The following is a 1,153,433-nucleotide window of genomic DNA, read 5'->3' as shown; positions in this document are numbered from 1 at the left end:
CTTCAAGTGTCTGCCGCCAGAGCGCTCGAGACCGCAGTGAGAGAAAATGGCAACAGGAGCCGAGAAAGCGTATGTCGTGCTTGAAATGCACTCACATCAGTCAGTCATAACAATGAAACAACTCTTCAGGACGAAGTTCAACAAAGATCCACCAACTGCTAACTCCATTCGGCGATGGTATGCGCGGTTTAAAGCTTCTGGATGCCTCTGTAAGGGGAAATCAGCGGGTCGGCCTGCAGTGAGCGAAGAAACGGTTGAACACGTGCGAGCAAGTTTCACGTGTAGCCCGCGGAAGTCGACGAATAAAGCAAGCAGGGAGCTAAACGTACCACAGCCGACGGTTTGGAAAATCTTACGGAAAAGGCTAAAGCAGAAGCCTTACCATTTACAATTGCTACAAGCCCTGACACCCGATGACAAAGTCAAACGCTTAGAATTTTCGGCGCGGTTGCAACAGCTCATGGAAGAGGATGCGTTCAGTGCGAAACTTGTTTTCAGTGATGAAGCAACATTTTTTCTTAATGGTAAAGTGAACAGACACAATGTGTGAATCTGGGCGGTAGAGAATCCTCACGCATTCGTGCAGCAAATTCGCAATTCACCAAAAGTTAACATGTTTTGTGCAATCTCACGGTTTAAAGTTTACGGCCCCTTTTTCTTCTGCGAAAAAAACGTTACAGGACACGTGTATCTGGACATGCTGGAAAATTGGCTCATGCCACAACTGGAGACTGACAGCGCCGACTTCATCTTTCAACAGGATGGTGCTCCACCGCACTTCCATCATGATGTTCGGCATTTCTTAAACAGGAGATTGGAAAACCGATGGATCGGTCGTGGTGGAGATCATGATCAGCAATTAATATCATGGCTTCCATGCTCTCCTGACTTAACCCCATCCGATTTCTTTCTGTTTGGTTATGTGAAAGATTCAGTGTTTAAACCTCCTCTACCAAGAAACGTGCCAGAACTGCGAGCTCGCATCAACGATGCTTTCGAACTCATTGATGGGGACATGCTGCGCTGAGTGTGGGAGGAACTTGATTATCGGCTTGAGTCACTGAAGGGGCACATATCGAACATTTGTGAATGCCTAAAAAAAACTTTGAGTTTTTGTATGTGTGTGCAAAGCATTGTGAAAATATCTCAAATAATAAAGTTATTGTAGAGCTGTGAAATCGCTTCAATCATTTGTAATAACCCTGTACTTGTATGTACCAGAGCCCGTTAGCTTACCAGACGTTAGTGAGTTACGCTGTATTTGCTCGTTGCTGAGGAAGCATTTTTGGCTGTCAGAGCACGTACTACGATGATATGGACGAGAGAAAAGAATTTTCAGCTACCGTTTGTCAGTGGCTCGTCGGTATAGTACGTTGAATGGTCCTTCCGCATATTGTTAAACAAATAGCGAGTGTTCCAGATATCAAAGGACGTGAAGTTCGATTCTGCTGTTGGCAATAAATAAATCATCTTGTGTACGGCATAAGTATGTATTTGCGAGAGATAGGCACCAAACTGACGGCACATGTACTGTGAAACGATCTGAGTCTGCTGAAAGTAGAGCAAATGTGTCAACAATGATAAACAGAGTGGTTACTAAAAATTATTTTTTAAGTGAGGCTGGTATGAGTTTTATTAATTTGTTATTATCGGTAGCTGTTGGGGAGAAGAGGAAATAGTGCCACAGCTTGCCTAGAGGAAGTGATCCGTTGGTAGGGCGCGTTCTGAGACATCAATGGATCACCAGTTTAGTATTGGAGGGAAGCGTGAAGAGTAAAAATCGTAGAGGGAGACCAAGAGATGAATACACTAAGCAGATTCAGAAGAATGTAGGTGGCAGTAGTTATTCGGAGATGAAGAGGCTTCCACAGGATAGAGTAGCATGGAGAGCTGCATCAAACCAGTCTCTGGACTGAAGACCACAACAACAAACTGATCTGCTACTATTTACACTCTCTCACAAGATTACGAAATCGTTTTAGAGCAATACTTACTGGAAGTGGAATGTTTAATGTTCTGTTTTTGGTGGTGGTGTATCTCCCTCTCCAATAAGTTAACTTTCCAAGCCGATCTTTCTTATCAGTCATTCGTTGCATTTGTTCTGCATGTTTACAATAAAATATTTACCAAATTACAGATTTACCTTCATCCACGAACAGATATATTACTCATCTTTCCCATTTCCAACAATGGATCAGCATCTCAGAATTCACACTATCGTAAATATTTCATCTAACTTGCCCGTAGCTCCACTTATTCCTTTAAACATCCTTATTGCATTCCGTAATAACTGCAACTGAATTAGTATTTTTGCTAGATTGTGTCAGAAGAAGCAATATGTAGTCCACTAACAATAAAAAAACCTACTTTCACAAAACTTGTCACTCTGACGAATTTCTAAATAAAAGCGGGTGACGCCTTTGGGGAAGCTATATCGCCAATTCTGTTGTAATTCCTACTGATCTTGTAACCCAGATTATTATTCTGATAATGAAGTGGCGAAAAGATATACCAACAGATTCTCTGTCTCAGCTTGTCTGTGCGAAACCTAGAAATAACTGAACTCAAATATCACGCCGTGCCATTCTTTTTTTTTTTTTTTTTTTTGGTTCTATCCCTGTATTCATCGGGCCATGGGTCCGAAATGTAATGCCTCTTTCTTGTAGTCTTCCATTATCAAAATCTCTGTGTTGATTTTCTCAGCATCTACAAGACAGGCAGTGGACGGCACGTAATAACGACACGCGCCAAGCAGAACACAGTTGCCTGCAGTCTGTTAGCTGGCCGTTGCCCCACTCCCCAGCACCGCCCGTGTGAACTGCCCAACTGATTCTCGTCGCCCATAGCACTGCGGCAGCCTCTGTGGTACTTCCGACTCGCTACTGGCGATGAGGCTAGCATGCGGCGAAAATGCCGCAGCTAAAGACCTTCCTTCCCTTGTGGACTGCCCCGTGCGTCATAGCAGCGCTTCCACTTACCTCGCAGCTGACATTCCACAGATATTCCGTGTGTATGCTCCCAACCTTACAGGGGCACTTTGTTGTCCGTCTATCTGTCTGCCCTACTATTAACGCCTTTTTTCTGAGGAACGGGTAGCCGCATCAAGCTCTACGGTCCTTTGGCGATGGAAGAAACTGAAGCTCTAAGCCAATGCAATCAAAAGACACGGCCGTATAAGTCACATATTTTTATATTCGCAAACTCTCTCATCACAGCCTACAGCGTACTTCCTGTTAGTCTGCAATCATGAAATTTTGCAAGAAAAACGGTTTCAGAGTACAAGCAAAGACAAAACTCAGGAAACTGTTGATTTGTAATTATATAACACGAAAAAGTTTTTATCTGTCATTTTTTTAATTGGCTTCGAACTTCAAATTAATACGTCCCCAAAACCTTCGAATCAAAATGGCTCTGAGCACTATGGGACTCAACTTCTAAGGTCATCAATCCCCTAGAACTTATAACTACTTAAACATCACACATATCCATGCCCGAGGCAGGATTCGAACCTGCGACCGTCGCGGTCTCGCGGTTCCAGACTGTAGTGCCTAGAACCGCACGGCCACTCCGGCCGGCAAAACCTTCGAATCCCCAGAACTGATGTCTTACCAGTATCAAGGCCGATAAGAGGCAAAATTCGTCGAAACTCTCGATTTCCAGAATGGATGAACTGTCTACATATATAATTAAATTAATTAATATTTATTGGTTGGTTTCAGCTGCATATTTTTAATTAACTTACATGTTTCGATTACTCTGGATCATCTTCAGGTGTAAGTAGCTGCATCAGCAACCAGTCGTGTTGACTTAGGAACACACAGTACTCTGACTTGTTTTTGTGTGTAGACAAGACGGGTTGCTGACGTAAGTAATTAGATCTGAAGATGACCCTGAATGATCGAAACACGTGATCTAATTAAAAATGTGCAACACAGATGGAACAATAAATGAGAAGTACCTGAGATATCCATACAGTTGCGGAACATTTCAAGTCGACTATGTCGTCTATAGTAGATATATAATTAAGTTTGTACGGAACCCTCAGTGTGTAGGTCCCACTTGCACCTGGCCAAGGTTTTTTTTAAAAATCGCCTGTCCTGCCAGTAGATCACGCAATTCCATCTCTAAATGAATTTGGAGGCGCAAAAACCGTAACAATTTGAAGTGAGGAAATGGGCGACAAGACTTGAAAATGTGTGAGGTAACAGAAAATGTGCACAGAATCTTTTTTTGTATGTGTCAGAAATAAGAGTACACAATTTAAGAAATCGTGAGAAATGCAGATTCCGATAGCGTACATGAAACCATCCGGCATGATACACAGCGCACAACATATGAAAAAACAAACGAAAGAGTAAGCAAACGAAATAGAACGGCATTGGAACTGGCTGTGGCATCTGTGCTGCCATCTAGCGGCCAGAAGTGCAGTACGACTGTCGATGGTCCCCCGTTCTCCCGCCTGTTGCTACGCGGCGCACGATTCGAATCACGCGTTCTACTAAACTCAGCCGCCTCGGATTCTACTGTCGTCGTAAAGAGAACGTAGAACCAAATGAGGTGACACGCATTTCATTGAAAATGTCAACGACCCAATGGCAAACTGAAGTCAGTGAAAAGTTTTTGACAGCCGCAAAACCGAATGACTTATGATGTCATATATGCATAGGGTTTCGTCGAAACCTGTGACTTATTGTTGGTAAAAGATGTTGCGAAATTGAGGACTCTGGGTCCATGTCGTGGTCCGTCCATTAATTCTTCAGGATCATTCATGTTAATTCATTTTTGCGCAATACGTATACAGTTCGTCACAATTAGATGGAAGTATTTTGTCACTAATTTCGTTCTGCCTACAATTATCATTCAGAATGATAGTCTGTTAAAACGGAAAGATACAAACATTTTCGAAAATGCTCTTGGGTTTCACCTTATCTAGATATTTCACGTCTGAGGAGTTGTCAGCAACTTATCACTTAATTACTCTCTATGACTCCGAGTTCTCATTTGTCGTGGTAATAGGCACAATATTCCACTTTCCATCTGTGTAGTACTTACCTTGTGATCTGGCTGTGATATGCTGGCACACATATTATATTTATTTTATTTATTAGCTTGTAATGAATTACATGTGACATATGAATATGTTTACTTTTTCTTGTTTCACTATGAAATTTATTAATAATGTCACACAATTAACATTATGAAGCTAGGTAGCATTAACGAAATCTTTCGCTACATATCCTCACAAAGCAAGCTTGTTGAAAATAGTGCTAAAGGATTATGAACTTTCTGTAGGCTCTGCGGGTAAATGTCTTGCAGACATCTTTGGTTTTAGCAGAGCAATTAAAGCCAGGCTTCGGTAATGTTGTGGAGTGATTATTTTTGTTCCACCTTTTACTTACACACAACACTGCGTCTTGGAACAATCAAGAAGCCTTGGAATGACACTCTGTCGCTCGCCACAATGCGTCAAAGGATTCTGCCACACAAAACACGCTTCATATGACGTCATCGTGCTACGAAATTGTTAACTCACCAAGGGACTACACACTGCTGCTAACAACTATCGAAACATGGCAGCAATTATAAATGCGGTGCACAAAATTTCAGTACCCGTCCATCACGAAGCATAGGGTGCTACTTCGCTAATCAGGCTGCAAAACTTCTGACGTCAGGTGTGGCGTCACCTGGAAGCCTGTCCAATGTATGACGCGATTTATTCGACCATTATGAAGGTAATGGAGAATAAGAACATAATATCTGTAATAGAGTCATTTTGTCAAGTGTCATATTGCGACAAATATTGTGAATATTATTCATTAAAAATACTGTATTTTAAAATGTTCCATGAAAGGATGGAACTTCAAGTGTAATATATATACACATGAGTCATTTTGCTCGCCCCTGTTTGTTCTGTTTTTCACCTGTTTGTTCTTTCTCGCCTGTGCGTCCATGTATGTATAACTCGCTGTCTGTACTTTAAGGTTACAGTAACTTGAAAGTATCTTATGTTTCCTTTCAAAAATACCTCTCCCTCCACGTGAAATTTATTTGAAGATAATTGTTGTCGATTGCCCATCTGGCTTCGACTGGTTAGGTGGCCATTACGTGTACTAAAAAATATTTCAGTGTTTGCGAGCTTCACTCGCAAAGGTAAAAAGGAAAATAATTCTAAGTGTTTTTATGACTTTTACAGTCAGTTTTCAATATTAAAGGTAGTTAATATTTTTGATTACGAAATTTATTCGGAGAGTTAACACTGCAAGGCTTAGTTGAGGCTTCACCTCTGGTTTACGATATTTTCAATTAATTCAAAGGATTAAAAATTAACTCAATTCTTAAAGAGATAAAATTAAAGAAATTATTTGCAATTATTTTAATAATCCGCATGTGTTTGTACCATCTTTTCTTTCTGTGTAAAATTAGATTAATTTGGTGGGAAAAGAAACCATTTCATGCTCTACATTGTCACTAGGTTATTTCCAGATTACGTTTACGTTGTCATTCATTGAAAGAGAGCGTAACATTTCCATTAATAATAAGTAATTTTGTGTCTGCGTTTTGAGATTAAGTCACGCTATGTGTATTGAAGACGCATTTACTCACGTTCAAAATATACGTGGCGTTCCCAGAAACAATATGCAGAATTTGAGCTGCTACAGTACGTTACATTGTCATCGCTGTAGGTTGCGACTGACGCCTACGCGCGTATTTCTGACCGCACGTTGCAACCTGCACTGACTTATACGGAATAACTAAATTAATTCAACACTGACAACAATTGCTCAGAATGGAGGTAATGGTACACAGGGAAGTATTGATGGTAATCTTGGGGGTTACTCGACTGTTTTTCATCCATTTCTCACTATTCCCGATTAGTTGTTGTTGTTGTGGTCTTCAGTCCTGAGACTGGTTTGATGCAGCTCTCCATGCTACTCTATCCTGTGCAAGCTTCTTCATCTCCCAGTACCTACTGCAACTTACATCCTTCTGAATCTGCTTAGTGTATTCATCTCTTGGTCTCCCCCTACGATTTTTACCCTCCACGCTGCCCTCCAATACTAAATTGGTGATCCCTTGATGCCTCAGAACATGTCCTACCAACCGATCCCTTCTTCTGTTCAAGTTGTGCCACAAACTTCTCTTCTCCCCAATCCTATTCAGAACTTCCTCATTAGTTATGTGATCTACCCATCTAATCTTTAGCATGCTTCTGTAGCACCACATTTCGAAAGCTTCTATTCTCTTCCCGATTATATTTCGCTATTATCTAACTTCGGATCTCCATTTTAACAATGCAGACGTTTCATTGAAAATGATAGCGGAATTTAAGTTTTTAAACAGAACTGACGAAGATACGAGGATGGTCTGATAAGTCTCGTAAATTTCCATGAAAGAAGATAACATTTTTGTTCCACCTTCATGATTGGTAACTTTGATTGTTCTAAGGTTCGTATAAAGAATTTGAACAATGTACAGCATATAGTTCATTGTTGACAGAAGTATGAATTTGTCAATGTGTCGACTGCGATTGAAAATAGAAATAATCGAGTTCCGTTCTGTTATTAAACATTTTCATTTGATAGGTTGGACTACCACATACTGAACTGAGTGAAGTTCATGTTGTGACCTAGCAAAATTATGTTGTGCATCCAAAACTGTGGGTTCTTCGATTGCTCAGGGGAAGCTTCATCAAACTAGAACACATGGAATATTAATTAAAAATGGTTCAAATGGCTCTGAGCACTATGGGACTCAACTGCTGTGGTCATAAGTCCCCTAGACCTTAGAACTACTTAAACCTAACTAACCTAAGGACATCACACACATCGATGCCCGAGGCAGGATTCGAACCTGCGACGTAGCGGTCGTGCGGTTCCAGACTGTAGCGCCTTTAACCGCTCGGCCACTCCGGCCGGCAATATTAATTAATTTTATTACATAAATGAATACAAGACTTCACTTTGACACTGTTCTTTGCCACAGGAATACTGGAAAATTTACAACCGTTCATTGAAAAGCAAAGGTACACTTCATGAACAATTATTACACTGTCCTCTTTCAGAACAAAATGCAGCATATACGAAATACATTTCATCAAAACTGTCACTGTCCCACTCGATGAAGATGACTGCTGGAGCTGATGTCTCGAACTGGGGCAGAGCTCTTCCTATCTCGACAGTATGTTGACCTCTGTGTGAGGGCGGTGCTGTGCAAAAAGGAGACGTGTGGTCCTCTGGAGAGCCAACCATACGTCGTTGTGGATTGCTGAAAGCTCTCGCTAATGTCTGTGGATCGAACTGCGTTTCAATCTTTTGTGTGGAAACGCGGCCTCTGTATGATACCACAGTTCATGCAGGCTCTGCACAATCACTGGACACCCTTTACTTTTCAATTAATGAATTTGATCGTTGTCGGACAAGTGCTGAAGAGAAAGAATGCTCCAACCAGCCAATTGAGGTCACCACAAAGAAAAATGTGAACAAAATCCATGATATGATACTACCTGGCAGATTAAAACTGTGTGCTCCTTCGCAGGAGAGCTTGTGTAAAGTTTGGGAGGTAGGAGACGAGATACTGGCAGAAGTAAAGCTGTGAGGACCGGGCGAGAGTCGTGCTTCGGTAGCTCAGATGGTAGAGCACTTGCCAGCGAAAGGCAAAGGTCCCGAGTTCGAGTCTCTGTCGGGCACACAGTTTTAATCTGCCAGGTAGTTCGAGTCTCTGTCGGGCACACAGTTTTAATCTGCCAGGTAGTTTCATATCAGCGCACACTCCGCTGCAGAGTGAAAATCTCATTCTAAAATCCATGATATTATAATGCAAGACCGCCGAATAAAAGTTAATGAGATCGCTGAGACAGTAGGCGTCTGAGCTGAGCGAGAGTATAATAACCTGCATGGAGACTTGGCTATGAAGAAGCTGTGACAAGGTGGACGCCGTAGTTGGTCGCAGTTGGACCAAAGGCGCGTCCGGCATAACATTACAACATAACGTCTGGCGCTGCTTAATTGCAGTCTGCAAGACCTTCTGTGTCTCATTTCTGACAGTTATTGAAATCTGGATCAATTATTACACACGAAATTTTAAACAGCAATCAAAACGATGGATAAAGGCTGCGAGCGGTCTAAGGCGCTGCAGTCATGGACTGTGCGGCTGGTCCCGGCGGAGGTTCGACTCCTCCCTCGGGCATGGGTGTGTGTGTTTGTCCTTAGGATAATTTAGGTTAAGTAGTGTGTAAGCTTAGGGACTGATGACCTTAGCAGTTAAGTTCCATAAGATTTCACACGCATTTTGAATTTTGATAAAGACTGGAGAAAAGGCACTGGAGCAGGCAAAGAGATTTTTTTGTTTATTGTATTTGCAAGGAGTAATCTTCGCAGATTACAGATTACTTGATAAAAGGCAGAACCATAGCTGGACAGCACTATGTTTTGTATTGGATCGTTTGAAACTTGCGTTGGCTAAAGAATTACCAAGGTTGGCACTTTTAATAGTGCTCTATCACCAGGATCGTGCAGCAACCCACACATCAGCGATTACGATAGTGAAAGTGTATGAAATAGGCTCTGAACTGGTTCCTCATACATCCCATTCGCCAGTTAGTCCCAAGTGGCTTTTTCCTGTTCCCAAACTTGAATCTTTGCTTACTTTGAAGAAATTTCCATCATACTAGGAACCGATCGTTGCAGTCAACGAGTATTATGTAGATTTTGACAGAACATATTTTTACCGTGGGATGAAAAAGCTGCAGGATTGCTGGACCAAGGCCGGCGGCTGTGGCCGAGCCGTTCTAGGCGCTTCAGTCCGGAACCACGGGGCTGCTACTGTCGTAGGTTCGAATCGTGCCTCGGGCGTGGATGTGTGTGATGTCTTTAGTTTAGTTAGGTTTAAGTAGTTCTAAGTCTAGGCGACTGATGATCTCAGATGTTAAGTCGCATAGTACTTAGAGCCACTTCAACCATTTTTGCTGGACCAAGTTCACACTCAGCTGATTCATGAGAAAAAGTTTTCGACGTAATTACGGCCGCACGACGGGAATCAACAGACTTTGAATGCGGAATGCTAGTTGGAGGCAGACGCATGGGACATTCCATATCGGAAATCTTTAGGGAGTTCAGTATTCCGAGATCAAATCAAATGGTTCAAATGGCTGTGAGCACTATGGCACTTAACAGCTGTGGTCATCAGTCCCCTAGAACTTAGAAGTACTTAAGGGGCTCCGGAACACCCTATGCTTGAAATGTTAAAATAACGCTTATAAATTACATATTTCCTCACAAAGTATTTGAGGTAGGAAGTTGAACTTTTTACAGATTAGTTATTGGAATATGGGCTACAACTTAACACAGGGATTTTACAAAATTTTAGTTCAGTTATTAAAGATGATTTTTTTTCAATTGTAATGAAAATTCACAACATTTTTTTGCAATTTTTTATTTATATATTCAAAAATATACAGTTTTTTGGAAAAAGGCTGTGTTAAATTATGCAGAAGGTACTGTGTAACATTTACTGAAAGTTTGAAACAAATATGTTTGGAAGATCCTTGGAAAACATGTAATTAGTATGAGAAAATAAACGTTTTGGGAATCGAGCGACAAAGATTGGATTAACTTTTTAGTGCATTCCAGGTCCATAATATGGATTATCTTCATCCTCTGCAAACTCCTCCTCCAGCTTCCTCTTGTTCCTCCTCCTGTTTACTCTTGCTTGTATTTCTAGACTCTTTACAGCCCTGTCTGCAGCCCGAAGGCGTTCCTTGTCTAAAGCAAGCATCGCTCGTACCATGTTAGGACCTATCTTCATTCCCATATTTCTAAATACCTTGCACCTTAGAATGTTGCCATCACTGAAAGTCGCAACAGCAACTTTACTTTTCCTCATTATTATACTTCAACAAAACAGAGACTCAAGAAACAGAATTAATTACGAATATTTTCGAAATAACGACAGAGTAAATAAACATGAAACAATCGACAATCACACCAGCGATATATATTGAACCATCACAGGTTAGTCACAACACATACTTTAACTCACATCACTAAAATGTACCTAATGAACACGGACGTTAATAATAACACCATTTGACAGCAGTTTAACAGCGCCACAGTGGGTCACGCCCATGTAGAACACATTTCAAAAAAAATTTAAAAATAGTTGTAGTCTTCGGAATTGAATAAATTATATATCTATTAAAAGGTAATAGTCTGCAGATTCAGAAAACGCAAAAAAGTAAAAATTGAACTTTTCATGACTTTGAGCCTTTCCGGAGCCCCTTAAACCGAACTAACCTAAGGACATCACACACATCCATGCCCGAGGCAGAATTCGAACCTGCGACCGTAGCAGTCACGCGGTTCCGGACTGCGCGCCTAGAACCGCGAGACCACCGCGGCCGGCCATTCCGAGATCCATAGTGTCAAAGAGTGTGCCGAGAATACCACGTTACTTACATTACCTCGTATCACGGACGACGCAGTGGTCGACGGGCTTCACTTAACGACCGAGAGCAGCGGCTTTTGCATAGATTTGGCAGTGCTAACAGACAAGTAACCCTACGTAACATACTAGCAGACATCAACGAGGGACGTACGACGAACGTATCCGTTGGAACAGTGCGGAAAAATCTGGCGTAAATGGTCTGTGACGGCAGAGACCGTCGCGTGTGCCTTTGCACGAGATGGCTTGCAGCACCTCTCCAGGGATCGTGAGCATATGATCCAGACCGTAGTGGTCTGGAAACCCGTCGCCAGGACAGATGGGTCCAGATTTCAGTTGGTAAGAGCTGATGGTAGGGTCTGAGTGTGGTGCAGACCACACCAAACTGTGGACTCAGGTTGTCAATAGGGTACTGTGTAAGTTGGTGCTGGCTGCATAGTGGAGTTGGCTGTTCGCCTGGCGACGAATTTAATTAGTAGAGATAGCGGCTTCAGCTTGGTCAAATCTTGGAATCCGGCAGTTTCTGTAATAAATCACAAAGACGTCGCGACGGTGCAGCTCGCAGTGATACATCGATATCACCGTGTGGATCGACTGCGCAGCTATAGATCTATTTCCATGCATGTGCCATACGTCCTTGCTGCCGAGTAAAGTCTCTGGGGGCTTGTGTGTATCTGGCCGCATGCGCAGGGTGCGGTCCACGGCTCTGAAAGGACAGAGCAACTTCTGGAGCGTCAGTAACCTCGGCTAACTTTGAAGATGGCTGGACCGTATTCAGCCGAAATATTGGAAGAAGTCAAATTTATGCGGCTGCAAGCCAGAAATTTTATGGATCAGTATTGCGCCTCGAAAATATGAAGATGCATAACATTCTAGACTGTTGTAGCTGTTGATTTGACCGCCTAGATCGGCCGACTTAAATTCCATCAAAAGTTTGTGGGACATAATCGACCGATCAGTACGTGCACAAAATCCTGCGGCGGCTACACTTCCGCAATTATGGGCAGCTACAGAGGAAGGATGGGGCAATATTTCTGCAGGGCACTTCCAACGCCTTGGTGAGTCCTTGCCACGCCGAACTGCTGCACTACGCCGGGCAAAAGGTGGTGCGACACGGCATTAGTAGGTATCCCGTGACATGTAATATTTCTGGCTTAGTCAGCCGTTATATTAGGCTCCAATAAGCTGTTCCCAGAGCAGTGGAGATGCAAGAAGTATTTTTTTTTTTTTGGTCATCAGTCTACTGACTGGTTTGATGCGGCCCGCCACGAATTCCTTTCCTGTGCTAACCTCTTCATCTCAGAGTAGTACTTGCAACCTACGTCCTCAATTATTTGCTTGACGTATTCCAATCTCTGTCTTCCTCTACAGCTTTTGCCCTCTACAGCTCCCTCTAGTACCTTGGAAGTCATTCCCTCACGTCGTAGCAGATGTCCCATCATCCTGTCCCTTCTCCTTATCAGTGTTTTCCACATATTCCTTTCCTCTCCGATTCTGCGTAGAAACTCCTCATTCCTTACCTTATCAGTCCACCTAATTTTCAACATTCGCCTATATCACCACATCTCAAATGCTTCGATTCGGTTCTGTTCCGGTTTTCCCACAGTCCATGTTTCACTATCATACAATGCTGTACTCCAGACGTACATCCTCAGAAATTTCTTCCTCAAATTAAGGCCGGTATTTGATATTAGTAGACTTCTCTTGGCCAGAAATGCCTTTTTTGCTATAGTTAGTCTGCTTTTGATGTCCTCCTTGCTCCGTCTGTCATTGGTTATTTTACTGCCTAGGTAGCAGAATTCCTTAACTTGATTGACTTCGTGACCATCAATTCTGATGTTAAGTTTCTCGCTGTTCTCATTTCTACTACTTCTCCTTACCTTCGTCTTTCTCCGATTTACCCTCAAACCATACTGTGTACTCATTAGACTGTTCATTCCGGTCAGCAGATCATTTAATTCTTCTTCACTTTCACTCAGGATAGCAATGTCATCAGCGAATCGTATGATTGATATCCTTTCACCTTGTATTTTAATTCCACTCCTGAACCTTTCTTTTATTTCCATCATTGCTTCCTCGATGTACAGATTGAAGAGTAGGGGTGAAAGGCTACAGCCTTGTATTACACCCTTCATAATACGAGCACTTCGTTCTTGATCGTCCACTCTTATTATTCCCTCTTGGTTGTTGTACATATTGTATATGACCCGTCTCTCCCTATAGCTTACCCCTACTTTTCTCAGAATCTCGAACAGCTTGCACCATTTTATATTGTCGAACGCTTTTTCCAGGTCGACAAATCCTATGAAAGTGTCTTGATTTTTCTTTAGCCTTGCTTCCATTATTAGCGGTAACGAATTGCCTCTCTCGTCCGTTTACTTTTCCTAAAGCCAAACTGATCGTCACCTAGCGCATTCTCAATTTTCTTTTCCATTCTTCTGTGTATTATTCTTGTAAGCAGCTTCGATGCATGAGCTGTTAAGCTGATTGTGCGATAATTCTCGCACTTGTCAGCTCTTGCCGTCTTCGGAATTGTGTGGATGATGCTTTTAGGCAGTGGCGGGGATCGAACCCGGGACGCTACCCCTAGAGCACGGGTTCCCCTTCGCAAGAAGTATATAGCTGACGAAATGAGGTGTGAGGTACCTGTGACAGATGTTAGATTCGGTACCATTCCCGTGAGAAAGACCGCCTGCATAATTCTACTGCTCTGTGATTGGTTCAAAACGGCTGTGAGCACTATGGGACTCAACTTCTAAGGTCATAATTCCCCTAGAACTTAGAACTACTTAAACCTAAGTAGCGTAAGGACATCAGACACACCAATGCCCGAGGCAGGATTCGAACCTGCGACTGTAGCGGTCGCGCGGTTAGAGACTGTAGCGCCTAGAATCGCTCGCCCACGGCGGCCGGCCTCCGTGATTAGCTGATGTGTTCGGCGCAAGGGCGCGAAAACGTTAATGTATAGTTATTATTATTACTTAAACTAGTCATTGGAATGACTTCAATTTTTAATATAAATATCACTCAACAGCTGTCAGTCATTTTAGAATTATTAAAAACAATTTAAATCAAAAACAAAAGACTAACGAAATTACAGACGAAGCACTTCGGAGGCGTCCGGGTCAGGCCTTTTCTGGTATGACGCGCGAAGTGTTTCGGGCTGTTCGTCACTCTGGATTAGACAGTCGAGAAGAACAGCATGTTGTCTGTCGTAGGATGTGTTTGGCAGTATTCAGTATTAAAATATTCACTCCGGTGGTCATGCCACAAATAGTGTAAAGATACATTTTCGTAAACATTGTGTTTGATCATGTACTTTGCTGTACCAGAAGGTGTTGTATTAAGATCGTGTAGTCTTCTAGTGCGGCTACATTAAAATACACGAGTGGCATCCCAAAGAAGTGATACATTATTTCAGATCAGAACCTCGCTGAAAGTCAGTTTCAGCCTCAAGATACAGAACCTACGACCTGCGTCCTGTTTTCTGCGCTCGGGACATCAACTTGAAGACTACAGGTTAGTGAAATATAACAGAACCTTCGTATTCCACACAGTGCAGTGGAAACAACTAGGCGCCTCAAGTGTAATGCATGCACAGAACAAATGTGCTCAGCGACACGTCATCTGCAGAGGAGGTAAAGGAGGATGGTCGTTGTTAACACCAACAATCAATGCATTCTTCCTTTCTTGCCGTGATTAGTCAACGCAGGAGACTATGTCACGAAGTAAGCTGAGTTATTTACGAAACAAACATTTTTCTTGCTTTTTTTTATCAGATTGATCAAACAATCCTCGTATGTTGTCTTGTGTAGAGCATACATTGACGGAGAACCAAGTCCCGTACGTAAACTGAATTTAAGCGTGGAAACTCGGGGGCGGGGTCACGGGTCCGGCGTAACGGTGAGCAGCACGTGTAAAGCGGAGAGCGCGCGGCCCGGCACAGCCCCGTGATTAAGAACTCGCTTAGCGGCGCGTGGCGTCACTGCAGGCTCTCCTCCCAGAGGCGTCCATCTCATTAAAGGCATTACACGGCCGCCGCTCCATTAATCAACAGGTCGGCCGCTCCGCCAGCTCCCTGTCCTGCGCCAGAGCCGGCCTCACCCTTGGGTCACTCCATCCCGTTGTCCGCCCACCTGTGCTGGAGCGCGAGACAGCTGCGTAGACTTCATGCCTACCATCTGAGGCGCAGCGCCGTATAGGCCGGTATTACACTATCAAATTTCTTTGTCAAACATTTGATCAAAGATGTGATCAAATATTCCGTCAAATATATTTGACAAAGATCTTTGACGTAGCGCTAGAAGGGGTATTACACTGTCATCAAATTTTTCGTCAGAGTTCAAGATGGCTGACAACAACTTGTTATTAACCGCAGCAGTTGCACGTACCGCAATTGCATTGTGTGCACATGCGGAAAAGAAGTGGGGGAAAAAAGGAACCATACATGCGAGGTTGACAGTCTTAAATTCCTGGGATTACAACTTGATAATAAATTCAGCTGGGAGGAGCACACCACAGAACTGCAGAAACGCCTTAACAAATCTGTATTTGCAATTCGAGTGTTAGCAGACGTAGGCAAAATAAAAATGAAAAAGCTTGCATACTTTGCCTACTTTCATTCCATAATGTTATATGTTATAATATTTTGTGGTAAATATTCAAGTCAAACAGTGTCCAAAAGCGTGTAATACGTTTTATTTGTGGAGTAAATTCATGGACGTCCTGCAGAAACCTCTTCAAAGAACTGGGTATACTTACTACTGCCTCTCAGTATATTTACTCCTTAATGAAATTTGTCCTAAATAATGTATCTCTTTTTCCAACAAACAACTCAGTTCATACATACAATTCCAGGAACAAATATGATCTGCACAAGGACTTAAAAGCACTTACTTTAGTTCAAAAAGGGGTCCACTACTCAGGAACACTCATCTTCAATAATTTGCCAGCAAACATAAAAAATTTCGTTACAAATAAAGATCAGTTTAGAAGGAGCCTGAAAGACTTACTAGTGGCCAACTCCTTCTACTCCATTAACGAAATTTTTAATAGAAACAAATGATGTATTTATTCATGCTATTAGTATTGTTATTTCAGCTTTAAAAAAATTGACATGTTCCATATCCACGAGGATCTCCTCAGCACGGATCTATGGAACGAAAAAGTAATCTAATCTGGGTGAAGCCGTGGGTTTTACGACGACACAATAAAAGCATTCAACAAAAGTTGTTACGTGAGCTTACAGTGGAAGACGTCAAGTCGTACATCAATTACTTAAGAATGGATGAGCATACATTTCTGTATGTGCTCAGTGGAGTGTATCCTCATATCACAAAGCACAGTATTCACTTAAGAACTGCTACATCTTCAGAAGACAGGCTCACTGTAACACTCCGATTCATTGCTACACGAGAGGGTTATGTTAGGTCAGGTCAGGTCTCCAATCTTCTTAATCTATTTTTGTATTCAGGGTGCCTCACGTTGTAAAGCGACTCATCAGCTTTATACGTCTCTATTAATTTTCTAGTTGTCGCACACACCAATTGTATTTACCGGCAATGTTTATAAAAACACTACAGACGACAGAACGCTGCAGCGATGCTAGCGCTCCATGTGGTAACGTGTCACATTGCAGTGAAAAGAAGACAAGCGATTTCTTTGATCAAATCTACAGTGAGGCCCTAGATTTGATCAAATATTGGACGAAATTTGACAAAGTTCCTATTACACCATCAAATATCTTTGACAAAGATTTTTGACAAAGATATTTGACAAAAAATTTGATGGTGTAATACCGGCCATACCGATCCTGCCTTGGAGACGGTTAAGTGGGAGATGTGTCTCAGAGCTGTATAGTGACAGATGGTGACGCGAGACTGGACGTGCACGTAGTTTATGTATCAGCCGATAGAGGACAATATTGGATAGGGGACTGATTTTAGTTTCGATTGTGACCACTAGAGTGCACTAAAGTAATAGAATGTTTTTCATACTCTGGTCTAGTATTTTCATAAAGTGTTATTATGTCTTTTTGTGTATGTAAAATTTTATAAATGTGTTTTAGCAGTATGAAGAGGCGTGAGTGTGCTTTAAGGTTAATATGAAGATAATTCTTTAACGAGTTATGTAGGAGGATTTAGTGTGGGAACATTTCGAAGTAGTATAGATATGGACAAAGGGGATTTTTGTAGAATAGATTTGTAAATTAAGTTTATGGTCAAAGAGAAAGTTAATTTAAGTATAAATAACAATAGTAAATAGCTTTATGCATAAGCAAAACTTCAGCATATTAGATAATTACGTCGGTAAAAAGTGCAGTCGTTAGGGTTACTATTTTGCGATTGGTTATTGATGAAAGGCGCGGACTGACGCGGGAGAATGTTGTTGTTTTGCTATTGGCTGTAGAGTAAACTGACCAATGGTAAAGCAATATTCTTCACGCGCCTTTCTCTGCTGGTAGAGAAGACTTAGAGTAGAGATGGGCAAACTGAAACACGTAAATGTTTCGAAACAAATGAAACAGTACAATGTAATGTTTCGATCCGGTGTTTCGAAACAGTGAAACAGTTTGTTTTGTAATCTAATAAACCTACACATTTTATCATCTTAAATGTCTACTGTATAAGTATGTCCATATAAACACAAATGAGGTGCGAGAGCGCTAATCATATCGCAGAAAGTGTGAAACTATCACTTACGCGACTTGGCAGTTTCGTATTTCCTGCAGCAAATGCGCTGCTTTTGTGTCATGTGACTTTCATACTTTTCAATTGGCTGAGGAAAGCCTGAGCTGAAGACAGAAGAACCACCACGAACGGAACTGGAGGTGGGAGCAAACTGCAGAAACAACAGATATGCTACTGGGAGTCCCACATTCCATTAGTATGGCTAATATACCCATCCTGCTAATTTCCATGCACACAAAGGGAATCATTGTGGATAATGGACACAGTGACTATAGACTCACAAATAACGCCAAATAATTCGAATAAATAACAAAATATAACAGAAAAAATTGTGTTTCAAGGTGTTTCGAAACGTTACTATGAATTTACGATGCTTCCCGTTCACCATTACAATATCGGTGATATGTCAAACAGATTGCTTGCAATTATACCTACATCAAATTTATATACATGTCTAATAGCTGTCACTCTACGCCTTTTTTTATTTAAAATGTTGTAGTCTTACTTGCGTTTCTTAATATGATTACTGTACATGAACAGAGAAGCGTATGTTATAAAAAAAAAAAAGTGTAATTTAACTGAATGATTTTCACATATTTATTATTTTGAATGCGAATAGTATGCGTTGTTTTATTGTTTGGTTAGTGTTTATAAAGCAGATGTTACGCCATTTCGGAATAGGACAGTCAGCTAGAAACGAAGCTTTATTTTCGGATATCTTGAGCTTCATGATTTCGACACTCTTGAAAGTGTTTCATGAAGTGGTATGTTGTGTTTCAGTACCTGTGCCGAGCCCGAATCTCGTCCGACACAGAGCGGAATGAAACATCACTGTTTCGATACAATTAGTCCGTTCCAGGCGCAGGTGGACTGAAACAGTCTCATTTTGAAACAACGATACAGTTTCTATGTCTGGCTCGAGATCCGAGACAAGGGCGGAATGAAACACCACTGTTTCGAAACAGTGAACCATAGCCGTTCCGAAACACTGAAACAGTTCCAGGTATCGATACACTGTATCGAAACATAGAAACAGTGGCCAAGTCTAACTTAGAGTATTGTAGGGAAGAGTCGGAGCCTAGCCATGAAAGAGATAGGACTTGTGCAGTAGTAGTTCCGATGGAAATGATAAGTTGCCGGATCTAGCAGTGTTTCATACAGCAAAAGTATTGGAAAGTGACGGCATAATTATTCCGATGTGTGCGTAGAAATTTTGGAATTTTCAAGTGAATTTTGTGACGAGCAGGTCGGTGGCTAAAAACTGAGACTGGATTTGGTAACGACAGACTTAATATTTGGCGAGCATTATCGATCTAAAACAATCAGTATTTTTGTAGCTATTACGTTTTCGGGAAATGCAACACCATAAACTTGCTAACGTGAGTGAAAAAGGGACGCAACGCGCTAGTCGATTCGGGGCGCTAACGGCAAAAACAAGGCTGTCGTCCTGGGAAATATAGTGAGTGTGTTCTATCAGTAATGGCAAGATTCGACGCTCAGAAAGGGGAATTAAAATGGTTCAAATGGCTCTGAGCACTACGGGAATTAACATCTTAGGTCATCAGTCGCCTAGAACTTAGAACTACTTAAACCTAACTAACCTAAGGACATCACACACATCCATGCCCGAGACAGGATTCGAACCTGCGACCGTAGCAGTCCCGCGATTCCGAACTGCAGCCCCTACAGCCGCACGGCCACCGCGGCCGGCACCTAAGTTTCAGAAGATATTAATTGAGGACAAAATTTCCAATCTTTCATTTCCTATGAAAACTTTCTCCCGAAACATAGATTAGTGACTTTAATTGCAGCCTGGCTCACGTCGAAGTACAGTAGGTTTCACTCGGCTTTCCTACTGATGATCTGAGACAATGTTCACAGGCAGGTGCAGGTCCGTCGTAAAGGGACGGAAAGAACTGCGCCGCCGCACGTCCCATACTAACGCGAGAGTCTGTGGACGCTAGGGAGTTTGTGTAAGTGTTCCGCCTGTGTCTCTATGATGAAAGCTTCAGCACTGTATTACACAACATAACAGTCATTCTGTTCATGATGTTTTGCATAAAATGAACATGGTGAGACTGTGGCTGCGTGAAACTACATTTTAATCTTACAATAAAGTGAACATAGCAACTACCCATCTCTAATAATGCTACTTATTTGTCCTAGCAGTCTTTCGCGGCGGCATAACTGGATAAAATCTTTTCGGTTTTCAAACCGCATCAATTCCAGTGTTACGTATTGACAACAAACAGAGCCGTTAAGAATATCAAAGCGACAGGTTCATCATCAGACGGATTTTCACACTGAAAATTACGTTACCCACCACATGTTACCTTTACCTACTTTCGTTTTGGTGAAAGTACTTGAGGTGGTGATGCCTTACAGCAAAATCCGATCAAATAAAAACGGACCGTATTGTGGGAATTATACCTAACAGCGAATTAGGATAACGTAAACAACAACCTGTGATAAGAAATGAATTAGGTTTACGTTACTTAGATAGAAATGCCTCTCTCTTTCTACAACTGTGGACTAGTTTCGAAGAAGTCCATATTCCGAACGCCAGGGAGCACGTAACAATGTCTGACTTTCGAAGACACGTAAATGGTGATTCATCTGCATCTACCTATGGGTCTTATACAACCCTCGCCTTCACAAACCACTTGTGGATAGCCACATTCTCTCGCTCACTCTCTCTTTCTTTCACTGGTGCCACGTCCCACGCTGACGCAGGGTATTGTTAGAAACGGATTTGGCAAGGTTAGTGGAAAGGGGTGGCCGGATGCCCTTCCTGCCGCCATCCCGTAACCCCCCCCCCCCCCCCCCCCCCCCCCCCGGGACGGGATTAGTGTACCCCCTGGTGTCTGCGTCTAGTGGAATTCATAGAATAGTGCGAGCGTGTTCAGATGTCTGCGAGTCGTGTAACTGAGGTGGGACGTGGGAACTAGCCCGGTATTCACCTAGCGGGATGTGGAAAACCGCCTAAAAACCAGATCCAGGCTGGCCGGCACACCTACCGACGTCGGTAAACCGCTGGGCGGATTCGATTCGGGGCTCTAGGAAGCAACACATTAGCGCTCTTGGCTAACCTGGAGGGCATATTCTCTCGCTCACTACGTGCAAACTATTAGTCCTACAGAGAAAATTTATAGGAAATTTAATGTAGTTAAAATACACACTGGTTTCCTTTGCCGCTGGATGATTTTCGAGCTATTCAAGAAAAATCCGTTTGAAGGTCACATTTATATGTTTCTTGAAAAAAACGAACGAGACCTCTTTTTGCAGGAAATTTAATGTAGTTAAAATATGCACTGGTTTCAGCTGGGTGCTTTTCGAGTTATTCAAGAAAAATCCGTTTGAAGGTTACTTTTATGTGTTTTCCTTGAATAATTCCAAAACTACAGCCTCCGGCGAAAACGTATGCCAGTACAAAATTTAACTACATTACGTTTCCTGTAAAAGTTCTTGTTAATTTTTTATCTAGGACTAATAGCTTCTGTGTAGTGACCAAGAGAGTATAAAAGTCTCGAGCATGGTATTTAGTTGCATAAAACCCGTTGTTACGGGCAGCTGAATCATCCTCTATAGCTTAGAGCACCACACACGTATGCTTGCTTAGATACGAAGATGTATAGCGGCGCGGAGTTGTCCTCTTTCTGGAACTTACTCACTTATGGAAGTGAGCTTGTCACAACGACGGCCCATCATGAACCGACGTACACTGTCCAGTCTCATTAACGTGAGCACTTGTCAAAAGCCTGAATAGCCCATCTTTTGCGGAGCGGACCGCTGTAAGACGTGGAGGAGGAGAGTCAACGAGGTTCTGGAAGGTACCAACCGGGATGAGAAGCCATTCCGACTTTAGAGCCGTGGCCATCTGCGTTTGGTTTCTCCTTTGAGGGTACGTGGCACGTACAGCTCGATCGACATGGCCTCACAGATTGTTGATTATGGGGCCAGGGGAGTACGGTTATCACATTCTTGTGCTCTTCAAAGCGCACACGCACACTGCGAGCTGCGCGACACGTTGCATTGTCCTGCTGGTAGATGACATCGTGCCGAGAAAAAACAAACTGCATGTAGGGATATCGTCCCCAGCGATAGATGCACATTTGCGATGAGCCGTAGTACCTTCCTGAACGACGAGATTACCCAGAGAATTCTGCGGCATCCCTCAGACGATAACACTTCGTCCTCCGACGATCGTTGCAGAGTGTCTGAATTTAGAAGTTCTACAAGGTGCATGCAATGGTCATCTGCCCGATGGAGCAAAAACGTGAATCATCCGAAAAAGTCACCTGTCGCCACTCGGTGGAAGTCCAGTTGGGATACTGGTGCGCAAAGTCCAGCCTTAGTCGCCGATGAACATCAGTCTGCATGGGTGCTTGAATCAGGCGCTAGCTGCAGAGGCCCATACGCTGAATGGTCGTTGAGGAGACACTGCTAATAGCCTCTGATTCATTTGGACGGTCAATTGCTAAACAGTAGCACGTCTATTCACTCGTACACATATCTGCAGTCGTCGCTGCACTCTGTCATCTGTCTCTCGTAGTGCGCCACAGTTGCCTCGGCGCCGGCGCCATTTGGACATGCACGGTATACTGCAACTACGGCAGCACATGAACAACAGTTTAGAAACTTTGCCGTTTGGAAAATGTTTCCGTCTTTGACCCGAAAGCCAATGATCATGCACTTGTCGGCGTCAGATAAATTGCCCGTTTCCTCGACTGCACTGTTTTCCGCGTACCGCCGACACGTTGCACACGTCCTCGATTGCTAGTGCTGCCACCTACCGTCTGTGAGTGGTTACTACACGTTGACGTCGAACATAGGCGGTGATTACACTGATGTCACTAGACCGCGTGTAATGCGACTTACAAGGGGACCGTGTGAATAACGGATTTTGATGGATTGGCTCAAATGGCTCTGAGCACTATGGGACTTAACTACTGAGGTCATCAGTCCCCTACAACTTAGAACTACTTAAACCTAACTAACCGAAGGACATCACACACATCCATGCCCGAGGCAGGATTCAAACCTGCGACCGTAGCGGTCGAGCGGTTCCACACTGTAGCGCCTAGAACCGCTCGGCCACCTCGGCCGGCGGATTTTGATGCGACTCGGATATGTTGTAGAGGGACATGCCCTGAGTAAGAGGCTATCCGCATTTTTAGCGAAGGTCCTTGGCTTCCGAGAAAATTGATTTTGGTGTTCACTGCGCGCTGTAACACGCGTAACGTTAGCCCTGCTCCAAGTGAGTGTGGCGCAGCGGTTAAGGTCTACAGCTACCACGCTAGAGGTACCGTGTTCGGGTCCTTTCCTTACTTTTGCTTATTTTAAAATCAGAATTGTCCGGCATTATTCCATTTTATTTTACAGAATATCGACAAACAGTGTAAATTATGTGAAATTATTATTTAAATTGTGCAAGCTCGGTCAAAAAGAAAGCGGACTGTCCGCGCTGACGTCCGTTGCGAACTCTGGGTATTGTGAGAGTGTATCGCTCTGGTCACCGCCTTTTATTTGGCAACGGCGATATACAATACTGCCCATTAAAATTGCTACACCACGAAGATGACGTGCTACAGACGCGAAATTTAACCGACAGGAAGAAGATGCTGTGATATGCAAATGATTAGCTTTTCAGACCATTCACACAAGGATGGCGCCGGTTGCGACACCTACAATGTGCTGACATGAGGAAAGTTTCCAACCGATTTCTCATACACAAACAGCAGTTGACCGGCGTTGCCTGGTGAAACGTTGTGATGCCATCACGTTTCCGGCTTAGATAAAGGTCGGATTGTAGCCTATCGCAATTGCGGTTTATCGTATCGCGACATTGCTGCTGCGTTGGTCGAGATCCAGTGACTGTTTGCAGAATATGGAATCGGTGGGTTCAGGAGGGTAATACGGAACGCCGTGCTGGATCCCAGTGGCCTCGTATCACTAGCAGTCGAGGTGACAGGCATCTTATCCTCATGGCTGTAACGGATCGTGCAGACATGTCTCGATCCTTTAGTCAACAGATGGGGACGTTTGCAAGACAACAACCATCTGCACGAACAATTCGACGACGTTTGCAGCAGCATGGACTATTCGCTCGGAGAATATGCCTGCGGTTAACCTTGACGCTGCATCACAGACAGGAGCGCCTGCGACGGTGTACTCAACGACGAACCTGGGAGCACGAATGGCAAAACGTCATTTTTTCGGATGAATCCAGGTTCTGTTTACAGCATCATGATGGTCGCATCCGTGTTTGGCGATATCGCGATAAACGCACGTTGGAAGTGTGTTTTCGTCATCACCCTACTGGCGTATCAACCGGCGTGATGGTATGGGGTGCCATTGCTTACACGTCTCGGTCACCTGTTGTTCGCATTGACGGCACTTTTAACAATGGACGTTACATTTCAGATGTTTTGCGACCCGTGACTTTACCCTTCATTCGATCCCTACGAAATCGTACATTTCAGCAGGATAATGCACGACCGCATGTTGCAGGTCCTGTACGGGCCTTTTTGGATACAGAAAATGTTCGACTGCTACCCTGGCCAGCACATTCTCCAGATCTCTTACCAACTGAAAACGTCTGGTGAATGGTGGCCGAGCAACTGGCTCGTCATAATAAACCAGTCACAACTCTTGATGATCTGGGGTATCGTGTTGAAGCTGCATGTTCAGCTGTACCTGTACACGCCATCCAAGCTCTGTTTGACTCAATGCCTAGGCGTATCAAGGCCGTTATTACGGCCAGAGTTGGTTGTTCTGGGTACTGATTTCTCAAGATCTATGCGCCCAAATTGCGTGAAAATCTAATCACATGTCAGTTCTAGTATAATATATTTGTTCAATGAATACCCGTTTATCATCTGCATTTCTTCTCAATTTTAATGGCCAGTAGTGTAATTTCATAATACACAGAGTTGGCGCGGACGGTCCTGTGTGTATAATGAACAAGTATTGCCATGGTGAAACAAACAGCGGTGACCTAGCTCCTCAACCGCTAGGTTGCATTTATCTTCACTGTCCTATGCTCGCAACGCGTTGTTAGTACCATAATTATTTGAAAAATACATTGAAATGGACCACCCAAGTGCGTCTACAGAAGTGCAGCCAGAATGAGATGCTTCAGAGATAGAGGAGTTGAATGAACAATCGAGAGGCGAAATCACTAACGCCATCAAATACGCCGAAAAGTTGCTTCGTGATTTAAATCTTCTAACAAATGCCCAGCTTAGCACGAACTCTACTAATTCAATTCCAATTGGCAATGAGATACATATCGCAGTACAAGACCCGTTGGCCGGGAGACGGATCATCGATGGCGATGAATTAATAAAGATCAACGAAGAAGACGAGGTGTACGAATATGAGGCGGTAAGTTTCACTTTTGTGTGGATGTTCTCTTTCTTGCGGACGAATCGACATAATATAAAGCTATCTACTTTGCAGTATATGGCAGTAGAGGGAGATGGCGATTTCGTCGCCGACGAATTCGCACATGAACCAGCAGATTATGTGCCTCTGTCGTACAAAGAACGAGCAGTCTTCCTTGCAGTAGCTCTTCCGAAATGGAGCCTAAAGAATTTGCAGTCCCAAGGTCTCTCGATTAAAACACAAATCAATGCTATATCGATGGAAAAAAAAGTGAAACAAGGTGGAACTCGTCAGGATAAATGAAACAGTATCGATCGTGAGGCGTATGAACGGTTCGTCGAAGTGAGACAGAATTTGGAACAGGTAAATCATAGCAAAATATAGGTCAAAGACGTTGTAAGAAAGAGGCTGCCTTGTGAAAATACGTGTAATATAATTTCTTCCGCGAGCAGGTGACAACCAGAACTTTAAAGCAATGGGAAATGGACACTCCTGTTCCACTTTTATGGGATACCTTTAATTTCGTGGCCAGTGCTGCTTGGGTCGAACGATTTAAACAGAAGCATAAAATCAGGTAAAGGGAGATTACGAAGTTCACCAGTTCCAAACAATTTGCAGCGATGGAAGAAGTATTAGTAGCTGCGGAAGTAAACGAAAATACTTATTGGTAATTTTAACCTCGACTACGTAATCAGCACCAATCAACAGATCACTCTTGGAGAAAGTGGCGAGAACAGTTCTCGTGCAGAGGAAAGATTTAAACAAGCTAAGTCATTCGTACGCAGCACAGTATGCTCTAACTGTGACAGGAAAGGTCACCCCGTACGTTTTTTTATGTGTGTCAGATTTAAAAACGTAACTGTGTCCTGCTCGAAATCAGGGAAGTTCACGAAGCTGTTCAAATGGTTGAAATGGCTCTGAGCACTATGGGACTTAAAATCTGAGGTCATCAGTGCCGTAGAACGTAGAACTAATTAAACCTAACCTAAGGATATCACACAAATCCATGTCCGAGGCAGGATTCGAACCTGCGACCGTAGCAGTCGCGCGGTTCCAGACTGAAGCACCTAAATCCGCTCGGCCACACTAGCCTGCACAAAACTGTTGTACGAAGACTTTTTAAAATGTGTGATTCTTCCGTACGTGGGATAGGAAATTTTTTTATGTATCATTGATGCGTATACGATCACATCTTCGTGGATGAGAGGAAAGCGTGCACCTGCACCAGCCTTGTGACGTATGTTTTAACCGACAAGTTAAAATTTTCACGAACAAAGTTCAGAATTCTACCGATTTGTTGAAGACCAATAGAGCAATCGTGTCCAGGGATGATTCCATAAAACTGCACTCATTAATTTTGCATCAAATCACAGTATCTGCTTTTTCGAATATTATCAAGTATGTATGATTCGCATCAAAGTTAACGGATGAAAGAGAAAGCTTTTTGAATGTAAATGAACAATGTTTTCCGGTATCGCTCTTAAAAGCTACGTGCGCCTGCAAGACAGTAGCTTTTATGAAATGTGTTTGGTGCTATAAAACATTGTGTTTCGGTTGCTTTTGCGGCAAACGTCATCCGGATTTCTGTTGCGGCATAGCAAGCGATGCAGGCGATAGCGAGAAAGATTTTGTTTAACAATGTGAAAATTAAATTACTACGGCAAAACTGAATATTTCTTAATAATTTCACACAATGCACAATGTTTGTTGACATTCTGTAAATTAAAATGGAAAAATGTCGGACTATTCTGATTAAAAAAAAAAGTAAAACCACGAAGAGGACCCGAACACGGTACCTCCACCGTGGTGGGTGCAGACCTTAACCACTGCGTCACGCTCGCTTGGTAGGAACAACGCTGAAGATATATTACACAACTCAGTGAATTTCAAAATCAATCTTCTCAGAAACCAAGGCCCGTCGCTAAAAAAGCGGGTAACCTCATGCTGAGGGCATGTCCCTCTGCAACATATCCAAGACCCATCTAAATTCCTTATTTAGACGTCTGACGGTCCCCTTGTCAGTGTGGAAAACATGTTTAAAAGATAGGGCGGACTGTGTCAGAAGGGTGCATAAAATGTTCTGTCGAATGACAAGAGAGGGTAAGTCCTATAAGGTCGGACTGAAGCTACTAAAAAGTATTTGGAAAAAGTGCATTTGCTTTATTTTCTCTTTTGACATACAAATGTTGCTGCCAACTCAGTCCAAATATACGGTTCATAACGCAGAAGCAAGATCTGGATCATACTGTGTTCTGTTAATTTACATCTACATCTACATTTATATTCCGCAAGCCACCCAATGATGTGTGGCGGAGGGCACTTTACGTGCCACTGTCATTACGTCCCTTTCCTGTTCCAGCCGCGTATGGTTCGCGGGAAGAACGACTGCCGGAAAGCCTCCGTGCGCGATCGAATATCTCTAATTTTACATTCGTGTAAGTAGGGGGAAGCAATATATTCGATACCTCATCCAGAAACGCACCCTCTCGAATCCTGGCGAGCAAGCTACACCGCGATGCAGAGCGCCTCTCTTGCAGAGTCTGCCACTTGAGTTTGTTAAACATCTCCGTAACGCTATCACGCTTACCATATAACCCTGTGACGAAACGCGCCGCTCTTTTTTGGGTCTTCTCTATCTCCTCCGCCAACCCGACCTGGTACGGATCCCACACTGATGAGCAATACTCAAGTACAGGTCGCACGTGTGTTTTGTAAGCCACCTCCTTTGTTGATGGACTACATTTTCTAAGGACTCTCCCAATGAATCTCAACCTGGTACCCGCCTTACCAACAATTAATTTTATATGATCATTCCACTTCAAATCGTTCCGCACGCATACTCCCAGATATTTTACAGAAGTAACGGCTAGCATTCCGTTCATTCGCGCAGCACAGCCTCTCACTGGCGACTTGTGTAAGTACAGAACGCAAGACCCGCTGTTCAAATAGCCTCAACTCTTATCAGCCAATAAAGACTTAATGGTTATGGAAGTCATAAAAACCCCTAAAAGCCTCAGAAATAACTAAAACGTTGTTCACATCTCATGTCGTCTCTTTTCATAACTCACCAGAGGAAGCAAATTACGATTTTTTTACGGAAATACTGAAAACCAAAACATGCATCGTCACAGTACTCAAGCTTAATTACGATTATTCGAGACCAGCGTGCACAATTCTCTCTCGCCTCCAAGATGCATGATGGTTATTTTCTCTGGTTGGCTGAAACGTACTGTGACCAGTCAGCCTCATAGCTTTTCGCTAACGGCGCGGTGTTCCCCCCCCCCCCCCCCTTTCCACGCCCTCTTGACCAATCACCAAGTCGGAATTTGCTTTAATTATTTACTAAAATTATTGTTTTCCGGACAGCAAATGAACTAAAAATAACCGCATCTTTATTTGTGTTTGCCGGCCGCGGTGGTCTAGCGGTTCTGGCGCTGCAGTCCGGAACCGCGGGACTGCTACGGTCGCAGGTTCGAATCCTGCCTCGGGCATGGGTGTGTGTGATGTCCTTAGGTTAGTTAGGTTTAAGTAGTTCTAAGTTCTAGGGGACTTATGACCTAAGATGTTGAGTCCCATAGTGCTCAGAGCCATTTGAACCATTTATTTGTGTTTAGAAAAGGAGGAAAACATATGTTTCTAAAATTCGTAACTGATAATTTACATAAAGCATATCACGTCATGTATGTGAGTCATGCTTGATTACTGAATTTCATTCACACGCTTATTCGTCATTAATTATTAACAAATTAAGTGATCCATAAATCTCACACACGCTGCAGACACTTACACCGTAACAAATGACAATTAGAATGTTAACCAACTGAAAATAATAATTATAGTATGGAAACCGTGAAAACTAAATGACTTATAGTGTCATGGACGAAATAGTGTTTAATTAACTATACTGCCTATCAAAAAAGTGAAGCACCTAGACGACATACTCGGATGACAATACAGATTCGTACACTTGCATGGTATTGACGGGTATTGCAATGACTAGAGATGCAACTCTCTGCGACTGGTAGAACAGCCCGTCAATTTGTAGTTGTCTTGTTCGCATTCAGTGTTGCTACTAGCGAGGTAGGGGATATGAAGTAGGTAAACGGCCTAAGGTGCCGAGAGATCACTGTGAAGGACACAGAGATGCATGTGCTCAAATGAGGGAGCGTTATCAGTACCTGCCAGAGTTTGAAAAGGGCTCGTTGCGTGTCCCCATTTGGCTGTCTAGTCGAATTATACCGTTTCTAGACTACTGGAGCTTTCAGATGTGACAGTACCCGGATGCTGAAAGCGTGGGGGCCTGAGAAAAGGCGTACGAGTCGGCCACGTCTGACCATCACGAGGGAGGGTCGCCGTGTTATGCACCAAACACTTGGCACTTGTCATCTGACAATAAGTAATGGGCCAGTTTATGGTAAACAAATCCGCCTCAGTTGTAAAATATTTTATTGGTCGTAGTCTTGCACAACAGAAGTCGCTATACACTACCACGGTTTCGGAGTCTTAGCCCCATCATCAGGTGTATGTAACCTACTCCATTAAGCGATTAAGAAATCACTGAAAACTTAAAGGTTTTCATTGAGAAACTGAAAACAAATAAAAAGATTGAACAGCAGTAGTAGGACATCATGTCCATGCCGTAATAACTAATAGGCAAACATCTACCTTAGGTGGACAGTCAAATAAAGTCATAAACTGTGGCTACAAAGAACTCATTTGGGCGGTCAATTGTTAAACACTTGTACATGACCTCACTTGTACACATATCCACCGTCGTCGTTCACCACAGCTGCCTCATCGCCGGCGCCATTTTGTCATGCACGGTATACTTTAACCACGGCAGTTCAGAAATTTACCCGTTTAGGAAATGTTTCCACACTTGACCCCACAGCCGATGATCTTGCTCTTTTGGACGTCAGATAAATTGCCTGGTTTCCTCATTGCGACATCGACTGCTGTACATGAAGTCTTCACGGATTGTCAGCCGAGTAGCATTGTCGTCTCGTAGCAACGTTTCAATGGAATGCTTCTCCACCATATTCGCCTGAAGATGATGGAGACGTATTCCATCGAAACGTTGCTACGAGACGACAATGCTACTCGGCTGACAACCCGTGAAGACTCCATACATGAAATTCGCCGAGAAAGCCTGCACTCGCATATCGACTGCACTGTTTTCCGCGTCCCCCTGACATGTTTTATATGCCGTTGACTGCTAGTGGTGCCACCTGGCGTCCGTGAGTGGTTACCATACGTTGACGTCGAACATAGGCAGTGATTGCACTGATTGGGCCGCATATAATGCGACTAAGTGAGGTAGACTTGTTTAAAAGATCGGCTGGACGGTGTCAATAGAGTGCATAAAATGTGCTGTCGAATCACAATAGAGGATAAGTTATATAACATCTGACTGCAGCTATTGACAAGTATTTGGCTGAAATGCATTTGCTTTATTTTTACTTTTGACATACACATGTTGCTACCTACTCCATCTCAGTATACGGTTCATATCGCAGAAATAAGACCTGGATAATAGTGTGTTCCATTTCACACTCTGTGGCGTCCCACTGCAGCAGCTGGACTAGGTAGTTACCGTCCCGTTAGTGGGCTACCGTTAACATACAGGGTGTTTCAAAAATGAGCGGTATATTTGAAACGGCAATAAAAACTAAACGAGCAGCGATAGAAATACACCGTTTGTTGCAATATGCTTGGGACAACAGTACATTTTCAGGCGGACAAACTTTCGAAATTACAGTAGTTACAATTTTCAACAACAGATGGCGCTGCAAGTGATGTGAAAGATATAGAAGACAACGCAGTCTGTGGGTGCGCCATTCTGTACGTCGCCTTTCTGCTGTAAGCGTGTGTTGTTCACAACGTGCAAGTGTGCTGTAGACAACATGGTTTATTCCTTAGAACAGAGGATTTTTCTGGTGTTGGAATTCCACCGCCTAGAACACAGTGTTCTTGCAACAAGACGAAGTTTTCAACGGAGGTTTAATGTAACCAAAGGACCGAAAAGCGATACAATAAAGGATCTGTTTGAAAAATTTCAACGGACTGGGAACGTGACGGATGAACGTGCTGGAAAGGTAGGGCGACCGCGTACGGCAACCACAGAGGGCAACGCGCAGCTAGTGTAGCAGGTGATCCAACAGCGGCCTAGGGTTTCCTTTCGCCGTGTTGCAGCTGCGGTCCATGATGACGCCAACGTCCACGTATCGTCTTATGCGCCAGAGTTTACACCTCTATCCATACAAAACTCAAACGCGGCAACCCCTCAGCACCGCTACCATTGCTGCACGAGAGACATTCGCTAACGATATAGTGCACAGGATTGATGACGGCGATATGCATGTGGGCAGTTTGGTTTACTGACGAAGCTTATTTTTACCTGGACGGCTTCGTCAATAAACAGAACTGGCGCATATGGGGAACCGAAAAGCCCCATGTTGCAGTCCCATCGTCCCTACATCCTCAAAAAGTACTGGTCTGGGCCGCCATTTCTTCCAAAGGAATCATTGGCCCATTTTTCAGATCCGAAACGATTACTGCATCACGCTATCTGGACATTCTTCGTGAATTTGTGGCGGTACAAACTGCCTTAGACGACACTGCGAACACCTCGTGGTTTACGCAAGATGGTGCCCGGCCACATCGCACGGCCGACGTCTTTAATTTCCTGAATGAATATTTCGATGATCGTGTGATTGCTTTGGGCTATCCGAAACATACAGGAGGCGGCGTGGATTGGCCTCCCTATTCGCCAGACATGAACCCCTGTGACTTCTTTCTGTGGGGACACTTGAAAGACCAGGTGTACCGCCAGAATCCAGAAACAATTGAACAGCTGAAGCAGTACATCTCATCTGCATGTGAAGCCATTCCGCCAGACAAGTTGTCAAAGGTTTCGGGTAATTTCATTCAGAGACTACGCCATATTATTGCTACGCATGGTGGATATGTGGAAAATATCGTACTACAGAGTTTCCCAGACCGCAGCGCCATCTGTTGTTGAAAATTGTAACTACTGTAATTTCGAAAGTTTGTCTGCCTGAAAATGTACTGTTGTCCCAAGCATATTGCAACAAACGGTGTATTTCTATCGCTGCTCGTTTAGTTTTTATTGCCGTTTCAAATATACCGGTCATTTTTGAAACACCCTGTATAATGCAAATAGCCGCCTTTTGAGTGGTGCCGTCACCTGGAAGCATAACTACTGATGAGGAGCGTTTCAACAGCTGTGGACCAGATGCTACCAGGAGAGGACACAGCGCCTCTATGACACTCTTCCTAGCCAAATCAGTGCATACACTAGGCCAGAGAGGGTGCACGTCGTATTTGCAAACGGGCTCATACTGCCAAGTTCTTTGTAGGTTTGTCTTGATTTTGTAAACACCGAAATAACGTTATGTACTCTGTCAACCATTAAAGTTTCGTTTAGTTGTCCCCTCCACTTCTCGGTGCTTCAGTTTCTGTGTCAGGCAATGTTTTTAGCGGCGAAATGTTTAACTAAAGACGATCTTTGACATAGTTACCGTAACTTCTTAACATTTCATGACACTGGTAATTTTAAAGTTATCCAAAATGATTTTAGGTATACAAACTGAGGTGTTTTATTGTTGTGGGTTGCCTTTAAGTGTTCCATATATTGTAGACTCCAAGCCTTTGTTCGTTACGATGTGATAACAGTTAACTTCCTTTCCGAATTTTCCGGTCGCCGTCTTGTTTTCTCTTGATGTTGTCGTCCTGCTGTGCGGAGCCACGTATTTAAAAGCTGACTTCATTTCTGATTGCACAGGGGCGAGGACTACAGTGAAGTGCCAAAGAAAAGTGGTACACCTGCCTAATATCGTGTAGGGCTCCAGCGAGCACGCAGAAGTACCGTAACACGACGTGACATGGTCTCGTTAATGTCTGAAGTAGAGCTGGAGGGAATTAACACCATGAATCGTAGAGGGCTGTCCATAAATCCGTAAGGGTACGATGGGGTCGAGATTTCTCCTGTACAGCACGTTGCAAGGCATCCCATATATGCTCACTAATGTTCATATTTGGAGAGTTTGGCGGCCAGCGAAAGTGTTTAAACTCAGGAGAGTGTTCCTGGAGCCATTCTGTAGCAATTCTGGACACGTGGGGTGTTGCATTGTCCTGCTGGAATTACCCATGTCCGTCGAAATACGTAATGGGCATGAATGGATGCAGGTGATCAGACAGGATGCTTACGTACGTGTAACCTGTCAGAGTCGTATCTAGACGTATCAGGGGTCCCAGTCACTGCAACTGCACACGCTCCACACCATTACAGAGCCTCCTCCAGCTTGAACAGTCCCCTGCTGCACGGAGGGTCCATGGATTCAAATGGTTCAAATGGCTCTGAGCACTATGGGACCTAACATCTGAGGTCATCAGTCCCCTAGAACTACTTAAACTAACCTAAGGACATCACACACATCCATGCCCGAGGAAGGAGTCGAACCTGCGACTGTAGTGATCGCGCGGTTCCAGACTGAAGCGCCCAGAACCGCTCGACCACACCGGCCGGCGGTCCATGGATTCATGAATTTGTCTCCATAACGGCTTACGTTCATCAGCTCACTATAAATTGAAACGAAATTCGTCCGCCGAGGCGTCATGTTTCCAGTCATGAACAGTCAACTGTCGGTATTGACGGGCCCAGGCAAGGCGTAAAGCTTTGTGTCGCGCAGCCATCAAGGGTACACGAGTAGGCCTTCGACTCCGAAAACGCATATTGATGACGATTCGTTGAATGGTTAGCACGCTGACACTTTTTGATGGCCCAGCATTGAAATCTGCAGTAATTTGTGGAAGGGTTGCACTTCTGTCGAGGTGAACGATTCTCTTCAGTCGTCTTTGGTCCGCTCTTGCAGGATCTTTTTCCGGCCGCAGCGATGTCGGAAAACTGATGTTTTATCGGATTCCTGATGTTCACGGTACACTCGTGGTGTAGTCGTACGGGAAAATTCCCACGTCATCGCTACCTCGGAGATGCTGTATCGCATTGCTCATGCGTCGAGTATAGCACCACGTTCAAACTCACTTAAATCTTCATACTCTGCCATTTTAGCAGCAGTTAACGATTTAACAGCTGCGCCAGACGCTTGTTGTCTTATATAGGCGTTACCGACCGCAGCGCCGTATTCTGCCTGTTTACTCAGATCTCTATTTGAACACGCATGCCTATGCCAATTTCTTTAGCGCTTCAGTGTATAAGAGAGCTTCTACATTTAAGAAAATTAGTACGAAATCACAAAACACTGTTTCCATAATTCTTCTTTATTCAAATAAGTTATCAACTCACAACCGATATTTAACAAAGCTTTTCAGACAACATGTTCATAGATGATGTTTCAGTGCTTCACCAGAACTTCGTACTTAACTCCAAATAGCATCGGATAGATTCATTTTGCTTTAGTATTCGACCATTGCCGTCAGGTCCCTTTCTTCTTTGCAGTCCGCAGCACCCCCAAAGCACGACTGCAAGGTGCAAGTGACTACTCACTGGCAAGTCGAGATTACACATCGATCGTCGTTTTCTGCGCTGCGCCCGCAGTTCACTTTCTCATATGTGCACATAATTTCCAACAAACCCGGGCACAGCAAGTACTCTTTGGGCTACTACTAATTAAAGTCACGTCTTTAACGTCTTTAACATGCACAATTCTCATCGGTCTAGTAGAAGCAAAGTGAGACGTGTAGCTACGTTTTACAGCAACATGTACCACGACAAACTGGAAGTTTACAAGAGTTAACTGTTGACTGTAAACGACAGAAACTGCGATGTCTTCCACGTGCATACTTAAAGGCAGCCACTAAATTTCTGTTACTGAAGAAGTCAAAAATCTGAAAGGCTGTCAATTCAACAAAATACCTAGGGATTACAGTTAGGAGGAAGTTCGAATGATAACATAGAAAATTTTGTGGGGAGGGCGAACCCAAGGCTGCGTTTTATTGACAGAGCAGTTACATGACGCTAAATCTGCTAAAGAGGCTTCCTACATTACGCTTGTGCATCCGCTTCTGGAGTATTACTGCACATTAGCGGATCATCACTAGATAAGACCGACGGAGAAAAACCAAAAAGTTCAGAGATGTGCTACTCCTTTTGTTTATCTTGCAAAAGTGAACAGTGTGTCACGGATATTACATGCAAGTTGGGGTCGTAATCATTAAACCAAATACGCTTCTCGTTGCAGAGAGGCGTTTTCACGAATTTTCAGTCACCTAATTTCTCCTTCGAAAGCAAAAATACTTTCTTGAAGAAACGACCACCGTAGATAAATAAGTATATACAAAATTAAAACTCGCACGGGATGATTTAATGTTCGGCTTTCCCAAGTGCTTTTCGAGAGTGAAACGGTAGAAAAATAGACTGACGGTGGCTCTATGAACTCTCTGCCAAGCAGAGTAATCAAATGCATAGAGACGTATATTCTGAAAGGTTACGTTAAACTTCATTGAAGTTGGTTTGTAGGAAATGACTTTATTGATTCACATGTCTGTGAGTGATTTAAACGATATGCAGTACTTACACGGTAGTATCTAGGCCCGCAATCAGTGCGTGACCTTACGGATAATGGATGACACCTTGCTAGCGTCTGAACGCGCCCCGTAGGGCAAAGGGCCGCTGACTATCAAGTAGCAGGCTGCAGCTTCCTAATCGTCAGCGCACATCACAATGAATCTGATCGGGTACTACATCAGCCTTCACAGACAGTAAAATAAATACAAGTCACTTAATAAACCACCTTTCACAGGGAAACAGTGACTAAAAGGTTGTAAAATGCGTAAATTAAGAACTTTCTAACACTAAATCTCTCATAGTAAAAACTGTGCAGCCATAAGGTATGAAAAGGACTATTTTGTCAATATTATAAAATTTTTAAATAGTAACAACATAACTGAACTAGATTTTGATGCAACATCTAAGTTACAAGCGAAAGCTGAGAAAGAGCTTAATAATTTTTACTTCCATCTAACCAAATGGGAAGCATACGGCTGTATGGTTCAAATGGTTCTGAGCACTATATGACTTAACTTCTCAGGTCATCAGTCCCCTAGAACTTACAACTACTTAAACCTAACTAACCTAGGGACACCACACAGATCCATGCCCGAAGCAGGATTGGAATCTGCGACGGGAGCGGTCACGCGATTCCAGACTGAAGCGCCTATAACCGCACGGCCACACCGGCCGGCATGGCTGTATGTCTATAAATCCAGCTGCCATACGAACTCAGTCATAACGTAAAATTCGTAAGCAAACTGTCTAGGTATAAGCGTTTGGATACATTGAAGAACCAACTGGTAGCTCTTCTGAATATGCTTATAATTTTGGAACTACCTTCTATACAAAGAATATACATCGATTGGTAGAAAAAGTAAAGATATTCACATTCCGTCGACAGCCAGGTTTGCATCACTTAATACAGTAAACATCCCTGTAGACGGAACTCTAAATGTGGTTAGAAGTAATCCAACGAAACATTCGAAAATCGGCATAGAAGAGATATGTCAAGTAAATGAGTTACTTACGTTGGTTCTGTAATACAATTACAATAGTTTTAATAGTAAAATATTCAAGCAGAAAGATGACTTGGGAATGGACAGTTTCCTTGCTTAGATGGTAGCAGGCGTTTATATAATTCATTTAGAACAGACATATGTCAAAGTTAACATTCAAATTCATAGAAAAATTACTTATTATAAAAGGTACGTGATTGATATAATAATTCCTTTTGATAGTGCAAATAAAGAAATTGAAACATTGGCAATAAATTTGAGCAACTTATACATTAAATTCACCGGAAAGCATAAGAATGAAATCAATATTAACTTCTAAATTTAAAGAAATTCCGTGAAAAACAATAAAACTTCCTGGCAGATTAAAACTATGTGCCGGACCGAGACTCGAACTCGCAACTTTTGCATTTCGCGGGCAAGTGCTCTACCAACTGGTTGGAACTTTCATATCAGCACACACTCCGATGCAGAGTGAAAATCTCATTCTAAAAACAATAAAAGTTACTTTGAAATTTTCAGGGAAGCAGTTGCCACTGATACCTGCATCAGAATCACGTCTTGCTACCAAAACCTTCATACGATTACCACTGCAAACATTTGAAGAACAAAAAAAAAAAAAAAAAAAAAAAAAAAAAAAAAAAAAAAAAAAAAAAAATATTTAATACGATTAAATCTATAGCTTCAAACACTGGATGCAAGCTGTCCATGGTAGATAAACGAAACTTCAAATCAACAACAGACATTAAAACTTTTGAACCTGACACACTTTCAGTTAACACCAAAGACAGCAAAAAACTGTACAAACTATTCTTTTTTAAATATTTATGAACCGTGGAAGCTTTAATTTAGGCAGCATGTTACTCTGCTGGTTCCGCTAACTACTTGGTTTCCCGATATCGATCTGAACTTATGTCGCGAACTAGGCTGTATGATCGAGGCTTGTGTTGTCGGTTTTTTCGTGCCCTGTGAGTTGAGTGGAGGGCTCGAGGCTGGTAAAGTATTGCTTTTGAGGCATCCGCCTGTCCTGTACGCGTCTCGAGAAGCTGTGAGTAGCCTTCCTGGCTTGCTTAAGGATTGGTAGTGGCGAGTTGCGAGAAGAGAAGCCGACGTTGCATGCAACCTGGTAGCCAATTTTCCGGCCTACTCTGCAAGCTTAAATTTTACGGCATCTCGAAGACGTCTGTGCAGATTGGAGGCAATAACACCTCTGCTTGGAATCCTGGAAGTCACGGCTCCTTCACATCTGAGTGGAGGTAAGTGTTGTTTTCTTATTTTTTGGATACATGACGTTGCAAGGCCACGTCTGTGTTAATGTGAAACTGGACATGTGACATAAACGCGCTTCCGTGTGATTGTGTGTAGCATCTTCGGTCAGTAACTGATAGCGATTTGTTGTCCAGGCCATATTCTGTGCAAGTGTACGAGTAGTCTGTGTTATAAATTCAATCCATGAAATTAAATTTGTAACATAATCTGTGTTGAAGGCCAAGTGCCCTTTGTAGATGAGTATGTCTTAATCACTGCTTCAGCAGGCTCCGATATTTCGTCGTTTAACTTACAAGTAATTTTAAGGAATGTTAAGCTTGTAACTTGTACGTGTAGTCGCTTTTGTAATCAATTAAGATTTCCCACATCTTAGGCATTCTCGTTTGTAGCCTTATTTGCGCAGATTACTGCTCCTTTCTGATGTGTGTTGGCAGCGTAGCTTTGGTAGCGGACAATGTGTTCTGCTGTGGTGCCACTTCCGCTGTCGCACGTCGTCTGGGTTGGCTGGAAACCTGGTGCCGCGTCGTGGTGGCTCAAGTTAAGTTCAAATGGTTCAAATGGCCCTGAGCACTATGGGACTCAACATCTTAGGTCATAAGTCCCCTAGAACTTAGAACTACTTAAACCTAACTAACCTAAGGACATCACACACACCCATGCCCGAGGCAGGATTCGAACCTGCGACCGTAGCAGTCCCGCGGTTCCGGACTGCAGCGCCAGAACCGCTAGACCACCGCGGCCGGCACAAGTTAAGTAAAGTTGATCGTTTGATGCGTGCCACGGTGGAGCGTCGCCGATTAATAGGGAACTATTTGTCTGTCTTATTTGGTGAATGGAGTAAGCTCATGAGATTTGCAGCGTGTTCTGCAAGCTCAAAGTTCCTACACGCTACACCTGTTCTTTGACTGATCATTTAAACCTTGCGCTCTTATTGCTAATTATGGAGTGTGTTAAGTTTTAAGGCCTTTTACTTATCAGTATAAACTGCAGAACCTTTCCTCTGATCCACAGTATTTAGCTAACTCCACTCAGTGGCCGTCTACTGTAGTTCTCAGCTTATCTTGTATTTTGGGCATTGTATATTTATTAAAGATCATTGTCAACGTTTCTGCTACTGTGTACCAGTTGGGAGTCACATTTAAACTGCATGTCCTCCCAACTTATCTTGTACTTTCGGCAATGCTGTATTTTGGGCAATCAATTGGTAGCAGAGCGTGGTTACAGTCCGTGGCAATTGATACCTCACAGCTAGGGTCCGGATAATTTTAAGCAAAAACACATGGAAGGTTCGTCATTTTTCGTTTTCATGGAATACACTATGGCTTAACAACAATATTGTAATTAAAATATAAAAAACGTTTTTAAAAGAACAAACACGCTCACAAACGTTTTAAAAACTTGAACAGGCTCAATTCGTTAATAACAAACTTTAATAATTTATGCCATTAAGAGCAGGGCTTGAAACCAAGGGTAAACAGTTCTGAAGTACAAGAAAGAAGTCACACCAACTAGGAGTGGCTCAAGCAGGTTCAACGAACAGTTTTATCAGTAAAATGAATTTCAACGACAGGCACTAAATGTACTAACAATTTACAAGCATGCGTAACATTTTACACAAGTGAACAAAGCCCATCAAAAATACAGAAAGAGTAACAAGTCACGTCAGTGATTGTGGAGGTTGGGAAGTCCTTAACAGTGTATAAGCCTTAATAAAAATCACTTAAGCAATGAGATCCACAATCCCCCAAAATACGGACAAAGCTGGGATGTCATGCAATTTAAATGTGACTCCCAGCTGGTACACTGCAGCAGAAACGTTGACAATGACCTTTAATAAATATACAATGCCCAAAATACAAGGTAAGCTGAGGGCTGCAGCAGACGGCTATCATAGCCAGCAAGGAACGAGCAAGCAAGATTCACACTGAGTGGAGTTAGCTAATGACTGTGGATCAAAAAATTGGTCATATGGCTCTAAGGACTACGGGACTTAACATCTGACGTCATCAGTCCCTTAGACTTAGAACTACTTAAACCTAACTAATCTAAGGACATCACACACACCCATGCTCGAGGCAGGATTCTAACCAGCGACCGTAGCAGCAACGCGGTTCGGACTGAAGACTGTGGATCAAAGAAACGGTTCTGCAGTATATAAAACTTAACACACTCCATAAGTAGCAATAAGGGTGCAAAGTTTAAATGATGAATTAAAGAACAGGTTAGCGAGGAGGAACTTTACACCTCATGAGCTAACTGAATTCTCCAAACAGGACACACAAACGGTTCCCACTTCATCGGCGACCCTTCACCGTGCCAAACATCAAACGACCGGCTTCACTTAACTTGAGCCACCACGACGGTGCTGGTAGAGGCACCAGATTGCCGGCCAACTCAGACGTTTTGCGACGACGGAAGTACCACTGCAGCAGAAATCAGACACGTCTCCGCGTCGTCTCCAGGATTCCAAACCGGCGTGTTATTGCCTGCAATCCGTACACGCGGTCTTCGAGGTGGCGTAAAATTTAAGCATGTAGAGTGGGACGGGAACTTGACTACCAGGTGGGATGTAACGTTGACTGCTCTTCCCGCAGCTCGCCGCTACCAATCCTTAAGCAAGCCAGGAAGGCTTGCCTCCGACCGATTGAACCACTCGCGACTTCTTGACGTCTGTACCGGACAGGTGAACGCCACCAAGAGCAGCAAATTGCCGGTCACGTGCCATGCAACCAACTCACAGGGCCCGCCAAACCGACAACATACGCCTCGATCAAAGATCGTACGGCAGCCCGCGGGCCGCTGTCGCCGAGCGGTTCTAGGCGCTTCAGTCTGGAACCGCGCGACCGCAACGGTCGCTGGTTCGAATCCTGTCTCGGGCATGGATGTGTGTGATGTCCTTACGTTAGTTATGTTTAAGTAGTTCTAAGTTCTAGGGAAATGATGACCTCAGATGTTGAGTCCCATAGTGCTCAGAGCCATTTGAACTTGTGATACCTGATCGCAGATTAAGCATGAAATTGATACAATTACAATAAAAATGTCCCTTTTTGTTACATCTCTTTTTCTGCTGTAGGTCACCACCACCCCAAGGAAATTTCACCATAAAAAAAATCGGCGAACATCACACGTACAGTGTAAAGTAATTTTCAACGTGAATATCTACCTGAAAATGAATCTGTCGATAATGACGTTATTTTTTCTTAATAAATAGCAGTATTAACAGTGGCTGATTCTTGTTTTCACTTTATTGTGTGGATTAAGCTATGTTGTATTTTACTGTTATTATTCACGTATGGGCCCAATAGGACCACGCGAGAAACAATCCATCAATGTCACTTTTGATGGTTGGCCTTCCTTTGTGTCCGAATTTGTTTCATCATTTCAGAATGAAGTCTCTTTCGTCAGACCACGGTGTTCCAGTCCGTTTTCTAATTTCCCTCTGACCAACTTTCCAAGCAAATATTTTTTGCCTGAATGTTTTTCTCTCCCTGAGTTATGCCGGCTACTTTAAGATCCTCCTTAATCGCAGCGATTCATTTAATTGGCTCAGTACTGGCCTTACTTTCACTTTCGTAGAATTCTATTTCTTTTGTCACCCTAGAGGGTGCCATTCTTTTAATGTGCCCATAAAATGTAGGTCTTCGTTTTCTCATGTCACCATATATTTGTGTATTCTTCAATTTCCTTATTACTTCTAAGCCTATTTCTCCACCAGTAATTTTGGGGCCTAATATTTTCCTAATAATCTTTCTTTCTTTATTTTGAATTTCTTCAATATCCCTCTATTTAAAATTAAAATTTCTGCTCCATAAAGACATTCAGCTTTTATTTCAGTGCTGTTACGCCAAGTTTACTGAATTTAGAAAGTGATTTTTTATTATAAATATTTTGTGTTAATCTGAATGCAGTTGCCATTTTTTGACAGCGATCTTCGTCTTCAGCGTTTTCCAGACCGTTTTCTTGTATGATTTCCCACAAGTATTTAAACTGAGAAACCCTTCGTATTTTCCCATATTTTATGTTCAAAAACTTTGTTGCTAGGTTTTTGCATGTCGTTAATTCAGTTTTTTCGAATAATATTTGTAGCCCTACTTTTCCCGCAACTTCTTTAAGAATTTCAATTTGATTTTGAGCCGTGGTAATGTTCCTAGTTAAAATTACCAGATCATCTGGAAAGGCGAGGCAGCCTAATATTACTTGTTATATTTTATGTTATTTTTGCTGCTCTTGACGAGATTTTTGGCTCTGAGCACTATGGGACTCAACTGCTGAGGTCATTAGTCCCCTAGAACTTAGAACTAATTAAACCTAACTAACCTAAGGACATCACAAACATCCATGCCCGAGGCAGGATTCGAACCTGCGACCGTAGCGGTCTTGCGGTTCCAGACTGCAGCGCCTTCAACCGCACGGCCACTTCGGCCGGCGACGAGATTTTTATTTCACTTTGCCGCTACTCATATAAAAAGGTTTCTGATAATCGTGGTGTTGTGCGTTAAAGTGCACCTATCATCGCCGCGAAAGGCTGTATGAGGAACAGAATGCTTAATCAAGTATGGTTTTGCTGGGAGAACTACATTTGAAGCTTCCTGTCGCGTCGTCCATACCTATGAGCTTCAGAACCATTGCGCTGGGTCACAGTGGCAGCCGCGGGCGACAATCCACGTGCTCTTCGCTTTGTGCAGCGCGTGCAACAAACTAGACCAAGTGCTTCTCTGTGGATTTAATTGGAAACGTTTATTGACGGACCCGAGTTAATTGTCGACTCTGCCGCGCTGTCCAGTCAGGTTAAATAAGGGTCGCCTGTTTCTGTTTGACTCGCGTAACAACGGTAAATTCTCACAACGGCGAAGTTGGTACAGAAAGCACTGTAGCAATCTACCACTTTCAGACCTATGACAGAATCCGGCCACTGGATGGCAATGTGTACACCACTAACAGTTCACACACCGCTTTCAACACAGTCCAAGCTCATTAAAACACTCGCTGAAAAAATAAATGGCCGGGCAGGAGTAGGACTGGCGCACAGAGGGTTCCGTACAAAATAAATTACGTGCGAAGACAGTTCATCCATTCCGCGAATCGAAGATTTCGACGACTTTCGCATGTTACCGACACTGATACTGGTAAAATATAGGTCCCAGGGATAAGAAGGCTTTCGAGCATTTTTCAATCTCAAATTCGAAGTTGATTAAAAAAAGAAAAAACGAAGTCTTTTCGTGTGAGTTTGCAAGCATCAAAATATGTGGCATAAATGGTCCTATCTTTTGCTTGCATTGCCATAGAAACTTTTCACTTTTACGCCTTCAAAGGACTATAAACCTCAGTATGTGATATAAATTTCAACTTGATATGTCTGCCGATTCCTGAGAAAAACGGGTATTAACAGACGGAGGTACAGATAGTACAATAAGAAACTAAAAAAAATTTTTTTTTGAGTGATGTACACTGAAGCGTCAAAGAAACTGGTATAGACATGCGTATTGAGATACGGGGACATGTAAACAGGGAGAATAGGGCCCTGCGGTAGGCAACGCCTATGTAAGACAAGAAGAGTCTGCAGCAGTTGTTAGATCGATTACTGCTGCTACGATGACAAGTTATCAAGATTTAAGTGAGTTTGAACGTGATGCTATAGTCGGCGCCTGAGCGATGGGACACAGAATCTCCGAGGTAGCGATGAAGTGGGGATTTTCCCCTACCACCATTTCACGCGAGTACCGTGAATATCAGGACTCTGGTAAAACATCAAATCTCCGACATCGCTGCGGCCGGAAAAAGATCCTGCAAGAACGGGACCAACGACAACTGAAGAGAATCGTTCAATGTGACAGAAGTGCAACCCTCCCGCAAGTTGCTATAGATTTCACTGCTGGGCAATCAACAAGTGCCAGTGTGCGAACCATTCAGCGAAACGTCATCGATATGGGCTTCCGGAGCCGGAGGGCTACACGTGTAGCCTTGATGACTGCACGACACAAAGCTTTACGCCTCGCCTGGCCCTGTCAACACCGACATTGGACTACTGATGACTGGAAACATGTTGCCTGGTTGGACGAGTCTCGTTTCAAATTGTATCGAGCGGATGGACGTGTACTGATATGGAGACATCATGGATCCACGGAGCCTGCATGTCAGCAGGAGTCCGCAGCTCGTGATTGTACGGTAGCGTTCTCGCTTCCCGCGCCCGGGTTCCCGGGTTCGATTCCCGGCGGGGTCAGGGATTTTCTCTGCCTCGTGATGGCTGGGTGTTGTGTGCTGTCCTTAGGTTAGTTAGGTTATGATGACCATAGATGTTAAGTCCCATAGTGCTCAGAGCCATTTATTTGTCAGCAGGAGACTGTTCAAGCTGGTGGAGGCTCTGTAATGGTGTGGAGCGTGTGCAGTTGGAGTGATGTGGGACCCCTGATACGTCAAGACACGACACCGACCGCGACATGTACGCAAGCATCCTGTCTGACCACTTGCATCTATTCATGTCCATTGTGCATCCCGACGGACTTCGGCTATTCCAGCAGGAGAATGCGACACCCCACACATCCGGAATTGCGACCCAGTGGCTCCAGGAACACTGTTGTGACTTTAAACACTTGTGCTGGCCACCACACACCCCAAACATGAATATTATTGAGCATATCTGGGATGCCTTGCAGCGTGCAGTTGAGAAGAGATCTCCAGCCCTTCGGACTCTTACGGATTGATGGACAGCCCTAGGATTCTCTCCAGCACTATTTCAGACATTACTCGAGTCAATGCCATGTCGTGCTGCGGCACTTCTGCGTGATCGCGGGGCCCTAAACCATATTAGGTAGGTGTACCAGTTTCCTTGACTCTTTAGTGTATTTACAAATTAAGAATTTAGGAATTTCGCCCTTATTTGTACTGTGAAACCTTTCTTCTTGCCAAATTTCATGGTTCTATGTTATACAGAGTGAGTTAGCAAGTATTAAAATATGTGACATAAATGGCCGTATCTTTGGATTGTATTCACTCATAAGCTAACTTTTATTGCAACACGAAGAGACCTTACTATGTGAGATAAATTTCAACTTGTCAGATCGACCTGTTTCTGAAAAAACGGGTCTTAACAGACCGGAAGACAGAGTGATCATAAACGAAGAACACTTGTTTTCGTGTGATGTAAGTAGAAATTTACATTTTTTTTAAAATTTTTGTGTTGGTTCTTGTGTCAATCCTTCATTTTTACCAGATTCCATGACCATACAATGTAAGCTTTCACGGCCGGTATTGTCTTCACTTAAAACTTCCGGGCTGATAGGCCGTGGTCGAAGTATAAAACACTCTCCTGACGTTTCGTCTCCGACTGCGGGAGACATCCTCGGAGGTAAAGCGGCGAACTGCCCAGTCGGAGACGAAACGTCAGGAGAGTGTTTTATACTTCGACCACGGCCTATCAGCCCGGAAGTTTTAAGTGAAGATTCCATGATTCTAGCTCAAACCTGTGGGTTTAAATTATTGCGTTTGCCAGTATCATATGTGACATATATGGCCGTATCTTTTGATTGTATCCACTTAGAATCTTCACTCTTTTACATCACCAGGTGACCGTCGACTTGGATACATAGCGTAACTTTCAGCTTGGAAAGTCTTCGCTTTCCTCAGAAACAGGATGTTGAGTAGTCGGACAGACAGACAGACGGATGGACAACAAAGTGATCCTATAAGTGTCAGTGTATGGGTGTTATGTCGACGAGTTGCGCAACGGATTGATCTGACAAGTAGCGTTTGGCTCCTGCAAGAAGTGATTTCCACCCCACACTATTCCAGAAGTGAGACAGACGCTCCTAACATACGAAAAAGAAATGCCTGAAAAACTTCCAGCAATAACCAACTTCTGGAGTCGTCTGCTGTAAGGAAAAAGACAGAAAAATATTCTGTTTTCTTACGTAACTAGTGGGATACTTGGGTACTGGAGTATTGCTAGTTAGTGTTAGAAAAACTTTAAACAAATGGAAAATATCATTTATTGAAAATTTTAATAAAAATCTCATGAAACTTTTATTTATAATCTGCTACACAAATTTCCGTGTTCTTTTCAGAATAGGAGGTTACCTCTTATGGATAGGAATCCTGTTAATGACATTCGTATACATAGTGTGGGGAAGCTCTTTTATCCCTTTTCTTTACGAATGCTATTTACTCAGCAGAATGGCTGAGAGCCGCACCTGCTCAACTTGAATAATTATCCGATGGAAATTTTCTAAGTACGGTCGAGGCAGTTGCATGAGAAATGTAATGGAGTGACGTGAATGAAGTATGTTTTCTAATGGAGGAAAGATGCGGCTCGCCTATGCTGTAGCGCACAATACCATGAGCTGCGACGACTGCTGCCTGCATCGCTCGCTGCTGGAAAATAACAAAATTATCTCCTTCTTTCTGGATTGACCTTTGCCAATCGAACTCTCACTACACCTTGACGAAGTCAAGGACTCCTATCTGCCCCTAGTCTAACTATTGGCGTGGTACATCAGTCAGATAACCAGTCCACCGTAATGCCACTCAATGTTCACTCGCAGGTGCTAACTAATACTCTGTCTGTGTTCACACCACACATTAAGTGTCACAGCCAACACAGTGAACAAACGCTTAATCACGAGTGACTCAATATAGAGTATCACTCCGATTCATTAGCAACAGAGGTGCTCTCTCAGTGGAGTACTGAGTATAGACTTTGTTCCTACAGTGTAATTTTGGTTCCGATCCATGGAGCAATTCATTATTTTTCATATAAACGAAGTTTGCTAGAGGTGAAAGGTGTGATAAGTGGCAGATAAAAATTGTACAATTGACTAGACATCGATCACAAGGCTTGCAAGATCTACAGTCTGACACTTAACCATTGAGACAAGAGATACACATTTGTGTTGTTATGGATGCTCGCAAACGTGAACCTTTTTGGCACTATTTTGAAAATTATACATCGAAGAAACAACGTACGAGGTGCAAGCTAGTGTTAGAAGTGGAATAAAAGTACAAGTGAAATAGATACTAATGCTATGCTTCAGAAACAATGTATCCTTTCTTACCGAAACTAAGGAATGAAACTGTGGACAATATCGATTAAGAATAGAAAAACTCAGAAGAGAGTGATGAAGAACAACGAAAATAATCATTTTTTCTCCTTATTTCCTTGCTTGGCTAAGAAAATGGAAATAATAACAGGAAAGCGACAAACAATAAAACTGCGACAGATGCAATACAGTAGTGTGTCCTGGTATAGATAAATATGAGGCTATCATAATAAATTTTTCATTCTTGCGGTATGTTCTCGTATTATGTGTCTTCAGCCTCTACAAATTCCTTAAAATTACGTCATTTCCGTTTTTAGCTGTAGCTGTTTTTATTCCGTCATTGCAATTTCGGCTCATGTGCCGTTGTCAAACAAAAGGTTTGCTGTCACTTTAAGACATAGAGATAAATAAAAAATAACGACTTTCTTGAAGGGCTCTGTCACTCTTGATGGTAACAGAGTTAGTTGCTGTTATCAACGACACGAGCAGATTTATGTTATCTACATGCCACAATGTGACATCAAGTCTGATGCAAAACAACGTCTCATACACCAAAACTGCAATAGCTCCATAAAAACAATTAGGGCTACAGCTAAAAGCGCAAATGACGTCATTTAAAGAACTAATGTGTAATAGACCTGAGAGGCGTTATGACAATGGATGTATGTACAAGGTGGTCCATTGATAGTGACTGGGCTAAATATCTCACGAAATAAGCATCAAACGAAAAAACTACAAAGAACGAAACTTGTCTAGCTTGAAGGGGGAAACCAGATGGCGCTATGGTTGGCCCGCTAGATGGCGCTGCCATAGGTCAAACGGACATCAACTGGTTTTTTAAAAATAGGAACCCCCATTTTTATTACATATTCATGTAGTAGGTAAAGAAATATGAATGTTTCAGTTGGACCACTTTTTTCGCTTTGTGATAGATGGTTCTGTAATAGTCACAAACTTATAAGTACGTGGTATCACGTAACATTCCGCCAGTGCGGAGGGTATTTGCTTCGTGATACATTACCCGTGTTAAAATGGACCGTTTACCAGTTGTGAAAAGGTCGATATCGTGTTTATGTGTGGCTATTGTGATCAAAATGCCCAACGGGCGTGTGCTATGTACGCTGCTCGGTATCCTGGACGACATCATCCAAGTGTCCGAACCGTTCGCCGGATAGTTACGTTATTTAAGGAAACAGGAAGTGTTCAGGCACATGTGAAACGTCAGCCACGACCTACAACAAATGATGATGCCCAAGAAGGGGTTTTAACTGCTGTCGCTGCTAATCCGCACATCAGTAGCAGACAAATTGCGCGAGAATCGGGAATCTCAAAAACTTCGGTGTTGAATGGAATGTCGTTACACGTATTGCCAAATGCATTGAGGTTGACGGAAATCATTTTGAGCATTTATTGCATTAATGTGGTATTTACAGGTAATCACGGTGTAACAGCACGCGTTCTCAGAAATGATAAGTTCAGAAAGGTACATGTATCACATTGGAACAACCGAAATAAAGTGTTCAAACGTACCTATTATCTGTATTTTAATTTAAAAAACCTACCTGTTACCAACTGTTTGTGTAAAATTGTGAGCCATATGTTTGTGACTATTACAGCGTCATCTATCACAAAGCGAAAAAAGTGGTCCAACTAAAACATTCATATTTCTTTACGTACTACACGAATATGGTATTAAAAAAAACGCAGTTGATATCCGTTTGACATATGGCAGCACCATATAACGGGCCAACTATAACGCCATCTGATTTCCCCCTACAAGCTAGACAAGTTTCATTTTTTGTAATTTTTTCGTTTGACGCTTATTTGGTGAGATATTTGGCCCGGTCACAATCAGTGGTCCACCCTCTATAAAAGAAAAATGAAACACTGGTCGATTCTACTTATTTTCGTTTCTAGTGCATCATTAATTTCAGGCAAGGTGTTGTTACTACCAAGCGATCATTTTTCCTTCTTTGTACTGTATATGCAGTTGGTACAAAATTTGAAAGTTACTTTAGCCACATTCGACCGAAAGTTTGTCAGTCCTACTCCAATTATAAAATGACTGACGTATTTCGGAAATACACAAAATGAGTGGTTTCATTCACTGTGTGTAATACACTGTAAGACAAATAAAACGACGCACCACGAATCAATTACCCGAATGGGACCGAAATATGTAAGCGTGAAGTGAATGTGCAGGTAAGGAAATGATTAAAATTTCAGAAAAGTTTGATGATTCATTCAAGAGTAAAAGCTACTGACCAAAGTAGGATCTGGCACGCACGAAGACAAGCAGTCGAAACTCTCGACGTGTGCAGGCGTATGTTTTCTTGAGGAGATGCCAGCGCAGGATAGCTTGCCACGAAGGACAACAAACTGGGCCGTGGAATATCGTCAATGTACCGTTGTGCTGAAACGTGCCGCAGGTGGCAACCCATGGCACGCTGCTATGAAAAGAAATGTCATCCCAGACCATCACTGCTGGCTGTCGGATCGTATGTTGGGTGAGTGGCAGGATGGTATCACACCGCTGTCTGGTGCGTCTTCAGACACGTCTTCGGCCTGGAATGTCATTGACTGTAGTAGAACTGTCTTCAGTGATGAGTCCCACTTCGAAATGATGCCAGCGAAGACGTCTCTGCAGACAGTTCCGCACTGTCGCTTGATAAACGAAGTAAGAGCCTACGGAATATCAGACCAGCTGTGTGGCTCGATTGAAGAGTTTTTAGCAAACAGAACACAGCATGTTGTTGTCAACGGAGAGACGTCTACAGACGTTAAAGTAACCTCTGGCGTGCCACAGGGGAGTGTTATGGGACCATGGCTTTTCACAATATATATAAATGACCTAGTAGATAGTGTCGGAAGTTCCATGCGGCTTTTCGCGGATGATGCTGTAGTATACAGAGAAGTTGAAGCATTAGAAAATTGTAGCGAAATGCAGGAAGATCTGAAGCGGATAGGCACTTGGTGCAGGGAGTGGCAACTGACCCTTAACATAGACAAATGTAATGTATTGCGAATACATAGAAAGAAGGATCCTTTATTGTATGATTATATGATAGCGGAACAAACACTGGTAGCAGTTACTTCTGTAAAATATCTGGGAGTATGCGTGCGGAACAATTTTAAGTGGAATGATCATATAAAATTAATTGTTGGTAAGGCGGGTACCAGGTTGAGATTCATTGGGAGAGTCCTTAGAAAATGTAGTCCATCAACAAAGGAGGTGGCTTACAAAACACTCGTTCGACCTATACTTGAGTATTGCTCATCATTGTGGGATCCGTACCAGATCGGTTTGACGGAGGAGATAGAGAAGATCCAAAGAAGAGCGGCGCGTTTCGTCACAGGGTTATTTGGTAACCGTGATAGCGTTACGGAGATGTTTAACAAACTCAAGTGGCAGACTCTGCAAGAGAGGCGCTCTGCATCGCGGTGTAGCTTGCTCGCCAGGTTTCGAGAAGGTGCGTTTCTGGATGAGGTATCGAATATATTGCTTCCCCCCTACCTATACCTCCCGAGGAGATCACGAATGTAAAATTAGAGAGATTAGAGCGCGCACAGAGGCTTTCAGACAGTCGTTCTTCCCGCGAACCATACGCGACTGGAACAGGAAAGGGAGATAATGACAGTGGCATGTAAAGTGCCCTCCGCCACACACCGTTGGGTGGCTTGCGGAGTATAAATTTAGATGTAGATGTAGACACCCAGGACAGTGGTGGGATACGTGCCTGACTGTCGGCCGCCATACGATCCGACAGCTAGGAATCATGGTCTGGAGTGTTACTTACTCTCATAGCAGGACCCTTTGGTTTGAAACCTGGTAGTCAAGGAAGGCGGGATTCGGTTACGATTGTCGACGAGGCCGTAATCAATTACTGTTGGTTCCCTTTTGCAACTACACGCATTTATTTTAAAATGATAATTCGAGACTCAGCAATAAATGAAGATATCACACATTATTAATGAAGGAATAAACAACTGTGTAGTGAATAGTGCTTTCAGTGCGTTATAATTTACCAAATGAGCATAAAATAAAGACACAGCAAATAATCTTTAAAAAACAAGCCAATGTGATCCCAATTAGGATTTTAAGACAAGTAGCCACAGTCACGGCTGAAGGCCTTTAACGCCAAGAACGGCAATTATATAAAAAAAATTAACAAACATACTGTAAAACAGCAATTCAATACCAAGGTTAGTTTATAAAGACAGGCAACTGATCACCAAATGGGTGAGACAAAATGATGGTAAACTTGTTAGCACAACCATTGAAACATGGTGTAACGCTAAGAACGGCAAACATGATGTAACGCTAAGAACGGCAATCACAAAAATTTAAAAAAACACACAGTAAAACAGCCAAAACAACAGCAAAAGTTAATTTAAAACGAAAGTAACTGATCACCAAACAGGTGAGACGAAATGATGGTAAACTTGGTAGCACAATCATTTAAACTTGCAGTAACCCCACGAATGGCAATTATATAAAAAAAATTTAGAAACATACAATAAAACAGCAAATACAATAATAACTGATTTTCATCGCGTTCGGATAATTCCTTCGTGGTACGTCGTTGTCTTATCTTTCTTCCTTCTATTTCTTCTTCTTCTTTTAGAGTGCATGTTAAGATTCGCAAAAGTGTTCTTCCTAAGCATCGGAGCACAATCTACATCTACATCAAGGGGCAGTCACAGACAGTGCACCAGAAATCGACCTCTGAGCAGGTCTGGCAAAAAACACTTTCGCGAGCGACGAGATTGTCAGCCAAGAATTGCATAGACTTCACAAGATGGTAACTCAGATTAGTGGCAGTCCAACGAACGACTAATGATAACCTTGCTGAGGCGACCTGACGTCCAATACACAAAATGCAAAGATGTAAAAATACGCCAAAGCCGTAACCGGTGGTATGGACCCTGTCCACAGAACACTGTGCCTAGAGCGCCTGGAACGAGAAAGGAATCACTACCACCAGAGTATAAGAATCGCCAACCAACCTACAATCGAGGAAGCTGTCAAACTACAGGGTGTTTCAAAAATGACCGGTATATTTGAAACGGCAATAAAAACTAAACGAGCAGCGATAGAAATACACCGTTTGTTGCAATATGCTTGGGACAACAGTACATTTTCAGGCGGACAAACTTTCGAAATTACAGTAGTTACAATTTTCAACAACAGATGGCGCTGCGGTCTGGGAAACTCAATAGTACGATATTTTCCACATATCCACCGTGCGTAGCAATAATATGGCGTAGTCTCTGAATGAAATTACCCGAAACCTTTGACAACGTGTCTGGCGGAATGGCTTCACATGCAGATGAGATGTACTGCTTCAGCTGTTCAATTGTTTCTGGATTCTGGCGGTACACCTGGTCTTTCAAGTGTCCCCACAGAAAGAAGTCACAGGGGTTCATGTCTGGCGAATAGGGACGCAAATCCACGCCGCCTCCTGTATGTTTCGGATAGCCCAAAGCAATCACACGATCATCGAAATATTCATTCAGGAAATTAAAGACGTCGGCCGTGCGATGTGGCCGGGCACCATCTTGCATAAACCACGAGGTGTTCGCAGTGTCGTCTAAGGCAGTTTGTACCGCCACAAATTCACGAAGAATGTCCAGATAGCGTGATGCAGGAATCGTTTCGGATCTGAAAAATGGGCCAATGATTCCTTTGGAAGAAATGGCGGCCCAGACCAGTACTTTTTGAGGATGCAGGAACGATGGGACTGCAACATGGGGCTTTTCGGTTCCCCGCATGCGCCAGATCTGTTTATTGACGAAGCCGTCCAGGTATAAATAAGCTTCGTCAGTAAACCAAATGCTGCCCACATGCATATCGCCGTCATCAATTCTGTGCACTATATCGTTAGCGAATGTCTCTCGTGCAGCAATGGTAGCGGCGCTGAGGGGTTGCCGCGTTTGAATATTGTATGGATAGAGGTGTAAACTCTGGCGCATGAGACGATACGTGGACGTCGGCGTCATTTGGACCGCAGCTGCAACACGGCGAACGGAAACCCGAGGCCGCTGTCGGATCACCTGCTGCACTAGCTGCGCGTTGCCCTCTGCGGTTGCCGTACGCGGTCGCCCTACCTTTCCAGCACGTTCGTCCGTCACATTCCCAGTCCATTGAAATTTTTCAAACAGATCCTTTATTGTATCGCTTTTCGGTCCTTTGGTTACATTAAACCTCCGTTGGAAACTTCTTCTTGTTGCAACAACACTGTGTTCTAGGCGGTGGAATTCCAACACCAGAAAAATCCTCTGTTCTAAGGAATAAACCATGTTGTCTACAGCACACTTGCACGTTGTGAACAGCACACGCTTACAGCAGAAAGACGACGTACAGAATGGCGCACCCACAGACTGCGTTGTCTTCTATATCTTTCACATCACTTGCAGCGCCATCTGTTGTTGAAAATTGTAACTACTGTAATTTCGAAAGTTTGTCCGCCTGAAAATGTACTGTTGTCCCAAACATATTGCAACAAAAGGTGTATTTCTATCGCTGCTCGCTTAGTTTTTATTGCCGTTTCAAATATACCGGTCATTTTTGAAACACCCTGTACATGCCTCACTGGACAGCAGCAGCAAGGCGAGGAAACGTACGCTGCCGTTACATACACTAACCCCCAAGGCAGGTAACTGGGGCGTTAGCGGCTACGAGGCAGAAAAAATACCGCTGATTGAACTTAACAATAGTAACAAACTGAACGCAATAAATAGTAATTAGAAATCAGATCTGCCTTCCCCAAGCACTCCACTCGCTGCTCTTCGCCTAGGCAACACTATGAGCAGCAACACAAATCCAAGTCACTGGAGAATCGCAAGGTCTCACAGTGATGGCGGTTTCTCTACTTGAATCCATATGCACTCAAAACTTTCAGGATCCTGCTTACGCTGAGGTCGTGCAGCCTCGTGACCACAGGCCTTCGATCCGGCAGTCCATGCGCGCCGTCAGCGGTCCCTGCGTGTTCTGGCACTGCGCAGACCTGGCTCCTCCTGAGTCCCCAACCGAACTGCGCACTGACACGACCAGGAAGAACCACGACGTCGACCCAAAGATAGGGCCACAGTTACTACATATCGATAACAGCCGCTGCTGCCACCAGCGGACAGGCAACGCTTGAAAAAGCAAGTGGCGCCAGTCAACACGTCATGTCAACTAAACGATACTTTCTGGCCTCCAACATAGGGCGGAAACCTACAAACAGCACCAATGCAAACCGTAGCACAGCTCAGGTTGTCATACACGGCAGCCTGACAGCACAGCAGTACGTCGACGATATTCTACGCCCCGTTTCGTTGCTCCACATTGCAAGCCATCCTGGACTTACATTTCAGCAAGATAATACCCAGAATGAGATTTTCACTCCGCAGCGGAGTGTGCGCTGATATGAAACTTCCTGGCAGATTAAAACTGTGTGCCCGACCGAGACTCGAATGCGGGACCTTTGCCTTTCGCGGGCAAGTGCTCTACCATCTGAGCTACCGAAGCACGACTCACGCCCGGTCTCACAGCTTTACTTCTGCCAGTATCTCGTCTCCTACCTTCCAAAGTTTACAGAAGCTCTCCCGCGAGTCGTGCTTCGGTAGCTCAGTTGGTAGAGCACTTGCCCGCGAAAGGCAAAGGTCCCGAGTTCGAGTCTCGGTCGGGCACACAGTTTTAATCTGCCAGGAAGTTTCAACATAATACCCGCTCGCACACGTCAAGTATTTCTGCTGCTTGTCTGGTGCGTACTAAACCCTACCTGGACCAGCAATGTCTCCGGATCTCTCCAAAATTTAGAACAGATGGAGCATTATGGGCAGCACCCTGCAACTAGCTCGGGGTTTTGACGATCTAACACGCCAAATGGACAGGATGTAGCACATCATCCCTCAGGAGGACACACGACGACTCTGTCAATCAGTGTGAAGCCGAATAACTGGTTGCATAACGGCCAGAGGCAGACGGACACACTCCTGACTTACACAATTGGTGAAGCTGCTTCTATTCGATAAATCACACAATTTTTCTGAAATTGTAATCATTAGTTTGTCTGTACATGTACATCAAATCAACTGATTTTCATCGAGTTCGGATAATTCCTTCGTGGTACGTCGTTGTCTTCTCTTTCCTCCCTGTCCGCCGCTCGTGGTCTCGCTGTAGCGTTCTTGCTTCCCGAGCACGGGGTCCCGGGTTCGATTCCCGGCGGGGTCAGGGATTTTCACCTGCCTCGAGATGACTGGGTGTTTGTGTTGTCCTCATCATTTCATCATCATCCAGGAAAGTGGCGAAATTGGACTGATCAAAGATTGGGTAATTGTACGGGCGCTGATAACCACGCAGTTGAGCGCCCCACAAACCAAACATAATCATCATCATCATCATCTTTCCTCCTTCTATTTCTTCTTCTTCTTTTAGAGTGTATGTTAAGATTCGCAAAAGTGTTCTTCCTAAGCATCGGAGCACAATCTACATTTACAAAATTGTACTCCGAAGCCACCCAACGGTGTGTGGTAGAGGGCACTTTACGTGCCACTGTCATTACCTCCCTTTCCTGTTACAGCCGCGTATGGTTGGCGGGAAGAACGACTACCGGAAAGCCTCCGCGCGCACTCGAATCTCTCTAATTTTACATTCGTGATCTCCTCGCGAGGTATATTTAGGGGGAAGCAATATATTCGATACCTCATCCAGAAACGTACCCTCTCGAAACCTGGACAGCAAGCTACACCGTGATGCAGAGCGCCTCTCTTGCAGAGTCTGCCACTTGAGTTTGCTAAACATCTCCGTAACGCTATCACGCTTACCAAATAACCCTGTGACAAAATGCACCGCTCTTCTTTGGATCTCCTCTATCTCCTCTGTCAACTCGATCTAGTACGGATTCCACACTGATGAGCAATACTCGAGTATAGGTCGAACGAGCGTTTTGTAAGCCACCTCCTTTGTTGATGGACTACATTTTCTAAGGACTCTCCCAATGCATCTCAACCTGGCACCCGCCTTACCAACAATTAATTTGATATGATCATTCCACTTCGTTCCGTATGCATACTCCAAGATATTTTACAGAAGTAACTGCTACTGCTACCAGTGTTTGTTCCGCTATCATATAATCATACAATAAAGGATCCTTCTTTCTATGTATTCGCAACATATTACATTTGTCTAGGTTAACGGTCAGTTGCCACTCCCTTCACCAAGTGCCTATTCGCTGCAGATCTTCCTGCTTTAATCGAACGAAATGTATCGTTCGTTTCATTATGAGAATTGCAGTAACTGACATTCTGTTGAAACTGAATGAAGTAACTTTTGCGAAGGTATTGCCTTTTCAGTATTTAACTACCCTCGATCTTTGCCATAGGCAACTACATTTAATTAAGTTTTTGTCCATCTCAGGGCAACTTTCTTTGAGTGCTGGATCTTTGTGGCTTCGAGACGAAATGGGAGCACTTGCTACAGGTAGAGGTCACTGCTGTAAACGACCGCATCTTTATTAATGCTCTGTAAACGGCGTCATATGCGTTGTAGTTAGGACGCACGAAGTATTTGCGTAGAGGAGATACCGTGGGGTGCCATCAAAAACGTCGGAGTCATATTTCGGGAGCGTACGCCTGAAAATTTGTGACATAGTGGGCTGTATCTTGGCTGAAACCGTACTTCGACCTGTGTATTAGTTCCAGATGTATTTGGGATGACCTCAGTTGCCTCACTCTGTATAGAGTGAGAATGGTAACATACCAAAAGCTTAGAATTGGGCCACTCAGAGACCACGCGTTTGGATTATCCAAACTGAATGTCACTGTAGGAAGCTTACAGAAGAAAGGGCGAATTGTGGAGAGATGAAAAAGACGGCTTAGAATGATGTTTATATTGTAACAAGTTATCCACTGTTAGGCTTTTAAAAACGTGTTTACCATTTGGATAGGAGCTATACCCGAATAAGGTATAATGGAGTTACCAGAAAAAAGATAACAAAAAACACCTCGGACTTACCGTTGATGGCACTCTATACGTAGATATGGCCTTGGAAAGAGTCTTCGATCAAAACTTTAATGACATAAGTAGTAACAAGATAACAGTACTGCAAACAACTATCCCACTGTCAGGGGATCTTGCGCAGAAGTCTGCCTCACTGCAAAAAAATGTTCAAATGTGTGTGATATCTTATGGGACTTAACTGCTAAGGTCATCAGTCCCTAAGCTTACACACTACTTAACCTAAATTACCCCAAGGACCAACACACACACACCCATGCCCGAGGGAGGACTCAAACCTCCGCCCGGACCAGTCGCACAGTCCATGACTGCAAGGCCCAAGACCGCTCGGCTAATCCCGCGCGGCTGCCCTACTGCACCGTTAAATTGTAAGCCAACACACAACGCACATGAGTACCGTATCTTTTGTTGTTCGTGTGTTTCCAGTCGGTGCTGTGCTGCTGTAGCGATCAGACAAATTGGTCGTGAAGCCTTTCAAACTTTCAAATTCATTACGACAATCGAAAAAGTAGATATGATTTTCGTTTATTGCGTCGCCAAACTGATACTTCAGACATTTATGATCACCTCTGGCTCTTGTTCCAGTGAACTTTCTCTTGAAACATACTACTATTCAACTTTCTTTACGAGCTCACAGTTTTTTTCCCCGTCATCTTTTGTTATGGAAGCAAGTTTTTCATCTATAAATTCTGATAACGATTCCATTCACAGTCTCACATTACGCTCGGAAACGCTGTTCTTGCCTGTTACCCGTATCAGCTCTGTAGATTTCGATTCTGGGTGCTATGGTATGGTACATCGTGTTATAAATAACGCCCCTTACCACAGTAAATAACTGACTCGTGCTCCAACAATAGGAGCAGAGAAATGGTGTTCTGGTTAACACAAAAGGAAATGCCTTCCCGCAAAGACATTCTGAAACCCCAGTTACATTCACTGATCAAATTGAACAAATCAGGCCTCAGCTTATAAAATAGTATTTTAATCGAACACGATGTACCATACCATAGCACCCAGAATCGAAAGCTATAGAGCTGATACGGGTAACAGGCAAGAACAGCGTTTCCGAACGTAATGTGAGACTGTGAATGGACTCGTTATCAGAATTTATAGATGGAAAAATTGCTTCCATAACAAAAGATGACGGGGAAAAAAACTGTGAACTCGTAAAGAAAGTTGAATAGTAGTATGTTTCAAGAGAAAGTTCACTGGAACAAGAGCCAGAGGTGATCATAAATGTCTGAAGTAGCATAATTCGAATAGCGATAGTCATAGTGATGGATACAATACCGATTCCGCAAGTGAAAATGAAATTGAATCAACAGAAACTACCAGATGAATTAAAACAGACACAGCAACTGAAGATGAAGAAACGCATGGTAGAGCATTTGCTAAATTTGTTTTGTGTGTGCAAATCGCGACAGTGACAGGTCCATAGTCTTATGCCAAACAATGAACTGTATTATATGTAATGCTTAGTTGTGTCTGCACTTATTCTAAATATCTGTGAATGTATTCTTAATAGTGTAGCTACTGTTTATGAACAAACTGTACATATCACAAGGCGATGCTTGTAAAATAGACTGGCTTACATTTTCTTACGAAGCTCGTGCCATCTATAACCCATTTGCTCTTGCGCTACACTGCAGTAGGCAACGGCCTTGCCGCAGTGGATACACTGGTTCCCATCTGATCACCAGAGTTAAGTGCTGACGGGTGTGGCCGGCATTTGGATGGGTGACCATCTGGGCTACCATTCGCTGTTGCCATTTTTCGGGATGCACTCAGTCTCGTGATGCCAACTGAGGAGCTACTAGAGTGAATAGTAGCGGCACCGGTCAAAGAAAACCATCATAAAGACCTGGAGACAGGTGTGCTGACCACTCGCCCCTCCTATCCACACCCTCCGCTGTGGATGACACAGCGGTCGGATGGTCCCGATGGGTTTGGCTTTGTGTTGGATTGTAAGGAGAAGGGGAGTCCAGGCGACGTGACGGTCGAGAGGGGGGCCAAGTATATTTCATATATTTCAGGGTAGGAGTGAGTTGGATAGGACGAACATGAATGGTAAGGTAAAAGTCATGGAGCCGGAAGGAGAGGTGGTACGTTCTGTCAGGACTGCCTGGGTCTTGAAACGGTTGATGCAAAGGAACCACTGGTTGCACCAAGTGGTGAACTGGTTGATGTGTGTTTGAAGGGTATGTGGAACTGTTGAAGGGTAGTATAGAGGTCCAGTAAAACAGTTTCATCAGCAGACTGAAGGAGGTGAACAGGCAGGGGAGGTTGGGATGTATCTGCGGAATACAGGAGAAGAGGGGAAAGGACAGAACCTTGGGACATGCCTACAGGGGGATAAAGCTTATGGGACTTGGTATTGTGGAGAGTGACATAGGAAGGTTGATGGGAGAGGAAGTAAGTGACAAGATGGACGAAATCGATAGGAAGGGAGTGGGTCTGGAGTTGAAAGAGGAGCTGGGGATGCCATACACCATCATAGGTGTTCTGGAGGTCGAGGAAAACAAAAACAGTGGAAAGATGGGAGAAGTTGGAGGAAAAGGAGATTGGTAAGGTTAAGAAGCTGGTCATTGGCGGAGAAGGAGGGGCAGAAGCCACACTAGGTAAGGGGAACGAGGCAGAGCTGGTTTAAGTGGCGACGAATATGTCAGGAGAGGATGGACCTTACTGAACATAGAGAAACCGCGTAACCGCTGCGGTCGCAGGTTCGAATCCTGCCTCGGGCATGGATGTGTTTGATGTCCTTAGGTTAGTTACGTTTAAGTAGTTCTAACTTCTAGGGGACTGATGACTGATGACTGATGTCCCACAGTGCTCAGAGCCATTTGGATCATTTTTGAACACAGAGATGAGGCATTTGGGATGATAGGAAGAGGTGTCAGAAGGGCGTTTGCTGGTTTTAGGGAACAACAGGACATGGGAAGTCTTCCACAGGTCTGTATAGAAGTCAGTGGAAGGGATGAAGTTATCCAAAGTAGTAACGACAGCAAGGAAGGAGGGGGGATTCCTTGAGGTGGCAGTAGGTGACGATGTCGTTACCGGGGACGGTGATTTGTTTAGAGTGGAGTAGGAGTTTGATCTCGTGTTCTGTAATGGTTCAATCTGAGGGGCTAACTAATCCAAGTACTGGCAAGGGGGGGCCAGTGACAGGACAGAGGTATCAGTGTGTTCAAGAATTGTGGGGAAGAGGGAGTAAAGTGGCGATTATCAGGAATCGAGAAGACCTAGGAGAGGTGAAAAGCAAATTGGTTAGCGTTACTGATGGTGTCAGGAAAGGGTGGGGGTTGTCATGGAGAAGGGGGTAATGAGGGGTGGGATGGCTACCAGTAAGACGGTGGGAGGCAGACCAGTACTTGGAGGAGTTGACAGGGAGGGTGGGATTGAGTCATGTATATGTCTGCGCTAGTCCTGGCGTTTCTTTGCTGTTAAAAGGTTACGTATGTGCCATTGTAATTCCTGGTGACAGAGCAGTGTGCAGAGGAAGGAGCGGTAGAGGCTGTGGGATTCAAGGAGAAGAAGGATGGCTTGTGGAGGAAGAGTAGGATGGTCAGGGTGAATAACTTTGGTGTAAGGTGGGTCTCCAAGGCGTCAAGGATCATGTTCTGGAGGAAAGATGAGGCATGGCTGATGTCAGCAAGATGTTGAAAGGTATGTGAGTGGCTTTTGATCTGGGTGGCAACGGATTCCTGGTAGGCATTCCAGAGAGCTTGGTGGTAGTCATGGACGATCTTTGGATGAGCTGCAGGGTGGGGTGCAAGAGGTGGGCAATGGGCTGAGGGGATGGTGAGAAGGATTGTGAGGCTGTCGCTAACCAATAGGGTATAGGACTTCTGTGGTGACATGACCAAGGAGGTTTGGAGAAGTGGGGACGATATTGAGGGTGGTGCCACTTTTGGAATGAGTATGTTATGGGAGGGGAACAAGGTCACTTTGAAGGGTAGCAAGGAACTGATGTCACCGCTGAAGCGTGGCAGCCTGCAGCAATCATATAGGTGGAGGAGAAGGTGTGCTGAAATAGTAGGGGAGAGGAGCTGCTGGATGTAGATTGTGACACAGGTGATGGTGAGAGAGGAAAAATGATGGTGAGCATGAAGGTTTTGATCACATCATTGAACAGTGGTTGTGGTCAGACAAGGATATGCTTGAGGTGACTAATAGTGACCCCACCTCGCACAAGGGGAAGGGCGTTGTCGATGTGGTGAAGGAGATAGGGAGAGGTGTGGACATCATGGTGAGGGTGGAGGAAGGTTCCATTAATAATGAAGGAGTCAATCTGGTGCTGGGGCAGGGCATTCATGAAAAGATATTCGTTGGAGGGAAAGGAGCAGATGTTTCGGTAGATGAGGCGATACTTTTGGCTTACCAGTGTGTGGAGGGGGCAAGGGTGAGGAAGGAGGAGAAGAAAGGCTTAAATGAGGGTGCTGAGGTGGGTAAAGGTGAAGTGGGCCTGGTTGTGGAAGATGTAGTGGGTGGCAAGGGAGATCACACCATAACACCACCGCCTCCGAATTTGACTGTTGGCACTACACACGCTGGCAGATGACGTTCACCGGACATTCGCCATACCCACACCCTGCCATCACATCGCCACATTGTGTACCGTGATTCATCACTCCACATAACGTTTTTCCACTGTTCAATCGTCCAATATTTGCGCTCCTTACACCAAGGGAGGCGTCGTTTGGCATTTACCGGCGTGATGTGTGGCTTATGAGCAGCCACTCGAACACGAAATCCTAGTTTTCTCACCTCCCGCCTAACTGTCATTGTACTTGCAATGGATTCTGATGCAGTTTGGAATTCCTGTGTGATGGTCTAGATAGACGTCTGCCTATTACACATTACGACCCTCTTCAACTGTCGGCGATGTCTATTAGTCAACAGACGAGGTCGGCCTGTACGCTTTTGTGCTGTACGTGTCCCTCCACATTTCCATTTCACTATAACATCGGAAACAGTGGACCTAGGTATATTTAGGAGTGTGGGAATCTCACATACAGACGTATGACACAAGCTGGAGGTTGTGGGGGCACTGGAAGGGGTGGATGGTCCAGATAATCTGACCACATTCGAAGTCCTTGAGTTCCGCGAAGCGCTCCTTTGTCCTCTCTCACGATGTCTAATGACTACTGAGGTCGCTGATATTGAGTACCTGGCAGTAGGTGGCAGCAAAATGCACCTAATATGAAAGACGTATGTTTCTGGGGATGTCCGGATACTTTTGATCAGATAGGGTACATATGGCTATTCTTATGTCTAAGATGATACAGGTGTGCTAGTTATTGACATTTATACATAAATATCATCTACGATTCAATTATTTGTTCAGTTATCAGATGGTGACCTTACGTTCTCAAATTGTGGCAACTATTAAAAACTTGATTGCTTGGAAAAAATGAACCTTTAAAATTGGTGAAAATGCTGTGGCGCTAAACTCTATTTCATTTAACATGTTTTCTGGAAATTTTTCTTTGTGTAACAGTATTTATAATTATTATGGCACTTCAAGTCTTGTACGATTAGTTTCTTTGTGTTGTACAATTAATTTATGTGGATGTCACTTAGTGTGCGTGTGTTAACAAACATATAGTTAGCTGCTAAGAAAGCATCAGTGTGTTGTTCGTAACACAATATGAAAAGTCCTTCCTGATTTCCTAAGCAGAGCAACGTTATACTGTAATTTATATATTCGATTGTACCTGTGAGTGGGGTGTTAATATTTACTGTGTGAGGCAAGTAGTGTCCAAGTTTGTTGTTTGCGGAGGAAATTACTTTCATATTAACATTTCTAAACAGCTCGACTGTTCGTGGTGATGCTGAGTTTAAGTAGGGAATGCATGTGCAGGTTGTGTTGAGTCAGTTGTTTTCGTGTAGTGCTGCTATTACTGATGTTGGGTTGGGTTTTGTAGGATGGTTTGTCATTTTATTTTACTGAATATCCATTGTATTGGTGATATCTATTTGTTGTGTTAGTGCTTAGGGTTTTTAAGGGATGGTGTATGGATTTGTCAACATGGATCTAAATGTAGCATGCTTCTGTTTGTTTGGGTGGTGTGACGATTTCGTATTGCAATATCAATGTAGGTTCGTTTCCTGTAGAAAAAGAGTGTTTTTTGCCAAGTAAGAGGGGAGCTGGTAGTGGGGCAGAGCAAGTCCAAATTAGGAATAATTCCTGTTCTAGCATTTATCTTACAACAGTAGGAAATCTTTAGGAAGCTTTTGCTTAGAACCAGCTGTTGGGGTTCTAATTTTAATTCAGTTCTGAGGCAAAAATGCAAAAGCCTGATGTATCTTAACGGTATTTCTATATGTGTACACAAATTAAGGTTAAGGATCTATTCGACATGTGCAGTACACCTACACGATTCCCTTTCCAAAGGCGATGTGATCGACGTCGTCTGCGACGAATTACACGAAGCAATGTGCACTGCTATTTGAGAGTGAAATTTTGAGTTGCAAGGTAAGTGGTCTAGAGGTGAAAGCAGTCGTTTCAAAATGAAGTTCTGTTCAGTAACAGGAATATGAAATTTAACACAGAGCAGCCAACATTTTCATGAAATGCTGACAAACTCTTCTGTGTGACATGCAAAGGTCTTTTGAAGGGCGCGCCTCCTGCTTGTCAAGTAAATGAGGGCGCAACTCTCTTTGACAGCGAAACAGCAAAGCGGATTCGCCAGATGCCGATGTGCGGCTTCCACCCTCACTTTGTCGGCTCTCGTGCTGGGAAATCCTTTGCGAAGACGACCGGTGCTTCTCATTTAGTTACACTGAAATCATGTCTCTCAGCGATCGATACCTGAATGCGGTGCCATAGCCGTGACGCCTATTTCAGCGTGCGTAGCGGAAGGGAGTGCGTCACTGCGTGCGTAGCATCCTGCGTGCAGCTTATCTGTATTCACTACACTTCCATCCCTGTTATTTTTGCTAACAGTATGGCTTCGATTTATAAAATGAGTAAAAAAGCCAGTAATGAACATTAACGCTTCCTTGGTGACAAGGTTTTGGCCAATTAGGTCATGGTCTTCGGTATGTATGACATCTTGTCGTCTTCTGTGGGAGAAATGCACAGAGGCTGAAATGAACAGACATTTAAATTATTCGAAATCCACAACTTCGAAAAAGAATTACAGAATAATGGAAAAAACTGGTAGAAGCCGCCCTCGGGGAAGATCAGTTTGGATCCTGGTGTAAGACAGAAACACGCGAGGCAGTTCTTAACTACTACAGACCCTAGAAGCTATGTTAAAGAAAGCCAAACCCACGTTTATAGCGTTTGTACACTTAGAGAACGCTTTTGAAAATGTAGGTGGGAATACACTCTTTGAAACTCTGAATGTAGCGCGGATACGAGGTGCATTCAAGTTCTAAGGCCTCCGATTTTTTGTCTCCGGACTGGAAAGAGATAGAAACATGCGCATTGTTTTAAAATGAGGCCGCGTTCATTGTCAATACGTCCCAGTGGTGGCAGCACCGTACGGCAGATGACATTTTACCGCCAGCGGCGAGAATGAAAACTGTTTTAAATACTTAAAATGGCGACGTTTTTCTTACTTGAACAGCGTGCAAATATTCGCTTTCTGAATTTGCGTGGTGTGAAACCAATTGAAATTCATCGACAGTTGAATGAGACATGTGGTGATGGCGTTATGGATGTGTCGAAAGTGCGTTCGTGGGTGCGACAGTTTAATGAAGGCAGAACATCGTGTGATAACAAACCGAAACAACCTCGGGCTCGCACAAGCCGGTCTGACGACATGATCGAGAAAGTGGAGAGAATTGTTTTGGGGGAGCGCCGAATGACTGTTGAACAGATCGCCTCCAGATTTGGCATTTCTGTGGGTTCTGTGCACACAATCCTGCATGACGACCTGAAAATGCGAAAAGTGTCATCCAGGTGGGTGCCACGAATGCTGACGGACGACCACATGGCTGCCCGTGTGGCATGTTGCCAAGCAATGTTGACGCGCAACGACAGCATGAATGGGACTTTCTTTTCGTCGGTTGTGACAATGGATGAGACGTGGATGCCATTTTTCAATCCAGAAACAAAGCGCCAGTCAGCTCAATGGAAGCACACAGATTCACCGCCACCAATAAAAATTCGGGTAACCGCCAGTGCTGAAAAAATGATGGTGTCCATGTTCTGGGACAGCGAGGGCGTAATCCTTACCCATTGCGTTCCAAAGGGCACTACGGTAACAGGTGCATCCTACGAAAATGTTTTGAAGAACGAATTCCTTCCTGCACTGCAACAAAAACGTCCGGGAAGGGCTCCGCGTGTGCTGTTTCACCGAGACAACGCACCCGCACATCGAGCTAACGTTACGCAACAGTTTCTTCGTGATAACAACTTTGAAGTGATTCCTCATGCTCCCTACTCACCTGACCTGGCTCCTAGTGACTTTTGGCTTTTTCCAGCAATGAAAGACAGTCTCCATGGCTGCACATTCACCAGCCGTGATGCTATTGCCTTAGCGATTTTCCAGTGGTCAAAACAGACTCCTAAAGAAGCCTTCGCCGCTGCCATGTAATCATGGCGTCAGCGATGTGAAAAATGTCTACGTCTGCAGGGCGATTACGTCGAGACGTAACGCCAGTTTCATCGATTTTGGGTGAGTAGTTAATTAGAAAAAAAATCGGCGGCCTTAGAACTTGAATGCACCTCGTGAAATACAGGGAGCTGAAGGACGTATACCGGTTGTACAGAAACCAGACTGCAATTATAAGATTTGATGAATATGAAAGGCAAACAGTAGTTGAAGAGGGAGTGAAAAACTGTTGTAGCCTTGCCGCAAAGTACTTCAATCTGAAATTTGAAAAGGGAATAAAAGTTGAGGGAAAAGAAACAGAAACTTTTGAGATTTGCCAGTGACATGATATTTTATGAACGACGGCAAGGAATTTGGGACAGCGCCTGAAAGGAATGCACCGTGTATGTAAAGGACGTTATAATATTACTATCTCCTAGTGTAAAACAAGGGTAGTGCAATATATGAGGAATGAATTACGCGATACACGAGTAAACGAGACAGTTAAAGTGGTAGACAAGTTTTGCTGTTTTGGCAACAAATTTTTTGTGTGTCGATGGCTAAGGAAAGCAGGATTTAAAAACCAGACTAGAAATAACAAGGAAAAACATACCTAAAAAAAAGAATTTGCTAACATCGAGGATAAATTTAAAGGCTAGGAAGCCTTTTGTGAAGATACTTGTATGGAGTGTAGGCTTGTATGCAAGTGAAACGTGTACGATAAACAATTGAGGTCAGAAGATAATAGATGCAGTTGAGACAGACGCTAGAGGAAAGTGCTGAAAATGTGATATGGAGATTTAATGACCAATGATGTAATTCTAAATAGAACCGAAGAGAATAGAAATTTATTGTATAAGGTAGTAGTTGATGGGACTCACTGTGAAGCATCAAGAACTGATCAACGTGATGAGGGAGGGGTGCACTAACCTAAAAATCTGTGTCAAAAATTGGGGAGCAGGGTCAAGATTTAACTAGAGTAAGCCGGTTTACATGGGCGAAGATTGGAATACAAATGCAGAGATCAAGAAACTCGCAGGATAAAGTAGTGTGAAGAGATGCATCAAACCAGTTTTCTGATGGTAGATCGCTGCAGCGAGAACGAAAAATTAAACGAGGCTGAAGCGAAATTCTCTCTCTCTCTCTCTCTCTCTCTCTCTCTCTCTGTGTGTGTGTGTGTGTGTGTGTGTGTGTATGTATGTGTGTTTTAGCACGGTTGTGAGCAGTCGTGAAATCCAGATGGCAGTGACTTTGGTCATGTTCAAAATGTTGTGCACGATATGAATAACTGATGCAGGATTGATTTGCACTTCTTACCACTATACGGCGGTGTTCCAGTACCAAGGCATCCACTCCTCTTGCAACTCTCGGTTCTTCCCAGAGAGTTGATGTGCCACTTCCTTCTTCGTCATTCGGGCTTCCTCGATCACACAGGAAGGGTCTGCACCACGTAACCAATGTTATGGTGCCTCTTTGCTGTACACTTAAATCAACTCAGGGTTGTTGCTGCGTTGTTTCCCTTCAGATGCAGAAAACGTATTATCTCACGCTATTTTCCCTTTTCAGTGGTCTCAGCTACTTTGTTCTCCATACTCTAGTTGTGTGCAGAGGTTGTTGTGGTGTAAAGATTTCAATGTGTAGGGCATAAAAGAATTCAGCTCTTATCAGTACTCACCGTGTTCTGCATCTGCATCTAGGTACATGCTTCGCAGGCCACCATATGGTAGGTAACGGAGGGTACCCTACAAAGTTCCGTAAAGCGAGGGACAGACTGTCTACATGCTTCCATGTCAGCCCTAATTTTTCGTTGACATTAGCCAAAATGTATATTGGCAGAAATAAAATCGTTCTGCAGTCGGCTTTAAATTCCGTGTTCCCAAAATTTTCTTGACGGTGTTCCTCGAGAAGAATGTCGCCATCCCCTCAGGGATTCCGATTCCAGTTCCCGAAGAATCTCGGTAATATTCGCCTTTTGTTCGAATCTACCGGTGACAAATCTAGCCTCCCGCCTCTGAACTGCTTCGATGGCGTCCTTTAATCCGACGTCGTGTGGGCCCCAAACACTCGTGCAATACACAAGAATGAGTCGCAGTAGCGTGCTGCGTGTGCTCTCCCTTATGGATGAACCTCACTTTCCCAAAATTCTCCAAATAAACCAAAGTCGACGTTCATTCGCCTTCCCTATCACAATCCTCACAAGCTCGTTCGATTTCATATCGCTTTGCAACGTTGCGCCCAGATACTTAAACGAAGTCATTCTGTCAAGCAGCACACTAAGAATTTTCGAATTTGTTTTTCCTTCTCATCGGAACTAACTTACATATTTCTAGATTTGCCACTACCTGTCATTCATCAAACCAACTACAGTTCCGTCCATATCGTCTCATAACCTCCTGCAGCCACTGAAGAACGACAGCTTCCCGTACACAACAGCATCAACAGCAAACAACCGCAGACTGCTGGTCAGCCTGTCCGTCAGATCATTTACGTTTACAGGGAATAAGAGCGGTCCTACCACACTTTCCTGCGACACTCCTGACGATAACCTTCTTTTTGAAGCACACTCGCCCTCGAGGACAGCGTACTGGATTCTATTACTTAAAAAGTCTTCGCGCCACACACATATCTTGAAACATATTCTGTATGCTCGTATATTCGTTAATACTGTGCAGTGGGGCAACGTGGCAAATGCTTCTCGGAAATCTAAAAATATGGAATCGGCTTCGTACTCTCATCTACACTCCTGGAAATGGAAATAAGAACACATTGACACCGGTTTGTCAGACCCACCATACTTGCTCCGGACACTGCGAGAGGGCTGTACAAGTAATGATCACACGCACGGCACAGCGGACACACCAGGAACCGCGGTGTTGGCCGTCGAATGGCGCTAGCTGCGCAGCATTTGTGCACCGCCGCCGTCAGTGTCAGCCAGTTTGCCGTGGCATACGGAGCTCCATCGCAGTCTTTAACACTGGTAGCATGCCGCGACAGCGTGGACGTGAACCGTATGTGCAGTTGACGGACTTTGAGCGAGGGCGTATAGTGGGCATGCGGGAGGCCGGGTGGACGTACCGCCGAATTGCTCAACACGTGGGGCGTGAGGTCTCCACAGTACATCGATGTTGTCGCCAGTGGTCGGCGGAAGGTGCACGTGCCCGTCGACCTGGGACCGGACCGCAGCGACGCACGGATGCACGCCACGACCGTAGGATCCTACGCAGTGCCGTAGGGGACCGCACCGCCATTTCCCAGCAAATTAGGGACACTGTTGCTCCTGGGGTATCGACGAGGACCATTCGCAACCGTCTCCATGAAGCTGGGCTACGGTCCCGCACACCGTTAGGCCGTCTTCCGCTCACGCCCCAACATCGTGCAGCCCGCCTCCAGTGGTGTCGCGACAGGCGTGAATGGAGGGACGAAGGGAGACGTGTCGTCTTCAGCGATGAGAGTCGCTTCTGCCTTGGTGCCAATGATGGTCGTATGCGTGTTTGGCGCCGTGCAGGTGAGCGCCACAATCAGGATTGCATACGACCGAGGCACACAGGGCCAACACCCGGCATCATGGTGTGGGGAGCAATCTCCTACACTGGCCGTACACCACTGGTGATCGTCGAGGGGACACTGAATACTGCACGGTACATCCAAACCGTCATCGAACCCATCGTTCTACCATTCCTAGACCGGCAAGGGAACTTGCTGTTCCAACAGGACAATGCACGTCCGCATGTATCCCGTGCCACCCAACGTGCTCTAGAAGGTGTAAGTCAACTACCCTGGCCAGCAAGATCTCCGGATCTGTCCCCCATTGAGCATGTTTGGGACTGAATGAAGCGTCGTCTCACGCGGTCTGCACGTCTATCACGAACGCTGGTCCAACTGAGGCGCCAGGTGGAAATGGCATGGCAAGCCGTTCCACAGGACAACATCCAGAATCTCTACGATCGTCTCCATGGGAGAATAGCAGCCTGCATTGCTGCGAAAGGTGGATATACACTGTACTAGTGCCGACATTGTGCATGCTCTGTTGCCTGTGTCTATGTGCCTGTGGTTCTGTCAGTGTGATGTATCTGACCCCAGGAATGTGTCAATAAAGTTTCCCCTTCCTGGGACAATGAATTCACGGTGTTCTTATTTCAATTTCCAGGAGTGTATAAAACGCATTATATCATGTAAGATAACTGAAAGCTGTTTCTCACGGGAGTTGCTTTCTAAAAAGATTCTGATTTGTGGATATGATTTTCGGTCTCTAGGAAATTTACACTGAAGAGCCAAAGAAACTGGTTCCCTGCCTAATATGGTGAAGGGCCCCGGCGAGCACGTAGAAGTGCCGCAGCACGACGTGGCATTGCCTCGACTAATGTCTGAAGCAGTGCTGGAGGGAATTGATATCCTGCTGGGCTGTCTATAAATCCATAAGAGGTGGTGGAGGTATCTTCTGGATAGCACGTTTAAGACACTGCAGAAATGCTCAATAATGTTCATGTCTGCGGTATTTGGTGGCCAGCAGAAGTGTTTAAAATCAGAAGAGTGTTCCTGGAGTCATTGCATAGCAATTCTGGAAGTGTGGGATGTCGTATTGTCCTGCTGGAATTGCCCAAGTCCATTTGTACGTGAATGAATGCAGGTGGTCAGACAGGATGCTTATGTACAGGCCACCCGTCAGAGTTGTCTCTAAACGTATCAGTGGTCCCATATAACTCCAACTGCAAACGACCCACAACATTACAGAGCCTCCACCAGCTTGAACAGTCCGCTGCTGACATGCAGGGTCCATGGCTTCATCGACCGACAAGGCAACATGTTTCCAGTCATCAACAGTCGGTGTTGGTGGGCCCAAGCGAGGCGTATAGCTTTGTGTCGTGTAGTCATCAAGGGTACTCGAGTGCGTCTTCAGCTCCGAAAGCCCATATCGATGATGTTTCGCACTTTGACACTTGTTGATGGCCCAGCATTGAAATCTGCTGCAATATGCTGATAGGTTGCACTTCTGCCAGGTTGAACGATTCTCTTCAGTCGTCGTTGGTGCCGTTCTTGCAGGATATTTTTCCAGCCGCAGCGAGATCTTATGTTTTATCGGATTCCTGATATTCACGGTACACTCACTAAACGGTCGTACGGGGAAATGCCCACTCCATCGCTACCTCGGAGATGCCTTGTCACATCGCTCATGCGTCGACTATAACAGGTTCAAACCCATTTAAATGTTGATGATCTGCCACTGCAGCAGCAGTAACAGATCTAACAACTGCTTCAAAAATTTGTCTTATATAGGCGTTGCCGACTGCAGCGCCGTATTCTGCCTGTTTACATCTCTCTCTAGTTGAATACGCATGCCTGTAATTGTTTCTTTGGCACTTCAATTTATTACACTAGAATTTTGAATATGTTCACGAATTATGCATCAAAACGATGTTAAGGGTATTGGCCTATAATTTTACGGGTTAGTTCTTTCATTCCTGTTATATACAGGAGGCACCTGTACTTTCTTCCACTTGCTTGGGTCTTTACACTGGTCGAGAGATTCTCAATAAATGCTAACTAAGCAAGGGGCCAATGCTGAACGTCAGAGCTTTCCAAACTTTCCGATAACGCAGATTCCCCCCCCCCCCCCCCCCGTTATATGAACCCCTTGCATGGTGTCTTAAATTTCACATGATATTAAAAAAAAGTGTTAGTTACAATTACAATTGACAAGAAAAAGATTAAGAAAAGTAGAAACTTAATGCAGTAAATAATTTGTTCCAAAGAGACATAATTGTTGCTCAGTGGACGAAGTTTCCATTGAAAATACAGTAATTTACAGTAATACAGTAACACTACAGGAGCATAATAATATATAATGAAGTACACTTGGAAAACAATGTTCTCAAATCTGGGGTCACTTATGTGAGGAATGAAATTCTTTTTGTTCTTCCATAATTACCTTGAAATCTGAGAGAAGTTTTTTTGCCATCCACCTTTATGTCCGATTTCACATTCGGACGATTTCGCTCCAAAGTTTTAATACTGGGAGGAGCAGAAAAGGTCAGCTCACATAAGTAACTGGTAGGGATAGTTATCCAAATTGCAATTCATTTTTAGTTGAATCTTTATACCAACAGCGCATACGCAACCAAAATATACGAAGTTCATTTTTTTTCAAAACATTTTTAGTGAAGTATCGCAGGATTGTTCCAATAGCTGTTCTCGTTCTGTGTCACAGAGCTTATATATCTTGTATATAATGGATTCTACATTGGTGAAAGCATTTTCATTTCAACAATTACCAGGTTGTGGGACGGAGGAATATTCTCTAAAACTTGTAGCTAATGTTCTCAAATGTCCTACAAGTGTTTTTGCACTTTGTTCTTCACCTGAAGAGTCTATTAGGTCATTGACTACTGGAAACGATGAACAGTTACACAGTTACTATCTTGTACTCGTACTGCTCGCAACTGCAGTTTGCTAATTGTGGCGTCGACTTTAGAGTCCACCTGTCCTCGTTGAGAAAGGAGAAAATATCCAGCAAATAGGCCACTTTACACAACCTGAAAAACGATTTTGATTGTCTAAACGAAAGAAGCGCACCTCATCACGCAGCTCAAACGTCTCTCTTGAGAATCAACGCACTTCAGTGTGTGTGAAAAGTTGAGTGTGTTCACTGTGAAACGTCCCCTTAGAAAAATTGTACAAGACTATGCTTAAACTGACACACAAATATTTTGTGTCAGTTTAAGCATAGTCTTGTATAATTATTGTAAGGGGACGTTTCAACTGCCAATCTCCTCACATAAAGCTGTGAAAAGACGAGGATTTGGAGGATGTGATTTAATGAAATTAACAGGTTTTGCTACTTTATACAGAACACATTTCAAATTCTCAGAAGTTTTTCTCGCTGCTAAACCTTCTCTGTATATGAAGCAGTGAGTACACATTAAAAACAAAACAAAAAAATAGAACTGGAATTGGTGGTAGTGGTGGGAGCTTTGTGGCACTTGAAAATGAAATACATGAAATTCAGAGGCGCTGTGCAGTTAATGTACAATTGCTTTTCAAAAGGTGCTCTAACAAAGAAGGAATTTCACTCACTTCAAGTAGTCCTGTGTAACGGTTCACCGGCTTCAGGGCAGAAATTTAGTAAAGGAGGAAAACATTTAAATTTGCAAACGTATGTGTATATTATAATTGCTTTCTTTTTAATAACAGAAAATATTCTTCTTGCATAACAGCTTTTATCTCTACTTTATTACAGCACATTTCAATTTTTAGGCGTCGCCGACCCCTTCGCTAGATCATGGGACCCCCAGGGTTCCGTGGACACCACTTTCAGAAACTATGCCCTTAGGATATTCTTTGTAAAACCGAATCCCTTCCTTCTGCACATGATAACTTACTTGTTTTCAGCTGTTTCAGTTGTTTCTCTACGCCAGAGTTGCGTGTTACGATGTTCTCCATACGAGGATCTTTGCTATGGCCAAACAACACATGTTTCTAGAATTCTCATGTGTGACGATTTCTTGAACGTGAAATTGTAAAGTTCGGCTTTCTTTTCGCTACCTTCTACCGCCGCACCACACTGGTCAACGAGTGACTGAATAGAAGCCTTCGAACTGCTTAACGATTGTACGTTTTATCTAAAACCAGAATTTTCTCAGATTCTCGGACGGAGATGGTACAACATTAGCCATTGGTCTTTGTTCTGAACGGCCATCTTATGTTAGGGAAAGTGCAGTTAAACAGCTGAAGTCTACGCACAATGCCATATATCGCATGGCATAACTTACAAGCTACAGCTCATACGACTGCGAACAGTCGTATTAACAAGTTTCATCGGTATGACCAACAGTTCGACAAATATACACTTTCGAAGTCAATACTTTTTCACTAGAGTACCCAAAAAGAAATAGTCGCATAAACAAACGATGCAGTAAGGAAAAGTAGTCTAGCCACAAACTACCAGAAGAACATAGTGCAGCGTACAACGTTGTCTACTAGGGTAATGGCAATCTTACGTATGGAATAAGTGTCACGTGGAAATTTTATGGCTTCTCTGATAACTTATTTGTCAATATTATGTAAGTAGGATCTCCTGAATGGAATAAACAGTCTAATGAGTGCAGAATGTGGACTGAGAGTAAATCAAAGATAGACCAAAGCAGTCGGCGGGGTCAGGGATTTTCTCTGCCTCGTGATGGCTGGGTGTTGTGTGCTGTCCTTAGGTTAGTTAGGTTTAAGTAGTTCTACGTTCTAGGGGACTGAAGACCGTAGATGTTAAGTCCCATAGTGCTCAGAGCCATTTGAACCATAGACGAAAGCAATGAGAAGTATCAGAAATGAGAACAGCGAGAAAAATAGAATATCAGGATTGGTGATCACGCAATAAATGAAGTGAAGGAATTCTGCTATCTAGGCAGCAAAATATGCCATGACGGTCGGAGCAAGGAGGACATAAAAAGCAGATTAGCACCGGCAAAAAAGGCATTGCTGGCCAAGAGAAGTCTACTAATATCAAACATAGGCCTTCAGGTGAGGAAGACATTTCTGAGAATATACGTTTAGAACACGGCATTGTATGGTAGTGACTCATGGACTGTGGTAAAACCTTAACAGAAGAGAATCGAAGTCTTTCAGATGTGATGCTACAGAAGAACGTTGAAAATTAGGTGGACTGATAAGGTATAAAGAATCGGCGAGGAAAGCAATATGTGGTAGACCGTGATAAGAAGAAAGTATAGGATGATACCCCATCTGTTAAAACATTACGCAATAACTTCCATGGTGCCAGAGAGAGCTGCGAAGGGTAAAAACTGTGGAGGAAGACAGAAACTGATCTAGAAAATAATTGAGGTTGCAAGCGTTACTCTGAGATGAAAGGTTGGCGCAGGTGAGGAATACGGGGCGGGATGCATCAAACAAGTCAGAAGTCTGAGGGTAAAAAAAGAGAACGAAATATAGAATTTTCTTCCATATCTTTCCCAAAGCAGTGAACCGTTCTCCATTATTGTGTGAGTGGAATAGCTAGCGGTTCCTACAAGCCTCTCAAGACCAGGAATTACCTCTTTCGACATCAACTTAAAGGCATTGCATATAATTATATATTCCTCACTACAATCATCTTTCCTTGAACATAGCCGGCCGGTGTAGTCGTACGGTTCTAGGCGCTTCAGTCTGGAACCGCGTGACCGCTGCGGTCGCAGGTTCGAATCCTGCCTCGGGCATGAATGTGTGTGATGTCCTTAGGTTAGTTAAGTTTAGGTAGTTCTAAGTTCTAGGGGACTGATGACCACAGATGTTAAGTCCCATAGTGCTCAGAGCTATTTGAACCATTTTTTCCTTGAACATATGGAGCACAAAGACTGTGGTGCTCTGCTACTTAGTGAAGATGCACCAATGAGAACGCTTCGAGCACACAAATCGAGGCACCAGCTGGGCACCTGGCCCTAAGGAAGAAGAGGATGGATCAACCAGCATTCTCACGAAGAGAATGCGTTTCAGTACAGGGGCCACGTTACTTTATGTGAGTTCTATCTGGACAGCAGACATGTACCAGCAAACAAACGAAGAATTACTTTTTTATATGTGCGACTCGCTTGTCTTTTATTATAACTACGTGTTTCTGTGTACACTATCATCACAGTATCTATATACATCAAAAGCATGAAACACTTGGTATAAATTTCTGCTTACAAAAGATCAAATATTAATCACGTCGTTACATAAACTATCTGATCCAATGTCTTCAGAAACTCAGCTCAGAAACTCAGCTGTAATGCGGAGTTCATTCGCCAGTAAAAAACGAGTTCAGAAGTATTTGTAGTCAGTAAGAAGCGGTAACAACGGAATGGGTTGGATGGGTTGCTTAATAGAGATCATTGACTTAGAGTATGGATTAGTCCACGGAACTTCATGGCAGATTAAAACTGTGTGCAGGACCGAGAATGGAACTCGGTACCTTTGATTTTTGCGGACAAGTGCTCTACCTTTTTTTCCCCTCGAACTCGGGACCTTTGCCTTTCACGAGCAAGTGCTCTAGCGCTTTTTTTAAATCCTCGATGCTCAATCAGACTCACAACCCTAGACGAGGGCCGAAATGTGGCATACACCCGACTACAAGTCTAGAATGTACGACGATCACCTTTTTTTTTATTTTTGAAAACATCCACAATCCCGCCGGAATCCGAACCCGGGCCCCCGTGATCCAAGTAAGTAGCAACGCTAGCCACCTTTTTTCTTTTTTAACGTTCTTAAGGTTTCATCAAATTGATACCTTTTTTGTACAGCCACAATTCGGATTTAAACATAAAGCAACACGTGGACTCGAACTCACGACTTCGAGTTTACATTTGGCAACGCTTGCCGCTATTTCTTTTTTTTTCTTCCAAAGTACTTATTTTAGGCAATCAATTAAGATAAGAAAATAGAAGTCATTTCCACAAAAACAAAAGGGTTACATCAGAAAAACGTACATGGAGGAATATGGTGTTAATTTTAACGTGCCCACGCCTTCGTTCCTCCATCACCTCTACATTATGTTACATTTAAATCCAAACAAGAGTGTCCATAAAAAGGGGTGATTTCAACTCAGCAAACTCCTTGTCGATGAAAATAAAGAAACAGCATGTTAGAAAAAAGCTCATGATAATGTTGTTGATGACGATGATGGTGATGATGATGTTTGGTTTGTGGGGCGCTCAACTGCACGGTTATCAGCACCCGTGCAAATTCCCAACCTATGCTCAGTCCAATCTCGCCACTTCCATGAATGATGATGAAATGATGAGAACAACGCAAACACCCAGTTATCTTGAGGCAGGTGAGAATACCTGACCCGATAACGTTGAGACAAATGGCTTAACCCACAGGACAGAACAGGTAGTTTGCATTGTGGAAAGGGGCCAAAATAAGGTGCTGTCAGTTACACTCTAACATACAACTTTATTATTTGATCAAACATTACAAAAGCCCAATTTTTTTAAACGCCGCTTTAGTCTTTGGGACTTAATTACCGGCTGAAAGCCACTTCAGTTTAAAAATGGCTGAAGGCCAATAACTTAAAACGCAAGCATTGTCAGAAATTTAAAAGGCAAGCCTTATCTTACAACAGTTCTTTATGTAGGCTGAAGGCCCAAACAATGAGAGATTTTCAGAGCAAATAATTTGAATTCAAAATCGGCTCAAAGCCCAACACTTAAGGTTAAATTTAAAAAAAAAGAAAACAAAGGCCTTACGTAAAACAGTTTTTAATTAGGCAAAACAAAACCAAAACAGAAATTTACAAGGCAAAGCCTTATCTTAAAACGGTTCCTTAGTTAGGCTGAAGGCCCAAAGAATCAGAGACTTCAAGAGCAATCACGTTAAATTCAAATCCGCTGAAGGCCTAACACTTAAAGCTCCCTAACATTAATTTTTTAAATACCAAAGGCCTTACGTGAAACAGTTCTTTAATTTAGGCTGAAGGCATTAAGAGCAAAACAACTCAAACACAAAATCGGCTGAAGGTCCAACACTTAAAAACATTAAAATTTTTAAAATGCCAAAGGCCTTACGTGAAACAGTTCTTTGAACTAGGCTGAAGGCCTTAAGAGCAAAACAACTCAAACTCAAAATCGCCTGAAAGCCCAGCACTCAAAATTCAAGAACATTAAAACTTTTAAAATGCCAAAGGTCTTACGTGAAACACTTCTTTAAATTAGGCTGAAGGTCTAAAGAATCTTACACCTTAAGGGCAAAACAACCTTAATTTAAAAAATTAAAAAATAATCGGCTACAAGCCATACAAGTACAAACAACAAGAAAATATTTAAAAAAAGGCAGTACACCCAAGGGCCCTCAGATGTTCGAGGGTCGGCCTGGAATTCGAACACAAACGTTCGCTTAGGCGAGACAGGCAGTCCAGCCAACCATTGTCGAGCCGACGACAACCCAACCGACACACAGTCAATGGACCCACTGACAAGATAATCTCTGGTTCACCCGACCAGCACACAACAGGGAGTTCAACGGAACAACGTAGAAGATATTGGCGCCCACAACCAATCATACATAGAGCTGTCAAGTTACACACCATGCTGGACAGCAACAACACGATGAGGAAACTACACTGTCTGAAATTTACGTCAACGGCCAGGACAGGTAACCGGAACGTTAACGGCCACAAGGCAGAAGATTCCGCTGGTGCACTTCAATTCAAATAACCCAATACAGTGAAACTCTGCCAGAGTGTGTCTAGAATTTTCTAACCTAAAGACCACGTTGTTGCTCGCGGGAATATCCCAGCAGCCGACAATGAACTCCAAACGACACAATGTGAACAGTCTTGACTTGGTGGTAGATTAAATCAAAACTCAGCTTTCGTGTCCAGGGTCGGTGAGTCACAGACTCGTAGCAATGGTAACAGCCCCACACACTCCAACACCGCGTAGAGACCGGCAGCGGCCCCGGCCAAACTACGTCCTGTGGAGAATTCCTCGCTGCTCCACGCCAACCGACCGACTGCCCGCACCTCCCAGCGGCTGACTATAAGCGCCAGGTCAAAGATAGTGCAAGGTGCGAATATCGATACACACCGCTGCTGCCACTCAGAAAGGGAGAGGATAACAGCATAATCGCGATAACCGCGGGAGACTAAACACAGAATCGCAACGAAGGTTTAATCCAGCGCATAGCATGAGCCAGCCACGGCTCAAGCGTGGCATCCTGAGTCTCTTCCCATGGGCTGCGGCCATATATCGGGAAAAGGCACACGGATCAGCGACATATACACTCACCATCACGTAGTGGACATAATGTCCAACAAGCCGCGTGATGGCATTGTTCTTCGATCGGGGAAAGAAAGTTGAATCGGGACGCACGAGAATCTCCCCGGAGATAAACGCCACCGACGAACTGAGCAGAAATCCCAGTTGTCGACGAAGCCATCTCCAATGGCCATAAGTGCAGGAGATCAACCAATGATACTGTGGTGTCACCGCCAGACACCACACTTGCTGGGTGGTAGCCTTTAAATCGGCCGCGGTCCGTTAGTATACGTCGGACCCGCGTGTCACCACTGTCAGTGCTTGCAGACCGAGCGCCGCCACACGGCAGGTCTAGAGAGACTTACTAGCACTCGCCCCCGTTGTACAGCCGAATTTGCTAGCGATGGTTCACTGCCTACTTACGTTCTCAATTGCCGAGACGATAGTTTAGCATAGCCTTCAGCTACGTCATTTTCTACGACCTATCAAGGCGCCATTATCAATTACTATTGATATTGTGAATCATGTACCGTCAAAACCGTCGTTCATCATTAATGGATTAAAGTTAAGTATTCCACCAGCTACGTCCGTTTTTCTAAATTCTAATTTCCTTGTCATGTTCCAGACCTCACGCCAGCCTGCGTGAGCTAAAACGCGTGCATTTTGGCCTGCTTTAGTAAAACGGTGTTGCCAACCGCAACAGATATAATGTATCAGTTTCATGGCAACGATTGCAGCGATCCGTCACATTGAGGCCAATACGAAAAAGTCGCACGTTGGTAGGTACAGTATCATGAACAACTTGGTACCACGAGGACGCCACTTCCGTCGGGAAAATCGGGAGGCTGACGTTAGACCAAACAATCTTACAATTCGTTTCTGGCGACATGGTGTCCACAGAGGGAATACTATGAAGAACTGGCCAGCGGCTTAACAGAAATTTAGTGAGAGATTCTCCTGGGAAAGGATATTTACTCCTAAATAACTGACTTCAAGAAAAAATTCCTTAACTTGCAGTAGTTTATAACTAATCATACCAATATCTACTGGAGGTGTTAAACTCGCCGGTCGGATATATTCATGAAGGCGAGCTGTAAGTGACTGGGGGGGGGGGGGGGGCGTAGACATGTTAAAACGATGCACCAGATAAACCTGCCACTTAAACTTTGCAACTTGCAGTACATCATCGCTGAAAGTGGAAAGATTTGTGCAATTAAAGAAGCCTTACTTAACACATACGTTGCCGTGGCCTGGACCTTATGAAGAAGTGAGAGGGAGCGACGTTCGTGTTCAATGATGGCTCACTGACTCTTATCCGTAACAGACTTCCAGTTTATCGTAGTCATCTTTAGCGGACAACTGTCAATTATAACACTTAACGATCGATATCGGGTGACTTTCAAAGCCCATGGAATTTCAACAGCATCAAATCCTCACAAATTGAGTAAGCGACATTTCTGGTCCTTAACCTGTGCTACCGTAAGACGGCAAAAGGCATCCAAAACTTCCTTCAGCAATGGTATATCATCATGGGTACGGAGAAGAACCACAACGTCATCAGCATATGCACGAACGGTAGAACTTTCTCCCAACAGCGACCATACACACAAACGAACAGCTGTAGTTCCAGAAAAAGGACGTAGAGCGACATAGATAATGGACTCCCTTGAAGGACGACCTGACACACCGCGATGGGGGAAGTAAGACGGCCATTTACGTCAATGGACGCCCGTATACCACTAATTAGAGAGCTAAAACAGCCGTCGTGCAGCATCGTTAAAACCAACAGTCGTCAATACTCGCGTAAGGAAGCCATGGTTAACGCAGTCAAACGGTTGGTGAAAATCAATGAAAAACAAAGCTCTTGGCACGGTAATGGTGGAAGAAATCTAAATTAAATCACGATATTGAGCAACAGGAGTCAGGAGAGTACGACCCGAAAGACAACTGATGGCTCGCGACGATGGTGGCCAGCAATACCGATAGTCGGCTGTTTACCGCTCGCGCCACTATTTTATAATCATTGAAGAGGGTTATCGGGCGGACCTGATCCACACGCAAACGTCCCGGGTTTTTGGGGATCAGGACAAATTTTACCATTTGAGCTACACAAGCACGACTCACGACCGCTCCTCACAACTTTACTTCCGCCAGTGCCTCGTCTCCTATCTTGCAGACTTCACAGAAGCTCTTCCGCAAAACTTGCACAACTCGCACTCCTGGAAGAAAGGCTATTGCGGAGACATAGCTTTGCCACAGCCTGAGGGATGTTTCCATAATGAAGTTTTCAACCTGCAGCGGAGTGTGCTCTGATACGAAACTTCCTGCCGTATTAAAATTGTGTGCCGGAGTTTGGAAGGTAGGAGACGAGGTACTGGCGGAAGTAAAGCTGTGAGGACAGGTCGTGAGCCATGCTTGGGTAGCTCAGATGGTAGAGCACTTGCCCGCGAAAGGCGAAGTTTCGAGTATCGATCCGGCACACAGTTTTCATCTTCCAGGAAGTATCATATCAGCGCACACCCCGCTGCCAAGAGAAAACTTCATTCTAGTCCATGGAAGTCACCCGAGTACCAAATTCGGTATGGACATTTCAACCCGTCTAAAGCTGCCTGAGTGATGCTCTTCTCAAATGGATGCGAGAAGGAATAACCGCAGTTAAATCAAGTTCATGTACTGATGGAGACGGAGGGCTGCATATTGCACATGCTAGTTGTAAAAATCGCATTAAATCAGCGAAAGGAATCACGACTTCCAGAGTGCTACAAACAGTCTCTTTAGAACAACGAATGTGGGTAGGTAGCGGCTTCCTGTAAGCCACATAGTTCTGTAGCTAACGCCAATTGACGCTAGACGTGGTGCAATGAACGACCCACTGGAACATTGGAGAACAGGAAACTATCGATTTCGAGTGATGACTCACGCTATACCCAGTGATAACGCGATGTAAGTTATGGATTTGGCAAACGCATGGAAAAGGTCGCCTGCCAGGATGTCTGATGTGAACTCTGAAGTGCAGAGGAGGTTGCTTTACATTATGGGCGTGTTCCAGTGTGGCTCCCTACTGCACTTAAGAAAACGCTGACTGCAGAAGGAAATGAACACGTTTTGCAGAACTGTGAACAGCGTACAACAGAGGAAGATTTCGGTAACGGTGGTCGTTTGTATCAGCGTGACAATGAACCTCCCACAATGCAGCATCCTTAGGGCAATGGTTTTTGGACAATAACATTCTTGAGATTAATTCTCCTGGGCAAAACCCCGACAGTAGGACAACTCTGGGATGAGGTAGATTCTTTCGACCTTATAATGTATTAGAACAATCAAGGAATCAATATAATTACTGCGTCACCTGAACTTCTGAACATCTGAGAAACAACCAGTTATCCTTGCACAATAGATTGTGTGTTCGAATTGATATCACAGTCAAAATCGTTCATCAGCTAAATGAAAATATATCAAAGAGCATCCAACCATAGATGTTTGTTCTGAAGAACAAACGAAAGAAGAGATGTAACTAATGTCGTCTCATGGTACTGTAAAGACTGACTGTACACAGAAGACCACAATAAAATTTTTACTGTATAATTAAAAGTCAGTTTCAAAAAGTTTGTTGTGAAAACGAAAACAATTACAGCATAGAACCAATAGTGTAATGATGTGAATGTCTAAACAGTAACGAGTAGCACAGAAGTGTAGAAGATCAGCATTTCAAGTATTATATGGATTGCCATATTGATATGATATGTCGAGGCATCTGACTGATGTTTAATCTTTTGTAAGTATTAATTTATACCGCTTACGGGTAACTGATCCGAATTTATGCATCTGAAGTTGTTTCATGCTTTGTTTCCGTGTATACAGACACTGTGAAGATGGTGTAAACCAGAAGAGATGGTTATAATACACTGAAGAGCCAAAGAAACTGGTACAGCGGCTCAATATCGTGTAGGGACCCCGCGAACACGCAGAAGTACCACAACAGGACGTGGCATGGACTCGACTAATGTCTGTAGTAGTGCTGGAGGGAAATAACACCATGAGTCCTGCAGCGCTGCCCATAAATCCATAAGAGTACGAGGGAGTGGAGATCTCTTCTGAACAGCACGTTGCAAGACAACCCAGATATGCTCAATAATCTTCATGTCTGGGGAGTTTGGTGGACAGCGGAAGTATTTAAAATCAGAAGAATGTTCCTGGAGCCACTCTGTAGCAATTCTGGACGTGCGGGGTATCGTATTGTCCTGCTGGAATTGCAGAAGTCCGTCCGAATGCACAATGGCATGAATGGATGCAGGCGGTCGGACAGGATGCTTTAGAGTCGTATCTAGACGAATTAGGGGCTCCTTATAACACCAGATGCACACATTCCACACAATTAGAGAGCTTCCACCAACCTCCTGCTGACATCTACATCTACAACTACATTTATACTCCGCAAGTCAGCCAACGGTGTGTGGCGGAGGGCACTTTACGTGCCACTGTCATTACCTCCCTTTCCTTTTCCACTCGCGTATGGTTCGCGGGAAGAACGACTGCTGGAAAGCCTCCATGCGCGTTCGAATCTCTCTAATTTTACATTCGTGATCTCCTCGGGAGGTATAGGTAGGGGGAAGCAATATATTCGATACCTCATCCAGAAACGCACCCTCTCGAAACCTGGAGAGCAAGCTACACCGCGATGCAGAGCGCCTCTCTTGCAGAGTCTGCCCCTTGAGTTTGCTTAACATCTCCGTAACGCTATCACGCTTACCAAATAACCCTGTGACGAAACGTGCATCTCTTCTTTGGATCTTCTCTATCTCTTCTGTCAACCCGACCTGGTACGGATCCCACACTGATGAACAATACTCAAGCATAGGCCGAACGAGTGTTTTGTAAGCCATTTCCTTTGTAAATGGACTACATTTTCTAAGGACTCTCCCAATGAATCTCAACCTGGCTCCATGGATTCACGAAGTTGTCTTCATATCCGTACACGTCAATCCATACAATTTGAAACGAGACTCGTCCAACCAGGCAACATGTTTCCAGTCATCAATTGTCCAATGTCGGTGTTGACAGGGCCACGCGAGGCGTAAAGCTTTGTGTCGTGCAGTCATCACGGGTACACGAGTGGCCCTTCGGCTCCGAAAGCCATATCGATGATGTTTCGTTGAATGGTTCGCACACTGACACATGCTGATTGCCCAGCACTGAAATCTATAGCAATTTTCGAGAGGGTTGCACTTCTGTCACATTGAACGATTATCTTCAGTCGTCGTCGGTCCCGTTCATGCGGGATCTTTTTCCGGCTGCAGCAATGTCGGAGATTTGATGTTCTACCTGACTGCTGATATTCACGGTACACCCGTGAAATGGTGGTAGAGGAAAATCCGCACTTCATCGCTACCTCGTAGATACTGCGTCCCATCGCTCGTTCAAATGGCTCAAATGGCTCTGAGCACTATGGGACTTAACATCTGAGGGCATCAGTTCCCTAGAACTTAGAACTACATAAACCTAACTAACCTAAGGACATCACACACATCCATGCCCGAGGCAGGATTCGAACCTGCGACCGTAGCGGCCGCGCGGTTCCAGACTGTAGCACCTAGAGCGGCTCGGCCACCCCGGCCAGCCCATCGCTCGTGCGCCGACTGTAACACCACGTTCAAACACTCTTAAAACTTGATAACCTGCAATTGTAGCAGCACTAACCGATCTAACAACTGTGACAGACACTCGTTGCCTTATACAGGCGTAGCCGACCGACCGACATTTTGCAAAATATGTAACTTCTTGCCATTCGCCTTGAAATAAGTTCAAAAATTGGTTACGTATGTGAATTTTTGGGCTGTGATAGCTTAAATCTTACGAGAAGCCAACGTACAGTACCATAGCTTCTAAAAGAACGCCTGTGTTACTAATGTGACCCCCATCTTCCCTGATCTCTAGTGGCCGCACGTTGATAGGAAATGAGAAACCGACACTTGTCTTTGCCTCTTGTGTCGTAGACGCTCTCCGTGGCTCGTCTACCGGTAAGTATGTAAGCAAACGGTGCTGAGGCCGCTCTTGTTGGCGGCAGTTAGCGTGATGGCTGCAGAGGTGTAGTGTGGTGGCACCAGCGCTTCATCTCGCCCTGAGTGCGTGCTGCCGCCGCCGCTGCTGCTGCGTGGTGTTGACAGCGCGGACCGTGAACGATATTGCAGGCTGGAGCTGCCGTCCCACCCTCAGCCCCTCAACCTCCACCCCCAACCCCCCACCCCCAGACCCACCCCCAGACCCAATATCGCGCGAGGCCGAGGCGACGCGGCGGGGATGGGCCCGCTCCGCCTCCTTGTTTGCACTGCCATCTGCCGGCGGCAGGCTGCAGCTCCTCCGATAATCGGGACGCCCGGCAATACCGCCCCCGGTGCACAATAAATATTAATATCGGCCCGTAGCGACGCGGCAAGCGATGCCGACAAAGAAGCCGGCCCAGACGTCTTGTGCAAACACAAGCGACACTCCCGCCCACTTCACGCTAGAGGCTGTCCTGATTGACTTAACTTCGCCGAGCGATGCCGACGGCGTGTGGTCCGCTAGAATACTGCGCTCTTGTGGAACACCTCTTTGCTTGCTGTCCATACACAACTACGAGAACTCTGATTTACTTTTACAGATGACAACTTTCATTATACAGAAAATACTGAACATATGTGGATAGGTCTTAAGGAAATTGTTAGTAGGGGACATCTTTCACAGATAAGCACTTCTGAGTTCCTTTTTCACAACGGCAGAACATAATTTCAGTATTTTCTCGTGAAGGAAACAACTTATTTCATCCCTGGAGTCATTTGCCACAATAGAATTTTATACTGCTGGCTACACAATGTGGAGAAAAGGATAGATCTAAAAGCTTCTTCACGTAATTCGTTGTAGACCGACCGCTCGACTCGTAGGTAGTATGCTAAACGAATGAGCGTTCCAAGTAGTCATGAGATCAGACGCTATACAATAAAGTAAAAAAAAGAAAATCATTTTACCACAAGTGTCAGTCACTACGCCACTTCTCTTCAGCTTGTATGGTGCAGATGCGCCAAAAACAATATCAAGGAAGCTACGTTACACCGACGACTGGTTGCAACAAGTTGTACTCAACTAAACAGTCAGAAGAAATCCTAACGGAGGGTCTAGATATAGTGGGAAAGTACTTTCTCAACTAGAGATTAAAATCAAACGCAAACAAAATGATTTCCTGTTGCGACCTGTATAACAGACGCACATGAAAAAAACATAGTGTCTCAAAGCACTGCACCTACAATAAGACTTCCATCGAGCACCTGAGAAAAGCAGAAGAAATATTGAAAATAAGAAAAAACATCAAGCAAAATCTCTGTGACGCTGACTGGGGAGCCACGGCACCCACCTCAAACTGCTCTCCTCTAGGTCATGCCTTATCCGATTTCGAGATACGACCACAGGATTGGAAAATGTACAAAAATGTACACCACTCTGAGTTCATATACACCTAATTTTTGGTAGCAGTCTTTCCACCGTACCCCAAATACGAGGCACTCTGCCTACCCACACTCACAAAAGTCATCAAACAACAGACCGTTCCATCACCAAGACATAACGAAAAGAAATGAGGCTAGAAAGGGTACAGTACGGGTTAGGTTGTTTGGGGGAAGAGAACAAACAGCGAGGTCATCGGTGTCATCGGATTAGGAAAGGATGGGGAAGGAAGTCGGCCGTGCCATTTCAAAGGAACCATCCCGGCATATGCCTGGAGCGATTGAGGGAAATCACGGAAAACCTAAATCAGGATGGCCGGACGCGGAATTGAACCGTCGTCCTCCCGAATGCGAGTCCAGTGGGCACAGTACGTACAGTTCTTGGGATTCGATGAACTTTAATAAGCATCGTCCATGTAAACTGAACCAATGTATTTCCTGCCTTCCTTTATTGGTTTCATAAGGAGCGAGAAAAGCAGGGGAAATACACTGAAGCGCCAAAGAAACTGGCATAGGCATGCGTATTCAATTACAGAGATATGTAAACAGGCACAATACGGGGCTGCGTTCGGCAACGATTATATAAGACAGCAAGTGCCTGGTGCAATTGTGAGATCACTTACTGCTGCTACAGTGGTAGGTTATCAAGATTTACGTGAGTTTGAAAGTGAGTGTTATAGTCGGCGCACGAGTAATGGGACAGCATCTTCGAGGAAGCGATGAAGTGGGGATTTTCCCGTACGATCATTTCACTAGTGTACCGTGAACATCAGGAATCCGGTAAAACATCAAAACTCTGACATCCCTGCCACCGGAAAAGCGCGGCACCAACGACGACTGAAGAGAATCGTTCAACAAGACAGATGTGCAGCTCTTCAGCAAATTGCTGCAGATTTCACTGCAGTGCTATGAACATCATCAATATGGGCTTTCGAAGCCGAAGGCCCACTCGTGTACCCTTGATGACTGCAGACGCGCAGCCTTACCCCTCGCCTGGGCCCATCAACACCGACGTTGGACAATTGATGACTAGAAACATGTTTTGTGGTCGGACGAGTCTCCTTTCAGATTATATTGAGCAGATGGACGTGTACGGTTATGGAGACAACCTCATGAATCATGTGCCATGCACGTCAGCAGGGGACTGTTCAAGCTGGTGGAGGCTTTGTAATGGTGTGGGGCGTGTGCAGTTGGAGTGATGTAGGACCCCTGATATGCTTAAATACGACTCTGACGGATGACACGTATGTAAGCATCCTGTGTGATCACCTACATCCATTGATGTCCATTGTGCATTCCGACGGACTTGGGCAATTCCAACAGCACAACGGAACACCCCACACGTCCAGAATTGATACAGAGTGGCTCCAGGAACACTCTTCTGAGTTTAAACACTTACGCTGGCCACCAAACTCCCCTGCATACCTCGGATGCCTTGCAACCTGCTGTTCAGAAGAGATATCCACCTCATCGTACTCGTACGGATTTATAGACAGTTCTGCAGGATTCATGGTGTCAGTTCCCTCCAGCACTACTAGAGACATTAGTTGAGTCCATGCCACGTAGTGTTGCGGCACTTCTGGGCACACACTGGGTCCTTACTCGAAATTAAACAGGTCTACCAGTTTCTTTGGCACTTCACTGTAGCTTGCCGAATTTCGAGCAGTTGGGATGTCTAAGGATAAAACTAATTTCAATAGAGATGATGCTATTATAGGCCTCAAGCGTCGTGTATTTCCTCGAATAAGAAACGAAATACCTGGTTACAGTGTGCAGGTAATACAGACAGATGCATAGACACTGACGATAGCCCCACAATAACAGATGGAGGAAGGTTGTCCTATAACCCCACTTCTTCAGAACAAATATGGTAAAACTCCCTTTAACAAGCGAATCTAGCGCTAGTGTTGAGCAGCGTTCAGCTAAATACGGACACCCGAAGATCGTGAAGAATATCTGTTAGTAAAGAGCGAAACGCCGATTGTGAAGAAGAAATTGAAGAATTACGTGACACATCCAAAAAACATAGAAGATTTTGTTTACAGTAACAACGCCTACAAAACCCTCCTTACTTGCATAAGAATTAAGTTAATCTGGATGGGACGAAAGGTATTTTGAGACAAAGTCTGTTTGTTGCCAACTGCACTATCTGCTGACACTACGAAATATAACTTAGATGACTGTTCTAGAAAAGAACGACGTCGCTATTTTTTTAAAACGGTGCAAGGTAATTTTTTTGTGCTAAACAGTAGTACTGTATGTGAGAAGTTCAATGACTTAACTGACAAACACGTCTGCCATTGGATGCGTAAACAAACGCGTAGTTATTGGGCCTATTAGAGTGGCGTGGTGCCCGTAAGTTTACCCCATTTTCTGTGTACGTTGGCTTAAACATCATGCTTAGTTTGCTCCGGCGGCACTAATTCCCGCTATTCAAATCGCCGCGACAACTGTACAAAAGTATTCAATTTACATATACTCTTGAATTCATTGTCAGATCTACAAAAGGTATTTACCATTTAATTTGTCTCTAACTGATCTATTACCCCAGTGCAAGAAACTCAAAAAGCGCAAATACTGCTCGTGCCAACATTTTTGAATATGTCTTTCATGTGGTTTTCTACACTTAAAGCAGACAGGGCGTTTGGAACCAGGGACGTTCACGAGAATCATTTTCTTTTCACTTTCATAGTAAAATAGCCTTCGTAGATGTCTGAATTAAATGGGACAGCACATACTGGAAAAAATAATTGTCCCATAACATTCCTATGAGCGGCTGCCGAAATTAATTTTGCTCCTGACGATGTCACTCTGTTAAGAGATGGGGACTGCTTTTATCAAATGTCAAGTCTGAAACTGTACTGTCAGATGCGTTTTATATGATCTGTCGACCGGCGCTATGAGACAAGTTTTAAATGAAAGAGTATTGAATCCCGATGCAATTTTTGTGTTTCGTCGTCAATGTGAAGGTCCTAAAGTTACAGTAAACCTGCAGCTGTGCATCGGAAACTACTATTGGACTCACGGGAAAGGTTACAAGCAGAGACCATTTGAAGCGTTACACGCATGGACAGACGTTGGCAAGGTGGCTGTTGTATTCAATCCCGATGCAATTTCTGTGTATCATCGTCAATTTGAAGGACCAAAGAATACAGCAAACCTGCAGTGGTGCATCGGAAACTACTATTGGTCTAACAGGAATGGTTCCAAGCTCAGACCGTTTGAAGCGCTACTCGCCTGCACATAAGTCAGCATGGTGCCTGTTGTATCCAATCCCGATGCAATTTCTGTGTTTCATCGTCAATGTGAAGGCCCCAGGTTACAGTAAACCTGCCGTTATCTATCGTAAAAAACTACTAGAGTCACAGGAAATGTTCCAAACTGAGACCGTTTCAAGAGTTACTCGCCTGCACATAAGGTGCCTGTTGTATTGAATCCGAGATTGATTTTCTGCGTTTCATCGTCAATGTGATGATGCAAGGGTTACAGTAAACCTGCAGTTGTGCATCGGAAATTACTACTGGACTCCCTGGAATTGTTAAAAGCACATACTGTTTGAACCGTTACTCGCTCGGACATAAGTCGGCGTGGTGCCTGTTATATTCAATCCCGATTCAGTTTCTGTGTTTCATCGTGGATGTGAAAGTCCAAGGATTACAGTAAACCTGCAGTGGTGCATCGGTAACTACTACTGGTCTCCCACGGAAGGTTCCAAGCACAGCTTGATGCGTACTCGCCTGGACACAGGTCAGCATGTACCTGACGTATTGAATCCCGATGCAATTTTTGTCTTTCATAGTCAATCTGAATGCCCAACGGTTACATTAAACCTGCAGTGGTGCATCGCAAGCTACTACTTGACTCATAGGAAAAGTTCCAGGCAGAGACAGTTTTAAGCGTTACCTGGACAGAAGTTAGTATGGTGCCGGTTGTATTCAATCCCGATGAAATTTCTGTGTTTCATGGTCAATGTTAAGGTCCTAGCATTACAGTAAACCTGCAGTGGTGCATCGGTAACTACTACTGGACTCCAAGGAAAGGTTCAATGTACAGACCGTTTGAAGCTTTAACGCCTGGACAGACGTAGGCATGGTGTCTGTTATACTAAATACCGATGCCATATCTGTGTTTCGTCGTCAATGTGAAGGTCCAACGGTTACAGTAAATCTGCAGTGCTGCATCGGAAACTACCACTAAACTCCCAGTAGAGGTTCCAAGCACAGATTATTTGAAGCGTTACTCCCCTGGACGTAATTCGGCATTGTGCCCTTTGTACTCAGTCACGAAGTAATTTCTGTGTTTCACAGCCAGTGTGAAGGTCCAAGGGTCACAGTAATCCTACAGTTGTGCATCGTAAACTACTACTGGACTCACGGACAAGGTTACAAGCAGAGACCATTTGAAGCGTTACTCGGATGGACAGACGTTGGCAAGCTGGCTATTCTATTCAATCCAGAAGCAATTTCTGTGTTTCATTGTAAAAGTGAAGGTCAAAGGGTTACAGTAAACTGCAGTGGTGCATCAGTAACGACTAATGGACTCACAGAAATGGTTATAAACACAGACCCTTTGTAGCATCACTCGCCTGGACAAAAGTCGGCATGGTGCCTGTTGTATTGAATTACGACGCAATTTATGTGTTTCATCGTCAAAGTGAAGGACCCAGGGTTACAGTAAACCTGTAGCGGTGCATCGAAAACAACTACTGGATTGCCAGGAAAGGTTCCAAGCACAGACTGGTTGAAATGTTACACGCCTGGACAGAAGCCGGCATTGGGATTGTTTTATTAAATCCCGAAGCAGTATCTGTGTTTCATCGTCAATGTGAAGGTCCAAGGGTTATGGTGCATCGGAAACATATACTGGAGTCCCAGAAATGGTACAAAGAAAAGACCGGTTGATATATTACTCGCCTGGACAGAAGACGGCATGGTTCCTTTTGTATTTATCCGCGATGCAATTTCTGTGTTTCATTGTCAATGTGAAGGTCCTAGGGTTACAGTAAACCTGTAATGGTGCATTGGAAACTACTAGTGGATTCCCCCTAAAATTTCCAAGCACAGTCCGGTTGAAGTGTTACTCGCCTGGACAGAAGCCGGCATTGGGTCTGTTGTATTGAATCCTGATGCAATTTATGTGTTTGATCGTCAATGTGAAACTCCGAGGGTTACCGTAAACCTGCAGTGGTGCATCGGAAGCTACTACTGGTCTAACTGGATGGTTCCAAGCACAGACCATTTGAAGCGTTCTCGCCTGCACATAAGTCAACAAGGTGCCCGTTGTAATGACCCCGATGCAATTTCTGCGTTGCATAGTCAACGTGAAGGTCCAAGGGTTATAGTAAACCTGCAGCTGAGCATGGGGAACTACTACTCGACTCACAGGCAAGGTTCCAAGCACAGACCGGTTGAAGTTTTACTCGTCGGGACAGAAGCCTGCATGGCGCTTTTGTATTGAATCCCGATGCAATTTCTGTATTTTATCGTCAATGTGAATGTCCAAGGGTTACAGTGAACCTGCAGTTGTGCATCGGAAACTACTACTCGACTCACAGGAAAGGTTCGAAGCACAGACTGGTTGAACTATTACTCGCCTGGAGATAAACCGTGATTGGGGACTGTTGTATGAATCCCGATGAAATTTCAGTATTTCATCGTCCGTGTCAAGGTCCAACGGTTACAGCCAACCAGCAGATGTGCATCGGAAACAACTACTGGATCCATAGTAAAGGTTCCAAGCAGAGACCAATGGAAGTGTTATTCGCATGAACACAAGCCGGCATGGGTCCGATTCAGTTTATGTCTTTCTTCGTCACTGTGAAGGTCCAACGGTTACAGCAAACCAGCATTTGTGCAATGGAAACAACTACTGGATCCACAGAAAAGATTCCAAGCAGAGACTTGTGGAAATGTTATTTGCATGAATACAAGCTGGCATGGTGCCTGTTGTATTGAATCCCGATTCAATTTATGTGTTTCATCGTCAATTTGAAGATCCAACGAATACAGTAAAGCTGCAGTTGTGCATCGGAAACAACTATTTGACTCACAGGAAAGGTTCCAAGCACAGAGCAGTTCAATTGCTAATCTCCTGGAGAGAAGGCGCCAGGTGCCTGTTGTATTGAACACCGATGCATTTTCTGTGTATCATCTTCAATGTGATGTTCCAAGGGTTACAGCAGTCCTTTAGTTGTTCATCCGTAACAACTACTGGACTCACAGGAAAGGTTCCAAGCACACACTGGTTCAAATGATACTCGCCTGTACAGAAGCCTCCATGCGACATGTTGTATTGGATCCCGATGCAATATCTGTGTTTCGTCGACAATGAAAAAGTCAAAGGGTTACAGCAAACCGGCAGTTGCGAATCGGAAAAAAACTAATGGACTCACAGGAAAGTTTCCAAGCTCACTCTAGTTCAAATGTTACTCACCTGGACAGAAGCCTGCATGGCACATGTTGTATTGAATCCCGATGCAACTTCTGTGTTTCGTCGTCAATGGGATGGTCCAAGTGTTACAGTAAAACTGCAGTTGTGTATTGGAAACAGCTACTGAACTCACAGGAAATGTTCCACGGGCAGAGTGGTTGAAGTGTACTCTCCTGGACAGAATAAAGCATGGGACCTGTTGAATTGAGTCCCTATGAAGTTTCGGTGTTTCATTGTCAATGTGAAAGTCCAAGGGTTACAATGAACCCGCAGTTGCGCATCGGAAACAACTACTTGAGTCACAGGAAATGTTAAAAACACACAATGGTTCAAGTGTTACTCGCCTATACAGAAGTCTACATAGGAAGTGTTGTATTGCACCCCGATGTAATTTCTGTGTTTCGTTGTCAATGTGAAGGTCCAAGGGTTACAGTTAACCTGCAGTTGTGCATCGGAAACAACTACTGGACTCACACAGGAAACGTTCCAAATACACACTCTGGTTCAAATGTACTGGCCTGGACACAAGCCGGCATGTGACATGTTGTATTGAATCCCGCTTCAATTTCTGTGTTTCGTCGTCAATGAGAAGGCCAAGGGTTACAGTAAACAGGCAGTTGTGAATCGGAAAGAAACTACTGGACTCACAGGAAATGTTCCAAGCACCCACTGGTTCAAATGTTACCCGACTGGCCAGAAGCCGGCATGGGACAAGGAGTATTGAATCTCGATGCAATTTCTGTGTTTCGTCGTCAATGCGAAGGCTCCAAGTGTTACAGTAAACCGGAAGTTGTGAATCGGAAAAAAGTACTGGGCTAACAGGAAAGGTTCAAAGCACACACTGGTTTAAGTGTTACTCGCCTATATAGTAGCCTACGTGGGCCTGTTTTTTTGAATCCCAATGCAATTAGTGTTTTCCATCGTCACTGTGAAGGTCCAAGGTTTAAAGTAATCCTGCAGTTGTGCATAAAAAAAACTACTGGACTCACAGGATTGGTTCCAAGCACACACTGGTTAATGTGTTACCCGCCTATAGAGAAGCCTACATGGTGCCCGTTGTATTGAATCCCGATGCAATTTCTGTGTTTAATCGACAATTTGAAGGTCCAAGGGTTACAGAAAACCTGCATATGTGCATCGGAAAAAAACTACTGGACTCACAGGAAAGGTTCCATGCACACATTGGTTCAAATGTTACTCGCCTATAGAGATGTCTACATGGGGCCTGATGAATAGAATCCTGATGCAAATTCTACATCTACATATACATCTACAGTTATACTCTGCAATCCACCCAACGGTGAGTGGCGGAGGGCACTTTATGTGCCACTGTCATTACTCCCTTTTCTGTTCCAGTCGTGTATGGTTCGCGGGAAGAACGATCTGAAAGCCTCCGTGCGCGCTCGAATCTCTCTAATTTTACATTCGTGATCTCCTCGGGAGGTATAAGTAGGGGGAAGCAATATAGTCGATACCTCATCCAGAAACGCACCCTCTCGAAACCTGGCGAGCAAGCTACACCGCGATGCAGAGCGACTCTCTTGCAGAGTCTGCCACTTGAGTTTGTTAAACATCTCTGTAACACTATCACGCTTACCAAATAACCCTGTGACGAAAAGCGCCGCTCTTCTTTGGATCTTCTCTATCTCCTCCGTCAATCCGATCTGGTACGGATCCCACACTGATGAGCAATACTCAAGTATAGGTCGAACGAGTGTTTTGTAAGCCACCTCATTTGTTGATGGACTACATTTTCTAAGGACTCTCCCAGGGAATCTCAACCTGGTAACCGCCTTACCAACACTTAATTTTATGTGATAATTCCACTTCAAATCGTTCCGCGCGCATACTCCCAGATATTTTACAGAAGTAACTAATATACATATATACATATATACATATATATAATCATACAATAAAGGAACCTTCTTTCTATGTATTCGCAATACATTACATTTATCTATGTTAAGGGTCAGTTGCCACTCCCTGCACCAAGTGCCTATCCGCTGCTGACCTTCCTGCATTTCTCTACAATTTTCTAATGCTGCAACTTCTCTGTATACTACGGCATCAGCCGCGAAAAACCGCATGGAACTTCCGACACTATCTAGTAGGTCATTTATATATATTGTGAAAAGCAATGGTCCCATAACACTCCCCTGTGGCAAGCCAGAGTTTACCTTAACGTCTGTAGACGTCTCTCCACTGATAATGACATGCTGTCTTCTGTTTGCTACAAACTCTTCAGCCACACAGCTGGTCTGATATTCCGTAGCCTCTTACTATGTTTATCAGGCGACAGTGCGGAAATGTGTTTCACCGTCAATGCGAATGTCCTAGGGTTACAGTAAACTTGCAGCTGCGCATCGGAAACAACTACTGGATTCACATTAAAGGTTCCAAGGAGAGACTGGTTTAAGTGTTACTCGCCTGAACTGAAGCCAGCATGTGGCCCGTTGTATTGAATCCCGATGCAATTTCTGACTTTCATCGTCAATGTGAAGGTCCAAGGGTACAGTAAACCTGCAGTTGTGCCTCGGAAACAACTAGTGGACTCACAGGAAAGGTTTTAAGCACAGATCGGTTGATGTGTTACTCGCGTGGACAGTAGCCGGCGAGGGGCCTGTGGCATTGATTTCCGATGCACATTCTATGTTACATCGTCAATGTGAAGGTCCAATCGATACAGTACACCTGCAGTCGTGCATCGGAAAAAACTACAGAACTCACAGGAAACTTTTCATACACATACCGGTTCAAGTGTACCTCTCCTAGACAGAACCCGGCATGGGGCCTGTTGTATTGAATCCCGATGCATTTTCTGTGTATGATCGTCAATGTAAAGGTCCATGGGTAACAGTAATCCTGCAGTTGTGCATACGTAACAACTAGTGCACTCACAGAAAAATTTATAATCACACACTGGTTCAAATGTTATTCGCCAATACAGAACCCTACACTGGATCTGTTGTATAGAATCCCGATGCAAATTCTGTGATTCATCGTCAATGTGAAGGTCGAAGGGTTACAGTAAACTTGCAGTTGTGCATCGGAAACATCTACTGGACTCACTAGTAAGGTTCCAACCACACAATGGTTCAACTGTTGCTAGCCAATACAGACAATTAATTTGGGCCTGTTGTATTGAATCCCGATGCAATTTCTGTCTTTCATCGTCAATGTGAAAGTACAGAGGTTACAGTAAACTTGCAACTGTGCATCGGAAACAACTACTGGTGTCACAGGAAAGGTTTTAAGCACAGACCGGTTGAAGCGTTATTCGCCTGGATAGAAGCCTTCATGGGGCCTGTTGTATTGAATCCCGATGCATTCTCTGTGTATGATCGTCAATGTGAAGGTCCATGGGTTATAGTAATCCTGCAGTTGTACGTCCGTAACAACTAGTGGACTCACAGAAAAGGTTCCAAGGACACACTTTTTCAAGTGTTTCTTGCCTATACAGAAGCCTACATGAGGCTTATTGTATTGAATCCCAATGTAATTTCTGTGTTTCATCGTCAATGTCAAGGTCACAGGGTTACACCAAACCTGCAGTTGTGCATCGGAAACAAATACTGGACTCACAGAAAAGGTATTAAGCACAAACCTGTTCAAGTGTTACTCGCCTGGTTAGAAGCGTTCATGGGGCTTGTTGTATTGAATCCCGATGCGTTATCTGTTTTTCATCGTCAGTGTGACGGTGTACGGATTACAGTAAATCTACAGTGGTGCATCGGAAACAACTACTCGACTCACACAGGACACGTTCCAAATAAACACTCTAGTTCAATTGTCTCGCCTGGATGGAAGCCGGCATGTGACATGTTGTATTGAATCCCGATGCAATTTCTGTGTTTCGTTGTCAATACGAAGTCCAAGGGTTACAGTAAACCTCCAATTGTGCATCGGAAACAACTACTGAACTCACAGGAAAGGTTCCAAGCACACACTGGTTAAAGTGTTACCCGCCTATAGAGAAGCCTACATGGTGCCCATTGTTTTGAATCCCGATGCAATTTCTGTGTTTCATCGTCAAATTGAAGGTCCAAGGGTTACAGTAAACCTCCCATTGTGCCTCGGAAACAACTAGTGGACTCACAGGAAAGGTTCCAAGGAAAGACTGGTTGAAGTGTTACTCGCCTGGACTGAAGCCAGCATGGGGCCTGTTGTATTGAATCCCGATGCAATTTCTGACATTTATCGTCAATGTGAAGGTCCAAGGGTTAAAGTAATCCGGCAGTTGTGCATGGGAAACAACTACTGGATTCACATGAAAGGTTCTAACCACAGACTGGTCGAAGTGTTACTTGCTTATACAGAACCCTACATTGGGCCTGACAAATAGAATCCCGATGTAATTTCTGTGTTTCATCGTCAATGTGAACGTCCAAGGGTTACAGTAAATCTGTAGTTGTGCATCGGAAACAACTGCTGGACTCACAGGAAAGGTTCCAACCACACACTGGTCCAAGTGTTACTCGCCTATAGAGAAGATTACATGGGGCCAGATGTATTGAATCCTGATGCAATTTCTGTTTTTCTCGTCAATGTGATGGTCGAAGGGTTACAGTAAACCTGCAGTTGTGCATCGGAAACAACTACTGGACTCACAGGGAAGGGTCCAAGCACACAATGGTTCAAATATTACTCGCCCATACTGAATCCTACACAGGGCTTGTTGTATTGAATTCTGATGCAATCAAAGGACAGACCGGTGAAATATTACTCGCGTCGATAGAAGCCGAAATAGGGAATGTTGTATTAAATCCCGATAAAAATTCTGCGTTTCATCGTCAATGTGAAGGTCCCAGGGTTACAGTAAACCTGCAGTTGCGCATCGGAAACAACTACGGGATTCACAGGAAAGGTTCCAATCACACACTGGTTTAAGTGTTACTCCCGTATACAGAAGCCTACATTGGGCCTGATATATTGTTCCCGATGTGATTTCTGTGTTTCATCGTCAATGTGAACGTTCAATGCTTAAAGTAAACCTGCAATTGTGCAGCGGAAACATTCACGGGACTCACAGGAATGGTTCCAAGCTCAAAATGGTTCAAATGGTACTGAATCCTACAAGGGACTGTTTTATTGAATTCGGATGCTATTTCTGAGTTTCATCGTCAATGTGAAGGTGCAAGGGTTACAGTAAATTTTTAGCTGTACATAAGAAGTAACTATTGAATTCACAGGAAAGGTTCAAAGGACATACTGGTTCAAGTGTAACTTGCCCACACAACAGCCTACATGGCGTCTGTTTTTTGAATCCCGATGCAATTTCTGGGTTTCATCGTCAATGTGAAGGTCCAAGGGTTACAGTAAACATCCAATTGTGCATCGGAAACAACTACTGGACTCACGGGAAAGCATTTAAACACAGAACGGCTGACGTGTTACTCGCCTGCACAGAAGCCGCCATGGGGCCTGTTGTATTGAATACAGATGCAATTTCCGTGATTCGTCGTCATTGTGAAGGTCCAAGGGTTAAAGTAATCCTGTAGTTGTGAGTGGGAACAACTACTGTATTAACATGATAGGTTCTAACCACAGACTGGTTCAACTGTTACTCGCCTATACAGAAGCCTACATTGGGCCTGATGTATTGAATCCCGATGTAATTTCTGTGTTTCATCTTCAATGTGAACGTCCAAGGTTACAGCAAACCTGCAGTTATGCGTCGGAAACAATTACTTGTCTCACAGATAAAGTTCCAATAACACACTGGTTAAAGTGTTACGCGACTATACAGAAGCCTACATGGTGCCCGTTGTGTTGAATCCTGATGAAATATGTGAATTTCATCGTCAATATGAAGGTCCAAGTGGCACAAAAAACCTGCAGTTATGCATCGGAAACAATTACCTGAATCACAGGAAAAGTTCCAAGCACAGTCAGGTTCAAGTGTAACACGCCTATACAGAAGCATACATAGGGCCTGTTGTATAGAATCCCGATGCAATTTCTGTCATTCATCGTCAATATGAAGGACCAAGAGCTACCTTACACCTGCAGTTGTGCATCGGAAACAACTACTGGACTCACAGGAAAGGTTCCAAGCGCAGACCGATTGAAGTGTTACTCGCCCGGACAGTAGCCGGCATAGAGCCATTTTTATAGCATCCCAATGCTATTTCTGTGTGTCATCGTCAATGTGAAGGTCAAAGGTTTACAGTAAACTTCGGGGTGTGCATCGGAAACTTCTACTAGTCTCACAGGAGAAGTTCTAAATACAGAAAAGTTGAAGTGTTACTCGTCTGCACCGAAGCCGGCATGGGGCATGTTGTATTGAATCCAAATGCAATTTGTGTTTCATGGTCAATGTGAAGGTCCAAGGGTTACAGTAAATTTGCAGTTGTGCATCGGAAACAACTACTGCAATCACAGGAAAGGCTGCAAAGACAGACTTGTTGAAGTGTAGCTCGCCTCGACAGAAGCCGTCATAGGGCCATTTGTATTGAATCCCGATGCAATTTATGTGTTTCATCGTCAAATTGAAAGTTCAAGGGTTGCAGTAAACCTGCAGTTATACATCGGAAAAACCTACTGGACTCACAGTATAGGTTCCGAACACCGGTTGAAATAATACTCGCGTCGGTATAAGCCGGCATAGGCCCATTTGTATTGAATCCCGATGGAATTTCAATGTTTCATCGTCAATGAGAAGGTCCAAGGGTTACAGTAAACCTGCAGTTGTGCATCGGAGATACCTACTGGACTCAGAAGAACGGTTCCAAGCACAGCCCGGTTGAAGTGTTACGCGCCTCGATAGAAACCGTCATGGGGCCATTTGTATTGAATCCGGATGCAATTTCAGTGTTTCTTCGTCCTTGCGAAGGCCTAAGGGTTACAGTAAACCGACAGCTGTGCATCGGAAAAATCCACTGGACTCACTGGAAAAGGTCCAAGCACAGACAAGTTCCAGTGTTACTCGCCTGGACAGAAGCCGGCAAGGGGCCTGTTGTATTGAATCGAGATGCAATTACGGTGTTTCATCGTCAATGTAAATGTCCAAGGGTTACAGTAGACCAATTTCGCATCGGAATCAGTTACTGGACTCACAAGAAAGGTTCCAAATAGTGACGGGTTGAGGTGTTACTCGCCTAGACAGAAGCTAGCATGGGGCATGCTGTATTGAATCCCGATACAGTTTCTGTGTTTCATCGTCAATTTTAAGGTCCAAGGGTAACAGTAAAAGTGCAGTTGTGCTTCGGAATCTACTACTGGACTCACAGAAAAGGCTACAAAGACAGACATAGTGAAATGTATCTCGCCTGCACAGAAGCTGGCATAGGGCATGTTGTATTGAATTCCGTTGCAACTTTTGTGTTTCATCGTCAGTGTCAAGGTCCACGGGTTATTGCAAACCTGCATTTGTTCTTCGGAAACAACTACTGGACTCACAGAAAAGGTTCCAAGCACAGACCTTTTGAGGTGTTAACCGCGAGGACAAAAGCCGGCATGGGACATGTTGTATTGAATCCCGATGCAATTTCTGTGTTTCATCGTCAATGTGAAGATCCAAGTTTTATAGTAAAACTGCGGTTGTGCAACGGAAACTTCTTCTAGACTCACACCTGAAAAAAAAAGGCACGGGGCTTATTGTATCGAAACCCGTTGCAATTTCTGTGTTTCATCGTCAATGTGAAAGACGAAGGGTTACAGTAAACATGCAGTTGTGCATCGGAAACAACTACTGGAATCACAGGAACGGTTCAAAGCACAGGTCAGTTGAAATGTTAGTCGCCTGGACAGATGCCGGCACGGGGACTGTTGTATTGAATCCCGATGCAATTTCTGTGCTTCATCGTCAATGTGAAGGTCAAGGGTTACTGTAAACCGGCAGTTGTGCATCGGAAACAACTACTGGACTTACAGGAATGGATCGAAGCACAGACTGATGAAGTGATACTGGCCTGGACAGAAGGCGGTTGGCACATTTTGTATTGACACCCTATGCAATTATTGTGATTCATCGTCAATGTGAATGTCCAGTAGTTACAGTCAACCTACATTGGTGCATCGGAAACAATGTAGTAGACTCAATGGAATGGTGTCAAGCACAGAACGTTGCAAATATTACTCGATTTACAAAAACCACCACCGGCCCCATGTACTGAATACCGATGGAATTTCTGTATTTCATCGCCAATGCGAAGGTTCAAGGGTTACAGTAAACCTGCAGTTGTGCATCGGATACAACTACTTGACTCACAGGAAAGGCTCCAAAGACAGACTTGTTGAAGTGTATCTCGCCCGGACAAAAGACGGCATGGGACGTGTTCTATTGAATCCCGATGCAATTTCTATATTTCACCGTCAGTTTGAAGGTCCAACGGTTACTGTTAAACTGCAGTTGTGCATCGGAAACAACTACTGGACTCACAAGAAATGTTCCAAGCAGAGACCAGTTGAAGACTTACTCGCCTAGACAGAAGCTGGCATGGGGCCATTTTTAGAGAATTCCGATATTATTTTTGTGTTTCATCGTCAATTTGAAGGTCCAACGGTTACAGTAAACCAGCAGTTTCGCATCGAAAGCATCTACTTGACCTACAGGAAAGGTTCAAAGCAGAGACCGGTTGAGGTGAAACTCGCCTGGACAGAACCGACATGGGGCCTTTTGTATTGAATCCCGATGAGATTTCTGTGTTTCATCGTCAATGTGAAGGTCCAAGGGTACAGTGAACCCTCAGTTGTGCATCGACAAAAACTACTGGACTCACTGGAAAGGTCCCAGCAACAGACCTGTTGAAGTGTTACGCGCCTGGACAGAAGCCGGCATGGAGCCTGTTATATTGAATGGCGATATGATTCCTGTGTTTCGCCGTCAATGTGAAGGTGCAAGGTTTACAGTAAACATGCAGTTTTGCATCCGGAATAACTACTGGACTCACAGGAAAGGTTCCAACCACAGACCGGTTGATGTGTTACCTGGAGAGAAGCCACCATGTGGCTAGTTTTATTGAATACCGATGCCATTTCTGTGTTTCATCGTCAATATGAAGGTCCAAGTGTTACAACTAACCTGCAGTTGTGCATCGCAAACAACTACAGGACTCACAGGTAAGGTTCCAAGCACAGACCGGTTGAAATGTTACTCGTCAGGACAGAATCCGGCATGTGGCTAGTTTTATTGAATCCCGATGCAATTAATGACTTTAATCGTCAATGTGAAGGTCCAAGGTTTACAGTAAACGTGCAGTTGTGCATCAAAAGAAACTACTGGACTCACAGGGAAAGTTCCAACCACAGACCGTTTGTCGTGTTACTCACCTGGACAGAGGCCAGCATGGGGCTACTTTTATTGAATTCCGACGCAATTTCTGTGTTTCATCGTCAACGTGAAGGTCCAAGGGGTACAACAAACCTGCAATTGTGCTACGAAAACTACTACCTGCAGTTGTGCATCGCAAACTACTACTGGACTCACAGGAAAGGTTCCAAGCACCGACCGGTTGAAGTGTTACTCCCCTGGACACAAGCCGGCATGAGGCTTGTTCTATTGTATCCCGATGCATATTCTGTTTTTCATCGTCAATGTGAATGTCCAAGGGTTACAGTAAACCTGCAAGTGTGCTTTGGAAAAATTTACTGGACTCACAGGAAGATTTACTACCACAGATCTGTTGACATGTTACTTACATGGACAGACACCGGAATGGGGCTAGCTTTATTTAATTCCGATGAAATTTCTGTATTTCATCGTCAATGTGAAGGTCTAAGGGTTACAGTAAACCTACAGTTAAGCACCGGAAAAAAATACTGCACTCCCAGGTAAATTTCAAACCACAGAACGGTTCACGTGTTACTCACCTGGACACAAGCCGCCATTGGGCTTATTTAATTGAATTCCGATGAAATTTCTATGTTTCAGCGTCAATGCGAAGGTCCAAGGGTTACACCAAACCTGCAGTTGTGCATCGCAAACAACTACTTGACTCGCAGGAAAGGTTCGAAGCGCAGACAGTTTCAAGTGTTACTCGTCTGGGCACAAGCAAGCATGGGGCCTGTTGTTGTGATTCTTGATGCAATTTCTGTTGTTTCATCGACATTGTGAAGGTCTAAGGCTTACAGTAAACGTTTAGTTGTGCGTCGGAAAATACTACTGGACTCAAATGAAAAGTACCAACCACAGACCGGTTGGCGTGTTACTCACCTGGACAGAAGCCGGCATGAGGTTAGTGTTATTCAATACCAATGAAATACCTGTGTTCCATAGTCAATGTGAAGGTACAAGGGTTTTAGTAAATCTGCAGTTGTGCATCGGAAAAAATTACTGGACTCATGAAAATGTTCCAACCACAGACCGGTTGACATGTTACTCACCTGCACAGAAGCCGGCATGGGGCTAGTTATATTCAATTCCGAGGCAATTTCTGTGTTTTGTCGTCAATTTGAAGGTCCAAGGGTTACAACGAACCCGCAGTTGTGCGTCGGAAACAACTACTGGACTCACAGGAAAGGTTCCAAACGCGGACCAGTTGAAGTGTTACTCGCATGGACACAAGCCAGCATGGGGATTGTTGTATTGAATCCAGATGCAATTTCTGTATGTCATCGTTAATGTGAAGGTCTAAGGGTTACAGTAAACCTGCAGTTGTGGATCGGAAAAACCTATTGGACTCACAGGAAATGTTTTAACAACACACCGGTTGACGTGTTACTCACCTGGACAGAAGCCGTCTCTGAGGCTAGTTTTATTAAATTCCGACGCCATTTCTGAGTTTCATCGTCAATATGAAGGTCCAAGAGTCACAACAAACCTGCAGTGGTGCATCGCAAAAAACTACTCGACTCACAGCAAAGGTCCCAATCACAGACCGGTTGAAGTGTTACTCGCCTGACAACAAACCGGCATGGGGTTTGTTAAACTGAATCCCGATGCAATTTCTGTGTTTCATCGTCAATGTAAAGATCCAAGGGTTACAAGAAACCTGCAGTTGTGCATCGCAAACAACTACTGGACTCACAGGAAAGGTTCCACGCACAGACCGGTTGAAGAGCTACTCGCCTGGACACAAGGCGGCATGGGGCTTGTTGTATTGAATCCCTATGATCTTTCTTTATTTCATCGTCAATATGAAGGTCTAAGGGTTACAGTAAACTAGCAGTTGTGCATCGGAAAATAACTACTGGACAAACAGGAAGAGTTCCAAGCACAGACCGGATGAAGGATCACTCTCTTGGACAGAAGCTGGAATGGAGCCTGTTGTATCTAAACCTCATATGATTTCTGTGTTTCATCGTCAAGGTGGAGGTACAGCGGTTACAATGAACCTGCAGTTATGCTATACTCACAGGAAAGGTTCCAACCACAGACCGGTTGAAGTGTTACTCGCCTGGACACAAGAAAGCATGGGGCTTGTTGTATTGAATTTGGATGCAATTTCTGTATTTCATCGTCTATGTGAAGGTCTAAGGGTTGCAGTAAACCTGCAGTTGTGCATCGGAAAAAACGTCCCGACTCACAAGGAAAGTTCCAATCGCAGACCGTTTGCGTGTTACTCACCTGGACGGAAGCGGTCATGGGGCTAGTTTTATTGACCTCCGAAGCAATTTCTGTGTTTCATCGTCAATGTGAAGGTCAAGGGGTTAGAACAAATCTGCAGTTGTGCATCGGAAATAAATTACTGGGTTCCAAGACAGACCTGTTGAAGAGTTACTCGCGTGGACACAAGAAAGCATGGGGCCTGTCGTATTGAATTACGATTGTATTTCAGTACTTTATCGTGAATGTAAAGGTCTAAGGGTTACAGTAAACCTGCAGTTGTGAATCGGAAAACACTACTGCACTCACAGGAAAATTTCCAACCACAGACCTTTTGACGTGTTACTCACGCGGCCAGAACCGGCTTGGGACTAGATTTACTGTATCCGGATGATATTTCTGTATTTCATCGTCAATGTGATGGTCGAAGGGTTACAGTAAACCTGCAGTTGCGCATCCGAAGAAACTACTGGACTCACAGGAAAAGTTCCAGGCACAGAGCGGATGAAGTATTACTCGATTGGACAGAAGCTGGCATTGAGCCTGTTGTATGGAAACCCCATATGATTTCTGTGTTTCATTGTCAATTTGGAGGTCCAGGGGGTACAATAAACCTGCAGTTGTGATTTGGAAACAACTACTTGACTCGCTGGAAATGTTCCAAGCAGAGACCGGATAAAGTGTTACTTGGCTGGACAAAAGCGGGCATGGGGCCTGTTGGATTGAATTCTGATGCAATTTCTATATTTCATCGTCAATGTGAAGGTCTGAAACTTACAGTAAACGTGCAGTTGTGGATCGGAAAAAAACTACTGGACTCACAGGAATATTTCTAGCCACAGACCGGTTGATGTGTTACCCACCTGGAAAAAGCCGCAATGGGTATAGTTTTATTGAATTCCGATGCAATTTCGGTGTTTCATCGTCAACGTGAAGGTCCAAGGGTTACAACAAACCTGCAGTTGTGCATCGCCAACAACTACTAGACTCACGGGAAAGGTTCCAAGCACAGACAGGTTGAAGCATTACTTGCCTGGACATAAGCCGGCACGGGGCTTGTTGTATTGAATCCCGATGAAATTTCTGTATTTCATCGTCAAAGTGAATGTCCAAGGGTTACAAAGAACCTGCAGTTGTACATCGGAAACAACTACTGGACTCACAGGAAAAATCCAAACAGAGACACGGTTGACGTGTTACTCACCTGGACAGAAGCCCACATGGGGCTAGGTTTATTGCATTCCGATGCAATTTCTGAGTTTGATCGTCAAATTGAAGGTCAAAGGGTTACACAATCCTTTAATTATGGATGGGAAGCAACTACTGGACTCACATAAAAGATTCGAAGCAGAAACCGGTTGAAGTGTTATTCGCCTGGGCACAAGGCAGCATGGGGCCTGTTGGGTTGAATCCCGATAAAATTTCTGTAATTCATCGTCTATGTAAAGGTCTAAGGGTTACAGTAAACCTGCAGTTGTGCATTGGAAGAAACTACTGGACTCAGAGGAAAAGTTCCAACCAGAGACCGGTTGACGTGTCCTTACCTGGACAGAAGCCGGCATGTGATCAGTTTTAATGAATTCCCATTTAATTTCTGTGTTCCTTCGTCAATGTGAAAGTACAATGGTTGATACAAACCTGCAGTTATGCATGGGAAACAACTAGTGGACTCACAGTAAAGGTTCCTAGCACAGACCGTTTGAAGTGTTACTCGCCTGGACACAGGTCTCCATGGGGATTGTTGTATTGAATCTCGTATGCAATTTCTGTATTTCATCGTCAGTGTGTAGGTCTATGGGGTTACAGTACACCTGCTGTTGTACATCGGAAAAAAATGCCTGACTCACTGGAAAATTTCCGAGCACAAACTGGATGAAGTATTACTCCCCTGGACAGAATATATCATGGAGCCTGTTAAATTGAAACTCCATATAATTCCAAGAAACCTGCAGTTGTGCATCGGAAAATACTACTGGAATCACAGGATAGGTTCCAACCACGGACCGGTTGAAGGGTTACTCACATGGACACACGCCGGCATCTGGCTTGTTGTATTGAATCCCGTTGGAATTACTGTATTTCATCGTCAATGTGAAGGTCTAAGTGTTACAGTAAACCTCCAGTTTAGCATCGGAAAAAACAACTGGACTCACAGGAAAGATTCCAAGCACAGACAGTTTCAAGTGTTACTTGCCTGGACAATAGGCAGCATTGGGCCAGTTGTATTGAATTCCGATGCAATTTCTGTGTTTCATCTTCAATGTGGAGGTCTAACGGTTACACTAAACCTGCAGTTGTGCATCGGAAAAACCTACTGGACTCACAGGAAACGTTTCAACCACATACCGGATGAGGTGTTACTCAGCTGGAGAGAAGCTGGTATGGGGCTAGTTATGTTGAATTCCGAGGCAATTTCTGTCTTTCATCGTCAATGTGAAGGTGCAAGCGTTCCAACAAACCTGCAGTTGTGCATCGCAAACAACTACTGGACTCACAGGAAAGTTTCAAAGCACAGACCGGCTCAAGTGTTACTCGCCTGGACACAATCCGGCATGGCGCTTGTTGGTTTGAATCCCCATGCAATATCTGTATTTGATCGTCAAAGTTAAGGTCTCAGACTTACAGTAAACCTGCAGTTGTGCATCGGAAGAAAAGTACTAGACTCACAGGAAAATTTGCAGCCACTGACCGGATGACGTATTACTCACCTGGACAAAACCTGGCATGGGCCTAGTTTTATCAAATTCCGATGGAATTTCTGTGTTTCATGGTCAATGTGAAGGTCCAAGGGATACAACAAACCTGCAGTTGTGTATCGCCAACAACTACTGCACTCACAGGAAAAGTTCCAACAACTGACCAGTTGCCGTGTTACGCACCTGGACAGAAGCTGGCAAGGTGTAGCTTTATTGAATTCCGATGCCAATTCTGTGTTTCATTGTCAATGTGAAGGTCCAAGGGTTACAACAAATCTGCAGCTGCGTATCGCAAACAACTACTGGGCTCACAAGGAAGGTTCCATGCGTATACCGGTTGATGTGTTACTCGTCGGGACACAAGCTGGCATGGGGCTTGTTGAATTGAATCCCGATGCAATTTCTGGATTTCATCGTCAATGGGAAGGTCCAACGGTTACAACAAACCTTCCGTTGGGCATCGGAACAAAATACTGGACTCACAGGAACAATTCCAAGCACAGACCGGATGAAGTATTACTCGCCTGGACAGAAGCTGGCAAGGAGCCTGTTGTATTGAAACGCCATATGATTTCTGTGTTTCATCTTCAAGGTGGAGGTAGAGCGGTTATAACATACCTGCAGTTGTGCATCGGAAACAACTGCTGGACAAGCAGGAAAGGTTTCTAAGCTCTGACCAGTTAAAGCGTTACTCGCTTGGCCATAAGACGGCTTGGGGCTTGTTGTATTCAATTCCGATGCAATTTCTGTTTTTCATCGTGAATGTGAAGGTCCAAGAGCTACAGTAAACCTGCAGTTGTGAATCGGAAAAAAAACAGGACTCACAGAAATAGTTCCAACCACAGACCGGTTGACGTGTTCCTCACCTGGGCAGAAGCCAGCATAGTGCTAGTTTTAATGAATTCCCATGTAATTTCTGTGCTTCATCGTCAATGTGAAGGTCCAAGTGTTACACCAAACCTGCAGTTGTGCTTCGGAAAAATCTACTGGTCTCACAGGAAAGGTTCCAAGCACTGAGCGGTTAACGTGTTATAACGTGTTACTCACCTGGACAGAAGCCGGCATGGGGCAAGTTTTCTGAATTTCGATGCAACTTCTGTGTTTCATCGTCAATGTGAGGGTCCTAGGGTTTCAACAAACCTTCAGTTGTGCATCGCAAACAACTACTGGACTCACAGGAAAGGTTCCAAGCGAAGACCAGTTGAAGCGTTACTCGCCTGGACACAAGACGGCATGGGGCTTTTTGTATTGATTCCCGATGCAATTTCTGTACTCCATCGTCAATGTGAAGTTTCAAGTGTTACAGTAAACCTGCAGTTGTGCATCGGAAAAAAAAACTCTGGGCTCACAGGAAAAATCCAAATCACAGAACGCATGAAGTATTTCTCGCGTGGACAGATGCTCGCATGGAGGCTGTTGTATTGAATCCGGATGTGAATTCTGTTTCATCATCAGCGTGAAGCTCCAGCGGTTCCAACAAACCTGCAGTTTTGCAGGAAATGTTCCAAGCACAGACACTTTCAAGTGTTACTCGCCTGGATACAAGCTCGCATGGGGCCTCTTGTATTGAATCCAGATGCAATGTCTGTATTTTATCGTCAATGTGTAAAAGCTTTGCAACAAACCTGCAGTTGTGCATTGCAAAGAACTAATGGACTCACAGGAAAGGTTCCAAACACAGACCGGTTGAAGTCTTATTCGCCTGGACACAAGCAGGCATGGGACTTGTTGTGTTGACTCCCGATGCCAATTCTGTGTTTCATCGTCAATGTGAAGGTCTAAGGGTTACAGTAAACCTGCTGTTGTGCATCGGAAAATCTACTGGACTCACAGGAAAAGTTCCAACCACAGACCGGTTGACGTGATACTCACATGGACAGAAACTTGAACGGGGCTAGTTTTACTGAATTCCGATGTCATATCTATGTTTCATCGTCACTGTGAAGGTCCAAGTGTTACAACAAACCTGTAGTTGTGCATTGAAAACAACTACTGCACTCACAGGAAAAGTTCCAAGGACAGACCGGTTGAACTGTTACTCGCGTGGACACAAGCCAGCATGTTGCTTATTGTATTGAATCCCGATGCAATCTATGTGTTTCATCGTCAATGTGAAGGTCCACGGGTTACAGTAAATCTGCAGTTGTTCATCGAAAACAACTACTGGACTCACATGATAGGTTCCAACCACAGACCGGTTGATGTGTTACTCACCTGGACAGACGCCGGCATGGGGCTTGTTTTATTGAATTCCCATTCAATTTCTGTGTGTCTTCGTCAATGTGAACGTTCATGTGTTACAACAATCCTTTGGTTGTGCATCATAAACAACTAGTGGACTCACAGGAAAGGTTCCATGACCAGACCGGTTGAAGTGTTACTCGCCTGGACACAAGCTGGCGTGGGGCTTATTGCATTGAATCCTGATGCAATCTATGTGTTTCATCGTCAATGTGAAGTTCTAAGGGTTACAGTAAACCTCATGTGGTGCATCGGAAAAAAACTACTAGTGTTACAGGGAAGGTTCAAAGCACAGACCGGTTATCGTCTTACTCAACTGGACAGAAGTTGGCATGCGGCTAGTTTTTTGAATTCCGATGCAATTTCTGTTTTTCATCATCCATGTGATGGTCCAAGGGATGTAGTTTACCTGCAGTAGTGCATCGGAAATAACTATTGGTCTCACAGGAAACGTTCCAAGCACAGACCGGTTGACTTATTACTCACCTGGACAGAAGCCTTCATTGGGATAGTTTTATTGAATTCGAATGCAATTTTAGTGCTTCATCGTCGATGTGAAGGTCCAAGGTTTACAACGTTAACCGGTCAGGGCTTTGAAACTTTCCTGTAAGACCATTAGTCTTTTCCGATGCACTACAGAAGCTGGCATGCGGCTAGTCTTTTGAATTCCAATGCAATTTCTGTGTTTCATCGTCAATGTGAAGTTCCATGGGTTACAACAAATTTGTAGTTGCGCATCGCAAACAACAACAGGACTCACAGGAAGGTTCCTAGCACAGACCTTTTGAAACGTTACATTCCTGGACACAAGCCGGCATTGGGATTGTTCTAATGAATCCCGATGCAATTTCTGCATTTCATTGTCAATGTGAAGATCCAGGGGTTACAGTAAACCTGCAGTTGTGCATCTGAAGGAACAACTGGACTCACAGTTCAGGTTCCAACCACAGACCGGTTGATGTGTTACTCACCTGGACAGAAGCCGGCATGGGGCTTGTTTTATTGAATTCCCATGCTATTTCTGTATGTCAATGTCAATTTGAAGGTTCATGTGATACAACAAACCTGCAGTTGTGCATCGCAAAAAACTACTGGATAAACGAGAAAGGATCCAAGCACAGACCGGTTAAACGTTAATCGCCTGGACATAAGAGGGCATGGTGCTTGATGGACTGAATCACAATGCAATTTCTGTTTTTCATCGTCAATATGAAGGTCCAAGGGTGACAGTAAACCTTCAGTTGTGCATCGGAAAGAAATAAGACTCACCAGAAAAGTACCAACCACAGACCGGTTAACGTGTTACTCACCTGGACCGAAGCCGGCAGGGTGATAGTTTTAATGAATTCCCATGCAGTTTCTGTGTTTCATCGTCAATGGGAAGGTCCAAGGGTTACAACTAACCTGCTGTTGTGCATCGCAAACATCTGCTGGATTCAAAGGAATGGTTCCTCGCACAGACCGGTTGAAGTGCTATTCGCCTGGACACAAGCTGGCATGGGGCCTTTTCTATTGAATCCCGATGCAATATCTTTATTTTTTAGTCAATATGATGGTCCTAGGGGTATAGTTAACTTGCAGTTGTGCATCGGAAAAAACTACTGGATTCACAGTAAAGGTTCCAAGCACACACCGGTTAAAGTGTTCCTCGCCTGGACACAAGCCGGCATAGGGCTTGTTGTATTGAATCCCGATGCAATTTCTGTATTTGGTCGTCAATGTGAACGTCCAAGGATTAGAGTAAACTTGCTCTTGTGCGTTCGAAGAAACAGCTGGACTCACAGGAAACGTTCCATCCACAGACCGGTTGACGTGTTACTCACCTGGACAGAAGCCGGCATGGGGCTATTTAAATAGAATGATGATGGAATTTCTGTGTACCATCGTCGTTGTGAAGGTCCAAGGTTTACAACAAACCTGTAGTTGTGTATCAGAAAAAACTACTGGATTCACATAAGAAGTTCCAAGCACAGTCTTGATGAAGTATTACTCGCCTGGACAGAAGCTTTCATGGAGACTGTTGTACTGAATCCCGATATGATTTCTTTGTTTCATCGTCAATGTGGAAGTCCAGCGGTTACAAGAAACCTGCAGTTGTGCATCGGAAACAACTACTGGACTCACAGGAAAGGTTCCAAGCACAGACAGTTTCAAGTGTTACTCGCCGGGACACAAGCCGGCATGGGGCTTGTTGTATTTAATGCCGATGCAATTTCTGTATTTCAATGTCAATGTGAAGGTCCAAGGGTTACAGTAAACCTGCAGTTGTACATCGGAAAAAACTACTGGGCTCACAGGGAAAATTCCAAGCACAGACTGGATGAAGTATTACTCGCGTTGACACAAGCCGGCATGGAGCCTGTTGTATTGCATCCGGATATGAATTCTGTTTCATCGTCAATGTGAGGGTCCAGCGGTTACAATAAACCTGCAGTCGCGCATGGGAAACAACTACTTGACTGGCAGGAAAGGTTCCAAGCACAGACCTGTCGAAGTGTCAACCGCGTGTACAAAAGCCGGTATGGGAAATTGTATTGAATTCCGATGCAAATTCAGTGTTTCACTGTCGATGTGAAGGTCCAAGGGTTACAGTAAACCTACAGTTGTGCATCGGAAGTAGCTACTGTACTCACAGGAAAGGTTCCAAGCGCAGATCTGTTGAAGTACTACTTGCCTGAACAGAAGCCGTCATGGTCTCTGTTGTATTGAATCCAGATGCAATTTTGTGTTTCATCATGAATTTGAAGGTTCAATGATTACACTAAACTAGCAATTGAGCATCGGAAACAGCCACAGGGACTCACAGGCATGGTTCCTAGCACTGACAATTTCAAGTGTTACTCACCTGGACAGAAACCGACATCGGTCATGTTGTATTGAATTCCGATGCAAATTCTTGATTTCGTTGTCGATGTGAAGGTCCACGGGTAACAGTAAATCTGCAGTTGTGCATCGGAGAAAAGCTACTGGTCTCGCAGGAAAAGTTCGAAAGTACAGGAAGATTGAAGGGTTACTCGTTGGACAGAAGAAGGCATGTAGCACGTTGTATTGAATCCCGATGCAATTTCTTTATTTCATCGTCAATGTGAAGGTCCAAGGGTTCCAGTAAGCCTGCAGTTGTGCATCGGAAAAAACTACTGGACACACGGGAAAGGTTCCTACAGCATACCGGTTGAAGTGTTAATCGCCTGGAGAGAAGCGAGCATGGGGCCATTTTTAGACTTCTGATGCAATTTTTGTGTTTCATCGTCAAAATGAAGGTCCTAGGGTTATAGTAAACTTGCAGTTGTGCATTGAAAAGAACTACTAGACTCACCGGAAGGTTCCAAACACAGAACGGTGAAGTGTTACTCGCCTTGAGAGACGCCGGCATGGAGCCAGTAGTATTGAATCCTCATATGATTTCTGTGTTTCATCGTTCTATTTGAAGGTCCAAGGGTTACAGTAAACCTACAGTTGTGCATCGAAAACAACTACAGGGACTCACAGGAAAGGTTTCAAGCACAGACAGGTTCAGGTGTTACTCGCCTGTACAAAACCAGGCGTGCGCCCTGCTGTATTAAATCCCGAAGCAATTTATGAGTTTTATCGTTAGTGTGAATGTTTACAGTAAACGTGCAGTTGTGCATCGGCAGAAACTACTGGACTCACAGGAAAGGTTCCAACCACAGACATGTCGAAGTGTCAACCGCGTGTACAAAAGCAGGTATGGGAAAGATTGTATTGAATTCCGATGCAAATTCCGTGTCTCATTGTCGATGTGAAGGTCCAAGGGTTACAGTAAACCTACAGAGGAGCCTCGAATACACCTACTGTACTCACAGGAAAGGTCCCAAGCATAGATCTTTTGAAGTACTACTTGCCTGAACAGAAACCGGCATTGGCTCTATTGTATTGAATCCAGATTCAATTTTCTGTTTCATCATCAATGTGGCGGTTCAAGCGTTACAGTAAAGCTGCAGTTCTGCATCGGAAACAACTACAGGGACTCACAGGAATGGTTCCAGGCACTGACAGTTTCAAGTGTTACTCGCCTAGACAGAAGATGGCATAGGGCCTGTTGTATTGAATCCCGATGCAATGTCTGTGTTTCATCGTCACTTTTAAGGTCCAACGGTTACAGTATACCTGCAGTTGTGCATCGGAAACACCTACTGTACTCACAGGAAAGGTTCCAAGCATAGATCTGATGAAGTACTACTTGCCTGAACAGAAACCGGCATGGGCTCTGTTGTATTGAATCCAGATGTAATTTTGTGTTTCATCGTCGATGTGAAAGTACAAGGGTTACAGAAAACCTGCAGTAATGCATCGGAAAGAACAACTGATTTCACAGGAAATGTTCGAACAGCAGACCGGTTGAAATGTTACTCGCCTGGATAGAAGCTGGCATGGGGTATTTTTTGTTGAATCCGGATGCAATTTCTGTGTTTCAACGTCAATGTGAAGGTTCAAGGGTTACCATAAATCTGCAGTTTCGGAAAAAGCTACTGGTCTCACAGGAAAAGTTCGATGATACAGGAAGGTTGAAGCGTTACTCGCTTGGACAGATGACGGCATGGAGCATGTTGTATTGAATCCCGATGCAATTTCTGCGTTTCATCGTCAATGTGAAGGTTACAGTAAACCTGCAGTTGCGCACCGGGAACCACTACTGTATTCATAGTAAAGGTTCCAAGCACATACCGGTTTAAGGGTCAACCGCCTGTACAGAAGCCGGTATGGCGTAAGTTGTATTGAATACCGATGCAAAATCTGTGTTTCATTGTCAATGTGAAGGTCCAAGTGTTGCAGTAAACCTCCAGTTGTGCATCGGAAACAGCTAATGTACTCACAGGAATGGTCCCAAGCAAAGAACGGTTGGAATGTTGTGTGCCTGAAAAGAACCTGGCATGGGCTCTGTTGTATTGAATCCAGATGCAATTTCTTTGTTTCATCGTCATTGTGAAGGTCCGAATTAAACCTGCAGTTTCGCATCGGAAACAACTACTGTACTCACAGGAAAGATTCCTATTAGAGACAGGTTGAAGTGTTACTGCCTAGACAGAAAATAGCATGGGGCATTATGTATTAAATCCCGATACAATTTCCGTGTTTAATCGCCAATTTGAAATTCCAAGGGTTATAGTAAACCTGCAGTTGTGCATCGGAAAGAATTACTGGAGTCTCAGGAAACGTTCCAAGCACAGACCGGTTGAAGTGTTACTCGCCCAGACAGAAGCTGGCATAGGGACGGTTGTATTGAAACCTGATGCAATTTCTTTGTTTCTTCGTCAATGTGATGTTCCAACGGTTACACTAAACAGTTATGCATTGGAAACAAGTACTGGACGTACAGGAAAGGCTCTAAGGACACACTGCTTGAAGTATTGTATTGTATTGAATCCCGATGCTATTTCTGTGTTTTATCTTCAATGTGAAGGTCCAATGGTTACAGTAAACGTGCAGTTGTGCATCGGAAAAAACTATTGGACTCACAGGATAGGTTCCAACCACCGAACGGTTGAACTGTTACTCGCCTGGACAGAAGGCGGAATGCGGCCATTTTATTGAACCCGATGCAATTCCTATGTTTCATGGTGAATAATAACGTCCAAGATTTACAGTAAACCTGCAGTGAAGTGTCAACCGCGTGTACAAAACCTGGTATGCGACAAGTTTATTGAGTTCCTATGCAAATTCTGTGATGCATGGTCAATGTGAAGGTCCAAGGGTTGCAGTAAACCTGTAGTTGTGCATCGGAAACACATACTGTACTCACAGGAAAGGTCCCAAGGTCACACTGGTTGAAGTATAACTCGCCTATAGAGAAGATTACATGGGGCCAGATGTATTGAATCCTGATGCAATTTCTGTTTTTCTCGTCAATGTGATGGTCCAAGGGTTGCAGTAAACCTGCAGTTGTGCATCGGGGACAACTACTGGTCTCACAGGAAAGGTTCCAAGCACAGACTGGTTAAAGTGTTACTCGCCTGGACAGAAGCTTTCTTGGACATTTTGTATTGAATCCCGATGCAATTATTGTGTTTCATCGTCAATGTGACGGTCCAAGTGTTACAGTAAACCTGCAGTGGTGCATCGGGAACGAACACTGGAGACAGATGATACGTTCCGAGCAGAGACTGTTTGACGTGTTCCTTGCATCGATGGAAGACGGCATGGGGACTATAGTATTGAATCCCGATGCAACTTCTGTGTTTCATCTTCAATGCGAAGGTCCAAGGGTTACAGTTAACCCGCAGTTGTGCATCGGGAACGTAAACTGGACTCACAGGAAAGGTTTTAGCACAGACCGGTTCAACAGATACTCACCTGAATCCCGATGAAATTTCTGTTTTTCATGGTCAATGTGAAGGTCCAAAGGTTACAGTAAACCTGCATTTGTGCACCGAAAACATATATTGGGCTCACTGGAAAATATCCAAGCACAGACCGGTTTATGTGTTACTCGCCAGCCGGCCTTGTGGCCGTGCGGTTCTAGGCGCCTCAGTCTGGAACCGCGTGACCGCTAAGGTCGCAGGTTCGAATCCTACCGAGGGCATTGATGTGTGCGATGTCCTTAGGTTAGTTATGTTTCAGTAGTTCTAAGTTCTAGGGGACTGATGACCAAAGATTTTAAGTCCCATAGTGCTCAGAGCCATTTGAACCATTTGTTACTCGCCTCGATAGAAGCCGGCAGGGGGCCATTTGTATTGAATCCCGATGCAATTTCTCTGTTCCATCGTCAATGCGAAGGTCCAAGGGTTACAGTAAACCCGCTGTTGTGCATCGGAAACAACTACCGGTCTCACAGGAAGGGTACCAGACACAGACCGGTTGAAGTGTTACTCGCCTCTACATAAACTAGCATGGGACATGCTATATTGAATCCCAATGCAGTTTCTGTATTTCATAACGAATGTGAAAGTCAAAGGGTTACAGTAAACGGGCAGTTGTGCATTCGATACAACAACTGGACTCACAGGAAGTTTTCCAAGCACAGACAGGTTGATGTGTTACTCACCTTGATAGAAGCCGCCATGGGGCCTGTTGTATTGAATCACGACGGTATTTCTGTGTTTCATCGTCAATGTGACGTTCCAAGAGTTACAGTATACCTGCAGTGGTGCATCGGAAATAACTACTAGACTCACAGGAGAGGTTTCAAGCACAGACCGCTGCAACAGTTACTCGCCTGGACAGAAACCACCATCGTGCCCTTGTATTGAATCCCGAAGCAATCTCTGTGTTTCACCGTCAATGCGAAGGTCCAAGGGTTACGGCAAACCAGCAGTTGTGCATCGGAAACATCTACTGGATTCGCAGGAATGATTCCAAGTACAGACTGGTTGAAGTGTTAGTCGCCTAAACAGAAGCTGGAATTGGACCTGATATAACGAATCCCGCTGCAATTTCTGTGTTTAGTCTCAATGTTAAGGTCCAAGGGTTACTGTAAACCTGCAGTTTTGTATCGGAAACAACTACTCGACACACAGGAAAGGTTCCAGCAGAGACCGGTTGAAGTGTTACTTGCCTGGACAGAAGCTAGCACGGGCCATGCTATATTGAATCCCGATGCAATATCTATGTTTGATGGTCAATGTGAAAATCCAATCGTTACCATTAACCTGCAATGGTACATCAGAACTAACTACTACACTCACAGGAAAGGTTTCAAGCTCAGACCGGTGCAACAGTTACTCGCCTGGACAGAAACCACCATCCGGCTCTTGTATTGAATGCCGAAGCAATTTCTGTGTTTCTTCGTCAATGCGGAGGTCCAAGGGCTACAGTAGACCGGCAGCTGTGCATCGCAAACACTACTGCACACACAGGAAAAGTTCCGATGACAGACTGGTTCATGTGTTACTCGCCTGGACACAAGCCGGCATATGGCCATTTGTACAGATTACCGATGCAATTTCTGTGTTTCGTCGTCAATGTGAAGGTCCAAGGGTTACAGTATACCTGGAGATATGCATCGGAAACAACTACTGGACTCACAGGAAAGGTTCGAAGACATACTATTTGAAATACAAATCGCCTAGAGAGAAACCGGCATGCGGCTATACGTATTGAATCTCGATGCAATTTCTGTGTTTCATCTTTAATGTGAAGGTCCAATGGTTACAGGTAACCTGCATTTGTGCATCGGAAAAAACTACTGGACTCACAGGGATGGTTCCAACCACAGACCGATTGAAGTGTTACTCGCCTGAAAAGAAGAAGGCATGGGGCATGTTGTATTGAATCCAGATGCCATTTCTGTCTTTCATCGTCAATGTGAAATTCCAAGGGTTACAGTAAACCTACAGTTTCGCATAGAAAAAAACTACTCGACTGACAGTAAAGGTCCCAAGCAGAGACTGGTTGAAGTCTTATGTACGTGGACAAAAGCCAGCAAAGGAGATGTGTTGATTCAAATGTAATTTCTGTGTTTCATCGTGAATGTGAAGGTCCAAGGGTTACAGCAAACCTGCTGTTGTGCATCGGAAACACCTACTGGAATCACAGGAAAGGTTGCACGCAGAGTCCGGTTGATGTGTTACTCACCTGAACAGAACCCGGCATGGTGCCTGTTGCTTTAAATCCCGATGCAATTTCTGTGTTTCATCGTCAGTGCGAAGGTCCAACGGTTACAATAAACTTGCAGTTGTGCATCGGTAAAAAAACTGGACTCATTGGAAAGGTTCAAAGCACAGACCGGTTGAAGTGTTACTCGCCTGAAAAGAAGAAGGCATGGGGCATGTTGTATTGAATCCAGATGCAAATCTGTGTTCCATCGTCAATGTGAAAGTCCAAGGGTTACAGTAAACCTGCAGTTTCGCATAGAAAAAAGCTACTGGACTCACAGTAAAGGTCCCAAGCAGAGACTGGTCGAAGTCGTATGTACGTGGACAAAAGCCAGCAAGGGAGATGTGTTGATTCAAATGTAATTTCTGTGTTTCATCGTCAATGTAAAGGTCCAATGGTTATACGAAAGCTGCAGCTGTGCATCGGAAACAAATACTGGGCCCACAGGAAATGTTTCAAGCACAGATCTTTGCAAGTGTACCTCGTCTGGACAAAAACCACCATCGTCCTTTTGTATTGAATGCCGATGTAATTTTTGCGTTTCGTCTTCAGTGTGAAGGTCCATGGAATACAGTAAACCTGCAGTTGTGCTTCGGAAACAACAACTGGACTCACAGGAAAGCTTCCATGCACAGACCAATTGAAGTGTTATTTACCTCGTTAGAAGCCGGCAGGGGGCCATTTGTATCGAATCCCGATGCAATTTCTCTGTTCCATCGTCAATGCGAAGGTCCAAGGGTGACAGTAAACGTTCAGTTGTGCATCAGAAACAACAACTGGACTCACAGGAAAGGTCCCAAGCACAGACCGGTTGAAAGTCCCCTCGATAGGAGCCGGCAGGGAGTAATTTGTATTGAATCCCGAAGCGATTTCGGTGTTTCATCGTGAATGTGAAGGTCCAAGGGTTACAGCAAACCTGCTGTTGTGCATCGGAAACACCTACTGGAATCACAGGAAAGATTGCAAGCAGAGCCCGGTTGATGTGTTACTCACCTGAACAGAACCCGGCATGGTGCCTGTTGCTTTAAATTCCGATGCAATTGCTGTGTTTCATCGTCAGTGCGAAGGTCCAACGGTTACAATAAACTTGCAGTTGTGCATCGGAAAAAAACTGGACTCATTGGAAAGGTTCAAAGCACGGACCGGTTGAAATGTTACTCGCCTGGACAGAAGAAGGCATGGTGCCTGTTGTATTGAATCCCGATGTGATATCTATGTTTCTTCGCCAATGTGAAGGTCCAAGGGTTACAGTAAACCTGCAGTTACGCATTGAAAACAACTTCTGGATTCGCAAGAAAGGTTCCAAGCAGAGACCGGTTGAAGTGTTACTCGTCTCTACATAGGCTAGCATGGGTCATGCTATACTGAATCCCAATGCAGTTTCTGTATTTCGTTGTGAATGTGAAGGCCCATGGAATACAGTAAACCTGCATTTGTGCATCGGAAACAACTACTGGACTCACAGGAAAGGTTCCAAACACAGACCGGTTGAAGTGTTACTCGCCTCGACAAAAGCCGGCATGGAGCCTGTTGTATTGAATCCCGATATGATTTCAGTGTTTAATCGTCAATGTGAAGATCCAAAGTTTACAGTAAACCTGCAGTTTCGCAACGGAAATAACTACTGGAATCACAGGAAAGGTTCCAAGCAGAGATCGGTTGAAGTGTTACTCGCCTGGACAGAAGCTACCATGGGCCATGCTATATTGAATTCCGATGAAATTTCTGTGTTTCATGGTCAATGTGAAGGTCCAATCGTTACAATTAACCGGCAGTGGTGCGTCGGGAACAACTACTAAACTCACAGGAAAGTTTTACAGCACACACAGGTGCAAGTGTTACTCGCCTGGACAGTAACCACCATCGGCCTTTTGTACTGAATGCTGATGTTATTTCTTCGTTTCGTCGTCAATGTGAAGGTCCAAGGTAAACAGTAATCCTACAGGTGTGCTTCGGAGTCAACAACTGGACTCACTGGAAAGGTTCCAAGCACTGACCGGTTGAGGTTGGTAACCGCGAGGACAACAGCCAGCATGGGACATGTATTGAATTCCGATGCAATTTCTATGTCCCAATGTCAAAGTGAAGGTCCAAGGGTGACAGTAAACCTGCAGTTGTTTATCGTATACACCGACTGGAGTCACAGGAAAGGATCCAAACACAGACCGATTGAAGTGTTACACGCCTGGACAGAAGCCGTCATGGAGCCTGTTGTATTGAATCCTGATATGATTTCTGTTTTTCATCGTCAGTGTGAAGGTCCAAGGGTTACAGTAAGCCTGCAGTTTCGCATCGGATACAACTACTGGACTCACAGGAAAGGTTCCATGAAGAAACCGGTTGAAGTGTTACTGCCTGGACAGAAGCCGGCTGGTACATTTTGTATTGAATTGAGATGCAATTATTGTGTTTCATCGTCAATGTGAAGGTCCAATCGTTACTATTAACCTGCAGTGGTGCATCGGAAACAACTACTAGACTCATAGGAATGGTTTCAAGCACAGACCGGTGCAAGTGTTACTCGCCTGGACAGAAACCACCATCGGCATTTTGTATTGAATGCCAACGTAGTTTCTGCGTTTCGTCGTCAATGTGAAGGTCCAAGGTGTACAGTAAACCGGCAGTTATGCTTCGGAAATAACAACTGGACTCGCAGGAAAGGTTACAAGCACATACCGGTTGAGTTGTTACTCACCTCGAGAGAAGTCGGCATGGGACCATTTTTATTGAATCCCGATGCAATTTCTGTGTTCCGTCGTCAATGTGAAGGACCATGGGTTACAGTAATCCTATAGTTATGCATCGGAAACACCTACTGGACTCACAGGAAAGGTTCCAAGCACAGACAGTTTGAACTGTTACACGCCTGGACAGAAGCCGAATGGTGCCATTTGTATTGAATCCCGATGCAATTTGTGTGCTTCATCATCAATGTGAGAGTCCAAGGGTTACTGTAAACCTGCATCTGTGCATCCAAAATCACAACTAGACTCACAGGAAATGTTCCAAGCACAGACCGGTTGAAGTGTTACTCGCCTGGACCGAAGGCGGCTTAAACATTTTCTATTGAATCCCGATGTAATTATTGTTCTTCAACATTAATGTCATGGTCCAATAGTTACAGTAAACCTGCAGTGGTGCATCGGAAATAACTACTAGACTCCCAGGAAAGGTTTCAAGCACGGATCGGTGCAACTGGTACTCGCCTGGACAGATACCACCATCGGGCTCTTGTACTGAATCCGGAAGCAATTTCTGTGTTTCATCGTCAATGAGAAGGTCCACGGGTTACAGTAAACATGCAGTTGTGCATCGGAAACAACTAATGGACTCACAGGAAAGGTTCCAAGCACAGCCTGGTTGAAGTGTTACTCGCCTGGACAGAAGCCGCCATGGAGCATGTTGTATTGAATTCCGATGAAATATCTGTGTTTCATCGTCAATGTGTAGGTCCAAGGGTTACAGTAAACTTGCAATTGTGCTTTGGAAACAACTACTGGTATGACAGGAAGGGTTCCAATCACTGACAGGTTCAATTGCTACTCGTCTGGACGGAAGCCGCACGGAGCCCTTTGTATTGAATCCTGATGCAATTTCTGTGTATCATCGTCAATGTGAAGGTCCAAAGGTTTGTTTAAAAAAAAATCTTTATTCATTTCATTACATTATCCATATTAACCCACTACCTAAGTACATTAGTGGGTCCTATTATCATACATAAAAATGCTGCCCTCTGTTTTATTCTACAGGTAATTTTAATTATGTTCTTACCGCTATGTGGCTCCTTATTCTACTTAATCTACGAAAAATCTTATGATACCTGTAGCGTTACAGGTGTGCCAGTGCTCTATAAACCTGATGGGTGTTGGCCTGGCCCACTGAGCTAATCCCAGTGGGAATTCCTCTGGCACTGGGCTGGCCAGTAACTTGGTTTTGCTGCAGTCTGTCGTAAAAGCTTTATCGTATTTTCTGCATCTATCCTAATTTTACATCTAGTGTCATAATTGGTGCGTGGTCATATCCGGTTATTGTACACCCATCCCCCTAGTCCAGAGCAAATCGGATTCCAGCCGTGAAGCGGCTGGCCAAGTCCCGGCCAGGCGGAACATTGCACTTAGTCTGACTTGGTGTAATTTTTTACTGATTAATGGTTGTCCCTCAGAAAGTTCTTAAGACCTTTTTCGAGATTTCGTCTGTCAGCTTGTTCAAGACATTGAAGGTGTTGTGATGCCTTAGTAGATGGTACGTGTCGTTATTCGGAAGTTGTTGACGTAGGTCGTTGGCTACGTCAACGAAGAGGAGGCACTCATACACCACATGTTCTGGGGTGCCTTGCACAGCACCAGTCACACGCAGGTGTAGCTTGCTTCCCAAACCGACATAGATATATGGGGTACGGTCCATGTCCAGTAAGAAAGTGCAGCATTCCTCTCGTAGGCATGAAGTACGTAAGTTTTACTCGTTCCTCTATGTACAGTAACAGCTCATAGGTTCTGTGCCCCATATCCTCATTGTTCCACTGTTCCTGCCATAGTTCGATCCCTCTCTTTTTAATCGCATTTTTATCCCCAGCGTAGACCCCAAGTATCTCCCTTATCTCATCCCTATTCTCCTTTTTCACCCAGTACCAGAAGGCCTGCTCACGGATTTTAATGTCCAGTAGACAGATCCCCATTAGCACAAGAAGCGCCCCTCCAGGTGTTGTCCTGTATTCCCCTGATGAACGTAGGAGCATGTTACGCTGCACTCTTCTTACGGCCATAGCAGGCATGACCCTCGGGATTCTGTGTGCCCTGACCCCTGATCCGGATCCTACTATTGATGTTAAAATACTATTGTGATATAGTTTGATTAAATTGGGTGGAAGATGAAAGCGTTTGTGTCCTATTCCAATGAGGTTGTTTTGCAATACTAAGGATTTTTGAGACACGGCATCAATGTGTGACGAGAAGTTCCCCCGCTACTCGATGACTACACCAAGATATCGGGCCTCGCGGCGCCGAAGAACTGGCGAGCCATTGATTCTCACAGTGGGATTTCTGACCAGTTGTCCTTTGAGTAAGAGATACGTTGATTTATTGGACGCGATAGTCATTTTTGTTTTGTGGCACCATGATGTAAGTATGGTTATGGCTGTCTCCACTTTAGGCTCTAAGTCCTCGCGGTTACGGTCGCCGACCAGCAGGAAGAGGTCGTCTGCGTTTGCTATGACCTCTATCACATCGTCACTGCTCTTCAGGTCTTCCAGTAGCGGCTCCATGTTGATATCCCAAAAGAGGGGTCCTAGGACAAAACCTTGAGGACATCCTTTGGTCACTGTCCTACTAACTTTGCCGCTAGGGGTCTATAGCCAGACCTCCCTGTCTGCACAATAGCTCCTCAGACAGCCGTATAGTAGCCCTGGACAGTTCTTCTCCCGCAAGCGGGAAAAGAGTGAGGGCCACCACAGGTTGTCGAAGGCACCACTGATGTCCACCATGATGCCGACGACATACTTGTGCAGGCGGAGTCACAGACCTCGGCAGCCAGGGCGATCGCGTCCGACGCAGAACGCCCAGAACGAAAACCGAATTGTCTGTCACTCATCGCGCACTGTATACAGTGTGCTGTCAGTCTGTTTGCCAGTAGCCTCTCAAAAAGTTTGCCCAGTATGTCTAATAGGCAGATGGGTCTGTACGATTTGATTTCGGTGGGATCTTTATCTGGATCCTTTTTGATTATGATTATGTTTGCTTTTTCCCAGATTGCTGGGAATTTCCCGAGTCTCAGGCACTCGTTGTATAACTTAGTGAGAGGAGCTACCAGCTGGGGGGCGAGGAATTGCACCACATCCGCAGTAATGCCATCTGGGCCAGGAGGCTTTCCGCTTTTTAGGGCCTTGATCTGGGCAGCAACTTCCGCTTCAGAGAAGGGGTAGGTTCTGGTGTTGTTCTCATATGCCCTTAGGTCTTCTCTTCTTATTCTATTCTGTTCTTCTGTGTCATTTTCCTCCACATCGTCAAGTAATAGGACCCGAAGGATGGCCTCGGCAGTTTCCTGCCATGTGCCCGTCATCCGATCCCCATCCCTGACAGTGGATAGCACCATTGGTGATCTTATTTTTTCCTGTACTAGTTTGTACGGGACTCCCCAGGGATCCGTACCCAATTGGCTTTTCACATAGTTTTCCCAACTTCTGATCCTTACTGCCCTAAGCTACTGCTGAAATTGCTCCTTACTTTCTCTGTAGATCCGCAACCATCTTTGTTTTTCTCCCCAGACGACACTCTGCTGGTAGTAACTCCTCGCCCTCCTTACAGCCTGGTTCATCTGTATGTTCGACAGACCATGGTGTGAGGGTGGCCGCAACGGCTCTCCTCCTGGTTGGTACAGCTGCTCGTACCGCCCTGGTAATCGCTTGTACCAGTTCTTCGGCGTACTCCTCACCTCTTTCATCACCCTCCAGCAATGTCGGGATGTCGCACTCTTCCTCGGGGTGGTCCCAGTTGGTCTTGTTATAATTGAACTGTGTCTCCCACCCCATGTCCCAGTGGCACTCCCTTTCCCCTATAGTGAAAGTGATTAAGTTGTGATCACTGGTGGTTGTTCTGTTCCACACTCGCCAGTTGGCAGCTTTTGCGGTGAGATTTGCTGTTACTAGTGTAACACCGATATTTTTGCCTACTACCCCACCGCCGGATTAGGTGAGGGGTGGGGGGTTCCCTTGTCGGTTGGCAACCACCAGTTGTAATGCCATTATTGTTTCCTCTGCCTTTTGTCCACGATCGTCTTGCGTGCCACTGAACCATAGGGGGGGACTTTGCTTTTATGTCTGCAGTCATGAGTATCTTGCGTCCCTGCAATGCCGTGGCTAATTGTGTAAGTTTATCCAAAAATTCGTCTATCTCTCTTCCGTATTGGAAGTACATGTTACGGATGTATAGCACTCCTGTAGGCGATTGCAGCTCCAAGACATTGCAGTGTTGGTCAGAAAACTGCACAAGGACTGTGGCTCTGAGTGTTGTGTTGATAATTACGACTGCAGCCTTTGGCTCTGCTCCACAGTGTATCACTTGCCAGTTGGCAGCCATGAAGGGATCCGCCCCGCTTGCGAGTACGGTTCCTGCAAACAGAGTACGTCTAGACTCTTCTCCTCCACCACCTTCCGGAGTTCCTGCAAGACTAATTTGCTATTATGTGTGTTGCTCTGACCCACGTTTAATTGGCTCACGTGGGAAGTAGGTGTGAATATGTGAATCTGGCCAGTTTTTGGACCAGTCGTGGGCTACTCTACCATTTGTTATGACGGATTGGTGGTATAATTCATCAGTATCGAATTTTTCGTTGCGTCTTTCGAATATATTTTTGACTAGGTCTCGTAGGGCCCCAAAGTCGGTGGGGAGATTCATTGTCTAGAGCTGAATTCTGTCCACAGCCTCCATTACTGGAAAGGTGACGTCTCTCCCGTATTCGTGGCCGACACATACCACATGTCTTAATGCTGTGGTGAGTACTGCCGGCTCCTCTAATGGAGATAATTGCAGTGCGTGTTCCAGGTTGGGGTAAATTCGTAAGGGATCGATTCCCATTCCTCTCTGAGATGGTGAATATGAGGATGGACTTGTACTACTTACTTCATTACTTTGGACATGTTTGGTTGAGACTGTTTCTGTGTAATCAGATTTCAGTGAACTCCCTAGTACAGGATGCGTTTGTGGTCGAGAATGATCATTGGTCGACCTGTATCCCCAGCTGGGAAGAGAGGGAGCGTCTTGTTGTTCGCAAGGGTCTGTTTGTATGCTTACATCTTTCATTACAATTGTCTGAGGTTGTGACTGAGTAATTTTTTGAATAAATTCTCTGAATTTATTCGCCCTAAGAGCGTCCTTCAGCGTCTTGCTTGGGTATTTCCTTTTTGGCCTCCTGAGTACAGGTGTGGCCTCAGCCATAGTCGATTCGGGAGATTAACCTTTGCTCCAACATCCTGTACATCGGGTAGTTCCTTCCAGTGGTGTTGCAGGGTTTCCTTCCCCTTTTGGTGCATGGGATGCAGGTTGCAGTCTTGTTACAGTTTTTCCTTACGTGGTCATCCGCCCCACACCTGGAGCAAGCCGGTTTCCTGTCGTAGTGTTTGTGGACATGGTCCAGATCGCCACAGTTGTGGCATTGGGGGACTACTAGACAGTCTCTGACATTAATGGCATGAAACCCGATGTAGATTTTGCCCATGGTGGTAAGTTTGCGCCACATTTTTCCGGAGACCTCGGCGTCATGATGGACAGCGTCCCGTTCCCGAGGCCCCGTTTTGAAACGCAATTTGAAATCATTTTTGAAGGTTTCCCATTCAATATTCTCAAAATTCTGATTGTACATTGTTTCATAGATATCTTCTTCTGTTAATCCAACTGGTACATCATATAAAATCACCAGCGGATTTCGCTTCTTAGGTGGTTCACATTTGATGGCTGTATTTAGTTTAGTGTTGTTCAATATTTTGTCTCTGTCTTCCTCAGTAGCGAGATCTACAACTATTACATTAATTGTGGCTTTGACATTGTTTGTTTTAATTTTGTCTCTTGCAGGGTCAATAGTGGTGGTAAAGATTTCTTGAACTTTCTTAATGGTCTGGCCAGGCAGGGGTCTTAGAAAGACTGCTGCGTCTGCTTTCTTTGAGATCTTGGCTATTGTTTCTTTGGTTGTTTGGGCCTTAGTTGCGGCTTGCGCTACCACTCCGGTCCATGTTTTAGCTGGCTGTTGTCTTAGTCTGGCGTTTTCCTTCTCAAGCTCTTCGAGACGCCCGTCAAGCTTAGCATTAGCAATAGCCCAGGAAGCGAGCGCATTCATTATTGCAAGGACCGCAGCCTGGCTGATTTTGCCATTCTTCACACTTGAATCCTAGATTTGGCTTATTCTACAATGTCTATCATAAACGTTTTTCATCATCGTGTCCCACTTCCTCCTGCAAGGTAGGGACGGTAGAAACACTCGCCCTCGAAAGCGCACTCGAATCACTCATCTCTTGGTCAGCCATATTGACTGACGACGAGTGAAAAAAGGTTGGGAGTCCGTCTCTTGCCCCATGGGGGGGGGGGGGGGGACTGCTGCAGCTCGCCCACCAGCCTCGCCCCAGCGGCCAAGGGCACTCTGCAGCTGCTGGGTTCAGCGCGCGGTCGCCAGCGCACTGGTCCCCATCGGTGGCTCCGTCGTCGACGATTGCACCCGACTCTCCTCGGCAAGTGCACCCCGCACTCAGGAGAGGCGGATGCGCCTCTCGCCCTTCGCCGCTTACTAGCCCGAGCTTCCACCTCTCGGCCAGGGACCCACTCCTACTCAGGTGGCGGGCCGGTCACCCAGTCGTTCAGCGGTCTGGGCCCATCTAACCTGGCCCAGGCGGTGTCACCACCTCCTGGGTTTGGCAGAACACGCCCCGGTTACCCAGGGGCGCGGCGAATCACCGTTGCCGACTCGCGCCGCGATCACACGCCGACAAACGAGGTCGCCGGCATGCAGAGCACCTGCTGGTCTGTGCCCTGCGAACAAAGGGACTGATGTTCGGTCCCTCGACACAGCTCTCCCCGTGCCACGCACCCTTCGCTTTCGCATCGGGTTGGGTCGCAGTTCTCCCTTTTGTCGCAAGGCAGAGTGCCGAGCTTAACGTCTGGCACCACGGGAAGGCGGAAAGAGCCACTTGGAAAGGAGAAGCTATGAGAGATGCGTCACGTCCCCTCGTGAGGACTGCCGCGGCACGCCCAACTGCAAGCGATACGACCCAGTGCGAGCCTCCGTGACTCACGGCGCGCCGACATCGGGCAGGGCCTCTCCGAACGCGCCGTCAAGCGACCGACCTCACGGCAGACAAGGTCCAAGGGTTACAGTAAACATGCGGTGTTGCATCGTAATTAACTACTAGACTCAAAGGAAAGGTTTCAATCACAAACCGGTTCAAGTAATACTCGCCTGGACAGAAGCCACCAGAGGCCTCTTGTATTGAATCCCGATGTAATTTCTGTGTTTCATCGTCAATGTGAAGGTCCAAGGGTTCCAGTAAACCTGCAGTAGTGCATCGCAATCAACTACTGGATGAACACGAAAGGTTCCAATTACGGACCGGTTGAAATGTTCCTCGCCTGGAGAGATTCCGGCATGGGGCCTGTTGTATTGAATCCCGATGTCCTTTCTGTGTTTCAACGTCAATGTGAAGGTCCAAGGCATACAGAAAATCTTGCAGTTGTGCATCGGAAACAACTACTTGACTCACAGGAAAGGTTCCAAACATGGACCGGTTCAAATGTTCCTCGCCTGAACAGAAGCCGGCATGTGGCCTGTTATATTGAATCCCGATGTAATTTCTGTGTTTCATCATCAATGTGAACGTCCAAGGGTTACAATAAACCTGCAGTTGTACATCAGAAAAAAACTACTTGACTCACAGCAAAGGTTCCAAGCATGGACCGGTTCAAGTGTTACTCGCCAGAACAGAAGCCGGCATGTGGCCTGTTATATTGAATCCCGATGCAATTTCTGTGTTTCATCATCAATGTGAACGTCCAAGGGTTACAATAAACCTGCAGTTGTGCATCAGAAAAAACTACTGGACTCACAGGAAAATTTACAAGCACATACTGATTCAAGTGTTACTCCCCTGGACAGAAGCTGGCGGGGACCTTTTGTACTGAATCCCGATGCAATTTCTGTGTGTCATCGTCAATGTAATTATCCAAGGGTTACAGGAAATCTACAGTTGTACATTGGAACCAACTATTGGATTCACCAGAAGGGTTCATGCACATACCGGATCAAGTGTTACTCGCCTGGACAGAAGCCGACATGAGGCATGTTGTATTGAATCCCGATGAAATTTCTTTGTTTCATCGTCAATGTGAAGGTCCAAGCGATACAGTAAACCTGCAGTTGTGCATCTGAAACAAATACTAGACTCGCAGGAAAGGTTCCAAGCAGAGACTGCTTGGGACAGTAATCGCATGGACAGAAGTTGGCAAGGTAACTGTTGTATTCAATCCCGATGCAATTTCTGTGTTCCATCGTCAAAGTGAAGGTCAAAGTGATACAGTAGCTCTACTGTGGTGCATCAGCAACTGCTAGTGGACTCCCCGGAAAGTTTCCAAGCACTGCCCGTTTTATGCGTTATTCGCCTGGAAGGGGAGTGGGCATTTGATGCGTTACTGTCCTTGACAGAAGTCGCCATGGTGTTTGTTATAGTCAATCCCAATGCGATTTCTGTTCTACATTGCCAATGTGAAGGTCCAAGAGGTACAGTAAACCTGCAGTGGTGCATCGGCAACTACTAGTGGTCTCCCAGGATAGGTTATACACACAGACTGTTTGAAGCGTTACTACTCTGGACTGAGGTCGTCGTAGTGCCTGTTGTATACGAGCCCGATGCAATTTCTGTGTTGTATTGTCAATGTGAACATCCAAGGGTTACAGTAATTTTGCAGTTGTGCATCGGAAACAACTTTAGGTCTCACATAAAAGATACCAAGGAGAGACCATTTGGTGCGTTATTCGCCTGGCCAGAAATCGTCATGGTGCTTGTTGCATTGAATCCCAATACTGTTTCAGTGTTTCGTCTTCAATGTGATGGAGAAAGGGTTACAGTAAACCTGAGGTGGTGCATCGGAGACAACTACTCGAAACACAGTGAAGGTTCCATGCACATACAGTTTGAAACGTTACTCGCCTGCTCAGAAGTCATCTTGATGCAAGTTGTATTCAACCCCTATGCAATTTTTAGGTTTCATCGTCAACGTGAGGTTCCAAGGGTTACAGTGAACCTGCAGTGGTTCATCGGGAACAACTACTAAACTCCCGGGAAAGGCTCCAAGCGGAGACCGTAGTTGGCCCTGTGCCTATTGTATTCAATTCCGATGCTATCTCTGTGCTTCATTGTCAAAGTGAAGGACCAAGGGTTCCAGTGCATCAACAACTACGACTGGACTCCCAGGAAAATTTCCAAGCATAGACCGTTTGAAGCGTTACTCGCTTGGAGAGAAGCTGTCATGGTGCTCTTTGTATTCAATCCCAATGCAATTTCTGTGTTTCGTCTTCAATGTGATGGTGCAAGGGTTACAGTAAACCTGCAGTGGTGCATCAGCATCTACTACTGGACTCCCAGCAAAGTTTCCAAGCATAGACCGTTTGATGCCTTACTCGCCTGGAAGAAAAGTCGGCATGGTGCTTGTTGTATCCAATCCCGATGAAATTTCTGACTTTTTTAATCAATGTGAAAGTCCGAGGGTTACAGTGAGTTGGCCGTGGTGCATCGTCAACAAATATTGGACAACCAGGGAATGTTACAAACGCTGACTGTCTAAAGCGTTACTCGCCTAGACAGAAATCAGCTTGATGCCTGTTGTCTTCAATTCGTTGCAATTTCTCTTTTTCATTGTCAATGTAAAGGCCCAAGGATTACAGTAAACCTGCATCGGTGAATCGGAATCTACTACTATACTCTCAGGAAAGGTTCCAAGCACAGACCTTTTGCCCGTTACTCGCCTGGACGTGGAGTCGGAATGGCGCTTGTTGTATTCAATGCAGTGTTTCATTGTCAATGTGAAGGTCCAAGGGCTACAGTGAAACAGCAGTAATGCATCGGAAACTAGTACGTGACTCCCAGGGAAGGGATAAGAGCAAATACCATTTGCAAAGTTACTATATAGACAGAAGTGCCACTTTTATTGCATCCTGAAGCAAATTCTACGTTTCTTGGGCAATGTGAAGGTCGAAGAGTTACAGATAACCTGCATCGGAAACTACTGCTGGACTTCCAGGAAAGGTTCCAAGCACACACCGTTGAAGCGTTACTCGACTGGACAGAATCCGCAAGGTGTCTATTGTATTTCATCTCGATGCAATTAGTGTGTATTATAGTCAATGTGAAGGTAGAAGGTTTATAGTAACCTGCAGTGGTAAGTCGGAAACAAATACTGGACTGCCAGGAAAGTTTGCAAACCCAGACCGTTTGCCCGTTACTCGCCTGGAAGAGGTGTCGGCATGGTGCTTGTTGAACTCAATCTCGATGCAATTTCTGTGTTTCTTCGTCAATGTGAAGGTCCAAGGGTTACAGTATAACAGAATTAATCCATAGGAAACTATTACTTGACTCCCGGGGAAGGTTCCTAGCAGAAACCATTTGCAGCGTTACTCAGTGGGCAGAAGTCGGCAAAGTGCCAGTTGTATTAAATTCCGAAGCAATTTCTCTGTTTCTTCGTCAATGTGAAGGTACAAGGGTTATAGTAAACCGGCAATTTTAAATCAGAAACTACTACCAGACTCCCAGGAAAGTTCCAAGCACAGACCGGTTGAAGCGTTACTCCCCTGGACAGAAGTCGGCATGGTGCCTGTTATATTTAATCCCGTTGTCATATCGGTGTTTCATCTTCAATGTGAAGGTCCAAAGGTTACATTAAACCTGCAGTGGTGCAACGGAAACCACTACTGGACTGGCAGGAAACGTTCCATGCACAGAATGTTTGAAGCGTTACTCGCCTGGACGGATTTCGGCATGGTGCATCTTGCGTTCAGTCCGGTGCAATTTCTGTGTTTCACCGTATGTGTGCAAGTCCAAGGGTAACAGTAAACAACTACTGAACTCCCAATAAAAGTTCCAATCACAGACCTTTTGAAGCATTGCTCGCCTGGACAGAAGTCTGCTTGGTGCCTGTTGTTATCAGTCCCGATGCAATTTGTGAGTTTCATCGTCAATCCGACGGTCCATGGGTTACAGTAAACTTGCAGCTGTGCATCGGAAATAAGTACTGGACTCCCAGGAAAGGTTCGAAGCACAGACCGTTTGAAGTGTTACTCTGCTGGATAGAAGTCGGCAAGTTTACTTTTGTGTTCAATCCCGATGCAATTTCTGGGTTTCATCATGAATGTGACAGTAAAGTTGCAGAGGTGCATCGGAATTAACTACTGGACTGCCAATAAAGGCGACATGTCCATAGGCAGGAAAACCTACATGTAAAAAGCTTTCCGTAAACTCCTGGATCGATTTCAACCAAACTTAGTACACATACTATTTACTATCTGGAACGAAATAGTGTGGGGTGAGAACCAGCAAACTCCTACTGGCGTGTTAGTGATAAAGTGCAGAGAGAAGTGTGACGATGAGATTCACAGAGAGGGGGAAGGATGAATTCGACACAGGTTAGGGAAGTGGAAATTGGCAGTGACTGGGCAGGGGAGAATGGAGAGAAAGGGAAGAGGAAGTGATGGGAAGGTAGGGAGGTGGTAGAGATTGAAACGTGAGGGGGGAGGAGGAGAATGACAGGGAGAGGGGAGGTAGATATGAACAGAGAGAGGGAGGGGAGGTCGAAATGGACAGAGAGAGAGGAGATGGATAAAGAGAGAGGAAGGAGAAGCTGCAGGAGGTTATGGAGAGATTGGAAAGGAGCAGATGGACAGAGGGAAAAGTAGCAGATAAACGGAGTAAGAAAGGAGGAGGGGATGGAAAGGGAGAGAAAAGATGAGGAAATGGACAGAGAGACGATAGGGACAAAATGAACTGTATGAGTGTGGAAGGGGAGATGGACAGAGAATGGGGCGAAATGAGATGGACAAAGAGATGGTGGAGTAGATGGACAAGGAGATGGGGAGTGGGAAAGGAACTTATGGAGGAGTAGATTGACAGAAAAAGGGAAGAGGATGAGATGAACAGAGAAAGGAAAAGACAGAGATGGTCAGGGAAGGGGGGAAGGAGGTGATTGCCATAGAGAGGGGAGGGGATGGCCAAAGAATGATGAAGGAGGAGAAGGTCTTAGAGGGGATACAAACGAGATGGAGGGGTGGAAGGAGATTGACTTAGAGTGGGGAGGAGCAGATGGACAGAGAGAGTGTGAAACAAGACGCAGACTAATAAAAGACTGGAGTAAATACATAACTGAACAAGACTGAGTACTCAGCTAGGAAGTTAAAACTGGGAAATTTACACGTATTAAAATTCTAGGTTTCTAAATCCACAGCAAATGAACTTAGAAAGAGCTCACTGCACATGTGTCTCAAGTTTTCACTAGTCCTCTACCTTCTGTAGAAACTGAAAAGAGTTATCACAGAACAGTACCTACTAACATTCCATCATCCCTTATTTGATGTAGACATTGCAAAAAAGTTTTGCAGCACCCCAGTTCCCAGAACTCTTGAAGATAGACGTTGATTGCACCTATCAGACGAAGGGGATCAGACAGCCGATCAGTTACAGTCATTCCACCAGGAAGAAGGTACATGGCTATTGTTGTCTGTAGTTCAATCATGTCTAGATTAGTCAATATAGCGGTTCGATCGCGTCCGCATTGTTACTTTGTGCGAGGAAGGGCTCTCAACAAACGACGGTTCAGGGTGTTTCGGAGTGGACCAAAGCGATAGTGTTCGGACGTGGAAGAGATACGGAGAGACAGGAACTGTCATGCCTCTCTCAAGCCGCCCAAGAGTTACTACCGCAGTGGATGACCGCTACCTACGGATTATGGCCCGGAGGAACCCTAACACCAACGCCACCAAGTTGAATAATGCTTTTTGTGGAGCCACAGGACGTCGTGTTACGACCCAAAATGTACACAAAAGGCTGCATGATGCGCGATTTCACTCCCGACGTCCATCTTTGCAACCACGACACCATGCAACGCGGTACAGATGGGCCCACAACCTGCCAAATGGACTGCTCAGGATTGGCATCACGTTCCCGTCACCGATGAGTGTCGCATATGCCTTTAACCAGACAGTCGTCGGAGACGTGTTCTGAGGCAACCCGGTTAGGCTGAATGCCTTAGTCACACTTCACACTGTCCAGCGAGTGCAGCAAGGTGGAGGTTCCAGGCGTTTTGGGGTGGCATTATGTGGGGCCGTCGTATGCTGCTGGTGGTCATGGAAGGCGCCGTAACGGCTGTACGAAACGTGAATCCCACCCTCCGACTGATAGTGCAACCATATCAGCAGCATATTGGCGACGCATTCGTCTTCATGGACGACAATTTGCGCCCCCATAGTGCACATCATGTGAATGACTTCCTTCATAATAACGACATCGCTCGAATAGAGTGGACAGCAAGTTCTGCAAGCATGAACCCTATCGAACATGCCTGGAATAGATTGGAAGGGGCTATTTATGGACGACGTGACCCACATAGAACTCTGAGGGATCAATGTCGAATCGCCGTTGAGGAGTGGAACAATGTAGACCAAGAGTGCCTTGATGAATTTGTGGATACAGGCATGCATAAATGCCAAAGGACGTGCTACTGAGTATTAGAGGTACTATGTTCTACAGCAGTCTAGATCATTTTAGACAGGTCAACATGTCAGTTAACCAACACAGAAGCCGGCCGTTGTGACCGAGTGCTTCTAGGCGCTTCAGTCCGAAAGAGCACTGTTGCTACCGTCGCAGGTTCGAATACTGCCATGGGCATGGATTGTGTGATGTCCTTACGTTTAAGGAGTTCTCAGTTTATAGGACTGATTACCTCAGATGTTAAGTCCCATAGTGCTTTGAGCCATTTTGAACCAGCACAGAAGATAGCTTCCCAATGGTGTCAATGAGATCCTGGGTTTGAGTCCTGGTCGGGGCACACACTTTCATCTGGCCCCGTAGATATATATCAACGCCCGTAGATATATGAAGGGTAGATATATGAAATAGAGTACAAAGGGAATACAAGACATAACAGAGCTGCGTTTTGTTTTGAATATAATATATAAAGCAATGAGCAGCATTGTTAGCTCTCTTGAGTCTTTGTTTTCAATGGTGCATGTTCGCAGTCTTCCGTGGTAGTCGGAAGTTAGGGATTATAAGCCTAATTAAATATCATTCTGATAACTGGATTAGACATTGGAGTGGTGAATAATAGATTATTCTGAGATATTGGAAGGGAAGATGGTTGGGCCTTATCATACCAATATCTTTACAGATCGTTGTCAAGGCGATTCTGCTAATAAATGAGACGTGAGATATAGTGCCCGTGAAAAGACTAAATTTGTCCTGAACAGACATTGAAAGAACTCGAACTTATAGTTAATATCGTATCGTGAGAATTAGCAAGCTTAGACGTTGTAAAGCCAGAGACATATTTTTGATTTATCAGATATTAATGGTAAATGATGGTTTCATGGGAAATTGTATCTTTGCTGATAGGAGCGCGTAGGAATGTGGTACGGACTGACTGTTATTATACCGAAAAGATACACACTAGGATCAACTCCTTCTTCACTGATTCCCCAGGGGCATCTCTCATTAATTTAAGAAGTGAGGTTTGTCAATAAAACAGAATATATACGAGACTTTCTCCGTGTTTTCTAAATCCCGAAAATCAGCTAGTACATAGATAATTATATCTGTGAACATACAAGGGTTATTGAGAAAAGCTGATCAATCTGTTACAAACAGATAATAGGATTTAACGAAGGCATATTGACTACGAAGGTAACTAAATCAAATTATTTGGGGAACAAAAATTAGATGAAGTAGACTGGAACCCGATTGCTTTGTTATGCCGGAATAATAAATAAAATCACTTTCTTTGGATACGTCGTGATTGAAAGTGCATCAAATATCTCTGGGAATAGAGAACGAGATCAATTTTCAACTGCTAGTTCACACAATTAGATTCACAACGTGATTCAAAGATGTTTTATGCCGGACCCACACGGCAGGGAATGGTTTTCTACTAGCCGGGACGGCAATAAAAACTAAACGAGCAGCGATAGAAATACACCGTTTGTTGCAATATGCTTGGGACAACAGTACATTTTCAGGCCGACAAACTTTCGAGATTACAGTAGTTACAGTTTTCAACAACAGATGGCGCTGCAAGTGATGTGAAAGATATAGAGGACAACGCAGTCTGTGGGTGCGCCATTCTGTACATCGTCTTTCTGCTGTAAGCGTGTGCTGTTCACAACGTGCAAGTGTGCTGTGGACAACATGGTTTATTCCTTAGAACAGAGGATTTTTCTGGTGTTGGAATTCCACCGCCTAGAACACAGTGTTGTTGCAACAAGACGAAGCTTTCAACGGAGGTTTAATGTAACAAAAGGACCGAAAAGCGATACAATAAAGGATCTGTTTGAAAAATTTCAATGGACTGGGAACGTGACGGATGAATGTATTGGAAAGGTAGGGCGACCGCGTACGGTAACCACAGAGGGCAACGCGCAGCTAGTGCAGCAGGTGATCCAACAGCGGCCTCGGGTTTCCGTTCGCCGTGTTGCAGCTGCGGTCCAAATGACGCCAACGTCCACGTATCGTCTCATGCGCCAGAGTTTACACCTCTATCCATACAAAATTCAAACACGGCAACCTCTCAGCGCCGCTACCATTGCTGCACGAGAGACATTCGCTAACGATATAGTGCACAGGATTGATGAAGGCGATATGCATGTGGGCAGCATTTGGTTTACTGACGAAGCTTATTTTTACCTGGACGGCTTCGTCAATAAACAGAACTGGCGCATATGGGGAACCGAAAATCCCCATGTTGCAGTCCCATCGTCCCTGCATCCTCAAAAAGTACTGGTCTGGGCCGCCATTTCTTCCAAAGGAATCATTGGCCCATTTTTCAGATCCGAAACGATTACTGCATCATGCTATCTGGACATTCTTCGTGAATTTGTGGCGGCACAAACTGCCTTAGACGACACTGCGAACACCTCGTGGTTTATGCAAGATGGTGCCCGGCCACATCGCACGGCCGACGTCTTTAATTTCCCGAATGAATATTTCGGTGATCGTGTGATTGCTTTGGGCTATCCGAAACCTACAGGAGGCGGCGTGGATTGGCCTCCCTATTCGCCAGACATGAACCCCTGTGACTTCTTTCTGTGGGGACACTTGAAAGACCAGGTGTACCGCCAGAATCCAGAATTTCATTCAGAGACTACGCCATATTATTGCTACGCATGGTGGATATGTGGAAAATATCGTACTATACAGTTTCCCAGACTGCAGCGCCATCTGTTGTTGACAATTGTAACTACTGTAATTTCGAAAGTTTGTCTGCCTGAAAATGTACTGTTGTCCCAAGCATATTGCAACAAACGGTGTATTTCTCTCGCTGCTCGTTTAGTTTTTATTACCGTTTCAAATATACCGGTCATTTTTGAAACACGCTGTATATATATATATATATATATATATATATATATATATATATATATATATATATATATATATATATATATATATATATATATATATATATACGTCGAAGTGCTGTCAGTGCAGTTGCGACGACACGGTGGGTGTGATGGTTGGTTTGTGGGATTGAAGGGACCAGACTGCTACAGTCATCGGTCCCTTACTGCTACAGTCATCGGTCCCTTAGGTGGATGTGAGGGCATAAGTTGGAGTGATGTGGGGCCCCTGATAGGTATAGATACGACTCTGACATGTGACACGTACATAAACATCCTGCATGATCATCTGAACGAATTCACGTCCATTGTGCATTCCGACGGTCTTGGGCAATTCCGGCAGGACAGTGTGAGATATCACACGCCCAGAATTGCTACAGAGTGGCTCCAGGAACACTATTCTGAGTTTAAAAACTTCGGCTGGCCACCGACCTTTCCAGACGTGATCATTATTGAACATATCTGGGACGCCTTGCAACGTGCCGTTCAGAAGAGATGTCCACCTCCTCGTTCTCTTGCGGTTTTATGGACAGCCCTGCAGGATTTATGGTGCCAGTGCCGTACAGCATTACTTCAGACATTAGTCGAGTCCATGTCATGTGGTGTTGCGGCAGTTGTGCCTGCTCACGGGGCCCTACTTGATATAAGACAGGTGTACCATATTCTTATGCTCTTCAGTGTATTTTATCATAGGTGTGTATTAATGCAGTCCTGATACTGCCCATACGGTCTGAACTAGCCAATAATATGGCATTGGTGCTGAATGGTAATAATAAATGGATACACACAAGAAAGATTACTAAATATATGTGTAAGGGCAGCATCGAGTGATTTGTTGTCGTTACAAAACTTGTGAATCAGTGACATCGTCTCAGTTCTTCCAGAAAGCGACATGCGCATTTGCCTCTGAGTACTGTGTCCGGTTACACATCACGGATGCACAAAGCAGTTAGAGGATATGTGGCGCTTGCATCGGCACTGACGAAGCCCGCGTATTCCTCCGCCTTCGGCCGTAAAACGCGGGGGTAAGAGTGCGAGGCGCACCGCGCGGCGGTTTTATTCGGCGACGCGTACGTGCGGTTTTTACGCGCGCGCTGGCTGCCAGCGCACGCCGAAGCCCGAAGGCCTCTGGGAGCGGTGAGTCGCAGACACGGCTTGGCTTTAATGTCTCCCGGGGGCGCCCTCCTGCCTCGCGCCGCCCCGCCGAACACGGAACACGGACACGCCGTCTGCCGGCGCAGGTCCGTACCTCACCGCGGGGAGCGCGCCGAATGGCAGAACGGCCCAGCGCAGGTGTACGTGGCTCGCTGGCTGCTTCTGGGTACTGTGGGGCAGCAAAACGTCCTCTGTCCGTACCGACAGCGACGAAGAATTGCAGCAGTACTGTTCACCTACGCGCGAATGTCACTTTTTGAACTCGAATATTTTCCGTCTGTCCATGACTGATATTGTTGTCGCATTAGACCTAGGAAATACCAACTCATTTTCCATAGACATAACGTGTGGGGCGGGGGTCCTTAAGCGCACGACGAAAAATTAAAAAAGGAAATTTCGTTAGTTGTTGTAGACATTTATTAACAACATGGCTTTTAAGTAGGTACTGATGTGCAAGTGTGGTCCAGAACTTGGAAATATCTTTTATCATAATCTTGGCAAGACCAATGGATTTTCCATAATATGTACGCAGAAAGGAGCAGTACTTTAAGACCACCACAAACAATAAAAACAACATACCAATTTCGTTAATTATTGTTCTTGACTTTTATATACAAGGCGAATCACCTAAAACTTGCACCGCACATGTTGTGGAAATAGGAAGAGTTGTTGATGTGTGATTTACACAGAATGCATTCGTATTCAGCAGCTCGTATTGTTAGCCAATAAACAGACTGTAACAATACTTCGAAAGTGTATATTTTGTGCAAACCTGTTTTTTTTTAATGGATGCCTATCGACAGTAACAAACTAAAATTGGTATAAATTAGAGTGCCAGTGCTGTCTGTTCCATCACTCTGCCGCTAGCCCCCTACAAGATATGCTATTTTGGAAAGTTTCCATACTGATACTTGTACAATACCTGTAGCAGCACATGCTAAAGAACAATACAAGGGCACATACATATTAATTAGTTGATAGTACTAGTACCAATTCTTCAATATTTATTTCTTTGGTTGCTGTAGAAAATAAACTATTGGATTTAGTAAAACATGTCTCCAGATTTTATAAACTATATTTATTTTAAGGAAATAACATTCCCTGTCACTTCGAAGATTTCTATACAATTAATGGTTAAGTAATTAAAACCAATGCCTGTAAAACATATTTATCTAATTGTTCTCTTTTTCTTCATCATTTGCTCCAATAATTATTTGTATTCCAGTTATTTGTTTCATATTTTTCTTACCTCAATAGTCACAGTGCAATAGGTTTTTGGAGATAAGGCAGCAGCTATTATGTATTGAATCTGTTAATTTTTGCCATGTTAACTAGTGAAACATAATTAAAAAAGCATTCTCGAAATTTTTGCTATTATTTCTTTCTTATCCAGGACTTTGAGTTAATATAATTATAAATTGTTGCTTCCAGTCTTGTGATTCCACTTTCGTTAGCTAATGTACAGTAAAATGTTTCTTTTAATCTTCTGTCTGGACAATTTAAAAATCTCTAACGTGATTACCAAGTTGTTTATTAACCCCTGGACTAAAAAAAGGCAAATCAATTATTTGTAGATTTTACTCTGGAATTATAATTTGACCATTTTAAATCGTCTTTTCCTGTAGTATTATCGTTGTTAACAATTACTTCAATTTTTCTTTATATTCTCCTTGCTTACGGAAAATAAAAGTTGTTATATATTCATAAACTTCTTCTTTGTTAAAAATTCTTGCAAAATTTTGTCATATATCTAAATCTAATAAATACACTCCTGGAAATTGAAATAAGAACACCGTGAATTCATTGGCCCAGGAAGGGGAAACTTTATTGACACATTCCTGGGGTCAGATACATCACATGATCACACTGACAGAACCACAGGCACATAGACACAGGCAACAGAGCATGCACAATGTCGGCACTAGTACAGTGTATATCCACCTTTCGCAGCAATGCAGGCTGCTATTCTCCCATGGAGACGATCGTAGAGATGCTGGATGTAGTCCTGTGGAACGGCTTGCCATGCCATTTCCACCTGGCGCCTCAGTTGGACCAGCGTTAGTGCTGGACGCACAGACCGCGTGAGACGACGCTTCATCCAGTCCCAAACATGCTCAAGGGGGGACAGATCCGGAGATCTTGCTGGCCAGGGTAGTTGACTTATACCTTCTAGAGCACGTTGGGTGGCACGGGATACATGCGGACGTGCATTGTCCTGTTGGAACAGCAAGTTCCCTTGCCGGTCTAGGAATGGTAGAACGATGGGTTCGATGACGGTTTGGATGTACCGTGCACTATTCAGTGTACCCTCGACGATCACAGTGGTGTACGGCCAGTGTAGGAGATCGCTCCCCACACCATGATGCCGGGTGTTGGCCCTGTGTGCCTCGGTCGTATGCAGTCCTGATTGTGGCGCTCACCTGCACGGCGCCAAACACGCATACGACCATCATTGGCACCAAGGCAGAAGCGACTCTCATCGCTGAAGACGACACGTCTCCATTCGTCCCTCCATTCACGCCTGTCGCGACACCACTGGAGGCGGGCTGCACGATGTTGGGGCGTGAGCGGAAGACGGCCTAACGGTGTGCGGGACCGTAGCCCAGCTTCATGGAGACGGTTGCGAATGGTCCTCGCCGATACCTCAGGAGCAACAGTGTCCCTAATTTGCTGGGAAGTGGCGGTGCGGTCCCCTACGGCACTGCGTAGGATCCTACGGTCTTGGCGTGCATCCGTGCGTCGCTGCGGTCCGGTCCCAGGTCGACGGGCACGTGCACCTTCGTGCACCTTCCGCCGACCACTGGCGACAACATCGATGTACTGTGGAGACCTCACGCCCCACGTGTTGAGCAATTCGGCGGTGCGTCCACCCGGCCTCCCGCATGCCCACTATACGCCCTCGCTCAAAGTCCGTCAACTGCACATACGGTTCACGTCCACGCTGTCGCGGCATGCTACCAGTGTTAAAGACTGCGATGGAGCTCCGTATGCCACGGCAAACTGGCTGACACTGACGGCGGCGGTGCACAAATGCTGCGCAGGTAGCGCCATTCGACGGCCAACACCGCGGTTCCTGGTGTATCCGCTGTGCCGTGCGTGTGATCATTGCTTGTACAGCCCTCTCGCAGTGTCCGGAGCAAGTATGGTGGGTCTGACACACCGGTGTCAATGTGTTCTTTTTTCCATTTCCAGGAGTGTAATAATGTTATTTTCTAAGCTCTTGCACTATTTCTGGTAATTCTATTAATAGTGTATTAATTCTACCTTGCCATGATTAATAATAGGATTATATCCATATCTACTTTAATAGCTAGTTCAGTACCTTTACATATTCTTGTAATCGAATCTAAAAAAAGGTGGTAACTTGGCTTTAACAATGTGTTTTGCAGAACAAAGTTTAGAAAGTATGTCTTGTAATAAATTATTAAGTAATCCACATATTTCTTTCACATCTTACTAAATTTTTTTGTCTGAATCTCCTGTACAACACATTAAATATATAATTTTAACTACCATAATATTGTCACAGAAAGGCTCTGTAGCTGGCTTAAACTCCTCTAATGTTTTTCTCCTTTCGTGTGGATAACATCCCCTATATTTGCAATAACATTATTGTTAAATAAATCTTCTGTAAGTAGCAATAAGCCAAATTTCCTACTATTTGTTTTATTGCCAAGTAGTTATGCAATAGAATAATTTTTATTTGTAGCATATATTTATTTGCAGCACACATTTTATTTTCTGCTACCATTTATATGGTAATAATTGTATTCGATTTGTGAAAAAGTAGCTAAAATTAGAGATGCAAAATTATTATTAAAAGTTAATGAAGTAACTACAGCAACAGAAAAAGGATGTAAAATTTTATATAGCCATGAGTTGTGGAATTTTAGAAGTAAAAGCAACCTGTTGTTTAAAAATTATGCAAAAAACATTATGCAAATAAATTTGGATACTCCTCTCCATAAATTTGAAACTAATAAGATATATGTACAGTGTGTAAAAGAAAAAATAGGTATTGGCTGAGATCCTGATAAGATAAAAGAAAATCCAGGAAAACAAGCTGTTGATATGTCTAAATGCACTATGGGGAAAATTTGGACAATGGTAAAATATGAGAAAATGAGCATATCACAGATTTACAACAATTTTATGATATACTGCTGAATGATCGATTAGATAATATGTTCAGATGAAGTACACTTTCAAGGATTATTATATGAAAAACAACACAGCTACAAACACTTTTATTGCAGCATTCACTACATCAAATGCAATATTCAGATTATATGATAAGTTAGATAAGCTAGAAAAAGATGTTATATATAGTTTGACAGTATAGTATATATTGATTATGGTGAAAATATTGTGGAAACAGCTTGTATGCTAGTTGGATGAACCGATGAATTAGAAAATAACTGGATTACAGATTGGGCTTCAACTGGACCTAAAAGTTATTATTTTGAGAAAAATGATAAAAATATATAGTTGAAAACAAAGGGATTCACTTTAAATATGAAGAATATTCAGAAGCTGATTGGCGCTTCTATGGTACAGTTAACTGAGGATGAAGTGAAGGAAAAGATACAGTTTACAAATAAATAATTGGAGATGTAAGCACTAAATCTTAAACTGACATACAAGGGAATGAAAAAACTTAAAAATAACAGTAATGAATTTCATGATCTGTAATTTTTGCATTGAGTTTTTCAATGTAGTCTAGTGTTCAACGACCATCTAACACTGGTTAAAATGAACATATTCGATTAATTTTATTTAAGAATATCTTTGGGGATTGTCATCCCCTACTGAATTTGGGCCTCCAGACTGAATTTTTTAAATTAATTCTAGTGCACTCAAAACTGGCTTGGATCTCTATATATGAATTAGTAATTGGGTACAATGAGTGCACCTGGCATGTTTTTAGTGCACAATCCTTTTTTAAGACTTAATTAAGTTAATCTTCTATTTTTCTCTTATATAAAATCTTGGTACAAAAAATCTTTGTAAGTATAACATAATGTGATAAATTTAATCAATTTGTAAAATAGGTTGTGTAACAAAAACATTCCAGGTGCAGTCAACACACCCACTTACTACTGTTGGGTATACCCAGCATCTTATCACTTCCAGATGCATGCTCATTAAGGTTTCAGTGGTAGCAGATTGTGGCTCCAAAAGTCTGTGTTTTTCTTATAAATGAATAATTCAGTAAATATTTTCGTAGATAATATGTTTGTCTGTGGTGGCAAATTGTACTGCTTGTTTTGTTGGTTTGCAGTGATTGTAAATGTGGAATTACAGAAAGACGAGATGTATTGGAGATATCCTTCCTCACAAACAACTAACCTCAGTATGAGGTCACAACATACGGGCTGTCCTTGGAATGTAATTTTATGTAGTGACTGAAAAATAAGGGGAGAGAAATTTAAATTGCGGTTTGCTTCAATGAATACTGAACTTGAAATGCTGAAGTTGGAATGAACGTTACTTGAATGTTAAGTTAAATGTGAACGTGCTTCACAAGGAAGTTCTTCCCCTTGATGGGGATCTAAGCTTTCAGGACTGTCCAGATACACGTATGTTTAACACGTTTACTTGTATGATGTATGTTCATACAGTCGCCGTAATGATCAAGTGGTAGCGAAAAGAAGCTGTAGCTTGCACACTGTGCACCTCTGCTGCTGCACACCTCTCTCCTGAAAACTTATTTAATTTTATTTTTCACGATAGACGTGCATTGCCACACTCAGGGATGTGTGAATGTTGTCGTCTCAGTTTTTGGGGGACAAAATATTAGTAAATTACAGTTCCAATCACAGAAGGTCTATTGCGACAGATCTGGGCAGCGTGTGAGCTGGAACTAACACTCATAAAGTTGCAAAGATGAATGTCTGATCGTGTGTATTTGTAAATTTGAAGCACATATTTACAAAGTTGTTAAAATTATGAAATTTATCGCTGTGAAATGAATATTTATATATGCACCGGTTCTCTTAAACAAAACAGCCACATCCTCATTTCTATTCATAAGATACTACGCCTCAGCATTTAAATAAACTTAATTCTCTTGCTAATTCTATAATGGCTGTCATACAACAATACAATTAGATTTACCCTGACAATACCTCTTTATATTCTAGTACCTCAAGGCATAGTAAAAAGTATTATTGATCCAATGGCAACAATGCTTATCATCAAAGAGCAAAGTACCAGTGGGTCCCAACCTGGGAGTAATTATCCCCTGTGGGATGAAATGAAATTTTCTGAGGGGAAAATGCTAAATGATTCGACTCTGTTTCTGTCACCAAATTCAATTATTTTCGTAAGTTAATTATATTTATCACAGTTTTGTAACACTCTAATATTGATTATAAAGATATCAGTAATTACTTTTCCTCAATTAGTAGCATTAATGCTATGGCAGTTACGGGTTCCTCACATAGTTGCCGTTGGTGGGGAGGCTTGCGTGCCTCAGCGATACAGATGGCCGTACCGTAGGTGCAACCACAACGGAGGGCTATCTGTTGAGAGGCCAGACAAACATGTGGTTCCTGAAGAGGGGCAGCAGCCTTTTCAGTAGTTGCAGGGGCAACAGTCTGGATGATTGACTGATCTGGCCTTGTAACATTAACCAAAACGGCCTTGCTGTGCTGGTTCTGCGAACGGCTGAAAGCAAGGGGAAACTACAGCCGTAATTTTTCCCGAGGACATGCAGCTCTACTGTATGATTAAATGATGATGGCGTCCTCTTGGGTAAAATATTCCGGAGGTAAAATAGTCCCCCATTCGGATCTCCGGGCGGGGACTACTCAGGAGGACGTCGTTATCAGGAGAAAGAAAACTGGCGTTCTACGGATCGGAGCGTGGAATGTCAGATCCCTTAATCGGGCAGGTAGGTTAGAAAATTTAAAAAGGGAAATGGATAGGTTAAAGTTAGATATAGTGGGAATTAGTGAAGTTCGGTGGCAGGAGGAACAAGACTTTTGGTCAGGTGATTACAGGGTTATAAATACAAAATCAAATAGGGGTAATGCAGGAGTAGGTTTAATAATGAATAAAAAAAATAGGAGTGCAGGTTAGCTACTACAAACAGCATAGTGAACGCATTATTGTGGCCAAGATAGACACAAAGCCCATGCCTACTACAGTAGTACAAGTTTATATGCCAACTACCTCTGCAGATGATGAAGAAATAGATGAAATGTATGATGAGATAAAAGAAATTATTCAGGTAGTGAAGGGAGACGAAAATTTAATAGTCATGGGTGACTGGAATTCGTCAGTAGGAAAAGGGAGAGAAGGAAACATAGTAGGTGAATATGGATTGGGGGGAAGGAATGAAAGAGGAAGCCGCCTGGTAGAATTTTGCACAGAGCATAACTTAATCATAGCTAACACTTGGTTCAAGAATCATAAAAGAAGGTTGTATACCTGGAAGAATCCTGGAGATACTAAAAGGTATCAGATAGATTATATAATGGTAAGACAGAGATTTAGGAACCAGGTTTTAAATTGTAAGACATTTCCGGGGCAGATGTGGATTCTGACCACAATCTATTGGTTATGAACTGCAGATTGAAACTGAAGAAACTGCAAAAAGGTGGGAATTTAAGGAGATGGGACCTGGATAAACTGAAAGAACCAGAGGTTGTAGAGAGTTTCAGGGAGAGCATAAGGGAACAATTGACAGGAATGGGGGAAAGAAATACAGTAGAAGAAGAATGGGTAGCTCTGAGGGATGAAGTAGTGAAGGCAGCAGAGGATCAAGTAGGTAAAAAGACGAGGGCTAATAGAAATCCTTTGGTAACAGAAGAAATATTGAATTTAATTGATGAAAGGAGAAAATATAAAAATGCAGTAAATGAAGCAGGCAAAAAGAAATACAAACGTCTCAAAAATGATATCAACAGGAAGTGCAAAATGGCTAAGCAGGGATGGCTAGAAGACAAATGTAAGGATGTAGAGGCTTGTCTCACTAGGGGTAAGATGGATACAGCTTACAGGAAAATTAAAGAGACCTTTGGAGAGAAGAGATCCACTTGTATGAATATCAAGAGCTCAGATGGCAACCCAGTTCTAAGCAAAGAAGGGAAGGCAGAAAGGTGGAAGGAGTATATAGAGGGTCTATACAAGGGCGATGAACTTGAGGACAATATTATGGAAATGGAAGAGGGTGTTGATGAAGATGAAATGGGAGATACGATACTGCGTGAAGAGTTTGACAGAGCACTGAAAGACCTGAGTCAAAACAAGGCCCCCGGAGTAGACAACATTCCATTTGAACTACTGATGGCCTCGGGAGAGCCAGTCATGACAAAACTCTACCATCTGGTGAGCACGATGTATGAGACAGGCGAAATACCCTCAGACTTCAGGAAGAATATAATAATTCCTATCCCAAAGAAAGCAGGTGTTGACAGATGTGAAAATTACCGAACTATCAGTTTAATAATTCACAACTGCAAAATACTAACGCGAATTCTTTACAGACGAATGGAAAAACTGGTAGAAGCCGACCTCGGGGAAGATCAGTTTGGATTCTGTAGAAATGTTGGAACACGTGAGGCAATACTGACCTTACGACTTATCTTAGAAGAAAGATTAAGAAAAGGCAAACCTATGTTACTAGCATTTGTAGACTTAGAGAAAGCTTTTGACAATGTTGACTGGAATACTCTCTTTCAAATTCAAAAGGTGGCAGGGGTAAAATACAGGGAGCGAAAGGCTATTTACAGTTTGTACAGAAACCAGATGGCAGTTATAAGAGTCGAGGGGCATAAAAGGGAAGCAGTGGTTGGGAAAGGAGTAAGACAGGGTTGTAGCCTCTCCCCGATGTTATTCAATCTGTATATTGAGCAAGCAGTAAAGGAAACAAAAGAAAAATTCGGAGTAGGTATTAAATTCATGGAGAAGAAGTAAAAACTTTGAGGTTCGCCGATGACATTGTAATTCTGTCAGAGACAGCAGAGGACTTGGAAGAGCAGTTGAACGGAATGGACAGTGTCTTGAAAGGAGGATATAAGATGAACATCAACAAAAGCAAAACGAGGATAATGGAATGTAGTCGAATTAAGTCGGGTGATGCTGAGGGAATTAGATTAGGAAATGAGACACTTAAAGTAGTAAAGGAGTTTTGCTATTAAGGGAGTAAAATAACCGATGATGGTCGAAGTAGAGAGGATATAAAATGTAGACTGGCAATGGCAAGGAAAGCGTTTCTCAAGAAGAGGAATTTGTTAACATCGAGTATAGATTTAAGTGCCAGGAAGTCGTTTCTGAAAGTATTTGTGTGGAGTGTAGCCATGTATGGAAGTGAAACATGGACGATAACTAGTTTGGACAAGAAGAGAATAGAAGCTTTCGAAATGTGGTGCTACAGAAGAATGCTGAAGATAAGGTGGGTAAATCACGTAACTAATGAGGAGGTATTGAATAGGATTGGGGAGAAGAGAAGTTTGTGGCACAACTTGACTAGAAGAAGGGATCGGTTGGTAGGACATATTTTGAGGCATCAAGGGATCACAAATTTAGCATTGGAGGGCAGTGTGGAGGGTAAAAATCGTAGAGGGAGACCAAGAGATGAATACACTAAGCAGATTCAGAAGGATGTAGGTTGCAGTAGAGACTGGGTGATGAAGAAGCTTGCACAGGATAGAGTAGCATGGAGAGCTGCATCAAACCAGTCTCAGGACTGAAGACCACAACAACAACACATAGTCCATGTACTCCACACATATTCTGTGCTTTGTTTTGTACCTCGCTAATGATAAACGTGAGACATATACGTAACAAATGCTAAAGACATCAAGAAAATGTCTTCTCCAAGTAGTATATAGTTGCTTCAGTAGTCCAGAAATTGATTCATTACTCGCTTAGAAACAGATAACTGACAGCATGACACTGCAGTAATTACATAAGGGCTACTGTAGTGCTGCACACAGTTTTAATATTATTATTACTATTATTATGATTAGTGATTAGTCACAGATCATTAACACCCAGAAGTCGTCCAATTTCTGCCAGTTCAGAAGTAAAGAGTGCAATAATGAAGAGTAGTCCACACATCTGAATTTGTTTGATTTTATATGGGATTGCAGTGCGCACGTTAAGCAAATGCCGCAATGGAGAGGAGTAATGAAGGGGAAGCATGTATTGTAACAACGGTGTGCCCTCATTGCAGATAATTAGCTTTCTTTTCTGAGAAGGAGTTGGTTGTACTTGCGATGCACCATGAATCCCTTCGTCATTTATTGTAACATACAGGTACACACACACACACACACACACACACACACATACATGAACTAATTATCATTCATCTTTCATCGTTTTGAAAATGAAAGTGTTTCAAAGAAAGTCTTTCATGCTACAGTTTAGTTAGGTGCTAAAGTTGGTTATAATGTGGGGATAGACCGCAGGAGGCACTTGTTAATGTCTGATTGCACTTAGGGGTAATGGTCTAAGAAAGGTTGGAACCACTGGTCTAGTTCGTAGAACATCAGTTCTTGCCACAGAACACTGTTGATACAGGTAATGTATACAATCTATCTCAAAACAAGCACATTTATCATTTCTTAAGTGAATTTGTGTCTTTACAGCAACATAGACGAATTGGTGAATGTGCCTTCTGGCATATAGTTTCTCTGGTTAGTGCCTTTGCAGATCATTGAAGGAGACACCTTACAGGCTGAAGATGATCTGTATAGTAGAATCTGGTCATCATTAATGCATTACCTTCCGATTTGTGATCAAGGCTGATTTCTGCTTATAACAAAAATTACATTGCTGTTACTCCGAAACATGTTATAAAAATCATTATCTTTAAGTATTTTTCCCAATTACCCTGTGCTAGGCATTTTGGTAGCTACAACAATCATCAGATTAAGGAGGATCTATCTTGGGGAACTCTGAACTTTGACATAAAGAGGCCGACTTGAAAAGACTATGGTTAAGCTTTTTGTTGATAATTTTGAACCTTTGCTCCACATTAAAAACTGTAACCGATATATATTTGTGGTGGTCGACGCATTTACTCGTTTTGTTTGACTACTTCTGAATGAATCTGTGACAGCTGAAGTTACCGTCCAACACTAGCAAAAATGTTTCTGTTTTTTGGGCACCCAAGGCCCTTGTGAGAGATAACGTTACAATTAATAACGCAGTGTGTGAAACTCAGAGGACAACAGCAGCTAAGTTGTTGTTTCCACGTCCAATTAACACGCCTATATCTGATATGAATTCGATAAACAACCTTCTTTCTCAGGATATTAATCCCAGGGACACTAAAGAAAACTGGCAAGCTGAAAAGAACAATATTCGTCTTACGCACTAGAGGAAGGCTGCAAGCCATAATAGAGGCAGACGTCCCATTTGTTTTTTTTTCTTTTTTAATATTTGGGCACAGACTAGGGATATGAAGAAGATTTTAGCAAATATGGTACCACACCTTGTTGGTCTGTATGATGCCATCAAGATTGTATCCACAATTACATTTCTTGTTCAAGACAAAGCCACCAAGAAAAAGAGCAGGCATACCAGCTCTGGCACAACCATGATGACGAGGCTGCAGAAATTTCGCTGCAAAAGCCCTTACACATCGCTTATACAATCTCGATCTCTCCCCATGCGATTTCCATGTTTTTGGAGCCCTGAATAAAGACATTTGTGCCTGCCTGTTAATATGCTTCCGATGAATAGGTGTGTGCCTGGTTGCAATCACAGTCCCGTAGGCAACCACAAACATTTTTCAATGAAGATATTAACTGATTAGTCTCAGTGAGGTAAGCATATTAACATAGTGATTGCTTTTGAAATAATAAACAGATCTGGCGCGTCCCAAAAGCCGTCAGGCGCCGACACCACATTGCAGCACACCGCCGTTGCGTTGTTTGCCAGCTCAGCCCCTACGACTACACTACGTTCCGGCTCCGTCATTTGCAGCGCGACCTGCAAAGGGCATCCGCGTGCATCAGCCTAAGGCACAGAAGGCTTGTAAATCAGCAAGAGAGGTCGCTCCTGTTACGAAACTTTGCTGCATCCGCCATTGTCACGTGCAGCCAATCAGAAGGAAGTGTATCTCCACTGTACGGGTATTTCGGACGGCGCCCGCCACGATCACGACAGTTACGACGCAGCCAGTCAAAAGAAGTAGTGTACTACGGCTCCAGCGCCACCTCCACCACACGCCGCTTTCGGTACCAAGGGGCCTCGGCAATGTGCTCTCAGGCATGCTGGTATTTTATGAGACTCATTTGGCAAGACTGTAGAAGCTGTGAACTCGTACAGATCGTAACTTAAGTGTTAGTCTGTTCCAATGTGCTTTGCTCAGGGAGAGCGAGGATTTGAATATTTGGTAGTCAAACTAATGGAGAACGAACTGTGACTGTAGAAACTTTCATTGTGTTGTTTCTTCAACCAAGGCTTGTATTCCAAGCACTTGCGTTTAGTTGTGAACTTATTCTCCTTTTACGAACTTGTTATAAAATGTCCTACTTGTTTGTGACTGTCAATGAAGTCCATATGTGTTGAACTCAATGTGTTCATAAATAAATGCTCGTGTGTTTCTGGCTGAAGTATTCCAAGTCCAGGATACTTCAAGTTTTCTTCCTTCTTTCCCATTCAGTTCGTTTTCATTTGATTACCATTTACAGGTACACGATGCATTTACAAACTAGTAACTAAATTTAACAACCAGATGGCAGCATTCGGTGTCACCTTTAGCAAATCTTTCAGACCACCTTTAAGTCAATGTAGTTGGAAAATCTGCATATATGCATTATTGTCTGTATTCTACACAACAGTTTCATGCATCACTTACACAATAACCCCACTTCTCTTTGGAGGTGTCAACAACTCCCTTGTCCTGTTACGATGTGGTTGAGTCTCTACCATTCATGGCACTCAATACCAATCGCTCACTCCTTTGGTTTCAAATTCAATAGACGTTGTGTGTGTGTGTGTGTGTGTGTGTTGTGTAGGGTGGGGAGGAGTCATGGGGCGTTGATTTCTTAATATTACTTCTCGGTAACACTGAAAATATTTCTCACGCAAAAATCGACTCAAGGTAGTTTGAGGGTGACTCCAGGTTGTACATGGAAAACACTATTTGGAGAAGAGTTTTACGTAACTTTCTATTTTTAAGAATCTACACCTTCTCAGATCTGTTTTTATGAGATCCACAAGGGCAATATAGGAAAACTATAAGGAGTTGATCTGCGAGTGACAGTAATGGTTCTGACGGCCCCATTCTTTAGATATACACTCCTGGAAATTGAAATAAGAACACCGTGAATTCATTGTCCCAGGAAGGGGAAACTTTATTGACACATTCCTGGGGTCAGATACATCACATGATCACACTGACAGAACCACAGGCACATAGACACAGGCAACAGAGCATGCACAATGTCGGCACTAGTACAGTGTATATCCACATTTCGCAGCAATGCAGGCTGCTATTCTCCCATGGAGACGATCGTAGAGATGCTGGATGTAGTCCTGTGGAACAGCTTGCCATGCCATTTCCACCTGGCGCCTCAGTTGGACCAGCGTTTGTGCTGGACGTGCAGACCGCGTGAGACGACGCCTCATCCAGTCCCAAACATGCTCAATGGGGGACAGATCCGGAGATCTTGCTGGCCAGGGTAGTTGACTTACACCTTCTAGAGCACGTTGGGTGGCACGAGATACATGCGGACGTGCATTGTCCTGTTGGAACAGCAAGTTCCCTTGCCGGTCTAGGAATGGTAGAACGATGGGTTCGATGACGGTTTGGATGTACCGTGCACTATTCAGTGTCCCCTCGACGATCACAGTGGTGTACGGCCAGTGTAGGAGATCGCTCCCCACACCATGATGCCGGGTGTTGGCCCTGTGTGCCTCGGTCGTATGCAGTCCTGATTGTGGCGCTCACCTGCACGGCGCCAAACACGCATACGACCATCATTGGCACCAAGGCAGAAGCGACTCTCATCGCTGAAGACGACACGTCTCCATTCGTCCCTCCATTCACGCCTGTCGCGACACCACTGGAGGCGGGCTGCACGATGTTGGGGCGTGAGCGGAAGACGGCCTAACGGTGTGCGGGACCGTAGCCCAGCTTCATGGAGACGGTTGCGAATGGTCCTCGCCGATACCCCAGGAGCAACAGTGTCCCTAATTTGCTGGGAAGTGGCGGTGCGGTCCCCTACGGCACTGCGTAGGATCCTACGGTCTTGGCGTGCATCCGTGCGTCGCTGCGGTCCGGTCCCAGGTTGACGGGCACGTGCACCTTCCGCCGACCACTGGCGACAACATCGATGTACTGTGGAGACCTCACGCCCCACGTGTTGAGCAATTCGGCGGTACGTCCACCCGGCCTCCCGCATGCCCACTATACGCCCTCGCTCAAAGTCCGTCAACTGCACATACGGTTCATGTCCACGCTGTCGCGGCATGCTACCAGTGTTAAAGACTGCGATGGAGCTCCGTATGCCACGGCAAACTGGCTGACACTGACGGCGGCGGTGCACAAATGTTGCGCAGCTAGCGCCATTCGACGGCAACACCGCGGTTCCTGGTGTGTCCGCTGTGCCGTGCGTGTGATCATTGCTTGTACAGCCCTCTCGCAGTGTCCGGAGCAAGTATGGTGGGTCTGACACACCGGTGTCAATGTGTTCTTTTTTCCATTTCCAGGAGTGTATTTGTTTTATTTACATGTACACTGTTTTCTCATGGAGGGGCACGGTATTTAGCAGATGAATACACAAGTGAAACTTGTGCATTCGACAGCGGATCTACATGTACTTCTGAGGCTAACCCCTGTGGCAGGATTATGAAGTGCTGTATAAACGACTGTGTCCAGTTGAGTGTAACACCTAGACTTTTAAGAAAATGGTAGGAAAGTTCGGTCCTATTAAATAGCACGTCTAATTTCCTATGTGTTTTTTTAGTATGGGCACGGAATGCTGCGTCACCCTGTTTACTTGGGTTTGACCAGAGGCTCCAACTGCCAAAGTACTCATTCAGACATCATTTCTTGAGAGTGTACTCTCAATATACGTTGTGGATATGATGGGTACCATGTCTATTCCTTGAGACAAACCATTCTTCGAGATTCGTTACCTACTAGGTTTTACATTCATTAGAACTAATAACAATCAGTCAAAGAGTATTCTGCTGAGTTAAACTGCTAGCTTCTGACAGACAATTACATCAAGAAACTACAGCATCAAACATTCTCTCCATACTGTCTCATAAGCAGCCGTAAGATCCAGTTGCAGCCAATTTAGAGTTTCTCTACCTTCACATTCCATAAATATTGTATCCGCTAGTACCTTGTTGCAGATATTCCGATTTTTTTAGAATTTTTATTTTTTTAAACCACGCTGCTCATTTGAAATTACATTCTCAATAACATCTCTAGTAATTTTTATGATATGCTGAGAAGAGAGTCTGGTCGGGAGTTAGAAACAGTTTCTTTTTTCCCTGATTTCTGGAAAGGAATTACTTAAACATTCTTAAATGTTCGAGGGAGCTCTACAGTTCACAAATTTCATTGAAGAATTTCAAGATCCAGCGTTTCGTATGGTTCATATACTTTTAACAAACTCGTAATATTTCCCGTTAAATGTAGCAACTGTGTAAGTCACCAGCGTATTCAGAGCTAATTGAGGGTGAGACTACAAATGATCTTCGTTCAAAGTTCGTTTATCTGCCTTACGTAGCTCTGCTTTGGAAGATTTTGTTATGTTCGAAGTAACTGATTTAGCAATTACATGTGTGTGCTTCTTCGTAGTTCATCTACACCTAAAATGTGTAAAATTCAGTGTGGCTGTTGCCGCAGTGTCGGGCACAGTGATCATTAATCAGATCAGTGGGTATAAAATTGCGATCACAGTGGCTCTGATAGCGATAGGGTGCGCCTACGACGGACATCGGCCCAAGACAGCCGATCTTTTCTAATCAGTACGCCATTACGCGTGCGGGGTCACACTGTAACCGATCTCATCGCCAGAATCTGCAGACTTCTACATCAACATCTACATCTACATCTACATCGATACTCCACAGCCACTGTACGGTTCCTGGCGGACGGACCGCAACTTGTCATTTCCTGTCCTGTTCCACTCGCAGAGAGAGCGAGGGAAAAACTACTGTCTATATGCCTCCGTATGCGCCCAAATTTCTTTAATCTTCGTGGTTTTTTAACCCTAAAAGTACGTGGGTGGCAATAGAATCGTTTGGCAATCAGCTTCAAATGCCGGTTCCCTAAAATTTTTCAATAGCGTTTCTCGAAAAGAACGTTCCCTTCTACATCTACATCTACATCTACATTTATACTCCGCAAGCCACCCAACGGTGTGTGGCGGAGGGCACTTTACGTGCCACTGTCATTACCTCCCTTTCCTGTTCCAGTCGCGTATGGTTCGCGGGAAGAACGACTGTCTGAAGGCCTCTGTGCGCGCTCTAATATCTCTAATTTTACATTCGTGATCTCCTCGGGAGGTATAAGTAGGGGGAAGCAATATATTCGATACCTCATCCAGAAACGCACCCTCTCGAAACCTGGCGAGCAAGCTACACCGCGATGCAGAGCGCCTCTCTTGCAGAGTCTGCCACTTGAGTTTGTTAAACATCTCCGTAACGCTATCACGGTTACCAAATAACCCTGTGACGAAACGCGCCGCTCTTTTTTGAATCTTCTCTATCTCCTTCGTCAACCCGATCTGGTACGGATCCCACACTGATGAGCAATACTCAAGTATAGGTCGAACGAGTGTTTTGTAAGCCACCTCCTTTGTTGATGGACTACATTTTCTAAGGACTTTCCCAATGAATCTCAACCTGGTACCCGCCTTACCAACAATTAATTTTATATGATCATTCCACTTCAAATCGTTCCGCACGCATACTCCCAGATATTTTACAGAAGTAACTGCTACCAGTGTTTGTTCCGCTATCATATAACCATACAATAAAGGATCCTTCTTTCTATGTATTCGCAATATATTACATTTGTCTATGTTAAGGGTCAGTTGCCACTCCCTGCACCAAGTGCCTATCCGCTGCAGATCTTCCTGCATTTCGCTACAATTTTCTAATGCTGCAACTTCTCTGTATACTCCAGCATCATCCGCGAAAAGCCGCATGGAACTTCCGACACTATCTACTAGGTCATTTATATATATTGTGAAAAGCAATGGTCCCATAACACTCCCCTGTGGTACACCAGAGGTTACTTTAACGTCTGTAGACGTCTCTCCGTCGATAACAACATGCTGTGTTCTGTTTGCTAAAAACTCTTCAATCCAGCCACACAGCTGGTCTGATATTCCGTAGGTTCTTACTTTGTTTATCAGGCGACAGTGCGGAACTGTATCGAACGCCTTCCGGAGGTCAAGAAAAATAGCATCTACCTGGGAGCCTGTATCTAATATTTTCTGGGTCTCATGGACAAATAAAGCGAGTTGGGTCTCACACGATCACTGTTTCCGGAATCCATGTTGATTCCTACATAGTAGATTCTGAGTTTCCAAAAACGACATGATATTCGAGCAAAATTTCCCTCCAGGAATTCCCATTTGTGTTTCCGAAGCGTCCCTGCAATAGTTGCGTGTTGTTCTTACCTAACGGTAACAAAGCTAGCAGCCGTCTATGATTGTCTTCGTTGTGTTCCTTCAACCCGACCTGGTAGGGATTCCAAACAGTCAAGCAGTAAACACGAATAGGTCGCACCAGCGTCCTACAAGTGAACCAACCTTTCCTGAAATTCTCCCAGTAAACTGGAGTCAACCATTCGCGTTCCTTAACACAGTTCTCACATGCTCGTTACATTTCATATCACTTTGCAGAGCTATGCTCAAATATTTAAAAGACTTGACTGCGTGAAGCAGGACACTAGTTATAGTGTATACTAACGTTACAGATATGTTCTTCCTGCTCATCCGCATTGCTTGAATTTATCCTCATTTAGTCTTCTCATATAATGGAGTCACCTGCCCTTTTTCCAGGTCGCTTAGAATTTTATGCCGAGCGAGATATTCGCGGTAAATGCAAGCAACGTTAGGGGTCAATGTCGTAGAGTACGTTCTGTAAAACCGAAGCGTGATTTCACCCGGATCTGGTGATTTATTTGCTTTCAAATCTTTCAGTTGCTTCCCTACACAAGCGATGTTTGTTACCATGACCTCCATACGAGACTCTATCCGCTGGTCAAATGATGCTATGTTTGCACGATAATCCAGTGTGAACGATTTCTTGATGTGAAATTTAAAACATTGGCTTTAGTTTTGCAATCTTTAACTGCTGCACCAGAGCGGTCAACAAGGGACTGAATGGAAGCCTTAGACCCGCTTAGTGATTGTACATAAGACCAGAATTTTCTCTGGTTCTCCGCCAGACTGTTTGTTAAAATGTGACGATGGGTAATTGTTGTATGCTTCACTCATAGATCTTTCCAGAGACGTACGAATGAGTACTAACCTTTGCTTGTCGTCATTTGTGCCTTCTCTTTCGAACGGAGGGTGCAACAGCCTCTGCTTCCTCAACATTTTCCGAATCTCGTTATTAAACCAGTTACGTCTTTTCCTTCCTTCGTCCATTTACTAGGCACATAATTTTCCACACAACGATTTACAGTCTGCTTAATCTTTACCGAAAATTCCTTTACGTCCGCCGTACTAGAAGTAAGTAATGTCAGTTCACTGTCTAAGTGAGATGCTAACAACTGCTTATCTGCTGTATCTACTCTATTTAGCAGAAACTCTCTCGTAGCCTTCTTGAGTCATTTATTGACTTTCGTAAACATAGTTGCTATAATGATATTATGATCGTTATTCCCCGTTTTAATACTGACGTTGTCGATACGGTCCGGCCTATTTGTAGCTAGAAGGTCCAAGATATTTTCATTGATTGTCGTCTGCCGAGCTAGCAGCTCGAAACAGTTTTCAGAAAACGAGTTCAAAAGTATTTCGTATCACCGCCGATGTACAAGCCCCGCAGTGAGGCTATAGACACCCCAGTCTATACTCGGAAGGTTGAAGTCGCTTCCGACTGGTATTGCTACTATCCGTAGACTTTATTTGAATGACCTTAGAACTGTCACAGTGGAATCAGGTGGGCGGTAAGAACATGCAACAATTAACTTGGTTTCACCTACACCTGTTACATGCAACCAAATAAGTTCACTGTCACTCTCAACTTCTATCTCAAAAGAGACAATATTTTTGTCTATTGCAGTGAACACTCCCCCTCGCATAATCTCTAATCTGTCTTTCCGATACACCTTCCATGACTCGCCACAATTCTCAGAGCTTTCACCTTCAGCTTTCAGCCAGCTCTCATTCCAAGAATAATTTGAGTGCGAGAACTTTCCTAGAGGGCAGTAAATTCGTGGACTTTATTACGAATACTTTGGAAGTTTACTGATAAAATTTTCACAGTCGAAGTGTCTTTATTCTGAACGCCATCGAACTTCCCTTGCTGCGAATCAACTGGCGAGTTTTCATCAGAGCTCAATCTATCGTCTAGTCTGAAAAACACTCATGTGGTCTCCACAAGTACTCTACTACATGAGTAGCTGCTTCCTTTGTGTCGTCCATTCCTGACGTATCAAGCGGAGTTCTAGAAATCCCCGCACGATAACGCTGGTCTAGAAATCTGCAGCCGAGACCTTCACAAAGTTGACGAAGCCTTTGGATGAGACCCATCACTCGACTCCAAACCAAACGACCTCGGTAAGGTCTGTCAAGGATGCTGCAAATTGTGAGCTCTGCTTGCACCCCACGTACGTGGTAGCAGTCTTCACCACCTCAGCCAGTCGCCAGTATGAAGTGAGGGTGGCCCCAGAACCCATGCGACAGGCGTCGTTGCTGCCGATGTGAGCCACAGCTTGCAGACGGCGGCACCCTGCAGCCTCCATAGCCACAGGCAAGGCCGCCTGCACATCTATCATGATGCCACCAGCGGACATACCGAGTGTACAATAGCTTTCTTTCATGCTTTGAACGCTGTGAGTTTCAGGGGCTCCAATACTCACCTAGCATTGGAACTCCCGATAACTAGTAAACCCCTTCCCCCGTGTGCCTGCTCAGTCAGCTGTTTGCCAACTGCGGCCAGCTCCCAGCTCCTTCTGCAGCCGCACACGACATACAGACATCCTAACCATCCTTGCAAGAGTGACTGATGAAGTAAACTACAAAAATCAGTCAGAATCCTAGATATGCACCATCTACCCTCCTGACGCGTCACCAGTGCTATGGGGAATTACTGCGCTACAGAGTGAATGAAAGCACACTTACAAAAACGTGAGATTAAACCTTTTAAACAGAAAAACACACACGAAATATAATAAGCGTACTACGAGGAAAATACGGAAAAAGATAAGCACATAACTTGCCGCTCTGTAGACATAGACTACTGGCCATTAAAATTGCTACACCACGAAGATGACGTGCTACAGACGCGAAATTTAACCGCCAGGAAGAAGATGCTGTGATATGGAAACGATTAGCTTTTCAGAGCATTCACACAAGGTTGGCGGCGGTAGCGACACCTACAATTTGCTGACATGAGGAAAGTGTCCAACCGACTTCTCATACACAAACAGCAGTTGACCGGCGTTGCCTGGTGAAACGTTGTCGTGATGCCTCGTGTAAGCAGGAGAAATGCGTACCATCACGTTTCCGACTTTGATAAAGGTCGGATTGTAGCCTATCGCGAATGCGGTTTATCGTATCGCGACATTGCTGCAACCATTGGTCGAGATCAAATGTCTGTTAGCAGAATATGGAATCGGTGGGTTCAGGAGGGTAATACGGAACGCCGTGCTGTGTCCCAAACGCCTCGTATCACTAGCAGTCGAGATGACAGGCATCTTATCCGCATGGCTGTAACGGATCGTGCAGCCACGTCTTGATCCATGAATCAACAGATGGGGACGTTTGCAAGACAACAACCATCTGCACGAACAGTTCGACGACGTTTGCAGCAGCATGCACTATCAGCTCGAAGACCATGGCTGCGGCTACCCTTGACGCTGCATCACAGACAGGAGCGCCTGCGATTGTGTACTCAACGACAAACCTGGGTGCACGAATGGCAAAAAGTAATTTTTTTCGGATGAATCCAGGTTCTGTTTTCAGCATCATGATGGTCGCATCCGTGTTTGGCGACATCGAGGTGAACGCACATTGGAGGCGTGTATTCGTCATCGCCATACTGGCGTATCACCCAACGTGATGGTATGGGATGCCATTGGTTACACGTCTCGGTCACCTCTTATTCTCATTGACGGAACTTTGAACATTGGACGTTACATTTCAGATGTGTTACGACCCGTGGCTCTACCCTTCATTCGATCCCTCCGAATCCGTACATTTCAGCAGGATAATGCACGACCGCATGTTGCAGGTCCTGTACGGGCCTTTCTGGATACAGAAAATGTTCGACTGCTGCCCTGGCCAGCATGATCTCCAGATCCCTCTGCAATTGAAAATGTCTGGTCAATGGTGGCTGAGCAACTGTCTCGTCACAATACGCCAGTCACTACTCTTGATGAACTGTGGTATCGTGTTGAAGCTGAATGGGCAGAAATGCACGCGTGCAAGCTCACGCAGACTGGCGTGAGGTCTGGAACAGTTAACGGAAATTATAGTACCTGTACACGCCATCCAAGCTCTGTTTGACTCAATGCCCAGACGTATCAAGGCCGTCATTACGGCCAGAGGTGGTTGTTCTGGGTACTGATTTCTCAGGATCTATGCCCCCAAATTGCTTGACAATGTAATCACATGTCAGTTCTAGTATAATATATTTGTCCAATGAATACCCTTTTATCATCTGCATTTCTTAATGGTGTAGCAACTGTGATGGCCAGTAGTGTATATCAAGTGAGAGACTTAGCACCACACTCATTGCCCGCATCTCGTGGTCGTGCGGTAGCGTTCTCGCTTCCCACGCCCGGGTTCCCGGGTTCGATTCCCGGCGGGGTCAGGGATTTTCTCTGCCTCGTGATGGCTGGGTGTTGTGTGCTGTCCTTAGGTTAGTTAGGTTTAAGTAGTTCTAAGTTCTAGGGGACTTATGACCACAGCAGTTGAGTCCCATAGTGCTCAGAGCCATTTGAACCATTTTGAACCACACTCATTGGAACTGAAATCAGTTTTTTTCTGTTATATCGACAAGAGTTCTCACAAACGAAATATGGAATGCGAAAACTGATAAGTTTAGTCCAAGCAAGAGTGAGGTTGTGCCATCCTGAGGATGAAAAATATCATAGTCGGGATATAGTTCAGAATCTGTGGACTGAAATTATTGGAAAGCACAAGTCGGCCACATTTCTATCGGAAGTTTTAGGCGTAAACTGTAACCTCAGAAACTAAGTATGGCGTATCTTATGCTTATAATTGATGTTTTGTATCTTTTTTGGGTTGTGGAAGGTTTGCATTAGCTGTCCACAAAAATTATTTTTACTGCTTACTTATGGCTTTAAGTGAGAGGGCTAGTGATTCTGTTATATGTAGTAGTATATAATGTGGTATATGTGTTTCTACTGTTCAGAGCTTTAAGTGTTCAGATTATCTTATTATAAACTTTATGCTTGTATCTTACACGTATGCTGCAAGATAGTCATTGAAGCTTACTTGACATATGACTTTAAATTAGTACAGCGAAACAGACAGTCTGGAGTCTTGCTTTTCAGTTGTAACCATGAATCATGTAACAAAAAATTTTTCCCTGCATTTTATGTATTAGTAAACCTTTTGTGGCTATTGCGATTGTTGCGACCAGACGAAACTTTCACCGGGTCATAACTGAAGTTTCTTTGATTGCTCTGGGAGAAGGTCATGAAACTAGCACACATGAAATATTAGTTCACTTCATTATATAAATGAATAACAGATTTGAAACAGTTCTACATCACAGGAATGCTTGATAGTTTAAAACCGTAATCGACTATGAAAGCATCACTTGGTGCACAGGCTATCAAACTATCCTCTTGTTACAATATTAGACATTTACAACAGAATAAGTTCATCTCAAACTTTAACAGCTACCATGGTCCTACACGATGGTGTTGACTCCAGTAGCTGAGGCAACATACTGGCGTGACGTCTTGCCTACTTGACACTATATTGTCCTCAGTGCGAGGGCACTGCAGCACTAGGGAAAAGATGTGTCTCCAGAAGTGCCTCCCATACATCGTTGAGGATTGCAGTGAGTTGATACTAACGTCTGTCGTATTGATTTGCGTTGCCGACTTGGGTGTGGCACCGTCATCTTAGGACGATACCACACCAATAACCATGTTCGTTTCGAGACAGGCATAGCTCATTCACATGCATTCAGTTTCTTTTTAATAGCAAAAGCCGCACTGCAGTATTCGTCTCCAAGCACAGAGGTATCGTGGTATCCATCTGACACTAGGCTGTTAAAATCTAATCTACTTTGTACATAGAACAGATTCTTCCTTCACCCCGCCAAAAGCTGACGAAGGGCATCAGATGCCCTGTGGCCAAGCTGTCGGCTGATGTTACGGGGTGACGTCTGCTGGAGGCGTCTGGCGATCGTTGTCAGTGCAACTGTGGACGCAGCCTTATTAGGGTAGCAGTTCGACCATTGGGCGCATAGGTGCTCAACGGAGGGCCGTGCTTCAAGTGGTTCTGCTGAACATCGCTAACTGACGTTGAAGGTTACACAAGTTGGCGGAAACTGAGCGACGATGCTTCACTGGATCATCCAGTGGTAGACCACTTGACCGCAGTTGCCCACTTGATGCCCAGTGGCAACTGGGAGGTATGCTATCCCCGTCTCTTAGTGAATTTTATTTCATATGTGTCTGGTCATATGATCGAAATAAGGCATACAGAAACTGTAAATTTATTGTGAGCACTTCATTTCCATATTCCATGTAAATTTACATAATGAAATAGAGCATGTCCAGCGATGTAATAACACTGATGATGGCAGGTTAGCTTGACACTTTTTGGACAAAATGAGGGTTATCCCTTCAAGGGAATGTGATGTATATTATTCAAGGGACTTCTCTTGAGCTTCTGTAGGAGATGTAGTAACAGTTAATGTATTAATGAATTAGTGAGATTTACACGAGTACTGAATAAATGTATTAAAAATATCGATGTTGGTACTAAGTTCTGTTGTTGGCCACCATTATTCAGGATATTGTAAGGTAATGAAATACCTTCAATGTGGATACGTCTATGATAACAAATGTGAAGGACATTATTGGGGATTGTGAACTATCAAATAACGGTATATATAAAACGGAACACACACACACAAAAATTGTTCAAATGGCTCTTTGCACTATGGGACCCAACATCTGAGGTCATCAGTCCCCTATAACTTAGATCTTCTTAAACCTAACTAACCTCAGGACATCACACACATCCATGCCCGAGGCAGGATTCGAACCTGCGACAGTAGCGGGAGCGCGGTTCCAGATTGAAGCGCCTAGAACCGCTCGACCACACTGGGCGGTACACACACACACACACACACACACACACACACACACACACACATATATATATATATATATATATATATATATATATATATATATATATATATATATATTGACAAAAACTCAAAAAGGATTTTTTAGGCATTCACAAATGTTCGATATGTGCCCCTTTAGTGATTCGACAGACATCAAGCCGATAATCAAGTTCCTCCCACACTCGGCGCAGCATGTCCCCATCAATGAGTTCGAAAGCATCGTTGATGCGAGCTCGCAGTTCTGGCACGTTTCTTGGTAGAGGAGGTTTAAACACTGAATCTTTCACATAACCCCACAGAAAGAAATTGCATGGGGTTAAGTCGGGAGAGCGTGGAGGCCATGACATGAATTGCTGATCATGATCTCCACCACGACCGATCCATCGGTTTTCCAATCTCCTGTTTAAGAAATGCCGAACATCATGATGGAAGTGCGGTGGAGCACCATCCTGTTGAAAGATGAAGTCGGCGCTGTCGGTCTCCAGTTGTGGCACGAGCCAATTTTCCGCGGGATACGCGTGAAACTTTGCCCACACGCGTTCAAGCGTTTCTTCGCTCACTGCAGGCACACCCGTTGATTTCCCCTTACAGAGGCATCCAGAACTGCGCATACCATTGCCAAATGGAGTTAGCAGTTGGTGGATCTTTGTTGAACTTCATCCTAAAAGTGTCGTTGCACTGTTATGACTGACTGACGGGAGTGCATTTCAAGCACGACATACGCTTTCTCGGCTCCTGTCGCCATTTTGTCTCACTGCGCTCTCGAGCGCTCTGACGGCAGAAACCTGAAGTGTGGCTTCAGCCGAACAAAACTTTATGAGTTTTTCTACGTATGTGTAGTGTGTCGTGACCATATGTCAATGAATGGAGCTACAGTGAATTTATGAAATCGCTTCAATCATTTGTAATAGCCCTGTATATCATGCATAAGAAATATTATTATGTCAACATGAATTACACGGATGTATCAAAGATGACGAGTTTTCCGAAATCTGTTCCACAGTCCTTGCAATTTTGCGTGATTCTCTAATGAACGTAACTGCATGTTATGGTACAACATAATTAAAACACATACACCCTCCACGCATTGCTCCGTACTGTCACACATATGCGGACTCCCTCTTCCTTCATCAAGATGTAGCAACCATCTTAGTGGAATTTCAGTCTTTACACACTGTAGATATACATTGCTGGTGAACATAGAAGTCTCAGGGTAACAGCGCTGAGCTACATATGGAATTTATGGAAAGAAATTCCTTGCGCCATCCTGTTACAGAAGTGACATAATTTCTTGTCCCTCACTTATGAAGAGACAGAATTTTCTGTTAACAATTGATTAAATAATTTCTAACTTGTTTGATTCAAAGTATTATAGTGAAAAGAGCAAACACTGTTTACAAATTTTAGTAAGAAACTATTTTCTGAGGTCAAAGTTTTTTGAAAATACAATTTACTCTACATTCAGCGTTAGCGGTTCTGCTTCTGACCATTTCAGATTATTCAAGTTTACATCACAATCTTGTACTTATGCTATTGTAATTGCCGTGTAGCATGTTCAGATGTATTGTGAAGACTCTATCTGGACACAAAAGCTGTACTTTATTGTAAAATGCTTTGTATTTTGTTCCATGTACTGCTGTGTGCGAACCTGGAGGAGACCATCCGACGTACTGAGGACTTTCCCTTCTCCCTACACAGCATTCCTTGCGTTGGTGAACCAAACTCTATACATGAAGAATGAGTAGATTCTCTTTGGTGCCTGTTCATGAGAAGTAGCATTGTCTTCTTGTATCATCACAGTATACCAGTGTCTGTTGTAATGTCTGTTGGTAGTAGGACTGTTTTCATTTGTCACTAGTTAACTCCTCAGTGAAGTAGGTTGAGGTATATATTTTGATTTTGTAAACATTGTTATGTATGTTACATATGTGATTTAGGTAGTTTAAGGGTCAGTGTAGACATAGAAGAGATAATGTCAAGTCACCTGAGGATACTTACCAGGTTTTTGTTTAAATTGTTATGGTGAAAACAAGATCGGATTTCAACATGGTTCAACAGCAAGCGGATGTACAGCCTGCTGAAGAAATCGAGGGGGATTTGAGAAACCTGCTAGGCATCTGGTGCTTGAGATTTCAAACCGATAAAGGTTAATAACTCTTTGGCAAAATGATACGGCAATTAGCCAGGAAAGCTTACCAACGAAGGAAGATATTAATGTCTTACAGAACGAATTAACAAACATACCCATCGAGGAGGCGTTATCAGATTTGCCAACCGAGGAGGAAGTAATTGAAATTACTGAACACCAAGGTAATAAATAACCTTGCTACCCACGTCACAGGGTAAGCGATTGATCTTGCAGGACATAAGAAGGCACAGAAGCAATTTCCACAGCAGATAGCATCTCTTAGTAATGAACTATCAGAAATGAAAACTCCTCAGGAAACGACAGCTTCCCTCATTGCTGAATTAACTGAACAAGTGTCAAACTTAGCTTTGGACACGAGAAATTGATGCAGAAAAAGTTCGATCAAAATAAGCAGAATTTTTCATCAGAGATAAATGCTTGGCAGTTGCAAAAGAAGCTGAAGCTACTCAGCACGTTGGTGCACAGATTAAGTTAGCAATAACGGACCTCCTCTGCTGTAATATCTCATCTTATCCTGAAATAAAGTGGGAACAGCATATTATAAAACAAAAGGCCAACAACACATCGGTTAGAACTACGAACAGCGGAAAACTCAGTCTCAGATGTAGAAAAGGACTCAAGAGATTCTGAGCAGTCCCAGGGGTCTATACAAGATGGTGAAGCAGATGTATGTGATTCTGCACGGCCACAGATCTCGAGGCCACATCATTTTTTGGACAGACCTATCGCTGTAAACCAGCATGAACAATAAATGTAAATTTAGGTCGTGATACAATTTTACCTACTAGTGGCTATGCTGATAAGGACACTGGAGAAAAAATTCTGGAGCCTACGTACTTTCAGTCTTTTGTGTGCATAAGAAAACAGTAAACCTCATAGTCTTTATAAAGGGGCGTAACAGTATTCTGCCACAATCTTGAATTGAAAAACAGAGAATAACTTCTGTAACAGGGTACATACAGGGGAAGTCACATTGTAGACAACTGAAATGACAGAGTCGTGTGCTAATTACGGATGTTTCGAGGTGTTCCTCAAGAAACATCGTCACATAGTAGTGACTATGCAAGGATGTCGTCAGTCCAGAGCCCTTTTCATTTCACAACAACAGTCCACGACATTATTTTGAAAAGTACATTAATTCTGAGAATTCTAAAGACTAATTTACCGATAGATGTAAGGGAATACCCATTATATGCACCGGACAGAAATTTTTTGGGGGATATCTTTCATTGCTTGACTCAGTTGACCTAATACAAGAAGTAGTGTGAGCTCGTTTATCAAATAACGGATATAGTTCCAGTAAGCTTGATACCTGGCCATCTGAGAGATAACGACCAGCTGGGGTACAAAACAAATGCAAATCATTCAGGACGCTATTATCAGACGTCTAGTTTTGGAAGTAATGACAATCAGAATCATAATGGGAATAATTTCAGGCCAAACAGAAGCTGTAACAACCGTTACGATCGTCGCTATAACCCTGTTTGTATTGAAAATCAGAATACTCAGCAGTGGAATGCAGGCCATATGCCAACCGCAAATAATAGTGGCTGGCAAAACCAGCCGACGGTAATTAAAGAAGCGACAGAAAAGCGTAATCCTCAGCCGGAGGCTAGTACATTAAACTAAGACCTGCTGCCTGTAGTCACAAATGAACACCTGAACGTTGCGACAGGGGCCAGTCACAATTAATTGGATATTTCAATTATAACGAAGGCAAAGATATAAGACAAGAACTCTCTGCAGACATATAAAATAGTGACAAGACGCAACCAACGGTACCAAAATCAAGCCGGCCGTTGTGACCGAGCGGTTCTAGGCACTCCAGTCTGGAACTGCGCGTCGCTATGGTCGCATGTTCGTATCCTGCCTTGGGCATGGATGTGTGTGATGTCCTTAGGTCAGTTGGGTTTAAGTAGTTCTAAGTTCTAGGGGAGTGATGACCCCAGATGTTAAGTCCCATAGTGCTCAGATCCATTTGAAACATTTTTGAACCCAAATCAACGATAGGGGCCATGGTAGAGGAGTTCCCATAAATGTCATATTGCCGATTTTCTCGCAAGATACCGGAGGGGAAGAAGTTACCCATACTCCCGGTTAGCAACTGTAAGATGATTAGAGCTACTGGCAAGAAATCTTGGAGCGTAAAGATGCAGGCGGGGATGACGATTTCATTAGGGAATATAGCAGCGGGTGAATGCACATTCCTAGTTCTTAATGGATTAACTGCCGGGTGCATCTTGTAACTGACTTTCTTCCGTGAAAAGGACGCAAAATTGGACTTTTCAGTGGGCCATGTCTTACTCTGGATTAACCGAGTGATGACTCAATTCGAACTTATAAAGGAAGATGACAGACACGGAAGATTCTGTAGACAGACAGCTTCATATTGTTATGATCAGTGCCGGAAACCACGAATTCTTCTTGTCTGGAATGTAGATGTGCTTACAGCGCCAGTGCAGGTACATGAAAAAGTATGGGAACTGTAGACTCTTGATCTGTTACAGAAGCAGCAGTTAGCAGTTGTGCTACTGCAGTATACTAAAGTAAACTGAAGGGGACGATTGCTGTCAGCTGCAGCGGGACATTATGCGGAATTAGTGGCGACGAGTGAAAATGTGTACCAGAATGGGTTTCGAACCCGGGATCTCCTGCTTACCAGGCAGGTGCGTTACCCACTGCGCCATCCGGGACTCAGAGTTACTTCGACTTCGCAGACTATTTCGGCACACCTCACGGCCGATTCACACTCCAATCGAACGTCACCTACCCCCAGTCCCAGTCCATTTCCTTCATTCCCGCTACTATGAAATTCCCGCAGGAAGTCGGACGTATTTCTGCATCTGCATTGAGGAGAGTGGATCCATTGCCCGGCTACGTGTCTGTTCGTTCGGACATTTCCGAAAGAACAGACAGCACGCATTATCCGCAGCTGTGAAACATTATATGTATGTTGAAGGGTATCTATGCTGTCAGCTGGAGAGAGACTTCACGCGGAATCAGCGGCGACGAGTGAAAATATAATAGCTTGGCAGTGGATCCACCTTCTTCTGTGCAGATGCTGAAATACGTCCGACCTCCTGTAGGAATCTCAGAGTAGCGAACATGGAGTCAATAGACAGGTCCTGCATATAAGTAACCTCAATGGAAGAGTGGATCGGCTGCGAGGCGTGCCGAGATAGTCCGCATTAACGCTGTGTACCGGATGGCGCAGTGGTTAATGTAGTGTTGGCAGAAGAGCCAACACCGTGTTACTAGAGGAGGCCGAAATGCACGCGTGCAAGCTCACGCAGACTGGCGTGAGGTCTGGAACAGTTAACGGAAATTATAGTAGCAAATAAAGTACGTAGTTGAAATAATACTTAACTTTATTCCATAATTGGTGTACATCGGTCAGATGGTTCATGCTTCATCAGATACATAGCAAAGGATAAATGACGCCTTGCTAGGTCGTAGCAAATGACGTAGCTGAAGGCTATGCTAACTATCGTCTCGGCAAATGAGAGCGTATTTGTCAGTGTAGCTTCGCTAGCAAGTCGGCTGTACAACTGGGGCGAGTGCTAGGACGTGTCTCTAGACCTGCCGTGTGGCGGCGCTCGGTCTGCAATCACTGACAGTGGCAACACGCGGGTCCGTCGTATACTAGCGGACCGCGGCCGATTTAAAAGGCTACCACCTAGCAAGTGTGGTGTCTGGCGGTGACACCACAGTTAACGCACTTTCCCAGTAAGCACGAGATCCCGGTGCGCGTCGTGTCTGTTATCCGTGCCAAAGGTGTAACTACTGGCTGTTAGGTAGGTGGTCGGCAGTGCATTGGCAGTTCTGTCATCTGTGCTCAGTTGATTCATGTGAAAAGGTTACGGAGTTGATTATGGCCGCAAGACGGGAATTAACAGACTTTGAACGCTGAAAAACAGTTGGAGCTAGAGACATGGGACATTCCATTTCGGAAATCGTTAAAGAATTGGATATTCCTAGGTCCGAAGAGTCAATAGTGTGCCGCGAATATTAAATTTGAAGCATTACCTCTCAAGACGGACAAAATAGTGGCGGACGGCATTCACTTACAGATCATGACCATCCATGTTGGCGTAGAGATGTCAGCGCTAACACAAAACCACCATGGCGTAAAATAACTGCTGCAATCGTCCGCCCCTGGTAGCTGAGTGGTCAGCGCGACGGAATGTCATAACTAACGGCCCGAGTTCGATTCCCGGCTGGGTTGGAGATTTTCTCCGCTCAGGGGCTGGGTGTCGTGTTGTCCTAATCATCATCATTTCATCCCCATCGACACGCAAGTCGCCGAAGTGGCGTCAACTCGAAAGACTTGCACCAGGCGAACGGTCTACCCAACGGGAGGCCCTAGCCATACGGCATTTTATTTACTGCTGAAATCAATGCGGGACATACGACGAACATATGCGTTCGGACAGTGAGCTTTAATGGGCTATGGCAGCAGACGACCGACTTGAGCGCTTCTGTTAACAACACGAGATCGCCTGTAGAACCCTCCTGACCATATCGATTGGATCCTAGATGACTGGGAAACCATGGTCTGGTCAGATGAGTTCCGAGTGCAGCTGGTAAGAGCTGATGGTAAGTTTAGAGTGTGGCTCAGACCCCACGAAGTCGTGGAGCCTAGCTGCCAACAACGAACAGTGAAAGCTGGCGGTGGCCCCGTGATAGTGTGGGCTGGACTGGGTCCTTTGATGAAATTTAACCTATCATTGATTGTAAGTGGTTTGAAGAACATTGTGGACAATTCGAACGAATGATTTGGCCATCAAGATCGCCGACATGAATCCCGCGAGAGGTCCGTTCGTACACAAAATCCTGCACCGGCAACACTTTCTCAAATATGGACGGCTGCAGTGAACGCATGGCTCAATATTTTTGCAGGGAACTTCCAAAGACTTATTGGTTCCGTGATATTAGGAGGTATTTGTCATCTATCCGACTCAGACCGTAGATGGAAGCTGCAACACCGCTAGCCAACTTGTCATGTAACGAGATCGGAGGATGTGCTTGGGGCACGCGTAGTCAGGCAACTGTGGTGCAAGTCTGTCGGGAACAAATTGAAGATGGGTGAGCAATTTTTCCAACTCACTACCCCTTAAATCGAAGGAGATTTTCAAACGCACAGCGTGAACGGGGAACAGAGCCATGCACCCTAATCGCGTGTCCTGAAACCAATTTCAGAAGGAGACGAATGTCTTATGTTCAAAGTAATAAAACATGTAACATATTAATGTTTTGTAAAAAGGGGAGGAGACCTGGCTTGTGATTGGGGGGGGGGGAGGGGGGGGAGGAGATTTCGCACTTGCATGTTTGCCCAATCCGAAGTTGAGCAATTGAGTACAGTACAGGCGCCCGCCTGCTAAAATCTTGGAAGATCCTACTTCACTCTTGGCTGCATCTTAACTCTATGCCGTCCTGCGACACCACAGTGGTGTTGTGCGCGAAATAGCGGTCAACGGCCGGCGACGCCACAGTGGTGTCGTGTGCATGGTATCGCTCAGTGGCCGGCGACACCAGAGTGGTGTCGTGAAAATAGTATCGCGCAGTAGCCGGCGACAGCACGTTAGTACATTTTGCATTCTGTTGATGTTTTGTTCAGGTAACAGTAAGTTACACACGTCAACAAGTTTTTTGTTTTTATAAGTACTTGTGCCCTTTCGTCATGGCGGATGAAAGAGACAATGGCATTATTTACGATGATTGTGCGGACGTCTTGTCTGACATTCCGGACGTCTTGGCCGATTGGGTTCAAATGGGTCTGAACACTATGGGACTTAACATCTGACGTCAACAGGCCCCTAGAACTTAGAACTACTTAAACCTAACTAACCTAAGGACATCACACACATCCATGCCCGAGGCAGGATTCGAACCTGCGACCGTAGCGGTCACGCGGTTCCAGACTGTAGCGCCTATAACCGCACGGCCACTCCAGTCGGCTATATTTAATATTCATTATACTAAAAAATGCACCTTTTTTCTTTTTATAACACACTGAAGTCGAAATTATCGTTTCCTTGCAATATGAACCCAGCAGAATACAACTGATATGGAGCTGGAGCCAAGTGAAGGGATCCGTCGTGAGAAATGACAAGGCATTTAAGCTGCCAGACGTACTGGAACTAGTCCGCGAAGCTTTTGTCACACATCACTGGCAAACGCTGGCGGGACATACCACGGCGCGTCGTAAGAGAAGAGGAGAAATGTGGCGCTTGGATGGCTTTGTAGTTTCTGTTATTGCTCTACGCGTTACCAGTGCAGCAGACAGCGGATCCATTACGGAAATGTATTTCTAAGATTCCAATATCGTGGGAATTCAGACATTAGCAGACGACTGACTGTAAACAGCACGTTCAGTGACTTCAGCACTGATCTACGAGGGTTTTCCAGAAAGTTAGTTCTGTCGGTCGCTAAATGGAAACCACAGTGAAAATCAGAAACATTTTGTTTGCAAGAAGTAGCTACACTTTCCAGATACTTCTCCACCTATTTGCCGCTCCGACCTAGACATTTATCGGAGCGTTATACCAAATTTCCAACACCAGCGTCATACAAGGCAGCCGCCTGTGCTTTCCGATAATTCTTTACGGTGGTCTATAGCGCGTAGTCTGCGCCCAAGTGTTGTCTTCGTATCCAGCGATCATGTGAACAGAAATGATACTCAGGACGAGCCAATTAGGGCTGTGTTGTGGGTGATCGAACACTTTCCATCGAAAAGGCTGCAGCAGCTATACTGCTCCTGCAGAGCTCGGCTGAGAATGGCCATGAAGAATGGAGTGCGTGCTAGTTGTGTTAGGTGAGCTGCATTCATTAAGGCGAAGCCTCTCAGTGGGCCCTCCTACTTGGCGGGAGACATCGTTGTTCTAGGCACCTTTGAAACGTCCCGTTAAAACAATTATACAAGACTATGCTTAAACTGACACACAATATTTTTAGCGCAACGCAATCTGACTTTCAAAAATCCCTACAAAAGAGTGGCCCTGACTAACATTAACCTATACCTTTCACAAATCACTTACCTCACCAAAAATCTTCGTTACTCGAACTACTGCAATACAGCGAGCGCCACTACTGCCAGCTAAATAAAAGATTCAAACTACTGAAGGCACTAACTACTGATAGGCATAGTTAGCAAATGAAAGATTTTAATAGAGAACAAACAATGTATTTACCTTAATAATCATAATATATATGCCATCCAGTCTTACAAATTTCAAGTCTCCGCCATTTCTCTCCCCACATCCACCACTGCTGGCAGCTCACCTCCAACTGCGCAACGCTACGCACTGTTCACATCCAGCTGCCCAACACTACAATGGCAGACAACAATGCAAACTAGCCACAGACTGCACACAGCACAGCCAGTGATTTTCATACAGAGAGCGCTACGTGACTGCGGCGTTACCAATATAAGAACCTAAACAGCCTACTTACATAGCCCCCATGCTCCCCACAAAAAATTTTACAAATTATCAGTAGTTGGTGACTTCAGTAGTTACAATCTTTTATTTAGCTGGCAGTAGTGGCGCTCGCTGTATTGCAGTAGTTCGACGAACGAAGATTTTTGGTGAGGTAAGTGATTTGTGAAAGGTATAGGTTAATGTTAGTCAGGGCCATTCTTTCGCAGGGATTTTTGAAAGTCAGATTGCGTTGCGCTAAAAATATTGTGTGTCACTTTAGTGAATGTTTGAGTACGTTCAGTTTTTCTCAGCTGTTTGAAAAGCAAATAGTGTAAGAGGTTTATCAGCACAGTAATTCAGAAATTGATCTAAGGGGACGTTTCACCTTTACTCGTTCACTGTGCGCTCACAACTGAAAAGAGCATCTTGAGGCGATCGACGGTCATACTAGAGACACTGCCCAAAACTTCTGTGCAAAGCTTCATCGGTACTTTCTGCACAACCCTCTTATACGGCGAAATCCCTGCAATACGCTAACGCAAGAAAAAGTAATTACAATACATCCAAATGTCCACTTAGTATCACAGCATTTTCATTCAAGCTGTAGGTAATATGCTTTTCGGTGACACATGTCACTCGCAGAAAAGTTACCTTATGTTTAAGTTAGGAATTTTAATCACTCTCGTTTTTAAATATAATGCTGTGGCAGCTCTAAACGAGAGCACTTTGTGCTTTCCTTTTGGTCCCCTTAGAGGCGTGCGGTATTGGAATTTCGTAGAATATTATTTCATTCTCTCGAAAGACTAGCACCCGAAGCTATATTCTTTCTTTACTCTTCTCTTTTTACGTCATAACTCCACCTGTTCATATAAATGCAGGTTAGTTGGACTAGATGTGTAGCCAGTGCTGCCCAAGTTAAATGCGCCGGTAAAGCTGTTGTCCTGTGTTACCGCAAAGTGGACGTGCGCGTAGCTCACAGCATAAAACCTATCCTTATAGTCGTACTTCACTGCACATAAGATAGCTTGGATTAAGCTCCACGTGAAACGAAACCCAATGAGATTGCAGCAAACGCTGATGAATACATGGTGCAATGTTTACATCAGGTTTATTCTTACGATGAACACAGTGTAGGAGAACGTAAGTGGGACCGACGCCGCCGTCCTGCGGGCTGCAGCTGTTTGCTCTGGGCGGCAAACACGGGTCTTCCTGTGGCGGTGGCTGCCTGGCAGGGGAACACGCCGGTTGTTGACTGTGGCGCCGCCGCCGCCGCCGCCGGACTCGCGCGACACCCTTCATTAAAGTGTAAACACCGCCGGCGCGCTGTCAGCTGCGGGCACTCTCGGAGCTCCGCCCCTCAGAGGGCGTCTTAAGGCAGAAGCGTGTTTCCATAGCCACGCAAATGTTTGTCTCCACCGAGCGATCAGTTTGATACTGTTTGACCGATTCGGTTTCAACAGTGTTTCAACTTCGCGCTGTTTCTCTCTCGCTGTATTTCCCATGTCTTTTCTTGTAAGGAATAGTAAGTCATAAAGTATGTAAAACGTTTTTAGCGAAAATGGTATCAGAATGTTGCTTAAAATAGCAATAGAACGCTTTAGTTATAGAGGGTGAACGTTCATAAAACCGAAAAACTGCAGGGATGGATTTCTTACTGTAAATGGAGGAAAAAAGGTCCTACGAACATGTGTGAGGAAAGGGACTGTCTGATTGCAGAGAACAAATCGTCCCGGAGCACACTATAGAGCTACATGTCATCTGCGTCACAACACATTTTCAAAGCGACCTCCACGTGATTGCATGTAATAGCAAAAGTAGCGGTTGTTCAAAAAGATTTCGGGTTTGCAGCCGGTCTTCGTAAACTGCATTGCTTCGGCTCACCTGAAGATGGCTGACAGTTGTCCAGCCGAAATATCTGCAATGAAGTTTACGAAGACCGGCTGCAAACCCGAAATCTTTTTGAACAGTTGATTCGTTCGGGAAAAAAAAAAATGTTCAAACGTGTGTGAAATCTTATGGGACTTAACTGCTAAGGTCATCAGTCACTAATCTTACACACTACTTAACCTAAATTACCCTAACGACAAACACACACACCCATACCCAAGGGAGGACTCGAACCTCTGCCGGAACCGGCCGCACAGTCCATGACTGCATCGCCTCAGACCGCTCTGCTAATCCCGCGCGGCTCGTTCTGAAAATTTCAAATTTTACATAGTAGCGGTTGTCACGCAGGATACACATAATTACGTTGGCGGGCCACTTGCCTGGAGCTTATACTAGTGTTCGGCTCCATATTCTATAGAACAGAGTTGTCCAAAATTGATGTAAGCACAACTTACAAACACACAGAACCCACATATGAGCACGCATGAACAAGAAACACCCACAATGACAAACAAGTGATTCGCTCTCACCTACAACAACAAAGCAGTCCACAGAATAGGCAACATACTAAAAAGACAAGGGGTTAAAACAGCCTACAGGACAGCCAACTCAACACAGTGAAAACTAAGGACAACCAACACAAGCACAGACAAACACAACACATCTGGTATTTACCAACTAACACGTCAGGACTGTAAATCAGTTTATATAGGGCAGACAAGCAGAAACTTTAATACCAGACACGCAGAACACAGAAGAGCATTAAAAAGAAACAGCTGTCATTCCACACTTGCTGAACACCTCACGTACAAGAAACATAACCAGCAAACGTCAATACCGATTTGAAAATTCTCAAAGGCAGCAACAGGCCCCCACAAAAACTAATAATTGAAGAAAATTATCAGATACAAAAACCCATAGAAGAAGGGAAACAAGTGATAAATGAATACACAGCTCTCTGCAATGGAACTCTTTTCTCTGTCCTCAAAGAATTATTAGACAAGACCAAACTATAGAGCTCTGGCCCACTCCAGCCCCCCCCTCCACACACAAAATCCCTAAAACCTACTGTCACTCTCTCTCTCTCTCTCTCTCTCCTCTCTCTCTCTCCCTCCCTTGTCACACCACACACACAAACACACACACACACACACACACACACACACACACACACACAAATCCTAAAACCTACTGTCACCCCCAGCCCCCCTCCTCCACACATAAAATCCCTAAAACCTACTGTCACTCTCTCTCTCTCTCCCTCTCTCTCTCTCCTCTCTCTCTCTCCCTCCCTTGTCACACCACACACACAAACACACACACACACACACACACACACACACACACACAAATCCTAAAACCTACTGTCACTCTCTCTCTCTCTCTCTCTCTCTCTCCCTTGTCACACCACACACACACAAACACACACACACACACAAATCCTAAAACCCACTGTCACTCTCTCTCTCTCTCTCTCTCTCTCTCTCTCTCTCTCTCTCCCTTGTCACACCACAACACACACACACACACATTCACAGACACCTCTGAAAGATTCAGAACAACAGCCAGGAACACATTCAACTGTTCCACTGTCCACCATGTTTGTTTTTACAGCTGGTAAACAGTGAAACAGTGATAGTGACAGTGACAGTGGCAACTCAATAAATAGTGTTTGACAGTGATGAAGATGAGGAAAAAGAAATCGTAAGTGAAACATTATGTAAATAGACTCTCAAAGACACACATAGAATTAATTAATTTCAGGCATAGAAATAACTATTTCAAATCGTAATTTTGGCTTAAGCAATTTATCTACTTTAAGGTGTAAGTGGTTGCAGATGACAAACTGTGGAACAAAACACTCACTCTAGAAATAGAACACACCAGAAAAACCACACCATGTGGTAAAAACGTATGAATTCATAATTTATGTTTTTTCAAGTATCTGTAATTACGATTTAAAAACTAACAGTTTCATGTATACAAACAGTAAAGGTCTTTTTCTTTAAAAGATGAGAAATAAAAGCCCACTGAAGATGCTGCAACTGCAGTGAAACATGTTTGGGTTAAAATCGAAATTGTGTTTTGCTAAAGCAGACACTATCCCAAAACATACGTAATGTTTAAGCAAAAACGGAAAAGAGAGCTTCAGCCCCAAGATGATTAACACCCACCTTAATTGTTATCTTATAGTTAAACTCCGCATACGTCTCTTCTAATTCTTTCTCCAGACACTAATTTGAAGGGTATAAGAAGACAAGTCCTCGAATTCCAAAATTGTACCTAATTATTTTTCCTGTAAACTATCCCATATCGACTTTAACAGTAAACTCTGTTCCTTCCAGCAGTTCTTCTACATGAGTACATTCGGTAGTTTAAATCTTGCCTCTTATTTCCAGCTTAATGTTGTTGTTGTAACATTGAGACAAAATTGTAGTAGTTAAAATCTGTGATCAAGTGGACTGTCAGCTCGAAAAGGGACGATTTGTAATGTTAAAGAAGGTGATGTGTGGCTCCTTTCATTATTATGTACATAGTTAATTCTCCAAGTTCATCACTTCAAGACATGGTGTCAAGGCGAAGCTACCATTTCTCCTGCATGGTAGTGACAGTGTGACAGCAAGAGAAATGTTGGATCAAATCGGCGAAGATACACTGGAAACCATTTTGAAGAAATATAAAATTTTTGTGGCTATATCATATAAACTGAAATTCTCTGACGTTAAAATGGCTGTTCTAATGTGAGCTACCTGGAATTTTGTAAGAACTATGTGTATATGACTGTTACCTCATGTATTTGGACATGACGCAAAGTTTTGTCAGGATTTTTAGTAAATTCGAGAGTTGCGACTACATAATATCCAACCACGACTTCTGCATGGAAGGAGACTGCCAGGGAAGCAGCAGTTTGGTGCAGATAATGATAAGTCAGTGTTTGAGAATCACTCCATCCCTCCACTGGTAGGACTGACAACTGATTGTGCATTCTTTCTGTGCTCTATGGGTTTAAGCCTTCCGCATTTTTGTCTATAAGAAACATCAGCTGTGTAATTTATTCCAACCATCCTGTGTGTTTTCTGAGCAGCATAGTTTACACCATGTGATGTCCAGTTTTAAGTGAGACTTCCTGGATTGAAATGTGTTAATGTCAGTTTAGCACCTGATAGACACCTTGAAGTTGTGGTGGAAAAACATGGTGTATGACAGTGTACAAAGCTGTATTCATACACTGCTTGGAAGTGTTACAGCAGAAAAACAAAAAATCAAACTGCTTATAAAAGAACAACACAGGGAGTCTCTCTTGCAATTGATAGTCTGTGGTATGTGGTGCTTCTTCAGTACACTGGTTTGTGCAAACGACTTTAGTCACTGCCCACCTGCTCCAATGGCCTATACCTGTATAGTTAATAGGATCGCCACAGGTGCTCAATGTCAGCATGCAAATAATATTTGTTTTCGATATATCGGAAAAGAGGAAGACAGCAATATCTTATCGAGTTCTGTACTGGGTGACATTAGGAACGATTTTGTAGTCCATAGCTTTTCTCTGTTGTATGGTAAAAAATAATGAGGATAGAGAGAATGTTTGTGTGACAGACATTAATAAATCCCGAGGCACACAGACCTTCAGACTGCACTATCTGTATGTAATATGGAAATGCAGTGAAATGCAGTAGCAAATCTTTCTTCCAGTGATATGAAATCTTCCTAATTTTGGGGATGACAAATACCACTGTAAATGCTCATACTGTTTTTTCTACCAGCTAATGTTGCAGGAGAACCCTTCGTTTGGCACTGGCCTTATATGAAGTACGCAGTTGGCAGAGCTACGAAAATATGCAACTATTCCTGCAGTATCTCGATAGATACAAGAGTTAAGCCCCTATATGACACACCGATGTACATGCTTACTATCATTCGCCAAAAACCTCGTTTAGATATCTCAAACCTTTCACAAAATAGGAAGATTAATCAATTAATGTGAAGGGATCCGCTTCAACACTTTTGTAGCTTTTTGCTTGAATATGGCGTAAAAAATTCCGTATGTTTGATGCTTTTGAGCACTTTGTTAATTAACTTAAAATGTTACACTACGTGCCGTGTATGTAATTTTTTTGATAAATATTTATGGATGAGACAGAAAAAAATTCAGACCATTTGGGTACTTTTGACTTCCTTGTAAAGTACCTTGAAATACGAGGCCTTGCACACTTTATGTAATTTTTTGGATAAATACTTCTGAATACAGTACAAAAAATCAGCCTTTTTCATACTTTTGATAACGGTAAGTATTGCTACATTGTGAATGGCTATTTTCTTTTAATGATCTGTAAAGTAGTAGGATTTGATTGAAGAGGAGGAGAGGAGGGTCGAGAAGGGTGTTACAAAACACAACTGGACTAGTTCTGCTATCTAGGATTTTTTAAATATTTTCTTCAGCCTCTAATTTTTAAATTATGCAACATCGGATATTTTAAAATCACCAAATGTGAAATCTTGGTTTTTATTTCATGTCCTACCAATTGTCAACTGCCATCTTTAAATTTTAAATTACCCCCTATCTGCCATCTTGATGTTATCACCTATCTGCAGCACAATCCACCGTGTGCAAGTAATAACATTCTTGCCATGTGACATGTTGGTGATATCACGTGAGTGAAACGACATCCGCTAACACTAATTTTTAAATATATAATTTGCTGACTGAATCTATTTTGATTGACAGTTATTGTGAACTACAAAGCTGAAAGTTATCAAAATATGCCAACAGTGAACAGTGACCCTTTGCTGTTTAGGAGCACAGCACAGTCACTGACAATTCGCCCTAATGGTCCTAATGCATCGGAGCTGTAAAGTGCCCACTATACATCTGCAGTAGTCTGCAGCGTTGCCACCAGCGAGCCTACACGTCGACGCGAATGGTTCTGCTATCTAGGATTTTTTAAATATTTTCTTCAGCCTCTAATTTTTAAATTATGCAACATCGGATATTTTAAAATCACCAAATGTGAAATCTTGGTTTTTATTTCATGTCCTACCAATTGTCAACTGCCATCTTTAAATTTTAAATTACCCCCTATCTGCCATCTTGATGTCATCACCTATCTGCAGCACAATCCACCGTGTGCAAGTAATAACATTCTTGCCATGTGACATGTTGGTGATATCATGTGAATGCAACGACATCCGCTAACACTAATTTTTAAATATATAATTTGCTGACTGAATCTATTTTGATTGACAGTTATTGTGAACTACAAGGCTGAAAGTTATCAAAATATGCCAACAGTGAACAGTGACCCTTTGCTGTTTAGGAGCACAGCACAGTCACTGACAATTCGCCCTAATGGTCCTAATGCATCGGAGCTGTAAAGTGCCCACTATACATCTGCAGGAGTCTGCAGCGTTGCGACCAGCGAGCCTCCACATCGACGCGAATGGTGGATAGAGTCTCCCTTTCTCGTCCCAGTATTTGTGACCGCATCTCTAAATCATACCCCAAGTCACTATCTAATGCGACTCAACAGCTCTCGCCCGAGTGTATGATCTGACTTGCTTGCTGGCCAAAGCGCAAATCCTTTCTCCGTCCGTCACTTCGCTCTCATTTTCCAAAACACTATACGTGCGGTACCCTCGAAAAACTGAAACTGCCAGTGGAGACGGGGCAGCACTTCTTTACGCTAGTAGCATAATCCTCGTCTCTCGGTGCAACCTCCCTCCATAAAACTGCCAAATTCCTGTCCTCCAATCCCGTCACGTTCCGCGACAAAGAACATTCGCCATCCCAATGAAAACGCTGTATCTCTGGTCGCATGGGAAGCCACTTGACGTCTAAAAAACGCAGTGGCCTTCCGACGACACTGTGCTGGGCCTCCCATCAAGCCGCCTCATTTTTATTATATTTTATTTATTTATTTTTTTATTTAATCTGATCAGATTAGGGCCATCAGGCCCTCTCTTACGTCAGACCAGTGTTCCACACATGCAGCATTTCACACATCAGAGTTATGTCATGACAATAGTTTAAATGAGAAAATTAGATTACTCTAGTGACAGTATGAATAAAGAGTAATGACTAAGACCTTTTACAACAGGTGCTACAAATACAAATTATGATAAAAGCAATAATAATAACAGTAAAAAATCAAATAATAATGATAAACATGAGAAAAATTGGCAATAGTAATGAAGATATGTGCAGTTGTACATTAATATCTTGATGTGTAAAATAGATGTTTACTAGTATAGCGAGTTTTGGGGAAGGGAGATTTAAAGAGGGGGAAAGAGGGAGGAAATGAGGTGAAGTGCATTCATGTACAGAGGAAGGCATTACTGTTGCTTAAGTAGATACGTCATTAACTGTTTTTTGGAGCCGGACATGTTTTTAAGTTCTCTAACATAACGAGGGAGGTTATTACAGAGTCGGGTTCCCGCTACTGTAAAGGGCTTGGAGAAGGTGACTGAGCGATGCAGTGGAACAGAGAGGGTTTTATTATGATGGGAACTTGTGTTTCTGTCATGTTGTTACGACATAAACGTTAAGAACGAGGAGAGATATGAGGGACAGTGTACATTTATAAGGCAGTAGATGAGACAGAGTGTATGGAAATATCTGCGTTTGTCTGCACGCAGCCAGGACAATTTTGCATATGCTGGTGAAATGTGCTCAAAAAGTCGAACGTCACACATATATCGGACGCAGGCATTCATAACCAGTTCCAGACGTCGCGAATTTACCGGAGAGAGGCCTTGTAGGATAATATCGCCGTAGTCAATGATTGGGAGTATAAGCGTTTGTACTAATTTCTTTTTCAGATCGAAAGGCAAGAGTTTTTTATATTTTTGTAGGACATGAAGGGATGCTGATGCTTTTTTGCACACTGCAGTTACGTGCTCTGTCCAATTTAGATATTCATCTATTATTACTCCCAAACTCTTTGCTGAGGGAGAGAAGTTAATATTTGTTCCATTTAGGATAAGAGATGGTACGGATTCCCGAGTCAAAATGTTTTCATGATCCTTACAGATACGGATGCAGCAGCAACATCCACGGAAACACATCTGGTGGATACATTTGCATCCACATCTTCATCTGCATCAATACCCGTAGCTCACCGTACGGCGTGTTGCGAATGCTACTCCGCACCATTATTAGTCATTTCATTTTCCTGTTCCATTCGCAAATAGAACGAGGGGAAAACATCTATCTATATGCTTCCGTGTGAGCCTTAATTTCTCGCATCTTTGTGATCCTTACGCGCAATATATGTTGGAGGGAGTAGAAACATTCTGTACTCAACTTCCAACGCCGGTTCTCTTAAATTTTCTCCACTGGTGACATTCTAAAGTCCATAGTCCCGCATAAATAGCTAGATCATGTAATACTAGTCCGGGGCCACTTTAACCTACCGAGTATAAACTGAGATGTCTACGGATTCGCAGGAGGTGCAGACAGACATGAGAAGTACTTTTAAATAAGTGTTCTGAAAATTGTCTTGAGCAGTTAGTTCGGCAACCTACACGCCATGGAAATATATTAGATCTTCTAGCTACAAATAGGCTGGACCTTATCGACAGGTACAACAGAAAGACAGATTAGAGGCCAACGGTGGGGGAGTATTTTTCGAAGGTGACACCAATGGACGCTGATGCCCCAGATGGCTGTTCAGAAGAAATGAAAACTGCGGTACAGAAAAACACTAGTCAATGCAGGTTTATTTAACAGCATATTTTTCCACTATTAAATCACATCATTACCAGTGCCAAAATGCCTTCCTTTGAGAAAGATTGCGTATAAATTACAATAAACACAGGACAGTTTAAGAGTACATTGTGATTATAATTAAAGTTTGCCGGCCGTTGTGACCGAGCATTTCTAGGTGCTTCAGTCTGGAACCCCGCGACCGCTACGCTCGCAGGTTCGAATCCTACCTCGGGCATAGATGTGTGTGATGTCCTTGGGTTAGTTAGGTTTAAGCAGTTCTAAGTTCTATGGGACTGATGACCTCATATGTTAAGTCCCATAGTGCTCAGAGCCATTTGAACAATTTTTTAAATTAAAGTTTCGCTACTTGACAGTGCCCCCATGGAAACCAAGTGATCGTAGGACAATGAAACTTGGTGGGAACGTTTGTAAGCACATGCGGAAGATAAATAACGGATAAACCATTGAAAGGACATATTTTGTTTTCCGTACGAGAGGGCAACATTTGTTTATTGCGTACGATGTTTACGTTCCAGGTTACAAACGTTGCTCAGTGTGACGACCGCCTGCAAACACGACAGCCTGGAACCGACCTAGAGATTCCTTCAGCGTTGCCCAAAACAACGGTGGACAATGAAATGTTCAGCAGTCGTGACACATCTAGTGCACCGTTTGAAAATCGCACGCTGCGTCCAGCTTTCTCAGCCATGGCAACAATAACTTCTTCAAGAACTTGTGGCCCATTTGGCCGCCGGCCGCTCCTAGGAACAATTACCAATTCGCTTGTTAATTGGAATTTCCGAATCATGTTCTTCAAGCCCGTTGCGGAAAGAGGATCTCTCCGCCCTCATTTAATCAGTCGATGGCAGTGGAGAGCAGCAGAATATTGCTGTTGTTTTGATAAGAAGGCTTTACGAGTAAGGTTTTCCTCAACTTTTCCAGACCCATGTTGACTCCCTGCAACTTTCCTGCGCTGTTATGCTGTTGCTTGTGTTTCAAGCTACGTCGCAATGCGTAACGACAAGTCATGACATTAACACTACTACTAAAGCAAATCCTGCAGACGGAACGTCATTCCCACACACTTGTGTACCCATACGGTAAATACCTACCCGTTCAGTAAATACCTTCCCGTTTGCATGCGCTCAAGTAGCGACATCTTAATTATAACCACCCCGTAATGATAAAACAAAAAAATGGCTCTGAGCACTATTGGACTTAACATCTGAGGTCATCAGTCCCCTAGAACTTAGAACTACTTAAACCTAACTAACCTAAGGACATCACACACATCCATGCCCGAGGCAGGATTCGAACCTGCGACCGTAGCAGTCGCGCGGTTCCCGACTGCAGCGCCTAAACCGCGGGGCCACCGCGGTCGGCGTAATGATAAAACAGCCTGGGTTCTCCATAACCTGTACAACAGGGGAAGTGAGGAGTTTCCCAGAAGGACTGATTATCCCCAGGGAGCCATAAATCAATTATCATAACAACAGGTTTGGCTCTGAATGTATGTGTGGATGGAACCTGCGTTGACAAACTGTCCTCATTTTCTCTTTTCCCTACTACCTATGAAAAGTCTTTCTGATGACCATGCTCGACCAGTGGCGCTTGTTTGCCTTTTCTCATAACCTCTGGGATACATGTGCCAAAGAAACTTTGTCTCATCACACATAGGATACTTCAAAATTTATAGCGAAGACTGAGAGACGTGAAAGTACGTGGTAGTGGATGCAACAACGTTCTAGTAAGCATGGATCTGTATATAAGCCATTTGCGAGAAATGAGCCACCGACGACATCAGTACGATGTTCAGGGTTATTCAAAGCGATCCAAGTACTTTCAAGTTATTGTGAAAAATGTTTGTATTGTGGTTAAGTACTACATGATTTTTTGTATTGAAGCACCAGCTCAAAGAGTTTTTTGTGCCATGTTCACAAATGTTCAACGTGTAAACTGTTAGTCACACGGCACACGTCCGGTCTATGGTCTAAATCGGCTCGCTCGCGCCCCAATGTGTCTGCATCGATGTGAGTCGCAGCTGCCCTGATACGATGTCAGCAATGCTGTGAACGTGTGAAACAGTGTCTTTAATGTAACCCCATAGTTAGAAGTTACTCGGCGTCAGGTCCAGAGAACGTTTGGGCCACTTCAGCCATTGCCAGCTGATGCACGAACGATACATCATCGCGGTGGCTCAGTATCTAAGAAGTCACAAACATGATTGGGGAAGTGCAGTGGAACACCATTCTGTCGAAAAATGAAATTATCACTGTGCCCTGGAAAATACGGTATGAACCACGGAAAATGCCTTCTCCATTCGTCTGGCAGCCACGAAACTGGAGATGACTGTAACAAAATGAACATTTTGAGTTGCTGCTGCGAGACACCCCTCGCTATTAAAGAGGGTGAGAAATAATGCTAGCTGGTTATCTATCTAGCACTCTCTCCCAGTGAACCACACGAATTAAACCGTGCAAAGCAGAGTAACGCTAGTTCTCGACCCAGCAGCGGATCAGTGCATAGGGGTAAAAACATAGTTCCCTTAAATATGAACAGGGGTGACTTACTGTGAAATCAACTCCAAAATTACGAAGAATTCCTGATTTTCTTAGCACAAGTTAATCTCATTGAGAAATCATTGCCAAGTAATTCAGTAAAAGCTACTCCAGATCCAAACATAATAATAATAAACGCAAAACTGAAAATAGAACTGAAATGTTGAGAAATTTCAGGAAGGGATGCAAGTGAGCCTACACTGAAGAGGCAAAGAAGAAGTGCCGCAACACTACGTGGCATGGACTCGACTAATGTCTGAAGAGGTGCTGGAGGGAACTGACACCATGAATCCTACATGGATGTCCATTAATCCGTTAGAGTACGAGGAGGTGGAGATCTCTTCTGAACAGCACGTTGCAAGGCATCCCAGATATGCTCAATAGTATTCATGTCTGGGGAGTTCGGTGACCAGCAGAGTTGTTCAAACTCAGAAGAGTGTTTCTGGAGCCACTCTGTGGCAATTCTGGATGTGCGGGGTGTCACACTGTCCTGCTAGAATTGCTCAAGTCCGTCGTAATGCACAATGGACATTAACGAATGCAGGTTCTCAGCTGGATGCTTACGTACGTGTCAGGATCGTACGCAGACATATCATGGGTCGCATATTTCTCCAACTGTACTCGCTCCACAGCATTACACAGCCTCCAACAGCTTGAACAGACCGCTGCCGACATGTATAGTCCATTGATGCGTGAGGTTGTCTCCATATCCGTAAACGTCCATCCGTTCGATATAATTTAAAATGAGACTCGTCCGACGAGGCAGCATGTTTCCAGTCATCAACAGTCCGGTGTCAGTGGTGACCGGTCCACACGAGCCATAAAGCTTTGTGTCGTGCAGTCATCAAGGTTACACGAGTGGGTTTTCGGCCCTCGCTGATGTTTCACTGAATGGTTCGCACGCTCTCAGGTGTTGGCGACTCAGCATTGAAATCGGCAGCAGTTTGCGGATGGGTTGCACTTCTGTCACAATGAAAGATTCTCTTCAGTCGAAGTTGGTCCCGTTCTTGCAGGATCTTTTTCCGGCCACAGCGATGTCAAAGCCTTGATGTTTTACCGGATTCCTGACATTGGCGGTACACTCGTGAAATGGTTGTACGGGAAAATCCCAGCTTCATCGCTCCCTCGGATTTTTGTGTCCCATCACTTGTACACTGACTATAACATCACGTTCAAATTCACATAAAACTTGATAACCTGCCATTGTATCAGCTCTAATCGATCTAACAACTGTGCCAGACACTTGTTATCTTATATAGGCGTTGCCGACGGCAGTGCCGTATTCTGCCTGTTACTGTAAGTGACATTGTTGTGCAAGTGTGTCAGCCGCAGTGGCCACGTGGAACGCAGCTGTGAAATTACTGACGGTTATGTAATTCGTTGGGACCTTTACAGCCAGTGCTGCCCACAAACCTAACCACAGCTGAAGTGTGACTGCGCTGGTTGTGTGGAGCGCTAATGACTCGCTTAGCGCAGCTGTGTGCTCGCCTCAGCCGCATTGCCCTCGGACGAGGTCTGACCCAGAAATCTGATGGCGACGTCTCTGCCTGGAGCGCCGCGACCGCAACGTGTCCCGGCTGCGTGCAAAACTCGAAATGTCTCCACCACGTGTATGACATGAAGTGACTCTGCTACAAAAAGAGGCTGAAGCGTCCCCTCCGCAAGCACAGTCTGAAGTTGCTCTATTCAGAGCAACATCCAAAGTGAAGTTAAACGTGTAGAGCTTATTAGATCTGTGGACATTTCCCACGTACCATGCAGCAATTGGCAATCAGAAAGTGACATATTTATTACACCAATGAAAAACTAAGCATAAAGCATTGTACTCCTGAGACGCCCGCTAAATCCGCTGGGCAGAACAGGCAATAGGATTGTGGAAAGGGCCAAGGGTTGAGGTCAGTTTCTGCCTCTAATTGTCATTTATTGTAGTTTAGCAACTTTTTCACGGTTGAAGGCCTTCAACAACAAATCTTAACAGGATAAAAATCCGATGAAGATAGCAATAAAATAATTTAAAGAAGCAACATATGCAAAGTGCAGTACCAATGGCTGAGGGCAACAATTAAACTTCAAAATTTTAAAATATATTACCATAATCTATAAAGGTAGAAGGCCACAGTGTTTAAGCTTGAAGGATAAATTTAAAAATTAATTTTGCTAAATTTTAAGAAAACAAACAAATAAACATAAGCCTAAAATTTAAAATAGCTGACAGCAGATAATTAAACACCGGTGGCACTCAGAAGGCTTCCAGGGAGGTCGGTCTGCTCTCGTTCACTTAGGTGAGCCAGGTGGTGAGCCCAACTATACTTGATCCCTCGGAACCCAACCAGGGGGCAGCCATGGACCGATCGACACAACGACTTGGCTTCCCGATCAATCAGGACATGAGTACCCCAACCGCCAATGTTACAAACGTGGTAATACATAATGGAGTATGCATTAGCTGTCAGAATTACGCACTATGTTGGACAACAAAAACAGGTGAGGAAAGGACGCAGCCTGAAATTACGTTAGTGGCCAGGGCAGGTAACCGGAACACTAACGGCCACAAGGCAGGAAATTCCGCTGGTCCGCAGATACCGACCGACTCCTCCGAATGCCGACAACATCTAAAATAACACCAACTACACACATAACCTGACGAAGACTTGCACGTAGAGCTGAACGATACGCAACAGTAACTAAACACGCACGAAGACAAGTCGGGACTCGGCACACACGCACACAGCCGACTCATGAATGGTCGGCGAGCCAAAACGTGTCGTCCGGTTGGACGACCGCCCCACGATCCACAAAGACCGTGGCCCGGCTCAACTGATGCGTGGCGGCAATGGTTGGGCGAGCCATGTCGACGCAGACGTCACTGCTGCTCCAGCCGGACTGGCAGGTCCGGACTGCGCTCCAGACGCATTCCAACTGACTCGCAGCCCGAACTCGCCATCCGAACTCCCGACACGAACTGCCTAACTAACTTACAACAGACAATGAGCGGGAAGTAATAGCAGTCGAGCAAAGATACTATAAGAGATGATATATTGATACACGCTGCTAACGCCGTTCACGGTCAGGCAAAGCAGCAAATCAGTGACAGTAGTAATTTAAATTAACGTTGTGAGGTGGAAGTACGTTAAAAACGGGGTGCAAAATACAAAATGGCGGGAACGCGAGTCAGGCACGGCTCAACTCCCACAACCCGAGAAAAAATGTCACTCTTTCAATAAAACGTGTCGAAAGCCCTCTTCCCGAAACTTACGTCTGAAAATTTTGTGTCACTATTCGCCAGCTAATGCAGATGTCTTATACTTGGAACCTTAACGCGCTGTTTTCTAGCGACCGGACACAAAAAGAGAAAAAAGTAAATAAAAAATAATGTTGGTCTGGATGCCGAAAAGACGACCAAAGCGGGTGAGCGATATTCCCAGGAACTGCCAGATTCTCTTAGAAAGCCTTCGAGATAGTTATCTCCCCTAGAAACTTTTCTCTGAACAATGGCTCAAAAACTGGCCAACTTAGGTTGACAGTCTCTCCAGGAACCCGACAGAGCACAAAGTATGTTTTTCTCCAGCATCCGTCCTGCCTCTTCGTGAGTCCAGATCCAGAATCCCACACAATCCAGGGTCCTTCTATTGGACTCCTCTTGCTGCTCTGCGGCTGGCACAGCACACAGATACCGTCTCAGCCAATATCCAGTGTATGAGATGGAATCTCTACAAGTGTCTAGATGTAATACAAGGAAGAAATCACCTATGCGGTGGGTGTTGTTGGACTGTAACTAAAAACAAACGTTGGCTTCTTCAGCCTCCTGGATTTCGACAGGATTAGTTTCGAAATGCAATTTATTTTAACGTCAAATTTACTCCAATTTACATAAAAAAATGCGGCCGATTTTCATGATTACGTATTACTGGAATGAAAGGAGGTAAGCCAGTTCCCCTTGATCCTTTTAACTGTTCCCATACATACAATCAAATAATACCTTACCTCAATAGAAACATGTTTTTCAATCACTTGAAAGTGTCTAGATCATTCCAAAAATTCCTGTATTGTTCTCGATAGTACAAGTGTACTTGAAATGCAAACTTTTAGGTTAAGTTCCCATGTAACTGGGCTCAAATTCCACCTGTGGCCTACCTTAGACAGAACCAGAATACTACCTCTGCAAATTACATTGAGCAGTGAGTGGCTAGTGTTTCCGCCATAATGTATTTCACACCCTGTTTTTAACGTACTTCCACCTCACTACATTAATTTAAATTACTACTGTCACTGAGTTGCTGCTTTGCCTGACAGTGACCGGCGCTAGCAGCGCGTATCGATATATCCCGTCTCCTAGTATCTTTGCTCGACTGCTATTACTTCCCGGTCGTTTTCTGTCGTAAGCAATCCAGGTTGGGAGTTCGAGTTGCGAGTTCGGGCTGCCAGTCAGTTTGAACGCGCCTGGAGCGCCGTCCGGACCTGCCAGTCGGGTAGTTGCAATGCGGCACTTACAAGGGAACCTCCCCATCGCACCCCCCTCAGATTTAGTTATAAGTTGGCACAATGGATATGCCTTGATAAACTGAACACAGATCAATCGAGGAAACAGTAAGAAGTTGTGTGGAACTATGAAAAAATAAGCAAAATATACAAACTGGGTCGTCCATGTGTAAGATAGGCAATATTAAGAGCAATGTGAGGCGAGGAGCGCCGTGGTCCCGTGGTTAGCGTGAACAGCTCCGGAACGCGAGGTCCATGGTTCAAATCTGCCCTCCACTGAAAATTTTGCTTTCTTTATTTTCGCAAAGTTATGATCTGTCCGTTCGTTCATTGACGTCTCTGTTCACTGTAATAAGTTTAGTGTCTGTGTTTTGCGACCGCACCGCAAAACCGTGTGATTAGTTGACAAAAGGACGTGCCTCTCCAATGGGAACCGAAAACATTTGATCGCAAGATCATAGGTCAACCGATTCCTCCACAGGAAAACACATCTGATATTTTGTATACGACACTGGTGACAGCATGTGCGTCACATGACAGGAATATGTTGTCGACCCACCTAACTAGTACACTTGGCGAATGGGTGAAAGGTTTCTTCTACCTTGTCCGATTTAGGTTTTCTTGTGGATGTAATAATCACTCCAAAAAAAGTGATGAAAACATAAGAGTTTTTTCACATAAACTGAAAATAAAAAGTTAAAATTTCCGGTCGAGTGAAGATTTGAACCAAGGACCTCTCGTTCCGCAGCTGTTCACGCTAACCACGGGACCACGGAGCTCCTCGCCTCACATTGCCCTTAATATTGCCTATCTTACGCATGAACGACCCAGTTTGTATATTTTGCTTATTTTTTCATAGTTCCACACAACTTCTTCCTGTTTTCTCGATCGATCTGTGTTCAGTTTTTCAAGGCCTATCCACTGTGCCAACTTATAACTAAATCTGTGGGGGGTGCGATGGGGATGTTCCCTTGTTAGTGCAGTCGGGTTGAAGCAGCAGTGAGGTCTGCTCGCCCGACCGTTGCCGCCACGCATCACTTGAGCCGGGCCACGGTCTTCGTGGATCGTCGGTCGGTCGTCCTACCGGGCGGCGCGTGTTGGCTCACCGATCGTTCATGAGTCGGCTGTGTGTGTGTTTATCGGCTCCTGTTTTGTCTTCGTGCTTGCTTGGTTACTGTTGGATGTTGTCGGCATTCTGAGAAGAGTCGGTCGGTTGCTGCGGAACAGGGAAGTTATCTCCGAGCGGTGTAGTCGGCTGGGTCCGCTGGCGATCCCTGCTCAGTGTCGGAGCGTGTGTGGATCTGTCTGGTCGCTAAGAGCTTCGTGTATCACCGACCCAGGACGTAAAAGTTGAGTAGTGGTTTCAACTACTTAAGCCACATGCATTCATGTTGTGTGGTTCGTTTCGGTGGTTCACTGTTGGAGAGGGTTTCCTGTGAGCAACACTGAGTGTTTCTGCTGCTCACATTTAGCCGCCATGCAGTGCAATTAACTATATTGGTTGACTACAATTCGAGTGCACCAGTGGAATTTTCTGCCTTGTTTCCGTTAGTGTTCCGGTTACCTGCCCTGGGCACTGACGTAAATTCAGGCAGCGTCCTTTCTCTCCTGTTGTTGCTGTTCAACATGATGTGTTGTTTTGACAGCTAGTACATATTTCATTGTGGATGATCATGTTCGTAGCCTTTTGTGTTTGAGTTCTCATGTACTGATTGGTGGCAACCAAATCGTTGTTTCGGTCGGTCCGTGGCTGTCCCCTGGTCGGGTTCCGATCGATCAAGTGTAGCTGGGCTCACCACCTGTCTCACCTAAGTCAACGAGGGCAGACCGACCTCCCTGGAGGCTCCTGAGTGCCGTTTTCTTTATTGTCCTTTCCACCGATGTTTAATTCTCTGTTAATAATCTGTCAAAATCAATGATTTAAAAATTCTTGTTTTTACGGGAATTACGTATTTTGAATTTTGGAAAATCAGTTGTGGGCCTTAAGCCGATTAAAACCTTATTCTTGAAATTAACCTTTAAGCAAAAACATTGTGGCCCTCTGCCTTAAAAGATTATGGTAATATATTTTAAAATTTTCAAATTTAATTGTGGCCCTCAGGCGCTTGTATTGCACCTTGCATATGTTTGTTCTATCTTCTTTTGCCGTGAGGATTTCCAGCCTAGCTGTGATACCATATACATTTTAATTATTTTATTTGCTATTTTAACTGCATTTTTATTTTGTTGGCTTTTAAGAATACTTGTTTGGAGGCCCTCAGCCGTGAAATAATCGCCTTTTTGAGACACTTAGTTCTAAAGGTTCGGCTATGTGTCGTTTTGGTTTGAAGGTGCTATTACATTATAACACATTACAATTTTGAGTGAACCTGACCGACACCTTATTTGGCCCTTTCCACAATCCTAATCACCTGTTCTGTCCTGCGTGTTTAGCGGGCGTCTCATACATGTTAAAGCTTACTGTGTGTGTGTGTGTGTGTGTGTGTGTGTGTGTGTGTGTGTGTGTGTGAAATCTTATGGGACTTAACTGCTAAGGTCATCAGTCCCTAAGCTTACACACTACTTAACCTCAATTATCCTAAGGACAAAAACACACACCCATGCCCGAGGGAGGACTCCAACGTTCGCCGGGACCAGCCGCACAGTCCATGACTGCAGCGCCATAGACCGCACGGCTAATCCCGCGCCGCTAAAGCTTCGCTGGTAGCTGTTAAGGGAGGTGTTCCACGTGCTGCCCTCGCATTGGGGTTCGATGCTGCGCCTATCTCTTCAGTGAGTTACGCATGCTATGAATACCTCTGGATGATATCCTGGATCTTGACAGGACTGTAAACTTCATTGCTTCAGACCTCCAACCGCATCAGCTGCACATTCCACTTTTGACATTAGCCCTCAGTTAAAAATGCGGAGGACTGAAGTCAACTGACCTTGCAAGCCAAGGTACTGGCCCTGATCGTCATATATATCTTGACTACAGTGGACCGTGTAAAGTCGTCCCACATCAGTAGCAGAATGTGCTGGTGCCCCATCGTCTATCAGCCACATTCAGCAACCATGGGCCGTGATTGAAATTCGAACTAGTTTGAACTGCGACCTCTTCGGAGAGTTTACATTTCAAACACATTTGTAATAACTAGGACCATATTTCAAGTGAGTGACAGCTCCAAGACAAACATTTGCAATTATCTCCCAAACGGCTGTTTGTGGACCCATATTTATTGGAGAAATAGGTACAGATCTACATCGGAGTAGTGACATATGAAAATCTGTGTCATATAGGAAGTTGAACCAGGATTTTCTGATTATCGCGTGTCGTCACCTTACCCTCTTCGGCTATCCGTGCACACACCCCGGACTGACCCAAACTTCCATATGTCACACTATATACATCCTTATACCGTACTACACTGTATTCATCACCTAATTGCTCGCAACATTACTTGGATTCCCACAACAGGCAGACTGAGACAACGAGCAATCAAGACCCATCCTCTTACCGTCGTGTACCAGGCTAGGCTTCTAATACTGAGATGCATATCTAAAAAGAACAGGCCTTGTTGATGATCAACAGGTGAACAAAGTAATTCAAAACTGCTTGTCTGACTGCGAATTCCTTGACGTCAGCTGTATTAGGTGTGGATCTACTAACCTATTGTGACATACGAAAATTCATGCCGAACGGTGACTTGATCTAGGATTCCCTGCATTTCGAGACCCGTGAGCGATTAAAGTCTAATTATTTCGTACAACTGTGGATCGTCAGCTGTGTCCGTCCTCTCAGACTTGATTATAAGCGAGTTTATTGGAACTCCCATGCTTCTGTTCTAGAACTCGTTCACCTACTGTTCTCCATATGACACATGCTATAGAATGCTGATGAAAAGGTTGAGAAAAATCGCAATGCAAAATCTGGGACAGCATGCACAATGATGTAGTACCGAAAGGTATAGCGATCAATCCTTCTGTAGGCATTCTGTCAGCTTCCATTTCAAAATCAGAGATATAATACAAACTTCTGTCCAGTTGTTCTACAATCATACTAGACATAGATTGTTTTCAGCTGTAAAATGCATCTGTAGGATGATAATTCCCTTCCCTTCCAAACCCTCCCTCCTTTCAAACAAACACACTCACGTGGTTGTAAATCAGTACAATTTGTCACTCGGTGAAAGACACGTCCGCTTTATGCACCAGCGTCAAGGCTCATTTACTGGTACACACCTCTCACATAGGTTTTTTGCACTCGTATTTAATACTGTTAAATACGGTCCTCGTAATTAACCGGTACGACGACGGGAGGTAGTGGACGCCTCGTGTCCATGTGCCGCAAACATGGCAACAGGGACACCAGAGATTTTTTATGCAATGCGGTAACAGGCCCCTAAGGCATTTCTACGAGACGGGTTAAGCTGTAAACGCAGAGGCACTGTCCGCCACAGGAAGTGCATATCGAGCAGTGAGGGCAGCACTGCTGTTGGCTATTCCTAATGACAGTGGGTTCATTAGAGACAGAGCACGAGCTCGGATAAGGGAAGGATGGGGAAGGAAATCAGCCGTGCCCTTTCACAGGGACCATCCCGGCATTTGCCTGAAGCAATTTATGGAAATCACAGAAAATCTAAATCAGGATGGCCGGACATGGGTTTGAACCGTCGTCTTCCCGAATGCGAGTGCAGTGTGTTAACCACTACGCCACCTTCCTCGGTCTCCTAATGAAGAACAGAAATATATGCAGGGCGTTTGTTTTACACTGAACATCTTGCTTAGGCGGTGGTCAAAAGCATGTACGAGTTTTAAAAAATGTGTAACACAGTGCTGTCTGTAATAATGTCATTTTTTATTATTCTGCTGGTTTCGATTCTGAACAATCATCAACGATAGCTGTATAACAAAACTGGACAATGTGACTATGCCAAATGAAATAAGAAAAAAAAACCAGTTAAATAGATCAAAATACCAAAATTACCACAGTCACATGTCATACATGCCTTAACGTAAGATACTACAGAAAACCATAAATGCCAAGAAAAATCGTAAATTGTGAGAAGATGAAAATATGATGGCACATTGACACAAGGACAACATGTAACGAACAGCAAAACAAGTCAATAAACTTAAAAGTCAGAGTTGACAGTTTTCGCCAAACGCAAGGAACTGCCACTGAATACTTCTGTGATAATCAGATTAAAAAACTAAAGAATTATCAGTTTTACACTTGACTGATATTACATGTTGTTGTTGTTGTTGTGGTCTTCAGTACTGAGACTGGTTTGATGCAGCTCTCCATGCTACTCTGTCCTGTGCAAGCTTCTTCATCTCCCAGTACCTACTGCAACCTACATCCTTATGAATCTGCTTAGTGTATTCACCTCTTGGTCTCCCTCTACGATTTTTACCCTCCACGCTGCCCTCCAATACTAAATTGGTGATCCCTTGATGCCTCAGAACATGCCCTACCAACCGATTCCTTCTTCTGGTCAAGTTGTGCCACAAAATTCTCTTCTCCCCGATCCTACGTAATACTTCCTCATTAGGTATGTGATCTACCCATCTAATCTTCAGCATTCTTCTGTAGCACCACATTTCAAAAGCTTCTATTCTCTTCTTGTCCAAACTATTTATCGTCCATGTTTCACTTCAATACATGGCTACACTCCATACAAATACTTTCAGAAAAGACTTCCTGACACTTAAAAACTATAGTCGATGTTAACAATTTTCTCTTCTTCAGAAACGCTTTCCTTGCCATTGCCAGTCTGCATTTTATATCCTCTCTACTTCGACCATCATCAGTTATTTTGCTCCCCAAATAGCAAAACTCCTTTACTACTTTAAGTGTCTCATTTCCTAATCTAATTCCCTCGGCATCACCCGACTTAATTCGACTACATTCCATTATCCTCGTTTTGCTTTTGTTGATGTTCATCTTATATACTCCTCTCAAGACACTGTCCATTCCATTCAACTGCTCTTCCAAGTCGTTTGCTGTCTCTGACAGAATTACAATGTCATCGGCGAACCTCAAAGTTTTTATTTCTTCTCCATGGATTTTAATACCTACTCCGAATTTTTCTTTTGTTTCCTTTACTGCTTGCTCAATATACAGATTGAATATTACATAAAATATTGATATTATATAAAATCACCAATAAAATAAAATATAAATTAAGAGGTAAACAGGACTGCTTGCTCAATATACAGATTGAATATTACATAAAATATTGATATTATATAAAATCACCAATAAAATAAAATATAAATTAAGAGGTAAACAGGACTGATGAATGTAAGAATCAAGTCAAAAATTGTACACATGTCAAATAGAAGTGTTCTGGCGTAAAAGTCAAGCGGTTAGGAATGGTAGAGCAGGGAGGGCTGTGAGGAATACGACAGCCAATAGTGCGCTGACCGACCCCTCTCTAGGACAAAACGGAGACAGCAGCGGCCTCTAGGCGGAGGGAACATAAACGCCGCGCCACCTGGCCGTGCCCCAGTTCAATAGCTCTTCCTCACATTAGGAATTGTATATACTGAAGAGATTTTTCTATTTTGTTCGTCGTCCATTGCTTGCGGCGCTCCACTGTAAATTTACGAGGTTAAGCATTGTCATTTATCTTACTGTAATAAAAATTCATTTGTACCGTTTGCTTTAATTGTCGTCTACCGATCAGAGAAAGCAGTTTCGTAGGCACCCCATACTCGACGAGTAGGCAGGGCACATCATTGGTGACGAGAGGGTCCATCGATTCCAAACGAAGACCACCATTGATTGTCTGTTTTCCTTTTTCGTGGGTTTCTCTGTTTTGCTGGCGCCTTAATTCTACCTTGTCTTTTCCTTGCAGGTGTGTATTTACTTCCTTCAATAGTTTTTATAGCGTTTTGCTAACCAGTGTTTTCAGGTGGGCGTTGCAGAAATTTTCTTTACTTTTCTACATATTTTTATCGCTTTCCTTGGTTGGTTGGTTTTTGGGGGTCGAAGGGACCAGACTGCAAAGGTCCCTTTTTCCACAACCACGATGCACCCACTAGGCATAAAAAAACAAGCAACCGAGATGACTAAGGACGACATAGAACAAGAAAGACAGAGACAAAGACCAGACAAATGGAATTAAAAGCACACAGAGTGTGACAGTGGTTGGGCGACGAAGGAAAAAAAAACTATATGCCAACCACCAAGGGACGCACTAAAAACTCTAATTTGGAACTGTAGGCCAAAGGCCAGACTCAACACAAAAAAGGACAAACAGATCGAGTGATAAAAACCCCCTGTCCGCAGCTCGTGGTCGTGCGGTAGCGTTCTCGCTTCCCGCGCCCGGGTTCCCGGGTTCGATTCCCGGCGGAGTCAGGGATTTTCTCTGCCTCGTGATGACTGGGTGTTGTGTGCTGTCCTTAGATTAGTTAGGTTTAAGTAGTTCCAAGTTCTAGGGGACTGATGACCATAGATGTTAAGTCCCATAGTGCTCAGAGCCATTTGATAAAAACCCCTGTAGGAATAAAACTAAAAGCTAAGTCTGCCATTGCAGCGTCATCTGTTTAAAGTGCAGGGATCGTATGACGCAGTGCAAACGTCTGCCTGAGCGCAGTTAAAAGCGGACAGACCAACAAAATGTGGACCACTGTCAACACTGATCCACAGAGACAGAGATGTGGGTCCTCACGGCGCAAGAGATGACCTTTCGTCAGGCAGGTGTGGCGAATGCTTAGCCGGCAGAGAACAACTGCGTCCTTGCGGGAGGCTCGCGCCACCCAACGGTAGTCTCCTTGACGACCCGAAGTTTGTTGGGTGAAGGCAGGGTGTGCCATTCATCAACCCAGGTGCCCAGTGTTGTGAATTGGCAGGAGCCAATTCACGGGGTTTGGAGGAAGCCGAAAGGCACGCGTTTAAGCTCACGCAGGCTGGCGTGAGGTCTGGAACAGGACAAGGAATTATAGTAGCCAAAAATAGTACATAGCTTCTGGAATACTTAACTTTAATGCATAATTGGAGAACATCGCTCTTGATGATACATAATTACAATCTCAATATAAACTGGCAATGGCGCCTTGCTAGGTCGTAGCAAATGACGTAGCTGAAGGCTATGCTAACTATCGTCTCGGCAAATGAGAGCGAATTTGTCAGTGAACCTTTGCTCGCTAAGTCGGCTGTACAACTGGGGCGAGTGCTAGGACGTCTCTCTAGACCTGCCGTGTGGCGGCGCTCGGTCTGCAATCACAGACAGTGGCGATACGCGGGTCCGACGTATACTAATGGACCGCGGCCGATTTAAAGGCTACCACCTAGCAAGTGTGGTGTCTGGCGGTGACACCACACCAAGGACCTTCTGCCGCAAAACTGATTGGAGATCACACTCCGAAAGGCCAACCTCCAAGGCCGGTGAACCGATAGCCTGTTTGGCCAGCGTGTCAACACGTTCAACACCCTGGATGCCAACATGACCCGGGGGTCCACACAAAGACCACGGAGCGGCCGCAATGGGAAAGAGTATGGACGGACTCCTGGATAGCCATCACCAGACGAGAGCGAGGGAAACAGTGGTCGATAGCTCGTAAACCACTCAGGGAGTCACTACAGATAACGAAGGACTCACCTGAGCATGAGCGGATATACTCTAGGGCACGAGGGATGGCGATCAGCTCTGCAGTGAAGACACTGCAGCCAATCAGCAGTGAGCGTTGTTCAGATTGTTCCCCGTGAGTAAGAGCATAACCAACTCGACCAGCCACCAACGAACCGTCACTAAAGGCCACGTCAGAGCCGTGAAACGTGGCGAGGACGGAAAGAAAGAGGCTGCGGAGGGCGTCAGGGGGGAGTGAGTCCTTCGGGCCCTGTGCCAAAACAAGCTGAAGGTATGGGCGGGCCACACGCCACGAGGGTATACGTATATGGGACAGGAAGAGAGGTGGGAGAGGGAAAAACTCAAGCCCTGAGAGAAGAGCCCGGACGCGAACCGCGATCGTACACCCTGACCTAGGCAGGCGTTCTGCAGGATGGACGACCGAGTTTGGGAACAGGAGACGGTAAGCTGGATGCCCGGGCAAGCTACAAATGTGTGCAGCATAAGCAGCCAGTAGACGTAGGCGTCGGATCCCCAGTGGAGGGACACCAGCCTCCACAGTTATGCTGTTACAGGGCTTGTGCGGAAAGCCGCTTGCCTTGTCTACATTTATTTCTTCCAATAAGGCCACCCTACCTCTCCCACCCTCTGAACAGGCGCCTCGGCTTTAAGGGATAGATTTGACACCGCTCATGCAGATTTCAGTTTCAGAGTCATCAAATCGGGTCTCTACTCAGTATGGTACAGCAGCTGCTGGCGAGTCAAACGAATAGAGTGCAGCAGGTGCCTACAGCAGCTGCAAGTGCTATACCGTCTTCTCACCTGTTTTATGAACAAAAAAACGAATAGCTCGATTGGTTGCAACAGTTTGAAGCCCACGTGAATTGTTCACAGCATACCAGGTACTGTGTAACACCTCTATTTATTGTCCACGGTAGGAAGTGCAATGTTCAGACTCATTCAGAAGTTATTTTCTAACGTTACTCCAAGTGAACTTTCATACGCTCAGGTTGTAGATTCGCTAATTAACTATTATGACCAACAAGTGAATGTGGTACCAGCTAGATAGCAAACCCGCCATTTTCCGACGCTATTTCGAACAGCTGACTGCACAAGTGCCAAACTGTTCAAACTAATTGGACCACATTGTCGTAGCAGGTCGTACACCTGAAGAACATATTGAAAATTTACGTGCTTTCTTTCGTATGTTATCTGAAGCAGGACTAAAGTGTAGACTGGACAAGTGTGATTTTTTTTGCAGTACCTTGGTCATGTCGTAAGCGGTCAAGGTGTACGTTCTCATCAGTGGCATTTGTTAGCCATACGAGATTTGCCAGTTCCTCGCAATGTCAAAGAATTGCAGTCAGTCGTATGGAGGATGAACGTTAGTTGTCTTATCATTACGAGCAGTACATAGATTACATTCGGTTCATACCGAATGCTGCATAAATCGCAGCTCCATTGCATCGTTTTCGTAGCCCGAATGTCTCCTTTGTTTCGACAGATGAGTGTCAAGTAGCTATTCAAAAACTTAAAGATGCGCTGCTCAGTGATCGATGCTTAGTTCACTTTGATCCTGACACGCTAGTTGTATTGCAAGTTGACGCTTCCAGTTACGGAATCGATGTAGTGCTTACGCACAGAATTGCTGACAAAGACAGACCTATCGCTTTCGCATCAAAAGTGTTGTCCAATGTTCAGTGTAAAAAGAGGCTTTGGCTATTATGTATGGTATCACCACATTTCACCACTATTTGTAGGGCAGATAATTCTACTCAGTAACGGATCAGAAGCCTTTGCAGTCCTTGTTTTATCAGACGAAACCGGCTCCTGTACGAACTGTCCAAAAACTGCAAAGATGGACTTTGTTGTTGTCCCAGTACCAATGCCAGATTGTGTATCGTCCGACGCCTCAACATAATAATGCGGACGCAACTTCACATTTTCCGATTGGTCCTGATACAGATTTAGACGCTTCTTCTGCACCTTGTTGTCACATCGATGCTCAGGATTCAGAATTGCTTCACCCTATTCCGCTGAACTATAGGAAAATTGCACAGGCCACTGAAGCTGATCCAGATTTGAACTTTTGACTAACATACATTCGCACATCTTCGCCTCACTCATTGAATAGCATGAAGAACTCTGTGGAGCGCAGATACTTTGCCCGTCGGCATAGCCTCGCTGTACATAAAGGTGTAATTCTTGTTCAAAATGACAGTGGACAGTCACGTGTGTTGATCCATAAAGCTTTGCAAAAAGAAGTGTTGCAGATACTTCACCAAGAACACTGAGGGGCTGTTTGTACGAAAGAGATAGCGCGTCGACACTGTACTCGGCAGGGTATAGACGCCCAAACAGAACAGATAACGACACAATGTCACGCATGTGCGGGAAATCAGTTCGCTCCACTACAACAATTCTTTGCTTGGCATAAGTCGCAATCGCCATGGCAACGTGTGCACATAGACTTATCGGGACCTTTTTGGAACACCCTTGGTTGATTGTGGTTGACTTATATAGAAAGTTTTTTTTTTCTGTGCCAATGAACTCGACAACGTCACGTAGCACAATTCAGGTGTTGTCTTCAAATTTTGTCTCGAAGATTTACCTGAGGTAATAGTGTCAGTCAACGGCCCTCAGTTCACGTCAAATGAAACTGAAACATTCTGTGAACGTAATGGCATACAGCATCTAACTAGTGCACCGTTCCACCCACAGTCAAACAGCGAAGCGGAATGTCTATTCGGAAACTTCAAGCTGCAGATGGGCAAACTTCGCTTCACACACACAAGGGATGAAGAACTGCAACAGTTTCTCGCCTCAAATCGTTCGTATCCACGAGATATACCGTCGCATGCGGAATTACTTCACAGCCGCCATCATCGGACACTGCTGCACCTGCTCCACCCTCCGCAGCATCCGGCGCCGAAGGAAGGCCGCAAGTATCGGTTCGCGCAGCACGATATTGCCTTTTACAGCGTTTCTTGCGGTAGCAGACGGTGGGCGCGAGGCGAGATCGTCCGTCGACTTGGCGCTTGGATGTATCTTATTTCAGGTTCGGACCTCGTGGAGACGGAGCCTTCACCTCCCCCTGCTCCTCTCGTCCTACCGATGGAGCTGGACCCGCCCACACCGCAGCAGTCGCCGCCTTCTTCTGGTTCGTGGCAGCAGGAGATGGACGCGTACCCCTCTGGGCCTTTTGTGGGGGACGTTTCCGCCAGAGAGGAGGCCGGAGGAAGAGGTACGGCCGGAAGCTTGACGTCACCTGCAGCCACAGCTTCCGGCCCGGCGATACGCCCACACTCCTGCCTCCCCCGGCGTTGTCACATTCCCTACACGAGGACGGTCCGTTGCTTTAGGGGGAAGGAATGTTGTGACGTAATAACAAGCGTGGAAACGAGGATGAAGAACGCAAGTGAAGAGAAGGCGGTGGAACGGCGTCGGCCAGTGGTGCGATTGTCCGCCGCTCGTGGTCTCGCGGTAGCGTTCTCGCTTCCCGAGCACGGGGTCCCGGGTTCGATTCCCGGCGGGGTCAGGGATTTTCACCTGCCTCGAGATGACTGGGTGTTTGTGTTGTCCTCATCATTTCATCATCATCCAGGAAAGTGGCGAAATTGGACTGAGCAAAGATTGGGTAATTGTACGGGCGCTGATAACCACGCAGTTGCGCGCCCCACAAACCGAACATCACCCCAGTGGTGCGCTGATCAGGACAGCACCACGACAGGAGCGGCCTCTACAAGAGGAGGATGTAAGTGCCTCCTCTACAAGAGGAGGATGTAAGTGCCTCCTCTACAAAAGGAGGATGTAAGTGCCTCCTCTACAAGAGGAGGATATAAGTGCCTCCTCTACAAGAGGAGGATGTAAGTGCCTCCTCTACAAGAGGAGGATGTAAGTGCCTCCTCTACAAGAGGAGGATGTAAGTGCCTCCTCTACAAGAGGAGGATGTAAGTGCCTCCTCTACAAGAGGAGGATGTAAGTGCCTCCTCTACAAGAGGATGATGTAAGTGCCTCCTCTACAGGAGGAGGATGTAAGCGCCGCTCCTGCCAGCCTCCGCCGCCCAGTGTCGGCTCAGTATTCGGAAAGTATTTGCCTTGGACAGTATTCGCACAGTTGTGGACTGGCACTCACGCAACAGTTGTTAGTGATCCCTATCCATTGCTTGTTTGGACATTGTCTGTAGCGAAGAACATTACTATTTGCATGTTTCCCATCGCTTGCGACACTTGTTGTAAATACAAGTTAAGTGTTGTCATTCTTATTCGTAATAAAAACTATTAATGATATTTTTGAATTATTCTATAGCATTCCGAGAACGCAGCATCCTTTAGGCACCCTAGACGAGCCGAGGGGGCAAGACCCCACACAAGTAGCTGATACAGCAAAATTGTCAATGCCTAGTCCTATTGCGTGTACTGCACAATCACTTTTGCAACACTCAAGTAACATTTCATCATCAGTATCACCGTACATAAAATATGTTGTAGGTGAGAAGTTAATAATAGTAAAGAGTACATCTGTGTTCGTTACAACTGGCCACTTCCTAACCACTCCTCCTGCGTGCTGGGGTGAACTTTATATTTTTAAATGGGAACCGTCATTTTATAATACAGTATCATTAGAGAGCTTCGAGCGCGCACGGAGGCTTTACGGCAGTCGTTCTTCCCGCGAACCATACGCGACTGCAACGGAGGTAATGACAGTGGCACGTTAAGTGCCCTCCGCCACACACCGTTGGGTGCCTTGCGGAGTATAAATGTAGGTGTAGATGTTAGAACACAAAGGTTCACATTTACATGTTAAATGAAAAGTGTAGTTCTCAATTGCAAAAGCAACCTCTGTTGGTATGTGTCGAATACTGTGGCATCTATCACGAATGGGAAAAAATGTTTTGGTAAACGGCATGTATTTTTTGGCGTAGACTCCGAATGTGTAATAAAAATGACGGTTCCTATTTTAAAACATAAAGTTCACCCCACCACACAGGAGGGGTGGTTAGGAAGTAGCCAGCTACAGCGTACACAGATGTACTCTTTACTAATATTAACTTCTCACCTACAATATATTTTATGTACGATGTGTCCGTATCGAGATATTTAACTCTCAAGTTAAAACAAATTCACTATATGTACGGGGACGCAGGTCGAAGATTGAATAGAGAGTTTTAGCGTTTTATTATCCTTTTATGCGGAGAAATAACTGAGTAGAGTTGGTTTAAACAGTAAAGAAAATTGTAAATTACTTGCAAAATATTTAGACGGTCTGTTACCTAAGTCATAATTTGCACTCCTCAGATTTCATAAATAAGCCACCAAACATCGAAGAATCAAGAGAAACTAATAAAAATCCGGATAATGTTAAAGACCGTGGGGAAGAATGCAATACAGCTGAACGTTTGTAATAGCTCGAAAAAAGATCATACAGTGGAACAAAACGGGTTTCGAAAAAATACGAAACACAGAAAACATATCCGAAGAATGGAAAGATACTCGTCTTAAGAGAAGAAACGAAAATTTACAGAGGATAATTTAATCGTACATCTGACTGTAAAGTATTTTCAAAAGTTTCCACGCTGTTAACAAGCAGTGCTAGACAAAGCAACTGGAGAATTTGGTGTTAAAACTAAATTGCCGATAATTATCTTTTGAATGTTGTAGCTCTTCTTATTTTCCACGTCTGTTAAGAAAAACTGCGGTAGATTTACGCAATGTGCACGACACCGTTTTGATACATTAGTTACTTCGTTAAGATATTTTAGCGTTTGTGCTCAGTAAGATTTTTTTCATCTTATTTCTGAGAGGGAGCTGCTAGTTGTGTGATGGCGTAAAAATCCTGTTGATTTTCTGACCGAGGGCGTGTGTAACAGCAAAAAACAACAAAAGCACAAGAAATTTTTATTTTATCGCCCCATCCACGACCCATCGACCTTGTCGAGATGGGGAGGCTTGTGAGCCCCAGCGTCACAGAAAGCAGTACTGAGGATGCAACCACAACGAAGGAATGTCTGTGGAGATACAACACTAACCTATGGTACTTGAAGAGGGACATAACCTTTTCCCTTGTTTCAGGGTCAACTGTCTGGATAATTGACTGATCTGACCTTTTAACACAATCCAACACGGTGTTGCTTGCATTAGCTGCGGACGGCTGCAAGCAAGAGGAAACTACAATTGTTTTCTTCGCAAGAGGACGCAGCTGTACCGTAGGAAACAAAACTGACGCTCTACCGATTGGAGCTCGAAATGTTGGACCACTTAATCGAATAGGTGGATTAGATAGTTTAAAACGGGAAATGGGTGGACTAAAATTAAAAACCTACATTGTGGGAATTAGTGAAGTGCGGTGGTAGCAAGAAGAAGGCTTCTGGTCTGCTGAGAAAAGGGATGCTAACACAATGTCAAATACGAGGAATGCAGGAGAAGGCCTAATAATGTCTAACAATGTAGGAAAGCAGGTAAGCTACTACAGAACAGCATAGCGAAGACCTCACCTTTGTCAAGACAGACATCGAATACAGCATGACAATTACCTAACGATACTTGTCTTATCATAAGGAGATTCAGCTGTGATAATATTTACTCTTTTCCAATTTCCTTGATCCCCATCTCCTTAGTTGGATTTGTGAATTTTTATATTTTGCAACACTGATGTGCGCTGAGTGGTGTTTTCAGATACGTGCAGTTCATGAAATAGTACTGCAGTGAGGATGGAAATGAAGTTTTATATGTGGATTTTATACGCCTCACTATATGTAACACATAGTTGACATATCTGGTATTAGGTTTACTTACTACGTCTTTGTATTCAATGTTATGTGATTTGTAATTCGGAAATAAAGCTGTCATAACGTTCATTCCTTTCTTATTTCCACAATTTCCTCTCCTTGGCTGGATTAGTGAGATTTTATTGTTTTCAACACTGACGTGCGCCGAAAAGTATTTAGATAGGAATGCAGTTCATGTAACAGTGGAAGACATATGATGCAAATGAGGTTGCATGTGTGGATCGGTTTCATATGTGGATTTTACACTTTTCATAATATTCTCTTTCTGAAAATGTAATCCATCCCCATCTCCATTTGTTACGCGATGAACAGAGAAACGAATAACGCGTAGCTATATATTATCGATATGAACTTGCAGCGCCTTTTGTAATATTATTGCTATACGTTGGTCAGCTATTTCGGACTTCGGTCTGCATGTGGACAAATCGAGAGAATAAGTTGATGCTCGTGTTTCAAATGATGCTGTATAAATTCTAAGTGGTTGGATGTTAAATTAATAATGAAGTTAAAATGTGCATCACTCTACCACATGTATTATAAACGTCTGTTCTCTTTTATACAGATAACGTGATTGCTTGGAAGTGGTTGCTGGGATCTGTGTGTCACATCTGTTGCGACATGTTGCATGGAAGTATGTGAATGCAAGTACGAGGCTGTATTCTATGTTAAATTGACAACTCTGCCATTTGGTTTGATTTTGTATAGGCTCACTTCAGAAGTTAAATTTTTACTCTTTCTGTATTTGGTATGTTTCGTAGGTTTCTTGATACCGAATATAAAGTCGAATTGACCAATAGCAAATAAACCGAAAATTGTACAGCCCATAATAACCAACGTTTTTTTCTGAAATATTTATATACCATCTATCTCTACATGAGGAGACTGAAAGAATGAGATACTTAAGGGACATGAAAATTTAATTCTGATGCGTAACTAGAGTTAGGTAGTAGGAAAATGGAATTTAGCACAGAGCATGATTTAATCATCACCAACACTTCGTCTGAAAACCATAAAAGAAAGTCATATACGTGTAAGGTACACAGGGACAGCGGAAGATTTCAGATCGATTATATGGTCGTAAGACAGAGATTTTGAAACTAGATTTTAAAATATAACATATTTCCAGGAGGAGAAGTGGGATCCGACCATAATTTATTGGTTATCTACCGCAGATTAAACCTGAAGAAAATGTTGAAAAGTAGAAACTAAGAAGCTGGAACATGGATAAAATGAAGCAACCAGATATTTTTGCGTTCCAAACTGAGCATTAGGCAACGTTGGACTGAAGCAGGGGAGATGAATATAACAGAAGGCAAATGTGTAGCTTTGAGAGGTGAAATCGTGAAGGCAGAAGAGGATCACATAGGTACCACGCCAAGGTTTAGTAGAATCCTTGGATAACATGGGGAATTTGATTGACGAAAGCCGGCCGGGGTGGCCGAGCGGTTCTAGGTGCTACAGTCTGGAACCACGCGACCGCTACGGTCTCAGGTTTGAATCTGCCTGGGGCATGGATGTGTGTGATGTCCTTAGGTTAGTTAGGTTTAAGTAGTTCTAAGTTCTAGGGGACTGATGACCTTAGAAGTTAAGTCCTATAGTGCTCAGAGCCATTTGAAACATTTTTTGATTGACGAAAGGAAACATGCAGCATACAGACAAAAGGAATTACAGACGTCTAAAAGTGAGATTGATAGAATGTACAAAATGGCTTAGCCAGAATGTCTAGAACCCAAATGCAACAAAGGTGCATAACCAGGTGAAAGACAGATGCCGCCTACAGGGAACTTGAAAAGGACGTTGGAGAAAGGAGAAGGAGCTGTATGAAAATCGGATGGCAAGCCAGTACTAAACAAATAAGGTAAGCTGAAAGGTAGAGAGAATATATAAAGGATCAACACAAGGGAAGAAAAACTGAGGACAACATTGTAGAAAGAGAAAAACAAGGAAGCTAAGACGACAGTGCGAGAAGTATTTGACAGGACACTGAAAGATCTAAGTGAAAACAAGGCCCCTGGAGTATGTTCAAATGTGTGCGAAATCTTATGGGACTTAACTGCTAAGGTCATCAGTCCCTAAGCTTACACACTACTTAACCTAATTATCCTAAGGACAAACACATACACCCATGCCCTCCGCCGGGACCAGCCGCATAGTCCATGACTGCAGCGCCGTAGACCGCTCGCCCCTGGAGTAGACGACATTCCCTCAGAATCATTGAGATCCTTGGGAGAGTCTACTATGACAAGGTTATTATGCGATATTCATCTCATTTCATATAAAAAGGTACAGAGTGTTTCAAAAATGACCGGTATATTTGAAACGGCAATAAGAACTAAACGAGCAGCGATAGAAATACACCGTTTGTTGCAATATGCTTGGGACAACAGTACATTTTCAGGCAGACAAACTTTCGAAATTACAGTAGTTACAATTGTCAACAACAGATGGCGCTGCGGTCTGGGAAACTCTATAGTACGATATTTTCCACATATCCACCATGCGTAGCAATAATATGGCGTAGTCTCTGAATGAAATTACCCGAAACCTTTGACAACGTGTCTGGCGGAATGGCTTCACATGCAGATGAGATGTACTGCTTCAGCTGTTCAATTGTTTCTGGATTCTGGCAGTACACCTGGTCTTTCAAGTGTCCCCACAGAAGAAGTCACAGGGGTTCATGTCTGTCGAATAGGGAGGCCATTCCACGCCGCCTCCTGTATGTTTCGGATAGCCCAAAGCAATCACACGATCATCGAAATATTCATTCAGGATATTAAAGACGTCGGCCGTGCGATGTGGCCGGGCACCATCTTGCATAAACCACGAGGTGTTCGCAGTGTCGTCTAAGGCAGTTTGTACCGCCACAAATTCACGAAGAATGTCCAGATAGCGTGATGCAGTAATCGTTTCGGATCTGAAAAATGGGCCAATGATTCCTTTGGAAGAAATGGCGGCCCAGACCAGTACTTTTTGAGGATGCAGGGACGATGGGCCTGCAACATGGGGCTTTTCGGTTTCCCATATGCGCCAGTTCTGTTTATTGACGAAGCCGTCCACGTAAAAATAAGCTTCGTCAGTAAACGAAATGCTGCCCACATGCATATCGCCGTCATCAATCCTTGCACTATATCGTTAGCGAATGTCTCTCGTGCAGCAATGGTAGTGGCGCTGAGGGGTTGCCGTGTTTGAATTTTATATGGATAGAGGTGTAAACTCTGGCGCATGAGACGATACGTGGACGTTGGCGTCATTTGGACCGCAGCTGCAACACGGCGAACGGAAACCCGAGGCCGCTGTCGGATCACCTGCTGCACTAGCTGCGCGTTGCCCTCTGTGGTTGCCGTACGCGGTCGCCCTACCTTTCCAGCACGTTCATCCGTCACGTTCCCAGTCCGTTGAAATTTTTCAAACAGATCCTTTATTGTATCGCTTTTCGGTCCTTTGGTTACATTAAACCTCCGTTGAAAACTTCGTCTTGTTGCAACAACACTGTGTTCTAGGCGGTGGAATTCCAACACCAGAAAAATCCTCTGTTCTAAGGAATAAACCATGTTGTCTACAGCACACTTGCACGTTGTGAACAGCACACGCTTACAGCAGAAAGACGACGTACAGAATGGCGCACCCACAGACTGCGTTGTCTTCTATATCTTTCACATCACTTGCTGCGCCATCTGTTGTTGAAAATTGTAACTACTGTAATTTCGAAAGTTTGTCCGCCTGAAAATGTACTGTTGTCCCAAGCATATTGCAACAAACGGTGTATTTCTATCGCTGCTCGTTTAGTTTTTAGTGCCGTTTTAAATATACCGGTCATTTTTGAGACACCCTGTATCAGTAGCGAAATATCCTCTACCTCCCTCAAAGTGAGCAAACGACGGATTGTCCACTCAGTTCCCATTCAACCACTGACCCACGACGATAGCAACAGGTAAACAGCACACATACACATGGCATACTGCCAGTGTTCATATAACATCAACATCGTCCAAGATTTTTCACGTGATTAAACCCGAGGAATGGAAATTGCGTAACACATTAAAGACATGACGAAAAGGAAGTTGTAACAATATGAAAGTATACATGACAAATTTCATATGCTTTGTGACTGCATGAAAAATGAGTGTGTGTTAATACTTTGTTCTAACATCAAGAACAAGCAAACAGAGTCCTTGATAATTACAAAAAATTGGTGTCAAGTGCCAGTAGTCACGGAAGTGAGCAAAGATTTGTTCCTGAACGAAATCTTAAGCAGTTCAATGGATAACAACACATAGAAAGACTCAAGTTATATTGATAAATTAGTTGGGGCATTGTTAAAGAAATAAATTTTCTACTAATAGTAACTTACTAATTGACAGTAGTAAGTTGTGATTAGAGAACAGTTTTCAAAGCAATGGTGTGGAGACACTTGTGAGACAATTGCCAATGTTCTGTGTCAGATGCGGTCTTCGCCAAACACTCAACACACAGGAGTCCTCGATCCGAGTCTGCGGTCAATGTAAGTGGGTTGGCGTCGGTGTGTAGTTGTGCGAGCGGAGAAGATGTGAGTAGTGGCAAGGGCCGGGAGTGGGCAGCAGCGAGCAGCGCCAGACATTCTTCCATCTTGATAGATGTACCGACGTCTGGACCATGTGGCCCTCGTTGTGGTGCAGCGGCAGACTACAGCACTACGCATCTACTTGGACTTTGCCTCAGGCAGCAATGGGAGCACCAAGTGTGGCCGAATCTGAAGTGTTAAACGGCAAATACATCGCTCTCACTGTGGGCGTCATCATTCGTGGCTCTATCGAGAACACTGTTCGACTGTCCGGAGACAGGAACAAGGAAAGAAAAAGGTCAATACAAATGGACACCACTGATGTTCAAATGGTTCAAATGGCTCTGAGCACTATGGGACTTAACATCTGAGGTCATCAGTCCCCTAGAACTTAGAACTACTTAAAGCTAACTAACCTAAGGACATCACACACGTCCATGCCCGAGGCACGATTCGAACCTGTGACCGTCGTGGTCGCACGGTTCCATACTAAAGCGCCTAGAACCACACGGCCACCACGGCCGGCGGACACCACTGACGTATTTTTGCCATTCAGTGGTCTTAAACGTGGATATCGCACTGGACTAAATATAGCAGACAGCACTGGTCCACTTCGTCTACCAGAGCAAAACAATACAGTAGAATTTCTGACCTATTAGTACACAGCACGGACTTGAGCTTAGCTTGTAGTCCGGCCGATCGCGTGAGTACAGTAGCTCAGGAGGGTGCTTGTTGGCGTGCTACTAGAGGTAGTGTCCTCTTAGAGGTATGACAATGTTACCAGGGAGAGGCCTTTGCAGTTCATCGTCTCTGCCACTACGATGGGGCTTCCTGGGGATCAACTCTCCACAGCCAAAACTCCGTCTACTTCACGCGTGTTTATCAACAGGCCTATTGCCTTCTGCGGGACGCTCTTGCTGGCCCGCCTGCAGCCGTGGCGTGGCCAGGTAACGTTTAGTATATGTTCTTATCAGTTTAAAATCTTATACGAACCATCGCAGAACCAGAATATTAAGCGGCAACCCTTGCAGGCCCACGTGCCCCTAATACACGTCGGAAAGTGGACAGCACGTCTCCTGTTCTGCCGTCCAGTCGACCTGCTCCCACCTAGGTTATGGGAGCCGCTCGTAACCTTAGGAACTGGTTCCTGCTCCAGCCTACTCTTTTCCACTTACACAATACTGTTACGACCTCTGCGCCACTTGTTAGCAGCAGACACACTGGCTGCGCCAAAGGCTGAGACAGCGTGGAGTTTTACAATTATTTATTGAACTTTCTTTACAATTTCTCCCTCGTCGTCGCTGCCCAGCCCTGCGGATCCCTCCGCCTGGCTGCTGCTGTGTAGATTCTCCGACAATGCACGCAACGCGCGCCGCTGATTGCCCTCGGGAGCCCCAGGCCATCAGCGCTCCGCTGAAGCCAGGATGCCCTGTGGTTGAGATGAATTCGTCGCCGCTCGGCGCCCCAGTACAGGCATGCCCAATGAGCCGCGTCGCCGTGAGGCCAGCTGCCGCCGCCTGCTGCACCGGCGGCTGGGAAGCCGTCAGTCGCGATGTCTGCGAGGTCCTGTCATGGACGGACCACGCGCCTTGGGGCCGGGTTGCCGTGAAGTCCGGGCGTCAGTCCCTGGCGGCGCCTGTGACCGAGGCTGCGCTGCGGTCGGTCCTGCTGGAAGTTCTCGCTGTAGTTAGTCACTCATGGTGCCGACCGAACTCGGGCCGACCTCCAGAGCTGAAGCTGACATCTGGCAGCGAACGGATGACTCCTGCGAGCTGGAACAGACTTTCGGAATCGTCACCTACGAAGATTGAACACTCGGACACGGACCACGTCCGTTCTCAGATCCGAACTGCTTCCTAATGGCTTCTGTCTGTTGCTGCCTGCGCTCCACTATTTATATCCGGCAGGATGACGTTTTTTACCCTCGGTGGTAGCTTTTTGTTATTACTCCCGCAGTATATTGCAGCCTCACTTCCCCTCACTCAGCACTGTCCAGGCTTCGCTCGGTGCTCGGTCTGTGTGCGTCCTTCCGTCAGCCTGCTGGTAGACTGCTGCTGCTATCTGTGCCTGCCTTCTTCGCAACGCCTCGGTCGCAGGCGTGCCTCTGTTATGCCATTCTCCATTGCGTGAAGCAACGCCTACTACATGTAGCCGCAACAATACTAAAGTGACGTCTGTTGGTAGTTGTCCCCAATTCTGTCAAAATACAATTGTACAAACACATGACATACAAACCAAGGAATAAAAATGTTCTTAAGCTTGCAATATCTATCACCAGTTTATGAAAAGAATGGTAACGGTGCAGTTATAATGTATGAAAAGCCTTATCTGAATAGACCCAGCAAACATGCTTATTTACAAAATACACTGCCCAACAGTGATCATGTAACTGGGCTGAAATAAATGTGTTTTAACTACAAAGACCACACTGATAAATAAAACGACGATGAATTAGCTCTCGTTTCCAAGTTAAAGAGGGTGGTATTTAATTATAATTATATTTTAATCGCATTCTTTCCGTTCCCATATAGCCTTAGAGATCCCGTTGATGGGAGACAGGATGGTGAAGTTTCAGACAATAGCTGTGTGTATTTTGTCACTGCTTCAGCCAGGGATTGTAGCAATAAGGAGTAGAGGACGAGTCAGTGAGGAATAGTGAATGTTTCAGTCTGTTATAAGCTGTGTTCTGTTCGTGTGCTGGAAGAAATTGTTGCTGATGTGTAGTTAGTGCATGTGTCCACTGCTATTGCAGTGATTAAATTTGCCTTGCAAATGTGTAAAGAGCACTGAAATTGTTTGCTACGGGCTACATTGAAATCGTAAAGGAGGCCAATAGCCCCGTATATTAGGAAGGCGTATAGACTGTTCTTTGGCTATGAAATCGTGGACCAGTGCAAGTCCTGGGCTCCTCAAGTATATTCCATATCTTGTGTGTCGAGCCTTCAATCGTCGTTGAATCGCAAAAGATCTTCCATGGGCTTTGCTGTATCCATCATTTGGCGGAAACTGTCAACCCATGTGAATACTACTTTTGCTTGACAATCCCATTAACACATAGCATTTTCAAGAAAAAATTCTTCCTTAACGTATCCTAACATACCGTCGGCCGTGATACGGTCTGCCTGCTATTGTCCCGCCTGATTATGACAATGTCGAGGGCGGTAGTGAAAGTAGAACTGCAGCATCTCATTCAAAATCCAGTTCTTCGAATGATCCAGATTTTGGGCGTAACGATGAATGTACAGAGATTCATAAAATAACACAGTGTGAACTTAATAACCTAGTGAGAGATCTGGAATTGCCGAAGGGTAAAGTTGTACTGTTGGCAAGGGCGCCCGTACAATAGTTTGTATGGGGAAGGGCTACAACTGGGGTATGGTATATTTTTAATATTTTGAAAGACGAATGGCGACTTGTAAGTAGCCATAAAAATTCGGATCTGACTATGTTTAAAACCATTGTAACACTGACTTTTAATGGTTTTCTTGAAAAACGAGAACACCTGAATACACTATATTTTTCCTTTCCCCGAAGGCAAGGTGAAGGGACGGCACCTCTTTGGCCATAGGTGTGGGCACTCTTGACTATTGATGTTAAAGCTGCAACAGCGGAATTGTCTTGATAAGACGGTAAATGTAACTGCTTTCCGTAAAAGACGTATGCCATTCCTTCTATCTTTCGCTAGTGAAAATAACTTGATATTTTGAGGTGATGTTCATTGTTTAATGGCAGCTATGGGAATTGACTATAAAAGTGATGAGTGGAGGTTGTTCATAGATTTCTCCAAACTACTGCATAATGGCAACGTATTACTATCGATTCCGATTGAGTAAGCACCTTATATGAAAGAGACATATGATAACATGAAACAATTTTTATTGCCGTTGAGCTATGACAAATAGCAGATTTCAGAGGATCTGAAAGTCGTAGGTATATTACCTGGGCTACAACACGGCTACACCAAATTCTGTTGCTTCCCGCTCACCTAAAATAACCACGCCAGATCAATTCGTTATAAAAAGGAAGATTGGCGTAAGTGTCAATTACTTGCACCAGGGTCCCACAATGTTATGAACGAAGCACTTGTCGAATCCAAGAACATGATTCTCCCATTTAAAACTGGGCCTAATGAAAAACTTCGTTAATGTAATAGAGAAAACGGCGGAAGCATTCCTCTACTTGCACGATAGATTTCCACGCCTCAGTGAAACGAAGATAAAAGAGGGTATTTCCGTGGGTTTCCAGACACGCAAACTGTACGAAGACGAGAAATTCAACACCATCCTGACAGGTGATGTAAAGCTAACTTTCGATGCCTTTACCGAAGTGTCAATAAACTTTCCAGGAAATACGATGGCAAAGAACTATAGGGATCTTGCGGAAAACCTTCTGTACTGGTACAAGAGACTGGGGTGCAACATGTCTTCAAAGATACATGTTGTAGATACCTACTTGACTTCTTTCGTGACACTGTGGCACTGTAACTGACGGTTACGGAGAACATCTCCACCAGCAGTTTTCGGACAGGGAAATGAGACACCAGGGAAAGTGAATTGTATCAATGTTATCCGGTTACTGATAACGACAAGGTAAGTAAATGCATAAGCTTGTACAGGTAACTCATAACTTCACAAGAGCTAATCTTGGATTTTCACTAACATTTTCGCTATCGGCACACCCGAAAACACGAAGATTAGCTGTTTCCAAGCCAGTTACAGACAAAAAGTAAAAGTTTGTTGGCTAATGATATTGGCCACCCTACATACTAAGATTACTGTTGCACAACATACTACTTGCTAAAGGGACCGGTTAAATAAACGTCATTCTTAAATGGGTATTGGCTTATCGTGATTGCTGTATTATTATAGATCCAACCACTAAAGATAATCAAGCTTAAGAAAAATTGCTTATTGAATGAACAAATCCTTATCTTAACACGCAATAAAATGGCTAAAATGAGATTCAACTGAGCTTTACCCGCCACCAGATGATTTATTTAAGCATACTGATTAACTTTTTGCCAGTTTCACGTCGTCACAGTTGGCGAACATACCCCATAGTTTTCCTGTAAACAACCATGAACGAAACACAAAACACTTAACACAAATCAAGAAAGAGTCTACAGATAATCAAAGTTTGCGAGTTCAGCGGAAGGACAACTAGTGAGAAAATATTGGACGCCTATACATGGAAAAATCGACCATATTTACACCTCACTGACTTCTCCGATGCCATGCTGAGACGACCTGAAGAGGAGTGTGTACTTGTCAGTAGCCGGGTAATTTGATATGAGAATTAATTAAATTGATAAATTTATTATCTCCTCCCCTTACTCCCCAGCTCCATCTCCAGATGACATCATGAGTTTTTCTCAGCATGCACGGGTCATAATGCAATACATGTACCACGGAAAACCGTCATCCCAGAAGATTGCAGAGGGACGTGTAAGTGACTGTACATTTTCCTCGATAAACGATCACAAACTGCTGAAATTAGAGGCCCGCTTACCTGCACTCATCCCTCCCCCGCCCTCCATCTACACTGACGACACATGCTTTTTTTCAAATGGTGAAGTACTATCGAGCTCTTCTCGGTTTTTCTGTGGCTTACCGCCCATCTGCTGGCAGACGAGTGACACCTGGCCCGCCTTAAGGCGACGGTCCGGCAAAGGCCCTTCGCCAACACGAAAGGATGTATAGTCGACCAAACAATATGAGATGAATTGAGGGTCGCCCCAAATTCAATCATCTAAAATTTAATGGCACAGCTCCGCTCCATTCGTCGAGCTTTTGGTACAGAATTACGATCGACTGCAGGATAATATGCACATCTCATTACTTTGCGACATCCAACGAAGTGCATCACCGGCGGTTACAAATGATAGAACTCCATAGGCCTATACATGTAAAACCTGCTTAAAAACGGAAAAAAACCTTCCACTATTTTCCTACAGAAGCTACCAATCACCACAGAATGTCCTAGTTATTTCGAAACTATTATCGAAGTAAAGAAAAAGCGAGATTATAAACTCTAAAGAAAAAATACTTATGCGAACCAATTTCTTTTTGCTTGATGGACAAATTATGATGTCTGAGAGCGTCTCTAGCATTCAAATAAACTGTCATGCAGACGTGTATTATAAACATTTCAGACACATGAAATGACATTACAGAATACAATCTTTCACACAATTTAGTCACATGTCGGAAAAAAACACAGTCATTTTACGTTTGACAACAACAAGCTGTAACTCAAGAGGTCGTTGCTGTTTTGTACACTATGGCAGGTTCCGTTTTTTTTTTGTCATCAGTCTACTGACTGGTCTGATGCGGCCCGCCCCGAATTCCTTTCCTGTGCTAACCTCTTCATCTCAGAGTAGCACTTGCAACCGACGTCCTCAATTATTTGCTTGACGTATTCCAATCTCTGCCTTCCTCTACAGTTTTTGCCTCTACAGCTCCCTCTAGTACCATGGAAGTCATTCCCTCATGTCTTAGCAGATGTCCTACCATCCTGTCCCTTCTCCTTATCAGTGTTTTCCACATATTCCTTTCCTCTCCGATTCTGCGTAGAACCTCCTCATTCCATACCTTATCAGTCCACCTAATTTTCAACATTCGTCTATAGCACCACATCTCAAATGCTTCGATTCTCTTCTGTTCCGGTTTTCCCACAGTCCATGTTTCACTATCATACTACAGGGTTATAAACACAAAATCGAATAGGGGTAATGCAGGAGCAGGTTTAATAATGAATAGGAAAATAGGAATGCGGGTAAGCTACTACAAACAGCACAGCGAACGCATTATTGTGGCCAAGATAGGTACGAAGCCCACACCTACTACAGTAGTACAAGTTTATATGCCAACTAGCTCTGCAGATGATGAAGAAATTGAAGAAATGTATGATGAAATAAAAGAAATTATTCAGATAGTGAAGGGAGACGAAAATTTAATAGTCATGGGTGACTGGAATTCGACTGTAGGAAAAGGGAGAGAAGGAAACGTAGGAGGTGAATATGGATTGGGGCTAAGAAATGAAAGAGGAAGCCGCCTGGTAGAATTTTGCACAGATCACAACATAATCATAGCTGTAACGTCAGAATTGCCTCTCTCGTCCCTTTACTTTTCCTAAAGCCAAACTAATCGTCACCTAGCGCATTCTCAATTTTCTTTTCCATTCTTCTGTATATTATTCTTGTAAGCAGCTTCGATGCATGAGCTGTTAAGCTGATTGTGCGATGATTCTCGCACTTGTCAGCTCTTGCCGTCTTCGGAATTGTGTGGATGTTGCTTTTCCGAAAGTCAGATGGTATATCGCCAGACTCATATATTCTACACACCAACGTGAGTAGGCGTTTTGTTGCCACTTCCCCCAATGATTTTAGAAATTCTGATGGAATGTTATCTATCCCTTCTGCCTTATTTGACCGTAAGTCCTCCAAAGCTCTTTTAAATTCAGATTCTAATACTGGATCCCCTATTTCTTCTAAATCGACTCCTGATTCTTCTTCTATCACATCAGACAAATCTTCACCCTCATAGAGGCTTTCAATGTATTCTTTCCACCTATCTGCTCTCTCCTCTGCAGTTAACAGTGGAATTCCCGTTGCCCTCTTAATGTTACCACCGTTGCTTTTAATGTCACCAAAGGTTGTTTTGACATTCCTGTATGCTGAGTCTGTCCTTCCGACAATCATATCTTTTTCGATGTCTTCACATTTTTCCTGCAGCCATTTCGTCTTAGCTTCCCAACACTTCCTATTTATTTCATTCCTCAGCGACTTGTATTTCTGTATTCCTGATTTTCCCGGAACATGTTTGTACTTCCTCCTTTCATCAATGAACTGAAGTATTTCTTCTGTTATCTATGGTTTCTTAGCAGCTACCTTCTTTGTACCTATGTTTTCCTTCCCAACTTCTGTAATGGCCCTTTTTAGAGATGTCCATTCCTCTTCAACTGTATTGCCTACTGCGCTATTCCTTATTGCTGTATCTATAGCGTTAGAGAACTTCAAACGTATCTCGTCATTCCTTAGTACTTCCGTATCCCACTTCTTTACGTATTGATTCTTCCTGACTAATGTCTTGAACTTCAGCCTACTCTTCATCATTACTATATTGTGGTCTGAGTCTGTATGTGCTCCTGGGTACGCCTTACAATCCAATATCTGATTTCGGAATCTCTGTCTGACCATGATGTCGGTGTTGGTCTGCTGTCGATTCTGATTAGAACACCCTGGTCAATAAACTGTTCACAGTAACACACCCTCTGCCCTACCCTCCTATTCATAACGAATCCTACACCTGTTATACCATTTTCTGCTGCTGTTGATATTACCCGATACTCATCTGACCAGAAATCCTTGTCTTCCTTCCCCTTACTTCACTGACCCCTACTATATGTAGATTGAGCCTTTGCATTTCCCTTTTCAGATTTTCTAGTTTCCATACCACGTTCAAGCTTCTGACATTCCACGCCCCGACTCGTAGGACGTTATCCTTTCGTAGATTATTCAATCTTTTTCTCATGGTAACCTCCTCCTTGGCAGTCCCCTCCCGGAGATCCGAATGGGGACTATTCCGGAATCTTTTGCCAATGGAGAGATCATCATGACACTTCTTCAATTACAGGCCACATGTCCTGTGGATACACGTTACGTGTCTTTAATGCAGTGGTTTCCATTGCCTTCTGCATCCTCCTGTCGTTGATCATTGCTGATTCTTCCGCCTTTAGGGGCACTTTCCCACCCCTAGGACAAGAGAGTGCCCTGAACCTCTATCCGCCCTCTTTGACAAGGCCGTTGGCAGAATGAGGCTGACTTCTTATGCCGGAAGTCTTCGGCCGCCAATGCAGATTATTTATCAAAATTTAGGTAGTGGCGGGGATCGGACCCGGGACCGAAGACGTTTTGATTATGAATAAAAGACGCTACCCCTAGACCACGGGTACCCCTCCGATACTATACCACACTGAAATTTACGAAACAGATTTTGAGAGCCAGTCTTGCAATAGAACCATGTACAAGATTTTACCATTCTCTGTCTCTTTCAATACATCGAAATCAAATTTCGATGAGATGTGGCTCAAATTCAAAGATATAGTAGCAACATCTATTGAGAGATTCATACCTCATAAATTGTTAAGAGATGGAACTGATCCCCCATGATACACAAAACAGGTCCGAACGCTGTTGCAGAGGCAACGGAAAAAGCATGCGAAGTTCAGAAGAACGCGAAATCACGAAGATTGGCTAAAATTTACAAAAGCGCAATATTGGGCACCGACTTCAATGCGAGATGGCTTTAATAGGTTCCACAACGAAACATGGTCTCGAAATTTGGTAGAAAATACGAAGAAATTCTGGTCGTTTGTAAAGTACACAAGGGGCAAGATGCAGTCAATACCTTCGCTGCGCAGTGCCGATGGCACTGTTACCGACGACTGTGCCGCTAAAGCGGAGTTTTTGAACGCAGTTTTCCGAAATTCCTTCACCAGGGAAAACGAATGGAATATTCCAGAAATTGAAACACGAAAAGCTGCTAGCATGAGTTTCTTAGAAGTAGATACCTTAGGGGTTGTGAAGCAACTCAAATCGCTTGATACGGGCAAATATTCAGGTCCAGATTGTATACCGATTAGGTTCCTTTCAGATTACGCTGATACAATAGCTCCCTAACTAGCAATTATATACAACCGCTCGCTAACCGATAGATCTGTACCTACAGATTGGAAAATTGCGCAGGTCGCACCAGTGTTTAAGAAGGGTAGTAGGAGTAACGAACTACAGACCTATATCGTTGACGTCGGTTTGCAGTAGGGTTTTGGGGCATATACTGTATTCAAACATTATGAATCACCTCGAAGGGAACGATCTATTGACACGTAATTAGCATGGTTTCAGAAAACATCGTCCTTCTGCAACGCAGCTAGCTCTTTATTCGCACGAAGTAATGGCCGCTATCGACAGGGGATCTCAAATTGATTCCGTATTTCTAGATTTCCGGAAAGCTTTTGACACCGTTCCTCACAAGCGACTTCTAATCAAGCTGTGGGCCTATGGGGTATCGTCTCAGTTGTGCGACTGGATTCGTGATTTCCTGTCAGGAAGGTCGCAGTTCGTAGTAATAGACGGAAAATCATCGAGTAAAACGGAAGTGATATCAGGTGTTCCCCAGGGAAGCGTCCTGGGAACTCTGCTGTTCCTGATTTATATAAATGACCTGGGTGACAATCTGAGCAGTTCTCTTAGGTTGTTCGCAGATGATGCTGTAATTTACCATCTAGTGAGGTCATCCAAAGACGAGTATCAGTTGCAAAGAGATTTCGAAAAGATTGCTTAATGGTGTGGCAGGTAGCAGTGGACGCTAAATAACGAAAAGTGTGAGGTGATCCACATGAGTTCCAAAAGAAATCCGTTGGAATTCGATTACTCGATAAAGAGTAAAGTTGTCAAGGCTGTCAATTCAACTAAGTATCTGGGTGTTAAAATTACGAACGACTTCAGTTGGAAAGACCACATAGATAATACTGTGGGGAAGGCGAGCCAAAGGTTGCGTTTCATTGGCAGGACACTTAGAAGATGCAACAAGGCCACTAAAGAGACAGCTTACACTACACTCGTTCGTCCTCTGTTAGAATGTTGCTGTGCGGTGTGGGATCCTTACCAGGTGGGATTGATGGAGGACATCGAAAGTGTGCAAAAAAGGCAGCTCGTTTTGTATTATCACGTAATAGGGGAGAGAGTGTGGCAGATATGATACGCGAGTTGGGATGGAAATCATTAAAGCAAAGACGTTTTTCGTCGCGGCGAGATCTATTTACGAAATTTTAGTCACCAACTTTCTCTTCCGAATGCGAAAATATTTTGTTGAGCCCAACCTACGTAGGTAGGAATGATCATCAAAATAAAATAAGAGAAATCAGAGCTCTAATAGAAAGGTTTAGGTATTCGTTTTTCCCGCGCGCTGTTCGGGAGTGGAATGGTAGAGAGATATTATGATTGGGTTCGATGAACCCTCTGCCAAACACTTAAATGTGAATTGCAGAGTAATCATGTAGATGTAGATGTACTTCCATTTGACGTTTTTGATCCATAAGTGACATCTACCAACATGTCTGGTAGATAATTTCTATCATAAAGCAGATTCTTGTGTTCTGGTTTTTTAAGTAATTTCACCACCACAGCCTGTTTTACACAATCTTATCATATGTCGGGAAAAAACAATCATTTCCACAACGAGCTATAATTCAAGTGGTGTCTGCTTTATAATTAGAGGTAACGAAGTATAAAATAACATAGGACGTGTGGTAACACCCATTTTTAAACGCTCAATCGTGACGATAAATTAAAAAGATTTATGATCCTATGAGAACAGATACAGAAAATTTCTATTAGTTTTATGAGCAAAATCAGTGTAGTTTTGAGACAACTATCTTTATTTTTTTTTTTTTTTTGGTGTAACATATCCAAGCAGCGTACGACTATAACTTTGTACACCATCATATACTTCGTTCTTCTACTATCACTTCAAGGTCTGTATCAAGTGCCCATTGGCTCTCAACAGAAAGCTGGACGTTGCATGATGTAAACTATGCAGCTCCCACAACACCAAGGTTGATAGAAATAAAACAAAGAGGCAATGTCTCTCATTGACAAAAACGCGAAAGACATTGGAGTATATAGAAACTGGAAGAATTTTTTGGCATAGTAGAGCGTTTCCAACAGCGAACCGAATGTGATGACTTGCACAATTAATCTCATCTTCCACAGGAACTGGATAGGGGATGTCGCGATGTTCTTTCTTGAAGAGTATTGTTTCCTCATTTTGCAGTCATGTACATGATTACAGTTCTGGTGTTGACCATGGCCAGAAGATGCTGTTCATAACACGTGTGAGATAGTGGAACTGAAAAGCGGTACTGTTACCTTATTGGTGAAAAAAGAAACCTGTGGATGGCATCACAGCATATGGAAGTTGGATGAGTCTGCAGCACTGAGGATAACTTCAAAACAACTGCCTGAATGTTATGACCTCTATATTTAATACCGAGCTCCACAATGACAAGTAACAGATACCCAGTGTAATGCCAAGGTTCTCTCCATCTCAACCAGTTGGTATCAGTCAATCACTATGTGCTAGTCAGCAGCGAGCCAGTGCACGGATGGGATGGGAAAGACACCATTGGTATGGGACAATGTACTGTAATATGCACCACAGTTGATAACGCGAGCAATTTTAGCAATTTTACCAGTTGTTCCATAATTTCAGCGGAAGCTAATAAGACAGGAGAATCATTCCCAATGTCTGTATCATCACTAAATCACCCCTCCACTAGTTTGCACGTACCATATACTAGATAGTGAGCGCAGATAAATGACCATGTGTACGTTCATTCAGTCATGTACATTAAGTATACCGGTTGTTCCGTAATTGCAACACCAGCCAATGACACAGCAGAATGCTTCCCAATTTCTGTATCATCGCTAAATCATCCCTTGACTACTGTGTAAGTACCATATAGTAGATTGCAGATACAGATAAACGACTGTGCAGTATGTCCATTTCGCCATATACATCAAGGTATACCAGTGGTTCCGTAATTTCAACACCAGCCAATGACCCAGCTGAATGCTTCCCAGTGTTTATATCATCGAGAAATCACCTGTCCATCACTTTGCAGATGCAACATACTACACTGCAAATGTAGGTAGATGATGGTGCAGTATGTCCATTAGGCCACATACACCAAAGTATACCAGATAGCATCCTATACCTAGGCAATTACGTTATCTACATATTTCCAGCACATCGATCATAATGCAGAATTTACGATTACAACTGACCATCCTTCCCTGTGTGGATACGCCTGATGGAGTATTCTGGCATTCATAGGAGAGTGTGGAAGATTGACAGATCCCTCCCACATTGTCCATGATCAATCCTACCTGCAACACCAATCTCACCCATGGCGCCCATACAGATACAAAAGATCTCTCCAGTCAACACAAAACTTTTGTGTTGACTGTAGCAGAGGACACATGGCAGCTCCTAGTGGCTTGCACCTCTGTTGCATTTTAGTTTAATTCTGACTATCTGACGCTGTCGGGTATGACCGCAGCTTTCGTATTTTTTGGTACGTTATGCTGTAACATTTAGTTTTAATTTTGTCCGAAGAAGGTGTCCCTTATGACACCGAAACGTAGGTTACAAATTAATTGTGTTCGCGACTGAGGGCTGTGTTTTTCAAAATTTTGTTCTAGTTCAAACGCATTTTGCGGGGCAATCCTCCTTATACGGTAGGGTCAGTTGCATAAAGAGAATAATTACTGACAGTTGTGTTTTTGTTTGTTCAGAAGCCGAAAAGATTTTACTAGCAGCTAGAGAATACAGAATTCTCGTTCCTGCGCTTTCTTGTCAGCGCGATCCTTCCTGCTCCGAGCTACCAACTGCACGCGATGGAGTGCTTGCTCCACTATTTGCCTGTCCTGTATACGAGTCCTTGGTGGAAGGTCCACCACTTTCCAGATGACATCCTGTGGTAGTTGGTTTTTCAAGCCAGTGACAGTATTCGTGAGCGCATGCGGTGCCTCATTGATAACGTCTCGAAAGTCTTTGATAAGACGTCCCACGACGTGTGCTGCCTGTTTCGGTATTTTCGACAGAGGTTATTACGCGTTAGGCTGAATTTAAACTCTGATGGTGGGATGAGAGATAAATTGGTTCGATCTTGCGCCTTCTTAACGTCTCTTTCCACCTTCCTGACCTGAACTGTGGTCCATTATAAGAGATAATTCTCTCTACATGCCCCACCTGTGGCAATATATCTTCAGATCATCATCATCATCATCATCATCATCATCAGCCAATTCAATCATTAGATAATGTGGCCTCTTCGAGTCGTGGATTCAGGTAGGCTTTCAGAAGTCTTCTCCAAGTGGGACGGTCTTGGGCAGTTCTCTGCCAGTTGTTACCAGCGATCTTCTTGATGTCTTTGTCCCATCTTCAGATAGGGCAGGCGATATTGTCAATCCTGTATCCTTTTCCAGTGGGGGTTCGAGGGAGTCTAACTTCCTTGTTGAATAACCTGAGCGGGTTGTTACACATAGACCTGGCAGGTTCTATTACTCCGTAAGCCAGCATTTGCGAAATTGCTTTATCGACCTTATCTATTTAGACCAGAGAAATTGGATAAAATGAACAAAGAATTCCTTGTGTGGAAGGACTGTGAATTCATTTTAGAAATTCTTTATTGTTCCCGTTTTTGTTAGAAAAGTATTTGCGTTCGACAATAAAATGTCACGTAATTCATTACGTTAAGCAGGTTCAGTGCACTGTACTGCCTTTACTTTCTTTTCAATCATCTCTTCAGTTTCTCTAGTCACTACTTCCTCGTTCTGCATGTTGGTGTTATTGGACACTCTGTCAGATGAATGTACTTTCCCATTATGGCAACTCTTACGGAGTTGATTGGCAGTTGTGCGTGTATCACATGCTCATCAAATTTAATGCAAATCCAAGTGCCATTCTGCAACATAACTTCGCCCCTCCCGAGGTCAAGAATGACCCTATATTCATTCGGAAAGTTCATCTCAATGATCATGTCTATTGACCAAAGTTGGCACGACCAGGAAGTTGGTTTTAGGTTTGTGTACTTCACACATGAATTCTAGTCGAGTCTGCAAGTCTTCTGTACATTTACCCGCCAGAGCCCCTTCTAGTTTCATCTCATTCATCGACTCTTTTCCAGAAATTCGCTGCAGCAACGTAGTTTCCACTGTCCTATGGTGACAGTAGCCATGGTGAGGGTGTTCTGCCTATTTACTTCTTTTCTTTCCCCCAGCAGTATCTCTGAAATGTCCACATAATTCAGAACATGTTCTCAGATAGGTCCGATAACAGTTTCAGAATTGTGTTGAACCCTTTCCGCAGGAGCCTGGCGTCAAACTCTTATTGGTCTACGATTCATTTTTGTCTGGCGGAGTTTGTTGGGCGTACTTCCATCTGCTCCACTTCCTAATAATCCTGGTTCGTTTCGCGCCAGTTGCGTTCATGGTGTCGCTTGTTATTTCTCCCACTGAATAGTTGCCAGTTTCTTCTTAGTTCCGAATTCTGTTCTTGATTTTCTAGTATCCATGATGCGTAATCGCTCTCATTTCTCCTGTCGTTGTTTCTATGGGATGAACAAATACAAAGATATGTAAACAGGCAGAATACGGTGCTGCGGTCGGCAATGCGTACATAAGACAACACGTGTCTGGTGAAGTTACTGCAGCTACAATGGCGGGTTATTGAGATTAAAGCGAGTTTGTTGTAGTCGGCGCACGAGCGATGAGACACATCTTCGAGCTACATCTACATCTACATCTACATCCATACTCCGCAAGCCACCTGATGGTGTGTGGCGGAGGGTACCTTCAGTACCTCTATCGGTTCTCCCTTCTATTCCAGTCTCGTATTGTTCGTGGAAAGAAGGATTGTCGGTATGCCTCTGTGTGGGCTCTAATCTCTCTGATTTTATCCTCATGGTCTCTTCGCGAGATATACGTAGGAGGGAGCAATGTACTGCTTGAGTCTTCGGTGAAGGTATGTTCTCGAAACTTCAATAAAAGCCCGTACCGAGCTACTGAGCGTCTCTCCTGCAGAGTCTTCCACTGGAGTTTATCTATCATCTCCGTAACGCTTTCGCGATTACTAAATGATCCTGTAACGAAGCGCGCTGCTCTCCGTTGGATCTTCTCTATCTCTTCTATCAACCCTATCTGGTACGGATCCCACACTGCTGAGTAGTATTCAAGCAGTGGGCGAACAAGCGTACTGTAACCTACTTCCTTTGTTTTCGGATTGCATTTCCTTAGGATTCTTCCAATGAATCTCAGTCTGCTTTACCGACGATCAACATTATATGATCATTCCATTTTAAATCACTCCTAATGCGTACTCCCAGATAATTTATGGTATTAACTGCTTCCAGTTGCTGACCTGCTATTTTGTAGCTAAAGGATAAAGGATCTATCTTTCTGTATATTCGCAGCACATTACACTTGTCTACATTGAGATTCAATTGCCATTCCCTGCACCATGCGTCAATTCGCTGCAGATCCTCCTGCATTTCAGTACAATTTTCCATTGTTACAACCTCTCGGTACACCACAGCATCATCTGCAAAAAGCCTCAGTGAACTTCCGATGTCATCCACCAGGTCATTTATGTATATTGTGAATAGCAACGGTCCTATGACACTCCCCTGCGGCACACCTGAAATCACTCTTACTTCGGAAGACTTCTCTCCATTGAGAATAACATGCTGCGTCCTGTTATCTACGAACTCCTCAATCCAATCACACAATTGGTCTGATAGTCCATATGCTCTTACTTTGTTCATTAAACGACTGTGGGGAACTGTATCGAACGCCTTACGGAAGTCAAGAAACACGGCATCTACCTGTGAACCCGTGTCTATGGCCCTCTGAGTCTCGTGGACGAATAGCGCGAGCTGGGTTTCACATGACCGTCTTTTTCGAAACCCATGCTGATTCCTACAGAGTAGATTACTAGTCTCCAGAAAAGTCATTATACTCGAACACAATACGTGTTCCAAAATTCTGCAACTGATCGACGTTAGAGATAGGTCTATAGTTCTGCACATCTGTTCGACGTCCCTTCTTGAAAACGGGGATGACCTGTGCCCTTTTCCAATCCTTTGGAACGCTACGCTCTTCTAGAGACCTACGGTACACCGCTGCAAGAAGGGGGGCAAGTTCTTTCGCGTACTCTGTGTAAAATTGAACTGGTATCCCATCAGGTCCAGAGGCCTTTCCTCTTTTAAGCGATTTTAATTGTTTCTCTATCCCTCTGTCATCTATTTCGATATCTACCATTTTGTCATCTGTGCGACAATCTAGAGAAGGAACTACAGTGCAATCTTCCTCTGTGAAACAACTTTGGAAAAAGACATTTAGTATTTCGGCCTTTATTCTGTCATCCTCTGTTTCAGTACCATTTTGGTCACAGAGTGTCTGGACATTTTGTTTTGATCCACCTACCGCTTTGACATAAGACCAAAATTTCTTAGGATTTTCTGCCAAGTCAGTACATAGAACTTTACTTTCGAATTCATTGAACGCCTCTCGCATAGCCCTCCTCATACTACATTTCGCTTCGCGTAATTTTTGTTTGTCTGCAAGGCTTTGGCTATGTTTATGTTTGCTGTGAAGTTCCCTTTGCTTCCGCAGCAGTTTTCTAACTCGGTTGTTGTACCACTGTGGCTCTTTTCCATCTCTTACGATCTTGCTTGGCACATACTCATCTAACGCATATTGTACGATGGTTCTGAACTTTGTCCACTGATCCTCAACACTATCTGTACTTGAGACAAAACTTTTGTGTTGAGCCAACAGGTACTCTGAAATCTGCTTTTTGTCACTTTTTCTAAACAGAAAAATCTTCCTACCCTTTTTAATATTCCTATTTACGGCTGAAATCATCGATGCCGTAACCGCTTTATGATCGCTGATACCCTGTTCTGCGTTAACTTTTTCAAATAGTTTGGGTCTGTTTGTCACCAGAAGGTCTTATATGTTATCCCCACGAGTCGGTTCTCTGTTTAACTGCTCAAGGTAGTTTTCAGATAAAGCACTTAAAAAAATTTCACAGGATTCTTTGTCCCTGCCACCCGTTATGAACGTTTGAGTCTCCCAGTCTATATCTGGCAAATTAAAATCTCCACCCAGAACTATAACATGGTGGGGAAATGTACTCGAAATATTTTCCAAATTATCCTTCAGGTGCTCAGCCACAACAGCTGTTGAGCCAGGGGGCCTATAGAGACATCCAATTACCATGTCTAAGCCTGCTTTAACCGTGACCTTCACCCAAATTATTTCACATTTCGGATCTCCGTCAATTTCCTTCGATAATATTGCACTTCTTATCGCTATAAACACGCCTCCCCCTTCACTGTTCAGCCTGTCTCTACGGTATACATTCCAATCTGAGTTTAGGATTTCATTACTGTTTACGTCTGGTTTCAGCCAACTTTCTGTCCCTAGTACTATATGGGCATTGTGACCGTTTATTAATGAGAGCAGTTCTGGGACCTTTCTATAGACGCTCCTGCAGTTTACTATTAGCACATTAATATTGTTATTCCCTGTTGCATTTTGCCTACTCCTACCTTGCCGCGTCTCAGGAGGCGTCTTGTCGGGCCTAGGGAGGGGATTCTCTAACCTAAAAAACCCCCATGTGCACTCCACATGTACTCCGCTACACTTGTAGCCGCTTCCGGCGTGTAGTGCACGCCTGACCTATTCAGGGGGACCCTACATTTCTCCACCCGATAGCGGAGGTCGAGAAATTTGCACCCCAGATCTCCACAGAATCGTCTGAGCCTCTGGTTTAAGCCTTCCACTCGGCTCCAAACCAGGGGACCGCGATCGGTTCTGGGAACGATACTACAAATTGTTAGCTCTGATTCCACCCCGCGAGCGAGGCTTTCGGCCTTCACCAATTCCGCCAACCGCCTGTACGAACTGAGGATGACCTCTGAACCCAGACGGCAGGAGTCATTGGTGCCGACATGAGCAACAATTTGCAGTCGGGTGCACCCAGTGCTCTCTATCGCCGCCGGTAGGGCCTCCTCCACATCTCGGATGAGGCCCCCCGGCAAGCAGACAGAGTGAACACTGGCCTTCTTACCCGACCTTCCCGCTATTTCCCTAAGGGGCTCCATCACCCGCCTAACGTTGGAGCTCCCAATAACTAATAAACCCCTCCCCCCGTGTGCCTGCTCGGACCTTGCTGAAGGAGCGGCCACATGTCCACTCACAGGCAGAGCGGGCGATGCCACACGGCCAGCCTCAACATTGACCCTCCGCCTCGTGCGCCGCGAACGCCGCTGAACCCGCCACTCCCCTTGGGGAGAGGGTGGCCCAACCGCGCCCGGTACCCGCGAAGATGTCTCGACAGCAGGGACAGTGTGTGAAGCATGTAACACCTGGGGTGTACCCTGCGACGCACCAGACTCCCCACTGCCGCTACACTCCGAGGCAGCAGCCTGAAGACGGCTGACCGCGGCCATCAACACGCTCAGCTGTTCGCGAACAGTGGCCAGCTCCTCCTGCTTCCGTACACAGCAGTCACACATCCTATCCATCCTAAGGAATCAATTTACTGAAGAGAGTTGTTCAACCTTTAACTAGACTGCTAATTCACTAAAGGCGGCTGTTTATTCACTAAACTGGGGTTGCTAGCCACTTCTGGGCTGTATTGAAAACAAACACTAGCACTACTGGCACTATGGTTGACTAAAGGGACTCTCTCTGACTATTCAGAACAAACACGAAATCTATGGAACACTATTAATAGCACCAGACAATTAAAGCTTCCTAAAAGCAAATACACACGGAAGAAGAAGTGACAAGTAAGAAAAATACAGTTAATACTTAAATTAAGGTAGCTCGCTGCACAGCAGACGTGAAGCAGACGGCAGTTACGACGACACTGACACTGACTATGGCTGACTAAAGGGACTCTTTCTGACTGTATTCAAAACAAACACGAAATCTATGGAACACTATTAATAGAACCAGACAATTAAAGCTTCCTAAAAGCAAATACACACGGAAGAAGAAGTGACAAGTAAGAAAAATACAGTTAATACTTAAATTAAGGTAGCTCGCTGCACAGCAGACGTGAAGCAGACGGCAGTTACGACGACACTGACACTGAGTATGGCTGACTAAAGGGACTCTCTCTGACTGTATTCAAAACAAACACGAAATCTATGGAACACTATTAATAGCACCAGACAATTAAAGCTTCCTAAAAGCAAATACACACGGAAGAAGAAGTGACAAGTAAGAAAAATACAGTTAATACTTAAATTAAGGTAGCTCGCTGCACAGCAGACGTGAAGCAGACGGCAGTTACGACGACACTGACACTGACTATGGCTGACTAAAGGGACTCTCTCTGACTGTATTCAAAACAAACACGAAATCTATGGAACACTATTAATAGCACCAGACAATTAAAGCTTCCTAAAAGCAAATACACACGGAAGAAGAAGTGACAAGTAAGAAAAATACAGTTAATACTTAAATTAAGGTAGCTCGCTGCACAGCAGACGTGAAGCAGACGGCAGTTACGACGACACTGACACTGACTATGGCTGACTAAAGGGACTCTCTCTGACTGTATTCAAAACAAACACGAAATCTATGGAACACTATTAATAGCACCAGACAATTAAAGCTTCCTAAAAGCAAATACACACGGAAGAAGAAGTGACAAGTAAGAAAAATACAGTTAATACTTAAATTAAGGTAGCTCGCTGCACAGCAGACGTGAAGCAGACGGCAGTTACGATGAAGTGGGGATTTCACGAGGGTATCGTGAATTTCAGGCTACCGGTAAAACATCAAATTCCGACATCGCTGCAGCCGGAAAAAGATCCTGCAAGAAAGGGACCAACGACGACTGAAGAGAATCGTTCAACGCCACAGAAGTGCAACCCTTCAGCAATTTGCTGCAGATTTGAATGCTGGGTCATCAACAAGTGTCAGCGTAGGAACCACGCAACGAAACATCATCGATACGGGCTTTCGGAGCCGAGGGTCCACTCGTGTACCCTTGATGGGTGCACGACACAACGTATTACGTCTCGCCTGCACCCGTCAACATCGACATTGGACCGTTGATGACTGGAAACATGTTACCTCGTCGAAAGAGTCTCGTTTCAAATCTTATCGAGCGGATGGACGTGTACGGGTATGGAGACAACCTCATGGCTCCATGGACCCTACATGTCAGCTGTTTGTGGAGGCTCTGTAATGGTGTGAAGCGTGTGCAGTTGGAATGTTATGGGGCCCCTGATACGTTTAGACACGACTATGACAGGCTACACGTACGTAAGCATCCTGTCTGATCACCTGCATCCATTCATGTCCGTTGTGTATTCCGACAGACTTGGACAATACAAGCAGGACAATGCGACACCCCACACGTCCAGAATTTCTACAGAGTGGCTCCAGAAACACTCTTCTGAGATTAAAGATTTTCGCTGTCCACCAGACTCCCCAGGAATGAACGTCGTTGAGCATATCTGGGATGCCTTACAACGTGATGTTCAGAAGAGATCTCCATTCCCTCGTACTCTTATGGATTTATGGAAAGCCCTGCAGTGTTTATGCTGTCAATTCCCTGCAGTACTAAGTCAGACATTAGTCGAGTCCATGCAGCGCCCTACAACGATATTAGGCAGGTGTACCAGTTTTTTTGCCTGTTCAATTTGAAATTGTATGCTTGTACCAGTTTCTTCAGTGTAAAACTATCAGCATACGCAGCAAATAGATCCGAGATCGCAAAAAGATGTAGACATGCACAATATAAAAGCAAAGGAAGCTGCAGAAATAGATATTTTCAGGGGCTAATCCGCATGAAGATGTACTAGAACCAAGCGGGAACCATAAGAATGGAAGACTAAGAATGAAGTGCTGAGATTAAAAAGGGAGTGAGACAGGAATACAGTCTTGGGCCCCTGCTGTTTAGTCTATACATCGGAGAAGCAATGACGGATGTAAAAGAAACGTTGAAGAATGGAATTTATGTTCAAGAGAAGAGAATATCAATGATAAGATTCGCCGGTGACATTACTATTCTCATTGAAATTGAAGGAGAAGTACAGAAAATCTGAATAGAATGAACAGTCTCACGAGTGCAGCGTATGGATTGAGAGTAAACCGCAGAAAGAAGTAATGAGGAGAAGCAAGCATGAGATTGACTATCAACTTTCCATCAAAATTGGATGCCACGAAGTAGATGAAGTTACAAATTTCGCTAAATAAACGATAGACGAACCAAGGAAAAATAAAAAGCCGACTAGCGAAGGCAAAGACGGCGTTTCTGACAAAGAGAAGTCTACTATTATCAGACAATCAGACATCATTTTAGATAGAAATTTCTGAGAATGTACATTTGGAGCACAGCATTGTACAGTAATGATTCATGCACTACGGAAAAAGCTGAAAGGTGGAGAATCGAAGCGTTTGAGAACTGGTGCTACGGAAGAATGTTGAGAATTAGGTGGATCGATGCACTAAGGAAGGGGAAGTTGCTCCGTAGAATCGGCGTAGAAAGATATATATGGAAAACGTGAAATTACAGGGAATTGAAGAGGGTAAAAACTTCAGGGGAAAGAAAAACTCGAATTCATCCAACAAATAATTGAGGACACACGGTGCAAGTAATTATCTGAGGTGAAAAGACTGGCACGCCAAAAGAGTTCGTGACGGGCTGCATGAAACGGGTCAGAAGACCGAGGGGGAAAAAAAATTATCTAGCGCATCTTGAAGAGTTCAGCATAGACACCGTACAGTAACGATCTGTCAATACTGATGTACCACTTCGTTCAAGGACATTTACAAGACCCTTAAGAGTAATGGACATAACGTTCATAAGACGTGTCACGCACTGGTGGCCATCTAAGATGATCGTTAACTGTGAAATGGGCTGACCGTTATTCTGCTCCGCCATGGTCGTGTAGCGAAGCTCTGGAGGGTGTGACCATGCCGAAGTTGTTCATTCGTCAGTGCGGGATGCACTGACTATACATTCCTGTGGTTTCGCTGCGAGGTGCCAGCCTTGCTTTGCCACCCCACACTTCGGACGACATCGCAGTATACGAGGTGCATTCAAGTTCTAAGGCCTCCGATTTTTTTCTAATTAACTACTCACCCGAAACCGATGAAACTGGCGTTACTTCTCGACGTAATCGCCCTGCAGACGTACACATTTTTCACAACGCTGACGCCATGATTCCATGGCAGCGGCGAAGGCTTCTTTAGGAGTCTGTTTTGACCACTGGAATATCGCTGAGGTAATAGCAGCACAGCTGGTGAATGTGCGGCCACGGAGAGTGTCTTTCATTATTGGAAAAAGCCAAAAGTCACTAGGAGCCAGGTCAGGTGAGTAGGGAGCATGAGGAATCACTTCAAAGTTGTTATCACGAAGAAACTGTTGCGTAACGTTAGCTCGATGTGCGGGTGCGTTGCATTGGTGAAACACCACACGCGCAGCCCTTCCCGGACGTTTTTGTTGCAGTCCAGGAAGGAATTTGTTCTTCAAAACATTTTCGTAGGATGCACCTGTTACCGTAGTCCCCTTTGGAACGCAATGGGTAAGGATTACGCCCTCGCTGTCCCTGAGCATGGACACCATCATTTTTTCAGCACTGGCGGTTACCCGAAATTTTTTTGGTGGCGGTGAATCTGTGTGCTTCCATTGAGCTGACTGGCACTTTGTTTCTGGGTTGAAAAATGGCATCCACGTCTCATCCATTGTCACAACCGACGAAAAGAAAGTCCCATTCATGCTGTCGTTGCGCGTCAACATTGCTTGGCAACATGCCACACGGGCAGCCATGTGGTCGTCCGTCAGCATTCGTGGCACCCACCTGGATGACACTTTTCGCATTTTCAGGTCGTCATGCAGGATTGTGTGAACAGAACTCACAGAAATGCCAACTCTGGAGGCGGTCTGCTCAACAGTCATTCGGTGATCCCCCAAAACAATTCTCTCCACTTTCTCGATCATGTCGTCAGATCGGCTTGTGCGAGCCCGAGGTTGTTTCGGTTTGTTGTCACACGATGTTCTGCCTTCATTAAACTGTCGCACCCACGAATGCACTTTCGACACATCCATAACTCCATCACCACATGTCTCCTTCAACTGGCGATGAATTTCAATTGGTTTCACACCACGCAAATTCAGTAAACGAATGACTGCACGCTGTTCAAGTAAGGAAAACGTCGCCATTTTAAGTATTTAAAACAGTTCTCATTCTCGCCGCTGGCGGTAAAATTCCATCTGCCGTACGGTGCTGCCATCTCTGGGACGTATTGAAAATGAACACGGCCTCATTTTAAAACAATGCGCACGTTTCTATCTCTTTCCAGTCCGGAGAAAAAAAATCGGACGCCTTAGAACTTGAATGCACCTCGTATCTTTTAGTAGTATTCTTTCCTACGGGTGGTTCCATCCTGTTCTTCGTACCTGCTATCTTTCCTCAGTCTATTTACCTCTACATATTCGCATCACACGTTTTAGATGCGTCAGTCCTTGTGTGTCCCAATGAATCTATCATCTACAGATTTTTTACAAGCACGTTACCTACTTTCGGATATCATAACGTACCCACTAATAACCTATTATTACTCCTGGCTGCGGCAGGCTTATATTCTTACCCAGTCTTTCCAGTTTCGCCGTGCTTCATCGGCGGACATCATTCTAAGATCGTTCTGAAGCACAGCACTCCTTCTGTTATTTCAGCGCTGGAAACGGTCGCTACCAGACTTCCTTCTGAAGCGACCGAGGGGATGAGGCGCGAGACGACCCGAGCATCAGTGTCTTAAAAAAATACCCCGAGAAAGGAGCAAGAGGCAGGGCCGTATCTGAGGAAGACGGCGCAACCGTTCCTTTACCAAAAGAGGGTTCCATGGAAACGTCGAAACGCCCCCAATCCGATGCTGTCTATAGAGGGTTATAAAATGTCTCTAACGTGAAGCTTCAGGAAAAGTCGGGATTAATAGTGGTCCTAGGAACGTTCTAATTGAATTTAATGATAAGTTAAAGATGTCAGTAGATGGATCAAATGCTGAAGATAAATCTGTTATCATTTTCAGTTCAGGGTTTTTATTTCCCTGATACTTCTCCTGAACGAGGTCAAGAAAGAAATTACGTACATAAAAAGACTTCTTCCCTAAAATCCTATGATTTTAGTAGAATTCGCAAAAAAGCTGTACCCCTCGATACATTGTTAGTAACATTAGGTCTTGTCAGGCACTTGGCGGGCACTCTTCCAAATGTACAAATGCGAAGAGAATATTCACAACTTGTCAGTTCTGAACAGCGGTGCAAGGCGATGTGAACTTAACCTTGTAAAATGTTCATTTTTGTTTGTGTGTTAATTTAAATGTGAAGCTTACCACTCATGGGCAATCAGCATTTCTACATTCAGTGTGATTGCAGTAAGATAGTGTCTTTTGATGTTGAGTCCCGTAGCGCTTAGAGCCATAGTGTATTTTGTATGTGGGTGCACAGTTACAAATCCTGGTAACATAAGATTAACTGTTCTAATCTGAATAAAACCATGTCACTGCGAAAGGACCCCGTATCTCTACAAAAACGTGAGAACTAAATCTAACTGGAAAGTATCAAAGAACAAATATTAGCTCATGATGAACATGTATCTGTCGCCTAGATATTACTACTGCCTTATTAATGCTTTGAAAATCATTCCTAACTATACACCTACATCGTACGGTGCGTGGCGGAGGGTACCCTGTACCACTATTTGCCATCTCCTTTCCTGTTGCTCTCGCAAATAGAGCGTGTGAAAAACGACTGTCCATATGCCTTCGCATGAGTCTGATTTCTCGTGTCTTATCTTCGGGGCCCTTACGCGCAATGTTTGTTGATGGCTGTCGAATCGTTAGGCAGTCAGCTTCAAATGTCACTTCTCTAAATTTTCACAATCCCCTCCGGGGATTCCTATTTGAGTTCCCGAAGCATCTCCGTAACACTTAGGTGTTGTTAGAACGTACCGGTAACAGATATAGCTTCCCGCCTCTAAATTGCTTCCATGTCTTCCTTCAATCCGACCTGGTACGCATCTGAAACATTCGAGCAGTACTCAAGAATAGGTCGTACCAGCGTCGTATATGTGGTCTCCTTTCTCACTATTTCCGAAAATTCTCCCAATAAAACAAAGCCGAGCATTCGACATGCATACCACAGATTACTTGTGCTCGTTCCGCCTCACATAGCTTTGCAACGTTACACCCAGATATTTAAACGACTTGACTGCGTCAAGCAGTACAATAGTAACGCTGTACCCCAACATTATGGGTTTGTTCTTCCTACTCATCCGCAATAACTTACACTTTTCCACATTTAGAGATAGCTGCCATTGATCACACCAACTGTAAATTTTGTCTAAGGCGCCTTGTATCTTCCTACAGTCACTAAACTTCGACACGTTACCGTACACCGCGGCATCATCAGCGAAAACGTTTAATCTGTCTGTAAGATTTATGAGGGCAATGTAGCCCTGGTTTGTCGCTGCTTGACTCCATCAGTGGCGACACTGGCCATTTAACCTGAACTGTAAGAAAAAAAAGGCTGATGAACCAAAACATGATGACCACAGCCCTACGCGAAGTTCAGTGCTACATGATGGCGAAGTTCAGTGCTACATGAGGGCGTTGCAGACAAAAGACACAGTAAGGAAAGTGCTGTTATATAAGCCAGGCTTCGAAAAAATCTCATTCTTCTAACCGTTCTAGAGACAACACTGGTGGTAAGAGGGGAATCAACTGACATAAGCGACTCTGATAAAAGGCAAGTCGTTCTGACCCAGCGACGACTGCGCACGTACGAGGCTGTTCAGCTGTCCGTGTCCTACTACCGTGGCTGGAGAGCGGTGAAATGACAAGTAGACGACAAGGTGTTGGATCTGCTCGCCTCGTCACAGAATTTGCAATCCGGAGTCTTGCCCAGTCTGTAAACCAGTTTAGGCAGCGATATGAGGCTGATCAGACGACAGCGTACACTGCTGGTTGAGGCACAAGTAGTTTCGGAGCACTCTATTCAGCTTATATTGCTGGGGCTCCGCAACATATAATACCTACGTGTGCCCATGTTAAGGGGCTCCGGAACGCCCTATACTTGCAATGTTAAAATAACGCTTATAAATTACATCTTTCCTCACAAAGTATTTGAGGTAGGAAGTTGAACTTTTTACAGATTATTTATTGGAACATGGGCTACAACTTAACACAGGGATTTTACAAAATTTTAGTTCAGTTATTAAAGATGATTTTTTTTCAATTGTAATGAAAATTCACAACATTTTTTTGGAATTTTTTATTTATACACTCCTGGAAATGGAAAAAAGAACACATTGACACCGGTGTGTCAGACCCACCATACTTGCTCCGGACACTGCGAGAGGGCTGTACAAGCAATGATCACACGCACGGCACAGCGGACACACCAGGAACCGCGGTGTTGGCCGTCGAATGGCGCTAGCTGCGCAGCATTTGTGCACCGCCGCCGTCAGTGTCAGCCAGTTTGCCGTGGCATACGGAGCTCCATCGCAGTCTTTAACACTGGTAGCATGCCGCGACAGCGTGGACGTGAACCGTATGTGCAGTTGACGGACTTTGAGCGAGGGCGTATAGTGGGCATGCGGGAGGCCGGGTGGACGTACCGCCGAATTGCTCAACACGTGGGGCGTGAGGTCTCCACAGTACATCGATGTGGTCGCCAGTGGTCGGCGGAAGGTGCACGTGCCCGTCGACCTGGGACCGGACCGCAGCGACGCACGGATGCACGCCAAGACCGTAGGATCCTACGCAGTGCCGTAGGGGACCGCACCGCCACTTCCCAGCAAATTAGGGACACTGTTGCTCCTGGGGTATCGGCGAGGACCATTCGCAACCGTCTCCATGAAGCTGGGCTACGGTCCCGCACACCGTTAGGCCGTCTTCTGCTCACGCCCCAACATCGTGCAGCCCGCCTCCAGTGGTGTCGCGACAGGCGTGAATGGAGGGACGAATGGAGACGTGTCGTCTTCAGCGATGAGAGTCGCTTCTGCCTTGGTGCCAATGATGGTCGTATGCGTGTTTGGCGCCGTGCAGGTGAGCGCCACAATCAGGACTGCATACGACCGAGGCACACAGGGCCAACACCCGGCATCATGGTGTGGGGAGCGATCTCCTACACTGGCCGTACACCACTGGTGATCGTCGAGGGACACTGAATAGTGCACGGTACATCCAAACCGTCATCGAACCCATCGTTCTACCATTCCTAGACCGGCAAGGGAACTTGCTGTTCCAACAGTACAATGCACGTCCGCATGTATCCCGTGCCACCCAACGTGCTCTAGAAGGTGTAAGTCAACTACTCTGGCCAGCAAGATCTCCGGATCTGTCCCCCATTGAGCATGTTTGGGACTGGATGAAGCGTCGTCTCACGCGGTCTGCACGTCCAGCACGAACGCTGGTCCAACTGAGGCGCCAGGTGGAAATGGCATGGCAAGCCGTTCCACAGGACTACATCCAGCATCTCTACGATCGTCTCCATGGGAGAATAGCAGCCTGCATTGCTGCGAAAGGTGGATATACACTGTACTAGTGCCGACATTGTGCATGCTCTGTTGTCTGTGTCTATGTGCCTGTGGTTCTGTCAGTGTGATCATGTGATGTATCTGACCCCAGTAATGTGTCAATAAAGTTTCCCCTTCCTGGGACAATGAATTCACGGTGTTCTTATTTCAATTTCCAGGAGTGTATATTCAAAAATATACAGTCTTTTGGAAAAAGGCTGTGTTAAATTACACATAAGGTACTGTGTAACATTTACTGAAACAAATATGTTTGGAAGATCCTTAGAAAACATGTAATTAGTATGAGAAAATAAAAGTTTTGGGAATCGAGCGACAAAGATTGGATTAACTTGTTAGTGCATTGCAGGTCCATAGGGTGGATTATCTTCATCCTCTGCAAACTCCTCCTCCAGCTTCCTCTTGTTCCTCCTCCTGTTTACTCTTGCTTGTATTTCTAGACTCTTTACAGCCCTGTCTGCAGCCCGAAGGCATTCCTTGTCTAAAGCAAGCATCGCTCGTACCATGTTAGAACTATCTTCATTCCCATATTTCTAAATACCTTGCACCTTACAATGTTGCCATCATTGAAAGTCGCAACAGCAACTTTACTTTTACTCATTATTATACTTCAACATAACAGAGACTCAAGAAACAGAATTAATTACGAATATTTTCGAGATAACGACAGAGTAAATAAACATGAAACAATCGACAATCACGCCATTCAACCATCACAGGTTAGCCACAACACATACTTTATCTCACATCATTAAAATGTACCTGATGAACACGGACGTTAATAACAACACCATTTGACAGCAGTTTAACAGCGCCACAGTGGGTCACGCCCATGTAGAACACATTTAAAAAAAATTTAAAAATAGTTGTAGTCTTCGAAATTGAATAAATTATATATCTATTAAAAGGTAATAGTATGCAGATTCAGAAAACGCAAAAAACAAAAATTGAACTTTTCATGATTTTGAGCCTTTCCGGAGCCCCTTAACACGATAATATCGTCTTTTACGACAGCCGTGGTCACGGGTTTACCGACGTTGGACTGCGGATCAGTGGGAACGTATCGCCGTTCTTAATTCCTGAAATTTCAGATGCCAGAAGACACCTACTCGACTGTACAACCCTCCCCCTTCTGCAACCCCAACCATAAGAATCACAACTTTCTATTTCTGAAAACTTGTGATAAATTCTAAAATAACAAATTATTTTTTACAAGATAATATTCTGAAATTCAGGTTTATGAAACATAGTTCGTTAGAATTCAGACGATAGGACCCCAAGATTTAACACAAACAACAGGGTTTACCGTCTGTCCCCGTAGCTGTGTCACTCGGCTCTCTTATTCTGCTCGATACGTATTGACATAAGATGGTAGCCTTCGTGGCTCTGACTTCATGTTGTCAACTGCTGCCAGCGGCAACGTTCAAACAGTTGCGTTGTAGCTGTTCCGTGAATGCGTGGCCTGTGTTAATTAACAGAGCGTTTTGCGACGAATGATGATGAAGGTACTCCTTGCCCATCGGAGTCACATACGACTACAGGAAGAGCTAGGGGAAACAAAAGAAGAAAAAACACGATGCGACACGAGACACGGAGTTACATGATTACGAAATGCTTTAAAAGTCATTTGTCTTCTACGTATTCAGTTGCATTGCAACTGGATTGAGTTCGCATTCATTGCTACAAATAACCAACGTATCTGAACACGAACGTCCCAAATAACACGTCTTCACGAAACATAAACACAGTGCGCCATCTGTACCGTAGCAGCTGACCGGTGCGTGGCACCTGCAAACGCCAGATGATGAGAAAAACATCCAGCCGGCCGGAATGGCCGAGCGGTTCTGGGCCCTACAGTCTGGAACCGCGCGACCGCTGCGGTCGCAGGTTCGAATCCTGCCTCGGGTACGGATGTGTGTGGTGTCCTTGGGTTAGTTAGGTTTAAGTAGTTCTAAGTTCTAGGAGACTGATGACCTCAGATGTTAAGTCCCATAGTGCTCAGAGCCATTTGAACCATTTTTTGAATTAAAGTTTCGCTACTTGACAGTGCCCCCATGGCTAATGTCAAAAGTAGAATATGCAGCTGATGCGGTTGGAGGTCTGAAGCAATGATGTTTACAGTCCTGTCAAGATCCAGGATATCATCCAGAGGTATTCGAAAGCATGCGTAACTCAAAAAAGAGATGGGTGCAACACCGAACCCCAATGCGAGGGCAGCACGTGGAACACCTCCCTTAACAGCTACCAGTGAGGAGTAAGCTTTAACATGTATGTGACACCCGCTAAACCCGCAGGGCAGAATAGGTGATTAGCATTGTGGGGAAGGGCCAAATAAGGTGTCGGTCAGGTTGACTCAAAATTGTAATTTATTATAATTTAATAACACCTTTAAACCAAAGTGGCACATAGCCGAACATTTAGAACAAAGTGTTTCAAAAAGGCGATTATTTCAGGACTGAAGCCCTCCAAATAAGAAATCTTAAAGGCCAACAAAATAAAAATGCAGTTTAAATAGTAAATAAAATAATTAAAATGTATATGGTATCACAGCTAGGCTGTAAAGCCTCAAGGCAAAAGTAGATAGAACAAACATATGCAAGGTGCAATACAAGCGGCTGAGGGTCACAATTAAATTTGAAAATTTTAAAATATATTACCATAATCTGCGTATGCAGTTTGAACAAAATATTGATTGTGGTGGTTATTGGTCGCGCCAGACCGCTCGTGAGAATTTTTTTAAAAATAAAAAGCACTAATTGTCCTTTAATCTTGTCATTATGGAAGTAGAACCTCAGTGGAATCTCATTAATATCTTTATTACATATAAAAAACTACACATTGATCTTGCCAAAAGCCGAGAAGCGATTCTTCTTGGTGTTGTAGCTCTCTGGGGCACTCTGGGATGCTCTCTGGGATGGTCTCTAATTATATATTGTTCTTATATATTCTTGTTGTATTATCTTTTCGCTTAAAGGGTAATTTTAAGGCGACCGGAGTGGCCGAGCGGTTCTAGGCGCTACAGTCTGGAACGGCGCGATCGCTACGGTCGCAGGTTCGAATCCTGCCACGGGCATGGATGTGTGTTATGTCCTTAGGTTGGTTAGGTGTAAGTAGTTCTAAGTTCTAGGGGACTGATGACCTCAGAAGTTGTCCCATAGTGCTCAGAGCCATTTGAACCATTTTGAAAAACATCCACCCTCCACTTTCCTCCCTCATCCCGTAGTTACGATGATTCTTTTTTCCTCCCCGCCTCGTATGACACTGCCGCAGGGATAAACTGTACGTAATTTTCTTCAGTCAGATTTTCTTTTTCGTAACTTCCATAATAGTGACTGGAAAGGTCACAGGTTTTATGTACAAATGTAATACATGAATAAGCTTTTAAATATAAAATGTAGCCAGTCGAACAGAAAATACCTGACAGTTTTTAAGATTTTTATAATTTAACCACTACAGACATACACTTTCTTGTTGCAAGCCCCAAACATATTTAGTTAAGCAGATATACTATGAAGTCAATTGCACAAGAGATAAAATAATTAGTCTCGCATTAAATTGAAAGTGGAAGAATATGATCAGCAGCTATGCTGTAAATTACGGTAAGAAAGAAACAGGATTTCGTTACAGCACATTATGCAGACTCTCATTTGAAACACTTTTTGCGCTATTTGTTTTGTCATTGACGAACATTACGCGAAATCTAATGTCCACCACGCGTAGGTAGGGCAGAATCTGTAACTCACTACTGAGACGAGTACGGTGATGCTCCCCAATACGATGTTGACACGTGGAGAATCTTCTTAAACCCTCGCAGTGGGGCGCGCGGAGTGGCCACGTGGATTGAGGCGCCGTGTAACGGATTGCGCGGCCACTCTTGCCGGAGGATCGACTCCTCCGTCGGGCATGGTGTGTGTTGTTCTTAGCATAAGTTAGTTTAAGTTAGTTTAAGTAGTTTGTCAGTCTAGGGACCGATGACCTCAACAGTTTGGTCCCTTAGGAATTCACACATATCGTCGCAGTGGGGTGGGGGTTGGGTGCACTATGCCCATCTTTTGACCTGTTGAAAATATTGCAATCTACTCAGCTACTATTTGTTTTAAAATGAATATCAAAAAGATATTTATTGTTGTTAATGAATTCTTCCACCACGTTCCATAAAAGTTATAACAACTCAAAAATGTAAAAAGCAGATGTCACTTTCACCAATGAATTTAATACACAGTATTTTCTGGTTCAGGAGATTACTTACATATAAAAATATCTTTAAAGATTATGTTGTGTGTTAAAGTCCACTGTTAATGACATTTGATCCAACTGGTAGTGCCGTCTACGGAAATTGCGCTGATATTGCTAGGATCAACAGGTATGGTCTGGCGGTAAACTATAAGCGGCGATCAAAAACTTGACGTTTAAAGGCTTTGCTGCAGCGTACATGCAAAGTAAAGCGATTCTGATGGGGTTATATAAGCACCGACGCATAGGAAACGAATTATTGTAGCATTCGTCTCTTTCAGACGTGCGTGCGGTAAAAGTGGAATCGTGCAATATGGCGACGTTATTATGAAATCGTTCGAAACTGGACAAACGAACTGTTATTCTCGTTTTGGCTGCTGAGGTACGACCACCGGTACACATCCACTGGAGAATGGAGAATGTAAATGGGACAGCGTGTCTGTCGGAAACCGCCATTGTACAACGGTGCGTGAAAGCGTGCTGCTAATTTATGGTAACGCACGTCCCCATATCGCATTTGTCATAACGCAGGGGCAGACATTCGAGAGACCATCCTATAGTTCTGATCCCTCCACAGACGATTATCACATCTTCGGTTCCTTAAAAATAACTTTAAAGGTCAGACGGTTTCGCTCGAACGAGGATGTGCAGCAAGCAGTTAACGAAGTTTCTCACGCGAAAGGACGCTGTGTTTTACCAAACGCGTACCTTCAAGCTGTTGCGTAGGTCGTAGGTGGTGCGATTACCTCAATGCTCACGGCGATTTTGCCTGATTGGCACACCTATTCTCGACTGTACAGCCATCGAATGGAAACATTTTCATTTGCCCTCATACAACATGCTATGTGCTGAAGAAATATGTTCCTTCTTGTTAGGGTGGCCTATGGGAGAAATTTCAGCCCAGATAGATAGGGCGAAAAGTTAAGGTTTTAAATACATCTGTACCAAATGGGGCAATACTTCGTACTGAAATCGTTGGCAGATCGTAAGCAGACATTCGAACTTATCTCCCAAATGTTCTTCAGTGAGCAGATGTTTACTTGAAAGGGTTTTGTTTCTCTTATCGCATATTTTCACCGGTATCAGTTCTTACTTTTCTTTGTAAGACACTCAAAATATGGCGCTATGAAACCGAACACAGGGGTCTGACAAATCAACTCTTTTTTCGTCTTATCGATCTAGAACAAGATGTACCGTGAACGCCTGACTTTGACTTGCAGGAACTATAAAAATTTACAATTACCAAAACTGTGATTTAATATGTAAAACAAATATTTCTCTATGAAAGTAATCTTCAACGTAGTTCGCAGTGCCCACTTATACCAGCTTTGTTACCAGATGTCTTTTTTTTTCTTCTTATCTAAACGTGAATGTTATTTATGATAAGATTCACAACGGAATAAGTGTTAGAAAATGAAAGATGTTTACGCTGCGTTTCTTATGCGTGCGACCGTCACATACATTCCTTCCAATTTATTGCTTCATCACACACTAATTTCATTAATTTCTGTATAATTTTTCTGTCATAGATTTCGGCTGTACATAATTTTTGCTTAGACTGTAATTTTACGGAATGAATAGGCACTATACTGTCTTTGACCATTGCTCACATTACCTATTACGCGTTTACTTGTCGGGTTGTCGATTTCATAAGCCACGAACTCCTGTATATTTTTACCATGTCACTTGGGCTGCACACACGTGTTTCTTCAGTCAGATTCTATTTCGCCTCAGATCTTTCGTGCAGCTTCTCTTGCGTTCGCTGATCAAGCATTCCCTTTCGGCATTTTACTTTCTCCTTCGCCACCTCGCCCCAAAAGAGAGTTCTTTCAAGTAATCCCTCGAGTTGCTCCTTTCCTCCATACACGGCCCCTACTTCCTTACATCCTTGCACTCCCGTTTCATAAGACCGATGCTGGCTTTCAGTGTAATCATTTAGTCGGGACAAAAGCAACGACTACCAGACTCATCCTATACATCACTGCACCCAGTTTGCTATATTTGGCGATGGACAAGAAAATATTTACAATAAAGGCGGAACTTAGTGGAAAACTTGATGACAAGATGAATAAGGTTTCTAATCCAGAATCCCATAAGCGTAACTAATAAATATTCAGTGTTTCTGTACAAGTGTTTGATGAAGCAAATCGAGCAAATGACTGCCCGATTAAATGGCTAGAGTTGCTATAGAAACATCAGATTTTGTTTTTGTTTTGTCAGTTAGTCTGCGTATAGCTACAGGTATTGATCCAGATTGTACTACTTCTGCGTTATTTTTATGATATGCTAAAAATACTTATACTCCTCGCATCTTACATGTTTATGAGTAAAAGAAGTACAAGTGCAAAAGCATTTTATTTACTGTGCTTTATTCTGAAGAGTCACTTCTTGCAACACTCATGACCTCAAAGTACATGTTCGTTACAAAACAAGAACATATGCGGAATTAATGAACTAGCTGTAAAACAATAGGTACATAGCAAATAAAATTAAAATTACCAAACCAACAATATATTGGTGTGGTTACAATTCATTTCCATCGATGGTATCTCTTGAAGAATGCCCTTCCAGGAGAAACGCTTGTGACGCTGTACCACTGCGTCGTGTGTTTTTCAGCCTCTTTCATCCCTTTCCTTGACCGTATGCTCTTTCTACGCCCATGCTGTCTGGGAATGTGATATATTATTGTAGAACTCATGATAAATTGTAGGGATAAAGTTCTTTTTTTCCTGAAGATTTTTCGATTTCTCAAATTTTACTTCATTCTCATCTTGAAGCAAAGGCTGCGGAAGAGATATTGATGGGTGACGAATACTATGCCTCCTAAAATCCGCTTTAATAAACTCTAAATCTCCTTTTAGTCAATTTTCGAACTGCATTGTTCGAAATTTGTATGTTTGCTGATTCTGATCCTGCTAACGCTCCTTCACACTGTTTTGTTGCTTTGAGTGTCTGTAGCAACTTTGTCCTTTGCCATGGCGTCCATGGCTTTAACTGGAAGCAAGTTTTCTGTTTTCATTTCCACAACGAAAATCTTTAGGTAGACCTTTTTGTTTGCTTCCATCCTGCCTTGGTCAAGAAATACAAATTTCGAGTGTTTCTTTGCATGGTCGCATTCGTTGTACGTATGGTCAGGTTCAAGGAACTTGGGTACGTATCAAGACGTATCGTACATCTAAAAATAGAACCAGTTTAAACATACACTAAGTATTACTATAAGTAATCTTAAAAGCACTACTTTAAAAAAATGCATATCTGAAGCTAAATCCAAAACACTTAATAACTCATCTCTGCGTTTATAAATACTTTTACGCTCCTACATTACAGGTTAAGGGCCTCAGCATATTTCCCAGCAACTTGACTCGTTTTATCATAGGCGTTTGTATCAATAATTTGAATCAAACTTTTGCTCTGTATTCATTACCAACCTTAAGGTCTTTCACCAGCTGTCCTATTATTCCGCGTTGGAAGACACTGTGCAGCTAGATTTTAGGCAGTTTCTGAGCTCTAATAATGGAGTATTATTAGAACAAATAACTGCCATAATGACACCAACTGAATCGCAAACAGAGAGATTAGGACACATAGTCATACCATTTCAGCGAGAGATAGCTGGGGGAACCACAAAAATCAGTTAATTGTCACATGGCTGCCACATATCGCTACCTTATATATGGTTTCCTTTTCTTACACTATTTCTTGGCGGTCCTATTGACTGTACTGCACATGTGTGACTGAGGAAAGCTTTGCGTTTTTCTCGCTAGGAAGGTGTGCTCCTGGTGTGGTCTCAGTTCCAGTTTGTGGACAGAAAGCGGTAAGTAAGTATCCTTGAGAGGAGCGAGCATCCCGACGATGTTGGGAGTATTTTGCGAAATCTGGGCTGCAGCTCACTCTGTGCTTTTGTTGGCAGAACTTGTGCCTGCCCCAATTCAGAGCAGTGGATGCTGTGCGCCACAGCCGCCTTCAGTGAATAGTTGAGAATGACATTTTTACCTTTTCTGTATGTACAGTCTTAGACATAAAAACTGACCGCCGGCCGGCTGCCACAGAGACTAAGTCCGAGTCGGTCACTTTAAGGTGACCAATAAAACTGACCGCCCCTGAAAACTCTAAGTCCGGCCATCTTTACAACCTGGCAACACTGTAGGATGCAGAAGTGTCAGGTAGTCTTGTCTACTTCCTAGATATTGTCGGATTGTGTGAGCCCGTGGTCTAGTGGTAATCGTCGAGTATTCTAAACGTATGGTCGCCTGCTTGCATCCAACTGTATTTTCTTCTTTACCACATTTCGGCCCTCGTTTAAAGTTATGAGTCTGATTGAACATCGAATATAATTCACTTTACATTCTACCCACCAGCAATAACAAGTACTTCCAGAAACAATTCCGCAGGACAGCTCGTGGCTGCGTCGCGATCAGAACAGCTTACGCTCGAGCGTTTCCTCGCGCTGCAGCGGCTACCAGCCACCGGACAGACGCCACCCACCGCCTGTTTTCGCGTTCTGCGATTGTCAGCGTCAATTTCCAATTCTTGTAACAGTCCCTGAAAAGCTTCAATGTCATCTTCGCAACGTCATGCCAAAATAATATGTCGTAAATGTTCAGGTAGTTTGATTAAGCAAATGCGGATGAGTTCTGAGGGGCTGTATGGGTTTGACAGGTACTGATTCTTGTGCAACATGTCTTCAAAATATTTCACAAGACTGGAAAATTCAGATTGTTCGAAATGTTTCATCATTATGATGCTATGTTTTACTCGGTCTTGTGTAGCTTGAGACCAATATGCTGAGAGGAAGGCATGATAAAATTCTCCTTCACTGTGACAATCGTGAATGACCGATCACATTCTTTCAGCTGGTTCATTCTCTAAGTAGCCACACATAATTTCTAATCTGTGCTCTAATGACCAATTGGGAGGAAAACAATGAGAGAATTGATGGAGCCACGCTTGTGGATGAATGTCGTTGCCAGAATTCTTAAATGTTTTGAATTTACGTGTAGTAATGAACAGCTTATAGTCAAAATCATCGTGTCGACGAGTAGCATATCGGTCATTGTTACGTCGTGTCGGCGGTTCCATCTCAAAATTCGGTGCACCTTGCCAATTTCTTTCATAATTTCCGAAATGCCCTGTGTTGTTATTTTGTGGCGTTACCAATATAAAAACCTAAACAGCCTACTTACACAGTCGCTGAGTGCACCCACTTTCCTAATGGAAGGTAACCTGATTAAGTACACCTGTCCATTGGCTACAGATAATTGGTTATATTCCACCCCCTCACTTGTGCAGAGAGCATGCGTTAGTTAGAGAGGACAGAAATATGCAAAACAAAGCCCACTTTCCTATTTATGCATTCTCAGAACATGTAAACTTCGCTTAAGAACTGCAACGAGATGACTTCGACGTAATATAATTTTGGCGTTGAGACTAGGAAATGGTTTTATTGACACATTCCAGTGGGACCCAGTGTGTATTTGAAACGCCGCTAGGGTTTGGATATACGGTAGAGTGTAGATCTGGCTCAACAGTATGATAATGAACCACCGGAGATGTGTGGACTGTGTCTATAAATGACACATTTATTCTCCTGACTCGAATGCCCTATTTGAAAGTACCACAGCGAGACTGTTGATTTCCTGAGTGCGACTGAGGATACCATAGATTATATTAGTAGTTCAGGCATATGTTTGTGATGCGCATCGTATTTAGTTGTAAACTTCTGTGTCTTTGTATGTATATTTATATCCTTATTTATACATACATCTATATTTTTCTTTGCATAATTGTCATCAGTTTGTAATTTTTATTTGTTTTATTCTTGAGATTTTGTGAGTTTATGTACTTTACTACAGTTCTTTACAAATTGTGATATGTGCCTTAAAGCAGAATAATTGCTAATAAGCCGTGGATCAGTTTTCGCCTGGCACGGTGATTTGGACATGCTAAAAGTTGTCGCTCACTGCGTTCCTTAAATCGTCCCATCTGTAGAGAAACCGAGACATAAGCGGAAATGTTGCACCTGTAAGGAAGGAAGAGAGACAGAAACTTTCCGTCCGGAGCGATGTCGTTAGGCACACAGCACAAGCTCTGATTTCGAAACGTTGGGGAGGGAAATCGGCGGTGTCGTTTTCGAAGGAAGTATACAAACATTTTCCTGGAGCGATTTAGAGAAATCTCAGAAACCCTAAGTTTGGATGACCGGACGGGAATTTGAACCGTCGGACTCACCAAATTTGCCATCTCTCCCGTTCATTGCAGCTACGTCAGGCCAGACCCGATAACATCTTCAGCGGCGTAGCCACTGTGGACGAGTGCTCGCTATACTACTAAAATCCCGAGGCAAAAGCAGCAAAGCGGAATTAGTGTTCATGATCAAAGTAAAGGCGAAGATCCAAAACCATCGTACGTTAGTGTGACGATAGACGCATTTTGGGACCGAATGATATGGTGCTAACAGATGTAGCTCATTTGGAGTAAATCGTGGCTGGAGTAAATTACTGGAATCTCCCGACGGTTTTACTAGAGACTGTAGAGACTTAGTGTTACTGCAGCAATCGAAGGCGGCGTTTCTGCTACACGACAACGCCACATCTCATTCTAAACACTACTGATTCACCCATGCAACTTCCGTGGGCTGCAAAATTCTCCCGACATGGCATCCAATGATTTCTTCATCTTCTTTCGTATGAAGAAGCTATTCCTTTCCAGAAGGAGGAGGAGAGATTTCCGAAGTGCAACGTTTCCTGAAACGCCAAAATGCTGACTTCTACAGCTGAGGACTCTGCAGAGTGAATAGGAAAAACCTGTCACACTGCAAGGTGAACGATTATGAAAAGACAAACACCAACACCACTATGGTTCATGGGCGCACCGTGTTTTTTTTTTCGTGGTTAAAATAATAATTTATGACCACCTCGTAATTCTTGCTGCACGTGAACATTGTGTTGAAGATGCTGCCGTGTCGAAACTGTACGTTGCTGTCGCGCCTTGGTTGTGAAGGTATGCGTACCCGAGCGGTGTTCTCGTCACGCTATTCATCTGACGACGGCTTTCTCTGTGTGCGTCTGAAAGCGCGTGTGCTGGTCACGCAGGCGCACGCACCGCGGCGCTTGCCGGCCGCGTCCCTGCCGCTGCCGCGTTCTGCATGCTGCATGCTGCATGCCGGCTGCTGATATGCCCGTCGATACGGCCGTCCAGCCCACGCCGCGCCCACCACGTGTCGAGCTGCTGGACGTTGTCCACGCCCCGGAGGCTGTTTACACACTGCGGCCTTCCGACAGCGATGATCAGGACCTACAGTAACACAGTACTTTGTTACGCATCTACCAACAATACATCCGTAGTCATCGGTTCCATCTCGAGTGTTCTGATTCAATAACAAAAAAAAGCACTCCGTCTTCAGGCCACGAGTGGCCTACCGGGACCATCCGACCGCCGTGTCGTCCTCAGGGTGGTTGCGGATAGGAGGGGCGTGGGGTCAGTACACTGCTCTCCCAGCCGTTATGATGGTATTCTTGAACGAAGCCGCTACTATTCGGTCGAGTAGCTCCTCAGTTGGCATCACGGGGCTGAGCGCACTCCGAAAAATGGCAACAGCGCATGGCGGCCTGGATGGTCACCCATCCAAGTCCCGACCATGCCCGACAGCGCTTAACGGTGTCCGGACAGTTGCCACGCCGGACTTTCGCCACGGTTTTACCTGCTCCGAAGGGTTCGGTCCCTTGTCTCCCCTCCCCCCCTCCTCCTCCTCACCCTCCCGCCCAGTTTGCTTTCGAAGTTCCTAACGTGACCATCAGTATGGAAGTTATTACAACGATCAAGGGCAGGCCTCCTGCTCATTAGAAAGGTTACGCGTATCTTAAACAGAGGGAATCTAAAGAAAGTGTTGTTACATGGATGTGCTTACGCCGAAAAACGGATCATTGCAAGGGAAAGCTGCTTTTGAGGAATGGAGAAGTGTTGAGTGTATTAGAACATCTCTGTGGACCACCTGACGATGCAGCTCTGAAAGTGAGAAAGCAAGTGGAAAGAGCGAAGAGAAGGTCTCGAGAAGAAACTACATAGTTATCGGAGATATACGCGGATGAAATGGGAAATCTTCATAATAAAGTTTATGACTTTGTTACAGTAATGTCTAATTCAAAATCTATGAAGAGAACCATGCATCGTCGATGGAGACAAGAGTGGAGGAACCAACAAGAGGCTAAGAACTCTTATGAAATTGATCTTCATGAAGATCTATTAAAAATGGGAAATGGCAATAGTTTTATCTGCAAGACGATAGATTAGAGGTGAGAATAATGATTTTTGGTGGAAGCAAAGGAAAAGAAAGTTTAAAAACATGTTCCCATTTTTTATGGATGGAACATTTAAGAGATGCAGCAAGGAATTTGCACAGAACCACACCATACACGTAGACTTAGGAGGCCCGATTAAGGAAACAAACATTCTTCCTACTGTATTTGCACTGCTGCCTAATAAGGAGAAAGATACATATGTTCGTCTGTTTTGTCTGATAAAACAGGCTGTCTCTGAGTGGTGTCTTAAACAAGTAAAGGTGGACTTTGAGGCAGCTGCGATATCGGCCATTCGTCAAGTTTTTCCCACAACTGAAATAAATGGATTCTATATGAAGAAGAGTTTATGGAGAAGAATTCGAGTTCTCGGTCTAACTGAGGAGTACCGCTAGAATGAGGATTTAAGACTTCACGTCAGCATGTGTGCAGCGCTGGCAGTTGTAAAACCGGAGTAAGTAAGCAGTGGATGGATTGAGATTCTTGCAGAAGCTCCTGATAACGGAAGGTTCTCTCAATTTTTTGACTACTTTGTGGATAACTGGCTAGAGAATGAGGATATCGCAATAGAAACGTGGGACTGTTACGGAAAAAGGCACCAAACGACGAATGGCGTTGAAGGGTGGCACAACAAAATAAATAGTATTATTAGAAACCCTCACCCTAAAATCAACTATTTGGTGGAGTGCTTGAAAAAGGAAGCAGAGCTCACAAACTGCATGTACACTCGACAGCAAAAAAAGTGGGTCACACCTGAATTCCAACGTGTAGGCTGCACCTGAATGTATGCAACCGACATAGCATATCTTTGTTGCACATAGTCGCAGCCCTCCACAGTACAGTCGTTGTAAGATACACAATGGGTACCGGTAGAGACTACTAGAGAACACTGGTCTTTATGACAGTCTGTCCAGATGTAAAGTAACACCACGATAGTACAGAAGAGATCAGACAGTCCTTAACGTTTGTAAACTAAATTACAATAAGTGACATTTCAGACATTATGGGACAACTAATTTTGTCACCTAAATCGTTCAGTAATCCTTAGGCACAATTAAATATTTGAGACAGTATATGGATTTATAAAGTTGTATGGCAATTAGAAACAAGTTCTTTGCTGTCTAAAAGGTTTACCCAACAAATGCTGAACGTCGTTCAACGTTCACCGGGCAGTGGTTTCGCATAAACTTTATGTAATACTAAGCAGTTAAAAGAAAACGTGATTAACGGCGGCAACCACTCTACGGATATCCCAACATTAACAGCGAATCACAAGTAATATCATTGTTCACATTGCTCATCAACAGTTACTTGTACACGAAGTTGTACTTTAAATGACATGACCAACGTCTTCGTTCTGGATCCGGATGCAAACCCTGAACGTAAAGCCATTGTTAACCAAGCAAAGCTTTGTGCCTTATCGAGACTCGATCACTAGGCAGAAAGAGACGTCAAATATTGACGTTTGCACCAGTATCAGTTATCAGTTCTCAACTTGAACGTCAATGACGATAATGTTTGTACGAAATCTGGAACCCTAACATGACAATTACCTTCTTGGTAATTAACCTCGAAACACGTTGTATAGTGTTGCATTGTCAAGGAATAAAGAATGCACATGTTTAAAATTGAAATGCCATCATGTAATACTGGGGACAAGGATGCGAACCCAGCACCTAATCGGATTGCTGAATAAGTACGTAAAATCAGAATGTAGATATCACAGTTTGTCACCAGTAGTGGGGTTGGAACCTTAAATGACGACTGAAGTTGTATTGCCTGACCGGGATTCGAGCCCGGCGCCTACCGCTGTCGTTGTCTAATCATGAACAGACGAGAAATGTCCAATGTTGGTCCACCATCAGCGAGATGTGCACACGTTTAACTAGAAATAAGGTGACGAAAACGTCTATGCTGACTGAGAGTCGAACGCTGCACACATGGTTATGAAGACACGTTAATAATCAACTTCATATTCGGTAGTAGCTAGGAGTATCATCTTTAGTTGCAAACCTTAAGGCCTTACTCGTCCCTAGTAATGTGTTGCCTAATATCTGCGATATCATGATGTTAATTTACAAGTGGATTGACTGCCATAAAGAGCAATGTTCTCTAGTAGTCGTGTGTCATTGAGATGTAAATGAAGTGCCCCAGCAGAAAGTAATTTCCGTCGTGCTGCACGTATTGTTTCAGAGACACTGAGTGCATGTTATAAGTGCATAAAACGCGTATTATATACTAAGTATATACTATTATTTGGAGAAGCTGCCGCCAAACCTGTTTACTTTTACATTCTGCTTAGTAGTCGTGGTTGAATACAGGTTTTCATAAGGCTACATCTAATGCACAGCGCTTACAAGAAAGTATAGTTTCCTGCGTCATGCTATTGCTAGCTAGGAGAAATATTTTGTGGTAGCTATGTTTAAAATGAATGTATTTTTGAACGTATTGTTCGTCAAATATTTGAATAAATCGTCAACTGTAGGTGTGCCTGCACATGTTATAGCATAACAGCTGTAGCTGCGTTAGTTTGTACTACAGACATGGGTGGGTTAGGTGTAACTTTTGATCCTTCAAGGGGTGATCGTGGCCTTGCGGTCCGGGTCCGTACTAGCCGCGGCTTGCGAGCTACGGGCCAGCCAGACTGGCCGAGGCAAGACGCAAGTGAGCGAGCTGGCGGTGGCGTTGGTGGGCCAACAGCCCGGGACGAGCCAGCACGGCTGCGCCGCATGCCTCTGCCTCTGCCGCTCCGTTTGACGTAAATATGTTTACCTCCTCTTCTGAAATCAGTAGAAGAGCGGCAAGCAGAAATACACATCAGGCTGTCTGCCGTAATGGCTCACTGGGAGAGGTCTATTCGAGGTAGAGTCAAAAAATGGTTCAAATGGCTCTGAGGTCATCAGTACCCTGTAACTTAGAACAACTATTTAAACCTAACTAACCTAAGGACATCACACACATCCATGCCCGAGGCAGGATTCGAACCTGCGACAGTAGCGGTCGCGCGGTTCCAGACTGAAGCGCCTAGAACCGCTCGGCCACTCCGGCCGGCAGAGGTGGAGTTGTCGCTCTCATTGAGGAAGGAGGATGTTCCATCAGAGAAGCTGGCACACGGTATGGCATACCACATACCACTGCACGAGATGGTGGAGGATCTGCCTTGAAAGAGGCACCACCAACAGGGCTCCTGTCTCAGGTAGGAAGAGAGTGATCTCACAGCAGGAAGACAGGGACCTATTGTCTAGGAGCAGAGAAAATCCCTTTCTGAACGCAAAGCAGTTGCGGCGGGAGACCAACTTCCCCGGCTCCAGTGACACGATTCACCGAAGGCTGAGGGACGCTGGACTGCATGCACGACGATCCGCCGTGAAACAAGACAACGTTTTATCCCGGCTAGCATTTGCGGAGCTCCATCTGAGGGCGTCGTGGGACAACGTCATTTTCACTGATGAAAAGGTGTTTGCCACCAATAACGACGGTCCAGGAATCGTTTACAGGCCGCAAGGGACTCGCCATCAACGCGAATATGTAACCACGACGAGATGAAGCGGCCGGCTATCTGTTACCTGCTGGGGTTGGAATTCTGCGAGAGGGGCGGGAATTCTTCACAGGATAGAAGGAACTCTGGACAGCGCGCAGTATGCCCACATATTGGAAAATGTGATGCTTCCATCAGTGCGAATGCTGTACGCAGAAGGGGACGTCACATTGGAAGAGGACCATTCTCCCATTCACAAGTCTGCATTTGTTCAGCAGTGGCTCTCCACGATTGGCGTCAATCATGGACTGGCCGCCACGGGCGGCTGATATGAACTCCATGGAAAACATGTAGGCTGAGGTCGCCGGAACAGAGAACTGGCCACGAAACCAACCACCTTCTGCGGACGCTCTTTGGGACTGCGTCCTGGAAGCCTGGGAGGAAGTTGCTTCTTCAGGCTGTTAAGTCCGACGGCTTATACATTCTATGCCAAGACGCGTGATAGAAGTACAAAATAATGAAGGATACCGGATAAAATACTAGAGTCCTTAAAATGTTTTGTTATGTCTTCTTTTTCGTCATTTTTCCTCATTGGGAGCTAGTGGAAGATCGCGTGGCAACAGAAAAGATACAATATGGGTTAGCTTTCATTTGAGTTGCCCTTTTAATTCAAGTGGGTTTCTGTTGAATATACAGTTTGTTAAGATTTCTATTTTGATTTCGTTTATACCCTGTCTGCATACATACAAACACGCACACATCTTACTATTGGTGAGTAAGCAACTGATACTTAAGCTATATTCGTGGATGAACGGTAGGTGAGCAGTTCGATTGTCACTTAGGCACAAAAGTTTGTATCCTTATTTTAGAGTCAAACTCCTAGCAGCTGGTAAGAAAAACCGATACGTAACATTTGATTTTACTTAGTTAACAATCTGATTACGTGTTGGGTTCGTATCTCCGTCACAGAACTTCACATCATGGACTTCATCTTTAAATGCATGCACACTTTGTTACTTCAGAATAGAGGTATATCAGACATCTTTCGAGATTAGTTAACAGGGACGAAAGGGTCTAGATAGAAGTCCCGGTTTATTACAAAAACTGTCATCTTTTATTTTCAAGTTTAGATTTGGTTACTGGAATTTGCAAAAACTTAGGTAATTCATGACTCTTCATGGCTAGTCAGCAATATGATATTATTAGATTAGATTAATACTTGTTCCATAGATCATGAATACGACATTTCGTACTGATGTGGAACGAGTGATTTTAATGAAAGATTTCTTTACATACCAGTATTCAGTTTCTTTACAACAATTTTTTACCCTCCCCCCCCCCCTCTCTCTCTCTCTCTCTCTCTCTCTCTCTCTCTCACACACACACACACACACACACATTCTCTTTTTATTATTATTTTTTTGTTGTGCTCGACTATCGGGGAGGCACGAAAATGTCCATGAATGAGTTTCTTAGTTTTGAGTACAGTTACGAAAGAAATATAAAAACAACTATGAGAGTTACTGATTTATGATGCTTAGTAGCAGTCAGTTCTGAGTATTATTAGTAACTAAGCTCCAGTCACTAAACCTAGTTGTAGAAATGCGAATCAGACGCATTACGTATTCCAGGCCGTAGCAGCCGCGTCTTTGAGGCGCCAGCCATGGTTACTTGCCAGCCCGCTGTAGGATCACATCGGTTCGTCTTCTTCCTGCTGGTAATGTAACTGCGATTTGGCAACAACGCAAGGTATGTTTGGCAACTCTGTGATCGACGAGTTACTTCCTGGTGTGCACGGAATTAAGCCTCAAAGTTCACTTGATTTTTCGTGTCATTTCCATTGAATAACCTGAGTTGTTATCGCTTGACGTGTAACAGAAGATTGTAAATTTACGGTTTTCAGCCCAGGAAAGTCATTGAACGTGGCAACCGCAACTAATCTCGTCCTGTAAATAGCGGTTTACGAGTTCTAGCCACTATTGGCCTCTTAAGGGGAAGGCGCAAAACATATCTATCCGCTAGCTCTGTGTTGACGAGCTGACCTGTGGAAACACGACTATAATGGTTCGCGGTTCCAGCCTCGCTCAATGTAGCGTTTTTATCCCTTCTGTGTAAGGGCTGAAAGCAGTCAGATCAAACATCGATAAGCAAATCGTAAGAAAATACTTTCAGCTCATAGTGCAATGGTGAAAAACTTACAATGCTGCACAACAGGTAACGCATCTTTCCGCTGCTGAAAAGCAAATTTTGGGTTTCTAGGAATACGAACCTTTATTTATGAAATGCCACGTTTGCATACCTGTTGAGTGTGACATAGCATACCATTTAAACACAGACCCAATAGAAATCTAAGTGAGTAGTGTTTTACTAATTCGTGCAGATAAAGGCACGCTTACGTACAGATACTCAGTTTTGTTAAAACAGACTTACTTTCGTCGTAAGGTTATCGTGGGTAGTATTATTTCATTTCTCACAATACAGTGCACAGTTTTCGTAAGGTTTCTTTTAGTGTTGTTAAAACAATACTAAACATGAGAGAGAAATCAATTATCAACGATATATGCGAATTCTCTGATGCTATCTGACAGCAGTCAGCAGTGTGACAATGCACATGCAGTTTATTGATTACATGCATGTCGAAAACGTGTTCCGAGTTAAAGCTGTCAAATCAGGTTTGAAGAAGAATAAAATGCCACTACCAGACGACAGCTAATGTAGAAAATACTTTTCTGACTATTTTGGCACGATGCGCTCTCCCCATACATAATACAAAAACCTTCGAGACGCATCTGCTGCCTGGCCGTCTATTAAACCTGAAAAGAACAAAATGACGCACAAGTTAGCCTTTTTTCCACGTGCGACTATTTTTTTGGTTGAGAAGTGAAGAGAATTATGTTCTAAGTTCCATTAAATTGATAACCTCAGCAGACAGCAGAATTGCGTTTTTAAAAAATGTAGAAGCGAATGTAATAGAACACGCGACGCTTACCATTACGCTACTAGCTGTGACATAGCTACAGCACCTCTGGAAGTGAACAACAGTTCCTCCAGAACTTCGGCATTCCACAGTGCTGTGAGATAATGCATATGGCCGGATCTAGACTTCGAGAGACAGTTACAGCATTTCTTCTACACTGCACGATGGTTTCAACAAACAGATAGCGCAATAGAGTACCTCAAATGGAAAGGAACAGTTCCTATTTAAATTTCTGTATCCTACACTGTTGGCAGTTCTGTGCAGGTGGCAGTTACGTTATTTTATTTAGGTGATTACAAAATAGAGTCGAATGTGTGCACTGGGTAGCCAAGGCAGCTAGTTCATGGCGATTCGGTCAACCAAGTAAATGAATGTACTGAACATCCTACAAACCACTACAGGGAGCCTGTGTGTCAGAATTCTCATCTTGTGTTCCGCAACGGTGTTGTGATAGAGAAATGAGTCGTAGAGAAGAGGGTTTGGTGGTCTGTTGGACTGCTGATAGTTTCATATGATGATGGTCTCGGTTCGATTCCAACTTCTGCCTTTTTTTTTTAATAGGGAGAGGCAGATTCTATTCTCTTCTGGCTACGCCAAGTGAAGAAGGTATAATGGCATTGTGGTCTGAAAATCACATTAAACACGATATTCCTCTACCAAGTAGACGTTAGGTGGAACCACAATAAAGTAAGGAGTAGTGACATGCAGAAACTCTATCACCAGTAACCTTTCTTATACTAGTTATTTATTTCTAGTGACGAAACAAACCCTGTGTATGGTCACAGGACCGGTTGTGAACTGGGAAGGCAACTCAGACCGCCCTTAACGCGTAATTTGATCCCTTCGTGACAATACAGCTCCACTACAACTTGTTGTTTGTTCAAAATTGCAGATTCCTCAACATCTCCACATATTGCGCATGAATGGGTTGGAATCCTGGCCCAGCACTAAACTTTTCACTATGTATTATCAAGCTCTAGCACGAGAACACCTATCTGCTGGTGGACAATAATTTTTATTTTTAATGCATTTTCATTCGTTGTCAACACTAACGATATCTGACGTTTCTGACTCCCAGTGAGACACAGAACTATTTGCGAGATCACTGTAAGTTCAAGGATGTTATTCCGAGCTGCTGGTGGAGAAAATTTCGGTAGGTGTCGTCTCTTTGTGGGTAGTCAAAAACGATATGTGTGGGGTTCAATTCCTAGTCAGCACTGAACTCTTTTTCATATTATTTCTAGTTCAAACATGCTCACATGTCGCTGCTGGTGTAACAAACACATACTTAACGTTCCTTTTCTCTAGAATAACACAGCGATATGTGCCGGGTTGGAGTCCTGGGAACGAAAAATTAATGTTTCGTCTCGTCATTTCAGTTAATACATCTAGCTACTGCCGAGAAAATCCGATTTGTCAAAGTTGATTATACTTCGATAACAATCCGATTAGGTTCTGGGTTCGAATCCCTGTCCCACACAAAGCTCTAGCTCACTGCATTTCAAGTACGTCACTTGTGAAGAAGCAATATTTAACATCTCTCGAAGTTCGTTAACAGGGACAATAGATGCTGGGTAGGAATTCGCGTCCGTTAAAAACGTTACGTTGTTGTTGTTGTTGTGGTCTTCAGTCCTGAGACTGGTTTGATGCAGCTCTCCATGCTACTCTATCCTGTGCAAGCTTCTTCATCTCCCAGTACCTACTGCAACCTACATCCTTCTGAATCTGCTTAGTGTATTCATCTCTTGGTCTCCCCCTACGATTTTTACCCTCCACGCTGCCCTCCAATACTAAATTGGTGATCCCTTGATGCCTCAGAACATGTCCTACCAACCGATCCCTTCTTCTGGTCAAGTTGTGCCACAAACTTCTCTTTTGCCCAATCCTGTTCAATACTTCCTCATTAGTTATGTGATCTACCCATCTAATCTTCAGCATTCTTCTGTAGCACCACATTTCGAAAGCTTCTATTCTCTTCTTGTCCAAACTATTTACCGTCCATGTTTCACTTCCATACATGGCTACACTCCATACAAATACTTTCAGAAATGACTTCCTGACACTTAAATCTATACTCGATGTTAGCAAATTTCTCTTCTTCAGAAAAGCTTTCCTTGCCATTGCCAGTCTACATTTAATATCCTCTCTTCTTCGACCATTATCAGTTATTTTGCTCCCCAAATAGCAAAACTCCTTTACTACTTTAAGTGTCTCATTTCCTAATCTAATACCCTCAACATCACCCGACTTAATTCGACTACATTCCATTATCCTCGTTTTGCTTTTGTTGATGTTCATCTTATATCCTCCCTTCAAGACACCATCCATTCCGTTCAACTGCTCTTCCAAATCCTTTGCTGTCTCTGACAGAATTACAATGTCATCGGCGAACCTCAAAGTTTTTATTTCTTCTCCATGGATTTTAATACCTACTCCAAATTTTTCTTTTGTTTCCTTTACTGCTTGCTCAATATACAGATTGAATAACATCGGGGAGAGGCTACAACCCTGTCTTACTCATTTCCCAACCACTGCTTCCCTTTCATGTCCTTCGACTCTTATAACTGCCATCTGGTTTCTGTACAAATTGTAAATAGCCTTTCGCTCTCTGTATTTTACCCCTGCCACCTTTAGAATTTCAAAGAGAGTATTCCAGTCAACATTGTCAAAAGCTTTCTCTAAGTCTACAAATGCTAGAAACGTAGGTTTGCCTTTCCTTAATCTTTCTTCTAAGATAAGTCGTAAGGTCAGTATTGCCTCACGTGTTCCAGTATTTCTACGGAATCCAAACTGATCTTCCCCGAGGTCGGCTTCTACTAGTTTTTCCATTTGTCTGTAAAGAATTCGTGTCAGTACTTTGCAGCTGTGGCTTATTAAACTGATTGTTCGATAATTTTCACATCTGTCAACACCTGATTTCTTTGGGATTGGAATTATTATATTCTTCTTGAAGTCTGCGGGTATTTCGCCTGGTTCATACATCTTGCTAACCAGATGGTAGAGTTTTGTCAGGACTGGCTCTCCCAAGGCCGTCAGTAGTTCCAATGGAATGTTGTCTACTCCGGGGCCTTGTTTCGACTAAGGTCTTTCAGTGCTTTGTCAAACCCTTCACGCAGTATCGTATCTCCCATTTCATCTTCATCTACATCCTCTTCCATTTCCATAATATTGTCCTCAAGTTCATCGCCCTTGTATAGACCCTCTATATACTCCTTCCACCTTTCTGCTTTCCCTTCTTTGCTTAGAAGTGGGTTTCCATCTGAGCTCTTGATGTTCATACAAGTGGTTCTCTTCTCTCCAAAGGTCTCTTTAATTTTCCTGTAGGCAGTATCTATCTTACCCCTAGTGAGATAAGCCTCTACATCCTTGCATTTGTCCTCTAGCCATCCCTGCTTAGCCATTTCGCACTTCCTGTCGATCTCATTTTTGAGACGTTTGTATTCCTTTTTGCCTGCTTCATTTACTGCATTTTTATATTTTCTCCTTTCATCAATTAAATTCAATATTTCTTCTGTTACCCAAGGATTTCTACTAGCCCTCGTCATTTTACCTACTTGATCCTCTGCTGCCTTCACTACTTCATCCCTCAAAGCTACCCATTCTTCTTCTACTGTATTTCTTTCCCCCATTCCTGTCAATTGTTCCCTTATGCTCTCCCTGAAACTCAGTACAACCTCTGGTTCTTTCAGTTTATCCAGGTCTCATCTCCTTAAATTCCCACCTTTTTGCAGTTTCTTCAGTTTTAATCTGCACTTCATAACCAATAGATTGTGGTCAGAGTCCATACCTGCCCCTGGATATGTCATACAATTTAAAACCTGGTTCCTAAATCTCTGTCTTACCATTATATAATCTATCTGATACCTTTTAGTATCTCCAGGGTTCTTCCATGATTACAACCTTCTATCATGATTCTTGAACCAAGTGTTAGCTATGATTAAGTTGTGCTGTGTGCAAAATTCTACCAGGCAGCTTCCTCTTTCATTTCTTAGCCCCAATCCATATTCACCTACTACGTTTCCTTCTCTCCCTTTTCCTACACTCGAATTCCAGTCACCCATGACTATTAAATTTTCGTCTCCCTTCACAATCTGATAATTGCTTTTATTTCATCATACATTTCTTCAATTTCTTCGTCATCTGGAGAGCTAGTTGGCATATAAACTTGTACTACTGTAGTAGGTGTGGGCTTCGTATTTATCTTGGCCACAATAATGCGTTCACTATGCTGTTTGTAGTAGCTTACCTGCATTCCTATTTTCCTATTCATTATTAAACCTACTCCTGCATTACCCCTATTTGACCTTGTGTTTATAACCCTGTAGTCACCTGACCAGAAGTCTTGTTCCTCCTGCCACCGAACTTCACTAAGTCCCACTATATCTAACCTCAACCTATCCATTTCCCTTTTTAAATTTTCTAACCTACCTGCCCGATTAAGGGATCTGACATTCCACGCTCCGATCCGTAGAACGCCAGTTTTCTTTCTCCTGATAACGACATCATCTTGAGTAGTCCCCGCCCGGAGATCCGAATGGGGGACTATTTTACCTCCGGAATATTTTACCCAAGAGGACGCCATCATCATTTAATCATACAATAAAGCTGCATGCCCTCGGGAAAAATTACGGCCGTAGTTTCCCCTTGCTTTCAGCCGTTCGCAGTACCAGCGCAGCAAGGCCGTTTTGGTTAATGTTACAAGGCCAGATCAGTCAATCATCCAGACTGTTGCCCTTGCAACTACTGAAAAGGCTGCTGCCCCTCTTCAGGAACCACACGTTTGTCTGGCCTCTCAACAGATACCCCTCCGTTGTGGTTGCACCTACGGTACGGCTATCTGTATCGCTGAGGCACGCAAGCCTCCCCACCAACGGCAAGGTCCATGGTTCATGGGGGGGCGGGGGGGGGGGGAATATACGTTACGTAATTTAAAGTTGATATTTGCTAACTGATACTGTCCAAAAATGAGGTATATCACTCTCTTTATGCCTAGTCAGGAACGAATGTTAATTTCTGTCAGCCACGAAATCGTAGCCTGCATGATTGGTTCAAATGCCTCTGAGCACCATGGGACTCAACATCTGAGGTCATCAGTCCCCTTGAACCTAGAACTACGTAAACCTAACTAACCTAAGGACATCACACACATCCATGCCCGAGGCAGGATTCGAACCTGCGACCGTAGCAGTCACGCGGTTCCGGACTGAAGTGCCTAGAACCGCACGGCCTCCGCGGCCTAGCCTGCATGACCTGGGTTTGAATCCATATGTAGAACGAGGCGGTTCGTCGTGTCATTTGAAGTTCATACATATTCTCAACTAACTGCTCGTGAATAACGTATATTTTTAATGACATTTTGTGTTAAATAACAAGTATGGTATGGTACTTTGAAGAGGAAATCATGAATACGACGAACTTATTGCGTGCATTACCTATCTGACGTAATAATGAGAGTGGTAACATTTCAGGTATGTCATTTATTGCAATAAATGTGAGCTTACAAGCCTTAAGGACAGTCTTATCTGTGATGAGGTGTTCCCTGATATTTGTAGTATCGTGGTATTACTTTACATCCTGAGTTATTGCGATACAGAGCAGTGTTTTCTAGTGGTGACTTGTTGGAACCATTTTCAATAGTCAAACGACTGTATCAAGGACCGATTAGAGGACCTGCTAGACAGCTGCTTTATGTGGGTTGCATGGGAATCAGGTGAAATGCAATCCAGGTCGTTAGGATACTTTTGAGCATGACAGTATTTCGTTAACAATCCGATTAGGTGCTGGGTTCGCATCCCTGTCACAAGCTTTATATGATGGCATTTCAGTTTTAAACATGAGCATACCTTGTTCCTTGTGAATGACACCATATTAAACGTCGTTTGGGGTAGTTCCCAGGACTGTAACTGTTATGACAGGATTCCCAGTTAAGTACAAACATTTTCGTCATTTATTTTCAGGATCTGAACTGATAACTGATACTGGTGCCAACGTCTATACTTCATGTCTCTTTATGCCTAGTGATCCGGTCTGAATAAGGCACAAATAAAGCTTAGCTTAGTTAGCAATGGCTATAGGTGCTGGGTTGAATCCAGGTCCAGAACGACGACGTTCAAATGGTTCAAATGGCTCTGAGCACTATGGTACTCAACTGCTGTGGTCATAAGTCCCCTAGAACTTAGAACTACTTAAACCTAACTAACCTAAGGACAACACACACATCCATGCCCGAGGCAGGATTCGACCCTGCGACCGTAGCGGTCATGCGGTTCCAGACTGTAGCGCCTTTAACCGCTTGGCCACTCCGGCCGGCAACGACGACGTTGGTCATGTCATTTAAAGTTCAAATTTGTGCACACGTAGCTGTTGATGTGTTACGAGAACAATGATATTACTGATGATTCACTGTTAATGTTGAGATTTCCTTAGAGTGCTTGTTGCAGTTAATCGCGTTTTTCTACTGGTTCGTCCAATATCCAGTTTCCAGAGCTACTCGCCGTTGAGCGACCTTCAGCACGTGGATGGAAAACCTTTTAGAGAGCGAAAAACCTTTTTCCAATTGCTGTACAGCTTTGTAACTCCATATATTGTCTCAAGTATTTAATTTTGACTAAGGATTACTGTACGATATATGTAAAATAATCCATTTTCTCAGAACTTTTGGAATGTCACTTGTTGTAATTAATGTTAGTTTATGAGCGTTATGGGGCGTCTCATCACTAAGAACGTGTTTTCTAATATGTTTTGTATGACGATATTAGTTGACTCTTAGACTGACTGCCATAAAGACCTTTGGTCTCTTAATAGTCTCTTGCGGTACCCATTGTGTGTAGTCAAATGACTGTACCCCAAGGGGTTTTGGTGTTTAGAGGACCTGCAACACATTTACGTTATGTTGGTTGTATTCGGCAGTGACCTACTTTTTTTTCCTGTCAAGTGTACATGAAATTGGAAATGAATCTTGAACGTAAGAAGAGGAAGAAGAAGTACTTGAACCTGGACGACAGGATAGAGAGAATCGTAAAGAATTATGAAGACACTGGCAACATTAGGCCTTGTTTGAAAGCCATTGTCCATATTCAGAAACTGGACTAAAATACGTTAAAAATAATCTATTAAAAACTATGAAGACCACTGAGTCCTCGCATGTTACTGAGATAAAATTATTAAAACATTCAAGCAGTATTATTGGAGCTAATATTAAGTTGTAATTGTAAATAGAGTGTACATTAGTTCACCGTGTTTAGGCTGATTTTACACACGCCAGAATGGTAGATGGTCATTTATCATTTTCACCGTCCCAAGCCTGTGCAAAGTGTGATGCGAATCAGCCTTTAATGTAAAAATTTAAAAGTGTTTCACGCCTCACAAAAGTATCCCTATTGTTGTCACGTTAAGATAACTTTTTTCTATCTTCCAATATTATGGCCATACTATTAAATAATTGTGAGTTCTAAAATAATTTTCTGAAGCTTCAGAATCGCAACTATCACCTAAAATATCGTGGTTTGTTAAACTGATGGTATGCGCTTTCGTAAAAGAGAACGGGAACTGAACCTTTGAATTGCACCTAAAATTGACATCCCAAAACTGATCTGATGCTAAGGTTGACAATTTTGGCACCACAAATATTTTTTATTTAAGTTTAGCTGCAAACATTTATAGTATATGTAAATTTACTTAAGTACATTTAGATATAGTCCTTTAAAGATTAAAATTTCTTACTTAATTGTTGATTGTCTTTAAACAGGTCAATAAAAGCAAGGAGCTTACTACTGCAAATTAATTGTTTCTAAAGAACATCAGAAACAAATGTATTAGACCTACTTTTCTTATACAGTAGAGACTTTTTGAAAAGATATTTGATCATTTCCTCTGTCACTGACAGAGCAAGGTCCGAGCAGGCACACGGGGGGACGGGTTTGTTAGTTATTGGGAGCTCCAACGTTAGGCGGGTGATGGAGCCCCTTAGGGAAATAGCGGAAAGGTCGGGGAAGAAGGCCAGTGTTCACTCTGTCTGCTTGCCGGGGGGGTCTCATCCGAGATGTGGAGGAGGCCCTGCCAGTGGCGATAGAGAGCACTGGGTGCACCCGACTGCAAGTTGTTGCTCATGTCGGCACCAATGACTCCTGCCGTCTGGGTTCAGAGGTCATCCTCAGTTCGTACAGGCGGTTGGCGGAATTGGTGAAGGCGGAAAGCCTCGCTCGCGGGGTGGAATCAGAGCTAACTCTTTGTAGCATCTTTCCCAGAACCGGTCGCGGTCCTCTGGTTTGGAGCTGAGTGGAAGGCTTAAACCAGAGGATCAGACGTGATCTGGGGTGCAAATTTCTCGACCTCCGCTATCGGGTGGAGAAATGTAGGGTCCCCCTGAATAGGTCAGGCGTGCACTACACGCCGGAAGCGGCTACAAGGGTAGCGGAGTACGTGTGGAGTGCACATGTGGGTTTTTTATGTTAAATTCCCTCCCTAGGCCCGACAAGACGCCTCCTGAGACGCGGCAAGGTAGGAGTAGGCAAAATGCAACAGGGAATAACAATATTAATGTGCTAATAGTAGACTGCAGGAGCGTCTATAGAAAGGTCCCAGAACTGCTCTCATTAATAAACGGTCACAGCGCCCATATAGTAGTAGGGACAGAAAGTTGGCTGAAAACAGACGTAAACAGTAATGAAATCCTAAACTAGTTTGGAATGTATACCGCAGAGACAGACTGGACAGTGAAGGGGGAGGCGTGTTTATAGCAATAAGAAATGCAATAGTATCGAAGGAAATTGACGGGGATCCGAAATGTGAAATAATTTGGGTGAAGGTCACGGTTAAAGCAGTTTCAGACGTGGGAATTGGATGTCTCTATAGGCCCCCTGGCTCAGCAGCAGTTGTGGCTGAGCACCTGAAGGATAATTTGGATAATATTTCGAGTAGATTTCCCCACCATTTTATAGTTCTGGGTGGAGATTTTAATTTGCCGGTTATAGACTGGGAGACTCAAACGTTCATAACGGGTGGCAGGGACAAAGAATCCAGTGAAATTTTTTTAAGTGCTTTATTTGAAAACTACCTTGAGCAGTTAAACAGAGAACCGACTCGTGGCGATAACGTATTAGACCTTCTGGTGACAAACAGACCCGAACTATTTGAAACAGTTAACGCAGAACAGGGAATCAGCGATCATAAAGCGGTTACTGCATCGATGATTTCACCCGTAAATAGAAGTATTAGAAAAGGTAGGAACATTTTTCTGTTTAGCAAAAGTGACAAAAAGCAGATTACAGAGTACCTGACGGCTCAACACAGAAGTTTTGTCTCAAGTACAGATAGTGTTGAGGATCAGTGGACAAAGTTCAGAACCATCGTACAATATGCGTTAGATGAGTATGTGCCAAGCAAGATCGTAAGAGATGGAAAAGAGCCACCGTGGTACAACAACCGAGTTAGGAAACTGCTGCGGAAGCAAAGGGAACTTCACAGCAAACATAAACATAGCCAAAGCCCTACAGACAAACAAAAATTACGCGAAGCGAAATGTAGTGTGCGAGAGGCGTTCAATGAATTCGAAAGTAAAGTTCTGTGTACTGACTTGGCAGAAAATCCTAAGAAATTTTGGTCTTATGTCAAAGCGGTAGGTGGATCAAAACAAAATGTCCAGACACTCTGTGACCAAAATGGTACTGAAACAGAGGATGACAGACTAAAGGCCGAAATACTAAATGTCTTTTTCCAAAGCTGTTTCACTAAGGAAGACTGCGCTGTAGTTCCCTGTCTAGATTGTCGCACAGATGACAAAATGGTAGATATCGAAATAGACGACAGATGGATAGAGAAACAATTAAAATCGCATAAAAGAGGAGAGGCCGCTCGACCTGATGGGATACCAGTTCGATTTTACACAGAGTAAGGAACTTGCCCCCCTTCTTGCACCGGTGTACCGTAGGTTTCTAGAAGAGCGTAGCGTTCCAAAGGATTGGAAAAGGGCACAGGTCATCCCCGTTTTCAAGAAGGGACATCGAACAGATGTGCAGAACTATAGACCTATATCTCTGACGTCGATCAGTTGTAGAATTTTGGAACACGTATTATGTTCGAGTATAATGACTTTTCTGGAGACTAGAAATCTACTCTGTAGGAAGCAGCACGGGTTTCGAAAAAGACGGTCGTGTGAAACACAGCTCGCGCTATTCGTCCACGAGACTCAGAAAGCCATATACACGGGTTCACAGGTAGATGCCGTGTTTCTTGACTTCCGCAAAGCGTTCGATACAGTTCCCCACAGTCGTTTAATGAACATAGTAAGAGCATATGGACTATCAGACCAGTTGTGTTGAAACGTCCCCTTTCAACAATTATACATGACTGTGCTTAAACTGACATACAATATTTTTTAGCGCAACGCAATCTGACTTTCAGAAATCCCTACAAAGGAATGGCCCTGACTAACATTAACCTGTACCTTTCACAAATCACTTACCACACAAAAATCTTCCTTACTCAAGCTACTGCAATACAGCAAGCGCCACTACTGCCAGCTAAATAAAAGATTCAGACTACAGAAGGCACTAACTACTGATAGGCATAGTTAGCAATTGAAAGATGTTAATAGAGAACAAACAATGTATCATATACTGGTACTGCTAATGAGATTGTAATGCAACATTTTGGTTTACTTGAAAATACATTGCCGACCGGAGTGGTCGAGCGGTTCTAGGCGCTACAGTCTGGAACCGCGCGACCGCTACGGTCGCAGGTTCGAATCCTGCCTCGGGCATGGATGTGTGTGATGTTCTTAGGTTAGTTAGGTTTAAGTAGTTCTAAGTTCTAGGGGACTGATGACCTCAGAAGTTAAGTCCCATAGTGCTGAGAGCCATTTTGAAAATACATTCTGGATTTAAGGTACTTTCTGTGAGATACCAGATGAGACAGTGGTTAATTTATGTGACAGCTACACGATTTTATCACGACGCTACTAATGAGTGACAATTTACAATGTTGCTTTTGCGGTGTGTCTGTTTCATATCTGCACAGTTTTTCTGTATTATTCTGGAAAGTAAAACATGTTTTAATAGTAACTTTTGTGGTATAGCTACAATGAGACAGCCTTTTCCGTAGCACAACAATATGTTACAGCACAGTAATTTCTTCATCACAACAATAAGCGTAATAACTAAGATATCTATACGCAAAGCATTTCACATTTGTTTATCATGAGGTAAGTACATTGACTTCGGCGGAACTTAGCTTTCGGAGGACAATAACTACGACACTTCCACAGAGATATCTTACAGCAAGTTGCACATTTAGCGCTACAGGACACGTATTTGAGTGATTAATTTTGTACTTAAATCATTTATTTTTTAAGATATTTGAAGTACAATGATACAAAGGTTTTCCGTAATACATTTCATTCCTTCTTGTAATCTGTAACACCTGAGGGTATAATTGCATTAATCCTCAGGGGGGTACACGCTTTCTTTGTGTATCATGTGTTTGGCAAGCACAAGGAGCCCTAGCTAATATGGTATTTGCTTATACAACTTTACACATCGGTACCATATTCCTCTAACACATAAATTACATAGCTATCTGATCATTTAACTGAGAGAGACAAACTTTTCTACTACGGCAGTGACAGATGTTTACGTAATTACACCGTTGGATAACTTCACACTTACGAAATTGTATTTTGTCTGTACTTTGTGAACTGTTCATATTTTTTCGGACCCATTGTGATATTATGAGAGCTTTGAATGATATATTTGGTATGGGATCACGATTTTTAAAGTACGTTTGAGGCAGATGACACTTTTGACATGAGCAGAGAATTTTTTTAGGTTTTGAAATTATTGGAGGAAGCTACGACGATTTTGAGAGTTGACTGAGGTGTTATGATGTTATTATTACGATGACTATGTGTATTATGCTGTTGCGGTATGTTTATGATCAATAAGCTGATGCTATATGAGGAATTTGATTATGCTATGTATTTATTATGATGAAATATTGAAGTGTCGTCGCAAGATTGACCTGTCGACGAATATATATATGTGTAATAAGGTATGGAGTAATGAATAGTGGTTAGGGACTCTGACTTGTGAAAAAGGATGTTGGAAACCAAGAATCGTACTTTAAGAGTTATGAAATGTGTGTAAATGCGTGAATGTATCACAATGCCGGCGAAAATTTTTTGGACACTGATATATTCATAAGATTTTGTTTCTACACATTTGCAACGCAAATTCTCGACCCGTGAAATTTTGTATATGAGACTGTCACTGTAGCGGAAACTGCTGTCGAAAATATTTCCGTAAGAAAGTTAAGTGACCACCTGCACGTAATGCGTCGTGGGCACGCAGCTGCATCAGACGCCTGGAGAAAAAGTCATTAGTGTGTGCGTTTTCAGAGGCACAGGTAGAAAAAAAAGGGGAGGCCCTTATCCTCGCTATTGACATTCCTTTGTAGAAAGCATCCCAAATACGACACGCTCAAACTTGAAAACATATGATTACACTGTGGAGCTCTCAATTTATGATTTACTGAAATGCCTAATGAAATGACGAGAAATATTTTATGTCTATACATCTGATTATGACTACTGTCTTTATAGTTGAGAGATTTTTTACTACCTTATGAAATGCCATATGGCTAATGAATGATGTTTCATGCCTTCCTTTGTACATATTTTCATTTTTTTAAATATCTAGTTTCTAGCTGCACTGCAGCATTGGTTAAAATAGAATTTTATAGATGTACTAATACAAATATTTTCTGTCTACAGATCCAGTATATACTAATTTTGTAATACATTTCCCAAAAATGGGGGAGCACAAAGACATTTCCCTTCACATGAATTGCATACGGAATTTTGTTTTCAACTACTTGGTAATTTTCTTTGTAGAATAACTTCTTGTGGTGCACCACTTTAATTACATAAACATTAAGATGTGAATATACATTTCCCTTGTCTGCATGGTTGTCTTTAGTGTAATGTTTTTTTTTGCTTCAGCTATGTCATGTTTAGATATAAGTTATTTCATTTGATGCTGCTGTTTTACAGGCATAGTGTTACTGAATTTGACTTTGTGTTACTCTTCTAAGCCAGTTTACTACTGATTTATTTTTCTTGTTTGCTGCACATTGCCTTATATTAGTTGTAATATTGCAATTGCTTTGCTAATTTCTATAATGCTGCTTGCTTCGCAAATCTGCATTTTTTTCATTGCTGTTTGCGTTAATTGTTTTGTGCTGCTGCATTGCCTCGTTCCTTACTTTAATATCTGAGCTCAGTAGATTTAAGTTAGCTTAAGAGGGGTAGACTATATAAGAAACTGACTATGGAGAATAGGTAAAGAATGCATTGCGAAGTTATATGAAAAAGATTTGGGCCAAAAAGGGTATTGTACAAGCAGAAATAATTATTTTGAAAGAAATATGAATAGAATACAGGAAGGAAGTATAGATAGGACTTTTTGGGAATAGTGATGAATGAAGGGAGATCTCCAAGAAGCAAAGAAAGTTTTGTTTGCAAAATACTGCAATAAAACAAAACCTGTCCTTTCCTTGTGTTATCCCACTATGTGTTTATGTACCCTTGTTTATTTGTCTTTTTCCTGTCTTTATGTGTTTAGCTGATGAGAGCTATGTTGTAGAATTTGTCTGATAATATGTTATTTTCTTTGTAACGATGTTTAGAAATTATTTATTCTGTTTTGTTTTAATGCTAATGTGTAAAGTTGATGTTTCAATAATTATTCTGATCTTTTATATATTTACTTATGTCATAATTCCTGTAACACTGATGTATATGTCTATTTCTATTCTTTTGTAAAGCCTGTACTACAAATGTTATCTGTATTGTTATGTTCTTTAATGATGTATTTTGTACCTTCGTAATAGTATTCTGTTGTTATAAAATTGTAATTGACACCAGTTCATCATATTATTAACTTGTAAGTTACATTTCACTGCACACATTTCTGTTGGTCATAGTATATGGACAATGTGAGAAGTAGGGACTGATCGTGTTTGCACATGTGTTAATAATTCAGCAAGGGATTGGATAACAGCATTGCTGGTTCTAAGGACAATTCCAAAAACTTTGTGCGTGCACAAGTGGTGGTTTATTGACTTGCTATCTTCTCTGCAAGACTCTTCGATGGTGATTGTGAACCTGCACAGTCGCAACAGATGGCTGCTGGCCATCTCTACAAGGACTACAGTGGGTCTTCATCTTTGATGACCCACCAATACCATTATTTCTACAAGGACTACAGTGGGTCTACACCTTTGATGACTCACCAATACCATTATTTCTACAAGGACTGCAGTGGGTCTGTACCTCAGGTGGCCCACCAACACCATACTCTCTACAAGAATTACAGTGGGTCTGCATCTTTGATGACCCACCAATACCTTTATTTCTGAGTGTCATAGGACCGTTGCTATTCACAATATACATAAATGACCTTGTGGATGACATCGGAAGTTCACTGAGGCTTTTTGCAGATGATGCTGTGGTGTATCGAGAGGTTGTAACAATGGAAAATTGTACTGAAATGCAGGAGGATCTGCAGCAAATTGACGCATGGTGCAGGGAATGGCAATTGAATCTCAATGTAGACAAGTGTAATGTGCTGCGAATACATAGAAAGATGGTTCCCTTATCATTTAGCTACAAAATAGCAGGTCAGCAACTGGAAGCAGTAAATTCCATAAATTATCTGGGAATATGCATTAGAAGTGATTTGAAATGGAATGATCATATAAAGCTGATCGTCGGTAAAGCAGATGCCAGACTGAGGCTCATTGGAAGAATCCTAAGGAAATACAATCCGAAAACAATGGAAGTAGGTTACAGTACGCTTGTTCGCCCACTACTTGAATACTGCTCAACAGTGTGGGATCCATACCTGATAGGGTTGATAGAAGAGATAGAGAAGATCCAACGGAGAGCAGCGCGCTTCGTTACAGGATCATTTAGTAATCGCGAAAGCGTTACGGAGATGATAGATAAACTCCAGTGGAAGACTCTGCAGGAGAGACGCTCAGTAGCTCGGTAAGGGCTATTGTTAAAGTTTCGAGAACATACCTTCACCGAAGAGTCAAGCAGTATATTGCTCCCTCTTACGTATATCTCGCGAAGAGACCATGAGGATAAAATCAGAGAGGTTAAAGCCCACACAGAAGCATACCGGCAATCCTTCTTTCCACGAACAATACGAGACTGGAATAGAAGGGAGAACCGATAGAGGTACTCAGGGTACCCTCCGCCACACACCGTCAGGTGGCTTGCGGAGTATGGATGTAGATGTAGATGTAGATGTAGATGTAGATGTAATTTCGGTTGCTTTGCAACACCAGGGATATCTACTTCTAAATTATGTTTGCAGCTGTTCTCATTTCGAATTATGGAATATTCACTTCGTCTTATTTGTTGGAGGAATTTCGGAAAATGCATTTACTAACTCCCCTTTAGTGGCAATGTCATCAGTAACATTACCGAAGCTGTCGCGCAGTAAAGGTACTTACTGAGCCTTTCCGCTGCATTACTTAACATGGGACCAGTATCTCTTTGGATTTTCCGCCGTATTTCTAGAGCGAGTTTCGTTGTGGAAACTATTAAATGCATGTCGCATTGAAATCCGCACCAAATTTCGAGCCTCAGTAAAACTTCACCAGTCTTGGAGATTTTGCGTTCGTCTAAATTATACGTGCCTTTTGCGGTGCGTTCTGTCGTGTTTTGTGTACCATGGGGGATCAGTTCCGTCTCTTATTAATTTATTTGGTATGAATATCTCGAGTGCTGTTGATACTATTTCTTTGATCTTAAGCTACATATGGTTTTCATTTAGATAGTTTGGAAGGATTGGAGACTATCTCTTAGAAAGACCTCACCCGAATTTTTAGCTGCATTTATAAATAGATATATTTCACGTTTAGTTTTGGTGAATTTCTTTGTTACCGAAGTGAGCCTCTCTACGACTGCGTGTTTACTAATCCCTGTATCCGTCGTGATGCTCAGGATTATTTGTGGCTAAGAGGTCAAGTGTGTTTTCGTAACCATTTACAATTTGAGTGGCCTCGTCAACTAATTGTTAAAAATAATTAAAAAAGCATTTAGAACAATTAAGGACGTTGTTTTCTATTTACAATATGGTATGAAAATGTATTTTCGTCAACATGCGTAAGGTAGATTGACGTAACTGCCAGCTATAATTGTATGAGTAGGGTACCAATTTGTGATGAGACTCAAGTTTTCTTTTCTTTGAACTGTTCAGCAACTGTTTCATCTGAGCCAGTTATTAATTTATTGCGGTTGTCGAATATAACCTCCGTCCATACTAAGTCACAGGAACTATCTGCTTCAAAGTCGATTGTGAGCTTACATTATTTTTCCTTAAGTTGTCCTTCTTGTTTCTGTTGCAGTGCAGATAATTACAATTACGTTTTTTTCCCTCCAGATCCTAAGATGCTTTCTCTGTGACCCTGTAAATACCAGAACTAAACAATATAGAACAGCAACGTACGTTACAAGCGTAGCATTCTGTGTTACTTCATTTCCTTATTTCTAACATTTTAAAAGTGTAAGTCCACTTTATATGACATGTTAATCATAGATGTTCTTATCCCTATTTAGTGAACGTGTTTTCAGTTATGTTTTGAACATTGTCCTGCTACACTTTATTAACTAATGTTTTTAGTGAGTAAATTAATATGGAGTATGTCGTTCTTCTTTTCAAACATTCACAAACCCATTTACTCTTTCCCTATTGCCTTTTGGGTATGCAGTTGTAGTAATTACAGTAGGCACAAATGCAGTGATAAAAAAGAAATGATTAATGTACGAGGGCTATCCACAAATTACATAACGTTTTTGGAATTAAAAATAAATAAAGTATTGGAATTTGTTTTTACTATATACAGATGAAAGCCACACTTAAATACTACTTTTCTACATAGTTGCCATTTAAATTAAGGCACTTATCGTAGCGATGGACGAGCTTGGAAATTCCTTCGTCGTAAAATTCGGCCGCCTGCGCCTTCTGTAGTACTAATAGTTTCCGCGAAGAGAGCGCGAATGTATTGAAAATGTCTCGAGAGATGTATGCACTGTAGCCTAGGTAGCTTTGCTAGGCCATACTGAGGTGTTTTCCGACTTGATAGACATCAAGTGTCCCGTATCAAATTGTCCGTCTCAACTTTCTCCACAGTACTGTGGTACATTGTAAACCATGACAACGTTTCAATAATGCAGAAAATACATAACAAAAAAAGCACTCCGTCTTCAGGCCGCAATTGGCCCATCGGGACCATCCGACCGCCGTGTCATCCTCAGCTGAGGATGCTGATAGGAGGGGCGTGTGGTCTGCACACCGCTCTCCCGGTCGTTACGATGGTTTTCTATGACTGGAGCCGCTAATATTCCGTCGAGAAGCTCCTCAATTGGCATCTCGAGCCTGAGTGCACCCCGAAAAACGGCAACAGCGCATGGTGGTCCGGATGTTCACCCATCCAAGTGCCGGCCACACCGAAAGCGGTTAACATCGGTAATCTGCCGTTGCAGAAAATAAATAAGAATGTACATTAAAATCTTCTCTCTCGGAAACCATTTCAAATTGGGTACATGTCCGTATGGAATTTTATATTCAGAATCATTGATACCAAGTCCGCCTGCAGAACTCAGTAGTCAGCGTACCATACAGAAGACCCAGGTTGGTACTCCGGTACTGTCAGTGCTGTTTCCTCGGTGGGAGGACTGGTACCGGCTACACTCGGTCTCGTGATGTCTACTGGGGAGCAACGTGACGGAGTGGTGACGGCTACACGAGCTGAAAAACGGCCGGGAAATGTGGTGTGCAGACAACATCGCGCCCCATACCGCATCCGGTTGACGCCCATGGCAGAGGGTGACACGGCGAGGGTCGACATACCGTGGGCCTTCACGGTATGGCGAGGAGCTCCTTCACTAATACAGGGTTATTACAAATGATTGAAGCGATTTCACAGCTCTATAATAACTTTATTATTTGAGATATTTTCACAATGCATTGCACACACATACAAAAACTCGAAAAGTTATTTTAGGCATTCACAAATGTTCGATATGTGCCCCTTTAGTGATTCGGCAGACATCAAGCCGATAATCAAGTTCCTCTCACACTCGGCGCAGCATGTCCCCATCAATGAATTCGAAAGCATCGTTGATGCGAGCTCGCAGTCCTGGCACGTTTCTTGGTAGAGGATGTTTAAACACTGAATCTTTCACGTAACCCCACAGAAAGAAATCGCATGGGGTTAAGTCGGGAGAGCGTGGAGGCCATGACATGAATTGTTGATCATGATCTCCACCACGACCGATCCATCGGTTTTCCAATCTCCTGTTTAAGAAATGCCGAACATTATGATGGAAGTGCGGTGGAGCACCATTCTGTTGAAAGATGAAGTCGGCGCTGTCGGTCTCCAGTTGTGGCATGAGCCAATTTTCCAGCATGTCCAGATACACGTGTCCTGTAACGTATTTTTCGCAGAAGAAAAAGGGGCCGTAAACTTTAAACCGTGAGATTCCACAAAACACGTTATCTTTTGGTGAATTGCGAATTTTCTGCACGAATGCGTGAGGATTCTCTACCGCCCAGATTCGCACATTGTGTCTGTTCACTTCACCATTTAGAAATATGTTGCTTCATCACTGAAAACAAGTTTCGCACTGAACGCATCCTCTTCCATGAGCTGTTGCAACCGCGCCGAAAATTCAAAGCGTTTGACTTTGTCATCGGGTGTCAGGGCTTGGAGCAATTGTAAACGGTAAGGCTTCTGCTTTAGCCTTTTCCGTAAGATTTTCCAAACCGTCGGCTGTGGTACGTTTAGCTCCCTGCTTGCTTTATTCGTCGACTTCCGCGGGCTACGCGTGAAACTTGCCCGCGCGCGTTCAACCGTTTCTTCGCTCACTGCGGGCCGACCCGTTAATTTCCCCTTACAGAGGCATCCAGAATCTTTAAACTGAGCATACCATCGCCGAATGCAGTTAGCCGTTGGTGGATCTTTGTTGAACTTCGTCCTGAAATGTCATTGCACTGTTATGAATGACTGATGTGAGTGTATTTCAGGCACAACATACGCTTTCTCGGCTCCTGTCGCCATTTTGTCTCACTGTGCTCTCGAGCGCTCTGGCGGCAGAAACCTGAAGTGCGGCTTCAGCCAAACAAAACTTTATGAGTTTTTCTACGTATCTGTAGTGTGTCGTGACCATATTTCAGTGAATGCAGCTACAGTGAATTTATGAAATCGCTTCAATCATTTGTAATAGCCCTGTATTATCATCATCAAGGAGTGTGCATTTCCTTCTCACTCGAATTGTATTTAAGCACTGCGAGGCCATAATTTCTTACTAACAGTATCCTCTATTTTTAAAATACGTACAAATATACTTACACAATAGTTGATCACACTCAGATAATTACTTTATTCGAAAAAAAAACAATGACGTTTTCATAACTTGTTAACGGAGTGCCAAAGTAAGCGTTATGTTGCTCCCCGGACGCTGTGTTAATCATCTCCCTAAACGAGCAAAGTAGCTGTAAGTGGTGTAGGACTGGTGCCAAGCGGCTGTGTGGTCCTCCAGCAACAGCCGTTAAGTCACTTCAGATCAGTAGTGTTCATATCCAAGTCGCCCGCATCATGGTAAGCAGGGGTGGACGTGAGGATTTGACAGACTGGCAGAAAGTACCTATTCCCCTTATACATACCCATGTCCACAACGTTAAATAGCTTGCCACATTTGTTGGTTTATCGACGTGGGTTGGCAGAAGTGTCTCTAAGCAATAGCGTGTCACTCACAACCTTGTAACGCAGCGTAAGAGCAGTTGGTATACGAAGACCATAACCGACAGGAACCGGCGACCATTTTCTCGCCCAGTCAGAATTACTTTCAAACTCGACAGAAATTGCTGCCGTCAGTGATTGCAGGCCCAACTCGATTAGTTTTCGAGCGAACAGTTTGAACGGACTGCGTGAAATGGACTCTCGGAATCGGATGTATCATAAATGGCAATTGTTCACAGCAGAACATATAGCTTCACATCTTCAGTGGAACAAAATTTGGGTAGTGGCCGACTGGAGACGTGTGGTTTCGTCCTCCGAACACGTTTTACCTCTTTTCAAATGATGCAGCTAAGGCCCAATGAGACTCTTAGAGGGTGTAGTTGAAGACATAAGTGATTCTGTGACGTTTTTGGTGTGGTTTTCGTACCACGAGTTGGGCCAAGGCATTCTGGCTACCGTGAAAATGAACTAGGATATTTGTTTGAACTTTTTCGGTGACCAAGTGTCGTGCTTTCTTCTACATGTCCAATGATGGTGTTGTGGAAAATCGAGAATTTCAAAATGACACCAGCCGTGCTTACAGGGTGCGGTGTCGGCTGTGACTGGATGCGTACCCTTATGATGCACACGCCCAAACTCTGGTGACCAGCTGAGTGAGGACCACCCCAAAAGACCATACGAATTAATTTAAAACAAGGATACAGTCACGTAGTAGTAACGTCTTATTTAAATGAATATTAATAGAGATGGCTCAATTCAGCATGAAACAAATGGATACCACACCACTCTCATAGGTATATTAATAAGAGGAGTGTTCTACTAGTTTAGAATAGTAACAAATACTCACTATAAGGATTAGTTCTGCTGTCCTTAAACACGAAAATCACCCACATCTATTAAAAGAAGCGTTGACAAACGGTCAAGGGATCACGACACAAACGCATAGTATTGGCACATGTGGGTCGGGAAGATGAAACACAGATACATTAATAATTTGCACACATGAACAGTGACTGGATACATTATTAGCGCCAAAGAAACAGGTATAGGCATTCGTATTCAAATACGCAGATACGTAAACAGGCAGAATACGGTGCTGCGGTCAGCAACGCCTATATAAGATAACAAGTGCCTGGCGCAATCATTAGATCGGTTACTGCTACTACAGTGGCAGGTTATCAACATTTAAATGAATTTGAAGATCGTGTTATATTCGGCGCACGAGCGATGGGACACAGCATCTCTGAGGTAGCGATGAAGTGGGGATTTTTCCGTATGACCATCTTAAGAGTGTACCATCAATATCAGTAATCCAGTAAAACATCAAATCTTCTACATCGCTGTTGCCGAAAAAGGTCCTGCAAGAACGGGACCAAAGACGACTAAAGAAACTAGTTAAACGTGACAGAAGTGCAACCCTTCCGCAAATTACTGCTGATTTCAGTGCTTGGCCATCAACAAGTGTCAGCGTGCGAAACATTCAAAGAAACATCATCGATATGGGCTTTCGAAGTCGAAGGCCCTCTCGTGTACCCTTGATGACTTCACGACATGAAGCTTTACGCCTTGCCTTGGTCCATCAACACAGACATAGGACTGTTGATGACTGGAATCATGTTGCCTGGTCGGACGAGTCTTCTTTCAAATTCTATCGAGCGGATGGACGTGTACAGCTACGGAGACAAGGTCATGAATCCATGGAACCTGCATGTCAGCAGGGGAATGTTCAGGCTGTTGGAAGCACTGTAATGGTGTGGGGTGTGTGCAGTTGGAGTGATATGGGACCTCTGATACGCCTAGATATGACTCTGACATGTGAAACGTACGGAAGCATCCTGTCTGATCACCTCATCCATTCAAGTCCATTGAGCATTCCGAATGAATGGGCAATTCCAGCAGTATTATGCGACACCCCACTCGTCCAAAATTGCTGCAGAATGGCTCCAGGAACACTCTTCTCAGTTTAAATACTTCCATTGGCCACCAATCTCCCTAGACATGAACATTATTGAGCATATCTGGGATGCCTTGCAACGTGCTGTTCAGAAGAGGTCTCCACCCCATCATACTCTCATGGATGCATGGCATCCCTGCAGGATTCTTGGTATCAGTTCCCTCCATCACTCGACCTTAGTCGAGCCAATGCCAGGTCGCGTTGTGGCACTTCTGCGTGCTCGCGCTGATGCTACACGATACTAGATCAGTGTACCAGTTTCTTTGCCTCTTCGGTGTAAATGTGGAAAGCGCACTGAAAGATCAGAACGAATACCATGACGCTGACAAAATGTGGATTCAGAGTTACAGGTTGGACGTGTGACTTCAAATTCACGTACTTGGCTCCTGAAGGGCGTGAGTTGACTTCGTGTGGAAACGGCACCAATGGAGACTCGTCTTGCCAGGAGCGCAGAACGCGATTAAACCGGACAGCGTCACTAGAGGCTGGATGTTCAGTTTCACCATCCTTTTCGTACTTGGTGCCCGAGTACAGTCATCCTTTTAATGGCAGAAAGGCTTGTCTCCTGCCCTGACCTGAAGTGTTACTCGGCAAAAGCCATGACAGAAGTCTTTAGTCTGCAAAAGCCTCGACACAAGTGTTTACTCACTGACTGCTCTGGAACTTTGCAGTTTTCCGTCAGAGCGAGAAACCACTGGCAAATGGTGGCTAAGATTGCCAACGCCAACCAATACAACTCGACTGATGATGTTAAACAATCTCCTAATCTTGTAGATTTTTACTGAGTTTAGCCAATAGCCCTCTGAGGTGTGGAGGAAGTCAGAAAATCTCCCATGCTGCGTGACACACGTAGGCCCAAAGAAGAAGTGCGGTATCTCCAGAAAGTAACACTATGACTCTATCGAGACGCTGGAGTTAGAAAGTTTAAAACGAACGTTATTCCGATGTATCGTAAAGAAAATTTACACATCCTATGGGAAACCGCACTTGGCTAGAGATTCTTATCTTGCTGAAAGTCTTCTGCAAAGAACTCGATGTTTCTTTATACATAAAAAAGGAGTGTCCCGCATCCTGCCTGGAGAGTGAGCTTCTAAACATTCAGCATGGTGTCTGTTTGTTCTAAGTCGTGTCTCCCTACCACTTTCGCGTGTTTTTTAGGGAATTGACTAGTTTGAACCTGGGACTTGTTGCTGGTAAGGAGACGTCAGACCACACATGACATGTACAATTCAGAAGAGTTCAGTGAGACTAGCGATGATATAACCAAATACTTAATGATTTCAGCGTCAGCTCCACTGCACTCCCTGTAAAGGAATCTTAATACTAACTAACTTTAGTGGAAGGGGTTCAAGGCTTTCCTACTTTTAGTTAGCTGGTAAAATAACGTCGAAAAAGCAGTTAAGTTTACCATTGGAAATTTTATTCTACTCACAACACATCGTTTATAAATTGCACTATTGATAAAAGGAAATGTTTTAATACAGGATGGTAAAAACCAACTGCGTTCATCAAAAATGTGAACGAATATTCCCTGAATGGGTTTCCAAGATCTACAATGGATCGAAGGATGACCTATGGCATATCACATCTATAATCTAGGTTTAAATTAAGTTTCACAAAAGAGAAAACTATCAAAATGGTCTACAGTGACCCTCAATTATCTTTAATTACTTATGTAACTTGTCGTAAATTACAGTGGCTGATGTGGCTTCTCAGTAACTATATAACAGAAAAATCATCGCGTTTCAGATTTTTACTTCAAGTGGAAAATGTGAACACCATGAGCTTTATTTGCCGATAGTATTACGAAAAAAGGGGTTGTAACAGATGAGACTTCTGCAGTTCTGAGTGAAGCCTTATGCGCTCAAAAATGCGGCATCGTGTGCGTTCATTACCTTGTCGGTGTTCGTCAGGGGGCGGCGGCCGGCGCAGCTCCGTCCAGCTCGCCCTCTCGGAAGCAACTCTCCCCTAACTTCTCCTTACTACAATTTACCGAAGTTGGTTTAAAAAGAACTGTCTGGCTGTGTTTTCATCTGACCAATCAGTATCTCAATGTTAACCTTAAGCCCCACCTACAAAAATTCTATCTATCTAATGAGAAACGTTATACTTTTCGTGGTGGGGCAATGTTTTTAAAGTTTGCAACGTAACAGAGACGCGAAAAAGTCTCACGCTAAAACTTGCAGCTGGTGTGGTAATTTTAGCGTTATCGTAAGATCTATACTGTTCTTCTGGAGGGCCCTAGCTTTTAACATGGGCTGGGGGGGTGGTCCTAACTTAACAGAGACGCGAAAAAGTCTCACGCTAAAACTTGCGGGTGGTGTGGTCCTAGCAGTTAGCTGGCGACGTGGGTGTCCGTCCGTCCCTTATCGTAGGTCCTTCTCGCTTAACTCGGTTCTGCTCTCGGCTTCTGTTCTCGTTTCTCCCCTTGGAACTGCGTCTGTCTCATGGTGGGAAGGTATGACATGCATTTAGGCATTCTTGTGTTAGTCTGTGGTATTCCATTTGCTCACTCCTTACTCGTATTACTTTGGTTAATTTAATGTCACGATTTATTCGGAGCTATGTGACATACTACTGGATTTGCTTATCATCTCAGGGAAGGTGTTGGATTTGCCTGACACCTTACAAGCTGGAGGACAAGAGTGGCCCCGAATGGTGGTCTGCATACCTCAGGCTTCGCTTCTGCCCAGGGTTCAACGTTTTTATGATGGCCAACTCCTCTTAAAGATTTCTTATCACGTGCTGCCAGCTTGTAAGCTTTCAATTCTCTGGAACTCCAGCATGCTACAGGAGAAAGATAAAGGAGCAAACAGTGAAATGGAAACAGGCACTGGTGATGTTAACTCAGATCTCCAATAACAGATCCGTGCAACTCGACTACTACTTGATTAAGGCAATTTGCATATCATCCTTTGAAATAAGTTATTAGACAATTTCAGAGAAAAGAGGCCATGTCACAACAGGACTGCTTGCATAAGTTCCTGGTTTGATGAACGTTCAGCCACCGTTTCGTAACTTCACTGTATCGATATATCATTCGAAGTTTATCCAGTTCGAGATGCCTGGGAGTATAGGAACCGCAAGTGAAACGTATCAGTCAACATCCCCATAATTTGGTAGTTCTACTGGTACAGAAATACAAGTCGCTGAGGAATGAAATAAATAGGAAGTGCAGGGGAGCTAAGACGGAATGGCTGCAGGAGAAATGTGAAGACATCGAAAAAGATATGATTGTCGGAAGGACAGACTCAGTATACAGGAAAGTCAAAATAACCTTTGGTGACATTAAAAGCAACGGTGGTAACATTAAGAGTGCAACGGGAATTCCACTGTTAAATGCAGAGAAGAGAGCAGATAGGTGGAAAGAATACATTGAAAGCCTCTATGAGGGTGAAGATTTGTCTGATGTGATAGAAGAAGAAACGGGAGTAGATTTAGAAGAGATAGGGGATCCTGTATTAGAATCGGAATTTAAAAGAGCTTTGGAGGACTTATGGTCAAATAAGGCAGAAGGGATAGATAACATTCCATCAGAATTTCTAAAATCATTGGGGGAAGTGGCAACAAAACGACTATTCACGTTGGTGTGTAGAATATATGAGTCTGGCGATATACCATCTGACTTTCGGAAAAGCATCATCCACACAATTCCGAAGACGGCAATAGCTGACAAGTGCGAGAATTATCGCACAATCAGCTTAACAGCTCATGCATCGAAGCTGCTTAAAAGAATAATATACAGAAGAATAAGAAAAGAAAATTGAGAGTGCGCTAGGTGACGATCAGTTTGGATTTAGGAAAAGTAAAGGGACGAGAGAGACAATTCTGACGTTACGACTAATAATGGAAGCAAGGTTAAAGAAAAATCAAGACACTTTCATAGAATTTGTCGACCTGGAAAAAGCGTTCGACAATATGAAATGGTGCAAGCTGTTCGAGATTCTGAAAAAAGTAGTGGTAAGCTATAGGGAGAGACGGGTCATATACACTAAGTACAACAACCAAGAGGGAATAATAAGAGTGGACGATCAAGAACAAAGTGCTCGTATTAAGAAGGATGTAAGACAAGGCTGTAGCCTTTCGCCCCTACTCTTCAATCTGTACATCGAGGAAGCAATGATGGAAATAAAAGAAAGGTTCAGGAGTGGAATTAAAATACAAGGTGAAAGGATATCAATGATACGATTCGCTGATGACATTGCTATCCTGAGTGAAAGTGAAGAAGAATTAAATGATCTGCTGAACGGAATGAACAGTCTAATGAGTACACAGTATGGTTTGAGAGTAAATCGGAGAAAGACGAAGGTAATGAGAAGTAGTAGAAATGAGAACAGCGAGAAACTTAACATGAGGATTGATGGTCACGAAGTCAATGAAGTTAAGGAATTCTGCTACCTAGGCAGTAAAATAACCAATGACGGACGGAGCAAGGAGGACAACAAAAGCAGACTCGCTATGGCAAAAAAGGCATTTCTGGCCAAGAGAAGTCTACTAATATCAAATACCGGCCTTAATTTGAGGATTACATTTCTGAGGATGTATGTCTTGAGTACAGCATTGTATGGTAGTGAAACATGGACTGCGGGAAAACCGGAACAGAAGAGAATCGAAGCATTTGAGATGTGGTGCTATAGACGAATGTTTAAAATTAGGTGGACTGATAAGGTAAGGAATGAGGAGGTTCTACGCAGAATCGGAGAGGAAAGGAATATGTGGAAAACACTGATAAGGAGAAGGGACAGGATGATAGGACATCTGCTAAGACATGAGGGAATGACTTCCATGGTACTAGAGGGAGCTGTAGAGGGCAAAAACTGTAGAGGAAGACAGATATTGGAATACGTCAAGCAAATAATTGAGGACGTAGGTTGCAAGTGCTACTCTGAGATGAAGAGATTAGCACAGGAAAGGAATTCGTGGCGGGGGGCCGCATCAAACCAGTCAGTAGACTGATGACCAAAAAAAAAAAAAAAAAAAAAAACGAGACCAAATGAATGGCTTCAGCTACGTGTGACATACGTGGTGGTGATGGGACGTGATGTAACACTAAATGTATATTTCAATACTACTTCCCCAATACTTTACTGTAAAAGATACAAGTATTTGCGAGGAAGGTCAGTAGTTTTGAACTTCTAACTTCTTTACGCACCCACATCCATTGGCTGCTACATTTAACTTGATGAGCTTTAAAAGTCTCTGATTTTATATTACTACATGCATATTTATAAATGACCCTGTACTGTAAACACTGCCTCTTCAATGTAATTCCATGCCTTCCACTTCCTTCAATATCTTAAATTTAGCCCGTTGATGTCGATGAACAGCTTCTCTCTCCTGATTGGCAACGATGCGAAACTTTTTTGCGTAGGGTGTTTTACAGCTTCTAAATACTCGTTAAGAGACATCTTGCTGTATACCATTATCCACCTCAAAAATTGTAATTAGTGGAATGGTATTCGGGCAAGTAGGCCATCATTGGAGACCTCTGATACAGAGCACAAACAAATAAATATATAAATTTCGATGTCTACAGGACAAGAATATTTTGTGTACATCATGGTAGAAAAATACACATATTTTGTACACCTGTAGCAAATGACATGTGTGTTAATCATAAAATCTATGTTACCGTATAAATGATGTCGGTCTAGAAAATACTGAACAAATAGATATTTCAAATCAAATTGTAACCAAGTATATATGAACAAGTCCGTTGCTCGTGGTCTTGCAGTAGCGTTCTCGCTTCCCCTAGCACGGGGTCCTGGGTTCGATTCCCGACGAGGTCAGGCATTTTCCCTGCCTCGAGATGACTGGGTGTTGTTGCGTCGTCTTCATAATTATCATTCATCCCCATTACGGTAGGAGGAAGGCAATGGCAAACCAACTCCATTATACCTTCCCTAGTACGGCGGTGTGGGTCTCCCGCATCATTCCCCTACGCTCTGTCAATGAGTATGGGACTTCATCATCATCATATATGATCACAATACGCTCCATTATATATTCTAGTTCTGTGGTACACAGCATGTCGTGTTTACGTTATAGCTTACAAATTCTAAATGGCCACATTTCTTGGTCGTATTAGATCAGGGCTGGCAAAGAATTTGGCTCTGCCCACGTGCCACAGCGATCAGCTAGACTACACACTTGCCCCATCATCAAGCCACACTCTCTGAGCGAGAAGAGGGGTAAACGGCAATACAGTCGAACTGGTTTCATAGTTGGTTTCATATTTCATATTAATCATCTCTGAAGAGATGGACATACAATTCTAATTTTCGTTCCTGCAAACCTTTTTCTTTCATAAATTCGACAATATAGAGCTTTAAATCGAAAAATCGTTCCCGATATGCCCCTTGAGTTAACCAACGTACTTCGCAGTAGTCAATGGTGTCCTCAAACTCTTGGTTCAGTTCCATCGAAAACTGTTGCAAAAGACAGCGGATTAATGTGTGCCACTTCTGAAAACTAGCAAGGTTCAAGTTATAAAAGAAAATCCTTCTGATACCTGTGACAATACAGGCTTCTTGCTTTCCACATTTCGAGAGGTAGTATGGATCAAAACAAGAAAAAAATACCCAGTAAATGTGGCCTGTAATGAGCATACCTTAGATGCTATGAGCTCTTGTTCATATTCGCTATTGTCAAACACATCTCTACTGCTGAACAAGTGCTCATAACTTTTGACTTGGACGTTCCCAGACCATGGGACCTTACTTCAGATTGACATATTTACCCTTTTCGATCATCCCTGACAGTTCGTCACATCAGTGCAAACTCACCCTGTATACTGCATACCGCTTTTGGACAAACAGTAAGTTTGATGTAACGATAGAATATATAAAGTATATAAGGATAAAATGTATAAAGAGGTAAATTGATATCACTGTTACGGCCAAAGTACTGCGTAAGATCGATACAATAAAATCTGTATTTACTATATAAGGTGGTCATGAAGTTGGACCTGGATCTTTGGAGAAACGAACATATTTTGTCGAAGTTTATCGAGCTTAACAGAAAACTCTAACTGAACATCGTTAAAACAACGTAAAAGTCGCTAGAAACATGTTACTTCGCAGGTCCGTCTGTAAATCAAGGAGTGGTCCAAGTGTTTGGTCATGTAAGTCTTTAACTCTGTTTGTTATAGGATATTATATAATAGATCTTTTTCAGGCTCGTGAAGAATGGTGACGCTTTTAGTGGTGTAATTAAAGGAATGCTTGCACTCTCTTAAATGACCACTAAGTGATGAGGAATTTGCTTTACTATGATTAAGATTTTCTCTAAACCTCGCATTGAATTTCTCTCAGTTTGCGCGAACAAAAATCTTAGCGCAGTTGATACATATTATTTCAAGTACTGCAGACATTTTTATACCTGACTTTTACCTACATTGTGTATAACGCATGTTCCTGAAGAGTTCTCTGCTCTGAAGCCAATTTGCAGCCCTGTTTTTCGAAGCAAACGATTAAACTTATCGGAAATGTGAACTAGCATGATAAAACTATTAACGTATATTTTTTTCATTTTGTTCATCCCTTTATAACATGACATAATATCTGTTTCTGATGTGGTTCCTTCTGTTTCTTGTTGTATAGCCTAATAAATTACGTAGGGTCAAAGCATTGTCAGGTACTATCTTTTTCAGTGTATGTAATTTGGTATCACTCATTTAAAGATTATTTGTTGATTCTGTCCTGGAAAGCCTGCGAACTAGTTCTAGACGCCTGCAGGCAGGCAACCTCTCGACACCCCTGCGACTGTAGATGCCTCCTGCCAGGTGGCTAGGGCTACTTAATGTTGGCCCAGTACAGGTACATTTTTAAAATTCTCAGTGAAGGTGGGTTGATGCCACCGACAGTATTGCAGACCTGGTGGATGGGGAGGAGGAGGGGGTGTTAGGGGACACCTTGCTTTTTATTCACACATGAGCCAATGTCACGCCATTCCCCCCATCTGTGTGATCAGGTCACAGGTGGGTGCGAAACACGAAGGCTCAAAATTCATAAACACTCTTTGCTGCTTCAGATAAAGTTCAAATTCCGTCGAATGGCCGCTAACGGTCCCTAGTGGTTCCAACCTGTACACGAAGCAGAAATTGTGGTCGCGCTGCACTCTACGGGGGTGTTGTCACGTTCAGTCGGGATGCAGCCCCAAAGTGTCCTTAGAGAAGGGCTGAAACATACGGGGATGTCAAAGGATGTCAAGAATGTCATCCTGCTGCCCATCGCACTGCGAACTGCCGGTTTTGACCGCGAAATCCTTGGGAATCAACGCCCTAACGAAAGCGCTGGTTTCATTAACGCTCTTCATATGCCACGCCCAAGGCCTTTTCGCGGCGACTCTGAGCGGCGGTGTGTCTGAAATGTTTTTCCTGGAGATTTTCACTCTGCAGCGGTGTGTGCGCTGATATGAAACTTCCTGGCAGACTAAAACTGTATGCCGGACCGAGACTCGAACTCAGGAGCGCTAGTTCTGCAGGAGAGCTTCTGTAAAGTTTGGAAAGTAGGAGACGAGGTGCTGGCAGAAGTAAAGCTGTGACGACGGTGCGTGAGTCGTGCTTGGTTAGCTCAGTTGGTAGAGCACTTGCCCCCGAAAGGCAAAGGTCCCGAGTTCGAGTCTCGGTCCGGCACACAGTTTTATTCTGCCAGGAAGTTTCATCCACGATGGTGTTGGGCAATCTTATAGTGAAATTTGATGTCAATGTGACATCATTCACCTACCTTACACGTCACATGGATTTCTGAGCTGTGCCAGCCGCGGCGGCCGAGCGGTCTAGGCACTTCAGTCCTGAACCGCGCGACTGTTTCGGTCGCAGGTTCGAATCCTGCCTCGGGCATGGATGTGTGTGATGTCCTTAGGTTAGTTAGGTTTACGTAGTTCCAAGTTCTAGTGGACTGATGACCTCAGATGATAAGTCCCATAGTGCTCAGAGCCATTTGAACCATTTTTTCTGAGCTCTGGCCTTTTTTCGCATGTGTCTGAAGTGTCTCCGAGCACGTGGGCGACGTTGCAAGGCGCCACGCTTTTGAACCATTACAAATGAAGTTTGGAGGCACCTTTGAGTCAAATTTGAACGTTCTGTGTCACAATGGGAGACAATAATGGAATTTACAATAGCAATCCTTTATCTGTGTTGCACAGTGTGTATTTGCAAGAGATCCACATGGGCAGTTTGTTGTACATTCGCCAACTCTTTGTCCATGTTCCTGTCCTCCCAAAGTGAAATAGTTCTAAAACATAACTAATTTGATAAGGTCACTAGTTCATCAATTTTTATTTGGCACATTAGGTTAAATTTGGATAAGTTCATTTTGATAACGAATATTGTTTCAGCTGTGGGGACATTCGTGTGCATACCAGTGACATCTAGGAAGAAGAATCTGCCATTCACTGTGCGAAGTGGTGGTGATGAATGTGGCGTCTGCGGAAATGAACTAAAAGACTAATTTTTAATCCTAGAAAACTTTGTGCTGGAAGTTCTCCAAAAAGCTTATTTTAATATTTTACAAAAACAAATTTATTATTTTTTCCCATTTGTTTTTATTTTTCAACTAGATTTACAGCAATATGTAGGTTCACAATAACTCTTTGGACAGGTCTGCTAACGTACTTGATTTTGAACACAATTTCATAGCAGACCCCTGTGGAACAAGGAAATCTGGCAGCATTCCTGCAATACCAGCGACGCAGCTTTTTTGAAAAGCATCTACTTTAGAAGCTACCCTAGCGTCCTAAGAAAATCTATACACTTTTTCTATGTAGTATCTAAGAGGCTTTGAGATATGTCTGCGGTTTCTAAATGGTTTCTATCAAGAGATTGTTCTGTCTTATAGGATACATGCATCTTCAATATACCCCGTGCTAAGTAGATGCGGAAGAGAAACTGAAAACTTTCTTAACTGCCCTGAAAAATTTTACCGGAACAGGACATAAAATCGCTGTCATTCATGGTAAGTTACCACGAATTAGCCCCACAAGGAAGAAAAAATGCTCATAGCTTAAGATGTTTAATACTTTTCGTACTCCTTTTTCAAAAAAGTACCTTTCGTGCCTTTTTATTCGTGAACCGTTATGATGTCTTTGGCACCCCATATTTACCAATCATTTAAGAGAATATCTGTTTGACATTCACCAGTAATATCTGTAACTGAAATAAAAAAATTATTTTTTCATCAGGCTCTGACTGAGCCAAATGAATGGCCATTGACATCTCTTCTATGTGGCATACGTCAGGAGTACTGTCTGAAGTAACTGAGTTGTATGTTGCTCTCTGAAATCCATTTAAGAAATAATTTTCCATAGATGTTGATAACAATGGTGAATTCATTTCGTAATACTTTACCGAGATAGAGAACACTGATTTCACGAGGACTTACTATTTGCAGTCACTGTTTCAACCCGACATCAAGACAGCGTATTATAGTAGTTGCGAGAAAGTCGCATTATTCTGTTTAGGGAGAGTATGTGTTGTCCCTCGAAGTGTCAACCTCTGTGTCCCAAATGACTGTGTTACGCAAAGCAACTAATTTACTATGTCTTTAGTAATGCTAGGTGCCAACAAGAGAAAAGAAATTATAACCCAAAATAAACATGAAATAACATCTTACAAGGTTTTTCTCCAAATGCAGAATGCGAATAAAAACGTTTCACACCCTTAGATTGTGTTGAATTTCTCTTCCTTTTTTTGTGCTTCTCTTTTTCGGCAACATGCGGCAGGCAGTTTAGTTTTCCAGCCGTATTTTCGTCAGTTAGTTTCTCATTGTAAAGACAGTAGGAATACGGAAAGGGTCCCCTATACGATAGTTTGTTGAGGGAGACTAGACCTGGGGGTTTGGAATATTTTTAATATTTTGGAAGACGACTTACAACTAGTCATAAAAAAGTTCTACTTCCGACCCTGCTAAAAACTGCGTAATACGGACTTTTATATCATTTTATTGAAAGAAGACCACTCGACTACCCCATATTGTTTCCTTTCCCTTAGACCTAAGGCGGTGGGGGTTCGCAGCCTACCCTTGTCCCTCCTGTGGGCTCCCTTGTACACAGATGTGTCTGTAAACAGTTTATTTCTCGTCACTGATCATTGGTGAAACGATCGTTAGTTTGCAGTGAAGAGCAGTCGCAATTTGTGAACTAAAATGCGCTGAGGCTAATAATACTCGTATTCAATCAGGAGCATTTTACTCATGTCAAAATAATCCCTCTCCGTGCGTGAACAGTAGCGATAACGCTTATCATGCGGAGGACCTGCGTTAGATTACTGCTGACAGCATCATCTTAAACTGACAAACCTGTCACTGAAATAGCCTCAGATAACAATAATTGCACCAAGTTGTGAGCCTCATCAGTACATTATTTATTTATCTACAAACATTATTATTATTATTATATACGTGACGTGGATCATAATTAATAGGGCAAATTGACACCTGCGATGGTATACGACATCATCAGTAAATACTAATAATGTAACAAGGCTTTTGCGAGATATTTGCGAAAGTATGGTGAGCAGCAGCAACTGACAGCAGTGAGAAATATTGTCCTACTTAGTACAAATGTTTCATAACGTCCATGTGCTTAATGCAGATAAAGTTTGTGAAATTTATTTGACGATGTCCACAAGACACAGCCGGATGAGATTATACTGGACTGGTACATACGTTGTAACGTTCTTTCATAAGTTTAAAAACACAGCAGGTACACATAACTGACGCTTCAGTAATCGCTTATATATTTTGTCTTTCACTATTTACAGCAGTCAACGCTCAGGTAACTTTTCCATTCCACGACAGTGGTTCTGAGATGAAGGACTCGTCAAGCTACTATATGATCGGAAGGCATTTAAATGTCGGAAGGAAGTTCTTTGGAGGTTGTTCGACAGAGAGCGGACAAGGTGAAAATCTGAGGACGCAAGACAAGGTGAATAAGGTGGGTGCCGGATGACTTCCCAACCCAACTCCTATTTAGTGCTTTTGTCAGTCTAGCAGAATGCGGGCGAGCGTTTTTGTGAAGTAGCATCACCTCACGCAGTCTTCCTGGTCGTTCTTCTTGGACTGCGTCTGCAACGCGTCTCAGATGTTGTCACCAGTTGTCATCAGTGGAGGTTGCAGCTCGGGGAAGCAATTCGCAGTACACCACACAGTCGCTGTTCCAACAAACATAACATTATTATTTGTGGACGCAGGTGGGTCTTTGCTCGGGTAGTTGCTGCTGTTTTTGAGCTTAAGCACCTTTCTTTTTCTTTACGTTAGTTTAAAGACACAATGTCCAGTCACCAGTAACGATACAGGATAGGAATAGTTTGTGCCGTTCACAAGCGAATTGATGACGAGTACGCGGAGATGGTCACCTGTTTATTTTCCTGATTCTGACTAAGACCGAGAGCAGCGCGACTGTGTGCAGTTGACAGTGCTAACATACACTCCTGGAAATGGAAAAAAGAACACATTGACACCGGTGTGTCAGACCCACCATACTTGCTCCGGACACTGCGAGAGGGCTGTACCATCAATGATCACACGCACGGCACAGCGGACACACCAGGAACCGCGGTGTTGGCCGTCGAATGGCGCTAGCTGCGCAGCATTTGTGCACCGCCGCCGTCAGTGTCAGCCAGTTTGCCGTGGCATACGGAGCTCCATCGCAGTCTTTAACACTGGTAGCATGCCGCGACAGCGTGGACGTGAACCGTATGTGCAGTTGACGGACATTGAGCGAGGGCGTATAGTGGGCATGCGGAAGGCCGGGTGGACGTACCGCCGAATTGCTCAACACGTGGGGCGTGAGGTTTCCACAGTACATCGATGTTGTCGCCAGTGGTCGGCGGAAGGTGCACGTGCCCGTCGACCTGGGACCGGACCGCAGCGACGCACGGATGCACGCCAAGACCGTAGGATCCTACGCAGTGCTGTAGGGGACCGCACCGCCACTTCCCAGCAAATTAGGGACACTGTTGCTCCTGGGGTATCGGCGAGGACCATTCGCAACCGTCTCCATGAAGCTGGGCTACAGTTCCGCACACCGTTAGGCCGTCTTCCGCTCGCGCCGCAACATCGTGCAGCCCGCCTCCAGTGGTGTCGCGACAGGCGTGAATGGAAGGACGAATGGAGACGTGTCGCCTTCAGCGATGAGAGTCGCTTCTGCCTTGGTGCCAATGATGGTCGTATGCGTGTTTGGCGCCGTGCAGGTGAGCGCCACAATCAGGACTGCATACGACCGAGGCACACAGGGCCAACACCCGGCATCATGGTGTGGGGAGCGATCTCCTACACTGGCCGTACACCACTGGTGATCGTCGAAGGGAGACTGAATAGTGCACGGTACATCCAAACCGTCATCGAACCCATCGTTCTACCATTCCTAGACCGGCAAGGGAACTTGCTTTTCCAACAGGACAATGCACGTCCGCATGTATCCCGTGCCACCCAACGTGCTCTAGAAGGTGTAAGTCAACTACCCTGGCCAGCAAGATCTCCGGATCTGTCCCCCATTGAGCATGTTTGGGACTGGATGAAGCGTCGTCTCACGCGGTCTGCACGTCCAGCACGAACGCTGGTCCAACTGAGGCGCCAGGTTGAAATGGCATGGCAAGCCGTTCCACAGGACTACATCCAGCATCTCTACGATCGTCTCCATGGGAGAATAGCAGCCTGCATTGCTGCGAAAGGTGGATATACACTGTACTAGTGCCGACATTGTGCATGCTCTGTTACCTGTGTCTATGTGCCTGTGGTTCTGTCAGTGTGATCATGTGATGTATCTGACCCCAGGAATGTGTCAATAAAGTTTTCCCTTCCTGGGACAATGAATTCACGGTGTTCTTATTTCAATTTCCAGGAGTGTACAAGCAACCCTGCGTGAAATAACCGCAGAAATCAATGTGGGATATATGACGAACGTATCTGTTAGGACAGTACGGTGAAATGTGGTGTTATGGGCTACGGCCACAGATGACCGCCTGCAGTGTTTTTCCTGACAAGATGACATCGCCTGCAACGCCTCTCGTCGCATAGTCAACGTATGGGTTGGATCGTCCACGGCTGCAAAACCGTGGCCAGATCAGATGAGTCCCGATTCCAGTTAGTGAGAGCTGATACTAGGGTTCGATTGTGGCGCAGACTCCACGAAGCCATGGATCCAAATTGTCAACAAGGCACTGTGCAGGCTGGTTGTGGCTCAGTTATGATGTGCGCTGGTTTACATAGAGTGGACTGGGTGCTATGGTCAATCTGAACCGATCAACGACAGGAAACGTTTATGTTCAGCTACTTGAAGACCATTTGCAGCAATTCAGCGATGGAATATTTATAGATGTTTGTGCGCCATGTCACCGGGTCACAGTTGTTCGTGACTGGTTTCAAGAACATTCTCGACAATTCGAGCCAATGATTTGGCCACCCAGATCGCCTGACTTGAATCCAGTGGGAAATTTATGGGACATACATCTACATCTACATCTACATCCATACTCCGCAAGCCACCTGACGGTGTTTGGCGGAGGGTACCTCGAGTACCTCTATCGGTTCTCCCTTCTATTCCAGTCTCGTATGTTCGTGGAAAGAACGATTGTCGGTATGCCTCTGTGTGGGCTCTAATCTCTCTGATTTTATCCTCATGGTCTCTTCGCGAGATATACGTAGTAGGAAGCAATATACTGCTTGACTCTTCGGTGAAGGTATGTTCTCGAAACTTTGACAAAAGCCCGTACTGAGCTACTGAGCGTCTCTCCTGCAGAGTCTTCCTCTGGAGTTTATCTATCATCTCCGTAACGCTTTCGCGATTACTAAATGATCCTGTAACGAAGCGCGCTGCTCTCCGTTGGATCTTCTCTATCTCTTCTATCAACCCTATCTGGTACGGATCCCACACTGCTGAGCAGTATTCAAGTAGTGGGCGAACAAGCGTACTGTAACCTACTTCCTTTGTTTTCGGATTGCATTACCTTAGGATTCTTCCAATGAATCTCAGTCTGGCATCTGCTTTACCGACGATCAACATTATATGATCATTCCATTTTAAATCACTCCTAATGCGTACTCCCAGATAATTTATGGTATTAACTGCTTCCAGTTGCTGACCTGATATTTTGTAGCTAAATGATAAAGGATCTATCTTTCTGTGTATTCGCAGCACATTACACTTGTCTACATTGAGATTCAATTGCCATTCCCTGCACCATGCGTCAATTCGCTGCAGATCCTCCTGCATTTCAGTACAATTTTCCATTGTTACAACCTCTCGATACACCACAGCATCATCTGCAAAAAGCCTCAGTGAACTTCCGATGTCATCCACCAGGTGATTTATGTACATTGTGAATAGCAACGGTCCTATGACACTCCCCTGCGGCACACCTGAAATCACTCTTACTTCGGAAGACTTCTCTCCATTGAGAATGACATGCTGCGTCCTGTTATCTAGGAACTCCTCAATCCATAATCGAGAGGTCAGTAGGTGCACTAAATCCTGCACCGGCAGCTCTTCCGTAGTTACGGACGGCTAAAGAGCCAGCATGGCTCAATATTTCTGCAGGAGACTTCCCACGACTTGGTGAGTGCACGACACGTCGAGTTGCTGCACTACGCCCGGTAAAAACATTTCCCACACGATACTGGGAGGTGTCCCAGGATTTTTGTCACCTGGGTGTATATTTAAATAAAGAAACGTCCTGTAGTATGTAATCATCAAAAAATATCTATATAAAAGAAAAGAAACCATCGCAACAACCCTTAGACGAACCAGCTTCGCATAATATCGTTCTGCCGCACTTCCATTGCATTCATTGAATCCATGTACGAGGTGTATATCGTCCAATTCTTCACTGGTAACCTTATAGATAGTACTGTGCGTCAGCCTCAGAGTACAAGTAACACTACAGGAAAACTACCGCGGGATACAGCAAAGATATACTGGTTGCAAGCTCGAGAACGAAGAGTAAGGTGAGCGTAATTGTTGTCAACAGTAAGAGCTGTGACTGAACAGAGCAACTGTGTTTCCAAACGGACACATAGGGCATAATGTCAACATTGCACTGTTTTTCAGAGGAATATAAATACGAACATAGATGGAGATAAGAAATCAAACGAAGTTAACTTACGTTAACTGATTCTTCGATCGGTCCTTGGTAGAACAACATCATTGTAAATGAAAAACATAATATTTGTGTGATCCACTGGATTAATTTATTTATCTAATAGGTTTACGCCAGGCTTTAACGGAGTATCGTTGTCAAACACGTCACAATATTTTTAAATAAAATTGGAAAAAATTGTTGCTCATCTAGATGGAAGCGTGAACCTCCTGTAAATTTCAGAGACTGCAGCGGTAATGCAATTTGAAGATAAGAAGTTGAAAGAGAGCAAACCAGGAAAAACACTAGCACTAAGCTCTAAAGTAGTACCTATATAGCAATTTCAATTATGTTAACAACCACATAAAATAAAATAAGTACTTGATAACATTACTAAAGAATGGCTTGAAGAGGTATTACCTCTGGAAAGTAATACATAAACACAGAAAAAGACAGAAGTGACATTTGTAACATCAGGACGTATGGATGACATAGACAATCACAATAAAATAAATAAAAACAGGGAGATGTAGGAATAGAAAGGAACAGGTTGAGTTTTTGGCCTTTGTTCACTAAGGGAAGGACATGAGACTGTGAGTGCTGGTTGCGACCCCTCACACAGTATATACTCAAGTAATCTGCAGTCAGAATTCTGCAACCTCCGCCTGCTTTAATGTCCAGCCAGCTTAGATGCTGGCACCAGCCCATGTCTGCTGGATGCGTCACTCTCTTTTCAGGCAGCATAAAATTAAGAGCACAAAATGTAATTCACCCATGAGATGATTATTAAGAGAAGGTTCAGAAACTGAATAACGAAAATTTAGTAAGCGATAAACTGTTTGTCCTTCATTATTTTGTGGGGCTGTACGAGAGAAAAAGTTTCCAACATAGTTGAAATCATGTTTCAAGTTTGTTGGAAGTCGCTAACTTCTCTAATTGTCAAACACTGCCGGCCTGAGTGGCCGTGCGGCTCTGGGCACTACAGTCTGGAGCCGCGCGATCGCTACGGTCGCAGGTTCAAATCCTGCCTCGCGCATGGATGTTTGTGATGTCCTTAGGTTAGTTAGGTTTAAGTAGTTCTAAGTTCTAGGGGACTGATGACCTACTGCTCAGAGCCATCTGAACCATCTGTCAAACACGCGGTGAATGACAGCGTGGATAATTTGCTCTCCGTTTTTAAAAAAGCTAGCTTTTCACGCATCTGTACGTTTCTGATATATCTTTAGTCATACTCTGATATAATTTCGCAAGTGCACTCGGAAGTTTATGTCAATGCTGTCTGGAAAATGTATTGTGACTAGAGTTACTGGTAAAGAAGTTTTGAAATAAAACGCCATATCTGATGCTGAACAGCGAAAACGTTGTAACCGATTACGTATTTCCCGTTCATCATTTTTGGGATATGTCAGCGATGAAAAGTTTAGAAAAAGTCTGAAATTATGTGAAAAGTTTGTTGGAGGTTCTAAGTGCTCTGAATCTCAAATCCTGGATGACCTTAGTCTGGGAAATTTGCTCGCTGTGACGCTGCAGTGCCTCAAATCATATGCACGTTTTCTGTCTTCAGTGCTTGGCTTTTGCATCTATACCTACAGACATACCCCAGAAGCCAAAGTATGGTCCGTGGCAAAGGTTACCTTGTATCATTTATTTTCCTGATCCACTCGCAAACAGAGCAAAGGGAAAACTACTTTCTGTATGCCTCCGTGTGAGCCGTAATTTCTCTTATCTTTGTGGTCTTTACACGAAAGGCACGTTGGTGGCAGTAGAATAGTTCTCCAGTCAGCTTCAACTACCGGTTCTCTAAATGATATCGATAGTGTTTCTCGAAAAGAACGTTGCCTTCTCTCCAAGGATTCCAATTTCAGTTCCGAAAGGATCTTCGTAATATTTGCGTGTTGATCGAAACTACTGGTAACAGATTTAGCAGACTGCCCATGAATTGCTTCGACGTCGTCCTTTAACCCGACATAATTTGAGTCCTAAATATTCGAGCAATACTTAAGAAACGGTCGAACTAGGGCTCTTGCGCCATCTAATTTACAAATGAACTACATTTTCCTAACATCCTCCTAATAAACCTAACTCGATCCTTCGCCTTCCCCACTACAATCCACACTTTTTCGTTACATTTCACATCGTCTAGACAAACAATTTTAGTAAATATCGCAACCCAGGCCCTGGCTTTGGACGGGTAGCACTATCAGCGACTGGAAACTTGTCTGAGTAGTTGTATGTGTGTTGTCTGTTTATTGACTCCTATTAAGAGTTAACATTAAAGTTCAAGAAATAGGATTATATTATATATATTATATATATATTGAATTCGTTGGTAAGGGCATGCAATGAGAACGGCTGGACTGATTTGACAATTTTTTTTCTTTGAGATGTTCGTAATGGGCCAAATACGATTCTAAGGAAAAAATATTGAAAAACTTGCTCGGAAATCTGAAAATTTGGGAAAACCTGGAAGTGCTTTTATGATGGGATTTTTGTATGAATTCAAGACCGTAACTCACGATTCGAACCATAGATATCTGTACTTATCTTTTTTCCTTTGTTCATCATGGACTTGCAAAATTTTCAAAGGAAAAAATTCTGGACAATTACAAAGGAAAGTCGAAAAATTCGGACAAACTGCATTCTCGGCCATAACTGACGACAGGAACCACATATTTGATTGACCTTTTTTTCCGTTATGCATTTTAAATAATGCATTTTCAGTTGAACTGTGATTCTGTTGTAAGTTCATTGCAATCGTTTCATGAAATGAATTAAGTTTTGTGGTTCATATGAGAAATAATGTGACATTTGAAGAGACAGACTGTTATACGGTAGCAAAAATGTGAATCAATGTTCCATTTTCAGGTCATTTGTGATTATTCGCATCGCACATTGCTTCGCAATGGAGATAACCCCTCAGTTTATACAATTTAACCGTATTGTGATTTCGCCAATAACACGGAGCATTTTAGGCCGCAGAACTCGCATGCTGCAGACCAATCCAAATTTCGATCTAGTAGAACAGCAGAGTAATGGGAAGAGCGAAATGTAATTGAACGTATTGATTGCCACAGACACATTGAGTAAGCACACGAGAAGAAAAAGAAAAATGCAAACGAGGATGATATGCATCGAATGAAACATCATCGGTTAGTAGAGACCAATCGCGCGACAATGAATTAGAACAACTGTCCAAGAAGATAAATTTTGCGTTGGATACTCACCAAGCCGTAGTCTCGTACAACGTAACAGTTAAGTATCGTGCAGACCAACCAGTTGCTATTGGATCTACGAATGATTCATGTACCCATTATAAAGCGTTGAAGGACAGAAAAGAAACCCCCGAAACCCCTGGAGTGAGAAAGTCAAGTTGGTCCCATTGGCACAGAACCATTGCCATTGGTTTCTGGTGCAACAAATATGGTTTTGGGAAGTCTGATGAAAACTTTGTAGGTAATCGCAAGATAGGCACCTTACACACAGTTGGACACATCCACACAAGATAACCATTTGGTTGACATGAAATTCCGATTTCTTTTGACGATGGGAGCTGAGGCAAAATATGAAACCTCTGTCAGCAAAAGACGTGCCCACTCCGCTGTGTCACAATGTGTAGTCCTTTGTCTTTGCTCTTCCTTCTAGTTAGCAACGACCCTACTTTTCTAGGGCCAGAAGCTAAGTAAAGTATCGTGACACGAAGTCTATGGAAACATGATGTTCCGCCGCTGCATACGTTCTCATCATACGGACTGAGGACCGCTGCAAGACGATAATGAACGTTTTTTGCTCTTGACAGGTGCAGCCTTGTAGTTAGTCAATGTTTCCCTTTTCCTTGCTTGGACCTGAAAGTCTTAATGTCGATGGAATACAGATGTCAGAGCTTTTACGGGTACTTGTCCCGCGTGACTATCTCGAACACCAATACCGCGCCGGCCGGAGTGGCCGAGCGGTTCTAGGCGCTTCAGCCTGGAACCGCGCGACCGCTACGGTCCCAGGTTTGAATCCTGCCTCGGGCATGAATGTGTGTGATGTCCTTAGGTTAGTTAGGTTTAAGTAGTTCTAAGTTCTAGGGGACTGATGACCTTAGTAGTTAAGTCCCATAGTGCTTGTTGTGGGTTGGCAGGAGAGCCAACACCGTGTTACTAGCGGAAGCCGAAAGGCACGCGTTTTAGCTCACGCAGGCTGGCGTGAGGTCTGGAACAGGACAAGGAAATTAGACTTTAGAAAAACGGACGTAGCTGGTGGAATACTTAACTTTAATCCATTAATGATGAGCGTCGCTCTTGACTGTACATGACTCAGTATCAATAGTAACTGGTAATGGCGCCTTGCTAGGTCGTAGCAAATGACGTAGCTGAAGGCTATGCTAACTATCGTCTCGGCAAATGAGAGCGTATTTTGTCAGTGAACCATCGCTAGCAAAGTCGGTTGTACCACTGGGGCGAGTGGTAGGAAGTCTCTCTAGACCTGCCGTGTGGCGGCGCTCGGTCTGCAATCACTGATAGCTGCGACACGCGGGTCCGACGTATACTAACGGACCGCGGCCGATTTAAAGGCTACCACTTAGCAAGTGTGGTGTCTGGCGGTGACACCACAGTGCTCAGAGCCGTTTGAACCATTTGAACCAATACCGCCAACCAAGTGGGAAGAAACAACCGAATCCACTCCGTTAGTCGCATGGTTCAGTGTTTCATGGGTTCAGTATTCTGACAGCTTACAGTGAAGTGGTATCAGTGACAGCCTCAGTGTAGTAGCTTACATTTGTGTTTTTAACAAATTCGGAAATGTAAATCGTTGTCTAAAAGCCAAACGAGCTAGTTTTCATATTATTTTGTACCGGTCGTTTTCATTAGAATTTTGTTAGTACACCGAACAGGGAGTTTTCATGCTGTGTGAGGACGCAGGAAGAACCGGACACAGTTCACGAACAGCTAATTTGTTTTGAAATTTTATTTGAGGCAGACTCAAGAACTACTTAATGAGGGCATCTATTAAGAACTCTGTGGATAGCCATCTGAGAAAACGGAACTCACGTTCTTCCAAGGGAATGAAAGAGAAGCTTACAATTCAGCATCGTTCCTACTCGAGCGCCGAGAATCGAATTGCTAGCATCCAATGTGGAAGACAGGTGTGCTCGGAATTATATAGCTGCTTCTCTGCCGACAGAGACGGTTAGGAGACAACGCGAGGGAATATTGTCAGTGGAGTGCAGTGTATCAAAATCGACCACCCGCGTGAAGAGGAACATTAGGATTGAAGAAGGAAACAAAAAATCCTTCGGTAATAATTGTAGTTTCGTACTGTTTCATAGCAGTAATTTCAAACACGGGAACCGTCTACCATCTTGGGAAAGAGATTTGTAAAAAAAACCAAACTGTTATTGAGACCACTGAAGATGCTTTGAATTAAATCGAAATGCATATGATCTAAATAAGACTATTATTAAAGTCGCAAAAATGGATGTACGAGGTGTGGCTACAAAATAACGGCATTGATGTTGGAAGTACGCAAGCGCCAAAGATGAATGACTAATAATTATGAAGTATGAAGCCTTTTCAGTCGAATGCGGCACCTCTGATGTCTGCAGACAAATCAGCAGTTGGAACACCTGTTATCTTGTTTCGTCAGAAAAATTTAAAGTGTAATAACAGAGCAATGAATTGTCGTCAAGTTTCACATGGAACCTGAAAAAAACTGCTACCAGAATCTCTTTCATGAACAAAATGTGCGGCGAACACTGTTCGTCACGTGTCCGAGTTTTTGAGTGAGTCAAAGAGTTTCCAAGATGACCAAGAAGATATTGAAGAAGACTTACGCCCGGGCAGCCCTTCAGCGTCAAAAACGGATGCAAGTATAGATAAAGTAGGTAATCTGATTCGACCTGACAGTCGTTCGAGTATTCGATCGCTTGTTGAAACTGAAGAAATTGCCAATGAATATTACATAACCAATTGAACATGAGAAAACTGTGTGCGAGGCTGGTGCTGAAAATTATCACGATCGAACAAAATGAAGCTCGTGAAAATGTTTGCACTGACACTTTGAATACCATTGAAAATGATCCTAATATCTTGGTAATCATGATGGCATGTGACGAGTCTTGGTTTTTCACTTATGATCCAGAAACTAAGCACCAATACATGCACTGGAAGGGCCCAACTTCTCACAGAGCGCAGAAAGCTCGAATGAGCAAATCATGATTTTTTTCGATATTCATGGAATTTTGTATCTCCACTGGTTTCCTGAAGATCAGACTATTAAGCGACATTACTACCTAGAGGTTCTTGCTCAACTCCGTGACTGAATGATAAAATAACGACCACAAGTGTGGAGGAACAACACATGGTTTCTGCATTAAGACAACACACTTGCTCATATCGCATTACCTGTTAAGAGATTTCTAGCTAAGTAAAGCATCCCAGTGTTAGACTGCTCTACTCTTCGCTGACCTAGCACCATGTCCCTTTTATCCATTCCCCAAGCTCAAATCTGGATTGAAAGGAACAACATTTCAGTCCGTTAGAGCTGTGTATGGAAGAACTGCATGCATCATCAAAGAGCTCACAGAGAAAGACTTCCAGCACTGTCTCCATAAACGGAAAATTCTCATGCTGTGTTTGGGGGTAGATGATAGGAACATATTGAGATTGACCATAGCTAAATGTGGAAATAAGTGTCATAGCAATAATAAAATATCTCGTATTATTTATTTAAGTCTACTGGAGTTCCTTCAGTAACAATATTATGAAAAGGATAGTTGCTACTCACCATATAGCGGAGATTCTAAGTCGCAGATAGGCACAACACAAACACTGTAATAGACAGTTGAGAATATAGTAGCAAGCAGCACACATCGTAGAATGATGCTCTTGTAACTAAAGCCGACAAAGCCAATACAGTAGTTGTGGCTTATACAAATGAATGTATAGAAAAAAAATTCGAAGAGAATGGCATTGTTGAGGCAGAGGTGGACCCGGTGGATAAACTACAGATAGGAATTAGAATCGGTCTGAATAATACCGAAAAATTGGTAAGCCAGTTTCGTAAAAATGGCTAGTAAATGCGAATCCTAAACCACCAATGCTGAGGAGCCAATTTAAAGTCCAAAAACAGGGGCATCCGATCCGTACGATAGCAGACAGCACTCATAGTTCTCATCACAAGTTAGCTGGGTTTTTTAACACAAAGCTTAAAGAGTGTTATATTTTCGGGAAAAGCCTTTAGGTGAAAAATTCTGAAGACTTGATCAGTAGATTAACTAATGTTAAATGCTGTCCTCAGACAAAATTACTTTCCTTCGATGTAGTTCGCTTATACACTAATATCCCAGTAGACACTATTCTGAAAATAGTATAGAAGAATATGGTAATCCGCAAGAAAATAACTGTACAGGAAATTACTGAGCTCATGGATCAGCTTGGAATCTTTCTCAAATATAACTATTTTAAATTTGACAATAAATTGTGCACACAGCCTTTTGGTTTAGCCATGGGTAGCACCCATATCGACCTGCTACCAGAGATTTTCTTTAAATTATTTTGGCGTTTTCGAAATGAATCAGTGCTCATGTTAGTTACCTGGCCAGTCGACCACCCTGTCATGTTTCGCACGTGGCCATTCAGCTTGCATTTATGATGACAGGTGTACGCATTTTTATTGCATATTGTAATAATCTCCACTGTATGAATGGTGTGTTTTCATTAATTCCTAATTTCTTGAATGTTGCGTTTATCTTGATACACTTATTTCTAGGTAATAAGACTTCTAAAGAAGACCTTCTTGTGTGGGTTAAAACCTAGGTCAAGAGCTTTTGACTATTACTTTTTGCAGCTCGTGGCTGTTTCTATTGCATTTTCACAGTTGTTGCTGCAGCAGTGCTTAAGCACACACACACATGCACACACTTCACGCAAATGCAACTAACACACAAATGAGCACAGTGTCTGGCTGCTGAGTGCACAATGCAAGCAGCAGCACATGATGGGAGAATCAACTGAGTGACAGGGGTAAGGAGGAGGCTGAGGTGGGGACAGGGAGGGATAGCAGGGTAGAGATGGGGGCTGCAGTAAAGTTCTGCTTATTGCAGCCAGAGAGACGAGTGTGAGAGATGGTAGGGCAGGTTACATGCAGTTGGGGGATTAGATGGGGGGCAGGGAGGGGGTGAGGGGTAGCGGAAAAGGAGAGAAATCAAAAGACTGTTGGTGCATTGGCGGAATAAAGGGCTGTGTAATGCTGAAATAGGAGGAGGGAGGGGGCTAGATGGGTAAGGCCAATGATTAACAGTAGTTGACGGCAGGAGGTTTACGAAAATGTGGGCAAAGGAGAACTGTTTTTGTACAAAGCTGGAAGGTTCATTACAGTACTGTAATTACCCTCCAGCCTTGTGCAAAAACAGATCTCCCAATCACCCCCCACCTCGCAAAGTCCCACTGCCCACCCACAGAGGAGCATTCCCCTTGTGACTCAGTATCACCCACGACTGACCCAACTGTATCACATTCTCCACTAGGGTTTAGATTACCTCTTATTGTACCCTGAAATGAGGAATGTCCTACCCAATATCCTTCCCATAGTGGCATTCTGCCACCCACTGAATCTACTCAATATCCTTGATCATCCCTACACAGCTCCTGCTCCCGACCCCTTGCAGCATGGCTCATGTCCCTGTAATACGCCTAGATCAATGACCCGTCCTATACATCCTCCAACCACCACCTGCGCCAGTATCATCTATCCAATCAGAGGCAGGGCTACCTGTGAAACTAGTCATGTGATGTTCAAGCTAAGCTGCAACCACCGTGCTGCATTTTACAAGGGCATGACAACCAACAAGCAATCTGTCTGTCTGTCCAAGAAACAGCTTGACCACCCCGCTGCTGAGCACGCCATCAAACATGGCGTTCTTCATTTCAATGACTGATTCACAGACTGTTCCATCTGAGTCCTTCCCACTAATACCAGCTTTTTTTAATTACGCAGCTGGGAACTCTCACTGCAGTATATCCCATATTCCTGTAACCCTCCTGGCCTCAACCTTTGTTAATCATTGTCCTCACCCATCTAGCCCCTTCCCTGTTCCCATTAAATCACTACGCAGCCTTCGATTCCACCAACACACCCACAGCCTTTTTACTTCTCTCATTTTCCGCTGCCCCCCTCCCTTCTTCTTGCCATACATCAAACTTCCTAACTGCAATTAGCTGTCCAGCCCTCTCTTCACCTCGTCTGTGTGCTCCCACAAGAAGCACTTTACCATCCCCCACCCCTACCCTGATATACCATCCCATCCCCACCCCAGCCTCCTCCTTAGCTCTACCATCCGTTTGCATCTCCCAGCTGATCGAAGAGTCGCCTCGTGTGTGTGTGTGTGTGTGTGTGTGTGTGTGTGTGTATGTTGTCCATTTCCGATGAAGCGCTCCTTGGCTGAAAGCTCACTTTCTGACAGTTTTTTTTGTTGTGCCTATCTTCGACTGAGCATCTCCGCTATACGACGAGTAGCGACTACACTTTTCATAATATCGTTATATTCCAGCGTGCACTTTCCATTTTTACCGTTTCTTAAGTCCTCTATATGTCTCCACACACATCGACACTTGATACGAATTCGACCCCAGATACCTTTCCCAATCGCAGAACGCATTATGGGCCTAGTTGTGCATGTATTTCATAGAAGAGATGAGCATTTTGATGCTGATGCCACGTACAAACAAGTTGCAACTCCGCCTAGTAGAAATGCTCTTAAGTTACAGAGGTTTACACACACATACATACCATGTGTATTTTAAATCTGCTGAACACGAAACACGTTTCACACCTTAATGCAATTTGTGGCAGACTGACTATGAACGAAACCAGGGAGCTGGTAGTGGAGATGAGGTGGAATTACGTTTACAAGAGCGACCATACAAGTCGGCATACGACAGACTTAAGGAAATGCACAAGTTATCACTGCGGATGTCGATAGCTGCAACAATCAGCCTTTGTAATAACACATGAGAAAGTCATACGATGACTAGGCACTTGTAATACAATTAATCTCTCTTTCGGAAACATGTAAATACGAGAGAGAGAGAGCGGCGAGACGTCTATACATATAATAAAACTGAAGCGTTTCTTCGAAGTTTTAATTATGATGACAGATGCTAAATACACAATTCAGACCAACAGAGAATCGGATTTTCGTTACAGTGAGTGGCATGACATACCGCGGAGCTTCGGCTTCACGTGCCAAATTTGTCAGAGATCCCATGGACACATGATGAACGAGCACGGACATCACCAAATACGACACTACCATAACGAATAGTCGGCACTGTAGATCTATACAATGTGACTCAAAGTCAAGCTACAAATGAGCACATTTTAATTAATTTTTTCCTGAGTAACTAGACAACAACTGAAATACAGTTTAAAACTAGCTCCCAGAAATCTTTCCAATATTTCGAGATGACAAACTGGGAACAAAGAAGACAAATGTTCAGGATTAATACTCTGTGACAAAGATATCAAGAAGAATGCTATAGAGATAACAGGGGATCTACCTGATGCAGTTAATATTGCAGTTCCTAGAAGCAGGAATGCCATGGCTGCAGAAAGTACCCTCTGGAATGCGGAGCTCACCCAGCTGTGGGGAAAGATCTGTAGAACGTATCAAAGAGGTCTTTGTGCAGGTAGTAGCGCAGTGTTAATCACTAATTAGCGAGAGATAAAGCACGATTTCCAAAACAAGTTATGATGTCAAATTAAGAAGGGATCGGCGGGACCTGTATGTTTTCGAACACCTGCAGATTAGCTCATGCCCGTGTCCTGTAAACTTGTGACGCACAGGACCAAGTCTCTGACGGTTCTGCCGACGTTGACAGATAACGGTCAGCTAAAGGTGTCAGCAGTCCGTCGAAAAGCTATTTACAGTTCCATTCCCAGATGACCGGCAAGGAGGAAATACTGATCACTGTTAGATGTTCAGAGAACAAATGGCTGTGAGTTACGAGAACAATGTGTCTGTTAATGAAGTTGACTTATCTGTCGCACAATGAAAAATAGTGAGTTACCAGGTGAAGACAAAATTCCAGTAGAGATATTAAAGTGTTTGGGAACACCCTTTGCTCACATACAAGCGGACGGTGCCTTGCTCGTGCAAAATTTTGAGCTATTTGGAAAGAGAAGAAATAATAAAATGTGGAGGAAGTTAGCCAGAAAAAAAATCATACAAACCCAATTGATTTCTGAATGCGATAGTGAAACCCTTTTAAAAAGTCACAAAAAAGGAGATTAATGCCCACATGAGCGAAACTGGAATGAACTACAGGCAGTCTGGCTTTAGTTAGGGTATGTTTACTGAGGACGCTATTACTCAAGCTTTATAACTGATTCAGGATTAAGAGATGCTGTGCATAACCGCTATCGTGATTGGTATATCTGGTATCTTTTATAATCTTCTGTATTACCGGGGTTGAGGCATCTTAATGCTCCAGTTAAACGTTATAAATGTTTCTTGATCGCTGTGCTCATAGTGAGGTTACTCTTTCTGTTCCCAAGAAGATTCCGGCAAAAATAATCAACAAATACTTGTCTCAAGGCTCATTCACTGGGCGTACCCTTTGGGTTATCCTTCTGGAACCAGTTTCAGACAGTCCATAAAGCGTATTAGAACCACTGGGTGCAACTGTTTATGTTGATGATCTGCTACTAGTCGAGTATAAGAACAAACTACAGCTAGAGACGGTAGTGAAAGTTACCCTGCATATGGTTCAAGAAAGACGTTGGCTAATTGAGTTTTCTATCGCCAAATGTCCACCCATAAAACGTTACAGTTTGAGTCCTGTTATCAGAATTAATGATGTACCAATACGTAAAAGTGTCACCTGTATATGTACCTTGGTGTGGCAAACTTTCGTACCCACATAAACGGAGCTTACCGGAAAAGTTTACCTAATATGATAAAAACGGTTACCATTGTACAGGGTGATTCAAAAAGAATACCACAACTTTAAAAATGTGTATTTAATGAAAGAAACATAATATATCCTTCTGTTATACATCATTACAAAGAGTATTTAAAAAGGTTTTTTTCACTCAAAAACAAGTTCAGAGATGTTCAATATGGCCCCCTCCAGACACTCGAGCAATATCAACCCGATACTCCAACTCGTTCCACACTCTCCGTAGCGTATCAGGCGTAACAGTTTGGATAGCTGCTGTTATTTCTCGTTTCAAATCATCAATGGTGGCTGGGAGAGGTGGCCGAAACACCATATCCTTAACATACCCCCATAAGAAAAAATCGCAGGGGGTAAGATGAGGGCTTCTTGGAGGCCTGTGATGAAGTTGCTCTGTCACGGGCTGCCTGGCGGCCGATCCATCGCCTCGGGTAGTTGACGTTCAGGTAGTTACGGACAGATAAGTGCCGATGTGGTGGCGCTCCATCCTGCTGAAATATGAATTGTTGTGCTTCTTGTTCGAGCTGAGGGAACAGCCAATTCTCTATCTCCAGATACTGTAGTCCAGTTACAGTAGCACCTTCGAAGAAAAAGGGACCAAAAACTTTATTGGCTGAAATGGCACAGAAAACGTTCACCTTAGGCGAGTCACGTTCATACTGAGTTGTTTCCCATACTTCGTTCGAAATGCACGCTGAACAACTGTCGTCGATTCACTTCTGCCGTACTCAGTAACACAAAAAGCTTTCTGTTGAGCGGTCGCCATCTTAGCATCAACTGACGCTGACGCCTAGTCAACAGCGCCTCAAGCGAACAAATGTACAACTAAATGAAACTTTACAGCTCCCTTAATTCGCCGACAGATAGTGCTTAGCTCTGCCTTTTTTCGTTGGAGAGTTTTAAATTCCTAAAGTTGTGGTATTCTTTTTGAATCACCCTGTATAGTGAAATATTCATCTCTATTATGCACTGATGTGGAGATCACAGTGCGTCCTGACGCGACATTGTAAACTGAGGCTGGTGAGAGACTTACCTGTGGTATGGGCGCAACGCACAGTTCTACTTCGTAGCTCACAATGCAGTCCATGGGTCGACTGATGCATTGAAATTTGTGTCATGCCTCTTGATCTGGTAATTACTGGATGGAGAAAAAGCAAGTCACATAATGTAACTGAAAACACTTGGGAGTCCGAGTCTATAGCAGAGAGACAGGACTTTTCTCTCACTTTCAATGTTCAATTGTGTGTGAAATCTTATGGGACTTAACTGCTAAGATCATCAGTCCCTAAGCTTTCACATTACTTAATCTAAACTATCCTAAGGACAAACACACACACCCATGCCCGAGGGAGGACTCGAACCACCGCCGGGACCAGCCGCACAGTCCATGACTGCAGCGCCTCTGACCTCTCGGCTAATCCCGCGCGGCTCTCTCACTTTCAGGCAAATATAATGCTTCTTCTTAAATGTCATGAAGAGGCCATAAATGATACACATTGAACCAAACATACTCATTGTTCACAGTTTGACAGTATCAGGTCTTAAGGAGAAAATTGCGAGAGTCAACTAATTGGAGGAACCCACCTGTAACTTTGGAGCAACACGTACACTTCGCTATATCCTACTCAGTATTTCAGTTTATGTATTCTTGATGACAGAAAGGGGATGGCAGCCTTACTATTGTGTATGGATCATTGACTGATTAGGCGAATTTTGGGACCTGATCGAAATAGCTGCAGTTTAATCACAGACAACCAAAAATGAGCGTGCTAACAAACTAATTCATGCCCTGGGTAGGACATATCACTGCCAGCGCGTTGGTGGTATCTGATTTCTTTTGAAGTAGTTATACATGTCCTGCTAGTCATTTCAGTTTCAACAGCATGAAGGTGGCATGCAACAGCAGTCAAACTGGCACGATGTGTATGTATTATACGCTTGGGTATACAGTGATCAGCGCTTCAGCACAGCCACACAATGTAGGCAGGAGTAGCATCATCTACATTGTGTGTATAAAGATACATTACGCAGCGGTACCTCATTCAGAAACAGCATTCGAAAGTTCATTGTCTTTGAGAAGATCGTGTTATGCCTCGAGTAAAAAAGAGAAATATCTACCGGGATGCGTCAGATTTACACAGCAGCAGAATTGTGACCTACCGGTAGTACAGTTTATTGTTGCACTATGTTACTGCCCGCATTGGCTGGGTTTCCATGACTGTCATGCAGATACATTATCGATGGACTGAAGAGGATTCTACTTGACTCCATGCTGGATCTCAATTGTCCCACGTGAGTAGCACCCAATAAGACATCAACGACCCCATATGACTGGTGCCATAGACGACCGGTACATTGATTGCTTGGGCGTGCACGATCCCACGTCGCAAGTACGTATATGGACAGTCTGACGATGTCTGGAGCACATGGGACTGTTAGTATGTCGGCCATCTTTTCAGTTGAGACCTAGTTCTACGTGCAGCGTCATAATAATTGCAGCAATGTGTGGAGGCTCTGGGGACTATGAACGTTGCTGGAGTGCATTCGTCATCGTTGTACGAATCCATCAACTGACTTGATATTATGTAGTGACGCCAAGACGACCAACTCTGGTTCACACAGCTGATTATTTGGACAGCAGGTATTACTTTTCTCAACTGTTAAGGCCGATGATTGGGCCCTAGTGTAGGCCTCGGTGACGTTATTTTTTAATAAGATAACACAAGAGCCCTTGTCATCTTTGCTGTCCAGAAGTGCTTCGATACAGGTCTTCTACTGCTGCCCTGGCCAGCAGGTCCTCCTGTTCTCTAGTCAGTTGAGAACATCTCGTCATAGCTTTTCATAGACTGGAACACCATCACTTAGCAGCCACTACTGTTGACGAACCCTGGTACAGAATAGGCAATGTACGAAGTGATGTAGCCAAATCGGTCATAGCAACCCAGCTGAACTTGACGCCCGGCCAAGACGGAGCCAGTGCTGGTGGTAACATCTATATGTAATAATTTCCGCAGCTTCGATATCGTAAAATCACCTGCGAATTTAGTTACGTATTATTTTCATTATAAAATATACTCAAAAGACATGTTATACGACGTATCTTGTAACTATAGTAAAGCGTTACGTTTTGTTTTCTTCTCACCCGGTGTGTAGACTATATTTATCGTAAATATCCGCTAGTTTGAGATTGTTTTGTGAGTGACCGCAGCATAGAAGAATAGAAAACAACCAAACAATCGAAGTAATTTCCAGAAATCAATAACTTTTATCACATGGTTTACTATTATCGTAGTTGAAGTATCTTTCTTTGTCGTTAATTGCTTCTTAACGGTAACACTTGCAGCATAACGGACCCAGAAATTGGAAGAGAATCACTAAGTTTAATTTAAAGTAGTTTAATGTTCTTTTAAAAATATCACCAGGTACGACGCAGAATCACTTTGAATGCTGTTCTCAGGCACGAAGTGAGTTACTTGTTGTTCGTAAGCAGCCTAAAATTGCCCTGTTTACTTGCTGTGAATGGATATCTTGAGAGGGCACAGATACCAAGTGAACCTGAAGTCTGTCTTTCCCTGTGGATACTGTCTCCTCCACAATAAGCACAGGATTCAACACCATTCGTGTGTGGCGTTTCAATGGTAACGCTAGGCATCCTGTACAGGTTAGGTAAGAGAAATTAGTATTTTGTACCCAATAAGCTAAAGGTGCTATCTTCCCCCCAAAACTAAAGCTGAGTCAGCGAGACACACTTTACCCGTTTAGAAACGTGCTATATGCCTTGTCAAGCAGAGGCAAACACACATGGGCGGGGTTCATTAATTGTCGCCAGGTCAAATATAAGCGAATAATGGTACCCTTCAGGCAAATTGCAGCAGGGAATGGGAAATAACGGCAGATGTACTCATGTGTACGGTTGGAGGCTTCATTCACCATGTTGAAGAGGCTCTTAGGACATCTGCTGGGGGATCAACGGACAATCAACCTGCAGGTTGTGGCACATGTTGGAACAAATGGTCCCTGTAGTCTGGGCTCCGTGGTCCTACTTGGATAATTCAAGCCGAAATGGGATTTCAGCGCTCACAGTCTGCATCATTCTTCCCAGAGTTGTTCGTGAACCTAGTTTTGAGTAGGGAGGAAGCCATACATCAGCAACTTCAAAGATTCTGTTACGGTCTAGGCTGCCACTTTCTAGACTTGCATGATACATCAAGGCTGTTGTACAAGGTAGCTGACTGTTGATGTACATCACTTTTTTTATTTTTCTGTTTTTTTTTTGTCTTTTTTTGTTTAGGCTAATCACCACCGAGTCCAGATAACAACAGCCACAGAAGACATCGCAGTGTCAGTGTAAAAAGCAACGAAATGATCCAACAGGGGAGAGTAATGAAACCCTACTGATGAATTGCTGAAGCCTTTGCTACAAAGTGCTACACTTTAGAGCGCCCATAAACAGCAGTGAAGCTCTCGTAAAAATAAGTGTTATATCCTAGCCAGTAATGCCAACCGAGCCCGCTGCCAAAAGGTTGGCAGCATCAAAGTCCGGACGCCGTCCGCATAAGCAGCGCCAGCGATACAGGAAATCGCCGCAAGTCTGCGCGCGCCACCGCTGGCTTCTGGCTTCTTAAGCGCCGGAGTCGCGAGCGCTAGGACAGTTCTGTATTCGCCGCTCAGTTGTATACTCACCACCGATTTGTGTACTTGCTAGTCAGTTGTGTGTTCATCGCAGCAGAGTTGTTGTTTGTCGTCAGCCGACGCTGACCTAGCCGCTCCGACTCGAACTAGACAGATTTCTGTAGACACGGAGTTCACTACTGTGTTTCTGTATCTTCGTTAATAAAGATAAGTACCGACTTTTATTTAATCAGAGTGTTTGGGTTTTCATCTTTCTGTTCACTGTTCCAGCGGACCGGTCGGCCCGCTATTAAAAGTATGGCGGTGACTTCGTAAGCCGTTTCTACAGCGAAGTGTTTGTCGCTACGAACCTCGCCACAAAAATAGATACAGAAAGATAATTAAAATCAGATGTATTGAAATCAGAAATTATTAGTAGTGAGATTTTTGGGAAAAATTTACGTGCGCATCAAAAAATAGGCTCATGGGTAACATAGGTGTTGTATTTGTCACAGAAGACACCAAATTCAAATTAACCTAGAGTGAAATTAAAGCTGTATGGTAGATTGTTTAGGAATGTTAGGGTATACATGATGGTGTACTGGGAGTTATCTTTCAATTTACTGAAAAAAATATCTTTTCAAGCCAAGATCGCTGAATATCATTTATTTCACGATAATTGGTTTCCACAGACTTGCTGACATCTTCTGATCTACGAATGTAATAAATGATAAATGATTTTGAAAGGTTTCTTTTATAGTACAGTAAAAGATCAGTTTTCCAGAAGTTGGTTAGTATATAACAAAATAAATTACATATCTTCGGAAATTTGAAGTGTACACAAATAATCACATAGCGGGAAAACGTTTCCTTCGTAACATAGAGTAATAAAGCAGAATGTGTGGTGTACCCTGGTTATAAAGAAACTTATCATTGTTACCTATGATTGTATGGATAACATAACTGTGGGTGTAGGTCATGTAAATGGGATGCTTTACTTTTACTACCATCACTTATTTGTTACAAAAAATAGTAATTATGTTCGACACCCAGCTAAGAAAAGTATTTATTTGTGTTACACTTGCTTTTTATGGTGCTGTAACTAGATAAATGTTACTTTTACTTCCTACATAACTCTTTATCCTATCCTAGATGATTAATGACGTTGGTCACGTACTTCTTTGTATAGAACTTAATTATGGACAGTTATCCATACAATCATAGGTAACAACGATAAGTTTCTTTATAACCAGTGTACAACACACATACCAGTATATCCACATATACATTACTTCATACCTGTGTTTCCTATTTTACTCTAATTTATTTGTCATGCGGCAGTGTACTTCTAGCATTTCCCACATGTTTATTATTTTCACATCTGTCATTTTAATGGATCTAAGTGTCGTCAGGTGTTTGTGTGTATGCAACCACTCATTTGTGTAAATTAGCTTTTATAATTACTATGAAAGTGCACTGACATATGATCTTAACTGTCAATGGAAAGATTATCATCATCATTCATGTGCTTCACGAATGTTGCTCTAAATAATTAAAAAATAAATTTACTGATGATATCAGACAATCTTTAGAGGATTATGCTAGGCTGCCAATAACTTGTTAATAACGTTCTTTGGTTCAAAGTAGAGTCGACATAGAATTCCCCATCGTTTCTATTCACAGACTACTTTAAGTGTTACAAAACTGTGTAAGTTAAACGACGTAGTTGTATATATACCAGCGACAGATATTGATAGTTTCTGCCCTGAGCTTCACGTCCGTTCAGTGCCTACATTGATGCAGTTGATTTACGACGTGAACATATTGGCGCTCTGTGTATTTTATATTCTCATCTTCTTAACACTACAAAACCAATATGCCCACTCTATATTATGAGTGGAACGTGTCCCTACTATGTGATTAATATGTATGCAATTTAAATTTCTGAAAGTGTGTAATTTATTTTACTATATACTACACAGTTTCTGGAAAATTGTTCATTTACAGTGTCATAAAATTCGCTTTTTAATGTCATTTATCCTTCGTTACATTTGTAGATCTGTAGATGACAGCAATCTTCTGTCAGAATCGGTCACTGCGAAATAAATAATACATTGCGATCTTGACTTCAGAAGAAATATCTTTTCATGTTTGGGAAGAACAAAGTTCCTAGTATGATCATAAGCCTGTAATTAGGTCTTTCAACCGTCTATCAGACTCGCCTTCGGATATAACCATAAACTTCCGATTATGTGTATTCCCCAATCATATCGTCATCAACAGAGCAGACATTAATCATCCAACGAAGTTTTAGAAAAATTACTGTTTTGTAAATGGTAGGCATGGCACGAAATCCTGCAGAACAATGCTAAATACCTTATCTATAACTTGAATTGTGGGGCACGAAATGGTTTGGATCCGTGAAATTGTTACGGTACGTTAATGACTTTGATAGACGCAAACTATCGCATGAAAGGCTGGTTTCACATTTTCAAGGACCAGCTCTACATAGGAATCTAGGAAGATACTATAACAAACTACGTGTCGCTTTCACAGGGAACGCGGAGGCAAAGCTAGGCAAGTTAGAGCACGCACAGAGGTGTTTAATTCACCCCACGCTAGACACAGTGTTTGAACATTACACCTATATACTTCGACGGGATGTAGAAGGTGTCTTGGGCAACATGATGACCCGTGTTCGGAAACATCATCCAACGACGCTACAGAGCTTCAGTAATGGCCACCGACGTCAGTATATTGGTTCCATGATGTTGTTACAAACTTTCAGGAATGATAGATAATGATAAACGTATAAATTTGAGTTAAGGGACTCTCGTCCGGATACGAGAGAGTCAAAAGTTATTAGCGAAAGTCAGTACTGGTACTGTTCTTACTATGATTGTTGGGTAACCAGCTTTGAGAGATGCTAGTATAGACCAAACCAAGAAAAAAATATCTAGTAAACATTGGCTCTAAAATGCATACCTTAAGAACTATGAGCACTTGTTCCGTACAGGAGATGAGTTTCACAGTAGCGAAGATGAGTAAATGCTCATAGATCATCAGGTACGTATTTTGGAGCCCATATTTACTGGAAATTTTTTCTTGTTTTGATCCATCCTAACATCGCTGAAAGTGGCAAACATTACAGTCTAAGTAACAGTACCGGTACATGTATACCGCTGCATACCGGAACGATTATCACTTACAACTTTCGACTCGTTCATATTCGGACCAGGGTCCCTGATCTCAAATTGATACATTTATCCTCGGCATCATCCTTGAAAGTCTGTAAAATCGTTATGGAATCGCACTGTATATACTTACATACAGGGGGTTCCGAAATTCCCGTTACAAACTTCTAAGACTTGTAGAGGTGAGTGGGTATATAATAATTTGATTACGAAGCCATGTCAGGAAACGTACGGTTTCCGTTCTAGAACGGTTTCAGTTCAGACTTGTAACACGGCCCGCCTGCTGAGGGAAGGAGAAAACTCTTAGGGTTCATGTCCTGGTACGCAATGGGTTAGACAGTATCACGTGGACTACGTCTTGTGGGGTCGTATGCAAAGTTTAATTTACTGAACTACTGTAGCGACAGAGTAAGATCTACTGCCACGAGCTTTGGCCGCTCCACTAGAAATTCAAGAGACAGAAGATGGGATAGAGAGTGTACCAGAACATACTTCGTACGTACATTGTCTGTAGCAACATTAGTGGTCGTCACATCGAGCCTTTGTTGTAATGCATCGGTACTGTTCTGTAGGTGTAGTATGCTATGTCCTTTTTTTGTTTTCGAATAATGTAAAGAGATAATGTTTGTTTAAGTGTTAGTAAAAACAGATGTGCTTAAGTGATAAACAGATGTTGATAAACGGATGTTTCGTTATGCTTCCTTCCGAACTGTTACCTAATAACTGTGCTGCGTCACGCCTAGTTTTCAGTTCCTCGAGCAGAAGAGGATAATTTAAGTCTCCGCAGAAAGGAAATGGTACGTTTCTGGACATGGGTTCCTGTTCAAAATACACTACTGGTGATTAAAATTGCTACTCCACGATGATGACTTGCTACAGACGCGAAATTTGACCGACAGGAAGAAGATGCTGTGATATGCAAATGATTAGCTTTTCAGAGCATTCTTACAAGGTTGGCACCGGTGGCGACACCCACAACGTGCTGACATGAGGAAAGTTTCCAACCGACTTCTCATATACAAATAGCAGTTGACAAGCGTTGCCTGGTGAAACGTTGTTGTGATGCCTCGTACCATCACGTTTCCGACTTTGATAAAGGTCGGATTTTAGCCAATCGCGATTGCGGTTTATCGTATTGCGACATTGCTGCTCGCGTATGTCGAGATCCAATGGATGTTAGCAGAATATGGAATCGGTGGATTCAGAAGGGTAATACGGAACGCCGTGCTGGATCCCAACGGCCTCGTATCACTAGCAGTTGAGATGACAGGCATCTTATCCGCATGGCTGTAACGGATCGTGCAGCCACGTCTCGATCGCTGAGTCAACAGATGGGGACGTTTGCAAGACAACAACCATCTGTACGAACAGTTCGACGACGTTTGCAGCAGCATGGACTATCAGCTCGGAGACCATGGCTGCGGTTACCCTCGACGTTGCATCACAGACAGGAGCGCCTGCGATGGTGTACTCAACGACGAACCTGGGTGCACGAATGGCAAAACGTCATTTACAGCATCATGATGGTCGCATCCGTGTTTGGCGACATCGCGGTGAACGCACATCGGAAACGTGTATTCGTCCACGCCATACTGGCATATCACCCAGCGTGATGATATGGGGTGCCATTGGCTACACGTCTCGGTCCCCTCTTGTTCGCTTTGAAGGCACTTTGAACAGTGCACGTCAGATTTCAGATGTGTTACGACCCGTGACTCTACCCTTCATTCGATCCCTGCGAAAGCCTACATTTCGGCAGGATAATACATGACCGCATGTTGCAGTTCCTGTACGGGCCTTTCTGGATACAGAAAATGTTCAACTGCTGCCCAGGCCAGCACATTTTCCAGATCTCTCACCAACTGAAATCGTCTGGTCAATGGTGGCCGAGCAACTGGGTCGTCACAATACGCCAGTCATTACTCTTGATGAACTGTCTTATCATGTTGCAGCTGCATGGGCAACTATACCAGTACACGCCATCCAAGCTCTGTTTGACGCAATGCCCAGGCGTATCAAGGCCGTTATTACGGCCAGAGGTGGTTGTTATGGGTACTGATTTCTCAGGATCTATGCACCCAAATAGCGTGAAAATGTAATCACATGTCAGTTCAAGTTGTTCTTCAAAACCCGTTTATCATCCGCATTTGTTCTTGGTGTAGCAATTTTAATGGCCAGTAGTGTACTATGTACTCACTGCCCTTTACAAATCCTAGAAGTTTGTTCCAGGAATTTCCAAACCCCTTTCTATAGGCGCCAATAGCTAGAAAGCTCTGTAGTGTCGTTGGAAGACGTTTCCATAAACGGGTTCCTATCTTCATTCTGTTCCTCAAGACACCTTCCACATCTCCTCGAAGTTTGGTTGTGTAATTGTGAAACACCTTCCACATGTGAGTGTAACGGGAGGAAGTACTAATACCAGGTGCCCCTTGTCATTCACTTCGCAGTTCTATGCGGAATATGGATACTGACGCAGAATAATCAGTCACATGTACCTTCGCGAGATTGTGGCACAGCCCCTTCGTTATTCCGTTCCGATATGGAGCCCATAGTAACTGAGTTGGCCGAGTAAGTTGAAACTTATTGCACAGTCAGGACAATATTCAGAATCAAAGAATGATCTCGCAGGAATACGGAAAGAAAAACAACCAGAGCGGGAAAAATAATTAGCCATCCGCAAGGGACGTCATTAACAGCGGTAACATGGTCTCTAGCCTCGATAAGTTGTTGTCGTGAAACTTCCTGGCAGATTAAAACTGTGTGCCCGACCGAGACTCGAACTCGGGACCTTTGCCTTTCGCAGGCAAGTGCTCTACCATCTGAGCTACCGAAGCACGACTCACGCGTGGTACTCACAGCTTTACTTCTGCCAGTATCCTGTCTCCTACCTTCCAAACTTTACAGACGCTCTTCTGCGAACTATACAGAACTAGCACTCCTGAAAGAAAGGATATTGCGGAGACATGGCTTAGCCACACCCTCGGGGATGTTTCCAGAATGAGATTTTCACTCTGTAGCAGAGTGTGCGCTGATATGAAACTTCCTGGCAGATTAAAAGTGTGTGCCCGACCGAGACTCGAAATCGGGACATTTGCCTTTCGCGCGCAAGTGCTCTACCATCTGAGCTACCGAAGCACGACTCACAGCCGGTACTCACAGCTTTACTTCTGCCAGTATCCTGTCTCCTACCTTCCAAACTTTACAGAAGCTCTTCTGCGAGCCATACAGAACTATCATCGGTAGCACTCCATACAAATACATTTAGAAAAGACTTACCCACACTTAAGTTTATATTAGATGTCAACAATTCCCTCTCTTTAAGAAATGCATTGCTTGCTGTTCCAATCCACATATTCACTACTTTGGCCGTCATCAGTTATTCGGCTGCCCTAGTAACAAAACTCACTAAGTAATTTCGGTATTTTATTTCATAATCCAGGTCCGTTAGTATCGATTACATTCTATTGCCCCTTGTTTTGCATCTATTTCTTTTCAACTTATAACGACTTCGTAAGACACTGCTCATTTAGTTCAACTGCTCTTCCAGGTCCTTAGTTGTTCCGGATGGAACAACAATGTCCTCAGCAAACAGCAAACATTTTATTTTTTCTCTCAGAACCTTAATTCCCTTTCCAAATTTCTCCTTAATTTTCTTCGCTGCGTGCCGAATGCCCAGACTGAATAACACTGCGTACAGGCTGCAAGCCTGTCTCAGTCCCTTCTCATATACAGCTTCCCTTTAACGCCCGTGGACTCTTACAACTGCAGTCTGGTTACTGTTTTTCTTTTTGGTCATCAGTCTACTGACTGGTTTGATGCGGCCCGCCACGAATTCCTTTCCTGTGCTGACCTCTTCATCTCAGAGTAGCACTTGCAACCTACGTCCTCAATTATTTGCTTGATGTATTCCAATCTCTGTCTTCCTCTACAGTTTTTGCCCTCTACAGCTCCCTCTAGTACCATGGAAGTCATGTCTTAGCAGATGTCCTATCATCCTGTCCCTTCTCCTTATCAGTGTTTTCCACATATTCCTTTCCTCTCCGATTCTGCGTAGAACCTCCTCATTCCTTACCTTATCAGTCCACCCAATTTTCAACATTCGTCTATAGCACCACATCTCAAATGCTTCGATTCTCTTCTGTTCCGGTTTTCCCCACAGTCCCTGTTTCACTACCATACAATGCTGTACTCCAGACGTACATCCTCAGAAATTTCTTCCTCAAATTAAGACCGGTGTTTGATTTATTATTCCCTCTTGGTTGTTGTACATATTGTATATGACCCGTATCTTCCTATAGCTTACCCCTACATTTTTCAGAATCTCGAACAGCTTGCACTATTTTATATTGTCGAACGCTTTTTCCAGGTCGACAAATCCTATGAAAGTGCCTTGATTTTTCTTCAGCCTTGCCTCCATTATTAGCCGTAACGTCAGAATTGCCTCACTCGTCCCTTTACTTTTCCTAAAGCCAAACTGATCGTCACCTAGCACATTCTCGATTTTCTTTTTCATTCTTCTGTATATTATTCTTGTAAGCATCTTCGATGCTTGAGGTGTTACGCTGATTGTGCGATAATTCTCGCACTTAGCTCTTGCCGTCTTCGGAATTGTGTGGATGATGCTTTTCAGAAAGTCAGATGGTACATCGCCAGACTAATATATTCTACACACCAACGTGAATAGTCGTTTTGTTGCCACTTCCCCCAATGATTTTAGAAATTCTGGTGGAATGTTATCTATCCCTTCTGCCTTATTTGACCGTAAGTCCTCCAAAGCTCTTTTACATTCCGATTCTAATACTGGATCCCCTATCTCTTCTAAATCGACTCCTGTTTCTTCTTCTATGACATCAGACAAATCTTCACCCTCATAGAGGCTTTCAATGTATTCTTTCCACCTATCTGCTCTCTCCTCTGCATTTAACAGTGGAATTCCCGTTGCACTCTTTATGTTACCACCGTTGCTTTTAATGTCACCAAAGGTTGTTTTGACTTTCCTGTATGGTGAGTCTGTCCTTCCGACAATCATATCTTTTTCGATGTCCTCACATTTTTCCTGGAGCCATTTCGTCTTAGCTTCCCTGCAGTTCCTATTTATTTCATTCCTCAACGACTTGTATTTCTGTATTCCTGATTTTCCGGGACATGTTTGAAATTCCTCCTTTCATCAATCAACTGAAGTATTTCTTCTGTTACCCATGGTTTCTTCGCAGCTACCTTCTTTGTACCTATGTTTTCTTCCCAACTTCTGTGAACGCCCTTTTTGAGATGTCCATTCCTCTTCATCTGTACTGCCTACTGCGCTATTCCTTATTGCTGTATCTATAGCGTTAGGAGAACTTTAAACGTATCTTGCCATTCCTTAGTACTTCCGTATCCCACTTCTTTGCGTATTGATTCTTCCTGACTAATGTCTTGAACTTCAGCCCACTCTTCATCACTACTATATTGTGATCTGAGTCTATATCTGCTCCTGGGTACGCCTTACAATCCAGTATCTGATTTCGGAATCTCTGTCTGACCTTGATGTAATCTAATTGAAATCTTCCCGTATCTCCCGGCCTTTTCCAAGTATACTTCCTCCTCTTGTGATTCTTGAACAGGTTATACGCTATTACTAGCTGAAACTTGTTACAGAACTCAAATAGTCTTTCTCCTCTTTCATTCCTTGTCCCAAGCCAATATTCTCCTGTAATCTTTTCTTCTACTCCTTCCCCTACAACTGCATTCCAGTCGCCTATGACTATTAGATTTTCGTCCCCCTTTACATACTGCATTACCTTTTCAATATCCTCATACACTTTCTCTATCTGTTCATCTTCAGCTTGCGACGTTGGCATGTACACCTGAACTATCGTTGTCAGTGTTGGTCTGCTGTCGATCCTGATTAGAACAACCCGGTCACTGAACTGTTCACAGTAACACACCCTCTGCCCTACCTTCCTATTCATAACGAATCCTACACCTGTTATACCATTTTCTGCTGCTGTTGATATTACCCGATACTCATCTGACCAGAAATCCTTGTCTTCCTTCCACTTCACTTCACTGACCCCTACTATATTTAGATTGAGCCTTTGCATTTCCCTTTTCAGATTTTCTAGTTTCCCTACCATGTTCACGCTTCTGACATTCCACGCCCCGACTCGTAGAACGTTATCCTTTCGTTGATTATTCAATCTTTTTCTCATGGTAACCTACCCCTTGGCAGTCCCCTCCCGGAGATCCGAATGGGGGACTATTCCGGAATCTTTTGCCAATGGAGAGATCATGATGACTCTTCTTCAAATACAGGCCACATGTCCTGTGGATACACGTTACCTGTTTTTAATGCAGTGGTTTCCATTGCCTTCTGCATCCTCATGTCGTTGATCATTGCTGATTCTTCCGCCTTTAGGGGCAATTTCCCATCCCTAGGACAAGAGTGTGTCCTGAACCTCTATCCGATTCTCCGCCCTCTTTGACAAGGCCGTTGGCAGAATGAGGCTGACTTCTTATGCTGGAAGTCGTCGGCCGCCAATGCTGAATATTTATCAAAATTTTGGCAGTGGCGGGGATCGAACCCGGGAGCGAAGACGTTTTTTTTGATTGTGAATCAAAGACGCTACCCTTTTTTTTTTTAAAAAAAATCTCATTTTGCTCTCTTTCGTTCGTTGTATCTGCTCGGGGCGGACGTCGTAAGACACCCGTTTTGGTTCGTTGTTGATCGGTGAACTCAGTTTTTTTTATTACAGAGGGCAGCTAACCCTCTAGACCACTGGTTACTGTACAAGATTTAAATAACTTTCTGCGCCGTGTAATTTATCCCTGCTACCTTTAAAATATCAAAGTGTGTGGTTCAGTCCATATTTGCAACAACTGTCTCTAAATGTAGATATGATATAAGCTTTGGTTTACCTTTCCTCAACCTATCATCTGCGACAAACCGTAGAGTCCGCATTTCCACGTTTCTCAGGATCGAAATCTGATCTTCCGTGATGTCGGCTTCTACCAGGTTGTCCCTTCTTCATGAATAATTCGTGTCACTATCTTGCAGCAATGATTTATTATACTATTGGTTCGCTAGAATTCATACCTGTCAGGACCTGCCTTATTTCGAATTGGAATTATTTCATTCTTCTCGAAGTGATCTGAGTCTATATCTGCTCCTGGGTACGCCTTACAATCCAGTATCTGATTTCGGAATCTCTGTCTGACCTTGATGTAATCTAATTGAAATCTTCCCGTATCTCCCGGCCTTTTCCAAGTTTACCTCCTCCTCTTGTGATTTGTTTTCCAGTACAAAGAAACACCCAAACACGTGACCGTAAGCCGTTGATTACGGCAGTGATCGCGCGCGTGCGTCTCAGTTAGTAACTATAAACTATCACCTGTCTTACATCTTGCATATAAGGTGCAATATTTTTTCCATGGGTGACTCTCCCGCGTATATCAATAATTCTGAGGGAATTTCGCCTATTCAAGGGAACCTGTTTTCGCATAGGCGTTTCAGTGATCTGTTAAATTCTTCTCGTTGTAATAGATCTCCCATCTTATCTTCACCTACTCCTTCACTTCTTATAATAATTCTCAAAAGTCTATTCGTCATGTTTAGAAAATCTGCACATTCCTTCCACTTTTCAGCTTTCTCTTCTCTCTCAGTACTGGCTTGCCATCTGAGCCCTTGATATTAATAGACCTGCTTCTCTTTTCTCCAAAGGACTCTTCAATTTTCATATAGAGAACCTCTATCATTCCCTCTTTTATGAGTGCTTCTGCAGATATGAATTTCTTCGCTGGCCGTTCCTGGCAAAGGCAATTTGCATTTTCTGTGACTGTTATGTTTTAGATTAGGCAACGGCCTTGCCGCAGTGGATACACCGGTTCCCGTGAGTTCACCGAAGTTAAACGCTGTCGGGCGTGGTCGGCTCTTGGATGGGTGACCATCCAGGCTGCCATGCGCTGTTGCTATTTTTCGGGGTGCACTCAGCCTCGTGATGCCAATTGAGGAACTACTCGAGCGAATAGTAGCGATTTCGGTCAAGAATACCATCTTACGACCGGGAGAGCGGTGTGCTGACCCCACGCCCATCCTATCCGCATCCTCCACCTAGGATGACACGGCGTTCGGATGGTCCCGGTAGGCCACTCGTGGCCTGAAGACGGAGTGCTTTTTTTGTTATGTTTTAGATGTCTTTCGCCTGCTTCGTATGCTGCTTCTTTAAATTTTCCCCTTTAGTCAGTTGAATTAAGTCTCTTGCGAGAGATGCAAGGATTTCTCATTGGCCTTTTGTTTTACCCATGCGATCCTCTACTGCCTTCTCCATTTCACCTTTAGAAGCTACACATTCCTTTTTCGTTGTATTCGTTTCCCCGTTACAGTCCTACATTGTGTAGTACTCACTCTGAGACTCCAAACAACCTCCTGTTCCTTCTGTTTATCCAGATCCCATCTACTTAATTTCCTAAATTTTCGCCATTTCTTCGGTTTTTGTGTGCAGTTCATGACCAACATATTATATCTGCACCTAGAAATGTGTTACATTTTAATGGCTCGCTGCTAAATGCCTGCCTTAGCATTACATAACCAGTCTGGAACCTATCAGTGCCTCAAGACCTTTACACGTATACAACCTTCTTTCATGATTCTTAAACCAAGTGTTAGCTTTTTGCAAAATTCTACCAGGTTACTTCCTCTTGCATTGATTTATCCCAGCCGAAATTCTCCTACTACTACACTATGTGATCAAAAGTATCCGGACACACAGAAAAACATGTTAGGTACATTATGCTGCCACCTACTGCCAGGTACTCCACATCAGCGACCTCAGTGGTCATTAGACATCGTGAGAGAGCAGAATGGGGCGCTCGACGGAAATCACTGACTTCGAACTTACCAAGTTTTCGAGCCACTCGGAACTGGTTTTCTATGTTCGTACCTTCGTCAACAGTCCTCAGTGTGGCACGGTGTCAAACACTTTTCGGAAATCCAGGAATATGGAATCTGCATGTTGTATTTCATCCACGGTTCACAGAATATCGTTTGTGGAAATGGCGAGCTAAGTTTGGCACGAGTGCTAGTCTGTGAACAGACGTTTTCTGTTTCAAGAAAATTTATTGTATCTAACTGAGAATACGTTCAAGAAATCTGCAGCAGATAGATGTTAAAGCTGTTGGTCTGTAATTTTGCGGGTCCGTTCTTTTGCGCTTTTTACGTTCAGGTTTTCACCGGCTCTTTTTCCAGTCGCTTGAGACTTTGCGCTGGACGAGAGATCTTCAGAGAGATTTGTTTTCCAGTACAAAGAAACACCCCAACACGTGACCGTAAGCCGTTTACGCCTGTGATCGCGCGCGTGCGTCTCAGGTCGTAACTGTAAACTATTTCCATGTAATAAAAGTTGCTGCAGGTTCTCATTCCCTTTCTTTGCAACGCCTTTCGGGATGAAATATCTGAGAGAAATCGTGTCACGTGATTATTTCGAGCAGAAATCCCTCGCTGACGCCCGATTATAATCGGCGAATAGATAGCTACAGCCGGATCACGGGGGCTGTAACCATATTATGTGGTCTCTGACTCCTTTGGCGATGATGCCTGCTGTCGAGTCGAGCGAAGACCACGTCACGGTTTCCATCAGGACTGCAAATAACGTATTCGGTTGTTGTAAGTCTCCAGAAATGGATCCTCCAGATTTCAAGAACATTTTTTCCCCACAAGCGAAATGTTATTAACTGGCTCCACCGCCTGCCGGTCTGCGCCCCCCCCCCCCCCCCCCCAGCCCCCCATATCTAATCTAAGTTGCATTTTCTTGCGATCTTTGCAACAAATTTAGTAATAATTTTACGTTTAGTGTCTTTGGGAATGTCTTGTTTTTTTTTTTTAATTTACAATAAGTACTAAACAGACATCCCTCTGTAATAAAAATAAATTTCAAAATCTTATTCCATAGCTAAATATTAAGAGAAGAAACTATTCATTTCCACTTAAAGTATTAGGTCCACAATATTTGCTTCTGCCGTTTTTTTTTCCTCTAAGTTCGAGGCTTCATTGTGAAAACTTCACAAAAAATTTGCTGTTCAAAGTATTGGTCATCGCTGGCCACTATTTTCTCCCATCCTTCGGGCAGCGTAGGAGTCCCGTGACGGAAGAACTGGGAGTCGATTGGGGAGATGCATCAATAGATCCTATTTTACACTTCCAAATAACTTCCGGGAATTCAGCCAGGTAACACTTTCAGCGACCGCCGATATTTCGGCGGGAGAACACCCCGCCATTTTCAAGGCAAACTGCAACGGACAGGCGGCGTACATGCAAATTTAATACTTCGGTTCTCGGACCGAAGCAGGAAAGATAACACACACACACACACACACACACACACACACACACACACACTGAACACTAGTGCCACCAAAGATGACCAAAGTCAGAGCTATCGATAGTGAGACTATGAATTCGCAGGTGAGGCAGCATTGACTCTGTTCCTCTGTTTTTTGACAAGGGAGAGAGCCGGATTCCAAACAGAGTTTAAACAGAAACCTCCATACCTGTTAACGAGGTTGCTCGCTAATTTAATCTCAACTGCCTCCCTAATGACACTGTCCCAATAGCTGGACGTGCATGCCAATATCTCGGTGTTATTATATAACATGGGGTGACCAGTATCCAAGCAATGTTCGGCAATAGCAGATCTATTTGGCTGCTGTAATCGTGTGTGCCGTTTATGCTCAGTACATCTGTCCTCCACGGTCCTGATAGTTTGACCAATATATGCCTTGCCGCAGCTACAAGGAATACGATATACACCCGCCTTACGCAGTCCAAGATCATCCTTAACGGAACTCAAAAAAGCTCTAATTTTAGATGGAGGTCGGAAAACACATTTCACATCGTATTTCCGTAAAATACGACCGATCTTATTGGACATGTTTCCTACGTAAGGCAAGAAGGCAGTAGACTTAGGTGTTGACTCAGAATTATCATCAATCACCCGATGTACAGTTGGTCGATAGCGCAACGCACGTTCAGTCTGCCTATCACTGTAACAATTTTGACGAAATGTAACTTCAAGATGGGACAGCTCAGGTGGCAAGGTCTCAGCGTCAGAAACGACATGTGCCCTGTGAACCAAGGTACGAAGTACCCCTTCACGCTGAGCCGAATGGTGACAACTATTAGCTTGTAAGTACAAGTCGGTGTGAGTACGTTTCCTGTAGACTGCTTGTCCCAATGATCCATGATGGATCAATGCTGCCTCACCTGCGAATTCATAGTCTCATTATCGATAGCTCTGACTTTGGTCATCTTTGGTGGCACTAGTGTTCAGTGTGTGTGTGTGTGTGTGTGTGTGTTATCTTTCCTGCTTCGGTCCGAGAACCGAGGTATTAAATTTGCATGTACGCCGCCTGTCCGTTGCAGTTTGCCTTGAAAATGGCGGGGTGTTCTCCCGCCGAAATATCGGTGGTTGCTGAAAGTGTTACCTGGCTGAATTCCCGGAAGTTATTTGAAAGTTGTATACGCCAGGAGAAACTCAGGTCTCATATTTTACACTTGTTCATATGATGAAATGCTTGTCACCCAGGCCATGTGCCATTGACCGAAAAAGATGGTAGGGATTCAGAGTAATGTCTGGAAAACATGGCGAAAGGGGTTGGACTTCCCCATTTCAACGATTCCGAGTACGTTTTGATTGCTTTTTGAGACGTGGCGTCCAGCATTCTTATATTGCAAAATCACAGTTTCATGTCATCGCTGTATTCTGGTCGTTGGCCTGTCAGCGCTCGGCTCAAACGCATCAACTGCTTTCGATAACGATCTCATGTGATTCTTTCCGTCGGATTCAGTAGCTTCTGTAATCTTCTCTCTTCTAGGGCCGTGGCGGTCTTAGACGTAAAGGTCACCGTTATTGAAGTGTTTAAACCATTCTCTGCACTACGGTTCACTGACAGGTCGCTCATCATAGCTCATACCGAGCATTGTGTGAGCCTGTCGCGGATTACTTCTTGTTAAAGCAAAAAATTAAAACTGTCCACCAAGGACGAGAAGTGGCCTCGTAGGTCGACATATTCGTTGGAGAATAACTTCATGATGCAATCAGAAATCGAATAATATTTTGATGGCGTTATGTTTATAAATGCCTAAATCTTATTGTATGGTGGCGCGTCAATAAGTAAGTCGCAGAATGTGGTAGAGTCGCCAGTGCCGTATGTACTACCCTGAGTTTTATTTTACTTTACAACAGGCTCTCCCTGTAAATACCTACAGCACGGAGTTCTTCTGGCAGCTTTCACAGCCAACGAGTGATCTCTCGGGCTGTAACAAGTTTATTTCGTTTCTTAAATTTCTGCAACCCACAGACCTCTGTGTCGTGCGGGTAGCGAAATGCCCCTTGATGGCAAAACGATGTGACACCAATGTATAAGCAGTGAGACCAGGAAGTTCATTGTTTGTCTTTTTTTTCCTGTGTTCAATTCCTATATGCAACAGAATAAAACTTTCCATGAGACGAATTTCAGTATCAACGTCCTCTGTGGACCGTCCCTTGTCTCTTGAAAATCTTGCTGTCTAGTCGGGTACACATTTACGGCAAAGCTTCCATATTGGTCCGACCGTCGATCATGTAGCGCTGGCTGCTGAATGCTGCGCTACGTTCTACGCGACATGTTTTTCCATTTTTTGGATATGTACAGGCACAAAATTTGAAATGACGTCTGGCAATTGGCGTTTGCGACTTGACTCACCATCGTATGACGCTTGCGACATACTACCTGCACCACTACTTCCAGCTACTGCCGTCTATTGCGAAACGCCGAAAGCCAAGTTGTGGACCTAATAATCACCGATAATTTTAAAAAGTTTTAGTGAAAAGATTTTCTAACTGCATATATGGGGTCAATCACTTGCAGACTCCGTAAATGACGCTGTGAAAGCGTCCTATAATAACGGATCCCCGATCAAGCGCAGGCAAGGCAGGTTATCCACGAAATTTGTGCACAGTTATTTCAGGATTTAATTGCAAGGTTTAAATTTCAAATATACTTGTACTAACTTGGACAATATTTCATGTTGAAGTCAGTGATAGCTCATAGCCACAGATTCGCTGTTATTGAATTAATGACTCATTTTCAGCTTCAGGGTTCCTGGAACATTTTTGTTGCCACGAACCTTACCGTATACTTTTACAAGTGTCAGTTAAGGCTACTAATTTTTTTTGACTGTACACATGCAGGGTGCTCGTATTGTGGACGGCTGTGATACAATACGCCATTCTCTAGGGCTGCATCAGCGCATCAGGGATTCCATGCGACGGAGGGTGGATGAATGTATCCTCGCTAACGGAGGACATTTTGAACATTTTCTCTAACAAAGTGTTTGAAGTTACGCTGGTACGTTCTATTGCTGTGTGTTTCCATTCCATGATTAATGTGACTTGAAGAGAAGTAATAAAATGAGCTCTAAAATGGAAAGAAAGCGTTTCCGGACAAAAAAATGGTTCAAATGGCTCTGAGCACTATGGGACTCAACATCTTAGGTCATAAGTCCCCTAGAACTTAGAACTACTTAAACCTAACTAACCTAAGGACATCACACACACCCATGCTCGAGGCAGGATTCGAACCTGCGACCGTAGCAGTCCCGCGGTTCCAGACTGCAGCGCCAGAACCGTACGGCGTTTCCGGACACATGTCCACATAACATATTTTCTCTCTTTGTGTGTGAGGAATGTTTCCTGAAAGTTTGGCCGTACCTTTTTGTAACATCCTGTAAATGGAGAAGAACTGATAGGTAAGAGAACAGAGGAAGAATTGTAATTAGAGGAGAAAGAATGAAGGCTATAGAATACAAGGACAATCAAGCACTGCTGGTGGAATCAGTAGAGGAGCTACAGAAAATGTTGCAGATTATTACAACAACGGAAGGAGAGTATGGAATGAAGATAAACATAGGAAACACGAAAGTGATGAGAACAAGCAAGAAGAAAGCTCCAGTTAACGTGTCCTTAGACGGAAAAAAGCCAGAATAGGTAAAATCGCTTCTGCACCTGTTAATTTCAATGAAATGGACCGGAAACTCTGCTGAAGATGTGAGGAGATCTGCGGAAAAAGAGAATTTGAAGAGATGACGCAGTTATTAATAGCTACAAGTATTGCAGAGGAGCTGAGGAGAAGTTCTGCTACATGTTATGTCTGGAGTGTAGTTTTACTCTGCAGTGCATCATGGAGAGTTAAAAACAGAGAAGAAAGAAATTTAGAAACTTTGGAAATGTGGCTATGGAGTAGAATGTTTAAGGTGAAATGGACCGACAAACTTAAGAATGAAAACAGACTGAAGAAAACACGAAGAGCAAGAAGATTAATAGGAGTGCTCCGAAACAGGAAACTATCTTAGCTGGGTCACATACTGCGTGAGAATTGTCTGGAAGAGAGAATTACGGATGTGAAAATGGGAGGAATGAAAGGGAAACGTAGGTAGAGATGTGGAGTGGTGGATGACATTTGAAGAGAACGAACATAGAAACAGGTGAAGAAGATGGTCAGAACAATATGCGATGGAGAGCCGTTAGTTGAAACGTGTCACAACACTGATACAGTAAACAACGAAAAAGAAAGTCAAATTTGGCACTTGGCACCTCTTGTGCGCTTTCCATCTTGGGGGATCGAGTTGTCGCATGCGTCGTTGGGGCCCTAAACTACCTCCGAGTAGACCCATCTTAAGTCATAAACACAATTTCATGTCATTCTCCTTTACCTCAAGGGAAGTCTTATCATTAGTTCCAGTACCTTTCAGTAAAGTAATTTGTCGCTGCACAATTGCTAATTCATGCTTGCATATTACGCAGATGATACATACGATGGCAATTTTCCCACGTATTCTCGGAGACTATCACGAAGTAATGTTGCAGGCCACCCGCACATGAAATATGGTATTTCCTGAGTAAGAACGCTCTTGTGATTGGTTCTCTCTTGAAAGTTTTTGTTCATTATATGCCCAATGTAATTTCTGAATTATAGAAAAGTGATTATAGATTTTACGTGAAAAATGGGACATAACTTCTCTATTCCTATCAGCGTAATTGGTACGTCATTTCATGTCGTAAAGCAAACAGACACGCTACCACTTACGCTGGATCATATAGACACTGGGGCATTCTTTAATGATGGTCGTCTGTAACATTCGTCGAATTGGTGAAACACATTTAAATTTATATTGTAAGAAACCGATGTCATTAATCTACGGTTTTAATGCATCCAGGTAGTCATTTGAGACGTACCTCCATACATTATAGGATTGTCAGTTTTTATGAATTTTGTTTGCAGCTTCCCATACTATTTCCTGTTCTGTGCTAATTTAGTTTATTTTGCAGTGCGATCTAAACATTTTTTTTAAACGCAGCATAGCTACGTCTAATGAAGTCTGCTCCAATATACTAATATGAAGGTCTGATGCCGACAAATAGGTACACAACCGACCACACGTATAAAAAATAAGAAAAAGAGATAAAAAACATTTGCTGTCGTAATTAAAATGCTACAGCACTGTAATGTCTTTGGCAATAGTTTTTCTTATTATATTTTTACCAATCTTTGAATATCTCTTGATGATAAGAGAATAAGAGTTACTCCCATAATATAACGGCATAAAATTTTACGAATCGAATTCAAATTATTCAGTACATAATTTAGCTGTCACGTTTCGCTTATGACGAAAAGAAACAACGACACCTTGTAGCTGCACTCTCTACCATCAGGCTCACTTTAGAAATTAGACGATATAATCGAATTCGGCTGAGGTGTGCCTTAGTTGTCCATATTTATAGGATGTGGTAATTTATGTCACGTATTACAGTGAGATATTAAATTGCTTTTAAGTAAGCAATTAGTAGCTTTGTTAACGGTCTGCGATGGTGAGGAAACAACCGCGTCCGTTCGCAGTATCGCCTGCCTACACTTCAGCGAAAAGTGTGCGCTCTGCAGCCGCTGGTTGTGGTTGCCTCCTCCTCGTGGGCCGCAGCCCGCGCCACTACTCGCGACGCGCGCGGCGCGTGACGTCATAGCGTGCGATCGATGCTATCCATTATCCTACAAACGGCGCCCAGATGGCAGCACACGCGCGCATGCGAGACCCCCTTTTCAATTATTGTTCCCGTGCCCAACGTGCAGGCGTGTGTCGCACGTGTGCAGCTCACACGCAGGCACGAACGCGTGGCGCGAGCACGGCGCCGCCACTGTAATGACGCAAGAATGAGCCAACAGACACATCAGGTGGGTTAGCAAATCGTTACGGTGTGACTCTTCTTTACACTTATTTATTTAACGTTAGTGATTATAAACATTTTAGAACAAACTTTTATATTTATTGCAATACTTTCTATGTATTTATATACCACTTTCAAATTCACATGTAATTAAACCCATTAATTGAAACTATCTACTCTATGGCTTTATTAATTAAATTATTATTAAATTAAAGTTTATTAAAATCTCTGTAAGTGTTATGTAATGGTTATCGGTAGAATAAGCACATTTAGACAATTTTTCACTTCTGGCAAACAAATCAGAAATGGAGAATCTAACACTGCGCCTTCCATGACACACTAAACCAAATTATCTTTTCCTACTTTTAGAATCACTGAAAGCACATGACATTTAAGAGAATTTGATTCGAAAACTTTAATAGTTAGTGCTGCAGTATTTAATGCATGAAACGTGACAGTTTTTTTTTTTTCATAATCAGTAATGGTGTGTTGAAATTTAACGCAACATATCAAATTTGCATGTTTTGTAATTACTCTTTGTATAACAATGACAAACAATTGAAAGTCAAGATACATATCTGCTCAAATTTTCTACAGTTTATGGAGACAGTTAACAATGGACACAGAATGAAAATTTGATGGGCGTGGTGGGTTGTAATCTGGACTGGAATGGAAGACATTGATTGAACAATGAAGGAATAGACAGTTCACAAAGACAAGAGACCGAGAATGAACACGTTGTAACGTTGTGTAAAGTAAGCGACTGTTTTCATCAGTACATTTTTCTTTCGTTAAACTAATGTTTCTGCAGAAAAAAATGTGAACGAATATATGGGAAAATAAACAACTAAACTCTTAAATCAGAAATGTGGTAAACGTACGTTGTTTGCTGTTGTACAATTGAGGAAAATCTTTTTTCCCTAGAGCTTTTTCTTATTTTTCATTATTCTGTACACAACCTTACAAGATTAGTGATGATTGTCTTGCTAACTCAGTCACGCTATTATAAACTACAAACAAAACATTGGTTTGTGAAATGAAAAATTTAGTGCTGCGTAGACGTGTTCGGTCGGAAGTTAGTTTCGATCACATGAACTATTTGAAACAGTTGTTCTTACGTATAACCTACACCCTTCGAGAGGTTCTGTTTGAGAACGACAAGAAAATATGATTTGATACATTTATATTAACATTAATTTACGTAAGGTAGACACGTTGAGCATAATTCGTACTTTGATACTTTGTGGAAGTCTCCTTGAGAACCAGCCACTCGGAATACTGAATTTTGAGCTGTCTTTACAACTAAACGTACAAATAGTGTATTTCATTTACATGTATACAAAGGGAGGTTTGTGAGGGCAGACGCATTGAAACGAAGGTTTAGGAAGAGAATGAGGGTGGATTGTTGAAGAGGTGTGTTGTTTGAAGCAGACCCATAAGTAACGGCAACAGCAGAGAACTGTCGTCGGCTGGAGGTTACCATACAGCAGCAAATTAATGTGTCTGCGATGAAGTTCACGCTGCAAACGGCCCAGCTGCACATCCAAAGATCCCCTCGATGCTGTGTGAATGAAAAATCAGAAACAAATGCTGAAAACGGATCAAAAACACTTTTTTCAAACAGATAACTCCACTGGTAATTAAGTATCTTCACAAGACGCAGGGAATTTTCTTCCCTAGAAGTTCAAACTCTTCACGCGAAGTTCTTTCACCATCCTTTAACTTTGGCACGACTGGTCACACTTTCTGCTCTTTTTTTATTCCTTTTTTTTTGTTTGTATGTTAAAATCAACAGCACCATTCGTCACTTGTCTACCAGCGCTTCGGTTCGCTGTGTCAGTCGCTGTGTTAAGACCTGCGTGGTCTTCACAGTTTAATTCACATCACGTCTCTACATAGGAACATGTTCGCACTAGCGACAACTGCGGCCGACTTCAGGCAGCCGAAACAGTACATAAACGGCAGCAGAGTACGATGAATAGTAATTTTCGATGTAAAGATTAAGCGCTTCATATTGCAACCCCGTCGGGATGAAGTATCTTTGAAAACATGACGGCAGTTTCCGTAACTACCATGACGACCGCGTAACGTAACACGTGCTTTGTTACAACAAACACCTGAGTTAATTCATTCGATTTCCTCTACAAATTAGAAATGGTAAGTGTCATTAAAAAAGAGCTAATACGCTTAAAATTTAAATATACTATAAAATTGGCGAATTACTTCAGTTTAAATTTAAAATACACATTTTTCATAAAATGTATCTGCGAAACATTTCAACATTAAGTACGATAACTAGAATGGGTAATGCTTACAAAAAATGTTCACCGTAAACAGCAGGTGACATAACATCATTCTCCAAAGATTAGGTAGTAACGGAACTACACATGCAAGAAGAACATTGATCTAACAAACGTTGCACAAAAGTCGCATCTACAAATTGAGCAGCGTTTGTACACAAGAATACAAGGTCTATCAAGCGTTTGACAAAGCTGTAACAAGAAAATGAACCGGATCTAACAGAGTGACAAGAAGATATGCTTTTCAGTAGTGTGAAGAAACGAATGTGAGATGGAGCACATCAGTAGCGTATTGATTCGTACCTAACGCAATTTCACACGGAGGAAGGTGTTGGCTTCTGAAACATATTTGATCTGAAGCAAATAAAGGTATTGGTTCGACGCTATAGTTCTTCCTGTAACTACACGCTTGGAAAATCTTGGAAGTGAAAACGGATCATGTGGGAGAAGGCTTCATCGCAATTCATCCCATATTTGACTGGCTGTGAGGAGGGGGATTTCAGTTTTTAAAAAAAGCTTCTAGATGACAATTCTGAACGAACTTTCAATACTCTTCTAGTTAATTTGGAATATGATATATGTGTTATCGGTGCAGCCACAGTGAATATTCTTGAGAGCAGGAATTCAATAATTCACTGACGAGAATCCCTTGCAATCATAGCAGTTGGCTTTTCTAATATTATCAAGAATACACTTGATTGGAAATGAGTGTCTCGTTTTGAAATTGTTTCTCGCCCATAAACCATTGGAATGAATCCACTTGGTGGATATTATGTCTTTCCTAGTCGGTTTTCAAATAGTGAGATGTTCTGGGAGGAAAGGGAAGGTGGAATTAGAAACCATCTGCAATATATCTGGAACTTTTTGGATCATGTTTCATACACACATAGCAGAAGACGAGAAAACAGAAGAGTCACCATCAACGACTGCTAGTATTGGAGCTGTTCATGGAGGAAATTCACTGACTGTTAAATTGTCACAAGCATCACCTCTATGCGATTGTTAACTGAAGCTACCTGTGACTTCTTGCATTCGATTGCCGGCAAAATGCTAAGACCTTCCCCTCTCCCACCCTCTCTCTGTCTCCTTTTATGTGATGACCTGAAATGGAGTCCACACGTTGCCTTGTGGGCAACGAAAGGGACAAATTAGCTTCGAAATTGTCGTGTTACGCGGAGGCGAAGTCACGTCGTATAAAAGTTTTCGCCTGGTAATTACCCACACGACAACTTTTTATTTATTTTTTGATCTTTTTTTATTGTTTGTTAAACGATCATGAGAAATCTTCGCTACGTTGGGAAGCTACTGTAAATTAAACTCTGTGGGATGTGAGAAGTGGGTGGACAAGCTGACCGTGGTGAAAAGAGACAATAAGGCGAAAAGTATGTACAAACTGAATGACGTTTCTGTCAATATGAAGGAAATTCTGAAAACCGTTAACAGCACTTGTTTTCTGCAAATAAAGTCAAAACTGAGCAGAATGGTATAAAATGTTCAAAAATTTGTGTAAGCTATAGAGAAGCACCAGAAATATATAATATGTACAAAAACTGATAGGGAACACTAATAATGAAGCACCAAGAACGAAGTGCTCCGACTGAAGACGGTGCAAGGCAGGGAGCAGATTTTCACCCCTACTGTTCAATCTTTATGTCGAAGAAGCAATGCCGGAAGTGAAATAATGGTCCAGGAGTGGGATTAAAAATCAGTGGAAATAACATCGGTGACAGGACTGGCTGAGGACATTCGTATCCTGGGTGAAAGTGAAGAGAGTTACAGGACCTCTTGAATGGAATGAATAGTCTAATGACTACAAGAATAGTGATTGAGGGTAAATCGAAGGAAAGTGAAAAAAACTTAATGACTGTTAGCGAAAATGGGGCTACCGACAAGCTTAACATCAAAATATGAGACCAAGAAGCAGATGATGGAATTATGCTCCCTCCGAAACAAAATAACACGGGATGGGCGAGGCAAGAACTGCAAAAAAAGCACACTGGCACAGATGAAGAGGGTGTTCCTGACCAAGGAAGTCTACTAGTTTAAGATATCGGATTTAATCTGAGGAAAGAAGTTTCTGTGTACGTGGTACTACGGAAGAGTGTTGAAAAATAATTGGACTGATGAATTAATGAAGTCGCTGTCCACAGAATCGGGAAAGAAAGGAAGATATGGAAAACGCTGGCAAAGAGACGGGACAGGCCGACAGGATTTGCATAAAGAAGTTAGGGAATAGCTTTTCATGGTACGAGAGAGCTGTAAGGAGTAAAAAATTAGGGGAAAGCAGAGATTGGAGCATATTCAACGAATATTTTGAAGAGTTTGGATGAATGTGCTACTCCGCGATGAAGAGGCTGGCACGGGTCAAATACGCGGTGGTCTTCATCACTCATCTAACAAGTCAGGCAACTGACGACTCGTAAAAAAGGAGGTCGCGTAGATGGTAAACCTATAGCGTCCAGTTGCAGGAAGAATTCGCCTCATGAGTTCGCTACCACCTCTATGTTCTCTACGTATTTTCTCCTTTCTCTGCATAAGTAATCCATATCCATAAAAAGTACTGATTTTGCTGTGCATCGAACTTTTTTGGGCCTGTACGTACGTCGGGGAGGGACCAACCGATGTAGCTCGCGCTGTCGTTCTCGTACAGGTTCGTGACCCGTTTTATCGTACGGCAATACGTGTCCCCAGCAGATCCGCCTGCAGTCGTCAAGAGAACCACCGCGGTCCGAGCATCATCACTAGAGACTTGGGCGCGCGGCGTCTCCTACAGGTTGGCAACAGCTCGCGGTAAACGGCTGACCGCGCTGTCTCGGCTTTACGAGAGCAGCCACAGAGCGTAGGCCAACTTGGCGAAGGGGGAGGGCAGCGACGAAGAGTTTCCCATTCCGACAGGGGTGTGCAATGTGAAGCGCCGGTCCTAGCCCTCCTCGGGGCCCATCATCATCATGAACTTCTTCTTGGCGATCTTGGAGTACTTGATGTCGATGGGCCGCGTCGTGTCGTACAGCGAAGGCGCCTGCAAGATGATGAGCGCCGTGCCCATGACGCACGCGATCGTGAAGATCCACAGGAACAGCCGGTCCAGCACCATCGCCACGTACTTCCAGTCCTCCTCCACCTGCGGGCACCGCGTCACACAGCGTCACTACATATACCCCAAACAAGTGGCACACAGTCGAGAATCGAAAAATAGCAAGTGGAAGAGGTAGAGGACAATAATGAATGAACAATTTCTTCACTCAGAATGAAATTTTCACTCTACAGCGGAGTGTTCGCTGATATGAAACTTTCTGGCAGATTAAAACTGTGTGCCGGACCGAGACTCGAACTCGGGACCTTTGCCTTTCGCGGGAAAGTGCTCTGCCAACTGAGCTACCCAAGCACGACTCACGGCCCCTCCTCACAGCTTCACTTCTGCCAGTACCTCGTCTCCTACCTTCCAAACTTTACAGAAGCTCTCCTGCAGGAAATCTCATTCTGGAAACATCCCCCAGGCTGTGGCTAAGCCATGTCTCCGCAATATCCTTTCTTTAAGGAGTGCTAGTTCTGCAAGGTTCGCAGGACAGCTTCTGTAAAGTTTGGAAGGTAGGAGACGAGGTACTGGCAGAAGTAAAGCTGTGAGGACGGGGCGTGAGTCGTGCTTGGGTAGCTCAGTTGGAAGAGCACTTACCCACGAAAGGCAAAGGTCCCGAGTTCGAGTCTCGGTCCGGCACACAGATTTAATCTGCCAGGAAGTTTCAATCTCTTCACTTGTTGGCTTAGATCGAAGTGATCAGCATATGACAAACATTCACATTGGATAAAACGCTTTGCTGCTGCTTTCATTATAACGCCGCCACTAGTCTTGGTAATAGCCTCCGTTCAAAAAATGTTCAAACGAGTGTGAAATCTTATGGGACTTAACTGCTATGGTCATCAGTCCCTAAGATTACACACTACTTAACCTAAATTAGCCTTAGGACAAACATATACACCCATGCCCAAGGGGGGACTCGAACCTCCGCCGGGACCAGCGGCACAGTCCCTGACTGCAGTGCCTGAGACCGCTCGGTTAATCCCGCGCGGCAGCCTCAGTTCGGTCAGAAAGAGAGTCCATAAGTTTCTCCATGTATGCCATGTTTTGATGAGCGGAACAGGCAATGCTACCAAACTGCTGGGATGTTGATTGCCATAATTCACCTGTTGAAGAACGCCATCTGTCTATCGCTATCTATCGCTTGCGCCTTTGTCCCGCACATGGCGCGGGATTGGCGTGGTTAAATCGGATTTGGCAAGTTAATGTGAAGGGGTGGCTGGATGCTCTTCCTGCCGCCATTCCATACCCCCTGGAACGGAATCGGAGTACCCCATCTACCTGCATCCAGTGTAAATCATGGAAAAGTGCGGATGTGTTTCAAATGTCTGTGAGTCGTGTAACTGAGGCGGGACATGAGGACCATCCCGGTATTCACCTAGAGGGATGTGGAAAACCGCCTAAAATCCACATTTAGGCTTGCCGGCACGTCGGCCCTCGTCGTTAATCCGGCGGGTGGATTCAATCCGGGGCGGTTTGAAGAATGCCATGTGTACACGAGAGCAACTATCAGATGCTTCTTAGACTTCAGCAAAGCGTTTGACCCTGTCGACTTCGACATTTAACTTGCGAAACTTAGCGGCCTCAATTTCTCACGAAATGGAGTGCAATGGTTTCGCTCATGCTTGACATCTCACCCGCTATGTGGCATGTTGGCAAAAATAAAGACACAATGGAGTCAGGTAATATCAGGGGCCCCAGAATTCGGTGCATTTCATTGCACTTAAGTGACGTGTGAATAGTTTTGTCCCTCTGTAAATACTACATATACGCTGATGATCTCCAGCTATACCTAAGTGTAAAACCAATAAACTTGAACACAGCTGTCGAGAATCTCAGTACCGACCTGCGTACACTAAGCAAATAGTAAATTTCAAACAATCTACAACCGAAGCTCATGAGCCCGAAATGTCGGTAATCCCTATCACCTTTAAGTGGGACAAATAACGATTTCTGTTTAGGAGTAATAATAGATGGAAATCGAAATTGGACTGAGAAGACAGTGCAAGAAAGCATCAGCTCTACACAAATGTAAAATCGTTATTCCCTCTTGACATGAAAAAGGAACTAGTACAATCACTTACACTTCCAGTTATTGATTACAGCGACGTTCTCCTGCAAGGACTTTCTCCGGAAAGCTCGCGGGGCCTGGAAATGTTTATGAATGCCTGTATTCGTTATATTCTAATCTTTGATCGTATTTCACCATCATATGCTCACCTATCATAGCTGCATGCAGGCCAGCCTAGAGATTTCTGCACAGTTTATCTTCTCTAGTGTCTTATCAACGAACACTGTCCCTCACATCACACCACGACCTTAACGCTCTTATCTGAACAACACGGCAGAAATACCCGTTCCCATTAGAGCAAAATACTTTCCATTCCACTCCACAGTTCAGAAGCTTTCTCAGAGTTCTTCTCAGTAGCAGTAATCCGACTCTGGAATATCTTCCTGCAGTGAAGTACAGAAATGAATAACATCTCCAGCTTCGGAAGACAGTTAATGATGTGAGGGTTACCGTTGTACCTGTATGCAGTCGTTACCCTTGTACATCCTTCTGTTCGACAAGATCTTTCTTTTTTCCCTGTATCCTTAGCTGGTTCCGTCTCCTTAAATTCGCTTTCCGCCGAACTCGCTATCTCGATAAACAACTACTTTATACATCTACAAATTCTTTTTATGTCTGCCACTATCATTATCGTTATTATTGTCATTACTATTACTATTATTATTAGTGCTATTGTCGCTATTAGTGGCAGATACTGCAGTAGTACAAGTACTGCCATTATTAACTTTATTAGTTCATGGCCACTATTATTTACATACATTGCCGCTTCAGATACTCATATAATTTTAATATTATTTGCCATACTAAAACTATTATTTCTAGAAAACTATGATGCATAGAAGGCACTGTATGTGTGAAATCCTAGTCTTATGTAAGAGAGGACCTGGTGGTCCTAATGAGATCGAGTAAAATAAAATATAAATGCCGTGTGGCTAGGGCCTCCCGTCGGGTAAACCGTTCGCCTGATGCAAGTCTTTCGAGATGACGCCACTTCGGCAACTTGCGTGTCGAGGGGGATGAAATGATGATTATAAGGGCAACACAACACCCAGTCCCTGAGTGGATAAATTCTCCGATCCAGTCGGTTATCGAACCCGGGCTGTTAGGTATGACATTCCGTCGCGCTGACCACTCAGCTACCAGGCGCGGACATGAGATCGGGTTAAATAAACGAAAAAATATACCAAATACACTACTTTGCAATAACTTGGGGTACGAGCTGGATAAAGCAACGCAACACATTAACTATTTGGTGGAAATGAATGAAACTGTGAAAGCATGTTGCCAGAGACCTCAAAGTCGTGTGCAAAAAGCTTGACGTCACATGCCTTGGGGAGAGGGTGATTATAGCGCACAACATAGTTGGCCCCGCAACACGAAGCAGTTGAAGGAGTGGAAAATGACAGTATGTGCAAATCAGCGAGCAGTTACGGTCTACTGTGCCCGCGTTCTACACTGTCGAACGACTTCACATGGGAAAAGTCATCTGGAAGCAGAAGGATGACGTGCTGGTAGTGTAGCCAAGGAGATTGGTATTGTTCAAACCATTGCTTCACGCGCATGGGGAGCATTCCGAAGCATAGTCGCTGCTGCCCGATGAGAGAGGAGCTGGTCGAACACAGTCCACTACAGCAGATGACGGCTACATTGTGCCACAGGCTAAATGGAACCTACTATCGATGCAATTGCAACCACATTTTAAGTGCACACAGTCTCATGTCCCATAGTGGCACTGCGATTCCAACGGGTGACGTTTTTGCCCGACGGCAGTGTTCCACTGACAACTTCCCTACCACAGTAAACCCTTACCAAACTTGTTGTGAGCATGAAAGTACGTTGCACAGCATACGTTGTCATTCTTGATGGTTACACACCCTTCTAAGAACCGTGAACCGTCTTTGGTAATGCTCAAGAGGGCATCATAAATCACTGTGACTTCAGTGCAATTATTCTCTTTCAATAAAAGTGTGATTTTTACTCGTCTCATTGCGTATTTCTTTCAATTACCTTCTGTAGCGTACTGCAGCAGTTCCTTCTATGGATGATGTAAGTTTCGTCGAGATGTTTTAGGTGACAGTGACACGTCAGTCGAATGATTCCTCAGTTCTGAAGTTTTGCACATTTGTGTATTCCAAGGGCATTTCCCTGTGGGATTAAATCGGGCGATTTAGCCGGCCTGTCGAGGTGACATAGCGAGCTTCGATATGCGTGCAGATCTGTGAATACGGCTGTCGTGATCTTGGAAGACAGGACTGCTCGCAGCCTGCTCATGATGAAGATATGAGAGGAAGGGCAACACCTGGCCTTAGCGAATGTTGAAATATACATTCCGGTTCATGATGACAGTAACCGGAACGAATGAGCCCAGTAACGGCACGAAGAACAACATATCACAGAACTACCTCCGGTCTGCAGTACACCCTCCACGTGCTGTGGGTGAAACTAGTCACAGGGCGAATTGCGTTATTTGAAAAGTGGCAAAAATCAACATTTCGTACCACCATGCACGTGGTGTTTGGCCCATTGAAGACGTGCAGCTTTATGACCCACTGTAAACAATGACCTTCTGTAAAGTACCCGTCTCCGAATGTCTATTGCATCCATTTTCGCTCGCGATATTCTCCCGAAAACTGGCAGAGATGGTCCTGCATTCACTCAAAGTGTAAGTAGGCTGTTTATGTTTTCTTATTGGCAACGTTACGTAGCGCTCTGTATGAAAATCACTGGCTGTTCTGTGTGCAGTCTGTGGCTAGTTTGCATTGTTGTCTGCCATTGTAGTGTTGGGTAGCTGGATGTGAACAGCGCGTAGCGATGCGCAGTTGGAGGTGAGCCGCCAGCAGTGGTGGATGTGGGGAGAGAGATGGCGGAGTTTTGAAATTTGTTATACTGGATATTATGAACTGCTATGTATATTATGGTTTTTCAACACTATTAAGGTAAATACATTGTTTGTTCTCTATTAAAATCTTTCATTTGCTAACAATGCCTATCAGTAGTTAGTGCCTTCCGTAGTTTGAATCTTTTATTTAGCTGGCAGTAGCGGCGCTCGCTGTATTGCAGTAGTTCGAGTAACGAAGATTTCTGGTGAGGTAAGTGATTTGTGAAAGGTATAGTTTAATGTTAGTCAGGGCCATTCTTTTGTAGGGATTTCTGAAAGTCAGATTGCGTTGCGCTAAAAAATATTGTGTGTCAGTTTAAGCACAGTCTTGTATAAATGTTCAAAAGGGGACGTTTCAAAAGCTGCATTTCCTTGCCGCTTTTGAATCCAGTAGTCACTGACGAGGCGTGACCCTCGATCCCAGCTCCAGTCAGTTACAATCTTTCTATGATCACTGTCTTGACGCCGTTATTACATACGAGTGGAGCAGTATTCCCAGTAGACAGATTGGACAGTCCTAGCGCTTTTGCCAGTTCTTTCACGGTATCGTCATGAACACGTCTCATCACGACAGCTGATTTCTGCCATCCTGTCACGTATCTCTGTCGGCCTTTCATCCTGCGCTGGTTCCATATAACAACAAACTGGCACGTACAAGCAACTGCAACTCCATGACATACGTCACTGGTGGAGGGGTGACGTGAACGTGTGGACTCAGTTCCACACCGTCTACAGCACTACACAGCCATCAGTATTTTTTTAAGGGGAAAATACTGTTTTGTCTGGTGAGGTTATTAAACCCGCCGAGAATGGGTTCATTTCTGTTATGTTCGCTTTGCCATAACCTACAATGGTGTCAGTGCATAAGACGATAAATGACGTACACTCCTGGAAATGGAAAAAAGAACACATTGACACCGGTGTGTCAGACCCACCATACTTGCTCCGGACACTGCGAGAGGGCTGTACAAGCAATGATCACACGCACGGCACAGCGGACACATCAGGAACCGCGGTGTTGGCCGTCGAATGGCGCTAGCTGCGCAGCATTTGTGCACCGCCGCCGTCAGTGTCAGCCAGTTTGCCGTGGCATACGGAGCTCCATCGCAGTCTTTAACACTGGTAGCATGCCGCGACAGCGTGGACGTGAACCGTATGTGCAGTTGACGGACTTTGAGCGAGGGCGTATAGTGGGCATGCGGGAGGCCGGGTGGACGTACCGCCGAATTGCTCAACACGTGAGGCGTGAGGTCTCCACAGTACATCGATGTTGTCGCCAGTGGTCGGCGGAAGGTGCACGTGCCCGTCGACCTGGGACCAGATCGCAGCGACGCACGGATGCACGCCAAGACCGTAGGATCCTACGCAGTGCCGTAGGGGACCGCACCGCCACTTCCCAGCAAATTAGGGACACTGTTGCTCCTGGGGTATCGGCGAGGACCATTCGCAACCGTCTCCATGAAGCTGGGATTCGGTCCCGCACACCGTTAGGCCGTCTTCCGCTCACGCCCCAACATCTTGCAGCCCGCCTCCAATGGTCTCGCGACAGGCGTGAATGGAGGGACGAATGGAGACGTGTCGTCTTCAGCGATGAGAGTCGCTTCTGCCTTGGTGCCAATGATGGTCGTATGCGTGTTTGGCGCCGTGCAGGTGAGCGCCACAATCAGGACTGCATACGACCGAGGCACACAGGGCCAACACCCGGCATCATGGTGTTGGGAGCGATCTCCTACACTGGCCGTACACCACTGGTGATCGTCGAGGGAACACTGAATAGTGCACGGTACATCCAAACCGTCATCGAACCCATCGTTCTACCATTCCTAGACCGGCAAGGGAACTTGCTGTTCCAACAGGACAATGCACGTCCGCATGTATCCCGTGCCACCCAACGTGCTCTAGAAGGTGTAAGTCAACTACCCTGGCCAGCAAGATCTCCGGATCTGTCCCCCATTGAGCATGTTTGGGACTGGATGAAGCGTCGTCTCACGCGGTCTGCACGTCCAGCACGAACGCTGGTCCAACTGAGGCGCCAGGTGGAAATGGCATGGCAAGCCGTTCCACAGGACTACATCCAGCATCTCTACGATCGTCTCCATGGGAGAATAGCAGCCTGCATTGCTGCGAAAGGTGGATATACACTGTACTAGTGCCGACATTGTGCATGCTCTGTTGCCTGTGTCTATGTGCCTGCGGTTCTGTCAGTGTGATCATGTGATGTATCGGACCCCAGGAATGTGTCAATAAAGTTTCCCCTTCCTGGGACAACGAATTCACGGTGTTCTTATTTCAATTTCCAGGAGTGTATAATGGGCTATCAAAAGTTTCCGTTTGGGGGCAATGCGCGACTGCGATGTGCATCTATAAGCACCGATCTCTAGACAAAAGCTTAGTGTGGTATTTGTGCCTTTCCGACGAGGGTGTTGTAAATGCGGAAACGTGAACTATGGTGACGTTATTACCAAATGCATCCAGAGTGGACGAAAGGCTAGTATTGTTTTCTCGGCTGCTGAATGACGAACACCGGCACGCATCTATCGGAAAATGAGGTATGTGTATGGGGCAGTACGCCTGAATAAAACCACCTCTGTGGAATGGTGCGCCAACGTGTGCTGCTGATTCATGGTAGCGCACGTCCCCGTATCGCAAAGGTCGTAACGCGGAAGTTACGCCAACTCAAGTGGCAAACGCTCTACCATCCGCCCTGTAGTCCTGATCTCTCCCCGTTCGTTTATCACGCCATAGGCCCCTTAAGAAAGCTCTTGAACGTTCTTCTATTCCTGTCGGATGGACAATCTGCAGCTGCCGGTTACGAAATTCTTCACGCAGCAGGATATGATGCTTAAACAAAGGGTGTTTTAAACCTGGTGCGTCGCAGGGATGATTTCCTCAGTGCTCACGTGATTTTACCTAATTTGCATACAGATTATCGACTGTACGACCTTCGAACTGAAACCTTCCGTTCTTCCTTTATAGTTGGAGGGACGAGTTGAGGAAAATGCTGGTACACGGAACAATCCTTAAACAATGTTCACGATGGTATTCAGTATGTCGAAGAAGATGTGTACAGTTCACTGTTTCTCCTGAGTGGTCTTTGGATTAAAAAAATGTAAAATAAATATTACGATAAATTTTATAAAGAACCGTCAAGTTACGCCCAGGAAGAAGAGCTAGAACTACAATGGACTCTTTCGCTTTTATGCATGAACTATCTTTCCTTTGTCATTCGCTTATCTTATCTGCTTTGGTTCGGAACTAAGAGGACGTTCTAGTGTAAAGCTCATCTTGCTGTACCAGCTAATAATGTAAGTTGTACTTAAAACTAGAAAAATATAATGGTTATTGTGTCAAAAGAATTTGTGTATGTGGTCAGTCAATTTGTAATCTGATACTTGGATTGTCCTAAGTAGATATGGGCCTTAACAAAGAATTTCCATTGATAGGCGCCATCTTAGAAAATATTTAATATCTTTCTTTTAGCTCATCTACGAGATGTGCCGCCGGTTAGGACAATTAACTTTCTTTCAGATCCTACAAGCCCGGCGGCCGCTGATAATAATTTAACAATTCTTACTTACAGTTTTTCTTTATATAACGGGATATCCCAGTCAGAAAAGGTCTGGTCAAAGGATTCCAGTTCCATTATAGGATTTCATTTGTAGTTGCTACTCTTGTCGTCTTATATCAGGGAATCCAGACGAAACCACGATATTAAGTTACGTATTGCAGTAGTTTACATCGAACAGACCTGTGAAATATTCTCTGGTGCAACAAGCACACGACTTCTGACGAGCATGGAATAATATCTGTGGTGTTGGGTAAAGAAGGAAAGAACAATCAAACATCGGCGATTACGTAACTAGCCTGAGAACTGTGCTAGATAATTACTCATCTATGTCGGGCTAACTTAAAATATATTGCACTATTAAGAACATTCTTGTGAGTAATTTTAAGAGAAGTGTTTTCAGGCGCTGCTATTGAGTCATTAAGAATACGATTACATTGGCAGACTGCCGTATATTTTTTATATATCACTGTTTTTGCACTACTGGCCATTAAAACTGCTACACCACGAAGATGACGTGCTACAGACGCGAAATTTAACCGACAAGAAGAAGATGCTGTGATATGCAAATGATTAGCTTTTCAGAGCATTCACACAAGGTTGACGCCGTGGCGACACCTACAACGTGCTGACATGAGGAAAGTTTCCAGCCGATTTCCCATACACAAACAGCAGTTGACCGGCGTTGCCTGGTGAAACGTTGTTGTGATGACTCGTGTAAGGAGGAGAAATGCGTACCATCACGTTTCCGACTTTGACAAAGGACGGATTGTAGGCTATGGCGATTGCGGTTCAGCGAATCGCGACATTGCTCCTCGCGTTGGTCGAGATCCAATTAATGTTAGCAGAATATGGAATCGGTGGGTTCAGGAGGGTAATACGGAACGCCGTTCTGGATCCCAACGGCCTCGTACCACTAACAGTGGAGACAATCCCCGAGTCAACAGATGGGGACGTTTGCAAGACAACAAACATCTGCACGAACAGTTCAACGACTTTTGCAGCAGCATGGACTATCAGCTCGGAGACCATGGCTGCGGTTACCCCTGACGCTGTATCACAGACAGGAGCGCCTGCGATGGTGTACTCAACGACGAACCTGGGTGCACGAATGGCAAAACGTCATTTTTTCGGATGAATCCAGGTTCTGTTTACAGCATCATGATAGCCGCATCCGGTTTGGTGACATCGCGGTGAACGCACATTAGAAGCGTGTATTCGTCATTGCCATACTGGCGTATCACCTGGCGTGATGGTATGGGGAGCCATTGGTTACACGTCTCCGTCACCTTTTGTTCGCATTGACGGCACTTTGAAGAGTGGACGTTACATTTCGGATGTGTTACGACCCGTGGCTCTACCCTTCATTCGACCCTGTAAAACCCTACATTTCAACAGGATAATGCACGACCGCATGTTGCATGTCCTGAGCAACTGGCTCATCACAATACGCCAGTCACTACTCTTGATGAACTGTCGTATCCTGTTGAAACTGTATGAGCGGCTGTACTGTACGCGCCATCCTAGCTCTGTTTGACTGAATGCCCAGGCGTATCAAGGCCGTTATTACGGCCAGAGGTGGTTGTTCTGGGTACTGATTTCTCAGGATCTATGCACCCAAATTACGTGAAAATGTAATCACATGTCAGTTCTAGTGTAATATATTTGTCCAACGAATACTCGTTTATCATCTGCATTTCTTGTTGGTATTGCAATTTTAATGGCCAGTAGTGTAACAAAACAGACGAACAAGTCATTACAATTTCGCTGGTAATCGGGGCTCAGTTCGAAGTGGGACTCATCCCTGAAGAGAGTTTTACTCCATTCAATGAGATTCCAGTTCGAATACGTGTCTGGAGACGCTCTGGAGAGCGGTGGGGTACCAACTTGACTGTTACCCGCCATACGGCCCGACAACCCGTAGTCATGGTCTGGGGTGCCATTTCTTTTCATAGCGGGACCCCTTTGGTTGTCATCCGCGGTACTTTTACAGCACAGCGGTACGTAGACAACGTTCTACGCCCCGTACTGTTGTCCTTCTTGATAAGCCATCCTGGGCTTATATTTCAGCAAGATAATGCCGACCACACAGGCGAAAGTTTCTACCGCTTGCCTTTGTGCTTCCCAAACACGGCCTTGGCCTGCAAGATCGCCTGAACTGTCTGCAATTGGGAGTGTATCGAGCATTACGGGCAGGGCCCTCCGACGAGCTCGTAATTTTGACGATATAACGCTCCAGTTGGACACAATTTTGTACGATACATCCTCAGGAATATATCCCACAACTTTATCGATGACTGTCAAGACGAATAGCTGCTTGCTTACGAGCCACAGGTACACCACTGCGTAACTGACTTACTCAATTTGTGAATCTCTTGCTCTCGAACAGATCATCCGGATTTTCCGGAATTGTAATAATCTGTTTGTTTGTTGTGTACATGACGTCTACTATTTCCCCGTCACATTTGGATAATTCCTTCGTAGTGAGCCATTTTTTGTATTAGAGTATGTGTATATACACTACTAGCCATTAAAATTGCTGCACCAAGACGAAATGCTGATGATAAACGGGTATTCATTCGACAAATATATTGTACTAGAACTGACATGTGATTACAGCGTCAGGCAATTTGGGTGCATAGATCCTGAGAAATCAGTACCCAGAACAACCACATCTTGCCGTAATAACGGCCTTGATGCGCCTGGGCATTGAGTCTAACAGAGCTAGGATGGCGTGTACAGGTACAGCTGCCCATGCAGTTTCAACACGATACCACAGTTCATCAAGAGTAGTGACTGACGTATTGTGACGAGCCAGTTGCTCGGCCACCTTTGTTGAGACGTTTTCAATTGGTGAGAGATCTGGAGAATGTGGTGGCCAGGGCAGTAGTCCTGTATCCAGAAAGGCCCGTACAGGACATGCAACGTGCGGTCGTGCATTATCCTGCTGAAATGTAGGGTGTCGCAGGGTCGAATGAAGGGTAGAGCCACGTGTCGTACCATATCTGAAATCTAACGTACACTGTTCAAAATGCCGTCAATGCGAACAAGAGGTGACCGAGACGTGTAACCAATGGCACCCCATACCGTCACGCTGGGTGATACGCCAGTATGGCGATGACGAATACACGCTCCCAATGTGCGTTCACCGCGATGTCGCCAAACACGGATGCAACCATCATGATCCTGTAAACAGACCCTGGATTCATCTGAAAAAATGACCATTTGCCATTCGTGCACCCAGATTCGTCGTTGAGTACACCATCGCAGGCGCTCCTGTCTGTGATGCAGCGTCAAGGGTAACCGCAGCCATGGTCTCCGAGCTGATAGTCCATGCTGCTGCAAACGTCTTCGAACTGTTCGTGCAGATGGTTGTTGTCTTACAAACGTCCCCATCTATTGACTCAGGGATCGAGACGTGGCTGCACGATGCATTACAGCCATGCGGATAAGATGGCTGTCATCGCGACTGCTAGTGTGATACGAGGCCTTTGGGATCCAGCACGGCGTTCCGTATTACCCTCCTGAGCCCACCGATTCCATATTCTGCTAACAGTCATTGGATCTCGACCAACGCGAGCAGCAATGTCGCGATACGATAAACCGCAATCGCGATAGGCTACAATCTGACCTTTATCAAAGTCGGAGACATGATGGTACGAATTTCTCCTCCTTACACGAGGCATCACAACAACGTTTCACCAGGCAACGCCGGTCAACTTCTGTTTGTGTATGAGAAGTTGGTTGGAAACTTTCCTCATGTGAGCACGTTGTAGGTGTCGCCACCGGCGCCAACCTTGTGTGAATGCTCTGAAAAGCTAATCATTTGCATATCACAGCATCTTCTTCCTTTCGGTTAAATTTCGCGTCTGCAGCACGTCATCTTCACGGTGTAGCAATTTTAATGGCCAGTAGTGTATATAGGCTGTCCCATTTATCTTGACCACCCTACATAACTGTCTGTCCAGATGCAAATTACAAAATGTTTCATGCATATGTTCTTTAGCCGTCAGGGGAACATCAATCAGTATGACTGCCTTCGTTGTAGCTTTGTTTTTACAAAGATGTGAACAGAAGTATGACTTATTTCAATGGCACCCTGTAATTTTTATTCGGTAATTCATTTCCTCTCCTAAAGACCTCTTCAAAAATGTATCACATTGTACCATTCACTGAAACACAACGTTGTTATTTACGTAACACAACAGTAGCTTTGTGCCTGGGATCACAAAATGATTAACTTGCTGGAGTTGCCAGAAAACAGATGAAAACCAAATAAAAACATACTACAAAATTGATTTTGACTCTACTGTACCATTACCCTGGAGGAGAACATTTAAAGGGGCTCAAAGTGGTGACCCTGGACACCGATACACTGGTGCACTCGTTGAATGAAAGAATTATTTACTGCTTCCAGTGTTGGCCGCTGATGAGAATTACATGCAAACACGAAACGTTCCTCAATGTCGTCTGGAGTGGATGGAATATCACGATAGACAACGTATTTAATACATCCCCAAAGAATAAAGTCCAGAGGATTTAAATCTGGAGACCTAGCAGGCCAAGTAACTGTTCTTCCTCGACCAATCCATCTGGCCGGATACCTTCGGCTCAGAACACGACGTGCACGGAAGGGATTATGTGCTGAACATCCATCGTCTTCATACCACGTAGGCATTCTGGTTCTTAGCGGCACTTCATCCAGAAGAGGATGAAGTATTCGTCTGAGGAAGTTGGCGTATGCTGTGCCGTTTCGACTACAATTGATGAAATAAGGGCCAATAACTGTAGTACCGCCGGCCGGAGTGACCGAGCGGTTCTAGGCGCTACAGTCTGGTACCGCGCGACCGCTACAGACACAGGTTCGAATCTTGCCTCGGTCATTTATCTGTGTGATGCCCTTAGGTTAGTTAGGTTTAAGTAGTTCTAAATTCTAGGGGACTGATGACCACAGCAATTAAGTCCCATAGTGCTCAGAGCCATTCGAGCCAAAATGTGGTACCAAGCATCCCACACCAGATTCTGATGTTCCACCTGTGTGAGCCATCGTGGGTTGTTGCTGGACCAATAATGCATGTTCCTTGTATTTACCTATCCTTTTTTTGAGAAGGAACATTCATCGGTAAATAGAACATAGGAGATGAAGTTCGGGTTGGCGAGGATTTGCTGCTGTGCCGACTGACAGAACTGTACACGATTCTGGAAATCATTCCCATGAAAGTCTTGATGTAGGTGTACATGGTAAAGATGGATGACGTGTAAGAATACGATGTACTGTGGTTTTAGGAACGCCAGTCTCGTTTTCAAGCTGGCGTGTGCTCACACGTGGATTCATGGCAACGGAAGGGAGAACAGTTACTTCGGCAGGCTCGTCTGTGCGAGTGCTACGACGATTGCGTTGTCGTGGGTTGACACTTGTCGTTTCCTGAAGCGTCACAACGAGACGAGAAAACATCCGTCGGGAAGGTGGGTTCTTGTCAGGATACCGCTCTCTGTACAGTTCTGCTGACTGCGTAACATTTCGGCTACCTTCAACAACAACAACAACAACAACAACAACAAAAGAAACGTTATGTCGATGCATCGTTAGGATTGAACCCGTGGTCTAGGGGTAGCGTCTTTGATTCATAATCAAAACGTCTTCGGTCTCAGGTTCGATCCCCGCCAGTGCCTAAATTTTGATAAATAATCAGCATTGGCGGCCGAAGACTTCCGGCATAAGACGTCTGCCTCATTCTGTCAACGGCCTTGTCAAAGAGGGCGGAGGAGCGGATAGATGTTCGGGGCACTCTCTTGTCCTAGGGGTGGGAAATTGCCGATAAACGCGGAAGAATCAGCAATGATCAACGACATGAGGATGCAGAAGGCAATGGAAACCACTCCATTAAAGACACGTAACGTGTATCCACAGGACATGTGGCCTGTATTTGAAGAAGTGTCATGATGATCTCTCCATCGGCAAAAGATTCCGGAATAGTCCCCCATTCGGATCTCCGGGAGGGGACTGCCAAGGAGGAGGTTACCATGAGAAAAAGATTGAATAATCTACGAATGGATAACGTTCTACGAATCGGGGCGTGGAATGTCAGAAGCTTGAACGTGGTAGGGAAACTAGAAAATCTGAAAAGGGAAATGCAAAGGCTCAATCTAGTTATAGTAGGGGTCAGTGAAGTGAAGTGGAAGGAAGACAAGGATTTCTGGTCAGATGAGTATCGGGTAATATCAACAGCAGCAGAAAATTGGATAACAGGTGTTGGATTCGTTATGAATAGGAAGGTAGGGTAGAGGGTGTGTTACTGTGAACAGTTCAGTGACCTGGTTGTTCTAATCAGAATCGACAGCAGACCAACACCGACAACGATAGTTCAGGTATACATGCCGACGTCGCAAGCTGAAGATGAACAGATAGAGAAAGTGTATGAGGATATGAAAGGGTAATGCAGTATGTAAAGGGGGACGAAAATCTAATAGTTATGGGCGACTGGAATGCAGTTGTAGGGGAAGGAGTAGAAGAAAAGGTTACAGGAGAATATGGGCTTGGGACAAGGGATGAAAGAGGAGAAAGACTAATTGAGTTCTGTAACAAGTTTCAGCTAGTAATAGCGAATACCCTGTTCAAGAATCACAAGAGGAGGAGGATACTTGGAAAAGGCCGGTAGATACGAGAAGATTTCAATTAGATTACATCATGGTCAGACAGAGATTCCGAAATCAGGTACTGGATTGTAAGGCGTACCCAGGAGCACATACAGACTCAGACCACAATATAGTAGTGATGAAGAGTAGGCTGAAGTTCAAGACATTAGTCAGGAAGAATCAATACGCAAAGAAGTGGGATACGGAAGTACTAAGGAATGACGAGTTACGTTTGAAGTTCTCTAACGCTATGGATACAGCAATAAGGAATAGCGCAGTAGACAGTACAGATGAAGAGGAATGGACATCTCTAAAAAGGGCCATCACAGAAGTTGGGGTCCGCCGCTCGTGGTCTCGCGGTAGCGTTCTCGCTTCCCGAGCACGGGGTCCCGGGTTCGATTCCCGGCGGGGTCAGGGATTTTCACCTGCCTCGAGATGACTGGGTGTTTGTGTTGTCCTCATCATTTCATCATCATCCAGGAAAGTGGCGACATTGGACTGAGCAAAGATTGGATAATTGTACGGGCGCTGATAACCACGCAGTTGAGCGCCCCACAAACCAAACATCATCATCATCATCACAGAAGTTGGGAAGGAAAACATAGGTACAAAGAAGGTAGCTGCGAAGAAACCATGGGTAACAGAAGAAATACTTCAGTTGATTTATGTAAGGAGGAAGTACAAACATGTTCCGGGAAAATCAGGAATACAGAAATACAAGTCGCTGAGGAATGAAATAAACAGGAAGTGCAGGGAAGCTAAGACGAAATGGCTGCAGGAAAAATGTGAAGACATTGAAAAAGATATGATTGTCGGAAAGACAGACTCAGCATACAGGAAAGTCAAAACAGCCTTTGGTGACATTAAAAGCAACGGTGGTAACATTTAGAGTGCAACGGGAATTCCACTGTTAAATGCAAAGGAGAGAGTAAATAGGTGGAAAGAATACATTGAAAGCCTCTATGAGGGTGAAGATTTTTCTGAGGTGATAGAAGAAGAAGCAGGAGTCGATTTAGAAGAGATAGGGGATCCAGTATTAGAATCGGAATTTAAAAGAGCGTTGGAGGACTTACGGTCAAAAAAGGCAGAAGGGATAGATAACATTCCATCAGAATTTCTAAAATCATTGGGGGAAGTGGCAACAAAACGACTATTCACGTTGGTGTGTAGAATATATGAGTCTGGCGATATACCATTTGACTTTCGGAAAAGCATCATCCACACAATTCCGAAGACGGAAAGAGCTGACAAGTGCAAGAATTATCGTACAATCAGCTTAACAGCTTATGCATCGAAGCTGCTTACAAGAATAATATACAGAAGAATGGAAAAGAAAATTGAGAATGCGTTAGGTGACGATCAGTTTGGCTTTAGGAAAAGTAAAGGGACGAGAGAGGCAATTCTGACGTTACGGCTAATAATGGAAGCAAGGCTAAAGAAAAATCAAGACACTTTCATAGGATTTGTCGACCTGGAAAAAGCGTTCGACGATATAAAATGGTGCAAGCTGTTCGAGATTCTGAAAAATGTAGGGATAAGCTATAAGGAGAGACGGGTCATATACAATATGTACAACAACCAAGAGGGAATAATAAGAGTGGACGATCATGAACGAAGTGCTCGTATTAAGAAGGGTGTAAGACAAGGCTGTAACCTTTCGCCCCTACTCTTCAATCTGTACGTCGACGAAGCAATGATGGAAATAAAAGAAAGGTTCAGGAGTGGAATTAAAATACAAGGTGAAAGGATATCAATGATACGATTCGCTGATGACATTGCTATCGTGAGTGAAAGTGAAGAAGAATTAAATGATCTGCTGAACGGAATGAACAGTCTAATGAGTACACAGTATGGTTTGAGAGTAAATCGGAGAAAGACGAAGGTAATGAGAAGTAGTAGAAATGAGAACAGCGAGAAACTTAACATCAGGATTGATGGTCACGAAGTCAATGAAGTTAAGGAATTCTGCTACCTAGGCAGTAAAATAACCAATGACGGACGGAGCAAGGAGGACATCAAAAGCAGACTCGCTATGGCAACAAAGGCATTTCTGGCCAAGAGAAGTCTACTAATATCAAATACTGGCGTTAATTTGAGGAAGTAATTTCTGAGGATGTACGTCTGGAGTACAGCATTGTATGATAGTGAAACATGGACTGTGGGAAAACCTGAACAGAAGAGAATCGAAGCATTTGAGATGTGGTGCTATAGACGAATGTTGAAAATTAGGTGGAATGATAAGCAGAATCGGAGAGGAAAGGAATATGTGGAAACACTGATAAGGAGAAGGGACAGGATGAAAGGACATCAGCTAAGACATGAGGGAATGACTTCGATGGTACTAGAGGGAGCTGTAGAGGGCAAAAACTGTAGAGGAAGACAGAGATTGGAATACGTCAAGCAAATAATTGAGGACGTAGGTTGCAAGTGCTACTCTGAGATGAAGAGGTTATCACAGGAAAGGAATTCGTGGCGGGCCGCATCAAACCAGTCAGTAGACTGATGGCAAAAAAAAAAAAAAAAAAAAAAAAAAAAAATGTCGATGCAGTTGCGTTCCAGTGAATAGTACACTGTGATACATTTTTGAATAGGTCTTTAGGAGAGGAAATGAATTTCCGAATAAAAAATACAGCTTGCCATTTAAAATATCATACGGATGTTAATACCTTTGTAAAAAAGCAAAGCTACATCTAAGGCAATCATGTTGATTGATGTCCCCCTGACAGCTAAACAACATTTTCTTGAAACATTTTGTAATTTGCATCTGAACAAACAGTTATTTAGGGTGGTCAAGATAAATGGGACACCCTATATCTAGGGCCAAATATCTCACGAAATAAGCGTGAAACGAAAAAACTACAGAGAACGAAACTTGTCTGGCTTGATAGGGGAAACCAGATGGCGCTATGGTTGGCTCGCTAGATGGCGCTGCCATAGGTCATTTTTTTTTAAATAGGAACCCCCATTTTTTATTACATATTCGAGTAGTACGTATGGAAATATGACTGTTTTAGTAGGAACACTTTTTTCGCTTTGTGATACTTGGTGCTGTAATAGCCACAAACATATGGCTCACAATTTTATACGAGCAGTTGGTAACAGGTGGGTTTTTTAAATTATAATACAGAACGCAGGTACGTTTGAACATTTTATTTCGGTTGTTCCAATGTGATACATGTACCTTTGTGAACTTATCATTTCTGAGAATGCATGCTGTTACAGCGTGATTACCTGCAACTACCACATTAATGTAATAAATGCTCAAAATGCTGTCCGTCAACCTCAGTGCATTTGGAAATACGCGTAACGACATTCCTCTTAATAGCGAGTAGTTCACCTTCCCTTATGTTCGCATATGCATTGACAATGCGCTGACGCATGTTGTCAGGCGTTGTCGGTGTATCACGATAGCAAATATGCTTCAACTTTCCCCACAGAAACAAATCCGGGGACGTAAGATACGGTGAACGTGCGGGCCATGGTATGGTACTTCGACGACCAATCCACCTGTCATGAAATATGCTATTCAATACCGCTTCAACCACACGCGAGCTATGTGCCGTACATCCATCATGTTGGAAGTACATCGCCATTCTGTCATGCAGTGAAACATCTTGTAGTAAAATCGGTAGACCATTAAGTAGGAAATCAGCATACATTGCACCATTTAGATTGCCATCGACAAAATGGGGGCCAATTATCTTTCCTGCCATAGTGCCGCACCATACATTAACCCGCCGAGGTCGCTTATGTTCCACTTGTCGCAGCCATCGAGGATTTTACGTTGATCAGTAGTGCATATTATTCCGGTTTACTTTACCGCTGTTGGTGAATGGCGCTTCGTCACTAAATAGAACGCGTGCAAAAAATCTGTCATCGTCCCGTAATTTCTCTTGTGCCCAGTGGCAGAACTGTACACGACGTTCAAAGTCGTCGCCATGCAATTCCTGGTGCATAGAAATATGGTACGGGTGCAATCGATGGTGATGTAGCATTATCAACACCAACGTTTCTGAGATTCCCGATTCTCGCGCAATTTGTCTGCTACTGATGTGCGGATTAGCCGCGACAGCACCTAGAACACCTACTTGGGCATCATCAGTTGCTGCAGGTTGTGGTTGACGTTTCACATGTGGCTGAACACTTCCTGTTTCCTTAAATTACGTAACTATCCGGCGAACGGTCCGGACACTTGGATGATATCGTCCAGGATACCGAGCAGCATACATAGCACACGCCCGTTGGGCATTTTGATCACAATAGCCATACATCAACACGATATCGACCTTTCCGCAATTGGTAAACGGTCTATTTTAACACGAATAATGTATCACGAAGTAAATACCGTCCGCATTGGCGGAATGTAATGTGATAACCGTACTTATACATTTGTGACTATTACAGCGCCATCTGTCACAAAGCTAAAAAAGTTGTCCAACTAAAACATTCATATTTCTTTACGTACTACACGAATATGTATTAAAAATGAGGGTTCCTATTAAAAAAAAGCAGTTGATATCCGTTTGACCTATGTCAACACCATCTAGCTGGCCAACCATAGCGCCATCTGGTTTCCCCTTCGAGCTAGACAAGTTTCGTTCTTTGTAATTTTTTCGTTTGACGCTTATTTCGTGAGATATTTGGCCCGGTCATGATCAATGGACGACACACCGTTGAAGACCAGGTGAGAAGGAATTAAACTATCATAGAGTTTGAATGGGGACGATCCGTGAATCTGTTGGTAAAACGCAAGGACACACTGGTAGATTATGATTCAGGAAGGAATGAACTCCGTGCTGAAGGTGGCAACAGAAAAATCAGTACAGAAACAATTATCTAAATTTAAGGAAACTTTGGCAGACCGAGTTTTTTTAATAAAGTCACAGGGACTGTAACTGAGAAAATAACTTTATCGTAAGCTGGCAGAAATTCATTACAAACAGGGTGATGTAAAATAGACTTTTTGCAGATGTGTATTGAAAGAGAAACTATCTGATATTCAGCAGAGATTACACAGATTGCGAGGGAACTTTCAGTTTTTAAAATCGTTCAAGACGTTTTGGAAACGTACTGTGAAACGAGAGAATTTGAAAATACTCGAATTCAGGTTCTGTGATGAGGTGGAACACGCTTCTAAACTGCTCGCACGAGCCAAAAGATAATCGGTGCCTGAAGTTTAGTGAAGGATAATAGTTAACGAAGGGCATACGAAATTCAGGACTATCGTGCCGACTTCATAGGTTTCTCTAAATGATTCGCACACAAGTATTGGTATAGTAACATGCAATCCATTTGAGCCCCAAAATGTGTTAGAAGTCTAGCCTGTAGAGTGAAAGTGAGTAGTTGTACAGCACGTTGTAAGCACATGCCAAACAAGCTGAGGTGCGAGGATTTTTTTTATAAAAAACGCTAGGCGATATTTGATCATAAGTATTTAGGGTTTGGTCGTGTATACGTCTTGCCGTTCCAGATAGGGACGTCCAGAGTGGATGATTATCAGCTTAGTCCGAAAAATCAGAAAATATAACCAGCAATCGATTTAGAAATTAGATGTGAATTGTGTCAGAAGTTCGTGAAGAACCAGAAGCAATATCGAGATAAAACTTATAAACTGATTCGAAGCATGAAGGCTGAAAATAGGGACAGTTAGCAAGTGATCAAGTTAACGTAATTAGATGGAAATTTCTATTTATTACAGATTGTAAAAAGCGATCTGAGTTCGCTTTGAAGAATATTTTGATAGCAAATATCACATTCAGTACTATTTATTGTGGCTGGCCAATTTCAGCAGTTAAGGCTGTTATCTTCATATCCGTAAATTGATGCAGTTACACAGGGTACACGTACAATCATTACTTATGTTTGCCTTCAAAATGAGGAAATGGAGTTTCTACATTTTCATACCTTTGAAAACTTCTTCTCATACGTTCTGTTCCATGATGACTATACCACACATGTTATGTTGACTTTATAGTGCACATTCGACACTGGTTTGTTAAAAATAAAAACTGGTCTGTCACAAAAACAGTACAGTTATAAAATACCTGGTGTAACTAGGGTTGTACACCCACATAACAGTGCATATTTGTACAAAAGTTTAAATTTACAAGATGAATTAAACACATCATGGATCCACATTCTCACAAGTCAACTGACTGATAGTAATGCACAGACAAGGCACGCAAGAAACTGTGGTCGCTAGATGGCTCTTATATAGGTATCTCTAAACCATGTCGTACATTTGTTTCCATTTTGCTTAAAATTAAAAATTTCTTTGAGAGTTTTTAACATATGAAAACAATACTGATATTTATGGAATAACTTTATAAACTTCTACAAAACATTCTTATTTACAATATGCGTTACAGACAGGATTTTATTTTTCAGAGTTCTATTTTTTATTGTTCTTTGGATAGTATTATATTACTATATACATGGAATCGGTTCATATCTCAGATTTTTTCCACTTGCTACCCAATATCCCAACAAGACACGTAAAACGTGACGTTATTCTTGAATGGTGGAAGCGATCTGAGAGTGTGGGGGATGGAAATAAGTGTGTATAAATAACTTTTGTTGTGTCTAGACAAGACAGTCTAGACACAAGGTGAGGTTACCGAAAGGGCACGCGTCAACTCACGCCGACTGGCGTGAATTCTGGAATAGGATACGTAATTAATGTTATAAAGAAAAGTACGTAGCTGAGGTGATACTTAACTTTTAATCCATCATTTGTATACAGTATTCTTGATTATACAAGTGAGACTCTCTCCAGAAATGGTTAATGGCGACTTGCTAGGTCGTAGCCATGGACTTAGCTGAAGGCTATTCTAACTGTCTCTCGGCAAATTAGAGAAAGGCTTCGTCAGTGTAGTCGCTAGCAAAGTCGTCGTACAACTGGGGCGAGTGCTAGTCCGTCTTTCTAGACCTGCCGTGTGGTGGCGCTCGGTCTGCAAATACTGACAGTGGCGACACGTGGGTCCGACATGTACTAATGGACCGCGGCCGATTTAAAGCTACCACCTAGCAAGTGTGGTGTCTGGCGGTGACACCACAACTTGCATATAACTTGAGCACTGTAAGCTGAAAACTGCTATGTCTAGGCCCAGCGAAAATGGAAAGGGGGGTCTAGATCCAAACACAGCAATTTGCAGTGCTCAAGTTTTTTGTATGCACTTATTCCCATCCGCAGCACCCCCTAGACCGGTTCCATCTTTGTTTTACGTGTCTTGTGGGGATATCGGGTAGTAAGTGGAAACACAGCTGAAGTACTTACCGACTGCATATATACAGCAATATAACGAAATAAACACTAAAATCCCATGTATAATGCACATTGTAAGTAAGAACTTTTTGTAGAGGTGTATAAACACTCACTGCGTAAAAATCAGTATCGTTTTCAAATGTTAAAGAGCTACTCTCAAAGAAATTTTTAATTTTAAATGAAATGGAAACAAATGTGCGATGTGGTTTCCAGATACCTATGTAAGAGCCATCTAGTGGCTGCAGTGATCTGTACGCCTTATCTGTGCTTTACAGTCAGTCAGTTGAACTACTCTCCTGGAAATGGAAAAAAGAACACATTGACACCGGTGTGTCAGACCCATCATACTTGCTCCGGACACTGCGAGAGGGCTGTACAAGCAATGATCACACGCACGGCACAGCGGACACACCAGGAACCGCGGTGTTGGCCGTCGAATGGCGCTAGCTGCGCAGCATTTGTGCACCGCCGCCGTCAGTGTCAGCCAGTTTGCCGTGGCATACGGAGCTCCATCGCAGTCTTTAACACTGGTAGCATGCCGCGACAGCGTGGACGTGAACCGTATGTGCAGTTGACGGACTTTGAGCGAGGGCGTATAGTGGGCATGCGGGAGGCCGGGTGGACGTACCGCCGAATTGCTCAACACGTGGGGCGTGAGGTCTCCACAGTACATCGATGTTGTCGCCAGTGGTCGGCGGAAGGTGCACGTGCCCGTCGACCTGGGACCGGACCGCAGCGACGCACGGATGCACGCCAAGACCGTAGGATCCTACGCAGTGCCGTAGGGGACCGCACCGCCACTTCCCAGCAAATTATGGACACTGTTGCTCCTGGGGTATCGGCGAGGACCATTCGCAACCGTCTCCATGAAGCTGGGCTATGGTCCCGCACACCGTTAGGCCGTCTTCCGCACACGCCCCAACATCGTGCAGCCCGCCTCCAGTGGTGTCGCGACAGGCGTGAATGGAGGGACGAATGGAGACGTGTCGTCTTCAGCGATGAGAGTCGCTTCTGCCTTGGTGCCAATGATGGTCGTATGCGTGTTTGGCGCCGTGCAGGTGAGCGCCACAATCAGGACTGCATACGACCGAGGCACACAGGGCCAACATCCGGCATCATGGTGTTGGGAGCGATCTCCTACACTGGCCGTACACCACTGGTGATCGTCGAGGGGACACTGAATAGTGCACGGTACATCCAAACCGTCATCGAACCCATCGTTCTACCATTCCTAGACCGGCAAGGGAACTTGCTGTTCCAACAGGTCAATGCACGTCCGCATGTATCCCGTGCCACCCAACGTGCTCTAGAAGGTGTAAGTCAACTACCCTGGCCAGCAAGATCTCCGGATCTGTCCCCCATTGAGCATGTTTGGGACTGGATGAAGCGTCGTCTCACTTGGACTGCACGTCCAGCACGAACGCTGGTCCAACTGAGGCGCCAGGTGGAAATGGCATGGCAAGCCGTTCCACAGGACTACATCCAGCATCTCTACGATCGTCTCCATGGGAGAATAGCAGCCTGCATTGCTGCGAAAGGTGGATATACACTGTACTAGTGCCGACATTGTGCATGCTCTGTTGCCTGTGTCTATGTGCCTGTGGTTCTGTCAGTGTGATCATGTGATGTATCTGACCCCAGGAATGTGTCAATAAAGTTTCCCCTTCCTGGGACAATGAATTCACGGTGTTCTTATTTCAATTTCCAGGAGTGTATGTACTTCAGAGAATGTGGACCAATGGTGGTTATAACTCCTCACGTAAACGTCAACATTTGCACTAATGCGCACTGTTGCGAAATTCATCATCTAATATGCATCAGTGGAATGTTACGTGTGCCTAGACAACCCTAGTTACACTAGGTACTTTTTAACTTTATTGTTTTTATTTGTGACAAACCTGCTTTTATTTTTAACATTCCTGTGTGGAATGTGCTACATATTATCCACTATAACGTCAACAAAGCATATGTGATATAGTCATAACGGAAAACGACGTATAAAAATAAGTTTTTGGGGATATGAAAATGTAGAAATTCCATTTCCATATTTGTGGTATCATGTTTAAATAACGATTTTATATGTACTGTATGTAAATGCATCAACTTACATATCAGAAGATGTCAGCCTTAACTGTTGAAACTGGTTGTCAAACTAAGTAGTATTGAATGCAGTCGTGGCTATTAAAAATATCTTTGGTGCTATTAATCGAGCAATAGGCATGAAGGACGATTCAAGGTTTGCTGTTAAACTGGAAGGTAAGCGGTTGTGCGCTGTCCAAGGTACCGAATTAATAGCAAAATGTCCGTGTATTGCAGCCAAAATTAATGTCTTTCAGACAACGCCTGTATTGCTACTAGGTCAGAAGCGTGTTTACTGTGAGTTTGTCGACTGCCAGATTGGTTTGCGAGGGGTGGGAGAAAGCGATGTCGGTCACCACATAGACGGTATCAGGGTGAGCAACTGTTCAGAGAGAAAAATCCCTGCTGCCTCCCGCAGTGCAGTCACCCAAACATGTACTTCATGGATTAAAAAGTTGAAATCTCGTACGGAGGTAAAAATATTTTAATGTTGTTACTAATCTAAACTAAAATCAGTTCTCTTTTTACATGTTTAATGAAGATCGTAATTTCAACTACTACAAACATGGCCCAACGAGGGAAAAATGTTGTGGAAGGAAAGATCCAGTGCACGAGACTTACGGGGAGAACAGGAAGAAGGTAGGTACGAGTAGATCAGATCACGAAAATCGCCAACCTCTTTCTTTTGCAGTCCAAAAGAGTAGTTAGTAACTGTATGGTATGGCGACATTGGTTCATGGGTCATTACACTCACCAACGAGTACATTGACACGTATTTCTTCTGCTGCTGATAGTTACAAGCAAAGGAAGTAGAACGAAACAGAGGGAAGTACTGCCCTGCAATACAGCAGACAGCAGTTGATATCTCACACAGTAAAAACCCAGCAAGTGCTAGTAGGAGTCGAGCTCCGGTGCTTCCGTACGAACTTACGTGTATTCTTCTTCTTTTGCTGGTGCCTTGTCCATCTGTTTCGCAGGGTCAGCATGGTTAGGCCGGATTTGGCGAGGTTAATTTTCAGGGGTGTCCGGATGCACTTACTGCCACCACTCTATACCCCCAGGACGGAATTAGTGAATCCCATCTGTCTGCGTCTAGTGTAATCCATGGAATAGTGCGAAAGTGTTCAGATGTTTGCGAGTTGTGTAACTGAGGCGTAACTTGGGAACCAGCCCGCTTTTCACCTAGCAGGATGTGGAAAACCGCGTAAAAACCACATCCAGGCTGGGCGGCACACCGGCTGACGTCGGTAATCCGCTGGGCGGATTCGATCCGGGGCCGGCGCGCCTACCCAAGTCGAGGAAGCAATGCATTAGGGCTCTCGGTTAACCTGGCGGGTATAAACAGTTAACCCACACCGAGAATTTAACATCTCGACGATTTTTCCTAGTTAGCGATATCGAAACTGACTAAATATCGGTCTGGGGACTTCCAAGGTTTTCTACTGTATATTAATTTTTTGTTTTAAGTTTGAATTTTTGTGTCATTTTGCACTCGTCACAGTAATTTTTTTTAACTATTAAGTAATTTTGCAGTTATACTAACACCCTTCGCCATCTGGCAGTTGCAGGTGCTTTGACTTCGTCAGCTCTCAGTCTTTTGCGATTACTGATAAGATTTGACTGAAGTCTCCAGAGAAGAAACTGGCGGAGCCGGCCACAGTTCTATTGTTTTTATCCAGATGACGAATTGTTCTGTGCAACAATTTAAAGGCTATTTTATGGGACATTGGAACCTCATTCTAAACAATGGAAGTGCAATCGTACATCAGTTACGAGTATTGCTTTGCTCTGAAACATAACAGATGCTGCACGTATCACATACGTAGACTCTCAGGAAATGTATGTATGTGGAATGATAATGAGCCACGTGGTAAGTCGGGTAGCCTTATGCCTGTCATCACTATCTGGCAAAGGAAACGTTTTCACAGGGGCAGAGGACTGCACTTCATCGTATCCCAGCCAATCAGTACGAAATATTTGTAAAGTATGTAATCAAAGATTTCTCGTGGATCACTCTGTCTCTTACTGAAAATCAGATCAAACTTCTTATAGTCGTTCCTGATATATTCGACAGATTAAAAATGCAGTGTAAGCCCATCATCTCTCTCTCTCTCTCTCTCTCTCTCTCTCTCTCTCTCTCTCTCTCTCTCTCTCACACACACACACACACACACACACACACAAAACATAAGTGTGAAAAAATTAAAAAATAAATATTTTGTGATTTTATTCCTTTACTTTTACTGTGAAACTTCGCTTCGTGTCAAATATCGTGATTCAGGGCCAAGGGGAAATACTCTATAAGTTTTGATGTGACCCTGCGAGTATCTTTTTATTGCATTTACTTATAAGCTTGAATCTCTTAAACCTCAAAAATACCGTAGACCTTAGTATGTGACATAAATTTCAACTTGATAGTCTAACTACTCCTGTGAAAAAGGTGTCTTTACAGAGGGACAGACAGATAGACAGATGTGCAATAAAATGATCGTATAAAGCATTGATGCCCACCTTTTTAACTCAGCTGGACCATATTAGGACGAAAATTTTTAGGCTGCACCTAAAATACCTAACACTAATTGCTGCGAAAAAAAGAACAGCATGGACCAATGCGAGAATAGCATAGTGCGGAAGGAGTTTCAAATTCAAAATATAACTTAACAAAAAACGAAATTTTATAGACCTTTTTTTCGATCGTGTGACATACGCGACCTTCTTGAGCCTAACTGAGACTTGCTTAGGGCCGTGGGCAGTGGGTTGGATACCCTGCTTACTGTTTTTACTGAGGTAAAATAGTGCAGTGTTCTAATATTGTCAAAAATGTAGTGTTGGCTGTAGCGAAATACTAACGACTACCGTTCGATGCTTTCAGACCGATTCTGCATCAGGGAATTGATCGATCAACTTACAGTTAACACATTCTACAGAAAAGGGAACATAAGAAAATTGATAAGGGCTGCACACACAGGTATGGAGGAGACTACGCGTATGATGCCACTCATCACTGATATACTGAATGCATCTTTCGCCAAGAGACTTGCGACAATGATAGGTGAGCACATCCCTAATGAAGACACCAAGCTGTGAGTATCCACTGCCTAAAGAGTTTCTATGTCCCAGGATGCACTGTCGAAATGTCCAACAATGAAGGATTGTTCAGATACTACGAATGAAGATGTATTATTTTCCATTAGCATCCGACGAACATTTGTAGTGCACCACGGAACAGCATTCAGGGACCCACATGGATTAAATAATGCAAAATAAATCTCACACGCAAGCTAATCGTTTTTAGACGTGTTGGGAAATTGTGCAGTTTCATTCTGTGACAAAACACAATAGTTAATAACAGATTTCCGATTCAATCAATACGATTCCCTATTAGCCACATTTCCTTCTTGTAACCTGTTCCCAGTTCTACAATTTTGGTCTCTGTTGCCTTACATTCGACAGATTTGCGCCCAACAATAATTAAAAGAGCTGATATGACAAGAGGGTCGCCACATAACTTTCCACTCACTGCGATACCGCCAATGCGACCACAACAATATTCAAACATGGTATGTGGAAGAAAGAAGCAGCAAGAACATTGCTTGAAAAATATGAAATGAAAATCTGTGTTAATGGAGCCACTGAAGCTGAAGGAAAAAGAAATTTGACACTGCCCTAAGAGGTGACGTGTCTCCAAGAGACGGACAGTGATGAGGCAATGGAGGGATTAATTTTAGAAGAGGCAGGAGAGCATGAAGGAATTTCTTCGTAAAGGGCTATAATTATAAGGTAGACTTAAAACCACACTAGCTGTTTAAATTACGTTTTACTCTATTCTGATAGCGAAGAAGTAGGTAGGAGAATAACGGAAAATTGAGGATAGTTTGGGAAATATTAAAGCAGGTCAGAACTTGACCGTCGCTTCTTTTGTAACCGTGGTGGTACATAAACAAAGCATGTGATTAGTTTTTCATGCACATAATCTAAGATAATTAAATTTTAAGCTGACAGATTAAAAAACTATATTGGTGCAATAGTTTGGTGACGTAAGATACAAGGTCATCCATGATGTGTGAGAATTAGCAAGTACCTTTGACACAAAGGAGCTATAAATACATAGAAGTTGTATTTAATGGCAGACGCTACCAACACAGAGCTGTGCTTTTTGGTTTGGATGTTACCATGTGAAAGTTTCTTACAGCTTTGGACAGTGTATTGGGGCAGGAGCTCATAACAAGGTGAATGATTTATTAACTACAACATTGACGTTTCAGGAGCATTGTGCAGTTTCGGAAAAACATTTCTGTGCTTTGAACAGAGTACAGATGATTTTAAAATTCGGCAGAATGGAATGTATGGCAGGAAGGTCAAAAAGTGTGGACCACTGTAAAAGTAGAGAAAATGAGAATAAGCAATTATGCTCATTGCAAACTCAAAAGACAGCTCTTTTCGCTATTTAGAATGGGAAAATATGTTCAGAATTTTATCAAACCAGACATTTATTTCGCTGAGATACACAAGAAATAAAGAACGTGATTGTGGACTCAGAGGTGCTGCAATTACTGGACATTGCGGAGGAGGAGTTGACGATGCTGAAAGAAAGGCACTAGCAACACGTGAGTTCCCCTTTTGTTGAACCACATACAACATTAGGTGAGGGACACGATGTGAATTGTTACTTTATCAAATAAAAAAACTTCATAGCAATAGAGGCATACAAAGTACATACATAGTTACATTGACATTAGCCAAGTGGACACCTCTAGTACAGCTTTTTATGAAGTCGTTTATTTCAAGTTGTTTCAAAAAAGTCACTATGTGCTAAGAACGCCCTACAGTCCTGAGTGAGGAAGGAGATAAATATCTGGTTTCGCTCTCAGGAGATTCAGTGAGAGATATGAAGCAGTGATCAAGTTTCACTTGTATAGAGCTTCTTGTAAGGCCGTTACTCATTTAGACTGTGGTCCAAGTAAAATTTGTGTCAGCCATCCAAAATGACAGGAGAAATCATTAAAGTTTCATAGAATACTATTAACACATAGCCATTAAGAATCAGCCCATGATTCCACAAAGACGCAGAAAAGAAAAGATGTCCATTGAAGTAGGTTTCTAACAGTTAAGGAAAACGAAGCATCACTGGTTTTATTTGCTTACAATATTTTACTTCTTGATATGAAGAACAGAACATGATGGAGCGGTAGTTAGGACAACGGACCTGAATTATCGATGAACGAAGTCCAGATCCCAATCTGGCCATGCAGATTTAGGTATTCCATGGTTTAAATCGATTAGGTTGAATGCTGTTATGTAGGACGAGGAATCTATTATGGATCTAATATGTGTATACGCACCTGAATAATTGGAACAGTAATTCTGTACATAGTTATAGCAACTGCATTTATAGGATATGTTCTACCTTGAGGTCAAATATCATTCTGAGGTGCAACAGTAATTACGAATTTTTTAGCAGCAATTTCAACTTAGGAACAGATTTAGTTCTTTTGGGAAGGACTCAGGTGATTGGTGATGAAAAGGTTTTGGGTCTCCAGCTGCTTTGCTATATCGAAGTCCCACGATGTTTTCGGACACCTACAGACAATAGGCAGTATCTCGACACTTCATCAGTAGAAGACAATCGTCGAAACATCGTGGTACATCTACACTGCCAACTGGCGAGAAACCCGAGACCTTGTGATATAATATCATAATCGATTATCGAAGCAGTGTCTATCATGGCACATAGGAACAAACTGTTTGAGGCTAATCTGAATATATATCACCTGAATTGTATTTTTAGGGTTCGGTGTCTCAGTCAGTAAAAACGGAGCCCTTATAGGATTATTTTGTTGTTCATTTGTCTGTCTGTTAAGACCCCTTTTAATCAGGAACGGGTACAGCTGTTGAATTGAAATTTATGTCAAATGCTTAGGTCTATAGTCCCTTGGAGGTGTAAAAAATTGAAACTTCTAAGTCTATAAAATTAAAAGATGTGGGCATTCGTGCCACATACTTTGATACTCGGAAACTCACTCATCAGAACCTAGAGACGACCTACCTACAGGGTGATTCAGCAGACCTCCAAAATAATGTCGTTTTATACAATTTAAAAGGAATCACCAATGCCACAATGTTGAAATGTGAGCGGGACTCACTCACGCTCTGAGGTTCCGTACAGACTTAGTTATGTATAAACACGATGATTCACCTGTGGCTACGGATGTCGTTTTCTGCAAACCACAATGTTATATCTGGCCTTCAAAAGCCATGCACGAGATTTTCGTATTCTCTCGCTCGCTTGCTACCGTAGCGAAAAACTGAACAGGAGCTTTTCGTGGAGGATCTAATGTAGTTAAATTTTCTGTTGGAACTAATTTTTACTAGAGGCTATAGTTTTCAATACATCCAAGAAAAACGTACAAAAGTGAGCTTTAAATGCATACCCACTCCCACACTTAGCTTCCACCGGTCGCGATTTTCAGTACATTGTTCATGGCACTTCCGACAACTACTGTACGAAAATTTGTGGCTGTTCGAGTTATTTTCCACATTCGACCTTCCTTAGTCTTCTTTGACTGGCTAAGTAGAGCAATTACAAATTGAGAAATCGACGTTCGTATAAATATTACCTAACAGTTTTGTAATTTTAACAGCGTAAAATAAATAATTGCTTCGTTGTATTAGTCAGGCCTTCTCCCTAGGGAACTACCGTGCTTGTAAGGATTAAGTTTAGATCGAACTATCAGCGTAATAAGTTTTAGAGTAACGTAAACAAAATTTGTTTTCCTTTCACTGCCATCAGGAGAATCTCAAATTAATAATGTTAACGACGTACCCGATTGCACCGGTGGTGTAATAGTCTAATTAATACAGATCAAGAAAGATCGACTATCGAGAATAGTTTCTGTAGTCGGTAACTTTGTACAGTTGTAGCATGGGATGCCGCGAAGAACGTATTATAAATCCTAACTGGTGATGGATGAGTATGTGTGTGTGTGTGTGTGTGTGTGTGTGTGTGTGTGTGTGTGTGTGTGGAGTTACGTTTGAAAGTCACTTTTGTAGGTTTCTCTTGAATAGCTAGAAAACTGTGGCCTCCAGCTGAAATGTATCCTATTACAGAATTTAACTACATCAAATTTCCTACAAATTTCCTGTTTATCAGCGGAAGAATACGAAAATATCGTGTATGAATGGTGTTTGCATTAGACAACATCCGTAGGCACAGCAGAATCATCCTGTTTATGTGTGATTAAGTTTGTACGGAACTTCAGAGCATGAGTCCCACTCACATTTCTCCGTTTTAATACATGCGTATAGCAACATTGTGGCATTGGTGATTCCTTGCGAATTCCTTAGACATCACATAAAACTTCTGAAACCGTCTTTTAGATTCCTTTCAAAAGACCATATTTTGAAAATTAATTCATTGTACTACATTTTGTAACCAAAAATGGATGATTTAGAACAACTAAAGACCATAATTGGATAATAGGTTTTATGAGAGACCTTGTGATTTGGCTAATTTCAAAATTGCACAATACATTAACATAGGAGGCTGTGCTCATATATTAAAAGTTATTGAAAGTACTGTTTTGAGAAGGAACGTTCATTCAACATATACCAGAGGAAAACGGATCATGTTTTACATAAAAAATTTTCACCCAAGCACATCTGCTGAATTCATGATACTAAAATATTAATGGTGTAAGTAATATTTATCTCTTTAAAATTACTGAATTATTACATTTTGACAAAATATGATACTAGTTCTGAATCAGGATAAAAATGCCTTGAAGATGAGATCATTTGTTCATCGATTCGCACTCGTTTTAATTTTCGTGAAAGTACATTTTTTTATTTCGTTAAAATGGCAGACAGGGCTTTAAAAATAATAGAAATTTAATATGCGAAGTAAAAGATGTTGTAAGTTAATACTAATGTAATTAAAATAGTGCAAGCTTGTAGACACATTAATTCTACTATAGAGTACATAACTACACTCCGTTTTCGTGACCTATCGTCCCTAAAACTAGAGAAATGAAGGATATCTGTAAACTTATTTTAGAAGGGCTCCGAAAGACACTTCTGAGTGAACTGAAGCTGTGGCAGATCGTGTAGATCTGCAGTATTCTTAATTTCTCTGAATACCTTCCCAATGTAGTTATGCAACAGTGCAAAAACAATTCCGATGGATCTTCTATGTGTCAGGCCTTCGTGAGTTGTATTTACGTAATAAATACTAAAATATGAAGAAATGTTTGGCCTAGTCAATGTGTAAATGGCACATAAATAGAAAAAACTGATCGAACAAGCTAACTTTGGGACCATGAACTCGGAACTGGCTGCAGACAATTTAGCTCTTCATATGATACTACATCTACATTTACATGGATACTCTGCAAATCACTTTTGAGTGCCTGGCAGAGGATTCGTCGAACCACCTTCACAATTCTCTATTATTCCAGTCTCGTATAGCGCGCGGAAAGAATGAACACCTATATATTTCCGTACTAGCTCTGATTTCCCTTATTTTATCGTGGTGATGGTTTCTCCCTATGTAGATCTGTGTCATCAAAATATTTTCGCATTCAGAGGAGAAAGTTGGTGACTGGAATTTCGTGAGAAGATTCCGTCGCAACAAAAAACGCCTTTCTCTTAGTGATATCCAGCCCGAATCCTGTATCATTTCTGTGACACTCTCTCCCATATTTCGCGATAATACAAAACGTGCTGCCTTTCTTTGAACTTTTTCGATGTACTCCGTCAGTCCTACCTGGTAGGGATCCCACACCGCGCAGCAGTATTCTAAAAGAGGACGGACAAGCGTAGCGTAGGCTGTGTCCTTAGTAGGACTCTTACATTTTCTAAATGTCCTGCCAATAAAACGCAGCCTTTGGTTAGCCTTCCCCACAACACTTCCTATGTGTTCTTTCCAATTTAAGTTGTTCGTAATTGTATTTAGTTGAATTTACGGCTTTTAGATTAGACTGATTTATCGTGTAACCGAAGTTTAACGAATTCAAAAAATGGTTCAAATGGACTTTGATTTTATCCATACTGGATGAGAGGTCGTGGTTTTGAATGTTCAATGTTAAAAAAATATATCGGCTCAACCACTTGTTTATAGTGTACAACACTAAGATTGACGCGTTTCGGAAGTCAAGCTTCCATCATCAGAATAATAAAAAGTAAAAGAACCTGTTAAAACTCGCTAAAATGGAACATGCACCAGGCACAATGAAATTGATAATAAACAAGTGGTTCATGGTGTGGGTTCCTGTAGTCATGTCCTAGTTATGAACCACGGGCAACGTATGAGTGGCCACGTAAGTGGTCCCGACAGTCGGGATATCAGTTACTTTGGAATAAGGCTGGGCATCTCGGACATATTCTGAGTCGTGGTCACCTTTGTGCTCATACGGCAAAGACTACCAAATCCACCGGTTAGTCCCTCAGCCGTTAAGGGTAAAACCCAATGGGACTCGGGGCAAGTAAGGCTAGCAACCTGCTTCCCTGGTACTTTAAATATGATGCTGGCAACAATCAGAGCAAAATGCCTCGGACCTTTGGAGGTGGCGGAGTTCAAAATGGTTCAAATGGCTCTGAGCACTATGCGACTTAACTTCTGAGGTCATCAGTCGCCTAGAACTTAGAACTAATTAAACCTAGCTAACCTAAGGACATCACACACATCCATGCCCGAGGCAGGATTCGAACCTGCGACCGTAGCGGTCACGCGGTTCCAGACTGAAGCGCCTTTAACCGCACGGCCACACCGGCCGGCAGGTGGCGGAGTCCCACCTCTAACTGACAAACCAGGGACTCCTAAGATACGACTTGGCAAACAAATGGTAATGAGTTGGGAGCTATTAATATCAATGGGGGCTACTCTGGGAAGAAGGTGGAGCTGGCAGAGGCTGCAAGTAAGATGGGGCTGGACGTTTTAGCTGTTAGTGACATTCGGGTAAGGGGTGAGAAAGAAGAGGAAGTGGGAAAATACAAGGTCTACCTGTCAGGAGTCAAAGCTGGAATAGCACAATGGGGTGTAGGGCTTTACATCAGGAAAGAAATGGAACCCAGCGTAGTTGCAATAAGGTATGTAAACGAACGACTGATGTGGATAGATTTGACAGTGTCTAGCAACAAAATTAGGATTGTGTCAGTATATTCGCATTGTGAAGGGACAGATCAAGATAAGATGGATAGTTTTTATGAGGCACTCAGTGATGTAGTTGTTAGAGTAAAGGACAAGGACAGTGTTCTGCTCATGGGTGATTTTAACGCCAGGATTGGAAATCGAACAGAAGGGTATGAAAAGGTTATGGGTAAATTTGGAGAGGATATGGAGGCAAACGGGAACGGGAAACAACTCTTGGATATCTGTGCCAGTATGGGCTTAGTAATCACAAACTCCTTTTTTAAACATAAGAACATTCACCGGTATACTTGGGAAGGCAGGGGAACCAGATCTGTCACTGACTATATAATAACAGATCAGGAATTCAGGAATGCTGTGAGGGACACACGTGTATTCAGGGTATTCTTTGATGACACTGATCATTATTTAATCTGCAGTGAAATTGGGATTGTGAGGCCGAAAGTGCAGGAGGTCAGGTCCATATGTAGGAGGATAAGAGTGGAGAAACTTCAGGATAAGGAAATTAGGCACAAGCACATAACAGCGATCTCAGAAAGGTACCTGTTAGTTGAATGTAGTCAATTACAGTCAGTAGAAAAGGAATGGACAAGGTACAGGGACACAGTACTAGAAGTGGCTAAAGAATGTCTTGGAACAGTAGTGTGTAAAAGTAGGATGAAGCAAACAGCTTGGTGGAATGATACAGTCAAGGCAGCCTGTAAAAGGAAAAAGAAGGCGTATCAAAAATGGCTACATACCAGAACCCAGGTAGACAGAGAAAGTTATGTTGAAGAAAGAAACAAAGCCACACAGATAATTGCAGCATCCAAGAAGAAATCGTGGGAAGACTTTGGAAACAGGTTGGAGGCTATGGGTCAAGCTGCTGGAAAACCATTCTTGAGTGTAATTATCAGTCTTCGAAAGGGAGGTAAGAAGGAAATGACAAGTATTTTGGACAGGTCAGGAAAACTGCTGGTGAATCCTGTGGATACTTTGGACAGATGGAGGGAATATTTTGAAGAGTAGCTCAATGTAGGCGAAAATGCGATCAGTAATGTATCAGATTTCGAGGTAGAATGGGATAGGAATGATGATGGAAATAGGATCACATTTGAGGAAGTGGAAAAATGGTCAATAGATTGCAGTGCAATAAAGCGGCTGGGGTGGATCAAATTAAGTCGGAACTCATCAAATGCAGTGGAATGTCAGGTCTTAAATGGCTACACAGGATAATTGAAATGGCCTGGGAGTTGCGACAGGTTCCATCAGACTGGACAAAAGCAGTAATCACACCAATCTTTAAACATGGAAACAGAAAAGATTGTAACAACTACAGAGGTATCTCTTTAATGAGCGTTGTGGGTAAAATCTTCTCAGGTATTGTTGAAAGGAAAGTGCGAGTATTAGTTGAGGACCAATTGGATGAAAATCAGTGTGGGTTTAGGCCTCTTAGAGGTTGTCAGGACCAGATCTTTAGCTTACGGCAAATAATGGAGAAGTGTTATGATTGGAACAGGGAATTGTATCTATGCTTTATAGATCTAGAAAAGGCATATGACCGGGTTCCTAGAAGGAAGTTATTGTCTGTTCTACAAGATTATGGAATAGGAGGCAAACTTTTGCAAGCAATTAAAGGTCTTTACATGGATAGTCAGGCAGCAGTTAGAGTTGACGGTAAATTGAGTTCATGGTTCAGAGTAGTTTCAGGGGTAAGACAAGGCTGCAACCTGTCTCCACTGTTGTTCATGTTATTTATGGATCATATGTTGAAAGCAATAGACTGGCTGGGTGAGATTGAGATATGTGAACACAAAATAAGCAGTCTTGCATATGTGGATGACTTAGTTGTGATGGCAGATTCGATTGAAAGTTTGCAAAGTAATATTTCAGAGCTAGATCCGAAATGTAAGGACTATGGTATGAAGATTAGCATCTCCAAAACGAAAGTAATGTCAGTGGGAAAGAAATATAAACGGATTGAGTGCCAAATAGGAGGAACAAAGTTAGAACAGGTGGACGGTTTCAAGTACTTAGGATGCATATTCTCACAGGATGGCAACATAGTGAAAGAACTGGAAGCGAGGTGTAGCAAAGCTAATGCAGTGAGAGCTCAGCTACGATCTACTCTCTTCTGCAAGAAGGAAGTCAGTACCAAGACTAAGTTATCTGTACACCGTTCAATCTTTCGACCAACTTTGTTGTATGGGAGCGAAAGCTGGGTGGATTCAGGTTACCTTATCAACAAGGTTGAGGTTACGGATATGAAAGTAGCTAGGGTGATTGCAGGTACTAGTAGATGGGAACAATGGCAGGAGGGTGTGCACAATGAGGAGGAACTGGGAATGAACTCTATAGATGTAGCAGTCAGGGCGAACAGGCTTAGATGGTGGGGTCATGTTACACGGATGGGAGAAGCAGGGTTACCCAAGAGACTCATGGATTCAGCAGTAGAGGGTAGGAGGAGTCGGGGCAGACCGAGGAGAAGGCACCTGGATTCGGTTAAGAATGATTTTGAAGTAATAGGTTTAACGTCAGAAGAGGCACCAATGTTAGCACTGAATAGGGGATCATGGAGGAACTGTATAACGGGGGCTATGCTCCAGACTGAACGCTGAAAGGCATAATCAGTCTTAAATGATGATTATGATGATAATGATGACAAGTGGTTGAGCCGATATATCATCTTAACATGGTTCAAGCACTATTCGACTTAAGTTCTGAGGTCAGCAGTCGCCTAGAACTTAGAACTAATTAAACCTAACCAACCTAAGGACATCACACACATCCATGCCCGAGGCAGGATTCGAACCGGCGACCGTAGCGGTCGCTCGGTTCCAGACTGTGGCTCCTAGAACCGCACGGCCACTCAAGCCGGCGTTTAACGAGTTCCTTTCAGCACTCATGTGTATGATACTGATGAGATGTACTAGTTGGATTATTGAATGGAGCCTCGCAATTTATTTTAATGTGGCCAAGGTACAGGAGGCGTCCGTATCATACGCTGGTAAAGCCTATACGGACAAATATCGCCCATTTAATTGGCCCTTTTGCTTTCCGGTGTTGGCGACGAGGGAAGGGCACTTACGCTCTCAAACTTGTCCTTGTTCTTGACGTGCTGGGCGATGAAGCGCGCGTCCTCGATGGTCTTCTCCATCTCGTGAGTGGGCTTGTCGAAGGAGGGGCTGACGTCGTGCGGGTGCAGCGCGGCGGCGGCGGCGGCAGCGGCGGCGGCTGCGGGGCAGGAGGCGGCGCCCCCGAACAGGTCGTCGTCGGCGGCGGGCAGCGGGATGCCCGGGGGCAGCGGCAGAGGCAGCGGGGGCAGGCCCTGGTCGCCGAAGGCGGCGGCGGGCAGCGCCAGCGGCAGGTCGTAGTCGGCCGAGAAGCGCTTGCCGCCGCCCCCGCCGCCGCCCAGGCTGACGCTGCCGCCCACGCTGCCGCCCAGGCTGAGGCTGCCGCCGCCGCCGCCCGTGGCCGCCGCCGCGAAGCCCAGGTACTTGTCGACGTCGGGCGGCGTGTCCAGGAGCACGCCGTCCGGCGCCTCGTCCTCCTCGTCCACCGCGTCGTCCTTCTTCGGCCGCTCGATCAGCAGCACCTTGGGCAGCATCTGCGGGCCAACAGCACAGCGCGCGGTTACCTCAGGCGCACACTGCGGGCCAGTTCGCGTGCACAGGTGGGCAGGGCTGAGCAAGCAGCTACCAAATAGGCAGATACGGCAGCTGGGCTGAAGCGAGCGTGACAGTTCTGCTCCGGCAGGACTGGGGGCGGCTTGGCCAAATGGTTCGCGCCTGCCCAGAATGCGAGTACTAGGGCCGTCTGGTGGGTTGCATACACTATATGAGCCTGCATGCGAGTGAGACAAATGGAGCCCATCAGTGCCCGCGTACTACACTACCGGCCATTAAAATTGCTATACCAGACGTCTATTGCTACAGACGCGAAATTTAACCGACAGGAATGTGGTGTCACCGCCAGACACCACACTTGCTAGGTGGTAGCTTTAAATCGGCCGCGGTCCATTAGTACATGTCGGACCCGCGTGTCGCCACTGTCAGTGATCGCAGACCGAGCGCCACCACACGGCAGGTCTAGAGAGACGTACTAGCACTCGCCCCCGTTGTACGACGACTTTGCTAGCGACTACACTAACGAAGCCTTTCTCTCATTTGCCGAGAGATAGTTAGAATAGCCTTCAGCTAAGTCCATGGCTACGACCTAGCAAGGCGCCATTAACCATTTTTATAGAGAGTCTCACTTGTATAATCAAGAATGCTGTATACAAATGATGGATTAAAGTTAAGTATAACCGCAGCTACGTACTTTTCTTTATAGCACTCAATACGTATCCTGTTCCAGACCTCACGCCAGTCGGCGTGAGTTGACGCGTGCCCTTCCGGTTACCTCGCCTTGTGTCTAGACTGTCTTGTCTCGACACAACAAGGAAGAAGATGCTGTGATATGCAAACATTAGCTTTTCAGAGCATTCACACAAGGTTGGCGCCGGTGGCGACACCTACAACGTGGTGACGTGAGGAAAGTTTCCAACCGATTTCTCGTACACAAACAGCAGTCGACCGGCGTCGCCTGGTGAAACGTTGTTGTGATCTCTCGTGTAACGAGGAGAAATGCGTTCCATCACATCTCCGACTTTGACAAAGGTCGGATTGTAGCCTATCGCCATCGTGGTTTATCGTATCGCGACATTGCTGCTCGCGTTGGTCGAAATCCAATGACTGTTAGCAGAATATGGAATCGGTGGGTTCAGGAGGGTAATACGGAACGCCGTGCTGGATCCCAACGGCCTCGTATCACTAGCAGTCGAGATGACAGGCATCTTATCCGCATGGCTGTAACGGATCGAGCAGCCAAGTCTCGATCCCTGAGTCAATAGATGGGGACGTTTGTAAGACAACAACCATCTGCACGAACACTTCGGCGACGTTTGCAGCAGCATGGACTATCACCTCGGAGACCATGGCTGCAGTTACCCTTGACGCTGCATCACAGACAGGATCACCTGCGATGGTGTACTCAACGACGAATCTGGGTGCACGAATGCCAACACGTCATTTTTTCGGATGAATCCAGGTTGTGTTTACAGCATCATGATGGTCGCATCCGTGTTTGGCGTCATTGCGGTGAACGCACATTGGAAGAGTGTATTCGTCATCGCCATGTTAGCGTATCCCGGCGTGACGGTATGGGGTGCCATTGGTTACACGTCTCGGTCACCTCTTGTTCGCATTGACGGCACTTTGAACATTGGACGTTACATTTCAGATGTATTACGACCCGTGGCTTCACCCTTCATTCGATCCCTGCAAAACCTTACATTTCAGCAGGATAATGCACGACCGCATTTTGCAGGTCCTGTACGGGCCTTTCTGGATACAGAAAATGTTCGACTGCCGCCCTGGCCAACACATTCTCCAGATTTCTCACCAATTGAAAAGTCTGGTCAATGGTGGCCGACCAACTGGCTCGTCACAATACGGCAGTCACTACTCTTGATGAACTGTGGTATCGTGTTGAAGCTGCATGGGCAGCTGTACCTGTACACGCCATTCAAGCGCTGTTTTACTCAATGCCCAGGCTTATCAAGGCCGTTATTACGGCCAGAGGTGGTTGTTCAGGGTACTGATTTCGCACGATCTATGCACCCAAATTGCGTGAAAATGTAATCACATGTAAGTTCTAGTACAATATATTTGGGTGCAATGAATACCCGTTTATCATCTGCATTTCTTCCTGGTGTAGCAATTTTAATGGCCAGTAGTGTATTTGAGGCACAGATGATGCAGAGTCTGCATGACATCTTTTATTGAAACCAGCAGCTCAGTGAACTGATTAGTGTCGGCATTATTTTGCAGGCGACTTCTGCGGCACTGTCCAGATTATCTTTATCTCAGAAGCAGAATTCTTTATAAAACTTTCTTTATTACGATTGTAAAAACTTGTTCAATGCTTCAGATATGTGAAATGAAGTAATTTTTTTGAAGTGCAACAAATTTTGTGAAAACATTTATCGAGATTAACTCAGTCAATTTACAAGCTGAAGCTGGGGCGTGAACGATATCCTGTAGATTTGAATGGTCTTCTGGTTGAGAGTACTTTTCGTATCTGAATATTACGAACTGAAATATGAGGGCCATTATGTATCTACCTCGCACAAATTCATTTGTCGTCAGACCTAAAACTTAATGAATGACGAAAATTTCGAAACGGTAAGATGTTAATACGTAACTAAGTAGAGTAGTTCGAAAGACGCATGCCAAAGAGCACTTTAAATATTTCAGTAACTATTTTGTTTTCGCTAAAATTTTGCAACTACTTTCTGTAATCAGTATCGATACGTAATGTAAGTTCTTTATTCGTCTCTCTCTGAGACGTCGCTGCAGAAGCGTACTGCCTTTGGTGACATCCGTTCGTAGCCAGTCCGATGGTTGGTTGGGTGATGATCGCAGTTTGAAGGACATACTTACTCCTTCAGTCATGTTATCAGTCAGATCAGAGTCTGTGGCAGCGGCCACCAGAATTGGTAAAAATGCTTCACTTATTCTGCTGACAGACAAGGTGTTGTAGTCGATTCATTCGTGTGGTACTCATGTCGAACGATTCGTTGTCCACTGACCTTATATTTTACAGTTTTCTTGAGCTTTAAGTGTGTTACAGTATAGTGTCCTGGTCATTTAGTCCGGAACATTCTGCATTCAATTCCGTCACTCTCTCATACAGTTAAGGTCATTCTGCATTTTGCTGGAAGTCGTGCATACAAATTTGAATATGTGTGATTACTGAAATTTTTGACTATCGTTTAATGTTTATCTCGGTAGTTGGGTGGTTCGTATCCTTTTCTTACTTCATTTCAAGTCAATATAGATAACTTAATTTCATTTCCTTTTAATAAGTTCTACTTTCCTAAGTTATTTATTGAACATTTACTGGTATTATGGCGCTGCTTTTGTCTAACGCCGTCTTGCACAAATAAGTTGTCTTTCTGTCTGTCATTGATTGTAAATAGCTGAGATTATAATTAATTAATAATAACAAATATGCAGCTCTCTGGATGCAAATTCTCAAATGTAAAGTTTAGATCGCAGAGTTCAGAGGTTCTGAGGCAAATTATCTACAGTCTGTGCCTTTATCTTCCATTTTATATTCAGATCTTTCGAACCACATCATTATTCAAATAACTTGGAGAAGTATTATCAACATATAGTCACTTACATATCTACGATGAAAGTACAGAGGTTCCAAATAGGAGCTAATATTTCCATTGCTAAGAGAACAGTTCAACTATAAGTTGGTCACTGCTATACACTAGTAATTTTTAAACTATTTTACAAGTAATTTTTTTTTTTTTTTTTTTTTTTTTTTTTTTTTTTTTTTGGAGTTTGTGGTAAGATCTTACGGGACCAAACTGCTCAGGTCATCGGTCCCTAAGCTTACACATTATTTAATCTAACTTTAACTTACGCTAAGGACGACACACACACCCATGTCGGAGGGAGGACTCGAATCTCCAACTGGGTAGAGCCGCGCGGACCGTGACAAGGCGCCCTAGACCACGCGGCTACCCCAGGCGGCTACAAGTAATTTTAACAGTGGTTGATGTTCAGTTATAAGAGGTGTACCCGTCTTTTATTAGTTTCTCAGTTTACTGTGTATGCTAGTGAGTTAATTTCTTATTGTTTTCCTAAGTCAAATAGTGTTACGAAATTATTTATAAGGTCATGAATTTGTTAGTAACAAGGCATGGTTTCTCTAAATCAGGTGTTAAAGATACTACTTGCAGTGTTTAATCCTATTTAAAGCAGTAGACACTTCGCGAGTTTTCTGTATAATGAAGATTTTATAATAAACTATGTTTCCTGTTTTGTTATTCTTCCTGTTTGTGTATTGGATGAAACGAAATTCTTAAAACATGTATGCTTATTTTTCGTAAAAATCAAATATTACAGATAAAAGCAGATGTAGTTTCCTATGAAATCATGAGGTAACTTATCACAAGTACACTGCTGGCCACCATAAATGCAACACCAAGAAAGAGAAGAGGTAGCACAACAAAATTTATTTTGTAGATAACATGTTGACCAAGTATCAAATGATTACGTTTACAGACGTCTGTGACATGTGGTTCCTGCCGAATCAGTAGCCAGAGTAGCCGCCATTGTTGGAGATCACCGCTGCCACACGTCTCGGCATTGAGTCAAAGAGACGTTGGATGTGTTCCTGGGGTACAGCAGCCCAAGCAGCTTCCACACGTTGCCAAAGATCATCTGGTGTGGCAGCTGGAGATGTAATCTGGGTCACTCGTTGAGCAACCATGGACCACATGTTTTCCATCGGCGAAAGATCCGGAGAGCGAGCAGGCCAGGGAAGCAATTCAATCTGGTTATTGACGAAGAACCTTTGGACAATGCGTGCCACATGTGGTCGCGCATTATCCTGTAGAAATATGGTTGTGGCCGAGCCCTGAAGGTAAGGAAGGACAACTGGCTCCAGCACCTCGGATATGTAGCGCCGGCTATTTAAAGTACCGGCAATACGTACTAGAGGCGTGCGAGAGTAATATCCAATACCGCCCCATACCATAATACCCGGTGCAAGATCAGTGTGGCGGTGCATAATGCAGTTGTCCAGCATCCTCTCTCCACGGTGTCTCCACACTCGAATCCGACCATCGTGGTGCTGCAGACAGAAGCGTGCCTCGTCAGTAAAGACAACGTCATTCCATTCTGCCGTCCACATCCGTCTGTCATCACACCATTGGCGACTGAGACGTCTGTGGTTCTGCGTCAATGGTAGACGAAGCAATGGACGTCTTGCGGACAGATCACTCTGCTGTAAACGGCGTCGAATGGTACGCGCAGACACTGGATGATGCGTTACAGACGCAATGTGCTGTGCTATTGTTCGGGATGTCACTGAGCGATCCGTCACTGCCATGCGCACAATTTGCCTATCAGCACGTACAGTGGTGCAACGAGGTGAATGCGATCGACCACGTCGGTCCGTCGTACCCTCCTGCATCCAACGGTTACATATCCGCATTACAGTTGTTTGGTTTCGTCCAACACGACTAGCGATTGCTCTGTATGATAATCCACACTCTCGGTAAGCCACTATCCATCCTCTGTCGAACTCGGATGCTTGATCAAAAGATGTTCGCTGTTTTCTACGTGGCATAACTGATCGTCTTGTGAAACAACCACAAGGTAAACACACGTACCGAACGTACACTCGTCGAAATCGCGAAGCCTTAAATGGCGCTATGAGGTGGCGCCACAGGCGCGCGTGACGTGCGTCTGCGCTGAATTTCTAATCAGTTGCATATCTCATCGCTGCAAACTCATGGTGTAAATTTCACCTGGTTCGGATGCTTCCTTCAGGGTGTTGCATTTACGGTGGCCAGCAGTGTATTTTTGAGGAATTGGAGTAATCTACTCGTTTCCTGCCCAACTAATAATTGATCTTCTACTCCTCTGGAAGTGGTGACAATGCAACAAAAACAGAAATTAACTGCTTAAATGTATTTCCGTCGTTTGTAAATAGACAGTACTGCCAGTACAATGTTTCGGACTGTTAGTTACCCTGTCAGCTGGAAAAACGTAAAACCGATAGCCATCGCATTAATATGTGGAATTTCAGAGGAATTTAGTAAACTTTGCTACTTCATGTGTAACACTAATATAGCAAGTCGTTCAGTTGTTAAATTCAGTGGTTCATTCCAGCTATAAATGAGTGAAGCTATATCTGCCCTCCATCATGTGGCTTACATGTTGCTTTCAGACCTTAACGCGGCGCAGAAGGGACGAGCATGGCATACATATATATAGGATTTAACGCCATTACGTATATGGACGTAGGTTTTCGTGGTCTTTGTGAATTACCTTAAAGATCTTCGCTATTGGTTCCTGTACTTCAAGTAAGTCACTTTATTAGAAGTTTGTGATCTGCCACCTCGACCCTTTTTGTTGAGGATTTCGTTCAGGAACTGGCTATTCACTGTGCAACACTATCAGACATGCACTAATTAAGGTCAGTATTTCCCGCGTTTGTCGACACAGATGTTGATGACTGGCCGTTGAATGTTATCGCAGTGAACGGTGCAAGCATTTGCTGGTGCGCAATCTGTTACGGGCAGAGTGTGTGTGGCGACTTCTTTGTGTTTGACACATGCCACTTACCTGATAGTAGCACTGAAGACAGGTGTCCATTCCGCTGTTAGTGTAAAGCCATCATCACAATTACGATTGTTCGGGCGTTGAAAGATTTCGACTGCCTAGCTTCGTTTAGATTCATACATTAGTTATGTAAAGTTGCAAGCACTGGCAGCATGTAAATCCTGACAGAAATTTTTGATTTGTTCAGTTGCAGTTGACTTAATTGGTTGCATCAAATGCATGTCCCGTTCGTGCCCTTTCACAACGTGTCTCAATTATGAACACACCATATATAACTATAAGTCAACTCTAAGGAGTATACAGAAAATTGTGCTGCGGAAGCCGCGCGGAATGGCCGCGCTGTTTGAGGCGTCATGTCACGGACTGCGCGCCCCCTCCCGCCGGAGGTTCGAGTCCTCCCTCGGGCATGGGTGTGTGTGTCGTTCTTAGCATAAGTTAGTTTAAGTTAGTTTAAGTAGTGGGTAAGTCTAGGGACCGATGACCTAAGCAGTTTGGTCCCTTAGGAATTCACACACATTTGAATATCTTGTGCAGCTGAGGCTCACAGGAGACTTTGGCAGAGCACCGGTGGAGGCATTATTAGTCACACTAAGCGAGTGCCCAATCTATATCACTGTAAGATACAGAGGTTCTGTTTACTGGCTTCGGAAAGGGGATCTTCCCAAGGGGAGAGAAATTACTGCACAGGAAACAACAACTAAACTAGTGCTAAAATACTGGAAAGACCGTGAGTGGCAAAGAGATTCGGATAGTATCAAAATAGGTCAAAAATGTGTGATGTATTTCCAAACATCAAGCAGGGTATGTTTATGAGCATGTAAATCCATCTGGAGGTGTGATACACTGATAGGCTATGGAACATTCGCTGAACGTTTATACGGGATAAAGAAACGACTGACAAATATGTGTGCTTGTGGCGACATAGGTACACCAAACCATATCGTACCAGAGTGTCCTGCCTGTGAGCTTCAGTCGGAACCGCGCGACCACTACGGTCGCAGGTTCGAATCCTGCCTCGGGCATGGATGATTGTGATGTCCTTAGGTTGGTTAGGTTTAAGTAGTTCTAAGTTCTAGGGGACTGATGACCTCAGATGTTAAGTCCCATAGTGCTCAGAGACATTTTTTGTCCTGCCTATGAAAATCTGCGGATTGAAATAAAAGATACTGGTACACTAAGTGACATAGTTAGACACAAATAAAAATGGCACCAGTGGATCAAGTAATATTGTAGCCTTTCGGGGGATATCTTAGGAAATATTTAGAAAATAAATGCACTGTAACAGTAAATACGACTGTACATGATAGTCCTTAACTGAGTACTATGAGGATTAATCTCTTCACAGAGGTCAAAGAAATAAAGTGGATATGTGGCCAATAACGAGGCAACTATTGTAGAACTAACAGAATGAATGGGCACTGGTAGGTGACTTACTTTTGTCTCCCATCAAGAGCAGGTTGCGTGGTGTGGCGCGGGGAGGGGGGGAGGCGGGGGGGGGGGAGTGTTGTGGATAAGTTAAATCCCAAACCGACTGAGGTCGACGGCACTAGCTCACCTCTAGCCCCATCTCAGGGCCGACGTATGGTATGTTCGACTTTCCCTGTGGATGGTAAGAGTTTCCTGGAACCAGCAATTGGGTATCACTAGTATGGACGAAAGTAACTTACGCGTGTATCATATACGTATAAATCCGCATTGAATCTGTGTGAGAGGTAAAGCGAGCTACACCCACTCTCCATTACTCGTTATACACGTGGCAGGGCTTATTGGGTCACCGGTTCGTCACTCACTCTCACGCAGACGGGCACTCGCAGAGTACGACCCAACAGGTGCGTGGTCCCTCCAGGCGGCCAAGGAAACATGGCCGTAAGCTACACAGTAACAAAGCGCATGATTTTTTTTATTTTGGTCATCAGTCTACTGACTGGTTTGATGCGGCCCGCCACGAATTCCTTTCCTGTGCTAACCTCTTCATTTCAGAGTAGCACTTGCAACCGACGTCCTCAATTATTTGCTTGACGTATTCCAATCTCTGTCTTCCTCTACAGTTTTTGCCCTCTACAGCTCCCTCTAGTGCCATGGACGTCATTCCCTCATGTCTTATCAGATGTCCTATCATCCTGTCCCTTCTCCTTATCAGTGTTTTCCACATATTCCTTTCCTCTCCGATTCTGAGTAGAACCTCCTCATTCCTTACCTTATCAGTCCACATAATTTTCAATATTCGTCTATAGCACCACATCTCAAATGCTTCGATTCTCTTCTGTTCCGGTTTTCCCACAGTCCATGTTTCACTACCAGACGTACCAGACGTACGTCCTCAGAAATTTCTTTCTCAAATTAAGGCCGGTATTTGATATTAGTAGACTTCTCTTGGCCAGAAATGCCTTTTTTGCCATAGCGAGTCTGCTTTTGATGTCCTCCTTGCTCCGACCGTCATTGGTTATTTTACTGCCTAGGTAGCAGAATTCCTGAAGTTCACTGACTTCGTGACCATCAATCCCGATGTTAAGTTTCTCGCTGTTCTCATTTCTACTATTTCTCATTACCTTCGACTTTCTCCGATTTACTCTCAAACCATACTGTGTACTCATTAGACTGTTCATTCCGTTCAGCAGATCATTTAATTCTTCTTCACTTTCACTCAGGATAGCAATGTCATCAGCGAATCGTATCATTGATATCCTTTCACCTTGTATTTTAATTCCACTCCTGAACCTTTCTTTTATTTTCATCATTGCTTCCTCGATGTACAGATTGAAGAGTAGGGGCGAAAGGCTACGGCCTTGTCTTACACCCTTCTTAATACGAGCACGTCGTTCTTGATCGTCCACTCTTATTATTCCCTCTTGGTTGTTGTACATATTGTATATGACCCGTCTCTCCCTATAGCTTACCCCTACTTTTTTCAGAATCTCGAACAGCTTGCACCATTTTATATTGTCGAACGCTTTTTCCAGGTCGACAAATCCTATGAAAGTGTCTTGATTTTGCTTTAGCCTTGCTTCCATTATTAGCCGTAACGTCAGAATTGCCTCTCTCGTCCCTTTAACTTTCCTGAAGCCAAACTGATCGTCACCTAGCGCATTCTCAATTTTCTTTTCCATTCTTCTGTAATTTATTCTTGTAAGCAGCTTCGATGCATGAGCTGTTAAGCTGATTGTGCGATAATTCTCGCACTTGTCAGCTCTTGCCGTCCTCTCAGTTGTGTGGATGATACTTTTCCGAAAGTCAGATGGTATATCGCCAGACTCATATATTCTACACACCAACGTGAATAGTCGTTTTGTTGCCACTTCCCCCAATGATTTTAGAAATTCTGATGGAATGTTATCTATCCCTTCTGCCTTATTTGACCGTAAGTCCTCCAAAGCTCTTTTAAATTCCGATTCTAATACTCGATCCCCTATCTCTTCTAAATCGACTCCTGTTTCTTTTTCTATCACATCAGACAAATCCACCTATCTGCTCTCTCCTCTGCATTTAACAGTGGAATTCCCGTTGCACTCTTAATGTTACCACCGTTGCTTTTAATGTCACCAAAGGTTGTTTTGACTTTCCTGTATGCTGAGTCTGTCCTTCCGACTATCATATCGTTTTCGATGTCTTCACATTTTTCCAGTACCCATTTCGTCTTAACTTCCCTGCACTTCCTATTTATTTCATTCCTCAGCGACTTGTATTTCTGTATTCCTGATTTTCCCGGAACATGTTTGTACTTCCTCCTTTCATCAATCAACTGAAGTATATATTCTGTTACCCATGGTTTCTTCGCAGCTACCTTCTTTGCACCTATGTTTTCTCTCCCAACTTCTGTGATGGCCCTTTTTAGATATGTCCATTCATCTTCAACTGTACTGCATACTGCGCTATTCCTTATTGCTGTATCTATAGCGTTAGAGAACTTCAAACGTATCTCGTCATTCCTTAGTACTTCCGTATCCCACTTATTTGCGTATTGATTCTTCCTGACTAATGTCTTGAACTTCAGCCTACTCTTCATCATTACTACATTGTGATCTGAGTCTATATCTGCTCCTGGGTACGCCTTACAATCCAGTATCTGATTTCGGAATCTCTGTCTGACCATGATGTAATCTAATTGAAATCTTCCCGTATCTCCCGGCCTTTTCCAAGTATACATCCTCCTCTTGTGATTCTTGAACAGGGTATTCGCTGTTACTAGCTGAAACTTGTTACAGAACTCAATTAGTCTTTCTCCTCTTTCATTCCTTGTCCCAAGCCCATATTCTCCTGTAACCTTTTCTTCTACTGCTTCCCCTACAACTGCATTCCAGTCGCCCATGACTATTAGATTTTCGTCCCCTTTTACATACTGCATTACCCTTTCAATATCCTCATACACTTTCTCTATCTGTTCATCTTCAGCTTGCGACGTCGGCATGTATACCTGAACTATCGTTGTCGGTGTTGGTCTGCTGTCGGTTCTGATTAGAACAACCCGGTCACTGAACTGTTCACAGTAACACACCCTCTGCCCTACCTTCCTATTGATAACGAATCCTACACCTGTTATACCGTTTTCTGCTGCTGTTGATATTACCCGATACTCATCTGACCAGAAATCCTTGTCTTCCTTCCACTTCACTGACCCCTACATGACATACTGGAGGGAAACCACCCCTGCGCACGCTACCAAATTCGCAACCTATTTCAAACGAGTACGACTGAGTGAAATCCGTGTGAACACTATCCGCACTGGCGGCTGCGTCATTAGACGTGCCAACATTGGTCTTCTTTCACAACTTTCGCCACGAAATGTGTAGTTTATTTGTCCGCTCCGTCGCACATGGTAGTCGAATGAAGAACAAACCAGTGCTATAATTGAAATATATTTCACCATGTACAGTAGACCCTGGAAAACAAAACTGACGTCGAACATACAGTCGTAGGATCTTTCCGATGTGATTGGTCACTCTCTTTGTTCACTGGAGAAACTCCAATTACTGTCTTTCTCTTTCTTTCCTTCTGCTCTCTTTATGACTTCTTTCAGTAAGCAGTCTACGAAGCCAAAACTGAGAGATATTATTCTTAAACTAAGAAAAGCTTGACAGTGTGCTAGAGTTTCTTGAAGATAACCTCACGAAGAAGGCCGAATCCTCTGATTACATATCACATGAGTGTGTGTGTGCTTACCTTATGCTGTATGTCCAGAGTTGATGTTGCCCCTTTTCAAGAATGGTGTGTATGACTATATATTCTGAGTGCACCTCGCATGAAAGACGTAGACTGACTGGTGTAATTTCTCCGGCGCGTGTTAAGCAGGTTCGCATGGTCTATCATTGGTAAAAGTAGAAGAGGAAGCGAAAACAAGAAATGAGCAGGCAAAATTTGTAATGGTAAATCGTTGCGTTAAATGTTTTATCTGACCAATCTACGATGATATTAAAACAACCGTCATCACTTTTATTGGGAAGGCGAATGATGACTTCTTGCATACAGGTAATGGAAGTGAATTGGGAGACAATGTGTTCCCTCATTTACTGTAGCTTCCAGGAAACTTTCTTCTTTGAAGCACAATAACAGAACGGAGAAGGAGCATTTAGACTTGGTTTAATGGGTGGCTACTGTGTGGAGACCTAAGATAATGTCCATAACAAAGAGACAGGACCAGATATTAGACGATGATAATGTTGTACACAGCACACTATAAGCTGTCATACTAAAAATCGAGGGCTGGAAAGCGTAGCCAGATGTGAATTCGGATCGTAAGGGTTTAGTGATCGACAACACGCTGAAATTCCAGTAGTTAAACTCAGAAAGAATGGGCTACATGATGAAACTGAATGCTGAGACTTAGGAAAAAATGAGATGTAGTAAAAGTTTTCTGAGGCAGTTATCAATCGATTAGGTAAAAGCGAGGACAGAAGTTAGTTGAAAAGCAGTGAAATACGATAAAAACAGACGTAACTACAGCATTCCAGGACACCGTGATGTGATAAACATTAGTCCAACTTGAGGAAGGAAAACGGTAGCAGAGACCATTTATGACAGGGCGATGGACAATGAAAGATTGAAGAGAAAGTAGCATACGGTTTTATTGTCTCTGGGTCTAGAGGCAGCCTTCGAAAATACAAGGACGAAAATGCTGTTGAAGATTCTTAAAATATAGGGGTTAAATTACAGAGACAGGCAAACAATTTGCAGAAGAAAGCGGAACGTCAAAGCAGATTTGTGTTCAGAAGCGGTGTTTCAGCTTAAGAGCACACACTTTCTGGTCTAAGAGGCAACAGAGAAAGTGAAAATTTCGGAACAGTAATAACATAACTGAAGGACAACGTGGACCCGTACTAGGAACATGTAGCGGTGCGGGCAGGAACAATGTCTGATGTCATAAGTGAGCTGCTTACCTTGATAAGGTAGCGCTTTATTTTCCCACCACTACCGTCTCGGTACGCGGGCATGACCGCTTCGTCGACGATCAGTGGTGTTACTCTAGCGGTGTACACCTCGGTGGCATTGCGACAAGTGGGGTACTTGCCACCTGTGGTGTCTCCTCACCAAAAAAACGCGCAACGGCACGTGTGAAATCGATTGGTGACTGCTTTAGAGTGAGCTGCAGTCATGGGGCCATGGTTGATCACACGGCGTCTGCTGGAGGAGCATCTCCGCTCGCCATTCTGCAGAACCTCCTGCTTGTGGGTCCAGTCACGGCTCCAGCTGGTCCAGGGCCAAACTGAGGCCCTCCAAACTGCTGATACACTGGTCGTCCATCGTCGCCAGACGCATACAACCAGACACGAGACCGCGCTTTGTCCACGGATGTCTCCACTGCACACAGACGCCTTTGCAGACTGCCTTGCTAATGGCCTACAAACCAAGCCGGATTCTGACACACACCCTCACTGCTGCCACGGAATGCTTGTCTCACAAGGTCGCCACTCTACTGGACCACGTTGGGAGTAGTATCTGCAAGATACACATTACGAATCAAGGACCTTAGGTTCACTGCCTACCTCCCCCTACCGGAAGTGGGCATGAGTCTACACCAGTAAACGACTGTAAATACACTCCTGGAAATGGAAAAAAGAACACATTGACACCGGTGTGTCAGACCCACCATACTTGCTCCGGACACTGCGAGAGGACTGTACAAAGCAATGATCACACGCACGGCACAGCGGACACACCAGGAACCGCGGTGTTGGCCGTCGAATGGCGCTAGCTGCGCAGCATTTGTGCACCGCCGCCGTCAGTGTCAGCCAGTTTGCCGTGGCATACGGAGCTCCATCGCAGTCGCGACAGCGTGGACGTGAACCGTATGTGCAGTTGACGGACTTTGAGCGAGGGCGTATAGTGGGCATGCGGGAGGCCGGGTGGACGTACCGCCGAATTTCTCAACACGTGGGGCGTGAGGTCTCCACAGTACATCGATGTTGTCGCCAGTGGTCGGCGGAAGGTGCACGTGCCCGTCGACCTGGGACCGGACCGCAGCGACGCACGGGTGCACGCCAAGACCGTAGGATCCTACGCAGTGCCGTAGGGGACCGCACCGCCACTTCCCAGCAAATTAGGGACACTGTTGCTCCTGGGGTATCGGCGAGGACCATTCGCAACCGTCTCCATGAAGCTGGGCTACGGTCCCGAACACCGTTAGGCCGTCTTCCGCTCACGCCCCAACATCGTGCAGCCTGCCTCCAGTGGTGTCGCGACAGGCGTGAATGGTGGGACGAATGGAGACGTGTCGTCTTCAGCGATGAGAGTCGCTTCTGCCTTGGTGCCAATGATGGTCGTATGCGTGTTTGGCGCCGTGCAGGTGAGCGCCACAATCAGGACTGCATACGACCGAGGCACACAGGGCCAACACCCGGCATCATGGTGTGGGGAGCGATCTCCTACACTGGCCGTACACCACTGGTGATCGTCGAGGGGACACTGAATAGTGCACGGTACATCCAAACCGTCATCGAACCCATCGTTCTACCATTCCTAGACCGGCAAGGGAACTTGCTGTTCCAACAGGACAATGCACGTCCGCATGTATCCCGTGCCACCCAACGTGCTCTAGAAGGTGTAAGTCAACTACCCTGGCCAGCAAGATCTCCGGATCTGTCCCCCATTGAGCATGTTTGGGACTGGATGAAGCGTCGTCTCACGCGGTCTGCACGTCCAGCACGAACGCTGGTCCAACTGAGGCGCCAGGTGGAAATGGCATGGCAAGCCGTTCCACAGGACTACATCCAGCATCTCTACGATCGTCTCCATGGGATAATAGCAGCCTGCATTGCTGCGAAAGGTGGATATACACTGTACTAGTGCCGACATTGTGCATGCTCTGTTGCCTGTGTCTATGTCCCTGTGGTTCTGTCAGTGTGATCATGTGATGTATCTGACCCCAGGAATGTGTCAATAAAGTTTCCCCTTCCTGGGACGATGAATTCACGGTGTTCTTATTTCAATTTCCAGGAGTGTAAATAGATGAATCAATGCAACCTCTGTCGAAAGAGCTGGACAGCGTACTTAACGCTGGGTACGAGTTAAAGTTCAGCAAAGAATAGAAGAATTAGGAAAGATGCAAAAAAATGGCAGACTTCTCCAGCCTAGGAAGCAAAATCGTACAGGATGTTGCAAACATGGAGGACACCAGAAGTAGATTAGCACAGACAAAGGAAGATGGCTGCAATAAAAAAAGCAGTATTAGTGTCAATACTGACACGAAACTGAAGAGAAAGTTTCTAAAATTGGACTTTTAAAGCAGAGCATTGTATGGAAATGAAACGCCAGCCAACAGCCATCAAGACTAGAGATGATTAGAAGGCTTCGAAGTATGCTTGTGTCGAAGAATGTTACAAGAAAATATGTGAGTTGATAAAGTACAAAATACAGATGTAAACCAGAATAATTGAGGAGGGTAGAAGTTACAGCAGATGTTCGGAGGAAAAGTTAGTACAAATAGGTACTGCGGCACTGGAAGTAGAAATGAAGGGAAAATGTAATGGAGGCAGAACAAGTCAATAATACGCAAAACAGTTTATAGAGTGTGCTGTGAGTAATAGATAAAACTGAAAAGACTATGACAAGACTAGAAAAGAAGGAAGAGATTATCACAGCAGTCAAAAGATTGATGGCTTGAAATAAACACAAAAAAGCGGTATTAACTGGGACCGAGACGTAAAATCAACAAAAGCGAAGGGGAATGTAAGACTTAGCTTTTCTAGTTTAGGATTCTATGTAAGAGTAGTAGGTCTATAAAGGAAACGGCATACGAGTCACTAGTCGCCACAATTGCGGATCATTGATCAAATGTCTGGAGTTCTTACTAAGTATGACTGAGATCTAATATTCATCTAATGCAGAGATGTGTTGCACGGATTACTAGGATCATAGCAGGTAGCCAGTATGTGAATGTAACAGAGGTGATCACAGGACGTAATACAGAATACTCAGAAGAAATGAATTTTGTACGTGAAACCGGTTTTATTAACAGATCTGGCATTCAAGGAATCTCTACTACAGCTATTCTGGCTACAGAGTCGTCACGAGTATGAGGTAACAGAACTTAGAGCTTGGAGGACAGAAAAGCATTAAATATTGGTACATTCTGCACCATGTACTATACAATAAGTGGCCGAATAAATATATCAGCCAATTTTATCGTAAACGACGGTACCTCTCTAAGCCTTAAACTAAGTTACGTCTGCAATTTCTTCTTCGATTAGGAAGTGTATTGTGCCATATTCAACGAGTTGACTCCAGCGATCATCAACAAGTTTTGTCTCTTCGGTCTGGTGGTCACTCTCGTGGTTTGTCGCTCTCTCTTGGACTGTATTCTAGCACCACTTTTGCCCATAGAACGTCATTTCTTCTGCGAATATGGCTGGTCCCTTGCTATTTCGTAGTAGCTGTTCTCTATTGGATATACGTGACGTCTTCAAATGATCTGATGTATTGTGCCCTTTTCTTGTCTTCCCTTCTCAATCCCGACACAGACCTTTCTATGTTTATCGGAGCATTTCTAATTTTACACCTTGTATATTCATGAAGTGTCCAGACCTCTTAGCTGTAAGTCAAAACGGGGAGGACACATTGATCAAAAACTAGTTTCTTCAGTCTTATTGCAATGTTCTGCAGTTAAACGTCTTCTAAATGCTTGCCACCCTAACTTGGTACGTTGACAGATTTCCGATCTTATCTTTTCTGTCCTACGTACAAGATAGCTGAGAGCTCATTTTATTAGACAATAAAATTAGTTGTGATAGAGGAATGTAATTAGACAGTAGGAAAAGGAAGAGAAGGGAAAATAATAAGTGAATATTCAGTTGGGGAAAGGAGTGAAAGAAAAAGATGCCTGGAGCAATTTTGCACTGAGATAATCATGAAGGAAGGTTACATACGTGGAAGAGATCTGGAGACACAGGGAGCTTTCACACTGATTATATAATGATGAGACACTTATTTCGGAACCAGGTTTTAAACTGTACGACATTTCTAAGCACAGATGCGGACTCTGAGCACAAATTATTCCTTATGATCTGTAGATTAAAACTGGAGAAATTGCAAAGAGTAGGGAATTAAAGAACGTGGATGAGTTGAAGAAACGAGAGGCTGGCATTAGGCAATAATTGACTACAACAAACGAAAGATATACGATAGAAGACGAGTGAGAAACTTTGAGAGATGAAATGGTGATGGCAGAAAAGGATCAAATACAAAAGATAAGGGCTTGAAGAAACCATTGCATATCATAAGAGATAATGAATTTAATAAATCAAAACAGAAAATATAAAAATGCAGCGAATGAAGCACGCGGAAGCGCATACAAACGTGTTGAAAATGAGATTGACAGGAAGTGAAAAATGGCTAAGCAGGAGAGTCTAGAGGACCAGTGTAACGATTTAGAAGCATATTTCACCAGGAGAAGGATAGATGACGCCTACAGAAAAGTTAAAGAGGTCTCTGGAGAAAAGAGCAGTAGCTGGATGAATATGAAGAACCGATATGAGAAACCAGTCCTATGCAAAGAAGGTAAAGCTGAAAGATGGAAGGAGAGTATAGAGAGTCAACACAAGGGAGATGAACGTGAAGGCAGTAATATAGAAAGTGAAGAGTACGTAGATGAAGAAGAGATATGAGATACGATTCTGAGAGAAAAATCTGGCAGCCTACTGATAGCCTTAATTCAAAACAAGGGCCCTAGATTAGACAACATTCCGTCAGAACTACTGATAGCCTTGGGAGAGCAGCAATGACAGAGCTATTCCATCTGGTGTTGAACATGTAAGAGACAGGCGAAATATCCTCAGACATCAAGAAAAAAGTAATAATTCCAATTCTAAAGAAAGTAAGTAGTGAAAGGTGTGAATACTACAGAACTATTAATTTATGAAGTCATGGTTACAAAATACTAACATGAATTCCTTACATAAGAATGGAAAAACTGGTGAAGACGACCTCGGCGAACATCGGTTTGGATTCCAGAGAGTTGTAGGAACACGTGAGGTAATACTGACTGTATGAATTATCTTAAAAGATTAATTAAAGAGACGCAAATCTATGCTTATAGTAGTTGTAGACTTAAGATAAAGCTTTGGACAATGTAGACTGGAAAACCATCATTGAAATTCTGAAGGTAGCAGGGGCAAAATACAGGAAACGAAACTCGTACATAAACGAGACAGAAATTATAAGAATGAAATTAAAATGAAATCCAGACCTTTAGCTGCTTACAGACGTTGATAAATATCAACGGGGACACTTGAGAATGTGTGCCTCGACCAGGGCTTGAACCTGGGATCTCCTGCTTACATGGCAATCACTCTATCCGTCTGAGCCACCGAGGACACACAGGATAGTGCGACTGCAGGGACGTATCTCAGGCACGCTCCGCGTGAGACCCACATCTTCAGCTTACTGTCCACACACCACATTTGCTGTGCCCCTGCCCACTATACTCATTACTCGCGGCAGTCAGTCTACAGTTTCCAGTAAGAGTTCGGGCAATGTGAGTGCACCCGCACTGGAGAAGATCAGTGGCCGGTAAGCCTTATCTATATGAAGGTGGTATCTGTTCTTTCATACATGAAAATTATGAGTTGAAGGGCGTGAAAGGGAAGCAATGTTTGAGACATGTGTGAGACTGGGCTGTAGTCAACCCACGATGTTATTCACTTTATACATTGAGCAGGCGGTAAAGGAAACTGAAGAACATTTTGAGTAGGAATTGAAGTTTAGGGAGGAGATAAAAAACTTTGCGGTTTGTCGATGACATTGTAATGCTGTCATAGACAGTAAAGGATTTAGAATATCAGTTCACCGTAGTGGACAGCGTCTTGAAAGGAGGATATAAGATGGACATCAACAAAAGCAAAACAAGGATAACGGAATGTAGTGGAATTAAACAAGATGATGCTGAGGTAATTAGATTAGGAAACGAGATACAGAAAGTAGTAGATGAGTTTTTCTATTTTGGCAGCACAATAACTAATGTTAGACGAACTAGAGAAGATATCAAATATAGAGAGGGAACGGCAAGAAAAGCGTTTCTGAGGTAGAGAAATTTGTTAAGATCTAATTATAGTTTTGAGTGTTACGAAGTCTTTCCTGAAAGTATTTGTCTGGAGTGTGGTCATGTACGGAAGTGGAACATGGCTAATAAAAAGTTTAGATAAGGAGAGAATAGGAGCTTTTGAAATGTGGAGCTACGGAAGGACGCTGAAGATTGGGTAGATCTCGTAGCTAATGAGTAGGTACTGGATAGAATTGGGGAGACAAGAAATGTGTGGCACTGCTTTACTACAAGAAAGGATTGGTTGATAAGACATATGCTGAAACATCAAGGGATCACCAATTTAGTATTGGAGGGAAGTGTGGAGTAGTTTTTCGGAAGTGGAGAGGGTTGCACCTGACAGAATAACATGTAAAGCGCCATCACACTACTCATCTGACTGAAGACAGCAACAATAACAACAACAACAACAAAAACTTTGGGCTAGGAACAATTTGTGTTCGGCCCGCTGTTTGACATACCTAGCGAGATCGGATACCAACTCGGAACCTGTACAGAAAATTGGAATAGAGATCAACATAAACTTCATTTGCGCCCTTTTTACTGCTCATGAAAACCACATATTGCATGTTGTAATACCATACATCGAGAGCTTCAGAGGTGGTGGTCCAGATTGCTGTACACACCGGTACGTCTAATACCCAGTAGCACGTCCTCTTGCATTGATGCATGCCTGTATTCGTCGTGGCATACTATCCACAAGTTCATCAAGGCACTGTTGGTCCAGATTGTCCCACTCCTCAGCGGCGATTCGACGTAGATCCCTCAGAGTGGTTGATGAGTCACGTCGTCCATAATCAGTCCTTTTCATGTCTGGAGAACATGCTGGCCATTCTAGTCGAGCGATGTCGTTATCCTGCAGGAAGTCACTCACAAGATGTGCACCCTGGTGGAGCGAATTGTCGTCCATAAAGGCAAATGCCTCGCCGATATGCAGCCGATACGGTTGCACTATCGGTCGGAGAATGGCAATCACGTAGCTTACAGCAGATACGGCGTCTTCAATGACCACCAGCGGCCTACGGCGCCCCCACATAATGCCACCCCAGAACAGCAAGGAGACTCCACCTATCTACACTCGCTGGACAGTGTGTCTAAGGCGTTCAGCCTGACCGGGTTTCCTCCAAACACGTCTTCGACCATTGTCTGGTTCAAGGCAAATGCGACATTCATCACTGAAGAGAGCGTGATGCCAATCCTGACCGTCAATTCGGCATGTTGTTGGGCCCATCTGTACCGCGTGTATGGTGTCGTGGATGCAAAGATGGACCTCGGCTTGGTAGTCGGGAGTGAAGCTGCGCATCATGCAGCCTATTGCGCACAGTTTGAGTCGTAACACGACGTCCTCTGGCTGCACGAAAAGCGTTATTCAACATGGTGGCATTGTTGTCAGGGTTCCTCCGAGCCATAATCTGTAGGTAGCGGTCATCCACTGCAGTAGTAGCCCCTGGGCGGTCTGAGCGAGGCATGTCATCGACAGTTCCTGTCTCTCTGTATCTCCTCCATGTCCGAACAACATCGTTTTGGTTCACTCCGAGACACCTGGACACTTCATTTGTTGAGAGCCCTTCCTGGCACAAAGTAACAACGCGGACGCGATCGAACAGTGGTATTGACCGTCTAGGCATGGTTGAACTACAGACAACACGAGCCGTGTAACTTCTTCCTGGTGGAATGACTGGAACTAATAGGCTGTCAGATCCCCTCCGTCTAATAGGCGCTGCTCAGGCACGGTTTTTTACGTCTTTGGGCGGGTTTAGTGACATCTCTGAACAGACAAAGGGACTGCGTCTGTGATACAATATCGACAGTCAACGTCATGTTCAGGAGTTCTGGGAACCGGGGTGATCCAAACATTTTTGATGTATGAATTTTCTCGTTGATTGTAATTTCTCTCTTTCTTCCCAGTTTAATATTTGTGACCTGCCCCGTCTCCGCAGGGGGCAGCACTACGAAGCTACAGTCGGACGAATTGTCTCACACTGTAGTAATAAATTGTATACACAAACCTTCCTCGTCATCATTATATCGATTAGTGAAAAAATCCATATCCTAGTTCCTGAATACCGAAATAAAAACGCGGATGAGGATTTCATATTATATTTAGTGAAATGCGTGCAATGCACGCAAAAGTAGCAAAAAACGTAAGATTTTTGGTGCAACATCAGCTTCATTGTCGCTATGGAAAGGTTTTTCGACAACACGACACAATGAATTCAGTGTGGGTCACATAAAGCAAAAAGAATCGTTGACGGGACAGTGAAACAGTTACGAGAAAGTTCGATCACATAGGTAAGGTGCCACATCGTTAGAATAATACCACTCCTAATTCTTTCTACGAGATTAAAATTGTTTGCTGCACTGGAACTAGAAACCGTGCCCTGTCGTTGGCGGAGCGGTCAGTACGCTACCAATTTCGACATCCATGTCTCCCCGTCTGCTTCTAAACTGAGCTGCAACTTTCACGGTCTCTTCCTATAATCACCGCAGACTCGTAGAGGTTCTATTAGCATGTTGAGAGACGAGAGCCTCCAAGAAAATGAAAGTGGCTGGGAATTTTGCTTACCTGCTACCGCAGGTATGTTTCCGGCAACGAATTTCAAAAAATGGTTCAAATGGCTCTGAGCACTATGGGACTTAACATCTATGGTCGTCAGTCCCCTAGAACTTAGAACTACTTAAACCTAACTAACCTAAGGACAACACACTACACCCAGTCATCACGAGGCAGAGAAAATCCCTGACCCGGCAACGAATTTCCCTTGGGGAAAACATTGCTTCTCTCAGAATCGCTAATTTTACAAAAAATTGAGGTGGAGCACCTACACAAAATTAACCATCAAATTACGGTCGTATTCTCAAATTAGTAGTACAGTGAACGAGGAGTTACTGATACTGAGAGCGGAATGCGAATTCCATGATTCTTCTTTCATACGTAGCAGCATTAGCGGTAACACCGTGGTGACCCAGAGTGAGGGTATTGCGATATACAGCAAATGGAATCTCATGCGCTCTTAAAAAGAGACGGTGCTGCCATCCTAACAACATAGATATTACAAAGGCATGTGGATGCCTATCAGCACTTCACTTCTCCTGTACGTTGTGTAATATGAATTACTAGTGTAAAAATGATCTTTCAACTCTTCCAGATAGTGTTAACGACTTCGTGTATACTAATTAATTTACATGTATAGCCACTCTAACTGGAACACAAAGGAAAAGAGCCGAAATTAAGCATTAATAAATTCTGTGTAATTTAAGAGTAACGTAGATGCCTGTGGCTTTAGAGGAGGTGGCGGGAACGGAGTTATCACTCTGACAAAGTGGCTTTATAAGTGGAGTGATTTACTGCGCACCAAGTCACGCGAAATGCTTTTCCACAAGATGTCGCTAAGGTGCGTGCTGGCTTCAGCTGTCAGCGTGATAACGCCCTTCCAAGCAGTAAACCAAGCTTCAGAAAGATGGCACCTGATTACATCTTTCCACGTAGTAAAGCGAGTCCCAGATAGCGAAAGACGAGCACCGTTCAAATGTTCCCTTGGTCTTAAAGCGATTTATGGGCGTCAGCTTGAATAATTTCCGCCACAGGGAGGTGCAACCTGTATGTGACCAAACCAATGGAACGGGTGTACAGATGCACAGTCCCATTAGTAGGCTGCCCACCAAAGGTCCGCGAGGGGCAAAAAAAAATTTGATTTTTGGTAATCTTCTCATTAAAAGGTATTATGTTAAGTTAAAGGCCTAATACAATAAACATTATGTACATGTCTTGAGGCAGGCAAGTTATCCAGACTATATTCTTCCGGTATTTAAGAGTTATAAGTCTCAGCGACTTCAAAGAAACTGTAAACATAATTCCAAACAGATGTCAAGCTGCTGTTTTTACTTCAGCCAAAACAAGCCTTCTGTCCGCATTCGGAATACATACACTACTGTCCATTAAAACTACTACACCACGAAGATGACGTGCTACAGACGCGAAATTTAACCGACAGGAAGAAGATGCTGTGATATGCAAATGATTAGCTTTTCAGAGCATTCACACAAGGTTGGCGCCGGTGGCGACACCTACAACGTGCTCACATTAGGAAAGTTTCCAACCAACTTCTCATACACAAACAGCAGTTGACCGGCGTTGCCTGGTGAAACGTTGTTGTGATGCCTAGTGTAAGGAGGAGAAATGCGTAGCATCACGTCTCTGACTTTGATAAAGGTCAGATTGTAGCCTATCGCGATTGCGGTTTATCGTATGGCGACATTGCTGCTCGCGTTGGTCGAGAGCCAATGACTGTTAGCAGAATATGGAATCGGTGGGTTCAGGAGGGTAATACGGAACGCCGTGCTGGATCCCTACGGCCTCGTATCACACTAGCAGTTGAGATGACAGGCATCTTATCCCCATGGCTGTAAAGGATCGTGCAGCCACGTCTCGATACCTGACTCAGCAGATCGGGACGTTTGCTAGACAACAACCATCTGCACGAACAGTTCGACGACGTTTGCAGCAGCATGGACTATCAGCTCGGACACCACGGCTGCTGTTACCCTTGACGCTGCATCACAGACAGGAGCACCTGCGATGGTGTACTCAACGACGAATCTGGGTGCACGAATGGCAAATCGTCATTTTTTCAGTTGATTCCATTGTCTGTTTACAGAATCATGATGGTCGCATCCGTGTTTGGCGACATCGCGGTGAACGCACATTGGGAGCGTGTATTCTTCATCGCCATACTGGCGTATCACCCGGCGTGATGGTATGGGGTGCCATTGGCTACACGTCTCGGTCACCTCTTGTTCGCATTGACGGCATTTTGAACAGTGTACGTTAGATTTCAGATACGTTACGACACGTGGCTCTACCCTTCATTCGATCCCTGCGAAACCCTACATTTCAGCAGGATAATGGACGACCGCACGTTGCAGGTCTTGTACGGGCCTTTCCGGATACTGAACGACTACTGCTCTGGCCACCACATTCTCCAGATATCTCACCAATTGAAAACGTCTCAACAAAGGTGGCCGAGCAACTGGCTCGTCACAATATGCCAGTCACTACTCTTGATGAACTGTGGTATCGTGTTGAAACTGCATGGGCAGCTGTACCTGTACATGCCATCCAAGCTCTGTTTGACTCAAGACCGTTATTACGGCCAGAGGTGGTTGTTCTGGGTATTGGTTTCTCGGGATCTATGTGCCCAAACTGCGTGAAAATGTTATCACCTGTCAGTTATAGTATAATATATTTGCCCAATGAATTCCCGTTTATCATCCGCATTTCTTCTTGGTGTAGCATTATTAATGGCCCGTAGTGTACATGTCTTGAGGCAGCTGATACGCGGCACCAGGTTATCCAGACTATATTCATCAGGTAGTTAAGAGTTATAAGTCTCAGCGACTTATAACTGTAAACATAATTCTGTAAACTGTAAACTGAAACTGTAAACATAATTCCAAACAGATGCCTAGCTGCTGTTTTTACTTCAGCCGAAAGAAGCCTTCTGTCCACATTCGGAGTACATTTGTCTGGTCCGCAGCTCGTGGTCGTGCGGTAGCGTTCTCGCCTCCCGCGCCAGAGTTCGCGGGTTCGATTCCCGGCGGGGTCAGGGATTTTCTCTGCCTCGCGATGGCTGGGTGTTGTGTGATGTCCTTAGTTCGGTTTAAGTAGTTCTAAGTTCTAGGGGACTGATGACCATAGATGTTAAGTCCCATAGTGCTCAGAGCCGTTTGAACCATTTTTGAACATTTGTCTGCACTGGCCTGTTTATTTCGTCAGATTGGGAAAAGTGGGAAAATTTCATATACGTCCTATTCATTGCATATTTTTTCTGTGCAATTATTTACTGACATACTTTATGATAGGTTAAAATACGTAAGCTGATAGCTTCTATAAACAACCGTGCTTTTGCTAAGAATTCAATTTTTCATAGAGTCGCCACTTCACCCTACCTTATTCTTCCACATTTCGGTTTAGTGCAAGATGGCAGTGGTGGGGATAACGAGACTAGGCCGTGTGCACAACTTCGATGACTCTTGCAGCGCGACAAAGGAAACGCGTCAGTGGACACGTGGTGACGTCGCTGCGACAGGCGGCGTACCTGGATGAAGAGGCGGTGCACCCAGGGCCGCATCCGGTGCGTGACGGGCGACCGGAAGTTGACGTTGAGCACGGCGATGGTTACGACGACCGACAGCGTGACGAGCACCATGGTGAAGAGCAGGTACTTGCCCAGCAGCGGCACCGTCAGCGACGTGGGCGGGATGATCTCGGCCAGCAGCAGGAAGAACACGGTCAGCGACAGCAGGATCGAGATGCACAGCGACACCTGGTGCACAACACGGCGGCCTCCTCAGCCGGGCCACTCGCAGGGACCACGAAACAAATCAAAAGTGACGCATCGCGCAAGGGACAGTATTGTGAAAGTCAAGAACTGACCACAGTTTCATTGAACTGTTTGTTAACTTGGATGAAAAAATACATTAGTATCATCATTTAGTTTAGTGCCTGGAGGAAGCTACATTGGGAACTGCTCTTGTGTCTCCCGTTTAGTGAGGGTGCAGTAACGGAGATCAGCTCACCGAATGAAGTCCTCAGAATCCACCTGTAAAGATTTGAAAGGAAATAGTGTAAAGTACCGACTGGCTACTGTAATGTAATTACCACTGTCAAGTCGTATTGTATAACACGATACACAAAAGTAGTGTATAATCTGATAAATACACATAATTCGTAATTGTAATCTAACTCTTCAGGCTTTGCATTGTCTTTCAATTTTGAATAGCTAACTCTTAATGCTGATTATTATCCACACAATTTTCCTTTATTTAGTGTTTGAATCTTACGATTCGTTAAACTGATAGTGTCTGATAAAAATATGAACGTATGTGGCAGTCCATCGTTAACGTCAAATAAATTTCAAATTTGTCAAAACCTGTGATGTTAATTTGAAAGCCGAACCTAATTTTACATTCTAATTATACTTAAATAACAGAAATCATGTGGGCGACTGTCAAATTCTAATATTAAGGAAATAATGTATTCGTTAAAATGCAGAGTAACATCTTTAAATTTCAGTAATATAAATAATTTTGATACGAAAAAACATTCATCGTAAAGAAAAAGCAAAAAGCGGAACATTCTAGGATGTAGCAAATAATGTAAAACTAGTGTCAAACAGGCAACGCAGCTGTACTTCACGCAACGAAAAATGTATCACAATAAGCTGATACATTTCTGTTAATATGTAGGCAGTGCAGGCCATGATCTTACTTGGTCAACATTTGAGTCGCAGTCAGCATATTCGTTGGCAGTGTAAGTATGGTAACGACCACTTCTGTAACGCTGTTATGCGCCTTAAAAATATAGAATAAAACTGGAATCGAAGTGTGTCGGATAGTTACAAAATAAGACCACACGTACAGCTAATCCTGTCGCAAAGAAAAGCATAAATTATGAAAGTAAAATTCTGTGTTATGTGTCTTACAATGTTTACTTCAACAATTATTGGCGTGGAAACTGGAAATTGATCCTGAACGTAAACAGATGTTGCCTATAGCGAATGAAGAGGTGAAGAGATACATTACTTTTAGATCATATCATTGGCGATTAACCACTACAAACGATAACAGCCCTAAAATACATGGAGAAAGTCAGAAAAACTATACCTCGTACAGAAGGCATACCGACAGAGCTCTTTCCACGTTCTCCCAAACGTCGTACGGTGGCTTGCGGCTTAGTATAGATTCAAATGCATATTTATGAAAACCACAAAATTACAAAGTATAATTCAATCAAATGTGGAATATACACACACGATTATAATGGAAGTTCAACCGGAGTCTAGTAACGTTATGTCATTTAAAACTTGGTATTTCAAACTTGTTGAGAAAGAATGGTAGCTATAGCCTACTTCTTCTGAAGTCAGTGCCTTCCGTGTTCTACTAGCACAAAATGGACGGAGTAGACTTCACAGCAGTACAGCAGAGATACTGTTGATTGCTTCTCTCGCGTGATACCGTGAAGGCCATAGATAAAAATAATCAGGTGGGTGCAGTATTTTTTGACTCACGAACTGCGTTATACTCCGTACAACACGACCTTTTATTTAAAAAAGTACGATTGTATGGCGTACCCAACAAAATGTGTAATTGGATTGAAGAAACATTCCTTGGGATATTATTTTGACTTAAAGGTCAGAGAAGTTAAAGGAATTTCGAGCGTGTCCCAGGTGATGTATTTGGGATCCTTGCTGATCGTGTTCTTTACTGTTGTCCTGGGAAACAATATTAATAGTAACATCAGGTTTTTTACATGAAAATTTTTTTTCGTAAGATTCAAAGTGTTTCAGATACTGGCATTTTACTTTAATCGTTCAGAAATATAAAACTTTTTTCTACAGAAAGCAGAAAAGTGCTGCCCTTTGACTACAATATCAGTAAGTCGCAATGGGATTCAGTCAACACAAAGCCGGGTATAGCAAAGGCAATCGTGGGTAAGACAGCCGTCCGACTTGTTTGCATTGCAGCGTTCTGGGAAGTTGCAGCAAGACTACAATGGAGAACGCTTATAAAACAGCATTGCGTCTTATCTTAGATTATTGGTCGAGAGTGGGTCCTATGTGAAACAGGGGATACATAACGTATACCAAAAAGGGTGACACGTCTGGTCATAGGTTTGACTGAGTCACTGCAGACCGTCACGAAAATCCTTAATTTGCAGACTCTTGAAGAGGGTCAGATATCCGTTGAAAGCCTGCTTACCAGTGAGGAATCTGGAAATACTAATTAGCAGCCCTCCCGCAGGGACGGCAAACAGCAGATTAGACAATTAGCTCTTTATACTCATGAGGTAATAGGTGCTATTGACAGGGGATGTCAAATTGATTCCATATTTTTATATTTCCAGAAGGCTTTCGACACCGTTCCTCACAAGCGTCTTCTAATCAAACTGCGTGCCTACGGAGTATCGCCTCAGTTGTGGGACTGGATTCGTGATTTCCTGCCAGAAAGGTCACAGTTCGTAGTAATAGACGGAAAGTCATCGAGTAAAACAGAAGTAATATCCGGCGTTCCCCAAGGAAGTGTTATAGGCCCTCTATTGTTCCTGATCTACATTAACGACGTAGGAGACAATCTGAGTAGCCGTCTTAGATTGCTTGCAGATGATGCTATTTACCGTCTTGTAAAGTCATCTTATGATCAAAACGACTTGAAAAATGATTTAGATATCTGTATGGTGCTAAAAGTGGCAATTGACCCTGAATAAAGGAAAGTGACAAGTTATTCACAAGAGTACTAAAATAAATCAGCTAAATTACGATTACGTGATAAGTCACACAAATCTGAGGGCTGCAAATTCAACTAAATACTTCCGGATTACAACTACAAATAACCTAAATTGGAACGATCACATAGATAATATTGTGGGTAGAGCAAAGCAAAGACTGCGATTCATTGGCAGAACACTTAGAAGGTGCAACAGCTCTACCAAAGAGACTGCTTACACTACGCTTGTCCACCCTATTCTGGAGTACTGCTGTGCGGTGTGCGATCCGCATTAGGTGGGACTGACGGATGGCATCGAAAAATTACAAAGAAGGGCAGCTCGTTTTGTATTATGGCGAAATAGGGGAGGTAGTGTCACAGACATGACACTTGAATTGGAGTGGCAATCATTAAAACAAAGGCGTTTTTCGTTGCGACGGGGTCTTATGAAATTTCAATCACCAGTTTTCTCCTCCGATTGCGAAAACATTCTGTTGGCATCCACCTACATAGGGAGAAATGATCATCACGATAAAATAAGAAAAATCAGGGCTCGCACGGAAAAATTTAAGTGCTTATTTTTCTCGCGTGCCGTGGAACGGTAGAGGGACAGCCTGAAGGTGGTTCATTGAACCCTCTGCCTGGCACTTTATTGTGAATATCAGAGTAATCACATAGATGTAGATGTAGACGTAGATGTGCACCACTCACATAGGAATGTAGGCAGCCATTCCTCCGGGTTTTCAGAACATGTACACTATCTGATCCAAAGTATGCAGGCAGAACTATCAGTGGACTTTTATATTAGAACAGTGCGCCCTTTGTCTTTAGGAATGCTTGAACTTTGCTTGGGACATTTTGTGTGAGCAGTGAGAAGGCCTGTGGGGTAATGTCAGCCCATTCTTCCTCAAGACGCGACACGTGAATGCTGGACAATGGGGTGTGGAGCCAAGTCGAGCTTCTAAATCATATTTAAGGTGTTCCATTGATATCTGGGCAGGACTCGGGACAGGCTATTCCAATTACGCATTGTTATGCAGTGAAACGTATTCGTGTCCTTCCGCATTTACCGTTTTCATAAGAGCAATATGGGGGCCACACTTTTACCACGAGAGGCACCCACATACCACGCCAACACTTCCTCCGTACGTCACGGTTGCCGGTACACGTGATGGTATGTAACTATCTCCCGGCATTCACCAAATCCATAACATTCAGAGTGCCACAGGGTACAGAATGATTCACCACTTTACTTGTTTCTAGCCATTCACTGTCGAAAGGCGTCTCTCTTTCCACCACATGTGTGGCTAATGAGAAGCTGCTCGAAAGTTGTATCCCATTATCTTTAACTGCCTACGCACTGTCACTATGTTAGCTATATTTCTGGTAGCACTGTGCACTGAATTCTTCCGTTGATTTCATACGATTATTTACACCCCCCTCCCCACCTACACACACATACAAAGCACGACGGTCCCGTCCCTGTCAGTGACAACAGGAGGTCTGCCCGGTCTTGGTTTAGGTGAGCTTGTCCCTTCAATTTTGCACTTTACATTCACACCGTGTAGTGTACATTGGCAACATCAGAAATGCTGAAATTTCTCCAATGGATTTTTTGCTCCGGTGTCATCCAAAGACCAGTCCACGTTTGCAGTCACTGAGCTGTCCTGACAGACCTGTTCTGCCGTTAGTGCTTCTGTACTGACAGCACATACCTTTACACTGACAACATTTGGTAACTTCCGGTTCTCATAGGTGTGCTCGGATACTTTTGAACAGATAGTTTATGCAGATGTAGGTGCCCACCTCTTCAACTCCATCTCCACTGCTTCGATTTAACTTCCATCGGAATCGTCAGCACTAAACGCATAAACGCTGTCAACTGTGGACTGTACACTAGTATAATGTTTTTTCGGTTATTTTTCTATGCGACGCAATTCATACCCGTAACATTCCTGTCAAATAGAGAACATCAAGTACATTTTTTTCAGTTAATATGTCATATACAACACATTTCAAGAGTACTGGTAAATATTGAAAGAGGTGGAAGTGCAGCAGTGGAAATCAGTATAAAGGTATGAGTAATTGCAGGAAAATTAACGTTGTGGGTTGGAAGAGTTGTGTACAATGTATGTAACGACAAATCCAGTCAAACGGTAGCGTATTTAATGTCAGTAGTACAGTAGAGAAAAAGACATTTGACGATTCAGGTGGTAGAGCGTGGAACTCGGTAAAAGAAAGTCTGTTGTGAGCAATGTTAGTGTGTGTGTGTGTGTGTGTGTGTGTGTGTACGTGCCTTTACGGCTGATAGGAAACAGACACCATTAGTGACAGTGTATGTTTTGTACGTAAACCGTGTCTGTGACAGTACCACGCGGAAAACACTTATCATGTGACGAGAAACGTAATGGGACTCTATTCGCCAAACTGCAAAGAAGTTGAGCCGTTCAAGTACAACGATTGATAATATCGTTACAATGGGCGCACGATATGGACAGAAGAAAAATATGAGCAAAGTACAGGCATAGAAAAGGTTACTTTTGCGAAGAGCAAGGACCACAAACCATTATTCTTCTCAGCTCGTTGCTGATTTAAAGTTGCCAGTAACTGCGACTCATGTACGCCACATTTTATCGCATGACCAACATCTTGCGTTCAATAAACGACTGCAGAAACACATCCTAACACCCTAACATAAACAGGCTGGATTAGACTGTGCTGAAAAACTTATGTCATCGGCTTCAGAATGGGATAAAGTGATCTTCACTGGCGAGAAGAAGTTTAATGTAGATGGACAGGATGGATTTCAGTATTACTGGCATGATACGATAACAGAGGAGCAGGTAAGAATGAGAAGAAATTTTGGTGGTGGAGGTGTTATGATTTGGGCAGCCTTTTGCGCTAAAGGTAAATCACGTATTGCTTGTCTGAACTCTCGTATCAACTCCAACATGTACACTGAAATTCTAGAGCCAAAACTGACTAGAGATTATGATGACGTAGTGAATGAAGGCTAATGTTTCAACAGGATAATTCATTTGTGTATGTTTCAGCTCCAATCCAAAGGTAGTTTGAAGACAAAGATATCAACGTCATGCCCTGGCCCGCATGTAGACCGGATTTGAGCCCACTTGGAAAACCTTTCGGGTACACTTGTAAGGTTGGTTTATCGCAATGGAAGGTAATTTGAGGCCGTATGTGACTTAAAAATAGCGATACGACAAGTGTGGGTGACACTTTCACTATAAGACATACAAACCCCAACCAAATCAATGCCGAAAAGAAACTTTGAGGTAATTAGGAACAACAGAGATTGGACAAAGTACTAACAAAGCAATAACACAACAGAATACTCAGTGCCTTTATACCAATTTCGACCCAGGAAATGCAGCTACCTTATTTTGTTACTCATGCAATGAAAGAAACTATGTAATTTCGTCATCATGTCTTATATGAATTTACTAATTTCATGGTAAGTTAGATACATGTCTGCTTCAGACATTACACTATTGCTTTCGTGGAACCTGCCTTTACACTGACTTCATCTACTGTACAGACGAATTAGTATAAAACACTTCATATAATATACGTATTGTTCTTATTGGTTACGGAGGTAAGTTTTCACTTCTCTTTTTGGTACCACCGTCGATATGAGTTTACGTATCGATTACCATTTTTCTTCAAATGTTGTGCTTCAGCTCACAGAATTGAATTTTTCAACTCTGATGGTAATTTTGATTTGTTGGTGAGTTCTGCTGCATCATCTAAGCATGCGGCGGTTATTTACAAATGCTGAATATGACAATAGAGTATTTGTAATGAAACGCTGCTGGTAGCTGTGAAAAATTTCCTAACTCCAGAATAACAGAGTATGAGTGTTTAATCTCGTTTTCACTTAACTTCAAGAGACTGGTGTAGTGCTCGGGAGTCACATGACATCTGAAACTGCAAATGAACACAGTGTGGATGAAGTACAAGGCGTTATGTTATTGGTGGAATGTAGTCCTTTAATAAGCACACACAGAATTTCTGTGTTCCGCATGCGAGATTATGGTGAACAATGCATATGCATGCAACAACGATAAGACGACCTCAGAAGTTTTCCATTCGAAAGTGCCTTGATTTAGTTAGGTTCAAGTAGTTCTAAGTCTAGGGGACTGATGACCTCACATGTTACGTCCCATAGTGCTTAGAGCCATTTGAACCAAAGTGCCTTGCTGTCGGAAGTAGAAATTACGAAATGTAATTTTGAACATAATCATATACAGAATGAGATTTTCACTCTGCAGCGGCGTGTGCGCTGATATGAAACTTCCTGTCAAGTTAAAACTGTGTGCCGGAGCGAGACTCGAAGCCAGTGCTTGGGTAGCTCAGATAATAGAGCACTTGCCCGCGAAAGGCAAAGGTCCCGAATTCAAGTCTCGGTCCGGCATACACTTTTAATCTGCCAGGAAGTTTCATATCAGCGCACACTCCACTGCAGAGTGAAAATCTCACTCTGGAAACAAGCCCCGGGTTGTGGCTAAGACATGACTCCGCATTATCCTTTTTTCCAGCAGTGCTAGTTCTGCAAGGATCGCAGAAGAGCTTCTGTGAAGTTTGGAAGGTAGGAGACGAGGTACTGGCAGAATTGAGGCTATGAGAACGGGTCGTCAGTTTCGCTTGGGTAGCTCAGATGGTACAGCTTTTACCGGCAATGGAAAAGGTCCAGAGTTCGAGTCTCGGTCCGGTACACAGTTTTAATCTACCAGAAAGTTTCATAATCATCTACCTTTGCTTAACACCGCCTAGGAATATTTATTTGGGTTGCATTATAACAGCTGTACCCCTGAAACCAATCATAATTTGACAAATGCTATACAGACACACACACACACACACACACACACACACACACACATAAACACAAACACAAACATACAGAATACTTTGAAAACCTTTCATATTAAATATTTAGATAACTTGCGTTGAAAAATAACATTTCAGACAGTAGTTTAAGCAGTTTTTTTTTTAATACCTTTAACGTAGTCAATCAGTAGTCACATTTTCCATTAATTAAGATTTTGGTACACAAATATTAAAGCTGAAAGTCCTTTACGTTATGTACATGCTTCGTCACAGGTTACAGACTACTCATATGGCTTTTTCAACTTTGGAAGGGATGTTTCGTGACCCCGCATCGACATGCAGGATGTTTTGGCCACTGATTGGCTTACCTTCTCCCCCGAGTCGGAAGGCAGGTAGAAGACGAGCACGGACAGGAACGAGATGCCGACGCAGGGGATGATAAGGTTGACCGTGTAGAAAAGGGTCTTGCGGCGCAGCGTGATGTTGAAGATGATGTCGGGGTAGGGTTCCTCGCAGCAGCTGTAGAACTTCTCGTTGCGCACCGCGGGCACCCTCATGATGTCCCACTCGACGGACAGGTAGTAGTCCTGGAGGTCGATGCCCACGTCGATGGTGTCAGAGTCCGGCGACTGCGCGATGTGCCGGAGGTCCACCTGAGAACGGCATCCGACATCGACAACATTTAACTAACAATCCCTCGCATGTATGGGACTTCCTTACCATTATACACGTCTTCAATTAAATGGCTGGATGCAACTTCATTTCTGTACGCAGATGTGAAGCTATCAATGTTACACACTTTGTGAAAGAGCTCCAATAGCTACAAATGAGATCTGATCGTGCCAGCCAACTAAACGCAAATAGCACGAACAACTTTGGGGTGTACAGGGTGATTCAAAAAGAATACCACAACTTTAGGAATTTAAAACTCTGCAACGACAAATGGCAGAGCTAAGCACTATCTGTCGACGAATTAAGGGAGCTATAAAGTTTCATTTAGTTGTACATTTGTTCGCTTGAGGCGCTGTTGACTTGGCGTCAGCGTCAGTTGATGCTAAGATGGCGACCGCTCAACAGAAAGCTTTTTGTGTTATTGAGTACGGCAGAAGTGAATCGACGACAGTTGTTCAGCGTGCATTTCGAACGAAGTATGGTGTTAAACCTCCTGATAGGTGGTGTATTAAACGTTGGTATAAACAGTTTACAGAGAATGGGTGTTTTTGGTCCCTTTTTCTTCGAAGGTGCTACTGTAACTGGACTACAGTATCTGGAGATGTTAGAGAATTGGTTGTTCCCTCAGCTCGAACAAGAAGCACAACAATTCATATTTCAGCAGGATGGAGCGCCACCACATTGGCACTTATCTGTCTGTAACTACCTGAACGTCAACTACCCAAGGCGATGGATCGGCCGCCAGGCAGCCCGTGACAGAGCACTTCATCACTGGCCTCCAAGAAGCCCTGATCTTCACCCCCTGCGATTTTTTCTTATGGGGGTATGTTAAGGATATGGTGTTTCGGCCTCCTCTCCCAGTCACCATTGATGGTTTGGAACGAGAAATAACAGCAGCTATCCAAACTGTTACGCCTGATATGCTACAAAGAGTGTGGAACGAGTTGGAGTATCGGTTTGATATTGCTCGAGTGTCTGGAGGGGGCCATATTGAACATCTCTGAACTTGTTTTTGAGTGAAAAAAAAACCTTTTAAAATACTCTTTGTAATGATGTATAACAGAAGGTTATATTATGTTCCTTTCATTAAATACACATTTTTAAAGTTGTGGTATTCTTTTTGAATCACCCTGTATATTACCTCCCAAACTATCCACTACTGTATTTTACACAAAGTAACTGATCGTTTCTGTTGGCTTCTTATGCTGCGGCATCTAATTTCTCCAACAAGGAGATAGACACACACGTTAATACAGGTACAGCCACATTCGGAACGTACTTGCTACAACACTTTGTCCTTACATAGGTATATTGCACCCTAAGCACATTTTTGTACGCATCAGAGTAATGTACCAGTCACGCATATGCAAAGCTTGCGGTCTGTTGTAGGAGTTTCGTGGAAACGGTGGATTCACAAAGAAATGGACCTCTTTAAGATCCAGTGCCGTAGTATTACAAAAGTTTTAAAACGGTTTCCTCTGCACTCACTGATACATGGTCCTAGATTGTTCCCAGAGAGACTATTACTGGCGAAGCGAAATAGCACGCACATAAAGACCTGTGGGACGCCCCATGCTTCGTTTCAAGGAGTCTTGCAAGCGCGTCAAGGTAAAATTTCATTTAAAATGTAGCAGCTTCGACGCATACGCTTTTGTGAATCTGAGTGGTTCAAATGGTTCAAATGGCTCTGAGCACTATGGGACTTAACATCTGTGGTCATCAGTCCCCTACAACTTAGAACTACTTAAACCCAACTAACCTAAGGACATCACACACATCCATGCGCGAGGCAGGATTCGAACCTGCGACCGTAGCGGTCACGCGACTCCAGACTGAAGCGACTAGAACCGCACGGCCACACCGACCGGCTAATCTGAGTGGTTCCTCCGACTGGTGGATGGAGTGTGATGGCATGACAAGGATGAACTGTACACTGTGAAGTAGAAACAGCAAGACAAAACCACTCAATTCACTTAAGCTTAGCATCTCAACTGCGAAAGATGTGGCAGGAAATGTCGAGCTGCTCTTGCACTGTTTTTATATGCAGATGTAGCAAATCTAATAGTGCCTTATGGAGCGAGGTGTCACAGTGATAACACTCTTGAGTTCTACTCAGGACCACAGTGGCATAAATCCAGTTTTATTTCTCTAGATCGCTCATGGCGAGTTCCGAGACAGTTCCTTTGATAAGGCACAACCGATTTACTTTCACTTTCTTGCCACTTCTGAGATTGTACTCCATTTCATGGTCGAATGGACAGTAGGATCTAATCAACCGTCGTCTCTAGTAACAGTTAAAACTGGTCATTGCAACATCTGTCTTGACAGACTTTGTGCCAATGTACAACGTCCCTAAAAATAACGAAAAACCGTAGGGGCACGTTCCTTATACTGAAACAAGAAAAAAAAAGTCTAACGAACTAAGGCTCCAAAGCGCATACTTCGAGAGGTATGAGCATTTGTTAATCTTCGATACTATGGAACACACATCTTCTACTGCAAGCTCATTGCTTTTCATATTTTGGAAGAGGCAGTATGGACTAAAACAACATAAAAATGTGTAATAAACATAGGCTCAAAAATGAGTACCTTAAGATCTATGAGTACTTGTTCAGTAGAAAAGATGTGTTTCTTACAAGCGAAAATGAGCAAGTGCTCATAGCTCTTAAACCTTGCACTTTAGACCCCATGTCTACTAGACTTTTTTCTTGTTTTGGTTAATACTTCCTCCTTCCAAAATATGGAAAGCTAAGACTTTGGAGTAGAAAAGATCTGTTTCATACTATAGAAGATGAACAAGTGCTCATACCTCTTAAGGTATACATTTTATAGCCTTTATTAGAGTTTTTTACTTATGTCTGGTGAAGAAACCCCGACCGAAAAATTTGTCGGTGCTTTTTTGGGACACCATGCATATTTCAGTCACAGATTCTCTTAATCCAGCAGGAAAATGAAACTGGACTGTACTGGACTTGCAGTTCCATATTTTGTTACAAAAAGGAACAAAATGATAATCCCTGAAATGTATAAGTAAATTTGTTGCTTATCTGTAGTAGTTGTGTACAAATTATATAACCGTAAGGATAAAAATTCAAACTGAGTTCAGTTTGGATTTTGCTGTTAAATGCGAAGTAGAATTAGCTTGTATCACTTTGTGGCAATGAAATGTACTTCTTACTCACATCACAGCTACATCTGCATGCTGGCTTCAGATTGAACTACATTAAACCACGTCTGAAATGCTTGAGGCTTTCCGGACGGACGTGTTGTATAAATGGTTCTCGGGCGAGACGTCGGATGTCATAGTGAAAATTCCACAATATTACATCAGTGCAACTGGCCGACATCTTCGGGTGCGACGATAACACAGTGTGTTCGTCGCATCTGAAGATGTCGGCCAGTTGCGCTGAAGAAATATTGTGGAGTTTTCACTATGACATCCGAAGTCGCGCCCGAGAACCATATATACCACTAACTTGTTATTGAAAACTGAGTTGATAAAACCATTTATTTGGTATGAATGATAGATTTGCAAAAGCGGCTGACATCAATCTGTGCTTGTTGGGGAGTTTGATATCAAGAGTCCTCTACATTAACTATAAGAGTTTACAAAACGTCTGTGGTGCACGTTTCCGAGTTTGTCATGGTAATGCGAGCTACCACTCTTTACTTGTCAAGTAATACCCTAAGCGACACAACCACTTATCAACTACTCCTCCAGAAAACTATGTGCAGTGGAGGTCTCACTCCATCTAATCAATATTTTGGCTCTAATCGTGAGACTTAATTGAACGTAATGCAATAGATACTGAACTACTCTAACTACGTGCCACATACATTAATTTAAAAGGTCTATAGAGTCTGATTTCTACTTAAATTAATGGTATACTGTGTGATTAAGCTGTCGAAAAAGCCAAGGGTGAAATTCCATGAGCAAACACAAACAACACTGACATCTTGGGTTCTCGGGTGTTCTGCCGGATATCAGCGTCGTACTTGCACGATATTTCGGTCACGTAGCTCGAGACCTTCATCAGGTGCGACCTGAGACTGCTCCTCGAGTCGCTGTCGCTGTCGCTGCACAGGCGAGGGTGGACCCTCGGCGTGAGAAGGAAGTTTTAGCGCTGGAGCGCTTCGCCTTCCTCAGGGCGGTGTGGTGAGTGGAGTCTTGGCGGTTGAGATTGGCGTGATGGTGTGCATGTTGCTTTTTTTTTTTTATTTTTTTTTAATAACCCAAAGAAGACAGGAGAGTGAGAGAGAGACAGTAGAAGGAGAGGAAAACGAAAGGCCTCATATGGCTGGCCTGGTGTGGGTTGTTTTTTTTTCCAGAAAAGAGAAAAGGATAGTAGAAGGGACAGTAAGAGAAGGAGGAAGACGAAAGGCTCTATTGATAAGCCGGTCAGTGATGAGATGGAAGAGAGGAAGAAGAGAGAAGGAGAGAAGAAGATGAGAACAACGAAGACCGACAGAGCCGGACGGCGACTCTGAAGGCAGGGCAGACACTCGTAGATGGAGGGGCCGGAGGCACGGAACAGTGGTCAGCGAAGGCGGGAGGAAGAAAGGAAGGGAATGTGGGGAGTGAGGAGAGGTAGGGATCAGGCGGCAAGGAGGTCAGGCCATCGGGTGGTGGCCAGACGGTGAAGGCGAGTGCCGAGGGAAAGGATAAGAGGATTGGCTGATTGGCGGGAGTGGTGATAGAAGGAAAGGGCTGAGGAGCAGACGCGTTCGTGAAGGAGGGGGATGCCAGCAAGAAAATGAAGTTCACGGGTGGGGAAACGGTACGGGAGGCGGAGGGCAATGCGCACGGTTCTCTACCGTCTGGAGACGGTGGAGGTGCGTAGGGGCAGCATTACCCCACACAACGGAAGCATACTCCAGGATGGGGCGGATCAGGGAGGTGTAGAGGAGGACGCCAAGGTGCCGGGGAAGGATGGGTTCATGAAGGGATATAGCTGACCAAGACGTCCCAAGGCCTTGCGCCGTACGTCCTCGATGTGGGGACGCCAGGTGACGGCCCTGTCCAAGGTGACTCCCAGATATTTGGCTGTCCCAGCCCATGGGGCAGGGGTACCAAGGACAGTGACAGGGGGGTAGTGGACGGGCCACCGGCGCCGGCACATGATGAGAGCCTGCGTTTTGCCTGGGTTGAAGGCGAGGCGCCATTTTTTGGCATACTGGCAGACTGGAGATGCTGTCGGAGGAGGGCCTTGCTCCGGGAGCGAGCATAAACCGCCGTATCGTCGGCATACAGGGCGAGGTGAACCCGCGGAATGGTGGGTGTGTCGGCCGTGAAAAGGCTGTAGAGGACAGGGCCGAGCACACTCCCCTGCGGAACACCCGCCCTGACGCGCCGCCTGGTGGAGGTACCTCCCGGGATTCGAACGTGAAAAGTGCGGCCTTCGAGGTACGTGGCAATGAGACGGACATGGGAGGTGGAGAAGCCGTGGTCAAATAGCTTAAATAGCAGACCCTCATGCCAGACCGAGTCGAAAGCCCGGGAGACATCGAGGAAGATGGCTCCGAAGTACTCCCGACGCTCGATGGCGGCCAGCGCCTCCTCGACAAGGCGGAGGAGCTGGTGCGTGGTGGCATGGCCACGGCGGAAGCCGAATTGAACGTCGGGGAGCACACGCTCCCGGGCGATATGGATGAGGACACGCTTGAGATACAGCCTCTCAAACAGCTTGGAGAGGGCGGGGAGGAGGCTGATGGGGCGGTAACTGGAAGGGGAGCGAGGATCTTTACCAGGTTTAGGGATGGCGATCACCTCCGCATGTTTCCAAGTGGAAGGGAATTGCCCTGTGGAGAGGATGGAATTGAAGGCTGAGGTAAGGATGGGAACAGAGGGTGGGGGAAGCTGTTTGAGAAGCTGGTTGGTCAAGGTGTCGGGGCCGCCAGCTTTCCGAGGATGGAGGTACCGAAGCTCCCGGGCGACCTCTTCGTCCGTGACGGGGGTGATGACATCGTCAGGGTCATGGGCGCCGAGGAACCGGTGGACACGGGCCGTGACCATGCGGACATGGGCGGGGTCAATGGGGTCGTTGACCGGAGTGAAGCTGCGCGCGAAAACATCAGCCAAGGCGTTGGCCTTAGCGTCAGGATCGCACACAGCCTCGGCACCGACCAGGAGGGGGGGAATACGGGGACGCCTCCGGAGGAACCGGGAGACCAGGCGCCAGGCAGACGCGTCGCGGAGGTCGAGAGCGGACAGCGTCGCCTCCCAGGCGGCATTGCGTGCTCCTCGAGTGGACCTGGTCCAGTATTTATGGTTCAAATGGCTCTGAGCACTATGGGACTTAACATCTGTGGTCATCAGTCCCCTAGAACTTAGAACTACTTAAACCTAACTAACCTAAGGACATCACACACATCCATGCCCGAGGCAGGATTCGAACCTGCGACCGTAGCAGTCGCGCGGTTTCGGACTGAGCGCCTTAACCGCGAGACCACCGCGGCCGGCTCCAGTATTTATGCCTATGGCATTCCCCCTCCACCAACGGCTGCAGGCGCTTCCTCTGTGGTCCGCGCCCATTCCCTGCGACCTGCTGGAGCGTTGCTGCTCCGTTTTCCGTCCGCTGCGGTTCTAGGTGTTCCCTCTGCGGTCCGCGCCCACTAAACCCGCTCCTGGGGGTTTCATCTACGGTCTGGGGTACCAAGCGTTCCCCCTGCGGTCCGCGCCCGCTCACCACGACCTGTTGGAGCGTTGCCTGCCCTGTCGGCACTTCGAGTTAGCGATGCAGTGCAAGCAGGACCGTGCTACTCAAGCGAAGGGTGTGGCGGATCGCCGCCAGGCGGGACGGGCTCGGGCGACCGAGTCCGCCCCGTCTGCGGCCCCATCCGGCCCCCCACGTACGACGACGCAGCAAACGACAACGGACCATGAGACGGCGTATTCTAGGGAAACAGGCCCGCTTACGGCGGCGCAATTGTACGTCATTCTGCACCGAATGTCGCGAGATACTGATTACCAGGAACGAGCAGCCGACGAACGAGCTCTCCACTTGTTCCACCAGTACCTCAAGTCACTCGGTTGCGTGGTCAATGAAGAGGAACGAGTACCGTCGGGAGCCCTGACAGGCGTGTTCACTACAGACGACACTGTTCTGTCAGCGGCGGCCCCGATGAGTGTTGCGCCACCAGTCCCAGTTGTAGAAGAAACTGGTGCACTGCTGGCTGCCACTCCGGTCTCTTCCAATGAAGAGGCCACAGATATACCGGAAACCGTACCGCCAGGCGTGACGAGAGAAGACGTCACCGTCCTGCCACGTGACGACACTATCGTAGAGGCCAACCTTGGCGACCTGCTCGAGGTGGAAGCCATGGCAACACCGCAGCCCTCCAGGAAGAGGCCGGCAGCAGTAGAGGAGGATGACTCCTCCACATTCTCTCAGTCTACCTGCAGGAGAAGCCAGAAGCAGAAGATGGCAGACGACCCTGCCCCCACTGAGGCAGACCAGACACCAGACGACGAGTTCACCGTCCCGAAGCGGCGGCACACTGCTCGGGCCAAATGGCTCCAAACAGTGCAGCCGCTCCCGACGACGAACTCATTCATCGATGTTGACGAGCCGGAGGCCATGGAGGCCGCTGAGCCACCCAAGAGGCGGGCACCCGCCCCACCGCCGATAACTGTCTCATGGACGGGCACTTACAAGTCCTTCCTTGAGAAATTTGAGACAGTTGCGTCCGCTGCCAAGGTCAAATGTGTCGGGCGAGACCTCTACCGGGTTTCGACCGCCACCATGGAAGACTACCGCGCAGCCATGAAGATCATTGAGAAGGACAAGCTCCACTGCTTTACGCATAATGCGGAGCCCGTGAAGCAGCTGAAGGTGGTTTTCCGCCGCCTCCCGCTGAAGATGGAGCCGTCGCACCTCAAAGAAGAACTGGCGGGGCTGGGCTACATGGCCAGCTCCGTGACCATAATGAAGTCGCCCAGGACGAGGCGAGACATGGCTCTTTTCCTAGTTGTCCTCCCAGACAACTTCGAAAACCGCAAAATCTTCCAGCTGCAGATGGTGGCCCGCATTGGGGTGGAGGTAGAGCCGCTCAAGGCCAAGGGGAGGCGCGCCCAGTGCTTCTCCTGCCAGGGCCTTGACCACGTGGCTCGCTACTGCTCCATGCCGGCCCGCTGTGTCAAGTGCGCCGACTCCCACCAGAGTCGGGACTGTACGAAGAGAGAGGAGGCGCCGAAGTGCTGCAACTGTAGCGAGCCACATGTGGCGAGCTACAGAGGCTGCGCTGCATTCCGCCGCCGCCCACGGCAGAACGGACGATCAGCACCTGCCCGGAAGGTGCAACCTGGCACCAGCTACGCCTCCGCCACCAAGGGGGAGTCTGCTGACGCCACCACGAGACGACAAGCGGCCTTCCCGCCACTTCCGCCATGGGACTCGAACGAGACCGCACCATCCACCGCGCCTGGCTCGTCAGCCCCACAGGCTGCCTCCCAGGCTGACCACCACCAGCGTGGACGACGCACTAAACGTCCACTCAACACTCCCGCGCCGCAGGCTGCTAGGAGCGCGGTCCAGCGACCGGACGCGACGGCGACGCCGCGCCCGGCCGCCCCCGCGCCCGCCGCTGTGGCTGTACCTGCACCATCAACAGGACCAGGAGCTGCAGACCTGGGAGCCCTTCTGGGCTCTCTCTCTGCCCTGCTCCAACAACTGCCCGTGCTAGTCACGGCAGTCACGGAGGCCCTCCAGGCTGCTACCGTCACCATGAAGCCGCACCATGGATAATCTACTCATCCATGGACTGACCGTTTGCGGCTTCAACGCAAACAGCCTGTTCCCCCAACAAGGTGAGTTTCGCCAATTCATGCGGGACGAGGCCATTGACCTCTGCCTGGTCAGTGAGACTCACCTTAAACCTGGGGTCCAACTATGTTTGCTACCGCAATGACAGGCCAACAGCCGGCGGTGGCACCGCCATCTATGTACGTGCATCACTCAGGCACCACCCGGTGCAATTCCTGACCTGGCCACCCTGGAAGCCACTGGGGTGATGGTCACCACGACAGCCGGGCAGATCACGTTCGTGGCAGTATACAGGCCACCACGCGGGCACCTCCAGGAGGCGGACGTCGACGCGCTGCTGGTAGTTGGGGGGAGGGTGTTCATTGCGGGTGACTTCAATGCGAAGCATCCAGAATGGAACTCCCGCTTCACGAATGTCAGTGGCCGCCGACTTTCCCGCGCTGCTGCGAGGAACGGCGCCCTGACCCTGGGCCCACAGGAGCCCACAATCTACCCAGCCAGGGGACAGCCGGACGTGCTCGATGTCGCAGTCATAAAAGGCATCGGGCACCACACAACCGCCTCCACACGGTGTGCACTGTCGTCAGACCACCTGCCGGTGGTCTTCGACATAGATGTCGCCGGAGCCACCCTGCCACCACGCCGACAGACGTACCGGCGCATGGACAGCGAGCGCTTCCAGGAGATGGTCCTGGAATCGATCGCGGACATACCCGATCCCGATGCAGTGGGAGCAGACGCCGCTCTGCATGTCCTCTCCCGCCAGCTACTGCACGCCGCCGACGCAGCCACCCCTCCCCAGCCACAGGGGCCCAGGGACTTCTCCCGCAACCTACCGCCTCCGCTACGGGAAGCAATCAGGGAGAAGAACAGGCTATTCCGGGAGTGGCAGCTCACCCGCCAACCCGCGACGAAGCGACGCCTCAACCGCATGCAAAGAGACATCAAAGCAGCGGCTGAGGCGCACAGGAACAGCATGTGGTCGGCCTTCGTCGCCTCCTTCCACCCAGAGGACGGTAGCATCTGGCGCACGGTGAAGTCGTTCCTGCGCCGACGACAGCGCATACCACCAATACTGGTTGGGCAAGACGTCGTCTGCAGCCCAGACGGCAAAGCAGGTGTCCTGGCGGACCAATTCCAAGTGTCGTTCACCCCAGTGGACGAAAATCTGGATGAGGACCACATCCAGCGGGCAGCCGAGCAACTCCCAGTGTTCCTGGAGGCAAGGGATGATGGGGACGTCATCGAAGACATCTCCGAGGCGGAGGTGGCCGCACAACTGAAGGCGCTCAATACTAGGAAGGTCGGAGGCGCTGATGGGGTCACCAACCACCTGCTGAGGAACCTTCCAGCAGGGGCCCATCCGCTGCTGGCGGGTATCTTCAACCAGGTCCTTCGCTCGGGTGTCTACCCCTCTGTGTGGAAACATGCAGAGGTGGTGGCCATCCCGAAAGCGAACAAGGACCCGCGTGACGCTGCCAATTACAGACCCATCAGTCTGCTACCGGCCCTCTCCAAAATATTCGAGCGCCTCTACGCCAGGCGCCTGCTTCGCCACGTGACCGCAGAAGGAGTGATACCGGATGAGCAGTTCGGCTTCCGGAGGGTTCACTCCACGGTCCATCAGCTGATGCGGCTGGTGGAAGATGCCATGCGCGCCCTGGAGACACGGAAATACCTTGGGGCGGTGTTCCTCGACGTCTCCAGGGCATTCGACTCCGTGTGGCATGACGGCCTCGTGTACAAACTTTTTGTGCACGGGGTCCCGACGTCGCACGGGGTCTTACTTCAGTCATATCTGGCCGACAGGACTTTCCACGTCCGCCTGGACGATGGGACGTCCACGCACCGACCTATCCGTGCTGGAGTGCCGCAGGGGTCCGTTCTCGGCCCCCTGCTCTACTCCTTATACACGGCCGACGCTCCGCGCGTGGCGCCGGTGAAGTTGGCACTCTACGCCGACGACACGGCGCTATTCGTGCGGAGTATGAAGGCAGACCAGATGCGCCGCCTGCTCCAGCGTGGATGTGAGGCCCTTGGTGCGTGGTCGACGAAGTGGCGCCTGAAACAGAATGCAGCGAAGGGCCAGGCGGTGGTGTTCACGCGAAGACCACTGCCACCAGATCTTCCGCCAGTCACCGTCAAGGGAAGCCCCGTCCCGTGGAGCAGGACTGGCCGCTACCTGGGAGTTACTCTCGACCAGAAGCTGACGTGGAAAGACCACATCGATGACGTCAGGGGCAGAGCGATAGGGCGCCTACGCGTTCTGTACCCTCTGCTCAACCCGTCGTCTGCCTTGCCTCCCCACCACGGCATCACGCTGTACCTGGCGCTGGTCCGCCCAGTGCTGGAATACGCGGCCGTGGTGTGGGGCAACGCAGCCGACACACACATCAACAAGCTGCAGAGGGTGCAGAACAGGGCGCTCAAGCTCGCTCTGCGCCTACCGAGGCTCTATTCCACTGCTCGGCTACACCGCCAAACCGGAATCCCCTTCCTCCGCGACCGATTTAAACAATCGGCGCGCCTCTTCTATGAGCGGACTGTGCAGTCCGACAATAGGCTCATTAGGGACTTGGGCCACCCTCTTCACCACAGGCCAACCACGCGTTGGCCTGACCTGTTACGAGATTAATATCTCGTGGCAGAGAGAGGAGAACACCACCATAGTAAACACCTCAGGCCAATCCGTAACGTGAGGAAGCCACTCCCCAGATTCAGGATTATGCAGGAACAGCAGTGTATGCTTAGCCTGCTCCCAACACGGGTCAGAGAAGACCCGTATGGACAAGTGCGTGCCTGCCCTGTCAGACCAAGAGAATCTACCCATAGGGGTAGAAGGTCTCAAAAGAGATATCTCCAAGAATGGATACACGGACAGACAAATTGAGAGGGCACTCCGACCAGCCACTATACCACACGTTCCTGAAGAAGACCAAGATGAAACAAAGAATGTGGCATATCTGCCCTATGCTGGTTCTATTTCTGCCAGAATCAGTAGGATTCTCCGTTAACACAATATCAAGTGTGTTTTCTGTCCATCCAACAAGATCGGGGGACTGCCGGGGAGTGTCAAAGACGACCTGGGGTTCCGAAAACCAGGGACTTACAATATACCTTGTCAATGTGGCATCTCCTACATTGGCCAGACGACAAGAACTGTGGAGATCAGGTGCAAAGAACATCAGAGGCACACTAGATTAAGACAGGTGACTAATTCAGCCATTGCTGAACACTGCCTAGATCTAGATCATGCCATGAAGTATGAGGATACCAAGATTCTAGCACAAACACCCAGATTTTGGGACAGTGTTATAAGAGAATCGATAGAGATTAAAATGGCTGACGATCTTATGAATCGTGACACAGGGTACCAGCTAAGCAGAGCCTGGGATCCGGCTCTGGAATTGTTAAAGGAGCAACGGGGCCAGCTGCAACACTACGCAAACAGGAGAACCAGAGACATGGAGATGGTAAACGAGCCCCTGACGGACTGCCAGGTGCACCAGACCGAAGATGGAACACCCAGAAGTGGGACTGGTGGGCGCGGACCGCAGAGGGAACATCCAGAGCCGCAGCGGACGAAAAACGGAGCGGCAACGCTCCAACAGGTCGTGGTGAGCGGATGCGGACCGCAGGGGGAACGCTTGGTACCCCAGACCGTAGATGAAACCCCCAGGAGCGGGTTTAGTGGGCGCGGACCGCAGAGGGAACACCTAGAACCTATGCATGTTTCCACACAGAGGGGTAGACACCCGAGCGAAGGACCTGGTTGAAGATACCCGCCAGCAGCGGATGGGCCCCTGCTGGAAGGTTCCTCAGCAGGTGGTTGGTGACCCCATCAGCGCCTCCGACCTTCCTAGTATTGAGCGCCTTCAGTTGTGCGGCCACCTCCGCCTCGGAGATGTCTTCGATGACGTCCCCATCGTCCCTTGCCTCCAGGAACACTGGGAGTTGCTCGGCTGCCCGCTGGATGTGGTCCTCATCCAGATTTTCGTCCACCGGGGTGAACGACACTTGGAATTGGTCCGCCAGGACACCTGCTTTGCCGTCTGGGCTGCAGACGACGTCTTGCCCAACCAGTATTGGTGGTATGCGCTGTCGTCGGCGCAGGAACGACTTCACCGTGCGCCAGATGCTGCCGTCCTCTGGGTGGAAGGAGGCGACGAAGGCCGACCACATGCTGTTCCTGTGCGCCTCAGCCGCTGCTTTGATGTCTCTTTGCATGCGGTTGAGGCGTCGCTTCGTCGCGGGTTGGCGGGTGAGCTGCCACTCCCGGAATAGCCTGTTCTTCTCCCTGATTGCTTCCCGTAGCGGAGGCGGTAGGTTGCGGGAGAAGTCCCTGGGCCCCTGTGGCTGGGGAGGGGTGGCTGCGTCGGCGGCGTGCAGTAGCTGGCGGGAGAGGACATGCAGAGCGGCGTCTGCTCCCACTGCATCGGGATCGGGTATGTCCGCGATCGATTCCAGGACCATCTCCTGGAAGCGCTCGCTGTCCATGCGCCGGTACGTCTGTCGGCGTGGTGGCAGGGTGGCTCCGGCGACATCTATGTCGAAGACCACCGGCAGGTGGTCTGACGACAGTGCACACCGTGTGGAGGCGGTTGTGTGGTGCCCGATGCCTTTTATGACTGCGACATCGAGCACGTCCGGCTGTCCCCTGGCTGGGTAGATTGTGGGCTCCTGTGGGCCCAGGGTCAGGGCGCCGTTCCTCGCAGCAGCGCGGGAAAGTCGGCGGCCACTGACATTCGTGAGGCGGGAGTTCCATTCTGGATGCTTCGCATTGAAGTCACCCGCAATGAACACCCTCCCCCCAACTACCAGCAGCGCGTCGACGTCCGCCTCCTGGAGGTGCCCGCGTGGTGGCCTGTATACTGCCACGAACGTGATCTGCCCGGCTGTCGTGGTGACCATCACCCCAGTGGCTTCCAGGGTGGCCAGGTCAGGAATTGCACCGGGTGGTGCCTGAGTGATGCACGTACATAGATGGCGGTGCCACCGCCGGCTGTTGGCCTGTCATTGCGGTAGCAAACATAGTTGGACCCCAGGTTTAAGGTGAGTCTCACTGACCAGGCAGAGGTCAATGGCCTCGTCCCGCATGAATTGGCGAAACTCACCTTGTTGGGGGAACAGGCTGTTTGCGTTGAAGCCGCAAACGGTCAGTCCATGGATGAGTAGATTATCCATGGTGCGGCTTCATGGTGACGGTAGCAGCCTGGAGGGCCTCCGTGACTGCCGTGACTAGCACGGGCAGTTGTTGGAGCAGGGCAGAGAGAGAGCCCAGAAGGGCTCCCAGGTCTGCAGCTCCTGGTCCTGTTGATGGTGCAGGTACAGCCACAGCGGCGGGCGCGGGGGCGGCCGGGCGCGGCGTCGCCGTCGCGTCCGGTCGCTGGACCGCGCTCCTAGCAGCCTGCGGCGCGGGAGTGTTGAGTGGACGTTTAGTGCGTCGTCCACGCTGGTGGTGGTCAGCCTGGGAGGCAGCCTGTGGGGCTGACGAGCCAGGCGCGGTGGATGGTGCGGTCTCGTTCGAGTCCCATGGCGGAAGTGGCGGGAAGGCCGCTTGTCGTCTCGTGGTGGCGTCAGCAGACTCCCCCTTGGTGGCGGAGGCGTAGCTGGTGCCAGGTTGCACCTTCCGGGCAGGTGCTGATCGTCCGTTCTGCCGTGGGCGGCGGCGGAATGCAGCGCAGCCTCTGTAGCTCGCCACATGTGGCTCGCTACAGTTGCAGCACTTCGGCGCCTCCTCTCTCTTCGTACAGTCCCGACTCTGGTGGGAGTCGGCGCACTTGACACAGCGGGCCGGCATGGAGCAGTAGCGAGCCACGTGGTCAAGGCCCTGGCAGAAGAAGCACTGGGCGCGCCTCCCCTTGGCCTTGAGCGGCTCTACCTCCACCCCAATGCGGGCCACCATCTGCAGCTGGAAGATTTTGCGGTTTTCGAAGTTGTCTGGGAGGACAACTAGGAAAAGAGCCATGTCTCGCCTCGTCCTGGGCGACTTCATTATGGTCACGGAGCTGGCCATGTAGCCCAGCCCCGCCAGTTCTTCTTTGAGGTGCGACGGCTCCATCTTCAGCGGGAGGCGGCGGAAAACCACCTTCAGCTGCTTCACGGGCTCCGCATTATGTGTAAAGCAGTGGAGCTTGTCCTTCTCAATGATCTTCATGGCTGCGTGGTAGTCTTCCATGGTGGCGGTCGAAACCCGGTAGAGGTCTCGCCCGACACATTTGACCTTGGCAGCGGACGCAACTGTCTCAAATTTCTCAAGGAAGGACTTGTAAGTGCCCGTCCATGAGACAGTTATCGGCGGTGGGGCGGGTGCCCGCCTCTTGGGTGGCTCAGCGGCCTCCATGGCCTCCGGCTCGTCAACATCGATGAATGAGTTCGTCGTCGGGAGCGGCTGCACTGTTTGGAGCCATTTGGCCCGAGCAGTGTGCCGCCGCTTCGGGACGGTGAACTCGTCGTCTGGTGTCTGGTCTGCCTCAGTGGGGGCAGGGTCGTCTGCCATCTTCTGCTTCTGGCTTCTCCTGCAGGTAGACTGAGAGAATGTGGAGGAGTCATCCTCCTCTACTGCTGCCGGCCTCTTCCTGGAGGGCTGCGGTGTTGCCATGGCTTCCACCTCGAGCAGGTCGCCAAGGTTGGCCTCTACGATAGTGTCGTCACGTGGCAGGACGGTGACGTCTTCTCTCGTCACGCCTGGCGGTACGGTTTCCGGTATATCTGTGGCCTCTTCATTGGAAGAGACCGGAGTGGCAGCCAGCAGTGCACCAGTTTCTTCTACAACTGGGACTGGTGGCGCAACACTCATCGGGGCCGCCGCTGACAGAACAGTGTCGTCTGTAGTGAACACGCCTGTCAGGGCTCCCGACGGTACTCGTTCCTCTTCATTGACCACGCAACCGAGTGACTTGAGGTACTGGTGGAACAAGTGGAGAGCTCGTTCGTCGGCTGCTCGTTCCTGGTAATCAGTATCTCGCGACATTCGGTGCAGAATGACGTACAATTGCGCCGCCGTAAGCGGGCCTGTTTCCCTAGAATACGCCGTCTCATGGTCCGTTGTCGTTTGCTGCGTCGTCGTACGTGGGGGGCCGGATGGGGCCGCAGACGGGGCGGACTCGGTCGCCCGAGCCCGTCCCGCCTGGCGGCGATCCGCCACACCCTTCGCTTGAGTAGCACGGTCCTGCTTGCACTGCATCGCTAACTCGAAGTGCCGACAGGGCAGGCAACGCTCCAACAGGTCGTGGTGAGCGGGCGCGGACCGCAGGGGGAACGCTTGGTACCCCAGACCGTAGATGAAACCCCCAGGAGCGGGTTTAGTGGGCGCGGACCGCAGAGGGAACACCTAGAACCGCAGCGGACGGAAAACGGAGCAGCAACGCTCCAGCAGGTCGCAGGGAATGGGCGCGGACCACAGAGGAAGCGCCTGCAGCCGTTGGTGGAGGGGGAAAGCCATAGGCATAAATACTGGACCAGGTCTACTCGAGGAGCAGTCTCAGGTCGTACCTGATGAAGGTCTCGAGCTACGTGACCGAAATATCGTGCAAGTACGACGCTGATATCCGGCAAAACACCCGACAACCCAAGATGTCATTAGATCGCCGGGAAAGCCTGAAGAGTTACCCAAACAACACTAATTACAAGATATACAAAAAGTGCTGCCATGCAGCTGGCAAAGTTGGGAATAGGTGAAGTTCCTACCGCAGTTCCCAATCACCCGTGGATAATAAGTCACTGAATTGATGGAGACTGTGAACGGCAAACTACGCGCTAATCTGCCGTTTACATATGGAGCCAAGACGGCTTTTGTTTGCGAATGCGAACGCCGTTCGCAGTAACCAATTCACCTCCAGTATTCCTATCAAGCCAGGGCAGTGCAACGCTTACCATGTACGATCGGGAGTCTGTAAAGTGGTGAACTCCACGTCACAGCGGTGAGACAACCAATGTAGTATAGCCCACATTGCTCGATACAGGACTGGAACTGTGGCTCCATACCAGACACAAAACTGCTATGGCATACGAAGGGAGGCTCTTGATCAGAAAATTCGCTCATATTTGCCTCGTATAAACAATTTGAAATTGATACAGTGTTCCCTTACACCTAACGCTGAATGTGTGGTGCGGTCTTGCGGCTACCACTCACACTACCATTTGATTAGAAGTGTCACTCCTACAGTATGATCACGATTGTCCTAAGTCTCCACCTTCCAGCTACCTTCTCTTCCCTCCCAAATTTCCACCTTAGTACTGTCCTAACTCATGTAAGCCATGTGGAGCTTCTTCAAAAAGTACACTCCACCAATGGCGGAACATCTTCCATGTTTTTCCGCCAAGACCACATTAAAAAAAATCCCGTTACTGCCTCTCTCCAACAGAAGAGCAGATCTTTTTTACCAGACCTCTCTCTATTGTGGTATCGAAGAGGTGCTCTCTGCCACACTTCGATGTCATTTTTCAGCTCACCAGTCGAGTCATAGATTCACCATTCACGTGGGAACACTGGCTTGGAAACCAACATGCCCATCAGCTGCAGCTCTTGCAACGCTCAGTACGGTGGACGTCAAGCTGCGCCAGCCTATTACAGTGACCATAGCAAAACATTTTCTTTTGCAAGCCTGCGACCGTAGCAGTCCCGCGGTTCCGGACTGCAGCGCCAGAACCGCTAGACCACCGCGGCCGGCCCATGGGTGAGTCACCTAACATTACCGCTGGATATATTTCGTAAACCACATCAAATACTGACGAATCGATTCCACAGACCGAACGTGAGGAGAGGGGCTAGTGTAACTGGTTAATACAAACCATAAAAAAATGCACGGCAGTATGTTTTTTAACACAAACCTTAGTTTTTTTAAATGGAACCCCGTTAGTTTTGTTAGCACATCTGAACATATAAACAAATACGTAATCAGTGCCGTTTGTTGCATTGTAAAATGTTAATTACATCCGGAGATATTGTAACCTAAAGTTGACGCTTGAGTACCACTCCTCCGCTGTTCGGTCGTGTGTATCGGAGAGCACCGAATTACGTAGGGATCCAAAGGGAACGGTGATGGGTCTTAGGTACAGAAGAGACAGGAACAGCACATTACGTCCACATGCTAACACCTTTTTATTGGTCTTTTTTACTGACGCACATGTACATTACCATGAGGGGTGAGGTACACGTTCGACGGGCGTTTCATAGGACGTGGAGGACGCATAAATTGGCCAGCCCGTTCTCCTGATCTTACACCTCTGAACTTCTTTCTGTGGGGTACGTTAAAGGAGAATGTGTACCGTGATGTGCCTACAGCCCCAGAGGATATGAAACAACGTATTGTGGCAGCTTGCGGCGACATTACACCAGATGTACTGCGGCCTGTACGACATTCATTACGCCAGAGATGGCAATTGTGTGCAGCAAATGATGGCCACCACATTGAACATCTATTTGCCTGTCATGTCGAGACACACTCTATTCCACTCCGTAATTGAAAACAGAAACCACGTGTGTACGTGTACCTCACCCCTCATGGTAATGTATATGTGCGTCAGTGCAAAAGACCAATAAAAAGGTGTTAGCATGTGGACGTAATGTGCTGTTCCTGTCTCTTCTGTACCTAAGGTCCATCACCGTTCCTTTTGGATCCCTACGTAATTCGGTGCTCTCCGATACACACGATCGAACAGCGGAGGAGTGGTACTCAAGCGTCAACTTTAGGTTACAATATCTCCGGATGCAATTAACATTTTACAATGCAACAAACGGCACTGATTACGTATTTGTTTATATGCTCTGATGCGCTAACAATACTAACGGGGTTCCATTTAAAAAAAACGTAGGTTTGTGTTAAAAAACATACTGCCGTGCATTTTTTTATGGTTTGTATTAACCAATTACACTAGCCCCTCTCCTCACGTTCGGTCTGTGGAATCGATTCGTCAGTATTTGATGTGGTTTACGAAATATATCCAGCGGTAACGGTAGGTGACTCACCCTGTATATTGTTTCAAAGTCTTTGTGACTAACGTCTGTATTTATTTCTGGAAACCTTTAATCGTTTGGGAGAGATAGAACACATTATGGAAAACAATTGTTGTTAGAGACATAATGTTCGATGAAGCTTCCCAACAATGCTGGGCAACCTTCAAGAATGGGCAGCCCTGGGACGACGAGATTTTACTGAACTCGTAGTGCCTACTAACCATTTGTGCTGCGTAGTGCCTACCCCCGTAAATTGGTAGAGTGCTTCTCAACAAGAAAACGATAAGCATGAGTATCTCTGAGAGAAGAAAGGTATATTAGAAGCGAATCAAATACTTAAATTTTTCTCGTGTGTGTGTGTGTGTGTGTGTTTTCATACGTCAATTACTGTTTCAAATCATATTATTTTAATTACCGCCAGACTTTAACTTAATTTATTCTTTAATGCAGTCATTTGCACTTCTATACGTGTGTATGTAACATGCCAAATTTCTTATGTGGTATGCAACTGTGGTCATTGGCATAAAATTTATAAATTTAGCATTTTCCAGGTCGGTATCTTTGTTTTAGAATACAACGTCGTAACAATTATTTAGTGTGGGCTAGTTTACAGAAACGGAGATCTAGCATATATGATAATTATATCCATATCGTGACATAACTGATGTCTTGCAGGTTATTAGGCGTACGGTCAGAAAGAAGTAATTATAACTCTCCTTGTTTGTAAAAATAGGTCGTCCCTGGCCACATAACATTGTGTCATAATCTTCTGAAGGTATCTTAATTTGGGAAGTGTTACTACGACGAAGCAGTTCAGACTGCCTTGTTAGTTTTGGGCAGTTCCTCGGGAAGTGAAAACAAATGAATATTTTACATAGCTACTCCGGAAATTGGATGGCCATCAGAGTGGCGAAACACCGATTGTCACGGAAGGCTAGCAGCAATGTGAGTGCTGAGAAAATATCAATACGGGGAAAATGCGAACAGAAATCGAACTGATCGACAGAGAGTAAGATGTGATCGAGAGTGTTACAGAAACACTAACAACACCGTGGTACATTCCTTTTGGCGGATTCAACTGTCGTGCTTAATTTACGAAACTCAGTTTCAGGGTGACGCAACTGACTGGCTGAAAACCTTATAATGTGTCATCAAGCAAAAATATCCCTGACAGCTTCTCCGAGCTGACTTCAATATAGGAACCAGAAAATTAGCTCACTGAACAGCCCAATGCATGGGCTCATTATATTCCTATACTGCTCCACAATTGCTCCACATGTGGTCCATAAACATTGGCGTGGAAGAGAAGTGTCACGTAATATCTAAGTTTTAGAGAACAGTTCTACGCCTTCTGTGGTAAGTCTGGTTTCGTAGCAATGTGTATGAAAGTCGTCTCGTGCAGGCCGCATGTAAATTCTAGAAGAAACCGTGTATATAAACTAAATCCTATAACCCTTACACTAGTTCAAATGAACAAAATTAACCATGGAATACGTCTGTTTACAACTGCACATCAAACTTAGATTGATTTATACCTTCAATGGATTGTGACTTAGGGCTTACGTCTTCGAAAAGCATAGATATGTATTTCATGAAAGAGGCCTTACGAGTTTTGCGGGATGCATATTGCACAAAACTGTGAAACGTGTTTTAGCTACTTCTAGTCTGACATCTGCAAACTAAATGGCTGGAACTCATCTGTCTCAAAAGATAACACTTGATACTCTTAACCTGAGGGATCTGGTTCCAGACTGTGGCTGGGCGATGGAGAGTTGTAAAAAGATGGAAAGTCACTTTGTTATACGATTTTACGATTTCCGAGCAAGCAATGGAAGAAGCAACGCTCGTTAAATAGATGGGGCTACGCATACGGGAAGTTTTAAAGTGGACCGAGCGCATGAGACTAATCTCAAGGAGAGGCAGGTAGCAAACCGAGATTCGTCAGAAGAATACTTAGGACTTTTAGTCCACTCACGATTACCAAACCTTGTTCGACTGACGCTTCAATAGTTTTCGTTATTCTGGGACCCGTACCAGATAGGATCGAGAGAAGTAATGGAAAAGATCCAAAGAAGAGAAGCGCATTTCGTCTCAGGTCAGTTCAGTAAGTCCAAATGCGACATGGATATGTTAGCCCAATACCAATGGCAGGCGTGAGATAAGGGGCGTTGTGCGTTACCGTGTGGTTTTCTCTGAAAATTTTGGGAGCGTACTCTCTTAGGAGAGTCAGCCAGTATACTACTCCTTCCTACGTATGGATCGTGAAAAGATCAGGGAGGGAAAATAAGATGGATGCGCTCTCACATAGAGTCTTACCAGCAATCATTCTTTCAAGCACAATTCATGACTGGAACATGAGAGGAGATGTGAATGTGCCATAAATAGTGCCCTACGTCATAAGAGGTTTGCGAAGTAAAAGTGGAGAATAAAGGCATATGTATGTAGGCTTAAAACATGAGAAAGACGGAAGACCATGAGAAGACGGTCGCTTTACCGAGGGGAAGCTAATACAGTCTACCTACTTCTGGAAAGGGAAGCAAGAAGTAACTGGGCTGCGTGAGTACCGAGGAAGTGTGTTTAGAGGTACGGCAGTCGAGATGTGTTGTTACACTGAATTTATTCCAAGCTGCATCCACAGTTGGCAGCAAGTCTTGCATGAATTTGGGAACAGTGCTTTTTTACAATTTCCTAATGAACAAGTGTATGCTATGTTTCTTTCACTTACTGCAGCCGTTTTTTCTTGTACACCGACATTATTTTTCCAGCAGCAGGCGGCGTTACATACTTCCTGAACAGGGACTATAGGTCATTGACCTCCTAGCTCATTCCCCAGAGAAAGGATTATCGATAGCCACCAGCTCCTCCCGCAGCCGGTCATCCTTGGTCTCTGTTGCCAATTTGTCGAGCTTCGACTCGAGGCAGAGCAGAGACACGGTTGTACGAAGTTCAACAAAGACGGGCCAATGGAAGCGCTAGTGGTACGTATGTATAGGACCGTTCATAAGTACCTCCACCATTTCAGAAGATAACTCTGCAAAAACTACAAGATATGTACAAAATAGACGCATATATAGGGTAGAGCAAATCTTGTCATCACACGTGCTCAGTATAGGAACCGTTTGTGACGTTGCAAATGTCTGCATGTGCGTGCAAATCTACATCTACGTCTACATCCGCATCTATATAAATACTCCACAAGGCACCGTACTGTACGTGGCGGAGAGTAGCCTGTATCACTACCAGTCATATGCTTTCCTGTTCCACTCGCTGACAGAGCGAGAAACAAATGATTATCTACATACCTCCATTTGAGCTCTCATTTCGCGTATCTTCTCTTCGTGGGTCTTACACAAAATGCATACTGGTGACAGTACAATCGTTCTGCACTCAGTTTCAAATGCAAGATTTCTATATTTCCTCAATAGTTTTCCTAGACAAGAGAATCGTCTTCCCTCCTGGAATTCCCCTTTGAGATGCCAAAGAATCTCCGTAGTATTTGCCTGTTGTTTGAACCTACCGGTAACAAATCCGGCAGCCCGCCTCTTAATTGCTTCTTTGTCTTCCTTTAAGCCGAACTCGAGCGAATCCTAAACATTCGAGCAGCACTCAAGAACAGGTCGCAACACCGTCCTATATGCGGTCTCCTTTACAGATGAACCAAACTTGCCTAAAATTCTCCCAGTAAACCAAACTCGGCCATTCGCCTTCCCTACCACAATCTTATATTAGTATTGGAGGGCAGCGTGGAGGGTAAAAATCGTAGAGGGAGTCCAAGAGATGAATACACTAAGCAGGTTCAGAAGGATGTAGGCTGCAGTACGTACTGGGAGATGAAGCAGCTTGCACAGGATAGAGTAGCATGGAGAGCTGCATTAAACAAGTCTCAGGACTGAAGACCACAACAATAACCACAATCCTCACATGCTTATTTCATTTCATATGCATTGATACATCTACATCTACGCACAATGTGACTGTATTAAGCAAGACACTACTAATGCTATATCAGAACATTAAGGACTTGTTTTTCTACTCATTCACATAATCTTACATTTTTCTACATGTAGAACTAGCTGCCATACATCACACCAACTACAAATTTCGTCTAAGTCTTATTGTATCTGTGGTGTCACCGCCAAACACCACACTTGCTAGGTGGTAGTAGCCTTTAAATCGGCCGCGGTCCGTTAGTATACGTCGGACCCACGTGTCGCCACTATCAGTGATTGCAGACCGAGCGCCGGCACACGGCACACGGCAGGTCTAGCACTCGCCCCAGTTGTACAGCTGACTTTGCTAGCGATGGTTCACTGTCTACATACGCTCTCATTTACAGAGACGACAGTTTAGCACAGCCTTCAGCTACGTCATTTGCTACGTCCTAGCAGGGCGCTATATTCAGTTCCTATAAGTAATAACTTCAAGAATGTATTCTGAACAAACAATATTGTGAATCATGTACCGTCAAGAGCGACATTCATCATTAATGGATCAAAGTTAAGTATCAAACTAATTACGTCCGCTTTCTGAATTCTAATTCCTTGCCATGTTCCAGACCTCAAGTCAGTACAGTCCTCCCCTCCTCACGCCAGCCTGCGTGAGCTAAAACGCGTGCATTTCGGCCTCCTCTAGTAACACGGTGTTGGCTCTTCGAGTATCCCCCTATATTCGCTCAAACACGATACCCTTTCGTACACCACAGCATCAGCATACAACCAAAGATTGCTGCTCATCCTGTTCGTAGGACAATCCTGACGTTATCCTTGTCTCTTATGAACACTCACTGTCCAGGACAAAGTATTGGAGTCTGTTACTCAAGAATCGTTAAAGTAACTCGCATATCTCGGAACCTATTCCATGAGCACGTACCTCCGTCAACAGTCTGCAGTTGGGCACAGCGTCAAACGCTTTTCGGAAATATATAAATACGGATTCTGCTGGTTGCTCTCCACCTGTAGTTCGCTGGAAATCACATGAGAAAAGAGCAAGCTGAGTTTCGCACGAAAATCGTGCTGATTCGTGAACATAAGCTTAAAGGTTTCAAGAAAAGTTTTCTTATATTCGAACCAAGGAATATTTTAAGATTCTCCAGCAGACTGATGTTAAGGATACTGCTCTGTAATTCTGTGGGTGCGTTCTTTTACCATATTTGTATACAGGAGTACCTGCGCTTTCTTTCACTCGCTTGGGACTCTGCGATGGGCGAGAGATTCGAGATAAATGCAGGCTAAATAAGGAGCCAGTGCCGTGGAGTACTCTTTGTGCAACCGAGTTGGGATTCCATGTGGACCTGGCGACTTTTCCCTGTATCTCTACGCCATAGATGCTCATTACTACGTCGTCAATATACGCCTGTGTGCTGTGGTCAAACGACGGTACGATTCTCCCGCGTGAACGATTTCTTAAACGTGAAATTTAAAACTTCGGATTTCGTTTTGCCGTGTTCTACTGCCTCAATAGACTGATCAACGAGTGACTGAATGTAAGCTTTAGAGTCGATTAGCAATTTTACATGGGACAATCATTTTCCCTGATTCTTGGCCAAACGTTTTGCTGAGGTATGATGGTGGTAGTCGTATGTTTCCCTTGCAGACCTTTTCGCGAACGCACGGATCTCTACTAACCTTGGCCTGTCATCATTTTCAAGTCTCTTTTGAATCGAGAAAGTAACAGTCTTTGCTTCCTCAGCATTTTTCGAATTTTTTTGTTAAACCACAGTGGGCCTTCATGTTCCTTCACTCACGAGGCGAGCAGTTTCAGAGATCGCGCCTACATACAGCTCACAGGCCCGTTTATGCAGGTCATCTGTGTCAGCCCCCGGCCGCGCTGCGGTTAGCAGTCAAGGAAACACTATTAGTTAAGCGACAGCAAACGAGTTCTCAGCCTATGCTGTACCCTGTATTACTGTTGTCCAGGTAACGCTTTCAGTACTACGCACAACCTGTTTCTCACGTGTTGGCCTATAAAGCACTACGTTCCATAAATCGTGTTTGTTCCTACTATAGCAAATGGGCGACGAGTGAGGGTTACGTTTTCTCGGCGTGCTAGTGTCAGTGGTAAGTCACCCGACAAACATCACGATGGAAGAAATACTCCAACGTATCATTGAAGAAATACTCGAACTCCATCAGTAAACACTTCCGGGCTAAGTTGCCGTGGTCGATCTGTAGAACTTCTTCTCCCTGACGTTTCGTTCTCAACTATGGAGAACATCTTCCGAGGTGAGTCAACGACTGGCTGCTAGGAGTTTTTTTTTCCTTTATTGATTTTCAATTCCCCCCCCGAAGGGGGCGGGCCGGCAGCAGCTTACTACGCTGCTCTACAGCCTACAGACATTTTTTAGCCCTGCTGTTCTGTTCACTTTTACTTGACATATATACTGTTCGGGTCAATATGACCCGACATATCAAAATGCTTTAGAAACATAAATTTTGGTACAGTTTTAGCTATCGACATTGTTGTTCTATTCCAGTACCTTGTTAGTAATAATAATAATAATAATAATAATAATAATAATGGTAATAATAATAATAATAACAATGCATACAACTTTATTGAGGGATATTTTTCATTTAAATATGCACATAAATTTGAAACAACAGACAGTTTCCATTACAGGCATTCAACTTAGAAAGCACTACAGTTTTTCCATACTTCTATTCTTATTGTTGACAGTTTAGACGTAAGTATTGACATTTTCTAACAACAGACAGTTGTCATTACAGATATTCATCTTAGAGCACACTACAGTACAGAACACACTACAGTTTTTTTATTACATTCCAACATAGAAAGCACTACAACTTTAGAATCCTCTCTTCTTACTGATTGTAGTTTAGGCACAAGTATTCACATAAATTTGAAACAACAGAATTTTCAATACAATCATCTTATAAAATACTACAGTTCTTTTCTTACTGCTTGCACTGTGGACACAAGTAGGTTACATGTTTCTTGCAAATATGTTTACTACATTTTCCACACACCATGTTTGTTTTATTGTCATTACTTGATGGACAGAACTTACAGCGTGCACGTTTTGTAGATTTTCTTGTTGTTACCGATTCTGACACACCACCCACATCATTCGGGTTTTGGATGCTTGTGACCATTCTCAAAGAATCTTCTGTTCTTGGGAAATGCGTTCTTGATGCAATATGTTCTTTTATCAGTGACTTTCCAAGTTCCTCCAAGAATATTCTCCTTCTAGTCAATTTGCTTGCATTCCAATTAGGGTCAACCGAAATCCACAAAACGTATGCATTATAAGCAGAAACATCAAGAATATTGTAGAAAACTATCATTGGCCACCTATTACTTTTTCGTTTGCATGTATATGTACCTAATAACTGATCAAGCGTGTCTACAGCACCTTTGGTTGAATTATAGTCCAAAATCATTTTTGGCTTCTTATCAGCCCTGTCACTGATTTCCGCATCATGGTGGAGAGTGCTCATAAGTACAACATTCTTGTGTCTCTTAGGAATATAATTAACCACAGTAGTGTCATTTGTGAAGTAAAATGAAGAGCTGTGTACCTCCTTGTTGGTCATTTTGTGTGGAAGCTCCGGCTTATTTTTCCGTATAGTTCCCAACATAGTCAATTTCCTTTTCAGAAGCAGCTGCCCCAAATTGTACGACGTAAAAAAGTTGTCACACGTGATATTCTGACCACGTAACTCAGAAGTGAGATCAGATACCACCCTCATTCCCTGATTTCTTTCTGGTGCCGCTCCACTCACCTTTCCTGTATAAATTTGGGCTTTCAGTACGTATGAAGTTTTGCTGTCACACATGGTCCATATTTTGATCCCATATTTTGCCGGTTTACTTGGGATATACTGCTTGAATGGACAGCGACCTCTAAATGCTACTAACTGCTCGTCAACAGTAACATTTTCTCCTGGATTATACAGTTGAGGAAGGACCTCTACCCACTTCTCCCAAATACTACGAATTGCGGCAAGTTTGTCAGTACGTCGTCTTTCCTCTCTAGTAGATTTCTTGTCAAATCGCAGGACACGTGATATCTTACAGAATGTTTCATGAGACATGGTTGCTCGAAATATGTTTCGCCCAGTATCTTTATCCCACAAACTTTTTGTAGACTCCCCATGAGATCGATATACACCCGCTAGGAGTAAGAGTCCTAAGTATGCATGGAAAACAGAACCATCAATATCTGTCCACTGTTCACCATAAACTCGCTGCCCTTCAATATTTGTCATCTCTATTATTTCATTTTGAAGCGCTGTGTGAAATACTGCTTCAAATGAACATTTTACATCAGATATTCTGCTGACTGCATACCTGGTAACTCCTGGGGTACTCTTGATGATGTTCGAAGCTGGTAGGCGACCATGTTGTGCTGGTGGATGCAACTGCCATTCTATATTCCCATTTTTAGAAAGAAAAGTCTCTACACTATTTTGTATGGGCTGTGGACTGTCGTAACTGTCATCGGAACACTCGCTTTCAGATGCATTGCTGATGTGATCTTCAAACTCAGAAAGTGATCCTTCATCTGGTGAGGCATTTACTATTTCTTCCAACTCACGATCATTCAATGGTCTCATCGCCATGGTGTCACAAGTCAAACTGGGCAGAAACAAAGCATTCCAATTATTGAGAACTGCCAATTATTATTTCCTGGGGAAAGCAACAAACAAGCCCATTGTTGTGAACGCATGGAGCTTTAGGTGATTGTTGAGAGTAAGTTGGAATGATGCAGTCACTATTCCCACACAACACAACAAAAATAATTTTCGCCATTTCCAGATTTTAGAAATAAATACGAGTTACACTAAACATATTTGTGTCGGGTCATTATGACCCGAACATTACATATGCAACTATTACAGTTGAAGCCCAAACTTCTTAAACTTTTTTAAAACCTTTTAAAACACATGCTGCTCATCCATTTTCAGACAAAGTCACAAAGTTTCATAAATATATATTGGTATTTACATAATGTAAAATAACGTTCATATTCGTTTCGGGTCATATAGACCCGAACAGAACAGCAGGGTTAAATAAAGGAAGGAGAAAGAAACAAGAAAAAACAGGCGATAAAATGGCGATTTAAAGTGAAAAATGGCGTAAAATTGCGGAAAGTTAAAACAGAAAGCAAATGGGGTTGGCAATGTAGATAAAAGACACAGGAATCAGACAAGTAACACAGTAGACACACAATTAAAAAACATGGCGACAGTCTGGTTTCTGTTCGCAAGTAATAAAAGCACACCCAGCGACAGTATGATGGCTGTTCGCTACGCGTCCCAAAAGACACAACACGGAGCATGCACTGAAAAACACACTGTAAAACACTGCACGAAAAAGGCGGCACAAAGATGGCACTCCTGACCCAAGGCAGATGGGGGGGGGGGGACCTGGAGTAGGAGGAAAAACAAGGAGGGAGGAGAGGAAAAAACGAAAAGGGGGGGAACCAAGGAGGGAGAGGACTAATAAAGGGGGAAGAAGGGCAGATGCGAGAGGGAATGAGAGGAGGCAGAGGAGGGAAATGTAAAAGGACGCGGGGGAGAGAAGGGGGCAAAGAGAGGGGAGGTGGGGAAGAAAGAGGATGGAAGGGGGGGGCGAGGGAGCCCGGGAAAAGGACAGAGGAAAGGGGGGGGAGTGAGGATCAGAGTTGATAGGAGGGATAAATGGAGGGAGAGGGCATCATCCGGGAGGGGGAGTTGATGGAAGCCACCTTGGGAAAGGAGATGTAGGGTGTAGACATGGAGGGTAGGGGGGACACAACGGTGAAGACGTGGGAGTGGGCGGGGATGGGAGAGGAGAGGAGCAACCAGGGGGTGAGGGGGTTCAAGACGGCGGGAGGTGTAGAGGATGCGGATATGTTCGAGGAATAGGAGCAGATGGGGGAAAGGAATGAGATCATAGAGGATCTGCGTGGGGGACGGGCTGCTAGGAGCTGGGGCCGCCGCTTATATGGATATCGTAGGGGGCGCCACCGCACGTCACGTGGCGTCGATGTGCAGCTATCTCTGGCTGTCGTCTGTTCTCTCGATTGCAGGCAATCGATTGTCACGTGATTGATGCAACGTCGACCGCCATATCTTATCCAATTTTAATCCTTCTTCTTTACGATTAAAATTGTATTGATGTTTGTGGATTTCAATTATAAATACGTGTATAATAATGCGACGTCCTCTCTAGCACGCTTGTTTCACCAAATTTTATTTCGTGATCTCCATCCTTAAAAACATGTTCCGCTACTGCCGATTTGTCGATATGTCCCAAGCGACAGTTTCTTTTGTGCTCCGTCAACCGTGTATTGATACTTCTTTTTGTAGTTCCTATGTAAACCCTGCCACAACTACACGGAATTTTATATACCCCTGGGGTGGCTAGGGGGTGACGAACACCTTTTGTTGATCTTAGGCATTCACTAATTTTCTTAGTAGGTCTAAAAATGGTCTCTACCTGAAACTTGGCTAGTACTTTCCCAATGCGATCCGCGATATTATGGATGAACGGAAGAAATACTTTTCCAGCTGATGGTTGTTGCTGTCTCCTATTTTTAGGCATTTTTCTATTTGGGTGAAGTGCTCGGTTAATCTCGTTTTTCGTATAACCATTTTTCGCAAAGGCCATTCGTAAATGATTTAGTTCTTCTTGTACTCGAACTCATCACTGCCCAGCAGCAAGCATCCGTGAAACAACAACAGCCTCCCACCATTGCTCTCAATAAAGTGGCGTCTGTGTGTTCGCAGCAGGTTACTCTTCCGTCAGTGCAACCGTCATCTTTTCCGACACATGATGTATCGGCTGAAGACTGGGACACCTACGAGACACGGTTACGCCAGTATTTCAACGGCAGCGTCGGTTACGGCCACAGCGGCCCCGTGGTCCCCCCTTTGCCCTTGCTCCTTCGTCCAACACGAGCATGCTGCTTGCTCTAAGCTTTTGGTTGTTTGCAAGAAATGTCTAAAGAAAGGCCTCGTTGCATCGGTGTGTAACTCCCCTTCAAACGTGGCGGACACAGTAGTACCGATGGACATAAACTATACGTCTACAGGTCTTTTCCATCATTAATTCCCTTACTAAGCACATGCTTGTCAAGAACAGTATTTACAATGTCTTTAAACTTAGTCCATAATTCTTCTATATTCATCACACTGGAAATAAATGATACCATTTCATAGTCTAAGTGAGATGCTAACAACTGCTTCTCTGCCCTTTCTAGCAAAAACGCACTCTTAGCCGTCGTGACTTCTTTCGTAATCGAAGTCGCTGAGCCGTTGCGAGCTGGCACCAGTCTTATATTGTTCACGTATCGTTGAGATCGATTGTGGTAGAAGTAAGCTATCTTTGCTTTTCTCGTGTCTTATCTTGCGGCTTGGCAGGCGAAGCGAGTGGGTTGTTAGCCTTCGACGGGTAACCCTCGAGATCTCGTGACATTCACTGGGAGACGAATGCTAAACGAGCGTGATGACCGTTACACGTTGTGGTGTGAAACTGGTCGGGTAGTTTCCCGACATGGGCAGCTTGGAGACACAAGTTCTGTGATTTCGCCGCGAACAAAATTTGAAGGGCAGCGGTGAAGCTGTGGGACCCGCTCCCTCGTATTGTGTACCTGGTATGTAGTAAGTCGTCGTAATTGTTTGTTCACCGACGCACTCAGAGATTTTAAACTCTATTATTGTGGCGAGACTTTCATAGTCGAACCTTAAGACGGTAAGGAAGAGTTCAGTGGGTCTAGTTAAATGGTGGCCGTTATTTGAAAATTTTCTCAGAAGTTTTACTAGTGCTTCTGTGTCCCTTGCAATCAAATGACTTTATGTTGCCGTTGTTAAAGCCTGCACTGTATTAATACAGTCGTCCATGTGTAAGTGAGTCAAAGGTTCTGCCGAGTGTTTCTACGTTTCAGAGAATGGCTCTGAGCACTATGGGACTTAAAATCTGTGGTCATCAGTCCCCTAGAACTTAGAACTACTTAAACCTAACTAACATAAGGACATCACACCCATCCATGCCCGAGGCAGGATTCGAACCTGCGGCCGTAGCGGTCACGCGGTTCCAGACTGAAGCGCCTAGAACCGCACGGCCACACCGGCCGGCTACAGAGTTATTCCAATGTCTTTGTGATTCGGGCAGAAACTTTTGATTGTGCTAGCGCCTTGGCGGGGAGTGAAATGTCATTCGTGGTCTAGGTCTGGCAGTGTTTAAAAAGCTGGCCACAGCCGGAATTATTCACATATCGCCTTTCGAAGTTTAGTATTTATCTTCCTTCCGTCAAGGTGGGTTAAACTGGTAGATATACTGTATATATTGTATGTAACCTGTTTATATATGAACTTGTTTTCATAAATATTAGGGACTAGCAACTGGTTAAACCGTAAACTTGTAAGTAGGCTGTTTATGTTTTCTTATTGGCAACGTTACGTAGTGCTCTATATGAAAATCGCTGGCTGTGCTGTGTGCAGTCTGTGGCTAGTTTGCATTGTTGTCTGCCACTGTAGTGTTGGGCAGCGGCAGCCGGATGTGAACAGCGTGTAGCGTTGCGCAGTTGGAGGTGAGCCGCCAGCAGTGGTGGATGTGGGGGGAGAGATGGCGGAGTTTTGTAATTTGTCATGAACTGCTATATATATATTATGACTATGAAGGTAAATACATTGTTTGTTCTCTATTAATATCTTTCATTTGCTAACTATCCCTATCAGTAGTTAGTGCCTTCTGTAGTTTGAATCTTTTATTTAGCTGGCAGTAGTGGCGCTCGCTGTATTGCAGTAGTTCGAGTAATGAAGATTTTTGTAAGGTAAGTGATTTGTGAAAGGTATAGGTTAATGTTAGTCAGGGCTATTCTTTTGTAGGGATTTTTGAAAGTCAGATTGCGTTGCGCTAAAAATATTGTGTGTTAGGTTAAGCACAGTCATGTATAATTTTTCTAAGGGGACGTTACAAACTGCATAGCATCTGCTGAGTTCCTTGTGCAGCTTTTTCTAGTAATTTTTTACTATCACGTCTGAGCACGTGAACATTTATTTTTTAAAGATCAGTGTGTCTGTTGTATTTTTTTTATTTAAATAGTTCTATCATGTTATGTAATGGCATCTTAGCTTGGCACAAGTGTTCAAGTGTTCTTAAGTCACCATTTACCTGTAATTGTTTTCATTGTATCTGTTTTGAGGGATGTCCTATATGGGGCGTTTGAAGTTCTCAAGTTTGTCGGTAAACCTATTTCCTTAATTTGGAATTGCTTGTTAGAGTACTGAGTACGTTGGGTTTCTAACTGTATTTGCAAAGTTTTATCTAGTGGCACGTCCGCAATTTGTAATTGTCAATTTTTTTAAAAGGGTAATGTCAATAAACAGTGTTAATTATAAATTGTGACTACCAACCAAGATTCCATCCCGCTTCTTCTTTTATGGTATTTACGATATGGTGTGTAAGTGTGGTACGATTAAGGAATTCACGTTTCAGTCGCTATGATGATATTACGATCTTTAATCCTGGTCTCTATACTGACGTTATAGATAAGAGGCGACCTGTTTGTAGATGTAAGGTGTAAGACATTTCCATTGCGCGTGGGCCGCCAAACTAGCTGCACAAGACTAGTGGAGAAAACAAACGTTCTATTGTAAGTTCCTATCAACGTTACAACAATGTGGGACGTACGTTGTCGTGATGTCAGATTCACTTCTGTTTCTAATTTTTTTCTACTTCTACCATTTCTGTTTTCGACAATTTGTCTACGAACGCAAGCTTGAATGAATTTAATGTAGCTATTTGTTCACTTGTTTCCATTGTAGTTGCTGCGGCGTGTTAGTAAGTGGTGCAATAAAGGAACGGAGACATTTAAGAACTATTGCTAAATTGTCTAATAAACTGTTAAGGAATTGCCTTCTACAAATGGATTGCAGCCCACAAGAAGGGGGCTGGCCGCATACTAAGAGACTGCAGTGCTGGTCATTAAAGTTGCAACACCATGAAACAAAAATGCAACAAACGTCCAATTATCATCAAGAGTACTACATGCTGGAATAAACAAACGATCAGCTTTTCTGCGCAGATACACAACAATGTAGGTAGGAGCAATGCTATATACTCAAGACAGTTTGGGAAAACGTGTTAAAAAGTACTTCATGAGATTGTCTATCTGTAGCCCTGCAATGAAACCATAGACGTCCTAGACTTTATCCAGAAGTTTAAAGTAGCCTCCAGCTAGTATTGCATGATCTGGGTATTTTCGCGCTACTGACCGTAAACAACATTCTTGGAATGACTCTGAAAGTGTCAGAGCGGAATCGGGTGGCCGCTAAAGACAGCAGACCACTTTGAAAGTCAGTTCACTGAGTTGTCGGTCTGTGAGTTCTGACATCCCTGCCAATTTGTGGTACGCTCGGAGCATGATGCATCAAAACATTCTAAGATGCCCTATACATTGATATGTGTCACTTTTATTGTGCGTCTAGTAGTTTTCATGCGGTTATCTTCTGAAACCCCAATGATGCTGAATAAGTAACGCTGCATGTTGTCCTATGTGATTGTCTTGCCTGCTCTTCTGCCGAATACGCCGAGACTAAATGTGCTACAAAATCGTGGGAAGAACATTTAATGTAATTGATCCTGCGACAAAGAGGATATTTCTGAAAGTAAAAATTTTTCAAATTATCAAGTACGTCATTTCATTCAGGTCATACACTTAGTAAACAATATCAAAAAAGTCACACAGGACTTCAGTACCCAATAAGGATACCGTGGTAATCACGTACAGCATTACGTTTACGTTTCACAGTCACATGCGAGGGGGAAGCAGACAGCAGAGCAGGCGGTTTTGCGGCGTCACCCACCAGGTACCCGTCGTAGGTCCACGAGCCGAACTTCATGAAGCACGTCTGCTCGTCGAACGGGAAGTACTCGACGTCGATCTCGCAGAAGGACTTGTAGATGGCGGGCGGCTTCCACACGACCTTGCCCGTGTGGTGCAGGATCGCCTTGGTCATGATGGTCACCTCGTAGTTGCCGTCCGCGCTGCGAACACATACGTCACCTGCTGGAGAACAGCAAAGTGGCTGCACACCCTGTCCCAGGGCGACCCACGCACAGCCGTGGCAGAACGCAAATAGAGAGTGCCCAGCGTGAAAGCCTTTTAGCGTTACTCTACGCTGCATTAAAAGTGATCTACCGTTACACTGGCGGAAATAAATGAACATCTGACACAGGAACACTATTTGTTTGGGGCACAGAGCATGAGAAATGTATTTGAATTATTGAAAGGGTGTGTCGCACAAGCATCGTACTAGTTGAATAAACTCTAGCGACAAGAAGGGATGGGAAGGAAGACAACGCCTCGAGCAACTGCTACCGTCTCTAAAACAACCTCGTCATCGCTGCTTCAGACTGCTAAATACTGAAGTAAGTTGACAACCTGCATAAGATATCCAATTACTGTTGTCGGCAAAGTAACTACACCATTAAGCAGGACTAAATCTGGAGCTGTGTTGTTAGCTCCAACCGTTGGAACAGTTTGCTATATGCCAGAGTACCAAGAAGGTTGTTCAGCGACATGCTCACTGTTGCAGCTCATCATCATATGGCATGGTTCTTGCTGATGCGATGCAACGTGTGATATAATACGCAATGCAATCACGATATGACACAGAAGCAACCTGCATCGGTGCGGCAAATATAAACGTAATTGAACAGACTTAATGTGGTTCACTCTGGGGCGACAGCGCTACAACGCCGACATGACTGTCTTGTCGCCCAGCGCAACACGAAGTGGTGGCTGTTCTACATTTAGGAAGGACATTTAACGTCTTTTGATGTGGGTAAAAAAAAAAAGTTTTTTGTAGATGAAGCAGCACTACATAAGTCTCTATACTTAGTTTCTCATTAAAGATTTTACTTTCCAAGCAGGAAATAAAGTCACTGTTCTTGGATTCGCGTGTATTTTCCATTATGCCTTCTTTCTTGTTAGTGTTTGAAGAAATTATTCGATAAAGAAATATTTTTCCATCTTATAGTCTGATACCACAGGTTGGATAATGAACTGATTTATTTCCGTTTATGCCCACAGTTGCTGCGATACTTCTACATTAAGTAAAACATGGGGAATATTTTGAGAGGTTTGTAGTAAATCCGTATTCAAATGGTTCAAATGGCTCTCAGCACTATGGGACTCAAGTTCTGAGGTCATCAGTCCCCTAGAATTAGTACTACTTAGACCTAACTACCTAAGGACATCACACACATCCATGCCCGAGGCAAGATTCGAACCTGCGATCGTAGAGGTCGCGCGGTTCCAGCGGTTCCAGACTGTAGCGCCTAGAACCGCTCGGCCACCCCGGCCGGCAATACTGTAGTCGTTCAACGGTTTACGTTTGGTGGCATTCTTTTCATCTAATGCTGAATACCAAATGTACCTAATATATCGAAATTGTTTTTAACGTTGGAATGGCTGACATTATCTCTTTCTACTCTCAAGAGGTGTACGTTAAATACGACGGGCATTCAACAAGCAACGCAACTTTTTCTCGGCCAGTTCCAGTTTAAAAAATGCAGAATTTGTTGTGGGACATCGTGGACAATCCTCGCTTCAGCCCCTTTAGTTTCATGAACTTCCGATTGGCCGTAGTGCTACACGTGGCCTTGTAGATGGCGTCCGTAACGGAGATGCGTTCCAAGCAGACAGCTGTAATTGAGATTCTTTTTGAGGAAAACCAGAGCATCGTAGGTACTCATAGACGCTTGCAGAATGCCTACGGAGACCCGGCAGTGAACAAAATCACGGTAAATGTTTGAGAGAGACACCTGTCGTCATCGCGACAAGGCCGCTCAAACTTGCCCCATCTCCCGCATGGCGGCCGTCCGCACGCAGCTCTATCACCCTCAGGAAAATGAGGAAACGACTGCAGAGTGTTCGTCGCCACAAAATCGCACCTTCCAGCCGGCCTGTGTGGCCGTGCGGTTCTAGGCGCTTCAGTCTGGAACCGCGTGGCCGCTACGGTCGCAGGTTCGAATCCTGCCTCGGGCATGGATGTGTGTGATGTCCTTAGGTTAGTTAGGTTTAATTGTGGGTTCTAGGCGACTGATGACCTCAGAAGTTAAGTTGAATCGCACCTTCCAGTTCCCGTCTGTTTCTCTTAGTAAAGGACGCACTACGCGGGAAGCAGTGTGTGGATGATGGGAACATTATTGATGCTAAAATACGTTGGCTTTGACGTCGACAAGTAGAATGTTATCATGCGGGCATAAAGGCCGTCCCAGTAAGGTGACGTATGGCCATCGCACTGAACAAGAGTTTATGTTGAAAAGTACGGGTTTATTGCCAACAAGAGAGGGACATAATAAAGTGTATTGGAACTCTGAAAAATAAAAACCAACCCACTTTCAGAAAAAAATGTGTTGCATTACTTACTGAACGTTAAGTATCCAGACTGGCAGCGGCCTGCCGCAAGCACGCTCCTGCCGTGACATGCCGCACAACTCCTGCCAAAATGAGTGTAGCGTGGACAACAGTCACGCCGCACTACCTAGAGTGTCGTCTCGCATATCACATCGCCTCAGCGAGTAGCCAGTTTCCGGCGGCGATAAACGTACAGTGACGTCGACCATGTTAATGATGCTATAATACTGCTAAAGTAATTCTCAAGTTAGGCAGTCGGCCGTGAAGGAAACGGCAGTGAGGTCGGTTACGCTGCTATCTTCCACTGATCCGCTCCTTATGAGATGACGCATCGTTTTGGGGCTTGGAGATTTGTATTTTAATGTCTAGTGCCATTTATATCGCCAACTTTTATGTACAGGGCTATTACAAATGATTGAAGCGATTTCATAAATTCACTGTAGCTCCATTCTAGCATTCTAGCACACACTACAGGTACGTAGAAAAACTCATAAAGTTTTGTTCGGCTGAAGCCGCACTTCAGGTTTCTGCCGCCAGAGCGCTCGAGAGCGCAGTGAGACAAAATGGCGACAGGAGCCGAGAAAGCGTATGTCGTGCTTGAAATGCACTCACATCATTCAGTCATAACAGTGCAACGACACTTCAGGACGAAGTTCAACAAAGATCCACCAACTGCCAACTCCATTCGGCGATGGTATGTGCAGTTTAAAGCTTCTGGATGCCTCTGCAAAGGGAAATCAACGGGTTGGCCTGCAGTGAGCGAAGAAACGGTTGAACGCGTGCGGGCAAGTTTCACGCGTAGCACGCGGAAGTCGACAAATAAAGCACGCAGGGAGCTAAACGTACCACAGCCGACGGTTTGGAAAATCTTACGGAAAAGGCTAAAGCAGAAGCCTTACCGTTTACAATTGCTACAAGCCCTGACACCCGATGACAAAGTCAAACGCTTTGAATTTTCGGCGCGGTTGCAACAGCTCATGGAAGAGGATGCGTTCAGTGCGAAACTTGTTTTCAGTGATGGAGCAACATTTTTTCTTAATGGTTAAGTGAACAGACACAACGTGCAAATCTGGGTGGTAGAGAATCCTCACGGATTCGTGCAGCAAATTCGGAATTCACCAAAAGTTAACGTGTTTTGTGCAATCTCACGGTTTAAAGTTTACGGCCCCTTTTTCTTCTGCGAAAAAAACGTTACAGGACACGTGTATCTGGACATGCTGGAAAATTAGCTCATGCCACAATTGGAGACTGACAGCGCCGACTTCATCTTTCAACAGGATGGTGCTCCACCGCACTTCCATCATGATGTTCGGCATTTCTTAAACAGGAGATTGGAAAACCGATGGATCGATCGTGGTGGAGATCATGATCAGCAATTCATGTCATGGCCTCCACGCTCTCCCGACTTAACCCCATGCGATTTCTTTCTGTGGGGTTATGTGAAAGATTCAGTGTTTAAACCTCCTCTACCAAGAAACGTGCCAGAACTGCGAGCTCGCATCAACGATGCTTTCGAACTCATTGATGGGGAGATGCTGCGGCGAGTGTGGGAGGAACTTGATTGATGTCTGCCGAATCACTAAAGGGGCACATATCGAACATTTGTGAACGCCTAAAAAAACTTTTTGAGTTTTTGTATGTGTGTGCAAAGCATTGTGAAAATATCTCAAATAATAAAGTTATTGTAGAGCTGTGAAATCGCTTCAATCATTTGTAATAACCCTGTACTTTCTGCTCTACAAGTAAGCGGAACACAACCGCACATAATATTCTTCTTGAGTTAAAGGTTTTGCTGAAATCGTAAATTGCTGAAACTGACGCAGCGCCATGGTTTGAAGCTCTATGAATTTTACAGTGTAATTTATATTTTAAGATGACTCCTACACTACAATCGGTGGTAGAATTCATGAAGCCCCTTGCCTCTTCGTTATACTGAACCTCAGAGCCTTACACTCCGTTACCGCAACATAACATGGAAGGAGTCTCTATGTGTCCTAAGAGTCTTCCGCGGCGGCATGACTGGATACTATCTTCTCGATTTTCAAGCCGCGTCAATTGCAATAAAATCCTCGAGCTGTCTATGGCTAGATCCGCCGACAATTTTATTGGAGTTGATGCGGCTTGAAAACCGAAAAGATTTTACGAAAAGGAGTCCCTACGTCTGTTGTCTATAGGTATGAAATCGAAAAATTATCTGAAGATCGCCAGATGTTTTAGATAACGTGGGATATATTGCTGCTGATTCATTTATCTCTTATTTTTATACGCTGTGTTCAATAAACTGAAGAAGCGGAGGTATTTAGTAATATCGTACTAATGCAAATGAATTAGAACTTATCACGATAATATTACGACAAAAGTACTTTTTAATTAAAATTTGGAAATTTTTTGTAGGATCTTATGGGACCAAACTGCTGAGGTTATTGGTCCCTAAGCTTACACACTACTTAATCTAACTTAAACTAACTTACGCTAAGGACAACACACACACACACCCATGCCCGAGGGAGGACTCACCCACGCGACTTTTAATTAAACAAAGTATTCTAAATTGCCACGAATTAGCAGAATTATACTCACTTTCAGCATCGAAATGGTCTGTGTCTACATTCGGTCCATAGTCACACTGAAGTAGTTTTACAGTACTACACTGAAGCGCCAAATAAAGTGTTACCAGCATGCGTATTAAAATATAGGGATATGTAAACCGGCCGAATCCGGCGTTGCGGTCGGCAAGACAACACTTGTTTGGCGCAGTTATTAGATCGGTTACTGCTGCTACAATGGCAGGTTATCAAGATTTAAGTGAGTTTGAATGTGTTCTTATAGTTGGAGTACTAGCGATGGGACACAGCATCTCCGAGGTAGCGATGAAGTAGAGATTTTCGCGTACGACCATTTCACGACTGTATCGTGAATATCAGGAATTTGGTAAAACATCTAATCTCAGACATCGGCCGGAGAAAGATCCTGCAAGAACATGACAGAAGTGCAACCCTTCCGCAAATTTCTGTAGATTTCAATGCTGGCCATCAACAAGTGTCAGCGTGAGAACCATTCAACGAAACATCATCGATATGGGCTTCCGCTGCCGAAGGCCGACTCGTGTAGCATTGGTGACTGCACGACACAAAGTCTTACACCTCGCCTGGGCACGTCAACACAGACATTGTACGGTTGATGACTGGAAACATCATACCTCGTCGAACGAGTCTTGTTTGAAATGGTATAGAGCGGATGGATGTGTACGGGTATGAAGACAACTTCATGTCAGCGGAAGCTGTTCATGTTTGTGGAGGCTCTGTAATGGTGTGGGACGTGTGCAGTTGGAGTGATATGGGACCCCTGATACGTCTAGATATGTCTCTGACACGTGAATATGTCTCTGACACTCCTGAAAGGTTCGCAGGAGAGCTTCTGTAAAGTTTGGAAGGTAGGAGACGAGATACTGGCAGAAGTAAAGCTGTGAGGACCGGGCGTCAGTCGTGCTTCGGTAGCTCAGATGGTAGAGCACTTGCCCGCGAAAGGCAAAGGTCCCGAGTTCGAGTCTCGGTCGGGCACACAGTTTTAATCTGCCAGGAAGTTTCATATCAGCGCACACTCCACTGCAGAGTGAAAATCTCATTCTGGAAACATCCCCCAGGCTGTGGCTAAGCCATGTCTCCACAATATCCTTTCTTTCAGGAGTGCTAGTTCTGCAAGGTTCGCAGGAGAGCTTCTGTAAAGTTTGGAAGGTAGGAGACGAGATACTGGCAGAAGTAAAGCTGTGAGGACCGGGCGTGAGTCGTGCTTCGGTAGCTCAGATGGTAGAGCACTTGCCCGCGAAAGGCAAAGGTCCCGAGTTCGAGTCTCGGTCGGGCACACAGTTTTAATCTGCCAGGAAGGTACCATTTGCGTTGATTGTCAACGGGTCTATGACAGTGTGGATTGACAGGAGACCAATAATGACAATCATGCCGGTTTAATTCGCCTCTGTTTTTGAATGTGGCTTCATCGGTGAACATAACGTATCTAAAAATCTCATTGTCACCTCTTATCATTTCCAAGGCCCATCGGCAGAAATTCACGCGTATTTGCATATCTTTCGGCGTTAATGCCTGTGTCAGTGTGATATGATAAGCATGATATTTATGTGCCTTCAAAATCCTCAAAACAGTATTTCGGTATTCCAATTTGTCTCTGAATCTCACGACCACTAATTTGGGGATCCAGTTGAACACAGGCGAGAACAGTAAGGGTACGAGCGTCATTTTCACTGTATTCGCGATGACGAGGTGGACGATGCATGTATCCATTTCGAGCTCATTGTGTGCAATTTCGAATAATGTTTTCGTTTGGATGTCGTCTGCTTGGGAAACGGTCCGCATACAATTGCGCAGCTGCAGCGTAATTGTTATGGCGTTCACCTAAAATTAACATCATATCAACAATCGTTGTAGGAGGATAGTGAGCCGTTTCGCTAAAAAATAATTTACTTTCGTCAATTGATGTTTACGGTTCACAATCTGAAAGTGAAGTGACGTCTGTTCGCATTGCATTGACCTTTATACTGAGCCGTAGTTCGCAGTTTGGCCACGGTAGTGCCACAGTCTGGTGAGTAATTCAATTGCGAAGAGTTCCCCAACGAGATTTTAATAGCATTCCGCCTCCCTCCAACAAAAATAGTGGAGGGTAGGATACATTTTGTAAAAAAAAAAAATATCTTAATGTGGGGTAATGAAAGAATTGGTGCACATTTTGTGTCGATTTGATGCGTCCTTCCTGGATCATGCTAAATAAATTGGAGTTCTTCCACAATTTTAGTGTTTCTCGATTTCAGCGACACATGTCAATTGTTTAAAAAATGTTTCAGACAAAACTTGATTACTTTTTTATGGAGAGTCGGAATCTGCAATAAAAAAATGGAGATTTCCTTTTAAGATTTAAAAGTTGCCCCCGGCCACACCCAAGGCGGCGGGGGTGGGGGTCACGTGTAGTATCATTTGATGTCCCCCTTTGAGCTTACGAACTTGTCTTACCCACTATTTTTACCCGATGTATAGTTTTCGAGATAATCTCATCGGAAGCTTCAGGTGGACCACCCTGTGTATTCAGATTTCACGCTAGTCACATAAGAGTGGCGCTAATAGTGTCACTATGAGGATACAAATCAGGTTTGCTTTAAATACACGTTGTAATGGTTGTATCTTTGTCCACCTTCGAGATTGGAGATGATAAATTGATATTAGTCAAGAATGCCTTTGAGGCGAAAAAGATGCCGTTATCAACACCTCAATCAGTATGAACGAGGTCGTATAGCAGGGCTACTAGAGTCTGGATATTACTTCTGTGATGTTGCAGAAACACGTGTCAGGCAAGTAGCCGCTGTACATGAGTGCCGGCACCGTAGGTCACGAAAATGTAGGGTCGCAAGGTGACCGGGCCCAGACTGCCACGTGTCACTGCCGAGGAGAAGGATCATCGTGTTCGACATGAGGGCTCTGGCGCATTATACTGCATCTGCAGCAGCCATCTAAGCCACGACACAACGAACTGTTACAAATAGGTTACTACAAGGGCAGCCCCATGCCAGACGCCCTACAGCGTGCATTCCACCACTTCCAAACTACCGCCATTTGCGACTTCAGTGGTGACTCTCTTCTGTGAAGACGCACCAGAGGTAAACATACAACAGGTCTCTAACAATAAAGGTCTTTGGCAGAGTGAAGGATTCTGTACACGGTTTGTTTCGAAATTACACGTTCAGTAGTTGCTGCGAAGTCAGATGCCAGTTGCAGTACAGTAGTAAGGCGTTACATAGTGGTTGGTTGGTTGTTTGGGGAAGGAGACCAGACAGCGTGGTCATCGGTCTCATCGAATTAGGGAAGGATGGGGAAGGAAGTCGGCCGTGCCCTTTCAGAGGAACCATCCCGGCATTTGCCTGGAGTGATTTAGGGAAATCACGGAAAACCTAAACCAGGATGGCCGGACGCGGGATTGAACCGTCGTCCTCCCGAATGCGAGTCCAGTGTCTAACCACCGCGCCACCTCGCTCGGTCGCGTTACATAGTGCCCTTACAGCCAATTAACGAGCCACTCCTTCTGATGTCACACGTGGCCGGCCCTGTCCAGGACTCCGGGATACAGTTTCGGTCTCTGTAAACTGTCATCTCATCCGAGAAACAACGCAACGATTCACTTCAAGCCATCAGGTCACATCAGTCTGCGACTCTCCTGCTTCAGTTTGAAAAGCGTCATGTTGTGACTTGGCAAGACAGCCAAGCCACTAAGAGGAAGCCGAAAGGCACGCGTTTAAGCTCACGCAGGCTGGCGTGAGGTCTGGAACAGTTAAGGGAATTTATAGTAGCAAAGAACGTAAGTAACTACTGGAATACTTAACTTTAATTCATAATTAGTGAACATCCGTCTGACGGTACATGCATCACAAGATAAATAGCAAATGATAATGGCGCCTTGCTAGGTCGTAGCAAATGACGTAGCTGAAGGCTATGCTAACTATCGTCTCGGCAAATAAGAGCGTAATTTGTCAGTGAACCATCGCTAGCAAAGTCGGCTGTACCACTGGGGCGAGTGCTAGGACGTCTCTCTAGACCTGCCGTATGGCGGCGCTCGGTCTGCAATCACTGATAGTGGCGACACGCGGGTGCGACTTATACTAACGGACCGCGGCCGATTTAAAGGCTACCACCTAGCAAGTGTGGTGTCTGGCGGTGACACCACACGTCAAAGCTTTTGATGTTTATAATTGTGGTGTCACCGCCAGACACCACACTTGCTAGGTGGTAGCCTTTAAATCGGCCGCGGTCCGTTAGTATACGTCGGACCCGCGTGTCGCCACTATCAGTGATTGCAGACCGAGCGCCGCCGCACGGCAGGTCTAGAGAGACTTCCTAGCACTCGCCCCAGTTGTACAGCCGACTTTGCTAGCGATGGTTCACTGACAAAATACGCTCTCATTTGCCGAGACGATAGTTTAGCATAGCCTTCAACTACGTCATTTGCTACGACCTAGGAAGGCGCCATTATCAGTTACTATTGATATTGTGAATCATGTACCGTCAAGACCGACGTTCTTCATCAACGGATTAAAGTTAAGTATTCCACCAGCTACGTCCGTTTTTCTAAATTCTAATTTCCTTGTCCTGATCCAGACCTCACGCCAGCCTGCGTGAGCTAAAATGCGTGCCTTTCGGCCTCCTCTAGTAACCCGGTGTTGGCTCTCCTGCCAACCAAAACAATAATTAAAGGAGACAATTGCTTTTAAAATCAGTCATTAGTTTATTGCAATATTTGAAGTGTGATGGAGGTGAATTATGTCTCATTAAGCATCGGTAAGGCGCTATGATTCTTCTCTTTGCAAACTTGGTACACTTCGTGCATAAAAGGACTTCTTGTTATGCGTTCCTAGCAGGGAAGCCCGGCGACCAGGTGGACACAGGTAGTGCGACCACGGGCGAGCGGCAGTCGCGCGCCCACGTCGGCACGCTTCACAGAGGGCAGACTCCCAGAGGATTAGCGAGGACGCTGCATACATCAACACGCTGCCAAGGGAAGCCGTGGACAATCGCACGTGTGCCCGAGGCAGCGGAAACCTACAAACTTAGAGCGAAAAACAATTTTGTCACGATTGTAGGTAAAGCTGACAGAGCAGCGAGTTGAATAGCAACAGCACGACTTGGGTGTCCAAGAATCTCAAGTGGCCCGGGGAATTTTGGCCGTTTCCCGCGACCAGAACACCTAAAAACATCTAAAAACGTAGCGGCAATACTCAAAGGGAGAAGTCTGTGTTTATTTGTATACTCTGTCTCACACAGTGTATCGCTCTCTTTTCCTCGCGGAATGTGACGGCGAGGAGGGAGGAAATTTTGAAAGGGACTTTTTCATTGGCAAGAATCTAACGTTGGCTTTGAAAAATAGTACGAGCTCCGTAATTTGCGAAAGGGCGGAGACAAGACGCTGGATGGGGGTGGCTCTCTCTCTCCAGGTGCGAGGAGCGCACTAGTATTTTGCATTCCGAATACAGCTTCATCTACGTCTACATCTACATCCATATTCCGCAAGCCACCTGACGGTGTGTGGCGGAGGGTACCTTGAGTACCTCTATCGGTTCTCCCTTCTATTCCAGTCTCGTATTGTTCGTGGAAAGAAGGATTGTCGGTATGCCTCTTTCTGTGTATTCGCAGCACATTACACTTGTCTACATTGAGATTCAATTGCCATTCCCTGCACCATGCGTCAATTCGCTGCAGATCCTCCTGCATTTCATTACAATTTTCCATTGTTACAACCTCTCGATACACCACAGCATCATCTGCAAAAAGCCTCAGTGAGCTTCCAATGTCATCCACCAGGTCATTTATGTATATTGTGAATAGCAACGGTCCTATGATACTCCCCTGCGGCACACCTGAAATCACTCTTACTTCGGAAGACTTCTCTCCATTGAGAATGACATGCTGCGTCCTGTTATCTAGGAACTCCACAATCCAATCACACAATTGGTCTGATAGTCCATATGCTCTTACTTTGTTCAGTAAACGACTGTGGGGAACTGTATCGAACGCCTTGCGGAAGTCAAGAAACACGGCATGTACCTGTGAACCCGTGTTTATGGCCCTGTGTGTCTCGTGGACGAATAGCGCGAGCTGGGTTTCACATGACCGTCTTTTTCGAAACCCATGCTGATTCCTACAGAGTAGATTTCTAGTCTCCAGAAAAGTCATTATACTCGAACACAATACGTGTTCTGAGGAGGCAGGAGTTCACTCTTGACTGCTTCCGATAAGTCGCAAGAATTCTCTTATCGCTTGTCATGAGACAATGCACTTTGCATTCGTCGCAAAAACAGAGTAGAGAGTAAAGTTTGTTAGATCCAAGTGGGCGAGCTTCACTCATTGTGCGCGTTATCAAGAGCTTAACTCAGGATCACATTTTGATTTACTACACGTCCGATGATGGTAGTACTGTTAGAACTGAGCTTTGTTTAATGCAGTTTCTCGTAGATTTGCACTTGCAGATGGACGCATACCGTCGTCCAGTAATGGTAACTTGCAGTAGCAGGTTTCGGCCACTATTTTCAGCGTAGGGCATGTTAGACGCTATCAACTACGTCGCCAGCAGAGTCTCGATGCAGCCGCACACAATCAGCCGACTCTAGCACCATGGCGACCACGCTATGAACGTGGTAATACAGAAAACGCCCTCTTTCCTAGCCGCGCATTCTTCTTTCGCTTTCTTCAATTTCTTTGCAATGTGTTAGATGTTCATAAAGATGCAAGGCACAGTACTCACCGTTTGCCCGCTAAGAGAGTCATATGTTCATCTGTTTTTTTCTTTATTCCTTCCTCATTACTTACACCAGGTCAACCCGTATTGTGTAATTTATATGTTAAATTAGAATGAAGTCATACAATGCTCATGTTAGAAGGCAAATACCAGGGCAGGCACCTTATATAATTCACTTGTTGTGAGCTCTTGGTGTCGAATTTTTTTTTTATATATACACTTTCTACAGTATCTGGTGACCCAATTTTTTATTTTTGTTTATCATTATTTGAATAATTTGTGAATGAATGTTTGATGAATTTGGTAAAATTTCAATAATTATTGCATATACAGTTTAATGCAGTTTCACTGAATTAACCACTTTTATGTTGAACGGCACTCCTTGCATTTTATTTATAGAATCTAAATAAAATTCACACCTCTTTCTCCCTCCCACGCGAGGTATCTGTGCAAGTTTGCTGCTTTAATTTTTAGCGTACAAACCCTTCAACAGCGTGTTTTTGACGCCTGTGACGCTATGCGCAGAGAGGCCTGAACATGCTAAAGAGTACGACAATCCGTGATGTGACGTGTGGAGGCCACTTTGGATATCTGTTGTGACGTGGATGCAATATAGCTTTGTACTGTGTTCCAGGACAATTTGTTGTCGTTGCTTGTACTCTGTACACTTCCGGACACGTGTTCATAGGACTCCTCCTCCTCCACTTCCAGTCAAGAATACGTCCCTGCAGTTTGTCGATTTTATTGCTGTTCACCTTGTATTCTTTTACGTTATACAAGATATGGCACAACTTGACTAGAAGAAGGGATCGGTTGGTAGAACAAGGGATCACCAATTTAATATTGGAGGGTAGCATGGAGAGTAAAAATCGTAGAGGGAGACCAAGAGGTGAATACACTAAACAGATTCAGAAGGATGTAGGTTGCAGTAGGTACTGTGAGATGAAGAAGCTTGCACAGGATAGAGTAGCATGGAGAGCTGCATCAAACCAGTCTCTGGACTGAAGACCAGAACAACAACATATAAGATATTATTCGTTACCAGTTTAGTGGTTCAAAATGATTCAAATGGCTCTGAGCACTATGGGACTTAACATCTGAGGTCATCAGTCCCCTAGAACTTAGAACTACTTCAACTTAACTAACCTAAGGACATCACACACATCCATGCCCGAGGCAGGATTCGAACCTGCGACCGTAGTGGTCTCGCGCTTCCAGACTGAAGCGCCTAGAACCTGTCGGCCACATCGTCCGGCAGCAGTTTAGTGCTCAGATACGAATAGTACGTTCTCTTTGATCAAGCGATCGCTACTGACAGTTAAGATCAGTTCTGGAATAGTGTCATCTATAGTTGTGGGGAGTCGTTTATGGCAACATATACTTAGTCATAATCACATCCGACCTTAACGGATACGTTGCTATGTAGAGAAGCCTGTTGCTTCTCAAAATTGGAATGCAGTGCTTCCTTTAGGGAGATTATAAGCCGTTTTCCTAAGAGGTCTGATCTTGCTACTTGTGGTTACCATCTAATGGTAAGTCTTAACGGAGATACGACGTATCTGATCGTCACATAAGAAGGAAACATTAACTCACAAGTAGGTGCACATTTGCGGAATGCCGTGACATCTGGCACAGTTCACACGCTCGCAGTAACTAGAGATGGAAATTTAATTAAGCCGTGCAACGCTACGTCGCAGCAGAAAGTGGCGCTGTTTCTCGAGGAGGTTACTGAGATCCCCATTGCAGCTGCAATAAGCAGTAATGCAGCGGCGGATCTGGTGCCGCGGAGGCTTAATTCTGGATGCCATTCCGCTTAATGTTAACGCCGCCAGGGCGCTTATCTGGGCAGCAGCAGTAGCGGTAGCGATGACGTCTTCTGTGTGTCTGCGAGGAGGCAGCAGAGCACAGGGGCGGCCGTGCGACTGCCCCCAGCTGACTGGCTAATGCAAATCCTGCTCGCACAGCAAGGATCTTGACTTTACCAGTACTCTCAGAATCAATGGGCAACATAGTCGGTTTATGATTAAACTACAGCTACCCACAGAGGTCCCGAATGGGCTTCTATTATCGTATGGCAGCGAAGCTTGATAAATATTCTAATATGTTAATGCAGATCTGATCTGCGCAGGAATAAAATGGTTCAAATGGCTCTGAGCACTATGGGACTTAACAGCTGAGGTCATCAGTCGCCTAGAACTTAGAACTACTTAAACCTAACTAACCTAAGGACAGCACACAACACCCAGCCATCACGAGGCAGAGAAAATCCCTGACCCCGCCGGGAATCGAACCCGGGAACCCAGAACGCTACCGCACGATCACGAGATGCGGGCCAGGAATAAAAGCAGTCCAGTTTTGGCCCCAGGTGCAAATTTGGCGCTGTGAATGGAAGAAAGCCTAATTGAAATGTTTGAAATGGATTAGGAATGGGACGTGGGCAGAGGAGGTAAAACAAGTGAGAAAGCCGTAATATTGATCTTATTACGAGGGTGAGTCAAATGAAAACCTTAAATTTGTAATAAGAAATCGAAATTTCGCGCCGTCATCCTGTAAGTCGGTAAGCGTGCTACAAACAGCGTGCAGAATGGCCCGTAGGTGGCAGCATAGTGTAGATGCACCTTCGACCATAAATATAATAGACTGGCCCCGACGTCATTTTCGTGGTTCCAACATCTCTGGGCTAAAGTCACGTGAATGTTGGCAAAACATGAATTGTTTCGTGTTCCGCTTATGGCTGTACTCAGCGTTTTGTCTGGGGAAATGGCGTTACGTTTCACGTGTAAGTGTTTCTATGATAGTGCAGATGCGTTTATTGAAAACTGCTGAAGTGACTTTTATATGTTTTTTGCACTTGAAATAGAATATCACGTAAGTTAAACTGTTGAAAGTGATGCCTGTGAAGTCAGACTCATGTTACATTTTGGAAAGTATCTGTGATAATTCGGTTACAGAAGTAAGTATAACTGTTTCTCGTTACTACTCATAGGTTCCCTAAGGATGAAAACCGAAGGCAGGTTTGGATACTGGCCCTGAAACGGAAAAACTTTGAGCCATCTGCACATACGCGCCTTTTTTGTTTATACAAGTGAGATTATAATAAGGTAAGAGCACCTATAGTCGACACATTAAGAGAATTTTTTGTACCTTCTAATACTATTTAATAAATGTAGGCTCCAAAATTATTTTCTAGAACTTCAAAGTCTCTCCTTTCATCTAAAATATCATTTTTTTTAAACTGATAGTTTAAACTTTTGTAAAAATAGTAGGAACTGAACCTCAGAAGTGCACCTATAATTGATACTCTAAAATGGACCTGCTCCTAAAGTCGACAATTTTGGCACCTATAGTTGACATAATTCCCATATCCCATTTTCTTTTATAAGTGACTAGAGCTCAAAACGCGGCGAATCCAATGTTTAAAGTTTTGACACGAGCCCACTCCTACTGTTTAAAAGAATTTTAACGACATTTTACTTTAATTGATAGTTTATAGTAATTTCGTCCCGCTGCCACCAGAGGGGCGTTCGATGTATTTGTTAGATTTTATAAATGGTACTGTGAACAAATCCAGGTCAAATGTAGTTCTGCCATAATTTTTCGCAAATAAAAAAGTAATTTTTGTTGGAAGCGTTTGGCAGTCAACTGAGAAATGTGGGTAAAATACGATACAAACATAGTATGGCAAACCGGTGATTTGAAATCCCGCCACGTTTTGACAACAGTCACGTGGTTTATGTTGGAGCCACACCAGCCCTATAGCTTCTGCACAGCAAGGCCAGTCTACTAGTATCGGTGGTCGACGAGAGGCACACACACCGTCACAGTATCAGTATAAAGATGGCCGCCCCACTTCCGACTTGAACCAGGGAAGAACAGCGTACTGTTATTCGGGTTTTGCGTAGTGAAGGTGTGAAACCTATTGGAATTCATCGACGAATGAAGGTTCCATACGGTGATGCATGTTTGTCATAGCAGCAAGTCTACGAATGGAGTAGGAAATCGCAAGTGGTGTGACTTCAGTGGAAGATGCTCCTCGTCCAGGTCAGGCACAACTAGTTGTGACTCCACAGAACATTGCAGCAGTTGAAGCCATAGTGAAGGAAAACCACGGAGGGACACTGAATGACATTGCAGTATGTTTACAGATTAGTCATGGGTCAGCATATCACAATTGTGCATGATGTGCTCCAGTTTCACAAAGTGTCTGCAAGATGGGTGCTACGGCAGCTGACTCCAGAAATGAGAGAACGACGTGTTGATGCTTGTGAAGAACTTCTTCGGCGCTTTGAGCGAGAAGGTGATAGCTTCCTTGCAAGAATCGTTACTGGGGACGAAACCTGGATTCACTTCCACCAACCTGAAACGAAGAAAGCGAGCAACACAGACCTTGCCACAAATGATTTCCATATGTTTGGACCACTCAAAGACGCAATGGGAGGAAAGAAGTTCCGTTCTAATGAAGAGGTACGCCACGCGGTTCATGAGTGGTTGCGCGGACTAGCAAAAGAATTTTTTCTAAAGGAATTTATCCAACTGGTAAGTGATGGAGAACTTGCATTGAGCGTGGGGGATATTATGTTGACAAGTGATACAGCTTTATACCATTTGTGCACAATAAATAATTTTAAAAAATATTTAAGGTTTTCATTTGACGCACCCTCGTACTAAATGTTGCTTACATAACTTGTTCAGTATGAGCACTGGAGATGCTGACGAGATGCACCAATCGTAAAATGACGTGATCAACAGTTTTTTTGCAGCAGTTCCCGCAGACGTGATGGTTTAGGTACCGTAAGAGCCACAAGTCACGTGCACACAGATCAGGCGATCTTGCAGGCCAAGCATCTGCAATGTTGTTGTTGTTGTTGTTGTTGTTGTGGTCTTCAGTCCTGAGACTGGTTTTATGCAGCTCTCCATGCTAATCTATCCTGTGCAAGCTCCTTCATCTCCCAGTATCATCTCTTGGTCTCCCTCTACGATTTTTACCCTCCACGCTGCCCTCCAATAAATTTGTGATCCCTTGATGCCTCAGGACATGTCCTACCAACCGATCCCTTCTTCTACTCAAGTTTTGCCACAAACTTCTCTTCTCCCCAATCCTATTCAACACCTCCTCATTAGTTACGTGATCTACCCACCTAATCTTCAACATTCTTCTGTAGCACCACATTTCGAAAGGTTCTATTCTCTTCTTGTCCAAACTATTTATTGTCCATGTTTCACTTCCATACATGGCTACACTCCATACAAATACTTTCAGAAACGACTTCCTGACACTTAAATCTATACTCGATGTTAACAAATTTCTCTTCTTCAGAAACGCTTTCCTTGCTATTGCCAGTCTACATTTTATATCCTCTCTACTTCGACCATCATCAGTTATTTTGCTCCACAAATAGCAAAACTCCTTTACTACTTTAAGCGTCTCATTTTCTAATCTAATTCCCGCAGCATAATCCGACTTAATTCGACTACATTCCATTATCCTCGTTTTACTTTTGTTGTTGTTCATCTTATATCCTTCTTTCAAGACACTGTCCATTCCGTTCAACTGATCTTCCAAGTCCTTTGCTGTCTGACAGAATTACAATGTCATCGGTGAACCTCAAAGTTTTTATTTCTTCTCCCTGGATTTTAATACCTACTCCAAATTTTTCTTTTGTTTCCTTAACTGCTTGCTCAATATACAGATTGAATAGCATCGGGGAGAGGCTACAACCCTGTCTTATTCCCTTCCCAACCACTGCTTCCCTTTCGTACCCCTCGACTCTTATAACTGCTATCTGGTTTCTGTAAAAATTGTAAATAGCCTTTCGCTCCCTGTATTTTACCCCTGCCACCTTTAGAATTTGAAAGACAGTCAATACTGTCAAAAGCTTTCTCTAAGTCTACAAATGCTAGAAACGTAGTTTTGCCTTTCCTTAATGTTTCTTCTAAGATAAGTCGTAAGGTCACTATTGCCTCACGTGTTCCAATACCTCTCGGGATAAAGATTCGTGGAAGGTTGCATTGAACAGATCTTTCATTTGGTGAGCGACATGAGCCGTTGCCCCATCTGGCACGAAAACAGTGGTTTCCACACAGCAGCGCTCTTCCAAAACAGCAATCACATGCTGTGCAGGGAAGTGTCGATAACGTACAGATATGAAGGTACACTTGGCAGGCCCTCTGGGTGTATTATCTTCAAAGAAGAACGGACTGAGAGTGAAGGTGCTTGTGAATCCATAACACAGTGCAATGGTTGTTAGTGCACAGCACGCGGCTTAAGCATAAGTTAAGCCATAATTCGGCAGTTCTGTGTGGTGACTACACCGTGTAGCGCAATATCCGCCTCGTTATTCCATAAAATACAGCCTGGCCACATGTCATCAACTTCGACCCACCGCAGAAACCGAAGAACAAATTCAGAACGCATCTGCAAATCATGAGGTTTCAGTCGGTGCACCGTCTGGATCTTATACCAGTACTAGTGTGAGACAGACTTTACGTACTGTTGACCATGGGATGGACAATTCTCTCGACACTGAACGAGCATTAGCACTATCCGTGGTACGTGCATCATGGACAGTTACAGCAACAGCAGCATCGTCAGTAACTTCCAAGCGGATTGGAAGCCTTCCTCTACCTTGTTCCACATTAAGCTCACCCCTGTTTTCAAGTTTAATCATCATCTTCTTTAACCATTTAATGACATCGGAACTCACCTCAGTCCTATTACTCTGCGATACTGTCTCAGAGCACCACTATAAACAGTAAATAGTTTCACTATCAGTTATGGATTGTCAAATGGCACCGTGGATGTCATACCATCACATAAACAGTGTCCAACGCCACGTTTGCACCTGGTGGCCAAGATTGGAAAAGAGTAAATCGGTTCCGCGTTAACGCCTTAGCATATATACCAATTTTCACAGGCATACGACAATTACAGCCCACAGTGGACCTCCGTGAATAACTAATCATGCAGTGCATGCAACTGTCTCCACATTTATCATCCAGAGACTGTAGAGACACCTAAAGCTTTTCCAAAGAAGAAAGTACTTAAGGCAATAAAATAAGATAAATAACAGCTAAAAAGCAGTTATGTGCCTGATGGTATAAAGACTTCTCTTTCGTGATTTGATGTACGTGGATCATTCCGAATGTAGCACATCCCATATACTATCATGGAAACTAGACCATATACAGAGACTACAGTATTACAGTTAAATGGAGCAAGACTGCAGTAACATGCTGGCATTTTTGTACACAGTTACCGCCATTTAGTATGCCCGTCTTCCGGATTACGAACAAAAGCCTGCGTATAGCACTCGTAAAATTCAGAACCAGCTGAGGCTGACCAATGTCTTACAGCTTTGAGAAAAACACCTACACTCCTGGAAATGGAAAAAAGAACACATTAACACCGGTGTGTCAGACCCACCATACTTGCTCCGGACACTGCGAGAGGGCTGTACAAGCAATGATCACACGCACGGCACAGCGGACACACCAGGAACCGCAGTGTTGGCCGTCGAATGGCGCTAGCTGCGCAGCATTTGTGCACCGCCGCCATCAGTGTCAGCCAGTTTGCCGTGGCATACGGAGCTCCATCGCAGTCTTTAACACTGGTAGCATGCCGCGACAGCGTGGACGTGAATCGTATGTGCAGTTGACGGACTTTGAGCGAGGGCGTATAGTGGGCATGCGGGAGGCCGGGTGGACATACCGCCGAATTGCTCAACACGTGGGGCGTGAGGTCTCCACAGTACATCGATGTTGTCGCCAGTGGTCGGCGGAAGATGCACGTGCCCGTCGACCTGGGACCGGACCGCAGTGACGCACGGATGCACGCCAAGACCGTAGGATCCTACGCAGTGCCGTAGGGGACCACACCGCCACTTCCCAGCAAATTAGGGACACTGTTGCTCCTGGGGTATCGGCGAGGACCATTCGCAACCGTCTCCATGAAGCTGGGCTACGGTCCCGCACACCGTTAGGCCGTCTTCCGCTCACGCCCCAACAACGTGGAGCCCGCCTCCAGTGGTGTCGCGACAGGCGTGAATGGAGGGACGAATGGAGACGTGTCGTCTTCAGCTATGAGAGTCGCTTCTGCCTTGGTGCCAATGATGGTCGTATGCGTGTTTGGCGCCGTGCAGGTGAGCGCCACAATCAGGACTGCATACGACTGAGGCACACAGGGCCAACACCCTGCATCATGGTGTGGGGAGCGATCTCCTACACTGGCCGTACACCACTGGTGATCGTCGAGGGGACACTGAATAGTGCACGGTACATCCAAACCGTCATCTACATCTACATCTACATCCATACTCCGCAAGCCACCTGACGGTGTGTGGCGGAGGGTACCTTCAGTACATCTATCGGTTCTCCCTTCTATTCCAGTCTCGTATTGTTCGTGGAAAGAAGGATTGTCGGTATGCCTCTGTGTGGGCTCTAATCTCTCTGATTTTATACTCATGGTCTCTTCGCGAGATATACGTAGGAGGGAGCAATATACTGCTTGACTCTTCGGTGAAGGTATGTTCTCGAAACTTTGACAAAAGCCCGTACCGAGCTACTGAGCGTCTCTCCTGCAGAGTCTTCCACTGGAGTTTATCTATCATCTCCGTAACGCTTTCTCGATTACTAAATGATCCTGTAACGAAGCGCGCTGCTCTCCGTTGGATCTTCTCTATGTCTTGTATCAACCCTATCTGGTACGGATCCCACACTGCTGAGCAGCATTCAAGCAGTGGGCGAACAAGCGTACTGTAACCTACTTCCTTTGTTTTCGGATTGCATTTCCTTAGGATTCTTCCAATGAATCTCAGTCTGGCATCTGCTTTACCGACAATCAACATTATATGATCATTCCATTTTAAATCACTCCTAATGCGTACTCCCAGATAATTTATGGTATTAACTGCTTCCAGTTGCTGACCTGCTATTTTGTAGCTAAATGATAAAGGATCTATCTTTCTGTGTATTCGCAGCACATTACACTTGTCTACATTGAGATTCAGTTGCCATTCCCTGCACCATGCGTCAATTTGCTGCAGATCCTCCTGCATTTCAGTACAATTTTCCATTGTTACAACCTCTCGATACACCACAGCATCATCTGCAAAAAGCCTCAGTGAACTTCCGATGTCATCCACCAGGTCATTTATGTATATTGTGAATAGCAATGGTCCTATGACACTCCCCTGCGGCACACCTGAAATTACTCTTACTTCGGAAGACTTCTCTCCATTGAGAATAACATGCTGCGTCCTGTTATCTAGGAACTCCTCAATCCAATCACACAATTGGTCTGATAGTCCATATGCTCTTACTTTGTTCAATAAACGACTGTGGGGAACTGTATCGAACGGCTTGCGGAAGTCAAGAAACACGGCATCTACCTGTGAACCCGTGTCTATGGCCCTCTGAGTCTCGTGGACGAATAGCGCGAGCTGGGTTTCACATGAACCCATCGTTCTACCATTCCTAGACTGGCAAGGGAACTTGCTGTTCCAACAGGACAATGCACGTCCGCATGTATCCCGTGCCACCCAACGTGCTCTAGAAGGTGTAAGTCCACTACCCTGGCCAGCAAGAGCTCCGGATCTGTCCCCCATTGAGCATGTTTGGGACTGGATGAAGCGTCGTCTCACGCGGTCTGCACGTCCAGCACGAACGCTGGTCCAACTGAGGCGCCAGGTGGAAATGGCATGGCAAGCCGTTCCACAGGACTACATCCAGCATCTCTACGATCGTCTCCATGGGAGAATAGCAGCCTGCATTGCTGCGAAATGTGGATATACACTGTACTAGTGCCGACATTGTGCATGCTCTGTTGCCTGTGTCTATGTGCCTGTGGTTCTGTCAGTGTGATCATGTGATGTATCTGACCCCAGGAATGTGTCAATAAAGTTTCCCCTTCCTGGGACAATGAATTCACGGTGTTCTTATTTCAATTTCCAGGAGTGTAGAATGTTCAAGATAAAACTACAGCAGGAAAGCGCTGAGCTCCGAAATTTAAAACTTCAATTCGTAGAGCGATTCCGGAAAAATAACAGACACACAAACACACACACGCATACACACACACACACACACACACACACACACACACACACACTGATACTAGCGCCATCTCAACAACCGAAGATGGCCGACGCCAGAACGTATTGATACTAAAAGTTATTGAACAACGTGTGACGTAGCCTTAACTTTGGACCTCAATTTTTTAACAAGGGAGAGAGTAAGGTTCCACCGAGATTTAAGCAGACACCTCCATCTCCTTTTACAAAGTTACTTGCTAAAAGCGCTTCCTTAATAACACTGTCCCAATAGCTGGAAGCGCATGCGCAATCTCTATGTTGTTATATTCCACAGGGTGACCGGTTTCAAGACAATATTCTGCAACAGACGATTTGTTCGCTGTCTTCCACGGCCCTGTTAGTCTGACCAATATATGAAATGCCACAACTGCAAGGAATAAGACAGATACTCGCCTTACACACATCAAGGCCATCTTTAATGAAACCGGAAAGAACGATTGTTATTGATGGAAGTCCTAAAATACATTTCATATGACATTTTCAGAAAATATGACCAGGATTGTTGGAAATGCTCCCTGCCTAAGACAGAAGTGGACGTTGGCGTCAACTTGGTATTGTCACCATTCACCCGGTGCAAGGTTGGTCGACAGCGCAATCCACGTCTGATCTGTCCTTCATTATAACTGTTCTGTCGAGACGTGACCTCAAGATGAATTAACTCAGCTGACAAACTCTCAGGGAGTATAATGGTTTGAACGACACTGTGAACCAAGATACGAATACCCCTTGATAAAATATCGGCGGTTTTCGTCGACGTCACCCCGCTGAATTGCGTAATTTATTTGAAAATTATGTACATGGGAGAAACTCACGTCTCACAATATCTTTTCTGATGGAGGATTTACGTGCTACCATCTGTGGACGGTCTTCTGGATTCCAGCTCACTCAGATGACATCTCATCTCCAGTGGTGATAATTTTCAAGAAACTGTCACCTTCAGCCTCGCGTCAGTTCACCGGGTGCCGAAAAACTTCCATTCAATTCTGTAAGCATCTTCAGGCCCCCTGTCGCACACACACTTCGCGATAACCCAGGTTCCGTAATGTCTTGGCAAAGACATTACAGTCGACGTTCAATTGAGCATAGAGTATATTTTTTGTAATCAGCCGATCATTTACATATAAGTTCATCGAGACTAGACTGTTGAGCATGAAGGATGGCAGCTGAGCAATGTTAACCGGAGTATGGATGGTCGTGCGCATCTCTTCGCCATAAAACGAAGTATCTGTCGCCTCGCATTTCTCACGTCCACTCTGTTATCTTCAAACAGATTTCCGTTAGTGCCTTTAGTCCCCCTGTAAGAGACCCAATGAGAAATCTATGTTTTATACACATCTCGATGTCAGACGCCATTGTGGAATGCTTTGCTTCTTCTACCATCTATGCAGGACAGCAAAACCAACAGGACATTAGCGGGAAGACTCATATATCGCTGTTAGTACTACACCCACATAACTCAAAAGTGAAACTAAAATCACCCATTTCGAAGTGAGCCTGGTAGCTGTAGCATAGATACATTTCTTTTCCTTTGCCTGTCGCCAAGCATCTGCAGAGGTCCGGCACTTGCTGTTTCCATCGTTCCACCCTTGCCTTCTCAGATGAGAATGTGAGACCTTACGACTATTTGATGAGTCTCAGCCGTTTATCAGTCGAGACTGTCCATGGCTGTCTCTAGTTGCGAATATTTTCACGCAATCTTAAAATCTGTCATTAGATTGACATTACAACCAAGAAGCAACTTGTGTTTCTTGGTACAGTCTTCAGCTCAACTTTCAGCGTCTCATTGCTTAGGGATAACACCTTATCACCTTTTCCAATGAGTAATAGAGTTTATGTTTTGGAGTATGCACGGAGGACCATCATGTAGTGGATCTCGTATGCAAGAACACGGTGAAACCCTTCTCACAGATATCTGGAGGTGTTATGCTACTCTAGATGGATACCTGACCATCTCGTGTGTAAACGGTGAGCTTTCCTATTATGCAGACGAAACTCACAGGCATGCGTCGCTGTAGAGTTCGGTTTTAACTGGTTATAAGTTAGTATATTTCTCAGAGCTGTGACTGGATTGCTCTCTACAGATTCAAATCATGTGAGTCTTTAGCAAGGACTAGATCACTTGCTTCAAATTGTAGGAACTTTCCTGTATGTAGAATTTCTCATCATAGTGTATTTCAACACGAAAGACAAAGAGTCTCTATGGTAAGGAAAAGTAGTGTACTTTCTTACACTTTCCAGGTTTTCATGTCTAGAATCATTAATTAATAGACTTAAATATATGTTTATCTCATCTTTAATTGATAGCATTCACTTTTTATGTGTTGCAATTGTTTTCTGAAATTACAAAAATTACTCAGGAAAATTAATGTATTTCTAAGTGTAAAAACATATTCCAAGGAACAACATGTTTATATATCCATTAATAAATATTCGAATGAAATTTAAAAGCACTGGAGTCGAGAAAATCTTGTCAATGTCGTTTTTAACAGCCTACCTGCTTCATTATTACCCCACTAACACCAATAATCAATAAATGAAATCAAGCTAAGCAGAAATATTATCAAAAACCAGTTACAAATTAAATACATTTTGAAATGGAAGCTATTGGAACCTAACAGAAGTTTCCACTTTCAAGACAGGTAAAACTGTTAAGACGTTGAAAAATCTCTTTCATTTGGAAGTATGACTTGTTTTATGGTAAAGGACCTTTCTCTGTGCGAAAATTTCTAATGCTGCGACGTCCTTCTCCGTGTCATCTTTCCACCTTGTACTAGATCGGTCCAATGTTGCCTGGAGAGTTCCTTCAAATGCTTTTTTGGTGGTTCTGTTGTTTTCCATTCTAGCCACATGTCCAGCCCATTGCATTCTCCTACTTTTTAATTTCTGGATGATAGTGGGTTGTTCTTTCGAATTCTCCATACGCCATTCTCCAACGAAGGTCCCCAGATTTTTCTCATTACTTTTCTTTCGAAAACATTCAGTTTTCCACTTTCATTCTTTGTAAGCGTCCCGCTTTCTGAACCGTAGAGTACTATGGGGCAGATGAAAGTGCTGTATATCTTCGTCTTTGTGGTAATTGACAAAGCTTTACTTTTGAGTGGGTTGCTCAGTGAGTACAGACATCTTGTCCCTGAGGCTATTCTTTCTTTTATATCCATTTTTATGATATTTTTACTGTTGAAACGTGATCTAAGGTATTTAAGCTGAAGAACATTTCTGAATTTAGAATGTTGGTCAATTTCAAAGTAAGGATTTGGGTTTATGACTCGACATATTTCCATATATTTTGTTTTCTCTTCGTTAATAAGAAGCCCCATTTTGCTGGAACTGTGCCTGAGAGATCTGAACATGTCTTTCAGTTCTTCTTCAGTTTCACTCAGCAACACTATATCATCTGCATAAGCCAGGATTTTTACTTCTTTGTGTTCTAATCGGAGACCATTGTATAGATGTAAATTAATCTCCCAAACCACTATCTCTAATGTAAGGTTGAAGAGGACACATGTCTTAAGCATGATTTAATTGGGAAGGTGGGGGATATGGATCCTCTGAGCTTCACTGCCGAGTGAGAGCTACCCATGCACGTTGTATCATCTTAATGATTTTTCTGGGTTTACTAAATTCTCGCAACGCGTTGTAGAGGCTACTTCTGTGGATGCTGTCATAGGCTCGCTGGAAATCAATGAAGAGACAGTGGATGTTTTTGTTGAATTCCCAGTATTTCTCAAAGATTTGTCGTACAATAAAGAAATTATCAGTTGTGGAACGGTTTGTTCGAAATCTAGTCTGGTTATCTTGAATAATGTTTTCTTCGTAAGGTTTAAGTTTTTCCAGGATGAACATTGACAGGGTTTTGTATGTTATGTTCAGCAAACTGATTCCTCTGTACTTTCCGTATTCCATTCTGTTTCCTTTCTTGTGTGTGGGACAAATGATTGCAGTTTTCCAATCTTCAGGCAGTGTTTCAGTTTTCCGTATGATTGTGATAAGGTTATAAATTTCTTTGTGTAGTTTGCTTCCGCCTTCTTTTAACATCTCTCTGATACCTAGTCCTCACCCGCTGCCTTCTTGTTTTTCAGCTTTTCAATGGTGTGGTTCCCTTCCTGATCTGTGATTCTACATTCGTCATTATTAATGCTGTCACTCTCAGACATTGCGTAATTGAGGGCTATGTGCGGATCACTACTCTTTTCATCTTTTGAGGATAACCTCCAGCTGTGTTAGCATATTTTGATCTTCATCTTTTATGAATAGGGTTTCACTTTGATAACCTCTCTTACTTTTCTTTGTATACTGAAACAACTTCTTTGAGTTTCCATTCCTGCTTTCCACTTCTATAGATTCTAGGACTCCAGTTAGGTACTTCCTTTTCTCTGTTCGTACAACTCTTGCTGTTCCTCTTCTAACCGCCTTGAAGGTCTCTCTCCTGTCCTCACTCTCCTTATTATGTCGATACAGCATCCTGGGTTCTTTCCTCTTTTCCACTGATCTCTGACACGTTTCGTTGAACCATATCTGTTTCTTCGTTTTCTTTTTCCTGTTCAGTGTTTTTTCTGCTGCATCTGTTACTACAGTCTTTCTTCTTTTCCCAGCCTCCTCGACACTATTTACCTCCTCAGCTTCTTTCAATGATGTAAATCGGTTATTTATTTCAATCGCATAGGTTTCTTTAACAGACAGTTCCTTCAGTCGTTCGATGCCTAAATTAGGTTTTGGCGTGGCTTTTAGTTTTTGATTCCAAATCAGCATGATTTTCATCTTTCCTACCACTAGCAAATGATCTGAGCCAATTTCAGCTCCTCTGTACTCTCTGACATCTCTTATAAATGAAATGTAACGTTGATCTGTCATAACATGGTCAATCTGATTTACTGCTTTGCCATCTGGAGAGCTCAATGTACCTTAGTGTATTTCTTTGTGAGGGAACATCATCGAGCAAATTCTCATATTCTGTGACAGTGCAAAATTGATGATTTTTAATCCATTTTCGTTTGTGGTCGAGTGCTTGCAATGTTTTCCTATTGTGGGGATGAACATATCCTCTTTATCTATTTTTACTTTTTAAGTCCCCTAGGATAATTCTCATATTTCTTGTTGGAATACTTTCGACTACTCTCTCTAATTCTTCATAGTACTCATCTTTCTCATCCTCAGCTGAATCTTCAGTCGGTGCATGGACATTTATGAATGTTGTATCGTACCACTGCTGTTTGATTGTTATGTAAGACATTCTTTTGTTAATGGGGTGGAATTCCTTAATCCGATTGACAATCCTGTTCTTAACAGCAAAGCCAGTACCAAATTACTGACGTTTTTCATCTCCCCCATAAAAAATGACACAATTATGCTATGTGTGTATCCCTTCTCCAACGAACCTAACTTCCTGTAGAGCTACAATGTCTGTCTTGTATGTTTCTAATTCATATATCAAAGTCGCTGCCGCAGCTAGTTTATTAAGACTACGAACCTTCCATGTCCCAAATGTGAAGCAGTGTTTCTTGTTGCCATCTAGCGAATATACAGCATTTTAGCGGCCATAAAATTCTATATCTGAAGGAATAACAACATATTCATAATAGCTTTCGTATGTTCTGCAGCAATTAAATGCATAGAATTAAATAAATTTGCAAATGCTGCACAAAATGGAGTCTTCTGTCTCATAACAACGCAAAAAGACAGCTGAAAATGACAGAAAATGCTCTTGGCTGTCTCTAGTGCGCATTCCTTTATCTGACCTTAAAACCGAGCTGACATAGTAAGCAGGAAACATCGAGTGTTCCTACGTATACTGTCCTCTGAGTACAACCTAGCTCATTTTTATGTACTTGCTTCCGGCCATGCTGTTAAAATGAAAATGGCATGCTCGAAGCATCATTAATTTGAAAATCCTGCTCGCTCACGTGCAGGCTGAGGATCTACTACAAATGTGTATACTTTGAGAACCATAATTTCGAAAAATTTGTGAAGGTGGCTTAAAAACCAACTGTATGGTTTGCTATGTTTGTTATATAGAGACAAGTTTACATCTCGTAGATACTAGGCTGTGAAATTATGTTTCGGAAACTACGCTACGCGCCACTGCACACTTACAGTGCGTGGTTGCGCAAGACTTTGTCGAAAACGAGCAAAAGAACTACAAAAAATAGAAGCAAGTAAAACATCTGGCTATGGAACAGAACACATTCACAAGACAAAAATCCCCTGGTTCCAGTTGGCGAATTACTTGTGAAGGAAGTCTGTGTGCAGAAAGAAAACGTAAACAATTAGTTATGCTAAATTTTTTATTCAGTATATTTTCCTATGATTGAAATAACTTCTCGGGTGTTTGAGAATAGTTTATTTAAGGAAGGTCGCTGAGAAACCAAGCTGAGGTTTTTTTCTTTTATCCATTCCTGTAGGACATGTGTTATTTATTTTCTTATAGAGCGATTTCATGCATACAAGCATTAACTCTGTCACAAGTCGTGCAGCTGCCAAACCTTTCATTTCAGACAGGATTTCGGCACACAAGACGGCGATATTTAAGTTTACACTGCAGTCACTATGTCTGCAGCCACATACGAGACCATTTTCGCGAAACTGGCTCCACGAAACAAATTTTGGAACCTAATGTTGTCGTGTAAACTAGCATTAACTTTATCATTTAACTGTGCTTTTGGTGACTTCCTTTACCTTTTTTGCTCAGTTAATGAGGAGTTTAGCATCGATACTTTCGACTGTAGATTGAAATCCTTAGATTCTTGCATTTGGATGTCACCTATGGAGCCTGTTTCCCAGTTTTACTTTCTGCCATGGACTTCTTTAGTTACGTCATCTTGAATGAACTAGTAAGTTAATATTTTTCCTCCAGCTCTTCACGATGTACTTTGGGTACTCAGATTTTGTCACTGATTTTCGTGAGCAGCGAGTGAACTATCGTATATCTTACTGAATCTATGGTTTTGAAACAAGTACCGCTTCTTAATTTTTCCAAGGACGTGATGAATATATTATCAACTGCTAATGTGTTTTCGTTCAACAGATCTGCTTCGAATAAACTTGTTTTCTGTAAACTGATCAGCAACTTCGGACGCAAGGCGAGGGACACATGCTACGTGACAATGACTATTCCTTTGCATTCTGGAGTCCAGGCTTACAGATTATCGGAGGTGTGTTTGTTGATGACTGTAATCTTTTAGGATTTGGCTTTCTTTAACTTCCTGGAAACTGAACACCTCTTGAAACTCGATTCTCAGTGGTGTAACTGCGGCTTTCATGTGACAGATGATAGCCACATTCTTCTATAAAATATTCTTTGACTTATTGCCTCGACAGTTAAGGGTAAAACATCGAGCTTTCGATGGTTACCACCAACGTCTTCCTCCGAAGCAACTGACGGATGCGGACGGAGGAGCCATTTCGGCCCTGAATAGAGAACTGAATTACGTTCTTGCACATAACACTGTACGCATTGTGGATATATTTAGTGGGCAGGAAAAGGCGGTGGGGAATATCTCGCAGGATGACGCCGATGAGGTAAGATCGGCACAAATCACGTTTTAGCCACAGCCAAGCCTCCAAATGGTTCAAATGGCTCTGATCACTATTGAACTGAACATCTGATGTCATCAGTCCCATAGACTTAGAACTGCTTACACCTAACTAACGTAAGGCCATCACACACATACATGCCAGAGGCAGGATTCGAACCTGCGACCGTAGCACCATCGCGGTTCTGGCCTGAAGCGCCTAGAACTGCTCAGCCACAACGGCCGGCGCCAAGCCTCCCAAGACAAGCAGCAACTGAGCAAAAAGAGGGAAGATGTTTGCGCATTGTGGAGAGACGACGATCTCCTTGTGACACCGGGTTGCAGGGGAAATTTCACAGTTGTTCTTAATCTCACTGAACACCATAGAAAATGACATCGTCCTTGGAGGATCATACATGCAAGTGCCTAAAATGCGACCCTACTCCGTTATGCAGCAAAAAATCGGTGGAGCCCCTGCATGATTTGTTGGCTACCAGTGGGCATCACGAAAAATCTATGAGATCGAACTCTAGACCTCCCTAGCTGTTTGGATTACATAAAATCTGCAAAGGAGGCTTGCCACTGATACCAGTCACCAGCGCTGCAGGTTCTCTCACTGAAGGTTGGCCAAGTATCTAACCAGTTAAAAGAATCTGATTATAGGACACTGCGAAAAGCGCGTTAAAAACTCTGAGATGTTCACTGAGAAAATTTGGCAAACTATACTTCATTCAAGCGACCTTTTAGTCAGTTCAGATGTGGTCTCTCTCCACATTAGAGGAGATCACAAATCAGCTGTTAGCGTAGCACTTTTCTACTGAACTAGTGAAATATTCTGGGTAATATGACGACCACCTACTTCTTGCACGACAGCAAATTTTATGAAATGAATGACAGACTGCCTACGCGTTCCGGCAGCAGTGCCCTACATCTATAAGAAACGTTTAGAGGAACATGCATTAAATTTGTTTGCATTTCGCCCATCTTCATTTCATCACTGTGTCGACAACACGTTTGTGGTCTCGCCACATGACACCAAAGTTCTTGCGGTGTTCCTTGAACACATTAGTGGCATGCAACCTGTTCACTGTCGAGAGAGAGAGAGAGAGAGAAAAGGAAAGTTGCCACTTTGATGTGTTTTGGAATTGATTTATATCTCAGTGCACAGATTATTCACCATCCATTCCAGAATCAAGCCATTTTAAATAAATTATTGTGGAAGGCTACAACTGCTTCTGATGGGAACCTCTTGGATTTCGAAATTAAGCATGTGAAGTACACATTCCGAAAAAACAGCAATGATTCATATTACGTGAAGTTGGCACTCTTCAAGAAGAGGAAACACGAAAATATTACATGCCGAGTTTGCTTCTTCATTTCTGTGGTGCTACACGTAGGAAAATAGGCAGTGCCCTGGGAAGACAAACAATAAGACCTATTTACCGATTCCCTAAGACGATAAAGGAAATGCTGCACCCAGTTAAGGACAACGTCTGCCTGAGGTCCCAGGGTTTATAATATCCCCTGTGAGCGCGGAAGTCACTACATCCATTAGTCCATCCGTGCAGGTCCCGACTGTTGTGCAGAACATAAACGGCACTTTAAAAATTCAGAATTTGAGATATCTGCATTTACTGCTCAGAGCCTCAAAAATGAACAGAAAATGCTATAGTAAAAGGAAAGTTTTATCCCAAGCTTCTACTTATTGGGATTCTGTTATTAAGGACTGTAGAAATAAAAACGTGTAAATACAACTTCAGTCGGAACAGCAGATACAATATTAGTGCTGCACAGAAGCGAGTTCCCGACGCAGAGATGAAGCAGAGACATTCGGTACAATTTTTAGGATTCTACAGGAGCAGTGGCACCATCCGTGCATATGTTGAAACCATTTTTAGCAGTATGACCTAATTGTCTAAGAATCACAAACCGAAACAAGGTATTTAAGGTAACCACAGCTGCATTAACGACAATCGGTTGCTCCTTGCTCCAGACGAAACACAACGATGGTAAACGTCGTAAGGTTAGGGCTATACCCAGGACTGAAGCTGAAAGAAGTCCGATAATATTTTATACAAGAGTCATTCTAGTTTTCCAATACTGAGTCTTTAACATCAGCATACTCATACACTCCTGGAAATGGAAAAAAGAACACATTGACACCGGTGTGTCAGACCCACCATACTTACTCCGGACACTGCGAGAGGGCTGTACAAGCAATGATCACACGCACGGCACAGCGGACACACCAGGAACCGCGGTGTTGGCCGTCGAATGGCGCTAGCTGCGCAGCATTTGTGCACCGCCGCCATCAGTGTCAGCCAGTTTGCCGTGGCATACGGAGCTCCATCGCAGTCTTTAACACTGGTAGCATGCCGCGACAGCGTGGACGTGAACCGTATGTGCAGTTGACGGACTTTGAGCGAGGGCGTATAGTGGGCATGCGGGAGGCCGGGTGGACGTACCGCCGAATTGCTCAACACGTGGGGCGTGAGGTCTCCACAGTACATCGATGTTGTCGCCAGTGGTCGGCGGAAGGTGCACGTGCCCGTCGACCTGGGACCGGACCGCAGCGACGCACGGATGCACGCCAAGACCGTAGGATCCTACGCAGTGCCGTAGGGGACCGCACCGCCACTTCCCAGCAAATTAGGGACACTGTTGCTCCTGGGGTATCGGCGAGGACCATTCGCAACCGTCTCCATGAAGCTGGGCTACGGTCCCGCACACCGTTAGGCCGTCTTCCGCTCACGCCCCAACATCGTGCAGCCCGCCTCCAGTGGTGTCGCGACAGGCGTGAATGGAGGGACGAATGGAGACGTGTCTTCTTCAGCGATGAGAGTCGCTTCTGCCTTGGTGCCAATGATGGCCGTATGCGTGTTTGGCGCCGTGCAGGTGAGCGCCACAATCAGGACTGCATACGACCGAGGCACACAGGGCCAACACCCGGCATCATGGTGTGGGGAGCGATCTCCTACACTGGCCGTACACCACTGGTGATCGTCGAGGGGACACTGAATAGTGCACGGTACATCCAAACCGTCATCGAACCCATCGTTCTACCATTCCTAGACCGGCAAGGGAACCTGCTGTTCCAACAGGACAATGGACGTCCGCATGTATCCCGTGCCACCCAACGTGCTCTAGAAGGTGTAAGTCAACTACCCTGGCCAGCAAGATCTCCGGATCTGTCCCCCATTGAGCATGTTTGGGACTGGATGAAGCGTCGTCTCACGCGGTCTGCACGTCCAGCACGAACGCTGGTCCAACTGAGGCGCCAGGTGGAAATGGCATGGAAAGCCATTCCACAGGACTACATCCAGCATCTCTACGATCGTCTCCATGGGAGAATAGCAGCCTGCATTGCTGCGAAAGGTGGATATACACTGTACTAGTGCCGACATTGTGCATGCTCTGTTGCCTGTGTCTATGTGCCTGTGGTTCTGTCAGTGTGATCATGAGATGTATCTGACCCCAGGAATGTGTCAATAAAGTTTCCCCTTCCTGGGACAATGAATTCACGGTGTTCTTATTTCAATTTCCAGGAGTGTATGTAGGCCTATATCAAGTCTGATGATAGTTGCTTCATAATTATAGCTTTTTCGAAAAACTATAGACAGTAATTTGATTCTGAAATTTTCAGCTGTTTTTTGCATCTGGATTTGGTTTATAATCTTTGATTTCCTTACAAATATGAAATCCTTGGTCACAGCGAAAGTTGTTGAGATGATGTGACTTGTAATGGGTGAATCATGAATCACAAATCCAGAAAAAAATCGTCTAAGTATGCATATTAGATTGTAGTGATGTAGGGCCCTTCATGGTATCCGTCATCGCACCAGCATCATTTGATAACGACCCACTAAGTTCATTTATTTTAAGTATTATGTAATAAAGACAATGTTCATATAGATGATGAAATTTTTTTGAAAACTACAAATGTGTTTATTTCTTTGTGACGGCCACAGCAGATAAGCAGCAGCCGAAGGGATCTTCAGGCTGACTCGAAATGTTGATTTTGCCAGACATAGATTTCACAGAGCCAACAGCCGCACGCCAATGTTCCGAGTAGAGATCCCCAACCCCTCGTAGTCTTAGCGATTTATGGACAGCGATGCAGGATTCATGCACTACTTCAGAGATTAGTCGAGTGCATGCCACGTAGTGTTGCAGCACTTCTGCATGCTAGCGGGGGCCCTACACGATATTAGGCTACATACCAGTTTTTTTTCCCGCTCTTCAGTGTATATCTGTCAACCGCCGATTTTCGATGTGTAAACGCGAGCCGCCACCTGACAGTGCCGAGCAGTGGTCTCTGAGAAATATTACGTCATTTACACAATATGATCCATAAGCAGCATTTAGACCTGCTTTGCATTTACTATGACCTAATAGCTGTTCAAGTAACATGCACGGCCACTGAAAGGAGTAGCTTGTTTTATAAGTGAATTTTTAAGCTGGCAGTTTTCAGGTGTTCACTGGCTAAGCAATCGTTTATGTAAATTACACAGAACTGCCTTCAGTATATTCGGAAATAACAGTAAAACCATACAGCAGAAACAAAATTTGAAGAACTGTATTTGATTGTTGTAAGTGATTTGTGAAAATTCTTCATATTTGATTGCCTAAGATACCGGATGAACTGGAGACGTGGAAGAGACGCTGCGTCTGTAAAACTACGTGATCAACTGTTGTTCGCAGCAGTCCCGTGGAATCTTAGAATCGTGTTGCTGTATACTGGTCTTTAGATTAGGTAGAGACCCTATGTGTCCCTGGTAAACGCTTTCTTTCAGATATTCCCAGATCAAAAGTCGCACGGATTCAGATCATGAGATCTTGCAGGTTACGGGTCTGCAAAACGTCTGGCGAGATCAACTACGTGGAAGTAAGCATTAAGTAGATCTTTCACTGCACGAGCACCATGAGATGCACTGTTTAGCATGAAAACAGTGTTTTCCATACACTTATTCTCTTCTACAGCAAGAGTCACATACTGTACAAAGAGATCTGGATAACGTGGAGACGTCACGGTACTCGTGACAGGTCCTCTGACCATACTCTCTTTAAAGAAGAACGGACCGGGAATAAATGTTCTTGGGGATCAACACAACTAAGCCACATACAGTTCCCCTAAATCAACAATTCTGTGCATTCAGTGCACCTTGTAGTGTGAAATGTGCCTCGTCAACCCAGAAAACAATGGCCGGTCACATATCATGAACTTCAATCCGTTCCACAAATCGAAGAGCATATTCAGAACGTTGCTGCTGATCATGAGGTTTCAGCTGCTGCATCGTTCGTATCTTGTACGGATTACTAGTGTAAAATAGGCCGCAAAATTTTCCAAACTCTTGACATGGGATGGAAAATTCTCGTGCCACTGCACGAACACCAGCATTACCCGGCGTAAGTTATCCACGGTCAGTTACAGCAACAAAAAGTTCGTAAATAACTTCTACCGGGTTAGGGTGCCTTTCTCTTGCAGGTGCAACAGCAAGCTGACTCATGTTTTTCAAATTAATTGTGATATTAATTAAACCATTTAATGATATCAGGCCTCTCCTCTGCCGGCCGCGGTGGCCAAGCGGTTCTAGGCGCTTCAGTCCGGAACCGCTTGAATGCTACGGTCGCAGGTTCGAATACTGTCTCGGGCATGGATGTGTGTGATGTCCTTAGGTTAGTTAGGTTTAAGTAGCTCTAAGTTCTAGGGGACTGATGACCTGGGATATTAAGTCCCATAGTGCTCAGAGCCACTTGAACCCCTCCTCTGGCCTTTCAGTCGGCAATACTCTCTCAATGCAGCACTGTAATTGCTACCATTCACGTAAAGCAGTTTCACCAATAGCGCACGGTCTCACTTCTCGATAGCGAAACTATTCACTGTTACAGCCTTCCAAATGAGAGCGTGGTTGTGAATACCGTCATATACACAGTATACAGCGCCATATTTTCATCTGGTGGACATAACTGGAACTAACTTTTTCCACCGCAAATCGGTTCTGCAGTAACGCGTTAGCATATCTACCAATGTTCGCTGCCATTCGATGTTAACACCCCACACTGGACCTTCGTGATCAGCTGCTCTTTAATTATAACCATCCGGTACAATAAGGATAAGATTAAAAACTGAGGAAAACGTGTTAATGCGACCCGTACTAGGTTTACAACCCCCAGTTTCAAAAGGCATTGTGTAGACAATTGCCTCGTAGCCTACAGACTAAGATGTCGAACACTACGGCGCCTGGGCACACCAGAAGTTTCCGACGTAATGTAAACAAATCGGGCGACAACAGTGTAGACGCAACAGGCGCCACCAATGTCAACACGAGCAGCGTTATCATGCAGTACAAAGATGGGGCTGCCACAGCAACGTTGTAGGCGAGGCATCCATGTAGGCGGTCGCTGCTTCGACTATATGCGCCGTGGCAACACGTACATTAACTCGTCAAAAGTGACTTGATACCCCTATATAACGAGGACTTGGCCACGAGCTCTCGCGAATTTCTGACCCCCCCAGTATAAAAGAAGGCAGGAAGTGCTTTTGCTGCCAGCAGAGAAGCAATAACAGCAGAACAGCTCAGCACAGCACAGCGATTTCGAACGTGGCATAGTCAAAAGATGTCAACTGAGTAATAACTTACCCGGGGACATTTCAACCCTTCTAAAGCTGCCGTAATCTACTATCGGTGATGTGACTGTGAAGGGAAAATTTTAGTAGTCATCTACATCTACATCGTACTCCGCTAGCCACCTAATGGTGTGTGGCGGAGAGTACTTTCGGTACCACTATCTGATCCCTCCAACCCTGTTCCCCTCGTGGATAGTGCGTGGGAAGAATGATTGTCGGTAAGCCTCTGCATTGGCTCTAATTTCTCGAATTTTCTCCTCGTGGTCAACACGTGAGATGTATGTGGAGGGAAGTAATATGTTGTCCGACGCCTCCTGAAGAGTGCTGTCCCAAAATTTCAATAGTAAATATCTCCGAGATGCACAACGCCTCTCTTGTAACGTCTGCCAGTGGAGTTTGTTCAGCATCTCCGTAACGCTCTCTCGCCAGCTAAACGATCTCGTGAAGAAACGCGCCCTCTTTTATGGACCATCTCTATCTCCTCTATCAGTCCTAGCCGTTAGGGATCCCAGATAGATGAACAATACACACGAATCGGGTGAACAACCGCCTTATAGGCCACTTCGTTCGTGGATGAGTTACATTTCCTTTTCTTCTGATGAACCTGAGACTGGTATCTGCTTTTCCCACTATCTCTTTTATGTGGTCATTCCACTTAAGGTCGCTCTGGATAGTTACGCCTAGATATTTTATGGCAGACGCTGTCTCCAGCTGTTTGTCATCAATAGTGCAGCTGTACAGCAGTGGATTTCTTTTCCTATGTGTGAGCAGTATGTTACATTAAATTTACGTTCAGGGTCAACTGCCAGAGCCTGCACCATTCATCAATTCTCTGTAGGCCGTTTTGCAAATTCTTACTATCTTCTGTCGTTGCTACTTTGGTATAGACAACTGCATCATCTGCGAATAGCTTTAAAGAGCATCCGACGCTTTCTACTAGATCTTTTATATACAGGGTGATTCAAAAAGAATACCACAACTTTAAAAATGTGTATTTAATGAAAGAAACATAATATAACCTTCTGTTATACATCATTACAAAGAGTATTTAAAAAGGTTTTTTTTTCACTCAAAAACAAGTTCAGAGATGTTCAATATGGCCCCCTCCAGACACTCGATCAATATCAACCCGATACTCCAACTCGTTCCACACTCTCTGCAGCATATCAGGCGTAACAGTTTGGATAGCTGCTGTCATTTCTCGTTTCAAATCATCAATGGTGGCTGGGAGAGGTGGCCGAAACACCATATCCTTAACATACCCCCATAAGAAAAAATCGCAGGGGGTAAGATCAGGGCTTCTTGGAGGCCAGTGATGAAGTGCTCTGTCACGGGCTGCCTGGCGGCCGATCCATCGCCTCGGGTAGTTGACGTTCAGGTAGTTACGGACAGATAAGTGCCAATGTGGTGGCGCTCCATCCTGCTGAAATATGAATTGTTGTGCTTCTTGTTCGAGCTGAGGGAACAGCCAATTCTCTAACATCTCCAGACACTGTAGTCCAGTTACAGTAGCCATCTTAGCATCAACTGACGCTGACGCCTAGTCAACAGCGCCTCAAGCGAACAAATGTACAACTAAATGAAACTTTATAGCTCCCTTAATTCGCCGACAGATAGTGCTTAGCTCTGCCTTTTGTCGTTGCAGAGTTTTAAATTCCTAAAGTTGTGGTATTTTTTTTTTTGAATCACCCTGTATATTTGTCCTATCACACTTCCCCGTAGCGCCCCGGATACTATCTTTACATCAAACTTTCTTGTTCCATTACGAGCGACGTGTTCAGTTCTATCTGCAAGGAAGTCTTGAATCCAATCGCAAGTCTGCTCAGATACTCCGTAAAATCTTATTTTTTTTCGTTAAACGGCAATGCGGTAGGGTGTCAAATGTCCTACTGCAATCAAGGAATACGTCATCAATTTGAGCGCCGTTGTCCACTGCACTGTGGATCTCATGGAGGAATAGAGCGATCTGAGTTGCGCAGGATCTGTGTTTGCGGAATCCATGTTGTTTTTATAGAGAAGATGCTCATTTTCCAAAAACTTCATAATTCTTGAGCTTAAAACATGTTCCATAACACTACAACATACTGACATCAACGATATAGGTCTGTAATTGTGTGGATCTGTCTTACGACCTTTCTTAAAAATGTGAATGACCTGCGCGTTTTTCCAGTCGTTAGGTACCTTTCGTTGCTAAAGCGATCTACGATAAATTACTGCTAGAGGGGGTGCAAGTTCTTACGCATAATCTTCATAGAACCTTATAGGTATCTCATCTGGTCCTGACGCCTTTCCGCTACGAAGCGACTGTAGCAGCTTTTCAATTCTACAACTGTACAATTACTACAAGAATATGTCAGCTACTGACCATAAACTGTGTTGGCAATTACAGCCCTTCGTCATTACCCGCATCCTCATCACCAAATTGTAGTTTAATAGTGGACATTCTGCCTAAGCATAGTATTACGACGTTTAATCCTATGCCCTTGTCGTAAGTTAGATAGAGTACATCTCGAGCTTATAGATTAGTTTCAGAGAAACTGAGAGTAACATTTATAGACATTTGAAGAGAAGTAACAGGAATAATAAATAAATAGCACCGCACAAAGCTTCTTGTTACTCCTAGCCGATATACTAACTGGAAGAGGAAACAGGAAGAAAAATCATGAAATTTTAAGTATCATCCCGGAAACACTCTTGTGTCATTAATTTGTTCATAGGCACACACTAAGGTCCCCGCAACACGGTACCGTTGCACGTCGATAGGAGTGGGAAACAAATTGGGCCAGGCCATTCACGAAGTGGAGTTTGGTGCAGTAAATCTTTTTTTGTGTCCATCATCTTCCACAAATTCTGTGTACTCGCAAAAGAGTAGTGGGTGGGCTAACATACTACAGGCGATGTAATCTCTTAAGCATCCGTTGCAATAAGGCCAAAACGTGGATTTTAGATCATGTATTTTAAAGTATTTCACATTTATTATTTGTGTGGTGCCTTTTTTCAGACACATCTGAGAAACAGATGCAAGTATTCGATACAGTGGCCGCTGGCCGCAGTTGGCAACGGAATTAAATTCTCGTGCCGGACCGGAACTTGAATCCAGATTCCTCGCTTTATGTGAGCGGTCCCTTTAACCGCCTAGCTATTCGGACACGCTTCCCTTCCAACCCAGATCGTGAACTTGTCACACAATACACATGTCTCGTCCACGATCCATTATGCTCGTTGCTCGCAGAGTTTTCTCATTTCCGTAATAGGCTAGTTAGTATACAGGGTGTTACAAAAAGGTACGGCCAAACTTTCAGGAAACATTCTTCACACACAAAGAAAGAAAATATGTTATGTGGACATGTATCCGGAAACGCTTACTTAACATGTTAGAGCTCATTTTATTACTTCTCTTCAAATAACATTAATCATGGAATGGAAACACACAGCAACACAACGTACCAGCTTGACTTCAAACACTTTGTTACAGGAAATGTTCAAAATGTCCTCCGTTAGCGAGGATACATGCATCCACCCTCGCCGGCCGAAGTGGCCGTGCGGTTATAGGCGCTGCAGTCTGGAACCGCGAGGCCGCTACGGTCGCAGGTTCCAATCCTGCCTCGGGCATGGATGTGTGTGATGTCCTTAGGTTAGCTAGGTTTAACTAGTTCTAAGTTCTAGGGGACTAATAACCTCAGAAGTTGAGTCCCATAGTGCTCAGAGCCATTTGAACCATTTTTGAACCATCCACCCTCCGTCACATGGAATCCCTGATGCGCTGATGCAACCCTGGAGAATGGCGTATTGAATCACAGCCGTCCACAATACGAGCACGAAGAGTCTCTACATTTGGTACCGGGGTTGCGTAGACAAGAGCTTTCAAATGCCCCCATAAATGAAAGTCAAGAGACGTCAGGAGAGCGTGGAGGCCATGGAATTGGTCCGCCTCTACCAATCCATCGGTCACCGAATCTGTTGTTGAGAAGCGTACGAACAAAATGGTTCAAATGGCTCTGAGCACTATGGGACTTAACATCGATGGTCATCAGTCCCCTAGAACTTAACTAACCTAAGGACAGCACACAACACCCAGCCATCACGAGGCAGAGAAAATCCCTGACCCCGCCGGGAATCGAACCCGGGAACCCGGGCGTGGGAAGTGAGAACGCTACCGCACGACCACGAGATGCGCGTACGAACACTTCGACTGAAATGTGCAGGAGCTCCATCGTGCATGAACCACATGTTGTGTCGTACTTGTAAAGGCACATGTTCTAGCAGCACAGGTAGAGTATCCCGTATGAAATCATGATAACGTGCTCCATTGAGCGTAGGTGGAAGAACATGGGGCCCAATCAAGACATCACCAACAATGCCTCCCCAAACGTTCACAGAAAATCTGTGTTGATGACGTGATTGCACAACTGGGTGCGGATTCTCGTCAGCCCACACATGTTGACTGTGAAAATTTACAATTTGATCACGTTGGAATGAAGCCTCATCCGTAAAGAGAACATTTGCACTGAAATGACGATTGACATGATGTTGGATGAACTATTCGCAGAAGTGTACCCTTGGAGGCCAATCAGCTGCTGATACGGTCTGCACACGCTGTACATGGTACGGAAACAACTGGTTCTCCCGTAGCACTCACCATACAGCGACGTGGTCAATGTTACCTTGTTCAGCAGCAACTTCTCTGACGCTGACATTAGGGTTATCGTCAAATGGTTCAAATGGCTCTGAGCAGTATTGGCTGAAGCGCCTAGAACCGCACGGCCACACCGGCCTGCCGGTTATCGTCAACACGAAGAATTGCCTCGTCCATTGCAGGTGTCCTCGTCGTTCTAGGTCTTCTCCAGTCGCAAGTCATAGGCTGGAATGTTCCGTGCTCCCTAAGACGCCGATCAATTGCTTCGAACGTCTTCCAGTCGGGACACCTTCGTTCTGGAAATCTGTCTCGATACAAACGTACCGCGCCACGGCTATTGCCCCGTGCTAATCCATACATCAAATGGGCATCTGCCAACTCCAAAAAAAAAAAAAAAAAATGGTTCAAATGGCTCTGAGCACTATGGGACTCAACATCTTAGGTCATAAGTCCCCTAGAACTTAGAACTACTTAAACCTAACTAACCTAAGGACATCACACACACCCATGCCCGAGGCAGGATTCGAACCTGCGACCGTAGCAGTCCCGCGGTTCCGGACTGCAGCGCCAGAACCGCTAGACCACCGCGGCCGGCTGCCAACTCCACATTTGTAAACATTGCACTGACTGCAAAACCACGTTCGTGATTAACACTAACCTTTTGATGCTACGTACTGATGTGCTTGATGCCAGTACTGTAGAGCAATGAGTCGCATGTCAACACAAGCACCGAAGTCAACATTACCTTCCTTCAATTGGGCCAACTGGCGGTGAATCGAGGAAGTACAGTACATACTGGCGAAACAAAAATGAGCTCTAACATGGAAATTAAGCGTTTCCGGACACATGCCCGCATAACATCTTTTCTTTATTTGTGTGTGAGGAATGTTTCCTGAAAGTTTGGCCGTACCTTTTTATAACACCCTGTATATTGTGCACCCCATTGAGCATATCATTACTGGCAAGGCACGTATGTATTATTATACCACTCTTAAACGTTTCGTCCGCAGCTCGTGGTCGTGTGGTAGCATTCTCGTTTCCCACGCCCGGGTTCCCGGGTTCGATTCCCGGCGGGGTCAGGGATTTTCTCTGCTTCGTGATGACTGGGTGTTGTGTGATGTCCTTAGGTTAGTTAGTTTTAAGTAGTTCTAAGTTCTAGGGGACTGATGACCATAGATGTTAAGTCCCATAGTGCTCAGAGCCATTTGAACCATCTTAAACGTTTCAGTGCAAGTACCTCTGGAACGAAAATAGATAAACGACTTTCATTTGTATGAATGTAAGGCAGAGACTCACGAAAATAAATGCTATGAGGCATTCTACAGTGTAAGGAAATAATAGTTTCAAGACAAACTTATGTTTTTTTCTTCAAATGGACACCGCTTATTATTTCTTACGCAATCAGTAACATGAAAAATCGCAAAGGGATTGGCGTTAGTTGCATCGCAATACAGTAATTACGTCCCAAGAAATTGCAGAGCGCATTTGAAACAACAGAAACGCGTCTCTGCTGCACGTCTCCAGACGCAAGCGTGGACCGCACGCTGGTCATAATCAAGATGTGATTGACGTACGTAATCTTACTTTCAGTGCTGTTATGAGGACTGAAAGTAATAATAGGGTTTGCTGCCACAAAGAACTGATACGTAGCGAGCACGCTTGCACCTGGGATATGCAATAGCGGTGCATTTCGTTTATTTCAAGTGCCAACTTCGCTTTGCAGTTTCTCGCGATGTAATTGACGTGTTGCGATGCAACCAGCGCCATCCATGTTGTGATTTTTCATGTTATTGACAGCGTAAGAAATAATATGGTTTGTCCATTAAAAAAAACTCTATTTTCTTACGTTTTAGATTGCCTCATAGTATTTACTTTTATGAGTCCCTGCCTCACAATCACACACGAAAACACACACACACACACACACACACACACACACACACACACACACACACTCACACACACATGATTTTAATTCGATGCCCAGTTGCAGTTGAGACTGTACTTCTCTTGAATCATATTTGATATTTTATAAAATGTTACGAAACAACACCGAGAAAAAATTTGAGCATATCTTCCGTAATTTACTGGGCATGAACGCTGCACTGACACGTCTTCTAAACATAACCAACGAGTAGTGACGGAATATGGTGATATCATGTAGAATGGCAGCCTTTATATTCAACTTTGATGAACCCATGAACTCCACAAGCACCTGTTTTGTAACGCATTTTCACATATGCGACACAGACAGCCACATATTTGCAGATAGAAAAACCGATCCACGGCTCTATTAACCTGCCTAGGCGCATCTCCTCCGACGCTCGTTTTACGCAGTCTCAAATTCTAAACAGACTCTGATACAAAGGAGTCATGCCAAACGAAACCTCCCCAACGCACAAAGAAGTTTAGTAAAACTGCCCATATCTTAAGACACTTACATGAGTTACCAAATTTCTCAGCTAGCCTACAGAGAATAAACAAGTTTGGTGAATAAAAGTCGCGAAAATGACAAGGAATTTTAACAAACTTCAAACCACTTTTGAGACAGATTACTTTTGAGTTGCTTTCATAAGAGCCATCCTGGGTGAAGTGTTTATGGTTTGACCGCCGGCAGAGAAAATTCTGAACCATTTAAAGGCTGGCTGAACGTGCTCGCAACAGAAAACCTGACACCGTTCGTGTACCGACAGTTCGAACCGTAATGCCACCTTAAGGGAAAATACAAGAGGAAAGACCCTCCAAAAAGAAAAAGTAGTGCGGAATCGACTGGAATACGCTCGCACCATATAGCCCTGCATATCTGTACCCAGAAGTGTAGTGTTATGTGAAATAGAGATAGTGGCGGGCGTATTCTTCCATTTTATACACTGTCGGACCAAAAGTATGCAAGAAATTATTAATGGACGTTAAAACTGTCTATGTCCAACCTTTACTTTTACAGCGGATTGAACTGTTTTGGGGACAATTTCAGTGACTTTGTTTGAATGTCTATGGACTAATAATAGGCCTTTGTTCCTCAGGTCACGAAATCAGGGAAGGCAGTGATGTTGGACACTAGACTCTGGAGCTGTGACGACGTTATAACTTCTCCCAAAGGCGCTCCATTCGGGTCAATTCGGAACCCTGGGCAGCAGTGTCATTGTCCACAAACCAATGGTTCACAGATGCTGCATTATGGCAGCGTGCATTGTCATGCTGATTCAAAGAATCACCGTCCCCGAAGTGTTCCTCTACTGTACGTAATACAGAACGGTATAAAACGTTTTCATTCACTACCGCATTTAGGGTTTTCTTGAGCGCCATATCGAACTCCCCAATATCGTACCACAAACTCATCTTTACTTCACAGTCGGCGTTTCACATGAGGGCCCGTAACTGTCTCTAGGCATGTGCGAAATCCAAACCGTTTAGCCAAATTATCACAGGGTATATCGTGAGTCATCATATCTGATCACTTGTTTGAAGTCACCCACTGTCCACTCGCGTCGCTCATTACATTGCCTCAAGCATTGCTGAGCACGGCTGGAGGAATGTTGAAGGGTCTCTACATCGCCTCTTCATCATTTTGTTTAATAATTTAACTTAATGTACCCATCTCTGCCACCCCAATTCTTGGCGCAACATATGAACTGCATAATAAAAGACTGAGCAACTGACTGTGTCTATAGTGGCCACAAGGTATATTACCTTTGTTTCACCTCACATTTTACTAAGGTTATTGGTAATTATAGGAGCCCAACACGCATATTCAGCACATCTATGTCCAGCATGTCAGTATATACACATCCTTTCTTCCTCTCATCTGCTGACTGAAACGTATAAGGTAAATTTCAATATCTGTGGAAGTAAAAGTAGTCTGCTACTGTGGCAGAATAGCACGTACCAGGTAGGAAAAAGATTTTTGTTCGCCTTGGACGAAGCTGTTGTACAGGTTGGCACCACACAATAGGGAGCTCTCTGAGCACTTCCGGAAGATCGGAAGCGTGGGTTCCAAAAGAGTTCGCTCGGCGCTGTTCCGGGAGACATGAGACGGGCGACACCGACTAAGTGTAAGTACGCCTATTGGTAGATGATTCATTACTTTTGTACATTTCAGCTCAAGTCAAAATTAACGTCCTGCTGTCATCGCCCATCGTTTGTTGAGCGGTATACGGAATCTTTTTTGCTAACTTCGGAACATTATAAGCAATTGCATTTCGCCACGCATGCTAGCCATTGATCTGTTCTACCTCTGCTCAAACACGTGGACTAGTGATGAATCTTGTCATTTCAGTCTGGTTTAGTTCGTTGTTGGTCTCACGAGTATAGTATAATTGAACAGATTTCTGAAACTTGGCTAATTAAGATTTCAGTTCCTAGTCTGGATTGCACTTGTCTTTGTAGTCTCAGCATATGTTAAGTACTGATTTGAGAGCCTTAAGTTCGCAGCTCGTATCTTACAGTAATATATCCTGTCCTGTTTTGTTAGCTATTCTGAATTTTAGCACTCATTTAGTGCAGAATTTCTGTTTGTGGCGAACACGTGTTCGTGGATTGTGAGAGTCGTTACAAGTCACAGTTAGTAATTCTCGGGGTGAAACTTCCAAATAAGCTTCAGAACCTCTTTCATGGAGCAATTATTAACAGTTTATTCTTATCGGTGAATTCTTGTTCACTTGCATCGTGCACTCAAGACAGGGAACGACCGTTTGCCAACCACTTGTACACTGATAATGTTTTTCTTCGTTCTTATATTTATCATGAATATCTATTATATGTGTGTAAGTGATTGAATGTCACTATTTAAAGATTCCTCTGACCTTTTCGTAGTTAATAATTAATAATAAATCATGCTGGGGCCTCTAAGACGCACTTGTAAATGTGACTTTGTAATTCAGCCGAAATTGTTGTGAAGAGCAACAAGCATTACTCATTTATTAGTTGCTTAGCTTATTCTTTTGCTCAGCTTTCTTGAATAAATGTGATATTTTTACCTGAGCACATGCTTACATAATCCCGCCCAGACTTCCATTTTACGTCCTACTGCTATCCGTTGTGCAACAGATAAACATGGCCAAGTTATTTATTCAATATTTATTCAACTATCTTAATTGTGCAGATCATTCACCGACAGATAAGTTTCATACGTGCGTGTGGGGTTCCGATAAGTACAAAAAATCTTAGTAAGACGTGAGTTGAAACAAAGGTAATATACCTTGTGACCATTATACACACACTGAGCTACTCAGTCTCTTTCTTATGTAGTTTATAGTTTGATCCCAGAATTAACGTGTGTAAGTAGGCTGTTTATGTTTTCTTATTGGCAACGTTACGTAGCGCTCTGTACGAAAATCACTAGCTGTGCTGTGTGCAGTATCACTGGCTGTGCTGTGTGCAGTCTGTGGCTAGTTTGCATTGTTGTCTGACATTGTAGTGTTGGGCAGCTGGATGTGAACAGCGCGTAGCGTTGCGCAGTTGGAGGTGAGCTGCCAGCAGTGGTAGATGTGGGGAGAGAGATGGCGGAGTTTGGACATTTGTAAGACTGGATGTCATGAACTGATATATATATAATATGACTTTTGAACAATATTAAGGTAAATACATTGTTTGTTCTCTATCAAAATCTTTCTTTTGCTAACTGTACCTGTCAGTAGTTAGTGCCTTCAGTAGTTTGAATCTTTTATTTAGCTGGCAGTAGTGGCGCTCGCTGTATTGCAGTAGTTCGAGTAACGAAAATTTTTGTGAGGTAAGTGATTTGTGAAAAGTATAGGTTAATGTTAGTCAGGGCCATTCTTTTGTAGGGATTTTTGAAAGTCAGATTGCGTTGCGCTAAAAATATTGAGTGTCAGTTTAAGCACAGTCATGTATAATTTTTCTAAGGAGACGTTTCACGTGGTAGAGGTTAAAGAAAAAGATGAAGAGGCTTATGTAGAGACCTTTCCATATGTGGCTTACGAGGAGCTCCTCCGTCACCGTACTCCAACCTCACACGCATAATCATTGTGGTGCGTGGACTGCTGGTAGCACTTTAAAACTCACAAGTGACTCCATCTAGTGAATCGATATGAAATTTTAGAAACAGTATCTGGGATACTTGGTGGTCCGTGCCTGTCTGTACCGTAGATCTACCTGGTCTCTTTTTTTTTTTTTTGCTGCGGATGTTACTTCACGTTTCCACATTATAAACAGTCCACTTGACCAGCTGTAAAAGGGTCTATACCTCCCCGGCCACTTTGTTAGTCACGTGACAGCTTCCTTTTATACTGGCGGGTCAGTGACTACTCTTGGTCATTTACCGGTTACATTCGGTGTATGGGTACTTTTGACCGGATTGCGTGCCATGTAAATTCTACGTTGCCAAAGTTGAGAGAGTTTTTTGCTATTACAGAAATTAAATCAATGTCACGTCTTCTAAAATATATGGACGAATGCTTTTTAAATGAAGTGTGACATCACCGAGGAGGGATCATGACGTCATTCTGATAGCACGAGTAAATATTTCACAAGAATATCTCTCAGATTGCAGATACGCAGGAAAAGCACCAAGCTGAAGCACTGAAAGCCACTGTTGTGACAATGTTATGTGGTAAAGACGCTGATGAGTCCAGTGAACTAGTACATATGCTGTCATCTTCAGCAAGACATAACGTTATTGCCTCACAAGGACAGCAATAAATACTCAGCCTTCTAAGCCAATACGCAATTCAGTTACAGCGAGCCAGGTACGATGCAGACCCTGTGACTTACTCCCGACCACTCGCCCGTTGATTACCGGGAGTCGCGCTAAAGACTGCTGCTCCTTACTTGCAACTGTATGCAGACACCAGTGTCCATAGCCTACCTCTGATGGAGATGCCATGCAGGAGCTCTGCACTACCGTTCCCTGCAGAGCTGCTGGAGTTTACTCGGGCACACACCTTCCACAACCACGAGAATACCCTAGTAAAAAGCAGTCAATGAACTGGTGGTCAACGGCACTGAACGAGGTACACCTGCCGTGTGCTCCTCTGCACAGGACCGCGGTGTTACGTAAGCAGCCACAGTCTAGACAACAGCATCAAGAATCTGCAGATGTGGACGAGCCAGAACATTCGAAGACCGTGTGCTACCTTCATTGCCCTCTCCATGGCCGTGGAGAAGATGAATCAATTTTGACACTTCAGTCGAATACATGTATATCTATTAATGCTATATCATTAGGCGCAGAGAGCGCACACCGTCCTTCAGCACCCTACTCCACGCACCGCGGTTCTGCAATCTGCTATGAGCCCGGAAAACGAGGACAAATGTAGTCATCCTCAGAAAGACACAACGTCACTGTCTCAGATGGATAGCAATAAATACTTAGAACTTCTAAGCCTGTATCCAATCCAGTTACGATGAGTAAGATACAATGTAGATCCTGTGAAATGCTGCTTACCACTTGCCAGACGATTTCTACCTTGGATACTGCCAGATCTGCCAAACCTGGACGTGTATGCAGCCTACACCTCATCTGTGAAGTCCTGCTGAAAGACGAACTGATGGTGTTTTGTGCACCGTCGACGTGTCACAGTATCAGAGAGGTGCATTATAGGCTGCTGGTCCTGACCTGCATCTGTGAGGTCAGTCATTTGTTGTCCACCTCTGGTGGAGAGACCAAATCATAGCTCTGCATTACCATCTCCATTCCACTCAGAGGTGTTGGAGTTTTCTCAGGCACACCCTTTTCATGTCCACCACAGTACTGTATTAAAAATCAGTAAACGGTATGTTGGACAACATTGTAAGTGCTACGCATGGACGCCACTTCCTTGTGCAGGACCATTGTGTTACCTGAGCAGCAATACCGGAGGCAACGGCCTCGAAAGTCTGCTGACTTGGATAAGTCAGCACACTCCAGTGCTGCATGTTACTTCCACTGCCATCACCATGAAAGAAGAGATGGTACATATGTCTCGCTAATGCTATTTCATTAACTCACAGAGCAGAAACTTCTGTTCATCAGTGTATTCCATGTCTCGACATCACGCATCCCAGACTCTTACTTCGTGACGCTAAAGAAATATACTGATACTGATGTAAACAAATTATTGTTACAGACATGTTGAGATTTCGAGTATTCTGCCTCATATCAGTGTCATTATTGCACGATATCTGAAGCTGTCGGAGAGGTCCAGCAAATATCCAATTATCAGTATCAAATAGAGAAGTTCTTAGGCGCTCTCTCTTTATCTGGTCTTTGAGGCTGAGTGCTGGTGTTTCGTCCCTGGACACATGCTTCTGTCAACAGTGGGGTGATGGGGGTACCAGTCCAATGTTGACATCAAATGGTAATCAAATTTATTATGCAAATTAAATAATGATCAGCTGGTACTTGGATCCCTTCCCGCTACCCTCACATCGGCGACGTATTGAAATTTTGGTGGGGAATTCGAAAAATGGATGGAAATTCAAATTTCTTGCAGGAGCACCTTGAGGTTCAAAGGCCAACTGACCTACTTCACAACATGACCACCAAAAGATACTGTTGCCTCCCATTCTCTCCTCCCCACCCCTCCCCACCCTTGCCCCATCTGCAGATTGGTGGGAGAATGACTCTGTGCTGAGCCTCAGGGTGGGTGAACATAACTCTTTATTATTTTGTACACAGCGCGGAATATTGTTTATTTCAACAATTTGAGTTGCCATTGATCGAACACTATACATTATGTCCATTCAGTTTTCTCAATAACTGCTAGTTGTGGAGAGGATATTTTCGCTATTGGTCTAGCACTGGAGAGTTGATCTGGTTCAAAATTGGTTCAAATTGCTCTGAGCACTATGCGACATAACTTCTGAGGTCATCAGTCGCCTAGAACTTAGAACTAATTAAACCTTACTCACTTAAGGAATCACACACATCCATGCCCGAGGCAGGATTCGAACCTGCGACCGTAGCGGTCACTCGGCTCCAGACTGTAGCGCCTAGAACCGCACGGCCACTCTGGCCGGCTGTTGCTCTGGTAATTCTAGCCAGTGGCAATATATGGAAAGGGTGGATGGTCAGGACAGCAGATCCGGGAGAGTATAATACAAATGCAGGAAAAAGTCACTCACCGTGCAAAGGGACTGCCATTATAAATTTAATTAATTAGATTATGAATTAGATATCAATGTCGTGGTGCCACGGGGCTGGTACAAATGAGGACGAGCGTACTGTGGAAATTATTCAAGACTTGGATCGGAAATAAGGTTTTTTTTCAGTTGTAGAAAGATCGTGTAACTGAATTCCACTCCCTCACTTACCAGAGAGACATGACTATCGTAATGAAATCAGCTATATTACACAAGTGTACAGCTGCTGGGAAGAGCATAAGTACGGGTAGTAATAATATTACAACAGTGACCCACTATCCCACTGCACCTCTAACATCCTGTCCCTATGTACAAGATTTCGGTAGCAACATCATTTAGGAACAGAACACGCTTATACCTATATACAAGTTACAAGTCACATCCTATCCAACAAAAAAATAGAAAATATATTGTCCAATACTTTTTATGAATGTAACACTCATTAACTTAACCAAAAAACAGAGTCTCAAGACAAAAAAAAAAAAAGAAAACTGACCAGTCACCTCCAGCCTAATCCAGTCCCATCTACCAAGGATATTGTGTTCCTGAAGAGCCTGCCAGACTAGAAACCACGGCTCGTGATAAACTTCTTTATGGCTCTACTTCCGGCCACCCAGCTTCTGACACCACCAGCCATGGCACAATGCGGCGCGACTCAGACTAACTGCGGTCCCAACCCTGACAAAGACTCATCAGTTTAAAAAATTAAAACTGGGGATGTTGTTTTGTCAATACACCAAGAGTTTCTCACGGGGAACGTAGATTCCTTCCGTTTTTACAAGCTATTCTCAAAGACAGAAGAAATTTGACCATACAAACGTTTTCACGTCACTAAAGTATCCTTAACTGTCGTGAAAAATCCAGTTCAACATTATTTTTGCATAGATTATGTTCCCTCCAAACGTTGCATCATCAGACAGAATTTTTTATTATCTGCCACGACCGGAATCACAGGACTAGAATACTAAAGTCGTTTCTGCCTCATGATGAAGTGCTAAGAATGCTCCCTCACTTTCGATCTATCTTAAAGTAAACAAATGTCTCGTCACGTATAAAATCTCTCAAGATAAAAGGTCTGTACTGCTAACCACTTTATCAATTACATAATATAGCTGATTTCATTACGATAGTCATGTCTCTCTGGTGAGGGAGTGAAATTCAGTTACACGATCTTTCCACAGTTGATAAAAACCTGATTTCCGCTCCAAGTCTTGAATAATATCCACAGTACTCTCGTCCTCGTTTGTACCAGCCCCGTGGCACCACGACATTGATATCTAATTCATAATTTAATTAATTAAATTTATAATGGCAGTCCCTTTGCACGGTGAGTGACTTTTTCCTGCATTTGTATTATACTCTCCCGGAAACCATTACAGACGCTTCCGGGACATCTCTGTAGGCTTCCCACAGGTTTGGTTGTCACTTCCTCTGATACCAAAATGAGTGTCACCCATTGTCAAATGGCTGAACACATCCAACACTGATTCCATTCTGTCTCGTGCGCTGGTGGAAGTAAGTAACTTTATACTTCTTCTGTGCTAATACTGCTGAGAGCTGTTGGTCTGTGGTGGGATGTTTAACTCTCTTCTTCACCCCTACGACGCCTCCGCCACCAGATTACATGTGTACAGCAGCCAATAGGTGTCGTGAACCTCCTCCAAGGTGTCAGGGCTGTACCACTCCCAGCTGACAACCCACTCCTCGCTATGCCAGGGAGCTGTTAAGGAGTCCATATTTGCAAAAGCTGTCCTATCCTTCTCAGGAGGAATGGGCACTTAAATGTCGGAGGGTGAGGTACCAGGGCGTTGAACGATATGCATCCCCTCATCCCTCCAACAAACTAAAATGTTTTGATATGTGTTTTCGAAATATCCCGGAAAGGCTGATGCAGTGAGCAGTAACAAAATACCTATCAACTAACCGTGTATACAAGTCTGCATACCTAGGATTCCCTTAGCAGGGAAGACAGTGTTCTCTTTGAGAAGCCCTATTGAGAACTGGCATCTGAAGCTGACCACAGAAGGATCCTACTTCAGCCATAAGGGCCACGAAGATGCGGTATGAGAAATTAGTGCTCATAGAGAGGCATATTGATGGTTCTCTTTCCTCACACTATTTTCGAGTGGAATAGAAAAGGGAATGACTAGTAGTGATACAGGATTCCCACCGCCACACACCATACGATGTCTTGCAAATTAGGCATATAGATGAAAATGTAGATTTAGTCTTGCTACTAAGATGTCTCTCCATCCATTTATAGGTACACAAATGTCAGCATATTTATCGAGAAAACAACATAGGGAACTTCTGTTGCCGATTGCGTCTCACTAGAAACCTTCGTATTTGGCCTTAGTTTTCTCACTGCAGTCACTTTTTGAGATGTATGTGAGAGGTTGTAATATACTTAGAGGAATTGGTGTAGAGCTCACATCTCAACTCCTCTTTCGTCTGAGTATTGCTTATCGTAATCTCGCAAATCTTTCCATCTTCGGCATATATTGTATTTGAATCTATCTGTTTTCGACGAGTAAGACATGTCTCTCACCGAGTTACAGACTACTGCTAATTCTCTTGAAATCACATCACGTTCTGCTGGCACTGCTCGATTAGTTAGATGGCTGTCAGGTAGAGAGCTATCATGATGAGAAAAATAGCACACTAACATACAGAAGGAAATTCACAACCATGCAGAGTGTATGTGGACTGCACAAAGAAATTCAGAAGCATAGCACCTGTAATTCACCAATATCAAATGACTGTCTATAAATGTCACTCTGACTCTTTTTATCATGTTTCTGTGATTAACACTCCAGAAATATGACTGTGACCAAGTCTTTGTTGACAGCACAGTGTGTCTCTTCCCTCATTATTTCTGTAGCATCTAATGCAGTAAAACCGCAAACATCGATAAAATTACCTGGTAGAGAACTCGATATGAATTTACTGCATCTCTCTCTTCTGATATATCAGGGAAACAAATACCGTCTTTGTGTTGACATGGACCATGTGTGGTAATCCCATTAAATATAGGCGTACATGTATTGGTCTACAGGAGTAGGAGATCAATGATTGAACTCACTTCCATGGACCTTTGTAAGGTTTTGTCACCTGTACTGGAGGATGACCACGTCGACTATCAGTCGCAAGGAGGTGTTTCTTGTGTTGTTTAATAACCAGTTTGATACATTGTTTTTCGTTGTAACACATCGAGGCAGTGTATGGCAGGAGCTGTCTACACAGCCATACATTTTCTTCTACCATGACTTCGAGATCTGTGTTAGGTGCTAAATCAACATTAAAATATTTCGATCCATTGGTTCTCACAGAAAGCGGAACACTGTATGGCGTAAACCATGCTGGTATCAGAACACACAGAGTGCTTGAAATAAAAGACAAATTTGGAAGACATCGCAAAATATGGAAAGTGGAAGAGTTTGTGGGAGTGTGGAGTGTTTCTAAACAGTTGTCCAAAGGTGATGACCTCTACATTTAATCTCATTTTTCACAATTATGGGGAAGCAGATGTCTCAGTGTTCCACTTCAAAGACACCAAGAGCATTTGTTCCTCATATTGCAGGCATGTACGCGATCACTGTTTCGGTGCTGGTCATTCACAGAATGTATTGCTCCCACCAACACTCTCCCCATTGCAAACAAGTGGTATCAGTCAATCCTTGTGTGTTAATTAGCAGCGTACTAGTAGGGGTGGAAAAGACACCCTTGATATGGGGAGATGTATTGCAACAAGCACCACAGTTGCTATCGATCATTTTATGGGACAGATGTAAGCACAGCATATTTTCTAAACCGTAATCGGATGTGAGAACTTGGAGATTTACACCCCCAGAAAGTATACTGTGCATGTTTCACAGAGAATTTATGTTTTTTTGTGTGTAGTTTAATCATCTTAAAGTTTGTCACTTTAGTAAGTGGCATGGAAAACTTGCGGGGGGGGGGGGGTGTTATGTCAGATATTCTACGTATGTCGTGCGTTAGAGTATTAAGAGTGTTGGACTCTGAATGACTAATGTTTCGGAAACCACATGGCTTAAACATTATATTGTGTTTAGGTTCAGAACCATTTAGCCTTAGGAGTGAATTTATGTTCTGTGATCACTTCTCTCCTGCCAGTATCTTCTTGTTACTGACCCGAGACACGAGATCATTACTTCAGTATTGATAGTACAGTTGATTTGTGTAAAATGCTTCAAACTGTCCGACTTCGAGCTCAATCATGCATAAACCACACGTCTCTTCTTAACTGTCTATTATATCTCCACAACACTACCATATGTCCTACACACTTATAAGGGGTGCTAAACTCCTTGACATGCACACATCTGGAGAGAGCTTGTGCACTTAGACGGTTGTCATGAGTAAGTCTGTTGCAGAACAGTCTTCACTGAACACCAATTACGGACTCAGCTCACTCTTCCTTCATGAGATGTGGAACTTGTAAGGCATAGTACCCTCCCACTACTGGTCAGTTGTAAATTAAATTGACGACTGTGTTGCAGGGAGGGTTGGTCAGAGACAGTGCGGGGAAATTAAAAAATATACAACTTTATTTTACAAATACGAGAATATTCTGTCACTCACATCCGCAAAGGGAAAGTTGGCCAATCATAATCGTAAATTTCGCACTATTATATACGGAGATAACCGAACTGCATCGGTATAGGACGCTGTCTGGAATATTTTGTATGTATGTCTGAGAATTAACAGCAAGTAAAAGTAATGTACAGTTATCTATCTTCATTCACAATCTAGTATATTATACACGTAAAGCAGTGGAGGTGTCGTTTAGCGATGAAACAAATACTGGGAAACATGCAGCCATGTCATTGGTTGGCACTGAAATTCGGAAAAGCTTGTAAAACTGCTAAAATTGATCGCATTATCAACTGTGGCGCTTATTACAGTACATAAGCCTATATTGACGGTGTTTTTTCCTCCCCATCCGTCCACTAGTGCGGTGCTGATTGCCACATAGTGATTGACTGACGCCACTAGTTTGAGATGGTTAGAGTCGTGGGGGGAGTAACATTTCCCGGGAGTGATCAGCACCGAAACATTGACGGCGTCCATGGCTGCAATATGAGGAATCAATGCTCATGGTCTCTTCGAGATGGAACACTGAAATACCTGCTATGCCGTCACTGTGGAAGATGAAATTGAATGTAGACGTTATCACATTTGGACCGCAGTTTGGAAAAGCTCCACAATGCCGCAAGCTCTTTCAGTTTCCATATGTTGGGATGTCTACCACTTTTTTGTCCACAAGAAACAATGCTTCTGTCTTTAATTTCCACCATTCTGTGTGTTCTGAGACCAGCGTCGTTTACGCCGTACAGTGTTCCGCTTTCTGCGAAAACCAATGGATCGAAACATTTTAATGTTGATTTAGCACCTAACACTGATATCGAAGTCATGGTAGAAAAACAAAATGTATGTCTATGTACTCAGCTGTAGTCATATACTGCTTCGATATGTTACAGCAAAAATCAGTGATCAAACTGGCTATCAAATAACAACACAAGAACCCTCTTCTTGAGACCGATAATTGATATGGTCTTCCTACAGTAGAGGTGACAAAACCTTACACAGGTCCTTGGAAGTGACTTCGATCACTGGTCTTCTACTCCAGTGGGCCAACACACGTAGATTTAATGGGATCACCACATATGGTCGATGTCAACACAAACACAGTAAGAGTTTCCCTGATATATTCGAAGAGAGAGAGGCAGTAAGATCTTATTGAGTTCTCTATCAGGTAATTTAGCAAAGTTTTTACAGTTCGTAGTTTTACTCTGTTAGATGTTACAAACATGTTTAGGGAAGAGAGACACTGTGGTGTCAAAGAAGACTCGGTTACCATTACACTGTCGTATTTTTGGTAAAGGATATTAGGACATGTACAGAGTGACATTTACAGGCCGTCGTTTCTTATCGATGTACTGTAGGTGTTATGCTTCTGAATTTCTTTGTGCAGTATGCGTGAACTGTGCATGGCTGTGAATTTCCTCTTGTATATTACTGTGCTATTTTTCTCATTGTGATGTCTCTCTATCTGTCAGCTTTCTAACTAATGGTACAGTGCTGTCGGACCTGATGGGATTACAAGAGAATTAGCAGGAGTCTGTAACTTAGGGGGAGGTAGGAGGAATGAGTTATCTATCGAAATCAGATGGATTCAAATACTAAATTTCGAAGACTAAAGGAATCCTGAGAATAGGACAGGTAAGCGATACTCTGACGAAAGGAGAGTCGAGAGGTGATCTCTGTATCGGTTTTTCTAAGTATTGTGGACAAACATATTATAATGTCTCAATACGTCTCATGAAGTGACTGCATCGAGGAAAATTAGGGGCTAATACAAAGGTTTCTACAGACACACAATCAGCAGCAGAAGCTCTGTCTTTTGTTTTCTCGATAAAAGGTCAACTTTCTTCTGTGAGTTTTATGTACCTATAAATGGAATGATAGGCATCTTAATAGGTAGATTGAATTTACATTTATATCTATATGGTTACTTCGTGAGCCATCATACGGTGTCTGGCGGAGTGTATGCCGTAGCTCTACTAGTCATTCTCTTTCGTATTCAACTCGTAAATACAGTGAAGGAAAAATTCTGTCTATACGCCTCCCTATGAGCGCTAATTTCTCGTACCTTGTATAGTCGTCCTTACGTGAAATGTACTAGTACATAGGCGGAAGTAGAATCCCTCTGTGGTCATCTTCAAAGGGCGGTTTTCAATAATGTATGTCGAAAAGAACATTGTCTTCCCTTCACGAATTCCCAATTGAGCCCTCAAAGCATCCACCAATTAATCTGGCAGGAGCCAAGAGGAAAGCATCAATAGAGGGGAAGCGTATCGTTCAATGCCCTCGTATTTACACCAGCGACATTTAAGCGCCCAGTCCTCCTGAGAAGGGTGGCCGAGCGGTTCTAGGCGCTACAGTTTGGAACTGCGGTCGCAGGCTCGAATCCTGCCTCGGGAATGGATGTGTGTGATGTCCTTAGGTTAGGTTAAAGTAGTTATAAGTTCTAGGTGACTGATGACCTCAGAAGTTAAGTCCCATCGTTCTCAGAGCCATTTGAACCATTTGAGCCTCCTGAGAAGGACAGGAAGACTTTTGGGAATATGGAATCCTTAACACCTGTCCAGCATGCCAAACTGTGGCTTGTCTGCTGGGAGCGGTACAGCGCTGACATTCGGGTGGACGTTCACGACCTGGTGGGTGCTGTTCACGTGCAATCCGGTGGCGGAGGCGTCGTGGGGGTGGAGAAGAGAGTGAAACATGCTAAAACCTGAAAGGTTCACCAGTATTAGTACGTGTGCGTTACACCCGAATGCTAAATGACTGACTTCCACCAGAATGACAGGATAACTGAGGGAATGAGTGCACTTACCGATGGATGTCTTCAACTGCTTGACGACGGTTACCACCTCTTTTGGTATCAGAGGAAGTGACTGCCTAGCCTATGGGAAGCCTACAGAGATGTCACAGATGTGTCTGGAACGGTCACGTGCCGAGCGTAATACAAATTCAGGAAAAATCATACTAAGAGACTCTCATGATCTATTTAATTAATAAGCCTATGAATTCTATATCAATGGAATGCCATCAGGCGGGTGGAAGCGAGGGGGAGAATAGCAGGGATATGATTCAAGACTTGGAGCCATAATCAGACGTTTTCCAACTGTCGCATGATCCTTTAACGGAATATCAATCTCGCACCTACCAGGGAGAGATGACCATCGTAATAAAATCAGCTGTATCGTCGAAGTAATACGTAGTACAAAGCTGATTTTTGTAGCTTCTCTGTGCGGTTATCTTGAGAGGTTTAATATTTGACGAGACGTTTGTTTACTGTTACAGATTTCGAAAGTCAGGAGGCATACTGCGTAGAGGTAGAGCATGCTCTTAGAGTTCCCTCATGAGCTAAGAATGAGTTTAATATTCAAGCACTGTGCTGCAGGACTTGGCAGATAGAAACAGATTTTCTTGATAAGGAAATATACGTTACATCATAGTGTTATATAGGATTTTCACTAGTAACGATACTTTAGCAAAGGGAAAACGCTTGTATGATCTGACTCCTTCTATTCTCGAATATAACTCGTATAAACGGAAATATTTACTCCTTATCTGGGGGAGGGGTGGGAGGGAAGGGGAGGTGTGGACGGGGAAGATGGGAGGGTCGGGCAGCGAATGATGGGGGTGGGTGGGGGAGGGTCAACAGCACCCTCTGGTAGTAATGAAGTACGTCCGTTGGTCTCTGACCCTCAAGGTGAACATACAAATTTGACATTCGTGCCAATAAATTTGAATTTTCTTACATTTTTTGAAATCCCCGCCAAAATTTCAATTTCCCTTCAATTCCAGGGCTGGGGATGGTGGAAGGGACTCAAGTGTTGCATGGGGAAACCTTTGACATCATCAGGAGTTGGGGTAATTAATTGATTATTAATTAATTTGCGTAATATTTTGATATCAACTTGATATCAAAGATATGGTGGTACCCCATTATCCCACTACTCCTGTCTGTCTCAGTGTCTGTGGGTCTTGTTTCATCATAGTTCATGGCATGATTCAGTTCCAGATGGTGCTCAGCGGTGGCTAATTTCCTTGCCTATCTTAGTCAGGTATGCCTGTGATGTTCTTTGCATGTTCACTGCCCTAGTTGTTTGGCCAATGTACGACATGACACATTGGGAAGGTGCATTATAAATCCTGGTTTCTGTAATGCCAGGTGGTATTTCACATTTTCCAGTAGCCTTGTTATTTTGGTAGGTGGACAGAACACTCACAAAACATTCACTGGTCCCCAGCCAGTTGGTAGTTGATAGCTGTAAACACAACACCGCTCTCACAGTATTCTACAGAAGCCAATTCGTAGGTACTGGCCACAGATGGGATCGGTATATGATCTGAGTTCACCCCCTCAGCGTCAGTTAAGGGCTGTAGATGGCGTATTGACTCACAGAAACTGGTTGCTATGCAATGAAATAACATCAAAACGACAGCTGGCGATGGTTCATTTTATTACGTAAGTGAACGGCCGAAGTCGCACAGACCATCGATGACAAGGATGGACATACAAAAATTGTTCAGGTGTAACCTAACCTCAACGTATTTTCTGCGTTGGGGAAAATATTAAGAGCAGACAGTGCAGCCATGAGCAACCCTCTGTCTCCAGCAATTGATAATATGTTCATGGATATATCTGAAGAGGAGGCATTAGAGATGGCTAGATACAAACCCACATGCTTCTTCAGATTTGTGGACCATTATGGTCTGGTCTCAATGAGCTCCTGAACTCACGCCATCCAATCAACAAGTTCACCATGTAACAGGAAAAGAATAGCTTGTTGCCGTTTCTGGATGTTTTGTCAAAAGCAAAGAAGATGGGTCGACTGGCCACAGTGTTTATCGCAAAACTACACACACTGATTCATACCTACAAGCCATCATCTCTGCCCAACCAGTGCAGAAGAACGCAGTTCTATAAGCATTGCTCCACAGAGTACATACCTTGTCACACCCAGATGGTTTTGCAGTAGAAACAGAGCATCTACTGTGAGTGTTCTGCAAGAATGGATACATGGCTGAACATATTTGGAAGGCCTTTCAACCACTCACCTATCCAGAAGAAGAGCAAGATCAGGTAAACACTGTGGCGTACGTGCCCTCAGAGTGGCCTGTTTCGGCCAGAATCAGCGGATTCTCAAGAAGCATAACACCAATTGACCGTAATGTCCACGCATCACAATAATAGGCCTATTGAGAAATTTGGGAGGCGACCTGGGATAATGAAAACCAGGAACTTGTAACATACCTTGCCAGTGTGGCATATCGTACTTTGGTAAAACAACAAGGACAGTTGAAATAAGATGCAAAATACAGCAGAGGCATGCCCAACTAACACCGACTACTAAATCAGCCACTGACGAGCAATGTGTGGAACTCAATCATTTCGTGAAATATGAGGGAGCGATAGATCCCAGTTACGGAGATAGTACTACAAGAGATTTTGTGGAGATAAAGGAGAAGAAAAACCTCATGAAGCGTGAAACTGGGTACGATCTCAATAGAGACTGCGATCCTGGGCAGGGGTTCCTGGAAACGCAACAGGACCAGCAGCTTAACTCCACATTAAAATTCGTCATTCTGCCACTAGATCATAAGTATGGACATAGCGGCCGACATAAGTTTGGACAACGTCAAGAGAGTCAAGCCATCATCTCAGATAAACCACGATTCACCAGCAACGAAGAGCTGCAGGTCACACTGGGTCAGCCCACCATCTATCACCTTATCACACAAAAATCCATCTCATTCCATGAAGCATGCCATAATTCACAGTTTCATCTCATCAACTGGCTTAGTGAAAGAGAACACCCACACCACAAGACATCCACCGTCGCTATCCATCGCCAATTCAGATTATAGGCACCACTACCATCATCTAGTACATAAGTAAAATTTCCATTACCATCAAACATTCACTGTTACGTACACCATCATAAATCGGGTGACACAGTCGCCAGGCTATTTCACACTTTCCCATCATTTTTCAAAAACTCCATGTTAACTAAGCGGAAGACAGAGCGCCACACAACGGTGGACTTCTTAGAATAAATGGGTTACGGAGTCGACAAGCAGTCTCATGTCGCATCTGATGAAATATCATGCAGGAATATCACTGATATCCGCCAGAATACCCAACACCTCAAGATGTCAACAGATCGCCGGGAAAGTCTGAAGAAAAACATTATTATTATTATTATTTTAACTTCTTACTGAACAATAATAAATACTGCTTCACCCCCCCCCCCCACCATGTTTTCTTTTCCCTTCTGGAGTCCGTGTTGTTCTTGATTTCTTATCCTTCTTCCTAGAAAGACCAAGCATAGTATTTTATCCATAAAAATGTGTCTTAGATGTTGTTTCTTTTTAGTTATTTTATTATTTCCGTAACCTCCGTTACTCTTGACTTCTTTTCCCAAATATGCAAGACTAGGAGACTGCAAGACTGGCAGAAGTAAAGCTGTGAGGACGGGGCGTGAGTCGTGCTTGGGTAGCTCAGATGGTCAGCCGGCACGGTAGCTCAGCGTGTTCGGTCAGAGGGTTAGCTGCCCTCTGTAATAAAAAAAACTGAGATAATGGATCAACGACGAACTGAACCTGGTGTCTTGCGACGTCCGCCCCGAGCAGATAGAATGAACGAAAACGAACAAAATGAGAATTAAAAAAAAGATGGTAGAGCACTTGCCCGCGAAAGGCAAAGGTTCCGAGTTCGAGTCTCCGTCCAGCACACAGTTTTAATCTGCCAGGAAGTTTCATATCAGCGCATACTCCGCTGCAGGGTTGATATCTCATTCTGGATAAATTTTTGTCATTGGCCTGTTCCCATTCAACATTATCAAATGGTTCAAATGGCTCTGAGCACTATGGGACTCAACTTCTGAAGTCATTAGTCCCCTAGAACTTAGAACTAGTTAAACCTAACTAACCTAAGGACATCACACACATCCATCCCCGAGGCAGGATTCGAACCTGCGACCGTAGCAGTCGCGCGGTTCCGGACGGAGCGCCTAGAACCGCACGGCCACCGCGGCCTCAACATTATCGTTATATAAAAGTATTTCATACATTTTAATTCAGTTCTAATGAAACATTTCCTACATTGCAATTGTCATTAAGAGCCAAGGTATCTGTGGTAGGGGTGGTGTTAAGGGTGTGCGGATGGTGGGGGGAGGGTCCAGATACAGCAACAAAAATTACCTACCCCTTCCCCCACCAAGAAATAACAACCTGGAAAAGAGCCCCGTGGGCGTGCCTGGTTATAAATAGCCTGCGAAACATGGTAATGTATGGGGAGATCACAATGTCAGCAGACGAATATGACTGATTGATATAGAAGAGAATTGAGGGGCAACCGGTTTTATCTGAGACAGATGTTCACTGTTGTCTAGTGTCTACATTAGCTGGAACAGGTAGACCTCGAAAAGGGTGAGATAGATTATGGGCTATAAAAGCTCGTGGCATAACCTTCTGAAATTTGGTATTTCCGGAGAAAGATTGAGGATCGAAGAAAGATCTAGGAATTACGTTTGATACAATTCGAAAAACCATGAAATGTTTCAAACCACATTTTGGTATTAGAGATCAGTTTGTGTTGCGTTTGATAAAGCTGTCTGGGGAGTACATACACAGAGGAGAGAGAAAGAGAGAATGGGAGGATGAGAGAGATAGGACGCAGGGGTATAAAGAGACAGCAACAAGGAGAGGTGGAGCCAGAGTCGCGTCGTGTCGGTAAATTCCAGGTTTAATTAAACAAGTTGGGCCCAACGGGGCAATCCCTGGGGTGGTGAGAGACGGGCCCCCACCCTCCAGCTTCCCAATTCACCCCAACACGTGCCCGTAGCGACCGCTTTCAGAGAGCCCGGCTGTTCCCGGAACTGCTGGCTTGTCGCGTTTCCCACTGCAGAGACAACTGAACACACAGTGCCTTAATGCACTTAGCAGAGTTAAACGCCCCGCGATTTACGTCTCATACTAAACCTGACCGATCAAAGTGTCAACTTGTCACTCACTTCATATTGCAGCTGCATGTTTCACCACATTGTGCTAACAGTTTGATGGGGCTTGAACACCTGTGCGGACTGACACTTTCACAGCCAGACGCTCTGCAGAGCCTGGAACTCTTTCTGGGAAAGCGGCTTTTTGGAGATAGCACAGAGCCACACTAAGAGTTTATTTCCTGTCTAGAATTGTAGCGTAGCCTACTAATGTCTACCCGTTACTAGGAATTACACAACGTGATCAAAAGTATCCGGACACCCCCAAAAACATACTTTTTTCATATTAGGTGCATTGTACTGCCACCTACTGCCAAGTACTCCATATCAGCGACTTCAGTAGTCATTCGACACCGTGAAATAGAAGAATGGGGCACTCTGCGGAACTCACGTACATCGAACGCGGTCAGGTGATCGGCTGTCACTTGTGCCATTTGTCCATACCTGAGATTCCCACACTCCAAAACATCCCTACGTCCACTGTTTCCGATGTGACAGTGAAGTGGCAACGTGAAGGGACACATACAGCACGAAGCGTACAGACCGACCTCGTCTGACAGTGACCGTCGACAGTTGAAGAGGGTCGTATTGTATAAAAGGCAGACATCTATCCAGACCATCACATAGGAGTTCGAAAGTGAAGGGACACGTACAGCACAAAAGCGTACAGGCCTACCTCGTCTGTTGACTGACAGCGACCGCCGACAGTTAAAGAGGGTCAGTTAAAGAGGGTCGTAATGTGTAATAAGCAGACATCTATCCAGACCATCAAACGGGAATTCCAACCTGCATGAAGATCCACTGCAAGTACTATGACAGTTGCGGGAGATGAGAAAACTTGGATTTTATGGTCGAGCGGCTGCTCATAAGCCGCACATCACGCCGATAAATGCCAAACGACGCCTCGCTTGCTTAAGGAGCCTGAACATTAAACGACTGAACGGTGGAAAAATGTTGTGTGGAGTGACGAATCACGGTACACAATGTGGCGATCCTTTCTGGGAAAGCGGCTTTCTGGAGATAGCACAGAGCCACACCAAGAGTTTATTTCCTGTCTAGAATTGTAGCGCAGCTTACTATTATCTACGATACCCGTTACTAGGAATTACACTACGTGATCAAAAGTATCCGGACACCCCCCAAAACGTACTTTTTTCATATTAGGTGCATTGTACTGCCACCTACTGCCAAGTACTCCATATCAGCGACTTCAGTAGTCATTAAACACCGTGAAATAAAAGAATGGGGCACTCTGCGGAACTCACGTACATCGAACGTGGTCAGGTGATTGACTGTCACTTGTGTCATTTGTCCGTACCTGAGATTCCCACACTCCAAAACATCCCTAGGTCCACTGTTTCCAATGTGACAATGAAGTGTAAACGTGAAGGGACACATACAGCACGAAGCGTACAGACCGACCTCGTCTGACAGTGACCGTCGACAGTTGAAGAGGGTCGTATTGTATAAAAGGCAGACATCTATCCAGACCATCACATAGGAGTTCGAAAGTGAAGGGACACGTACAGCACAAAAGCGTACAGGCCTACCTCGTCTGTTGACTGACAGCGACCGCCGACAGTTAAAGAGGGTCGTAATGTGTAATAGGCAGACATCTATCCAGACCATCAAACGGGAATTCCAACCTGCATGAAGATCCACTGCAAGTAGTATGACAGTTGCGGGAGATGAGAAAACTTGGATTTTATGGTCGAGCGGCTGCTCATAAGCCGCACATCACGCCGGTAAATGCCAAACGACGCCTCGCTTGGTTAAGGAGTCTTAACATTGAACGACTGAACGGTGGAAAAATGTTGTGTGGAGTGACGAATCACGGTACACAACGTGGCGATCCGATGGCAGGGTGTGGGTATGGCGAACGCCAGGTGGACGTCATCTGTCAGCCTGTGTAGTGCCAACAATAAAATTCGGAGGCGGTGGTGTTATGGTGTGGTCATGTTTTTCATGGTGGGGGCTTGCACCACTTGTTCTTTTGCGTGGCACCATCACAGCACAATCTACGTTGATGTTTTAAGCACCTTCTTGCTTCCTACTGTTGAAGAGCAATTCGGGGATGGCGATTGAATCTTTTAACAAGATGGAGTACCAGTTGATAATGCAAGGTCTGTGACGGAGTGGTTACACGACAATAACATCCCTGTGATGGACTGGCCTGCACAGAGTCCTGACCTAAATCCTATAGAACACCTTTGGGATCTTTTGGAACGTCGGCTTCGTGCCAGGCCTCACCGATCGACAACCATACCTCTCCACAGTGTAGCACTCCGTGAAGAATGGGCTGGAATTCCCCAAGAAACCTTCCAGCACCTGATTGAACGTATGCCTGCGAGAGTAGAAAGCTGTCATCAAGGCCAAGGATGGGCCAGTACCCCATTGAACTCCAGAATTACCGATGGAGGGCGCCAAGAAATTGTAATTCATTTTCAGCCAGGTGTTCGGATACTTTTGGTCACATAGTGTACTTTCAAAATGCGTTACAAGGTCCAGAAACTGCGACAAGCCACTTTTTATTGCATTATTCTGCGTCTACATCTTCTGGTTCGATTGCCCATCTTCAAACGAGGTCACGGTTAGGTTGGTCGGTGACAGTATTGTAGTGAGCTGTCGCAGACAACGAATATGAAAGCAAAATACTACGAGAAGTGTCTAGGGTTCCATCAACACGTACCACCTCCGCAAAAGTCTGTTACGAACTCTAGCTCAGCTGTTCCCACATTTCGGTGATCGCGTCATCTTTTGATAAAAGACGCAAATTTGTAGAAACAGTAATGAGGTAATGCACTTAAGAAAGAACTATGGTGCATGATACCTACGACACACCTTACAAAAATGTATTCTCATCAGTAACATTCAAAAAATGGAAATACAAAAACAACACACATGTTCCATAAACAATCACGAAAGAAAAGAATTTATAAATCTTCTTCGTTACAGCATACACCATTTAGACGACATGGCCTGGGAGATTAAGTTTACGGATGCACAGTCCATGCACGAAAGTGTACGTAGCGTCTGTTTTATCTTAATACAACTAAATATCTCAAAAACGACGCTTCGTACTAAAATAATGTTCTGAATGAAAAGTTTATATTAGTATAGGGGACATTAGTTTGTGCAACACTGGTGACCTCCTAATCACACCTCCTGCGTGGGTGGGGTTAACTTTGTATTCTGAAATGGGAAACTCACGTTCATTTTTATTACATATTTGGATTCTACGCTAAAAAATACATAAGTTTTAATCGAACCATTGTTTCCCATTCGTGACAGATGGCGCTGAAATCGACCGATATCAAGTGTGTCTGTTTTTGCAATTCATAACCGACGCATTTGTTTCTATATTTCATTTGCGATGTAAATGTACAGCTTTGTGTTCTAACAGTTGTATTTATGTTCGAAATTTACTTTGTTGTTTCAAACTTGATTGTAGAGTACAATAGGGTTAGCCGTTTCAGTGTCTGGTTAAAAAGTATGTTTAGTGTATTCCAAGAACAACGACGTCGCCGTAATACTTTTCTGTTCCCATTGGACTGCTTGATATCGGTGAGTCTCCCTGCCTCTCACTTTTGGGGTTCATGGTTTTGGTGAGTCACCTTGTATATCACCATTGGGGGTGCTTCTTGCAGCCTCGCCATGAAATACAATTAGTTCGATCCCCTCTGCGACAGATACCACGTCTATTAGTCTGTCTGTGCCAGAATAAGATCAAGAACGAAGTGGTGCCGAGACATTTGGTGTTCGTGATTATAAGAGGGCCCAGCGCTGCAATGGGGCGTACCATTTGGCGCTGAGCGGTGGGGCCAGCTTGTGAGTGTTTACGCGGTATGTACAGGGTGTTTGAAAAATGACGGGTATATTTGAAACGGCAATAAAAACTAAACGAGCAGCGATAGAAATACACCGTTTGTTGCAATATGCTTGGGACAACAGTACATTTTCAGGCGGACAAACTTTCGAAATTACAGTAGTTACAATTTTCAACAACAGATGGCGCTGCAAGTGTTGTGAAAGATATAGAAGACAACGCAGTCTGTAGGTGCGCCATTCTGTACGTCGTCTTTCTGCTGTAAGCGTGTGCTGTTCACAACGTGCAAGTGTGCTGTAGACAACATGGTTTATTTCTTAGAACAGAGGATTTGTCTGGTGTTGGAATTCCACCGCCTAGAACACAGTGTTGTTGCAACAAGACGAAGTTTTCAACGGAGGTCTAATGTAACCAAAGTATCGAAAAGCGATACAATAAAGGATCTGTTTGAAAAATTTCAACGGACTGGGAACGTGACGGATGAACGTGCTGGAAAGGTAGGGCGACCGCGTACGGCAACCACAGAGGGCAACGCGCAGCTAGTGCAGTAGGTGATCCAACAGCGGCCTCGGGTTTCCGTTCGCCGTGTTGCAGCTGCGGTCCAAATGACGCCAACGTCCACGTATCGTCTCATGCGCCAGAGTTTACACCTCTATCCATACAAAATTCAAACGCGGCAACCCCTCAGCGCCGCTACCATTGCTGCACGAGAGACATTCGCTAACGATATAGTGCACAGGATTGATGACGGCGATATGCATGTGGGCAGCATTTGGTTTACTGACGAAGCTTATTTTTACCTGGACGGCTTTGTCAATAAACAGAACTGGCGCATATGGGGAACCGAAAAGCCCCATGTTGCAGTCCCATCGTCCCTGCATCCTCAAAAAGTACTGGTCTGGGCCGCCATTTCTTTCAAAGGAATCATTGGCCCATTTTTCAGATCCGAAACGATTACTGCATCACGCTATCTGGACATTCTTCGTGAATTTGTGGCGGTACAAACTGCCTTAGACGACACTGCGAACACCTCGTGGTTTTTGCAAGATGGTGCCCGGCCACATCGCACGGCCGACGTCTTTAATTTCCTGAATGAATATTTCGATGATCGTGTGATTGCTTTGGGCGATCCGAAACATACAGGAGGCGGCGTGGATTGGCCTCCCTATTCGCCAGACATGAACCCCTGTGGGGACACTTGAAAGACCAGGTGTACCACCAGAATCCAGAAACAATTGAACAGCTGAAGCAGTACATCTCATCTGCATGTGAAGCCATTCCGCCAGACACGTTGTCAAAGGTTTCGGGTAATTTCATTCAGAGACTACGCCATATTATTGCTACGCATGGTGGTATGTGGAAAATATCGTACTATAGAGTTTCCCAGGCCGCAGCGCCATCTGTTGTTGAAAATTGTAACTACTGTAATTTCGAAAGTTTGTCTGCCTGAAAATGTACTATCGTACTATAGAGTTTCCCAGGCCGCAGCGCCATCTGTTGTTGAAAATTGTAACTACTGTAATTTCGAAAGTTTGTCTGCCTGAAAATGTACTGTTGTCCCAAGCATATTGCAACAAACGGTGTATTTCTATCGCTGCTCGTTTAGTTTTTATTGCCGTTTCAAATATACCGGTCATTTTTGAAACACCCTGTATGTATCCACGGTAGGTGTGCCTGTCACTATCACTTAATGGGCATTTTACCTTATTAAAATGGTTGAGATCTGTATTCTGTCGGTAGCACCCAGCGCCAGCCCCAGCGCGAGAGTACGGCGGTTTGACGGGAAGGCATAAAGCAGTCACTGAGCCTAATGGCAGGATTCAAGTGCGGCCACCGAAATCAGGCATTCCGTCCGTTTAGGGACTCACCACAGTCAATCTCGCAGGGAACAGAAAACTACCTTGCAGTGTAAGGAATTTATCTGCCATAAATATCAATGTTTACCCATTTTATTTCTAGTGTACTGCTATGTCACCCGAATAAGACACAGCCAGGGCAAAAGCACCATACGCGCAAAGATGAGAGCTGGTGCCACTGCCTTAAGAGACTCTCCACTTGCGCGAGTTCCACCTGCGCCACGGGCGGCGCTGAGGATGAAGATATCGACTTCGCCTCGACCAATTGCCTGCCGAGTACAATCCGCCAATGAACGGACGACTACGGACAGAACCTGTGGTGAAACCGCCAGACACCACACTTGCTAGGTGGTAGCCTTTAAATCGGCCGCGGTCCGTTAGTATACGTCGGACCCGCGTGTCACCACTATCAGTGATTGCAGACCGAGCGCAGCCACACGGCAGGTCTAGAGAGACTTCCTAGCACTCGCCCCAGTTGGACAACCGACTTTGCTAGCGATGGTTCACTGACAAAATACGCTCTCATTTGCCGAGACGATAGTTAGCATAGCCTTCAGCTACGTCATTTGCTACGACCTAGCAAGGCGCCTTTACCATTTACTATTGATACTGTAATCATGTACCGTCAAGAGCGACGCTCATCATTAATGGATTAAAGTTAAGTATTCCACCAGCTACGTCTGTTTTACTAAAGTCTAATTTCCTTGTCCTGTTCCAGACCTCACACCACCCTGCGTGAGCTAAAACGAGCGCCTTTCGGCTTCCTCTAGTACCCGGTGTTGGCTCTCCTGCCAACCCAAAACAGAACCTACTCTGAAAATGGAATAGCAGCTCTCGCCCACTTGGTTATGGATCATATTCCAGGGCTAATTTAGGTAGGGAACGTCGTTCAGCGAACACTTAGAAGCGAACAGACAGTTGTTGCAAATTGCATTTGCCACATACTGTGAATTTTACCTGCTATTATTTGCACTTAGCCATTGAGGGCCTTTTTTGTGTTTATTAAATGCAGTGTTACAGCCTTAATCATTCATCATGTCGCAAAAGTAAGTAAACTTTTTTAACTCAATTCGTGTGACTTCGTTACTAACTTGTTGGAGAGTTGTAGAATCTCGTTCTTCTATCCTGTTACCTGATCCTGGGGCATAGCTGTGTACTAGTGGCAGGGAGATATCGTCTGCACTCGAAGCCGTTTCTCGAAATCATTCGGCCTCCACAGCAGTTGGGACGAGGCCTTAATAAAACTGGCGACGAGGGTTTACAAAATGTACAATCGCACTTACGGCATTCAAGTAACGTTTGAACATCAGTGTCAACCGTTGGAACGCAAAGGGTTAAATTTACAGCGTAAATGAAATGTAGATTCAAATGTGTCGGTTATTAACTGCGAAGACAGGCCCACTTGATATTTTTTGATTACTGCGTCATCAATCACGAATGGAAAACAATGATCTGATTCAACTATACGTATTTTTTGCGTAGAATTAGAATGTAGAATAAAAATGGGTGGTTCCAGTTTGAGAATACAAAGTTGATCCCGCGTACGCAGGAGGGGTGGCTAGAAGACGGCCATTTGTAGCAGCGACAGATGTCTCCTTTACTAACATTAACTTTTCACCTACAACATTTTTCCCCACTACGTGTCGTTTTCGAGATGTTTAGGTGTCTCGGTTATGAGTTCTGTGTCCGTGCCTATATTTGCTTTCTAGATTATAGAAAGACCTTTGATTGTGTCATGTGGGACAAGTTGTGGCATGTGCTCAACGAGTGTGGGGTTCCAAAACACCTGGAATCCTTCCTAAAAGGTCTTTATAATAGCCATACTGCAACCATAAATGTAGATGGTGAATACTTGGAATTCTTCGATGAGACAAATGGCGTCAGACATGGTTGCATATTGTCGCCTCAACTCTACAATATCTATGCAGGGTGTGTAATCTGGAAAGCGCTGGATGGCTGGAGCGGTGGGATTTCAATTGGCGGCAGGAAAATCAACAATTTACGCTTCGCAGATGATACTACACTCATAGCAGGAAGTGAGGAAAAACATGGTAATCTGTTCTGAAGAGTGAAAGATATTAATCTAAAGCTTAGTCTAGAGATAAACATGGAAAAAACCAAACTAATGGTTATAAATCGCCAAGGCATCGATCAAACCCAACTTACAGGATGCTTAAGGAATGTGGAGATAGTAAGTGATTATGTATATCTAGGTTCTCTGATCAATTGGAAGGGAAAGTGTGATAAAGAGATGAGACGAATCATTCTTGGCCGAGCTGCAATGGTCAAACTCACTAAGGTATGGCAGAATCGGGCAATATCCAATACAACGAAGATGTACTTGGTAGAAGCTTTGGTGTTTCCTGTATTCTTATGCGAGATCTGTACCGTGGAAGGTGGTGAAAAGAGCCGCGTTGATGCCTTCGGGATGTGTTGTTGGCGGAGGGTGCTACGTGCACCGTGGACACAAAAAAGAACATGTTTCAGTAATTGAAGAACTTAAAATCACAATAATGTTATCTACTTGTGTCAGCCTAACATACCTTCAGTTCCTTGGGCACATTTTTCGTGACGTCCTGAATTTTCAAACTTTAACGGACTTTTGGGTTTCTGTCTGCATATATGCAAGAAACACGAGGGAATAACAGGAGTTTAAGACAAAGAGGGAATCGCTCAGATTAGAAAGTGTGTAAGGTGAGTACTGTTCAATAAGTAAATCGCTGAAACAATTATGGAAATAAAATAAAAAGGAATTGGATTGAAATTGAGAGCTGAAGCATATCAATGACAGGAGGAGGCAACAGAAGACATTTTGGATGAAAAATCAGTCTGATGGTCATATAATATAGACTGGGAGTAAACCAAATAAATAATAAATATAGCAGAAGTGACATTAGCGATAAACGTGACTTCTAACTTAGGGTTCATTAAATTATCGTGGTTGGGTTCAGAGTCAAATACAGTTTTTAAAGGACAAAAGTCTTTTGCGGTACCACTTGATGGCCCAAAGCACCGAAATTGAAATTGAGAAATAAATAATTTCTGCAGTCTACGGCGAAAATGATTTCTTTTAAAAAATAAATAGGGAGTGCTGTAGTGGAGTTACTGAGAGAATTCTGCTACCTCGGAAGCAAAATAACAGACAATGGAGGATATGAGAATCACGGAGGATGTAAGAATCTGACTAGCACTGGCAAAGAAGGCATTCCTCCCTAAAATTAGTCTATTGCGTAAAACACAGGATTCACAAAAGGATGCTGAAAATTGTGGTCTCTGATAAGATGAGAGATGAGAGGTTCAGCAGCAGAAACTATCAGAAAAGGAATATGCGGGAAATTCCGACCAAAGAACAGGTAGATGATAAGACAAAGGGAGAATATAAGGGAGCCGTTGCGGACAAGAAAGGGGGAAGATATACGTTGAAGTACATCCAACAGATAAAGGAGGGCATTGGGTAAAGTGCTGCTTTGAGATGAAGTGGAAGACACTAGAGAGAAAGTCATAGCGGGACGCATCAAATCAGTCTCAGAAGGGTTCCCAAAGGGAAAAAAGGTGAGCGATGTCGTCGCTTTTATAGTTTGTTTGCTATGGCGCTCAAGAATGCAGACCACTGTTGCCAGTTGGAGCGACATCGACGGCGTTTACGTGTCCATTGCAGTATAAGAACTTTTTTGCGACGTCAGAGGAAGCTGACATAATATGATTCGTGCCACCAGTCCACCTCTAATCTACGGCGTATACCTGTCGACGCAAATAGGTGCACATCTGTAGCAGTGACACAGTGCTGAGTGTGGACGCAGATGTTCTGTCCATTACTGTGGTACTTTGATGCTGCAACGCTCTAGTCGCTGCATACGACCCTCTTCTACTCGATGTTTCCATACAGAGGTCAGTTTTGCAGCAGCAGCACTAGCTCGGACCAGTCACTACCAAATCACCAAGGAATTTCTCGGAACTGATCATTCTGTCTCGTTGGACATATTATTCCAAACGTGCCTTACTCAACAATTGCCGATGACGTCTTCGCAATGAGTCCCTTTAGAGAAGTTCAAAGATTAGATTAGATTAGATTCAGTTTTGGTTCCATAGACCCAAAAAATGAGATGATTCTCGTGGGTGTGGAACATGTCAGAAAGTATAACATAAAAACATACGACATTTCAATATAGTACTTACTACCTTGATCATTTGTCAGTAGATTGTCGAAATAGGTTAATACAATGCGGTAAACTGGAACAGCTAATATTTACAGAATTAACACACTGTCAGAATGAAACACTGTTATGCACTATTAATAAATTTATCGTACACAAAATACATCTTGAATGTGACCAAGTGCTGCCAAAACTGAAATCAAACAGACTCTTACTTAAGGTGGCATAACACTCTCTGTTAAGATATTCATCTATAGCGTAGAAGGAGTTGCCTATAAAAAGTGTTTCAAATTCTGCTTAAAACTTATTTTATCTGGACTCCTTTTTGGACCAAGGTAAGTGATGTTAGGTCTTTATGTAGATTCTTATTCCTAGTATTGATACTATGTATTGAGCTATTGGTTGTAAATGTATTATTTGCAAAAAAATTCGGTAAGGAATAAATATACTGAGAAGCAGTGATAGAATACAAAGTTCCTTGAACAGATTTCTACATGATGTTTTTGAATTTACACCACAACTGATTCTTATCACACGCTTTTGAACCCTAAAATCTTTTGCTCGGCTTGATGAGTTGCCCCAGAATATGATCCCATACGACATAATTGAATAAAAGTAAGCAAAGTATGCAACAGTATATTTATATCTCATACATCTGACATCACTCTTTCTCACTGCAAATATTGACATGTTTAGGCGCTTAAGTAATTCTGTGGTATACCCTTCCCAACTGAATTTTTGATCTAGTTGCAATCCCAGAATTTTAACACTATCAACCTCTTCTATCTGCATGTCTTCATATGTTATACACATGCTGGAAGGAAATCTCTTACAGGTTCTGAACTGTTACTCACAGCTTGGGATTGTCAGGTTCTCTGAACAGTGCAATTGATTATCTGAGAGCAGTCTTTAAAAATAACTTCAGTAAAATGGAAATGACACTCATGTCTCCAAAAAAAGTAGCATCCACCATCAAATCCTTAAAATCTAAGTATTTCAGTGGGTATGGTAACATATCAACGAAGTTAAGCGAAGAGTGCTCATGCGAGTTGAGTTCTAACTTATTTCTGTAATCAACCTCTCATCGGTGGAACATTTCCAGACTGGCCAAAATCTGCTGACGTTAAGCCTCTTTACAAGAAGGGGGATATACAGATCTACACTCCTGGAAATTGAAATAAGAACACCGTGAATTCATTGTCCCAGGAAGGAGAAACTTTCTTGACACATTCCTGGGGTCAGATACATCACATGATCACACTGACAGAACCACAGGCACATAGACACAGGCCACAGAGCATGCACAATGTCGGCACTAGTACAGTGTATATCCACCTTTCGCAGCAATGCAGGCTGCTATTCTCCCATGGAGACGATCGTAGAGATGCTGGATGTAGTCCTGTGGAACGGCTTGCCATGCCATTTCCACCTGGCGCCTCAGTTGGACCAGCGTTCGTGCTGGACGTGCAGACCGCGTGAGACGACGCTTCATCCAGTCCCAAACATTCTCAATGGGGGACAGATCCGGAGATCTTGCTGCCCAGGGTAGTTGACTTACACCTTCTAGAGCACGTTGAGTGGCACGGGATACATGCGGACGTGCATTGTCCTGTTGGAACAGCAAGTTCCCTTGCCGGTCTAGGAATGGTAGAACGATGGGTTCGATGACGGTTTGGATGTACCGTGCACTATTCAGTGTCCCCTCGACGATCACCAGTGGTGTACGGCCAGTGTAGGAGATCGCTCCCCACACCATGATGCCGGGTGTTGGCCCTGTGTGCCTCGGTCGTATGCAGTCCTGATTGTGGGGCTCACCTGCACGGCGCCAAACACGCATACGACCATTATTGGCACCAAGGCAGAAGCGACTCTCATCGCTGAAGACGACACGTCTCCATTCGTCCCTCCATTCACGCCTGTCGCGACACCACTGGAGGCGGGCTGCACGATGTTGGGGCGTGAGCGGAAGACGGCCTAACGGTGTGCGGGACCGTAGCCCAGCTTCATGGAGACGGTTGCGAATGGTCCTCGCCGATACCCCAGGAGCAACAGTGTCCCTAATTTGCTGGGAAGTGGCGGTGCGGTCCCCTACGGCACTGCGTAGGATCCTACGGTCTTGGCGTGCATCCGTGCGTCGCTGCGGTCCGGTCCCAGGTCGACGGGCACGTGCACCTTCCGCCGACCACTGGCGACAACATCGATGTACTGTGGAGACCTCACGCCCCACGTGTTGAGCAATTCGGCGGTTCGTCCACCCGGCCTCCCGCATGCCCACTACACGCCCTCGCTCAAAGTCCGTAGACTGCACATACGGTTCACGTCCACGCTGTCGCGGCATGCTACCAGTGTTAAAGACTGCGATGGAGCTCCGTATGCCACGGCAAACTGGCTGACACTGACGGCGGCGGTGCACAAATGCTGCGCAGCTAGCGCCATTCGACGGCCAACACCGCGGTTCCTGGTGTGTCCGCTGTGCCGTGCGTGTGATCATTGCTTATACAGCCCTCTCGCAGTGTGCGGACAAGTATGGTGGGTCTGACACACCGGTGTCAATGTGTTCTTTTTTCCATTTCCAGGAGTGTATCAGACTCTCGACCAATTTCACTTTTGCCGGCTTCCTCAAAAATATTTGAAAAGATTGCTTTCAAGTGTCTCCTTAAGCATCTGACTGCAAATAATATATTGTTCAATCACAGTTTAGATTTGTTAAGGGTTCTGATATAGAGAAAGCTATTTACACTTGCAGCGAGAATGTACTTAATCCATTAGATAATGAATTAGAGGCTACCGGCATTTTGTGTGAACTTTCAAGAGCCTTTGATTGTGTGAATAACATCATTCTCTTAATTGAATTATGGTGTCACCCGCAATGTTGCGAAATAGTTTCAGTCTCATCTATCTAACAGGAAACAAAGGGTGTCGTAGCGAATACCTGTGCAGTAAGCAGGTCAGTCTTCATCTGATTGGGAATTAATTACATGTGGTCTTCCTCAAGGTTCCATCTTGGGTCCATTGCTTTTTCTTGTGGACATTAATGACCGCTCATCTGTTACATTGCCAGATGCTAAGATTGTTTTGTTTGCTGATGAAACAAACATTGCAATGAGTAGCAGCTCAAGTACAGATTTAGAAATAGCTGCTAATCAAATTTGCGGTGACATTTACTAAGTGGTTTACAACTAATTCACTTTGAGACGACCCACTATATTCAGTTGAGAACCTGTAAGAGAAAGGCTTGGTTACAGTTTCCAAGAACATAAATCTGCAGTGTTTGCGATACAGATTAGTCGCTTATCAGAACATTATATTCGTACTTTCAGCGTGATATAGTCTGTAATTTTATAAAGGAAGTGAACTTCACAAGAGCTGTTCGCTAGGTGCTCAAATCCAGTTAATGGTAACAAAGAACTACGAAGTTCATAAAAATGGGAAATGGTGTGTCAGTGGCTGCAGTGGGTGGAGGGACACTCACTTGTTGTAGAGGACGATGTCGGGCAGCCAGATGTGCTCCGAAGGAACGTGGAGGGTGTCCACGCCGCCGTAGTCGTCCGGGTTCCACTTGAGCTTGTAGTCGTTCCACTCCTGAAACACGAGGACCACCGTCTCAGTTCCAGCAAGCACCATCGTTAAGTTCACTTAATGACAATCTGAAATGCTGCAAGATATTCGAAATTTTGAGAAAAAAGAAGTAAGCTGCAGGGAAAGCGGGATGATGTACGAGATGTACAACAACCCAGTTGAAACAGTAACAGTGAAGGATCAAGAACGAAATGAACACATTAAAAACAGTATTACACAGGCATGCAGTTTTTCACCACTACTGTTCAATCTCTACATCGAAGAAGCAATTACAGAAATAAAGTAAAATGTGAAGAGTGAGGAATAAAATTTAGGATAAAAGACTGACAGTAATAAGAACCAGTGATGAGATTACGATCCACAATAAAAGTGAAGAACAGTCTAACGAATAGACGGAATGGATTGACAGTAATCGAAGTAAGACAAAAGTAATGAGTGGCAAAAGTGAGATTAGCGAAAAAATTAACATCAAAATGGGGCTGCAGGAAGTACATGAAGGTCAAGAATGCTGTTACCTCGGAAGCAAAATGACACACGACTAACAAAGGAAGGAGGAAGTAAGAAGCAAATTAGGACAGAGAAACAGAGCATTCCTGGCCAAGACAAGACTACTAATACCAAACATCGACCTTAATCTGAGGAGAAAATTTCGGAGATTGTACGTTTGAGGGCACTGCATCGTATGACAGTCAGTCGTATGCCGTGGGGCAACAAGAAGACGAGAATTGAAGCTTTTGAGATGTGGTGCTACAGAAGAACGTTGAAAATCAGGTAGGCGGGTAAGTAATGAAGGGGTTCCCGCAGAATCAGCTAAGAAAGGAACGCATGGAAACCACAGACAAGAAAATGGGACAAGATGGCATGAAATGTGTTAAAAAGTCGGAGAGTTATTCTACAGTACTATAGAGAGCTGCAGGGGCAAAAATTTTCAAGGGAAGGTAGAGTTGAATACATTCATCAACTAACCGAGAACTTAGGGTGTAAGTGCTACTCAGATTCGTGGCGGGCCGCATCGAACCTAGTGACTCATCTCTTTTCCAGTTTAATATCAGTATAAGAGGGCTATCTGGAGTGTGAATTGACCAACAACATTGATGATTTAGGAACTCTTACACTATCGTATGCCATAATTAGGTATGCCTATGATATGAGGGGATATTTCCTAAGGATGATTACTCAATGTTTAAAAAGAAAGTAAAATCACAAAATAGTCGTATACACACATACCAAGAAATGTACCCAGTAAAATTCCGAAACTGTAAATTTAATTTTTAATGCCAACAAAACGAGGTACATCTTCCATGACATAAAACTATCAATAAACGGCAGTACTATCCACAGATGCCGCACATACTTCGCAGCACCATCAAATGCTCTCATTATGATGATTCAAGATCCCAATTGGCAGCCGATGTCAAAAGTCTGGACATTTGAAAAAGTCACTGTTGGCAACTGGTGATCATCAGAGCAGTTTATCCAATGCATTCGGGCATTACCGTTCGTGAAAAGTAAACCTGGAACAAGTGCCAAGTGCGCCAGTGAACAGCCATACTTGTGACTAAAGCTATGGAAGTCTGGGTGTTAGCAGTAGTCCTCTGCCACCATCTGCGAGGCTCCCGTCAACAGAACAGTCGTCTCTTCCACGTCGTTGCTGTGAACGAACCGTTAACCATTTTCATCGAGGGTTTCTTGCGATTCTGCAGCCTCCAGCGCGACTCGTGTGTGGAGTGAACTTTCTCCAACTTCTACAATACAATACAAAATACGAGGGAAAGGTATATACCAACAGACATGTGGAATACAGATGAACTACTCTGTAATATGGATTTTGTTTAAAAAGTAACAGGGAATTTGTTATTTCGTGTATTTTTTCACTCCTATTGATAGGTTATTTTCGAGGTTCTGTTTGCAAATATACTTGAAAAATACATGTACGATGTTGGGCATCGTGCTTAGCTAATCTTTTGTCACCTGTCAAAAAGACTACATCTGTTTTCGTAGTAAAGCTGATTATGTATTTTGTGTAAACATGGTTCAGTAAATTTGTGTTACATTTTCATATCAGAACGGAATTAGGAGCAGTAAAGTTTTAGATTCGTTAAATACGGCTTTTAGTGACTCTGTATTGAGTAAAATAGGGTTCCCAGTCATATTTTCGTTTCGAAGAGGATCGCGGAGAAGTTGAGAAGAAGAGCATCTTGGACGCCTCAGTATATCGTCAACCGATGAAATCGCGGTAAAAGTGAAAGAAATGATTGTGAATTATGGCCTCATCACTATCGTGTTGGTGTAATAGTTGAAGCATGCTTTGGAATTCTGTTGCATATTTTGGGTACGAAACGCATGAAAGTTAAACTTATATAAAACTGATGAGTTTCGGAGGTACACAGTGGCGAATTCAAGAACAAGATAGTAGTAACAATACGACTGCAGGTAAAGATCTTATCCCAAGGTCACGCCCACGCTTTCAGCGAATTCTTCCCCCTGTTGAAGCCTGTCGGCTACTTGGGTGAGGTATATTCGAGGGACCGAGCGAGGTGGCGCAGTGGTTAGACACTGGACTCGCATTCGGGAGGACGACGGTTCAATCCCGCGTCCGGCCATCCTGATTTAGGTTTTCCGTGATTTCCCTAAATCGCTCCAGGCAAATGCCGGGATGGTTCCTTTCAAAGGGCACGGCCGCCTTCCTCCCCCCGTCCTTCCCTAATCCGATGAGACCGATGACCTCGCTGTCTGGTCTCCTTCCGCAAAAACAACCAACCAACCATATATTCGAGGTAAGGATGTAACCTGACAGATGTTGCGTTTCCCCGGTTCCACCGCCGATGCCTGTAGATTATTTGTGTGTGTACATTCAAGGTCAGGATGTTATTTGATAACAGTTACGTACCGTTCCCGCTTTCCGATGCCACGGCTCTGGGGCACTTATGGGTGGTACATTCATGGTCAACATGTAGGCTGGTACACTGTCCACGTGACTCGTAATTACATGACGATTAAAATGGCGGAAAACCAAAGAACTCCTCCAGTTCTAATGCAGGTAATCATCCAAGATAAGGTCATCCTCCCCCCCCCCCCCAAATCCCTCTCGTCCCATCCACCCTTCTCTGCCTAGACCAATAGACTAGAATCAAGTCTCCCCTCCTCCCTATCATGACTATTCCAATTGTGGCATACATGTTTGTAAACGATTAAATCCGAACAACATCGTGGCGGACAGAATTCTCAGCTGCGTACATGAACAACGAATGCATAAAAAGTTCTCGGTTTACTTGCCGCGTCAAATTTGGATAAAATCCCAAGCTTTCGATGACTACCTCCGTCATCTTCGTCAGGGGTAAAACTGACTGTCGTGGACCGTTGAGGCTTCCGCTTTTATAAGCAGTGGACGGCTCCTCATTGGCTGGATGACGTCACGGTGAAACCGATGCGTACTGAGGTGGCGGCCTCTATATCCATGTGTGGACAAGGGAAGCAGTTGAAATTAGACTCTGTGAAAATAATTTCAACAGAGATTCCGGTTATGCACTCAGCAATGCATGGAAGCGCGCAATTGATATAGAAAGAGCGCAGAGGGAGACTTCTTACATTCCTCGCAGTTCTCTGCCTGTTGCGATGGATGGCGCTGCAAGCAACGCTGGATAAAGCGCGCAAACAAAATCTATGGATATAGAGGCCGCCACCTCAGTACGCATCGGTTTCACCGTGACGTCATCCAGCCAATGAGAAGCCGTCCACTGCTTATAAAAGCGGAAGCCTCAACGGTCCACGACAGTCAGTTTTACCCCTGACGAAGATGACGGAGGTAGTCATCGAAAGCTTGGGATTTTATCCAAATTTGACGCGGCAAGTAAACCGAGAACTTTTTATGCAAGGACTCCGTCGCGAAAGACTTTGTAGTCATGAACAACGAATAGCTGCCTCGGGCATGGATGCGTGTGATGTCCTTAGGTCAGTTAGGTTTAAGTAGTTCTACGTTCTAGGGGACTGATGACCTCAGATGTTAAATCCTATAGTGCTCAGAGCCATTTGACCCATTTTTGAACTTGTACATGTAATGCTTTTTCAGTTGCTGGCCGTGTGTCAGAGCGAGAGTGTACCCTCCATCTCTCTTATTTCTCAGATTGGTGGATGGTTTCCAGCGGTTGATAGCGGTTAAGGCAAGATGAGTCCTATCATCTTCAGTCATATTCATAGCCTGTGGTCCACGTCGATGGCGGTGCTTCTCCAACCTTCAAGTTGTGGTTACGCATTTGCTTGTGTGTGGCAGCATGACGCCGTCACAGCAGCAACAGCCGCAGCGTCAGTATACAGCGACGTGCTGTAGTGCGATTCGACCAAAGATGATTACGCATGGGTCTTAGCCATGCTCTTTTTATTTGCTTTTAAATTGCGTGAATATCCATCCCATTCCTACGCTATTAAAGTGGGGTTGGTGGTTATATAATAATATATTTTTTTCATAATGTGGGGCACAGTCATAATATATGTCTTTAAAGTCAGTACCGCTATTAGACTGTTTTTATTTGCAGTGTTACATTTACACGATCACGATTTCGGCTTCAAAATGCCATTATCAAATGTTTTAAGTGTTATACAGTGTCCAAGTCGGCATACTGTCGTATTTAAAATACGCAATGTGTCTAATAGTGTATTTTAAATACGACAGTATGCCATCTTATGCACTGTATAACGCTTGAAACATTTTGTAACAAATAAGCCCTCAGTCACAAATATTAAGTCAAAAATTGACCTGGTTTATTTGTTACAATATAATTCTGACACGGTCACTGAACCTTAGCAGCTATGTTCAAAAAACCACTTGAAACACTTTACAATGGCACTTTGAAGCCGAAATCATGATCTAGTAACTGTAACACTGCAAATAAAAACAGTCTAATGGCGGTACTGACTTTAAAGAAAGTTATTACGTAAAATGTAAATATAGAAACGTGTTGTCATTCAATATTTTTCCGTCATTATTTACAAGTTTACTGTAGCCCCATATTATCATATTCTCCTAAGGTAACCTTAGAGTTTTCATTAATCCGTATATAAGTTCCTTGTAGACTTAGCACATACTGGTTTCAGAGTGCTATTAATTTAACATGAGATGTATGTGTATTTGTTAAGATATCACGAATTTCTCATAGATTAATATGTGATATTGGTTTATTTATTTAAACATCAAGCTCCAATAATTGTTCAATCGCTTATTTAAATGCATCACTAGTTGATGATCTTGAAAAGGGTGTGTTTGGGTAAAGCCGGTCTAAAAATGCAGCAGATTCTAAATAGCAGTAGGATGTCGCCATATTTAGGAATTCCTACAGAATAAATGTCATACGTCATTAGTTTACGTTAATTCACTGGTATCCCAGACAATCATTGTAATGAAAAAGTATCTTATGTAATATACAGTACGCCCGCATCTCGTGGTCGTGCGGTAGCGTTCTCGCTTCCCACGCCCGGGTTCCCGGGTTCGATTCCCGGCGGGGTCAGGGATTTTCTCTGCCTGGTGATGGCTGGGTGTTGTGTGATGTCCTTAGGTTAGTTAGGTTTAAGTAGTTCTAAGTTCTAGGGGACTGATGACCATAGATGTTAAGTCCCATAGTGCTCAGAGCCATTTGAACCATTTTTTTTTAATATACAGTACTTACTGTCATTTTGAAGCGTTTGCTTTGATGTGATTAAATTACAGTATTTCATCAGCAACACTCTAATGTCAAAGTACTTTACATCATAAATTATGTTAATATTACCTACCATTTTTCAGAGAAGAGCATGACTTTTTTTCCAGGCGATTGAAACATTTTACGATAAATTGTGTCTATTACTGAAACACTTCGATAGAACTGAAGAAGTAGTTTCAGACAAAATACACTCAGAATACATAACTGTTACGAAATATATGGAGCACAATGATATAACTAAGCAGTAATCGAATAATTTGGTGCTGCTTATAAAGTTACAAATGTGTTATTATAATGGCAATAATTAATCGCTGTGTCAATTTGGTGTAGTTCGCCCAACACTACAGATACTTGCGCATATAAATTATATTTGAAGTAGCAGCGTGCCTAAAACTTACCAAATCTTTCCTTTCAGTACGTTAAAATATTAGTAACAGTCATGAGATAAACTCTGTTATTAACCACGTAAAACGACCTCAATATTTTTCTCGAATTGCCGCTACTGATCGTTAATATACAAAATGGTGAAAAACTTTAGTGTGGCCTATACGTTAAACGTTACACAAGCGTGTCTGCATTTGAGTTCTCAGAAACACACGCGCGTTACAAGATAAGGTCCGCCTTAAGGTAATATTGTTACACGGATTAGCTCAACTCACCACTGTTATGGTTTACAACAAATCTTTAGGTGAAAGTGTTGATACTTTTGATCAAATATGTGTTTTGCGGTGATGATGGTATGCTGTAGGGATGTTCTTGGTACCTGCTACTCTGTAAGATGCCTGTCATATCATAAAACTATGCAATACGCAAGGAAGCCTGGATACTGTGGGTGTAAAGTAAGTTAAACGAATAATGTAGTGTATGTAAGCAGTATTAACATTAATTTCAAAATAAATACCATACTCGTTGATAATGCCGCAACAGTGGTGAAACTTGTTTAGGTGAGAAGAAAGTAAAACTGGTTTCCATAAGGCGGACCTGTTCTATAAAAATAAAAATACTATACATTTATTAAAACTCTGCTTTTCTGAGGTATGTGGCTGACTAGCCAATAATATGGAAAAACATCTACAGCAAACCATTCGTCTGTGTCCCTTGAAAGCTTATGATTAACGTAATAATGATTCCATTGCAGAATACCCAAATCTACGACCAAAAGAAGTATACGATGTTGAAATAAGGATGTGGTAATGTAAAACATGTATTGCTCATGTTGAGTGAGGAGAATATTCTCTGCTAATATCCGAAACATTTCTCTACATTTGAAATGCGCTTCTCATAGTGATGACGTTCGCAGCATGCTCCTCTTAGTGTTCAACGTTGCAGCAAAGCAAAGTCTATCCAAAAACCCGTTGCCTAATTTTGTGGACGGTTAGGATTTGGCTTTGTTGTACCGCTATTTGCATATTATTTGCGTCATGGCATCTGCTGTACTGTACCCAGGTTCGTAGAGGTAACACTAGGCCTAGCACAAGAAAATATTGTTTTTGTGCTTGTGTCCTTTAATCACGTAGAAACGTCGATTTCTTATGGCGTTATCAAAATCAGTACCTGAACACGTGATCAATTTATGTGCACAATTTCTCTTTTTTTCCCCCGGCTCACTGTGTGGCTTTCTTAAGTAACTTTAGTAGAAAGCCGGAATGACTCGATTCAACGGACCCGTGCGTCCCTCAACAACAGAGTAAGTTATCAGTCTGTAATGACCTCATCTTCCGCCGAACTTTAACGCTATCGTAGCCGTATTTCTCTTTCACTAATCCGGTCAATCACAGTATTTAGTCGTATGAAGAGGGATTTGGACTGTAAGCTGCAGTCGTCGTCAGATTAAATGTTGTTGCAGAGAATTCTAAAACCGCGGAACATGCATTGACATAAGGTGTGCCTTAGCCGTTTGGTGAATCCGATATGAGTGTGACTGCAGTTTACAGTCGAAATAGATTTATGTAACAATGAAATATGTGATTATAGTCCAGATAGATCAAAGATAAGATAATGATTTTATTCCATACTCAAATATGACTATTGTTTGGCATTTTACTTCCTCGATTTTTTATCTCACTGAAAGGGAGAAGTCGGAGCATGGTCTCCTGAAAATGTGTTCGTAGCCAGTACAAAGGCAGCAAAGATATTGGTCCTTTATACCGGGTGATCAAAAAGTCAGTATAAATTAGAAAACTGAATAAATCTCGGAATAATGTAGAACAAAAAAAAAAAAAACACCCCATATTGTTGGATGCGTGAAAGACCTCTTGCGCGCGTCGTTTCGTGATGATCGTGTGCCCAGCCGCCACTTTCGTGATGCTTTGGCCCCTCAGGTCCCCAGACCTCAGTTTGTACGATTATTTGCTTTGGGGTTACCTGAAGCCGCAAGTGTATCGTGATCGACCGACATCTCTAGGGATGCTGAAAGACAACATCCGACGCCAATGTCTCACCATAACTCCGGACATGGGACATGCTTTACAGTGCTGTTCACAATATTATTCCTCAACTACAGCTATTGTTGAGGAATGATGGTGGACATATTGAACATTTCCTGTAAAGAACATCATCTTTGCTTTGCCTTACTTTTTTATGCTAGTTATTACTATTCTGATCAGATGAAGCGCCATCTGTTGGACATTTTTTGAACGATTTTTTTTGTTTTTTTTTGTTCTAATAAAACCCCATGTCATTCCAAGCATGCGTGTCAATTTTTACCTCTCTATGTACATTATTCGGTGATTTATTAAGTTTTCAAATTTATACTGACTTTTTGATCACCCAGTACATAACTTTGAACAGAGATGATCAAAATTTTATTTTTAACACCGATGCATACTGTATCGCTAAACAGTAGTTACGTAACACCTGTTATGACTACTCTTCATTTTACGAGAATAGGAATCTATCAGTATGTGAACTTTACGTGACTTCTGATAATTATTTCCGTTGCCTTCGCCGAAACTGGCAGCAATTGCTTTTCGTGTTTCGTTAACACACAGTTCGTTAGGAGAAGCGTACAAAAATAGAAAACCGCTGACGGCACTTGTGGCTGAGAAGCACCGGGACAGCTTTTTATTTTTCGGAAGGCCTTGCCCGAAGCGGAAACAGTTTGTGTTGGCAGCGGCGGACAAACTGGGCGGCGGTCACGGTAAATTGTGTGCGCGCCGACATCAACTTTTTTAATGACCAGGCGGCAAGTGCACCGTGGCTCGCCATGGGGGGGGGGGGGGGGGAGGGGGTGGCCTCGTTGCAGCGGACAAGCAACTCCGATGGCCGGCGGGGCTCCAGCGCAGCCGAACTAAAAGCGACCACCACATCAGCTGGCGTTATGCTTGACAATAAACTGCGCAATTAACAGCCTCACTCCAATTTCAATTTATTTACCGCTCTCGACGGTCACCATAAATCAAACTAATCTTGATCAGAGTGCGGCATACTATTAAGCTCCCTGCGCGTATTGCTGAATGTCCTTATAGCAGGTGGTCCACGAAGTTAATGAGAGTTTTTAAACACGTGCCATTTAGCTATTCATCTGGCCGTTAGTAGTTTTTTGAGACACGATCCTCGTAAATTTTTTCTGCTGAACATGTCCATTTAAAGGTAAACCGGCAGTAATATAATAAATGCACGTGTAATAACAGCTGTTATGGCTTTTACTAATCTTCTCATAAACCAAAGGGATATTTGTCGTACAAAATAAAAGTTATCTCGACAAAAACACAAATACTGAAATTTTCTAGTGTTGTTAGTCGAGCCGTGGTGTCGCGATGTCGCAACGTTTCTATGAGTTTCCTACTCACTATCTTCAATTGAAGTTCACTTCGACTGAAGATGACGAACACAAAACTCGTCGAGACGTCGCTACGTGACGGTGCGACTCGGCGGATAACGCGAGACCATCAGTGAAATCCACTGAGAAAGCTTGAATTATAACTAACACTAATAAAATATTTGTGTTCATGCTCCAGAAACGTATCAGATGTGGACAATGGTAATCCAGTACGGAGCTGCACAACTGATGTCTCACCAGCAGCAAAACAGCACACAGAAAAGTATGCGGTGAATCGTTGACGTGTTTTAGAAACATGAATTTCATGCAAGTTGTTATGGCCTCACTAGACTTCTCCAGTCAAAACAGAGGGTTTTTGATTGCTCTGGTAGATGACTGTTCGGAAATGAAGCATATGATGCGAGGCGTATTCGGAAAGTAAGGTCCAGTTAAGCGAAAAATGGAAACCGCTGTGAAAATCAGGTGGTACTTTGCACAAATGTGTTGGGCAGTGTCTTTAGTGTGCCTGCCGATCTTTCATGTCACTCTTTTCAGTTCAGAGATCAAAGTGATCACATAGAAGTGCCTAAAACAACAGTGTCTCTCGCCAAGTATGTGGATTTGGTGAGAGATTTCGCCTGAAGCTATGTAGCCCACATAACATATATGTCATGCATTTCTTTCTTCAAGACAATTTTCGGCCGCATTTTGCAGGGGCTATGAAGACGCTCCTTCCGCGTTTTTGGTGGAAAGTATTTGATCACCGCCGGCCGCGGTGGTCTAGCGGTTCTGGCGCTGCAGTCCGGAACCGCGCGACTGCTACGGTCGCAGGTTCGAATCCTGCGTCGGGCATGGGTGTGTGTGATGTCCTTCGGTTAGTTAGGTTTAAGTAGTTCTAAGTTCTAGGGGACTTATGACCTAAGATGTTTAGTCCTATAGTGCTCAGAGCCATTTGAACCATTTTTTTGAACCGTATTTGATCACCCATAATACAGGCCTTTATTGACTCCCCCTGTTGTTCATCCCTGCTCACATGAACCGCTGGCTACAAAGACAAGATTTTGGCACAAACAACGAATGGCAGACCAGCCTAGAGAATTGGCGGAAAGCACAGGCGGCTGCTGTCAGTGAAAAGGGTACTGAAAAGTTCGTACAGCGCCAAGAGAAATGTCTATGTCGGAGCGGTGACTGTTTAGAGAGGTAGCTGGAAGGTGTGGCTAAGTGCTGCTGAAAAAAAAGTTCTGATTTTCACTGTGGTTTTCGTTTCGCGACCTTGGTTTCGGAAAAGCCCTTGTACATTATTTAAAAGTATAGAATCCGTTGCCATAGGACTGTGTCGAATATTTACAACTGTCTTTGAACTGCAACGATTCACTGGATGAACACAATTACAAATTCTTCTTCTAAAGTACAAGTTCAACATTTACAAAAGTCGCGTTCCATCTGAGACTTGAATAGTACTGGTGTCCAAAAAAGATGATGCTTCCTGCCTCATCTGAGGTCACAGATTGGTGTAAACGAGTCAATGCTCGGCTCCATATCGACTTCCGTGCGATGGTGATGCGGTGCTAAGGGAGGGTACATGTCTTCTGTAGCGGCACCCGTTGGCGTTACGCATTGCAGCGAGGCATCGGTAGTGTCTGTGGTATCGATGCGTATTGCCGACTATGGTGTAGTACCGCAATCTTTGGACGATAATACACAAGCACCGAAAATATTCACTTCCCAACAATTTGACACTTTATCAAGCGAGATGACGCTGTGGTAAGAACATGGGCTCGCATTCTAAAGTGTGGTGATTCAAATTCCGTTTGATCCAGTTCCAGCTTTAACCTTCCCTCTGCCACTTGAAGCAAATTCTGCAATAGTTGCTCCTAAAAGGACGAGGCCGCTATTATCCATCATCGTAATCCAATTCGATCTCAGTTCTCCAAGGACCTGCCGTCGACGTGACACTGAACTCTAACTTTTGCCCCTTCTTCATTTGGCACATTGACAACAAGTGAAAAGTGGAAAAGATACATCGGTAATGGAAATAAGTGCAAGAGAAAAGAGTATACGAACTGTACTTTACCAGATTATCAACACATATGAGCCGTGGTAAAAATCGCTGTTTTTAAGAGCGCGCCGTTGCGCGTAGTGTGAAGCAGTCGCCCTCCGTTTCTTGCGGTGGCGCCGCTGTGGCAATCGCAGCTTTTGTGTCTCCCTCTGGTGGGAAAGATTGCCTGTTCACGTGCATTTAAGGGGCGCTATGAGCTCGCCAGTTGGCACCGCTTGGTGCAACCAGTGGTTCGTCCGTGTTAATCCCTCCAAGACCCAGGCGATCATCATAGGCCTCACCACCCGCTCCTTCCGCCCCCATGATTTCTACCTCACCATTTATGGCCGTCCTATCCACCTCACTCCTACCCTCAAATACCTTGGCCTCACACTCGACCGCCACCTCACCTGGACTCCCCATCTCCTTACCATCCAAAACAAAGCTCACAACCGCCTCCGCCTCCTGAAACTCCTGTCTGGCCAGATGTGGGGTCTGTATCCTTCCACCATCCTTCACACCTACAAATCCATGATCCGCCCCATCCTTTGTTATGCCAGCATCGCTTGGATTTCCGCCCCTCCCCGGATCTATAAAGCCCTCCAAATCCTCGAACGCCATGCACTCCGCCTCGCCTTCCGCATCCGCCTTCCGTCCCCGACGCACATCCTCTACGACCTCATCCCCTTCCCCCACCTTCTCCTTTTCCTTGAACACATCCGCACACTATATATTGCCCGCCGCCTTGGTCCCCGTCACCCCCTGGTGTCCCCCTTCCTCTCCACTCCCAACCAGTTGCCGCGCCTTTACCGTTGTATCCCTCCCTCTCTCCATCTCCACACCCTCCATCTCCTTTCCCACCACAACTTCCACCATCTACCCCTCCCGGGTGATGAGCTTCACCCTGACATCTACCCTTCCTTCAACTCTAACCCCCTCTTCCTGCCTCCTCTTCACGGCGCCCTCTCCTCCCCCTCTCTCCTTCTGAGCGGCTTTCCCCTCCTACTCCCCCTCCATCTCTTGTGCCTCCTTTTAGTGTCTCTGTGCTCCCTCCTGCCCTGTCTTCCCTTTTCCTCTCCCACCCCACGTGTCTCCTGCCTCTTCGTGAACCCACGGTTGCCCCTCCTCTCTTCATCCCGCCACTTCCTCAGCTGCCCAATGCTCTCCCCTCCTTTTCCAAAAAAAAATGGCTCTGAGCACTATGGGACTCAACATCTTTGGTCATAAGTCCCCTAGAACTTAGAACTACTTAAACCTAACTAACCTAAGGACATCACACACACCCATGCCCGAGGCAGGATTCGAACCTGCGACCGTAGCAGTCCCGCGGTTCCGGACTGCAGCGCCAGAACCGCTAGACCACCGCGGCCGGCCCTCCTTTTCCATCCTCTTTGACATTTCCCTTGGCAGGTCCCACCTGGTAGTTTTATTCTTCGTCGTGTGTGCTCCAAGTGGGTTTTAAGTGTGTTGTTTCGGAGTGTTTTTAATACTGTGGCCAACTTTTAACCTGTGGATGCGCATTCAGTGTCTTCTCTGTGTTTTAAGAATCGCCAACTGTGTTTTTTTTTTTTTAACTTTCTGGTGACTTTCTTAACTGTCCCCCATGAACGTCTACATGTCTGTGTATTTTTACCTCCCTTTTCTCCCCTTACTCTGTTTTATGTTCCCCTTTTTTTATCTCCTTATGTATGTATCATTTTATTCTTGTTTTAGTTGTCATGTCACTCGGCTGAAGAGCGGCGGATTGTGCCGCTGACAGCCCTCCCCTGCCAATATGGGGCAGGGGAATGAAATCACAATAAAGAAAAAAAAACAAACTCGCCAGTTGGTCAGTCTAGGTGATCCTGGAGTCATTCTGGGGTCAGTCTCTCGTCCCCAGCTTGCTAGTGTGTCTCACGTCTGAATTTGTGGTGCAGTGAGGACCCTCAACGAGTGGTCGCTGGGTTGGGGGCTGAGTTCCTGCATCTGACAAGGGGAGGCCACGACGTTTGGAACGCGGATTTACTGTAAACTTCGTACACTCGCAGTAATCCATGAGGACAACAAAATGTGTAAGCAGTAGCGCGCACTTCTCAGGCATTACTGAGAAAATCGCAAGATAATTTCGGTCGTCAAACATATATCTGTGCGTGGCCATTTTAACCATAAAGCGGCTGCAGCCGAGTGGTGCCGGCACGGTAGTTCAGCATGTTCGGTCAGAGCGTTAGCTTTCCTTCCTAATAAAAAACGGAGCGAACGGATGAACGACAAAACTGAACGGGTGTCATCGGCGTCCGCCCTGAACAAATTCAATGAAGAATATAGAACAGAATAAAAAAAATGTGGTTGGCGTTGAGCCGCTAGATAGCTGGATCGAGTTCCGTTCGCCAGTTTTTTTTTTATTTCCAACACAGTCATTTTCTATACTATTTATATTACATTTGATATAATGGGAAAATTACATGTAATCGGATGGACTTTTATTAAATTTACAATGTTATTCGGCAGTCTACTAATTTTTATTATCACAAATAATATAATATTCATAACTAGCGACTAGTAAACGACCAAACGCATAAAGTGATACTGAAAATGTATGCTTGTCTGTGTCTTCAAAACTGTTCGTATTTAATCGAAAGAGAACGAAAAATTGCTTCTTGGAAGACGCTATTAAAATACACTCGATACTGCATAACCAATTATCAGCGCCGATTTTGCAGGAAATACTGTGTTGTGCATGGTTTGCTTCCAAACTATCGTCTGAAAGAGAGGCTTTTGAAAATGTTAACGAGGTTTGTTTTTCCACGGAAAACGTCAAAAGTCCTTGCGTATGAGGAAACATAGCATTTATTCAATGCAGCTGGTGCCGTTTAACTTCACGTTTCCCATGTCTTTACGAAAAATATCATCCTCCAACTTGTACCCGTAAAGTCGAAAGCGACGATTAATAGCACATCTTTCGAAAGCCGTCTGTACTGGTCAAAACTTGGAGGTAACAAGTCGTTTCGGGCTCCTTCCAGGTGTAAGGGAGTTCTCAAATCACGGACAAGCATACATTTTCAGTATCACTTTATGCGTTTGGCCGTTTACTAGTCGCCACTTATGAGTATTACAATATTTGTGATAATAAAAATTAGTAGACTGCCGAATAACATTGTAAATTTAATAAAATTTCATCCGATTACACGTATTTTCCCTATTATATAAATTGTAATATAAATAATAAAGAAAATACCTGTGTTGAAAATAAAAAGAAACTGAGAACGGAGCTCGATCCAGCGATCCAGCGGCTTGAACGCCAACCACATTTTTTTTATTCTGTTCTATATTCTTCGTTGAATTTGTTCAGGGCGGACGCCGATGACACCCGTTCAGTTTTGTCGTTCATCCGTTCGCTCCGTTTTTTATTAGAAAGGAAAGCTAACGCTCTGACCGAACACGCTGAACTACCGTGCCGGCACCACTCGGATGCAGCCGCTTTATGGTTAAAATGGCCACGCACAGATATATGTTTGACGACCGAAATTATCCTGCGAATTTCTCAGTAACGCCTGAGAAGTGCGCGCTACTGCTTACACATTTTGTTGTCCTCATGGAGTACTGCGAGTGTACGAAGTTTACAGTAAATCCGCGTTCCAAACATCGTGGCCTCCCCTTGTAAGTCTGTTAAGTCTGTGCGTTAGGCCGACAGTCTGCTCGAGCTGCTCAGGCAACGGTCATTGGCGGTTGGATCGATCGGTTGGTCGGTCGCGCACTGAGACAGAAGATGACTTGTCCGCGCCTTGAGCGTCGGCGCCACTTGAGTCCAGTGGGCCGCGCCGTATAGCGAGGGGTAGTGGCTTCGCGGTCGACACGAGAGCAACAGGAGTCAACCCACGACATCGGTCTGGCCGGTGCGAGCTGCGACGCCGTGAGACGGGAGATCGGCGCGCCTTCCTGCGTCCGTTGAAGCGGCTGCCAGCGGACGGTTCGGGAGAGCGTTTCGGGGGTGCTGCGCCATGTCTTCGCCAGAAATCGCAGTGTATTAGAAGTTAAGTGATTGGTGATATGTTGTTTCATTTACTTGTTAAATTCTACTTGTTTTCTTGGTGAGGTCACCAGCCGCTTTGTTTTGGGGTCGTCCCACCATTCTTCCTCGTTTGCCCACCCGTGGGAATGTGGTTATTTATGAATTTGGTGGTCCGTATTTCCCTTGTGGAGTGGGGGCGGGTTAGAGCAACCTGCGATTCGGGTTGTTCAGTAATCTCCCTATCAATCTGCCGTACGTTAATAGCTGCCCTTGTCATGTTTGTCGGGTTCGGTGTGTTAGCGAATTTATTGCTTGAAGTGTAACTGCCTACTTCCTGAAATATGTTTTTATCTTGCCTGTCATGTTGAGAGGCGGTATATGTGTACTGTAGCGCATGTTTGGCCAAACTTGTATAATTTTATGTAAGATAGCATTTCATGGGCTTTTATTTAAATGGTCATTTTAGTATATAAAGTTGCCACCCTTCCACCGTAAAACTTTGCCTAGAAGTTAAAATCAAGTTGCACCTTCGGTGGTAAGTTAATCTTTCAATTTTAGTGTTTTGTATCATTTACATCCCTCCTATGGGATGCATAGTTTGTGTGCTTGTTTGAGTTGTTAAAACTTTTACTTTAAGGTAATCTGGTGTGTTGCAGATTTCCACCTGTGTAGTCTTTCAGAGGCTGTTGTGAGCGGTCGTGACTACGGCCGTGTCAAAAGGGAGCGGCAAGGTGCTCAGCCCGAAAGCTCATACACTCAAAAATTTGTTCCTTTCTGCCTCTGAATAAATTGTAACTTGATATTTAGAGGGTGCTTTCTGTCTATAATTTTAAATCTGTTTCTTGAAAAAAAAAAGCTATTAGGAATAAAATTCACATTTGTTATGAGCAATTACATTTTGATTTCATCAGTTACTCCCTGGCAACTACTTCCACGCTCACATAGTGTGATTAAATGTGTTAATGTTCTTGATGAATCGCCAGTAAATAAAGTAAATTCGTAAGAAAAGGTTTTGAAGGTAAATTCACGGTTCAACATACAAGCCGTGTGTCCCTGGAGCAACAGATGGAAAATCGCCACCGTGTCCACAACGACTGGCGTATGGTTTCACCTTGAGAAAAATGCTACATTTTTGCTCTTTCAGATACTGTACTGTCGAAGTGAGGAAGAATGATTGGAGTTTTACGTCCATCATTGAAGAAGCTATTACGGAAGTAGCATGATCAATGGAGACGTATAGGGAATGGAACTGGCCTTGTCTCTAGTACAAGATCGATTTCTTATATTTTTGCAACAGAAAAGAATGAATTATATAAGTTGGTACCTTCTTTTCCTTAGAGACGTTATTTTTAAGTAAAAGAAATTGCTGGCGCTGTTTGTCCTATATAGTACGCTGGACATGTGTCACAGCTACTATTATAGACACCTGAGTTCTTTCACACGCCAGATTTGTAGACGACATTTTGATTATTTACAGAGGGCCGTATAGTGACACTGATCAACAGTTGAAAATTTTAAACAAGCTTCTCGAAAAGTTTACTTTCACATGTGGACTCTAAAACAACCTCTGCCACTTAAATTATTTGGACTTAGCAATAACAATAGCTGATAACAAAATTCCTTTCAAAATTTTTCGCAAAGAAACCTGTTCTGGTCAAAAAGTGTCGTCCTGTGCAACACACCCACTTTCTCACAAAAATGTCTTTTCCATTCTTTCAAACACAGAACCATTTCTACTCCTTTATCTAGTGAAAATCTCGAATCTGAAATCAATTTGATTACAACTATAGCGACCAGTAATGTAAACGAGCTAATTTTATGGATTATATTTCCAAAAAAAAAAAAAAAAAAGAAAAAAAACCAATAGCATAATTACCGCTCTTGCCATTTCTCCTAATAACGAATGTAATGAAAAGAAAAAAAGTCTTTACCTTATTTAGGACCTGTGGCGTGCAGGATTCATTGTCTTCTCCGAAACAAATATGACTGTAATGCACCATTTTCTACTAGTAATAGCTTAAAAATAATCTTATTCATAATTTGAAACGAGCACATTCTCCCTTACAAAACTCAGGTGTCTTAAAAATTAGCTGTGACACATGCACAACATATTATTTAGGACAAAAAAGACGAGACAGTTCTGTTAGATACTAAGATACCTCTTAAGGAAACATGCGTCCCATTACGGACCATATACCTAAAGTTCATGAGGTCATTATACTGCAGACACAAAGTTAGACGTTTTCAAACACCTTTCTTTTAATGACGCTTTGATAATGAACAGTTGGGATTACGTAACAAAATTTTTTGTAGCAGTATATAGCCGTTGGTTAGAAATGTCTAAAGTGAAGCCCCTTTTTTCGTCAGAGTGAACTCTAAGATATCGTTTTCTCCTCTCTCTTTCATTTATGGCGTAATCCAAAGAAGAGCGGCAAGATCCGTGACTGGTACATTTAGCCATCGCGAGAACGTTACAAATCTCATTGAAAGTGTGAAGTGGGACACGCTTGCAGATAGACGGCGCGCTAAACAGAAGGGGCTGCTCACTAAATTCCGAAATCCGATCTTCACCGAGGATGTAGAGCATATATTATTACCACCAACTTTGAAATTGCGCAATGATCACCATTCAAACATATGGGAAATAAGAGCTCGTACTGAGGCGTTCAGACGGTCGTTTTTCCCTCGCGCGATCCGCGAGTGGAACAGAGGGGGGGAAATATGACTTTGGCGCGAATTCCGCCACACACCGCTTGGTGGCTAGGGGAGTATATATGTAGATGCAGATTCGTATTAAAATTTACGTAATTTTGTGTTGCGTCGTCCTATACATTTTTTTTTTATTTATCATAATACTGGCTCTCCATATCTGGGATGAATACTTACATGCCATTGAAAATAATTTCAGAAATTAGGCAACTGTTATCTTCGATTGTTATTTGACGGAGCGACTTGTTTGGTGCCCACGTCGTGGCATCTTCGGCATGTGTGCCTCTTAGCATGACACCACCTCCAGTGACTTAACTCTCGCAGCCCTTAGCGGCGTGTAACGTGCTATGCCATGTAGCTAGAGATTTGTTATCAGTTACTATCCTTATGTCAGTTTCAATATTTTCATTTTATGTGGCTGTAGTATTAACTTCTTAATGAAATATTTCTTGTATGGACAACACTGTTGCTCTTAACTTCGTTCGTTATTTGTCAGATGTGTGAACAGCCTTCATGTAAAACTCTTCCGAATAAAAACTGGTTACTCCTCTGTTTTCTGTATGTTAATGTTTATTTATACTCTTTTTAGGTAATCGTGAATTTTCTGATGAAGGCACCTATAGATGGCGTCGAAACCTGGTAAAAGTACAATGTTGTTGCAACCGGTTGGCTATGTTATACCTGTTGTTGTTGTTGTTGTTGTTGTTGTGGTCTTCAGTCCTGAGACTGGTTTGATGCAGCTCTCCATGCTACTCTATCCTGTGCAAGCTTCTTCATCTCCCAGTACCTACTACAACCTACATCCTTCTGAATCTGTTTAGTGTATTCATCTCTTAGTCTCCCTCTACGATTTTTACCCTCCACGGTGCCCTCCAGTACTAAATTGGTGATCCCTTGATGCCTCAGCACATGTCCTACCAACCGATCCCTTCTTCTAGTCAATTTGTGCCACAAATTCCTCTTCTCCCCAATTCTATTCAATACCTCCTCATTAGTTATGTGATCTACCCATCTAATCCTTACCATTCTTCTGTAGCACCACATTTCGAAAGCTTCTTGTCTAAACTATTTGTCGTCCATGTTTCACTTCCATACATGGCTACATTCCATACAAATACTTTCCGAAACGACTTCCTGACACTTAAATCAATACTCGATGTTAACAAATTTCTCTTCTTCAGAAACGCTTTCCTTGCCATTGCCAGTCTACATTTTATATCCTCTCTACTTCGACCATCATCAGTTATTTTGCTCCCCAAATAGCAAAACTCCTTTACTACTTTATGTGTCATTTCTTAATCTACTTCCCTCAGCATCACCCGACTTAATTTGACTACATTCCATTATCCTCGTTTTGCTTTTGTTGATGTTCATCTTATACTCTCCCTTCAAGACACTGTCCATTCCGTTCAACTGATCTTCCAAGTCCTTTGCTGTATCTGACAGAATTACAATGTCATCGGCGAACCTCAAAGTTTTTATTTCTTCTCCATGGATATTAATACCTACTCCGAACATTTCTTTTGTTTCCTTTACTGCTTGCTCAATATACAGATTGAATAGCATCTGGGAGAGGCTACAACCATGTCTCACTCCCTTCCCAATCACTGCTTCCCTTTCATGTCCCTCAACTCTTATAACTGCCATCTGGTTTCTGTACAAATTGTAAATAGCCTTTCGCTCCCTGTGTTTTACCCCTGCCATCCTCAGAATTTGAAAGAGAGTATTCCAGTCGACATTGTCAAAAGCTTCCTGTAAGTCTACAACTGCCAGAAACGTAGGTTTGCCTTTCCTTAATCTTTCTTCTAAGATAAGTCGTAGGGTCAGTATTGCCTCACGTGTTCCAACACCTCTACGGAATCCAAACAGATCTTCCCCGAGGTCGGCTTCTACCAGTTTTTCCATTCGTCTGTAAAGAATTCGCGTTAGTATTTTGCAGCTGTGACTTATTAATCTGATAGTTCGGTAATTTTCACATTTGTCAACACCTGTTTTCTTTGGGATTGGAATTATTATATTCTTCTTGAAGTCTGAGGGATGTTATACCTATTAGGAGCTATAACAGAAAATCTTGTGCTCTGTGAAAATTTTAAGTTTTTGATTTTATTAACCTAATGATTCAAGTGTAGATAAACAGAAGGAAAAATATAATATGCGAGGATAGTTCCGAAAGTAATACCTCCTACTTTTATTCATGAAAACTACAGAAGATAAAAAAATCACAACACCACAGCTAAAGACACCAATATTTCAGCAATAGACTGTCATTTTTTCACATAGCACCATTCGTTATGCACTTCTGCCAACGATGAACCAGAGCCTGCAAGCCACGCTTGTCAAAATCGAAACCATCTGAGGCTGATCACTTCCTTACATTATCCGAGTCTTGAAAATATTCCCCACGTAGTCCACCTTTCAGAGGCCCAAAGAGATGGAAGTGTGGAGGTGCTAAGTCGGGACTGTGCGGTGGCTGCGGCAATACAGTCCAGCAGAGTTTTGCAGTGAGTTGCGTAGTCGCAAAACTGGTGTGGGGCCTGGCGTTACCGCGTTGCAGTTGAAAGTTGATTTCCTGCTCTGGCCTTATCCTGAAAATTCGAGCTTTCAGCTTAGTGAGTGTTGTCTTGTAACTGGCTGAATTGACACCTTCTCCGGGCTCCAGGACATCCAAAAGTACCTCACCCTGGCTATCCCAGAAGTCTGTGCACATCACTTTACCTGCAGACGACTGTCTCTTGAATTTCTTCTTTGACAGGGAATCCGCACATCACGATTCGTTCTGTGCACGGTCATTATGTTACGGCTTCTAGTCGTGACACTACGTCTCATCTCCTGTTGTTATGCTGACGACGAATAGGTCGTCACCAATGGCCAATGCTAAATACACTGCTGGCCACCGTAAATGCAACACCCTGAAGGAAGCATCCGAATCAAGTGAAATTTACACCATGAGTTTGCAGCGATGAGATATGCAACTGATTAGAATTTCAGCGCAGACGCACGTCACGCGCGCCTGTGGCGCCACCTCATAGCGCCATTTAAGGCTTGGCGATTTTGACGAGTGTACGTTCGGCACGCGTGTTTACCTTGTGGTTGTTTCACAAGACGATCAGTTATGCCTCGTAGACAACAGCGAACACCTTTTGATCAAGTATTCGAGTTCGACAGAGGAAGGATACTGGCTTACCGAGATTGTGGATTATCATACAGAGAAATCGCTAGTCTTGCTGGACGAAACCAAACAACTGTAATGCGGATATGTGACCGTTGGATGCAGGAGGGTACGACGGACCGACGTGGTCGATCGCATTCACCTCGGTGCACCACTGCACGTGCTGATAGGCAAATTGTGCGCATGGCAGTGACGGATCGCTCAGTGACATCCCGAACCATAGCACAGCACATTGCGTCTGTAACGCCTCATCCAGTGTCTGCGCGTACCATTCGACGCCGTTTACGGCAGAGTGGTCTGTCCGCAAGACGTCCATTGCTTCGTCTACCATTGACGCAGAACCACAGACGTCTCCGTCGCCAATGGTGTGATGACAGACGGATGTGGACGGCAGAATGGAATGACGTTGTCTTTATGACGAGGCACGCTTTTGTCTGCAGCACCACGATGATCGGATTCGAGTGTGGAGACACCGTGGAGAGAGGATGCTGGACAGCTGCATTATGCACCACCACACTGGTCTTGCACCGGGTATTATGTTATGGGGCGGTATTGGATATTACTCACGCACGCCTCTGTACGCATTGCCGGTACTTTAAATAGCCGGCGCTACATATCCGAGGTGCTGGAGCCAGTTGTCCTTCCTTACCTTCAGGGCTCGGCCACAGCCATATTTCAACAGGATAATGCGCGACCACACGTGGCACGCATTGTCCAAAGGTTCTTCGTCAATAACCAGATTGAATTGCTTCCGTGGGCGGCTCGCTCTCCGGATCTTTCGCCGATAGAAAACATGTGGTCCATGGTTGCTCAACGAGTGACCCAGATTACATCCCCAGCTGCCACACCAGATGATCTTCGGCAACGTGTGGAAGCTGCTTGGGCTGCTGTACCCCAGGAACACATCCAACGTCTCTTTGACTCAATGCCGAGACGTGTGGCAGCGGTGATCTCCAACAAAGGCGGCTACTCTGGCTACTGATTCTGGCAGGAACCACATGTCACAGACGTCTGTAAACGTAATCATTTGATACTTGGTCAACATGTTATCTACAAAATAAAGTTTGTTGTGCTACCTCTTGTCTTTCTTGGTGTTGCATTTACGGTGGCCAGCAGTGTAGAAACATGTAAATCACAGCAGGTTTGTCAGCAACGTCGATAAGGTGCTGGCTGCATGGTCTGGGTCTGCAACGACTAAAATAATGAGAAGTCGTTGGTAAAAAATAATATATACTGTATTTAACTGGCTGTACAGGATTCTTCTTGACTGTATACATGTAATTATAAACAGGTAGCTATTGAGGCCTCACATAGGCCATACGTTACTAAGCGCCTTGATAGAGGTTGCTTCCTATCAGATGAAGGCTATCCTACTTTACTACTTGACGTCTCGAGCAAGACTGGACGAGAGCTCGCTAGAAACTTGATACAAGCCGCGGAGCGGCGCTAGCGGCGCTGGTCGTGACTCACGGGTCCAACGAAAGTAATACGGACAGCGGTCGATAACTGCAACCCCTAACAAGTGTGGTATCGAACGTTGATACCACACCATTGACGATGCTATTCAGAATATTTTCACCTTCAGCTTCATATTGGCCCAGCAGGTCCCGAGAAGTATTCATTCGATGTTTTGTTCTTCTTCTAAGCATCCGCGGGACCTATCTCGCACAGACTTTGCGATAACCAAGATGTTCCAACACTGTTCCCGCGGCATTACAGGCGACATTCTCTGGCCATTATCCGCCAATCAGCACGGGTGAGTTGATCAACATGCTCTTCATTGGGATGGATGACACCTGCGCAGGGTCTACTAGACCGTGGCTTGTCATCCAAACCCTTTTCATCTCGTTGAAAATGCCCTACCCATCACCTCACATTGCTCACGTGTACTGTATTGTCTCCATATACTTTGGCAAGCGTCGATGGATTTCAGTCGGCGCAATTTCTTTAGCAATGAGGAATCCGATTACACATCACGCGTCCATACCGGACTCCACTTTGAAACACTCCTCTGCTGGCGCCAACTACTGTAGCACAACGGAACTATCTTCAAATGAGAGAGGAGGGTTGAAGCATTACCACTGCACGAAATCTGGCGCGGATATCCCAAGTCATCACAAAAGAGTAGAAGACATTACTTTCAAAACGGCCCTTGTATAAAAGACTCACACAAGAGAAAATATCAATGGCTTCATCTATCTAGAAAACATGATTGACAGCCGGCCGGAGTGGCCGAGCGCTTCTAGGCGCTACAGTCTGGAACCACGCGACCGCTACGGTCGCAGTTTCGAATACTGCCTCGGGCATGGATGTGTGTGATGTCCTTAGGTTAGTTAGGTTTAAGTAGTTATAAGTTCTAGGGGACTGATAACCTCAGCAGTTAAGTCCCATAGTGCTCAGAGCCATTTGAACCATTTTTTGAACATGATTGACAAACAACTGTATTAAGAGCGACAAAGGAGAGAGTGAAACTTGTGTAGAAAGCTTTCTTCAAGCAAGAAATGTTCTGTGGTCAAAATTTGTTGTAGGGCTGATGAAGTGGATCCATACGTTACAGGTTCATCTGAAAACTGAGGGCGCGATATGGGAAAAGCAAAAATTAATGAATTGGAAGTTTTCACCTGCCTCTAGATGTCTGGGTGTTTGTCTTGTCCTCATAATTTCATCATCATTCATGAAAGTGGCGAGATTGGACTGAGCAAAGGTTAGGCAATTGTACAGGTGGTGATAACCGCGCAGTTGAGCGCCCCAAAGAGCAGATATCATCATCATAATCATCATTACCATCATCGTGAATTGGAAGAAGGGGAAACATAAAACTAAAAAATTGTACGATGTGAAACAGAAGTGTTAGAATAGGTGGACGAAGACGAAAACGTGTATAAAAATCTGAAGGCGTGATAGTTAAGACACGCCCCGAGACATCCAGGATTAATTAGAGCGACAGGGAAGGAAGAAACAAATAATGTACTTGATGGAGCCTGGAATAGAATTTGACCCAGTCATAAAACCACTGGATTCCAGAGGAGATGAAGTTCAAATCCTCTTCGAATTACCCTGACTTCAGTTTTCTTATTTGTTTCAGTTATTGTCGGGTGAGTAGTCATCTGATTCCTTAATATGACCATGTTTTTCATTCGTTTGCAAATGACCTAAGCTTCGAGTATCACGTGTGCAACATAATTTCAAGGCTAAATACAATGTTATGGATGAATGCACTCCATTCGTCATTGATTCCGGACAATGTCTTCTTTTAGCAGATTTGTTTCCTGTCACGCTGGTAGAGTAAGCTACCAGTAGACTTTTACGTTGACCAGTATCAGTGATGTACGTGTAACGTAATTCAAATGGGTTGATGCTAATAGAGGCGATGTTAATGAAATTACTTTGATAGCAGTCACCTGTTGCTAAATGAAGAAGTAAAAAATTTGTTCTTACATTTGCGAATATAGACAGTAAACTTTCGTCGATTCAAAGATCAACACTCAAAATTTCGCAGGAAATCAGAATCAGCTTTACTTGAAGGAAATGCAGTAATTAATTAGCGAGCTGCAAAGAAACGGTGCACCAGAAAGGGAATTCTTAGGACGGAGCAACCATTTACATTTCGAAGGTGCGAAGTTTTTGCCAATAAATGGCGGTAAAAAGAGAAAATAAGATAAATATTCGGTTAACGTAGAAATAAAACGGGGTTTTCAAAAAGACTCTCCGCCGTGCCGTATGATTGTTAGTCGTGCGTGCCATATGATTGTTCGCCTGCCGGGGTTTTTCAAAGAAACAATAAACGCACAACGATACTGCAGTGATATTCTGTAACCATTCATAGTAGAACTCGTGTTAAGTGAAATACTGAACGGTTATTTTGTACAAGGTGGTGTAACCGCGCATACAGCTCGCGTTTCAATGTCGCTGCTTGCTAATGTTTTTGGTGATTGCGTAATATCACAGGGACTTTGGCCTGCACGATCGCCTGACCTAGCACTACCTGACATTTTATTCTAGAGTATAATAAAAGCAACTGTCTATAAGAACCGTTCAAAATCCATCGATGAATTGAAATCCGCAGAATCCGCTTTCACTGCTTCTGTTACAGAAGAAATGTAACAAATTGTGTTTGGAAACATGATTATACGAATTGAATTGTGTATTCAACAACAGGGTGGGAGGGGGGGACACTTTCAACGTTTAGTGTGAAAATTTGTAAGTAAAAATCAATATTTCTTAAATTAGTAACTTGTATTTCACTGAGATTCATTTTGGTATATTCACTTCGGCACACGGCGCGCGCGGCTAACAATAATACGGCACTGCGACGAGACTTTTTGAACACCCCGCATCTGGTCGTGGAGGTAACCAGGGGAACAATTGATGATGTGACAGAATAGGTGCAGATGGAATGTTCGCAAGTGAAGGCCCATTTTCTAAGCGCTCCTCACAGCTCCAACGCATAAATTTGTTGCGGACTCTCCTGAGCCCTGTAACCCATAAATTCTCGTAACATTTCGTTTATAACACACCATCAGCGCCCCCTTCCAGCACCGCATCACTAATCCTTGTGCTTCACTGTGAAAATAAACACGCTCTCTCCACACCAGCTTATCTTTATACTTGCTACACGTCCCACAATCTTCCTTTTTTATGCTCCCGTATTTCATCCTTAAAGCAAATAGCTCGCATATTTTCCATGCCATTTCAGAACTTACATTTCACAAAGCGTAACCTCTTACATTTTTGTTAAAGCTATAAAATTCATGATGTACTCGTCTGATTACAAAATAGTACCTTTATTTGGGAACATTAATGTAAGGAGACATACTACGTAAAATAAGCTATAAGACAAAATAAAATAAAAGAAAGGAAGACGGATCACGAAGGAATTATCCGAATGGGGCAGAAACGAGTAGATGTGATGTACTTGTAAAGACAAACAAGCGATTTCAACTTCTGAAAAATTGGATCATTTATTCCAGAGAAAGAGCTTCGAGGGTTAAGCAAGTCAATAATGCGTTGGTCCACTTTTGACGTCCAAGCAGTTTTTCGCCTTGGCCCTGGTTGATAAAGAGCTGGTGGGTGTCCTCCTGAGCGATATCGTGTCTAATTCAGTCCAACTGGCGCTTTGTATTGTCAAAATCTCGCAAAATCTCGAGCTGGTTGGAGGGTCCGGCCCATAATGCTCCAAACGTTCCCAATTGGGCAGTGGTCCGGTGACCTTGCTGGCCAAGGTGGGGTTTGGCAAGCGTGAAGACAAGCAGCAGAAACTCTCGCCGTGTGTGGGTGGACATCATCTTGCTCTTGACACTAACAAACCAATTGAACGAATTTAGGTTCTATGTCTCAGGAGGACATCCAGCATCCAATGAATGATAATCTGAATAACTACTTGCATGAGGGCCAGACGTAGACCAGCGCATCACTAAGTTACTCAATTTCTGAAGCTATTTCTCTTTTTCTCTTAAATAAATCATCCAGTTTTTGTGAAAATGAAAGCATCTGTTTGTCTGCACATGTACATAACATCTACTGTTTTTCGTTTCATTCGGATAATTACCTCGTGGTGCTTCGTTTTTTTCTCATTTTTATAATTTCCTTCCTTCCTCTTCTTAGAGGGTATTAGCCTAATTATAAGTCTGACCAGATATATTTTACTGCTATTTCATTACCTTAAATTCATCAATCAAAGATCCTTTGACTATTGTATTGTTGTTTTTGTGGCTTCAGTCTGAAAACTGATTTGCTGCTGTACTCCACGCAGTTCTACATGTGCAAGAATCTCCACGTTTACATATCAACTGCATCGCCCACCATGTCAAACCCACTTATCATAGTCAATGCTCGGCTTTGTCTCGCAGTTTTTACCTTCAATTACCTGATTAGTTCTTGCTTGACGCCTCAGAACTTATTGCATACACTGATCTCTTCATTTAATCAAGTTCTCCTATGTTCTTTTTTTTTCTCCGTGATTAGACAAAACCTTCATCACGCATCCGGTCTACCCACCTAATCTTCACGTTTTCTCTGCAGTTGTACGTTTCAAAGATTATCTGTACTGTTTATTTTCCATACCTCACGTCCATATATGGCTACACCCGAAAAAAATACTTTCAGAAAAGAAGTCTTCCTAACACTGCACTTTATATCAACTGTACTTTTGCAGCCGTCAATTATTTTGACTTCAAGTAGTAGAACTCGTCTACCATTTTTAGTGTGTCATTTCTTAATATAATTCACTCAGCAACGAATCACTTAATTCGACTGCCTTCGTTTCCCTTGTTTTAGTTCCGCTGATATGTGTATTTTAACCAATTTTCAAGGCACCATCCATTCCGTTCAAGTGATAATCCAAGAACTTTTCCAACTTTGGCAGAATTATCGTCAAAATTTAAGGTTTCTAGTTCTTCCTCTTGAAAGTTAATTTCATTTTCAAATTTCTTCTTGGTTTCCTTAACTGCTTGCTCAATGTACAGCCTGAATAACTTGGAAAATAGGTTACAGCATTACCTAACTGCCTCCATTTCATGACATTCCAATGTAACTACAATGTGATTAGTATAAAAGTCGAAGATAGCTTTTCGCATCCTTTATTTCATCTCATTTACCGTCGTAGTTGCAAGATTCATAATTTCAAAGAACGTATTCCACTCAAAAACTTTCAAAACTTTCCGTAAATCTACGAATCCGATTAATTTACTTCAGTCTATGTTCTAAAACGAGTTGTACGATCAGAATGGAAACACGTAAATAAAATTGTATGCAGGTTTCGTAAATGTAACCACTGCTCCTCACGGAAATCCTTGGTGATCTGACGCAACAATAAGTTGTGCACACATCTATCTTCCGCGTGTAGCAACTATTATATGTAAAAACTAGATAATTGTCTGGTATTTCCAGGTGTGTATTTTCTCCAGTCTTGCATTAGTCCCTCTCCTCTTTCCCTGTCCGTCTATAAATCTCCTCTTGCACTATCTCTGTCCTCCTCTTTCTCTCTCTCTCTCTCTCTCTCTCATGTCCTACTCCCCCACTTTTCTTCCATCCCCCCCTCCCCATCTCTTTCGATTTCCTCATAAACCGACCTCTGTCCATCTCATACTCCCCCTACTCTGTATCCATCTCCTCATCTGTTCTCCTCCTCCCTTTGTCAATCTCCTTCTTCCCCTCTTTCTGTCAATATCTTTCTTTTCCCTTTCTATATCCATCTCCTTCTCCACCCCCCTCCCCAACCCATCCATCAGCACCTCTGCCCACTCTCAGTCCATCTACTCCTACCCTCTTTCTTTGTCCATATCGTCATTCCCACTTCTCTGTGTCTATCCCTTCCTTCCCCCTCTCTGTCTCTCCATCTCCTCGTCCATAACACATCTCTCTCCATCACCCCCATCGTAATAGGATGTTGGCCGTTCTTACGCCACAGTATTTCATTGCAGGCGGTAAGAATCATGTGTACCAAGTTTCGCTGAAATCGATGCAGATGTTTAAGAGGAGCTTTTTACCGGCAGCTTCACCAATGTACATACATTTCAGATATACTGGACACATATTTAACCCATTTTACAAATGTTTGCACACATATTTCACCTATATCTCTAGCGAATTTTGCCCCGCAGTTTTGTTTTCACGCATCTCCGTGTTTACGACGTCTTAATTCCTGCACTCTTTGTAGTAGAATGATACTTATTAGGCAAATTCAGTGGTATATGTGAACCCTTTGTGCAACACGTGTCGCAAATACAGTTAGTAGTAAAGTAGGAATGAATCAAAACGTCATGCCTGACAGTTTTACTGCATGAACAGTGAAAATACATTAAGCGATCACCTTAACTTATATATGAATGTGTGTCAGCGAGAAGAAGTTTCGCAAAGGTTTGAAATTATTTGTAAAATTTCCTAAGTGCTCTTATTTTCAAATATTGGATGAATAAATTCTGGACATTCACAAGTCGTTGGAACACTTCTTTTTCGCCACAACCGCACCCCTTTGATAGATGGGTGGTTCTTACCCAGAAAGTGACATTTATCGCACAACAAGTGATATGTGTTGCGATTTTGATTGAAATCGAACCAGTGGTTTAGGAGGAGATGTGGATCAGGCACTCATACATACATACATGCACACATACAGAAACACGTTTTTACGAAATGTATGGATATGAAGGTGTCAGTGACCTGAACTGACGTACTGTTAATTGGATGAAAGCAACAGTTGCCATTACAACGGGTTCAGCGCTGTTCGCAGCGAGGTATGAAACAACGTAAGGCATTTCTATCAGCCAGTGTATTCGACATACACTTTACGAAAAATAAGGCGCGCCACGAACTTATTTCCGAATACGACGGAAAATCTGTAGAAATGACGTACATGACAGACAAATAAATAATTACAACTTCCAGAAAAATTGGATGATTTAGTAAAAAGTTCCACAAATTGAGCAAATCAATAACGCGTTGATCCACGTCTGACCCTTGTGCAGGCAGTTTTTATCTTAGCACTGATGGATGCAGTTATAAATGTCCTGTGGAGGGACATCGTGCCAAGTTCTGTCCAGTTACTACGTTCGATCGTCAAAATCCTCAGCTGGTTGGAGGGCTCGGCCAGTTATGCTCCAAACATTCTCATTTGGGGAGAGATCTGGCGACCTGGATGGCCAAGGTAGAGTTTGGCAAGCGGGAAGACATGCAGTAGAAATTCTCGCAGTGTGCAGACTGGGATTATATGGCTGAAATTTAAGTCCATGATGGCTTGCCATGAAGGACAACAAGGGGTCCTGCTATGAAAACAAATGGTACCCAAGACCACCACTCTTGGGTGTCGGGCCGTATGGTGGGCGACAGTTAGGTTGGTACCACACCGCTGTCTGAGGTGTGACTGGAATCATTTTCGGCTTCTGATATCATTTACTGGCGTATAATCGTCTTTAGTTGATGGGTCGCGCTTCGAACTAAGAGCCGATGACCAGTGAAGACCTCTCTGGAGACGCCCTGTAGAGTTTTGGGATACGAACCTGACTGTTGCGTATCATGAGACGCGACAAGCACGAGTGATTGTCTTGGATGCCATTCTTTTTCATAGCAAGACCCTCTTGGTTGTCATCCGTTGCAACCGCACATCGCAGCGGTACGTCGACAATAGTCCATCACCACTTTAGTTGCCCTTCATAGCGAGCCATACTGGACTTGCACGTCTTACAAGATAATGAACGAACGCATTCGGTGAGTGTTTACACTGTTGCTTTCATGCTTGTCAAACAAAGTCAGCAGACCTCTCTCCAGCTGAGAACGTAATCGGACAGAATTTTGCACGACATCCGTCAGGAAGACGATCAACAAATCTATCAATCAATGCCAACCGAATAATTGATTGTTAAGGACCAGAGGTGGACCAATGGGTCGCTGACTTGCTCATGTTGTGAAGTACTTTTCCTTGAATAAATTATCCAATTTTCCTGAAATTTTAATCATTTGCTTGCCTGTACATACACATCACATCTACCGATTTACGTCTCATTCAGATTGCGTGTGGTTTTGGTTTGTGTCTTAGAGTGTACTTCCACTGTAATCGAGTATTCCGCTGCTTCCCGTTAGCCTGAACTATATGCATTCTGTTGCCAGTGCATCTAGTGTAATTGTTTCAGTCTCAAAGGAAGTGGCTCGCTGTTTGTTTTGAGTTCGTCACAAAATGAAGCTGTCAGTTTGTATTCAGGTGGAGCGAGAGCAATTTACTCGCTGCAGCCACCTAGCTGAAGAGCACATTAGAGAGGAGCATCTTCATCTAGGCGACATTCACGTGGAGAGTAGACTCGGGACGAGCTGCAGCGAAAACCACTGTACAACCCCACATCTCGCAAAAAGGGTAAGTCGCGCCTTCCACCAACCTTTTAATGAGACCATGTAGGGCTTAACATTGAAATATTTGCCTTTATCTTTTCACTCAACTGTAAGTGGAATTACAGTAACGCCCATGGCACGGCGGTCTGACATAGCAAACTAGAAACTTAAGCCGGACACACTCCCTTTCTCGCGCTGCATGATGTTGATATTACGTCTACTATCTACTCAAAATGATACGTGAATCCGTGCATGAACCCATTCAGATTAACATAACGGCTAGCGCGTCGATGTGGTGTGGAGCACTATCCATCTCTAACACTAGGCGTCGTGATATGGTATTGAGTTGCCGACATAGTCATGTTTCCCTCGGTCTTCACTGAAGCACGTAAGCCTTCACCATGTACTGTAGATCGTGTTATTATTGACCTCACTCGATATGACACAGTTCTAAAAAGGCAGCGTCTCATCATGTAAAGGGGGTGGAGAGAAATATGGAAACACCAAAAACACGACACATTACCATATCAAGCACGATACAGAAAATCTGTTGGCATTCAGAACAGCTTAAAGTCGTCTCAGAATGGGTGAATGCAGGTACTGCATGACAAAATAGTTTTCAAGTGAATGACCGGATGTCAGTGTACAACGAGCTCAATACTTCGTTAAACGACCACGTTGCCATCATCGAGTACGCTGACGAACTAAATGCCTCGTTTTCAGTTTCCTCTCCCTCAGGGGGAAGAGCCGGCTGTTTGAGGGGATCCTGGCTACTCTTTCCAGCCATAAGTTTTTTAAATTTTATTATTTATTACATTTTAATCCATTTTTGTTTCATAAGTGCAGCTTTCATTTAGTAAAGATTAAACAGAAGGCGATTTCTGGCACAATAGGTGCATCGTCCCCCTTAAGTAATCAAACCAGCCGCTTGCGTTCACCAAACCTAATGACTCTTAAACAAGGTGCTCGCTTGTGTACATGTTCTTTTTACTTATGATATAATTGATGGGCAATAACTGTCAGAATCATTAACATGATTTATGGGCCATATGATAGCCTTGGTATATATTTACACACGTGTCCAATGCTTTTAATGTAAATTCCAACTGTCATTTTTAACTATGGTAATTTATGACCCAAAAATGATGTCTTTCCACCCACACTGTACTGGTATTGGCCGCACGTCCAATACCGCCCACACCCCTCCCAGTATCCCCGTAGTCATTCATAACGTGGATCTTATTGGAGCAGCAGCAGCACACAAGTAATTTCAGGTGAGATTACAAATTTGCAGCATGGCATTGCTCCCCGCGTTGTTGGCCTAGTATTCATGAATGTTCGGTGCCTACGCTATCTTCTGCAACAATCAATGTTGTTTATGATTTCTTGGCTAATTTGTACCGATTTTTCAGGAAGACGTAAATTTCATTGCCAATTTACTGATTTCCCCACTCCGTAAGAGGAATAATGTAAATATTGGTTTCACTGCAATTTTATCCACTTTTTTAGGAAGTTACATGTAAATACTGGTTTTGTGACAAATTTTTCCCATTTCTTTAAAGGACGAAGGTAAATATGAGTTTTGCTGCTATTTCATTGATTTTTGGGAAACTCACTTGAAATCTTGGCTTTAAATGTTCAATAAGTTTTTCCTTGTATTTCACATGTGGCTGCTTTCTTCAGGAAGATACACGGAAAATTATCGGCCAAACAATAGTGGTAACTAACAAATTACACGGATATACGGCATTAAAAATTTTTATTTAACAAGAAAATACGCACCTGTCCCGTTTCCCTTAAACGAACTTAACGCCACACTTTTCGTGTGTGACATATCACCCTCCCTAAAACTATATGATTGTCCTGTAACGGTAAGTAACGTAACGGCTGCCTCTACATAGAAATGTGCATGCATGGGCGAAGCCCGCAGTAGGACGCACGAACACGTGTGTGTGTGTGTGTGTGTGTGTGTGTGTGTGTGTGTGTGTGTGTTAGCAAGAGGCAAGCGCATAGACTTCACTTCCCGCTCACAACTGCTCCCGCCTTTGCTCTGTATTTTAGGGATGAAAACAGCCGGGATAGTACACGCATAATTTCCACGTGTATGTTCAAACAATCGCTACTCAATGTAGTGTCTCCCAAGCGTACCAGGATGTACTGCCATGATGACCTACTTATAATATGTGTCACACTGCTGAATGGCCCACCAACGCCCACTTACGTAATAAGAGAGGAATACGCTGCCCCCCTCCCCTCCCCACCCTCCCTTCCCGCTGCACTGGACGCAAGTGCAGGTCAGTGCCTGCGACAACGGTCCTGTGCGCTCTTTAACCTTTAACAGACGTGCCCTCTGCTTTCGATGCTGAGGTGGCTTCCGTTACGGTTGTACTGCTCGCCAAATGCTGGCACCTCTACTGAGATCCAGCCGATATGAAACACGTATCATCCGATTTTTCTAAGACCACTTGTAGGGAAGCAGCATACTCACGCCGTATAAAATTCACATCAGTCTTTCCATTGTGTGCCAGCCTAGTCCACTGTAACTAGCTCTGACGTCATAAATGTTGCGCAATACTTTAAAAATCAAGTAAATAACCTGAAACGTTTCTAGCATGTCAGGAGTAATACTAAATCAATATGTGTTGAATGTCAGTTCAATAACTTTAACCATTTTCGAAATTTGGACGTTTTTCTGTAAAAATCATTGGCGCAACAGAAAAGAGCTAGAAAGTTAAAAATTTGTATTTAGATTCCTTTTGCATAATAATTTAGTAGAAACAGTATTCTGGATCTCACAAATTAAAATTTTAGTTGAAATTCATGATTTTCTGGTTTTTGTCTTAGAAATTAAGGAAGCAAGATAGATTAAGTAGGCGAATAAATAAGACTAGGATGTTTAAATTTAAATAGAAGGGAGATCCGCTATAATCATAAAGATGTGAGAAGTTTCAATTGAATAACTATAAAACTATAGCAATAGCGTATCTCCAAAGGGCAAGTTCAGAGCTCGTCTAGTGCGTGTATTGTAATTAAATTAATTCTCTCGCCCAAAATATTTGACTTAGCCACGTCAGACTTTTATTATGATTACTTACCTGTGTGCTGATTACACATTTAAATTGAGAGCTTCATCGGCCATCAGCAAAGGAAGCAATGATTTATTCGATAACTTAAAGTGGTGCATTACTAGCCCAGCGGCTAGTCGGGAGAGCAATTTTGATCAGGCGTTCCCTCAGCCGTCCGCACCGCGGCTTTATATATAAGAACGCTGCGCTAGAGAAGAAGGCCCCAGTTCTCTCCAGACGCTGATCAGCACACCACCTGTGCCCGGAGTCGCGTCGCGTCGCGTCGCGTCGGTATCATTGCTATAAACAGCCTCGTATGCCGTAATAAGTTACTCGGGATATGCGTAACCATGAAATCGTTATCGAGTGAAGTGTTAATTCTGGGATGACTTTAATTGTCTATCTTCAGTTTGAGTATGTCGTATTTTCACGTGCCGCCGCGGGACAGACAATCTACCATTATTTAGCGTGGCGTTTGATGAACATTATCATCAAATTATGGCGAATATTCACTTAAACATTTGGTTTGAACAGTTATAGTTGCATCAGCGCATTAGACTCTGAACTGCTTTCGTAGTTGGATTGTGTGGATTCCTTTTGGTCTGTGACTTTCAGAATATAGTGAACATTTTCGAGAGAATCGTTTTTTTTCTTTCTTATTATGAATCCCAGACAATCTCCTAATTCCTCAGAGCTATAAGCTGTAGCTATAAATGTATTTCTCAGATGAAGTGGGCACTAGGAATTCTAATTACAGGCTTCACGTTTTGTTAATCACTTTCTGGTTGCCAATATTGTAGTTAGAGAGCCAGTGTTGAGAACGGCAAAAGACTGCATAAATAATAGGAACATTTTTATAACAATTAATTCCACCCGCCGCCCCACATATGGTTAATCGGCTGGGAAATGCATCTTTTCTACATAACATTCTATTTATATTAACAAATAAATTCCACCCGCCGCCCCACACACTGACTGAAAAAAATTTAATTTTTGGGCATGTTAGAGTCTGATATCTTTACTGGATAAAGAAGTGCATTTATTTTGTTTTCCGTCATGCAAACTGCGCAGCATCAAAGTAAGTAAAGCATTGCACGAAACTTTAAAGAATTTGCAGAGGTTAAAAACACGTTGTGTAAACTTTGGGTATGTTAATTTTCGCAAATATTGCAGGAAACGAAATGTAGAGACGATATCGAAATCTGTAAAGTTGAGAGTAGAATGATGTCTCGTTGCGTTTTCGAGATACTGGTTTTTACGTCCGATGGACTGTCGTGTGCGTCATAGCCAGTTCTGTTCATGCAGATTTATCGGCTACTATAAATACTTCGGTTTTAAGATAACTACTAGGAGACAAAATCTGATTTTTGTATACATTGCAGTCTGTTACCTTTGATCGACAGAGGACTGCTCTCAGTCAAATTAAGTAAGACACAGCGCGAAATGTTAGAGGTTTTGCAGAGGTAAAAACAAAATGCGCAAGCTTTGTGTACAGTTGATTTTAGCTCCTTCACTGCTTCGAATAAAAAGTTGATATGGTATCGAAATTTTATTTGAAACTGAGAGTAGAAAGGTATCTAATTTCGTTCCCGAATTATTGTGTTTTATACCCGTAAGACAGTAGGGACCGTTGACGTCCTTGCGCAACACGAATCATGAGGTCATAAAAATAGTCATATCTCATAAACGATTCAAGATACAGAAACGAGTTTTTTTAATAATAGCAATCAATGAGGGACATATGTTGGACGGTAAATGGTCGAAACATTTTTATTCACTGAGACATGAAAGTCACAAAATAACTTGTCTACAGCTCTTAAAAGTGGGAGGCTCAGGACACAGAGAGAAAGAGTTAAACAGCAACCCCGCCGCTCCGCCTCCTCCCCCCCCCCCCCACACACACACACCCGCTCGCCATAGCCAACGAGACAGAGAAGGGAGGTGTGTGCCGTAGCGAGCTTCTCTGTGAGCGGTAAGCGTATCTCGCTTAGAAAACCAGCAATGTACCTTTTTCCCCTATCCCTACATATTCATGCAGACCACACGCGCATGAACTTGCATCCCTTCTAGTCGCTTGTGATAAAAAATATCGCTTTGGCACACACACACACACACACACACACACACACAGAAACGCGCACACAAATGCATACACGAACAGACCACAGATACTTCAATAGTTACACTCATGAGTTTGGCAATAACATTCGATCTTTGGCAAAAACATTTGACAGTCGGCAACAGAAACCAAAACATTGCATTAAAACAAGCGTTCAGTGCATAGTGCTGTGGAACGTGGAAAAAACCGCAAATTGGCGTTCATAAGAAGAAGAACAACACCAAAAATGCAACAGGAGCGTAATATGTAATAAATTGTCCACGCAACCTGTAAGTACAGTTCAAAACATTACTACTTAATAGGAAATACCAACCACCAGAAGTGTTTATAACGGGAAAAACGAACACCTAAACCTTTCTGTTCGAGCTCTGAATTCTCTTATTTTATTTTGATGATCATTCCTACCTATGTAGGCTGGGCTCAACAAAATACTTTCGCATTCGGAAGAGAAAGTTGGTGACTGAAATTTCGTAAATAGATCTCGTTGCGACGAAAAACGTCTTTGCTTTAATGACTTCCATCCCAACTCGCGTATCATATCCGCCACACTTTCTCCCCTATTACGTGATAATACAAAACGAGCTGCCCTTTTTTACACCCTTTCGATGTCCTCGGTCAGTCCCACCTGGTAAGGATCCCACACCGCGCAGCAATATTCTAACAGAGGACGAACGAGTGTAGTGTAAGCTGTCTTTTTAGTGGACTTGTTGCATCTTCTAAGTGTCCTGCCAATGAAACGCAACCTTTGGCTCGCGTTCCCCACAATATTATCTATGTGGTCTTTACAACTGAAGTTGTTCGTAATGTTTACACCCAGGTACTTAGTTGAATTGACAGCCTTGAGAATTGTACTATTTATCGAGTAACGAATTCCAACGGATTTCTTTTGGAACTCATGTGGATCACGTCACACTTATCGTTATTTAGCATCAACTGCCACCTGCCACACCATACAGCAATCTTTCTAAATCACTTTTCAACTGATAGTGGTCTTCGGATGACCTTACTAGACGGTAAATTACAGTATCATCTGCGAACAACCTAAGAGAACTGCTCAGATTGTCACCCACGTCATTTACACGGATCAGTAACAGCAGAGGTCCCAGGACGCTTCCCTGGGGAACACCTGATATCACTTCAGTTTTACTCGATGATTTGCCGTCTATTACTACGAACTGCGACCTTCCTGACAGGAAATCACGAATCCAGTCGCACAACTGAGACGATACCCCATAGGCCCGCAGCTTGATTAGAAGTCGCTTGTGAGGAACGGTGTCAAAAGCTTTCCGGAAATCTAGAAATACGGAATCAACTTGAGATCCCCTGTCGATAGCGGCCATTACTTCGTGCGAATAAAGAGCTAGTTGCGTTGCACAAGAACGATGTTTCCTGAAACCATGCTGATTACGTATCAATAGATCGTTCCCCTCGAGGCGAGTGATTGTGTTTGAATACAGTATATGCTCCAAAACCCTACTGCAAACCGACGTCAATGATATAGGTCTGTAGTTCGATAGATTACTCCTACTACCCTTCTTAAACACTGGTGCGACCTGCGCAATTTTCCAATCTGTAAGTACAGATCTATCGGTGAGCGAGCGGTTGTATATGATTGCTAAGTAGGGAGCTATTGTATCATTGGACCACCCTGTATGTTTGATTCAATGGCCGGTTTCAATCGTAACAGTCATCTTCAGATTCAAATACAGGGTTATAAACACAAAATCAAATAGGGGTAATGCAGGAGTGGGTGAAACAATGAATAAAAGATAAAAGCACGGGTAAGCATCAATAAGATGAACATAAACAAAAGCAAAATGAGGATAATGGAATGTAGTCGAATTAAATCCGGTGATGCTGAGGGAAATTAGACAGTTAAAGTAGTAAATGGGTTTTGCTATTTGGGGAGAAAAATAATTTACGGTCGGCGAAGTAAGAGAGGATATAAAACGTAGACTGGCTATGGCAACGAAAGTGTTTCTGTAGAAGAGGGATTTTTTAAACTCGAGTATAGATTTAAGTGTGAGGAAGTCTTTTCTGGAAGTATTTGTTTGGAGTGCAGCCATGTATGGAAATGAAACATGGACAATAAATAGTTTGGACAAGAAGAGAATGGAAGGTTTCGTAATATGATGCTACATAAGGATGTTGAAGCTAATGAGAAGGTACTGAACAGAACTAGGAGAAGAGGAATTTGTGGCACAGCTTGGCTAGAAGAAGGGATGGGTTGGTAGGTCACGTTCTGAGGCATCAAGGGCTCACCAATTTAGTATTAGAGGGCAGCGTGGAAGGTAAAAATCGTGGAGGGAGACCAAGATGTAGATACACTAAGGAGATTCAGAAGGATGTAGGTTGCAGTAGTTATTGGAGATGAAGAAGCTTGCGCAGGACAGAGTGGCATGGAGAGTTGCATCTCTGGATTGAAGACCACCACCACCACCACCACAACAACAACAACAACAACAACAATAACGCAGTATATTCAGTTATTGTCGTAAGAATGACCAATACGTATGTATATCTATACTGGCTTATAGAACGAACATCTTTGTATTTATTTAGTGTCAAACCTACTAAACTTGCAAGATAAACTCGATTAGGTAAACTAAATGTCGCAATTTTTAAATTTCACATTAGAATTTTTTGGGTACGATAATAATTTTCATAACATTGTTACCTTCATTTCTGCAGTATTGTTTACATGGTCATATAGATGCAGAACTGGAAAGTGTTCCACAATTCACCTGTTGATGGCGACGCAACGCAGCCTTGGTAGCCTCACTCATTTCGTCAGTCTCCACTCAATAAGGCCTTTGGAACCCAGTGATCAGGGCTTGCCAGTGCCAACATAACTCCAACATACAATTGATCGTGGCTTTGTTACTAACGGGAACACAGACCCCTCACCGTATCCGTCTACTTTTCCAACGACACAAAAGAAAATGGCAAATAAATAGGTGAATTCTTCGCAATACAATGTTAGCAATGCACCAGTGGCAAGATTTTAAAACTATCTTATCGTCACTAAAGACAGATCCAAAGTAAATTAGGTGAAGAGAATATATGATGTTAGTATACTCTCTGGACCGAAAGCTGCTGAAACCCGAAGTGGAAAACTCTCGGATATTTAGCTAGTCGTGGAACGTATATCGCAAAGGCTGATTAGAGGCCATAGGAGGTGGAGTGTTCATTGCAGCTGACAAAAATGTTGTCTCCATTAAAGACGAAGCTGAGGGTAAAAGTCACGTCTAACAGGTCTAGGTGAAACCAGGCTAATTGCTAGATGTTTTTATGGGCACCCGATTCTTCTATGACTAATCTAGAGACATTTAAAGAATGTCTATGATCAGAAGCGCTTTAATGCTCAGATAATGCATTACTTGTTGGAATCGATTTTAACCTACCGAATATAGACTGAGATGTCTGTACAGGGGGTACAGACAGACAGTCATGCGAAGTACATTTGAACACATTTTCTGAAAACTGTCTTAAGTAGTTAGTTCGGCAGTATCAATGTGAATATCTTAGTCCTTGTAGCCACAAACACTTCAGACCTTATCTACAACGTCAGTATAGAAGTAGGAATAAGCGATTATGATGTCATAATAGCAACTACGATTAGGAAAGTCAATAAATCACTTAAGAAGGCTAGAAAGAGCAGATAACCAGCTGTTAATATCTCATTTAGACAGTGAATTGACATCATTTAGTTCCAGAAAGATGGATGCAGAGGAAGTATGGGCAAAGTTTAAGCAGATTGTAAATCGTGGTGTGGAGATATATGTGCCTAGTAAGTGTATTAGGGACGGAAAAGATCAACCATGATTTAATAATGAGATTCGGAAAATGCTGAGGAGCCTGTTGCACTCTTAGTTCAAACGAGAACTCGCAAATGACGACAAGAAAAGGCTAGTAGAGATTCGCCCAGCTGTGAAAAGATCTATGCGTGAAGTATACAACTGCTACCACCGACATACCTTAGCTAAAGATTTGGCAGAGAAAATGAGAAAATTCTGATCTTATCTAAAATCGCTGAGTGGGCCTATAGTCACTAGTTGACCATTTCAAATGGTTAAAATGGTTCTGAGCACTAGGGTACTTAACTTCTGAGGTCATCAGTCCCCTAGAACTGAGAACTACTTAAACCTAAATAACCTAAGGACATCACACACATCCAAGCCCGAGGCAGGATTCGAACCTGCGACCGTACCGGTCACACTTTTCCAGACTGTAGCGTCTAGAAGCGCTCGGCCACTCCGAGTTGACCAGTCCTGTATGGTAGTTGAAGACAGAAAGGGAAGCCGAAGTTTTAAATTTCACGTTCAAGAAATCGTTCACTCAGGGGAATCGTACAAACATACTGTCGTTTGACCATCGGACAGACTTCCGTATGGACGACACAGTAATAAGCATCCCTGGCGTAGAGAAACAACGAAGGAGGTGAAAACAAATAACTCCCCAGATCGAGATGGAATGTCAGTTCGGTTCTTTCAAGAGAACTGCATGGCATTCGCCCTTTACTTATCTCGCATTTATCGTGTATCTTTAGGAAAGTGCAAAGTCCCAATCGACTAGAAGAAAATGTGCAGGTGACTCCTGTGTTAGAAGGGCAAAGGAAAGGACACTAAAAATTACAGACCAATATCCCTAACATCGGTTTGCTGCAAATCCTTGAGCATATCCTCAGTTAAAACATAGTAAATTTTCTTGGGACCGTGAAACTTATGTCCACGAATCAGCATAGTTTTAGAAAGCATCGTTCGTGCGAAACTGAGCTTGTCCTTTTCTCAAATGATATACTGCAAATTATGGGTGAAGGGCAACAGGCAAATCCCATACTTCTAGATTTCCAGGAAGCGTTTAACACCGTACCCCATCGCAGGCTATTATAGGAGGTACAAGCATAAGGAGTAGGTTCACAGGTATGTGAGTGCCTCGCAGAATTCTTTTGTTATAGAACCCAGTGTGTTGTCTTCGATGACTAATGTTCGTCGGAGACAAGGATGTCGCCAGGAGTGCCCAAGGGAAATGTGGTAGGACCGTTATTATTCTTTATATACGTGAATGGTTTGGCGGAGAGAATGGGCAGCAATCAGCGGTTGTTTGTTGATGCTGTGGCGTACGGTATGGTGTCCAAGTTGAATGACTGTAGAAGGACACAAGACGACTTGGACGAAATTTCTGGTTGGTGTGATGAATGGCATTTAGCTCTAAATGTAGAGAAATGTAAGTTAATGATGATGAGTAGGAAAAACAAACCTGCTGTTTCGAAAACAGCGTTAGTAGTGTCCTGCTTGACACAGTTACGTTGTTTAAATATCTGGTCGTAACGTTTCAAAGCGACACGAAATGGAACGAACATGTGGGGACTGTGGTAGGAAAGGCGAATGGTCGTCTACGGTTTATTGGGAGAATTCTAGAAAAGTGTGTTTCATTTTTAAGGGAGAACGCGTATAGGACGCTAGTGGGACATATTCTTGAGTACTGTTCGAATGTTTGAGATTAAAGGAAGACATAGAAGCGATTCACATTTGTTATTGGTAGGTTAGAACAACACTTAAGTGTTACGGAAACGCTTCAGGAACTCAAATGGGAATCCTTGGAGGGAAGGTGACGTTGTTTTCGAGGAACGCTATTGAGAAAATTTAGAGAACCGGTATTTGAAACTAACTGCAGAAAGATTCTGTTGCCTCCAACATAAATTGCGCCACTAAGATAAAGTACAAGAAATCAGGACTCATACGGAGACATATGCGAGGGAAAGAAGAAAGGAAATCATTACTAGTCGTACGGGGTACCCTACGCTACGAGCCGTGAGGTGTGTTGCGGAGTATCGATGTAGGTGTAGGTAGCTCCTACGAAGAAATAGAGCGAATGACGTAATATATAACCGTGTTTGACCTATCCTACTGTGATTTGTGCACGAACACGCGACCGCTAATTGCGGGATCTGAGTGGGTAATGAAAGAGAAATTCAGCTTTAATTAAGCAACAGTTAATTAAATTGCCTTGCATATGCGGTTTCAAAAAGCTGTTACTTACGAACTTGATAAAGAAACCCTAAATTGAAAGAGACTTGTCACTCACAGTCTGCGAAAACAAATGAATGTCTCTTTTCGAATGGTGTGAGAGGCTTAAGCGTCAATACTCTGCTACGCGGAACAGTAAGCTCTGGAGAAAGTAGTAGAACTAGACGTCTTGAACATGTGTAACTGCTGGGATACTTGGGAACTGCGATCCAATTGAAACTCTCCCGAATTGTCTGTGGGGGTATCTCTCTGTAAATATTTGAAGAAATTTCTCCGGAATATTTTCCGCTCGTTCAGCGGGCGTATTCCGGTTTTATTTGAGTTCTTTCTTCGCGTCGACCTGATTTGCTCTCATCTCAGATAGCGTATAAAATGAGATAGGATGAACTCTTGCGATACCTGTGCTAACATTTCAGAACTGTTGTGCACTTTATGCTGAAATTTTTCACAGAAAAGGGCTTGAGGGTAACCATGAAATTACACTGAGGTGATGAATGTCATGGGACAGTGATATGCACGGGTACAGATGCCGGTAGTATCGCATACACAAGATAGAAAAGGGTAGTGCATTAGAGGAGCTGTCATTTTTACTCAGGTGATTTACGTGAAAACTTTTCCGACGTGATGATGACTGCAACGCGAATTAACAGACACTGAATGCGGAATCGTTGCTGGTGCTCCACGCATGGGACAGCACATTTCGGAAATCGTTAGGGAATTCAGTGTCCCGAGGTCCATAAGGTCAAGAGCCATTATCTTTTATCATGGACAACGCAATGGCTGATGGCCTTCAATTAACTAGCGAGAGCGGTGGCGTCTGCGTAGAGTTGTCAGTGCTAACAGACAAGCAACAATGTGCGAAATAACTGCTGAAATTAATGTGAGACGTACGACGTACGTATCCGTTAGAACGTTGCGGCGAAATCTGGCGTTAATGGACTGTGAAGCAGACGACAGACGCGAGTGCATTTGCCAACAGCACGTCATGGCCTGCAGCGCTACGTCTGGGCTCGTGACCATATCGGGCGAATCGTAGATGACCGGAAAACAGTGGCATAGTCCGATGAGTCCTGATTTAGGTTGGTAAGAGCTGATGGTAGGGTTCGACTGTGGTGCAAACTGCACGAAACCATTGAGCCAAGTTGTCAACAAGCCACTGTTCAAGCTGGTGGTGTGGGTTTTGTTTAAATGGAATGGACTTGGTCCTCTGGTCAAGCTGAACCTATCATTGGCTGGTAATGATTATGTTCGCCTAGTTGGAGACCATTTTGCAGTCATTGACTTCATGTCCCCAAACATCGATGAAACTTTTATGAATGAAACTGCGCCAGGACAATGGGCCACAGTTGTTCACGATTGGTTTGAAGAACATTTTGGACAGTTCGGACGAACGATTTGGCAGCTCAGATCACCCGACAGGAATCTCACAGAACATTTATGGGACATAGTCGAGAAATCAGTTCGTGCACAAAATTCTGACATTTCATCACTTATGGACGGCTACAGAGGCAGCACGGCATATTTTTGCAGTTGACTTCCAATGACTTCCTGAGTCCACGCCATATGGAGCCGTTGCACCACGCCGGGAAAAAGGAGGTCACACACAGGACATTACGAAGTATCTCATGACTTTTGTTACTTCAGTGTATAGCGCCAGCTGAAGAAAGGTTGTTATAAAATCAACGTGTCACGCAATACATCGAAATATGAAAATAGAATAAAATGTGAAATAAGGTATTAGTGTCAGAGTTACTTTGAAAGGTGAATTATAAGAGAGTGTGATTGCTATGTGTGTATAATTTTACAAGCTGTCTATCTTCCTGTGACCTTTCGAGGAAGTAAAGGATGATACGCTGACCATGCGTGAAGGTTCAAATGGGGTTCAAATGGCTCTGAGCGCTATGGGACTTCTATGGTCATCAGTCCCTAGAACTCAGAACTACTTAAACCTAGCTAACCTAAGGACGTCACACAACACCCAATCATCACAAGTCAGAGAAAATCCCTGACCCCGCCGGGAATCGAACCCGGGAACTCGGGCGCGGGATGCGAGAACGCTACCGCACGACCACGAGCTGCGGACTGCGTGAAGGTGATTAGAATGACCGAACACGGATTGAAGTATTGCTTGACAACCAAACTAGAATTATTCACACGTTACAAATGTGAACCTTGCTGTTTTTAAACATGGGGCAATGTACGATACGGAAAAGTTAAACAGGTAATGGCAATATGCTAGGGAAGAGGAAACAGATGCTCATGGGAAGCGATGAAGTGAACACATATGTGATACAAATACTAGTGTAGCATGTAAGTTGCTGCAGCACCATTTACGTAATTGTTTCTTACTTGTCGCTTCAGACATTGTATGGTGGCCACATTCGCAGATATGTCAGATGACACCTCACATTTGTATCGAAGTGCATTTTATTAAATTATATTCTGAGGAGCCATAGAAACTTGTAGACCTGCCTGATATCGTGTAGGGCCCCCGCGACCACTCAAAAGCGCCGCAACACGACCTGACATAGGCTCGACTACTGTTTGAAGTAGTGTTGGAGGGAACTGACACCACAAATCCTGCAGGTCTCTCCATAGGTCGGTAATAATACGAGGGGGTGGAGATCTATTCTGAACAGTACGTCGAGAGGCATCCGAGATACGCTGAATAATGTTCATGTCTGGGGAGTTTGGTGGCCAGCGCATGTGTTTAAACTCAGGAGAGTGTTGCTGGAGCCACTTTGTAGCAATGTGGACTTTGACAAACTGCCTATTGGCTTCTGTCTCGGGTTCTTCGGCCGACGTTCATCTAATGATTTTTCTGACGTTTCGCCAGCACGAGTGGCTGGCATTGTCAAAGCTTCACCCTCCATTGCCGGTGGTGAACTGGAGCCGAGCTCGCGGGCGCAGAATATATGCACCTGGCGCGCCAACGTCCGAGGGCTTCTCCGCGGTCATTTCCGGTGCGGTTCTCCTCTTGCTACCTGCGACGGTCGTTCGCTGCAGTACGGGAAGCCAGGATCCGTTTACCTTAAGGCTTTCCTCTTTCTTGTTCAAACTGTTCGCGTGTTTGTGTATTTCTACAGCTTCTCTGAACAAGCGCGTGTGATAGTGGTTCTCTACAGCCAGAACTTCCGTGTCGGCGAATTTTATTACGTGGTCGGTCTCATTCAGTGCGTGTTCTGCCACGGCCGATTTCTCCACCTGCCCCAACTTGCAATGTCGCTTATGCTCCTTGATTCTGGTGTTAATGGATCGTCCAGTCATTCCGACATAAACTTTTCCGCATGTGCATGGTATGCGGTATATTCCCGACACGGATCCTGGCTTCCCGTACTGCAGCGAACGACCGTCGCAGGTAGCAAGAGGAGAACCGCACCGGAAATGACCGCAGAGAAGCCCTCGGACGTTGGCGCGCCAGGTACATATAGTCTGCGCTCGCGAGCTCGGCTCCAGTTCACCACCGGCAATGAAGGGTGAAGCTTTGACAATGCCAGCCACTCGTGCTGGCGAAACGTCAGAAAAATCATTAGATGAACGTCGGCCGAAGAACCCGAGACAGAAGCCAATAGACAGTTTGTCAACAAGTGGCCACGAAAGCCTCAACAATTTTGTAATGTGGATTTTGGCATTTTCCTGCTGGAATTTCTCAAATCTGTCGCAATGCGCAATGGATATGAGTGGATGCAGGTGATCAGACAGCATGCTTAGTACGTGTCACCTGTCAGAGTCGTATCGAGACGTATCAGGGATCCCATATCACTCCAACAGCACACACCCCACACCTGCTTCAACAGTCCCTGTCTGACATGCAAGGTCAAGGATTCATGAGGTTGTCTTCATACCCGTGTACACGTCAATGCACGCGATACGATTTGAAACGAGACTCGTCCGACTAGGCGACATGTTTCCAGTTATCAACAGTCCACTCTCGGTACCGACGGGCCTAGGCGAGGCGTAAAGCTTTATGTCGTGCAGTCATCAAGGGTACACGAATGGGCCTTCGACTCCGAAACCCCATCTCGATAATGTTTCGTTGAATGGTTCGCACGCTGACACTTGCTGATGACCCACCATTGAAATCTGCAGAAGGGTTTCACTTCTGTCACATTGAACGATTCGATTCAGTCGCCGTTGGTCCCGTTCTTGCATGATCATTTTCCGACCGCGGCGATGCCGGACATCTGACGTTTTACCGGTTTCCTGATACAGACGGTACACTCGTGGAATAGTCGTACGGGAAAATCCTCACTTCATCGCTACTTCGGAGGTGCTACGTCCCATCGCTAGTGCGCCGGCTATAGCACCACGTCCAAACTCACTTGAAATTTGATGACCTACCATTGTAGCAACATTAACCGATCTAACAGTTGCGCCAGACGCTTATTGCCTTATATAGGGCTTGCCGACCGCAGCGCCGTATTCTGCATGTTTACATATGTCTTTATTTGAATATGCATGGGTATACCAGTTTCTTTAGCGCTTCAGTGTAATACATAAATAGGTACACTATCTGACACAAAGAGTGAAGCAACTGGAAGACATAGTTGGATGTCAATATTACGTGCACAAAATGTTCAAATGTCTGTGAAAACTTATGGGACTAAGCTTACACACTACTTAACCTAAATTATCCTAAGGACAAACACACATACCTATGCCCGAGGGAGGACTCGAACCTCCGCCGGGACCAGCCGCACAGTCCATGACTGCAGCGCCCAGACCGCTCGGCTAATCCCGCGTGGCTTACGTGCGCGCCATTGGCGGCTATATAAAAACGGGACCAGCCGCACAGTCCATGACTGCAGCGCCCAGACCGCTCGGCTAATCCCGCGCGGCTTACGTGCGCACCATTGGCGGCTATATAAAACCGGGACCAGCCGCACAGTCCATGACTGCAGCGCCCAGACCGCTCGGCTAATCCCGCGCGGCTTACGTGCGCACCATTGGCGGCTATATAAATGAGTAGAGTTGCAGTTCTGTGTGACATGTAGCCACTAGAGTGGTTAATGTTGTTCGTGTTTGGTGTCGTTATGAGGCCTGGTGGGTATATAAGGAACGTGACCAGGGTCAGATGATGAGTGGACACAGAGTTGTAGCATACTCTTGTGGGTGGCCGTTATTAGCACATGGCAGAGTTTGAAAGGGGCCGTAAACCTCCATTTGGCTGGCAGTTCGAATCGTGTAATATCCAGATTTGTGAGGCATTAGGGCGTGACAATTTCCGAGATTTGGACTGAATGCGAACGTCAGGGCAGGCGGACTACTAATGGTTCGAGTCGACAAGGGAGGACCAGCGTACTGTGCACCGGGCATAGCGTACACCTTTCATATCTCCACCTGCTTTCCGAAAACATGTAAGGGATTCTCTGTAACCTTCTGCACTATCTCGCAGCATAGCTCGTACACTAGTGGAAGCCGGACTTCGCTTTCAGCGTTCCAAGTGTAGGCTGCGGTTCACAACAAAAACGGCTGCCTTTCGAGTGGTGTCGGCCTCATATGTTACCTCTGATGCGACAGTGCCATTTTCCAACAGAACAATGCCCACACACATGTGGCACGTATCTAAATGAACTGTCTGCGTGATGTTGCGAAACTTCCGTGGTCAGAAAGAACCAGAAATCTGTCTCCGACAAGACAGGTCTGGGAACATATCTGACGTTTACTTCGTCCCACTGCCAGTACCCACTATATAACGACCATTGACAACAGTGATGAGCCAGGTTGCCGCAGGAGAGCGTACAACAGCTTTTCATTTTTTTTTTTTTTGTGGGATCTTAAATTACAAACCTCTCTCACACCGGCCTGATTTAGCTTCACTGATCAGGATAGTAAAAACATGCGTATGTTAAGGGAATTATCATTCACAAAGCAGGCTTATGACATTCACACAGTTCAATACTGTTCTATCCTGATTCAATTGAGCTTAACTTGAATTCCATAAGGCAGTGAAGCAATTTCGAAGTCTCGATGCGACGAAAATTGTCAGTCGATCTCCTGGAAACATTTGTAATAATTATTAACTTTCGGTGATCACATGGGGAAGACCGGAGATCTGCTGGTAAGACCGTTTTAGCCTATTTATTTGAAATAACTGGATATCTTGAGCATACAAAACGGCATGTTCGTACAGTGTAAATCAGACGTTCCCCAGTGATCCTGTGCAACACAGCGTAGTAAGCAGACACTATCAATAATAATCAGTTAAATAATACGCGAACACACTTACTTTAGTTTAGTTCATGTATTAAATTCCTTCTCATACAGAATCTCATCAAGATGGCGACTAGCTCAACAATACATACATATACATCCTGCTTCTTTCACGACTAATCCGCAAGAATTCCTTCATTCTTTTCATAAGAGAAAACATAGATAGCAGAGAAGCTATTCCATGGAGTAAATGGACGCTCCAAGGAATAATTGGGCTTGGAACTACTTTGCATTGATAATCGGTAAGATAAGAAGAGATATTTCGAGATATGTACTGAGTTACATAATTTATAAAGTTTCTGAAAATATCGCGGAGAGACCGCTGCAAGAGACATTACAAGCTCTTTATGACGCCATTCAGAACAGAATGCATAGAGGCTAGCAGGGTGAAATGTCATACCAGGAGGTTGTTTGAAAATTTGAATCAATTTTGTAATCACGGAAATACCTTCAGATGTGCTCTCAATCCGTGAAGTTTCTCTTCGTTTCCTCATCCTCCTCTGAGTACTTCACTTTTATTACTAGGCCGTGTATCCGTTCGCCTCAGTTCTTTCGCTACTGTGAGAAAGGAATCGTTTAGGAAAGTATTGTGCCTGTCAGATTATCACGTGACGAAAGCGTGTTTCGCTGTTATGAACCTTTGTGCGGTGTTAACGTAATCAGAGTGTGATTGACAGGCAGGGACACAGAGATGCAGCGAAGCCATCGTGGCTGCCAGAGGGTGGTGACGGCCACAGAGGGACGGAAGAAAGCAGTAGAGAGAGAGAGAGAGTACGGAGAGGCAACACTGAATGGAGTGCGGCTACGAGTGGGAGTGTGTGTGTGTGTGTGTGTGTGTGTGTGTGTGTGTCTAAAACTGACAAAAATTAACGATTGTAAAAATGAAGTCGAAGGTTCAGGAGAGTCGTAATGTGATTGACAAAAATGGTACTATTGGTACTAGCTATGTACAATAACAGTTGGTGTTGGAAATATAAGTCCTTAACAACAATTCGAAATTGAAAAATAAATATGAGAGTGGGCTTATTATTTACTAATAAAATTGTCCTCTTACTAATATTTGGTAAAAAATGTTCATTGACACTACCATAATGGGTGTAAAGTGCTCAACTACGATATGCCGCCACGGTAGAGGTGAAATAGAGTATATTATTGCCATGCTCTACAAACCATCACTTATATTTATTTTTGCTGTACTGCTCGTAGTTATAATCTTCACCATCATTGTCCATCACCTGACGTATCCTGCAAGACAAAGGACTTCTCCAGACTTCCGTGTGTACTACGGTAGAATCGCCTATTCAGTTTCTACGTTCTTTGTCGTCACATATCCACCTTCCATCACGTCGGCATCTCGAATCTTTTTATCTCATCGGCTGCCCATCAATCACCACAGTCCATTTCCCACAAACCTCCATTTCGTTTCCATTACAGTCTTGTTTACATCTTCCAACTGTCTCTTCTTTGTCCCTCTAAGTAGTTAGCAATGCCTTTATCATTTTTACAGGAATAGTCCATGTCTCACTGCCATAACTGAAAACTGATATTAGAGACTGTTACTAAACTTTCCTTAAGCTCAGTTTTGAAAAATTTGTAGAAGTACTGTACGCTCAATTCGCGCATATGTTTAGTTCTTTTGCTGTCCATCTTGTCATCGTCTGCAGTTTCCTTAAATACAAAATCTCGTTCAGCTTCTTGCATGAGATCGTTATTAGTCAGTATCTTTATAGTTTGAATTTTTTCATTTTCCTTAGGAATTTTTTCAAACTTATTACTGCTTCCTCAAGTAGTAATTGATATTTATTCGCCCTAGAGACAAAATGTACGTACATTGTCATAAGAAAAAGGGTGGTTCAGACATATTCTTCTTAGGATCCTGATATAGTCTGATGGCAACTGTAGTATTGATAAATATTTTGTAAATTGGAATATAACACAGTGAGAGGCAAGTTATCTACAGCTACAGAAACCAGAGTGCAGTTATAAAACCCGAGGAACATGAAACGGAAGTAACGGCTGGGATGTGAGACAGGGTTGTAGGTTCTTCCCCATGCTATTTCACCTGTACACAGAACGAGCTGAAAAGGAAACCAAGGAGAAATTTAGAAAGGGGAATAAATTCAGACAGTAGAAACGAAACTTTCAGATTAAAACGATGTCGTCGTTATTCTGACAGGTACTACAAAGTAGTTGAAGGGGCAGTTGAACGGAATGGATAATATCTTGGAAAGAGGTAATAAGATGAGCACAAACGTAAGTAACACAAGGGAAATCGAATGTAGTAAAAATAAATTAGGCGATGCCGAGTGAATTGGATTATTAAATGAAATACTAAAAGTATTAGACGATATCAGCTATTTGGGCGGAAAACTGATGATGGTCGAAGTGGAGACGACATAAACAACAGTCTGTCAGCAGCAAGAAAAGCGTTTCTGATAAAGCGAAATTCTTTCTACATAGAGTAGAAATGTAGGTGTTGGGAAGTTATTTCTGAAGGTATTTGTCTGGAGTGTATCCTGGTACGGGTGTTAAACCCGGGTGATAAACAGTTCAGACAGGAAGAGAACATCGAATAACTGATTAGGATGTAATGATTCCACCTGGAGGGAAAAGAAATGTATATCGGTCAACTTACCTGAGAGAAGGGATCAACTGGTAGCACACATATTGAAACTCGTCAGTTGAGTAATGGAGGGATTTGCAGAGACGAAACTTATAGGCGTCTATGGAAGGCGGGGAGGGGGTAGGGATGCGATTGGGAGTTTCCCTTGTCAACATATTCGTCAGAGGGCTGGCTACCCTCTACAAAGATAAAGAAAAACCCTCACCAAAGTATTCAACGATGAATTTCATGAGGTGTCACGTGACGTCCGTCCAGACCAAATGACGAGAACAATGACGAACAAAGTGAAGGGAAAAAAGCGGTAAAGCACGTGCCTGAAAACCAAGAGGTCGCGGAATGGAATATCGGTCGAAATTTTTCAGCCTTAGTTCTCACATAGCCTAAATACAGTAATCATTTTGGAATGAATGTAGGCTGCAGTATCTACGCAACGGTGAAGAGACTTCCTCAGATTGCACTAGCTTGGACAGATGCATGAAACAGATCTTCGTAACTCAGATTTGTGCCTTGTTTCCCAAGGATAGGTATGACTGTACTGTATTGAGTAAACATTATTTGCGTAAAGGAACTCCGTACACTAGATATTACTGCCTTTTTCGTAGTGTCATTTAAGTTACATTCTTTTTTTTAAAGATTATAAACTTTGTCCTAATTTGATAGTACGTTAGTACTATAACGCCAAACAGAGGCTTGGACAAATTATTAACAGTTACCAAAATGGGAGAGATCCTATGTTGTTGCCTTAGGAATGAACCAGGCAAATAATGCCGTGTCACATTCAGTTTTATAGCATAATTGATTCTGTCGTTTTTGAATTAGCCACGTTCCTTTAATGTACTCACTAACAGGAGGAACTTATTTCAAGGGTTGATTCTTATTTTGTCACTGTCTATGTCAGTGGCTTGGCTCATTGTATTTAGAATGATTATCGGCTGAGAAGGGCGCAACAGCAGCTAGACAAACAGTGGGAGGAGTTTGATGACGTTAATTAGTTCCGAGGTACTGCATAATTTAGCGCGTTAGGATTACGGCCGGCACTTAGGGTTCTCCCAGCGTGGAACTAGAGCAGTAAAGCCCTCCAAGTGGAACGGAGAACTTGGAGCAGGGCTAGAGAGCGAAGCGGGACAGTAGTGGGCTTTAATTTTCTGTTGTACCTGTCAGTCATCGGTCGTGGCTCTTCACGCCAGCCCCAGAGCTCAACTTCACTGCAGCTCGCTTTAATAATGTACCACGTGCAGTACTTTTATGTCAGATACCAAGACCCAACATCATGACCCTAAAACTAATTTGATTTTATCTTAGAACTTTGCACAAAATTTTTGTTCCACTGACTGTTACACGTACAAAAGACCAGTAACAACCCCGTTTCAGTCTTTAAGTAATCGAACTTCCGTACATAAGACAGGTTCAGACGTCTGGTTATTTTAAAAATCAGTTAATGTGTCAAATATTTAACGTTAAGAACATGAAGTTTTTATCGTTAAAATATAAACCCCTATTTCCGAAAAATTTAAAACCAAAACTAGTGGAACAAAATGGTGATAACCTCTTAATATGTTTAGAAAAGGTTTGATATTATGTGTAAAGTTTATTGAATGTAGTTCTCTTATTACCAAACACCGGATGAGAAGACTTTGGGTAATTTAATCTCCATTTTAAGAAGAGCCAGTTCCTGAACTATGTGTCGTACTAGGATATAATTTTGTCGCTAAGTTCGGAAGTATATAAGGTAGGTGTTGTGAATAGTGTTAGTAATATAGACGCAATAATTAAAACGTCATGCGTGTTGTAGAAGTTTCCCTGGATGAACAGCGAAAAGGTAGTAGACAACAAGGTTTCTACTTTCTTTATTATTTAGTGGATTCTGAAATACCAGTGACTGTAGTCTGTTGGACAGACTGCGCGACTTGAGTTACAATGCTTCGATACACGTACACAAGTTTCAACTTCACTACTTGACTTATTGTCTGGAAACGAGAATGTAGTAGTACACCTCTTAATGGATTGATTGGGGACAGTATTTTAAATTTTTTAAATTAAAGCAATACTTGCCTCGAATGCCGAGCCTCAAACTGTTGTCGCCACTGGAGTCCATTAAATAGTCGGCAGGTGACAGTGGGTGATCGTTTCATCTAGCTTGTATAATAGATTTTGCCCCTGATGGTCTTGCTGCAAGGCAGATGGCTGGAAATGGGGAAGAGCCAGGGTCGTAGCTCACCAGGGAAACTTCCTATCGCACCTCCCCCCTCCCCCCCCCCCCCCCACTGTCACACCTCCCCGTCAGCTTTAGTGGTAAGATGGCGCAGTCGATAGGCAGGTCATAGGGCGTGCAACATCGATCAAATTCGAAGACGCACGGCGTCGTGGTAACGTGGTCAACATGTTGGACTGTGAAGGGAGGGATCGTATTCAAATCTCCCTCGTGCCCCATTTTTTTCTCCAGAATTATGAACTCTCTGTCCGGTCACTGAGGTGTCTGTTCCGTTCGCAATAACGAGGTGTAAGGAAGGGACCTCCTGACGTACGTATCTCCCATTTGTTTTACACAAATACCGTATGTTAAGAGTCCCGCGTTTCGTTTTGGAAGTTTTGACTCTTGAATTCCTTTGTCGTAACATAGTTCACACCCGTTTACTTACTGTTTTTATTTCTGTGAGAGGTCTATACGGGATCTCGCCTACTTTCATTATTCATCACATTTACTTGCGACGGAAATATATTATTACAACATTACTCATATTCCATAACCACTGTGTGGTATGAGACTTGCCAAGACTACGGAAGAAGAACGAAAGCGCCAGTGATCAGTATTTGTGGAAAAAGGGGCACCAGAGGGATATGAACATGGATTTCCATGTTTGTAGTTCAGTATTGTGACCAAACAACCACGATACGTGATTCTTCCAACGCACTCGAGGTTGAACATTTTGAACTAGACTGTTCACTGTTTCTAATTTACTTCTTTTTCGCAGTTCAGTACACTTCCTTTCTGTTTTCATGCTTGATCCGTGTTCACTTTTCGACGGGATGTCCACTGGGACATCTTACCACTAAATCTAAGAAGGGTGGGGGGATGCGACTAGTGCTTCCTTTGTCAACATATTCGGTCAGAGGGCTGGTTACCCTCTACAAATATATAAAAAAAGCCCTCAACAAAGTATTCAACGATGAAATTCATGAGAATTCATGAGGTGTCACGTGGCGCCCGTCCAGACCAAATGACGAGAATAATGACGAACAAAGTTAAGGGAAAAAAAGCTGTAAAGCACGTGCCTGAAAACCGAGAGGTCGCGCAATCGAATATCTGTCGGACTATAGAATTTTCAGCCTTCGTTCTAACCTAGCCATCACCGCTCAACGATGCGAGGAATCACCAGAAGCGACACGTGATTATGAGCCTACGCTAAACTATAGATCCCTTTTCCCCGTTTGGATAACTCGCGTCGGTTAGGGGCACACAAGTCGTCTAAGTGGCGTCCAATTGTAAGACTTGCACCAGGCCCTTCTATCATTAGACGTTGCCTACTCTCAGTGAAAGGTCAAAAAGGAAACAACTACTGCGCACAACGTCACATGGTGGAATAAATACAGGTTTGGAATCAAAAACACGGTAAGTTACTTTAGGTTCTTCATGTAAAAAGAATATATGAATATTAATTTACAATTTTAAAATCATTAGCGAAATGAACAAGAGTAGGAAACTCTAATTAAAACCTTTTTTTCCTAGTTCCCATTTATTACTCTGTCTTGAGCTTTAACAACGAGGTTCGCCACAAAAACTGCATCTAAGTGAAGGCAGCATACGACAAACTCACATTGGCATCAGCTGTAGTACATGCTTGAATATGATTACCATTTCAGCGCAACCAAGAAAGTAGGGACCAGTAACACAACCTACGTTCTGTATGAAACGAAATATTACCTGGCGTGTTTCTCAATCAGGAGTCACAATTTAAAGTTATTTCCTTGAGAGAAGTTCGTATTATTTCTCGTGTAAGAATGGGGAATGTCGGCAGCAGAAGAATCATGACCGATTAAGACTGAGACTTCTTCGTTCGCAATATTGCTGTTCGTATTGGACGGGATACCGCGGATGCAATACGAATATGGAATCGATGCGTTCTAGTGGGTTATTATCAAAGCTATTCACTATCATAACACCCCACTCGACTAGCGCTTGAGAGGGCAGACAGAATATTTGTTCCGCTGTGGAGGACCGTACAGCCACGTAACGTACCTTTAGTCAAGCCTGTTTTCAGGAAGATAAGTGTACACACAGGCAATGCAACGACGCTTGGAGTACCACAGTCCACCAGCAAATGGTTGCAATGGCTCTGAGCACTATGTGACTTAACATCAGATGCCATCAGTCCCCTAGACTTAGAACAACTTAAACCTAACTAACGATGGAGATCACACACATCCATGTGCGAGGCAGGGTTCGAACCTGCGACAGTAGCAGCAGCGCTGTTCGGGACTGAAGCCTAGAACCGCTGGGCCTCAGCGGCCGGCAGTCCTCCAGCAACACGATCATTGTTTTATTTTCCCTTGACGTGGACTGCAGAGAGAGGAGAACCGATAGTTATATTCCTAACACGTGTCACAGCGTTGGCACCTTTTCTAACTTTTATGATAATGGTGATGTTTGGTTTGTGGGGCGCTCAACTGCACGGTTATCAGCGCCCGTACAAATTCCCAACCTGTGCTCAGTCCAATCTCACCAATTTCAGGAATGACGATGAAATGATGAGGACAACGCCAACACCTAGTCATTTCGACGCAGGTGAAAACTCCTGACCCCTCCGGGAATCGAACCCCGGACCCCGTGCTCGGGAAGTGAAAACGCGACCTCAAGACCACGAGCTGCGGACTTCTAACTTCGGCATACGACATCCCAATGGACATATTATAGTATTGTAAGGCTCCGATGAGTACGAACGTTGTCAGATTGCACCCCTCTTCGCCATACCGGCAAACGACTTAATGTGACGGTGTGAATTGACTCCCAGTTCGCATATCCGGCAATTTCGACAGAAGCTACTACCGTTTTGAAGCGTTAATTCAGGTGGCTGTGATTCCTTGTGACTGTTGTGCCCTACGAAATTACACTCGCTGGCACAACAGTGTGTTCTCTGGTTTGCTGCGAAAGGAGACTGAGTGGAACTATAACATGTAAAATACTAGTTCTCTTTATTAAAATACAGATACGAATACTTAACCTTAGATCACAAAGACTATTTCTGTAGTACATAAACACATATCCTCGTAAATATTACGAGTTGTTATTACTTTCATAAAAAGACACTACAGTGACTTGAAGATGTAACTAAAACGGTATAATTAAAAAAAACATCTCTCTACTTTCTTTTGCATTTTTACAGTTATTATTGCTTCATTTATACCACCAGTTTTGTGGTGTCACCGCCAGACACCACACTTGCTAAGTGGTAGCCTTTAAATCGGCCGCGGTCCGTTAGTATACGTCGGACCCGCGTGAGCCACTATCAGTGATTGCAGACCGAGCGCCGCCACACGGCAGGTCTAGAGAGACTTCCTAGCACTCGCCCCAGTTGTTCAACCGACTTTGCTAGCGTGGTTCACTGACAAATTACGCTCTCATTTGCCGAGACGATAGTTAGCATAGCCTTCAGCTACGTCATTTGCTACGACGTAGCAAGGCGCCATTACCAGTTACTATTGATGCTGTAAAACATGTACCGTCAAGAGCGATGTTCACCATTTATGGATTAAAGTTAAGTATTCCACAGCTACGTCCTTTTTTTACTAGTCTAATTTCCTTGTCCTGTTCCAGACCTCACGCCAGCCTGCGTGAGCTAAAACGCGTGCCTTTCGGCTTCCTCTCAAAACCGGGTTGGCTCTCTTGACAATCCACAACAAGTGTGTGCACAGATTTGCTCGATGATCTTTGCAGTGAGCACGGCGGCATTCTCTGCAATATGAGACTGTCATACTGCTTTTTTTTAGAAGGAAATATATGAAGAAGAGGTCTCTTTGTAGGTTTTTCCTGCCTTTGTGATGGTGAGCATCTCGTGTGACACTCGAAGGTGTGTCCATAGACTGATAGATCCTAGCCTCTTCGTCATCCGGTGTTCAGCTAGATCTCCACGCAGGCTTATAAGAAAGTCCTTTCTTGGCAATCTTTCGGCTCCCCGCAGCTGGTTATTGTGAGCATGGATAACCGGAGCATAGACACGCCTAATATTTATGATGCCATAAAGAACAAGATGTGAGAAATCTGTAGTTATAAACTTATCACATGAGCTTTTAAATTAATTACTGTTCACGGGTCAAGCTATGAAACACACATAGTGCCCGTCTTCTTCTTTTCCGACTACATGAATAGTTGCTGCACGTCTGGTCCAGCACGTATACTCCAAATTTAGTGGCACTGTAGTCTTCCATTGTGTGTGGTTTCTTACTGGTGTCACGGATAGTGGGCTATTCGTGAGCAATTGATAGCAGGACAACCATTTTATTTGGTTTTGATCTGTATGAAACTACGGTGTTTGCTTTATAGAAGGGAAGCATAGACGTACCTACACTTCTTAAATTATAATGAAATCTAGACCTTTAGCTGCTTACAGGCGTTGATAAATATCAATGGGAAAAGTTGAAAAACGTGCGCCCCGACCGCGACTCGAAACCGGGACCTCCTGCTTACATGGCAGACGCTCGATCCGACTGGGCCACCGAAGACACAGTCGAGAGTGCGACTGCAGAGACTTACCTCTGGCACGCTCCCCGTGAGACCCACGCTTCCAACTTGCTGTCCACACACTACATTTGTAGTGCCCCTGCCCACCATACTCATTATTCGCGGTAGTCAGTCTACCGATTCCCGTAAGACTTCGGGTAATTTGAGTGCATTCACATTGAAGACGATCATTGCGGGTAATTTGAGTGTATTCACATTGAAGACGATCATTGGGCGGTAAGCCCATCTATATGAAGCTGGTATCAACGCCTGTAAGCTGCTAATTTCATTCTTCTAGAGCTGCGAGGCCACCAATGATATCTGTACAGATACCAGCTTCATACACCTATATTTCTGTTTCTCGTGGACAGTAGCTCTGGCGGTATTTGAGGTTTGTTTGGGTTAGATGGGGTGAATTTATACTTCAAAAGATCATGTGCTAGTTTCACTTAGGTAAACCAGTTGTCTACCATGACGTTTCTATTTGACTCTCGTAGAGTCTTGGTCATCTCCTTTACACAAAATCCCAAGAGAGGGATTCCATTTGTACCTGTTCATTTCAACAAGTAAGGAGACGCGTCGAACATGTACATCGTTTTTGTGTCACAGGACGTTACTATTTTGATCACATATTATTTGTTTTATATGGGATATACACGCGGAAAGGACATCGTTCACGAAAACCCAACAGTTGTCCATCTACAGTAACAGGTTCTGCAGTTATGAACAAACTGTTCCCATATTTCGCGTATGATGCGAAATAATCGTTTTCTCTTTTAGCATGACGGGTTTCTTTGTTATAAAATACACATCGAGTATCACATTCGGTTGAACTACTCGACAAGTCGTGGATAACTTCCGCTATCTTGGATCAACTATAGAATCAAACACGTCTGTCGACATGCAAATTGATGCTTCATTGGAATTTCTGCGACAACATTTGGCAAGCTCCCTACACGTGTTTAGAAGAACAAAAAACTCTCTTTGACCACCTAAATTATTGTACATCAAATCTGCGTTCTCAGTATTCTTTTGTATGCATCGGAAACATGGACTACTAATGCCAAACAAGAACGTCGCCTTATTGCTTTCCACATGCGATGCCCGAGATCCATCCTCGGAGTAACGTTGAAGGACAGAGCGACCGACGAAGCAGTACTACCTAAAACTAACTGCAACAGCTTTTCAGCTATCGTGAAGCAGAGACGACTTCGCTGGCTAGGGCACGTCTACCGTACGGATGCTGAGAGATTTCCACGTGAGGCGATGCTTAGAGGGATTTCTACAGCCAAAAGACCGGCAGGACGTCCTGTATTAAGATTCAAGGACTCCTGCAAACGGGGTATGTAGAGCTTTGGCATCAACAACAATAGGGGGCATGCACGGGCCACCATGAGACCATAGTGGCGTAATGATATATCATCTCGAATGGCGATGCTTCATGAAGGCTCCCTAGGCAGATTAAGGCAGAAAAAGCTTCGCATTGCTACCACTGCTCCTGTCTCAGCATCTAGATATACTTGTGACAAATGCGGCAAGAGATGCAGTGCTGCCATTGGCTTGGTAAGCAGTATGAAAAAAGGTAACTCATACTCACACAGACACTGTAATAATCATCTACCAAGATTTGTAGCCAATTCAAATGATTGAAGCGATTTCATAAATTCACTGTAGCTCCATTCATTGACATATCGTCACGACACACTACAGATACGTAGAAAAACTCATAAAGTTTTGTTCGGCTGAAGCTGCACTTCAGGTTTCTGCTGTCAGAGCGTTCGAGAGCGCAGTGAGACAAAATGGCGACAGGAGCCGAGAAAGCGTATGTCGTGCTTGAAATGCACTCACATCAGTCAGTCATAACAGTGCAACGACACTTCAGGACGAAGTTCAACAAAGATCCACCAACTGCTAACTCCATTCGGTGATGGTATGCGCAGTTTAAAGCTTCTGGATGCCTCTGTAAGGGGAAATCGACGGGTCGGCCTGCAGTGAGCGAAGAAACGGTTGAACGCGTGCGGGCAAGTTTCACGCGTAGCCCGCGGAAAATTGGCTCATGCCAGAACTGGAGACCGACAGCGCCGATTTCATCTTTCAACAGGATGGTGCTCCACCGCACTTCCATCATGATGTTCGGCATTTCTTAAACAGGAGATTGGAAAACCGATGGATCGGTCGTGGTGGAGATCATGATCAGCAATTCATGTCATGGCCTCCACGCTCTCCCGACTTAAACCCATGCGATTTCTTTCTGTGGGGTTATGTGAAAGATTCAGTGTTTAAACCTCCTCTACCAAGAAACGTGCCAGAACTGCGAGCTCGCGTCAACGATGCTTTCGAACTCATTGATGGGGACATGCTGCGCCGAGTGTGGGAGGAACTTGATTATCGGCTTGATGTCTGCCGAATCACTAAAGAGGCACATATCGAACATTTGTGAATGCCTAAAAAAACTTTTTGAGTTTTTGTATGTGTGTGCAAAGCCTTGTGAAAATATCTCAAATAATAAAGGGATTGTAGAGCTGTGAAATCGCTTCAATCATTTGTAATAACCCTGTATACTGTGTTTGTCAGGTTAAGCACTCATGTTTTTCTCACGATCAAGTTTATTCGTCCAGATTGCATAAAAACACACAACGATAACTAGTTTCAGAGAAATTCAATCGCCATTTCCAAATATTTTGTACAGAATTTTTTCTCTTCTTTTTTCAACACGGCCAAACGATTTCCTCTCCTTAAAAAAATCTGAAGATGGCGATTTAATTTCACTGAAACTAGTAATCATTGTGTCAATGGCCTTGCCCCTGTTAAGCACTGTCGGGCTGGGCTAGTACCTGGATGGGTGGCGATCCGGTTTGCCGAGAGCTATTGGTAAGCGGGCTGCACTCGGCCCTTGTGAGCTAAATTAGGAGCTACCTGATGCAGAAGCAGCGGTTTCCGTCATGAATACTGACATACGGCTGGCAGAGCGGTGTACTGACCACACGCCGCTCCACACCCGCATCCAGTGGCGCCTAGAGGCTGACGGTGACACGGCGGAGGGTCGGTACTGTTAGCGTCCTCCGAGACCCGTTCGGACAGAATTTAGTTTCAGTTTATAGTATTCATCATTGTGTATTTTTATGCGATATGGGCCAATAAACTTTTGGAATAAGAAGAACAACCGTGTTTAGATTCTGAGATCGCTCTCAATACAGCTGACAATGTCAGGTAATTATCACAATTATCTCAGCTGTTATTCCATTTAAAATCGTTGTAAACTGTTGTGTATCAAGTGTTACTTTAATTACCGGAGACAGTTGTAAACACTCATAATACTATTGTGGAGATGGATTACACGATGTTAACCCTAGGTGACAAAGTCTCGTCACTTTGACGACGCACGATTGGTAAAAGCTTTATGTGTTACGTTTTTTGCGCCACACTGCTGTATTTCTTCATAGCTTCCCAGCTTTCGTAGTGCTTGTTTAGTGAGTATACACTGTCGGAATTCGTTTGTTTGATTCAGCGTTATTGAGTACTGTGTCTTAAATTTTATGGGTGTTTGTGTCTACGTATCCAGAATTACGTAAGGTAACTATTTCAACTATTTCAAGCAAGAACTGTTTCAATATTGGTTGAATAAGTATATGCGATAGTATAACGTCCAGAGTATGTGACGGCAAGTATTTGAATTTTTATTTTATATTATTTTAGATGAGTATTCTGCGTGGAGACGACCCAAATTTCGAAGAAAGGCTTACAATATATATATATATATATATATATATATATATATATATATATATATATATATATATATATATATATATTTGAAGAAGAAATAGATGAAAATGGACCTGACAGTGATTCTGGTTCCAGCAAAGATACTGATAATGTAGAGATTGATCAAATTGTAATGTGTTATTTAGATCGTGAAGGTATATCAAGTCGAAGCAATCCCAGAGACAATCTTTCGCTTGCACAAGTGGACGGAAACGGAAGCAACTTGAATCTGAAAATTCTAACGAATACACATCTGGAAATAGAGAATATGATAGAATTTCCTGGCTATAAAGGAATACGAATATGGTGTTGCCACCAAGAAAGGTTCTAAAAGGGAAGAACAATTCCCTCTGGCCCGCAATATCTGTCACTCCCAAGCAGTAACATTAGCCACTGCACTTAGGCGCCCATTGGACAGGCTAAGGGAGCGAAGACTCCTCAAGCAGACATTTTCTTTGTTTTTCACGCTGATACGTTAAGCGTTATAGTGGAACATACCAATGAAGAAACAGATAACAGGAAATCAAAATACAATGCAACAACGCACAAAACCAAACCTGCATAGCAGGGATAAAATCGCTTCTTGGAACCTTCGTAATAACAGCAGCTTTGATGAACAGTCATTGTTTTAGTGGAACCATAATTACGGCCTCGCTGTTGTTTACACTCATCGATAATAGGTGGCATAAAGATTAAATCTTGATAAGAAGTCTCGCAGCTCTTCTGAAGAGTTCGCAACAATTGCCGCATCATCGTATGGGAGGTCAAGAGTGATTATCACGTAGCGCTTTTTCTTACTGTACAGAAGACTGACGTTGAAAAGCCTTCCATCATTCCTAGTATGTAGGTGTACGCCAACGATGCAATTCCCAAAAGCCACTTGGAGCAGAATCGAAAAGAAAATTCCGAAGATTATAAGTGCAAACACACAGCCTTGCCTTACGCAACAGCCACAATTTCAAGTATTTTCAGGATTATCCTCGCATGAACTTTTCCAGAAATGCTCAAGAGAGGTATTCGTCTATAGTTGCTACAATCCCCTCTGTCGCCCTTTCCCTGATAAATTGTTACTGTATTTGCATCTCGCATGTCTTGAAATATTGTGCCTTCTTCCCACCGCTGCCCTAGGGTTTGAAACAATATCGGCGAAACATTGTCAAGTTTGATGATTTCAGCCGGTAGGTTATCACGGCCTGTACTCTTGCCTAGCTTTAGGACTTTAAGTTCGAATTTTAATTCGATGATATTAGGACGCTCATCAAGTTCAGACATAACAGGGTAAGTTGTAAGTTTTTAAAGTACCCAAAGCTTCTGAAGAAATGTTGACTTCTTCTGAGCATAGGTCAGCATATCGCTGCACCCATCTATCTACCTGCTGGTTTTTCTCGTTGATTGGGTCACCATTAACATCTTTTATTGTAGTGTACTTCCTATTTGTTGGTCCAGTGTCCGTTTTGATACCCTGGTACATGCCACCGCAATCTTCTTTGTCTCGGCAGATCTGACTAGGTTTTCAAAGACTGATCCAATCTCTATTTGCACAATGGCGAGAAACTCGTTACAGATCTGTTTTGCGGGCCTTGTAATCGGCTATAGCTCGTTTGTCTTCAGGATTATTCATCACCTGTATATGAGAACTAAGTTTCTAGTCTATATATGAATGCAACTCACTTTCCCATTAAGCAAACCAGTCGCTTTGAGTCCTATCCTAATTCCGAAATGTTCTAATAGCAGTTTGCATAATTTTATCTTTAGATAGATGCCACATACTTTCGGCGTTCTGTGCAGTTATGAGCTGCTCAGTATTCAGTTTCACCTCAATATCTTCTCTGAACTTATTGTATCGCGCATCATCTTGGACGGCTTCTATGTTGATCTGCACTCTTCGCCAAACACTCTCAGCTGAGTGAATGTTCTTTGGTGTAAACCGTGATTTGGTCATAACTAAAGAGTTATCAGACACTGCTTAAAGTTATTTAGGGAAATCAGAGGTAAATTTAATCTGGATAGACGGGCATTTAAACTATTCTTCTCCCGAATATGACTGCATGTTTGAATACTGCACCACCTCCTCCGAGTACGCTGACGGCTGCACTTTCGATAAAAGCAACATGGAGCCCAAGGAATCAGGTAAGCGGATGGTTTTTCCGTCTGACGACTATACAGGAGACATTGTAGGGAAATACAGCGAAGAGTCACTAATACTATGGCCACTGACCACCTGCTAACAATATGTCGGTCCAGTTTTGGAACGCAATACAGCAGGGATTTGGCATGGGTATAGATTCGACGAGTCATTGCTAGGTTCCCCGATTTATGTAGCAGCAAATGTCTAGACTCCGGTTGTAGAGTCCTCTGAATAGCGAGATGCCGAAGCAAGGTTGGCACCTAGCACACAACCACAGGGAATGATAGTCGCTACAAACAGCATCGACGAATGAGCGACACCGTCGTAGTCACGCCCAGAAATGTTCTGCTGCGTCGTCGCAGACAAGCGCAGTACAGCTGAGCACCATTTCGCGATCATAGTAGGCCAGCTATGTGATCAATGTATTAGGCATAAATCTAAGTGAAAGATATTGTTAAATGTACCAGGGAATTGCGTTTTGTATGCATCAAGTGATAAGTTAGTCAATACATATATACACTCCTGGAAATGGAAAAAAGAACACATTGACACCGGTGTGTCAGACCCACCATACTTGCTCCGGACACTGCGAGAGGGCTGTACAAGCAATGATCACACGCACGGCACAGCGGACACACCATGAACCGCGGTGTTGGCCGTCGAATGGCGCTAGTTGCGCAGCATTTGTGCACCGCCGCCGTCTGTGTTAGCCAGTTTGCCGTGGCATACGGAGCTCCATTGCAGTCTTTAACACTGGTAGCATGCCGCGACAGCGTGGACGTGAACCGTATGTGCAGTTGACGGACTTTGAGCGAGGGCGTATAGTGGGCATGCGGGAGGCCGGGTGGACGTACCGCCGAATTGCTCAACACGTGGGGCGTGAGGTCTCCAAAGTGCATCGATGTTGTCGCCAGTGGTCGGCGGAAGGTGCACGTGCCCGTCGACCTGGGACCGGACCGCAGCGACGCACGGATGCACGCCAAGACCGTAGGATCCTACGCAGTGCCGTAGGGGACCGCACCGCCACTTCCCAGCAAATTAGGGACACTGTTGCTCCTGGGGTATCGGCGAGGACCATTCGCAACCGTCTCCATGAAGCTGGGCTACGGTCCCGCACACCGTTAGGCCGTCTTCCGCTCACGCCCCAACATCGTGCAGCCCGCCTCCAGTGGTGTCGCGACAGGCGTGAATGGAGGGACGAATGGAGACGTGTCGTCTTCAGCGATGAGAGTCGCTTCTGCCTTGGTGCCAATGATGGTCGTATGCGTGTTTGGCGCCGTGCAGGTGAGCGCCACAATCAGGACTGCATACGACCGAGGCACACAGGGCCAACACCCGGCATCATGGTGTGGGGAGCGATCTCCTACACTGGCCGTACACCACTGGTGATCGTCGAGGGGACACTGAATAGTGCACGGTACATCCAAACCGTCATCGAACCCATCGTTCTACCATTCCTAGACCGGCAAGGGAACTTGCTGTTCCAACAGGACAATGCACGTCCGCATGTATCCCGTGCCACCCAACGTGCTCTAGAAGGTGTAAGTCAACTACCCTGGCCAGCAAGATCTCCGGATCTGTCCCCCATTGAGCATGTTTGGGACTGGATGAAGCGTCGTCTCACGCGGTCTGCACGTCCAGCACGAACGCTGGTCCAACTGAGGCGCCAGGTGGAAATGGCATGGCAAGCCGTTCCACAGGACTACATCCAGCATCTCTACGATCGTCTCCATGGGAGAATAGCAGCCTGCATTGCTGCGAAAGGTGGATATACACTGTACTAGTGCCGACATTGTGCACGCTCTGTTGCCTGTGTCTATGTGCCTGTGGTTCTGTCAGTGTGATCATGTGGTGTATCTGACCCCAGGAATGTGTCAATAAAGTTTCCCCTTCCTGGGACAATGAATTCACGGTGTTCTTATTTCAATTTCCAGGAGTCTATTTTAAAAGAAAGTGTGCAATGTGCGCGCAGCTAAAACTCAGAAACGAGTCCCGGTATGATCAATGGAGTTACATGTTGTGGTAGCCCTCTATCCCCCATTGAAGAAGAAGGTTGCCATTCCTACCTGAAGGGCGTACTATTGAAGATATAAGGAACGGAAAGTTTCGCCCTCTAGAAATTTCCAGAACATTAGAGAGAATTCTAGAACAATCCCGAACATTCTACAGTATTCGAGAGCATTTCACAACATTCCAGAATATTCTAGTGTGTTCCACAATGATCCGTGATGTTCTGGAACGTTCGGGAATGGTCTGGAACATTCGGGAAAAATCCAGAATATTCGTGAACATCTGGAACATTCCGGATTATTGTGGAACACTCCAGAACACTCTCGAATGTTGTGGAATGTTCTGGAACATTGTGAAGCATTCGAAGCCTTTTTTATACTTTGAGGAATTCGTCACTGGTGGGGCTACCAATAGATAGGGGCGCATAAAGCAAGACCCATCGTGGGTTCGAGCATCAGTTTCTTATCAGTGACGAAGGGAGGAAACGAAAAAGTAGTACAGTGAGTGAATAAAAAGAAACAGTGAAGTGTGAGTAGTCAAAGTGGTACAGCGAGTGCATAAAATCGACAATAAAGTGTTGGAAGTGCGTAAAGGGTACTTAGTGTAATTGTTAATAAAAAGTTGATTTGATTTATATTTTAGACAATGCCCAAACAAAAGTGGAGGAGATTTTGCGAGTTCTGAAGTGAAACGGCGAAAACATAAAGAACAGCGAAAAAACGAAACAGACGAACGAAGAGTGTGAATCACGTTTAAGTTCCCAACGAACGACAATAAGTACCGTGAGAAACAGAGAAATCGAAGAACAACGTAATGAACAAAATGAAGAATCAAGAATAGCGACACAGTCTTGTAATAAAAGATTGCAAACCCAAGACCGCCATGAAATATCACCCTACCAGAAGCGAGGACGAGCACAAGTAAACAGTACAACCTAACAAATCCAGCCCGAAACAGACGTAGAAACAAGCAAAAAAGTAACATACAAAGAGTTCTTTGCTTCCAGAATGAGATTTTCACTCTGCAGCGGAGTGTGCACTGATATGAAACTTCCTAGCAGATTAAAACTGTCTGCCGGACCGAGACTCGAACACTGGACCTTTGTCTTTCACGGGCAAGTGCTCAACCTTCTGAGCTACCCAAGCACAACTCACGCCCCGTCCTCACAGCTTTACTTCTGCCAGTACCTCGTCTCCTATTTTCCAAACTTTAATGAGGCTCTCCTGCGAACCTTGCAGAACTAGAACTCCTGAAAGAAAGGATATTGCGGAGACATGGATTAGCCACAGCCTGGGGGATGTTTAAAGAGTGAGAATTTCACTCTGCAGCGGAGAGTGCGCTGATATGAAATTTCCTGGCAGATTAAAACTGTGTGCACAGTACACTTCCCGTAAGGGTTATGAAGTCAAATTTAGGGAGATTAGGACTCGTACAGAGACATACAGATAGTAGTTTCTCCCTCTGCGAATGGAGCAGTAAAAGCAATGACTCGTAGTGGTACAGGGTGCCCTCCAGCACACACCATATGGTGGCTCGCGGAATATGTATACGGATACAGGTGTAGATATTGATGTTGTAGAGGATATCTTGAGGGACAAATTGAGAATAGGAACACCTGTCTGGAAACATCATCCAACGACATTACAGTGCGTCGGCGATATAGGCGCCGGCGCCTGCTGCTAGGCCACCCGTTAGGCAACAAACGCGACTTCGTATGCGGATGGAACGTAGCTGGAACACCCCGCAATGCTGTGTGTTATCCACTGATCGCGACTCATTGCCACGACTGCCAGTGCAGAAAATGGCGCCAGCTTGTGCGTAGATATGCCTTGTCATCTGCAACTGTAATGCTTTGTTCCCTCGGTGGATGACAGTTTCAGACAAGGGTATCCATCAGCAGTTTATTTTTCTCCAGTGGATGGAAACCTGTGCCTGAAACCGGCACCACCGAGACAACAACAGATGTGCAGATGTATAGACCTATATCTCTAACGTCGATCAGTTGTAGAATTTTGGAACATGTATTATGTTCGAGTATAATGACTTTTCTGGAGACTACAAATCTACTCTGTAGGAATCAGCATGGGCTTCAAAAAAGACGGTCGTGTGAAACCCAGCTCGCGCTATTCGTCCACGAGACTCAGAGGGCCATAGACACGGGTTCCCAGGTAGATGCAAGGCGTTCGATACAGTTCCCCACAGTCGTTTAATGAACAAAGTAAGAGCATATGGACTATCAGACCAATTGTGTGATTGGATTGAAGAGTTCCTAGATAACAGAACGCAGCATGTCATTCTCAATGGAGAGAAGTCATCCGAAGTAAGAGTGATTTCAGATGTGCCGCAGGGGAGTGTCGTAGGACGGTTCCTATTCGCAATATACATAAATGACCTTGTGGATGACATCGGAAGTTCACTGAGGCTTTTTGCGGATGATGCTGTGGTATATCGAGAGGTTGTAACAATGGAAAATTGTAGTAAAATGCAGGAGGATAGTGCAGGGAATGGCAATTTGTATCTCAAGTAGACAAGTGTAATGTGCTGCGAATACATCGAAAGATAGATCCCTTATCATTTAGCTACAAAATAGCAGGTCAACAACTGGAAGCAGTTAGTTCCATAAATTATCTGGGAGTACGCATTAGGAGTGATTTAAAATGAAATGATCATATAAAGTTAATCGTTGGTAAAGCAGATGCCAGACTGAGATTCATTGGAAGAATCCTAAGGAAATGCAATCAGAAAACAAAGGAAGTAGGTTACAGTACGCTTGTTCGCCCACTGCTTGAATACTGCTCACAAGGGAATCTCCCCATCGCACCCCCTTCAGATTTAGTTATAAGTTGGCACAGTGGATAGGCCTTGAAAAACTGAACACAGATCAATCGAGAAAACAGGAAGAAATGGTGTAGAACTATGAAAAAAATAAGCAAAATATACAAACTGAGTAGTCCATGCGCAAGATAGGCAACATCAAGGACAGGCTGAGCTCAAGAACGCCGTGGTCCCGTGGTCCGAGAAGTATTTGGTTCAAGTCTACCCCCGAGTGAAAAGTTTACTTTCTTTATTTTCGCAAAGTTATGATCTGTCCGTTCGTTCATTGACGTCTCTGTTCACTGTAATAAGTTTAGTGTCTGTGTTTTGCGAACGCACCGAAAAACCGTGCGATTAGTAGACGAAAGGACGTGCCTCTCCAATGGGAACCGAAAACATTTGATCGCAAGGTCATAGGTCAACCGATTCCTCCACAGGAAAACACGTCTGGTATATTCTATACGACACTGGTGACGGCATGTCCGTCACATGACAGGAATGGGTAAAAAGATTCTTCTACCTTGCCCGATTTAGGTTCTTGTGGATGTGATAATCACTCCCAAAAAAGTTATGAAAACATAAGAATTTGTCACATAAACTGCAACAAATGAATGCAACAGTTTCACAGTCGCACAGTTTTCCATGTGCTCTGTCAAAACATATGTTTTCCGTGTGTAGACCGTCAAATCCTGCATATGTCCAAGCAAATCTGAACGTGTCCTGGGATTTTGGAGAGCGAAGTTGATTATATAAAAAATTAAACTTTTCACATGAGGGAAGATTCGAACCAAGAACCTTACGTTCCACAGCTGCTCACGCTAACCACGGGACCACGACGCTGCGGTGCTAACTATATCCTTGATGTTGCCTTTTTATAGTTCCACACAACTTCTTCCTGTTTTCTCGATTGATCTGTGTTCAATTTTTCAAGGCGTATCCACTGTGCCAACTTATAACTAAATCTGAGGGTGGTGCGATGGGGAGGTTCCCTTGTCAGCAGTGTGGGATCCGTAACAGATAGGGTTGATGGAAGAGATAGAGAAAGTCCAGCGGAGAGCAGCGCACTTCGTTACAGGATTATTTAGTAATCGCGAAAGCGTTACGGAGATGATAGATAATCTCCACTGGAAGACTCTGCAGGAGAGACGCTCACTAGCTCGGTACGGGCTTTTGTTGAAGTTTCGAGAACATACCTTCACCGAAGAGTCAAACAATTTATTGCTCCCTCATACGTATATATCGCGAAGAGACCATGAGGATAAAATCAGAGAGCTTAGAGCCCACACAGAAGCATACCGACAATCCTTCTTTCCACGAACAATACGAGACTGGAATAGAAGTGAGAACCGATGGATGTACTCAAGGTACCCTCCGCCACACACCGTCAAGTGGCTTGCGGAGTATGGATGTAGATGTAGATGTAGAACAAAACGTCGCTTTCATAAGAGACAAGGTCTGCCGACGCATCAGCTACCACCAACTTCTTCTTTGACGATCGTGGCAATCACTCGCTATCACTGAATGACAAACAACATTGTGACACTTTCCGCCTACATCCGTCATCGTACAAAGTCGCTATCGTTTTATAACATCCTATATCGTGGTAAGTGTATTCTCCGCGCCACTCCACAACATGTTGACTATTATTCAGTTTACTTCGTGCTGTTAGCGTCAGCCCAATTCAAAATTAGCCAGTTACAGGACACTTCAGGCTGGACTTCGGTTCACTTTAGCCATGCTCTTGTGCTTAATTTATTCGCTTATGCATATATGGACTTGCTTACAAACTAATTGGAAGGCATAAAATACAACTTAAAATCTAGGTCTGCGTAAATCACATCTTAGGTACTCTGCGTATTCATCTGTAAGGAACTCGACTGTATTAACGGTAGTGTCTAGATTGACTTGCTCGGGTACTACTGCTCCACGGCAGTACTGCAACTGGCTGTTGCAGTCAGTGCCTGATGGACGGTTTGAACCTGAATTGATGTGTTTCTTCATGAAGAATGACTGATTCTGCCAATGTACGTGAATTCACAGATGTAACTAAGCTCTGAATGTCCGGAAAATCCTGATGTGTTCTATTATGTGCCTCTGCATGAAGTGAAAACAGGAGTGTCATATACGAGCAGTGCAGCACGAATTATTGGGTTAATAATTTTCCTCGAAACCATAACTTGTGATATGGACCAAAACTCCTCATAATACTGTCATAGCTATGTTTGCGATGTGTGGTCTCGCATTGTCCTTATTATGAGACAACCATTGGTTTTTCACTGTCTTTTGTGAAGAAGAGGGTCTGGCCTATTGTTTACGCACCTACTGAAAGTCGGTAAGTTAATGAGAGCAGTGTGCAGGGGACACAACACCCCCATAAGCCAAGACGAATAGTTCCTTTGGAGAACGGAAACTAAAATACAATAGCCATAACTAGCTAAATCCTTATTAATACAAATCAGGGGCATCCTGCTCCCCCACGGTAGACTATCAGGGAAGGAGTGACAATCGAAGCTGCTATTTTTACCCAGTGTCACGGTAGCTCATATAAAATCTGAGATAATGAATCTAGAGATTAATGTCAAACCATACTGACAACTCGATGCGGTTTATATTTGAATAATTTTTGGGAGTATACTTGACTTGGAGCTGTTCTTGGACTGAACAAGACAAATCGTACCATTGTACACTTTGTGTACAACGGTAATTTCCTCATTTCCCGGTACAATCGCAAATGGTTTGTGGGATGAACGATTGGTGGTAAGCGTCCATGTGAGCTCGAATCTCTCTAATTTTATCTTCATGGTCTTCATTTCTGTAGGAGTCAGCAATGAATTGGGAGATTCTTCTAGGAATGTACGCTCGCGGAGCCTGCACAGAAAACCTCACTCTGACGCACATATCTCTCGTGCCTGCCATTTTAATTGTCTGGCCATTTCCATGAATTTGTTGCACTTACTAACTGAAGTTGTAACGAAACGCTCTGTTCTTTTTTGGATATCCTTTGTTTCCTCTATTATTCCTATATGCTACGTATCCCACACTGACGAGCAATATCCAAGCATTGGTCAAAGGAGTGTTTTATAAGCTACCTTCTTCCTAAAGATTCTTCCAGTCTGCCTCCTTTATTTGTTACTGATAACGAATGATTTTTAGCCTCTTTAAACAGACAAACCTCTTCATTAATAATTTCCTTGTTTGCGATTCGTTTTGTTTGATCTTTGCACCTTAAATCGCTCTGGATGCATACTGCCACATATAAAGGGTGTCAGGGATATAAGTGCAGATATTTACACTGAAGAGCCAAAGCAACTGGTATACCTGTCTAATATCGTGTAGGGAACCCGCGAGCGCGCAGAAGTGTAACAACACGACGTGGCATGGACTCGAGTAATGTCTGAAGTAGTGCTGGAAGGAACTCACACCATGAATCCTGCAGGGATGCTGTGTACCATCGCTCGTACGCCGACTATAACACCACTCTCAGACTCAATTAAATCTTTATAACCTGCCATTCTAGTAGCAGCAACCTATCCAACAACTCCGAAACATACTTGTTATACATGGTGTTTATAAATGAATATCGGGGTTTTAACACTTTATAATATTTGTTGTATTAGACTTACACTTATAAATGATATGTCAAATGAAAGAGCAACTCAAACAGTTTTACCAAGAACCTTATAAATGTTCAACGTGAGCACCATTTGTCACACGGTACACGGCACACGGCACACGGCAAGCGCTGGATAGGCCGCAAGGGGCCCAATGACAGGTCTTGCTTTGCATGGCCTCCACGTTCACCCGACCTAGCGCCATGCGGTTTTTTCTTTTTTGGGCTTCATCAAGGATCGTGTGTACGTGCCTCCGCTACTAACAGACCTCCCTGAATTAAGAAACCAAATTGAAGCAGCTGTTGCTACAATCACTGAAGACACACTTATCAACGTTTGGGAAGAATTCGGCTATAGACTTGATGTGTGCCGTGTGACAAATGCTGTTCACATTGAACATTTATCAGGTTCTTGGTAAAACTGTTTGAGTTGCTCTTTCGTTTGACATATCTTTTATAACTGCAAGTTTAATGTAATACATACTATAAGGCGTTAAAACCCCGATAATCATTTATAAACACCCTTTACTAGTTGTGAAACAGTTAATTTCGTACTTATGCTAAAATGCAGGACATCCAATGTGATAGGTTCATGTCAGCACAGAATCGAAATAGTCATATCGTGGCCAGCTTCTAGACGCTAGGCAGAAGTTAATGTAAGGTGATACATGGCGGTGCGCTCAGACAGTCGCAGTTCATGATGTTTAGGTAGAAGTCACTGGAGGCGACATGACGTACGGACACACGTGAGTATTGGGACACGGCCGGCACCATTCCAAAATACCGAATGTATCCGGTACGTGTTGCCTCTCTAGTCGTTATTACCGTAGCGGGTTGCGACATAGAGAGAGTCCTTTCCTAAGCATCGTTAGTAGACAGCAACAAGGTCGCACGCAGTGTATCCGGCAAGTGTTGACTCTCTAGTCGTTATTACCGGCGCGGGGTTGTGACATGGAGAGAGAAATCCTTTCTGGAACTCGAACCCTGCTTCTCCTGGGTGGAAAGGCCAAGTGCTCCCACCTAACACAATTAAACCACCAGACACACATGGAATTGATGGGAAATTAAAAATGCCGGAGCCCTTTCTGGGACTCGAACCCTGGTGCTCCTGGACGGAATGCTCAAGTGCACCCCCAACACATGAAACCTGTCTAGATGCGGGAGAGGAAGGTTAGGTTAGTGTACTTTATTTATTTTGGTCGAGAAACTGACGCAAAGATCGATCCTAATTGCGTAATTAATCACAAAGATAGGTCCTAATTACACAACTATATGCAAAGCACTACAGAAGGGCGGCATAAAATCGCAATACGCCGCGGAAACTGACGATACCATACAACTGGTGTTATCCTGCCAAGAAAAAAATTCGCAGAACCACTCGAAACCAGCGACAGAAACATCGGAACTCTACCCTACACCTACAAGCTGCCAGAGTCGATATTAGCTAACTTTGAGACGGGTGTATTTCCTGCTTTTCATGTATGCGTGTTTCTACTGCATTACAGAGAAGTTATTATCAGAGTTTTTTTTTCTTTGTATACGTCTACGGCATTGCATGTTTCGAATTCTTTAAGTTCAATGGGCCCCATGTACAATTAATCTTAAATAGAGTGATGGTAGAACTGCTGTCTGGACGCTTCCATATGAGGTCTACTTTTTTCGTATTTGGTCTTCGTGGTCCTTATGCGCAATTAATGTTAGCTGCAGTAGAGTCGTTTGGTAGTTACCTTGAAATGAGGGTCTCTAAATTTAGTGTTTACAGTTCCTAGGAAAGAACACCGTCCTCCAAGGACTTCTGTTTGAGTTCTGAAAGCAGCTCCATGGCACTTACAGGTAACAAATCTAGAAGCCATTCGCCGAAATTCTTCAACATGACCTGGAACGGATCAATCCCACCAGTGAAGTAAGCAGGACGATAGTAATACTTCACCTGAAAGTTACTGGTTTATTATTCCTACTCATCAGCATTAACTTGCATTTTTTCCGCATTTAAGGCTAGCGACCATTCATCACACCAAATGGAAATGTTGTCTAAATCGTCTTGTGTCCTCCTACAGTCACTCAGCTTTGATGACTTATCGTAGACCGCTGCATCGTCGGCAGACTATTGACCCGCCAAATCATTTAAGTATAAAGAGAACAGCAGCTATCCAATTGCACTGGGCTGCATATTGGATATAGCCACTCTCTTATCTCTGAGCCTGTTAAATATGCTCGTGCCTTCGTTAACGGGCTGCGATGGGAGATCGTGTCATATACCTTCCTGAAATCTAGAATATGTAATCCACCTGTTACCTTCCTTTATAGTTCTAGATATATCATGTGAAATAAAGGCATGCCGAGTTTTGAACGAATGATGCTTTCTAAAATCAGGCTGATTCATCAACATAAACAGCTTAGCCTCAAGAATGTTTATTATATTCGAACTGAGAATACGTACAAAGATTCGGGAGCAGTCCGAAGTTAGGGATATTGGTCTGTAATTTTGCGGTCTGTTCCTTCATCTTTCTTGTATACTGGAGTGACCCGCGCTTTCTTTCTTTCCTTTATACCATTCGTTTCGATCTTCGTGTTGGACGAGAAAGAAAGAGAGAGGGAGAGAGAGAGGCGGGGTGATGGACCAATTCCCTGGAGTACTCCTTCTAAAATCTAACAGGAATGCCATCCGGACCAGATGATTTGTCTGTTTTTCAAATCTTGACGGTACTTCCTTATGTCAGTTACACATCTTCCATACGGGGGTCCGTCCGAAGGTCAAGAGACTGCATGTTTGTACGGTTTTCATGCTTGAACGATGTCTTAAACGTGAAATTTTAAACTTAGGTTCGGCTTTTGCTATCTTCAACTGCCGCACCAGACTGGTCAACAAGGAACTGATTGGAATCCTTAGACTCGCTTACCGATTTTACACACGGCCTGAAAGTTCTCGGCTCCCTGCCAAATCTTTTGCTAAGTTGTAACGGTGGCAGTTACGTGCTTCACGCATTAATATTTCGGCAGCCGGCTAATGGCTTACGAGGCCTCGATTCAATCTATTAAACGTGCTTGATTCGATTATTCTATTCCCTACAGCTTACAGCCATGAAATATCGGTCAAATTATACATCATCTTCGTTTTCCATTAATGTCGATGGTACTTCATTCCTAAATATACGGCTTACAAGTAGTATTGTTTAGTGCTCGTCGCAGTTATGAGTACCGGTAACTACAAGCGAGGTTCATTACAAAAGCGATTCATTACAAAGGCGATACTGTCTGACTCGAAATAGCCAGGTATCTATGACAGGGTATGCTAATACACAGAAAATTCGGTGCATAACTGATTCTTTGTCTATGTGATGCACAAAACTAATTTCATTTTGTTTTGATGTTATTTATTTATTTATTGATTTTAGTTTCAGAAGCTATCCCCGATAGCTCCGCATCGCCGTCACCACTACCATCACTGCCAAGATGGTACTTACTTCCGCAGGAGGGGTATGGAAAAGATGATAATGATGACGATGACGACGATGTAATATTTCTCTGTGAAATAATAAATATCGACTAAAAGCACTACATATTTTGGAACACAACCTACGAGCAGCTTAGAGACAGAAGTGATGACACTTTCTGCGGGACCTGACCATCATTTTGCAGAACAATGCTCAAGCACGTAGAGTGCAAACTGTTACTGATTTGTTTGACTGATGGGTCTGCTGAGTGCTGTACCACCTACTGCGGTCCCCTGACGTAAGTCCTCGTGAGTTCAACTCGATTTCTGACTGAAGGAAACACTTCACGGCATTTGCTTGACGCCTGCTGCAACTCATCGATTAACAGACCGCGCCACTCGAACTGTCGACACATGTGACACTGCTAAGAGCATCACTGGCAAGGGTTATACACTATGCTGGAGACTACTTTGAAGGTCAATAAAACTTTGAAAGACATATTTATTTTGTACGAGCTGTAAGTAAATAGTTTTTCCACTGTTAAATTTCCAATCCTCGTATATAAACTCTCTCCTAGTATCCACCATCTTCTACAAGACGAGTCCCTTACAACAGAGTATACCACAGAGGTGCATGTGTGTTTGATGCTTTAGAAATACGCAGTGTGTTGCCTCTACAGTTGCTAAATTCATCATAGCATCCACAGTGAGTAAATGATACACTGTCACTGTTGCGGCCAAAGATGTCAATACAGAGATAGAATGTATTGTACTTAAACTGCCAACAGCCTTGTTCAGTCTATTTCATTAATGTCCAGCCTCGTACCTATCCATATATCCTCAATTTACACTATAACTTTGATGCCACTGGCTGATCTCCATGGCAGCAGCAATATCTCCCTCCCTGTAATACTATTACTTGCAGTGCAATAAGACTCTCTTCACCAACTGTTCGGTGTTGTATCCAGGAAGAAATTAACCGCATATTTACCTTCTCAGAGGAACCGAAAGTATAGGACCACTCGGATTACGTTTCGCAGACTCGTCCATCATTCAATTTGATTTCGTTTGGCTCCCATACAGCTCAGCTGATGACGCCATTCTTACGTGCTCTCCGTCCCACTCAGCAACTTGTGTGATGAAGACGCTCGATCTGCTCACCACACAACGAATTCAACCACTGATGGTGTTAAAGATTAATATGTTTTAGAACAGTTAGTCTAATTCTGAAGACGACGCTAGTTTGACTGATTATGGCATTGGTCTTCCGCTCCTAGTCTGCTTCTGTCTGTAACGGCAGGCTCAATTCAACGTCATGCTTATCTGTTGAACAAAGCAAGAGTTAGTTTTACACGCTACAACAAGTAAAAATCAGTGATAGTGGTCAAGGTTCATGGCTGGACTTGAAAGCATCTATCTTTTGTGGTGACCTTCATTATCATCCTTTAAACTGACTGGCGTGTTGTTTTAGCGTCTCTGCTTAACTCAAATAGTTAAGCCTAGACTCGGCTAGCGTCGCTAATACGTCTCTACAACACTCCTACGGCCCAAATCATCAATAAGCTCTGTCGATCACGCTATTGCGTGCGACCAGCCACCTGATTTACGTCTTTCTATGACGGCTCAAAACTCGTCTTTTCACACAACATCCTCATCGCACCGATTACGAATTATCCATGTTTGATGCGTCCCTATCGCCTAATTTCGATTGACTGGCCACCGGATAGTCGTTTTGATCACCGTACTCACACTATCAACACAATTGAGATAACAGGTGCGTCTCGAACACTACTGCGTCGGACAGACCACCTCATAATTATCACCCGAAACACCCATAATCACCATACGCCGATAACGCAACGGGTGGGTCCTGAACACTACCGCATCGGACGTCATACCCTGCACTCGTCTCAAGAAACGCAACACATTCGGTGGGACGCAATATCCACCTACCACATCACAACACGCTCAACACAGCCCAAATCCATCCACCACAGAGCCAGATTTTATCCTGAAAGCTCTCCTGTCCAATAGCCTTGCCATAAAATTTTGTATAGGAAGTTATCTACATAAGATAACCCCTTCTATAATTAATCTAATACTTCTAAATATTGTTTGTGTCATAGCTGAAGCAAATTTTCTATACTAAGCGACCCAGTGGTCCCCATACAACAAAATTTAACATCAAACACATAATATACACACAATCCATGCCAAAATAAGACAAGCACATGAAAATAGGAAAATAAATACACACAACATAAAACAAATAATCACAAAACACAAATAAAACAGTGCCTATACTAATACAAATAAACATCGCCAACAAATCACAAAAATCTAATCTAATTATACACTACTTTGTTCCCGGCCGCGTTCTTCCGCTGCCGAGTGTGCCGCCCTAGTCATTCTTGTCTGTTTTGCGCAGTTTGCGTACGGCCAGGGTTCGCCGGACGTATTTTGATTATTTGTGTAGGTTCTGGATTGCGGTCTTCACTCGCTCTCCAGTTCTGCACTGGTTGATCCCTTCCATTTTTATTGGTTGGTTTCCAGTTATTATTACCCTGGTTCCACCTACGTTCCTGTGGCGGATAATGTTTGTCCTCTATTATCGCGTCACTTCGGATTGTTTCTTCAAGTTGCATGCTTTGTGGGCTGCACCGCGGAACTTACCCGTAAGATGACAATGGTCTCTACGAGGAGTCTCAGCTTTTCTATCTAAGGCCAGCCCGCAAATATGACAATTAACAGCCTTTTCATACAAGTCATCATTTTCCTTTGATTTGGTCATGGGAATATTGATGCTGTAGAGCTTGTGAACTTGCCATGAAAGTTTTCCAAGCTCAGTGAGAAGCCAAACCGCCGGATCGCCCCCTACATAAGACTGATAGCTATTAAGTTTACAATCATATGCGCATACAACTTGGAACGCAGTCGCATAAGGTAAGTGTTTTTGTGTGAAGGTTGTGTGTGAGGCTAAGGGGTTCCCTTCACAACAAGTAATAGGAGCCAGCAAGCATCAAAATCGGCGTACACAACAAAAGGACAACGCTGCTCGTGGTGAGCATTTTTAAATTTAATGAAGTTATTTTCCTCAGTGGGCATAACAACACGTACCGGGTCCATGCATGCACAATCTAATAGATGTGTCGCTACTAACTCTTGAGATGAAAAATAATTCAAACACCTTATACAAATATGTTGTTTATGTTCATTTTTACTTAACTGGGAGGAAATGAGTCGGGACATGTCTTTGATCCAGACGTAGTGATAATTATCACGTTCGGAGAAGAGCAGCATGTTGACATGCAACTCTCGCTCACATGCAAATTTTGAGAAATGGAGGGGGCCTACTACTGTATGCTTGTTCTGCTCATCTGACTTGCTTTTCCTCTCCAGGCCACAAATGTGGACCGATATTGCGGTATTCTGAGCTTAAAACTTAGGTATGTCCTGGATTCTTAAAGGGAACTTTATTCCATCAAAGTTGTACTGTCTCTTAATATCTTTGACTTTGTAACTGCTGGGACGCTCGGGATGATGTTTGTAATTGTATTTGTAATTTCTCTCGCAAGCCAGGACTGACCATTCAAAACACGCATTATCATACTTATTTTGAACATTAATGCACGCCTGCTTTTTCTCAATATCTATAGGGAGTTTAATATAACTGAACCCTCCATTCATTGGATCATAGACATGTATATGGATGTCGAGGTGTGGTATACTGCTGAGCGCTTTAGCGGATCCACGTGCTTCCATCTCGGAAAATCGGGCCATAATAGCGCTCAATGTGGATTCTCGGTACAACTCAGCAATCGATGTGCTCCGAGAAATAACACCATTTTCACCCCATATATAATGCAGAGTAACCGTCTCCGCGTCACCTTGATGTTTAGGGGGGTGACTCAGTTCACTGCATAATACCGCAATGCATTTAAAGGCGTTAAATTCCGGATCTTCTAAGAGTTTGAGGAGCTCGGTCTCCAAGACGGGGAGGCACGCCTCCAAAAACCTTACAGGATCGCGATACCTCCCGCATGGATTCTCAATTCTGGAAGAAAGAGATTCGCCCCTCAAAAGCTCTAGCAACTGCTGAGTATTCTAAGGGAGTCATTACGCCGTTATTCTGATCGAATTCGTTATCGATAGGACGGGGGAGAGAACTACCGCTAGCCATAAGGAAATTACTATTATTACTGTTGCTACAACTAGGAGTCCACCCGATAGATGAATGGACTGGTGATGGGTGATCGTAATCATCATCATTTGCGGGGAGAGGTATACGTCTCGGAACGCATACCTTGCATGGGCAGCGAGCTGCTGCTTCTAGAGGGGGAGGGGGTGACAGCCGGTTTGAAGGGCCAGGCTGTGGCGACGGCGGACGGGCTGCGCAGCCAAACGGTTGCGACAGCGCTGGGGGAGGAGATGGCGCTAACTCTCTCTCTATGTCACAACCCCGCGGCCGATTTTCCGAGATGGAAGCACGTGGATCCGCTAAAGCGCTCAGCAGTATACCACACCTCGACATCCATATACATGTCTATGATCCAATGAATGGAGGGTTCAGTTATATTAAACTCCCTATAGATATTGAGAAAAAGCAGGCGTGCATTAATGTTCAAAATAAGTATGATAATGCGTGTTTTGCATGGTCAGTCCTGGCTTGCGAGAGAAATTACAAATACAATTACAAACATCATCCCGAGCGTCCCAGCAGTTACAAAGTCAAAGATATTAAGAGACAGTACAACTTTGATGGAACAGAGTTCCCTTTAAGAATCCAGGACATACCTAAGTTTTAAGCTCAGAATACCGCAATATCGGTCCACATTTGTGGCCTGGAGAGGAAAAGCAAGTCAGATGAGCAGAACAAGCATACAGTAGTAGGCCCCCTCCATTTCTCAAAATTTGCATGTGAGCGAGAGTTGCATGTCAACATGCTGCTCTTCTCCGAACGTGATAATTATCACTACGTCTGGATCAAAGACATGTCCCGACTCATTTCCTCCCAGTTAAGTAAAAATGAACATAAACAACATATTTGTATAAGGTGTTTGAATTATTTTTCATCTCAAGAGTTAGTAGCGACACATCTATTAGATTGTGCATGCATGGACCCGGTACGTGTTGTTATGCCCACTGAGGAAAATAACTTCATTAAATTTAAAAATGCTCACCACGAGCAGCGTTGTCCTTTTGTTGTGTACGCCGATTTTGATGCTTGCTGGCTCCTATTACTCGTTGTGAAGGGAACCCCTTAGCCTCACACACAACCTTCACACAAAAACACTTACCTTATGCGACTGCGTTCCAAGTTGTATGCGCATATGATTGTAAACTTAATAGCTATCAGTCTTATGTAGGGGGCGATCCGGCGGTTTGGCTTCTCACTGAGCTTGGAAAACTTTCATGGCAAGTTCACAAGCTCTACAGCATCAATATTCCCATGACCAAATCAAAGGAAAATGATGACTTGTATGAAAAGGCTGTTAATTGTCATATTTGCGGGCTGGCCTTAGATAGAAAAGCTGAGACTCCTCGTAGAGACCATTGTCATCTTACGGGTAAGTTCCGCGGTGCAGCCCACAAAGCATGCAACTTGAAGAAACAATCCGAAGTGACGCGATAATAGAGGACAAACATTATCCGCCACAGGAACGTAGGTGGAACCAGGGTAATAATAACTGGAAACCAACCAATAAAAATGGAAGGGATCAACCAGTGCAGAACTGGAGAGCGAGTGAAGACCGCAATCCAGAACCTACACAAATAATCAAAATACGTCCGGCGAACCCTGGCCGTACGCAAACTGCGCAAAACAGACAAGAATGACTAGGGCGGCACACTCGGCAGCGGAAGAACGCGGCCGGGAACAAAGTAGTGTATAATTAGATTAGATTTTTGTGATTTGTTGGCGATGTTTATTTGTATTAGTATAGGCACTGTTTTATTTGTGTTTTGTGATTATTTGTTTTATGTTGTGTGTATTTATTTTCCTATTTTCATGTGCTTGTCTTATTTTGGCATGGATTGTGTGTATATTATGTGTTTGATGTTAAATTTTGTTGTATGGGGACCACTGGGTCGCTTAGTATAGAAAATTTGCTTCAGCTATGACACAAACAATATTTAGAAGTATTAGATTAATTATAGAAGGGGTTATCTTATGTAGATAACTTCCTATACAAAATTTTATGGCAAGGCTATTGGACAGGAGAGCTTTCAGGATAAAATCTGGCTCTGTGGTGGATGGATTTGGGCTGTGTTGAGCGTGTTGTGATGTGGTAGGTGGATATTGCGTCCCACCGAATGTGTTGCGTTTCTTGAGACGAGTGCAGGGTATGACGTCCGATGCGGTAGTGTTCAGGACCCACCCGTTGCGTTATCGGCGTATGGTGATTATGGGTGTTTCGGGTGATAATTATGAGGTGGTCTGTCCGACGCAGTAGTGTTCGAGACGCACCTGTTATCTCAATTGTGTTGATAGTGTGAGTACGGTGATCAAAACGACTATCCGGTGGCCAGTCAATCGAAATTAGGCGATAGGGACGCATCAAACATGGATAATTCGTAATCGGTGCGATGAGGATGTTGTGTGAAAAGACGAGTTTTGAGCCGTCATAGAAAGACGTAAATCAGGTGGCTGGTCGCACGCAATAGCGTGATCGACAGAGCTTATTGATGATTTGGGCCGTAGGAGTGTTGTAGAGACGTATTAGCGACGCTAGCCGAGTCTAGGCTTAACTATTTGAGTTAAGCAGAGACGCTAAAACAACACGCCAGTCAGTTTAAAGGATGATAATGAAGGTCACCACAAAAGATAGATGCTTTCAAGTCCAGCCATGAACCTTGACCACTATCACTGATTTTTACTTGTTGTAGCGTGTAAAACTAACTCTTGCTTTGTTCAACAGATAAGCATGACGTTGAATTGAGCCTGCCGTTACAGACAGAAGCAGACTAGGAGCGGAAGACCAATGCCATAATCAGTCAAACTAGCGTCGTCTTCAGAATTAGACTAACTGTTCTAAAACATATTAATCTTTAACACCATCAGTGGTTGAATTCGTTGTGTGGTGAGCAGATCGAGCGTCTTCATCACACAAGTTGCTGAGTGGGACGGAGAGCACGTAAGAATGGCGTCATCAGCTGAGCTGTATGGGAGCCAAACGAAATCAAATTGAATGATGGACGAGTCTGCGAAACGTAATCCGAGTGGTCCTATACTTTCGGTTCCTCTGAGAAGGTAAATATGCGGTTAATTTCTTCCTGGATACAACACCGAACAGTTGGTGAAGAGAGTCTTATTGCACTGCAAGTAATAGTATTACAGGGAGGGAGATATTGCTGCTGCCATGGAGATCAGCCAGTGGCATCAAAGTTATAGTGTAAATTGAGGATATATGGATAGGTACGAGGCTGGACATTAATGAAATAGACTGAACAAGGCTGTTGGCAGTTTAAGTACAATACATTCTATCTCTGTATTGACATCTTTGGCCGCAACAGTGACAGTGTATCATTTACTCACTGTGGATGCTATGATGAATTTAGCAACTGTAGAGGCAACACACTGCGTATTTCTAAAGCATCAAACACACATGCACCTCTGTGGTATACTCTGTTGTAAGGGACTCGTCTTGTAGAAGATGGTGGATACTAGGAGAGAGTTTATATACAAGGATTGGAAATTTAACAGTGGAAAAACTATTTACTTACAGCTCGTACAAAATAAATATGTCTTTCAAAGTTTTATTGACCTTCAAAGTAGTCTCCAGCATAGTGTATAACCCTTGCCAGTGATGCTCTTAGCAGTGTCACATGTGTCGACAGTTCGAGTGGCGCGGTCTGTTAATCGATGAGTTGCAGCAGGCGTCAAGCAAATGCCGTGAAGTGTTTCCTTCAGTCAGAAATCGAGTTGAACTCACGAGGACTTACGTCAGGGGACCGCAGTAGGTGGTACAGCACTCAGCAGACCCATCAGTCAAACAAATCAGTAACAGTTTGCACTCTACGTGCTTGAGCATTGTTCTGCAAAATGATGGTCAGGTCCCGCAGAAAGTGTCATCACTTCTGTCTCTAAGCTGCTCGTAGGTTGTGTTCCAAAATATGTAGTGCTTTTAGTCGATATTTATTATTTCACAGAGAAATATTACATCGTCGTCATCGTCATCATTATCATCTTTTCCATACCCCTCCTGCGGAAGTAAGTACCATCTTGGCAGTGATGGTAGTGGTGACGGCGATGCGGAGCTATCGGGGATAGCTTCTGAAACTAAAATCAATAAATAAATAAATAACATCAAAACAAAATGAAATTAGTTTTGTGCATCACATAGACAAAGAATCAGTTATGCACCGAATTTTCTGTGTATTAGCATACCCTGTCATAGATACCTGGCTATTTCGAGTCAGACAGTATCGCCTTTGTAATGAATCGCTTTTGTAATGAACCTCGCTTGTAGTTACCGGTACTCATAACTGCGACGAGCACTAAACAATACTACTTGTAAGCCGTATATTTAGGAATGAAGTACCATCGACATTAATGGAAAACGAAGATGATGTATAATTTGACCGATATTTCATGGCTGTAAGCTGTAGGGAATAGAATAATCGAATCAAGCACGTTTAATAGATTGAATCGAGGCCTCGTAAGCCATTAGCCGGCTGCCGAAATATTAATGCGTGAAGCACGTAACTGCCACCGTTACAACTTAGCAAAAGATTTGGCAGGGAGCCGAGAACTTTCAGGCCGTGTGTAAAATCGGTAAGCGAGTCTAAGGATTCCAATCAGTTCCTTGTTGACCAGTCTGGTGCGGCAGTTGAAGATAGCAAAAGCCGAACCTAAGTTTAAAATTTCACGTTTAAGACATCGTTCAAGCATGAAAACCGTACAAACATGCAGTCTCTTGACCTTCGGACGGACCCCCGTATGGAAGATGTGTAACTGACATAAGGAAGTACCGTCAAGATTTGAAAAACAGACAAATCATCTGGTCCGGATGGCATTCCTGTTAGATTTTAGAAGGAGTACTCCAGGGAATTGGTCCATCACCCCGCCTCTCTCTCTCCCTCTCTCTTTCTTTCTCGTCCAACACGAAGATCGAAACGAATGGTATAAAGGAAAGAAAGAAAGCGCGGGTCACTCCAGTATACAAGAAAGATGAAGGAACAGACCGCAAAATTACAGACCAATATCCCTAACTTCGGACTGCTCCCGAATCTTTGTACGTATTCTCAGTTCGAATATAATAAACATTCTTGAGGCTAAGCTGTTTATGTTGATGAATCAGCCTGATTTTAGAAAGCATCATTCGTTCAAAACTCGGCATGCCTTTATTTCACATGATATATCTAGAACTATAAAGGAAGGTAACAGGTGGATTACATATTCTAGATTTCAGGAAGGTATATGACACGATCTCCCATCGCAGCCCGTTAACGAAGGCACGAGCATATTTAACAGGCTCAGAGATAAGAGAGTGGCTATATCCAATATGCAGCCCAGTGCAATTGGATAGCTGCTGTTCTCTTTATACTTAAATGATTTGGCGGGTCAATAGTCTGCCGACGATGCAGCGGTCTACGATAAGTCATCAAAGCTGAGTGACTGTAGGAGGACACAAGACGATTTAGACAACATTTCCATTTGGTGTGATGAATGGTCGCTAGCCTTAAATGCGGAAAAAATGCAAGTTAATGCTGATGAGTAGGAATAATAAACCAGTAACTTTCAGGTGAAGTATTACTATCGTCCTGCTTACTTCACTGGTGGGATTGATCCGTTCCAGGTCATGTTGAAGAATTTCGGCGAATGGCTTCTAGATTTGTTACCTGTAAGTGCCATGGAGCTGCTTTCAGAACTCAAACAGAAGTCCTTGGAGGACGGTGTTCTTTCCTAGGAACTGTAAACACTAAATTTAGAGACCCTCATTTCAAGGTAACTACCAAACGACTCTACTGCAGCTAACATTAATTGCGCATAAGGACCACGAAGACCAAATACGAAAAAAGTAGACCTCATATGGAAGCGTCCAGACAGCAGTTCTACCATCACTCTATTTAAGATTAATTGTACATGGGGCCCATTGAACTTAAAGAATTCGAAACATGCAATGCCGTAGACGTATACGAAGAAAAAAAAAACTCTGATAATAACTTCTCTGTAATGCAGTAGAAACACGCATACATGAAAAGCAGGAAATACACCCGTCTCAAAGTTAGCTAATATCGACTCTGGCAGCTTGTAGGTGTAGGGTAGAGTTCCGATGTTTCTGTCGCTGGTTTCGAGTGGTTCTGCGAATTTTTTTCTTGGCAGGATAACACCAGTTGTATGGTATCGTCAGTTTCCGCGGCGTATTGCGATTTTATGCCGCCCTTCTGTAGTGCTTTGCATATAGTTGTGTAATTAGGACCTATCTTTGTGATTAATTACGCAATTAGGATCGATCTTTGCGTCAGTTTCTCGACCAAAATAAATAAAGTACACTAACCTAACCTTCCTCTCCCGCATCTAGACAGGTTTCATGTGTTGGGGGTGCACTTGAGCATTCCGTCCAGGAGCACCAGGGTTCGAGTCCCAGAAAGGGCTCCGGCATTTTTAATTTCCCATCAATTCCATGTGTGTCTGGTGGTTTAATTGTGTTAGGTGGGAGCACTTGGCCTTTCCACCCAGGAGGAGCAGGGTTCGAGTTCCAGAAAGGGTTTCTCTCTCTATGTCGCAACCCGCTACGGTAATAACGACTAGAGAGGCAACACGTACCGGATACATTCGGTATTTTGGAATGGTGCCGGCCGTGTCCCAATACTCACGTGGTGACGTGTTGGTGTGCCGCGGTGTCGGATCTTCTAGCCAGACATCTGCTGCAGCCATTCTTACATGTGGAGAGTAACGCTTTAGGTTGTGTACCGATCGATTCACTAATTTATATTGTGAGCTATCGTGCAGAGAATCACATGTTTCTGGATATCACTCTCTTCGGATGAAGTTTTCACGCTATATTTCAGCGGATAATACAACTGAAGTGACTATCTTCGATAAACTGTCTGCGATACTTATAGTTACTTAATAACATAACAATCGATTTATCTTTTTACTTTTAACAAAGATAACAAATACATGTGGAGTTTTTTCCTTCGAACATATCCGAAAGAACAGACACCATTTTGATCCTGCAACCACTATGAATGAAGAAAAAAAAAAGAGTTAAACACATTAGCTGCCAGTGGCCAATGATTTATACCAATGGGAAAAGTTGAAAAGTTATGCCTGACCAGGATTCAAACCTGGACCTCCTGCGTACTAGGCAGATGCGCTGACCACTATGCCATCGCGAGAAAGTTATCACCACAGCCTCACCGGCTACCCTAACACGCCTTCCGTCAGACCCAACTTGAGGAACCATATTTAAAGCGTAAATCTCATTAGAGAATTTTAGAAAAAATTCCGAGTTCAAATTTCCTGTATTCGTAAATGGCAAAACTAGAAACTATATTTCCACATAAAATATAATTAAGTAAATATTGAATTAGATCACTAAAAGCATTAGTATCTCATGCGTTTCTATCATGAATATTAGACTATTTTAATCACCAGCAAAAGAGGCTAAAACATAACAATTTAATTGAATCTTGCGGTGTATCTTTGAACTAACGTTGGTATGCTTGAGCGTAAATGGAAGATAGTAACAAAAAGTTGGGTTGGGTTGATTTCGGGTGAAGAGACCAAACTGCGAGGTCATCGGTCTCGTCAGATTAGGGAAGGATGGAGTAGGAAGTCGGCCGTGCCCTTTCAAAGGATCCATCCCTGCATTTGTCTGAAGCGATTTAGGGGAATCACGGAAAACCTAAATCAGGATGGTCGGACGCGGGATTGAACCGTCGTCCTTCCGCAAAAAAAGTATGCCCATTATTTTTATTTCAAATTTCACAAGCATCTGTTGAAATACGATATCTGCACCTGAAATACACAAAGACGCAGAGTCAACATTAAGGAGACCTATGCAATAAAACGTAAGTAAAAAAATAAATTGAATGTGCCCCAGTTATTCGTAGATTTTGACCTCGTTGTGCTAGCATGATGTGATAAGTGATTACGATAGCGAATTTTTGCGTTGAACTGTGAGTGGCGTTTCAGAAGAACGGTAGGAGAACACACATCCCAGCGTTATATCAATAGTCGCGTTAGCGATGCTTTGGTTTTAGCGCAAAAACGATGATGGTTGGCGCGTAAGACGGAGGGGTTGGGATTCATGGGCATTAGAGAATGTTAGTAACAGGCTCGCTCCTGAGAGCCATGGAATGGAATGTGAAGCCAGAAAAGTCGATTTTTTGCGTTAAAATTTAAGCCAAATCTTGCGTGATATGAATACACATCTCCGTCCATTTGATGCGCAGAGTCAACAGAACCAGTAGCTGCATAATTACGTTCAAAAATAGGGGATAAGTGGACTTGGCGTGGTTGATTTTGAAAGATTCAGATTCACGTGTAAAAGCACCAAGCTAACAGTGCAGCTCTCCGAAGGAACTGCTGGGAAATGCAGTGATAACTCCTTAGAACTGCGTCACATTAATTTATAGTGCAGCATCCACTCATTTCCTTCGTACTGAACCTCATACTGTATGATACAGCTGGAGATACCGGCGCTCAGATTGATGCAGTGTTCTTTGACTTCAGGAAGGAATTTGACACTGCCGTTTGTCGAAAGAAAAAAAGAAAAGAGAGAACTAGCTTCCGGAGTATCGGACCAGATTTGCGACTGTAATCAAAATTTCGTTAAAGGCAGAGCTCAAGTCGCCAGTCTTAACGGAACAAAGTTGACAGATGTAAACGTAATTTCCGGAGTACCCTAATACAGTGTAATAAGTCCGTTACTGTATAAGAAGGTAGTAACTGTACTCGAAAAAACAAATACCATTGATAACCGAGCAGCTTCTCTAGAATACGTGATAATTAATTGAAACCATCAGCTGCCAACAAATGTTGTTGATATACCTCGATGGGGCCAGTTGAAAATGTGTGCCCCGACTTGGACTCGATCTCCTGCTTACATGGCAGACGTCTATCCATCTGAGCGACCTAGGACACAGACGAATGATGCGACTGCAGAGACTTATCCCTTGCACGCTCCCCGTGAGACCCACCTGATGGCAGCTGATGGTTTCAATTAATTATCATTTATTCTAGAGAAGCTGCTCGGTCATCAGTGGTAGCTCTTCTTTCAAGAACAGTTACTATCTTCAGATATAGTTACAGGCTACCCGCCCATTGACCTTCGTCTGTGCGAATGCTCACAGGTTGCCCGAACTCTTACGGGAATCTTCACCTTAGTGGGCGCGAGTAATGAGTGGATGGGCAAATATCTTATGAATGGTGGGCTCCATGTGGTTCCCACGTCGTGCAGCGACCGTAAACCATAAAATTACCAAATATGCAGCAACAAGTCGCAAAAATCATGTTTTATTTATTCACTTTTGCAAATTGATTTCAACTGATTAACAGCCATCATCGGTGCTATCAACCAATATGTGCCCTGAGTAGTAATACTGTCTTAAGCGGAGGTCAAACATCTATTAGGTACACTACATATGTAGATTGTGGACAGATGGGAATTTGCAGTTTGACACCAAACATAAACAAACGTGACATATCGTACACACATAGAAAAAGGTATCCACTACTGTACTGTTACATTACTGATGACATAACTGAAACAGTATCTACCGTAAAATATTTAGAAGTAACTTTCCAGAACGACCTTAAACGGAATGATCACATAAATAGATACTAGGAAAAGTGGATGCCATTCAAAGATTTGTAGAAAGAATCTTAAGGAAACATAACTTACCCACGGAGGAAGTGGCTTACAATGCGTTTGTTCGACCGACTCTTGAGTATTCTTCACAAATCTCAGATCCTTACCAGTCAGGACTTATAGAAGAGATAGAGAAGCGGCGCGTTTCGTCACAGAGTCGTTTCGACGGCGCGAGAGCATTACAGAGATACTCAACAAATTGAAGTGATTGACGCTGCAAGAGAGGCGTCGCGCTTCACGGAAAAGTTTACTATTGAAATTTCTAGAGAGCACTTTCCGGGGAGGGACAAACAACGTGTTATTTCCTCCCAAAGACATGTCGCGAAATGAGCACGACGAGAAAATTCGAGTAATTAGGGCTAATAGAGAGGCTTAGCAACAATCGATCTCCACATGCTGCATTCGACAGCGAAGCAGGGATTGGAGCACCAGTTACTGGCACCAGAAGTACTCTCCACTCTTCCAGCAGAACGAAAAGCGCAGCCATCGGACACTGCTCCACCTACTCCACCCTCTTCAGCATCCGGCGCCGCAGGAAGGCCGCGAGTTTCGCTTCGTGCCGCACGATATTGTCTTTTACAGGAAGTTTAACGGCAGCTGACGGTGAGCACGAGGGAAGATCGTCCGCCGACTTGGCGCTTGCATGTACCTTATTTCAGGTCCAAATGGCTTGCAACACCGACATCAAAATCAGCTTCCCCTCTGTCACGTGCACATGCTCTTTCCGTGTCTCTTCCCCAGATTCACGGATCCAGAGGACAACGGGGCCACAGCAGCCACCCAATACACCGCGGGACGACCCCGTGGAGACGGAGCGTTCGCCTCAACCGCTCCCTGGAGCCGCCCACACAGCAGCAGTCGCCACCTTCTTCATCTGGTTCATGGAATCAGGTGGACGCATACCCTTCCGGTCATTTTTTTCGGGGGACTTTTCCGCCAGGGCGAACGTGCGGCGGGGTACGACCGGAAGCTTGACGTCGCCTGCAGCCGCAGCTTGCGGTCCAGCGATGCGCCCACACTCCTGCCTCCCTCGCCGTTGTCGCGCTCCGTACACGACGACGGTCCTTCGCTTTGGGTGGGGTGGGGGGGGGGGGGTGAGGAATGTTCCGGTGTAACGAAAAGCACCGGCACGAAGGTGAAGAACGCAAGAGCAGAGAAGGCTGTCACACGACGTCAGCCAATAGAACGCTGACTAGGACCGCACCACGACAGCAGCGGCCTCTATATGAAGAGAGTATAAGCGCCGCTGCTGCTTACCTCGGCGGACAGTTAGAAGGCAGACACTAGCAGAAGCATTAGCAGAGAGGCTTAGAGGAGTAGTGATATTAACGACGGCAGTGACTTATGAATGCGTGTGAATAAATTGCATGGACGTTGTATACGAGGTGCATTCAAGTTCTAAGGCCTCCGATTTTTTTTCTCCGGACTGGAAAGAGATAGAAACATGAGCATTGTTTTAAAATGAGACCGCGTTCATTGTCAATAAGTTCCAGAGATGGCAGCACCGTACGGCAGATGGAATTTTACCGCCAGCGGCGAGAATGAGAACTGTTTTAAATACTTAAAATGGCGACGTTTTCCTTACTTGAACAGCGTGCAATCGTTCGTTTTCTGAATTTGCGTGGTGTGAAACCAATTGAAATTCATCGACAGTTGAAGGAGACATGTGGTGATGGAGTTACGGATGTGTCGAAAGTGCGTTCGTGGGTGCGACAGTGTAATGAAGGCAGAACATCGTGTGACAACAAACCGAAACAACCTCGGGCTCGCACAAGCCGGTCTGACGACATGATCGAGAAAGTGGAGAGAATTGTTTTGCGGGATCGCCGAGTGACTGTTGAACAGATCGCCTCCAGAGTTGGCATTTCTGTGGGTTCTGTGTACACAATCCTGCATGACGACCTGAAAATGCGAAAAGTGTCATCCAGGTGGGTGCCACGAATGCTGACGGACGACCACATGGCTGCCCGTGCGGTATGTTGCCAAGCAATGTTGACGCGCAACGACAGCACGAATGGGACTTTCTTTTCGTCGGTTGTGGCAATGGATGAGACGTGGATGCCATTTTTCAATCCAGAAACAAAGCGCCAGTCAGCTCAATGGAAGCACACAGATTCACCGCCACCAAAAAAATTTGGGGTAACCGCCAGTGCTGAAAAAATGATGGTGTCCATGTTCTGGGACAGCGAGGGCGTAATCCTTACCCATTGCGTTCCAAGGGCACTACGGTAACAGGTGCATCCTACAAAAATGTTTTGAAGAACAAATTCCTACCTGCACTGCAACAAAAACGTCCGGGAAGGGCTGCGCGTGTGCTGTTTCACCAAGACGACGCACCCGCACATCGAGCTAACGCTACGCAACAGTTTCTTCGTGATTACAACTTTGAAGTGATTCCTCATGCTCTCTACTCACCTGACCTGGCTCCTAGTGACTTTTGGCTTTTTCCAACAATGAAAGACACTCTCCGTGGCCGCACATTCACCAGCCGTGCTGCTATTGCCTCAGCGATTTTCCAGTGGTCAAAACAGACTCCTAAAGAAGCCTTCGCCGCTGCCATGGAATCATGGCGTCAGCGTTGTGAAAAATGTGTACGTCTGCAGGGCGATTACGTCGAGAAGTAACGCCAGTTTCATCGATTTCGGGTGAGTAGTTAATTAGAAAAAAAGTCGGAGGCCTTAGAACTTGAATGCACCTCGTATAGTGAAGGAGATTTACTGTTTCCATGTCGCCCACCACTTGCGACAACTCGTGGTAAATCCAAAGTACTGTTGTTATAAAAATTATTAATGTGATTTGCTTGAGTTGTTGCATAGCTATCCGAGAAAGCAGCATCCTATAGGCACCATGTAAGAGACGAGTGGACAGGACCCCACATACACCACCTGCCATTAGGGAGCTAGCGGAGAATGACGTATATGTACGTGTAGCTGCAGGTACGGTACTACGGAGAAAGGAACATCCTTTTTTGGATCTGATATGGGCGGGAAAAGCACACACTCTCTTCCAGTGTAGACAGCCGTATACTTCAGATGGGCCGCTTACGAACTGCCAAGCCGACGTGTATTTCTTGTAAAACGTAGTGGCCATGCTACAGAGGTTGCGTTCATTACAACCTGTAGTGACACGGAAGGGTACTCGGTAAGGTAGTAGTACACAATGCTGTCGTTATTGCTTCCGCTTCGGTCCCGCTAACTTATAATTTCCAGCACAAATGGCTGCAGATATCATACGTGGCGTTAACTCGTTCCAGTTTGAATAAAAACTTTCCTGTATCTCGTAACTTTGCAGATAATTCTACTGAAATGTTACCGTTTGTATTCGAAGAAAAAAGACCTCCCCCAATATCTCTCAAGAGCATGAAACAGCTTCTTTTGCTAAAAAATTGCAGAAAATCAATTGATAGCCTATGTACGGGTACGTGTATCTGTTCCCAAAAGAATTCGTCCTGTTTTCACCTCAAAGACGGTCCTACATTATAATGCGTTCGAGTTTTTGTTATTCCAATAAACCACCCTCTTCCCAGTCCCCCTCCCCCCAATTCTTTAAGTAATCGAACTTCGATGCATAAAACAGTTCCAAAAGTCATAACTTGACAAATTAGTTTGTGTGTTAAGTATTTGACTTTAAGAATGTAAAACTTTTATGGTTGAAGACACAAAACTCTAATTGTGGTGTTTTTGTTAGCTTGTGGCTGTTCAATGGATGAGTACAGTCTGCGTAATTTGCGGTTTATTTGAAAGAAAATATAGTGCTTGACTCATCACAAAGTTTATAACGTCATACGTCCTGAGCTATGTGTCGTACAATGATATAATTTTGCAAGTATACTGACTGGTATATGTGGATACTCTCTGCAAAATGGGTTTGAATTAGTACTTAAGAAGTACTGGAGATAAAGTAGAACGTCATGGGTGATGCTGAAATATTACTGCATGATCAGCGGAAATGCAATCAGCACTAAATTTTTTGTTCCATTATAGGCCTTCTGTCGGATGTCTCAGCGAGAAAGTTTTCGAAAAGTTTTAAAATTATGTGCAAAGATTCGTGTAGTCACTAAGTTCTCTTATTCTCAAATTCTGGACGGATGTGATCTGGATAATTTGTGCGCTGTTAGTCGTGCTGCGTCAATGTAATCAGTTTCTTGCTGAACACGTGACTTATTGTGTTAAACATACGAGATAAAGTTAATGAGTATATTGTGACAGCATTTAGAATAATAATTACGAGTGTATTAAATACAGAATATAAAATTTTAGTTGTCACTGGAAGCCGTTCCATAAGCACCCTGGAACGGACTGAGTGATCTTTTAGCCGCTTGTTGTCCGATACACGAACAATGGCGGTTCGTGCAAGTCGACACACTGACGGGTATTGAATTGATTCCGGTTCCAAGAGATAGTTCCTTTACGCGCATACACCTGCTTTTGCCCATGAAGAAAGCTTGTATCTGGGAAATTATGTCTCTAGCTTGCTTACGTAGAATTTGTCACTTATCGCCACCATCGGCGATGACAGCTCGCAACAAATGAATAAAAATTCACCAAGTACCTTGCTGCAGTAACGTTTCAATGCTCGCCTTGACTACGAAATTCACAGAATAGCGTTCAGAACACTATTGAACGATCATTTGCTTTTGGAAAGTGAGTGACGTAGCTACGGAGAACAAACCTAAAATCGACAGTAGTTGTTCGTGACTCCAACTATGGTAATAAAGATGTGCAGTGATTCCCAGAACGACTCGGCTGTTTTACGTACCAAAAGTAGACCCACGTCATACTACATCCCTGTTATTATTACCTTGGCAATATCTTTTATTAGAAATGTATGGATATAAAATAAATAAATATGAAGCGACCAACAGCTTCGATATGTTGCATTGAACTGGTGTTTGTCAGTGTACTTCACTGTGTACAGATTTTCATTCCTTTCGCGACTGACGCATTTGCAAGCATACTGAAATTTTCCTTGACGACAGTGTTATAGAGCGCAATAATAGCCACACCTATTAAATAACCGGTAGCATACCGGTTGTTACAGCAATTAACACTGTCTGAACTACATGGTTACACGATAATCGAGGTGTAGATTAACTTACGCTGGACGGTTGCAAGGGTTTTAATAACACCTACATCGAGAACAAATTAAATGACGTACCAAGTTTTATGGCGTGGGCAGCATATTGCTTGATATAATACAGAGTTCGTGTTAAAAATCAAGTAAAACGTCTTCTTTTCGAAACATTTTTGCGTCAAGCTGGTCGAGATAACATCTGTAGTCGTCTGGATTGGCCTGACACAAATGCAAAATTTTCGCTGCTGCCAAAAGAGAATTATTGCTCAACACTCCACTAGCGGAGTGATACGATAATATGGAGGGGTGGAGGGGATATTTCAGTTCAGGAGACATGCACCTGCAAATAAGCGAAAGATTAATTAGGTAAATTTATATTTTTGACTTGACAGTTACTACCTGACGCTTCCATTATCCTTCAGATTTCTGTTTATGTGAGAACAGTGACCGTTCGCTAAAATAACACCCCTCGGGTACTTTTTGGAGAAAAATTTCGTCATTCGACTGTTATTTGTATTTATTACGACGACATAAATTTGTTTATTGTACATATTTTCAATAATTGCTATATAAATATTGGAATGAAATATTACGATCGATTCACAGAGTAGTATTAAAAATTTATTTAAATTATTTGTTAAATACGTTAAAGTTATAAGTTTTAAAATAGAAAAAAATATTATTTAGAGAGTAAACACTGACCTGTTCAACCCACACGTTCGTCGTCATAATCTGATTCTTCAGATTCTGGAAAAAGAAAAAGTTGGTTTAAGGTGACTGCAGTTACATCTCGAAGTTTAACAATTTACAAAATTCATGTTTATTTATGATAATTATTGGTTTATTTATGTTTCTATTTTATAACACAAGACCCTCTCTTAGATGGTACAACGCTTTCAAACAAAACAACTGGAAAGTGAATACTTCGTCCACTGAAAAACTAGATTTGAATTAATTCACGCAACGGACGCCTCTGTTTGACTATAATCAGTAACACATCTGCCGTCGATTAGTGAAGAAATATAGACTCCACTAGCTTGATTTATAAATCATAGAGCGATGCAAGGAACCTGGTGTTGAGGTAAGTGGTGCGTGTGTGTAAAAACCTGACTGCTAACCAACTTGTAACCATGATCACCTGCAGTAACAGAATTGTGATGTTTTTCGGTGATATTTTTTGCAAGTTTTGTTTCTCCGGTTGCTTGTACAAAATACTCGTAATTATATACTTATAATATCTCCTGGTTTTTTCCATAAATGCCTTTGTTTCTGTGAATATACTTCCAAAACACTTAATAGGCATCCAGAAAAATGTATAACAGAAACTGTTGATTAATTAAAGTACTCTTACACAAAAGACGTACACTTTCATCACAATGTGTTCATTATATTCTTTCTGAATACAGTATAGTATGTAACAAATGCACAATTATTCTCTGACAAGTGATGTTCGCGACGGTGTGTTGACTACAACAGAATGTTGACCACGATAGAGTCGGCAGAGACGCATCTTCGATTACCTTCCACGTTAAAGAATACCAGGAGTTTGGATTAACACTCCGGCAGCTGCAACTTGGTCCATGTATCCAGAAGAGTCTAGTAAAATAGGCTCCTCGCATTCATCCAGGAAAAGAAGAGCACTAGTGTTGGGTCCGGTGACCGCTCTGCCCGTAGAACACGTGGCCAACCTACTATTGTCCAAATTGTACATCAGTGTAACACCTAACATGGAGTACAAATTGTCTCGTCATATGGAAAGTAACTAACAAAGGCTCAATCGCCCATCTAGGAACTGTGAAAGGTTATGCTGAAGCAACGTTTTGTACACGATTCCGTTCAGTTTACCTGTAAATATGTAAGGTCCAGTTACGCAATTGTTCACAACACCACCCAATACGCTCACAGCGAAACTGTGTTGGTGGGTTCTCGCTCCAGTGAGTGTGATTTTCGCCGTAACAAACATGGCTTTTCCTACTGTTGAACATGGCGTCGTCTCCTGTAAACATGGTGTCGTCTGTAAAAAAACAACAAATCAGGAAGACTGTGGTTTTCTCCATAGTCCGCATCTGGTGACCCGGGCTGCTGCGTACGTCCAATCTCCCTTAGGCGCCGGCATACAGAAACGAATGTACCGTCATGCAGTTGGCACTGTCGCGGGAGAAGCTTACAGGGAAACTTCCCATCGCACCCCAATCAGATTTAGTGGCAAGGGGGCTCAGTGGAGAGTCCGTCAAAAATTGAACACAGATCAAGCATGAAAACAGGAAGAAGGTGTACTGAACTGCGAAAAAGAAGCAAAATAGAAACAGTGAACGATCAGAAGGATAGAAGGATCAGAAGTGCGTTCGTTATAGAGCGACGGAAAGTAGCAACGGCGTCGCGGTGGAGAGGTCACAGTGTTGGACTGCCATGCGGGCAAAGCCGTATTCATATATTTTTCGTGCCCTACATTCTTATTTTTTTCTTCACAACATTATGAACCGTCCGTCCGGTCACTGAAATGTTTGTCCTCCGTCTATAGTCTACATCTACATGATCTACAATTCAAATTTAAGTGCTTAGCAGAGGGTTCATCGAACCACAATCATACTATCTACCACTGCACTCGCGAACAGCGCGCGGGAAAAACGAACACCTAAACCTTTCTGTTCGAGCTCTGATTCCTCTTACTTTATTTTGATGAGCATTCCTACCTATGTAGGTTGGGCTCAACAAAATATTTTCGCATTCGGAAGAGAAAGTTGGTGACTGAAATTTCGTAAACACATCTCGCCGCGACGAAAAACGTCTTTGCTTTAATGACTTCCATCCCAACTCGCGTATCATATCTGCCACACTTTCTCCCCTATTACGTGATAATACAAAACGAGCTGCCCTTTTTTGCACCCTTTTGATGTCCTCCGTCAATCTCACCTGGTAAGGATCCGACACCGCGCAGCAATATTCTAACAGAGGACGAACGAGTGTAGTGTAAGCTGTCTCTTTAGTGGACTTGTTGCATCTCCTGCGTGTCCTGCCAATGAAACGCAACCTTTGGCTCGCCTTCCCCACCATATTATCTATGTGGTCTTTCCAACTGAAGTTGTTCGTAATTTTAACACCCAGGTACTTAGTTGAATTGACAGCCTTGAGAATTGTACTATTTATCGAGTAATCGAATTCCAACGGATTTCTTTTGAAACTCATGTGGATCACCTCATCCTTTTCGTTATTTAGCGTCAACTGCCACACCATTCATAAATCTTTTCTAAATCGCTTTGCAACTGATACTGGTCTTCGGATGACCTTACTAGACGGTAAATTACAGCATCATCTGCGAACAACCTAAGAGACTTGCTCAGATTGTCACCCAGGTCATTTATATAGATCAGGAACGGCAGAGGTCCCAGAACGCTTCCCTGGGGAACACCTGATATCACTTCAGTTTTACTTGGCACTTTCATGCTATTCACCGCTTACAGAATATAAGTCATGTGTTAAGAATACGTTACCATTGCAAGTAAACGTGATGAATAATGAGAGCAGGCAAGATACCACATAGGCATATCAAAGAAATGAAAACAACAAAATAGAAGGGTGTGAAACTTTTTTTGTTTTTTTTTGTTTTTTTTTTGTTTTGAGGTCATCAGTCTTCTGAATGGCCCCCCACCAATTCCTCTCTTGTGCAAACCTCTTCATGTCAGAGTAGCACATGCAACCCTCTATTCCCTATTCCCTGTCTTCCTTTACAGTTTTTGCCCTCTGCACTCCCCCAGCACCATGGAAGTCATTCCTTCACGTCTTAACAGATGTCCTGTTATCCTGTTCCTTCTCCTTGTCAGTGTTTTCCTCATATTCCTCTCCTGTCCGATTCTGCGCAGAACCTCGTTCCTTACCTGAACAGTCCACATAATTTTTTACATTCTCCTGTAGCACCACATCTCAAATGCTTCGATTATCTTCGGTTCCGGTTTTCCCACAGTCCATGTTTCACTACCATACAACGCTGTGCTCCAGAAACTTCTTCCACAAATTAACGCCTATCTTTGATGCTAGTAGACTTGTGTTGGTAGGAATGCCCTTTTTGCGGTGCCAGTCTACTTTTGATATTCTGCTTGCTCCGTCCATCACTGGTTATTTTGCTGCCCAGGTAACAGAATTCCTTAACTTCATCTACTTTGTGACTATCAGTTCTGATGTTAAGTATCTCCATGTTCTCATTTCTGCTACTTCTCATTACTTTCGCCTTTCTTCTATTTATTCTCAATCCATATTCTGTACTAAATGGATTGTTCACTGCATTCAGAATGTCATGTAATTCTTCTTCACTTTCATTCAGTATAGCAATGTCATCAGCGAATTGTATCACTGATATCATTTCACCTTGTATTTTAATTGCACTCCTGAGCCGTTCTTTTATTTGCATCATTGGTTCTTCGATGTACAGATTGAACAGTAGGGGCGAAAGACCGCGTCCGTATCCTACACCCTTTTCAATCATAAGGTTTCGTTCTTGGTCGTCCACTCTCATTATTCCCTCTTGGCTCTTGTTCATATTGTATATTACCCGTCTCTCCCCATAGCGTAACCCTATTTTTCTCAGAATTTCGAACATCTTGCACCATTTTACGTAGCCGAACGCTTTTTCGAGGTCGACAAATCCTGTGAATGTGTCTTGATTTTTCTGTACTGTTGCTTCCATTATCAACCACAAAGTTGGAATTGCCTCTCGGGTGCCTTTACCTTTTCTGATCGTCATTTAGTACATCCTCGATTTTCTTTTCCATTCTTCAGTATATTATCCTTGTTAGCAACGTGGATGCATGAGTTGTGCGATAATTGTCGCATTTGTCTGCTCTCGCAGTCTTCGAAATCGTGCGAACTATGTTACAACAAAGGAATTCAAGAGTCGAAACTTCCAAAACGGAACGAACTTCAAAAACGTGACAAAACGTATGTTTTGACAGAGCACGGAGAAACTGTGTGATTGTGGAACTGTTACGTTCATTTGTTGCAGCTTATGTGGCAAACTATTATGTTTTCATCATTTCCTGAAAAGTGATCACATTCACATTCATACGATCACCTAAATCTCACAAGGAAATAATCTTACTCACTCACCAGGCGTAAAAATTAGGCGTGTCGGTAAGACACTGCCGTCTTACCTGGTATGACACACGTACTATCACTAATGCCGCGTGAAGACTTACCAGACGTGTTTTTCGGTGAAGGATTCGATTGACTTGTCGCCCTGTCATGAAACGTTTGTGGTTCCCATACGAAAGCCACTTTCTTTGAGCTGCTAATAGGGCAGTTGGTCAGAATCAGGTGTCAGTACAGGTCCATACCTTACAGCTCGCTGTTGCAAACGGACGTTACACTATGAAACAGGCACAGATTTGAATACAGATTACAGACAAAAAAAAAAAAAATTTGCAGGAGGGAAGTTTCAACACAGCTCGCCCGCGTGGCAGTGCAACACAGTGACCACTTGACCATTAAGCCGTGGGTACTTTACGTTGGTGTGTATTGCAGTTTTCTACTTCAGCCTTTCACTGTTTCTATTTTGCATTTTTTTTTCACAGATCAATATACCTTCTTCGTGTTGTCATACTTGATCTGTGTTTAGGTTTGGACTGGCTATCAAAAAATGGTTCAAATGGCTCTGAGCACTATGAGACTTAACTTCTGAGGTCATCAGTCCCCTAGATTTTTAAACTACTTAAACCTAACTAACCTAAGGACATCACACACCTCCATGCCCGAGGCAGGATTCGAACCTGCGACCGTTGCGGTCGCGCGGTTCCAGACTGTAGCGCCTAGAACCATTCAGCCACCCTGGCCGGCGACAGGCTATCCACTGGGCCTCTTACCACTAAATCTTATAGGGGTGCGATGGGGAGCCTCCCTTGTTAGTAAGCATCGTTGTGCCGCGCTTCCATTGCATTCAGTGAACCGACACACAAGGTACAAATAGGCCAACTCTTCTTCAGTGAACCTATCGATATTGATGCGTTTCACCACTTAACAACTAACTCTGGCGCAAGAACAAACTAAACAGGACCTTGCAGGAGTGGCCGAAACCTTGGAGGCAAAAAGTACCGTTGTCGACAGCGAGCGAGCCTTGCTCACTCCGAACTATGCGTTTCCTTGAACTTCGCTGTCTACATGCGTTTGGTTCCCACCGTTGTTGCGGTTATGCCATGGTTCTTTTTCATTTACGTGTGGCAGCAGCAATGTGTACCGATATTTGCACCGTGTACCATCTTTGGTCTTATGCGTATAGTTTCTGGCTAGGCTGTGTGCGGGCAGTCGGTTGGTTGGTGCGAACCACGGAGGAGGATGCAGCGCTGTCGGATGGGTCTGCTGGCGGTCCCTTTGCAGTGTCGGAGCGTGTGTGGAGCTGACCGATCGCTACGAGCTTCGTGGTTCACCGACCCAGGACGTCAAAGTTGAGTGGTGTCTTAAGTACCCGTTCATGTTGTGTCGTTCTTTTCGGTGGTTGGGGAGCTTTCCCTGTGAGCAACACCAGGTGTTTGTCGTGGTGAAATCGAGCCGCCGTGAGGTGGAATGAACTATATTGATTCACTACAATTGAAGTGCACCAGCGGAATTTTCTGCCTTGTGGACAGTGTTCTGGTTACCTGCCCTGGCCACTAACGTAATTTCAGGCAATGTCCTTTCCTCGCCTGTTGTCGCTGTCCAACACGGTGCGTAATTTTGACAGCTTAATACATATTTCATTGTGGATAATCACGTTGTAAGTAGGCTGTTTATGTTTTCTTTATGTAAGTAGGCTGTTTATGTTTTCTTATCGGCAACGTTACGTAGCGCTCTATATGAAAATCACTGGCTGTGCTGTGTGCAGTCTGTAGCTAGTTTGCATTGTTGTCTCCCATTGTAGTGTTGGGCAGCGGCAGCTGGATGTGAACAGCGCGTAGCGTTGCACAGTTGGAGGTGAGCCGCCAGCAGTGGTGGATGTGGGAAATGAGATGGCGGATTTTTGAGTACAGAATGGATATTATGAACTGCTACGTATATTATGACTTTTGATGATATTAAGGTAAATACATTGTTTGTTCTCTATTAAAATCTTTCATTTGCTAACTATGCCTATCAGTAGTTAGTGCCTTCAGTAGTTTGAATCTTTTATTTAGGTGGCAGTAGTGGCGCTCGCTGTATTGCAGTAGTTCGAGTAATGAAGATTTTTGTGAGGTAAGTGATTTGTGAAAGGTATAGGATAATGTTAGTCAGGGCCATTCTTTTGTAGGGATTTTTGAAAGTCAGATTGCGTTGCGCTAAAAATATTGTGTGTTAGTTTAAACACAGTCCTGTATAATTTTTCTAAAGGGGACGTTTCAACGACCGTAACAGTTTGATCCTTGAGTTCATGTACCGATTGGGGGCTAGCAAATCGTTTGATTGGTAGGTTCGTGACTGTCTCGTGGTTGTGTTACCGACAGATAAAGTGTAGTTGGGCCCACCATCTGTCTCATCTAAGTGAACGTTAATGTTTCGAGGGCAGCCCTAACGCCCACCCTCCGCCCCCCACCCCACCCTCACCCCCTCCGGAGGCGTCTGAGTGCAATGTTGTCTATACTGTCCTTTTCATGGGTGTTTAATGGGCTGTTGGTACTCTATTACAACCAATGCTTTAAAAGAAAAAGGTTTTATTGTGTTTAATGTAAATCAAGGGCCTTCAGCCCGTATAAGTGAGTTTGCAGTTTGGCAAGTGGATATATTGTTGAAAGTTACTCTTGCTGTGCTTTCTTTTCATTCAGTGCGCTGTCAGCCACTTGCCACTTAAAACTTAAAGGTTAACGTACTTTTGAATTTTTGGAAAGTCAGCTGTGGGACTTCAGCCGCTTAAAGCCTTATTCTCAAAATTTCCCCTTAAGCGAAAACATTGCGGCTTTCTGCCTTAGCCGGCCGAAGTGGCCGAGCGGTTCTAGGCGCTACAGTCTGGAACCGCGCGATCCCTACGGTCGCAGGTTCGAATCGTGCCTCGGGCATGGATGTGTGTGATGTCCTTAGGTTAGTTAGGTTTAAGTAGGTCTAAGTTCTAGGGGATTGATGACCTCAGAAGTTAAGTCCCATAGTGCTCAGAGCCATTTGAACCTTCTGCCTTAAAAGATTCTGCCTTAATATGTATTTCAATATACATTTTAAAGTTTTGAAATTTAATTGTGACCTTCAGCCGTCTGTACTGCACCTTGTATATGTTGGTTCTATCCACTTCATCCACTTTCCCTTCAAGCTTTCAGTCTAACTGTGATATATATATATATATATTATTTTGTTTGCTATTTTAACTGCGTGTCTTCAGACACTTGAAATTTATCTTGTTGATTTTTAAGATTTCTTGTTTGGAGGCCTTCAGCTGTGAAAGAACTGGATTTTGAAACTCGTAATTGTAAAGAAGTGAAACTGACCGCCACCTTATTTGGCCCTTTCCACAATCTTTATCATCTGTTCTGACCAGCGGGTTTAGAAGGCGTTTTAGCGAGTGCTGTGAGTGAATGGAAGAAGTTTGCTTCCAAAAAACATAAAGAGCTTATCCTCAACAAATATTTTCTGTCCAATACACATACAAAGGTAACTGAAGAAAACAAATCAAACGAAATGCAATTGCTCCCAAGCGATTCGCCCGAGGCCATGACACCCTCACAGCAAAATACTACGAAAATATTCCTGAACAACCTCCGCAATTTTGTCGTTGCAGTTAGGGTTCACCTATTACACCGACGAGCAGGGCTACTTTAAGCTGAGAAAGAAATGAATATAAAGTGTGTGGGCTTAATGTGTCCTGTTATGAAGGCAACCACCATAAAATAAAGGAATTTACAGTCTTGTTAATTTTATGCGTAACTCTTCTACGTGACGATTCCTGACAGAGTGCCAAAAGCCTGAATGAAACTGTTCTTACGTTGCCATTGAGTATACATCCATCACAAGTGACTTCATAGCTGTTAGATTACGTGTTTGGTAAGTGCGTGCGTACACAGGTCGTCCCAAAAGAAATGGCCAGTATTTAGGGACGTGGCAGAAATGATCAGTCGAAGCGAAAAAGTCGAGCAAACTGTGCTCCAAACTGCATGCCTTGAGAACTATGAACACTTCTTGATGTTCAATACTATGAAAGATATATCTTTTACTGCAAGCGCTTTGCTTTCCATACGTTGACAGGAGTTAGTATTGACACAAATAACAACAAGTAGTCGAGTAAAAGTGGACTCTAAAGTGTTTACCTTAAGGACTATGAGCACTTGTTCTGTAAAGGAAGATGTGTTTCACATCAGCAAAGATCAACATGTGTTCATAGTTGTTAAGGTACGCATTTTAGAGCCCACGTTTACTTGTCTTTCTTGCTTCGACTGACCATTCCTTTCATATCGTCTTGAGTCGTCCTGTATAATGCCAGCCAATGACATGCTCCAGCCATGACGTACGGTTTGGTGCAGATGATACACCCGACATCATCTGCCTAGGGCACCAGACGGACGATGTAAGAAGGGCCATAGGATCGGAAGACCATTCTCCTGGCCGTTGGTAGTTTCTCAAATCTTGAAGCACTCCGTCTGCAGGCCACAAGTGGCCCAGTGGAACCATCCGACCGCCGTATCATCCTCAGTGACGATGCGGATAGGAGTGGCGTGTGGTCAGCACACCGCTCTCCCGGTCGTTATGATGGTTTTCTGTGACCGGCGCCGCTACTATTCGGTCGAGTAGCTCCTCAGTTGGCATCACGAGGCTGAGTGCACCCCGCAAAATGGCAACAGTGCATGGCGGCCTGGATGGTCACCCATCCAAGTGCCGGCCACGCCCGACAGCGCTAAACTTCGGTGATCTGACGGGAACCAGTGTATCCACTGCGGCAAGGCCGTTGCCTCAAATCTTGAAGCTGCTACTTATTTCTAAGTAGCTCTTCAGTGAAGAAAGACCAGATACCAACATGCTTGTCAATTGGCAGCCGGCCGCGGTGGTCTAGCGGTTCTAGGCGCTCAGTCCGGAACCGCGAGACTGCTACGGTCGCAGGTTCGAATCCTGCCTCGGGCATGGATGTGTGTGATGTCCTTAGGTTAGTTAGGTTTAAGTAGTTCTAAGTTCTAGGGGACTGATGACCACAGATGTTAAGTCCCATAGTGCTCAGAGCCATTTTAACCATTTTTGAACATTATTGACTATCACAGACTTTGCAGTGTACACAAAAACTATACTCATTTCCAACGGAAGCGAAAAAAGAGGTATCAGCTATCTCTCTCTCTCTTAAATCCTTATTGCACAGATAAACGGTGTTGAAATTCCGGCGTACTTTCATCCAGGCGTTCCTCCAGTCCGACAGTGTTCGCAGGTTGGTGGCAAGTGCGGCTAACTGAAATATGGAAGAATCGAGTTCGATTTCAGGCAATGACAGAGGCTTTTTCTTAGCGGAATGAGGGGAACGAGATGCCCTCGACCTCGTGATGACACTTGAGGAACTATTTGCGCAAGTTTGTAACGACACCAGGTCTGTTGAACCGACAAAGGCCGGGAGACCGATGTGGTGATCTGTATAACGTCAGGCGGTCCGTCTGCGGCCAGAATCGCGGTGCGTGCTTGCTTTACTCGAGCAATGTTTTCAGGTGTTTGAACTCTAACTCTTTATGGATAGACACAGTTTTTACTCGCTACAGAGGCGATTTAGAGCAATTTTGCCACTATGTTTTTTTATTGCGTATTTTGCTTGGGGTTTTGCCAAATCACTTCTACACTTAACTCCTGCACACGTTTCCATAAATTATGCTTCGCATATCTCCCCACAAGTAACATGCACTGTTTCAGCTTTAGCACCATTTTGTGCAGCATTCAACTGACCACTACACAGTCTACTCTTGTCACTCGCCGGCCGCGGTGGCCGAGCGGTTCTAGGCGCTTCAGTCCGGAACCGCGCGACTGCTACGGTCGTAGGTTAGAATCCTGCCTCGGGCATGGATGTGTGTGATGTGCTTAGGTTAGTTAGGTTTAAGTAGTTCTAAGTTCTAGGGGACTGATGACCTCAGATGTTATGTCCCATAGTGCTCAGAGCCATTTTTTTCTTGTCACTCACTCAAAACTAATGACACAGCAAAGCACTCGGGGCAGCCCATGAAGGGGATGCACACATGCGGACTTGTGACAGCAACCTATTTGTGCAACGAAATCTCGGCTTCCACTATTTTCTGTGCAGTTCCAAGTCAATCTTACAAATATTTTCCAGGAAAGTTTTATTTCACCCTCCCTGTCTAAAGATCAGTGTACTGTTTGTACTGCATATGTGGGGTGCAGATATTTTTGTATGTGGTACCTCAGTGTCTTGACACATCAGTGTGTTCGCAGATCAAAGTGTTTTTTGTCCCTATTCTGCATCGAGCAGTCTACCCACAAACATGTCACAAACTTTACTACCTGATGTTTACAGCACAGTCATAACTGCACCCCTAAGTAGACTTTGCGTGTCAGTATAGACTACCATTTGGATCCATATGTACACACTTCCACACCTTATCTAAAGCCGACAGAAAAACAAACGTTAATGGGTTATTCTTGCCACATATGCTTGGAGGTACTAACCTACCTAAAACGTAGGAGTTTTAATAACTACTATTATTCTTAGTCTGTAAACGACGTGCATACTGATGTAGTGTTGTTCAGTACATCGTCGTCGATCACAAACAGAAGTAATGTGTACTTATACCCGTTACAATGTGTATAACACTTAACTGTTATATCGGTTTATGTAGCGCAATGTTTTACTTTATACTTACTTATACTTAGCTGAGTAAATGATGAGAAGCTAGTATGATTAGAACGCATGGTCTACACGCCACGTTTCAAGAATTCCATCCAAACATTCGAGGTCTTGCTGTTTTTGTGGTGTCACCGCCAGACACCACACTTGCTAGGTGGTAGCCCTAAATCGGCCGCGGTCCATTAGTACATGTCGGACCCGCGTGTCGCCACTGTCAGTAATTGCAGACCGAGCGCCACTACACGGCAGGTATAGAGAGACGTACTAGCACTCGCCCCAGTTGTACGACGACTTTGCTAGCGACTACACTGACGAAGCCTTTCTCTCATTTGCCGAGAGACAGTTAGAATAGCCTTCAACTAAGTCCATGGATACGACCTAGCAAGGCGCCATTAACCATATCTGAAGAGAGTCTCACTTGTATTATCGAGAGCGATGTACCACAAGGATGAATTAAAGTTAAGTAAACAGAAGCTCCGTACTTTTCTTTATAGCATTCATTAAGTATCCTGTTTCAGACCTCACGCCAGCCGGAGTGTGTGTACGCGTGCATTTCGGCTACTTCCGAGTGGAGTGGCTGTCTTGCAACGCCACAACAGTTTTTATGTCGAATACTGTCACTGCGTAAATACGCCACTGCGGCCGTTGCAAGTGCGTATATGGTAAATTTGTGTAACCACCCTGTGTGTTTATAATAGTTTTTGACTATCTAGATCAGGAGTTTTAACAGCTGGTCGTTTCAGCTACTTTTTTTTATCTTTTTTGCTTTTTGCATGTTTGGGTATTACGTTCGACTACTTGAAGGCGTTGCCTATGCAGTACATCATCAGTGGTTTGTCATGACGTACTTCGTCACGTGAGATGTACCACTAAGATAGATCGACGAATCTAGTACTACGTCGTCGTTATATTTACGCAGAATGAAGTGGGAGAAAGTATTGTTTCTGTATGTCCCATAAACCGAGTTTTTATTTATAGTAGTAAAAATGAAAACTCAACGTAATGTGTATCTTTACTCCAAATGTAATTTATCCTGAGCAAAGATTATTCATATGGTTATAATTTACTGTCATAAACTGCCTAAATCATAGACATTTTTATTAAGTCAGGATCTTTAAGTATTATGTCAAATTCACTTTACCAGGTTCAGGACGTTATTTTCTCCGAGTGTGGAAAATTCATAAAATGCTACAATATATGATACATAAGATGCTGTAGAATAAAATACTGTACATAGCAACGACTACATTAATAAACACAATTTTATTACAGTATAGGTACACTTAACTGCACAATATGAAATATATGTTGCAATGAAATGAACTTATTGTTTGGGAGACCGGTAATGTGCACGTGTTAACCCAATAAAATGTTTCCTGAAGAGAACTATAATTCCTACTGAGATTAAGACAAACCTTATGGATAAATGTCTAATGAGAATGATAGCTTGTGTAATGCATAGGTAGATGTACTTGCATATTAAAGCTAGGAATCTTGTTTAGAATCGTGCCTTAATAAAGCAGTGGGTAAAGGCATTTCTCATGAACATTAAGGGTCAAAATTCGAACAGCGGTCCGGCGAACGATTTTGTTGCCCTCTTGGTTTATCAGAGTGTGTATTGCAACTCAGGGTGAAGAGAGTAAATGCAGGAACAACGTACTAAATGATTGTACCTGAAGATTTATTGCAGAGTCCACTATAGTTCAGCAACCACTTCTCAGTCATTGAATAGTATGAAGTTAGTAGTAAGCTGTTATACCAATACCTTCTTGCGACGAAAACAGAAACGAATTGTCTGCTTTGCAGGGAATTCTGAATAGGCGAGAGACTCCGCGACTTGCAGCTTCTGTTTCTCTAGATTCAAAATAGACGACGGAAGCTTTGCTGGCAGCAGGGGAGACGAGAGAGAATGACGCAATTCGAGTAAAAGGTTGGCTGGATTCGCACGACTGTGGGTTGTAGGAGCGAATACAGTGGCGGGTCGGTGAGGCAGAGGTGGGGGTGGGAGTGGGTGAATGTGGATGAGAGGGGGGAGGGCGAGGGGGAGCGGTTGCAGCTGAGTCCGACGGCAGAGCTGCCAGACCCCTGAGAGCCTGGATTATCCTAACTTACGACGTACGCGTCCTGAGATTCGATCCGCCATCCCCTGAACTCCGAGACAGTCGAGCCTCTATTTGTTGCGTCTTATCCGTCGTCCACCAGCCGTAAAAACTGTGAGTTGCGACTGTCGTGGTAAGCGTAAGCTCTACAGACAGTTTTATTACCCACTAAAGAGCACGTACGACTCCACTCTTCACAATAAAAGCAAACCGAAACCAACTGTCGATTTCGAATCTTTCCTGCCGCGTTTAGTGTTTGTTGCTAAAATTGGTTTTAAATTTTAGGCTCCCTGAAAAGCTGATGCTGCCTGTCAGTGTGTGAGGTGTCGTGCTGACGACACATTTTTCTTACTATTTATTCCTTGTCATTAAAAAAGCCCAGTCTGCAATTCACGAAAATTTGCATACTTAATTGTATAACATTCTCAAGCTCTGTCATAACCGGTTGATACAGTCCATCACTTGCCCGTCACTTAAGCCGTAGGTCTCCATTTGAGTTAGCCAAGGTTAATATGTATTGATAAATGAAAAGACGCGTAAGTACGTTGCTGAAAAGCGAATGTGTTTTGCTGTAACTTTAACAGAGAGAGCTCGGACAACCGCAAGCTCGTCACCTAAATATATTAAATGGTAACTCATACGACAGTAAAAGTACTAATAACTTTTGCCGAAATGATATAAAAAACTATAAAATTTGATGCACATATTATCTTATGGATATACTTCATAAATTTACACTGCAGTCAGTTGCTTCATCTAACAGCCTTGAAAGATATCTTTACCATATTGTGACTTCAGCACACTTTTAATACTTAGGATACTCTGATCTCAGAGCTGCAGTGTCTGAAACTTATGAAGGTCCAGTTAGAAACAGAATTTGTAACTAATCAACACAAATCATGTGAATTGATTCTATAGACAGTTCGTTGTAGAAATAGTTCATATTTATACGCGAAGACTACAACTTCATTTATCCGTCTCGCTAATCGATTTTCGGAATGAAAGACGATACCATATTCAGGAATAATTTTTTGTAAAAGACGTTGAAGTAAAAAGGTGATACGCAAAAGCTCTAACTGAGACATTAAGCACAAAATTAAGTTCTGAATAAATGAGTTAAATAGAATAGAATGGGAGGAGGTACAGGTGAACCATATTCCATTATACGTACACAATGCGCCATAAATATTTCCTGTTTTAAATTACAAATAAGACTTGTTTTGATCAACGCATACTCGTTATACACACAGAATTCCAGGAAAAATGATCAATATTTACGAATATGATAGGAACGCTCATTAGAAAATCTTCAAATGGACGTACGCAGTACGCCAAATGGTTTCCAAAGTATAAGATATTTAAAACACATTTGTTTTCGGGCTAGTGGTGCGCAAGCATGTTTCTTACTCACCTAATCTCTTTGATGTTCTATTATAACCCAATATATCTCGTTGCTTGCAATCTCTCTACTAGGGGTGTCTTTCTACCATTAAAGCAGCCCGTTGAACGTAAAGTAGTGCGAGAGACTGAGAGTGTATCAAAGAGACTGAGCCTGTATTTGTACACGCGAGGTATAATAGATCTGTACTAATGAAGAATATGCAGATATGATACATGTTTACAGTTTCTGCCATGGTGGTGACCCTGCTGTTGTCGACGAGTACCTCGGCGCTTTCCGACACGTCGAATTCCTGATCATAGAGTGTTTTCCAGAGTTTCCAGCACACAGCGAGAAACAGGTATTCTTCTATGTTCCCATTTTCCTTCTGAAGGTGTAATTCAACAACCTGTGCAGGAAGAGCAACACATTGTTAAAATGGTGCAACGTGATCCTTCTACCAGCGCACGACGACTTTCTGCACGTATCAATGTTCCACGAACACGAGTGCAGCGAAAATTCCATGCAGAAAACTTCTACCCACTTCACATGTATCGTCTCCACAATTTTCACATTGGAGACAGTGCCACACAAAACGAATTTCGTGACTCATTAAATGACAGTCAGAATTTGCTTCTATTAGTATTATCCACTGATGAATCCGCGTGTACACGACATGGCTTTAACGACACACGTAACAGTCATCGACAGTCGCAGGAAAATCCACACGATACAGCGGAAACCTATTTCCAAGTTCGTTTCTCGAGCAATTTCTGATGCGGCATGACGGCTGACATGTCCATGGGTCCAGTCATTTTAGAAGAGTAAATGACGTGACAGGATTACTTGCATGTCCTAGAAAATTCGTTTGTTGAACACCCTTATGACGTTCCACGCTAACTGCGCTGTTCTTCCAGCGTGACGTAACCCCTCCTCATTTTACCCGACGTGGAGGAAACGAGTCAAACGCTTTAACCTAGCCGGCCGCTATGGCCGAGCGGTTCTAGGCGCTTCAGTCCGAACTGCGCTGCTGCTACGGTCGCAGGTTCGAATCCTGCCTCGGGCATGGATGTGTGTGATGTCCTTAGGTTAGTTAGGTTTAAGTAGTTCTAAGTCTAGGGGGCTGGTGACCTCAGATGTTAAGTCCCATAGTGCTTACAGCCATTTGAACCATTTGAACGCATTAACCCTAATCGTTGGATTGGTCGTGTTACTACAATTAAATGGCTACCAAGATCACAAAACTTTCCGCCAATAGAATTTGGTTCATGGTTTTGAATGATGTCTGAAGTATAAAACCGAGAGCTCAATACGCGAGATGAGCTGCTTTGTCGCATCATGGACGCTGCTGCCGCATTAGGGCACGAGCAGAGGCATTCCGACAAGCAACACAGCACGTTATTCCAAGAGTGCACAAATACACTGAAGTTGACAGTGAGTTATTCGGACACTTATTGCGAACTGTAGAACAGCCATAATGTGACACGTACAATACAGCTTCGAGGTAACTGTGATACATTGCGTGTCGTAATGTGTACTCTCGTGAATATGTACGTATGTAAACCTCACAATGTACTGAATAATATACACTCCTGGAAATTGAAATAAGAACACCGTGAATTCATTGTCCCAGGAAGGGGAAACTTTATTGACACATTCCTGGGGTCAGATACATCACATGATCACACTGACAGAACCACAGGCACATAGACACAGGCAACAGAGCATGCACAATGTCGGCACTAGTACAGTGTATATCCACCTTTCGCAGCAATGCAGGCTGCTATTCTCCCATGGAGACGATCGTAGAGATGCTGGATATAGACCTGTTGAACGGCTTGCCATGCTATTTCCACCTGGCGCCTCAGTTGGGCCACCGTTCGTGCTGGACGTGCAGACCGCGTGAGACGACGCTTCATCCAGTCCCAAACATGCTCAATGGGGGACAGATCCGGAGATCTTGCTGGCCAGGGTAGTTGACTTACACCTTCTAGAGCACGTTGGGTGGCACGGGATACATGCGGACGTGCATTGTCCTGTTGGAACAGCAAGTTCCCTTGCCGGTCTAGGAATGGTAGAACGATGGGTTCGATGACGGTTTGGATGTACCGTGCACTATTCAGTGTCTCCTCGACGATCACCAGTGGTGTACGGCCAGTGTAGGAGATCGCTCCCCACACCATGATGCCGGGTGTTGGCCCTGTGTGCCTCGGTCGTATGCAGTCCTGATTGTGGTGCTCACCTGCACGGCGCCAAACACGCATACGACCATCATTGGCACCAAGGCAGAAGCGACTCTCATCGCTGAAGACGACACGTCTCCATTCGTCCCTCCATTCACGCCTGTCGCGACACCACTGGAGGCGGGCTGCACGGTGTTGGGGTGTGAGCGGAAGACGGCCTAACGCTGTGCGGGACCGTAGCCCAGCTTCATGGAGACGGTTGCGAATGATCCTCGCCGATACCCCAGGAGCAACAGTGTCCCTAATTTGCTGGGAAGTGGCGGTGCGGTCCCCTACGGCACTGCGTAGGATCCTACCGGTCTTGGCGTGCATCCGTGCGTCGCTGCGGTCCGGTCCCAGGTCGACGGGCACGTGCACCTTCCGCCGACCACTGGCGACAACATCGATGTACTGTGGAGACCTCACGCCCCACGTGTTGAGCAATTCGGCGGTACGTCCACCCGGCCTCCCGCATGCCCACTATACGCCCTCGCTCAAAGTCCGTCAACTGCACATACGGTACACGTCCACGCTGTCGCGGCATGCTACCAGTGTTAAAGACTGCGATGGAGCTCCGTATGCCACGGCAAACTGGCTGACACTGACGGCGGCGGTGCACAAATGCTGCGCAGCTAGCGCCATTCGACGGCCAACACCGCGGTTCCTGGTGTGTCCGCTGTGCCGTGCGTGTGATCATTGCTTGTACAGCCCTCTCGCAGTGTCCGGAGCAAGTATGGTGGGTCTGACACACCGGTGTCAATGTGTTCTTTTTTCCATTTGCAGGAGTGTAGAAACTAAGTACACAATGTACCAGTACATTAAATGTGTTCTATTTCGAAAACCATTTGAAATAGGACGTATGTCTGTATGAACTGTTTTGCTTCAAATGGTCTTTCCTGTCATATTCCTGAATATTGACCATTCGTCGCGGGACACTTTGTATGGATACAGGGGCCATATACAGTACTGTTAAACATTCACTATTAGGAGTTCAGAATACATCGCATTGTGGAGGAATAGGTACATTCCAATAAATTAATCCTGGTAATGTCATGGACTTCCGTTAGATGCCTCTCAGGTCCGCAGCCGGTGCGTATGCACCCCTATGCATGTACCGTGAACGAGGTAACTATGTGGCGTATCGCCCCGCTGATCAACGAGGAAATGTTTATCATCATGCGTACTTAACCCTGCCATACTTACAGTTCAGTTCCGCTTTGACCGCGTGACAGCCTTCATATCGTGCTTACGTCAACAACAGCAGTATATGCGCTGTAGTATCCGAACTGTTCTCAGGAAGTTACATAGTCCGGTCACTGGAGTTGCACACGTACTTTGCTAAGAGTACAGCATCTCCAGCCGATTCTTTCCAACTTCCCCAGAAAAAAATGTCCTCAAAAGCAAAACAGTGTAGCAGTTGAAAGCTACGAGGGACGATACTACACCAGAATCACTTCAGGCTGCTACAGAACCTAAAAGCAGTGTTTCAGTAGTGAGTAATTCATGTGAATAGCGACTCTTTCATCAAATACAACACTTAGTCCTGTCCGGGTCCAAGGTACGTTTCCTGGGGAGGGAAAGAGGTTCACAAACTGTCCAGTAATATTAATGGGACGACCTGTTATACGCCTGAATAACCACCTTTTGCAGCGCAGACCATTGTAAGTCGTACAAAACGAGAGTCAATGGAGCTCTGCACTGTACGGATAGGGATGTGGAGCCATGCCGGCTACAAATGTTCAAGTGTGTGTGAATTCCTAAGGGGCCAAACTGCTGAGGTCATCGGTCCCCAGCCTTACACACTACTTACACTAACTTGTGCTAAGAGTAACACACACACCCATGCCCGAGGGAGGGGCCGTGCAATCCGTGACATGGCGCCTCAAACCGCGCTGCCACTCCGCGCGGCTTGCCGACTTCAGTGGGGTGGCTAGCTGCGTTACATTTCTCGGTTGAGGACGCATGCGTTGGTTCGATCGTGGTGGTCCTACAGATCCTCAGTTGGGCTTAAATTCGAGGAGTTTGGAGGCCAGAGAAGTATAGAAACTCGTCCTGGTACTCTTCCAATCACGCACGTACACTGCGAGCTATGTGTCGCTTTGTATTGTCCTGCTGGTAGAGGTCATCTTGCCGACGAAAAATTAAGTGCACATATGGGCAGACATGGTCCTCAAGGATAGATGATTACTTGTGTGGATCTATTATACCTTCCAGTATGACGAGAAAACTCAGGGAATACCTAGAAAACATTCCTGAGACCATAACACATGTTGTGCGTGTACTTTCAGACGTTTCACTTCGTAGACGCTTACGTCTGTCTGTCCGATGGAGCACACAGCGTGACTCATCTGAAAAGTCCACGTGTCACCACCAAACAGACGCCCAGTAGCGGTACCAGCGTGCATTCGTCGCCAATGAACAGCAGTTTGCATGGGTAAATGAACCAGGCACCTTTCGTGGAGACCCAAAAGCAGCAACATTCGCTGAACGGTCTTTGAGGAGGTACTGTTAGTAGCCCCTTCGTTCATCTGGGTGGTCAGCTGATTAACTGTTGCACGTCTATTCGTCCGTACTCATCTCCACAGCAGTCATTCGCCCCTGACATCTAAGGCGGGTAGTCACCACAATTCCCTCCGCACCGAATTCTGTGTAATTTCGGCAGACTTTAGCCACGGTGGCATGCGAACAGTTCACAAAAAAAGCCGTCTCGGGAAGGCTCCAAACCTTGCTCAGAAAGCGAATGGTCATGTACTTTGGATGTAAGATAATAGCTTCGTCCCCACGTTACAACAATGACTGCACTGTTTTGCCACAACTCCTCCCCCCTTCCCTTCCCCCCCTCCCCCGCCCCCGGCACGCCTTATATACCATCCATGGCTAGTGCTACCACCTTCTCTCTCTCTCTCTCTCTCTCTCTCCAGAATGAGCTCTCCCTTTCTTCACTTCACTTAACAATTACTCATCGCTCTGCTAATAGCTGATTATCCCGCAACTACCGTTTCGCAACGATCGGCTGGGTGTTCATCCACACACGGATAAGTCTCTCATGATGTTATAAACTGACACAGGACTCGGTTGACTGCTGAACTGGTGTCACTACTTTGCCCATTATTGCGTCTGCACCCACCAATGTAGGCGCGCCTCTCACTGTTGCCAACCCAAGGGAAGTCGCAGCATTGGCAGCCGTGACAATATTCCTGAAGCTTCAGACCAGCAGAAACCGTCCATTTGTATATTTGATTTGCTAAACATAATATGACTTTCTGACAGATGGCGTGGCACTGGTCTGTGTGACCAGTGATTGATATGCCTGTCCTCTCGGGCGCTAGCTGCATGGGGGCCTTCGATACACTGCATGGCGATGTGTATGGCTCTCATGATCGCATTGATTCCAAATCACTTCACAATGGCGGCAACCATACCAACACCAGCAGAAATATCGCTTAACTATGAACTGCAGGTTCGAATCCTGCCTCGGGCATGGATGTGTGTGATGTCCTTAGGTTAGTTAGGTTTAAGTAGTTCTAAGTTCTAGGGGACTGATGACCTCTGATGTTATCCATTTGAACCATTTTTATGAACTACATTGTTGATAATCAACGATCCCATGGCCATCTAGTATCAATACGTTCTGGTAAACGTTTCTTCTTATAAAAGGAGGCGTAACATGGTCTTCTCACAAACAGCCTGAAACGCCCGCTTACCCGCAGGGCAGAACAGGTGATTAGGATTGTGGAAAGGTCCAAATAAGGTGGCGGAAGGCCTCCAAACAAGATATCTTAAAAATCAACAATTTTCAAGTTACTGAAGACACGCAGTTAAAATTGCAAATAAAGTAAATATCACAACTAGGCTGAAAGCCTCAAGGCAAAAGTGGATAGAACAAACATAAACAAGGTGCAAGACAAACGGCTAAAGAACACAATTAAATCTCAAAATTTTAAAATATATTACAATAATCTTTTAAAGCAGAAGGCCGCGATGTCTTCGCTTAAGGGGAAATTTTAAGAATAAGGTTCCAAGTGGCTGAAGGGCCACAGTTGACTTTCCAAAAATTCAAAATACCTTAAACCTTTCAGTTTTAAGTGGCTGACAGCGTACTAAATGAATAGCACTACAACAGTAACTTTCAGTAAAATATCCACTAGCCAGAATTCAAACTTACTTATACGGTCTGAATGCCCTTGATTTGCATAAAACACGATTAAATGTTATTTAATTGGCTATAATAGATTACCAACAGACCATTAAACATCCATGAAAAGGACAGTATAGACAACGTAACAGACGCCTCCTGGGGGGGGGGGGGGGGAGGTGGGGGCTGCCCTCGAAACATTAACGTTCACTTAGGTGAGACTACACTTCGTCCGTCGGTAACCCAACCAAGAGACAGTCACGGACCGACCGACAAAACGACTTGCTAGCCACCAATCGATACATGAAAACTCAAAGACCAAACTGTTACGGAAGTGATTATCCACAATGAAATATGTATTAAGCTGTCAGAACTACACACCGTGTTGGACAGCGACAACAGGTGAGGAAAGGACACTGCCGGAAATTACGTTAGTGGCCAGGGCAGGTAACCGGAACACAAACGGCCACAAGGCAGAAAATTCCGCTGGTGCATTTGAATTTTAGTGAACCAATATAGTTAATTCCACCGCACAGTGGCACGATTTCACCACTACACACATTCGATGTTTCTCACAGGAAAATCTCCCCAACAGCGAACCACTGGAACGAACTACACAACATAAAGGGACGTGGCTTGGGTACCGAAGACACCACTCAACTTTGACGTCCTGGGTCGGTGAGCCGTGAAGCTGGTAGCGCTCGGCCAGATCTACACACGCTCCGGCACTGCGCAGGGACTGCCAGCGGACCCAGCCGAATGCACCGCGCGGAGATAACATCCCCGGTCCGCACCAACCGACCGACTGCCCACAAATTGCCGACAACATCTCAAATAGTCGTCAGTGGAAATAACGCCAACTACACACACAACCTGACAAACACTTGCACGAAGACCTGATTGATACTCATCAGTAACTAAGCGCGCAAGAAGACAAATCGGAAGTCGATGCACACACACACACAGCCGACTCCTGAAACATCGGCGAGCCAAAACGTGTGGTCTGGTAGTACGATCGACCGACGTTCCACCAAGACCGTGGCCCGGCCCAAGCGGTGCGTGGCGGCAATGGTCCGGTGAGCACAGGTAGTCCCAGTCTTCAAGAAGGGTCGTCGAGCAGATGCGCAAAACTATAGACCTATATCCCTGACGTCGATCTGTTGTAGAATTTTAGAACATGTTTTTTGCTCGAGTATCATGTCGTTTTTGGAAACCCAGAATCTACTATGTAGGAATCAACATGGATTCCGGAAACAGCGATCGTGTGAGACCCAACTCGCTTTATTTGTTCATGAGACCCAGAAAATATTAGATACAGGCTCCCAGGTATATGCTATTTTCCTTGACTTCCGGAAGGCGTTCGATACAGTTCCGCACTGTCGCCTGATAAACAAAGTAAGAGTCTACGGAATATCAGACCAGCTGTGTGGCTGGATTGAAGAGTTTTTAGAAAACAGAGCACAGCATGTTGTTATCAATGGAGAGACGTCTACAGACGTTAAAGTAACCTCTGGCGTGCCACAGGGGAGTGTTATGGGACCATTGCTTTTCACAATATATATAAATGACCTAGCAGATAGTTTCGGAAGTTCCATGCGGCTTTTCGCGGATGATGCTGTAATATACAGAGAAGTTGCAGCATTAGAAAATTGTAGCGAAATACAGGAAGATCTGCAGCGGACAGGCACTTGGTGCAGGGAGTGGCAACTGACCCTTAACATAGACAAATGTAATGTATTGCGAATACATAGAAAGAAGGATCCTTTATTGTATGATTATATGATAGCGGAACAAACACTGGTAGCAGTTACTTCTGTAAAATATCTGGGAGTATGCGTGCGGAAAGATTTGAAGTGGAATGATCATATAAAATTAATTGTTGATAAGGCGGGTACCAGGTTGAGATTCATTGGGAGAGTCCTTAGAAAATGTAGTCCATCAACAAAGGAGGTGGCTTACAAAACACTCGTTCGACCTATACTTGAGTATTGCGCATCAGTGTGGGATCCGTACCAGATCGGGTTGACGGAGGAGGTAGAGAAGATCCAAAGAAGAGCGGCGCGTTTCGTCACAGGGTTATTTGGTAACCGTGATAGCGTTACGGAGATGTTTAACAAACTCAAGTGGCAGACTCTGCAAGAGAGACGCTCTGCATCGCGGTGTAGCTTGCTCGCCAGATTTCGAGAGGGTGCGTTTCTGGATGAGGTATCGAATATATTGCTTCCCCCTACTTATACCTCCAGAGGAGATCACGAATGTAAAATTAGAGAGATTAGAGGGCGCACGGAGGCTTTCAGACAGTCGTTCTTCCCGCGAACCATACACGACTGGAACAGGAAAGGGAGGTAATGACAGTGGCACGTAAAGTGCCCTCCGCCACACACCGTTGGGTGGCTTGCGGAGTATAAATGTAGATGTAGATGTAGAGTCATGTCAACGCAGACCTCACAGCTCCGAGCCGACTGCACTAGTGCCGCATTGCAACTCCCCGACTGGGAGGTCCAGACTGCGCTCCAGACGCGTTCCAACTGACTGGCAGCCCAAACTCGCGACCTGAACTGGTTTACGACAGACAACGACCGAGAAGTAATAGCAGTAGAGCAAAGATATTACGAGAGGGGATATATTGATAAGCGATGCTAGTGCCGCTCACGGTCAGGCAAAGCAGCGACTCAGTGACACCAGTAATTTAAATTAACGTAGTGAGGTGGAAGTGCGTTAACAACAGGGTGTGAAATACATGATGGCGGGAACATGAGCCACGCACGGCTCACAGCCAAAGTTCAATCGTTATTTCTGAATGAGAAATGTGTTGTGCAACATTCCCTTATACATAGTGATTCAGCTGCCCCTACCGATGCCGTTTTGTGTAACCCATAATTCTGAATTTGGCCTTTACTACGTTTTATTTTAATTACTCGAGAAAAACGGCCTCTAGGAGAAACGTATCACAGTACAACATTTAACTACATTCAAATGCCTAGAAAGAGGTCTCGATCATTTTTTCTGTAGGACTAATGATGCGCACGTAGCGGGCAAGAGAATTCACAAACATCACGTGTGGTCTTTGAAGGCCAGGAACAGGACAGTTTTCATAAACCGAAATAGGCAGGGGTAACGGAACAACACTGTATAAAGAATTTAGATGACATTACTCTTGTCTGCTCTGCGCAGCTGCACTGAAATGTTACTCAACTGCATATCCAAGTGTAGTACACTTCATGCCAGTTTGCAGTTTACTGCATTCTGCCTTCACGATTTTGCAGTTTTAATGCCCATTAGTGTAGAAGGCATTACATCAAACCCAGATGCCTTTTACTGCCTTAAAAATATCCCCACTAGAAATACATTCAAGAGAAAAAAAAACTGTATAGTGGGACTAGGAGTCGCACTCTGAGGGTTGCCTAGAAATTTAATTAAGGAGCGTGATACATCCGGCGCGGACCACTTTCGCCAACTCAGAGTGCCAGAGGCCCAGCACGAGTAGAGAGCTGGACCCCATGGGGCGTCTGCACCCACGCAGGTAACGGGCGGGAGTATACCATCAGCCTGCTTAACAATGGACACCTCGTGAAGAACCCAGTGGACAATGAGGAGAGTGCTCCCGTGACGGAGCGTCAAGAATTCGCTCGTGAGGGTGTCTGTTTATGGCTAACGGCAGCCGCTCTTAACTGCCTTAAAAAGGCGAGAACATGTGGAGAATTCAAGCACCCTACAGGCTCTCGGAGGAGCGTACACACAAAGCACGAAAAATTCGCACAGGGTGGCGTGTGAAAGAACTACATACGGAGTCAACCTGCTTAACGAGATGCTTTCTGAACAGAAAGGACATTGCTTATAAATCACGAAAGCCAGCAGGTTCATGTCTGACGGAGATTCGGTCCCACAGTCTTTCGGTTTCGCGTAACGTACTTTACCCCTAGATCACCTGGTCCGACTTGTATGTAGAGAGTTCATCTGTAGCCTTTGACAAGTGAATTTCTGCATGTGCTACATACGGTCGTATCTTTTGATTGCATTGACTTAGAAGTTTAAATTCTTTAAACTGCTGACAGACTGTAGACCTTAGGACGTGAATTAAACTACAACTCGATGTCCCGCCTTGTTCTTGAGAAAAATAGTCCTAACAGGTAAACATCAAAGTGTCCTATATGGGTTCTGATTTTTCTGATTGAGGTATGGAACACAGGAAACAAAAGTGTCTCACTTGAACAGATAGTATCTATTGACAACAGTTTTCACTGTGCATATACGTCACGATGCCAGGAACTAATACGTCAAACATGTTTGCAATTCTTAATCTAAATCTTTTTGAGGTACTCATCATTGGACTGTGTGGTTGTTACGTAGTGTATGTTGCTACTTCTTCTGCCAGAGCAATTTTCAGCTCAAGAGAGGTTCGTGACATTTTCGCGCTTTGCGTTCGATGTGCCTTGTACGGCATTCAACCATTGACGTGTGGGTATTAGGCTGATGGCGATACCACACTATTCAGCCTGATGTTCACGCTGCAGGGGTCCAATTAAGGTGGAGGCTGGCCTGCGGCAGTTCAGTGCGATGTGTCCAGCTGATTACTGACTGGCGTGCTGAGGCGGCTCATCGCTATCCCGAAATGTCCCGTCACTATGTCCAATAACTGTCGCAACATGGGTAATTCGATTCAGTTTGCACAATATACTTCACGAGAGCAGCAAAACTCAAATATTCCTACGCATTTCCTTTTCATATCTGCGTAAGCACTACAAAACTACTGCGTCCCTATACATCATAACGTACTGGACTGATAGCATTTGTGAGTCTTCATCATTTGTTTATACTGTGTACATATTTACAATGGAAAATCGTTCTCTGTTCATGTGCACTCAGTATAATGTCACTCGATGCTCTGTCCCTACCACCCGTCCTAAACATCTGAGTGTCCCAGTCTATATCTGGTAAATTGAAATCTCCACCTAAGACTATAACATGATGAGAAAATTTATGTGAAATGTATTCCAAATTTTCTCTCAGTTGTTCTGCCACTAATGCTCCTATCACTCCCACCTATAACTGCCGGGCTTGTACTCATCTCGTCTCGATCACCAGCTACGCATACATCTGAAAACTATTCTCGCCATAGAACAAGATATTTTCGCATTACAGAGTCAGAATCAGCTGTAGTACACAGATTCCGCCGCGTGATTAGAGGCGCCGTGTCACTAATCGTGCGGCCCCTCCCGCCGGAGGTTCCAGTCCTCCCTCGGGCATGGGTGTCTGTGTGTGTTGTCATTAGTGTTAATTTAGTTTAAGAAGTGTGTAAGTCTCGGGACCGATGACCTCAGTAGTTTGGTCTGGTCTCTCAGGAATTCACGCACATTTGAACAATTGAACACAGATTCCTTCTGGGAGGAGATGGTTGCGTCGTGAAATGCTCCAGGACACAAACTGTTAGTCACATGACACAAAGTGTTAGTCACATTGGCAAAACGCAGATAACGGAATCGATCAGTTGGGAAACGAGTAAAAGGCAAATTAAAACAAGGGAAAGAAGAGGAAAAGAGATGAGAACGTGTACGTTCTGCAAATTTTACAGACTGGTTCATATTGGCTCTGAGCCCTATGGGACTTAACTTCAGAGCTCATCAGTCCCCTAGAACTTAGAACTACTTAAACCTGACTAACCTAAAGACATCACACACGTCCATGACCGAGGCAGGATTCGAACCTGCGACCGTAGCGGTCGCGCGGTTCCAGACTGTAGCGCCTAGAACCGCTCGGCCACCGCAGCCGGCTTTTACAGATTGACATGCTGTGTAAGTCACTATCGAATCTACCGAAAGGCAGTTCACTATAGCAAGGATTACTGCTACTGATAGAAGGAATCGCCTCCAATCAGGCTATGTATAATGAACAGTCGTAAGTCAGTTTCTTTTAAGCTGTGGATCAGAACCGATGTTTTATCAAATTGTTACACAGTAGCGGAAACAAAAATGCAGTTGCGCATTATACAGCCGGATTAAAAATATCTATCACAGGCTTGTAGGGGTTGTGTATGGGACTTAGTAGATGAAGTTTTGATAGGGAACCCATGTCCGGAAATGTACTGTTTGGATGTTAAATCACTTCGAGGATGAGACTACTTTCGGATCTCCCTCTTCACGATATGCACACAGCAAAGACAATGAGCTCTGAGCTGTACTCTGATGGAGCACACGGCATGGGCAATACTTCGTGTACTTTTCCTCGGGTTGTCTTCTACATAACAAGAGACGTTCTCTTCAAAGTAGAGAGATCAATGCGTCCACAGTGCACCACAGTCGACCCTCCTTGTTTCGAACCCACCAGCTTCTCGCAGCCGTTGTTGTAGTCGGACAAAGGTGTTATGTGACGTCATAATTACAACAGAGATTGACGACGGCGCCCTCTTCTCGACTACTGTCCGTACAATGAAATGGGCGATTTGAGAGTGAACCAAACTATTTAATACCCAAAGAGCACATTTCCGAACATGGGTTCCCTATCAAAACTTCATCTACTAAGTCTCCTCTAATTCTAATAGTAAAGTTGAATAACCACGTATAGGGGATAGGTAAAATAATGTGAACAGCCGTAGTAATGGGATGGTTGTGTTTGACGGTCAACAACGCAGGTAAGGCCCATGTCGCGCTCGACTGTGCGTGTTCAGTACTGAATAGGCATTAGAGAAGGTTGTTTACGACTGATCCACACTTCGTATTTGCATTCAGAGGCCGAGGTCGACGTGTAATGTAAGACCTAACAGAGTTACAAGGAGGGCAGACGGTGAGGGCCCGATTAGCTGCAGCGCCAGTAATCAAGACAGCCAGTTTATTGAATGTTTCAAGAGCAGCCTACACAAAACATGGAAAGACATCATCGTGTAAGCATAACAGTGGGCACAAATCAATACTAAAAGACAGAGATCGTCGTACGCTAACACGAATTGTGTCAAAACAACACAAAACCTCGGCGGCTAGAGTGACTGCAGAACGCAATAGCCGAGACCCCGTATCTATCGATACTGTCCACCGAGAACTCCATAAAGCGAATATTCATGGACGAGTTATGTACCGAAACAATTAGCTATGACAACCAACATAAATAAGCGTAAAACATGGTGTTAGGAACATAAATCCTGGACGTGTTATCAGTGGGTCCCACAAATCAACGTTTTCGTTATTTCCAAATCGGTCCAGACTTACATTTGGAGAATGACAGTAGAAGCCGACAATTCTGATTGCTTTATTCCAACGGTTAAGCATGGAGGTGGAAGTATGTTGGTGTGGGCAGCCATATCATGGTATTCTGCTGGTTCCATCATTACTCTCAAAGGCCGTGTTACAGCCAACGATTATGTAAATATTTTAGGTGATCAGGTGCACCTCATGATCCAAATATTTTCCCCCCAAAATGATCCCATATTTCAGGACGATAATGCACCCAGTCACACAGCCAGGACAGTACAATCGTGGTATCAAGAGCAAGCAGCTGAACTGCAGCGTCTTCCCTGGCCAGCACAGTTCCCAGACGTGAACAGTATCGCACCCTTATGGGCGCTATTCGAGCGCAGACTTCGTGGCAGATCTCCACCTCCCTCATCGCTACAGACGTTAGAAGGAATTCCGATCGAAGGGTGGCATAACATACCGCTGTTTGCCAAACAGTCATTATACGGCAGTATTCGAAGGAGAATGGCTGCTGCATTACGGGCAAATGGGGTTCCAACCCCTTACAAATAAACCATTACCAATTAAGTAAAGGTGTTCACATTATTTTGCCTATCTCCTATACATCTTGTTTAGTTAGGAACGTACAGATTCCAAACATTTTCTATGAGCTACCGTCTGAGACTATTTTAATTATGTAGCTACTGTGCATGATTCACTTTCATTATCGACTAAGTGCACAACTTAGTCACACAAAAGTAAACAGTATTTCGAGTTAAGCGATGGTTTATTGCCACAGTTGGTTTCCATTCGAGGCTCGTGAAGGTAAGGAACCATTAAAATGTTAACTTTTTAAATACTATCTGTAGAATTGGCGTTTCACTAGAATAGTTGTTTCTGAGGCAGACGTTGTAGTAGACAATACTGAATCTGCAGCAGACTCTGCGAATGCCTGGAACTAGGAAGAAATGCAGTTTCCGTATCTTGAAACACTACTCATTTTACGAATAGAAGTCACTGTGGTCTTTTTATAAATACAATTTAAATTCTCAAAGTCTAGTTGCTTGTGTTGAAATATGTACCTGATTCTGTTTATTTGTCTTTTTGCTTTGATACATTTGTTTTGTTCAAATGGTTCAAATGGCTCTGAGCACTATGGGACTCAACTTCTGTGGTCATCAGTCCCCTAGAACTTAGAACTACTTAAACCTAACTAACCTAAGGACATCACACACACCCATGCCCGAAGCAGGATTCGGACCTGCGACCGTAGCAGCAGCGCGGCTCCGGACTGGAGCGCTTAGAGCTGCACAGCCACCGCGGCCGGCATTTGTTTTGTAATCTGTGGCAGATATCGTAACCACGTGAGAGAAAAAATAAAAGGGTCAGTCAAATTAAAACGAGACCGATGGAAAAAGTAAGTAAACAATTATTTCAAAAGCTATTGCCATAAATTTTAATACATTTATACCATTATGGGCCAGTGTTTTCATGGAAAAATATTTTTGGTTGCCGACGGAATCATGATTTCACCCAGACATGCCATCTGCTTCAGAAACAAATCGACGACCGCTAATGGCTTTCTTCAGGGCTCCAAAAGTGTGGAAATAGCATGGGGAGAAATCGGACTGTAAAGATGATGAAACTTCCTGGCAGATTAAAATTGTTTGCAGGACCGAGACTCGAACTCGGGACCTTTGCCTCTCGCGGGCAGGTGCTCTACCATCTGAGCTACCCAAGTACGACTCACGCCCCCTTCTCACAGCTTCACATCTGCCAGTACCTCGTCTCCTACCTTCTTACCTTCTTATCATTGCATGGATTTTTTTTAATGTGCATAACATTGATGCATTGTGCCAAACAACAAAACCAACGGAAAATAGGACATGGTACGTAACACAGACAATTATATACGATCCAAAACAAAAGATTACTCGTAAAATAATCTGAAGACACTACATAAAGGCTCTTATGAGCTTCAATAAGATAATAACAATCATAATTTCTATCACGTCCTTCAAAGTAGATGTTCCGATGCTCCGTCAGCTGTACATCAGGTTTGTAAGCGGCGATACCACGATGCTTGACACATCATCGTACTTTGTCGTCAGCTCTGATGGTTGTGACAGCTTCTTGGATTCGTCAGAGGAGCTTCATCGTCGATGATATCTCTGTGTACGAGCTCATTGATGTGCCCCCAGAATTAAAAGCTCAGTTAATGTAAATCGGCGGATCTGTGTGGCCAAAACTCAGACTTTCCCAGCCGCCCTTTGTGTTGGAAAACTAAATACGGACTACCGATACTCCTGGAGTGAGAAGGTGCCCCATCGTGCATGACTCACATCTCGAGACGTTATTGAAGTTGAATGGTATCCAGAAACTCTGAAAATGAAGACTGTAATAGATGAAGATAACGAGCATCTCTCAGCCACTCAGGTAGCTCTTATGGATCCAGCAGCTTGATTATGACGATCCTGGCCCACATGGTTAGAGCAAATCTGATCTGTATATTGCTCCGTCGGATGGTGTGAGGATTTCATCCGTCCAGGTTGCAAATTTTGAATATTCTCATGACCTTTGCAACTGAACGTGAATTCATTTGTCACCAGTACTTTCCGAAGACACTCTCCAACGTTTCCACACTGTTCCCAGAGCCAGATGCAGATTGCAGCTGTTCGTGTATAGTCCGCTTCGTGAAAATGCTGAAAATTCTTTTGATGATAAGGTTATGGTAATTCTTCACGCGACATGCGATGAACAGTTATATAAGATGCTCCCAGCTGACGTGCTGAGCTTCTTGGTCTTATGGTGAGAAGTTCTTCAACTATGCGTAGAATTCCCTTGTCATGTCTTAAAGCTGCAGAACCACATTTTGGTGACCACACCCACTTCGAGGGCCTCATAGTCGTTGGTGCACTACAATGAAGGATCTTGTGCTCAGAACGCGACTATCTGTAAATCTGAGACTGTTGATCTCCCTTGTCCTTACCGCAGATTACTTAGCTTCTCCATGAATAAGGCGTCTCTCAGCTACATCTGCAATAGTGTATGCCTACATTATGCTGGAGCCGTGTTTGCACACTTTCTGCCGGCCGGAGTGGCCGAGCGGTCAAAGGCGCTACAGTCGGGAACCGCACGACCGCTACGGTCGCAGGTTCGAATCCTGCCTCGGGCATGGATGTGTGTGATGTCCTTAGGTTAGTTAGGTTTAAGTAATTCTAAGTTCTAGGGGACTTATGACCACAGCAGTTGAGTCCCATAGTGCTCAGAGCCATTTGAACCATTTGAGCCATTTGCACACTTTCTGCAAGGCTAATGTCTCTTGACTACATGGGCTGTGGGCTGTTATTGAGGGGTGGGCACAAGAAACAAAGCGGATACTCTGTACTGCCAGGTATAGATCACTTCACAGCCATACAGAAAATATCAATCAGGTCGTAAAGTTTTTGGGAAGCCAGTTCGACGACGAGGAAAAAGTACCAACGCACTGTTGTGTGTACGTATTAAGGAACCACATAAAAATACCTGCACTTATAACTGTTTCACCCTGTAGACACACACACACACACACACACACACACACACACACACACACACGGGCGCGCGCGTGCGCTCGCACGCACGCACGCAAAGTAATTTCGAAACAATACGCTTATAGTAAGTTGACTAAAAGACGGGACAGACTGGTAGTGGAAACGTGAGGGACTAACGAATCATCGACTTCGAAATGGACGTAATTGTGGGAGTAAAAATTGGAGAGGAAGACCAAGACTTGAATAAAAATAAGCAGATTAAAATGGAATTAGGATGCGTTAGTTAAGGCAGAAATGAAGAGGCTTGTACAGGGTAAACTAGTATGGAGAGCTGAATCAGATCAGTCTTCGGACCAAAGATAGGGACACGGCAACACATATTTAGTATATTTAGTGTATAACATTTTATGTGTTGTGTGCGACCTCGTGCACAATGCTAAGGAGAGATACGTTACACAGTGATGTGGTAACAGCCATCGTAGGAAAGCTGGACAGGAGCAGAAATGATTAGGATCAAGTTAACAAAGTGAACAGAAGGTTTCCTTAACATGTATTTCTCCAAGTCTACCAACAATACCAACACTAAGAAATAAAGCGCCCAGTTATCACAAGATCAACAATGGTGAGGCTTTCTCTACTAAAGTACCAACAGTGGTGTCGGAGCCGTAACGAGGTGACATTTGCATAGTATCACATAGTGGAGAGGCTCTAAGGAGGAATGGACTGTCTGGCTGCCACTGGCCATCCTATATCGCTTGTAGTCCAGTGCTGCTGGAAGCATGGCTCGATGGGCGTGCGCCATTGGGTCCACCAGGTCCCGCGCGAGTGCTGTCTGGTTCTGACGGAAACTTGCAATTCCATTCTCACCTTGAAGACGCCAATAAGGTTGTATCGATATGTGATTCATTTTGGAAATGATTGGGGGACGTTGAGATAATCAAGGAAGAATATCACTGGATATATAGTTGTGTTTATGAAAGTTAAGGAATCGGTACAATAACGATAATGATAACTGAGCAGTCTGCAGTTTGGACTACAGCACTCGACATACAGCTATTAGCGCATATACATTATATTTCGTAGACTACTGAGCCTAAAATTAATAAAAACTTATATTTCAATATGTCAAAATAGTACTAACAGCGATCGGCTTACAACCTCTTTTCAGCAGTAACATTTTTTTTCCTTTCGATGGTCTAGTGGTTACATGGCAGAATGTCGCTTCAAAGAGAGAATGTCGGAGGAAGACAGTAGCGTACCACTTACGATATTACCATGCCTTTAAGGCACTTTGGGGTTCAATGCAGTCTTTCGATTTTTCACAGAATTACTTTCTTAAGAGGTTCTACTCTGCTGAACTGTTGTTCCAAGTTCTTGGCCATCTATGATGGTGTTACAGTGTCATCTGCAAACCTTAAATAGTTTTATCGCTAAAATTCATATACCTTTCAAAATTTCATTTTACTTTTGTAATCTATAAGGGGCGTTTAATAAGCAACACAACATATTTTTTTCTGAAACATGGTTGATTTTATTCATGATTCCAAATACACCATATTATTCCCCATCCTTTCGGCTACAAAACCTCATTTTGCAACATAACCTCCGTGCGATGGCAATACGCCACTCTACTAGGAAAGGACCTATACGGACATACATTATGTGGTGTCACCGCCAGACACCACACTTGCTAGGTGGTAGCTTTTAAATCGACCGCGGTCTGCTAGTATACGACGGACCCGCGTGTCGCCACTGTCAGTAATTGCAGACCGAGCGCCACCACACGGCAGGTCTAGAGAGACGTACTAGCACTCGCCCCAGTTGTACAGCCGACGTTGCTAGCCATGGTTCACTGAGAATTACGCTCTCATTTGCCGAGACGATAGTTAGCATAGCCTTCAGCTACATTTGCTACGACCTAGCAAGGAGCCGTATTCAATTGCTATAATACTTCTGTATCATCAAGAGCAATGTTCTACAAATGTGGATTAAAGTTAAGTATTCCAGAAGCTACGTACTTTTCTTTATAGCATTCATTACGTATCCTGTTTCAGTCCTCACGCCAGCCTGCGTGAGCTTATAGCGTGCATTTCGGCCTCCTCTAAAAACAGTGTTGGCAATTCTGCCGACACTACACATTAAATATTGAAATTCATCATCAATCTAATGATTTCATAATAAGCAAAATCGTGATACTTGCAAAAATTAAATTATTTTGAGAGCCACTTGGAATCACTCTAGTGGGAGACGTCGTAACCAACGTCTTGGTGCATCAACAACCTCCCCATAAGCCATCTACTGTTTCCCACGGAGTGCATTCTTCATTGCGTGAAACAGATGGGCGTCAGAAGGTGAAAGATCTGGGCTGTAGTGTGGATGCGGAAAAACAACCCAGTGGAGTTTTCTGGACTGCTCTCTGGAATGCAGACTTGTGTGAGGCGTCGTGTTGTCATGAAGAAAGACAAGTTCGTTTGAAATTCTGTAGCGGCGGACACGCTGAAGTGGTTTCTTTAGTTTCTTGAGGGTAGCACAATACACATCAGTGTCGATCGTTGCACCATGAGGTAGGACACCAAACAGAACAACCTCTTCAGAATCCCACAAGACCTTCGACATATGTCTAACGACTGGGAGTGTGACTTTCAACATTTTCTTCGGAGCAGTAGTAGTGTGACGCCACTAAATGAGTTACCGTTTTGTTTACGCCTCCAAGTCATGAACTCGTCTTTCATCGCCTGTGACGATTTTCGAAAAAATAATGCGATGATCAGCCTCGTAACACGCAAGCAATTCCGCACAGATGGTCTTCCATTGCTTCTATTAGGCTGCGCGGACCCTTGTGGGCAAACACCTTCGAGTACCGCAACTGATGGACGACTGTGTCGGCACTGTCAACAGATACGACTAGCTCAGTAGCGAGGTATTTGATTGAGATCCGTCTGTCACCTTGAATGAGAATGTGCGCACTTTCCGACGTTGCAGGAGTCACAAATACGTGCGGCTGGACGGTGTGCGGAGATTGGGAACGTTTTCGCGACCTGTTTTCGATCATGACAGACGCCTCGCCCTACGACTCAGTGTGCTTTTGTTCAGTGACAGGTGTCCGTAAAAAGAAGTGCCTATGAATATCTGCGATGGTCTGGTTTTCCGCCAAAAGAAACTCAGTCACAGCTCTGTGCTTGGAACAACCCGCTGTTACATACGCCATGTTGAAGGCTACGTGTAGTGCAAACCTTTATTATAATGCAGCCCTTCAGCAACCGTGAATTGTTCAGGCAATAAGAAATTCAGCCTTCAGTTGCAAGGTAATTTTTTTTAGTTTACCTAGGTTTCGATGCCAATAATGGTATCTTCTTCAGAACGTATAAATTGACCCATACGGACATACATTAAATATTGAAATTCATCATCAATCTAATGATTTCATAATAAGGAAAATCGTGATACTTACAAAAATTAAATTATTTTGAGAGCCAAACGTTGGCCATGACATAGAATAAAACTGATACAGAATAAAGACGCATAATCATAAGATTTTGTCTGTCAATACTAAAAACTATAAGAAAAACGTAGACGGAGCTACTCCGGGCCAGGAATAAGGGTCACACATAGCCGCGGGACTGCTCGCGACGCCTACATTCCTTGTTGCTTTCGTGTGACCCTTATTCCTGGCCCGGCGTAGCTCCGTTTTTCTTATAGTTTTTAGTATTGACAGACAAAATCTTATGATTATGCGTCTTTACTCTCTATCAGTTTCATTCTCTGGCATGGCCAACGTTTGGCCCTCAAAATAATTTAATTTCTGTAAGTATCACGATTTTCCTTATTGTGATGTCATTAGATTCATGATGAATTTCATTATTTAATATATGTCCGTATGGGTTAATTTATAGGTTCTGAAGAAGATACCATTATTGGCATCGAAACGTAGGTAAACTAAAAAAAAATACCTTGCAACTCAAGGCTGAATTTCTGTCTGTACGTATAGTGTCGCCATCTGTCGGAACTTAATGAAGCTGTAGGGGCTGGGGCAGGAATATTCCACGAAGTCCAAAAAAATATATATATATATTTATTTATTTCTTTTAACCGAAATTTTCAGAGAAAAAACGTGTTGTATTATACACACCTGGAAATGGAAAAAAGAACACATTGACACCGGTGTGTCAGACCCACCATACTTGCTCCGGACACTGCGAGAGGGCTGTACAAGCAATGATCACACGCACGGCACAGCGGACACACCAGGAACCGCGGTGTTGGCCGTCGAATGGCGCTAGCTGCGCAGCATTTGTGCACCGCCGCCGTCAGTGTCAGCCAGTTTGCCGTGGCATACGGAGCTCCATCGCAAACACTGGTAGCATGCCGCGACAGCGTGGACGTGAACCGTATGTGCAGTTGACGGACTTTGAGCGAGGGCGTATAGTGGGCATGCGGGAGGCCGGGTGGACGTACCACCGAATTGCTCAACACGTGGGGCGTGAGGTCTCCACAGTACATCGATGTTGTTGCCAATGGTCGGCGGAAGGTGCACGTGCCCCTCGACCTGGGACCGGACCGCAGCGACGCACGGATGCACGCCAAGACCGTAGGATCCTACGCAGTGCCGTAGGGGACCGCACCGCCACTTCCCAGCAAATTAGGGACACTGTTGCTCCTGAGGTATCGGCGAGGACCATTCGCAACCGTCTCCATGAAGCTGGGCTACGGTCCCGCACACCGTTAGGCCGTCTTCCGCTCACGCCCCAACATCGTGCAGCCCGCCTCCAGTGGTGTCGCGACAGGCGTGAATGGAGGGACGAATGGAGACGTGTCGTCTACAGCGATGAGAGTCGCTTCTGCCTTGGTGCCAATGATGGTCGTATGCGTGTTTGGCGCCGTGCAGGTGAGCGCCACAATCAGGACTGCATACGACCGAGGCACACAGGGCCAACACCCGGCATCATGGTGTGGGGAGCGATCTCCTACACTGGCTGTACACCACTGGTGATCGTCGAGGGGACACTGAATAGTGCACGGTACATCCAAACCGTCATCGAACCCATCGTTCTACCATTCCTAGACCGGCAAGGTAACTTGCTGTTCCAACAGGACAATGCACGTCCGCATGTATCCCGTGCCACCCAACGTGCTCTAGAAGGTGTAAGTCAACTACCCTGGCCAGCAAGATCTCCGGATCTGTCCCCCATTGAGCATGTTTGGGACTGGATGAAGCGTCGTCTCACGCGGTCTGCACGTCCAGCACGAACGCTGGTCCAACTGAGGCGCCAGGTGGAAATGGCATGGCAAGCCGTTCCACAGGACTACATCCAGCATCTCTACGATCGTCTCCATGGGCGAATAGAAGCCTGCATTGCTGCGAAAGGTGGATATACACTGTACTAGTGCCGACATTGTGCATGCTCTGTTGCCTGTGTCTGTGTGCCTGTGGTTCTGTCAGTGTGATCATGTGATATATCTGACCCCAGGAATGTGTCAATAAAGTTTCCCCTTCCTGGGACAATGAATTCATGGTGTTCTTATTTCAATTTCCAGTAGTGTATGTTACGGCCTTTTTTTTCTAGTCGATTTGAGCTGGATGTGGCAGACATTGCACAGGGAGAAATACGCCGCCAAATTAATGGTGACGTAAATCGTTCCGTAGTTACGGGTGATGAAATTTTTCCGTCCTTGCCGGGAGCTGTCCGCAAGGTGGGCGGCGAGACCGAGCAGGCAGCTGCTGGGAGCGGCCGCCCGCGCTCGGCTACTTTAGGAGCTCCCCGCCTGTCCTTTGTGAGCGCTAATTACGGGCTTACCCCGCGGCGGTCATCCCGCGGGGAGGGAACGGAAGGGGAGGCAAGGCGCAGTGCGCTTTGGCCGACTCGACTCATCGGCTTCCGCGCTTCCGCACTCCCAGAATTAGAAAACCGCCGCCGCCCGGGTGAAACCGTCGGAAAATACCGCCGCTGCTTTCAAAAGTTCGAGCACCTGCCTTCGATGGCCCCCGGAGCGCCAAGAAAGGCGTCCCCTTTACGTCCTGCAATCAGCGATCTCGTCTAAAATCTACTACTGAAAGGCCTCGAACAAAAGCTCATTCATTTCTGTAGTATAGACTGCACGGTACGGGTAATTTCGTTCGAACACGAGGTGCTGCGCACTTCAGTACCGTGCTGAGGGTGCTCAGGTCTCGATAGTAAGATGCACGGATGGAAAGATAAAATTGGCGCGGGGAATACTTCATCCGCCTTAGGGTAGAATACCCAGCTTCCATCATCCACAGGTGGGGCGGACAATTAAAGCTTGGTTGCCTATCTTAAGTGGCACGGTGTATTCTCTGTACCAGTTTTATTTACCCTACCCTGTATTGGAAACAACAGTCGTCCAGCGCTCACTCGAGAAGAGCTCCAGCGCCAGGAGACATATCTGTTTAAACACAGCTTTAGCTTTACCTTAGCTGCTAGTGCGAAGAAGTGAATAGTATCCGTGGAATACATTACCCAGTTACCTTGACCTAGTCCAAAATCACTCTGTGTTGGACGACAGATTAAAGCTTCATCTGGTGTCATGGGCGTACTTTCCTCCTAGCAATATCACAGCTACTTCCTTTCTTTCCAACAGGGGAGCAGTATCTTTGTCGCATTCTAAACTATTTATGCTGTACCAATCCTTTTCTGTTTTGTTTTCTTCCTTCCATCTCATCTACTAACAATGCACTCTTATTTCCCAATTTTCTTTTGAGCAACTAATTTGATGACTCACATTCACCAAGAACGTAATGAGAAATTTGCTTAATACAATTTTAGTAGCTCATTTCTTCAATTCTACAGATTTATTACTTTACGTATTATTATTATTGTTATTATTATTATTGTTGTTGTTATTGTTTTCATTAGTACTATTATGTTTAACAGGATGATTCAGGCGCCCCTACCGATGTCGTTTTATGCAACTCGCAATTTTATATGTCTCGAAAATATCTGTCCATCCGGTACTTTCAGCAAATACAAACAGATATCTTGATATCTACGGCCTCACCATAACAGGGGACAGTAATATTATAATATTAGTAATGGAACTTAGGAGTGTGCTCTCTAGAGTATATGTCACCGAAACGTCGGCGAAACAGTAAAGTGATGTTGTGACCATCTTAAAACTAATATACGCTATAACGTTTACCAGTTGTGCTGCACAAGACTGTTGCATAGTTAATAGAGACAGAGCGGGGGTTGCGGAGTGATCTTCCGTATGAGGTGCCAGTGTTCGAATGTGGAATGACGATTCCATTTATTTGTACGTTTATTTAGTTTTTAATTGACATAATGTACGTAAATATCCGCTTTTTATGCAAAATGTGTGTGTGAATGAAATTGTTTGTGACACTAAGAAGGGTCGATTTGTCAGAAGGCCGGGTAGATACGGAAATCAAATAAGGGGAACAGAACTGCACTGGCAATGTTTATTATGTCAGCCAATGCTTTAATTGATGACCGTCGTGGTTTGTGCACATCTGGGCCCGCAGCTGAGTAGATCTTGTTATCCGTCGAAGCATTCCCGGTGTTCTTGATCTGCAGCTTTCATTAATTTGTTGCCGGTGGTGCTCGGTATATTCCGGCACTTGAGTGTAAACTATTCGTTTCAAATGCCCCGACAAGAAAAAGTATAATGGTGCTAAATTCTGTGATCCGGCGGCGCAAGCAACAGGTCCTCTTTCCCCTATCCATCTCCCTGGAAGTTCCTCATTCAGATGGTTACGAAAGCGTTAAGCGATATCGCAGTGGCCCATCCTCCAGCAGCAGTGCGAGTGCCTGAAACAGAATATGCAAATAGCAAATGCCCGTCAAACTGCTCTAAAGCAAGCATGATCTTATAAGGCGACAAGGCAAATATTCACTTCCCATCGTACACAACCAGTTAGATCTTGCAGTTCTCCAATTGCGCATGTTGCGGATGCTGTCGATCCCGTTAATGTAGATCCCATCTGACAACAGGTGTGCTATAGGAACGCTGTATCATTTTTCAGTTATCCTAATATCCACTGACTGAAATTCATTCGAGTTTCGAAATCCCAGCCATGGATGTTGTGTCGTAAATGTTATGGATGATATTTATTTGAATGGATGAGTGGCTGATGTTCGACTGTTGTTCACTTTCCCTGATACCCATTCGTAGATTGGTTCAAATGGCTCTGAGCACTATGGGACTTAACATCTATGGTCATCAGTCCCCTAGAACTTAGAACTACTTAAACCTAACTAACCTAAGGACAGCACACAACACCCAGCCATCACGAGGCAGAGAAAATCCCTGACCCCGCCGGGAATCGAACACGGGAACCATTCGTAGATTAGTGAGAGCTGTATCCAGGACGGTCTCTTCGTTTTCACCAGATATTACGGTCATCTCTCGAACAAAAGTTACTTTTAGAATAATGCCTGTTGGTCTTACATGTCGTCCAACACCGTGGAATATCACTGCAATCGGATGTTCCCCGTCTGAATACCGTTCTTGATACTGACGTAGTGCCTCGAACGCATTTTGTCTTGCTTCCCGATGAATAAGGAGCATTTCTATGTATTCCTCTGTCGAAAACATGATGAATGACAGCAGAGACTATTTAACCCGTATGCCAGTGCAGTCCGCGCAGGGCACAATACCAACAAAGGGTCGTTCTCTCATTTGAATGTGGTAAACGTTGGCCGGTGCTTACATATCAACACATCATAATGATGGAAAAAATTTCTGAATGATACAGAGTTCCATCCACTGGTAACACGTTTCATTGATTGGTTGGATAACGCCTAATAACATGCGCCACGCAGGCTGTTGTGGCCGAGCGGTTCTAGGCGCTTCAGTCCGGAACCGCGCTGCTGCTACGGTCGCAGGTTCTAATCCTACCTTGGGCATGGATGTGTGTGATGTCCTTAGGTTAGTTAGGTCTAAGTAGTTCTAGGTCTAGAGGACTGATAACCTCAGATGTTAAGTCCCATAGTACTTAAAGCCATTTGATCCATTTGAATATGCGCCTCGCTACACTGCTTGGAACACAGTTGGAACACTTGTAACAAGAAAACATTAGAGTACATACTCCGGTAGTTCAGCCTTTAATATATTATCTACTTCACTCGTACCTAGTTTTATGCATTAATTTTGGTCTTTGTTACACCTGGTCACTACGTATGACATACTATCGTTACAAAGCAGTCAGACATAGGTAAATATTTTGAGATCGGACTACACCAATTATCAGGTGTGTTCCGGATTGTTCCTAAGATGAGCTTGCTGGACATTAGTCCCATACAGTTGGACAGCTGGGGAGTACCGACCTTATGGCAACTTCACGCGTTTGTTGGGTCCATCAGGCATTTTATGTAGGGGCAACAGAATCATCCTGTAGCTCTCATCTCATACACAAGTTGAAATGTTGACTCACTATAGATTTCTGATTAAATGTAACTGACAGCTTGAAAGCTCTAATCTTGCCAGCGGACGTGGAAGCATCAATAAGAATGGCTGTTACCAGATACGAATAACAGAGGAAATACGAAAAATCCAAAGACGAGCAGCACATTTCTTCGCTGGTTGAGTTGGTACGTGGGTATATGTACACATATGTGCATACATGCATATAGCTGGACAGCCATCATGTTCGTACCATGGTTCTTCCTAGCCCTAATCTTGACAGCGGCTGTTACCAGATATGAATAACAGAAGAAATAGGGAAAATCCAAAGAAGAGCAGCACATTTCTTCACTGGTTGAGTTGGTACGTGGGTATATGTACACATATGTGCATACATGCATATAGCTGGACAGCCATCATGTTCGTACCATGGTTCTTCCTAGCCCTAATCTTGACAGCGGCTGTTACCAGATATGAATAACAGAGGAAATACGAAAAATCCAAAGAAGAGCAGCATATTTCTTCACTGGTTGAGTTGGTACGTGGGTATATGTACACATATGTGCATACATGCATATAGCTGGACAGCCATCATGTTCGTACCATGGTTCTTCCTAGCCCTAATCTTGACAGCGGCTGTTACCAGATATGAATAACAGAGGAAATACGAAAAATCCAAAGAAGAGCAGCATATTTCTTCAATGGTTCTGTTAGTACGTGCATGTATGTACATATATGGGCATACATGCATATGGCTGGACAGCTATCATGTTCGTACCAAGGTTCCTCCTAGTTTTCAGAGGGAAGTCTTCTAGCATCCATGGACGATGGCCTGTTAGGAGGCTGTGATGCTTGTACCCGTTCGGTGTTCTGGCTATGCAAAACGGGACTATTACCTGATGGTTCAGTACCCTACACGACGCGCTTAAATTCCATGGACGCTCAACAGACCAAAATCCAGCGGCTTACCTGGCGATGATTGGCAAAAGTGGCTTCATCACTAAACAAGATACACGATACATTTGGAGTATCCTCCCTTAATGCCCATATAAAGAAGTTAAAACGATTCTCATAATCGTTTCCATGTAGCTCTTGACGGAGACAGATACGATAAAGATAGAAACTATGTCGATGACGAATGCATAGGACACTTGTTTGACTTATACCACTTCGGCATTTCAATATACGAGATCTCGTAAACTATTCTCACTAGAATCTAGCAACTAACACTACTGACGTTCTAATTTACCCTAATTTTAGTCTGTTAGTGTCAAGAGACGTTGTTACCTTTAAAGATGTGTGTTTTTTCACAATAAAATACTTCCAAATTATTATAACATTCCGTTTTTTACCTAGCAGTACGAGCGCTTGAGTAGTAATTCATTCTGCGAAAACCGCACACCAGTAGTTTTCATTTCCGCATTATTTGCTATGCAAATTTGAGATGATTCGACATGTACAAGCACACGAGCTGTGGAACGAAAGAGCAGCGATATGGTTTTACTTTCAGTTAGGTGACTGTAGCGCTGTCGGTGAGAGAAGTAGCAAACAATGGTGACAGCGAGAGGGAATCATGTATAGTCAAGGACAGACAGAGACGTTGGTCTGCAATACTAGAATTCTCAACCCATGGTGGACAACACCAGCGATCCTGTAGAATACTTCAGCAACTACCTGCAACATCACCCATATTTTCCATCTATACCACGAAACTGCCGTGTGCTGCAGCCACAATGCACCAACGGTGACGGCATCACTACCGCGGCTACATATTACCGCAAAATACAGCCCGTATAGAAACACCGCGCAAATTGAGCAGCGTACCGCTATACCACGTGTGACTTGACACTACAGTGCGACGCGCACGTTCTGCACGTGTCGCGCTTGTCCAATGCATATTTCGACGCGTACACATACTTCGCATGCGCCGATTGGCGACGTTCTGCACTGATAGAACCAAAGTGCGCCCATCCTCTTATATATCTCAAACGATTTTATAGAAACTATTCTGTGAAAATACACTCCTGGAAATGGAAAAAAGAACACATTGACACCGGTGTGTCAGACCCACCATACTTGCTCCGGACACGGCGAGAGGGCTGTACAAGCAATGATCACACGCACGGCACAGCGGACACACCAGGAACCGCGGTGTTGGCCGACGAATGGCGCTAGCTGCGCAGCATTTGTGCACCGCCGCCGTCAGTGTCAGCCAGTTTGCCGTGGCATACGGAGCTCCATCGCAGTCTTTAACACTGGTAGCATGCCGCGACAGCGTGGACGCGAACCGTATGTGCAGTTGACGGACTTTGAGCGAGGGCGTATAGTGGGCATGCGGGAGGCCGGGTGGACGTACCGCCGAATTGCTCAACACGTGGGGCGTGAGGTCTCCACAGTACATCGATGTTGTCGCCAGTGGTCGGCGGAAGGTGCACGTGCCCGTCGACCTGGGACCGGACCGCAGCGACGCACGGATGCGCGCCAAGACCGTAGGATCCTACGCAGTGCCGTAGGGGACCGCACCGCCACTTCCCAGCAAATTAGGGACACTGTTGCTCCTGGGGTATCGGCGAGGACCATTCGCAACCGTCTCCATGAAGCTGGGCTACGGTCCCGCACACCGTTAGGCCGTCTTCCGCTCACGCCCCAACATCGTGCAGCCCGCCTCCAGTGGTGTCGCGACAGGCGTGAATGGAGGGACGAATGGAGACGTGTCGTCTTCAGCGATGAGAGTCGCTTCTGCCTCGGTGCCAATGATGGTCGTATGCGTGTTTGGCGCCGTGTAGGTGAGCGCCACAATCAGGACTGCATACGACCGAGGCACACAGGGCCAACACCCGGCATCATGGTGTGGGGAGTGAACTTCTACACTGGCCGTACACCACTGGTGATCGTCGAGGGGACACTGAATAGTGCACGGTACATCCAAACCGTCATCGAACCCATCGTTCTACCATTCCTAGACCGGCAAGGGAACTTGCTGTTCCAACAGGACAATGCACGTCCGCATGTATCCCGTGCCACCCAAAGTGCTCTAGAAGGTGTAAGTCAACTACCCTGGCCAGGAAGATCTCCGAATCTGTCCCCCATTGAGCATGTTTGGGACTGGATGAAGCGTCGTCTCACGCGGTCTGCACGTCCAGCACGAACGCTGGTCCAACTGAGGCGCCAGGTGGAAATGGCATGGCAAGCCGTTCCACAGGACTACATCCAGCATCTCTACGATCGTCTCCATGGGAGAATAGCAGCTTGCATTGCTGCGAAAGGTGGATATACACTGTACTAGTGCCGACATTGTGCATGCTCTGTTGCCTGTGTCTATGTGCCTGTGGTTCTGTCAGTGTGATCATGTGATGAATCTGACCCCAGGAATGTGTCAATAAAGTTTCCCCTTCCTGGGACAATGAATTCACGGTGTTCTTATTTCAATTTCCATGAGTGTATATGATTTTTGCCTTGCTTGTAGCGTTGTATGTCAGCTTCCTGGTGGAGTGCCCATCATCTCAATTATGGTCATACTTATTGTGGTATACACGTTTTAGTGAGACACTGCACAAAATTCAAAAAGTTTGCAATGAAAAATAGAGGTTGCTATGATTTTGCGTGTGGTGCGTATTACACCATACGTTGCTGCGTATGAAATGTAGCTAACATACTGAATTTTTTTTTAGACTTGGGAGGAGGTCTCGATCTGTTCAGATGGTTCAAGTGGCTCTGAGCACTATGGGACTTAACATCTGAAGTCATCAGTCCCCTAGAACATAGAGATAATTAAACCCAACTAACCTAAGGACGACACACACATCCACGCCCGAGGCAGGATTCAAACCTGCGACCGTAGCTGTCGCGCGGTTCGAGACTAAAGCGCCTAGAACCGCTCGGCCACTCCGGCTGGCCAAGTGTTGACCTGTCTCCATTCTCGAGGCAATAGATCCTATGTAGCGATTCACTCCCGATCTCACGCCTACAGGCTTCGAACATTCTCATATCTCCTAAACCGATGAACCTTTTGGGGAATAACGGCACACAAGGAGGCGAGTACTTTACATTTCGTAAACACACTGAACTTTCTTATCTATGACGATATATCAGAAGTTGTACTTTGTATTAATTTTTTTTTCATTCCAGTGACTAGTGAAATAAAAGGTTCCTAGTATGAAAATAAACATGAAATTTCTTCTCTTATGTTACTGCAAACCGACACAATGACGTTTTTCTTAAGTTATTGAGCTCTCTGGTCACCAATTACTTGTTTATTGAGACACTCTGTTTCAGAGTTATGTGACAGTAGCCGCTTCAGAAATGAGTTTGTGCAAATTATACTTTGTTCTGGCAAAATCGTGATGCTTCTTCGAATCACACAAAAATAAATTACCAATTCTGTTGAATTCCATAACCTATCGTATTTTTAACTCTGAGCGACTGCTATGGAAACTCACCAAAGGATTTTATTCCTTTTCTTCACCTCCGAAGTATTAAAATAATGACGACCGTACCCTTCAGGCGGAATGACAGGCACAGGCCAGATGCTGGTTACTCACCTACGCCTTGCCAAACTACTAATGAGTGATTCGCGAATAAAATAGTTGTCACTGAGAAAAGTAAACAAGGAGATCCCTTGAATTTGAAACAGCTTTCCTTCGACTGGAACAAATACTGATAGTATGAACGGATTTCTCGTGTAAAACAGCACATTATGTCAATCAGCGCAACTTTAACGTAAGACACACAACGGAATTCTGTTTTGGCAAGATTGTGGCAACAGCCATTTCATCAATACTGGCTCTTATTTAACTGCCCTTTTAAAAACATGATAGTATAAAACAACACCCTCACATTTGTTGTGTGTTAAAATATTCATTTAGGGACACTTTAGTCACCCAATTACTTATTTTTTTATTTTAATAATTAAGCTCTAATTATCAAGGTATGCAGCTATTTAAGCGAATATTTACCAAAATTTCTGTCTGCCAAACCGGGTCATTTCCTTTACACTGACTAAAAATTGTCGTAAAGACAAACGGAGACGCTTTTCGTGAGCTCATAAAGTGAATTAATAAAGGTAAATATTTTCTAGAATTTGTGATTCCTGCCGTCTGTAGCTACGACAAAATTATGGGCGTTTGAAAGATCATCACATATTTGTTTGACAGTGCAGTGCGCTAACACTGATTTTGCAGTTACTGTTGATTTTCTTCTGCCCAAGATAACGTTTTTCGCTGTCTCGGAATCATTAAATAGTTTGCAACGTAGCCTAGAAATAGAGTCCACTGATTGGAAAGACTTATGCTGTATAATAGTACATTGGTTATATCGCTGATGTTATTAATTTGCCCTGTTTAAATGAATTGGAAATAAATAACTGTATTTTTTAAGTGATTGGAGAGTACACATTTGGATTATGACTTACCCTAGCTAAATGATCTTTAATGTGGCTCTTCCTCCAAGTGCAGTGGAAAAATAATACAAATTACAAATTCCACTTCACAGACACTTCTCTCTCAATTTATGAAGAATCACTCTTCCGAATACTTTTCTTGGAATGAACACGTTCTCCTTCGCATTTTGAGTTCTTTTGAAACAATCAAACACTTAAATAATTAATTAATCGTAATACTACTCAAGTAGAGAACCGAAGTCCATGTTGGTGCAAAGATTATATTGAATTGAGATAAGGGACGATAATAGAAGCTTAGCAGCGTTACCGCACAATAGTACTCCTTGAGCGATTAAGTCACCTGCCATGATAAGGACTTTCGTTATTCACCATAACGGCTGGAGTTGACACATAGACGCATGCAAGAATTTGGAGAAAAATAGGCAGTATAAGAATATTTCCCTGAAAACTGGAATCCGAGACACCGATTTCTTTAAACTGAAAACAGGACTGTCCGTGGAAACCGGGACATCTGGTAACCCTGTTTAAACGCACCAGAGCACCTCTTTCCTGCCTGATCTAATTACACATAAAAGTTGTTAATTTTACATTTATTATACGCAGGTTTGGATGACTGAAAGTTTTGTAAAGATCTCGTCTCTACTGCTGTGGAGGCCGAGTTGCCACTGTTGTTACGGTAGGCCGAGTTTGCGAGTTCGTGAAACGGCTTCTGGTGGAGTACACCGCTAAGACGATTTCTCCCTCCACTACCTCACAGCTATGCCCCAAGGTCAGGTAACAGGTAACTTGTTTAATAATGAAGTCTGCAACAGTGCTTGTAGTATAACTCAAAAGAAAGGCCGTCAGTGCCTAAGTGCAAATATTCGTAGGTAAACAGCTCAGTACATAGCAAATGCAATTTCCAACAATTGTCTGTTAATTTCTAAGAGTTCAGTAAATGAAATTTGCTGTCTATGTCCGCCCTGGACGATCATCTGTAACAAAGAAGCGAGAGCTGCACTTCTATCTTCCGTGTAGGCTTCTGTCCGTTGTCGTCCGGCCACTGACGGATTGTACTCACCCGGCAATTGGCCAAGGCGAAGTCGATATGTTCATCTTCAGCGCCGCCCGTGGCGCTGGTGGAACTCGCGCAATTGGCGAGTCTCTACGGCACTGGCACCAACTTGGATGTTTATGCCTGTGGTGCTTTTTCCCTGGCTGTATCTTGTTCGGACGACACAGCAGGAAGTGTTTAAAGCAATAATGTGGTTATACCGCATATACCGTTAGAGAGACTGTTACGTCAACTCCTTCTCCTAGATCGTTTAAATCAGCGAAAATGGACTTAAATTATCAATATTTTGTTTTTTTCTAATACTGACATGCGAACCTGGCGTCGTAACCAAGGTCGCTGACGAACGCTTGTGCAGTAGCACTCGACTAGGAGTAAAGCCGGTTCGAATCTGGTGTCGCGTCCCGGCACAGGTCCCGGATGCCAATACAGAGTTGGTCGAGCCTGCGTGGCGCAATCGGGACGTTGACGACAATTATGGGTTTGCGGTTCCCTTTAACTAGTCTTTATTACGGAGATGAGAGGGAGTAGAATCTCCTGGACTGTCTAAGGGCGTGTAGGAGGTGTAGATACCTTATACAATACTTCCAATAGGTAGCGGGTACAATGGGGGAATTGGCAGCACTGAAAAACAGTAAGGAGAGATGTCTCCTTTAAAGTAATTTATTAAACTAATATCACAAAGAACATGTGAGGTGTCAGACCCTTCCCCTTACTCTGTACGCTTCTATAGATTCAGCCAGAATCTCCAATTCACTCTTCGTTTAAATGAAGGACCCTTGTACTATCCACAGGAGACAAGCACCAGCCAGTGGCTTGTTCCTTCTATTGCTGAACTAGCTGTAGAGGCTACTTGAGACGGAGACAAACTGTCCCTGTTCAAAACTATTCCACGGTAAAACTTCTACTTAACTGACAGTTGTAGTTGATTCCACCAGAGCATCACCGTCTTCTCGTAGTTGCAGTTACTATAAACTCATCAGTAGCGGATGCTACCTTCTCGATGCTGCCGGGCCTTGGGCGCTGCTTGAGCCCTCTTCGACTTCTGCGACGACTCTGCTTCTTGCTACTCGTGGATGCCCTTAAATACCCCTTGTGAAGATCTGCCCTGCTCGGACGCAGCCCTCGCATCCGCTTTCTCTAACTTATTTTTCGGTCTTCCCGGACATTTCGTTGCTGTGGGCCTACATTGGTTTCGATATGTCGGGCCGAGTCCCGGACGAAAAGTTCCTTCTCACCCTCCAAAGTCCGAGAGACGCGCTGTTCGTATCCTCGACGTGTTTACTAGCTCAGGCTATTTGTACTGTGTGACACTTTCCCTTCCGTGTCTGCGGTACTGCGCGGCGTCCGCGTAAGAAATACTGGCTGAACCTTTACATTATGAATAGCTATGTGATTTTGTCAATTAAATCCTCTGGGGACCTGACACTGGGTGGTGGAAAATGTTGAGGAGAGGTGGCGGCGTAAAATTCCTGGTCGCAAGTGTTTGCGAAAATTTTTGGATTAAAGTCCAGACCTCTCTGCGGTGTCTCATGCAGTGAGGGCATGTGACACCATTGATGGTGAACTGACCGTTAGATGGGACGTTAGGGTTCCCGGATCCCTTGGTACTCTTAGGAAGGAGTAGCGCATGTCCCGGTACCGGGTTTCACCTCCGGCCTTCCTTTCATCGCTGATGTCACAAGCCCAACAATGCACTGTACAGGCACTAATCACTGCCATACAAACGACACGAGTACACGCTTCACACTCCAAAACAGGTCGAAGAAAGGCAATAGCGAACCACCTCCACTATGATCTTACGAAGGACGCTGCCACAGGATACCTGCATCTGTTTCCCTACACTCGTTATTTCAGTGTCGTACCAAATTGGCTTTCAGCTACCATGTTAAGAAGAGAAAAAAAAAAAGAGACAGATGTGCCAGTGGAGAACAGAATACCTCTTGACTTGTAGCTTCTAAATGAGCCAAGCTTTCACATCATTTACATCTACATGGTTACTCTGCAAGTCTGCCTGGCAGAGAGTTCATCGAACCATTTTCATACTACTTCTCTACCATTCCACTCTCGAATGGCACGTGGGTAAAACGAACACCTAAATCTTTCCGGTAGAGCTCTGATTCCTCTTATTTCGTTATTATGATCGTTTCTCCCTACGTAGATGGGTGTCAACAAAATATTTTCACATTCGAAAGAGAAAGTTGGTGATTGAAATTCCGTTAATAGAACTCGCCGCAAAGAAAACCGCCTTTGTTGCAGTGACTGCCACTCCAACTCGCGTATCATATCAGTGACACTCTTAACCCCTATTGCGCTATAACACTAAACGAGCTGCCCATTTTTGCACTTTTTCGATGTCCTCCGTCAATCCTACCTGGTAAGGATCCCATGCCGCGCAACAAGATTCCAGCAGAGGAGGGGCAAGTGTAATGTAGGCTGTCTCCTTAGTGGATTTGTTGCATCTTCCAAATGTTCTGCCAACAAACCGCAGTCAATGTTTCACCTTCCCCACAATATTATCTATGTGGTCTTTCTAATTTAAGTTGCTCGTAATTGTAATTCCTAGGTATTTAGTCGAATTGACAACCCTTAGACTTGTGCTATTTATCATATACCCAAAATTTATGGGATTTCTTTTAGTACCCATGTAGATGACCTCGCACTTTTCTTTGTTTAGTGCTAATTGCCACATTTCGCACCATACAGAAATTCTCTCTAGATCATTTTGTAATTGGAATTGATAGTCTGATGATTTTACTAGGCGGTAAATTACAGCGTCATCTGCAAAGAACCTAAGGGGGCTGCTCAGATTATCACCCAGATCATTTATATAAATCAGGAACAGCAGAGGGCCCACGACAGTACCTCGCGGAACGCCAGATATCACTTCTGTTCTACTCGATGATTTACCGTCTATCACTCCGAGCTGTGACCTCTCTGAGAAGAAATCACAAATACCGTCACACAACTTAGACGATACTCCATATGCACGCAATTTGATTAATAGTCGCTTGAGAGGAATGGTATCAAAAGCCTTATGGAAATCTAGGAATATGGAATCGATCTTTACTAGAAACAGAAAAACACGGCAAGTAAGAACGGATGAAGGGTACTGAAACGTTCTGGTTTTAAAAGTAATTTAGACGAAATGTCGCTTAGTAATGTTGAAGTATCCTACCTGAGGAAGCAACTATTTCGGTTCGTGATGTGTCTTCGGAACAACACACAGCCATGGCAAAAGCACGACTGGCGCAAAGATGCGTGCTGGTGCCATTTGGATTGGAGTGATTGGGGGAAGAGACCAAACAGTGAGGTCATCGGTCTCATTGGATTAGGGAAGGATGAGGAAGAAAGGCGGCCGTGCCATGTCAAAGGAACCATCCCGGACTTTGTCTGAAGCGATTTGGGGAAATCACGGAAAACCTAAATCAGGATGGCCGGACGATGGACTGAACCGTCGACTTCCCCAGTGCAAGTCCAGTGTGCTAACCACTCTGCCACCTCGCTCGGTCGTGGTGCCATTGCCACAGAAACCCACCACTTGGGTGAGTTCCACCAGCGGCGCGGGAGGCTCTGAGGATGAAGATATCGACTTCGCCTCGGCCAATTTCCGGGCGAGTACAATACGCCAATGATCGGACGACAACGGAGAGAAGACTACTCGTAAGATAGAAAAGTAGCTCTCGCCCACTTGTTTATGGTCATCGTCCGGGGCTGACTTAGACAGGGAATATCATATAGTGATCTCTTAGAAGTGAACAGACCGTTGTTGTAAATTGCTTTTGCTATTTACGAGGTGCATTCAAGTTCTAAGGCCTCCGATTTTTTTTCTCCAGACTGGAAAGAGATAGAAACATGCGCATTGTTTTAAAATGTGGCCGCATTCATTTTCAGTACGTCCCAGAGATGGCAGCACCGTACGGCAGATGGAATTTTACGGCCAGCGGCGAGAATGAGAACTGTTTTAAATACTTAAAATGGCGACGTTTTCCTTACTTGAACAGCGTGCGATCATTCGTTTTCTGAATTTGCGTGGCGTGAAACCAATTGAAATTCATCGACAGTTGAAGGAGACATGTGGTGATGGAGTTATGGATGTGTCGAAAGTGCGTTCGTGGGTGCGACAGTTTAATGAAGGCAGAACATCGTGTGACAACAAACCGAAACAACCTCGGGCTCGCACAAGCCGGTCTGACGACGTGATCGAGAAAGTGGAGAGAATTGTTTTGGGGAATCGCCGAATGACTGTTGAACAGATCGCCTCCAGAGTTGGCATTTCTGTGGGTTCTGTGCACACAACCCTGCATGACGACCTGAAAATGCGAAAAGTGTCATCCAGGTGGGTTCCACGAATGCTGACGGACGACCACACGGCTGCCCGTGTGGCCTGTTGCCGAGCAATGTTGACGCGCAACGGCAGCATGAATGGGACTTTCTTTTCGTCGGTTGTGACAATGGATGAGACGTGGATGCCATTTTTCAATCCAGAAACAAAGCGCCAGTCAGCTCAATGGAAGTACACAGATTCACCGCCACCAAAAATATTTTGGGTAACTGCCAGTGCTGAAAAAATGATGGTGTCCATGTTCTGGGACAGCGAGGGCGTAATCCTTACCCATTGCGTTCCAAAGGGCACTACGGTAACAGGAGCATCCTACGAAAACGTTTTGAAGAACAAATTCCTTCCTGCACTGCAACAAAAACGTCCGGGAAGGGCTGCGCGTTGCTGTTTCACCAAGACAACGCACCCGCACATCGAGCTAACGTTACGCAACAGTTTCTTCGTGATAACAACTTCGAAGTGATTCCTCGTGCTCCCTACTCACCTGACCTCGGTCCTAGTGACTTTTGGCTTTTTCCAACAATGAAAGACATTCTCCGTAGCCGCACATTCACCAGCCGTGCTGCTATTGCCTCAGCGATTTTCCAGTGGTCAAAACAGACTTCTAAAGGAGCCTTCGCCGCTGCCATGGAATCATGGCGTCAGCGTTGTGAAAAATGTGTACGTCTGCAGGGCGATTACGTCGAGAAGTAAGGCCAGTTTCATCGATTTCGGGTGAGTAGTTAATTAGAAAAAAATCGGAGGCCTTAGAACTTGAAGCACCTCGTACTGTGAAGTTTACCTACTATTATTTGCACTTAGCCTTTGAGGGACTTTTTTTGTTATATTACAAGCAGTGTTGCAGACTTCATTATTCAACAAGTCACAAAGATAAGTAAACCTTTTTAAATCATTTGTGTGACTTTGTGACAAATTTGTCGGAGTGCTGTAGAACCTACGTTCTCCTATCCTGTTACCTGACCCTGGGGCATAGCTCTGTAATAGTACCAGGGGGAAATTCCCTTAGAAGTGTACTGCACCAGAAGCCGTTTCACGAGCTCACAGACTCGGCCTACCATGCGAAGTCGGTCTCCACAGCAGTAGCAACGAGGCCTTTACGAAACTTGCGACGATGGTTTACAAAAGTTCGTGTACGGAAAAATCTGAAATAACAGCTTCCTCCCGAAATTTCAAGCCTCATTTACCTTTAAAACAAGTTGCTTGTTCTGACGAGATACTCACAAGCAGTCACAGTACTTTTTTCTGTCGTCAACCACAGTTCGATGAATGTCTGGAAGTGGAGGTGGCTTCACGGTCAGCATGACTATCTAATTAAGACCAGCGGAAATGGAAGCAAATATGTGGTAACGTTGAAAGTTAAAGTGAGCCGCCCTTCTAATGGCGATGATGAAAATGCATGCGATGATTCAGGCAGCAAGTTTTTGAACCGAATCAAAGATTTTCTTTCACGTGGGAAGTGGCGTACTGAACGATTAACCAATATCCCGATCCGCACTGTTGACGAAGACGTTTAATAGGCTTGCTCCGTGGTAGTGACGTTTCTGCTTGTGGCGATGGCGCAGCCTGCGATCGACCGCAACTGTTCCGCTGTTCCCCCTCTGTGGCAGCAAATTTCTCAGCCCGGCAGCTGACGCTGTTCCCTCGCACCCGTGAGATTGATTCCTTCCCTCGAGTAACGAGTTTGTTTTGGGCGATCTGTGTCTTCAGCAGGAACATGCTCCCTACTTTACTCTCGAAACAATTTATTGGAGTTAGTACACAGCTGACTTTAGCAATCACTTGGTAAATCTTACTTTAGAATTGAAGGTTACGTACTCACTCCAAACAATTGTTGTAATGTGATTGTTCGTTGTTCACTAAAGGATTTAAATTCTCGTTTTTCACATATCTTAATATTACAGCTACGGCGGCTCAGCGTGACAGTTCAATTATTGCAGCATTATTTTTTTTAAAAAAATTGTTTATGACTGTGTCATAATAATTTCAGTCAGTTTCGTTCGTCACGCTTTCCGTCATATGTTGTAAGACGAGAAAACAATTATAATTTTTTTCCACAGATCCAGATCTTACTCACATAGCAGTGACCTGCTGGAAAAAATAAGCTCCAACGCTTTAAGTTTTTCAGCATCTAATGACTTCATTGGACTCAGTTTCAATTGAGATAGTCGTCTTATTAGTAATCCTTCCTGAGGGAATTAGACTTACACTTTATTTATGAGTAACACGATAAAGCTAATCTCTGACCTTTTAATTGTATAAAATTATACCTTACTTCAATCTCAGAATCAAAATTAATGCTGCGAAATTGCAGCACATTTAAGGTAACAAATTAAAAGTACTTATATTTCTGTTCACATACACTACTTCACACGTCCTCATATGTCCAAGTTAAAACGGAAGTGTTCCAAAACACAACTTCAATAACACTTCAATTTTTGAACAGAATATTTTCATAGCTCCAGTAATGCTAGCATATGCCGGTGACCTTCAATAATTTACAGGTAAAAGCTCTTATTGCATTATCGTATAAAGGAAAAGTCATTTCTAAAAACTTTGTTTAGCAATTCCACTCTGAGAATCTTAAGAGACGCAATGGCTCATAGTTGGCTGACGATAGTTATTTTTGTTTTGGTTGCAGAAGTTTCACTGAAATGGTCACAGATCGCGCTTCCATTGGCAGCAGAATGGCAAGGCTTGTGTACCTATCTCTATCTATGTAACACATTTTAACGTTTTTTACCTCAAACGTTTACGAAACAAGGCCCCCGGAGTAGACAACATTCCATTGGAACTACTGACGGCCTTGGGAGAGCCAGTCCTGACAAAACTCTACCATCTGGTGAGCAAGATGTATGAAACAGGTGAAATACCCTCAGACTTCAAGAAGAATATAATAATTCCAATCCCAATGAAAGCAGGTGTTGACAGATGTGAAAATTACCGAACAATCAGTTTAATAAGCCACAGCTGCAAAATACTAACACGAATTCTTTACAGACGAATGGAAAAACTAGTAGAAGCCGACCTCGGGGAAGATCACTTTGGATTCCGTAGAAATACTGGAACACGTGAGGCAATACTGACCTTACGACTTATCTTAGAAGAAAGATTAAGGAAAGGCAAACCTACGTTTCTAGCATCTGTAGACCTAGAGAAAGCTTTTGACAATGTTGACTGGAATACTCTCTTTCAAATTCTAAAGGTGGCAGGGATAAAATACAGGGAGCGAAAGGCTATTTACAATTTGTATAGAAACCAGATGGCAGTTATAAGAGTCGAGGGACATGAAAGGGAAGCAGTGGTTGGGAAGGGAGTAAGACAGGGTTGTAGCCTCTCCCCGATGTTATTCAATCTGCATATTGAGCAAGCAGTAAAGGAAACAAAAGAAAAATTCGGAGTAGGTATTAAAATCCATGGAGAAGAAATAAAAACTTTGAGGTTCGCCGATGAAATTGTAATTCTGTCAGAGACAGCAAAGGACTTGGAAGAGCAGTTGAACGGAATGGATGGTATCTTGAAGGGAGGATATAAGATGAACATCAACAAAAGCAAAACGAGGATAATGGAAATTAGTCGAATTAAGTCGGGTGATGCTGAGGGAATTAGATTAGGAAATGAGACACTTAAAAGTAGTAAAGGAGTTTTGCTATTTGGGGAGCAAAATAACTGATGATGGTCGAAGTAGAGAGGATATAAAATGTAGACTATCAATGGCAAGGAAAGCGTTTCTGAAGAAGAGAAACTTGTTAACATCGAGTGTAGATTTAAGTGTCAGGAAGTCATTTCTGAAAGTATTTGTATGGAGTGTAGCCATGTGTGGAAATGAAACATGGACGGTAAATAGTTTGGACAAGAAAAGAATAGAAACTTTCGAAATGTGGTGCTACAGAGAATGCTGAAGATTAGATGGGTAGATCACATAACTAATGAGGAAGCATTGAATAGGATTGGGGAGAAGAGAAGTTTGTGGCACAACTTGCCCAAAGAAGGGATCGGTTGGTAGGACATGTTCTGAGGCATCAAGGGATCACCAGTTTAGTACTGGAGGGCAGCGTGGAGGGTAAAAATCGTAGACGGAGACCAAGAGATGAATACACTAAGCAGATTCAGAAGGATGTAGGTTGCAGTAGGTACTGGGAGATGAAGAAGCTTGCACAGGATAGAGTAGCATGGAGAGCTGCATCAAACCAGTCTCAGGACTGAAGACCACAACAACAACAACAACAAACCTCAAACGACGTCAAACAACAAGCGTATTAAAAAACTACTAAACTCCGCCCGAACAGGCAGTGAAGGCCCTACGATACCGCCCGGCCGCCGTGTCGTCTTCAGCTCACAGGCATCACCGGATGCGGATATCGAGGCACATGTGGTCAGCACACCGCTCTCCCGGCCGTATGTCAGTTTACGAGATCGGTGCCGCTACTTCTCAATCAAGTAGCTCTGCCTCACAAGGACTGAGTGCACCACGCTTGCCAACAGCGCTCGGCAGATAGGATGGTCGGGCCATCCAAGAGCTAGCCCAGTCCGACAGCGCTTAACTTCGGTGATCTGACGGGAACCGTTGTTACCACTGCGGCAAGGGCATTCGCAACAATCGAGTTAGAAATATCTAAAATGACCATTCCTACAGCAATGGGTTTGCCAGGATAACCTTTAGTGTTCGCAATTCAGTACAAACCAAATATGCCTTACAGATATACCGTGAAATCTTAACTTTCAATAGCAAGTACTTACAGTCAACATTCGACTCGCATGGTGTAAACGCTTTGCCATCTCAGCAAACAGTTTCTACACTTGCTGGCCTACTCGGAGTTTCATTACCTGCTTGGAGATTGTGTCAACAATTCCTTGAACAGCCGGCCGGAGTGGCCGAGTGGTTCTAGCCGCTTCAGTCTGGAACCGCGCGACCGCTACGGTCGCATGTTCGAATCCTCCCTCGGGCATGGATGTGTGTGACGTCCTTAGGTTGGTTAGGTTAAAGTAGTTCTAAGTTCTAGGGGACTGATAACCTCAGATGTTAAGTCCAAGTGTGCTCAGAGCCACTTGAACCATTAATTCCTGAACGATGATTGTTTTCAAGGAAAAGTGCTCCCAGAAGTCGAATGTTGACTGTAAGTACATAGTTTATACTAAAATTGAAGAATTCACAGTACATCTGTAAGGAAAACTTGGTTGCTGATGATTCTAGTACACATAATATTATTTTCACGAACCCATAACTGGAGAAGTAGCTGTTTTAAATACGAGGGCAGTTCAATAAGTAATGCAACACATTTTTTTCTGAAACAGGGGTTGTTTTATTCAGCATTGAAATACACCAGGTTATTCCCCAATCTTTTAGCTACACAACACTATTTTTCAACGTAATCTCCATTCAATGCTACGGCCTTACGCCACCTTGAAATGAGGGCCTGTATGCCTGCACGGTACCATTCCACTAGTCGATGTCGGAGCCAACTCCATTGATTGCCGTTTTGTTTCAGGTTCGAAGTGATGAACCCATGTTTCATCGCCTATAACAATCTTTGACAAGAAATTGTCACCCTCAGCCACATGACGAGCAAGCAATTCCGCACAGATGGCTCTCCTTTGCTCTTTATGGTGTTCGGTTAGACAACGAGGGACCCAGCGGGAACAAACCTTTGAATATCCCAACTGGTGAACAATTGTGACAGCACTACCAACAGAGATGTCAAGTTGAGCACTGAGTTGTTTGATGGTGATCCGTCGATCATCTCGAACGAGTGTGTTCGTACGCTCCGCCATTGCAGGAGTCACAGCTGTGCACGGCCGGCCCGCACACGGGAGATCAGACAGTCTTGCTTGACCTTGCGGCGATGATGACACACGCTTTGCCCAACGACTCACCGTGCTTTTGTCCACTGCCAGATCACCGTAGACATTCTGCAAGCGCCTATGAATATCTGAGATGCCCTGGTTTTCCGCCAAAAGAAATTCGATCACTGCCCGTTGTTTGCAACGCACATCCGTTACAGACGCCATTTTAACAGCTCCGTACAGCGCTGCCACCTGTCGGAAGTCAATGAAACTATACGAGACGAAGCGGGAATGTTTGAAAATATTCCACAAGAAATTTCCGGTTTTTTCAACCAAAATTGGCCGAGAAAAAAAATGTGTTGCATTACTTATTGAACTGCCCTCGTATTTTTAAACTCTTCTTCCAGATTCCAATCATGGATATATATTGAAGAAATCTGAGTCAAAAAAATGTTAAAATGTGTTACATAGACGAAGACAGCTTAACATAGCATGTAACTACCTCTAAAATTTAACATGTTATTAAAATGATGTGTGCATGTGGTCTGATTCTTCAGGTAACCCCACTAATAACATCCCAAAAATCAATAAAAAAGAAAGTGAATTGACGCAATACGAGTTATTGGGGAAGTTATTACAGAATTCATAGGACTCAGTTCTATGAATTCTGTAATGTGCACTCTCAAAACTGAGACGCAAAGTGTAGTGTATATAACGGAAGGTGTTAAATGCTCGTCGGCTAAGTTGCTAAGCATAGATGATTACCGAGAATACAGGGAAGTAACGTACTCTTTGAACCAAATATGCACACTAGCCAGTCCTTGCACTGCGACAGGTGGGAGCAAGGGCAGGGGTGCAGCGAGAAGAGCAGTGGTAGCCAGCCTGGGTACCTCTAAGCCAACACATACGTATTTAGATCTTCCACTAACAGCCCTGTATTTTAGCAGCCGTTAAATAGTGAATCAGTATATACCACGGTGCCGCCACTTCCGTTGTTTGTATCCTATTTGGCGCCCAAAGAAGACTGATTTCGGTCTCTGTATCCACTTCACGCAAGGCACAATGGGTCTTGAAATTAAGGGGCACAATTTTATTTCCATTTCTAAATTTATTGCATTATTTAACAAAATAAGTCGTGATATTGGCGTTAATAGAATAAATTACTGATTAAGGTGTACCTGATGATGAGAAACGACTGGTGTTCGAACTTCATACCTCACATAGGTCTATCAGACAGTTTCTAAGAGAACACACTCATATTTATATCTCCAAACTCAGCACAACATGCTACTGGCTACTGAAATGAAATACTCAATCAGAAAATTAACCCAGAGGTGACGATATTTTTTCTGCTTACTATTTGGCGCCCAAACGAAAGTGCTGTTTAACCTTTGTACTCACTTATGGCAAAGCATATGAGAACCTCAAATTAAATACCGCAAAGGTACTTCCAAGTCCGGTAGTCTGTATTATTTATCAAAATACGGGGTGTTCAAAAAGTCTCTCCGCAGTGCCGTACATAGTTAGCCGTGTGTGCCGTATGATTGTTCGCCTGCCTGGGTTACTTCCCTTCAAGTGGACTCTCCTAACATTCCACTGTTTCGTTTATCTCAGCCAGCGTCAGTAGTATCCTTGGTGTGTGTCGTTACGTGTTGACGTGAACGGTTAAGTTTAGTTCCTTTGTTCGTTTGTTTCGATTTTGTCACTGTTAAAATGCTAACCATTGAAGAACGTGTGTTTTTAGTCGAAAATTTGTTCAAAGCTGGCGGTAAATACACAATTTCAGTTCGTCAAACATTTAATTCAGTTTTCCCGGAGACAACACACCCACATCGCGATACTGTGCGAAATTTGATCAACAGATTTCGAAGTACGGGTTCAGTGACAGATGCACCGAGAAGTGGTCGTCCTAGAGTTTTGTCTGAGGATTAAGATATTTTCGATAAAATTTCAAGGAGTCCGAACAAGTCAGTAAGAAAACTCGCCCTGGATGTTATTGCCGATGTTATTGTCGGAACGGCCCACGCAGCTGTAAGGAAAAAATTAGAACTCTTCCGATACAAAGTGACAGTCTTGCAAGAACAAAAATTCTGATAATGGCAAGAGACTGTATTATTGTTAATGGTTCAAAAATTTCGTTCAACAAAATGGAAGGGATATTTTTAATAAAATGTTTTTCACTGATGAGGCGTGGTTTAATTTATCCAGGTACATGAACTCGCAGAATTATCGAGCACTGCAAATCCATTGTGTATTCATGTGGAACCACTTCATTCTGTGAAAATAGGAGTTTGGATTGAAATTTGTAGACGTCGGATTGTGGGTCCCATACTTTTCAAGGAAACAATAAACGCACAACGATACTGGGTGATATTCTGTGCCCATTTATAGGAGAACTTGTGTAGAGTGAAATACTGAACGGTTATTTTCAACATGATGGTGCAAACGTGCATACAGCTCGCGTTTCAATGTCACTACTTGCTGATGTTTTTGGTGATCGCATAATTTCACGGGGACTTTGGCCTCCACGGTCGCCTGACCTAACACCACCTGACTTTTTCGTCTGGAGTGCAGCGAAGTCAACTGTCTGCAGAAACCGTCCAGAATACCTCGATGAATTGAAAACTGCAATATCCACTTTCACTGCTTCTGTTACAGAAGAAATGTTACGGCTTTGTTTGGAAACATGATTAGAAGAATTGAATTGTGTGTTCCACAACAGGGGGGACACTTTCAATATTTAATGCGAAAATTTGTGAGTAAAAATTAATATTCAATAAATTAATAACTTGTATTTCACTGAGTTTCATTTCGGTGTATTCACTGCGGCATACGGCACGCGCGGTTAACAATCATACGGCACTGCCGAGAGTCTTTTTGTGCAACCCGTACGTTAAGAGCACAATTCACACATGGCTCACATTGGTAATTTGTAATTTGTATGATAATTTACACTTAACATCAGAACATGAGTCTAGTTCGAATTTTGCACCCACCTGTGGCAAGCCATACAGGATTCCTCAAATTAAAAGCCACGATTGTTATGGCTGTTTGTAAAAATCCTTTCTTAGTTAGGCTGAAACCGGCAAAAACTGGGCAGAGTCCGATATTAGGGCACAGCTTACGTGGTGGTCGGACACAGTGTTTGAGACTACTTCCCGCACAGCACTAACCTCCAGAGTCTGCTCATCAGGCCGCAGTGCATGCGCTGATCGGATCCTGCCTACCTGGTACTGGAATCACACACACGGCACTTGTGGAGACCCCGTACAACACGTACGTCTGCAGACTGATAATGAGGGCACAGCGTACGTGGTGATCGGAGCCTGCTTACAATGTGCTGTAATCCACACCGTGCACGACACTGCACTTGAGTGCACCCTATACAGCAGTTCTTCTTGCTGAGAGTATTTGAAAATTTTAATTTTGCCTTTTAATTTCTGTGTTATAACATTGTCAAGATTGTCCACTTCCTGCTGGGCGTAACATGACAACTCTTTCTGATATGATAACGGAATTTTCTTACAGAACTTAAAGTTTATTACTTTAACGAACGAATGGTTGCGAAACAGTGCTAGTCCATCTGCTGTAAGCTTTGTAAATCACTTTTCTGTTGCTGTATGCACAATGACGAGATCATTAAATTAAAAACAATGATAACCATCTTTTAAGAAGATTTAAATCAGTATGGAGGTTTATGAACAGATGTTTCGTGTGTCCTCTTATGTAGCAAACGCCCTTAGATCCATCACTTTCCGTTTGCACTCCACCATATGGCCATTTTCCATTGCTACTTGCAGAAAATTCTGATACCTTGTATACCATTCATATCCATATTTTTCTATATACTGTTTTCAAAGTAGATTTTAAGCGTTATTTGTATAGCTACATGGATTTGTTCTCTTCCTAAGAAAATGTTTTCCTCAAATTCTGAACTACGCGTTTTTTGAATTCAAGCTCTTCATTTTCCAGTTTTCTCCCGTGTACATTTAATTCATTAGCTCCACTTAAAGGAATAATTTCTATAATGGGGAATCGTTTAAGTCCAATACATTTGATCTTTTTCTTAAGCGTGTGTAGTAGCACAGTCTAATTTAACAGTCACGTCGATCTGTCTTGTTTTCGATACCCATTGTGATAGCAGCGCGCCAAGCGATCAGAAAGCTACACTTCTGAATAACTGGTGAGTGCAAATAGTAACGATTCTCTTTTAATATTCAGATTTTTTCGAAGAACCTTATTTCCTTTCTAGAACAAAAATTGCTAGTAAACATCGGAAGAATTGACCTTTTGCAGAAAGGTGTCATATATCTACGCAACAATGCAAAGTTTTTTTCGCTACACTTCCAGCCAAAGCAGTGAATGTGGAATCCAGGAAACTTCAAGGCAACCCAATAACTTCATTATTTGACTTACCAAAGAAGCCCACCACACCTGTTGCGGAGCAGAAAACCACTCAGATGTGAAAATAAAATGTTAAAATCAATAAAACTGTTCCCCAATACATAAGAAACTAGTTCCATAGTTCTTGCTACATCTGAACCACGAATATATATATATATATATATATATATATATATATATATATATATATATATATATATCCACGATACCTTCATTTCTGAAGGCAGCTGGTATTTGTTGAGTTAAAATTAAAAGGAAAGAAGCGTTTTATATATCACTAAAATTAAAGCATTCCTGTAATATTTGAATTTGTGTAGCCAGTTCAGTACTGCTTTCGTACAAACAAATTATATGCATTATCGCAGTTCCAAAAACGTTTATAGTCGATTCACACACAATCATGACGTGACAGTGCCGTGACTGCTTTAATCGCTAATGGTATCTAGACATTCGCCGACAGTACTGATGGAGGAGTTTTGTCGATTCAGAGACTTTCCCGTCAATTTCTGCTCTGTCAAACACATATACTCAAGCACTGTAGGTTATTACAACTAATGCGACCGTTTTTCTTGATAAAATAGGGTGAGAACTTACCAGTTTATAATTTACATAATCATAAAAGTCACTTCAGGTATCTTTGAGTCGCGCTAGAAGTTCGTTACAAAACACTTATCGTAGTATGAATCATAAATTTAGAATTTTTGATAGAGGGCCTCTGGCTTCTGCAAAAGATATAGACTACGGAAATTTGGGCACTTCCTTACTGCATAATTTTATTGAACTACAATAAAAGTACATACATTTACGTTATGCAGTGTTTTTCAAAGCAAGTGTTATACATTACAAAATTTACGACTGCAAGGAGGAAACTCGGGGACAGATATATTTTGTGTATCACAAATATCCAGTGAACAGTTCTGTTGGTGGGTCTCTACGTTGCTAATGAAAAATATCGATATAAAGAAATGTAAGTTGAGTACAACATGGGTGCAAACTTAGTAAAATATGAAAAATTCTATTGTTTAATTAGATGTTGCCACTACTTGTGTAATAAACACGAATTTTGTACTGTTTGTTTCCAGTTCCACTTCAGTTTTTCTGCAGATAGAATTACTGAAGTTTGTGTTCATGTATTTTGACTTGACGGATCTTACAGGATGGACAAAATAAAAGGGACGCAAAAGTATTGCAATCACTTTCAGACAGGCATTTTCTGCTTACAACATGCAAACTGGTCAATGATGACTGAATCATAATTTTATGACTTGCTTTTCTGATGGTAAATGAAACGTAAAACCACAAAAAAAAAAAAAAACAGATAGCTCCAACACATTATGAGCTGCTCTTCCAGTGAGGGGAGAAACAAGATTGTAAGCTCATAGCGGCAATATGGTCCACTGAAAGTACATCAACAAGACGTTGGAAAACCACAATCACAGTAGGTGTACACCACTGTCGACTCCATCACGTTTATGTGTAAAGAAGTGAGAAGATAGCCACGCTCTCATCTTAAAGTTTGCTGATAGAACCCTCATTGTGTAAACTGAAAACATCCTAATATGCGAAACACAACAAAACTACAGACAGGAAACCACAATGAAAACAATGTCAAAAACCACTATTCACTGATATTATAATAAGCAAGGCAGACAAATGGTTCAAATGGCTCTGGGCACTATGGGACTTAACTGCTGAGGTCATCAGTCCCCGAGAACTTAGAACTACTTAAACCTAACTAACCTAAGGACGTCACACACATCCATGCCCGAGGCAGGATTCGAACCTATGACCGTAGCGGTCGCGCGGTTCCAGACTGTAGCGCCTAGAAACGCTCGGTCATTCCGGCCGTCTCTAGGCAGACCAACAAAATATAGCAGCACTGATGAACATAGAGATATACTTCACAAAAACCAAGGAATGCATGTGCCAACACAATGAAAAAACTGAATCGGATTCAGAAGCATCTGGAAAAGACCCATAAAGAAATTCAACATGCACTCACTAATAAACAGAAACACTACATAACAGAGAGGAACCTACAATAACCGATACTTTGCTACAAACCAAAATTACAGAACTACTACGTACCTATAAGAAGTTACAAAATTCAGGATAGGCCCAGCATAACGCATGACGAAACATCTCACAAAAAACTAAAAACCAGAAAATGAAAGAAAATTGAAAAACAAAGAGTGCCTAGTAGAACACATACAGAAAGCAAATATTCTACACTTGGCATCACTGATCTCATTCGACAATGAAAACGTGAGCACATTCTTCCCTATCACCAAAACGACAGAAATCATTGGGTAAAATCTCATGTCGCACAGTATCAGTACTCCAGAAGCAATAAGAGAAATAAGAACAATGCTTAAACTCATCACTCAATAGAAAGCTTCTTGTTTTTGGATGTATATTATCTGCAAAGCGATGCAGTACCAATGGGTTTTCCAATATCAGGAACCTTAGCCAGCATTTTTATCAGTCCTATAGAGAACCAGATATCTGAAACATAGCCACTGATCAGAGTTTTCAAACTAGATATCAACACAGGTAAGTGGACGACATAATTATTTTGGTCAATGAACCAACAGAAAAAATAGATGAAGCTTGCTCAGAAAATATCAGTAAAGCATTCAAGAACACAAAGCTCTTACTTGACAAAGGAAAAGAAAACCAAATAATTTTTTTCACATAAGTACAATAAATGAAAATGGCAAACATCCCTTCAACATTTACAGAAACCAACAATCACATACACAGTTATTATACATTTCATAAGCAATAATTTCCACAACTATGACACTCACTGAGGCACATGTTATGTAGAATAAAGAGCTTTTCACTCAAAAACAGAAACTGGGAAAGAAAAATTGGCAGAATCATACAAAAATCAGGGAACAATTGATATAATAGTACAAGGACATAAACAAAAAAGTAACCTTAGCTACAAAACAGACACAACATATCCACACCGCAAGAAAATTTATAAGCCCATAACTGAGAGAAGGTACACAGTACACATCCACAATGCCATCACCTCAGAGAAACCAAACTCATGGTCTGCTATTATTGACACACATAAAGTAATACACACACAGAGGCCAACATACTAAAGAAACAGGACCTCCACATAGCATACAAAACGCTGCAGACAAAGTTAAACCAACTAACAGTCAAGAGGGTAGATTTCAGGAAGCAATAATAAACAAAACGAAATGCCACAGTTGTGATGCAGAATATGTAGGAATGACATGCAGAAATTTTAAACGCATTATGGAGAACACATTAAATGTAGAAAATATACAACAAACCATTCCATAGTCATAGAGCACTTGCAGCTCGTTAACAAACATCCCACAAAGTAGAACAAATTATGAATATCATCAATATGTTGTACAACAAAAATGGTCTTTTCCAAAGCAGGAAATCCACCATGTCCAGAAAGCTACTGAAAAGAACAAGTAGGTGATAACCAACAAGGCAAATATCAATACAGACTCTCTGATAAATCTAATGAAAGGAGAATAACCTTTTTTTCTTAAATTTGTATCCAACTATACCAAAACACGTAAAACATCAGCCACACACACACACACACACACACACACACACACACACACACACACACACACTTGACAGACCACAAATATTACAAAAATTAAACACTTGACTATCACAATTAGTAGTTGACAGACACACTCAAAACTTAATTTATTTTTGAGGGTATTTTTGGTTCGTCGTTGCAACTATAGAAATGTGTGATTTTTTCCAACAGACGCAGCAGTCAGATACATGTTAAACAGGCTGAACAGGATCCCCCTAAACAATTCTAGATACCAGAAAGAGTTAGCCATTATAAAACAAATACCATTAAAAACTGACACAAAGGAACAATGGTAGACAAACTAAACAAAAACATAAAGAGACAAATAGTGAATAAAACTAACCAAACCACACCAAAACATACAGCTTGCACTACAACAAAAAATGAGATGCAATGACCTACCACAACTAACTCACTCTTAAGTTAGGAAACATATTCGAAAAACAAGGCATAAACATTGCTTATAGAACAAACAATTCCATACAAAAACACATCCAAAAACTAAAATAAAAACAGGCAGATACGTACAATGTGATATCTTTCAGCTCAGTTGCAGAGATTGTAAGAAGATATACACTGGAATGACTGGCAGGACATTCGACAGAAGATATAAAGAAAACGTGAGAGCATTCAAATATGGTACAAATCATTCAACTTTTGTGGATCATCTAAAAGAAGAACACCGTAGACCAAGCAATATTGAAAACGATATGAATATCATAAAAATTAGTAAAGACAGACACCTCGTCCCTTTCCAAGAAAATTTCCACATACAAAAAGCATTAACACAAAATAAACTGTTGCTCAAAGAAAATAAATATTGGATAACAGACTCGATACAGAATAACTGATGAAATTACATGAAAAAGAAAAGAGCCTTTTCCATCCATCACCCCCTCCCACTCTCCCACAACACCCCCCTCCTCCCACTCACAGTTTCATTTCACTTCTCGCTCCTCACCTTCTCTAGCTCACACTCCACCACACTGCTATATACAGTAGTTATGTCCACTCATCATAGTTTCTCCCTCCCCCAAAAAAAGAAAAATCTACAGAGATGTTGCTTCTCTTCTCTTACACAGTACATAAATACACAGAAACATAATTAAATAGAATTATACACATACAACTATTTATTTTAAGTAAAAGATATTGTAGGTAAATGACAAAGTAGAGAAAAGGTTATGTCGGTAACACTACAAAACACAAACAGCGACACATAATTGAAGTACAAAAATAAACAGAATACAGGGGTGTGCATAAACGTGTGGCATGAGAAATGCATAGTGCTGCAGAATATCTAAAAATTAGAGGAAAATTGTCAGTGCCAAAAACAGAAAAACCTCGATGTGCTAGAAGACCGCATTTCCCGATGTAAGCGGGAAATCAGCCGTAATATCACCGCAAGGACAAATCAACCTATTCTTTACGAACCGTTTTTCGATCTGAAAAGCAAATCAAAATGTAAATAACTAAATTACAGACCACTAATGATGCTTTATCTCAATAAAGCCAAGCGCGCCTGGTGAAAAAGTCAAGCATTTTTGTAGCTGCAACGACAGACCAAAAATACCCTCAAGAATTATAAAGCATCTAGGGACACTGTGGCCACACTAATGAAGAATTCAAAACTTAATTTGCAGTAAATGAGTTTTCAAATTATTAGCGCTGTGCTAGTGAATATTACAGTGGCAGAAAGCAAAGTAATGACAACAGAACAAGAACTAGACAACTTAAAATGCAACATTAAAAACCTTTTAAGTAGAAATTGGAAATAATGTTACATTATAGACAATCAGAAAGAGCCAAAAGTCCATCTAAACTTGAATTTACAGTGGCTAGCAAGTAAAGCTAAATAGTATACACGTAAATATGTGTATATTTCAGTCCATTGATGAATCTAATAGATGAATAAGGGAGAAATGCGTACCACATGATCTGTTTATGCAACTGTGCATTGTACAGCTGAACCAGAATATGTTCGTGCACGTCAAAATACGCATCATCAGTGAAAGTGCAGAAGAGCTACAGAATTTGTTGGGTAGAATGAACATTCTAATGTGTATGAACATACATTCATCATAAACTGGAGGAAGATGTAGCAATAAAATGTAGCAGAAATGAGAACATCGAGAAGCTTAAAATCAAAATTTGTGATCACGAATTATAGAAAGTTAAGGAATTCTGATACCTTCGAAGCAAAATAACCCATAACAAACAAAGCAAGGAAAACATAAGAAGCAGACTAGTTCAGGCAAAGGTGGCATTCCTGGCCAATAGAAGACTACCAGTATTCGAACAAAGGACTTAACTGAAGGAAGAGAATCAGTTCTCCTCAAAATCGTTGATGAAAGGAACATTACGGAAAACACGGTCAAGAAGAAGGGACAGGATAATAGGACATACGTTAGGACATCAGGGAATATCGTCTGTGGTACTAGAGGGAGCTGTATGGAGTGCGATAAAACTGTAGGGGAAGGTAGAGATTGGAGTACATCCAGGAAATAACTGAGAATGCAAATAAGTGAGAAGACTGATGAATACACAAAAAAGGAATGTCATCCACCCCAGTTGGTGATGGCGTTAAGTCTGGTTGCTTATCTTGAGGTACAAGAAATATCTTCGAAGTCAGTTTCATTTTGATCAGCCTGCCTACAGACGGACCTAACCTGAAATTTATGAACATAACAGCCAAACTTTGTTTAGGAAGAACAATTTCATATTTGCCAACAGAAGTACGGATCATTCATGAGACCGTTACATCACAGGTGTGTGAATGAATCGAACTTTACTAGGTGACTAAGGTAATCAAAACCTCTTTTGCGTAGTACATATCATTGACTTACGTTAATGGTGAACTAGCTCAGCGGTTACAGTGAAGGAGAGGATGAGGAGTGGCGGGCACCGTGCCGTCGCCTGCGCACCAAGGTCACCGCGGGCACCCCTGGGCCCCATGCAAATCACGTCACCGCAGCGAGGCACGTGCCGGCTGCGTCACGTGGGACGTCAGCAGGGGGCGTGGTCGGCCGCAACTCAAGCCCGTGAGGTCGATCTTCACAGGATATACGTGAACCTCGTTACATTTCGAAAGTAAGAGGATTTTCCTAGCCATTCTCGGAAGGGAGAGGAATAAGATCAACAGCACTGTTGGTAGCGGCGCACAGGTTGATTATGTGCTCGTTAACTTAAAGCAGGTTTCCACGTAGTTCTGCACTCTCCTCTAGTACATATGGCATTCTTCTTTTTCATCATCTCCTCCTTCCACATAAAGCCAAATGTGGCCTCTTACAGTTCCCCCATTTTTCATGCTGTGCCAGGATTTCTTTTCCCATTTAAAGTTCTTTATTTCACTCGATACTCTCTTTGTTTCCATCCATTTATTCCTTTCACAATCCGAATTTTTATCTAATTTCGACTTTTTTCATTTCCTGTTTTATTGATACTCTTACATCCCTTCACTTCTGTAATAGAACACATTTTCATTTCTTGTATTTCTCTCTCCTGTCTTTTGTTCAATATGGTTCACTCCCATATACACACATTACAAAAAGTTTTGCATCACCCCGGTTCCCAGAACTCCTGAAGATAGACGCTGACTGTGGATGTTGTATAACAGACAGAGTCCCTTCGACTGTTCAGGGATGTCACTAAACCCGCCCAATGATGTAACCAACCATGCATTTGCAGCGCCTATGAGACGGAGCGGGTCCGACAGCCGATAATTTCCAATCATTCCACCACGAAGGAGGTACATGGCTCGTGTTGTCTGTAGTTCAACCATGCCTAGACGGTCAACAAGAGAAGTGTCCATGTGTCTAGAAGTGAACCAAAGCGATGTTGTTCGTACATGGAGCAGGTACAGAGAGACAGGAACTGTCAAATGGTTCAAATGGCTCTGACAACTATGGGACTTAACATCTGTGGTCATCAGTTCAAATGGTTCAAATGGCTCTGAGCACTACGCGACTTAACTTCGGAGGTCATCAGTCGCCTAGAACCTAGAACTAATTAAACCTAACTAACCTAAAGACATCACACACATCCATGCCCGAGGCAGGATTTGAACCTGCGACCGTAGCGGTCGCTCGGCTCCAGACTCTAGCGCCTAGAACCGCACGGCCATTCCGGCCGGCTGTCGTCATCAGTCCCCTAGAACATAGAACTACTTAAATCTCACTAACTAAGGACATCACACACATCCATGCCCGAGGCAGGATTTGAACCTGCGACCGTAGCGGTCACGCGGTTCCACACTGAAGCGCCTAGAACTGCACGGCCACACCGGCCGGCAACTATCAATGGCATGCCTCGCTCAGGCCGCCCAGGGCCTACTACTGCAGTGGATAACCGCTACCTACTGATTACGGCTCGGAGGAACCCTGACAACAACGCCACCATGTTGAATAATCCTTTTCGTGCAGCCACAGGATGTCGCGTTACGGCTCAAACTGTGTGGAATAGGCTGCATGGTGCGCAACTTCACTCCCATCGTCCATGGCGAGGTCCGTCTTTACAACCACGACACCATGCAGCGCGGTATAGATGGGCCCAACAACATGCCGAATGCACGTCTTAGGATTGGCATCACGTTCTCTTCACCGATGAGTGTCGCATATACCTTCAACTAGACAGTCGTTGGAGACGTGTTTGGAGGCAACCTGGTCAGGCTGAACGCCTTAGACGTACTGTTCAGCGAGTGCAGCAAGGTGGAGGTTCCCTGCTGTTTTGGAGTGGCATTATGTGGGGCCGACAAACGCCACTGGTGGTCATGGGAGGCGCTGTACCATACGTGTATGCCGTCCTTCGACCGATAGTGCAATGATGTCGGCAGCATATTGGCGAGGCATAGATCTTCATTCGCGCCCTCATAATGCACATCTTGTGAATGACTTCTATCAGGATAACGACATCGCTCGAGTAGAGTGGACATCATGTTCTCCAGACATGAACCCTATCGAACATGCCTGGGATAGATTGAAAAGGGCTGTTTATGGGTAATGTGACCCACCAACCACTCTGAAGGACCTACCCCGAATCGCTGTTGAGGAGTGGGACAATCTGGACTCACAGTGCCTTGATGAACTTGTAGGCAGTCTGCCACGACGAACACAGGCATGTGTCAGTGCAAGAGGACGTCCTACTGGGTATTAGAGGTACCGGTGTGTACACCAGTCTGGACCACCACCTCTATTCCAATTTTCTGTGAGGTTTCCGGAAGTCTCGGAACCGAGGTGATGCAAAACTTTTTTTGATGTGTGTAATATTTATACAATTTCGGTTATGTTTCTTTCTGTGTTTTATGCTTTAATGTTCTATTATTTATTTAATTATCTTTAATCGTCTGGGGAACAGCTCACAGTGGCACAGGAATTGTCATGATAATACTGTGCACATGAGTAGCTCAAAATCTATAACACACGGAATAGGTAGCACGCTTTATGAGGATCGGACAGGTAGTCGGTTGTGGAACAACCACCGCACCATTTGCTTAAGAGCTTTATTAAAGCTACAAACACCCACATCAGGATGGCCAGACACAATAACTTCATGTTAATGAATATGTGGTCTGTGTCTTAAGAGGTACTCTGCCTCATTCAGTTGGTCCCTATTGCACAATGCTTCTAGATTTACACACTGTTTGTTTCAGGTAAGTCGTTTCACAAAAGAACACAATTTCGTTCTCCTTCGCCGCTCATACTGACGACACCTACTGGCGACTCCTATACTGTGATCATGTTGTGATCCTTGCACCACCTACCGTGACCTCATGCCCCTACATATTCGACTAAACTCCTCAGTTCGACACGCAAAACTTCGTTTAGTGTTTATTTGTGTAATGTTACTGGCGGAATGCTAAAAAATTACGACCAACTTCTCAACAGTATTTTGTTGTATCTACGGAACAATGTACAATAGCGGTTCTGCGTGGTATAGATTTGGCAAGTTCTTAGTAAGACTTCCGTAGGTATGTGGAAGCAGGTATCTAAGCACAGGTCACCCAGTTCCCATACATTATGGGCCTGTGATTCATGGGCGTGGAACTGGTGGATGATATCGTCCTAGTTCTGTACCACTGGGTGCTCCTCACGCAAATTTCGTGATAAAGACATCCGCGTGAGTTCACTGTCATGATCTGCAGACCACTATAGCTCGATTCTGGCCTTGGGTCATGGATAGTTCTCTTGCCACAAGAAGTTATGGCCCCTGTGGAAGACATTAAGCATGAAGAGATTCAATTGTTGCTTAGTAATGTTCATGCAGTCCAGAGGTGTCATGGTGCCTTCGATTACTAACAACAGAACCAATGGAAGTCTATGTGAACACCCCCACAGCATGACATTGCCCCATGGGGCTTGCGTCCGTGGCGGCGTGAATGTTTCGAACAGCCGTTTGCCTGGATCCATCAGTCTGGCGTAACAACAAACATGGTTCATATAGTTCACTCGACCAGGCGACATATGTTGAGTAATCCGCGGTCCCATCTCAGTAACCCCATGCTCACTGCAGACGTAAATGTCTATGAAGTTAGGTCAACATGGGAATACGCAGGGATCTTCTGCTGTTAAGACCCATAGTCAACAATGTGCGCTGGGTAGTGTGCTGTAAAACACTTGTACCAGCAACAGCATTGTACTCTGTCTAGAGGTTGCTGCCTATCCTACCTTGTTACAGGTGGGTGTCTTTGATCCGCAGTTTCTGTGATGAGGCTTGGGCGTTCGTCACCTTGCGTCGTTTCACAGTCCGTCTACTACTGTCCTCAGATGCTCAAGATAGTAGTACTCCATCAACACATCAGGTTCGCCATTTCCAAAATGCTCGTTCCCAGTCGCCAGGCAAGGAGATTCCGCCCTTTATCAGAGCGGCTATGTCAGTGGATTTCCCCATTTTCGGCCCACATCATCACTAGGATATCCTGCCATTCGTCTCTCCCTTGGCTATATTTATTTTATTTATTTATTTAACATCAGCTGTTTATTGCCATCAGGCTCTTTCTTACATCGCACCTGAGTTTTATATAAACAGTACCTTTTTTAGACCTTAGTTACCTATGAAATAACAGTTTTTATATGATAAATAGTATTTATATGAAATAAGTGTCTGAAGCGGCAATGTTAGTTAAGTAATACTGGCCCTGACGTAGTAAAGTTAACACTGGCAGTGCTTCTATTACTGCAGATGGCTCAAATGGCTCTGAGCACTATGGGACTTAACATCTATGGTCATCAGTCCCCTAGAACTTAGAACTACTTAAACCTAACTAACCTAAGGACAGCACACAACACCCAGCCATCACGAGGCAGAGAAAATCCCTGACCCCGCCGGGAATCGAACCCGTACTGCAGTTGCTTCCATCAATAATAATAATAATAATAATGAAAATAATAGTAACGATAAAAACAATAATGCCAGTGGCAGATTTAAATGGAATTTATAGGTGTACAAGACAGATATTTTCTGATATAGCGAGTTCAAGATTACTCCACCAGTTAAGACTACTGGGGGAAAGAAGAAGAAGATCTGGTTGGAAAGAACGGTGTACAACGGTAACGACAGTGCGCATGGACAATGGTATTCCTTATTCTTACTCCAGTAAATATGTCATTAACGGTACTTCTTTATATTTTCGTGGCGTAATGATTGTTCCAACAAATATCGTGTGGGAAGCAGCATAAATTTCACTTCTGATATTTCGAATGTATATCGTTCAGCCATCTTCAAAGTGAGCCGACCTGACTGACTCTCTAACACTTGCTAAGTCGTTTTAAACCCTCAGACCGTGCCACTGCACATGTGGACACAGATACACAAGGCGCCAGAGACATTGACTAGCGGCAAAGAGGTAAAACATATGTATGAAATTAGATCTATGGCTCACAAAGGCGTCGCAACTGTGCAGCATGCAGAGATACATCGATATCACACTGTGGATCGATTGTGCAGCCATAGATCTAATATGCAAACGTTGTTGAGCCGTGCTGCAGCTCGCGTTGGTGCCGTTTGTAGGTTTCCGTCCTCTGTTGGAGGCCAGACGGTATCGTTTAGTTGGCACCACTTGGTTTCACCTGTCTGCAGCGGTTATCGATATGGAATAACTGTGTCCCTATCTTTGGGGCGACGTCGTGGTTCTTCCAGGTCTTGTCAGTGCAGTTCAGTTGGGGACTCAGGAGGAACCAGGTCTGCGCAGTGCGAGAACACGCAGGGACCGCTGGCGGCACGCATGAACTGCCGGATCGGAGGCCTGTGGTCACGAGGGAGCACGACCTCGTCGCAAACCGCGTCCTGCGAGGTTTAAGTTGAGTGCGTTGGGATTCAAGTAGAGAAACCTCCACCATTGTGATATCTCGCGATTCTCCAGTGACTTGGGTTCGCGTAGCTGATCATTGTTGTTGTTGTTGTGGTCTTCAGTCCTGAGACTGGTTTGATGCAGCTCTCCATGCTACTCTATCCTGTGCAAGCTTCTTCATCTCCCAGTGCCTACTGCAGCCTACACCCTTCTGAATCTGCTTAGTGTATTCATCTCTTTGTCTCCCCCTACGATTTTTACCCTCCACGCTGCCCTCCAATACTAAATTGGTGATCCCTTGATGCCTCAGAACATGTCCTACCAAACGATCCCTTCTTCTGGTCAAATTGTGCCACAAACTCCTCTTCTCCCCAATCCTATTCAGTACCTCCTCATTAGTTATGTCATCTACCCATCTAATCTTCAGCATTCTTCTGTAGCACCACATTTCGAAAGCTTCTATTCTCTTCTTGTCCAAACTATTTATCGTCCATGTTTCACTTCCATACATGGCTACACTCCATACAAATACTTTCAGAAATGACTTCCTGACACTTAAATCTATACTCGATGTTACCAAATTTCTCTTCTTCAGAAACGCTTTCCTTGTCATTGCCAGTCTACATTTTATATCCTCTCTACTTCGACCATTATCAGTTATTTTGCTCCCCAAATAGCAAAACTCCTTTACTACTTTAAGTGTCTCATTTCCTAATCTAATACCCTCAACATCACCCGACTTAATTCGACTACATTCCATTATCCTCGTTTTGCTTTTGTTGATGTTCATCTTATATCCTCCCTTCAAGACACCATCCATTCCGTTCAACTGCTCGTCCAAGTCCTTTGCTGTCTCTGACAGAATTACAATGTCATCGGCGAACCTCAAAGTTTTTATTTCTTCTCCATGGATTTTAATACCTACTCCGAATTTTTCTTTTGTTTCCTTTACTGCTTGCTCAATATGCAGATTGAATAACATCGGGGAGAGGCTACAACCCTGTCTTACTCCCTTCCCAACCACTGCTTCCCTTTCATGTCCCTCGACTCTTATAACTGCCATCTGGTTTCTATACAAATTGTAAATAGCCTTTCGCTCCCTGTATTTTATCCCTGCCACCTTTAGAATTTGAAAGAGAGTATTCCAGTCAACATTGTCAACATTGTCAAAAGCTTTCTCTAAGTCTACAAATGCTAGAAATGTAGGTTGGCCTTTCCTTAATCTTTCTTCTAAGATAAGTCGTAAAGTCAGTATTGCCTCACGTGTTCCAGTATTTCTACGGAATCCAAACTCATCTTCCCTGAGGTCGGCTTCTACTAGTTTTTCCATTCGTCTGTAAAGAATTCGTGTTAGTATTTTGCAGCTGTGGCTTATTAAACTGATTGTTCGGTAATTCTCACATCTGTCAACACCTGCTTTCTTTGGGATTGGAATTATTATATTCTTCTTGAAGTCTGAGGGTATTTCGCCTGTTTCATACATCTTGCTCACCAGATGGTAGAGTTTAGTCAGGACTGGCTCTCCCAAGGCCGTCAGTAGTTCCAATGGAATGTTGTCTACTCCGGGGGCCTTGTTTCGACTCAGGTGTTTCAGTGCTCTGTCAAACTCTTCACGCAGTAACGTATCTCCCATTTCATCTTCATCTATATTCTCTTCCATTTCCATAATATTGTCCTCAAGTACATCGCCCTTGTATGGACCCTCTATATACGCCTTCCACCTTTCTGCTTTCCCTTCTTTGCTTAGAACTGGGTTTCCATCTGAGCTCTTGATGTTCATACAAGTGGTTCTCTTATCTCCAAAGGTCTCTTTAATTTTCCTGTAGGCAGTATCTATCTTACCCCTAGTGAGATAAGCCTTTACATCCTTACATTTGTCCTCTAGCCATTCCTCCTTAGCCATTTTGCACTTCCTGTTGATCTCATTTTTGAGACGTTTGTATTCCTTTTTGCCTGCTTCATTTACTGCATTTTTATATTTTCTCCTTTCATCAATTAAATTCAATATTTCTTCTGTTACCCAAGGATTTCTACTAGCCCTCGTCTTTTTACCTACTTGATCCTCTGCTGCCTTCACTACTTCATCCCTCAAAGCTACCCATTCTTCTTCTACTGTATTTCTTTTCCCCATTCCTGTCAATTGTTCCCTTATGCTCTCCCTGAAACTCTGTACAACCTCTGGTTCTTTCAGTTTATCCAGGTCCCATCTCCTTAAATTCCCACCTTTTTGCAATTTCTTCAGTTTTAATCTACAGGTCATAACCAATAGATTGTGGTCAGAGTCCACATCTGCCCCTGGAAATATCTTACAATTTAAAACCTGGTTCCTAAATCTCTGTCTTACCATTATATAATCTATCTGATACCTTTTATTATCTCCAGGGTTCTTCCATGTATACAACCTTCTATCATGATTCTTAAACCAAGTGTTAGCTTTTATTAAGTTGTGCTCTGTGCAAAATTCTACCAGGTGGCTTCCTCTTTCATTTCTTTGCCCCAATCCATATTCACCTACTACGTTTCCTTCTCTCCCTTTTCCTACACTCGAATTGCAGTCTCCCATGACTATTAAATTTTCGTCTCCCGTCACTATCTGAATAATTTCTTTTATTTCATCATACATTTGTTCAATTTCTTCGTTATCTGCAGAGCTAGTTGGCATATAAACTTGTACTACTGTAGTAGCTGTGGGCTTCGTATCTATCTTGGCCACAATAATGAATTCACTATGCTGTTTGTAGTAGCTTACCCGCGTTCCTATTTTCCTATTCATTATTAAACTTACTCCTGCATTACCCCTCTTTGACTTTGTGTTTATAACCCTGTAGTCACCTGACCAGAAGTTATGTTCCTCCTGCCACCGAACTTCACTAATTCCCACTATATCTAACTCTGACCTATCCATTTCCCTTTTCAAATTTTCTAACCTACCTGCCCGATTAAGGGATCTGACATTCCACGCTCCGACCCGTAGAACGCCAGTTTTCTTTCTCCTGATAACGACGTCCTCCTAAGTAGTCCCCGCCCGGAGATCCGAATGGGGGACTATTTTACCTCCGGAATATTTTACCCAAGAGGACGCCATCATCATTTAATCATACAGTAAAGCTGTATGCCCTCGGGAAAAATTACGGCCGTAGTTTCCCCTTGCTTTCAGCCGTTCGCAGTACCAGCACAGCAAGGCCGTTTTGCTGCTAATAGTGGCGCCAAAGCAAAGAGCAGCGAGTGGAGTGCTTGGGGAAGACGGATCTGATTAGCTTTCCTGGACTTCTAGTTACTATTTATTGCGTTTAGTTTGTTACTATTTGTTAAGTTCAACTAGCGGTATTTTTCCTGTCTCGTGGCCGCTAACGCCCCAGTTACCTGCCCTGGGGGTCACTGTATGTAACGGCAGTGTACGTTTCCTCGCCTGGCCGCTGCTGTCCGGTGAGACGTGTAGTTGTGACAGCTTTCTTGACTGTAGGTTGGTTGGCGATTCTTCTACTCTGGCGGTAGTGATTCGTTTCTCGTCCTGGGCGCTCTAAGAACAGTATTCTGCAGGCAGAGTACAGACCGCCAGTTCTGGCTTTGGCGTATTTTTACACCTTTGCATTTGGTTTCTAGGACGTCAGGAAGACTCAGCAAGATGATCATTAGTCTTTCGTTAGACCGCCACTAGTCTCAATTACCATCCTGTTAAGTGAATGCACAGCCGCGCGCGATTAGCCGAGCGGTCTGGGGCGCTTCAGTCATGGACTGTGCGGCTGGTCTCGGCGGAGGTTCGAGTCCTCCCTTGGGCATGGGCGTGTGTGTTTGTCCTTAGGATAATTTAGGTTAAGTACTGTGTAAGCTTAGGGACTGATGACCTTAGCGGTTAAGTCCCATAAGATTTCACACACATATGAACATTTTTTTTGAAGTGAATGCAACTCTTGGCTGCCTATCTCATCGCTCGCGAAAGTGTTTTTGGCAGACCTACTCACAGGTCGATTCCTGGTGCACTGTCTGTGACTGGCCCTTGTGTTCTATTATTGTATTTGTTGTTTTATTGTATGTTCCTAATCTTTTCAATATAATTGCCATTTTTGGCGTTACAGCAGGTATAAATGATTGTGCTACCAAGTTTACCATCATTTTGTCTCATCTGTTTGGTGATCAGTTGCTTGTCCTTTAAATTAACCTTTGCTGTTGTATTTGTTGTTTTCGGTTAAAGGCGCTGCAGTCTGGAACCGCAAGACCGCTACGGTCGCATGTTCGAATCCTGCCTCGGGCATGGATGTTTGTGATGTCCTTAGGTTACTTAGGTTTACCTAGTTCTAAGTTATAGGGGACTAATGACCTCAGCAGTTGAGTCCCATAGTGCTCAGAGCCATTTGTTGTTTTACTGTTTGTTTCTTAATTTTCTTTATAATTGCCATTCTTGGCGTTACAGCAGGTTTAAATGGTTGTGCTACCTAGTTTACCATCATTTTGTCTCACCCGTTTGGTGATCAATTGCCTGGCTTTTTAAATTAACCTTTGGTACTTCATTGCCGTCTTACAGTATGTTTGTTACTTTTTTTTATAATTACCGTTCTTGGCGTTAAAGGCCTTCAGCCACGACTGTGCTTACTTGCCTTAAAAGTCTAATTGGTATCTCATTGGCTTGTTTTTAAAACATTATTTGCTGTGTCTGTATTTTATGCTCATTTGCTAAATTGTAACGCACTGAAAGCACTATTATTACACAGTTGTTTATTCCTTCATTAATAACATGTGATATCTTCATTTATTGCTGAGTCTGGAATTACAGTTTTAAAATAAATGTGTGTAATTGCAAAAGGGAACCAATAGTAACTGATTACGGCCCCGTCCATAATCGCAATGGAATCCTGCCTTCCTTGACTACCAGGTTTCAACTGGTAACGGAGCGTGACTACGATTGTAATATCGCCATTTCAGTTACTGTAGGTTGATTTGGTAAACTGTGTTACTGTTGTACGATTTATGCCTTTGGTGTTTTGTTCTGTTTCAGGTGATCAACTCTGTCATGGCGGTCAGGCAGTGCCCCGGGATCGGCCTATTGAGGCAGGACCACCTGGTTTCGCTTAAGGTAATTTTGTCTCTATTGTACCCTTAACTAGAGGCGGATAGAGGACCTTGGTATCCAGAGCTATGGCAGAAGAGATTTAACTGCAGCAGTTGAGGGAGCTTGTGATCAGCGAAAGATTGACCACGGGAGTTCGTAAACAGCTCGAGTGTCGCTGTATTTGGCAGATGCAGCAAGATAGGGAGGAGTTGCATCAATACGTGGAAAGGTTTAAGACGGCATGTTTGGCCTTGTTAGTTTCAGTTGTCCTGAGGGGAATGCGAGTGGCGGATAAGTTACATTTTGTAACTGATTACGGCCCCAATTGTAACCGAATCGTGCCTTCCTTGACTACCAGGTTCCAGTTGCATCTCTTTACCGCCGATCAACGTCTCTTCCGATTTCTGTATGTGTGGCCGCACGACAGTGACGCGGTCTGATGGTTTAAAACGACGGAGCAAATTCTGGAGAATCACTCATCTCGGCTCTTTCTGAAAATATCTGGGTGGTATACAACTGAAATATTGGAAGAAGAAGTAAAATTTATGCAGCTGCAAGCCAGAAATTTTGTGAAACTGTCCTCTGAACCTGGAAATGTTATCAGATATGTAGTATAATGCGAAAAATTGTTCCAAACTCATGTACGTGATACTGAGAAGGATGTAGAGTGGGTGCCTGAATGATGAAATAGAACAGAAATGATTTTACTCTGATTGGGACGGATTTTTCTGCCGTGTTGCTCAAACAAACGGAGGAGATATGAGAGAAGAGAAGACGGAATGGGAATGTCTGTGTTTGTCTGCTCGAAGACAGGACAGTTGTGCGTAGCATGGTGAATTGCGATCAAAGAATCGAACGTCACAAGTGGAACGAACAGAGGCATTCGTAATCAGTTCCAGTCGCTGTGAGCTTTCCTGAGAAAGGCTTTCGAGGATAACATCAGTGTAATCGATAATTACAAGTATAAGTGTTTATACAAGTTTCTTTTTCAGTTCAAGGGGTAACAGCTTCTTATATTTGTGCAGGACATGGAGACATGCTGATGCCTTCTTGCATTTTGCAGTTATGTGCTCAGTACAATATAGATTTTCATCTATTCCTACTCCTAGATTCTTTGCTGAAGAAGAGAAGTTGATATTTTCACATTTAGCGTTAAAGATTGTAGGGATTACTGATATTTGGGGCTAGTGGGCCTAGAATGACCAACCAGCATCGCCTGGGTTTAGGAAGTCCCACATGTTTCGATTTTTGGCTCATTCCTATTCGTTGGACATATGAAGGACCTTCCACTTAACATTCAACAAGGAAAATTGTTATTTTTTCGGGCGATACTAGTACTGCAATAAACCGCTTTAGAGACAAAACAACAGAAGAGTTGGTGCATGATATTTTGCAAAGAATCATTAAGTGGTTTTCTGAAAATAAACTTTTCTTAGATTTTGAAAACACACACACACGCTACGTTCACTTCTGTACATCAAACTGAGTCGTATCAGCAACTGATGTAGCGCATGAGAAGAAGTCAGTAAATGGGATAGAATGCTGAAATGTTGCTTTTTGAATAATTAATATAATATGCCCCATCTTTTAATTAAGGCTAACATACATTAAGAATAAATTTTCTATGTGTGAATAAATCTGTAAAGTAAGGAGAAAAAATCACCATTTAATGTAGAAATGTATCTTTTTGCTGTTCCAATAAAGAATGTACCAGAGAAACGTTTATATATTGAAACTTTACGGTCTGTAAAGCAAGTTGACGGCAGTCGCCATACTTCGTTTTTGAATTATATCAAAGCAGCAGCTGTGAGCTCTCTAGCTCTCTCTCGTTTCTTTTCGATGTTTATTTCACAGAATGTACGTGTCGCTCTCCTGTTTTGGTTAAATAATTACGCTAATTTAATTGCAATAGCCGTGTTTGAAATAAGAACCTCTTTTCTTACCCATTAATGCCAATCTTAATTTTTTATGTTGCATTTTAGAACTCTTTCAGGCTGCAGCGAAAGAGAGTTGCCGACGGATTGTTCGGTGGCCACAGCCGAACGCTACTAGTGTTCAACTGGCATTTACTTTATTAAACTTTTATTTCAGCGTTCCTGAGATCTGTTTTACCAATCTTTTCTATCAGTATCCGGACAATGTAATTATGCAAACTGCGTAGTTATGAGGGCGGCAACTGGCCTCTAAACAATGACGCCGGTCAACGTTCTCGTCGGTCGGATGGGAATCTGATGCTGGTTGACGGAAAATAATTTCATTATCAACAAGTAAAACTTTTCTGTGAACCATTTTACCATTTCAAAAGCTTAGCCACCTGCAAAAGTAATCAATATAATTTTTCTTTTTTTAAAATACCAGTAATATTATAATGCTTCTAATTTTCGGGTGTGGATACTGATGAAAATTTGAAGGTGAAGAAGCATAGTACTGAGCGTCTCATTTTAAACAATTAAGTTCAGCAACTTTTGCTCTTCGTGTAGTTGCTAAACATGGAAACAAATGTAAGAATCTCCTGACATATTTGTCATATATCCATTCTGCATTGTCTTACAGAATGATTTTCAAGGGTAACTCATTACTTAGAAAGATAGTATTGACTGCACAGCAGCGAACTGTAAGGATAGTATTTAGCGTTCACTCAAAGATGTCATGTAAATGTCTGTTCAATGATCTAGGCATTTTAACTGCTATGTCACAATACATATATCTGCTAATGGAATTCGCCTTAATAATCTATCACAATTTCAGACAAACTGTGATGTCCATACCAGCAACAGAGGAGGGAGGAATGGCCTTTATTATCTATGCCTAAAACTGTCTGTGGCTCAGAAAGGAGTTCAATATGGGCAACAAAAATTTTTGATCATTTGACCAATAACATAAAAGTCTGTCACACAGCGAAGAAAGTTTTAAATCTAATTTAAAATCATTTCTCCTGAACACCTGTTTCTATTACTTTGACAGATTTCTATCTAAAACTGGTATCTACTAATTATAAAAATAGTTGTATTAGTAGAAGTACAAATAATAATGTATTCGTTAAAATTGACACTAATCACGTATGTATATCCTCTAAAGTGACTCGTTCCGCATAACTTCGATACAAGACTCGTTCAAATGATGAATGTAACATGTAACTAAGTAACTAGGTTGAGATGTAATCTCACATCCTCCAGTGCCCATTTTGATACTCCACACAGGTTGGTACTGAGATTCTGGATAGGTGCCTTGAGGTTTGTTAGTTTTGCACTTAGCTACAAATGTACATCATCAGCGTACATGTTGTATTACCACTAGGATATAACTGATGACACATCATTTACTCACAATAAAAAGACTGTAGCACTTAATACCGAACCGTGTTAGATGCCTGGTACTTCATACCACAATTATGACTTCATGGTGTCAGACGTGACGTCCTGCTGGCCAGACATCAAGTACGTGAGAAAACACTGCACTAAAATCGGCAGATTGCTGTGTGTGGCTAGAAAAATGTCGAACTCGACAGTGTCAAAGACTCTGCTCAAGTCTAAGAAGCACATGGTAGATGCCTGTTGTAAATCCTTGGCAATCTTCAGGTCATATGTTACCTTTATTTAGGCAGATGTTGTGCTGCGATGTTTATACAGGGTGGTCCATTGATAGTGACCGGGCCAAATATCTCGCGAAATAAGCATCAAAACTAAAAAACTACAAAGAAAGAAACTCGTCTAGCTTGAAGGAGGAAACCAGATGGCGCTATGGTTGGCCGCTAGATAGCCTGCCATAGGTCAAACGGGTATCAACTGCGATTTTTAAAATAGGAACTCCCATTTTTATTACATATTCGTGTAGTGCGTAAAGAAATATGAATGTTTTAATTGCACCACATTTTTCGCTTTGTGATTGATGGCGCTGTAATACTCACAAACGTATAAGTACGTGGTATCATGTAACATTCCGCCAGTGCGGACGGTATTTGCTTCGTGATACATCACCCGTGCTAAAATTGACTGTTTACCAATTGCAGAAGAAGGTCGATATCGTGTTGATGTATGGCTATTGTGATCAAAATGCCCAACGGGTGTGTGCTATGCATGCTGATCGGTATCCTGGACGACATCATCCAAGTGTCCGGACAGTTCGGCGGATAGTTACGTTATTTAAGGAAACAGGAATAGTTCAGCCAGATGTGAAACGTCAACCACGACCTGCAACAAATGATGATGCCCAAGTAGGTGTTCTAGCTGCTGTCGCGCATAATCCGCACATCAGTAGCAGACAAATTGCGCGAGAATCGGGAATCTCACAAACGTCGGTGTTGAGAATGCTAAATCAACATCGATTGCCCCCGTAACATATTTCTATGAACCAGGAATTGCGTGACGACGACTTTGAACGTTTTGTACAGTTCTGCCCTTGGTCACAAGAGAAATTACGGGATGATGACAGATTTTTTTGCACGCGTTCTATTTAGCGACGAAGCGTCATTCACCAACAGCGGTAACGTAAACCGGCATAATATGCACTATTTGGCAACGGAAAATCCACGGGTTAATGTATGGTACGGCATTATGGGAGGATGGATAATTGGCCCCCATTTTATCGATGGCAATATAAATGGTGCAATGTATGCTGATTTCCTACGTGATGATCTACCGATGTTACTACAAGATGGCCGGCCGTTGGTAGCCGAGCGGTTCTAGGCGCTTCAGTCTGGAACCGCGCGACCGCTACGATCGCAGGTTCGAATCCTGCCTCGGGCATGGATGTGTTTGATGTCCTTAGGTTAGTTAGGTTTAAGTAGTTCTAACTTCTAGGGGACTGATGATCTGAGATGTTAAGTCCCATAGTGCTCAGAGCCATTTGAACCAAATTTACTACAAGATGTTTCACTGTATGACAGAATGGCAATGTACTTCCAACATGATGGATGTCCGGCACATAGCGCGCGTGCGGTTGAAGCGATATTGGATAGCATATTTCATGATAGGTGGATTGGTCGTCGAAGAAACATACCATGGCCCGCATGTTCACCGGATCTGACGTCCCCGGATTTCTTTCTGTGGTGAAAGTTGAAGGATATTTGCTATCGTGATCCACCAACAACGCCTGACAACATGCATCAGCGCACTGTCAATGCATGTGCGAACATTACGGATGGCGAACTACTTGCTGTTGAGAGGAATTTCGTTACACGTATTGCCAATCCATTGAGGTTGACGGACATAATTTTGAGCATTTATAGCATTAATGTGGTATTTACAGGTAATCACGCTGCAACATCATGCGTTCTCAGAAATGATAAGTTCACAAAGGTACATGTATCACATTGGTACAATCGAAATAAAATGTTCAAATTTACCTACGTTCTGTATTTTAATTTAAAAAACCTGCCTGTTACCAACTGTTCTTCTAAAATTGTGAGCCATATGTTTGTGACTATTACAGCGCCATCTATCACGGAGCGAAGAAAGTGATCCAACTAAAACATTCATATTTCCTTACGTACTACACGAATATGTCGTAAAAAAATGGGGATTCCTGTTGTGAATTGGCAGGAGCCAATTCACGGAGTTTGGAGGAAGCCGAAAGGCACGCGACTAAGCTCACGCAGGCTGGCGTGAGGTCTGGAACAGGTCAGAGAAATAAGACTAGCAAAACAAGAGTAACTGGTAGAATACTTAACTTTAATCCACAATTGGTGAACATCTCTCGTTACTGTACAGGCTTCACAATATTAATTATCAAATGCTATGGCGCCTTGCTAGGTCGTAGCAAATGACGTAGCTGAAGGCTATGCTAACTATCGTCTCGGCAAATGAGAGCGTATTTGTCAATGTAGCTTCGCTAGCAAAGTCGGCTGTACAACTGGGTCGAGTGCTAGTACATCTCTCTAGACCTGCCGTGTGGCGGCGCTCGGTCTGCCATCACTGACAGTGGCGACACGCGGGTCCGTCGTATACTATCGGACCGCGGCCGATTTAAAGGCTACCACCTAGCAAGTGTGGTGTCTGGCGGTGACACCACAATTCCTATTTAAAAAAAACACAGTTGATATCCGTTTGACCTATGGCAGTGCCATCTAGCGGGTCAACCATAGAGCCATCTGGTTTCCCCCTTCAAGCTAGACAAGTTTCGTTCTTTGCAGTTTTTTCGTTTGATGCTTATTTCGTGAAATATTTGGCCCGGTCACTATCAATGGACCACCCTGTATACACTGAGGAGACGAAAGTCATGGGACACCTACTAATATCGTGTCTGACCTGCTTCTGCCTGGCACAGTGCAACAAGTCGTCGTGGAATGGACTCAACAAGTAGTTGGAAGTTGCGTGCAGAAATACTGTCATACTCCCTCTACAGCCATCCATAACTGCAAAAGTGTTGCCGATGCAGGATTTTGTGCACGAACTGACCTCTCGATGTCTACCATAAAAATGGCTGCAAATGGAATCCAGGGGTCAGACGACTCAATCCACTCCACAGCCCCACGCGATTATGGAGCCACCAGCAGCTTCTACAGTACCTTGTTGACAGCTTGGGTCCAGGACTTCTTGAGGTCTACGCCACATTCTAACGCTACTATCAGCTCTTACCAACTGAAATCGGGACTTATCTGGCTAGGCCACAGTTTTCCTGTTGTCCAGCGTCCAACCGATATGGTCACGGGCCCAGAAAGGGCGTTGCAAGCGATGTCTTATTGTTAGCAAATGCACTAGCGTCGGTCGTCTCCGCCATAGCCAACTAACGACAAATTTAGCCGCACTATCTGAACAGATACGTTCATCGAGGTTATTTCACGCAGTGTAGCTTGTCTGTTAGCATCGACAACTGTACTCAAACGCCACTGCGTTTTCCGTGGTCAGGGGTAACGCCTGAAATCTGGTATTCTCGGAATATTGAATTCCTGAACGACGTCCGAAATGTAATGTCACATGCGACTAGCTCCATTCCGCGTTCAGTTAATTCCGGTAGAGCGGGCACAACCACGTCGGAAACCTTTTGACATAAATGGTTCAAATGGCTCTGAGCACTATGGGACTCAACTGCTGAGGTCATTAGTCCCCTAGAACTTAGAACTAGTTAAACCTAAGTAACCTAAGGACATCACAAACATCCATGCCCGAGGCAGGATTCGAAGCTGCGACCGTAGCGGTCTTGCGGTTCCAGGCTGCAGCGCCTTTAACCGAACGGCCACCTCGGCCGGCTTTTGACATAAATCACTTGTATATAAATAACAGATCCGCCAATGCACTGCCCATTTATATCACGTGTACGCAATGCTACCGCCATCTGTTTGTGCATATCGCTATACCACGACTTTTGTCACGTCAGAGAACTTTCCTCACCGAATCAGGTACCCATAACTCCACCGGATGGGACTACAGCTCGCGTTGGGCGTTGGTGATAATATCTTGGTTCATGCGTGTAGTATGCTTTAGACAGTTTTACTAAGCTTGGAAAGTTCGCTGCCGTAAATACGTATCTGAGTCCACGACTCTGAGACATATTTCTCAGTGTAATTCCACGAGATAAATAGCAGAGAGCATCTGTAACGGGCACTGCGCTCCTTGCACGATATAACGGACGGCGTCTGAATCTATTTGGATATCTTCACACGCGAGTAGACCTGGTTGTGGGGTGCACTCCGCATTCGCTGTAAGGCACTTAGGGAGTGCTGTAGCGGTGTCGCAGACGCTGCCCAAGCAATGGCGACGGCGGTGATGGCGGCGGGAGACCGTCTGCGGCGACGTGGAGGGCAGAGCGGTGTTTGCGCGCCCGCGGCAGCACTCGTCGCGGCGTTCTTCTCTTGTCTAGCTCGGCGCCGCATTCAGGCGTCGACCGCGACTAAAAGCTTGTCAGCGCCTCTGGCGGCCGCTGCCCGCTCTATAGCTAGCCGCACGACCCCTGGGGGACCACGAACTCTAGACCGCCCCTCACCGCACCAACCATCGCGTCACTAACGGCGTTACGGATGACGTCGCCAACTCTCCAACTCTAATCTCTTCCCCTCCCACACCCCTCCCGCACCACAAACCGAGACAGTCTTATACTACAGAACTATGCTGGGACGAACGCTAGGTTTTTCTTTCATGGTCTACTAGCGTCAGAGTTACACTGCAGCATGCCGAACAAGTGGCGATATTACTCCATTACAGCTTCTATGTATACACAAATTCAAGTCGCCTCCTGAGGTCCGTGTATATGTGCATTCTAATCCGAGAAACGGCTGTATGGATTTTGATCCGTTTGTAACAACCGGTAAAAAATCTCAACACCAATGAGGAACTGTGCGTCGTAGACGACAGTTATTAGGCGTTTTCCTACATCTGAGAGATCATATCTATTCAAATTCCTCGCTGGTGACATAAGAGTGGCGCTATTGGCGCCACTATGAGGATACAAATCAGGTTTGCTTTAAAGACACGTTTTAACGGTCGTGAGCGTTGGTTACCTTTGGGATTGGACCTGCTGATGTTAGTGAAGACTGCCTTTAAAGCGAAAAACACACCCCAATGTGCTTGAATGAGGTTGTGTAATAGCGCTACGACAGGTTGAATGTTAATGCAGAAAGACCTGGCAGAAATGTAAACAGTGCACGTGACTGCTGGCAGCGGTGATCACCAGAACGAATGGTCGCAAGAAGACCCTAATCCGGACGGCCACGTGGCACTACCGAGAGAGAGGACTGCAGTGTTCGGCGTATGGCTCTGGCGCATCGTACTGCATCGGAAGCATCAAGTTGAGCAGCAGTTGGCACCACAGTGGCACTACATGTTACACATCGGTCACTTGAAGGGCAGCACCGAGTCACATGCCCTGTAGCGTGCATTACAATGACCACAAACCACAGCCATTTGCGACCTTAGTGGCGTCAAGCGAGGGCTCATTGGACGGCAGGGTAAGGTCTGTGTGTTTGCTGATGAAATCTACACTACTGGACATTAAAATTGCTACACCAAGAAGAAATCCACATCATAAACGGGTATTCATTGGACAAATATATTATACTAGAACTGACATGTGATTACATTATCACGCAGTTTGGGTGCATAGATACTGAGTAATCAGTACCCAGAACAACCACCTCTGGCCGTAATAACGGCCTTCATACGTCTGGGCATTGAGTCAAACAGAGCCTGGATGGCGTGTACAGGTACAGCTGCCCACGCAGCTTCAACACGATACCACAGTTCATCAAGAGTAGTGACTGGCGTATTGTGACGAGCCAGTTGCTCGGCCACCATTGGCCAGACGTTTTCAATTAGTGAGAGATCTCAAGAACGTGCTGGCCAGGGCAGCAGGCGAACATTTTCTGTATCCAGAAAGGTCCGTACATGACCTCCAACATGCGGTCGTGCATTATCCTGCCGAAATGTATGGTTTAGCAGGGATCGAATGAAGCGTACAGCCACGGGTCGTAACACATCTGAAATGCAACGTCCACTGTTCAAAGCGCCGTCAGTGCGAACAAGAGGTGACCGAGACGTGTAACCAATGGCATCCCATACCATCACGCCAGGTGATACGCCAGTATAGCGATGGCGAATACACGCTTCCAATGTGCGTTCACCAAGATGTCGCCAAACACCGATGCGACCATCATGATGCTGTAAAAAGATCCTGGACACATCCGAAAAAATGACGTTTTGCCATTCGTGCACCCAGGTTCGTCGTTGAGTACACCATTGCAGCCGCTCCTGTCTGTGATGCAGCGTCAAGGGTAATCGCAGCCATGGTTTCCGAGCTGATAGTCCATGCTGCTGCAGCCGTCGTCGAGCTGTTCGTGCTATTGGTTGTTGTCTTGGAAACGTCCCCATCTGTTGACTCGGGGATCGAGACGTGGCTGCACGATCCGTTACAGCAATGCGGGTAAGATGCCTGTCATCTCGACTGCTAGTGATACGAGGCCGTTGGGATCCAGTACTGCGTTCCGTATTACCCTCCTGAACCAACTGATTCCATATTCTGCTAACAGTCATTGGATCTCGACCAAAACGAGCAGCAATGTCGTGATACCATAAACCGCAATTGCGATATGCTGCAATCCGACCTTTATCAAAGTCGGAAACGTGATGGTACGCATTTCTTCTCCTTACACGAGCGAGGCATGACATCAACGTTTCACCAGGCAACGCCGGTCAACTGCTGTTTGTGTATGAGAAATCGGTTGGAAACTTTCCTCATGTCAGCACGTAGTAGGTGTCGCCACCGGCGACAACCTTGTGTGAATGCTCTGAAAAGCTAATCATTTGCATATCACAGCATCTTTTTCCTGACGGTTAAGTTTCGCGTCTGTAGCACGTCATCTTCGTGGTGTAGCATTTTTAATGTCCAGTAGTGTAGTTCTGCCTTGGTGCCAATGACGGCCTCTATTTATTAGAAGGAGACTAGTTGCGGACACGCAACTAAGCTGTCTACTTGCTAGACAGACTGGACCTACACCTGGAGCTATAGTCTGGGGTACCATTCAGTATGACAGCAGGAGAACTCTTGGGGTTATCTCACGTGCGCTGACTGCAAACTTCTGGTGATCGACCTGTCGTCATGAAGAGCATTTCAGGTGTTGATTTCCAACAGGATAACGCTCGCCCTCAAGCTGCTGATTTAATCCAACGTGCTCTAGAGAGTGTCGACATGCTGCCTTGGCCTGCTAGATCACCAGATCTGTCTCCAGTAAGCGCATATGGAACATCACTGAACGACAACTCCAGCGTCATCCCTTTATTAACCGAATAAATGTAACAGGCATGGAACACCATCGCAAAAAACTGACATCCGGGGCCTTTATATCACAACGCATACATGTTTACATGCCTGCATTCAGCTTTCTGGCTATTGGACGAATTTCACATTTGCAGTGGCTTATCTCGGGCTTAAATTAACCTGTGGTCTTGCAATGTTAATCACTTAAATACATTACCTAGACAAATGTATTCCCGAAATTTCTTTACGCTACATTAATTATTTTTTGGTGTTGCTACTTGTTTTCCATCAGCGTACATAAATTGAAGTCGCCTCGCCACGTCCGGCTCTCAATAGTAGATACGCTGATTCACGGGGTAGGTTTTGTATTTAATTTATAAATGTTTCGTACAAACTGTCTGAATTACGATCAATTGCAGTTAAACTATGACGTAACTAGAGAGAGATGAATTGACCTGAGGTAGCAGGGAATGTGGCCTAATTACTATCTGGTGTGATGATATTGTGGTTGAGCCTTGGGCTAGAAGTCGATAGGTTTCAGGGTGTAATACTGGCTAGATTACATGTTTTTAGATCTGGCTTTTAACCTAGCATTCGTTTTTAGTTATATGGAGATTTCTCCGTTTGAATAACTGCCTAGAGATCTGCAGGTCCCTTTGTGTTATCCAGTAGACTACAGTAGTTTCAGAACAACTACATTGCGAAATAACATGAGTCCTAAACCTGAGATTTGTCATTTACTAACGCATAGATTAAAAAGAGCAGGGAACGAAGCTTTACTCCTTTTATACAAAGACTTTTGCGGCAACGCAGCTGATTACACAACTTTAAGCTTTCTTCTTTCCTTGTCTAAGACAGATGTGGACACAATTCCCTGCCTGGTAAGGCGAAAGATATTATTTGTTTGGACATTAGAATTATGAAGAAGACTGATAAACGAATCTCCACTGGCGAGAAAGACATTTTAAAGACAACGGCACGATCTTCTCGAAAGAGATTCATAAATTTCTTGATGATGAATACTCGGGATCTCGAAATAATTCTACAGAAGGTTGAGGGTCGCATTTAGATATAAACAACAATTTCAGACTGACAATTTGCGCTTACTTCAGTTAACCGATGGCAATTCTGATTTTCAATTCACTGCAAATTCTTCGAACAACGGGAAGTTAGTTACACAAATTTGAAGTATTGTAATAAACATGATTAGTAACGAAATGATAAACACCTCATCGTCATGCTGTGATGTTTGCCTACAGTTTGCAATAATGAAGCATTACTGACCAGTAGTGTACCTGCGATCTTTCGAGAACAGTTATTGCATAGTGTAAAACTTGAAAACCCAAAACATGTGGTTTCCTTTTATTGTACAAGTAAAGCGTTTTAGAAAATGTACTTCAGAGACTTTGCTTTATTTACATATAGTACGCTTCTTCAGCGGAGCAGCAGATGACTGAACTTTCAGCTTTCTAGCTTCGTAAATCAAATCTAAATATGGATACGATTCTTTACGCCCCACGGTGAAAAAGTCTGTCATAAACAGTACACGACAAAGAACTGTGGAAATGATCTCAAAAAAAAAAAAAAATGGCTCTGAGCACTATGGGACTTAACATTTGAGGTCATCAGTCCCCTAGAACTTAGAACTACTTAAACCAAACTAACCTAAGGACATCACACACATCCATGCCCGAGGCAGGATTCGAATCTGCGACCGTACGGGCACGCGGTTCCAGACTGAAGTGCCTAGAACCGCACGGCCACACCGGCCGGCCGAAATGATCTCAAAAACCCATCACAGTGCGTACTAAGCTTCACAAGTCAAATGCTGTAACACGAGCTAAAGACTTACACTAAGAGTGTAGTTCTTATTTTTTCTTTTATTTGTTCCATCTCAACCAGCCTCCGATTCATATTAATCACTTACGCGTACCTACTGTTATATTTACGTTGGTAGTCAACATGTTACGTCACGAAGCTCTGCCATGACTGCCATGTCATTCCATATGCAATTTCAATATGAAACACATAACACTCATGCCTCCAGACAAATCAAATGAGGTGGCGCAGTGATTAGCACAATGGACTCGCATTCTGGAGGACGACGGATGAAACCCGAGTCTGGCCACCTTGATTTAGGTTTTCCGTGATTTCCCTAAATCGCTTCAGGAAAATGCCGTGCTGGTCCCATTGCAAAGGGCACGGCAGATTTCCTTCCCCATACTTCCCTAATCCGATGGGTGCAAAGACTGATTGGTCTTTCCCCCAGATCAACCAACTAAACTCCAGACAAATACCCTGCGATGGGGCGCTTACGCCACGTTAAGTTGTATGAACGTCATGATACTTACTTACAGAGCGTTGTTCTTTGAATAATTTTGCTGTCTGAAATTTATTCACGACCTTGCATAGGGGGCCGCGAACGAAATACGCCATGCCACACAAGTCGTCAGGGCGTAGATACTTAATGCTATGTGTAGGAAGCCGGACCGGGTCGCTAGTTCATTTATAAAATTCATATCAAAACTAAACTTTAAAACCGTGCGATAAGCCGTGCTTCAAGGCATATTCCTCTGCAGAACGGTTCGTCTTCCAATGTTGGGTACATCATCAGAGGCAATAACGACCCAGAAAGTAATTGCAGTTTCGAATATGGTCAGCTTGCTGAAATTATTTGTGATAGTAACTGACTTTTGAGTCATTAAGGCCTCTGATAATCTCTCTAGTTGCTAGTGGACAAAGGGCGTGTGCATCAGAGATCGTCTCTGAGGCGAACGAAGTATTTTATGCAGCAATTATTTTAAAAGATCGATAGTCAGGATACCAGGCCAAAAAAACCTCTGTCCCCAAAGTATAGGTAAATTTTCTCTTTAGTACTGTGATATTATATGAAGTTAAGGCCAATATTTCACTGGATAGCAGCGGGTTTATGATGTGACACAGCGAATCCATACGTAGTAGACACGATACGTATCCAAATTCTTTAAAAATGTTGTTGCATCTGCAGTGTTACACACTGGGAGGCCGGAACTACTATATACAGGGTGTGTAAGTGCAGATATTTTTATATTTGGTACCCTGACATGCTCACACATCGGTATGTTGATTTTTTCTTCTTTGCGTCTAAGTCTTCACACGAACACACGCTATAATTTACCTGATATTTTCTACATGGTCGTAATTTCACCACTAAGAGGACTATGCCTGTCAGTATAGGCTAACCGTTTTGCATCCACACATCCAGACTTTAACACTTCACCTGCTGCCCATCGGAAAATAAGCATTAATGCTTGCTGTTGTCATATGTACTTGGAGGTACTAACTAACCCGAAAAGATACGACTCCTAATAGGTTTAATTATTGGTCTACAAATGAAGTAAACACGGATGTAATATTCTTCCGTACATCGTTCTCAGTCACTAATGAAAATACATGCAATTATACGGGCTACATTCTGTATATACAGAACAGCGTGCAGATGTCTTTCTAACCAAAATCAACCAACTAGCTTACTCTCTCACAGCTGTGATCTTACAAGGAAACCAAAAGGCAACTGTCACAATGTAACTAACTCTTGTGATATGGCTTTCTATTTTTACTTACTGGAAGAATATGTTGTCGAGCTAGACATCTATTTGAAAAAAAAAATCGTAATCGGCTCCCACATGTTCGCAGTGCGGTCCGATTTGAAATGGGTCATTCTCATCAACAGCTAACAACCATAATTATTACTCGTTAAAAGAAGTAATTGAAATATCTTAAGGAAATAGCCGGCTGTAGTCTCTACAATGAAAAAATAAAAACATTTGAGATTACTTACAACACCCGTAAAATAAGCAATCGATTACTAGTACCGGCTGATCAAAAAGTCAGTATAAATTTGAAAACTTAATAAACCACGGAATAATGTAGAAAGAGAGGTAAATATTGACACACACGCTTGGAATGACATGGGGTTTTATTAGAACAAAAAAAAGTATTGCTAGACGCGTGAAAGATCTCTTGCGCGCGTCGTTTGGTGATGATCGTGTGCTCAGCCGCCACTTTCGTCATGCTTGGCCTCCCAGGTCCCCAGACCTCAGTCCATGCGATTATTGGCTTTTGGGGTTACTGGAAGTCGCAAGTGTATCGTGATCGACAGACATCTCTAGGGATGGTGAAAGACAACATTCGACACCAATGCCTCACCATAACTCCGGACATGCTTTACAGTGCCGTTCACAACATTATTCCTCGACTACAGCAATTGTTGAGGAATGATGGTGGACATATTGAGCATTTCCTGTAAAGAACATCATCTTTGCTTTGTCTTACTTTGTTACGCTAATTATTGCTTTCCTGATCAGATGAAGAGCCATCTGTTGGACATTTTTTGAACATTTGTATTTTTTTGGTTCTAGTAAAACCCAATGTCACTCGAAGCATGAGTGTCAATTTGTACCTCTCTATCTACATTATTCCGTAATTTATTCAGTTTTCAAATTTGTACCGGCTTCTTGATCACCCGGTACTTCACAATTTCAAATTGTCTTTCCTTTCTATAACTTAAAACGAATTTTCTTGTGTTTTTTCTTTGTTGCTGATTCATACCCCTCGCCCCTAATAGGCGGGAGAGTGGGCTGGTAGCGGAACAATGTCCTTCTCTTCAGCCAAAGGCCTCTACAGTGCAAGTAAGGGTCATCACAAGACGAAATTAAAGACGCAAAGTTAAAAATCTATGGGAAACTGGTTGTAAGATGCTATTCACATAAAAAATACAAAAATTTTTCTTAATTTTAAATTAAAATAAAGAATACTACCTGTGAACCTAAAAAGAAAAAAAAATGGAAATTTAAAACTCATTGGTTAAGGAATGATGTGAATTTGAGGCGATGGTAGAGGAACCATGTAGGTGAAAGTAATCGCATGGCGAAAGCAAGGCATAATGCATAATTTTCAAGGATTTGGAGGGACTTATAGAATTTAGGAGAGACAGATATCCAGGAAACATTTGCATGAAGGATAATGACTAGTATTAATTTTTGTAGGTGTGGACTATAGTAGAGGGATGTAATCCCCAAGTTCGTCCAGTTAGTTCTAAATTATTGAGGGCGAACTGTTAAAGGCTTAGTAGATGGTCTTTCCTTCTTAACTGGCGGTCAGTTGTTTGCCCAAAGTATTTTAATGTGTTCTCTCTTGCATTAAATCTGCTTTTAATATCTAATTTTAATTATAGAGTCCTATCAATGCCCGTAGATCAAACATGAACCATGGACTTTGCCGTTGGTGGAGAGGCTTGCGTGCCTCAGTGATAAACATAGCTGTACGGCCTAAAGACAATTAAAAGTGTTGAAAGGCCAGAAAAACGTGTGGTTAGTGAAGAGGGGCAGCAATCTTGCCAGTAATTGAAGGGGCAACAGTCTGGATGACCCACTGATCTGGCCTTGTAGCATTAACCAAAACGGCTTTGCTGTGCTGGTACTGCGAACGGCTGAAAGCAAGGGTAAACTACAGCCGTAATTTTTCCTGAGGGTATGCAGCTTTTCTGTATGGTTAAAGGATGATGGCATCCTCTTGGGTATAATATTCCGGAGGTAAAATAGTCCCCCATCCGGATTTCCGGTCTGGGACTACTCAGGGAGACGCCGTTATCCAGAGAAAGAAAACTGACGTTCTACGGATCGCAACGTGAAATGTCAGATCCCGTAAGAGGGCAGGAAGGCTAGAAAATCTATGAAGGGAAATGGATAGGTTAAAGCTAGATATAATGGGAATAACTGAAGTTCGGTGGCAAGAGGAACAAGACTTCTGGCCAGGTGAGTACAGGGTTTTAAATACAATATTAAACAGGGGTAATGCAGGAGTCGGTTTAATAATGAATAAAAAAAATAGGAGTGCGGTAAGCGGCTAAGCATAAAGAGCATATTATTGTAGCTAAGATAGACACGAAGCCCACGCCTACCACAGTAGTACAAGTTTATAAGCCACCTAGCACCGCAGATGACGAAGAGATTGAAGAAATGTATGATGATATAAAAGAACTCATTCAGATAGTGTAGGGAGACGAAAATTTAATAGTCATGGGGGCTGTATTTTGATAGTAGGAAAAGGAAGAGAAGGAACAGTAGTGGGTAAATATTGGCTGGGGGTAAGGAATGAAAGAAGAAACTGCCTCATAGAATATTGCACAGAGCATATCTGAATCATAGCTAACACTTGGTTTAAGATTCATTAAAGAAGGCTGTATATTTAAAAGAGGCCTGAAGACAATAAAAGGTTTCAAACTGATTACATAATGTAAGACAGAGGTTTAGGAACCAGGTTTTAAATTGTAAGACATTTCGACATGTCCACTCTGACCACAATCTATTGGCTATGAACTGTAGATTAAAACTGAGGAAACTGGAATAAGATAAGAATTTAACGAGATGGTACCAGGACAAAATGAAAGACCCAGAGGCTGTAGAGGGTTTCAGAGAGAGTATTAGGGAACGATTGACAAGATTAGGGTAAAAAAACACAGGAGAAGAAAAATGGGTGGCTTTGTGGGATGAAATAGTGAAGGCAGCAGCGGATCAAGTAGATAAAAAGACGAGGGCTAGTAGAAATCCATGGGTAACAGAAGATAAATTGAATTTAATCGATGAAAAGAGGAAATATAAAATGCAGTAAATGAAGCAGGCTAAAAGGAATACACACATCTCAAAAAGGAGATCGATAAGAAGTGTTAAATAGCCAAGCAGGGATGGCTAGAGGACAAATGTATAGATGTAGAGGCATATATCACTAGGGGGAAGATAGATACTGCTTACAGGACTATTAAAGAGACCTTTGGAGAAAAGAGAACAATATCTGCGATCTAAAACCAGTTCTAAGCAAAGAATGGAAGGCAGAAAGGTGGAAGGAGTACATAGAGGGCCTACACAATGGAGGTGTACTTGAGGGAAATATTATGGAAATGAAGAGGAAGTGGATGATGATGAAATGGTAGATATGATACTGCATGCAGAGTTTGACAGAGAACTGAGATACATAAATCAAAACAAGGCCCAGGGAGTAGACAACATTCCACTAGAACTACTAATAGCCTTAGGAGAACCAGCCCTGACAAAACTCTACCATTTGGTGAACAAGATGTATGAGTAAGGCGAAATTCCTCAGACTTCAAGAAGCATATATGAAGCCAATTCGGAAAATGAGAGACGATCGGTTTCGAAATGTAAACCACTGTGAAAATCCGACAAGGCTTTTCACATTTGTTTAGGGCAGTGTCACTAGTATGCCCATCGATAGCATCAGGACGCTCTTTTCAGTTGTGAGCGCAATGTGAGCGAGTAAACGTGCCTAGAACAACAATGTCTCCCGCCAAGTAGGAGGGCCTACTGACAGGCTTCGCCTTGATGAATGCAGCCCACCTAACACAAATGGCACGCACTCCCTTCTTCATGTCAACTCTCAGCCGCACTCCGCAGGCGCAGCAAAGACGCTCTTGTAGCCTTTCGATAGGAGTGTTCGATCACCCACAACACAGCCCTAACTGACTCTTCCAGAGTATCATCTCTGTTCACACGAAACGCTGGATACGCAGACAACACTTGGGCGCAGGCTACACGGTATAGACCAGCGTAGAGAATTATTGGAGAGCACAGACGGCCTGCCTTCTATGATGATGGTGTTAGAAATTTGGTATAATGCTCCGACAAATGTCTAAGTCGGAGCGGCGACTATGTGGAGAAGTACCTGGAAGGTGTAGCCGAATGTGCAAACAAAACAGTTTCCATTTTCACTGTGGCTTCCATTTCGCGACCGATTGTTCCTTACTTTGCGAACAACCCTCGTAGATTGGGAAATGAGACACTTAAATTAGTAGATGAGTTTTGATTTTTGCGGAGCAAAATAACTGATGATGGTCGAAGTAGAGAGGATATAAAATGAAAGCGTTTTGAAGAAGAGAAACTTGTTAACATCGAGTATAGATTTAAGTGTCAGAACGTCTTTTCTGAAAGTATTTGTATGGAGTGTAGCCATGTATGGAAGTGAAAAATGGACGAGAAACATTTTAGACAAGAAGAGAATAGAAGTTTTCTAAATGTGGTGCTACAGAAGAATGCTGAAGAATAGATGGGTAGATCACGTAACTAATGAGATGGTACTGAATAAAATTTGGGATAAGAGGAATTTGTGGCACAACTTGACTAGAAGAAGGGATCGATTGGTAGGACACGTTCTGAGACATCACTGGATCATCAATTTAGTATTGGAGGGAAGTGTGGAGGGTAATAATCGAAAAAGAAGAGATAAATACACTAAGCAGATTCAGAAGGATGTAGGTTGCAGTAGTTATTCGGACATGAAGAGACTTCCACAGGATAGAGTAGAATGGAGAGTTGCATCAAACCAGTCTCTGGACTGAAGACTACAACAGCAACAACGGATCAATGCAACGGACCCCAGCAAAATCCAGCAGAATCATTCGCAATTCTGCGTGCCCCTAAAATTAATTATAACTATTGTTATGTTATTTAAAGCCAAGAAAAGTTTTGTAATGACAGCAATGCTGCTTCACATTTAAAACTCTCTGGTCCAGTTCTACGTTTATGTTATACATGTTCGTTTGTTCCATTGTCTTTCTATTTAATTCTGATGATTGCCAACAGGTGAAGTATTCTTGTCTGACACAGAATGGTTCTCTCTCCCTTTCTGTCTGTGTCTTTCTCCATTGTTTGCCGTATGAAAATGAAATAAAACACATATTGTCTACTGTCACCTCTCTTCCCTACACAGTTTAAAATGTTTTACTTGAATTACATTCCATGACGGTGTGAAAGAGGAAATATATGTACTATGAGCGCACAGGAAATACGAACATTTCGAACGGAATACGAGTGAAAAATGTGGAGGAGGAAGTGCTACCTTAAACGTTACTGGAATACGAAACATTAGGCTGAGAAATACTCCACTGACAAGGGCCTAAGGCTAGGCGCAACACAGGTTCAAATGGGACCGCGCAAATTGCGACGCGACGCGACTGGGGCGCGACACGCGCCTGCGCCAGGTCGCGCGGCGTTGTGGTTGAGGCACAGTTTCTCGCGCCGCGCGTCGCGCGTGCTTCGCTAGCACCGTGGGAAATTTGAGGCGGGGAGCGGAAAAGTAGCCCGGCCATATGCTCACATCGGAACGGCGCATATGAGCAGTGGTAATATTGCTCATACGATAAACTTTGCCTTACTGTGTACTGAATTTCATTGCCTTTGGGTAGTATTTCATTTTTCGCCATTTAAACGCTCCAGCTTTCTTCGTTAGTACATTATACTTTTCTGTTGTATATGTAGATGCAGATCTGTTATTTATATCTGTATAGTTTTGTTTTGTTTTTCATCTGTCAAGAAAAATGCATACTTCAGTAACTGATGAGCCATTGGCCGCTGAAATTGTATCATATGCCTCCGCGATGTTCTCAGAGCGCAAGAAGGGACAGAGGGTAGTGAATAAGGAAGCAAGGGATATTATGAAATCATGTGATTAAGAATCAAGGCAGGAAAGTAAAGCAAGGTTATATTCTCGCTGCCTAGTATGCTGGCGTATCTGTACGATCTGTTACAAAAAATTTAGAAAGGGATGATCTCCACAGGTGTGATCCCTTTGTTCTTGTGGTAAAAAGCGTCCAAGATCTGAAGTATAGAAGTCTCACTGTGATTACTCTGATATGTATGTAATAATGTAATACGACACACTGTACTACATGCATGTGAACAACATATTTCCACTGCAAGCTAGAAACAGTCGAAAAGCAGTCACAAATACCAATGTTTTAATTGGTTCGCCATGATGAGAAAAAGCATTTCAATTGTTGCATGCACATTATCAGCATTAATAAACTAATTATTCAACAAGCTACACAAATGAAGAAAATGGTCGATACTATTACGAAAGTAGGAATATCCTAAAAGGGTGTTATGATTTGATATATTTAATTTGTTGAAATTTACTGCTGACAAAGGCAGATCTACTTTCATGACAATGTTTTTCGAACTCCAACTCACAAGGCACACATGGCTAGCTTGTGCATTCCTGTCGCGCGCATTATCCTCCGCTGCTGACAACACACTGACCGTTGTGTTGTGCGACAGATCAACTGTTTATTTTTCTCAATAACAACTGTTTTATTCGCGATCACACATTGTCAGTTTGGCAAGCCGTAAGTGAGTAACCAGTATCTGGTATGTGCCTATCATTCCGCCTGAAGGAACGCTCGTTATTATTTTTATGCTGCTCAGATCATGAGAAGGAATAAAATCCTTTGGTAAGTTTCCATTCCAGTCGTTCAGTGTTAAAAGTACCGTGGGTTAAGGGGATTCCACCAAAATTCCAACCGAATTGGCAATCCATTTTTGTGTGAGTTGTTAACCTTTTCTCATTCGAAGAAGCGTCACCGTTTGTGACTAACGGCCACATATCTCTTGGTGACTGGTTTAATTGTACTTCTTTTCTCACAGTGTAATTTGCCAAATTCATCTCACAGCAGCTATTGAGACAGAATTCCGAAACGGAGTGCCTAATTAAACAAGTAATTGGCACTCACAGAGCTCAATAGCTTACGAAAAACCTCATAGTGTTGGTTTGCAGTAACATAAAAGAAGAAATTTCATGTTTATTTTCATACTAGGAAGCTCTTTTTTCGCTATCTGTCGATAACTCTTAAAAAATTAGTCACTAGAGTGAAATAAATGCCGGCCGCGGTGGTCTCGCGGTTCTAGGCGCGCATTCCGGAACCGTGCGACTGCTACGGTCGCAGGTTCAAATCCTGCCTCGGGCATGGATGTTTGTGATGTCCTTAGGTTAATTAGGTTTAAGTAGTTCTAAGTTCTAGGGGACTGATGACCACAGCAGTTGAGTCCCATAGGGCTCAGAGCCATTTGAACCATTTTGTGAAATAAATAAAAATGGAAGTATAAGTCCTGATATATCGCCACAGATAAGAAAGTTCCGTGTGTTTATGAATTGGCAAAACACTCTCCTCCTTGTGTGCTATGATTCGCCAAACTTTCGTTTCGATGTCTCGAGCGGTTTATGAGATATGAGAGATGTTGCGAGTGTTTCATTCTCGCGGGCGTGAGATCGGAAGTGAGCGCGCTTCATGGGATCCATTTTCTCGAGATCGGGGGCAGATAGTGACCTCCTCCCAAGTCTAAACAAAAATTCAGTATGTTAGCTAAATTTCATAGCCAGCAACATATGGTGTAATACGCACCAAACGCAAAATCATAGCGACACCTAATTTTAGTTGCAAACTTTTTGAGTTTTGCGTAGTGTCTTACTAAAATGTGAACATCGCAATAACAATGGTCATTAGCGAGGTGATGGCACTTAACCACGAAGCTGACGTATAACGCAACAAGTAAGGCAAAAATCATACATTTTCAGTGAATAGTTTCTGTAAAATGGTTTGAGAAAGGTAACAGGTTTCGCGCGCTTCGGTTCTGTCAGCGCAGAGCGTCGCCAGTCGGAGCGTGCAAAGTATGGTGTACGCGTCGCAATATGCGCTGCACCCGCGCGCAAGACTCAAGTTTCACACGGAATTTGCAGTCTCCCCTCCACAACGGCCACAGGCCGGTCACGTGATTCCACCTCCAGACGGACAGGAGGCGGGGCGTGACAGCCAGCGCTCCTGTGCACTCGCAAAGTGCACTACAGCCACATTGCACAGATCCTTTTCAGTTTTTTACGAGTTGTTTAAAAACGTACAGCGCAAAAAGAGCCTAGAAGATTAAGTGACTTAACAAAAGCTTGCACTCTTTTTCCGTTTTGTTTATCAAAATAAATATTTTTCTTATTAACTTTCGTGTGTAGCGAACATGAGTTTCTACTGTGATGTTTTTATTGTTCAAAATAAAATGTCTGTGATAAAATTGAAACAGTTCATTGTTCGTTTCGTTTCTTTATTAAAGTTGCTGTCTGCTGGTGTTCTTGTGGGATTTTATTCTGCATACTTCAAGCATTATGTTCATAATATATCCGTGTCTTACGCTGATATAACATTTAATGCATAGTTTGGCAATACATGGGATATGACTTTTCAGAGTTTTACAGTCGGCTGAAGAATGAGTTTCCAACATTTTGTCCATTTGCTGCTCAAATAGGATGCAATAATTATTGAACTGTCAATATTTTCCATACAGTCGTCCTCAGCAAACTGCTGAATCGTTTTAAAGCTTTGTACAATAACCACATATATTTGCTGCCATGACAAACTCTGTTGCCATTATTATGAATTACCTTACGTATCTATTGCATATCCAAAATATGTGTGTGTGTTATTAGTTTCGGAAACTTGTTCTTTTGAATAACATTGCACAGAAGGTATGGTTTCTAGTACACACTTACATTTATCTAAAGACAATAAAATGCCTTGTAAGCAACATGGTCAAAAATTGTAGACTTTGACAATTATTAAAGCCCAGAATGCAGGCAAGAAGCACTGTTTTTGTTTTCTGGTGGGAAAACCAACATAGCACACTCAAGTAAAACCAGGAGCGCTGGCTGTCACGCCCCGCCTCCTGTCCGTCTGGAGGTGGAATCACGTGACCGGCCTTTGGCCGTTGCGGAGGGGAGACTGCAAATTCCGTGTGAAACTTGAGTCTTGCGCACCCGCGCGACTCGTGCGGCACGTGCGTGCCGCGCTGTAGTGTCGTGTCACGTCACACGTGTTACACGCCTCTCAATTTGCGCCTAGCCTAATGCTCATCAAACAGAACGGCCCACATTCCGGTCAGCACATTGCCACGTTCGGGTGAAAGGGATCACCTGACGGTGCAGTTGACTGCGGTGTGCGGACATTTGACACCCCGGACATTTGCCACGATTTTACCTGCTCCCAAGGGTTGGGTCCCTTGTCTCCCGCTCCTCCCCCTCCTCCTCCTCACCCGCAGCCCGACCCGCAGTAAAGGTACTTACTGAGCCTTTCCCCTGGTTTACTTACCATAGGAACAGTATCTCCATGGGTTTTCCGCAACATTTCTAGAGAGAGTTTCGTTGTGGAAACTATTAAATGCATCTCGCATTGAAATCTGCATCAAATTTCGAGCCTCAGTAGTAGAACTTCGCCAGTCTTGGAGATTTTGCCCTCGTCTAAATTATACGTGCCTTTTTCGTTGCTCCTTCAGCAGCCTTCTGTCGTGTTTTGTGTACCATGGGGAATCAGTTCCGACTGTTATTAATTTATTTGGTATGAATCTCTCGAGTGCTGTTGATACTATTTCTTTGAACTTAAGCCACATATGGTCTTCACTTACATAGTTTGGAGGAATTGGAGACTGTCTCTTAGAAATACTTCAACCGAATTTTTAGCTGCTTTTATAAATAGATATATTTCGCGTTTAGTTTTGGTGAACTTCTTTGTTACGGAAGTGAGCCTCTCTACGACTGCGTGTTTACTAATCCCTGTATCCGTCGTGATGCTCAGGATTATTTGTGGCTAAGAGGCCAAGTGTATTTTCGTAATCATTTACAATTTGAATAGCCTCATGAACTAATTGTTCAAAATAATTTAAAAAAAAACATTTAGAACAATTACGGAAGTTGCTTTCTATCTACAATAGGGTCTTAAAATGTATTTTTACCAACATACGGAATGTAGATTCAAGTCACTGGCAACTATAATTGTAAGAGTAGGGTACTTATTTGCGATGAGACTCGGGTTTTCTTTGAAATGTTCAGCAACTATTTCATCTGAGACCGGGGGTCGGTAAAAGGAGCCAGTTATTAATTTATTCCGGTTGTCTAATATGAACTCTGCCCATAATAAGTCACAGGAACTGCCTGCTTCAATGTCGCTTGTCAGCTGGAACACACATTACATTATTTTTCCTTGTGTTGTGATTCTTGTTTCTGTTGTTGTGGAGATCATCACGGCTTTTCCCTCCCAAACCTAGGATGCTTTCTCTGTGACCCTGTAAATACCAGAGCTAGACCATGTAGAACAACAACGTACGTTACAAGCATAGCATTCTGTATTACTTCATTTCCATATGTCTAACATTTTAAAACTGTACGTCGAATTTAGATGACAAGTCAATCATAGATATTCTTATCTCTGTTTATGAACGTACTTTCAGTCATGTTTTTAACATTGTCCAGCTACACTTTATTAACTAATATTTCGCCGCAAGGGATATCGGATTTTAGAGAGTAAATTAATATGGAGTATGTCGTTCTTCTTTTCGAACATTCACATACCCATTCCTTCTTTCCTTGTTGTCTTTTGGGCATGCAGTTGTAGTAATTAAAGTAGGCAGAAATGCAGTGATCAAAAAGAAATGATTAGAGTACATTCGCATTCTCTTGACATCGTTCCTTTCTTGTTGCTTCCATGGTGATGGAGTGTTTCTATAGCAATCAGTAAGCGTGAAAGGAAGCTACCGTACAGACAGAGGGATCTATATTTATACTTGGAAAAACTAATTACATACTGACATAATCGTCGGAATTGCTCTCGTTTCGCAAAAGTTATAAATATTTCGATTTCGAAAAAGAAGCTCTGTATTTCGCCAAGATGTCGAAGAAGAAGGTCCCTTGCCTACTTGTTGTATCGAGGAAGATGTGGAGACTGCGGTTTGAAAGCGGACAGAAGTAGTACGAGGAAGGGCGTCCCTTACCTGAGGGATCGCTACTCAAGCTACCTGGCGAAGGGGCAAGTATGGCAAATGTCCGGCGTGGCAAATGTCCGGCGTGGCAAATGTCCGGCATTCGTTGACCACTGCCTACCAGGAGCGTAACAATGGAGCAGCTGAAGGATGGGGGATGTCCCACTACCGCAGCCTGCCTGTTGATAAACAACCGCTGCAGACAGTAAGAACCCAGTCCGGACGTCGAGCCTAGAGACAGCCCGGCCCTCTGACAGCGATCCACAAGAACTCACGATGCTCTTCACTGGCTAGAGGGTACTATTAAGTCTATACGGCAACATTACCAGTAGGGGAACTCTGAGCACCCGCCTACTACCGTAGCATTCTTCGAAGCTTTGTACTCAAGCTGCCAACGGCCTTGCCGAAGTGGAAACATCGGTTACCGTCAGGTCATCGAAGTTAAAGGGACTTGGCTAGCACTAGGATGGGTGTCCGTTCCAGGTCTGCCGAGTGCTGCTGGCAAGCAATGTGCACTAGGCCAACTGAGGAGCCGCTTGATTGAGAAATTGCGACACTCGTCACAAAAACTGACAACGGCTGGTAGAGCGGTGTGCTGACCACTTGCCCCTCCATATATGCATGCGGTGATGCATAAGGGCTGAGGATGACACCGTGGTCGTCAGCGCCGTTGGGTCTTCAAGGCCTGTTTGGACGACATCTCTTTTTTTTTTTTTGTTCTGAATCTAGCAGCCAGTGTATAATCATACGCAGCTCTGTGCCAAGCAATGTTCATATCAGAATTACATGTTGTTTGTCTCCTTAGCCGGCCGCGGTGGTCTAGCGGTTCTAGGCGCTCAGTCCTGGACCGCGCGACTGCTACGGTCGCGGGTTCGAATCCTGCCTCGGGCATGGATGTGTGTGATGTCCTTAGGTTAGTTAGGTCTAAGTAGTTCTAAGTTCTAGGGGACTGATGACCACAGATGTTAAGTCCCATAGTGCTCAGAGCCATTTTTTTGTCTTCTTCACCAGATCAGGTACTCACCTCCAAATAACTGAGGATAGCAACAACACGCCAGTTCTACTATTCTTGCCGCCATTTACTCACATCTGAGTGACATACATGTCAATGTTACCCAACAGTCGATAAACAATCCCAGTGCATAGCCACAGACGAAGAGGTACACAGCGGGAATGAAACCTGTGATGTGTTATTGTAAGTCAACACGTTGAGCCACATTGATACAGCAGGGTGCCACCCTACGACGAAAGTCACTTGCTCCTGCCTATGGTGTGACTGCCGCATCGGAAGCATGTCTGGTGCTGCTCACTGCCGCCCACTGCTGTTCCGTACCCACACCGCTGTGTGGTGCTCCTTGCCACCGCCCACCACTCCACAGACTTTGTACACCCATCGACTCAAACCTGTTTCCTTGGACAGGAATGAACGCATGAGATTTTCTGAGTACTGCATGTTAGTGCGGTGCTCTGTATTCGTGTGTGACGCTTTTCCCTGAATCTAGAGTCTCGTTTAACGCTATGTCAAAATACAAACCGTGCATTACACAAAAAGAAAATAAATTTGTCACCTTACGATATTTGTTAATTTAACGTGGTTGTTGTTTTGTCATTTTTTCTATTATTGTTTTACACGTGATTTAGTATTTAAAGTCTCATCTGACACATCACGATTTTCTTACCACACATGTGCCAATGAAAATGTTTATGCAAGCCGGCCCCCGTGGCCGAGCGGTTCTAGGCGCTTCAGACTGGAACCGCGCGACCGCTACGGTCGCAGGTTCGAATCCTGCCTCGGACATGGTTGTGTGTGATGTCCTTAGGCTGGTTAGGTTTAAGTAGTTTTAAGTTCTAGGGGACTGATGTCCTCGGATGTTAAGTCCCATAGTGCTCAGAGCCATTTGAACCATTTGTTTATGCACAGTTCACTGATGATAATTTTTTTTTAGGGGGAGGGGGGCAGTTCTCGTTAACCTTACGGAATACACAACATCCATGTTACATTTTTTGGTCACACTTCTGTCACAATTTATTGCGTTGCTCAAAAAAAAAAAGAAAAGAAAAAAAAAAGGCTCAGTGAACCACCGCATATGTGATATGTATTGTTACACATGTTCCAGTATTTGTAAATTTTTGTTACTGTGCACACAATCATTATGAATGATCACACAAGTTACATACTTGTTTTTATCAATACCTTAGTTGTATGTTACATTTCATGCCACTGTTGCAACAAAGGAAATCTTTTGTTTACATTTAGGGTTATTGATACAACATTCATACACACAGTGTTACATATTTCCGCGGGACTGCTACGGTCGCAGGTTCGAATCCTTCCTCGGGCATGGGTGTGTGTGATGTCCTTAGTTAGGTTTAAACGGTTCAAATGGCTCTGAGCACTATGGGACTTGACATCTACGGTCATCAGTCCCCTAGAACTTAGAACTACTTAAACCTAACTAACCTAAGGACAGCACACCACACCCAGCCATCACGAGGCAGAGAAAATCCCTGACCCCGCCGGGAATCGAAAACGGGAACCCGGGCGTGGGAAGCGAGAACGCTACCGCACGACCACGAGATGCGGGCAGTTAGGTTTAAGTAGTTCTAAGTTATAGGGGACTTATGACCTAAGATGTTGAGTCCCATAGTGCTCAGAGCCATTTGAACCATTTTGTTACATATTTGAAGTGATTGTAATGTATCTGTATGTTCACTCTTGATACACCAGCACATCACAGTAATACAGGGCGAATGTAGGGATGGATTCCTGACTGCAAATGGAGGAAAAATGTCCTATGAACATGTGGCCGGAAATGCATTATTGCCGCAGTAGATGACGCTCTCTGACCACTTGCCGTATGTTCCTTGTGTGTTGCAGATTTTGCTATTGACGCAGTGCACTGTCAGCAGCAGAATGATCCGGTATTAATGTCGGGAACAAGCGGAGATGGTATTTGTGAACGACCAAGCGCATCCTGTAAAAAACGGTCTCCAGATCTGGTGTACGCAAAGCCGCTGCCTCCCTGCACATTCGTCTGCCTGAAAGCACCCATCATCACACAAACGCCCAAAATGGCTCGAAGTGTTATGTGTGGGTACTTCTTTTGGTATAGCCGCGCTGCCTCTCGTGTGTTTTCATCTCTTCAGCCTCACACAAACACCATCTCAGCTTATTCCCGACATTTATGCCCTTGTTAAGTCAGCAGGTGATAGCTGGTCACTGCAACAAATATCTACTAATACCAGTATTTATGGCCCCTGTTTTGGTCACAAGCGCGGTAGATTATTCCTGCGCGTGTGTCAGGGTCCTGAAGATGTCGTAGTAAAACGCTCAAACTGGTTGCCCAATAATATAAGGTTGAAAAGTGACGGATGAAAGGCGTTTAATTTGACATCCTCCTCTTTCAAGCAGGTTTTAACTAGATCATGTACGTGTCTGTGTTGTTCTCATAATCTTCTGTGGCCAAGAGCTCTAAATGTTCTTGTCACTTTCGCCCACCTGCTGTTACTAAACACCAAGATGTATCGCAAGAAAGGAAGAAGATCGGGGAGCAGTTGCGCGTTACAGATCTTGTCGAACGCTGAGGGTAAATCAGTGCTTATTTTAAGCCACGACACAAAGGCGTGCAGGAGACATGCGACCATTGTGTGAATACTGCCCGTATCTGTTTCGTCGTTATTTGGTTGCCAGTAACAACAGTTATTTTTAAAACTTGATTAATTTAAAAATTCGGGCATACCTCACCATCAGAATATCCGGCAAGAGAAAATACTTATTTGATATTCTGGTGAAGTGTTGTGTCCAAAACGCCTAAATGAACAGAGTTTTAACGGCAAGCGTACTATTATTATTAGCAGCCTCGTAAACCTTACTTAACGTCTAAGCTACGGTTGTGTGCAACATCGCAAAGATGTGACGGAAGTTATGCGTTGTTGATTATACATGTTTTATCTTCGATATTGATGCTACATGAATTGTCTGAATGTAAATAAATTTTGAAATATTTCAGGATATGCGCATCTCTGAAAGTTTGACGCCTCAGTTGAAAGGGATGAGACGTGGATGAAACGCGGCCTTATCAGTATGACATATCGACTCAACTACAGAGCAACAAGTGGATGTTGAGGATAATGGTACCCGCGCTAGAGTCTGAAAATTCTTCTGCGTCAAGAAGATAATGGTGGCTGTTTTCTTCGTCATAATGGGAGGGTGGCAACGTAAGGCGCTCGACTTTCTAAAAGCACAGCGAAGTGGTCCACAGAACAATGCCAGCCTCAGGCACCAGGAGACGCTAAAACCGTGCATCCCAGAGCAATGCCGGACAGTCGGTCCTGTCAGTACGACACTGGTTCAGTACACTGCTCAAAAATTTGTGGAGCGTAACTTTAGTGCATTGCGCTCTTCTTCACCAATCACCACAAATCACAGATCTTGCAACATGCGAGTTTCTCTAGTTTCCATTTCCGAGATCTGCATCTAGGCAGATGACCTACATCTAGGAAAAACATCTGGGCGGTATATGATAAATGTCTACATCTAGTTGAGTGACTTCGAAAAAAAAGGTCTTCTAGTGGTTTTAAGAATGAACAGATGTACTGATTGGAGTATTTTTTAAAAGGAAAATGATACCTGTTTTACGAGGAGCATTCATTAAGTAAGGGAACCCATTATTTCTAGGCCAATTCCGTTTAAAAAATGCTGTAATTGTAATGGTACGCCGTGGAATATTCCCGATTCAGTTCCTACAGTTTCCTGAAGTTCAGATAGATGATGATGCTATATGTAGCCTTCAAAATGGTGTATGTAACGGAGGCGCGTTCCAAGCAGAAAACTGTCATTGTGTTGCTTTTGGAGGAAAACCAGGGCAGCGCAGATGTTCATAGGCGCTTGCAGAATGTCTGCCGAGACCTGACAGTGAAACAAAGAGCGGTTAATCGTTGGACGAGGCGTATGTCATCATCGAAATCTGCCATTCCAGGTGGGTGTGAAAATGAATGTGTACAATGGAAAATGCTGATAGCGAAAGTGAAGGCCCTGTCTGACTAGCCCTGAAGCAGATCTTAGGTTCTCTTAATGGTGATATTATTCCCTCCTTCTTACTCTTTTACATATAAATTACAACATAAAACATAAATGAATGATTAAGAGAACTAGTAACTACAAAATTATAAATGTTGTTCCTGCTTATACATTTGTTGTAGATGAAAATCCCGTTAATACCACAAATGTTTATATGTCAATGTCCAATGGACATAAAGAGATGCAAATCAATTTCCTAACTAATATTACTCATCAATTGCCCAAATCTGCCCTTTTCATGGATACGCTAATATAAATAACGCGAGATGACTGACATCATCTAGGCACCAAATACTAGAAGGCACTACTTTAAAGGACGATCTACAGTGGTGTGCAACCTCAGTGGAAATAAAGTCGCGTTATCACAGCTGTTTAGCTTTATAGCCATAATAAGCTGAAGCGATTAGCAATATCACCGTATCCGCCCGGTGCGTCGGAGTGATGGTTCTCGTACACGTTAGCGACGACAGAAGAACTCCAGCGACAAAATATATAAAAAAAACTCATTCAAACGCTAGGACGACAGAAGGCGGTCTTCTGACTAGTATAATCTAATACTGTCTTCTCCTCTCTGTGTTCTACAGACGAGAAACGCTAACTCCCAGCCACAAGAACGGCATTCAGATAACGTCTCAACGTGAGTATACAGAGAAGAAGTGCTCTCCATCACTGAACTCTGCTTACTTAACGATGACTCCCTACCCGGAGGCGCAGCCCAGAATCATATGAGTTAGCAACAGTACAATGCCTAACCGTTCACTAACTATAAAATCTCCTGCGAGCAAAGACAGCAAGTCCATATGGACCAAAAAAAGGTGATACTGGGCGACCGTCAAACACGGACGCTCAAAACGGAAGACCTCTTTCTCTCCACCACCGGCTTCCCAGCGAACTGCGGCTCCCCTGCTTCGTAATCGCAGAAGGCGAATCATATTCTCGAAACCATGGAATATTCTCCCTCTCTACAGATTCTTCTGAACGCCCACCAACCATATTGTAGTCTTTTTTCCTCCAGCGCATAAAGTTTGCAAGGAAATTCCTACTCCCCTTAGTTAGGGATTCATACAATGGTACACTTCTCAGATTTCCGAGGTAACACTTCCTCGTTCCTCTCTGTCACGCCCAAGATTTCAGAGTTTCCGAAGTATTACCTCGTTATCCTCTCGGCTTCGCTACGACACCGAGCGGCCGCCGCTCTACTGTGCTTCAGCCCTCAGGTGCCCCGACCGTCCATCTCGGGGTACTTCCTGTGTTAAGCAGGACCAGTACTCTTGTGCGGGCTTCTGCACCCAGGGCCTGAGTTACGCCTGCCGTTTTGTTGCCACTGGCATTCCAACCTCTGCTAGTCTAATCAATAATTCATTACGCCATTTTGGTAATAAAGACAATCCATCACCTTTCATGTCATAAGCGTTAACAACTATTTACATATGATACCTAATTGATTGATTGAAATCATGGCAAAGTATGTAGGTGAGTCCTTGTAAGGTGCGAAATTATAGCCACCTAACCAAACTACAAGGTTCTCGCGCGTGCTGACCGGCTACTTACAGCTGTGACTGCTGCAATGTTGGAACGTGTTGACACTCTCATTCGAGATCATCAACGGATCACAGTCAAATACCATGCTGTACAAGTGGACGTCTCAGTAGCTAGTGCTGATACGCTCTTCCACCAGCTAGGGTAATCAGTGGGATGTATCGGCTCGATTCCTCACCGTCTAACAGAAGACCATAAAGAGCAATGAGTTTGACCCAGTGTAAGTTACATTACGCGGTATGCAGTACGTTGATGAAGGCGAGCTTATTGATGCAGCAAGACATTAGCTCCGACGTCAACCAGTAGAGTGGTTCCATGAGGGCATACAGACCCTCCGAATACTAAGGTGGCACAAGGTCATCCATCGCATTCCAGGGAGAGTATGTTGAAAAACAGTGTTTTGTAGTCAAAATGTGAGAACTAAAATGGTGTATTGTAATTCTGAGCCGGCCGGTGTCGCCGTGCGGTTCTAGGCGCTTCAGTCCGGAACCGCGTGACCGCTACGGTCGCTGGTTCGAATCCTGCCTCGGGCATGGATGTGTGTGATGTCCTTAGGTTAGTTTGGTTTAATTAGTTCTAAGTTCTAGGCGACTGATGACCTCAGAAGTTAAGTCGCATTGTGCTCAGAGCCATTTGAACCATTTTGTAATCCTGAACAGCCTGTTTAAAAAAAAAAAAAAGTTTGCCTTACTTGTTATACGCCCGTCGTAGTTAGAAACCTGCTGCATATACCAAGAGTATGTCTGGCGGACCGGCATCCCTGCAGACACATGTACCGCCTAGGCGACGCCTCCCAAGAGTTCGGGAACCGGGGCGTGTCATATCGCAACCGAAAGACGGAGTGGCAAGCGCCCGTATAGCTCCTCCTCGCTGGAGATCTACTCCCCTCCGCCGTGTCACTTGCAAGTAAATAGATCCACAAGTGTACCTCCGCACACTGCTATATACAGCGGCGCTGTTCTTCTCATCGGTAGTTACCAGTACTGGCTCCCAGCGGCAGTCGCCGAGTAACAGCACCGCACAGCGTCAAAGGTATCGACCTCCATGATACCCACTACTAACAAAGCCTACCCTTGCATGACATGTCACAGGCAGCAAGGCAACTGGTACCGCTCTTACAATCCAACCCAACTATCGCAGAGGTTTCGTTGCCTTGGCTCTTGCCTTGGCAATTTTTTCTCTCTGCCCTTCAAACCACTACCCTTCGTTCAACTTTCGAACCAATCTATCACCAGATGAGCGCGAATTAATGGTTAACCTTAACCAGACGTACGCAAACATCTCAGTGCCCACATCCAGCGTGACCTCACTCTAGTGAAAACTAACCCTTTTGCAGAGATGGCGGTTGACCTCTTGTGTTCCGCTGTGGGCGTGGAGGGGCTCCACGGCTATATATAAAAAAACTCATCGGTAGTTCTCCGTCGACGCTATGAGAGGGTAATCCTAGCCCTTCAGTCAGAGGCCCGTTGGAAACACAGGATATCGGACCTCGCCGAAGTCGCCTCCGAGGAGTATCTTCGCCCAGGTGCCACCAAGTACACTCTCCTTTCTTCCAGTGGGAAACTTATTTGGAATAGAATACAGAGGAAGTTTGGTATCAAGTTTTGTAAGAAAAATATTTTGTATTGTCAGTGCCTTTCCCTTATTGGTTTGGAACGTGTTGTCTCTTAGGCATCTCACTACGTGAAATACAGTACCCGTGAATTCTAATAACAGAATGCCTTAAGTTTCACTATTCCGGGATTCGGGGAAGCACGCCGCCTCAGAACCGAATACACTCGTCGGATTAACGACATGGGTCTCTGTGCCAGCCAGCTTGGAAGAGATTCTAGGGGGGGGGACACAATACAATTATTCTGTGGCCATTTTGCATCTATCATGGGCTTAGAATTTCGAGTGATTGAAAATGACCAGGTATCATTATGGCTCATGAATAATAAATAAAAGATACGAGGAACGCAGGGTATTTGCAAAGTATCTGAAAGACTACTGAAATATGGTAGTCTTGAGTGGTTGTCACGGAATAATAGGAGAGAGAAAGCTAGACAGCCTAAATGGAGAATTTTGGCACCAGGACGAAAATAAGGGAGAAGAAAGAGTTCTAGGGTACTGTTTCCAACAATTGTTAGCCAACATTATGTTTTAAAAATTCCAATGAAAATGAATCTACTTGGAAGAGGTCAGCCGATACACAAGGACACCTACAGGACTGTATTAGTGTCTCCCTCAGATTTCGGAATGGAATAGTTCACTGAAAATAAACGAAGGTGCCATCATCAGAACATATTGCAGTAGTAATGTTTTCTACTCTGAAATATGGAAAGAAAAACCGGTGCATACGACAAAGCAAGATTTTGAAACTTTAAGAGAGACTGATACGAAGCAGTACAAATGTACTGAACGAATGTAATGGATAGTGAATTGTAAGAATAATGGAATGCAATAATGGAGTAATTATTCAGGGGGCGCAGCTCCCCGAAAGGACAATAAAAGTGTAGACAGAAATATATAAATCACTTATAAAATACTTGACATTGTAGACGAAGGAAGGCAATATAATTACGTAGAAGAAGACAACCGCACTGCAGCTCCCCACAGCCGCACTTAAACAGCTGCCTCCCAGGAATGTTGTGCAGTTTCTGTAACACCATATGCCGCAACGCCCGAGTAACTTCTAAGCAAGACTTTCGAAGGCCTTAGACAGCAGATAAAACGGTACCAGTAGAGATATGGTGATTAGGAAAGTCTTCACTGTAGAATGATGAGCGGTACGATGAATACCAAAGTAACGAAATTATCCACGGAATGAAGATAAGTACTCATTTTTCAAGCAAGAAACAAGGACAATGAGATGGGAATAGCACAATAAAGTTATTAGGCCAGTGAGAGGAAAACTGTCTGTAGAAAGACAGAAGGGAAGTAATTGTATGCAACAGAAACAGGTACTGTTATCAGAAATAGGCAGAATACTGACCACTCTGTACCCAGAAAAACTCAGTGGAGATGTTGACAGACATTCAGAGAGATCATAGCGTTTTTAGAATAGCATGGTCGTCACTGTACCGCAGAAGGTAATAGCGGACAAAAGTGGAAACTAACGTATATCTGGTTGTGGGAAAAAAGGATACATTTATCATAGAACAAGGATTTGATTCAACGAGTGATGAAAATACCAGAGGAAGAAACCTTCACCTTGTGCTTAGTAATAAAGAAAATTCAAAGGAAGATGCAGAACGCCTTCATGTCATCCGCAGACTAGTGGCAGTCTTCTGTAATTCCAGTCGGAGTAATACATCAGACGCAAAGTGGAATCGAGGTCCGAGACGGAATAGTGATAACATATTATACAAAAATCCTTTAAGTCCTTGGGCTTTAATACAAAAACGAGAATTTTGCCTTTTCATTGTGAACATCTGCTTACGAGATTTAACTTCCGAATGAAAACTGTACATCAAAATCCATAAGCGTTATGGAACGGAAATTTTTTAAACGAATTAGCCTGCGAAGAACACAAATGTTTTAGTTATCCATAGAAGGAGATATCACGTACACGTTTCTTATGAATAGATATAGCTTTCGTAAGTTTCTAAATCTGTTCATGTAGTAGTGTAGTTAGATCATTTCTTTGAAGGAGTGACTCACTAATCTTTACACCTCTCTCTATATGTGTGTGTGCCTGTGTAACAATGGATAGGATTATAGAGCTTCTTTCGAAAATGGTAAATCATTTAATACTTCCCGGAATTAAATTACTTTTCTCAATTCTGATGATTAATCGCACATCAAACGCGAACTATATTATTTTACGATACAGTTTACCGTTGCGTCATCTGACATACTACTTTCCATACATTTAATAATGTCATCTGTGACACGAATCACTTCTTGATGTTTGATCAACGTTCTGTCTGTACAGAACGCCGGTCTTTGCCTTTCCTTGTCATCTGATTGCCTTTTTGATAGCACACAAGCATACACTTCACGCACACTTCCCTGTTTTTCGTATTGAAATTTCTTAGAGCATCGGCCGTCATACATGTGGAGTGCCAGGACTTTAACATCCCGTCAGAATGGATGAAACTGCAAGAACATACTCTAATGGAGAGAGTGAGTGGCAGGTTCTTAAAGCGCGGGAAACTACCAGAACGCTGCAGCACTTAGTGGCTCTTCCTGAGTAAGTGTCAGGGTGTTGTGAGAAGAGTTAACAAGTCCAGACGCCAGAAACTGTAACTGATTGTCGCTAATCAGCTATTAAAAATAACAAGCGGTTCCTCAAGAAAGGAGGTGTTCGCGTTATATTGATGAGTGATATATAGCAATCGATTAATGAGGTTAAATTTTTTTAATGTTTGCCTATTTGACTCTCTTGAGAACAGATCATTTCGCTTCAATAAGTCGATAACAGTTTTGCAACTTATCGTGACTCACAGTTTTATCCATCGCTAATTTTCCGAAACAGACAGCTTTTTGTCAGCCGAGGCAGTTTCGCGTTGATTCTGTACACACATTTTTCACTGTTTATGTATCTTTGTCTCATTGTAATTCGCAACAGCCACGTATACGGGCATATTTTACTTTTCAATTTTAAACATTTGCCTTTATATTTTTCTTCCTGTTTTTTACCTTTAGAAAGACGTGTTGCTTTCATTTCATCTCCGGAAGAGGCGAATGATTTTTTTATGTGTTCCTTATTTATTATTTTTATTGTCCTGTATGTGTCATATCTCGAAATACAGTATTACGGTTAAAAGATGTGTACTGTACTTGAACACTGGTTTATTATTCAATACAATCAAAATTTAGACGAAAAAGATGACGTTTTCAGTAGGTAACAGAAACCGCTTCATACCCATTAACAACTTTCTGAATGCCTTCAACAGTTGCATGTGCAACGGGGTCATTTAAAAGACTTAATAGTGTGGGTCCATGAACAAAGCTCATATTAAAAACAAATCACTCCCTAACAATAAGTATACATGGGACTAAGCGACGTCAAAGCCATCAAATAGCTATATTTAACCTTTGATTTCCTATTGTATATGGCCGCGTTTATATCGCAGTAATGTTCCAGTTCGGGTCTGAAACAGTTCATGTGCAGGGTGATTATGATTAAACTTTCAAAACGCTGTAGAAATAACACCACTGGTCATAATGACGTCAAATTGGTTAGAGTCCTCCCTTGGGCATGAGTGTGTGTTTTGTCCTTATCGTAAGTTAGTTTAAGTTAGATTAAATAGTGTGTAAGCCTAGGGACCGATGACCTCAGCAGTTTGGTCCCACAGAACTCACCACAAATTTCCCATTACCTATCATGCGCGCAACCCATTGAAGTTGGTGTAAACACCTAGGGTATACGGCTTTACCTCGTCTCGCATCTGCAACGTTCACCATGACTGTCTCAATGCAGGATCCCGTTCTGCTTGTAAAGGTGTATTATAAGAATGATGACTGTGCACACGTCGCTCTGCAGAAGTTACGAACACTGAAAGGTTTGAAAAAAGGCGTTGGTTCGATGACTGCCGTGGGTCTGTAAAAATGATTCAGAAATTCGAACAGATGTGTTCTTTTGGTGTGCAGCCTGGTAGAGGGAGGAAACGAATTGATTCGACGTCAATGGAAGCATTGGCCACAGCAATGCAGAACGAGACGAGTGGTGGTGGGCAAACGTATAGCGCACGGAGACTTGCCCGAACATTGGACGTACCCGTGAGCACGGTTTGTAAAATCCTACGAAACAACCTTCTTTGCTATCCATTCAGAATTACCCATGTGAATGAGTTACTTCCTGTCGACCTCCTAGCAAGAGAGACCTTTGCTTTAGAATTTCTTGCTCGCATGGAATTGGACAATGATTGGCCGTGGAAGACTTTGTGGACGGATGAAGCCCACTTCCATCTGACAGGGTATGTCAATACACAAAATTGTCGACTATGGACAACGGAAAATCCACACGCCATTCAACCAGTACCACTTCATCCTGAAAAGGTCACTGTAGGGTGCGAGTTTACGGTATCATTTATCGTAGGGCCATATTTTGTTCAAGAGACAGGTGCTTCCGGTCCTGTTTCCTGTACCGTCATTGGTAAGCGCTATGAGTGTCTTTTGCGCAACCACGTCATTCCAGCTCTACAAGAGCGTGGATGTGCGTGTGCAAGGGATCATTTTTATGCAAGATGGCGCACTCCGCACACTGCAAATAAAGTTAAGCGTCTGCTGAAGTGCCAATTCGGAAATGCTAGAATTGCCGCCGCCATTTCCCTACAGCCTGGCCGGCCCGATCGCCTGAGCTTCATCCGTGTGACTTCTGGTTGTGGGGCTGTCTGAAACATGTTGTTTTCAGTGTTCTGATTGCAAACTTAGCTGCAGTGAAGGCACGCACTGCGCAACACATTCTGAACGTGACCCCGGAAGCACTTCGATCAGTTGTGGAACATGCTGTTTCTCGATTTCAACATTTTACAGAAAACGGTGGACAGCATATTGAACATATTTTGCGCCAGTCACATGAAATAAATAATCTGATTTGATTTTGATTGATGCTTTTTATGCTTGTTTGGCCTAAGGACAGATACAAACCGATGTGATTGATGATTTTTTTTGCGGGTTTTGGCCTCAGTATAATTACAAACCGATTTTTCACATGTGATGTGATGCCATGATGGATAGGCTTACGTAACCAACAGTATCACACCTGTACACCCACGCACACTGAGTAGTACAGTTTGTTTGGCGTCAAACGTACACCTTAGGCGTTGTTGTATGATTCATTCGTCATTTGTAGTCGACCACTGTTAAATTATGGTGCTTACAGTGCTAGCTATTGACTTCCGGAAGGCGTTCGATACAGTTCAGCACTGTCGCCTGATAAACAAAGTAAGAGCCTACGGAATATCAGACCAGCTGTGTGGCTGGATTGAAGAGTTTTTAGCAAACAGAACACAGTATGTTGTTATCAACGGAGAGACGTCTACAGACGTTAAAGTAACCTCTGGCGTGCCACAGGGGAGTGTCATGAGACCATTGCTTTTCACAATATATATAAATGACCTAGTAGATAGTGTCGGAAGTTCCATGCGGCTTTTCGCGGATGATGCTGTAATATACAGAGAAGTTGCAGTATTAGAAAATTGTAGCGAAATGCAGGAAGATCTGCAGCGGATAGGCACTTGGTGCAGCGAGTGGCAACTGACCCTTAGCATAGACAAATGTAATGTATTGCGAATACATAGAAAGAAGGATCCTTTATTGTATGATTATATGATAGCGGAACAAACACTGGTAGCAGTTACTTCTGTAAAATATCTGGGAGTATGCGTGCGGAACGATTTGAAGTGGAATGATCATATAAAATTAATTGTTGGTAAGGCGGGTACCAGGCTGAGATTCATTGGGAGAGTCCTTAGAAAATGTAGTCCATCAACAAAGGAGGTGGCTTACAAAACACTCGTTCGACCTATACTTGAGTATTGCTCATCAGTGTGGGATCCGTACCAGATCGGGTTGACGGAGGAGATAGAGAAGATCCAAAGAAGAGCGGCGCGTTTCGTCACAGGGTTATTTGGTAACCGTGATAGCGTTATGGAGATGTTTAACAAACTCAAGTGGCAGACTCTGCAAGAGAGGCGCTCTGCATCGCGGTGTAGCTTGCTCGCCAGGTTTCGAGAGGGTGCGTTTCTGGATGAGGTATCGAACATATTGCTTCCCCCTACTTATACCTCCCGAGGAGATCACGAACGTAAAATTAGAGACATTAGGGCGCGCACAGAGGCTTTCAGACAGATGTTCTTCCCGCGAACCATACGCGAGTGGAACAGGAAAGGGAGGTAATGATAGTGGCACGTAAAGTGCCCTCCGCCACACACCGTTGGGTGGCTTGCGGAGTATAAATGTAGATGTAGATGTACATGTAGATGTACTGTTTTCGCTTTTTCCATGCATTTTCCCCCTTTTCCGATAATATTTCGCTGCAATTTGACGTCATTCTGACCAGTGCTGTTACTTCTACAGCGGTTAGAAAGTTTAACTTTAATTATAATCATCCTCTACGTTAAATGCGATGAGAGAGACGACCACTAAACGTATGGAAATCCCTGGCCCCCAAGACAAATGTGAGTTTTTCAGTATACCAGCACGCAAGAAGCAAGTATATCCCTTTTACGGCTAAACCTCAGATGATAGGTAATATTTTACCAGCGCTGCTCGGAGTATTGGTCTCTCTTGGAAGATAATGGTGCCTCTTAGGCGTGTAAAAATCATACACTTTTGTCGACGATTTAAGTTAAACCGGAATATTCCCCTGCTAGATAATAGCGCTGACGATCCCTTCAGAAGACAACACCACACGTAAAGGTAGCGTAGCAGGAGAGCGGTTACAACTACTTAGAGCACCTGTTACTTTGCTTAGTAGCCAAGGAAACTACAGTCACAGCAGTATTTGGCTGTAGGGTTAGAATCACAACTGTGACGTGCTTAGCTGTATTCGCAAAATCGAAGGATTGGGGGCTCTCGTCACGTGAAAACGCTCAGCTGCCACTCTGCCTGTGCAGACGATTTTCTGCCACTTTTCGTCGTTTTAAAATAAGATTGTCAACAAGAATGAATGTTGACAGGCTTTTTAAATGTTAAGAGGTTTAAAGAGCCCATCTGCATTTCGACAACGCTGTCCTTGTTGTTAGGCTTCGCTGTTGTTATTCTCCGGATGTGTTACGTTGTGGAGCTAACCACTATCAGTCTCCCTCCGAAATAGCTGTAGAAACGGTTGTGTTTAACTCATGTCAGTGCTTATGAAAATTCAAATGGGTCCAAGCGGTATGGGACTTAACACCGGAGGTCATCAGTCCCCCAGACTTAGAACTACTTAAACCTAACTTAAGCTAAGGACATCACACACATCCATGCCCGACGCAGGATTCGAACTTGCGACCGCAGCAGCAGCACGTTTCCGGATTGAAGCGTCTAGAACCGCTCGGCCACAGCCACCGGCAGTGCTTATGACGTCGTATCCTCTGAATTATGTGTCGCCCAATTCTTTAGTTTTTCAACTACATTCAGCCACTCCGGCCGGCCAACGCGAGTTTGACAAGGTAGCCGACGCATTCAAAAATGATTCAAATGGCTCTGAGCACTATGGGACTTAACTTCTGAGTCCATCAGTCCCCTAGAACTTAGAACTACTTAAACCTAACTAACCTAAGGACATCACACACACCCATGCCCGAGGAAGGATTCGAACCTGCGACCGTAGCGGTCGCGCGGTTTCAGACTGTAGCGCCTAGAACTTCTCGGCCACTCCGGCCGGCGCTGACGCATTACAATCCCATGTGAAGACCAGTATCTGACAATGTCTGCGTTGGGCCTATGTGCCGATACCGCCTGACACAAAAAGCTTAAGAGGCATTACATACATTTAATAAGGTGTAAAACTGCTGTTTTAATACTTTCACTACTATCTAATAACTTTTCAAAGGACATATTAATAGAGAAGATATATCTCCTGCTCCCTGCTGCTGCAACGTTGTGATTGTCTTAAAGAATAAGTATACATGATAAATGTGTCGGATCAGATTTTAATGAAGAGATTAGGAGACAGGTCCTTACGACCCAGACGTCGTGTTCGAGTACCCCACTTGACACGACAACATCTCGCAGCTCGTCTTCTGTTCTTCCGTCACAATGTCAACTGACAACTTCGTTACTGGCGAACAGCGTTATTCATAGGTGAATCCGTATACCCTCTGACGCAAGGTATAGGAAGTGTTGGTGTGCGGAACCCGTGGTGAGCAGTACCTGCCAAATGTTGTCCACGAAATCTAGGGATTGCCAAGGTCTGGAGACGCTTCAGTCTTGAAATCCGTACGGATCTTGTCGTTGTCTATGGTGTCCACCCAATTGATGGTGTTGGAGCATGTAGTGGCTACTGTATAGGCTACTGGCCTTGAACTGTTTCTAATGCTAGGGCGTAGTTGGTGGGTTGCAGCAGGGGTATCTTCCGAAGCCTGGACGTTGAAACCCCATCGTGCATGTGTGGGACATGCTCTGCAGACGAGTTCATGGTTATCCTGTTCCACTGCAGACTCTCCAAGAACTCTGGCTCTCACTGAAGAATGAGAACGGATACCTAAGGTAACCACGTAGGCGTCAGGCAGCAATAAAGGCTCACGGAGGGCATGAAATTTACTAAAGCTCTCAAAGCCCACAGAAAAGCACCCAGGAATGATGAATGGTTGTCTCCACTTTCTCTTCGAAGGCTATCGGACACGGCAGTTCTTGTTAAGCAAATGAACGAAGATGTAGTAGTATTTTGTTTGGTACGGTATAAATTTATAAGATTCAGGCGGAATTGACATTTGTTAATCAGCACGAGGACATCCTACCACAGAATATTCAGGAAACTGATTTTGATGCACCAGTTGGTTGCCGTCATACGTCTGCACATGCGCATCCCCTGCACGCTCTGTCCACAGTAATTCGCTCTCATTACGCGTGAATGAGTGACAGGATGAGACGTGTTTACTGACCATTTGAATGCAACATAAATGGTGCTCACGATAAAACAGCACGTGTTCATTGTCGACAGGTAGGCGAAGCACAATTCTTGAAAAACAATTTGCACAAGAGCTTAAGATTGCCAAGTGTTTTGACAAAACCTTCAGCAAAGTGTGCGCTGCAAATGTTAGTGGCAAAATAGCGCAAAACGGGCCTTATTGCGAATAAAAACTGTATCAGTTCGAAAAGGGTTCGAACACCAGAAAACTTTGCTGGAGACAAGTCCGACCTCAAAGGCGTTTAACTGTGCCAGAGAGGATTAAGTGACCGTCATGTCGCAACAATATCAAAAAGGACCTATACCGGTAACCTTGCAAATTTAACGTTGTGCATGACTTAACTCGTCCACGCTTATTTTCACGTGTTGAGTTCTGACAATGGTTTCTGAGTGCAGAGGAATCAGGACTTTTCGATTTCAGCCCGTCCTGATACATGCGCCATCACTCATCACAAAATCCAAATCCATAGAATTGGGAGCATTTGCATAATCTCAAGATTGCTGATGATGATTAGTGGTTGGAGGTGCTAAACAGATCAAAACAAGCAAACAACTCTCTGATTAACGTGGTCTCTAAAGTGCATACTCTAAGAGATAAGTGCTTTTGTTCAACTTCACTGATTTTAAACACATTCTTCAACCGAACAAGTGATTCTAGGTCTTAGGGTATGCACTTTAGAGACCACGTTAACCAGACAGCTTTTCTGTTTCCTTCAAAAATTTGGAAAGGAAAGCGCTTGCAGTAGAAGATATTTGTTTAACAGTGTCGAAGATGAAGAAGTGTTCAGAGCTGAGGCATACATTTTAGAGACTATGTTTACTAGACTTTTTTGCTTCGAATGGTTGTTGTTGTTGTTGTGGTCTTCAGTCCTGAGACTGGTTTGATGCAGCTCTCCATGCTACTCTATTCTGTGGAAGCTTCTTGATCTCGCAGTACATACTGCAACCTACATCCTTCTGAATCTGCTTAGTGTATTCATATCTTTGACTCCCTCTACGATTTTTACCCTCCACGCTGCCCTCCAATACTAAATTGGTGATCCCTTGGTGCCTCAGAACATGTCCTACCAACCGATCCCTTCTTATAGTCAAGTTGTGCCACAAACTTCTCTTCTCCCCAATCCTATTCAATACCTGCTCATTAGTTATGTGGTCTACTCATCTAATCTTCACCAGTCTTCTGTAACACCACATTTCGAAAGCTTCTATTCTCTTCTTGTCCAAACTATTTATCGTCCACGTTTCACTTCCATATATGGCTACACTCCACACAAATACTTTCAGAACCGACTCCCTGACACTTAAATCTATACTCGATGTTAACAAATTCCTCTTCTTCAGAAACGCTTTCCTTGCCATTGCCAGTCTACATTTTTGTAGACTTTGAGTACTGCGCGCTTCATCACGTAGACAAGAGTACTCGAAATACTGCCCGTACATTGACTCCTGTGGAGCACACAGATCAGAGACCATTGTCTCCTCCGCGTGAGTACAGTCAACCGGGACATTTGAAAACGATTCAGTATTCAAACTTATTTTACTTCCAAACAGTATATTTACGCGCATGTGTTCTCAATCAAAACTTCATCCAGTAAATGTTCTCTTGAATCCTGAGACGTCTGTAATAGGAAATGTGAAGCTCTCTCTATAGTATACAAGTTGACAAGTTGTACAATGTGATCAAAACCATTTGCAACGCGGTCATTATCTGAGGCTGATGCATTTGCAACGGGCTCATTGTTTGAGGCTATGATTTCCGTTTTCCATTACATTAGGGTATAAAATAAGTGGAGAAACGCTTAGAAGAAGTCGAAAAGCCAAGCGATACGCGAAAGATATAAACACATCTAAAGGTATTTTATGAAATCTGAAAAACTTAATTCAGCACTAAGAGTTGCTCATACAAATTTCTTTATTATAAAGCAATTTCGGTCTAGAGGCCATCATCAGGTATCATGAAATTGCTTACAAGGCTATACAAAACTGATAGCATCAAATGTTATACAATCCTGATTCGTCACTGTTGTCAAATCCATACATAGTATACAAAATGGATGTGCACATTATTTGTTTACTTATGTTATAAATTTACTTCTAAACCACGGGACCGATGTCGACCAAACCTGCCTGGAAAGAATCCCTGCGGGTTAAGAACCACCTACCAAGCAAAGACGTGGGTATGGGTGTGGAGGAAACAAATAGCCATACCTCACGACGCTCGAAGGCCCACTTTATACATAATTTGAATATTTTAAGAAACCTTTTCTCGCAACCCTCACAAAATGGTGAAAGAAAAAAGATTATCGCTTATTACATTTTCGCTGTTCATGCAGTAGAACTGCCGTACGAATTCATTACTTCTTTACTTTTAACTTTACGGCTGACATGTCTGGGTTCAGTATTAACATACAACGCTAAAGGCACCAGCAAAATTTTATGACTGTCCAACACCTTGTTCAGCAGATTTGTTGTCATAAACAGTGAGACGCGCGGGAAACTGCCACATCATGCAAGACGTTTAAAATTATTACTTAGTTGCTACAAACTCTATTCGCAACAGATTTCACAGACTGTATCCACATGTGTCGCTGTATGCAACCACAAAAATATCACTGTATGAACGAAAATTAACGACATATCGCGTCAGATACTGAGAATGCGTGGAAAACTGTGGCATCATGTATGACACTTTAATTTATTACTTCTGTACTTCTAACTCTAACGGCAACAAATTTTGTAGACAGCATCCACATATGCCGCTGAATGTGCCTCGAAAAAATTTTCACTGTACGACCCATAGCTGAGAGATACGTCAGAAACATTGAAATGTGTGAATAACTACGACATGATGTATGACGTTTTAATTTATTACTTCTTTACTTCCAGCTCTCTTGACAACACATTTCACAGACAGTAGCAATGTATACTACTGCATTTACCTCCAAAACTTTATAATTGTACAACACATAGTTCAACAGATAAGGCGCCATGAACAATGGTCTGCGTGGAAACGAAACTGCAGGACGAAATTTACTACAGATACAGGGAAAATATGTATGCGAGTACGTATGAAACATGTGAAATATGGGTGAAATATATTTGAAATGTTCTTACGTGTTCCTAGCGATGGGTAGAAAGCTGATATCAAACCCGTGGAATGATTGAACCAAATTTGGTTCACATATTCGTTACGATCTGGAAAGAAATACTGTGGGGATAAGAATCGCCAGTCTCCTTTTGGAATGGGCATGATAACGTGGGGGGTGGGGGAGAAGTAGATGGACAGAGAGGGTCAGAGTAGGTTGACAAAGGGAGAGGAGCAAATGGATAGGGGGAGTAGATGGGAGGAGACAAACAGGGAGAGGAGCAGGAGGAGATCGAGAGACGGTGGGGGGGGGGGCGGCGGGTGGCGATGGTGGGTAGAGACAGGAGTTGTTGGAGGTGGAAACAGAGGGGGTGAAGGAGGAGATGGGCAGAAGGAGGGAGAAGGAGGAGCTGGAGTAATACAAGATTAAAATTTTACATATCCGTACAACGCCGGGTACTCTGCATGTACTAATACAAATAACGAGTACGTCGTTTATGGTAAAAGTGCACTAGACAGTGCTTCCCCTCGTATTATACGAACAGGCGGCTTACAACGCTACATACGACAGGATATACATACCGCATAGCTAATTACTGCAACATTTTTGTTATTCATGATGTTATCTACTTTACTGTTTGACAACAGTGTCGAATCTCGTAATTTCTATTAGTTGACGCCATAGTTTTGTATTGCCTTCTATGCTGTTGTAACTACTTTTATGTTGCGATACCTCATGATGGTTCCTGGAATGAAACTATTTGTACGATGAAGAGACTTTTATTAGAAGCTCTTTGCGGTAAAGCATGAGGCTTCCAAATATTTACAAGCTGTGGGTTATTAGAATTTTATGAAAGAAGCGGAAATTTATTGAAAGATCATTATAACTCAATATTTACGTGACGTTAGTAGTTCGATAGGCTATTTCAACCACAAAGACTGAAGATTGACTGTTCACAACTCTTTCCATTGCAGTTTTCCCAAATCTATTCGCAGCAAGTACGCCAAAAAGAAGGAGTTTTTGAGAGTGTAATAACATACGCAAGTCAGTGCAATATGGAGTGAATGCATTTCCTCCTGCATTTACTTTCTGAAACGGGCGAAAGAAGGTTTTTCCCATTGATTCCGCCATTCGGCGCCGGCGAAACGAGAAGAAAGGCCAGGAAAATTCAGCCGACGAGAAGTGCGGGTGTGCCCTCCGCGGCGCGTCTTTACATTAGGCGGCAAGCTCGTACGCCACCTTTTCAGCAGAGTGACGACGTGGCAGGGGAACGGGTGGAGGGGGAGACTCGCGGGCCGCAGGGCGGCGTTAAAAACGCTGTCAGCGGCGGGGGCGGGCGAGGCGGAAATACGGCCCGCGCCATTCACCGGGGATTATTGCGACGGCCCGGGGCTGCGCCGGCCGTTGCTAGGCGACGTGGCGCGGCGCGGCGCGGCGCGATGAGATTATTCGCGGCCCAACACGCGTCTTCATCAGCGGGGCGGTCGCCCCGGATTGCCGCCGCGGGCGCTCCGCTCTGGAGTCCAGCCACTTCCAGCCAAGTGGGTCGCAGAGGGCGAATTCCACACCTCTCCGCCCGGCTTCGGCGATTCGGAGAACTTGGTACGACTGAAACGCTTCGTTAATTTTCTGCACATTACGTGTTACTAGTGGTGTCGCGAACATAACTGGCGGCCTGGGCACCAGACTTTATTGGCGCCAACCTCCCTTTCCACCACCAGCAGCCGGGTCACAACACTTTATTGGCGTGACCCTCCCCCTCTCCCCCCTTGTCTGCTCCACAGCGCCCAGGGTACGGCATTGCATTTCATAGGCGCACCCTCCCCCTCTCCCACCATCCCCCCCCTCTTACTGAAGCACATATTGCATGAGGGTTGTCCAGAAAGTAATGTACCGCTGTAAGTAGGCTGTTTATGTTTTCCTATTGGCAACGTTACGTAGCGCTCTGTATGAAAATCACTGGCTGTGCTGTATGCAGTCTGTGGCTAGTTTGCATTGTTGTCTGCCATTGTAGTGTTGGGCAGCGGCAGCTGGATGTGAACAGTGCGTAGCGTTGCGCAGTTGGAGGTGAGCCGCCAGCAGTGGTGGATGTGGGAAATGAGATGGCGGATTTTTGAGTACAGAATGGATGTCATGAACTGCTATATATATTATGACTATTAAGGTAAATACATTGTTTGTTCTCTATTAATATCTTTCATTTGCTAACTATCCCTATCAGTAGTTAGTGCCATCCGTAGTTTGAAGCTTTTATTTAGCTGGCAGTAGTGGCGCTCGCTGCATTGCAGTAGTTCGAGTAACGAAAATTTTTGTGAGGTAAGTGATTTGTGAAAGGTATAGGTTAAAGTTAGTCAGGGCCATTGTTTTGTAGGGATTATTGAAAGTCAGATTGCGTTGCGCTAAAAATATTGTGTGTCAGTTTAAGCATAGTCTTGTACAATTGTTCTAAGGGGACGTTTCACCGCATTTTTCTTCAACAATTCTCCATGGAACATAATGAGAACCACACAAACGAAAGAATACTGTTTTTTCTACACACCCAACTTCTCCAAGTAATCTCCTTCCCGCTCTATAGCGTTCCTCCAGTGCGAAGCCCTGTCGGTAGCAATCCTTGTTCTGTGTGAATCACCTTCTCATAGTTCTCAAAATGTCTTCCTCGAATGGCTTCCTTTAACGGCCCAAAAGAGTGATAGTCCGAGGGGGCTAGGTCACGTGTGTCAGCCGTGGTACATGGCTATTCTGCAATTCACACTTAAGTGCTTGGCACAGGGTTCATCGAACCATTTTCATACTAATTCTCTACCATTCCACTCTCGAATGGCCTGTGGGATAAAGGAACACCTAAATCTTTCCGTTCGAACTCTGATTTCTTTTATTATTATGATCATTTCTCCCTACGTAGGTGAGTGTCAACAAAACATTTCCGCATTTGGAAGAGAAAGTTGGTGATTGAAATTTCGTAAACAGATATCGCCGCTAAGAAAACCGTCTTTGTTCCAGTGACTGATACCCCAACTCGCCCCAACTCGCATATGGTTCAAATGGCTTTGAGCACTATGGGAGTTAACTTCTGAGGTCATCAGTCCCCTAGAACTTAGAACTACTTAAACCTAACTAACCTAAGGACATCACACACATCCATGCCCGAGGCAGGATTCGAACCTGCTACCGTAGCGTTCGCGCGGTTCCAGACTGTAGTGCCTAGAACCGCTCGGCCACTCAGGCCGGCAACTCGCGTATCGTATCAATGACACTCTCACTCCTATTCGACGATAACACGAAACGAGCTGCCCTTCTTTGCACTTTTCGATGTCTTCCGTCAATCCTACCTGATAATATTCCAGCAGAAGAAGGACAAGTGTAATGTAGGCTGTCTCTTTAGTGGGTTTGTCGTATCTTATAAGTGTTCTGCCAACAAAGCGCAGTCTTTGTTTCGCCTTCCCCACAATATCATCTATGTGGTCTTTCTAATTTAAGTTGCTCGTAATTGTAATTCCTAGGTGTTTGGTCTAACTGACAGCCCTTAGATTTGTGCGATTTATCGTATACCCAAAAATTATCGGATTTCTTTTGGTACCCATGTGGATGACCTCGCACTTTTCTTTGTTTAGTGCCAACTGCCACTTTTCACACCATACAGAAATTCTCTCTAGATCATTTTGTAACCGGAGTTGATCGCCTTATGATTTTACTAGACGGTAAATTACAGCGTCATGTGCAAACAATCTAAGGGGGCTGCTCAGAGTATCACCTAGATCATTTATGTCAATAAGGAGCAGCAGTGGGCCTGTGACACTACCTTGCGGGGCGCCAGATATCACTTCAGTTCTACTCGATTATCTACCGTCTATCACTACGAACTGTGACCTCTCTGAGACTAAATCACTAAACCAGTCACACAACTGGGACAATACCCCATATGCAAGCAATTTAATTAATAGACGCTTGTGAGGAATGTTATCAAAAGCCTTCTGGAAATCTAGGAATATGGAATCGATCTGGGATGGGTTGGTTACACTACAATAAAATCCTTGAAATGGACTGGCCTGTACAGAGTCCTGACCTGAATCCTATAGAACATCCATGGGATGTTTTGGAACGCTGACTTCGTGCCAGACCCCACCGACCGACATCGATACTTCTCCTCAGTGCAGCACTCCGTGAAGAATGGGCTGCCATTTTCCAAGAAATCTTCCAGCACCTGATTGAATGTATGCCTGGAGAGGGGAAGCTGTCATCAAGGCTAAGGGTGGGCCAGCACCATATTGAATTCCAGCAATACCGATGGAGGGCGCCACGAACTTTTAAGTCATTTTCAACCAGGTGTCCGGATACTTTTAATCACATAGTGTATTTTCATTAAGTTATCTGTTAGAGTTATTATTCTATTCCCATTTTAAAAATACGTTAATCTTTCCATAAGATGATTTTGAAATTGTTATGAAAGTTTTTCCAGTAACACGCCAAGACAAGTAATTATTAGTAGGGTCTTGTTACTTTAATATGTTTTCCCTGCTTCTAATGCGAAATTGGCAAGTCAGTGCCCATCACACAAACTTCTGCCTCTTATTCCAGTGTATGATTCATCGGCGTGGTCGCGAATTGAACGGTGACCAGTAAATAGAATAAATTTTCTTTACTTCACATCTATGGTCACAATTTTTTTGTCCTCAGACTACCTGTTTCGGTCTCTAATGAACACTTCTGATCTGTATTATAAAAACGTGTACTAATACGTTTGTTTTGAATAGTAGTGCTGCTGAGAAGATGATTCTTTTGTAGACTATTTGACGATGCTGGAGCTGATTTTTTGTTTAGCATTTGACAAAGTCACTATAGGTCCGATATATTAGGACATGTTTTTATAAAACATGTTTTTTATAAAAAAGGTCTGAAGATGATCATTATAGACCGAAGTCTGAGCATTAAAAAAAAGAATTTGTGGCCATAGACGTGAAATTAAATTCTGACATTCGTGTTCTTTGCATTAAGGTAAACAATCAAATGTATAAGTATTTTGTGTCTACATATGCAACTATATATGATACCACCATAAATGAAATGATAATGTGGCATAATTGGGCATGAGAACCCTTCTTGAGTTGTTCAGCCGTATAATACAAATCTTTATGTTTGACGCCTCTTCAAAGATCCAGCATGGATAAAATAATACTGACATTGTTTATTAGAACAATAGAAACGCCCAGTCGCCGAGTGAATAAAATCTCCGACCTAGCCGCGACTCTAACGCTGGACTCAACGATCTAGGCGACGCAGCCATTAGTCCACGTGCTGCAGACAATGACATCGTGGTACGCCTTAGTGTTTTATTTATACGTGTGTGCAGACAGTCTGTGATATTTTTATGATACTGAGCTGGGTGGTACATTCTACTCCTATACCCTCATGATTACTCTGCAATTCACAATTAAATGCCTGGCAGACGTTTCATATAGCCACCACCAAGCTACTTCTCTACTGTTCCGTTCTCCAACAGCGTGCGGGAAAAAGCGAATACTTAAATCTTACCGTGATAGCTCTGATTTCTCCTATTTCACTATGATGACTATCTCTCCCTTCCTAGAAAGGCGTCAAAAATATTTTGGCGTTCGGAGGAGAAAGTTGATGATCGAAATATCGTGAGAAGATTCCGCCACAAAGAAAAGCGCTTTTGTTTTAATGTTTGCCACTCCAATTCGCATATCATATCCGTGACAGTCCGCCTCCCATTTTTTAATAGGGAACGATGACCTCAGCAGTTTGGTCCCATAGGAACTTACCACCACCATTTCTTGAAAATATAAATTGAGCTGCCCTTCCTTGAATTTTTTATATGTCATTCGTGAAAACTATCTGATGCGGAACCTACGTCACATAACATCACTCCAGAAGACGGCGGACACGCGTACTAGTGAGTACTCTCTTCAGTAGACCTGTTGCATTTTCTATGTTTTCTGCTAATAAATCGCATTCTTTGGTTTGCTTTCTCCACAACGTTATACAAGTGATCGATCTTGTTTACGTTATTCTTAATTGTAAAGCCAAATAATTTAGATGAATTTACAGCCTTTAGACGAATGTGATTTACCGTGTAACCGAAATTAAGCGGATTCCTTTTTCCACTTACTTGAATGATTTCATACTTCTCATTATTTACGGTGAGTAGCCACTTTTTGTACCGTACAGACATGTCGTATGGATCATTTTGCATTTTGTTTTTATCATCTGCCAATTTTACAAGGCGGTGAATGGCTGCATCATGTGCAAACAACCAAAGATAAGCTGCTTAGTTTGTCTCTTAAACCGTTTATCGCGATCAGGAACAGAAGAGGGCCTAGAACACATCCATTAGGAGAGTCATATTACTACTGTTTTACGCTATGACTTTTCGTCAATTACTCCTGTCACCTTTCTGACAGAAAATCACTAATCCAGTCGCATAACTGAGACGATATTCCATAAGCACGCAATTTAATTAGAAGTCGCTTGTGAGGAACCGTGTCAAAAGCCACCTGGAAATCTAAAAATATGGAATCATATTGACATACCCTGTCGACAGCGCCCACTACTTCGTTACAATAAAGATTTAGTTGTGGTTCACAAGGACGATATTTTTTGAATACGTGTTGGTTGTTTGTCCATAAACCGTTTACTTCGAGGAAATTCGTAAGGTTCTGACGCAATAGATGTGTAAGTAGGCTGTTTATGTTTTCTTATTGGCAACGTTACGTAGCGCTCCGTATGAAAATCACTGGCTGTGCTGTGTGCAGTCTGTGGGTAGTTTGCATTGTTGTCTGCCATTGTAGTGTTGGGCAGCGGCAGCTGGATGTGAACAGCGCGTAGCGTTGCGCAGTTGGAGGTGAGCCGCCAGCAGTGGTGGATGTGGGGAGAGAAATGGCGGAGATTTGAAATTTGTAAGACTGGATGGCATGAACTGCTCTATATATATATATATATATATATATATATATATATATATATAATGCTTATTAAGGTAAAAACATTGTTTGTTCTCTATTAAAATCTTTCATTTGCTAACTATGCCTGTCAGTAGTTAGTGCTTTCAGTAGTTTGAATCTTTTATTTAGCTGGCAGTAGTGGCGCTCGCTGTATTGCAGTAGCTCGAGTAACGAAGATTTTTGGTGAGGTAAGTGATTTGTGAAAGGTATAGGTTAATGTTAGTCAGGGCCATTCTTTTGTAGGGATTTTTGAAAGTCAGATTGCGTTGCGCTAAAAATATTGTGTGTCAGTTTAAGCATAGTCTTGTATAATTTTTCTAAGGGGACGTTTCAGATGTTCAGAAATTCTACTGCAAATCGACGTTAGTCATATGGATCTGCAATTCAGCGGATTACTCTTACTTCCTTTCTTGGGCATTGGCGTTGCTGGTATTACATCCCAGTCTTTAGGTACGGATCTTTCGACGAGAAGGCTGTTGTGTATGATTGGCAAGCCTGGAGCTATTGTATCAGCCTACTCTGAAAATAACCTGACTGACATACAGTCTGTACCGGAAGCCCTGCCTTTATTAAGTGATATAAGCTGCTTTGCTTCACCGTCGATACCTACCTCTAAGTTACTCATGTTGGCAGTTGTTCTTGACTCGAATTCTGAACTATTCACTTCGCGCAGTCCGGACTAACTGCTCAAAATAATTTTCTGAGAAGGCCATAAGAACTATTTCGGACGATGCTTCATGCCAACCACCGACATTAAACATGTATTTTCACCAAGTTATTGACGGTAGATCGAAGTCAGTACCAACTATAATTTCATGGGTTGGGTACGTATTTGAAATGAGTCTGAAGTTTTCTTTGAACTGTTCAGCAACTGTTGGTGTGTCGGTAAAAAATAACGATTATTAATTTATACCGACTGTCAATTATAACATATAACCAAAATATGCCACAGGAACTATCTAGTCCAATTTCAGTAAAAGATAATTTACTTCTGACAGCAATAAACACCCCACCTCGATCTGAATTTTATCTGTCCTTTCTAAAAACGGTTAGGCCCCTAGTAAAAAATTCGGCTGAACTTATTTACGGCTGTTGCTAGCTTTCCATACCTGTAACGATTTGAGCTTCAGCGCTTTCTGTTATTGCTTTGAACTTTGGTTCTTACCCAACACAGGTACTAAAATTTACAACCACAATAGTGATATATTTCCTTGCAGACTTTCAGTCTAACGCGCTTTCTGTAGTTTCCCGTGGCCTAGTAACCTAAAACTGGCCTGTCCCCTTCAAAAAGTCCCCAGTCTTAGGCTGGTCGCGGTGTTGGCCCTGTATTTTCACAGAGTGCGATTGTGCTCTAGGTTTTGCCTTGAATTATTCACGGTTACCAACACCACGTCGGATGGCTGCTACCAACTTTCTCCCACTCCATTCTCCAACTGCGCTGAGCTTTTCTCTCCCAGCTTAGAACTCATGATGTGGTTCGGTAGTCGTCTGCTGTATGGCAAACGTGAGGACAGTGAACAGTCCCGTGGCCCATGGTTTTACGACCTGGCGACGGAACACTTTATTAATAACTTTCACAGGGTGACAATTATTGAACTATATGGAAAAAAACGTAAATTATTTACCAACTGCCGAGCATGGTAGCCATGCGATCTAGGGCGTCTTGTCACGGTTCGAGCGGCTCCCCCCCTCCCCCCCCCCGTCCGAAGTTCGAGTCCTCCCTCGGGCATGGGTGTGTGTGTTGTCCTTAGCGTAAGTTAGTTTAAGTCAGATTAAGTAGTGCGTAAGAATAGGAACCGATGTCCTCAGCAGTTTGGTCCCATATTCCTTACCAGAAATTTTCTTAAGTACCAACTACGGCGTGCACACACTTTATTCAACATGTAAACGTCACTGGAGATATTCGGATTTAGGTTATGACCTGTTCGATATGCCTGCCATCATTGGCGATGATGTGGCGCAGACAAATAGCGAAGTTCTGCATGGCCCAATGAAGAGTTGGAATATTGATGCTGTCGATGACCTCCTGGCTGGCTGTTTTCAGCTCAGCAATGGTTTTGGGGTTATTACTGTACACCTTGTCTTTAATATAGCCTCACGAAAAGGAGTTGCACGTGTTCATATCCGGAGACTGTAGTGGTCAATCTACGGCTATGCCATTGGCCCTTAGGTACTCCAGAGCCGGAATGCAGTCCCAAAAGTGCTCCTCCAGGACATCAAACACTCTCCTGCTTCGACGGGGTCGAGCTCCGTCTTGCAAGAACGATGTCTTGTCGAAATCAGGGTCACTTTGGACAATGGGGATGAAGTCATTTTCGTAAACCTTCACTTACCCTTCGGTGGTCACCATGCTATCAAGAAATGTCGCACCAATTATTCCGTGACTGGACATTGCACATCACACAGTCACCCGTTTAGGGTGAAGAGACTCCTCGATCATTTAATGCTGATTCTCAGTCCCCCAAATTTTGCTTATTGACGAACCCATCCAAATGAAAGTGGGCTTCGTCGCTAAACCAAACCATATTCACATCAAAGTTCCCATCATTCCCGCAGCCGACCACGTAGTTTGAACGTTCTAACGCAAACCATCCGGAAGTAATGACGACATTTTTTTCATATAGTTCTATAATTATCAAATTGTAAATTAAGACAGTTCGATGATAGCGTTATTGCATGTGGAACAACGGCGTCAAGTCCGGTTTCCAATTTATCCTGACATCAGGGAAAGAATCATTTTTATGCCGTTCTGAGAGTGAGAGTAAATCTGCCGTCAGCCCCACGGTTGGTTTGGACACTACGGTGGTTTGCGGGCTATGGTCTTATTGAACGTGATATCTGTCTTCCGCCGGCCTTTGAACTGAATTACACAGCCGCTTATAGGTGGAACTACACTGTATGGTGAAACCAGAGCGACGGTACAACTCTGCGTCTTTTACATTAACAAACCTTTCCATTGCTGAAAGGACTGATTACCTCAAAAGTTAAGTCCCATAGTGCTCAGAGCCATTTGAACCATTGCTGAAAGAAGTGATACGTGATAAATACACATCCTATAACTGTTAGCATATTACTTAACTAATAGAGAAGAGTATTGGTGTGACGGTAGGCTTTTGTTCAATAAAATCGCAACACTGATGTTACATATGTGACAATGGTAAGTCGTTTAGGTAGACTGACAACCACAACCACAACCACACGCACAAGGCATGAACAAGTCCGGTGCTACACAACACATTACGTGTGATGTCGTCCGAAGAAGAGGGTGCCAAAGCAATGTTGGCAATTTGCAAGGAAACCACACAAGAATACTGTCGCTACTTGCCGCACTAACGAATCAGTAACGTGGGACGTAGCCACGCCTCCTAGAGCTTCACTACGCCAATGCAATCGATGGACTACTTACGGCTGAGCAGAGGAACGCTCGGACCGGTTCACAGTTACCGTGTAAGCAGGCTGTTTAGGTTTTCTTATTGGTAACGTCACGTAGCGATCTGTATGAAATTCACTGGCTGTGCTGTGAGCAGTCTGTGGCTAGTTTGCATTGTTGTCTGCCATTGTAGTGTTGGGCAGCTGGATGTGAACAGCGCGTAGCGTTGCGCAGTTGGAGGTGGGCCGCCAGCAGTGGTGGATGTGGGGAGAGAGAATGGCGGAGTTTTGAAATTTGTAAGACTGGATGTCATGAACTGCTATATATATTATGACTATTAAGGTAAATACATTGTTTGTTCTCTATTAAAATCTTTCATTTGCTAACTATCCCTATCAGTAGTTAGTGCCTTCCGTAGTTTGAATCGTTTATTTAGCTGGCAGTAGTGGCGCTCGCTGTATTGTAGTAGTTAGAGTAATGAAGATTTTTGTGAGGTAAGTGATTTGTGAAAGGTATAGGTTAATGTTAGTCAGGGCCATTCTTTTGTAGGGATTTTTGAAAGTCAGATTGCGTTGCGCTAAAACTATTGTGTGTCAGTTTAAGCACAGTCGTATATAATTTTTCAAAAGGGGACGTTTCATATGTCGACCCTTAGCCGAGGATACCTCACTGGAATCTACTGATTTTTTCTTGTAGTTTGTGTAATTAGTGTAGATTTTGTTTATTGCTAGCGTGTAATTGTAGAGAGAATATCCTTTGTAGTTGCAGTCTTTCATTGTTGTACAGTAAAACAGGCGTGGCACGTATGTAAATTTGCACCATGTATCGCGCAGCTGCGCTTGCAATTAGCTAGATATCATTTTCAGTGCTATGTTAATGTGTTTTCTTATTTTGCTCTTCAAATTGTGCTTTTCTGTGTTGTTGTGTGAAATATTGTGACAATAATGGCGTGTGAAAAACGTAACACTAGGCTCCAAAGTAAACTGAGAAATAATAGTGACGACGAGCGTAGCTTATCAGCGCCGCCGAGTAATGAATTAACTAATGTTCAAAGTAGTAATTTGGTAATTGTTCATAGGGAAATGGAGCGGGCTGCAAATAATGCAGTAGGCAGTGAAACAATTAGTGAACAGTGATGCATTATCGATCGATCGGTCGGCAAGAGCTCGCCTCAGGAATCCGAAATGACAGGACACACTCTTTCAAATACTGTAGATTCAGGTTTTGCGTCCTCACCGTTTTCTCAAATAAGTCAAGACACATTTTCTGCTTGTCAAAATGTGAATGTTGCCGGTGCAAATGCACTGCCGAAAAGTGTAGAGGAACAGATTCCAGACACTAATGCATTGTTATTACAGCTAATGCAACAAATGGAACAAAATCAGAGACAAACACAGCAAAAGCTTCAAAAGTTAGACACAATGGAACAAAATCTTCAAAAGTTATACACAATGGAACAACACCAGAGGCAAACACAGCAAAAGCTTCAAAAGTTAGACACAATGGAACAAAATCTTCAAAAGTTATACACAATGGAACAACACCAGAGGCAAACACAGCAAAAGCTTCAAAAGTTAGACACAATGGAACAACACCAGAGACAAACACAGCAACAGTTAGACGCAATGGAACAAAATCTTCAAAAGTTAGACACCACACTTGAACAAACACATGAAGATTTAAGTACTGAGTTACATAAAATCGAATCGAAACGTCAAAAAGTCTGTAATGACGCAAAAACACAAATTTGTAAGCATTTCCAACTTATTTTTTCGCGTCATGAAAATGCACTACAAAATCACGAAGCAGCCATAAAAGAACTGTAAACTATTGTTCATGAAAATCACGACACCTTGCAAGCTAAAATTGACTCAGTTGCATCTACCGATTCGGTTATGCAACTTGCAAAAACTCAGGAAAACTTAAAGGACACAGTAGATAGGATTTCAACACAAATGGACACTCTGAAACTTGGTTCAGAAAAACACACAGAGGAAATAATTTCACTAACGGATAAAGTAGCCGAACTTTCAGATCAGTTCACTAACTTATCTAGAAAGGTAGATGGTGATCTGAATGACACAAGACCTGTAGCCATCACTGACACAGAAGAGTATGAACAAATTAAGAAATTCAAACAAAATCAGAATCAAATTAATACGCAACACAAAAGAGAAATCCGGGAAGTACAAGATCAGTTGGCACAAGTAATACAAAAATTACATATTTCAGAGGACACTCGCGCTCCAACACGGGAAGAGGGACTTAGAAATACGGAACAACCACAAAATAATAACACAGGACACTTCGGAAATTATGAAAGAAATTGGCGAGGCATACCGAATTTTGAGATGGAACCGCCGAAATGACGTAACAATGACCGACATGTGACTCGCCGACATGATGATTTTGACTATAAGCTGTTCATTACTACACGTAAATTCAAAACATTTAAAAATTCCGGCTACGACATTCGTCCACTAGCATGGCTCCATCAATTCTCTCATTGTTTTCCTCCCAACTGGTCGTTAGAGCACAGATTAGAATTTATGTGTGGCTACTTAGAGAATGAACCAGCTGAAAGAATGCGATCGGTCATTCACGATTGTCACAGTGAAGGAGAATTTTACCATGCGTTCCTCTCAGCATATTGGTCTCAAGCTACACAAGACCGAGTAAAACATAGCATCATGATGATGAAACACTTTGACCAATCTGAATTTTCCGGTCTTGTCAAATATTTTGAAGACATGTTGCATAAGAATCAATATCTTTCAAACCCATAAAGCCCTTCAGAACTCATCCGCATTTGCTTAACGAAATTGCCTGAACATTTAAGAAATATTATTTTGGCAGGGCGTTGCAAAGACAACACTGAAGCTTTTCAGGGACTCTTACAAGAATTAGAAATTGACACAGACAGTCGCGGGATGCAAAAACAGGAAATCAATCACTACAGGTCACATCCGTCACAATTCTGTGACGACAGAAACAATAACTGGACACGACAAGTCTATTCTTACAACGCAAATCGTGACCAAAACAGACACTACCCATATGACAACCACTGGCAGAGTAATAACAGTTACAGAGAAAGATCGCATTTCCGTAGTAATGAATATGACAGAGATTACCATAGAAGCAGACAATATGGGAACAAAAACAATTATTATCAAGGCAGACAGAATAACTTCAGACGCAACACTTCAGCGCGCAGTTACGATTCCGGGAGAAATTCTCCACCACGTGACCGGCAAGAAAGAAACTATGGAATCTACCGACATGACGACAGACGATATAATCATAACGACAGACGTGAATTTCATCAGAACTGGCGGGATTCTAACAGGGCTGGGCCCTCTCGGCAAGGCGAATTTGTAGAAGTTAGGTCTCCTAATCCCAGTAACGACGCGCGCCAACAAAGAAACAGACAATTACTCGCACCGCAGGCAGCCACGTGCGCCTGCTGGCTCAGGGAAAAATAACATAGACGCTAACCTTGAGAAAAATTCCAGTATTCTTTACCGACGTATACCACATGATAATTGTGTTACAGTTGAAACTCTGCATACTAGGAAAAGCAAATGATTACACCACATGTCACATGTAAAACCATTTATTGAGAGATAATCTGCTTTTTAACTTAGTCTTTGCTATAAAATTTTTCACTTCACGTTACTAGTACTCTTTTTCAATCTTAGAAACTGTTAACATGCAACTGTGTTTTAAAGTCAAGGACCTAGAGAACTTATTTAAACAGAAATTACGAATGCATTGTTATTGTGAACAGACGACACAGTGTTATTGTGTGTGTACATTCTTGCTTGTTAGTTGCATGATTACGTAACGACTATAAGGCTCACATACTTAGGACATTTACCAGTACTGCTTATGAGATTTTAATGCAACATTTTGGTTTACTTGAAAATACATTCTGGATTTAAAGTACTTTCAGTGAGATACAAGATGACACAGTGGTTAGTTTATGTGACAGCTACACGATTTTATCACGACGCTACTAATGAGTGACAATTTACAATGTTGCTTTTGCGGTGTTTCTGTTTTATATCTGCACAGTTTTTCTGAATTATTCTGGAAAGTAAAACATGTTTTAGTAGTAACTTTTGTGGTATAGCTACAATGAGACAGCCTTTTCTGCAGCACAACAATACTTTACAGCACAGTACTTTCTTCATCATGGCAATAAGCGTAATAACTAAGATATCTATACGCAAAGCATTTCACTTTTGTTTATCATGAGGTAAGTACATTGACTTCTGCAGAACTTAGCTTTCAGAGGATGATAACTACGAAACTTCCACAGAGATTATCTTACAACAAGACGCACAGTTTAGCGCTACAGTACACGTATCTGAGTGATTAATTTTGTACTTAAAACATTTATTTTTAAAGATATTTGAAGTACAATGATACAAAGGTTTTCCATGATACATTTCATTCCGTTGTTGTAATCTGTAACACCTGAGGGTATTATCACATTAATCCACAGGGGGGTACACGCTTACTTTGTGTACCAAGTGTCTGGCAAGCAGAAGGAGACCTAGCTAATATGGTATTTGCTTATACAACTTTACACATCGGTACCATATTTCTCCAACACAGAATTACACAGCTACCTGATTATTTAACAGAGAAACAACCATTATTTTTACTACGTCAGTGACAGATGTTTACGCAATTACACAGTTGGATAACTTCACACTTATGAAATTGTATTTCGTCTGTACTTTGTGAACTGTTCGTATTTTTTCGGAACCATTGTGATACTATGAGAGCTTTGAATGATGTATTTGGTATGAGATCATGATTTTTAAAGTATGTTTGAGGTAGATGACACTACTGAAATGAGCAGAGAATTTTCTTTAGGTTTTGAAATTATTGCAGAAAGCTACGACGTTTTTGAGATTTGACTGAGGTGTTATGATGTTATTATTATGACGACGATGTGTATTGTGCTGCTGAGGTATGTTTATGATTAATAGGCTGATGCTATATGAGTTATTTGATTATGCTACATATTTATTATGATGAAATATTGAAGAATGTCTACAAATATGTATATGTGTAATAAGGTAAGGAATAATGAGTAGTGGTTAGGGACGCTGATTTGTGAAAAAGGTTGTTGGAAACCAAGAATCGTACTTTAAGAGTTATGAAATGTATGTAAATGCATGAATGTATCACAATACCGACGAAAATTTTTTGGACACTGTTATATCAATAGGATTTAGTTTCTACAGATTTGTAACGCAAATTCTTGACCTTTGAAATATTTTTATATGAGACTGTCACTGTAGCGGAAACTGCTGTCGTAAATATTTCCATAAGAAAGTTAAGTGACCACCTGCACATAATGTGTTGTGGGCACCCAGCTGTGTCAGACGCCTGGAGAAAAAGCCATTAGTGTGTGCCTTTTCAGAGGCACAGGTAGAAAAAAAAGGGAGGCCATTATCCTCGCTATTGACATTCCTTTGTAGAAAGCATCGCAAATACGACACGCTCAAACTTGAAAACATATGATTATACTGTGGAGCTCTTAATTTATGATATGTACTAAAATGCCTAATGAAACAATGAAAAACATTTCACGGCTATTGTCTTGCTAGTTGAGAGAAATGCCATATGGCTTGCTTTATGTATTTATTTACTCATTTTGTTTAATGTCAAGTTTCTAGTTGCAGCAGCATTGGTTAAAATAAAATTTAATAGATGTACTAATATAAATATTTTATGCCTACAGATCCAGTAAATAATTTTATGATCTATTCTAAAAAATGAAGGAGCATAAAAAGACATTTCCCTTCACAGGAATTGCATACGGAATTCTCTTTTCAACTACTTGGTAATTTTTTTGGCAGAATAACTTCTTGTGGTGCACCACTTTAACTACATAGACATTACGATGTGAATATACATTTCCCTTGTCTACATTGTTGTCTTTAATGTAATATTTTTTCTGCTTGAGCTATGTCATGTTCAGATGTAAGTTATTGCATTTGCTGCTGCTGTTTGCCAGGCATAGTGCTACTAAATTTCACTTTGTATTACTCTGTTAAGCTAGTTTTACTACTGATTTATTTTTCTTGTTGCTGCACATTGGCTCATATTCGTTGTAATGTTGCATTGCTTGGTAATTTAGATTTATTGCAGCTGGCTTTGACAATTTCCATTTTTTTCATTGCTGTTTGTATTAATTGTTTTATGCTGCTGCATTGCCTCGTCCCTTAGTTTAGCATCTGAGCTCAGCAGATTTAAGTTAGCTTAAGAGGGGGTAGACTATATAAGAAACTAACTATGATGGATTGGAAGAAATGCATTGAGAATCTATAAGAAAACGGTTTGGCCAAAAAAGTAGTGTACAGTGGAGAAAAACTATTTTTGAAAGAGGATGTGAACAGAATACAGAATGCAGGCTTAGATAGGACTTTTTGAGAATAATGATGAACGAAGGGAGATCTCCATGCAAAATACTGCAGTAAAACAAACCTTGTCCTTTCCTTTTGTGTTATCCCACTATGTGTTTGTGTACTCTTGTGTATTTGTGCTTTTCCTGTCTTTATGTGTTTAGCTAATAAGATTTATGTTGTAGAAATTTTCTAGTACTAAGCTACATTCACTATGATGAGGAATACTGTTATAATTTGCATTTATAATATGTCATTTTCTTTGTAAAGATGTTTACACATTATTAATTCTGTTCTGTTTCAATTCTCATGCATGAAATTAATGTTTTGAAAACTATTCTCATTATTTTATTTATTTACTTATGTCATAATTCTTGTAACACTGATGTATATGTTTATTTCTATTGTTTTGTAAAGTCCATGTTACTACAAATGTTTTTAATAATGTATTTTGTACCATTATTATTGTATTCTTATGTTATAAAATTGTAATTGACACCAGTTCATCAAATTAAGTAACTTGTAAGTTACATTTCACAGCACACGTTTCTGTTGGTCGTAGTATATGGACAATATGTGAGAAGTAGGAACTGATAGTGTTTACACGTGTGTTAATAATTCAGCAAGGGACTGAATAACAGCATTCCTGGTTCAAAGGACATTTCAAAAAAAATTTTTGTGAGTTCACAGGTGGTGGTTATGGACTTGCTATATTGTCCGCAAGACTCTTCGATGGTGATTGTGCACTTGCACAGTCGCAACAGATGGTTGCTGGCCGTCTCTACAACGACTACAGTGCGCCTGCATCTTTGATGGCCCACCAATACCATTATTTCTACAAGGACTGCTCTGGGTCTGCATCTCTGGTGGCCCACCAATACTGTAATCTGTACCAGGACTACAGTTGGTCTGCTCTGTGATGACCTACCTACCAATATCCTTCAACTTCGACTGACTGCTGTGGGTTTGCTCTGTTGTGGCCCAATACCTGTCTGCATGTCAATAGTCAGCACTGTCTTTCCGTTGGACGGACAACACTACTTCTTCAAGACTGCATGGAAATCCACTACTTCTGTGGGCATTGTCTTTTACTGCTCAGACTTTGAGAAAAGAAACGGCAGTTTTACTGTGATGAATGATCAGGACTGTCTTTAAGGACCGTGAGAAAATTTTAGCTTTTAACCAACATTGTATCAATAAGTGTGTGCATTTGATTTCTTTGTTATTGTAATTGTGAAAAATTTTTAACAAATATGTATTGGCCAGTGCCCAAAACAATTTGTAAAATTTTTTGTGGGGAGCATGGGGGCTATGTAAATAGGCTGTTTAGGTTTTCTTATTGGTAACGTCACGTAGCGCTCTGTATGAAATTCACTGGCTGTGCTGTGAGCAGTCTGTGGCTAGTTTGCATTGTTGTCTGCCATTGTAGCGTTGGGCAGTTGGCTGTTAACAGCGCGTAGCGTTGCGCAGTTGGAGGTGAGCCGCCAGCAGTGGTGGATGTGGGGAGAGAAAATGGCAGAGTTTTGATATTTGTAAGACTGGATGTCATGAACTGCTATATATATTATGACTATTAAGGTAAATACATTGTTTGTTCTCTATTAAAATCTTTCATTTGCTAACTATCCCTATCAGTAGTTAGTGCCTTCCGTAGTTTGAATCGTTTATTTAGCTGGCAGTAGTGGCGCTCGCTGTATTGTAGTAGTTCGAGTAATGAAGATTTTTGTGAGGTAAGTGATTTGTGAAAGGTATAGGTTAATGTTAGTCAGGGCCATTCTTTTGTAGGGATTTTTGAAAGTCAGATTGCGTTGCGCTAAAAATATTGTGTGTCAGTTTAAGCACAGCCGTATATAATTTTTCAAAAGGGGACGTTTCAACCGATCAAGACTACAGCATAGTCTTAGATAAGCCGCCAGTATCTTACAAGGAACGCCAGGATTGCGAGTTCGCAAAAGGCCAGTGATGTTTACGGAACTCGACATCCCACATCTCCCAACTGCCAGCGCGTGTGAGCTGCCACAACTTGTAATGCTACTTGAATTACGTAACCATCACGGAACCTCACCTCAACCTCTCGATACCAGCAATATTCTACTGTGTTTCTGTAAAGTAGTTAACATATTTCTGAGACAACATTGAGATTTGATTTCATTAATGTAGAGGTACTTTGATACATCGATATGTTTATATTGCAATGATATTATTCTTATGTGAATTCTTTCTTTTGCCACTATGATCTTTGACGTACTTGTAAGTCTCACTTTTGGGCGCGTAAGCGGTTATTAGAGAGTCAAGTCTTGGTCGTCATGTTGACAAGACGCAAATTGTAGTCAGTTTATAAAATGTGAACTTTAACAGTGAGGAAGATATTTTCAAGTATGTTTTATATTGTGAAGTGATGTTTTGTGTGTTACGTGATACTGCAACAAAAGTAATAAAAAAGAAGTGTAACTTAAATTCGGAGTGCTGATTACTTTTTTACATCACCATTGTGCTAACTTGCAAAAGTTTAATCTTCAAGAATGGTTTATGAAACGCATCTATGAAACTTTTCAATATCGCAGAATAACACCTAGGCCTCTTTACATCCGAGCTTGGAATCATCACCACCTAGATTTTCGACGATTGAGCCATGAGTTTACAACGAGACCAGCGTGGGAAACACGAAAAGATGAGTGCTTAGTTTATCCATTATTTCATGAAATGACTTTATTAACTGTGCTCTAATGACACCTGTCACATAATATAACGTTGTTGTTGCCCGAAAATGCAATATTTAGTAGCGTGAGCAACACTACAATCATAATTAATTTTTGACCTTTGTTGTGGTAGGGTTGTTAGAATCTCCTCTCTCGACGCCCAACAACAAAAGTGTTTGTAGATTTCTTGTAAAGTCATCCTCACACGGGATAAGTTGGCTAAAGCCGATATGGGGCTGTACGAATTTTCAGACGTCACTTCCTGTTGTTTCGTTTTGAAGAGATACTACCTCGCTTGAAATACAAAATAATTTTTGCGTTATTTCGGGAATGTGCTTTGACTGGTTGAGCCAATAAGAGGCAAGGACGCTCTCTACGCCACAAGCAGAAATTGCAAGACGCCGTTTTGTATTTGACATTTTCAGCTGGAGCCCTTATTTGTTGTGTTTTATACACCGAAGAGCCAAAGAAACTGGTATACCTGCCTAATATTGTGTAGGGCCCCACCGAGCAAGCAGAAATGCCACAACACGACGTGGCATGTACTCGACTAATGTCTGAAGTAATGCTGGAGGGAACTGACGCCATGAATCCTGCAAGGCTGTCCACAAATCCGTCAGAGTACGAGGGGGTGGAGATCTCTTCTGAACAGCACGTTGCGAGGCATCCCAGATATTCTCAAAATATTTATGCCTGCGTAGTTTGGTGGCCAACGGTAGTGTTTAAACTCAGAAGAGTGTTCCTGGAGCCATTCTGCAGCAATTCTAGACGTGTGGGGTGTCGTGTTGTAGTGTTGGAATTGCCCAAGACCGTCGGCACGCACAGTGGACATGAATGGATGAAGGTGGTCAGAGACGATGCTGTCAGAGTCGTATGTAGACGTATTACGTATCCCATATCACTCCAACTGCACACGCCCCATACCATTACAGCAGTTCCCTGCTGACATGCAGATTCCATGGATTCATGAGGTTGTCTCCATATCCGTACACGTCCACGTACACGTACATATCCAGCCAATCCCGAATACCCAGCTAATTTATGATTTATACAACTAACACGAAGGCTAGATTTCTCTCCTCCAATAGAGCTGTCATCTTCGCTTCTATGTTAAAGTTTTTTTCTGTAATGTTGTTCATTTATTAATGGTTTACTCGTGCACAGTTTGGTCGGACACTCATATTAACAATATCTACGTTCTCACGCAATCTACGCACCATATTAGGAAAACGAAGCAAACAATGAAATAGAGAGGGTGCCCTTCGACCAACTATACTCTTGCCGTCCTCTCTTCCCACAGTTGGTTCCACCATGCTTCCACATCTCCATGTTAAAGTACCATACTGGCCATATAAGAAAAAATGTTGTCTTCTCGGTTCGCAAGGCTAGAGTCTATAGAATATCATGCCTATGTGGCATAGCATACTTTGGTCAGATAACACGCACAGTTCAAGCAAGGTGCGTGGAACATGATGGTCACACTTGCCATTTTCTAAAAGCAGGCCGCGAGGAGTGGCCGCGCGGTCTGCTGCGCCACGTCACGGATTGCGCAGCCCCTCCTGCCGGAGGCTCGAGCCGTCCCTGGGACATGGGTGGGGGTTTTGTTGTTATCGTAAGTTAGTTTAATTAGTGTGTAAGTATAAGGGCCGATGGCCTCGGCAGTTCGGTCCCTTAGGAATTCACACACATTTGAGCATTTTGAACTATCCAGCAAGTCAGCCAAAGCCACGCATTTCATCTCCATATTAAATTCTATGAATTATTGTACCACGTAAATGGTTTCCAAGACTGGATTCTCCTGGGATTAAGTTACTAAGGAATCTGTGGATACATGTTCACGAAAAATCTCATTGATTGTGATGGTGGTTTTCAACTCGATAAAGCTTGGGACTCGTTCATTTTTCTGATGTCTTGAAAGACAGCATTTTACGTCTGACACGTAAAGCGACAGTTAAATTTACACAACTGAATCTCAACTCCGGAAGCCGGGAGGTCGACCGATGGCGCGCATGCAGTAGCACTGTTGCACATTTGGCAACCACACCTGTGATTGAGCATTAGTCAGAGGGTGGTAAACGGAACTCGCCTGTGGGCCCTCAAGCAACAGGCATGCGCCACAGAATCAATCTTCAGTATAAAGCCAGTGTCGGATCCCCAACGATCTCCAGCGCTACAGTCATGGACTGTGCGGATGGTCCCGGCGGAGGTTCGAGTGCTCCCTCGGGCATGGGCGTGTGTGTGTTTGTCCTTAGGATAATTTAGGTTAAGTAGTGTGTAAGCTTAAGGACTGATGACCTTAGCAGTTAAGTTCCATAAGTTTTCACACACATTTGAACATTTTATTGCTTGTTGGCAGGTGCAGCTTAACGTGTAAGACAGCGCAAAATAACAACAAAATTTTCGTCTTTTTTTACATATATTTATCCATTCACAACTCAAAACATTATGATCACTGCCCACCACGACGTTGGTTGTCGCCTGGTAATGTTGCGAGCACGTGACGCGGTAAGAAATGTATGTAAGTAGAACAGATACGGAAGGGGAATCACCCTAGCGAAGATATGTGCTGCAAATGGGGAAATCCACCGAGATAAGCAAATTTGAGGAAGACCGATGACCTTAGCAGTTAAGTCCCTTAAGCTTTCACACACATTTTTTTGATCTCCAGCGTAAAACTCGCCTGGAGGTGATTGAATGTCGGGCGAAATATCTTCCCTATGAGTCGACATCACTTAGCTGCAAGCCTGACACCCCAGGGAATGCCAACTAAGCTGACAAAGTTTCAAAAATCACATAACATAACCATGTATTTTCTCATAGTATTTGGCTGGAGTATGGCCTTGTACAGAGGTGTAATATGGAAGGTAAGCAAACAAAAAAAAAAAAAAAAAAGCTTTTAGGATACGGAGCTTCAGCAGAATCCAGAAGCCTGGATGGGTAGATAGTATGACTAATGAAGACGTACAACGTAGTAAGACGAGAAAAGAGGTTTATGCCACAGCTCGACCACAGGAAGAGATCTGTTGGTACGATTCATTCTAAGACGTCATGAAATCATGGAATAGTTAATTTTGTGATGGTGGCAACTGTGAAGGTTCGCTATGGTAACCAAGTTCAAATGCATGTAGGTCAGAGTAGCTATACAGAGATGAAAAGACTTACACATTATAGATTAGCAAGGAGAGCTCATCAAAACAGTATTTGTGGTGACAATCACAACACTCGTAACAGAGATAAGATATTGTTGATGGAGAGAAATAGATTAAAGTTCAAATGGTTCAAATGGCTCTGAGCACTATGGGACTCAACAGCTATGGTCATCAGTTCCCTAGAACTTAGAACTACTTAAACCTAACTAACCTAAGGACAGCACACAACACCCAGTCATCACGAGGCAGAGAAAATCCCTGAACCCGCCGGGAATCGAACCCGGGAACCCGGAATGGATTAAGGTCCCAACCCTGTTGGACGCCAGTGAGTTTCATGATGACATCTCTGACACACATATGACTCCTTGATATCTATATTAAACGTAGCTGTCAACTTACTGTATTACACTGTTGAGAAATTCAGTTCTTTTATTTTGCTTGTAATATATCGGAATCAACAATATCAAAAACTTTGTTGAAATGAAGCATTGTTAAAACGGCCTCATCACACCTAACCTTGGTGTGTGTAATGACGTTGGTCACATTGATTAACGCTGTTGCTCAGCTATGGTGTCATCAGAGGGATGATTAAAATTGCGATGTTTCAAGATTTATGCTAACTGACGATCTGTTCACGAAAAATCTACAGGGTGGACCGAAAGCCTGGTAACATTTGAAAATTCAGTACTTCACGGAATGATGTAGGTGAAGAGTAAAAATTGACACACATACTGGGAATGACATGAGGTTTCACTGCAGCCAAAAAAAGTACACAAAATGACCAAACAGATAGAGCTTCATGTAATACAAAATGGCTCTGAGCACTATGGGACTCAACATTTGAGGTCATCAGTCCCCTAGACCTAGAACTACTTAAACCTAACTAACCTAAAGAAATCACACACATCCATGCCCGAGATAGTATTCGAACCTGCGACCGTAGCAGTCGCGCGGTTCCGGACTGAAGCGCCTAGAACCGTTCGGCCACCGCGGCCGACCATGTAATACAGAAGCAATAAAAAAGCAGAACTACTAATTTTTAGCAAAGACAATGTTCTTTATAACAAATGATCAACGTGTCGGCCAGCATTCATCAACCATACCTGTAGTCGAGGGACGATGTTGCGAACAGCACTGTACAACATGCGAGTAGGTATGATGCAAAACTGCTGTCGCATGTCTTCCAGCATCCCTGCTAAGGTCGGACGATCGTGGTGGACTTGCGACTTCAGGTAATCCCACACCCAGCTAAGCAGGCGGACGGTTTATTTGGTAAATTCAGACCACACGGTTACTTTGGCTTCATGCGAAGGCGTTTTCACGATAGTTCGAGGATTGTCGGTGCCCAGATTTTGAAGTTGTGGGTGTGGACTGTCCGCCGGAGTGTGCTTTGAACTTTGTTGGTCCACAGCGCGTTAGACAACCAATCCTCATCCTCCCCCATCTCTTTATGTGCCCATACCGAAAATCCTCTCCACATCACAAGATCGGTGGTTAACAGTTCACGGTGACGCCGGATTTTGCACGGTTAGCACTGGAGGCTACAGCTTAGGCTCTGCATAACGGTAGTGCGTGGAATGCTAGTGCTGTAATGACCAGATGACACTTCAGTCGTCCAGCTGTAGCTGTGGATTCTTTGACTGTTCTGGAAAATGGTTCATCTGAACGACAATACAAGAAATACCACTTCACTTTACTACAAGAATGATAAAAAATTTACTCAACTCGATACAATACATGACTGCTTGATAATTTACGACTACTGAAACGTCCCCTTTGAAAAATTTATACAAGACTGTGCTTAAACTGACACAATGTTTTTAGCGCAACGCAATCTGACTATCAGAGATCCCTGCAAAAGAATGGCCCTGAGTAACATTAAACTACACCTTTCAGAAATCACTTACCTCACAAAAATCTTCATTACTCGAACTACTGCAATACAGCGAGCGCACTACTGCCAGCTAAATAAAAGATTCAAACTACGGAAGGCACTAACTACTGATAGGGATAGTTAGCAAATGAAAGATATTAATAGAGAACGAACAATGTATTTACCTTAATAGTCATAATATATATAGCAGTTCATGACAAATTACAAAACTCCGCCATCTCTCTCCCCACATCCACCACTGCTGGCGGCTCACCTCCAACTGCGCAACGCTATGCGCTGTTCACATCCAGCTGCCGCTGCCCAACACTACAATGGCAGACAACAATGCAAACTGGCCACAGACTGCATACAGCACAGCCAGTGATTTTCATACAGAGCGCTACGTAACGTTGCCAATAAGAAAACATAAACAGCCTACTTACATAAAGAAAACATAAACAGCCTACTTACACTACCACTGACTGTTAAGATATTATTTCATGAAGCAATTAACAAACTCTTCTCTTAAAGCACAATGTTCTACTATTACATTTCCATATGAGGCTTTAATAATACGTTGGTCCAGGTCGATGACGTTGATTGCATCAGCTGAGATCATAAACTGGGACAGACTGCATCCACGCTCAGCTCTGTATTGACCGCTGTGGGAGGGAGAGGGCATGTTTTCTTCAGCCTCTTCCAGTCTTTATCGCTGATTGGAATGGAACGCCGCTAATGTCTGGGGCATAGATGCGCATTGCTGTTTGTGGTGTGGTATCACGATCTTACCACGGGAGCGACGTGCCATTTCACGAGTGCTGACTTCACCATGTGTAGACGAACTTGCAAAAATCTCCATTTCTTCCTGAGTTCGTCGAGCAATCGTAGCACTTGGGTGTTGTTGCCCACTATGGGGCCGACAGTCTAAACAACTCGTCATTTCGAACTTGGCAATCATTTTCTTCACAGAGACACTTGTCACAGGATCTTTACCTGTTGGTATAATCTTCTTATGGTGGTAGGGTCGTTGCTGCTGTAACTATCGCCTATTCTGATAGTAAAACTTCACTAACAGTTCCTTTTCTTGTGAAGTCAACAGGCCGTGTTTTGCTGGCTCCGTCGAACGACCCATGTTGTTTCTTCAGAGATTCTTGGCTCCCAAGTGTTTGTGCAATACTAGTCCTTTTGGGCGTCCTCAGCATACATTCTTGGGGTTGGGAAAGACGTATCTTCTCTTTACCAGGGTCTTGGTTGATGTTGCAATCGTTTCTGGCTCTGTGAGTCCTGTTATGGCGTTATTTCTCACACAAACGCATCCATTCTCTCACGGTCACACACTCATGATGATGGGAAGCTTGTGATTTGGTCGATGACTTTTTCTTCTTTCATTATGAGACGTAGTTTTTGTGGTGATTGCTTCTGTTACACCAAAAATTAAGTTTCTTGTGTCTTTAGCTTGCTACGAACTGTTGTGTAACGGTTTTTCCTTTCTTTCTTTCTGTTCTGGGAAGCTTGTGATCTGGTCATGATCTTTTTAGTTATGAAAAGTGGTGTGTGCATTTGATTCACTCAGAGTAATGATGTTTGCCGCGCGAGTTAGCTACGCGGTATACGGGCGCCTTGCCACGGTTCGCGCGGCTGCCCCCGTCGGAGGTTCGAGTTCTCCCTCGGGCATGGGTGTGTGTGTGTTGCCCTTAGTGTTAAGTTAGTTTAAGCTAGATTAAGTAATGTGTAAGTCTAGGGACCGATGACCTCAGCATTTTGGTCCCATAGGAACTTATCACAAACTTCCAATTTTTCAGAGTGATGTTTGCTTTTGTTTGCTAGGGAATATTGTGAAGAGGATAATTTAATTTTTCATTTTTTGCTTTATAATTGTGGGAAGCTTGTGATCTGGTCAAAGCGTTTTCCATGGTGAGTGCTTTTGATTCGCTCAAGCTTCAGTATGTTGTATCTTTGGATTGCTGTGAAGTGTTGTGTAGTGAATTATTTTTGTTAATGTCCAACGCTATCTGTTGGCCGACTTTTGTACTTGTTGTTGGTTTCAGTGAAAACACACATCGTTTCAGGCAAGTGTGTCGAGTTTTAACTCTCTATCTACATTATTTAGTATTTAATGCAGTTTCAAATGTTAACGGACTTTCAGGTCCTCCTGTACACTGATTAGCCAAAACATTATGACCACCTGCATAAAAGCATGTTGGCCCACGTTTCGAACGAAATACATCACCGATATTGGATGAAACGGAATCAGTAAATGCTTGGTAGGTTTTCGGAAGTATGTGGCACCAGATGTCGATGAACAGGTTACGCAAGTTCGTTAAATTATGGGTCGATGTTTTTTGGGTTGGAAGAAGGCGTCCGATAGCGGCCGAGATGTATACCCTCTGGTTCAGGCCAGGCGAATTTTCTAGATGAAGCAATCAACGTGAATTTACTTGCACTCTCGTCAGAATAACGTAGCGCTATTCTGGCCTTGTGACACGGTAAGTAACCTTTCCGAAAGATTCCGTCACCGATGGGGACGAAATCAAGCTCGGAGGAGCTCATGGAGTCCTGGGTGAATGTCCGCCATAGCATAACATTGCCCTTACCAACCAGCCTCCGTGGCTTGGAGCATGTTTTGAGCACCAGCTCGCCTGGAACTCATTTGTGGACACGACCATAGTCCTTGTCTAACAACAAACGTGGTTCATTCGATTTGGTGACACGTTTCCTTTTATCCAGGATCAATGACGATAGTCGGATTCCCAGTACAATCGTAAATGACGATATTGTTGGACCAAAATGGGTAAAGGTAGGGTCCACTGCTGTGGGCGCTCACGTTCAACAATGTACGCTAGACAGTGTGCTTCGAAACACTTGTGCTCCCGGAGGTTCGAGTCCTCCCTCGGGCATGGGTATGAGTGTCGTCCTTAGCGTTAACTTAGTTTAAGTAGTGTGTAAGTCTAGGGACCGATGACCTCAGCTGTTTGGTCCCTTAGGAAGTCCCATACATTAGAACTTGTGCTCCATAAGCGCTGTACACTGACGTCTGATCTACCACAGATCGCCGCCTATCGCGCTTTCAAGAACGAGCAAACTTGGGTCGGCAACATCCGTGATGAAGTGTTTACGTCCAACACCTTGTCACCCATTCGCTGTTTCACCGTTTTTCAATCACTTTCCGCAGATGTTCATGACAGTAGCAAGCGAACACTTGACCTGCTTCGAGATTTCTGAGATGTTCATTCCCAGCGCCGAGTCATAAAAGTCTTCTCTTTGTCAAAGGCCCTTCTGTCAGCGGATTTGTTTAATTCTGGTCCGTATCGTCGCTAGAATAATTTCCCGCCGACCGGGCTGGCCGAGCGGTTCTAGGCACTACAGTCTGGAACCGCGCGACCACTACGGTCGCAGTTTCGAATCCTGGTTGGCTCTGAGCACTATGGGACTTAACATCTATGGTCATCAGTCCCCTAGAACTTAGAACTACTTAAACCTAACTAACCTAAGGACATCACACATATCCATGCCCGAAGCAGGATTCGAACCTGCGACCGTAGCAGTCGCTCGGTTCCGGACTGAGCGCCTAGAACCGTTAGACCACCGCGGCCGGCTCGAATCCTGCCTCGGGCATGGATGTGTATGATGTCTTTAGGTTAGTTAGGTTTAAGTAATTCTAAGTTCCAGGGGACTGATGACCTCAGAAGTTAAGTCCCATAGTGCTCAGAGCCATTTGAACCAATAATTTCCCATTCGTTTCTGCCCCGGTCGCATACTTTCCTGTCCAGGTCACGTGACGGCAACGCCACTAGACCGTACTCAGTCACGCGGTGGGCAAAGATCTCAATATATTGGCTCATCGGAGTATTTCTACCATAGCCGGGGATAATGGGAACGCGATATCTCAGATTCTGTAATAGAGGTCCCGGTGGCATCGGCCCTGCACGCACGTGGGTGGAAACGACGAAGTGAGGAGTGACGCGGCTGGGTGGTGGTATGGGAATCGTCGGCGGCGGGGGCGGCGGCGGGGGCGGGGCGGCTGTTTGGCGCAGCCGGGTGTCTGAATGACGCGCCGAGGCGCCGCCATTGACGACAGCAGGTGGCGCTGCGCCCCACCGCCCGTCTGTTTACTGGGCCGCCGACTCGCGCCCGTATTACCGTTCGCTCTGTAGCGGCGGGCGCGCAAACCCCTCCCTCCCCGCGGCTTTGTGTGGTCCGCTCCCCAGAAAGGAATTTCCTTTCCCCTCTACCTTCATGTGTGTGTGTGTGTGCGTGTGTGTGTGTGTGTGTGTAACCCCGCGGCTGGCGGGCGAGAGAGCTGTGCCTAGCGAGCGGGCGGTTTTTCTTTCGCTATAAAGGATAACGCTTGCAAAATAATCCTTTATTCAAAGAGTCTGGCTCGGCGAGCTTCCGCCTCGGGTAGTGAGATTCTTCCAGATACTCCCCGTGCAAAGGCATTATTTCTGCCTTTATGTGTTCACCAGCCCATCTCTTTTTTATGACGAGAAGCCTGCTGGGAGAGATCACATATTTTGCTTCTGCAGTGGCAGTCAGATCACTCCCAGTCTATCGAGCATCCGAGATGACAAGTTATGAGATAACACAACTACAGGCAGTAAGAAGTCTAGATCTAAATCTGCATCCATACTCTGCAAACCGCTGCGAACTGCATGACTGAGGATACCTCTCACTGTGACAGTTATTACGGTTTTTTCCTATTCCATTCACGACTGTAATGTTGGAAGACTGATGTTTAAATTGCCTCTGTGTGTGCTGTAATTAATCTTATCTTCCTCTTATGACCCCTATCAGAGTGATACGTTGCGCGTTGTAGTGTCTTCCTAGAGTAATTATTTAAAGCTGGTTCTGGAAACTTTGTAAGTATGCTTTCTCGAGATAGTTTACGTCTGGTATGAGTCCGCAAATTCAGTTCCTTTCCCATCTGTGACACTCTCCCGCAGGTGAAGCAAACCTGCCACCTTTCGTGCTGCTCTTCTCTCTATACGTTCAACATACCCTGTCACTCCTATCTGGCGCGAGTCCCCACACTTGAGCAATATTCTATGACGGGTCGCACGAGTGATTTGTAAGCAATCTCCTTTGTGAACTCACTGCATTTCGCCAGTATTCTACCAATAAACCGAACTTTACCACCTGTATTTCTCACAACTGAGCCTGTCAGCTAATTCCTATTCATATCACTACAAACTGTTAAACGGACAGAAATTTGTACGAGTTACTGGTTCCAACTCGTGACACATTGCTATTGAACTCACACAGTGCTACGTTTCTTTATTTTGTAAACAGCACAATTTTACATTTATGAACATTTGAAGCAAGTTACCAACCTTTGCTCCAGTTTAATTTCTTATCGAGATTTGACTGAATATTACGCAGCTTCTTCAAGAGAGTACTTCGTTAATGATAATTTCATAATCAGTAAAAAGTCTGTGGTTACTGTTAATATTCTCCGGAAGGTCACTAATATAGAACATGAGCAGCAAGAGTCCTAATGCACTTTTCTGCGACACGCCAGCACTCACTTCTATATCTGTAGAGGACTCTCCATTCAAGAAACCTTGCTGCTTCTTTAGCAAATCCTCAATCTAGTCACAAATTTCGCTTGATAACGCATATTATTGTATTTTCGATAATAAATGAACGTGCGGTACGGAATCAAATGTTCTTCATAAATTAAGAAATATTGCATCTAATTGACTGCCTTCACCCAAAGCTTTCTGTATTTCACGTAGAAAACTTCAAAAATGGTTCAAATGGCTCTGAGCACTATGGGACTCAACTGCTGTGGTCATAAGTCCCCTAGAACTTAGAACTACTTAAACCTAACTAACCTAAGGACATCACACACACCCATGCCCGAGGCAGGATTCGAACCTGCGACCGTAGCGGTTGTGCAGTTCCAGACTGTAGCGCCTTTAACCGCTCGGCCACTCCGGCTGGCGTAAGAAAAGTGTTGTTGGGTTTTATATGATCAATGTTTCCCGAATCCCGCTGGTTAGGGTGAAGGAGGTGATTCTGTTCGAGATTCGAGTATAAAAACAGAAAGAAATAAGCAGAAGCGTTCCACATCGACTGACGAACTGCACGTAATATACGCTGAGTGAAACCACCTGACCCATAAGACAGTGATATTTGAGGGAAAAGAGACCCGCAGATTTGAGCGCATGCAACATAAGCAATCATGAGGCAAGTATAATGAATCAGTTAATTTTTGCTATCAGTATATACAGACTGATCTTGCTAAACGGGAAGGAACTGCAGAAAACGATTCCTGACAGAATAATGAGTAGAAAAGGTCATAAAATGGGTTCCAAGTGAGGCACAGCTACTTGAAACTGGAGGTAAAAGATCTTTAACTGTGTAGGTCTCAATGAATGAAGCACACGTGAGAACTAATCAGGCAGGTGTCCCTACTAGTGTTTGAACTCCACATTTAGGGCTGGAAGCGTACTGTCAGTGCCAGAGATCGACTCGGAAGCAAATCCGGAAGTAATAAATAAAGCCCCCACACATTATTAGTAAGAGGTATAATGATAGTTGTCGCCGAAAACAGTCCTGCCCTGTTGAACGCCGAGCTGAAAATGTAGGCGCCATCAAAATAACATAGAGTTTCCAAACAGCGCAGAGATAAAAGAAATTGTTCCTCTTCTCCTGTTGTCTCCTCATTCAATTAAATGTTGAAAATTCTGTTTGTCATATTCTACCTATTTTCATGATTTATCTCTAAAAATAAATTTTATGCGTCCCGTTTCACGTAGTTACATTTCCATGTTAAAATATCTTTAGACGTATAAATTTTACAAAAATTGGGGAGAAGAACAAACGTCGTGGTGGTTCATGGTACGGTAAACGATCTGTATGAAAACTTCGTCTTTTCAACACAGGAAACCGAAACGAGACTGAGTTAGCAATATTTGTAATTACATCAAATTTGAAAAAAAAGTTTGTTAAAACGCATATATTTTCTCATAGAAGCCAAATCCATAAAGAAACTAATGAGGGCTCTCGCTTGTAAAAGTATGTCAGTTTGTGCTGATCTCTCTAGTTAGATACTAATTTTTTATTTATTTCGAGCACAGGCGCTTCACATCTTGAGGATTCTCCAAATGGATTAGCAGATACGGACTGTCAGATCGGAATCTGTAGCCGCCAGATCATCTCTGCAGTGTCGTCCGAATACACAGCCAGGGCAAAGCACCCAAAGGCGCAAAGATGCGGGCCTGTGCCAGCGCCATAGAGACTCTCCACTTGCGCGAGTTCCACCAGCGCCACGGGCGGCGCTGGGGATGAAGGTATCGCCTTGGCCTCGGCCAATTGTCGGCCGAGCACTAGAGATGGGGGATCCGCTCTTGAACTAATTCATAGAGTTGAATCTTTCAAAGGAGTGAACAATCAGTGATTCAGAAAAAAAGAACGGTAGCTCCAAACGTTTCCCACGGCAGAGAGAGAGAGAGAGAGAGAGAGAGAGAGAGAGAGAGAGAGACGGAGCATATCAGCAGCGCCTCTGCTGGTCAGAGCACAGTGCACGCCACACAACACAGCCAGCGCCGGCCTCTGCCCTGCTTCTACCTTGGGTGCCTGCATTGTGCAGTGCCCCATTGGATTTTGTGTTTCACATATGCCGTGCCGTCTCTGTGCGTCATCTGCCGCGTGCAGTGTCTGGCGGCGATCGTTTCAGTCACACGTCCTGCCCTCTGGGCAGTTGATGCAAGCAACAGGACAGAGAGCCACCTAGCGGATAACATAGGAACTACTTGCAACAACCTGCTCGCAAGGGAACGGACGATTTGTCTCGGAGCGGGTGAGTTCACCGCTCCCCCCCCACCCTCAGAACTCGCCCGCTCAACGCTCACCCCACCGTCTCGACTCTAGCCAGAGCGTTGAGCTAAGCGACTCAGGTGTCACTCTGGTCTCTGCGGTCTCAGCTCACGCAGTAATACAGCTCGCGGCTCGACCTGCTCGACTCAGCGCCTCTGCATCGGAGTTCGTCCCTACTGGATATTGTTCTTCGTAGTAATACCGCTATGCATATTACATTATTATGTTATGTATACATCAATTCTTTTTATTTTATTTTTATTTGTTTAAACTGATTAGATTAGGTTCCTGATGACTCCTCTTACTATAGGATTTTTATTATGGACACTCGAATTTACGCTTTAATTACGAGCGAACCGATAAACGTATCACAAAATGTGATACACCAATATTTTCCTTGTTTTATTCTGCGTAAGGCTATATGCAGCACTTTCGTTTTACAGTCAAATTTATATTTTTTTTTCTTATTCTGGTACGGATTTTGCGATTTTAGGCGTCTTTGGAAGGAAACGTCCACTTTAAAAATATATGGCTTGCGATGTATTTGTATGAGGTTAATGAAATTTTAATACATTATAGCCAAATATATTGTTAATGTAAATCTCAAGTTACAACATTTTCCGATCACCCAAAAAACCACGATAGTGCAAAATAAATCAATAATCAAAAACTTTGTCATATCGTGGAAATTTCAATAAACAATACAAAATTCTTACTCATTATCTGTGTTACTTCAAAATAGGATCAAATAAGATCAAAATACAGGTATAGTACTGGAATAAACCAAGTTTAAAGGGCAATGTGCCTTCCATTTATTTTCTATTGTAAATGAGTGGTGAGTCATGAAAAAGAGCTAATACATTTCAGGGAGTGAAGAGTTCTGATCTGATCTCTGAAAAGAACAGTTTTGCCCATCTCTACCGAGCACCGGACGACAACGGACAGAAGCCTACTCGGAAGATAGCAGAGCAGCTCTCGCCCACTTGGTTACAGATCATCGCCCAGGACTGACTTAGACTGGGAACGTCGTTTAGTGAACTCTTAGAAGTGAACAGACAGTTGTAAATTGCATTCGCTATGTACTGTGATGTTTACCTACGATTATTTGCACTTAGTCATTGAGGGCCTTTTTTGTGTTTATTACAAGCAGTGTTGAGGACTTCATGATTGATCTAGTTAGAAAGTAAGAAGACCATTTAACTCACTTGTGTGACTTTGTTACAGGTTTGTTTGAATGTTGTAGAATCTTCATTCTCCTATCCTGTTACTGAGACTGGAGCGTAGCTGTGTAAAAATGGCAGGGAGAAATTATCCTAGCTGTGTACTGCACGAGAGACCGTTTCATGAACTCACAAACTCGCCCTACAACAACAGTGGCAACTGGGCCTCCACGGTAGTAGAAATGGCTCTGAGCACTATGGGACTTAATATCTATGGCCATCAGTCCCCTAGAACTTATAACTACTTAAACCAAACTAACCTAAGGACATCACATAACACCCAGTCATCACGAGGCAGAGGAAATCCCTGACCCCGCCGGGAATCGAACCCGGCAGCCCGGGCGTGGGAAGCGAGAACGCTACCGCACGACCACGAGCTGCGGACTACGGTAGTAGAGACGAGGCTTTTGGAAAACTGGCGACGAGGGTTTACAAAAGTCTCCTCTTGAGCCTTACCAAAGGCCGTAATGTATTGTCATATTTATGGTAACCGACTACTGTAAGAGAGTGTTATGTGAAAATATCAGCGCAGAGAGGAGATTCCGTCTTATACCCTTAACTCTGTATTAGAATCTTACTATGTACTGCATTGCAGTGTAATTGGAAATCAGTGAACATTCCGGAAAACAGTGTTTTTGTCAACAGCAATCATCAACAGACCTTATCACAAAATGGAACGGTGTAGTATCAAGTTTCGACGACATTTACGTACGAAAATTTAGTAGTATGTAAACTGGCAATATCCATATCGTTGGATTGGGCACAAACGGGGTGTAAACAGGACCTCCAGAGAGGACAAATCCATTTAAGTCAACTGTATGGATGATTTCTTCCCGTGCTGCTTCCACAGCCACAAAGTTTACACTACACCTGTTCCAGCCATGACATCTTCAATAAGAATTAATATTATCACAAGCAAGTAACCTCCCACTAGATCTGACTGCAAAGCACGTAATGCCAAAATTCTGAAACTTATTACAGTATATCTAGAGTGAGGCCCAGAAAGGCTGATAAATACATACCTCGTTAGACAATGACAACACTTACGAACCTAAAACCCTGTAGCAGTTGCGGGAAGACAACCAGGTTTACTTGTAGTCGTAGAGTGAAAGAGACAAAGTTAGTTCCAGGAATTATAAAACTTAACATTTGTACAAAGTATCAGTTTTTTGAGACTCGGGGCAAATATTGATGAAATCATATGTGACACTGAAACTCTTGGAAGGATTTCTTAGGACTTCGGGTGTTGTCACCAAGAGAAATGGGCTTTACGTTAAGAGGAATAAGAGATGGAATCAAATAGCTCGATAGGGGGTGCTCCGAAACTGAGCTGACCATTTGAAAGCAAGCACAAGACGAAAGGGAAGTTTTGTGAATACCAGGGGATTGTGATATATTCCTACTGAGGTATTGCTGTAATGTCTGACGTGAGGCACTTTGCTTATGAGCACTTTGGTCACAAGCAGGGATGTTGTGATGATTTACCTAGTGCGACCGTCAACATTTATTATAATCCTCAGTTACATCGTCAAGGTATCACAGTTTCAACGACCATCCCTGCCGAAATGGTTCAAATAGCTCTGAGCACTATGGGACTTAACTTCTGAGGTCATCAGTCCCCTAGAGCTTAGAACTATTTAAACCTAACTAACCTAAAGACATCACACACATCCATGCCCGAGGCAGGATTCGAACCTGCGACCGTAGCGATCCCTGCCGAGAGGTCAAGCGGGCTGCAGGTAGGGGAATACTTTTATGCTGATGTTTGTACGACTGTATTGCAGAAGTTACGAATTAGAATGAACTTCGCCGTATCCCGATGAACTGGGGAGCAAACAGTACCTGAGAATGAGATGGGCTGTCAGCCACAGCAGGGATGCTATCCAGACATAAACGAGTCTCAGAAGGTCATTCCAGAATAATGAAAAAAATATGACAAAAGTGGTGGTTTTAGTAGAGTTGGACATTGTATTGTGTTCGCGAAAGACTTAACCGCCCTGCCATGGCTACATTCACGACATTTTTGGCTCGTGACTCATCTTGGTACAAATAAGTTATAGTATGTTAAGGCGCTTTGTATGTAAATAATACAATACATGAAGATTTCGCGACTGTATTTTCGTTCTTCTGAATTGTAATCTGGTGTTTAACGATGTGATTGCCTTTGGCAGTGGTTATTTAATGAAATTTAACGCTAAGTAGTTTTAATTAAATCACCCAGTAAAGGTTTACCTAAATTGACAAATACGAGGAACAGTCGATAATTAAAGAGACAAAGTGATGTAGAAATGAAATAGTTTCTAGGAGGAGTTCTACACTTTCATGACTCTCGGCTGGCACCACTGGGATGAGCTGAGAACAGCTGACGGTTGAAATTGTTTTATTATATCCTCAATGTCGCATTTGACAATCTCGTTGGCGATTGAAGTTTCCACATTATTTGAACAATGTTCACTGGTTTGTGTTCCAGTTCCTGAAGGCGAAGGACCGGCTATAATTTTTTATCGAATGTTTTTACAGTAAGGTGAAAGTGACATGTATCGCGAAAATTTTTTCAAGTGGCAGAACAGTTCAAAAATTGTCAAACCTCAGTGCCTGATATCTCTTGGGATGCCCAAGGTCTCATCTTAAGTGATTATTTGGAAGATCAGTGAACAATAAACCTTGCCTTCTACTAAGTGTAGAACATCGCTGATATCAAAGAAAAGGCGTGATAATGCTGCATGACAACGCTTGCTTCACAACGCCCAACACGCCCAAAAAAACCGTTTAGAAATGCGTTGGGAGATACTACCTCATCCTCCCTACAAACCAATTTTGGCTTCCTATAATTTTCATTTGTTTGGTCCATTCGTGCAAATAAGTTAAGCAGTTACGAGGAGGTCAAAGAATTTGTGGAAAAGTGACTCAAACAACAAGACAAACAGTTCTCCGCATCAGGCATAAGTAAACTATATCATCATTGAGAAAAATGTGTTAACACGGTGAGGATTATGTTGATAAGTACTAGAAATCTCATTTTCTAAAACTACACAGTTTTTCTATACATCAGTATGTCTCTTTAATGACAGAGTGTACGTTGTAGTTATTCTATGGAAACGCTAGAACCTCCGAGTACGTTGAAACATTTATCACCTGTGTGAAAAAACGATTTTATCTTGAATCCCAACGTATTTAGATGAGATCATTTCTATCAAGGCGATAACAGCTATGAATTATTATGAATCCTAAGGGAAGTGCATTTTGGGCCCCTTTGGCTGGAAGATGCACCGGGATCGGGGTTTAGAAATTGTGTGAGTCCATGTTCGAGAAGGAGGGAACGTAGAACGACTTACTAGCGCTGGCTGCACTCTCCAGTCATAGTCTCTGCTTTAGGCACTTGCTCCAGTGCAACCACATTGCAGCCTGGAAGTACGCAGTATCCATTCACTGAAGATGCTGCCTTCTTCCTTGTACAGTCTGTATACCATGTATCATCAAGTTGCATCGATATACCATTGGTGGCGCATTAATGTCAGGCAGTAAAACACTTTAGCAAAAGCCCCTCTGTTAGTGTTCACATTGTTTCAGGTCATTAATGTAAACATGTAGGCTTGTTAACTTGAGCTTATTTTTGATAGCAGTTGTATATTATTACATTTAAACCTTAAAATTGTGACTGTTTTTTAAATTATTCAGTATAATGTAACATCCACGAGATAAATTTTAGCTACAGTGCGACGAGAGAAAATTATGCCTCTAACAGTTATAAACATTATCTATTCGACGTATGGAAAAAACAGTGAAAACGATGATAAATATTAATTATTTATATAATATTCTATGATGTAATTGGACATATCGATGTGTATCATACAAAGACAACGATAATTGTAAATTTCTTTTATGATCTGCGTTTGTCTTCCTTTTTCTTTTACCTTTTGTTGGTTGGCTTTTGTAGGTTGCGGACGCATATCGAACTGAGGGCTGTTAAGAAATTGTAATTATTTGTTAATTATTACTTGAAAATAGAGTTCATTATTATTATAAACACGAGTGAATAATTATTTGTAACTTTAATTCCTCTCTCAGTAAGCATTATCTGTGTTAATTATTTCTTTCCGCTGCAAGGATCGCAGCCATTGATGATAGCGATTTGTATCGCGTTTTTGTCTGTGTTTTCCTTAGAAACAAATCAAATGTTTGATTGATGAAGTATAAATAGTGCACAATACGAAAGTAGATTTTATAGCGTTTAATAAGCATTTTAAATATTTACTTATTTGATCTAATAATAGAAAGTCTCTATCAATTGTCTGCCGCCATCTTAACAATTATCTCAGCGGCAAATTCGATTTAAATTACGCAACTGCGCAGAATAAATGCCGAAGGTAATACAAATGTGTAAAAATAAATGTGCACCGGTGGTCCCGAACTCATTTTAATGAAAATGATTCGAATCAGATTGGTTCTATAACAACAGTGCTCATAGCACGATCCTTATAAGAAACTTTTCTAGCTGATGTATGGAGCCGAAATTAATTACGCACGAGTTGCGAAGAATATTGTTTCCGGTAACATACGTCAGTGTTGTTCGCGGCTGATATTCGGTGGTTTTAATGATCATTTTGCTGAAGATAACTGCTTCCATCTTAACCAATAGTTGTATAGAATCTGTTATATGAACTGTGATTTAGTGACACTTAGACAACTAACAGACAACACTTTAACACGACGTTAACTTGGAGTTCTTTAGCAACTTGATCAAATCTTTAGCCGGGAGAAAAATTATTTAGTAATTACTCAATGTAATAAAATAAGATTATCATTTCCATTTACAAATTAGTTAAATACCAAACCACCGAATAACACAGCAAACGCCACACTGGCGCCAAACGTGGGGCCACCAATGCACGTTTATTCATTTTAATAATTGAAATTGTAATCTATTACAGGTACGGAGTACCAAAACAAACTATTAATCATTGTTTATTTACTTGTTTCATGAGCATTGACATCTTCCTACCGAACTGCTGTACTAATCTGTATCTGCGCTGGTGTGAGACACACGAGTAACTTCATATAAGCAGTGCAGTTCACCACTCTCAATCAACTAAGGTAGGATCAGGTGTTCACGTTCAGTGGTTATATAACAGCACACTAACAACAACCGTTGAATCCAATTTAATATTTAAATCAGTACCTGCAGCTATAAGTAGTATTAATTGAATATTCTGGCTGCGAGAATAATATTTTTAAGTGTTATTTGTGTATATGTGTTAGTTATAAGATTATTTTGTGTTAATTGGTGCTTGTCAGTGATTTATATATTTGTTGTGCTATATTGGTGATAGAATGGTTAAACAAAAGAAAAATAAACCGAATGAGCATATTGATGCAAAGATGAAATCAGAGTCTCAGGTAGAACAATCTACCCATATTTCTGTCGAATTATTAGAAAATTTAATTATGAATGATAATTTAGAAACTGATGTCCCGAGTGATAGTGAAACCGAGGAGTTGCCAAAACAAACTGACACTCCTGCATTCAACCGGTTACGAATTAATGACAATATTTCTTCTGGGCAAGTGGCTGAAGTTAGCAATGCTCAAGCTATGTCCATACAGGATATGCTAACAGCATTGTTTGAAAAGTTTACTATTAAAGAGCAGGAGCGTGAAAAACAACGCGAGCTTAAAGAGCAAGAGCGTGAAAGACAGCGTCAGCAGGAAAAGGAAAAACGTAGACAGGAAAAGCTTATAGAAAAACAGCAACAGGAGCTCAGGGACCAAGAAAAGGAAAAGAAATTTATGGAAAATATAAACAATATTTTTCTGGAAAGAGATAAAGAAATTGTCCGTAGGATAAATCAAGTGTTGGTCGATCGCGATAATGCCATTACTACCCATTTTAAGCAGGAGATCGATGCAGTGAAAACCACTATTGAACCGTTAACAAACATTCCAGTTCATGTCAATAGTCTTCAAACTAAAGTAGATAGACTCGAGAACCAATTCAAAGCCTTGGCTACCGCTGTGGAAACAATGCAGGAGGACATTACCTCGGAAATCCGAAAGCAAGTCCGAACAGAAGTAGCCAGGGTGCTGAGCTCTGAAAATCAAAACTTTGAAAATCTGACAGTATGCAGTAATGACGACACTGGTAGTGACAGGCAAAAGATCGCAGATAATCTAACGGCGAATTTTAATGCACTAGAAGGAAGACCAAATTTTGGTAATCAACCGATATTACCAGAGCAATATGTGACACCAAGGAACAATAATAGTGGAATAGAATGTACTAGTAATAAAGTAACCACACCATCTGCGAATGATAGCAATTCCATGCACTTAACTACTTTGATGCATGAAGAAAGCCTAGTTAAGCATAGACAGTTTCAAATATTTAACGAAGAAAGCAAGAAAAACATACATCCAGTAGTTTTCATTCGAAACTTCAAAAGTGTTCTTCCAAAATCATAGTCGGAAGAACAGAATATACAGTTTGTGGTTTCACATATTTCTGGTGATGCGTCGCTCTGGGTATTAAATGCAGCAGAAACTTGCAAGACTTTCCACAACTTTGAGAAGGCGTTCCTTGATCAATTCTGGTCAGCATCTACTCAAGAGCGACTCCGTAAAATTGTTTACAATGCAGAAATGTACAATCCGAAGTCAGGTTCCTTAAGAAAGTATAGCAGTTCATAATATCCAGTATTATAAATTTCAAAACTCCGCCATCTCTCTCCTCACATCCACCACTGCTGGCGGCTCACCTCCAACTGCGCAACGCTGCGCGCTGTTCACATCCAGCTGCCGCTGCCAAACACTACAATGGCAGACAACAATTCAAACTAGCCACAGACTGCACACAGCACAGCGAGTGATTTTCATACAGAGAGCGCTACGTGGCGGCGGCGTTACCAATATAAGAACCTAAACAGCCTACTTAGACTTATTGCGAGTGTTAAAAGCTAGATTACCCATACATATTAGAGAAAAATTATTTAATGTTACAGACACCGATCTGAAAGAATTTCTGTGTGAAATTGATTCTCTGGATCTATTGCAAGAAGACGCCAGAAAAAATTCGACGTGATCAGCAATAATAATAGTCCTAATAGAAAAAAAATCATGGAATGGAAATAATGGAAATAGGGGCGAAGGTAGTCCAAATTATTTAGTAATTACTGAATGTAATAAAATAAGATTATCATTTCCATTTACAAATTAGTTAAATACCAAACCACTGAATAACACAGCAAACGCCACAATAAGATGTTAATTCTGGAAAGAGCAATACCGATCAATTTAGTTATGTTAAAACATACATAATTTGCGTAGGAATGAAAGTAATTGTTATAGACCTTGATCAGAGTTCTGTATATAATCCTAATTTTTATTTATTGCATGCAGTCACACAAAGTGCTTTACCTTCTTTAGTCTGCCTTATTGCAATTTATGGCGTGTTAGTGCAATACTTGCAATTAACAAAATTAATTAACTCAAGGTATGGGTCCAATTTAGACAGTGTAGTAAATGATCAGCTTTGTCGGTATGTGCTTGACGAAAGAAGAGAACGCTGTGCTTACAGTAGCTTCGAGCCAACAACCTGTTCAAAAACTATCTATGGAAACACTTTCCTTCTGTCCATCACTATATATTGCGCGGTTGCCACTTGTTAATGCAAAGCAATCGGTGTACTCGATTTTTTGGCAAGGAATAACGAGGGGCAGACGGGACTGCAGATATAATCCGTTACAAAAATGTAATGGACGCAGTGTGCGTTGAAAGGACACACATCTGTTGTCCAGCGATTGGAGGGATTAGTATTTAGGACTCGTTTTGGGACGGGAAGAATTCGAATAGTGTCCGCTCAGGCTCCCCAGGTCAAGTAACATCCTGCTTGAGTAGCTATGCAGCTCAGTTAACACGCTTGCGCCAGAAGGCGTTATATCCAAATTTATTTCAGCATGTCTTAAAGTCTGCGGTTTATATGTGGCCTTCTACAATAGGGACATGCAATACTATTGTTTTCTTTGTGAGTATGTAAATGATAGTAGCTATAATATACATAAAACGATCATGTCAACGCTACGTCCTTTATACACAGCACTTATGTAAATGATATATTATTGTATAATCTCATTTGTCGACATAAGTGATTCTATTCAATGTTTTAAGATCATCGCTAAAAAATTCCTACATTTGCCTTATTTCCTGTCAATGATGATTGCACTGAAGGTTAGGTACAGGTACGGCGTCGTCGGTTACGTATGTACGAACCAATTGTAATATTGCAACAATTACAATGCTGTAACAATCCACTGCTCTTTCCAGATAGGTCACAGTCACTCTTTTATAAGCAGATTACTACTTCACAAAACACCAGACAAGTTGAGCATATCATTGACAGAAATGAGACCATGTGTACGAGGTTACGCTTTTACTAGTTCCTGTACTCATATTTGCAATTAACACAGCGAAAAGTACCTCATATAATAAATGAGGATACGCATGTCTGGTAGACCGTCAGGCTCGCAAGTGAGCTGCGTGCCACATAGGAAACATTCGAAGAACGAAATGTATTACAGAGGGCTGGACTTCTAGTGTTTGGTTACCACTAACTTACTAACGAATACAAGTGATTTCTCAGCATGAGTAATTCGTGAGTGTTGGACTGAATGTCTATACTGCCCAATAACTTCCTTTCGCTTTGTACTCTTACTTTGTTGTCCAAGCATTGCTAGTTTAAATAGCGCCCAGCAGAAATGTTTACACGCGATACAGGATTCGGTTAATATACTTTATTACTGTCCCTCCTCCTCTTCGCCGTCCACAAATATAATTTGCGTCATCCCTTTTGACGTGACAGAAGTTCCAACCATTTTAAAAATGTTATAAGAGCCATTTTTCGACGTGGCACGGGGAAGTGCGGTGCGGTTGTCACTAAAACAACTGGTTTACATTTATATCCCTTCTTTTTTCTGAGCCAGTATAACGTGCCTGTTAAAACCGCTCAAAATAACGGACTTCTGAAATAACCGATGTTCAGCTGTTGATTATTGTTATTTCCTTTAATAAATGTAGAAACAGAATGAAGACTGAAAAATTTTGACTCAGTTTCAAAATACATAGAACACAAATATTAAATTGAAGAAAAAAATAACAGAAAACTTAGTCCGTTCACGGTTCGCTGCTTTTCTCGAGAAGTGATAAGTCGTTGAATACTTCAAAAATTCACTAGCCCTATTGATTCTAATCTTTTGAAACTCTGCTCAAAAATCATGTTGTAACTGGCGATCATATGACTACTTGGCCTTACGAACAGTCGACACTAAAGGGTAAAAACTGAGGTTGAAGAACTATGTTTTTTTTTGTTAATTTGTCCGTTTACAGATGGTAAAGGCAGACAAAGGTTTATCATGTAGACACAGCTACTTTCTATTTTTATTGTATACTATGAACAAATCGTCGTTTAGTTTTATTATTGTTACCATAATTTTCTTCTTCTTTAATTATTTACTGGAAGGTCAAACAAATCTTTAATTTGTTAAAGCAAATGAAGTATTGTACCTCATTGCTATGTCACTCCATACAAGTATTACCAGAATAGGGTGGTGTTATTCGGCAATACAACGAATGCTGGCGACGACAGCGGGAAACTACCGTATAGAGCAGGCGACGGCAAGTCATACACACTGTACGCAACGAATGTGTGTACGTTGAACCCAGACATGCGGTAACAGGGACGTTTGCTGAGCAATGCTTTACCAATACCTATGCAATGAGTTAGTTGATCGTTTCTGTCGACATTGTATTAAAATAGCACTCATTGCTTTTCCAATTTTCAATAGCCACTCAATACTTCAAACTAATAAAAATTTTAAAAATAAAAATTACTTCTTTTTTTAAAAAAAGAGGTTCAATGAGAAACGAAAAATTTGGCATTGCTGCTATAGCTAACTGATTTTCAGTTTTTACTCGATTATTAGCAAAAAACAAAAGAAATTACAGCTGTTATAACCGACACCAAAAAATACCTAAAAATACCGCTTATACAGAACTAAAATACCGGTGTCGGTTTTTACCGAATGTTTGTTCCCATTCTATCAGGAGGGTGCAGGAGTCGAGCCCAACACCCTTGCCGCCTTTTAGCCCAGGCCGAGGCCCTCAGCACTCATTTGATAGCAGGCTGCTTGGAGTTAGGGCGGTACTGGAGTGACTGGAACGATGGAAAGTTCCAGGATCGAATCCAGAGCTTCCAGGACAGACTCTTTTGCTCTGTCTGCTTGACCTCCCCGGTGAAAATAAGATACACACGGTGATCAAAAACTCAGTGCCCAAACTAAAAGGGAGACGACGGAGACAGAGACAAATATACCACGAAAAGCAACCGTGTGTCGGAAATGCATATTGTGGGACCAACGAGTATGTAGGAGGTTCTTGTGTATGATTGAGAATAAAACTGTGTTAAATGTAAGACATTACATTGTTGTTATGATCACTATTACACTACAATAAATGTTCAAAATGACCGCCATGAACCTCAGCCCAGAGCCTTTATCGACGTAACAGGTGGTACAATGTTCGATAGAAAATAGATGTCTGCTCTATATTTGTATGGCTGCTGCAAGAATTACTGCAACCACTTCCGAATCCGAGCCAACAATGGGAGAATACACCTCATCTTTCACGTCGCCCCATAGAGACAAGTCTGATGGGGTAAGGTCTGAGGATCCTGAAGGCCGATCTATGGGTCCTGCCCTGTCCGATACACAGATTGCTAAAAGTACTTACTGGTTATTAGTGCTAGCACTGATTCTGCGAGGTGTGATGGGGACACATCGTGTTGAACCCATATACACCTTCTGATATCCAGCGATACCTTCTGCAATAACGTTGCCAAGTGAGCTTCTAAAACACGTATCAAGCACGCATGTAACAAGCAGATAACATGTAAGACCCATGAGCAGTCGCCCACGATACCGGCATACGTATTTTCTTCAAAACGTCTCTAATCACCTCTCACAGGTGTAATACGTGGCTCTTCGTACGAATTGTGACTATTGTAAATGCCTTACCAAATAAGTCGGATCTCATCTGTAAACATAAAAGCTTCAGGAAAATGGGGTGTTCATTAGCCTGTTGCGGGAACAGTGTACATACTCAGGTCGAGGTGAATAGTTATGTGGTCCCATAACCAGTACTCTCGTAGTACGATAAGGATGTATCAGCTGTTCACGATTGCCTTCAGCCACACAGTGAATAAAGTGCATGTTTCTCATACCTTCCCTCCTGTAGCGCTCCATGTTGACACAGCAACTGTCATGCAGGCACTAACGCTGTCCACTGTTTGCTGAATCATTGTCGAAGAGCATGACACCACACCAGACTACGTGTCTCAAACTAACATTTTTTGTAAAAACATTAGACACAACGATTTTTTATCTGCTCCACTCGTGTATTACATATGGATGCTCATTGCTCAAACAATATCGGTTTCCGATACGTGGTTTTTCTACTAAATATACGAGTATTTGTTTTTGTCTCCTGCACCATCCATTTTAGTTTGGGCACTGTATATTTGAACAACCTGTATATAAAAGTTTAACGTAATAATAATAAACTACTGACATAAAATAAAACAACTTGTTTACATGAGTGCTCTGTACACCGCTTTAGCATAACGTCGAAGAAACTGGAATTGAGAGAAACACAGCATTTGAAAAATGTAAGTCTGAAAATTTGAGAAGTGCATATGTATCAATAGTTTAAGGACTGTGATAGCACTAAATTATCTCAACTTTCATAATTTACACAATATCAAAGTGTACACTCACCCATATCACTATTTCCCTAAGGACTTCGAATTGAAAAGAGATATACCGACTACGTCTATGCTAAAATGCTGTGTCTTTCAGCCGTTTTCCACTGTATTCGGTATTTGGCTCTTTCACGATCTATGTTTTTTTTACTGAAACTCCTGGGGTTTTCCGGTTCTTCCTGTGGACTTGCGAACCGTGTCGAATTTGTTGATATAGCCAGCCTATGCGTGTGTGCGTTTACTGGCTGGAGTGTTAGCTGTCAAGCATATCCAACATGGGCCTGCCTTCGTTTAAAGAAGGGAAAAGTATCTGTTACAAATCACAGTCATTGAAAAGTCGCAGTTTTCATTATAACAACTTCGCACTATCTAGGTGCAGTTTCAGTCACAGCTAGAAGTCGAAAGTAACATGTAGCAACTAAAAGTACCATTTAAAAAAAAATTGTGGTATGTTCCTATGGGACCAAACTGCTGAGGTCATCGGTCCTTAGGCTTACACACTAATTAAAATAAGTAAAACTAACTTACGCTAAGGAAAACACACGTACTCATGTCCGAGGGAGGACTCGAACCTCCAACGGGGGCCGTCGCACGAACCGTGCAAGGTGCGTGAGACCGTGCGGGGTACCCCGCGCGGCAGCAGCAGTTAACTTTTAACTCTGTGTGACAAGTGCAGGGCGAAGTTCGCAGTTCTTTTTAAGAACCTAGTGTCACGCCATCGAGGCTAGCGGCGATTTCAGAGACAAGTCTCAACTAGAACTTGCAAGTACTGACTAAAATTAGCATTTGGCATTCATGGTCGTGTGCCATCTGCTGACCGACGCTCGTAATTCGTTCTATGAACCTCCAGTGCGGGGCTGTACCTGTATAAGGTAACGATGGTTGAAGAAATGAACCAATAACCTAATTTTTTCTAAGAAATGTTTTACATTTAATGTTTCAGCTGGCAGCATCAGTTTGGCTACTGTGTATGTAAACATATATATGATGCACAGTATATGTTTATTTTAAAAATGTGTGATAACTTGAAGCCACCAGTCTATGGAAAAAAAATTCTATCTTGACTATGGAGAAGTGTGCTGAATAAATGCACTTAACAATTTTAAAGTTTATTATAGCTTCTTCGTACGCTTAAACATGATTCTGTCGGCCATATGGCGGGTTAACCGTTTTTTTTCCCTCACGTACAGCTTAACTTAAATTCAAATTTCTGTATTTCTGTGTATTCCTAAGCGAAATAATGTCTGGTAACATATATGTTGAACTATGTTCAATTTAATTATGTACCAAAGAAAAATATACTTGAATATTGACTCTTTGTATAACCACTGACCTCTTCACACATGGAGCTATCGAACTAGAAATAAATAAATGAACAATGAAATATCGGGCCCCGCTACCCTTATCTCTCTCGCCCCTCTCCCTCCCTGCCCTTTCTCCTGAAATCTTGGTTGTAGAGACGGGCTGATGCCTAGAGTAACCCTTAGTCTATGTTAAGTTCAATGGTTAAAATTCCCGACTAGCAAATAGAGGTTGCGGTAACAGATGGACCTATAATGTTACTTAATGTTTACGTTCACGCCATTTTTAACAACACACAACACAATTTTCAACATTATTAGATAACGGACAAGGGTCTGACGGATATTTAGATACGTATTACACACATATACAGTACATGATTTACGAAAATAGCGAGTCGTTGTCCACTGCTTAACTTATGGATATTATTTTCAACTCTACAATAACATTTAATGTGTACATCATCAACTATTGATTGAAACTACACACGATGCCAGCTTTTAACTGGATGATCCGTACTTCCTGTTCTTTTCACTTGCATGTCATCAACCTTAAAACATATAATAACATCTTTATCAATAATTACTTGGCAGAAAATTTAGAGGTGTGGAACGAGTCTGACGAGGGGCGAATGGAATTTTCAGTATTCACTCTGTGTCTGTTTCACAAGTATTCATCATCCATTTTAAATCGTATAACGACTTCAATGACAAAATGTTGAAAAACTCAGTTTGCCCGCTTTGCATGCGAGAACATATCACTACAGTTGCGTTGCTATAGTTAGTTCATCTGGCAAGAAATATTAATTATCAGATATACTTGCCAATCCCTATAAGTTACTACTTGCGAGTGATCACAGTGTAAAATCTACGGCGATAAATTTCAGAAAACGGATTTTAACTTTGGTAGAGAGAGGAATGTTGTTCTTGTTGTGGTCTTCAGTTCAAAGACTGGTTTGTTGCAGCTGAGAAGGTTTTTCTTGTTGTGGTCTTCAGTTCAAATACTAGTTTGTTGCAGCTGGGAAGGTTGTTCTTGTTGTGGTCTTCAGTTCATAGGCTAGTTTGTTGCAGCTCTCCATGCTACTGTGTCCTGTGCAACAATCTTCATCTCCGAATACCTACTGCTTCTACATCCTTTTGAATCTGCTTACTGTATTCATTTCTTTTTCACCTTCTACAATTTTTACACCCCTGCCCTTCCGTCCAGTACTAAATGGTGATCCCTTGATGTCTCGGAAAGTGTCCTACCGTCCATCTCTTCATCTAGTCAGGTTGTACCGCAAATTGCTTTGGTCCCCAGTTCTGTTTAGTTCTGTCTGAATATTTACGTGATCTATCTATACAATCTTCAGCGTTCTTTTGTACCACACATTTTTAAAGCTTCTATTCTTTTCTTGTATAAACTGTTTATCTTCTATCTTTCACTTCCATACATGACTAAACTACATACAAGTACTTTCAGAAAAGGCTTACTATCACTTTTATGTATATTGAATGTTAAGAAATTTCTCTGCTTGAAAAATGCATTTCTTGCCATTGCCAGTCTACATTTTATACCCTTCCCAGTTCGCCCTTATGAAGTTATTTTGCTGACAAACACTAAAGCTCATCTACTGCTTAAAGGGTCTCATTTCCTAATCTAATTCACTTAGCATCGCCTGATTTAATTCGCCTACATTCCGTTACCCTTGTTTCTCTTTTGTTAATGTTCATCTTATATCCTCCTTTCAATACACTGTCCAGTCCGCTCATCTGCTCCTCCAACTTCTTTACCGTCTCTGGCAGAATTACAATATTATCGGCAAGCCTCAAAATCTTTATTTCTCCTCTGTCCTAAAGCAAATTTTTCTTTGCTTCCCTTTATTTTTTGGGGTAAGGATACAAGATGTGAATTTGTGAATTGCGATTTTTAAACTGTGACGAATGGGAACTAAAATTCGCAGTTACCGAAAACTAATATTCGCAGAAACGAGTGAGATCGGAAAGTAGCTTACGTCTAGTATCCCGGGTTAAGAGTAGCTTCTAACTTCTGGAACTGCTTTTTGTTTCTGGGATTCTTACTTTTCGAGCTAGTTTACTCTCTGAAAGGCAGCTGTTCCTCCCGGTAAAAATGCAAGCCCTTCCCCAGAATGCTTTGGGTCCTCTCCTCCCACCTCTCCCGTGGATCTGCTCTTGTCAACACTGTCGGAGTTCCACCCCGTTGAGCAGTCTTCCACTCGAGTTTCCGGCTGGTCGGCGTCCGTCTGCTGGCCCAGAGGGCGTGGGAGAGCCGGGGTAATATCTGCCGGTAGTGCGTGCAGGCCTCACCTCGGCCCTTCCTTATTGACGACGACACCGCTGAAAGGTTGCGACCGGAAGCTGAAAAGGCCCGGTAAGCGCCTTAGTGGTACGGTGCGCGGGGCGAGGCGAGGAGCTGGCGAGAGCAGGCCAGGACCCTCCCGGGCGGGGGAGTGGGGTGGGCGGGGTGGCCGCCGCTGACGTCACGCCCACACAGGTAGTCTCCAGGGAGACTGCGACGGGCGTGCAGCACTGCCGCACTGGCCGCGCCAGATGCTCAAAGAGCGGCCCGTCCTTTCGGGCGCCAGGCTCCAGACAACATTCCGATTTACAAGAACTGCGTAAAATTCAATGTCTGTTTTCCTCCTTGATGACCTCTTCCAGCTTTTTTTTTTTTTTTTTTTTTTTTTTTTAAGACATCGTTAGAGTGGTGTGACCCTTCCTCTCATGTACATCTACATCTACATCTACATTTATACTCCGCAAGCCACCCAACGGTGTGTGGCGGAGGGCACTTTACGTGCCACTGTCATTACCTCCCTTTCCTGTTCCAGTCGCGTATGGTTCGCGGGAAGAACGACTGTGTGAAAGCCTCCGTGCGCGCTCTAATCTCTCTAATTTTACATTCGTGATCTCCTCGGGAGGCATAAGTAGGGGGAAGCAATATATTGGATACCTCATCCAGAAACGCACCCTCTCGAAACCTGGCGAGCAAGCTACACCGCGATGCAGAGCGCCTCTCTTGCAGAGTCTGCCACTTGAGTTTGTTAAACATCTCCGTAACGCTATCACGGTTACTAAATAACCCCGTGACGAAACGCGCCGCTCTTCTTTGGATCTTCTCTATCTCCTCCGTCAACCCGATCTGGTACGGATCCCACACTGATGAGCAATACTCAAGTATAGGTCGAACGAGTGTTTTGTAAGCCACCTCCTTTGTTGATGGACTACATTTTCTAAGGACTCTCCCATTGCATCTCAACCTGGTACCCGCCTTACCAACAATTAATTTTATATGATCATTCCACTTCAAATCGTTCCGCACGCATACTCCCAGATATTTTACAGAAGTATCTGCTACCAGTGTTTGTTCCGCTATCATATAATCATACAATAAAGGATCCTTCTTTCTATGTATTCGCAATACAGTACATTTGTCTATGTTAAGGGTCAGTTGCCACTCCTTGCACCAAGTGCCTATCCGCTGCAGATCTTCCTGCATTTCGCTACAATTTTCTAATGCTCCAACTTCTCTGTATACTACAGCATCATCCGCAAAAAGCCGCATGGAACCCGACGCTATCTACTAGGTCATTTATTTATAAATTGTGAAAAGAAATGGTTCCACAACACTCCTCTGTGGCACGCCAGAGGTTACTTTAACGTCTGTAGACGTCTCTCCATTGATAACAACATGCTGTGTTCTGTTTGCTAAAAACTCTTCAATCCAGCCACACAGTTGGTCTGATATTCCGTACGCTCTTACTTTGTTTATCAGGCGACAGTGCGGAACTGTATCGAACGCCTTCCGGAAGTGAAGAAAAATAGCATCTACCTGGGAGCCTGTATCCACATCTTAATCTCGTGACGTTTCCTATGCTTGGAATAAATAAACATAAAGTCTGAGTACCATTCAGCGAAGTCATTAATCAAACTTGGGGCCTTCACCAATGTCTTGTGATGAACTTTGTCCCTCCCCGGAAAGTTTCCCTACGCAGACTTTTCTTAGCTTTCGGTTTTGTACTATCTTTGTGACTCAATCAGGGCGCTAACGACAGTATGCGTTTAGTTAACTTGTTTGTCAGCCGTTACAGCGAAGACGAGGTCAAGCAACTCTCCCTGGTTGGCATTGATGTTCGGCTACAAGAGGTTGTAAATCTTCTGATGTTGGCAGCATGATCTGCTGAAGTAGCAAATTATTACTTTTAGTTAATTCGTTTATTGTTCTTGTGGTGTCACCGCCAGACACCACACTTGCTAGGTGGTAGCTTAAATCGGCCGCGGTCCATTAGTACATGTCGGACCTGCGTGTCGCCGCCATCAGTACTTGCAGACCTAGCGCCACCACATGGCAGGTCTAGAAAGACGGACTAGCACTCGCCCCAGTTGTACGGACGACATTGCTAGCGACTAGACGTACGAGGCCTTCCTCTCATTTGCCGAGAGACAGTTAGAATAGCCTTCAGCTAAGCACATGACTACGACCTAGCAAGGCGCCATTAGCCTTACCTACTTTGAGAGTTATAGTATAAATGTCTCAAGAAGAACGCTGTATTCATCAGAGAATAAAAGTTAAGTATAAAGCAACTACGTACTTTTCTTGCTACCATTCAATAGTTATCCTGTTCCAGAATTCACGCCCGTCTGCATTACATCGCGTGCCTTTCGGCTACCTCCGAGTGGCGTGGCTCTTGCTACGCCACAACAGTTTGGCGACGAGTCAACGTGTTCTTCCTACTTGTTTTGCTCTGATTTGATTTGCTTGTGTCATGGCTTCGCCACAATCTCCAGATGTACTGTCCGAATTTTATCGCTTGCAGAATCAGCAGACGCAGGCGTTATTGGATGTCCTGGGACAGCTCGTCCAGGGTCAACGTGCGCTGCAAAACGATGCGGCCGCCGCCGCTTCATCGCTCCCGCAGCCACAAAATGCAGTTGCACCGCCGTTTCGCCAGTTCGATTCCACTCAAGAATCTTGGGCGGAATATTCCCGACAGCTGGATTTTCATCTGGCAGCCTACAGAATTCAAGGTAACGAGCGGCAGCCTCACTTATTGTCTTGTGTCGGCGTGCAAACGTACCGTGTGATAGTGAAATTGTTTCCCCGACGCGACGTAGCTACTCTGTCCTACGAAGAAATTGTGTCGGCTTTAGATGCCTATTTCAAAGAAACAGTTAATGTGGTTGCAAAACGGTATACGTTCTTTCGTACGAAACGTACGGCCGGTCAAACTAATAGGGAGTGGGTTGCAACTTTGCAAGGCCTTACTAGGGATTGTGAATTTCAGTGTGACTGTGGCCTTCCTTATTCAGATACAATGGTGCGTGATGCAATAGCACAGAACGTTTCTGATGTTCGCATGAGGGAACAGATTTTGAAACTAGTTAATCCCTCCCTTCAACAAGTGATAGACATATTGGATAGGCAAGACACACTTGACTGTGCTCAGGAATCTTTTGAAGCTTCGCCAGCAGTGTGTAACATTAACCGGCCCGCTGGACGCGCTGCGCGGCCCGGTAACCGGCCCTCGCGCACTTCGACGCAGCTGACGCCGCGCTCTAAACCAGGTGTGCCTCGCCAGCACACGAATGCAGTGAAATCATGCCCGCGGTGTGCAACTAGACATTCGCGTGAACATTGCCCGTCACGCCAGGCTATTTGCTTTTACTGTCAAAAGAAAGGACATGTTCAAAGTGTTTGCCAGAAAAAGCTCAGATCAGACAATCACGACCGTTCCAGGCCCTTTGCTTCGCGCCGGAATCGAACCAAGGACACTCAGGCTCGGGAACCTTCGCCCATGGACATTCACGTAGTTAATGCCACTCCGCCCAGTGTTACTCTTTCTAACAGTGACTGTGTTCGTCCCACAAAAAGTGTGCGTCGACGTCGACGGCAATCCCGTCACGTCGCAAGTGATTCTGTACCAGTGTCTGTTCACGTTGCACAAAACAGTCGCTCTTGTCGTCAGCAGGACAATAAACTCTTTGTAGATTTGGACTTTGCCGGACAAGTGATACCGTTCCAGCTCGATACCGGAGCTGCAGTTTCATTGCTCAATCACGCCACGTACAAACAACTGGGCGCACCGCCGTTGCGTGCCGCAATAGTTCAGCTCACTAGTTATTCAGGACAGCATATCCCTGTGTTAGGACAGTGCAGCCTTCTTGCAACATACAAGGGACAAACAAAACTTGTGTCGTTTTACGTTCTTAGTTCTTCTGCTGCAGTGAACTTGTTTGGTTTAGATTTATTTCAATTGTTTAACTTGTCTATTGTGAATCAGGTTCTCTCAGTGAACCAGACTGTGCCTTCAGCCAGTGTTTCTAGTCTATGTGAGGAATTTGCAGACATTTTTGCACCGGGCCTTGGTTGCGCTAAGAACTATGAAGCACATTTGGAACTAAAAGTCAACGCGCAACTGAAATTTTTCAGGGCGCGCAATGTTCCCCACGCATTGCGTGATGAGGTCGCAAGAACTTTAAACGATTTAGAATCACAAGGTGTAATTGAACGTGTGCAGGCTTCTCTCTGGGCCTCACCCTTGGTGATTTTGCAAAAACCTTCCGGCAAATTGAGACTTTGCGTGGACTTCAAGGCAACAGTGAATCCACAACTAGTGACTGCTACTTTTCCTTTGCCCCGCCCGGAAGATCTTTTTGACAAACTGTGCCCGGGAAAATATTTTTCCAAGTTGGACCTAGCAGATGCGTACTTGCAAATACCGGTGGACGCAGACTCCCAGCGCGTATTAGTGGTTAACACGCATCTTGGACTGTACAGATTCAAAAGACTGCCATTCGGGTGTGCATCCGCCCCTGCATTGTTTCAGCAATATTTACAAACTATTTGTGCGTCGGTCCCTACTGCAGCAAACTATCTGGACGATATAGTGATCTCCGGAAAGACAGAAGCAGAACATTTACAGAATCTCAGAACACTGTTTCAGGTCTTGCGACAGAATGGTCTTCGCTTGCGGAAGGACAAATGTGTGTTTTTTGCTCGTGACTTGCCGTATCTGGGACATGTCATAAATGCCCAAGGCATACATCCGAGTCCAGAGCACCTCCGTGCCATACAGGACTTGCCTTCGCCGCAGACTTTGAAGCAGCTACAGAGTGTTGGGAAAACTAAATTACTACCATAACTTTATTCCACATGCCTCTTCCATTTCAGCTCCGCTTCATCGCTTACGCCGTAAAGGTGTTCCGTTCGTCTGGTCGACGGAATGCGAACGCGCCTTTCGCCAATTGAAATCGGCGTTGCTTTCAAATACTTGCCTTACGCCATTCGATCCCCAGAAACCCCTTTTGTTGATGGTAGATGCATCGGATTTCGGGATCGGTGCTGTGCTTGCGCACAAAGATGGTTCGCATGATCGCCCTATTGCCTTTGCGTCCAAATTGCTCTCGTCAGCGCAACGAAATTATTCCCAGATAGAGAAAGAAGCTTTGGCTCTAGTGTTTGGTGTTACGAAGTTTCACGATTTCTTGTATGGTCGTCACTTTACCATCATTACAGACCACAAACCTTTGACATCGCTTTTTCATCCGAACCAGCCTGTACCTCCACGTACAGCGCAGAAATTCATTCGCTGGTCTATTTTCCTCTCGCAGTACCGCTACGATATCTTGTATCGGTCCACTGCTAAGCACGGAAACGCAGATGCGTTGTCCCGTTTGCCTGTTGCCGAGGATAAAGCATTCGATTCTTCCGAACTTGCTTGCATGTTCATTGATGCGGAAACCGATGACGTGGTCGAATCGTTTCCGATTGATTTTCGTCGTGTAGCTACTGCCACAGCTGCTGACCCTGTCCTTGCTACCGTTTTGCGTTTTGTTGCTACACAATGGCCCTTGTCGAAGTCACGGATCGAGGATCCGTTGGTTCGCAGATTCTTTGCTCACAAGGAGAGACTTTTTGTACGACGTGGTGTTTTGTTGTTGCGTTCTGATAATGATCAGTCTAGGGTCGTGGTCCCGCGTTCGTTACAGTCCTCTGTCTTAAAGCTTCTCCACCAAGGACATTGGGGTATAGTGCGTACGAAACAACTTGCTCGTCAGCACTGTACTTGGTTCGGAATCGATGCTGCGATTACGAATATGTGCTCTTCTTGCATGGCGTGTGCCGAACAAAAATCCGCACCGCCGCGGAAATTCTTTGCTTGGCCGAAAGCCGCTTCCCCTTGGCAACGCTTACACATAGATTTTGCTGGTCCATTCTGGAATGCTCGATGGTTGGTTGTTGTCGATTCCTTCAGTAATTTTCCTTTTGTTGTCCGGATGTCTTCCACGACGTCCTCTGCCACCATCCAAGCGTTGTCTGCTATCTTTTGCATTGAAGGTCTTCCGCAGACTATTGTTTCTGACAATGGTCCACAATTCATGTCCGCAGAATTTCAGTCATTCTGCACGGCCAATGGTATTCAACATCTGACATCCGCGCCGTTTTCGCCTCAGTCAAACGGTGCCGCTGAACGTTTGGTCCGGACTTTCAAGTCACAGATGTTGAAGTTGAAAGAGTCGCATTCTCGGGAGGACGCGTTGTTGCTCTTTTTGTCTTCCTATCGCTCTCAGCCCCGCGATGGTCGCTCGCCGGCTGAGTTGCTTCACGGTCGTCCTCATCGAACCTTGATGTCTTTGCTGCATCCGCCGCATCAGGTTCCTGTGCAGCGGCAGACTCCTGCTTTTGCTCCTGGCGACGCTGTTTTATATCGCAACTATCGCGGTTCACGGCGTTGGCTCGCAGGGCGCATTCTTCGCTGCCTCGGCCGCGCGATGTATTTGGTTATGGGGGCCTCTGGTGAGGTGCGTCGGCATCTCAATCAGCTGCGCCTCTGTCGTCGCCTGGGTTCTGCCGCTCCCCGTCTGCTTTCAGCGACGGAGCCGTCCGGTCAGCGCCCTGGGGACCCATCTACTGGCTCGCCTCATCCCCAGGTGTTACCGACGATGCCTTCCATTTTGCCTCATGGCGTCGCGCCGCCGCAGCCGCCGCTGCAGCCGCCGCCGGCGTCGCCCGCCGAGGACGCTTCGCTGCAGCCGCCATCCGCCTCCCTGGGTCACGCGCCGCCGATCGCTTCCCGTGACCAGCTGTCCTCCGCCATGAAACACTTGCCCTCTCCGGACCACATGGCGTCATCGCGCGTCGGATACCCCGACGCAATGGAGGTCGACCCTGTCTCTTTACGGGCGCGTACGCCGCATGTTGACGTGCACCCTGGAGTAGGTTTCCAGGCGTTTCCTAGCTCCCCTCGGACCGAATGGCCGGGTGCGGGTGGCACAGCCTCGCCTGTTGTTAGGCTCCCCACCTCATCGCATACGTCAACATGGGGCCCTCCCCACGGCGGGCGGAAGCCTTATAACACGACCGTTCGCCGATTTGCGGGGGAGGAATGTGGTGTCACCGCCAGACACCACACTTGCTAGGTGGTAGCTTAAATCGGCCGCGGTCCATTAGTACATGTCGGACCTGCGTGTCGCCGCCATCAGTACTTGCAGACCTAGCGCCACCACATGGCAGGTCTAGAAAGACGGTCTAGCACTCGCCCCAGTTGTACGGACGACATTGCTAGCGACTAGACGTACGAGGCCTTCCTCTCATTTGCCGAGAGACAGTTAGAATAGCCTTCAGCTAAGCACATGACTACGACCTAGCAAGGCGCCATTAGCCTTACCTACTTTGAGAGTTATAGTATAAATGTCTCAAGAAGAACGCTGTATTCATCAGAGAATAAAAGTTAAGTATAAAGCAACTACGTACTTTTCTTGCTACCATTCAATAGTTATCCTGTTCCAGAATTCACGCCCGTCTGCATTACATCGCGTGCCTTTCGGCTACCTCCGAGTGGCGTGGCTCTTGCTACGCCACAACAGTTCTAATCAAAACATTTGTTTATGGATGTTTCAGACCAAAACCTCTCAACAGAATTTCAGTTGCTTTAAATAATTACTAGGAGAACCTTTATCAGAGACTAGTGCTTTCACTGCCACTCAGTATGCTATCTACTGGTCACTTGGCCTAAATCAGAAATCAACACTTAAAGTAATTCACTATTATTGAAGGGCTACTTGCCCCATAGTACAAGAGACAAATTCCAATCAGTAACTTGTTCCTGTTATTTCCTGAAATTCCTGTAATAAGTTCTTAGAGACGGGCAGTCTCTCTTCAGTGCTATTCCACTGAATACTGAAAATTTCTACTTAGCTTGCAGTGTTCCTTGTCCATCTGTCTGTCGCAGTCTTCTCGTGGCTGAAGTGTCTATCGCTCCATCAGGTGCTGCTGAGGAGCATCAGAACACTCCGGCTGCTCGGACTACTCGCTCAATCTCTACTCTCCTTTAATCTGCCTCTCTCTCAGATTTTATGTTGTTCTACATTGATTCTACCCGGCTGGCGTGGCCGAGCGGTTCTAGGCACTACAGTCTGGAATCGCCCTACCGCCACGGTCGCAGGTTCGAATCCTGCCTCGGGCAGGGTGTGTGTGATGTCCTTAGTTTAGTTAGGTTTAAGTAGTTCTAAGTTCTAGGGGACTGATGACCTGAGAAGTTAAGTCCCATAGTGCTCAGAACCATTTGAACCATTGATTCTAGGTGCACATGGTCCTCTGCAATATTTGTCTCGAATATTAGTAGTTCTAAGTTCTAGGGGACTGATGACCTGAGAAGTTAAGTCCCATAGTGCTCAGAGCCATTTGAACCATTTGAACCATTGATTCTAGGTGCACATGGTCCTCTGCAATATTTGTCTCGAATATTCCTTTGGAAGCTTACATTTGCGCGCGATCGTGTTAATGTTTGACTATTATTCCAACTTCCACTGCAACTTCTTCCATTATGGGCTCCAGAATGTTAACACTGAGACGTGCCCTAGACCCTCGTCGCCTCAGCAAACGGTCAACAATAATACTCAGTGGCATGTTTGATCAGCCGCTGAGAAGCAAAAGGCTTCGGTTGCCTCAGGACCAGTTACCTCATCCCGTTTGTCACTCATCTGTTCTGTCTGAATGCCTGTATCCGTTTCTAGTTATGATCTAACATTTAATCCAAATTATTAACATTTTCTGATCTGACATGTAATTAAAATTAATAGCATTTTCTACGGTCATGAGAGATTCCTGGTCCCAGAATGCACTTATCAACTGTTTCTACACTGAAGTGCCAAAGAAACTGTTATAAGCTAAACTAAACTCCTCCAGAACAGGCCATAGAGGCCCAACAGTACCGACCCGCCCATAGGCGTCACTGGATGCGGTATGGAGGGTCATGTGGTCAGTACACCGCTCTCCCTGCTGTACGTCAGTTTCCGAGACCGGAGTCGCTACTTCTCAATCACGCAGTTTACTTCACAAGGGCTGAGTGCACCCCGCTTGCCAACAGCGCTAGGCAGCCCGGATGGTCACCCATCCAAGTGCTAGCTCAGTCCGACTGCACTTTAATTCGGTGATCTGACGGGAACCGATGCTACCACTGCGGCAAGGCCGTGCTGATTTGAGGAAACACAATTTGTCTTGTTTTACTATCCATACATGTTTCCTGATGGTTTCTCCAACGTCTGTAGGGTTTATTCATTATCTGTTGAACAACACACGAAAGATCATTATCGCATTTATCAGTTTTTTGAGATTACGGTATTTATGTAACAAAAAAGTATAAACATATACCTTATTAATACATATTGATATTCAAGAATTTGTTTGGTATTTGTAGAACAGCTATAATTATTGCCTTCTGATATGTCATCTGCAATCGATAAGCGTTTATCATTGTTTTGTTACGTAATTGCTCGTAACATTTTAACGTCTAATATAATATTATCGTTTTTTTTTCTTCTTTGTAAAACACTGCTGTCGTTATGTTATTTTGCGAATAGAGATTTTCTACTTTACCCCTTGGCTAGAATTCTTTAGGGTATCATACTACATTTCGAAAAAGTGTTGAAATGTATGCTGACTGTGATTAGGCCTCATGAAATGTTGATTTGGGTGGGGCAGATTATGTGTGGAAATGCGTGTACTTACTTTTTGTACATCTCGCATTTCTGTGTTTCTACAGTGTGTTTAGTGGACTCTCGTAACATACATTGCTTCATTGTTTGTGTGATGTTCAACTGTCCCACCACTTTTTTCTGGGAATTCTGTGCAGGAAGCTTGAATTTTATTGTAACATTAGGCTATGAGAGCGTGTGTGTATGTTTGTTTGTGCCTGTGTGTTTGTACGTGTGTGTGTGTGTGGGGGGGGGGGGTGTTATGTGTCTTGGTTTTCCGATAATTCCTTCAGAGCTGAAAACAGAGTTCCAGTGCATAATGCTGTGCACTCATTCATCACTTCTTTTCCTTCCACTACAGCTTTTTCTACATGGAAACTTTCTTCTATTATAAGTTTCTGTGGAGGACTGTTGCTGCATTTACGAATTTTGAAGTCAGTATTTTGTCTGTTGTTCTGTTTTTCTTGTCCATGAGATGATCTGCAAATGTAGAACGACCGATGTTATCCCTAGGTACCTACCTTTGTTAAGTTGATGTTGAAATTTCTATTTCTTTGTCCTAAATAAATTGAGCTGCAGTCTTTACAAATGAGTTGGGAGACCCTCGATATGTTATGTTTTCTGTGTTAGTATCAGTTGGCCTCAGTTTCTTTTGTATAGAGCTGTCTGCTCTGTACGCAACGTTGAGCCCTTATTTTTCGAATATACTGCCTATACTGTGAGCTGCTTTATTGTTGTAGTTGAGTGTGTCCCATTTGTTTGTTGTTGTCGAAAGCTTTTTTTCAAACGTTTTGTATGTGCTTGTCTTTCGTGCGTGTATATTGTGCGTGCTACTGGTTGTGTATTGGTACTGATTTGTTTTCTGCTTTTTGTAGGATGCACTTTTCACTTTTGTTTCAGTTTTTTGGTTTATTTTGACTATCATGTTCGTTTTATATTCATTTTTAACTGCTGTTTGATTATTTGTAGCTCATTTTTGTAGTTGTCTTCACTAAGGAGAGGTTTGCTCTATCTGTGTTGCATGTGTCGGAATCCAGCTTCCTTTTGGGTAATGGGGAGGTTTGATTCTGATGTATTGTTGTGCTGGTGCGTGTGGATTTTCTCTTCATGAAAGACTGGTGTATTGTGATGTTCAACACATTTAGCTTTTTGTCCTCTTCCTATGTCAAGACGATTTTTGTCTGTGGGTGAATTGTGTATACATCAATGTGGAGTTGTTGTATGTGGTCGGGTGCTTCATCTAGAAGGCATATGAAGTCATCTACATAATAATTCCAATATATTGTTCTGTATTGTTTGAGCTTCGCTATGGTGTCAAATACCATGTTTTCAATGCGATTTAGGAAGACGTTGGATAGGATTTCCCTGATTAGTGATCCGATGGGGAGACATTTCTTCTGTGACTAGAAGTGGTTGTCAATTGTGAAAGAGTTTTGATTTGCGACTAATTTTACAATGGTTGTTTTTTTGTTTAATGTGTGGTTTGGGAATGTCTTTTTGTTGTTCTAATATTTGAGTGGATGATGTTGATGTCTTCTGTGGTGGGGATACTGGTATACATGGATATGACGTCAAATGTAGTGACTCTGGCTGTTGTTGCTATGTTCATATGTTTCCTCTCCCCTACAAGCTCATAAGTGTTGCATACACTTCTATTGTTTATTTGTATATAATATTTCTATAACAGTGCGTGCATTTTTTTAGCTAGGGGATATGTGGTTGCATTTCTGTATTTTATGAGTGGCCATATTGGTGTCTCCTGTTTGTGGATTCTTGGTAGTCTGTTTAGTGCGTGTGCCTTGGATTTCTTTTGTTTTAGCCATTTTACTTTCTGTTTTGTCAATATGTGTGAGACGTATTTTAGAATTGTCTATGTATCTTTCTGGTACCTACATGTTGTGTCACTGGCTAGTTTTATTATGTTGTCCTCTTCCGTAATTTTAAGGTTTTATTTTTGTACTCTTCCTGTTTTATTATACCACTGTGTTGCTGATTGTGATGACAGCTTTGTTGTTTACAAGTTTATTTATTGTTTTTCTGGATTTTTCTTCCTCATTTCTTGTGTCAGTCAAAATGTTATTTTTTTCCCTATTTATGAATCTGTTTTCCTTTGCTATTAGCTCTCTTCCTAACCCTTCATTGAAGCTAGAGTCGTTGTTAATCTCTTATTGTTTTATTATATATTCTCTTTCCACTATTATGTTTCCTATTGTTCTGTGTGTAAACTGTGCGTTGACATTGTATTTAAAACCTCTCTCGAATAGGTTTAGTTCTTGTTCTCTGAATTGTATGTCAGTAAGGTTGACCACTCGTCTATAGAATGTGTACTTTGTTTGTAACCTAAAATTTGCTAGTCAAAGAGCAAAATAGCGAATCTTTGTTTACTAAACATCATAATACAACGGCATTAGTGCTATAGAAAGAAGGAAAAATTATACAATCATATTAGGTTTTAAAAAGTTGTCTGAAATTACTTAACAGGGCAATGAGAAATGCTTACCAACTGTAATAATAATATATACCTTTACTCTTCACGTTAACATTTTTCTCAGTTGTTGTAGTAATGTAAACACTGCAGTATACAAAAAACTGACAAATATCGTAGCGCATAAATCCTTTGTATATTGTTACAACACATAGTAAATAATTCCACTGAAGATGGAGAGACCTATTCGAAACAAGTATGGGTAACTAAACAAGAAAACCTAGGTTTTTTCAAGGCAGCCGTAATACCTGCCACAGGTTTCTACACTGTCGCCACCGCAAGCTACAAGCTACAATAGGAAAACCACTCAATATGGCTCTCTACCTTCAGAACTAAGATACCAAATCTGATGACGAAAAGTAACTTCAGTCACGACACCTAATATAATTAAATACCTATTTGGCCCGTAGCTATTGGGGGTTCCCGGTGTGTTATTTGTCGCACCATTTATTTCTCAACAAACATCAGTGCGCTCAGTGCTCTCCGGTAACGGTGTGTGTTGTAGGCTTTATAACTAATGACTTGCAGTAATGATAGTAACGACTACGGTACCGACCGACCGCCGTGTCATCGTTAGCCGGTAGCGTCTCTGGATGTTGATATGGAGGGGCACGTGGTCAGCACACCGTTCTAGAGCTGTCGTCAGTTTTCGTGACCGGTTTCATATACACGGCTTAACATTACAATTTCAACACCTGGAATCGTAGAATAAAAAGAAATATTATTTACTACTTATGTACAGTAAAGGAGGGAGGATACACACATCATCAATGTTGTATGTGTTTTGGGGATAAACAAGGAGCAAAATTTATCATTCGGAGATGCCACCCCTGACTGCATCAATGGCTAGTAATCAAGTGGGGTATCAAGTAGAAATGACACTGGATGACAGATATGGCTGCATCATTCCATGCGGTTTTTACTTCATCCCTGAGTTTATCAACTGCAGTTGATTTGCTCTGGGTTAGCTTCCTGCTTGTTCAGTTTACTGTCTGAATAACATAGAGGAGAGGCTACAACCGTGTCTCACCCACTTCTCAAGTACTGCTACTCTTTCACGTCCTTCCATTCTTTTAACTGTAGTTTGTTTTCTATACAGATTGTGGATAACCTTTCTGTCAATGTATTTTATTCGTGCTGCCATCAGTGCACCCTAGATAATCAATCAACTTACTGACCAGTATTTGCCGACGCATAAAGTCGTGTCTTCTTCGAGATCACATACCAGCACAGGACTGATCTTGACCTCCTCTAAGAATTAACGAATAGCTGTGTTTCCAACTGCCACGGTAAGCTATCATTCAGAAACTGACGGCAGACTGAATACGTGCTTGTTGGTCTCCATTTTGTACTAAACTGCAATGGATAATATGTGGGGATAAAGATTTACATGGGGGAGGCCCTTATTTACCATATAAGACGTTTTCTTACTGCTATCTCCCAGGCTGTATGCGTTGCACAAAAAATGATTTCTGCCTAATTCGAGCACAATACGGTAGGAGGGAAGGAGTGGCTCTGGGACGATATATAACAAAAAATAAAAATTATCGGATACAATTCTTCATTATTCCCTTATCCCAAAAAAATATTATTCAGGAGGAGCTGTTGGCCAATAACTTTTTGTATTTCAACTTAACTATCAATATCGGTGTATTAACTTCAGTAATAAAATCTATAAACTGGTGGGATGAAGCAAATATGGCGAGAAACATCAGATTTTCTTTTAAACATCCATATTCTCTAAAAAGTCTCTTTTTATTTAGCAAACACAGTCATGGTCGTGTTAAGTTATTAACTTTTATTTCTAGATGACCTGCTTCGATCTACTACAGAGATCGTCATCAGATTTACATGCCTAGATTGTAGTAAGTATGGAGCAGGCAGGATCCTTACTGTCACCAAGGGATATAGATCTGTTGATGATCTGTGCAGCGGATCGCAACCGGTCAATTACAAATAAAATGTAACAACTTATATACGACCACTAAATAAATTATAAATTTAGATCGCTGTTTCAGGAAAAATTTTCCAAAAAAAAAAGTCTCTTTTTAATACTTTGAAAACTTTGACGACACTTAGACACAACCTTATTTAATATATTACATTTGTTTTTCTTGTTTTGTGAAATACTTCTTGTAGCCCTTCATTAGTTTGACGCCATTCTCGGACGAAATATTAATAAATTTCAGTTTAATAGCTAGCGTTGACAAAATATTTATTTTATGCCGCTATGAAGGATCTGTTTCAAAGATGTGTCACATAAATCAAAACTGGTGAAATATACTTTCATTTTATTATAAAGACACTGTTTAACGTTATTACTGATAATTTGTTCGATTCGAGTGAGTGCGTCTCTTCTGCTGCCGTCGTCTCACAGTTCTGTGGTTTGATCATTTTCATTTTTGATTCAGGTTCGGAGGCAGTTTGTATACCACCTCATCTCCATCGGGAAATTTTTGAAAGAATACTGAAATACAAACACGTTCTTTGGCTTCAGAAGTGGTGCAGAACCGTGGTTCGACAAAAACATTGCGTAATGAAGAGCCCATGGAGTTCGGAGAAATACCGTATGAGATGCGGTTTCAGCAAGAGAACTCCATCCGAACAGTTCATTAAGGCACGACAGTACCTACCGACCGCCGTTCTATCCTCAACTCCTAGGCTACACTGGATTCAGATACGGAGGAACATGTGGCCAACATACTGCTCTCCTGGCCTTTGTCAGCTTTCGTGATCGGAGCCGATACTTCTCAGCCAAGTAGCTCCTCAATAAGTCTCACAAGGGCTGACTGCACCCATCTTCGATACAGCACTCTTCAGACTCCGACGGTCATCCTTCCTATGGTTATCCCACCCAAACAGTGCTTAATTTTGGTGATCTGAGGATGTTCCCATTGTGACAAGGTCGTTAGCCTCCGACAAGAGAGATCGTAGTTAATGCTGAAACGTCAGCATTACAGTCTGTAGATTGGTTCTCACAAATTATGGTAAGGACCGAGATATATCGACTTTTACTAAGTGCTCCTTTACTACTCCGTACTGAATTCCTGTTTGGGATACAGTAACATCGATTCCAGATCAAGCGTCTTGAAAATTATTGATATAGTAGGATCTGTTTTTGTGAGGCCCACCTCTCCCTCAAAATCTCTTCCGAAAATGATTTAATTTATCTAATGCCTGCAGGGTAAGTAGAAAAGGCCTTTTTCCAAAAAGTTTTCAGTCAAAACCCACGCATCTCTAAAATTGCACTGCTGTGCAGAAACTGACGTTTTAACTTACGAATAACAACCCGTTCAAAGAGAGATTTATGTACCACTTTTGCTTAATATGTTCATTATTAAGTTAATGGGTCGAACCATTCCTAAAATTATCAGCGTTAAATTAGTGGGATTTTCCTTTATTATTTGTTTTCAAATTATTTCCATGTAAAATATCTGTATATATAAAGTGTAGTTGCTTGCTCGTGTAAGTCACCACATGGAGGCTAATCTGAAGAACTGCTGTAGGGATTCTAATCCGGTTTTGACTAACAGATACACTAGTTCACGAGGGAGGTTTTTGTATATCAGTTATAACAGTCTGTACAAATTCTGTGAATTATAAAGAACTGAAATTAAATTATAATAACGGTGCCATTTCCACCTTACTAACAGCCGCTATAACTCAAGAGATTAGAAAACGATAACTAATTCACATCAGGTGAGGTAGTCTATCGGTAGAGCGCGTTGCTGGGAACTGAAAAAGTTGTGGGATCTAATTCTAGCTGGATCGCGTTTTTCGCGCTGCCTTTTAATCTAGCATTCACTTCTCAATGATGTGGGGATACTCGAACTTACTTCGAGATATGACGACAATTACAGACTTCCAAATTCTGATTCCCTCATAATTAGCAGTCGCAAGTGGCCCTCCTCATTCGCTATAAATTGTTCGAACAATGGGCAATGAGTTACTTAAGTTTGAATTATCGTAATAAATAGAGACAACAACGAAAAGATAACAACCTCATCGTAAGGCTGTTATGTAAGGCTTACAATTTGAAATAATCAAATATTTTTAACCAATAGTTTAATTCCAATCGTTCGAGGACAATTGCATTGCGAGAAAGATGCGAACTCAACTCGTGTGGTGTTTCATTTTTTATGCTACAAGTAAAACGTTTCCGGAAAACTACTTCGGCAACTCTGCTTCGCTTACATACAGTACGTTCTTTCAGCAGTGCAGCAGATGACGCAACTTTTAGCTTACTTTCAATCAAACCCAGGTTTGGACACGATTCCTTGAGTAGAACAGCGAAAAAGTCTGCCATGTAGAGTCCACGACAAAGAATTGCAGCAATGAATCTTAACACCTAATCTTAGTGCGTACTATTTTTCACAAGAGGAGTACTGTAACACTAGCCACAAATGCTCATCATGCGTGTTTTTCTTATTTTTTCTTTTACTGGTGCCATCTCAGACATTCTCCGATACATTCTGAATCACTCACAAACCCATATACTATTGATTCGCATACATTATTTACACTGGTTCTAAGGATATTACTTACGTCATGATGTGCTCCCATCATTGCCATGAGATGGCACTCCAAATGCAGTTCAGTGTGGAACACATAACATTCACGCATCTAGACAACCCTCCTGCCGTGTGCAGCGTACAACGCATAAGTTATATGGAATTGATGATATTCAGTTACTTAACGTTGTTCCCTGAAATTCATTCAAAGCTCTACGCAGTGGCCTGCAAGCAGAATACGCAACGGCACACAAGTCGTCAGGCCGTAGGGAATTAACGCTACCCTTGCGAAGTCGGGCCAGGTCACCAGTTTATACTATGAATACATAAATCACTGAATTTTTTAAATTCATATCCGGTTCGCTCACGCTTCTTTACCGGTGCCTCTGTTCACTCCGAAGGTACATAGCTCAAATAACTTGTGAACGATTCCGTACGTGAGCGTTACCTTCCGTTTCTTTCACTGATCAATTGAAAACTTGCTGTCACGTCCAGTATTAATGTTCTTCAAAGCTTGTGTATGTGTTTTGTCCTCAGTTTTTTAAAAAGAAATCTGTTCATTTCGGCTGTGATATTCCAACTATCTTCCAGCATATTTTTGTTGGTGCTAACATTGTTGAACAAATCTTCTAATTTTGATAAGCAGTCTATTAGCTTCTGGGTCAAATTTAGAGAATTTTCCTAATAAATCATCACTTCCAACACATACAGTGTAGCACTTTGATGCAGAGTTAATTTACACGTCAGAAAATGGTAAAAAACATCTGCCATCATTTCTTTGACTGATGGCAGTTTATTTCCCGTTATCTCATGTACGTAATACCTAAGTAAATATATTAGATCAAGTAAACGAATTTAAGAGGAAGGCGTTATGTTTTCTATGATTGCTACTTTCTTTCTAAAGTGGAAGACTATGGGGCTGATCCACTTTGGTTTGTTGAAATGGTTATATATTGCTAGTTTTGCACTGAATCTGACTTGTGGTTTCCGACGCGTTTCTTTACTTGATCGACACGAAATTTCAAATGAGAACGCATTTAGTTAAAGGAAATTGAAGTAAGGCTATAAATTTGTCATGTGGAAGTAATATTCTGCAATGCGGACTTTTTTCCTGGAATTTACGATTTTAACTGCCCAGAATCACGCTTTTTTTCTTTATGAAATTTCGTCCAAATCACACATCTCATTTCTAAATGGGATGAAACGAAAACTAGGAGATAGTCCACGAAAAAAATGAAGGATTTCAAAAAGTACCAAACAAGTGGAACCCTATTGTACATCCTTACGGATCATATTCTAATAGGAAGCTCTTCCAAGTTCCACTGTAACAGCTGCTCGTAGTTGTAATTTTGACGTAATTTCTGGTGTTCGGAATCGCTTCTAATTATCTGAGTGTTGAAGAGTTTGTTCCAGGATACTGAAACTGTTATAGAGTCGTCTTTTATTTTGGGCGCCTTGTATGAGGAGACTGATGTGCCTACTTCAACACAGGAGCCAGAGGTTCTCTTGTGGGAACACCGCAGGAAAATACACTAGCTGAGAACATAATGTAGCGGGGTTCGGGACAAGTCATCAGATGAATGCTGTGTCATCTGGAGAGGACAGTTCGTTGTGAACTGAGATCATCTGAGGTTGTAGCAGTCGCGGAAACAAACTATTTATTCATTAAACCTTCCCTGTTTCACAACGGCAGAGTCCGAACTTTCTGGCAATTCTAGAATTCCATCTAACACGCCATCTTTGTTTAACTAAGGAATGTCTTGTACGGAGGCTGCAGTTAATTTGTCCAGAGATGCATAACTAATCTCGCATAGGCTCTTTGAGCTTTGGGAACAAGGAAAAGCTAAAGGGTGGTAGTCTACTGCCGGCTGTGAGGTGACCGTGAAATAACACTGCCAACCACATTCGCACAGAAGTTGAATCACTGTGCGCTGCGCAGGCCAGCGTTGCCGTGGAAGATGAGAGTACCAACCTCGAGTAGCTGAGATCTGGATTTGTCCATTTTTCTCTTCAGAAGCTAAATGAAATCGTAATAACACTTCCCTGCGACCCTTCGAGCTCATGGAATTGTTTGTCTGTAAGGATGAATCCGTGCCAATTATGATCATTTTTGGTCAAAGCTCTGCCGTCGTACGACTGCGATATTAACTGCGGCTCAGTCTCTGCTCTATGTTTCATCAACAATGACAATTCGATGCAAGGAAGCTAGTTAATAGACGTTTCAGTCATGGTCATAGTGTTACCACATCACCACAAATAGAAATTTGACTCTTTTTAGCTCTGCCACAAATAGCTACATGTGGATTTATGTGTCAGATTAGACCTGGTCCACTAGGTTCAACCGAGACATCAATACCATGCAAACGGATTTAGTATTCGGTCCAAAAATGAATAACCACCTCCGGGTGAACAACAACGTGGACATTAAATGAATACAATAGTCACAGTACCATTCATCAATAAAGAATCATAAGCAAGACTCCACAACAGATACGATACATACTGTACTCTAATTAGGCTGTTGTATTAACAGCATTTGTGGAATGGATTAGATCACTCATTATTCTGGTGGCACCACCTCCACCGGCATGAGATAAATTTGCTTTAGATTTGAATTCACATTTGCCGATGCTACCAGTCTATTATGAGACTACAATCCATTTTGTGGCGGGGTCTCATTACGCAAAGATAAAGCTTTGACCCCTACAAAAATGTTGAGACCAACATGTAAAAGCATCACATCTCCCTCGTTTTTTCAGATAAGCGTCAATCCTTTACCCAGAGAAAAGTTGTGAATCTAGAGTTAGATGAAATGTGGCGTCATCAAACCAGGTTCTAGACTACGGAATTAGTAGGCGATAGAAACAGGGGCACATTGCGAGTATGCAGATATTTCAGTGGGGTGACTGACAGAGTCTGGGATAGATACTGAACTGATCGCAAACCGACGTCAGTTAACATACTGACCTCCCTCATCGACAACCGACGACCACTACGTATTAGCTCTCTCACTTTCATGGACGAGTCATTATTTACCACACCAATTATCTAACTACCGATATTGTTAACACAAACTAAAATCTAAATAGGGGAATATAACTAACTCAACAACGAGCAGGAAATGCCAGAATCAGAAGCATAAAGGCATTTCACAGGGGCCAGTTCACATGAAGTACGGAGGCACAGAATCACCTCGTCTTGGCCTATGAGTTATGAGAATGGTCTGATGGAAACTCTGAATTCCTTTGGAAGATACGCACTAAGCAAGTGAAACTCTCCTCTAAGTGGTTTAAACGCAATAACCACTACTGTCCGTTGGTCGAAACCTGACGACTTTTGAATTTGAAAAAAAAAAGCCGACCTGCTCCTGCTAGAATTTCGGAATGCGTGAAAATAGGAAGGGAACCAGACTGCTTGTATTTCGTCCAAACTGTACATGAATGGAAATAATCCGAAAGCGATCAGATAGAGAATAAGCAATGAGGCCTGTAACTGGAGGAAAGAATACCAGACATGCGCCCAATCAATGTACACACCCCCAAAATTTTAGAAGCAGCCTTGGACACGGGAATTACAGGGTTCTAAATGTTGACTCGATATGTAGACTTACATTTCCTTACTCGCTCTGGAAAGACATGCATGTTCGACGACTCACAGTTTAAACTGATCTGTATAATGTGCAAATTTGATCTCTCACAAACACTCGCTGCGCAGATATAGCTGCTACTCCCTATTACCATCTGGTCCATCATCAGCGTCCAGATGTTCGCCTATGTCGTCGGCAAGTGACTGTCATCCGACTCCAGTGCGAGGTGACCACCAGCTTACCTATATTAAACCAACCATTCAATTTTGGCGGCACCTGATTGTTATTTTTATCCCTGCGCCAGAGTTTAGGCTGAATCGTTGCAACACAGGTTCTGGACAACTAGTATGTCAAAAGTAGAACACATTACTTCATTAAATGCACAACTAGGTTGATTGGCACACTGATCGATAAACTCTGAGAAAAAAGTCTCATGCATGGGCAAACATCTAGTGGTACTATAAAGCTCACATATTCTTCGTGTTATTTATGTTCATTGAGTAAGAGTGGAAACATATTTATGAATTTAGGTATCTCACTCATTTAAATGTTAGGAGGACTATTCTGAAGATATTTGACTCTAGTGCAGCATTGTACGGAAGTGAAATATGGAAGATAAGAAGTTCAGGTAATAAGAAAATAGAAGCTTTTAAAATGTGGCGTTATAGAAGAGCGCCCGAGACTATATGAAGGAAATGGAAGATTAGACTTTAACGTGCCGTCGACAACGAGATCATTAGAGATGGCCGAAGATGGTATGTGTAGATCGAACTGCTGATTGTGAGGTACTGAATCAGCAGAGGATGAAAATTGTCGGTAATAACAGTAGAGGGATACCGAGGGTTGAATAAAAGTTCACATGGATCCAGGTTGTGTTAGTTGGGCAGCGGTGAAGAGGCTTGCGCAGGACAGAAAAGCGTTTAGAGGAGATGTTTGATTCAGTATTGACTGTCGTAAATTTGAATACGATACATGTTGTCCAAAATGAAACCAAAATGTTATCAAGACAAACATATTTCTTTTATTACATTTAACTGAAAGAGCTATCTCAATTGCACCACCTATCAAACATAGTTGCAAATATATCAAGTGGACAGTACTTCATCATAATAGATCTTAGTGAGGCATATTTACAGATTTCATTATATGAGGATCTCTTTAAAAAATTATGGTATATAAAAGGGCCCTTGCTTTGTACCGATTTTTTCCTTCTATAATCGACAGCGACACTGCCATACTGAAACAACACAATGTGCGAGCTATTTAAACGATGCAAAAGTCCTTAGAGACAAAATGGAAAGCATTAAATCGACTTAGAGTACTATTTAAGACACTTAAAGAAGATCATATAGAATGAAAATTAATAAATGCAATTCTTCTGCAGAAACTGTGGATACATTGGTTACACTTCGATTAACTAAAGTATACACTGTAAATAAAAAGAAAAATTTTGGTCCCTACGTGTCTGAAAAAGCTCCACTGCTTGATTTACGGGCCAATAAGTGTTTCAGTAATGGCTGACACCGAAAAGTAAAGCACCCAGAAGATATAGCCGGATGTGAATATAAATTCTTAAACCTACTCATCATTATCGGGTATGTACATGATTAGCGCTGCAGTTCCCTGTGACATGTAGAAAGACCACCAATGTGCTTTAGTTTTGTTGATGTTTAGTGTTATTACCACGCATAGCAGGATACCAGTGTATAAGGCATGTAAAGAATGTGATATGTTGAGTGATTATTGTGGAAGACATGGCGATGCGGTTTACTCTTGTGAGATGGCGTTGTCAGCATTTAACAGAGCTGGAAAAGGCCCGCATTATGGGTCTCCGTTTGGCCGGCTGATCGAACCGTACATTAGAAAGTTTTGTGCGACATTCATATTTGACAGTCGACCGATCATGGACTGCATGGGCGCATGACGGCAGGCATACTGGTCGCCAAGGTTCCTGTCGGCCAAGACTGACAGCCACAAGAGATGGTCGCCATGTTGTGTCCATAGCACAGCGTAACCGCTTCACAGCTGCGCCTAATACTCAAGGATAACTAATGGATTCCCTCCAACATTATTTGTCGTCCTGCACAATTCCTCAGAGATCAGCAGCAGCTGCATAAGGGATATATTGTCCCAAGAATGGGCTGCCATTAACACGAGAACACAAATGATTAGATCGCGAGCGGTGCCGTTACCGGGAAATATGAAATAGTGATAAATCACGTCGCATTGTGATCAGCGATGAATCACCGTCCTTAACAATCCTGAACTTAAGAAGGATTCCTATTCTTACAATGTCTTCGGTAGAATCAGCGATGTTGCTCCCCATGTCATGATGTGGGGAACCATCGTGTATGACTTGAGGTTTCCGGCAGCACCCTGGTACTTCACGGTCTCCTGCTTCATCTTATCTCTCATACTACAGTACCATAGTGCCATTTTCCAACTAGACAACGCTCGTCCACTCATGGCACGCGTCTCTGTGAACTGTCTGCGTGATGCTGAGGTACTAACTTCGGCAGCAAGATACCCGTGTCTGTTCCCAATAGGTAGTGGGTGTGACGAAGTCGATTCCGTCACAGCGCCGTATGCATAATATCAACCACCAGTTAACAACAGTTGTCGGGCGACCATACAATCGCTATAAAAAAAACCTTCCCAACCAAATCAGTGCATACATCCAGGCCAGGCGGGATGCAACGTCACAGTTATAAGTGCACTCATCCTGCTAAGCTGTTGCTAAATTTCAGTTGATGTAATAATTACTGAAATAGCAACACATACCCACCTCCACTTACGGGAGCTTCACGTTTTCTGTGGCCCACTGTAGTTGAATGTCGATTACTTCCACGCGGACGTTTTGTAAACCGCCCATATGATAGCCACCAAATTGCACACCACGCGTCGGGTGGGTTGCTCGCAGAGTAGTTTCGGAAAAAAAAAACTCTGAATTCCAAAACTTGGGAAGTAAACTCGTCTCCAGCACCTAACCCATTCCCTTCAGTGGTTAATGACAAGGTCTTCTAGCTAGTCCAGACCTTGTAAAGTGAACTCGGAAAGCAATGATGATGGCATTTCTTTCATCTCCCAGACAATTTGAAATTCTGCTCATGTACGAGGGTGCAGATCCAGCTCCGGAAAGATGTTTCACGATTACCGGCACTCACCATATCGAGTGTCGTACTACCCCCCAAGTCTCGTACATTCGGCTATGTCCTGTAGCAGATGATGTGTACCGACGTTGGCAAAGAGATACAATTTATTCGTCTCTGTTACTGCACGGAGTAGCTGACGCGCCACCGGAACCAACTGGGACTAGAGGAACTATCGCAACTGTGTAAGACTCTTTATCCAAAGGTCTCAAAGTCGTAGATGCCAGTGACCACCTTCGCCTCTGTCCACCCCCGGTAGCTGAGTGGTTAGCGCGACAGACTGTCATTCCTAAGGGCCCAGGTTCGATTCCCGGCTGGGTCGGAAATTTTCTCCGCTCAGGGACTGGGTGTTGTGTTGTCTTAATCATCATTATTTCATCCCCATCGACGCGCAAGTCGCCGAAGTGGCGTCAAATCGAAAGACTTGCACCCGGCGAACGGTCTACCCGACGGGAGGCCATAGTCACACGACATTGTTATTACCTTCGCCTCTAGACATGCACAACAGACGTCTGTACCACAAGAGCGCTCACGAGATTTGAGGAATCAACGAGGAACTCGTAAAGATAATTCAGCATTACTCTCCGTGGAGGCGAATATGCCGCTGTATCGGATGATGAACCACTAAAAACAGGTCGGTCTAGTCTCGATATTAATTATTAATCACAAGAGCTATATTTACTTGTAACATCCTTATTTTGTACATATTTGCATTGGTCGTACTTTATGCTCTTCAGATTTGTGAATTGGCGTTATACACCGGTGGAGAAAAACGAAACACCAAAATGTAATTAACGTAGAGTAATAAAATTTCGTAAATACGTTTGCGTAGGTAACATATTTAAGTGACTAACATTACACTATCACATGTTAATTTAAGCACCACTGCAAATGTGAAATGCTAGTACATTAATAACTGGTGTGACTGCCAGAATGTTGAATGCAAGGATGCACAGGTGCATACATTGTTTTGTACAGGTGTCAGATTGCGGAATGGAATTCAAAGCGTGCAGCACCTGGTCGCTCAATACAGGGACGCATAGCGCTGGCTGTGTGGATGATGATGGAGTTGTCGTCCAAAGATATCCCATGCCTGCTTGACTGGATACGGATCTGGTGATTCGGCGGATCAAGGAGACTTGTTGAGACTCTGTAGAGCATGTTGGCTTACAACAGAGGTATGCTGGCGAGCATTATGCTGTTTAAAAACATCGCACGGGATGCTGTTCATTAATGCCAGCACAATAGGTCGAATCATCAGACTGCGGTACAAATTGCAGTCAAGGTGCGTTGCATACTCACGAGAATGCTGATGTCATAGGAAAGCACACCCCAGACCACAAGTTCAGGTCTAGGTCCAGTGTGTCTAGCACGCAAACAGGTTGGTCGCAGACCTTAACTGGCCTCATTCCAATGAATAGCCGGTCATTACTGGTATCGAGGCGGAACCAGCTTTCACCAGAAAACACGAAAGATCTCCACCCTGCCCTCCAATGAGCTCTCGCTTGATACCAACGAAGCCGCAACCGGCGGTGGTTTGGGATCAGTGGAATGCACACTATGGGTCTTCTGGCTCGGAAATCCCCTTGAAGTAGCCAATTTGTACAGCTCGTTGTATAACTGTGCTGCCAACTGCTGCTCGAAATGCTGCTACAGATGCAGAACGATGCTCCAGAGCCATAAGACAGACAAGACGGTCTTCTCTCTCGATAGTGCCACGTGAGCGTCCGAAGCGCCGTCTTCTTGAGGCCGTACGTTATCGTAACAACAACTGCCAGCAGTCATGTACAGTGGCTACACTCCTCCTAAGTCTTTCTGCCATATCGCAGAAGGAACATCCAGCTTCTCGTAGCCGTATTACACGACCTCTTTGAAGCTCAGTGGGGTTGTGATGATGACGTCTTTGTCGCCTTGTAAGTAGGCTGTTTATGTTTTCTTATTGGCAACGTTACGTAGCGGTCTGTATGAAAATCACTGGCTGTGCTGTGTGCAGTCTGTGGCTAGTTTGCATTGTTGTCTGCCATTGTAGAGTTGGGCAGCTTGATGTGAACAGCGCGTAGCGTTGCGCAGTTGGAGGTGAGCCGCCAGCAGTGGTGGATGTGGGAAATGAGATGGCGGATTTTTGAGTACAGAATGGATGTCATGAACTGCTATATATATTATGACTTTTGACGACTATTAAGGTAAATACATTGTTTGTTCTCTAATAAAATCTTTCATTTGCTAACTATGCCTATCAGTAGTTAGTGCCTTCAGTAGTTTGAATCTTTTATTTAGCTGGCAGCAGTGGCGCTCGCTGTATTGCAGTAGTTCGAGTAACGAAGATTTTTGGTGAGGTAAGTGATTTGTGAAAGGTACAGGTTAATGTTAGTCAGGGCCATTCTTTTGTAGGGATTTCTGAAAGTCAGATTGCGTTGCGCTAAAAAATATTGTGTGTCAGTTTAAGCACAGTCGTGTATAATTGTTCTAAGGGGACGTTTCGTTTCAGCCTTAACCCTAACTCGCGAGATGATTTTCCTGTAACGTATACCACGAGGTGGGGTCTCTGGGACCCCTATGTTTAAGCCGAGATATAAGGCAAAAGTCATTTGAAATTTTTAATTTATGATACATAACATAAATTTTTACAATTATTTAAGCGTTGTTTAAACACTTCTATTCTATTTTACTGTACTAAACAAAGCCGGAAGCATTGTACTATTTATCACACAAAACCACATAATTTTGTATGGTTCTTTTAAATAGTACACATAAATGAACTGTTAGAGTACTGAATTTTACATTCTGAAAACTTATACAATCTCTGTAGCAAATAAACTTCCAAATAAAACTAAATTCCACGGTTGAAATATTGCGCAAAGAAGTTCCACCCGACAGGTAGAAAAAGAAACTCTGTCAAGTAGATATTCATTGCTGCGAACTATATTTTTCTTATCACCACTCAGAACACATTCGATTTTAACAGACACTTCCAGTATTTAATTGAAGAAACGGACAGACCCCCATCACAAATCTCCTGAAGTTCTTCCTCTGAATGATACTCTTGTTCGATTGGGGAACTGTGATCACTGGCGTATGTAAAATCGTTGTATTTTTCTTTTATTTCTTGATCTATATCACTGACAGCTTCCTCCATGTCCGCCCAGGGAGGTGAGTGGTCAGCGCGACAGAATGTCAATCCTAAGGGCCCTGGTTCGATTCCCGGATGGGTCGGAAATTTTCTCCACTCAGGGACTGGGTACTGTGTTGTCCTAATCATCATTATTTCATCCCCATCGACGCGCAAGTCGCCGAAGTGGCGTCACATCGAAAGACTTGCACCCGGCGAAAGGTCTACTACACGACGGGAGGCCCTAGTCACACGGCATTAACATTTACGTTCCTACATAGACCGACTAACAATTTCATCAAACTCGGGAAAGTTAAAGCTGACACATTCTTGCGAACACATTTTGAGCTATACGGTACCGTACTGAAGGAAACAGGTACGTAGTTCACGAGCCGCGGTCTAGGAGACTCCAGTGCTTATCAATAACACACGTAAATAATATTCACAGAAGGCGATAACGCAACCTACAGCAAAACATCGTAGCGTTGGCATTTTAAGGAGGGTCGGGTAAGTATAGGAGCATTCCACCACAACTGTCCTTGGGAAGCGAGTTCGAAATCTTTCGCGCGGTCTGAGAGACCGTGAGTTAATGGGTAAAGGCATTCTTGACTAACATCAACTCAACACGTCCAATCACAGACGTAACCAACGCTCACTACATTTACAGCGTATATTTAAAGCGACCGTGATTTGCATACTCATCTTGGCTCTTTCAACGTCGTTCTCATGCGACTGGCGCGAAATTAGACTAGACATCATCTTTCAGATGTTGAAATGTCCGCCCCCGGTAGCTGAGTGGTCAGCACGAAAGGCTGTCAATCATAAGGGCCCGGGTTCGATTCCCGGCTGGATCGGAGATTTCCTCCGCTCAGGGACTGGGTGTTGTGTTGTTCAAATCATCATCATTTCATCCCCATCGACGCGCAAGTGGCCTAAGTGGCGTCAAATCGAAAGACTTGCACCAGGCGAGCGGTTTGCCCGACGGGAGGCCCTCCTCACACGACGTTATTATAGATGTTGAAATATGGCTATCAACTTAATGTTACGCACCTCCTTCTTGGTGTTAACGATGTTTTTGCGTCAGTTTCTATACGTTGCCTGACAAAAATAGCAAATCACCCACAAGGCAGAAGGAAACGAAATGCCACTTCCGTGGTTGAGAGGGTATGGTATGTCACTTCGGAAAATACGAAATCGAGTCAGTTTACAGATAACTCATCACAATGGGCCCACTTCTCAATATGACCTTGCGCCCTCTCTGCCTGCACGTATGCACCGATTCGTATGGGGAGGATGTGATCAAGCCTTTGTGTCATTTTCTTGGAAACGCTGGCTCACACGTTTTGTAACTGGTCCTTTATATACTAGATACTGGCACTGGGACCAAATTGGCTTCCGGGGTCGCTCCATATATGTTTCAGAGGAAAAAGATCTGGGTACCTTGCCGTGCATGGGAGTACTTCAACTTCAATCAGGCGATTCTTTAAAGACATATGCATTTCGAAGACGGGAATTTTCCTGTTGAAAAACGAGATCACGATTCTCTCGGATGAGAGGTAACACATAAAGACAACCATGTCCGTAAAGTATCATTATGCCGCCAGAATCCCGTTAATTATTACAAGCAATGTCCTGAAGTCATACCATGACGCCTGCAATAATAAACACCGCCGTGAATATCCAAAACACTGTAAGAACGGGACCTCTCGCCAGGTCGCCGCTGTATATGCCTGGGTGTAGTCATCAGTGGTATTGCAGGAACGTGACTCACTCCTGAACACAATGAGACGCCATTCATCACGAGTCATGTCACGCCTCCAAATGTAGTCATCCGTGCTGTGGTGTCAACGGCAGCGTACGCATGGTGCGATTCTTCATAAGTTCGGCTCCAGCCACTCTCTGACCAGTGGTACAGGGTGGCACATAGGAGTTACGGATGGCTGGCGCAAGTTTCGTTAGGATCTAATAACGCTGTGTCACACGACTAAACGGCATCTACATCTACATCTACATGGATACTATGCAAATCACATTTAAGTGCCTGGCAGAGGGTTCATCGAACCACCTTCTCAATTCTCTATTATTCCATTCTCGTATAGCGCGCGGAAAGAATGAACACCTATATCTTTCCGTACGTGCTCTGATTTCCCTTATTTTATCTTGGTGATCGTTCCTCCCTATGTAAGTCGGTGTCAACAAAATATTTTCACATTCTGAGGAGAAAGTTGGTGACTGAAATTTCGTGAGAAGATTCCTTCGCAACGGAAAACGCCTTTCTTTTAATGATTCCCATCCCAAATCGTGTATCATTTCTGTGACACTCACCCCCATATTCGCGATAATACAAAACGTGCTGCCTTTTTTTGAACTTTTTCGATGTACTCCGTCAGTCCTATGTGGCAAGGATCCCACACCGCGCAGCAGTATTCTAAAAGAGGACGGACAAGCGTAGCTAGGCAGTCTCCTTAGTAGGTCTGTTATATTTTATAAGTGTCCTGCCAATAAAACACAGTCTTTGGTTTGTCTTCCCCACAACATTTTCTATGTGTTTCTTCCAATTTAAGTTGTCCATATTTGTAATACCTAGTTATTTAGTTGAATTTACGGCTTTTAGATTAGACTGATTTATTGTGTAACCGAAGTTTATCGAGTTCCTTTTAGCACTCATGTGGACGACCTCACACGTGCCCTTTAGACTGTTCACTCAACATCTGACGTTGTCCACATGCCTTATGTACGCTACCAGGTCTGGTAAGAACATCAAAACTAATGGACTATGATGGCCGTTCTCCCTGTCAGGAAAATTGGAACGCTAATCATTTATATGCCCACTGATGGTGTGTACGTGTACGAATCATGTCTTTCAGTTCTTCACTTTTTTATATATATATTTAAAGAATACCGATCCGTTCATATCGTTATTCAGAGTGGACGTTTCAAGATAATTTCTCCTGTGAAACTTTCCGACGTTTGACTTCCAATACTGTTTACAATAGTTTTTAATAAACACTTCAATTGTATTTGATCTGTTTTGTGCCATAATAAACATTGCTTTGATGTGCAACTCACAATGAAGCGAAAGAAAACAAATTTCAGTAAGTTTAGTAATACCTGAGATGAATTGCCCTTACCTGTGTACATGGGCATGGCTCTTAAGTGTTTTACGATATGGGTGAATTAATTCTCCATGCAAAGTGCTTTATGCAAAGAAGGCTCTACGTCTCAGCGCTTCTAATGTGCCTAAGAGCTGCTCCCGCTCCTCTAATCTGCATAACTGAATATCTTAATGTACTCAGGGCTGACATTTCGCAGTAACTTAACCACTTCAACCGCAGGCGCATTTATTCGCATTGCCGCTATATTTCCTTACCGCACGCGCACAGCCAGTGGCAATCAAGTAAGTGCAGACATAAAGTTGTGCCTTTTGTATTTCTCGTGAGAGGGCTATGATTATTTCAGAAAAGCGTTTTTCTGTTTAAATAAGTTACGTTCCTTATACGATTTTCCTGTCCGTAAGTTCCATTCTCATTGTTTTTATTTGCTTGGATTTACGCTACTTAAGAGAGCCTTCTGGCCTTGAAATGTATTCTGCGATTTCAAACATGATAGTTTTGGTTGGCCAAACAAATGTCTCCTCAAATTCTTTCCGATTTCACGTATGCTGATCACCAAACGCAGACTGACAGTGAATGAAATGGAGACAGTCACTAAGCATCAGGTGAGATTACGTTCAAAAGCCAATAATCAGGGAATCTGTTAAATGTTTCTCTAGATTCCATCGTTCAGGCAGTATTTCACGTGCCGTCGTTTCACGTTTGTACTCTGGGTACCTCAATTCGGAGACGCTGCATTCTGAGCTAGCATAGCCTAAAATGTGTCGATGACTTGTGCCACATGTCCAACAACAACTGAAAGTCGGGGTCATTACAAGAAATCACTTACTAACTCAGTTCGCAGCCATGCCTTTCCAGAACTCCCCGCTCTGTATGGAATGTTGAATCCTACGCTCCACACATTATTTATATAGAGTAGTCGAATTAGAACTGGCCAAGAAATCATTTCATGCAGCCAAAATTACATTTCTGCATCCGGGACAGATGATATAAGCTCGGTTGTCTAATTTGTAGAACGTCACTAGTAACAAAGCACATTCGCCCGAGAACAGCCATTAAATATCTGATGTGTCGGGTAGATTGATGGGAGTACCACAAAAGACCTCGTATACTATCACTAAAATGGTTCAAATGGCTCTGAGCACTATGGGACTTAACTTCCAAAGTCATCAGTCGTCTAGAACTTAGAACTACTTAAACCTACTAACCTAAGGACATCACACACAACCATGCCCGATGCAGGATTCGAACCTGCGACCGTAGCGGTCACGCGGTTCCAGACTGTAGCGCCTAGAACCGCTCGGCCACCCCGGTTGGCATATATACTATCACTGTGGTACCTTTTATTGTCAGTATAATATGTATGAATCCATATTTCGTCTCAATAAACCACTGGTCGCTCAATTTCTGATACTCATTTTTTGGCAGAAATTTAAGGTGAAACATCTTTTTTGAAGAACGCCGTGACGTTCGCACACGATCAGTCGTTCACTGTGGCATATTTTAAATCCAGTTCCCACAGAGAGAACGATTTTATCCCAGAGTTTCCTTGCTATGTTTGAAGTCCACTCCTGGATGACAGAAGCTGCAAAGTTTTTGGAAAGTAGAGATTTCTTTGCAGTTGTTACTTAGATCTCGCTCAGTATCGCATTCTTCCTGCCGTAGTTTACACGCCGTCGACACACACAACTTAAACATTTAGTTTATTCGTTGCACCACCTTTTCTGTCTGCGCAGTCACACTTTTTCCATCATACCGTCATAAAATTCAGAGCCGTTGATAGCAACAGTCGTGGCTGTCCGTAAAAGAATTTTACGTGATCATTTTTTATGGTTGCATCACGAGACAACAACGTCCACTGCTTTGGATTGGAACGTGATTGTAAAAAGACAGGTGATCATGTTATTTCCCGCTACGAGAGGTTTTAACACCAACATTTTAAGTCAGCCAAATTTTCAGTCGTTTATGGATGATGTTTTGCATGCACGTTGTGGATATTCTGTTACTATTTAGGTTTGTTTCTGATTTTCTACAAAATATGACCCAGTTTTATACACGTATGGTATGGATTACTGGTCCTTGTGTAGAGTCGATAGAACTGTAACGACAGAATAGAGAAAGCTGTGTGGAGAGGCTGGAGGGGTGGGGGGGGGGAGGAAGATCCCTCTGTTCAGGGTGCCCATATAGTAAGTATCACTTTTCATTTTCCGGATATGCTATAACAAAATAAACATTATATTTAGAGAGAGTAGCTAATACTGTTTAACATGTCCACCTTCATTGGCAACACACTGTTCCCATCGCCTTATTATTGTAACATTTGAGGGTTTATTAGCAAGCATGCATCTCTTATTCGCCATTTAAGTTCATTCAAATGTGGCACCCTGGTAGCATGAATTCGGCTCTTTATGAAACCCCACTCAAAAACGTCCGGGGGGGGGGGGGGGGGGTTAGTTCGGAGGAGCAAGCAGCCCACATTCGACCTGCAGCCCTTCCTGTCCACCTGTTAGGGAAGGTCTCGTTCAGATAGTCCTGGGCAATGTTCGCATAGTGGGGTGGTGCCCCATCTTGTTGATACATGACCATCCTATTGCAACTGTGGCTCCAAGAACAACTGCAGCATGTCCAGGTAGGTTGCTCCGATAATTGTCGTTTCAGCAAACATAAACGGCCCATTCATCTTATCTTTCATGAGACCAAGCCACACAATGACATTGGGAGAGTCCTTTGGCGCTCAGTGCATTCATGGGCTTGCTCCTCGGCCCAGATCCGGCAAATGTGTTTGTTGATGATGCTGCAGACATGAAATGTCCCCTCGTCGATAAACATAACATGATTCATCAGGTCCCGCTCTACTACAGCCTCCAACAGGTCTTGATCCTCTAGCTGGTGAAGCACCTGGATATTATATTACTTTTTTCTAAGGGTGTAGTGAAGCACTTTCCACACTTTGGATTTCGGCATGGATAGTTCACGACTCAGCCGGCGGGTAGATGCCGTTGGACTTCTTTCGATAGCTTCCCTCTCAGACTGTACAGATTGTGGGCTGACCGGTGGTCGCGCAGCGTGTCTCTCATCAGCTACAGATCCCGTACGCCGGAATTTGTTGACAAGCTTCCAAATGGCAAGTCTTGTAGAGGCATCCTTCCGATACCTTCTCTCAAGCAGCCTCTGGACCTCAGCATAGATTTAGCCACATAAACGATGTTCCAGAATTGTGATTCTTTCTGCAATTGTTAACATTGTACTGTCTCTTCACGGTACCAGTAACAGACATAATCCACATGTACGTCTTCTGCAAAATGGATACTTACTCTATGGGCACCCTGTATTAAGAAGATGCCAATGGGAATGGTGGAAGGCTAGTAGAGGGCGTGACGACAGAGAATACACCACTGGTCAGTAGTCTGGGTTCATTGTGAAAACATATCGCATGATATACGACGCCAAAATCTCTACGGCTCCCTGGAATCATTGCCTCAGATGGTCGTTGGCTTAGATGGTAACCATGTGGAATGTGTAAACAGTGCTCCACGCATCTGTTAACTCGAGGGAGAGCCACATATGAGCCATTTAAACGCTAACGCTGAAACTACACAGCATTCGACGACACCAACAAAGACCTTCGCATCGTTGTCACGAGACAGTGTAATGTTCTCTTTAGCATTGTGAATCACTTGGGCAAATGTTTATCATGAGTTATTTTGTGCACACAGTTTAATTAACGTCTGCCTCAAGAATGATACTGACCCAAGACGTTCTGTTTGTAATAGATTCCTGGCCTAAATCCTAAGAATTATTTTAGCTTTATAATTTTAAGAAGAAAAAAGTCTTACTTTCTTAACAAAGGCTGTCGCATATTTAGGTTGTCTACAGAAACAAGTGGAAGCTTCAGTCTAGTAAAAGTGAGGTATGAATTTTGCCTGCTGCGTATGTAAAAGAATCATATTTTCTTGAGAACTCAATAAAATGAAGTACATCAACGCCTGTTTGCAGCTAGGGTGTCCATTTAATTATCATTTCATTTCTAGCAAAGCTGCATGGTCATCCACGGTAACTGTTCTTTCGGGAACAGATAATACCGTCATATATAGTTAAATATGGCTTCCCGGCCACTGACCTTCTTGTGCGAACGCACACGCTATGCCCGAACTCGTACGGGACTTGGTAGATTAATCTGCTACGAGTAATGAGTATGATGGGCAAACATCTATTAGGCGCACTACGAATGTAGTGGTGTGGACATGTTGGGAATGTGGATCTCACTGGGAGCGTGCAAGGGATAAGTCCCTGCAGACGCACTATCCTCTGTGCTCACGGTGGCTCAGATGGATAGAGCATCTGCCATGTAAGCAGGAGATCCCGGGTTCGAGTCCCGGTCGAGGCACACATTTTCAACATGTCTCCAATGAAGTACATCAACGCCTGTTTGCAGCTAGGGTGTCCGTTTAATTATCATTTCATTTCTAGCAAAGCTGCATGGTCATCCACGGTAACTGTTCTTTCTGGAACAGATAATACCGTCATATATATTTAAAAGTAAATTATTAAATTATATTTAAAAGTAAATTAATTTTTGCAGTATTATTCAACAGTCATTCAAGATGAAGAATGGAGGCGTTTTCTTTAATGTTTGACTGTTCGTGAAGTGGGCCCTGTGTATTTTAACTTATGTGTACTTGTGTGTATAAGACATCTGTGTAAAGAAAGAAGGACAAGAGAACAATTTCCTTGGTTGCCGGAGACGTTGGTTGGCTCCGAACGGTGCATAATAGTTTCGTAAGTAGTGATTTTCTGATTAATCTGTGTTTCGAATACAGTTGTAAACCTACCAAAGGCTACCGTAGACTATCATACATTAGCAGACTATTGCTAAGATCGTATCCGCGTCGTCTTTAAGTTAGGTTTGTTGCATACCTATTGTGCGTTACTTCATTTTGATCGTTTATTTTTTTTTTCATATGCGATCAGTGTTTCACTAAATTCCCCATGAAAGCGCAAGCGATGAAACATCTAGAAACTGAGTGAGGATATATAAAAGGCCAAGTAACCTACGGAATGTTTTTGTTGTACATAGTTCTCCTCTAGTCTGTTGCATAAAATACACAGTATTTATAGCTAAAATAAAATTTTCAATATTTAATTCAGGTTTAATTCGAAAATTTTTGTTTTGTGTCGCGAAACAGCAGGATGTTGTAGTAAAAAGTGAAACTTGTGCTAATACAACGTGTAATCCTACCGTTTAGTACATCATTTGTTTACTGTACCAAAATTACCGAACTGTAGTTCTTTGTAGGTTGCAACTCTAACCTCACATTAAAGTATATATTCAATGTTATACATGAAAGTTGGATTAATCGCTTTCTCATGGAATAGTTAACGCAGACAGTTAATTAGTATTGTTTGTAATGCATATCTGAACCGTCAGTTGTTTTTATTTTACACCCAAACATCTATCGGTTTCCGTCTTGGACCATTTTCACGGCTGAAGGGATAAAATGGTTTAAGCCACCATGTGACTAATGCAATGTTTGAGTGTAAAATTAAAACAGCCGATTGTTCAAATATGCATTTCATACATTACTTAACAGCTGTTGACAGTAACCTTCTAAAAATATTTAGTTAATTCGTAACTGACATTCTACTCAATAAGAAGTATGTCCGAATGTGGTTGGCACCCGTAATTTTACCTTACTATAACACGTAATTGCAGATTTGTGTAGCCCGACGAACACGATTTACTATCCGCATCGTTTTGTACCCTGGTTGTGCCATGTTTTGGGAGAAGGTTAGATAACTTTTAGTTCCAATGCCTACATAAACCATTATTAGTACGGACACGGTCAATTTTTATGTAAAGTAATGGCTTACACGATTTGTGTAATAGTCTTGTGTGAAGGGGTACTGTAAAGTGCATCGTTCATTTTGTCGAGTAACACGGCACTACTCATGACACGAGGTGTACAGGGTGTGAAGCCACCCCTGAAATATGTCGGCAGTTCATTTTGTCGAGTGATACCGCACCTCCCAGTGTACGATGTTCACACTTTGTGAGGACACCCCTGAGATGCGTCTTCCATCGTCTGTAAGAGTCGAGTAGCACAGCTACCTATTGTGTGACAATGTGTATCCGTTTCTGCGACAGTTATTTCATGGACTTGAGGTGGTTTATGTAGCTTCCCACGTCACGTTCACCTCGGTCTTATCAATAACATATAGGACGTCATATGCTTCTCCACTTTATGAGTGGTCGGTGGCTGTAGTGAGCGGTTATGGATCGAGACGGCTCCCAAGACTTTCGTTGGTCGTACAATGGAGCATCGTGGCCGCCACCAAGGCAGAATGATGGGTTAGACACGTCTAGTTAGGTACGTCTTAATTCTGTTGCCCACCAGCTCATTGTCTATATCACGTACGAGGGTTGCCCAGAAAGTAACGCACCGCTTTTTTTTTCTTCAGCAATTCCTTATTGAAAATATGGAAATTACACACCCTATTTTTCCACGTAATCTCCATACCGTTCTATGCCCTTCCTCCAGCGTAAAACAAAGACGTGTATGCCCTGTCGGTACCAATCCTTGGCCTGGTGGCGGAACCAGTGCTGTGTGAATTAGCTCCTTGTGCCTTCCACGAATGGAATGCTTTAGTGGTCCAAACAAGTGTAAGTCGTAGGAGGCTAGGACAAGTGTATCAGGTGTGACAGCCATGGATGGTCTTCCCGACTGCTGCAAATTGTGGACCTCCACCGAACCGCCTTCTGATGACCTCGCCCTTCGTGCCGGCGACTAACTGTACATCTGTCGACAGTAGATGCTCCATAGCCTTTGCACAAGCGTTTGTGAATATTCCCCACAGTTTCTTTCTGTGCAGGGAGCAATTCAATGACGGCAAGCGATTCTGAAATTATTCTGTAACTACAGTATCCGTCGGAAGTGACGGAAACTTGTCACGCTGACTCAGAAGACTTCAAATAATACATACGTAACGTTTCATATTCGTAGCATTATTTTCGGCTGAGTAATAAAATGTGGTTCATTAATTTCTGTGCAGCCCTTGTAAGTGGCTGGTTGAAATATTATTCAGCCCCCTAAAAATGACGCTGGTACATTTGTATGGCTGAAGGTGATGTAGAATTGTTCTAGGTGGTCGTCTGACCCTCCACCAATGTCGTAATTCAGGGCAGTAGAATCTGTGTGTACGTGACCATTCGCTGTATCAGCACAGTTAGATGGCTGAAGGTGGACATTTGACAGGATGGCTGAAGGGAGCTCTCGTGTTTGAAGTACCCATTACCACAACAAGAGTAAAGTTGCCAGATCTATTGGCGTATCAACGTCGAATGTCAGACGCCTTTACAAGGAACGGTGAACCAGTCGGATCCATGTAACATGGCGCAACAACAGTGATCGTAAAAACAGCATAACCGACAGGCACCATGAATGAGTGTCGGTCGTTGTCAACGAATGCAGGTCCATCTCAAACAGGTTCCGGGCGAACACATCAAAGAGAACTACATGCAGTGGACATTTAAAAACGGGTACCTCCTAAAAGGCCATTGCTCAACACGGAAGATAACGTTGGGCGTCTTCGGTGGCCGAAGCTACTAGGTAAGTGGAAAGGAGTTGACTGGTGGAGTGGAGTGCAGTCCGTCTGAACGCGTTTTTGCATATTTGCAAATGATGCACATGAGGCAAAGTATCGATTTACGCCGCAAAGACGCGTTTAACTAGGACTGTGATGTTTTTGGGTTGTTCCACATACCACGACTTGGGCTCACAGATTCCATTACTGCGAATATGAACAGTAATGTTTGTTTGAACATTGCCGGTGATCAAGTATTGCCCTTTCTTCTATATCTTTCGGATGATTATGCTGTGGTCAGTCCCATTTTCAACGACGATAATAATCATGTTTAGATGATTGTAAAGGTGCTGGGTGGTTATAATTAAACATAAAGTGTTTCGAGAGCTGCAGTGCGGGCTGTATACATTACAAGAAGCTGAAACATCGTTGATATATTCATTAATCAGTGCGCTCACGGAGTATGCTGAAATAATAACAAAAAATGGCTCTGAGCACTATGGGACTTAACTTGTGAGGTCATAAGTCCCTTAGAACTTAGAACTACTTAAACCTAACTAACCTAAGGACTTCACACACATCCATGCCCGAGGCAGGATTCGAACCTGCGACCGTAGCGGTCACGCGGTTCCAGACTGTAGTGCCTAGAACCGCTCGGTCACCATGGCCGGCAAATAATAACAGTCAGCTTCTGCCATCAGGTGAAAATATGGTGCTGTAAACAGTCAAAGTATGAATTGTTCCCTGTTTTGACGTCAGTATGCCGTTTGTCACTTGACGACATGAGCTGATTTCTTTTGTGAAGCGGTTTTTGATGTAAAGGGTTAAGGAGGGTGATTTTTTCCGTATGACAAGCTATGGCTATTGAGAAGAAAGAAGAAAGACCGTGCACTGCTCGTAAAGTTGTTTATCAGCAGTGCAGCGCCGCTTAAAGGAAAAATCGCCAACAGAAACGGTCGTGAAGAGGTCTCATGTCAGTAAATAGGCTAAGGAATTTTATCGATAAATTTGCAGAAACAGGTGAATAAGGTCGTGAGGCATGGAGAGTGAGAGACAGCTCAGTCCCAATGGCAGTTGTTGATCAAGTTGTTGTATCTATAGCCGAGAGTGCTGTACATGCCTCAAATTCTACAGCCAGTGCTCGAGCTGTGTCACCGAACTATAGACGACATAATCGTCTTGAGAGAATTCAGCAACTGTATACGAGTAGATATTTAAGATATTCTCGTTTATTGTTCCATCTCAGCTGAACACTTTTTAATTCGATTACATGTTTCGATTACTCTGTAACATCTTCAGATCTCCCTAACAGCATCAGCAAGCCGCCGTGTCTACTCGGAACAACATATCAGAGTACATTTTGTTCTGAGCACACAAGACGGGTTGCTGATGCAGTTAATTCGATCCGAAGATAATACAGAGGGATCAAAGCATGTAATCGAATTTAAAAAAAGTTTGCAACTGAGACGGAACAATAAATGAGAATCATCTTAAATATCTATGTCACAGAAATTGTATCTCTCACGGACAACAGTTCAAAAGATTTTGCAGTGCATTTTACAGTGGTACCCAAAAAAGATTCAGAATGTGTACCAAATGAAGTCCGAAGATAGCCTGCGAGGACATGACATTGCTCTTCGATTTGTGGCACGCAGGGAAATGGATGGCATGTGGCACGGGATTATTCTTGGGACGGACGAGGCAGATGTTGCCATGTACGGTGCCGTGAATGGACAGAAATGTCACATTTGGCTTTTTGCTGCACCACTAATTTTCGCAGGAACATCCACTTCACTCAGATTATGTGACCGTGTGTTGTGCTTTCACAAGCTTCTTGATTCCCTGTCGGTTTTTCTTCGAAGAGATGACACTTGGCGGGCTTTCTAGGTATATAGTAACATCATCACGTTTTAAGGTCCCCCTTGGGCAACAAATAATTCCAAATTTGCCAGAAAACAAGTGTGTCCACACCATTATTTTCATGCAAAGTGGGGCGACGTCATACGTCGGTAGTTAGGTGAAAGATTTGCTTCGAGAGATCTTCAGTAACGGCCGCATCATTTCTAGACAGTTTGAAGATTTGTGACGTTCCAGACCCCCGACCTAAATCCACGTGTTTTCTGGTTCTGGGCATATCTGAAAGACAGTGTATGTAAGGGATCTATGTGGGCTCTTCCTGGTGTGAGGGATAGCACACGACGACGTATCAGCCTCATTCCACCGGATGTACTGCGGTTTACTGTTGACTATGTCTTGCTACAAATGCAGCCTGTTGTTGAGTTGGGAAACCATATTGACACATGTTGTAACTTGTGACCATACCCTAATAAACGAGAAAGAACCACCGTTACCATGTGTTTCATCGTTCATCTCCTTTTTCTGTATGCACATCTCATTCTGACTGCTTACAGTGGCATATCTTCACCTGGTGACACATAGTGGAGCTATTACTTCTTCAGCATGCTCGACCAGCGCATCTATTAATGAACATACCTACGATGGTTCAGCATATTACGATGTATACAGCCCACACTGCAGCCCTTGGAGCACCGCCAGTTCAATTATAACCATCCAGTACGTTCCAGGTCTGACAAGCACTCAGGCAGTCTATCGTACCTCGGCAGGCCTGATAAACCACCCGATCTTAGTGCACTTCTGATCTCTCTATTTGGAACAGTGGATGAGTCGTAGCGAAGTGGTAGCTCTACGTGATCTAACCGTCAGTAGGTGGCTTCAGCTGGATGTGGTATAACTGAACAAACCTTTGGACTATATCGCTCGCGGACTCGAGGCCATTTTCAGAACTTAGAGGCAGTGTTAAAGGTCTCACAGGATCTGGTGGCCGACGCGCAGTGACCACTTTTCGTCCAAAGCACTGGGCGAGTTCATTCGTTTGTTCAGAAGCGAAACCTACACGCGTTTGCCGCCTTGCGGCCAGTCGGCAATGTCAGAATCGAGGCGCACGCTTTGCAATCTTTCTCAAACGATTTTACACAAACTATACAGTAAAAAAAAAAAAAAATTTTTGCTTTACTTGTAGCTTTATATGTCAGGTTCAGTTTGATGTGCCTATCATTTCGTTAATGGTGATAGTTACTGTAGTACTTACGTGGAAGTACGTAACTGCAGGAAATTCGAAAATGTTTACAGTGAAAAATAGGGGTCGCTATGATTTAGCGTCTGGTGCATATTACGTAATATGTTGCTGATTCTCAAATTAAGCTAACAGATTGAATTATTCTTTAGAATTGGTTGGAGATTTCTGTTACCAACCTCCAGAAAACTGATCTGACGTTGCGCACTCATCTGCGATCGCACCGCGCCATTGATAAAAACAGACTGAAATATGCACAACATTCCTCATATTTCACAATCAGTTTGAGATATCGAAATGAAATTCTGGCAAATGATAGCACGAAAAGTGGAGAGTATTTTGCCATATAGGTATTATGCAAAACATCATTGTTTAGCGTATTTTTCCACTAACTATAGACTTTCCCGATGAAAGAATACAATTTTTACGGAACATTGACAGCTGGTGAAACGAAAAATGCTATGGGTTTTGGAACAACATAAGTGAAGTCATTACACGTTTATTTTTTACCGAGAATCTGCATTTTTCATAAGATGCTAACATTACTTTTCCTCAGTTCATCACTTAATAAACTTAATAAATCACTGTTTCAGAACTCTCTCGCAATTGCGTCATCACAACATTTTAGTGAGGTGACACTGTCTAAACTCCGCTGAGTTTTGGCAAAAGAAGCAAATTTTACCATGGCTACAAGAGAAATGTGTTGGTTTTACTGAAAATTCACCACTCGTGACTTTTCTCCGAAAGTTACCAGGCAAAAATAAGTCGCTGCATTTTCGGCGGAATTATTTTTAGATACTAATCAAAGAATAGGTGGCATGTCTTTTTGATTGGTCACGATGCAAATGTGGGCGTGAAGGGGCCCCGCTTAATATTTCCCAAAAATGTGAGTGTAGGCTTCAGTTTACGAGGGTTGCCCAGAAAGTAATGCATCGCATTTTTTTTCTTCAACAATTCTTTATTAAACAGAATGAGATTTAGACACACAATAGAATGGTGTTTTATCCACGCACCCTATTTTTTCACATTATTTCCATCCCGTTCTGTGGTCTTCCTACGGCGTGAAACAAGGGCGTGTATACCGTGTCCGTACGAATCCTTGTCCTGGTGGCGGAGCCAGTCTTCCACTGCGTGAATCACCTCCTCGTCGTCCTCAAAATGTTTTCTACGAATGCGTCTGTCCTCGCGAATGACACCAGCTCGCTGCAGTGTGACAGCCGTGGATGGTCTCCCTGACCGCTGCAAATCGTGGATCTCCACCGAACCGCCTTCTCATGACCTCACCCTTCGTGCCCAGTGACTAGCTGTACTTCTGTCGACAGCAGATGCTCCATGGACTTTGTACAAGCGTTTGTGAATATTAGCCACAGTTTCCTTCTCTGCAGTGAGAAATTCAATGACGGCACGTTGTTTGTAACGTACATCACCTACAAACGCCATTTCCAAACTGTCCTGCAGCTACGCTATCTGTCAGAAATGACGGATACTTGGGCGCGCTCACTCAGGAGGCTTCAAATAACACATACGTAACGTTTCGCAATCGTAGAATTGTTGTTGTTGTTGTTTTCAGTCCAGACACAGGTTTGATGCAGCTCTCCATGCTATTCTATCCTGTGCAAGCTTCTTCATCTCCCAGTACTTACTGCAACCTACATCCTTATGAATCTCCACAGTGTATTCATCTCTTGGTCTCCCTCTACGATTTTTACCCTCCATGCTGCCCTCCAATACTAAATTAGTGATCCCTTGATGCCTCACAACATGTCCTACCAAACGATCCCTTCTTCTAGTCAAGTTGTGCCACAAACTCCACTTCTCCCCAATTCTATTCAGTGCCTCCTCATTAGTTATGTGATCTATCCATTTAATCTTCAGCATTATTCTGTAGCACCACATTTCGAAAGCTTCTATTCTCTTCTTGTCCAAACTACACTCCTGGAAATTGAAATAAGAACACCGTGAATTCATTGTCGCAGGAAGGGGAAACTTTATTGACACATTCCTGGCGTCAGATACATCACATGATCACACTGACAGAACCACAGGCACATAGACACAGGCAACAGAGCATGCACAATGTCGGCACTAGTACAGTGTATATCCACCTTTCGCAGCAATGCAGGCTGCTATCCTCCCATGGAGACGATCGTAGAGATGCTGGATGTAGTCCTGTGGAACGGCTTGCCATGCCATTTCCACCTGGCGCCTCAGTTGGACCAGCGTTCGTGCTGGACGTGCAGACCGCGTGAGACGACGCTTCATCCAGTCCCAAACATGCTCAATGGGGGACAGATCCGGAGATCTTGCTGGCCAGGGTAGTTGACTTACACCTTCTAGAGCACGTTGGGTGGCACGGGATACATGCGGACGTGCATTGTCCTGTTGGAACAGCAAGTTCCCTTGCCGGTCTAGGAATGGTAGAACGATGGGTTCGATGACGGTTTGGATGTACCGTGCACTATTCAGTGTCCCCTCGACGATCACCAGTGGTGTACGACCAGTGTAGGAGATCGTTCCCCACACCATGACGCCGGGTGTTGGCCCTGTGTGCCTCGGTCGTATGCCGTCCTGATTGTGGCGCTCACCTGCACGGCGCCAAACACGCATACGACCATCATTGGCACCAAGGCAGAAGCGACTCTCATCGCTGAAGACGACACGTCTCCATTCGTCCCTCCATTCACGCCTGTCGCGACACCACTGGAGGCGGGCTGCTCGATGTTGGGGCGTGAGCGGAAGACGGCCTAACGGTGTGCGGGACCGTAGCCCAGCTTCATGGAGACGGTTGCGAATGGTCCTCGCCGATACCCCAGCAGCAACAGTGTCCCTAATTTGCTGGGAAGTGGCGGTGCGGTCCCCTACGGCACTGCGTAGGATCCTACGGTCTTGGCGTGCATCCGTGCGTCGCTGCGGTCCGGTCCCAGGTCGACGGGCACATGCACCTTCCGCCGACCACTGGCGACAACATCGATGTACTGTGGAGACCTCACGCCCCACGTGTTGAGCAATTCGGCGGTACGTCCACCCGGCCTCCCGCATGCCCACTATACGCCCTCGCTCAAAGTCCGTCAACTGCACATACGGTTCACGTCCACGCTGTCGCGGCATGCTACCAGTGTTAAAGACTGCGATGGAGCTCCGTATGCCACGGCAAACTGGCTGACACTGACGGCGGCGGTGCACAAATGCTGCGCAGCTAGCGCCATTCGACGGCCAACACCGCGGTTCCTGGTGTGTCCGCTGTGCCGTGCGTGTGATCATTGCTTGTACAGCCCTCTCGCAGTGTCCGGAGCAAGTATGGTGGGTCTGACACACCGGTGTCAATGTGTTCTTTTTTCCATTTCCAGGAGTGTATTTATCGTCCATGTTTCACTTACATACATGGCTACACTCCATACAAATACTTTCAGAAACGGCTTCCTGACACTTAAATCTATACCCGAAGTTAACAAATTTCTCTTCTTCAGAAACGCTTTCTTGCCATTGCCAGTCTACATTTGATATCCTCTCTACTTCGACCATCATCAGTTATTTTGCTCCCCAAATAGCAAAACTCCTTTATTACTTTAGGTGTCTCATTTCCTAATCTAATTCCCTCAGTATCACCCGACTTAATTCGAGTACATTCCATTATCCTCGTTTTCCTTTTGTTGATAGCTTTCGACCGATAAAAAAAAATGCGGTGCATTACTTTCAGGGCAACCCACGTAGAACGGCATTTCCTCTAGAGTGCTCTGAGCAACCCCCCACCACTGCCGCTCTCCCCACCTCCCCTAGCCGACTGCATATCTAGCGGCCACAGCATAATGCGCACTCTATACACGGTATTATAATGACGTCACGGTGTGCCGTTGTAAAATAGTTGCGCTTGCTGAAGCGGCCGCGCGCGGCGCTAGGCGCGGTAGGTAGGCTACGTACCACGTCGATGAGCTGGGAGAGGCGGAGGCCCATCTTGACGGTGAGGCGGTCCGAGTTGTTGCCGACGGGCCGGATGAGGCGGTTGTAGTTGGACAGCAGGTCGTCGTACAGCCGCTTCGCCTCCGGGTTGGCCTGCGTGCCGCTGCCGCCCATCACCGCCAGCACGAGCGCCAGCAGCACGCTCCCCATCGTCGGCCTAGTGCGCCCCTGCCGACAGCACCGCAACAGCCTCGCTCACCAGGTGCGTACTCTCAAGCAGTGTGAAAATACACTGGTGTGCAAAAATAAAGGACGAAACTACTTTTCGCCTGATGTGTGTCTGCCAAGTAACATTTTCATGGCTTCATTAAGTGTTCCTGCCACTCAAAACATGAGCATACGTCCACCACTGTAGTGTGGGGAGGCATAACGTTGCATAGACGTACTGACCTCCAGATTTTTTAACACTGTACACCAGCAGGGCACGTTACTGAGACATAGTCAGCTTCCCCATGAGCGACTTTTCAGCGGTACTCTCCACCATTACTTCGTTTTTATGGATGACAATGCGCGACCGAGTCGGTAAGTGCAGGTAGAGGAGGTTTTGGAACGAGAGGACATTCTACGTAATGACTGGTATGCCCATTCCCCAGAGTCAAATCCCATAGATCCCATGTGGGATGTGTTGGGGAGACGTATTTCAGAATGTCCAAGTGTACCAATGACCATTGAACAGTTGACAACCGCACTGGTGAAGGAATAGAATGACCTATAAACAAAAACACTTTACGAACCGGTATGTGAGCACTTTCCAGACCGCGCCCTGCCGTCAGTGGTTATCACAAATCCTTCTAACAAGGGAACCTCCCCATCGCATCCCCCTCAGATTTAGTAATAAGTAGGCACAGTGGATAGGCCTTGAAAACTGAATATAGATCAATCGAGAAAACAGGAAGAAGTTGTGTGGAACTATGAAAAAAATAAGCAAAATATACAAACTGAATAGCCCATGCGCAAGATAGACAACATGAAGGAAAGTGTGAACTCAGGAACGCCGTGGTCCCGTGGGTAGCGTGAGCAGCTCCGGAACGAAATGTCCTTGGTTCAAGTCTTCCCTAGAGTGAAAAGTTTACTTTCTTTATTTTTGCAAGGTTATGATCTGTCCGTTCGTTCATTGACGTCTCTGTTCACTGTAATAAGTTTACTGTCTGTGTTTTGCGACCGCACCGCAAAACCGTGCGATTAGTAGACGAAAGGACGTGCCTCTCCAATGGGAACCGAAAACATTTGATCGCAAGGTCATAGGTCAACCGATTCCTCCACAGGAAAACGTCTGATATATTCCATACAACAATGGTGACGGCATGTGCGTCACATGACAGGAATATGTTGTCGACCCACCTAACTTGTACACTTGGCGAATGGGTAAACAGATTCTTCTACGCCGGCCGGAGTGGCCGAGCGGTTAAAGGCGCTACAGTCTGGAACCGCACGACCGCTACGGTCGCAGGTTCGAATCCTGCCTCGGGCATGGATGTGTGTGATGTCCTTAGGTTAGTTAGGTTTAAGTAGTTCTAAGTTCTAGGGGACTTATGACCACAGCAGTTGAGTCCCATAGTGCTCAGAGCCATTTTTTTGATTCTTCTACCTTGCCCGATTTAGGTTTTCTCGTGGATGTAATAATCACTCCCAAAAAAGTGATGAAAACATAAGAGTTTGTCATGTAAACCGAAAATAAAAAATTAAAATTTTCACTCCAGGGAAGGCTTGAACCAAGAACCGAGACTTCCTCAGCTGCTCACGCTAACCACGTGACCACCGCGCTCCTCAGCTCACATTCCCCTTGTTATTGCATACATTGCGCATGGACTACTCAGTTTGTATATTTTGCTTATTTTTTCATGGTTCCACACAACTTCTTCCTGTTTTCTCGATTGATGTGTCTTCTGGTTTTCAAGGCCTATCCACTGTGTCAACTTATAACTAAATCTGAGGGGGGTGCGATGGGGAGGTTCCCTTGTGGGAACCACGTCCCACCTTTCTTAATGTCCAGTGGAAATTGAGAATCACAGTAACTTCAGTGTAACTATTTTCATTGAATAAAGGTGTCATTTCTCTTCGTCATATTCACTATTTCTTCCAGTTACCTGCTGTATTATACTGCAGTAATTTTTTCCATGTATGATTCAAGTTTAATCGAGCTTTGTTACATGGCAGTGACACACCATGCGGAACTTCCTTTCATCCTTAGGTTTTGCACGCCAGTGTACACGATACTGCTCAAATGGTTCAAATGGCTCTGAGCACTATGGGACTTAACTTCTGAGGTCATCCGTCCCCTAGAACTGCTTAAACCTAACTAACCTAAGGACTTCACAGACATCCATGCCCGAGGCAGGAATCTAACCTGCAACCGTAGCGGTCACGAGGTTCCAGACTGTAGCGCCTAGAACCGCACGGCCACGCCGGCCGGCTGTACTTCTGTCCTGGGGGCTTGCATACTGATGTTACAGTAGAGGCGCCACATTCGACAGTCAGTAATTCTATGTCGCTTTTGGTCGATGTTAAGGCTTTCTCATGTGTTGTGAAGACAGCCTTGTCATATTTAGGATATGGGTCTCATATAGCTAATTTAATTCCCTCTGGTTTGTTCTTACTCTCTCGCCTTTTGTATGTGTTTCTTCGATACACAGTACGTCCCATTAATGCATGTGGTGAAGTCCTGACAGAATGTGTTGTTTGTTGGCTCTGTAAGTAGTACTTTATTCCTGATTTTCCGGCGTTGCAAGGGTTAGTTTGTCTTTTATTGCAACGTTTCAGCGGGACCCTAGCACTGATAGACGTTTCTTGGTCTCTATTCATACGTAGTGCACGCGTGGAGGCTCCTCCCTTGTCCCGGAACAGGGCTAGTAAATGAAGGACAAAACGGAAACTCGATGTAGAGTTCTCTAGCCACCGAAATAATCTAATATAGTACTTGAGACTTCCTGATAAACCAAAACATTATGACCATTGCCCACATTTCGGCATTTTCTGCTGTTGAGCCATTCACACAGTGGAAGTTGAGTAAATTTTTAACAACAGAAATGTTACGCTTTGTAGGTCCATCGGGACATTACGTACCTGTTCAATTTCGCGGATGGATAACAAAAATTCGACAGTGGCCTCGCAATCCTACGATGAGAGTCCGTATATAGCCAAGAGGAGAGGTGAGGTTCTTTTACTAGAATGGCTAGGCAGGTTTAACTGTTCCCATGTGTATGTGTTTTTTTTTTCCCTCCGAGACCAGTTCAAGACGTACGAATATATTCCATTATGGAAACAGACAGATGGTAAATTTTCTATGAGCTACAGACTTTTTCCCAAACTTCGTTCGCCTTTAGTCTTCCCACCTTGGATTCTTGTAATCAGTTCAAAACTTTTGAAAATAAAGAATTTTATGTTACATTAAGTAACTTGGTACTTTCTACGATTTTAAGACTAAAATAGGCAAAGATAGGTGTTAACGTCGAAATAGGCCGTTTTATGTGCTATAAAATTAACAGTCTGTTCTTTAATTAGTCACAAGACGTATAAAAAGCACACGGTGATTTTTAACTAGGAACTCAGGAAGAGGATCCGTGGTCTAGTAATAACAATAAATAAAAAAATATTTATTGTAACGGTCTCAGTTGCTAATTGGCACAAATACTTACTAGTTTAGATCACTCAGTACTCATCATTAGGACTGATTAATTACGAACCGTAGAACTACAAAATTTTAAAAACCAAATCTCTATCTTTCTATCATTTCTATTCTTCATTCTGTTCCCTCTCTCGCATTTTTTTGGTTTTAGTTCTGATTTATTATTACTGTTTCTTTCCTGATATATTAGATGGAGAGTGAAATGAAATGTATGGGTCTAAGCGATGAGTTAGTACCAGTTAGCTTGTAGAAGAAGGGAGTCCAGGTGAACGCCTACTGCCAGAACGACAGTAACGAGCTCACAAACACATGGATTGGATATAAAAATGGGAACACCAGAAACACAACATCCTGCCACGCCAATACGTTGTACGAAACCCGTCGGCATTCGAAACAGCTTCTAGTCGTCTGGGATTGGATAAATACAGGTCCTGTATGATTTTCGAGAGAATCGTACGCCATTACTCTGCGAAATTGTGTCAAGTTCAGGTAACGATGTTGGATGTCGATAGCGCCCATGCACCATTCGTTAATGGAATTCTTTCCGCCATTTCAATGTCTTCCTCAGGTCCCGGATATAAAACACCTCCGTCGTATTGTATAGAGCTATGGTTGCCCGTGCTTAAATATTGATTTACCCAAAACATTTTGCTGACTACACTAAATAAATTATTACCACCTTTTATATACATTACGTTATCAAACAGCACGTGTCGGGCAACCTTTTGCTGGCGTGGGTGCTTGCTCAGATAATTGTCCTAAAAGGACAAATTATCTCGGCGGGACAGTGACGCCGTCATCGCGACCTTGGGACCCCGGGGGCCCCCATTTTTTTATCAGTTGCTGACCCTCGAATCATGAAACGACGCATGCAGTCATGTTTCGATTCATGAGGGTCAGCATACTGGCAGCATACTGCAACTAACGATTCGTTTCTTCCGTTGATTTCAAGTGATCCTTTACACCCGCTCTCCGCAGTGCTCGACGAGCCCTGTCCGTCGCTAAATGAAGTCGGCCTGGTCCTGGTTTAGTGTCTGTGGTTCTTCCTTCCCGTTTCCACTTCACAATCACATGACCGAGACACGACTCTGGCAGCTTTAGAATGACTGAAATGTCCCTGATGGACTTGTTACTTAACTAGGCTACTTTCGAAGTTACTGACCTCCCCTGACCGACGCCTTCTCCTCTTACGGCTTCCCTACTGACATGACAAATGTACCCACCTCCTTCTGCAATGCTGCGTCAGCGTCTTGTGACGTCTAGTAGTCAATTCCGCACAATCGTGTATGTATCACAGAGCGTATATGTAAACTTCAAGCAACCTTACATAGGCTGACCTAACGGTTGTGTGGCATGTTTGTATGATTTAACGCTCCGTGCGATTGTCATGAACGTTAAGCTAATATCTAACAGACCTGCTCTGTTTTCGTTAATCAACGTAGACAGTTCTTTGTGTTCCATTAGGCCTCTTCGTGTCAAATTCCAAACTGCTATGCTATCTTGTGGCGAGTTACGACGTTACGACCCTCGAAGTTTCAAAAACAGCTGCGTAGAAAGTCAAAGCGCTAGCGTTGTTGCAGCAGACATCCTGGCCACCAATGTAATAATACGTGTCAGACACTCGTCGGAAAATGGCATTCGTTGAATTCGACCCGAACACCGGGAGGCAGGTTCCTGGTTGCTCCTCTATGACGACGCGCCAGCCCACAGAGTGAAGTTTGTGCACAACTTTTGGCCAGCAATTGGACCACAGTGGAAGATAACGCACGGTATTTGCCGGATATGGTACTAGTTGACTTCTGGTGGTTCCCCAAACAGAGGTCTGCTATTAAAGCACTGTTATGACACAGTTAAGGACATCCAAGGAAACTGCACTGTAGTCCTAAATGCAACTCAAAAGATGAACTAGAATTACTGTTTCAAAAGACTTTGAAAACGATTTAAGCTGTATTTTGATACAGGAAGAGATTATTTTGAATAAATACAGTGCTTCCGAGAAAATAATCCGTGAATTTCAATTTTCATAGCCACACTCCTAACGGAACTGGGACACACTGTGCAGAAAGTCAGTATAGGAAATGGAATCGCTATATGGTCGGCGGAGTTGCATAACTGCTAAAGTACCAAGTGCTCAAAGATGGTCTGAGAAGATTCAACGTCTGTTGTAAACTATCTAAACATGTCACCAAGAAATATTTCTAACAGACTTTCGCATGGATGACGCTGTAGCGTATCCAGACACGACAATCGACCTGTTGTAACGAGCAACGGAGAGATAGCCAGCCGAGGATCTCCACGATCAAGAACGTGCGATGAACGATGTGCACTAAGATACATGCCCCTGCACCAGCACTGTACCTTTCCGTCGTATCTGCTGTCCATCTTGCTCCTCGGATTGGACAAGCTCATCGCTATATTCTGTGATGGCGTGTGGACGTTGAGCAGTTTGTCCCCCACTCTTACTGTCACCGTTATTCAAACATTATCCGTACGCATTCGTGACAGCAGACCGCACATAGCCAAACAGTGTCATCGTTTGTAATAAGCACATTCCCAGATGGCTGACCACACCAACTTGTCAAAGTTACTTATGCCAATGGACTTCCTAACTTGGGGACCGTTTCATCACAGGAGTGATTCCCCATTCATTTATTACCATTCACTTTTTTTCCAGCTCCCACACAGGGGTGGAACGGCAGCGGACAACAACCAGTCTTCTATAAAAGGTTATAAATATGTGACAGCAGTTCTGAAATACACACATCAAAAATAGATTTGCATCACCTCGGTTCCGAGAGTTCCGGAACCTGTACAAAAAATTGGAATAGAGATCAACATAAACATCACTTCCATACTTGTTATTGCTAATGAAAACGACACATTAGATGTTTTACCACCATACAGCGAGACCTTCAGCGGTGGTGGTCCAGATTACTGTACACACCGGTACCCCTAATGCCCAGCATCACGTCCTCTTGCACTGATGCATGCCTGTATTCATCGTTGCATACTGCCACAAGTTTATCAAGGCGCTCTTGGCCCAGATTGTCCCACTCCTCAACGGCGATTCGGCGTAGATCCCACAGAGTGGTTGGTGGATGACTGCCCTTTTCAATATATCCCAGGCATCTTCGATAGGGTTCATGTCTGGAGAACATGTTCGAAACTCTAGTCGAGCGATGTCGTTATCCTGAAGGAAGTCATTCACAAAATGCGCACAATGGGGGCACGAATTGTCGTCCACGAAGACGAATGCCTCGCCAATATGTTGCCGCTATGGTTACACTATCGGTCGGAGGATGGCATTCACCTATCGTACAGCCGTTACGGCACCTTCCATGACCACCAGCGGCGTACGTCGGTCGCACATAATGTCACCCCAAAACAGCAGGGAAACTCCACCTTGCTGCACTCTCTGGACAGTCTGTCTAATGCGTTCAGCCTGACCGTGTGGCCTCCAAACACGTCTCTGACGATTGTCTGGTTGAAGGCATATGCGACCCTCATCGGTGAAGAGAACGTAATGGCAATCCTAAGCGATTCATTCGGCATGTTGTTGTAACCATCTTTGCCATGCTATATGGTGCCGTAGTTGCAAAGATGGACCTCACCATGGGCGTCGGAATGGAAGTTGGACATCATGCGGCCCATTGCGCACAAAATGGCTCAAATGCCTCTGAGCACTATGGGACTTAACAAAAAAAAAAAAAAAAAAAAATGGTTCAAATGGCTCTGAGCACTATGGGACTCAACATCTTAGGTGATAAGTCCCCTAGAACTTAGAACTACTTAAACCTAACTAACCTAAGGACATCACACACACCCATGCCCGAGGCAGGATTCGAACCTGCGACCGTAGCAGTCCCGCGGTTCCGGACTGCAGCACCAGAACCGCTAGACCACCGCGGCCGGCATGGGACTTAACATCGGAGGTCATCAGTCACCTAGAACTTAGAACTACTTAAACGTAACTAACCTAAGGACATCACAAACATCCATGCCCGAGGCAGGATTCGAACCTGCGACCGTAGCGGTCGCGCGGTTCCAGACTGAAGCGCCTAGAACCGCTCGGACACAAAGGCCGGCTCATTGTGCACAGTTTGAGTCGTAACATGACTTCCTGCGGGTGGCATTGCTGTCAGGGTTCCTCCGAGCCATAATCTGTAGGTAGCGGTCATCCACTGCAGTAGTAGGCCTCGGGCAGTCTGAGCGAAACATGTCATCGACAGCTCCTTTCTCTGTGTTCCTCCTCCATGTCCGAACAACATCGCTTTGGTTCACTCCGAGACGCCTGGACACTTCCCTTGTTGAGAGCCCTTCCTGGCACAAAGTAACAATGCGTACGTGATGAAACCGTAGTATTGACCATCTAAGTATGGTTGAACTACATACAACTCGAGTCGTGTACCTCTTTGCTGGTGGAATGACTGAAACTCATTGGCTGTCGGACCCTCTCCGTCTAATAGGCGCTGCTCATGTACTGTTGTTTACAACTTTGGGCGGCTTTAGTGACATCTCTCAACAGTCAAAGGGACTGTGTCTGTGATACAATATTCGCAGTCAATGTCTATCTTCAGGAGTTCTGGGAACCGGGGTGATGCAAAACTTTTTATGATGTATGTGCACAAAAAAGTGTCCAAGTGCGAGTAGGACTCGAGAACTGTGGGTTCCGTACAAACTTAATTATCTATGCAGACAGTTCATCCATCCCGGGAATCGGACCGAGCGAGGTGGCGCAGTGATTAGCACACTGGACTCGCATTCGGAAGGACGACGGTTCAATCCCGCGTCCGGCCATCCTGATTTAGGTTTTCCGTGATTTCCCTAAATCACTCCAGGCAAATGCCGGGATGGTTCCTCTGAAAGGGCACGGCCGATTACCTTCCCCATCCTTCCCTACTTCGATGAGATCGATGACCACGCTGTCTGGTCTCCTTCCCCAAACAACCAACCAACCAACCGGGAATCGGGCATCTCGACGATTTCTGCCCGTTATCGACATTGATACTGGCAAAATACCGGTCCCAGTGATTCCAAGACTTTCTAAAATGTTTTAATTTCAATTCGAGAACGTTTCAGTTTCAAGTTGAAACTGGAATAACAAATAATAATACATATCGTGTGGCTAGGGCCTCCCGTCGGGTAGACCTGTCGTCTGGTTCAAGTCTTTTCAGTTGACGCCACTTCGGCGATTTACGTGTTGATGGGGCTGAGATGATGATGATAGAGACAATACAACACTAGTACCTGAGAAGAGAAAGATCTCTGACCCAGCCGGGAATTGAACCCTGACCCCTTTGCATGACAGTCCGTCGCGCTGACCACTCAGCTTTCGAGACGGACTGTATACTTACTGATAAAATAAATATTTTTTCCTTTGACGTAATTACAACTTACCAACTTTGAATTTTTTCCTGTGGTTGTACTGTGAAATATCAACGCTTGGCAAATTTTATGTTTCTAAGCGAAAGGGAAGAACCCTGGAGGTATTGATAGTGAATATTCGAGCATCAGAATATGTGACATAAGTGGCGTATGTTTTGGTTGCAATGACTTAGAAGCTTACACTTATTACATTGCCAAGCCACTATAGACCTTAATATCTGGCATGAATATGAGCTTGATACGTCTAACCCATCATGGGGAAAACGGCCGGACGGACAGACAGAGGGTCGTATAACAAATTAAATTTTTTTGTATGATATAGGTATAAATTCACAATTTATGGATTTCTTTTTCTATAGTTGTACAGTGTAACCTTGCTTCTTGCGAAATTTCAGCTTATAACGAGAAGTAACCTGTAAGTTTTGATCAGTGAGTTTTCGAGTATTAATAAATTTGGCATAAATGGCCGTATCTTTTGGCTGCATTGTTTTAAAGGTTAAACTATGTTAAACCGACAATGGACCGTAGATCTTAGTATGGAACATAAATTTCAACTTGACGTGTCAACACATTCCTGAGAAAAAAAGAGTTTAAAACAGCCATATAGGCAGACGGACTGACGGACAACAAAGTGATTCTATAACGGTTCCATTTTTATCGGCTGAGGTACGGAGATGGAAAGAAACAAACAATGTTTTAAAAGACACATTAATGAATTTTTACTATCTTCGTCTTAAAATTTTTTTAAAAGGTTTTAACCAACAGTTACAATATAAACGCCGACGATAATATGGCTTGGTGCAAATGGTTCTGAGCACTATGCGACTTAACTTCTGAGGTCATCAGTCACCTAGAACTTAGAACTAATTTAACCTAATTATCCTAAGGACATCACACACATCCATGCCCGAGGCAGGATTCGAACCTGCGACCGTAGCGGTCGCTCGGTTCCAGACTGTAGCACCTAGAACCGCACGGCCACTCCGGCCGGCCGACGATGACATTACTAACGCTGTAGCATTATGGTGACGCTAGCTGGCGATGAACATGATGATTGTGTTGAAAATTGGAACAATGACTATGGGGCTGTGTGGGGTGGAGGAAGCGGCAGGGAGGGAAACGGAAGGAAACGGTTGAAAAGAGAGGTGCATTTCATCTTTAGATTGTGATACTTGGTTGAAGTTCCGGAGGGAGAAGAAGGATGGGACATGTACGTGTATTGAAGGTGGAATGTGGAGGCAGTGGCGCAGCACGGTACCTGGTTTGATGATTACTGGGTCGAATATTGGGTGCTGGGTTTGGGTTTTGTGATTAATGTATTGGATTCGACAATCTTCTAGGAAGAAAAGAATCTGTGGTAAGTGGAAGAACTGGTATAGGGTGCGAGTTGGGGAAGATAGGCGGATGCGAAGCAGGTGTTCCCAGTTTCTTAAGGAACTTACGGACTTCAGGAGAGATGGAGATCCAGGCGACATTGCTGTAAGTTGGGCGGATGACGCGTTTCTGGTGACGATAATGGTAGAGTGATATAGAGCTCATATCCGGCCTGTTAGTAGTTCTAGGTATAGCAGCCTGTTTCATGCTTCTGTTGGACGATTAGGAGGTTTGTGTTTCATGTTTGTTTTCTATCAATTGTTAGACCTAAATACTTTTCTTCGTTAGTGAGAGAGATGGTCGTATTTTAGGCGGAGAGGTGGGTCTCTGGAAACACATGGTGGTGCGACCAAAGATAGAGGCTTGGCATTTCTATTGACTTGCTTCTTGTTTGCTGGTATTACTTTTTGTTTGTTGGTCACTCGACTAGAAGATGCAAATGGCGTTGGAGCCCGGAATGGGAATGTTGAGAGGTATGTGCATGTCCATCTTTTTAGAGATGGTTGCGGGACTCGGCTGTTCGATTCAGCATGTCAAAAAAAAAAAAAAAATGGTTCAAATGGCTCTGAGCACTATGGGACTTAACTTCTGTGGTCATCAGCCCCCTAGAACTTAGAACTACTTAAACTTAACTAACCTAAGGACATCACACACATCCATGCCCGAGGCAGGATTCGAACCTGCGATCGTAGCAGTCCCGCGGTTCCGGACTGCGCGCCTAGTCAGCATGTCAAATTAGACACCTTACTGCCCTCTAGTTTTCAACTTATTTTATTTGGAAGCCATTTTCAGAGTTTTACTACGCCATCTTCAGGCCCATAACGGACGTGTAGGAAGATCCTACCTTGGTTGTGATCAAAACAGGGACCAACAATATTGGTATCAGCCTACTTTTGCTATAATGATCGCTAAATAAAAGTCTGCTCATTCGAATATTGCTGGCCCCTGGTTTGATCACAAGCGAGGTAGAATCTACATACATGTCGGTCAGGGGCCTCAAGATGGCATGGTAAAACGCTGAAAATGGTCGCCAAATAAAATAAGGTTGGAAACCAGACTGCTGGCAGGTGTTTGACATCCTGTGGGAAAGTGTGGTGACAAGCTATGTAAGCAGTGTCGTTAGCATGTTGCAGGAGGGATGTGGGATGGTGGTGGTTAGGGAATGCCCGCAGTGACGGGATGTAAAGGAAACTGGGGTGGACACGACAGAGTCTTCACGCACACCTGCAATGTGATGAAATATGTGAGAGTAAGTGTGATTGACTGTGATACGTGTAGGTCACGTTGGTGAAGACAGGATGGTATTATGTGGCCGGGTGCCGGTCTTTAGCCTAAAGAACAGTCCAAAATGCAATGTGCAGTGAAAGTCTTTTGGACACCATGGCGAAAAGTATGGCTTATTTTCGTGTATTTAATCCGTGGGAAATTGAAGTTATCAAGGTCTATGATCTGCTTATTTACTTATAAACCGAGTCAGTCAGATGAAACACCGCTAGACGGGATTAAGTCTCGCAGTGAGTATTGTTCGTACTATTTTTGTTCATGAGAATGTGTCACGTTGACAGGGAGATGTGTTCTGCGGTTCTGAGAAACCCACGACCTTTTATGCTTCTGCTTGCTTGGCACGAGTTGCGCCGGTCTGCGACGCATAGTAGTCGTGTGTGTGTGTGAGAGAGAGAGAGAAAGAGAGAGAGAGGGAGAGAGAGACAGACAGACAGACGGAGAGAGACAGAGAGACAGAGGCTGTTGGTGGTGTGTGTGTGTGCGCGTGCGTGCGCGTGAGAGAGATGGAGAGGGACAGATAGAGAGTAAGACTGTTGGAGTGTGTGTGTGGGTGTGTGCGCGCGCTCTGGAGAGCGCTAGCCGAGATTGCCGGTGAATAATAGAGCAGGCGTCCGTCCGTCCAGGCATCCAGGCGTCCAGCCCCTGCCGATCGCTCAGCCGTCGCGTCCCGCCCCGGCCGGCCCGTCCGCTGGAGACTGGAATCTGGAGGCACGCTGGAAACTGGAGAAGCCATCGACGGCCACCCGCGCCCGCCCCTCTACCAGCCTCCCGCTCGCGGCTGCGCTACGCCCTGCAGTAGACGGCGGACCCGCTCTCGCCTCGGAATGAGTGCGATGAATATTCCAGCCGCGGCGGATGATTTACGAAACGACGGAGAACGCGCCGGCGCCGGAATTGGAGGCGGCGGCGTCGCTCCCGGCCGGGGGCCGAGCGGCTGACTCCCTGTCTCTCTCTCTCTTTCTCTCTCTCTCTGCGTGCTGTCTGCGGACCGAGTCGTGCGCACTCACTGGTTAAGCGGGCGGCACCGGAATATGCATATGCCGCCATTAATACTGCACGCGGACGCGGCGCCGCGCCCGCACAATTGCAAAGCGAAGTAGACGCGAAATATCGCGACCCGGCTGCCACTGGTACTACGGCCGTGGCTCTCCACTCAGTTCTGCCAGAAAAATACAAAAATTTGCATGTGATTACAGGACCCCGTTTCTATTTCTGGTAAAAGTGAGGATCGGGACTGCACTGGATACTCGGGTATGACAACAACTGTGTTACTAAACGCCTAAAACGACCTCCAAGTCTCACTCGCAAGTATCACATCGGACGTCTTCCAGGGAAGAAAATAGGAAATTGGTTTTCAGTATTTCGCATAATTATTGATCGAATTTCAGAAATTTAAAGGCAATCATATTTTACCTGTTAAGTAGTAGCTTACGTTAAAGGTTTAAAGCAATGAGACAAGTGTTACAGTCAGAAACTGTGTACAGTCCCGTCAGTCAAAATCTTTCGAGGCTGGGTAAAAAAAATAATAATAATAATAAAACAAATAAATAAAGGAATAGCTTTCTGAGTGTGCCATACAAACTTAATTATGTATGTAAATAGTTCGTCTATAGGGTTTGGCGAGAGTCTGAGTATCATAATATGTGACATATCTCCTACATCTACATCTACACTCCTGGAAATTGAAATAAGAACACCGTGAATTCATTGTCCCAGGAAGGGGAAACGTTATTGACACATTCCTGGGGTCAGATACATCACATGATCACACTGACAGAACCACAGGCACATAGACACAGGCAACAGAGCATGCACAATGTCGGCACTAGTACAGTGTATATCCACCTTTCGCAGCAATGCAGGCTGCTATTCTCCCATGGAGACGATCGTAGAGATGCTGGATGTAGTCCTGTGGAACGGCTTGCCATGCCATTTCCACCTGGCGCCTCAGTTGGACCAGCATTCGTGCTGGACGTGCAGACCGCGTGAGACGACGCTTCATCCAGTCCCAAACATGCTCAATGGGGGACAGATCCGGAGATCTTGCTGGCCAGGGTAGTTGACTTACACCTTCTAGAGCACGTTGGGTGGCACGGGATACATGCGGACGTGCATTGTCCTGTTGGAACAGCAAGTTCCCTTGCCGGTCTAGGAATGGTAGAACGATGGGTTCGATGACGGTTTGGATGTACCGTGCACTATTCAGCGTCCCCTCGACGATCACCAATGGTGTACGGCCAGTGTAGGAGATGGCTCCCCACACCATGATGCCGGGTGTTGGCCCTGTGTGCCTCGGTCGTATGCAGTCCTGATTGTGGCGCTCACCTGCACGGCGCCAAACACGCATACGACCATCATTGGCACCAAGGCAGAAGCGACTCTCATCGCTGAAGACGACACGTCTCCATTCGTCCCTCCATTCACGCCTGTCGCCACACCACTGGAGGCGGGCTGCACGATGTTGGGGCGTGAGCGGAAGATGGCCTAACGGTGTGCGGGACCGTAGCCCAGCTTCATGGAGACGGTTGCGTATGGTCCTCGCCGATACCCCAGGAGCAACAGTGTCCCTAATTTGCTGGGAAGTGGCGGTGCGGTCCCCTACGGCACTGCGTAGGATCCTACGGTCTTGGCGTGCATCCGTGCGTCGCTGCGGTCCGGTCCCAGGTCGACGGGCACGTGCACCTTCCGCCGACCACTGGCGACAACATCGATGTACTGTGGAGACCTCACGCCCCACGTGTTGAGCAATTCGGCGGTACGTCCACCCGGCCTCCCGCATGCCCACTATACGCCCTCGCTCAAAGTCCGTCAACTGCACATACGGTTCACGTCCACGCTGTCGCGGCATGCTACCAGTGTTAAAGACTGCGATGGAGCTCCGTATGCCACGGCAAACTGGCTGACACTGACGGCGGCGGTGCACAAATGCTGCGCAGCTAGCGCCATTCGACGGCCAACACCGCGGTTCCTGGTGTGTCCGCTGTGCCGTGCGTGTGATCATTGCTTGTACAGCCCTCTCGCTGTGTCCGGAGCAAGTATGGTGGGTCTGACACACCGGTGTCAATGTGTTCTTTTTTCCATTTCCAGGAGTGTACATCCATACTCCGCAAGCCATCTGACGGTGTGTGGCGGAAGGTACCTTGTGTACCTCTATCGGTTCTCCCTTCTATTCCAGTCTCGTATTGTTAGTGGAAAGAAGGATTGTATGTATGCCTCTGTGTGGCCTCTAATCTCTCTTATTTTATCCTCATGGTCTCTTCGCGAGATGTGCGTAGGAGGGAGCAATATACTGCTTGACTCCTCGGTGAAGGTATGTTCTCGAAACTTCAACAAAAGCCCGTACCGAGCTATTGAGCGTCTCTCCAGCAGAGTTTTCCACTGGAGTTTATCTATCATCTCCGTAAGGCGTTCGTGATTACTAAATGATCCTGTAACGAAGCGCGCTGCTCTCCGTTGGATCTTCTCTATCTCTTCTATCAACCCTATCTGGTACGGACCCCACACTGCTGAGCAGTATTCAAGCAGTGGAATAACAAACGTACTGTAACCTACTTCCTTCGTTTTCCTAATTGCAATGACTTACAAACTTAAATGTTTTACATCAACAAGCAAACACAGACCTTACTATTTTCCTTAAATTTTCCTTCATCCGCTATTGAGATAATGAGGAGCGTATCCTTTGACTGCACTGATTTAGAACGCCGCGAGACCGTTGGCTTTAGTATTTGACATAAATTTCAACTTGAAACCTCTACCCGTGATTCTGTCATGGTTTCCTTTTTACCGATTGAGTTACGGAGCCCTAAAGAAACAAACGACGTTTTAAAAACACATTGATGAACTTTATCTACCTTACAGAATTTTTGGAGGCTTTTAAGCATTAGTGAAAATGTAAACACTAATGATAATATTAAGTGGTCTTAATGAATTGACAGACAGGCTGTCAACGGGCCAGAATTTGCAAATTTTTATGTGTCGTTTTTACAAATAAACAATTTTAGAATTTTTCCTTTACTCGTACCGTGAAGCCTTTATTCTTGCCAAATTCGATGATTCTACGTTAACGAGATGCACACTGTAGGTTTTGACGGATGACTTTGTGTGCATCAAAATATGATTTGGTCGATCTTGTGGAGTTGGCAGGAGTGATCTGCTGAAGCAGGGAGTTTTCACTTTTAGTCACTTCGTTTACTGTTCTAACCAACACATTTGTTTACGCAGGTGTCAGACATCTTAACAGAATGTCAGATGCTTTAAATAATTACTAGCACGTAATTTCATCAGATACCCGTGCTTACACTGTCCCTCAGTCTGCTAACTACATGGCCTAAATCATAAATCACCAACATTTAATATAATTCATTAACAATCGAGGGCCACTTGCCCTATAGTACAAGAGACAAGTACCAGTCAGTAACTTTTTCCCGCTATTGCCTGAAATTCTTCTAACTTAAGTCCTCAAGTCTTAACGGACGAACAGAGAGAAGAACAACAAAGTTACCAATTGAGGTACGAAACCCTAAAAACCTAACAATGTCAATATAGTGATTTTAATACATCCTGTGCGCTACATACTTCCTCCCACTTGAGCGCATCACACAGAAAGCTCATGCATCCATGTGAAACTGTCAGAAAAGATAGTCTTTGGGATGTTGTAGAACTCGCGCGTCACATTGTCTTCGATGTGGGTTACGTCGTCAACCCGTCAATCCTTCATGTGAATTCCTGCGTTTTGTCGATTTGTGGTAGGTTATTTTGATAACTCCAAGTCTCGTAATGAGTGATAATTTTTTCCAGAAAATAATTATCCGCATTTAGCGCTCCAACCGAGTTGCGGCAGGCGTCCACGCGCCCGTCTTTTGTTCGGGAGTCAAGGTGTTCGGGACAAACTTTGCACGCACTCTTCTCTTATTGCAGTCTTTCTGCAGACTATATTCAACACTTGATTTAGAGATGTTGCTCCATTTGCGATTAGTGACTCAGAAATCTTGACACACCATAACCGCATGCCCACTATATAACACTGTCTAGTCACAACTTATTGATCGAACGCACATCCGTTCCTCATACTTGTTTGTTCGACCTCCACCGCAGTCACTGCGCTGACGCCGTTTGTACGCCAGGAATAAAATCGCTCTCGGAACTTTTAGAACGCGTAGTGTTAAGTGTTGAAACAGCGTAACTCAAGGCGTGCAAATTGTCCACATTATAACCATCCAGTGTTTGAAAACTTGTGCACTTAGAGACTTCCAACAAACTTTAAACATAATTTCGACCTCTTCTGAAATGTACCTGAATAGCTGAAGGAAAACGTTTATTGCTTAGTACATTTTTCCTGTTCACACAGTAAAACTTCAGTATTATGCATGATGTTTTAATTTATTACTTCTTTACAACTAACTCTATTCGAAACACGTATTGCAGATATACGCCAATAAATGTACCTGCAAAATTACATGATTGTAAGACGCATATCTCAGGACACATTACTTCATAAACACCGAGGTGCCTGAAAAGCGATTCTTCAGAGAACCGGGGGCAGGGTGGACACTGGTACTTTTCAACGTTTCCTCGCAAGAGAACCATTCTTGGGCAAAATTTTGCATAACATTCGCCGTGCTAAAAGCGTATGCCAGTGGAAAAGCAGATTTACGTCATTTTTCGCTCTTTCAAAATTTCAAACGTCGCCGAACGTCTGTGATCCAGTAGGCTTGCAGTAGCTTGAAGGTGCGGATATCTACACAACAGCACAGCCTTAAGAAATTTTCCGCTCCAGTCCGCGCTCTTTCACCTATTAATATTACGGAAAGTACCGATGGAACTGTTTCAAAAGTTTCATTTTTCCGTTCCAATTTCATTTTATATGTTCAAAAGAATAATAATATTGCGAGTGCATTATTAGTCCCCTTTTATTTTAGTATGGCGTTCAGTTGATGTATTAACGATGCGGTATAATATTACCGAAATGGGTTCTAAGTAACTTGAGAAACCTTGAATCCAGTTATTGAGAACTGACGTTTATGTTTTGCCGTAGGCACTGCTGTATAAATCAGCTCGCGAAGCTTCCTGTACACAATGACACCATCACCTGACGTTTTCAGGTGGATTTCTTGTCCATGACTTAACATGAAAGATTACTGTTGCAACACTATCACACAGTGAACACCTCACAGAGAGAAAAACACATCTGTGTTTAAGAGAGGGTCACGAAAAATGTAGGGAATTTAGTGAGGACAAACACAATGGAAGAACGTTGCAAGTCTGAGCCTCACCACAAAGGTAATGTACTCCAGACCGCGAATCAACACTCATTTAAGTCCAAGTGCATGAAGACGTGTTTGAAGAATTGTATTTGCGTTGCTAGTGAAATGGGTCAGTGATGTTCAACATTTCTTCCTGATTCAAAGCACTGATTCGTTACGTAGACCATACGAACAGATTTACAAATTTTAGATACTTATCGAAGTGTTGCGGCAATTGGAACAGTGTATGTCAATTGACAGGGGCCTCCAAAATGCAACACCTTTCTTCTCTGCCTGTTTTGCTAAAAAGAATTGTATTTTGTTTGCAACATTCTTATAGATTCCCATGTATTCTTATACACATATTTCCAGTAACTCACGTTAGATGGGTGCTCTATGACCAGCCTTCAAATCGCCGTCTGAAACTGAGGTTCGTTTACTTGGCGGGAGACAGATCACCACAGATACTCACAGGCGCTTACAGAGTGTGGCCTGAAGGACGTAAGTCGCTGTATGAAGCGTCTTTCGTTGACACAACAAGGAGAAGGAAATCTGTTCCGTTTCCCACGCGCAGGCTTCGATGTCATCGACAAATAACAATCAAATAACTCAATCTTCAATTTGACATCTATTTTGGTTGTACTGAGACACCTGTTTGATACGCTTGCTTTCTAGTCAGTGAATTCAAATATTTGTGCCTAATGGATTTCTCGAAGCCTGACGGAAGAATATAAAGAAGAAAGAAGGAACATCTGTGTGGTGTCACCGCCAGACACCACACTTGCTATGTGGTAGCTTTAAATCGGCCGCGGTCCATTAGTACATGTCGGACCCGCGTGTCGCCACTGTCAGTGATCGCAGACCGAGCGCCACCACACGGCAGGTCTTGAGAGACTGACTAGCACTCGCCCCAGTTGTACGGACGACTTTGCTAGCGACTACACTGACGAAGACAGTTAGAATAGCCTTCAGCTAAGTCCATGGCCACGACCTAGCAAGGCGCCATTAGCATTACATTGCATGTATCTAGAGAGAGTCTCACTTGTATCATCAAGAATGCTGTATACAAATGATGGATTAAAGTTAAGTATTCCAGCAGCTACGTACTTTTCTTATAGCATTCATTACGTATCCTGTTTCAGACATAACGCCAGCCGGCGTGTGTAAACGCGTGCCTTTCGGTTACCCGTCACTGTGGACTGGCTGTCTTGTCAGTCCACAACAATCTGTGCCGAAATACTTGTTTGCTGCAAGGCTGATGGTGACAATTTCTTGTCAAGCGCTGTCACAGGCTACGATCGATGTAATCACCACCTTCAGTCTGAAATATAATAGCAACCTATGGAGGGTGAGAGATTACCACCCAATGTCTCCTCCCAGCAAGAGGTTCAAAGCACTACCCTAGAGCTGGTAAAGTCAAGGCTAAGATCTTCTGGGACTCTGAAGTGGTTATTGTGGTCTATGCTCTTTCTCATGGTCTAACAACCAACTCCACAGTATATTGTCTGATTAGTAGGAAATTGAAGAAAGTTCGTGATCTAATACACTCCTGCTCATAAACTAAGGATAATGCAAATACATGGTGAAACAACTCTCTGGCGGACGACTTGCGTGTTTAAATCACCTAGGGGTATGACCATGCGGTGCATTTGACCTGCGGTCGTCGAACGGTGGCGCTGGCAGCAGTTCACATACACAGAGGTGTGTTGGTGCTTGTCAGAATACGGTGCAGCGAGTAAGTGTGCAGACGTTTTCAGACGTGCTAATGGTGACTGTGTGTTGAAAATGGCTCAGAGAAAACATATTGAGGACGTTATAAGGGATAGAATACTAGGGCGACTGGAGGCCCACTGGAGGCTGATGAAACACAGATGGTCGCAGCACTGGCCCTCCGTGTGCCACAAAGTGTGATCTCAAGATTATGGCAACTATTCCAGACAGGAAACATGACCAGGCGCTACAGTACGGGACGTCGACAGCGTAAAACACAACAAGAAGACCGATATCTCACCATCAGTGCTCGCAGGCGGCCACGGAGTACTGCAGGGTAGCCTTGCTCGGCAGCCACTAGAACAGTTGTCTTCAGACACAGAGTCTACAGACGACTGAATAGTCATAGCCCGTAAAGCCTGGTGTCAAGAACACAGTTCATGGTCATTAGAACAGTGGTCCCAGGTTATGTTCACGGACGAGTCCAGGAATAGTCTGAACAGTGATTCTACCGAGTTTTCATCTGGCGTGATCCAGGAACCAGATACCAACCCCTTAATATCCTTGAAAGGCATCTGTATGGAGGTTGTGATTTGATGATGTGGGGCGGGATTATGATTGGTGCTCGTACACCCATGCATATCTTTGACAGAGGAACTGTAACAGGTCAGGTGTATCGGGACGTTATTTTGCACGAGTATGTCCGCCTTGGGGTGCAGTGGGTCCCATTTTTCTTCTGATGGCTGATAACTCACGGCCCCACCGAGCTGCCATCATGGAGGAGTACCTTGAAACAGAAGATATCAGGCGAATGGAGTGGCGTGCCTGTTGTCCAGGGCTAAACCCCATCCAGCACGTCTGGAATGCTCTCGGTCGACCTATCGCTGCACGTCTTCAAACCCCTACGACTCTTCAGGAGTTCCGACAGGCACTGGTGCCAGAATGGGAGGTTGTACCCCAGCAGCTGCTCGACCACCTGATCCAGAGTATGCCAACCCATTGTGCAGCCTGCGTAAGTGTGTATGGTGATCACATCACATATTGATGTCGGGGTACATGCGCAGGAAACAGTGGCGTTTTGTAGCACATGTGTTTCGGGACAGTTATCTCAACTTATCACCAATACTGTGGTCTGTGTCGTGTGTGTTCTCTATGTGCGTATGCTATTAGCGCCAGTTTTGTGCAGTGTCACGTTGTGTGGCACCACATTCTGCAATTATCCTTAATTTATGAGCATAAGAATACGAATGCACTTCTCCATTATAACGCTAGATCGCACCCAAGTCTGTGCACCCAAGTGGCGATCATAAACCTTCGGTGGTCTGTTCTTCTTCATCTGCTCTACAGCCCTTATCTCGCAACGTCTCACTTCATTCCCTTTGGATCACTGTAGGATGGACTCTGCGGGTAGCACTAAGGCAACGGTGGTGTGAGGTGTCGGAGGAGCACTTAGTGTACCATTGAGATTCGACAGAATCTATCTCTGGCGACCTTCGGTGATAGATAACTTCCAATAAGATCATGCGAATTAAAAGAAAACAAAGTCACGGAACAGAAAACGGCTTTTCTAATCAAATTACCAAGAGCGGCCGAATGAAATATGAAATGTGAGTACTGCATATTGCTAACAGGACCTATATGAATACAAAAAAGAGACTAAGGTTCACTATAACAGTCCGATTTATTGCTGAAAGAAATGAAAAACGTTTTATCTTCTGCATCAGGAATACAAATGATTATCAAAGGGACAAGGGACAGAAACATGTACTTATATGGGTGGATGCATGACAGAAACGATATAAAGCCGTGTTCGCCATCGCCTAAGCAAATAGTGGATACGTCTAACTGGCTGTCAAAATTACATAAGCAAATCGCAACCTCGATGCAAGATAAATGGTTTCGCACTCGCCTCATTTCGGTGAATGCAAATATGGCCCATACTTAGCACTCTAGTGATGTTCCAGAACAGAGAGTGGCAACAGTAATGTCTGAGAATTCTAAGTTCAGGCCCGGCACCTGAGTCCAGTTCAGCTGAAGACATCTCGCTCTGCAGCTCCAAGAGGAAGGGTACTGTACTTGAACAAGTTAAGGGCACACAATCAAGCCCTTTGAGCAGTTTCTTCCTCTCCCCCACAAGCCTTAGTTGCTTCTGGAAGCACCAGAATAATGCTAACCAACTGCAATGGACCATGTTGGTTCGGACCAGTGATAATTTAACGAACATACTAATGAGTACTCTACACATTAAGAGTTTGCTGTGGTTAACCCGTGAAGCACATTTCTCCCTTGGAGCAGCGTAGAAAACACAAAATCTCTCCGTCTATGTGACATATTTGTAGGTACACCCAATGAGAAGCCAATAACAAACAAACAAACACACACACACTCACACAAACACTCACACTCCACACACACACACACACACACACACACACACACACACACACACACACAGAGAGAGAGAGAGAGAGAGAGAGAGAGAGAGAGAGAGAGAGAGAGAGAACTCTTCCCCGCTACCATAATATTTGCTATGAGTAAATCAGGGATCTCTTAACTAAATTTTCAGCAAAATTCCAATTGGCCTCCTATAAGCCTTCGGTTGAGTCCCATGCTGGCAGTGTCATGCTTTTTCATGTCCTCCAGATTTTATTTTTTTCTAAAAGGAATTCATTGCAATTCGCACAATAGAAGTTTCACAACTTATTGGGTCATCACGACCTATCACTCACGTCGTGTTTGGCTGGCAGAGTGCTCTTCTCCACGTGTAGCTGGCTGAGACTTCATTTTCACCGAGCGAGGTTGCGCAGTAGTTAGCACAATAGACTCGCATTCAACAGGATGACGTTTCAAACCCGTGTCCAGCCATCGTGATTTAGATTTCCCATGATTTCCCTAAGTCGCTTCAGGAAAATTCCAGGATGGTAGCTTTGGAAGGGCATGGCCGCTTTCCTTCCCCATTCTTCCCTCATCCGATGACACCAATGATCTCGCTGTTGGGATCCTTCCCCCACATCAACCAACCAATCAAACAAACTAACTTCACTTTCAACAGAAACATTTTTATTTCACAATAGAACTGAACAGTGACTACGTTAAAAAAGTAGCGTTTTATAGGCAAAGAAACTGGGAAGAATATGTTGCATTTAAATCATTAATAAAATCATCTTTCTAATTGCGTTGCATTAAATATTGGCCAAGCACCGTCTACGACATTTAAATGAAGTCGCACGGCTCTTGAGATCAATGTCTGCAAGAAACTGTCGGAGAAAGACTGGTTCTAAAAAAATGACGAGTAAAGACTCACGCATTATTACTGCTGACACTGATTGCCAACGCTCTTACAGCGTGACAATTATTGAACAATATGAAAAAAAGAAACGTAAATTAGTTACAAACTACGGCGTACACACACTTTATTCAACATGTAAACGTCACTTCAGATATTCGGATTAAGGTGTCCGATAGGCCTGCCATGAATGGCAATGATGTGGCGCAAACGAGTAGCGAAATTCTACATGACCCGCTGTAGTGTCGTGATGTCGATGCTGTCGATGACCTCCGGAATGACTGTTTGCAGCTGAGCAGTGGTTTTGAGGTTATTACTGTAATCCTTCTAGCCCCACCAAAAGAAGTCGCATACGTTGAGATTCGCAAAATATGGGGGCCAATCGAGGCCCATGCCAGTGGCCTCTGGGTACGCCAGAGCCAGGATGCGGTCCCCAAAGTGCTCCTTCAGGACATCAAACACTCTCCTGCTTCGACGGTGTCGAGCTCCATCTTGGATGAACCACATTTTGTCGAAATCTGGGTATGAAATCATCTTCCAAAATCTGCACATACCGTTCGGTAGCCACCGTACCACAAGGAGTATCGCACCGATTATTCCGTGACTGGACACTGTACACCGCACAGTCACTCAGTGAGGGTGAAGTGACTCCTCGATCGCGAAATGCGGGTTCTCAGTCCCCCAAACACGACAATTTTGCTTATTGACACACCCATGCAAATGAAAGTGCGCTACGTCGCTAAACCGAACTATGAACGTGCATGCTAATTCCCATCATGCAACGCAGCAAACCCCGCAGTTTAAACATGGTCATGCAAACCGTGCCGAAGTTATGACGATTTTATTTCATATAATCGAATAATTGTCTTACTTTGGGAAACAACCATATCATCTTTCCCCATCTCATAACGTCTGCCCATTTCAAACAACCAGTGAAGTTTGAAAACTACTGAACTGACTGAAACAAAAATTCTTGCTATCTCATTTCTCCCTGGTAGTCCTGTTTCAAAGCGCAGTGCAGTGTTCACTAGTTTTCGAAGCAGACCCCCACAGACAAGGTAATTGTGCAGTTTTAAGTGGTCTCGTACATCATAACCATCTCACGGTGATACATACCATTTGCAGTGCTCCTGTCCTTAGCGATATTGACCCTTTACTGACAAGAAGTTGATCGCAAACCTAAATATTTTTTCACATCTACGGTAACTGCGTTGTCAGATACTAGAACATTCACCTTATCTTGAGGGAAATAAGTTAGTTAGTTCGTTAGTTATTTACTTACTTTCATGTTCCATGGATAATTTTGCACGATGAATCGTCATGATGTGGAACGAGTCGTTTTAAATTCATATTGCAAATTAATTTGTACATCTATTTGTACTCAAAACCTCACTATTTTTTTCCTCCCCCGAAATGAAAACAAGATATACAGATTGAGTGAGAAATTCCTACCCACCATCTTTTAGACTTGACAGACATGGAAATTCCTCTACGGAATTGAAGGAGTTATCAAGGAGAAACTTTTTCAATTTATTTTGAAATTTTAACTTGCTCTCTGTTAGACATTTTATATCACTAGGTAAGTGGCCAAAAATTTTTTGTTGCAGCACCATGCATTCCTTTCTGTGCTACAGAAAACCTCATTGTTGAGTAATGAATATCATTTCTTCTTATAGTATCGTAATTATGTACCTCATTGTTTCTTTTGAGCTGTAGTGGATTATTTACAACAGACTTCACGAGGAAATAAATATACTGTGAAGCAGAAGTCAGAATGCCCAATTCCTTAAACAGATGTCTACAAGACGATAGCGGGTGAGCACCACATATTTTTCTTACAGCACGTTTATGGGCAATGAAGACCTTCTTTCTTAAATATGAGTTACCCCAGAACATTATTTCATGTGACATCACTGAATGAAACTAAGCAAAATATATCAACCTACTGATTTCTCTTCCCCCAACATTTGCTATGATTCTAAGTGCAAATTTGGCTGAACTAAGTTGTTTTGGAAGTTCTAAAATGTGTTTTTTTTTCCAATTTCAATTCTCATCAATACGGACACCTAAGAATTTTGAAGTTTCCACCCTATGTATTATTTAATCACCATGTGTTACACTTATCACTGGTGCAGTGCCCCTAGAGGTGCAGAATTGAATATAATGAGTTCTTGTGAAATTCAGGGTGAGACCAATCGCGGAAAACGAGTCAATGATACTTTTGAGAACTTTGTTCACCATTTCTGTATGTATACTGGGAGTGATTACAATACGGGTGTCATCTGCAGAAATAACTAATTCTGCTTGTTGTACGTTAGACAGTAGACCATTTACATATATAAGAAACAGTAGTGGACCTAACAGTGGACCTAACAGTATGGGGACCCCCGTACATGATTTCTCCCCAGTCAGAATTATGTCCTTGTATTCTGTTGGTTGAATTACTACTAAGTACAACTATCTACGTTCTTTTGGTTAGAGTTGGTAGTGAGTAAATAAGTAAGTAAATAGAGAGGAAGGGGCTTCCCGTTGTTCACGACATTATTAAGGAATGGGTTTATCTTCAGGCAGGGGAATTAGTTCACAACTCTGATCCAAAGGAAGACTGAAGGAACTGGAGCAAGAGGGTGTATAAACAGCAAATTTGTGTAAAACACCCAAAGTTAGGACACAAAGATTTTTAGCGGCCAAAACATTTTTGATCCATGCCAGCCATTCCTGAATAAGGAAAGGGCTTGGAAAGACAATCTGACATTCGTGCAATCTTTGACAATGAACATAGTGTAGTGCCTCAAGCATTTGTGTATTCAGTTTAAGGCGCAGGGGTTATTTGAATGTCCTTCCATTAAATAAATTCCATCCCGTCTTGAAAACATTCGACTGAGGGTAGTAACATGCAACAGGAATAATAAATTGCTAGCGGCATTGACCTTAGTAATTAGACTTCTGAACTGAGTACGTGAGAATTTCCCCAAACGGGAACAGACGTCGGTGGCCTTGTAAGTAACTCCATAAAATACTGTCTTCAAGTGCAGAGTAAAATCAAGTAAATAGATAAATAACAGCAAAATGCAAGATATTCTCATCGTAATCATTAATTTTACTGCTACTCGCGTAAAATGTCAACATCGTATAACAGTAAAAACAACATTCTATTCATTCTACGAGCAAGTTCCAAACATTTGTGCTTGTCTGACATCGTGAAAAATGAATTTTAAAAAAATCATCTCTGACACATCTGGCGGATCATATCCAGCGATATATCGGCCAGCGCTTTTTAAATCAGTCGGTGATTTTATTTAGGATTAATAACCGATGTACAACACGCTGAAAAAATGTGATAAATGATCTTTATTGAATCAAGTGTCCGACGCATGAGAGAACGTTAATTGAATCACCGCTGTAACAAATTGTTTTGACATTTCACCAAAAGCTGTAGTATTGGGTAGCAGAATAATCATAATAACATAAACTCAAGTGGAAGGTCGCTACTGAGAAAGAGTGTAACGCAACACAAACATGCCGCCACTACCAAACAACACGCTGAGTAGCCGCACATACTGTACACTATAACAGACAGGCAAAATAGGCTTGTTCCACACAATAGGTTCGACTAATTTTTGTCGTAAATATCGAAGAGAGTAAAAGTAAGACGTTGTCGCGACGTTGTTTACTAGCTGAGACTGCAAGCTAGAATGAAACGTCCAGTAATGTACTTTGCCAAAAGTATACAAACATTTTGACTAATTTCCCTTTCTATTAGGGTTAATGAGTTGTTGCATCCCTTTACATCGCACTACAAACATTTGTTTCTGGTCTTAGTTACAATTTGTAAACAAAATCCCTGAAATATCGATTTTCTCCTGAAGTGGAGATACACCAACACTGATCTAATACGCTACGTTTAAGGCCAGCTAACGTAAGCATCTGTTTTACATGAAACAGTCTTTGATTTGACCAGTATGCAGTATCGACTTTTCACGTGTTCCGCCGATGTACCGCATCCGATAGCTAGATACTGTCCAATGTCAATGCAGTAATAACACTTTGATATAAATGAGTGTGTGCTAAGTCTTTTTCTGGAGTTAGTTTGTTAAGAATGGCGCTACCTCCCACATAAATAAGAAAAAAAATCTGTTTTCCATTTCGCGCAATTTTTTACGTTTGTAGCATTTATTACAGGATTTTGAAAGAAGTATTAGCCAAAGAATAAGACTTTTTTTAAGATGTGGTAGAATAATACCCCAGCTTCCTCAAGAACACCTTTCCTTATCATTGTACATCATTGTTAAATCTCACCATTGGTCAATAAAACTTGATTTCCAAATGTGTGTGTGAACGTGTCTGTATCACTCTGTAATCTGAATATTGTTGGAGATTTCGGGACGTTGTCAAGAAACGGAAGTCAACTCACTCAGTCCCATAATCACTGAGTGTTGTTAAGTCCCGTGAGGATTCTGCATTACTGTACTCTAACAGTTTCATGAGAGCTGAACTATGTATATTCATCATGTCCATGTACTGACTACATTATTGTACTTTAATCTCGTTAAGTGTATTAGTAAACCACAAAAACTGGTCACAAGTTGCGTATCTAACGGGTTCCAGGGGAATGAAACGCAGATTGTCAGTAGTGAGTACATTTATTGACCAAATTTAAAGCGCTTTCATAGTCTACCAGCTGAGAGTTATAACTTTAGGTTGGAGGCAAAACAAAATAAGTCAGTCAGAAACTGTGGATAGAAGTATGTCTTGAGGAAGAAAATACACGGCGTGAAAATGAACCTCACTATATTCATCTGGTACTCCAGAACGATAGTACATTCAACAACACACAGTTTCAAACTTTTATCAAACTTTTATCGCTAACACCTACTTCCGACAAAGTGATAAAAGGAAAAATAGTTCAGAGCCACCTACATTTTCACTTTTAATGCAGTAAAACTTCTCTCTCAGCGATGATATTTTAATTATAACATTCTGTGGCGCATAGTTCACGACATACGATGTCATAAACATTGAGATGCGTGAAAAGTTAGTTTTTCTTAAAATGGAGCATAAATTACATGAACAGTAAAAGGACGTATCACTAAAAAAATGGTTCAAATGGCTCTGAGCACTATTATACTTAACTTCTGAGGTCATCAGTCCCCTAGAACCTAGAGAACTTAGAACTACTTAATCCTAACTAACCTAAGGACATCACACACATCCATGCCCGAGGCAAGATTCGAACGCGTGACCGTAGTGGTCGTGCGGTTCCAGACTGTAGCGCCGAGAACCGCTCGGCCACTCAGCCCGGCGCTTATCACTAATTTGGTTTACAAGTTTTAACTATAAAAACAGTAATAACTAAGGTTTTGCATCCTCAACAAGTCTTAAATGCGTAACGCCAAATGTTCGAGACACGGTCTCATTTGTAAAGTAATCACACGGTTCTAGCTGTTTTACGCATTGGAGTTCGATTCTTCAAAGAATAGTCGGTTGCGGAGGAGGTGTTAAAGTTATTGACGTCTCTGGAACGACACGAAGGGAGATGATGTACCCGACGGCGGTCTATGACGAAATACTCATCAACAATTGTGTCCCATGCTCTCACTCCACAAGGCCATTGGGAGAGGATTAATACTCTAGCCAGGAGATTGGTGCAACGTTTAGTGATCAAGAATTTTACTGTGTTATCTGTCCGCACCTTATGGACCACTTCCAATTCATCCTCTACGATTCGAACCTTCTATCTTCTGTTCGATTTAACAAAGGGTAATGCTTAACACCCTGTGCACATGAATGTCACTAGAGAGGGATCATAATCTTGGAATGGAGACTAAGGTAGAGACCACCTGCGTCCTTTCCAAAGAAACATCCCGGCTTCCGCAGTGAGTAATTTATTGAAAATACGGAAAAGCTGTTTTTCTTCTGACAGTGACTGGGATCAGAACCACAGTTCCCGTGGTGTCACTTATTCGGGAATCACTGCTCTTGAGTGTTTAGTGACATACGTTAGGACTAGTATGCTTACTTCATTTAGCACTACGCGAAATTCGCTCAGGATGAACTGACCTCCAATGAACGGTAGGTAACAAGTGTGCTCAATTTGCGGCAACTGATTCGGTTGTTAACGTGAAAACTCTCTCACTATACGTATTTATCAATGAAGGGTGTGATTTCGTGTGTTCAGTCGAGTAGTTGACCCAATTTTTCTGCAAGGTATTTCGATGACCGACGCAGTTTCGTCCTTCACGTGCCGCGAGAAGCGTTATTACGCATGCTTCAAAAGTCCTAGTAGTGAGCACGTGTAATAATGCTGTTCGAGACATATGAAGGACGGAACTGAATCGGTCGTCGAAATATCTTGCAACAAAATTGAATCAACTACTGGGCTGAACACACGAAAGCACAGTAATAATGAATGACTCCAAGAAAAGCTGGAGGAACACATTATATTCCAAAGATTTTCATCTTGTGATGCAGTGCCAATCGCTTCACCGCTAAAACGTCGTACCCTCAACGGTTTTTGATTACTGTGACACAATTCTCTTCGTCTTCCTTTTCTCAAATGCCAAATTAACGATTTCCTGTCCGATTTCTTTAAGATATCATCTACCTCTTTGTTCTCCTGCCAATAATTTATATGGTTATTTTATTTGCTTATTCTATCTGAGTTTTTGTTGGTGTTGTGGTCTTCAGTCGAAATACTGATTTGATGCAGCTCTCCATGCTACTCTACCCTGTCCAAGTCTCTTATCGCCGAAAAGCTATTGCAACCTATATCCTTCTGAATATTCTTATTGCATTCATCTCTTGGTGTCCCTTCCCCATGCTTCCCTACAGTACTAATTAGTAATCCCTTGATGCCCCAAAATGTGTCCTGCCAACCGATCCCTTCTTCTAGACAGGTTGTTCTACAGGATTCTCTTCTCCCCAATTTCGTTTAGTATTTCCTTATTAGTTACGTGATCTATTCATGCAAACTTCAGATTCATCTGTAACACCACATTTCAAAAGCTTCTATTCTCTTCTTGTCTAAACTGTCCATCATCCATGTTTCACTTCCATAGATGGCTACAATCCATACAAATACTTTCAGAAAGGACTTCCTGATGCTTTTAAAACTATTATACTCGATGTTAACAGATTTCTCTTTTCCAGAAATGCATTCCTTGTCATTGCCAATCTACATTTTATATCCTCTCTACTACGACCATGATAAGTTATTTTGCTTTCCAAACAGCAAAACTCATATACTACTTTAAGTGACTCATTCCCTAATATAGTTCTCTCAGCATCACCTGATTTAATTCAACTAAATGTCATTATCCTCGTTTTGCTTTTGTTGATGTTCATCTTACAGCGTCTTTTCAAGACACTGTACATTCCGTTCAGCTGCTTTTCCAAAACCTTTGCTGTCTCCGCCAGAATTATATTATCAACGAGAAACCTCAAAGTTTTTATATCTTCTTCCTAGACTTTAACGCGTACTCCAATTTTTTTTCTTTTTTTCACTACTTGCTACATATGCAGATTGAATAACATCGGTGATAGGCTACAACCCTGCCTCACTTCCTTGTCAACCACTGCTTCCCTATCGTACCCTTCAACCTTTATAATTGCTACCTGCAATATCATATCTCCCCTCTCATCTTCATCTACACACTATTCCATTTCCATAATACTGCTGTCAGGTGCATGTCCCTTGTAGAGACCTTCTATATACTCCTTCCACCTTTCTGTTTTTCGTTCTTTGCTTAGGTCTGATTTTCCTTTTGAACTCTTGACATTCCTACAGGTGGTTCTCTTTTCTCCAAAAGTCTCCTCAATTTTCCTGTAGGCAGCATCTACCTTGCCTCTATTGATATAAGCTTCTCCATCCTTACTTTGTCCTCTAGCCATTCCTGCTTAGCCATTTCGCACATCCTGCCGTTTTCATTTCTTAGACGTTTGTATTCCCTTTCACCCGCTTCATTTATTGCATTTTTGTATTTCCTCCTTTCATCGATTAAATTTAATGTCTCCTGTGTTACCCAAGAGTTTCTACTAGCTCTCGTCTTCTTACCTACTTGTTCCTCTGCTGTCTTCGCTATTTCATCTCTCGAAGCGACCCAGTCTTCTTATGCTTTATTCCGTTCCCCTGTCTTTGTTAATAGATCCGTAATGTTCCCTCTCAGACCTTCTACAACCTGTGGTTATTTCAGTTTCTCTAGGTCTCATCTCCTCAAATTCTTGCCTTTTTGCAGTTTCTGCAGTTTTAATCTGCAGTTCATAACCAATAAATTATGGTCAAATTCCACATATGCTCTGGAAATGTCTTACAGTTTAAAACCTGGTTCCGAAATCTCTGTCTTACCATTACATAATCATTCTGAAACGTTCTGGTGTCTCCAGTTCTCTTCCACGTATACAATCTTCTTTTATCACTCGTAAACCAAGAGTTAGCTATTAATAAATTATGCTCTGTGAAAAATTCTACCAGACGGCTTCCTCTTTTATTCCTTTCCCCCATCCATATTCACCTACTACTTTTCCTTCTCTTCCTTTTCCTACTATCGAATTCCGGTCCACCATGGCTATTAAATTTTCGTCTCACTTCACTATCCGAATAATGTCTTTTATCTCATCATACATTTCCTCAATCTTCTCATCTGCGGAGCTACTTGGCATATAAACTTGTACTACTGTGGTCGGTGTCGTTTTCGTGTCTATCTTAGCTACAATTATGCGTTCACTATGCTGTTCGTAGTAGCTTATTCGCGTTCCTATTTTTTTACTCATTAGACGTACTCCTGCATTACCCCTATTTGATATTGTATTTATAATATTGTATTCACCTCATCAGAAGTCCTGCTCCTCTTGCCACCGAACTTCACTAATTCCCGCTGTATCTAATTTTAACCTATGCACTTCCCTTTTTCAAATTTCTAACTACCTGCCCGATTAGGGGCTCTGACATTCCACGCTCCGATTTGTAGAACTCCAGTTTTGTTTCTCCTGTAATGACGTCCTCCTGAGAAGTCCCGCATGGATATCCGAATGGGGGACTATTTTATCTCCGGAATATTGTACACAAGAGGACACCATCGTCATTTTACTACACAGTAAGCTACATGCCCTCGGGAAAATTTACGGCTCGTTCGCAGTACCAGCACAGCAAGGTCACTTTGGTTGATGTTACAAGGCCAAATCAGTCAATCATCCAGACTGTTGCCTCTGCAAGAACTTAAAAAGGCTGCTGCCGCTCTTCAGAAACCACAAGTATGTCTGACCTCTCAACAGATACGCGTCCGTTATGGTTGCGCCTGCGGTATGGCTATCCGTATGGGTGAGGCATGCAAATCTCCCCACCAACGGCAAAGTTCATGGTTCCATCTAATATCAGTTAATAGCGTGCTTTATGTTCAAGGTTTCGTTAACTTCCTTTGACAGAATTTCGTTTACAGCTGATCATCTGAATACGTCTTCCAGTTTTCCACCTTGTGTATGCCCCCTTTCCTGTATTGCAGTGCTATAAATCTTTTAATTGCTCTAAAATGTCAAAAGATGCCAAACGAACTCGAAAGTCATTCAGTTAACGTCCTCTTAATTATGCTCAGATTAATAATCGCATATGTACATGTATATCGTGGATCAAATGTTTGAGCTAAACTTTCGGTGTAGGACCTAACGGATCTGGCTCTGGGGAATGCATACCGTCTAGTGTTCTGAGAACTATTGCGGATCTGCTGCTGAATGAAACGCTGACACATTCGCATGCGACTGCTCTGATATGGCCAACAGAAAGGCACTCATTCCACACAGGAGAGATACTGTATACATTTCTGTCGTGAACTAACATCAGTAGCTTAATGACGACTACTCTATCGATGAAATTGTGTTCCCAGAACGTGTCCTAATCTGATTGTTTCCCTTTGCAAGCGATATACAGCCACTGTTTCACAAAACTATCTCATTTCTTCTGCCTTCCTTCTGTTTACACTCAATCTACACTCCTGGAAATGGAAAAAAGAACACATTGACACCGGTGTGTCAGACCCACCATACTTGCTCCGGACACTGCGAGAGGGCTGTACAAGCAATGATCACACGCACGGCACAGCGGACACACCAGGAACCGCGGTGTTGGCCGTCGAATGGCGCTAGCTGCGCAGCATTTGTGCACCGCCGCCGTCAGTGTCAGCCAGTTTGCCGTGGCATACGGAGCTCCATCGCAGTCTTTAACACTGGTAGCATGCCGCGACAGCGTGGACGTGAACCGTATGTGCAGTTGACGGACTTTGAGCGAGGGCGTATAGTGGGCATGCGGGAGGCCGGGTGGACGTACCGCCGAATTGCTCAACACGTGGGGCGTGAGGTCTCCACAGTACATCGATGTTGTCGCCAGTGGTCGGCGGAAGGTGCACGTGCCCGTCGACCTGGGACCGGACCGCAGCGACGCACGGATGCACGCCAAGACCGTAGGATCCTACGCAGTGCCGTAGGGGACCGCACCGCCACTTCCCAGCAAATTAGGGACACTGTTGCTCCTGGGGTATCGGCGAGGACCATTCGCAACCGTCTCCATGAAGCTGGGCTACGGTCCCGCACACCGTTAGGCCGTCTTCCGCTCACGCCCCAACATCGTGCAGCCCGCCTCCAGTGGTGTCGCGACAGGCGTGAATGGAGGGACGAATGGAGACGTGTCGTCTTCAGCGATGAGAGTCGCTTCTGCCTTGGTGCCAATGATGGTCGTATGCGTGTTTGGCGCCGTGCAGGTGAGCGCCACAATCAGGACTGCATACGTCCGAGGCACACTGGGCCAACACCCGGCATCATGGTGTGGGGAGCGATCTCCTACACTGGCCGTACACCACTGGTGATCTGGGCCAACACCCGGCATCATGGTGTGGGGAGCGATCTCCTACACTGGCCGTACACCACTGGTGATCGTCGAGGGGACACTGAATAGTGCACGGTACATCCAAACCGTCATCGAACCCATCGTTCTACCATTCCTAGACCGGCAAGGGAACTTGCTGTTCCAACAGGACAATGCACGTCCGCATGTATCCCGTGCCACCCAACGTGCTCTAGAAGGTGTAAGTCAACTACCATGGCCAGCAAGATCTCCGGATCTGTCCCCCATTGAGCATGTTTGGGACTGGATGAAGCGTCGTCTCACGCGGTCTGCACGTCCAGCACGAACGCTGGTCCAACTGAGGCGCCAGGTGGAAATGGCATGGCAAGCCGTTCCACAGGACTACATCCAGCATCTCTACGATCGTCTCCATGGGAGAATAGCAGCCTGCATTGCTGCGATAGGTGGATATACACTGTACTAGTGCCGACATTGTGCACGCTCTGTTGCCTGCGTCTATGTGCCTGTGGTTCTGTCAGTGTGATCATGTGATGTATCTGACCCCAGGAATGTGTCAATAAAGTTTCCCTTCCTGGGACAATGTATTCACGGTGTTCTTATTTCAATTTCCAGGAGTGTATATTCTGTACTCATTATACTGCCCACTCTAGATAACATATCCTGCAAGACTTCAATTTTACTGAAGATAGCACTGTTGTTGGCGAAACTTTATCACTGATATCCTTTCACAGTGAATTTCTATCCCATTCTTCTATTATTGTTTCTTCGATGTGAATATTGGACTGTAGTCACTAAATATTTTACACCTGTCTCACATTCTTTTTAATCCCAGCACTTCGTTCACCATTTCCCATTGTTATTGTTCCTTTTTGGTTCTTGTACGTATTGTATATTACCCTTTTTCCCTGTAGCATATTGCTGTATTCCTCGAACTTTCGAAAACTCTCTACCATTTTAGATTCCCGAATAATTTTTTCCACAAAATCCTACGAACCTGAGTTGTATTTTTGTTAAGTCTACCTTGACAGACAACAAAACTAAGATAATCCTTTTTCTGGGATAGACTGTAATTCCCCCAGAACTAGGACACGATTATACAAAAGTGTGTCCCACTTGCATGACGAGACGCCGAAGTCGTCAGTGGCAGGTTCGATGTATAAGTCGACTGCCACTTACTGGAACTTGGTAATTTCCGAGTGTACTTAGCTGACGAATTCGTGCAACTAGAACTGCACTTGGGAACGGGCCATCAAATTAACGCGGTTTGCTCACTTTTACGAAGTACTGCCTCACACTGGTAGACTCACATACACGGCGAGCTGCCTTATTCAGTTTTATCCCGCTTTAGGAACTTTAATTAACTGCTGAGTTTGTTTGCTGAGAGGGCAGGCGCTCGTTAGGCTTAACGCGCCACGCACTTGGAGACCGCGCGGGGGGGGGGGGGGGAGGAGGCGATCGTATTACGAGAGAGCCGTGGCAAGCAGTAGAAGTGGAAGTGGTGCGTGGGCGTGGCCATTGAGCTGGGGGCGGGCTAGGGGGCACGAGGGAATGACGGCGTGATGGAATGCACCGGGCTGCGGGGATCAGAAGCTGGATGAAGGTGTGGCCTGGGGGGGGGGGAGGGGGGCGGAGGTATGGGGCGGCATGTCCAGAATTAGCGAGACTGTGACATGATGCCGCTCAGCTCACTTTCAATCAAACAGATAGTAGTTCGCTACAGCTACTGCATAATTGATGTATGCTCAGTTGTACTCGACTTGTGCTGTCAGTAAGCCCCCTAATTTATGACTGAATACATTACTGAATGTGTGCCAACATTATTGATTGGAATATGATCTCTTAAACCTAAATCTATCAGGGATTGATTACAGTTGGAGGAATATGACGCACAGACATGCAACTTCAATTAAAACAGTCGAAGGACGTGAAATGGAACCAGTAATTGAGTAGGATTTGAGGCAGGATTTTGGGCTACGCCTATCTATAAAGGTTTGTGTTGCAGTCTTCAGTCCCATAACTGCCGGAACCTACATCTGCGTTAGCCTCTTTGCTACATTCATATATATGTATTACTTTTGAATACATTATGGGAATGGCAGTGATCAATGTCTTACAAATATTTACTATTAAAAACAGTGTTGATCACGATTTATTTATCAAGGTGACCCGTTTCAACCACTGCTGTGGTCATCTTCAGAACATTGAGTAGGAACCTCTTTCTGTTGGAGAATCGCTACTCACTAAAAACAGTCTTGATCACGATTTATTTATCAAGGTGACCGGTTTCGACCACTAGTGTGGTCATCTTCAGACTACTGAGTAGGAACCTCTTTCTGTTGGAGAATCACTACTCACAATAGTGATTCTCCAACAGAAACAGGTTCCTACTCAATGGTCTGAAGATGACTACAGTAGTGGTCGAAACCGGTCACCTTGATAAATAAATCGTGATCATGACTGTTTTTAATAGTAAATATCTATGTCTCCCTCTACAATTTCTACCTCTCATACTTCATCACCGAAGTGACGATGCCTTGATGCTTTTGGATATCTCATACCAACCGATCCATCCCTTTAGTCACATTGTGCAATAAATTTGTTTTTTCCCCTACTTCGAATGTTTACCTCTTAATTCGTTACTGGACCTTCTATCTAAACTTCATCGTCACTCTGTAGCACCACATCCCAAACGCTACCGCTCGCTTCATGTATTAACTGCTAGTGTGTGTATTTCAATCCCGTACGTCTATACACATCAGACAAATACCTCCAGAAAGCCTTCCTAACACATACATTTGTATTAGATGATACCAAATCCCTGTTTCTTTTTTTTTCAGAAATAATTTTCATGCTACAGCCAGTACGCAGTTTGCATCCTGTCCACTTTTCCCATTACCAGTATTTTGCTTCCAAATTAACAAAACTAATTTAATTCCTTGAGCATCATTTGATTTAATTCAAATATATTCCATTATCATTGCTTTGCTTTTGTTGATATTCATCTTATCACTTCTTTTCAGGACACTATCACTGTCGTTCAACGGTTCTTCCAAGTCCTTTGCCGTTTCTGACATATTTACAATGTCGCTAATTTCGAGGTTTTTTACTTCTTCTCCCTTAACTTCAATTCGACTCCGAAATTTCTCATTGATTTCCTTCATTATCTGCTCAATGTTACACCCTCAGCAGCTGCTCCCTCCTCATGTCCTTCGATTCTTATAACGGCAGTCCCATTTCTATATAAGTTGTAAATAAATTTTATCCTTGCTCCCATAAGAATTTTGAACAGCGTATTCCATTCAATATTGTAAATAGACCTCTAATCCTACAAATACTAAATTGTATGTTAGACTTCTCTAACATAACCTAAAATAGATCACAAGGTCAGTATAGCCTGACGCGGTACTACATTTCTCAGGAGCGCTGACAGATCTTTCGCAATAGCGAATTCTACCAGTTTTTCAATTCTTCTCTGAATAATACGCCTCAATATTTTCTAACAGGACATTTAATCTGATATTTTTGTAGCTCCTGCTTTCTTTGGAACTGGAATTATTGCATTCTACGTCTGTGTCATGTAGCCTGGCATAATTGTCATTTCTGGCACTGCCAAGGATCTCAGTAATTCTAGACGGCTCTTGTTTCGACTGAGGGCTTAGGTGCTCTCTCACATTACCCTCGCAGTGTCATGTCTCCCATCCCATCTTCACCTGCTTCCTCTTCTATTCCTGTAATATAGTCCTTAATATAGATATTCTATATATTTGTTCCACCTTACACTTTACGCTCCTTTACTTAGTACTGACATACCATCTGAGCTGTTGATATTCATAGAGAACGGTTCTCTTTTCCTATAGCCGACGTATACAGGCTAACAATTATTGAACCATATGAAAGAAAATAGTCGTAACTTCTGAACTGTTTGTGTTAGTACATTCAAACTGTACGGTTGGCCGCTGGGCATGGTGGGATTTAGTATGCGAATGTATGGTTTGGATTAGCGGCGAAGCCCACTTTCGTTTGGATGGGTTCGTCAGTAAGCAAAATTGGCGCATTCACGAACTAGGAATCCCCATTTCGAGGTCGAGAAGTCCCTTCGCCATCAACTGTGTGGAGTGCAGTGTCCAGTCACGAAATAATCGGTGCGATGTTCCTTGATGGCACGGTGACTACCGAACGGAACCTGAAGGTTTAGCAAGATCATTTCATCCTCATTATCCAAAGTGTCCCTGATTTTGACAAGCTGTTGTTCGTTCAAGACCGAGCTGACTCTCATGGAAGCAGGAGAGAGTTTTACTCTCAGGAGGAGCACTTTGGGGACCGCATTCTGTCTCTGGGACACCCAGAGGCCACTGGCATGGGCCTCGATTGTCCGCCGTATTCTCCGGATCTGAAAAACATGCGACTGCTTTTTGTCGAGCTGTATTAAAGACAAGGTGTACAGAAATAACCCCAAAACCATTGCTGAGTTGAAAACAGCCTTTCAGGAAGTCGTCTACAGCATCGATGTCCAACGCTTCAACGGGTCACGCAGAGTTTCGCCATTCGTCTGCGGCACGTCGTCGCCAATAATGGCAGGCATATAGAACATATCATAACCTAAATCCTAATATCTGTAGTGACGTTTACATGTTGAATAAAGTGTACGCACGCCTTAATTTACGTTGTTCTTCATATAGGCCAATAATTGTCACACTGTAATGTTGCCTAGTGATGTATGTTTGTTCGGCTTTGAATTTGTCCTTGAGACATCACTACTTAGTGATTTTTTGTTTTCTGCCACTCTACATTATTAGACTTGTGCATTTCTTTTTGTCTGCTTCGTTTGCTGCATTTTTATATTTTCTAATGTTGACATTCAAATTCACTCTTTCCTGTGTTATACAAGTATTTTATTAGGTCTAATCTCTTTACCACTTGATCATCAACTGATATTCCCGTCTTCGAAGGTATCCACTGGTCTTGTATTACCTTACTTAATCTTAAGGTTCTCTGATATTCTAAACGACCTCTGGGTCTTTCAATTTATCCAGGTCCCATCCACTTAATTCTCGGACATGTCGAGACCTCTTCAGTTTAATCTGCAGCTCTTTACCAGTACGTTATGATGCATTTTTAATGACTTTTCACTTGAAGATCTGGTTTGGAAATCTTTGTATTATCTTTTTGTAGTATATCTGAAATTTTCAAGTGTCTGCAGGTCCCTTTCAGGACTACAAACTTCTTACATAATACTTGAACCATTAACGCTCTCCTCGAAGTTGTACTAGACAGCTTCCTCTTTCTTTCCTTTAACCTCGTCCATACTCTGCTATCATACCTGCTTTTCTTCCTTTTTTTAATATCGCATTTCAGTTCCCTATCTTTAAATATTCGGCTCCCTTAACTACTGGAGCAATTTCTTTTATCTCATCATACATCCTTTCAGGCTCTTCGTCATCCACACTTGACATGTAAAGGTGATCATGAAAAATTACGAAAAGATATTTATATGTAGCGAAATAAAATATTAATAAAACAGATTTGACAATGGCATTGAAATTCTTTCAGAGATGACAAACAACTACGATCATCAGTTAAATGGAATAGAAAGTAAGTGCGTACGTAAGCGCATAGACTTCCACAACTGGAATCAATGAACATAAGCGTTTTCTGGGTTTCAGGTCACGATGTAAAATAACTGTGACTGAACAGAATCGCCGTTTCGCTCACCGAGTTAGTGCAGTTCAACTATTTATATTTCGACATGGTCTCTCTACTGGGAATGAAATTACGTCACAACAAAAACAACTGTTGATAGTATTGGATTACTATTGTGCGTGAAACGGAAAGCATTAGTAGATTAGTTTTCTTTGAAGGAAGGAATGGGGATCTTCCGTAGTCTATTGTCGTATTCACCAGGAGCCATGATTTTCACTCGTCGATGAAGGCGTCGTAGAATCCTGCCTTTCCGCATGCCGGGACATAGGCCGTTTCTCACAGGTATTGTATGTTAATGGGATGGATAGTGACTTGAATAGACGATATAAGAAAAACATCAACGACAGAAAAAGGAGGGCAATAGAATTTGATCTAATTAAATATCGTGTTACTTTTTGTAAGTGACTAGTAAATGAGGCGCTTGAACTAACAGACGAAGTTTGATAGTTCTCAGAAAAACAAACCATCGAGACAGAAATAAGGAGGTTATCAAACATCCGGTGCCAACAGCAGGAAATGCATTTCTGAAACATAGATAGATATTAGTATCTAAGAGAATTTTAAGTATTAGTAACTGTTGTCTTCTAATATTTGTATGAAATTTAGCTATGTATTGAAGTGAAACGTTACGGAAGCTACTTAAATGCTGTACCACAGAAGAATGAAGAAGACGAAATGGGTAGGTAATATAACTAACAAGTAGGTAGTTCTTGAAACCGGGAGAAAATAAATTTATGACACAAACAAATTGTTACATTTTACTGAAATCAGTTTAAAACATACTACAAGAACGCCTTAATGCATTTGCACATGTTGTGTCACTCTGTACTTAAGTATCAGTCTTCGACGACGCTCACTCACACGTAAACAACCTTGTGTTCATTAAAAAACGTGAAGAAAGCAGAGTAGGTTATGATGGCGGCAGTGAGCGGGTTGTTTGTGACGTCATCGTCACAGCTCGCTATTCCGCATACCCCTTTGATCTCTACAGCGTATTCTAGTAAGCGTAATCCAGAGTCTCCACATATGATTGAGAGCGAAGTAAATAAAGGTTCCGGAAATGATTTAGCAATTGCTATACAGGGTGATTCACGAAGATATGCAAATATTGTAATGTTATTCTACAAGTAAAACCAAAGAAAACAGTTCATATAAACATAGGTCCGCAAATGTTTAGTTACGGCGTTGCGGCTAATAAAACAGTTCACCTGAAGTTTAGCAACTTCGCTAATATGAAGCCATCGCAAAACTGTACAAGGTTAAAGTAAATCACGGTTTCCATTTATTTTGTTGTTATTGGTCTGGTGAAGCTAATAAAACATGTCCCGGACGTGTATGTGCAGTAGTTTTGCAGAACATCTAGAGAAGCAAAGATTATTACACAAGTAAGTTTGTTTACTTCCCACTAAGAATGTGGAAACGTTTATGTCATTGTTGGCTAACGTTAGTGAGTTGTTCCAGTCGTTTCCTAACCATGAAACGAGTTAGTTTTCTGTGTTGTTCAGTGTGCTATGGTATTAATAAAAGCAGATTATCTGACACATTCATACAGTTTCAGTTAACGTTATTACCATCATTTTTCCAAAATTTAATTCTCTACGACTTCTCTGAAAACTTTGGGCAGTTGTCTGGAATTCAAAAAAACAAATTGGGCCAAGTAGGTAATAAATTAAAAATTTTACGAAATTATTTCTTTGCTTCTCTGGATATTCTGGAAAACTACTGCAGATACACGTCTGGGGCATGTTTTGTTCGCTTCACCAGATCAACAACAAAATGGAAATCATGCTTTACTTTAACCTCGTACAGTTTTGCGATGGCTTCATGTTATCGAAGTTGGTAAATTTCAGGCAAACTTTTACTAGCCGCAACTCCTTAACTAAACATTTGCGGACCTATGTTTGAAGGAACTTTTTCCTTTAGTTTTACTTGTAGAATAACTTATTAAAATATTTGCATATATTCGTTCAAAGATTGGTTCAAATGGCTCTGAGCACTATGGGACTCAACTGCTGTGGTCATAAGTCCCCTAGACCTTAGAACTACTTAAACCTAACTAACCTAAGGAAATCACACACATCCATGCCCGAGGCAGGATTCAAACCTGCGACCGTAGCGGTCGTGCGGTTTCAGACTGTAGCGCCTTTAACCGCTCGGCCACTCCGGCCGGCCATATATTCGTGAATCAACCTGTAGGGGCAGTAAATGAGGTAATTGTCCCTTCTCGCATGGTCGTGAAGGTTCGGTTTTTATTTCTTTCTGTTAGACTCTACTTGTTTCATTGCATCCAACCAACCTGCAACGATTGTGCATTTTTTGAACTACGTATTTCTCTTATTTATGCTGCCACTCGGCGCTAACGGATTGCGGACATGTATTTGAGTTTTTTCAAGACGAAAGCACCAGAGATTTATTAGATCAGTAGCTGGTGAAATATGAGTGAGGCATATAAAAACGGGTAAAAATATAGAAGTCTCACCAAAAATCAGGTCTTGACAAGAGATTCGATTGGTATGATAAGTGACCCATAGTGTACGACAATGGTCACCACGAACAATACACTCTATGAACGCTGTAGCAGCTGAACAAACATGTAAACAATGTAAATAAACCGGAAACAGTATTTCTGTATTGCAAAGGGAAAGTTTGTCTTAAACTCTTTCACAAATGTGAAAGGCGTATGCACTGTGTCTTTGTATTACATACGTTTCTAGTGATTATTGCATTTTGTGGCGTAAAATATGAGATGTAAACTGTGTGATATTTTGGTAGCATTTCCATGAAATAAAAGTAAAATAAGAACATATTGTGGTATAAAAAATGAGATGTAAGCTGTGTGATATTTTGGTAGCATTTCCATGAAATAAAAGTAAAATAAGAACAAATTTGCACTGATTGTTGTTCCTTCCCTGTTAAATAATAGTTAATTACTTTTGTACTTTTTTTCATTGTATAATATGCTAAAATAGGCATAGAATTGAAATTAAGTTTTGATAGCGGGAAGGGATCGATAAAAAAATGTGTACTGCAATTTTGTTTTTGTTAAAGATGCAATGATAAACGAGGTAACTGAACTGCTGTCGCCACGCCGTAAGTCATAAGATGGAGAGGACGCTGCCAGGTCCTTCCCAGCCGCTGGGGAGACGCGCTGCTGGTGGTGAAAGATGTTGCAGACCGTGGCAGCGAGATCATCGCGGGCGAGTCTGGGGTGGCAGCAATCTTCTCGCTTCTGCCTCCGGCGCGCCTCGCGGGGGTCGAAAATAAAAACTCGACGAACGCTCATTCTCTCCCCCTGTCCTTCTCTCTCCAGCACCCCCATCCCCCCCTCCCTCACTCTCTCTCACCACTGCACCCCTCCTCCTACGCCATTCAAGTGCCTGACCGCAGTAGCAGTTTCACGAGAAGCTCTCCGTTCAAGCGGAACTTGGTCGCTGCATTATACGTCATACAGAATCCTCCCCGGGCGCGAAACCAAATTTTTTTATCCGTTTCCTCTCATGAGAAGGACTCTGCTAGATGCCTGGCACACCACCGGCTCCTCTCTCTCTCTCTCTCTCTCTCTCTCTCTCTCTCTCTCTCTCTATCTCCCTCTTGCGAACATTTTGTCTCCGACGTCACTTGACGTAAACGATTTTCTCCAGAATCGTTTACGGAAGGCGCCTGCTTGGCTCACATCAGTGTGACTATGTACCGAAAGAGGCTACATATATATTCTATTCCTGATTTATTAGCATCATAGATGTAAACAGTATATTATTTTCGTGTAATGGTTATCACAACCACTAAGTCTCAGTCTCCATGCGAGTTGAAGAACTTACTTTTCACTAGCATTATATACACTCCTGGAAATGGAAAAAAGAACACATTGACACCGGTGTGTCAGACCCACCATACTTGCTCCGGACACTGCGAGAGGGCTGTACAAGCAATGATCACACGCACGGCACAGCGGACACACCAGGAACCGCGGTGTTGGCCGTCGAATGGCGCTAGCTGCGCAGCATTTGTGCACCGCCGCCGTCAGTGTCAGCCAGTTTGCCGTGGCATACGGAGCTCCATCGCAGTCTTTAACACTGGTAGCATGCCGCGACAGCGTGGACGTGAACCGTATGTGCAGTTGACGGACTTTGAGCGAGGGCGTATAGTGGGCATGCGGGAGGCCGGGTGGACGTACCGCCGAATTGCTCAACACGTGGGGCGTGAGGTCTCCACAGTACATCGATGTTGTCGCCAGTGGTCGGCGGAAGGTGCACGTGCCCGTCGACCTGGGACCGGACCGCAGCGACGCACGGATGCACGCCAAGACCGTAGGATCCTACGCAGTGCCGTAGGGGACCGCACCGCCACTTCCCAGCAAATTAGGGACACTGTTGCTCCTGGGGTATCGGCGAGGACCATTCGCAACCGTCTCCATGAAGCTGGGCTACGGTCCCGCACACCGTTAGGCCGTCTTCCGCTCACGCCCCAACATCGTGCAGCCCGCCTCCAGTGGTGTCGCGACAGGCGTGAATGGAGGGACGAATGGAGACGTGCCGTCTTCAGCGATGAGAGTCGCTTCTGCCTTGGTGCCAATGATGGTCGTATGCGTGTTTGGCGCCGTGCAGGTGAGCGCCACAATCAGGACTGCATACGACCGAGGCACACAGGGCCAACACCCGGCATCATGTTGTGGGGAGCGATCTCCTACACTGGCCGTACACCACTGGTGATCGTCGAGGGGACACTGAATAGTGCACGGTACATCCAAACCGTCATCGAACCCATCGTTCTACCATTCCTAGACCGGCAAGGGAACTTGCTGTTCCAACAGGACAATGCACGTCCGCATGTATCCCGTGCCACCCAACGTGCTCTAGAAGGTGTAAGTCAACTACCCTGGCCAGCAAGATCTCCGGATCTGTCCCCCATTGAGCATGTTTGGGACTGGATGAAGCGTCGTCTCACGCGGTCTGCACGTCCAGCACGAACGCTGGTCCAACTGAGGCGACAGGTGGAAATGGCATGGCAAGCCGTTCCACAGGACTACATCCAGCATCTCTACGATCGTCTCCATGGGAGAATAGCAGCCTGCATTGCTGCGATAGGTGGATATACACTGTACTAGTGCCGACATTGTGCATGCTCTGTTGCCTGTGTCTATGTGCCTGTGGTTCTGTCAGTGTGATCATGTGATGTATCTGACCCCAGGAATGTGTCAATAAAGTTTCCCCTTCCTGGGACAATGAATTCACGGTGTTCTTATTTCAATTTCCAGGAGTGTAGATGGTGTAGCGAGTGCATATGTAGATACTGTTATATGTGGTACCTTAGTGTATCCAAATATTAGAGTGGTTTTTGTTTTGTTTTTTCCTCTCTGTCAAACAGTCCTGCCACAAACGCATCACAATCTGTACGATCTTACGTTTTCTGCACAGTCATAACTGCACCACTTAGTGCATTACCCCCATCAGTATAGACTAATTGCTTTGCGTCTATGTGTCCACACGTCGACATAAGGCCTACTGTGAATGGGAAAAATGAGCATTAATGGTTTGCTCTTTCCGCATGTCATTGGCGCTACTAACCAACCTGAAAACATAATACTCCTAACAGCCATATATGCACTTGTACCTGTTACACACACTATATATGCATAATGAAATTGATATGGAGTGATACATCCTTATCCTGATATATAAAATTCTTGTGTAACAGTGTTAGTTGCCTTACTCCTCCGAAACAGATCGATCGATTCTGATGAAATTTTACATGTATATTCGGTACGTCTAAGAATCGGTCGTAATCCATTTTTCGTACCGCTAAGTGATGAGGGTGGTCCACCCCAAAAACTTTTTCTTATTTTTTGGACGTAACTTTTTATTTATATTTTTTAATGATGTGGCAATAAAAAATACACACAATTCTAAATTTTCACCCTTCTATTTTTAATAGCGATTTTAGTAATTTAATAATTTTCAATAATGTTCCTCTAAAAGAAATTAATCGTACAATATTTTTACATACGATAAAAATCGATGTGTATGCGCTTGGCCTTATTAATTATGCTGGCGAACAGGTTTCGACTCGAAATTTCCGCTATCATTTATCACTTGATCAACGGCTCGATAGATTCTGGTGAAATTTTACATGTATATTCAGTACGTCTGAGAATCGGTCGTAATCCATTCTACATACCCCTAAGTGATGAGGGTGGTCTAACCCAAAAATTTTTTTCTTATTTTTTTGGACAGAACTTTTTATTTTTATTTTTTTGTGATGGGGCAATAAAAAATACACACAACCATAAATTTTCCCCCTTCTACCACCAGCCCCTATTTTTAATAGCGATTTTAGCAATTTAATAATTTTCAACCCCAATCGATTACTGATCAATTATCACTTGATCAGTTATCCCCGCCAGGTGTCTACCGGTAATAATCTTTCACTATTCGATAGATAGGTAACTGAAGAAAACATACCAAAAGCAACGAATCGAATATCCCTCTTTGAATCGACGTAACTAGGCCGAGAATTTTAACTAGGTAGCCGCGTCTTTCGCCAAACCGACATTTAGGCCTAGCGCACACGCTCGATTTTTATCGTACGATCAAATTATTTTAGTGGAACAAAGAAGTTTCTATGGTCTCCTTTGTTCCTCTAAAAGAAATTAATCGTACAATATTTTTACATACGATAAAAATCGATGTGTATGCGCTTGGCCTTATTAATTATGCTGGCGAACAGGTTTCGACTCGAAATTTCCGCTATGTTTGTATGCTCATGGACGAGCCATGTATCGGCTGCAGTTGTTAAATCCGCGCGATCTACCATAGAAACGCTAGAACTAATAGTGGCCGATACTGCCGAACTTCCCCCTAAGCCATTTCTCAATCCCTACACAGTTTTCGGCCATCATTATTGGTTGTGTCACGAGCTCCCGCCAACAACGGGTATTGTGTTACACGTATACATTGTGTTACACTTGTACATTATTCTTATAGACTAGAGATAATTTATTTGGCAAAACAACGTTTGCCGGGTCAGCTATAACATATACAGATTTTCAGAGGCAGAACGAAGTTCGCCGGGTAGAGCTAATATATATATATATATACTCCATATCGATTTTATTATACTGGATGGGCACATTAGGACAGGCATCCTAACTTACGTTAACACCTGCAGCTGTGTACGATGTAAGTTGGTTTGGCTATCTTAAGATAGACGAATAGACGACAGCTGCACATACGAGGGAGTAGGAGACATGTTAGATTGTGTGCAAAGCAAGAAAGAACACGTCAGTATGGGAACCAATATAGTGGCAGTCTGTCAAATATTGGTAAGTATTGGTAAAATACTAAAACTTGTTATTAACCTTCTCATGTAATACAAACATACGAAAATCGTAATAATGGCACTGTTCACAAAGTAATAAATGTTACAGATGTCAACATATATACACAAGTTTATCTCTGAATAGTACACTGTGCAACACAATTAAAGGATCATTTTTTCGGAACCCCATAATTTCTTACCATTGCAATGTACATATTAGAAATTAGGCTCAAATATGCCTAAAATTTTCATCTGTATCGACGCAAAAGCATAGCAGTTTATGACATCAGCCTTGGTTTCAAGAACGCTTCAAACAGCAATTTGTCGACAGATAGGAGAAAAAGACCAGAGGTCAGAATGAAATTCATGTGAGGTGTAAGGTGTGTTAATGACGCCACACTGGCACCCCATTTCACCACAATTCTCTTGAAAATCATCGCGGGCGTGTCACACGATGGGAAGGTTGCCGCACGCGTTTTTACCCACCTTTTACACCTTCCTTTGAGTCTCCCTGATGGACGTTAAAACCATGACACCGAGCATTGAAATCAGTTCCTTTTTTCGTATTTATGACCGAGGAATACGTTTCAGACCCATCGCCGATCAGAATCGACACAGAAAGACTTCAGAGGTGGCAATATGGCGTCTAAGAAACTTTCACACTTCTGAAACTCCTCAGATGCTTTTACCATTTGCTGTGGATATAGTGGAGTAGCAACCCCACTGAACGTCATCACATCAATATGGAGGGCAGTACGAATGGACTTTTTGTTCTGATGTAGAGTATGTAACCATAAGGGAGAAATCAAAACAATACGACGAAATTAGAACGCTATCCAGAGCCCATTCGGCCATCTTGTTTTGTGTACTGAAGTGATCATGGAGGTGTGTGACGTTTACATGTGTGATTAAAATGAAAAAAAAAAACGGTGTCTCTTAGGCCCCTCAGTTCAACAACACTGTCGGTGTCACCCACTCACATTTGTCGAGCACTTCAAAAATGTACCTACACAGAAAAAACCCGTGACAGCGTCCTGGCCACCTGCTAATAGGCATACCAGAACAGGGAGTTGTCACGTGGTTGTGTACTTGCAGGCTCCTAGGACTCTCGGCAGGAATTCTAACTGCGCTGGAAAATTTTTAAAATGTTGAACTGATGGTGTTGCCGAACTGGAGGGCCATGGACGAACCCTTTGGTATCTTATTCACACAGGTGTCAATGTCGCATTCCTCCACGATCATGCCATGTGAAGTCGTAAAGCAGAACAGCTGAAAAGGCATAAGCACCCTTTGTTGCTCCGCATCGCATTGAGACCTCGTTCAGTGGTTTTGGACTGTCCCCTGTGGTACCATACTGTATACCACAGCAAAAATTGCGATCACACTGCCCTACAAAGGGTGACGACAACCTTCAGTGGCTTTTGTGGCACACGATGTCTTCAGGCGAGGGTTGAAGCGACGGTGGGGTCTCAGCAGTGGCAAATATTACCAAGAAAGTCATTCTGTCGCTCATGGCATTGTGAACTGTCGTTTTCGACAGCAAAATGTGTGGAAAACAAAGTCTCAAGGGAAGCGTTGGTTTCCTTATGCCACCTCCTGAGGCTTTGTCGTGTCTATTCTGTTGCGGCGGCGTGTTTGAAATGTTTTCTTCGGCCGAACACAAGACAAGCTCGTGATTTCAACGCTGACGTCACAGATCTAACTTCTGTCGCCGAGGTGTCAAAATCTGGGGTGAAATATTTGCGTGAAATGTAATACCAACGTGACGTCATTAATACACCTTGCACCTCACATGAACTCCTAAGTTGTGGCCTGATTTCGCAGTTTGAAGAGTCGTCGACCCAGAGGGTGATATGGCGAAGAGTCACACTTTAGGGTCATTGCTTACATAGGTTTTAGGACTCTATGAACCAAATTTGAAACTTATACAGTACGTTGTAATGGGAAATATTTACGCGGTTTCGAATAAATGAGCTATTAATTTAGTGGCACAGTGTAGTTATTAATGCAGATATTCGCGGATGGCCACCTCCAAGCAGAGCTCTGGTCAGACACTTGTTTTCTGAGTCGTCTCGAATTCTGCCTGCAGTGTCTTTGAGACGCCGCAACGTCGTCGATTTAGACTATTTGCTCCATTTGGAGACGACCACAGAGCCATATCACTACATCTCCTTACCCTTACTATGGCACTCTCAATCATTTGATGTGGTAAGACTAACAGAGATCGCTGTGTCTTTCGCACTGACATTTTCGCCATATACTGGATACCTGCAGTACGAAATACGACAGTATCTCACGGCTCGCTTACCAGTCTTAAGTAATCATGTTTTTGATAGTAGTAATTTACGTATTTTATGATGTCAAGATATATGGGAAGCACACAGTATAGACATTTTAATAGCAGTTTTTTCCCTGTATCATTGCTGCGATACCATCTGGCTTCCCAGAATAGGGTGTTGGTGGTGGTGGTAAGTTCCTACGGGACCAAACTGCTGAGGTCATTGGTCCCTATGCTTAAACTAAGTTACGCTCTTACCCGAGGGACGACTCGAAGCTCCGACGGGGGACCGGTATAGGGAAGCCAGTTGTTCTAAATCAAGTAAGATGTTAGCAGAAATGCCCTGCGTTTTGTTTTGAAATCTGGTCAGTCTATCACGTTACAAAATTTCAGAGACACTGACAAGGTTTTGCGCAAGTTAGAGAGTGTATACATCGTTTATAAAAGCAAAGGGGTATCAGCAACTTACGAAACCCAGAACACTTTAAACTATTTAGAAGGTTAGGGTTTCAACATCAATCGTCAGATGTGATCACTGTGACACCTGGAAATGGGAACTGAACTTAGGAAACTAATTATATGGGTCTGCGGTGACTATTTGGAGATGCTTTCTATCAAGTTTCCTTACTAGCAGGAACCACATGATGTGTTAACTAATTCATAATCATGTTCCAGGTTTCAGCATTCGAGCGTTTGATCGTGAACGTAATTTTTCGTTCTGAATTCAACTTAGCAGTAAATGACGTTTGAGCTGAGAAAGAGAGGGGAAGAGGCATGGAAAGAATGGTGCTCTGTGTCTCGTAGGAAAGTGGACGAAAACAGTAGCTCCATGATGCTAACGAAGTTTTGCAGTCCAAGTAAAAGCTATTTTAATATTTCATGTCAGTTTTTGTGAATATATTGTTCTTTACTTAAGAATACTCTTCTGGCAATAACCTTGCTTCAAGTACATTTAATTCACGAAACAATGACGATGAGTTCGTGAAAACTCGCTTATCAGTGAAAATACATACTCGTTTATTTGCAAGAGTAGGTTTAATCAATGTATGTGTGGTTTTACAGCCAAAGCAAAAGTGAAGATAGTGCTAAGGAACAGAATTTTGCTGGTTACGGACTTTTATACGTTTTTAACCGTTGTAGAACTGTCCTTCGATTTCGAAACGTATCTATTCATATGTTAAGGGAAGCACGGATTTCATTGCAGATTTGTTGTACCGTCCGTGAAACTGTAGCTTTTGTATTGCAGTATTGCATTCGACGTGTCAGTGCCGTTCCTGGAAAAACTTCTCGTCCCTGGTCACATCGCTGAGAAAGCAAAGAGCAGTGTCAGTAGCCGCGTGCGAGAAGCAGATCGCATTACGCGTTTCAGCGAACGGCGTCCCATGTTTGTTTAGCCTTCCGCCAATTCCGGCCGTGGCTGACGAAACAAAGCACTAACTGCCCACACTCACTGCGCTGTCAGGTTCACGCCACATCCGGAAGATAGCAGCACCGATGTTGCTCGGCTGCAACTCGATACCGATAACATACGCAGAAGTGAGATTTTAAACACCGAATATTTTGTTTCCACCTCTTCGGAGAAATTTATTTTCTCGTGTTTGACGCCGTCCTCATTTCTTGTGATCCGTGGTGCAAACCGTCATCTCTGCATTGCACATGGCCTACCTTTTTGACGCAACTGTCTACACTAGTTTCCCATGAGTAAGCGTCTTTATCTTTGCATAACTACTGCAACATACGATCATTGGAATTTGCTTATTAGTCTCATGACTTGATCTCTGACTGGATGCAGCCCTTGAGGGGGTTGCATTTACTTCCCAATATAGTATATATATATAACGTGTAACACGTTTAAGTGCAGATGTTTTTGTGAGTGGTCCCTTAATATGTACGCAAAACAGTGTGATAGACGTTTGTTCTCTGATTTGAACATTCTTCCCACAAGCACGTCGCAAACCTTACGACCTGATGTTTTCTGCATGGCTGTGTCTAGGCTGCGAAGTGGATGACATGGGACAACAAATTACTGGCGCATTTAACTTGGACAGCAGTGGCTAGCCTGCTGCTCCAACTAACCTGCAGTGGTGTGAACAGTTGCAGTTGCAACGTAAAAACAGACACGCACACAAGGGACACAGCTTCAGATCTCATTTAATTTTTAAATGAAATGAAATAATATTTGGCAAAACTCCAACAATGCTGCGCTCTTCTTAGGGAACCACATGAAAGGCATATCATGCTCTTGTTCTTAGCTAACGTACTATTATAATTAAAAAGATGAATATTGGAAATTCCTAACTTAATCACAGGTTGATTTCTCTACCTGACATATGTGCGATGCAAAGGCGTTTGCAGGGATTTCACAGCATAGCTACATATCGAAGCCACTGAATGTGTTATAGTCAGTCGTCTGGTAATCTCTTAACTTCTCCCATATCATACTCCGAGAAATACGTTTCAGCAATGGAATTGTTACATCCTGCATTAATAACGGGCCGATCGACACCAGAATCCACAAAGTCATCCAAGCGCCACAGTTTCTTCTTTTCTTTTATGATGTGTTCTGTATCTCTCCAGCGTTCGACAGTGATTTGTACATTAGTTCCATTACGTCTAGCAATAAAATGACTCATTACTTTTCGCAATAAATCTCTTAACTTGGTTGAAGATCAGTTCTTTTGAGTTCATGTTGCATTGTTAGGGTAGCAACTGTAAAATGCAGCATCTGATGGTGTGCCCAATGATGTGAATATTATTGTTGTCATGTTTCCGTAAAGCTTGTCACTTTGGCTCGTACGGGACAGCATCTGAGGCTTAAAACGCTGGGAAGAGTCCAAATAAAGACAGTTTGATTTTTCATTTTTGTCCTAAACATTTAACATGTTGTTTTCTTCAGTTAAACAATCGTAATTAACAATATTTTACAAAATATCGATAATTAAGGGTTTCTATTTGCCAAGAGAACTGGTTGTGAGCAATAAGTAATTAGAAATAAGGAGTGCATTTTCATAAAAAATGATGATTAGACGTGTTAACTAGCATATATTTTATGAATTTTACGTAGGGGAGGTTTGAATCCCCGCTGCACTAATTGTAATGCGTACCTGTTCTACAACGTCACACCCTGAGCTATGAATCCCATTTATAAAATCCTGTGAATTTAGAAAATACATATGCTCGGAAACGCCCAAAGCTGGTTCTTTACTGCAGACTTGTGAAAAACATTAAGAACGACTTGTTTCTCGCCACTTAGTGTGTTCATGCGCGTGTTTTAAGAAGGAACAGGAAGCAGCGCCAGCCGTTCTCACCCTACGTGTTTTAGCGCAACAATCAGAGCACAACAGTATAGAGAGAGCGCTTGTACACGATTTTTGAAATAAAAACTATGCAACTAAAATATGATTAAGAGAAATTTTGATGGCTGTTAAATAATTAGAATTCCTTGAAATTTCATTTACCGTAACATAGTAATAAGGTATTTAATACATAAGCAGACCATAACAACATCAGTGTACCTGTACTACGGCTAATGAGCAGTCATCGCGTTTGTGTTTGTTTACATCACGTTCATTCTTACAACGAACAAAGTACAGAATGTGGAGTAGCCTCCGCCACCGGCAGTTCAGGCTCTGAAGCTGGCATCCAAGTGTGGTGTACTGAGAATTCTTCTCTGCTGTGCGACATGAAATGATAAGTACACGACTAATGAGACTGCCACAAGTTGGAAGCCAACAGTTAATTGATACCAATAATTAAATAAAATCAAACGCAAACGACACGAAATTAAGGGATTTTTGTATGAAAGTAAAAGGATTGCTTAGATGATTAAAACATGGAAGAAATTTATTTATTTCAGTGCTGTTGACACAAACCAGAACAAAATTACAGATCTCACGGCCGATTTGACTAGGCGTGGACACGAATCAGCTATTACGAGGGTAGTTCAATAAGTAATGCAACACATTTTTTTTCTCGGCCAATTTTGGTTGAAAAAACCGGAAATTTCTTGTGGAATATTTTCAAACATTCCCGCTTCGTCTCGTATAGTTTCATTGACTTCCGATAGGTGGCAGCGCTGTACGGAGCTGTTAAAACGGCGTCTGTAACGGATGTGCGTTGCAAACAACGGGCAGTGATCGAGTTTCTTTTGGCGGAAAACCAGGGCATCTCAGATATTCATAGGCGCTTGCAGAATGTCTACGGTGATCTGGCAGTGGACAAAAGCACGGTGAGTCGTAGGGCAAAGCGTGTGTCATCATCGCCGCAAGGTCGAGCAAGACTGTCTGATCTCCCGCGTGCGGGCCGGCCGTGCACAGCTGTGACTCCTGCAATGGCGGAGCGTGCGAACACACTCGTTCGAGATTATCGACGGATCACCATCAAACAACTCAGTGCTCAACTTGACATCTCTGTTGGTAGTGCTGTCACAATTGTTCACCAGTTGGGATATTCAAAGGTTTGTTCCCTCTGGGTCCCTCGTTGTCTAACTGAACACCATAAAGAGCAAAGGAGAACCATCTGTGCGAAATTGCTTGCTCGTCATGCGGCTGAGGGTGACAATTTCTTGTCAAAGATTGTTACAGGCGATGAAACATGGGTTCATCACTTCGAACCTGAAACAAAACGGCAATCAATGGAGTGGCGCCACACCCACTCCCCTACCAAGAAAAAGTTTAAAGCCATACCCTCAGCCGGTAAAGTCATGGTTACAGTCTTCTGGGACGCTGAAGGGGTTATTCTGTTCGATGTCCTTCCCCATGGTCAAACGATCAACTCTGAAGTGTATTGTGCTACTCTTCAGGAATTGAAGAAACGACTTCAGCGTGTTCGTAGGCACAAAAATCTGAACGAACTTCTCCTTCTTCATGACAACGCAAGACCTCACACAAGTCTTCGCACCCGAGAGGATCTCACAAAACTTCAGTGGACTGTTCTTCCTCATGCACCCTACAGCCCCGATCTCGCACCGTCGGATTTCCATATGTTTGGCCCAATGAAGGACGCAATCCGTGGGAGGCACTACGCGGATGATGAAGAAGTTATTGATGCAGTACGACGTTGGCTCCGACATCGACCAGTGGAATGGTACCGTGCAGGCATACAGGCCCTCATTTCAAGGTGGCGTAAGGCCGTAGCATTGAATGGAGATTACGTTGAAAAATAGTGTTGTGTAGCTAAAAGATTGGGGAATAACGTGGTGTATTTCAATGCTGGATAAAACAACCCCTGTTTCAGAAAAAAAATGTGTTGCATTACTTATTGAACTGCCCTCGTAAGTGGAAGGAGGGGGACGAATCGTCTCACCATTATTCGTTATCGGTCGTCGTGTACTGCTTTCGCTGGCAGGCGCTGCGCAGGTTCGGCGACTCGCCTCGGAGCTGTGCTGAGGGAGTCGGCTGCCCTCACCAGCAGTCGCGGCCCTGCGCTGGGTCCCAGGTTCGATCTCCGCACTGTCTGCCCGTGGTCGGCTGCGTGGCCGAAGCTGCGGTATCACGGCGTCCGAAGGCGGATGTTGGCGATAAATGGAAGAGACCTCATGTCTTCTCGTTTCCGCACTGTCACATCCACTCTCACACTTCACTCCTTATCCATTTCTCAGCTCAACTCCTCTTCCCAAATTTCTTCCTTTCGGCGTTGCCACTGACAGACAACATTTTCAATGCAGCCCAATGACGGATCGCCGTTTCATGTCCAGGCCTCTCCGTGCAGGATGGGAATTTCGTATCTGGCGTGTGCCTCGGGAATTGGCATCTTTCTCACTATTTCACATTCTTACGATCTTTTCCTGCATTGTCAAGCTGTTGTGAGAGCAGCTACACAACACTTTTTTGTAATTGTTATCTCTGCGTGAAGCTTGGACAGACTCATGCCTGGGTTTCGCCTTAGACTCGGCTGGCGCCTGTGATTTATAAAGAATGTACTTACTGTCTAGGAGAACGTCTTCTTAAGAACGGTGACTTCTTTCACACACTTCCCTGCACGAATTCTCTCCGCTTTGTGTTCAGTCCTCCCAGTGCCCGTGGGGTGCTGGAATTTTCGGTATATTCCTACACTACTGGCCATTAAATTGCTACACAGAGAAGAAATACAGATGATAAACGGGTATTCATTGGACAAATATATTAAACTAGAACTGACATGTCATTAAATTTTCACGCAATTTGGGTGCATAGATTCTGAGAAATCAGTACTCAGAACAACCACTTCTGGCCGTAATAACGGCCTTGATACGCCTGGGCATTGAGTCAAACAGAGCTTGGATGGCGCGTACAGGTACAGCTGCCCATGCAGCTTCAACACCATACCATAGTTCACTAAGAGTAGTGTCTGGCGTATTCTGACGAGCCAGTTGCTCGGCCACCATTGACCAGACGCTTTCAGTTGGTGATAGATCTGGAGAATGTGCTGGCCAGAGCAACAGTCGAACATTTTCTGTATGTAGAAAAGCCCATACAGGACCTGCATTATTCTGCTGAAATGTAGGGTTTCGCAGGGATCGAATTAAGGGGAGAGCCACGGGTCGTAACACTTCTGAAATGTAGCGTCCACTGTTCAGAGTGCCGTCAATGCGAACAAGAGGTGACCGAGACGTGTAACCAGTGGCACCCCATACCAACACGCCGGCTGATACACCAGTATCCCGATGACGAGTACACACTTCCTATGTGCGTTCACCGCGATGTCACCAAACACGGATGCGACCATCATGTTCGCCGGCCGGGGTGGCCGAGCGGTTCTAGGCGCTACAGCCTGGAACCGCGTGACCTCTACGGTCGCATGTTCGAATCCTGCCTCCGGCATGGATGTGTGTGATGTCCTTAGGTTAGTTAGGCTTAAGTAGTTCTAAGTTGTAGGGGACTGATGACCTCAGAAGTTGAGTCCCATAGTGCTCAGAGCCATTTGAACCTTTTGACCATCATGTTGCTGTAAACAGAACGTGAATACATCCGAAAACATGACGTTTTGCCATTCGGGCACCCAGGTTCATCGTTGAGTACACCATCGCAGGCGCTCCTGTCTGTGATTCACTGTCAAGGGTAGCCACAGCGATGGTCTACGAGCTGATAGTCCATGCTGCTGCAAACGTCGTCGAACTGTTCGTGCAGATGGTTGTTGTCTTGCAAACGTCCCCATCTGTTGACTCAGGGATCGAGACGTGGCTGCACGATCCGTTACAGCCATGCGGACAAGACGCCTGTCATTCCGTGCTAGTGATACGAGGCCGTTGGGATCCAGCACGGCTTTCCGTATTACCCTCCTGAAGTCACCGATTCCATATACTGCTAACAGTTATTGGATCTCGACCAACGCGAGCAGCAATGTTGCCATACGATAAACCGCAATCTCTATAGGCTACAATCTGACCTTTATCAAAGCCGGAAACGTGATGGTTCCCATTACTCCACCTTACACGAGGCATCACAACAACGTTCCACCAGGCAACGCCGGTCAACTACTGTTTGTGTATGAGAAATCGGTTGGAAACTTTCATCATGTTAGCACGTTGTAGGTGTCGCCATCGGCGCCAACCTTGTGTGAATGCTCTGAAAAGCTAATATTTGCATATCACAGCATCTTCTTCCTGTCGGTTAAGTTTCGCGTCTGTAGTACGTCATCTTCGTGTTGTACCAATTTTAATGGCCAGTAGTGTACTTTCTAAGGCAGTTTAAATGTCTGCTGCAAGGCCAGAAGAATTCACATGATTTAACGCGCACATTCTTGACGTTCGGTCCCAATGGCTGCAGGTGTCCATCAGTTCTCGGCATGCTTCTCGTTGTCACCCAGCACCTTCACAACGTGTCCCTTTTTGAGCGAGGCGAGGGCTTGCAGAAGCTTCAGTGTCCTCTTCTCCGGCCCTCGCTACAGGGTGTCTGGCTCCCTCCTCCTCTTCGGCCGCTGGCGCTGTGAGATGGCGAAAATGGCCGGAAGAGGATGTGTCACACAATCAATTGTATAGACGGCAAATACCGATGTGGGTTATTTATGCAAAGTCTGTCCAACTTTTTAACGTAGTTCTGTAAGAGATTCTAGATGAGTCGCACAAGTCACTTATAAGCACATCATATCCGATATGTGCCCGACTGGAGACAAATTCGGAGTTCGTGGTGGTCAGGAAAGTTGCATAGCACAGTGAGTTCGGCAGGCAGTATGCGGGCGACCATCATCCTGTTGGAACATCAGCTCCCTACTAGAAAGAAAGCCACTGTGTACTTGGTATGTCTGCCACGGGCCTCATCGGAGATATGTAGGTGGTGTTGCTTTGGCCATCGAGTGTGCAGGGTACAGTTGTCTTCAAGTTGTGGCTCAAGTCGGCACCAACGACATCTGTCGTAAGGGTTCTGAGGTGATCCTCAGTTCTTACAGACGGGTGGAGGAGGTGGTGAAGACTGCTGGCCTCGCGCACAGGGTGCAAGCAGAGCTCGCAAATTGCAGTATCGCCCCCAGAGTTGATAAGTGTCCTTTGGTTTCGAGCAGCGAGGGAGATCCCAAAAAATGGTTCAAATGGCTCTGGGCACTATGGGACTTAACTTCTGAGGTCATCAAACCCTTAGAACTTAAATCTAACCTACCTAAGTACATCACACACATCCATGCCCGAGGCAGCTACCGTAGCGGACGCGCGGCTCCAGACTGTAGCGCCTAGAACCGCTCGGCCACGGAAGATCCCAGTCAAAGGCTTCGTCGACTCTGTCTGTGACGATCCGGACTGCAGGTTTCTAGACCTGCGTTATCGTGTGGGGATTTGTAGGACTCCTCTTAATAGGTCAGGAGTGCACTACACAAAGGAAGCAGCTACTCAGGTACCAGAGGACTTGTGGAGTGCACATGGTTTTTTTAGGCTAGGCAATATTTTGAGGTGCTCTAATGAGCACTCGCCAGTCGATTCACGGCAAGTGAAATCAAACGGCCTTCAGGATAAAGACATTTCGTCTGTCACAATTTTATCAATAAAGTGTCGAAGTATTCGTAATAAAGTTCCCGAATTTACTGCCCCCCAGGAAAGTTTTAGCACTCAAATTATTCTTGGGACCGAAAGCTGGCTGAGACCTGAAGTAGAAAGCTCTGAGGTATTTAGTGAGTCGTAGAACGCATATATGAACGACAGATTAGAAACCATAGGAGGGAGAGTGTTCATTGCAGTTGATAAAAATATTGTCTCTATTGAGATCGAAGCTCAGTGTGGCAGTGAACTCGTCTGGTCGCGCGTAAGAAGTGTAGATAAAACTAATTCTTGGATTTTTTTACCGGCTACACGATTCCGCTGTGAGAGTTATAGAGTCATTCAAAGAAAGTTTACAGTCAATAGCGCGTAAATACCTATATCATACAATGCTAGTTGGAGGCGACTTTTACCTGCCGAGCACAGACTGGGATGTCTGTGGATTCATTGCGGGAGATTACAGACAGACAGTCATGCGAAATACTTTTGAACACGTATTCTGAATATTGTCTTGATGAGCTAGCTCGGCCTGTGGAAATATCTTACACCTTTTAGCTACAAATACTCCGGACCTTATCGACAATGTCAGTGTGGAAAGGGGTATCAGCGATCATGATATCATTGTAGCAACTATGATTACGAAAGTTAATACATAAGTAGGCTATGAGAGTGCTTCTGCTAGACAACTGACATTTCACTCTGCGCCAGAGAGTGCGCTGATGTGACACTATCTAACAGATTGAAACAGTGTGTCGGATCGAGACTCGATGCTGTCATGTTTACCTTTTGCGGGCAAGTGCTCTCCTGATTGAGGTACTTTTTTCTAAAGAAATAACTGCTAATTGCCATTTATTGTGATTAAATATAAAATAATGTAACCCAAACGTTATGATAATGTTGATACATTGCTTAAGCACTGTCAGCATGTCTTTACAATTATTTACATTAAGCAAGAAAATAAATAACTGAAAGAAATAGGTAGGTGAACAGAATAGGATACAAGATCAGTGTGGACTTTCTATCCACAACAACATAACTTAAAAACAAGAAAACAGCGTTGCCATTAACTTCTTCACTAACGTTTTCTCTGCAGCTCGTGGTCGTGCGGTAGCGTTCTTGCTTCCCACGCCCAGGTTCCCGGGTTCGATTCCCGGTGGGGTCAGGGATTTTCTCTGCCTCGTGATGACTGGGTGTTGCGTGATGTCCTTAGGTTAGTTAGGTTTAAGTAGTTCTAAGTCCTAGGGGACTGATGACCATAGATGTTAAGTCCCATAGTGCTCAGAGCCATTTGAACGTTTTCTCTATAGTACGAGGTGCATTCAAGTTCTAAGGCCTCCGATTTTTTTTCTCCGGACTGGAAAGAGATAGAAACACGCGCATTGTTTTAAAATGAGGCCGCTTTCATTGTCAATACGTTCCAGAGATGACAGCACCGTACGGCAAATGGAATTTTACCGCCAGCGGCGAGAATGAGAACTGTTTTAAATACTTAAAATGGCGACCTTTTCCTTACTTGAACAGCATGCAGTCATTCGTTTTCTGAATTTTCGAGTTGTGAAACCAATTGAAATTCATCGACAGTTGAAGGAGACATGTGGTGATGGAGTTATGGATGTGTCGAAAGTGCGTTCGTTTGTGCGACAGTTTAATGAAGGCAGAACATCGTGTGACAACAAACCGAAACAACCTCGGGCTCCCACAAGCCGGTCTGACGACATGATCGAGAAAGTGGAGAGAATTGTTTTGGGGGATCACAGAATGACTGTTGAACAGATCGCCTCCAGATTTGGCATTTCTGTGGGTTCTGTGCACACAATCCTGCATGACGACCTGAAAATGCGAAAAGTGTCATCCAGGTGGGTGCCACGAATGCTGACGGATGACCACATGGCTGCCCGTGTGGCATGTTGCCAAGCAATGTTGACGCGCAACGATAGCATGAATGGGACTTCCTTTGCATCAGTTGTGACAATGGATGAGACGTGGATGCCATTTTTCAATCCAGAAACAAAGCGCCGGTCAGCTCAATGGAAGCACACAGATTCACCGCCACCAAACAAATTTCGGGTAACCGCCAGTGCTGAAAAAATGATGGTGTCCATGTTCTGGGACAGCGTGGGCGTAATCCTTACCCATTGCGTTCCAAAGGGCACTACGGTAACAGGTGAATCCTACGAAAATGTTTTGAAGAAGAAATTCCTTCCTGCACTGCAACAAAAACGCCTGGGAAGGGCTGCGCTTGTGCTGTTTCACCAAGACAACGCACCCGCACATCGAGCTAACGTTACGCAACAGTTTCTTCGTGATAACAACTTTGAAGTGATTCCTCATTCTCCCTACTCACCTGACCTGGCTCCTAGTGACTTTTGGCTTTTTCCAATAATGAAAGACACTCTCCGTGGCCGCACATTCACCAGCCGTGCTGCTATTGCCTCAGCGATTTACCAGTGGTCAAAACAGACTCCTAAAGAAGCCTTCGCCGCTGCCATGGAATCGTGGCGTCAGCGTTGTGAAAAATGTGTACATCTGCAGGGCGATTACGTCGAGAAGTAACGCCAGTTTCATCGATTTCGGGTTAGTAGTTAATTAGAAAAAAATCGGAGGCCTTAGAACTTGAATGCACCTCGTATATTGATACGAATTTTGAACTGATATTCTAGCATGACTCATATTTGCCCTCACGGCTTTACTTTTGCCATTTGCTGCAAATTCCACACAAGCTCTCCTCCCTGCTTTGAGGAACTACTTCGCCTGGATGAATGTATATTGAATATAAATGGATCAGCCAGGGCCTCAGATATTGTTTACAGAATGAATTTTCACTCTGCAGCCATGTGTGTGTGCTGATTTGAAATATTCTCGTAGAGATCCCGGGTTCGAGTCCAGCTCTAGCACATGGTTTTAATCGCTTTCCCGCATATAGCAACTCATAATGTTTCAGTAGGTACATTCTGACTTATTCCCAAAACACACTAGAAGATTGACGTAAACTCTACAGTAAACCTGAAGGATGTGAGAGCAAAGAAATCCCTGACATACTGCTTACATCAGTTCCTGTTTGGATTTCGTAATAGCTCGAGCATCTTAGGGCTACCAGTTCTAACTTAACCATCCAATAGTTCCGAATAATAACGAAGATTATTTGACATTATCAAAAATATTAAGTTACAGACTTTTAGTTGATTTAATCGGAACAACGAGAGACAGTTTCATTGAGTGATAACACAGAAATTAGTTAATTTTACACAAAAAACTTTTAGGTGTTTAAGAATTAAGTCCTGCGGTTTTGCACATAAATTAATGACATGGCAACTGCTTTCATTTCATCTTCCGTTTATTCATACCATTAGCAAAAGTCAGATACACCACTCAGTAAAATGTTCGTTTTTACTTTTCACATAATTACAAATTTTTTGCAACTTTACCAATGAACAAAAAATTGTTCTGGAACATTCTGTAAGAATTGGGCTGGCACTTAATGGGGATTGCCTAACAGTTAATTGCAGGTAACGACTCACAACTAAATGGCTGACGAACTTGCCGGACGTATCTGTTCAAACGTAGTCTAGATATGAATGTGACAGTTAAAATCTAAGAAGGGATTATTCGAATTATGAGACGAATGAACTTATAATTAAAAATTACATGTTTACAAAAACTTTGATATGACAGAATGGCTCTGAACACTATGGGGCTTAACTTCTGAGGTCATCAGTCCCTTAGAACTTAGAACTACTTAAACCTAACTAACATCCATGCCCGAGGCAGGATTCGAACCTGCGACCGTAGCGGACGCGCGGTTCCACAATGTAGCGCCTAGAACCGCACGGCCACAGCGGCCGGCTTTGATGTGACGTTACACTTTGCAAACAATGGTAAAGGTTTGAGATAATTACTATTTTGTTTGGTATGCATTTCCAGTATGTAGATTTAGAATTTACTCCCATTCATTTATCTTGAATTATACTGTAATTAGGTAATGATTTTGCCTGCTACCATTGTCACAGAATGTTGTTTTGGTGTGTAAAATTTTACATCAATTGCTTTCGTAACATACAGTTTGAATATGCTATTAAATACATCCACTATTATTGAAATTTTCTAGAAAGATGAATTCGCGCCACAAACTTAAAACAATAGTATACTTTTGAGTTTTGTAGCATCTGTACTTCTACTCTAAATTAAACAATGAACGGTAGAATGGCAAAGCGTTAACAGTAGTCATGAAACATAGCCACACTTATTACCTTGGATGATGGTTTTACTGAATATAAGGTGAACTTTCTACATTAGTCCGTTACATCACAAAATACAGTGAAATTTTCGTTGCTGCATCGAGCTCTAAACACTCTTTGCAACAACTCTTTTTGCGTTATCCGATATTTCATTCAGAAGTGCCTGTTCCTGACGTTTAAGTATCGTAAGTATAACAAATTATGCTCATACGCTGACATCAAAATCATCACTGATAACGACATGCACCTACACCACGCGAGGGCATTAATCATGTCGCGCGTCGCCTGCAGTCCATCTGTCATTGCACGGGTGAGGAGCAACAACTACACTGGCGGAACCAGAAGATTAGTACACCCTTTTAGAGGTTTCTAATTCATTCAAGATTTATCGTTGTAAGAGTGCATGTGAGGTACATAAAATGTTTCCATTTACAGATGAATAGCAGAAGCCGTTCTGAGATACCAGGTATAGACCCATATGGGTACGTGGTGTAGCCTGCAAGACGGTAATGCAGGCACTGATTCCGGCATCCGGTCGATCGTACGGATGACGAATAGTGTCCTGGGGTATGTTATACCTGTTCACGTAGTTCTATTAAGAGTTGTTGGTTGACGAGTCACATGAGTCACTGGTCGTCCCATCATATCCCATATGTGCTTGATCGGAGACAAGACCAGAGATCATGCAGGCCAGGTATTTGCTGCACGGCTTGCACAGTACGTTGAGTTTCATCGGCAGTGTCTGGGCGAGCGTTATCCTGTTGGAGCAACTTGTGACCTTCCTGTTGCAATAACGGCAAAAGAACGACTCTAAAACCATACTGCACGTACCGAGCACGGGTTAGCGTCCTCTCCGGAAAAATCGACGGTGAACGACAGTTGTAGCTTATCGCACCCCAGCCTATAAGGCCTCGGATGGGCCTAGTGTGTGTCGGATTAATGCACTCTACCTGACAGGACTACGGCGAATGCGCAAATGACAATCACTTGCGAGCAGGCAGAGTCTGCTTATCGCTGAAGAAACGGTGCGACGTTCCGTCTTCCACGTGATCCTCTGACGGCACCAGTACAGCCGTGCACGACGATGCTGTGACGTGAGTGGAGGACGCGTTAGAGGTGTGCGTGCCAGTAGTCCCACTGCTAATACACTGTTCTAAACACTTCGCGCTGACGCGTCTGTGCTTACAAGCCCTCTTATGTGTGCTCTGGTAGCTGTGCGTCCTGTCATTGCTGCCCTTATAGAATGAAGGGCCAAAGAAACTTGTATAGGCATGCCTATTCAAATACAGAGGTACGTAAACAAGAATAATACTGCGCTGCGGTCGGCAACGCCTATATAAGACAACAAGTGTCTGGTGCAGTTGTTAGATCGCTAACTGCTGCTACAATGACAGGTTATCAAGATTTAAGTGAGTTTAAACGTGCTGTTATAGTCGGCGCACGAGCAGCGGGACACAGCATCTCCGAGGTAGCGGTGAATAGGGAATTTTCCCGTAAGACCATTTCACAGGTGTATCGAGAATATCAGGAATCCGGTAAAAAAATCAAATCTCCGACATCACTGCGGCTGGAAAAAGATCCTGCCAGATCGGGACCAACGACGGCTGAGGAGAATCGTGCAACAGAAGTGCAATCCTTCCGCAAATTGCTGCAGATTTCAATGCTGGGCTATCAACAAGTGTCAGCGTGCGAACCATTCAACGAAATATCATCGATATGGGCTTTCGGAGATGAAGGCCTACTCGTGCACCCTTCGTGACTTCACGACACAAAGCTGTACGCCTCGAATCGGCCCGCCACCACCTACGTTGGACTGTTGATGACTGGAAACATATAGCCTGGTCGGACGAGCCTCGTTTCAAATTGTATCGAGCGGACGGTCGTGTACCGGTACAGAGACCACCTCATGAACCCATGGACCCTGCGTGTAAGTAGGGGGCTGATCAAGATGGTGGAGGCTCTGTTATGTTGCGGGGCGTATGCAGTTGGAGTGATGTGAGACTCCTGATACGTCTAGATACTACTAGGACAGGTGACACGTAAATAAGCAACCCGTATAATCACCTCCATCCATTTATGTCTATTGTGCATTCAAACTGACTTCGGCAATGCCAACAGGACGATGCGACACCCCACACGTCTATAATTGCTATAGAGTGGCCCCGAGGAACGCTCTCCTGAGTTTAAACACTATCGCTGCCTACCAAACTCCCGAGACATGAGCACTATTGAGCATATCTGGGATGCCATGCAACGTGCTGTTCAGAATAGATTTACTCTTACGGATTTATGGACAGCTCTGCAGGATTCATGATGCCAGTTCCCTCCAGCACTACTTCAGACATTAGTCGAGTCCATGCCACTCCGTGATGCGACATTTCTGCGTGCTTGCGGGCGCCCTACACGATATTCGGCAGGTGTACCAGTTTCTTTGGCTCTTCAGTGTAATATGACGATCTCGGCGGGTGTCTGCGCTGCGTGGACGTCCAGAAGCTCGTCCACAGGTGTGAGAATTTTCACGTGATGACTGGTACCTGCATCGTTGCACCACTGAAGTAGCATGTCAAATTTGTGTGCCAGTTCTCCGAAAAGACCATTCCACCACATGGAAGGCCACAATTTGACCCGTTTAAACACGCTTAGTTGTCTGTAGGAATCACGAGTGCGTCCCTGTGACATGGTTGTCTGCTTTCCTCAGACGTTTGTACCATTCTGAGCCTTCTCGCTGTGAACATTCCGTATAAAAGTGTAAACGCAGACAGCGTTCTTGTTGCTATGCCACTTTTTAGATTAGATTAATTATTCATTCCATAGACCCATAAAAGAGGGAATCCTCCTGGGTGTGGAACACGTCAGAAAACACATTACAAAAATGTAATTAGAAAAACTTGAGTTTCATTAAATTTTAATGATCCTCAGTCAATAAACAGTAACATTATGTGCATGAATTAAATTTAAACTTCTAATATTTACAGGTTTAATACTTACATCTGCTTTCATTAAATCCATCATTCAGACATTTGCTAGTTTCTTGGTTATTACAACCAAGTATTGTCAAAAATTAAAGTAAATTATTTATTTCAGTGATCCTCAGTTAAGAACAGTCGCATTATGTACGAGATTTAAAATTAAACTTACACTATTTACAGACTGAAGACTTAAATCTGCTTTCCATACATCCATCATTCACACAATAGGTACTTACTTGGCTGTTACAACCTAGTATTGTCAAAATGTAAAGTATAACAAATTTTAATTAAAACCGTCTACTGCACTTGTTGAGTACTCATGGATGGAACAGAAGGAGTTGGCCACCAAAAATTCTTTTAAATTATGTTTAAACTGTGCCTTGTCTGAAACTAAACTCTTAATGGTTGCTGGTAACTACGCCATACGTTGGCAGACGACGTTGAATGGTTTAGTAGCACATCTATTATCTCCCAGATGGCATATGCCGTCATTGGATAAAAATCTGCGTCGTCTTTGCAGGTGTACTAATTTTTTTCCGGCAAAGTAGTAGGTACGGGGCTCTGGCGAGAAGAGGGATGAGACGTCTGGGATAAATAGAGCACGCCTCGGCAGGGCGCAGCACGCAGCACGGGGAATCGATAGGTGTGGCGTGCGCTGACCGCGGCCGTGCGGCGCAGCGCTTCGGCCAGAGGGTCAGCCGTGGCCGCCTGCCAGTGCAGAGCGGAGAGCTGACATCCCAACACTCTGCCGCGGCCGGCGCGGACAGCTCGGCAAACTGGGAGCCCATCTAGCGCCCGCGCTGACAACTATCGGCACGCACTCATCCCGCGGGCGCCAGAGAGCAGCAGCGGCGGCGGGGGCGCCGATTGGCCTCCTATCGAAATATGAAGCGCGCGCTAGGATTGCCTCTCTTGCAACAGCCGCGGGCCGCCGCGCAGCAGAGGCAATTCTGTTTCGCTGTATCGCCTATCCCCGACCCGGCAACGAGCTGCATCGGCGGAACACATAATTCCCCCCATCTGAGCCGTATTGAAAGCTAAACGGGTATCTGGACAGCACACTTATCTGCACATCCGTGTCACAGAGCAGAAGGGTCTAATTCACTTTTCTGAAAGCTATTGCTGGAAACATTCCCTGGACATCTTTAATAATATTTTCTTAAGCAATATTCACAAAGAACCAATTTCTTAGATATATTATTAAATGTTAAATCCGAAATGTTTCTTCTTGAAACAACACCTCTTTTAACAATTTCGGACGTGCATTTGGGAAGGCGGCGGTTGAAATTCACAAACGACGATCTCCATTCAGGTTTTCCGTGATTTCTGTAAATCTCTCCAGCCAAATTCCGGGGTGGTATTTTTTAAAGGCACGTCCGATTTTCTTATCCAACTTCGAAACATCCCTAGCCAGTGTTCCGTCTCTAATCACTTCATTTTCTCAAATAGCAGAACCTGGAATAAAGGGAAGGGGGTATATGGGAAATCATTACTACTAGCACTACAGGCACTGCGGTATTGTAATGACGTAAGTTGAAAATGTGTGCTGGGTCGGGACAAGAATCCGGAGACTCCGTTTCTCTACAACGATTGCCTTAACTGTTTTCTTTCTTTTTTTTTTTTCATCACCAATGTGTTGCAAAGGCTTTAACGTATCTCATAATACGTAGGGGAAGGTACATGAAAGCCGGTCCTCGTCGGCTATTAAACAGGAAAAAGAAAACAAAAGAAGACGTTTCGTTTCGACGTTAGAACGCTCCGTGGTGCTAGTAGCTGCGGAATTACCGATGCACACCTTCTCGTATAGATGTGATTGCCGTTGCTACTTCAGTCCTAACTAAGAAATGATTCGTGGTTCTACTTCTCCTGTCATCGATAATCCAGCTACAAGGTGGGTTATGGAAAGTGCTCCAGAGAAAGTCTGAGAAGTATTGCGTTTACTCGTGGTTCCGTACGATCCCACAGTTTTCTTCGTTCAAGTAGATCCAAAAATCGAGGACTGTCTTCTAAACCACACCAAACAAGTATTGGATGGCCTAGCCGCGTATCGATGTCACAAGATTCGTATTTTTTGTCGGAAAATGTACCTCATCCGGCAAGAGGAGCCATAGTGCAGTAATACGACCGGGAGTCACACGCCTGAGGAAAGCCAGCACGTGGCTCGTCAAATGCCAAACATCTTTCGCCGATTCGCAGATAAGGCGACGGTCATCCGCAGGTGACATACAGTGGAGAGTCCACGAGGTGAGCCGGCCGGAGTGGCTGAGTGGTTATAGGTGCTACAGTCTGGAACCGCACGACCGCTACGGTCGCAGGTTCGAATCCTGCCTGGGGCATGTATGTGTGTGATGTCCTTAGTTTAGTTAGGTTTAAGTAGTTCTAAGTTCTAGGGGACTGATGACCTCAGAAGCTAAGTCCCATAGTGCTCAGAGCCATTTGAACCATTTGAACCACGAGGTGAATTGGATTTAGGCGAACTGGCACACCTGCTTCCCATTAACCGTGATGTACCAGGAGGACTGGTAATCCGTATCAAGGCAGGTGGCGCTCACTGCCTGCCGCACAACACGCTATTCTATATGGGGGTATTTCCTTACTATCGCGTTTACTGCCCACTCCAGTTGCAAGTGGGAGCACGAGTATATCGCCCTCACCGATATCAGGCGTATTCGCTCTATCCTGAACATGAAGAAGACACAAGGCACCTCTATTCCTCTGGGAGGTAAGGACTCTTAGTACACCTTAAACGGCATTAGCATACCATCAAAGGATCCAAAACCTGCCAGCATGCAGCAAGCCAGAGATGGTGGGATCGGAAAGGTATGCACAAAACGGGGAATGCACGACGCCAAATAGACGTTGCCATATCGCGTCTGCTGCAGAATGTTTAGGGTCCTAAGTGGTGATCAGTTAACCCTGCTCTGATCTGATTTAACAAATGGTTTTTAGCAAACAGAACACAGCATGTTGTTATCAACGGAGAGACGTCTACAGACGTTAAAGTAACCTCTGGCGTGCCACATGGGAGTGTTATGGGACCATTGCTTTTCACAATATATATAAATGACCTAGTAGATAGTGTCGGAAGTACCAAGCGGCTTTTCGCGGATGATGCTGCAGTATACAGAGAAGTTGCACCATTAGAAAATTGTAGCGAAATGCAGGAAGATCTGCAGCGGTTAGGCACTTGGTGCAGGGAGTGGCAACTGACCCTTAACATAGACAAATGTAATGTATTGCGAATACATAGAAAGAAGGATCCTTTATTGTATGATTATATGATAGCGGAACAAACACTGGTAGCAGTTACTTCTGTAAAATATCTGGGTGTATGCGTGCGGAACGATTTGAAGTGGAATGATCATATAAAATTAATTGTTGGTAAGGCGGGTACTAGGTTGAGATTCATTGGGAGAGTCCTTAGAAAATGTAGTCCCTCAACAAAGGAGGTGGCTTACAAAACACTCGTTCGACCTATACTTGAGTATTGCTCATCAGTGTGGGATCCGTACCAGATCGGGTTGACGGAGGAGATAGAGAAGATCCGAAGAAGAGCGGTGCGTTTCGTCACAGGGTTATTTGGTAACCGTGATAGTGTTACGGATGTTTAACAAACTCAAGTGGCAGACTCTGCAACAGAGGCGCTCTGCATCGCGGTGTAGCTTGCTCGCCAGGTTTCTAGAGGGTGCGTTTCTGAATGAGGTATCGAATATATCGCTTCCTCCTACTTATACCTCCCGAGGAGATCACGAATGACGAATGTAAAATGAGAGAGATTAGAGCGCGCACAGAGGCTTTCAGACAGTCGTTCTTCCCGCGAACCATACGCGACTGGAACAGGAAAGGGAGGTAATGACAGTGGCACGTAAAGTGCCCTCCGCCACACACCGTTGGGTGGCTTGCGGAGTATAAATGTAGATGTAGATGTAGATGTAGATGTAGATGTAGATGCTTGCAGTGGATGGCTATCGAGCGCTGCAGCTCAGTTGTGAAACCAATACCCAAGCAATGTATCGTATGTCTTACTGTAGTCATAGCCCTCCACTGGTAGCTGATTGGTCAGCGCGACGGAATATCATCCCTAATGGCCCGGGTTCGATTACCGGCTGGATCGGAGATTTTCTCCGCTCATGGACTGGGTGCTATGTTGTCCTTATCATCATCCTTTCGTCCCCATCGACACCTTTCGTCCCCCCGAAGTGGTGTCAACTCGAAAGACTTGCACCAGACGAACGGTCTACCTGACGGGAGGACATAGCCGCACGGCATTTCCATTTCCATTTACTGTACTCGTAGGGAAGTGAATCACCCATTAGGCAGCCCCTTATCTACAGACAGAGAGGGCGTGCGGCTTTTGGACCCTGATACCAGGCCGTAGATCGCCGCCATACCAATGCTGCGCTCTCATAATCACTGCTGTGAAGTGGGAGCACTAGATCATCAACATAGGCATTCAGAAAAACGCATGTCTACCAAATGTCATTCCCGGCGGTCTCTGTCAGAGGCCACAGTGCAGAGGTTAAAGAGCGAAAGCGTACAATATCGCTGAGAGAGGACAGCTCTGTCTCACCGAGCGCTGGATCCAGCTCGGCGGAGCGAGACGGTCGTCGCACAACTCCCTGGCGTCGCGCCACGAAGAAAATGCATCACTATCTTCATAATGGCGTCCGGATCACCCATTGATCGCAGTACTGCCGTTAAAAACGCGTGGTCAATGGTACCAAAGATGCGGCTCAAATCGAGGGAGGCCAAGACCCCAGACAACTGACGACCCTTGGAAAGTGCAATCATGTCGCGATAGTGACAGAGTGCTGATGTTATGTTCGCCTCCTTACGATGCCTGGCCCTGTGAAACGACATAACGGACCGTATTCTCGAGACACGCCACCAGTAGTCGAGTGACAATCTTCATGTAACTGTTGGGTAAGATCCAGGGACGATAATCTCAGATCCTGGCTCAGCCTCGTGGTTTACGGCGGGCACGATAAGTCAAGGAAGGTTTCACGGTGCTGCGCCGTGGGAGACAGCATATCAAAGCAAATGTTCGCCCAGGCAGGCACCAGCTATTGCTGGAAAGACCACTAGGGCTCAGGGGGAGGTTACTGGGTCCTGACGACTTGTCTGTATTGTTTCAAGAACCTCCAAGTCTGTTACATCTTCAATGATATCCGTTGCATAGACAGGGAGATCGTCCAAAAGTGAGCTGAAAGATTGCCGTCATCGCTCCTGAAAGACGGCAATGCTCCGAGTACAGCCTAGCTTAGTGGGTGGGACGGGCATTTGTTATATCGTGCTGAGTATCTAGGCGTCATCCAACATCCGCCGTTACAATGTGGATCGAGACCTGTCGCCAACGTCGTCCTTCTGCAGATGATGTGGTATATGGACGGTCCCTCCTGAGCCACTCTGTGTTGAAGGCGCGCCCTGAGGATCGTCCGCTCAAGGTGGTTTCACGTGAGGGTTGCGATCTGGGAGACTGCATGATTCACCATCGTCTGCCGTACATGCGAGTGCGGCAGTATGGACCGTTCCCATAGAAAGCTGTGATAGAAGTCTGTGGAATGTGGTCTTCATGCTACCACTTCTCTGCCTTAGCCAATCAAGGTCTTCTGGAGGGCATGTTTGGTGTAGAATAACCACCACAAAAGAGCAGACTGGTAGGCGCCAAGCTGGTGAGTGCAGTATTTCCACATGTCCTCTATGAGCCACCGACGTTTCGTCGAGGTGGGCTACGTATAACTTTCATGGACCGCATATGTGCCACAACCTCTGATGGCTGAGGATGAAGGCATAGATACGGAGCGCGTGGTCGAAAAGCGCCAGAGGCCACACATCAGCAGCACGAGAGATGTACCCGACCGATGTGGCTTGATGAATGGCTAGAATAGCGCTTAAAGCCAGACCAGTCGCCACGAACATGTTCCCACGAGCCTACGTGCTGCAAGTTATTGTGGCTAGTCCTTGAGCGCTTGGGTGTAGCAGAAATGCCCACCCAGTTCCAAGGGGACCTGCTGTCCCGTAAATAGAGGCATGATCACATTCACAAACAAGGTAGATCGTTCACGACGCTGACCCGATCTGGACGGCACGTAGCTGTTTATGAGCCTGACACCTTGGATAGCGTCAGGGAGATACTTGACGTCTTCGGCAAGTATACCTTAACATAGGAGGACTACTCCTCCAGTACCAGTGACAGATACATGTGAGGCACAACTCGTGTACCCGAGCGGTCCTGCGAAATCTTCAACATGCACCTTCTTAAGGAGGGCAGGGTGAGTGTTCTCTGTACTGAGCATGTCTTGGAGCATGGCAAGTTTATGGTGTATATATTGAGCCGCGGCTGGCTCATGCTATGCGCTGGATTAAACCTTGGTTGCGATTCGGTGTTTAGTCTCCAGCGGTTATCGTGATTAAGATGTTATCCTCTTTTTTTTGCGGGTGGCAGTAGTGGTGTGTATCGATACTCGCACCTTGGACTATCTTCGACCTGGCGCTTATAGTTTCCGGCTGGGCGACGTGCGACCAGTCGGTCGGTTGGCGTGGAACAGCGAGGAATTCTCGGCGGAGTGCAGTTTGGCCGGGCCCGCTGCCGGTCTCTACGCGGTGTCGGCGTGTGTGGTACTGTTCCCATTGCTACGAGGTCCGTGGCTCCCCGACCCTGGACACCAAACTTGAGTTTTGATTTAATCTACCAGCAAGTCAAGACTGTTCGCATTGTGTCGTTTGGAGTTCGTTCTCGGCTGTTGGGATATTCCCGCGAGCAACAACGTGGTTTTCAGGTTGGAAAATTCTAGCCACCCTCCAGTAGAGTTTCACTGCATTTGATTATTTGAACTGAAGTGCACCAGCGGAATCTTCTGCCTTATGCCCGTTAACGTTCCGGTTACATGCCCTGGCCGTTGACGCAAATTTCAGGCAGTGTAGTTTCCTCATCGTGTTGTTGCTGTCGAGCACGGTGTGCAGTTTAACAGCTCCATGTACGATTTGTTGTGGGCGCCAATATCTTCTACGTTGTTTCGTTAAACTCCCTGTTGTGCCCTGGTCGGGTGAGGTGGAAGTTATCTTGTTGGGGGGCCCGTTGACTGTCGGTCGGTTGGATGTCGTCGGTTCGTGAATGGTTGGCCCAACTGCCTGTCTCACCTAAGCGAGCGCTAGCGTTTGAATTCCAGGCCGACCCTCGAACATCTGAGCGCCTTTGGGTGTGCAGCCTTTTTTTTATTTGTTCTTGTTGTTTGTAATTGTATGGCTTCTAGCCGATTTAAAAAGAATTAAGGTTGTTTGGCCCTTAAGGCGTAAGATTCTTTAGGCCTTCAGCCTAATTTAAAGAACTGTTTCACGTAAGGCTGTTGCTAATTTAAAGGTTTTAATGTTGCTGAATTTTAAGTGTTGGGCTTTCATCCGGTTTTGAATTCAATTGTTTGATCTGAAAATCTGGAGAAACAACAAATAACGATTGGAGTGAGTTCCAAATTCTGTTCACTGCCAACAGTTCCACAATACTGACACAACTTGGTGCTCGATCAAGAGCAGCGACTGGGCTGCAGAGTCCAGGTCCGGTATGGTAAACAGTCGTAGCACAGCGTAGCGTCGTTCCTAGGTGCGACGTCGACGTAGCACATAGGTAGCCCGACACGAGACTGCCAGGCGTGGCGGCGTATGCGGCTGTATAGGGCGGGTGGCGGAGGAATATGCCCGCCGTAACCGATTCCGCTTGTCGTGTCCTGTTATGATTGGCGGCGCGGCCTCACGTGACTATCTCTCGGGAGGACGTCGGCTGAGGTTGCCCTGACAGTGCGCAGGCATTCAGGGTTAGTGATGGGCTAAACTGCGATTTTCCGATATCAGTGATTTCTGTGAATGCTACTTTTCAGTATCTGTTATTCTTAACTGTGATTTGTCGCAGTTAAGAGTCGCAGTTATGGAACGAGGTCGTGTATCCCTCCGCCACTGCTATTTCTGCGATTTCTGCTACTTCCGCGATTTCTGCTACTTCTGCGATTTCTGCTACTTCTGCGATTTCTGCAACTTCTGCTACTTCTGCAATCTCTGTGACTTCTGCTACTTCTGCGATTTCTGTGACTTCTGCTGCTTCTGCGATTTCTGTGACTCCTGCGATTTCTGCGACTTACCACCGTAAGAAAAAGTTACATCTGTCCACACAGAAAATTGCATCTCAACAAACCTATCATTGGTAAGTATGTTTTACGTTTTTTCTTCCGTTGGCTTTAATTTTGTATTAAAGAAACAACTGTCAAAATATTAATAGTGTAATTAATATGTAAGTAGCCGTACAGTACCGTAATAGTTCGTGTTTAGAAAATGAATTCTAACATATTGTTATGTTCACAGGTACCTGAACTACATTTCAGTCACTCAGTAAAGTGATCAACTCAAAATATCATTGTCACCAGATCTGAAGAAATTGCCACTGCCTCTTTAGACCGTTTTCGTCAGACGAGAGGTTAGTTTCTAAGCGTTTCGATGGACTTAATTACTTCAGTGAGATCGTTCTTGCAAATGTGATATTCATTATAGCAAATATTAGCAATCTGCTCTGTCAATTATATTGCTAGTAATTAGTGACAGCAAAAATTGTTTAATAATCCTTGTGTTTTTGCAGACGCAGTTCTGACTCTGATTACTGGTTGCTGTACGTATCTATCCACATCAAGGCTGTTGAGAGAGACTCGTGAAGATTCAAGACAGCTCTTAGAGGATTTGCAGTTTAAAAGTGAAATAATTGTGAAATAAGTGTGTGAGTGATTAAACTGTGTTTTATTGAAGTTGTTGTGCGATTTTAAAGGAATAATAAATGTTAAATACAGTGATTGAATAATAAAAATCTCATTTTCCACATGTTAAGCCGTCCAATACCCGTAATTTTCCGCCACTTACTTATTGGTAAACACTTGTTGGATAGCAACGTGCCCCCCCCCCCCCCCCACCCTTTCGCCACAATCTTGGTGTGACACTGACCTGTAACATATCCCGATGTCTACAATATGCATTTTGATGCTGTTGATATGAAAGTGGGAAGTACAGATCTTGCAGTTAAATCATGAATAGCTTAAGTGCATTACTTGAAAGTAACACAGGAAAAGCTTACTTATGTAGGTGGTAGTAGTGTCGGCAAAAAGTTCTTGTGTGTGAAGTTGCCACGTAGAACACCAGGTGTAAAACTTTTCTCCCGAGTCTTAAACTGTGTCGGAACAAAAGTGAGGCATTCATATGACTCAATAATACTGTTTTCATTTCACTACACTTATACAGATGTCTGAGTTCTGCTGTGTTAACATTGCAAAGTCCTATAGGCATGTGGAGTATTAACCAAAACTGTCATATTGGAAGCAGTATCAAACACATTTGTTACGTTACTTGATATTTTTAGGAGAAAAAGGCAATGTTGGTTCTTATTAATATAATACATTCAGAGTCACAGCAGTATTTGACCAACCATAACTGATGCTGAATGTGTATGTCGTTATACAATATGAAGGGCTTATTTCAACAGTGGTACAAGTCCATTACCTCCACTTTTCTGTCTATAATGCTTCTGAAATTAATGATCCAAACAAACATAAATAAAGGTTCATCTCTAGCAAGAAGCCATATGCTTGAATATTTCTGGTATCTCAACTGCAGATTTTTCAGCGCTCATTTAACTTTACGACTCTGTATCTCAAAATGAAAAAAATGGACTTGTACCACTATTGAAATAAGCCCTTCATATGCACACACAGCACATCGATCTCGTGAGGCACAAGGCTCTCATAACGAAAAGTATGTTAACTGCGCTTTTTAGTTGCTACTTGCGACTCTTAGTTGCGATTTGTCACAGAAATCGCAGTTTGACTCGGTAGCGAATAGCGTAGTATGAACTTTGCTCAACAGATGGCAGTGCTAACTGCGCTTTTTAGTTGCTACTTGCGACTCTTACAAGGGAACATCCCCATCGCACCACCCTCAGATTTAGTTATAAGTTGGCACAATGGATAGGCCTTGAAAAACTAAACACAGATCAATCGAGAAAACAGGAAGAAGTTGTGTGGAACTATGAAAAAATAAGCAAAATATACAAACTGGGTCGTCCATGTGTAAGATAGGCAATAATAAGGGCAATGTGAGGCGAGGAGCTCCGTGGTCCCGTGGTTAGCGTGAACAGCTGCGAAACGAGAGGTCCTCGGTTCAGATCTGCCCTTTCTCTGAAAATTTTGCTTTCTTTATTTTCGCAAAGTTATGATCTGTCCGTTCGTTCATTGACGTCTCTGTTCACTGTAATAAGTTTAGTGTCTGTGTTTTGCGACCGCACCGCAAAACCGTGTGATTAGTTGACGAAAGGACGTGCCTCTCCAATGGGAACCGAAAACATTTGATCGCAAGGTCATAGGTCAACCGATTCCTGCACAGGAAAACATGTCTGATATTTTGTATACGATACTGGTGACAGCATGTGCGTCACATGACAGGAATATGTTGTCGACCCACCTAACTAGTACACTTGGCGAATGGGTGAAAAGTTTCTTCTACCTTGCCGATTTAGGTTTTCTTGTGGATGTAATAATCACTCCAAAAAAAGTGATGTAAACATAAGAGTTTTTCACATAAACTGAAAATAAAAAGTTAAAATTTTCGGTCGAGGGAAAGTTTGAACCAAGGACCTCTCGTTCCGCAGCTCTTCACGCTAACCACGGGACCACGGAGCTCCTCGCCTCACGTTGTCCTTAATATTGCTTATCTTACCCATGGACGACCCAGTTTGTATATTTTGCTTATTTTTCCATAGTTCCACACAACTTCTTCCTGTTTTCTCGATCGATCTGTGTTCAGTTTTTCAAGGCCTATCCACTGTGCCAACTTATAACTAAATCTGAGGGGGGTGCGATGGGGATGTTCCCTTGTTAGTTGCGACTTGTCACGGAAATCGCATTGGACTCACTAGCGTGTCGCAGAGATGAGCGTAGTACGAACTTTGGCCAACAGATGGCACTGTTAACTGCGCTTTTTAGTTGCTACTTGCGACTTCTAGCCGCGACTTGTCACTGAAATCGCAGAAAGGAGTATGGAATGTGAAATGCTATTTGCGACTGCTAACTGTGACTGAAATCGCAGTTAGATTTTGTAAAGTTGTTATTGATCTGTGACTTCTCAATCACTGTTATTTCTAACAGATACGCGATTTCCTGCCCACCACTACTCAGGGTGTGAGGCCCGCGCCTGCGCTGTACAGCTGTGCAGAGCTGCGCATAAGCGGGGCGTGCCGGCCGTTGCCTGTATGACGTAAGGACCGCGGCCACGCAGCTGCAGGCGCCACGGTGTGGGCATTGACTATAGCACACTTTGGACCTTCAGCCTAAATAAAGAACTGTTGTAAGATAAGGTTTGCCTTTAAATTTCTTGCGCTTTAAGTTATTTCAGTTTTTATTATTATTAAGTTTTTCAATTCAAGTGGCTTTCAGCCGGTAATTAAGTCCCAAAGAATAAAGCTGTATGATTAAAACAAAAATTTTTTTTTGGGCGCTTGTAATGTTTGAACGGTAATAAAGTTGTATGTTCTAGTGTAACTGACAGCCCTTTATTTTGGCCCCTTTCCACAATTTAAACTACCTGTCCTGTCCGGCGGGTTAAGCTGGGCGTCTCACATATATGTTACTGATATTAATTGTTGCTACGTAGTAAGTCTCGTCGGCTACCCTCTCCAGTAAGCCAGTAAGCTGTTTGCGGTCGCCAGAGATAGTCCCCGCAAAGCGCCGATGAAGGCATGACTTGATGAGATAATGCTGTTCACAACCGAGGGGCCATCTGCGCCCACGGCGTGATTCGTCCTCAATTTTGTCTGTCTAAGCGTCAGATGTGACGGTTGAAACCAATGGAGAGTGCTGTCAGTGGAGAAATCGTGCGCATGCTTAGGAGCAGAAGGTGGACCGTTGGCTGCAGGCGCCGGTACTGTAGTCGCTGCGACATCGGGCTGCTGCGATAGGGACAAATGGTTCAAATGACTCTGAGCACTATGGGACTTAACAGCTGTGGTCATCATTCCCCTAGAACTTAGAACTACTTAAACCTAACTAACTTAATGACATCACACACATCCATGCCCGAGGCAGGATTAGCACACTGGACTCGCATTCGGGAGGACGACGGTTCAATCCCGTCTCCGGCCATCCTGATTTAGGTTTTCCGTGATTTCCCTAAATCGCTACAGGCAAATGCCGGGATGGTTCCTTCGAAAGGGCACGGCCGATTTCCTTCCCCATCCTTCCCTCACCCGAGCTTGCGCTCTGTCTCTAATGACCTCGTTGTCGACGGGACGTTAAACACTAATCTCCTCCTCCTCGTCCGAGGCAGGATTCGAACCTGTCACCGTAGCGGTCGCGCGGTTCCAGACTGTAGTGCCTAGAACCGCTCGGCCACTCCGGCCGGCCGTTCGGGACAGGGGTAATTCTACCCGACGCCTGGGTGGCAGAACCTTTTGCATCATCCAATGGCAGGTCCTCTTTCTCGTCCTGCATTCGAAGAGGGCAGTCTTTAGATGTCGTACAGCGCCGTTTCTTGCATTTTCAAAGGGTCCGTCGTTTGCGCACATGTTGCTCCGTGTCGGAATACGGACAGCAGTCATCCGACGCTGCCCGGTCGGGAGTAAGGCAGAAGTTGCTAGAGCTTCTCTGGAAGGTCAACCTGCGGATGCGAGTAGTCGTTTTCGTCAAGCAGTCCAGCAGGAGACAAAATGGAAGGATTTGTGTGGTCTGCTGTGCTGTCGTCAGAAGGCTGTGTCGGTCCTGGGCAAGTCCGCAGCTCGTGGTCGTGCGGTAGCGTTCTCGCTTCCCGCGCCCGGGTTCCCGGGTTCGATTCCCGGCGGGGTCAGGGATTTTCTCTGCCTCGTGATGACTGGGTGTTGTGTGCTGTCCTTAGGTTAGTTAGGTTTAAGTAGTTCTAAGCTCTAGGGGACTGATGACCATAGATGTTAAGTCCCATAGTGCTCAGAGACATTTTTGGTCCTGGGCAAGATCATTTTATTTTGATTTCGTAGCCACCGCGTAGGCTGGAGGGAGTGCAAAGTCGACTACCGATGTGTGAAGCAGTCTGCGACCGGCACAAGTTTGCGGCTGCGGCTGTCCATCACTGATGACGGTGGCCCTGCAGCCCCTGTTAACTAAGTGGGTCGGCTCGTGCTGTGTCAATTCCGTCTTGATTTACCGCACGCCATCTAAGAGGTGTTATGCCTGACATATTTGCCACTTTTAAGTCAGTTATCTTGTCACGTCAACGTACTGTTTGAAAGCTGTCGTGAGAACATCTGGCAGAATTTCGAAATTGAGCTCGAAGACCCGCAGTCTGCAGAGGCCAAATCCAGCGTGGTCTATCGTGGCAGCCCTATATGGCCGTCAGAGTACCTAAATTGTAGATCATGAGCGGATCTACGCGCGACATCTGTGCACATCTCGTCATTTATCAGTTTGATATAGACGACGCTGCTAATAATTGATAAATGAATCCTATTGATGTCTCGAGGTGCAACGTGGGAATCGTCTAGCATAAATCTTTCAATCTGATGTGCTCTAGGTCTTGCCTGGTCCGCTTGAAATGAGATCTTAATTGCAGCCTGGCGGTACGAGTGTGTCTTGGCGCTCTCGAAAGACGGACGCGGTATACACTACTTGCCATTAAAATTGCTACACCACGAAGATGATGTCCTACAGACGCGAAATTTAGCCGACAGGAAGAAGATGCCGTGATATGCAAATGATTAGCTTTTCAGAGCATTCACACAAGGTTGTCGCCGCTGGCGACACCTACAACGTGCAGACGTGAGGAACGTTTCCAAACAGATTTCTCATACACAAACAGCAGTTGACCGGCGTTGCCTGGTGAAATGTTGTTGTGATGCTGTGTGTAAGGAGGAGAAATGCGTACCATCACGTTTCCGACTTTCATAAAGGTCGGACTGTAACCTATGGCGATTGCGGTTTATCGTATCGCGACATTGTTGTTCGCGTTGGTCGAGGTCCAATAACTGTTAGAGAACATGGAATCGGTGAGTTCAGAAGGGTAATACGGAACGCCATGCTCGATCCCAACGGCCTCGTATCACTAGCAGTCGAGATGACAGGCATCTTATCCGCATGGCTGTAACGGATCGTGCAGCCACGTCTCGATCCCTGAGTCGACAGATGAGGACGTTTGCAAGACCACAACAATCTCCACGAACAGTTCGACGACGTGTGCAGCAGCATGGACTAACAGCTCGGAGACCATGGCTGCGGTTACCCTTGACGCTGCATCACAGACAGGAGCGCCTGCGATGGTGTAATCAACGACGAACCTGAGTGCACGAATGTCAAAGCGTCATTCTTTTCGGATGAATCCAGGTTCTGTTTAGAGCATCATGATGATCGCATCCGTGTTTGGTGACATCGCGGTGAACGCACATTGGAAGCGTGTATTCGTCATCGCCATACTGGCGTATCATCCGGCGTGATGGTATGGGGTGCCATTGGTTTCACGTCTCGATCACCTCTTGTTCGCATTGACGGCGTTTTGAACGCATGTTGCAGGTCCTATACCGGCCTTTCTGGATACAGAAAATGTTTGACTGCTGCCCTGGTGGCACTATCTCCCCATCTCTCACCAATTGAAAACGTCTGATCAATGGTGGCCGAGCAACTGGCTCATCACAATACACCAGTCACTACTCTTGATGAACTGTGGTATCGTGTTGAAGCTGCTAATCTTTCTTCCTTCTTCCTTTCTAACGTAAGTTTCACATACGAATGTGGGATCGTGTTTGTATCCTTCATCTATATTTACGTCTGCTTCCCATCTTTAACCTCTGTAGTTCCAGTCCAATGAGAATAATAAAAGAAAAATTTCAACATTTGCCGACGTCACTGCAGTTCTGTAATAGACGCCAGCCGACGCAGAAGATCAGTTAAAGGGATGATAGTGTCTCGAGAGGAGGTTATCAGATGAATGTCAACAAAACTCAAGCCAAGGGTAATGGAACAGTTGAATTAAAGCAACAGAATTATGTTAGTAAATGAGACACTAAAAGTATCTAATTGTTTTTTGCCATTTGGCCACCTAAATAACAGACCATGACCAATTTATGGGGCATATACACAGGCCAGTCACGTTCGTGTGACCACCGCCTATGTTCGAAGTCAAGAAATAACCACTAAAAACTGCAGGTGGCAGCACTAGCAGTGGAGGGTATATAGAATGTGGGAAACAGTGTAGCCGCTGTCGTAAAGTGGAAACGGAGCAATTTATCTGGCGTCAAAAGGGGCTTTCGGTCCAAGGTGGAAGTACATTCGTAACGGCTAAGTCTCTAAACAGTTCGAGTGCTGCCGTGGTTATAGTATACCGTGCATGGCAAATGTTTCCACAAAGTTTCATTGTCTTACTTTCATTCGTTTTCTCGTTGGGTCTCTCTCAAGTACCGAGACTTTAATTATAACCATCCTGTACTTTATTCATTGGATCTCAGCGTATATTTTTCAAGTTACATTATTTATTCCGCTGATTTAGACTGAGCTAATAAGCTACCCTCTCAGCTCCCACTAAAAGCTATCTGTTTTGGCAATCCAAAGCGACGCAAGAGTTTCCATGAACATACTGCTTGGGCGGCACAAATCACTTAGTGTTCACGTAACAGAAAAATTACCCGCACATCGTAATATAGTCCACTTTTTGGAACCGTAGGTTGCTAGCATCAGTAAATGTAAAGAAAGAACCAGAAATATGTGAAGTAAATGTAAGGAAACAGTACTGATTCCTCACAATAGGCATGGGGGCTATCGCCGATACAACAGTTTATCGGTTTCACCGCCCCATTTCGTCTCCAGTTTAACTGTTAAAAATAACTTGTTTCTGACATAAAAGATTATCGGTTTTTAGTTGCTGCTACTTCCAGTAATACACGCAAACTTCGAAAGAAGAATGAGAAATAGTAATGAAGGTGAATGAGTAGGAGGTCACGATCGATATGGGGTTCAGGCTGCGGCAGAAATCGGTCTCATTGTTCCCAAGAGGGACTGCGAAGATGAGGGAAACGGGCACGGAGACAACGGAAGAGAGAAGTTGTTAAGTTGATCACTTGCCTGCGTCTTTCCTGCGTCGTCACTTATTGATGGTATCAATTTTTCAGCTTGGAGCAACCAAAAAATTATGGGTCCCAAGTTTATAGCACTTCCGTACAATTACAGATATATCAATGAAATTTACCTTCTCTTCCAAGGAACATTGTGGATGTATTCTCGGTGTATGACGACATGCGCGGAAAAACGGGCTAACCCTCAAATGTAAAATCTCAGAGATAAGCGCTGTCATATATTGCTGGGTACGGGAACTAACAAAATTTATATTGGTCTCACCCCTAAATATCACTTGAAGCAACAGATGCCAACACTTATATTTAAGTTCTTACATTCGATGGTTAGCCTGTTTTTCCGCATATGTCTTTGTCAGAGGGTTGCTGTGCTTCCTCCCGTTTTTAATCTTTTACAGCACGAGTAATTTGAGAGTTGTATTTGTTTGTTACCGGAATTCGTAAAATACTTCCAAACGAGAGGCGATACCAGTCTGCAACACACAGATGTCCGAGGACGAAGGCGAGAAATTACCGTATAGACCAGGGGCGGGCAGGAATCCTGCACATGTGCGGTGCACTTGCACGCGTGCAGTTAACAGGTGTTCCGCGTGCACACAGGGGCAAGCTGGCCACCCGCTTATCTCCCATCCCCACCGTACCTTCTGTCCGCTCCTTCCTCTGTAATGCGTTTTGTTTCCTAGCTTGCTTTATTGAGTGAAAGAATAAGGTTAGTAGGAGTGCTTGAAACAAATCATGGTTTGAAAGAGTACCTATTACCTACGATACGTTTTATTTAATTATTACAGGTGGAGTTTACGATACGTTTAATATCTGGAACAAAATTTCTACATACAGACAAACACAAACAGTTACGTAAATTTTCATCACTGATGTTTGCTCTTAACCGAGACTTATTAATTCAGCAAACGGTTTTCCAGCTCTCGCTATATTAAGCGCAGTCTTATAACTTGCACATACCGCTGGGCTATTACTGTTGTCGTCCTGAAAACTTGAAAACAGTGCTCCATAAAATGTTACATCAGTTAGATGAGAGACATGACGAGAACAAGTCGCAGATCTCTCGTGACAACAGCAACTACGACAAATTCAAATGGCTCTGAGCACTATGGGACTTAACTGCTGTGGTCATCAGTCCCCTAGAACTTAGAACTACTTAAACCTAACTAACCTAAGGACATCAGACACATCCATGGCCGAGGCAGGATTCGAACCTGCCACCATAGCGGTCGCGCGGTTCCAGACTGTAGTGCCTAGAACCGCTCGGCCACTCCGGCCGGCCAACTACGACAGATTCATCTGGTATCGTCAGATCGCTCTTCTTAAGCTCAGTCAATTCCCCATCCGCTCAGAATCCGACAATAAATTGTACTCGTCCCTGTGAAATTTATTATAATGGCCTTCAATACTAAACTTCCGTTGACCAGCGAGAATACTGCCACATATTAAACATTTCGAATTTTCACGTTTTTGCACAAAGAAAAAATGATTCTCCCATTACTTTTTAAAAGATAGCAAATCTCCAATTCTCCGTTTCTTGAAATACAACGTTCACTACATAGTGCTCGCTTCGCATCAACGTCCGCAGCTTAGCCTGGCACTACACTGCCGCAACCTGCCGGCTGTCGCCACAGCCCCGGTCGACGCCTGCACGCGAGCAGCACACGTGCTGCGCTGTGCGCTCATGAGCCGCGTGCAACGTTTGCCCGCCCCTGGTATAGACGAAAGGGGGACATTCTTGCACACTGCGCGTACACACGTACCGTCTAGGAGGCTACGCCGCACGGCAACAGCCCCGTTATTGTGTATGCAATGCTGTACCTACTCTTATGTGATATGCACGTTGCTAGTTTATAACTGTAGGTGTTATTAATAGAATAGTGCTGGGCGTTTTTCCCAGTCTCTATGATAATCCAATGTTTCCAAGCAATGAGAATTGATACGAGTTACAAAGTAGACACAATAGGAATGACAAGGCCCCCTTGCTTTTTTCTTTTATCACTTTTTTATTACATCAGAGAAATACACCTTTTAAGACAAAATTCATCAACATGAAATATTGGTCCCGGTAAAGGTTTACATCAGCAGTGACAAAACTTAGTTCTTTCAATGGTTTCTGCTGGCAACAAACTTTAAGGAGGCAATGTAAAGTTCATATCAATATAGTGCAAACTCGTGGCTAGTGATTGAATCACGACATAGACACTTTAACAATTTCGGCAACAAATAAATTGCGTGAATTTGTACTCACAGTAACCAACTAATCAACAGCCTTGCCATTGAATAAGTAGTAGGCCATTTGGAACGAATTAGCAACACCCAGCAACTAGGGGAGTTAATACCAAATCTTTAAATGTCTTGCTCCCCATTAAATAAACAAACTTAGAGTAATTAAATGAATAACATATTAAACACACTACGCTCCACTCGAACTCTTCAGTGGAAGTCAATCCAAAATGAAGATTCCATTAACCGACTAGCACTGAAGTCACACTAAAGCTCGTCTCTGTGTTCCCAGACACACATGGGACAAACTTATACAAGGTTTTGAAGGGAGCACATCAGTAAAACCTGTAGTGGAGCTAACTCGTGCCACTGAAAATTAAGGTACTAGACCGGGGCAGAAGGTGGTATACAATGAGGTTGCCTTAGTGCTATACTGCGCTCAAAATTATTAATTCAAATGGCCAATTCAAAATTAAGTACACATAAACCAGCATTAATTAACAAGGAGTGACACCAGGTCGCTCGAAGGGATGACAACACTTAATTGAAAATACGAATGCCAGAGGCGGCAGTAACATCAAACACCTCCTCCGAGTTTTAACCAGCAGTTACTTCCCGCTATACAAGTAAACATTTAACCAAGCACCAGGAAGGAACCCCAAAGAGAAAATTCAAATAAAACCCCCAAAAAGATTATAAAGGAAGAGGAACCCTCACTACTTAAATTTAAAAGAATTAGATCTCCCCAAAGGTAGTGTAAATGCCAAGGCCACACTTAAGAGGTCAGCAAAATTGGTTACAGAAGCTCTTATAGATTTTCTCCTTTTCTTTAAAAGAAACACAAGGCTACGTCCGGTATGACTCGTGTGGGATACACCAGGCAGCAACCCAAGCTAGGCGGTCTCAAGGCACGGCGAGCAAAATCAGGAGAGCAGACAGGCAGGCAGCCAACACATATCCTCCATCCTGAACCGGCAGAACGCGTACAACCAACTCCACATATACGTGGTTGCTTCCCACCTCGTACTTCGCAGCGTCTCAGCAGGTAGCCCGAGCAAACGTCAACTGCCACTCGCCCCGCGAATGCGGAAAACAACAAGGCAAGCAAAGATAAGAAACATCGAAGGATCGATAATGGACATCCAAGACACTGGCGCGCCATTAACGAGCGCCACGGCTCAAGAATTTTACGAATTAAAATTATACGAATGTAAAAAAGTTTTATTTAAAAAGCAATCAATTAAACCACTGCTGAAATGGCTAATTGCATTGCCAGATTTTAACCGATTATCAGTAATAAATGGAAAGAAAACCTGTTGTAACTGGAACCAAACAAATACCGAAAATACAGGTTACTAACTAATTCAAGATGAAATACCGGTAACATTTTTAACTGATGGCTTTTCCAATTCGATCACGGTGTCCCTGGTTCGATACCCGGCACCGTCGGGGATTTTCTCCGTCCGGGATTAGGTGGTTGTGTCGTCCTACACATTTCACCATCATTCAGGAAAGTGGCGAGACTGGAATGTGAGAAGGTTGGGAATTTGAACGGGCGCTGATAACCACTCCGTAGAGAGCCCCACAAACCAAACCATAATCATCGTCTTTCCCAATCCGTACAGCAAAATCTTGTGGTCGCGACGGACACCTGCAGGTGCCTGCCTGTCTGTGAGACTCGCAGCTGAGGCGGCGATAGCAGCAGCTGCGGCCGGCAACGGCACTGTGTGTGCGGCGCGGCGCGGCGGTCAGAAGCGGTCGCCTCCGCGCTTGGAATCGTTACGCTGCCGGCTGCGGGCCGCGCGCCACGCCTACTTTCCCGGGAGAGAGCTTGCGTTGCCATGGCGACGGGAACGCCCCGCGCCTCTCGGCACGGCGGTGCGGCGCGACGCTGCGTGACGTCACGCCCAGGTGCTGGCTTCTGCTACCGGCACGGCCCGGCCACCTGCCTCGCCCGCCACCACAGTAAGCTGCATCTACATGAGCACTCAGCAAGATACCATACGGTGCATGGCGATGGGCATCTTGTACCGCGACAGTAACTCCCTTTCCTGAGCCACTCGCAAATGGGGTACGGGGAAAACGACTGTTTTTGCGCTTTCGTACAAGCTCTGCTTTCCAAAATGGCTCAAATGGCTCTGAGCAAAAAAATGGTTCAAATGGCTCTGAGCGCTATGGGACTTAACATCTATGGTCATCAGGCCCCTAGAACTTAGAACTACGTAAACCTAACTAACGTAAGGACATCACACAACACCCAGTCATCACGAGGCAGAGAAAATACCTGACCCCACCGGGAATCGAACCCGGGAACCCGGGCGTGGGAAGCGAGAACGCTACCGCACGACCACGAGCACTATGGGACTTAGCATCTGTGGTCATTAGTCCCCTAAGAACTACTTAAACCTAACTAACCTAAGGACATCACACACATCCATGCCCGAGGCAGAATTCGAACCTGCGACCGTAGCAGTCGCGCGGTTCCGGACTGAGCGCCTAGAACCGCTAGACCATCGCGGCCGGCCTCTGCTTTCCCCTATCTTCCCTTCCTTACGTAATGTATACGTTGTTGCCAGCTGAATGATTCACCATTCTATCACAATTTCGGTTGTCTAAACTTACCGAATATCATTTCACAAAAAGTTTCCGTGACACTATTGTTTTCAAGAACCTACCGGTAACAAATCTAGCAGGTCGTGGTGGCCGAGCGGTTCTAGGCGCTACAGTCTGGAACCGCGCGACCGCTACGGTCGCAGGTTCGAATCCTGCCTCGTGCATGGATGTGTGTGATGTCCTTAGGTTAGTTAGATTTAAGTAGTTCTAAGTTCTAGGGGACTGATGACCTCAGAAGTTAAGTCCCATAGTGCTCAGAGCCTTTTGAACCATTTTGAACAAATCTAGCATTGCGCCACTGAATTGCTTCGATATCTTTCTTGAATCCAGTCTGGTGCGGATCCCAAACACCCTAGTAGCACCGAAAAATGGGTGGCTTTGGTATTCGGCGCGTGCCCCCTTTACACACTAATGTTTGCAAATATTTCAGCAACCAGAAGTTATGGTTTGAGCCACTCCAAAATCGGAGGATGTGTAGAACAAGCTTGACCAAGCTGTGCCCTTATGTGGGTGTGAGTACGGGTCAGTATTAAGGCATGCTCAGTCGCTGTAAGGCCGCCAAACGAAGCGGAAACGTGCAAACAAGCGCCGGTATTACCTCAAACGGTGCGGTACCAGCATGTGAGTGAGTCCGAATGAGGTACAATGAATGGTCTCTGGAAAACGAGGTTTATCGTACCATGACATTGCAGCATGCTGCTATGACCGAGATGCGTGCGTGGAATCAATGGGGGAAGAGGGCCGCTACACTCCAAGAAGCGCATACTGGACTGCACCGTGTCACGACTAGAGGGGATAGCGGCCATATTGTCAACAGTGTTTCTGAGCATTGTTATTTATGTAAGCGTATGGCTATGGCACCCCGTCGGGCAGACCGTTCACCGGGTGCAGGTCTTTCAATTTGACACCACTTCGGTGACCTGCAGTCGATGAGGGTGATAGAATGATGATGAGGACAGCACAACACCCAGTCACTGGGCGGAGAAAATTCCCCGACCCAGCCGGGAATAGAACCCGGGCCCAGAGGATTGACAATCCGTCACACTGACCATACCGGGAGCGGACTTTGAGCATTGTAACCGGTGTGGACAGGTCTGCGTCGAAGATTCGACGCCGTATGTTGTGGGCTGGACTGTTGGCGTGGAAGCATGTCCTTTGACCAGAAACCACCATCGCGACTCACTGAAATGTGCACGTGAACGCCGTTACGGGCGAGATAAGTGAGGAAAGGTAGTGTTTTCGTATGAAATCAGCATCAACTTGTCCTACTGGTATGGCCGTGTGTATTAGAGGTTACCACCACAAACGCCATCGAACAAGCTTCATTGTTGAGTTGCGTAGACGACAAACGGCATTTACGAGGGTTTGGCGTCAATTTTCAGCGGCCTAGAGGACAAATGACATTTTCGAGGGTTAGCGCAACTTGGTTACAATAAGCAACCTCGCTTCCTACGTATGCAACAGGAACCGGTACGTCGGTACATGATGGCAGATTAAGAGCCTGGGTAAGTATTCCATCTGCAAGCAGCTCCACAGGCCATATTCTAAGAGGAAAATGACTGTCCGTAAGTGGCGAAGAATGTGCAAGACTTCTTCACAGAATGAGGTGTACCACTGTTTTTTCGCCAGAAAATTCGCCCAAATTGTCCATCAAATTTGTCTACGAAAATTTGTTCATTCTGTTCTTCATACAAACACTGTCGATGCTTAATAGACATGCCTACGAATCATGTGGCACTTTCTTCCTCAGCATCATATCCACACGCTATTTGATTCCATACAGGCTCTGTTTGCAACGCGTGGCGGCTTCACGCCATACTGAATTCTCATAGTTTTCTTTACCTATTTGAATCAACTTACACACATTGCAATAAATCAATTAAATATTGTAGTAACGTTTGAACACTTGAACTAATGGAACAGCTAGTTATTTTGTCGATTGGGCTGTCATTTTTTCATCACAAACGTAGATCACTGTCGGCCATCCATTCCAATGCTACGGTGATGAGATCGTGGATGTCTTGTAACGCACCCCTGTGGGAATTACGGGGGTCAGGTAGGCGACTGTTTGCTCTTCAGGTTCTCATCGGTCGCATAGAGGGTATTCTGAGGCTCCCCATTAAGTCAGGCTCTTGTTGCAGATATCGTGCTTTCCTCAAATCACGTAGATGCTGCACTACTGTCTTCTGAGAAGCGAAAATCCTAGTAAATTCGGAGTTGGATCTGTGACGAAGTGGGAATTAACGACATTCTGATCTTGCCGAAGTGAGTCCAGTGACAGAAAATTAAACTACGTGAAATAGGCAACAAAATAGGTTTCATTCATTTTTTATTATAAATTACAAAAACGTATGTTTTAATGATATAAAATCTATGTTTAGTGTCAGTAGAACTTAGAGCTAACGGACAATCTAAATTACATATTGTAAACAAACACCTTCAACTGAATGCGTACTTTTCAAATATCAACAAATGAATCATCATCACCACCATCCTGTTGCAGATCCGGTTACAAGGAAGCGTCCGTACGAGTATTAGGGCACACGTCACAGAGCACGGAGCATGGCGCGCCCGTCTTTCGACATCGACATTGTCTCCCAGATCCAATAGAACGCTAGGGAAAGGGGTCATTCAGGATCGCTTCATTTAACAATACCTATTTTGTACTTTATTAACATCTGTGGAACGGAAAAAGAAACTGCGGCAGCCTACTGTAAAGCCATGTACGCCAACCATTGTTTACTGAAACCCACCTTTGTGTAAACATTTCATTCATAGCCGCAAATACGAGACCAGTTACTGAATTGAAAATATCTAAAATCGAAAAGTATGAAGTTATGTTACCTATTGACGAGAGCGCGGAAAATCCGGGGAGGTAGTGACGGGATTCTAATAGGAGGGAGAGGGGGATGTCAAGAGGAGGAGTTGCTCGGCATAATAGTGGCGACCTACACTCCCGCGCCCTTCTTTCCATGTCGTCGGCTCGACCTTCTTCCAGATCCGAGAACAAAACTGAAGGCCTCGAGTGTAAACATGGTAACGGCCTATCGGTGTTTCGAAAAACTGCGCACTGGAATTCATTAATATCCCATGAGTGTGATATTTCTAATACATCCATTGTGGTTTTATTATTCAGACTACCTGAATCAATGGTGTTTTCAGGACATGTACTTATTCCAATTGCATTAATCCAATTTCTCCTTAACATCTTCTCTGTCCACCCCTTTTTCCCTCTTCTGTTTGCCCATCTCCTCCGCCGCCCACTCTCGAACTCCTCCTGTCCTTCTCTCTGTCCATCTGCTACTCTGTCCATCGGTTCTTTCCCGTTCTTTCCATCTCCCCCAACCCTTCTCGGAGTACATTTCCTCCTGCCTTTCTATCTCCTCCTCTCTCCCTTTAATTCCATTACACTCTCTCTGTCCATCCTCTCCTTACCCTCTTTCTATCCATTTCTTATGGTTCAAATGGCTCTTAGCACTATGGGACTTAACATCTGAGGTCATCACTCCCCTAGAACTTAGAACTACTTAAACCTAACTAACCTAAGGACATCACACACATCCATGCCCGAGGCAGGATTCGAATCTGCGACCGTAGCAGTCACGCGGTTCCGGACTACAGCGCCTAGAACCGCACGACCACCGCGGCCGGCTATCCATTTCTTACTCTCTCTCTCTTTCCATGTCCTCCCCTCTACCTCTATCCATCTCCACTTGCCTTTCTCTGGTTTTTTCTCTTCCTTCCTATCCCTCGGTTCATCTCCTCGTCCCATCTTTCTCTTTCCTGTTTATTTCCTCATCCCCATCTCGCTGCCGATCATCTCCTCCAACCTCTCTCAGACTCTCTCTTGCTCTTTCCTTACTCTGTCCATTTCATCCTGTCCTCCCTCCCCCCCCCCCCCCACACACACTGTAACACCCTCAATCATATATGTGTCCATATCCTCCTTCCTCACACACTCAGTCCATTTTTCCATCTCTTCCTCTTCCTTTCTCCCGTTACCACCTCCACCCCAATAGGATGTTGCTGTATCTTACCCCTGCTGTATTTCTTTCCAGATATAATGACACCACTTTCGTTACAAATCGATCCAGTTGCTTAGGACGAGCTTTCTAGACGCGCCTCTACCAGTGTACGCCCATTTCAGATACATTAAACATATTTCACACATATTTGTACACATTTTCATCTGTATCTATAGCGAATTTCGTCCGGAAGTTGTGATTTTATGCACATTAATCTTTAGGATGTCATATCCCCTGAACAATATGTCGTATAATGATATAATTTTCCAGGTACATTCAGTGGTATTTTTTTATACTGTCAGCTAAATACGTTAAGAATGAAGTTGTAGTAAAAAAGTGTAAGACGTGTATATTTCTATTGTCTATTGTCAAACCACAATTTATGAAACATGTTTTTATTTTATTAATAGGATTAAGTAGAAACAATTAAAATTTGTCATGTTGGAAATAATTGTGGTAGCAGGGAATGTGTTCACCAAAGTATTGTTGGCAGGAGAGACAGCACATTGATATAATTTTAAAAATGGCGGGAGAGACCGCGTGTGGATACATTTTAAGAAAAGAACGCGAAAGACCGCGCATTGATACATTTTGTAATGGTAGCAGGGATTGTCTGCACCAGAAAGCATTGTAGCGGGAGAGACCGCACTTTTGCGTTCGTAGGAAGTCAGTAGTGAGCGAGATGTGAAACGAGTCGGTAGCGGGTCTGAAGCGAGAGGTTGAGAGGAGCGGTGTGCCTGCCAGCCAGCCACCAGCTATGATTTACAAGAGATTATAAACGGATGTACAGAGACATGGGCTAGCTATTATCATAAGAGGAACTAATATTATTGAATTATTTTTTTGAGAAACTCAAGACCACTGACGGTATGTTTGCGCAATGCTAGTTGTAAGATTAATGTAAAAAGTAAGTCCCATTTGAATGTTTGTAAAATCATTTCATTCAGAATATAAATAATTTTTGCCAGCAACATTGCATTACTGATTATAATCCATCCCAAAAACCATCAACGTAAAACTTTCCAAAATTATACTGTTGTCAAGAAAAAGTTTAACTATGAATTACGTAACTTCAATCAAATTAATTAAAGAATAACGTCAGCTTTGCTGTTAAAGAAGAACGTCAGCTTTGGTAATAAATACAGCCACTTATTAACAGTTTTGGGTTATTGCAGGTAACGACTGAGGGCCACGACGACGACACATTCTATGTTTCGTCGAAATAATCGGAAAATCACTTTTAATAAGCAGCATTTAACTTTGTATGCGAAGACTGAGAAAGAGAATTAATTTCAAAGTGAAGATTTCATTTGTTATTACTCAGCAAGAGATAGAAATCCTAAGAGACGGTTTCATTGGTTATTGTCGAATGGAAGGTTGCGTAACAAGAGAGATATAGAGGAGACGGGAAGGTTTCAAACGTAATAAATTTTTAAAGCCATGCATGATGCTGCATGTTTTCAGGCATCTCAGTGTTTATGACGTCATATATCCGGAACTATGTGTCTTACATTTACAAATTTTGCAAGTACATTCAGTGGTATATGTGAAAACTGTTTCCAAAATGCTTCTTGAATACAAATTGTAGTACAATAGTATTAAATTAAACCATCATACCTGATGCGTCAGTTTTACTGCATGAACAGCGAAACTGTAGTAAGCGATAAACTTTTTTCCTGTCATCATTTTCTTGGGGTTGTCAGTGTGTATCGACAAGGTCACAAACGAAGTGGTTCTGGAAAGAGCAGGTGAGAAGAGAAGCTTCTGGAGTTACATTGTTAAAAAAAAAGAGTGCAGCCCATCTATAAAGACATAAAGGACTCCTGAACACAGTCATAGAGGGATATGTCGAGGGAAAAAGACCAACAGGAAGACCACGACTGAGGTACATGGATCAAATCGTGAAATATGTGGGATGTAACACCTATAAATAAATGAAGAGAAAAGCTGAAAGACCCACAGAATGGAGACAAGCTGCCATTGTAGCTGTTGCAAACCTATCCTTGGATTGACCACTACGGAAGAAGAAGTCAGTGCACAGAGGTTTCTTGTAGGTTTGAGATTATGTGTGAAGTTGGTTGCATGTCACTAAATGCTCTCACTCTCAAGTACTGAATTATGGGTATTAACAAGTCGTGGGGTACAATGCTTTTCCATCCCCACTCCTTTAATAGATAGGTGGTTCTTACCGCCACAGCGATGATTTCCAGACAGTAAGTGACATGTGTACCCAGTTTTATTAAAATCGGTCCAGTGGTTTAGGAAAAGATTTGGGTACATACATACATATGTAAATACATGTACTTACATACAAACATACATCCATTTTTATAGTGTCTACGGATACGTTATCATTTTTAAATATTTCTTAAGGAGTGACATATTTTTAAATAGTCAATTACATTAAAAAAATTTCTCAACAAATCCTTAGTGGCTAATTACTTCTTTCTTGCCAACTAAATGCACTTCATGTGTGTTAGCATTGACTTATCACTGTTTAGCTGCGCTGGGTAACCACGCGGTGTAGGGCGCCTTGTCACGGTTCGCGGGGGCTGCCCCGTCGGAGGTTCGAGTCCTCCCTCGGACATGCGTATGTGAGTTGTCCTTAACGAAGTTAGTTTAAGTTAGATGAAGCGGTGTGTAAGCTTTGTAAGCTTAGCGAACGATGACCTCAGCACTTTGGTACTGTAGGATCTTACCACAAATTTACAAATTTACCGATGTTTACTTGTTAAGCGAGCTAACAAAACATCATTGTGAAACTTCACAAACACACGAACTTTAACTGTCTTAATTGTTCCAGTTTATGATACTAAAATATTCGTTATCACTTTTTGCAATAACGAAGCATAACAACATCAAAAGATTAAATTAATTTTATTTTCGCCTTGAAACAGCCGGTAAACAAAGTTAAATATATCCTTACCATTTCTGTCATTACACTATGACCAAAATTCACGCAAACTATGGTTGGGGACACAACGCGACATTGTTTAATTACTTAAAAGTTTATTCTCATTTATCTGATTAGCTAAAATTTTTCAAACAAATTTGTGTTCAGAAATATATACAGGTTCTTTATATGAGTCGTAGTTATATATATAATTTATGTTTTATGCAAGTAGTCCCTGAAAAACATTTTCCTGGCACAAATACTCTACGCGTTACTAGTACTGGCAGCCAGGTTTATGCCTCTTGCGACTGTTTACATGGATACATTCTGATGAAGTTTTTAATCGCGAGAATCTGAAATTAGAGGTAGAGCTGCCATTTCTCGGTATATCGCGGAACTCTCAACTAATACACTGAACAACAAATTTGAAGTGAAAGTGTGCAAATTGTATGATTTTGAGTTAGTTATGTTTATTTCAGTATAAAATGATATTCATAAATATTTAGCTCTAGTTTATTTTAAAACAGTAATCTACAGTTTTATATACTTATTTCATATTTATTTATTTAATTATTTCATGTAACTATTAACTGAATTTGAAAATTTAAATTGTTTTCATAATCTACTCATTATCTTGAAGGTTTAACACAGTAAGACAAGTATTAAAGCTACGAACTATCTACGTGTCTCTTGGCAGCGTGGCTTGCAAATAACCCAGACAATGTTTACCTAATGTTTGATAATGAAATCACTTTGCTACGTGAAACGCATGGGCGTACCCAGCGAGGGGCAGTAGATATTAGCAGTTTTTTACTTGTTTACTGTTTTATTTAATAAGGAATGCTGCATGTATTCTCGGATTGTACAAGTGCATTCTTGTATTTAAAATGTTTATTAAATACAGTTTTTCACTGGTTTACTGTTTTATTTAATAGGAAGTGCTGTATGTTGTCTCGAGTCCTTGTTTCCTGAGACTAGTATGACCTCCCCCCCCCCCCCCCCCACCGCCCCATAGTTCAGATCCTGGGTACGCCGTTGATGAAACGCACTTTAAACAAAATTTCAATCCCTTTATAACTTTATATTTATTGGTCAATAATCTGCAACAAATGAAACCAACGTTATTACGATTTCACCTCTTGAACAATAAAGGTTTTACGTGTTTAACGTCAAATGTTTAACACATTTGCAAACTAATCTGATGTCTGAAGCTGTTTCATATGTGGGAGTTTGATTCATTAAAGAAATGGAGATGAGAGGGCAGCGTTTACTTGTTAAAACAGTATTTTAATACGTGCGATTTTCTAATCCTTTGTATCGTGTAAATGATCAATTCTTTGGAAAAATAAATAGGATATTTTTGGTAGATTATTTAATATAGTTTTCTTTTCTATGGGGAAAAAATTTCTCTAGATGCCGTGTTTCTCGAGGCATTCCAGAAAAACTGGAATTTGCGAGCATTAAGCGGCTTCCCACCTCCGAACCGACGCTCATCTCCCCCCCTCCCCTCCCCCCCCCTCACGCACAAGGAGTCACTGGACTCCCTCCCAGACCTAAAAAAAAATGCTACTATAGGAACTGTTTCTCCTATTGGAGCTTCGACCTGTTATGATCTCCGTTTTCTGGGCGTAGTTTAGGAGTTGGAAATCTAAGTCGGATAAATTAAGGTCTGAGTCTGGAGTCACGGGGAAACTGCCAAGTGTATGTCAAGGCGAGGAGAATTTTAAGGAGTTACATCGAGGAATAAAATATTTACATAAAAAACTGGATTAGGAGTCGTGAGTTGAAGAAATCTCCGCGTTGTGCAGTAGGAAGTTTACGAGGCCGGTTGTTAACTTCGGCGATTCTTGCAAAAACTCATGGTTAGCGTCGACACCGAACCCTTTATTCATAATTTGATTGCATTATTAATCAGATTCGTGCTATATCAACAAGAAATACTTGTGGCTTCTCTGGAATAAATGGATATTGATTTGAGAATTTTGTTTGTGCGAGTATAAGGACGTAAATTACTGGCGGGGTCTATTGTCTGAACATTAGTTAGTCAAACAAGTGGACATGATACTTTAACCTTTCCCTGATCACTCACCGTGATTGCCCTGCGAGGTTTCAACACCAGCATTTGGTCACTTAACCACCTTAGTCCCGGTTGGCACCAGATCTATGGTCCACTATGTCCAGCAATCCTCTATTGCAGGATATTTGTGTGTTGATTATATTCAGAAGTAAATAATATTCTAACCATTTTTGGAGCTCTTTTGTGATGCTAAGATGACGTAAATAACGGACGAAGTACTATGCTGCAGCAGTCCAATGCTGGGAATGGCATCTGAGACAGCGCCGGTTCAGTTCCCATCCAGCTATGCTGATTTAGATATTCTGAAATTTAACCAAATCACTAAATGTGTTTGATGTTTCCTGTGAAAAGGACACTCTGGCTTCCCATACTTCCACAGTATGAGCTTGTACTCTAATGACCTGGACGTCCACGGAACCTTAACTCCTACAATTCCTCCGGATTTTTTTCTCTAATACTTTACTGCTACAGTTGTCATATTCCGTTGCTGTTTCAGTGGGGTCCTGCCCACTCGTTTCATATAGGGTGCCTAAGGGATGCTGCTTTCTCGGATAGCTATACAGAAATTCAAGCAAATAACATTAATGGTTTTTTATTATAATGAAGTAGTTTGACAGTACTTAATTTACATGAGTTGGAGCAAGCGATGGGCGACATGCAAACAATCGATGCCCTTCGCTATAGACAATATCCATACAAGAAATTAATATAAGGCACTTATCTCAGTATCTACACTGCATCTACATTCATACTTTGCAAGCCACATACGGTGTGTGGCGGAGGGTACCTTGAGTACCTCTATAGGTTCTTCCTTCTATTCCAGTCTCGTATTGTTCGTGGAAAGAAAGATTGTCGGTATGCCTCTGTGTGGGCTGTAATCTCTCTTATTTTATCCTCATGGTCTCTTCGCGAGATATACGTAGGAGGGAGCAATATACTGCTTGACTCCTCGGTGAAGATATGTTCTCGACACTTCAACAAAAGCCCGTATCGAGCTACTGAGCGTCTCTCTTGCAGAGTCTTCCACTGGAGTTTATCTATCATCTCCGTAACTCTTTCACAATTACTAAATAATCCTGTAACGAAGCGCGCTGCTCTCCGTTGATCTTCTGTAGCTCTTCTATGAACCCTATCTGGTACGGATCCCACACCGGTGACCAGTATTCAAGCTGTGGGCGAACAAGTGTATTGTAATCTGCTTCCTTTGTTTTCTGACTTCATTTCCTTAGGATCCTTCCAATGAATCTCAGTCTGGCATCCGTTCTACCGTCGATTAATTTCCATTTTACATCACTCCTAATGCCTACTCCCAGGTAATTTATGGCATTAACTGCTTCCAGTTGCTGACCTGCTATATTGTAGCTAAATGATAAACGATCTTTCTTTCTGTGCATTCGCAGTACATTACACTTGTCTACATTGAGATTCAATTGCCATTCTCTGCACCATGCGTCAATTCGTTGCAGATCCTTCTGCATTTCAGTACAATTTTCCATTGTTACCTCTCGATATACTCCAGCATCACCCGCAGAAAGCCTCAGTGAACTTCCGATGTTATCCACAAGGTCATTTATATACATTGCGAATAGCAACGGTCCTACGACACTCCCCTGCGGCACACACGAAATCACTCTTACTTCGGAAGACTTCTCTCCATTGAGAATGACATGCTGCGTTCTGTTATCTATGAACCCTTCAATCCAGTCACACAAATGGTCTGACAGTCCATATGCTCTTACTTTGTTCATTAAACGACTGTTAGGATGAAGGCTCTTCTCGCTCCGGTCTACAAGTCTGCTTCTGCTACTGTACGGCCGAGGCTGGCAGGAGCGGCTCTTATATTCTGTTCGGCTAGAGGCCGCTCCTGTCGTGGTGCTGTCCTAGTAAGTGTGCTATTGGCTGACGTCGTCTCACAGCCTTCTCTGCTCTTGCGTTGTTGATCTTCGTGCCGGTGCTTGTAGTTATCCCGGAACAATTTCGACACACGGTCTGCCAAGCAAGAACTGCAAGAACAGTATCTCAGTAACAGTGGAACTGACCCAACATTTAAGAGGTTGGTACCCATTCTACTGAAGCAATAGAAAGAACATCGTTCGATTTATTCGCATGAGAAAACCAATCGCATTAACTCTGCTACGTAGTTGTAGTTGTTGTAGAGAAGCGAAAGAGCTATGAGGCTAATTTAGGAGGTAACTGGTTCTAATTCTCGCTGAAGACGAAATACAGGCCATCGATATAGAAAATGTTTCCCTAATGATGATACAGGTATCCAAGGATGTATGCGAATGGCAAGTTTATTATTCAGACATAAACAACCCAACTTCTGTAACGTCCAAGTGCAAGATGAAAGTCAACATCTTGAAGAAATACAGCAAGTTCCTATTTATATATAGGAGCTTCAAGTATTATGTGATGTCACTTATATTTGTGAACATAATTTGTGCTGGAATGATTACAAGCCGGCCCTTGTGGCCGAACGGTTCTAGGGGCTTCAGTCTGGAACCGCGCGACCGCTACTGTTCGAATCCTGCCTTGGACATGGATGTGTGTGTTGTCCTTAGGTTAGTTAGGTTTAAGTAGTTCTAAGTTCTAGGGGACTGATGACCTCAGATGTTAAGTCCCATAGTGCTCACAGCCATTTGAACCATTTGATTACAAACCGTAGAATCAAAACGCGTAGAGACAGTACGTTATTGTGATATATTAAATCTTGTGATGATGTTATTTGCAAATTTCTTATTATTAATATGAACTGAAATAAAAAAGGTGCAGATTGGAGCCTAATAGTTGTATTATATGGAATATAGGATTGCAAGTAAAGCAAGCAAACAAAACAGTAGTTGTAATGAGACTTCTAGAATACATCATGTATAATAGAAGTCACAACACAGTTTTGCAGATTAGTAAGGCAACTTTTCATTTATTCGTAGAAATCACCACTATCATATTCCATCTCTGAGGCAGCACAATCTGAGGGAGTACACAGGTTTTGCAACCTCATTATGGTGACGCAGAAACTACAACGCAGGAAAGCAATGTAGACTTCCTGGACAGTTTTGACATGAAAAGGTTTTATTTTTAAAACGGGAACTACACTGCAGGTGAGTCAGTTACATCTGCGCATGCACAGCTGCGCTTTCAACTGGAACGGCAAAAGGTCTCAAAAAGAGCACGGATACAGATGTAAGACTCGCAGTGTCCTCAAATCGCTTAGGAAACTATCCTTGTAATTCTATCAAGCCCACAATGGATTCCTCAAACGTCGTGTTTCCTTTAACGCCAGTGAGCTTAGGGAACTGGACTGTTGTTGTCAGAATTTGTTCCTTTTACAGTGCGATTTTCTTGTTAAATGCATCCCCATCGAAAGAGGAATAACTTGTTCCCACCCTGCAATGTCTTACTGTGGGCTGTGTGCAGTCAAGTACACTTCAAATGCGAGGCCTGCAAATTCTTCTGGAGATTCTAATTTTCTGTCCTGTTTTCTTTTTGGCTCCATAAATCAACAATAACTGGTACCAACTAAAAAAATATTTCCAGGTGTGACTCTTCACATAACCAACGTACCTTGCATTAATGTGTGAGGTCTGAATCTCTTCGTTCAGTTCCACGCAAAACTGTTGCTACTGACAGTGTAATAGTGCATGTGACTTCAGAAATTTTCGTAAAACTAATTTCTTCACGTCATCCATGCAAGTTTAGAATAAAGTGCTGCTTTATGTACTGACCAATGAATGATGTTTGTCAATCGTTACAATTTCAAGTAAATCTTTGAAATATTTCTACATGCTACTGCAATGTCTTGCAGTACCCGTAGATTACGCATAATAGGTACCGAGAGTTATCATATCCCTGTTCTGCCATTCCCACTAATCTTTATTGTGTCGTGTGAGAGTTTTACCGACTGAAAAATGCCTCAACGTAATACTAATGGGACGTCGTGCTGCACTGAGTACTTCCGAGAAGGACCAAGGAAAGTCAAGACAGGCTGAGCCTCAACACCCATGCGTTCCGCCCATCTGGCTCGTGTGCAGTTTGGCACTCCGTGACTGGCCATGATTGTAGAGTACGTAGTCAGTCGGGATTCCGATTGAAAGTAAAACAAGAATTTTATATAATTTGTGTTAAATGCTCTCTATGAAACGGCATGGTGTTGTTCTGCAGTTTATCGAAGCAGCTGTCTAGTTAGGAGCACGGCGGTAGTTTGTCCTGCGCCCCCCGATATCAGGACGAGGTGCCGAGCCGCCAGCCTTAAGCGATTTTCGATGACCCAGCGTTGCCGCTGCGTCTCAAAGGATTCCGCTAGTATCAGCTGCAGGCCTCTAGAGCTCCTAACTACGCCGACAGAACTCTGTGTAAAAAGAAGGCGGCAAAAACAGGTCGTGAACTTCTGCCATTAAAGCGTAAACTACTGCCACCAAATACTCTTTCATAGTTTAGTCAAGGCGAGGGGAGTAATTTACAAAAAGTATTAGATAACATTATCCAGGGAAAAGGAATCATTTCTAAAGGTTACTGCTCTAGATATCCCTAATGATACATATATCGTTGCCGCATCCACAACATAGTGCAGTTTCTTTAACAATAGAAAATGTCTAAGGTTCTGTTAAACTGAATAAAATGGTCTAAGTAAAGTATTATCGTTCAGATACAAAATGCTTAGCAGTTGGTCTACCACAAAATGAGTGGAGGTGATGAAATTTTGACTTTAAACACGTATTTCTGGAACCAATGAAATTAATGTGGGGGTTTCTCTCGCAGAGCGTGAATACTGAAGTGCAGCAATAAATTTTTTGGTCTTTATTAACTTTTCCTGCAACAGAGGGGAAAAGTGGAAAAAGCCGAACGATTATCAGTTATATGATAATTATGATTTGCTTTTATCTCTAGGGTGATGTTAATTGTTGTGAAAATTCATCAATAATACGAAAATAAATCTGGCATAGTAATACAACTAATATAACGATTTTTCTTTCAGAGTAAGTGTATTGAGCTGCATCAATAAAATTTTTGGTCTTTATTAACTCCTGCTGCAACAGAATGGAAAATTAAAAAAAAAGAAGGCATTTGAACTATTACTTGTTACTTGATCCTGCTTGTAACTGTAGGACGACTTTAATTGTTCTGAATCTTTTATCAATAATTGAAAAACTTATGTGGCACAGTAATTAAATTTTAATACTAATTTCAAAGTGACATATAAAGATTGTTTAGGAGCAAAAAATGAGATCACAAATTTGTTTCATAAAATTCCGATATAAAACCTCACAAAAATGCGTTTATTATCCACAGAGCCCCAACATGTCAACTTCAAAACAAAAAATACGCGTTTCTTGCGACTATTAGGTTTGACACATTCGTTTGCGACATCTCAAACTTTTTTTTAGCTTTTCTGTCAACTTCATTCCAGCGGTAAACTTCACACCATTTGGCGTTCAAATGTAATGATAAACATCCAGGATACATTTCTTCAATTCATCCGATTTACATTTGTACGCACACCAATATCTTATGGTCTGAACTGTATGATGGAGCAAACAAAGTCGTGGCCTACGTGACAGATTCATACGTTGACATACAGACACTTACAACAATGACCTCCTCAACCCACCACTAGCCTCTTATGAGCAGCTGTTGGGTATCCACCATGTCACATTGTTGTTGCAATCATCAGGTCACACTTTTGTTTCATTCACAGATGTTTGTCCACAAAACAACCGCTCGAGAAACGATGGTAAAATTAACTCCAAGTTTCTTGGGTGGTCAACTCACCCCTATTCCACCAAGAGCCTGAAAAGGTTTGTGTGTCAATAAATAGTTAAGTATAATAGATTAACTTCTGTTACTGCTCTAGTTGTCATTACGAAGGGTCGATGCACGACAGACATCAAATCTAGACACATGAAATTTTTTGTGTCAGTTTCATATCATTAAGAAAGTTGAGAAAATCAGTACTTCCAAAAAAAGTTAGTTTTCTTATACATGTTCGGAAAACCACACATTTAGCCATTGCCACCAATTACAAACTAGCGAAGAGTAAATATAGTAGCTAAAATAAATCACATCACCAGTGTGTAGTTTAAAATAAAGTATTTTTCGAACTTTTCCTCAACTTCACTCGAGTTGCCAACTTCACCCCATTAGTACTGCAGAAGAATTTTTGAATTAATTCAGCAGAAGAGACGACTGCCCGGCCAGTCATCCGCATTGCCGTATCGAATTAGTTCGCGTCTACAGATAGGCAACCCAATGAACACACTAATAAAACGGGCTGCTGTCGTTGTACCTTCCCAGGCAGCAGAAGCACTGACTTCAATGAATAGCACGCGCGCATTGACGTTTGTCGTCTAAAAACAAACGGTGCCCATACTGAGCACCTGTAATGTGAGTTAAAAACTTGGAGAGATGCTATACCCACTGACATGAGTCTGTTTTCTGTATGGACTGTAGAGTTCGCGCCCTCGTCTTCCGGAGGACAACATGTGCTTATGAATAACGCTGCATATCTATATATTTATAACGTAGAAATGATTGCAGGGATGGAACTTAATCACATACGCCAGAAAGAATCGTCGCGGACATGTATAGCTTATATCACAATGTAAAAGAGATGATCAGGGAACGCAGGTGAGCAATTCTGGAAGAGATGTGACGTTATTCTGATGACATACGCATGTGGAAATTAGAACAATGGAGTTTGTGGAGGTCTGCGGCGCTTCTGCTGTCTCTACTGTATCTGTCGCGTTCCGAGCATAGAAATATTGTAAGACAGGTTAGGGCGTGAAGTGAGACACATAGACAATAGTTTTCCTTTCACACCATATGCAAATGGCATACCACACAAAATCAAAACATATTATAAAAGTAAGCTCACAATGTGCGTGCCGCTGAATCGTATTAACGATTCTTTCTCTTATCTGCAAGAATGAACATCCTTTGAGGGCCGCTCTGGGTTAGCCGCACGGTCTAGGGCGTCTTGTCACGGTTCGCGCGGCTCCCCCCGTAGAAGGCACGAGTCTTCCTTCGGGCATGGGTGTATGTCCTTAGCGTACGTTAGTTTAAGTTAGATTAAGTAGTACATAAGTTTAGGGCCGATGACCTCAGCAGTTTGGTCCCATAAGGAATTACCATACATTTCCAAAATTCTTTGAGGACGTTGTGGGTAATTTATCACGCAAATCGTCTTTGATTTGAAGGGAAAGTTCCTCTAACCTAAAAAAGCAGCAAGTGCACGTCACACGTACTCCGCTACCCTAGTAGCCGCTTCTTGTGTGACTGCAAGCCTGATCTATTAACGGGAACGCTACAACTTTGCACCCGATGGCAGAATTTGAGAAATTCGCATCCGATACCGTCGCAGAGTCATCTGATTCGCTGGTTTAGACCTTCCAACTTGCTACACACCGGAGGTCCGCAATCAACCTGGGTACGAAGCTACAAATAGACATCTGAGCGTGCAAACCGCGTGCGATGCTAGTTGCCTTCACCAAATCAGCCATCAGCGGAAAGGAGCCGAGGATGCCCTCAGAACCCAAGCAGAAGGCGTCATTCGTGCCGACATGTGCCACTATATGCAGCCGGTTGTACCCAGCGCGCTCGATAGCCGGCGGCACGGACTCTTCCACTTCACAACAAGACCCCTACCAAACATACATTAGTGGAATGGATGAATTATCTACATACCTAATTAAGTTTTTACAGAACCGTAAGGGAGCAAGTGCTGTTAGCACCTGGCCACTTGTTTCTTGTAATAATAGTCAGCATCCATGGAGGCCAACAAGGAACATGGAATTGCACACCCCCGAGTAAGATAACTTGAATTTTCTCACCCAGAATAGCGTAACCGCACATGCATGTAGCACGTCATGGACAATCGGTCTTGCTTCCTGCGATTCTCATGATGCACGGCGAATTGACTCATGAGGAATGCGTTTGAAATGCATCTTGAGCTCTGTCAATACGCGCTGCAGACACGAGAGGGGGGGGGGGGGGGGTCAAATTAGGGGATGCTCTATGACACTACCCGTCTCTTAAAGTTACTCAACCAACTATTTATTCTTGTTTTCACCTGCGGTGCCATCTATAACGCTGTCGATGGTTTCGCAGTACAGTTGTCATATTTAGATTCTATCCACCAGAGAACGCGTTGCGTCCTCTACTCCGCTGTTGCCAGTTTAATACACTCCATTTCAAATCTGCAACAAAGAACAAAGGAAATTAATACTTTGGGAGTCGTTAAATGTTGCATGATAGATCTCGATTCTCTCTGTGTAATAGTTTCCAAGTTGCGATTCTTTCAAATGATAGATGGTTTCTGTGGATACACAGTTTTCATTTGTTCACTACTCATTCCCCTGTAGATAAAGTTGTTCAATGAAGTGATTGTAAGTGTGGTGTCACCGCCAGACACCACACTTGCTAGGTGGTAGCGTTTAAATCGGCCACGGTCCGTTAGTATACGTCGGACCCGCGTGTCACCACTATCAGTGATTGCAGACCGAGCGCCGCCACACGGCAGGTCTAGTCTAGAGAGACTCCCTAGCACTCGCCCCAGTTGTACAGCCGACTTTGCTAGCGATGGTTCACTGTCTACATACGCTCTCATTTGCAGAGACGACAGTTTAGCATAGCGTTCAGCTACGTCATTTACTACGACCTAGCAAGGCGCCATATTCAGTTACTATATGTCTTCTGAAAGATAAATTGTGACTCATGTACCGTCAAGAGCGACGATCATCATTAATGGATTAAAATTAAGTATCAAACTAGCTACGTCCGCTTTCTCAACTCTAATTCCTTGTCATGTTCCAGATCTCACGTCAGTATAGTCCTTCCCTCCTCGCGTCAGCCTGCGTGAGCTAAACGCGTGCATTTCGGCCTCGTCTCGTAACACAGTGTTGGCTCTTCTGCCAACACAACAGTAAGTATTGTTGCTGACACTGTTTACCTTATTATACTGGTGCCTCTACTATCACCTCTCCCTTTTTGCTACATATGTTAAATATTAACAGCGAATTCCATGGTGCGGAGCCTGCATTTATGATCACCTGTCCGAGCTTTGCAGTGATCTGCAGCACAGACAACGTGGGAGAGGAACGCCGGCGACGGCAGTAGGTGCTTTCGCAATCGGAAGTTTCTGAAGGAGGGAAGCCTGTTCATTCAGTGGGCTATCGCAGCGCTGCAGTCGGAAGTCCCGCGGCAAGGTCGCCAACTTGTCTGAGGGCCCTGTATAGTGTCGGGGGAAGTTGGCCGAGCGCTATCGCTCCAATTACTCGTGAAGTGATTTGGAAACTAGTGGCAAAGTTCGCCCCCAAAAGACCCAATCAATCTGCGGCCGGCCGGGCAGGGCAGGCTGTGCTGCGCGGGTGGCCGCTACTCCAGGCGCACTGCCCGTGCAGGCACCGACGCCTGCAGCCAATCTAAACTACGAACGTCCTCCCGACAACACCGGAAGCCGTGACATAATTACCCTCTCAAATTAAAATAATTCAGTTTCATGTTAGTTATCCAAACTTCTGAAAATACGCAAATGAAATTACAACAGGCTAATAATTTGCATTGTCCATTTTACAGAGTTCTGTTGTACTGGCTTGCACACAACTTTTCAATGCTTTCGACACTAAATCGCTGGTGCTTTGAGCTCGACAGCTCCTTTAATTTTTTTCTGATTTGATTGATGCGGCCCCTCACGAATTCCTCTCCTGTGTCAGCCTCTTCATCTCAAAGTTTCACTTGCAACCTACGTCCTCAATTATTTGCTGGTTGTATTCCAATCTCTGTCTCCCTTTTCAACTTCTGCCCTCTACTGCTTCCTCTACTTCCATGGAAGTCATTCAACGATGTTTTAACAGATCTCCTCACCCAGTTCCTTCTCCTTGTCAGGGTTTTCCACTTTCTTCTCCGATTCTGCACAGAACCTCTTCATTCCTTATCAATCAACCTAATTTTCAGCATTCGTTTGTAGCACCACTTTCAATCCCTTTGATTCTTCTTGTTCCATTATGCTCACAGTCAATTTTACACTTCCATACAGTGCTGTGCTCTGAACGTAGATTTTTGGAAATTTCATCCTCAAATTCTGGCCTACGTTTGACACTAGTAGACTTCTCTTGGCCAGGAATGCCCTTCATGCCAGTGCAATCTTCTGCTAACCCTCCTTCTCCATAACTTCTTTTTCTGAAATTTGAGTCACATCATGCTAATATTTATAGCAATACAATACAAAAAGTTCCAACTCTGGGACTTTATTGTTGAGTAATTGTTGAGCCTGCTTGGTGGCTGCTGGGTCTATAGAGTCTAGGGCACGTATGATCTGATTTTACTAAAGTTGTCTCACACGACAAATGGTTCAAATGGCTCTGAGCACTATGGGACTTAAATTCTGAGGTCATCAGTTCCCCAGAGCTTAGAACTACTTAAACCTAGCTAACCTAAAGACACCACACACATCCATGGCAGAGGCAGGATTCGAACATGAGACCATAGCGGTCGCTCGGTTCCACGCTGTAGTGCCTAGAACCGATCGGCCACCCCGGCCGGCCTCTAACAAGATATCTCCGCGTCTTATCCAAAGACCCCACATTGTGATGATAGGAAACTGTCGAAGGCGGAGCCGTGTCGTTTCTTTATAGATAACTTGACTAATGGGAGCGTTTACCAGAATATTGTTCAGAGCAGCAATGAAGTCATTTACCCTGCAGTAATTCTCCCTGAAACTTTCCCAAACTCTCTGTAGTCCATGGGAAATACATGTTACATGGTTGACGTTGGGGTACAAGGCCTTCAATTGTTGGGAATCCGAAAGCAAATAGCCGGCTTGATCAGTCACCAAAAGATTGACTTTTTCGTATTGTATGCTCCTGGCCAAAGGTTCATATATGACTGTTTGCATTATCGCAAAGGCATTTTTCTTCTTAAGTTATACATTTTGGAAAGCATTCACAAGGTAAGAGAAAAATCAACGCATTTAAGATATTTCTTTTCAGCTCCTCTGTAGTTCCATCTCAAACGAATCCCACTTCATGTTTGTCGATAGCATCTTTTAATTTCTGCAAAACGTCTCACCAATTGCCTGTATGTAATTTTTTCTCAGAGTACGCTCATCCAGTACTGGTCTTTGTTTGTACTTCTCAAGAAATGATTTGAACACAGGACTGTTTACCTTTTCAACTGGAATTTCTGACTGGATTAATGCCATCGCAAGATCCGCATTATACTCATTCAGCGAAGGTGTGTATCAGAGTAGTCTGCTTAGGTTTCGACTTGTGGCGTTCAAAGTACTTCAACTGTTTGTTGTTCTCAATGTGCTTGTTTATTCTCTTTCGGTGATACTTGCCATAGATCGCAACATTTACTTCGTAGACAGCACATCGTAGAATATTGCCATCAGTTTCGAGAAAAAGAGTTACGATTTCTTCTGAAAGTGCACACAATTTCCTCTTCTTAATATTCGGCATGACTTTTTGTGAAAAAACCGGTCTGGTAAAACACTACCAGGACAATACACAGTCGATGGATAGGCACCATTACATTGAGGCCAGCACTAATTGAATTTAGGTGTCAACATTTGCAGCATTATTGTTTAAATTTTGATTCACAGCTGCAGATTGACCACTGATGCTGAGGTTGACTATTGTTGCTGATGTTGGGCATTTATGCTGGGGCATGAATGATTACTGATGCTTCCCATAAACTACATTTTAGAATTTACTAACCACTCTCGACTTAAACAAAACCTTAATATATTGTTCAAGAAGACAAAAAATTCTGTTTAATTTAAACGCAGACAAAAATGGGAGCTAAGGTGGTTAGGCACGTAACAAAAGGGAAAAAGGTGCAAGGTTTTGTAATCTCACAAAAAGGTGGGGGAAGGTGCATCAAATTCTGCTTGTTTTGATTCATTACATGTTCTAAAATGCATATGTAGACCTGTCTGTGTCAAAATAGCTTTATTTTTGGAAAGGTGGTGCACCTTAAAATCGTTTCTTTAACCATGATAGTCGAATTGTGCGGAAAGAAAACAGTGGATGCGAAAGTAATGAGACAGAGTTGTTGCAAGCTGTATCCGATGATGTTCAGTATGCAGCAAAGGTAATCAAAGCTAAATTTGGGAAAACAAAAACAAGAAGAAAAAAAATTCGCAGGAAACTAGAAGTTATCCGATGACATTGTACACTTGTCAAAGACTGTAAAGAGATTGGCGGGAGCATCTAGTTCACATTATTTTAAGGATACGGTCATTTATAGCTTGTAAATAATTACAAATCATGACTTGAATAATATATCTACATCACTTAATTACAAATAACCAAGCTCGTTCATTCAACAGACTACCTTCAGTAATAAAACGTAGTTACAAGACTTGTAAAACTAATAATAAAATGACATACAACTATTGTGCGAATAATGATTTTTCAATAATAGGCAGTACCTTGGAAAGAGTTGTAAGTTTTTACGGGTTAAAGTTGAATAAAGGTAATGGAATGTAGTAGAATGAAACCACTCTGAAGGAAGTAGATCACTAGATGGGGCACTAAACATAACCCACGACTATGCTATTCGGGCAGCAACGTAACTAATGACAGAACCAGAGGACAGTATATCAATGCATATCAGCAATAGGAAGAATATCGCTTCTGAAGAAGAGAGATTTGTTACCATTGAACGTTATCAGGAGACGTTTCCTGAAGGTATTTTTCTGGAGTGGATCTTTCTTCCATGTCCTCCGTCAATCTCATATGGTAAGGAACCCTTACCATGCAGCAGTACCGCAGAAGAGGATACACAAGCGTAGTGTAGACAATATCTTTAGTAGACATGTCAAATCTTCTAAGTGTTCTGCCTGTAAATCTCAGTCTTTGGTTCGCCTTTACCACAACACTATATACGTGATAGTTAATTTTAATCCCTAGATATTTTGTTGGACTGACACCCTTTAGGTTTGTGTGGGTTATAGTGTAACCGAAATTAAACCGACACATTTTGGTACTCATGTGGATGACCACATCAGACGGTCATGCGAGACTGTGTATACAATGTAAAAAAAAAAAAAAAAAAAAAAAAAAAAAAAACAGCACCATGAAAGAATAGTTCCTCATAAACGAATGTTGACAGTCGTATTTCTACATCTTATTCATGACGTCTACTCAGATTTTGCGCCAGTCGCATACGAGTGGCGATTGTAAGGAAACTATGAGGATGCAAATCAGGTTTGCTTGAAATACAGGCTCTAATGGTCGTGAGCGTTAGTTACCTTTGAGAGTGGACGTGGTGAGTTTATGTAAGTCAAGAATGCCTTTAAGGCGACAAAGACGCCTTTATCAACACCACACTGAATTTGAAAGGAGGAGTCTAATAGGGCTACAAGATGCTGCATGTTCGTTCTGCGATATTGCAGAACGACTTGGGAGGAATGCAGCCATTGTGCATAACTGCTAACAGCGGCGGTGACATGAATGTACGGCCACAAAAAGACCGAGCTCTAAGCGGCACGACTGAGAGGCACGATTATCGTCGCGTGGGACTTCAGCGCATCGTACTGCATCTGAAGCAGCAATATGAGCAACAGTTGAGACCACCGTGAACTGCAAATCTGTTACTTAAAGGACATCTCCAAGCCAGAGACCATGTTAGCGTTAAATCCACTGAACCCAAACCAACATTTTCTACTTCAGTGATGTCAGGTGAGAGCTCATTAGAGAAAAGGGTGGAGGTCTGTTGTGTTTTCTGATGAAAGCCTATTCCGCATCGGTGGCAGTGATGGCCGCGGTTTGATTAGAAGGAAGCCAGTTGAGAGCCAGCAGTCAGTCTGTGTGAGCGCTATGCACACTGGACCTGGTCGGGAGTGCGATTTCGTATGACAGAAGGAGTCTAGTGATTCGGCCTGTTATGCTGCCATTCATGAACAACAAATCAGCGGGTGCTTTTCCAACAGGATAACGCTCGGCCACATATCATTGTTGTAACTCAACATGTTCTACAGAGCGTCAACGTGTTACCTTGAGCGGCTTGGTCACTATATTTGTACCCAATCTAGCACATATGCTAAGTTATCGGACGAAAACTCTAGCGTTTTATCCGCAAACAACAGTAATCGTGCCGGTATTGGTCGCACACGTGGAACAGGGGTGGCACTAGATCCCACAAACTGACAACTGACACTGTACAGCACAATGCATGCACGTTTGCTTGCTAGCCTTGATGGTTCTGGCGGTAAAACCGGCTATTACACTGAAAGTTTACCGTCATACCTCCTTGCCTCGGGACGCCAGACGAAAGTTGATGTCGTCAAGCCCTGAATGAAAATTGTGCAACTGATAACTGGGGAGGAGAGCTTGAGAACGCTACCTAGAGAGCGTGCCCTTTCTGTACGATACTAGGCAAGGGGCTAGAGGGCTCACACGCTGATGTGTGGGTCCCTGCATTCTATAGCTTTTATTTTAAATAAATTCCTTTAATTTGACTTCTTTGTGATTTTTAAGGTATGTTAAAGACTGTTGATTACCTATTTATTTTAAACATTATCACTCGACTTTACAGCGATTGCAGCAATTGTTTCGGTTTACAGATATTACAATTTTACAACTTATAGCTCGGGTATATTATATACTAATCTGCACGCACATTTCTACGGGTAAGACGGAATTGCGTTGGCCGAATGTATACCACCAAAGTCTCACAATATTTTACATAGGACATTCACTATGTGAGGAGGATAATGGGCAAACTGGGGACCAGATACTTTAACACAGGGGGTCAAATTTCCGGAATTAGACGAGCACATTCATTTCCTTACACGAGCCGAACCTGGAAATAAAAGAATGAGTACAAATATTCAAATACCTCTCTTCCATGCGTGAAAATTGAGACAGACGCACTGAGGGCACGTCTGCTCACTTACCCGTCTTCTGTAACCCTCCCGAATATGGCGGGCACCCGAAGGTCTTCCTGGGCCCCGGTGGAGGGGTGGTCGAACCACTTGGCCGTGACCAACATTTCCACCCCAAATCTTGTGACACTGGAAAGTCTTTGACTTTTACCTGCGTGTGCTGTCTCTCTGATCCCCTACCCAGGAGTAAGGTTGGCACTACTATACTACAGAACTACTTCCCAACAAAGATTTGGCCACGATTTACGGAAAGTTGAGAGGAGGATTAGGAAAGTTGATGTGCAGATTCACATTCACGTACAAGAAATGCATAATACACGACACATATATATACGTATTATGAAGCCTGACACATTTCTTTCCACCCGTCCACATACGTTCCGTTGCACTCGCAGCTGGCAGCGTCGTGTAATAAAATTGGCTGCGGAGCCGCCTCTGTTTCTAATCCGCGGTGCGAGCGAGCAGCGAAAACTGCTGCTTATAGAGCGGAAACTACTGTACCGTTCCAACACTACTGATCATTAAACTTGCTACACCACGAACATGACGTGCTACATATGCGAACTTTAACCGACATGTAGATGATGCTGTGATATGCAAATGATTATCTTTTCAGAGCATTCACACAAGGCTGGCGCCAGTGGCGACACCTACAATGTGCTGACATGAGGAAAGTTTCCAACCGATTTCTCATACACAAACAGCAGTTAACCGGCTGGTGAAACATTGTTGTGATGTCTCGTGTAAGGAGCAGAAATGCGTACCATAACGTTTACGACTTTGATAAAGATCGGATTGTAGGCTATCACGATTACGGTTTATCGTATCGTGAAATTGCTGCTCGCATTGGTCGAGATTCAATGACTATTAGCAGAATATGGAATCGGTGGGTTCAGGAGGGTAATACGGAACGCCATGCTCGATCCCAACGGCCTCGTACCACTAGCAGTCGAGATGACAGGCATCTTATCCGCATGGCTGTAACGGATCGTGCAGCCACGTCTCGATCCCTGAGTCAACAGATGGGGACGTTTGCAAGACAACAACCATCTGCACGAACAGTTCGACGACGTTTGCAGCAGCATGGACTATCAGCTCGGAGACCATGGCTGCGGTTACCCTTGACGCTGCATCACAGACAGGAGCGCCTGCGATGGTGTACTCAACGACGAACCTGGGTGCACGAATGGCAAAACGCCATTTTTTTTCGGATGAATTCAGGTTCTGTTTACAGCATCACGATGGTGGCATCCATGTTTGGCGTTACCGGGGTGAACGCACATTGGAAGCGTGTATTTGTCATCGCCATACTGGCGTATCACCCGGCGTGATGGTATGGAGTGCCATTGGTTACACGTCTCGGTCACCTCTTGTTCGCATTGACGGTACTTTGAACAGTGGACGCTACATTTCAGATGTGTTACGATCCGTGGCTCTACCCTTCATTCCATCCCTGCGAAACACTATATTTCAGCAGCATAATACACGACCGCATGTTGCAGGTCCTGTACGCGCCTTTCTGGACACAGAAAATGTTAGACTGCTGCACTGGCGAGAACTTTCTCCAGATCTCTCACCAATTGTAAACGTCTGGTCAAAGGTGGCCGAGCAACTGGCTCGTCACAATACGCCAGCTACTACTCTTGATGATCTGTGGTATCGTGTTGAAGCTGCATGGGCAGCTCTACCTGTACACGCCATCCAAGCTCTGACTCAATGCCCAGGCGTATCAAGGCTGTTATTACGGCCAGAGTTGGTTGTTCTGGATACTGATTTCTCAGGATCTATGCACCCAAATTGCGCGAAAATGTAATCACATGTCAGTTCTAGTAAAATATATTTGTCCAATGAATACCCGTTTATCATCTGCATTTCTTCTTGGTGTAGCAATTTTAATGGCCAGTAGCGTAATATAGCAGCATTTAACATTTGCAATGGCTTATCTCGCGCTTACGTTAACCTGTTATCTTGCAATGTTAACCACTTAAATACGTTACTTAGCAAATGAATTCTTGAAATTTCATTACTCTTCATTAACAATTTTTAGTATTGCTATGATATATGTTAATAGCTGTTCACCCGCAGGTGATGGTCAGCGATGCCCAAAAGTGACCCAGCAAAAAGTTTTGAAAAAAAAAGGAAATTAATTAAACCATCGTATATACTTCAAAAATCACATTCAGGAGTCGCTTCAGAGCTGCACAGCAAGCAAACTCCAAAGTTCTGCAGATATTTCCTTCAGCTAAAGAGCATTTTTTCTACAAAAAATTGATACACAATTCATCAAGAATCGTCTGACTTTAAAGGTGTACAGTATTGCATCGTAATGAAAGACACGGTGACCGAATTAAAACTGGCCCACATAATATTTCATGCACCTATGACAGGCAGGCCAGCCCTGACTATCCGTCCTGGGTGTGGATGGTGTAAGTTGAAGCTGTGTTGCCTATCTTAAGCTGTATGAAATATTATGCGAGCCATTTTTATTCCGGTTACCCTGTATATGCCATGGGAAACTAGGAGAAGCAAGAAGTGTAATTATTTTAAATGTCTCCCTACAAATGTGAGTGAGATATTTAGAGCACATATTAGATACTAAAACAACAGGTATTGGAAAGAATGAGAGAGGGAAAAATCTACGAAAAATATGTGCCAGAGAGTGGGACTAAGAAGAGAAATATTTACTGTCCATAAACATTTATTGAACTTGGCACAGGATGAGCAGTGGGGGGAAAAATTGTTAAGAGCCACGTTATGTGAAAGAGGCTACATGTGGTAATTAGGCGACGGAAAATGTACCTCAATGGAGAAAGAGATGAGGGTGGTACGAAACCTCTTGAAAGACGGATGACGAAAATAAATAAGCAAAACAAGAAGTTAAAGCGGCTGTACTGGTATGTTAATTACGACTTACCATGCCGATGCTTTAATAGGCACAGATGTCAGTAAAGAATGAAAGATGCATTTGCTCTGTCAAAACCCATAGCGTCGCAATTTCAGTTACAATTATGATACGTGGAGCGAAGTACCAACCAGCGTGAAGGGTTCCAGAACGTGCGAGCGACAATGTCACTGGTGTAATCTAACGTCATACGCGTGACACGCGGATAAATAATTCAGAGTCACTCTGGAAAGCACTCGAGCAGAGTTAAACATTCATTGCAGTAACGACCACAGGGCCGGCAGGATTAACGCCAGAGGGAGAGGGTTCCAGCAGCTGGAGAGTCCAAGACCGCGCTACTGCAGCAGGACACGAGAAATTGCTTCTCAACCGCAAGTGAAAGAATGATCAAGCAAATTGAGGGCTGCGCCCACAAAGGAAAACAGAACAGCCGAGGCCGAACAAGCAGTGTGTGAGTATGGGACGTGGTGCTAGTCCTCAGCTAGTGTACAAGTAATAATAAATGAGATCGTCCCGGAAGGTGGGACAAGAAGCTGTGGTACTGTAGAAATTTCTGAGACTTTCGTTCAAGCCTGTTGTTATGGTCCTCAGTCCAAACACTGTTTTCATGCAGCTCTACACGCGAGTCTATTCTGTGCAAGCGTCTCTGTCTCTGGACGACTACTACGACATGCGTCCATTCGAGCCTTCTTACTGTATTCATACATTGGTCTCCTACTACAATTTTTACCCCCCACCCTTCCCTGAATTACCATATAGACCATTCCATAATGCATCATAATCTGTGTTATCAAACGATACCTTCTTTTAGTCCAATCTTCCAATAATTATTTCCCCAATTCGGTTCAGTACCTGCTTATTAGTTATTCTATTTACCCATCAAATCTTCAACATCCATCAGTGACAGCACATTCCCACATTCGTAAAAGCCTACAATCCCAACTTGCTAATACTTATTTTTAGTCGGCCGCTGTGACCGGGCGGCTCTAGGCGCTTCAGTGTCGAACGGCGCGCCTGCTACGGTCGCAAGTTCGAATCCTGCCTCGGGCATGGATGTGTGTGATGTCCTTAGGTTAGTTAGTTTTAAGTAATTCTAAGTCAAGGTGACTGATGACCTCAGATGTTAAGTCCCATAGTGCTTAGAGCCATTTGAACCATTTAAGTGTAATAAATTAAGTTTTCGATAAACTATGCAATGTGTGTAAGAGGATGATTTCTTGATTAATGTCTTTAAGGGCTCAATTCCAGACACTTTCTACCGCGGTACGTTTTTCAGGTTATATGATGACAAGAAAGCTGTTAAGATCTACGAGGAAAAGATACAACACAAAAGTAAATTATGTCGGAAATTCTGCGGTACAGTCAGACTTAATGGATACGTAGTGACGGTGCACTAATAAATATTAGTTGAAGTATCAACAGCGATTTGTAAGAGATATATGTCTGGCCGTTCCAAAGAGTAATTCAAGAAGACTTTGTAGGTTATAAACATCGTCTTTCCGTGGTATCTGTCTATCACCATAACTATTACGCTTTCTCTTTCTGGGTTCCATATATTTGAAACATTACAAAGAAACTCAGGGGGAAGTATCGGTTTCATAAAGGACAAGATAATTAGATCAGTTCCCGAAAAACGGTTCAAATGGCTCTGAGCGCTATGGGACTTAACATCTGAGGTCATCAGTCCCCTAGAACTTACAACTACTTAAACCTAACTAACCTAAGGGAGTCACACACATCGATGCCCGAGGCAGGAATCGAACCTGCGACCGTAGCAGGCGCGCGGTTCCGGTCTGAAGCGCCTAGAACCGCTCGGTCACAGAGGACGGCTTAGTTTCAGAAATATGAACGTAGATTTCATGTCTATGGCTGCACATCCAATGCATCGTTACATGAGTGACAGGAAATGAGCAAAGCACGACTGCCTTTGACAAAACACTTTTCAGTACAATAAAAAATCATTACAAAGTTCCAAATTTTCCCTTTTTTATTAATTCGATGACTAGTTTCGGGCCGAGACCCATTTTCAAATCATCCTAACAGAGACAAAAATATTTCCGAAGATGTGTAAACCAGATCAAGTATGTGCAACGAACAGTTACAGCGAATACAGATAAAACACTTTTCGGTCGAGTAGAAGCCTCCCCGTCGCTCTCCTAGCGCTCAGACGTTTGCTGTGTCTTTCTGCAGCAGAGATAAAACAGTGCAGACGCGTGCACTGCTTCGCCACTTGGTGGTTGGTGCTCCCGTTTCTGCGCCGACGCGTCTCTTTCACGTTTCTGCTGCGCGCCTTTACGGTGCAATGCGGAGGCACGCATATTTGCAGTAATTAAAACGTCGCACGTTCCAGTCCTAATTAAACGAAAAGACAGCTTTAGATGGACGCTCGGCCTTACAGAACATCCGCTTTTTCTAGTCACGCAATTGCAGAGTGAGAAACGTTACGAGAACTTTTTCGGAGTAATGTGCACCCGAACTTTTCATTTGACAGGCTCTGGTCAGAGTTCTCTGGATATTACCAGCTTTGCAAGCGAAAGGTATCATTTTTATTTATTCTTCCGTACCTCATCGGTGAAAAAGGAACTCTTATAAAATGATTCTGTTGTCTGTCTGGCTGTTTATCCGACTGTTAAGACACCGTTACCTCAGGAACTGGTGGAGGTGCCAAGCTGAAATTCATGTCACATCGTATGGTCCCTGGATGGTGTGAAAAAATTAAGCTTCTTTATCATTTCCATTAAAAGATACGGTCATTTATGTCACATAATTTGATACTCAAAAACTCATTCATAAAAACGTATAGGGTGTGTACCGTTAAACTAGAACCATGAAATTTGTGAGAAAGAAGGTTTTTACAGCACAGGAAAAGAAAAAGTCAGAATGTTGTTAATTTGTAATGAAATCGAATAAAAAAATATTGTTTCGTCCCTAGTTCTCCGTCTACTTGTCTCTCCGTCTGTTAATATTCCCTTTTTCCGGGTACGGGTAGAGCCATCGCGTTGAAATTTAAATCAAATATTAAGATCTACGGTCCCTTGGTGGTGTAAATAAAAGAAGCTTCCAATTCAAAGAATATTTTCATACTCGCAAGTTCACTCTTCAAAAATTGTAGACGAAGTAACTACAAAGATTTCTGGCCTTGCAGCGTAGCGAGCGAGCATGGTAGCTCAGTTTTTTCGATCGATGGCTGCCCTCTGTAAAAAAGAAAAAAAGAACTGGAGAGAGAGTGAGAGGCAGAGAAGTGTTCAGTGATGAACGTGAAGAAGTGGCATGTGACGTTCACCCAGACCAAAGTATGACAAAACGAAGAAAAAAGCGGTAAAGCGCACACCTGGAAATCGAGAGATCGCAGGATCTAATCTCGGTAGCACTGTGTTTTTATGGTTTCATTATTTTATTTTAACGCAGCCTTCACCTCTCAACGATTTGAGGAGTCACCAAAAACCACGCGTAGTTCGGATTCCATGTTAAACTTTAGATCGTTTTTCCGCAGTTGGATATCGGGACTGGGTGAAAGATAAGCAAACCACCCAAGCGCAGTCCAGGCCATTGAGCCACATGAAAACATTTTTGATATATATATACATAATTAACTGTTTACGGAACCCCCAGAGCCCGACTCCTACTCGCAATTTTCTGTTGTTTAAAAGTGCAAATTGTATGCATTCGCTTAGAATGAAAAAAAACCTGAAAAATGAAATACATTTAAGTGTGAAATAAATTTGTCACTCTGTAAAATATTGATGAAAAATTTTACATCACCATTGGCAACAGCAAAATAACGGATGACAGTTGCTGTGAGTATATATTACATTGCTGTACATTAAAATTGCCGCACCTTGAAGATGGCTTACGACATAATATACCACATTAGCTTTGGAGTGTAGCCCCACGTGACTGGCGCCGGAGAGGACAAATTTTTGTGTCGTTCCTTTATGTGGCAACAGAGAGAACTGGGCCGCTACTGGTGTGGCAAGAGACAACAGTGGACGCAGGAACGGCACCACGTGAGTCTCAGGTCCACGTACAGAATCGTGAAAGACATGTCAGTGTGTGCATGCTTAGATAACTCTCGTCACTGCCAAAAGGGCCTAGCCCTTGCGAGGACGTATCCGTGCTACTGGACAAAAATACGTTCATCTCAGATTCACTCATAATTCGGACAACAGCCGTCAGATTTCTGACTTGTGAAGGCCTGTGGCTGTATACCACTGTTCATTAAGATAACACAATTCCCCTTCCTGCCAGTCCTGTCCTGACCTACCCTCGTACAGAGGGCATTCGAATGTTGGCCTGGCTAGCATGTTGTCCTGATCTGTCACCCACTGAAAATATCTGGTCATGGCTTGTCGAGACACTGGGATGTCAGCAGTCGCAAACTACGACGACAGATAAACTCTGGCACAGAAAAGCATTTAACTTAGTACCAGACCTATACTTATTATCGAGCCCTCGACGGTACCATAGGAAATTTGTGACTGGATTGAGAATTTGTTGACAGGGAGGAAGCAGCATGCTATTATGGATTAATAACCATCGACAGACATAAAAGGCATGTTAGTTTCGACGGAGAATCATCGACAGATACAGAAATAACTTCAGGTGTGTCCCAGGGAAGTGTGTTGGGGAACTTAATGTTCATGTTGTATATTAATTATCTTGAAGAGAATATTAATAGCAACATCAGACTTCTCGCAGCTCACATAGTTACCTACAATGAAGTTGGGTTAAAGAACAATTTTTAAAGCAGCTAATGTGCTTGAAAATAAACAAAAATATAAATGAAAATATTGTTCTTTGCCGTGGGCGGAGACTTGTGAGGGAAAACGCTAATGTAATCGGCGCTACCAGCAGAAACTGCAACGTTTAACATCACCACGCAGGTTTGAGACTACAGCTGCTAGTTCTCTGGCGTTGGCATAAATGAAAAAAACAGGGAAGTCGACATGAAGTGTTTCGGAAAAATCCAAAATGTGACGAAACCGAAAGATTCACCCATCGGATACCTTTTACTGTTCCACTTATATGCAGTTGCCATTGTTTGCAAGGTGGTTATCGCTGAGCATGAACGTCTTTCGTTTTCCTTTCAATTCTTGCTCTGAAGAAGATCAGCAGACTGCTAGCTTGTTTATGCACAGAATATCTAATAAAAAATCAAAACTTACGTATACAGTTCTAAAACCGGCAGTATATTTACAATTTGCAACCAATAATTTTATAGGCGGGACCGTCTATACTTTTTCCGCCAATATATCGATACGATTTTCGATATATCGTAGGTCGATATATTTTTAAATATAGATATAACAGATTCCCGAGATTCTTAGAAATATAAACAGTCCTAGTTGACTCCTCGAACTCCTCCATCAGGTACCGTCTGTTATTTTTTCAGCTTTCTTCAAATGTGTGTGAAATCATATGGGACTAAACTGCTAGGGTCATCAGTCCCTAAGCTTACTCACTACTTAACCTAAATTATCCTGAGGACAAAGACACACACCCATGCCCGAGGGAGGACTCGAACCTCCGCCGGGACCAGCCGCACAGTCCATGACTGCAGCGCCCCAGACCGCTCAGCTAATCCCGCGCGGCTCAGCTTTCTTCGCGCCAGTGTCACTGTGAGCGATTATAAACTGCGTTCCACCCACGCCAAGTAGGGCAGAGAAGATTTTATAGTGGCTGCGAGTGGGTGCAAGCTATCAGACGATTGATCACCATATTTATTACCCCTTATGCCGATGCGTTCTAGTATCCACTGAAAACACATCGATTCATGGCTATGTACGTACTGCAAACACAGTTGCAGACCTGCAAGTCCATCATACCGCTTGTGGTCGACCGTGATGTCTGTCCTCAGAGACTGGTTGTTTGTTCCACACAGGTCACTCTGCTATCGTGTCCGCGAGTGACCAAGGACTACGTTTCTGCTATTTTCTGATCACCACTGGGAGAAATAGTGTTAATAGTGTAACTACGTATTGTGTCGATAGCGCGAGCGCAAGACTCGGCTGGCTGCGACCGCAAGCGGGTCACCTGCGCCGGCCGCTCGACCCGCCGACGCGGCGTGGGCGTAATCGCCTCGTCGCGGCGGTGGCGGTGGCGGCCGCAGCTGCGGGGCGCGAACTGCGCACAGCTGCAGCTGCTGTTGCAGCTGCGAGGCCGCAACTGCGGCGGTCATTGTCCGGCGTGTCAGCGCCACTCGCAATTATTTGGGCCGGGCGAGAGCTGTGTTTCCGCTTTTTATGCCCGTGATGAATGGTGGCCCGTGGGTAGGGGGCGGGGTGGCGCGCCGCCCGTCAAATCGCCCGTCCGCCCTCACCTCACCTCTCACCTCCATCACACTCGCTGCCACTAACCCCGCCCACGACACTTTTTTTTTTTTGTCACGTACAATTGCCGCAGCCCTCCCTCACCGCGGGAACATTTTTAATCCGCGCATTTCGACCTCTCTCCCCCTACCTCCCTCCCTAAAGTCCACTGTTCTTCTCTCCTTCGTCACTGTAAATTGCGGTTCTTAATGAAATGCCGTAGGTGTGCGTAAAAATTGTTTCGAGAGAGGGAATCATGAAACTTTAACTTCTTTGGCTGAAACGCGCTGCGTTGCGCTAACTTCGGCATCTACATCTACATCCATACTCCGCAAGCCACCTGAATGTGTGTGGCGGAGGGTACTTTGAGTACTTCTACCGGCTCTCCCTTCAGTCTCGTGTTGTTCGTGGAAGGAACGATTGTCGGCGTCTGTGTGGGCTCTCATCTCTCTGATTTTATCCTCATGGTCTCTTCGCGTGATATACGTAGGAGGGAGCAATATACTGCTTGACTCCTCGGTGAAGGTATGGTTCAAATGGCTCTGAGCACTATGGGACTCAACATCTTAGGTCATAAGTCCCCTAGAACTTAGAACTACTTAAACCTAACTAACCTAAGGACATCACACACACCCATGCCCGAGGCAGGATTCGAACCTGCGACCGTAGCAGTCCCGCGGTTCCGGACGGGAGCGCCAGAACCGCTAGACCACCGCGGTCGGCGGTGAAGGTATGCTCTGGAAAGTTTAACAAAAGCCCGTACCGAGCTACTGAGCGTCTCTCCTGCAAAGTCTTCCACTGGAGTTTATCTATCATCTCCGGACGCTTTCGCTATTACTAAATGATCCTGTAACGAAGCGCGCTGCTCTCGGTTGGATCTTCTCTATCTCTTCTATTCAAGCAGTGGCCGAACAAGTGTACTGTAACCTACTTCCTTTTTCTTCGGATTGCATTTCCTTAGGATTCTTCCAATGAATCTCAGTATGGCATCTGCTTTACCGACGATCAACATTATGTGATCATTCCATTTTAAATCACTCCTAATGCGTACTCCCAGATAATTTATAACATTAACTGCTTCCAGTTGCTGACCTGCTATATTGTAGATAAATTATAAAGAATCTTTCTTTCTACGTATTCGCAGCACATTACACTTGTCTACATTGAGATTCAATTGTCATTCCCTGCAACATGCGTCAATTCGTTGCAGGTCCTCGTGCATTTCAGAACAATTTTCTACTGTTACAACGTCTCGATATACTATAGCATCATCCGCAGAAAGCCTCACTGAACTTCCAATGTCATTTATGTATATTGTGAACTTTCGGAACAGTTGTTGCAATGTTCATTGGACAGGCTGAAAACAAACAAAAAAACAAAAAACAAAAAAAATGCGGTGGATGCTAAGAGACACTCCTCACTCTTCTTGTTCAAATGGCTCTGAGCACTATGCGACTGAACTTCTGAGGTCATCAGTCGCCTAGAACTTAGAACTAATTAAACCTAACTAACCTAAGGACATCACACACATCCATGCCCGAGGCAGGATTCGAACCTGCGACCGGAGCGGTCGCTACGTTCCAGACTGTAGCGCCTAGAACCGCACGGCCACTCCGGCCGGCTACTCTTCTTGTATGACAGAGAAGAACATAACAAACTACTGTGCCGCCTCGACGTCTCACAGATAGCATTAAATATATACGGCTGGACGATTTGTCGGGCGTACCAGTAATAAATGATATACGCAAATATTCCTCGTGAATCTGTCTATTAGTAAAAATTGTATCAAAATGACTACAGCTGTTCCTAATTGTAGCCTTCACATACAGCCATCAAAACTCGGAGGGGGACTTTAATTTGTAATATTCTGTGATGAAAGATATCTGTGAACGAGTTCCTCGCCTGGCTGTGAAGGCCCAAGGTGTGTCTACCGACCACCGTGTCATCTCCTGCCTTGGGGCGTCTTTCGGATGCGGTATGGAGGGGCACGTGGTCAGACCTCCCAGACCGTGAAACCGCTTCTGCTCTGTCAAGTAGCGCCTCAATGGGTATCACGAGGCTGAGTGCACACCGTGCAATGCTCCCACCACAGGAAAGTCCCTGGCGGTCTGGGTATTCCAAACCAGATCCACCGCATGGCAGTAACCTCAATGCTCATTCGCCAGCGGTGAAGGTCGACTTATTCATAATCTGTCACTTAATCACAAGAATCAGCTTACAAAGGAAAACTATAACTGTGCATTTCACATTTTCTGTAACTGACCGTTTCAAGAAGTTGTTTAATAACTACAGTTGTGAAATGTAGAATTAAATACGTCCTCAGTAATAATTTTATTTTTATAATATAATGACGTTCTGTGGAGCCAAAGTCCACATGGAAGCGTAGGTGAATGTTCCCCATAGCATAATATAGTTCCCACCAGGGCCAGCCGGAGTGGCCGTGCGGTTCTAGGCGCTACAGTCTGGAGCCGAGCGACCTCTACGGTCGCAGGTTCGAATCCTGCATCGGGCATGGATGTGTCTGATGTCCTTAGTTAGGTTTAATTAGTTCTAAGTTCTAGGCGACTGATGACCTCAGAAGCTAAGTCGCATAGTAATAAAAAAAAAAAAATTCCCACCAGACTGTGTCTGTGGCACGGTGTATGTCCCGAACAACAGTTCGCCTTGGTGACTGCGTATCTGGGCACTACCATCTATCTGATGTAATAAAAAATACCTGATTCACCCAACCACACTACACGTTTCCATTGATCCACGGTACAATCTCGATGCTCCCGTGTCCTCTACAATTGTAAATAACGATATCGTTTGGTGAACATGGGAATGCATAGAAATCGTCTGCCGCGCTGAATGGTGTGGTCGCAAAGACTTGCGTCAGCACCAGCGACATATTCTATCGCCACTTGGACATTTCTCCATTTGTCTCTGCTCAGTTGACACACAGGGGGTCCCAAAAGCCCGTTAAAATTTGAAAATTCAGCACTCAACGGAATAATGTAGACACACATGCTTGAAATGACTCTGGCTTTTTACTGAAACAAATACAAATGCTCAAAATAGCTAACATGGCGCTTCGTACGATACCAAAGCAATAATTAGCATAACTATTTTCATCAAATAAGACATTTTTTATAACAAATTCTCAGTATGTCAGCTGTCATTCATTCATCAACAATACCTTTAGTGATGTGAAGAGCACTGTGCAGGACATCACTAGGTACGGTGTGACAAGGCCATCGGATGTTGTCTTTTAGCATCCCTAATATGGTGGCACGATCGCGGTAGACTTACGACTACAGGTAATTCCACAATTAATAATCACGCGTATTGAGGTCTGGGGACCTGCTAGGCCAAGCGTGACGGAAGCTGCGAGTCAACACGCGATGTAAAGGGCTTTCATACGTGTAGGCTCCATCCTGCATAAAAGTCGTATCTTGCTGTAGGTATTTATCAGTGTGGATATGGATGATGCGATTCCGTAACATATCAGCGTACTTCGCAACCATCATGCTGACAGTTTCAAAAGCGGCACATCGCATTTCGTCCATGAGAAAGAGTCCGATCGCGACAGATGTGGTAGACCAAATTCTGCTCTTATGGTTGTTGACAGACCCTGGGAGTGTGAAAAAGGGTTCGTCGGTCCACAACACATTACACAACCAATCGTGATCATGCCGTAGACGCTCTCCGCGTCACAAAATCGATAGCTAACAGTTCATAATGACGCTGGATTTTGTACGAATAACATATTACGGTACGCAATAGTGATCTCCAAACAGTTGTGCGTCTAATTCCGTTGCAACTTCACGAAGGTTGACTTCACCATGCAGAGACGAACACGCTGAAGTCTCCATTTCTTCCTGGACTGTCCGTGCAGCACTTGGGTCTCGTGGCTCAGTGAGAGGCCAACCGTCTAGACAACCCGTGCCTTCGAACATCTTGATCTTTTTCTTCACAGCGGCAATTGTCACATCTACATCTACATTTACATGGATACTCTGCAAATCACATTCAAGTGCAGAGAGTTTATCGAACCACCTTCACAATTCTCTATTATTCCAATCTCGTATAGCCCGCGGAAAGAATGAACACCTATATCTTTCCGTACGAGCTCTGATTTCCCGTATTTTATCGTGGTGATCGTTCCGCCCTATGTAGGTCGGTGTCACCAAAATATTTTCGCATTCTGAGGTGAAATTTGGTGATTGGAATTTAATAAGAGGATTCCGTCGCAACGGAAAACGACTTTCTTTTAATGATTTTCAGCCCGAATCCTGTATAATTTCTGTGACACTTTCTCCCATATTTCGCTATAATACAAATCGGGCTGCCTTTCTTTGAACTTTTTCGATGTACTTCGTAAATTCTATCTGGTAAAGATCCCACACCGCGCAGCAGTATTCTAAAAGAGGACGGACAAGCGTAGTGCAGGCCGTCTCCTTAGTAGGTCTGTTACATTTTCTAAGTGTCCTGCGAATAAAACGCAGCCTTTGGTTAGCCTTCTCCACAACATTTTCTATGTGTTCTTTCGAATTTAAGCTGTTCGTAATTGTAATACCTAGGTATTTAGTTTAATTTAAGGCTTTTAGATTAGACTGATTTATCGTGTAACCGCGGTTTAACGAGTTCCTTTTAGCACTCATATGGATGACCTCCCACTTTTCGTTATTTAAGGTTAACTGCCACTTCTCGCACCATTTAGATATCTTTTCTAAACCGTTTTATAGTTTTTTTGTTCTTCTTTATTAGTCGATAAATGACAGTGTCATTTGCAAACAACCCAAGACGGCTGCTGAGATTGTCTCCCAAATCGTTTATATAGGTAAGGAACAGCAAACGGCCTTAACACTACCTTGGGGAACGACAGAAATCACTTCTGTCTTGCCTGATGACTTTCCGTCAATTACTACGAACTGTGACCTCTCTGATAGGAAATCGCAAATCCAGTCACATAACTGAGACGATTTTCCATAAGCACGCAATTTCACTACGAGCCGCTTGTGTGGTACAGTGTCAAAAGCCTTCCGGAAATCCAGGCATACGGAATCGATCTGAAATCCCTTGTCAGTAGCACTCAGCACTTCATGTGAGTAAAGACCTAGTTGTGTTTCAAAAACTCATGTGTTTCACAAACCCATGTTGACTGTGTGTCAATAGACCGTTTACCTGTTCCGATACCTCTTCTTATGGAATTAGGATCATAGAGCTGCAGCAACGGATTCTCCATTCTGAGAGTAAAGCTTCACTAACAGTGAATTTTCTGGTAAAGTCACGATGCAGCGATTGCTGGCGCATCTGACTCTCTCTCTCACTACAGCTCATTCTATAAACGATTTTTTTTGGCGTAACTAACGTGCTGCAGTCCAGGGCAATTTCTTGGCCAGATTTTGCACCTGTTTTCGCTTACAATAAAACTTCATGTCATTTATGACGTTTGTGCCTATTTTTACCTTTCTACATGCATTATTCTACGAATTAGCGCATTTCCAAATGTTAACCGAAATTTTGGATCATGCTGTACTTTCCAAAACACGCCATGTACTCATAACGTCGCTAGGACGCAATCGAAACCGTACTGGACAGGGGTCACATTATTTTCGGTCATCACTATAAGTTCTATACAATCACTGGCATTGTGTTAAGTACTACCTTGATGAAAATTAAAACAGTTTCATTTGCAACAGTTAGTCACACCTTCCACATAGTTCTTTACGTAGTCGCCGCTCCGAATTAGATACCTGTCGTAGCGCTGTATCTGCTTACCGAACCCTCTTCATGGAAGGCAACCTCTTGTGCTTCCCGACAGTCTTCTACGCTGGACTGCAGTCTTTTGTCTGTGGCAAAATGTTATCTTCGTGACCAACGGTTCGTATGACTGGAGATGGATCTCAGAGGGTTCCAAGTCCGGGCTGTACGGTGGGTCGTTCAACATCTCATACCGAAAACGCTTCAGGGGAATCCACATTGCCCCTGCAGTGTGCTGGCGAGAACTGTCACGAATAAGGAAGTGCATGACGGGTACCTTAAGTGGGGTTACACGAAATTAGACGAAAACTCACGGCAGGCGCCCATACTTGGCTGGAGGCACTATTTTCTAGGCATCTTTACACCCTCACTTTGCGCTCGGAACTGAGAAGAAAGACGTGACGCTGTCTACCAGCATGTTAGAGACAATGCCCAACACATCTGTGTTTTCCATTTCGCAACCGATCATTCCTTAATTTCAGAATAGGCCTTGTACAATGCACTTTAGCTGTTGATTCCACAGTAAATTTTGACACGCTTCTTGCACTTGTAACGGTAGAAAATTCAACATCACGTCACAGGACACATTCCAAGTCAAAGTTTCTATCACAAAAAATTATTAAATAAAATACGAAATCAACTCTGGAGTATCATAAAGTTGAAAACAATACTATTCAATGTGTGCACGGTAAGTAATTTCATGAGTGTTACGTACAACAAGGTGAGAGAAATAAAACTGACTGTCAAAATATTTCCCGCACTTTAAGGTAGTCAGTTCACACTCCGGGTGGATGATGCACGTTAGGACGCCTATCTTACGGAGTAAGTAATTCTTTCCGGGCCACATTTCTTTGACCCACTTCTAATATCTTACCTCTTGCTTCCTCAAAGCTATACATACGTCTCAGTCCTTCTTGGCACTAAACAACGCAATACCAACACTTGTTTCGTGTTTTTGAAGAGACTGGGAAAAGAACGCAGAGCTGAGCAGTCAGACTCTCTTGGTGTTTTCGTGACGTGACGCTGCACTCGTTTTCGCTTCCTAGTGCAATGTTTCTTCTACATTTTGCTCAGAGACATCAAGTGCAGTTGCGTATTTCATTGCGTGATTTATTTATTTAATCGTACAGTGATTTTATACAATATACAGTTGATACAAGGCAAGTGATTTTATACAATATACACTCCTGGAAATGGAAAAAAGAACACATTGACACCGGTGTGTCAGACCCACCATACTTGCTCCGGACACTGCGAGAGGGCTGTACAAGCAATGATCACACGCACGGCACCGCGGACACACCAGGAACCGCGGTGTTGGCCGTCGAATGGCGCTAGCTGCGCAGCATTTGTGCACTCGTAGCATGCCGCGACAGCGTGGACGTGAACCGTATGTGCAGTTGACGGACTTTGAGCGAGGGCGTATAGTGGGCATGCGGGAGGCCGGGTGGACGTACCGCCGAATTGCTCAACACGTGGGGCGTGAGGTCTCCACAGTACATCGATGTTGTCGCCAGTGGTCGGCGGAAGGTGCACGTGCCCGTCCACCTGGGACCGGACCGCAGCGACGCACGGATGCACGCCAAGACCGTAGGATCCTATGCAGTGCCGTAGGGGACCGCACCGCCACTTCCCAGCAAATTAGGGACACTGTGGCTCCTGGGGTATCGGCGAGGACCATTCGCAACCGTCTCCATGAAGCTGGGCTACGGTCCCGCACACCGTTAGGCCGTCTTACGCTCACGCCCCAACATCGTGCAGCCCGCCTCCAGTGGTGTCGCGGCAGGCGTGAATGGAGGGACGAATGGAGACGTGTCGTCTTCAGCGATGAGAGTCGCTTCTGCCTTGGTGCCAATGATGGTCGTATGCGTGTTTGGCGCCGTGCAGGTGAGCGCCACAATCAGGACTGCATACGACCGAGGCACACAGGGCCAACACCCGGCATCATGGTGTGGGGAGCGATCTCCTACACTGGCCGTACACCACTGGTGATCGTCGAGGGGACACTGAATAGTGCACGGTACATCCAAACCGTCATCGAACCCATCGTTCTACCATTCCTAGACCGGCAAGGGAACTTGCTGTTCCAACAGGACAATGCACGTCCGCATGTATCCCGTGCCACCCAACGTGCTCTAGAAGGTGTAAGTCAACTACCCTGGCCAGCAAGATCTCCGGATCTGTCCCCCATTGAGCATGTTTGGGACTGGATGAAGCGTCGTCTCACGCGGTCTGCACGTCCAGCACGAACGCTGGTCCAACTGAGGCGCCAGGTGGAAATGGCATGGCAAGCCGTTCCACAGGACTACATCCAGCATCTCTACGATCGTCTCCATGGGAGAATAGCAGCCTGCATTGCTGCGAAAGGTGGATATACACTGTACTAGTGCCGACATTGTGCATGCTCTGTTGCCTGTGTCTATGTGCCTGTGGTTCTGTCAGTGTGATCATGTGATGTATCTGACCCCAGGAATGTGTCAATAAAGTTTCCCCTTCCTGGGACAATGAATTCACGGTGTTCTTATTTCAATTTCCAGGAGTGTACATATGATATACGACAAGATTATACCTTAATGTCCGTGTTTTTCAAGCAATTAATTAAGCTAGGTGTGAGAGTGAACAAGTCGACGGGATTTCCAGGATATGAATGAAGTGGACAGCTTTGGACTAAATGTTCAATTGTCTGCTCTTCTTCATTACATTCACACATTGGTGAACTGATCCAGCTCCATTGGTACCTGAAGTAGCTACAACAACCATGTCAGTCCTTAACCTGTTGAGGCGGCACCAGAGGTTACTCGGTAGGTCAAAACATTTTGGCTCCTTTGTGGGATCAAGGTGATGGGCTCTTGATCCCAATGTTATTGTTAACCATTCATGCTTCCAGATTTCATGTAGATCAAAACCATCCGAGATGAGTTATCCTCCAGTAACACTTGCTGGTCTTCTTGATAGCAATCGTTGCTGTGGCGGATGACAGAATTCCTGGTGCAGTGGTAGAGAGGGTGATGTAGAGATTTTCTTGGCCTCCCTCAGTAGAGCTTGTTTTCGCCTTAAGTGAGGTGGAAGGATGTGAGTGAGTACAGGTAACCAGTGGAATGGGATTGATTTGATGGAACCAGTAATGCAGCGCATTGTGTTGTTAAGTTTTGTGTCTACCTTCTTCACATGTACACTTTCCAACCAGACAGATGCACAGTACTCGGCAGCAGAGTACACAAGACTGATGCCAGTTACACTCAGACAGTCAGCAGAGGTTCCCAGGTGGTACCACTGAGCTTATGTAGTATGTTGTTCCTTGCAGCAACTTTATGAGAAAGCTTGGTGATGTGCTCTTTGTACCTCAAGGTTCTATCTAGAGTGATTCAGAGATATTTTGGGAAATTATTGTACCTCAACGTTTGTCCATTGAGCAGAACTCTTGGCTTGTAGTTCGCAACACGATTCGCTAGATGGAAACAACAGACTACAGTTTTTGATGTGCTTGGGATCAGTCTCCAGGTCTTACAGAAAGTTGACATCTTCTCCAGATCCTCCGTAAGAATTCGTTCACCATCTTCGAAATTACTGCTCTGTGCTACCAGTGCGGTGTCATCAGCATAGATCTCTAAAAGCCACAAACGGAAACTAAATAATGGACTACCACAGGGATTTGTTTTAGCCCCATCACTATTCAATTTATACTATTGCGTGGTGTCTTCGCGTTACAACAAAATCTGTCAGTTTCGTACCATTTTACATGATCTAATACCCACAGAGCGGCCATTTCAGTTACATTTCACTGGGTGATAAATAGTCCTCTTATGCTGGACCAACATACGCTATTCGGACATTAGCAAAGATTTCGACATTCTATATCCAAAACATAGAAGCCTCGTCTTTGCTTCAAGTATTGTGCAGTGGTTTCGGTTATACCCCGCCAACAGTGTGTAACGTCTGGAAAAACGAGGTAATGATGCAGAAATGTATCCATAGTTACTTCAGAAGTATTGGTGCCATTACTTAATTTTATTATATATTAATGCCGCGTAACCTGTACTCTGCCTTTGAAAAGTTGCATATACGCTAACGACCCTTCAGTTACATGTTGGTGCAATATCCGACGAACTCTTTGGAAGCTAACCTTACGTAAACGCTGCCTTACTCGATTTGTCACAGTGGACATAGAATACAGATTTCAAACTCAATCCTATCTATAATTCAAGCAATTCTAATCGCTCGAAAAAGACTCGTCACCCGTCATTTCAGAGAATTACATTTACTCCTAACCCTAAATGATACAGGAATAAAAGAAATGACTGTAGTTTATAAGAATGTTTTTGTATCTCTCCTTCTATTATAGAAATTTGAAAAACTTTTCCTCTTGAGGTAAAACAGAAATTTACAGAATCACTAATATTACCATTTCCCATTTATCTGAAAGCTGTTGGTCCAGGATTTTGATATGGGAACACATGGCGTAAAGAACTAATTATACACAATCGTTAGTCAATATCTGTCACGTTCACTTTTTCAACCACCGTAATTAAAAATTATCATCACGACGTGTAGATAGATTGGCAGACGTACTCCATCTTCAATTTTCTGTGCCTCCTATCCACCCTTTGCACTCGACTTATTTATGCTTCAGTATAAGACTTGTATCAGAAAAGCGTATTAGAAACTCTAATTCTTAACTAAGGACCATTCCTTCTACGCTGCTGCACTAGTTAGTCACTTAATCGAAAGCTGTGTAGCACAAACCCGGCCTCAGTACGATATAATTTCAAAAAATTATACATTTTTGCGACTTCTGAAGACCTTTAATAGTCTAGTTTATCAGCATAGCTATCTCTCCTACGTACTTGCCTGCAGTTTAGTCGAATCTGTCCCTCCCCCTTTCCCCTTATCTCTCTGTTGTGTACAAAGCCATCTGTTTCCATGTTCTGTTTTCGCGTTCTTAAGAGTTACTACTACTGTCACCTTTCACTGACGACGGTTTCATATGTAAAATATGGTTAACATTATCGTTATACTGAAAGGCAGCTACTGCTTTTACGTTGTTGCCGTGTGCTGCGTACAGTGCAGTGAGACGTAATGGTTGGTGTGGCTAGTTGGCGTGCTGTCACTCACAAGTAAGCGTGCCAGCAGCAACTATTTGTCAATTAGTACTTATCATTTATGGAAGATTATCGGAATCTCTTACGTTTTTAATATTTGCATATTATGGAGTATTCGATGTATGGACGAACAGCAGCACTCGCCAACAAGGAGTTCTGTTCTGTCTCTACATTGATGTCAGTCCTAAACGTGCTTAATGTGTTAAGTATTATAATTCATTTGCGAACCTGCGTTCGGATTTGGACGTGGCTCTAGTTACTACGTGACATTCTTATTCCGGCTATAACCGAATCAGTTATTATTATTATTTTAAATTATTACTATTACCTATGTTACAAATTATGGTTATTGGCATAACTATACCTCAGATGTTCACGTAAATTAAACAGAAGTGCGCAAAGAAACCAGAAGTTTGTGCCTACTTACGTGACCATGTTTTATATTAGAACACCCTTTCAGAATTGGAAAAACATTATGTCTACACAGTAATTTTTGTAATATATAAAAAAAAATATATTGCAGCAGAGAAAGAGTGTGTCTTATCATTTAAAAATAAAATGAGAAAATATATTTTACTTCTATTAAAGCACTACCTAGGTGCGAAAATTTTGAAAGTGTTCCACGGTACATTACTCACCCCTACAGTAAAATTGCAACAAAGTAGTTCCCCTCCACCCCTTCCTCCTCAACATTCAATTCTTAACTTAACATTTCTATTGATAGTTTAATTTGCATTCAAATCAGCAGTTTTTGTAACAAAATTGCGGAAGATTTTTCTTAAAGCTTCTGTATGTTCCTTGGGGTGATGAATCCGAATTACACGTTTGTTGCCTTTCAGGAGATCGCCTCCAGGACGAAAAATTTAAAGAACTCATAATTTTCGCAGTTTTTCCAGTTTTTCGCTCATATGGAGGAAACTGCAACATTAAAGTAGAATAAATGTCCCAAAAGAAAGTACTAGCCCCGTTTGATTTTCTGACGAGGAGTGTCGGTGGTAGAGTGCACTCAAAATCAGAGATTTTATGGCCCTTCTGCGAAAAAGTAAAAAACGCCCACTCCCACCCTCTAAAACTCAAAAGTTGTACATGTTATCAACAAAAACCTGTACACCACGTGAAAGTATGTTAAATTTCCTACACTAAACCTCGGAAACTTTCAGTTGTCTCTTAAGTGGGAAGGGGCTAATCGAAAAGTATGAAAAATGCCATCTGAGCTCTGCCGCCAAACGAACCCTACTCTACATCTACGCGACTACTCCGCTAATCACAATAAAGTGCCTGGTAGAGGGTTCAGTGAACCACCTTCAAGCTGTTTCTCTTCCAATCCACTGTGGAACGGCGCGTGAGAGAAACGATCTCTTAAATTTTTCTATGGGAGCCCTGATTTCTCTATTTTATCGTGATGATAATTTCTCTCTTTGCAGGTGAGTGCCAACAGAATGTTTTCGCAATCAGAGGAGAATACACATAATTGAAATTTCATGAGAAGATACCGTCGCAACGAACAGCGCCTTTGTTTTAATGATTTAATTATCATGTTTGTGGCACTATCTTCCCTATATCGCGATAATACAAAACGAGCTGCCCCTCTTCTAACTTTTTTGATGTCATCCGTCAGTCCCAACAGATGGGGATCCCACACCACACAGCAATGTTCCAGGATAGGGCGGACAAGCGTGGTGTAAGCTATCTCTTTAGTAGGCCTGTTGCACCTTCTAAGTGTTCTGCCAATGATCGCAGTCTCCGGTTAGCTTTACCCACAGCATTATCTATGTGATCGTTCCAGTTTGGGTTACTTGTAATTGTAATCCCTAAGTATTTAGTTAAATATGCAGCCTTCAGGTTTGTCTGACTTATCAAGTAATCGAAATTTAACGGATTTCTTTTAGTACTAATGTGAATAACTTCACACTTTTCTTTATTCAGGGTTAATTGAAACTTTTCGTACCATACAGATATCTTACCTAAATCATTTTGCAATTCTTTTTGACCATCTGATGACTTTACAGGACTGTAAATGACAGCGTGATCTGCAAACTATCTGAGAAGGCTACTCAGATTGTCTTCTGTGTCGTTATATCAATAGAGGATCTATAACACTTCCTTGGGGAACGACGGATATTACTTTTGCTTTACTCAGTGGCTATGCGTCTGTTAGTACGAACTGTGTGACCTTTCTGATAGGAAATCACGAATCCAGTCGCACAACTGAAGTGATATTCCATAGGCACGTAGTTTGGTTAGAAGACGCTTCTGAGGAACGGTGTCGAAAGCCTTGTGGATATCTCCCACCTGTCTCTCTCTCATGGGCACTATACTTCCACTGTATTGTGCTGTTTTGAATGACTGATGGGTAAGCAAATGTGATGAAAATATTACCAGTTGCTTTACAATATGTTAGGGTACATGACCTAAATGGAAAAATGAAAATGAGTTCTGTGTGTAGTAATGAACATGCGTCGTGAACTGACTGAATTTTGAGCCAAGGAATGGGTCATTACATCGCATAGGTACTCCATCTAGAAAAGCAAGAAGCAATTTAGTGGTAGAACATGGACACGACAGATAAATATGTTGTATAGGGAACAATTGATGTATGAAGAAATACCTGTAGTGACGTCATGTGCACAGTGGGCATTTGGTGACCCTGGGCATGTTTATTTGGCAGTGGCACATTGAGATGAAGGGCCTTGGGTAATGAAGGTCCAGACAAATTGTGACAGGCTGTGGGAGGTTCCGGCTGGACAGTGAGTTGTTGCTGTTCGTCAACTGAAAACCTTGTAACTGGCGAATTAATATTTTGACAGAAAAAAATTGATGAGTAGAGGTGCATAATGCTGCGAAATATTACATGAGTTAATACATTCTATTTCCTCAGTTGCTTCAGAATGTGGTACTTCAAGGGGCTTGTCCACGCCACCTTTATCTTCGCCTACCATATCAAAACTGAAGTCGATGTTGCTACACAACCCCTCACTTCACTGGTACAGTTTTCTGCTGAACAGTCCTCCTCCCCTACATACACGATAACCTTGCAAATCTGCCTTGCATTTTCAAGGTTTAAGACGAAGAAACCTCTCAGAAGCCTGGAGCTTCTATGTGGTAACGGGAACCAAACGATTTTTTTTGTCAACTTCAACCTCCAATGTCTGGATCCAAGTAAATCCCTATCCACTGTGGCATCTGATGGAAAACTAGGGAGGTGTGTTGTCGAGCTGCAGCTTCAGCGAATGGTATGGAAGTCGTATTTTTCGCATGCTTTGTAGCTTGATGTAACATGCTGCTTATACCTCAACTGTTGAGTGTTCTGGTTGTGTGGTTACCGCCATACAAGGCAATCAAAGGTTTTCCACCAGCAGTTGTTACTGATTTTTGAGGGCTCAAGGATCACTGAATTTAGTAATGTGTGATTCGAGATACGGATTTTTGGAGAGGGTTTTGAGAAATTTAACCTTATCTTGGATCAATAATGCGGCTGAAGAACTGCAACCACTCACTGAGTGTAGGCAGAGCTTGTGGTTGGCAACACAGTCCTCCACTGCACTTACCAAGTGGTAGAGGAACTGAGGGCCTGTACTTCTCCAGGGTTCGAGGAAATATGCGGGGAGGGAGTTTAGATTCCAGTCACTACGACCAGAAGGTCAACATCTTCCTCCACAGCTGCGACGCTTTTGTAAGTTGAAGCCAGCGATTCTGCCGTCCACAAACCACCAGTGTGTCTGGATCATTAACTGCCAAGGTCAGTGCGCGTGTCGGCGAGCGGGAATGCTCAGCACGGAACTATGCCAGTAAAGTGAAGGGTCGTTGTGCAACTTGGACAACAATTTTCACACACAAAACGAAGACGACCGGCACAATCCCACTGCAGTACCAGTGTATGAAGCAGCACAGGCGACGGAAGGCATTAATTCGTGTAACATTTTGCAGCTTTATCAACCTCTGCTAATCAGTTTTTCTCCATCATAACATTAATCTTTCAATTAGAATTTCTTCAATTGAAGAACAGCAACAACTCAGTGTTCAACCTGGACGTTCCACGGCCTCTGACGCTTTGTCTTTAACTTTCACAGCCCAGTACCCTTATCCTTGAGCTCCTAGTGCCCCAGAACCATTGCATGGGTCACCAACAGTCACACGGAGACAAGTAAACTGTGCACATGACGTCAGTACAAGTATTTACTCATACATCAAATGGTTCAAATGGCTCTGAGCACTATGGGACTTAACTGTTATGGTCATCAGTCCCCTAGAACTAAGAACTTCTTAAACCTAACTAACCTAAGGACATCACACACCTCCATGCCCGAGGCAGGATTGGAACCTGCGACCGTAGCGGTCACGCGGCTCCAGATTGTAGCGCCTAGAATCGCACGGACACTCCAGCCGGTTTACTCATACATCGATTGGTCACTATACAACTTATTTGGTTGTTGTATCCATATTATATCACTAAATGCTTTCTTTCTTTTCCGTATGGAGTATCTGCTTGATATGGTGACACAATCCTGCTTTCAACATTTACTCAGTTCATGACGCATGTATATTACTATACGCACATTTCATTTTCATCTTTGTATTCAGTGTGAAGTACCCAATATAATTTCATAACGTTTCCATCACACTTGCTTTCTTATCATCTTGAAAACAATCTCTGTACGCGTAATACAGTGAACTTATGGGGCCAATGAGGGAGGGACAGGTAGGAGGGTTCGTTCGGCTGTCGGGCGCAGAGGGCATTTTTCGTACTTTTCGCTCTGCACCCTCCTCCCTTATGAGGAAATTGAATGTATCTGAGGTTTCGTATACGAATTTTACTATACTTCCACTTGGCGTGGAGGGTTTTTGTTAGTAACATGTATATATTTCGAATTGTAGTGTGTGTGAGTGGTCGTTTTTAACATGTTCGCAGAAGAGCCATAGATTCGCTGATTTTCAGCCCACTCTGCCACCGACGCCGCTCGTCAGAAAATCAAACGTAACTAGTCCAGTTCTAGGAAATTTTGTTTACCTAAATTTTGTAGGAGGTAGTTATCTTAGAAAAACGCATATTTTTTCGAGACATAAGAGGAAAACGGAAAAAAGTGAGAAAAATATGAGGTTTTTCGTTCTGAAGGCGACCTGTTACAAGGCAGAAATTACGAAATTCGGAATCAGTACTCCAAATAACATATACAACCACTGAGAAAAGAATTTCGCGATTTTGCTACAGGAATACCACCATTTGACTCGGCTATAAAAGGAGAGAGATACAGCAAGCACAATTGCAACAGTAATTAAAGAAATACTTTGCTATGTGTTGTAGGCGAATGAAATATTTCGAATGTGATACAAATACTTATTCGTGTAACCACACTTTCAGAGGTGCCGTAAGTTGGGAAACGCGAAAATAATGAGAAAGCTATCAAGAGAATCTGCCGTTTAGTAAGTGCGTGAAATAACAGCGAATTAGTAATCCGGATTTCTTATGATAAAATTGACGGTTTTGTCATAAATAAATACATAAAACAAACTTTAGTACAAGGAACATTTTTACCTGCCTACAACAAAGACGGCGTAAATTAAAAAAAAAAAAAATAATCTGACACGAAATATGTGTAAAGATGTAGATCACAATATACGTCTGAGGTATATCAGCATTGAAGAGTTAAGATGGTTTAGGTAGGTTATAGTAAAAATTTTAGATAAAGTACTCTTAAACATAAATGTTTCACAATTAGGTTCCACTGCAACCTGCTGTCAGGATAATCTCCTGAAATATTTTCTAACCCGACAGCGTTAGAGAACCTTTCAGTGTCGACGAAATAACACTAATCAAGGACCAAATCAGTGCAATATTGCAAACGCAGAGAGACCTAAATGTCATATTTGAAAAGCTAAAAGAGATTAATTAGAGCGCTTTCATAGTTCAAATATCAGGAACGATGTTGACGAAGGTGAAATGCAAAAATCGTTATTGATTAGGAAAACAAATTTCCGATTTCCATTTGTTTAGTAATTAATTTAGGGTGCCGAAACAGCATAATGTTAAGTACACAGAAACACAAGGCAAATAATTGTGGAGTGAAAAGGTTACGTTTTCAATGATATAACAGATTGGAATAAACAGTACACTTTTAAAATAAACTCTGTACTTGCTTTTAACGAAATTCAAATGTCAATAAATATATAAAGAACAAACATAAATTTAGAGAGAATTTGTGCCTACAGTTAAACTTGCCAGCGCCCCGCTAATGACACTATTTTATCTAGGACTGGATTGTGTTGGTGCGAAGACTTAATTTAGTGAATCTATAAAAATGTCTTAGCCACAGCCAGTATCTAAAACGCCCATGCCAAAGCTTAAGGTTCAACAAACGTTTTTTTTATAAAAAATAGATCTTTTATCTACTTTCCAGTTGAACGCGATTTGGGTGTTAGAATAGAAAGCACTACACATCGTTCATCCCTCGAAAGTCAGTCGCAGAGACCCCTTCAGATGAACTTCAAAGAGTGATGCTGTTTGATTTGAGTCTTGTATTCCTATGAGGAGAATCGTGGGTCGGTGGGTGGCTAGTGACGATAATGCTACTACTGGGAGCGAGACTTGCCTCCTTCTGAGAAATCATTCGACAGCCATCACATTAAACGGGAGAAGTGTGAGGCGGGGCAAGAGAAGGATGGAGAGGAGTGCGACAGACCACGTGACAAGGTACACCATATCCTCTCCACTGAGAGAACACTACTTCAGAGGTACAACACGCCAAGCCGTTCCAGTGGGAATCTTAGAGAGCACCGACAAATAGCTCTCCTCACACGAGCACACAGTGCATTGCTGGCAAACCCAAGAAATGGAAAGTGCAACAATTTGTGAGCAGGTAGTATTTTCATTCCATACTTTCAGAGCGCCAGATTCTTCTTAGGACGTTGCTTTTTTATGCCAACACTGAATGACATTATGTTAAACAGTAGTATAAATAATATTTATTTATGTATTATAGTTTAATTACTACAACAATTTGTGACATAGACTGAGTGATGTTACGTGCTTGATGTTCCAGGCAGCGAAAACTAAACTTGTCTTCAAAATTCATCGCGTAAAGAAGCTGTTGTAATAATTAAATTATTATAGATAAATAAAGAAATATAATTTTTACTATTAATTAACATATTGTTTTTCAATGTTAATATAAAAGACTAACGTTGTAACTGTTGTAGATGAACGGTACGAACTCGGAAATTATGGGATGAAAGTGCTACGACTCCATGAGCATGTCCCCATACGTACTGTGTTTATAGCCTTGGCCTGATATTAACATAAAGTAAGACTGCAATGTTAACGATTTCTTAAATATTTGTATAATCGGAAATATCAGTATAATGCAATACAAGACAACAAACGGACTGAAAACATTCAGAAAATGACCATTATAAAGCTTGCTAAGGTTTGTCGACAATGTTCGTTCACAGTGTTTTGTAAAACGTGAAGGAACTACGTTTGTTTCCCTCAGGGATACTACTTTTACAATTCTGAAATGGAGAGCCATGAAATAAATTGGTCAGTTAGTAAGTTTACTATAAACTTCCCACCCACCCGCCCCTTCACTACCTAGTCTTTAGATGATCTAACTCCTATGTGTAAAATGGCTTCAAACGTATGATAACAAAATTATTTGAGAGTTGCTATTTGACATTCTGTGTGTCAAATGTTAATGTTTGAAGATGTGAAACACTACTCAGTTTCGTATTATTCACCCATAAAGAGGTGGTAAGAGTGATAATATTCTTATATGTTCACTAAGACCTTTTCGGCAAATAGTGTGTAGTGTGAAACCTTTTAGTTTATCCACGATTACAGCAAAAGTTAGTTGCAAAACCATGCGTTCCCATTTAAGAAAACCTAGTTTTTCACAAGCATCTCAATGTTTATCACGTCATATTACCTGAAAAAATGTAGACTGGCAATGGCAAGGAAAGCGTTTCTGAAGAAGAGAAGGTTGTTAACATCGAGTATTGATTTAAGTGTCAGGAAGTCGTTTCTGAAAGTATTTGTATGGAGCGTAGCCATGTATGGATGTGAAACGTGGACGATAAATAGTTTAGACAAGAAGAGAATAGAAGCTTTCGAAATATGGTGCTACAGAAGAATGCTTAAGATTAGATGGGTAGATCACATAACTAAAGAGGAGGTATTGAATAGAATTGGGGAGGAGTTTGTGGCACAACTTGACTAGAAGAAGGGATCGATTGGTAGGACATGTTCTGAGGCATCAAGGGATTACCAATTTGGTACTGGAGGACAGCGTGGAGGGTAAAAATCGAGAAGGGAGACCAAGAGATGAATACACTAAGCAGATTCAGAACGCTGTAGGCTGCAGTAGGTACTGGGAGATGAAGAAGCTTGCATAGGATAGAGTAGCATGGAGAGCTGCATCAAACCAGTCTCAGGACTAAAGACCACAACAACAACAACAACAACAACATTACCTGAAATATAGAAAGATATAATTATGCATGCGAATTCATTGGTATTTATAGGTACTTCCTTTAAAACGTGTTGCGAATTGAGGTAGTGATAAAGAAGTAAACAATTAGAACTTCGTCTGATCCTGGTGCTTTGCTGCCCGAGGAGAGAAATCATAGTAAGTGATAAAATTTAATCCCTTCCTTATTCTATGACTGGGGGAGGAGGGGCGACACAAAGTGAAAAACCTTAGAAAAGATTTGAAATTTTGTGTAACATTTGTAGGAAGTCGTTGTGTTCGTCATTCTCAAAGACAAATGAATATAGTCTGGGTACTTAACGCACCGTGATTTACGCTGACTTAAGACAAATGGTTCAGATGCCTCTGAGCATTATGTGAATTAACATGTGAGGTTATCAGTCCCCTAGAACTTAGAACTATTTAAACCTAACTAAGGACATCACACACATCCATACCCGAGGCAGGATTCGAACGTGCGTCCGTAGCGGTCGAGCGGTTCCAGACTGAAGCTCCTAGAACCGCTCGGTCACCCCGGCCGGCGACTTAAGACATATTCACAGTTTGAAAAGGTAATTATTCTGTTACTGTGTAAAAATTTTGACGTAGGATTACATTGCTCAATGAGTAGCTTATGACAGCATTATAACTTTTTTAATTCGGTCGATAATTACGTCTACTAGAAACCAAATTTTTGTTGCTCTTAGAAACAGTTAGATAGGCAACCTGCAATTGTAACTAGATGATCCGATGACCATTTTAGCAACTTCCTAGAGTAGATTTGTAGATTAGGCAGCATTCTTTTACCGCGTCAGAGGTTTGATAGGTTTTTTGCCGTCCTTACTCTATTCTAAGCCTAAAAACTTTTACGAAAATGCTATATCCCTTCGCTTAGGAAACTTTTTCACATGTTCCTTTAGCATTCCGTATTATGCTTTGTATACTGATAATAGTTTATCTCCAAGTCCCTTTCAATATTAGTGCACTTGCGGCATGTGGCACGCGGACTTGATGATACACTTTCCCGTGGTATGTAGCTGACCATTTCGAAATAGTGACGGGAGGGGCTACATACGTACCCGAAATTTCAGTGAGAGCAGAGAGTTCCGTGCGCTGGGTGCTGTTTAGTCACGTGATTGCAGTCTGCTCAATGAATCACCACACTCTCTCCCCTCGTACCCGATAGTGTTGGTAGTACTGAATTAGACAGACCTTGATTGTAAAAATAGTGATCGTTAAACAAATAACATACTTCAGAAATCCTTAATTCATTGAACAAAGTAGAAGCCAAACAAATATTTGAGAGACTGTCTACGATCTATGAAATGGAAGACATACCATTGGAGTTTCAGTAGAATATTGTCCATCCAATTCCGAATGAAACAAGGTCGAAGAAACATGACAACTATCACACAATCAGTTCAGTAGTTCACGCATCCAAACTACTAACGAGAATAGTTTGAAGAAGAAGTGGAAAGAAAATTTATGATGTGTTAGACAGCAAGAACTCTGGTTTCAGGCAAGGTAAGGATACTAGAGTGACACTTCCAGCATTACGGTTGATAAAAGCAGCAAGACATTTTCATAACGTTTCTCTATCCAGAAATAGACCGCACCGCTAAGTCGGGAAAATATTGGAAATCATATAGAAAATAAGAATATTCACTGTAGAACCAAAGAAACTGGTACACCTGCCTAATATCGTGTTGGGCCTCCGCGAGCACCCAGAAGTGCCGCAACACCGCGTGGCATGCACTCGACTAATGTCTGAAGTAGTGCTCGAGGGAACTGACAACATGACTCCTGCAGGGCTGGTCATAAATCCGCAAGAGTACGACGGAGTGGAGTTCTCTTCGGAACAGCACATTGCAAGGCACCCCATATATGCTACATAATGTTCATTTCTGGGAACTCTGATGGTCAGCGGAACTCCGAATAGTGTTCCCGGAGCCACTATGTAGCAATTCTGGACTTGTAGAGTGTCGCATTGTCCTGCTGGAATTGTGGAAGTCCATGGGAATGCACCATGGATATGAATGGATGCAGGTGACCAAGCGGGATGCTTACGTACGTGTCACCTGTCAGAGGCGTATCTAGACGTACCAGGGAACCCATATCACTCCAACTACGAACTCATCACACCATTACAGAGCCTCCACCAGCTTGAAGAGTTCTCTGCTGACATGCAGGGTCCATGGTCTCGTGAGGTTGTTCCATACCCGTACACGTCCATCCGCTCGATACAGTTTGAAACGAAAGTAGTCCGACTAGGCAGCATGTTCCAGTCATCAACAGTCCAATGTCAGTGTTGACGGACCCGGGTGATGCGTAAAGCTTTTTGTCGTGCAGTCATCAAGTATACACGAGAGGGCCTTAGGATACGAAAAGCCATATCGATGCTGTTTCGTTGAATGGTTCGTATTCTGAGAGTTGTTGATGACTCAACATCGAAATTTGTAGCAATTTGTGGAAGGGTTGCACTTCTGTAGCGTTGAACGATTCTCCTCATTCCTCGTTGGTCCCGTTCTTGCAGGATCTTTTTCCATCAGCCGATGTCGGAGATTTGATGTTTTATCGGATTTCTGATGTTCACCATACACTCGTGAGTTGGTCGTACGGGAAGTCCCCACTTCATCGCTACCTCGAAGATGCTGTGTCCCATCGCTCGTGCGTCAATTATAACAAAAAAAATGGTTCAAATGGCTCTGAGCACTATGGGACTTAACAGCTATGGTCATCAGTTCCCTAGAACTTAGAACTACTTAAACCTAACTAACCTAAGGACATCAATTATAACACCTCGTTCAAACTCACTTAAATCTTGATAGTAGTAGTAACTGATCTGGCAACTGCCCCAGACATTTGTTGTCTTATACATATCTCTGCATTTTAATACGTGTGCCTATACCAGACCCTTTGGCGCTTCAGTGTTCTACAGGTAACGATGCACAATATGCAGCATCTACAAAATCAAAGAGGGAGAGGTGACAGTGGAAACCCAAGAGAGTAGTGCTTGGACTGAACAGGCTGTAAGGCGAGGGACAACCTGTGTACTCAAGTTTTCAATTTGTGTATCGAATGGGGAATAAAGGAAATGTAGGAAATCTTCAGGATTGGTGTCAATATACAAGGTGAAAGGATGTGAATGGTAATATTCGCTGGTGGCATTATTACTCGTATTATGTGTGACAATTAGGAAGAAGAATAAAGATTTTTGACTGCGGTGTACGATCTACTGCGTTCTGAATATGAACTGAGAGTAAACCAAAGAAAGATGAAAATATTGAGTAGTATTAGAAAGTAAATTAGCGACAAACATCATTATAAAAAATGTGTGTGAAATCTTATGGGACTTAACTGCTAAGGTCATCAGTCTCTAAACTTACACACTACTTAACCTAAATTATCCTAAGGACAAACACACACACCCATGCCCGAGGGAGGACTCGAACCTCCGCCGGGACCAGCCGCACAGTCCATGACTGCAGCGCCTTAGAAACCATTATAGAACTAGGGGCCACGTAACAGACAAAATGAAGGAATACTGCGTCCTTGCAGCAAAATAAAGGATGCTGTAGAGGAAACAGTGTAGGAGAGACGAAGATACCATATTCCAAGCAAACGGTGTCTATTGCTGTCAACAATATGACTCGACTTGACGACAACGCTGTACTGAAGTGAATGGTGTACTGTGGACAGGTAGAGGGTAAAGAGGATCGAAGCGATTGGGATAATGTTTTACAGAGGGAAGTTGGGTGTTTAGTGGAATGGAAAGATACGAAAAGACGAAGCTCCCACAGAATCGATGAGTACTATGTCGAAACCGCTAACTAGGAGACGGTGTGTGATGATAAGACATAGGATAAGGTGTCAGCGAGAACAGAAAGGCAAAACGAGAAATGTTTAACTCTATTTTCAAATGTTTCTTTTAAAAGGAAAAGCCAGAAGTATTGCCCCAGTTTAGTCCTCGTAAAGGGGAAAACGTGAGTGGAATAGCCATTAGTGTCAGAGGCGATGAGAAGTAACAGAAAGCGCATCAAATTGAACAAAAGCTGCAGGGCTCGATGGAAATCCTATTAGATTCTGTACCCAATTTAAGCCGCGTTAACAGCTCTGTAAACGTCAACCTATCATAGATCCCTCGAACAAAGACAGCTGAGAAGTCAGTCTCCAGTTCATTAGCGTCTTTCCTTGCGTGGTGTTAAAATCTGACAATTTCGTACTATTTTATACAATCCAACGCTCAGAGGGCGGTGATTTCAGGTACATTTCACTGTACGATAAATAGTCCTCTTATTCTGGACCAACATACGCTATTCGGACGTTAGCAATGATTTCGACATTCTGCTACCAAAAACTTAGTATCCTCGTCTTTCCTTCAAGTATTGTGCAATGGTTTCGCTTATATCCCTTCAAGAGAGTGTAACGTTTGGAGAAACAAGGTAAAGAAGGAGAAATGTACCATCAGTGACGCCAGAAGTATTGGTGCCATTACTAATTTTTATTATACATTAATGCCGTATAAACTGTACTCTGCCTACAAAAATGTTGCATATACGCTAACGACCCTTCAGTTATTTGTTAGTGCAATATCCAAAGAGTCCTTAGGAAGCAAACCTTATGTAAATTCAGTGTTACTTGATTTATCACAATGGACATAGAATATGGATTTCCAACTTAATCCTTTCTAAAATGGAAACTGTTTTAGTAGCTCGCAAAAATTCGTCACCTGTCATTTCAGAGAATTACTTCCACCCTTAACCCTAAATGATATAAGAGTAAATGAAGTGACTGCAGTCTGTAATAACGCTTTTGCATCTCTACTTGTATTATGGAAATTTGAAAAACTGTTTCCTACTGAGCTAAAACACAAATTCGAAGGATCAATAGTATTACCATGTTTAGACTATATTGACGCTATTGTACGAGGATTTTTTTTATGAGAACTCATGACGGAAGGAACTAATGATACAGAACCGTATTTTCTACATCTGTGACGTTCAGTTTTCATCGATCCTGATTACAAATTATCATGACTACGTGCAGACAGATGTGCAGACTTAGGCATCATCTCTTTGCTGTGCCGTCTATTCAGTACTTACACTCGACTTACTTATGTTTCACTATAAAACTTGAAAAGCGTATTAGAAACACGCATTATCAGCTAAGGACTATACTCACTATGCTGCTGCACAACGTAGTTGCTTAATCGAAATCTGTGCATCATAAACCCAGCCTTAGTCAGCTATTTTGCACCAAGTTCAAAACATTATTCTGTTTTACTGCTTCTGAAGACCTTTAACGGTCTAGTTTATCACCGCAGCTATCCATCCCACGTACTCGCCTGCAGTTTAGTCGACTCCGCCCCCCCCCGCCCCCTTTCCCCTATTTCCGAAGAAACAAGGTCGAAGAAACATGTCAACTATCAGACAATCACTTCTTTAGTTATGTACAGAGCCATCTATTTCCATGTTCTGTTTTCGATTTCTTAAGAGTTAATACTACTGCCATTTCAGTTTTCTTCTGTTTCGTAACTCCACCTTTCTCTGATGACCGTATCGGAAGTAAAATATGGTTAACATTATCGTTATTCTGAACGCCAGCTGTTATTAAGTTGTTGCCGCGAGCTGGGCACAATGCAGTGTGTCGTTGACAGTTAGCGTCCCTTGCTGGGGTGCTGTCGGTCGCATGTAAATCTAGCAGCAGTAGTTATTTGTTATTTCGTATTTATCAGTGACGGAAGATTACAAAAGTCTGTTATGTTTGTAATGTTCGCATATTATGGAATATCGTTACAAAGTGAACGAAAGCCCCAGGCCTCAATGGAATTCCTATTAGATTTTAAACCCAATTTAAGACTGAGCTAACTGCTCTGTTAACCTTAAGCTATAGTTGATACCTCGAACAAAATGTCGTGCCCAGTAACTGGAAGATAACTCACGTCACACCTGTCTACAAGAAAGGTAGCACAAGAGATCTACAAAACCACCGCCCAATATCTTCGACATCCATTTGTTGTAGAATCTTACAAGATTTTCTGAGCTTTAATATAACGAGGTATATGGAACAAAACTACGTCCCCCATCCCAAGCAGCATGCATTTTAAACATAGGTCATTTGAAAACCCAACTCGCACATTTCTCACACGACATCCTGAAAGGTATGGGCTAAGGTAGGTAGAAGCACTATTTCCCAATTTCCGAAGAGCATTTGACTCAGTACCATAGTGACTCTTCTTATCAATAGTACGATCGTATGGGGTATCAGGTGAATCTTGTGACTCAACTGTGGATTTATTGGTAGGGAGAACGCAGCATGTTATATTTGATGGAGAATAATCGACACGTATAGGAGGAATTTCAGGTATATTCGAGAGAAGTACGTTTGGTCCCTTGCTGTTGATGTCGTATGTTGATGATCTTATGGATGATAGTAACAGCTAACTTCCCACTTTTTGCAGATGATGCCACTATCGTCAACTAAATATAGTCTGAAAGAAACTACACAAATATTCAGTCACACCTTGATATGATTTCAAAGTGATGAAAAAATTGCCAACTTGCTTTGAATATTCCAAAACGTAAAATTGTGCACTTCATAAAACGAAAATAGAAAAAAATCTGTGAATAATATATCAGTGGATCACAGATGAAACTGATAAAAAGACTTGGGTGTAATATTGTGTAGGGGCGTGAAGTTTAACGATCACGTAGGTTCAGTTCTGGGTAAAGCAGGTAGCAAACTTCGGTTTATTGGCAGAATACCACGGAAATCCGGTCAGTTTACAAAGAAGATTGCTTGCATATCATTCGTGCGACCGATCCTAGAATATTGCTCGAAAGAGTGGGACCTGTACCCGATAAGACTAACAGGGGATATTGAACATATACAGAGAAAGGCAGCAGGGATAGTCGAGTGACTTTCATACTCACAGGGCAGTGTCAGAGAGATGTGGTAAGAAGTAAACTGGAAACTGTCCCGTGAAAGTCTGCTAAAGTCTGGCGTCAAATGAAGACCGTATATTTTAATCCGCTAAATATCTCTCCTAAGGCGATTGGAAGTACACGATCATATTAACTACGGAAAACACAGTGGCACTTAAATTACCATTATAACGACGCTCCGTACGTAAATCTAACAGGAAAAAGCCATAATATCTGGTACAATGGGACATGCCCTCTGATGCGTACTGCACAGAGTACAGATGTAGACGTACAGGATGTTGCTGTTAATGCTGAGTAAGTGTTTAAGGAGACCAAACTGCTAAGGTCATCAATCTCCTATTCTCCCCCAAGGCCACGAGAAATGTGCCAAATCTGTCTGCACATACGGTAAATTCTGCTTACAAGTGTGAGAAAATGATCTAAATGTTGGCGAAGCGTGGTCGTAATATGGGACCCACCCCAATATTCACCTAGTGGGATGTGGAAAACCGCCTAAAAACATCTGATACCTCGCCGTTAATTCCCCGAGCGGATTCAATCCGGGGCGGGAATCCCCGTGTCGCACTAGCTGTCGCTATAAAAGGAGCGACTACTCGGGTGTGTGGGTACAAATGTAGAATTTCTAGCAATTACTTCCTGTGATGCTTCTAAACTGCAGCTTAATAGTCTCTGGAGCGGAGGGAAACACTATGACTTTAGCAATGACCACCAGTTTTTGGATTTTATTTTGCTTTCACGATCTGCCTCCACAGCTGACTTCCATATAAACGGGACCCGGGTTCATTTCCCGGTAATGACATGGATTTTTCCCTGGTTGGAAGACTGGTACGGATTGCAGTCAGCCGCTTGAGGCTAAAAGAGGAGCTACTCAGCCTGTTAGTGGCGTTCTGAAGGCCTCGAGAAATCCGACAGTGACCGGGAGATCGGGGTGCTGACTACATGCCTCTCCACACCACGTCCGATGACGTCATATCCAGAGGATGGCACGCGGACGGTCGGAGCTAGTTGGCCCGTTTAGTTCCAGTTCGCAGGACTTCATTTCTTCCTCCGTTTTCACTTCGTTCACGAGAAATTATGCTGAAGCCTCGGTGAGGTGCCGCTTTCGGCGTGCTTCTGCAGTCAATATGTATGGAAACCTACAGGCTGTTTCCGCAAGAGCGTGCAAAAATATAACAGGACACATAGAATGCTCCACTGAACAATTTGAAGTAAGGAATCTGGGGTCGGTGAAGCCAGCTTAAGGGGATTTTGAAGTAAACTTGTCTACCCCTTTGTCTCGCATTACTGTTTTCCAGCTTATTTACAGGTTTACACGTACTGTGCTGTTTACTTACATGTGCAATCTTTATTTCCTGCAAGGAAACAAGGAGGACGAGCCTGATTACCAGGAAGTAGTGACGCAGGTCCACAAAGTGGCTCTGTTGTATCGTATTTACATTGTCCAACGACAGAAGGTAATAGGAATCAACGACAGAATAATTCATTACTCAGTGCTACCCAGAAGCGTACAGTATAGTACGATGCAGCAGTACCGGTGCAGTTTTGCAGAACTCTCTGTTGGAATGCTGTCGCTGCAGAAAGGCTGTACAAGGAACGATTTCCTAACAGGCACTACCCGTCACGACGAGTGTTTATTTCTCTCGATCGACGAATGCGCGAGACTGGTTGACTGAAAATAAGAAACGAGAGAGCTGGGTGCATGAGGACCACTCGCACACTCGATTTTGAAGACGAAATGCTGGAACACGTTGCAGTGGACCCTACAACAAGTACTCGTCGTACTGCATGTGAAATTGGCGCTACACATACTAGACTGTAGCAAGTACATCACGAACAACAATTATAACCATATCACCCACAACGAGTCCACGCAGTGCTTGTAACTGACTTTGTACGAAGGGTTCCAGTGTGTCAGTGGTTACTCCAACAATGGATTGATCGATTAGATTTCCTCCAAATCGTGCTGTTTACTGGCGAGGCCTCATTTGATCTTGGTATTTCGAACTGCAGGAATAGTAATGTGCGGGATAAGGAAAATCCTCAAGCTGTAGTAGAGTCATCACACCATCAAGTACGTTTTGCAGTGAATATCTGGGCTGGCATTGTAGGCGACAATGTCACTCGTCCATATCTTTCACCTATCCGTCTGAATCGTCACCTGTACTTGAGGATCGTTGGTTGGTTTTGTGGAAGGACCAAACAGCGAGGTCATCGTTCACATCGGATCAGGGAAGGACGGGAAACGAAATCGGCCGTGCCCTTTCAAAGGAGGCATCCCAGCATTTTCCTGAAGCGGTTTACAGAGACCTCGGACAATATAACTAAAGGTGGCCAGACGCGGGTTTGAACCGTCGTCCTCCCGAATGAGAGTCCCGTCTGCTAACCACTGTGCCACCACGCTCGGTTTGAGGTTCGTACAAATAGTTCTACCTGAGTTGTTGGAGAACGTACCCTTGGACGTTCGTGAGAAGATGGGATACAATATGACGGTCACCGCCCCGGTTCAGTGTGGATGTCCGAAACGAACTCAATGCTTTTTCTGGTCCCTGGATTGGAAGGAGAGGTCCTACTCCACCTATTCCACGGCCTGCGAAATCACCTGAACTGAATCCCGTTGATTACTTCCTAAGGGGATATGTAAAGTGACTTGTATTATGAGACTCCAATGGATATGGAATTACTTGCCGGAATTGTAGATGCCTGTGATGTGATTCGATACACATCAGGGATATTTTTGCTAGCATTGAGGTTGATGTCCATCACTTTTAGCATATTTTGTAAGATAAAGTTCAAGTGGTACGTTCAGTGTGTCAGTGATGGTATTTGCAGTTAGCTGCAAATGTGGTGTCACCGCCAGACACCACACTTGCTAGGTGGTACCTTTAAATCAGCCGCGGTCCATCAGTACATGTCGGACCCGCGTGTCGCCACTGTCAGTAATCGCAGACCTAGCGCCACCACATGGCAGGTCTAGAGAGACGGACTAGCACTCGCCCCAGTTGTACGACGACTTTGCTAGCGACTACACTGACGAAGCCTTTCTCTCATTTGCCGAGAGACAGTTAGAATAGCCTTCAGCTAAGTCCATGGCTACGACCTAGCAAGGCGCCATTAACCATATCTGGAGAGTGTCTCACTTGTATTATCAAGAGCGATGTACCACAAGGATGAATTAAAGTTAAGTAAACAGAAGCTCCGTACTTTTCTTTATAGCATTAATTACGTATCCTGTTCCAGAATTCGCGCCAGTCGGCGTGAGTTGACGCGTGCCCTTTCGGTATCTCCGCCTTGTGTCTAGACTGTCTTGTCTAGACACAACAGTAACTAAGGTAAATAAAAATATGGAACATCCTGTACGTCCTTCTAAATTTTTGTGCACTCTTACGGAAATACCGGAAATAGGTGATGTAAGGTAACCGATTTTTTCTCTGTCTTTTACTCGCACGGAATCTCTCGAGCTGCAGAAAGGGACCGATGCAGTGAAGCACAGACTCCAGCCCAATGTAAGTTTACGAACAGTAACGTGCATGTCATCGTCGCAAATTTTGCAATAACGCATAGTGGATCTCAGTAGTAGTTCATCATCCATCTATGGACAAACAAGACACTAGGTGGCTTGATATGTTTATCTCTAGTTTTACACTTCGTAATTAGTGCGGTAGACTCTGAAGAACATAGTCATGTGAACTTAATCTTTCAGTCCACCTTCATTAAGAATCTAATTTTATACGTTACAGGCCAGGAAAAATGTATGAAATTTTGATCGTCAATATGTCCTTTAGGTCAAATTTGACAGTGCTTTGGGAGTACTTCTCAAGTCGATCTGGTCCGTTACACACTCTAGACAACATTTTAAGTAACGCAGATAAACGAATGTGGGTTTCAAAAAGAATTTTCCTCAACTTAAGTTACGCCAGTCAACATGAAAAAGTAGAAAGCATGGAAGTGATTAAATAAAGCCATTAATGTGATATGTTTTGCAACCAAAGACAGTGTTGTAGATGACGACAAATGTAATAAAACATTTTTGAAGGTGTACGGACTGTTCCTGGAGGAGTATTAATTTAGAGTATTTTTGTAGATGTCCAACAGGAACTGATTTTTCAGCTTCAGATTTTTAATGTTCGCTTCATACCAGTTTATGGGCTATCTATAATTCTTTGGTACAAATATTAGTAAATAGTAGTAGATAGACAGTAAATAGTATGTGAACCAAGTTCGGTTGAAATCAACCCAGAGGTGTAGGAATAGATTCTACGTGTGGCTTTGCTGAGAAATCACAGGCAATATATATTTCACGTGTATGTAACTTATATAACAGATATTTCATTTGCATCTCCATACAATAATGCCTAACAGTTTAGTTTTCCCGCAGTTCGTGCTTATGCCGTCGTATATCCTCAACCATGTGTCGAACAATGACATATTTCTGCGAGTACATTCAGTGATATGTACGAATACTGTCAAGAAAAGTGACGCAAGTAGAGGTAGTAGTAAAGAAGTAATAAATTAAAAGGTCATCTCTGGTGCGGTAGGTCTACTATATGAACGGCGAAAATAAAGTAAGCGAGAAAGGTTTTTTCAGTTTTTCTTTTTATGGGTGTGTTATCAGGAAAAAATCTTTTAAAGGTTTGCAATGGTTTTTTGCACTGCGGTAAGTGGTCTCAGTCTTGAATAATGAAGGAATATAGTCTGGCATCTGCACGTCGAGATCTACTCTTCTTTTTCGCCCCACCTTTTAGAGAGGTACGTGGCGGTTAACCCCACAGTGGTTCTTTCGGGATAGAAAGTGTTATGCGTAACAAGTTCGGTTCAAACCAATCCAGTCGTTTAGGAGGAGATGTGGAACATACATACATACACACATACACTTTCATAGTATCTCTGGAATATCTAGTTTTTAAGACGTGTAGCCCTTCGTTAAAAGTTTTACGTAGTAAGTCAAGTATTAAAGTTAGAATCTGTCTACATGTCTTGAGGTAACCAAACCCACGGCGGCCCGTTTACCTAGACTGTTTTCGTCGAGTATTTAGGAATTAGTGCACTTAATGACGTCCAATAAACCTTACACATAAACTCAAACCTGCTCTCGGTAATACCACTCACTGAATTATAAAAGTAAAAACATACAGTAAAACTTCATCATCAGAAATGACGTATAATTTTATTACTTCTTTACTGTTAAGGGGCTCCGGAACGCCCTATACTTGCAATGTTAAAATAACGCTTATAAATTACATCTTTCCTCACAAAGTATTTGAGGTAGGAAGTTGAACTTTTTGCAGATTATTTATTGGAATATGGGCTACAACTTAACACAGGGATTTTACAAAATTTTTGTTCAGTTATTAAAGATGATTTTTTTTTAATTGTAATGAAAATTCACAACATTTTTTTGCAATTTTTTATTTATATATTCAAAAGTATACAGTTTTTTGGAAAAAGGCTGTGTTAAATTATGCAGAAGGTACTGTGTAACATTTACTGAAAGCTTGAAACAAATATGTTTGGAAGATCCTTAGAAAACATGTAATTAGTATGAGAAAATAAAAGTTTTGGGAATCGAGCGACAAAGATTCGATTAACTTGTTAGTGCATTCCAGGTCCATAGGATGGATTATCTTCATCCTCTGCAAACTCCTCCTCTTGTTCCTCCTCCTGTTTACTCTTGGTTGTACTTCTAGACTCTTTACAGCCCTGTCTGCAGCCCGAAGGCGTTCCTTGTCTAAAGCAAGGATCGCTCGTACCATGTTAGAACCTATCGTCATTCCCATATTTCTAAATACCTTGCACCTTACAATGTTGCCATCATTGAAAGTCGCAACAGCATCACACACACAAAAGTGAAGTGTTTCTATTCCAACAAATACAGTCTTGGGGATTCTCGACCATATAACACTATTTACACTTTCATTGGGGTTTTGAGTTTTTCCGTGAATACACTTTTTCAACAGTTCAGTTATTATTAATAATAATAATAATAATTATTGTTAACAATTATTAATAATTGGTTAATAATAACACCATTTGACAGCAGTTTAACAGTGCCACAGTGGGTCACGCCCATGTAGAACACATTTCAAAAAACATTTAAAAATAGTTGTAGTCTTCGGAATTGAATAAATTATATATCTATTAAAAGGTAATAGTCTGCAGATTCAGAAAACGTAAAAAAGTAAAAATTGAACTTTTCATGATTTTGAGCTTTTCCGGAGCCCATTAACACTATTGGTGATGTATTTAGCGGACTGTCACCCATGGAAGTACCTGAACAAACTTATCACTTTTCAACACATAGCTTAGGAGACGTGACGTCATAATGATTGAGATATGTCGGAAAGCAGCTCTAGTTAAAACGGAGCACAAATTACACAGAGTACACGCTTTCAGTATGTGATAATCAGAGCACTCTGTCACACATAAAACACAATTTAAAATCTTCTTTATACTATTTTCTCGCCTTAAATGTTATACAAGCTTGATGCTATGTTTCACATTAACTCATTTGTAACGGAATCGGACGTTTGGAGCCTTAGAATGAAATAAGGTAGCAGTCTGATGTACTGGAGAACGTGAGGCTTTGAGTTTCGATGGCACATTCTGTAAAACAACTGCCCGGGAAATGTAAAATTCCCGGGTTCGATCCCCGGTCTGTCACACATTTTGAATCTACTAGGAATTTTCAGACGCTTGATGCCATGCTACAAATGGGGGTTGAAGAATGTGGGATCAAACAGTTGATTGGTTGTTTCGATGCCCTTCAGCACACCCAATCACCCTTACAGTCGGCTTCCGCCAGCTGAGCTCACGAGGCCAACGGATAGTAGTACAGGAACGCTCCTTGTTGTGGGAACGTAGCAGAGCCAGCTCCGAAGATATTTCAGCAGAAGGCCACACTGGAGGCAGCGATGGGTCTCGAAGACGTGCCCCGGCCGACGAGGCGGTCGTCAGCCGGCGTGGCGATTAAGGCGTTATCAGGGTAGACGGGGTCGGGGGGGGGGGAAGGGAGGGAGGGAGGGAGGGAGAGAGCGAGGCAGGGAGTTAGGAAGGCGGAGGGGCGTGCCGTGACAGCGGCGCAGGCGGCGCTCCGGCGCGCTCGATAGCCGCGTCGCGATTGTGTTTTAATGAGAGCGCGCGCTACGGCGAACGGCGGCCTGATAGCCAGCCGCGACCGGGCGCCAGCGACCAGCTGGGGCGTCATATGGAGCTCTGCGTCACAGTCACTGGCGCCTCAAGCACGACGAGTGGCGCTTCCTTAAGACCATATTGTTCCACGTTTAGAACGCAGCACTGTAACTATTCTGCATTGTATAGGTTCGCAAGTTCCCGGTAGGTTCCAGAGGTTTGTGGCACCACATTTCTGCGCCCGTGTCAGCAATTCCACTACACGAGGTGCATTCAAGTTCTAAGGCCCCCGATTTTTTTTCCTCTGGACTGGAAAGAGATAGAAACATGCGCATTGTTTTAAAATGAGGCCGCGTTCATTGTCAATACGTCCCAGAGATGGCAGCACCGTACGGCAGATGGAATTTTACAGCCAGCGGCGAGAACGAGAACTGTTTTAAATACTTAAAATGGCGACGTTTTCCTTACTTGAACAGCGTGCAATCATTCGTTTTCTTGAATTTGCGTGGTGTGAAACCAATTGAAATTAATCGACAGTTGAAGGAGACATGTGGTGATGGAGTTATGGATGTGTCGAAAGTGCGTTCGTGGTGCGACAGTTTAATGAAGGCAGAACATCGTGTGACAACAAACCGAAACAACCTCGGGCTCGCACAAGCCGGTCTGACGACATGATCGAGAAAGTGGAGAGAATTGTTTTGGGGGATCGCCGAATGACTGTTGAACAGATCACCTCCAGAGTTGGCATTTCTGTCGGTTCTGTGCACACAATCCTGCATGACGACCTGAAACTGCGAAAAGTGTCATCCAGGTGTGTGCCACGAATGCTTACGGACGACCACATGGCTGCCCGTGTGGCATGTTGCCAAGCAATGTTGACGCACAACTACAGCATGAATGGGACTTTCTTTTCGTCGGTTGTGACAATGGATGAGACGTGGATGCCATTTTTCAATCCAGAAACAAACCACCAGTCACCTCAATGGAAGCACACAGATTCACCACCACCAAAAATCTTTCGGGTAACCGGCAGTGCTGAAAAAATGATGGTGTCCATGTTCTGGGACAGTGAGGGCGTAATTCTTACCCATTGCGTTCCAAAGGGCACTACGGTAACAGGTGCATCCAACGGAAATGTTTTGAAGAACAAATTCCTTCCTGCACTGGAACAAAAACGTCCGGAAATGGCTGCGCGTGTGCTGTTTCACCAAGACAACGCACCCGCACATCGAGCTAACGTTACGCAACAGTTTCTTCGCGATAACAACTTTGAAGTGATTCCTCATGCTCCCTACTCACCTGACCTGGTTCCTAGTGCCTTTTGGCTTTTTCCAACAATGAAAGACACTCTCCGTGGCCGCACATTCACCAGCCGTGCTGCTATTGCCTCAGTGGTCAAAACAGACTCCTAAAGAATCCTTCGCCGCTGCCATGGAATCATGGCGTCAGCGTTGTGAAAAATGTGTACATCTGCAGGGCGATTACGTCGAGAAGTAACGCTAGTTTCATCGATTTCGGGTGTGTAGTTAATTAGAAAAAAAAATCGGAGGCCTTAGAACTTGAATGCACCTCGTATTACGGTTAAGTTATTTGTTCGCAAGTTCCCGGTAGGTTCCAGAGATTTGTGGCACCATATTTCCGCGCACGTGTCAGCAATTCCACTATATTACTGTTAATTGGTTTGTGGGCTCGCTCGTGGCACATGATGGTGGTCCAGTTCTGTTGCATGGGGTTCAGCTGAGAAGAAACTGGTGACCAATGTAGTAACGTGAGTTCATTATCATCCTCTTCATACCAATTTAGTACGATTCTGGTCTTGTGAACGGTCAGTTATCCTGTTGAAAGATGTCATCGCCATTGTGGAAAACATTAAGGGGAATAGACACAAGTGGTTCGCAACACTACTCACATTGTCAACAGCTGTCATACTGGCTTCAAATACTGCCAAAAGTCCAGGTGAACGTCCTCCAAAGTGGAATAATGCCCCAGCTCCCCAGAATTTGTGTCACAGTGTACCTTACAAGCGGCCGTGTACCTGGATGAAGGCGTGTCCAGGCACCATCGAACTGATATACACTCCTGGAAATGGAAAAAAGAACACATTGACACCGGTGTGTCAGACCCAACATACTTGCTCCGGACACTGCGAGAGGGCTGTACAAGCAATGATCACACGCACGGCACAGCGGACACACCAGGAACCGCGGTGTTGGCCGTCGAATGGCGCTAGCTGTGCAGCATTTGTGCACCGCCGCCGTCAGTGTCAGCCAGTTTGCCGTGGCATACGGAGCTCCATCGCAGTCTTTAACACTGGTAGCATGCCGCGACAGCGTGGACGTGAACCGTATGTGCAGTTGACGGACTTTGAGCGAGGGCGTATAGTGGGCATGCGGGAGGCCGTGTGGACGTACCGCCGAATTGCTCAACACGTGGGGCGTGAGGTCTCCACAGTACATCGATGTTGTCGCCAGTGGTCGGCGGAAGGTGCACGTGCCCGTCGACCTGGGACCGGACCGCAGCGACGCACGGATGCACGCCAAGAACGTAGGATCCTACGCAGTGCCGTAGGGGACCGCACCGCCACTTCCCAGCAAATTAGGGACACTGTTGCTCCTGGGGTATCGGCGAGGACCATTCGCAACCGTCTCCATGAATCTGGGCTACGGTCCCGCACACCGTTAGGCCGTCTTCCGCTCACGCCCCAACATCGTGCAGCCCGCCTCCAGTGGTGTCGCGACAGGCGTGAATGGAGGGACGAATGGAGACGTGTCGTCTTCAGCGATGAGAGTCGCTTCTGCCTTGGTGCCAATGATGGTCGTATGCGTGTTTGCCGCCGTGCAGGTGAGCGCCACAATCAGGACTGCATACGACCGAGGCACACAGGGCCAACACCCGGCATCATGGTGTGGGGAGCGATCTCCTACACTGGCCGTACACCACTGGTGATCGTCGAGGGGACACTGAATAGTGCACGGTACATCCAAACCGTCATCGAACCCATCGTTCTACCATTCCTAGACCGGCAAGGGAACTTGCTGTTCCAACAGGACAATGCACGTCCGCATGTATCCCGTGCCACCCAACGTGCTCTAGAAGGTGTAAGTCAACTACCCTGGCCAGCAATATCTCCGGATCTGTCCCCCATTGAGGGTGTTTGGGACTGGATGAAGCGTCGTCTCACGCGGTCTGCACGTCCAGCACGAACGCTGGTGCAACTGAGGCGCCAGGTGGAAATGGCATGGCAAGCCGTTCCACAGGACTACATCCAGCATCTCTACGATCGTCTTCATGGGAGAATAGCAGCCTGCATTGCTGCGAAAGGTGGATATACACTGTACTAGTGCCGACATTGTGCATGCTCTGTTGCCTTTGTCTATGTGCCTGTGGTTCTGTCAGTGTGATCATGTGATGTATCTGACCCCAGGAATGTGTCAATAAAGTTTCCCCTTCCTGGGACAATGAATTCACGGTGTTCTTATTTCAATTTCCAGGAGTGTATAAATATATATCCTCAGGCGCATTTTATTTTGTGTTTCGGCAGATATTTATAATTTGCGAAATCTATAGCTAAAGTCACCGCAAGCCTGTCATGTAGCCGACCGTGGTGGCCAAGCGGTTCTAGGGGCGAAGTCCGGAACCGCGCGACTGCTACTGTCGCAGGTTCGAATCCTGCCTCGGGCATGGCTGTGTGTGATGTCCTTAGGTTAGTTAGGCTTAAGTAGTTCTAAGTGCTAGAGGACTGATGACCTCAGATGTCAAGTCCCATAGTGCTCAGAGCCATTTGCACCAACTTGTCATGTACCGCCCAATCCTGACAGAAGGCGTCAGCTTGTTTCCCATTATTAGCAAAAAGATGTTTAAAACGAAATTTCATGTGCCCATTCGACTGAGTGGCCCCAGATTAGCCTCTTTCAATATTTGTTTCATCGATGGATACTTACATGGAAAGTAAAACACAAAGTAGTTCCAGAAATCCAGCAGCAGCTACTTGTAGCTCTGCTGCTTGGTGGTAGCACTCAGCACAGACCAGGGCGTTGCTGTCCCTACTGGAGTATTTGTTATTCTTCGCGTTTTGCTGTCCCTGTTAATACATATCGATAAAACGAATGTCGGCGTAAACTAATTTGGGACTGCTAAATCGAATGACACATAAAACTCCACTTTAAAAACCATTCTGCTCGTAATGGGAAACACACCGATGCTTTCTGTAGCCACTCACCTGACTAGGTGACTTGTTTCCGTAGATCCACGGTCTGGTCTCGATGATCCTGTGTCCACTCTAGGACTAATTAACGATGTAATTGGGTCGACATGGAAATATCTATGCGTCATGACGGGTAGGTCCTTCTGTTCAACAATGTACGCCATACTTTATGCGTCGAAAAACTTGTTCCTGCACAAGCATTGTACACTGTCATCAGATTTGCCATGCATCTGGCTTTATAGAGAGCACAAGCTTCTAAACTCCACTCACAGTAATGAAGTTCGTAGTTTCTTCGTATCTACAGATGCTCATGACAGTACCTCGCATACAGCTTCGCCATTACCGATTTGGTATTCCTCAGGCGCACAATCCATTACAACTTATACTTTGACCAAGTGGCTTCTGTCAGAGATTTTTCGCATTTGCTTTCATATCATAGCTAGCTCTATTCCTCACTCGTTTCTGTTCCATATCCATATTTTCCTTATCACATCCCGTGTTCGCTACGTCAGCAGGTGGCATTCACTTCCGTGGTGTACAATGTCCATAATGTTTTGTCTCATAAGTGTACTAATGGTAACATATTCTTCGATTGAAGGCCATAGGTGAAACTTGCAATGGAGGTACGCTGATTCCCGGCCATTCGAAGAATAATATCTCGGCTGTCATAAGTGTAATGTTCACTCTAGCGCTCCAAGGCCACTAGCGAAGACCTTAAGTCGGTGGGTCTTTAGCTGCTAAGTGTTTCTATCATTTTGAAAGTCTGTACTTGGGTTTTTGGGCTACGATTATATTCGCTAGCTGTTCCTAGTACGGCAGGGGAGTAGAAGGGAGCCGAGTGACCAATTGGAGCTAATTTTATGGATGTTAATGAGACAAACAACTTAAAGAATAAAAAGCCAAAAACTGGTTCCCAGGAGTGGTTCAGAGATTAAAAGAGTGTTGCTGAGAGGTAAATAAGCCGTACGCTTCAATGTGAGTGCAGGTATGGGGTCAGGAACTGATTGAGATTAGAAAGAGTTTAACTTTCAAGTTAAAACATGTGTCCATGTTTATGAGTTCCCAAGCATTTTGTGTTCTTACTGTGTTCCATTGTGCGTAGTGACCTTTGTGTGTGTGGCAGGTGTAAGCAAACGGAAGAGGTTTCTGTGTCGGCTTCTGTGTTTGTTTAGTTATATTAATTTTTGTCAATCTTCGCATCAACGGATGCAGAGTAACCAAGAAATGATCAGTCAGAGAAGAATGGAGATTCGCATCTAGGAAATTGCTTTGTTTCGAGGAGTGATCATTTTAAGGTGAAGATGGCCACCAATTAATTTTAGTCAGCCATGTTGGTGGTAATATTGGAGGCAACTGAATGTGATAATCCTTATTTAGATTAAATAAGGGTTTACTACGTCGTAGACAAAAAAGGTGGACCAGACCAAGAGGGCTTTAAGATTGCGTTATTGCCAATGTCGAAAGTATAACTGGCTTCCAAAATGCACTCCGACTTGTCTTCAACCGGCCGATACCAACTTGAAGTGATTTATTTCATCGCACTGACACAGTCAGATTTCGCTATAAGTCATCAAATGACAACAGTCTTGCGGAATTCTTCAGCATGCAGGATACTGTGCTTTATACGTTTGAGGACTGAGCCAGTTAACAAAGATACTGCACATAGCGTGTTTCATGTTTCATCGAGGGAAGATAACACTTTATTCCTCGTTATATACAAAATATTTTTAAAAATTGATTTTCATGTGCCTCTTCGACAAGGCGTACCCTAAATTTACGTTATCATTTTCCGTGTAACAGCTAGCGCATATCAAATGTTATCGATAGTTTAACATGCTGCGACATGGTCGCGAGTTGAACAGTGCCCCGAAAACAGAATACATTTCCCTTACTTCACCTCTATGGTCACAAATTTTTATATCATCATATTACCGGTTTCTGTCCATAATGACTATCTTCAGATCTGTTTATAGCAATATGATCTAATGTACTGGAGCCTTAGTGGCATCGTCAAATGCTGAATATGAAATAAGCTGTAGCATCGTCAAACATTCATAAATAGTAGTATGCACAAGAGTCATCATTTCAGCAGCACTACTGTTTGTTTTGAACAGTGGTGCTGCTGACAAGATGACTCTTGTGTATACTATTATTTATGTATATTTAACAATGCTACCGCTTATTTCGCATTCAGCACTTGACGATGCCACTATGGCTCCAGTGTATTGGGACATGTCTTTGTAAAGCAGATCTAAAGATGGTCATTATTGGCCGAAACCGGTAGTCTGATGACATAAAAATTTGTGACCATAGACGTGAAGTAAAGGAAAGTTATCGTTATATTAACTTAATTGTGAAAGTGTTCTTCTCTCCATACCAGGGAAAAATGTTCTCATAATTAATACTTGGAGCAAGACACAGAAGATACGATATTCAGATAGGATCTCGCACTTTTGTATGTTCAAGTGGAATGCCGAAATATCCATAAACCGTTTGCGTAAACGCTTAGAATTTCCCAAGCGGCATCATGCTGCTACAACAATTGACGCAAACTCGATATAAAATCGAGCGAAGCGAAATTTTTACTGGCGTCAGGTCTTCCATGGTAGCGTAATAACAGGTCATGTTTAAAAACCACTGGTTTATCACACACCCATTCTTGTCATTGTTTTCGTAAATGCGCATAAAATTTTGTAAGAAGGAAGTATTAGATGGGACCGACTAAACTGCTGCCAAAGCTTCCACCTCAGATATTTCATTCTACTATATTTTGTTATATATTTTCATCGTTATTATCTGTCGTATACGGGACAAACTGTGTTAACTTCATGCGAACAATGGATTCGTCATATATTCGGTAGCACGTCAATGTGAAATAAACAAATTCTACAGAACAGAATTTCTCTAAGTGTGTGTTAATTACAGCGAACGCTTCTCTTTAAGATTAGACAGTTCCATCACATAATTTCGTGGACAGTCTTCAGTCACAATAATTATTTAGCGCAATCGTCTGACATGATATTCGAAGTGTATAATTTTCTGTGTCCCGATGTTTTCACGTTGCGCAGTTAAATTCATTCATGCTTCTAATTAGGCCCTCAGTATTCTTTAAAAATGCCTCAGTTCTTAAACATTTGAAGCATCTTCAAGTCACATTTCAGTTTTCGAGAGTAAAAGGGTAAATCCTGGTGGGTCGAGGCAGATCACGGAGACCGTAGAGGAAGGTGCAGTTCCACCAAAGACGAAAATAGAGTGTTCTTCTACTTTTATTACACTTGCATTTTTAAGATCTGGGTAATCCACGTGTCTTGTATCTTTAAACGTAACGGTCACAATAACACAGATGGCATGTTTAAGATCTGGGTAATCCACGTGTCTTGTATCTTTAAACGTAAAGGTCACAATAACACGGATGGCATTGGAATTCTAAAAGAAGTTTTGGGATAAGGATCCATTAGTTGTGAAAATAAGAGAGGGAATACAAATTACGAGGGTTGTAAGTTCCGACCAGTCGCGAAATGGAAACCAATGTGAAAATCCGATGAAGTTTTGCACAGATGTGTTAGGTAGTGTCTCTAGTATTCCCGTCGATAGCGGTCCGATACTCTTTTCAATTCTGAGCACAAAGTGAACATGTAAAGATACCTAGAACGTTGTCTTTTGCCAGGTACATGGGCGTGATGTCGTGCAGCCTACATAATACGACTGTCATGCGTTTGATTCTTCATGAAAATTCTCGGCCGCACTCTGCAGGGGCAATGAAGATGCTCCTGCAGCGTTTTTGATGGGAAGTGTTTGATCACCCTCAACACAGCACGTAAATGGCTCGTCCTGAGTTTCATCTCTGCTCACATTAATCGCTGACATCATTTTTGCACAGACAATGAGCTGTAGACGAGCGTAGAGATTTGGCGGAAAACACAGGCGGCTGTCTTAAATGACGAGGGTGTTGGGAAGTTGGAACAACGCTACGACACTTGTCTAAGTCGGAGCGGCGACTATGTTGAGAAGTAGCTGTAAAGTGTAGCTTACTACTGCAAATAAAACTTTATGATTTTCATCGTCGTTTCCATTTTGCAACCAATCGTAACTTACTTTCCAAGTAGCCCTCGGCTCTACCCCACGTACTGATATTGCAACAACGGTTGCCTACCTTAAATAGGGTAATATAATCTCAAGGCCAGCTTTATTTCCTCACCCTGTATTTCAGTTGGTACGATATCCTCATCGAGCAAGGAGTGTGAGATAGTGAGTCACAACAGACGAATGCCAGCTGCAATGGAGGTTGTGACACTACTTTGGAAAAAAAAAAAAATATCGTCCGAGATGTGTCTACAGTGAAGTTTATTTCTATCGCAGTCTATAACTTTGGCAGAAAATTATTTATGACTCGTTACTAGTATTTGTGAACCTTTAATGCAAGGTATACCAGTATACAGAGACAGAAAAAAGGAGAATTCATCAAGCAGCACCTGTGAAGCAACCTCTGAAACGGACTCCTCGAAGAACCACAGTATGTAACACACGGCTTGCAAATTATTGGACCTCTCTACTCTGAATTTCTCTGCCTGACGTTAAAGGGAAAACCTAGAAGGAGAAGAGGATTCTGTGGTATCCTGCCTACATGTGTAAATACACGGCGCCTAGAATGTTGCTTTCTCGGTTAGCTAAAAAACAATTCAAGCAAATCACATAAACGGCTTTTGTTACAATAAATTGTATCGACAGAACTTAACTTTGTGTTGCAAGCAATCGGCGCCATGCAAATAAATCAATGCCCTTCGCTACATACAAAATCAATGCAAGTTAATCACACAAGTTCATATGCACCACAAGTCACGGCTCTTTCAGCGCCCGTTTTCTTGTGCCAGCCGCGGCTAGGCGGGTCGTCGCTTTTATTCTCTTGGTGTATATGCCACTCCTGTTGTGGTGAAGTCGTAGTCAGCATGCTATTTGCTGGCGTCGTCTCATAGTCCTCTCTGCTGTATTGTTACTGATCTTCGCGCTGACGCTTGTCATTACTCCAGAACATTCCTCCCCCCATCCGCCAAAGCGACGGACCACTGTCGCCTACGGAGCGCGAAAACGGCGGGGGAGTCAAGAGTGTGGGCATATCGCTAGACCGGAAACTGTGACTGCACGAGACGTCAAGCTTCCGGTCGCCACATCGTTTTCTGAAGAAAGCTGGCCCACAGTTACTGTAACTAGTTGACACTCAAAATTCCCATTCGAGCTCGCTTGCACATATGCTTTATCTGGGAGACGTCTGCTGATCTAACTGGCGACGGGAGTATGTCAGCATCACACACTCAGCTCGTAGAGGAAATACGTGCTGTGTGTGGACAAGCATTGTGTTGCTGAAGAATGGCACCTCGATGATGTTCAGGGTTGTACAGAACCTCGATTCATCGCTGAACGCAATGATACGCCATTCACCAGCAGTCCATAGATGACGGCACCATTCCAGACGTAGTTATTGGTCTTGTAGTGGTAAATACAGCCCATCCATAAGTCGACAGTTACCCATCTAACAGCTGCTAGGTTCTAACAGAATGTCGTGATGGCCTCTTATTGTTAGAGGACCCGCAGAACCAACATGCAAGATGGGTTGCCAATCCCCTTTCAGGCGCGCGGAGAGAAACATCGCGAGGACTGAAACAGTAACAGACTGCCCAAATAAACACGGAACTACGTCGGCAAACAACATGTGACCGTGTTCCACCAATCGGAAGCCATATGACTGATGTAGCACTCCGCCGACCTGGCTTTACAAGCACGCCTAGACAGTCAGACCGGCAGTGTTTACCAACCACTAGAAACAGCCCCGGGCAGTACTTACGCCATCCCTAGCATTATAGTAGCACGTTATATTTTGTAAAGTCTATTTTGGTCAGTATTTCTACCATTGTCTTGTTTCCTTAACTGGCTGGCCACCACAAGAGTTGTGGGCTATTTTTCTGTCTGTTCTTGCGTTTAACACTTAGTGTATACCAATAAGGCGTTTTTCTTTAATTATAATAAAGTGTGTTCAAATTGACTGTTAGTTTTTTCCTGCCGACCGCACGACACTACCAGTTCTACGAATGTATAGCAGCAAGTCAGGAACTATATCACATCTCTTGTATTACGAATTGTATGTATTGAGGCGACTTCTTATTTGTCTGTCGCCATTTGCTTGCGACACATCATTGTCAATTTCTCAAAGCTAAGTATTGTATTTTAATTTTCTGAAATAAAACTCATTAATCCGATTAGCCTGAATTGTTGTCTAGCGATTCGAAAAGCAGGTTTCCTAGGCACACCATATTTGACGAGTAGGCAGGACACAACAGTATCTTCAACGTGTTTGTTAAAGACTAAAGGTGAAAGGCTGGACCTCTACCAAAAACCTTAATTTATTCTTGCAATTTTAACTGCTCTCACATCACGGAGACAGAAAACTAATGCTGCAACTTTACAGGAATCAGACGTAATTTGATTCAATAACCTTGCATCAGTTTAGACCTGTATGCATTGGCAAAACATTTTTCGAAGTCAACAAAGCCTGTAAACAATGGGATATGGATAGCAATTAGTTCGATGCTAAATGAAGGGGATGGCGTTGATGACGTGACGATTTACCTTGGGAACACATATGACCAGCTGTCAAATAATTGCACTACTGGTCACATCCCTCTAGTGAGGAAGGCCACGGGAAAGCCTCTCATTAGATTTCACAGTAAATGAATGCGGCAAACATGAGTGTCTTTCTTGGAACAACAAAAAAAAATGTTCAAATGTGTGTGAAATCTTATGGGACTTAACTGCTATGGTCATCAGTCCCTAAGGTTACACACTACTTAACCTAAATTATCCTAAGGACAAACACACACACCCTTGCCCGAGGGAGGACTCGATTCTCCACCGGGACCAGCCGCACAGTCCATGACTGTAGCGCCCCAGACCGATCGGTTAATCCCGCGCGGTTGGAACAACACGTTCCAGAAGCGAAATAGCTCCACCGTCGGATTTCCAAGTCGGCACCATCCCAGGAAATGGAACATCGAGTTACGCAATATTTCTCCACAAGCTTTGACAAACATTGGACAGGTACTTCATAGTGCAGCACCTGTTAGGTCCACTATTTCATTTTGACATTGCTGAGAGCAGCGCGCAAAGAACAAATAAATAACTGAACAATACTAACGGGGAGAGTGTTTGTAACAGGTAGTTACATTAATTACCAGTGGTAAGGCTGAATGAGAAGCCCGCGGGAGTTAGGTGTGTACGTGGGAGGCCTCCAGCGCTGGTCGGTCGGTGTTAGACTAGCAGTTCCGCAGCCGGGAGGTGATCGCAGGCGCTTCCTTCCCGCTGTCAGGCATAATTAACGATGCAGCCGCGGCGCCCAGCAGGTAGGGGCGAAGCGAGGTGTGGCGGGCTGGCCTGGCTGCGAGTTGCAACCTGTTGCGATCGGCCTCCGGCCGCAAGGCGCGGTTTCCCCGCCTAGCACCTACCGCGTCTGCGCCCACGCTGTGGCCTACTGCTTAGAATCGCTAACATCGGTAGGCGAGGCAGTACAAGCCACTCACACAGACACTTCGTCCCTTCACAATTTATCATTAACTCGCTTACGATTCCAATATTTCTTTCTCGACTAAACAGTTCTGTTCATTTTTCGATTATGTCTCAAACGAATCGCTTGAGAGCGATGTAGGAAACCCCGCTTTAAATTACGCCTCTTACTTGAAACTTCCAGGCAGATTAAAACTGTGTGCCGGACCGAGACTCGAACTCGGGACCTTTGCCTTTCGCGGGCCAGTGCTCTACCGAGCTACCCAAGCACGACTCACGCCCCGTCCTCACAGCTGCGTGAGTCGTGCTTGGGTAGTCTAACAACCCTACCACAACAAAGGTCAAACATTAGTTATGATTGTAGTGTTGCTCACGCTGCTAAATATTGCATTTTCTGGCAACAACAAAGTTATATTATGTGGCAGGTGTCATTAGAGCACTGTTAATAAAGTCATTTCTTGAAATAATGGATAAACTAGGCAGTCATATTTTCGTGTTTCCCACGCTGGTCTCGTTGTGAACTCATGGCTCAATCGTCGAAAATCTAGGCAGTGATGATTCCAAGCTCGGATGCAAAGAGGCCTAGGTGTTATTCTGCGATATTCAAAAGTTTTATAGATGTGTTTCATAAACCATTCATGAAGATTAAACTTTCGCAAGTTAGGATAATGGTGATGTAAAAAAGTAATCAGCACTCCGAATTTAAGCAACACTTCTTTTTCATTACCTTTCTTTGCGCGTAACTCGTTTCAAAACATCACAATATAAAACATACCTGAAAATGTCTTCCTCACTGTTAAACTTCGTATTTCATAAACTGACTACAATTTGCATCTTTTTAACATGACGACCAAAGCTTGACTCTCTAACAACCGCTTACGCGCCCAAAAATCAGTTACAAGAGTGTCAAAGATCATAGTGACAAAAGAAAGAATACACATAAGAATAATATCATTCCAATACATACATATCGATGTATCGAAGTACCTCTAAATTAATGAAACAAAATCTGAATGTTGTCACAGAAATATGTTAACTATTTTACAGAAACACAATAGAATATTGCCCGTATCGAGAGGTTGAAGTGAGGTGCCGTAATGCTTACGTAATTCAAGAATCATTACAGTAGCTCAGTTGATAGAGCACGGTGCCCGCGTAAGGCAAAGTTCCCGAGTTCGAGTCTCGGTCCGGCACACAGTTTTAATTTGCCTCGAAGTTTCATATCAGCGCACACTCAACTGTAGAGCTAAAATTCATTCTAGAAACATCCCTCAGGCTGTGGCTAAGCCATGTCTCCGCAACATCCTTTCTTCCAGGAGTGCTAGTTCTGCAAGATTCGTAGGAGAGCTTCCGTGAAACTTGAAAGGTAGGAGACGAGGTACTGGCGGAATTAAAGCTGTGAGGACGGGGCGTGAGTCGTGCTTGGGTAGAGCAGATGGTAGAGCACTTGCCCGCGAAAGGCAAAGGTCCCGAGTTCGAGTCCCGGTCCGGCACACAGTTTTAATCTGCCAGGAAGTTTCATATCAGCGCACACTCCGCTGTAGAGCGAAAATTCATTCTAACAACAGACCTGTGTTTATACTAGGTATAGAAGTATGAAACAGGAATTTCCCTATAGGCGGTGCTAGCCATCAGTGTAGGGTCTGTGAGACCGTGTCTGCAGCTCCATACGCTTCCTGATGACGAATGTCGGCACACAGTAACCATAGTTCCTTACATAGGTATCTGGTTCAAACCAGTATTCATGTCGAGATTTGTGCCTACGAACTACGATTTGCAGGCAGCATTGAACATCTGTAATCACTTGAAGGAAACCACTGCAGAACCGCATCCAATGCTTGTCGAAGCTTTCGGCGAACATGCCCCTGGGAAAGAACTGTGTTTGACTGGTTCAAAAAATCCGAAAGTTGTAGTTCCGACGTGAGTAATGAACAGCGTGGGAAACCACCGAAAAAGTTCGATGTCAACGAATTGCAGACCTTATTAGATGATGATAATGATACTCAAACTAAACAGGAACTCACGGAACAATTAAATGTGATGCAGAAAGCCGTTTCTCATTCATTGAAATCTATGGGAAAGGTGCCGAAAGCTGGAAAATGGGTTCCGCATACCCTGAATGAAAGGCAGCAAGCAAAACGAAGGACCACTTGTGAAATTCTGCTCGCCAGATAGAAAAGGTTCGCTTCAAAAGAACTGTTTTTCACGCGTGGCAGTCATAGTGGGAGAAATATATTAATCGCAATGGAGATTATTTTGAACAAAATATTGTTTATCAGTTTCGAACAACAGACGTGTAATTATTGCAACCAAATTCCGTTTTCATACTTCTGCACCTAGTAATTTTAGAGAAAGGTTTGGATAATATTGATTGGAGTACACTATTTGTGTGGGAATAAAATACAGTGTGTCAGAGGTTCATTTTATACAGAAAGCAGCCTTCATTTAAAAGAGTAGAAAGACCCAAAATATAGTTGAGGAGGGAGTGAAGTGGAATTGTAGCCTTCCCCCAGTGTTGTTCACTGTTTGAATAAGGAATTCAAGTTCAGGGGAATAAATGAAAACTGTGAGTGTTGCAGGTGACATTGAAATGATCGTAGGAGTATTGGAAGAGCAGTCGAAAGTATGGATCGTATATTCAAAAGAGGTTGTCGGATGAATGTCAACAATAGTGAAGCAAGGGTTATGGGATGTAGTCAGTTTATATCAGACGTTGGTAAAGGAATCACAATACAAAAGAAATACTAGAAGCAGTAGATGACAATGGCTGAAGTCAAGATATTTCAAATGCTATCTGGCAACAACAAAAAACGCATTTCCGTAAAGGGGAATTTTGTTAACTTGCAAAATATATTTAAATATCGGGTAACGATTATGAATGGACTTTCTGGTGTGTAGGCTTCTATGGGAATGAAACAAGATGAGATGAGAACAAGACCTTTTGGAACACTGATGCTACGAATTACTACTGAAAACAAGATTGTAAAGTGTAGTAACTAACGAGAATGTACTGTATCGAATTTTCTGGTAAAAGAAATTTGTGGCATAACTTAACTTAAATAAATGGATCGACTGATAATATATATCTAGAGGCATCAAGGACGGAAGTAAGTGTGGGGTAAAATTCGAGAAGCAGACCACGGGTGGATTAAACATTTTCAGATGCACATAGGTTTCAATATTTATATGGTGATAGAGTCTTTTGCAGGATACACTAGCGTCGAGTGCCGCAATAAATCATTCTTCGTACTGCGGACCACAGTGACGTGAAGAACAGAGAACAGATCATTTCACATGAAGAAACGTCTGGCTGTGGAATGCTAGGGCGCGGCTGGGACGGGGGGGGGGGGGGGGGGGGCTGGACTAAACAAGGTTCAAATGACTCTGATCACTATGGGGCTCAACATCTACTTAAACCTAACTAACCTAAGGACATCACACACAGCCATTCCAAAGGCAGGATTCGAACCTGCGTCCGTAGTGGTAGCGCGGTTCCAGACTGAAGTGCCTAGAACCACTCGGCCACAGCGGCCGGCGGCGGTGGACTACCTGCATCTACGTTTTACACTGAAGAGACACGTTTTGTTCGTGGCTTCGCCCACTGTGCAATAGCACATGTTCTGCACATATCCTTCCCTCTCTTTAACCGCTCCTCCCCTCCCCATACATATCCAACCCCCCTCCTTCCTCTCTCTGGGCCCCATCTCTTTCTATCTCCCCTATCTCCCCCCCCCCCCACTCTCCCCTATGCCTTCTCTCCATATTCTCCTCTCCCCTCTTCGACAGCTGTTGTCCCTATTCACTTGCCAAGCACTTATCTTCCACTGTGTCCTACTCGTCCTACTCCTCGACATCTCTGAGTACATCTCCTTCTACCCTTGTCTCTGAAAATGCCCTCCTCCCCCTCTATCCACACATTTTCGGCTCCCAACCTATCTATCAGTTCCCTTCACCCCTGTTTGTCCCTCTCCTCATCCGCTTCTTCTGTCCATCAGCTTCCCCCTCGCCCCTCAGCATCCATCTCATCCTTCCACTTCTACACGTCCATCCGCTCCACTCCCTCTCTGTCTATCCATCTACTCACTCCCATCCCTAATACTCTGTGGATCTCCTACTCCCACCTTAATCTGTCCACCTTCTCCTCACCACTTTCTCTATCCATCTCATCCTACCTCCTCTTACTATGCACCTTCTCCTCCCCCTCTGTCTCCACCATATATATTTTAGGGCTTCCCTGTTTTGTTTTCTATGTGCTCTCATTTCATGTATAGCTACTTTCCCTGCTTTTAATATGTTTTAGCATATGTCAGATGGAGTGACTGTGTGATCGCTTCGTATGCATGAGTGTGAAACAGTTCAAGAGTTTATTTCCACATTTGTTTGTTTTGCTAAGTGTAAGGACGCTGATACCTCGATGTTGAGCGCCCATAAGATCTGAACACACTCACTCCACCATATACACTGAAGAGCCAAAGAAACTGGTACACTTGCCTAATATCGTGTAGGGCCCAACGAGCACGCAGAAGTGCCGCAACACTACATTGCATGGACTCGTCTAATGTTTGAATTTGTGCTGCAGGAAACTGACACCATCAATCCTGCAGGGCTGTCCGTAAGAGCAAGAGGGGATGGAGATCATTTCTGAAAAGCAGCTTACAAGGCATCCCAGATGTGCTCAATAATGTTCATTTCTGGGGAGTTTGGTGGCCAGCGGAAGTGTTTAATCTCAGAAGAGTGTTTCTGGAGCCATTCTCCAATTCTGGACGTGTAGCGTATGGCATTGTCCTGCTGGAATCGCCCACGTCCGTCGGAATTCACAGTGGACATTAACGTATGCAGGTGGTTAGACAGGATGCTTAAGTATGTGTCACATGTCAGAGTCGTAGCTAGACGTAACAGAGGTCCCATATGACACCAACTGCACATGCCCCACACCATTACAGAGCCTCCACCAGCTTGAATAGTCTTCTGTGGACATGCAGGATCCATCGATTCATGAGTTTGTCTCCATAGCCGTACACGTCCATCCCCTCGATACAATTCAAAACGAGTCTCGTCTGACATGGCAACATGTTTCCAGTCATCAACTATCCAGTGTCAGTGTTGACGGGCCCAGGCGAGGGATAAAGCTTTGTGTCCTGCAGTCATCAAGAATACACGAGTTGACCTTCAGCTCCAAAAGCCCATATCGATGATGTTTCGTTGAATGGTTCACACGATGACACTTATTGATGGCCCAGCATTGAAATCTGCAGCAATTTTGAGGAAGGGCTGCACTTGTTGCTCGAACAGCCACGTCGCAGATTTGATGCTTCTTCTGATCCCTGATATTCACGGTACACTTGTAAAATGGTCGTACGAGAAAATCGCTATTTCATTACTGCCTCGGAGATGCTGTGTCCCATCGTTCGTGCGCCAACTGCAACAACATGTTCAGATCAACTTAAATCTTGATAATATGCTATTTTAGCAGCAGTAAGCGATCTAACAACTGCCCCAGAGACTTGTCTTATATAGCCATTGCCGACCGTAGTGCCGTGTTCTGCCTGTTTACATATTTATGTATTTGAAAATGTATGCCTATAGCAGATTCTTTGGCGCTTAAGTGTATGAATCACATAGTATATGTATCATATAGAGATATACAACACTTCCCATACGAAATTGCTGCCGTTGATAGACAAGTTACCTACAAAATGTCATTTTAATGGTTCAGTTAATGTTCCATCCAAGTCATATCAGCGCACACTCCGCTGCAGAGTGAAAATCTCATTCTAGAAACGTCCCCCAGGCTATGGCTAAGCCATGTCTCCTCAATATCCTTTCTTTCAGGAGTGCTAGTTCTGCATGGTTCGCAGGAGAGCTTCTGTAAAGTTTGGAAGGTAGGAGATGAGGTACTGGCAGAAGTAAAGCTGTGAGGACGGGGCGTGAGTCGTGCTTGGGTAGCATAGTTGTGTAGAACGCTTGCCCGCGAAAGGCAAAGGTCCCCAGTTCGTCTCGGTCCGGCACACAGTTTTAATCTGCCAGGAAGTTTCATATAAGCGCACATTCCGCTGCAGAGTGAAAATCTCATTCTGGTTCCATCCAAAACATTATGCAACAACGCTAAATTCAGACAAAGTAAAGGTATTTTCAGTATAAATAGGTACAATTCTTGCACCGCTTGATTAATATTGGAAGAAATAATTACAATCCTAAAATGTATTATATATCTTTATTTCGTGCATCCTATGAAGCTCTCCAAGGCCTGGTTTGTAGCTTAATGACTGACACATAGTTCTTGATCTTTTATGTCATTTATTAATTGTCTGTTCAGGACACAATTCTCCACAAAAGCGAGACAAAGGGACATAAGTCTTCTGGGAAGAAGTATGTTTCAGATCGAAACCAAAATAAAGACTTACTCAGTTGACTCATAGCGACCATATTTATAATGTCGACTTTACCACTGAAATTTGCGCTAAAGAGAATCTTTATAATTGCATAATTTTTCTAATTGGCTCGTTCCTTTTGATGAAACCAGAGATTTTTAGTATAGAAATACAGTATTCTTTGTTCAGATGTTACTCAGTTGTGGAAAAAAATATTTTATAATACAAAAGGGTTTATCAACAGTAGCGTTTAAAACTATTTCTTTTTGGAAAAGAAAATTATTCCTTTAATTAAAGTATCTTAACAGAGAAGTATTAGGCAATATACACTATTTACATATATATTTTAAGTATGTTTTCAATGAAACAAGCTACACTATTACAATCAAGAGTAAGTAATTACTAAATAATGAAGTTCATTTGAAATATCTTTACTAAAATTTCGACAATTTGTGGAACTTAACGTTTACACACTACGTTTTTAACACGGAGCGTAAAAGAAGTATTAAGTGTTATTTGGATCGTTAATTCTGCCTTTTGTTCTGATTACCTCCTTTTTTTAAAAAATAAGTCATGTGATGAGATGCCTCTATCATTCTGTGTCAAACATACATGCTGTAAGTGACAGTGGTTCATAAGAGATGTTTTTGTCAGTTATGGAATGAAATGAGCGTAACGTATTGTGGGTCGGGAGTCCCCCATTCGGGGGCAAGTACTTTTTGCATTCGACGCCACATTACGCGACTAGCGCGTTGAAGATGGGGATGAAATGACGATGAGGATAAAATCTCCTGCCCCAGCCGGGAATCGAAACCGGGCCCTTTGGCGTGGCATTCCGCCGTGCTGACTACTTAGATAGACCAAAATAGTTACTCGCCTGTGATCACATTTACTGCGAAGTTCAGATATACGCTCCAGTCGAAATTCTACATAAACATATCTATCGCTTATAAAAGTAATGGAAATCTGCCTTCCTCCACATCCATTTCAACACGTCAACAAATTTTTCATATACAGGGTGATTCAAAAAGAATAGCACAACTTTAAAAATGTGTATTTAATGAAAGAAACATAATATAACCTTCTGTTATACATCATTACAAAGAGTATTTAAAAAGTTTTTTTCACTCAAAAACAAGTTCAGAGATGTTCAATATGGCCCCCTCCAGACACTCGAGCAATATCAACGCGATACTCCAACTCGTTCCACACTCTCTGTAGCATATCAGGCGTAACAGTTTGAATAGCTGCTGTTATTTCTCGTTTCAAATCATCAATGGTGGCTGGGAGAGGTGGCCGAAACACCATATCCTTAACATACCCCCATAAGAAAAAATCGCAGGGGGTAAGATCAGGGCTTCTTGGAGGCCAGTGATGAAGTGCTCTGTCACGGGCTGCCTGGCGGCCGATCCATCGCCTCGGGTAGTTGACTGTTTATACCAACGTTTAATACACCACCTATCAGGAGGTTTAACACCATACGACGTTCGAAATGCACGCTGAACAACTGTCGTCGATTCACTTCTGCCGTACTCAATAACACAAAAAGCTTTCTGTTGAGCGGTCGCCATCTTAGCGTCAACTGACGCTGACGCCTAGTCAACAGCGCCTCAAGCGAACAAATGTACAACTAAATGAAACTGTATAGCTCCCTTAATTCGCCGACAGATAGTGCTTAGCTCTGCCTTTTGTCGTTACAGAGTTTTAAATTCCTAAAGTTGTGGTATTCTTTTTGAATCACCCTGTATATTGGTGCTACATGATGGTACAGTTGCCATTTCCATCAGAGTATATTTACTTTTGTTACTTTTTCCTGTTTTACCAAACCCATACCATGTATTATCTGATTAATCCTTCGCTGTACGATGTGCATTGAGGTCGTCCCGGTAGTACCGGACGTGTTGTGTGGGTTGCGCTGACCGTGCTAGTGTTAGCAGGTCCGGCGGGCTTTGTGGGATTCAGTTATTGTCAGCATACGGCGGGCTCGCCCAGCAACGCACCGGGCCGTTGCTAACGAGATACGACTGCAGCTGCAGGCGCGGCGCGGCTCTTGTCTGGCGGCTGTGTGCACTCAGCGGGGCAGAAGGCGGGCTGGCATTATTTGGGCGTATCGCGGGGCAGCAGGCGGTAGGAGCCAGGCGCCAGACGCTACCCGCCGCGCACAGTCGCTGCCAGAGAGGTGCGATGCGGCAGCAGCAGCGGTGACGCCGGCGAAGTTATTAGTACGACAGCAGCAGATTACGTCCGTGCTGAAAGAGGTCTCAGTCGGACGTTTGCAGGGACACAGTCCCTCGTCTTTTATTTCGTCGCCCACTTTAGGATAACATGTAAATATCAACTAACAATTTCTAAGGAACTATGCTACATACAGCTGTGCCTCTGTAGCAAATGGTAGCTTAACTCATATTCTTCCACATGTGCTTGCTTTGTTGCCTGTAAAATTCCTTTATTTCTCGGAATGGCACTGCCTGCATTTCTTTCATCAGCACCCCTACTACATCGCACATTGTGCCGCTGCAGTTTGCTCATAAGGAACCGATGAAGTAAGCACCTTATTGTTAACGTAGCCCCATAAAGAAGTCGAGAAGGTGAACATCGTTGCCATGATGTTGGACCATCTCTACCACTTCTTGTTTCATCCAAGAGCTGATGAAGAAATAGCATACAGTATGGTGGTGCGCCCCTAGCCATCGCAGAAATTTGTGTTGGTGAGGTGCGAAGAAGTTACAAAAAATTCGTGTAAGGTGTTGCCGAAATAATATGCTCACTAAAAAAAGAATGGTCCAATGATATTTCTGTGCATTAAACAACGGCACGTATTTACTTTCTGGCTGTCCCTTATGTGCTTCGCGCGATATATGTGTCCAATTCCCCCAGAGATCCAGACATTATGCTTACTTAAAATGGTGCAAATGGCTCTGAGCACTATGGGACTTAACCGCTGAGGTCATCAGTTCCCTAGAACTTAGAACTACGTAAACCTAACTAACCTAAGGACGTCACACACATCCATGCCCGAAGCAGGATTCTAACCTGCGACCGTAGTGGTTGCGTGGTTCCAGATTGTAGCGCCTAGAACCGCTCGAACAACATAGCCGGCTATGCTTTCTTAGTTGCCTGTGGATATGAGAAGTCACTTCACTGGAAAAACAAACTATATTGAAGAAGTCGTTGTGTATAACTATTTGTTCCATATAGTTCCTGGTCAACTCAGCATCTCGACCATTGGTAATTGGAGACTGTTGCTGAACAGTAATAGTGGACTGTATTTCATGACACCACGAAAAACAGTACTCTTTTACGCCCACAGACGTTATTGCAACAGCAGAACTTCTAAATTACACTAACTATAGGAAGAGCGAGAGAGAAAAGAAACGAAACACTCTCATACAAAATGCAGAATTGTATCTTAAAGAATTCATGAGCTCAACTACCATTTCCAGACAAAGACATACACATGTAAACAATATCCATTAAACACATGTTGAGTTAAACTAAACGTTATGGTTGCATCTAGCATAATTCCCCAGAAATAAATATTTGTAATCAGTGAAAGATTGTTTGCTCACCTGTAAATAATGCGATTGGGCTAGGTCAATGCCCTGCATACTTTTTTAGGGCTAAAATGAAGCTTAATGGACATTATGCGCTGAAGAGGCTATGAAACTGGTATACCCTGCCTAATATCGTGTAGGGCCCCCGCAAGCACGCAGAAGTGCCGCAACACGACATGGCATAGACTCGGTTAATTTAGTGTTGCCAGGAATTGGCACCATGAATCCTGCAGGGCTGTCCATAAATCCGTAAGAATACAGGTGGGGGTAACTTCTTCTGAACAGCACGTTGCAAGGCATCCCAGGTAAGGTTAATTATGTTCATGTCTGGGGAGTCTGGTGGACAGCGTAAATGTTTAAACTCAAAACAGTGTTTCCAGAACCAATCTGTAGCAATTCTGGACGTGTGGAGTGTCGCACTGTCTTGTTGAAATTGCCGTCCATCGGAATGGACAATGGATGCAGATGATCAGGAGAGCTGCTTACGCATGTGTCACCCGTTAAAGTCGTATTTCGACACATCAGAGGTCCCATATCACTCCAAATGCACACGCATCAGGCCATTACAGAGCCTGCACTAGCTTGAACAGTTCCCTGTTGACGTGCAGGGTCCTTGGATTATAAGGTTGTCTCTACACCCGTACACGTCCGTCTGTTAGATACAATTTGAACCGGGACTCGTCCGACCAGGCAATATGTTTCCAGTCGTTAACAGTCCAACGTGGGTGTTGACAGGTCCAGATAAGGCCTAAAACTTTGTGTCGTGCAGTTATCAAGGGTACACGTGTGAGCATTCGGCTTCGAAAGCCCATATCGATGATTCGGTGAATGGTTCGCACGCTGACACTTGTTGGTGACTCTGCATTGAAATCTGCAGAAATTTGAGGAAGGGTTGCACTTATGTCACGCTGAATGATTCTCTTCAGTTGTCGTTGGTCACATTCTTGCAGGATCATGTTCCGGCCACAGCGATGTCGGAGATTAACTACTTTACCGGATTCCTGGTACGGTCGTAGGGGAAAATCCCCACTTCACCGCTACCTCGAAGAGGCTGTGTTTCAACGCTCGAATGCCGACTATAACACCAATTTCAAACACTCTTAGATGTTGATAATTTGCCATTATAGCAGCAGTAACCGATCTACAAACTGTGTCAGACACTTGTTACGTAGGCGTTGCCGTCCGCAGCGCTGTATTCTTTTTGTTTACATATCTCTGTATTTGAATAAGCATGCCTGTACCAATTTCTTTGGTGCTTCAGTGTATATCGCAAACAGCAGAGTTGCTGACCCATGTTGACCGGTGTGTTGCTACCTGCATTATCGTATATTTTCAGCCGTTTCGCCGGCCGCGGTGGTCTAGCGGTTCTAGGCGCTCAGTCTGGAATCGCGCGACTGCTATGGCCGCAGGTTCGAATCCTGCCTCGGGCATGGATGTGTGTGATGTCCTGAGGTTAGTTAGGTTTAAGTAGTTGTAAGTTCTAGGGGACTGATGACCACAGATGTTAAGTCCCATAGTGCTCAGAGCCATTTGAACCATCAGCCGTTTCAGTCTTCGATATATATTATGTTACACACTGTATACAGATACCCTAGTCCCGCCGAAAGGTGTGTAACATGTATGCAGTTGATTGGCGACTCCATGTTGTCTTGTGCACTACGACCAGATAACAGGTATACTTGAAAAAAGAGACAGCATTGGTCGTATATTTTTTACTATCGCAAAATCGATTTTCTGTCACTGAGTGACCATCTTCAGTGCTATATTGTATAACTTAAATTAGGATGCACTGTTGTCACTAAGCTTACGGCAATAGTCTATGTGATTGCCGTAAGCTTAGTGACAACAGTGCATCCTAATTTAAGTTATACAATATAGCACTGAAGATGGTCACTCAGTGACAGAAAATCGATTTTGCGATAGTAAAAAATATACGACCAATGCTGTCTCTTTTTTCAAGTATACATGTATGCAGTTGTTACACGTTCATTCTACATTGAGTTAATATCTCCACAGTGTCACAGACGTTTCAGATCTGTACTGGGATGAAAGGGCTGGAGTGGTAACACAGCATTTCATTTTGTACGGTGAACGCGGCAGATGTGTTTGCGCTCTGTCGGCAGCAATGGACACCTTCCGCCACGGACGAGTCGCTGCGATGCCCCAGGCAGCACGTGCTTCACGTATGGCTGGCACCGTACGGCGCGCTAATTCGTGCGGCAAATGAAGGACAGCACGGCGCACGGCCGGCCAAACAGCGAACGGTAAACAACGCTGATGGGCAGCTGTGTCTGATTACCGGAATATCGATGTCCGCTAATCCCGGCTCTCCTGCCGCCGCCCTGGTGACCGCCGCTACCACCACCACCATTCCGCCTCCCCCCCGCGATTGTCGCCACCCCCTGACACATCACAGCCACGGGCGCTGTATTCCAGTGCCTTTGACCGATCTCCACGCCTTGTGCTCTGAGCAGCAGTACATGGGAGCCCACTGTGCGAAATGTCCGCTGTGATTATGTGACTTTGACTCGCAGCAGTACATTCGCTGCAGTCCCTGCCAATGACACTGCCGCCGCGTCATGCCATACTGCATCCGTTACTGGGTTACGCTATTGTGCATTCCGCTACAGACGAAGCTACACTATACCTACACTATACCTCTACCTGAACTATCCTCTCTCTTATTTCCAGCAATAGTATTCCAACTATTGAATTTTAGTGACAACGACAACACTCTTTAGACTTTCGCGTTCCATTCTGAAATAATAGCATTCATTTTATGTATGCTGCAGTCTTTTACTGTAATTGTATGAAATTTAAAAAAAAATTATCCCTGACAAGTGACGTTTTCCTCAAACATAAACCAGTGTTCCAAGCTACAACAAGGTCATGTACCTAGGAAACATGCTCTACTCCAATTCGTAAGTGTTGCAATCGAGAAAATCTTGCGATTATTGCATCTGAGTGTGTTACACTAGACAATAGTAATCATTAAATGAGATAGAATGGCATAAAAAGTTACAAGTTGAAAATATTTTTAAATGGAAAAAAAATTTCACAGTGGGAAAATTATAGAGAAGATAAAGGAACCAAGTTTATTTTGAGATTTCATTTATAACTCTGTGGTGCCCTTCTTCGTCACCCTCGGGCTCGCAACACATAGAACAGCAAGGTGTTGACACATGCGAAGAAAAGGCCACAGTTTAGGCGCTCATGTGATGTGAAAGGTGGGTTTATGATGTCACATAGGCGCCAAATTCACCAAAATTCTATCCAATGCCATCGTCGACGTGTTACATAATGGAAGAGTCGTCTCATCCAGTCTTACAGTATTTCAGCCCTTCTGTTTATGCTTCTTCGATTGAGTTCTGAACCGCGTTGAAATCACGTACGGGTGGGTAAGCAAAGCATTTCAGACACACTGCCGCTCTTAGTCAACACAAAAAGGCTGCGGGGGATGATATAAAGGGCACCAATGAAACTACTCCTTCTTTGGGCAATGATTCCCACACATTTCGCGGTTGGAAACAACAGTTTGCAGTGCGATGTGCAACAGGACGATTGACGCCGCTGACCTCCCTCTCTCACCTCCCACCCCCCCACCCCCACTCTACTATAATGACATTCCGAAGGTTGAAACGTCCCCTTAGAACAATTTATACACGACTGTGCTTAACCTGACACACAATATTATTTAGCGCAACGCAATCTGACTTTCAAAAATCCCTACAAAAGAATGGCCCTGACTAACATTAAACTATACCTTTCACAAATAACTCACAAAAATCTTCATTACTCGAACTACTGCAATACAGCGAGCGTCACTACTGCCAGCTAAATAAAAGATTCAAACTACGGAAGGCACTAACTACTGATAGGGATAGTTAGCAAATGAAAGATATTAATAGAGAACAAACAATGTATTTACCTTAATAGTCATAATATATATAGCAGTTCATGACAAATTACAAAACTCCGCCATCTCTCTCCCCACATCCACCACTGCTGGCGGCTCACCTCCAACTGCGCAACGCTACGCGCTGTTCACATCCAGCTGCCACTGCCCAACACTACAATGGCAGACAACAATGCAAACTAGCCACAGACTACACACAGCACAGCCAGTGATTTTCATACAGAGAGCGCTACGTGGCGGCGGCGTTACCAATATAAGAACCTAAAAAGTATACTTACATAAAGAAAACATAAACAGCATACTTACATAGAGAAAACATAAGCAGCCTACCTACATAGCCCCCATGCTCCCCACAAAAAATTTTACTAAATATTTTTGGGCAGTGGCCAATAATGATATAAAAGATTCTACGGAAAGCACTAACTACTGATAGGGATAGTTAGCAAATGAAAGATATTAATAGAGAACAAACAATGTATTTACCTTAATAGTCATAATATATATAGCAGTTCATGACAAATTACAAAACTCCGCCATCTCTCTCCCCACATCCACCACTGCTCGCGGCTCACCTCCAACTGCGCAACGCTACGCGCTGTTCACATCCAGCTGCCGCTGCCCAACACTACAATGGCAGACAACAATGCAAACTAGCCACAGACTGCACACAGCACAGCCAGTGATTTTCATACAGAGAGCGCTACGTGGCGGCGGCGTTACCAATATAAGAACCTAAAAAGTCTACTTACATAAAGAAAACATAAACAGCCTACTTACATAGAGAAAACATAAACAGCCTACCTACAAGGTGCAGATCTTTGCAGTGAACGTGATGTGACACATTTCGAATGTAGTGCAAGCGAAGTTTTGTATACACTGGTATACAGGGTGAAACCACAATGAACCGTTCAGAAAACATTCGAAAAAGCATCTATGTCTACATATATACTCCGCTAGCCACCAAGCGGTGTGTGGCGGAGGGCACAATTCGCGCCAAAGTCATATTTCCTCCCGCTCTCGCGATGGCTAAATGTACCAGTCACGAATCTAGCCGCTCTTCTTTCGACCTTCTCAATCTCTTCAATCAGACCCAACTGGTAAGGGTCCCAGACAGACGAACAATACTCTAAGACCGGGCAAACTAATGTATTGTAAGCTGTTTCCTTTGTTGAAGGACTGCATCGCTTCAGGATTCTACCAATAAACCGCAATCTAGAGTTCGCCTTACCCGTTACTTGTGCAATCTGAACATTCCATTTGAGATTATTTCCAATAGTCACACTCAGATATTTGTCTGATGTTACCGCTTCCAAAGACTGATCGTTTATTTTGTACTCATACATTAATGGGGATTTTCGCCCTGTTATACGCAGTAGGTGAAAGTGTTTCGAGTTGAAAAGTGATGTTTATGATTTTTTAACACTCCCGCTTCGCGCCCTCTTGTGGTGTGATCACAAAGAGGTGCAGCATTGGCATGTGCATGGATAAACCGGCAAAGCGCCACTCTTAGAGCCCACCTGTTCGGCAACACCCACAGTGCTACCTTTGCTGCGGACATTAAAAATGTACCTGTCAGAAAATTCGAGTCCATCCTGCTAAGTGGCGCCTCACGGCTGCTCTGGCGGGGTGACGTGTAATGCATAGCTCTGGAACGCTTGGCGTGGTTTGAGACAAAATTGGTAATGATTTGGCTAAAACAAGTAACTGGAAAATGCCAAGTACACAGCTACTCACAGATAACTGTTGGCGTATACAGGGATTATCGGGTACAAGCGCAGATATTTTTATATGAGGTACCTTAATATGTACTCACATCAGTGTCTTGATTGTTTTTCCTCTGAGCCGAAGAGTCTTCCCACAAATACGTCACATAATTTACTGCCCGATCTTTTGTATCCAGTCTTAACTGCAGTACTAACTGGACTACGCCTGTCAGTATAGACTAACCATTTAGCGTTCCCGCATCCACACGTCGACATAAGTCCTGCAGCCCTGGAGAAAATAAGCATTAATGGTTTACTCCTAACACTTGTACTTGCAGATACCAACCAACCTATAAGCATACAAATTGTAATAGCTATTATTATTAATCTGCAAATGACCTAAATACTGATGTATTGCCGTACAGTACACCGTCACCACTCACCAATAGAAACGTCTGTATTTATAGCCGTTCCAGCCTGTGTTTTGGCCCGCTAAATGAGTTGTGGCTAAAAGCTTTGGGCCGAACACACTATATTAGGGGGAAGCGAATACTGGCGGCTGTTGGGTAAGTATAGAAACTATCCTTTCACCCATTTCTAGGCGCTTCCTGCAGTTGTGCTTCCACTTTGCACCTCAGCCGTCACAAGTCAGAAGCCTTCGGCCCACACTTTTCGAACCGAATTCGGCAGACTCTCTGTTTATGACAGGTGTTCTTACGGTACTCGTCGCTCCCTACGACGCTAGATGGACAACGCCAGTGGCAGAAATGAAATTGTGACTGCAGTGTGCTCTTCCATTAATTAACTCTTCAAAGATCCCTAATTTTGAACGTCGTTGTTTACGTAGCCTGCGAGAACTTATAATTCGTGGCATATGCAGAGTGTAACGTAAACGAAATTACATTTTATATTTATATTAATTTCAATGCTTTCGAAAACACGTTTATTTATTACAAAGGTGAAGTTATGTGCGTTGTTTGGTTCGCATTGACAGATAATTCGTGGCATATGCAGAGTGTAACGTAAACGAAATTATATTTTATATTTATATTAATTTCAATGCTTTCGAAAACACGTTTATTTATTACAAAGGTGAAGTTATGTGCGTTGTTTGGTTCGCATTGACAGATAATTCGTGGCATATGCAGAGTGTAACGTAAACGAAATTATATTTTATATTTATATTAATTTCAATGCTTTCGAAAACACGTTTATTTATTACAAAGGTGAAGTTATGTGCGTTGTTTGGTTCGCATTGACAGATGTGTGACAGTAGTAGTTAATTTAGTTCCACAGGTTACGTTGTTCATAAGAATCCAAAATAATTTGCAAACCTGTTGTTTGCCTGTCTAGATGTATGTTGGTTGATGAGTGCTGAAGACTTTCAGACAGTAGAATAACAATGTCCAATCCACTACATGAGCCTTTCCTGTACTCTGATACCTAGAACTTGAGGACGGAAGTGTATCTCACACGATGTGGCCCTGCCAAGTAACATAGCTCGAAACTTCGGCCACACACACGAAGAACGGCTACAGTATAATACGGATAGCAGTTGAAAGGGTTAAGCAACGAGGCGAAGTCACCGCGATTTATGATGGTCCTAAGGAGCTTGCAGATCTGTGATGATCACGGACGGCAGTACATGGTAGCAACGTACTGCCACGCTGCTCAAAACGTAAATAAAGATTTCTTGTACTAGGGCGTTCAATAGCTCCACCAGCACGATGGTTGTTTGTCCGATATCGTTGGTGCCCGTGAACGTGAGGAAATACGTCCCCCCAAGTATCCCACGCGTGCTCGGTGACTATTAAGTCGAAGAAACGGGCAGACAGACCATTCGCCGAATATTCTCTCTTTCCAAGACATCCTCCACATCCACCGTTCGGCAGTGTCGGGGTGTCTTACGTATTCTCACGAATCCCTGTATGATGGTACGTCTAGCAATGTCGAATATAACTATTTTGGTGGCTCAGGTGTTATTATGTGGAAAGGCATAATGTTGCCTCGGGGTAATGACCTCAAAATCTTTGAACGCAGTACACACATCGTTCGACTTTATTGTGACACAGTGTACGTTCCCCATGTGCGCATTTTCAGGGGTGCATTGGGTCCTGACTTCATTTTTATGGATGACAATATACGACCCCATCAAATAGCGCAGGTGGACGAGTTGTTGGAACGCGAGGACATTCGGCGAATCAACTGGCCTGCCCGTTTTTCCGAATCAACTTTCATCAAACACTTGTGGGATGTGTTCGGGACATGACTGCAACATGTCCACAAGCATCAGCGACTGTCCAGTAGTTGTCAGCCGCGTTGACAGAGGTAGAGAAAACTTTAGAACACGAACTCATTACCAGCCTTGTGTCGAATATAGCAGCACGTGCCAGAGCATAAACTGCCGTACGTGGTGATCACACGCCCCATTAAGGACCATTTCCTGCCTTTTCTAATGTCCAGGAGACTATCATAAATCGCGGTGACGTGGATGTAGTTACTGTCGTTGGGTAAATGTCATTACTGTTCTTTTAATTCCGTATCTCCTTCAGTCACTTTCTGTATTACACTGTATTAGATACACTGCGATTACAACTCGATACTAATTCAGTTGGGAAGGCAATACCACGGAATTGCTGAAGCACCTAAATAAGTCTGTGTCTGCAGTGAGAATGATGTCAGATATGATAGGTACAAATATAAAAAACTTGCATATTTCACTTACTTTCATTCTCTTATGTCTTACAGGATTATATTCTGGGGTTACTCATCAAACGGAGCAGAATCTTTTAGTGTGCAAAACCGTATAGTAAGAACAACTTGTGGTGTAGATTCAAGAACATCATGTAGACCTTTTTCAGCTTCCCCTTCTCTCTTTTACCGTCGGGCATTTGCTGCTCTATGTGCACAAATGAACGATTCCACATTTATTTACACTGAAGGCTCAAAAAAGTCATTTGGTGTTGGGAGTGCCTATATAGTTGGCGATACACCTAATCGATTTTGGCTTCCCGACCAGTGGTCGGATTTTACTGCGGAGCTTTACGCTGTTCTCCAGGCTGTCGAATACATCCGTCACCATCAGCGGATACAGTATATTATATGCTCAGGTTCGCTCAGCTCTCTCCTCAATGTCCAAGCTCTCTACCCTGTCCACCCTTTGGTCCACCGGATTCAGGACTGCCTCCGCTTGCTCCTCTTAGGGGGCGTGTCTGTGGCATTCTTCTGGATCCCAGGACACGTCGGTATCCGTGGAAACGAGGCGGCCGATATAGCGGCCAAGACTGCAGTCTCTCTTCTTCAGCCTGCTGCTCGCATTGTTCCCTTCGCCGATCTACAGAGTGTTTCATGTCGTCGTATTGTTCTTTTATGGCACGCACATTGGTCTACACTTCCCAATAATAAATTGCGGGACGTGAAAGCTCTTCCCTGTGCTTCGACTTCTTCCTCCCGAACTAGTCGTCGGGAGGAGGTAATTTTAACTAGACTCGGGATAGGGCACTGCCTTTTTAGCCATCGTCACCTTTTAATTGGCGATCCTACCCCGCTTTGTCCCCACTGCTCTCAACTGTGGACGGTGATACACATTTTACTTGAGTGCCCCTATTTTACTACGATACGCGCCCGTCTATAGTTGTCGCCTGATATATCTTCCATTTTAGCAGGTGGCACGTGCTCAGCCGATCGTGTCCTCGAGTTTATTAGTGTCAGTGAGATGACGTCGATCATTTGAAGCTCTTTTTGGGAAAAACAACCCTCCTTCTGTAGTGGTTTTCTAATCTTTCCTTTTGTTGTTTCGTTCCCCACTTTTTGAGTTTCGCTCGCACTGCTGCTGATTTCCAGTTTTTTTTATTATATATTTTTTTTACATTTTCATAAGCGCTAATGGCCGTAGCAGTTTTGCGCCCTAAAACAATAACAAAAAACAAAAATATCATATATAAATCTCTTCAAGGAACTTTGTATTCTAAGTATACACATGCCTTAATGAAGTTTATTGCAAGTGTTATATCACCTTCCAAACAATACCTCAGTACACAGTACCAGTACCAGGAATAAGAACAATCTACATGATGACCTAAAATCACCTTGGTCCAATATTCAGCAACACACATTTTCAATAAACTGGCAGCAACCATATAAACTTGGTTTCAGATAAAGTACAATACAAACAGACACTGAAAGACTTTTTGATACGCAACTCCTTCTCTTCTATAGATGAATATCTTAACAGGCATTGTTAGTCCAGCTTAAGTAAAAATGTCTGCTAGATTTGAGTTTTCACAGCACTTGGTCACAACTGTCAAGATAAATTCATTAACAGTGTTTCATTCTGACACTGTATTAATTCCGTAAATGTTAGCAGTTCCAGTTTACTGTAATGTATTCATCTATTTTGACAGTCTCCTGACAAGTGATCAGGGTAGTAAGTATTGTATTCAAATGTTTTATGTTTTTCATACTTTCTGAGATATTCCACACCCGTAAGAATCATCTCATTTCTTGGGCATGGAAAGAAAATTGAATCTAATCCAGTCTAATCAAATCTGTAAAGTAGCAGGTCTACCGATGTTTGGTCCAAGCTTCACCGAGCTATGTTATTCGGCTGTGACACATCATGTGAAAATTACTTTCGATCTTAAGTTTTCAACTACAGGGTACTTAGTTGTTTGGGTATCTGTACTAAATTACGAAAAAGTCATAATACAGAGTCACTCATTACGGTTAAGAACCGGTTATTATCGACAGAAATGTATGCCATTTCTAATAAAAGAAATATTAAACATTTTATACACGTTGTTGAGCAATCGTCAGGAAACTAAATGATTTCTGCGAAACTGATATTAGGTCTTCTACACCCGTGAAAGAGGCGAAGGGAATGAGTCACAACGCAACAAGTATGAGAATCCACTGAAGAACTGTCGTTATATCGTTTGTAAAAAGGAAGAACTGTTAATACAATGCTTGAGACTGCTACCCTCTCACCTGCTAAATTCAGAAACGATAACCCCCATGTTGAATTGGGATTTCCGGAGGAACTTACTTAACAGTATCACTGAATGTGTAATACAATTATAAAAAGTTGTTCAGTGGTTAAAATCAATACTTGATATTAGCAAGAAATCTGTAACAGTCGGCTCCAGTTCACATGATGTATAATAAAAGAAAATTAGGTATCGCACCTCTGTCACGTGACTGTGATATTGGTTTCAAATATTAAGACGGGAGAGGTAGGGCAGTGCACAATCTGTAACATCTATGACCGCAGGTGCGCTTAGAATTATGGCCCAAGCCAAACTATGCGACAGACGCTTAAAAACGAAGGAAAGATGCGGAGCAGAGAATTATCTCACCACAGAAACCCGCCACTTTCGCTGCTGTCTAGTATACTGCGCGGTCGGCCTCGCTCGGCCGGAGCGTAGAGGGCTGTGGCTAGGTGCACAGGACGCCGGACCACGGCTGGAGGCGGCGCCCAGTATAAAGACTTTACGGTCGGTTTTACTGTCGCTCTCCCCATGTTGTGCCATGCGGAGCTCTGCTATGCTGCTCTGGGCTGCCGCACAAAGTGGCGGAGGGGCGACTGAAGGGACAGCGACTCTGGTGGGGACTCCCAAGAGAACGACTAGGGATACAAAAATTTCACTATAACGTAGTATTTGCACTGATGATGATCCAAACCTGATGCATAATATCTTTGAGCCGTGTCACGGCTCAGCATTTTGATTTACCCGCGAGATCACTTCACTTGTTTTCGCGGCAGCGATAGGGGACGTGATCTCTGAGCGCTGCTGGCGCTGGTGCGCGAAGCAAAAGTTTGGGGCTGCCGATTAAGGACTGCGACGCGTGTGGCTGTTTGCGAGCATGTGGGGAGGACGGAATGCTCGCTTGCTTAGCGTGGTTCACCATGACCAGCTGTTGTTTGTTGGACCTAGCACTCGAGTGTAACAGGAAACTGCCTTGGTGTGGTTCTCTTCACATTGCTAAGGCCGAAATTTTCATATATTTTATTATATTTCATGATCATTACTTATTATGGGGTTGGTACTTGTAGCCAACATTTTGTAATTTGGAATAATTCGGAGAATATCATCACGTGCCAGGTGTCTACTGTGAATAATTCTTATTTTTTTTCATAGTGCATGGCACGGTATTCACTATCATCGATCATTTTATGAAAGTTCTGTCCAAATTATTATTACATTAGATCTTGTTAAACTTGGTGCGTTTAAATTGCAAATTTTCTAATTTTACTAATATTGCTTGGGATATAGATTTTGAGCTGTGTTGTGTATGCACTGAAAAGGACTGTTGTGAGTGAGAATCACACTTGACTGTGTAATGTTTTTTTAGTTCCATTGTTACGAAGTGACCATTATTTATATTGCGTGATTTGTTGGATTTTGTAGTGAGTGGAACTTTAATTTGTGTGATCTGTTTTGTAGAACGTTTTTTTGTGGTAGCATTTGAGAATCAGTTGTTACAAGTAGTTGCTGGTTCTGAATTGCCACCTCGTTAATCAATCATTTATTGACCGATGTGTTTGTCTGTCTGTAGCAAGTAAGAGGCAGCAACTGTAGCTTGTTAATACCAAAATTGTTATGCAGAAATTTGAATGGAAAAAAAAGCAGTCATCCTTTATTATAAAGTTGTTTTATAGTATGTTGGAAGATCATTCTTTTGAGCTGTGTTTACTCTGTATTAATCAAATTTAGGTATCACAGAGCTGGCAGAAATGACTGTTCAACTAGCAAACTGTGTGTGTGAAATAATTCGTGTAGCTTTGTGAGTGATGTGTTCATTTATTTGTAAGTTGTTTTGAAGATCTGCATTTTTGGTGTTTTCACCTTATGTTGAACCAAAACAGTATTCTTGAGGTCTTGATGACTGAACATGATATATAATATACCTTTTAATAACAGTACCTTTATGTAATGTTTCAGAGTGGGGCTGCATGTTCTTCTAGAGAATGTTTAAAAAAAATTATATTGGTAAAATTTTCTTTAATCTGTTAATTGTATTAACTTGGATATATAACCAATTATTGTTAAATAATAAAAGTTTTTCAACAAGGCTTGGACCAAATAAATGTGCCTATACCTTCCCCATCCTCGTTCTGCTACCGTCAGTACATTACAATCTTGTTCGTCCACGTTTTGAACGCAACACGCCAGTGATTCTGTGCTGCATGGACCTGACTACCGATTGGTGGGTTGCCGGTGGTATGTTGCAACAGCGGCCTAGGCAAAGGTAGTGTAATTCCAGGTAAATTATGGTCCAGTGGTTTGCGGGTGCGGAGACAATGTCAGATAGCTTCACAGTTGTGTTTTATTGGCTTAATATTAAGTTCACTATAATTTTCCTTAAACCACTTTAGCACCATTCCGGCCTTGTGACATGAACAGTTATCCCCTTGGTAGATGCCATCGCCATCAGGGAAAACATTAAAGAAAAAGTCACGCAGGTCGTCTGCACAAGTTTTCCATAGCTATTATGGTGCCTCCGATTACCAACATTGGTCCCATAAAATCGCAGGTGCACGTGTCCCGTAGTAGAATACCGTCCGCACCAGCCTACTTTCCTAAACGGTTCATGCTTCTACCAGCCAGTCGCCTACGAATAAAAAGTTGAGTATCTGGACATGACCATCAACCTGGTGTAACAAGAAATACATTCAACCGGGAGACACTCTTTCATTATCCTAAGGTCCGGTCTCTAAGATCCCATGCAGATTGCAATAGTAACTGACCGTGTCGTCGATTCAAAATGGGAACATGTAGGACTCGCATGCTGGGGAAAGCGTTGTCGAACAACATGCGATGATCGTTGTGCCTCAAATCATATACGTTTGCACCAGTACTGTACTCTGCCGTAAGATTTGCGGCAGATCGATCTCAAACCTTCTGCAGGGAACGGCCAAGCCTCCGGGCTCTACGTGCCGTGGTGAGGAGAATAGTCCGAAATCTTGCCTTCGTCTCGTGGTTTCATCGTCCTTCAAGCACTTTCAATAGATGCTCGCGAAAGTAACAGACAACGCCAGACCATCTCCGATACTAACTAGCTTCAGCGTTTCCAGACAATCTGCCCTTTCCAAAGCCGATTACTGAATTTTCTCATTTTGAGAGCACTGATGGAGCGAACTGTTTCAGTTCTAAAAACATTCAGCGAGCTAGGTCACGTAAAATACGTTTTTACTTAAGAAGACCGATTTAGACAGTCTTTTCTATCATATTTAGGTCTTAAAAATATTATTGTTGTGGAAAATATTTATTTTACGTTGAACCTCATACCAAGTATTCATGCGTGCTTATTTTCGTCTGCATGACAACTTGGTGTGAGGTTCAACGTAAAATGAATATGTTTCACAACAAAAAGACAGAAATTTCTGTCTTAACCTGGTTGTCTTAAATAAAGAAATTTTTATGGATTGAGGCCGCTGAGAGCTTTTTAGAAAGTCGATTATGTCAGTGGAATTCACATTTACGGTCAGTGTCATCGCGAAAATGATACCCGATTCGTCTCTGATCTGCATCAGGTGTCCCACAATGAACTCGTGTTCACCAGTGTCCATATTGTTTTGGCTCATCAGCAAACATTTGTAATTCATACATATTACAAAAATGGATATATTGGTATAGGGCGGGGCAAATGAAAGTGGCCCCGGGAACAGAGTATCAGGGTACAAAGAAACACAGCAGAGGAAGGAAATGAAATAGTAATCTGACAATTGCAGATGTTGGAAGTGACCTCAATTCATCTCTTGACACTTTTGGGTTCTGATCATCAAGTTCCTGAAGGCGGATCGAAGCTGCATTGCTTGAATTGCTGAAATTTAATCCGAAATTGTCTGCTGCAGTTGTAGAGGACTGTGAGGGTTGTTGAGATACATCTTGGATTCCCCAGACAAAGTAATCGCACACTGACAGTTCAGATGAGCTGGGTGAACAGCTGGGATCGCGACCAGACTGCCCTCTGCTAACAACTATGTCAGGTGGGAAAATTGTGTAAATGGACACAAGGTTCAGCCGGCTGTACGGGCAGTTGCTCCATCTTGTTGGAAGTAACTGTATGTCTTTTTCTCCTCCGTTACTGCTGCCACAGATGTTTTCAAAATGTTGCCAATGAAACGCGCCGAAGATAGCACCTAATGAAAGAAGATGGAATCAGGAATGCGGCGTGCAGACGCTTCACTCAAAACCCCAACCTTCTGATCATCCACTGATGTTTCGTGAAAGTTATGCAGATTTTCCGCTGCCCAGAAACTTTGATTCTACGAGCTGGCATAACCACTCAAGTGAAACCAGGCTTCACCATACATAAAGAACATATCGGTGCCCAAGCCCATTCATTGTTATCTCAGTGAGCAGCCACTCACAACAATGGAGGCAGTGAGGAGCATCTGCTAGTTATAATGCATGACAATCGGTACGGATGCATATGCAGGTTCAGGTGGAGTATTCGTCCGCATGATCGACGTGATATGTCGGTCTCTTGCACCAGGAACCGCGTTAAACTGGTAGGACTCTGAAGTGTTTTCTGGTGTTTCTGGTGTTCGGGCACGTTTCGGAATGCTTTCTGACTTGTGCAAGACGGATCATATCTAACGCGATTTTGGGATTATGCATTGCATGGCACTCTTTGGTGGTACTATGACAACATTAAACGTCTCAGCAAACAACTGCGCACACCGCTGCACAATGAGCACTCGCTGCTCCACTGAGAGTACCATCGTGACCTTTGCACTGCTACGACACTCACACTGACACAGCCCGCACTACCCTCCGAATCGGTATGAAGCACGTAGCGGGCGTACACGCGGTGTGCCCGTGACGGGATATGTCTATATGCATACATTCACGTCAAATCTTATCTATTCGTCCGGACCCCTCGTATTTGGACGGCCATGTACATATATGTTCGAGTATATGTGCCGCATATCCTTCTAAGCCCCTTGGCTGATTTGTACCAAACCTGGTACGCATATCACTTACTGTCTGGAAATCATTACTATGAGTGGAAAAAAAAACGACCTACCTATCAAAGGGATATGGGTAAAAAGGAGTGCAGCCCACCACGCACGAATACCTGTACTTTAATTTTTCAATCTTTGAGAATGACAGAACTTGCAATGAACTTAACACATAATTTCAAACCTTTAAGAAACTCCCACAACATTACGAAAGAAAAATGTTTATCACTTACAACATTTTCGTGGCTAGTAGCACAAACTGCCGCATTAATAATGACTTTTTTAAATTTATATTTTCCTTTCTGCTGACACATTTTGTTGATGGTTCAAATGGTTCAAATGGCTCTGAGCACTATGGGACTCAACTGCTGAGGTCATTAGTCCCCTAGAACTTAGAACTAGTTAAACCTAACTAACCTAAGGACATCACAAACATCCATGCCCGAGGCAGGATTCGAACCTGCGACCGTAGCGGTCTTGCGGTTCCAGACTGCAGCGCCTTTAACATTTTGTTGACTCTGTTCAAATATACCACTGAATGTACCAGAAAAAATTTATCATTATATGTCAAATTTTTCAAGAGCAATGATATTATAAACAATGAGGTGCCTGAAAAACTGCCACATCATGCATGCCCTTTAAATTTGTTACTTCGTTGCTTCTGATTCTACCCACAACTCTTTCCGCAGACAATATCTACATATAATGCTGAATGTACCTCCATCATTTCACGACACGTAGTCGAGAAATATAATGTCAAATACTCAGATGGGTGAACAACTGTGGCATCATGTACGACGTTTTAATTTGTTGCTTCTTTGCTACCAACTCTGTTCGTAACATAGTTCGCAGGCAGTAGCCAAACGCCTGGATGTACATTCAAAATTTTAGTATTGTACAGCACATAGTCCACTAGACATGATGTCATAAGCGTTGAGCTGCGTGAAAACGAAACCGCAAGTCAAAACTCTCTGGAGAAACATGCGAAATTTGTGTACAAATACGTGACGTGTAGAAAGATAATTCTAAACCCCTGGAACGATTTCTAGCAAATATGGTACAACTGTTAGTTACACCCTCTCATCGGGGTGACTGTGATGATGTCGAGCGAGAAGGGAACAGGAGGAGAACAGCTGTTTGTGTATGAGAAATCGGTTGGAAACTTTCCTCATGTCAGCACTTTGTACGTGTCGACACAGGCGCCAACGTTGTGTGAATGTTCTGAAAAGCTAATCATTTGCATATCACAGAATTTTCTTCCTGTTGGTTGAATTTCGTGTATGTAGCACGTCATCTTCCTGGTGTAGCAATTTTAATGGCCAGTAGTGTACGTAACTTGAGTGAATATGTGAACATGATCCGGCATTGATTTGTTGAACAGTATTAGAGATATAAGGGACAGAACGGTAAATCCTCACAAACAGTGTAATAAAAAAAACAATCGGGCCAGATACTCATGATGAAAGATATCTGCGCCTCCTGGATTTGAAACGGCCTCCCCTGAGTCGATTCCCACCCCATAAGCTGGGTCTGCGATGTCACATCATAGTGTAGCAACGGGGTGTTAACAGATTGGAGCGTAGCATATTTGTAATCAGCACGCATCTATAAGGCAAAGAATTCCCAAAAAATCACTGACTGAATAGTTGTTCCCTTTTTTCCACTTTATCAGAAGTGTCCTCTACATTTCATAGGGGAACATATCCCCCGAAGGTAATGCTATATTTTACAACATGTAGGTTTGCTTGATATTGTTTCACAAGCTACCGACTCTTCCATGTCTGGGCCATGTCAAAATCGTGGGCGACTATGCGCTAAAGAGAAAACTTCCTGATTGTACACGATCAATTGGAGGACGTAATCATTGATTCAGAGACACGTGAAAGTGTCATTAACAGACCTGTCATCTGTGGGAGCACAGTGCTGGCTACAGAAGCGCGTAGCGGCTGCCTACATGAAAGGATGTCGGAAAGAGGAAAACGGAACGGCGAGCACACTGTCGCCAGAGTCGGATGGAAAGAGAGAGCAGCTTCGATCAGGATACCTTGCACACTTGTCATTGTGGGAGAACAATTCACACTGTGGAGGTGAACGTATTTGTCATGAAGTGTGAACCACAGTAAATGTAATCGAAGCTGTCCAAGCATACGTTAAAACTACGAGGGTCACTCCAAAAGAAATGCTCGGAGACCATGGCTGTGGTTACCCTTGGCGCTGCATCACAGACAGGAGCACCTGCGATGGTGTCATAAACGACGAATCTGGGTGCACCAATGGCATTACGTCATTTTTTCGGATGAATCCAGGTTCTGTTTACAGCATTACGATGGTCGCATCCGTGCTTGGCGACAACGCGGTGAACGCACATTGGAAGCGTGTATTCGTCCATGCCATACTGGCGTATCACCCGGCGTGATGGTATGGGGTGCCACTGATTACACGTCTCGGTCACCTCTTGTTCGCATTGGTGGCACTCTGAACAGTGGACGTTACATTTCAGATATGTTACGACCCGTGGCTCTACCCTTCATTCGATCCCTGCGAAACCCTACATTTCAGCAGGATAGTGCACGACCCCATGTTGCAGTGCCTGTATGGGCTTTTCTGCATACAGAAAATGTTCGACTGCTGCCCTGGCCGGCACATTCTCCAGATCTCTCACCAATTGGAAACGTCTGCTCAATGGTGGCCGAGAAACTGGCTCGTCACAATACGCCAGTCACTACTCTTGATGAACTGTGGTATCGTGTTGAAGCTGCATGGGCAGCTGAACCTGTACACGCCATCCAAGCTCTGTTTGACTCAATGCCCAGGAGTATCAAGGCCGTTATTACGGCCAGAGGTGGTTGTTCTGGGTACTGATTTCTCAGGATCTATGCACCCAAATTGCGTGAAAATGTAATCACATGTCAGTTCTAGTATAATATATTTGCCCAAAGAATATCCGTTTATCATCTGCATTTCTTCTTGGTGTAACAATTTTAATGGCCATTAGTGTATCATTTGCAACCCCTTCCTACACCGTCTTACATTAGTTGCCTGTCCTTGGGCTCTTTGTGATATAATTAAACATAATTCCTAATCTAGTGATCGTGTAGAAGGGTTGCTTTTCTTTCAGAGTAAATAGTACGTAGACATTTCCCTGTAAATAAATTTCTCAGTCTTACTCCAGTGCTACACAACAAGAAGATACATTTTACTTCCATTTTGTTAATTCCTAAGTTACTTAGAAGCCATTCATGAAAGCAGTAAAGTCTAGACATAACGCATTATTGTAGTTACAATGACGTTGTGCAGTATGTTAAACTGTGTGGTAGGAATGGAGCTACAGATTTTCTGTAACTTTTTAATGTATTAATGAAAAATTTTTGATTTTAAATACCTCACTTTCAAACGGATAAAGACGGAGAGAAATTCAGGGCATGTCATGTAATTTCATTTTAAAGTGCTAAACACAACACACTTTCCACTAAGCAGGTACTATATTTCATGTGAAAAAATAAAAAATTCAAGAGTTGCATTGTAGAAATTTGTCACGAAATTGGTTGAAAATTAGTAAATGTGTTAGTTAAACAGTTACATGTGCGACTTGAGGGGGAACACGAATCTGTATGTGATCGAAAGAAAAATATTCAATTAAGAAAGTCCATTTACAATTCCTACTTTTTCCAGTGTAGTCACTGACAATTTTTCCGTTGCATAAAATATTAGTTATTAGTTATTGCCCTCAACTGCTACAACTAATCAGAAATATTTCACCAACTTGAGTTATGGGAAGCTCCTTTCCCCACATGGAGCGTAGTAAATTAGTATTGTAATTTTGCCTAAGGTAGGCTCTGTGCTAAATTTTTGCTCAAATAGACGGGAATGTAACCTAAAAGTTTCCATTTGAAATAAATTTGTGCTAAATAAAATATTGTTTCACACAGAAGTCACTGGTGGTTCGTAATCGCACATTCGCAGTTATCTCGCAAACATATGTTCATATTTTCTTCTAACGTGCGCATATGTCCATTCGTTGTGCAAACGCAAGCCCTCGCTGTGGTCTGTCTGCGAACGGAATCCATAATCAGTCTTTCTAACGTTAGGATTACGCTTGTTAGTGAGCTGTGAGTATCTATTTTGTTTCTGTCAGTGCTGCCATCTCCTTCTATAGACATCACAAAAGCTGCGCTTCTATATTAGTCCATTCCAAATACTGAAGCATCTGAATTGATATGACGTCATGGAATGTGGAGCGAGGGTTCTGGTCAAATTGTGTCTTCCTGGTCCATACCCGACAGTCCTCATTTCTGCCACCGTAGTTTGGATCTCTCATCTTCAAACTCTTGCCATTTCTTAAAACTCCGAGAACGTTTTACACTATTCCTTGCCCTCCACATCTGCTATCCCTCTCCTGTACACATTCTCTACCAGGTATTGAAATTACCTTTCTCCCAATTTTTGCCTATCCTGCACATCACTTAAGCTCGCAGGTCATTGTTTCATTGTCTCCATAATCCTCTTTGCTCTCGGGCAGTGTTTGCACCAATGCGTGCCTCTGTCTCTCCATATCCCCAATAACCTATCAAAATGCAACATCAATAGGATTCCTGACCCACAGATGCATCTAGATGTATCCAGATTCCTATACTTCGAACCAAATAACTTTATGAGTGACTTATCAGCGAAGCGACTGGTACATGTCAGCTACTTGCCAATCGTAGGTTTCTCTCTAGCGCAATGAGTTCACCGTGTTGCCTCTACAACAGATAAAAGAACACTAACACTGCTGCCTCCTGAGAGTGCCATCTATCAAAGTTCTCTTATTCAAGTTACAATCGCTCATCTTTTCATAGATAGGGGTTTCATACTTCCCCCAGCCTCCCGATCACCATTTACCCACTCTTGCCCGTTGCTGTTTCCAGCTCCCATATCCATCACACTTCCCGTGCCATCATCATCTCATCATCTCCATGCCCCCTCTCAACCCCCCCTCCCCCCCCCACCATCACCTGCCCCTCGATCACATCTTTGAAGACTTAACGATCCATCCATCTTTATTGCCCATCACCCTTGTCCCTCGCTTCCTATCCTGGCTCCATCTATCAGGACCACGTCAGGTCTCAGTTCACTGACTCAGGTCAAAGTCGAATTTTTCAGATAGATTGTCACATAAAATATTAGTGCATGGGAACAATGAAACATTTAAAATTTATGTCAGGTGTTTATTTAATAACACTTATAACTTTAATCTGAGAAATTATCTTTGTTCCCAGCTGTTGAGAGAGCATTGAGAATCACTAGAATGATACCTAGATACTTTAGTGTCAGCGTAACAAAATCCAGATGGATATATATAATTGTATAACTGTTTATTAAACAGTATTGTAATGAGTAAGGATACCGGACGTTAGAGCTACTGTTTCATTCAAAATGATCTTTTTGTCTGCTTTCGCTAACGGATACGTTACTGAGAGACACATGGGTTTGTGGAACCGTATAGATTCTGGCAGCCTAATGTCAAACACTTCTCTTCCTCCCTTATCACTCCCACCCGCCGGATCTGTTGACTCCTCGAGCAGTTTTTTATTAGTTGTTTTTGGTGTTTTTTGAATAAAACCATCTACATAGCTTAATATGTTTCTTTATTCATTACGACGCTTCGGCTACTGCGATAATCAGATCACAACTGAGAACCTGCAAAACAAGGTTCAGAATCAGTGTTAAAACGTAGATTCTTCATTCAAACGAGAAATTTTCAGTGGCTTTCAGTTCAGTGAGAATGCTTTCTTTTAGTTTCATATTTTGCAATCTTATGACTGCCTTCTCTTTTATCGGTTACGCCTCCATCAAATGAATTACTTCGGCAATGGTGTTTCATCTTGTTTGTCCAATACAAAAGAGTTTTCGAAAAAATGCAGGATGTACAGGAATTTTTGCACCCCTTGATTTCACCTGCAATTTACAAGCCCCCTGTTACAATATGATAGTTACATATTTAGTTTGTATAATAGTAACGTTTTTTATTTGGGTTAGTATGTTGAAAGATTAACTGAACCACAATATGTTGGACCATTCATTGTTGTTCATTGAAGTAGAAACTTCAATTAAAAGCAAGGTTAAAATGAAAAATAATGGGAAACTATTAGTCCCAAATTGACTAGATATTTCACTTGCAAACAGGTAGTTTTATGTAAGTCTGCAGGCTTTCGCGGCAGCTGCCACTGAAATTAAAATATTCCGGGTTATTAGGCCGCAGCCGCATCATATTTAAAATAATCGACGTTTCGATCCCTCTGCTGGAATCTTTCTCAGGATCTTCCGATGTCCACTACCGCTAGAACACTCTCAGAGACCAGTGTCGTTTTCTCTTATAAAGGGAGGTCTTCTCGCGTTCGTGCTGAAGAAATGGTAGTACTGATTGAAATTTTTATGTCTACCATTGCTGGGCCATCGTCATAGGCTAACATTCCTGCACTGATGCAGAAAAAGGGGCGTTATTGGCTTTACTCTTGTGGATACTATTGGTAGCCCTTCGTCACTGGATAGAAAGGCACTATTCCACACTTATGCTGGAGAAGGGTAATTGGTTGAAATTCCTCCTACTGCCAATGGTTGGCTGTCATAATTGGCTAGTTGCGAAACGGACATAGCAAGAGAGGGGGAATGTTTACTCAAAATATTATTGTCCGCCGAGGTGATCTGCAGCGCTTTGTTTATGCCGCTCGCACAACGCGGCCGCATATTCACTTCCTTGATGGCGGGGAGCACGTCCTGTATCTGGTAAACTGAGACATCTAGTTAGTAAAACAAATACTTTTGTGAAAGGCTCGAAACATTTTTTTAGAAATTATACGCACTCTAGAGATATCTGCAGGTGACATTCTTTTTAGCTTCGATGTGACATCGTTATTTACAATCGTTCCGTATCAGATACAATGGAGATCATAAGGGAGAAAGTTGATCCAGATGTTTGTGACTTAACTGAATTACGTCTCCGTTCGAACTGTTTAAAATAAAATGGTGAATTCTATGAACAGGCTGACGCCTTACTATGGGCATTTCGCCATTTGCAGCTGACACATTATTATGGAACGTTTTGAGCATCAGGCATTAAGTAGTCTTCCACTAGATTTTAGAAGAGGCGCTTCGTCATCCCGTCAGATTCCTCGGGAGAGGCAACTAGAAGTTTCTGGAAGCTCCCTCGAGGCAGAAGGACGCCTAGTAAGGTGTATTTCTACGTGATCTCCGCGGATTTTGAGTGGTCTGTACCGTACAGCAGAAAAGCGTGACAAAAATTGGTTGGTGAGGACAGCGAAAAAAACGCGACCAAGGTGTCGTCTTTTTCGCTGGAGTGTAGGTGCTCAGCTTTGGGGGCGCGAGGAGGTCAGTCGTGACAGCTTTGGGTTCGTTGACACTGCAGTGCAGTTATAGAAAGTTCCGTCGGATCACGTTGGAAAGTTATACAGCTTAAGAGGAGTAATTTCCTTGCTCGGTATTTTCGGATGAAAGCTGCGAGTAAGTGGGAGTAAATTTGTAAATTCAATGCTGAAGTTCTCGGGTAAACTTTGGGCATTGCACAAATTAATCCGTGTTGGATGCAGTAGATGAATTCACGTGAAGTTGGCACCGGTCTCTCGAGAAATACAATTTTTTGTTATATACGTTGTAGTTCTTGAGTTCTCTCGACAAAATATAAAAAGTTCTGCAGAACTGGGTGAAAAAAATCAACACTACTCGAGAAAGATTTACTCTTGTAAAAGACGGTAATTGCCAAATTTGCGAAAAAAATGGTCAAAATTCTGAGTAGCTCTCCAATAGTCCTACAGAAAATCCTGATGACTTTTTCTCTGCCGATAATAGTTTACAACATAATTGCAATAATGAGGGATCTATTTTCATTACTTGCTTAGTTGGCTTCTAACTTTTCCAGAGTTCTTGATAGATGTGCTGTAATTATATTGTTCTCTGCACAAAATTTGAATAGTTCTGTAGAAGTTTAAGTTCACAGTTCCGAATAACTGTTATGAGAGATGGGTGAGCTCATTCATCTTTGGGTACTAGTTCAGGCGTGATCGTTCCTTTTCGAGAACGAGCGTTTTTACTCGTTCACCATTTTTTTTATCTAATTGTGTGAAACATAGAGTTTAGATAAATTTCCAAAGGAAGTAACACGTTAACTCAAGTATTTCTTTTGCATGATAAATTCATTGATTAACTAACGTAGGTTAAGTCAGCCAAAGAACTTTTTTAGCTCAATGCGTTCTCAGAAAACAGCACATTGGTTGGATGATATGACAAGCCAGTGACCACTGGCCAGGCGAAGAAACGCCAAGACAAGCTGAAACGAAACAAGGATTACGGAATCTGTTTTGGACCTAGAGCGGATAAACCCAAAAGCCATTCACTTTCGAGGGAAGCTCGTGCTCCTAGACAGCACAGTGTCTTGGTTTTCAGTAGCTTTATAGAAAATTATACATACTTATTTGGGTATTATTAGCGTGAAATACTGGAAGCGGACTACCATCCGTCAAACAAACATTAATAGTCCACTTTTACGATTTTCTGGCGTGTAACTTCGCATCAAAATATCATATTGTGCTGGCAGTGAAAATTAATTTCGGAAAAGAACGAATTCCGATATAAGAGCTGAACTGACTACTAAAATTGGGAAGATTGTATCAGCAACGGCGGCAACTACATAAATATGCTGGGAGATCGTTGAAACTTAACAAGCACCAAGTGACAAGACATTTCTTCAAAACCTTGACGACAAACCACACGTCATTGCATTGAATGTTTTTACAACCGGAAAAAATTAGCGTTTTCTTAAATCAGTCCGCCCCCTAAGCTACATGCATAAAATCAATAATTTTTGTGCGAGCAGAGGCAGTCATTAACAGACGAGAATTAAACGAATATAAAAATGAGAGAATCAGTAAAATATGCATAATGCACTTAAAATATAAATTTTACGCACAACTGTATCTGAAAATAAATGGCAAGGAAATTCGAGTACTGGCTCAACGTTTCGCATATCTCAGTCGTTTAACGTATTACGGAAAAGGGCAGAGAAAAGCTGTTCCTCAGACTCGCACTGAATGGCTTTTCTGTTAAATCATTTTCTATCACAACGGCTTAACATAAGACCACTTTCAAAGGTCCCTGTGTTTTGTATGAAAACATTTTGGAGAACGGTCTCTTGTGTTTACCTTGCAGGCATAAGGTATAAGAGACAATTAAATTGATAGTTTTTTAATTAACTATTAATTTTCTGCTCGAAGATGCATCTCAGGGGGAATCCTTTCGTGCTGCAAAGGGATTAATCGTGCAAGGTGGATAGCGAAAACCACATATGTTTCGAAAAATTTATGTTCTTTGACGAAGTTGAATTACGATCACAACAACGGACTGCAATCTATTCTGTTCGTATTTTCCCTACCGCTACAGATGTCCAAGCATGAACCTGTACCGCTTCAGAAGCCAGAGCTCTGTATTTGGATTTCAGAATTCTTTCGTAACTTTATATGTATGTATCATATTGTCGATAGTGGTATTCCGTGTGTGGCTTTACAAAACCAAAAATATGACTAATGGTGCCAGTCCCCCGTTCTGTCGCCCTAAACTTCTGTATCAAGACAATCTCTACACTGAATCGTTAAGCATAACCAACAGACTAAGATTTATATGGCTTCAAGGAGAAACTGATCAAATCCCAAAACATACGACCAATGAGAGTGAACTGTTCGTTTCTAATAAAATAAGAGTGTATTAAAAGAAGACGATTTGAGTGACAAGTTCTTTATGATAGCTTCTGCATAGTGGCCTGTAAATGAAGATATGATCGCTCTGTACCTAGTTACTAAACTAAACGTTGTAAATTATCCGACTAAGAAAGGCATCACGTTCATATAACATTGCAATAAAAATTTACAAAAAACAAAGAACGGATGTAATATATACTTCAGAATATGTCTGAGTATCTGAAAAAGATCCCAGGACAATAAAAGTCTACAGAGGAACAAGTACAATAAAAAAAAACTGACGCACTACGAGAAAGTTTTGCATGTTGGTCACAAACTGATATTCACACAGATACCGACAGAAAACGGAAAACTGTAAATTTTGGGGGCCGATGGGTGAGTGTGTGACGCTACACAGCAGTTTCACCGCGGAGCTGGCAAGGATAGTAACCAGGGGACATGCCGATACCAGAGCATAAAGTCTTTGTGAATTTCATTCAGTGCACTCATATCGACAGTAACTATGCCTCGTAGACAAGCACATGAACAATATAAGGACATATCAGCATCTGTGAGAGGACGTATAGCTCGGCGCTAAGAAGCTGGTTGGAGTAATCGGCGAACTGTTTGGTATTTGAACAGAAGTGATCCCTTTATTCGACGATGTTGGCAGGAATGGGTAAACCATGGCTAAACACAGATTCAAGAAGAAAGGTGTCGACTTAGAGAGATGACGGAAAGATAATGGCAAGAGCGACCCTCAGAAAGACTCTCAGAGCGCCAAATTCATCATGATCATCGATCCGCCGTGCAAAATTGTGCTCCGGTGACCTCCAGTACCAATAACAGGCAGCTGACAGAATGTGAGCCAACTCGCGGAGTCCCTTACACCGACTACCATTGTCCTCTGTACACCAACCATATTCTTTGCAATACTGCCGGGTACATTCGAGCTGGAATCTCATTGACTGAAGTAGAACTGACTTCAGTGATGATTCCCACTTCGAACTCAGCTCCGACGATCAGCGAAGACGTGTTTGGAGACGCCCAGGACAACAGTGGTGGGATGCCAACCCGAATGTCGATTGCTAAACTTCCCGACGACCAGGAGTGATGGTCTGGGGTGACACTTCATTTCATTTCACTACCGAGTGAAGTTTTCTCGTGCTCGCCAACCGTTTACACATCTGAGAACTCTCGTTCATTGTTTCTCGATCTTTTGAGGTCGCTTCGGTGTAATAGAGGTTTTACAGAAGACAAAAGCGCGTATTAATATGACTGAACAATGGGACACACCGTCTGAATGGAGCTAGACGCTCGACAGCCTAACATACAGCTGCCAACAAATGAGGTACTAACGCTACACCAAAAACCTTTATCCCATTGATCGAGTCCTCGCCCAATTGGGCTTTAATGAGGTTCTAATGTTCCTAAATGAATCCAGTGCGTTTTGCAACCTGCACCACGCAAGTAACGAAGAGCCCTTAGTGGCCTGCCATCACAGTTTTCTTTATCTTAAATATCTATGTGACTAATGCCCTTTTGGCATATTTATTATTTTATAAATGACATATAAGTACTGTGAGTCTTTTCCGATGATTCCGTACTTATACCCTATCATAGTTTTTAGTCATTATTCTGCGACCATGTTATACACTCCTGGAAATTGAAATAAGAACACCGTGAATTCATTGTCCCAGGAAGGGGAAACTTTATTGACACATTCCTGGGGTCAGATACATCACTTGATCACACTGACAGAACCACAGGCACATAGACACAGGCAACAGAGCATGCACAATGTCGGCACTAGTACAGTGTATATCCACCTTTCGCAGCAATGCAGGCTGCTATTCTCCCATGGAGACGACTGTAGAGATGCTGGATGTAGTCCTGTGGAACGGCTTGCCATGCCATTTCCACCTGGCGCCTCAGTTGGACCAGCGTTCGTGCTGGACGTGCAGACCGCGTGGGACGACGCTTCATCCAGTCCCAAACATGCTCAATGGGGGACAGATCCGGAGATCTTGCTGGCCAGGGTAGTTGACTTACACCTTCTAGAGTACGTTGGGTGGCACGGGATACATGCGGACGTGCATTGTCCTGTTGGAACAGCAAGTTCCCTTGCCGGTCTAGGAATGGTAGAACGATGGGTTCGATGACGGTTTGGATGTACCGTGCACTATTCAGTGTCCCCTCGACGATCACCAGTGGTGTACGGCCAGTGTAGGAGATCGCTCCCCACACCATGATGCCGGGTGTTGGCCCTGTGTGCCTCGGTCGTATGCAGTCCTGATTGTGGCGCTCACCTGCACGGCGCCAAACACGCATACGACCATCATTGGCACCAAGGCAGAAGCGACTCTCATCGCTGAAGACGACACGTCTCCATCCGTCCCTCCATTCACGCCTGTCGCGACACCACTGGAGGCGGGCTGCACGATGTTGGGGCGTGAGCGGAAGACGGCCTAACGGTGTGCGGGACCGTAGCCCAGCTTCATGGAGACGGTTGCGAATGGTCCTCGCCGATACCCCAGGAGCAACAGTGTCCCTAATTTGCTGGGAAGTGGCGGTGCGGTCGCCTACAGCACTGCGTAGGATCCTACGGTCTTGGCGTGCATCCGTGCGTCGCTGCGGTCCGGTCCCAGGTCGACGGGCACGTGCACCTTCCGCCGACCACTGGCGACAACATCGATGTACTGTGGAGACCTCACGCCCCACGTGTTGAGGAATTCGGCGGTACGTCCACCCGGCCCCCCGCATGCCCATTATACGCCCTCGCTCAAAGTCCGTCAACTGCACATACGGTTCACGTCCACGCTGTCGCGGCATGCTACCAGTGTTAAAGACTGCGATGGAGCTCCGTATGCCACGGCAAACTGGCTGACACTGACGGCGGCGGTGCACAAATGCTGCGCAGCTAGCGCCATTCGACGGCCAACACCGCGGTTCCTGGTGTGTCCGCTGTGCCGTGCGTGTGATCATTGCTTGTACAGCCCTCTCGCAGTGTCCGGAGCAAGTATGGTGGGTCTGACACACCGGTGTCAATGTGTTCTTTTTTCCATTTCCAGGAGTGTAGAATATACACCATTCTTTGTTTTAAATTCTGAAGAAGACACTCTTAGCAGTGTTGAAACCAGTGTTGTTAAAAATAGTGACCAAGGGATGTTTTTCTTTCAATTGTCCAGTCACTTCGTTTAGTTAATGTGACCACCACGTCGCACACAAAATTAACTGAAATTTCAGCGGGTGCTCTTGACAGAATTGTTTGAAAGATGCGACAACACCGATGTTTCCTCCGTTTTCATTACCACATTTGCCTACTTTGCAGTCATTGGTATTTCGGAGTTTCGCAGGATGGGCAAAACACAGCCGTCCCACACAATATTTGATGCACTTTAAGAGAGGCAACAGGGTATGAAGTACTTTCAGTGTTATTCCTAATATGCCTACTCTGAATAAGCTAATCTGTGCGTGGGGAAATCGGAACCCCGCCGGCAAAATTTCCCGTGTTATTCGGGTATATTTTCTGAGTATTTTGGTGTAATGCAGACTAGTTACGGAGTAATTGCACTTCTTCCGATTCCTTACCCTACTTTATCTTTGTATCTCTGTCACACTGGGAATACCTGCACAACAGTGAGAACTTCGACACACGTTCAGTGTGTCTTCTTTGCTAACAAACCTTCAAGCGGCCCTGCAGTAGCTCAGATTCAACCATTTGGATACTAGTGTGTCACAAGGTTGGTTCTCACGGTACTGTGTGGCATAACAAGAACTTTTCCGTTTTAATACTCGTGAAATAAGGCCTTCGGATGTGAGAATAGACCCATTTGTGGTTTATTTAAATGTATCACACGTCCATTGCCAATCAATACCGTTCCATGTGTGTGTGACTGCATTAGGTTTGGATGTCATGGGTTATAGTTCTATCCCCAGACAGAATGTAGGGGGCTATATCAAAATACAACCTTCTGGAAAGATAAGCAAGGATACTGCCTGATGCTTCGTAAAAAATCGACGAAGTCAAGAGCAGAGGAGAGATGGCTGCAGTCAAAGGAGATGTTCCCGTTGGAGCAGTTTGATCAAGGAGACGTCGTCCCCGCAAGCCCGCCTTTCATGGTCAGCTATCCTCAGGTGCGAGCGCTATCGGAGAGCTCTTGCTGATATGCTGAATAAAAGGTATGAAATTAGCAATATTAGCGTGGATGAAGTTCGCAATGTGTCGTTTAGAGTCGAAGTAGTAAGGGAAACGTTAAAAGACAGTCTACTTATCAAAATTTTACTAAACTAAACTAAGCAAAGCTCCGTCCGAACACACCTTGGAAGGCCCAACAGTACCGACAGGCCGCCGTGTCATCCTCAGCCCACAATCGTCACTGGTTGGTTTGTGGTCAGCACACCGCTCTCCCGGCCGTAAGTCAGTTTACGAGACTGGAGCCGCTACGTCTCAGTCAAGTAGCTCCTCAGTTTGCCTCGCAAGGGCTGAGTGTACCCCGCTTGACAACAGCGCTCGGCAAACCGGATGGTCACCCATCTGTGCTAGCCCAGCCCAAAAGCTCTTAACTTCGGTGATCTGACGGGAACCGGTATTACCATTGCGGCAAGGCCGTTGGCTATGAAAATTTTCATACTTGAAAATAAATGGTAAATTGTGGTCGGGACCATTGAGTATGAGTTGTGGCCATCAGCTGTGTACTGTGTCTGGTGAATAGTCGCTCAAGGAGTTTGTTGGTTTGTTCACGGCAGTTCTTTGAGTGAACATCAACAAGTACAAATTTAATGTTCTTCCGGCAGTTAATCATCTTAAAGATTTGTTAATGACAATAGAAGCCCGGTCATTGTATTTTTATTCAGTTATTTTATAAATTTCGAACAGTTTCTTTGTGACTTAACGACAGTAGAAGCCCGGTCATTGTATTATTATTCAGTTATTTTATAAATTTCGGACAGTTTTTTTGTGACTTGTACTGGAACTACAGTCATGTACGTGCCTCGAAGTCACTTTTCTGAGCCCACGTAAGGTATCGTAGTCTTTTAAGGTGTCTTAATGTGTTCTGAAATATATTCTAAGGACTGTAATACCCTTTATGTTAGAATTTTCACTCCATTTTAATATGTTTTTTTGTAAGTGAGATCTGGCCGTCGGTGTAGAAGTAGTTCACAGTGTACCTAAATCGAAAATGATTTAGATGTTGTTTAATGTCTTTCAGTATGATATAGTGATTTTGATGTGCCTCAGCCAAGCCTTACGTAATTATTTGGCAATTTTAGGAAAGTTGCCTTTGTGAATGTCAGCGGACCACTGTGCTGCAGCTGTAATGTGTTCATTATCCCCACGCGTCTACGCCTTTCGTTTCAATCCATCGGTGTGGAATAGTAGCCCGTTAAAGCTACATTTGTTACTTTATCTTACTTTTTAAACTTCGTGGTGCATTGTATGTGTTGAGTCAGTCCACACCAGCAGACTCTGCTAAACGGTATCAGATACAGTGGCTATCCTGAAAGAGTACAACATGATTTGTTCATTCGCCAATGTACTGTTTTACAAAGCCCTTCGGCAGTTTCTGTTCTGCTTCGCTATCCGACAGTGGACGCTGGCGCAATTAGTCGGAATAACAACCAGCACATCCGACTCCACCTTTCCTGTACTTTTTTCGTGTCCACGTGTGAATATTGTGTTGCATGTTGCTGCGTTGAACGACATTGAAAGTACGTCCTGTGCCTACTACACTATCTGTGAGTCAAACCCTAATTTAACTTCTGTCATTATTTGCAACATTGTTATCGAACCGGTATATAAAATTGTATTGAAAACAATGTTTTGAAACAAGAAATGTAGATCATTATAAAGTATTTAATTTTGAGGTCGATATAACCAGATCACCAATCACTTTCCTTTGTGAATGCAGATTGTGTTGAACCTCAATGCAAAGAATGACTTTAATTATGAAGTAAAAGACTGCAGGGAGAATGATTGAAGCTTTAATGCAACAGACGTCAATAATAGGCGATGGAGGAGCACATCGAAACAAAAAACACTTCTTAAATTTTATTCATTTTTCTACTTTAAACTGGTTAAATTTAAAAATGACGTTGACAAATTACGTACATTTGCACGTAGAAATCATAAATAAAATGCCCTGTTCAATCATGAGTTCGGCAACAACAAAATGTAGAAGAGAGGCTGACACGTGTTTCAATTTAGCCCATCATCAGGGCATCTTGCAAACAAAATTTCACTGAAAATAGCCTTGGCGTCAGTTAGAAATGCCTGACATGTCAGGAAAGTCTTCATTGTGTCCACAGTCTTCTAACACGTAGAATGGATCATTATTCGCACATAAACAATGAGACACAATTTGCATTTAGTAAGCTGTACTTATTACCTGTGCATATTACTCTCCCACTCTATAAACATCCTAGAAGATCAAATAATAATTTTCTTTTTTTTTTCTTCTTCTTCGTTTGATGATGGACTGAATTGCAATGTTCTTTTGCTGCTAATTTTGCTTCATTCTTTTCTTTTTTTTCTCTCCACTCCTAGGTGCCTTATCATTTCTCTCGTCTACTTCTTTTTGTAGAGCCTGTTTCTATGCGTGTCTGTTAAGAAAGCAAACTTCCTCCTCTTTCTTTCATAGATGCTGTTTTTCCTTGGTCGAGTTTTAGGGAAATGGCGAATTTCTTCAGGGGGAAAAACCTTCTCCGCTAAAGTTCCTGGAACAGCATTAACAGCATTCGTCATTTTCTCGGAGTTTACCAGAGGATCTGGAAGCTTTTCTTCTGGAACAGGTCTTGCGGTCACAAAAGACTCAGACTTATTCGAAACCTGTTCATAATTGTTTTTTACTGTGCTGAGGACGATCTTCCACGTAAGTCATTACAGTTAGTACAATAAAATATATGGCTTGACGCCTATTTCGAAATCATCATTGTACTACTTATATAGATTGTACGCGCAGTCGAGCATATACGACACCACCCAGTGGACTGATTCATCCTGCAGAAATGCTAACATTTTATCAGCCAATTCTTTCTCACTTTGCGGGATTCCTTGGATTTCTTTCTGACGATATGTAAACTTCGGCGACTGTAGTTGTAGGTATTTGTTTTGCTTATCTTTGCCACTGCTCTGCTTTACATCAACACCAGTGGCACTGTAGCACTGCTGTGAGCTACTCGCCGACAAAGGAGTTCAACAACGCTCCATGGCCTCATGCTGTGCTCGTCGTCACTGGATAACTCCAGTTCTACCCCCTGTTCTCATTAGCAGTCAATATTGTGGTAGACAATATGCGGGAAGTAGAATGCCGTTAAGATCATTGGTCATTTGTGACCTCGCACTCAGGAGGTTCTTTGTCAGTATTTACTGTTGTACGTTTTGGTGAAATCATGTCAGAAGCATTGTCACTGTTGTAAAAGTATTTTCACAGACATAGATATTACTGGGACAACAAACCGTATAAATCATAATTAGATTAATAGTGTGTAGTGAGCTACCGCCTCCTCATGCCATAATACTCAACAAACATCTGTCAACCACTTCCAGAAACTTTGTGGTTCAGGTTCGGGTTCATATCATATGTCGACTTTTATGAATCGCTTAACAACTCTTAATAAGTTTTTGATTTGTACCATTGATGGCCTTACGGACACTAAGTGTTAAATCATAAATCTTAAATCATCATAGCTACTAGTCGCAGTCAGAATGGGCTGTGTTGCCATATTTATATATATAATAAGGGTTTTATCCGTGGCTTCGCCTACTGTGCATATCCTTCCCTCTCTTTAACCCCTCATTCTCCTACTCATACCTTTCCAACACACCTCTCTGGGCCCCATCTCTTTCTATCCCCCCCCCCATCATCCCCATGCTTTCTCTCTATCCCCTCTTCGTCACCTATGGTCCCTATTCACTTGCCAAGCACCTATCTACCACTGCGTCCCACTCATCCTGGTCCTCCCCATCTCTGAGTACATGTCCTCCTACCCTTGTTTCTGTAATGCCCTACTCCCCCTTTTCCGTATATTTTCTGCTCCCAACCTGTCTATCAGTTCCATTCACCCCTGTTTTTCCCTCTTCTCATCCGCTTTCTCAGTCTATCTCCCCCTCGCTCCTCACCATTCATCTCGTCCTCCCCCCTTCACATGTCCATCCGGTCCATTCCCTCTCTATCTGTCAATCTACTGAACCCCATCCCTAACACTCTGTGGATCTGCTACTCCCACCTTAATCTGTCCACCTTCTCCCTACCACTTTCTCTATCCATCTCATCCTACCTCCTCTTACTATCCACCTTCTCCTTCCCCCTCTATTTGCCACACCGTATTTGTTTTAGCTCTTCTGTGTTTTGTTTTCTATTTGGTCTCATTTTATGTATAGCTACTTTCCCTGCTTTTGATTTGGTTTAGCGTATGTGAGATGGAGTGACTGTGTGGTCGATTCGTATGCACGAGTGTGAAACAGTTCAAGAGTTTATCTCCACATTTGTTTGTTTTGTTAACTGTAGGAACGCTGATACCTCGATGCTGAGCGGCCATAATATCCGCACACACACACACACACTCCACCATATACAATGAAGAGCCAAGGAAACTGGTACACTGGCCTAACAACGTATAGGACCACCCGCGAGCACGCAGAATGGGCCACAACACGACCTGGCATGGTTCAAATGGCTCTGAGCACTATGCGATCTAACTTCTGAGGTCATCAGTCGCCTAGAACTTAGAAATAATTAAACCTAACTAACCTAATGACATCACACACATCGATGCCCGAGGCAGCATTCGAACCTGCGACCGCAGCGATCGCTCGGTTTCAGACTGCAGCACCTAGAACCGCACGGCCACTCCGGCCGGCGACCTGGCATGAATTCACCTAATGTCTGAGATAATGCTAAAGGGAACCTACACCACGAATCCTGTAGGCCTGTCCATAAATTAGTAAGAGTGGGAGCGACTTCTCTTCTGAACAGCACGCTCAATAATGTTCATTTCAGGGGAATTTGATGGCCAGCGCAAGTGTTTAAACTCAGAACAGTATTGCTGGAGCCACTCTGTAGTAGTTCTGGACGTGTGGGGCGTCGCATTGATGTACTGGAGTTGCCCAAGTCCGCCGGAATGCACAATGGACATGAATGGATGGAGGTGATCAGAAAAGGTGCTTACGTGCGTGTCACTTGTCAGAGTGGTATCCAAATTACCAGGGGTCCCATATCACTAGAACTGCTCATGCTCCACACCATTACAGGGCCCCCACCAACTTTAACAGGGACGATGAATACATAAGGTTGTCTCCATGCCCGTACACGCCCGTCTGCTCGACACAATTTGAAACGAGACATGTCCGACCAGGCAACATGTTTCCGGTCATCAACAGTCCAATGGCGGTGTTGACGGGCCCGGGCGAGGCGTTAAGCTTTGTGGCGTGCAGTCATCAAGAGTACACGAGTCGGCCTACGGCTACGGAAGCCCATATCTATGATGTTTCGTTGAATAGTTCCCACGCTGACGCTTGTTGATGGCCCGGCATAGAAATCGGCAGCACTTTGTAGAAGAGTTACACTTCTGTCACGTTGAACGATTCTCTTCAGTCGTCGTTGGTTCTGTTCTTGCAGGATCTTTGCCGGGTCGCACCGATGTCGGAGATCTGATGTTTTACCGGATTCCCGGTACTCACGATAAATGGTCGAACGGGGAAAATACCCTTTCATTGCTACCTCTGAGGTGCTGTGTCCCATCCCTCGTGCGCCGACTATAACACCACGATCAAACTCACTTAAATCTCGGTAACCTGCCATTGTAGCAGCAGTAAGGGATCTAACAACTGCGCCAGACACTTGTTGTGTTATAGAAGAGTTGCCGGCCGCAGCGCCGTAATCTGCCTGTTTATATATCTCTGTATTTGAATATGGATGCCTATACCAGTTCCTTTGGCAGTTCAGTTTACTATCACACACACTCCAACACCCATATACCTCACACACCTATTCATGCCTTAAAAGCAGATCTCGAAGGGCCTACTAGAGTCTGTAACATATTGACACAAGCCACACCATCGTCATCTACGTTTCTATTTTAGATCACCAGAAGAGATACGGAGGAAAAATTTTGGTATTTGCATTCTTTCTAACGAACGATGTTTCCCGCCATTTGGCAGCTGTAGACTAGTCAATGTACTTTTTTATGATCTGGAGATGGCTTGTACATAAGCTGAAACTATTAATGACACTGTATTTGCAGCCTTGACTGTTAAGAGTTTTTCCGAATCCACAGCATTAGAAGTTGAAAACACGAACTAGATCTCCAAAACAGTTATCTTACATGCGCATCCATTGTATGGAGATCAACACACCCCTCAACGACTGAGGTCTGGGAGGAATTTCCACCATACAACCAAATGAGCCTTCTCAGACTGAATCGAACACCTCCCCTCCTTGTTGGCTTGTCCAGGGTGAGTAAGGTGAAGTGAGACTTCGCTATCCCATGTAGACTATACGAATGTGGCGAAGATCAAACCACAGCATACTTTACGAACCGCAGCATGTGCCACCTGGATGCACAGTGGAGGACTTGATGGCAGCGGCATCTGATACCCGTGATTTGGCAAATTGCTGGACAGGTGCTTTGATATATTTTGTCACTCAGTACCATTACATAATGGAATTTGCATTTATATCACTGTTTGCTTCTGATAGGAATAAATAAATTAAATAACCGAAAAAAAATAATTTTCTTTAAATCTAATCCTGTGATGTACTATTTGGAAAAAGTACATATTTTTTATAATGCGTGCTCAAGATCAACAGTAATAATGCTGACAACTCACTCTCCCAGTATCGTGCAGACAGAATGAAATAACCAATAAATTGAAGAAAAAAACCCTTATTAATGGCAGCTATATGTTTGAGATACTGAAGCACAACAATACCTGTAACTGTTTAAACTGTTTTTCTTATCAAGTGCTCCACCTCTCGTTTTGAATACAACGACAGCGTAATTGGACCCTGCATCTCGTTGTAGCCTTCTAAGCCGGGCCTTTGCGTCTGTAGGCCCCACGGGATCCGACGCCGCCGCAGGAAGAAGTGCTCCTGCAGGCGCCATTCCGCAGCCACCGCGAGACGCAGGCATCACAGGAAATTGCTCTTCCCCTGAGCGAATTAATTTCCCCTCCGCATCTCGTAAAACGCGCGACATTGTCTCGCTCAGCAGGCGGCGATGGTGACGGTCGCAAGAGGAAGCGGGGCAATAAAAACCCAAAGTTCACCGTGGCGCGTGGCTCAGATAGCGCGCGGTGCTCAAAGGTAAACGCGGTGGTCCTGTGAAAGAGGGCAAATGAAGGAAAAAGGTCCTCTTCTTCCTTGGGGCTGTTTGCACTCGATTGAAACACGATGTAGTCAGAGAGAAATTCCCCGTGAAATCGTAACACTTCTGGCTATTGGACGTAAAAGCTTTATGCCCACGCATCATTGCTTAGATTACATTAGATTAATACTTGTTCCACAGATCATGAATACGACACTTCGTAATGATGTGGAACGTGTCAGGTTAATAAAAGATGTCTGTACAAGATATTACATTACACAAAATATTGCATGACACTAATGTTTAAGTCCCGGCGGGGTCAGGGATTTTCACCTGTCTCGAGATGACTGGGTGTTTGTGTTGTCCTCATCATTTCATCATCATCCAGGAAAGTGGCGAAATTGGACTGAGCAAAGATTGGGTAATTGTACGGGCGCTGATAACCACGCAGTTGAGCGCCCCACAAACCAAACATCATCATCATCATCATCAACTAATGTTTAAGTGGTTCCCCCCCCCCCGCCCCCCCGCCACCCTTTCATTTATATCTAAAAATTCAGCCAATGACTAGAAGGAGTTGTCATCTAGAAATTCTTTTAAGTTATTTTTAATTGTTAGTTGGCTATCTGTCAGGCTTTTGATGCTGTTTGGTAGGTGACCAAAGACTTTTCTGGCAGCATAATTTATCCCTTTCTGTGCAAAGTCAGATTTAACCCCGCATAGCGAAGATCATCCTTTCTCCTGGTGTTATAGCTATGCACACTGCTGTACTTTTGAACTGGGTTGGATTATTAACAACAAATTTCATAAGTGAATGTATATACTGTGAGGTTACTGTGAGGATCTCTAGATCCTTACATATATGTATGCAGGATGACCGTGGGTGGGCTCCAGCAATTGTTCTAATTACACGTTTTTGAGGAATGAATACTTTTCTACTCAACGATGAATTACCACAGAATATGATGCCATACGAAAGCAGTGAATGAAAGTAGGCATAGTAAGCTAATTTACTGAGATTCTTATCACCAAAATTTGCAATAACCCTAATAGTATACGTAGCTGAACTCAGACGTTTCAGCAGACCGTCAATGTGTTGCTTCCAGTTTAACCTCTCATCAATGGATACACCTAAAATTTTTGAAAATTCTACCTTAGCTACAGACTTCTGTTCAAAGTTAGGGCCGATTGTGTGGCTGATGCAGGATCCGTGGGAATTTGCGTCACCTGTTCCGACTGACTGTTGTGGTAAAGGATGCAGTGAATTCCCTCTTGCCTGCGTGTCTAAACTCGTAATTAGATTTACTGTAAAAAATTAAGTGTTTTTATTACACTATAGGAAGGCCTTCTGGTACTGAGCTATCACTAGATAATGAAAAAATCATTTTATTATCAACTTTCAAAAAAACTTCGGATTAACTGGGAAAAGCCGATTCACTTCGCGAGTAATCAGCTTCGCGCCAAATGACTGACTAGCGGTGTGGTTCGCACCAAACAGTTCAGTTGTCTGTGGAAGGGTTGAACAGTTAGGTTGGATGGATTGCAGCACGCAGTATGAAACTTTCTGGGGCACAACGTGTATCGTGAACTGACACGCACGCACCGATGACTGCGCAGAGTGTCAAATCAGCAACAGAGCAAGAAACAAGGAATCATTAATAAGTTCATAACGCGCGAAAGACGAATAGTGAGTCACACACCTCGAACGTTAGATGCGATACGTGGAGAGAGTTCTGAAAAGCAATGGGTACTCCACCAGTTGCTGGAAAAGTGTCACAAAGTCTGATACTCGGCCGGAAAGAAGCACGTCGGGTACGGCCTTTCTATCATACAGCCCTGTGGCGACGGTCATATTATGTTTTACATTAGCCACCAATAATTAAGTACAATCACGAAAACACGAAAATGAAAAGAGAAATGATGACTAGTCATCCAGCATCACTGTAAAAATATACGCACGAGCCCTGCTTGATCGCCCCGTATATGAAAAAAGTGCTCCGTGCTGCCAATAGCGGCGTTACCGAAAGTTAAACGGAAGCAGTCATGACACCACTCACATCTGTGTCTTGTTTGTCCGTTCATAGTGAGCAGAGTGCAGCCTGTTGGTGATCTTCATAAATGAATGCCACAAAGACCGCATCTGCACCCTGTTTTGCACGGTAGAATACTCAGCCTCTAGAAAGCAGACCTGACACAGAACGAAAGCTCAGTATCCTTTGATGCTCCACAAAGTGACATTTCGCGGCTAGTGTGACAGTTTCTTTACATAGGAGATGAACATCGTACGCCACTGCAAGTTCGACCGAGAACGATCACCCACACGCCGTAACTGCGAGAAGAAATCGGAGTATACCTGCAAAACAAATGGCTGCAGTGCTTGCGGCTGCCCCAGGAGTTGCTGTTTCCAGCCAGTGTATCGGAGGCTCAGAACAGCAGGGCTGTTTTCCAGACATCCGATCGTGTGCATCAAGTCCACTCAAGCACAGAGACGGGCCCATGAGTTGTGGAATCGGCAACAGCAAAACTGGACCGTGAATGATTGGAGGAAAGTACTCTTGAGAAAATCCGGCTTCATTTTGCAGTATAATTCTGGTTGCACATTACTCCAGAGAGAACCTGGTAGCCGACATATCGCTATGAATATCGTGGAAAGAGACCGGTTTAGTGGTGACGACGTCTTGGTGAGGGAAGGTATCACATTGGACGACCGTACGGAGCTGCATATCTCCGTTGGTGGTTGGAGAAATACTGTACACAGGTGTACTACAGACATACTTTGGTACTGCTGTCACATATTCGCCTTTTCAGAGGTGCAATTGGTCGAGACTTCCTCTTTATGGAACATAACGCCCATCCAGGTGGAGCTGCTCAAGTGGATGAATTTCTTGAATTTGGAAATGTTTATAGCATGATCCAGCAAGCCTTGTTGCCAGATTTGAATCCTATGTAGTATCCCTGGGATGGATCAGGGAGGCGAATTGCATCCCATCACACACTTCCAAACCTTTGTACCGCTGTTGATGATTCCCAATCTCGAAACATTTCGTAGAGAGCATGCCACGTCACTGTGCAGCATGTGTGGCTGTTAGCGTTAACAATATTCCCTATTAATAGTTTCTTATGTTGTGGAAGAGATTTATCAGTAGTGTTATTTTGTTAAATCTTAGCTATCAGGACTTTTCTAACATTATGTTTCAGGCACTGTTGTATTAAAAAAAATGCCTTTTCATTAAGCTGGGCCTTGTTTAGTAATCCTTTCCTTGCATTAATAAGGCAGTATGTAATTTTTCCATGATTATGCTTAACTTTTGGACAGTAGTGTATATTCGTAAACACGGCGTAACGAATATTTACTATTACGACCCCCTTTTGGGTCGTGTTGTTATCGGGAGGTAGAGCGAAGAGCGAGGGTGAGTGATCCTGTGGAGTACCGGGGCGCAAATGAAGCATCATTCAAATAACAATAATTGACTGGAGAAAGTACAATCAGTACCACATTTTCCCAACGCTGTCCAGCAGTGATTGCATTCAGCCCACCCTGCTTGAAAGCGCGGGGTGGCACGCCAGTGATGTCAAGGAATATTCTGAGAGAGGTCTTGTCTGTGGTCAGTTCCGCAGCTCGGAAGAGGGTGTGGTGACCCTGCACCTACGCAACCCACAGTGGCTGTAGTCGTCTGTCGGTGCCTCAGCCCTTACTTTGAATGAAGCTCTGCTTCTCGTTGCCAGAATACTGTATGCCCCCGTAGTTGACTGCAGAGATGGCGGGAAGGCCGCAAGACCGAACAGCAACAAACAGGTTAGCCTGAGCGGTGGTCCCAGACTACAGTCGCAAGGTCCGTACTTGTACTCTCCGCTCCCCCCTGCAGCGACGATACAGGCGCTCACCGGCCAAGTTGGATAGCCTGGAGAAGGGCAGATCGGTTCTTTATCAACGGAAGATTGGCCAGTCCCCCACCCTCTGTCAGTCACCGTTGTGACCGACAGGACTGTAGCTTGCAGATCAGAAGTCCACAACCTGTCAGCTGTGAACTTGTGGCAGTTGACTCCAAGTTGGCGACAGGTGGCAGACACCTGCTGAATTCACCAGAGCATCCTAGAACTTACCATAGCTGGTCTCCCATCGGTGACCGTAATGCATATGGAATGACATCACACTGAGTGTGAGTTTTGGAACGAGAGAGGCTTTATAACGAGCGATGGTATGATTCCAGGCCCCCCCCCCCCTCCCCCCCTCTTACACTGATGACCAAATATGCTCTCGTTTCCTGAGCCTGTCTGTGGTCTCGTCAGCTCTAGTGTTTAACTTCAGAATTTCAGAGCGTTCCTCTGATCGAAGTTCGCATCCAGAAATACTCTTTTATGACATCTAAAGGTGAAGTTACTGATGTGTTGGCAGAAGTGCCAACACCTTGTAGTTAGAGGAGGCCGAAATGCACGCTAAGCTCACACAGGATGGCGTGAGGTCTGGAACAGGTCAATGTAATTTAATGTGGCAAATAAAGTTCGGAGTTGAAGTAATACTTAACTTTATTCCATAATTGGAGAACATAGGTCTTGATTATACATAAGTGCCATCTGCATCAATTGGTAATGGCGGCTTGCTAGGTCGTAGCAACAGACGTAGCTGAAGGCTATGCTAACTATCGTCTCGGCAAATGAGAGCGTATTTGTCAGTGAACCATTGCTCGCTAAGTCAGCTATACAACTGGGGCGAGTGCTAGTACGTCTCACTAGACCTGCCGTGTGGCGGCGCTCGGTCTGCCATCACTGACAGTGGCGACACGCGGGTCCGACGTATACTAATGGACCGCGGCCGATTTAAAAGCTACCACCTAGCAAGTGTGGTGTCTGGCGGTGACACCACATTTACTACATTTAGTCTCGTTACAGTAGAGCAGCCTGTGAGCCGTGCTGCGGGCGGCGCTGGTACCGTTTGTAGGTTTTCGCCCTCTGTAGGGGGACAGACGGTATCGTTTGGTTGGCATCAGTGCGCTTGTTTGTCTTCTTCTCGTGTTGACTGGCGCCGCTCAGTTTCGCAAGCGTTGCCTGTCCGCTGGTGGCAGCAGCGGCGGTTATCGATATGTAGTAACTCTTGCCCTATCGTTGTTTTTCCGGATCGTGTGAGTGGGCGAGTTCGGTTGGGGACTGGCGAGAAGCCAGGTCCGCGCAGTGCGGGAACGCGCTGGCACCGGTGGCGGCGGGCATGGGCTGCCGGGTGGAAGGGCTTTGGTCACGAGGGTGCATGACTTCGGATCCAGCAAGCTTTAAGATGAGTTCATTGCAAGCCAAGTAGAGACACCTCGACCATTGCGATATCTCGCGATTCTCCAGTGACTTGGGTTCGTGTTGCTGCTCGTAGTGTCGCCGAAGCGAAGAGCAGAGAGTGGAGTGCTTGGGGAAGGCGGATCTGATTAGCTTTCCTCGCCTTCTTATTACTATTTACTGCATTCAACGTGTTACAATTTGTTAAGTTCAACCAGCGGTAATTTTCGTTGCCTAGTGGCCGCTAACGCTCCAGTTACCTGCCCTGGTGGTTAGTGTATGTAATGGCAGTGTACATTTCCTCGCCTTGGCGCTGCTGTCCGGTAAGGCGTGTAGTTTTGACAGGTGTCTTGATTGTAGTGCGATTGGTGATTCTTCTACTCTGGTGGTAGTGATTCCTTTCTCGTTCCGGGCGCTCTAAACACAGTATTCTGGACGTAGTGCAGACTGCCGGTTCCGGCTTTGGCGTATTGTTCCATCGTTGCATTTGGTTTATCGGACGTCAGGTAGCTTCAGCAAGATTATCATTGGTCATTCGTTAGACTGCCGCTAGTTTGAGTTACCATCTTGTGAAGTGAATGCAAGTCTTGCCTGCTTATCTCATCACTCGCGAAAGTGTTTGTTTCCTGACTTTCTAGATGTCAATTCCTGGAGCACCGTCTGCATCATTTGCTTATTTTTTTAATGAACTTTTGCTATTTTATTTGCTGTTTTTCAGCAGATTTCAAATTTTTTATATTATTGCCGTTCCTGGCGTGTAAGGCCTTCAGCCGTGATTGTGGTCATTCGCTTTAAAATTCTAATTTGGCATTTGTATTTACGCAGTAAGCCTTTAAAACCTTATTTACTGCCATTCCTGGCGACTGATGACGTCTGCTGTGTTTGTGGCGACTTGCCTTCAATATTTCAATACCTGTAATTTGTCAGTTTTAAACAGTTCTTAATTTATTACCTATCCTGGCGTGTAAGGCCTTCTGCACGGAATCGCAGTGGCTTGCTTTTAAAACATTATCTGTTGTATCTGTGTTTAGTGGTGATTTGCTAAATTCTAACTCACTGAAAACACGATTATTTACACTGTTGTTTATTCCTTCATTAATAATGTGTGGTATGTTTTTTATTTACTGTTGAGTCTGGAATTACTGATTTAATCGTAATTCGTTTCATGAACCTTGATTACGCTTTTTTTCCATTTTCCTTTGTTCCTCACAAAGTTAAAAAAATCAATTATCAAATTTAAATATGTAGGCTGTAGCAAAAAGAATCATCCGATTTAAAAAAAATCATAACTATTATGTTATTTGAGATATGTGCGTGAACAACATATTATTGAAAAGAGCAGACTATCGTGTTTTACGAAGTTCCCACTAGGTGGCAGCAGTGTGCGTCCAGTTCAATTCCAGTAATGTCAGGACAATAGTAGGCGTCTTGTGTTCTGCATTTTTCGCAGTGTGGGTCAGTAATAACTGTTCTCAGTGACTTTCGTATTAGGTATTGTGTGGATCCACCTACAGCACAGACCATTAGACGATGGCAAGAACAATTCCGAGAAACAGGTTGTTTGTGTAAATGCAAATCGCCGGGTCGTCCCTGAGTATCTGACAAAGTTGTCGAACGCATCTGCCGTAGTTTTACTAGAAGTCCGCAGAAATCCGTTCGCCGCTCGGCAACTCAACATGTCCCTGATTTCCGTCTGGCCTTTGTTGCCTCGACGTTTACACATGAAACCATGCAGTTGGCAAGATGGAGGAAGACAGTTTTCTTCGCCAGCCGGTGTGGCCGAGCGGTTCCAGGTGCTTCAGTCTGGAGTCGCGCGACCACTACAGTCGCAGGTTCGAATCCTGCCTCGGGCATGGATGTGTTTGATATCCTTAGGTTAGTTAGTTTTAAGTAGTTCTAAGTTATAGGGGACTGATGACCTCAGATGTTAAGTCCCATAGTGCTCAGAGCCATCTGAACCATCTGAACAGTTTTCTTCCACGCTCAGTGTGTAGTGATGAGGAAATATCCCATTTAAATGAATCCCCATAGTGCTTAGAGCCATTTGAACCATTTGAACAGTTTTCTTCCACGCTCAGTGTTTAGTGATGAGGAAATATCCCATTTAAATGAAAAGTTGAATCGTCATAATGTGATAATATGGGGTACCGAACAACCACATGAAGTTGTACAACATTAGACTCTCCATAATTAAATGTGTTTTATGCAGTTTAACGGCCAGAGTTGTATGGTCCATTTTTCTTTGCTTCAAAACTTCCTTTTGCCACAGTTGGAGACTGATTTGAACGACTTCATTTACAGGATCTGACACCGACATACTGGCATCTTTAAGTGCAGGAATTTTTAAATTAAAGGATTACTGAACGATATATCGATCGCATTGGACAAAATGCTTCATTCCTACATTATCGGCCCCCAAGGTCACCGGACAGGACTGTATGTGATTATTTCTCGTAGGGGGTTATAAAAGACTCCGTTTATGTGCCTGAGTTACCATCAACAGTGAACGAACTGAGACATCACATAACAGCAGCTGTGGAAGCTGTAACTCAAGACATACTCGATGCAGTGTGGAAACAATCTGAATACCGCTTTAACATATGTTGTGCATCTGAAGGGGGCATACTGAAAATGTATGAAGAAGAAAACTTCTTGAGTTTCCCGTCCATCAAAAAACAAAATTCATTGTATATGTTTATTAGTTTCAGAACTATAGACGTGGCAAAACGATGATTCATTTTGATATAGCCTGCATTTAAATAGTTGATTTTATACACACAAAACCAATCTATTGAACTCGCTCACGATTACTACCCTTGTAAGTCAAAAGGCAATGGGCTACCACATTGCAGCACCAGTACATAGATAAAATTTCGCACGGGCTGCCGCTGTTGTGCGTGTGCGAGTGTGTTTGTTTGTACGGGACAGGGGTTGAGACTAAGGAAAGGAAAATGTATGACTGTGTCCTTTGCGGAGCGAGCTGAGTCGATGTCGTGCAGCAAACACACTACGTTGAACAAGTTTCCGTCACATTTCGTCTACACAGCCTTTTGTAACCTCGCCAGGCGATTTCAGTGGTATCATCCTCTCACGACTTTTTCTTACACGCGTAATCTGGTAACACCATACCGTGGCACTCCCGAAAAACACTGGCCTACACCTGCTACTTCCTTCTTCATCATTCAGACTTAATAAACAACCCTGGAAGCGTCTGCGCCACCTAACCGTACAGAACACTGACGCAGTACGCTTTCATCAACTCAGCATTCGTTGTTGCACAGTTATTACGCTTCAGAATGAATTACCGCATGATACTCTCCACTTTATTAATGAGCTGCGCCATTTTGTTTCGATATGCTACGATGCTGTGTTACCGGGATTCCAATGTGCAGCACGACTTGAGAGAGTACACAATTCGGCTCAATTAAAGTAATAAATCTTCTCACAGACACTGGATGTGTGAAACTATCCACAACCACCTCGTGTATAAATGGAGATACGTTTGTGCAATTAGTTTACCATTCTTTTGATAATTTCGTCTAGAAGACGAAATATCAAAAATTCTAAAATCAAATGTTATACTAATGGGGGATTTTAATGCACAAATACCGAGCGAAAAATCGTTTCCAAAATTAGTGGGATATTATCCAGCCCATAAAAAACAAACAAGAACGGCGCGAGACTAATGAGTCTTTGTAGAACATTTGAATGGACGGTAATGTCAACCTTCTTCAAAACAATTACAAGAAAGGGAAAAACATGGATCTTTCCGAATGCAATGCTAGGGGAATTCCAGTTAGATCACGTGGCTATATGTAAATGCAGTTTTAAAGAAATTATGAATGTAAAAGTAGCCAGAAACAGGGAATCTGATTCTGATCATTACCTGACTAAAATTAAACTGGAATTTCTCCCCGATAAAAACCAAAAGAGACAGCAAAAATTAAATATAATACAGACAGGCTCAACACCAACAAAGAGGTAATAAAAGATTTTCAAGAAGAAATTAAAGTAATTAAATCAGGAAATCGAGAAGAAATATCGAAAGAAATCAACAGGGCTGTGAAAAATGTATTTGGAACAACAAAAATGAAGAAGAAAGTCAGGTAAAAAGAAATTTGTGAAGAAGCAGCTACAGAAATAACAAAACAGTGGAGGAAATGGAAATGTTCTGGGAAGAACGAACACCTTCGTGAATTTAGAATGTAAAGGAAAGGAACAGCAAGAATAATAAAGAGTGGTAAAAGATCTTTTGAGTAATCATAACTTCTTGACATACAAAACAACTTTGTAAAAAATAACTCCCGGAATTTCTATCAGATGTTTAAAAGTCATCTAAAGGGCTACCAAGCTCCAAGTATTTGCTTCACAGATGAAAACGGTGAAGTAGGTCTGAGCAACAGATGAGGAGGGTAAACGAAATTTAAATATTTGGGAGAAATTATCCAAGAAAATGGCTTAGAAAAATTCGCTGTAGCAGAAAGAGTACAATAAACGGAGAGAGCTCTTCGAATAACTAGGAATGTCTACAACAAAAGACGTCTGTCTAAAAATTTAAATATACAGCACTACAACACAACAGTAAAATAAGAATGTCTTCATGCAAGTGAATGTTTAGTACTGAACTACAAATTACACAAACTTCAAGTCCTAGAAAGAAAAATCATTCGAAAAATACTTGTACCACCAAAAAATACAGTGGTATGGAAATTAAGAAGCAATGAAGAAATTTATCGCTACATAGAAAACATAAATAAAACACTACGAAAGAGGCGACTGCTATTTTTTGGACACTTATACAGAGTGAACAGCAACTGGTTAAACAAACAGATTTTTAAATAAGAAGTCAACAATAGAATGGATTCAAGAAGTTAGGAAAGATTTGGAAAGAAACAACATAACTGAAAAAAGGTGCAACAGAAAGAGAGATTTTCAAGAGGAAAGTATTAAAAATGGAAGGAGTCCAAGGCAAGATGGAGAAGAAGAGAGGGTCAAAATGGTCCAAGGAAAGAAAAAGGATACACAGTGAAAAGATGAAAGAATACTGGAGGAAAAAGAAAGAACAACAAAGAAGGAAGCGTTCAAATTGGTGCGTGGTCCTTAGATTACCCAAACAAAGAAAGAAAGAAGGAATGAAGAAAATGGGACCATATTTATTTTCTTTATTTTTTTGTAATACCCATGGGAGGCTTGAAGTAGATGTAGAATAACTGTTGTAGACACTCTACGTCATGGCAGAAGCCACATATAGCTACGCAGCATGGAATGCCAATGTGTTCACCAGAGTACTGCGTTCCATTGCCTTGCAAAACGAAAATTTGCATTTATTTAAAACTTTCATATGAGTGCGAGATTAGCTGTTTCTAAAACCAAACACCTTTACTCACTTATATATTAAAATTCATTGTTGTTTGAAGGTCGTGGGAGCTAATTGAAACAAACATTGAGAGTACATAACTAATTAATGCTGACTAAAGACAGTTTTTAAACTTTTTACACAGTTAAAAAGCAAGCTGCAGCATTGTGAAGTCTGGATCTGAAAGGTTTTATACGGTTGTTGGTTTTCAAAAATTCCGAAGGGAGAAGAGATATGTTTTAAAAGCTAGTACTCATCGCTTTCGACTCCAGTTCTGCTCAGATTTCGCCATTCAGACTGCATATACGTACCTGTAATCAAAGAAAATAATAATAATTAATTCTATTAACACTAATAATAATAATAGTAACATATGTTCAGTATTTCGTGGTGATTGTTAAAACTATATGACTACATCTCCTAAAAAGCAAACGACTTCATCGACATAAGAAATAGGTCGCCTTTAAAACCTATCATTCGATTTTCGGCATCGAATAATTCGCAGTAATCGGACATCACTTGTGTCACATTGCCATATGCAATTTGACTTATTTTATTATTCAGAAAACTACTTATTGCTAGTGTGTGCGAAAACCTTTCACAAAGGTAAGTCCTACACGACCATTGTATTTTACGAAACATACATAACCACTTTGGGATATTTACCTTAATTTTTAACTTCCTGTTCTTATGTCAATGTGCGAAGTGATTATCGTTTCTTCGAGCTCCATCGAGTGGTTCATAGCTTGCAAGAATAATATCTCAAAAGTTTGCTGCCGTTTGCGGGGAGAAAAGGCTACAGTAGGTCACAGACTGCAGTGTTACAGCATAGCGAAGACCAGGAGAAGCATGCGTTTTGTGGGCTACCTTGACTATTCTGCTTGAGAATATGGAACTCTGCCAACAAACTGGTTACACATTCGCAGATTCATGACTTACGGACTAGCTACTCTGGTATACAATTTATGACACTGTCGTAAATCGTACACGGGAAAAACTCCCATGAGGTTCCGCCCGAGTGAATCGAGAGCAGCACATTACCCGAGAATACACATTTCTGAACGGTAGCAGCAGACCAACGGTCAAGCTTCCGAGCAGTTGGCAGCTCATAAGACTGCCAGGGGGAGGGGGTAGGGTGGGAAGGAGTGAAAGGAAAGGTCAGCGAATTGGGGCTACGTGAAGCAGTCCTTACCCTCGGCGTCTTACGCCGTGCTTCTGAACCTTGGTCTGTGTTATTTTCAGTCCGAAAAGTATTGTCTTACTAGAAGATTTCACTTTCGGCTTTTAGTTTTAATGTGTCTTATAACTTGCCATTTATTTCCTCCGATTTTCTTTTCTTATATTCAGCTTCATCGAAAATTTCTTCCGATTACTCAGTCTAGTTGCAGGTTAGCTACATAAAAATTTCTAAGGCCAACAATTAATTGATTTTTCAGTATTTCATCAATTATTACACCACTTTAAAATTTTAATGTGTTGTCGTAATCAACTCATTAAGTGGTAAAAATCTTATGTTAAAGTTTTACCACAGTAAATCAAGTACCAAGGTTAAAACCTTTTTATATGTCTTGAAGTTCAGACTGTGCTCACATTACCGAGAATATGCCTCTTCTGAATTTCAGAATAAGAGCACTTAACGACATCCAACAAATTTAACACATGATTTCAAACCAATTCTAAACTTTTTCTCTTGGCGAGACCCGCTCCCCCGCCCCCTCCCCCACCCCCCCCCCCCACACCACCCCTCCACCCTCCATCCCTCCACAAAATAATGAAAGAAAAAAATCTGTTGATTACTACATTTTCGCTCTTCAAGTAGTACAACTTCAGAACCTTATTCGAAACACAATTTGCAGACAACATCCACACTACCACTAAATGTATCCGACACAGAGATGATTACAATTTCAGAAAAAAATGGTTCATTTATTCTAGACAAACGGCTGCATAAATTGGACTATCCAGTTGTGCATTCGTCCACACCTGGTTCTTATACAAGCAGCTTTTATGCTTTTCATTGAACGATAGAGTTGTTAGGTGTCCTCCTGAGGGACGTCGTGACAAATTATGTCCAGTTGGCGCGTTATATCGTAAAAAAAACCGTATGGTTGGAGGGTCCTGGTCATGATGCACGAAACGTTCTCAGGTGGGGAGGGATCAGACAGCCTAGCTGAGCAAGTTAAAGTTTGGTTTTCACGAAGACAAGTAGTTGAAAATTTTGCTTTTTTCGGGCTGGTATTATCTTGCTGAAATACAATCCCAGGAAAGCCCAGGATGTCTTACTATGAAGAGCAACAAACTGGGGCGACGAATGTCGTCGTTGAAGCGCTGTGCTGTAAGGGTACCGCGGATGAGATCCTAAAGTGTCCAGCTATGAAAAGAAATGGCACCCCAGAATATCATCCTTGGATGTCGGCGGGATGGTGAGTGACAATCAGGTTAGTATGTCACCGCTGACCATTGCACCTACAGACACGTCATCGGCCTGAAATCTTAATGACTGGAGGAGACGTGTCCTCACGGATGAGTCTAGCTTGGAACTGAGCCCCGAAGACCAACGGAGTCGCTTCTGGGGACGTCGTGAAATACCAGCCTCACTGTCGCCCCAACTTATTGCCCGTAAACTGGTTAACTGTTGAAACTTCCTGGCAGATTATAACTGTGTGCCCGACCGAAACTCGAACTCCGCAATATCCTTTCTTTCAGGAGTGCTAGTTCTGCAAGGTTCGCAGGAGAGCTTCTGTAAAGTTTGGAAGGTAGGAGACGAGGTACTGGCAGAAGTAAAGCTGTGAGTACTGGGCGTAAGTCGTGCTTCGGTAGCTCAGTTGGTAGAGCACTTGCCCGCGAAAGGGAAAGGTCCCGAGTTCGAGTCTCGGTCGGGCACACAGTTTTAATCTGCCAGGAAGTTTCATATCAGCGCACACTCCGCTGCAGAGTGAAAATCTCATTCTGGAAACATCACCCAGGCTGTGGCTAAGCCATGTCTCCGCAATATCCTTTCTTTCAGGAGTGCTAGTTCTGCAAGGTTCGCAGGAGAGCTTCTGTAAAGTTTGGAAGGTAGGAGACGAGGTACTGGCAGAAGTAAAGCTGTGAGTACTGGGCGTAAGTCGTGCTTCGGTAGCTCAGTTGGTAGAGCACTTGCCCGCGAAAGGGAAAGGTCCCGAGTTCGAGTCTCGGTCGGGCACACAGTTTTAATCTGCCAGGAAGTTTCATATCAGCGCACACTCCGCTGCAGAGTGAAAATCTCATTCTGGAAACATCACCCAGGCTGTGGCTAAGCCATGTCTCCGCAATATCCTTTCTTTCAGGAGTGCTAGTTCTGCAAGGTTCGCAGGAGAGCTTCTGTGAAGTTTGGAAGGTAGGAGACGAGGTACTGGCAGAAGTAAAGCTGTGAGTACCGGGCGTGAGTCGTGCTTCGGTAGCTCAGTTGGTAAAGCACTTGCCCGCGAAAGGCAAAGGTCCCGAGTTCGAGTCTCGATCGGGCACACAGTTTTAATCTGCTAGGAAGTTTCATATCAGCGCACACTCCGCTGCAGAGTGATAATCTCATTCTGGTTAACTGTTGCATGTCAGCCGGCCGGTGTGGCCGAGCGGTTCTAGGCGCTTCAGTCTGGTTCGAATCCTGCCTCGGGCATGGATGTGTGTGATGTCCTTAGGTTAGTTAGGTTTAAGTAGTTGTAAGTTCTAGGGTACTAATTACCTCAGATGCTAAGTCCCATAGTGCTCAGAGATATTTGAACCTTTTTTTTGGTTGCTTGTCATCCGCGACAGCCTTACAGCATGGCGGTAAGTCGGCGATATACTAAGCCCAGTTTTGTTGCCTACTACTCAAAGAAATCCAGGGTCAACATTTCAGTAAGATAAAACCCCTCCCGCAAAAGGCGAGGGATTTCTACTGTTTGTCTTACAGCTTGCCAAACCCTATGTGGGTCTCCAAGGCCGCCAGGTCTCTCCCCAGTTGAGAACGTTTGGAGCCGGCGGATGACCAACAACGCTAATAACAAGCCGAATATCTGTTTGCGTATGGACGAGAAGTGTTATTGACGAGCTCAGTTTGTTAAGCTGTTTCTCTTGAATAAATCATGCAATATTTCTGAAACATCTATTTTTCAGCACATGTACATCACATCTACTGATTGCTGTCTCGTTCGGGAATTCCCCGTGCTGTCACTTTTTCCGTCTTACAGTGTATAACATTATACAGCACGTAGTTCGAATGATATAACGTCATAAAAAAAGAGATCAGTCAAAAACTAGCTAAACACATTAACTTATTTGCAAAATAATAAGACGTTTGGCTCTTTAAAGATGCAATGGCAGACGAAGGAGAAGGGGGCGCTTGGGCTGGTGACATCCAAATTGTAAGCTGAAGTTGTCGACATTCAAACTCACTAAAATGAAACGGTTGCTGTGATGGAGAAACGCATTCCAGTAGTTACATATTACTAATAATATTAATAAACTGTTTATACAGCAGATACTCACAACATCCGCAAACAATTGATGAATCTGACCGACAATACTCTGAAAGTAGAGCAGTAGAGAGAGCAAGGGATATTACATCTTAAGGTCCTGTAGGCTATAAGGTAAGCAGATAGGGGCACAAGTTCGAATTTAGAGGGAAAGCAGTAGATACGGACACCCAGGTCAGCGTTGTATTCCTTGGCTTCCGGAAACTATTCTGCACTGGCACCTAATTAGTGAAGGGAATATGAGACCAGCAGTATGATTGGATTGAACAGTTTCTAACAAACAGAACACAGAATGTCATTCTGGTCGGAGAAAAACGTTTGGTCATAAATGTAACTGTATGCCTACCACACCTACCACCGTGGATTGTTATTGGACCTGCATAAAGCATTTCGCGGATGATGCTGTTGTTTACAGACGAGATTCAATGTTACGAAACTGAAACTAAATGCAAGAAAGCCTGCATAGGATCGAGGCTAGGTGCAGGAATTGCTGGTTGACTCACACCGTAAAGGATTGTAAAGTACTCCGCATAAAGTTCAAATGGCTCTGAGCACTATGGGACTAAACATCTGTGGTCATCAGTCCCCTAGAACTTAGAACTACTTAAACCTAACTAACCTAAGGACATCACACACATCCATGCCCGAGGCAGGATTCGAACCTGCGACCGTAGCAGTCGCGCGGTTCCGGACTACTCCGCATAAAGAGGTAGAGAGAGACCCATTACTAAATGATTACATTTTTGGAGAATCGTCTCCGGAACTGGTCACATCCATTAACCTAAGATGAGAAGTCTCAAGAGTGTAGCGTGTCTGCAGAGGGTGTAGCTTATTAAACTCCAGTTTGACGGTTACTTATACAGTGTGTTACACTTCAAGAGCAGAAGTTTTATTGTGGTACTTCAATATGTACACACATTACCGTGTTAGTTGTTTTTTCCCTGTCACGAAGAGTCTTCCCACAAACTTGTCGCAAGGTGATGTTTTCTGCATTGCTGTAACTGCACCATTACTGGTGGACTATGCCTGCCAGTATAAACTAACCGCTTTTCGTCCGTATGGTCACACTTCAACACCTGATATGCTAAAAAAACTAAACTCCGTCCGAACAGGCCATGGAAGCTCAACGGTATCGACCGACCGCCGTGTCATCCTCGGCCCACCGGCGTCATTGGATGTGCATATGGAGGGGCATGTGGCCAGCACACTGCACTCCCGGCCGTATGTCAGTTTACGAGAACGGAGCCGCTACTTCTTCATCAAGTAACTCCTCAGTTTGCCTCATAGTGGCTGAGCGCACCCCGATTGCCAACAGCGCTCGGCAGACCGAATGCTCACCCTTCCAAGTGCTAGCTCAGCCCAACAGCGCTTAGCTTGGGTGATCAGACGGGAGCCGGTGTTACCATTGCGGCAGGCCGTTGGTCACCTGATCTGCTGGTCAGGGGAAAATAGGCATTAATTGCTTGCTCTTGCAATGTGTACTTAGAAGCTTGAACGAACTTAAAAATATACTACTCCTATAGCTGTAATTATTAGTCTGAAAATGAAGTAATTAGTGTAAAATATTGTTCAGTATAGGTTCTCAGGCACCAAGAAAACATCTACATTTATACCTGTTATACTCTATATTGATCGGCTGTCTGGGCCCTGTACGTATAGCACTGATAGAGTAAATACAGCCAAAGAAGAACAGTTATTTACCTACGGGTTCATTTAGTAAGCGCAAAAGCGTCACGAACATGCTCAGACACTGTAAGCGAGCATTCTCCATCACTATGCCGGCGGGGGTGGCCGAGCGGTTCTAAGCGCTACAGTCTGAAATCGCGCTACCGCTACGGTCGCAGGTTCGAATCCTGCCTCGGGCATGGATGTGTGTGATGTCCTTAGGTTAGTTAGTTTAAGTCTTTCTAAGTTCTAGGGGACTGATGACCTCAGAAGTTAAGTCCCATAGTGCTCAGAGCCATTTGAATCATTTTTCCATCACTATGCGACTTACCGTCAGCATTGTAAGAGTGTCAACAAACATACTGCTATCTACTACGCATATTTCGCGAAGAGACGGTGAAGGTACATTACAGAAATTCCAGCTCACATGGAGGCTCACCAAAAATCGTCCTCCTTGCCACAAGCTACAAGGCAGCTACCTGAATGTAGATAGACGCTGATGTAGAAACATAAGTTAGCGCTGCGCGGTTTGGCGCGCCATGTCACGGATAGGGAGGCCCTTCCCTCCAGAGGTTCGAGTCCTTCCTCGGGCATGGGTACGAATGCCTTCTTAACATCAGTTAGTTTACCAGAATGAGATATCCACTCTGCAGCGGAGTGTGCGCTGATATGTAACTTCCTGGTAGATTACAACTGTGTGCCGGACCGAGACTCGAACTCGGGGCCTTTGCCTTTCGCTGGCAAGTGCTCTACCAACTGAGCCACCCAAGCACGACTCACGCCCCATCCTCACAGCTTTACTTCTGCTTCTGCTTATACCTCGTCTCCTACCTTCCAAACTTTGCAGGAGCTCTCCTGCGAACCTTGCAGAACTAGCACTCCTGAAAGAAAGGATATTGCGGAGACATGCCTTAGCCACAGCCTTGGGGATGTTGTCAGAATGAGATTTCCACTCTGCAGCGGAATGTGCGCTGATATGAAACTTCCTGGCAGATTAAAACTGTGTGCCGGACTGAGACTAAGCTAAGCCATGTCTCCGCAATATCCTTTCTTTCAGGAGTGCTAGTTCTGTAAGGTTCGCAGGAGAGCTTCTGTTAAGTTTGGAAGGTAGGAGACGAGGTATAAGCAGAAGCAGAAGTAAAGCTGTGAGGACGGGGCGTGAGTCGTACTTGGGTGGCTCAGTTGGTAGAGCACTTGCCCGCGAAAGGCAAAGGCCCTGAGTTCGAGTCTCGGTCCGGCACACAGTTTTAATCTGCCAGAAAGTTTCATAAGTTAGTCTAGTTTGAGTAGTGTGTAAGTCTAGGGACCGATGACCTCAGCAGTTTGGTCCCTTAGGAATTCACACACACACACGCACAAACACACGCAGAACTCAGCCGCGCCCTTCGCAAAGAATCCATACCAGCACTTTTCGGATTCAAGGAAATCACGAAAATCTAAAGATGAACGGCAATATGAACAGTAGTCCTGTCCAATATGAGTCCAGTGTCTCACAGTCTCACTCGATTCATTCTGAAAAAATCAGTACCGACGGGGTGAAATTTTTACTATACGAGGGCTATTTTGAATGTAAAGAATGGTCGGTTGTGATATGGAAACCACAATGAAAATCCAGTGGAGCTTTGCACAGATGTATTGGGCAATGTCCATAGTACGCTCGTAGAGAGTTTCACGTCGCTCTTCGCAGTTCTGAGCACACAATGAGTGTTTATAGATGCCCAGAAGATAGTGTCTTCCGCCAAGTATGGGTGCCTGCCATGAGATTTCGCCTGATTTCATGCAATCCCACATAACGTAACTCTTACGCGTTTCCTTCATCATGACAATTTTCGATCACGCATTGCAATTAGGACGCTCCCGCAGCGGTTTCGATGGAAAGTGTTTGATCGTCCACCATGCAGCCCGGACTTGAATCCCTCTGATTTTCATCTCTGCTCAGATGTCCGGTTGACACAGACAACAAGCTCCAGTTCAGTGCAGAAAATTATCGGAAAGCACAAGAGGCTGCCTTCTATTACGAGGGTATTGGAAAGTCGGTGCAACGCAACGAAAGACGTCTAAGCCGGAGCGACGACATGTGGAGAACTAGTTGGAAGGTGTAGAAAACTGTTGCAAATAACAGTTTTGATTTTCACTGTGGTTTCCATTTCGCAACCGATCGTTCTTTACTTTCCGGAAAGCCCTCGTATTTCTCGTCGATTATGAACTACCCCACGGAAATTCAGTCATGAAATTGTTTTCACTACGCTGCATGGTATTGTCCTCTAGGTCATGTGACAATGCAAAATCAAATCCCAACTGAATTCTAGTTGCTTTCCGACTCCTCAGCAGCGGACAATATTTACTTCCTGGTTTATCGATAATTTGGAAGACAGTGGTTACATAATTAGACTGTCGTGAAATTTGGAGCGCTTGTCTGTCTGCGTAAGAGCGCACATTAATTCCACTCTATCTTTTGACCGTTGTTTATGTTGTATTCAATATGGATGAACAATAACATGCTCATCTTGTCTTTTGAGTTATAACGACTGCATGCAAATGTCTTGTATTTTAAGCGTTTACTGCCGACAGTATTTCACTGAGCTATTTCCGAATCGCCTAACTCTTCTTCTAGCAAAAACAATTTTTTTGTCCCTTAAACATTTTGCACGGTTGCTGTGTGAAAATTATCCGGTACGGTTCAGAAACGACATACCTGGAGAACGACTATGTGGTCAATTCCATAGAGAATTCGCTTTCCCTTGTCAGACTCCATACTAGACACATTATCGTCTTCCGCTGTTACGAGTCAGTTTTATCTTGATCACTTAAGAAGCCATGTGTTGAGAATAATTTTACTTCCCACTCTCAATGCTTGTTCTTGTAATCAGTGGACAGCTTATATTTCAACTATTAATTTTCTAGAAGAACTGATGTATATGGATAAACGAAACGAATCAGTACCCATGGTGTAATTGTGATATTGGTTGTTAGACTTCCGCCGTCCTAATAAGTAGTGATTAAGCATGTTATTGAGTATAATTAACCTAATCAACCTTTGACTAGGTCACATTTACAATACGAGTGTTATACGCTGTTTACTTTACTGTATGTCTTAGATATGGTAAGTGTTTATTAGAGGAACAGCAAATATTTCACAGGTGTGACGAATTGTTTCGACTGTCAATACCCAGTTACTACTTTTGGAGTATTGCTATGAATTTGATCGTTCTATTGACCATATAAGCATACTACAATTACACTACTGGTGACCAAGGTTACTGCTGTCGATGCGACAAAGACGTTGAAATAAGGTTTTTCAGCGACATGTTAACTTACATTTTTATTCGAATGAGTAGGTTTTAGATTGATTAGTATGTATTTTACACCACAGACTACCTTTCGTTAACTAGGTTCCATACTCGTTTTCCGGTTTCATATTATTCGTTTTGCGACGTTATGATTGACGTTGTTTCAGTAACTTGTTTCACTGTCACTTCAGTATGATGACAATGCTGTGAACCGTGATTTATTTTCAAAGACCATTCTTAAGAATTTATTTTATTGACGAGCGATTCATCACGAACCTTAACACATTGAATCACACTATGTAAGCATGGAAGTAGTTGCCAGGGAGTAACTGATGAAATCATAACCAAATTCCTTTTAACAAATGGAAATTTTATTCACTTTAATAGTGCCTAAAAGCATTTTTAAAGGAAACAGATTTAAAATTATAATCAGAAAACACCCACCAAATATCAAAGTTACAATTTATTCAGAGGCAGAAACAAGTTTTGAATGTGTAAGCTTTCGGACAGAGAACCTTGCTTCTCCCTTTTGACACGGCCGTAGTTACGACCACTCACAACAGCCTCTGAAAGACTACACTGGTGCAAATCTGCAACACACCAGATAACTTTAAACTAAGAGTTTTAACAATTTACACAAGCACACAAACTATGCACCCTCTGTAGGAAGGATGGAAATGGTACAAAACACTAACAATTAAAATATTAACCTTTCCACCGAAGGTGCAACTTGATTTTAACTTCTAAGAAAAGTCTTACTGTAAAAGGGTGGCAACTTTATATACTAAAATGATCATTTAAATAAAATCCCATGAAATGCAGTCATATATAAAATTCTACAAGGTTGGTCAAACAATTGTTAAGATGCTCTGCAGTACACAGACACCGCCTCTCAAGATCATAGGCAATAATATCAAAGTTTCCAAAGATCAAAACATTTTTCAGGTATTAGGCCGTTACACTCCAAGCAATAAATTCGTTATCACACCAAACCCGACCAACATGACAGAGGCAGCTACTAGCGTACTGTAGATTGATAGGGAGATTACCGAACAACCGGAACCGCAGGTTGCTCTAACCCACCCCTACTCCACAAGGGAAAAACGGACCACCCAACTAGCGGTTCTAGGCGCTCAGTCCGGAACCGCGGGACTGCTACGGTCGCAGGTTCGAATCCTGCCTCGGGCATGGATGTGTGTGATGTCCTTAGTTAGGTTTAAGTAGTTCTGAGTTCTAGGGGACTGATGACCATAGATGTTAAGTCCCATAGTGCTCAGAGCCATTTGAATTTGGAGCACCCAATTTACAAAGAAACTCCTTCCCACGGTTGGGCAAACGGAGAAGAATGGTGGGACGACACCAAAGCAAAGTGGCTGGTGACCTCACCAAGAAAACAAATAGTATTTAACAAGAGTAAATCAAACATCATATCATCAATCACTTAACTCCTAATAAACTGCGATTTCTCGAGAAGACCTGGCGCAGCTCCCCTAAATCGCTCTCCCGAACTGTCCGCTGCCAGCCGCTTCAACGGACGCAGGAAGGCGCGCCGATCTCCCGTCTCACAGCGTCGCAGTTAGCACCGGCCAGACTGATGTCGTGGGTTGACTCCTGTTGCTTTCGTGTCGACTGCGAGGTCACTACTCCTCGCTATACGCCGCGGCCCACTGGACTCACGTGGCGACCTCACATACGCCGACGCTCAAGACGGACAAGTCATCTTCTCAGTGCGTGACCGACCAACCGATTGATCCAACCGCCAATGACCATTGCCTGAGCAAACTCGAGCAGACTGGCGGCCTAACGAGCAGACTCAGATGCCCCCGACCGGGCGACCACTCGCTGAGTTCTCTTACTGGCGGAGTGGAAAGACTCTCATTTTGCCGGCTTTAAAGGTTGATCCGAACGATAGACATACTAGCACTCCGAACGACAGACAGACACTAACTGCCTAACAAATGTGGACGGGAGACAGACTAGCAAGCTGGGGACGAGAGACTGACCCAGACTGACCCACTGGCGAGCTCATAGCCCCCCTTAAATGCACGTGAACAGGCGACCTTTCCCCTTTCCCACCAGAGGGAGACACCAAAGCTGCGATTGCCACAGCGGCGCCACCGCCAGAAACGGAGGGCGACTGCTTCACACTTCTCCTGTAAATACCACTTCTATGCCGACGACCTCCAGCTCTACCTAAGCGTCAGACCTGAGGATATAAACACTGCATTCGCTCAGATGAATAATGATCTGTCTTCAGTAGCAATATGGGCGAAAAACCTGGGGCTTAAACTAAATGCAAAAAAGACACAAGTAATCTTAATAGCCCATCAGGAACTAATAAGTTCAGATTTCTGCGAACGGCTGCCTCCTCTTCTTCTCGACGGTATTCCAATACCATATCAGAAAACAGTTAAGAACTTGGATGTAACTTTGGATGAGCATCTCAACTGGGCGGAGAATACAGTCGCAGTGTGCCGGAAGACGTCCGCTTGTCTCTATGCTCCCATAAAGTTTCGGAACGTATTTCCACAGGATGTGAAACGCCAGATCGTGCAAGCACTCGTTCGACCGAACCTCCACTATTGTGATGTAATTCAACAAGGCATGAGTAGTGAAAACAAAAGACGGCTTGAAATAACCATGAATGCCTTTGTCAGTTACACCTGCAACATTCGCCGATACGATCATGTTGGTGCTTCATACTCCCAGCTAGGGTGACTGCGACCGGACAAATTGCGTGACTACCACACTCTATGTCTACTTCACCGACTCCTCGTCACACAAGCACCCCAGTACCTTGCTTCAGAGATTAAACAGCTTTCATGCCATCATAATCGAAACACGAGGTCACTGTTATTTGGTATCCTAATTGTGCCTATTCAAAAAACAAAAACTTTTCCAAACTCCTTCTCAGTTGCTGCTGTCCGCCTCTGGAACAAACTGCCCCGTACCTTGCGCAAAATTCAATCCCCTGCCGCTTTTAAGAAGAAGTGGAAGCATTTCCTACTATCATCCTCATACGTTTTCCACAATATTAATAAACAAGGCCAATCCTCCCCTCTGTCAAATAGCAAAGCGAGTGTCTCCTATCTTGCTCCTTTCTCTTCTTCTTCTTCATCTATCTCTATTAGCCACGCAATCTTCTTTTCCTTCATATTTCCTTAATTATGTTTCATCATGTTTCTATTCTTCTCCTCCCTTTACCATCAGTCTCCCTCAAGCACCCTGCTGCTAGCATTCCTATCTAAAATCTCTTTCATAATGTCTAATTATAACAGTACTTATCATCTACGAATATAAACTGTATGTGTATGTATTTTTCCAAGTGTGCCTTTGTAATGGGTGTATTTCTCTTTTTGTACTACATGTAGTTTGACATGCCTACTAACCCATATGAATGTAAAATAAGTAGAATGTCTGGTTAGAGGTAAGAGAGGGCTTGATGGCCCGAATCTTACGAGGTTAAATAAATAAATAAATAAATAATCTATCATCAAATAACAAATTGACAATATGTAAACTGAAATAACAACAGTGAAGTAAAAATAGAAAATGACAATCGATAGATAAACACACATCAACCGGAATAGGAACATGAAAAACAAAAACACTCTGCACAAGTCTAATACAGTAATGGATTTCCGTATGTGTGTATGTACAGAGTGTTGGAATTTCCCGTTAAAAACGTAGCGTTTCCGTTGTACGAGGGTTTCATTTCAGATGTGTAACTCGTACAAGTCCTCTGAGGGGAAGAGAAAAGTTTCAGGGTTACTGCTTCTGGCATACAATAGGGCAGACAGGACAATATGTACTACGTCAGATGGTCATCCGATGACGTCTGCCTTGCTGCGAGACTCCTGTAGGGACAGAGGAAGGTCTGTTCGCACGAGTTCTGGTCGCTGCACTACAAACTGAAGGGACACCAAGTAGGATGGCAAGTGTGTACCAGAACATGCCTCGCAGGTACACAGTCCGTAACAACTTTGGCTGTCGACACGTCGAGCCACTGTTGTACTACATCAGTACTGTTCTGTACGTACAGTATGCTGGGTTATATTTGTTCTGGAATAATGTAAATACGTAATGTTTGAGAGTTAATACAAGCAGATGTGCTTAAGTGATAAATGGATGTTTCATTACTACCGAGTTGTTACCTCTACTCCGTCCGGCCTAACTCAGTTCCTCAAGCAGAAATGGATGAGTTAACATCTGAACTGAAATCATCGTAGAACGGAAACGGTATGTTTCCGGACATTCGTTCGTGTTCAAAGTATTATATACTCACTCTCTTCTACAAGTTCCAGAAGTTGGTAATGGAAATACCTGAACACCCCGTATGTGTGTATGTTCCATATTTCCTCCTAAACCAATAGACCAATTTCAACCAAACATGGTACACATATCACTTACTGTCTGGAACGGATCACTGTGTGTGTGTGTGTGTGGGGGGGGGGGGGGGGTACGAACCGTCTACCTATCAAACGGGCGGGTGGCGATGGGGATAAAAAAGCAGTGTAGTCCACGACCCGTGAATACCCGTAACTTATTCACCCAGTATTTGAGAAAGAGAACTTTTAGTGACCTTCAACAAACTGTACACATGGTTTCAAACATTTACGAAACATTTTCTCGCTGCGATACCCAATAAAATGGCGAATGAAAAAAGTTTATTGCTCACAACATTTTCGCTGCTAATGCAGTAAAACTGACTCATGAAGCTTTTGATTTATTGCTTCTTTACTATTGACCGTATCCACGACACATCTTGCAGACAAAATTCACATACACCACTAAATGCATCAGAAAAGTTACGTATTGTATGACATAGTTTAGGAGATATGGCGTCATAAACACGGAGATGCGTGAAAATCTGGCGCATTATGCATGATGTTTAAGTTTATTACTGCTTCGCTGTTAATTCTGTTCGCAACACATTTTGTAGACAGTATCAGTATACGTCCCCGAATGCATCTACAAAATTCTTTCATAGAGCGAGGCATAGTTGACGGTATATGACATCAAATGCTGAGATGCGTGAAAAACAGCCGCCCCATTCATGATATTTTAATATAGTACTTCTTTACTTCTAAACTCCATTGACAAAACATTTCCCAAACAGCAGAAACATATAATATTCGATGAACCTGCAAAATTATACCATTGTACGACTCAGAGTTCAGGAGATACGACGACACAAACAGTGATGCGCGTGGAAACGGAACTGCAGTGTAAAATTTGCCACAGATACAGGTGAAACATGTAAGCAGATATGTGTTAATACATTACATAGATGTGAAATATATTTGATATGTGTGTATGCGAACAAAACCGCAAGGAAATAGCTCATCGTAAAATCCTGGGAGGACCTGAACCAAATTTAGTACACACAATACTTGCGATATGGAAAGAAATACTGTGGTGGGGAGAAGCACCAACCTGCTATTGGGATGGGGGTGATGATGTCGAGAGAAAGCAGGAGAGAGGAGTGGACAAAGAGGGGGAAAGGAGGTGGTGCACAGAGTGAGGAGATGGTGGACAAAGGGACATGGAGAGGAAAGTGATCAGAGAAAAAGGAGAGGAGAGGCTGTACTGAGAGAGGGGAGGAGAAGAAATGGAGAAAGAGGACAGAAGAGGAGAAAGGTTTTGCCAGAGGGAGGAGGAGATGAACAGGGAGAGGGGTAGATGGTTCAAATGGCTCTGAGCACTGTGGGACTTAACAGCTATGGTCATCAGTCCCCTAGAACATAGAACTACCTCAACCTGACTAACCTAAGGACATCACACAACACCCAGTCATCACGAGGCAGAGAAAATCCCTGACCCCGCCGGGAATCGAATCCGGGAACTTGGGCGTGGGAAGCGAGAACGCTACCGCACGACAACGAGCTGCGGACCAGAGGGGTGGATGGAAATGGGCAAAGAGACGGGGGTGAAGGAAGTATGCAGAGTGATGTGGTGGATGAGAAGCGATTAGAACTGGTATCGAAGAGGATGAACAGAGTTGTAGGCGAGATGGACAGCGAATGGAAGATCGAGGAGTTGAACAGGAAGACGGGGTGGAAAGTATGTAGGGACAGGGGGCTAGAAGAAGATGGAAAGGTAGAGGGGGAGAAGGTGATGGAAAAATACAGGACTGGAATAAATATATACCCCACCAACACTGGGCACTCACCCAAGCATATCATATAATCATCAGCAAAGTGCAGGTCGCCGAAGTGAAGACAAGTAGGAAGCCGAGCAATCTCACACTGGAGGAATAATACCATGCTATCGATTCATTCCAGTTTAAATCCAGGTTCTTTATTAGTTCATAAATAATAAATGTCATGTCCTATGTACATGGTGGCTCAGTTATACTGGTGAGCTTTCAAAGACGATCACATAGACGGAACAATATTAGAGAAGGAAAGTTGGTAATCATCATATAGCGGAGATAGGCACAATAGGCACAATAAAAAGATTCTCACAATTATAGCTTTCGGCCATTAAGGCCTTTGAAAAAAATAGACACGCATACACACGCAGATATCTGCGACTGAGCATCTCCGCTATATGGCGAGTAGAACTTTCCTTCTCTAATATTGTTAAATTCCATCCTGGATTTTACATAGACAGAACAGTTATTCTTTCTTGAAGTCAATTTGTTTGCGATATAAGCTATGAAGTTTTTTCAAAGTTGATGTTTCTTCGTGGGTTCAAAATACTTTGCAACTCACTGCTTAACAGCACTTTCATCCGCCTTGTCAATGAAACATTTCTGGTGTTTTCCCCACTTCTCTTGCTCTGGCGCAGATACATGATAGCAACTACGCTTGGCATGGCTTTCCTCCTCCTGTACCCTGCAGACTATCGAATGACTCCACATTAGCTTGTCCATCCTTCCTAGCACGTTCCGTTCCATTTTCAAATGGCAGTGTCACAGTTTTCTCTTTCTCACTGTCAGTAAATTTAATGGTGTAATTAGCAAATCATCATGGCTATCTACAAAGGCGTATCATGCGATCACTTTCCGTGCTTGTGCTGTAAGGCATCAACCATCACTGCTTTCACTTGGAACGAGTTTTTACCTAGTTGCGTGACCTAGCTCTCGCTCCGGCCGCGAATATAGAATGTGTTCACAAGCGCTGAAAGGGTCTGACGAGAGCGATATGGGCGTACAATGGTGTGTGCCTATTCGACAAACGTTCTCGAGAACGGAAATGGCCAGCGGGTTTCTTTCCAATCACTAGGAAAGTTTCATTCCGCCGGCGACGTACGATACGTCGCTCATCCGCAGCCGACGTCTGACAGAAGGAGGGACGCGGAAGGAATCAGCAGCGGAGCCTGCGCTGCCCGATCGGTGACGGCGTGAGTCGCCCTTCATCGGCAAGGCAGGCCGTGCTCCACTGTAGGACCAGTCGAGGGACGGCAAGGCTAGGCAGCGGAAGGCAAGGCGAGGCGAAGCGAGGGAAGGTCAATACGGCGGCGGCGTCGCCGGGCCGGCCGGCCGGCCTGCCAAGGCTGCGGCCCAGCCCACACAGCGCGGGCGCCGAGCCAAGTGGCAGTGGGTGGCGGCGGGGGCGGCAGGGGGGCGTGGCCCCGCCTGAGCCACCAATACCTCGCGCCCGCATCTCGCGCTCCACCCAGCGCGCGCTTCGCGGTGTAACGTAGCAGAATGGGGCTCGTGTAGTGTTATACACTACTGGCCATTAAAATTGCTACACCAAGAAGTAATTCATTGGACAAATATATTACACTAGAACTGACATGTGATTACATTTTCACGCAATATGCATGCATAGATTCTGAGAAATCAGTACCCAGAACAACCACCTCTGGCCGTAATAACGGCCTTGATACGCCTGGGCATTGAGTCAAACAGGCGTGTACAGCTACAGCTGCCCATGCAGCTTCAACACGATACCACAGTTCATCAAGAGCAGTAACTGGCGTATCGTGACAAGCCAGTTGCTCTGCCACCATTGACCAGACTTTTCAATTTGTGAATTTGCTGGCCAGGGCAGCAGTCGAACATTTTATGTGTCCAGAGAGCCCCGTACAGGACCTCCAACATGCGGTCGTGCATTATCCTGCTGAAATGTAGGGTTTCGGAGGGTAGAGCCACGGGTGGTAACAAATGGATCAAATGGCTCTGAGCACTATGGGGCTTAACTTCTGAGGTCATCAGTCCCCTAGAACTTAGAATTAATTAAACCTAACTAACCCAAGGACATCACACACATCCATGCCCGAGGCAGGATTCGAACCTGCGACCGTCGCGGGGTCGTAACACATCTGAAATGTAACGTCCACTGTTCAAAGTGCCGTCATTGCGAACAAGAGATGACCGAGACGTGTGACCAATGGCACCCCATACCATCACGCCGGGTGATACGCCAGTATGGCGATGACAAATACACACTTCCAACGTGCGTTCAACGCGATGTCGCCAAACACGGATGCGACCATCATCATGCTGTAAACAGAACCTGGATGCATCCGAAAAAATACATTTTGCCATTCGTGCACTCAGGTTCGTCGTCGAGTACACCATCACAGGCGATCCTATCTGTGATGCAGCGTCAAGGGTAACCGCAGCCTTGGTCTCCGAGCTGATAGTCCATGCTGCTACAAACGTCGTCGAACTGTTCGTGCAGATGGTTGTTGTCTTGCAGACGTCCCCATCTGTTGACTCAGGAATCGAGACGTGGCTGCACGATCCGTTACAGCCATGCGGCCGGCCGCGGTGGTTTAGCGGTTCTGGCGCTGCAGTCCGGAACCGCTGGACTGCTACGGTCGCAGGTTCGAATCCTGCCTCGGGCATGGCTGTGTGTGATGTCCTTAGGTTAGTTAGGTTTAAGTAGTTCTAAGTTCTAGGGGACTTATGACCTAAGATGTTGAGTCCCATAGTGCTCAAAGCCATTTGAACCATTTGAACAGCCATGCGGATAAGATGCCTCTCGACTGCTAGTAATACCAGACCGTTGGGATCCAGCACGGCGTTCCGTATTACCACCCTGAATCCACAGATTCCATATTCTGCTAACAGTCATTGGATCTCGACCAACGCGAGCAGCAACGACGCGATACCATAAACTGCAATCGTGATAGGTTACAATCCGACCTTTATCAAAGTCGGAAACTTGATAGTACGCATTTCTCCTCCTTTTACGAGGCATAACAACAACGTTCACCAGACAACGGCGGTCAGCTGCTGTTTGTGTATGAGAAATCTGTTGGAAACTTTCCTCATGTAAGCGCGTTGTAGGTGTCGCCGCCGGCGCCGACCTTGTGTGAATGCTCTGAAAAAGCTAATCATTTGCATATCACAGCATCTTCTTCCTGTCGGTTAAATTTCGCGTCTGTAGCACGTCATCTTCGTGGTGTAGCAATTTTAATGCCCAGTAGGGTATATTACCCGATACACCTCAGTACTCTCACTCAACACTGGACTCGCTTTCGGGAGTACGACGGTTCAATCCCGCGTCCGGCCATCCTGATTTAGGTTTTCCGTGATTTTCCTAAATCGCTCCAGGCAAATGCCGGGATGGTTCCTTTGAACGGGCACGGCCGACTTCCCTAATCCGATCCATCCCTAATACGATGAGACCGATGACCTCGCTGTTTGGTTCCTCCCCCCAAACAACGCAACTCTCACTTGTATAAGAGGCGTATTCGGAAGGTAAGGTCCGATTACGCGCGAAATGGAAACCACTGTGAAAATCCGATGGAACTTTGCACAGACATGTTGGGCAGTGTCTTGAGTGTGCCTGTCGTTCGCTTCACGTCGCTCTTTTCAGTTCAGAGCGTAAAGTGATGACGTAGAAATTCCTAAATCGACGGTGTGGATCTGGTGAGAGATTTCGCCTGAAGCTATGCCGCTCACATAACATAAATGTCAAGCGTTTATTTCTTCAAGACAATATTCAGCCGCATTCTGCATGGGCAGTGAATACTTTCCAGCAGCGTTTTTGATGGAAAGTGTTTGCTCTCCCACAATTCAGCCCTTAATTTTCTCCCTCTGTTGTTCGTCTCGGCTCACTTGAACCGCTAGCTACAGAGACAACAGTCTGGCACAAACAGTAATAGACAGACCAGCGTAGAGAATTGGTGTAAAACACAGGCGGCTGCTGTCTGTGACGAGGGTACTGGACAGTTGTACGACGCCACGAGAAATGTCGGAGCGGCGACTGTTTAGAGAGGGAGCTGGAAGTTGTGGCTAACTGTTGCAAATAAAATTTTTTTGATTTTCACTGTGGTTTTCCTTTCTCGACCGACCGGACCTTACTTTCCAAACAGTTCTCGTATGTATATCGTCATAAACATTTATTTATTCAGTTTAAACTAAATACTTGTAGTGATATTCCATTTAATACATAGGAATTACTTTACTTGAAAATTTGCATAAACTTTGTAAAATGATGCGTAATTTGTGATTGTTTGTAGGAAACAGATATCATATTTATCTACAGTACAAACTGAAATGAAGCAATCTGTGCAAAGCAAATGAATAGTCACAAGAAATTGGTACAAAAAGAGACAGGTGAAATTATGACTTAATTCTGTTTAAAATCAAATTTTTTTCATTAGTTACTAGATGGTTAACAGGACGTTGCCCGGGTATTCATTTCACCAATTACTTCTAGAAACGAAAACAAGCAAGGAACTATCATTGTAGTTTAATATCAAAAAAATTTCATTTCTGTGTATTCGTGAAAACACGTTAAAATCATGAAACAGTCGTAGAAAGAAACATAAAATACAAATGTATAACGTTCAAACGGCTCTGAGCACTATGGAACTTAACCTCTGAGGTCATGAGTCCCCTAGTACTTAGAACTACTTATTCGAACCTGTGGCCATAGCGGTCACGCGGTTCCAGACTGACGCGCCTAGAACCGATCGGCCACGCAGCCGGCCTACAAATGTATAAGTATAGTATCCAAAATAAAATCTCTTAATATTTATTCCTGTGTGCTGGCCGAAGCTGCTTTGCGTGACTACAACGCGATTTTGTAAACGTCTCTATGGTAACGTCCCTTCATGCTCTATAGACGCCTGTTATTATCGCTTACAGCCGTTTGCACTTCACAATTGAAAGCTGTCAAAAGCGCTGCCAGGTTTCAGGGAGTTTTTGAAGTTTTGTCGAGTGTAGGAATGTCTTCCTACTAAACCTTCATGCATAATGCGGCATTTTTTCACGCATCGGAGTGTTTATGATGTCATATCTCTTGAACTATGCGTCGTACAATGATATGTTTCTGTGGGTACCTTCAGAGCCATATGTGGATACTTCGTGCGAAATGTGTTGCAAATAGAGTTAGTAGCAGAGAATTAATAAATTTATACGTCTTATTACTTTGAAAGCCGTCGCTTACCACGTATCCATGTTTAAAATTTTATACGTCATGTACATATCGGCAGTTTTTTTAAGAATCTCGGTGTTTATGAAGTCATATCTCTTGAACTATGCGTGATACCATCACAGGGTTTTGTAAGTGAAATGAGCGGCTTATGTGGATACATTCTGCGAAATTTATTGAGAACAGAATTATTAGCACAGAAGTAGCAAATTTAAACGTGATGCATGATGTGGGAATCTTTCACTCATCTCATTGTTTATGACGTATTATCTCCTGAACTATGATAGGGAGGTGGTTTTTACCTCCACAACGACTGATTCCTGAAAGTAAGGGATGTGTGTACCGAACATTGTTGAGATCAGCCCGCTGTTTTAGGAGGAGGTGTGGAACATTCACGCAGACATCCATCCATTTTTATAATATGTATGGATTAAAATTAATCATGTTGTAATTTTTTAAATGAAAAGAATTTGATTTTGACAGAAGCACCCGTGAAAGCTATGTTTATGTAGAGTGATGTGCGAAACGCCACATTTAACTAATTTTACATGTGTCATTCGCCGTTGTGAGTAAAGTAAACTATCATGTTCAATAACGCTTAAGACTGCCGAAAATGTTTTGTGACAGCAAATCATGGAATTATGTGAACAGTAGTGTTTCTAATAATGTGCGATGTGTACTGAGTTTTAGGCAGCTAGTTTGTGACTTCATTGTTTCAAAATGTAATACAAGTTTGTTTTCAAGTTTAGATGAGAAGAGAATGGAATAAAAAGAACATGTAAGATTTTTTCAGGGAATTCGACTTTTCAATTTATGAATTACCATTCACTAACTGCAATTTAGTTACCGATATATTCTAACAGGAAGAACTACGGCAACCTGACACGATTAGATACGGAGAACAGCAATTCTCGACAACAGATTACACCAAATAATTATTAATCATGAGTGTGACATCATCTGTCCCAATAACTACAAAGTTACTTGCCATACGATTTACGTAGAACTTGAAGTAAACGTAATAAATAAAAATTTTAAAATTTAGCTTTACATGAATTTGTTCTCTCGACAGGATTAACAACAGAGATGTTACAGCAGCCACCAACTATTTACCGTAGGGAATAATTACAGACTCCCACTTCACCGTATACACCGACGCCATTAAACTTTCCGACCACCTGCTCAGTAACGTGCCGGTCCGGCTCTGGAACGCAATATAGGACTGATTCTGCGTAGCACGGTTCGACGAATCCTTGGTACATTTCCAGATGTATGCGGTACCACACGTGTACTCACAGCTATTGCAGTTCGGTAGTTTGTGGATAAGAAGCCGCCGACCGACTCAGTCCCAAATGTCTTCAACTGATTTCAGATGAGGAAAATCTGTTGGCGAAGACATCAGCATAGGTTTACCTTTACATCACTCGTCCGACGGTAGCACGATTCTGGCCTTGAGACACGGAAAGTAATCCTGCACAAAAATGTTGTCATTGTCAGGGAAGAAAAGAAGATTGAAGGGATTGCAGGTGGTGCACAATGATGTTCACTTCCATCAGAGCTGCCATAATGCTATTTATTCCTACCGCATGATCCACAGAAGTATAGCTTAAGGGAGCAGTCTTATTTGAAAATTTCAGAACTATATTAGGTTAAAATGTTCTCTCTTGGTTGTGATGATCATCCCAAATCCCCCGGAAACTCCGTTGCCAATTTGCAAGACGATTTGTGAAAACTTATCTCCGAAAAGCACTGACACCGGGAAGATAGCTGTACACACCGTGTCCACTGTGGCAGAATGTAATTTGAAAGTCGGTGCAACGGACTTTATGGGAATTATGAACGTGCTCGAACTTGAGATCCGATCAGCCCTTTGTCAACTTTTGCACAAGGCGGACGAAAAGCATATCGAGTCAGTATGGCAGCTGTGGCACAAGCAGGAAACCCGTGGCCACGGAGAAGATAGAGGAGGACCTCTTTTAGGACCTGGAAGGAATACTGTATCGTACAGGGTTCGCCGACTAGAGTTATGTTTAACTACAAAAAACTCGAAACCGTGTTTTTAAAATTGTCAGGAAACAGAATTAGAAAACTGTACGTACGATTCTGTCGGAATACGATGATGGCATTGTAAATTAAATCTTCAGTATCTTCAAAAGTCTGCTTTAGATGCATACTTTTGTCTCAATTTCGTGGACATAGAAGTGGCATTTGCTCCAATACGTCACCGTTTTGTTGGAGCTTAACATTTTTCATTTAACATATGTACGCTAATTCCAATGCTCTCGCTGCGGTGGTAACTCCGGTTCCCGTCAGATCACAGAAGTTAAGCGCTGTCGGGTTTGGCTATAAACTGGATGGGTGGCCTTCCGATATGCTGAGCGCTGTTGGCAAGCGGGTTGCATTCAGCACCTGTGAGGCAAACTGAGGAGCTACTTGAATGAGAAGCAGCGACTCAGGTCACTCAAACTGACAACGGCCCGCAGAGCGGTGTGCTGACCACATGCCCATCCACATACTAATTCAGTGACGTCTATAGGGTGAGGACGACACGGCTGTCGGTCATTACCACCGGACATTTCTAGGACTGTTCGGACGGAGTTAATGTTTATATGTATGCTGACAGAAAATATATTGGAAATGACTTACACTCCTGGAAATGGAAAAAAGAACACATTGACACCGGTGTGTCAGACCCGCCATACTTGCTCCGGACACTGCGAGAGGGCTGTACAAGCAATGATCACACGCACGGCACAGCGGACACACCAGGAACCGCGGTGTTGGCCGTCGAATGGCGCTGGCTGCGCAGCATTTGTGCACCGCCGCCGTCAGTGTCAGCCAGTTTGCCGTGGCATACGGAGCTCCATCGCAGTCTTTAACACTGGTAGCATGCCGCGACAGCGTGGACGTGAACCGTATGTGCAGTTGACGGACTTTGAGCGAGGGCGTATAGTGGGCATGCGGGAGGCCGGGTGGACGTACCGCCGAATTGCTCAACACGTGGGGCGTGAGGTCTCCACAGTACATCGATGTTGTCGCCAGTGGTCGGCGGAAGGTGCACGTGCCCGTCGACCTGGGACTGGACCGCAGCGACGCACGGATGCACGCCAAGACCGTAGGATCGTACGCAGTGCCGTAGGGAACCGCACCGCCACTTCCCAGCAAATTAGGGACACTGTTGCTCCTGGGGTATCGGCGAGGACCATTCGCAACCGTCTCCATGAAGCTGGGCTACGGTCCCGCACACCGTTAGGCCGTCTTCCGCTCACGCCCCAACATCGTACAGCCCGCCTCCAGTGGTGTCGCGACAGGCGTGAATGGAGGGACGAATGGAGACGTGTCGTCTTCAGCGATGAGAGTCGCTTCTGCCTTGGTGCCAATGATGGTCGTATGCGTGTTTGGCGCCGTGCAGGTGAGCGCCACAATCAGGACTGCATACGACCGAGGCACACAGGGCCAACACCCGGCATCATGGTGTGGGGAGCGATCTCCTACACTGGCCGTACACCACTGGTGATCGTCGAGGGGACACTGAATAGTGCACGGTACATCCAAACCGTCATCGAACCCATCGTTCTATCATTCCTAGACCGGCAAGGGAACTTGCTGTTCCAACAGGACAATGCACGTCCGCATGTATCCCGTGCCACCCAACGTGCTCTAGAAGGTGTAAGTCAACTACCCTGGCCAGCAAGATCTCCGGATCTGTCCCCCATTGAGCATGTTTGGGACTGGATGAAGCGTCGTCTCACGCGGTCTGCACGTCCAGCACGAACGCTGGTCCAGCTGAGGCGCCAGGTGGAAATGGCATGGCAAGCCGTTCCACAGGACTACATCCAGTATCTCTACGATCGTCTCCATGGGAGAATAGCAGCCTGCATTGCTGCGAAAGGTGGATATACACTGTACTAGTGCCGACATTTTGCATGCTCTATTGCCTGTGTCTACGTGCCATGGTTCTGTCAGTCTGATCATGTGATGTATCTGACCACAGGAATGTGTCAATAAAGTTTCCCCTTCCTGGGACAATGAATTCACGGTGTTCTTATTTCAATTTCCAGGAGTGTATATACCATTCGCTTCTGCTCTGCTTACATATCGGTTCAGTCACATTATTGTCACCACCGTCTACGTTCAAGGTCAACGTGTAATAACCACTCACGGACAGAAGATGGTAGCACTAACATTGGAGGGGATTTAAACCATGTTGAGGAGGATGCGGAAAACAGTGGAGTCGTTGTCATACTACAAAAATGTAGCTATTTATCTGACGTCCAAAAGAGCATGATCATTGGGCTTTCGAACAAGAGTGGAAGCGTTTGTGAAACGGCTAAGTTTGTAAAGTGATCCCGCGCCGCCACAATTAAAGTACACCGTGCATGGCAAAATGGCGGTCTCCAAAACCGGCACCATGGCAACTGAGATGCACCACGGGTCATAGATGCAAGGGGTGGACGACAGCTGCGCAGATGTGTATGGGAATATAGCCGCGCAACTGTTGAGGAACCGACCGCCCAGAAGAAGCAAGGGGCTAATGAACAGTGTCTTCTGAAGGACCGTTTCCGCTAATGTTGGTGCATGTGGACCTTTGCACCAGACACCTGGTTTAAAAAACCTTGCTCACTGTTATTCTTCGGCGACAAAGGCTGAAATGTGCGCGGAGTGGCCGCGCGGTTTGAAGCGTGATGTCACGGACTGCGCGGCCAATTCCGCCGGTGGTTCGAGGCCTCCCTCAGGCATGGTGTGTGTGTTGTTCTTAGCATAAATTAGTTTAAGTAGTGTGTAAGTCTAGGTAGCAACCGATGACCTAAGAGTTTGGTCCCTTAGGAATTCACACAGATTTTAATATTTTTTTTTTTTTGAAAGGCTAAAATTTGCACACCTGTGCCGCAATTAGGTGTCCACTACGTAGTGACAGATGTCCTTCTCAGATGAATCACGATTAATCCTCCATGGGCGTCAAACGTGTGAAAGTAAACACTGTGCAACAGACGTCAGAAGAACCCTAGGTTGAGGACAGATGGTCTGTGAAATTTTTTCGTGGCATTCCCTGGGTAATGTCGTCATTCGGGAAGGTACATTCGATCAACAAGTCCGTTCCGGCGTAAAAGTCAAGAGCCGGCTCGACGGTCAGGAACGATGGGGCAGAGAGCGCTGTGAAGAAGACGTCAGCCAATAGTACGCTGACCGACCCCTCTCTAGGACGAAAGCAAAACCGTAGCCGCCTCTAGGAGAAGAGGACATACGCACCACTACGCCTAGCCACGGCCTAGTTGAAGACTAGTCGTTCTACTACTTTTTCATCAGCGACCTAGGAATTGATAATTTCACTTGTATTAGGCATTGTCTATATTGTTGAGATTTTTTTGTCGTTCATTTCTTGCGACTCATTATTAAAAATTCTCGCAGTATTGTCATTTATCTTATTGTAATAAATATTCATTAAAATGATTTGCTTGAATTGTTTCCTAGCGATCCGAGAAAGTAGATTTCCTAGGCTCGCCATATTCGACAAGTAGTCAGGGCGCAACAAAAAATATGCATGTATCCACGTCACCTCGCATGTCCAGTTTGTTTCCCTTGGTATGGTGGCATCTACTGGCAGGACATTTGTGACGTCTCTTCCCTCCTTCTGCACTCGTCGGGTGGAGACTCGGCTCCTAATGAAGTGCGTCCCCTTCGGTATGACGTGGAACAACACCTGTCACTCTGGTAAAACACAACTCCTCCCGTAGTTAAGAAATATTCTATTGTTCGTCCGTAATAGTCTTACCAGCTTATGTTAACTGATCAATTGTTCATCTTTTATCTTCTGTCCGGTTAGTTTCGTTGAGCAGTGATTCTTGGTTCTTAATCCTATCATTACCGTCGTTTTTCACATCATCCTTAGCGAGGATTAATAACTGCTGCCCGTAATTCCGTTGCTATGCCGTTGTTACGTCAAATTATTAACGACGGTTCAACGTAACTCCAGAGATCACTTATGTTGAAGTAACGTCCTTGTAACACGCCGTAATGTTGCTTTTAATGTTACTGTCTGTTATTCCTGTCCTCACACAGTCATTAAAATGTTTAAAAGACTCAATCACTAGCATGAACGTACGTAATATTATTCCTTGAATCACGTAGGCGACATATCTGATTTATCTCTTGACTAATAGTTTATTAATGTTTTAGTAATTAATTATTTGTCCCAATCATGCACACACACCGATATGTCGTTCGACATTAACTTCTCATCAGTCTAGTAATCGTGACGTTGACAACAACTTTTGATTGAACGGCGTATTGGTTTTTCTTCAAGACTTTGTATTATTGTGTTCTACTCAAGACTACGAATAGTTTTCTTGTCACTGATCCATTACTTTCAAGTTCGCAACCGTTCTTCAGTCCGAAGCTTAAGTCCAGTAAATCCGTATCGCTCAATTAAAATAACCGTCGCGTTGATAGCGGTAAAGATTACTTTATTCAGTGGAATGACTGAGTATGGGTTTAGTCTCTCCCGAACTATCGAACTTTCACAACTGAAACAATCTAATAGCGTTTGCTTCCAGAAGACTATCGCAGTAGTACTCTAGAGCGACTCAAGAGCAACTAACTAAACATTTCCATATCCGAGTTGCATTGTAGGCGCATTGAATTCCCTTTTCGATGCGGCTACAACTCTGTTGCGTGGTGAATGTTATCTTTGACCGAATTACCTCCTTGGATTTAAACTTCGTCCATATCAATTTAAATTTATTCTATAGAAGTTTGAAAGATAATGCATGACAACCCTTTCCTTTTATCTCCTCTTTTGTGTGTTATTCTCAGTATTTAAGTGTTATAGTTGTTAATCAAAACATTATCAGTGTAATTAATTTCTTATCACCAATAGTTGTTGACACTGTCAAGATGACTCAATTCCCAACTTTTTCACAAAGTTTGTTAATTGGGGTTTTCTGTCCTTGGGCGTTACACAGTGCAACGTGTCACGCAGCTGACATTGCACGTACGTGGTTCTAAGAGCACTTAAGATGAGTCCACCCCACTCCACCAGCCACCAAAAACCAAGAATTTAAACGCAATCGAGAATCTGTGGGACCACCTCCATCGCACTGTTCGCGCTATGTATTCTCGTCCGAGCAATCTAGCTCAGCTGGCCACGAATCCCTGTCGGTGCCTTCCAGAACGTCACTGACTGTCTTCCCGCACACATCGCAACGGTCCACGCTGCACATCCTCCATACAAATCTGATCTCTCGCCATGCCATTTTCATATTTTTGGAAACCTGAAGAAAGACACTGGTGGTCGTCGATTTGCTTCGGACGAATAGGTACACGCTAGGGTACAATCATATTTCTGTAGGTAACCGCAAACGTTTCTCCATGAAACCATTGATTGCCTTATCTCTCAGATGGATAAATGTATTACAGCGAAGACCATCGCTTCAGAATTAATAGACAGTTTATTTACTTTTTAGGGTGCCGTGCCACAATATGCAAAGACGGAACACTTAAAGGATTGCTTCGTTATCCATCTGTCTGTCTGCCGGACAGTTAAGTACCCTTTTGCTTAGGAACGGGTAGACATAGCAAGTTCACATGTACGTCATTTACTAAGGTCTATGGGTCTTTGGTGTGAAAAAAAATTAGTGTGGAATCCTGCCCGATCGTCTCCTAAAGGGTGCCTAGGAAGCTGTTTCCTCGGATAGCTGGACAACATACAAGCTAATCATTTTAATGCAGTTTATCACAGAAACTGGATTGACAATACATATCTTGTAAATAATCCATGTCCTTTGACATTTCCGTGCCAACTAAACACTCAAGTTCATAAGTCACTCCTATCATTAATATCAGCGCGACTCTTCAGGTTGCCATGGGATGGAAAATAAGTGCTGTTCCAAAGTTCACACAAATTTGCATATACAAATATTCGTTAAAAAAAGTTAGTGCAAGTTTTGGCTCTCGCGTAAGTCTCATTAGTACACTGTTCCACACCCACGCATTAGTTATAGTTTTTGAATTAATATTCACTCAGACATGAGTACGGTTTATGCTAGGGAACAAAAATCAGGCGATTATTATAGCGAAATCATTTATCACGACACAGTTCAATTAAGTTTTTATCATCGCTATTTATTGGCGTTATCCTTTTCTTTCACACAATGAAATTAGCACTGGTGAGAGGGTTTACAGTTTCACTTTAATAATAATTTGACTCCGAGCCCCCAGTAGCAGTAATGTAGACTGCTAGAACCGAAAGTCACCCAATCAACTCGAACAGAACCACAAGTCCCACTGTCCTCTTTGTTCTAGCAGTTTTGGCGCGAAATCACACATGGCCACATGTTCACTTATGTATACCTCGTAATTCGTACTCACACAAATAATCTTAGCACTTCCAGTTCACCAAATATATACTTGCACACTTGCACTATTAAACAATACTCTTTGTCGAAATAAATTGGCGCAAAAAAAATCTTCCTCAAACGACGACATGGGCCACCCACAAGTGGGGCTCGCTCGCCACCCACCGGCCAACTTCGCCCAAAAATTGACCAACGACTGCCCCAGGCCAAGATGGCGACTCGCTCGGATGTCTACCTCCCCCCCCCCCCCCCTCCGCTGGTTATGCAAGTAGCAATCTCAACAGTTAAGGTTACAAATTTTGACACATACATACCTCAACAGAAATAAGTATACCATCGGAACCGCGCTAAAAAGTACATCCTACTTACTATTTTACATTAATTTCTAGGATTATTGTATCACCCAAAAATCAAGTTTTAGTTTTTGCAAAATTTCGCCACTTAGCGCAAATTTGTTTATTTACATCTGCGCTGCAAAGTTTTAACATAGAACTCCATGCAGCACTGTTTTTAGACGTAATCTGTAGCGATCTTCACATTGTGCTGCTCAAACTCTTCGTATCTATAAGAATTAATTAATTATGGGCGATAAATGTTAATAATAATTTGCAGACAATGGAAACTGTTGCAAGTTAAGTGTATAGTATAACTTAACTGGGTTAAAATACGTGTGATGCCACCCAAAATATTATACAGTGCCGTTCTTCACATCATGAATTTTCTATTGAATTTTATAAAGAATTTCCCATCAAACTTTGTTTATTGCTCTTTACGAGCTTAATTATTTATGAATCTTAACCTATGACTACGGCACTCGATCCGGTATAACGAGACGTTTTTAATGAGCGCTCGCTCATTCCCGTAAGCTGTTATCTACTATTTTTATTAATCTTTCAAGATTCGTATTATTAAACAATATTCAGGTTTCTATAAGTTTTGCGTCTCGTGGCTTACAATAGAGATCGATCTTTCAGAAGGTGCATATTGCTAACCACAATCCACTGCCGCATCGCTCTTCACCGTAAGTTACGTAGTTTTCGCGTAATGCGCGAAAATCAAAACAATGCCCCAAGCTGCGGGCCACGTGGCCGCCCGTTGGCGGAGGCATCCCGCCGACACGTTGCAAATCTCGCGCGGGCGCGCCACGCGCTTCCGCGAATGGCGCATCATGTCGCGCGCTCGCACTCCACAAAGCAGTCCTTGCATACTAGACCTATTCATCTGGTAACGGGGGTTTGTACCGTCACAAAGTGCGCGTCTTCTACCGTCCGCCCGCGGCTGGGTGGCGCGTCGCTTTTATTCCCTTCGTGTGGAGGCCGCTTCTGTCGTGGTGACGTCCTAGTCGGCGTGCTGTTGGCTGGCGTCGTCTCACAGCCCTCTCTACTGTATCGTTCCTGATCGTCGTGCTGGCGCTTGTCACGCCGGAACATTTAGCTTCTAATCAAAAGATACGGCCACTTACATCACATATCTTTGCACTCGCCAGTTCACACATCAAAACTTATAGGATACTTCCCTTTGGCATAGAATCACGAAACTTGGCAAGAAGCAAGCTTTCACAGCACAAATAAAGCAAAAAAAATGGAAATTATAAAATTTTAAATAATATGCTTTCTCCAAAAGATCATACATTGCATCAGTTCAGAAGCTTAATACACAATCACCACTGCATGGCCGGCCAGAGTGGCCGAGCGGTTTTAGGTTGGCTAGGTTTAAGTAGTTCTAAGTTCTAGGGGACTGATGACCTCAGAAGTTAAGTCCCATAGTGCTTAGAGCCATTTGAACTATTTTTGAACCACTGCATGCAAAAATGAAATGAAAGTTGTAGTTACATTTTAATAACAAAAAGAAAATGTTTTATGAAATCTTCTTTATCTACTGATGTAAACTACAGTCTCCTGATCGCTTCTTTTTTGAATGTCTGGTGTAGTCTGCGGAAGTACGGTAGAGACTTCGATGCGGTTTCGGAATTCCAGGGACCGACATCTTGCCAGTATCTATATTGAAAACACTCAACAAATGTTGAGATTCTCGATTCCCAGGATGGATGACCTGTGGAAACCTGAGTGCGCGAGTCCTACTGGCCCATGGTCATTTTGTTTTCCTTTTCATCCCTCGTTTTCATTTGACTGGCACTTATACGTAAAAACGTATAGAAATATTTTAATTTGTTAAATGGCAGTATTTCTCTTATCAGTTTAAATTAGATTTTTTTTATTGGAATAGTGTTCGTGTTGCGACAGAACGAGATTTCATTAGAAACATTTATGAATCTTCTTTTCAAAAAATTCCGTACCCTCTCCGGAAAAAACTGATCTTCACAAATCGGACTTGCATCCTACCTTAACATACAGACTGATGAACAAATTCAGTATCAGCAGAACGTATAACGGACACTGACAAGCAGAAAGTTTACTAAGTACCGTTTGACCGTTTGATGTGACATGTCAAAACTATTTCGCCGTGTTTTCCAAACTATATCGTGTTTCCCCATCCTCTTCTAGCACTGACTCTTAGTATGGCATTAATATTGGGTAAGATACTTCCTGTTTTCCCTTTCCACTATCTTTAAACGTACGCAGCGTTATACAATTCGGGTAAAACGGAACGCCGGACAGTAAAACCGAACGGTTTCCAAAAAATACCAGTCAACACTACACTTGGTCCTAGAGATGAACTGAGATTTTGCTCCTTCATTAAAACAAAAGGATTTATCCACCGTATAACATGAAAAGCTAATCGATGATCGTGAGGAGAGCGACGCTAATTTTGCAGCTGCCGTCCACAGAGGTCCCTTCATAATCGATCTGTCTCGCCCACGAGCTATCAGTTAAGCACTTCATGAAGGGTGGTTAATTAACGGAGTGGAACGCTAGCGTAATTGCAGCTACGGAGCGTGAGATGTTGAGGTTTCCGTAATGAAACTTAAATTAAAATCGGGAATTTCGTGTGTGGTGGTTTATTAACGCTTCTGAATAGCAGTTGCACTTGCTCCTCTGGTGTGCTGTGAGGGTCTCTTTTCTCTACATCAAAGTTATATAAAACTTTTAATGCAAAGCGCTAGTAGAGATGCTGTGTTGTTGATTTTGACTTCCAATTACTTTGATTTTCGCTTAAACGTTCACCGATATCCCTGGCATCATAAAGAGATTTTACAGTGTTATGTTTATCACATTCCAAGTAAGTTTCTACTGAAATAGTTGGAAATAACACTAAGGATCAAAATGAATCGCAGGAATAAAAGCGAGGATGAAGAACATGAGATCAGCCTTATGCACGACCAGAGGTATATACAGAGGGTTTCAGAACCTCTAATATAAACTTTGAGGGATGACTGATGAGACAAAGGCGATCATTCTACATGAGGGTCACATACACTTCGGTCCATTGTTTACTAACGATGTGCTTGGTCTTGAAACGCGCAGCAAACCAGCTGCTTTGAGGCTCTCAGTGAGGTGGTGATTCTGTGGAGTCGCACCAGTCCTGTAATTCAGCTAGAGCTGTTGTAATACTCCATAGGTTCTACGTAAACATGTGGACGGGATTTGTTGAGAATCATCTTCTAAGACACGCAATTCTGCCGCCTAAACTAACAATAACAGTTTATTTACAGTTCCTACGAACCACATCTCTGGAACTGCTGGACAATTTATCTCTTGCTGCGCGCAGAGGCCTCTGGTTCCAGCGTGATGGAGCCTCAGTACATGTCAGTGCCGATGCGCGAGGATAGCTTACTGTCGACTTCGGGGAACACTGAACAGGACGAGAAGCATCTGTTGCTTGGGTTGCGTGTTCACTTGACTTGCCGCCCCCCCCCCCCCCCCCGGTTACCTTCTTTGTGAACCTGTCATGAGCGTGGTTTAAGTTACTCCAATCACCACTAGAACTTCGCTGATAGGCCGAGTCAATGATGCATACCACTGAATCCGACAGTGTCACGATACCCACTTCAGAGTTGGGCGGGCATTAATACGAAGGTGTGCACCTTGTACTGAGGGCATAGGGCGCATTGTTTAACAATTCCTCGAAATTACTGTGAGAATATGCCAAATAATAATAAAGGTTAATTTATATGCAGTTGTAGTTACTCATTGCTATAACTTGAAGGATGCGTTTAAGACTATATACACCTTAACATGCTGCATAATAAACATAATATATCTACTGACGTAAACATCTGGCACTAGAAGGTGTCGGTGAGAGATGCGGAAATGCGTGCAGCTGAGTAATAAAACCAGAAAGAAATGGTACCGAACAGCTATAGGAAGAAGAGAGAAAAGTTGTGAGTAAAATACAAGGTTGTGAAATAAGTGGCAAGGTAAATATGAACTAGGGAAGAATTGTACCAGAGCATGTGCAAAATATCTGGCCAAATGAGACTGAAGAGGCCAAGTTTTCCCGGAAATGTAATGAGGTTGAATATGGCTAGAATGACGAAAACAGTATGGTAAATAACACGGAGAGCAAGAGGATAAACAGGAGGGACTGATCATAATCGGTGATCGAAGAGGAGGGAAAGAAATGAGTGTACCAGTGACCGAAGACACAGAAAGGTACAGGTAAGAGGATAGAGAGTCATCTGTGGAGCAGACAAGAGAAGACCGAGAGAGAACAGAGAGGATGCAAAGGTTTTTGTAGTAGAAGAGGAAAACGCAATCCATGCCGAGGCTGACAGTGGTCCTACAAGTGCCGTAACGGAAGGTGAAATGTAATTAAAGTAGGATATTGTCAACTGACACACAGTCTCCCCCTCTGACGAAATCATACGTCAGTACCTGACACATGTGGAACACGGAAAGAACAAGATAATAATAACGCAAATATTTTCTTGTGAAAATATTTACATACACACAAAACAACAGGTTTTGGTGTCAGCATATATACCCTTTTGCATCACCCATTGCATGCGGATACTTTTATATAGAGTGCAGGTATTTTTATATGTAGTACCTTAATATGTACTCATTTCAGTTTTTTTGTTATTTTCTCTCTGCGTCGAACAGTCTTCCCACAAACATGTCACAAACTTTACGATGGGATGTTTTCTGCATGGTTGTAACTGCATCGCTAAGTGGACTATGCCTGTCAGTATACGCTAACTGTTTTGTGTCTACTTGTGCACACTACAACATCTGACCTGCGGCCCAGGGGAAAATACACATTAATTGTGGGGCCTTGCCCACTCGTCGCTACGGGGTGCAACGTTCTCGGAATGCTACGCAACAATTCAAAGAAATAACGTTAGTAGTTTTATTTCTAGAAAGCAACTGACAACACATAACTTTGGAGTTACGAGGGTTGTCCAGGAAGTAAGTTCCGATCGGTCGCTAAATGGAAACCACAGTGAAAATAGGAAACATTTTACTTGTAAGAGTTAGTTACACTTTCCATATACTTCTTTACATAGTCGCAGCTCCGACTTGGACATTTGTCGGAGCGTTATACTAAATTTCCAACACATTCGTCATAAAAGGCAGCCGCCTGTACTTTCCGATAATTCTCTTCACTGGTCTACTTCGCGTAACCAGCGCCGAAGTCTTCGTATCCAGCGTCTCATGTGATCAGAGACAATACTCAGGACGAGACCATTAGGGCTGTGTTGTGGGTGATCGAACACTTCCCATTGAAAAGTCTGCAGGAGCGTCTTCACTGCCCCTGCAGAGCGCGGCTGAGAATTGCCATGAAGGTGGAAGTGCGTGGCAATCGTGTTAAGCGGGCTGCATTCATGAAGGCGGGAGACATCGTTGTTCTAGGCACCTTTACTCACTCACAGTGCGCTCACATCTGAAAACAGCGTCTTGATGCGATCGACGGTCGTACTAAAGACACTACCCACCCCATCTGTGCAAAGCTTTATCGGTTTTTGACTGTGGTGTCAATTTCGCGACCGATCGGACCTTGCTTTCTGGACAACCCTCGTACATCAAATGTCGCTAGAGAGAGGCGACATGAACACAGTAAAGTTATTGCAATACACAGAGTGCAAGGAAACACTTGGTACGAATCACGACAGTCCGACAGCAGACTCGGGCCGATATGAGCACATGTCTTGTGTCTGGCCGGCGTAGCTCCGTCTACGTTCGCCTTAATGGTTTTAATTTTGACTGACACAATCTTATGATTATGCGTCTTTATTGTTTTAATTTTGAATCTGTGACATGGCCAATGTTTGGCTTACAAAATAATTTAATTTTTTGTTCTGAAGAAGATTCCATTACTGGACTCGAAACCTAGGTAAACGAGTAAAAATTACCTTGCAACTGAAGGCTGAAAAAATTGTTTATTTTCTGTACATTTCACAGTTGCTGATACGCTGCAATATGATAAAGATTTATAAATTTTTAGACAACATAGTTGTGTGGAGACAGCGATTAATTTACTTATAATCAACTATTCAAAACGACAGTCACAATCGCATTTTTATTTGAACTCCCCGTTCATCGTTACCAACCGTGCACAGGCAGTATGACGACTCCAGCGAATGACCAAATGGTGTAAATTGCCCTGAAGATGACCCCATCGCGGGTTGAAACCGGATGGCGGCAAAATAAATAATGACTGTCATTTTGAATAATTGATTCTTGGTGATGAAATGTTGCCCTCCCTTCAAATATGATATGTGCACTTCCATCTTCGAAGATGACAACGGCTGTGTAACAGCACTGCATCTACACAATCTAATCAATAGTATCTGAACACCTATTAGTAATATCAACAATGGGTGCGTTAACACTTCCTCACTTGAGGACATTTGACACTTTCAATTAGATGTCTAAATATCTGTGAAGGAGTGGCAGCCCGTTCTTCATCATGAGCTGAAACCAGCGGAGTGTTAGTTTCATGTTCAGTTCATCCCACAGGTTTTTCCAGTGCGTCCAAGTTGATGCTCTGAACAAACCAGTAAATTTCAGGAATGTTATTTTCTACAAAGCATTGCTTCACAGATGCTCCATGATGAGTAGGTGCTCTGTCATGTTGGTATATACAATCATCGTGATCACAACTGTTCCTCTACTGTACGCATTACAAGATGCTGTCGTATGCTTTCATAGACTTCCGCACTTGGAGTTTTCTTAAGTGCAAAAGCCAACTACACTCTAACTACGTTAAACACGATAAAACCACTTTATCCATATTTAACTGTAGGTATTATCCATTATGGCAGGCAAGGATCCCCAATCATTCGCAAACCTAGCCCTTCCATCGGATTTCCACAGGATATAGCGTTGTTCATCACTCCAAATCACACGTTTCCGGGCATCGACTGGCCAGCTGTGTTACTCTTTAAACAATCTCAAGTGTCTCTTAACATCAAATACAGAAACATGTGACTAACGAGGATAAGCTCGACCGTTACACCCCATCCTCTTTATCTCCTTACCCATAGCCATTGAACTGACTGGACCGCTGGTATCACTTTGGCACTCACGGATGATTCTTTTCGCTAATTTTGTGTGAATTATCACAACCATCCTCCACAATGCTAGAAGGTTCATGTCCGTCAGTACATAAGATACATGACAACATAATACTCCACCCCTTCGTTTATACGAGGTGCATTCAAGTTCTAAGGCCTCCGATTTTTTTTGTAATTAACTACTCACCCGAAATCGATGAAACTGGCGTTACTTCTCGACGTAATCGCTCTGCAGACGTACACATTTTTCACAGCGCTGACGCCATCATTCCATGGCAGCGGCGAAGGCTTCTTTAGGAGTCTGTTTTGACCACTGAAGCAGTAGCAGCAAGGCTGGTGAATGTGCGGCCACGGAGAGTGTCTTTCATTGTTGGAAAAAGCCAAAAGGCACTAGGAACCAGGTCAGGTGAGAAGGGAGCATGAGAAATCACTTCAAAGTTGTTATCACGAAGAAACTGTTGCGTAACGTTAGCTAGATGTGCGGGTGCGTTGTCTTGGTGTAACAGAACACGGGCAGCCCTTTCCGGACGTTTTTGTTCCAGTGCAGGAAGGAATTTGTTCTTCAAAACATTTCCGTTGGATGCACCTGTTACCGTAGTGCCCTTTGGAACTCAATGGGTAAGGGTTATGCCCTTGCTGTCCCAGAACATGGACACCATCATTTTTTCAGCACTGGCGGTTACCCGAAATTTTTTTGGTGGCCGTGAATCTGTGTGCTTCCATTGAGCTGACTGGCGCTTTGTTTCTGGATTGAAAAATGGCATCCACGTCTCATCCATTGTCACAACCGACGAAAAGAAAGTCCCATTCATGCTGTCGTTGCGCGTCAATATTGCTTGGCTACATGCCACACGGGCAGCCATGTGGTCGTCCGTCAGCATTCGTGGCACCCACCTGGATGACACTTTTCGCATTTTCAGGTCGTCATGCAGGACTGTGTGCACAGAACCGACAGAAATGCCAACTCTGGAGGCGATCTGTTCAACAGTCATTCGGTGATCCCCCAAAACAATTCTCTCCACTTTCTCGATCATGTCGTCAGACCGGCTTGTGCGAGCCCGAGGTTGTTTCGGTTTGTTGTCACACGACGTTCTGCCTTCATTAAACTGTCGAACCCACGAACGCACTTTCGACACATCCATAACTCCATCACCACATGTCTCCTTCAACTGTCGATGAATTTCAATTGGTTTCACACCACGCAAATTCAGAAAACGAATGACTGCACGCTGTTCAAGTAAGGAAAACGTCGCCATTTTCAGTATTTAAAACAGTTCTCATTCTCGCCGCTGGCGGTAAAATTCCATCTGCCGTACGGTGCTGCCATCTCTGGCACATATTGAGAATGAACGCGGCCTCATTTTAAAACAATGCGCATGTTTCTATCTCTTTCCAGTCCGGAGAAAAAAAATCGGAGGCCGTAGAACTTGAATGCACCTCGTATTATCATATCAGCCTCTCGTGATACTTGTCATTAAAGTAAGATTTATATATTATTTTAGTCAACTGATATAGCACGAGATGTAGCAGTCCTGATGTAAGAGTTTTCTACAAGCCTCACCAATATTTACTTCTATCTGAAGTTTCTAATCAGTAGAACAGAAAATATTTCTGTAATTTAAGTTCCGTTTCACTCATTGTCAGATGCTGCACATCGGAACCATGTTGAGTCAGACGAGCGGAAACGCCTTTGAAAACCCGTAGGAACGACCTCGAATGTGTTATATGAGAACAGATAGTTGTGTTTATTTGGGTGAAAGTGCACTTCTGTATGGAAGGTGTGGTGTCACCGCCAGACACCACACTTGCTAGGTGGTAGCCTTTAAATCGGCCGCGGTCCGTTAGTATACGTCGGACCCGCGTGTCGCCACTGTCAGTGATTGCAGACCGAGCGCCGCCACACGGCAGGTCTAGTCTAGAGAGACTCCCTAGCACTCGCCCCAGTTGTACAGCCGACTTTGCAAGTGATGGTTCACTGCCTACATACGCTCTCATTTGCAGAGACGATAGTTTAGCATAGCCTTCAGCTACGTCATTTGCTACGACCTAGCGAGGCGCCATATTCAGTAATTAGAATGAATTCTGAACAGACAATATTGTGCACTGTTAAGTGGGGCGTTCCCCAAGGGTCGGTGCTGGGGCCACTGCTGTTTCTTATTTATATAAATGATATGCCTTCTAGTATTACAGGTGATTCAAAAATATTTCTGTTTGCTGATGACACCAGCTTGATAGTGAAGGATCTTGTGTGTAATATTGAAACAGTAACAAATAATGTAGTTCATGAAATAAGTTCATGGCTTGTGGAAAATAATTTGATGCTAAATGACAGTAAGACTCAGTTTTTACAGTTTCTAACTCACAATTCAACAAGAACCGATATTTTGATCAGACAGAATGGGCATATTATAAGCGAGACGGAACAGTTCAAATTCCTAGGCGTTCGGATAGGTAGTAAGCTGTTGTGGAAAGCCCATGTCCAGGATCTTGTTCAGAAGCTAAATGCTGCTTTATTTACCATTAGAACAGTATCTGAAATAAGTGACACTTCAACACGAAAAGTAGTCTACTTCGCATATTTTCATACGCTTATGTCATATGGTATTATTTTTTGGGGTAATTCTTCTGATTCAAAAAGGGTATTTTTGGCTCAAAAACGGGCTGTTCGAGCTATATGTGGTGTAAGTTCGAGAACCTCTTGTCAACCCCTATTCAATAGTCTGGGAATTCTGATATTGCCCTCACAGTATATATTATCTTTAATGTCGTTTGTTGTTAGCAATATTAGCATATTCCCAAGAGTTAGCAGCTTTCACTCAGTTAATACTAGGCAGAAATCAAATCTGCATGTAGAATGCACTTCCTTGACTCTTGTGCAGAAAGGAGTGCAGTATTCTGCTGCATCCATTTTCAATAAGCTACCACAAGAACTCAAAAATCTTAGCAGTATCCCAAACTCTTTTAAGTCTAAACTGAAGAGTTTCCTCATGGCTCACTCCTTCTATTCTGTCGAGGAGCTCCTGGAAGAGCTAAAAAATTAAGCAAATTCCAGTGTTACATTGTTGATTGTCTTCTTTTAACTTTACGACTTGTCACCTGTTTCTAATATCGTGTTATAATTTCATGTATTGACTCGTTCCATGACCATGGAGACTTCTCCTTAATTTGGTCCCACGGAACAATAAATAAATAAATAAAAAAAACCACGTACCGTCAAGAGCGACGTTCATCATTAATGGAATAAAGTTAAGTATCAAACTAATTATGTCCGCTTTCTGAATTCTAATTCCTTGTCATGTTCCAGACCTTACGCCAGCATAGTTCTTCCCTCCTCACGCCAGCCTGCGTGAGCTAAAACGCGTGCATTTCGGCCTCCTCTAGTAACACGGTGTTGGCTCTTCTGCCAACAAAACAGAAGGAAATGAACGAGTTGATGAAAGCGACAAAGAGGGCACACTCTAAGAGTTATTACTATACCTTGAACTACCACTTAAAGAATCTAACCGTTTTGTCTAGGAGAGAAGAGCAAGAAAAATGAAGCGTGGTATTTCTTCTAGGGAAAGCCTACAGTACTTCCAGAGGTATGGTTTGTATTCTTCGTTAACCACAGAAATGGGTTATTAACTGTAACTACGATGAGATTCATCCATAGTAGTTACCCAACCCAACTCCATGCTGTTCATATGCTAGTTTCACCCACCTGAGACCGTGACAGTAATTCGCCACTCTACATGAAACTATCATCCTCGCTTGGTAGAAGTAGCACTTACAGGGAAGCATTTATGTACAAACGGAAGAATATCAACGTCTCTCAACCAGTTTACACGATGTATCTCATATCCTCCGACAGTCCACATCCCGGTGTTACGTCATGGTATATTTTTCCAACAAACGTTACACTGTACTATATTACCTTAGTAAGTATTACCTCTATGTGCACACTAAGACAAACGAGGCCGCATCACGAAGGAATTATCCTAATGGGATGGAAATCGATAGATGTGATGTACATGTATGAATAATAAAGTGATTACAACTTTAGAGATATTTTATGACTTATTTAAGAGGAAGAGCTTCATAAATTCAGTGAGACAATAACACATTGGTCCATCTCTGGTCCTCATGCAAGAAGGTATTCGCTTTGGGACTGACTGATAGAGTTGTTGGATGTCCTACTGGATAGCATGCCAAATTCAGCCCAATTATCGCGTTAGGTGCTCAAAATACCGAGCTGGTTGGAGGGACTGGCGCATAATGCTCCATATCTTCTCAATTGGGGACAGATACAGCGACCTCACTGTCTAAGGTAAGGTTTGGCAAGCAGGAAGACAAGCAGTCGACTTACATGGGCGGGCGTTAGGTTGCTGAAATAAAAGCCCTGGATAACTTGATAACAAAACGGGGCATAGAATGTCATGGACGTACCACTGTGCTGTAAGTGTGACACGAATGACAACCAAAGGCGTCCTGAAACTTCCTGGCAGATTATAATTGTGTGCCCGACCGAGACTCGAACTCGGGACCTTTGCCTTTCGCGGGCAAGTGCTCTACCATCTGAGCTACCGAAGCACGACTCACGCCCGGTCCTCACAGCTTTACCTCTGCCAGTATCTCGTCTCCTACCTTCCAAACTGCCAGGAAGTTTCATATCAGCGCACACTCCGCTGCAGAGTGAAAATCTCATTCTGCAAAGGCGTCCTGCTATGATAAGAAATGGCGACTCAGACCGTCGCTCCTGGTTGATGCGCGACAGTCGGGTTGCTATCCCACCACTATCTGTGGCGTCTCCAAAAGCGTCTTTGGGCTGTAATCTCACTGACTGGAATACAAGTGTCTTCAACGGTGAGTCCCACTTATTTGGTTTGTAGGGCATTTGCCATAGACTACCAACTTTAACTGTAACGATGTCGAAATACATGTAGTACGGAACTGCATGGCACTAGGAGAGCAAAGACGAAATGGGAATCATCCCAACGACGATAGTCTGCAAGAGGGGTTATTTACTGCTATAATCCACTTTAACCAATTGCGTATGCTTAAAGCTAGGCATTTGGAACGAGCAAGTCGGAAACGGTGAAGCGGGTCGGGTAGGCCGTTCGCATGCTACTGTCTTGAGCGTCCCTGGAAACCGATTGCAGGACGTCGAATCCAAGAGTAGGTGATAAGGTTGGGGTGTCTGGTTCATAAGAGGAGGCTGAATGTTTGCGCTCTCTGTGAGCAGCATAGGCGATTCTATGGTGTATCTAACAAAGAAATATACAGGGTTATTACAAATGATTGAAGCGATTTCACAGCACTACAATAACTTTATTATTTGAGATATTTTCAAAACGCTTTGCACACACATACAAAAACTCAAAAAGTTTTTTTAGGCATTCACAAATGTTCGATATGTGCCCCTTTAGTGATTCGGCAGACATCAAGCCGATAATCAAGTTCCTCCCACACACGGCGCAGCATGTCCCCATCAATGAGTTCGAAAGCATCGTTGATGCGAGCTCGCAGTTCTGGCACGTTTCTTGGTAGAGGAGGCTTAAACACTGAATCTTTCACATAACCCTACAGAAAGAAATCGCATGGGGTTAAGTCGGGAGAGCGTGGAGGCCATGACATGAATTGCTGGTCGTGATCTCCACCACGACCGATACATCGGTTTTCCAATCTCCTGTTTAAGAAATGCCGAACATCATGATGGAAGTGCGGTGGAGCACCATCCTGTTGAAAGATGAAGTCGGCGCTGTCGGTCTCCAGTTGTGGCATGTGCCAATTTTCCGCGGGCAACGCGTGAAACATGCCCGCACGCGTTCAACCGTTTCTTCGCTCACTGCAGGCCGACCCGTTGATTTCCCCTTACAGAGGCATCCAGAAGCATTAAACTGCGCATAACATCACCGAATGGAGTTAGCAGTTGGTGGATCTTTGTTGAACTTCGTCCAGAAGTGTCGTTGCACTGTTATGACTGACTGATGTGAGTGCATTTCAAGCACGACATACGCTTTCTCGGTTCCCGTCGCCATTTTGTCTCACTGCGCTCTCGAGCGCTCTGGCGGCAGAAACCTGAAGTGCGGCTTCAGCCGAACAAAACTTTATGAGTTTTTCTACGTATCTGTAGTGTGTCGTGACCATATGTCAATGAATGGAGCTACAGTGAATTTATGAAATCGCTTCAATCATTTGTAATAGCCCTGTAGTTCCAGTACAAGCATAAGTGTTTAAGACTACCCCTTCTGCGCACAATACAGAAAATAGTACTCGACTGCACAAGACCCCTACGTGTATCTGTTCAGAGCCAGCGACATAGTCACTTGCGACTGCAGGCGGCTCTGGATGATCATCATTGTAGCGTAGATCACTGACACCCTGTCTCCTGGTCGGATGAATTACGAGGGTTGAATGAAAACTAATGCCTCCACCTTCGTTAACTGTGTTTCGATGGGAATATTTTAATAAATCAAGCCCGCATCTCGTGGTCGTGCGGTAGCGTTCTCGCTTCCCACGCCCGGGTTCCCGGGTTCGATTCCCGGCGGGGTCAGGGATTTTCTCTGCCTCGTGATGGCTGGGTGTTGTGTGCTGTCCTTAGGTTAGTTAGGTTTAAGTAGTTCTAAGTTCTAGGGGACTGATGACCATGGAAGTTAAGTCCCATAGTGCTCAGAGCCATTTTTAATAAATCAAACACAGAAATAATCTGTAGACTGTGATATTTTATTACCAATATTAACTTTTCCACATAATCACCAGCCAGTTGGATACATTTCTGCCAACGATGAACAAGTTTTCTGAAGCCGTCACGGAAGAAGTCAACACACTGTTTCCACAACCACAGTCTCACAGTTCTCTCAACGTCTTCATCAGAAGCATAATGATGTCGCCGCAGGTCGTCTTTTATAATTGGGAACAGAAGGAAGTAAGACGGTGCTAAATCTGGACTTTATGGAGGATGCCGTACGGTCTCTGAAGTCCTGCTGTGATGGCACGTGAAGTGTGTGGTTTGGGATTGTCATGCTGCAGGAAAACATTTCCCTTTTCCTTTCGGACCCTTGTTAGATGTCGTTTCAAAGTTCGCAGCGTTGCGATGTAAAGCTCTGAATTTATTATTGTTCCACCATCAAGGAAATCAACATGGATGACACCATCCGCGTCCCAGAACACTGTGACCATGATTTTCCCACCTGAGGGTTTCGTCTTGAATTTCTTTCTCTGGGGCGAGTCTTTGTGTCGATATTCCATGGACTGACGTTTCGTCTGCGAGTCATAATGGTGTACCGACGTTTCGTCTCCTGTCAAAATTGAATGGAGAAAGGCGTCACCTTCATTCTTCTAACGCGAGAGGAGTTCCCGACAAATTTCAAGTCTGTGCGCTTTCATTTCAGGAGTCAGCATCCGCGGCACCCATCGTGCACAGTTCTTCCGATAGCCAAGCAAAGCAATAATGTGACCCATACGTTCTTTTGAAATGCTAATTGTGCTTGCAGTTTCCCTCTGAGTGATACGATGATCGTCCTGAATCAATCTGTCAACATTTTGCTTGTGAAACTCGGTGGTTGCTGTCACAGGACGTCCAACTCTTTGTTTGTCACGCAGGTCAGATCGTCCGGCCTCAACATCTTAAAACTTACTCGCCCAATGACGCACAGTACTCACATCAATACAATCACCATAAACTGATTTCGTTCTCTGATGAATCTCCTTTCGGCTGACACCATCTGCTGTCAAGAATTCAATGACTGCACGTTGCTTAAATCGCATTGACCGACCGTGTGCGCATGGTTCCATACTTTACACTGTAACAACACAACCGTTCAATGCTAGGGCTTCCCGCCAACTGGAGCTGTAGAGAAGAAGCTATGGAACAGGACAATACCTGCCCTATACCAATTCTGCCAACTGTTACGAAGGTGGAGGCATTACTTTTCAGTCAACCCTCGTACATTTCTTTATACAATAGCTCGACTGTCGTATCCGGAAATGTTGTGATACAGACGAACAGGTTCACCGCACCACACCACTTATTGAGACCCGTCGGTGCTGTTTTAGACTATGTGGTTCATTAACATGTGCATTCATGAGACCTTTGGTAGTAATCGAAAGGATCAGAACTGCTGTGGTCTATGTAAATTTTGTTGAGGATCATCTGCATCTCTTCACACTTGATATCTGCCTCAGCTGTGATGGCACCTTCCAGCATGATAATTTTCCGGGTCACATGACCAGTACGAGCACGATAGTCAACTCACGTTGATATTTCGTCCAGGAAATTCGCACCATCTGACACGATGGAACACGCGGAATACTTCTCAAATCCACGCCACGCTTAATCGCTGCTGCATTGCTTTCCAGAGGTGGTCCATCACTGTATTAAGTAGGTAGTCAATTTTTGTTTCATGAGTATTTGTACGCATATATTTCGATGACATGTTCTAATCTTTAGGCAACGTTTTTGCTTATACGCTTTATGCTCATTCCTTGTGGATTAATGGTACGTGGAAGGAGGACAAATTCATACATAAGCGACTGTTGTATGCATATATATAAGTACATATGTATGTATGTTTGCACGTTTGACGTTGCTCCTAAGCCACTGGGCCGATTTAACTCAAAGTGCCTACAATGAATCGCTTGCGGATAAGAGCTCCTTACCCGTCAAAGGGGTTCGAATAGGGGTGAAAAAGTAGCGTAGGTCACAACACGCAAACAAGCAGAATATATTCACCAATATTTTGGAGTGAGAGCACTTAGTAAGTTACAACAGACATGACACAGGATTCCTGTAGCATCGATAGCTACGATGCCATAACGTAGGTGCGCTCTGCTAGGTTGGCAACTGGAAGCAGTTAACACCATAAATTATCTGGGAGTACGCATTAGACGTGATTTAAAATGGAATGATCATATAATGTTGATTGTCGGTAAAGCAGATGCCAGACTGAGATTCATTGGAAGAATCCTAAGGAAATGCAATCCGAAAACAAAAGAAGTAAGTTACAGTACGCTTGTTCGCCCACTGCTTGAATACTGCTCAGCAGTGTGGGATCCGTACCAGATAGGGTTGATACAAGACATAGAGAAGATCCAACGGAGAGCAGCGCGCTTCGTTACAGGATCATTTAGTAATCGCGAAAGCGTTACGGAGATGATAGATAAACTCCAGTGGAAGACTCTGCAGGAGAGACGCTCAGTAGCTCGGTACGGGCTTTTGTCAAAGTTTCGAGAACATACCTTCACCGAAGAGTCAAGCAGTATATTGCTCCCTCCTACGTATATCTCGCGAAGAGACCATGAGGATAAAATCAGAGAGATTAGAGCCCACACAGAGGCATACCGACAATCCTTCTTTCCACGAACAATACGAGACTGGAATAGAAGGGAGAACCGATAGAGGTACTGAAGGTACCCTCCGCCACACACCGTCAGGTGGCTTGCGGAGTATGGATGTAGATGTAGATGTAGATGTAGCTGTGCAGCTCTACGAGCGCCGCTCTGGTTTCAGCCCATTTTGATTCCGAGTAGACGACCAACCAACATTTTTTCTATTTCAAAGTCGGTGAGCAACTACAAATTTTGCCTTTGTAACTTGATAAACAGCTTCTCACCTACTTGCTCATCTCAGCCAAAAATGATTAAAACCACTTTTAATGGCAGTACCAAGTGTTCTACCTCACCTGCTCCTCCTAGCTCCCACATTCAGCCTACCCTTCAGTTTTCAGTCGAGGTCCCGTATCCCGCCTTCCAGGCGGGATACGAAAATTCCAAACGTTAATGCTACGGTATCTCGGTGACAACCCCCACAAAGTGCGGTATGGTACGTAAAATAGTTACACACTTTCGCTGTTCATGCAGTAGAACTGACGCATCTGGCATGCCGCTTTAATGTATTACTTCTATATTACTAACTATATGCGTGACACATTTTCTAGGCCGCATTCATATGTGCACTGAAAGTACCACCAAAATTATATTACTGCACGACATACAGTTGAGGAGATATGACGGCATAAAACTGCCGCATCAAGCATGGCATTTCAATTTGTTAGTTATTTACTACTAATCCTGTTCGCAATACATTTCGCAGGCAGTGTCCACATATACCACTGGAAGTACCTGCAGAATTATTACACTGTATGACATGTAGTTAAGGAGGTATGTCTTTTAAACACAGAGCTGCGTGGCAATGAAACTGCATGGCGAAAAGCACTGAGCTGCGTAGCAACGTAACTTCATGGCAAATTTGGTACTCGTATTACTAGTTCGAAAGAAACACTGTGGGTGTAAGTACCAAACTAATTCGTTTTGGAATGGTGGAGAGAGTAGAACGGTTGAGAAGACGAACAGACAGAGAGAAGGATGGAAGAGATGGAAACAGATGTGCAGAAGGAGGAGATTGACAGAGAGGGAGGGATGGGAAAATGGACAGAGAAAGGGAAGAAGAGGAGAGTGGCAAAGAGCTAAGCAGAAGAAGCAGGCGAGGTTGCAGTGGGGCACGGCACGTGCGAACTAGGCCAGCATTGAACACGGCGAACTGTAGCAGACAGTGCGCAGCCGGAGGGGAAGCCAGTGTACGCAGCAGCGGTATGCGTGTGTAAACAGCGGTATGGGCTGGGGCAGACTGCGGGAGCAGACGGGGGCGGCCCGTGTTGTTGTGAGTAACAAGTTCCCGGGAGGCGGCGGCCGCTGAATATTGCAGCGCCGCGCAGCCCGCGCCCGCGCCCAGTCGCACCTGCCCACTTAGTTTCTCTGCGGGGGCGGAGGGCGTCGGGAGCGCTCTTCTCCCCCCACGCTCTGCGGCTGCCGAGACACTGGCGCAGACGGGCTGGAGGGCGCCCGGCAGGTTGTGACGTACTGACTCTCTGGCAACATGGTCGCAAAAGCACAAGAGTTGCAAAGTGTTGGATGGGTAAAATGCAACTGGCTCGGAAAATAGTTAACGCAGCTTAAGATACGCGAAGCATCTGACATCATGCGCAACCGTGGCAGGCACTGCAAGTGACCAAAAGGTATGACCGGACTCTCTCGAAACGGGCTGGAGGGCGCCCGGCAGGTTGTGACGTACTGACTCTCTGGCAACAAGGTCGCAAAAGCACAAGAGTTGCAAAGTGTTGGATGGGTAAAATGCAACTGGCTCGGAAAATAGTTAACGCAGCTTAAGATACGCGAAGCATCTGACATCATGCGCAACCGTGGCAGGCAGTGCAAGTGACCAAAATGTATGACCGGACTCTCTCCAAAAGCTCCTCTTACCCAGAGGAAGAAAGTATGTTTGTAAGTAGCCGGTTTACATGCTTGTATGTTGGCATCGCTATAGACTGCATTAAGGGGAAATAACGAAAAATTTACAAGTTATTTTTATTTGATTATTTGAAAGTGAATATATTTGAGATTGTTATCCCAAATATTTTCCTTGAAATTTGAACTACAAATGGCATAAAAAAATTAAAAACCTAAGCAGTGTAATGCGCCAACCCCGCTTTCCAATGTATCAAATGGAGGAAAAATTTTATTGCAGAATACAGCCCGTGAACCTAGAAAATATACACTCCTGGAAATTGAAATAAGAACACCGTGAATTCATTGTCCCAGGAAGGGGAAACTTTATTGACACATTCCTGGGGTCAGATACATCACATGATAACACTGACAGAACCACAGGCGCCGGCCGCGGTGGTCTCGCGGTTCTAGGCGCTCAGTCCGGAACCGCGCGACTGCTACGGTCGCAGGTTCGAATCCTGCCTCGGGCATGGATGTGTGTGATGTCCTTAGGTTAGTAAGGTTTAAGTAGTTCTAAGTTCTAGGGTACTGATGACCATGGATGTTAAGTCCCATAGTGCTCGGAGCCATTTGAACCTTTTTTTTTTAACCACAGGCACATAGACACAGGCAACAGAGCATGCACAATGTCGGCACTAATACAGTGTATATTCACCTTTCGCAGCAATGCAGGCTGCTATTCTCCCATGGAGACGATCGTAGAGATGCTGGATGTAGTCCTGTGGAACGGCTTGCCATGACATTTCCACCTGGCGCCTCAGTTGGACCAGCGTTCGTGCTGGACGTGCAGACCGCGTGAGACGACGCTTCATCCAGTCCCAAACACGCTCAATGGGGGACAGATCCGGAGATCTTGCTGGCCAGGGTAGTTGACTTACACCTTCTAGAGCACGTTGGGTGGCACGGGATACATGCGGACGTGCATTGTCCTGTTGGAACAGCAAGTTCCCTTGCCGGTCTAGGAATGGTAGAACGATGGGTTCAATGACGGTTTGGATGTACCGTGCACTATTCAGTGTCCCCTCGACGATCACTAGTGGTGTACGGCCAGTGTAGGAGATCGCTCCCCACACCATGTTGCCGGGTGTTGGCCCTGTGTGCCTCGGTCGTATGCAGTCCTGATTGTGGCGCTCACCTGCACGGCGCCAAACACGCATACGACCATCATTGGCACCAAGGCAGAAGCGACTCTCATCGCTGAAGACGACACGTCTCCATTCGTCCCTCCATTCACGCCTGTCGCGACACCACTGGAGGCGGGCTGCACGATGTTGGGGCGTGAGCGGAAGACGGCCTAACGGTGTGCGGGACCGTAGCCCAGCTTCATGGAGACGGTTGCGAATGGTCCTCGCCGATACCCCAGGAGCAACAGTGTCCCTCATTTGCTGGGAAGTGGCGGTGCGGTCCCCTACGGCACTGCGTAGCATCCTACGGTCTTGGCGTGCATCCGTGCGTCGCTGCGGTCCGGTCGCAGGTCGACGGGCACGTGCACCTTCCACCGGCCACTGGCGACAACATCGATGTACTGTGGAGACCTCACTCCCCACGTGTTGAGCAATTCGGCGGTACGTCCACCCGGCCTCCCGCATGCCCGCTATACGCCCTCGCTCAAAGTCCGTCAACTGCACATACGGTTCACGTCCACGCTGTCGCGGCATGCTACCACTGTTAAAGACTGCGATGGAGCTCCGTATGCCACGGCAAACTGGCTGACACTGACGGCGGCGGTGCACAAATGCTGCGCAACTACCGCCATTCGACGGCCAACACCGCGGTTCCTTGTGTGTCCGCTGTGCCGTGCGTGTGATCATTGCTTATACAGCCCTCTCGCAGTGTCCGGAGCAAGTATGGTGGGTCTGACACACCGGTGTCAATGTGTTCTTTTTTCCATTTCCAGGAGTGTAGCTTTAGAAGGCTGTGATTATTTGTATACATAACAGCAGTGCTGTAAAGAAGGCTGTGGAGCCATTTTCTCGTTCAGTCAGTGTGGTATAGAAGACTGTGGAGTGTGGTAAACACGTTTTGTGTTGTTCAGTGGAATTCGAGTGACACTTGATTTATTGTGCCATTCTTTGTGCAAGATTGAATCTGTTGTGACATTACAGCCTTTATCACTGCGATTTTTAACATGTAAAAGTTTTTTTTTCTGTATTCGCGTCAGTATGTGCGAACTTTTAACATATACCAATGAATGTTGTAACCAGATATCTTTGCCGCGCTCCTGAAAAGCGCAGAATATCACGATAGCTATAAACTGTTATACGCTGCTATCGATCAGTAAAAAAACGATGCACCTATGTTTCAAAATAACAATTGCCAATTTTTTACTTCTGCAGGGAGCCGCGCCGCTCTCTAGCTGTTCTTCTGTGAATGTGTTGCCAGTCGGACGCAAAAGTATTGTGCTCCATACTGATATAATCATTTTATTGTAAATTTAAGAGTTTAAGTGATTAAAAAATATATGTAGCCACAAACAAGCGAGAATGCGTATCATGAAAATTCGCTCCACGCCACAATGGGTGGCCATATTAATGTAAGTTTCCGTTTCATAATATAATACTTAAAGCCTTGAAGTTTATTTAATTTCAAAGAAAATCTCTCAACCTTATTTTCATTAATTATACTTGTGATAATCTTTTCTGTTTAAAAGATTTATGCAGCTTATGATCCAGCGTGTGTTCTGTCGGAACAGGAGGCTGTCGTGACGACATCGCTATAGTATTTATTCCAAGTTCTTTCAGTTCCGTTTATATGTTCGTACAAATCCAATTAGTTGGTCCCTTAGGTTTCTTTCATGTAACTTCTGTCTGTTTTCTCCGCGCGATCTTCCTCCGAAAAAAAATTCTGTTCATTTTTTAGTAATTTTCGATATCGCGAATGAGAAAAGACAGCCGCCTCCTGCTCCGAACGGAACACCACGACTTTTCTAACGTCGGAGAGTACCGCACGAATTTTCCGCTAAAAGGTAATAGAATTTCTTAAAGCTGGATCAATTACACATGTTGCTGCTGTTCTCCGACAAATCTGGTGTAATTAATAGTAATTTATTCTGTCACGACAACAAAGAACCAATTTTATTTTTACCAAAGCAACAAAGCTTTCAATTAAATTACTAAAAATCATACCAGACTGTTGATCCCTTTTTACAAGGCCTAGGCGTGGTAAAGCAAAATTATAGTAAGTCCCATATTTCCAATGTAAGGCGAAAAACTGACACTGAGGTTAGTGTTGGGCCTGCAGATGCAAACATTAGCTTGTCTCCAGCTGCATCTACAATAAAACTTGGGACAAGGATTGTGTCAGAAGAAACAATCCACGACAGAAATACACGTTTCAGAATTGTGGATCTGGAGATGGTGGCAGAAGCACTTAGAAAAGCCTGCAAGTGCTCTGTTTGTGGAGGAAATGTGGATTTGGTTGAGTATGGGAAGAGAGAAGGTTTGGTTTTCACATTGCACATTTTGTGTCAAAACTGTGATGCTGACAGACCATTCAAGACATCAAAGGTCAGTAATAGAATCTATGACGCCAACATGAGATTTGCTTATGGACTAAGATGTATAGGGATTGGAAGAGATGGTGGAAAGCTTTTATTTGGTATTATGAACATGCCTGGTCCTCCCCTAAAATTTTCTGAAATGAATACTGCTGTGGTTCATGGTGTGGGTTCCTGTAGTCATGTCCTAGTTCATGAACCACGGGCAACGTATGAGTGGCCAAGTAAGTGGTCCCGACAGTCGTGATACCAATTACTTTGGAATAAGGCTGGGCATCTCGGACATATTCTGAGTCGTGGTCACCTTTGTGCTCATACGGCAAAGACTACCAAACCCACCAGTTAGTCCCTCAGCCGTTAGGGGTAAAACCCAATGGGACTCGGGGCAAGTAAGGCTAGCAACCTGCTTCCCTGGTACTTTAAATATGATGCTGGCAACAATCAGAGCAAAATGCCTCGGACCTTTGGAGGTGACGGAGTCCCACCTCTAACTGGCAAACCAGGGACTCCTAAGATACGACTTGGCAAACAAATGGTAATGAGATGGGGAGCTATTAATATCAATGAGGGCTACTCTGGGAAGAAGGTAGAGCTGGCAGAGGCTGCAAGTAAGATGGGGCTGGACGTTTTAGCTGTTAGTGACATTCGCGTAAGGGGTGAGAAAGAAGAGGAAGTGGGAGAATACAAGGTCTACCTGTCAGGAGTCAAAGCAGGAATAGCACAATGGGGTGTAGGGCTTTACATCACGAAAGAAATGGAACCCAGCGTAGTTGCAATAAGGTATGTAAACGAACGACTGATGTGGATAGATTTGACAGTGTCTAGCAAGAAAATTAGGATTGTGTCAGTATATTCTCATTGTGAAGGGACAGATCAAGATAATATGGATAGTTTTTATGAGGCACTCAGTGATGTAGTTGTTAGAGTAAAGGACAAGGACAGTGTTCTGCTCATGGGTGATTTTAACGCCAGGATTGGAAATCGAACAGAAGGGTATGAAAAGGTTATGGGTAAACTTGGAGAGGATATGGAGGCCAACAGGAACGGGAAACAACTCTTGGATTTCTGTGCCAGTATGGGCTTAGTAATAACAAACTCCTTTTTTAAACATAAGAACATTCACTGGTATACTTGGGAAGGCAGGGGAACCAGATCTGTCATTGACTATATAATAACAGATCAGGAATTCAGGAAGGCTGTGAGGGACACAAGTGTATTCAGGGGATTCTTTGATGACACTGATCATTATTTAATCTGCAGTGAAATTGGGATTGTGAGGCCGAAAGTGCAGGAGGTCAGGTCCATGTGTAGGAGGATAAGAGTGGAGAAACTTCAGGATAAGGATATCAGGCACAAGTACATAACAAGGTACAGGGACACAGTACTAGAAGTGGCTAAAGAATGTCTTGGAACAGTAGTGTGTAAAAGTAGGAAGAAGCAAACAGCTTGGTGGAATGATACAGTCGAGGCAGCCTGTAAAAGGAAAAAGAAGGCGTATCAAAAATGGCTACATACCAGAACCCCGGTAGACAGAGAAAGTTATGTTGAAGAAAGAAACAAAGCCAAATAGATAATTGCAGCATCCAAGAAGAAATCGTGGGAAGACTTTGGAAACAGGTTGGAGACTATAGGTCAAGCTGCTGGAAAACCATTCTGGAGTGTAATTAGCAGTCTTCTAAAGGGAGGTAAGAAGGAAATGACAAGTATTTTGGACAGGTCAGGAAAACAGCTGGTGAATCCTGTGGATGCCTTGGGAAGATGGAGGGAATATTTTAAAGAGTTGCTCAATGTAGGTGAAAATGCGATCAGTAATGTTTCAGATTTCGAGGTAGAATGGGATAGGAATGATGATGGAAATAGGATCACATTTGAGGAAGTGGAAAAAATGGTCAATAGATTGCAGTGCAATAAAGCGGCTGGGATGGACGAAATTAAGTCGGAACTCATCAAATACAGTGGAATGTCAGGTCTTAAATGGCTACACAGGATAATTGAAATGGCCTGGGAGTCAGGACAGGTTCCATCAGACTGGACAAAAGCAGTAATCACACCAATCTTTAAACATGGAAACAGAAAAGATTGTAACAACTACAGAGGTATCTCTTTAATCCGCGTTGTGGGTAAAATCTTCTCAGGTATTGTTGAAAGGAAAGTGCGAGTATTAGTTGACGACCAATTGGATGAAAATCAGTGTGGGTTTAGGCCTCTTAGAGGTTGTCAGGACCAGATCTTTAGCTTACGCCAAATAATGGAGAAGTGTTATGAGTGGAACAGGGAATTGTATCTATGCTTTATAGATCTAGAAAAGGCATATGACCGGGTTCCTAGGAGGAAGTTATTGTCTGTTCTACAAGATTATGGAATACGAGGCAAACTTTTGCAAGCAATTAAATGTCTTTACATGGATAGTCAGGCAGCAGTTAGAGTTGACGGTAAATTGAGTTCATGGTTCAGAGTAGTTTCAGGGGTAAGACAAGGCTGCAACCTGTCTCCACTGTTGTTCATATTATTCATGGATCATATGTTGAAAACAATAGACTGACTGGGTGAGATTAAGATATGTGAACACAAAATAAGCAGTCTTGCATATGCGGATGACTTAGTTGTGATGGCAGATTCGATTGAAAGTTTGCAAAGTAATATTTCAGAGCTAGATCAGAAATGTAAGGACTATGGTATGAAGATTAGCATCTCCAAAACGAAAGTAATGTCAGTGGGAAAGAAATATAAACGGATTGAGTGCCAAATAGGAGGAACAAAGTTAGAACAGGTGGACGGTTTCAAGTACTTAGGATGCATATTCTCACAGGATGGCAACATAGTGAAAGAACTGGAAGCGAGGTGTAGCAAAGCTAATGTAGTGAGCGCTCAGTTACGATTTACTCTCTTCTGCAAGAAGGAAGTCAGTACCAAGACTAAGTTACCTGTGCACCGTTCAACCTTTCGACCAACTTTGTTGAATGGGAGCGAAAGCTGGGTGGATTCAGGTTACCTTATCAACAAGCTTGAGGTTACGGATATGAAAGTAGCTAGGATGACTGCAGGTACTAGTAGATGGGAACAATGGCAGGAGGGTGTCCACAATGAGGAAATCAAAGAAAAACCGGGAATGAACTCTATAGATGTAGCAGTCAGGGCGAACAGGCTTAGATGGTGGGGTCATGTTACACGCATGGGAGAAGAAAGGTTACCCAAGAGACTCATGGATTCAGCAGTAGAGGGTAGGAGGAGTCGGAGCAGACCGAGGAGAAGGTACCTGGATTCGGTTAAGAATGATTTTGAAGTAATAGGTTTAACATCAGAAGAGGCATCAATGTTAGCACTGAATAGGGGATCATGGAGGAACTGTATAAGGGGGGCTATGCTCCAGACTGAACGCTGAAAGGCATAATCAGTCTTAAATGATGATGATGATGATGATGATGATGATGAATACTGCTCTCCTCAATGCAATCGCAGAAGTAAGTGAAGAGAGCGTGAAAATGGCAGTCCTGGGGGCAATTCAAGAGAATTACGAAGCAACTAATACCAACGATATAGCAGTTTCCCGTGACAGTTCCTGGATGAAGAGGGGGCACACTTCACTGCATGGAGTTTCAACAATCATTAGTGCCGACACTGGAAAAGTATTAGACTTAGGGGTGATGTCTAAATATTGTTCTGCATGTTCATTGCACAAGAAATATATTGATGCAGGTAAAGAAACAGAATGGCAAGAAGCCCATAAAGCTGTTTGTAGCAGAAATTATTGCAGGCTCTAGTGGTGGGATGGAAGCTGCAGGTATGAAATTCATTTTCCATTGATCTTTCCAAAAGTATGGAGTAAGATATGTACAGTATGTAGGAGATGGAGACTCTAGTACTTTCAAGAATGTAGTTGAAAGTCAGCCCTATGGAAAAGATTGCGCTATTGAGAAACTGGAGTGCTTAGACCATATTCAGAAGAGGATGGGTGGACAACTCCGAAGGCTTGTTGCAGACAGTAAAGGCATGCTACTAGAGGATGGAAAGCTACTGGGAGGTAAAAACAATCAAAGAAGAGAATTGACAGCCTATAAGTATATTATGGTGCTGCAATTAGAAGTAACCTCACAAGCTTGGACAGTATGAGGAAAGCAGTATGGGCCATTTGGTTTTATTACTTTTCGACAGACACTACACCTCAACATAGCCTCTGTTCTAATGAATGGTGCAAATTTTTGAAAAGTAAGGAAAGTGGGGAAGCTTATACCCATAAAAATAACATTCCTTATTAGTTTTCAATGGCCATTAAACCAACTTTTAGAGCACTGGCTTCACCAGAACTGCTAGAAAAATGTCTGCATGGGAAAACACAGAACCCAAATGAAAGTTTCAATGCTCTTATTTGGAAAAGATGTCCAAAGACTGTGTTTGTTTCCAATTTGGTGGTGAAGATTTCTGCTTTGGAAGCTGCAGCAGTGTTTTATGATGGGAATGTGGCACGACTTCACATCCTCAGCAAGCTGGGCTTTACACCTGGAGTCGTCACTGAGCAGATACTACAGATCATCGCTAAGCAAAGAATCGCGAAGGCAGAGACTTCAACCCAGAACACACAAAAAATTGCTAGGCAAAGGAGCAGAGAAGCTAAAAGAGCTGTAGAGGATGATGAGGAAGAAATGGAATATGGATATGGGCAGTTTTAGCTAAGGTATGACAGATAGATTTTTTAATTTTTTTTTTTTTTACATTTCATCCAAACTTTAAAATCATTTTTCTGCAACTTAAGATTTTCTGCTTTCAGGAACACATATATCAGAAATTTCTGGAAGGATTGCAATGAAATTTGGTACACCTATTCTTTCACGTTGAAGCAATATTTAAGTGGAACAAAATTTTAATCGAGATATTATACACGGTTTTGTGATTGAAAATATATTGGAAAGTTTGCTTGTGAAAAACGTTCGAATCCAAAAAATCACAGAAAATAATAGCATTAATTTACCAAAAAGTTACTGCACTTAATTGTACACCTATTAATGTAGATTAATTTACCATGAAAAAATTTATCAAATTTGCCTCGAAATTATGAAAAAGTGTACCTTAAAATAATAATACAATAAAAAATTCAAAATTATCTCACTGCATTAGATTGTTATTAAAAATTCTGAATTAAAAAAAATGGTATTAGATCTCTATACATAAATGTGCAAAATTACAATGAGATTGAACAAAAAATGGCAAAGATATGGATTTACAAAAATATCAGTGCAAGACTGCCACCGTCTCCCCTTAACTTCACTAACAGCCCCCCCGCGCCCTCGCTAAGAGACTCTGTGGCTGGACGGACTCGCACTTGTTAACAGTTAGCAGAGTTCGAGGGGAGAAGTGTTAGCGTGAGCGGACAATTTGGATGTATGTCCATCATGGAGATTTAGTGTTGTTTCGAAACGGATTGTAAAATGGTAAATGATGTATCTGCTTTTGTTTGAGTAATGGGATTATTGATGATTACACAATTTTAGGACTGGATGTCACATGAGTAAGGTAAACTCTGGTAAATACATTCTTTGCTCTGTAACAAAATCTTCCCTTTGCTAACCACATGCCTATTAGCAGTAAGAGGCAATAGTAGATAGAAACTTTTTATTTAGCTGGCTGTAGTTGCTGCTTGCTGTATTGCTGTAGTTCGTGAAATGAAGATTTTCTGTGAGGTAAGTGACTCATGAAACGTATCAGTTATTGTTAGAACTCCTTCTAATTCAGGCCCATTCTTCTGTGTTAATTATTTCCAGTCAGTTTGCGTTGCTTTTGTATATTGTGGGCAATAAGTGAACAGAAAAAGTTTGAGTTGTATTCGTCAGGGAAAATTCTATGGGTCAGTGTTGTAATTATAGAAACAAGTAAGCATTCAGCAGTTTAAGGAGGTTGAGTTGATTTCAGCAGTTTGAGTAAAAACACAGAAGTTTCATGTTGTATGTACACGAGGTAGGGAGCCCTTTTATTTACGTGATGTTCATAAATGAATGATGTGGTTTTAAAAATTAATAATACGTCGCTTTGATTCTTGAGTTTCTCCCGGCGTATTTGATAATCAAAATATCCACGGGTATGCTGCCGGTCTATAGCGCCCGTTGGACACTATAGACCGGCAGCATACCCGTGGATATTTTGATTAATACGTCGCTTTATTACCTTATATGAGCAAACCTTACAGCATAAGCAGCAGCACCTGTCCAAGATTCTGATGTGCTACACGCTGTTACTGTGCAGCCGTAGCGTACTTTTCCAAGATAGCATTTCAACTGGAAAGGCTTTCTGTGTGCTCTCCATTTTGAGGGAACAATGTAGAGTGAGTTTCGTGTACGATTTAGGAAAGACCCGCCACACAAAAATAACGCTGGTAGGTGATACTGACGGTTAGTGGAAACCGCATGCCTTTGTAACGGGAAGAGTCTGCTTCGACCTCGTGTGTCTGAAGAAAGCGGTGAATGAATGTGCGAGCCGTTTCACCGCAGTAGTCGCAAGTCACTTAGTAAAGCAAACAAAGAATTGTTCGCACCAGTGCTTATGATGTGAAAGGTGATGCGTAACTTGCGATGTTTAAAAGCCTACAAAGAGGGAATAGTGGAGGCCGTTACACCGGTAGACTTTTGTGCAGATCTGCAGTTAAGAATACAGGACATTGGTTTTGCTGAATGACTCATCTTCTGCGATGAAGCCACTTTCCAAGTGAGTCTTAAGGTAAACACACACAACGTCCTTTTCTGGGGAAGCGGGAAACCACATATGCTGATAGAGCTTCTGCGTGATTCTCTCAAAGTGGACGATTTATGTCCAGTATCTCGCGAGGAACTGCACGGCATATTTCTCTTCCAACAACAAACTGTAGCAGTAAGTCATTTCGAGATGTGTTAGAAACCTGGTTGTTTTGCCCCAATTTAACACCAGTTATGATGTGATTCTTTAAGTTTTCCCGGGATAGTGAGTATTCTATGAGGTTACAGGATTGTAGACGGATCATGTTGGCTTCTTGACACACTATCTCGGATGGCAACCGTTCAGCCATCTTCAGGTGAGTGTCCGGACCAACGCTGGATTGCATGTGCTGAAACAGCAGACAACAACATTCCCCCCTGGCCGCCCCGTTCGCCGCATTTAACACCTTTCAATTTCTATTTTACCGCCCGTGTCCTCTGAGGACGTGTGTGATCGGATAAAATCATTCACTGCAGACTATCACGGAGAACATGCTACACCGAGAATTTGATTACCGTATAGTTGTGTGTCGTGTAACCCAGGGTGCAAATATTGAAGATTTGTGGTTAGTGCTTCACAAACATCGTCACGTGCTGCTGCTTATACCGTCAGGTTTGCACATATAAAGCAATAAATCGATTTATTATTTATTTTTAAAGCCGCGCCGTTTATAAACACACTGTATGTTAAAGCTCAGTTTGTACAACACTTAAACTCTTAATCATGCTAAAACAGAAAGAAGACTAATTCAGTATACTAACACAGTATGAAACACCTCACTAAATGAACTGCTAGAAATTTCTTCCGTTAGCAAGGATACATTGATCATCAATCTCACTGACTACCTTATGCAATGATGTATCACTGGAGAACTGCGTTTGTTTCGCACCCTTCGACAATACGTGCACGCGGACTCTGTACGTCTTTTACCAGGGTTATGTGCATAAGAGGTTTCGAATACCCTCACAAGCGAGGTTGGGTTAAGTCCGAAATACTCAGAGGCCAAAGGGTTCGTTCACTTCTGTCTGTCTTTCTGTCGCATAGTCTATTATTCATAAGTCCACAAACATTAATAGTGAAATGAGGAGAAGCTCCACTGTGCATTAAGTTCAAAGTTTTTTCTGCCCCTGAAGGCACATGAAGCAAAACAGGTAGAATATTCTTTAAGAAAGGGTAGTAAGTTTTTCCTCTAAGCCTGCGCGAAAGAACGTGAATCCATAACTAACAGTCAATAATGCCGGTCCAAACGTTAAGAGGAAATCATTGTTGATGATGTGACTGCACAAATTCGTGAGGATTATCGACAGCCCACATATGCTGATTGTGAAAATTTAGAATCTGATAATGTGGAAACGATGCTCATCCGGGAACAGCACATTTGCATTCAATTGAGGGTTCACACATTCGCAGAAAATTAGCTGGCGGTGGCGTCTGTACAAGCTGTACGTGGTATGGATATACAAAGGTCTCACGTACCATTCTCCACGCGGTCATCTGGTCAACATTATTTGTTACAGCTAACTGTTTTCTCCTGACTAGGGTTGTGATGGACTTCTATGGCTTCCACAGTCGCGAATAGCTGTCTCGAATGTCCCATGCTCCCTAAGACGTCCTCTGCCAGGGCACAGTCGTTTTGGAGATCTGTACCGATACAAACATTCAGCGCCACAGCCATTACCATATGCTAATGCGTACAGCAAATGGGAATCTGCAATTGAAGATACGTGCTTGCACAGTCCATGATGAATCCCAAATATTTCATGTTAAGCGCATTGCACAATCTGCAGTGAACACTAAACTGGCGAAGCTACATGGTTGCAAAGTGCGTGGTGATCACTGCAACAGCTGATGCTACGTGCTTGCACAGTCGGCGATGAATACTAAATAGCTGAAGCTACGTACTTGAACAGTCCGTGATGAATACTAGACAGCTGGTGCTACGTGTTTGGTGCTAGTAAGGCAATGAACTTAATCGCATGTCAGCGTAAAGAACGAAGTTTTTCACATGTTAACACAAACAATGAAGTGAGTAATTTGCAACATTGCATTCGTTAAGTAGGAACAACAAAAATTGGTGTGAACCTAAAAATTACAACTTACTGTTCATTCTAACCACACTAACCAAGAGGGTATTTTAAACATTACATCCAAGTAAATTTTCATGTAACGCTAGTACTTTCTGTTTCTGTGTGTTTCCCCTAATTGATGCGATTATGAAGAGCTACAGAAAACGAGTTCTAAAATAGAAATGAAGCGTTTCGGGACCCATGCCCATACAACGCATTTTATTTCTCTAAGTGTGTAGGAATGTCCCCTTAAAGTTTCCCTACATGTTTATGTTGTAAGCTATATTTTCTGGACAATTTTATTTTACCCACCCATTAATATCAACGAGTTCGCTGTACAGCGCAACGAGCAACGTGCCATTTTACGAGATCGGGAGGTGAGCCAGACCCATGTAGCATGAGTGTGGCGGCTTAATGACCGTGGGCTTCTACACCGAGCAGTATGAGTTAGCCTCGAGCGGTTACCCACCACGCTCATTCAGCAAAATATGTTGGGCTGGTCCCTAAATTCCGCCTCAGAGAATACGATAGAGAAACGACTAAAACACTGTAACACACATAACACAGATTACAGGGTAGCGCACACAATATCCTTCCGTTAGCATAACTACGATGGCAGGATGATGAACAGTCAGCTACAGTGTTAGTTAGAAAAATAAAATTTGCGTAATCCTGAAAATTTGGTACCCGTACTAGACGGGATAAGTGGTAAGTGCTAGAGTAAAGCGCGATGAAGAAATAAAGACCGAATAAGCCTCAGTCAAAAAATGGTTCAAATGGCTCTGAGCACTATGGGCCTCAACTGCTGTGGTCATCAGTACCCTAGAACTTAGACCTACTTAAATCTAACTAACCTAAGGACATCACACACATCCATGCCCGAGGCAGGATTCGAGCCTGCGACCGCTCAGTCAAGCACTATGAATTACAGAAGCAGAGGACAGAGAGTTTGTTGTGGACAGATGCTCTATTGAAGAACTAATCCTGGCACAGGCAAAGCTCCTACCGAATGAGGCTCTGCTTCCCCCTACCTCTTCTCCTACATTCAACAGAATTTCACGTCAATACCTTGCAGGTGTAGTGCCCATAGAAGAAAGGAAATGTGGAAATGACCTACCCACACCGCAGATGGTTCTTTCCGAAATCAGTCTTCCACTTTTCCACTTTCCGTAGGCGCGCGTGCTCTTAGTTGAAACGTGTAGATTAAAACTTAGACAGATATTCAAAGTAATGTGGAACTTCTGCGTAGTTCGAGAAATAGAAAGAGTTGCTGGTGGATGGTAAGGTCCCGGGTTGGAGTCACGGAACAACACACAGTCATAATATGCCACAAAGAAAGGAAACGCACACTTCGTTTCAAAGTGAAAGGTGCAATGTGGGAGCTAGCAGACAGTTCAACATAGTAACAGAACGTAAGATGAAAAGCAGGTATATTCAAAGCATAATAAAAACTTGGAAAACGCTTTACACCACTTACATGACTTTCAGATTCAAAACCCTTTCCATCCAGGGAAATCATCACATCGAGCGACCTGCCGATTACGGTGCCTAGCTGTTGTCATCGTCGACTGATACCCCTATGCGATTATTCATTTTGCTCTCGTATTTCCTTTTTTTGTAATTGCCGTGGTGGTCGAGCAGGTAGGGCACTAAACTTCGGCCATGCGTTCATTCCAGAATAGGGACTGGGGATTTTCCTCGTCCCGGTGCTTCCAGGATGGCTACGAAACGAGTACCGGGGAACTTTCCCTGACGTAAAAGGAGGCCCGCCACCATACCCCTCCTAATACCGCGACGAATAAAGACTGCACTCTCCCTTGCGCCACAGACTGCACCTTTTTTAAAATTTTATTTCCTTTACAGCATCGCATTTCAGATACGGATATGCTTTCAATAACTTAGCAGATCTATCGTGACATAAAACATGCCGCCACATACGCTACACATACACGGTCCACTCAGATTGATGTGATAACTGCATACGTTCGACGTTAATGTACATTACTATTCACAGATCCCAAGTGGCAGCACTAGCGGTAGTGGGGGGCTATAAAGCATGTGCTTGGGACTTCGGGAAAGGTGCACTCCTCGTTGAATTTCCGAAACAGAACGAGTCACCTGACGCCCGATAGTTCATGATCATTGGCTTTGGGAGCAAGGGCGGTATAATTTCCGAAACTGTTTGCGTGGCTCTGTGGCTAAAGATACCGAGCATGGCAAATAGCGCTATCCAGATTCAGCGGCGAGGCAACTGTAGCGCACCATAGGCCATAGATCACGGGGGTGAACGACGACGGTTGCATAGATCTGTACAGGCGAATAGACTTGAATCTATTGCGCAGCTGATCACCCAGATGAACCATGGCGCTGCTAAGAGTGTTTCTTCTACGACTATTCAGCGAACGTGGCAGCAGGCGAGTGTTTCATGCATCCACGTTAACTGCAGCTCATTCGCGACGAATGCTGTAATTTGAACGCCAATATCGCAAATGTACGCCCACTATGTGGTTACAAGTGGCCTCTTCAGATGAATTACGATTTATGCTCCATCGGCGTGAAACGTTTGAAATCAAACACACTACAACAATGGCCTGAAGGCTGCATGTCAACATAGGAAGCACTATGAGCCCGGGATTCTGTTCGTGGCGTTCCAGGGTGTTCTCCTTATCCTGGAAGGCACGATGGATCAACACAATTACGTATATATCCTTGGTGACCGTGTCCACCCACAGACTTAGTTTGTTTTTCCTCGGCACGATGTCATTTACCAGCAGGAGAATGCAACATTTCAAACAGCTTGCAGTGTACATGCGTTGTTCGAAGTGCACCATCATGAGTTCGGTGTATTTCCCTCAGCACAAAACTCCCAGGATTTATACGCGATCCAGAATCTGTGGTACTAACTCGACAAGACTGATCGCGCCAAGGATCCTCAACAAAGAAACCTACAGCAGCTGGCAACGTCATTCGAGTAAGCATGACTCCACATTCCTGTCTGTGCCATGCAGAGCCTCAGTGACACTCTTCCTGCGCGCTTTGCAGTGGTCCGCACAGAAAAAGTTGGTTATTCACGTTTTTTGACATGTGGTGACAGAAATGTCAAAATGGTTCAAATGTCTCTGAGCACTATGGGACTTAACATCTGAGGTCATCAGTACCCTAGAACTTAGACCTGCTTAAACCTAACTAACCTAAGGACATCACACACATCCATGCCCGAGGCAGGATTCGAACCTGCGACCGTAGCGGTCGCGCGGTTCCAGACTCAAGCACCTAGAACCGCTCGGCCACACCAGCTGGCACAGTAATGTCCTCGGACAATGTAATAAAGGGTGGAGAGCTTTTCCTGTGCTTGGGAAAATTTGAATCTCTCACTTTCCAGTTTCCGAATTTCCTATTCAGAAAGTAAAACCGAAGCTGAAGTAGTAGTGCATTGTTTTGATGCCCCAAATATTCGGGTCACTGTACGTATACTTCAGGTTTATCATCATAATATACCGCTCAACAAAATGCTATAGTAAAATGTTGTCCTAGAGATCTTACTGACCTAGTCACTTCATGCATTATCCAGTTATAGTCTATACACTGGAGGGTGTTTACTACTGGCACGCTGTGGCCGTTTCCCAGTCATGTAAACATACCGCTGCCTCAGTGGCACACCACGAGAAGTCCAGTATCGACAACAGCTTCATTCAGTTTGCGTTCAGCAGTGCAGTAACGTGCCACGTAGAGGCATATGGCATTTTAATAAAGTAAGGGTAGAAGCTTTACTTTCAGCAGGCCATACGCAGCAAGATGTTGCCGATCGGTTACATGTCACTCAAAGTGGTGTGTCTAAGGTGTGGTGAAAGAGCAGAGAGACAGGAAACGTGAACGACAGACCACGCGCTGGTCGTCCTCGAATGACAACACTAACGTTTCCAACTGTAGGCTAGCAGGCGCCTAACATCACCTGCCAGACATATGGGAAATGACTTTTCCCGGGCAACAGGGATTCGTATCTCAGACAAAACAGTGCGTAGAAAATTGCATTTGGAAGGGTCTTTATTCCAGAAGACCAATGAGTGGTTTTGCACCGACCCAACGGAACTGAGCAGTAGAAGGACCTGGGCTCTTGCACATCAACATTGCACTATTGCAGGACGGAGAAATGTCATGTTTGCTGTCGAGACCAGAACTGTTTTGCGACCGGACACTAGACGTGTTAGGGTTTGGAGAAGCGTTGTACGATACCAGGAACGCCGATACGTTAAGGAAGTCTATCCGTTTCCAGGTGGAAGTATAATGTTCTGTGCCGCGTTAATGGGTGGGATGGCAGACCCCTTTAATTCCCATTACCGGCAATCTGACTGGTCCCCGATAACTTCAAGAGGTCCTACAAATGACTGTAAGGCCTACAGACGTGAAGCCGATGACAACTTCACCCTAGCCGATGACAATGCAAGACCGCTACGTACCCTACCAGTGTCTCCGTATCTTCAAAGACGCAACATCAACCGAATGCTTTGACCGGCACGGTGTCCAGAAATGAATGCAATTGAGCATGCATGGGACCTTTTGGAGGTGGCCACTGCACAGCGTCCGAATCCACCTGACAATCCGCAGGACATCATTGAAGTTGCCATGGGGTGTGGGATCACAGACCACAAGATAAACTTGATGGTCTAATCCAGTGCACGTTTCGCGGAGTGGAAGAACTCATCCGTGAGCGGGGAGGTCATACTCAGAACTAAAAGAATGATAATCATCATCATGCTATAAAATATTTAACTGTTTCTGTTTTCAAAACGTGTGCTTACGAGAGAGTCTGCTGCGTTTTGTAATGATTCTTTGTAACTAACCAAAATAGTTCTTCTTTGTAACTAACCAAAATCGTTATCGTTTTCGGAAGGAATTATATTTATTGTATTAATAAGTTATTGTATAAATGGGTGTACTAAAAGAAGTCTGTGTAGGAAATTCTATGATATTTCAAACTTTTGTAGGGGTGTATATGTGGTCTTGAAGTTCATCTTAAACAAGATCATGGCAGCGCCTCAGAATGGCCCATGATGCCTTCTGCTTATGCCCACGAAGCTACACAAAATTTGTTGTTTCTCATCCACTGGATATGCCCAATTCATCTAGTTGCTGAAAAATTACATTGGATTCCAAGCTGTTGGTCTTCTCCCTTCCAATAACAGCAGTAATTGATATAAACTCAGTCCATAATGTTCATAACGTATCTAAGCTCCTGTTGGTTAAAGCGTTCTAGTCTCTGAAAATTGGTGCCATTTAGCATGCAGGTTTCGCAAACTATACAGCAGGGTAGGAACAGAAACTGCTCGATACACTATCAGTTTGATGGCTAGTGTGAGATCTTCATTCAGGAATACACTCTGACGAGAAAGCAACAGAACTAAATGGCGCCTACTTGGAGTGAACTGAAAAATTGGATGGCCGGGAGGGAGGGGGACGGGGGGGGGGGAGGCATTGCGCCTTACCTGCAGGCGTCCGTTATGAACAGCAGCGCAAACTCCGAGAATTGTGGGGCACGGCGGATCTGAAATGGAACCTACATCTATGAACGCAGTTCACCTCAGCAACGAATGCGGAATTTGCCTCACACTCGATGACTATAGTAGGAAAATGTAGAGGTGGTTAGGTACGAATATAGGTCTCAAGCACCCACATCCCGGGGATTCGGCAGACAAGTTGCCCACTCACTTTTAGGCCTGTGTCGTACGGACGACGGACAGCTCTTATCGTTACTGAGAATATACCCGTAGTTCAGCACCCCTGATTCCTTAAGATTCCTTAAACAATGGAGATGAAAGGTATAAAACAATAACTACATACTGTCACTGTCAAACATTTGATGAATACAGTCTGGGTAATTTGCTCTCCGCTTTAACAAAAGCTAGTTTCACATGCATATCAATGTTTACGATGTCATTTCTCCTGAACTATGTGTCGTAAAATGATATAATTTTGCAAGTATATGCGCTAGTATATGGAGACACTGTCTGCAAAATGTGTTGTGAACAGTCAGTAGTAAACGAAAAGTTTCATCATGGACCTAATTCTGAAAAGTGGTCGAAGAACGCATGTAAAACGAATGCCCTTGTAAAGCGGGATAATTTGTAGTCCTTTGAGTTAATTACAATTACCTCAAGTTTCTATCGTTCTTTATGATGGAAATATAGTCTTTTAAAGTCGTACGAGTATTTTTGCAGCACCCTGACGTTTCCTCTCAGATGTATTGCAGCACCCCTAAGGTTTTACTTTAGTTTCCTTTACTTCCTTTCAAACACTAACTATTCTTTTTCCTTTTCCTCTTTTCCTATTTCATCTACAATTTCATGGGAGTAAACTCGTCTTTTGCCCATGAATGCCGGCCGGAGTGGCCGTGTGGTTCTAGGCGCTACAGTCTGAACCCGAGAGTCCGCTACGGTCGCAGGTTCGAATTCTGCCTCGGGCATGGCTGTGTGTGATGTCCTTAGGTTAGTTAGGTTTAATTAGTTCTAAGCTCTAGGCGACTGATGACCTCAGAAGTTAAGTCGCATAGTGCTCAGAGGCACTTGAACCATTTTTTGCCGATGAATATTCCAAAATGTGTCATCGCAGCTAGGTAGAATTTGACCTTAATTTCCTTCTATGGAAGAGTTTCTTAAGACAGATAACATAAAGCGGGTGTTAACAGCCTTTCGGTTGTAAGATATGAGCAAAAAACCATTGAGAGAGTGCAGTGAAACATAGAATATTATAAGAATTCCTTATTGAATTGAGTTTGGTTAACAGCAAATTATTTTCTCTCTATTAATGTAATATCACATGCATGTTGCAAAGAATCTAAGAGTGAAACGAAGGGTGCAACATCATCAGCAAAGAATGACAGGGTGAGTCATCTAACGTTACTGCTGGTTCGTAAACCACATCAAATACTGACGAATCGATTCCACAGACCGAATGTGAGGAGAGAGGCTAGTGTAATTGGTTAATACAAACCATAAAAAATGCACGGAAGTACTTTTTTAACACAAGCCTACGTTTTTTTAAATAGAATCCCCTTAGTTTTGTTAACACATCTGAACATATAAACAAATACGTAATCAGTGCCGTTTGTTGCATTGTAAAATGTTAATTACATCCGGAGATATTGTAACCTAAAGTTGACGCTTGAGTACCACTCCTCCGCTGTTCGATCGTGTGTATCGGAGAGCACCGAATTACGTAGGGATCCAAAGGGAACGGTGATGAACCTTAGGTACAGAAGAGACTGGAACAGCACATTACGTCCACATGCTAACACCTTTTTATTGGTCTTTTTCACTGACGCACATGTACATTACCATGAGGGGTGAGGTACACGTACACACGTGATTTCCGTTTTCAATTACGGAGTCGAATAGAGTGTGTCCCGACATGTCAGGCCAATAGATGTTCAATGTGGTGGCCATCATTTGCTGCACACAACTGCAATCTCTGGCGTAATGAATGTCGTGCACGCCGCAGTACATACGGTGTAATGTCGCCGCAGGCTGCCACAATACGTTGTTTCATATCCTCTTGGGTTGTAGGCACATCACGGTACACATTCTCCTTTAACGTACCTCACAGAAAGAAGTCCAGAGATGTAAGATCAGGAGAACGGGATGGCCAATTTATGCGTCCTCCACGGCCTATGGTAATGTACATGTGCGTCAGTGAAAAAGACCAATAAAAAGGTGTTAGCATGTGGACGTAATGTGCTGTTCCAGTCTCTTCTATACCTAAGGTCCATCACCGTTCGCTTTGGATCCCTACGTAATTCGGTGCTCTCCGATACACACGATCGAACTGCGGAGGAGTGGTACTCAAGCGTCAACTTTAAGTTACAATATCTCCGGATGTAATTAACATTTTACAATGCAACAAACGGCACTGATCACGTATTTGTTAATATGTTCAGATGTGCTAACAAAACTAACGTGGTTCCATTTAAAAGAACGTAGGTTTGTGTTAAAAAACATACTTCCGTGCATTTTTGTATGGTTTGTATTAAACAATTACACTAGCCCCTCTCCTCACGTTCGGTCCGTAGAATCGGTTCGTCAGTATTTGATGTGGTTTACGAAATATATCCAGCGGTAACGTTAGGTGACTCACCCTGTATATGTACATGGAACGGATTTCTAGACCAGAGTCCTAAGGATCTACAGGTGACGAAGGTGTATAGTTCAGGAGAGGCCCGTAAACGATGGAGAACAATGGAAGCTGCTGGTGAAGGAAGCCAAGTTTCAGATTAGCCAGCAAAGCTGTGTGGGGGATCAGTTCTTACTCTGTTCACTGAAATATGCCAATCGCAAACGTACCATATGGTATTACATTTTTGCATTTCATGAAGCCCATGTATCTGCACTAAACTGGTATATAAATAATATTAAAACGTTATATGGTAACGAACAGAATCTAGATTTTCATCTGCCATTTGGCATATTGCTAAAGCGTCGTTCATTACCACAAAAAAATTAAGGGACTCGTGTTTGTCTAAACGAAATTTCTGCATATACGGTGTTATTCCGTTTCAGAACGACATTGGCCACTGGTTTCAAGCAAACGATAAGTTAGAAAGAATTAAGAGTTTCAGTAAGAAACGAGCGTTTTTCGCTATCACTTGCATTGTTGTTGTTGTGGTCTTCAGTCCTGAGACTGGTTTGATGCAGCTCTCCATGCTAATCTATCCTGTGCAAGCTCCTTCATCTGCCAGTACCTACTGCAACCTACATCCTTCTGAATCTGCTTAGTGTATTCATCTCTTGGCCTCCCTCTACGATTTTTACCCTCCACCCTGCCCTCCAATGCTAAATTTGTGATACCTCGATGCCTCAGGACAAGTCCTACCAACCGACCCCTTCTTATAGTCAAGTTGTGCCACAAACTCCTCTTCTCCCCAATTCTGTTCGATACCTCCTCATTAGTTACGTGATCTACCCACCTAATCTTCAACATTCTTCTGTAGCACCACATTTCGAAAGATTCTATTCTCTTCTTGTCCAAACTATTTATTGTCCAAGTTTCACTTCCATACATGGCTACACTCCATACAAATACTTTCAGAAACGACTTCCTGACACTTAAATCTATACTCGATGTTAACAAATTTCTCTTCTTCAGAAACGCTTTCCTTGCCATTGCCAGTCTACATTTTATATCCTCTCTACTTCGACCATCATCAGTTATTTTGCTCCCCAAATAGCAAAACTCCTTTACCACTTTAAGTGTCTCATTTCCTAATCTAATTCCCTCAGCATCACCCGATTTAATTCGACTACATTCCATTATCCTCGTTTTACTTTTGTTGCTGTTCATCTTATATCCTCCTTTCAAGACACTGCATTCCAAGACACTTGCATTCCAAATTAAACAATATTGATATCCGCTATTAACAACATATCGTGTAGCAGATAATGCTAAAGCGTGAATTATGAGTGACGCGTTTTCGCGAACAAATGCTGTGAACGTCGAACTGCTGTTGACTGAGAACTATCTGTGGAGTTGCCGCGCAATCCTATGGAGTGAGCGAAAGTTGGCGCGACCGCGGAGCTAACTGGCCATCAGGGTAAACTCGCCGTGCGGCCAGAAGTTGGCGAGCAGTTGTAATGGCCTCGGCCAGAGCTGCTTGCCTCTACTCGCTGCCCCCAGCTTCCTCTGTCGGGAGCGGTGGGTGGGAGTATGGGGCGCACCGTTTAGGACCCAATCGCGGATCTGTCTGCGGTTTTTGCTAGGGACGCCGCCGCAGATCTGATGTGTCTGCCTCCGTGTGTGTGTGTGTTTGGGAGTGAGGCATGGGAGGAGGCGTGGAGACAGCGATAAGCGACAAGGACAGACTCGTAACGATCTCGTGGCACTGGCCAGGGAAATGGGGCGGCGTGTGGTCTGCTATGTAGAAGACGTAGGAGGACCCGTGTCCTTTCACCAATGCGGGCAATGGCTGCGAATGGTCCGCCATTATCAGCACAGAGTCGGGCAAGGCCGGTCGTTATCGTTCATCTTTGTCGACAGCTCTGTCCGCCGAAAGGAAGACAGCAAGAATATGCTGTGGAGGACGTGGCTCTAAGGTGGATAACGGATGACAGCTGTAATGTTAAACAAGAAATTGTATGAGTATGCAGTGGGTAAAATCTCGCGAAATATTTCATGCACTTTAGGATAGGCAACATTACATACCTCATCCGCTCTGGGTGTGCATGATGTATGTTCGTTTGCCTACTTTTAAATTGCATGAAATAGTTTTGGGGCTAGGTTTATTCTGTGTACATTGTCTACCTGTGTGTGTGTGTGTGTGTGTGTGTGTGTGTGTGTCTGGAACAGCCAAAAAGATATAGGAATGGAGACAGAATGGGAAAGAGAGAGAGACAGAAAGACAAGTTAATACTACGAGCCGTATTCGAAAAGTAATTGCCGTTTCATTGTAAAGGGCGAGTTACCCAGCATCTGAACTCTTTTTTTTTTTAATTACTGGTTCAAAATAACGAAACGAAGTTTTGGGCAAATGATAATATGCACAGTGGTGCACATTGTGTTCGCAAAGTAACATTGATAACTGTTATATCTCCCGTGATATTCAAGCGAGGCCTTTTTTTCTCTTTCTTTTTTTGAGTGGAAAAATAACGTTCTTAACAGCAGGCAAAAGTTCTTTGAAAGGGTAGAAATACATAATTACATAAATACATAATTACCGTCCAATTTCACTGACATCGATTTGTTGTAGTATCATGCAACATAGTTTGTGTTCAGACATAATGACCTTTCTAGACTCTTAGAAGCTTATCAGCAGAAACCAGCACGGTTTTAGGAAAAAGCGGTCATGCGAGACACAGTTGGCCCTCTTTGTGCATGATATACTACATGCTCTAGATACCGACTTCCAGGCTGATGCCGTTTTCCTCGACTTTCGAAAGGCGTTCTACTCAGTTCCACACTGTCGCTTGCTCCAAAAAGTGCGAGCTTACGGCCTACCCGATGACATATGCGGTTGGATAGGTAGTTTTCTAACAGACAGAGAGCAGTATATCGTCCAGAACGGGTGACTTTAACGGAAACAAGCGTAACTTAGGTGTACCCCAGACAAGAGTGATAGGTCCGCTGCCTCTTTCGATTTACATAAACGATCTGGTTGATAGTATTGACAGCGGTATTAGATTGTTTGCCGATGATGCTGTAGTCTTTACGAAAGTAGTGTCACACGAGAGTTGTGAACAAATCAGTGAGGATTTGCAGAAAATAAATGCGTGGTGTAATGACTGGCAGTTATCTCTCAATATTAGTAAGTGTAACCTACTGCATATAAGAAGTCGAAAATCCCCAATGATGTACGAGTACAAAATAAATGCCCAGCCTTTGGAAGCGATAACACCCGTCAAGTATCTGGGTGTGACTATTCGAAAAGATCTCAAATGGAATGATCAGATTACACAAGTAACGGGCAAGGTGAACTCTAGATTGTAGTTTATTGGTAGAATCCTGAAACATTGCAGTCCTCTAACAAAGGAAATAGCTTACGAAACGTCAGTTCGTCCAGACTTATTGTTCGTCTGCGTGGGACCCTTATCAGTTGGGTCTGATTCAAGAGATTGAGAAGGTCCAAAGAGGAGCGGCAAGATTCGTGACTGGTACATTTAGCCATGGCGAGGGCGTTACAAATCTCATAGAAAGTTTGAAGTGGGACACATTTGCAGATAGACGGCGCGCTAAGCGGAAGGGGCTGCTCACTAAATTCGGAAATACGATCTTCGCCGAGGATGTAGAGCATATATTATTACTACTAACTTTCACCATTCAAAGGTAAGGAAAATTAGAGCTCGTACTGAGGCGTTCAGACAGTCGTTTTCCCTCGCGCGATCCGAGAATGGAACAGACGGGGGAAAACATGACTTTGACGCGAACTGTGCCCTTCGCCACACACCACTTGGTGGCTAGCGGAGTATATATGTAGATGTAGACATAGATGTAGAAAATTGTACTTGTTAAACATGGTGTTAAAGGCTTCATACATACACCCGAAAAATATTCGAATATAGAAAGGCAGGGTGGCGAGAACCCGCATTGTCTGTTGCGCTGTACGTCTATATGAACTGTTTGTCACGAAGCGCCTTATGACGTGTGGCGGGGTGCACTTTCTGTACCACTATCGCTTTCCCTCTTTTTCTGTTCGAGTCGCGAATGGTCGGCGATAAGGATTGCTTGAAAGTCTCTGTGTGAATGCGAATTCTACCTGAGTTGTCTTCTCGCTAAATATAAATAGGACAAGCAAAGTATTCATTCACGCTTCTAGGAACGTACGTTCTCGGGGTTTTAACAGTGAATCACACTCTGATGCAAAAGGCCTCTCTTGCTGCGTCTGCCAGTAGAGTTGACTGAGCATTTCCGTGACATATTCACTCTCATTAAATGAACCTGTTACGAAAAGTGCTTATCTTCTTTGGATCTTGTCCATCTTCCCTGTCGAGCCTATGTGGTAAAAATCGCAGACTGGCGAGCAAGTACTGGTCGAACGAGAATTGTGAAAGGTTTGTGCGTGAATTACGCTTCCTGAAGACTTTTTCCAGTGCATCACTCATATCTGCATTATCTGCGATTTGTTTTTGTGTGATCGCTCCAGTTTAAATCTCCCTGTACGCATACTCTCAAATATTTAATGGATGTCATGTCCCTGTTTCCAGTGATAGTTCTGCGATCAATTAATCATGTAGTGATGGGTATTTCGGCGACTTTATGCACCATTTATTTGTGTTTACGTTAAGAGTTAACTGGGAATGGCTGGAAGAAGCGTCGATACTATACCTGCCTTCCTGTATTTCATTACGCCGAAAATACTGCCAAGGGAATATCTTATGCTGTTTCTGGATGTTCGTCAGTGAATAAATGTGGCGAATAGCTTAACGGTATTCATGTTATTAGGCTGTGTATTAATACTATTGTTTGTTGCATTTATATATTCGTTAACGTGAGTGGAATGTCGAACTTCCAGTAAAGACGTTAACGAGCTACGCCAGAAGAAATTAATTTGTTCTGTTAAGCTTGAAGAAAGTAGAACCAAGAGTGATATTTTCTAAGTCTGAACAGAACGGTGTCGTTCAAGAACCAACCGTTTTGCGTAACAATTACGGCGCTGTTGGTCTGTAATCGAGAGAGCTCAGAGAAAAAAGCTTACACGAGTGCAGACCAACCTGTCTCCGTTAATCTCGTACCATTGTGAAACACATGTTACACTGGGCACAACAACAGCCATCAGTGACTTGGAGAACTAGATAAGACACTGAAACAAATTGGTGGAGCAGACGCTCGTAGCAGTGCAAAAGACTGCCGACAATTCGTAAAGAGAAGAACTGGTCTGTTCATGGCGAAGGACGTCGAAAAGCATAGCCTTTTCTCCACGTCATAAATATTTCAACATGTTATGCTATAGCCAAATAATAATGGTGTTCATGTCGATGACATTCGATTCTCTATTTTATTTTAACATCTTCTCTAGGAGATTGTCCCAGTACTGCTCATATTATTACCACATTACATGATGACCACCGGTCTGTAACTACGGGTGACAGAAGTTAGCATCCAGTACCAGCCGCCACTCGTTAGTAGTCCTACCAACACCGTTCCAGCCCGGGACACAAGCTGCTTTGAACTCCAGTACGCTTGGGATGCACAGCCTATCGAATCGACGGGCCAGGATCAGCACTGAATACGACCTAAAGGCATCCAACAAGGCAGGACACCTGACAACACGAGTAGTGTCCTAGCAGGGCAGAGTGCGCTCAGATCGCCATGTGAGACACATCACACAGCCCCCATAGTCATCACTTCCTCCGAGCAGAGTTTGCTAACTGTTTCGCCTTAGCCACCACGGGTGGCAACTCGCTTCCTAGAAGTCACCGGCCTGATCAGAGGGCTCATACAGCCAGATGCAGCAGCCTGAGCCAGCCACTGGGTTCAGGAGGTTCCTCACCGGCTTCCTAAGCCACCAGTCGCTGCCTAAGATTCGGCGACGAGATGTGTTCAAAGAAATAATTGAAGTAATACGCAATCCTGTTTTGACCGAGCGAGGTGGCGCAGTGGTTAGCACACTGGACTCGCATTCGGGAGGACGACGGTTCAATCCCGTCTCTGGCCATCCTGATTTAGGTTTTCCGTGATTTCCCTAAATCGTTTCAGGCAAATGCCGGGATGGTTCCTTTGAAAGGGCACGGCCGATTTCCTTCCCCATCCGTCCCTAACCCGAGCTTGCGCTCCGTCTCTAATGACCTCGTTCTCGACGGGACGTTAAACACCACTAACCTAACCTAACCTAATCCTGTTTTGTTGCGTTTGGGGACGTCGCCCAGTTTCCTCTGCCTTCATCTTGGCAAGCAGTAGGATTGTCCGGCCAGGGAGTGGAAGTTCTATCGAAAAAGCAGTAGAGGCGATCTAAGGCCGGTATTACACTATCAAATTTCTTTGTCAAATATCTTTGTCCAATATCTTTGTCAAAGATAATTGAAGGTGTAATAGGGAACTTTGTCAAATGTCGTCCAATATTTGATCAAATCTAGGGATTCGCTGTAGATTTGATCAAAGAAGTGGCTTGTCACACTGCAATGTGACATGTTATCACACGGAGCGCTAGCATCGCTGAAGCGTTCTATAGTCTGTAGTGTTTTTATGAACATTGCCGGTAAATGCAATTGGTGTGTGCCGACAACTACAAAATTAATAGAAATGTATGAAGCTGATGAGGCGCTTTACAACGTCAGGCACCCTGAATACAAAAATAGATTAAGAAGATTGGAGACCTGACCTGACCTAACCTAACCTAACATAACCCTCTCGTGTAGCAAGGAATCGGAGTGTTACAGTGAGCCTGTCTTCTGCAGATATGGCAGTTCCTAAGGGAATATTGTGCTTTGCGAGGATACATTTCATTGAGCACATACAGAAATGTATGCTCATCCATTCTTAAGTAATTGATGTACGACTTGACGTCCTCCACTGTAAGCTCACGTAACAAGTTTTTTTCGTGTCCTAAAATCGACGGCTTCAGCCAGGTATGTTTCCTTTTCTTCCCCCACTTCTCTTCCGCATGTGCACACAGTGCAATTGTGGTATATGCAACTGCTGCGGTTAATAACAAGTTGTTGTTGTCAGCCATCTTGAACTATGACGAAAAATATGATGGCAGTGTAATACCCCTTCTAGCGCTACGTCAAAGATCTTTGTCAAATATATTTGACGGAATATTTGATCACGTCTTTGATCAAATCTTTGACAAAGAAATTTGATAGTGTAATACCGGCCTAAGGGAGGGACGCTCTGTGTGACATTCGTATGAGATACGGGTGAACTTTGTTCTGTGTGTGTGATCGTATTTCGACTGTTTGTGGGGACCAGCCCAGCATTTGCCTAGGTGAAAGTGGCAAACCGTCTGGAAACCTGACTCACGTAGATCGATGAACCAGCCACAGTGGTTAATAAGCCTCGCCGAATCAATCCCAGTGTGGCTCATCTCCGTCCTCCTGCTTAGCTGGATGGTAACGTGCTCGCCTCCCATGCAGCGGGCCCGGGTTCGATTCCCGACCGGGTTGGAGATTTTCTCCGCTCGGTGACTCGGTGTTGTGTTGTCCTCATCATCATTTCATCCTCATCACCGGCGCGCAAGTCACGCGATGTGGTGTCGACTGAAATAAGACTTGCACTTGGCGGCTGAACTTCCCCGGGGGGACCTCCCAGCCAACGATGCCATTCGGTCATTTCGTTTCATTTGGCTCATCTCCGTGACTCGCTAGCTAGCGCGCCGCACATTGTGCTGTATGAGCAGGTTCACTGAACGAAGTACTGACGGTCACTGTAGGATCGACTTATCGGCGCTCAACGGTGTGGTTATCAGCGGAACTTCACGATGAACGTGGCAAACACTACGTGTTTTGGACATAACAAAACCTGTCTGCTACAAGTGCCTCACTAAGCTCATATGCATTAAGCAGTAGCAACAGTAGGCGTATTTGTTAGTCGTTTGAGAACATCACACTCCTAAATTAGTTTTATGACGAATAAGGGCTTGCTGATTGTTTGTGGAATGTGGTGTGTGCTGTACCTGCACGACAGAAGACGAGATTTTAACTCATAGGCACTGTTAACTTGTGTGAAAGAAATAACAGTTGACGATTCGAGTTCCTGTAATGCTGGAGTAACCTGTGAACATTACAGTCAGGTTCAGATAGTATTCTCAACCTTAGACAGCTAGTTTTGGCCACGTTGTTTAAAAGACTGCGCAGAAAGAAATAAAAGAGCGTTTCTGTAGGCTGGTTTCATATTTTCACGAGATATCACTACTTCTTCTAATAACAAGACCAAAAAATAGTGAGAACAGCGAAAGCGATAGTAGGACGTACCATTTGTATCACTCTGAAGCTTTTCACGGAATACATTCTTGAGGACACGGATATAATGCGGTTAGTAAATGCTGTAATGCTCGAAAAAATGAAGTTTGGATCCAAACACGTAAATAAACTTAATGTGATGCCCATTGTTTAACGGAAAAATGTTATCATTTGCCTCCACGATCACTGATCAACAACTGGAATCAATGACAACCTTCTGGTACTAGGGGCTTTGTATCTTGAGCATTTCGGACAGCAGTGATCACACAATTCGATCCGTGGGGAAGAAAGATGCTAGACTGCGATTTCTTGGAAGAATCATAAGACACTATGATTCAGCGAAGAACTTGGTCGTATGAAAATCGTTGTTTTATCTGCTCTTGATTGTTGGTTACCTTCAGTGGTGTTTATGTATTTGGAATACGGGACAAGGCATAGAAGCGCGAAGAAATGGTGATTTGTTTATTCAGTAATTACGAAACTGTCACAGAAACAATCTACACAGCATCGGTATGTGTCAACATGGTCGCTGCGCACAGTGGTTTGCGTTAATCACAAAATTCCGAAAAACCTATGCGTTACACCACACGGCAATCGTTCCACAGACGTAAAAGTGGTTCAAACTGGCTCTGAGCACTATAGGACTTAACTTCTGAGGTCATCAGTCCCCTAGCCCATCAGAACTTGGAACTACTTAAACCTAACTAACCTGAGGACATCACACACATCCATGCCCGAGGCACGATTCGAACCTGCGACCGTAGCGGTCACGCGGTTCCAGACTGTAGCGCCTAGAACCGATCGGCCACAATGGCCGGCCATGAAAGTGGCATTGGGTGAACCTCAGGAAAGTGGAATCACACACACACAATTTGTCAGATAGGACGCATGAGAATTTAACTTTATCGTCAACATGTGGTACACTGCAGCAGGAAAATATGGGGAATGCCTTATATATTACATTTATTGATGTAAGCTAGCCATCAGGTTGCTGTTGCATATTTATTTGGTGTCGGCATAGTATTGAAATCATGCCAATCAGCTGCATCTACATTGCATAAGATAAAATATTTTTCAAAAAACATGCTCATAGTTTAACTCAAAGCTCGATTGTCATTTGGCTCAACGCTCAATGATGAGCAACTGGAGTCAATGACAACGTTCTGATACCAGGATCCTCGTGTCCTGAGCAATTCGGACATAAATGATCACATAATACGATCCGTGTTGATGAAAGATACTAGATTATTTAATGTGACTAATACCTTTTTCATATAATTTAAATAGCATTATAAGCAGGTTTCTTAGCACATGTCGAAGCTAAAAGTCCGCTAAATATTTTGGAAGAAATAGAAAATCTCAAATATTTGAGGAAAAGTCCTGATATTTTGAACGGGGAGACCTGCCTAAAAAGATTCATAGAAAAATTCACCAATATTCTCGTAAACGTTTAGTGTTGCAATTCGTACCTTTCACTAGAAATTTCGTTAATACAGATACAAAAATTTAGAAATGAAATTATATAATCAACTAAATAAACAACGTAATCAATGCCTTCGGACTTTGACCAATTCACCATTGCAACAATTGTAATATACAAAATTAACATGCTGATTACAACTGTCATATGATTACAGAATTATGTGTAAGTTATTTGCCAACAGCTTCGGTATGTACTAAAAACCAGTGTACAACCTCAAGTTAAATTATATAGAGATGATGATGTTTGGTTTGTGGGGCGCTCAACTGCGTGGTAATCAGCGCCCGTACAATTATCCAATCTTTGCTCAGTCCAATTTCGCCACTTTCCTGGATGATGATGAAATGATGAGGACAACACAAACACCCAGTCATCTCGAGGCAGGTGAAAATCCCTGACGCCGCCGGGAATCGAACCCGGGACCCCGTGCTCGGGAAGCGAGAACGCTACCGCGAGACCACGAGCGGCGGACAAGTTAAATTATATGAACAGGTAGCACTGACACTGAGTAGTATGAAACCATAAATACTGTACATATTACGCTGCACATTATACACATAAATTTATTTTGTAAAATCGCTCTGATGATGCGAATGCACCCGACACTAGTCCGGCAATAAACAAATAGATAAATACATGTAATCTGTTTTGGGCGGCTTGCATCGTATTTCCAGTCATAACATTATTTTTGTGTACAAGTAAGTATCTGAAGGTAGTGTATAAATACTGGAACCAAACTTACACTTCGTTTAATGCATGCTAGCTCTCTTCAAACGCGAGTAACGATAAATTGAGGCCTTTGGAAAAGATAAAGAACTCAAAAATATTTGAATACAAGGCAAACGCCGAACTTATTCAGCTCATCACATTGTATAAGTATTTAGTGTTAGTACGGTACTAAAGAACGATATGAAATGGGACGATCACGTATAATAAGTGTCAGGGGAATGCAATGGAAGAATTGGATTTTTTTTGGAAGAGTTCTGGGAAAGAGCAGTACAAGTGTAAAGAAAATCGCGTACCACTCGCTACTGCGGCCAATTCCACAGTAATATTCCAAAGAGTGGGAGTAGTTATCAATTAGATGTGACAACGGACTTCAAAAGGATTCAGAGAAACGCCGCTAGGATTGTAATAGTTCGATATCACCCTTTACTATATGTAATTGGAATGCTTTGGAAACTTAAAATGTGAATACTTGAAGAAAGGCTTTGTTCTCGAAGAAACCTGGTGGTCTAAATTTAGCGAACCTTTATTCGGGAACCACTGCGCAATCATTTTGGTGCCACCATCTTATATCTCGTGTAGAGATCGCCAGAATGAGCTACGAGATTTTCGGGCATGTACAGTTGCATACGGACAGTCATCGTTCCCTCGGCAAATACGCGAGTGTAGTAGGAAAAAAAATCGATAACTTTAGTCCTGCGTACACTTGGCTGCGGATTACATGCAGGATCGGCAAAATAAAGCTGACCTGCAAAATTTTTCATGCGTCTTAGTATAGGTAACCCTACAGACGTAACCCACACCAGCATGATGTAAGCTGGGTTGCGTACCTTGATGTGCGTGAAATATTTTTCGGGACGGTTTTCTTTTACCCACCTCGTATGTAGATGGAGCGAGTGGTCGTTTAGCGGCTCATGCGCAGTCTGGTTTCACGGGAGCGCTGCGCAGACGACAGATCACCCCATCCCTCTCCCCCAAACTGACAGCAGGCCCTGCTTCTATCGAAGGGGCTCCAATTAATGCGATCGCTGCCGGTGACGTGCATACCGGCTTGCTGATCGTGCTAAACGCTCCCCGGACTCTGACAGTAGTTGCGAGCTCTGTCTGTCCCGTCCCGCACTTAGCCCCACATCCACCGCCAACCACCGTTACACAGACACACACAGACACACACACACACACACACACACACACACACACACACACAAACATGCACGTAATCATCCACGTGTGCTCTCTACAACAATACTTCGGGTAGTCAGCTCACACTCTGTTCACTCTACACGCACAGACTACTATAATATCCACAACGAGACAGGTTTCATGGCAAAAACCATCGTCCCTTTCTGATGCTTCCTGGTGGAGAGAATAAAGAACACAGACGCGACCCACAGAGATAATGCTGGCTCGAAAATTCATTTTTCGCCCCATAGAACATTGAGAAATACGCTACGAGGAACTGTCGTGATGGATTAGAGACAGGTGCTGCTCCTGTGAAGTCATATTTCATCCACTTTCGGTGCGTAAATGGAGTCTTACGCAGTTTCACTGAGGAGGATCTCACCTTGCGTCGACAGCAGGTAATAAATGTCCTCCGCATTAGCATTTCATCCGTCCCTCGAGAGAAAATTCTTGCTTCAAATGTAGCCTACCGTTCCGGGAGTCCTTTCGACAAGATGAAGTGCTGTGGGCTACGACTCATGGTGCTGCGCCAAGGTTCCCATTGGCAATTTGTCACCACACCAAAGTTTGTGTAAAGGAAAGATCGCTCTGAGAAGAACTTTGAAACGTTAAATGACATTTAATAGAGAAAGGACCAGAGGAAAAAACTTCTACTTTGAGAACACTCATAAGCGAAATCTTACAAACATTTACCCCTCAAATTTTGGTTCAGACTGTTGGCTTGCACTGAAATACAATTGCAGCCGAAAGTATTTTCTAACAGGCTTACAAAATATCCGGCATCTTAACAAACTAGTTATGGGCTGTGAGTGAGTTCTTGAGGTAGGCGTATAAGACATGTAAATGAGACGCTGTTTTGCTATAAACATTTGTTGCGCGCGGTTACCATAGACGCCTACAAATGGAAAACTACACAGTATTAAGAATGTAAAGAACACAATTCACGACGAAGGAAATATAAACCTCTATCAAGTAACTCGTTTACGAGTTACTCCTGCTCAAATTTAATGTGTACTCTTACAGCAAATAACGTCTTTTCCGTCACAGCACGAACAAGCCACTTGCAAAGGTGTATTGTCTCTCTAGTTGCATCCTTAGTTCCTTAAAAACTTTAACGAAATGTCTAGTACGTTAATTATCTGATGTGCTCTAATTTTTGAAAATTCCTTATATGTATTTAACACACAAAAAATAAAGAGTAAAATGTCTACAGTCTGCTGAGAATTTGTGAGTAGGGAAATGTAAAATGTCTCGTAAGGAAATTAAAAAAGTTACAAAATCCATGATCTCATAATTTTTGCTGTAGAACGTATCTCAGTATTACAACCATACGTATCGCCGGAAGGAAGATGAAAACCTGTATTGAAAACATGTTCTCACACCAAATATTCGAATAATATATAACGCGCTTCATGATTACAAATGGCGGGCTTATGAAGGTGTATGTCTGTTACATGGTAAAGTCACATTAGTGTAACCAGCACCTGCGTTCGACGTCAAGGTGCAATAACCACTCACAGACAGGAAGTGTCAGCATTAGTATTGGAAGGTATATAAATGATGTAGCTGGGAAACAGGAAACAGTGCAGTTGTTGTCGCAATGAGGAAACGGGGTGACATGCCTGGCGACCAAAAGGGCACGATCATTAGTTTTTGGGCCAATGGTGAAAGCATTCCGTAACACCTAAGTCGCCGCGCTTAAAGTACACCGTGCATAGCAAATTGGCGCTATCCAAAACCGACACCGAGGCAACTGTTGAACTGTTGTGCACCACAGATGACAGGGATGAAGGACTGCTGCGGAGATGTGTGCAGGAGACCAGACGTACAACTGCCGAGCAACTAACTGCCCAAATGAACCAACAGTCTTCTCAAAGAGCATTCAGCAAACATTACTGCGTATGGGAGTCCGCAGGAAGCGTCTGGTTCATGAACCCAATTGGGTTTAGATCTGGGCACTCTCCTGGTGGCCAGGATAGTATGGTAAACTTGTCCTGCTGGTCTTCGAACCACGCACTTAACTGCGAGCTGTGTGATACGTCGCATTGATGTGCTGATGAATGTCTACGTGCCGAGGAAAAACAAACTGCATGTAGGTGTGGACGTGGTCCCCAATGGTAGTTGCATACTTGTGTTGATTCACTGTGACCCCGGTCTGGGTCATTAACTGGAGACAAATGCTGAAATTTGTACGCCAATACCGCAACTAGTTAATCCACTGAAAGGCAGCAGGTGGCCTTTTCTGACGAATTACGTTTTATGCTCCATCGGACAAAAGGCCAAAGGTGTGTACGGCGTGAAACATCTGAAAGCAAACATGCCGCAACAATCGTCTGTCGCCTCACTGCTAGTGGTGGTCCATCGACGGAGCTTCAAAAGCCACATGGTGATAAGTGTGGGCTCGCATCAACGTCCATTGAAGGTGGTGGCGCGTGAGAGCTGTGATCTGTGCGTTGGTACAATTCATTATTGAACATCATTCAGGCGAAACGGGAATCGCAGGGCAGTCCCTCAACACTTGGTAATAAAAGCTGAGGTATTGCCTGCTCGGAGCTGTAGAGTCATTGCCATACGCCATCATGGGTCGACAGTGGGCCGGTTTTGCACAGGACAGCTACCATGTCAAAGTAGATGGATATTACGGTGGCGGCGACATGAGTCCTGAGGCATCTCGATAAGCTGGGAACAGTCGAGAGACGCCAGTAGCGGCACATTCAGGTTTTAAACACCCCTTCCATGCCACACCTTCTAGCAGTCGAGTGAGACTGTGCAGATACACGCCACATCATAAGATGAAGCAATAGGCCAAACCTCAGCCAGGCGGTTTTCTCAGACCAGCGAGATTGAAATACAGAAGCGACCAAGCGAGTAGAAGAATGTGCATGGTAGTGCATGAGACTGGGGCGGTCGCTACAAACCTGCTATCATGTGGCCACAAGTCGGAGACGATCGACGTCAGTGGTAAGTTCTGTGCAAGGCGTACGACGCGACAGCTGATCTCTAGGGTAGAAGGTGGAATTAAAATCACCACCTAGAACCAGTGCATCGTGCAGCCCCACAAAAAGAGGTAAGGCAGCCTCCGCAAAGAGGCAGAGCTTTCCACCGCCTCATTCATCCTGAAGGAGCGCAAGTAATAATAATTCGGGCACCGAAGAGTGTGCGAGCCATGCCCCTCGCATGCGGAATACATTGGACGAGGTCGATAGGTAACCCGTCACATATGAGAATCGCCACACCGTTGCCGGTGCCTGACGTGTGGGCGACGGTACGAATACACCGAAACAAGTTAAGGCGGATTTATTCAAAAATGTAAACACTTATTTTAAAAGATCATTACGGCCATAGTTATTAATGTAAGATCTAAAATTCTTCACGATTAAACCCAAGAGCTATATTTAACCGGAAAAATATAATAAAAAAAGCAAATTTAATATTTTGCTAGAAATCTGAATCTTTAACTGTTTATTGTCCTTTTTACGAAAAGCCAGAATTCAAATTCTAATGATGCAATCAATCTGAAAATATTGTTTTAGTGTTCCAAGAAGGTTATAAGACCATTGAACTACAATCCTTAATTTGTGGTGCAAATTGTATTATTAACCAAGTTCCTAATTTTGTACATCCAAAAATTCGCTTTTTTCTACATACAGTAGTATAAAAATCAGAATGTAATGGCAGGATCTCGTATTTCGTAGTTCCAATGAGACAGCAACATCTTTCGAGCAGCTCTTGAAAATTTCATAGCATTAGCGCATATAATTTTTGAGAAAAAGCTTCTAATAATAAAAATAATCTGAAACAGAGGAAATGGTATTCAAAGATTTTCTTCGCATACTCTTACTTGCAATAAGCTTACCTCAATTTTAAAAACCTCCATGCTGATACTCGTCATCCACCACCAGGATTCTCTCCTCCCCCCCCCCCCCCCACGAATCTGCCTGTCCGATATTTCAAGGTAAGACAGAGATCTGTCAGCTTTTTTGGCCCTGCTCACATAGATGGTGTAAAGTGCATTTTTTGTAAACACACCTGGACCTATATCAGCTCTCTTCAGCACTTCAATTCTGACATTACTTCTGTCATTAAAATATAAAACTGCATCATAGGCACCTATTATGAGTACTTCAAGTCCACAGAACGTCCTTCTTGAGCATCTAATCCAAACTAATTTACTGAGGCTTTCATTTGTATTCTGTGTCTTTACATGAAGACACATTCTCAGTAAATCAGGGTTTGCCAGAAAACTGAATGTGGGCATAATGGCACTGATAACAGGTTCTGATAAAGAGTATTCATATGAATACGTCTCATTTCTTCTGTTGTACTTACAACAATCGTATTTGAGACACAGATTATGCACTGGTGTTTGCTTAATGGACAATTTGCAGAAAAAATATCCCCACACAGCGTGCCTTATTGCCTGTAATTTTTTTTTGTCATTTTGGTAGTAGCTCTCCCAAGAAACAACAGAAAGAAAATTAATTTCTTTCACAGTAAGCCTGTCTTTCCTCCTAGTGGTTTTTCATCCTTAAGCACTTCACCTTCCTTCTCCTTCAACAAGCAAAAAAGTCTACCACCAAGCGTCTTTTGGATGTGGCGAACACATTCCAACTTTTATGTTTTAGAATTGTACAGTTTGTTTATGTGTTGCCGCTCTGAACGAAGCGGAGTCCCCAGCAACAAGGTATTTAGTATATCTTACACCGTACTGGTCCTTAGATCTGGAGAATATCCTTACAACTGCAGAGGCCTCCATGCCCCCACTTGAGCCACTATAATTTTTAGAGCACGCTACTGCATGCTTTTCTTGCTACAGTTTTCTCGCTGTCTTCATTACTAGACTTTTTCTAGTTGCATTTTGGTGGCAGTGTTTAGAAATAATTTCTAGATCTAAAACTTTATCTAATTCAATATTATTAACTGATACTACACCATACAGAGATGTGTGAAAACTTTTCATTCTGTCCCATCTACAGAAACACACAGGTCATCACGTTGTAGGAGATTCACTGTCAGGAATATCTACCACACCATCTATTTCTTTTTGATTTGTTTCCACCAGTTCTTCCAGTCCTCTCCTCATTGAAACTTTGCCAGTATTAAGTACAGCATCAGACAGTTCTATATTATTTTTTCAAACCTTGCACAAGATGGAGGCGTGTTCAGGGAACCACGCAACAAATTACCTCCTTCCCTGCTTTCCCCAAGGCATCTTAGAGCATATGCAATCCTAAAATAACCTTCATAAGTACCAGTGTCACTTTTTTTGGAGAAGGGAAATGAAAATTCATAAACACACGAATTACAAATTAATTTAAAATCTCTATGTCCATACCTCTTTCTTTCACAACAGTCATGCATTCCAAATTTTTACAGCTAACAAATGAACATGAGAGATTTATAGTCTAGAAGAGCAGTTCTCAATCAATGTTCATGAACTCAGTGATATCTGTATCAAAATCATTCTCCCAAGTGTACAATACTGTGTACCAATTTTCGATGCTCAAGCCTAAAAGTTATGTTCTTCATTTCGAGATGCTGAATCTTTTGTTTTGGTAAACCGATTTCCGTGGAACTTATGTTTCCTAAGCACTGTTTTTCCACCACACATTATGCAAATATGTTCACTTCCACGTAGAGGTTACCTAATTCAACCTTCGTAGAACTAGTATGTGTTAGCATTAAACGTAAATAAACTACATGCGTGAAGCTTGTCAGCCAAAAATATAGATGTCAGTCAGAGATATCGATGCCAGCCAGTAATATCAGAAGAAAATAGTTTTACACTCACAAAAATTCCGCTGAAGCAAGCAGTGTCCAAAATGTCGGAAAAGTTAGGAGCGAGTGCCAGTGCAGAGTTAAACAGTTTAATGTTTTAAAGACTTTTCTAACGCTGCTATCACGATAAAATTCACTCGCAACGTAAACTCTGAAGATTAAGTAAATAATATTTCCGAAAAATCGTTTTTTGGATCCAAATCTCCCTCAAAAAACTATCTATATGCACTCCTTGTAAGAGGGCCACGTCCAAGTCCACGGCACAAAGTGTATCGTGGAGCAACGACAGTGCACATGTAGCAAGGACAGCGTTGACACTGATCATAGCTTGGCGATATGTCTGTTCTGACGCTCCTGCTGTTGAGACATGGCCTCTACCAGTCCCATCCATTCGGTGCTGATCGCACAAGATGGCCGAAGCTGTGGCAGTCATTGTGATGTGCTAGCGGGGGCACAAGCGACTGAACGTGCCCACCCACTGTATTCATAGGCCGCACCGGTCCCTCTTCTACGTCGCCCGCCCAAGAAACAGGAGCAGCACCAGTGCTGCGTTGTCCAGGGATAGAATCATCAGGACGCCGCCAGAGACAGCTTGTCAACAGAGGGCGCAGGTGGCTGAAAGGAATGCGTCACAGGCCGCAAAGGAGATATACACTCCTGGAAATGGAAAAAAGAACACATTGACACCGGTGTGTCAGACCCACCATACTTGTTCCGGACACTGCGAGAGGGCTGTACAAGCAATGATCACACGCACGGCACAGCGGACACACCAGGAACCGCGGTGTTGGCCGTCGAATGGCGCTAGCTGCGCAGCATTTGTGCACCGCCGCCGTCAGTGTCAGCCAGTTTGCCGTGGCATACGGAGCTCCATCGCAGTCTTTAACATTGGTAGCATGCCGCGACAGCGTGGACGTGAACCGTATGTGCAGTTGACGGACTTTGAGCGAGGGCGTATAGTGGGCATGCGGGAGGCCGGGTGGACGTACCGCCGAATTGCTCAACACGTGGGGCGTGAGGTCTCAACAGTACATCGATGTTGTCGCCAGTGGTCGGCGGAAGATGCACGTGCCCGTCGACCTCAGACCGGACCGCAGCGACGCACGGATGCACGCCAAGACCGTAGGATCCTACGCAGTGCCGTAGGGGACCGCACCGCCACTTCCCAGCAAATTAGGGACACTGTTGCTCCTGGGGTATCGGCGAGGACCATTCGCAACCGTCTCCATGAAGCTGCGCTACGGTCCCGCACACCGTTAGGCCGTCTTCCGCTCACGCCCCAACATCGTGCAGCCCGCCTCCAGTGGTGTCGCGACAGGCGTGAATGGAGGGACGAATGGAGACGTGTCGTCTTCAGCGATGAGAGTCGCTTCTGCCTTGGTGCCAATGATGGTCGTATGCGTGTTTGGCGCCGTGCAGGTGAGCGCCACAATCAGCACTGCATACGACCGAGGCACACAGGGCCAACACCCGGCATCATGGTGTGGGGAGCGATCTCCTACACTGGCCGTACACCACTGGTGATCGTCGAGGGGACACTGAATAGTGCACGGTACATCCAAACCGTCATCGAACCCATCGTTCTACCATTCCTAGACCGGCAAGGGAACTTGCTGTTCCAACAGGACAATGCACGTCCGCATGTATCCCGTGCCACCCAACGTGCTCTAGAAGGTGTTAGTCAACTACCCTGGCCAGCAAGATCTCCGGATCTGTCCCCCATTGAGCATGTTTGGGACTGGATGAAGCGTCGTCTCACGCGGTCTGCACGTCCAGCACGAACGCTGGTCCAACTGAGGCGCCAGGTGGAAATGGCATGGCAAGCCGTTCCACAGGACTACATCCAGCATCTCTACGATCGTCTCCATGGGAGAATAGCAGCCTGCATTGCTGCGAAAGGTGGATATACACTGTACTAGTGCCGACATTGTGCATGCTCTGTTGCCTGTGTCTATGTGCCTGTGGTTCTGTCAGTGTGATCATGTGATGTATCTGACCCCAGGAATGTGTCAATAAAGTTTCCCCTTCCTGGGACAATGAATTCACGGTGTTCTTATTTCAATTTCCAGGAGTGTATATATGTGCGAAGGAGGCATGCCCAACGTCTTCCGATATAATGTGACTTACGACGTCGGTTCGCCACCACGTGCGGCCATCCTGAGGAGGCAATCGTCAGAAGGCGTTCGACAGCGTTTCTTGCGGTTCCTCGGTGACTTCTGCTTCCGGACGTGTTGTTCCGTATCGGAGTGGGCTCGTCCGTCATCCTATGTCGGCCCAACCGGAAGGTTAGTCCGATGTTCGAGTCGACGTCCAGCGCAACTGTAACTTCGCTTTTCGGGTACTGACAGGTGTCCGAGGGCGTTGATTCCGCCGGAGGTGACGCAGAGGGAGTCTGAAGATTCGCCGCCACGTCAGTGTCCAGCACCGATAGCAGATCGGAAAGAATCTGTCCCGATGCATCCGACACCTTCGCAGCAGCGTCACAGGCGACACGAATGGTGCGACTTCTCCTATCGGTGTCAGGAGTCTGAGGAGCCAATCCGACCGGTCGTGGCCCTTCTGGCCACAGACCGCATAATTTCGCGGCTGAAGGGCGTACATTGCGATCGCCCGCACGCCGCCAATCATCATATACCAAGGCACCTCCAGTTCTAGTGTGATTTGACACACGCCATTTAAGACCTGGTGGGTCTCGAAGATCAGTCGTGTTACTGCGAAGCGACTGATGACGTTGACGTAAGGACGACAGGCAGATATGTTCACATATTGCGGTACCTCAAATGGAAGTTCTAAAACACGCTGCGTGTAGAGGTCGAAACTTGCGTGATCACTGAAACAGCTCCGACGTGGCCATCAAGGTGCTTGAAACGGCACATAACATCAGCGCCAAGTTCTTCATTCCACAGTTTGATGTAGAGGACGCTGCTGGTAATGGAGAAGTGAATTTCTACAACATCTTGAGGTGCCAGATCAAGATTGACACGTATAAACTTCTCCACTCGGTAGCTCGAGGTCGTTTATGTTCAGCTTGGAAAGTGATCTTTATAGTCGTACGGCGTTGAGATAAGGACATTACAGGTTAGAACTTAAAGGGAGATTGTGACGTAGTAAACTTAAAGGGAGATAGCGACGTAGTGCAGAGCTCCAACGTGTAAGCAAAGAGACGCCTGCGGAGAGCTGCTCCGAGCGCCGAGAACGTCCGCCTCCTCTCTCTGCTATGAGAGGACGCCTCCTCGCTCATCCAAGCTCTCTGTATGTTACGCCAAAGTTCCAAACATTCCGTTCGCCACACCTTAACGACACCCACACATTAACATCCTATTACCAGATTTATGCTTCTCGTAGGATTTCGGATGTTGCCCGCAGTATTATAGATATAATACGGGGCTGTTCTGTTGACATAAAAACAGGCGGCACTCGAAGCAGATGAGCCACATATATGTATAATTATGGCGAAAGGAACGAAAAAGAAATGGGGTGGGAAAAAGCTAGGAAACAATGATTTTCGGCTGCACAGGGAACTGCGGTAATGCAACGGCGAGAGCTCAAATTTTTGACAGAGCGGAACTCGAACCCGAATGCTTCGCCACTCTAAAACAGTAGCCTTAATCGCCTGAGCCATCCGGAGCCGATGTGCAGCAGGCACAAATTCCCAATTTTCCACTCGTAGGACGTGTCCGGGAGAACAGAAGCCTCTCATATCTATAATCCTGTGGGCGCGACGGCTGTTTGATGTAAACGATTCCGTGTCATATGCAAAAACGTGCTGCGGTCGGCAACGCCCGTATAAGATGACAAGTGTCTGGTGCAGTTATTAGATCGGCTACTATTGCTACAATGGCAGGTTATCAATATTTAAGTGAGTTTCAACGTGGTGTAACAGTTGCCGTACGAACGACGGGGCACAGCATCTCTGCCGTGGTGATTAAGTGGGGATTTTCCTGTACTACCATTTCACGAGGGTACCGTGAATACTAGGAATCCGGTAAAACATCAAATCTCCGAGATCGCTGCGTCCGGTTCAAAAATGGTTCCAATGGCTCTGAGCACTATGGGACTCAGCATCTGTGGTCATCAGTCCCCTAGAACTTAGAACTACTTAAACCTAACTAACCTAAGGACAACACACACATCCATGCCCGAGGCAGGATTCGAACCTGCGACCGTAGCGGTCACGCGGTTCCACACTGACGCGCCTAGAACCGCACGGCCACACCGGCCGGCGCTGCGTCCGGAAAAAGATCATCTGAGTACGGAAAAACGACGACTGAAGAGAATCGTTCAGCTTGACAGAAGTACAACCGTTCCGCAAATTTCTGCAGATTTTAATTCTATGGAATTAACAAGTGTAAGCGTGCGAATCATTTAACGAAACGCCATCGATATGAGCATTCTGAGCAGAAGACCCTTTCGTCTACCCTTAGTTACTGCACGACACAAAGCTTTACTCCTCGCCTGGGCCCTTCAGCACCGACGTTGGACTGTTGATGGATGGAAATAAGTTGCCTGGTCGGACGACTCCCGTTTCAAATAGAATCGAACGGATTGACGTGTACAGGTATGGATACAACCTCACGATCCATGGACCCTGCATGTCAACTGGTGGAGGCTCTGTAATGGTGATGGGTGTGTTCAACTGGAGTGATATGGAACCCCTGATACGTCTAGACACCACTCTGACAGGTGACACGTACTAAAGCACCCTGTCTGATCACCTTCATCCATTCATGTCCATTGTGCACTCCGACAGACTTGGGCAAATACAGCAGGACAATGCGACACCCCACACGTCCAGAAATTTCTACAGGGTGGCTCTAGCAACTCTCTTCTGAGTTGAACACTTCTGCTGGCCACCAAACTCCACAGGCATGAACATTATTGAGCATGTCAGGGATGCCTTACAACGTACTGTTTAGAAGAGATCTTCGCCCCCTCGTACTCTTACGAATTTATGAAAACCCCTGCAGTATTCATGGAGCCAGTTTCCTCCAGCACTACTTCAGATATTATTCGAGTCCAGGCTGCATCGTGTTGCGGCACTTCTGCCTGCTAGCGGGGGCCCTGCGCGATATTATGCAGGTGTAACAGTTTCATTGGATGTTTAGTGTATATGAGGTGCTGATACTGCTTCCTCATACGAGTATGTAGCATTTCCACGTCTTTCACAGCCATCAAGGTCTGCCACAGTTCACGCTCTTTATACATTCTATTAGGCATGTTGACAACACTAAACTCGAGGGACAGTCATACAGTCTTCCGATGTTCAATCTGTGACAGGCAACTGCACGTCCCATCATTTACGTAGCCCGCCGACAGTGTGCACTAACATCCGGCCATCTTTACTATGTGGTATACTGTTTCTGTCGGGCAGTGTAAGTTAGAAGTTAATATTTTTTTTTTTTCAGAAATGCTCTCATAGCTACTGCCGGTCTTCATTTTGTATCCTCTCTACTTCAAATCTTATTTTGATGCGCATATGTCAAACGTCATAATCAGCTTTAGGTTCTCTTTCTATAGCCTAATTCTCTCAGCACCGCCTGATTTTATTTGACGGCAATCCATTACCCATTATTTAATTTTGTTCGTGTTTACTTTAAATTCTACTTTGTAGGTGATGTCGACATTTTAGTCACCACTAATAAAGAGAAACTCTCCATTGCACCCGCTCAAATTTATAGGTTGTATGGCCCAGTGGATATCCCGTCAAAAACTGAACGCAGATCAGGCGTGAAAATAGGCAGAAGGTGCACTGAACTGTCAAAACCGAAGCTAAATAGAAACAGCGCAACATCGAGCGACCTTGGAATAATATCGACTTCATGGTTGTGTGGTCACGGTGTTGCAGTGCAAAGTAGGAGATCCGTGTTCGAATCCCCCTGGTGCCTCATTTTTCTTTTCTTTTTCACAGAGTTATGAACATGCCGTCCGGTCATTGATGTGCCTCTTCTACTTCAGTCTTGACAACTGTCATACTACACATTGGTTACAGAATCGGAGTCACGTGATAGGAATATTTTACTGTCACAAGTAGATCTGGGGAAGGGAGCCGCGCGGAACCGGGACAAGGCGTGGCTATCCGACGTGGCATATTCCTTTGTAACATCACTTTAATCAACGTATGAACTTTCTCATTTGTTTCATTTTTTTATAATCGCAATTTTTGTGAATATGAATTTATTTATTTATTATAATACTGTGTGAAATTTCAGATCCATCAGTTCCAATACAAAGGCGGGAATAATCTATTTATACTGCCTGTGCAATGATTTGCAATATGTATTTCCGTTACCAGATTGCAATTTTTTTCGCACGGTACTCGTCTTACCAACATTTAAAACATAAACTAAATATCTTTTGCACAATGGACAAAATAACGTACATGAAGGTTTAAATGAAAGAAATGTTTGTTGATAAAACGAAATTCAAGCAAAATAAGAAACAGATATAATGAACGCAATAATGACAAAAAAGCAGGATGATAAAACAAATTAAATGGGCATTAATACATGATATTCATTAAAAATACATGAACAGAGATTTCAAGTGGAAAAAAATGATAGAAGGAAAAGTGATAGCAAATGAAGAAGAAGATATTATGATTAAAATTTTGTGACAAAGGAACGGAAATAAAAAATTACATTTAAATGAATTAAGGGGGTTTCCTATTTTGGAGCTGCAATTTTTACCTCATTTTCAATTTTTTTTCTTTGAGGTGAAATCAAAAGATAAATCAAACAATGCTTATATCCTATTATTCATCTACCTTATACCTTCAAGACAAATTGTTTTTCTCCAAAAATATTACGAGGCTATTAAACAAAATGGCGCCGAAAATCTTGCACCGGTAGACGAGCGGACATGGTTGAGGTAAAAAATTATCAAAATATATGAATGTAGCTACGGTCAGAACCTCTGAAAAGCGAAAAGATGTAAATTTTTCACAAAGTGGCAGATGTTTGAAGAGAAAGTAAGAAAATTCGAATTTGATTGGGCTTTCAAACTTACATAAGAATCGATATTTTGAAAATTGTTTAACTATGAGAAGTCATGGCCATAGCCATTTCAATTCTCTACAGAAATAGCTAAGGAGTATCAAAATCGGCCGAGTATTTTCTCGGCAATCCGAACACTTAGCAAAAAACTGTGACTTTTAGGAAATCGCGTTTAAAGTTTTGGAAAGGGTATTCTTCGGTTTTTTGGGACTTACCATCAATCTGCAATGCGTGGAGTTTACAGAATTCGTTCCTCGATCTCGTAAATGTCGTTCGCGTCAACGGCTTCCTCCCGGGACGCAGACCTGGCTTCGCTACTGGCCGTAGGCGCGCGGTGCTCTTCGCGTTCAAGGCGGTCGGCGTTTCACCTTCTGCAAAATTCGAATCGTGTTGCCAAGTCGAAAGCCGAAAACATTTGTTGTCTGTGCGAGTCCACGAGGCTGTCGTCCAAGATAACTGTAGCCAAATTGTAATTTCGACTACTTCTTCACCGAAATATGTTTTGGGGAAAACGTCCGAATCAGCAAAATTATGGACTTATTTGAGTTCTGAGTGTTCGCGCCAGCATACCTTTCCAGTAAATTGTCATTCGGTAGGTCTTCGTGTGCAGGTCTGATTGGCTCCGAGCGCCGTCAGTAAGCGCTCGACGTTGCGGGATTGCCGGTCCGAGGATCGTGTATTTCGACGATATGCAATAGTTTACGGGCAAAACGGTTTCACCCACATAATATAAGGTATCACTATATGCAATAAAAATCAATTTATTTGAAACTTATAGACAAGTAAACCCTTTTAATTGAAAACGAATGATGATCAAAGTCGTTTCGATAAAGATTTGAAAATAAAGAAATTGCTGTACCTTACGAGATTCGAACCCACGACGTCTTCCATGTGAAGCTACTATCCTATTCATTTCGTCATGCAATCGGATTACGTAAAAAAACTTTTTAACGCTACTGAGTGTGCACACAAAATTCCGAAATTTTTGTCGTCCGGTACGCGCTAATGAGTTCTCACCAGACTAAGTGGCTGCAACGTGTGATACCTGGGATGGTATCAAAAAGTCGAACTCACCACTCGGGACCCCTCCTTGTGAGATGCTGAGCATGTTTCTTACAAGGAACAATTGATACAAGAAAGTTATAAAATGTGGAGGAGTGCAGTATCGAGTATGGTCAGAGTCACTGCGCAGTTCTGCAGACTAAAAGTGCAAATTTTATACCAAAGAACATAGTTCAACTGTCAGCTTCCATGTGCCGATTTTAACTTCCACATGATACGGCAGCGAGTTGTACGCCCAAGTTTGAGCGGCTTTGGAACCCGCGCCAGGCTCTCGGATGGGAAAATAGTGCGGAGTGGAGCGGAGCGGATGCCGCCCCCTCGGTTGCCGGCGGCGGTGAGTGCCTGCATTGTTATGGTAATGGGCGGCGGGGTGGCTGGGCGGCAGGTGGCGGGGCGACGCCGCCCCGGCAGGTGCGTTGGCGGGGGCGCCGCTCAGTAATGACCCGGCCTACGGAAGTCACTCACCGCCCCCTCCCCGCTGGGGGGGGGGGGGGGGCGGGAAGGCGTCTCGGCTCCAGGGCTGTTGATGCTGCGCGCCGCTAAATGCAGTCTCTGTATTCCTGAGCGTCGAAGGCTTGCTACTGCGACACACCATCACGAACAGTGGGAGCGTACCCACTGCCGTACTCAGCACGTATGCCAATACTATCAGCTCTGACAAACTGGATATCACAACACCTGACGGACATTTCTGTGTTAAAGCAACACTTATTGCTGAATGAAGCACGAGGTGCATTCAAAAAGTATCGTCAGTCTTTAATTTTTTTTGAAAATAATTTTATTTGTTCGTGTAGCGGGCCACTGTGGCCGAACGGTTCTAGGCGCTTCAGTCTGGAACCGCGCGACTGCTACGGTCGCAGGTTCGAATCCTGCCTCGGACATGGATGTGTCCGATATCCTTAGGTTAGTTAGCTTTAAGTAGTTCCTAGTTCTAGGGAAATGATGACCTAAAATGTTAAGTCCCATAGTGCTCAGAGCCATATGAACCAGTTTTTTGATCCCCAAAACACTTTTGGATCTCTCTCTTTCGAAAGGCACTCATACAATGATGAATTTTTAACTTCATCTGTGTTTTTAAAAGCCGGCCGGAGTGGTCGTGCGGTTCTAGGCGCTTCAATCTGGAGCCGCGTCACCGCTACGGTCGCAGGTTCGAATCCTGCCTCGAGCATGGATGTGTGTGATGTCCTTAGGTTAGTTAGGTTTAAGTAGTTCTAAGTTCTAGGGGACTGATGACCTCAGAAGTTAAGTCCCATAGTGCTCAGAGCCATTTGAACCATTTTTTTGTATGTAAAACAACGGTTGTTGAAAGTTCTTTTCATTTTTGCAAGCAGAAAAGTCAGATGCCATATCTGGCGAATATTGAGGCTGGGGAATCACTATAGTATTGTTTTTAGCCTAAAAATTCGCGAACAAGGAATGAAATGCAAGCAGGAGCATTTTCCTGCTGCAGAAACCACAAAATCTTTCGCCACAAATCCTGATGTTTCTTGCGGGTTGCTTCCCGCGAATGGTGTTGAACTTGTACTCGTATGTAGCTTTCCTCATTAATCGTTTGGCCCTCTGACGATCCAGATTGCATCCAATAGGATGAATTAGGTTTAGTTTCGACGTCATAACCGTAAATCCATGTTTCGTCACCTGTTGTGAAACGTTTCAGCAGTTCTGCTGCACCGTTGACTTCCGTTATCGACTCGTGAACAACTCCCATTCACCCTGCTCTTGCTCGAAATTTAACATCTTTGGCACAAATTTTGCTGTAACACGTTTCATACCCATAAAGATTTGAAAAGATTTTCCACAATGAGTGACTTGATATGCATACATTGTCAGCAACATCTCTGATCGCGATCTGGCGATTGCTCACGATCATTTCTTTCACCTTTTCCACGTTTTCATCTGTTGTCGCTTAGCTGGGACCGTCCTCACCTTCAGTGTCTTTACCTCCATCTTGGAAACGGTAGACTACTGGTAAACCCTTTTCTTACTCATAATAGACTCAACAAAAGAAATATGCAATATTTCTAAACCTTTATTACATTTCATTCAGCTTTAACATCAAAATTTAGAGCAAATTCTCCGATACATTCTTAAAACTAATTGTGGTCCTCGTGAACAAATGACGACAGACTAATCGTGCAATATGGCTACCGATTGGAGATACGTTTCCGACTTGTTCACCAACATAACTACGAAAAATCATGTGAATCGGAGTAATACCATCCGCGAAATTACAAAATTCCAGATGCTTTTTTCACACACTTGGTACCAACAGTACTTATCACAATATCTGACTAGTAATTATTTTTTATCAAAGTCGTAATCAGGTTAGTTTAGACTTCCAAGGAGGTGCAAGTCCATTCGCAGAGCATGTGGTACGCTACCGCTCGTTGTAGTAACTTGTAGGACGCCAACCCCGGAAGAGTAAAAAAATGGTTCAAATGGCTCTGAGCACTATGGGACTTAACTTCTGATGTCAGCAGTCGCCTAGAACTTAGATCTAATTAAACCTAACCAACCTGAGGACATCACACACATCCATGCCCGAGGCAGGATTCGAACCTGCGACCGTAGCGGTCACGCGGTTCCAGACTGAAGCGCCTAGAACCGCACGGCGACACCGGCCGGCCCTGAAGAATACACACTGGCTTTCAAGTTGAGCTGCTGTTAACTCTCCAGTTCTCTCTGCTCGCGTCGGGGCGTACATTAAACCCTAAATACCCGGCTGGCGGAGGGATAGTTAGCCACGCTCTATTGTTTCCAACATGACAGGCGCTGTAAGATATTACGACAAAGCATACCCGATCGTCTAACCACGTAACGCTTGCTTTTCAGACAACCCGTGTTACTCAGCTGTAGCGCGTGTACCCTTTCTGCACCGGCGATGCGCCAACACAAGGTGTTGGAGGGGGTGTGGAGTAGACGTTAGGGGGCAAACTAATATTAGTTTCGTTGGTGGGGGGAGGGGAGGGCAGAAAGTAATGCACAAGTTCTTACTATATCAAACTCAGAAACTACGTTTATTAATCATCAAACACACAAGGTGGGGAATCTTAGTAGTGGAACATGCAGATGGCTGCTCCCTTCTCACATCACATGCATGAGCAGTTACGAGAAGAGCAGGACCTCGTTGATGTATAGTCCTATGTAAGGGTGTCGCGATGTTTTCTAAAGAATAATTATGGAGATGGAAAAAAATTGAGTGTACCAGAGGACGGACAGTACGAAACTGCAATCAATGCTTTCAAGAGGTTTATGGGAAGTCTGCACAGCCTTATAGAACAGTGGCAACGTGGGTAATAGCTACACATTCGTCGTCTATGTTGCCCATGTGTCAGTGAAGAAGAAGTGTCTGCTCTTACCACGATATTGGACTGGCTTGAAAGACAGGGTTATCGCATACTACTCTGATTCAAGCTCTGAACATCTTGGCATGAGTTAAGTTGCATCACTATAGGCTTCACAACGTTCGGTGAAAGTAAAGAAATGTCTGTTATACGACATTTTTCATATCCTTTTGAAACGATTAGTCATACCCATGTGGAACGCTATGGACGGGAAAGAGGGAATCTCTTAAGCTTATTGTTGAGCTGGGTGCGACACCGACTAAATCAGACTGACTACAACTGAAAAGCCACTCAAATGAATGGCATCGTTACAGGTCACCACGTCGATCGAAAAATCGTAGGAAACACAGTAATAGTCATCCACCAGTTTGCTGGACAATGCCGGACTGCTTTTTTGGTCAATGGGGCTGAGCTGTGCTGTCCCAACTGAAGTATTACCGCTTACATTTACTGTCTGGGCCGGACGGGGTGGCCAAGCGGTTCTAGGCGCTACAGTCTGTAACCACGCGACCACTGCGGTCGCAGGTTCGAATCCTGCCTCGGGCATGGATGTGTGTGATGTCCTTAGGTTAGTTAGGTTTAAGCAGTTCTAAGTTCTAGGGGACTTATGACCTCAGAAGTTGAGTCCCATAGTGCTCAGAGCCATTTGAACCATTTACTGTCTGCACTCTCTTCCCTCACGTCACGTTCCTTGTTTGCTGCTCTGTTGACTAGCATGTAATAAAACTCAATATGCTGCAAAGAAACACTAGTCTAATATATAAAAAATTATCAGCCGCGATTGCGGTAATGAAACCACCTTTACCTATGTACCAGCCTAAGTAATTTCAGCGTTCTCCAAAAGATATACCTGAATTTATAATATGTCTAAAAGGGTATGGTCTAGAAATAAAACTAAAACCACGCCATTTTAGACATATTATAGATTCAGATATATCTTCTAAAGAGGGCTCAATTGCTCGGGCTGAAACCTAGGTAAAGGTTGGTTTCATTACCGCAGTCGAGGCTGATACTTTCTTATATATTAGATTATCACGATTGCTGACCGTGCTGCAATGTTGAAAATACAAACAGTAGTCTAATTTTGTGCAACAGAGCTACTAATTATAAGCAGACCGGTTGTGAAAAGTGACATAGTGGAGCACATACAACATTCTGGCCTACAGCATATAAGGGGACACTAAAAGGATATTACTATGCACCCTACTTACTCTTACTCATTTGAGAAGTTGGGGTGACCGGAAAATTCTCGGAATTTTTGGGACAGTTTAAGTAAACGTCGAAATACCTCTGTAATTCGCAATCACAATTTATTGTTTTTTACTTTCTTTTCTGTATAACGATGGCAGCTGATTGAACATAGTTTTATTATAGAGAAGAGAACATTTCCATTAAATACTAAGTGGTATCCTAACACGCTACTCTTCAAACTTCGTGAAACATTCCTTTTTGGGACAAGAAAAAAGACTTATTCTCTAGTATTCATCGTATTGGTCGAACATACAAACGGACAGCATGCTACTTTATTATCTACTGTTCATCACCATAACACGATGGTGAAGCAGTGGGAACTGAGCAGTGTCTAGTGGGTATCTAGCGAAGACCTCTAGAGCAGACGTCAAGCACCTTATTGCGTCTCTTCTATCATTTGACATGTTATAAGTCAGTCGCTACTGACGAAACAATGCAACAGTAATCACGGTTTCACCTTATCTTAATATCCACTTGTGTGAATAAAATTAATTTTCCCGTGGTCTGCTTTAACTAACTGAATACGTGAGCTTTCCGACGTTCTATTTTAAACGAGAAAACCACTCATGAACAGGGTATTTATTCTTGCAGCAGTCGCTGAATAATTATGCATCCAGCTTAGTTGGTTACTGTTTATTGTGTTGCTTGTTGTGACCAAACTCCTCATTCTAATGAGCTCATTTGTTTCATTAGCTGAGTTATCCAATTACTAAGTTACAGTCGCCAATGGCTTCGCCGCACTGCGAACAAAGGTTCCCGTTCGATGAACACAGTTAATCCTTGTTGAACTTGGCTAACACTTGGTTGGGTGACCGTCCCAGATTTCCAATCACTGTTGGCAAGCGGGATACACTCAGCCCATGTGAAACCGATTGAGGAGCTACCCTCGACTGAGAAGTAGCGACTCCGCTCACAAAAACTGACAACTGCCAGGAGGTCGGTTTGCTGGCCACATACCCCTCCATATCCGCAGCCAGTGACGCCTGTCGGCCGATGATGACATGGCGATCGGTCGGTAACCGTTGGGCCTTCCGAGTCCTGTTCGGACGGAGAGAGAGAGAGAGAGAAGTTACAGTCAATTACCTACTCGCGAACAAGCGAAACCGAATGCAGAGTGGTTCTTTATTGCAGTTTTATTAGTCAAAGCACTGACACGTAATTTGTTTAAAGAGACAATACAAGTTCGTTAGTGCTAGGCGGTTAGTAGAGAATCGAAAACCGTAGTGTCACAGTACGAAAGGTGTATCACAGGTTTGCAAAGTCTAGACGTCAGAATAAAAGCACAAGTTGATAAAATACCAATATTACTGCCTACTGCCCACCGAGAGTTCGGAAGTCACTTGGCGTTGTGAGCACTTGAAGCTGAAAGGAAAGTATACAAGGGGTGCTAGGACGAATGGGGAATCAGTGTAGCCACGATATGGGTCGCAAATGGGTAAATCCTCTGACACAATCGACTTTCTTGAGGAGGAGACTCTTATAGCCTGGAGCCTGTGAGCGAGCACATCAGAAACGGCGGAGCTGATTGACAGTTGGTATCATACTGCCGACAGCAAATGTACTAGATGGTTGATGAAGCCGCGAGTAGGAGGTTAGGTGTGATGATGATGATGATGTTTGGTTTGTGGGGCGCTCAACTGCGTGGTTATCAGCGCCCGTACAATTTCCCAACCTTAGCTCAGTCCAATTTCGCCACTTTCCTGGATGATGATGAAATGATGAGGACAACACAAACACCCAGTCATCTCGAGGCAGGTGAAAATCCCTGACCCCGCCGGGAATCGAACCCGGGACCCCGTGCTCGGGAAGCGAGAACGCTACCGCGAGACCACGAGCGGCGGACTGAGGAGGTTAGGTGTTGGAAGTCAACACCTCATCACAGACGTGGAGAGCGGAGGCTTCTCTGCCCTGTAAAGCAATGTAGGCTGCGATCTACGGCCAATCTGACGGCTCAACACAGTACTGCTGTTCCATAGGACACAGTTCAGCGCACATTATTGAACTCAGGGCCCGCCACAGATGACCCATACGTCTTCCCTTTTTGACCCAGCTACATACTTAATCACGATAATCATCGAAATTTTACAGTGGATCAATTAAAACGTGTCACTTGGTCGAATTAATCACATATCCTGTTACATCGAGTCGATAATGGTGCCTGGGCACGCCGTGATACAGTGCACCACGATACGTAGACCACTGGACGGCATGTTATTCTATGGGGGAAATTGGCCCGGTCTAAAAATGGTTCAAATGGCTCTGAGCACTATCGGACTCAACTGCTGTGGTCATAAGTCCCCTAGAACTTAGAACTACTTAAACCTAACTAACCTAAGGACATCACACACATCCATGCCCGAGGCAGGATTCGAACCTGCGACCGTAGCTGTCGTGCGGTTCCAGACTGTAGCGCCTTTAACCGCTCGGCCACTCCGGCCGGCTTGGCCCGGTCTACCATGGGAAACGTGGTAGTCATCAAAGGCACCATGACAGGTGTGGACTTCATGAACAAAATTGCTGACCATCTCCGTCCTCTTCCACTTGATGTTTTCCCCAATGGCGATCGTATCTTCCTGTACCATAAACCGGTCTAAGGCGCTGCAGCCATGAACTGTGCGGCTGGTCCCGGCGGAGGTTCGAGTCCTCCCTCGGGCATGGGTGTGTGTCCTTAGGATAATTTCGGTTAAGTAGTGTGTAAGCTTAGGGACTGATGACCTTAGCAGTTAAGTCCCATAAGATCTCACACACATTTGATCATTTGAATTTTGTACCATAAACATCCTAGTGACAAGGACAGAATAGTGCTACAGTGGCTTGTGGAATCAAATAGTAAATTCACGTTGATCTCTTGGTTATCAGTTGAGTCTGATCTAAGACCGACGTAACAGATCTGCAAAACTATCGAGTACTATTAGTTCGCGTCATGTAGTAAGGCGGCCCAATTTTCAGCCGTTCTGCACATCCCCCTACACTAGCCATTGGCAGCCAAAAATATTCATTGTCTTTCCGAGCAGCTAGCAGTGTGTTACAACTAGACAGTGAGAACCTTACTCCTACATGCTGCACTGTTGCCGTACTTCGCGACAACGGAATTATACATTCAACTGTCGACTGTCGATTTTTTTTTTTTTTTTTTTGCAGCAGTATGTGTGTCTGTAAATGTTTAAGTGCGATTAAAAAAGGTTATGTGATGGCAATAAATGTGATGTGCTTCACAAGAAGGCGAGTGGGATTATTTACTGTATTAATAACTTTTTCAAACGTGAATTTGAAAGCATGTTCCCTATGGTTGATATTTGAAGACGCAAGAACGGACTCCAGAATCATGTGGTGTCGGCAAGAGAACTGTAAAGAGCATTGCATACGAAAGTGTCAGAGCCGTAGGAACTGTACGAAAAATTGGTTTCATGTCGCCTGGAACGCATCGGAAATTTAAGGTACCTGTAACACAAATGGATGGTTTTAACAACGATATTTTAAAAAGCTCCATGTGAATGATGAATGCTCTACATCACAAAAACACGTTAGGGTTATGCAGGAGAAAACTGGTTTCAATGGTAAGCGCCTCATCAACGTAAAGAATTTAAAAAGACGTTGGTTCCAGATCTGTTAAGAAGAGAGTATTTAGTTCAAAGAAGTGAAATAGGTGCAGCACGGACTACATCCCATATAAACATTCACGATGCAAAAGAACGAGGTAATTCAACAGCAGATTATTTTGATGAAACGTAGGTCAGTTAGAATCATTCCAGGAAGATCTGCCTGAAAATGAGTGATGGTAATGGCAGTTATAAAGTTCTCATAGGAGTAGGTTCTCGGGTAATTATTCTGCATGCTAACTCTTCTTCTGGATCCTTTTCTGAGAATAAATTCGCATTTACATATAAGAAAAATAGCAGTGACCATCATTCGGAAATGAAAGCTGTCTGTTTTGTGACCTGATTCACAATACTTGTCATACCTTGCTTTGAAGTTAGTCATTGCCAGTTATAATTCAGCTATGACAGAGAAAACACCAAGTACAAACAACAGAAAAGCCGATATTTTTCCTGGCTTACAAATAAAAATATTAAGCACAGTATAAACCAGACACGTGCCGATATCCTGCAGTTCGTTAGTTCATGCAAGTCGCGTGACAGAATGTACTAACTTGACTTCCTTGCACGTGAATGTGGGTCACACAGTTTTGCGTTTACCCACGTCACTACCAGTGTAGGCCTATGGAAATAATTTAGGCAAAGTGTTAAGGCTATGTGAGAGGAAAATACAAAAGAGTCAAGATACCATACACTGAGCACTTGTGCATGAGGTACAGTAGCGTGGGCACAGTTTGCGCGCAATGCTAGAAGCTTCAGAAAGAGGAATTTGACAGGGAAGTGTTGATGGACAAAGTCTAATAGCACGCGAGAATGCAGCTGGATAAATTCGTTAGAAGTCCTATATTTCCACATTTAAACCCCTGTCATTTTCAAGGCACGAACTGCATAAGGCCCTAAAATGAAAGTAACAGTTACTTGTCGAGACATCGGTGGTTTTCTATGTTGTTGGTCAGCATTCCCTGGGGTTATTCGCACATGATGGTTAATT

General features: G+C 43.8%; 1 protein-coding gene and 1 pseudogene across 1 annotated transcript; one reads left to right on the top strand and one right to left on the bottom strand.

Annotated features, from left to right (window-relative positions):
• Positions 1–59,013: 59,013 nt before the first annotated feature.
• Positions 59,014–59,131, top strand: LOC126096152 (5S ribosomal RNA; annotated as a pseudogene).
• Positions 59,132–329,481: 270,350 nt separating this feature from the next.
• On the bottom strand, positions 329,482–829,183 carry LOC126094929 (acetylcholine receptor subunit alpha-like 1). Its single transcript, XM_049909576.1, has 8 exons — positions 829,020–829,183; positions 611,454–611,498; positions 516,052–516,161; positions 440,370–440,550; positions 406,533–406,817; positions 398,151–398,378; positions 372,428–372,946; positions 329,482–334,768 (listed from the first exon to the last, which is right to left on the bottom strand). Exons 1-8 carry the CDS (start codon positions 829,170–829,172, stop codon positions 334,568–334,570), a joined length of 1,722 nt encoding a protein of 573 aa, XP_049765533.1. The 5' UTR covers positions 829,173–829,183; the 3' UTR covers positions 329,482–334,567.
• Positions 829,184–1,153,433: the final 324,250 nt, after the last annotated feature.

Source organism: Schistocerca cancellata, chromosome 8 (assembly GCF_023864275.1).
Source record: "Schistocerca cancellata isolate TAMUIC-IGC-003103 chromosome 8, iqSchCanc2.1, whole genome shotgun sequence".
Classification (NCBI taxonomy): Eukaryota; Metazoa; Arthropoda; class Insecta; order Orthoptera; family Acrididae; genus Schistocerca; species Schistocerca cancellata.
This window is presented reverse-complemented; position numbering and strand designations above follow the sequence as displayed.

Bases quoted from the DNA above. Each gene is read 5' to 3' on its own strand.
- LOC126094929 (XM_049909576.1), bottom strand. From the start codon at position 829,172: ATGGGCGGCAGCGGCACGCAGGCCAACCCGGAGGCGAAGCGGCTGTAC. The intron at 440,551-516,051 runs GTGAGTGTCCCT...ATGTGTTCGCAG, and splicing joins GACATCGTCCTCTACAACAA to CGCGGACGGCAACTACGAGG. The intron at 406,818-440,369 runs GTGGGTGACGCC...TGCCGTTCTCAG, and splicing joins GGACCTACGACGGGTACCTG to GTGGACCTCCGGCACATCGC.